Source organism: Agelaius phoeniceus, chromosome 3, assembly GCF_051311805.1.
Source record: "Agelaius phoeniceus isolate bAgePho1 chromosome 3, bAgePho1.hap1, whole genome shotgun sequence".
In the NCBI taxonomy this organism is placed as follows: domain Eukaryota; kingdom Metazoa; phylum Chordata; class Aves; order Passeriformes; family Icteridae; genus Agelaius; species Agelaius phoeniceus.
This window is the reverse complement of record NC_135267.1, coordinates 78,611,364-79,740,556: the sequence shown is the minus strand read 5'-3', so window position 1 is coordinate 79,740,556 and position 1,129,193 is coordinate 78,611,364. Positions and strand designations below refer to the sequence as shown.

General features: G+C 37.0%; 5 protein-coding genes across 23 annotated transcripts; 2 read left to right on the top strand and 3 right to left on the bottom strand.

The window, feature by feature from the left end:
• Window positions 1–7,067: 7,067 nt before the first annotated feature.
• On the bottom strand, window positions 7,068–19,402 carry LOC129118297 (plasminogen-like). The gene is made up of 11 exons (XM_054629627.2): window positions 19,354–19,402; window positions 16,414–16,549; window positions 15,670–15,776; window positions 14,510–14,624; window positions 13,313–13,476; window positions 12,619–12,748; window positions 12,378–12,496; window positions 10,755–10,917; window positions 9,768–9,898; window positions 8,778–8,937; window positions 7,068–7,275 (listed from the first exon to the last, which is right to left on the bottom strand). The coding sequence occupies exons 1-11, from the start codon at window positions 19,400–19,402 to the stop codon at window positions 7,068–7,070; spliced, it is 1,482 nt and encodes a 493-aa protein (XP_054485602.2).
• A 48,463-nt stretch (window positions 19,403–67,865) lies between these two features.
• On the top strand, window positions 67,866–130,703 carry MAP3K4 (mitogen-activated protein kinase kinase kinase 4). 12 transcript variants are annotated; one of them, XM_077175686.1, is made up of 27 exons: window positions 67,866–68,001; window positions 81,038–81,228; window positions 83,489–84,870; window positions 88,617–88,859; window positions 92,778–92,924; window positions 94,012–94,169; window positions 94,474–94,590; window positions 94,987–95,086; window positions 95,171–95,254; window positions 97,266–97,532; window positions 99,339–99,488; window positions 100,483–100,644; window positions 103,074–103,207; window positions 104,847–104,925; window positions 106,962–107,028; window positions 109,220–109,316; window positions 110,208–110,324; window positions 114,090–114,190; window positions 115,275–115,355; window positions 116,852–117,043; window positions 117,669–117,739; window positions 119,851–119,967; window positions 121,347–121,506; window positions 128,077–128,199; window positions 128,741–128,847; window positions 129,054–129,233; window positions 130,158–130,703. In XM_077175686.1, exons 1-27 carry the CDS (start codon window positions 67,925–67,927, stop codon window positions 130,176–130,178), a joined length of 4,725 nt encoding a protein of 1,574 aa, XP_077031801.1. In that variant the 5' UTR covers window positions 67,866–67,924; the 3' UTR covers window positions 130,179–130,703. The 12 variants fall into 12 exon arrangements, 11 of the variants coding, with proteins under 11 accessions (XP_077031801.1, XP_054486102.2, XP_077031800.1 ...); XM_054630127.2 differs by having other exon boundaries at window positions 106,962–107,040; XM_077175685.1 differs by having other exon boundaries at window positions 106,962–107,040; window positions 110,190–110,324.
• Window positions 130,704–131,825: 1,122 nt separating this feature from the next.
• AGPAT4 (1-acylglycerol-3-phosphate O-acyltransferase 4) lies at window positions 131,826–203,700 on the bottom strand. 3 transcript variants are annotated; one of them, XM_077175677.1, is made up of 10 exons: window positions 203,376–203,700; window positions 193,656–193,774; window positions 189,224–189,454; window positions 164,829–164,998; window positions 156,676–156,837; window positions 154,414–154,567; window positions 148,028–148,130; window positions 146,593–146,668; window positions 141,038–141,236; window positions 131,826–134,467 (listed from the first exon to the last, which is right to left on the bottom strand). In XM_077175677.1, the coding sequence occupies exons 1-10, from the start codon at window positions 203,573–203,575 to the stop codon at window positions 134,376–134,378; spliced, it is 1,506 nt and encodes a 501-aa protein (XP_077031792.1). In that variant the 5' UTR covers window positions 203,576–203,700; the 3' UTR covers window positions 131,826–134,375. The 3 variants fall into 3 exon arrangements, with proteins under 3 accessions (XP_077031792.1, XP_077031794.1, XP_077031795.1); XM_077175679.1 differs by lacking the exon at window positions 193,656–193,774 and having other exon boundaries at window positions 203,376–203,500; XM_077175680.1 differs by lacking the exons at window positions 189,224–189,454; window positions 193,656–193,774 and having other exon boundaries at window positions 203,376–203,477.
• A 24,752-nt stretch (window positions 203,701–228,452) lies between these two features.
• PRKN (parkin RBR E3 ubiquitin protein ligase) lies at window positions 228,453–902,487 on the bottom strand. Its single transcript, XM_077175671.1, has 12 exons — window positions 902,354–902,487; window positions 782,075–782,238; window positions 693,671–693,908; window positions 673,000–673,118; window positions 603,630–603,713; window positions 574,305–574,420; window positions 495,146–495,282; window positions 349,209–349,270; window positions 337,646–337,795; window positions 244,602–244,688; window positions 232,761–232,878; window positions 228,453–229,743 (listed from the first exon to the last, which is right to left on the bottom strand). The coding sequence occupies exons 1-12, from the start codon at window positions 902,358–902,360 to the stop codon at window positions 229,634–229,636; spliced, it is 1,392 nt and encodes a 463-aa protein (XP_077031786.1). The 5' UTR covers window positions 902,361–902,487; the 3' UTR covers window positions 228,453–229,633.
• On the top strand, window positions 902,487–1,117,433 carry PACRG (parkin coregulated). 6 transcript variants are annotated; one of them, XM_077175672.1, is made up of 7 exons: window positions 902,524–902,679; window positions 903,141–903,326; window positions 949,690–949,824; window positions 1,009,676–1,009,847; window positions 1,020,874–1,021,023; window positions 1,079,643–1,079,690; window positions 1,113,642–1,117,433. In XM_077175672.1, exons 2-7 carry the CDS (start codon window positions 903,183–903,185, stop codon window positions 1,113,794–1,113,796), a joined length of 804 nt encoding a protein of 267 aa, XP_077031787.1. In that variant the 5' UTR covers window positions 902,524–902,679; window positions 903,141–903,182; the 3' UTR covers window positions 1,113,797–1,117,433. The 6 variants fall into 6 exon arrangements, with proteins under 6 accessions (XP_077031790.1, XP_077031787.1, XP_054485531.1 ...); XM_077175674.1 differs by lacking the exon at window positions 902,524–902,679 and adding an exon at window positions 902,687–902,809; XM_077175673.1 differs by lacking the exon at window positions 902,524–902,679 and adding an exon at window positions 902,782–902,914.
• The last annotated feature ends 11,760 nt before the right edge of the window (window positions 1,117,434–1,129,193 follow it).

Here is a 1,129,193-nt window from a genome sequence, read left to right as displayed (position 1 = left end):
TGCGGCGGGATCTACAGCCAGCAGCCTGAGGGAAGGATTCTTCACTCTCCTCAGCGCTCCTGAGACCACACCTGGATTGCCACAGCCACTTCTGGCCTTGCTGGTTGAAGACGGACTGGAGAGGGCCCAGCTTTGGGGGTGCAGGGCCACCAAACTGCTGGCTGGGCCATGTGGTGTATGAGGAAGGTGAAGAAGCATCTTCATCCTGGAGAGGAAAGAGTAAAGAGTGGGATCTTATTGCTGTCTACAGTTAACCAGTGAAAAGCTGAGGGAAAATGGACCCAGACTCATCCTGGAGAAGCAGCAGGTGAAGGATAAAAGGCAAAAACCCAAATTGTAACAAGAGAAGTTAAGGTTAGATATGAGGAGAAATTAGTCCTCCACCGAGGTATTCAGATGCTGAGACATGGATCCAGATAGGATGTGGGATTTTCACCCTTGGGGGCATTCCAAATTTGACAGGAACAAGGCACTGAGCAGTCTGACAAAGCTGAACCTGTTCTGAGCAGGTGTTGGCATGAGCTCACCTCCAGGTGGCCCTCACAACCTGTACATCACTTGGCTGCATTCCAGGTGCACCCATGATTTGCAGCAGCCGAAACATAAAGGAAAAGTTCAGTTTTTAATTTTTTACAGAAATCAATGCTATGTTTTAGTTCAGGTGCTGAGATTTCATTTTCCTTGTGGTTGGTAAAGTAGTCCTGGATAAAGGCTTCTCTTTCATAGGAATTTGACAACTTGGGTAAATGAGAGTTCAAAGCCTAAGGAGTATTGGGTGGGGGGAAAGTGACCAGAAGAGCAGTATGGAAAAAAGAATACATACATGAAAGTGGAAGATGAATCACTGACATATTATGCACCATGCTCAGTATTTTGCCTTTTACATTTTCAACATGTACTTCAGTAAGGACTATTCTTGTTGTTTCTGCAAGTGGAAGGGCAGTGGCAAGGAGACTGTCACCAGGGTTTTATTTGCTTACAGACAAGAAAGAATGATATTCATCCTTCTGTTGCTTTGTTCTGCCTCTCAGAAGCCTCTAGTTAAAGATTCTTTCCAATGTGCTGTCTCTGTTATTAAGCTTCCAAATAAAATACATTAGTGGAAGGCTTTATAAACAAAAGAGAGAATTACAAGAGTAAGAGGAACAAAAATGAACTACAGCTTTCTAGCTTTTTTATGTTGACAGCTTATGTTCCCAGGCAAGTATATAGCAAAAGAAGCATTTACACTGCATAAAATCCACAATAACCCCATGGGTTTCCTAAATCAAAATGTTGTTAAATCAAACATTTGTAATGTGCCTAAGTAGTGACTCATGTTTATGCCTTCAGTTATTTACCAATGTTTATGAATCCAGTCTCCGTGGCAAAAAGCACATGAAACACTCCCAAGATCTCCACAACTGGGGAGTCAACAATGGTTCAAAATGAAATGTTTACTAAGTTCTTCCACATGAACACTGGAAGAACCTCTGATTATCCAGGCAGGTTCCAGAGCTGATGATTGCTACTTCTTGGTGCTAACTTGCTCCCATTTTGTTGTTTTGTGCTGCAACCCCTGAGTACTGTGCAGCCTGCCTGCCTCTCCTTGCAGCACAGTGCAGCAACTCTGAGACTGCACGAACCCGGGTGTCCTTTCTGCTGCAACTTCTGTGACTTCCCTGGCTTCAGGACATGAGTTTGGATTTGAACAACCACATTGCCATCAGGATGTGTCATGGATGGCATTGGATACAAATATTCCAGATGTGAAGGGGCACCATTACTGCCTTCTGCCATGAACCGTGGTCACTTTGCCATTATTACTCACAGCGCCTCTCACTCTGAGGTGCCATGTGAAGCTTGATTGGCTACTGACCAATTTGGGGTGGTCGAAGCTTCTGTGCAGAATAGTACTTTAGATGTGCATAGGCACTCTCCAAGCCATTTTCATTCAAACAGCCCTCAAGAATTTTTTAGCATGTGGTTGATTTCTCATTATTGATTTTATAATCACTATGTGCCCTTGGACATTCACACTCAGCCCTACCCTTTTGTTAAGGAATTAGCATACCAAACCACAGAGCTGAAGGTGATAATACCACACCCTGCAACAGAATTGATTAAGTTATAAGGACAGAGACTTTTTGAAGATTTTACTGGGGAAATGAAATAAAGCTCTCTGAAGAGAAAGCACATGGTAAATGACTCTAGTCTTTTAAGCTTACTGTTTCATACTGTTGCATGAAAATTTTAAGCTTGTTAGAGGGGGGAGAACTGATCCCTCTCCCTGCTCCAACATGTGATCAAAGTACTGGAAGTGTGTGGGAAGTGGGCTTCCTAACAATGCCCAAGAAGGAGCTGATACCCTGTCGGTCTTCTCCCAGATTATTGTTATTTGTTCCAAAATGTAGAGATCAAGCCCCAGACAAAAAAACCTCTTGGAACCATCCCCAGCTTACAAGTTCAAGTATCAAAAATAGTTGTGTAAATTATCCAATATTAGATAATATTAAACTTCACAGAAGGAAAGTGTCACCTCCAAGAACACACTGGAAATCATAGAAATCATGGATCTGCTTGACTCCTTGGGTGCTGAAAGATTGCTGCATGCATTTCCCCCACAGAGCCTGATTGTCCTGCAGTTTTTGGACTCAAGAGCTGCTGGAGGGAATGAACTTCATAAAGGGATATTAACTACATTTATGAATAGCAGCTGCCTCCCTACAGGAGTTTCAGCATGCTTTCTTCTTCTTTCCTTTCTTCTCTATCTACTAGATGGGAGCAGGAAAGGTCCCAGTGCGGGGGTTCTGGTCTGTTGTATGGAGATACGGGGTGGCTGTCAGAGGCTGGATGAGCTGAGTGTCTCAAACCAATGCTGTGTGGTTGGGTGTGTGGTTGAGGTTGGGTCAGGTCTTGCTTCTGGTGAGACAGTGCCCCATCCCCAGACCCCCAGCCTGGCTGAGCTCTCAATCAATCAATCAATCAATCACTCACTAGAGGCCATACTAACCCAGCTCCTGATTCTTTCCAGCTGTCGACAAGGAAGGATTAAAGGAAAGATTTAAGTTGGAGAGCCACTGAAGGGCTTGGTTAAGTTGAAAAGGCTTGTGGTCTGAAATCATGACCCTGAAAATGATATGCTGAGGAGGTTGGCATGAATAAGTTTTATTTTCTCTTTAACTCCCACCCCTGAGGCACTCCAGATCATTTTAGTAGTAAAATCGTACTGTATGTCATTTCCCATGATGTCCATTGACCTTTCTCTCTCCCTGAGTACAGGTTCTGGGAATCTCCCTGAAACCTGCTTGGTGGGAAGAATAAGGGTGGTGATCTGGGACATGTGTATTTGTTTGGGTTGTAGGGATACCTGGACATGGAAGATTGTGGAGACCAAAAGTCAAGGTAGCCTAAATTGAATTCGCCAAGCTTTTTCTGGAACTCGGCTTACAAGTCCAACAAGTATCACAAATAGTTGTATGAATTATCTAATGTTAGAGAATGCTAAACCTCAAAGTAGGAAAGTGATGCCTCCAGGAGCACAGGGAATCACAGATGATCTGCTGGATTTCTTTAGGTGCTAAAAGACTGCTGCATGAACTCACCCCCTGGAGCCTGATTATCCTGTGATTTTTGGATTCATGAGATGGTGGGGGGAAAAGAACTGTATAAAAAGATGTTAATTATGTTTTATTGGTATATCAATTGCCCTTTATAGGAGTTTCAATATGCTTTCCTCTTTCCTTTCTACTCTGCCTGCTAGATGGGACCCTGATGAGACCAAAAGAGGAAAGGTCCCAGTGCTGTGGTCCTCATTGATGTTTTGAGATGCAAGATCCTTGTCAGAGGCTGGGTAAGTTTAGCGTCCTCAGCCACTTTTTGGGGTGCTTGAAATGCTTGCTTATGTGCTGCTAGGTGAGGTGGTGCCCGGCCCTGCCCCCAGACCCCTCAGCCCTGGCAGAGCTGTCAATCAATCAATCAATCAATCACTGACATGGGGGTGTGGTGCTAACCCAGCCCCTGACTGGCCAAGCGACTGGAAGTCTCTCCTCAGGGGAAAGATCCATGGAGGCTTAATGGAGCACAGGGCCAGCACATGGTCTGGACCCTGCCAGCTTCCTGGAGTTCCTATCTCACCCCCAATGGAATCCTAGGAGGTGGTAGCTCCATATGTGTTCTTCTAAATCTCTTCTGTCTTTCTGTCTTTCTTTCTCTGTCTCTCTCTCTTTCTTATCGTAATTCTCCTTTCACGGAACTTTGTGGGTAATGTAAGATCTCATAGTTTTAAAGGTTTCTAGGTGAAATGGGCTAAGTAAATGCTAAGTACTGCTATGATAGGTGAATATGGTGTCATATTTATTCCTTTTGCCAAGGTCCCTTTATTTTCTGTGCTTTTGCCAGTGAGCTTTTTTGTGATTTTTCACCTCTTGAGAGTATCTGGTTGGGATTTCTCTTTGTGCCAACTAGTGTAAAGGAACCTTCAATTTAATTCCTGGAGTAAGTATTTGGGGTGTAACAGGGGTGAAGTAGGAACCTTACAGCTGCTGTCACATGCAACCATGTTGAATCACACAGGTACAACTGGGACACTCTGACAGACAGTAACAATTGCTCAGCTTGGCTACTGCTTTGCAATAGCTACTTACACTCAGCCAATAGAGGTATTTATTTAGAATTCGTATGAATTATTACATACTTTTTAAAACCAGTCATAAAACCATACTTGGAATGTTGTTTCTGACACAGGGACTACTTTCCAGAAAAATTAGCCAGCATCCAGATTCAGTGGGAAGCCACTGCATTCTTGATCCAAGAAACAAAACCAGGAAATTGGGCAAAACCAGGCTTTGATGGTTGGGTACAGTCCAGTCCCCAAGAGGTGACTCCATATTGGACAAATCCGTTCTTCTCTTGGCAGACCAGATGTTCTCCAACTTCAGCCTAGGGAGGAAAAGAGAGTATGAAGTAACTTCTCTAGTAATGGGGACACTAGCCATGCAAACAGCAAAACACTGGCAGGAATAATATTGTAGTTCCAAAGGCTTTAAAATGTGACTGACACAAGGACTGTAGAGAGAGAAAGTGTTTTATTAGACTTGCTGGAGTAAAATAATTGGGGGTGAAAGACCCCTTGTCTCTAAGCATCCAGGCCATGCTCTTGGTCTGAAGATCCACCAGTCATGGGTGTGAGTACATCCCCAGATCACTGTGAGATCAATTACACACAAAAAAATGGAACTTTCCTAATTTTCCATATCCCCGATCTACGTGATCTGGACAAATAATTTAACTGAATGCTTTAAATTCCTTGAAATGCAGGCATAGCAGGATATGAATACCTGTGTCTGATGATTTTTGACTCTACCAATGAACACACTGCCCACAGTCTCTAAGTCAGTATATTACAGTATATATACAGTATATTCAGTATATTACAGGCTTTGCTTCGGGTGAGTGGGATATTCACAACACTGGGCTAATATGAGTAAGATATTACCTTACACAATTTTCCTGCTTTTCTGATTGACTGTGTGGGTTAAGGAAAAAAAAATGCTGTGTATACCTCAGTTCCTAGGCTTCATGCAGAAATGTTGAGCTTCTGAAACTATTTCTGAGCCTTGAAAGTCCAAATTACATGCATTTACCTGCTTATAGTCAAAATTAGATTATTCTTACCCCACAGTTATCTATGCTTCCCAAAGTAAATTCACCACAAAATTAATGATTTTTAACACTTCCATTCATAAATCCAGGGTGATTATATATTGATATCAAGGAACTTTAGGCTAAACATTTTCTGTAACCTATTGCTAATATCAGGAAAGACTTCAAGATTTTTGCTAAATTGGTATCAGTGAGCACTTTCATGAGAGAAACATATTTCAGCAGCCCATTAGACTGAAGGAGCAACTTTTGCTTCCAAGGACTTTGCTACAGGTTCTTCTTTTCTGCTGAATGTAAGAAGAGCACCCAACTCAATTTAGAAATGTCTCTTTTGTTCAACCCTACCACCTTTATTTGCAAAATAAGTAACTCATGCAAAGCTCCACTATACTTTAAGAAATGTCATACTACTTTGACAAATGTGAGCTGTCAATTAAAGAAGTAACAAAACAGGACAGAGCAAAACCTCATTTATCTAATTTTGAAAAACAAATCTGCCTTTGAACAATACAAGCTAAGGTCACCCTCCTGAAAACATAAAGCACAACACAAGCAAAATTCTTATGATAATAAAAGTCACATATTTCAATAGCACACAGCTGGAGAAATACTAGAAATGTCTTTTTCCTCTTGTTTACCTAAATGAAAAAGGTGAATTCCTTCAGAATGCACTGTAAAATGACATAGGCTACAGGATATATACTAACTAGAGAGCACTTGCTGCAAAATGCAGCAGTACAGATCAGAGAGATGCAGGAGGGATGTAATTGTTACATTGCAAGCCTAGTCAGTGAACTGGTTTTGGCTTAGATAGAGTTAATTTTCTTCTTAGTAGCTGGTAGAGTGCCGTGTTTTAGGTTTAATATCAGAATAGAAGTTATAACACTGATATTTTGGTTGTTACTACGTAGTGCTTACGCTAACTCAAGGACTTTTCAGCTTCCCTTCTCTGCCAGTGAGGAGGTGCACAAGAAGCTGGGCAGAAGCACGACCAGGACAGCTGACCTGGCCTGGCCACAGGGATGTTCCATCCCATAGAACAACATGCATAAGCATTACATGCACTGGATGGAGCCACTAATTGCTGCTCAGGGACAGGCTGGGCATTGGTCAGCAATTGTATTGGGCATCACTTTTGTTCCTTGGGTTTTATCTCTCTCTCATGTTTTCATTACAATTATTACTATTATTATCGCCACTATTATTATTGTAGTTATTGCACATCATTTTGTTTCAATTATTATACTATTCTTATCTCATGAGCCTTACTTTTTCAAAATTCTCCTTCCCATTAAAGAAGGGATGGGGGAATGAGTGAGCAGCTGCATGGTACTTAGTTTCTGGCTGTGGTTAAACCATGACACTCAAGAATAATTTTGATAGGTTGCTATTTCCTTTACCATAGACACTACAGGAGGTGATGCTTATAGCCAGCTGTTACCAGATGTGGTGGGTGTAGTCCAGCCAATGTTTTGTTCCATCATTCCAGGGGAGGCATTCGATGCAGGCTCTTGTGCATGATCATTACACCTCTTGAGTTTGCAGTACTCCCATATCGTGTTGGGGTCAGTGGTGAAACACCACGGGCTGCTGTCACCATCTGGGTTTCTACAATAGTTGTCCCTCAAATCCCTGCACAAATAAAGTCAACAGTCATGCTGCATAAGACTGAAAGTAAGCACAGGAATATCTTGACAAAAGAATGTACTATGTGCATCTACTATGTACAAATAATAGATTTATTGGTCTTCCTTTTGGCCAGATATCCTATTACCAGCAAGAACATCAGTGGTTGTGATGCTAGTGAAGAGTTGTATTTCACATGTGCATTGGAATCCTGAATATATTTATGCATAAGGAAACAATTCAACTACTGGCTTATATCTGGCTATAATATTTCAATGTACTAATACCTAAATAATTACCCTACATGGCAATTAAAAAAAATTTACAAGTAGGTGTGTGTAAGCATACACAATTGTCAGAATGTGTGAATTAGTAATAAATATGCAAGAAAATTCATACTATTGCAGGGAACTTAGTATTTTCCAAAAATTTTTAAATGTTAAAAGGTTCCTTCTCATATTCAGAAGAATGGCAAACAAATGCTTATGCAATTGATCCCCTCTTACACCCCAAAACCCCATTTCTACTGAATGGGGTAGTCCTCTACTGACTTCAGTGAGAGGAATCCCATGTCTGTGCTGGCTGGGGCATGGGGGAGTAGAATTTCTCTTTTCAATAATTTGCAGAGTTGCAGTATTTCCCCCTCCTAAATCACAGCATGGTCTCAGAATAAAAAATAACTGAAATGCTTTTTCTCTGAATATGACAGAACACATAAATTCCACATTTTCCCAGCTTGGTTTTAATTTCCTAAAATGTTTTTGAAAGATATCATCCCCTCTGAGGATATTCCAGCTTTTTCGTGCCAAAATAGAACTGAAAATTTCAAATTATTTAGCGTGACAGCATAAAAAGGGCAAAAAATTAGAAAAGTATCAATCTTCCTACTCATAATCCACTAAGCATGATAGGTTTCCTCACAATTGCTCCTGTAATCCTTTTGCTCTCCTGCCCTTACTAAAAACTGGCACATTAGTGATTTTGGTTAGCTTGTCACTGCTCCAGTCATTCCTGGTGCAGTTTGTTAATCTGAAGAGGATAAATCAAGGGGGAATTTCAGTGCACACAATTCTGGGTGCCCAATTCCAATGGCAAAGAACACTTAGTTGGCATTTCTAAGCATGACCTATCTGACTGGGTTTTTTGTATCATAAATGATGTGTCCTGCCCAGATTAAATCATTAGAAAGGCCACAACAGCAAGTCTCAAATTCATAAACAAAACACATATTTCAGTAGATGCCTTGTCTCTTGATGCAAGTCTCCTGGTGTTGCTTGCAGAAGATCATATTTAAGAGTAAGGGACACAGCTGTATTTTACTCAGAATTTGGATAACAAGAAAACACAATTCTTACAAACGAGACTAACAGAAAACATTTCTGTATCTTAGAAAAGTTCTCTTTTATTGATATATTCCCTAGCAGTGTTTTAAAGCATAGCTGTGCAAGGATAATACAACCAGCAGCAGTTATTGCCAGAGAAAGCGAGAACAGGTGAGATAAACGTACGCGTCCGGGAATCTCTCTGGGGTTTTTATATGCCTGTGAGGGAACATGGAGCTCCAGGCCTGGCACTTCTTCCCTGATACAGTGACAGAAGTTGTGCCACGATAACTCTGCCCTTTGCCTCGGTAGCACTCCTCTGCTAGGGGAGCTTGTACAGGCACATCTGCAGCAAACAACAGAAACTGGTCTTTGGCATCGTACTTTTAATGTTCTTACTGAGCAGGCACAAGAAACCTCAAACACACAGGATGACAAAATGAATGACTCGTTTATGCAGACAATATCCAGTGAAGTCATCACACCTGCAGCAGAAGGGCATTTCCAAAGATACTGAGAAAACTTTCAGTTTTAACATCTTACATTAGATGTTTTTCAGTGAAGGGTTCACCACTTTCATTTTGGCGTAAGTGAACGTGTCAGAATTAAAGATAAGAAAGTTCTCATGCAAAATCCTCAAAGATTAGATACTGGTGATTTTGCCCATGATATTTCTCAAACAGACATGTTAAACTTCAGTCTCTCTATTATCCTTTGGATTGTAAGACTTTCTTGCTAATTTTGTGCTTAAATGAATGAATGTTTCAATGTGATTTTTAATTGCATTGAAAGCTCTTGTTGCCTCATTTGTGGTTAACTTCTAAAAATAGGAGTTAATTTTGTTTAGCAATTTTTTATCCCTTTAAACCTTTTAGTTTTTCATTGAATTTGCTATAAATGGCCTACCTTTGGAAAGAAAGGAATATAAAAACATAAATATCTTTCATCCTGTAACTCTTCTGTCAATTCCGCTTGTAATTTGTACCTTTCACTGTATTTCCCTAACCACTCAAAGTTTAATATTTGGCAGATTTTGCAACATGCCAGGCAGACAAACATTAAGAGTGATAAAGTGACTGAAAAAAAAAAAAAGAGATTTAGCACATTTATAATATGAAACAATGAATCTTTCACTGTTTTAAAGTCCTTATCTCAGTTACAGTCCACTATTCATACCAGCAATCCCTTGTTCTGTTCTGTCACAGGGAGGAATTGTGCAATATTCCCATCTAATGTTGCTGTTGGTGGTGTAGCACCAAGGCTTCTTCTCTCCATCAGGGTTTCTGCAGTAGTTTTCCTCTAAGCCCCTTAAACAAGAAACAGGAATGCTGACTTTAAACCAGTCACAGAAATCTAGAAGAGTTGTGTGCATGACTATTAGAACTACTGCATGCAGAATTCAACTCAGTGGTATATTTATTCCTTTTGGAGATTGGTTAACCCATGCATCACTCCTCTGGGACTAATCAATGGTCTTTAACTTTGCAGTCTGAATGCTGAAGGTATAGGAAGAACTTTTCCGATGCTTACACTTTCTGCTCTTGTTGTTGAGGTCAAGATGCAGCAGTAAGAGCTGACTTCAAAACACAAGGCACTGATATCCCTGAGATTACAGTAAGAGCCAGGCAAGGCTGGAATGTGTACATAGGAACACTGGTGCACACTGCTTTCTGCCCTGTGAGAGCGTACAGGGTTCCAGCTCCCTAGGAAAACTTGCAGGATCAAACTACAGAGCTATAAACCAGGTCAGTTCCAGCCATTCCTGCACATCAGTAATGCTCTGCAAACCCAGCTCCTCTGACCTTGGAGCACAAGGATGTATGGGAGTATGTTGTCCTTGGATCATCACTCTTCAGAAGAGTAACACATTGAAGATGTGCCAAAACACAGCCAAAGGATTTTTAGCATAAAAGTAGTGAACTAACTATAGCTCTGCTGTGGGATGTGGAGGAGACAAGTGAGAAAAATGCATCAGAATAAACAGGGAGGCAGAAAAAATATGAAGAGCAAGACCTGAACAGAAGTAATGAGCACTGACAAACAGTGAGAATTACAACTTAACAGCATAAAAGAGGAAAACCTGTCCTCCTCTTGCCTCTGCATCTGGATTAGTAGGGAACAACTGTTCTTTGGTATTTGTTAGAATGATGAGGCTCAGCATACTTGCAGGGGTATCTGTCAGGAACCCAGCCGTGTTTGTGAGGAAACTGCGTGTTCCAGTGTTGACAGGCATTTCCTGACTCAGTGATGGCTATTCTTCCTCGATAGTCTTCTCCTCTCCCTGAAAGACACTGGGAGTCCAGGCCAGAGACTGGTGGGGGTGTAGCTGTTACAGGGAAAGAAGAAAAAGAAAAGGAAAGGGAAGGGGAGGAAAATATTGTTAAGTAGTGCTTTCAAAAATATATAAATGCCTTTGTTTTGGTAATGTTGAAGATGTATTTTTTTCTTTCAGCAGAGGTTGCACTGGTTAAAAGCCAAGTTAAAATCAAAGAGGACATTTTTATGGGCCTCCAGACTGCCAGATGGATGTCCTGTGTGTGCCCTTTTACAGCAGCCAGTAAATAACTTGGCTGGGTTGAGCCAGACTCTGTGCCCACTGTCCCCTGAGAGCAGAGCAGGAAAGGCAGTGAGTAGTCTTGCACAGTCTTGTAAACCTGAGTGAGATGGAGTTTTATTGAGTATTGTATAACAATAATACAATACACACAGGTAGTGTGGAAGGGCAGAAAGGACCAAGAAGAAATTGTGAGAGAAAGCAGAGCAGCCTCCAGAGCTAAACCTCTGGAGTCGGTGTACTGGGGAAGAGGGACAGAAGGAATAGTGAAAAAAAGTAAGAAAGTGAGATGGTCTGCCATGTAGGGAACAGCAAATAAAACAAGAGTAATGATCAGAGGCACAGAACCTGCAGAGGGCAAATGGAAAATGAACTTACAGCAAATACTTATACAGAATTCCCTAAGGACATGAGTATGACCCTAAAAGGTTGGTATGTTCCTTAAACTTTAAGTTTTATGCACAGGATGGAAATGCTATGGTAACTGTCACAATTTATCATAGAAAAGTCTATAAAGAGTTATTCTGTCATCAGTAATTGAGCATGCTAAGAGAACTACATATAGCAAACACACACCACTGCTTAGAGCACTGGCAAGTGCAGATACATAAGAAAGCAATCTCTAGAGAGAAAAGACACACTTATAATTGTTTTTTCTTGAAGTGCAATCTAGTTCTACAATAGGGAATGTTACCTCTTAATTCAGTGCCTTGGAAATATCCAGATTTAGTGTGCTCAACTTAATGGGTTAAGCTAGCTCACTGATAAGCCAGGTTTTTCTCCTGAGGCCTGAACCTGTTTCTCAAGATTCATACCTTGCTAAGAAAAAGGCAGTGCTGGCTGTGCAGATCAGACCCAGATAAAATATCACAGTATAGCCACATGGTAATTTAGATGATTTCTATGAGTTAGCAGATCAACAGTAAACTACCACCTGATTTAACCTTAATGTCTTGCCTCCCAGGTAAGATGAAAAATAAAATGGTTAAAGGCAAATTATGGTTTCCCGTAACATCTTTGGCCGTACTGCACTTTATGACACCTTCAGCCTCACTGACCATACATGATTTTACATTATAGAAATTTAATGAGTGATTCTGTTAATTATGTGCACTTTCCCTGATTCACAGAGATACCTGTAGGTTACTCAGAACTGCGGTTTCTTTTCTTTCCCCTCCCTGCATAATTTTAATGAGCTACCCTCTGGAGCGATCTCAGGAAATCAGACTCACTGCACCGAGGAATGTTGCAATATTCCCAGCGTTTATTCGGGTTGGTAGTGAAACACCAGGGCCGAAGTTCACCATCAGGATTGCGGCAATAATTCATCTTCAGATCCTTCTCTGGATAGCTGTACATTGAAAATGGAGAGAAACTTGGGAGTCAGCAACAGCCACGTGCAGCAATGAGGCTGTCTGCAGGCAGGCTCTCCCAGGCTCTGGGGGAATGAATTTGGTGCTGAGTGTCACTCACTGTTTCAGGATAAATCCATGCATATGAGGCTCTTGCACATCCCAGCGCTGGCACTCCAGTCCAGACTCTGTTCTGGAAACTTCTCCGTGGTAATCCTCGCCATTACACTGCATGCACTCTCCCAGAGGTGCTAGGCAGAAGGAAAAGAAGCAAGGAACACACCAGCCTATTCATGGAGGATTATGCTGAAAGGACAAGTGGGGTTTGCTCCAGCTAACAATGAAAGGAGTTCAGAAAGCTGTGCATTACAGCCTGGCCAAATCAGTAATGCTTCTGAGTATGTTTCCCTTGCAGGGAGGAATTTGTCATGTATCTGTATGTACTATTAGCAATGGGAGTTCAGTGTGTTGCACGGCACTTGGGTCAGTCTTTACCCTTGTTACAATTAAATAAATTACTAGTGTAAGAGCAATATAGTCCTTATCCAGATCATTGCAGTTCTCTGCCAGTAGAGTAAAATGTAGTAAGACAGATAAAGATAAAGCAAACAATATCAGCAAATTTAGTTCTTCCATATTTACAAAATAACTTTGATAACTCAAGCCAATTAGGAAAACAACCTCTCTGTTGAGAACTTCTTAAGTTCATCTTGATTTAAATTCTAATTTGAAAAAATCTGTAGAAATAAAGCACAAAACAGTAGCAGGAATAATATTACCTATTTGAACATCCCTTCTCTGAAAAGTAAATATACCTTCTCCAGTGTGCATGACCTGGTCCTCACACTCTGGGATGGCACAGTAATCAAATCTCGTGGCAGGATCTGTTGTGTAACACCAGGGTCCATTTTCATCTGCATCAGGGTTTCTGCAGTAATTTTCTTCCAACCCTGCATTGGGGTGTTTTTCAGGTGTATAACTGTAATAGTATTAAATTTCTATTTTAATGCCAGTACTTTAGTGGCGTGGAAGGGAAAAGTTCAACCTGCTCATCTAGCTGGGAATTTTATTCATTCACAGTAAAAATGAGAGAAACTGGTTTCCCATTGTAAGCCATAAATGAAAACTGAAAAATCATTCCTAACTACAATTATTAGTAGCTTTTTCCCTAGCCCCAGTTGCTGGTAAGAAGTGAGCTTACAGCCCGTAAGGACAATGACAGTCTCAAAGGACAATTGTTGTCTTTAATATGTGCATCCAGTTGATCTAATCCGCTCACTGCAACCTGTGGCTCTGTCATGTGTTTGTCTTAATGGACCTGCTTTAAAAGTTGTGTGTTTCTAGAGACTATTCACCAAACACAACTAGGTCTCACACAGATCTGAAGCAAGTGAAGCTAGGCTTCTTCCTACAGCAACCTTCCCAGAGAAGACTAAATTACTTTTAAATTATCTGAACAAGAGTATCCGAGTGTATTTAATTAAGATAAAACCAAAATATTCTCTTTAAAAAACTTCAACATAGATGAGAGGACACGGGTCCTCTGCTTCCCCACTTGCTTCAGTGAGCCCAATGGCAGCCAGCCCTGAGAAGACTCTACCTAGCCAGATCCATTTGGTCCTTGGATACTTTTTTTTTTTTTGACTATCTGCATGGCAGGTAGGAGGAACCTAGAGTTGGACAGATATCACTTTATACAGAGGAGAGTAATTCTGACCCCACTGTTACCAATACCAAAAAATCTTCATCGTGTTGAGAGAAGGAGCATTTAATCTGCTTAAGACACCTCACTTTTAGTCACAACTTCTCTAGCTGACAATGCATCCTTTCCTTATCCAGATCATTGCAGTAGAGTCAAAAGTAACAAGACAGGTAAAGATAAAGCTGTTTCTAAAAGTCACCTGACAACAGGATTGGATAACTTGCACTATAAATCTGTGTATATATATATGAAGATGAGGAAACTTGGAAAAGGTTCAGAATAGCAAAAAGAAATGTAAATAGGGACATACTTTGGTTTGTGGGGTATTTTTTCTGCCCACTTCTGGCATGGAATACCCCTCTGAGTCTTGGCTTCTGTTCCTCTGTAGTCTGTCCCAATCCCTCTTTTACACTGCATAAGGTAAACTGAAATGGAATCAAATTTGTAAATTCAGTGGTGTTACAACATTCATTGGTACCAAAAATCTGCAGATATAACTGAGGCTCATCTGTACATGATGGACCATGTTTTACTCATGTTTTGAACCTCTTGTGCCTGCAAACATTCTATAATGTATTTTAAAATAAATTGGTTACAGCTACTAGGCATCTAAAGATAAACATTTCTGAAGCATTGTTATGAAGCTATATAATCAAGTAAAGAGGACAGCTATATCAAGTTTTTGATGTGCAAAATAATGCAGGCTTATACTATCATAATACAGGGATAAATAGGAATGTCTTTCAGCAGTAGCTGGGGATTCTTGGATAGGCATTGTTCATAAGCATATTTGCAGTGTGGGTGTCATCCAGCTATCCCTTTAAGTCAGAAAATACTTAGTTATCAAAATGCACTTATCACATAAGGACCCCAAACTTTTGATTCATCTTAGCCTTGGACTCTCCCAGGTGTTTTTCTAGTGGGATTCCAAGACAGAGCATACAAATCATGTCAATGGTGCTTTTATTGGCAACAGACACTGTAAATCTCCAGTTATTGAGGGCAGTGATCTTGATTTCCCCTTCCTTTTCCCCATTCTTGTTTGTACAAGAAGAATCTCCCCAAACCTCAAAATATAAAATGGAAATGTTAGAGCAAGGACAGGAGACCAATCTGCTAGGAAAAAACGGGTTCCTCCTAAATTATTTTAGCCTGTCTAAATAATAAAGCTGGACACATCTGACACCCAGGGAGAGGAGATGAAGACTATATAACTGGGTCTGGGAGGAAGGCAACAAGTAACTTCCCAGTTCAAATGGCACATGGAGACCACCATGGATCTAGGCCTAGGTATTTGATCCCTCTTAAACAGCATTTTTAGTAATGTGGCTTCTTCCTGTTTGGCCCCCAAATTCTCTATTAGTTTTCTGCCCTAGAGAGGGATTTGCTCCAGCACTGCAGCAGGGAAGAGAAGGATGCCATTAGAATAGGCTTGATGAGTAAATATGTTACGTCTTACTGTACACATACTTATCTTCTCATAAAGAACTGTGTCTGTGCTGGCAAATGTCACTGTCATTTTAGCATTTTCAGCCAGTGTTAAACACTGTAGCTTTTTCCTGGTGAATAGGAAAGCCCTGTTGAAATTGAGAAGGAAGCAATTTTGACATAGGAAGCAATATTTTAAATTAATTTCAAATTATTAAACTTATAAGTATTTTTCTATAAATTATTAATTTGCTAGCACTGTCTTATATTCATTCTTATCTTTCAGATACTGCACTCAGTATTTTAGACAAGTAAGAGGTTAGGTTTATCTACTACTCTCAAGTGGCTCACTTATTCAGGATATATGACTTCATGAATAAATTATTGTGTGGGGAACTAGAAACTGCATTGGCAAAACATTATCAACATCATCCTAGCTGCTCAGGTTAGTTACTGTCCCTACAATGAACTAGAAACCTTGGACTCATATGAAACAAAGCAGCATCCAGCTAGAGAGGCTCAATCAGCTCTCCATGTAATGTTGGATAAGAATGGGAACTTGAGTATTTACTATAAAATGAGCAGTACATTGTAAATCCTCTCTTTATTTGATCTTGTGGTAATTTATGGCTGGAGATAAGTCACAAGCTAAAGGCACAGCATGGGAGACACTGCTGCAGGCAGACCTGCAGCAGAATGGGGATGAGGTTCTGAGTAAAGGTAGGAACATATCATTGATATGCAGACACCCGCAATGGCACAGTCTTAAGATTCAACAGAGATTACCTGCAGGTAAAATTTCTTTCAGCTTCACATTTGTCTGCGCATTCTTTTTCATTATTTGTCTTGTAAAACTGTTTGTTTCGAGTAAGTATCCAAACACCATCTGTTCTTGAATAGTCATCCAGTATATCTCCTTTCACTAGAAGGGAAGGAAAGGAATCAGACATTACAAATGAGAATTCTGCAGTTAAGAAGATGTCTGTATTTCAGTCCCATTTTCCATGTAGCTTGGACAGGTGAAGACAATTTATTTTGCATAATTCTGGGTAAAAGATGATAAACTCTGCGGTTATTTCTGTCTCTTGACAGAGTCACAGCTGAATGACTGCAACATGTCATGGGAAGAAAGAGGCAGAAGAAAGATATAGAGGCAATTCTGATTAGAGTTATGCATGCGTTTGAAGCGAAAAGCAAAATATGGGAAACAAGAGTGAGGGGGAATGGAGAGAGAGACTAAGTGGTGTCAACACCAACCAGAGAAAGATGAAGGGAAGTGATACCCATATCAAGGTTTTGGAGAAGCACGAATTAGGTGGATGGAAGATTATGACCTGTGAATTGTGCAATCCCTGCAGCTTCATTGGTCACTGCCTAGCTGTTTGTCCCAACATGTCTTGCCCTAGAGCAAGACACCTCAATCACAAAGTTACTATACAGCCTTTTACAATGCCCACCATTGTTTTATTGCAATGGGTTGAGCAGACTTAGTAATGAAATTGTCAGGCTACATCTCTGTTGCAACAAATTAACCCAAGATTTTAAATTAGTAAATCAGTTAGTATTATTAGATCTGAAAGTGACATATGCATAAGATTTATATTATCTACGTGCTAATAATTCTAACACACCTCTAAAATACTGTAGCTCACAATAGAGTTTACCACCTAATTGATTTTTTCTTTTTATGTCTAAAATGATTGTATATTTCTGTTTCTAATTTCTACAAGAGTTTATTTCCATCTCCAGCATCAGGTTACAGTGTTGCACAAGTGAGTTTAATTAGTCATATGGTTTAATTATTTCATTTTTTTCAATATACATTATTATTGACAGATGCAGGAAGTTCATAATTTTATACAGCATGCTCACAGGTAATGTTGTGAATTTTTCATTTACACACTCATATTAGGGCTGAATTCACTGCAACATCACTCCAGTGTTACTAATTCCCATGATATATGGGCCATTCATCACCTACCTCCATATGACACAGATTCACACAAAATAAAAGATATTTTGGCCACTAATGAAAATAAGATTATGCATTGCCTGAGGGCAGAGTTGGCTCAATGCTATAAAACCTGCATGGTTCAAGAAATCCCTGACACTGAGGCTTCCCCTATCTAGTCTTACTGTTACAGTAGGGCTATGCAGAGCACCAATAGCCTAGCCCACTAATTTCTCCTGATGGAATTAATAGACAAGTGCTTCCTTTCCTGAATTTTTTCCTAATTTAACTGAGGCCACTTTTCCAGGGGACCAGAAAAAGAAAATTCTCTTTTCCAAATTTTATTTACTCATCTTAAAATTCTGTATTTTTTCAAAGAGCTCTACTTTAGATACTATTCCTTTTCAGTGACTATAAGAAAAAAATTATTGCAGTTGGATTGAGAATGAATAAGTGGGAATTTGGATGACGTATAAAATAAAAGTCAACATAGATTGGCAGAAACTTAGATAATAGAAAAGAAAAGGTGATGCTGGTTGCCTTAAAAACACTGCAAAATGGAAACTTAATAAAAGAATATAAGAGATTTTAAATGTATCAGGGAGTATATTAGTCCAACAAAAATCTATATAAACCCAGATATTGCATAGGATAATTGAACAGAATATTCAAATGCATGTGAACAAACAAATTTCTTAATTTCCATAAGCATCTTTCCAGATTTGACCAATACTAACACAGAAGATATAAAAATTGGCTTTAAGGTAGTTGTGGACCATCACTTTTGAGCAAGTCAGCTAGAGCTGATAACAATGAACAAATAAAACCCCCCACTTTCTCAGTTGTCTTTTGCCACCTTGTACAATCACACAATGATATGTCCCTGGTATTCTGACCTGAACTATTAAAAACTCATAAAAACTGTACTGATATGTATTTATCAGTACTTTTAAAAAGTCATTTAAGTGCCATGCAATTATACATAATTTCAAAGTACAAGAGAGTATGGTATCTGATTGAAATCCGATTGAAATATTTACAGCATATAGAGTATTTATTTACAGAATTTGTAGATAAGCTTGAAATCCATATATTACCATCAGTGGAACACCTATCATCTTTTGGAACTGTAAGAAAGGATTCTGGACATATTCCTGGAGAAGGTGATCTAGGTTACTGGGGAGTAAATTTCTACCTAGTGCCCTCAGGAAGAATAAGGGAGAACACTTCATTGTGTTTGACAACAGCAAATGTGAAATTGTTTGAATATAAAGAAGCCTTTTAATTTTTAATTTTGTTTAAAATATTCCATTTCAAAGCTTTAAAACTCCTGTCATAAAGGATGAAAATCAGTATCACTGTGCTTAACAATGCTTGGCAGTAAACACAGCTTTACCTTTAGCGTTTGATCCAAAGCCTGCTGAAATTAGAGCTAACTTCTGACTGACTGCTGTGGCTTTTGCACAAGCCTTTGACAGGCTGCTTCCCAAGGGTGCCCACATCTCTGGCCATGGGAAAGGTCTGCCTGGGGCCATTAGTTGCCCATGCAGGCACCAAGGCAGCTGGTCTTCTGCTGTTGCTAATGAACACAACCCTGGGGCAACCACAGCTCTCTCTTTGCTCAACAACAGCTCTTTCTGACCAGCTAGGCCCAAACCCATCATTGTCCAGGCAAGGAGTGACACATTGACTTGGGGACCTACCTTCACCACACAGAGCCTGCTAGCGTTTGGCCCCAGTCCCAACCAGGCAAGCAGAAGGCAAAGGGCTCTTACCTGAGCTGAGCAAGAAAAGGAAGAGAAAGGCAGCTTTGCTAATCCCCATTTTGGCCCAGCTGGTGGGTGCTGGAAGTGTCTGTGGGTGCACAAAGTTTTATTGACTCGCACTGGAGTGAGGCAGCATCAAACAAACAAGACAGGAGGATTAAGTTAATCATTCTCCTGTGCTGTGCCCCCCCTGCTATCAAAACAACCTTGAATTGGATGGATTACCAAATCAGGCTCAATAATTTCTACTGTATACTGGGAAATGTGAAGGCACTTTCTTCTTTTCTGGGACATGTTTGGTTTTTTTTGTTGTTTTTTGTTTTTTTTTTTCTCAGATTGATTGGCATCACTTTGTTAAGGTAAAGATGAGAATCATAGTGGTGGAAAGTATGGGAACAAGACACAGTCCACACACCTAATTCTATATAGTCCTGGGTATTCAGCTTTAGATCTCAATGGTATTTCCAGTCAGAGACTTGGACTGCTTTAGATTGAAACTGCTGCTGACTTGTGCTCCTGTGTAAGTCAGTCCCCCAAAACAGACCCTGAGAATGCTAACTTCTTATCAGAATTGTTTTTAACACCCTCCCATGCCCTTTCTGGAGGAAAAAAGATACTTCCCTCAGGCCTTTTCTGTTTCTGGTTTAGTTTTTGTTGTTCATGACTTGGGAGGTTGTTCATAACTTAGGTTCAGTGTATGATGTGCCTTTGGCCTCCAGGCAAAGCTGCTCATATCTCAAGTCTGCCCAGACCTCAGGGTGTGTGCAGGGTGCCCCATGCATTTCAGCAACATCTGTCACATCTGTTAACCCCATGGGGCTCAGCTAAGGCAAGCCAGGCATTGCCAGCCATAGTGCCTTCAGGAGTTTCCACTGGCCTGTCTGGATAGTCAGGGTAGCCTTTAGCTGGGATTGGGTGGGAGGAAGGTGGGAGCCTTGCATATTCCCCTCTGCGCTGGGAGTCACCCGGGTAAAGGCAGTGGCCAAAAGGTAAATGGCTCCAGGGCATGGGTGGGACATGCACCCTGGGCTGCTGAGGAGGCAGTAGGGAAGTGGCCTTTTAATGGGCTTTTTGCCTGAGCTTTGTCACACTGCAGAGGGCTCTCAGCCAATGTGTAACCTGTAGTGAGAACAGGCAGGAGTGACACTAGCAGGAGAGCAAGTCTTTGGTCCTAACTGTTTTCTGCTGAGCTGTGTCTATATGCCAACATATCCACAGCTCATCTACATCCCAACCTACACAGTCAGGGTTTGAGCATATCATTCAACATGTGTCACATCTGACAGAAGGATATTCCTACAGGGATGATCCTACAAGGCTTCAGAAAATCAGTGGTTGAACAGAGAAAAGAACCCAAAATTTCTCTGAAGACCCTCATGGTGGAAGCAATCACCACTGATTTCTGCTTGGCCAGCCAGCCACTCTGTACCCTCCAAGCAGCATGTCAGCACATGCATAGGTGAATCCCAGGGCCACATGGCTGTGGGAGAGACAGGCTGCCCTCATGGAAGCCAGGAGCTGCTCACAGAGCCATTATGGGGACATGAATGGGAGGAAGCAGGACTAGGGGACCATTTGGGGGAGGTGGGTAGAAGGGCATGCAGGACCTGATTCCCCAGTTTAATACAGCAGAGAAGTGGGGTTACCAAGAGATGCAGTGGGACGTGATGAGCAGGGATAAGAACTACGGGAAGCCAAGCCTCGCTGTTTCTGTCATTGACAGCACTACTGCTCTGTCCTCAGGTTGCAAATACCATAGATTACAGATGCAGAAGTCTGAAACCACTCTAGATCTGCTAGCAAGTAGCATGGAAATGTCTTTTGTCTTGGAGTTAATTTAAATCTTAGAACAATCAAAAGCAGAGAGATTTTTATGCCCATGTTCTAATAACAACAAATAAAATCACATCTTTGCTGATGAAAACTATTCTGCAATCCCACTTCAGGCTGTGTGAGATTTTCTGGAGAACGTGCTGTGCTGACAATGTCCAGAGGGGTGCAGCAGACGATAGCTTTTGGAAAAAGTGAGTGACATCAAATCCCCAGCATGGAAAAAGTGTCAGACCACACTCAGGATACGTTGTCAGGTGATATTTGTCCACAAACTAGCTCATATTGTAGCTCAAAGCTTATAAGGAAATTTGTTGTTCACAAATATGCTTTGCTTTTCTTTCTCATTTTCCCCTTTTCCTTCCTACCTTAATATAACAGGTTTCAAATTGATTGGTTTGAACTTACATAAATAGGTTCAAAAGCTTTATTTTCTCAATGCAATACTCTGTGTAGGAAAGACAGCATGCAAGTGTGAAATAGATTAAAAACAGAATGAGAAAGAATGACAGGAAAAAAGCCAAATGTAATATTATCATTGAAAGGTACTCAAAAACATAATAAAGGTTATGATGCAATGAAAAATAGAGTCTCTTTGGAGCAGAGAAAAGCCCACAATTTTGTGAGAAAATAGCACAGATTTAATGAAAATTAGGAAAATTAGAAGGACAAGAAATTACTAGATTGAAAAGAAAAATAAATGTTGATAAAACAAATAAGTAAGATTAAGTGAGAATAAGTTCAGCATAATGTTCTTAAAATTAATTTGGAAAAACACAGATAGAGCTGAACAATAATGAAAACATTAAAAAAAAAAGGATTTGAATGTCCAGTATCAAATTATAAAATACGTTCTTTTGGCTTTCAGCTTGGAGAAAGAAAGATTTGTACACACTTGCTCATTCTATTCTTTTGCTAGAGAACATCATGCAGCTCTGCTGCACTGGCTTGGAGTGTGTGTTTTCTGTAAGAGCTGAGCAGAGGATTTGTTATTTAATCACGGTGCTACTTCCAACCACTGATTCACTCAATGCTGTCAGTGGGATCACAGGGCTTTTAGACAGGCCTTGTGTAAGTTTTCATCATCCTGTACTTGGCCCTGTGAGGTCACACCTCAAGTGCTGTGTCCAGCTGTGGGCCCTTCACTGCAAGAAGGACATTGGGGCCCTGGAACAAGTCCAGAGGAGGGCAATGGAGCTGGTGAAGGGTCTGGGACATAACTCCTGTGAGGAGTGACTGAGGGAACTGGGGGTGTTTAGCTGGGAGAAAGGGAGGCTCAGGGAAGACCTGAAACTTTGCCTGGGGAGGTTTTCGGATCTTCATGACTAGAAACTTCAGAAACAGGTTTGATAAACATCTGACAGACCATTTTAGATCTGTACATGTTCTTACACCATGATGGTTGAACTCAATAGTCTTTTTTATTGCCTTTTTCTTCTCATTCTGTGAATTTGATTTGTCACACCTAAACAATTCCTCAGCACACCTATAGACAACTCTCCATAAGCCATTACCAATAATGCTTCTTTCTCTGTTGAATGGCTTTTGCACCTTCTGTCTTCCTTCTCCACTGATACACTCAGCTTACAGACATGAAGAGAAGAATCACATTTCCAGAACTCCAGACCCATTCACTTAAGAGTTGGGCTTGATGAACCTTGTGAGTCCCTTCCAACTCAGAATATTCTGTGATTCTTGAAATGCTCGCATTGCCACAGCACTGTGCCCATTTCCTGCCTTGGTTATATCTACATGCCCTGCTCAGCTGGCAGGCTGCAGCTCTGTGCTCTGGGTCTGTGGGTCACTCAAAGAGCACTTTGGTTTCCTTTGGGAAAAGTACAGCACACTGAATCCTTGCTCCAGGAAGACTGACTGATCAGAATAACTTGCGTCAAAGAAAGAAAAATCTTTTCCAAATCACTCTGGGAACAGACAGCAATCTCCTTTCTCAAGACATCTCCAGTATGAGCCTACAAGCAACATCATTTCACTCAAGTGACAGCTTCCTCTGCCCCAGGGGCACACGAAGCACAATTGGTTTGCCCCTGCTTTTCACAACATAATTGAAACTTCTGGAGTTACCTCACCTTGACAGCTCTGTTGTTTTCAGCTGGGGTGCCCCCCAGCTATGATGAGGGATGCAAGTCAGACTTGTTTAGGCCTGATTCCTGGCCTCTGCCAGTTCTGCAGCTGAGGAGGGAGACTGTGTCCTGCTGGCATCCACCAGACTGGGCTCTGGCTCTCACCCAGCAGCTGCTTTCCTGCCTCAGGCTCTCATACACCCAGCTTCTCAGCACCACAGGCATTACCAGTCTGCTCCCAGCACTGCTGAAAGCTCTTCACTTGGAATAGCTGGATAGTAGCATTATCAGATAATAAAATACTTTAGGAAAACATCTTGACTAACATGACCTTACTAAATTAGAGACTGATACTTTAGTTTATATGGCCCTAACATATTGGTAAATGAATGAGACCCACCCAAAGGACTGAGTATTCTCATGGAGTGTACTCAGAGGAATGATGCCCTTGTCCCTTATCCACATAAGCAGCTGCTGTCCAAGCAAAACTCCTTTCAAAACTGAACATTGCTGTAGCTTTTTACCTTTGAGGAAGGTTTGAGGTGCAGGCCTAGAGCTCATTTCCTCCGGCAATTGTTTGTTCTTGTATTTTCTTCCCCTGCATGTGAATACCAACAACTGAATCTTTAATTTGAAATGTAGTCTATACGCCCAAGTTTGGGCCCTTTCCTATACCAACTGAAGAAGAAATGAGCCCCAGAAGCCACCTAATCAGTCTCCCTTCCTTCAAACAGAATCAACTCTATAATATCCTTCCTGACTGCTGCTTTTAACCCCAGGTTAAAACCCTCCCAGGACACCCTTCTCAGGAAAGCAACTAGCAACTATCCTTACTGTTAAGATTTTCCTATGTCTAACCTAAAGGGTTTTGCCTTAGTATAGTTCTTTCATATCTTACAGCATGTGGGAAATTAACAAGGCATCAAATAGCAGAATTGCAAAAAAAATAATAGTACAATCCAGAATAGTACACGCCTCATAGTTTCTACTAGTTCCTCTGCATGGATGGGTTAGGTTTACATAATATAGCAAATATAATGGCTGGTTCTTTTGAAATGCATTCAGACAACTGGATGCAATACTAAGTTTGAAGCATATTCAGAATACTTCAAGTAAACCACACATAAATAATACACATATTTAATATTCATGTAAATTATTAATATTAATTCCATATTAATGATAAATATCAGCACTGCTAAAACAAGCAGGGATATGATGGTAGTGCCTCAAAAAGCTGTTTGATAACAAGTATCTGAGCTGACATTATTGTGCTGACTGCTCAGAGTGTCTCATAGCCCCCTACAGAGCCACAGCCTTATGGCCGCTCCTGTGACATTTGGCCCGAGACTCTTCACTTGTGCTTCAGTTGTACCAGCCATGCTGTTCCTTATCCCAGCAAAGCTTTCACACAAGCAGTGCAAGAAGGGCTGCCAGGGCTGCATCTCTGATGTTTACTGTGTTTTTCTTGTCTATCCTTCTCCTTCAAGTGGTCCTCAAACATCTTTGTAGTAGCCACAGACAACGCCAGAGACCTGGTGGTGCTCTGACATGTTAGATGATAAATCCCCTCCTGGCAGACAGTAAACCTTGGGCTAAGGGCTCACTTCCAGAAATTTAGTTCCTAAAAAGCCTGGCCCAGGATGACTTTACAGAAGCAGGTCTCCTAGCCCTGCTGTGACCTGTTCTCAGGCAGGGAGTGTGGCAGCTCCTGCAGAGCGTGAAGGTGCCTGCACAGCCAGCCAGGAGAAGGCTGTGCTGGGGAGCTGCCTGAGCCAGGCAGGCACTTCCTATGCTTTGGCTCCTGCACCCTCCCTGCTGCAGGGATCACTGGCTGGAGACAACCAGGGTAGGAGCAGGGAATCAAACAGCAAGGCTTTACAAACCCTTTCCTGCTGCAAGGACCATGGAGAAAACAGTTTTGCTCCCTAAGGAACTCCCTATGGGCCTGCCCCACCTCTAGATAGGAGCAGCAGCTGGGGGTCACCAGGGCAGCCCCAGCACTGGACATTTGGCACATCCCTGAGGGGCCTGGCTTTGAGGGGTCCAGGGCTGGTCAGGGCTATGGGGACCTGGAGAGCAGCCCTGCTGCAGCACTCCATGTCCTGGAGCATGGGGGAGCCCTGTGTGCCTGGGCAGGGACAGCCAGGGCTCGTGGTACCTGACAGCTACAGGACAGGGAACTGAGGAAACAGGAGCTCATTTCTGTCCATCTAGTGCCCATGCCATCCTCTGCACTTCTCCCTAGACTGATCTGCCATTCAGCTCTGCGGGAAAGAGTCCAAGGTCAGAGGCATTTCTGTAGAGAAAAATCTGCAAATGCAGTTTCATTCAGCAGAGAAACTGAAAGTTCAGAACACCTGACTGCCTCTTATCTTTGCTTGCACAAATGCATCATGAACAAGGACCTTTTTCCCTGATTTTTTCTGTGCTTACGTCTACTGTGACTTTTCCTGAATGGTGCTGTGCTGGGATCTGGAGTGGCACAGGGAAAACTGGCGCAATTGCCTCTTACAGCCCTCGGGAAGAACTTACTCATTTTGTGGAGACATTTCACTGGGCAAAGAGATAAAAATCTGCTATGATATCTATTAGTACGTGTTTTATTTGGTTTCAAGTAAATGTCAAAACTGCCCATAAGAACAAAACAAGCTTCAATGCTGGACAATATTTTACATGCACTTTGTATAGGCTACATAGCTCTACCTTTGCCTTGTTTTCTTCATATTTCTCAGGTTATATTGCAGTTTTTCTGTCCTAAATTAAGCTTCCCTGTGAGGGAAATCTTGTTCCTTCTCATCTGAGAAGCACACTTCCCACCCAAACCTCTCCTTTCTCCCTGACAGACATGGTAGTGATCAGCTGCATATGCTGTCATAGGTCACTTGTCAGTGACTGAGAGTCACCAGCATAAAGTAAATACCAAACAAGTGCAGTTTGATATACAACATACGTTGAATTAAAATCAATTGCCAGCAGTCAAATGAGTTCACAGGTAATGTTGTCTGGCAAAACAAAGACAATATACTGTTTGTCCAATTGTAACTAAGGTGTGAAGGGTTGTCTGATGTCTATGGCTTCTGCTCTCCAGCAAATCTGAAACTTAGTTTGTGTTGTTGGCAACTGGGTTTTCTAGAAAAATAAAATAGTAGTATCTTTCATGTACAGGATAAGTTTTTAGGAAATCACAAGAGCTGAAACTATTTCACCTTTAAAACCCCCCTAGAATACATGCTTTTGGATATAGTTCCTTTCAATAGCAGTCTTGTTTTCCTTGGAAACAACTTTATTTGACATTAAATTCCTACAGCAGAAGCCACTGCCCTTTTTATTAGGCCATGCTGGCCATTCCATGCTGTAATGAACTATTTTTGTACTCTTCCCTCTTCTGACGTAAGGTCATGCCACGTTCTTCCCTGATGAGTTACCAAACAGCTTCTTAGCACCACAATCCTCTGTCCTCTGTGCAGCTGTTGCCCGGGTTCTCCTCTTGCTTCTCCCCTGCTTCTGGAGTTTCAGACTGTGAGATGATGCAGATTTGTTCCTTGAGACACTGTGCTTTTTTTTAACAGCAGAGACTGAAACAATCCAGTCTTTAGCTCTGTTGCTTCTTGGCTAGAGACACCAGAGGAGGTATTTGTGTAAAAAAGGATCTAAACTGGCTGCCTGTTGTGAGAGTGAGGAGATACCTACCTATGTAGAGGTAGGACAAGTCCAGAAGATGTCCCTTGGGACAGTTACAGAAAATGTTTTCTTTTCCTCTTCCCCTGCAATCAAACCTCCATGTGTGAGAACACATCCAGGGACAGAGTGCTCAGTAAATGATAAAGAAGTGCAACCTCTCAACCATCTGCAAAACTTGCAGATTTTGGGACTTGCAAATGCCTTTTTAAAATTTAGCCTCACATTTGCAAATTCAATGCATACTTAGGTACCCTGGGAAAGAGGCCTTGATGTTCAGAGACATTGTGCAAATGTGATTTCTATTCTGCAGCCAGGCTTCACATTAACAATGCAAAACAAGCCCACTTGATCTGGAGAACCAGAAATTAATTTAGCTGTCCATCTTGGGAATCCTTCCAGGAAGCATATTAGCTTTTATCACGCTTTTCACAGGGAGATAAACTGTTGCTTATGTTTGAAAAATATCTTTTCTTTCAGCAACCTTGCCTACTGCTAGAAGAAAAGAGAAAAGAAGGTTGCTACTAAAGCAGCATCTATACTTTTGTTCACAGTCAAGGGTGTTTGGTATTGCTGTGATAATATGTCTGGCAGAGTGTGCAGTTGGATCAGAACACTATTTAAAATTCAACAGCTCAGCTTTGTGGCTTGTTCAACAAATTGTTCCTCACACAGAGCAAAACCAGGCTTTTTCATCTACTTTTATGGTGCACACTTTTAGTGGTCAGATTAGCAATTTATATATGTACATCTTAAGCAAAAAGGCATAGATAAGCTATGACCAGATCATCTTTAGAAAGCTTAGATACCCAGCATCAGTAAAAACATCCATAAAAACAGGGCTTGAGGACTAAAGAACATATATATAAGTGCAGCTTATGCTGGGCAGGGCACAGCCAGCACCTGTATTGCTGTGAACTCTTCCATAACTAAATCTATTTTGGGGTATTTTTGTCACCTTAACTGCATGATAACAATTAAGGTGGAAAAAGTCTGTCTGTTCAGTTACCTTCTGAAGATGTGGGAATCATTTTGAGAATGAGAATCCTTTGATTCTCAGGGCTCCACCCCTTGCAAATCAAGGTAGAAAAGACTTTATTTGCTTGTTCATGCTGTAATGGTGGTCTAAGAACACGGGCAAGACAAGATTTATAGGTGGACTTAGTATTTTTCTCTTACATTCACTATTACAGTTGAAAAAATAAGTCAAGTTTTGTGCACACAAGTCCTTCCTTGGGCCTTAAAGCTCATCTAATTTTTACAGCCATGCCAGCTGTAAAAATAGGTTGGGCCAATAAAACAAGTAGCAGGAGAATCAAGAGATGCACAGGGGTGAGACAGAGCAGGTTGGTTCACACACACTGCAAGAGCTTACTATTTACTTTGAAGGAAGTCTTTTTGTACAGGCTTAATCAGAATACTAAAATATAACCTAGATAACCAATTCCATTTTATAATAAATATGCAGAGATCAATATGTTTTATATGATCCTGGAATTACAGATGATCTAGAAATATTGAAATGTTGTTTAATTTTTTTTTCATTATTCCTCTAAGAAAAGCAGGACTTGTAACAGATTCTTATTTTCTCCCTTATGCAAGGGTTCTCACACACAGGACACCAAACTGCTGACTGGATTTAACACAAAATTTTTTAAACAAGAACATCTGGTTGAAAAATATTTCTGTTTAAGAGCAAGCCAGAATTTTGAACAATTTTTTGACTCTTGTACAATAGTTGGTTGAAACAAATCAGTTAATTTTTTAAAAAAATCTTGATTATGTTAAAAGCCACCACCAACTTCTGAAAATTATTATTAAAAATATTTGTATATTTCAGATTTAAAACCATGATAAACTAGAAAACTCAGTTCACAGGCAAGGGTGAGATTGAGAATTTAGCAAATGAGTTTAATAATTAATAATAAACTAGTTACTGATGGTATAGTATCTGTACCCCTACTATGGAGAAAGGTTTTACGAGGAAGGTATAAAATCCTTAATATCTTACCTGACATGCAAGATATTTCTGACTATAGATCAAAAACTATAAAGTTATGCAACCTATGTCTTCTAAACCAGTACATAACAGAGAAGTATGTTGGCTATCATAACAAAGTGCACCATCCCTGAAGACCAAACAGAGTGAAAAAAAAATTACAGAAACCCAAATCAGATTAGTAGTCTTAAACTAATCTAATTGTCTACTGAATTGTAAATACTGATAATAAAAACTGCCTGGGTAAGTAAATCATCCTTTATCAAATTCTTCTGGTTTTCAAAGTAGTTTTTATTTATTTGAGTTGTTTGGGTTTTTATCCCTCTCTCTCTCAAGCTCCCCATTTTATAGGATTTTCATATGAGAAGTAAAATGACTATTTATGCACTGTTCGTCTTTGTTACTTAGAATAAGTCTTTTAGTAAAAATGGGAGGTAAAATCAGCATAGAAACAAGGCAAGTTTTTGAAAGACCTAGTTAAAAGTTTTACCAGTTTCTGTTACGTACATGTAAGGTTGTTAAGCACAGCATGAGTGAAACCATAGACATTAAGTGCATAGTAATTAAGATGAAAGAACAGTGATATTTTTAGGGGAGTAATATAGATAATTAATTTTGTAATGCCTTAATGCTTTGAGTTTGAAAGCTTTGTAAGTCAAGTAATGAAAGAACTTTTAGTCTTACATCTTTTTGAGCTAATGAAGTCAAGACACTTGCAAAATTCCTGTTGAACTACTGTTACTCTTCTAATAATAGGAGTGCTGAAAGTACAGTATTATCCAGTCAAATAAGATAATGAAAGTCTCCTGAGTATACCCTCTAATGCATATTACATGTGTAAAGTGGAATCTTTAATGGTAAAAACTGCAAGTTTGTGTTCAGTTATAAAGTGAACTGTTGCACTAGTGTTCTCTCTGATACATAACATCTGCTTAGCTCTTGCTAAGATGTTAACACGTGTTAGGTTTTTATTTTCTTTGAAAACTTACTAGGTAATAACACCTGTCCTATGCCTTTTTAGTCTACAAATGTGCATTTATTACAGTAAATAACCCCTATACATATTTTTAGGGAATAGCCATTCAATTGCTCTTTTTCATCTGTACAAAATATGCAATGTGGGAAATAACGAAGGAGTTTGCTCAAAAGCTTTTTCAGCTCTACTGAACTGAAGCAGAAGTAGCAAATGAGGACAGTGGATAAAAGGCAGCAACTTCTTAACTGATAATATTGTACAGCTAACCTGGCTTTAGGACTGCAATGAAATAGTGCACTTCTATCCAAACATGTCATTGTAAGCAATAAAATTTGGCCATTGGAATTTAAAAAGCAGATGCTGAAGAATTAAAATGGAGTCAGGCTGGATTTTGATATCTTTGTTGACTCTACAGAGAAATTAACAAAAAATGCATTAAAAAAGTAATGTTACAAACAGCAAAATTCACCACTCAGTGAAAAGTTAAAAAAATATTTCCAAGTATTGTGTGTTCTCCAAGAAGATCAAGAGGATGAAAGTCTTGTGCATTGGATATTTGAATCTAGTCCAGAGTAGTAGTTACTTAAACACAGGGTGAAAATTACTCCTGGGGCTATGAGTGCAGATGTTTTTTTGGGCATATTGACATTTCTAGACAGCTTGTCATTCTTCTTCTTAAAGATGATCCTTCATTATGTTCTCAGAAAAAAAAGCAATGCTCCTTGTGGTGCATTCCAGGAGTGGTATTGTTTGTACACAGGGACAACTGTCATTGCAATGAGGCACTGAAGAATTAATGTGCCAGTGCAAAACAAAATATTAAAATAACTATACCAAGTTTTGATTTGCATGGCAAAGAATTAAATGCATTATAGCTTCTTTGTTTTCTTTTCCTCTATTGCATGTCTTAAATGATGAAGAAGTAAAACCTATTTATGTATCCTAACCGATAATGGGACAACTTTTCACAGCCTCACTGTGATATAAATTATTTCCATAAGCTGGGATATGACTTTTTAAAGCAAAGTACCTATTACTATTTTAGACTCCCTAGGGAATTCTCATGAGGCTCCAGCTGTCACTTGAGAAAGAACTGGATCTCCTTCACATCCTGTAACTTTTTTGCGGGCAAGAACCTGAAGATTTCTAAATGACCCTAACATTTTCTTTTTGGGTAGTTAAATCCTACCTCTGATGTGTACAGACTGAGACAAGGTGGGTACTGAGGATCTGATACCATTTTTGCTTTGCACTGTAATTGGTTGTCAACAACAATGCTGAAGACTTGCCTCAACCTGCCCAATGGAGAAGTCTTTGACACCTCATGTGTTACTGGCATCTTTGACACCCCATATGGACACCCCATGTGTGACTGGTGTCTTTGACACCCCATATGGACACCCCATATATTACTGGATCTTGTGTCCTCCAGTGCTGAGACTCAGGAACAGTTCTGAATTTGCCATACACAAAACTGAAGGAAGAGTCCCTTCCATTTGCACCAAATCAGACCCTGAAAAAATCACATCTAGTGCCAATTGCCAAGTATAAGAAACTCCTGAAACAGAAGGCTTCTTTGCTGACTATTTTATTTAGCCTGCATAGCATCTGGAGGGGAAAATAATCCTCATGCTTGGCAGTTGCTGTGATGACTGTTAGGTAAGTTCTAGAGGATGGGGACTACCAAAGCCACATACTAAACGTTCTAGGGGATGGAGGCTACCAAAGCCACATACTGCTGTCTAAAAGGCATTCACAGCCACAGCCTGCCAATGGAGAACAACTCCCATAATTTAGCTTGATGTCTTCACAGCCTATGGGAGTCCCTGAGAAAAAACGGGAAGTATGGCCATTAATAATATAGATCAGTGAAAAAGGCTGAGAGCACAAAGGACCCAGAACAAATACAGACTTTATGAGAGCTAGAAATAGGTGAGAGATTCAGCTGCACAGAGAAGGGGGTGTTTTAAATGGATGCTTCATCTGTTTTTATTGTAGAATGCACTGAAATACAGAGCATACTGAAAGCGGGGAACAAACTATCTCATTGGCTAATTATTAGAATGTCAGTTTATTTTAATTTATAATGGATTATTTTTTTCCCTTCGATTTTTATGTAATTTTTTGTAGCAGTTGAAATCTTATATTTTGAATATGCATACTGCTTTCCACGAGAGGGCAGTCCATTCCCAGGATCAGTTGCCTCCCACCACGTTCTTAATCCAAGAAATGTCCAAAGACAGAAAGTTTCTTTTTGGCAGGGCACAACCAAGACCCCAAGATGTGGCTGCATTTTATACAAAGCTGTCTTGGATAAGAAAAACTAAATTTCTCCACTGTCTCCCTGAACAAGAAAGAATGCAAATATGCTACTGGAAGTACATCAGTAACCAGTAATGTGCAGAAAGGAGGCACAGAAGTGGAATGAATGTATAACCACAGCTGGACAAGGGCTAATGAATGCCATATCAGAACTTTGGCCAGGGAAGGGTTCTCTCTATCACACAGTTAGTGTGAGTTTAACAAGGGCAAGTGCCAGATTCTGCACGAGTGATAGGGCAACCCAGGTTGTGTGTATAGACTGGGGAATGAGGAACTGGAGAGCAGCGCCACAGAAAGGGACCTGGGCTCCGGGTCAATGGCAAGTTGAACATGAGCCAGCAGTGCCCTGGCAGCCAGGAGGGCCAACCCTGTCCTGGGGAGCATCAGGCACAGCATTGCCACAATCCCAAGGGAAGGGATTGTCCTGCTCTGCTCTGCACTCAGCCTCGCCTCAAGTGCTGGGAGCATGATATCTTTGTTGGCTCTATGTACTCAATGTAAAAAAGACATTAAGCAACTAGAGAATGTCTGAAGAACAACCATGAGTATGATGAAGGGCCTTGAGGGGAAGGCTTATGAGGAGCAGCTGAGGTCACTTGGTTCCTTGAGCCTGGAAAAGAGGAGACTGAGGGGAGACTTCACTGTGTTCTTTAACATTCTCACAAGGGGAAGAGGAGAGACAGGTACAGATCTCTTTTCTATGGTGACCAGTGACTTGAGGAAATGGCTTGAAACTGAATTGGAGAGGTTTAGGTTGGATATTAGGAAAAGATTTTTCACCCAGAGGGTGGTTGGGCATTGGAACAGGCTCTCCAGGGATATGGTCAGAGCACTAAGCTTTACAGAGTTCAAGAAACATTTAGACAATACTCTCAGGGCCCATGGTGTGACTCTTGGGGTGTCTTGCACTGGTCCAGGATTTGGCTCAGTGATCCTGCTGGGTCCCTTTCAACTCAGCATATTCTATAATTCTAAGAATCTATAAGGGCATTAAAGCTCTAGACACAGACAGAAGCTAAGACTGGACTTTCATTTAATTGTAATTTCATTCTTCAATAAATTTCATTACTTTTCATATTTTTACAGAACAATGTCAGGGTTTTTTCTGAAAACACAATGTATTGAGTCAGACTGTGTTTCTTCCCTTACAAACATGCCTGTGCTCCTTCTATTTGTCTCTGCCAGGTATGTGATTCACCTAAGAGAGCTTTGAAGTCTGCTCTGGAGTAAAAAGCAGGGTAGCCACATCAACAAGATAGAGCAGCTAAAGTAATTAGCCTTACCAGAGTCTGGAGAGACACTCCCCAGCTTGTCTGAGATAGTGTGCTCAGGTGTGGCATCTCATGGGCTCTGACATCTGCAGCAGATACTGACTCCTGAGCTGGGGTGGCAGCACCACTGAGGTGCTCAGCAGCAGCTAGTGAGTGCTCTTGTGGCACTGCACTGCAGGATGTAATTTACAAATGTAATAAAACTCAAGAAAGGAGAAGGTGATTTCTTCCACAAAATGTCAAAGGAGCTGATTTTAGCCCTTCAAACTCATTCTCTCATGAACCCCATTTGCTCATGCTCCTACACACAGGCATGTGAAGCACCTCTTGGTCTGGACCTCTGCATCCAAGTGGTCTGCCCAGGATCACCAATGGGGCACAAGGGATTCTGGCTCCTGAGTCCCCATCATGTCTCTACAAATCTTTTTGATTTGCAATGGCTAAAAATTTTTGGACAGATCTTTTACCTCATTCAGGGTCAGGGATGTAATGGGGCCGTCCTTTTCTGCAGCCTGTCATCCTGATCAGTTACAGAAAAAGGAATGGCACAATGGGGTGTGCAGTCATGTAGCTGGAGTGCTATAAAAGGAAGGTCAAGGTATGGTACATACCTTTCAGCTCTTGCATTTTAATTGAAGGCTAAAGCATGTATCACCTGAGTAATCTAAGAATTGAACTGTAAAGACTGACAGAATATTTTAATTTTCTTGGAGAATCAAACAGAAACTTGAAATACAGTCATAAACAATAGTACAGCAAATCAGTGAATATATTGACAGGATCAAATTATTAGAAAAATAAGCTTCTAAGAGCAATGTACTTTCTACAGGCTTGTAATAAGGATAGAAAAAGATTATCGTTGTCAGTGGGCTAGGGTGAAAAACTTCATAGAGATGAAGAACAGAGGAATTCACTGTCAGAGACGTGTACTCATTGTTTTTATTAAGAAGGCACTATTAGGTTAGGAATATGTATGAAACTTTGAATTGAATCTCAGTTTGCTTTTCTATCAGGAAATTTGACCTAGATATTTCCTAAATTATTTTAGTGCATTTTCTATCACACCATCTACCATCTACCCACATTACAGTCAATCCACTTTCTAGAGGAGATTCTGAGGATGTATCCTCCAAAGGGCAAAAATGACTACACCACAGCCTCTGTTCCCTCCTACTCTTCAGTGGTACCTGTACTGGCTAGGTGGGTAATTATAAATAATTATGCATATAAATAAGTGTGCAAAAGAAAGACTAAGTTTGAGAAATTTTTCTTTTGTAGTACTCAAAGGGAATTTTTTGTTAGCTGAATTTTCCTTTTCCAGATAATTTTACCTCCCTCTTCCCCTTCATTGAGAGTTTTAATCCTGTGAACTTGAGGAAGCACTATGATTTCTGTTTGTTTCTGAATTTGCTTTCATTAATCTGTGGTTGTGCCTTATGACATCTCCCTTGCCCTAGCCCTCTCCCTAGTCCTAAACCATCTGCCACTCTTGCCAGACCTCAGCTATAACCTGCCACAGTGCCAGGATCATACTTTCTGTTGTTGATTCAGATAATTTCACAAATGACCATCTTCTCCTCAGCAGCAACATCTACAGCCCATCTCAGAGGGTGATCTGTGTCCATGCCCAGAACCGGGTGTACCACTAACTCCCTAGATAAATATCTATGTTCTTTTCCTTGTACTTCACTCATCCCAATGCTGGAATGTTTGTGTAATGATCCTAGTTCCCCCAGCCCAGCTGGTAATGATTTCAGTGTCAGGGTGTCCTTTGTTGAAGAGGGGACAAAGACTACGTCTGTCCAAGTAAACGAAACGTGACCAGAGCCCGGACCTGCATGCTGTCCCGTGATGGTGCAAGCTGTTCAAATGTTAGCACATTCCCTGGCACAGCTCTGGCCCAGGCATGGTCTCACAGAGTGACAAGACATGATTTGGGAGCTGGCAGGGTCTGGGGGCCTTTTCAGTGAGCAGGGCAATTGTTCACTTCTTTCTTGATAAAACCCAGCAGTGATGGTAGAGCCTTAACCACCGGCTGTGCAAATGTTCTGACTGGAGAAGTGATGCCCCACAGAGTAGCATTCCTGCTTATTGACATTCATGAGAACATAGATGCAACTGTAGAAACCAATTCTCTTTTTTTTTTCTTTTAAATTCCGATTTAAATGGAACCACTTCTTTCATAAGTAGGATTTTACCATAAAAGTAAAAAGGTACTCTTTTTCTTTATCAGAAACTGAGAAAACAAAAGGTAAATCCTGTATAATTTTTTGGTTGCAGGACACATGAGCACATATGGATGTGAATTTGAGTGAGGACTCCCAATGAACAATAGTTATAATGAATTCAGTGAGCATTTCCCCACATATGAGCTTGCACTGTGATGACTGGATAGGACAGCAATCACTGGGTGGGACAGTGAGGGGAATGGTCTTTTTCTCCCCAGGAGTTAAAAGAGCTAAATTAATTTTTGCATCCTGAGTCAGAACAGGGACAGGACCTCCAACAGTTTCACAAACAGAATAATTTCATACACACAAAAAAACTGTTGATCAGAAAAGAGTGATTTAGGATGGAACATAAAATAAGACATGAGTTGTTGGCAGGTTTGAACAGAGATTTATGTAGGAAGAAGTCAGAACACACAGGGAGGATTTGGGGAAAAAAGACTGATGAGAAAGCTGAAAAAGAGTCAGTTAAATTAACAGTATTTGCCTTATCGTTGCTGTTACAGTTTACAGCTAATGGTAGCCTTGCTACAAATTGTGATTACTTTGCCATATAAAACACAGTCCAGGCCACTGATGAATGACAAGCTGTTCAATTTTTCCATCTATTGCTCTCTAAAGCACTTTAAAGGCTATTGCAGTTCTCACAAATATTTATAAAGAGATGCTTTTGGAAAGTAGACAGCTATTTTGCCATATGTCTGAATTGCTGTTCTTCAATATGTTCCTGAAGAGTAATGACAACTCTTAAAATTTCAAGGGCAGTTTAAAGGGATCCTCTTCATTTACATTTAGTCCACAATTTGTGAAAAAAATAACTGAAGGGTCATATTTAATATTTGGAAACATGATTTTTTTTAAATCCAGCACATACTCTCTACTTTTAAGTATTGTAAGGCAATTGTGTGGAAAGTAAGAGCAGCTGGCTAACATAACACAAACAATGCAAACCAAACATAGGCATTTGGGAAACCCCTTACTGCTCTGTTGTGACAATGTGGCATCTACCAAGCTCCAGGCTTGCCATTTCTTTCCTGGGAAAGAAACTGACCCATGGTAATTGAGATTTCTGTATTGACATATCAGCATGTGTAATGAACAGCAGAAATCAGTCCCTTAATTTCATTTATTATTTAAATTTTAAAAATCCCCCCTGCCCCCTCAGTATTTAGGAAATATGTAAAAGTGAGTTAGAAACAGCATACAGATTAGTAAGTAGTCACAGGAATGATTGAGAACAGAGACCAGAAGGCATTTTTAAGGGTGTCTGGAACAACTTCATGCAACAGATGGTACTTGGTAGGAGCACTTGCATTTCAATTTCACTTTAGCATGCTGCATTTGTTTGTATGCAAAGCCTTCACATACAGCTAAAAAATTTCTTGAAATAAAATTTTTCATGAGTAAGATTTAGGACATTAATGTCCAGGATTTAAAAAAAAAAAAATCATTTTTTTTATTTCCTCATTTTCACTTTCCCCCAACCCACATGAAATAAGAAATTTGGAGTCCAGCAGTTTAATTTTACCACCTACCTTTAGTTGTATTTTTTATGACAAATTCTTATATTTTCTTATAGCTAAAAGGAAAAGTAGAAGCCTCTAATTTGTCAATCAGCAGACTCTAAATCTTCAGCATCACATGCCCCAGTGATAGAGTCTCAATTTTCTACCCCTGGCTGAGAATGATTTGCAGCATGCACAAAGATCAATAAACAATCAATGGTGCTGAGGAGAGTTTTAGCAGAGACTTTTACATGATCCCACTCCACCAGGCTGAGAACTGTAGCATTAGGGAGGTTGAATGAGAGGCTGAAAAGAAAAATGTGAAAAGTCAGCTGGAAAAACAAAACTGGAGAGAGCAGGAAAAAGTGAGAATAAGAGACAAGGAAAAGGTATGACAAGAAGCACTACAGGCCACAGAGAAGTAGAAGTGCTCTATCCTTAGTAGAAGCCAAACCTAAGTCCTTTCTTCTATGCATTGTAACTGGACTTTGTCAAACTACATTTTAGTGATTCATATGAATAAATCCAGTCTTAACAATAAAAATGCTCTAAATTCACATGTAAAGCAAATGACTGATTCAAAATAAAACAAACACAGAAGGATCTGAATGTTGTTTCATTTTTAAATATTTCTTGCTCTCATGTTTACACTCTGGGATGCCACAGTAATTCAGTGTGGTGTCAGGACTAGTTGTGAAACACCATGGTCTATTTTCATTCCCATCAGGTTTCCTGCAGTACTTTTTTTTAAACCCCACATGAATGAAAATTTAATCTCTAAATTTGTAATGGAAAGGAAAATATAATTACAGAATAAGTGAAGCTTTTTTGTTTTTTATTTTTTCCAAATGTTTCTGGCTCAGTTCATGCAACCTGAAAGCCAAGAAAATGGATGGTGCCCTTGTGGATCCGCTGTGTTTGCCTGAATATTTTTCCATAAGATAAGCTGGCATAAAAAGTCTCTCCATTGCCTGCCCTGGAAGAACCACCAGACACATACCCACAGTTTACAGGAAATTCAACAGTCTCTTCTGTATTTTTAAAATTAGAAATGTATTAATTAATTAATTAATTAATTAATATTATTATTTAGTTTTATATTACTGTATGCAACAGTAATTTCATACAGTAATATGCAATTATTTCTATATTTTCATGCAGGTTCAGCTATTTGACTTTCATTGCCATACCTATTGTTCTAACCTACAAGGTTTAAAAGAGGTTCACATAAAGAACTGTTGACTTTTTTTTTTTGAAGATGTAGAGAGGAAACCAATTAAACAACAGAATTTTCCAGTAACACACATCATACCTGTTTGAGTCCATCTGAAGAGCAAACAGGCCTTCTTGCATGCTTCTCATATAGTAACCTCAACATATTGGCAGAAAAAGGTGCATCAATAGAATGATACTATTTCAGTTTCATTTCTTGCATAATATCTGTTACCTAACCAAAAAAATCCTGTCTTCATTTCAGGATGTGTAAGTGAGTGGTATTTTTTCCAAGTGTGTGTTTTGCGTGAACAGGAACCACAAAACTGGAAGCATATTTTAATCAAAATGGGGTGAATTGCAGTCTCTTCAAAGCATATTTGTCTTTCTTACTTTTGTGGTAAGAGATAAAAGTCAGAGTGAGAGATATGTGGAGGAAATTATACACTATAAATTGACCTCAGCAAAAAGCAACTGTCTTTGATAATCCATGGTATAGTATTGCTTAAAGTATGCTAATAATGGATATTTCAGAAATGATCACTCATAATATTTAGACAAATATGACAAGATCAAACATTGATGTGTGGATTGTGCTACCCACCCAGTTCTGGCACAGCACCCTCTTCAGAATTCTGTCTTTTATTCCTCTGTAATATCCTGCCCCCTCCTTTCTTTTTTTTTTCTTTTTCCACTCTAGAAGATAAAGTGAAACAAAATACACCCCTGATGAATCAGTATCACTTTATATATGCCTTACCTAACTGACATTCTGCACTTGTTGTAACATATTTAGCAAATTTCAAACCCTGATCCTACAGAAACATGCATGTTATTCCACCACCATCAATGAAGTAAAATTAGAGATATTAACAGAGTACTTAGGAAAGGAAACTCATTAAAGTTGTATTGTTTTTACAGGAAGACCCTGTTGAAACCAAGAGAGGAAAACACATGAAAGTCAATAGTCTGTTTTGTTCAAGCTGTTCTGCTGCTGCTTCTGACACATGTGACTTTATCTCCAGCTTCTCGTGTAGCATTTGCATTAAAATGTTATTTCTTTCATTTGCATTAGTGGTGACAAACAGAATGAAGCTCATCCTCCTGGGAGTGGTACAGGGTAAAGTTGCTGGAATAGGTAGTGAGGAACACAGGAGAAGGCAGGGCAAAGACAGAGCCTTTAGCAGCACAGAGTGTTGCTTCTGAAGATGAATATTAGCTTAGTGCATAGCAGAGGGCTCTTCCCAATCAATGCCTTGACACTTTGCACTATGACATTTAAGATCTCACTTGCAGCTACCTGGCGTGCCTTGCTCACAGCAGAGCCATGAGGATAAATATATGCAAAATTATAAATTAATCAAATGTGATATGAAGGAGGGCCTTGGAAGGATGTAGACAGTGAGGCAGAACACTTCTCTGACAGCCCCTTACAGGATTATAAAGCAATGAATTTGTGAGCCATCTGTGACTCTTTGAATCTCTAATCTCAAATTCTGTGTGTGCTTCAAAATAGTTCCAGTTCATCTACTCATTCATTTTTTCTCATAAAGAATGTACATTCTATCTGGTTCAAGCTGAACAGAAGAGTATTTGGGTGGGATGCATACTCAAATGGAAGAGAGAATTAACTGAATCTCTAAGCAGCAGCAAGAAAAGGAAAATGTGGCTTAAACACCTGTCTGACAGGGACTTTAAAATAAAAATGTAAAGAACTGGTTTCAAAACACCAGCAATACTTATCATCGTGGTTTGAAGCCCATTCCATTGTAGGCACAGGAAAATTGATTAGGACAACAACAAAAATAAAAAATGGATCTATTTGCTTTGCAGACACTTCTCTTAGAAATGAAACGGGGTAATCAAAGATATTTAAGCAGCACAATACTGCAATAACTGGAAGTAATAAGGATAATAAAATTTAATAACAGTTTTTAATAACCCAAAGTACACAGAGCACATCCTTGCTATGCTTTACAACTTTTTCTATGCTTTTGTCACGTGGTATTTCTGAATTATTACAGAATTGTACAAAATGTATTTACCTTCTTGTTGCTATATCTTAAAAATGCAGTTACAACAGCAAAATAGGCTTTTTAATGTTTAAATGAAAACATACATTTTGATGCTACATGAAAGATGATTGTGTACTGTGTTTACTGAACTATTTACCCCAAATGTCCAAAACTTTTACAGATTATAAAATAAAATATAAATAATAAAATATAATTAAATAAAATATAAATGCTTTTAAAAGTTTATCAGATTACTTAGCATTTTGTAAAGGTAATTACATTTCCCTAAAAACCAAATCCTGCAAGATTTTGATAACTGAAAATTATTTTAAAATCTTCTAAAGTCTATTTTGGTCCTATTTTTATATGCAATAAGAAATCTTCATTAACATGTAGCCATAGAAAAGAGGGAATGTTTTGTGCCTTTACTCATAGTGCTTTTTAAAAGCTTGGATTTCAGAAAAGGAGGATTAAAATTAGGATTGCTAAATTGTGAAACATTTCTTAGCAACAGATGAGCAGATACAGGAGCAGTTCCACATTTCAGTGGTGTTCAATAGGTGTCATTTTAACTGAGATCAAATTGAACTTTGTTTTAGACTTTTGAAAGTCTCATTCTAAGAATGTCAGGGACACGTTGGCATCTAGACTGTATCCTTTCCCCAAAAGCACCTATAAAGGGATAACCAGGCAGTGACCATGCATAACAGGGTATCCAAATAGGACAGTTTTTCAGCCATTTTCATATCAGTGTGATTACACCCTAATTTCTCAAGCCTGATACTACTCTAGTGGTACTTGGGTTCTATATCTTAATCCCCTCCTTAAATCATAGAGAATTTTGCAGCAGCTTGTTAGGATCATGGCACTCATTTTCATGCCTGTGCCAGCACCTCCAAAAGTTATTCCTCAAAGAAAAAGTTATATCTGCAGATTCTGTTGCCAGGTCTTTAATGTGGAACACAAGTACTAATATTTGTGCATTAAATCTATATATGACTATTTTCAGAAAATAGATGAACAATTTAATAAAGACTCTTGATTTTTGTAAGTCTCAGCTACCATAGGTCCAATGCTCTGGCAGTGACTGCAGTTGGTCAGGAAATCTGAAAATCACAATGTGACTTCACAAACTTGACAGTGAAAATACCTGGGTTTGACTTTACTAATTCAAATGTAAGGGCAAATAAATATTTCCTGAGCATAGAAATGTAAGAGAAAGACAGCTTTCTTAATCCCTATTTCAGCCCAGCTGGCTGAGCTTGAAGCTGTGTGTGTGAGTGCATAAACTTTTATTGATTCCCACCAGAGTTATGCATCAGCAAACAAGTGTGATAAATGAAGTTAATAATTTCCTCTGTTCCAATCTCCATTTTTTAATCTCCAAACATGACCTGGAATGTAAGATGTTACAAAATAACATTTAAATGTTTGCACTAGGTGTTGGGAAAGGTAAAAGGTGCTTTTGTCTTACTAAATATGTTTATTTATCTTAACTAAAATATAGATAATATTGCTGAAAATCGTGGACAATGCCTCTGAGCAGAATCCTGGTCTCTGCATGTTCAAGCCCGATTGTCTGTGCTATAAAAGATTTACCAACATGATAAGGAACACAGGACTGAAAAGGACCTTCAATCTATTTCCCTGCAATTGGAGAGCTGTATCATGCCATCATACATAAAAAAAAATTATCAAAGTTCATTGTAAAATGGTGTATGTTGAAATCTTATCTCCCATATACTACTCTAAGCAGGAAGGCTGCTTTTAACTCTTTCAGACCTGGTAAAAACCACAAAAGCAGGGACTGAGGTAAACTGGGAAGCAGCCTCAAACTTCTCTGATAGGATCTCCTAACAGAAGTGTGTGTGCTGAAAGCTGTTAGAAAGTGCCTGCAATGCCTAGTATTGCACTGTATTGACTCCCTGGAGTCCCAGTGGCTTATTTAAAATGACTTTCACTTGTGGAAGTTCCTAGCTCCATGAACAGAGGAAGGATGCTTTAGTCTAGGGAGGTAGGTGCCACCTGGAAACCAAACTCATGGCAGATGGTGAAAACCAGTTCACCAGAGGGAGAAAAAGCAGCACATAAGGTTTAATTCTCCTTTGACTTGTCAATTGCTCTGCAACTGCAGTTTTCTAGAAAGAAGGACAGAAAACACTGCAAAATGCACAATAGCCCTGTCATTGGGACCTCAGTGGTCAAACTTACTAGCCAGGCCCTCAAGTACTTAGGGTCTCCATGGATTGGCTGTATGATGGAATAATTAACACTGATCACAAGCTTGGCCATGTCCAGGCACACCCAAGGACAGGAATAGCATTCCACATTATCTTGACAAGCTGGAGATGCAATCAGGGGGAAAAGGGCAGTATAAAGGCCTTGATTTTATCCAGATAAAATAATTATGGAAAATTTAGTGGAAAATAGGTAGATGTATAGGAAATGTGTGAAAAGGAGACTGATCACTCTGATTGTTCACAACTTGAAGAAGGGTTAGTACCACGATCATCCAGTTTTGACATAACATTTCCAAAGGGAGTTATGGAAATGAGAGAGGGTGCTAAGAATGGTCAATAATCTTGAAATATTATTTGTGAAAAAAGCCTGCAAGATAGGTTTCTTGACATTAAGACAAAACTAGCAGTTCTGTGTCAGAGGTTTCTTGACATTAAGACAAAACTAGCAGTTCTTTGGCAGTGGGTAGGTAGATATGCAGATGTTCAAGAGGCTCTGTTTTCATGATGGATATGCTTAAATTTAAATTTGGAAGACTCAAGGCAGACATAAAGCATCACCAGCAGTTCAAGGGAGGTGATTGTCCCATTCTGCTTTGCACTGGTGTGACCTCACCTTGAACATTGGGTGCAATTTTGGGTGCCACTATGTAAGAAGGATATAAAGCTCTTAGAGTGTTCAAAAGAGGGCAACAAAGATGGTGAAGGGCCTTGAGGGGAAGCTGTGTGAGGAGCAGCTGAGGTCACTGGGTCTGTTCAGCCCAGAGGAGACTGAGGGCAGACCTCAGTGCAGTTACAGCTTCCTTGTGAGGGGAACAGGAGGGGCAGGCACTGATCTCTGCTCTGTGGTGCCCAGTGACAGGACCCAAGGGAAAGGCCTGAAGCTGTGTCAGGGGAGGTTTAGGGTGGATATTAGGACAAGATTCTTCACCCAGAGGATGGGTGGGCACTGGAACAGCTCCCCAGCGAAGTGGTCACAGAACCAGCCTGACAGAGCTCAAGAAGAGTTTGGACAAAGCTCTTGGGCACCTGTTGTGACTCTTTGAGGTGGTGCTGTGCAGGGCCAGGAGAGTGACTGGATGACCCTTGGGGCTCCCTTCCAACTCTGTATGTTCTGTGATTCTGTGATCTGTCATGGCACAAAAAGAAAGTTCTGAATTAAAACAGCTGAAAAGATATCTTAAGTATAGGTAACAAACCTCTCATAGGACTGATGTAGAAAAAGTTGCACTATTGTAGGAGAGAAGGATAGAAGAGGTGGACTTGAGTTTTGGAATGGACAACCAAAATAAGATTTTTAAAAAAATCCTACTTACTAAGTTCAAATAGTGACACCTCAGAATTTTAGAGGGAAAACATTACCCAAAATGAAGTGGAGGGTGAAGGGACTGTCCAAAAGATAGATTAATAGAGGGAGTTTCTGAAACTCAGGACCTCTCCTGAGCCCCAGCATTCAGTCAGGTGAAATGGCAGCACCTGGGGGATATACAGTAAAATCTTTTGGCATCTTACTTGTACTAAAAAAGAAATGTAGAGTTCAACCCACTTTAGATAAAGTTAAGATATTAGGTAAATACTGATTTCTAATTAGTCTGTAACTAATTAGTCACCATTCAGATTCCCTTTCCAACCAGCTGAGGAATAGATATTTCAAAACAGTTTGTCTGACTACACATATATGTCTACTTTGGGATGAGCCACATCCTGGGAATTCTCATTTCTCTCATTGACTACAAAAGGAACTTAGTGTGATGAACTTGTCAGGAGACATCTACCCTGTAGATCTCTGCATTTGATCAGATAAATCCACCTACAGTGTACATAGTTACATTGCTTCATTTCCATTTGTTCCCAAGCATATGCTGAGCAAGTTCTCATCCTACTTCAACATGCTCACCATATTCCCAATAATGGGGTGGGAAGAGCTGAGAACCTTTGGGCATTTTAATTTACTTTTTTTTTTTTTTTCTTTCTCCTGCTGAGATACCAGGTGAAAGAATTGATTTCTCATCAAATTGGTTTGGGCTGACCATACGTGCTTTCTTTGAACCAGGCAGTCAAGAAGAATCTCTTCTACCATAATGCAAGCTTTTATATATGGCTACAGACTCTTATGTGTGCTATCTTTCTATTTTTTTTGACATTTCTTCTTTCTTATAACTAGGTAGCCTAATGTTTCAGCCATTTCATTAAGTTTGGGGGAAGAATACTGACAATCATGTGGCAAAAGACAGCTGAGAAAACAAAAAGGAGAAGTACTTTCCCTTGCCTGGAAAAGGAAAAGACTCTGAGGAAGAGATATTTGCAGGAGTGAGAGATATTTTTCATTATAGGCAGGAGTCACCTAGCTGGCTTTGATGATTCTCAGAAGCTGCTTCAGAAGTTTTAGCATTTTGACATTTTCTTGAAACAGGACAGTACATGCCTGTGATGTTTTTTTTTGTGATGACCTGTGAGGCCCTGTGGTGCAGGCAATTACTTATGATGATTGCAATATCTAAGCAGCTTTGTCAGCATGTAAAATTGATAGAGCATTCATTTGTGCAGTTTTCCTTAGTAGTAGCCCTCATACACACTTTGACAAAGTTTCCTTATTTTCTATATTACAGACATGTTCATACTATCAAAACAGGTTTTTGATCATTGCTTTATTCTTTTTATTATTTAGCTTTTATTGTCCCATCATTAACTGGTAAGATATCCTTTCCTCTTCACAAACCAAAACAAAAAAGCTAAACAGGCAAATGAACTAACTACTGCTATGTTTCATTCAATATGTATGTGAAAACAAGATCATCCAAGTGCTGCTGCAATCAAAGGGAGTTGTCACAGACTTCAATGTAGTCAAAATATCATCACTGGCAATGTACAGATAACTGACCACATTTTAAAATGTAAATGTGTAAAGAAGAGAAACTGAATAATAGCTGGTCTATTTGTAGTGCTTTATCAATATTTTCAGGTCAAAGTAACATAACTTCTTTTTGTGTGATTCTTCTAAAGCATTGTTATGAGCTTAACAAAAAAGATTTTCTCCAGAACATATTTGCTTAAGGTATGGCATCTAAGTCTAAACTCATGCACACTTTTAAAACTCAGGTTAGTTTACTGAAATATCTTTGATGTTACCACCCATCATTTATTTCCTTAAAATAACAGTGTAAATTGCTACTGTTGAGAATATACATGCTGATATTAAAAAACCAGAATATTATTAATATTTCTGTTTGTGGATGAATTCAGTTCATGTTTCAAGATATCTCAAGTCAAACTTCACAAAAAAAATCTGTTTTACTCTACACTTGGGGTACTGTACTGAGAAATTACATACATCTTTCTGAAGTTTTCACAATTCCTCATCCAGTAATAATATCTGAGGACAAAGAATAACATAAGAAAGTAATTTTTTGCCATTGGAAGCACACACACGCATACACATACATGTCACAAGTTCAGCTCTTTTTTGTAGCAGGCATCATGTGAAACTATAAGGAAGAGCCTCTCCTTTCAAAGAATCAGGAGAGCTCTCAGGCTTTCCTTTAGGCTCTTTAAGGCTGCACAAATATTATAGTAACACTGACATGCTAACTTCCACTGGTACTCTTTCCTTTCAATAGTGCCCCCTTTTTAACTATATCAATTTGTCATGCTCACTATTCTTGTTTATTACTCAAGACAGTGAGGACTGAAAATCACCACTCCAGAATGTGTAACAGCAATGAAAATCTCTCTCTTCTCCACAAATTGTTTTCATTTCCTGAGGGAAAAAGCAAAAATAGGAGTAAAATGCATACCTTCCATATACCTTCTAATTGTTCTACCTCAAATTTACAAAATATTTTACTGTTGTTGCAATTAACGAGCATTCTATAAGAAAAGTGGGAGGCAGCCTTTGTCCTTAGGCAGCAAAAAGCCATACAGTGTAAGTACAGACATGTGATCTGAAATCATTCTTCAGTTTGGGCAGAAGATAGTACTGAAACATTTTTTGCTCCTGAATCTGCCTTGGTCTTTGGATCAGCCAAAGGGATGGAAGTTAAAGTAGGCTTTGCTTTTAAAAGCACTGAAACTGAACTTTTGCTGATCCAACCCACCCTTTGATCTTACAACACATCTGCATAAATTTTCCTTAAGAAAGGGCTGTTCTGTGGATGCATGGAATAGTGCTGCCTATGAATTTTTATTTGGAAAAAAGGCATTAACAGAACAAGTTCAAAAATTACAAAGGTCCTGGTAACCACAACATCGCATGTAGGCAGGAGGCATTCGGTTTCTAACTGAGTTAATTTCCAACTCCTTTGGTATTTCCTAGCCCATTGCACTGAGCTAAATTTATGTGGAAACTTGACTCTAGTCCCTTCTCTTTCCCCTTCACTTCTTTCTCCCTTGTTGGAATGATTAAAAGGACCAGAAAGGAAAAAGAGGAGTGACTCAAGATTGAAATGTCAGTGCTGATGGAGAGGAGAGCCGTGCAATGGAGAATTTAAACATGATACCCAGAGAGAGATTTTCACCTGCTTTCATTTGCAAAGTCACAGAAACATTGCAGAGCACTGTAGCTGTTATTTCCAGAGCTGGATGGCTCTCATGATATGAGTGGTGTCTTGCTAATTTGAACTGGCCTGCAATGCTAAACAGAGTAACAACAAGGAAGGTATGAGTTAAGGTAAGAAAATTCAAGGTCTTTTTCTTATCTTGCAGCTTGTGAGACAGATAACTAAATCATTGGCACTTTCCTTCTCTTCCCAGGAAAGTAAGAACAGCTCACAATAGCTTTGCCTTGAATATATCCTACTCTTGAGGCTGCAAAGGTTGGACCCTGGCAAGTGTATTGAAGGATTCCTGCGTCATTAAAACCAGGTGAAAAAATAGGTGCAGACACAAAATAAAAAGCAGAAGACTAAACACTTAAGAAGGCAGTGACAGAAATATTGGCAATAAAAGGATAATAAGAGACAAAGCTGTGAAAATGCTACGAAGTGCATTAAATAGCAAGACAAAAATCAAGGTTTCACATCCACTTGAAGATGTGAAACCTTGATGATCTAGAAGACATCAGTATCCAGTATTTATAAAAGCCTTAACATTTTATTTAATGTGCAAACATATTTTACAGAAAAAACCTGTGCACACAGCATATACACCATGCATGCACACTGACATGCATGCTCACACATCATGTACATTCACTGCTCTTTCTGCTAGTATGACCTGTGGTCTCACTCCAGTTGCTGCGCTTAAACCTCCATACACAGAATAAAATATCACCATTTTCAAAAAGCAGAAATGGAGTTTTATAAGGTGGTGGATAGAGGCACAAGGGTAAAAGGGTGAAAACTTGTGGGTTGAGATAAAGACAGCTTGACAAGTAAAGTTACACATGCCAGCAAATCAAAACAAGGAATTTATTCACCATTCCCCATGGGCAGGCAGGTGTGCAGCTATCCCTAGGAAAGCAGGGCTCTGTCACATGTAACAGTCACTTGGGAAGACAGACAGCATCACTCTGAATGTTGCCTCTTGCCTCTTCTTCCACCAGCTTTAGATGCTGAGCATGACTCCACATGACACAGGATATCCCAGGATATCCCTGTGGTTACTTGGGGCCAGCTCTCCTGACAGTGTCCCTTCCCAGCTCCCTGTGCACACCCAGCCCACTCACTGCTAGGGTGGTGGGAGAGACAGAAAGGGCCTCAGCTTTGTGTAAGCTGTACTCAGCAATAACCAAAACACCCCTGTGTTATCAGCACTGTTCCCAGCACAAATCCAAACCACAGCCCCTTACCAGCTACTGTGAAGAAAATCAACTCTATCCCAGTCAAAACCAGCACTGGATGAAAGCAAGCATAGGGAACATGAAAGGAAACAATGGTTTTTATTAGACAAGTAAACGGAAAATTAGACACACAGCTTCCATTGTAAATGTATTTTATTAGGATAGGAAAATCATTTCGGTACCCAGCTCTTCATACATTCTCAGGCTGACATTACATGGAGCCAGCAGCAAGTCATGGTCTCCATGGAGTGCAAGTACCTGCACAGCTTCCTTCCACCATGTACACGTAGGCAAAGCTATTTTCTTCCCAACTCTGCATTTTTTCCTTCTGATATCTGATGTTTCTCAGCTCTCCACTGATAAATATATTGCAATGACAGTGAAAAAGGAGTAGGATAGCAGTCATGGGGAGTGGTGGAACAGACAGTAGGCACAGTGTTGTTCACAGTGTTGCAGTGTTCACTTGTTTTCCAAAGTGAATGAGCTTGGTGACCTTTAAATCTGTTTCTGCTGCTTCTGCAGTTTGTTTTTTACCCTCTGCCACTCCACCCAAGCCACTGGACCCTGTTATACGTTCGACACATCACAATTCTGGAACAGGCCATTATATATGCAGTTAGTAGAAAAGTTTTTTTTTAACTTTTGTGGTTTACTTTCTTTAGGTTCCAGTCTTGCCTGGGGTTATTGATTTCTTTGGTAGCTCTTTTTTTCTTTTTTTGTACAAGATCTGAAAGAACTGTTTATTATTAATTGTGACTATCATCCTGATCAGTATTGCTATGAGTTCTCCTGGCAGTGCTTGGGACCCAGGGCTTGGTGCCATCCAGCCCAGCATGGCAGGAGAAAGGGCCTTGGAGGTAAAATGGAGTAGAAAGGATAAAAAAATCTTGATCAAGTTTAGGGAACAAGAGAGTGGCAAGGCTGAAAGCCTTGATCACTTACACCCTTTGCAGAGCTCTGTGCATCTTCCTTACATAGCACCTATGACAATGCCATACCACCCACCTTTCCATCTCTGCTGGAAGCCTGCAGAGGAGCAGGGGGGCTGCTGAATTCTGCATGTGCCCCTGGCCCAGACACCCCTGTGGGATGGCACCCCCAGTCCTGCACACTGAACCCCAGCTCCAGATGACCCACTTTGCACAAAGCAGAGTTTGTTGCACTCCTGAGAGTAAGGCAGAGGTGTCAACACGTGCTTATCTGCTTCCTTGATTAGTGATTAGTGAGGTTTTGCTTGTTCACAGCTTTAGAAATGAAAAGTATTGTCTGTCTGCTGAGAGTTCTGGTTACATGAGTTACTGGTGAGCCTCAAGGCATGCTCCCACTGAATATGTGGAGCAGTTGGTATTTTAAGTATCTAGCCTCTATGATTGTGTCCAGATCACTGTAGAACTGAGTTCAACTTAAAAATAAAACAACCTCTGTGTTTTCAGTAGAAAGTGAGTTCTCCTTTTCTGGTCATAAAACTTTATTTTGTACTTGTTCATGCTTTCCTGATCTGTGAAGCCCAAAGGTCTAGTGCATTATCAGAGGTGCTTTAGGCTAGGCTGGGAGCTATATCTTAGGGGAAGTAAAAAATAATTTTGTTTCTCTCCTTTTTTTTTTTCTTTCCCTGGTGTTTGGGATGTGTATTTGTTATCCTATGGATGAGAACAAGCAACTAGACTGGATTATTTGAAGATATCAATATTGTCTGGATTTGAGAAAAATTGACTGAAGTGCTTACATATTATTACTGTACAATATTACAGCTACTTACATCAAGCTTATCTCAGTGTAGTAAGAACTTAAATAATTTCTGTATTGAGAGATGATTTTGCTGGCATATAAAACCAAGGTGATGGTCTGCTGCAGCTTTTCTTATGTATCTAACGTATGCAAATTTAAAATTTTTGGGGATATATGAGGGCAAACATAAAAAAAACCCCATTTTATATACCAAAAAATAATTTTAAAATATTTTTAATTTTTAAATCTACTTTGATTAATTAGTAAAATATTCATTTTCCAAGTACATGGAAAATTCAGATAATCTGGAATTTAAAGTGTCAAACAGGATGGCTTAACCTTCACAATACAAAAAGCTTTGGTGCTTTAACATACTATTGCCAGCGTTGGACCATTTGCTTTCAGCTGTCTGCTCTGAGGGGTCACTCTCCTAAAAGAGCACATCATCTGAGCCCTGGGCACATCATGCCAGCCTCTGGGCAAAGCTGCTTGGCTGATTTGAAAAGCCCCCATGTGCTGGGGCTCAGCCATGCACTCAGGCGAGAAAGCTGCCAGTGGCACTTGGGTAGACTGGCAGCAGTCACCTGCAGCAACCCCTGCAGTGCAAGGGACAGCTCGGAAATGGCCACTTTTCAAGCCATTACAGCTGTTCCCAAATAAAACCTATTTAGATTGCAGCCAGATAAAATGTTTCAGCTGTCCCTGAGACTAGATCACACCTCAGATTATTCACACAATTGACCCACCCCTCCATTCTGCCATTAACCGGCTGGTTTGTTTTCTTGCTCATGCAATGTAATGGAACAGGGGAGCTGGGCAGGAAAAGCACTGGGTGGTGAGGCAGCAGCAGACAGCTGGGATGATAACCTTTTCATCCAGCTCATCATAAGAGTTCACCTCATTCTCCTTTATGGAGCACAGTGATGTGACTAAGGCAGCAGAGGAGAGTGGGAGCTGGGACCTGCAGTGGTACTGATGTGCCTGGGTACATCCATACAGTCAGTCCCTGGCTGTGTGACTGCCAGGCTGGTAGGGATGAGGCCATCCTCAGATGGCCAGAGATGTGACTGCTTCCCACACGTCTGCTTGCCTTCTCACAGAATGGTGTGAGCTCCCACACCTCTCTGTGCTTGTCAGCAATGGATCACTGAGTGCTCTGCCCACACAAAACCTGCGGGCTCAGGGCACAGGGACTGCTTCACCAGGCAGAGTCGGTGCCAGTGCTGCTCTGCAGCAGAAGCAGGGTGCTTTGGTGAGCCAAGGGGAAAGGCAGGTGAAGTCTCCCTATCCCCAAAGACAATGCCACAGCTCCCATCAGTACCAAGGAATTCCCCACAGTTGTTCTTCTCAGCCGGTCATCCATAACAACTCTGGTCAGAAGGGCAGATACTGTCAGAGACAAGCTCTGTCACCTCTGAGTCACCTCAGTGAGTCACCTCCGTCTGGCCCTGCCGCTGGCTATGGAGCCCCCAGCTGCAGCCCAGCGTGGGAAGGCACAGTCTCCTTTTGTGAATTGTCTTTTCTTCCAGGGTCCTGCTGCTGCTGCTCCTTTGGCTCCTGCCCCAGCATGGCTCACCCATGCTTGTCTCTCTCTCTGGGGTGCCCCAGCTGGCTCCTCTGCCCATAAAAAGTCAGGCAGCAAATCATTCCTTGGAGAGTGGTAAGCAAACACACAGCAAGCCTGGTTTTTACTTGTCTTGTGATAGGGTTGGAGGAAAATGACTTGGGCTCAGCATGTGATGTATTTAGATGGACACAGAAAAAGGTGCAACTTCTCCTGGTTTGAGTACAGAGCTGCAGCTCCTGGAGCCTGATAGGCTGCTCTGATCAGGGAGTTTGGTGAATGAGCTGAACCAATGAGCCCATCCATCCGTTTCACTGAGGAGCAAGAAAGGGCTTTACACTGAGCCTGAGCTGCTGGAGCCAGCTATGCCTCAGGCTGCTCCTCTGCCAGGGATAAGCAGGAAAGAAAAAAGGGACAGAGAACTGAGGGGGTCTAACACAGACAGTAAAGCCAAAAAATTTACAAACAAGTTTGGAAACACTTCAAAATATCAGGAATGGCAGAGAAGGCTTCTACACTGTCCGCCAGTTTCTCTGGATCATATTTTAGTGCAGATGAAAAAAAAAAAAAGATGAGTCATGCAACTTTGATGAAAGCCTTCTCTGCCATTCTAATAGCTATTTGGTTTTACATGGAGAGTAGTCTTTAGGGCACAAGAAGGGCATTACAAACAAATGAAATTATTTAACAGAAATAAAATTATTTTGTGCACATGCTGAAATAGAGTAAGAAGTTCTGCCTCTATATATGATGCAAATATCCTTTTGTTCTAATTGCCTGTCTATCCAGAAGAAGTCCTTCTAGTTTTATGACCTTTTAAATCCCCTCCTTTTCAAGGAACAAGCTGGCATTCAGCATCAGAGGAAAGGATCCAAGTTCAGAGGCGTCTTTGTAGAGAAAAACCCATGAACGCAGTTTCTCTCAAAGGAGAAATTGAATGTTCAGGGTTCTTGGCTAACTGTCATGCTTGTCCCTACAGATGCACAAATGTAACACTAGCAAGGACCTTTTACATATTTTTTCCATGCTTCACTGTGTTCTTTTCACTGTGTTCACTGTGACTTTTTCTGCTGGGTACAGGGTTGGAAGATGGACTAACAAACAGACTGTGTGTTAGTATAATCACATTTTTTTAGATCCTCTGGATGAACATGTGAGTTTTGCATTTCACTCTAAAGCATTTCATTAGGCAACTGAGTAGCATAATAACTGTTCCCATTAATAAAATGATTTTTGTCTTTCTTTAACATGACAGAACTACTGAATATGCAAGTATCAAAACAAAGTCCAACCAAGTATTTTGCAGTTCTTTATATCTAGTTTGCGGTTTCTACATAGCTAAAACATATATATGTGTGTATATAATTATACCTGTATATATATCTCAGCATCAGGTTGAACAAACTCAACTGAAAAAAATCTTACTTATGGTTTTTAGATTGTCTTGGAAGTGTGGGACATCACATATGGTTACCCAGGCAGCTGGTGTGAATGTTGACTGAAGGGCAGGATTTCAATTCTACAGAGACAAAACTCAGAGAAGGACAGAAATCCCCTTTTATTTCTTGCAGGGCTCAGGTCTGTTTGCTTTTCAGTGTCTCGTTGATGGCACAGCTTGCTGACTCTGAGAGAAGGGAGAAAGTGGGAAGGAAGTACAGATTGTCAGGTTACAGAAGATCTTTGGAGGAACTGATGCAGGACTGCTCTGGCAGGTCACATTGCATTGTCATTGCATAGTTCAATCTGCATAATTTTTCATTTTACACATAATTGCAGTTTCTAACACTAACAGGATAAATGTGAGGTCCTAACCTCTCACTGATACACTTATGGTGTAATATGAAGTGATTCTAAGATAATTTCTCCCACATCAGGTAGCTGATTCCTGGAGGACACTCCAGATAAAAATAAGGAATGTTTCCATGTTCTTCCTGTGTATACCTAATGAAAAGTTCAGTTAAGGACTATTAAATAATGTGCAAGAATCTGCTATGCAGGAGCTATTAAAACATTACAACACAGCCAGCTACTTTTGGCAAATGCAGTAATCCAAACCACCTTGGGCATAGTTTTAAATCTGTTCATCTTTAGATTCATTACCAGAGTTGCACATGCCAGTGTATTTTACAAACACATCCTTTTAAAGTATAAGTAACATATTCATAGGGGTATGTACAGATAAGAAATGTACAGATAGCAATAAATAGCAAATAACATGACATATGAGTTTTGCACCACAGAAACAGGATGATACAAGTTTTAGAAAGGAAGCACACACAGTAATTCTAGGCAGAATAAGTTACTTAAAATGAAAATGAGACATGGAGAAATGTCCATCATAGTGTCTCTGAGGCAACAGAATGGGCACAGGCTTGTTTACAGGCCAGAGTATTGCAATATTCCTCAGTTTTATCTTGGAGAAAGAGTTTCCCACAAGGACTCCCTGTTATGATTAAAGCACTGTAAATCCTTTTTTTCTAGAATTTTTTGTTTGTGGTTTAGAGGTTTTTTTTGCACTGATGAATACAGTGAGGGACCTACCTGTGGTCTGTCCTGCTCTCCTGGGCTAGCACTCAGGGAAGAGCTGGTGCCCTGTGGGGTGCAGCTGGGAGTGGCTGGCACTTGCACAAGCCATCCTCAGGTGGGAGAGGCTGGCTGCTGCTCTGAGGAAGTGTTGGACAGATTCTGATTCTGGACATTAAAGAACACATATCTGGGATTTGTACTGGAGGAGCTGTAAGGAGTTTCTGTAGTGTAGAGGCTGACAAAGCAGAAAAGGAGGGGTGCATTTTAAACATAATAGTATTAATTTACTTCTAAAGTACATAAATGTGTCAGAAGGCATATATGGACAATAAGAAAACTTACCTGTATCACTCCAGATGTCAGCTTTAAAACTCTGTATTCTGGAATGAGGATTTCTTCCAGATAGAAGCCTGACCAAATTGCTTTATTTGGTTATTATAGCTTTGGGCTACAATAGCCCAAAAGGGGCTAGGTGAGAATTGGAATTGGCCAAAATTGTTATTCATTTAACACTTACAGTATAGCAAGTGAAAAACTTCAGTCAGATTATCCAGCATTGTTATTTAAAAAAAAAAAGTAAATGGTGGTTTCTGTCCCAAAGGATGAACTGTCTAAAAGATAAGACATATGTGACTGGATAAAATCAACAAATAGATCAGACCTGGTCAGAAAAGAGCAGAAAAAGCAGGTAAGTGGTTAAGGCTTGTCTGGTCTGTTCTCAATCAGGAACACCTCCTACAGTTTCCCAAATATGTGGCTTCTGAGATCACAGGTTTTTTCCTCTTCAAAAAAAAAAAAAGAAGTTTTTGCCTGGTGATCCTGCCCTTTGGGAGTGCAATCACTTTCAATACTGTTGCTTTATGCATCACACTTAAAGGACAAGTGATAGAAGATGAGGAAGAGTCTCTCAGAGTAGCTCCAGTCAGTCCTGCTGCTGCTGAGAGGCAACAGAAGAGAACTTCAGACCCAAGTGGCAATGTTGCATATTGGTTTTTGTGGACATGCCCTGCTAACTGCCAAGGTCTGTGTTTCTTTTTTTAGCAGCTTAGATGGCTTTTACCAAGCATAAATATAGACTGCACAAATAGTGAGAAGCTATTTTTGAATATTTTGGTCACTGCTAAATAGAGAATTGCTAATCCAGGCATTCAGAAGTCATGATTCAGGTCCCCAAAATGAAAAGACTGGCCTAAGTATATGTAAATCCTTTTTTATTTTCACTCTGGTTTGCTTACTGAAACTTCAGAATATTTCTGGATCATGTCTTCGAGAACAATTCTACAAAACTGAACACAATGATTTAATCTGAATTTGTATTTGTCTCTAATTCACACAGTTCCTGGAGCTGTGACTTAAAAAAAATTATTCCCGATGCTCTGAGGCAAGATAATTCCTTTGTCATCTGCCTAAGTGTTTGTTATAAAAGTAGCTGAAGTCTCTTGAATCGAAACTGGAAACAGAGAGCAGAGAGAGCAGCAGAGGACCAAGGCACCATTCACCTCCCACCTTCCTTTGTCTTCACAAATGAGATGTGAGGAGAGCTCAGTGCCTGCTCTTTGCAGGGCTGACAGCCCACGGCAGAGCAGCAACAGCCCTCTGAGCAAGGCACTCGCTCATAGAGCAGAAACACATCCTCAGTGTCACACAGCACACGAACTCTGCGGCACAAATGTCAAATACTCTGAGCAATTCTTACAACAGGCATTTGCATGAACTTGTTTGATGAATGTTTTGTACAAGTAATTCTAATTTGTGACACATTTGGGAGGGTTTTTTTTTTTTTTTGTTTTGCAATTTTAAAAGCAGTTCATAAGCAGAATATGGGTCTTTGTCCAGTGAAAGGAAAATAATATGTTGCTTGTTCAGTTGTAACTTTAAGCCCAGTATGTTTTAGTACATCCTCAGTTTCTACTCCCAGCAAATTTTAAACTTGGCCAATGTTGCTACTGCCTGAGACTTCCTGCAAGAATGGTTTATTGTCTCGTCATTTCTCATCATTCCCTTGGAACAACCCATTTTTAAGCAATCAGTGTCACAAGAGCTGGTGACTCTCTCATGTCTAAGAGCCCTTGCAAATATATTTTTGTGGACAAAGTACCCTTCATTCACTATTGTATTTTTCCTGGAAACACCTCAAAACCAAATTCATACATGGGTAATATACTGGCCTTTTCAACAGTGCAGATTAGCAAATTTCTCTTTTATAAAATACTTCCAGCATTCCTTTGTACTGCAAACTGGTCTTTGCTGAAGATTAACAAATTTGTCCTAGCACCTATTATTGGTTCAGTAGTCTTTCATCAAATACCTGTTCTAATTTCTGCTCACTCTTGTGAGCAACATATTTTACTTTACAGGGGCATCCTTTTGCCTTAATAAATTGACTAAATGCATTTCTGTAAAAATAACGCTGGGCTATTTTTGCCTGCAGCTCTCAATGATGGTTGCGTGCTGCTTTAACCCTCCCTCCAGCTTAAAAGCTTTGGAGTTTGCTTGATACCTTTGAGGAAACAAATAGTCTGGCAGGGAAGGGCAAGGGCAGGGCTTGCATCACCCTGACCCGTTCCTGCTTGTTGAGCCAGCTCGACAGCCCAAGTCAGAGGTTACACCTTCCCTAAACAGGTGGAACTTGAATGCTCCTCCTAGTGTTCTAGACAGCCAGGACGTAAGAACCAGAGTCCCTGAACATTTTCTTCTGGGCTTTCTTCTTGTGGCTGAGTGCTGATGTCCAACCAGGGGCAGAGCCCTTCCCTGTCACACTGAGTGTGCCCTACCCTGCAGATTCCAGCCAGTTTGTGGTGTGGCTGTGACTCAGCCCAGAGCACCCAGAAGGTCAGGTTGGGACAGGCCACGCGCTCTGCCCCGACCCACGGAGGAGGGGACGGAGCCCTTGTGCAAAGGAGGGACGAGCAGAAGCTCTGCAGCACAATTCCCCTTGGGCTCCTGGCAGGTCAGCACTCCACAGGCCAGGAGCAAGGCAGCCTGCAGCAAACATGAGCTGGCCCAGGACAAGCCTGGCCTTTTGCTGCAACTTCACTCTCCTGCTGCAACTTCACCCTCCTGCAAAACCACGGGCATTTCTTGCCCAGTCACTGCTGAATTTGTAGTTCTTTGATTTTGCCAGTGTTCTGTTTGAGCTTCAGCCCTATCAAATGCAGATTGAATGCATACCTACCTACCTTTGCAAAGGTGTTCACGGATACTAAACATTGCATTTCCCTCTGTGCCTCTGTGTCTTTCCATTTTACACAGAAAATGAAAATCAGACCAGCTTAATTTAAAGACCTTGAATTGGAATGAAATTGTTAGCATTAATTATCTTATATGGATGGAGGCTGGGGGGGCTGGAAAAATTTCTAATCTAGCACTTTAAGGAAATGTGAACCTTGAACATCAAGGGTCGCTAGTGGCACAAAAAAGTACATGCATGCTTTTGTTTATAGGCAAGGAATCTGGGTACTGCTCTGATAATATATTTGGCTGATGGGAAGCATGCAGCTGGAGAAGCATTCAACAGCTCAACCATGCAGCCTGTTCCTCAGTGAGTCCCTTGCCCTTGGAAAAGAAAAAAAAAAAAGCATCTTTCTAGCTCTGAAGCTGGGACTTTGTTTATTGACCAGAGTAAACTTTTTTCCTTCTTGTAAGCACAATAAATGACACTTTCACAGTAAGCTAATGATGGGTGTCTATAATGTATGGCAGTAGCAGCCCTATTATTGGTGTAGTTATACTGGTAAAAAATGCACACATTATTATAGTTTTATGTTGCAATGGAAAGAGATTCAATTATGCTCATAAGCAATGCTGGAGTTGTATTCATAGCTCTGCCAGTTTGCCTCACTATAAATACACCAAGAAAACCTTTTCTCAGCTTGTCAGATTGCACAGAAATAAAGATCACTCTCAAGGAGAATGCTTTGGAACAAAGTGCTATGTGATTCAAGCATGTGGAAGCTGAAAAAAATCTAGCAATATGCAGAGGTGAGAAGCATGGTTCATAAAGGCATCATAATAAATTATATAATCTAAACAATAATCAATCAGTTATTTTAAGACAGACATCTTAGTTTGAAAAAAAAATCAATTAAATTCAGCTCAAGCAAGCATTGTTAAATGAATACTTAACTCAGGTTAAGATTAGGCTCAAGTTATACCAGAATGGCAGTGCCTACAACATCCTCTTGTTTCTGCTGTTCCATCCTTTTTATATCTTCTGCTCATAACTATGACTACTAACAGAACCTACCACTAAATACCCCACTTAGATGTGCCCTGTCATGGCTGTAATTGTATTTATTACATATTTCTTAATCATGCCCCCATATTCTACAACAGAAATATTACAGTTCTAAATTAAAATGAAACGAAATGAAATAAAATAAAAATAAAATAAAATTTTAAAAGGGACGAAATATATTACAAAGACGCTGTTAGAAAACCTAGCAGACTTGCTTTGTAAACATCTTGTAGGTAAGATGGTTGATTCCTTATGGCTCTGAGTACACAAACTGTACATTTAAATAGTAACTTTCAGATTATTTTTATATGCCCACAGCCACATTTTCATAATCAGCTTCTAGGACTCTGATGGCCAATATGAGCACAAACATTTTATACTGAGCTTTCATATTTATCCACAAATGCAAGGCTCCATGAATGTGAAGTTGGCAATCAGATTCACTTCTGGTTTGTGCTAAAAATTGCAAATTGTATAATGTGAAGAAAACTTAGTTCACTTTAAGTTACCAAAATGCTGATGATCAAGTAGGAAAGACATTCAATGGTATATTTAATAGGCTGCTTGTTACTGCTTTCTCAGGCAAAAATATTTTAAATTCAAATAAAGATCATTTGGCAGCTCACAGGAAACAAGACTCTGTGATGATGTGACACCCACAGCTTGCAACTTTCTAGGACACTCATTCTCACTGCATTACATCAGAGTAATTCTGATAGCTCTGCCCTTATCCTTTTTAGACAAGTGATGAGGCAGGCAAAACATCACTTTCTGAAGGCTATCTGAGCTCTACTTCAGGGAGAGAGATCCATTCACAGTTAAGTCCTCTTACTCAACATCCTCAACACCGTGGTTGGCAGGCTGTTGTGGATACAACCAGGAGATCTGGAATAGCTGCAATTATCACAGCATGAAATGTAACTGAAAAATAATGGTGATATCAACAGATGTTTTGTACCTGCCACACTAAAAGTGCTTACAGGTTATTTTCAAATACAGGTGGTGTGATAATTAAAATACATCAGAAATCTCAGCAGAGGTACAGTGCCATGAATAGGGAATGGCACAGAGACATTTATCTTTTGGTTGGGCAAACCTCACTGAGAAAAAACAACTGCTGAAATCAGAGGAGTCTAAGATTTTCAGAATCTGGCTTTGTACAAATGATTATGGGTGTCACATTCACTCTCTGCAGAGCAGTAAAGCTGACCACAACCAAATAATGACAGGCTTGGTTCATTTGACGTGTAAAATGCAATGGTATGTGATTTATACAGTTTGAATATCAGGATTTTGTATAACTTAAAATGCAAAAGCATGGCTAATGTTACTTGTTTTTCAGAAGTTTCTTAAAACAATCCATGTTGTTCAAGTATAAAATAAAAAAAATTTAAAAAGCAGTATCATTGGTCTTGCTGTAAAACCTCCTTAGCAGGAAATGGTACAACTTTGGAAAGGAAGGTGCTCACAAAGCTGTGATTTCACCCACATATTTGGTGTGAATTTCTTCTGACAGAAAGTTACAATTTAGCTGGCAGAAATGGCTACTTAACAGCATTATAAATGATATATTTTAGAATAACTTAATTCTTACCAGCAATAGTTCTTTATTAAAAATTCATTAATTTAAAATCACCACAATTGGTAACAAAATTATAAATAGTACCAAAAGTTTTTGGCGCTGTGTGCTTTTAAATAGTTGTGTTTCCTAGGGAACTTTCTGTTTAAGGGATTGCTTGTAATTCAAAAGTATTTATGAGATCAGTCACAGAATGGCTGAGGTGGACAGGTTCCCCTGGAGATCACCTCATCCCAACACTCTGCTTAAAGCAGGGTGAGCAGGAGCAGGTACTTCAGGGCTACAACTACTCAGGTTTGGAATATCTCTAAGGATGGTGATTCCACAACCTCTCTGAGCAACCTGTGCCATTGTTTGACCACTCTGACAATAAAGAAAGTTTTTCTCAAGTTTAGACAGAATTTTTCATGGTTTATCCACTGCTTCTAATCCTTTCACAGGACACCACTGAAAAGAGCCTGGCTCCATCTCCTTTACTCTGCCCCATCAATTACTTATACACATTGCTAATATCCTTCCTGAGCCTTCTCTTCCCCAGGCTGAACATTTCCAGCTTCTCTCCTCAGGTCTCAGATGCTCCATACCCTTCATTACCTTTATGGTCTTTTGCTGGACTCATTCCTGCATGTCTCTATCTCTTTTGTGATAGGGAGCCCAGAATTAAGCTCTCATTTGGAGGTGGTTTAGAGAAGTACAAATACAAATTTTAATGCAAAAGTTTGAACTGAAATATTATTGTTGACATTTGAAATCCAGGTATGAATAGCAATGCAATTCTTCTATTAACCATAACTGTACATTTAGAAATATAGTATGTATTAGAGTCATCTTCCACAGCTTATAGAATACATAACTCCTCATTCTGTGAGTAGTCATCTATGCCTAATGAAGACCATGACTGCCTCAGACAGATGGGCTATAGCCCAAATATCCATCTAAAGAGTTAGCTGGAAGATCAATGCTTCTATGATCTCATCTCTAGGCAGGTTACAGCTATCCAACATGTGATGAAGTTTTGCAACTGATCCATATTGAATGCTTCCAACAGGTGAACAAGCATGCTCCAGCCAGGAGTCCTTCTCCAACACTACAGAATGAATAATGTGCTGAAAACTGGGTGCTGCATCTCCAGATCAGCATTTTTCTCCTAGAAGATTTTCTCCTTTTTCTCCATTTTCTCCTTTCTGTGTGCCACAACATCCATGCACTGCTGGAAAGCTGGAGCCTTTTAAGCAAGTTTAGTCTGTTTTATGTTAGTGCCTCAATGCTTATGGCAAGTAGTAGGGCTAATTGACTGGTAGCTCTACTGAGCTTAGGGGTGGAAGAAATTTCCCTCCTGGACTTCACACTATCCATAGATAAACAGCAGAAGCAGGGCTCAAACATGCCATAGCATTGAGCCTGCAAGAGAGGAGGAACCAAGCAATTACAGACCCTCAGCTTCAGCAAGGTCATATTGTTCTCAAACAAAACATTATCTCATTCTATTTTCTTTGGACAGGAAGAAAAACCAACAAAATTTTGACCCCTTTGTATTTCTGAATATCACCACTGCTGAAAAGCAACCACAGTGGATTTGAGAGGCTTTGGACTGAAATAAAGAATTAAAATAGCTACTCCTAAAATTTATCAAAGCCCATTGTATCCTGACAGTCATAGAGAAATCCACCCAAAGGTGTTGAGAGAAGCCATCTTTTAAACAAACAGCTCAGCAGAAAATATCACATGGGTCTCAGCTCCCTAACACAAAGGTCATAATCTGGATTCCTCAACTGGCTGTAGCGGGAAAGACTGCTGTGCCAGGACAGCATATTAATGACATCACATCATTCCACAGTTATTTCAAGTGCTGTGTGCTATGTCTCCTAGCATGGATGTGCCTTAAAATAAGCATCAATTCCTGTGAGGAAGAAGAAATGCAAATCAATTGTAGAAATAATGATAGGGGCCAATAAGACTCAAATGAGAATAAAAAGCTCTGAAAGCATCGAAATAATGTCAATGGCAGGCAATTACCTCTTTATAGTGTTTTGTACTGGAGGAGCTGTGTAAGTATTTAGAAGGATGAAAATAATTATGTTAACAATGAGAGAACAGCTTTTTTGAAGTAATGAAAAAAATGAAATGAAAAAATAATAAAACCTGAGGCACTGCAGAATGGGCCACAACAGGGAGTTGTAGATTAAGATACTATTTTACTATGTTCCAGTTAGGAGGGCTTTGCAGCAAATAATTCCTTTTGATGTTCACCAGAACTGAGCCATCAACAGGATTACACCACAAAACTCACCTTGTGAAGTTGTGGGGAAGACATTATTCCAGATGATTCAGAGCAAAAGGAGGAAATGAATCCTATAAACATTTGTATGTATGAGTAACTGTTCTCCCAGGGTTGTCCCACTGATTTCAGTATGCCTATTATATAAGTGAACTGATGTGTATGTAAGTGTTTGCAGGGATTAACATTTAATGAAGACTAAAATTTTCTCATGGCTGCTTATAACTCCGTCCAGCTGATACAACTGCCAGAACCTGCTGGGGTAAAGGAAAATGCCAGTTACACTGCTTTTCTGTGATTACTCTCACTTATAAAAAGAGCTGTGAGGAGACAGCTCCTGTCTTCCTAGAGAGGGAAGTTTGATACAAATCTCACAGCTGTTTTCTGCTGGGATAATGCAGCTGCTGTAAGGCAGGCATAGAATCTCAGCTGCACAACCAGATATTTTAAAAGGATATAGTCTGGAACTTTTTTGGTGCTTTCTGGGCTGATGAAAATAAGAAGCATCACTTTATAAAATTTGGTATAAGCAACTAGTCAAACTTGCAAGATGCTTGAAAAGTTGAAAGAGTTGCATGCAACAATGCATTGAATTGCACTGTCAGGCACACACAGAAGACAGATGGATATGCTCTGGGCCTACAAATAGGGTTTCAAAGAATTGGCCCCAGCTCTTCACTGGAGCTTCTTTGAACACAAAATTAATGCAGTGAACACAAATGCAGACAAGCATTTGGTTTTGTTTATAAATGCCCCATGGCTGCTCACTGAGTGTGTCTATTATACAGCTGGGGGAAGAATTAAAATATGATTTAGCAGGAGCCAAGCTAGCTTTAAGCAAGCTTACTCTGTTGTTGATAGTCAAGTTCAAGTAGTACTGAATTCAGTGCATTTGATTTTCACAGGTCCAAAATCAGTTATTGTGAAGATATAAACTGCTGTAGCCAGACTGCTATACACGTGTCAACATTTTCAGTTTCAGATAATTTCTAAGTCCAGTGCCTTGGTACCTTTGAAGAGCAGCCAGTGGGTGTAGCTATGCCCAGCTTTACAAACACTGGGCCCAGAGACCAGCTTTGCACAGTAAAAGCATACAGCTTTAAGCACAACTGGATCTTGTACTTCTCTCATATGGGTCGTGCCATTTTAATAATGCAGAGGCAGTGCTACACAGAGTTGCTTTTTAGGACGGGAAGTACATAAAAAATAATGCCCAGTTGAAGGCATTGATAAAACAATAATCACAGGAATGTATCTGACCTCATGGTACTCTTACTAACAAATTCTCCTTTAATAGTGGTGAATTAATGGTATTGAGCCCTGTGCAATCTGACATGCAGCCTGTGAGATGACAGAGCTCAGACAGAAATATTCCACCTCCATCAAGTTAGCTGGCTCCTATTACAGCACGGGTGTTAAACCATGCTGCTGAACAAGCTTTGGCAGCTCCCATGCCAGCTTCCCAAGTGAATGAATCACAGCAGTAACGGGTGATTGAACAGGGCTATATACAGTGGGACTCCTTAATTTCTGTCAGCTTCACACTTCAAATCAATTGCAGCAAAGCTCAGGTTAGATAACACTGAAAAGTGAGTTCTGTTTCTTTCAATGCCACCCCCAACCTGATCTTCTGTGAGAACAACGAGACTGTGGATGGAGGAGTGAGTCTGCATATGCCCAGGTAGAAACACATCTTGGTATTTTATTTGGACTCTGGAGATGCAAGCTGCAATGTCTGCAAATGAAATGGTGTCAGGTTGTGTTCTAGATATTAAATGCAGGTATTGTTCATGTTTTACTCTTCATTGCATTGCAGAAGAGCATTTCTAATCTATGACCAAGAAAAAATGAATATTCTGTCTTCAGCACATTTTACTAAAACAAGACTAACTATACCTAGCAGGCTGTTTTCTAATGTCTGATTAAATTAGCTCTTATTTTTAAATAGCTTTTATTAGAATTAAAATAAATAACTTATTTGAAGGAAAAACAAATTGTACAAAGCTAGTTTTGTCAAGAATTTGATTTTTTTTTGCATGCCATTCACACAGTGAAGAAAAATCTGATTACTAGATTTCGTTTACTGACTTAAGAAAACCCAAAATCAAGTTGTGCCTTATTCTGTGCAACATTCATAATGTGAAAAAAAAAGTTTGGAAGTTTTGCCTTGTGACAGGTACCAGGGGAAAAATTTTCAAATATATTTTAAAAACATATTTATTTACCTACATGGACCAAATATTTCTTTGTCTTCATTAGGACTTTTTGTTTATAGAAAACACCTGGACAAATGGCAGATGGCAAAAGCACAGCTGCATGTACAATTGTGCCTGATACCTGTGATGACTTGAGGAGGAAGGAACAACAGAATATATGCCCCAGGAATCAATAGAAATTTCAAGGGTAGTTGCAGTAGAAATTTGAAAATACTATTTCAAAGACCTATTTTTGTTATTAGGATGCTATTGCCATTTAAAACTTCTATTGCAAGTTCTAGGACTGCCACTGTAATAAAAGGCATGTTGCTAGAATAAAAAGCAATTCCTAAGCAATTGAGCATCTGCTAAATCATAAAGCCAGATGTTTCCTGAAAAAAAGAAGAAAATTATTTCTAAAACTTCTGAAAACAGAAGTTAAACTGAAATTAGTTTGTCTATTTTGACAGTTACTTGTTTCCTGGTTTGTTTTCTTAACCTGTAATTTTGGAGTCATGATTTTGCCACATCAGACAATAAAATCCATTTTATATTTTAATATAAATATTTTTTAACTCTAATATTTTAACTCTATTTTCTTACAGACAGATGATACTTATTGTGATGTATATTTTAACTTTGTGCCTTCTTCTGTTCCAGTAGTAGAACCAGAGTGAAAGTGAAATTTATCAGTTTCCATGCACCTATGAAATATTTATACGTTTAGACTCAGAAACTGGCGGTCAGGAAGTCTTTGAAATATTATATTCCTTAAAATAAGCAAAAATAATTAATTTTTTTTTTGCATATCAATTTTTTAAGACCTCTGTATTGCCTTGAAATTTTTTCTTTGCCAAATATTATCTGTTTCTAGGCTCTGAGATTCTTATGTCATCTGTTGTTTCCTGTACTATCACTTCCAAATATTCCTGCATCTCTTAATTTCTTCCCAAGTTCTCTGTATGGCCATTCATAAACTTCTTCTCTTACAATCTTCTCCTTTATGCCAGGAGCTATGTTCCTCACTATGGTCAATTGCAGATAAAGAAGCATGTCTGAATCAAATTTACAGCCTTGCTTTGCTTGGCCAATATCTGTAGTTCTAGGATATTTTCTGTGATATACTACAAGAATGGGATGCAATGCAATATGCTGGGTTGCTCTAAAGGGAAAGGGGAAAATGTGTACAGGGAAGAGACTTCTGGACCACCTTGTTTGAGAGGTTGCAGTGAACCCCAGTTTACTCCAGTAAACTATCTTAATATTTACAGAAAGTAGTGGCAGTGGTCAGTATCCATTTCTCCCTTTGTCGAGGGCCCTTGGGATGTCTCCATTTCCACACCATCCCATCTATGGCAAAATGCAGTATCAGATTTAATGAAAATGGTTTTGATAGAAGAAGCCAAGAAGCTGAAACATTTAGCAAAATGTTTGCTAAATACGTCTCTGAAAAATGGTTGCTAAATACGTCTCTGCCCTGCAAACAGCTGCAGAGATGGTGTGAGACAATGAACCCTAACTGAAAAGAATGCTCAAATTTAATCTGTAGCGTTGACTCTTTGTTATTTGTGATTATACAAAGAACACATGCATACTGTGAAGTAAGCAGCTTTACCTTAGATAATGCATGCTTTTTATGGAGATGACAACTAATTTATTAGGTTAGCACCTCAGAATTTTTGACCTTCAGCTATGGTTTCTAAGTTTTGTTCACCATGACAGACTAGTGGGAATGTATTGTGTGTATCTGCCATTGGAACTGCTTTATGGTTTTGGGCTCAGGTACTCTAGCAAAAGTCTTTAACATGCTAAATACTGCCTTTTTCCATTACATGAGGTATCTTAACTAATAGTTCTTGATAATGCTGTATCTTAACTAATAATTCTTGTAAATGCTGAATGTCTTGATGTTTCAATGTCATGATCATCAGGGTCATGGTGATTTGGTATCTTGACCTACAGAAAAGAGTCTAAGTGGCTTCCTGCATAATGATATTTAGCTGGTACTGCATTTTAAAGCATGCATTCATTAAGATTATAAATAATAGATAGTATTAAGATTATACAGTAGAAGTATATCCTGTATTTCAGCTTTAGAAAAATTATTTTATTTTCAAGGGACTGTTGAATTTGTTTCCTAAACTTTGACAGAGAGGTGGACAACTTTATTTCACGAACAGTGACTTCACAGCTGAATTTTGGTATCAGACTAGAAAGGTGCAAATTTCTTGTACAGCTAATGAAGGAACTGGTGCAAAAATGCAGAATCTAGAACTGATTCTAGTCCAAGGTCAAATTTCACCCATCAGAAATGATGCATGTGCTTTGTGTACACATTACTGATGCCAGGGTTTGTTGCTGTGCTTCCAGTCCCGTAACCCAGAAGGTGAGGCTCCCTCGAGAGCCGATTCCAACAATTAAACGACCCTTGGCACTTTTCTGCCTTTGACGGGAGTTAATAACGATATTGATATTCCAGCCAACCTACAGTTAAGGAAATCACATTTTCCTCTCTGTATTTCCAGCTGGATAACCTGGCTCCAGTTTTCTGTCCGAGGCTGATAACCAGCGCTGCTGGAGGGTTTAAAAAGTCCAGGTCCATAAATTCAAACAAGTTACTCTGTCAGCAGCAGACATAAAAGACAGCAGGTTATTCTTCCATGCACGCCCCCAAAGGGGACCTCAGGGGTCTCTCCGCCCTCCACCTCCCTGGATCCGGCCGCGGTCGCTCCAGCCTCCGCAGGCGCCGCACTTGGGGCGAGCATGGCTGCAGGGATCGGGCACCTGCTGAGGGAAACCATCTTCCCCTCAGCAGTAATACTGTTCTTCTCTCTCTGTGTGCCGGCGGTGTGGGAGCGAGCAGCGGCAGGGACCGCGGCGCCCGCAGGCAGCGCCTGACAGCTCCACCACAGGGGCACGGAGGGGGCGGCAGCGCCCGCCGCGCCCCCGTCACCGCCCCGCCTCGGGATAACCGCGGCCCCTCGCGGGGAAGTGCGGAGATGTAATTTCCACGGTGCCGGAGGGAAGCGCCGCCGTCCCACAGCCCGTCCCGACCCCGCGGCCGAGAGAGGGAAACCCGCACCAGGAGCCGCCCCCAGCCGGGCCACGGCGGAGCGGGCGCCTCTGGCGCGGCCGGTCCCTCCTGGCGCGCCGTAGCGATGCTGCCGGCGCCGCTGCCCTCGGAGGCTGTTCCCAAGATGGCGGCCGCGCGGGCGGCTCTGCGCGGCCGCGCTCCTGCAGCCGGGTAGGGACCCGCTCCCCTCCTCCCGCTGCGCCCGCTCCTCGCTGCGCCCCCGCGCCGCGCACCGGGGCCCGCCGCCATGCCGGCCCCGGTGCATGCATGAGAGACGCCGCCGCGCTGGTTTGTGCCGCCGCCGCTGCCGCCATGGAGGAGCCGCCGCCGTCGCCGCCGGGGAGGTCAGTAGGCAGCGCTGGCTCACGGTGGGGAGCTCCGTGCAGGGAGCGGTGCCGGGCGGGGGCTGCGAGCGCCGGGCCGGGGGTGCACGCTCTGCCTCCGGCCGCTCCGCGCTGCAGAACTTGCGGCTGCTGCTGCTGCTGCTTCAGCGCTTCTGCAGAGCGCCCACGGAGCGAGACGGTGCTCCGATAAGAAATCTCTAGTGGCTGCGGTGGGTAAGGCAGTGTTTTGTGGGCGCTTTGCATTTAAAAGCAAATCGTTTCCTTCGCCCCCAGCCTCGCAGCAGTGCAAGCGGGTGTGTCGGAGCACTGCCCGCCCGGTGTCGGGGTCGGGCCGGAGGCTGCGGAGCGGCGGGGCAGCAGCAGCTGGAGCCCGCGGGAGGCTGACCGAGCGTGACCCGCGCTCCTTGACTTGTGAACTGCAGCCATAAAAGCGCTGCCCTCTTGCAAGGCTGTCTCGTGTTTATGGCAGCCGTGATGAAAATCGGGTTCTCTCTGGCGTGCCGGTAAAACAGCGGGGTCATGGAGTATCGCTGCTGGCAACGCTGCAATCGATTGATGTAAGACGAGAGAGTTAAAAAAAAAAAAAAAAGAGAAAGCGCTCACAAAGAAGTGCGATGCCTCAAAGCTTTCTGCAACTGCTGTCACCTCCTGAATGTGCTGACCTGCAGATTGGCTTTTTGCAAGTCTCCATCTGTGCCCTGCTGAGAGATGGGGATGCAAATTTATGGTTTAGTGTTTCCAGCTGGCTGCAGAAGTATTGCATAAGTCCAAGTTATTAATGCCGTGGCAATTATTTCTCATTTTTAAGTAACATCCTGTTGATGCACTTCACCTCTCACTAGGAGGCATTCAGGAAACGTTTTTAAAACGCCTGTGTGATCAATTAGTATTGTAAGGTAGTAGTCAGGTGCATTGTGTTCCAGGTGTGCCATGCAAAATATCTGCTGTAGTGTTGCTGAGACAGTTCTTGAATATTGTGAGCTGCTGTTTTGTACTGATGGAATAAAAGGGAAGTTGTGATGTGCTCCTGTGTGGGTCAAGGCTGTGGGGTTGAACAATGCTTTTGAGTTTTCATTAATGTGCATTAACGATTTGTCTTTCTCTCCTGAGAATGCCAAAATCAGAATATATATAAAATTAGTAAGATTTAACAGAAATATTATGAAATACAAATGCTGCAGGGCAACTGAATTAGTAAGCTTCTAAGTTCCTTTTCAAAGGACTCTCCAATGACTAATACTGCAGGTTAAGCAGAAAATGATTTAAAATAAAGTTTGTACAACAGCATGATCCTAGACCTGGGCTGTCTTCATGTAGAAGAGTAATCTCCAGAGCCTGAATGGAAAACACCCAGGCATTTCCTGTGCAGGGCCATTTCTGACCTCTGCTGGATTCTGCTTATTACAGGACAGTTTATATGAGTCGGATGTGGGTGTGGATAATGTGGTGACAACTTTACCCAGCAAATGAAAATTGAATTAGCTATTTCGGAGTGAGCTGGTGGGTGGGAAGGGGATGTCTCAAAACAATTAGGCAGCCTTAATTTGTGTAGGGTAGTGCATGTACTCCATCCACTGTGATTCACTTCTGTGTGTACTTTGTGTCCCAAGTTCACACCTGCTTCTCTGGCTTTATGCAGCACTTGCTTTTACTTAAATGTAATACAAGTAAAGTGTCTGAAGCTTTTTCAAACATGATTACTTTTGATTTAAATTTTGGAATCATCATGAGGTGTTTATTCTTGGGGCTGTGAGGTCAGAATCTTGTTGAAATCAGTTTATTTTGCACAGGCTTGGGCGTTTGAAATCCATTTGATGGCATATCACTTTTAATCCTCTTTGTAGAGTGTGAATATGTTCTTATGATAGAGAGCTCTGGCTAGTACCAAAGTGCATTGCTATAATGCATTCTCTTTAAGTTAACTTTAGTTCTGGTGGATAAGTATTCAGTCATTCTGAATTAGCAATACACCTACATTTGTTTGATAAACAAAGCTTATTGATTTGTTGTTTTGAGACTGCTTGGTGTGAGAAATCTGCTGGACTTTGTGTGAGGATCCTATCTCTTGTTAGAATATAAATGCAATGGTAAATTTTGTAAACTGAAGGCAAACATAATATATTTATGGCTTTTTTTTAATTACACAGTCCTTAGTCAAAAACTTTTCATTGTGAATCCCTCTCCAAAACCACACTGTTTTTCCCAGCTCTTCCTTTCTTTCATGAAATACACTTTGGTGGGGGGAGAGAGGGGAGACAGCTCTAAAGTGAAAAATGCTCTGGGAAGCTACGAGCAGATGTGGATTTTGAGATAGAATTGCACTTTGACCCTGGATAGCATGCAGTGGTTATGGATAAGTGAAAAGATACTACTGAAAGGTTTGGTGAAGAATTCACATTTATGTGTAAATCCTTAAAACAAGTGGAAAGTTTTCAAGCTAAAATGTTTCCACTTAGATAATTTACAATGCTAATTAAAACAGATGTGTTTGGTGCTTCTTGATTATTTTACCCATTGGCTTTAAATTTCCCAAGCCCAATTTTAGCCTTTCCCAAGAATTTTCTGGCACAAAGTCCACTATAGAGAAAAGTGAGGCCTTAAGCATGTCCTTTGATGGGACTTTGCCCTTTGTTTGGGAGCACAGCAAAGGCATGAAGAGCCATAGGGCTACCCTGACTTGTGCCCTGATTGCTTGTTCCCTCTTTTCTCCTGGCATACATCCAGTGCAAAGGGTGAAGGAAAGACCAAGGCTGTGAATAAAGTGGGACAGAATTGTGAATTATGTGGAGGCTTCCTCCTTGCTGGGGAACTTGTCAGTAGTCTGTCTATCAGATTTGTTGTCTCCAGGATGACAATGATTTGGGGCTGTCAGTCTCCAGCATCTGTGGTTTGGGGGAAGCCTGAGGTTATGTTGAGAATTGTGCTCATCATATTTTCCTGCTTGCCAGACTATCTGTATGGCTGATAGTGTATGAGCAGTGAAAGAGTTTATTTTATTAAGATCATAGCTTCAATGGGAAAAATTATTTAAGTATATAGAGCTTTGCCATAGCTTTTATTCCCCCCTATGCATTTGAATGAGGTGAGATGTAATCTCTGTTCTACATGTATTGCATTTTCTTGTTTACATGTGCAAGACTGGAATGAATGACTGATTGCTCCACCTACGCACAAACACACATGAAGTGCTGGTTGAGATGTCTTTGGCATTTGTAGCAGTAAGGATTAGTCTGTGTTGTGTGGCTGCCTGGGTTGTTTTTATGTCTGTTAATTAGTGCTGTCTGTGTCAAGGTTGGTTTTACTATTATGTAAGCTAGTGATATTGACCTTTGTGGAATGCAAACTGTGCTGTGATGAAAACAAATTACTGAATTTCAAGGAAAGCATAAGGGATTTGCAGTAATTCTCAGTTCAGGGAGCTAATTGGCATTTTTAGAGGCTTGTAAAGGTTTGACTTCCATGACTACCACATTTCTTAAATTATATCCAAACCATTCTTTTAAACTGCATCCAAAATACATTTAGAAGACAATTTTTCATAGTAGCAACTGCTAGTCAATAGTGTGTTGACCTCTGTCAGCACAGGAGTCTCAGCTTGTTTTATCAGTTGCATGGTTGGATTTGCTGTCATCTACAACATTTATGTTTGCAAAACTGTTACTTTCCTTCAGTTTTATTCTTCTCTCAGATGTTAACTGCACTGATGCTACATTTAGTCTGTAATTTATTAACTAAATGATTTTTGAATTAAAAAAAATAACTTGGAAGCTTATTTCTTTAAAGAGTTGACAAGGGTCCCATGCTCACTCTTGGCTTACTGCAAACATAAAGCCAAATGAGAATGTTTGTCTTTAACATCTGAATTTGAGTGTTACTGAATTGTCTAATGCTCACTTGTGTCCAGTCCAAGAACCTTGTGTGTAAAGTCACATTAATTTGTCATGAAACCCAATCAGGTTTATTCTGCAGCCAGACAAGAAAAGATGTAACTATTGTGCTGATAAATGTCTCCTGCAGTCTTAGGGTAGAAGGAGGAAATAAGTTCTGTTCTATCTGTGTCCTGCTGATATTCAGTGGTACTGAGTATCATGTGTTGCTTTCTAATGTGGTGTAAGTGTATGGTTTATTGTGCCCTTGGCTTACTTGTGCTGCTGATTTACTTGCTTTGCTTTTCCTGAGAGCAGTATTTGGAAGAGTTTTTACCATTTTGGCTGTAGAACATCCATCAGTAAGTGATAACAAGGCCACAGTTACTCTGCCTCAATGACTTCTTGGCTTCACTGTAGAGCTCTCTGTGGGTGTGACCACTGAGTTTTTGGGATGCTCCAAATAGTGCAGAGGACTGAAGTCCCATTGCATTGCATGGATTTTCCAAACCTCACAGACAAAAAGTCCAGCCTGCTGTGCTCAGAGAGCAGCTTCCATTGAAAACCTATTTAATTCCAATGCTTCACCTTCAGGGTTCTTGTAGACTTTGCCTTTGTCTAAATGATGAACTGAAACTTTGGGATCATAACCAGTTGTTAGTTTTTTCTTATCTGGGAATGGAACTTTCTGCCAGAAGAATAGAGTGTGTGTGGGAGAGTGGGGGGAGAATGGCTGTTACAGTTCTTTTTATCTTTTATCACAGGTCTGTGCATTTCCCAGTTTATCACTTTTATATATGATATATTTATAGTTGAACCTAGCAACCTAATACTCTTTTCTCAGTAGTATGTAACTTTTCTTGGTGTAGCTTAAGTTTTCCAGAAAAGCCATGCAGGTGTGTTAGCACAGATTTTTCATAAATAGTTCTTAATTAAGTATGTTTTACTACATTGGTGTGTGGCTTGAGACCTTGGGATCTGATCTGTGCAGGTGCCAAGAGCTTAATTGCAGCACTTACCCTTTGGATTGATACTGTATTATGTAGTGCTCAAACATTATTAGTGAGGAAAGCACATTTTAGAGATTCTTACTTAATAAAAATCACTTCAAATTGCCAAATATGAGCTAGCATATAGTTGAGGTTGAAAAAGTAGCACTAAAGGAGAAGCATGGGGTCTGGAATCAATGAATATTTTAACATCAGTAGTTAAGTTAAGAGAGCTGGATACTAACTGGGCTGGGTAAAGCTCTCTTAGCTCTTGTTTCTGCAGTTCTAACCTTTGATCCATTTGCAGCCCCACTTGGCAGGCTTAAACGTGGATGTGGAAACCTAACAAACCCATCAACACTTTCACACTTTATTGCACATTATAGAGCAAGGGTAGAATTAAATAGACATTTTTTCTTTTGAAATAAAATATGGCATAGTTTTAATCAAATAATCTATTGGGGGCAAGCTCAAAAATGAATGTACTGTAAATGCTGTTACATCATGCTTCAAATTTGTATGAGAACTTATAATAAAAATCCAAGATGGAAAAATTAGTTAAGCTTTCTCTGTTTTCAAATTTGCTGGTAAAAAAGAACAAAAAGTTCTGAGTATTTTTTTCTGAGATGAGAACATGAAGAACTGCCAAAACTTTTATGAGAGCTCTATTTTATTAATTTTTTATACTTATTTCTAGTCGGTATAACTTGCAGAAAAAAAATTACTTCCTTACATCATTTAAATGTGTCTCAGTAGTGCTTATCACTACTTGCTATAAAAAGATATGATGAATACTACTTTGCATTGTGCTTAATTTATTCTTGAATCAATGTTTGACAATTTCTTCTTTTGAGGTTTACTGTGTTGTTCTAATCAGCCAAAAAGTGCTTCGATACCTCACCTCTCTTTCAATAGCTTTGGTTAGATTTTTCTGTGACATTGTCTTTCTGTTGTAAATATAGTAAACACATATAGAAGCTTCTGCCCAGGAATATAGGAGAAATTTGGGAAAAGTGCCAAAGTAGCAGTAATTCGCAGAACTGACTCTGGTGGCTTCCAGATCTTGAGTAGGAGAACATTCTGTTAAAATTTTTCTGTTAAATTAAAATTTGCTAGTAAGTACATCAGTGCTCTAAGGAAATTTGTGATGCCCAGTCAGACGTGTGCTTGAGGTCTACTGTAGAAATGAAGTGTGTTCACACTTGCTGGGTCCTTCCATTCTAATTAAGCAGCTTAATTGAGAGTTACCAAGGAGGAAAAGTTGTTGCTGGGAATCAATTACAGTTCAACTGTTTAGCTCAAAGCTGTACATTAGTCTTTTCCCAAGTAATGACTTTTATTTTGTCCTTGGTGGTTTCTGGAGAAACTGTGGTGGTTTTCTCACAGTCAAGTCTCACTCCAAACCACTGTTTGTGTTGCAGCTGAAATACTTGCTTTATATTGCTTCCTTAGTTGATGTGGAATTTATTGCACTTGGTTCTTAACTGTTAGCAGGGCTGTTGTAGTGTAAACCTGTGGTTTGCCGTGGGTGGCACGGGTTTCATAGCAGCCTTCACTGCCCTCTTTTGTGCAGCCCTACTACAGGTTAGTTTTCAAAGAGAAACAAGGTGAAAATCATGAACAAAGCAGGGCTTTTCAAGGGTTTCTGTTATGTCCTGACAATTCACTAATGAAGTTTTAGTGTTTCTGTCATTATTCCTATGCTCAAACTCCCTTGTTCATAGGTTAATTTATAAGAAAGCAACCGGAATTATGTAGTCAATCAGTTCTTGATGGTTACACCAGTATCACCATAAGCATTTTCCTGCCCAAGTATTTTGCTTTTTATTGTTGCTGCAAGTAAAAATCTGCATTAGTTTTGCAGCTAACTCAGCTAAAAATGACTGTTCTCATCTCCTAACATCCCTCTCTTGCCCTCCCTCAACAAGGAATGTCTGCCACATGGTACTTGCTAGTGTGACATTAAGTACATTTAGCTGCCTAATCAAAATTAAAGTGGCTGAAGTTGGAAAAATCCTGCTAACAAAGGTGTTCCAGCTAAGCTGGATTTTTGTCAGCACCAGTGAAGAGCCAGGGTTGGCACTTTAAGTTATTCCTGTGCATCTTGGGTACTAGTGACTTCTGGCAAAGTGTCTGGAAAGCAGGAAGGACAGACAGTCATGTAAAATTGCTTCATGTGCAGCCAGAAGAGAGTGACTGAGGGCACCATTTCACTTAACACTCAGCAGGTTGCCTTCTTCACCCTGGTGTCTCTACAGGAGAATGCCAGGTGAATGCCTCAGGAAGGATGTAGTGGAGGAGCTTGGCTGTCATGTGGCTGCGGGGTTTTTGCTCGTGGGTATTGATCTGACAGGTAAATGGTGCCCTAAAAAACCAATGGGTTTGTTCACTGTCAGGTTGGTGATTGAGGTCACATGATTGCTGCCTTCTGTGCAGAAGGGATGGCAAAAGGGGCAGGGATGTGCAGCCTGGGAAGCAAAAGATGCACTGGAGCAAGTTCCCCTTTTTACTGTGTCATCTTACCATGCCTGTAGTGTTGGTAATTTCTGAGGGTCTTCACTGCAAAAAGTTATGTGAATAGCTTTACATTTCATACTTGATAATTTTTTTTTAACATTGCTTCCTTTTTTGTGCTCTTACAAGTGTCTCTGCTGCAAGATGTTTTAATGCAAACTTAGATTCTGTAGGATTTGTATATGTAGACATACTAGATGAAAGATGCAAATGCTTTTTTGCATTTTCTGTCAGGAGTAAATGCTAAAATTGCTATCTGTTATAAATAAATTCTTTGCTCTCCTTTACTTCTGTCCAGGTATCAACTTTTTCCCCCCAGTTTGCTGGTTGTTCATTCCTAGGCTGTGGAGATAAATGATCATCTATCCTGCCTTCCCTTGATTCCTCTGGGAGAAGAAAAATTGTAGCTATGTACAGCTGAATTTGAATTAAAATATTTATTAAAACTGAAATTTTTATGCTGGTACTGTATCTTCTTTAAAACATAATTTGAAATTTGAAATATCCTTCCCATAAGCGCTCTGCCAGACATAAACAGGGTGCATATAGCAAAAAAATACAGCTTCATTTGTACATACTGTGTGCAAATTCCTGCTGTGTTGTAATAAAAAATATAATTAAACCCAACAAGATCTTTTCCTTGCCTTGTACTGAAGACTTCCTTTTGCTGCACTTAGGGCAGTTTATATTAAATGCAGTAGCATCAAACACTTCATTTTTGTATTCACACGTGTAGCAGATCTTTTGAAAATACCTTATCCACAGCTGGATTTTTAGTTGCTTCTGCTTTCAGTTCAGCAACCTGTCAGAACTATGTCCATTTATTTGAGCTTACAGCTTCCTTCAGAACATAATTTTTAAAAAGTGGGTTAAATACAGGGGTGCACGATGCTTTCCTAATGTTGGAATGTAACACTATGTGTTTACACCAGGTAGCTGTCCCGTACTGTAGCAGAACTTCAAGTTTTTCCATCTTGTCTTCTGGATTAGGTTGTCTAATCCTCAGTCTTTGATACCCAAGGTGCTACTGATTGTTTAGTGAAGTTCCTTCCTTGTGCTATTGGTCCAGGACTACCATTACATTCTCTTCTGCAGCAAAATGAAACCTAGTACTGCCCCAAAGAAACTGGGGCTTCTGATTCCAGTTTTGTTGTGTGTGGTGTTTAGCAGCACTGTTTTTCTGTTTTAACAGGTGCAAAGGTGGATACCTAAAAATTCTGTTTGCTTTTTGTATTACCAGCAGCTGTTGGGTGATGACAGTTCTTGTCAGAATACTGTTTGAAATAAAATGGTTGCAACTACCTTTAGGGAGAGCTACCTTAACTTTAACAAGATGTGTTTGGCAGTGTGTAGTGCCTGTGTTTTCTGCTGCTTTTGCTGACTGGGAATGTGCATTACTAAGAACAGACTAATGTAGCTTTGTCTTCCTGCATTAATTATCCAGCTGAATCTGAGTTAAGGAGTGTATATTTGAAAAACAGACACTTTGCTTTTAAAACAAAGCCACTGAATGTCAAGAGCTGATGCTTGGTAATTTGAGGCTGGACTCTGTAAAGATATTGCAGTTGTTTGTATGAAAGTGGCAGGGTGCCATAAGGAATGTTGAGAAAGAGGCTTACTGATTCCTGCATGGTGTGATGTCTTTGAAGCTGCAGGAGGCTGTTTACAGCAGCAGTGTCTGGAGTGCACAGCTTCCAAACCATTGTGGTGGGTGATGATCCTGGCTCCTGTGTGGTAACTGCATAACTCAAAATCTTACTGCATGTGCTTGTAGTCCAGTCCATTGACCTCTGCTGCTCTGATCCCCAGCAAGCTTTTAACCTGCCTGTGGGATGATAAGCAATGGCTATCCTGAGTTCATTATGTAAGTGCCTAATGTATTTGAACTCCTGTTTATGACAAGGATAGTTGATAGAAGGGAAGAGTAAAAAGATGTTTTTCTCCATATAGCTGTCACAGTTTTTAGGATGATCTCTCATTAATGGCTGTTACAAACTTTGCAAGTTTGCATGATACTTCAGGAAACTGCAAAATTTTGTGCTGGTTAAAAATCGTATTCCTCCTACTTCAACCTAATTATTGTAACATTCCCCTGTAATCCTCAGTGATCTTTTAATTTGCTAATTGTTTTTTTAGTGATAAATGAATGTATTTTTCCAAAGATTGTGACCTTTATCAGTAGTGATACTTACCAGACTTTTTTTCCTGCCCCAAATTTCATGCCTTAATTTCTGTCCCCCGTTCCTATTTTTGTTTGCAGGCCTTTGAAAATCTAGAAGAATTATCTTGATTTTCATGACTGAACTGGATTTGTAGATACATTGCCATCCCTTTTACTTAGCTGAACAAAACCCCCAAATCCTGTTGTCATCCAGAAGTGCAAATTAAAGAAATTATGTATTCTGTCGTTTCAGCTTCTGGTCGAAATGCACCCTGGTGTAACATACAATAGTTACTTTTGGAAACATTCTGAGTTTGTTGGGGTTTTTTGGTGCATTTCAGAGCTGTCAAGGTGTTTTGCTTTGGTTGTTATTATTACCATACTGCTCTTAAAACTTTTGAAGTATTTGTGATTTATGCATCCTGGCTACAGTCTTTCTTATATTCCAAGGGTAAATTTCCAAGAAGCATTTTTCTCTTGAAAATTGAGACTGGTAACCTGTGAATAGAATATGAAAATTATGCACTTTTAGTTTTCCTAGTAGGGATTGGGTTTAGGCTGCTATTGGCAAATAGTAACTGCATTTGTCACATTTCTGTCTTTCACTTTCTGTGTGTAAGCCTGATTAAGATTTGGGTGGTTCTCACTGGCTGTGGGGGAGAAAACCTGCATATCTTGGTAGCTAAGAAGAAATTAGCCTTTATTAATATTTCTCAACCCTGGTCGCAACAGTATTTAGGAACCAACAATTCTGTCTAATAACCAACACCATAATCTGATTCAGGTTTGCCAGCACTGTGTTTTAGAGATTGGCAGCTTTAATTAGTCTATGGTTTGTTCATGATGGTAAATAACACACAAACATTGCAAATGCTGTGTCAGTAATCTGTAAAACCATAACTGATTTTAGTACTAGAGTGTTGCTGATGAAAATCATATATGTCTGGTGTTGTCTGGATTAGGAAAATTGATCCTAGCATGTCAAAGCTGATGTAGCTGCTTTCGTTCAGACCCTGTATATTTAGTGCATTGTTTTGCCATAAGGTTTGCACTGGTGAAACCGATTCATTGTGTTAATTGACACTGATTTGAGGTCTGAGTTGAGGTACAGGCTTTGCACTCTAAACTGAGTATGCTGGATTTTTAAAACTTGCTTTGCAACCTGTGCCTTTCTCTCTCTAAGCAGACCAGCCAGCTTTGGTTAGATCATCTCACAAGCTGCTAACAAGACTGCATCTGTTGTTACGAATGAGAGCATGATTGCTGGTTTTGTGATATGATTTCAAGTGCTGCATGTTTTGTGATGTCTGCTGTGCTTCTTATCAAAATTACTTTCTTATCAAAATTATCTTACTAAATTACCCAGCAAAAATGGTTGAATGTTAAGTCAGTCATACTGGATGCTGCTGTATAGGTATGTATGTAATTCAGGTGTGAGGTTGGAGGGTAATTTGGATACTTCTGGCACTCATGCTCTCTCATCAGACATAGCAAGAAACAAACATGGTAGAATAATGGAATCATTTAGGTTGATAAAGACCTCTGAGATTGAGTCTGACTGTAAAGGAACACATTGAAGTCCACCAATAAACCATGTCCTGTGAGGGCTCCATCTACAGATCTTTCAAGTGCCTCCAGAGATAGAGACCAAAATAACCTAAAGTTCTTTAAAGATCACTTAGTTTGGCTTGGTGGAGAGGTTTGATCATTAAGTTTTTCAAAGAGGTTGCTTATTTATAAACAGAAGGAAAACAGTGTTTTCACTGGTCTTCCCTAATGAGGTAACTTGTCCTAGTTTAAAACTGCCTTGGAGACCTAACGTGAGTGCTTGCAGGATCTGTTCTGCCAGACTCTGCAAGAGCATCAGCACTCCACCCAGTGCCTTGCCAGGCCAGTGAGATCACTGAAAAAATAAATGGCTCCATAAGCACTGGAACTAATGACTTCTGTTTTATGTGGTTTAGTCTCTTGTGGTTGATTTGTCTTTGGCAAGATCAGAGGGGTGTTCTCCGCCTGTTTTGCAGTAGGGCTGTTTGCAAGCCTTCTCAGAAATAAAGCTCTTCTGGTGTCCCAAAAGATGTAAACTTGAATTCTACTTTCCCAGCTCGACGCTTGCAGGATCCGTTTCTCCTACTCATCCACCTATTTTCACAAGATCTGTAGGAACAATTGTAAGACTTCTTTTTTATATTTGGACAGTGGGGGTTGGTTAAATCACATTGCTGAGACACAGTAGCAGCATGATGTCCCAAGGCAAGGAAACCAGACTAAAAGTATTGGTGATTTTGTGTGGTTGTCACTATGACCAGATTGTAGGGCACTCCTAGGACTCCAGGTGGTGCTGTGATACCACCTGGGTCATTTTTATTGGGTAACCAATAGAGTTTATCTGCAGAAGTTGGTGAACTTGCCTGCTGCCTTCTCAAAGCTGAAGTAGTAGAGTGAGAAGAGTAAAGTGAAAAGAGTATTTCATGCCCTAAATGTTTCTGTGGCTTTGTAGAGAACATAACTGTTCTGCATGCTAAGGTATTTATTTCTGTTTATAGATAAAGACCAAGAAAAAGGACAGTATTTGTGTTTTGTTTTTGTTTTGTTAGCCTTACTATTGTTCTACTAGCTGTCAATATTCTGACATACTTCCTGCTGCAGTAACTCAGACTCATTTCACTAGAGTTATGAGTAACATTCCTTGTCTGCCCCTAAAATAGTAGCAAGTAAAATATAATTTGTGATTTGAATGAAATTGGAGTTATTGGATACTGATGCTATCTTGCACTGATTTAGATCAACTATTTCTTTGCCTCAGTGTCTTTTACTAGAGTCAAGAGTTACTAAGAGTTCTGTAGAGTTGTTATTTGCACACCTGCTTCAGAAATAAGTGAGGGAATAGAGGCAAACAATTTCTTTTTTTCCTTTGAAAATGGTGTGTGTTCTTCTCCCTGATATGTGTTTAAGCAAGAGAATTCCATGTGTGGCACCACTGGGGAATGATAGTATTTAGTTATGATCTTAATGGTATTCTTGATGTTAAATTCTGTGAAAAATACTTTCAGATCTCCTATGCTAGATAAAAGTTTTGTAAAGGGTGGGAGGGTGATTTTAGAAGTTGGCTTTGTGGAATGAGGATGGAGGATAGAAGAGAAGACCTCTGCTGTTGTCCCTGCTACTGATTAGATTGAATGTCTTGCATTATCTTTGTATGTTTGAACCTTTGTTTATTTCATGCATCTCTTAGTTTAGGCTTGCCACAAGATTTTTCAGAAGAGATACATATATGCGTGTGTTTACATTGTGTTCTTCTAGTGACACTGCCTATACCATCCTCTTTGTATGTTGCCTATTATTTATTTGACTGGAAACTTATCCTTAGGGATATGAAAAAAACTGGGGTAAGTATACATGGATGTGACGGTAAAATAGAGATTTAAATGAATTAGCTTTTTAAACAGATATTGCAAGTAAAATGTCTTTATCTTGATTGTAATGGTTTATCTTGTTCTCTGCAGGAAAGAGTGCAAATCAGGAGATGCTACTTCCAAGATCTCTGAATCTGACCCAGAGGAATTATCAGATGAAACAAGTGCTGACACTTTCTATGGTGCTTCTCCCCCCAGTACGCCCCGCCAGATGAAGCGTATGTCAACAAAGCATCAGAAAAATAATGTCAGCAGACCTGCTGGCCGCTCCACTTCGAAAGGTAGGTGTGGTGCCTTGGATTTTCCCTAAAATGCCTCTTGTTACCTGGTGGAGGTACACTTAAACAGAAGGTGGAGCTGGATATATACACTCATACAGAAGGTGGAGCTGGATACTGAGGTACAGTGAAAGAACAGGAGGCAGCTGTCATGAATTGCAGCAAGGGAAGGCGCTTGGGTATAAGAAGAAAAAATTTTGTTATGGGAGTGCTTAAACAATGAAATTTACTAGAGGGATTGTTGGCTTGTGGAATCTCTATCTTTGGAGATGTCTAAAACAGAACTGGTTAAAATCATGAGCAGGCTAAAGTAGTTTTGAAATAAACCTGATTTTGAGCAGAAAGTTGGAAAAAATTACTTTCAGAAGTATTTTAATCACTTTTTTTCTGCGATTCTGTGATTGTAGTAATGGTGTAGTTGCTTTTCTGCTCACTTCATGTTCTGAAGCACTTCACAGGCTGTTTATTGCAAAATACAATTTTTAGTGATTATTCTTTACACTTTAATGTCAGTGAATCACTTAAAGTGTAGTTACTTCTGCTTGCTTCTGAAGCTTCAGTATAAGGAGATAACGGGGGAAACCCCATACCTGATACGCATGTTTTCCCTAACGTCCTTAGGTAATGGTACCACATAATAGAACCTTTTAGCTTAAAGTGATTTTTTTTGTTGTTGCTGAAGTTGCATGGGTGCAAAAAAGATTGTATGTTCAATGTTTTCATACAGAATACAACTAGGTTTTTGTGGGTTTGTTTTGTTGTTTGTTTAATATATTTTAAACAAGTAACAAACTATGTCAGACAATTATTTGCCAGAGTTATGGCAGCTTGACTATTGCTAGTTAATGTTTTGGAAGCAATTTTTAAAATTGCTTCACATGAAACAAGGAAATATTAGAGTGTATAGCGAGGGTAACATTTTTGAGGTAAAATGTAGGGAAGAAAAAGGTGAATTGTTTAGAGTGAATAAGGGAATATAGTAAATTCTTTGTTTGTGTAGGGCTGTGGAATGCAAGTTCGTAACAAAAGAAGGGCCAATACAAACATTTTCCAAAGCTATTCCCTTTCACTTCATGCAACCTCCAAATAACATCACTGAAGAGAACATTCACCAAAATACTTCTTCCTTATATGAAAATACAGAAAAATCCTGTTACTATTGCCAGTTAACTGTGGGCATTAGGCCTCTTTAACTTCACTAAAAGGCACATTTAAAAGCCAGTAAAATTCTTCTGTTGCAACTTTAACTCTATTTTAACCCTGTTTATAGTGGCTATGTAAACTTTTCTTGCTTTTGGTGATTTTTTTGTTGTTGTTTTTTCATTATGTGCCTTAAAAAAGAGTTAGTTTCTAAACAGAGACATTGTGATACTAAAGAAATATAATGTATTATATTTTGTTGTTAGCCTTTGCTTTTAAGCACACGTGGAAGTTTGATACCTTTATGAGAAACAAGGAGTTATTGTTTATCCCTGCTTATAGATTTAGAGTTTTTGGAGCAAGGTCTTTCTATTTGTGAAGGGAATGATTACTTCTGGCTTGATAATATCCTTTTCTTTGTTATCATGAGTATCTTAAAATATGTTTGAGGTTTTTTTCCCTGATTAATTGGGTAGTGTTGTGTAAAGTATCTTTTTCTGGAAAGTTCATGGTTTTATTTTTTTAACTTTGCCTACGTGTACCATCTCAGAACAGTTAGTTTGAATTATGAAGAGGAAAAAAAAAGCCACCCCAAAACCTTGTGGAGTAGTTGTTGACCTTGAATGTGTATGCATATGCTCTTACTGAGCTTGAATGGCTATACTTCAGTAAGAGAAGTCTATCAGAGGTTGGTTGGATGTAACTAATCATTATAAAAATATATTTGAAATAACTTTTTAGATGTTTACAAATAAGATTTAAGGTATCTTTATTTAGATAACTGAAAGAATTTTGGGAATCAGGAGCTTGGCTTACTTGTGCTTCTGGTACTTGGTTGTTTAATTTCTGTCACACCATGTTTGTTGGGATGCTCAAGATGACAATTCTCTGAGGTCCTTTCTGCAAAAAAAGGTAAAGTAAGAGAAAAAGAAAAAATCCTTTGGTTTAGGGTATAGTAGTGGTAACTTCGAATAGTAAGACTACATTTTACTTCTATCCGTGCCCGTTTTGTTTTATTGATATTAAGCATTTTTATGCTCAACCTAAGAAAAGTGATTGGGAACTGAACTGAAATATGCTTGTTTTTGTTGCTGCAGTCACATTCTTTTTTCTTTGCTTACAGAAAAGATGAGTGTGCCATCTCAGTCTTTGCATAAAGACAATGGGAAAACCATTGAGAATGTGGAAGAGCACAGCTATAAGCAAGGGAAGAAGATCAGAGATGCCCTAAGGACAACAGAACGAGATCACAAGAAAAATGTGCAGTGCTCATTTATGTTAGACTCAGTTGGTGGCTCTCTGCCAAAAAAAACAATTCCAGATGTTGATCTCAATAAGCCTTACCTCAGCCTTGGCTGTAGCCATGCTAAGCTTCCAGTCTCTGTGCCCATGCCAATACCCAGAACTACACGCCAGACTTCTAGGACTGATTGCCCGGCAGACCGGTTAAAATTCTTTGAAACCCTCCGGCTTTTGTTAAAACTTACCTCAGTCTCAAAGAAAAAGGACAGGGAGCAGAGAGGACAGGAAAACACCTCCTCTGTCTGGTTGAACCGATCCAATGAGCTGATCTGGCTGGAGCTGCAAGCTTGGCATGCTGGCCGGAGCATTAATGACCAAGACCTCTATCTCTATGCAGCCCGTCAAGCTATCCCCGATATCATCAATGAAATCCTCACCTTCAAAGTGGACTATGGAAACTTCTCCTCTGTAAAAAATGGAGCCAGTCTCAATGGTACTTCAGGAGAAGGAGTTTGCAAATCGACACATGGAACTAGTGCTTTGGGTTACTCGAGTTACCATGAACACCTCCATCGGCAGCGGGTCTCATTTGAGCAGGTAAAGCGAATAATGGAGCTGCTGGAGTACATAGAAGCACTTTATCCATCTCTGCAGGCTCTTCAAAAGGACTACGAAAAGTATGCTGCAAAGGACTTCCAAGACAGGGTGCAGGCACTCTGTCTATGGTTAAATATTACAAAAGACTTAAACCAGAAACTAAGGATTATGGGGACTGTATTGGGCATCAAAAATCTGTCTGACATTGGCTGGCCAGTGTTTGAAATTCCTTCTCCTCGACTGTCTAAGGACAATGATCCAGATGATGAAGACGTTGATAGGGAAGTAGAAGTAAAGGAATCCTCAGGAACATGCACAGAAGAGAGTGATGGTGAAGAACAAATCTCTGAGGAGAATGTTGAGGAACTCAGACAAGCCATCAAGAACAATTTTACTAATAAGCCAAATTTTGACTTTCAGGACCATTTTTCAAGGAAGCTTGATAGGCTTGAATCTGAGGATGACTCTACTTCCTGGGTTATTCCAGAATGCAGCACTGAGGGAAGCTGCAGCCAACACTGTTTGACCTCTATTTACAGGCCGTTTGTTGATAAAGCACTGAAGCAAATGGGGTTGAGGAAACTAATTTTAAGACTGCACAAGCTAATGCATGGTTCATTGCAAAGGGCCCGTATGGCGTTAGTAAGGAGTGATCACCAGCTGGAGGTAGGTTACTAGTGTAAATGGATTACAGGAGCACCTCCTTGCTGTGTTGTTCCTGACTGAAAATGTAGGAATTGGGATCTTATCAACATTTTGGTTGCTTAGTTGGTTTTTGAAAAACAGTGTATATTATGATTAGGAGCCCAGTTCTCCTTCCCTGGAAATGAATCTGTTGTTCGACTGAATTTGTGTGAAGCCCAAGCTAGTTCTCTGTTCTTGTTCGTAATTGAAATGACATTTTTATGATAACATTTTTGTTCATTATATTTTCTAATGTCTAAATCAACAAGTCAGAAAAATCACTGTGGAAAATCAGGCACAACAGTTGAATTTGAGAAAAATCAGCTGTGGAGGTGGTAATTTTTCTTGTCTTCAAGACTGGATGTTTTTCTGCAAGACATTCTTTATAAAAATGTCACTGTAGGGTTTTTTTTTTTTGGTGGTTTTTCTTGTCTACACAAATGAAGTACTGTGATGGCACATTGTGCTTGAGAAGAGATGGGATAAAAGAATGGACTCAACCTTGAAATCTATGAAAACAAGTCATGTTAATGTTGCATTCTTTAGCTGGCTTTCAACTTAATTATTGTTTTTCTTTGGGTAATTTTATATTCTTAATTAAGAATGACTGAGTTAATAAAACCAATGTAGGAATTAAGCAGTAAGTGAAGGACAGTAGTTTCATATTGTAAGATGGGGTCACTAATTCTGTCAATGCAGAGTATTGTTTCTTAATATAAACTGTTATCTAACTTGTAGGCATTTTTATGCTAGGAAAAATTGGTGGTCTTGATCTCCTTGGTAAAGTGGCACTGAGAATTCTGGGCAAAATTCTGAGAATTCTGGACAAAGGCATGTCTTAGCCAACATGCCCATTCTGAAATGGATATCATATGTGGTCTTCAAAATGTTGCAGATCTCTTTTTATTGAATTTCACATTTGCAAAAGGACTAAGAATTGCTGATCTCCCTTAGAAGTTATTTTTTAGGATGAATAAATTTATAAATATAAAGCTATTTAATTTTGAAAGTTTTTTGTTTGTACTGTTACTAGTGTAGATATTACTGTAGAAATTAAGCTGCTAGTTGAAATTTTATTTATTCTCTAATTGGTTTCAGCTTGTGTTTTAGAAAATTTGCGTTAGAAATGCATGAACATTTCCTTAGAGTCAAGTGCCTAAGCAAAACTTGCAGGTATCTTGTTACAGTAACCAAAAGCACCCCCAAACCACATACACTTAGAAAGTTGAGCTTAATATATATATATATAGGTTGAAATAAATTTTAACAAATAAAAGTAAACAAAACATAATATGGGTGTATTGAAAATGGACTTTGAATATATTTTTGGAACTGCTAAATACCTCAAAAGTTTTGACCCCATAAGGGTTTTTAAAACAAATTAATGAGACATTAAGTAGGTAGAATTTTTGCTGCCGCTTCAGAGAATTAGACTTTGTAATAATGTAGTGTTGGATGACTTGTATAAGGTGTAAGGTTAATCTTTTCTCCCTTCTCCCTTGTGACTACTTTGAATGTTCATTTTCAGTAATTATTACCTTTAATCCCTTTTAAGTAATGTTTTTTAGTAAAGGTGAATGTTATATATATATATAAATTGTCAACTTCTTTTCTGCGCCAACATTTGAAGGACGTTACCAGAAAAAAGCCACAAACAACTCTGTACTTAATGCAGCAAAAGATGACTTTATACTAAAATGGAAGAGATGGGTTTCAGTTGCTTGGTCTTTGCACCTGACAGAACTTTGAATGTAGTGTCTTTTTTTTTGTGCAGTTCAGTTTGGTATTTGTATGCAGACAGAGTTGTTAGTATTTTGTTAATCTTTATTGTTTCTGTTACTTGACTCTGTGTTTATGTGTATACTTCTAAGTCTCTGGACATTTCTATTGTTGCTTAAACAGTGTCTAAAATACATCTAAAATGTGCTTTCTGGATTCTTCCACTGTATGTATTTTAATGCTCATTTCATCCTAAATATGTGTAAATCTTTATACATATTCCTGGTCTTAATGTTTTCTAAAACATGTTTGATTCCTCTGCAGGCTCTGATACTTTACCAGGGCTCTAGGCATTATAGAGTCCATTCTGTATAGAAGTTGTACGTTTTCATTCTTGTCAAGATGGATACTATTTCTAACTTAGTATATGAGATCAGATATTATTTTAATAGAATGTATTTAAGCTTGTGTACCCTGTTTGTTGTTTATTCAACTGGCTGCAATTTGGAGTATGTTTTTTTGTACACTCTCAATAAATGGCTTAGAGTTTTTCTTGAGGTTTTTATAAGAAGTATTTGAAATATTTCAGCTTGGGCCTGCAGAAGATTAAGATTAGTCAGATTGAACAATAAAAGTTTAGGTGTCTGGTACTAAGCCCTAATGTCATTTACTGTTATCCTTGATGCTAGAAAAGAATATTGCAAGTTTATTCAATTTGGCTATGTAATTCTTGCTTATAGACTAGTTATTTAATCTTTTTATAGGAACTGAATTTCCCTAAACTATATGTGCATCACCATGAGGATTGTATTTCTTAAGGGTTTTTTTGTATTGTAGAAGTGTAGTATTTTCATGATCTGTTTGTTAATGAAAACTTCTTGTGTAAAGATCTTCAGCTCTGATGCTATTCTGGTGCTATATGTTCCTTTGAAAGAGAGTAAAAAGAAGACATTAATATTCCATTTAAGAAGATATGTTTGTAAATATGTATTTTAATTTTCTGCTAGATTATGAGTTTAAAAGGTTTTTTTAAACTTTTTAGGCAGTAGTTTTATCATTTTTCATTACCTTACTTTAATTACTGGTTAATGTTTTTCTCCCTTTTGTAGTAATGTTATTTAAATTTGGCTGAAGAAAAACCTAGAAAATGCTAGCTATGTCTACTGTATGAATGAAGGATATTCAGATGTCCTAGTTAGCAGCTGAGAAATAAGAGTAAAGCAAACTTGATCTGAAACAAATCATATCCTTAAATGATGACTAGTGTGTTGCTATCTTTAGGAGCTACACATTCTACAGTCCAACTTTTCTTTCTAAATTAAACTCCAGAGTACCTCTATGTACAGCCTTACTTAGAATGTTATCACAAGGTATATAGCTTAGATTTCTAGGATGTTTATTTCATAGAGTCTCAATTATTTTCTCTAATTAGAAAAGTAATTTTATTTAAATGGAATCTTAATTTAAATGAAAAATAAGTCTATTATTAAAAAAAAACCACCAAAAATCCTCAAAAGAACAAGCCAGCTTGATGTCTATATTTCGTCTTCCTTTTTTAAACAGTTTAAATTTAAAAGCTACCAAAATTCAAGTTACTTTCTTGGTACTTTGGCTTAGTTTAGATTGTGACATTTTTTAAATATTGCATTCATTTACAATGTGGAGTTTTATGTTAATATATGCATTTTGTATTTGAAAAGGAATGGGGTTATGTACCTGATGTAGCTTAGTGTACACTTGTTTTTCTAGATAATGTCATAAACATAAAGTAAGTGGTTTTGTTCATTCCAAAGGGTCCATAGTTGTTTTTCCTGAGGCTGATGATCCTTAAAAACAAAAGTTAACATAAAAATCTCCCAATGATGTAAACTTGAAACTTGCGTGGTTGACTTGCCAGCTAATAGACTTTTACCTTTTAAAAACATACTTTTGTGCATGCTATTTTAAACAAATCCAAAATCCTAAAGACTTTTAAGGTTCCTTTTCATGATACCTATTTTTTGTTACAGTTTTCAGAATTTCCAGATCCCATGTTGTGTTCAGATTATGTGCAGTTACTAAATTTCCCACCTTGTTGCGAGCAAAAATGCAGTGCTGTATCATGGGAGGAGTTGAAATCCATGGATTTGCCGTCTTTTGAACCGGCATTCTTGGTTCTCTGCCGGGTCCTGCTCAATGTTATCCATGAATGTCTCAAGTTGAGGTTGGAACAAAGACCTGCTGGGGAACCATCTCTTTTGAGTATTAAACAGGTTTGCTTCAATTTCTTTTTTAATATGTATTTCCTATTTGAAATGTTTTGTCATTTCATTAGGATATGGTGTCAGTTTAAAGAGGATTAGTGCAAGAAATTACAATGTATAATTATGTAATAAGTTTGGTAAATAGTCTTGTATTTCATATGGAGATCTGCTTTTTGCATAATAAATAACTAGTCATGTATAGCTCTGTGATTTAGGCTTCCATGTCAAAACTGGTGATTGAAAATATTATTAGGCAACAGAGATGGATGGTATTGATTCCATTTGCATTATAAGCTATATAATCTACTCTAGCACATCTTCCTCTGTTTAGGTTTCTTAGGCACTATAAGTAGTTTTAAGGGTCTGTATTTCTCTTTTTTCTTTGATTTGATTTTTTCTCTTGTGAATGCAAGACATCTGCTAACATGCAGTAGTCACATAGTGAAAGTTAATTGAGAAGAAAAATGAAATAAAAAAAAATCTTCCCTAGCCTAGTGTATTATTTTCTGTGGGTAGCGACCCAAGACTGTCAGTCTTGTCACTGTTTGAGAGTATTGTATAAAGATTTATTTTCTGGAGGCTGTCAGGTACAATAAAGGCTGTTTAGATTAATGACAATTTTCAAACTATAGCCTAGGACCTACTAAATTCATCTGATGTCCCTGCATCCTGGCAAGCATAACCAAATTGCGGTTTTATCAGATGATCTCTGGGAGTAAACATCTAAATAAGTTCTTGGACTGATTATGATCTCACATCCCAGTTACTTGCTGATCCTAAATCCGTTGCTATGTTACTTTGTGGTCCCAAATAAATTTGTCCTCTCTTCCTTCCTGCCCTATGCTCTCCCTTGTTCTCCCCATTGATTGAAGCCTACATTTTCAGCCTTAAGAGTCACAGAGTGATCTGCTGCATAGCATACTCTGTTGTTAAGCACAGTGTACCCTTCAGAGATGGGGGTGATTTTGTTTTTTCCCCCTTAACATTTTGTGTGCTCCTTGTGGACTCCAAGTTAAGTAAAAATTACACTTTCCTCCTGGAAAACAATATGTTTGTACCAGACTGTTTTGGTGGTGGATACTGCCTTACTAATGACATTGAAAACATGAATTCAACTCAGCAAATGCTTCCTGTCCCACACAATACTTCTGAATAGGCAAAGGAGCTGTGGAGGATGTTTTGCAAATAGATCTGTTTGTTTTCTGAAAAATTACAATTCCTAAAGTCTTCATGAAGCTGAAGAGTCCAGGAGTCTGTGTTATTCTGCAAGTCCGCAGAGTGTTACAGAATTACAGAGAAGAGTGGGTTAGAGATTCTCTGGTCCAACCTTCTGGAAGCTGGTTCCTACAATTAGATTGATCCCCAAATTAGGTTGTTTTATTATCATGTGGGAGCATTGCTAGCAGGTTGAGGGAGGTGATCCTGCCCCTCTACTCAAGCCCTAGTGAGGTGCATCAGGACTGCTGTGTCCAGTTCTGAGCTCCTCAGTACAAGGGAGACATGGAGCTCCTGGACTGGCTCCAGTGGAGGACAAAGATGATTAGGGACTTGGAACATCTCTCCTGTGAGGAAAGGCTGAGGGAGCTGGGCCTGTTCAGCCTGGAGGGGTGACAGCTGAGAGGGGACCTCATCAATGTCCTGCATCACACTCTCTAGCTCTCTGTAGCTGACCATCTGAATATGATCAACTCACCTGTCTTCAGTCATGCTGCTCTCCTGGCCACTGGGCAGGGATGTACAAAACTTGTACACAAGACAGCTGAGCCATCTTAACTGCAGACATAAGATTTTTCAGTTCTTTCAAGATATTATTCAGGAAGGAGAGCTGATGCTACAGCACAGCGTTCTGGAAGTGGTACTGCTCCATTTCCTTCTGTTAGATGGTCTTGATTGTTCTTTATATGCAAGTAGCACAGCAGAGTCTGTTTTTTGTAGTGATTGACCTAGTGAGTCTTATTTGAGGCATGGAGACCTTTAAGTGTCTCTTACTTTTTGGTACCATTGGAAATATGTAGCAGTACTGTGTGAATGTATCAGGTATGATAGTCTTGTTACTCAACTTTTTCAAGGTGACATTAAATTTTTGTATTACTAGCAAGTCAATTGTATTAAAAAATTAATATGATTTTCAATAAAAAAAGTATATACACAAAAAGAAAACTAACACAGATTATATGCCTCTTAAAATGTGCCTTTTCTCCTGTTTTTTCTTGCTGCCTTCCTCCTTTTTGTCCATGTTTCACTTTTAATACTAGCTTTTGTAATCCTGGTAATCCTGTATTATTGGAGAGAGCTGTTCTCTTTTAATGACAGTTTACTACTTGAACAGTTCAAGATGGTTTTTAAATTCAGCATTCATGTTGAGAGGTGGATGTGTGTATGTGCATGTGGGTTATTTCTGTCTGGTTGTTAAATTTTGTTTTGTTTGTCTTGCCCCACCTGCTTTAAGAAAATTATTTGTTGTATAAACTACCTAAACAAAAAGCAACCATCAAACCAATAGTGGTAATATTTTCAGTTTAAACTGTATATTCTTTCATGTGCTCATTGTACACCAAAATTGCACAATGATTAGCCACTGCCTCATGAATTTAATTTTCAAAAGTTGACAGTAAGATTAACTCTCCTGTTTTTTGGTGAATTCTATATTCTGTTACTCAATAGCATACCCCTGTAGAAGAGAATTATTTAAATAAACTCAATTTTTAATGAAGCTTTTCAAGTTTATTTTGGAATGGATGTACATTGAAGGGAAAAAATAACCCCATAGGTTAACAGAAAGTACACCGCATGTGATTGAGTGGATTGACGAAGGACATTAATTTTAAAGTATATGACATATTAGGGATATAAAAGTGTCCATTTGGATTTCTACCTTATAAAAAATTACTTTTTTTACCCTTTTTCACCTAACTTGGTAAATTTTACACTGTAGAATTCAGACTATTGTCCTTGTTTCCTCTGCACATCAAGGAGTGCAATACAAGTGTTCTGGTCTGTAAAGGATTCCAGAGACTCTTGTCATACTAATAACATTCTTGTATGTTTTCTGCTTTTGTGCCATTATAATTTCTCATACATTGAGCCCACTCTGTTGATATATTACTTTGCCAGGAGAGCCATTATAGAAGATTTTAAAAAGCATATTAATTCCAGCAATTCCATTCCCTCTGACCCTCAGAAAAGAATCAGTTTGTCAAACTTGAAGACTGATGATGATCTCAGAATATACACTTAGCACTCAAAGGGCTTCTGAAGGACAGGCATTAACATGTTAGTGTAGGTTTGAAATGATCCTTGCTCCTGTGTACTCCTGTACCTGTGGTTGTGCATGTCTCTTGAAATAGATAAAGACTAAGCTTTCAGGGAGAGGTGACAGCTCTTCCAAAGGCAACCCCTTCTGCAGCTGAAAAGAGAACTTTTCTCATGTTAGCATTGCCCAGGGAAGCAACAAAAAAACATTAATCATTTTCAGTCTGACACGGATTTTGGAAATGAGGGCACCTGCCCAGGAGATTGAAAGTGAATTCACTGTAGTAAAACATTTCTCTAAGCATATGTTAAACAAATTGTGTATTTTTCCTGACTTGCTTCTATTGAAAGTGGTGATTTTGTGACTGTGAGCCCTTTTGCCCCTTTTCAAAACTAATTATCCAGTAAGCTGCTTGCTGTGGCATTGTGCAGGGAGTAAGTCTGAAACATCTGCTTCCACCTCCATTTACACTGATGTGGCAAATAATGGGATTGCAATAATCCTGGAAAACTAGTGATGTCTTTCCTGCAAATGTGTAGAGCAACAGTATTTGTTTCAAAAAGCTGTAGAAATTATTTAGTGGCACACTAACATTTAGACAAAGTGGGCTGACAAGGGGTGAATTTAAGAGTAATGTCTTGACTGATGGCAGTTTTGGGGTTTTTCTCTTGCAGCTAGTGAGAGAGTGTAAAGAAGTTCTGAAGGGTGGACTCTTAATGAAGCAATATTACCAGTTCATGTTACGGGAAGTGTTAGATGACTTACAGAAGATTGATTGCAACATTGATTCTTTTGAAGAGGATTTGCATAAAATGTTAATGGTAAGCTTCAAAAAAGAGCATTCAACTAGGTTTTAATGGACTTGTAAAGGTAACACACAAGCCAGTGCTGTTTTAGCAATACTGGGTTTTGTTCTGTGGTACAATATACTTGTAAATTGCCTGTATTTACCAAAAATGGTTCATATATAGAGCTGTAAATTCCATAAGTTTGAACTAAAATTTTAGTAACCTTTAAAACATTGAATAAAATACTATTTTTTGCTAACATTGTATCTTTATCTATTGGCATTGCATTAATGCATAATTGGTACCTTAGTTTTAATTAGTATTCATTGTTGCAATTAGTTAAAGCAGTCTTTTTAAGAAAACCACTTGGCCTCTGAAAGATAAGGGTTGGAACTGGAGGATCCCTAAGGTTCCTTTCAACCCCAAATATTCCATGATTCTATGATGTTGTCATTTTTACAGTGTAGTCTGAAAATACCTGAAACCAGTAGAAAGTATCTTAACAATTTTTTGAGGAGGGATATTATGGATTATTGAACTGAAACAAAAGGTAATTTTTTGCATTCAATATAATCCTGAAGGGCAGATGGTTAAAGAAATATTGAATTTACCTGGATTTTTTATATTGGTTTAAAACAATAGTAATTAAATAAAGGTGAGAGATAAGACTTGATACAAAGGAACAGCAAGTGTAGTGTAGAATCTCAGAGACCTTTTCACGGCACTTATCCATATCCAGGAGGATATGTTCAGATAAAACCTTTTGACATAATCCAGTTAGTAAAGGGTTTAGAGACTGTTTTTCAGCAGTTTAGGCTTTAAAACCTCTGGCTACTGTGAGTATTCACTAATACAATGGTAAATAGCAACACAGCAAGCAAGGTGGTCAATATTTTCAGGAAGGTATTGTGGAGACATAGTACTCAATACTTGCTGAGCCATAAATTGCACCTTTTGTGTGAAAACATGGAGCTCATTTTCAGTTGGAGCAAATGAAAATTATTGTAGAAATACCTTCTAAAAATTGTGTAATACTGAGTTTGTCTGTTGATTTGAGAAGTTCTAGTCCTTAACACCTTGTGTAATAATTTCTGTTTAAATGATCTGTGTCCTTGTTCAGGTTTACTTTGATTATATGAGAAGCTGGATCCAAATGTTGCAGCAGTTACCTCAAGCATCTCATAGTTTAAAAAATCTGTTAGAGGAGGAATGGAATTTCACCAAAGAAATAACTCCTTATATAAGAGGAGGTGAAGCTCAAGCTGGAAAACTATTTTGGTAGGTTTTATTTAATACCTCTGCTTATGGTGTTGTTTTATGCCTGAAGAGTATTCAAGTCAGCAGTTGTTTGGGGTTCCCAGATGGGACTTCCTGAGATGTCATTAAGCAGCTGTTAGTCTTTGTGAATGTATGGATTATTGGAGTGGCCATAGGTGTAGGGTGTAGTAGTCTGTGGGCCCCAAGGTGCTGCCTATTTCTGTACATGGACATGGAAACAGCTCTCTTGCATAAGAAGGAAGAAGTATAAGATGCCATGCTACCTCAATAAAACTCTGAAGTTCCACCATTTCTGTTGCTACAGTGATATTGCAGGAATGCTGCTGAAGTCTACAGGAATATTTTTAGATTCTGGACTACAAGACAGTTGTGATGAATTTTGGGCCAGTGCTGATGACAGTACGGCATCAGATGAAATCAGGTATTAAACCTTTTGGCTTAATAATTACAAAACATTTACATATGTTTCTCTGCCTCTGACAGATGCATAATGTATTTTATTCCTTAGAATGCAAACTTGCATTCTGTATCACTGTACTTCTGTCTGCGGTAGTAATGAATCATCATTTTGGTTTTTTTGAAGCCTAGTAACCTTTTCTGTAATTCAGGCTATGAGAGTTTTTGTGTAATGATATTTGAATTTGATTTTTATATTCTTACCAAAAATGTACCTACACAAGTTCAATTTATTTGTCAGCTGCTTGTAAATATTTACGTCTTCTTATTAACATATCTGTAAATAATTATTTTCTAATGGCTGTGTAAGTGTAATATGATTTATTAAAACATTGTAATTTCATTTCTACCAATTTTTCAGGAGGTCTGTTATAGAGACCAGCAGAGCACTGAAAGAGCTGTTCCATGAAGCTAGAGAAAGGGCCTCCAAGGCTCTTGGTTTTGCTAAAATGCTGAGGAAGGTAGGTTAACAGTCTCCTCTTAGTTATATGCATTTAAGAAATTTAGTCTGAAAGCATATTCCTTTGTTTTGTCATTATTTGTAGGACCTTGAAATAGCAGCAGAATTTGCATTGTCAGCCCCTGTGCGAGATCTTCTGAATGCTCTGAAAACAAAAGAGTATGTGAAGGTAAATTCACATAGGTAATGAAGTTTAGAGGCATGAAAGTGAACAGAGTATGCTAAGCAAAATGTCAAATATTGGCATGTTCTAGTGTTTTAAGGGGACATCTATATTTCAACATTTAAAGTGTTGTGTATTTAATATTGAATTGTGGTAGTCACATTCTGTACTTGTGCTTGTATGAGTGAGAATGCTAGTATATGCTTTGGGAAATCAGTGCCTTAATTCCTTTTTTTTCCAAAGATTCTCTTTGTGACTGAGGAAAAACCTTTCTGTTTAATAACACTTAGCAGTGAGTGCTATGAAACAAATGCTTGCAAATCTATAAGGTGAATGAATACATGTTTGAGTAGATAATCTCAGACTATAGATCTGTGTTTTGCTTTTATAAAGCAACAGTATTATAGAGGAGGTCTGCTTTACCAAGCTTCCTAGAGAGTACTAAGGACATGAGAAATGCAGGGACTGTGCTCTGTTGCAGGGTAACTGTTGCTAGAAAAGTGTTATACAGCAAAAGTAAGTTAAGCTCTTGCTGATCTATGTTTACTGCGGTGTAAAGTCCCACATTTGTGGTTTTGTGAAATTCCTTAAAAATTCAGCTTCAGCAGTTCAAATGTATTTGGATTTGCTGTTCTTTTTTGCCCTTCCATGCATTTAATGTATATTTCACAGTTGGGATATAATGCACTAACTTTTTAATGACATAATGCTTGTTAGATTTATGTAAATGTTTGCTGAATACAGAAATTCGTTGAAGGGGACACAAACAAATTCATAGGAGAGAAGTTCATAAAGGATTGTAAATACATGGATAAAGCAACTGGCTCAGCAGGGCCCTGGTCTGTGAATTGTTTGAGATGGAAAATAGCCAGGGAAATCAGTGTATGTTTATTTAAAAAAATATTGTCCCCCAAGTGTGTAGTCTTGGCTGCTTCAAGACACCATATTACTTTTACTAGACCTTTGAAAGACTGTATCTTTTTCTTATGTACATTTCTGGAAGAAAAAATTGTGTCTTGAGTTTGACACATCTGTTACACATGGGTTAAATGACACACATTTTGATAATGAACACTTTATATATTGGCCCTCTAATATCATGTAGGGAGCTTAAATTTTTAACAGCCTTTTCAGGCAAATGCTCATTAGTTTTGGGAATCTAATTTACCTTTTAGTAACAGCCATTAATATTTTGCAGATTATAGTCCCTTTAGTTATAAAATATGTCTGCCTAGTGGTAGAACTGCTGAGTGCAGTGTTTTGTCTTAGCTTGGTAACATGACACTCTGAAAAGAGAGAATTTAACTCCACTGTGAGTCACTTACCTCATGTCAAGTCAAGATATTGGGTATTTTACAATCTGCTTCTGATGCCTAACTTGGTTGAAGTATTGCTACCAATGTGACAGATATATTTGGAAGTAGTTTTTAAGTAGTAGAGTAGTATTTTATTAAAAGAGAATCCTCTAACTGGTCTTATTCTGGCTTTTATGAAAGTAGAAGAATAATTGATACTTTTTTAGACAGATTTTTGTTTACTCGTTGTCTTCTGTAGTCACTGAGAAATGTATGAATTCTGAAGGAATTTTTCTTTTAATACTCCACTCTGACTAATTTACTTTTTAAAATATGTATATATATATTTTATACTCTACATATGTATTTTATACATACTATATATATATGCATATGTGTATATGCATACATATATAATATATATGTGAAACTGGACTTCTTTTGTTACAAAATTCATTTAGGAGAATATGTAGAAGGATTAGCTTGAAATACACAGAAAGAAATGGCTGAAAATGATGATCCACTGGATTTTAAAGAGATAATTTATAATGTATTTTGACTTTCAATGCAAAACTAGCTGAAGGTATCATTTTAGTATGTATGTTGTACAGCCCTTTAGGATGGAGATTCTTCCTGTTGCTTAAATGATAGTACCTATTTTATCTTTTTATTTGCCATAAAGACAATGAGATTCACTCACTCAGTGTATTTCTTATCTGCAGGTACAAATTCCCGGACTGGAGAGTTTACAAGTGTTCGTACCAGGCAGTATTGCAGGGGAAAAGGCTGTGATTCTGCAGCTCCTCAATGCAGCTGCTGGGAAGGATTGCTCCAAGGATTCAGATGAGCTTACATATGAGGCCTACTTGCTGATGACCAAACACAGTGACAAAGACCATGAATTAGATGACAGCTGGAGTGCATGGGAGGGTCAGCCAGTCAAAGTAGTGCCACAGGTAGAAACTGTTGATACGCTGCGCACCATGCAGGTGGGTGTGGTCTTATTCCCCCACTCTTTGTTACCTCTACACCTCTGTGAATGCTTATTCTGTCAGATTAACTGGAGTGATTCAAGTGAAGCGTGTGTCCTTTTATAGGTAATAGAAAGTGAAATTCAGGAATGAGTTTGATTCTTCGTTGTGTTAAATGCAAATTTAAATGGATTGTAGCATTTCCTGACAGGTTTGGTCTCTACAAATGTGCCTTTTTCAGAGTTGTATAATAGTACAAAAAAAATAGAGATACTTTTAATGTCTAGTTGGGTGTTCAGGAGTGTGGAGAAGACTTGAAAACAGAACATTAAGAAATAATCAGTCTCCAAGAACATGTGATGGTTGTGAACTTTCCACACACTGAGGCATGAAACCAATTGCTCTTGATCTTGGATGAATTGTGACATTTAATGTTAAATTTCTCTGGAAGTTACTGGATGTTGGACAGTTCTGCAGGAAGAAATGTTTCCAGTCATACTTTGCTTCTTCCCAAGCCAGCAGGGTTTCCCTGCCAGCAGTTCTGCTGCGCTCTGACTGAGCCAGCTCCCTTCCACTTGTGTTCTCATGTCCTTAATGTTAAGCTGTATGAATTTTCCTTTTGGTATGTCATGCAGTTCCTTGGATTCCTACCATAAATGGGCTGTACTGTCCAAGAAGAGAGTGACTTTCCATGTCACTGTGCCTGACCTTTGGCATCCAGAGGGTTCTGGCAATTACAGGCAGTTGAAAAAATCACTCCTCTACATACTGCTGCTTTTAATGTGCAAACATATTGTTTCTTGTTTGCCTGTTGTTCCAGTTGAACAATAAAAAAGCAGCCTTTGATTAAGTGCTTAGAAGTTCTTCGGACTTCTGTCAAAGTTATTATTTCATTCAGAAAATGAAAATAGCAATAGATGAAAATTGGTTTGCTTTCTTCCATATGTAAGTGTACATAAAACACTGTGTGTGTGTGTTTATATGTCTGTAACACTTACTAGGCTTTTTTAAATCCAGGGTTGAAAGATTAGGAAATAAAAAGTCCTTCAGAAAGATTCTGTCTTAAAAAAATATATTTTGATTGCAAAGTAGAGAAAATGTAAGGTGTTAGTTAAGTACTCATCAAATGAAAGAATCTCATCAACACTTAAAGAATTTTGAGCATGAAAATATTCTTGGGGGAGGAGATATTGAAAGTCAGGATGAAGTAGGTCTTGTTTTGTGAGTAACTTGTTACAGGTGCATTGTCTGTAGTTTGAAATCAGCAGAACTTAGTATGGCAGCACCATTCTGTGACTGTATGCTGTTATAGACTTGTGTGATATCAGAGCTCTGATTTCCAAAACATACCATATAATTTTCAAATTTTGAGCAAATATGGCATGTTAAATCTTTGTCTTTCCCTATTCATTAGTGGGCTTTTGTCCTGAAGTATGCTGTGTTTCTTGGATAAAACCTCTGTTTATGTTATATTTGTTATTTCCATCTGCTTTAAGAAAATACCATTATTTTTGCTTAGCTGTTGCTTTTTTTTTTTGTGTGTATAGCTAATCTGAAGATAATTTAATGCAGTGTTTCCCATATTTTCCTGAACAGAACAGGACAATATTCCCCATGAAAACTTGCTGTGGCATTTACCCTAATAGAACTCTGCCTATTGCCAGCATCAAGCTTTTCTGTGTGAATTTAGATTTTAATGAATAGTGACTAGAGGTCTTTCATATATTAGAATTTAAAAAATAACTGACTGGAAACTGGTGATATTGGATATATTTTTACAGAGAGGATTTTCTTTACAAGAAGTAGTGGTGTCTTGTATTCCAGGTTGATAACCTCCTCCTTGTAGTCATTCAGTCTGCCCACCTTGTGAGTCAGAGAAAAGCTTTCCAGCAGTCTATTGAAGGGCTCATATCTCTGCACCAGGAACAGACATCCAGCCAACCAATCATTGCCAAAGCTCTACAGCAGCTAAAGGTAAGCAGGTTTGGAAATTATTTATCAAAACTGATGGTGCTTTGCTTGCTGATAAGTAAAAAAGTGGAAGAAAATTTGATTGCAAAGCTCATGGCATATTCTGCAATTGTAAGTTATGTGGTAGTTCTCTATGGACTTTACTTTCAGTACAATTACCACTCTGTTTTTGCAAAAGACTTGTGAGTGTGTTTTTGAGCTATATTGGTGTAATGATTTCTGCATTGAGTAATTGGGAAACAAGTCCATAATGCAGATGAAATACCATAGCAACAGAGTGGCAGCAATATTGAATTGAAAGAAAGTATATGATTTTCTAAAACCAAGTTCTATCAAAATCAATGATCTGCAACAGACAGCTTTTCTTCCTATATTTGAAAATGCAAAAGTGGGTAGTCTCTCTGTTTGTTTTCTTTTGGATTTGGTGTGGGTTTTTAAATCTTTCTTTGCCTGTTTTGTGGGTGTGGTATGGTTTTTTGTTTGTTTGTTTGTTTTGCTTTTGTTTGATGAGTGTTTTCTTTGATGGGTTTGGTTTGTTTGTTTGTTTGTTTGTTGGGCTCTAAGTGGCAGTATCAAATCCCTGCATTCAATAGAGGCTGTGTCCAGATACCAAGGTGAAAATAGAACCAAAGGCTTGATCATGCTGTAGATAGTAGAACTCATTTTCTCTGTTCTTGTCTGTCTGGTTTTGGTTGGATGTTTTTGTTTGTTTTGTGGTTTTTTTGTTGGTTCCCTGCTCACTCTTTTGCTGTCTTTGTTTTTAAAGTTAATCACATGCAAGCAAACTTTATTATAATACTTGAGTTAATTACAGGACTTGCTTCATGCAACTGCTGGAAAATGTTTGTTTTTTCAAGACTGAATGAATTTTTGTGGCATTATAGTACCTTTTCATTTAAAATAATGTAATTGTTAGATTCATGTTTTCCTTATATTCTACATTGACAAGACTAAGTAATATTTTGCTGCTCTCCCCTCCCTTTTTGTTGTTACTCAGAATGATGCATTACAGCTATGCAATAAGATAAGCAGTGCCATTGATAGAGTTGATCACATGTTCACATCTGAGTTTGATGCTGAAGTTGATGAATCTGAATCTGCCACTTTGCAGCAATACTACCGGGAAGCCATGATTCAGGGTTATAATTTTGGGTTTGAGGTAAGGAAACAAAAAACAATTGAATTTTCTGGTTTTGCATTGGTGTAAATAAGATAACTAATAACTGTGGAAATTAAAGAATTTATGGAACTATTTAATTATTTAGGTTGGAAAAGACCTTTAGCATAATCAATTCCAACTGTTAACTCATCCCCACCAGGTCTGCTACCGAACTATGTCTACATCTACACATCTTTTAAATAACTCCAGGGATGGGGACTCAACCACTTCTGTGGCCTGTTCTAATGCCTAACCACTCTATCAGTGAAGAAATTGTTCCTAATATCCAGTCTAATCCTCCCCTCAATTTAAGGCTGTTTTCTATTGTTCTAACACTTTTTACTTGGGAGAAGAGACTGACACCTACCTCACTATAGCCTCCTTTCAGGTAGCTGTAGAAAATAATAAGGTTCCACCTGAGCTTCCTTTTCTCCAGGCTAAAACAACCCCCCAGCTCTCTGAGCTGCTCCTCACAAGACTTGAGCTCCAGCTTTGTTGTGCTTCCCTGGCCTTGCTTCAACACCTCACTGTGTTTCTTGTAGTGAAGGGCCCAACTCAGTATTTGAGGTGCCACCTCAGCAGTGCCCAGTACCATCACTGCCCCACTCCTGCTGGCCACACTATTGCTGATGCAGGCCAGGTTGCCATTGGCCTTCTTGGCCCCCTGGGCACTCTCTGGAACATGTCCAGCCAGTTGTCAGCCAGCACCCTCAAGTCTTTTTTCCCCAGGCAACTTTGCAGTCACTCTTCCCCCAGCTTGTAGTGCTACATGGGATTGTTGTGACTCAAGTGCAGGACCTGGCATTTGGCCATGTTGAACCTCACCCCACTGGCTTTGGTCCAGCAATCCAGCCTGTCCAGGTTCCTCTGCAGGGCCTTCGTGCCCTCCAGCAGATCAACACTCCCACTTGACTTGGTGTCATCTGTGAATTGACTGCGGGTGCCCTTGATCCCCTGGTCCAGATCCTTGATAAAGACATAAAACAGGACTGGCTCCAAAATTGAGTCCTGGGAAGCCCCCGTAGTGACCAGCTGCCAGAAGGGTGTAGCACCGTCCTTAGGCCTGGCAATCCTGCCAGTTTTACACAGCAAACAGTGAACCTCTGTCCAGACCGTGAGCAGACAGCTTCTGTGGAAGAATGCTGAGGAAAACAATGTCAAAAGCTTTACTAAAATATGGGTAGATGACATCCACAACCTTTCCCAGATCCACTAAGTGGCTCACATTCTCATACAATGAGGTCAGGTCAGTCAAGTAGAACCTGCTTTTCACAAACCCCTGCTGGCTAGTCCTAATCTCCTGGTTGTCCTGCACTAGATGATCCATAACTTTCCGACTGACAGGTCTGTGGTTTTCTGGATCCTCCTTGCAGTCCTTCATGTAGATGGGCCTCACATTTGGTAATTTCTAGTGACTTCCCAGTTTTAGCAGGATATCATAAAAAGTGTTGCCTCAGCAATTTTACTTGAGAATAATTGAAAAGCAACAGATGAATCTGATTGCTGTTAAATTAGCAATGCCTGGAAATCTGAAAAGCTTCTAAGAACTTGATGATTTCAGGTATAGTCTTGTAAGCTCTGCTGCTTGGCAGCATTTTAGATGATATCGGAATCATTAAGGTTGGAAAAGGCCTCCAGGATCAAGTCCAACCTTCAAGTGAGTGCCACTCAAGTGAGTGCCATGCTCACTAAACCATATCACAAAGAGCTATATTTACTCATTTTTATAGTACTTCCAAGGATGGTCACTCCACCACCCTGTGGTTTAACTTACCTTCTCACTGTTTTTCAGCCTAGAATAGCATAATACTGTAACATGAGACATTTCTTCAGAGTTTGTGATGGTTCTTTGATGCAGTACAAGCTTTTGAGTGCTTGCATTAGAGTGCAGGCATTCAAAATGTTGTGTTCAGATGTTTTAACTGTTTTGCTATTTGATTCCTCTGGGCTTTGTAAAAATTTTTAAAGATTGTGTCATATCCTAATAGACTTCTAGGATAGTCTTATAAGAAATAGCTGGTATTTGTTTGATTTTTAAATGCTCATAGATAACTTTTTTATCCCCTAATGTTACCGCAATATAACTGAAAAGAAACACTACTTTGCAGTTCAATCTCTGGTTACAGAACCAAGTGTTTTTGTAGGATGTTTCTTCAATGATGTGTACACTATTAAACATCAGCATGTGCCTGATGCCCACAGAAGAACACAGTGTGGCTCAGTACTGCCTCTCACTGTATCATATTTTGTATCATACTTTTCTTGATTAATTTTTTGTCTATAAGTAGGCAACTGCTTGCATAAAATAATTTTGTCTAAGAATAGGATGTGACTGTTACCATACTGTAGAGTTTCGTTAGCTTGCAAATACTCCACTGGATATTGTTGTTCTTGTTAATATGTGGAAAGTAATCTTCAGTTTCTTACAGTACCATAAAGAAGTTGTTCGTCTGATGTCTGGAGAATTCAGGCAGAAAATTGGAGACAAATATATCAACTTTGCCAGAAAATGGATGAATTATGTGCTAACAAAATGTGAGAGTGGCCGAGGCACTCGACCCAGGTAACAGCCAACTTGTTACTGCTGTGGTAGTTGTTGGTAGAGCTGAAGGGTTGGGCTCAAAAAATTGGGGTAAATGAAGTGACATCTGGCTGGTGGCCAGTCACTAGAGTGTTCTCAGGGCTCAGTTTTAGGTGGTGGCCAGTCACTAGAGTGTTCCTCAGGGCTCAGTTTTAGGGCCAGGTTTTTTCAATGTTTTTATCAGTGACCTGGATACAGGAGTTGTGTACATACTAAATAAGTTTGCCATACTAAATTAGGAGAAGACATTAATTCCCTCAAGGGCACAGAGATCGCACAGAGAGAGCTTGGTAGATTATGAGGGCTGCACAATAACCAACCTTATGAAATCTAACAAGGGCAAGTGCCAGATTTTGCACCTGGGGTGCTGTAACTCTGCGTATCCATATAGATCAGAGGCCAAGAGATTGGAGTGCAGCCATTCAGAAAGGGACCTCAGGATTCTTGTTGATTGTGAGCTTTGAGTCAGCGATGTGCCCAGGTGGTGAAAGGGGCCAACTGTATCCTGGGGTGCCTTAGGCACAACAGATCTAATCAGCTGCATGGAGTGATTGTACCACTGTGTTTGGCATTGGTGCAGCCTCACCTCGAGTACTCTGGGCACTTTTGGGCTCCATAATCTAAGAAGGACATAAAAATATTGCAGCAGGAAGGGCAGTGAAGATGGTGAAGGGACTAAAGGACAAGATGTAATGAGGAGTAATTAAGGATGCTAGGCTAAGGGTAAGGGAAGAGGAAAATGAGTTGCTATATGCAACTTCTTTATGTCTTCTCTGTGGTGACTATTCAAGAGAAAATAGCTTAAAAATGGCTTAAAACCTGCATTTGGGGAGTTTCAGATTGCTATTAGGAAAAGGTTCTTCACTCAGAGGTGGTCAAATGCTGGGAAAAGCTCCCCAGAGAAATGGTCATGGCTCCACGACTGCTGGTGTTCAAGAACCATTTGGACTGTGCTCTTAAACTCTGTGTTGCCCTTTGTGGAGTCAGAAGGTCAATTCTCATGATCTGTGTGTGCCTCTTCCAACTTAGGATATCCTGTGATTCTATTTGTGTTTTGTAGGTTGCAGCTGCTAGTTCAAGTAGGTCAAAGAGGGAGGCAGTGGGGGACAGCAGGTGGCTGAGGACACAACTCATTCCAGCCAAGTTGCTTACTTTACTTTGCCAGTCTAGGCCATGAAACCACTGATGCCCAGTCATTACTAATCAGACAGCCATGAAATCTTAGTATCCCTTCAGTCTTGTATCAGAAAGGAGACTTCAGGCAGGGTTTGCAGTGATTTGGCTTGTTGCTCTGAAACAAATGATGGTTGAGTTGATGGTACTGTTTGGAAGATAGCATGTTATGGGTGTAGATACATAGCATGGTCTGCTCACCTTATTTGGCAGTGTCCTTGCTAAAATCAGTCTTTGTCTGAATAGAACTGGATAAAAGGTAACATTTTTACCTTTTATATATTAAACGTAATTTATATATTAGTCTGGTTTTTTTAATGAGGATTTTATCATATTTTGCAGAGGAGAAATAATTAACTGTTATTTACTGTTCTTGGATGTAATTGAAACTCTTAATGATGGCTTTGGCCAAAGACCATTTCATTTTCTGTCTTTTTCTTTTACCTAGATGGGCAACTCAAGGTTTTGATTTTCTTCAAGCCATTGAGCCAGCATTTATTTCAGCTCTCCCAGAAGATGACTTCTTGGTATGGATAAGTTTTTCTGCTGGTGTTTATTTGTAAATGCTTGTGAAGCTATCAGTATATGTTTTGCATGGATACTTTTTATAAAACAACATCTGAACACAGATGCAGTTCTGAAACAATTGCTGTTGTGTATCACTGTTGATGCTCCTATCTCTCCTGCTTGTTAGATTCTGAAAAGAGTAGATTTGTGACAATTGCCACTAATGGTTTCAGTTTGCTGACAAGTTGCTAGTACTGTCTTGGGAGGCCACCTTATCTTGGATCTTGAATAGTTGATAGCAGCTTTCTACAGAGATTTATAGTTGTGATAATCAATTTCTAAATTCAAGCTTCTGAGGCTAACACCCAAAGTTCATCTATGGATATGAATACAAAATCCCTGTCATTTAAAAATTTTTTAATTTTCAGGTAGTTCCAACATGAAATAGATTTTAGAGCATCTTTCTTTTTTTTTATTATGAAAAAACCAGTAGACTAGAGCTGGCTTTTTTATCTACTCTGCTTTTCTCCTTTTCCTGTGCTGAGAATTTATTTCTCATCTTGGTAAATTACTACAGAGAAGTGAAAGCACAGTTGCCACAAAATATTAGAATGCGAGTGTTAGCATTGATTTTTACTTATTTCAGGATGTGTTATGAAATGCCAACCACATTAATCTTGCATAATCCAGAAAATACATAATTTAGTCTTTTTTTTCCAGAAGTATTTTTATTAGGAGCTCTCTAGTAAATTATGTGTTAGTCCTGCATTTGTGTTGTTGGGAAAGGGTTGTCTGCCTTAATGACAGAGTTAAGCTGGTATTTGGAATATACTGATAATTTAGCTATAGGAAGTAGCCCCTTAAATTCTTCTGCTTTGACAGAGTTTCTGAAAGAGATTTTGAGGAAGGGGGAAAGAAAGTGGGGAGCCCAAAACCTTAAGTTTTTTTCAACTTTTTTTCTTTTTTCAACTTTTTTCTTTCTTAAACTGGATTTCAGTTTTGGAGATCATCACTTGAAGCCACTTTGATTAATCTGTATAGCACAGGTCACAGTATTTTACCTAGAAATGGCAATGTCAATCCTAATCTCTCAGATACTACATCGTGTCATGGAAGAATGATGGTCTATATTTAGAGCTCTATATTTCAAGATAAAATTCTAGCTCAGTCTGCATTGGTAAAATATGCCAGTCTCAAGCTCAATACTTCTTTAGTTTTATAATTCTCTTCTTTCTTAGTCCTTGAAGTTCCTGGTCTTCACCAAGTTTTTGAATTTCTGGAACAAATTTTGGCTACACTGAGTGAACTGGCATATAGGAGTGACCTTCATAGCAGCTTTACCAGATAACATAATTTTACTACTTTGTGAAGATGCATTATATTCCTGCTGTTCTGGCCAGTAAATTGAACCACAGGAAGATTTGAAAACTTGTCCAGGATAACATTCTCATTTAATAGTACACCTAATAATTTGTCTCAGATTGTCTGAGGCCCAGTTCAGTGATTTTAACTTTTAAAATCTCTTTCATAGAAGTTTTGATAACTTCATGGGTAGATAAGGAAAGCATTTCTTTTAATATGCAGAGCTTTATATTTTTTGTTTTAATAGAATTTCATCTTGAGATTCAGGCCATCATATTGTCACTCAATTTTTTTAGGTTTTTTCTTGGGATGTGGAGGGTAAGAGCAGAAAAGGTTGTTACAATTTTTCCAGGAAATGTGATTTTAGTTATATTAACAATGAACGTTAAGTTCCAATACCTTTATATTTTGAAATATTCTTTATGGTATGCTACTGTTCAGTTCTTACAGTTATGTAATTTTGACAAGGACAAAAGACAAGAGAAAGCCAAGACTTCTAGCTTTAAAAAAATCAGTTAAGTCAAAATGCTAATGTGGATCCAGAAGTTTAATATAATAGGTAGAGTATTGGGGTACTTACTGACAGATTGCATACACACTTGAAAAATGTAATTTTGTTACTGTGAGCTTTGTCATATGACCATCAACTTTCTTGTAACAAAACATCACAACTTTTTATGTTTGTCTTTCCTAGAGTTTACAAGCTCTGATGAATGAGTGCATTGGCCATGTTATTGGAAAACCTCACAGTCCTGTTACAGGTTTGTACCTTGGTAAGGCAGAAGTTACTGGCATTTGTTCTGGAGCTTTGCTGCTGCTGCTTTTACAGAATTTTGATTGTAAAGTGCCAATAAAAGTATTTTCAATCTATTTGTGATTGTTGATGTGAAACCGTTATTCCCTGATAAAGTGTAAATATGTGGTAGTTTTACCCAAGAAATTTCAAAACTTTACAAATTTATTTTATCTCATTTTATCCTTCCTGTGAAGTCCTGCAAATCTTATAGGAAAGGGCTGTGTTGTTTAAAGCTTGGGTAAAGAAGTGATTTTAACTTTTAAGAAGGCAGTTACAGCTCCCTCTCCCAGACTTTCATTGTGGCACTGCAGCTATTTACACTTTGGCACTGCAAATGTTTTTGCTTCTAATGGATTTTATATTATCAAGTACACATGATATACATTATACATGGGAGCTGTGCAAAACGGTTCTCTGCTATACAATATGGCATAATGTAAAATACATTTTTATAGATATGCGTTGATATCATTAAAGTGAAATCAACATATTTGATGATGCATCTTGAGAAAATAATGTTTTGCCTGCTGTGTGTGCCTTTTACTCATTTCTTTCTCAGCACTATTTCTGTCTTTTTCCTCTCAACTCCAGTGACTCGTTTACTTTTCAAAATACTTTGTCATTTTTTTTATCTTTCTCCTGGTGCCCATGTCTTGGGTGGGTTTGATGATAGAAGACATGAGGGGAGGGTAATCTGCCCCCAGCAGAGGAGGTTTTCCAGTTTTTCAGGAAAGCTTGTTTTGATAACATTTTGATGAGAAAGTCTTACAGCTGACAAACCCTTTGCAGTGAAAGTCAGTCAAAAAAGCATAGTCTAAAATCAAATTTAGCTAAATTCTGTACAGTGATTTAAAACCTGTATATTCACATTCAATACTGCTGTTGAGAGGGAGGCCTGTTTTAGGTAGATCACCAGCATGATGATCCCAAATTATAAATGTTACTCTTATAAATGTTACTGCAGATCACACAAACTAAATTGCTTGACAGCTTTTGTCTCAGAGGCATGGGGAGGAGGTGACACAGATAATTGGTGCAGACTTCAACAGCAGTCTGAAACTTTAATACATGTGCAATTTAACATAGACTGTATCCTGGCTGCAGATACTGCAGATACCCACTCCTATCTCCTGATTAGAAGAAAAAGAAGACTTCCTAGTTACATTTGCATACCACTTTGAAGGACTTAAACCTACTGTGGTCTTTACTCCTTTTCCCAAAGCTGAGAATCCAGTTGTGTTCATGCTGCTGCCTCTAGACACATAGCTGTGTGTCTCCTGATGTTTTATCCTGTCTTTTTGCTTTGTGAAACAGCTGACGTCTACCTGGCTGGGGCAGGAGCTGCCCTCTGGGTCTCCTGCTAGTGTGTTTGCCAGTTACAGCAGGACAACCAACATCTGGCCCTGCCATCTTTTGCTTGTCCTAGTAGTGCAAACAAGGCAGAAATGTAGCTCCTGAGAGGAACGTAGCCTGGTAGAAAGTACTGACTCATGGTTTGGTGGGCAACCAGCTGTCTTGAGATGTGACTGCCACAGTGTTTTTCTTATTATTTAAGGAGGAGTTGGGGGCAGATGATGCAGACTGCTTTTGGAGGCACTGAATTAGTTAGGCATAAAAATAGTGACTACCCATTTGGGTTTTGTCCTGTCCATTTGTACCACTTCCTTGGGGCAGACTGTCATGGGGGCATGAGTTTGGATAGAACTGTCATATGTGGGTTTTTTTCCACAGCCTAATTTGCTTTCTGTTATTGTCTGAGAAAGCTTAATTGTTATGGAAGGGAACATAATATTGCTGTTTGCTAATTATTATTTGGTTAATATTTATTTTGCAATAAGATTAATTTGTGAAGTAGAAGCAATGAAGTTTTTATGAAGTATGTACACATTTTCTAATTGCTAGTTTTTGGCTATCTGTAGAATTTTCATTATTTTATGGATGAGTTAAGTAATACAAAAATATTAAAAGTATTAATACATACGATTGATTTATTCAAACTTGGAATAATATGTATTTTTATTAAAGGATAAGAAAATACATGCCAGTTCACACTTAACTCTGTAAATAGGAATTTGTTTTAATATTATGTCTTGAAATGCCCCTTAAGAGAGTTTTTCTGACATCTGAGTAAATGTGATCTGTTTTTATGTTTGCAGCTGTTCATCGAAACAGTCCCCGTCCTGTAAAAGTGCCTCGGTGCCATAGTGATCCACCAAATCCTCATCTCATCATCCCCACACCTGAAGGCTTCAGGTATTGAGCATTAGTACAGCATTATAAACTGTTTTGTCCTTTTTTTGGCTATGCTGAATGTCAGTAAGTGGAATACCTTTTCCTTCCCTTTGGGGGCAAAGCAGATAGAAAAAATTAGCATGTATGTGATCCAGAATTTATTGATGTGCTTTTAAGGACAATACAAATTTCCTTTTCTTGCTGCTTGGCCACTCCCCCTTTCTGTTGGTGCATGGGTTCTCACTTTGAAGTCATTCTTATCCCCTTTATCTTTCCTGAAACCAGTGTTTCAACGTAAAAAGCTTTAATTCAGTGAAAAGTGCTCATTAACAAGACTTTTATTTCCTTCCACACTTTGAATGCCTGCTGAAGTTCCTGTGGCAGTGCTTTCTGGAATTTACATACATGGAACATAAAAACGTAGCATTCTGAGATATGGTGGCATTTCTGCATCATTACCAACCTACTATGGATAAGCTTAAAACAGTGGATCTTTTCTCCTGCCTTTGAAAGACTCGACATGAGAATTATTGCAAAAATAGTATAAAAAAATGTCGATATAAACATCGCCATGCATAATTTTACACAGAGGGCCCTTTTTTCCAAGAATATGATGACAGTGAGAAACTCTACAACTGACTTTTTTTTCAGAAGCCACTTAGCTTTGGCAGAAAGTAGTAGTATTCTAAAGATTAGAAGATTTTTATTTTGAGTATTATTATTATTGTATACATTAGCAGCCACAATCTTCTGAGACCCAGAGCTATTCCACATAAAAATCTTTATGTAATTGAAAATCTTCTGAAATCAGGCATCATTATACGCACTTTAATATTTTGTTTCTAAAACAAACTTTCAACTCCATACATTCATTTTTTTAACCGTTTCCTGAAGTTTTTCTTCTTGCCACAGCACGCGGAGCGTCCCTTGCGATGCGCGGAGCCATGGCAGTGTTGCTGTGAGTCGCCCCGCTCCCGTGGGCAGCGACTCAGCCCAGCCCAAAGCTCTCAGCAGTGCCAATGAGACCAGGTAGCTGTGCTCCATGCCGTAGCACACTCATCCTCCCTGCATCACCCACATAACTGCTCCCACGTACATCCTAATAGATTGTTTGCACCTTCCCTCCATCGTCTCTTCCACTGGCTCCTTCATTCATGTTCCACTTGGGCAAAGTCACGTGTCTTAGAAATCGATGATGAGACCACTTTCAGATTCAAAAAGCCTGAACATGTGGTAGTTAAAGCATGCAGTTCTGATGTAGATTACAGATTTGCTCAGTAAAATGTCCTTGCAATGAACATATGCCAGTCAGCTCATTGGTGTAACTGTAGTAAATAATTAGTACTGACAACTTAACACTTAGAATCCTAGAATCACTTCCACTAAGATAACTGCAAGATACAACTAAGGACAAGGATTTTCATTTTTTTCATGTTAGCTAACAGTTTTGGTATTGTTATTGTCTGTCATATTTTGAATACAAGTATTTTGAAATACTGTCTAGTGGCAAATGCAAAATTCAACACATGAGAATTTTTAAAAATAATTTCTTGCTACTCCTTTGGCTTCATAGGGTGATGCAGATAAATTTAATATGAAAGAAACTATTCTTGTATCAGGATATGGAACAGAAATGACTTCTGTATCATCACAAGAGACTTTTTTTTGACAGACCTACATTAGTTTCTTTCTTGTTTTTTGATGTTTCATTTGGCTTTTATAATTTCAGACTGTTGGTATTTCTTCTCATATTACAAGTCAGACCACTGACATATGTCCCAACTTTGTTTACCTTTTTTTTCCCCTGCACCCTTGACTGTGAAAAGCCTGCTCTTAACACAGTGGTGTTGTCTTAGGGTTTAAAAATACGTTTTTAGATTCTTATTTCTACTGCAGATTACTGAAAGTTCTTTGGGATAGAAATTCGTATGAATGGATACACACACCTGACTACATCACAAAGCTGGTAGAGAAAAAAAAGAGGTGATGAAGGAACAATAGATTGATGGTGATCAAACCAAACTTGGATATAACTTCATTATGAATTGTTTTGTAATAAATAATTTCTGGTTGTGAGCCAGCAGACCATCATAGTTTGATTTGTTATCAGATGCATGGCACAAGCATGCATTAAGCTGTTAAGAGGGGAGTAAATTGCCGCTTTTTACATACAATCTTTTCTGTAAGATTTTAATTTTTATTGCAAGATGTGACTTGCACCTTTTACAGTAGCCTCCAGATGTATAGCTTATGAATCTAGGCCTTTTTTTGGTTGAAAATACATCTTGAAATTTTTGTCATTCAAACATAGACACTATTTATCCTTTATGCTTCTGTTTTAAGCCCCCTCAGAAAAAAGACAGAGTAGGCAGTAGTCTGCAGCATTGGAATAGCCCTTTCAAATAAGTAACGTGGTACAAAATATTCACTAAGAGGTTCTGGCAGCTTTATAAGCTGACAGTGGGATGGAAAATTAGTGTTTTTCAAAGACTTGTATTTTTCTTAGAGTTCTCAGCTTTTTTTCTGAAACCATTTTTATGATGGTTGTTCATAAAATATCCCATAATCTTGTTTTTTTAATGCACTGTCTAGATTTTTAAGTAGTGTTTACTACCCTGTATGAGCTAGGAGTCATTTGAAGAAAAAATGTATGAAAGCAGAGACAGAGTTCTGAAGGCTGCTGGTTTTTTTGCAGGGTTCTGTTTATTGAGGGAAGCAAAATACTGCAGTGTAATATATTTCTACAATTTTTTGTTTTGTTTTAGTATAGTTAAAAGAAAGTTGCAAACTTTGATGCATTGTGGTCTTAATTATGAATTTCGTTTATTTGTGATCCAAATGAGAAATGGAATCTTTTAGATCAACGAAATGTTTTGTGGTTTGGCAAAGTCTGGAGTCCAGTGCTGAAATAGCATAAAGACAGAAGCTTTGGACACTTTCCAAAGACTCTTTAGACATTTCAGACATGATTATAAGCATTAAATATCTATGAAAAGTTGAATGTAGGAACTTGGTAAATCAATTGTACTAGGCAGTGCATAGTGCACAAATGCCACCATAGTTCTAGTGAAGTTTTTTTTTAACAACAACAATCAAAAGAAAAAAAACCCACTACAGTATAACTAGAAATTAAAATCCAAAGCACTAATACCTGGTTGTTCACATTGAGCTTTCTGGCATTTATACATTTTTGCTAGGTTTATGTTTATAATCTTTATAGATGGTCAATTTTTGAGCTAACTGTGGTTATTATTCGTCATTTTGTTATTTATCCAGGGCTGGAGCCAAAAATTATCTAGCATTCTTCTCTTTTACTATAATTTTTGCCTAACAATATGCATACAGACTTTCTGGATCAATGAAAGGTGTGGGTGCCTAGGATGGGCCTGAAATGGGGTTTAGGCACCCCTGCATTCAAAGCTGTGGTGCTAAGGCCCGTTCAGCTGCTGCTTCATTTTAGAGGTGATGTAGCTTTGCTTGTTTTTAAGCATTTCATGCATCAGGAGTCATTGCTGTGTATATGCTGAGAACCACCTTAGCATTCTTGCTTATTAAAACCTCAACTTCCTGAAGAATAATGAGGATTTTCACTAGTTTAGTTTCAGTTCCTGCTCAAATATCCTTACAATACAATACTCCTTACAATATCTGGTTGGGCAGAAGAAGGAAGTGCAAAGCAAACAAACATTGTATGGAGAACATTTGCGTGGGAATAGGTTGTCTGTGGTTTTGACTTCTGTTCTCAAGGTTCTAGTGGTGTTTTTCTGTTATTTTGGGGTTTTTTTTTAAACTATTTTTAGGTAATACTACAATTTGGAAAGAACTGTAGGACTGGTAGTCCTCTCATAGGTGTGTGTGGATCTTGTCATGCAAAGTATTTTTCATCTTTTTGTAGTTGTTAGCTTTCAGTGAAGGATTTAACAATGTTGCCCACTTTTCAGTAACATTTAGCTCTTATCTCTAACATACTATGTTTAAGGAGACATCAGTCACAATTCTTCCCTGTCAAACTTTAAAAATGGAAGGGGAACCTTTTCCATAAAGGTGGAAAGACTTCCATAAAGAATTTACGGCTCTAAAATGAGTGCACTAATTGTTGTCTGAGGCTGGAGGAAGGTGGCTGAAGACCTAAGAATTTAAGTCTTAGTATTGTTTTCCTTTCTGTTCAGCCTTCTTGTTCATCTGGCTCTTACTCTGAGGCATCTGATTCTACTCTGTGTTGTTTGGAAGAACTGGGGCCTCTAAGCTATCAGGCTGCCACTGTCATTTAACAGTGTCCTTCCTGTCAGCCAGCTTCTGTTTCTTTCCATTGGTTCTGACTTAATGACTGTGGACTATGACTGTATTTGCAGTGCACGAGGCACATATGAATCAGTTACTACATTCATCTGATGATGTGGCTCACATTATCACCCAGCTGAATCACTTCTGATTGTATATCCAACCCTGGCACAAGCTGCATCCTGCAGCAGCTGTTCTTAGTAGTAGGTTACAAGTCATGAAAATGGATTCTGTTGCTACAGGCAAGAAACAGTTTGAAGTTTATGCTTTAGAAACTTAGGGCTTTTTCATAGAGCAGCATAACTAAAATAATCTAAAAAGTCTTCTTTTGAGGGAAAAAGCATAGAGAGGGTTTTCTGTTTACCTTTTGGCATCAGTTTTCCTTTCACGTTGCTTTCATGGTTCATATCCTAGGCTTCAGAGGTTCTGTCTCTTAAAAACTGCAGTTAAATTAGCATTGCATTAAATGAACACTAATGACATGTTAATTAGTATGATGGCTCTTTTTAACAGGGGTTCCAGTGTCCCTGAAAATGATCGACTTGCTTCAATAGCAGCTGAGTTGCAGTTCAGATCCCTTAGTCGTCACTCCAGTCCCACTGAAGAGCGAGAAGGTGATTGTCACAGTAACAAATTGTGACCTAGATGTGCAGATGCTTTATGTCATTAACATATTTCTCTCTGTTCCCAGCTCTTAGCCTTTCTAAAAATTTTTTTCACCTCATCGCATTCAGAAATCTTAGATTTTTAACTTGTGGGCTTATATAGTCAGAGGAAATCCTTTTGTTCTCGATATATCCATTATTCTCTTGCCATTCATATTGTTTCTGAATTGTATCTGAAAGGATTTCCTGGTGCTTTACGGAGTTCCAATGTTCAAAATGAAATTAGTAATATGATTTCTGAATTATATACCCCATTTGATAGTAAATTTCAAAACACTTAATGAGGTTTGAACTGGATCCATCAGGACAGTGAAGTGTTTTCTGTCCAGTTCTTTATCCCTGCAGTATTACAAATACTTGCTGTTGTTTGAATCCAGGAAGAAGGGGCAGGATGTGTGACTTGATGTCCTGATCAGGGCTTCTCTGTCAGGTTTCCCCAGCCCCTGAATATGTGGTATTTATTGCAACAAGTGCATTGAAAGATTGATTGTGCAAATTGAAAGGAAGTACAAAATCTGAAGCAAAATAGAGTTGATATTGTGGTCATCCACACTGGATTTCATAGAGAGAAATGCCTTAAAAATTTATATTAAAAGGTGCGGGAGATTTTTTTCATCTTTGTTAGTTTTGAAGTAAATGTTGAAAATACTGTCTGCCTCATGCTTATTCCATTTTTTTTATATATATATATGAAAAGGAAGGTGGCTTAGGTTGGAATGAATACAAATCTTATTCCAAGGAACCTTAGAAAATTGTTTTCCTACAGATATGTTGCATATTTGATTCTGAGTGCCCTGGCTTGAAGTGCTTCCCTAAGTTGTGGAAGGAGATCTCTGTTTCTATACAAATGAAATTCTGTTTTATAATTTGTTTTCTGAAGAGAAGTCAATTTTGATTTCAAGAGCATACTTTGCTATACATGTAGGTTATTAGTCCTATATGTAGGACTAATTTTCAACTTCTGCTGAAAATAGTGGCATAATCTTTAATATGAGGTAAAGCTACTTCTGTGCTCACACTGTTATTTCTCTAGAGCCATTGTATCCAAAAGGAGATTGCAGTGGTTCATCCCGGCGGAGTTGGGAGCTCAGAACATTGATCAACCAGACCAAAGGTAGGTGTTTAGGAATCACTGTAATGCAATGTCTGTTAGACCAGTGCTGAACTGAAAGGTTGGATTTTATTGTGGATTGTGAAGAGGTTTTCACAGCTTTATACATAGGAAGGAGAAAGAAAAAAACCCTGACTGCAGGTATGGGATATTGCTAACAGAGTCACAAAGTAGGAGTAATTAAACTTTATAAAAGTTAATTCTTTTCAGGTATTGAAAGGTAGTACCAGTGTTCTACAAAATTGTGTTCATTTATTACTATATAGAAATTGCAGAAGTTTGCTGTCCCTATTCAGTGCCCAGTTATGACAGCAGGAAGCACTTCCTCACTTCCCAAGATCTCTCCCCAATGTGGGATTTTCCTATTTTGAGTGTCTAATAGTGTGTGATCCCACACTGTTTCCTAAATTGAAGGCTGTTGTGGGGCCCCTTCCTCTCTTACTACTGACTTTCATGAAACTGAAAGTAAGTTGATCATTTCAGACACTCCTGTACTGTACGGATTGATACGTGAAGCTTGTTTGCATATATTTATGTGGCAAACATAAATCTGAGAGTAGAACCCCAGGAAACATGGGAAAAATGTTTCTGTCATGTTGGAAACTGGTCTCCTTATGTGTCTTACACAGAACACAGGAAGAATTACAAATTCTGATTTTGAAATCTTGAAGTCAGAACATAAGTACTGAATGAATTTCAGTTTTTCTAAACTAAAAAAGATAAACGAGGGAAAACTTGAAAATTTCTAGAAGATTGCTGTAATGGGAACTGGTTTTACTATCCACTCTGAATAAGGCAAAGATTTTGATTTAAATCTACAGTAAGGCATATTTAGTATAGAGGAACTAGTATTAACTGTGGGTAGGGGAGTAGAATATATAGTTTGGGAGTATCATCTCCATCCTCTGGAGACTGCCAGGAACAGATTAGGCTACTGGTGTCAGCAGTGACAGATGTATAATTTCTGTGCTTTGCTAGGAGGGGATGAACTAACACTGCCCTGAGATCTCTTTGGTCTCACTCACTAGGGTGCTGTTTCATAATAAGACTTAAGAGCTGGAGTTTCTAATACATCTAAATCTTTGAAATAACAGATGCCATGGCTCTTTCAAGAAACCTCTCATATGTCTGAAGAACAAAACCTTACCTGTCCTTCTTTCCTTAGTGCTTTTATGACCCTAACATATTTCTGCTATCAGAGGTTAGTTACAGGTCAAATGCAAGCAAGTGTGTTGCGTTTCATAAATGTGATTTCTTTGAATCGAGTAAGAGATGATTAGGAAAGTACAATTGTTCTCATTTTGCTTTAGTTTTGTATGTGATTCATAAGTGATAGTTTCATATGTGATTGTTAAAATGTCTTATTCTTTTCCTACATCTTAATTAGACTCACAAAATAGTGTTCTTTTAACTCTGGGTATTTCATGTGATATCAAAAGATAACAAAATATAACAGTGAATATTTCTCAATCAAGGAAATTGTTCATCACTCTTTTTAGACACTGCTTCCAAGCAAGCCCCGATGGAAGCTGTTCAAAAGTCTGTTCAGTTGTTTGAAGAAAGGAGATACAGAGAGATGAGAAGGAAGAACATCATTGGCCAAGTTTGTGACACACCAAAATCTTATGATAATGTCATGCACGTAGGTTTGAGAAAAGTGACTTTCAAGTGGCAGAGAGGAAACAAAATTGGTATGTTCTTTATACTTCCATTTATCTAGCTAAAATACCAAACTTCATATTTTTGAAGGAAATCAAAGACTGTGTTTAAAAATCTTCGGTCTCTGCATAGGTATTGTCAGCTTTATTGAAATCAAAATGTTAAAATACAAAATACTGTTGTAGCTAGGATTTTCTTAATGTAGAAGGTCACTGACATTTTCAATGGTCAAATAACAGGAAACAAAGAGAAGGACTTGGTTAGGACTATTACTTAGGTATGATCTTGTGTTACCTGCATGTGTTTAAACCTATAAAATGTTCAAGTAGAAATATAAATGGAAATTAGTTGGAACTCTGAGATTTAATTCACCAATCTTATTGTTTCCACCATATGATCATATTTTACTTTCTGGTTTGGGATTTTGGGAGAAAATACTTGTTCTTGAGAAGTTTTCTTTCAGGTTAGCTGATTAATGTTTTTACTTTCATTCAGCTTGAATTCAGGGCTGTGAGTGTGGTATTGCTACAGTTGAAATGTACTTGGAGTAGTAATTTAAAAGAAAGATGAAAAGCAGTGATTTTTCCTCTATGCAGTTGATGTACCTGTTGCTTGTTGAAGGCAATGTACTGAATTTTCCTTACCCTGACTTTGCAGGTGAAGGCCAGTATGGGAAGGTCTATACTTGTATCAGTGTTGACACTGGAGAGCTGATGGCTATGAAGGAAGTGAGTACTGTGAATACAAGAATCACTGCTGCCCCTGTTTTTTTCCTAAACCAAATGTGGGTGATGTAGGAGGCATCGAGGGTTTCTGCACACTGCTGTTAGCTAACGGGGAAAGGATGGGAAGACAAATTGTTTCTTCATGTAGCCACAGCTGCTGTTAGCACTTTTTCCTCAAGTTGCTTTTCAGTTTATAACTTTCAATTTAAATGTATGTAAAATGGATAATTTTTTTTTTTACTGATCTCGTAGGATACTTTGTGAATTTAAATGAATCCTTAATATATATGAACTTACGATTTTAAATAATTTTGAAAGATTAGTGAAGACTGTGCACAAATTTATATTTTACTTTGCACTGTTTCCTCTCATCTTTTATTACTTCTTTCTTCATTCCTTAGAGCAAAAGATAGGAAGTGTGACATCAGATGTTTTTCAGCTTCTCCCATAGTGTGAGCTAGGTTGAGTCACAAAACTGCTGACTAACTTGTGGGTACAGAAAATCTACTTTTCAGGATAGGAGTAACTAAAGCTGTGTAGGCGTAGATCTGTTTCCCCTACAACACCTTGTGGTTGTTTTTCTTTTAAATTATTGTTTCATTTTAATGCATTTTTACATCTTTAGACAACTGCAAACATTAAGGGCTCACAGCAGTTACTGTGGCAACCATCGGATGTTGCAGCAGTTACATTTTATGAGCCAGTTCTTACACATACACACACACACAATATGTGTGTGACCTCCAAGGTGTAGAAAAGCAAGACTGGGCTTGTGCTTAACTTCTTGTACCATACTCAGTCACTGACTAATACCAACATTTGAGATTTTGTTGCTGGTTTTTTTTCTCCAGATGAAATAAAATTTTTCCTCCCCATCACCTTCACTCTGTTTCTGTAATTCAGAGTTGCTTTCTAGGCGCAGGTGCTGTTTACAGATGAGCATGTGTGTGCTCTTTAGCAGAAGCTGAAGTAAGCTCATAAATAGATCTTCTTTGAGAGATGTTTGTTTCACTAGGCTTGAATGAAAACTGTTTACAACTTCCAAATAAAAGGCTCTTTTGGATTTCTTTAAGAATAATTTGGTGAAAGTTAGATTTTTTGATTTTTTTTAAACTGGTTAAGGGCACTGCATTCCCTTGCCCTTGCACCAATGACACTGTGGTTGTATTACCTCATCCACAGTGTCATTAAAATGACTTCAGATTATAGTGGACAAGCTTTACTACAAATACATAGTATTGCAACTATGCATTAGGGAATATGTAAAATACTTGAATATCATTTGTCACCTTTTTGTAATCTTCATGTATTTAATTATACCACTGCTTGAGTACAAACTGTACGCTGGAATTGTTACACAGAATGTAACAATCACAATCATGCCTTCAGTGCAATTATGTGCATTTATTTCTTTAGCAGTTGTCCTGCACTCAGTTAATGAAGCTTCTGTTTTCTAGCAATGTGGTAAAAGTAGCATCTTCCATAACTTGCTATTCATCTTGCTTATCTTTGCATGGTTAGAAGCTTTAAATCAGTTTTTCAGAACACCTGATAATGTTTTTCCTCACTGAACAGTCCATCACAGCATAGAAGTATTGAAAACTTGTTTCTTTCTTCAAAATCTTTGATGGTATTTATTTCATGCCACACCTTTTCCTTGCAGCTGCCTCGTTCTCATTGAATAAACCCCTCAAAGTGATCACTTAGACTCTGGTGATGAAGAACCTGGCAAAAAACCTTTGTTGAATGATAGCTCTCTCTGATGTTGCTTTCAGATTCTCTTGTATTGTGTCTGTCTACCACACTTAAGTTAGAAGGCAAGCACAGAAGAGATACATATGTGCACACGAGTGTATTGACACATTTAAGTAACATAATTTTGTAAGTTTCTAAGTCATCATACTTGTAGGTAATTTTCCAGAGATAGCTTAGTGTGCTTTATTTGTTTCAGTTTGGAGGTGGAGAGGGGTAATTTGGGTCTTTTTGTGTGATATGGTATTTAACAACAACAACAAAAGCTTTTTGTTGTGTTTGAGTTTAGGATAGGTTGTTTGCTTTTTTTGTTACTTATTAATTTGAAATAGCATCAAAACAATGACAAATCTTTCTTGCAGATAAGATTTCAACCTAATGATCACAAAACCATCAAAGAAACAGCTGATGAACTGAAGATTTTTGAAGGCATCAAACACCCTAATTTGGTTCGTTATTTTGGTGTGGAGCTCCACAGGGTAAGAAAACATAAATTATTGGGGTATTTTTTATAAGGCAGAGAGAAAATTTTAAGAAGCTTTGCATTATTGGAGGTTTTTACATGAGAACATTCTAGTTAATCTTGTCTGGTTATCTCTGTGAATAGCAGTGTCTTTTTTCCTCTGGATATTGAGGTCTCTGAAACATAGTTAGGAGAAACTTTTTGGAACTGGTACATAAACAGAGGAGGCTTAAAATAAGTGAATAGAATGAGTAATGCTGGAACTATTCTATGCTGCTACTCTGTTGAACTGGTCTAAAAGCAAGTTATATCATATATGGTATGGTAGCTCCTGTATGTAGATAAAGACTAGACAGGCTAAAACTTGTCCCTTTTAGCAGCATGTATCATGTTGATTCCTGGAAAAATCTTCTGCTGGCATTTAAATCTTGATTCCAGGCAAGTATTGGAATTTGGCTAGCATCTCTTCAAAAGGAAAAAGCAAGTTTTCATGCTTGAGCAGCAGAACTTATGAAGTGTATTCTTCTATGGAGTTGGATTCCAGAGTTGTGTGCTGGGATACCCAACTTCTTACTACTCTCTGCTTTCCACATGCTCTTCCCACTTGTGAGTCTCAAGTCCTCATGTCTTGTTGGAAAGTGCTGCTTGGATTTGACTGGTTTGCTCAATATGGAAAAAGTTGTTTTGGTGACCCATTGCTGGTTTAGAAGGGGACATAGGCTGCTTTCTGCAGTTCTCTATTTGAGACACAAATTTGGGTGTCTGTGCCACTGGGTCATTGGTTTCTTGGACTAGATTCTAAATGTCTTTGGTATCTTTGCCATCTTTTTATATTAATTCAGTCTGTTTGAAATCAGATGGGCTTGGAGACAGAGTGGAAGCAGAAGCCTAATTTTTTCCTTAAAGTGAGTTAGAGTTGACATGCTTGTTCAAGCCACAGCAAAGAACAAAAAACTTGCCCATTTCAAGCAGTCAACACATGATACTGCAGGAACTGAGACAGAGAGAAGGGATTAAAAAACAAGCCCAAAACCTCATTTTGTGCCCTTTTTTGCCCCTTCTCTAAATAAGAAAGAATCTCTATAAATTCCTGTGTAATACACCTGCAAGGCTTTCAAAGTGTCTGTCGTTTGCTTGATGCCCAAGCACTGTATTTTTATACCACCAGATAGTATCAGTTATGTACAAATGATGCAGATAGGCATGTAGCAGAGAGTTTCTATAGCTGTGCAATAGAATATTAGTTATTTCATGGTAAGTGATACTTTCATTAAGACATTACATGATACTTTATTTCATAAACAATGAAGGATGTAGGGAAAACTGTATCTTAATTCAGTGTTTAAAATATAAAAAAATTATACCAAATGAAATCTGGTTTGTTTCCCAAAACAGGAAGAAATGTACATCTTCATGGAGTACTGTGATGAGGGCACTCTGGAGGAGGTATCAAAACTGGGCCTTCAGGAGCATGTCATTAGGCTGTACTCAAAGCAGATCACCATTGCTATCAATGTGCTACATGAACATGGTATTGTTCATCGAGACATTAAAGGTAATGTTGACCAAAAAGGTAATGTTGTTGTTTCAGTGTGGTAGATGAGAGCAGGGGGAAGGATGGGGGCATGTATTTGCATATTTAGTGTGCATTATCTATACAGCCCTTATTTGTATAAAGCCTTCTATTAAGTTTTCAGTTTACAAGCCATTGGATAGTTTCATGCTTTTTCGTTTACATGTAGATCGTAAAAAAACATTCACAATTGTCATTTCAAACTCATAAATTTTGCCCATGATTTATATAGTTTTTTTAGAGGTTGTTAAGATTATTGGGGATTTATCTAAACTCAGTTATTAGTCCTTGCATTTTTAGCACTAATGTACTGAGTTATGTAATGCTGTATTCCTTCTTGTCTGTGCAAATAAATGGTGTTTTCTGGAGCTGACAGGCAGTGTACAGTGCTATAGTTGTGCATCAGAACTTTTCCTTGTGATTCCATTTTCCCAAAGAGTTTTGGAATTTCAGATGAATGGCTGATTAAACTTAGTAACAAAACTGTTGTTAAAAGAACTTAAGTGATTTTAGGGTATCCCTTTATCAAGTGGTTTTTTTCCATACATTTATCTTCTCGTGCCTGGCTGTCAGCATTTGCGTACGTAATTAGCAGACTGAAACTGCAGTAACCAAAGGGGGGTTGGGCTTGGCATTTAAGATACCCAGTGTCAGTCCTCATTTCAGGTTCATTTTTCTTTTTCTGCGCCTTCCAACAACATCCTCCATGTCTGGTTATCTTGGTTTTGTTAGTCTGGCATATTTGGCTCACCGGTGGCAGGAAACTTAGGCAAAGGTAGGGGAAGCAATGCACACAATATGCCCTGTGAATGCTCATTTTGTGCCAAGGCAGTGCAACCCAACGATGCTGGGTTTCTATGTCCCTCTTGCTCACAGGGTTTTGAATCACCGCAGCAGTGTAGGAGGTTCCCAGTTGCTCTTGGTCCTTTGGCCTCGTGCTTCTCATTTGGGAAAAGAACTATCTACGATCCAGAGGCCTTCCACCCAGGTAGGCCACTCTTGAGTCAGTTTTGGCTTTTTTTTTCTAGAAAACACTTTCCCTCACTCCCATTCCCCAGCAATCTTACCTTTTCTGGTTCTCCTTCCTTACCAAAGGTTTCTCTCCAGTTGTGGATTTCCCTTTGTGCTTTTCACAGTTCCCTCCTTGCCCTTTTCTTGATCATTCCTTGTCCAGGTTCTGCTTAGCTGGATTATGCTCTCCTGGAAGCTCGTTGTGATCAAAATCCAAAGCTGGCTGACAGGGATTTCTTTTGGGCTGCTCAATGTCATTGCTGATATCTGGATATGTTTCCAAATAGGTCTTCTGCTCTTCATGGAAACGCATGGAGTGAGAAAAGCTGCTTAACAGAGCTGTAATGTTGTGTTACCTGAGAGCATTTATGTTGCAGCAGGTTCCTTATGCCAAATGTTGGAGTGTTTCTTGAGAGTAACAGAGGGTCATTGAAGGCACATCTGTGTATAGACCTTCCTGAAGCTCCATGGCAGAATATAAAGACAGACCACAGAGGGTATTTTTATAAAGGTTACTTGATGCATTGGAAGTCTTTTGCTCATTGACTTCCTTTATGCTGACATTGCATCCCCAAGTTTTCAGGCTAACAGCAGTAAAGAACACTCTAATTTTAATTTTTTCTCTTTGATAGACTAGTACTCTTATTTTTCTGATAGGGAAGAGTGACATTCAGACTGTTAAAACTACTTTCCTATGAAAATCTCGCTGTCAGATCCCTCTAGATCTCTCATGGCCAGGTTTGTTTAACATCACTGTCAGTCTATTTCTTTTAGCAGCAGATAAGCAATTCTTATAATGATTGTTTATCTGTATCCTGCAAGACAGCCGTACTTGGTTTCTGCAAGTACCTTGTGCTCAGAAATAGACTTTTGGTTAGGAGTGTCCCTTTGTGCCACTTTGTCTCTCAGATGCTATTATGGCATCCAGCTCTATATGGGTAAAAGATAAAGCAAGATAGAGCTGCCAAAAACATTTTTCAGCCTGTGCTGGTGAGGGCAGATGGAGGGTTGTGTCAGCTGGGTATTGCATTTAGCTGCTTTTTGCTTAGTCTGCATCATTGTGAAAAGCAGGTGGTGCTGGTCTGTAGCAGGTGATAGTCTCTTGTGATACTCTTTTAATTTCTATTCTGGATATTGAATTTTAATTCCTGTGGCTAAGCCCAGTTTTCTTGGTTATAATTATTTCACTTTTTGTAAGGAAGCTGCTCTGGTCAGTGATGCAGGATGATAGAATGTTTAATGCTGGAGGGAACCTGTGGACATCTCTGAGCCCTCTGTCCTAAACAGGGCCAGCCTTAGTATCAGATCCAATGTCAGATCAGATCAGATCAGATTGCTCAGGACATTGTTGAGGTGAGATACATGTGTATCTCCAGGGATGGAGATGCCCTGTTCCAATGACTGACCTATCCCTACTGTGAAAAGCTTTTCCTGATAGCTCCCTGGAATCTGCAGAGGTTGCTGTTGTGTCCATTGCTGCATGACCATTTCACAGTGTGCCTTTGAGGGAAAAGTCTTATCTTGCTATCCTCCCATTACACAGCTGAAACCAGCAGTAAATCCCCTGCAGACACTCCCCTGAGCATCCCTTCTTCAAGCAGAGCAAACTCATCTCACAGCCTTTCCTGGTACATTGGGTGCACCAGCCCTCTGAACATCTTGATGCCACTGTCCTGGGTTTGCTCCCTGTGTGTCATTATCTCTCTTGTGCTGGAGAGCCTAAAAACAAGACACAGCACTCAAGGTGTGATCTCAGAAGTGCAGAATTGAGAGGAATAATGAGGCCATGCCTGGTGGATTCTCTTCAGGAGAGAAGGGCATGTTCTTGAAGACTCCTTGGATGAATACAGAAAATAAAAGGATTGTATCTGCAACTTTACTAAATCAGAAACCTCGAAAGAGATGCTCAATACAAAAAAGTCTTCATCCACCTGCTACTGTGGTATTGTCTTCTTGTAACATTGATGTTAGCTCAAAGCCTTGTGAAGCTCAAAACTTCTGTTATCCTGTCTTCCTGATGAGCACAAAGGAAGGAATGTCATTCACCAAGAGCTGGAAACCTGCAACAGGAGACTCTGAGCATGTGTCATGCTCTCTAAGAGACTGAGAAGAAGAGCATGCGGAAGCTGAATTTCTCATCCAAGGGTAGCGTTTGGCCTGTGTGTTTCTTGAATGAAGTTGGCTGCTGCACTGCTTAAGCACTGGCTGTGGAATGTCTGAGCTGCCTCTTTTTCTGGAATTACAGCACAGCCTTTACTGGGGCTTTTTGTACTGCTCCATGGACTCACTTGATTTCCACCAAAACTTTTGGACTATCATGTTAGTGCAGTTTTCACTGTTCTTACTATGGGGCTGATTTGGCAGAGGTACAGGGCATGAAACTTGAGTTTAAATGCTTTAGGTTTTGGCTGCTGTAGCAGGAGTGTGGCTTTTGACACTGTTTCTTCTCAGTGTGCCCAGGAGGAGCTGTGCTGTAACAGCAGGAGGGCTGTGCACAACTGGGCATCCTTCTGCCTCTGCCAAGTGTATCCAGTGGTGGTGCTTCAGACAGTGCATGTGTAAGGGGAGAGAAGGAATGGATGGAGGTGGTCTCTTTCTGCCATTTCACTCATGGGCTTTGGTTTTATTTTGCCTATTAACCATGTGGATGTGCAGGAGTTCCGTTCCATTCCCAGTAGTGTTAACTGCCAAGGGTAAAAAAGCATCGGGCGTCTCCAAAGTACTGACCTCTTGTCTGCTCTTCTTACACGGGTCCTGCTGCATCTCTGCAGGTTTCATTTGCTGCTTTTAAAGACTCCTCCTACAGTCTGGCCTTGGTTTCTGAACAAGCAGTTTACAAAACAGGCTCCAGTGATACCACATCAGTGGAAGCTGACAGAAAGTGTCTGCAACATGAGTCTTCAAGTGCTGTCTCTGGCTTCCTGCTGAAACTTTGGTTCAGTGCTTTATTCCATTTGACAGTTCCAAGGGCTTTCAGGAGAAGGGCTCACAGGAGCTTTCATGGCAATACTTAGGCTAAATTGTCATTAGTTTTTATTAAAAGGTATAAAGCCTAGTTTGCAAGGCCTTGGAGGAAGGTTTTGAACTGTATTAAACTAAAATATTCCAGTAGCCTAAATTCAGCACCGCTAGGCTCCATCCACAGTAGTAGTTGGAAACTTCTGTGAAATTCTCATGTTGCTTTCTTGAGGAATGGAGACACAGGTTTCCAACAATCCTTGGAAAAGTGTTTGCTAATGAGAACTGTTTTTCCTAAGCTCTTTTTTTAGGCTAAGTGCACCTACTTTCTATCGGACAAGCAACTGCTTGAAAACATTGGAAAAGCAGTTGACAGTTTGAAGGAAGAAGCTGTTGCTCTCCTAATGCATTGCCCATACTTAGTGTCCCATCAAGCAGCTTTCTTGTACTGCTTTGTGTCTTTCTTGATCTTTCATTCAAGGAGCTGAGGAATGGTCTACCCAACTCCATTACACACACCTGTGATTGCAGGGTGACATAGATCCCACTGATGCCAAACTGCAGCACCTAGTGAAAGAATTCTGGAGGATGTGCAAGCATCTGACTGCCAGAAGTGGAAAACCATTGCACAAAATGCAGAGACAGTTGTATTCCCTGAACATTAATTCTTTCAGGACTTGTAACTAAAGGTTGGAATTTACTTCTGTTAATGATTTTGCTCCCCCATCAATTACAGTTCTATGTAACACCTCTTGGACTAAATAGTTATCAACTATTGTCAGAGTAGCCAGAGTCCTTTGAGAAACGGGCAGGGTTTTGGCATCATTGACCTGCACTGCCTTTTTTGACTTGAGCTTTTTGAGGATTCTTTGTATTCTTTATGAATATCTTGGGGATGCTCGACCAAGTGAATGGGAAAAGGCTATTAACTAAGACTAACACAAAAGGAGGAGCAGCCAAGGATTTCTGTACTGCTCAAGGTGGAACAAAAGTGAGAAACTTTGGAAGGTTCTGTTGAGATGAGCCATTTTTGAATGAAACTTTTGCATGACATGGGAAGAGGCTATGTGTAGTGAAATCCCCACTGTCTGCCTACTCCTGGAGTAGGTCAGCAGTTTGTTTTGTGCATACTATCCATCTTTCCTCAAGAAAGACCACAGCTGAAGCTCTATTTCTGCCAGGTGATACTTGCAACCTGCTTGTGCTTTCATTGTGATACTTGCAGAGTCCAGAATGTGGCCTGATATAAGGAGCTCCTTCTGCTCTACCTGTTTTCTGTTGCTGTCAAAATGAATATTTTGGCAGGATGTTGAATGAAAGAAAACCACAGATTGTCAAAACCACTTGGTTTATTTTATGTTGTTCTGTCGAGCAACTGACTTGAAGCCACTTGCAGATTCCCCTTGGAGATTTTTAACTATGCTAGGGAAGTTTGTTCTAGTGTAAGCTGCCAGTATAGCAAATTATTTTAATGGTAGTCCTCCTCCAAAAATTGCTCTGGAAGTAAAGTGCAACAGGAGTAGGCACTTGGTAGTGTAAGTAATAAAATACTCTAAACTCTGTTTTGCAAGTCATCTGTGACCATAGTGTCATTAAGGTTGGAAAAGACCTCCAAAATTGAGTCCAACCTTGGACAAACCACCACTATGTCAGCAACTAAACAGTGGCACTGAGTGCCATGCCCAGGTGTATCTTGAACGCTTCCAGGAATGGTGACTCCACCGCCTCCCTGGACAGCCTGTCCCAATGCCTGACCACTCTTTCAGTGAAGAAATTCCTCCTGATGTCCAACCTGAACCTCCCCTGGTGCAGCTTGAGGCCATTTCCTCTCATCCTGTCCCTGGTTGCCTGGTAGAAGAGGCAGACCCCACCTGGCTGCACCCTCCTTTCAGGCGGCTGTTGAGAGCCACAAGGTCACCCTGAGCCTGCTCTAATCCAGGCTAAACACCCCCAGCTCCCTCAGCCTCTCCTCACAGGACTTGTGCTCCAAACCCTTCACTTGCTCTGTTGCCCTTCTCTGGACATGCTCCAGCACCTCAATGTCCTTCTTGTAGTGAGGGGCCCAGAGCTGGACACAGAACTTGAGGTGCAGCCTCACCAGAGCTGAGTACAGGGGGATGATCCCTTCCCTCGTCCTGCTGGCCACACTATTTTTATTGTCAAGTATGATATCATCTGTCTTGACTCAGAAGAACTGAAGAGATACTGGTGGGAGGGACACAGCAATGGCCTCTGCCAGGAAGCAGCTTCTTCTGAGTTTAGTGCTCACAAGGAGAAGCACTGGAATTCCTGAAGGAGTCATTTCTTGTAACGAGCTTGTATGGAAAGCTGTTTAATTTGCCTGCCATACTGCTGTTTTTGTTTTTTTTTTGTTTGAACACTTGTCAACTTCCAGTACACCTCATGTTTAGCACAAACCCACCAGAACATCTTTAATGCTGTCATATTCCACACTTAATTCACAGGTAAAGATCTAAATGTGAATTCAGCTATTATCCATTGCAACTTCCAAGGCTATATTGAGAAGCCCTCAATTCAGCTCTGGTTTAAACAAGTGTGTCCATGTTTCCTTATGTTTCTTAGGAGCCAACATCTTTCTTACCTCATCTGGACTGATTAAACTAGGAGACTTTGGCTGCTCAGTGAAGCTGAAGAACAATACCCAGACAATGCCTGGAGAAGTGAACAGTACCTTGGGGACTGCAGGTGAGGAAGCTTGTGCTAGGCAGGTACTTGTCTAGTTACCATAAAGGAAGATACCTCTGCCAGAAGTCTGGAGTAAAACCATGTGTTTCAGGGAAACTTGATTTTACCTTAGCTAGTTTTGTGCTTTACATCCAGAAGCCAAAACAATAAGTGAATGATATAATGTGAGAGTTAAAATCGTGTTTGTCTGTAACTATAGAGATGCTGGAGCATGTCTTTTCTGGGGTTGTATTTTTCTCTGCAGCCTTACTGAAACTGTACTCTTCACTGAACAGTTGCTTAATAGATTTTCAGAAAATGGCAGTCACTGAAAGCATGTACTCTAACAGCATTTTCAATATCACTTTTCAAACTGAAAGACATTTGTGCTGAAAATATGTCAAAGAACAAGAAACCAGCAAATGGCAAAACTTAGCAAGAAAACCTGAGTAGTAATTCATTGGGTATTTAAAAAGCATTTAGTTTACCCAGTCAGTCACTTGATGTATATACTGCTCCTTCTGCTGTATGAACTGATGGCGTCATATGTGTTGTTTCAAAGCATACATGGCTCCAGAAGTTATCACGAGAGCGAAAGGAGAAGGGCATGGACGTGCAGCAGACATCTGGAGCCTGGGCTGTGTTGTCATAGAGATGGTCACGGGCAAGGTAGGGATGTTTTATGTACTGGTGAAAAGCAAACTGTTCTCAGCAGTTTTTCTGCAGATTCTGGTTCCACTCTCAGCAGTCTGTCACACCCATGTCTGCAAGGAATGGGATGGTTTTGCATTTTCTGGAGCACAGAAATACATGCTCTAGTGGGTAACAAGTTACTCACTAACACTTGCACTTAGCAATGCTATCACCTGTTGCAGAGGCCTTGGCATGAATATGAGCACAACTTCCAGATCATGTATAAAGTGGGGATGGGTCATAAACCTCCTATTCCTGACAAAGTGAGCCCAGAAGGGAAAGACTTCCTTTGCCACTGCCTGGAGAGTGACCCAAAGATGAGGTGGACGGCCAGCCAGCTTCTTGATCATCCTTTTGTCAAGGTTTGTCTGATGACTTTGGCTACAAAAACTGCAGATGGGAATGGGGAACAGCTTTTAGTCAGCTTTGTTCTCAGTGATGCCACAGAGGTTGGTACCATGGTGAGGGGCTGCTAGCAAATTGATGCTGTCCAGGAAAAATAGATTGGCAACTTTTCAGAAGCACATGTGTTGTGTTCAGCAAGCACGTGACTATAGGACACGGTGTGCACCATGCAATAAACTTTCCCTGCTGTTTTGAAATGCATTATCTTTATGTTAAAAACACAAGTCAGACTCCAACTCAGTGGTAGCTAATTGGATCTGAAGGGCTTTGCACCAAGTAAGGACTTTCACCAAGTACAAATGCACAGCTTTTTAGATATAAGGGCCCCTCCATAAAAAGTGAAACCACACAAAAGAAGTCTCCCATTCTTCTGTGCAAAGAGCTGATTTTCTTTTAAGTTCATACTTGAATGTTTTATCTGGCAGCTGCTGTAACAGTCTGCAGTTCTTGCATGAACTATGGTGTGATGTTTTCCTTAACAACAGGCATATATTCACAGCTACAAATTGAGCTGTATTAGTAACTACTTCTTTGAAGAAGGAGGATCACAGTAGGTTATTAAATTGTCTCATTTTCCAGCATAAAGTTGATCACTTTGGTGTTCTGATTCAGTAGCAGTGTGTTTGGCATCATCACCCATCCCTCATCAGTGCAGGTGTAGCAGATCCCATCCATCAGAGGGGGACACTGCTTTAGGATGCATGGTAACAGTGGGAATGTCAGTACTCCCATACAAACACTTGTAATGCATTACTGTGGAACAAGGGAGAGGAAAAAAAAGTTCAAGGTGAAGGTGCTAAAGAAATGGATCCATGATCATCTTGCTGCAGGAGGGAGATGGCTGAGATGGCTGAAGTAATTGCCTTTTGCTTTCTTCACAGGTTTGCACAGACGAAGAATGAAGTTCCTCAATCTCTGGCCTTTTCTATTCTGACAAGATTTGAATCACTACTGTATGTAATATTTACATAAAGACTGTGCTGAGAAACAGTCTGAAAGTTGACCTTAACGAAGACTGCACAAGTGACAGTGTCACTTCCTCTGCTGCTCCTGTACATTTTATACCTGGCACATGTTGCTCACGTGACGTGTCCGCAAGTTGGAAGAAGCTGCATGTTTCAGTGAAAGTGCCATTACTACTGTATATGGACCAGACCCTTTTTGTTCCTTCTCCTGTTTCTCATTTGACTGAGAACTTGTATTGTTAATATGTAGTATTTTTGAACTCTCTAGGTTCAGAAAAATGCTGTAGTGTTATCAGGCGTTATGGACCTTGTTTTTTAATCTGTTTGAGTGCACTGACTGTGAACTTTTACTGGGGTTTTTGTTATTTGTTTTTGGCAAGCTTCGGATTTGTTATGCACAAGGCTGATTAATGAAATTTAAAAAAAAAAAAGGTTTTTCTCAATAAATGGTTTATTTTAGGAGATGTTGGTGAAGGGTTTTTCTTCCAAGTCCCATTTTATTTTTTGCAACAAGGTGATAAGACTGCTAAGCTGACCTAACTGGAATAAGCTGCTCTTGTATTGCAATAGTCAGTGTTTCTCAAGTTTCAAGATGAGTACTGTGAGATATTTCTTACACAAGAGGGAAGAGAAGTAAAGTTCCCCCTTTCATCACCTTCTGAGAGAAGAAGGGTGATGGGTAATTCCTGACACTGCCTTTTATCTAAGGGCTACCTTCCTTCTTGGATGTCTGCACTGTGAACAGGGAGTGCCCTGCATGACATTTTTGTCTTCTAGAAGAGAACTGTACAAGGTGATTCTCGTGTTCTGTTTGGCAAAACCAAGAACCTACTGTTACCTTTTGAAAACTGACTTCTGATCCTGGGCTTTAATTTCCCTACCACACCTCAGTTGTCATCGGCCTCAGAAAAGGAGGAGAGACTAGAAGTGGTTAGCAATTGGAAGAAATAACCTGCAATGCATGATCTAGTTGATTTTTTGTTTTTACTGGCTATTACAAACAGGTGACTTAAAACTGTTACTTGTAAACATTAGTGCAAGTTTACATATTTCTGTTACAGCTTCAGACTTAAAACAGGTAATTTAAAACTGGCTTTTAATATTTAGTTTTATATTCTAGTGTCTTGTCTCTTTTTAAGCCACAAATTCTTGATTAGTCGCAGGTGTGGGGTGAGTTGTCAAAGAGGTTCCACAGAATCTGACATTTCTACCTAGAAAGTATGAACCTTGCTGTGTGTCACCTGTGCAGGTATTTATGCTCTCAGAAAATATAATGCTAAATTTAAACAAAGCCTTCCCCTTCTTTTCAGTGCTCTATTTTCAGCTGTGTGATAGGAGGTATGTTGTCATCCTCAGTAAAGGGCTATGAGAGTACCTGAGGTAGTAGTGTCCCCCCAGCTTGCTGTGTGCTTCACTTTGCAGTGTAACAGAAGTATCTGAGTGAGTTGTGTCCTCACTTGCCTTGTTTCAGGTGCCCTTGAACACAAACAGAACAAACAGTGGACAGCTTTTAGTGTGACACTAAGATGACAAACTCTTACCAGTTTGTTCTTGCCAACCAAAAGAAAACTCATTCACTGCATATTAGCTTTTTATACTTTTATTTTTGTATAAACAAACATTAAGACTAATTTTGTTAAGGCAGTTGTAGAACATACAGTTGCTTGTGGGGATGAGGGGCAAACACTGCTTCCTAATAACCTATATCATTCTTTTAATACAGTGAACTGGAGAAGTTTAACTTTGGCAAGGACCATTAAGCTTTCTCTGTCCGTCAGTGAGTGCTGGAAGGGCCTCAGTGGTGTGCCAGGACTTGCACAAGTGCTTAGGAGGATGGATCAAGAGTGGCATGTTTGGCCCTCAGCCTGTTGTAAGGCTTGGTCCCAGGGAGAGGGGTATTAAATCATCTCATCACTCTTTCAGAAGTATTCACTTGTTTGATGCTTTCCTCTGGGAGAAGGGCACTACACGCAGTTGGAGGGCAAAGGGCTAAGATCATTCAAGGAATGCCAGATGTCTTCCTTACTGCATGTTAAATCTGTGGCTCTCAGGAAGGCAGAACAGCCTCTGTCACTCCAGGAAAATGTATTTGCTGCTCAGAACTGCTCACCTACCACCCTGAGAAAAGACCACTGAGCCTGCCAGGTAATGTTTACAGTAAAATGCTACCCTGGAGACACCTTTCCTTTCTCCCCTCCCACCCATTTTCCAGCTCTTGTGTACAGTGGATTCAGGTCTGGCTTGTTAATGCTACTACAGGATGCAATACTCAGTTTTTCACTGTTAAGAGTGTTACAGCAAATAGAGAGCAGGGCATGTGCTTTATTAAACAGCGTTGTAAACATTACAGTATTTTCTACTCTTGGGCTCTAAAAACATCTGAGCCCATGTTTCTGTTCATGACATTGAACAACCTGTTCCTGAAAGCTTCAGAACATAAAGACTGCATGTGTACACAAGATATGTGAGGCAAAAAGCTTCCCAAAGCAGTCTCTCACACTGCCTATGCCTTTCTTCATGTTGTAAATGTTACTGCCTCCACTATCCCTAAACTTCACTTAATGCTCCAGGCTAAAAGCACTGGTTCTGCATATTAAAAAGGTGAGTTTCTAGATTATCTAATGTACTGAATAGCAAATACATATTTCATGGAATAATTAGTATTGTTGTATTAGCCTGTTTCTTCTGGCCTCAGTTTTATTATATGAAAAGAGCCATGTTTTTATACCAGCTGCTAGAGTAAGACTACTCACTTTCTTCACTAAAGACTGTCTGGTTTAGCTCTATGCTGAGTGAATATGGACTGCCCTTGAAAGTGTCAATCACAACCTCCACAGCTCAGTGTCAAGATCTGTAGACTTTAAAAAAATTGGGATTTTTTTTCCAATCATATTTGCTGTTAGTTAATGTCCCCTCCTTTCCTTTTTTTTTCCTGCTTTAAATAAGTTATTTCTAGTGACCTGCAGACCCTTAACTCTAGAAGTTTAAAAACAGGAGGCAGTCCTGAATCAGTACCAGGAATGTCAGAGCAACCCCCCTTTCCTCAGAGCCTGGTTCTAGTTTTATTTAATTCAAAAAGGTGTCAAATCAAGACAGACATTAAAAAAAAAATCAGCCATACCCACTGTCCTAGGTCTCTCTCCTAGTTCCCCCTCCTCCCCAGAAGAAAATAATTTACTATTACTTCAGGCTGACTGTTATGAGGCACCAAGTAAACTAATTTATCAGAAAAGACAGACAAGCAGGTTAATTAGGATCACAACAGTATGGATATGGGGCATACTTTGTAATGCACACTTTGCATTATTTCACTACACCATGCCCAGTTATTTTGTTTCCAAAATTGTTAAGATGGCCTGGAATTTTAAGTAGCATTTAAAGCCAAAAGGAATTTTACTACTTCAAGTTTTCCAAACTAAAAATGACATTTACTCTGAAGAATTAGAGGTTTCAGCTATCCCTGGGATGTATGGCCTGGGGAAAAAGAGGGCAGTGGGTAACTGAGCTCTGCTCAGGCCACAAAGCCAAATTCTGATCCAGGTTCTGCTACTGCCAGGCTCTGCTGTCTGGATGTCCAGGCAGGGTCTGAAGCTCTGAAGGGCCCATGTAGTGCACACTGTGGGAACAGGCTCTGGATGTACAAAACTCTGCTGTAGTTCTGCCAGCTCAGCAGAGCTGCTTCAGTCCAATACTGCTATAACCAAGCACAGCATCCCGCTGTGCTGAGTTTAAACACTGACAGATTATGGTTGTTAAACTGTGTGAGCTACACAACTATCAAGTTTAATCATCTTGTAACAATCTTCTGACATTAAAGCTTGCACCTCTGCTTAGTTTCCAGGTAGAGTCTCTTCATACAACCACACTGGAATTTTTTTCCTTCAAAACTTAAGACACTTCATAGGAAAACAAACCAACCACATATGTGCAAACCTGTTGTTGAGAGTATACGAGGAGTGCATCCTTAGAGCGTGTCATCCTGCCCAAACCCCAGAGAAAAACAACAGGAGCACAAATTCAGATATGCACGGCAATTACTCATCCTCGGATCTCACTTGAAGGACCGTGATATGCACTTAAGAGTTTTCAGCAGTTGCATTTGTTCCCTTTGGATTGAAGCAGTCTCTGAAGGTGCTACTTTTGTTTCTGCTTGCTGTCATTGTTGCCATAGGTGGAGCCCTTGTTAATCTCCGTAACCCCGATCATCCATCTGACACCAACAGAAGCTGCAAAACAAACACGGTTAAAGCTGCTTGAGGCACGGCCTGGACATCTGTACTGGTGGAGCAGCATGAAAGAGACCTGGGATGAAAGAGGCATTTGATGCTCCCACATCTCCACATCAACTTATTTGCCTATGGCATCTCATGAAGGAAGAGCCTCAGGCTGGACACATCCCCTCCCATCAGCAGGGAAGAGGCTACAAGGAACAGGATGGGTGTGAGAGGCACAGGCATGCACAGCCCTGCGTGCCAGGGGAAGGGAATTCTGCTGGCTTTCAACAGCCCCGTGTCTGAAAGAGCACAAACAAGCACAAGGGAACTGCAGATCTTCATAAATAAAAAAAATGTAAGCTGTGGCATTTGTTAATGGTAGCTCATGAAAAAGTTCATTACAAGAAATGAGATTAATTTAAAAGACTTTTATAGATGATTCAGTGGAAATAATTTACCATGTGCAAGGATTATTTTATTTATTTATCTGTAGCACTTAAAGTGACTAAGTTGAATGCAGCTTTACCTAAACTCCTTCCTTCCCACTTTTGGTTTCTTTGTAAAGGGGCTCATTGCCCAAAATCTGTTATTCCTCAAACTTCTTCTCAGCTACTGTACACATTCAGAACTGCCATGCTTCTTTCAGGCCTAAACCTATTAGGGAAGTCACAGACATCTTCCCTCTGCTCAGAATGCTTTCCAAAAAAAAGGAATCCAAACCAAACAAACTTAGAAAGCCACAAACCTCCCCTAAAGCCTCCAAATCCCACTGTCTTTCTGACTGATGGTGACAGTAAGGTGAGGTGCTCTAGATGTCTCATTCCCATCAGCCTTTACTTCTCTGAGATGACTCTGGACAAACTCTCACCAGGCCAAGTTAAGTCAGTGCCTGAGATCACCAAGAGGATCCAGAGGTTTCATCCCACTACCAGGCATCCCTTGTGAACCACAGGGCTGATCCAAGGCCATGTCCTGGCATTTGCTGCTCTCCAGCCCTGGAAGGGGAAAGGGCTGGCAGCTGGCACACAGTGCTGCCCTGTGCTTCACCAGCTGCTGTTGGCACAACAGCATGGGCCACAAAGAGCCATCTCTACAGACTCCTGCTGTGCAGTCTGACAGTACATTGGCAGCTTTTAGAGTGCAAGTGGAAACTGGCTGCCAGGGATGAGTCACACGTGATGTGACACGCTGGCTGGACACTGGGAAGCTGCTCTGCCCTGGGGCTGCCCTCAGGTCCTGTGGATGCCAGGAAAGCAGGGCCCTCTCACAGGCAGAGCTGTGCAGGGAACAGTCCAGAAAGGGAGCTGGCTCTGAGGGCACTCACTGTCACTTACACTCCACTGTCACTCTGTGAATAGAAACACACACCACTGAGACAAGCAAAGGGCTTCACTCTCACAGACAGACAAGAAAGAAAGAAAGAAAGAAAACCATTTCTGACATTTAACTGGCCATGAGCTGGGGATCACAAGAGAAAGATCCAACGTGTAGCCTGCAGTCTGGGATCATAACATAACAGTAAGCATGAAATCATTAAGATTTTTAACCACAAGGGATAGAAACAGCATCTGGAGATGGACACAGAGCATAAATAAGAGCAGCTGTTACAGCAGCCACACACCATGCTGGGGATTTAATCCAGTTCCAAGAATGCCTGGACACAAAAAACAACTAGTTCAGCAGTTCAGATGTCCTTTTTTGTCCTTTGCTCCCTGGCAGAAGCTGCCACTGCCTTCTATCCCCATTTCACCCTGTAGCCCTCAGCACCCTGGGGAAAGCGGGGTGCAAGTAGAAGAGGACTGCTCATGTTTGCCAAGCCTTGGAAGCAAAGAGGGGTAAGGCTGGGCTGCCTCGCTGGTCTGTCCCTGCAGTGCCTCCTCAACCACAGCTCTCCTGAGCCTCAGGGCAGACCTGAGAGATGCCTTCACATTTAAGGGTTTATTCACTTCTTGTTTTACATACAACTGTAATAAGGCCTTTTACTGCAAGAAAGGGGAGAAAGGGAGATCAAGCAGTAACTCAGGGTTTAAGACCACCCTGAGAAGTGCATGAGAGAAGCTATTGGCTGAAGCATCCTTGAACTATTGCACAGCAAACTGAGGTAACTGAACTCCTGCCTCTTTGTGCCCCCCACTACTCAGCATCCAAAAGATGCAGGAGGTTGCTGAGGACCTGCTCTGCCTGCTGGAGAGGTGAGGGCTCAAGGAGTGCTGAGCTGACACAGTCAAGAGAGCCAGGAGTGTTGTAATCTTTCTTGGAACACATTTTAGCTCCAAGAAAATCACCACCTCCACATGTAGTATCTCATCCTTCAGCAAAACCTTAGCTCAAAGGATTTCCACCTTTTTTCTTACTACTCAGGATTTTTTTCTCATCTGTTGCCCTGCCTTTATACTACACAGCAAGTGCTATAAGCAGCACAGCAGGCAGGGGCATAAAAATTTCCCACTAGTTTGCACTTGAGTTATATAGGTTATGCATTGAAATTGAGATTTATACAACTCAAGACTGTATGAATTGTAGACAATTCCATTGAGGGCCTATCCTACATACTATGAAGGAGAAGAAACAAGCAACACACTTACATAAAAAAAAGGTAAACAACCCACCCCACATTCCCCCAATTTCTAGGCACCAGGCTGAAAGGCCAGACTATCTGGCAGCTCCACCAAAAGGCAGAATGGACACAGCCATGATCCTGCACATGGTTTGTACCCTGCTGTGAAACTTCCTACAGCCCTGCTGGCCTGTCCCCTCCTCACCTTCCATTCAGCTCAGCCTGCAGGCAGTGCCAGCCTCGCTGCCCAGGTCACAGCGTGCTCCAGCCCTGTGCTGCACACTCTGCTCCTGGACACTGTGATGTCCCCAGGGCTGCAGTATGATCCCACCCACAGAGCACAGTACACACACAGCAGCTCCCAGGAATCCCAGCTGGCTCATCCCTACTGGCACTCAGTGCAGAGGGAATGCTTCTCTCCCCTAGAACTGCTATGGAGCTGCTGGCCCTGTGCCATCAGCCCAGATGCCACGGTGCTTTTAGCATGAAACATGGAATAGCTGCTGCTCCCTTATAAACCCTCTCATCTTCTGCAACACTCCCCTTTTAACTGCTGTTGACAGCTTTACAATAAATTACTTCTAGAGCATGAAGGGTGGGTGTCCTCAACACAAGTTATCAAAACATGAAAGGCCACCCAACATTTGGTTCTTTGAAGCCAAATGAGACTGGGGAAGCAGGAGGAGGAGAAAAAAAGAAGCTGCTGTCACATACAGAGACTGACATTTGACAGACATGCCTATGCTTCAGCACCAAAATATCAGCACCAATTTTTAAATAGTTGTTTTGAGCTAAGTACCTAAATCTCTAGCCATGTGTCCTGTGAAACTAAAGCTGGTTTTCAAAACACTTTTGTTCCTCAAACTACTTGAGCATTTATCCTCTGGAGCAGGAACTGCCTTGTATTGATTTAAGCAGTTTCACAAAGTGCTCCCAGTCCCAGAGCAGCAGTAAGGTATGAACACAGTGTGATGACTTTTGGGAGTATAAACAGCCAAACTGCTGCACAGCAAAGCATGAGGGGACAGCATTCACAGTATAAAGAAATGCCATTTATTTAGGGCTGAAAGAGTTTGAGCTGAACCAAGCAGAGCTGTACATACATGGGTTATTCATTCTTAGACCTCAGAGCTAGGGCTGAGGGATTACAGTCCTTCCACTCCAGCTCAAGTGGAGCATTTTTCTTCGAGCTCTTTCCACCTGAACAGCCAGTTACTTAAAAGCCAGTCAGTGTTTTACTGGAGAGCAACACAATAAGCAGAAACTATCCCAAGGACAAATGACAATCTAGAAACAGTGCAGAGGGTACCTGATGAAAGGACCTCCTAGTTACTCTGCTCTGTCACAAAAGGTTTATTTTGTGCTTATCTGCACTGTATCAGGTACTGAAACCCACCTTTAAAAACAGCAATCTACTACAATGAGCTATTGGGGACCGCAGTAAAGTTCCTGATTCTGGAGTATCAGGTGAGCTGTCAAAGTGCCAGAGGAAAAAACCAAACCAGTACCTGTGTGCTTCAGTTATAAACAGTGAGAAAAGGTCTGCTAGGAGCAATGGAAAGAGCTGATTTTGTCATCTGATAAATCCCTCCAGTCTGCAGAAAAACCTTCCTTTTACACTGTACCAGGTACCAATTACCACTCCCACTGTAAAGACAGCAAACACAGTCCTCCCTGCTTTACTATGCACTGGCTGTTCTTGCAGGCTGCTGAAGCCTTCTGGTAGATCCAGTATTACAGATAATCTGAGAATAAATCCTTTGGATTATCACTGCAGTCAAGAGCACACTCAGAGCAGCCTGCTTATTAACCTTTCCTTGTGGCTAGAAGCAGAATAAAGATAAATGGGGAACAAGAAAAGGGGAAAGAAATGAAAGGAAAGTCGTTCTTGCTGTCTATTCTTGGTAGCATCATAGCTTTTTTCCTTTACAGGTTCTTTCTTTCACTTCTTGATAAAGAAAAGAGGTGACCTAGGTCACTAACAGCAAGATTGTATTAGGCTTAGGGTGCATGGTGAGGGGTGTGGTGTCACTCAGCTAAATTATAAAGGGCTACATCCAAAACCATCACAAATGCTACAATGTCAAGCAGTAAAGCAGTGGGCCCCGAGGTTAAACTCCAGAAACCCTAAATAATGGTGTGAGGCTCTCTGTGGAGGGTACACAAGGCATGAAGCACTTTGCAATGGCACCCAACCAACCAGTCTGCTGAGGGGAGAAACTGAATTAAGAGAAAAATGCTGAAGGAAAGATGACAAATTCAAACCATTCTGCAGTAGCTACACTTCAGTGCACCATTAGGCCATCATTCCAAAACCCAAACAGACTATGCCAGCATTTCTTCCAGAGGCAGAACAAATGTCCTCTTCAGCAAACTGCCAGGCAGTGGCACTTACAATGGTGTCACACCTCATCCCACCCTGCTGTGTGCCCACTTTGCAAAGGAGCACAGGGGAGGCTGATTCACCTCTCTCTGCAAGTGACAGGGATTGGAAGCCACTGCCTCCCATTCCCAGCACACCCCAACCACATGCTCCCTCTGCACTCCCATCCTCTTCACCAGTCAGAGAAGGGGAAGGGGGCACTGCTTGTGACTTCCAACAAGCAAGGTGGGTGGAAAAAGAGGCTTTTAAGTTGTAGTTGCTGTCCTGAGGAATTCTTATACATTTTACACAAAGCATTTCCAGGGTAACAAGCACTAACAATTACTCCAGATGAAGACAAGAGCTCAGGATTCCCTTCTTTTTTCCTCTACCCTGCCCACCCAATGTATCAACAATTATGCTGGATCTTATCCTTGCTTGTTTTCCTTCTTCTGGCTCAAAGCATCATGAAGGAAATTTCCTGCCTGCATGCACACACAAATTGTTCCTTCTCCAACTACCTCTATAAGAAGCATCAACAGGAGCTTAATGCAGCATTTGTTTTGGTGGACAGTTTCTGAAAAAGAGTACTGGGTGTCTAGCACATCAAGCTCTTCACAGATGGCTAAAAGGATGTTAGTTAATCTTGATCAATCTAGCTCAAGAGGTAGACTTCTGAGAATTTAAAGAAATATCATGTGCTAGGACAATTTCCTGAGTAGAGAGCAAAGATTCACTTCTGAGACAAGAAAATGCTACACATTTTCTTATCTCCTCTGTATTGCTATTCTGGACATGGCTTTTTAAGTCAGCTCTGTATCCAAGTTCTCTCAGAGCCAAGAAGACTGTGAAGTTCTGTTTCTTTTTCCAAGGTTGTTTGTAATATACACAGATGTGAAGGTGATGAAGTAATGAATACCTGTGATGGTCAGAGCAATAACAGACAGTATTTGTTTTAAAAATGTATGGCTTATTCTGGAAGGGAACTTTTTCTTCAAACCAGCACTCAATCACAGACACCCAGATATGATGCAGTTTGCTAAACTGGTTCCTGCTTCCATGAAGAACACCACATAAGATCTCTCTCCCTTTCTCTGGGCCAGCTCCTTGTTTTGTTTTCCTTCCTTGTGTTAAATACCATACTAGTTGAAATAGGAACCAAGGCAGTTCAGAACTGCCAGAGGAACTGTAGGAATCACCTACAGTGACAGTCCATGCCCTGTGCTGCACACATCAGAGTACATGGCCACAACAGGCTGTGCTTCAATCATGAACTGGTGGATTACCAGTGCGTGACACATCAGACTATGATTAGACAGAAGCGTTCTCGAAGGAATAAATTATCCTTGTGCCTTTCTTCTAAGCATTTTAAGTAGAACACATCAACACAAAACAGAAGAAAAGAAAGCCTTTTGTAGACAACCAACTGAGAAGTCACTGTTTGAATTCTACAGAAACAGAAAAATTTGTATGCAGTTCTTACAAAAAAAAGTACAACTACAAAAAAATAAACAAAAAAAGAATATTTTTAACCTAGTCCAGGCTAGAGTGGACATATTAGGTGGGTTGTTCAATTCACTAGTCATCTTTATATTCAGCAAACCTCAGTAAATCCTATTAGACAGTTACACTGTAAGTGATCATTTTCTATCCGAAAACTCACCTATTATAATGACAAATGCAAAACTAGCCAGTGTCAGTGATGATCCACTGTTGATCATGTTGATGAGCAGCTGGAACAAAGGATATAGCAGCAATAAGGCCCAGAAAAGCCAGTTCAAAAGTGTCCATGGCCGACGGGGTGGTACTGTCGGGACTGCTGGGTAGGTTCCTGTGCGGTAATATTCCTCCTGGAATGCATCCTAGGAGAACAAAGGAGGGCAACAATTACATCCTCATCTGCCAACAAAACTAGCCATCCCTGCCTTTGATGTTCCTCCTTCTGGAGGCTTGTAACCACAGGGGAAGATCAAAGAACAGCTGATGGCTGGAAAGCTTGTACTTTGAAGTCAATGAACACAGAGTCAAAAAAAAAAAAGAAAAAAAAAGAAGGGGGAAGCACGGGAGCATACACTGATGTGTGAATACTTTCTTTCTCCTACACAGAGCAGCCTGAAAAATGCCATACCTGGAGAGCATAGCAGCCTAGGCAAACAGGAGGGATGATGGGATATACACTCCTGCAGCAGTGCAGGCATCACTGCTGAACCTCCTGCAGGAGCCACAGCCACTGCCCAAGCACTGCAGGTAAGCCAGGGAAGTGTCTGGGCTCCATATACTCAGCAGCATCCCCTGTTCCCTCTTGTTTCCTCCAATGGCTGCTCTCAAACAGCACCCATAAACCTGTCAGAAAGGGTGAGCAGGCATAATTTTGTCCCACACTCCAAAGAACACCACCCCTTCCTGCCTTTGTCCCAGGGATGTAGTCTTGTTTACCTTGTTTCCATGATGCCTGTGGAAGGAAGTTTGGGTGCTGAACCTCCCTAGAGGCAGTTTAATGTGTCAACAGCACAAAATCTCTCACTGGCTTTGAGCATATGACTTGACCTTTAAGTATAACACAAGGAGGATAATGGGGTGGGGATTGTTTTTTTCTGTTTTGTAGCAGCTGTTTTTTAAAGCACGGGAGACTTTGAATTCATACCTTCCTCTATAGCCCACAGGGGTGAATAGCATTGCCTTTACTGATCTCACCAATCCAAGATATCAAAAGTGGGTAGGGGAAAAAAAAACCCTCCCTCTTTGTTAAAAGCAAAGATTATTAATCTGCTAATTATCTGTGTTATCACAAAAAACTGGCTGAATAATGAAGTCAGCATTAGATTGACACAAAAAAATTAATTTAATCAGAATGAAGTATGATATTTCTTTAAAGAAAGGATTTTTGGTTTCTAAAACTTTTAGGAAAGCCAAGATGAATCAACCAAAAGACTATTTTTTTCCACTATGCTATGATTTTACACTTACACTCCAGTTGACACAAACAATTCTTTACTTACTTGATAGCAACTTGAGCAATTACAAGCTGTTACCACTTTGTCTATTTCAAAATGAACATTCAGCTTTTATGGGATTATGCAGTAATTAAAGCACTGCCCTCTCTTTATTGAGATTACAAAAATTGTAAGTGTTTTACTCATGTGAGCTGGACTGTAGTGGGATCACTGTGGCCAATTACTGGGCCATCTTCAACAGAGTTCACAGTGTATGGGGTTTTCTTCACAGTGCAGCGAGGACTGCTTTAGAACACAGAGCTACTCATCATCAGAAAACTGACTACTTACAGTTAGGTTTCCAAATGCTGGTATTACCCAGGAATGTGAAGAATTCCTGACTATTGCTGGCACTGCCATTAGAGGGCCTGCTACTACAGAGAGCAGGAGAGGCTCCCTTGAAACAAGCACAGCAGGGTTTTCTTTGTTGGCTCTGCATGGCATGAGGGGCAGCAAAACCACTGAACACACCTCACTGGGAGGCTTGAGACAGATGGAACACAAATACAAAAGGCAAAACAATGTCAAGGCCAACAGCTCCACCACATTTCCCACTGTTGTGGGGAACAGCTCTTCAGTCACAGTTTCTTACCCTTAAACACCTTCATTCACTTGCAAAAGGCATCGATGGGTTCATCTGTCCTGAAAGCTTTTGTGAGGGTGCCTACGATACCCAGCAACAAGACAGACTTTAAATAGATGATATGCCTCACTGTTTCCCAAAATCACCTTCCTCACATTAGGTTCCTTTCATTCCTCTGCCCACAGAGCTTCTTTTTGCTTTGCAATGAATTCCATCCACGCAGGTATCACATTCCAACACGGAAACATACTCCCTCTGTTGCCCCAGCACATTTAAGTTACTTCAGACAGTGAGGTAATGCAGTGAGGGCAAATCAGGGAACATCCATCTCCTTGTGAGAGGCTGACTGGATTCCTCCTCTCCATTCCCACAGGAGGTCTGACAGCAGAGGGAAGCTGCTGCCCCTTCGTGAGGAAGCCCACAAAGAATGAGGATCCAAAGGAAGCCCACAAAGAATGAGGATCCAAAAATATATTCTTTGTTCCCAAACACTGGAGTTCTGTACACTTCTCCTCTTCAGTCAGGCTTTGCTGATTCCCTAGGACATTTCTGTATATATTTTCAGGCCCTGTTTTCCAAGCTTCTTTTACAAGCAAGAAGAATTAGAAGCTTGCTCTCTTTTTAATGAAAATTAAGATTTTCAAACAGAACTTCTACTTCAGGTGCTGAGGCTATCATGAGGCAAAAAAAGAAAACAAGCATGAAAGGACTAGCAGAGTTGTGATTACTACATACTGCCTCTTCAGACCTGGCAAAAAGATCCTCAACCCAGTCCTTGGTAAAGTCAAAGGGAGCCTTTCTAGCAATGGCAGTTAAAAAAACAGTAAAAGAAATAAAAAGAGAAGGCAATGTGCAACCCAAATTGAACTTCTGTCATAATTTGGAACCAACTGATACAGTGCTGGCCATATGGAAGGACAAAATCTACCCCCAGCGAGGAAGAGGCATATGGACACAGTACTTACTGTAAGCCTGGAAAAGGAGGGAGAACAGTGTTTGGTTTAGAGCAGCAGCACAATGCCACTGTTTATCTGGCAGGACTCTGTTCAACTGTGTTTGTAGCAGTGACTAAGCCAAAAAAAAGTAGCAAGAACATAAACACAACAGGCTCCCACAGAGAAGTATCTCAGATTGAGGTACTTGTAGGTGAGAGCAGACTATGAGGAAAAAACAAAGGAATAAGCTTTTCTCAAAGACTCTCATTCCTTTACTAATGTCAGTATGGGGAAATAAATAAATTAAAAAAAAAAAAAATCATGTCCCTCCATGTCCAGTAACTGATGGTTTCATTACTCATTCCAATAGCTCTGCAATCCTGATCACCTTGAGTGCACAGGCCTTGACCTCAGTACCTGTGGCACTCTCCAGCCACTGAATCATGCTACTACAGCATAATTCAGCACATTGTATGTGAGTCTTGAGAAACTCCTGCAAAATTATTAAAATTATTGAGAATAAGCAACAGCACAGGGAACCATAATGCGTGTTAAAATAGGATCTCTGCTTTCCAGTAGCATGCACAGCTTGTCTGACTTTGAAACAGCAAGTGAAATGCTGCAAGCAAAACAGACAAAGCAGGGGATGAGTGTGTACCTTGCAATGAATTACTGCCCTTTGAATAACAAATTTTTACATTATATCACAAATATTTTCTGACTCTGAAGATGACCTGAAACAGAATTAATTTTTGGAAACAGCACCTGGGAGGCACTGCTGTTCATTATCTGACCTAAGACCCTGTTATCTTTTTAAGATGCAGGGCAGAATGGTGAAAAAAAAATTGTATTTTTACCCTGCAGGTGGGCTTTCATCATCTCAGAACTCTGGAAGAAGTTGTCCCTGCTCTATATTCAGCCAGTGTGATTTTACAAAGACAAGGGCTTCAGTAAACCAGGAATGATTGCAATGAAGTAAGTTTCACTAAAGTAAAAGAGCTAGAGAAAGAGAAACATGCTGCCTTCAGCAAAAAATGAAAATCATCACAAAAAATCCCAAACCAAAACACAAACAAACAAACCAACAGCTCCCCTCAGCCTTAATCAATCAAAAACATTCACATAACCAAAAAAGGTTTTAGTGGAATGGAAAACTGAACACAGCACAATTCACTCTTGGATGCAAAACTTCACTCCTGTACTTAAATAGACTTAACCAACCAGCAAATGAAGTTGTCATGAAGAATACTATGATATATTGTACAATGTAATATTATGAAGGATAGATGTACCCTCTGTTAGCACTAGAAGCAACTGAGTGTTTGCCAAAGAGGGAATAACAGAAAAATCCTGGAGTGAATTACTACAACTATGTAATAAAGGATTGAGGAAAACAATCACCACATTCACACTTATGCCCTTGTCTTGCAAATGTCTGAATAGTTCTCAGGGACATGAAACAGGGCTACAAAGTCATGGTAGCAGAAAGTGGACTTGTGCAATGCTGAGCAGAAGGACCATTTACATGTACATGGGCCCGTGGGTAACAGCCTCCTTTTCTGCAAAGGTGCTGGGGCTGTGCCTGAGTCGGGTGTTAGGGGCACAATCTCTGAGAAGGGGGATCAGAGGCAAGGGGAGTAGACCTACAAGTGAGGTCTCAAGACACATTTACTTTCCACATTCCTGTAAGCAAGCTGCTTAGAGGAGCTATGAAATGCAGCAGAAACAGGCATGGTTTGACTCTGAGAACTGCCAGGGCACTGTCAATACAGAAATGCTAACGTGGTGTCCTGGGAAGAGCACGACAAATGGCACAGCAGAATTTTGCTGTCCCAGTGAGAGGAAACCAGAGCATAGCTATATTCTGTAATTTCTAAATCCATAGCACTGCTGCATTCCAGTCTGAATACATAACTTTGATCAAGGTATTCAAGTAAAGTGAGCTGCCAGGCCCTCATGCCGTGCATACCTATGACTCCTGCTGACTGAAATGGGAGTGCTGTGTGCATTCAAAAAGCACATCCCCCAACAACTATCTCCAACATTCATAAAAACAGCCCAGAAGAAACAGATTCTGAAAGATGGAGGATTCATATGAAAGCATTTGCAAAGGAAAAAAAAAAGAAAAAAAACCCCAAACCACTGGGCATCTACAAACACAATCATTATTATTCTCTCCCCATCCTATGAAATTAGGAATCTTAAATGCATGCCCTCTTAACCCATAGTGTGAAAACAATTTATCAGCCTGTTCTTTTAATGCTGGATGTCTGCCTTGGTAAAAAAGGCAGGGTAAAAAAGGGACAAAAATTTTACTACACTAAAGAATAGATCTTATTTAGCCCACAAACTGCTTCTTGATTTAGAAGGTGTCTTCTAGGGGAAGAAGGTCTTTCCACCAATCAGAAGGCAGTAAGACAATTTTGAGTTTTGTATCCTTATGCAACTTTCTAAAGAAGAGGCTTAAACTGCTCTAAAAAGTCTTGTTTAAGCTTTCTTCCTGTTGCTCTATGTACAAAACAAAAGCAGTCATGACTGGCAGCACAGGATCAAGTTTGTATGTAGAGGAACAGAGCACTTACCCTGAAAGCCAAACAAACCAACTCACTCCCAGCCTCCAAATTAGGACACTACACATTGGAAAGGTCTAATAGCACTAAAAATAACTAGTGGCTTGTAAGTGCTGTCTTGACAAAAAAAATCCAACCTTTTCTTGATACAGTTTGTGGAGCCAGGTAGAACATTCCTGCTCATCTTCTGGGACATCCTCTAGTGGAATCCGCCTGCCAACAGTAAACAAGAGAAATTGAAGAATATTAAATACTTTGACTTTCCTGAACAGCACTCACATTATACAGACAGATTATCTGACAGGAGACTCATCACATTTTCCACCTTTTTTTAACTTGTGCAACACCTACAGCACTTCCAACAAGCAAATATGGAGGAGATTTTGAAGGAATCTGTGATAGTCCCCACCCAATTGCCAAAACAAATTTAGCCATGAGGTTTACCCTGCCTGTAACAGCTTTTCCTATTACAGGCAGGGTAAACCTGTGTGTATGTGTAAGCAGCTATCCTGAGCTGAGAACAGCAATTTCCATGCTATGCCAGACTGAGTTGCAGCAGGCTGGAATGGTGCAAAGGGAGACACAGCAAGAGGAACCCCTCTGCTCTGCTGGAGCTGACACCCACAGGCAGGGCTCTGTGAACACCATCCAGCCAGGCCATGTACACCAAACATGAGGACACCAGGCTGAGCTACCAACGAGGGAAGAGGAATCAAGAGAAACTTTCTTTTTACCCTTGGACAAAAACAGTTCTGAAAAAAATACTTTTTCAAACAGGCATAACAGGAGAAGTAGAAAGAAAAGGTCACCCCATTCCACTTCATATTGCTATCCAGGATAAAGGAACTGGATGAGCTTGCTGGTCCATAATAGCTCTTAAGGGGTTATGATGAACTCCTGATCACTTGCAGCATCACTTTTAGGTTCATGCTCCAATCCTACATCATCACATGCTCTGAGTGCCTGTAGCACAGGTGCTGCTGGAAGAACCTCATCTGGGAATTGGCTCTTTCCTATTAAGATCATGGGAAGCCATTAGGGTATTCGTAATTTAAAGAAACCTTAATGAAAAGGAATCCAGGTAATGTTTTTTCCACTAAACAACCCCCTTCTTGGTAGGGAGGGCACAGCTGCCAAATATATCAACAATGACACCACCAGACAGCAAAGTCTGAGCCTGACCTCCACCAGAGGAACTGGAACTGTCTCTGGAACTCCTGTGCCAGAGACAGGTATAAAGCAACTCCACCTGAACACTTAGGTTGTGTTTGGTATTCTGGCCAAGTGATTCAAAAGAGACCCCAGTGCTGCTGCTGAGCTAACATACAAATGAGTAAAAAATAATAAACAAAAAGTTCTCTAGACATTTATGGACTCCTCACATACTTATAATCACAGAATTTTACCAGAAACACTACCGAGCTCATATGAATTTTTATCTGAAGTTCTGTGAAGCCAGGTTGGTAGAGATATGCTTTTCTGTTATCCACTTGAAAACATTCCCTTATTTGACCAAGTGTGATTTCAAGTACACACTCCTGCTTAAAAGGAATTAAAATATGGATTACTTGCCTTACATATAAATCTGCATGATATTTCTTTCCATTTAGAACTCCCAGCAATGTTGGATTTTCATTATTTCTAAAATTAAGGGTAGAATCATAGACTGCAGAAACTACAAGAAGAAAAACAGGTTATGTGTTTACTGTTGTGATACAATGGAAATAAGTAATTTTCTCTCAGACAAGGAGAATATTTAAGTAAGTCATCAGCAATAGCACCACAGTTTGAGCTGTCACCAAGGTAAAAATGACAATTGAATATTGAACATGAAGGTTTTCAGAAGCCAAATAACCAGTGACTCTTTCAGGAACTGCACCTGCAGAATGGAAACGTTTGCTCTCCATCCACCCTTGCCTCCTTCCTCATCAGGTGCAGTATGACAGCTTCTGACAGAATACACCTGGGACTTCCTAGGAGTCAAATGGCTGCAGAATGGGTACCTTTTTCAGCTCACTGGGAATCAACAACTGCCCCCTAAATCTGAGGAAACAACCAGGCAGATACACATTTTATAAACAATGAGCAATAGATGCCCTTTGACTGAGAACAGGTGAACTGTGTGTGAGAGACCTCCTGCAGCAGGAGGGCTGAATGCAGCCATGAGTGGCCCCTGTTCAAAGGCAGAGAGACAATGACACACCACAGCCATAGCTGGATGCTATGGAAACGTGCAGATGTGAGGAATACAACATGGAAGTTCTGCTGAACAAGACTGTAGCTGAACTTCCAGCACTGAGAAAATTGTGCAGCTCAGGACTGGGTGAGAGCAGTAAAACCATCTGCAAAGGCTGATGGCAGATAAACTAAAAGAGCAGTCACAAGCAGCTGCTATAGGAAAAGCATTCACTGTTTAGAACACATGAAGTGCTGCAAAAGAGTTTATTTGAACACATCCTTAGATACACTATTTTCCTCATGTCACAAAATTACCAGGGAATGATTCATTTTCCTGACACTGAAATCAGTTGTGCATCATGGTACGAACTCTCAGCGCAATGACAGCAATAAAACTTTCCTATTTTTTGTCACAAATGTGACTAAGAAGCATTTTCATGTGTAGCCTGTTGTATTTCAGGCTTTCTGCTCTAGAGTTTCACAATAACTAATAAAAATGCATGTGTGAACCTTTATTGTGGAACCTCTTGACCCACCTAAGAAGGACTTATTACACAGGACAGATTTGCTCTTGGTTTTGAAACCTCTCTAGCTATGAGAGATAAATATGGTTTGGTCTCATTCAGCTCCCAGAAACTCACCACATCATTTGTTACTGCAAAACTGAATTCATAGTGAAGCCTGGCTTCAGTGCTGAAAGTAAATCCTGAAAACAAAGGCCAAACCCTTGTCAGTGCAAAATGACTCTGTCCCTCACTAACAACTCCCTTCTTTTCCTACTACAGTTGGGTTCTTAGCTCAAACTCAAAACTAAAAAACAAGACAAAATCTACTTCAGGCACACTACTCTCAATGTAAAATACAAGTATGAAATTACTTTTTAAAAAAATCAATTATCTGCCTCCATTTTTAAGCTTCTTAGTGTAGAAGGATTTTACTAATCTACTCTAATTTACTAATCCAATGTAATTGAAGGAAAACAAGAGCTCAGTTTGGTTTATACAGTGTAAGCTTCTTATTTTATTCTTTAATAGCATGAGATTATTCTAACAACAATAGGGATGCAATAAAGCAAAGAATGATATACACAACACTTTTTTTCTTCCATCTCTTAGAAGGCATCTACATTTGAGTTTTTGTATAAATTGGGTTTTTGTTGAGACACATTGGAAGACAGTTCTCCTGTTCTGAAAAAAACCTTCTGTGGAGATGGACAGTAACATCTTTATGTGCTGACAGTCTTACATAGAGCTTTCCTTTTCTCCAGGGGAAAAAAAAAAGCTATTCCAGTTTCCAGCTGGTCTGTAGTTTAACATACAGTCTAGTACCTTTTAATAACAACACATTGAAATCTTTTGGTGCAAAGCAGTGCCAAACCCAAGACAATGATAGCAATGTGCAGGAGTAAACAGACCTCTGTTATCCAGATGTAACTGAAGATAACTAAAGATTTTAGCTTTCTCATTCTGAGAGTGCAGGAAAAGAGTAACAATGAAAGTGTCCAAGAAAAGGCTGCATGAAATTAAAATCTACCAGAAAGCATCCACAGTCAAAGAAGGACTAGCATGCTGTGTGACATGCTGAAACAGGTTATCATTAAACATGGATTATGTAATTGCATAATTAGAATTGGACATCTCATGACTTTCTCATCCAAAAGCTGAAGAGACCAGAAAATTCACATTGTAAAACAAGTGAAAAAACCCCTCCAAAGTATCTTGAAAACACTACAACTGTCTCACTCTCAGACTAATACAAGCAATACTTGAGAAGTTTTGCTTCAGTTGTGTAGTATTTTTTCAAAGGAGTTATATCTCAGAATCTCTTTTTCGTTAAAAACAAAACACAAATATTTTAAAGCTCTTTCTGTCAAAAACCGATTAGGTTTTTGTTTTTGTTTTCTAATCTCTGCCCAGCTTTTTTGTCATCTCATTAACTCTGGGTTTCATCTACAGCATTCTGACAGAGAGCTAAGTACTTAAGAATTTAAGATTTAATTTCTTAACTTCAACCTAAAAAAAAAAAACCTTTGGATTACATATCTAGAGAGGATTTTTCTTACTTTGACTGTCCTCTTAAATTTCACGCATTATTTTGTGGCCATGGTGGATTATGCCAGGATGATTCACTGACAAATCGACCTACAGGCAATGAGTGTGGCTACATGCATCTTCATACTAGCACAAAATGATCTGAAGACTGGAAAAGGGAGAGAAAGGTACAGTGGCATTCACTGTACTGCTGCTGTGACACCACTTTGACACAATCCTTTGATTTAACATTTCACTAATTGGGCCAGCTTGAAAAAAACCACTCATCCTCTCAAACTTTGTTACTTGCTCTGGATGATGAATAGAAACCCACTTGAAAAAAAAATCCAGGACTGATATACAGCTCATGGGGGAACAAAAAGTCATTGCAATATGCCCAAACACTGTCATACCCCAAAACTCCATGAGAATATCACCCTGGAATTCTCATGCAGTCCCTCTGGGACCGCAGTTCCCAGCATGCACAACTGGAGGAAAAGGTACACAACAAAACTTGGGCTTATCTACAATCCATCGTGAAGTACATTATTAAGTACAAGTCTTTACTAAATAAAAGCAGCTGAAAGGAACTGCCTGATATACAGCCAGACAATAAAAGTAGTAATTAAATATATCTTTGGCAGTATTTGAGACATATATCTTTGGCAGTATTTGAGACATCTACTTTTACTGTAATAGATTCATGTCTTAGAAACAGATATGTATTTTCATTTGCTTCCATGAACAGTACAGGTAGCAAACAGCAATTTATTAAGAAAGTGAACAGCTTCTAGAAATTAAGTTCCTGGGGACTGCATCTGTAAAACCATACTGATAGGAATGGTCACTGACAAAAGTATCAGAACAAGTTCAGAAAATATTAAAAGCATTTCTTTAAGAATCAAATTATGTATGGAGATCTGAACTTCTGAAAGCAAGTTCTGAAGGAAAAAACAATCCCAATCCCATTATCACTTATGAAAGAAATTAGTAACAAGGGAAGGTTCTTTACTTGTTATTTTGCATGAAAGGTATTTTTATTCAAATACATCTGTTTATGCTGACAGATATGGCATCACTGGCACGGAGGCAGATTCCAATATATGCACAGTAAATAAACTCCTTCCAAAACTAAGTTTTTCACAAGAGGTGGGCTTGCCAGACTGATGTCATTAATGTCTATCTCCAACTACTGCAGAATTACTTCTGAACTCTTTCCTGAGTGACTGCAGCAGGTACCATTAAGACTTGATACAAAGTTTTGAAGAGGACCAACCTGTGATCTCTTCAGCCAGGGGTGAAAAACATCTACAGCCAGAGAAACCAGCATCTACCCATCCCATAGCACTACAGCCTTTGACAAGCTGAATCACACCCTTGTCAGAAAGGATGGAAAAAAATGGGACAGGAGCTCTGTCACACCCAGCTGTGAACTGGTCCCAAACCTGTGACTTGGCTCCACTGCTATGTTGTGCTGCAGCTACATCCCTTAGCAAGGCACTAAGGGATGCCTTAGTGCCTTGTGGGAGACAGGCACAAAGAGAGAGAGGGAGAGCACAAAGTGCATCAGCCTAAACAGCACAGCTCAAAATGGACTCAGGCAGCTCAGCACCAGTTTCTCACTTTTAGAGATGCACTTTTAGGGATATGACCTAATTTCTAGATAGTATTACACTTCCAGATTATGGACTGTCTAAAGAGACTGCCACTACATTCTCTATTCAAAAAATCTGCATGGACTTATTATCTGTACATAATAATGCTACATGGAGTTCTAAAAAATAAGGCATTGTTTTCAGATGCTCTTTACATGAACCTCTTGTCTCTATAGGAGAGAAACACATACCCAAGCAGTAACTTTTCTATCTCACTCTCATTGCAAAAAATAACAAGGCAAATAAAGCAACAAACCTAGAAGAACTTGCAGCACCAGTCTGGGGTCATCAAACTCTCAGAGGTTTATTGGCTGGATTTTTAAGCTCAAGTTTTTGCTGAAACTGTGTATGAGAAGTTACGACTCTGCTTCTCCTCAAACCCTCACAGGGAAATACTGCCTTTGTCCTGGCCTTACACTGCTCCATCTATCAAGTTACAGCTTCTGGATTGAGGCAGTGACATGTGCTCTACTCCCCTAAATAAATAAGTAATCTAGCAACCTCAGTCTCCTTTTTCTGAAGGTATTTCCAATATTTAGGGTACTATTAAGTGTTACGGTAGTGTGTGGCATGAATGTCCAAGACTTTTTATGTCACTTGGATATCCTAAAGTTGTTTCCTTTTGGAATGTTTTCCCACAATCAGCTGCTTGTCCACAATCATGCCCTATTTTGCTTGCATTATGCACAGCAGTGAAAAGAACAAAACAACCACCAAATAACCTGTTCCTGATTCCCAGCTCAGGGCATTAGAGGCCACAGAGTTTTGACTCAACCCTTCTTCTGTGCCTCAAGTCTACCACCCCCTGTTGTCCCCTCAGCAGAACAGGCACCCTTATTCCAAAGGCAAGGCTAAACTGTGCTCTTTGGGGGGTTGCTGGATGCTTCATGTAACCTCTTCTTCATGGACCAGAAAGGATCCAAGCTATGCTATCCATCTTGGGGGTGGAAACTTGTGGGTGCCTGGAAAGCTACAACAGTGGTATGATCTACCTGGCTTGCTAGAGGGTATTTAGAAGAAACACAAGAGATAGCAAGCCAGCTGACTGGGAAGCTTTCCTTACAGGAGCTATCCCAGATATGCCACATGAAAACACGTCTTCAAGGACAAAAGAAGTTTTGACATTAACTTCAGTCAAGCTGGAACATTTTCTTCTAAACCAGAAACCACTTATTTCTTTCTTAAACATCAGCCATCTAACACACAAATCTACCAGATCCCTAAGACTCTGTAACACTACAGCTACTTAGCACTGTCTTTATTGTTCCCATGAAGTACACAGCAGAAGACTGACAGTAGTATTAGAAAAAGAATTTGATAGATAGTATTAGTCAAAGAATATCACTTCAAAGGCAACATGTGCAAAATGATGTCACTTTAAAGTTGGCAAATTCAAGTAACCAGAAATAAATGGGGAGCTCAAAACAATATTAATAAAAGAAAAAGTTACTCGTGTTTTATGATGTAGAAACTGTTTATGAATTTCACCTACATGTATCTTCAGTCAAGGCCTACCCCCCTTCCTCAGCTCCATTAAGAAACTCAAAAGAGCAAATCTATACAGAAATTTAAAGTAGAATATTTTTGGAATTAAAATTGCATTATTTGAGGTAGTCATTTACCACAAGAAATTATTTTAAGAGACACTGCCTCAGACTCTCTACTGATGCATTTGCTTCATTTAGAATAGAATTGCTTAGCAAATACTAAGAAACACTGTTCTTTGGCAATAGGTACAAAATACGTAACAAAATATGTACCAATTGGTACAAAATATAAAACTGAGATTCCTCAACAAAGAGTCACAGTTAACAAAACATAACAATAAAAATTAAAACCCAAAAAAACCAAACAAAAAACCCCCACAAAAAACCCCAAAACAAAACAACAAAAAAAACCCCAACCAAAACCAACCCCACAAACTGATTCAGGATTTTGCTATTAAACCAGAGGCTAGTGAAAAAACCAGATGCTTCTGAAAGCATCCCAGGATTTTTCTGCTAGGACACACACTACAGGGAAAAGAAAAGCATGGCAAACTGTCAGCAGTTAGAGGAGATAACCATTTAGCGTTGTCCCCTGTGACTTTCCTTACCTACATTTCTCAAACACTGCACGGTGACAGCAAATCCTTTCGTTCGTGGCAGGAGGTGGTACTTGAGCTTGGGCAGACCTTTGGCTTCAGCTACCTTCATGCTGATCTGGTGCTTCTGTTCTGTGAACCTTGTGCCCTCACAATGAATCAGGAACTAAAACCAAGACAGAAGAACTACAGTCAGATAGAAGCTCAGGTCTTCTGCTGACTGAACAGAGTTCTCTCAAATTCCCACCAGAACAACCCAAATTAACACTGGTAGCTGGGACACATGTAGCCACACACACATTTATGTAATTTATCTGACTGAGGTAACAAATCCCAATCAACCAAAAAAAACCCCCGAAACCCCAAATCCAAACACTCATCCAACCTGCTATCCAGTTTGAATCTCAGCCTTTAGGCTTTAACATTTGCTCTGCTACTTGCCATCAGAATGACTTGGTTTCTCTGAGTCACTCCATCTCTAATAAGCTGTTAGAAAACACTCAGAACATCCTCCTGTTGCAAATCTCTCTCTGATCGTAAAGTGTTCAAATATCATGGCATCTAAAACTTGCTTAGTGTCAAAACCAAACACATTTCTAGGAAATGCTTCAGTGCCCAGCTTGTTTGCCCTCACTCTAACCTGCCTGCTTTCCCTATGGCACTTGAGGTCCATGGAAAACTTCAGGCAGTGACTTTGATGGCAATGAGACAGCTGTTAACAGATGTAAGGCAGCACATGCAGGACAACTGAAAGGCTCATGCTCTTAGGAACTAGACATGAATAATTACAATCTTGCCACTGGCAGGCAGGGGGAGAGCACATAGATCTTTGGAGATTTACCACTGGCTCATCTACTTTCTGCCAAGCATGAATGCAAGCTAACACATCAGAGAGCACTGCCAAATGACACAAAGTAAGTCCTCATAACCCACAGCAAAGATGTAGCCAAAAAAGACAGAGATATTGAAGAAACTAGCCAAGCAGCCAGCTTCAGTTCTAGCTCATCCAAGAGTGCTTTTACTCGTGTATTGCATGCATAATGTCATTCAGATTGATGAGACACAGAGGAACTGATGAGAAAGTCTCTCTAGTTCACTTAGCATGCTTTCCCTTCTCTACTTTCCAAGGTGCTATTCTTGTGCCTTTTGACATTATGTCATCATACAAAAGCAAATTAAAACTCCACACTGCAATAACCCCAGGTGTACATTAACAATTATCTCCCTTACATAGGTATAGCTCCTTTTTAGCAATCCCTCTACAAGAGAATCTACAGGATGGTGGTGGCTTGTGCTCACTGATTAGAGCTACATGTACAGAAAAGTCACAGGGCACAGGCAAATCTCTGGAGAGAAACTAAAATCCCAGAATCACCCCTTTGCTAGACAGCCTCCTGCCTGGAAGTCACATAAACCCTGAAGCACAGGGATTAGTTTTGATTGCTTAGCACTCATTTAAATCAATGACAATTAACAAAAGAAATTTGTTTCAGAGCATGAGAAATACAGCATATACATCTTCATGAGGAAACAGCAATAGTTTCTGTAGGCCCCAGGGATGCTGCTTAAGATTCCATTTCTTCAAATGAATTGCACTCTTGCCATCACTAGCTCAGAAGAACTCTAATTTTTATGATTTCTGAGACGAGAAAAAATTCAAAGGCTTTTCATTCTCAGATAAAGAAATGCCAGGCAGGGTGAATACTAAAAAATTATGGGGATGCAAAAAGTAAGAATTTCTTGTTATTGAAAAGTGACACTAATCCTCTCCCTGGAACAGAGACAATGGCTACATCAGGCAACTTTTCTGACCAGGTGGCTTCCAATTCTACTGGGCCAAACACCTTCACAGGAATGGCAAAATCACAGGGAAGGAAAAAATTCTAGTGTATTAACTCTGCACTCTAAGGTGAAAGGAGAGCTAAGGTAACAAATATAGCTGATGCACTTCAATACAGCATTGTCACATGCAGTTCTTAGACAGCCATGAACCCTTGCATCTACCCCTATCCAGTGCCTGTAATGAGAGAACCACAAAATTTACTGAGTGCATCACAGTGCAGGTATTTTTGCAGTAGTATCTGCAGGGATAGGAAGGAAACAGACAGCACAGAACATGGGAAACTCCAGAGAGAATTCAGTTGAGAGTATTCTCCTGATACTCCCAAGGAAGCTAATGAATCAAAAGTCTCAGGAACAATCTGGAAAGCATCACATATTGCCTGTGCCTCTCATTCCTGTTACCTCATACTCCATTTGTTAAGCATCACTCACCCAAAAGTTTTCAGGGTAGTCCCGGAGATTGAGCAACTTCTGGACCACAGTTTTCCGATCTTCCTCCCACTTGCGCTTGCAGAAAACTATCTCTAGGAAATACCACATCCAGCCAATGATAGGCATGTAGGAGAGCTCCTTCTTTGCAAGCACTTTGGAACTCTGCAAGACAGAATCAAAGCGAGACAAACAGGGTTAAACCACTTAAGAGTGCACTGTGGGTATGGGACTTGCATAGCTAGACACAAAGATATCCATTTATATTGACCAGACCCAGTTCTGGTTTTTTAACACCAGTGTAAAAGCAAAACAAAGAAAAATAAGTTTCTCTCATAGGACAGAAAAGTCAAATCTAATCTCAGGTATCTGCATGGAAGACTTCTAGAATTAAATATACATGAGTGGGTGTTGCTCTCTCCTACCCAAACACTGAAACCCAAAAGAAAAGTCAAATTCCTTCAAACATGGAGGAAATCCATGTAAATGACCTGAGCTGTATCAATCAAAATTCTTAATTCAATCAGATCCTGGCAGGGGCAGCTCAAGTTCCTTTAAGATACCTTGAAACTATACATCTCAACATGGAGGGGAAAAAAAAAAGGCAAAAGGAAAATAAAAAGCAGAGTCACAGAGCCACTGCAGCACAACATACTGATGCTATGCACACATGGTTTACCAATAGAAGAAACCTTAAACACTAGAAACAAAAGCAGCAATAAGAATACTTAATTTGTGTTCAGTTTGTTTATGAAAGGGCATACTTAGAGTAGCGAATTTCTCATCAAAGCACGCTTCTGGAGTAGAAAAAAACAAAAAAGCATTCTTTCTGTCTCATAGGTGTGACAGACACTGAAGTGACTGGTCCAGACACTTGACAGGAAGTCTGTGATTTATCAAGCATTCAACATGTTCTGTAAATTAATCCTACTCCAGAATTTAACTCTGTGATCATTTCAAACTAACATCCCCTAGGGCAGGAGAACTGATTCCATGTGCTCCTTTCCTGTCTTCCAAGCCAGCCCACCCTGGTGAGCTGTGTTATATTTCCCTTGGTTATTTAATCAATGAAATGGCACATGTGTGTTCATAAAGAAATTGTTGCTTCAGCCTTTCCTTAGAAGAAAGACAGGAGTAATTACAGTCCAGTTTCTGACCATGATATTTTTATAAGCTAGCCCAACAAAAAGCTCTGCAGATGGATTCCAGGACATGGAATTTGACTAGAAATTACTTACTGAGAAGTTACCATCAACAGATAATAAATAAAAGGAAATATTTATTTTTTTAGTCACTCTTGTTCATTTGGCTGCTACAAGAAGAGACTTGACCTAATTCTTTATCTCAGATCATTTTTTTCATCCGCTCTCCTTCCTTGAGAAGGAAAATACCTTAAATAATTAAGCTATCTAAAAGCTTAAGACTGGAAGGCAAGTGCACATCACACAGCTTCACCAACAACTATTACACAGAAGCAGAACAGAGGATGACAGAGAGTTCCATTTCTAAGAATGGGGGAACCATCTCTATCAAATGATTTAATGCTTTGCAATAATAGTGCTCCCTCTTGAGAATTTGAGAACTTCATAATTTCAGTGATGGGCTCAGATCAGACTCCAAACCCACTGCTCCCTGAGAAGCAGCTACAGTAATTTCAGTTTCAAGCCATGTTGTACATTAGTGCCCATTACATGACAGCAGCAACACTGAACCCAGCCTCCTCTTCCAGCTCCACAAACTGGGCACAGAGAAACAGGCCCTCCTTTTACCACTTTCCTGCACAAGGAGGCCAGCAGCAGCCATATCACCACCAACCCCACCCCACAAAAGAGAAGAAACCTCAACATGTTCTTAAAGCTTATTTACAGTAAGTGTTCAGTGTCATAAGAACTGCCATAACCTAACCTAAGTGTACTCTGTGTAGAGTGCACAAAGCCTCCAGAACACAGTGTCAGAAGAGACAATGTAATAGCTGTCCTGCAGACTTTAAAGTGCAGAAATTACAGTCCAAAAAGCTAGCTAAATTACTATTTCACCCTATCTATTTTCTAATCCTTTACATATTTTAAAAACAGCATGAGTTACACAAGAGGCAGGAGAGAAGTTGCACGTGGCCCAGTAAAACCAAGAAATGATACTGTGAGATAAAGTGAGATACAGAACACAGGTAGTGTGTTCTGTAGCACAGGTATAACCACGTAAGCACAACAGATGTCTGAACTCTTCCCTGGAGCACGTTCTTATTCTTTCACTGCACTGATGCATTTTTAAAATTTAAAAGCCCTCTTTTAGACACGTGTTACTATGACTCCTTAGATGCACATAAAAATAAACTAAATCACCTCACACTATTTTATGCACCCATCTGTTCTAGCAGTAGAAGGAAGGCTAACAACAGAACTAATTAGACAAAGGAAACTCCTCAGTGCATTATGCTGGCAGGGCTGTTCTTGTGAGGGAGGAATACATTAGGCCTCCCCTTGGAAGCTGCCCTGTATCCTGGGGAATGGAGATGCTGGAGAGCAGAACCACAGAAAGGGACCTGGGAGTTCTGGTCAATGTCAAGTTGACCCTGAGCCAGCAGTGCCCTGGCAGCCAGGAGGGCCAGCCCTGTCCTGGGGGACATCAGGCGCAGCATCACCAGCTGGGCATGGGAGGGGATTGTCCTGCTCTGCTCTGAGCTGGGGCAGCCTCACCTCGAGTGCTGGGGGCAGTTTTGGGTGCCACAATGTAAAAAAAACATTGAACTGTTAGAGAGTGTCCAGAGGAGAACCACGAGGATGGTGGAGGGCCTTGAGGGGCAGCTGAGGTCACTTGGTCTGTTCAGCCTGGAGGAGACTGAGGGCAGACCTCAGTGCAGTTATGGCTTCCTTGTGAGGGGAACAGGAGGGGCAGGCACTGATCTCTGCTCTGTGGTGCCCAGTGACAGGACCCAAGGGAATGGCCTGAAGTTCTGTCAGGAAAGGTTTAGGTTGGATATTAAGAAAAGGTTTTTCACCCCAAAGGGTTTAGCACTGGAACAGCTCCCCAGGGAAGTGATCACAGCACCAGCCTGACAGAGTTTGAGAAGAATTTGGACAATGCTCTCAGGCACCTGGTGTGATTCCTGGGGATGGTGCTGTGCAGGGCCAGGAGTTGGACTTCATGATCCTTGTGGGTCCCTTCCAACTCTACATGTTCTGTGACTCTGTGATCCCTCTTACAATAACTAGAGCTGTTCTGTTTCAGTCATCTACCCATGCACAGCTCCTGTGAAAGTACCTGGGGGGAAAAATGCAACTATAATATAATTGACTTCAGCCACTAACTTTTCCTTTACTAAAGTGCTTTGGTAAACATGTGACAGTTGCTTTTAATATTCAAATTCAGCTTGTTCAACAGAAAAATAACCATTAAAAAGTGCTGATTTATTCCATGTAATCTGCCTTCTTGAAGGAAGTCAAACATTTTCAGTGCTCAGAATGGTGTAATTTCAACAGATGTTGAATGAAATTACCACTGGACAGGGACAACTTATCTACAATACTAACATTTTAATCCAAGTTAATTTATTTTGGCCAAGTTTGTTCAAATGAAATACCCATGAAGTTCTCCTTCATGAATGACTGCACCAACATCACTTTAAAAAAAGTATTTTTACAAACTTGCTTTAGTGCATTTGATCAACTGCGCTGTCAAAGAAAGAAAATCATGATTCTACATGTCCAGCCGCAGTTATTCAACACCTCTGGTTTAAAGAGCACAACAAACAGCATGAAATCAACGTGAAAGCTGGAAGTGTCCAACAAAAGTTGTTCCTGAGTTTTAAAACAAGTTCATTGTAGTGCAAACCATTAGCAACAGCAATCTGCCTTGTAAGTTACTTGCTCTGCAGGCTCCCTTCAGCACTGACCTACTTTCAATGATTCCAACTGCTCTACTTTTGAAATATATCACTCCTTCATATTATACTCTCTGGGACATCATGATGGCCAGGTATGTTTCTTTAGTCACTCAAAGCCATCATTCCAGAAATTTAGTTATGCTCCTAATTCCTCATGCTTCATATTGAATAAAATTTCTCCATGTTGGAAAGGTAACACAGACTTACCACTAGTAAGCCTGATTTTGTCCCTTTACCACTTCAAATCTAGTTTAAAAATGTGTGAATATATTAAAATGCACAAACAACCTGCCCACACACCTGTTAGTCTCATACAATAATATAAAAAAGTATCTTCTCACACCTACATTTAAGGCCACACTCAGCTTTTCAAACAGCAAGCTTCAACATAAGCAACTCTCAAATAAAATTAAGTTTCCTGACATATGGAACTGGTAGGTAAGGTTAAAACCAGCAGGTTTTGCTTTAATTTTTACCAATATTAATGTCTTCATCTCAGACAAATGACTGTTAAAATTACTAACAAAGCTATTTTATTGCTGCTGTGTCAGACCAAGCAACAAAGCAGTGAATCCAGGCAGGGAGCATAATAAAGTGCTTTTGGTAAGAATCCTGAATAAGAGCTCCCTCCTCAGAACTTGCCCATGTCCTGATTTCGAGTTCTGGTGTCCAGTTGGGTGTTTTTTCACGAGAATGGTTAGCAACACACCTTGAGGAAAGTAAAGGCTACTAATGCATTTGAATGGGGACACAGTGGTAAGGCTGTCCCAGCTAATAAGGTAAATCCTAGGACTGGAACGTCACAGGCAGGAAAAGGGAAGGAAACAGCAGAGAACCTCACATGCCAAGATCTGAGTCCTTAGAAGAACAGTCAGATTCACAAACCTAAAAACAGGCAAGAGAGACTATGCAACTCCTACTCCATCTCCCAGAAACAGCAAAAAAAACCCAACTCCTAAATCACACTGATAAACCAAAGCCACACTGATAGAGCTTTATAAACTTGTAGGGATTATGGCAATTTGGGTATAAGGAGAAAGCCAGTCCAGGAGAAGAGAGACAAGAGAAGGAGCAGAGAAATGCACAAATTCGATGTTTCAATAAGATCAGAAAAGGCAGTTTTCAAAAGGGAAAGCCTTTTTTTTTTTTTGGGAACCAAAGGGGCAAGACAAGTTTAAGGATGTTTAATATTGTTTTCAAATAAACAAAAACAATGTCTGGATTTCAGCTGCAACAGAGCCAATTTTCTTCCCAGTAGCTGTGTTTTGTGTTGAGGAGGAGAATAATGCTGACAACACACGGATGTTTTAGTTGTTGCTAAGCAGTGTTTACACTGCATCAAGGACTCTGGCTTCTCACCACCCTGCCAGCAAACAGACTGGTGGACACAAAGAGCTGGGAAGAGACACAGCAGGACAGCTGACTCAAATAGCCAAAGGAATATTCCATACCATTTGATGTTATGCTCAGTATATAAACTAGGGGGAAAGATGGCTGGGGACCGCTGCTAAGGAATTGGACTGTGGTGAACAACTCCATTGTGGATCATTTGTTTTATACACTCTGCTTCTTTTATCACCATCATTGATTATCATTAATTTTGTCCCTTCCTTTTCTGTCCTATTAAACTCTACCTCAAGCCCAAATTCCTTCCCCTCCCTCCCCCAATTCTCTCCCCCATCCCATGGGGGGCAGGCAGTAAGCAAGTGGCTGTGTGGTGTTTAGCTGCCTGGATGGTTACACCACAACAACCAAGCAAAAAATTGCAACATTTAAGGGCTTCATTAAAGAAACGTTCTAGCTGTAAAATACTGAGAGTTTGAACATGCTTTTGACACTCTTAAGAGCTGCAGGGCAGAGCTGGATGTCACAACAAAGCCATTCTGCCTGCTAAGGCCAAACACAGTCAGTTCCAACTCCTTTGGCTCAAAGCTGTCTTCACCTTCTCCCTCTTCCCCCTCCCCAGTCATTTCTCCCCTCTTCACTGGATTAGTTAAGGCAGAAAAGAGACTGAAAGAGTTTTAAAACATGGCCAAACAGGGCAGACAAGCATCATAACAGACACAGGAGACTGCATGCGCCAGATTTCCTTTTCAGCAGCAGCGGACATGAGATAAGCTGAGTAAGGTGTTGGCTGGTACCCAAAGTTTGCATAGAAACTTCATGGAGTATACAATTAAACATCATTAAATATAAACACCCATTGGCTCACAAAGTCCCTGAGCTACAAAACACCAGAGGCTGTGACACCTCAGAAAGGCCCCTGTGTACCTGACTCTTTCCTACAACTCTTTTCCTAAACACCAGCCTTTTAAAGGTTTTTGTGTTCCTAACTATGCTGCCACACCATGCCCTGAAACTCTGCACAAGGGAAGCTCATGTAAGGCAGCACAACTCACCAACCTACACTCCTCATCACTGCATAATCACCTACCCTTGCACTGGCCCAAGACAAGTACCAGTACAGCAATATAGGCAATCCAATCAGGAAAATCACTGTTTGGTATCTTCCATTCTTTATGTTTTGTTTTTTTTTTAACATGGCTTAAGAAGAACTTGGGCTGGTTGCCCCAAGAGGGAAATGCACTGCTTTGTTAAGTAAAGACATCTATGCAAATGAGAGCACATGAAAACTATTTCTTCTGGGAACAGTTTCTGGGAAGTAAAACCACAGTACATTTCTCAGGACTGAAATAGTTTTGTGTTGGTTGTTTGGGTCTTTTGTTTACTTGCTTTTGTTTTGCTGTTAAAGAAAAAAAAACTCAAAACCACAACCAGCATATATCAGTTTCTAAAATAATCCTAAGATTAGCATAAATGCAAACTGAATAATATATGCAAGCAGCCAAAAAAAGGAAAAGAATCTTTTCAGTTAGTGCAGCACAGTAATTTCAACAGCTGTTTCTACTTTGTGGTTTCCTTATGTGTAGGTAACAACATAAAATACTAAAACAGAAACATTATTAACTTGGAAAACTATTAAAAAAATTGCAGCTAGTAAGATTCCATCCAACTACACAGCCACAATGTAAAACAAGGTATTTTTCACCTTGTAGGCCCCTATTACTTTGTGAAGAAGCAATCCCTCAATTTTCTACATTGGTGTTTTCTGAAGAAGCACCTACCTGACCCTCAAAAACACAGCTTTATTTAGAGAACTGAGGGCATCTGGCTTACCAAATTAGACAGACTGTACTTCAGCACCACTGTTTTTCTGCACATACACTTGCTTGATAGGAACAGGTTTCCCTACATTTCCTACTGTTCCATGCCATCCTGCAGCTCTGTACTCAAGTCCTAGATAATATGGCAGAAGTTACTCACAAGCCAACAGCCATTTTGGTTACACAAAGAGCCTGTAATGCTTAGGTTCACTTTCCTCCCCTTTTAAGGCCCCGTTTTTGTTAAACAGACTGCCATTATTCTAATTTGAAAGTGACAGGAGTAGTGCCTAAATGTCCAGAAAATGCAAGAAGTCCAATCAGAGGTTCACACAATCCAAGGTCAGGACTTTTGCCAGCGGCCAGTATCAAAGCTAGAAGGATGCTGAAGAACACTGCCAAAACGAGCCACTGGTTTTCTTCCTTATGAGGGAGGAACTCTTATCTAAATCCTGTACAGACAGAGAATATCATCACCATCACAGAATGAAGTCAGGCTGATTTAGATGGGGGCTTGAACTATCCCCATGATCTGACAGGGGAAACAAAAAAGCAACCCAGAAAACAAAGGCACATGAACCCCTAGCTTAATGCAGCAGTGTATTCAACCATGAATAACTCATTCCTCCCCCATCTCTTACTGCTTTTAGCTGGTCACTGCTTTCACTTAAGATGGCTGCTCTTTCATTCTGGGAGAGGCAGGCTACATCATTCAAACTCTAGCCGTGGATTTGTAAGGCTACACTGGAAAAAGCAGACAAATTCTGTAATTAAACTGGGAAAGAATCACAGGCTAGCTCATCTTTGTGCAGCACAAGGAACTGCAATAGTTACTTAGTAAACACACAGAGAGAAATAACTGTAATGATCTCCACAGGTTAAGAAAATATTTCCTTCATCAGCTTTAACTGCAATGCTTTTAAAATAGCTGTGGTTTCCTGAGCCATCCTGTCTCCACATACTTGCACTGCACTGCTTTAGGTTCACCTCTAATTTTGGACAGCAGCCTAGTGAAATTTGAGCATGGATCTGTTAATTCAAAAACACAATTAACTTATTTTGCTGTTTTTTCCACATCCAAGGACATTTATCTTATATACTAAGTAACTCACCCCCAAGACCCCAAATCTCTCACAAAAGTTCCAACCACAGAGAAAGTCAATTTCAAAGTTGTGATTAAGGATTACGATGGCATTCTCCTTCCCGTACTTGTGGTAACTCTCTGGGTCAGTGTAAAGGGTGCAATCGGTGCCTGACCACCATTCCAGCAACATCACCATCTCTGAAACAAAGAATGAGAAATATGTGAATGCACACAGTATCTGCAAAACCACAGATCAGTAATGTGTTGAAAACATCAGTCACCTCAATGGCATGTGGCAAAGAAAGTGCTGTAATGAAGAACACGTAAGAGGGCTGTTTAAAACACAGCTATCTTTACAAGCTGGAAAGTGATTTCTCAGCAGTATCCTAGTGACTATCATATGCCTTTCATTTCCTATTTGCTTGTTCCATTATCAAGCACAGGCTTGTACTGTACACTTTGTGTTTGTTTTGCTTGGAACTTTAAGTCTGACCACAAGACTTGTGAATCAAACCTTTATTTAGCGAAATCACTCTGGTCTGGGGCACAGGAAATTGAGGTGAGTCAGTAAAGCCAAGAAACTCGGAGAGCTCTATCTCCACAGAGATGGAAAATGAAAACCTGAAAAAAATGGCTCTCCTAAAGCAACCCATGTCTTGAGCTGGGAGTACCGTGGGACTAAATGAAAGCTGGCTGTCTGAGACTGAAAAGGAGCTAAGGGACACGTGTGCCTCCTGACAAAGCTGTCAGGTAAGTTCTGAACCAAAGCAAAGGTCTAATGCAAGGGGCTATTCCTTGTTAAGTGAAACATATCTCTCTGGTGCCACATGAATGCCTCTGCTGGAAGGATGAGATATCCAAGATGCTCTCCTGGCTTAAGACAAGCCTGAAGGCACCAAAAATGCTCATTCACCTCAGGAAAGGTCAAAATCAGGCCAGTCTTTGAAACACATTTGAATTCCTTTCTACTTTGGTCCCCTACTGGTCCCATCTACTGACAGAAAACATAAACCAGCTAGGAACAGGTCTACATTTCCAGCCATCATGAGTAAAATTATCTGCCTGAAGCTCTTGGATGACATTGTGCTGTACATTGGAGAACAGGCATTAATGATCTGAATGAATTCTATCTAACAGTGCTACAGGCAGGCTAACAGACAATCTCTATTCAGGTAACATTACCTTAATATACCTTAATAAAAGCGTGTTTATGATACACAGATAAATGATTGACTTGTCAGTCCACTTGCTTACTTCTAATCAGGGAATGTGACTACTACTGCAGCAGGAGTAGATTATTAATTAATGCATGCTATTATGCATCAGAACAATAGCCTTAGATGTGGAGGGAGACCTAAAGTGAGATATGCCAACCAGGGAATGGCAGATTTCACTGACTGCAAACTAATTTTTCAGTGAAAACCAAAGATGTTCACATCTCAGCAAGGCAGCTGTGAAGATATAGAAGCAAATACCTTGAAGACTTCCCCTGCAAAGTGCTGCCTTGTGAAACACACTAAGGTCATGGATTTCTATTAAATTTATACTGGAAATAAAAGCCCCCCAGTCCCTGAAACACAGCAAAATTGAGTAATAGCTGGGGAAAAGAACCATCCCACATTGTAATTTGCAAACTTTTGCGGAATCTACAGTCACATCCTAGGGCAGAACACCATCACAGAAAAGAAAGGGAATTAGTGACAGGATTCAATCTTTTGCTTAACTAGGAATCCAACTAAGAGAAAAAAATGACTGCCATATGACTTTCCCTCTTTATAACACCTCCTGCCATTAAATCTATTCCCTGGGAAAGAAAACCAAACAGCCAGAGATGACAAAGGTAAGGCTGTCTTCACAAAAAAAGCCAACTTTACCTGAGAAAAGTCCTCCCACTTCAAGTGTGAATTTTTTATTTATTTTGTGTTTTACTAAGGAATTTGAACAAAACTAATAACATATCGTGAATCTTACTATACAGGTGTGCCACATGCATAGAGCTCTTCAGTTTGATATATTCAGTTTCAAATACATTCCAAAAAAGCACAAGCAAAATTATTTCTAGATGTGCTTTGATTTTTCAGGCTTCATATAAGCAGGATTTTTGTTTGAATAAATACTGCAGAAATAGGTCCCTATCCCTCACCTCACATGCCATTTGTCACTGACGTGCTCAGGCAGCTGCTGCAGAAACACAAAGCAGGCACTGAACACCACTGTATTAAAAGACAGTAAATACCATCTGCCAGCCTCTAATTTCTTAACATGTTTCTTTCCCTCATCTTCCCTACTCCTTCTTTCCCCCTCTTCCTAGCCTCCTTTCTCCTTGTGGATCTCAAGCAATGATAAGTAGTGTCAGTTTGTGCTACTCTTGCATTGTGTCACCAGCTTACTTCCACAACCTTGCACAGAAATTTACTACCCAGCAACCTGCTGTGTGGCTCAGCCGCACAAGGTCACCCATACACACTCTCCTCCCTCCTTCACAGTACAGAGATGATCAGAGGAAGTTTCTTCCTTTGTATGCCAGTCATAATGTATGAGCAGAAATCAACTGCATAGAGATTAGGAAAAAAGATTCTTTTGCCCCTTTAATGAGGTTTTGGAGTTTTACTGCCAAAACTGAGCTGATGAATACATATTCAACCACATTGTGAGGGTTCCTACCTTTCAAGCAGTTCCCACCTTCAAAGCAATTCCTCCAGTGACACTGCCAAACAATTAAGGCAAAGGAAGGAGAAAATCCAAAGGAACTTGAAATCTCCACTCCTTGCTTTGAAGGCAGACTCCTTGCAGTGCATTACAACTAGCTTCAGAAGAAGCTGATGGCAGAAAGAAATAGTAACTTCAAATGCTTAATATGGATACCCTGTGTGCCTAGGAATTTTGAGCTTTTCTACCTCTCTGAAATAAAAAAAACACTCATCCTGCTTCAAAGAACACCCCTACCTCCTGCAAGAGTAGTTAGTTTCCTTGCCCTTCACTGCACAAATCTGAGCTGCTCCAATGCCAGTACTTCCAGAACTAGTAACTACGAAAAAAATCTCCAAGGCAGAGCTGAACTATAAGTCATTAAATGAAAAACAGCATTTAAGGCAAGAAGGGAAACACACAGAGTTTACTGAGACTTCCACCTCAAAGTTTTGCAAGAATGAGCCATTAAAACAGTTAACACTGTTATTCTGTAGAAGGTGTTAGAAATTCCTTTAGCTAACTGTTCTTGATAAGGACCAGATGACCTGCTGTGGCTCCTTCTAACCTTATCCATTCTGTAATTATAAAAAGAATAATTAGAAAAAGAACTCAGAAAATTCTTATGGGAATATATAGTAAAAGCATAGCAAACTCTCCCATACAAATAAAAGCGTAACAAATGGGCAAGCTGTTGACCATTATTTCAAAGAGCAAACAGGGTGAATGACTGCATGGTGAATGACTGCACTGCCTACAACACTGGGGAAAGTATCCTAAAAAATGCAAAAATAAGGCTAAAGACAGACTGACAGGTAACCCAGTGCAGAGTCTGTGCCTTGCAATAACTTACTACCTTTCCAGATTTTCAGACTACACCTATTAGGGGCACTTCCTAAGAATTTTTCATAGAATGAAGTCTACAGGTAACTAAGAAAAGCAAGTCTATATCTTCCCTAAACTACCCAGAAGCCCTCTGTGCATCACAGGCAGGGTTAAACCTCTGAATTCACTGCAAAGCTGCCTGAGAGTTTTTCTAAATACTTCCAAGTATTCCTTACAGAGGCTACTCTACTGTTTCATTCTGCTGTCTAACCTGACCAGGCATTTATTTCTGGGCTCTACTTCCTTCTTCTCTGCAAAAGCTGCAAGTAATTTTGAGGAAAACTTGAAGGCAGCAATTCTGCTTGCATTGATTAGGTACATGAAACTAGAGCTCAGAGCTGAATATTGCTACATGTCCACTGGAAAAATGTTTAAAATAACTTATTTTTATAACAAACCATATATATCTTTCCTGTGAGGGGCAACAGAAACTGGTTCTTGGGGGAAAAAAACCCCTGCAGCTGGAAAGTCAAGCAATGCCTCTCTCCCTTCCCCCAGATAAGTGGGAGGTCGTACAAGAAGCCCGGCCAGACCAAGCATCAGCTTTCCAGCTTCAGATTCTCTTCCATGAATGTGCTGCACCAATGAGGTATAATGGAGTTTTCTGGTTCACTCCAACACAGTGGGCCTGTCTTCCACCTGTGGGGAAATGTAGGATGCCTGGTTTTCTGTGATTTTGTGGGTTTAAACAGAAGACCAAAATCCAGCCCCCTCTTTCCTTAGCACCACCACATGTCCCACTCCCTACCCCCACCATCTACTGCAGCTGGTGGTGAAACCATTGATATCTTTGGACTTGTTTCTCCCTCCCTTAAAGCTGTCTTGCAGCAAAAGTACTGGCTGAAGGCAGGGAGGGGTTATGGGGAATCATGCACACAAATTTAAAAACAAAAAAAGCAAAACCCTTCTCTTGTGTCTTCAGTCTGGTTTTGCAGATTTTTGCCCCAGTTTCCTTGGAAGACCCTTTAAGCAACTTCCTTGAATAACACTTTAACTAATTATATGTCTGTGCTTTTAAGGACAGAAATCACCAACAGAGAGGAAGGAAGAAATGGTGACTTTTAATTCCCCACTCGTCACAATGAGTTACTGGATGTGCTTGCAAGGAGAAAGATAAGCACAGCACAGCCCTTTCACATATTCAGGTTCCAAGTCACAAACATTTGCTTGCAGGAGATTATTTTAACATACCTTCCTTCAACAATCATATATTCCAACACAGATAATGCGCTGCATTTGCCACAAATGACTGAGGACAGTATAGCACGTGCTGATCAAGGGAATTAGTACAACAAACAGTGAAAGAAAACATGTTGCTTGGCAAGTTCCTATGGCACTGACGTTTGCTCTGTATGGGCACAAAATCAGGCAGTTGCTCTCTTCCGGATGTGGTTTCTTGTTGTCCAAAACACCACTGGCTTTTTCTACTGTGTGCAGAAGCAGCACCACAGAGGAACTGCTTAGCAAAGAACAAATGGTTACAGCTCATTCACTGCAAGTCACTGTGCAAAAGGAACACCAGTCTCGTTCCAATGCTTTCTTTTAAGCAGTTTCCTATACACATGCACACACACCCCCAGAAATATTTTTTGATTTAGGCATCCTTGGCCTACTTGTAGGCTTTATTATTTTAAGCCTGCATAGTGTCCCTTCCAAGCTATCTGAATAAACCTTTCACTGGTATGAATGGCACATCATGACCAGTGGGTTTATTACAGAGACCTTAACATTCACTTCCTTGTGGGAATTAGTTATCAGCAGAAGGGAGATGACAGCCTGAAAGGAAGTGCTCAAGCTACCAATCAACCTCCAGCTAGCAGGTGATCCCAAGAAGCTTGTGGGAAGAAGTCACTGACCCTCTTACAGTGGCAAGTTAATTGAGAAGAAACAACATGTATCTGTCCTGAGAACACATGCATGTTTTCCATGTTGGTGGATTCATGTAAGTGACTTCTGCTTCCTCTTAAAGAAAGCCTAATCTATAATACTCTAAAACCAGTCAGAAGATAGCTGGGAAATTATGATTATGAAGCTATTGCTAATGCCACCTCCACAATGCCTGTGCACCTCCAACACACTATTCCACAGACAGTTCTGTCACTGTCTGTTCTGTATCCCTACTCTATCTAAATACATATGTACCAACTCTCCTTCCTCTGACAGGCTAAATGGGGAAATAGATAAATTAACCTTCAATCAACTGTTCTCAACCTGAGTTTAATCTGAATCTTGCAATTTCTCTTTTAAACTTGAAGAAGGCTTTCTGCATGCAAATCCTTTCCAGTTTTTCAGGTATGTCACAACTGGTCAAATAAAAACAATACTTTTGACGACAAATCATTTACATGATGCATTTTCCTTAACCCTCTCCCAACTGTGCTCAACCAGACAACATCACCCCAAATAGTAAAGACCAAATATGCCAGACCCTCCTGTTAGCCATGAGGACAGGCAGTGCCTGTTACAGTACTTCATGATGTCTGTCCAACAGCACCGCTCACAGGAAATTCCCACCAAACCCACAGCCTGTGGAGGAGCCTCACACCAGAGCAGGGGGGATGCCTGAGAGGAGGCTGAGACTCCATGGGACACCCATGGAGAGAGGGGCCCTCCTCCCATGCTAGAGCAACCTGTCCTTGAAGAACTGTACCCCATGGAAGAGTGACCCAGGCTGCAGCGGTTTGGGAGGACTGTTGCCTGTGGGATGGACTCATGTTGCACCAGTTTGCAGGGAGCTGCTACTCCTGAGATGGACTCAGGCTGGAGAAGTTCATGGAGAACTGTCTCCTGTGGGAGGGACCCCACAGTGCAGCAGGGGAACGACCCCTCTCCCTGATCAGTGGGAGAAACCACGGGTGAGAAACTGACCATAACCCCCATTCCCAGTCTCCTTCTGCCACTGGGGTAGGAGGTAGATCTGGGAAGGAGGGAGGGGTGGGGGAAAGTGTTTTTAAGGGCTTCTTTTACTCCTCATTCTCCTGCTCTGGCTTTGTTTGTAATAAATTCACTTCATATCTCTTAAGTTGAGCTATTTTGCCTGTGATGGTATTTAATGAGTGATCTCTCTCTTGCTTCTTACTCAACTCATGACCACTTTGTTTAATTTTCTCTCCTCTGTCCAGCTGCAGAGGGGAATGAGTGAGAGGCTTTGGTAGGTGCCTGACACCTGGACAGACTCAACCCATGACACATGCACATCAACAGTATGTTCTTCTGAGGTGGATTGTGAGGATGAAGAAGGAACTCTGAAGAATTATACTCCGAGTGTTTATGTCACAACTGCTATGTGAGGCCTGCACTACAAAACAGATTTTCTGGGTAAGAAATAACATGAAAATTTCTGCTCTGTCCTTAGCAGAAGGAAACATCTTATCTCAGTGAGCAGTAGCTGGTGTCAGGTTCCATGAATATTAGATGATGTTTTTTAATAAATTATTCAGTGTTTGATGTACACAAGCCAGGAAGCCGAGGACATTCATCTGTACAAGCACAGACAGGGAGAAGAGATAAGTGCTGAGAGAAGAAACTCGTAGGTGAAAAAAGTTAAAATAAGGTGTTAGTAAGTGTTCTGCAGTAATCAGTAATGCAGCATTTGACAGCCCTTATCTGATTAGTTTGGGCTTGCATAGCAACCACTTTCTAAAGAAATAAACAACTTTCTTATTCTGGCACAGAGACTCACCTAGGACAAAGCAAAACATCACCTGATCCATCACACATCCCTCTCCTGTCAAGCCCTCATTAAATATGACCCCACATCATGCCTTACCCCAGGGGTAACTTCTGTGTCCCACTGACGGAGATACTGAAGCAATGAAGCTTAAATGAACAGCACATACAATGTTACTCCAGTTCTCATTTGTACTGTTAGAGTGGCATGTTGCTGTCTAAATCCCAAAACAGAAGCTTAAATGAAAGAAGAGTGACCTACATTAAGCTTAACTAAGTGCCATCTTTAAATGATAGAATCAAAAAATCAAATCTAGTAAGTACAGAGTGGTTACAAATCCGGTCTCATAAAACACCAAATAAAAAAGTACTTGCCATCAGGTATTCAAGTTTCTACCATTTCTTTTCAAGCATTTTGTTGATGTCAGAAAGGCCAGGAAAAAAAAAGGACTTCAAATCTACCACTTCTAGGCAATGTTAAGCCATTCACAGAGTACAATAAAATAAATTCCTATTAATAAACTTTGTGGATGATACAGAGTCAGAACAGAATTTAAGAATCAGATGACCTTGAGAGGTAAGGTAACATAAATGGAATTAGTTTTGCATCATATCTTGCAGAACTGATAAAAATAGAGCCTCATAATTTGGAAATGACAGAGGAGAGAATTATCTGGGAACATTATTTTGCCACTGAACATTTCTACTCCATTCATATTATGCAGTCAAAGACTGAAAAAGATGGCATAAGGATGTTTGTTCCTGGAGAGAAGGGAATCGCGCATTGCACCACTGAGAGAATCTCTGGGCCAGCACACCAGTACCAGACATCCATGCCCAGGAAGGAAACACTGAAACAAAGCAGATGCAGACCAGGTCTATCAGGATGACCCAGAAGCAGATAAGTTTGGCTCACTGGAGCTTAAAACAAATGCTAGAAGAGGACTGGGTGGGCTCCCCACAAATATGGTTTATGGATAAGGAAAGTTAACAGTACAGAACAAGAACAATTTAAGCTAAAGACCACTAGCACAAGAACATCCATGTCGCAAGTGACTGAAATTACAGGCATGCAACATTCTGAAGATTGTTTGGATTACTTTGTCGGATAAAAATGCATAGCAGCTTTGTAAATTGAGCAAGAATCATCTTAAAAACACTACATTATACCACTGCTAGAAATTCAATGGTTCATTAACTCCTTTCTAGTCCTATTCTCTGTAACTAGGAAAGAAAGTGAGAGTTTTCCAAACAGACTGCCTTACAGACCTCTCTCCTCTCTTCCATCACTGCTTGAGAAACACACTGCAGACTAAGAAACACTGCTACCCCAGGCTGCAATGAGTATTCACTGGACCAAGGGGAAGACAAAATCTTGCAGCAATCAGCAAAGGCTTCTGTTTAAGCAGGGTAGCACCAGACAGAAACCTTTCCCACGGGAGTTCTCTGCTGAAAATCACTTGCTAGGAGGCCAGGACCTCAAAATTTGAGTATCCAAATGAGCAAACATGAACCAAGCTAATAGATGTCAGTCTTAACTTGTATTTATTCAATCACAATTGACTTCTTTGACATGAATCATTAACATGTCCTTAACTATAGGGTGATCAGCATTGTCCAAACCAAGGTCTCATGCTTTCATTCAGAACAAAAGCACACACACTCATGTGACTGGGTTTATTTTGCCATATGCATTAGGGGAGTTATTTAACTGAAGTGAATCATGTTGAACTCATGTATTTAGTAAAAAGACTTATTCTCACACAATCTTTCTCCTTGCATGTATTCTTGCAACAGCCTTTATGTCTGTATATATAAATTTATCCTCCTTAGTTTCAAATGAAAAATGAAAAATTTGGGCTTTAGAAGGAAAGCATTTCAGAACAAGAGAAAAAAATCCCATTATTTTGATGCTCTAAATCCCTGCCATCATCACATTTAACCTGCATTTTCAGCTACTGACAAGAACTGACATGAGTTTATCTCTGAGAAAAATGACTGATGATAGGAAAAAAACTATGAGCTGCCAAAGCAAGCAATCTTCAGCACAAATAGGAAAAGTGAATTAGGAAACTCAACAAAAGGTAAATTAAATCCTAAGAAAATCTGCAGTATTGTTAAATAAAGCCTCCAGTTATCAAGAATTACATTTCATAGAGGTGTAAACACATAAAAAGAAGGAACTATGGTGTCTGCAGAATGGCAGAACAAGAAAACCACGGTTTATGGCTTCCAAGGTTTCTATACTTTTCCAGTAACATTAAATTTGGATTTTGATTTTAGACACCTGGTGCACTCAGGAGAAATATCAACGTATTTCCAGATATAATATGCTATTAATTATATTAATAGCAAATTATAATTATATTTGTTATATTAATAGCATTAATATTAAAATGAATAATTTTTAGACTCAAGTCAAGGCATGTAACTTCTACTTAGCCTTCTTCTGCACAAGATATTCTACCTGAATTTCGATAATGGAATAAAAAATTGACAAAGCTCCTGTATTATATAATCAGAATTAATGGTGAATAACCACAGAACCTCTATCACTGAGAACACTGTTCAGAACAAAACCATTATTCATTTTTCACTTGCATTCTATGAATTCTCTCTCTCTGCCTGTAATCTTACAGCATCTCATCACGTGAGGTCTTGAGAGACAAGAACTATGTCCCAGTGCTTATTTTAGCTTCTTAATCCCTATCAGTGACTTTCACAAAATGTTCTTTAAAGGGACAATAAGGTCAGAAACTACAAATCAAACAAATGGCTTTCATGAATTAAAAATAAAGTACTACAGATCAAATATACCTATCAAGTATCAAGCGGTGATTTTTGTCCTGAGTGCAGCCTGTAACCCTTCAAGATGATTGAAAATATCTAAATATATAAATATATGAAAATCCCCATTTTTTCACACAGAAGAATATAACGCACAAGAGAAAGTGCATATTAAGACAAACAAATATCCAGAGTAACAACAATATTACACCACACTTAGGGCCACTAGAGCCTCTCAATTCACATTTAGTTTGATTGTGCTTACATTTCTCTTTCCTCAAAGCTTTTACAAAACTAATCCACTGCTGGAACATCACAACCTGCTCAGACAGCCTGCAAGATCATGTGCTCCAGCAGATGAGGATGCAAATGAGCCATTTGCTTGTTTAACCTCTCACTGCTGGAACTGAAAGGGTATCCACAAAAAAAAAAAAAAAAAAAAAAAAAGGCACAAAGAGGTAATAAGCTTTTTGTTTTTTCATATCTGGTGCAAGCAACAGTGTTGTACTCTTTGAAGTATTTGTGTTGAATAATCTTCCCAGAAAACAGAGGTTTACCTTACATGGTCCATTGAAATCTTGCATCATCAACAAGCCCTGAGTTTACCCTCGTCTATTCATTTTTCAGAAAGAGAACCTCTGGAAGTTACAAAAGTCAGGCTCTGCTTCTGGTAACCCAGGCCAACTTCCTATTCAGTGCTTTGCAAATTATGAGGAGTAGCAGCCAGACATACCATTTCAGGTTGGTACAGGAGAAACAGTTTAAAAGGCACAATCTGATTCGTAGCAGTTGTAAAATAAAAACCTGTCATACAAACAAGTCATGCACATGTCAGGAGAAAAGAAGTATCATAAAATCATATGCATATGCACTACTGATATTTCTGTCAACTTTATCACGACTATTTCTGTCACCACAGGAAAAAAAAAAGAAGGAAACTTTTCAAGATTTAACAAGGGCATACAATATTACATAAAGTATACTAGGTACCAAAATATTATCCCACGACAGACTGATCAAAACTGTAGTGGAATCTCAGGAAAAAAAAATGGCAGCCAATTGCAAGTCCGTTATTTCCTTGAATTTAGCTTTATTCCTTTCTGAATTACCTTTACCACCTTTATTGCCTCAGCTTTCTCAAAATGAAAGACATGCAGGATCCATGTGACTCACCCACTTGGATGCAGCATTTACCAGCTTGTGAAACAACAGGGGCTTCCCACCTTTCAGGCCATACACACTACTGATTTACCACGGATCAGAACACTCAGCTTTAACTCATGCAGGCTGACACTTCCTCTTTGCTAAGGAAAACCTACAGATTTTTAGAAACAACTCTTCTTGAAGGCCATCCAAACTTCTCACAGGATTTCAGACATGCAAAATTAAGAGAAGCATAGTAACAGCATCAGCTCTATCAGACCTATCAAGCGCAGACTGCACCTTTTAGGCTGCCAGGTGGCACTGTGCCAGAGGTTTTTGTGGTTCTGTGCAGGCCATTTGGATCTCCTCTAAAGTCTTGCCTAAAAAGCTGGAAAGGAGAAAGACAATGCAAATAAACACTATTTAGCATTTGAGTTTACTGAGCTGCATTTGAAGGCTTAGACAAGAACCTCCTCTGGCATCAGTACTGCTGATTAATGTCTTTGCAACATCTTGCACCACAGTAGAACTAAGAAAAAGGAACAGGAAGAGCCTTGAGGTCCTGTCTAATTAGGGGCTTGTTACTTGAAAATGGTGTAATTTCTACCAGTTCAAATCTTCTCCAAGTGGAATTGCCAAGTAATGCAATTTGTAGTGAAAGAAACATCAGCTTGTTCAGCTAAAGGACAGAAATCACTCGTGTCCTAGGCTGCTGTGAGCATCACTCCTTTCAGCTTTTTTTCTGACTGCCAAGGGTGTGAATGAGAAGCTTGTGAGACAAGCTTCTAGCTTCAGCTAGATGTCATGCACGGGTTTTTCCCGTGCTTGCCTCTGTGGGACAAAGCTTGCATGGAGGCTTCCACAAGGAAAAACTCAACCCACAGTCTTCCAAATCTAGACACTGCAGCATTATCAGATCACTCCTTGACATAGTAAAGCAGTGGGCAAGTGAGCAGATTCCAAGGTTCAACATGGAAGACTTTGATTTATAAACTTTATGCAAGAGATACATATTCTTGAAGAGGGAGAGTAGAGCTTCTTCTACTGAGGGTCCAGCATCAAATCTGAAGAGCAAGCCTCTCTCCACTTTTAGTGAAGAAAAAAATAGCTGAACAGCAAAGAAAAACTAAATCTAAAAGAAAATTCCAAATGCTGTTTTAAAATACACTTCATTTTTGCAAATCAGAGTTGGCCATTTATCAAAAAGCCGACCCAACAAGGAATGTGGACAGGAAGGAGCGTTTCACCTGCCAGCTACCATTCCTTGGAGGGGGACAGAGGGAGCCCTAGGCTGGCCAGAGCCCACTGCTCACCCCTCAAATGCAGAAGGCTAAGGCAGGGTATGCATTGTACAGAACCAGTCTCCAGGTAAGCACACAAGGCAGTGTTCTTTTACAGAGCACAGGGCACACACAGGTTGCTGAAAGAGGAGCTCACAGATAATTGCTCAAAGCCATGCACTACACAGAGGCAGCCTGTCACTAGAAGGATATGCTAAAAGAACACTTCATAAAGTGTGTCATTCTGAATATTAAAGTACAAACAAAGCATCCACTTTAAAGTGGTAACAAATCACCTCTGCCCAACACTTACTAATTTGTCAACATAAGTTCAAGATAAAAATCACAGATAAGGAGAGAGACCAAATATATTGCACTGTTAAAAACCAAACCAAATGAAACCAAACCAAGGACTGATGGTGCACAGATTTTTTCCCCCTCCACTTTTCTTTATTTCCCTCAAACACACACTGACATTTACTTAAAATGGCCAGATTCTCAACTAGCATAAAAATAATCTTTGTCTCTGGTCTAGTTACTGTTAATACATTCCAAGTTACACAAAATAAGGATTAGACTCATCACACCTACTACAAAGCTAAAGTTTATTTGTGTTGATCTTCCTAGCCAATTTAATCTCAGAGTTTGCTTAGTTGTAGAATTAAAACCTGCATACACATGTGCATAAAGTGGCTAATGTACTAAGTATAAAATATGCTGCATTATTAAAACATTATGACTGTATTACACAATGATAGTTCTGGTGCGTGCTGTATCTCAGCTCCATGACCAAGATCCACTTGATTTTCTTATAAAATTAAGACAACAAAACACTATTGATAAAAAGAGGATTCACCCTTTTTGATGGGCTGTCATCAGTGGTTTCTCAGATGAAATGTACTAAACAAAATAAATTACAAACAGTTTAATATGGCCAAGCCAGCATTCCTGTAACGCAGCCAAACTGAAATTGCTTTGGGAATCAAGATCAGAATCAGATTTAATGCAAGATGTTAAATGCACAAGTCTTCATGGTACACAGAAAGCCAGAGTGGGCTTTCCTCAAAGGTGCTATGATAGGAACCAAAAACTTGTGGTTAAAACCTGTAAATTAAGGCATGTCTCCAGTATTTGAACCAGCATTTGATCTGGGCACAAGCCTTCACAGGACCCTTCCAGTTACCGCATGTGTTCATGAGGTGCCACACCACCTCACTTCCTAGCTTCACTCCAATTCCCATACTTCCTTCCCTCTCAAAACACATATACATCATTCAAGTTTAATCAAATAGATTCTCTCCTTCTAACCTAACATCCATGAAATGTAAAATCCAGTATTTCTTCAGGTGAGGAAGAAATTTTAAGTTGGCATATGTATTCTTGTAAAAACCTTTAAGTGATCTTTCCTTCTCTAGCACAATTCTGAGCTAGAGGAATGGAGAACAAGTTTTGTTCATTTCTTTAGCCACTGTTCTTTTTAGCTATCTCCATGCTGAAAGTTATAAAGCAACCATCCCTTCAGAAAAAACCGAAAAATAGCTGCATACTTCAAACATTTAATTTCACAGCTTTTTTCTGTCTTTTATCCTGACACAATCTCCCTACAAAACAGCTTCTTCTCTCCAAGTTACACAGCGTGTGGAACAAAGCCAGCCTCACGAGTACAATGGGTTTAACACACATACAGATCTGCAACAGTCAGTGTTTTGAAATGCTCTTTTCAAACCCTTTGGGAAAATTAATTATTTAACAGCCACGTGTCAGAGATATTTGTCTCACATCTGAAGGCTCTTCTTATCGTTCTTCCCCAAGGAATTTAGCAGTACTCCCACTTTTCAACAAACCAGCAGCTCCTGGCTTGCTAACAGGCCCAGTCAGCACAGATAACAATCAACTAGGCATTTCCTCCTGCTGCTCTGTCCTACTGGACAGCCCACAAAGGTCAGCACAAAGCTCCTTGTTGAAGGGCTAAGGAAGCAGTGAAGGGAGCAGCAGGAATGACCCTCCAAACATAATACCAGTCATCAGTAATGGTGCCCTCCCAGACAGACAAGCGGGTCTCACAGGTTTCTTCTACTAGCATTTATTTTTCATCTCAAGGAAAGACATCCTACAGAAGTACCCACCTGCAACAGGCACTGCTCATATATGGAAGCAGACAACCTTCCTCTTCCTTTTTAAGTCTTCCTTGCTTAAAAATGTAAAAATGACACAAGTTGGAAATAAAGGAGAGACTCCAGCATCCTAGCTCTATATGAAGGTCAAAGACAGCATTATCATTCCCACACTATTTAGGATAAAGTACTCAACATTATTTTCCACTTTCTAATACTGTTCACAGGAACCACCTTTGAAAAACAGTCCTGCAGATTCCTATGGCACTCCAATATCCTATGAAACACAGGAGGAACCTAGCATACCACTGCTCTTAAAAGAGGTCCAACTCCCATCCCCACCTTTCCAACACAGAAAAAGAACTTTTCAAGGGCTTATTTACCTGGCACATACACTGAGCAACAGCATAGGACAGCTCTTTCCCAAAAATATTAAGTCACTAAATCCAACAGTGGAACCCATACAGCTTGGGCTGCTTCTGGGACATTGTTTGCTGTTCTGCTCACCTGAACTTGCATAATTATCTGTTTCTCAACCATCATTTGATTTCCACATGAAGAAATCTATCACATCTCAAAGATTCATGGATATGCCATTCAATTTTTTCTAATGCTCACCTGACAACTGCATGTACCAAAAAGAAGCTACAAGCTATCACTGTGCAACCAGAGAAATTTAAATCACTTTTCAAGAAAGTCTGAATTTTAAGCATGAATTAATGAAGAGCCTGTGAAGACATAGGAGAGACAAGCTTCATGGTAAGTTTTAATCCAAGCAGAAATTTTCTGAACTTTTTGTATTTAAAAAAATACTGAAAATATACTGTATTACTAAAAGGAAAATGCACCGTGGTCTCAATTTTAAACTAGATAATTTAAGTACATAAACATAAAGAGGTATGTCAGCTATTTTGCCTGTATCTCCCTCCTTCATGAGCACTAAAGGCAATACACGCTCAAATAATAAAGTTTTAATTGATATATTTTGGTGGCTAAAAATATAGCCCAATCCATAAAATGCAAGCATTTTCTGAATACTGCAAGCTTAACATCTCTCAATTTTTTGTCTTTGTGCAAAGAATAGCAGCAGTCTGCCATATAGGCCTTAGAAATAAAATTATATGACTTTGAAAGAAGTAACAGATTCTTTAGTTTTCTATAGTTAGATTTCAAGTTTAGAGTCCTCAGCAAACTGCAGAGGATTAGCACATTGCACATCTTTAGAAGAGATACTCTATTGGCAAAGGGAAATACCTGGAAAATGTCAGAGAATGGTATGAGACTCCTAGGAAAAAGAAGAAAATCCAGGAGTACAGGAGAGCAGCTCCTTTACAGCAGCAAGGCTGTATTAATGAGAGCTCCTGACCAAAGCCTCCCAGCTGCAGTTTTCCAAAAAACAAAGGTAAGCTTCTTTAGAAGTGCTATCAAGAAACTGAGTTGGTACAATCACTATTTATATTTCCTTACCTAACACAGGCAAATACATTCATTCATCAAAATCTTTCATTATCAGTACATATTGATCTGGGGATCATTTAAACGGGGTCATGTAAATACAGCATAAGAGCAGTACAAAATTTATGTACAATGAAAAATCTCTCATGTGTTAGGAAGCCCAAGTGCTTTTAACTCTCAAAGAAAGCCCACACCTGGAGATGCAATATACAGGAGATTCAATTTAGAAACACAGCTAAGTGAACTTGGAATCATGAGAGAAAAGAAATGTTACTTATTGACACTAGTGCAATTTGCTTGAGTACAGAAAGAGCACACAGAAGTAACATACTAATAAAAGTGTGGTAACTGAAGAGCAAAACAATCTGTACACAAACAATTGCATTGTAATCTCTTTCAGGTTCCTTATTTTGTTTCAAGTGATATTTTGGCAAGGAACAAAGTGGGTCTGGAAAACAGGAAACTGCCTTTCTGAAACCAAGCAGAGGAAAAAATTGTTTTGCACATATTTTTATTTGGCTTCTTATTCACAGCTAAAGGATTCCTCCTTCTGAATATGGTGTTGGATGAAACATGTTTAAGCATACACTACTCCAAGGTGGATGTAAAGGAAATTTAGCAACAGTCTCAGAATGAGAAAACAATACAATCCTTAAGTGAGAAGCCTTAGTCTGAAGGTTGCAAGCAAGTCACAGGAAACAAACACCTAGCCACAGAGTGCCAAGCATGTGCACTCAAAAGCTCTTTCATCTCACGTGTCACACTGAAATACTTTAAGTATCTGCTGAAAGGACATACTGGTTCCGACTGGCATGGAAATCCTCCTGCAAAAATGTCGTCAGATACCAGATAATTTCACTGGCCCAGCTGCTGCAATTCTTGTTACAGGATGAGCCTAAAAACCTACTCCAGGAAAACTTGCTGGTATGTGACTATGATTTTGGATGAGGAAGAATCACTTGGACATATACTTCCAGGGGTGCATGTTGCCCAGAAGGGAATGGGACAGAGTTGAGGATGTAGCAAACCAACAGCAAATGAGACAAGACAAAGCACCTCACTTGGACATTACAGCAGCAGATCTCTTCCCTGACTGAACACAGGAGAATTCAGAGTTCCCACAGCAGTCCTTCCTGTGGAGGTACTGTGCTTTCTTGGAGAGGGCTGGATTATTGCTAGTTTGTACTTGCTTGTAATCGCTGATGACTGAGCTACTCTCTGCTTCTTTGCATGAAGCTTCCACATCATCAAGGGACTATCCTTCAGTTTCAGTATCATTTCAGCAATAAAAGAAGGCCTGTAGCTAAAATGGGATTTTTACAAATATGAAATGATCTTTTGACTGTGATAGTCACCCTTAATGAATAAACAACTGTAGCACCAGAATGTCTTCAGATTCTGTGCTACAATCATTAGATATCATGTTCCTGAGTTATGCTGTGTCAGATAGAAATACTTCTGTGTAAACACTCCAAAATTTACCCCAGTTCAGGAATCTATGAAGCTTGCTGGCCAGATCTAATGTTTAACAAAATGTGCCATAATTTTTGTTATTTGTGATGCTAGACACCAAACAGAATGCAGTTCACCTATTGCTTCCCTGCCATTTCTCTTTCCAGTCTGCAGACTATCAGCATCACACTTCTTCAGGAAGCTGATTAAAAAAAAAAAAAAAAAAAAGAAAGGAAAATGAAGACAAGTGACCTCTACGAAGACTCCAGCAATAACAAAATAGTACCAGTGACAGTGAAGATGCCCTTTTCATTAAAGATCAGACTAAATGCCTCCCTAGCTTCTCACTAGTCTTGTATAGAAAGCATCAGTATCAAAACTTTTTTTCACATTCATTTTCACAGAAAGCAGTCCCTTTCTCCTGAACTGAGAGCTGAGCAAAACAGATCACATCCCTTGTAGGCTGAACTAGGAACTCTGGTAAAGGTCATGCAGAGATGTCAGTCCAACACACCTTCACCACACTCATACAGCATGCAGTCTTGTGTGATCCATTCACGCTCACTGTCAATACTTGAACACCTACGAAAACTGAGTAACAACACCTGCAAGGGGCACAAAATGAGAAGGACTGAAATGTTATTAGTTCATACAGCAAGTTAATGACAGTAGGGAAAATATGGAGGCATATGCTAGGCACTGTAGAGGACTTATTCATAGCAATTAAACACAACCTGGAAAAAAGTTCAAGCTGTGATGGATGTGGCAAACACACACACATTACACATTTCATCTTACTCTACCAGTAAAAGAATGGAGAATCTGGTGCAGTAATTGCTCCTTCTGTCTTTCCAAACTAAAGTAGAGAAAGTCAAGGTTTGGTCTCAATGGAGAATTATTCAGAAAACTAGAAGCACGGTCATAAGTACAAAACAGGTATAAAAGGGTATTAGAAAATAGGCTGAAGGAAGACATTAATGAATTAGAGTAGATGACACTTCAGGGTAGATGATTTCCACTAAAGTTTATTTTTTCTAGAGTTTATATACATTAAAACTAACATGGGCATTTAGAGAAAAGAGAAGGCTAAGGTGATTGTCTAGTCTTCTAACAGTTCAAATCAACATCTTCCCTTTGCAAGACTATAAAATATGGGCTCCAATTTTCCCCCACTAGTTATTGTAAACTTTCCATAACCTTCACAAGTGGCTTTGTATGGATGTGGAGTGTGGCACTAAGATAACAAAGGCTTGTGTAGATAAGTAGCTCTTGAGAAAAATACATTTTGCACAGATTACTCAAAACAACATTTCAGAGAGGCTAAGAATGCAGTCCTAACTGTCCTATGAAAATTCTTCACTATATCAACATAGGCAAGCATAACTCAGGTTGCTTTATAAATGAAATACAATAGGACTGTGTTAAGGACACTGTGCCATACTTTGACAATAGCAAACTGCTTCCTCTGCAGCATAAGATGGTGGTAAAGAGAAGTGGAGGAAGAAGAAAGTCCTACTTCTCTGGGTACCTCTTGCTTCCCAGCCCTTCACAACTACTTAACTGCACCAGAGGCAAGAATTCCCTCCCCTGCCTCAGCACCATCTCCATACAAACAAGTAAAATAGCTGAGGGCTCCTCTAAACTCCAAGAAACAAAGGACTGAGGATTAGCATGGCCCTGATACTACCAGAAAGCATCGTTCAGACATTCAGTCCTCACACTGCAAAACCTATAGCTGTACATGGAGGGAATTAGCTTTACTGTGTTGTAACAGTCAGACAAGATGATGAAACTTGAAGTAGTTCTCAATTTCCTCTGGTTTTGTTTCTAGGAAGCTCAGTTATAAGAAGAATCAGTTTCCATCTTGCTTTTGCTGCAATGAACAGGCATCAAGGGTGCCTCTTTCTATGTAAACAAGGGCCTTCTCCTCAGCAGGATCTACTAACTGCAGCCTACATAGTGTAACTTTACCCAGAGGTGTAATAGCACCCCTTTCATGGCACAACAATAGATATTAGTACTACTATAATATATTTATGAAGGCAGATTAGAAGCTAAGCTGGTTGCTTTTAAGGCCCTTGTGCACACGTCCACACGACCATGTCATTACTGCCAGGTGTTCTGTTTATGCCATGTTCACCTGGTGCAGAGTCAGCAGGAGGCCACTTTGCCACTCACCTTGGGAGCACAAGAAGCTCATTTCCCCCCAGTACAGGGGCAGAAAGAGGACAAGATAACAGCACTGCTCTACTCACAGGCAAATACTTCCACTCAGCACCTCTGAAGAAGCCACGTACCCTGTACGTGTATGTCCCATTCTCATGGTCTAGGCATGTGTCCTGAACAGTCCACGGGACTCCAGCACACTCTTGTGCTTAGCCTGGGGTTGCACTTCAACAGCCAAGCAAGCACAAACTGATTTGGGAAGTACAAACCACGTTCCCACTGCCCAGCAAGCTGTGCAGCCATGTGCACATATGGCACAAATCCCAAGACTACCTGTTCCCTCTATGTGTTTGGCCAACTGTACAAGCTACTGCAGAAAAGCTGTGTGCACCCCTTGTGGTGGTTTGCTATGACATAAGAGGGAGGAGTAAGGTGTATTCCCAGCTCTTCCAATTCAGGCACAAACAGCATCTATGAGAACTGTGATGTATTCCACACTAAGTGCTTCCTACCTTGGTTCCCGTCTTTTAGAAGAAGAAACTGAGAACAAAATGTTCCTAAATTATTTAAAAATAAAACCCAAGATTGATTGCTTGCCCAACCTTTGCTCTTATGCCAACTTCCAAGCACACTTATGTTTGAAATTTTTATTGTTATCACCCTATTGAGGTTTGCAGTGCTCAATTTCCTTAATAGGGTGCACTCTGTTGGTTTCAGTATGAGGGAATTTATCCACGTTGTCATTTTACCAAAGGGGGAGTGGATTAACAGGCAGTTGAACCCATCCATGAATATATATTTGAAGCCAGAAAATATTTTCTGCAATTTAGAAGCCCTAAGATTTTGGTGTCGTGTTTTTATTTTGGAAGGGTTATTAGGTTCTTGTGTGTGTGGTTTCTTTTGCTCTTTGTTTGGAGATTTTTTGGTTTGTTTATTTAAACTTGAAAGAGGCTGCATAACCCTTACCAATCTTATGGCTCATTTCAAGACCAACACAGACAAAAGTGTTCTTTTGAAGCTGGATGTCCACTCTTTGCAACAACACTCTTCAGTAAAGACCAAGACATACAAAGGACATAGCACTAGAACTAACCATTATTCTGTATGTATGTGTCAAATGGGATAACAGGATCAAACAGGACGAGTTTACTCATAGTAAAGTATGAGAAGTATCTTGGAGATATAAAAGCAACCCAAAATGCAATACGGGGAATGGATAACATAACGTTTGGAGAGCATCCCAATGCTCTTACATATTGGAGCAATTCAGTAGAGAAGCTAAGCTCACCCTGTTGACTCAAAACTGGTTTCAAGAATGGCAATAACTTCTCATCACCAGTTGCTGAAGGCAACTTGGTATATGCCATTACACCTGCTCTGCTTCAGTAAAAGCAAGTTGCTGCTCTAGTTAATACTTCTATCAATTCAAATTGGAAACAAGATATTTAGCTCTTTAACTTGCATTGGTGAGAAGTTTGATGTCTGTGGCTTTATCCTTCTGGGCTGTCAGCAGTTATGGGGAGAAGCTGTAGTGCAGGTGCCAAACTCAGGGCAGAGAAGCAGCAGCCTGCACAGCTACCTGTGCTCAACTACCACACCACAGCTACTCCATGCAGCCAGCTTATGGCATGAACCTGCTGAAGGGTCTGGGCACAAGGCTTATGAGGACCAGCTGAGGGAGCAAAGGATAATCAGGGGAGACCTTATCATTCCCTACAGCTACCTGGAAGGAGGCTATAGTAAAGTGGGGGTTGGTCTCTTTTTCCAAGTAAAAAGTGACAGGACAAGAGAAAACAGATTCAAACTGCACCCAGAAAGGTTTAGATTGTATATTTGGGAAACATTCTTCATGGAAAGGGCTGTCAAGCACTGAAACAGGCTGCCCAGGATTTGAATCATCATCTTTGGAGATATTTATAAGATGTGTAGATGTGGCTCTTAGGGACATGGTTTAGAGGTGGATTTGGCAGTGCTGAGCTGACAGTTGGACTCAATCATAAGGGTCTTTTCCAACCTTGATGATTCCATGATTCCATGGATACTTTAACTCAAGCTAGTCTGGTTTGATCCACATGAACAGAGAAGTAACCCCAACTCAAGCTGTACTACTCAACTGAGGACAAGCCATTAATCACAAGAGAACTTTAGCTTCCCATATGCATCATGATAGCAGACAGTGCACGAGGGGAAGTGAGAATATTACATTCTTTTATTAGAAAGGAGATAGGGAAAAAAAAGGTGTAAGAAAATACCACTACTTGAAATACAAAAACTTCCAACTTGCCCAAAGAGCACAGCATCAAAGACAAAATAACTCTCCAATTTCATGGAGCCATTTATCTCTACCTTTGACATCAAATGGAAAACAACTGAACTTGCAGGATCTAAGGACAACTGCTGCTTTAATTTCATTTTTCAATTAAACCATGCCTGCTCTGTTTCACTCTTTGGTTGACTTGGTGACTCAGGCTGCATCAGGCTCTCAAGGCAACATGATTCTTGCCACCACCGCAAAGCACACACCTCTTTATATTCTGCAATGCTGAACCTCATTGTGTCCAACTGTAGGCTGTTTCCATGACTTTCATCAGACCCATACAGACCTCACTTATGAGCCACCCCATCAGTGGCCCCCAAAAACATCCATTTTGATTAATTGGTCTTTAGTTCTTTGAAATAGTTTTTCAAATTAACTATCATTTTCCCCTTTCCAAATATCACTAAGATAAGGGTGACTCATCAAATGCTAGCTTGCTCTGTTGTAAAGCTAAAATAAATGGCTTTAACCTAGACACACTTTGTTCTCAGCATGACTGGGCAAAAACCTGACAACACAATCTATTCCAGTGGCATCAACACTGAAGATGAGATCAACAACCCTGAGTACAAAGCCATCTGCCCCACCAAGGACAAGCATTCAAGATTACTCCCTCTTCCATACTGTCCATTCCCCAGATCAGACTAGATTGAGATAAACTGAAGGATTCAGCCTGAAGACTGTAGAATAGCTGCTCTCTCTACACTAAGTAGCCAAAAGCAAGAATGGGCCAGAAGGCATTGCATGAAAAATAATAATATATACCTATATACAGCTGTACAGGATCTTCTACATGTCATGGCTTCAAACATACACTGTGCTGCCAGGCAAAAGGTAAAAACCTGGCCAGATTCAATACCACTCTTTGTACGTGCAAATGAATAGCACTTGCAAACTGAATACTTCAGGAACATACACACAGACAGCAAAAAAGAAATTTTTCGGAAAGAACATCTTCTCTCCATTACAGAAATAATAAAACAGCATTCCCAATTTATACACTCTGACGCACTTGAAATTTAAGTCAAAAGCGTGTTTCAAAATATGCTTTGAATTGTTACTCATCAGAGTCACTGGTGAAAGATAAATAATGCCTAGTGGCCCCCAAGTTGAGGCATGTGACAAATTTCTACCTCACAGTTGATTTTGAATACTAACAACATTTAGAAGCAGAAAAGGTTACTTGAAAGAAGCCATTTTGCTGCATTTCTACAGCACAATTGTTAAATGCTGCACTGGAGGGTTGTTTTCCCCAGTACAAAAACATCCATAAGTCACTTAGCATTGACAGTGACATCACACTTGGATAATCTTTAGGGAGCAACAAAGGCATGCATTTTTCAACAGTTTTCTTCTAAGAAAGTACTTTTGAAGTTCAGAAAGGCCCAAGGAAATCTCTCTGGGAGGCGGACACATTTAACATTACATTCCTAAATACTGAATGTGGGTACATTAGCATTTCTATAACAGTTTCTGTGAAGAATTCTCTCTGCTATACGTTAATGCAGCTATGTGGAAGTCAGAAGTAGCAGTACAATAAAATTGCTGAAACTGCAGTTGCAGTTCTTGAAAAGCAAATATATAAGCAAACTGATTTTAACAAGAAAACTGCAAATGCTCTGATAATTCACTGTTGTCAGATGAAGATTCCACTACACTCCCTCTAACAGAGAACAAACAAATGGGTACAGCTGTCACTCATTGCACTGGAATTACCTGTTTCATCAAGTGCCAGTAAACAGTCACATCTCAGCAGTCAAAGGTCTGCTCTTCCTACAACTTCCTGAGCTCATGCTCCCACCTCTCCCAGGAAAATCAGTATCATTTCAATCCCTGCTTCTTTCAAATGATTACAGGCTACCTGCTGTATTCTGCATTATAACTACATGCATATACTAAATACATACAGATGCAGCTGAATATCTGAAATCCTGTTCAAAATAAAAACAGTTTATAACTGGCCGAGGAAAAAAGCACATGAAATCAAACATTTTTCCTTTTTTTTTCCTGTTATTTCCCAGTCCTGAATAGGATTTGCACAGGAAACATTTAAACCAAGATCATAAACAAAATCATGGGTGATAAAAGGATTGAAAACATTATTGGAAGTGACTTGTTAACACTGTAAGCCTACAGATAATACCTGAACTTGCTGAGATGCATTATTTGGTCAATATTTCTCATTTGGTTAAATGAAACATGATGGATCGCCAAATGAGAGGCAATCTTACTTCAATGTACTGAGTCAAGGAAGTATCCCACTATAAAAGAGCAAAACATTTCAGCACAAGAAGACATTTCAACAAGGCATACATCTTTTCATACAAGTCCAGGTGCTGTAGGAAGCAGACATGACCTTTATATAGGCTTTGAAATTCAGAAATTTTCTACCAATTCCCTCAAGACAAAATATGAAAATACTTAAACCAAAAAAAAAAAAAAAAAAAAAAGAAATCTGAAATCTTACGGCTTGAAATGCAGTAAGCCAGCCTGCAGTTGATCTTCCTGAACAGTTGCTTGTTGATTGGCCAAAGTATAAGTGTAAAGAGTTGAATGAAGTTAATGATCAGTCCTGACACTATAAATATATAGCAGATCAGAAGGTGGCAAATGAATTGCGACTTCAGAAAGCCAACGATGTCCATGATTTGCTGAGAAAGCAAGAGGATACCTTCAGACACAAAATTCAGAGGACAACCTGCAAAACCAAACAGTATCAGCAGTTACAGAGTGCATTTATCTCTATAGACAGACTTAAAACAAACTTCATGCTTACATTTAAATTAAAGTTAAGTCTATTGTAGGAAAAGCCTGATGTCAGTATTTGCAAAAGTTACAACATAAAGAGAATATTGTATCTGTGAACCAATTTACACTTGGCTTTGGAAACAAATTCTTAAATTTCAATCTTAACTCTGCAAAACCTGTGAACATATGACTCCACTCCATGGACTACGATACTCTCCTATAAGGTTTTCATTGATAAAATATGAGCAAATATTTTGGTTTGAACTACATGACAGTTTTGATATGAACTTGTATTTTTATTTGAATTGTCTGTACTTCATGAGACATACATACACTGTCACCTCTGTAATCTTCAAGAACAGCTCCAAAGTAAACACAAGCTTTAGAGCTTGGTTGGGAGATGTGCTTTTCTCTACAGGCCATGGTCCCCAAACAAGAGGCAGCAGCCCCTTAATTCTAGCTTTATTGTCTTCTTCCCCTCTCATACTCAAATAACAGTTGATTTTGGCAAGAGAATAAAAGCTTGGCAATGCACAATACATGCAATTTGTTCAATTATTCCTTGACACTGATTCTGTCAGTTATAATCCATAAACCCAGAAATGAAACATCAATAACAGTACCAACCCATGACCCAGAAGTGTTTCCAGAAAGGAATCAATTCTCATGTTACTTATGATATGTTTGTATAATTTTGGAAAGGTCCAATCCAACCTTAGCAATTGAGCATTCAGAGGAAATGTCCTCTGCAAAGTATTCTGACCTACAAAATATTGCACTGACCTCCCCCCACCATCACTACCACCACCACTAGAATGAACACACATCTCTCAGTAAACACAACCCCCAGTACTCTGAACACAGACAGGAGGTGCTGCTGCCATCCTGTTCCACTCCTCCACTGCTTCCTCCTCTGAGGCATGGAAGAGTTTTCCCAGGGAGGAAGGCCTGAGACAGTATTTCTGAATGTGCCAGTCACATGCAATAACAAAACAGCAGATGTCAGCAGCCTAGGGAATTAACTGATGAAAAAAATCTTTACGCCTATCCTTTTAGTTTATATGAGACCCCATTATGTGAGGCACTGAGTCTACATCAGTGACCTGAAACATTTCTGTTACTGCCCTTTGCTGACTCTGCTCGCCACAGCAAAGAGCACACACAAGAATTGCTGCAGAGCCTTCGGAAGTTATTTAGCCAGATTTTCAACCACAAGGAAGATGAGGAAAAATTTAAGAAAGAGAATCTGTATTGTTGCATAATTTATATACAGAGTTTATGGCAGTCCCAAGCCTATTATTAGCAGGCAAAATGTGCCCTTCTGTTCCCTTTATCTTGCTGTACTATTCAGTACCACAGCTGACACCAGCTGTAGCTCAGAATGGCAGAACAGGCCTCTATTCATTGTAGTAACCACTGTCATGATACTTGCAAAAAGCTTTTCCAGCTTTAACAAACCCTCCTATAAAAGCTATGATTCTTAGGGTGGCAGACAATTTACTAGCTTGGGCTTTGACCAAAGGCTTTATTTTTAAAAGCTAAGCAGAATGAGAAATGTTGTCTAGTAGGAACCACTGCTGTGTTTCTTCTCCAATCTGTCCAATGAACACTCAGAAGAGAAAGCCAAACAATGAAAAAGAAAAAGGCAGCAAGTTTCTTTAAAACAGTCAGAACAGAGGCAACCAGCTACCTGCAAGTAGATGGTTTCAGACTCTACAGTGTCCAAAACCCTGATGACTAGGTTTATCCTACTGTGCTTGGCTAAAAATGATCAGAAAGTTTTTTTGTGCTAGTCTGGCTGTTTAATTCTATCCCACAGAATCACACTAAGGTAATTCCCACAGATCAGTAAGCTATGGGATAAAGCATAAAAACAGCAGCCACAAATAAAGACCAGAGCACTGCTTACTTAGTGAAGACCTGAAAATTCACTATTTGATATAACCAACATAAATCTACCTTAGAAAGCAGATGACAGACAGACTTAGTAACAAAAATAATTAGTCTTTTTGTCCACCAATTAATCCAGTAATTTTTTGTTACCTTTTTGTTATAACAGATGTCAAACTTTATTAAAATGTTACATATATGTGAATCATTTACTTCCTGCTGTGTCTTTAAAATAAAACTTCACAGAAATAAAATAAACAAATATGAGATAACCCTGATAAAACATTATTACTGCATTACAATTTTGTTAAGCCACAATGGAATGTCTGAAAGTAATTAATTCCTCACTTTCCTACTTTAGCCATCAAACTTCAATTCGGTGAAGCTTCAGAGAGCTGTTTTAAGGCAAACTAAATCTACTTAAGCAGTACCATCCAAAGGCATCTAAGCTAACTTGCTTGCAAAAGGAACAAGAAATGAGAGGCACTGATTAAATAATTTTTTTCCAAAAAGTGGGAACTACACAGAGAAATTTTCTCTTTTGACTACCTATAAAATATGCAACCTAAACATTGTATATGGAACGGTAGCTAAGTTTCTGTTTCTCAGACATAAACTCGTAAGATTTTTTTTTTCTCTTTTCATTACCCAAACTCCAAGAATGCAATTTATTCTTGGTACAAGTAACAAAAAGAATCAGTTCTGATCTTATGAATGAAGTCTAGAAACATGCATTTAAGAGTCCACAGGAACACCTTACACTTTGTCTAATAGTCCTCCTGGGTAACATCAACATAACACCAGTTTAAGTGATAAAAGAGTCAGGTCTTTAATTCTTTATCCATGATGCTGGTTTAATAAATTAGTGATTTCCTTATAGATAATGACTGAAAATTACAGCAATCTTTTAAAAACAAAAGGGCCAATCAATGCATTTTCTCAGAAGCTATTAAGATCAGAATGCTGCCAAGAAGCTCTTTTCTATCAAATACCCCTTAAAGTTAATTAGGAGAAAATGGCTAGCTAGAGCATCTAACCCAGACAGGGACATTCTTTGTAACAGTTTTCCTTTGGATACAGAACAGAAGACTCGAACCTCAAATGTCTGTTTAGGAACCAAGTCAGCAAGCATCTATTCATGTGACTAAGAGGTCACATGTTCAGGTTTAAAAGCAAATTACATGACTATTCATTCTAACTCTTTTCCCTCCAACTCCCATTCTTCAGCAAGATCCACTATGTTTTCTACTTCAACTACTCTCAGCATTTCCTTCTGCTTAGACTAATTGACCAGGAGGTCATAGAAGTGATATGCCTAGTGGAGAACTCTATGCCAGCAGAGGCTGCTGCCAATGAACAGTTCTATTTCATACTTCCAAATCAGTAAGTCTTTTGAGACTACAACTAGAGATTTCACGAAAAACACAACTGTTTGCACTTTTAAAGAAAGCACACAAATGAAGCAAAGAAGTGCCACCCACTGTTTCCAAAGTTCATGTAGTATATAGAGTTACTGGAGTGTGGAGAGCAACATGGTATGTACCTGACAGCATCTAGATTGAGCTGATATCACCCACTTAGAAAGAGAAGCAAGTCGGCACTATACCTCTTTTTCTTCAGTACATATTTCAAGCTTTCATGAAAGTTTTCACTTTAATCTAGTCTTTGATTCAGTGTTCAAATGCTTTGTTGCAAGTTAAAAACAACCAAGCAGATGATGACGCCTATTCTTGCATTTTGTCATCTAAACCAGATTCTTGGATGGATGAGTTACACAGACTATTATGAAAATATGTTCAGGTCAGATTAAGCAGTTTCAGTAGTGCCTTTTAAGTCAGTATCAGTTGCCACCAAACCCCCAGTATTTGGCACTGGTAAGGCCACAGTTGAGTACTGCAACCAATTCTGAGCCCCTCACTACAAGAAGGATATTGAGGCAGTGGAGCACATCCAGAGAAGGGCAACAGAGCTCTGAAGGGTCAGGAGCCCAAGTCCTGTGAGGAGTGGCTGAGGAAGCTGGAGGTTTTTAGCCTGGAGAAAAGGAGACTCAGGGGTGACCTCATCACTCTCTACAACTCCCTAAAGGAGGGTGCAGCCAGGTGGGGCCAGCCTCTTCCCCCAGGAAACCAGAGCCAGGACAGGAGGACAAAGTCTTCGGCTGTGCGAGGGCAAGTTCAGGTTGGACATCAAGAGGGATTTCTTCACAGAAGGGGTGATTAGACATTAGAATGGGCTGCCCAGAGAATGGTGGAGTCACTCACCTTGGAGGTGTTTAAAGGAAAGACTGGACCTGTCACTCAGTGCCACGGTCTGGTTGACATGGTGGTGCTCTGTCCCAGGCTGGACTCGATCTCTGAGGTCTTTTCCAACCTCACTGATTCTGTGAAAAGAGCACAGACAGCAGCACTGCAGATACATCAGAGTATATTTTAACAGTGCTGCTGTACATGAAATACATAAGCAAAGCAAGTCTCAGGAAGCCCCTGTGCTCTTCTCTTTTGGTCAGGGAGCACCAAGCTAGAAAAAGTGAAGTGGCATCCAGGTGTGTATTCATCTGCAAGGAGACTGTGTCTGTACACACCACACCAAAAAAACCCCAAATCTGGAAGAAGAATTATCTATTTGCCTCTTGCTTAATTAGGGTTTGAATCACTTTCCACCTCCCCCTAGAGCATTTTTTCCACTGCTCTTCTTTGTTATCAGCTGATGATAAATAATATTAAACTTCCCCAAGTAAAGTCTGTTTTGACCGTGATGGTAAAAATGGTGAATGACCCCCCTGTCCTTACCTCAACACACAAACTTTTTGGTCCTATTTTCTTCCCTTGTCCTGCTGAGGAAGGGGAGTAAGGGAACAGTTTGATGCAAACCAAGTCAGCCAAGGTCAACCAACCACAATTTCTCCAAAAATTCCCAAACTAGGGAATAATTTGAGCATATCTTAAGACGCTTCCCTAAAGTTAAGAGAACTTAGGAATGCTTTTAGATTTTTATAAGGCGTCCAGCATTACTGAGCTGCACATTGTTACAATGGAGAGATCAGTCAGTCTGGCTGCTTCAAAAGCTGAAGAATGGATACCATCACCAGCAAGATTTAGAATTTCAAATTTATATACTTGCTATAAAACTGACTTACTGTTTATCTTCTAGTGAGCAGAGAGATAATTTGCATAACAGAGTGTCAACTGAAGAAATAGAAGTATTAATCTGGGAGTTTTCAAATGGTTATTGCAGCGCAATGGTTTCCCCTTCTCCCTTTTAAATTTTCTTCCTGCTGTGATCTAACGTAGAGAAAACAGCTACACAAACTCTGCATGCCTACCAGGACACAAGTCCTCTGTGTACACATACCTTACTTGCAAAATGCATAGCAGACCTCCTGTTAGACTCAATGTTTATACAGCTAGGTGAGGACGATGACAGCAGCTCTAGAGAGGCATGCATAGTCTGGGAAGGAGTGGGAAAGATGAGGAGCAACTGCCCAAGTTCTGGTGAGAAGCAGTGCAGTCTTGCTCCTTTTTGCAGAAGCATGAAATATTCAGGGAGGAGGGAGATGAACTTAAACACATATCAATACAAAACTCCTTGGAGATGCAACATTTAGAGACTGCAGTGCTTGATGCTGAGAGGAGGTATTTATTTGGAAAGAATAAACCCCTTGAAGTTAAGCACTTCTGTTCCAAGCTTCTAAAGAGATCCTCAAAAAATACATGAGGGTGAAGTATATCAGTTATCTCGGGTGCAGAACATGAAGTTCATAAAAATAGCACTGGAAGGCAAGTTGCTTTTTTCCAAAATGCCAAGCGTTGCTGTTCAACTGTTCCCCACACAGATTTCTGTACTTTAATACATTCATATATATACACATATAAATATATATAAAGCACAATTATCGGCAATTTGCTTGGGGAAAAAAAAAAAGAGCTGCATTAAGTTTATCAGAGTTCAGTCTAAAAGTTCAGTCCTGGGGACCACTGAGTCCCTCTGTTTCCTTTCTTACTTCGTTACTTTAACTGGGTCCATTAACCTAAAAAGTCACTTGCACTGACAACAAGGGCAGCACCACACAAAAGTAAAATTTAGGGACTAAGCAAGACAGCAGGACTAAACAGTAAAAAAATGACAAGAAAGTATACTAAGAATCTAAGCAGGATGTGGGCTATGCTGTCACACTAACAAAAGCAACCGGGATAGTTCCTCAAAAATGACTGAGGTGAATAACCACAAAGGGTGTAGGACATGCAACTAAATCACATGCTCAGAGACAATTTAATATTTGTTTTCATGGACAATAACATTAAGTGCTTAATCAAAGGTAACCAGACCCACATGTTACTGTCATCTGGGACTCTATAAAAAACAACCCCCCTACAAACATGCTTGCGCAAAGTCACTACAGTGACTTATGGCATTCTGCAAAAGTGCAGGTGGTTTGTTAAATTACTGATTCTGAATGTTTGTAACAAACAAAGCCTTAGCAAATATAAACACACCTATGTATGTCCGTAAGTAGAGGTGCTTTCGCATTTATGATACATAAAATTTTGACATTTTGTACAGAACAGTGACGGTCAGTTGCCCCAATTAGGGCACTGATCCTCAATGCACAGCCTAAGAAAAATCTCTCAAGGGTGAGATCCACACCATCAATCCTTAGACAGGAAATTAATGCATTAAAAACTACAGAGGCAGCAGGGGAGTACAGCAGGATGCTGCCACCTGCATTGTAATACTTACCCAGCATCAAGGGCACACTCATCACCTCTACACTGGGCTTTTCAGGAACAGATCCAACACAAGAGTAGCTACTGAGTTCTTCAGTGGTTATTATAAAAACATTTCTTTTAAAAGAGCCCAAATAAATGGGGGTGTGGAAGAAGGCCGACAAAGGATTATTCAGGAGCTGGTACAAAAACAGGGCTGCTTTTTTAAATTGTGCTGGGAGTCCAAACATTCCCTTGATAAGAGATAAGCTTTAGAAAGAAGGCCATTCCTATGAAGGCTCATAGCTTATGCCACTGATTGCCCTCACCTTGTTTTAAGAACTATAAATTACATTCACAGCAACACACAGAGTCAGCACAAGGTACAGGAACTGCTTATACAGTCTCAACAGACAAAACACTTCCTCTGCATCCAAACCAGGTTTATGTGTGAGGCAACACAGAAACATGGATCACATTTACTTCAAAGCTTCAAATATTTAATCCTCCTGTTCTTACCCACAATGAGTTGCAAAGTTAGATTATACAAGTATCACCTCCCAACTCCAGTCCTGCAACAGACAAACACACCTCTAACACATAAGCAGTTGTATCCAGGCAGAAGAGTTTCATATCTTCTCAGCAGACTCAGTAAAATGAGCAAGTCCATTTCTCTATGCAAGATCAAATCCTTCATGTATGTAGGATTAGAAAGCAGTTATGGATTTTGTCCATTTTTTGCCTGTACTTATCTATCCCATTTGATATGAAAAACTGCAGCCATTTAGAAGACACTAGAGTGAAATAAACCTGGAAAGATCCCTGTTGCTGCTCCCCTCTTACCTCCCATGGTAGAGAGCTTGTGAAAGTTACAGAGTAAATCCACAGAACAGCCAACAGAAGAACCACAACCTGCCACTTCCCCAGACTCCAGCTTTCAGCACAAAATGGTACTTTTCATACTCCTTTATTTGCCTTCTTGCCCACCCTCACATTTGCCTTGCAACACCTTTTTAAAGGTCACACACAGAGAGCAGAGAAGGAGTAGACACATCCCACAAGGACCTTCAGCAGAAGCAGATGATGCCATAGGTATAAATGCTCCTGTAAAATCCAGGATGTATGTGCTGATCTAATGCACTCTGCTTTCCCGTCCTCTCTTCATTCCTCAAGAAATCCAAGTCAAGTATTTAGCAGCTTGGATGGTTCTGTACCATAAACTGCAAGTTACAACTTTAGCACCAAGTGGGCAGTATTACGTGCGTGTGCACACAGATATAAGTCTTTCCTATTATTCTGACCCTTAGAAGGAATTAAAGGCATTGATAGATGCTACAAAGACATCAATTGGAAGATAAAAATCATCAGCACTGGGAAAAGGGTAACTTTCTTTCCTCACTTCCATATAAAGACCTCTTTAAATTTTCTGATATTGTGATTTCCATGTTAGTAATTTTGGGTAATGTATGGGTAATTTTAAGCCTTTTCCTAGGAGTCTAATTCCTAACTTGTGTAGCTTTGTTGTTTTGTTTATTTAAAAAAAAACAGAAAGTACAACTACAGTGTAACATAGAATTTGTGGCAGCAAAAATCTTAAAAATTGCGGCAGAGATTGGGCATAAGTCACTGAGCTGAGAAATACACCATGGTGACAGCACTGCTGGTTTCAAGTGTGACTTCCACCACTGAGCTGTGGGCCAGTAGCAAATTTTCTACTGTCCCCAAAACCCCAGTATGACAACTTCAAACGGGGTGCCTCTCTCTGAGCAGCTGTATGGCCCCTGCTGGGGACAGCCATGCTCTCCTGCCTGGCAGGTCTGAGCCCTGCTGCCACAGATGCAACAGGTACATGGCACAGACCACGTTCTTTGTGCTTCCAAGTCACACAGTATGAGCCAATAGCACTGAGCTTCTCCAGGAGGGAATCCAAAAGCTTCCAGTACAAATCACAAGACATTGTTAACTGTGCTGGAAACAAGAAGTGCCATCATCTGATTACAGCTCCAAGTGAGTTGTTAGGTTTTTGTATTTCTGTGACAGGAGACAGTCTCCTTCAGCTAAGCCATTTGCATAGCTTTAATTAATATGAAGCAACATTAGTATGCGCTTTGAATACTAAGGAAACACTATACAAAAAAAGACTCAGAAGGCCTTTTTTTAACCTTTAAGTATTGATTTAATTTGTCTGTATTCTATCATATGATGCTGAAGAGTATAAAGTAGCTGAATCTCTCCTTTATGAAAATCACATCCCAAAACTGGAAATGACAATGCAAAATAAAAGATGTAGCCACACCAAGACAGAGATACACAGGATATTAGCACTTATTCATTAAATGCTGTTTAATGATTCTTTTTGTAAAAAATAGTTTGACTGAATAATGAAGCTTCCAGATTTATTAATCAAATAAAACCAACTCCTGCCCCAAAGAGCTAACATCCAATACTTGAAACATCTTATAGCTGAGATGTGGGTGGCATGGTTCCAAAAAATAACATTCCAGCTTCAGTGAAAGGCTCAGATGCACCTACACAGGAAACAACCAGACATCCAGATGCCAGGTAAAAACCCAAATAAACATGGTGACAGCTTTACCGACATATCAGCAGTCACATTCTACATCAGTTTTCGCTCATCTCTGCCTCAGGAGTGTTCAGAACTATTCTGCCACAGCATGAACTAGGAATACTTTCGACCTCCTCATTCTGCCTGACCATCAGTCCCCAACAGCCTGATTTAATTTGAGAACTTCAGAGAATAAAAGCCTTTATCACAGGCAGCAGTAATAAAGGGAGGTTTCATTTTGGACCCGATTCAAAACCTGTTGAAGCCAGAAGAAATCTCTCAACAAGTTTAAATTGTCTTCGTTGTTTAGCAAACATTATGACTCCAAAACAGCTAAATGTGATGTAACTAATTAATGATCTTGTATTCTCAGCATCTACAGCCAGAGCTAGTCAAAACCACGTTAAGCATCCAGCAAGATCATTCAGAGACAGTGTTTGATCTGACTGCATTTACTTTACTGGATGGCAAGTGTGCAGATGTTAACAGCTTCTAAACATGCAGCTAGAAATCCAGGAACATTTTTATAAATTTTGCACTCAGCTAAGCATTAGATACATCAACACCTACCTGGATTTTCTACAACATCACTGAACAGCTGCATGTACCCCGGTCCTTTTAAAAGCCTGGCTTTGAGCATTTCTCCTGCTTACTTTAAGTATTTTTGAGATACTTTTACAATGCTTAAATACAAAATGAAGCTTTTTTTCTGTCTCCTTGGGTGAAATGCAGTATTTATGCATACACTCAGAGGCACAGGCATGTAAAAAACATACAGTGAGACAGAATCACAGCATTAACTCCTGACAAATCACCTGTGACTTGAAGGGGGGAACCTCATAAATGATTCAAGAGTAATTGTAGTCTGCTTGCAGGCAAAATGCTTCAAGACCTTCTGGAAGTGAAAAGCAGTATCTGCAGCAATACTATTTTCCAAAATGCTCAAAAACGTGGTAAGAAGCAGCAAACTATAATGTGTGAAGACACAGATAACGTGGAGACAGTGAGAGAAGCAGGACACAGTTTAACTTTCAAAGTAGCTATCACTTGAAATCATGTGCCATTTCCACATATAGACTCCCCACAAATATATTTCTTTCCCCGTCTTTAATAGCAGGTGTTGAGTCTTATCCTTTTTCCAACAGGTGAAAAAACCTGCATTATCTGCCAACTGAACCAGCATGGACAAACCTTTACATCCACCTGGATCCTGCTGAGAAACCATGACTGAAATTTAAGTTTGTTGGTCCAATTAAAAGGAAATCTAGTGCACATAAGAGGTTTTTCAGATGTTAACAGTACTGCATGCAACTGAAATCAGTGTGCTTGTCTTTGCCTGCAACTCCTAACCTTCTGGGAAGTAAACCCTCTCTCAGTGACCTCTATCTCTGACTCCTTTCCAACCTGGGACTGGTTAATTACCTTTCCCTGCTCCTTTTATTTATGCTACAGTAGAAACCTCAAGCTGGGTCAGCCCTTTTGCAAGAAGCAAAAAATTATTTCAGTGTAAAGCTCTTTACACTGAATATAACAGTGTAAATAGAATATAACACGACAGACAGAAGAGCAGAAAGTCAAAACAGTGGCCTAAGAAGTAAAAAGGCTTTAAGTTCAAGTTGAAGAACAGACCATTAGCAGGACCATAACCTAGCATCTCCTGGTGGGCTCACTACAGTTGCTACACTGCTCTGCTCAGTTCCTTAGCTTATGTGCCTTTTCAGCAAATCCACTGCAGCTATCATACTTTTCTCACATTATCAAAGAGGGGTCTTTGCAGTATCTTCATCCTTGCCACAACACACAGTTACTCTCATTCATTTTCATTTCATCCTTCTCTGACCTTACCTTGGACCCTATCTCCTTTCTAGTTCGAGGCACTGGAGGAAGACAGGGGAAAAGCACGAAAACGAAGTGAGTCAGCATTTCTGAGCAGCACACAAGCATTAGTCAGAGCTGATCAGGGTACTCACCACAGTCAGATGTTAATTAGCCCAAGACCACCAAGCAACAGACTGGTTAGCAAACTTTCCGAAACACCTCAAAATGAATCACGGGGCAAGGCCACCCCACAGATAAAGCACTTCAGGGAAAAAACACACTCTCAGCTGCCACAACCAGTGCTGAAAGGCAACAAAGCACACAGGGTACTGTCACATTTCTACTTCCCTTACAAAATGCCCACTGCACTCAGTGCAGCTGAATCAAACACACCTGATGAGACAGTTGCCTTGACTGGTATAATGCTCTCCCTAAGAAGCAAGGCCCACAACTGCAAAAGCTTTTCCTGAGTAAAGTCCATGCATAGTGCCTTACTATGCACTGTTGCCCTCCTGCTCCCTTATCATGACACACTGACAAGTGTGTCACAGACAGCAGTACTAGTGATGATATTAGTTAGGGAAATGGTGTTCCATATCATGCAGTGGCAATTTGAATTCCTAAAATTTAAGACCAAATTACTAATACAGGGTCTATGGGCCGCAAGTGCTCATTTGCAACACAAGAATTGTACCTTGCTACTCTCAGCACAGCTGTGACAGTGTCTTCCTGCAAAAAGAGATTTTAAGGGGTATTGTTCCCAGTCTTCACCTTCCAGCCATAAAATCAAGGGCACACAACAGAAAAAACAATCCACCCCTTTCAGCAGGGCAGAGTACAGCTGTAGGATTCTCATCCATCATCTGCAAGAGACCCTTTCTCCTACAAAACTCCTCTCTGTTATGGTACAGTAAGTCCATTAGACTGTCAGTGATGTACAACCATCACTCCAGGAGAGCACACCTCACTCGAGAGAGAGATGAACACTGCTTCAGCACCTCTGCATTTGTGCTGGACAGAGCAAGACTCACTGTAAAAACAACCTCCCACCAAAATGACACCTACTGAGTTTCAAGAAACATGGTTAATTACTGTACTCTGGGCACAGCATTCTCTGTTCTGTGACTCTGAGCAAGTGCTAACCTCTCTGTACAATTTCTCCATACCTAAAATACATTACTTCCACCTTGTTGTGAGGCACTTACTAAAATCTGTTACAGTGGTTGCCAACAACACAGCTAAACTTTACTTAAGAGCAACCTTTATCCATAAGCAGCTTGCAATATGTTCTTTCTTCTTTGCAGGCTTCCCAATATATTCTTCCACATGACACCTGGCCCTGTCATCCATAAAACAAAGTTAAAGTTTCATTTTTCAATACAGCTTATTCAGGCATTGTTAATGCAAAACATTAACAGGAAAGAGGAAAGCTACACATAATATTTACATAAATTTCTAAAGTGAGTAAATATGTGTTTCAATCCATAGTGTTTGGAAACCCCCAGCATTGTACCAGATACAAGCAGCTAGAGAAAGAAAATGACAGCAAACATTTAGAGTACATCAACTATTCTACTGATCCATGCAGTCAGTCTTTACACAGATGTAGTCCTGGCATATATAAACAGACTTCTGTACGTCTACACCTTATCCTTCACATGAGAAGTTAGAGAAAACAAAAGGCCGCAAATTTCAGCTTAAGTTGTTTCACAACAGTTTCTCTACTTCAGCAGTTTTTAATTCTTTTGCTACTCACTCTAGTGTGAAGTCATTATCAGTACAAGCTGAGGCTACAATCGCCTGGTACAACAACTTCCTGGGCCAGAGGCATCATGGTTTTTAAATATATGCTTGGGTTTTTTTGTTCGAGAGTTTCTGGCCTCCTTCTACCTTATTGTAAAGCATTTTCAGTTTTCATGTAGCAGCAAGGTTGCTCTCTCCCACACAAGCACCTGCATAAGGTACATCATTCTTAGATGTCTGCACAGGGACTTAAACACGACTTTTAGAGATGTGTAACAAAGATAAGGACCAGAAGTCTTGGTGTGACATTGCTGAAACAGACTCTTTCGTGGGTTGTCTTTTTAGTCATTCGAGTGAGTGCTCACTTGTTGAAATAAATGCTAAAAAGCATTACTTGTTATTTAAATAACGTTCACCGCACGGTATCAGCCGACACACCTTAACTCAGTTCGCGGCCATTATTTAATTCGGCTTAAACATCTTTACGAACAGACGCCGATAGGTGAAAGGCAGAGCTCCTACAACACGTGAGCACGTCACCGGGGAAGCACACTGCCCCTCTCCCCGCCTCAGCTCACGGACTCCCGCCACGACCGACCCGGGCCCGCCCGCTCCGTACCCCGCCGCGCCCGCTCGCTGTGGAGCGGCGCCTTCGGGGCGACGGCACCCGCCCGTTCCCGGGGCAACCGCACCGCCCGCCCCATCCCCGGCCACCGCCAGCCGCGCCGGGCGGCCAGCCCCGAAGGGAAAGTGGAAGGGGCGGCACGCCCGCCCGGCGCGGCACAGGGGGCTCGGCGGGGCTGGGCCGCCGTAGCTCCGCCGTTTCCACGGAAACCCGGGCGCGGGCAGAGCTCGCCACACAAAGGGGGCCCGCAGGCGGCAGGAAAATTCTCGGCGGCCGCGGGAGAAACGGCGCGGGTCCGGGCGGCGGGGGAGACCCAGCCCGGCGGCAACTAAATCAGAGAACTTGTACGCGCAGCCCACCGCCCGCCTCTCCCGCCCGCCCCGCCGGCGGCTGCCGGGAGGCGGCAGCGCCAGGGAGGGGCTAGCTCGGGGCTGGTTTGTCCGCCCAGGGCAGCGAAGCCAGGCGGAGAAGAGAGGGCGGCCCCGCACCTGCGGAGCGCGGAGGGCGCGAAGGGGAGAGCACGTACCTGGCGCCGGCGGGCCTGGGCACGCGTGCCGCGCTGGGGCGCCGGGAGCGGGCGGCGGCCGAGCCGCACCGGCTGCCACTACTTTGCACGCGGCGGGAGAGGGGGGGGGGCGGCTCGGGCGGGGCCGCCAGGCTCCACCCGCCGGGCGGCTCCACTCCGGGAACGGGGCCCCCCTCGCCTTCCCTTCCCGCCGTCATCATGTCACTTCCTCCGAGGGCGGTGGGAAGGGGCGACCCCTCCCCGCACCGGCCTCGCCCGACCTTCGGGGCGCCGCCGGAGCGGAGCAGGAGAGCTCCCGGTGCCGCGGCGCGGCTGAGGAAGGGCCGCGGGCTCCGAGGAGGGAGGGGGAGCCGGGGAAGCGGCGGCCCGGGGGAAGGGGCGCGGCATAGCGCCCGTCCCCTCAGCGTCGCCGGCGCTGATCGGAGCTGAGTGCTCGTCATCCCTTCCCGGGGTAAACGCGGGGTGATGCGCACCTGTGACTGTCTGACCCTTCAAGTAGAAACCGGGCAACAAAAAGGAGCTCCACGGCCTGGATGCTGTGGAAAAAGATAAATGCCGTGGCAGCCATCCAAGCACCGAGTACCCTGACACAATATTCAGTCTATGTGACAACGCAAACATTTGCTGCCAGGCTCTGATGGTGGGGTGAAAGGCAGCTTCTGTGAATAGAGAACAGCAGGAACCGAGTCTATTATAAACACCCAAAGCATTGGAAGGTGATGGCGACTGGGATGACACATCGCTGGGACAGCACTGTCAGCTGCTGGGTGTCTGGTTATAGCGGGGCTGGAGGGCTCCCGAGGCTGGGGGCTGGCAGGCAATGAGCTGGACAAAGCAAAGCCCTGTTACAGTCCCGGTCCATACCAGCCACATAGAATTCCTGTTTATCTTCAATGTAAGATTAAGGCAAATTAAACACTTGTTGTGGTTCAACTCCGGTCAGCAACTACTGGCTAGGCATCAGTCAGTGTCTGCTGAGCACTCTACTGTGCACCGTTTGTTTTTCCAGGGCTTTATTCCTCTCTCTCCTTTTCATTACATTTATCGTTATTGTTGTGATTATCATTAGTACTATTGCTCTTAGGGAGCAGCAATAGCAAGGCTGCTGCTCAAGGGAGGAAAAGCCTGGAGCTGAGGGTGTCCACACTATGGGCAGTGTTCTCACTGTCCAGAGCACTTTGCCACAATACCTGAGCAGGGCAGTGGCAGCACAGTGCAGCAGCACTGACAGTCCTGGACAAGATGAAGCAACAAAACAGTTATAAAGATTGTACAAAGAGCAGCAGACAATAAGGCCACAGCTAGAAAAAGAGCTACAACAGGATTGGGAAACAAGGGAGGAGACCAAACCAAACACACATGTATCTACTAGAAAGCTCTGACAGGGACTAAAGGCCCAGACCTGGGCTTAAGTGGAGCTGTGGCCCATGGGCCATATGTGTGTGGCTCCCAGGTGAGACTGGTGAGGGCTATCAAGATGTAACTGTGCCATCAGTGCCCTGACAGATTCCTGCTGATGGGGTGTGTTGAGTGTACTCTTCAGGAGGTCAAGATTTAGTCACCTTCCAATTTGGTCATGGAGGAGTTGAATCTAGCTCACTAGATGCTGGGCTGTTATGTGGTGAGAGATTGGTAAAGGGAGTTTCTCCAGCCATATTTTAAAAGTCTGACCCTGTGGCTGCATTTTGAAAATGGGCTAATTTCAGGCAGAGGGAAAAAAAATTAAAATCCATGAATGAGGCACTTAATTATGGAGAATGGCTGGGTTTGTAGCACAGCCATGTCCAAAGCATCCCTGACCACCTACCTGAAGTAGCTTTGTGTACTACACATACAGATTCTTGGGATATTACTCCAAGGTATCTTACTCAGCATCTAGGTAATATCCTGAGAGCCAAGACTCCAAAAATCAGGCACTCTGATGCTGAGTGTGATAGTTTCTCAACATGTTTTACTTAGTTTTCATTGAAACCAAACTCTCTGCAGCTGATTATTTGTATGTTCTGATTTTCTGTGAAGCCATAATAAAAATCTGTCTTCTTGCTTTCATTAGAGTTAAGCTGCAGCTGAATGTAATAGGCTTTATGGACACTTTACACCTGAGAAAACTTTCCACTGGAGAGGCAAATTCTAGTTTTGATACAGTACACCTATTTTTCAAAAGACTAACCAGAAATATATGAATAATAAACCCCTCTTATTTAAGTTGGGGATTGAAAGGTAAGTCTAATGAAACTATTAGATACCATGGTAATGATTGAGACTGAAAAGCACATAGAAAAAACTTCTGTGCTAAGAGCAGACCTTGTGATGTTCTCACTGAGTATTTTCTAGGTGGTGGAACAAGGAGGACAAAAAGGAATCAGATTCTCTTTCTGTAAGCTCTGCCCTCCAGAGCACTGAATGGAGTATGTCTCAATTTTAGCATTCTTTATACTGAGTGCTTGGCTTGCACCCTCAGTGCAGTTTTTTCCTTGTTGCTGGTGGGTATGACAATACTCTACTTGAATTGGGCAAGACTCAAGAGTTGAACCAGGAACGTACACCAGGCAATGATGCCTCCCAGCTATCCATCACTGTGTGAAATGGGTGATTTTCAGTGAGTTTTCCTGCAAAAAATAAACATAACAAAAACATGATAACAACAACAATAACAAACCAAAATGACAAAAACAAACCCCAAACCACCCTTGTCCTCCCCAGTCCCAAGGGGCAAAGTGTGCACTCCAATTGGTGAGGAAGCCAGGTATCTGTCATGACTGAAGCAAAATTACCTGCTTGCTGGTTCTCACATCTGGACCCCAACCCTGCTCACCACGTGCACTTTTAAATGACTTGTGAATTTGACTTCAGAAATTTTATTGCAGGCAAAAGCTCCTGGAAAGTTCTGCGGGGCTACTTATGCCAGCGTAGAGGAAAGAGGCAGCACCCCTGCTTTGGATGTTGCCAAACTGATAGGGTGGATACTAACATAGGGATATACTGGGATACACTGCCATGAGCAGCTGGACTCAAGAGGTCCAGTTTGCTCTTGCTGCATGTCTTATGGTTAGAATCTCCAATATCTAATAAGGTGTGGGTTATAAAAGGCTTGTTTCCTTCATTTAAAAGCATTCATAATGGTCCTCTTCTGTGTAGACCATAATGGTCCTCTTCTGAGTGTAATAAAGGCTTAACTGCAGGCTGTCCCTCATGCCAGCAATAACAGGAAGTCTTTCCTGTACTTGGCTTATCCGTCTTTATGAAAACTGTGGGAAAATAATTGTGTCTGAGATCTCTGCTGCTTTTTTGGGGATTGATTAAAATCAGCTAACAAGGTCAGGCAGGAATTATAGTAAGGATTGATGTGTATAGTATGACTGCATAATCCTTTCCCACTAGGAAACCACATGAAAATATCTATACATAGGTTAATATAAGCTGACAGTTTATTTAAGTATGGAAACCAAAACTGATGCAATGCACTGTAGTAATGATAGAAGTCATAATGTGGCTGCAGGTGGACCAGTTTAAATAGGCCAGTGGGGGAGTGGTATTGAAAATCACACCCACTCCCTGTGTAATTAATTTTTCTGGGCAAGCTTTTCTTGTGTGGACTAACCCCAACTGTGACACCTGCTGTCTTCTTCTCTACCTCAGCTCTACAGTGGATCCACTGGTTTCATACAGAAACTCCCACTTCCCTTGAAAGAAGCCACACAGTACTCACAAATGGAAACATCCTGTTAAAACTAGACCCTGTGGCCACAGTTAATTTTAGAATAGACTCATTCTTTAATTGAATAAGCATTAGCAAAAGAGCTGTGTGAGATGAGTTACAGGAATTTAAGCTCCAGACTGTCCAATTTGACCCTTTGCAAAATCTAGTCCTACAGAAAGAATACTGACTGAGATTCCAAAATCTGTTGAACATGTTTATTCTTTCAGCATGCTTTATTTTCTGCAACAACTCTACGATTACTAATCAGTTATGTAAATTCTTTACAATTTTTAAAGAATACAATTCCTTTAGTAAATACCAAGGACTCTACCATACAAAATGTTTTCCAAATTACTCTTTTCAAAATTATACCAAATATTTTCATATCTACTGACACCCACAAAATAAATACTCCTTACGCATGTGTAAATATTATTTCTGTAGCTGTTTTAAGTATTCAACTTGAGTCTACCTATGAGGAGGAGAGGATCCTTTGTTTCTCTTTACATATGTATCTACAAATGTCACAGATTTGTTTTTCTTGTTTTGTTAAAACTTGATTAAAGTGAAGACTTCTGCATGGGCCACTTTGGGCTGAAACTCAGGTGACTGGCTTTAGATATACATACAAGTACAGGTGACAGAGCAGATATTCTAGACACACACAGACATACATGCACACACATTCACACACATACAAACACCTACCCCATGACAGCAGGAAACCTTGCAGCTCTGATTAAGCGTGGTTCAGAGCGTGACAAAACGGTGAGGGCTTCAATGGCACCTTGGAAATGCAGAGATGCAACATCTGTTACTGGCATGGTCATGAGTGTACATGGGGGGAATTCTTCTCAGATCTTAGAGGGAAGATCTCTTTGGAGCTGCAAAGGTAAGGGTTGTTTAGAGGGTACTCAGGAAACTGCAGAAAAGCTCAGATAAGGAGCTGCAGAAGAAGAATCTTGGTCTGAACACTTGGAAGCTGGAGTAGCACAGACCCTGTAAAAAGAAATGCTGTTTATGCATAACTGTTTACATCAAGGAAGCACGGCACATTGGCTGCTCTCCAGATCTTCAAGGGCAATACCTAGTTTGCATATGTAGTTACAGAGACATTTGCAGTCAGAAACAAATCACACTATTATTCTTGTTGCTTGCATATGTACATTTCCTCACCTAGAAGAGGAAATAACTACTTCAGTATGATGAGAACAAGGCTGATTTATGCCACAGTAGTGTGTAGAGATGAGCTATGTGAGCCTGCCATTTTGAGCTTTGTACAAATTTACATAAAATGGCAATCCCTGCAATAAGTGGGGTCTTCTTGATCTAGCTTGTATTTAATTCTGTAGCAGTGTCCTCACCCTGTGAATGGCTGTATCCTCACCTCACCCATAAAAGACAGAAGCTTTAAGCCACACTTAGAGCATTCATCTTCATTCTGCCAGGTAACAACTCGAGTTCTGCTGTCAAATATACATTGAAGTTAGTGTTTGATTATCTGTTCAATCACACAGAATTGGAAAGGTCGTTTTAAAAAACCTTGAAGAAGAGCCAGGAAAAAGACTCATCCTCATGCATTGCTCACTGAAGAACACATTACCTGCTGCATATCCTCTCATCAACACCACACCATGCTGTCCATTCTGGAAATAAAGACAGGACTCAACTTTTGTCTTACCAGCTGTAGCTGTCTCCACCCCATGTTCTCCTACATGCTCCTTTTGTAAAGACAGCTTTATCTGAAGGGATAAAAAGAGCTATTTCCCAAGAAGGGTCTACTTCCCAAGAAAATTATGGGATCAACCATGGTTTGAGTGCTAGGAAATAATCACTAAGCAACAGTCTTTATATAGGGTCTTCATATGGATAGTAGATATAATTTTTTCAATTTCTGTGTAGTCTTATGTATTTGAAGAGCAGATTTGGGTAAATTTTTAATCTGTATACTTTAGTAGGGCCCACTAATGATTCATAAAGCTCCTACACTTCAGAGACATTGTATGAAGTATGGTTATTGATCAGTCAAGGATTAAATTTAGTAGTACACCTTATAGACTAATCCTCTGTGTCAGCAAATGTGACTCCTCAAAAATTGAGCTAAGTGACATTCTGTACTGTTGCTTTCTTTCTCATGATGAGCAACTGGTTGATGAAATAGATTTTTAAATAAAAAAGGCATTAGCTAAAAGCTAATTGGGTAAAAGCTGGATATTTACAGTTTTTGTAAATGTCTTGTTTAGGAAGAAAAGAACATTAAGGAATGAAAAAATTCAAAACATAATTTTTGGTAGTAAATTGCAGAAAGATTGCATGATACTTGATAACAGGAAGTACAAACAGCATTAGCAGCTCAGGACTTAGAGAAAATGAGTAAAAGAGCCAGGTAAGATCTTGTACTGCTTTTGCCTTGGGCTGTCAAATATTTGTGATGTGAAAAATACAAGTGAAAAAATACAGTACACTACAGACTGCTTTATCCCACTAAATAGAGCAAATCTGTGTTCTGTGAAAAGAGTACAGGACACTGTATTTCCTCTAATTTCTTCCTGTTGACCTTTCTGCCCCACTGAAGTGATGGTTTAGGTAATCTATGCATTTCCAGTGTCCCAAAAAGTCTTAGCTCCTCATTTTCTATAACTTGGCCTGATCTTGCTCCCAGTGGCATTTCCTTGATTTCAGATGCAAACACAGCTTCAGAACTGTCTGTTGAATAAGGATACTGTATTAAGAAAATTGCTAACTTCCAGAGAAAAGGAAAATAGTTCCTGAATCTAAAACTCAGTGAGTGTGGAAACCTTAGAACAGAAATGTTTTTACATAAAATAGTTGAAAATCTCTGGGTTCTACTAATCATTTACCTGTGAATACTAATCATAGTGTTTTATGCATGCTTGGTTCCAGTTCTGTATCATGTTGTGCTATCCTGCAGCCTGTTCATGGGGCGAAATTTAAGTGGATTTGGCAGGGATCTAAGAAAGGCATGTAGTCCAGGGATACATTTTGGTAGAAGCAAACTAGGTGATATTGCCACACCACTTCAGAGGTTCTCTATAACCATTACCAGACACACAAGATCAGGCCATTTCTGTAAGAGCTTGCCTTTGCCTCCAGCTGCTCCCATGTGATGTCTGTGTTCTTCACTGCCTCAGTCCTAAGTGTGGGTGGCTTCCAGCACAAATCACAGCAGCCCTCAGGAGTATTTCAGTATAAGGGCCCTGGTTCTCTGTGTATGCTAGAAATCAGCCCTTCCATCATTTTGGTTTGAGTTGGAAGGGACCTTAAAGATCAACCCCCCCTGCCATGGGCAGGGACATCTTCCACAAGACAGGGTTGCTCAAAGCCCTATCCAGTCTGGCCTTGTATACCTCCAGGGATGAGGCATCCACAGATTCTCTGGGCAACATCTGCCAGTGCTTCACTACCTTCTGAGTAAAGAACTTCCTGATATCTAATCTAAATCTACCCTCTTTCAGCTTAAGGCCATTCTCTCTTGTCTTTTCACTACATGCCTTGTAAAAAGTCCCTCCACAGTCTTTTTTTTTTTGTATGCCCTTTTCAGATACTGAGGTCTCCCTGAAGCCTTTTCTTTTCCAGGCTGAACAACCACAGCTTTCTTGGCCTGACTCCATAGAAGAGGTGCTGCAGCCCCCTGATAATTTTTTTGGCCCTCCTCTGGACTGGCTTCAGCAAGTTCACATCATTCCTATTCTGGGGGTTCCAGAGCTGGATGCTGCACTCCATGTGAGGAGTGCATCTCATCTCATGATAGTGGAGTAGAGGAGAATCACTTCCTTTGACCTGCTGGCCATGCTGCTTTGGATGCAGCACAGGGCCCATCTTTGCTTCATGGCCCAAGCTTCCCCATGGTATCTTTTTCTCTTCAGTTCTTTGACTCTGTGAAAAGCAAGCTGAAGCTAGGGGATAGCTAGGGGTATGAATGACAACAGGCCATGGAGGTAGTCAGCAGTCTGAATCCAGCAAAAGATGGTGGCAAATCAGTCTGTTTATTCAGGCAGCTCCTTTGGAGTCAATGTGAAACTGCACTGTGAATTTGAAATTGCAATCCACTTCCTTTGGGAAAAAAACACTGCAATAGATAGTAGATAGCAAGCTCTTACAAACCATTGGCAGGCTGTTCTGAAACCAGTCCTCAGGTTCACAGAATCACAGAATTTCTAGGTTGGAAGAGATCTTTAAGATTATCGACTCCAACCCATGTTCTAACACCTCAACTAGATCATGGCACCAAGTGCCACATCCAGTCTTTTTTTAAACACATTGAGGGATGGTGAATCCACCACCTCCCTGGGTAGATGGTTCCAGTATTTGACCACTCTTTCTGTGAAAAAATTCCTCCTTAATTCTAGCCTGTATCTCCCTTGGCACAGCTTGAGACTGTGTCCTCTTGTTCTGTCTGTTGTTGCCCGGAGAAAGAGACCAACCCCCAGCTCACCACAGGCACCCTTCAGGAAGTTGAAGAGAGTGATAAGGTTGCCTCTGAGTCTCCTTTTCTCCAGGCTGAACAACCTCAGCTCCCTCAGTCGTTCTTCATACGGCTTGTGTTCCAAGCCCCTCACCAGCCTCGTTGCTCTCCTTTGGACACGCTCAAGCATCTCAACGTCCCTCCTAAACTGAGGGGCTCAGAACTGGACACAGCACTCAAGGTGTGGCCTCACCAGTGCCGAGTACAGGGGAAGGATGACCTCCCTGCTCCTGCTGGCCACACTGTTCCTGATCCAGGCCAGGATGCTATTGGCCTCCTTGGCCACCTGGGCACACTGCTGGCTCATGTTCAGCCGACTGTCAACCAGCACCCCCAGGTCCCTTTCCTCCTGAGCACTGTCCAGCCACACCGTCCCCAGCCTATAATGCTGCAGGGGGTTATTGTGGCCAAAGTGCAGGACTCGGCACTTGGACTTATTGAACTTCATCCCATTAGACTCTGCCCATCCATCCAACCGTTCCAAGTCCCTCTGCAAAGCCCTCCATTCCTCTAACAGATCGACACATGCTCCCAGCTTAGTATCATCTGCAAATTTGCTAATGAAAGACTCTAACCCTCATCCATGTCATCAATAAAAATATTAAACAGAACTGGCCCCAGCACAGACCCCTGAGGAACACCCCTGGTGACTGGCCCCAGCTGGATGCGGCACCATTCACCACCACTCTCTGGGCCTGGCCATCCAGCCAGTTCCTAACCCAGCACAGAGTGCTCCTGTCCAAGCCACGGGCTGCCAGCTTGTCTAGGAGTATGCTGTGGGAGACAGTGTCAAAGACCTTGCTGAAATCCAAATAAACAACATCTACAGCCCTCCCTGCATCCACTAGGTGGGTTACCTGGTTGTAAAAGGTGACCAGGTTGGTCAAACATGACCTACCCCTCCTAAATCCATGCTGACTGGGTCTGATACCCTGGCCATCCTGTAAATTCTGTGTGATGGCACTTAATATAAACTGTTCCATTATCTTGCCAGGTACTGAGGTCAGGCTGACTGGTCTATAATTACCAGGATGATTCCTTGACCATCGCATTGCTTTAAACTGCTGGGTCCCTTGTCACCAATTTAATACATTCATCAAACCTGAGGCAAAGGCCTTGCTCCAAATACCTCTCCTACAGGAAACTGCTGAGTGACCTTATGGCTAAGTGCCCAAATAGCTCAGCCAGCAACTGGGCAGTACTCCCACTTGGCCCTGGAGGAGTGAACCTCCATGAGGTGGCCATCTAAACCTGGTAGTAAGGTACTAAGGTGGTACCTTAGAACAGTTGCTAAGTGTGGCCTTATCAGAGGGCTGCCTGCTTCACAAATCCCTCATGGATAATTGTTGGATACAGTACATGGAATGGACTTTTTTCTAAGAAAGATTTACTTTACAGCTCATCATCAGAATTGCTTAACTAGGCATGTGTTTGTATTAGATGGTACAATGAAGTTTTACAGAAAATGCAGTGGGGAACGCAGAAATACCAAAGCTGGGTGCAGTACAAGTCAGATAATTTATGTGTGATGTATTAAAAACTCATGGGGACAAAGGATCTGGGTTGCTGTTAGGGGACACTTCTTGCTCTATGGAGGGTCCTCAGTGTCATCTTACTGTCATTTGTCACAGGAGTTCAGGTGCCCCAACCTCAAGCCATCAATGTTAATAAAAAACCAGCTTGTTGTACACATCCTGGTGAGCCCATGTCCTCATCAGCTCCTGAGCTCAGCCCCAGCTGTTTGGTGCAGGTTTAGCACAACCATTCTCAGAATGATTTGACACTGTTTAATTTGCATGCTCACTTCTATGCTAGCAGTATGTTATTAATCCTACAAACCACACTGATTTATAGTTTTTTCCTGACATGAATAACATAGCCAATGTAATTTCCTTCTCATCAACTGCCAGATGACTAAGAATCACTGGTCCAGGAAACTGAGCTCTGGGATCTGTCAGTCAGTCAGTCACCTGGCAATTCAACCATAAAACAGTCTACATAAGCACTCTGTATCTACTGCTTTATACAAATTTTTTTGAATCACAGGTGCCTCAACTATTAACAATAAAACCAACAAAGCCTGCTGCCTCCTAGGCTTGGTATGCATAATGGTAGCATGAATCAGAATTGGCTACACTAGCTGCAGTAAATCGACAGCACTGAGCAATCCCATTTCATTAATAAGAGCATCTCATCACCAGCTGCTCCTTGGAGACAAATGGCTGCATCTGGCATCCTAAACATTGCTTTCTCTTGCCACCCCCAGGGACTAGTAGCATTTGAGACATCAGTGACCTCATTGTCTGAGTTTTTTGTACACTGGAGATGTCTCTTCTATCCTGATGTCTGATTTTCCTGTTCTTTTTCTTCACAAGGAGAATCACAAACAATAAAATAAAATAAAATAAAATAAAATAAAATAAATAAATAAAACAAATGGTGGGTTTTCCCAACATAGAATTCCAAAACCCATGGCTGAAAAAGCTCCACCTCATACTAGCACTTTTCCAAGACCTACATCACACAGTGTGGTATCATCCTGACAACTATTTTAAAAGTCTGGTGCCAGAGGGAGAACTTACTACTTGGCAGGTATAAAACACTTTTTCCTCTCTCATTTCAAATACCTTATTTAGGCAAAGAATTTAACCCTGCAACCAAATCCCATGCACTGGCACTTGTCAAATGATTTCAATCCTAAGTGGACCTTCCCTCCTGCATTGATCTGTGCCTCAGGGTTTTTCCCCAAATCTACTTTAAATTGTTAAAGCTGCTACAAAGGCAAGGGGTTTTGCCAGTTCTCAGTTTAGTGCAATGTAAGGATCTTAGAGTTGGTGTTACATTCACTTACCAAGACAAGTGGACTTTCAAACAGCAATTCCCTGCATGTGCAGGAGTCTCCATCATGTGATAAAAACAAGTGATGTCTGCACAACCTCATGGTGAGAACTTCTGCAAGGAGTAGGCTTCATCCAGATGCCAAAAGAGATTCCTGGCCTCCTGTGCTGAATCCCTGCGCATCACATATGAAGGGATCCAGCTGCTTTCATAACATTTTGTGGATTTTGCCACTGAATTTCAGCTCTTCTGTAAATGAAACAGGACCTTGTGAGAATATGATGTCTCTGAGAGTAACTTGCCCTCTGACTGTGTCTGTTACTACAACAGAGCTCACAGAAGTGAGGTGGGAGGGAGGAAATACCACCTACCTGGCACATGACACCTTAAGAGTATGAACAGTCTTCTCCTAAACACTGCACAATATGAAGTACAGTAAGGCTTTGTAAGAACTGCTAAAATATTGCTAATAATACTTCACAGTGAAATGGAGGCAACAAGTGACAGATTTCAGCAGCAGAAGTTGTTTCATGCTGTGGATGAACTATTTTATTCTGAATATCTTTGGGAACCTAAAAGCCATTTCTGAATCAGGAAACGGAGGCAAACAAATAGACAAGATGCATCTTCCCACAAGAAAGTAGTTCTTGAAAGCCTTTGCCAAATTTTTTTACTTAAAAGCAATTCAAGTTTGTTTCACTTTAGTTTCCTGTACCCTAAAATTATGCCTAGAAGCTGGTTATTAAGAGTGCATTTTTGGAAGCAGAATCATCAGTACTTGAAAGTAATTTAAAGAAAATTACCTTATATTGGATGCAAATGGAAGCCAGCACAGAAATGGCAGAGGGAATGGGTTACCAGAGAGCAAATTCTTAGGAGGGAAAACACAGTAAGGTAAAACTTTCCTGAATTCAGATATTAGCCCCGATGATTACCTTGCAGTACTGTGTGTGGCACTCAAGCTGATAAAAATAGAGTTATTAAGAAGATCCCTAAGTGTTTATAGAAGAGTTGATTGCATCATCTTAATCAGACAAGAGCAGAATTCCTTAATGTTGTGCTCTTCTCACTCTCTGGGTGACTGCAAATCACTTTGGGGAAGTGGCTGCTCTCTTTGGGGTGATTTGGGGCAGGTGGGAATGGGATGGACCTGCAGCTTTGGAGGGAGGAAGCTATGGACTGGCCTGACATATATTTAGTCAATGTAGAATGTAGGAGTTTTGCCGTCTGATGGCTAAATATTTATCAGGCTGGGAACTATAAATAATAAGTATAGCTGTTTAAATTATGTCAGCCAGGTGTAGCACCATAAATTTCTGTGACACTTGGTGCTGGCTTACACTAGAGGAGACTATGACCCTTGATCTGTGCTTTGCCAACACAGCTGAGGGGCTTTTGAGCAGATAGACTCTGGGAAACTTCCCAGGGGCACTTTCAGATGTTATTGGTCTCCTGTCTGTCTTTCCTACCCTCTTGGGTTATTGATCCTGTGGAGGACAAAGGAGCGACACGTGACCGTGTCTTAACTGTCCCAAGGCATAGGCCAAGTTGTCAAGAAAATCACCCCCGAAGGTGAAGTGCTCCCTGCTCACTGTTCATTGGAAAAAGGCGAGTAACAGAAGAAGGGCAGGGCACTCAGACGGGCACAAGGAGCATCTTCAGCCACTTCAGCAAAATTCTTCAGAGGGCACTTGCCAAGGTCCTTGCTGACATTGGATCTATGCAGAGAGGTATAGAAGGTACAGTGACTGGCTTCCCACAGTTAGCTCTCCCAAGGAGACAGGAGAAGGCACAGATGTGCAACAGATCGTGAAATGATTCTGAGAAGTAAAATATGGCTACAGCATGAGATTTCAAGCTCTGTAGAACTAATAAGTGTTTTAATGCAGTGTTTCAATTTTGATTTATATGTGTGCTACACACACACATCAACAGCTGAATGGATGCTGCAATCAAAGATGGAAATGCCAGAATTCAAGTGACCTTTGCAAATTTACTGCCTCCTCTGTGGGTCTTCACATGTTACATAGGTTTCAGTTCACATGGCTGCAAATCCTTTTTCCACAGACTCTGTCACAAATTCAGAGCAAAGACCAAACAAGCCCAATTTAATGAGGAGTTGTTTAAAACTGTTTTATCATCCCTGTTCAATGTTTGTGGCAGCAACACTAGCTAATATTTATGGTGTGCTGTTTAAACCCTCATGGGTGTTTTAATAATACTTTCATAGTGTTCAAGTCTATTTTCACAAATTGTGAATTTAGGCCAGGGGCATGAGTTTGAGCCTGCCATTGTTACCCCAAGTGGTAAGTAACTTCCTTCATGATTACTGGTGCTGCTCTTCAGAGAAAGGAAAGAGAATGCAGGTCTGATTTACAACTGGTGTTTTGTGTTGCTTCTAAATGCACCCCTCTTTGCACCAAAAGGGTATGTGGGAACGTGACAGTCATCATCTGGATGAGTTAGGTTCTCACCAGAGATATTGAATGAACTTAAAATCAAGTGCAAAGAGGAGAAAGCAGGATTGTCAGTGAGAAAGGGGTGTGTCATTAAGTCCAGATATTGTTCTGCAAGTGCAGTTTTTCCATTTCCTTTTTTACAGTGTCCAGTCACATAAGTGCTCATGTGCAGTTCCTTTATGTCGAAATGCTTGGCCCTCCTGGCTGGTAGAGACTGAAGTATGCAGAGGCAGCCTGAACAGTAGCAGAGGAAAGAGAGGACAAAATTGTTTTATCATTCTACTTAACAGCTTCCTCTGTACTATACAGGCAATTTGATAACCCAGCCATTTGTGTGTACAGGGTCAAAACATTGTCCCTTAGCTATAATAGCTACCAGCATAATTAATGAAAATTACAGAGTCGGAATCTAAGAGGTTGTAATGGCAAAAGGAAAAAGTATGCCTAATACTTTCCTTTATTGCAAAGCTCTTCCAAATGTGTATAATCCTAGACAATTTTCAGCTTCCAAGCTGAAATTTCCTACCGCTGCTCGCTCTTCAAGCAATTCTTAGTGAAATTTACTACAGCAGGAGCTATTTTGTCACAGAATAATTCTGCCACAGGTTTCTACAAGTACACATTCATGCATTTTGCTCAAGGCCAGGCAAGTCATCAGATGTGGGTAGAATGCAGATTCCAGTGTTCTTGATTTTCTGTACTGGTTGATGTGTCTATAACAACATTCATTGTTGATGCAAAGACATCAACATTTTTGATTCAAAGAATGAAACCTGACTAAAATGTTGCTCCTGTATTTGTGGAAGTTCAGAGGGTTTTTGGTACTACTGCTTAGGAAGTTTGCAATTCAAGATTTGCAATGTCTTAACAAAGGGAAAAAGTTGTTCATAAAAAGTTTACTCTTTCCTTTCTCACTAAAGTAGGACATGATCAAACTGCACAGAATCTATAGCTACATAAGAAGATTTTAATATTATTATATTTGCTGCCAGAGTAGGAAGTCTTAAGAGTCTCCAGAAACAGTAAACCCTATTTTGGAGAAATGGTTTCTGACAAGCCATTGCTGTCTCTAGAGCAGTGACTTCAGGTGCACTGAACCCACTAACCTGGTGGTACTGCCATTTGTTAAAATGTTATATGTGTTTTTGAATAATTTCCTGAACAGTGGTTTTGTTTTCTTTCTGGGAAAAAAAAAAATCTGTAAAAGAGCTTTGGAGGTTTTTTAAAATTCCTTTCTACAATTTTTCTAAAATTCCTTTCATAAAGAAATGAGAGCTTTACCCATGCTATAGAGCAGTATATATTCCAAGAATCATATACCTCCTGCTATACCTCCTTAATATTCTCCTCAATGCCTATAGAATGCAAATTACTTTGGCCCTATTCAGTGGTATAAGACAGAATTCTGGGGAAAATGCTCAAAAGTGCATAAATGACAGAAAAGGCAAAATACTATTTTAACTTAGTGTTTCTTAGGTACTGCAATAAAGACTGGCAAAAGTTTTTTCAAAATGTTTCTCATTTAAATTTATAAAAAAAGTTATTATCTAGCAATATAGTTGATATTCTGCCAATCACCATACTACAATGATTTCAATAAAAATGAAGCAAAACACATTTTTAAAAATCCCCTATGAGATGTAAAACTAAATAGGACAATACAAGGATGTGATTATGTGGCAGTATTTCAAACTATGGCACTTACTGATAAAAAGCCATTATAATCCTCTCTGGAAATTCTTCCTATTCCCTCCTTGCTGATAAATGGGCCCAGCCTGGAATCTGGCAGACTGAAGAACAAGATCACTGAAAGCCACCTTTATGTCTTTCCTGTTCTCATCTTTCCCCTGGGTGTTACATTCTTTGAAACTGCACAAAGTGATAAAGTTGGTTCTATAATCCCAGTTTCACTGGGCTACTGGCACTATAGAAAACAGTTTGACTGTAGTCAGCTGTGACTCAGATGTCCTCCCTGGTGAGCTGGGAGGTCCACTGCCTTTGTCCTGATGATCTTTAAATAGTAGCCAAAAGCAGGCAGCCTCCTGCTGGTGTCATCCCACCAACTTGAGATATTTAATGGAGATGCCAGAGTTAAGGACTGTGGTTGCTCCAAACTTCATCTCTAGTCAAGAGGGAGGCAGGCTGACACTTGGTGAAAATGAATCAGATAATTTATATAATTTTCATCACTGATGTGTTTTAATTAATGCTAGCCTTACTCTCCCCATGAGTCAGTTGAAACATCACTCAATAATGCCACAGAAAAGGCCCAGCTTTTGGGTTGAATCCAACAAATTTCTTCATGCTTCCTGTACAGCCCCAGAAGAGGGGGTGGAGTGGGTGTGTCTTAATCCATTTACCAGAACCACCTATCCAAATTTTTGCAACAATTTTCCCCTTAAATTAATGGGGAACTTCTGATGTCAATTTGAAGCAGAAATTAGGACTGGACTGGGAATGCTCTAATGCTTTGTGTTGCCATCATTTAATGATAAAATGAGGTTGTTTAGCCTCCTCAGCTTCATCTCTCTGATTCTATGCCAGACGCCCCAGTAGGTCAGTGAAAATTTCATGTAGCTATCTGGGGTTTGGCCTGCCTTCCTTGCTGTCTCCATCTGTCTGTCTGTGCAGCTGTCTGTCAGTCCTCCCACAGAGGCTTTTCAAAGTTAGCCAATTTTTGCTAAGTAATTTATAAAAGTAGCCTGCCAGTCAAGTACAGAAAACCTGTTAATGCTTGCACTGAGAAAAGCAGCCCTTAATCCTTAGTTCAAGCCGTGTTTGGCTCAGGGCATTAGGGAGCCAAGGCAGGAGGGATGCGTGGAGCTGTGACCCCAGGGGTGGCAGCATCCTGCACTGGCTGGTAAAGCAAGCTCCTTGCACTGGTACAGATCTGATTCTCCTCCTAGCAGTTGGTATGGTGCAGGATTTTGGATTTGTGACTAAAACTGTTGATAACATGCAAGTGTCTTATCTGATGCTGAGCAGTGCTCGCACAGCTTCAAGGCTCTGTTTTTCCCATTTGGGTACTTCATTGACTAGGTTGGGGCTGAGCAAGAGCCTGGAGGAGACACAGCTGGGGCAGCTGAGCTTGAGTGACCAAGGCAATATTCCAAAGCCATATGACATCATGCCCATCATTAAAACCCAGAATGCTGTCTTTCTAAAGCAGCCATTGCACAGAGACTGCCTGGGCATCCATCTGCTTGTGGGAGGTGGTGAGTGATTGCTTTTATACCACTATTATTATTTTTTTCATACCTTTAGTTATTAAACTGTCTTTATCTTGACCCATGAGGTTTTCTTGCTTTTTCTCTGCCTGCTTTCTCCCCCATCCTGCTGGATGTGGGAGTGATGGAGCATTTGAGTGAGTACTTAGTTGCTGGACAGCATCAACCCACTACATTTATCTACATCTACATGAGTTCTACCAATAGCAGCAGAGATGAACCTTCAGGATAAAAAGCTGAAACACATTTGGCAAACAAACTTGACACACTGGAGGTATTCAAGCCCAGACACATTGAACATAGCAGACTTACAGTACTTTAAAGTAGTAAAGCACATGAAAAAAACATTTAGAATACAAACACACATCAGGTGATTATCAAAGGATAGTTCTGTACTTGCTCACTTTGCAGTAACTTGCCTATATCCTGAGATGCACAGCAGCAGCCATCTAGGGCTGTATAAATGCAGAAACTGAGAAAAAGAAAGCCATAAAGAAAGTGTAGACGCCTCATAAACCAGAAGTGCATCACTTGGAAACAAGGTGAAGAAGGCTTTGGGTGAGGCAGACTATCGTAGGATGGTTATGAACTGCCAGCATGATGGGTCAGTGAACAACTCATGGCACATGTCAGGAATGGTTCCACTAGAGACACAGAGGTATGAATGCCACAGAAGGTGGTGAAACCACACCTGCATCTTATGCCAAAGTCCATCACTCATACTTGATTCTAGGATGTTTACAAAAATGTTTATTCAAGATTTTAGGCTTGGCCTATTAAGCCTAATAAAATGAGTGAGGTAGAAATATGATTGCTGTCTACTCCACCCAATCAGGGAACAAAGGGAATAGGAAACATTAACAGGAAAATGAAAACATTAAACTCACCAACGATATTGATATACATAGTTATAAGGTGACTATTAATACCTTGGCATGAAAAGGTTGCTCATTACTGGCAGCTGGGATCACGTTGCAGACTTGCTTTGCCATGAAAGCAAATGGGACTTAAAAATGCTTGCCATGGCACTCTGAAATTCATGGAAAGACTTGCATAATAGTAGGTACTTGCCCATGATTATAGGTGAACACAACAAACCAATAAGACCTTTATACTCCTGAGATCTTAATAGCTTGAAAGGGAAAGAAATTAGGAGATGTTAAATATCAGAAAAACCTTGTGGTATGGAGATGTCTCTGAAAGTCACTAGTAAAGGAAGCTGGTGGACCTGAGACAACAACTGCATTAATAGGAAATGTTTCTGGATCTCTCTTTTTCTTTCAAGCAATTATATAATTCACTGAATACTTTGAAAAGATGGAGTTTTCATTTGGGAGTAGGCAAACACAGTACTGTAGGAACATATATGGAGGGACCTCATAAGATCATCTTATCTGTGAAGGCTTAACTGCTTGTAAAAAAAGTTCTCTCTTCCATAATGGAGTGAAGGCAGTAAAAATCATTATTTCTTTGGGCCAAGCAGTGCTACATAATAATAAGTATTCATCATTTATCTGAGACTTGCTAAAGTTCTGCTAAGGCCTTTTACAATCTAATACAAATGTCTAAATAAACACAACTAGCGAAACACTCTGACATTTGTACTGTTTGCTAGAAACATAACAGGAAAGTGACGCTGGGTGCAGTCATTATAAAGGGCTCTGGATCATGGACTTTGTTATTTGAAGAAGCAAATGTATTGATATAAAGTTTCTCAGGGCCAGATTTTTCCATCCTGCACAGCATTCAGCATCAGAGAAAAAGTTTCAACTGTTCTCTTTGTATGTGCACTACCTTTGCTTAGACACTCAAAGAAGGTATTTTTTAAAAGTACATGTGATTGTGACCTTTGACTACCTGGCCTTCTTTGGGAGCCCAAGTGGGAGCTGAGCACTTACAAGTATCAAGCATGGCAGCAATCTGTGCCCCAGCTCACCTAGATGATGACACAGTTGATGTGTAAGCAGTTGGACTGCCCCAGCCATCACTCTCTGCAGGTGTCTTTTAGAAGGAGTCCTTTCTGAGTCCTTATGAGTTTTCTAGCCTTGTAAAAGCCTTAAAAAAATATTCCAATATAATAGCATAAGTAAATATGTACATTTGCTGATCTACAGCTGATTTTCTATAATGCACTTGTCTACCAAGTCTAGTGTCAGGTAGGTCTGTGGCACAGCTGCACTGGCACAGCTAAAAAAGTAGGCTTTCTGTTGTGTCGACTTCACTTTATATTTTTATTTATTCAGTTCTGCCCCAGAGCTCACACAATAAAGAGGACTAAAAATGAAATGCCACTGATGGGTTTTAATTTGTGCACAGTAAATGTCACTGAGAAGAGATCACTACTTCAGGAGAAGATATTCTACCATGCAGGAGCTTATTGCTCACACTGGTTTGAAGCCCATGTTTGCTTTCTGTAAAATCCAACAGAATGAGGCAACAGAAATAGCCTTTATCATTGTACTTTTGAAATAAAGTAAGGACCTGAGTGACTGCCACTCAGTTAATTAGCACCTTAGTATTTGCTAAGCAAATACTGAATAATATTTTGGTAAAATGTTAGATTCAGCTACATCAACACTTAAACTTAGAAGCTTGAATCAAAATTTATTTCAGCTTCATTGTGACTGAGTTTAGCGTAAATATCACAGTCATTCTAGCCTTTGAGAAACAGATTTAAAAAAAACCCAAACCTGGCATTTGTTGTTTCACTGAGTACTTGAAAAATGTCAGTGTAGCTTAGTGTGGTAGTTCTTTTTTTCTGATTTTTAACTCCATCAGCTGTGGAACACATGGAGTTCAGCTTTTCATTAAAAAAAAATTCAAACCCTCTGATCATATTGTGATCTCTTTACTTTGGAAAAGCACAGTGCAGAGCTTTCCAGGTTTAGCTTCCAAGCATAAACAAACTCAGTTGACTGAAGCTATTCAGGAGCATTTAGCATCCATTCCAAGAAAAACATTATATTGGCCCCAACAGAAATGTCTGAATACTATTTCATTGTACTGAGTGCTCCTTTCCATATTAGCATTATCTTTTGAGCATTACTTAAGGCCATCATTCAACCAGCTTTTGGCTTGGTAACCAGCAGCTGAAGTTGGCAGGCTGTCAGGATTACTGTTTATGAGGCAGACAATACAATCAGGTACCAAGTAAGAATGCATGTACAGCTTCAGATGTACTTAACTAAAGGTTTTTAAAAGCAGTGTGACATCACTGCTTGATGGATTTTAGTTTGGACCAGAATGAGGTGGAGAGAATATGAGGTGGGCATGAGTATGTCTTTTAGATTAAATATTTAACTAACAAACAGACAAAATGAAACTGGGACATCAAGTTCTCCCAGAGATCTCCTATGCACTGCTAAAATGCCAAAGTAAATAGTGTTTTCAAAGTCTAAATTAGTCTTCCCCCAGTGAAGCCAGCAGTAAAATTCCCAGTGGTTGCAAAGGATGTCAGGTTAGATCATCATTCTTTAGGCCACTGAAAATCCTATATTTTAAAAAATTATTTCTTTGTCTCCCTAATATCACACTGGTGTTCTCTGGACCTTGAATTTCAAACTTGCTTCCTGCATCTTTAAGCCTGTATCAGCCCCATCCCAGCACACAGGTGGCCTCTACTTTGTTGCAGCCAGATTTTCCCAGTTGTGAGGAAAGGGATGATGTGCATTTGAGCTGTTGTTTTGCCTCCATGTAGTCTGGCTGTCCTCTCTGGACTGAATTCCCTGACTGTAAAATACAGATAATGGCACTTCCCTGCCTACATAGATTATGTGAATTCCTCAAGCTTTCTAGGGATAAAAGCCAGAAAGTAATGTAACAGGTGATGTCTTGCTGCATATTTTATCTACTGGCATAGAACCATTACTCCATTATTCAGAAAAATGGGGACAGAGACAAGAAAAACAAATTAAAAGCAAAGAAAAAAGCACTATTAATAATAATGAAGAAAAATGAAATAGCATATGGCCTGATTTCTAAAAAAAGATATTCCTGCAGATATACAAAGCACTACATTAAATATGATTCTCCATATGATTAAATGAGCTTCTCTCAACTTGCCTACCTTTCTGCTTCCTTAAAGCCACTGTCATTTTTTCTGGCAGTACATACTTTCTGGCAGTACATACTTACGTACTGACAGCACGTACTTCAGTAGTTCCAAGACAATCAAGCCAACTTCTAGAGCATTAAACTGTCTGAAGATGAGACACACACAGCTGGAAATCAGCAGGTGGCACACAAGGGGAACCACATGAGCAAACACATAAAACACATATACAAATAAACATGATAGGAATCAGTAGACAAACATGTTTGAAAAGAAGGGAGAGGTGCTTTTCTAAATTTGCTAATTAGAGATAGAAATACTTCTTTAAAATCTGTAAGTAATTAAGATAAAATGTAAAGCAGTATATTTGTCTCTTCTTGTTGAATCACAGTTACTTCTGTGCTGTCAGATCCATCTGGGTGAACCTATTGAAGGACCATAAGGAACCACTGGACATGGAGTTTCCTTCTCCTGGAAACTTTCATCCAGTGTTGTCTTCTTCAGAGTTTTCGGTTGCTTAAGGAGGAACTGAAGGAAAAATGAGAATTTTGCAGCCTGGAAACAAAACCTACCTGTTTAGAGCTATTGCAGCTCTCTATCTCTGTGTAGGGTTTCTCTCCATCAGCCATCACCATACGTCCTGTTTTCAGCTGGGATAATGGGATCATTTTTTTCCTAGCAGCTGGTACGGTGCTTGTGTTTGGATTTAGTATAAAAATAATGTTGACAACACACTGATGTTTCAGTTGTTGCTAAATAATGCTTAAGTCAGGGACTTCTCAGTTTCCCATGCTCTGCTAGTGAGGAGGTGCACAAGAAGCTGGGAGGGAGCATGGCCAGGACAGCTGACCTGGCCTGGCCAAAGGGACATTCCAGACCACAGAAGGACATGTTCATATAAACTAGGGGAGTCAGCTGAGAGGGACTGATCCCTGCTCAGGGCAGGGCTGGGCACCAGTTGGTGGGTAGTGACCAATTACACTGCGCAGCACTCGTTCATCTTGGGTTTTATTCCTTTTTCTCTTTTGGTCATCTTCATTTTCCTTACTATGATTCCATGATGATGATGATGATGATAAAGATGATGATGATGATATTTTATTTTATTTCAATTATTAAACTGTTCTTATTTCAACCCCCAGGTTTTACCTTTTTCAGGTTCTCCTCCCCATGCCAGAGCGGGGCTGGGGAGGCAAGTGCAGGAGTGGCTGCGTGGTTCTCAGTTTGCTGGCTGGTTAGAGCACAACACCAGACTCATCAAACACTGTATCAGACAAAGTAGGTCAGCATGGGGCTAACCAATCTTCAGAGCTGATTTTATGCTTTATCCTTCCTGTCTTGCTGCAAGTGTTGCTTCCTGAGCTTCCCAGAGATGATTATTTACTTGTGTAATGGTTTGAGCAGCACATGAGGAACATGAGGAACATAACAGTGGTTGTTACTCCAAGTGTGAGAAAGCCCTTTGGCAGAAAGGGATGAATTTTCCCAGTCTTCCAGGCCAGCAGACTCTCTTGGAATCTGGCCTCTCACCTCCAAGTGCATCATGTTTCCCTCCACAAATACAAATGTCACTCCAGCTTACGTGATCAACAACATCTGCACGGAAAAATACCACACTGGTTTGCAATAGAGATGGTACCTTGCTATTCATATGCACATAGCATTTTGCACTGCTTGCTGTTCTTTCAGAGCTTGACTGTCACTTCCCATCAATGGCATAATGTTTCTTCAGGAGTTCCATTTACTGAGTTTTTTCTTTAGTGTACCCTTTAAAATGAAATAATTTGGCTTGTGTTTTGTGACAAGGTAAGACAGACATAGAAATGATATTTTAGTCAAAGTCACAGAGTCATAGCTCTTGAAGTATTATTTACTTAAAACTTTGAGATATGCTTTTTCCTGAGGAACCCAAACTGTTATGTATTTTCTTCCTAATATACTTGGTATTTGTATTTAATTTCTAGCTGGAATTAAATATTAGAGATTTTCATTGTAGATATAGAGCTAAATTATTATAATGATAATTACTATTGAATATTTAAGCATACATCCTGTTCTTAATCCATTTAACATGCACTAAAGGATCCCAGATTGCAGTACCAAGAACAAGTCTGTAATTGTTTTAATCTGAAAGATGAAGGTTCAAGGTAAAGAGAATTCAATTAACAAAGCCAAACCTTGATGTGAAAAGGTACAGCCTTCTCTTTTTTGCTTTATAGCTCCACAATAAATCACCTTCTTAGAACATACAGTTAAATGTCACTGTTTCCAGAAGGTATTGCTAGGAGAGAACATAAACCCACAAGCTCTTTAAAACTTTTCATCTGCTTAAGCCCTCAGGTTGGTTACCTTCTTTCATCCTTGAGTCCTGTTTGTCTTCATTAACCTTCCATGGCTGCCCAGGATCACTTCCAGATGTGTGCATGCCAGCCCTGAGGAAGTGTTTGCCAAGGCTGGCTTCATGAATGCCAGCAAATAATGCCAGTGTTCTAAGTTTTTTAAAAAGGAAGATTCCCCTCCTCATGCAGCAACTGAGCCAAGAGTGTGCAGGAGCACAGAGAACAGGTCCTGTGCATCATGTCAGGGGCCGTGCCTTGTCTCTGGCAGGGATGTTGCCATCACACCTCTAGCCATGAGCAAATGTACTAAAAACTTGGCAGGCTCCACCATGCACATGCACAACAAGCTTCAGAAGCTACTGAACCAACCAGAGAGCTAAAGTTGGAGTGAGGTGAATTTCACTCTGATATTTCAGGGCTGAAATAAGAGGAGCAGTTTGAGTAACACTGAAAACTTGGTTTGTTCTGTTCTGTTTGTGTCAAATTGCAAAATAAATTGGATTTTTTCAAAACATTTAAATACATTTTTTTAAATGGCACTTTCCATGCAAAAAAAAAAGTTTACCAGTGTAGGACATTTTAGGTTCAATTCACACATCTTTATAGGAATTCCAGCATTCTTACAGTGTCAGCAGAGCATTAATCCTGAATTTTCATGGCCTTTAAATTGTGAAAACTATGAGAATCTTAGAGTAAAGAGAAATTGGATTAACACCCTTTGCCATCTCAAATTTTGTGCATGTATGCATGGAGACATATAATATTAACACGGAGAAGATCAGGACATGTTCTGTGAAATTCTGCAGAATACACATTTGTTTTTGGCAGAGTACAAAATCCGGACTGTGTGATATAACCTTGAGTCAATGCTGGAACTCCTTTCTTTATTCTCCTTTCCTGCCCTTGCTTACGTCTCAGATAAATGCTCATAACCCTGTTCTCTGACAAGTTCTTCCAAGAAGGAGGTGTTTCTATTCTGGCCTTATGACTCATGCCTGCCATGCCCTTCCCAGGCCAGAAGGAAATACAGGAGCTGCTCTGGGACTTCAATGGACCCTGATCCAGGGGTATAAATCACATTTCTATGTAACAATTTAAACATTAATATGTTAAGTCAGGCTCTAACTCAGTGAAACTGCCTTATAGTGAATAACTTCTTCTTCCTATATGAGAAAGTCACAAAAAAAAAAAAGAGATTCAGACATTGATTCTGAATGTTTTTGAATATGATGATGAATCAGTGATAAACTCCCATGTAATACATGATAAAAGTAAAATTAAGCATTGTTACTTTTCCCCTAGCCTGTTGGAAACTAGCCATGTAAATTATAAAACAGACCCAGATATAGGAAAAATCAAATAATGAGATAATCAGAACTCACAGTAAAATACCCCTCTTAAGACAAAATACTTAAATGAGCTACATTGCAGCATTCAAATGCATTCCTACACCTCATTGTAGCTACTCCTGCATAAGTTTTAGTTCAGCAGTGCCAAACAGGAAAATTACCTTTAGGAAATGTCCATTGTCTTCTCCTTGCCACTTCTGTTCTTTCTCATTTTCTTACTTCTACCAGTTCACACTCTCATTTTTGGTACTTCATACCTTCATTCTTCTGTTTCCTCACACTTTTAATGTCACTTCCAGTTGAGACAGATGAATATTCCATTGGCTATAGCAGTTGGACATTTTTTCTACTGAGCCTGGGATTTTTTTCATGCCTCAAGCTTCATGCTCTGCACTGATATGAGACCCACCCATATTTTCAGGACTCTACAGTTATGCCATACAAAATATTAGTTCAAATCTGATAAAAGAAGACCATGGTTATGGAACTTATTTTGTGCTAACATTATGTCTTGATCAAAGGGCTTGCCTCTCAGCTGGGAGTTTGAATCAGTCAAGGCAATGCATGACCCACCCAGTATTTTTGTACTCACTTACTTTGTATTAAAAAAAAAAGAAAAGAAATAAAGTTTAAAATTTTGACCTCTTTATTTATTGTGCGTTTTTTTTCCAGAACTAAACTGTGCAAATCCTTACATGGTGTGTTGGATGTGGGCATTACCCATTTCATTTCAGACTAAAACATCAATGTAAAGATCACAAACAGTAAAATTGTTCAGACTTGGAAATGCTATTAAACTTTACATAGTGTGTTAACATTGTAAAATGAAGCTGTCTCTCTGCCCCACACCATTGGAACAATAAATGTATTTTCAGAAACATACCCATATTCTAATTCAATTTAGAAGAATCATGGTTGAGAAAAGCCCTGAGAAGTCTCCTCCTGCTTCACTTTGCCACATCCAAAACTTCCATAAGTACAAGAAAAGTGAAAGAAACCCTGTGAGTGTAGCTTGCACAACACACAATTGGATCCAGTCACCACCACACCAACAGCCATGGACAGGGCTGAAACTGCATCCTTAGCTAATCTTTCCATGGCAACAAAGTCTATAATGAGTAGGCAGGCTGGCTTTGTGTTGTATATCACAAATACACAAGCACAAGTATGGCATAAAGCTGGGTGTTTCCATGAAAATTTCATTTGAAAGCAAAACCCCTGCAGAAAGCCTTTTAGGAAGAAGCCCTGAGAAAACACTAAGGAGCCACAGCCTTCCCTCTGCCAAAAATGCTGTTAAGAAATGCTGCCTTGAAATCAAAAATTGTGCTGAATGAGTGAAGAAGTGGTCAAAGAAAAAAAGCAGATGATGCAGGAAACATCTTCCACCCCCCCTTGATGCTCACACACTCAGACACACACACATATGCAGGTTGCTCCCTTTTGCAAGAATTATGGATTCCTGACTATAAATGTCAAGTAAGGTTCCTCATGGTAACCCTGCCAAGTGTTCATGTTTGATAGACTGCACAAGTTCAAAAAGTTGCAATTTACCCCTCTTTGTACCATGATGAGCAAGTCTGTCCATTAAAACAATTGTTCTTTTAACTTAGTGGATTTAAAAGCCTTGGCATAACTTCAATGTGATTTTGGTATGATTGCATATGCAGTAAAGCAAAAAGCCAACAAACTAGGCCAGCTTCTGAACTCTGTGTCCCTAAAACCACTGGGATTTTTGTTTAAGCAAGTGGTTCAGAATTTGAGCCTGATAAAAACAAGCTTTAGCAGCAGCACAGACTGGCCTCAGCCCTGCTACTCAAACCAGTGATCTCCCATGCAGGTTCTGTTCCACTCCAGGCCACAGTTCCAGCACCACTCAAACCTGCACTGAGGGCGAGGACACTTCATATGCATGCAGCCACCTGCAAAATAGCAACAGAATGGCTTTGGTACTTGGAAAACACTTAGAGATGTTAATCAACAATTAAGAGCATTAAAATCAACTTTCTTCGACACTAATTTACCAACTAAGTAAATTATTTAATAAAAGAAAAGTACAAACCCAAAGAATATTTCCCCGGGCTTTCTAAAACCTGCTCCTCATCTCTTATTGGGCTTTAATGTGCATTTCTCACTTGAGGGACTGCAGGGGTAGGAGGAAATTAAAAAAGACTATGCTAGGGAAAGGGAAAAGAGATGATAGTCTATGGCCTTTCAAAGCAGTCCTGGAGGTACCTCCTCAAGGTTACTCTACACTAGTCCAGCTGTGAGCCAGAAGATAAACAAAATTAAATCCTTTTTTGAATTTGGATTCAAAGATTTGCAAGATTTGCAAAGTTGGTAAATCAGGAGATAGACTTGCTGACTGCTGATCACACAAAAATGACATTAGTAATTTAAGTTGATTTGACCTTTTTAGTATCTGAAGGAGCCTTTTGATCATATAAATGTTTTTTTGCATGTTGGATTTCTTACTTCTCCATACCACAAGAGCAGCTTTAATTTCTCTGCTCATAACCTTGATCAAAAGTTTATTTTGTAATATATAAACATTAACATTGTCAAAGGTCATTACAGAACTACACTTCAAACTGGAATTATGTTGCTTACCACACAAAGAGATCTTTTGTATAATTCAAACTGAGAGAAAAGCATGAAGAAATTCTGAAATGTCATCTTGGTTTGACTCCAAATGGTGATGGGAAGTACAGGGAGTGTGTGTTCCCTACTGTATGAGCTGCTGCCCTTACACCATGTTTTTAAAAATGCCACTCCAGAATGTTTCTCAGAAGGCAAAAACAAACAAGAATTAGTTTGTTAAAATAGGCCTCTCTGCTTCACCTGACAAAGAGAGAAAACCACTTGTGATAGCAAGGTCTATTTGTCAGTTTATATCTTTGTGTGAGAAAGGCACTGTGCCAGAAAGATTTTTATCTTATTTAAATGTAAACATACAAATGGCCAGCCTCCATGTTCCAGTTTATTTAAAGTTTAGATCTAGTCCTCTCTTACAGTTTGTATTAAGCCATCACTGGGTAAAACTCATCTCTGTCATGGTGCAGGACCCAAACCCATTAGGTGCCCTCTCTAAAACATGTGCTCCCCCTACTAAGCTGCATAAATCTTGTTATTCTTTGCTGCATGGCAGCTGAGATCAGCAGTCAGGAGTGGAGAGTGCCTCAAGCAATGGGACCTACAGCTCTGTGAGTACAGCAGCTCTCTGAGAGACATGGATGTGTGTCTAAACTCACTCAGACTGGGGCCTTCTCTCTTTCACTTCAGCTATTACAGGAAAGTTCCTGGCACCCAGAAATATTCTACAATGCCTGAAGTTTATGTGGACTGTTACAGAAAAGTTATTGGCATTGTCACTGTCCCTTGTAAAAGACACTGTCCACAGACTATGGGGAAGCAGAGCAGAATTATTCTCCCATGTGGAGTCAGTGTACTCCTCCCAAATGAGGACTGCTGGCAGACATCAGGATACAGTTGTCAGTCACTTGACAGCAGCTGTACTTTGGCAGCTCTGAAGTGTTTCTTTAAGTTTACAAATGGCAGCCTAGAAGCTGGCATGTGCAGTACCCATGACCAAAGAAGAAGGCAAACACTGCGCTTTTTAAGCTTTGTGATTTTGTTTGCAAAATGACAGAATCACTGAGGTGGGAAGGTCCCTTAAGAGAACATCCAATCCAAAACTTGGCTCAAAGCAGGGCAACTAAAGTAGGGTGCTCAGAGTCTAAGAGAAAGTAAAGGTCTTACCACTCCTTCAAGCCTAACCAGAAGGGGGTTTTGTTTGGCTATGCACAAACTCCTGAATATAAATAGTCACCATTATAATTTGTCTATTTCTAATCAGATTAAAATCTCTGGTTTTCAGTCTGTTCTACAAATCTGTAAATAATTTTTTGACCTAGGCCTCTGTTATCTCTCTTCTGCTGCCCACCTTGCTCTCCACGCTACTCCAAATCTTGTCTCACATTCCCACCCTTCAATTCAAGCTTTCTTTCCTTCTGCTTCTTGTGCTTGAAGGTGTCTCCCACTTTCCATCTGCCAACTGCTTTTTCTTTCATCAAACCCCAGATTTCAGGATTTTGTCCTATTTCTTCCCCAGTAATATTTCTGCAGTGTCACTGCTCAAAGTGTTCTCCCCTTGAAGTTCATAGTGCCTTATTTGGTGTTTTCAGTGTCCCATGTGAATGTCACAAGACTGGGAAGCACCCTCTAAGTATTTGTATAATATTTTGGCAATCATGTTAATACATTTTTATTAATTAACATAAATACAATTAAGTCTTGGAACAATATTAACCTATAAATTACAGCCTATTTACCATTCCTGTTCTTAATTTTAAACATCCCAATGCCAGCAGATTACTTTTCTTCCTACATGGTAAGCACTGATTAATGCAAACTGTTTGTCAGGACTCACGTTGCTTCCTCTAACTTGCTTTTCTACCGTGGGCATGTGGCTGGGTTGGGATTAATCTCACCCAAATTCAGCCTTATACTGTGTAGACATCTACAGCAGGACTAATTCTTCACACCCCACTTTTAGGTGTGATTTTCTGGCCTACATATGTTCTGCTTCATCGGGAGATGAATTTTACCCTACAAATGTCTATTTTTCCCAGTGACAATGGAAAGTCTGGGTAACTAGCTGGATATTCTGTCATATGAATGCTACATCCAATGCCCCATTTCCCCTATCTAAAATATAGCTGGATATTTTGTGAGGCTTAATTAGTGGTTTTAGAACTGAGTGAGTTAGTTAGCATTTTCAAGATAATTTAGTTAAGGTGACACAAGGAATTATCCAAGCTTTTTGTTCTCTCCCCCTTTTGGAATAATATTATGCATATGTACACCTGAACATTCATATGTTTATACTATAAAATGAATTTTAAAAGACAGGTAAGTACAAGATCTCTAATAATCTTACCATTTTTTTCTACTGGAATATTGCAGTTGGGGCATGGCTTGGTTGTCTTCTTGATTGTTTCTCTAGATGCTTCTTCCCATCGAGCTTGCATGGCTGCGTGTTCATCAACTACAAACCCCTGCAAAGAGAGAGAGAGCACTCATTGGGGCATCAAGCCATGCTGCAAATGCACCAAGACAGGTAAAGCAAAAGGGAAGGCAAAGGAGGAGTCAGGTGAACCTGGCTGACAACATCACATGTTAGACACCACAGGTTTGATTTTGCTTCAGAGATTAAAGCCCTTCTTGAAAGAAAAACAAAAACACCAAGGAAGTGCAACACTTGGTAATGCAGGATGGTGGGGTGCCTGGAAGGAAATTGTTTTTCATAATAAAGTGTACTCTTTTGTATTGGAGGTCTGAGTTTCATTCCAATGTAACCCTACACAAACATAACATGCACAAAGAATAAACAAAAATTTTGGAAAAAAAAGCAAAAAAACCCCACTTGAGTAATGAAATACTCAGAATGACACAGAAGGAAAAAGTCATCATGAAGAGTATAAAAGGGATTCCTCTGTTTGTCCTATTTATGACTGGGACAAAATTACATAATCTACACAAGTGGCCTATTTGGCTGCTTCCTACCTAAAATGATAGCACAAGGACAAAAGAGATGGCAGTGCCTTGAGTCATTTTCATCACACAAGGCTGGCAACCATGTGAACACTACCTATAAACAATGCATGTAGGTTCCAACCTTGAAGCTCTGCTCTCTCCATTCATAATATGGTTTTATTCAAGCATGTGGGAAAATGATGAACTTAAACAAAACTAATTTATAACAATTCCTGTAACTTAGTGTATACCTTCTAAATACTTATAGGCTTTTATGTGGATAGACTTTTATATTTATTTATATGGATAATTTTTAATATATTTCTTTCTAGTAAGACCGAAGAAGGAAATTGGCCCAACTTTAAGCAATGCAACAAAGCCATAACTCCACTTGAATTCTGGTCGTCTAGTATTGATAAAACAGAGTAGAGAGTGAGTAGTGCCTTGATTCCATCCTTGGCTGAAATGACCTCAGTTAAAATGGAATAACAAAGACCAACATCTGCAGAAATTTATTTCCAGCTCATCTAGTGGCCATTGCAATATGCATTTAAGGAAAACCAAACCAAAACGCAAAACAACAAAAAACCCCTGCACTGCCTTATTTTAATCAGGAAACACCAATAATATGTTTGCCATTATTTATTTTACAACTTACATCAGTCTCCTCAGTCTATGAATGCCTTTTTTGCTCCTCACTTAAGATTCTCCAATTTTCTTATCTTTTTCATGTAGAGGTGACAAAAGTGAATGAAGTCTTCTTATCTGTATCCTAGAAATGACTTTTACTCTTGTCTCTCTGCTTGTAGAGAGGGAACTCGGCCCTGCACCCTGCTGGATTATTCAGCAATTTGGCAGAAAGATGACCTCTATACAACAGCACATTAGTAAGTTCTGGGAAATAGAAAAGGCTGCTCAAGCTAATAGCAAAGAACATAATCTAGTATTGATTTTTCAACACCTACATCCTTAAGGAAGGATGACTTTTGCAAGCAATCTGAGCTAGCTGAGAGACGCAGAGTGGGAGAGGGGGGAACGCTTGACCTGGGCCTCAGTTTCCCCCGTGACGAAAATAAGATGATATCTCATTTTAATGGGAGCTCATTGCTTAACATGCATACAATTGAAAATCACTACAGCAGTGACAAAACATTGCTATTCTTTTCAGAGGCACTAAATGAGAAGACCAGAAGTATTTTAAATTTTTGTAATCAGTCCAGATGAGCTTCACACTGGCTGTTTTCTCAAATAGTCCAAATCCAATGTTTTAGTACTTGCAAACATACTTTTTTCTCCATCTTCATGTCTTTGTTGTGATCTAATAGCAAAGGACACTGAGGCAAATTTTCACATACCAAACTTCTAACTTTATTTGTATAAGCATTTTTGATCTTTGTTCTGCAAACAAAATTGGGAGACCTTAGGAATAGCTAAAAGAAACAACTTCTAGCCACACACATGCAGCTCACTAAGAACAAATTGCTGAAAACAGCAGTGAATTATTATCTTTAGTATTTTCCATTGCAAAAAGTCTAGCATGAACTAGTTGCAGTAGCATGATATTTCAGCCCATTAGAGCTGAAACACCCCTCCTTGCTGAATGCCAGTCTTGCTGAATGCTAAGTTAAAAACTTCCTGCTGCATGAACCAAATGCAGAGAAATGGCACAGTGATGGAGTCCCTCTGATTCAGTGAAGAAATCATGCCATCCAGATCCATAAGCCTTCAGTGCTTATGTGCTTTATTTAGTGCTTCACACCCAGTGATGGCAAGCACACATATACTTATCTGCATTTTTTCTTCCAACAATAAAGAAAAGGTCTATGGCAATTCTTCATTACCTGTGTCTATTTAAATCATGTTCGTACATCCTAAACTAGCAAACCCAACCTCATTGAAAATGGCCCAGGTCTGTCAAGCAGAGGGGTCTCTAACTTTGCTTGTTCTGCCTGGTCTTGGATAAGAAGCTCAGAGATGCTCCAGGTGTGCATCACATGTCAGTCTGCTGAGGACAGGGGACTTGGATCACTTCTGATGCTCACTCAACACAATATGCTCTTGTTCCCCAGTTAGTATGGAACATTTGTCCCAGCACTATGGAAAAGCTACTAGATTTCATCCATGCCACTTTATGAATAATTTTTTTTTGATTCTCAACCGTGCTGCATATAATGACCAGGAATGAATACCCATAAATAACAGCAAGCTACAGAAAGAGCTGTTGCAAGCACTATTCAATATCCCCCCTTCAGTATTTCCTTTGGGTGACAGGAGCAAAAGGTTGTCTATTATCTCTGGGTCATCCTGAAGGACATAGATTTACTTCTGTTCCTATGCTCAATCTTTTGGAAAAACTACCAGGGATAAAGAGACCACAGAGACTGCCAAGGACCATACAACAATACAAAACCAGGTACGTGGAATGGTTTCTTTGCAGTTAATCAATATCATGCAGTACTGGAAAGAGACCTACAGGGACAAAAAGTATCTTGAAATAGAAATAAAGTGTCCTTCTTAGAGCAGCATCTCATTCAGGTGATAGAATACACATCGACCTGTCAGTAGAACCACACTGAAGCAAAAGAAGAAGATGTTTGCAGACAGCAACTAAGCAGTACCATCTAGATTAAAAACATTCATGGCAAAGCTTCTTGTTTAAAATACCAGAGGTCTTAGATACATAGTGTTAAATTTTGACCACCACTGAATTATATACTGCCTTATGTTAGCACACTTCTTTAATGATCATGCTTATTTTGCCTGGTATAGATAACATCTCAAAATTGAAGACCCTTAATTCAGAATAGAACATGCAACTGTTAACCTTCTTTGTGCTTTGCTTTAAGTGGATGTAATTTCTGTATTCCTGTTTGTTTGCCCTTGGTGCTTCATCTCTCCCCAATAAACAAAAAAGCTGGTAATGCATAACTTTAAAAAAATGTATCCTAGTGAAGCTTTCTTTAAATCCAAAATACATTTGCTTTTGGTCAGAAATGCTTGGTTTTAAGATAATTTTACTTGCAAAAATAAGCTTTTTATTTAGGGTAATAGAAATATGTAAAATTATCTCACTTCGTGTGAAATACAGAATTTTAAAAGGGTTTAGATGTCTCAAAACAGGAAGTATTACTCATTTTCTAACAAGAATGTGAGAAAAGCTATGTATACTTGAAAGCATTTGAAAGGAAGACAAAGATTAATTCATTGTGCATGAGCAATGTTCATCCCACCATAATATTTAGGTTAACACAGCCCACAAGAGCTAGAGCTCTAAGCAAAAGCAGCCTCAGCTGTTGAAGACTGATCTACAATGGATGGTGACAGTGCAACTTAAATTTATTGTGTCTTCTTGACTTCAACAGGGCTGTTTTATAAACATGATCACATGAATAAACTGCCATGTTTATTACTGCCTTTTACTGCAGGGGGTAAAAATAGCAGGTGTCTAGGGCACTAGATAGGTTAGAGGGTTTTGGAAGAAAATGGATTATTTGAGCCATTTAGAGTAAAAATCTCACAAAGAGAGGTGTGCATAGCTATGGGACTATTGCTCTATTTTAGAGACAGATTTAGGCTAATTCAAAACACTAAAATGTGGCTATAGATAAGGAATAGAAAAGATATTCATTCAATGAGATTATGTTTCACACATAGGAAAAATAGAGGTGCCAGTACTACAATGATCCCATTAAATCCACATGAAGCAGCTTTGTATGAGCCAATTTGTCTAGTGTGCCTAGGGAATTCTGACATAAAATGAAAGAGCTGCTTTGTGATGACAGCAACTAGTTAAAATCAAATTGATATACACAGGGTATTATATTGGATACAAGAAGAAAGAGTGCTCTGGTTTGGTGACACTGCACATCAATGTTCTCACTCTGTGTGTTGCAGCCATTCATATAATGAATTAAATTCAGGTAGATGGTGAATATTGGATTTGCACTGATCTAAAGCAGAAAATATAATCTAATACAGGTCATTCTTATGTAACTGTTTTCCATGAGCAGAATAAAGAACGTGCCTTCTCTCGTAAGTGGCAACACTGCTGAAAATGACTGTCAGCTTAACCTCATAAACAAAAGCAGTCTGTCACACCTTTTTTGCTTTATTGCTGCCCAAAATAGGAAAGCTAAAATTCTCTCTATATAGTTATCATCTATTTCTCATTAGACAGAAAGTTAAGACCTATGCTCAGATTTCCTCTGGTGCATCTTTATTTATAACACAGAAATTAATTTTACAGGACATTTCCCGGTTATAGTTATTTTTCTTGCTCCTTTAATTAGGCACCTATGGGTTGAAATGTCCTGAGCTTGACATTGTGAGTATACCAAATACTAAAACCCTGAGCCTCAGTTTGTTTTTCAGTTGTTTAAGATATTTTAGAGATCAAGTTAGGTGTGCCATTCCTTGTACAGTCATGTTTTATTTAACTTTTAAAATTTACCAGATGGGAAAAAAACCACAACCAATGGCCTAATAATAGATGTTTTGCATTTCAAACTGTGACTCAGGACTCATTGAAAGATACTATGTATGATGAACCTTTTCAGTAGCTTTTCCTTTCACTAAAATGCAGGGAAATAATTAATGTTTTTTGTGGCTAGCATTTAGCATTTATCATTATCATTAGCTGCTTAGAGACCTAGCTTCACAACCCTACATGCTTGCTGGAAATCTACAGCATGGGAGGTTAGCATCTTCCACGATGGAGAAGGAAGCCTGGCAGGCAATGCCTGAGCATTTCATACCCCCTACTGTCAACTCTGAGACCTGCACACAGGAGGAAATGGGAATAGAAGAGGGGCTGGGAGCTTTTCCAGGAGCTACATTCCAACAGCCTTCAGCAGCATGCCAGGTGCTGTGACAGGCTTTCCTGGGTGTGTGTGCAGGAGCACATGAATGTGCCTTTATGTTTTCACCTGTGCAGCAAAAAACACGTCTGGGAAATGATCCAAGGGGTTTGCTTGGAGCCACTTGTTCACCTAGGACATCATGCTCGAGTCAGGTGTGAGCCCAGAAACTCTGGTTAGAGGGCAGCCCTGGAAGTGTGTGCTGATGAAGAGGGTCAGGTTTGACTCAGCTGAGGCACCCACTGCTCTGCTTTTGGCTAGGTCTGATGGGCTCCTGGGCTGACAGAGGGGCTGGATAAATTTATACTGCCAGTTACAGAACAACAGAGCTACTGCCTGGATCCCACGTTAGCTGCCTGAGGACTGTGAGGGCTGAGGTCTGAACAAGAACAGCTGAGGTTTGATTTGAAGGTGCTGGGTCTGGAAAGGGCTTTGGGATTAAGTGACAAAGGCCTCCAGCTTAGGGATACAGCCAGGACAGGCAGTGTCCCACAGGTTAAGAGTGGAGTTGAAGTCAAGTTTTACAGCACTAGCTATAATTTTACACTGGAAAAGACTGTAGATGAAGGTTTAAAACATGTATCTTTATGCCTCAGTAAAAATGGTATTACCATTTATTTTAAGAGACCACAGCCTTTGTGCAAAGCCAGCACCATGAGCCTCAGGATGCATCAGGCTTTATCTGAACTTGTCTTGGCATGCCTAGAGATTTGGTTTAGCCTGTGACATCAGTTATTGAACGACCTGGTGACTATTCCCCTGTTCTGCTTTTGTATAATTTTTGTATTATGGCTTGGTTCAACAGTTCCATGTATTCTTGTAACTGACAGGCAGGAATGACCATTATAGGTACTATTGGTCAGAACAAACTGTCTCTCACCCTACAATAAAATGCTGTGCAGAGGAGTAATGGCATGGGATGATAGAAGAAGCCTTGAAAGCAGAGGCACAGGATGATATGGGAGGCCCCACCATTATAAACCGCATTCAAGTGGTCATTTACCCAAATACAGCCTTGAAGAATGGGTAAAAACAGCCTTGAGGACAACAGAGAGAACAAAGGCATAACTGACTTGGATAAAACACACCAACATTGGCTTGTGTGTCAGAGAAGGAGTCTGCTAACACACAAATAACACTGACTCCAAGCAGATTACAGAATAGGAAGGAAAAAAAAAAATCCTTCACTATCAACATCATGCTCCTTCTGGTAAAGGTTTCACTATACCAGCCCATTCCAGACTGCAGCTATTGAACCCAGAACCCAGGCAAGGAGTGGAAGGTTAAAAATAACACTGGGGAAATGGGTGCTACCAGAAAGCCTGCATATCCTTTATTTTAATTATAATTTGATCTGTAAGTCCTAGTGTTATTGTAAATAGGCTAAAATTACTTCACTGATAAGCTAAGACTTTGATAAAACCAGCAATACATTTTTTAGTTTGCATAGACAGTGAACATGGTCTGAAATGAACACCTTTACACCACTTAGTCTCTAACCTGTGTGTGAAAAATGGGTAAGAATTTTTAGCTGCATCAGCAGCTGAAGATGAATACTTAGAGAAGGATTTTAATGGATTGCATGGATTGCAGGGCCAGACTTGCTAGAACTGACTCCTTCTCTGACTAGCTGGAATTAAGGCTTGGAGTAAGACTAGGTATGTTCTGACAGGATTTTTAAGGAGTTTGGTAGGACAAGATAATCAGCAGCTTCTTGGAGAAAGTTTTTCACAGAACCAATACTAAAACATACTTTTTAATAACACATTTTCACCCAGGTTGTGTTACCTTTCCCCCCCCAAACACTTATGACTCAGTGCCCCATATTCTGCTCACTTATTTACCTGGGCACCATTTCTACATCAGTGCCATTGCTATTACAGTTTACCTTGCCATAAACCAGCTTCCTCATCAACATGCCCAGCACTGAAACCATCCTGGGAGCTACTCTGAAAAAGTTCAAATCTGATATGTGGCCACATTTTATTGTCCAGTGCTAGCAAGCAAGAAGGTGCATTGCTTATCCTTGTAACAGGAAAACCATCTAGAAAGGTTTTGTGCTAGGAAAGCTAGGCTAATTTTAAGGTGGGAAATTACAGAGGAAGCTGGTTTATGGCTAGATTCCCCACCAGCACAGACTGTCTATGTGTGAGGTTAAAAGAGGCCAGGAAGCTTGGTTTTGTGGTGTACATTGCAGGGACTATGTGGTTATTTCTAAACCTAAATCTGGCTGGAGTCACCTTTACTGTGTCATTGATTCCATCATGCACACTGTGCCTTTCAATTCATCAAATATGATTTCTTCTGTCATCCCAAAGTTCAAACAGCTCCAGGAAGCTGCAATGGTTTTAAAACAAAGCTTCCCAACTTATATTGCCACAGATAAATTTTATTTTCCCGGAAATAATGTAATTTACACACTAAGATGGGAAATAATCAGTCCTGCACCAGTAGGTAAATGTTTAAGATAAGCTTCCAATGGCCTATCTGGGCTAAAAGTAGACTTTTCAGCAGAAAGAGAACATTTTATCCTTCCCAATGGACCAAGCAATATCTGTGCACAGATCTGAAAGGTCAGGATACGCCAGTAGTTAAAGCTGGGCTGCTCTCTGCACGCTTGCTGCCAAGTTTGCCTTTTACCCCAAGCAGCCAGTAATGCCATTTAGCTTCCCTAAAGCTTCCAAATCCTTCATTTGGAATAGGCTTTCAGAGATGCACAGGTGGCACCTGCTTTATCCCTCCTATGTCCTGCAATCATGGTTGCCCTCTTCCTTCCTCCTGCCAACTCACCCCATTGCCCCTTCCATCCTTCTCTGCCCTCCTTCACAGACCCACCAGCTACACTCCCCTCTCTGTACCTCAGGCTTCCTCCTCCCTCCTTTGGACATCTGCCCAAGCACAGGCCCATCTCACCACCACCATTTATGTTTCCTGGACCCTCATAGCTGTGCCATGTCATTTCTCTTTCTTTTCCTCTTTCTGGAGCTTCCGCTCCATCTGACAGGTTACAGTCCCTCCAGTCAGCTCTTGGCTTTCATGGACACTCAAATTCCTCTACATCAGGCTCTATCTCTGCTTCTGAGAGATCTCTTTCTCCAAGTCTTCTCAAACTGGTGTCAGGCTCTGAGGGTACCATCAGACCTTGCTGTCCCAATCCCCTGCTAATCCCTGCATCCTGTTCACGGCCCAGGAACCCATGCCACTGCCTGGTGCACTGCAGCAGGGCCTATCTCCAGCTCCCCACATCCCTGCCCAGCCCAGTCATAGGCCACCTGTGGACCCACCTTCCACCATTTTGGCTCATCCCTGTCCTCATACCCTACCCTGACACATGGGAAGTCCCCAGGAAGCAGACAGCCCTTGCAGTGTCCTGACACACCTTAGGAGCGCTGCATGGAGTGCCACCACAGCTCTTCCTGCTCTCCACGCTGCCATCCACTGGTCACCCAATTCCTCTGCAACAACTCTCCTTCTTGGTTTTTCTTTCACCTCTGTCACACTCCTCACGCTCCACCATGTTCACCTCTGTTATGCTGACTGAGGTCTGAACCTGTCCACAGTGTTTCATATTGTTGAACATCAGAGACCTGCAGGCATTTGCAGAAATGTGAAGGCAAGAGAAGGTCCTTTCACTACTACAGCTACTAGAGGATAAAGCAAACCCTGCATTTTTCTTATTGGAAGTAATTCCCTGAAACTGATTGTGTATCCTGCACCTCTTCTGGAGAGGAACAGTTTAGTGGCAGTGTGTTTGTTTGATCCTTCCTTAAATTTGATTGGCAGAAGTTGTGGCAAAAAGATGTCTTGATAAAATAAATGATATGGAAAGGATCCAGACAGGAGTCAAATTGCATGAACAGGAGACATGGAAGTGTATTATTCCTACCTTGAAACGGACCATGGACAAAAATAAAACAAACCTTCTCACAGCCTCCCCAAGCACTACAATCACAGCAAGTTAGGTCTGACACACAGACCTATGCACCTGGCAGGTGATGCCAAGTGGAACAGACAGCCTGAAAGCACAGGTGGATAAATGTTTATACCGATTTCAGGGAGAGAGATGGAAACTATCCCACAGGTCCTGTTCTCCATACATGCCCCGGAATGGTCTGTGCGCCCGCTTCGGGAGCCCTGAGCGCAGGGCGGCTCTGCGGGGACGCTGGGCGGTGAAAGCAGCATCTCAGCAGCCCCTGCGCTCGCCCTGCTTCTGCTGCCGCTGGGTTTGCTCGCCTGGCTGATGAAAATGAGGGAAAACATTCCTTCAGTGGCACAGCACCGCCTCGTGGAGATGCTTCATTAGTGCCGCTCTCAGTTTCATAGAGGAAGAGGAGGCGGACCTAAATCAGTTAACTTCAGCTTAGACTGGAGTCTCAATGAATCCTGCTTAGTCTGTGGTCTTGTCTGTGCAGGGGACCTGATTTGTATAGGTGCAAGAGTTATTCTGGTACCATCATTTAGCTATTCTGGAACAGTTCCTTGAGAGTGCAGGCCATTTTTCAGGAACAGCAAGAACATTCACATGACACTAGAACTGCAACAGTAGTCAACATTGCTAAGTTAACAGGTCTGATTGGGTGCAATTCATGTGCTGTGAGATCGAATCAGATGGGTGAAGTGCTCCCATTGTTATAAGGAAAAGCAATGGCAATATTCAAATATTTAAAATAAATTATTTCTTCCTATGGTATTCTGATTCTTACTGGTATACATTTACTTCTGCCTTAGAAGATAAAAATTACATGAACTCTAGCTTCCACAGAGCCAACATTGTTGAATTCACTTTTTACATGCCATGACACTTTCAGTACTTGAGGCAAAACTCCATGCATAAGTAACTATATACTTATACAGAATATATAGAGCTCTCTGTTCATGTTGAGATGTACTCACGTTATAGTTCAGTTTAATTCAGGTAAGACACTGAGCCTTGGTCTCCTGCCTTGCTAGGCTGTTGAATGCTTTAAGCATCTCTCAATGTCTGTTGAAGTTGCTTTGTTTTTTATATAAATGTGAATGGGAACCAGAAGACTGCTCTAAGGCTATTGCAAATAAAATTACACTGTTCTTCGTGGAGGGCGGCTAAGCTGCAAATCTCCTTATTATATATACATATGGCTTCAAAAATGGGTTGCACAAACTCATGGAGAAAAAAAAATGCCAATAGCTACTAAACATAAAATACCATATGTACATCACAAATCACTAGAGGCTGGGAAAGTAGATGGATTTTGGGTCTGATAAAATATACATGTTCCAGGTCAACAGAGGTAGATACCTTGACTGACTAGGAGGATACAGGCTGTTTCATTCTGTCTCAACTAATGCTAATTCTTTTTATAAATTAGAAGAGCTTCACTAAGAAAGGTTAAAGGGAAGAATCTCTACACAGGTCAAGGTTTGCAAAGTATGGCTTATGAACCATCTCCAGGTAGCACATGGCAAAGACTCAGAAGAGAATTTCAGCTCCCTGTCAGTCTGTGTTCGGTGAGTCCCCAGAAGCCAGCCTCAGACAGAGCCTGCCTGCAGGCAGTCACAGGAGCTTGGCACACCTCCCTGAGAGCTGGCTGGATGCAAGCCCTCATCAGCACCTGCCCACAAACCTTTATCTGCCACACTGGACTGTGCGGAGGCTCAGGGTTTGAGTTTCTTCTTAGCATCAAATCTGCCAGATATCTGAATACCAGTTTTCTGCTACCTAGGAGTGCAGCTTGGGCATCAAGTTGTGAGATATTTAGGGGATATGTTTTCTGTTCTTTCAATCTCTCTCTCCCTCTTTTTTCTCTTGGAAAAACTGTGGTTTACGTGATTTATTTATTTCAATGAAAACTTGAATCTCAAACAAAGACAAATGCCAGGAGAGAAAAACTATTTCCTCTCCAGGTCTATAGCTACAATAGCTACAAAATTGTAGAGCAACCTAGAATAATTATCACCTAACAGCTTGCAGCCTAGACAATCTATTTTTTTATTTCTGTAAGCTAAAACATAAATTACCAATAGGCTGCATAGGCTGTAAAAAAGCCCTGTTATTCGGCCCAAACCCACATGATTTCCTGACTGGTGCATTGAAAATAAACTGAAAGGCAGAAAGACTATACAAAGCCTTTCAAAAGTGTTCACATTGAATAGAGACAACCCTAGAAACCCACTGGGAAGGCCTTTTCTTTATCAACTGATGGCAGAGCCCTGTGTTTTCCTGACAGAACTCGGTACTCTATCAATCAAAGAGACTGAAATCCACCGCAAAGCCAATTCGGCAACTCCGACGGCTGGAGTAATTCAGCATGAACATAATTGCTTTTACTTAGGATTATAATTAGGACCCATTTGACAAATGTCACTCTGGCTGGGCCAGGAATAATGATCAGGAGTTGTGAGATCCATACCTTCTGGGCCATGGCTCCTGGTGGGCTGAGGAGAGAGTTGCATTCCCCTTCATGGAATTCTTCTTTACATTCACGGCAGAACACGGACTGGGAAACAAAGCAAAGCATGCCAGTCATAAAAACACATTAGGGACATAGACAGCAGGTTACAATCATGAAGAGTCATACAACAGATGATCCCTTGCCCTTCTCTTCCTATTAAATTCCCATAATCCTCCTAATTGTGCATCTTATTATACACTCTGATCATTAACACAACAATTTTGCTGTTATTATTATACATTTCATCAGTGGAGTAACGCAAATGCCATTATTAAAAAATGAGATTTTGTGACATGGTCCATTTAGGGACATAAAGTCATACTAGATAGTTTATGGGTATGCTTTTCCTCCTGTGAAATCTATTTATAGAAGAAGGGTGATAGCTGAAAAAAGCTGTTCTGCTCTATAATGTTTGCTAATGGAAATAGTCTGTTCATAGTTCTGAATCAAATGCCTTCTCTATAGAAAACTATTGCTGACTTTCCTAGGGGATGACCACTTTATAAAAGGCTATATGAAATATCATTTTCTAGGAAATGATATCCTTGCCATAGACCTTTATAGGATGGTTTAAAAAATCACAGAAAGAACACAATGATAGGATATTTAATGCAGGGTTTAGGGATCTACCTCTAGACCGTTATTGCATTTTTAGCAGTTGTTCTGGTTTTATTCTCCTTGAATAACATTTTTCTTTACATAAGGCTTCATTGAAAGTAATGTCTTTTGCAGATAAGTGAAAAAATTGTCCCTAGCTCAGTCTGACTGCTTCTGCCACCTAAAGTGGTTCATATGTATCAGGTTTGATGCCTTTTCTAAACTCTAAAATGAAGATATCTGACTTGACATGTGTCAAATCTTTGACCCATCAATGCTGCATTAAATTCTGTGTCCTTGCAGGTAAAGGGAAAAGTCAATAATGTAGAATGGGTGTCTCTTATGCTGTTTTAAAGCTATGCTGTCTTGATGCAACTCCAGACTCTGAAAGATCTCTCAGTGGTAAGCCACTCTGACTGGCATTATAAGCAAGACTTATAAAACAGCCTTGATTTTTAGATATAGAGCTGCATTCTCGTATAATGAATAAAGGATATCAGGAGGACATGACACTAGAACGTTTGTCTGCCAGTAATTCCAGCTTTTGTATTTTCATTTTGAACTATTTCAAGCTGTAATCACTTTTCCAAGAAGCACTGACAATCATATTTTATTGTCATGCTAAAGAAACTGCCCTTTATGAAAAGAAGCATAGTGCAAGTCCAAAAGGATTGATCCTGTTATTTAGAAAGGCAGGGAAATTTGGAGCTGTGGAGTGGAGTGAGTGTTCTAACTTCTAGAGATATCAAACCTAATCACTTGTTTGCTTTCGTGTCACTTCTTCCTCTATTTCGTCAATGATCTAAAATGTTTTGTTTTACTTCAACCAGCACTGATTTGTTAATTCACTCGTGGTGGTTAGCAAACAGCTTCACAATGGAGGCACTTTTTTGTGGGGTGTGTTGTATGGGAGGCTGCATTGTTGTAATACAGCATCATTTAAATACAACAACGATTTGCAGGGCATTAGCGGTCAAAAGTTTCAGGTGTGTTAGCTCTGCTCAAACGGGTAGAGAGTTGCCATCTGGATATCTAAGGTCTTAAAGAGTTGTTATTCCTTAACATTTAAGTTTATGCCTGGGTTTAATTGCATTTCCTACTGTGTATCCTACTCTCTTTTTCCTTTGTGACTTTATTTCTTTATGAGCACATCTGACTGACAACATTTCTCTGATAGTGTTTTGTATGCACTTTATCACTGCCTTATCACACAATGCCTCAGCTTGCTTTCCTTACTGCAATCTCTCTTTTCCCATGCAAGCACAATTTTAAACCTTTCATAAACATTGTAAAGGGAGAAATAATGAAGAAAGAGAAGAAAAATAACCAGGGCATATATTTTGCAGAGACATTCTGGCTGGCTAGTTTATACGGCACTGGTGTTTATTACAATAATAAAATTCATAAGCTCCTGCAGTACTATTTAAGACGTGAAATATATTTTCTCATTATAGAGGCCATATTTTATCCTTGCCTTTGAAATAAATGATCCTCAGTACCAATGTTACCAATGTTTTCCCCACAGGCCTATTGGAAACATTCATGAGTGTATAACTGGGCCTTTCACTAACAATTGTATATCCAGCAAGTAAGTCTGTGAGTGGGCCTGCCACATCCTTGTAATGAAACAAAGCCTGATTTTTTTTGTGAGACAGGATACTCTTTTCACATCCTATTAGATAATGGATGAGATGTAGAATCAGTTCTGTGGCAAAGAAACACCCTGGAGGCTGATCAGTTTGTCAGAATAAATAGGCATCTCCCAACAGAAATGCATTAAGCACTCCCTTTTTATGGCAAAGCATGCATCATAAAGAAAAGGCATGTCACTTACAACAAAGAGCAGTTGGTGATAGTTTTTTTCATTTTTTACTTTCAGACATGAAAAATATGATAAATTTTCAGTAACAAAATACAGTTGCAGTAAGCAACTGCAAAAATGCTGTCAGTTAACTTGTATTTTATGGCTTCATTAATATTAATACAGTTACTTGGCCCTTGGAAAGGAAAGGATTTGATGTTCAGTCAGGATTTAATACTTTTGCATAAATTTAATATTAGTAAGTGTTTAAAATTACTATAAGTACTGTAATTACTAATAATAGTTACACTTTCTTTTCCTTCTTGTGCCAGAAAAAGACTGGCAGATTGCTGTGTTAATGTAAACAGCAGATAAACTTTCTATGTCTTTACGCATTTAGCACTTGCTGCTGTTACCCTTGAAAGATTCTTTGGTTGGAAAACAACCAACACAAAGAATAAATCCCAAAGGTTCAAACCTACCCCTGCATTAAAAAGAGGATTAGCAGGGAAATCCCCAAAGCACTTAAGGGATTTAGGCACTGGAAATTAATATAACCTGTGTGTGGGCTATTACAGGCTTTTGAATATCTGTAAAAATGTATGAGATAGACTCAAGCAGAAATCCTAAATCCAGTGACCTCAGAATAGGCGGTATTAAAAACCTCAACAGGGATTCAGATCCTGTTTTTAAAATCCTCCTATCGTTATGATTATTCAAACAAAAGGTAAAATCAGACCAAACTCTGGTCACTTCTATAGAATTCAAATGCCACAGATGACGTCTGCAGTGATGCTGAATAAAAACTAGGGTGATAAAATGAAGCTTCAGTCTCAGTTACTCCTGACTGGGCCATTTATAGTGTTTTAAGTTTGGAAGTGGGAGCAGAATCAGAATGTAGCTTTTTTTTTTTTTTTTTTTTTTGAATGAAAGGAAAATGAGTTTGTCACTTGCATGCTATGCTGCTTGGTTTTTTAGAAGTAGAGATTTTACCATTTCCTTTTTTGCAACATTTCAAAGATTTGCTTTCCCTTGGATTAAGCACCACAGCTCTCATTCTCTCCCTTGCCTACTGCAAATGCCTTTTCCTTGGTCTCTGATAATATCTCCCTATAGTGCTTATAAGTAATACCATTAAAATCATCTTTCTTCCAACTTCAATAAAATACTCCCATTCCCTGCACAAAGCTTCAAGTTTGAGCTCCCTTCTTTTATTTTAAAGTTACTCCTCAACTCAGATATTCCTTTTCTTTTTCATCCTTACCTCCTTCCACATGTCTACACAGAAGAATGCAGGGAAGTTTGCAGTGAGGCGGTCATAGATAAGGTTTAATCTGCAGCACTGCAGATGCACTGCTAGGGACTTCTTGCAAAACTCAAGCACATATCCAGATTTCTTACCAGCCTTCTGCAATCCATGTTGAAATCTGAACTATCCTTTCTTCCCTCCTATAGTTATCACTCTTGGCTTTGTACTGAAGACAGACCATGCTGTGGCTGAGGTGTGTCTTACAAAGCCAACATTCACATCCAGGTTAAAGACATCAGGTGAGGAAAGATGCACTCATACTTCTAGTACAGTGTCTTCAAATCACTTTTAAAATTTGTATCTAATGTCTACTTTGACTCTTCCTACCTTCAGCTTCCAGCCACTGGTTTGCATCTTCTGCTGAAATAGAGTCTTTCAGTATTCCATACTTTCTTCCTGTGAAGGTGCTTAGATAGTGTAATTAAGATACCTCTGAAGCTGGTTTTACCTAAACAGAGAAACTCCTAAGCTTCTCACTGGTTAAACCATTCATCCTCCCTCTTTCCTCCAGCCCCAAATCATATTCACTGCATTTTTCTGAGGATTGTCTTGTTTTTGTCACTAGTTATATTTGACTAATCTGTATCATTGCTGTGCTGCATCAGCAAAGTTTTTTTTATATACTTCTGAATCACTATTGAGTATTGAATCATGACAGGTTTGATGACAGTCCCTGTCAAATGCTGCTACCAATGCCCTGCTTTGCATAAATTCTTCAAAGAAAACATTGCTTTCTGTGATCTGCCAGTTCTTAAATCCTCATTTAGGATTTAAGGACCAAAGCATGATGAGGCATCCATACTGCATGACCTGGCAGTGATGAGACAATGCTCCTGCTCAGACCCCAACCACATCAGTTGGAACCCAGCCCACTAAAAGATTTTATTGATATAATATGGTGAAGAATCCCTTATCAGAATATTCTCTAGTCTGAAGTCTTACAAAAAGATTTGAAGAAACTGATTTTGTGCAATTATTTTTCTTATCAAACCTGTAATTTCATCATAGACTGAATCAGTTTCTTCTGTTGTGACCTGTTGTCAGTGAGAATATATTGACTTGTAAAATCTTAAAAAGATCACTTCTATCTTTTCTCTTTTCATCATCCCTCATTCAATGGTGGCTGTCTGGACCCTCCACTACTGATAAGAATTGTGAAGATTAAAAGCTACTGAATGCAGGCAGGATCAACATCTTCATCAGTACTGGAGCAAAACTAGTATGCAAGCAATGCAAAGATTCTTAAAAACCATAACTATATGAACAAAGAAAACCAACAGAGATCTCCTTTCATTTTTTTCTCCTTTTCATTTAAAATACAACAAAAGTGCTTACAACTTATACCTTCTTTCTCAGGAAAACAAGTACATCAAGAAATCAACCTTCAACACATCTACTTCACTCTTTCTTCTAAAATCAAGCTTGAAACCAAACCAAAAGAGTGCTACATTATAATTCATGCTAGGTCTGAAATAAACCACAGCTGACAAGTGTTAAGTCTATTATTTATTGAGCTGCCAGAAAATGCACTTTAAGTGCTCTTGTAATGTGAGAAGGCTAAGTATAGTCTAAAGAGAATCCCAGAGAAGTCATGCATAATCTAAGACACATATGGAACTAAATAGACATTTTTATGTCTTCAAAACCAGTTTGGTTATGTATTACACATCAAAGCAAAATAAGCATTCTAAAATACTTGCACAGCTTTGATCACTGCAGAATCAGAACATCTTGGAACTGTAAGAAAACCTCCTTCACTGCATGCCAGTGAAGCCACAGAGGACTGCTATTACTGTTTTAGTGACTGAAGCCTGATTTGTAGAAAACCTGGGCCGGCCACAGATCCCTAAAATCGGAGAATATTAATTCAGTTGATATGTGTACCTAAATGCCACCGAGGATCCACACTAAATGTACTTGTCCAAGATCACATAGAAGCACATAAGAAGATTTCCAGATTTTAGACATTGGACTTCCCCAATAGCCATCTCAGATCATCCCTCTAAAGAACCACATTCTAGTTTCATAAGGTCAAAACTTGGCCTAACAGAAGTAATCAGGAAAGTATTTCCATGCTTCCCCCTCCCCCTTTTGTAAATGAAAATATAATGGAGGAGTGTAACTATGTAGTCACCAATCACACGGAATATCCTGAGTTCCAACCACCAAATAATTATATGGTATAGAAAAAATGTATAGTTGTTTGCTCTTTATCAGAATAACAGGATTTTCTTTAACTATTCTTTTGTAACCCGAAGAGTGTTTTATTAAATAGTAGTACAAACAAAACACTGGATAGGTAAAAATTAATTATCTTCACTGGACAACAGCAACATCTGGTTAAAAAACTTCCTTGAAAATGTAAAATATTATAGGGCACCAAGTTTCAATCCTAAATGAGCTTTTGTAGTCAAACTATAGGCTGCTGACTGGAGCAAACATTTATATTGAAAATATGAGCATGCCTTATGGGAAATCAAAGCAATCAGGAAGTGCCAAACAGAACGACCCAAGTTGTCTCTCTGTAGGGTTTCCATTTAGAAAAATATGGTTTCTAAAATATGCACTTTCCAAAGTCCAAATGATGTTACAGTGACTGAGAAGTACATACAGATTTTTTTTTTCTTCTAGAAAAGCCCACAAACCCCAGATTTCACAGAATATGATTTTACCATGCTGCATGACTTTCAAGTAAAACAGGACTTGGATCTTGGTGACAGTTCAGACCTCCATAAACACACACTATTTTTTACTCTGATACTATGAACTTTGTTATTTATTTCCATCCAAAGTCAATTAAAACCACCCCTTGCCCTCTGTGAAGGTCACAGTCCTTGTCATGCTGCTGCTGTGAACCAGACATCTCAGGTATTGGATTGACTTTGCCTCTGGCACTTTGTTATATCCAGAACCACGTGTGAGACCATCATCCACACACCCTGTCTTTTGATATTTCTTGTCCTTACAGCAGGAAACTTTAAAAGCAGAGTATTTACCATCTGGAGAAGCTATGTTTACTCAGAATTTGTGGCTTTGCCAATTGCCAGTTATAGAAAAACCTGCAAATACTACAATGAAGATAAATGCCACAGAACAAAAAGCATTCATTTCTAATGACACCAGTTTTATCAGATATGAGGCAATTGCAAAGCATAGTAGTACTTGCAGAGCAATTTTGGTCTTTTTCCTTATAATAAAGTACACACATTTACTATGCATATTTCAGCTAAAATCAAACTTTTGTGAGAAGGATGACAATCTGTCAAAACATGGTTTCAAAAATACAGCTGTATTCTCTGAGCAGCTTTTGCAATCTAAGGGCAATTTGCCATCAATACTATAAGAGGCAATTTTCTATAAACATAAAAAGCTTTAGGCATAGGACTGCATCAAGATTTCAATGTTTTCCTTTTGAATCTGGAAGTAAAAGTCTCCTTTCTGACTCCTGCAAAACAACCCATGGGCTCATTTCCTAAGATCTAGCTGATGGCATTTACATCTGAAGTCTCTTCAGTGAGCGCTGGTGAGTTCGTGCCTGCAGCCAAACATTCTGTCCTGGAGCTTGCCTTATATCAGGCACCATTAACCTAAAAGGTGGGCTGGTTAAACTGACAGCATCAGCTCAGAAAACCTGTCCCAGACCTCCCCAAGCCTGATTTGCTGATTTTTGTAGATTGGCTTATTTCTGCTTCCCAGCCCCCTTTGTTGCCTTGTAGTCTAAGCACTGCAAAGGATAGAAGAGAAGACAAAGGCAGGGTCAGATCCAGGTACTTCTCTCAGAAGTGACTTCAGGCCTCTGTGGGGGAAGAGAGAATCTCCTTCCAGATTTCTCTACCCATATCTACACTCAAGGCTATTACACAATTTTGTTCTTAGCATGTTGGCTAGGATGTGAGACTTATTTGCCCATCTCAGAAAATAAGAAGGAAAAGTCTATAAAGCAGAGTTAGTAACAAGATTGTGTGGTATACTGAAAGTGTGAAAAACCGTTGGTTGTGCTATTATGTGCACATAAGAGAGTCACATCTTGTTATCACTGAACAAACTACCTGATAGCTGACCACCCAAGCAGACATGAGTTCAAACACTGCACAATTTTCAAAGCAGACCATGGCTTTGGTTGTTGAAACAGGCAAAGATGGCCCTGGCAGAGGTGCACAGCTTTAACAGAACAATATTGTGCCCTGAAGCACTAGGAAGGGATGCCCAGTTAGGTGCCAACCAAACTGCTGCTGGAAAAGGAAGCCAAACAAGCTTAAACCAAGTAAGCAGCTGCCTAGAGCAGCAGGCTGCTAAACCCTGCAAGGCATTCGTGTCCCTGTTACTTACCTGTGCCAGAGCTGTGGACAACAAGCAGAGAGAGCAAGGCTTCTAGCTTGTCAGGTTACAGGGACTCTGACAAGACCTTAGATGTTAAACATTACTACTTTGAGGAGCTCTTCCTAGCCCCAGAAACAGCTGCTGCCATGGAGTCTGACCCCTCCTTCAGGACCAGCTGTCACAGCTACTCATCCTCCTCTGCTCTTAATTCCTTTGTACCCGCTTCTCCTCTCTGCCTTCTCATTTCTGTGCAGCAGCAGCCTAGACTCTTCCTTTCTTCAGGTGGAAAAACTGAGTTTTCCTTGCAGGTTGCACTGCTGAGAAGCTTTGGGGTAGCCCTGCTGGAAGTCTCACGGCCATTCCAGTAATCTGTAGCTAATGCAGCTGTAGCATATTTGGGACCTGGATTACTCTCTCTACATGGTGCTGTGTTATGCTGGTGGAGGTTTCAGCACTGCTTGGGATGCAGAACTGCAGACATCCCTTATTTCCTTCTGCAGTACAGGCATGACAAAGGAATTTAATTAGGTATTAGGTTCTTTCTGGCCCCACTGGAGAGAAAAAACAATTCTGTATTGACTTAAATCTGTTCCCATTTAAGTAACTTTAGTAAGTAGTAGAGACACCTAATCACATCTATCTAGTGTATAATGTTTAGCAATTTCATGCCTGGATGACTAATAAAATGCAAAGTGGATGCAGGTTAATGTAAGATTTCTACAAATGATTTCCATAATAAATTACAAAGTATTTATATGAGGAAACATTGAAAAAACCCAGTATCATTGTCACCTTATAATTTAATGGAATGTCTTAGAAAGTAGATGCAAGGGATAAGGAGATTAGTAATTTATGAATAAGAGGAACACTTTTAAAGTAGTTGGAGATGTAAAATGTAAAATGGGGACTTTTAAAAGACTTTTTGTAATCTAGTGCCTATAATTCCCTATTTTATATCATAAAAGAATGCACCATTCCACTTAAAACTGATAAAAAGGAAAAATAAAAGTAAAATAGGAACAAAACCTTAGCAACATATTAAAACACAAACTCCTTTCCTCTCCCACTTATGGTGGTAGAAATCCTCTGTCACTTAGTGGAACAATATAGTATTTACCCCAGATCAGATAAAGTCAGAGCATGAGTCACATTGTAAAGAAAATAAAGCTAGAGTGTATGTTGTCATCACTCAAATGGATACAAAGAAGTAGTGAAATTTTACATGGAAGAAAGCATTATTTTTAGGAACTGGGATGTAAAGAGGGAAAATGACAATTTTCTTGAGATGCCTTCAGAAAGGGTGAGACAATGCATTTGATAACAAGTATAACCGAGTGACTATTTTTTCCTGCAGAACATGCAACACTAGAACTGTGATGTAAAAACTTGATTTTTTTTTCAACAAAGTAGTTGAATGCTACATGAAAATATCACTTCTCCCAGGTTTGAAAAAGATGTTTTGTTGCTGAATACATATATCAGTTCAGAAGCAATGTCATGAGGAATGAATTTTACTGCCTGTGGCTTTAGCTTTTGCTTTAGCAGCTTTAGAGTTCTATTAATATGCCCTTAAAAAGTACAACAAACCTATTTCCATATGATAATACTGCTGCTCTGCATGCATGCCCTGGGCATTTGAACATCTAGCTGCACATTTATATGTGCAAACAGACCTGGAAATCTGATGGGTTCATTAATGTGGTTCTTGGAATGAACTACTGAACATGCAGGCTGGCAAGCTGATGAGAGCTAGGCAATTACCCAGTGCTTATTTCACACCGAATTGCAACAGAAATCAGGACACTCCTTTCCTTGAATGTTTTTAAAAATATCCCTAACAGAATGAAGACATCCCACATACAACCTTTTTTTCTGTGCCATTCAGACTGTGTTCTTGTAACAATGTGCAAGATGTACATTTTGTTCATCTCCCGGTTGCCGGAATTCATCTACATTAAGAAAAGCCCACCCAGCAATATTGGAAACTTCCCGAAGATGGCAGCAGTGACACAGGAATCGGCACAAGCTGGCTTGGCTAAGATTTTGCAGTTGAAAAAGATTCTTAAAAAATCATAGTCAACAGCTATGATCCAGTCCAGGGTTACTAACAGCTGATACACACAAAACCATTCCTGACAAGACAGTCTCATAAAGAAGAAATGGTATTCAGATGCACTGAAACACAGAAAAAGGAGCAAGGGGTGCTCCTTGTTTCAAGGGCATTGCATCTTCTCTTGAATCTGGTAACAGCTGAAACCCTGTAAAAAGAACACCCTTCTGAATATGACCACTGAGCAAATAAAATAGCATAAATAATGTATCTGGGATAACTGCGGTGCTGTTTTAAGTGTTTTACTGGGTTCATGCTATTTCCTATTTGTAGCACTTGCTTTTTAGAACTGTAAACACACATCTAGTTTATGCACTAGGGTGAGCATAAAATAAGGAGCAGATTTGTGTGTCTCTGTGTTCTCAGGAAATGCCTAGCTTCTGCACAAGGACCCAGTGAGCGTGCCTTCCCTCTCAGTGACCACAGTAGGAGCATTAAGATTTCTCTGAGAGAAATTCTCTTTGTTTGTTTGTTTGTTTGGCTTTTTTTGAAGGGGACGGGGAAAGAATGACCTCAAGTCCTTATTCTACTTCTAATTTATGTTTGTCTTATGAAGAAGTGAATATTTTAAAATTAGGGTGTAATCTACAATCATCAGACCCAATCCATGTGCTTGCCAAAGACCAGTGCCACTAAGTTCAATAGCTGCTTCTTTCAAATTCTGAGTGTGAATAGTACTTTATTGAAAATACTAAAAAAACCCACAAAAGCAAACCAACCAACCAACAAAAAAAAAAAACAACAACCCCAAACCAAACCAAAACCAATAACAACAAAAACCAAACAATCAACCAAAAAAACCAAAACAAAAAAAAACCCTTGCATGAAAGGATTCTAATTGGAGGTGTCTCTAAGTCTGAATATTGACACTGAAAAACACTGAGAAACTTTGGATAAATTTCAAAGACAGATGAAGACTTGGTGTTAAGCCTCAGTCTAAAATTAGATGTAGACAGACCTTGGAACTCCACCAACTTCAAGCTCTGAAGGATGGATTTAGACCAAGGATCTACAACTTCAATTACTCTGAAAAGGGAATAAACTAAAATAAATATTGTTTAGAAGTGAGAAAGAAGTTGCAAGTATTTTTTAAAACCGTCATATTTGGTTCTTGTGAATGGAGGATCATCTTTGTGAAATGTTCTATAAGCACTGCTGCAGAAAGCATTTGGAATAATGATGAAAATACCATGCTCCATCTTTCATGGAACAAAGCAGATGCTTCCTGAAAAAAAAGGCCTAATCAAAAAACAAGGATAGCTGGATTGGTTTATGCCAGGAATACCCTGTCACAATGCAGAGCTCCCATTAAGGAAACCTCAATTTCTGTACCTTCTTTTTAATGCAAAGCTTAGCTGTGTGATATCAGGTTATTTTCTTTTGAAACAAGAATGTTTTTTCAAACTTACAGAATCTGGGCTAATTGTATTCACAATGTATATACCAAGTCAATAATGTGACTTCTTGTCTGACCTTTCAAACTAATTCTTTTCTGGTTTGTTGATCCTAGACATTACTGTAAAGTAATTATACAGACTACCAAAAAATGATCCCTGAAATGTGAGCTCTGAACATTGTTTGGTTTACAGGAAATACAGTTTGGCACTTGTCTCAGCACTGTTTTGAAGAACCACACAATAAACACTTTATTGCAAAACAAACTCCATTCAAATTCTGAATGCACATACATGTGTATAAAACCCACAAATATTGTCCTGTATCAGCTTATACTGACAGGTAGCAAGATCCTTGACTACAAAAAATGTGCTCCAAAAATATTTCATATTTATCAAGATAATTTTACCGCTCAGCAATTTTCTTACTTTTCTTTGGATTTCTGACATCTACAAATCACCCAAGAAGCACCACATTTCTCTAGTTGTCTGGGAGGCAGCACAGCAAGGCACAAGCAGTCTAGAAGGTTTCTGGAGTGCATTGATGACAACTCCTTGACAAAAAGGATGGAGGAGCCAACAAGGGGCCATGGTCTGCTGCACTTCCATCAAGGAAGAATGAGGTGCATATGTGAAGACTGGAGGCAGCCTAGGCTGCAGCAACCCTGAACTGATGGAGTTTGGAATCTTGAGAGGAGAGGAAAAGGCAAAAAGCAGGACCATAAATCTGGATTCAGGAGAACCTACTTTGGCCTGTTTAGGGCCAAAGAGTGCCGTGGTAGCCAGCCCTGGAGAAAACAAGGGCGTGGACAGTGGCTGATGTTCAAGGATCACCTCCTCCAGCTCAACAGTTGTCCATCCTGACCATCAGGAAGTCAACTAAAAATAGTAAGAGACGCACTTGATGAATAAGAAGCTCCTGACAACATTCCGACATACAAATGAAGCATGCAAGAGGTTGGAGCAAGGATCCAGAAGGACTATAAAGACACTATTCAAATGTGGCTTAGAAAAGCCAGAACCCACCTGGACTCAAATCTGGTAAGGGACACAAAAGGCATCAAGGATTTCTGCAAGTATATCAGCAACAAAAGGAAGACCAAGGAAAGTGTGGGCCTGCTGGTGAATTGGGCACGGAATTTGGTGAGAAAGTACATGGAAAAAGCCAGTGCAGGCCTAGGACCCACAAGTAGTGTATTTCACTGCTACTAAACGTAATGATATGCAATTACACCCTGGATGGCACAACAAATAACACTAAACCAAAGTGTAGATCTTCACCCTTTCCTCAGCACAGTCAGAGAAGCAGATGCAATCCTTAAATCCCAAGGAAATGTGTATCTGCATGTGGTGAGTACAGAAGGATGACTCCAACCTGGAACTTCTCACTAACATGGGAGTATACCAGAGCTCTGTATAAAAGCAGTTTATGATTGACTAAAAAAATATGCATGAAACAGTCTTGCTTGAAAAGATCCACCCCAAGAAGACAAATCTAACATAATGCATTTGAATACCAGCTGGAATGGAACAAATTGCCTGAAACTTGGGAAAGCATGTACCAGTACCTCTAGGACATCCCTGTCCCTCCCAATAGGTCTTGTTCTCAGAACTCTGAACTGGTATTTTTTTTTTAGTTTCTGGAATTGACAACTGCAATGCAAATTATCTAGGCCTTTAGAATAAGCACGCATGGCTGAAGAATTCCTCATTCATGTAGTGCTTCTAAGAAACCAATGTGATAGGGCTTATTGTTTGTTTTTAATAAGAAAGGGAGTTCAAGAATTCATCTTATGTGATAATCAGATTGTGGTCTGATGATCTGATTATATGTGAAATTTCTTGTTATCATGGCCAGTTCTTGGGCTTATGCAAATGGGCATGACTCCATTTTCTCCAGTGGAGCTACATTAATTTACAGCTGCTCAGGATCAGAGCCTACCTGCCTGTTTCTGACACCTAGGATATGAATTCATATGGCTGTATGGCATCAAGATTCACTAGTCAAGAACAGCACATACCTAAATATTTCTCATTTGAGATATTCTGCTGCAGTAATGCACATCCTCCTGAGCTCTCCCCGTCTCACTATTGTTCTTGTTCATTCCATCTAAAGTCACTTTTCCCTTCCATTTCTCTAGCTACATTTACATCTTGGCTCTCTTGATTTCATTCCTGAAACAAAATTCAAGCTATTCATTATATTTTTTATTTTTTTCCCCAAGTCTTTAAAAACCTTTTGTCTTAAAGCTATTGAAATTGCTCTCTCTTTTTTTTCCCCTCCCTCTCTCCCAGTACATTAATTTTCCTTTTGTTAATACCTGGAAGCATTACTCTTCTCACATGGCTTCTGAAGATAGAAAGAACCTCATAATTGCCGTTAGAACTCCATAAAAGTAATAATACAAGTATAACAAAGCTAACAATACCACTCTACCAACAACAAAGAACAATACCACTGTCAAACACAAGGTGTATCATCCTTTCCTCTCATCCCCTTCCCTGCTCTCAAAAGACTTGGAAGTAGCCACACCTGGAAGCCTTCCAGCCATGAAGGCACAAGACTCTGGTGGATTCCTGTGATAGGAACAAAAAGGAAGGTGAGTGTTTGGAGACACTCACCCTTTCTACCTCCCCAGGTACATCCTTCAGGCATTCTATGCAAATGAGCCAATGGTAATTAGGGTAGCATGAATCAAATTCTGTATTCAGGACCCGCATAGAAAGCAGATAATTAACCAAGGGGGAAAAAAAAGGAAGAATATTTTAAAAATATATTATTCAGATATAACTGATCCTGAGGAAATTATTAATGTGTGTCTAATCCCCACTACTTAAGCATACATGTGGTTCTATTCTGTTGCTAATCATGGTATTTTGGGTCTTTTTGGGGGGGTTATTTTTGCACAAATCAAAGGAAAAAGTAACATACCCCTGGGTCTCTCATAAACAGAAATGTATCATTATCCTTGAAATAATTATAATCTGGGGGGAAAATGTTGTAATATTTTTTTATCTTTTCCCCTCAAAATTCAAATTACGTTGCTATTGGGAGTTTAATGCAAAGACAGGAGAAAATAGCCACAATTAGTGTATGACTCCGCTGTATTTTTGTTCTTTGGCTTCAAAGATAACCTACCAGCTCACACAGAAAACAAAAAAGAAGTTACTTTGGCAAACTGTCTTAAAAGCACTCAACAATAATGACCCCAAACCACTGCAGCTCTCAGTTGTCTTACTGCTGTATTTGGGGGCTATTACTGTAGCTTGCTGATAAATAAGGCTCAGTATGAAAAGTTTGCTTGGAGTCTTCTGGTGTCTTACCTTTGTGTAATACCTTTACTTCAAATGTGTGCCACAATCTCTTTCTAAATTCAATCTCATTTTTGGATACATAGGAGTTTGGAATTTTTCTATAAGCAGCAAATCAAAAAGAGGCAAAGCATGCCTGCTTGTACTGAAGTGGCAAAATCACATTTGTCAAATATAGATGGACTTTAATTTGCTCTTGTAAGTTGTGATATCTGTTATTTTCCCACTGGAGAATCAAGTGTGCATCATTTTTCTCAGTTGCTTTATGAGAAAATTGTAGTTCATGAAAACCTGGGAGGTATTAACAGAAAAAGGATGCAATTTGACTTACAGTTCAAGTTATCTCTATTTTCCATTAACAGAGAGTGCTATGCTTTTAAATTAAAAATGGTCCAAAGCTACAAAATTCAGGGTTTGTATCAACATTTTGTTCAGTCTCATGTTTGAGGAACAAGTTGGAAATTAACCCCGCACTTGGGTTCAGCTCATTTTATACAGCCTCTGCTTGTGGACTCTAGCTCTTGAGGAACCACTGTCCACTTTCAGGAGTTTGTTAAATGCTCATCACTTGTTAAGATAAGATTCAAAAGTCAGAATTAACAACTATTTGCTCTAGCCTGTCCACCATCCTGGATGCTTGAACCATCTACCTGTCTGCTCAGCACATACACACACACACACACACACCTCCCAGCAGAATTACATGACAGCACCTGCTCTTGATGAGACACATACAAGCTTCCAAGGGGAAACAACTTTACAAGATGCAAATCCATGTTTTTCTATATTTATAGTATGTATATACCACCAAAACTATTAATATGAGAATAGATTAAAAAATAGGAAGTTTAAGTCAAGGAATAATGCACACATTTGCTATTTTTTGAAAAGCCTTCTTCTAAAGAAAAGGAATTTTGCTGATTTTTGACAGATGCCACTGCTGCTGTGGGATCCAATAAGACGTTTTGTCTTGCATAATGAGTGCTAAAGATATATGCACATGGCATTACACAAGGAATTAAGATGTATAATTGCATAATGGCTGCTAGGGATGCATACACATGGCATTACACAAGGAATTAAGATGCATAATTCTTAATGAGAGCGATGTCTAATGCCTGAGAGTAGCAGGCTAGACATTAGGTTCCCATTAAGAATAGGCCTAATTTAAAGCATTTGAACAGTCTCACTCAAATTGCTCTCAAGTATAAGCGGATGTTTAAGCAAATTTTTTCATTAGGACTTTACTCCTAATGCACAGCACATTTATTTCATTCAGATTTTCTAAGAGCTTGTATTAGAAATATATAAAGCCAAGCAACTAAAACACATGATTACCTATATGAAGCCTTTCCAATACATAATTTTTTACACCTGAAAACTGATGAGTCAACCTACAGCAAGTCTTTGCAAATCTTGTTTTATTCATGCCTTCTCTACTGAATTTATCTCTTAAACAAGAAAATACTTGGACATGTCGGCAGCGCTCTTGGCGTTCCTGCTGGGCCATCTCAGCCCACTTGCACCTCTGCACTCAAAATGTGCCCAAACTCATAGGGGTTTTCCAAGGAAACTAGTGCTGTGCTTATCCCTTTCTTGCCTTCCCTCTATGCTCAGGCGAGGTAGGATGGGCACACATCTCAGCGCTGAACTGTACACAGTGGGAGAGCCACAAACACAGGCAGCAGGACTTCTGTTAAGACCCTGTAAGGACAGTATCCCTGTCCATCAGCCACACAAACTGTAAGGCTTAACAGGATGTGTGCTACTCTGAGATAACACCTGCCTTGTGGGTGCTGAGGAGTGTGAGGCACAGGCAAATGGTTTTAGTGACCTGCCAGTGTTATCTTGCAGCAACATACATACCTTAGGATATCCTACAAAATTATAAAATAGCCCCAAACTCACAGAAAATTATTATTTTTTTTTTAATTTAACAACCAAACAAAAGAAATGAGATGTGTAATAATTAAATGGCCAGTAAAGAGCAAATAGGTCATGGAATGTTTCATTTCTGGACTGCTGAGGAGAACAATAGACAGGGACACAGGTGAATGAAATAAAATGTCATGTACATTCTACATGCTATTCAAGCATAGCAATTTCCCTGAAAGGTCCTTCATTAAAACAAGAATGAAATAGTGGAAGAGATAGTTTGGAAAGATTTTTTTCTTTTTTTCATGCACCTTAATATTTCTCAAGACACACTTCTATTTATAATTCTGATTGGCATTTGAAATGCTGTAGTTGCTCTACTGTAGTTACTCATACCACAGCCCTGTATAGACACAAATTTTGCAGCCTGCAATTTAATTAATATATCTATATCTATCTTTATATATCTGTAACTAAAATAATTCAGTGCTTCCAATTAAACAAAATTCAAGTTTTCTAGAAAATATGGAATCTTTTTCTAAAGGATTCTTACAAACCAATAATTCTCAATATTCATTTATCAAACAACAGAAAATAATGTAACAATTTTCTTGGAAATCTTGCAACTATATATGATGTTTTAGCAATAATCAGGTTATATTCTGAATTTACAGTGTTTTGTCTTTTGCACTTAAGGAAAAAAAAAGCCGATTCAGCTACATGGAATTAAATATTAAGAGATACTAAACCAGCAAATTCCAGTTCCCTCTTGCAGAAACATTTCAATAGTGACATTAGCAAAGTTTCTGAATTTTACTCTTTGAAAACAGAAAAAGCTTTCTAATTTTGTTGGACATTCAATTACAGATAAGATAGATGGGAAAATCGTCCAGAGCATCGCAAAGAACAACCAGTACTTGTCCTCTCTGTCCTGTGAGTACATATTGGTCTTGTCTGGCATAACAGTCCAAATATTGATTGCAAATCAACTTTTAAAAATATCTCAGCAGAAGACTTGTCTTAGCGTCCTCTTGAAGCAGTGGCTTCCATGCCAGTGAATTGCTTCACATTCAAGAATGAGTTTCTCTTGTGTTTTTTTGTTCCCTGTGAGTAATTGTCATATAAAACCCATATGCAGGACTAAAATACAGCTTTGATACAAAAGTGGACGAATGAACAAATACCTCAAAATTCCAGCAGCATAACATCAAGACTATACATTGTAAGAATTTCCTAAGATGTTATTTTAGCTGTAAAGATACATTATAAATCCACATCTGATATTTTCTTCAGTTATTTCACATGCTATTCCTTATCTCATAAATATGACATAAATAAATATGACATATGCTGAGATGTCGTGTCCTGTTCAAGAGCAAGATCTTTGGAGACAGTTAATATCTTTTGCTGGACCAGTTGGTACAGGTAGAATATTGAGCAGGGCTGTTGGATATATACTGGCGTATTCAGTTTGATCCAAACCCAAAAAGTTTCCCATGTTAAGAGTTCCCTGGAATAAAAGAACTTAAGGAAGCTTTTCCATGAGCATTAGTAATCAAGAAGAAAATTTTGAGACATTGGTATAATAAGTTTGAGAGATGATATATATTTTCTAATGTTTAATCAGGCTTGAGGTTATAATGCATCTCAGGACACTTTAAAAGTTCTCTTTTCCTCTTCTATCCCACTACCTATTAATGAAATTTGTGGAAATATATCTGATAACATACAGTTAAAATTGGCCCCATAGGTTACCAGGTTCCTGAGGAGGTGTGAATGATCAGCTAAGACACAGAAACAGTGCTGTTCCATGAGACTAATTTCCATACAAAAACAGGATAAAAAAAGTGAGCTCATCTCAGACTGACAGGCAAAGTCTGCTGATAAAGAGGGAATAGGAACATGGAACAGATACACAGTGATGAAAACAGGGTAAGCTCTCACAGAGCAGAGAACAGAGTGACATGTCCCATTGTTAAATCTGCTCCTCTTTGTGCTCTACATATCATTTTCCTTCATGCTCCTGTAAGTCTCTATCCCTTTTTCTGCTGTGTATTCTGAAAGGAAGAGAGATATCTTTTAAAGGCCCTCAATAGGTTTTTGGTAACCTATTTTATGTGATCATTACCCTTCATTATGTTTCCATCATCTGATTTTCACATTACTGTGCTTTATTTTTGGCTCTCTCTGACTGTGAAAAAAGAAATGCACCTATTCCCAGGTTAGCTTTTTGTATGCTAAACCCAAACACTTTCAACAGATTACTCTAAAGGTGTTTTTTATTTTTTTTTCCCTGAAAGAAAACTTCATATTTTCCAACATTTCAGTGTTTAACTGTTTGAAACTTGTTATCATTTTGGTTGTTCTGCTTTGTTCCTTTGTTTCAAGAGCAATTACACCCGGAGGAGCAGGACACAATAGGAGTTACAGCATTTTTGATGCAATGTAAGTGGTGTCTTATGTAACAGGACCATCCCCTCCTAGGCTTTGCTTCACTTTGTTTACCCCAGTGATACAATCCAGCATCTGATTTGCTTTCAGCACTGCAGCTGTGTTTTAGTCCAAAGGCTTTAGGGACTTTTCTATAAACAACTCCCAAATCTCTCTCATATCAAATAATCCCCATTCTGTTCTGGGAAGGATTTTTTTTTTCTGTAACTGCTGATTAACAAGGTAGCTGAGTAGAAGTTGTTTCCTTTCGACCTTCCTACCAATTCACTCAGGATAAGACTCCAACACAGTGCTTGCAACACTACTGCTTATTTTCAAGAGAGAAAATTTTGATGTCATAAACAAATGTGAGCTCATGGGCAAAACCTATCAAGAAAAAGCTAGAAGAAAGCTAAATATAGGCTCATTCTCATGCCATGATCAGCTAGTGGTAATTCATGAATCATCTGTCTATTTAATACTATGAGAGCTCATAACTTATGTTGATCTTCCCCCAGAGATGACAAAACAATAACATTTTAAAGGTATTTGTTTTATGGTTTCTTGATTAATGAGGCTTTGAGCTGATTCACTCACTGCAGCAGAGGGCATTGGCAAGTATACATGATGCAAGGGCAAACAGATTGACACATCAAACATAACCCATTTACCACACACATGAAATACACAGTAAATAAGTATCTTAGGACAGAACTATAGAATGATTTCCACACTGCATGCACAACAGAGGCTACAAACATGCACAGTGTTTGCAGTTGGCTCTGTAGTCACAGCAGGGTCATGCTTTTGCTAAGAAAGTTCAGAGTGGAGAAGAGGAAAGCTACATTTTGCCTTGTCGTGGTTGCTGCCCTCTGGGTCCTGTGCTGCACTCCCAGGGGAGCAGGAACTTGCTTGCTCCCCCAGTGCACGCGGATGCAGGGCAAGCTCTGGGAGCAGAGAGTGGGACAGGGAGTGAGACCTGTCAGCTAGGACATGAGTATAGGGTGGGAATCTCCCAGGAGGCACTGGGGACTTCTATGAAGAAGGGAGCAAACCCACAGCTAAGTCCTCACAGACAGCTGATGAGTTCTTAAAGATCTGGAGGGCTCTCTGCAAAGTTGTTGCAGCCTAAAAAGCCACTAACACTTGATGGGCTGGAAAGCAAAACGGAAGTAATGGCACACTTGTAACGACATGCTGAAAGATTTATCTTATCCCAGATATATTTATTTAATGTCTAGGCCACTGACTTTTGTATGTTTAAAATTCTTGCATCATTCTAGTTCAGTATATGAGACATAAATATGCATATACAGTTCTGAGTGTACGTGTGTGTATACATAAATATAAAAAGAGTACATTTAGTATTTGGTTTGGTATGTTTTAAATAAAATCTCTCCAAGAGTGGAAAATTCTTTCCTGATTTTTTTTAAGCATGCTTTTCTTTTTTGAAAAAAATGGGAGAGTTCAGCTTTATAGCTTCTGGATAGTTGGAGGTCATGCTGTAATACACAGTAAAAATTTTTTACTGTCCAGTTAGGGTAAATACCTGTAGGGTTCAAAAGATAAGTTAATTAGGACTCTTTCCTGTAATTACTATTTTATAATGATTAATCTTCACTGTGTTTGTCTTTCAGTCTCTTTATGTGAATCATCTTTAAGTAAATAAATGAATTGTATTGAAATGAAGTCTAATCATGGGGGAGAGGTTTTCATATCATCTGAATAACATGAAGCCATTTATTAAACTGACTTAACCTCTAGGATTATGCAATCCATTTTGATTTATATTTGGAAAGGGGTTTGTGAAGGGAATCCTGTGGCTTAAAGTATAACAGACACAGCTGAGATCCACCTGCAAAAAACTGAGAGTGAGAAGCCCTGCAGCAGGTCTCAGCCAGGGTCCAAAGCATGTCTAGTTCTGTCTCCCATGTAAGCTTCCCCATTCAGTGATACAGGTCTCCAGAGATCCAAAGAGTTACTGATGAGAGAGAAGTATGAGTGGAAGTCAGGGAAAAGAAAGGCTTCAGCCTCCTGACTGTGCAGACATCCTCAGCCCAACATTTATCAGTCTTTCAGAAGTGTAGCTGGGTTCCCAGTAAAGGACTGTAAAAAGGTAGTAACTTCAAATGCTTTTCTAGTCTGCTTTTTCTGTACAAAGGAACAGTGTTGCTGTGTACTCCAGGCTAGATCCAATAAAGGATGTGGGTGCACAGAAGTTAAATACTGCAGTATTTAATGTCCTAGAATGAAATACAGACCCTTGTAGAGCACAGGCACAGCAATCTGATATAGGTATTTAAGAGCAGCACAGAGAAGCCTACACAGAAACAAATGGGTGTTATTTTGCAGGCAGACACAACACAGAGAAAAAAACCCCAACAGACAGCCAGTTTTTGCAGTGCAAGTGTGGTGTGAGTGGAGCTCCCTGGCCACGCTTGCCAGGAGCTGCTGTTTGTCACACCCTGCCAGGAGTCTGCGGCAAGGTGAAAGTTTGCAAATGACAGCACATTGCTTAGAAGCAGAGATGAAAGCTGATTGTAAAGACCTGCAGAAGAGCCTTACAAGATTGGATGATAAAGTGGTGAGTTAAATTGACTGTATGTTTTTGTGGCTATGTACTCTGATTCTGTACCAGATTTACGAGGTATCGAACAGAAATAGTAGGAGTGAAATTCAAAGCAGCTGCCTGGAAGGAAGCGGTTCCTCGTGCCATGCACAATATGTTCATGGACCTTAGTGCCAAAGGATGCTACACAAGCTGAAAATCTACACCTTTCCAAGAGAATCTGGTCAAATGCATAGCAGATAAATCCAAAGGAAATCATTACTGACACATCTGTAATTATTAACATCCCAGACACACCCGGGAAGTAGCCTTAGTTAACTGGAGCCTGAGAAATGTGAAAGTATCACACTTGCTTCTTCTTATCCCACTCTGTCCTAGGGAGCTGTGTGCAGCCACTCCTGGGGACACCAGGGCTGGCACAGCATGGCCATTGTGCCTCTGCCCAGGTGCAGAGCCCAGGGATGTGCCAGTGCTTGGCCTGGGACAGGGGTGCTGCAGGGCCAGCTGGGACTCAGTGAGGATGAACTGCCCAGGGTGGCACAGGCAGGAGCACAGTAACACTGGCTGCCAGTCACTGTCACACAGATTCAGGGTTGGGAATTATTGTGGTACTGGTACCAGGGCAATGGGGCTGGCATTGGTGCCACCCACAGCTGCTGCCAACAAGCTCTGGCAGGAGGAACTTGTTGGGCAGCAGAGGCAAAAAGGAGGTGCTATGACAGCTATACAAGGTGACAGTGGAGCTACAGTGAGCTGATCCACCCTTAATGTGCTGAGGGTTGGGTCAATGCCAGAAGTAACGCAAAATGAGAAAGCATGCCTCACTCCTTTACAGCTTCATTTGCACTAAATTGCATTTTCTGTGATGTCCCTGGCTGGAGGAGCAGCTCAGAAACTCATTCCTCGTATGTGAGATGCTGACTCCATAAAAGTAGATCTGGCACTACATTAAGCAATATATATGGAATGAGAATTTAAAATCAAATTTAAAATAAAGGGCTTCAAAACCAATTCTTCTCCCCAGTCTGTTATAAATTATACAGCCTTCAGTGTAAGCTTAAAGAAACAGCAAATCTTGACAGCAGGTAACCTCTTTTTTTCATTACTGGGGCTCTTCCAGTTCCTTCAGATCAATAACATTCCTATGTATCTTTATAAATTTGGGTAGCAGAAGTTGAGCCCATCTTGTTTTTCTGCTGAAAAGTAGAAGCAAAAAATATTTTAATGGATATTTGAAACAGGGAGATTAAATTCTCTCTTAGTTATACCATGAACAAAAGGCAAGAGAGAATGCTACATAACTTGAGACATTTTTTACCCTTGAACTTCTTCAGATCACAGTTATTTTTGTAATTTCTTTTTACATTGCTTTTTGCAATCCTGAGAGTTTTTTAATGTGAACTGACTAGGTTAAAAGGTCTACATTTCATTACCTATTAAAAAACCACCCCTCTTTACTTTATAAAACTGACATTGCTTTTACATTTTGCCATTTACTTTTAGAAACAGCTGGGGTAATTAGATGAGGCAATCCACATCTACTCTTCTATCCAGTAAGTTTCAAACCAAAATTTAATTCAAGATCTTTTATACCAACACTGAACTTTTCCTTCAGTGCTGTAAGGACTAATGTGGAAGTTAAAGCAAACAGATTGTTCACTGATCAATGGGTATTTTAAAAGAACAAAAGCACAAGGGAAAATGTATATTGATTTTAAGATACTTCACAGATTGATTTTACATTTATAATCTGAGTAAATTTAATCTGATAATTTTATTTTAAAATTAAGTTATACTTTATATTAGTATTTTTTATGTAGCTACTTCTGAAATGGAGGAAACCAGGCTAGTTATGTATGTATGCCTTCATCTTTTTAAGGGTTTTGTAGAAGCACTGTCACAGTGGATAGAATTATAAAAAGCCTATTTCCCAAGCTAGCTAACACTTGTATACATTATTAACTATAAATATAGGTAAATATACACCAGCTGAATTTTTCGACTACTCAGATAGCCAAGTAAAAATGCAAGTTGCTACTGAATAATTTACAATTTGATTACTTTTTAGATGATGACAAGAAAACAAATGCAATGCTTTGGTCTCCTTTTACTAGGAACATCAGAAAAACCCAGCATATCTTTTCAAAGACAATAGAGGAGTCTTTGACAAGATGCTGAAACAGACAGCATACACAGATTTGCAACTAAATTTGGTTTACTAGCAGGGATTCTTTTATGTGTGGAAGCCATTCTTACTTCTACATCCATTTTTGAAGCTCAATGTTTCCTTCTGCAAGTAACATATCCATGGAATTATTGTTGTTATTGCTTATTATTATTACTATTATTAATTCTGTTGAAGTTATAGTGCTCTAACATCAATTGCTGAACTAGTAATTTCACCATAATCTCCAGGGTAGCTACCAGTAGCCTGAAACACTCATATCATTGCTATCTGAGAAGTGGAAACTGAAGGAACATTGACTTCTGATTCTGGTTCTTGCTATCTCTGGCAAGTCACAACTCCTGAATCTTATCCCTTGCACTTTTGAACGACTCTGGGAAGTACTTCAGAAACCTCTGAAATGTGGAAACTGATATCCCTCATGTGGTGTGTCAGAGGATAGATCCCTTTAACTTCTACCCATGGCACTGGCTTTCATCTCCCTTTTCCAGGAATTCCTACCACTCTGCCTGTAAGAATTTGTAAATTCCAGTGCAGAACCCAGGCATGAAGCACTTCCTAATGCCTGAGAGATGGAGTTGAGCACTGCAGATTTTGGGAAGCCCATGTGAGCATCTGCACCGTGCTGAGAGCAGAACCTCCCTCTGCTTGGCACAGCTCGGTCACTCTTGAGGTGACACGGAGGGGGCGGTCACTTAGGAGCTTTTATAAGGAACCTGTCACTATCACCAAAATGGAGCCAACTGTAACCAAGGAAACTGCTGTGAAATAACCACAGAGCAACTGAACACAACTGCTGCACACCAGCACAGACATCAGCATCTGGAAACTGCCCTTTAAGCCACCAAAAAACCCAGGGTTTCTCATTAATGAGCTTTCAAAGGGGCCATTCTAAGAGCTTGGCCCATGGCTGCTCAGTGAGAGCAGGAGGTGTTCTCTGTGCAGCAGAAATCAGCAGCTTTGCTGTCTTCCAAAAGTGGGGCTCCAACATGACAGCAGCTCTAATTCAGGGCTTTGGACATATTTTCATCTTACCTGTGAGGTTTACAAGCAGTTTTTCAAAAGGTATGCATGCCATAAAACTTTAGAAAAAGCCCTTGACCCAGAAAGAACATGTTAAACAAAAGAGCTGTAAGAGAAAGAATGGGATATGCAGGCTGCATGCAAAGGAAATGTCTGTACTATAGTTTGTAAACCTCTAAGCAAATTTCCTCCTGTTCAGACAGCTGGGGTGTGGTTTTGTTTGTTGTTTTTTTGTTTGTTTGGGTGTTTTTTTTTGTTTTGTTTTGGTTTTGGTTGTTTTTTTTTGTTTTCCCAAATGCAGTTAGATCTGAATTTCAAAGCTCTACAATGTTCCCTAGGAGTACACCATCCACGCCCCTTAATTTCAGACTCCCCCACCTGCTACTCATCTCAGTAATCCTGTTAAATTTAACAGAATCTTAAAAAAATCCAGAAGTGATTCCCAGCACTCAGTCCCTTTTGGATAGAAATATCCCAATACCCAAGATCAGAAAACCTGTAAATTCTTCAATGTCATCAAGCAATTCTGAACCCATATACTTCTACCAGATGCAATCTCTATTCCACAGTTAATCTTAATTTGAATTCTGTATTTCCTAACCAGCAAAAGCCTTTTGTAAGCATACAAAGTTCTGGCAATTTATGAATGTGATTATTTCTTCTATTCAATCATCAGGAGCATATCCTATGATTGCTATCACACAATGATAGAGTAGAAAGCCAGAGTCCATATTTTCATTTGAAGGGCTGCTCCTTTTACATTTTTCTCAGTCTCTTTCCCTTTCTTCCCAAAGTGCAAAATACCAGTGTCCTGTGTACATATTTATTTGAAATATATAAAACACAGAAATTTTGAGTTACAATGACTGTAACCAGAAAATCAGACATTGAAGATTTCTTACAACCCAGTGAAGTACAGGCTTCTATAAGACTCTTAGTAACAGCAAGAGAAATTGAGCAAAGTTTGGATCTGGTTTTAAACTTCTGCCCACTGATTTTATAATACTTAGTAATACAATAAACTGTGGAATTTCACTTCAAAGACCCATCTTTATACTGAATATTGTTAGAAACACAAAGTACCTATGAACTTGGCACATTAACATTGTCAGGAATACAAGGCTCTGGGATATAGTGCATTATTTACTGTCCTTCCTGAACTTTTTGAACTGTGGTAGGACAACAGATCAAAAAAGCAGGCAAAGGACATTAGGTTGTTAAGACTATTTTCTTAAACTACTTTTATACTGTAATACAAGAGAACAGGGACTTGTTTGAATAAGGATTTTATTTACATATATAGCATCCTCTTTTTTTTTTTTTTCAGATGATGCTCAGATGAAGCTCAAGGCCGGTTATGTATGCAAGGCAAATTCTCTCAATCAACAGAGGATTTGTAGATCAGAATATCAACAGATATTTGTCTCTGTAGATCAGAATATCAACAGAGAACTGTGGTAAAATTCTTTACTTGTCAAAGGCTACATTATACATGGGCTGTAAATGAATGGATTTCAGTTCTAAATTCAGACACTCTTTCCATTCACAGAAAATTAAACTTATTCTAAAAAGAAGAAATACCGAGTATTCACTCTCTTTCTAAAATTACCTGACAGCTTCACTGGTTAATGACATACAGCCTGTCATTCCTCCAAAAACCCGTGAAAACCACAGGTGCTGTGTCACTAATGCACCATACTCATAATTAATAAAACCATAGGGACGGACCAGGCTTTATCAGAAACAATATCAGCATACTGAAGGCTTTGTATCCTGCTCACACATGATACACTGCCAGTGACCATGACTAAGAAGGTAAATGCATGTATTAATGATGCCTGTGCAGCTGAGTCAAGGCTGTATATGCTAATACGACATTTTCTTAACTTTTGACTTCCAAGCTCTTAATCCATAACATTTTTGTAACAGATTCTGAAAAGGAACTTATTTGTCTTTGGAAAAGCTCATGTCCTTTCCAGGTCTTGGTTATGATTACTTACTCTTCTGAGGCTATACAGTGTCAAGAGAGCTTAGCTGTAAGTGTTGATAATCACAGATGAAATAATATGTAGAAATAATCTCTAAAATGAATTTTCTTCTGCGTACAAAGAAAATAGTTGTCTTGCTTAGTTTATCCAGCTGTATTTGTGACTAGAAGTACCCCATGGATTCAACACTCTATTGCCTCTATTCAGTGCCAAGTACCAGCTACATTTGTCATGAGTGTTTTTCAACTATAGTTTGATCAAAGGCTTTTAAGAAGTTCAGTACAAATGTGGTTCCTCTCAAAATGCCCACGTCTTTCCACTGTTGTAGCCAGCTACAAAACAAATGCTGCCCCTGGGTTCAAATGAAGCAAAGAAGAATGCACATAGAAACTTCCTGCTTTGCTTTGTAAAATTCATACATCTTTTACAATGGATACCTCAGACTACTCACGATTTAGATGCAAAATCTGACGTGCCAGCCACAAGCCATGCAGGGAACATCCTCATCTTCCAATGCTCTAAATGTGGGTCAGCTTTCATAGGAAAATTCTATTCTATTGAATGTCAGATTATGCAAAATGCAGATTGAAGAATAAATAATAGCAGCTTATCTGAATGAAAAGGAAAAGATTCTCTTTCATGACACTCATTTCTATTTCTGCTTATCAGTTTATGTCTCTGTTCTGAGCAATGCATTTGTCCACATGCTGGACCGACTCTGAAGCACTTCCTAAGCCTGGCAGGGACATACCAAGGTGACCCTGTCTAGACAGGGCTGTTGGGCAGCACAGAGCTGCTGTCTTCCCACAAGATTTGGTCAAACTGCCTTACAAGACATTTAATAAGGGTGAAAGCAGATGACAAGAGCTTTTCCTTTAGCCTCTGGCTTTTCTTGGCCTAGGGCAGCCCTTGAATTTACAAGGGCACCAGCTGCTAGAAAGGCTTAAAGAGAGGCAGAGCTGAATAAAGGATCTCCCCAGAAGGTGAATGCAGCCCTGGGCACGCTGGGGAACAGACATGTTGCTGAGCATATGTCTAGGTCACAAATTTGAAATACCAGGATTTCAGTTTCCCTTGGGGAAGCTCTAGACCCAGAGGGAAAAATCTCCAGCTGAACTACCAGGCCTTTCTCTCTCTCTTCCACCCCAACAAACAAACAAAACAATGTTTCCCCTGCCAAGGGCAAGGGGAAAAAAAAGAAAAATGAAGGAGATGACGTTTGTCCCTAGCCACTTAACAGAGACAGAATAGTCCTGCCTCCACACTCAACTAAAGACAAAGTCCAGGTATCTTTGAATGGCAAAACTTAATTTAAGAATGGCCTAATTCAAAGTCCTTCACTTTTGTGGCAAATTTATACCTACACATACAGGAAAACCCAACTCCAAGTATGACAAAAATAAAGAATTTAGTTCTGAAAAGGTTGTGTTGGCTCACAGGATGTCTGCCGAGGGAGCGTGCAATCTGCGTGTCTCTTTTTATACTCTTGACACCAGAGGAGAATGGAATGAGGGAAATTACATCTGAAATAGCAAATGTAGGGGTTTTGAGTCACCACCCAGAAGCATCTTTTTATAGATGAAAACTGCAATCGTTTTGACAAGCAAAGTGTAGTTGGGTGTTCTTTGTATAATTTGACTTATCTGGGTTTTCTTTTTATAGATCCCTTTCCTGCCCACAATGGCAATTTCCTGTTTACTGCCTTTTCCAAGTACCACATTAATTTGTTTTCATTTGTAATTAAGACATTAAAAATTACAGCAGTGTTCAGTCATAAAAACTGAATACTGTTACATGCTTTACTAGTAGGATTGTTTTGTTCTTACAGACAATGGAGGAGAAGAGAGAGAGAAAGTAAAAATATGTCTTTGTTGCATCACAGCAAGTATCTTCTCTAGAATGAAAATAACCATGAATTTCTCAATTCTGACTTTTCTATTACAGGTCAATTCTATTTACAAGGGAATGGGAATTGTTATTTCTGACTCTTTATTGCTAACAAGTTTAATGTGTTCTGCAAATATTACTGTGAGGTATGACATGCAATTTATTTTTGTGAACATTAACACAAATAAAACTTGATGGAATGATATGTTTGCAATGGGAAGTGAGCAAGCCCAAACATACTTAAGATTAATCCATATTTATTTTTAAATTGAGTTACTACTCTAGAGAAAAAGCATTGTATAACATTACAGCTTCAAAAAGAAACATCACCACTACCCAAAAAAACCCCCAAAAAAACTCTTCCAAATTCACCAATAATTAACTAACTCTAATTTGGAATATTTTCAATATTTAAATGCTCTTATATATCTCAGCATTCATTCAGAGAAAATGAGATAGAAGGGAGAGCAATGAGACTGTACCTGCACTGCTTTGCTAAGCTCAGTATATTGTGTATTGTGTCTAATACTACTGGTTATGTAAATGCAATATTTGTATCATCATTTGTAAAAACATTTGATTCACTAATTGTGCAAATTTAATAACTGGGTTTTTGAAAAGCTATAGTGTGCACAAGGTCTTCCAGTCTTAGTACAATTCAGTTTTGTTTGGCTTCAGTTTTCATACACTAGTTCTTATTAAACTCTTACATTATTAGTTTTAAAATCCTCTGATGGATTAGAAAATCCATTAGTACAGTCCCCAGGAAGAGGATCAGTCATCCCTCAGTATCTTCTGCTTACTTAAAATGAATTGAACAGCCTCAATTTTTAAGGCATTTTTCCCAGATCTAAAATAAATTCTATTTATCAGATCCTCCTCAAATTTTCAGCTGTTCCCTTAGGTATTCTCACATCCAAGATTCACTTGTTTCTGTTGCATCATTCTGGGAGCGCATGGGTGGTTGAATGTCCCTTACAACCCAGAGATCCATGTCAAGGTCACCTCTTACTTAAATGTAATATATTTGGGAGGTAATTGTACAGCTGTGCAGGTGTATTAAAGTACATTTGGTTTGTGATCTCAGTGGCTGAGAATGAGTGCATCTGTGTCTACAGTTCCTATCAGTCTTTGTGCCATCCACCAGTTCCCTGATGGGTCATTTCCATTTATCTCCAGATCACTGATTAAAACGTGGCTTTGTACCAATGTCTATGAAAGTGCAATGAAATCACTCCCATCCAGGATAATTTCTCATTGGCAACAGATTTTTGACATCTGTTCAGTACTTTAGAATGTCATAAGTCACAAAGTCAGACCCCTTGCAATAAATCATAATGTAGCGTTTCTATCCAATTACATTCATCAACCAAATCTGCCATGACGTCTGAGATTTAAATCAAGTTTGTTGACAAGAGTTTCTCTTTAGAAAGTCATGCTGTTTGAAACTGATTACTTTCTTGTCCTTTGAGTCTTTATTGATTTAATTTCATTGGCACTTTCTTATTTTTGTCAGGAATAGGTGTCAGCCTAACCAGCACTTGGGACATCCTTCTTGACATTTTTAATAGGGAAAAGACACTATATACTGCAACAACAGCTGGCCCTTCATCACTGCTGTTATTTCATTTTACCAGTCCAAGATTAACTAGAAAGAGCACCAACCCACTTTAGATCTCCTTATCTAGGACTTCTGAGCATGTATTATAGAAACTACCTGTTTAGAAATATTAATGCCCAGCACAAATTTATGCAGTCCTTACAAGTTAGTAAAAGACTGGAAAGTCTGTGTGTGAAATAAAATGCCATATGATACTTTGTCCAAAAACAGGGCTAAAATATTTATGGTGCACTACTGATAATTTTGTTGACTAGATCTAAAGATGAGACTGCTAAGCTGAGGTTTCTCTAACATTGGCTATACTCATCTCGGCTATTCTTCCCTTTTAAATTTTTCATATCTCTAGAAACCATGCATATTTGTTTAGCTCAATCTCTAATTTCTTTTATTGATTTTCTATTCTTGAAAAATTTCGAATTGATATTAACAATAACCTATTTTTTCTTCATCCTATTTGTCCCATACTGCTCTAGCTCTGTTTAATGTCTGCCTTAGATAAACCGTAAGCCAAAGCTGCCTTTACCCTACTATGGTCAATAAAGAATTATGTTTCTTGAATAATGGATCATTACTATCTATTAATCCATTTTTAATAGTTCATTCTCCATTTCAGGAACAGTTTATGTAATATTTATATTTATATTTGAAAACATGTAACACCTGTACTCCAAATTTAGCAATCATATTTTGTGAAAATATTCCTTCTTCATTGTGCTCCAGTGAACACATGATACATTCTGTACCATTTAATATTTATGTAAGCAGTCATGCTTGCAAAACCTCCAGAATAAAGTGCTTTAGAAGGCAGGAACAAGCCTGATGGGTTTGGCCTATGCATTTCAATATTATAATCACTTTATGACTGCCTGCTGACATTTTCAAAATATTCATAAACTGGTTTCCTTACTAAAATCTCTAACAATGCAATAAAATGGTTTTCCTCTGTATCTTCCTCATTCAGCCTTTTTGCAACTTTCACGAAGAATTTATGACCAGCTATTGTCTGGACAACAGGCTGAGAAATTTAGTTAATACATTTTTCCCAGTTAAGGAAAATATGTGGAATTTATTAAGAATGCTGAGAAGTTAAAGTTGCTTATTATAGCTGGTGAGATACAGTTTAATCTATATCTATCTCTCTATATATAATTTATAAAAAATTTATCTGTATCTTCACTGGACATTGTCAGGGTTTGAGATAGACCTGGATCTGGATTGTTAACTGAGAGTACTGTAACATTGAGTTTGGGCTTCCTGAGATTAGACAGAGCACACACAGAAGTTGGTACCTCCAGAAATGAGTTTAAAGCTAATGCTTAGCATAGGGAAATGGGGCTGCCATTACTCCTCTGTGCTAAACCCTATCCTCTGGTGAAGAGAAAAAGTGCAGCTGCATATTTCCTACTTGATACACTATTTCTTACATGGCAAGAAAATATGAATTCTGGTAAAAGGCTTCTATTAATGCTATGGTTGACAATAGGGCTGGATATTAAAGTGTTTCCTTATTTCTGCAGATGGCTGATGGTCTTCAGTAGAATTTTTTCCTCATTGATCCTCTTTCCAGCTGTCTGTGACCACCCAGAAATCAATGAGACAGGACTGCAACTGCTCACCAAATCCTTGCAGGTCCTTGGTGACTAAGTGCCATTTTTCAAAACTCTCCTTGAACGGACTACAAAGAACTGCACAATAATGTAAGTGTAGCTTCTGAAGCTTTTTGAACTCAGTCTGGATGAAGTACAGGGATCAGAAAGGAGCAGTCAGCACTGGCAGAAGGGTGAAGTGGATGGCATTTCCCCACTCTGTCATTTCAGAGCCTCAGAAACTTGTAAAAACAATCAGTGCTCAAAAAAAAAAAAAGTCAGCCATTGAGAGTTAGATCTCACAAGTGCTTATGCATACCTAACAGGACTCATCTACCAAGAAATGAGAAACTTTTTCTTGATTTGATGAGGCAATTTGATGTGCTGGGTTTATAGTCATGCTCATCCATGACCAAAAGCCATCTACCTCAGAATCAATGCACCTTCAGAACAATTTTGCTTATATTTTGCTGCTTGAGATATCATGCACAGTGAAAGCTACTTCATGACAGCATATTGCAATGAAGTGTCATAAATGTTGGTCTGCTATGGGACAGCACACTATGAAATTAACTGTAAATTATTAAAAGAAAAAATGCTTGCCATGGTTCTACCACAGTCCCATGCATAAGGGAAGGTACTGAGAGTAGCATTGTGTTGCTGAACTTCATTAACCTATCCCATTTCTTAATCCAGGTTGAAGCAAGCAAGTGGTTGGTGCTTTCTACAATCCAGGCTAATTTGTACAGTGAGCAATTGGTGCAGCTCTCCAGCACTGCTGCTTCAGAGCCAGAATGTGACCCAGCAACTCTGATTTCCTACTCCCATTGTTATGCAAGGCCCCCTCAGCAAGCACAGAGAATCGAGCAGGGCAGGTTATTTCTCTTTTAATCAATTAGAATGGCACCTAGGACAGACAATAATCTTCTTGCACACTGTGTTTAAAGGAAATGAAAGCTTTCTGAAGGATGAAAAACATATACACTTACCACCTGAATTTCAAGGATTATAATTATTCACAGTTATATGCAAGTGAGATAAAAAGGAATCTTCCTTTAGTTTTAACAAGATTTAAAGGTGAAAACAAACTGATCTGCTTGGAACTGTAAAATATGACTGAGATCAATGACAATTTGACTGACAGCAAACAGGTGAAAACAAAATAAGGATGATCAAAAGAAGACTTTGTTTGTTGTTTCAGTTTTGAATAAATTCAAACTACATGGAAGGTCCCCAAAATAAGTTTCACAAGCTAACTACTTTCACATGTGGAATCTGAGTTTAAAAATTCTCTATTTTGAACTCTGTTTGGATGAGATCCTGTCTCAAATTAAACCAAAACTACACGCTTTTGTGACTTTTTGAGAGAAAACAACAAAAGCCCTCAAAGGTTCTGACTTGTGCACCTTGGGGAAAAAACAATCTTACACAGCTACTGTCCCCACACTAATGCAACTAGGCTTTTGTGAGCTATCTATTTGTTCTCTAGGAAGAAAACAAAATTTTAAAAGCATAGGACAGATTAATACTTGGACTTGCAGGTACTTGAACTATTGGATTTTGCCTAGGATGCTATTTAAATTTAGTATCTTATTAATTCTCTGAGAGCTGATGTGACAGCTAGAAAGTCTGTGATGCATCAGAAGCAGTGGCACAGCATGAAAAGAGTCGACAGCACTGATGTCCTTGGCAGTAGGAGAATCCTTAATCTACAGACACCTGTTAAAGTTTGGTTCAGTTTGATGCCCTCAACCAAGAAAAGATGTCCCCAGAAATGCAATCTCATTTTATTAAATTCACAGTTTTTAGAGTTCACTGCCATGCTAGAATTTTTTTAAGACATTTCAAGACTGGTGAGATGCATTATCTTAGCCTTGTTGCACTGTCCTATATACCAAGATGACCATTCTAGAGCTGATACTATAAGAAAGCTTCTGCTTACATATGGAATCACAAAGAATGTGCAAATTTTTACTTCAAAATGTCCCTGAAAGGTGATCAGTATTGCTGCAGAGATGTAGGGTGTTTGAAATAACTTTGGGAGGAGATACTATACTACAAAATTGACATATACTTTTCAGATAATGCTAAAGTAATTAAAATGTCCTAAACATGAGTTGAAGCCAAGGATGTCTTTCAGTTATTCTCAAAACTGTTTTTCCCTAGTTTTCTCTTCAGTTTAGATTTTGTTTTCTTTCCTAATAAAAGGTATAGATATGTTGGTTTTGCAGTTTTCTCAGTTGCCAGAGCCACTTAAAAATATTTTTTTTTTGCAAAATAACAGAGCACTAGTGTGATGCCCCTCCCTCTGTTTTGGCCTTCATTAGTTGTAAGGTAAAATTATCCTTTTCCTCTTAGCCTAGTCCAGAATTGTGTGTGGGTAGGTAAGAATGAATTAAACCCTGGTTTAATATTGTTTGTCTTAGCTGTAACAGGGTTTAATAAAGACCTCTTTGTGGTTTAAAGTGATTTATTTGTATGCCTTACAGAGAGGACCTTTCTTTGGGAGTTGTTCCTAATGAGAACGAAGAGAAGGAGAAAAAGTTGAAATGGGCTCTGTGAAGCTGCTTAACACACTAGGAACTAGAAGTCATCCAACATTTGTAAGAACAATCTTATCTATTCAAATGTTTTCTTATTTTTGTGCTCTATTATGTACATGCTCCTACATAGTCAAGCTATTTGATCATTGTTTCTTAGTTGTAGTTAAAATGGGATGAACACTAAAGAATTCTAGCATAAACACTAACCTGAACTATTTATTTACTTTTTCTTGCAAAATGAATCTACATCTGCAAGCTGTTTATTTTTTTCCTAGCAAAAGGGATCCACATCTGCCACTTCTTTCACAGGACTGTCAATTTGCAGGCTGACAGATTTGCTGATGACACCATTCTGCTATAGAGGAAAAAATAACAAAAGATGTCCTGCCCAAACATGTAAAAGTTTATCTCCACTATGTGTCATTTTGCAGGTTTGTATACATTGGACTCCAGTGATTTTCATTTGGCAGACATACAGTAATCTTTGAATTTTATAAGGCTACAAAAATAGCTTCAATGTTTATATAAAATTTACCTACCTAAACTATTGATTAATTGAAGTCTCAGAAGTTCTTGAAGAATTTTTGAGATGTTTTCTCTATTCAGCACTTCTAAGTGAAGGTGACAAACAAATTAACTCTCAATTGAGTTTGGGATTTTTGATTTCCAGTTTCATAGAGGCTTGACATGTCCCAACAAGTAGCAAAAGTCATCCATCATTCTAAAGGGTTACTGCTGGAAGCTCCCAATTCCTCTGTTTCAAATTCAATGTCTTGACATGGGCTAAAACCATAAGTAATGCCTTGCAATTATTCCAGTCTTGCATGGTTGAATTGGGCAGCACTTCCTAAGTGTCCTGAACTTTGGTCCCAGCACAAGAGAGAATGGACTTCTCCCTCTCATTCCTTTTAAATCAAATATATTATAAGCAACTAAGACTTTCTCAAAGCAATCTATTGTTTTCTTCCCAAATAGTGCACTAAGTTCTCAGCATCTGACAAGTCAAGAATGCCAAAAAACATAAAAGCCTGACACTTTCCTCAGCATATCTAAGAAAAGCAGACAGAAAATATAGCTGGAGGGTTTGAGTGGAGTAGACATACCCTGTGTGACTCTGTCTGACTTTAATATTGAACAGATGGGGCTCTATATCACTACCTGTTTCTATTGCTGAGCATTGATTCTGAAAGTATGTGCTTCTTACTGTAGGCTTGAAGGTTTAATTTGCTGTAGTTTTTTGAGTGTGTTGAACTATAACTCCATTAAATTGTTTACAGGTATTTTTCCATAGGTCTGAAGGGCTGTCTTCTAATTTTCAATAGTTATTTTTCTAGCCACAAGCTAGAAAAAATTATACAATGATTCTTCCAAGGCACAATGCTGAAAAAATATACTCCCTCATCTTAGTCACATTGCTCCAAACATCCTTTTAACATACAGATCACTTTTTAATGTTTGATACCTTATCCCAGAGATAATTCTTTAGCTATTCAGATTGGTTTTCTGATGGACTTAAAGCAACATCCTACTATAAGAAAAATAAATTCAAGAATAATTTTTCTTTGGGTGTTTTATCAGACCCTTTTTCATGCTAGTGAGACCCTTAAAAAACCCCAGACTAGTCCATCAGTGCTAAAATGATTTTCTTCCTTGATCTTCACCAATTGTATGCAGAAAAACTTAGAAGGCATTGTTAAGTCCCCAGCTGGGTAATGAACTGAGCTCCTCATTTCTTCCCACCAGAATCAACCTTCCTGACTCTTTTTCTGAGGTACAGTGGGTGACAAAAGGATATTAGCATTTTTGTACTCTTCTTTCTCAAAGGTATAATATGTGTTCTCATCCACCAAAGAACTTTTCTCCTAATAGGCTGATGGAAATGGTTTCAGTAGAACTCTTGTATGTTAAAAGACCAACTCATGAAGTCACTCTCTGTGTTTTCTTACTAAAAATTTAATGGGTATGTGAACGCTGCAAGTGCTACTAGCAGGAGTTGCAGCTTACCCTAAAGATACCACCTTGTTCTTTTAAAAACTGTGTGACTTATAGTTTCAAAACCAGATCTATAAATTCATACATATGCTGAGCTGAAACCTGTAAAGAGAAGTAAGAATTTCCTAAGCTACAAAGCATCTTCTGCAGCTCCCTTTTTAGAATTTCCTTAGTGGGAAAGTCTGCATTCCTATAGTCATGGAAATAGGCTTGTGAGGTCAGTGACTGTCATTGTTGACAGAATAACTGAGAAATAATTAATTTCCCACATCATAAGATGCTTTAAAAGGCCTTTCAAGCTTAAATTGACCCAATGAAATAGACTTACTTCATATATATATGTACACACATAACTTATTTAAAAGTACCATATTTGAGTAACATATCTATTTAATTTAGATTATATTTTTTAATCCAACCTCTTTGGGGAACTGCCAGATCAACTTAAAACACCCTGAGTGTTTTCTGAGTTGTTTAAAATACCTAAGTAGAAAACTGTTTTCTTTGTCTCTTTATCACAATAATATCTTAAAATAATTATGACATCTCTATATATCTTAGCAAAAGAAGTACTTGGCAGGGGTAGCAGGGACTCATTTGTTATTTCCAGCTAACGCTTCCTCCTGCTACAATTCCACCATTTCGATAGGAACAATAGTATTCTATCTAGAATAACTTACTTTGCCCATTGCATTACAGCCAAGAAATTAAACTTTCTCTCTGCTATATCTAAACAGATGGGATATAGCTTGTCTAGGTATTACACAGAGAAATAAAACACTTAGTATTGTACAACAGTCTATTACAGAGATAAAATGGTGCAATCCTGATAAAGATATAGAAATGGAAAAGAAACATTACTTCATTGTGAGAGTTTTGTGGATAACAAGCAATAAAGCAACATTTATTTTATGTGCTATAATTACTGGACAGTGCAGACTACAGTTTTATATTTTTTAGGTCTGCGTCATCTCTAACTGTCCTTTGTGGGATTTTTGTTCTTGTTTTTTTTTTTTTTTTTTGTTTTGTTTTTTTGTTTTTTTGGTTTTTTTTTTGTGGTTTTTTTTGTGTTTTTTTTTTTTCTCTGCAAGCTCTTTTCTTGAGATTCTATTTTATAACCAAGTTTGGTTTCCAATGTTTGGCCTCTACTTTTCTTTGGAAACCTCTACTGTGCTCAGTGCAGGCAGCATATTTACAGAGGTAACTCTAAAAATGGTTACACAGTGCAATCATACATCTAAGCCACACTTCAAACTATCCATACATATTTAAAAATACTATGACTTGGAAAGGCACCCCTTGAGAAACTTTAAAAAATGAGGAGCAAAGAGGGCTGGGTAGAGGAACGAAGTTCTGGGAGATCAGTAAATGTGAAGACATGAAAAGAGACAGAGCTCAAGGTTAACTCTCCACTGTGTCAATGGCATTGGTGGTGAATGACAGGGTTTTTTTTTTTTAATTGCTTGTTTTTAGGGGACAGTACTGTGGGAATGTCTAGGAAAATGTAATGTTTGATCAATTTTTCATAACTGCAATGCTTTAGACTCACTCAAAAATACAATTTAGAAATGCCTTTAAAAATTTGAATTTTGAAGTATTAGTTCAAAGATTTAGTAAGCAGGTAGGAATATGCACACTTTCCTGTTTTGTTTCTCTTGACCAGCTTGTGAGATAGATTGAATGAGACAGATTTATATGTTTCAGTCTGAAAATAAATTTGCTACTGCAGGAAAAAACCCAAATGTCTGTGATACCTTAGGAGTTTAGGCTTCAGGTGAACACAAACTAGACAATTAGGTGAAAATAAATCACATACATAGAGCTATGAATATTTAACCTGGGGAGAATGTGCCCCAGGATTGGAAGGTAAATATTTGAGAGTGTGGGGTTCAGACAGGAAATGTGCCCTATTTCACACTGTGGCAACACTGGCCACTGCTGAGGATCTGCATAATCCTGAGCTCACAACTGAAGACTCCACAATCATGGACAATGATGACAATCTCTGGCATTCTTATCTGAATGAATAACAGCAGCAACAGCTTTTTCTCTTAGATTGCTCATCTAACAAAAGAAAGTGGAGGCGACAGCTTAGGGACAAAGCCTGTGAAACGCACTGTATTGGACACATAAGAAAAATTGCTTATACATCAATATTTTCATCAGAATATCCTGCTAATATGGCAAAGCATGAAAACACATATATCTTTCCTAACAAAAATCACTGGCTACTTCTTATTCCTTATTCTTATTCCTACTTGCTGCTCATTTCAAAATGTGTGGTGCTAGTTGATTGTAATATATGTATAGCATTGCAATCTGAATCTCATCACACCACATTTCTTCACTTTTAGTCATCCAGCTTTCTTTACTCATACTGCAATTGAAATTTGAAACCCCATTTTGTATCTATTAATACAATCAGGTATGTTTTTAATAAACTTCTGTCATATATTTAAGGCAATAAGAATACTGCTGATAGGAAGACTGACATTTTTTTGTTTCCAGGCCTGACTATACCCTGAACTCATCTTACTGATACTTAACTTGGGCAGCAAGTTTTATAACCAGACTGTACCTTTTGCATTAATGACACCACAGCCCTGTAAACATTCAGAAGTTATCTAAGACTTATGGTATTAATTTCTTGATATCTCTTTTTCACAGATCCAGAGCTGATTTCCAGTAAGGTTTTAATATCAGGTAGTCCTTTCATAATTCATGGCATAAATAGGTAGCATTTAAAATAGATAAGATTAAGGCATTTGAAAATAATTTTGCTGATACCTCATACATGTATTTAAAGAATGTAATGTATAAAGATAATATGAAAAAACTCCTCTTAACAAACTTCATGGCCCTTACAAGCATTTTAAGCTCTGATTTGATACCTAAAATGAGGTATAGGTTACCTAAGCCTAAATATTTAAATGTGGGCTCCTGACACTGAATACCTGTTTCCACATTTAAATTTCAGGGCTATGTGAATTCATATTTGCCAAAAGAAGATGTTTTTGCAATTAAATAACTCTTGGAGATACTAAATATCTGATTTTTGTTTCCATTTTTCTCAGAGAATTTTTTTGCTATTCCACAGTTCCCAGTGGTATTGTTTTACCACACAGGTTGGGAAGAAGCCCTCTAATGGGAAAAATGCATCTGTAAGCCAAAGTGACAAACACCACCAAGAAGCTATTGACAAATACCTACTTATTACTATAGTGAATAGTACACTATCATTTTATTGTGCCACCACATTTGTTTTTTGGTAACTGTTTTGGACAGTCAAGTGAAAATATGTCCCTTAGCTACTTGTCAGTTTTATTTGTTAACTGTAGTAGTAGCAGATGCCATAGACCTTAAATCAGTGCCTTTGTCTTGAAAACTAAACCCTATTTACTCTTAACAATTTTCCTCTTAACAATTTTCCTCTTGTGGCAATACATTTCAAGATTTAAAAGTATTAAAGAAGCACAGAAGAAAAGAACAAATATAAACTCTTGATTTTTAACTAATTAATGATTCAGTTAACTACACTAATAATCTGGAACTATCAATGGCTTAGATAATGTAATGGTATTCATGCATTCTGAAGGAATACAATGGGTACGCAGTTTTCTTATTTTCCTGGCGTCACTATCAAAATGGACAAAAAATGTATAGCTATATTCATTGTACCCCCAGGCAGCTCTAACTGTGGTATAAAAAAGAAATCACGTATGGTAATAAGTATCAAACAAATGGTACCATAAAAGCCTATCCATTTATATTAAAATCCTTTCTGTGATCTGAAAGAAAGTAATGAAAACCCCAGCAAATACCATTTACAAGCCTACGTGAGGCTTGAGACTATTTGTCACATAAGCTCAGACTCATCTATCATTAGAGGTCAGCAGTGAAAAAGAAAACAGATTCCCAGAAGCCCCAGAGAAAAATGTTCTTGAAACAGCAAGGTCATGCAGCAATGTGTACTTGAGAAACACAAAGGTCTACCACTCAAACAATGGCAATGTGTGTGCCACTGAAACCTGAGAGATGGTGGTGGTTAGCCTCAGTGAGGAGTGCTGAACTTCCTCTGTCTAGATACACATTGACAGCTTTTCCTTTGGTCACTCATGCTAAAGGCAAATCTAATTCCTTTCCTAGTTTGGCTGGTTCATTTTTATCCTCACAGGAGGCAGCACAATTCCAGTGGCTAAACAGTTTGCCAAGCAACACAAAAAAAGCATGCATTATGAAACACCCCCCCAACCCCCCCCCCAAAAAAAAAGAAATTACAACATCTGCTAATTATGAAGAGTCCAGCAAAAGGTCTTTGTACCTCTTAAATACTCCCTAAATCTTCATGCTAGACTTCCTATTCAGAAGTGAGTTACATGGAACGTTTTAGCGTGAGCATGAGAAAACAATGGTGTAATTCACAGAAATTCTGAACTATATTTCCTTATTATTAGTAATAGTTCAGCATGACTAAGGTTAATGGTGGGTTTATCTCTGTGTATTAATCAAAGGCCTGATTCAGGTTCCTTCACTGAGAACTGCTGAGCTGCTGTACAGGCAGGGCCATGGCCTTGGCTGCTGCCTTGGTTGGGGTTCTGTTCCTTAGGTGATTGCCCCTGCAATGTGAAATCACTTCACTGAGGGACTGAGGCACCTGTTTTACTGTTCAGCTCTGTAAAAATGTGCAGAGAATTTGTGGAAGGTACTAACTCAGTTACTTTTTATTAAATACTTGACATGCAAAAAAAAGCCTACAGATATTTGAGAAGAAGAAATTCTTTTAGCAATGGTATTTTCTCTTGCATCCCCTTCCTTAAAAGCTGAAAGATTCACTGGTGATGAAATTGCGAGGACTTCCTCTGCCTCAATAGGGTTCTAAAACACTTTCTCTCTATTTCCACTGAAGAAAATGATCAGAGGCATAGAACTGTCTGTGCTTTTATAGCCTTTCACTTTTCTGTGGCATAGACTCCTGATCCACTTTGACAGGTTAATACACATCACTTATAGGCAACGTCACCCCTGCTAAGCTAACTGTCTTGCACAGAAGCCAACCTATTGCCCTGAATCAATTCTTTTCAGGGACAGAAGACCTGAAATTGAAGACTCATTCTTGTCAATCCTGTGCCCATGCTTCCTGAGGCTCTTATCCCACACAATTAAAACAGGGGGAAAAAAACCCCAAGAAAGTAAAAATGCTCTCAGGTTCACATGAAAGAAATAATTCTCAACATCAGTCAGAACTCAGAAACTGATTGTAAAGAGATTATACAAGTCATCACCCTTGCTATGAGCCATGAATTTCTTTTGGGTTTTCTGTTCTTGCTTTTTGAATGTGTAAATTCCAAAATAATGGTCTCCTAAACATTTTTTTGGTGAGATTTTAGCCATGATCAGCCTCTTAATGATAATTTGCTATTTGCAAATATTTGCAAATATTCCTTTTCACTTTTCTTCTGTGTTACTGTGTTACTGGTACTTGATTTACAGCTACTTATTACTATCACTTTTCTATGTCAAACTGCCTTATTTTGGTGATTCCTAACTAAGCGGGGTCAGGCAGTTGGAGTCTCTTAGATAACCATCAATAATGTAAAATAAAGTATGTGATAGACATAAGTGAACCTAGATCTAAATATATTGACCTATGCATTAAGTGCTTGGTATCAGCATTAGCATGGCAGTACACAAAGCATGACACAGTTATATTACCATAAGTAGCAAAGAAGATTAATGTGTTTTATCTCTTTATGTCATCATGCAGAAAATCACATCTTAATCCTGCTTTCTACATGGGGCAAGAATATACTGTCAATTACGAGTGCTTCTATTCTATTTCTTGCACATTTGCTGGATTGCTATCAGCAGTAATGCTGCAATGCTTATTTAAGATTTTCTCCCATAGAAAAGCTGTTTATTCAACCTTCTCTCATAACAATAAATGCACTGTGCTTTCCCCTCACTTTCACCATCATACAACTCCTTAATCCTAGGCATAATCAGATGTTGTCCTCTTCAGAGCCTTCATTAAATCTTTACCCTAGTCTTCTTCCTGACTGCTGCTATACTCATTCTCCTTCCTCTTCCCATTTTCATTCCCTTTGACGTGTTTGGGCTTTAGATTTTGCTCACTCTAATCTGCTGTCATTTCTTAGTTTCCATAACTCGGTCCTCTCCATGCTCGCTAGAAAAGCACAAGTTACTCCTTCAGCTTAAGTGACTTCTTGACCCCTTTTTACTGTTTTTGGGTGTAACAGTTCTAAGGATTCTGTTCCTTATTTCCTTCTCTTTGTATAATATATTTTGGGGTATTCAATCTGTAGATGCATATTTAACTTGACAATAAGCCTCCTTCTCTACTACACAGTTCCCTTTTCCATCCACACTAAATTTTTTGTGTATCTCCAGTCTTCTCATAGATTTGTAGCCAGGTTTTAAAGATAAATATGTTTAAATTGGAACTCTTTATTTTTCTCTCTACTGTATCTTTTGACTTCCATGGGAAAGAGAACTATATTTACATGTGAAACTTGGTAGTCACTGTTTATTTTTACCTCTTTCATTTCTTTGTGATGCTTTGAAGTGATTTTCCTATTTATACATGCATCTGGAAACATTTGATGAGAGCTGTGCTGGCTTGTGTTCTAGTTAATAAAATATCCCCTTTTCTTGCTTGCATTCTGATTGCTATTGCAGAGATCATCTACCTAACCAGTAACTTTAGTTATGTTCCTCTCCCTCTGCATCCTCCTTCATCGTTTTTTTTCTATACATATTTAAGCAAAAGTTATCCCGCATATTTTCAAGACCTTTCACAGACTATTGTTTCTTTACATACCATCTGTCATTCACCAACAAAAAATATTGATTCCCAACCTTATCAGTCCACTGTGATAATGTCAGCCTCAAAGATCTAACTGTATTATTGCTTTCCACCTCAGTGCTTTTCCAGCTCAGAAAAGCTCCCCATAAATAGCTGCAAAGAATTTCTTCCTCCAGTTTCACATCCTCCACAGTGAAGCATCTGCTTGCTTTAATGTCTACCTACAAAAATACTTGAGAACAATTAGGACACTCATCTACTGAGATTCCTGTTAGCAGTCCTGTCATATAATTTCCCAAATACCTTCACTTGTCTGTCTCTATCTGTTGTCTTGTGTCTTGTCTTTTTATTGTTGTTACTTTTTTTTTTGATATGTTTCATAGTGGGATTTGTTCCTTGGCAATTCATAATAAATGCGCAGCAAAAGAAAAAAAAAAAACCCTGCATGCCTGAATAGGTATGAGCTGGTAGCAACACCATATTTAAGGTCTGAGGAAGAACAAAATTAGATTAATGAAGTTAAGAGTTTCAAACTCAGTATTACACCTAGGTTTTCCTTAATTCTACCTAATGTTTAAAACTCCTTTCAAAGCAGTTTAAAACTGCAACCACTCCAAAAAGATGGATTTAATATAAAATGCACAGAAATAAAATTTTATATTAAGATATAGACTACATTCAACAAATTCACTTTTAAGAGAGACAGACAGTTTATGGGGTCAAAAAACAACCTAAAAGTTCTCTGTTCCTTTTCACATCCATTCTTGCAAAATCCTACAGAAGATACAAAGTAGTTATCAGCAACTTTCAAAAAAAGATTATTCCAATACTAGCGTCATGGCAATTGCCTATCACTTTCCTTAGTAAGCCTATAGGAGACATTGTTTAAAATCTATATCTGTATTCTTACAAAAATCAAAAACTTTCAAAACCTTCTTGACACACATCGGTTCTTTGCCCTGAATGACCAGGCTGAGATGCCCAAGATACTTTCCAAGCAGACAACAGAACAAAAAGCACACAGATCTATAATTAGGTATAAATCCTTTGGCTGAATGAAAGGCTATTATTGAACCTGAAAATGGAGTTTGGAAATCCAGAGTGCTGTATGTGCAATGCTACACATTACAACCAAGAACATTAGGGAGTCTATTATACAGAGGCAACCACACGCCCACACAATAAAAGCAGTGTGCTCGTGTTGTCTTCCCTTTGTAAAGCTTTTTGGAAAAAATGATAATAACAAAAACATATAGAGCAATTTTGAGTCAGGAATTCAAAGGCGGAAAAATCATTATCTGACACAGGGAGAACTATCATATGGAAAATTACTACCTTTAGTATTACCTTGAATGCTTGAAATGCTTTATAGAAAAATGAGAAACATTTTTTTCTTATTACTAAGCTTTCAAAAAAAATTTTGTTCGTGCAGTACCATCCTACTAGAAAGAGGTGCACTTAGCTCTACGGTGTGCCAAGCACTCAGATGCTCAGATACAAACCAATATTAGCCTTTCACAAAAGTCCTGGGAGTCTGGCTTACTGTTGGCAACTTCTGATATAGTCTTCAGAATTTAGAAACGACCTTCCATTTTTATCATCTTTGTGAAAAAGGAAGACTGAAATTTTAATTAGTAAAAAAAAAAATATAAAACAACCTTCCCACACTAACCTACCAGTCAGCAAGACATTATCTAGCTGTACTTCCCACAGTCTTTGTGATCCTGTCATGTTCCCAGGGTGATATAACTTAAGCACCACAAAACAGCAGCCTACCTATTCACACCCACAGCATCTTAAACATATGTCAGTTGCCCTAGCACTTCACAAAGTCTAAATCAGAAGAAATTATTCATTTTATTCTCCTCTATTTGACTTACATCACACTGACTAGACTTAGTGACAGGACACACAAGGAACAGGACTGTCATGGCCCCACAGTGTCACTGGGGACGTTGCCCCTTTTAAATTTAAGTCACAGTTTCTCACTAGCAAAACAAAATTGTCTCACCAAAACATTGTGACAAGGCTGTGCTGTCATTTCAGTAGTGGGCCACATGCTTTGAAGTTTTTTGAGGCACTCCCTACAAGTCACTTTTGAACCATGAAGATTGAACAAGCATCAGAAAAGGAACAGGGGAAAAAAAACAGACTTATTTCAATTCAAAAATTTGTTTTAGTGGCAGAGAAAGGTCTATGTGAGTTTTTATTTTCTTTGTTTCTGGCCCATAACCTTTAGAAAATTATTTCTAGTTCAGCTTTTCCTTTTGGCTCTAAGGCAGCAACTACAGGACAGGTAGAATAAGAATCTCTCTCCATTAAGAGATCCAGATTACACTTTAACTGACAATTCACAGATGAAATTATAAAATGAGGATCTTAGACTACTTACTTAAGTATTCTCTTTCAGCTATAATAACAAGTTAGCAAAAAAAAAAAAGCATTAAAGAGTATGAGATCAATATCCATACTGGAGCTGGATGTTTGGATGCACAAAATATTACTGGCTTTAAGTTAATCAAATTCATGTATCATGTTTTCCTTGTAGTGGCAATGTGCCACTTCTGAGTGAGGGAAAGGAAGCTAGTAGGAGCAACAGAATGTTTGGGACACTGCAGCAGGAGGTACCATCTTTACTATAACACACTCCCTCATCCCTTTATGATACCTTGAGGGCTCAGAGGCACAAGGCTGTAAGATTTTACTGCAGAAACCGAGGCCCTTTCTGTGTTGTTTTTTTTGTTTGCTTGTTTTGTCCAGGCTTTCATTTGTTTTTGTTTATTTGTTTGCTTGGCTTTTGCTTTAAATATTAAATACTTGGAGTATTTTAATATGGGGAGCGGCATGTTGCTCAGCAGGTCTGAAATCTCAGCGCTGTCCTGCATTTCTGGAGCCAGATCTTCAGCTGTTATAAACTGATATAGATGTTCTGTTTTCAGTGAAGCAAAGCCAATTTATATCAACTGGGAATTGAAACTGCATCTGGTAAAGCATTCTTGGATCTTGGATACATAATAAAAATTAACATTAATTCAACAGATAGTTACTGTAGATAATTAATAACTGAAACACTTACTAAATTTTCATCTGTCAAGTAGGGAAGAATCTATTTCAGTCCTATATCAATTAAGCAACCAGTTTCAAACAAAAAGTATTTCTTCTTGAATAAATTCTTCATTCATTTTTGCTAAGACTCTTGAAAAAATTGTTTGAGAATGCTCTACTAAACAAGATCTGGGAGGGTAAATTAAAGTACTAAGTGGTGGATAATTTTTAACATGCTTTTCCTTCTTTTTGCTCATGCATACCCTTCTGTGATTATACAGTTGACATTTTTCATGAAACATGCTGAGGCCAGAGTGAGTGAAGCTTTATGAAATTAAATAGAAATACTGTGTGCTATCACTTTCTCATTCAGTCCACAAGAAACCCCAAGTTGCATAGCAAGCAATGGTAAAAGGCAGCACTAAATCTGATCAGGTTCACAGGCACTTTAGGAATGGAAAGACTGGTTTGAACTCATGAGCAAGATGCAAATATATACATTTTTTAATTCACAGAAAAGTAAAAGGAAGGACAGTCTCTGTGACTTGGCAATGTGTAAGGTACTGTGAAAAGTGCATTCTTACTGAATGGATCAAATCATCAGCAAGACTGGACATCTCCCACAATGAATTTCTTTTATATATATATATATATATATTTATATATATATATTTATATATATGAACCAAATGAAGAGATACACAATTTTGCTTTATGGGTGCTGCAGCTTCACATTCACAGGATACAGTGTTCTTTTAGGACTAAGTGATTATTTATTAATTTTGCATTTCCAATGTAAGAGTAGAATTTCCTATCTGATTTTGCATGCACTGCATGGATAGTATGGCATAGGCTTTCCTATTAGGGAATGGTTAATGGCTTTCTGAATTAGTCTGAAAGCCTAAGGCATGGAGTGGATGGGTAGCACATTTGACCAGTCATTAAAGTGTCTTCTGCTGCAAAGAAAACCCTCTAAGCCAAAATGTTTCTTGGGTTTCACATTAGCAGGCTTATGTGACCCCTTTACCAAAGTTTTTATGCAATAAGTAGCTTTTGAATAGTTCTGTTAAAACTAGAGAAGGAGGTAGAAAATCCACTTTTCACCTTGTTGCAAGCAGGTGACATATCCTAAAATCAAGACCATATGCTAAGGACTGCTGCAAGGATATTTCCAGTAAAAAAACAAGGTGGCCCTATTTTCTGTAGATAGAGGTACACTTTATATTTATTAAAATAAGTATTTAAAATTACCATTTAATTCAACAGGATAAGCTCAAAATCTTGAGCTTTTTCTTATCACTTTTTACTTTTTTTCTGTTCATTCAGAGCAGACTTCTTCAGTGGTGTAATCTAACAGATTTGAAAAATTCAGCAGTTGGTATGGGAGACACAATGTCCACACTATTAATGTTTCAGGAGCTTTATTTCAGAGCAGCTTTAGTCTTGTGGACTGAGTGCTCATTAGCAGCAGGAATGCATGATATAAGCTCCTGGACCTCATCCTTCAGTTTAATTTCTTCAGGACAAAAGGCCAGTTGATGTACCCTGAGACCGCATGATGATGTGAATCAAAGTGCAGTGAGTGGGAAAAGAAATTTTCTTAAAATTGACTCTTCTGAGATGAGAATGCAAAGGCCAACACACATTAAGATACTCTGCGATATTATTACTTTTAAACAATATTATTTCTTCTCTGAAGTTTGTAACTCTTTAAAAAAAGAATGTTCCCCCTGCTGCTCCTTTCCACCATTATTCATCCTGACACTGTGCAAAGTTTTAAATTGACCAAATATTTAACTAAATGAAAGAAATAAAGAAAACATATCTTGGTATTACCATGATAGTCTAAACAGAACCTTTTAAAATCTTACTTATATGAAAAAAATTAGATGAGGACATGGAAAATTAAGAAAATTGTTTGTATGAAGCATCCCAAAATCTGAAAGGAAAACAGTCTAATTCTTATCTTTTGATTATGGATTAGATTTGTTTATTCAAATAGTTTGTCATCTACACGAGCCAGGGAACCTACATTATTATTACTAAGTGCTGCCCAGAACACTGGAGAGCAGGGAAGGATTAGCTGGCACTACATAAAACACCTGCAAATAAGAATTTGAACACTCACATACATGATTTTCTCACTGCTTACTACACCATAACCAATGATAAAACAGGAAATGATGCATATATTCTAATGAGATCAAACTTCATTTAGTGTCATAACTCAGCTGCCTAAAGTGTACCTAACTTCAGTGTTCAGAGCTTCCAGTTAGCTAGTTCCAAGTCCATTGATTTAGTCTGGATTTAGATAGAGATCCTTGTAGATTTAGTTAATGATTAATCTTCACTTAATCCTTATCAGTTGTGTTCAAGTTATTGTCTACTTTGTTTCACAGTTATATGAGGCACGGGTGTGTCCATTATTCTACCAAAATGAGAAAACTGCAAAGGAGCCCATACTGCTGTGCAGATATTTTGTGAAATGGCTCGCCTAGGAACTGTCCAAGGAGGTATCCAGTTACGGCCAATATCAGCTGCTTCATTAGAGAAAAAGACTTCCTATGACACATTTTTCTTTGGCTCTGACTTATCCTATCAATTTCTCTTTTGGCTTCTGATCCCATCTTTTAATCTCAGATTTTTTTTTTCAAAGCAATCATAGATCAAACTTCCCTGATGCTAGCAGTCTTCTTCAAAGAAAAAGTGAAATCTTTCTGGCAGACACAGTTCTATCTTGTATATCTGTGTATCTGCTCACCACTCCTGTTTTTTACAGCTAGTTTAATTGATTACCTCTCCGACTGCTTGTTAAAGCATCAGGGTGCTGCCTGGTCTATGCTGGAAGTTTCATCGAAGTCCATGCAGCTCTGCTAATGTTCACCTTCTCAGAATCTGGCACAAGTCCTTAAATTCAGGACAAAGAGCTGGAGCTCTGGGTTGCACAGCAAAGGCAACTCTCCCGTATGTATTAAAAGCTTTTCTTTCTCAAGGATGTGTGAATGTCATGAACATAAATTTTACTATTGAAATGTTGATCTTGATTGTATACCAGAAATGTCTAAAATAGCTTTGGACTTTGCTTTGCTATTCAAACCCCTAAAACTACCTCACATATTTCATATTCTCACTAATTGCTTTGACAGATAACAATGGGGATGTTTTCAGCAGAATTACTCATGTAATTTGTTCTAGAACAGAAGGACTGGGATGATTTTGCTTTCTCAGCTATCTGAAAAAGGAAAACTGTCAGAAACTGATTCTTTCTCTTGACTCGCCACAGCACCAGTTCTGCACTGCAGGGTCAAGGTGTCTACATCTACAGAAGGGCTATACTATGAAAAGCAATTTAAGCAAAAAATAATTATCAATCACATAGCATTTTAGCTCTCAGTATATGATACAGGAACAGTCAGCTGTTTGGAAACTCCTTTTTGGCTTAAAACCCTATTATCTACAGCACCACTTGATGCTCCTAGATGGATGATCTATCTCTTGGCTGACTCTGACTCTGGGTGGAGCTGTGCCATCTGAACACATGTGCAATCTAAATTACTTGGACAGTATCACCAGAGGTTCAGTGCCAAGTGACTGTAGGTTTAGACAGGCAGCATACCTAATATTGGAAGTGCTGGCTCCTTCATAAAAAATCCTGTTCTCTCTGACAATGCTGAAAAATTGGCTTTACTTTCCATCCAATATGTGATTGCACCTGTTGGTGCTAACAGAGATCCTCCCCCTCCAGCCAAATCCTTGCAGCAATAAATGACCATTCAAATGGTTTTAAGCAAGGGGGTTCCTCCTCAACCTAGGAAATTATAATCCCCTTTATTTAGATATTAGAAAACTAAGCAGTTGTGTTCAAAACTGAAAGGTCTCTAGGAACTCCCCAGTACAATCACAAATTCTCTTTTGGTATGCCTGACCTCATTGTGGCAAGTCCAATCAAATTAAACATCTTTTAAAAAACACCACGGAGTATGGTATCAGGATGCCATTTAAGTAGCCACACCTAACATGCTGCCTACCTGTGTTTATATCCGTACTCACCCATAAAATCTGGATAGCTACCCAAATTATGTTTCATTAGATAAACTGCCCAGAAGAGATGAAAAATTGCCAACAATTCAGAAAATGTTTGACTGCACAGAGTGCTGATGGGAAGAAATACTGGCCAAATTGCTTATGAAGGCACAGTTCTGGGAATTTTCTGCTCTACAAAATAATTAGCTTATTAAATCACTTACTGGAAGGCAATCAAATACCAAACCCTAGCTTCCAGTGAAGACACAACAAAGCCAACTGCAGTGGTTACTATCACTTTGTAACCAAGGTTGTATGTGTTGTGGCTGTATTTAGGTGCAGATTTGCAGGAAGAAAATCTTACAATATAAAAAAGAACTGCACTGCTAGGAAATCTTTGCCTCTCCATCAAAGTTACAGATGTATCCAGCCTTGGATGATGTACAAACTCAGTCAACTAATGGAGTCTTTGAGGAGTTCTGCTTGGATGTGGAATAAAAGTCCCTAACTAATGATCAATCAGATGAATATCTGAGGGACTTATTCAAGAAGAGAGCAACCCTGTATTGATGAATATGGTACAAACCCAACCTCTCCAGACAACAGATTTTTTCTGTTTCCTAGGAAAGTAAATGAAGAATAAGAGAACAGAGAAGATCTATGATTTTAAATCCCTGTGACTATTAGTAAACGTGAAATTGCTGAAGACAAATCCCTTCTACTTTTCGCTAGTGAAGGATGTGTTTAAAATCAGTGCAGAAAGAGACAAAACCATTCCTGCGTATGAAAGCACTGTGGTCCCTTGTGGGACACTGAATGGTGCCATTGCCATGGCACCATGGGGATCGCTTGAGAGGTGCAAGTGCCAGAGACAAACCGCAGCCACCGTGACCTCACCACGTGGGTGCTGGCTGCCGGCGGGACGTGCCGTTCCGTGAGAACAGCGCTATCCCACGAGAACAGCGCCCTTCCATGAGAACAGCGCCCTTCCATGAGAACAGGGCCCTTCCATGAGAACAGGGCCCTTCCATGAGAACGGTGCAATCCCACGGGAACGGCGCAATCCCACAAGAACAGCGCCTTTCCACCAGAATGGCACCATCCCATGAGAACAGTGCCCTTCCACCAGGATGGCACCATCCCATGAGAACAGTGCCCTTCTACCAGAATGGCACCATCCCATGAGAACAGTGCCCTTCCACCTGGATGGCACCATCCCATGAGAACAGTGCCCTTCCAACAGAATGGCACCATCCCATGAGAACAGTGCCCTTCCACGAGAAGGGCGCCTTTCCATGAGAACCGTGCCATTCCGTGAGAACAGTGGAACGAACTACTGGCCTGTGGTTGTGCATCACCACCCAGCACATGCAGAACAGACAAAAAGACAAAAAACAGATGTCAGCTGACATGTTATTAACTGAAAAACTGCTGGGTGAGCTGAGGTGAACTTCAATTCAATACAAACTGACATACATTACCCTAATTAAACAGTAGGACTCTCAAGGAAGCAAGGAGGTTCTTTAATTAACTTAGATGATGCTTTTCCTGAGGAAAAGCCAGAAGCACTTAATATTCCAATGCAGTTAATTTTCAGAAAGATGTATTCTTTCTATTTTCAAAACTATAAAGTATGATTTTTAACCAAGTACAGAAAAATAGCAGTTCTGGTTTTTTGGGAGGATTTTAAGACACACTTGTTGATTTAAACAACAATGTTTACATCTAGCCACTCAAAGGCAGTTAAAGGACTGATTATCAGATGTCCCATTATCCACTAAAAATTCTTTAGAAGTTTATTTTCTGCCTATTGATGGAATTTAAATATTACTACAATTAAATATAATTTTTTTTCAGTGCATAATAATACAGTTTCAAGCAATTCTGTTCCACTTTGCTACATTTTTATTCACTGTTCAACAACACTGCCTTTTAAAACCTTTCAGGAATTCAAGGCCCAACGTAGTTAATATTTTGTACCTATTTGTTTTCCTGGGGTATCTCCCCAGGGAACTGGGTACATGGCATTGTTCCAGTAGGAATTTTTGTTTTGCTGTTTAGATTAACAGAAATTTATATACACACCAGGGGAATTTACATATATATATATATACATACACATACACACACCAGGAGAAACAAGGTCAGAAAACTGTCCCTCTGGAGGAATGGTAAGCAGGTAAATATGTAATGTAAGCAGCATGGTGGTTGCTCATTCCTTCTAAAATGAGCATCACAAAGGAAAATTTTTAGAAGTGATGAATAGAAAAACATTTTAAGCTGTTTACACACACAAACAGACATCCAGACTCACATTTTATGTATGAAAAACTGCCATCTTTGAAATAGCCACTGTAGAATAATTTCCCAAGATGAGGATACTTCAAACATCTTCAGCTTAACATCTAAATACTATAAATTTCTATAATGTTCTACAGAAAGGAACCTTGATTCACAAGTAAAGAACATGCTTTTCTTCTTCATTAACTCTCTGTGTTTTGCCCATAACCAAACAATGATCACCAGAAAGACAAACTGACCACCTAGAAAGAGACAGTGTCATGGGATAGCAACTTCTGCAGCACCAAAGTAATTAAGGAACACAAGACTCATTCAGGTTCAGAAGGATACGTGCTTCTAAAACTCTTTGATGCTTTTAAAAATTCCCTGCTGTTTTGGTTTTATTGTCTCAGAGTTACCCAGGCAATTCCTCTCACTGTAATGGAATTGTTTGTGATTCACAGTGGAGTACATAAGAGGAATATGATACTCTTCATCTCTGCATGACAAAAGAACTTCATCTTTTTCCAAGGGAGAGTTTTTTAATTTAAATGCTTAGACTTGGAAACGGGAGTGTGGAACTCCTGAGGCTTTGAACAAGTTTCTTAATCTTGCAATTCCAGGCCTTCCATCTATATCAGCTGGAGTAATACTTTCCCTCACAGTAACAAATAGCCACTAATGAGAGTGCCTGCTGCCTCCTGCCATGGGACAGGTGTCCTATTGACAGCGCCAGGAAAAGAAAAGGGATTTCTTACCAAAGCATTTGCTCATAATGCCTACAACAAATGCTGTAATTCAAATATGTAATGTATTCAAAATGTGGGTTTTTAGAAATACTCTTTTGGGGTGTAAAACCACCACACTACCTGTCATTCTATTTTAATACAATTTTCCAGTTCTTAATGTTTTAGGGCACATGCATATTTTCATATTTTTCCATTAAGAATTATATTCTTACTAAAACATTCCTGGACCTGCACCAGTGGGAGATGTATTTAGTAGCTCCTAACCTGAAGCAGATTCTTGTGTTACTTCAAGTTTGAGATGCTGAAGTAAGGTGATAATTCTCACAGATCATCTCCTACACCATGTTCAGCAAAAACTACCTTGGCACTATGCCCTGGTGGGCACACTGGATTGGCTTTTGACGTGCTGGCATTGCAGCTTGTATCCCTCCCTAGCATTGTCTCATGGATGCATCCCTGAGAGGGATTTCTACTTAGACATTATGGCCATCATGTATAACCTGGGGATGCAAAGCATCACCCATGTGAAAAGAGCCCCATTAGCTCAGAAGTTACTGTCAAGCAACTGGTATTTGGATCAGCTCTCTTCACAGTCCTCTTTTTCTTCCAGAGTGGTGTGGTAAATACAACTCATTGCCTCTGACAAGGAAGATACTTTCCTGCATGTCTAGCCAGACCACAGGAGCAGAAGCTTTATGTACTCTCTGCTGTCTCTCCCTCCCAGAGCCAGAAGAAACTGCAGGGTAAATACAGCAGCCTGCTAGCATAAAAGGAGTACAGCATTGCACTACAACACTGAATTGAGTTCTTTAGCAAAGCAAACCATTGAAACTTTATATCTTGAGTATTCAAAAACTTTATAACTTTACATTCAAAAACTTTTTCAGACTTCCTGTCAAGATACAAGATGACAGAATGGAAGATATTTTGAAACACAGATGTTTAAAAAAATCTTATACTCCTTAATTCAATTGTTTTAAACTGGGGAAAAAAGCTTCATGTTTGGATGCAAATGAAGGCATGAAGTAGGAGCAGAAATAACACCAGGAAATCAGTCTACCAGCAGAAGCTGGATCCTTTCTTTGGGAACTCTTCTAGTTAATCTTATAATTCAATAACTTTCACCTACATCAGTGAACCATCATTCTGCTATTTATTAAATTCCTCTGTAGTCACAAAATCCTATCAAGGTTCTCCTTTCATTTTAAATCTGTCAGGCTTCATTCCTAGTCCCCACAGACCATTTTTATGATGATAATGCTGAGAAGTCTACATTAAGCAAGATAGAAAGAAAATGGAGAAATCCTTGAAATCAAGCAGAGTTCATCTTTCCTAAACTACTGCAATAACCTACTGTACACTTCAGCTGAATATTGTTTGTAATATCTTCCCTTGAGTACTGCAGTAGTATTGGAAACTTGCACTTTAGCAAATTGAGCAGAAAATGTAGTATTTCTTTTGGCTCTACCTTCTACTGATATAATGAAATCTTGTTTGTCTTTTTAATTTAGCTTTTTAAAAAGAAACACCACACAAGGAATATTTGCTGCATTGCCAGATCCAGTATATAGCCACAGATTGTGACACAGAAATTGCACCGAGCTGCTCCAGAACCATCTTAAAAAAGCAGCTCCTCCTCTTCTAGAATATAATGGTGGTGGAGTAATGGTGGTCTCTCCCAGAGATCTAGGGAAAGGTACAAGAACTCTTACAAAAATTATTTTGTTGGAGGAATGAAGACGTCAAAACACACTTTAAGCCCTGTTAAGAAAAAAACATATTTTCCAGTCTTCTTAGATGATGGAGTGGAACAGATGCTAAAAGTACTTTCCTACTGCCCAACCTAGGGCCTCAAAATTCCTAAACATTGCATCTGCAACCAATCTTCTTGCTCGACTTCTGCCTTCATTTCCAACAATCCAGCTCCGGGGCCAGCACTGTGCTCTGCTGTTCATGGGAAAGGGAAGTTAGGCCATGGTCATACTTGTCACCATTTCTCCAGCTGATCTTGATACCTCTAGCAGGACTTTCATGTCTAGCCTTGTGCATGTTCCTATAATTAACAATAATTTGAAAATAAAGGCAATATTGACAAAATAAATATATTATAAATATGTGCAGGGACAGCTTTTTGTTTCCTCAGTAATATGGCTTTCAATACTTTTTTGAAAGCAAAATTTCGAACTATACCTTGTTTAACAAAGAAACTGTAAAATTAAACTGAACTGATTCTTGACCAAACAAATTCTTCCAAGAAAATATGTAGAAATCCCTGAATGAACTCTTTATGGTTCAACTAACAAAACTAGATTTTCCCAAGGGTTTTTGTGTACTTCAAAGACACTGTAGAAGAGACTAATGCCTGTTGTCATCCTTGCACCACAATGTGGTAAATAATGGTCAAAAACATTTTTTCTGTAGGCTGAGGTACAGGCAAGGGAGAAAATGTCATACTTCATTAATCCTCTGGGGAGCTGCAGTAGGTTCTTATGGCAATTTAGATACAAAAACAATGAGATGAACCTTGAAAAAATATGCATGACTGTTAAATAATGTAAACAAAATGGGATGTCTTGAACGCATAATGCTGAAAGAAGTGTGTTTACTTGATAGAGCCAAGAAATTTTTCAAGATAATTTCATCCTTGTGTAATTCTTCACTGTTTATGACTGCTAAAAATTACTGCTTTGACTAGAACAGACAACATTTCAGGGAAAAAGCTAAATACTTTGCATTCATGGATTGGAAGCTTTCACTCTTTCAAGCTGTCCCACCATTGTAATAACCTGTTTTACAGTGTGCAAATTACCAGAATTGATGAATCCTTATTGGATTCCCTTTGCATATGACAATTTGATGTAAATATTTCAAATAAGTTATATAAAAAACACTAAGTCATTCAAAATCATTGCCCTATATGTTTGCAGTGTATTTATAGATCAATGACTCCATGAGCAAGAGTTCTTTGCACAGAAGAAAGCTCAGCTTTAGTATATGCCACAGTTTGACAATGAATAAAGAGACATGCAAATGAATTCCTGACACTGAAGTCTTGAAGCTTTTGTACCAATGAATCCACAGACAAAGCTGACTCTACAAAAGAATATAAACACATCAAGTGGAGGAAAAAAACGAAGGATGCATCAACATGAGCACTGTAATTTGGAGCAAAAATGCACTTTCAAAGCAGAACTCCTAGCTACCTTCACCTACCACACATTGTTTCACATTTTGATTTTCTTACTACACTGAACCGAATGATGTACTCCAAGAGTTCACTTAATGCCATAATATGCTGCTTGTGAACATTACATCTATAGGATGGATTAGACCTAACCTGAAGCACAACTCCTACAATGTTAGTAGTATGGTATTTCATTTTGCAGATCCATTATTGCAACTCTGTTTGCTAACACAGACAGAATCTGTGCTGGCAGGACTGTGAACTATTGAGTAGTCCAGTAGGAAATGATCCTCTGCAGGTTCTGAGGAGATTCAGAGCTCAAATTGGTATGTGTTGCAGTCTGCAGATTAAACTTCAGTTTTGTGTACATACAGCTGCAAATAGAAACTACTTCAGGTTGAGAGTCATGATGCTGCCACCTGAAGAACTTTAAATGTGAGCTGGAAGTCTGGATTCACATTTTTGTCTTGGAGTCTCATCTGCCCTTTCACCTTCCAGTCCTGCATGAAATGAGAGATAAAATCTCAACCCCACTCAACCTAATGAGAATTTTGCCATTGACATCAGTGGAGCAGGGATGTCATTATTAAAATGCATTTCAATGCAATCCCTATAGACCATTTTACAAATGGAATTGAACCAAAGTGAAAACACTAAACTGGAATTGAACTAAATGAAAACACAACACACAGTCATCTAAGAACACACCAAACAGAAATTTTAGGAAATTCCTCCTTAAGATTGTTAAGGTTCCAAGTGTCCTCTGCACCATGAACATTTGAATACCCAGTACACTGAAACACCTCCCCTTACAGACCTCAAATAAGGTTACCACATATATTAAAGTAAGTTGTAATATCAGGCGCAGTCATATTAGTTCCAAAAAGGAAAATTTGCAAACTTCTCATCAGCTACTGATGGCAAAACACATTCAGACTTCATGCTCTCTCCCACCAAAATACAACAAGGCTCTGAAAGAATTTCTTAGGCTGCAAACTCTCATTACTTGCATTTATACACATTACTATTTTCACAAGCAAGAGAGTTGAAATAATGTTTTAGAAGAACCTTCTCTTAAGCTAAGAGATAACATGGCATAATATATAATGCCAGGCTGCTAAATCCAATATCATTGATGGATTAACCACCAAAAATTAATAACTATAAGTAAAAATGGAATAAGAAAACCACTTTCATTTAGAAGGGGCTATTAATAATCCAGCAAAAAAGCAAAGATATTTTCTATATGCTGCATAAATATGGAAAAATGACACCTTACAGGCTACAGAAATCTGTAATTCACAGAACTTCTAGTCACAGAATTCTATTCACAGAAACCAATGGCCTTGATGTGCTGGATCTGGATGGTTCATGGAACCATCCTATCATCATTAGATCATTAACACAGCCCTAGCCAAAACTCTAAAATCTGATTTTTGCTCAGTAGGTTGCATGGAATTGACTGCTACCCTGAATTTATTTCCAGAGGACAAGGGTTCATGTTATGAGTACCAAGCACACAGCAGAGAGACCAAGAAAAAAGAAAAGAGATTTGTGACTCAGCTAATTTGCTCATTCTAGAGACAGTCTTGAGGTGGAAGCACTAGCAGGCTGACATGGCACAGCCTACTATTTAGTGCATGACTCTTGCTTTCCAGAGCCCTCCACTGACAGCGATTACAATGGCTGCAACTAGGTTATTAGGAAGAAACAAATTTAGAGAGACAATAATTCATTACCTTTAAACAAGATATTTAAAAAGGGACTGGGATTCATTTGTAATTTATATTGAAAAAGGAATACAAGTTCCAGGGATGTGACAGCATTTCTCTACTACAAAACACAATTACTAAACCCACTACTAAACAAATTTCATTTGATTGAAATTCTGCTTCTTGCTGACCATTACTTATTACAAGATTGCTTGAAGAGAAGCAGAAAATTAACCAGCTGGCATCAAAGATGCAAGTATCCACTTTTGTTCATCAACATCAAGATCTAAACCATCATGAAAAGCAAAGTATACCCTTTACTAAGTAAAACCTTGCCACTATACAATGTATCATGATATGTTAGAAATCACCAATTCAGTTTACTTCATGACTTTTATTCTTCCCTTCTTTTTTTCCTTTCCCTGAAAGCAGAGAATCCATGAAAAGATCACTGTCAGCAGAACATTTCATAAGGAAGTCTGGGTTTTTCTTTACAGTATGTAGAGGACTAATACAAATAGCATAAATATACAACAGGATATTTATATTAGGATCAAAGTTTCTTTAAAGGGTTTATTTCAAATAGCTATGCCCTGAATTTGTCCCTATAACAACATTTAATTTTTAGTGACAGGGTCATGAAAAATATTAGGTACTCTTCTCAACTTCCACTATTTTTTCCAATGAGAAAACTGCCTTATAAAAAGAATACTCATTTAACAACTTAACCACCTTTTTTCTTTTATGATAATTAGAATTAAGTCTTAGGTGTTTATTTTCTTTTTTCCATTTATATATGGTTTATTATCTTTCAATATATTGAGAAGCCACTTAAAAACCACTCTTATTGCTCTAATATGATTTTCTTGTCTTTAATGCATGATTATCCATAAGAATAATATACTTTTTTAACTTCAGTTTAACAGAAGAGCACTTTGATTTCTTATTCTTTAGCAACTAAAAGGAGCAGCCTTTTTTTCAAGGGATCAAAGACCAAAGATCAGATTCTGCGTTTTTGTATAAAAAGATGCATTTGATGACATTCTATTTTCTACTGTTCACCTAACTTCCCATCCATATGCTCCCAGTGATAGCAGCATTAATCTTCACATTACATTGAAATTCAGTCTAAGCACATCTGAAGAATCTTTTTCTACAGCATTTCTGGGAAGCAAAGTTTTCAGCAAATTAATATACATGCATGCTTCTTCGTGTCTTTGTCCCTAGCTGGTTGGGGGTTGACAGAACTTATTTTTAGCCTGTACTTCTGCTTGTCCCACATCTCTGTCCATTTTCTTGGAAAAAAGTATGGATAAGTATACCTTCACCCACAGACAGACACGAGCTGTAGGCAACTCACAGAATTACTGTAATTATGCTACCAAATAGAGATTCATTTTCTGAGCTACAAATACATCAGAGAAACTTAGAGAGAAGAAAGTGGTTTGACCAAACCTTTTTTTTTTCAAGTGATAATTCCAGTAAATCAACATTCATTTAACACAGAGATACTTTTAATGCAACTCTTTATACTAATAGAGGGAACATATAACTAATCTTTACTTTTTAAAAATGTGGGATTGAAAAGTCCATTAAAGCACATTAAAATGTGAGGAGATGCAAAAACACGTTCAGTTAAGGCTCCAAAATATAAGTCAAGTTTGGATGTTAATATATGTGGGAACAAGCTCCTTTTTATTATTTGTTAAGATTTAAGATAACTAACTGAAAGTTTTAATGTTTTAATACATTCTAAAACATCCAAAATAATTTTTCTCCTGTTAGCTTATTGATGTGTCTCCATGGCATTCCATGCTAGTTGTCAGCAGTGTTTTTTTATATAAACTTCCTTTTTTTGGATGTTTTGTGTATTACTCTCTTTTCTGCTTGTATATTGGATGAGTAAATTCTTTAACTCTAATTCTCTGCCCAAGAACTGAACCATTCTCTGAGGATACTCAGTCATACCAACAGCCTTCAGTGGAAAAAAGTAACAACTGTTGCTTCTTGCTGTCAGAGTTTTAGGGGGCAACATAGCTACTGGTAATAATACTTATATACTAGATAATAGCTGTGGTGGTCCTGCTTCTAATTCTCCTGGTGCATAAATGAAATTGTTCAATGGCTTCCTACTGATAAATGACATTTGAGGGAAAGGTTTGCATGATGGGGCTGCCTGGTCTTTCCAAGAGAAACTTCATCACAAGGCATGCCCTGTGGTAGGACATTCATGGTGATATTTTGAGCCCAGGAGGAGTTAGCAACACACACAGACTCTTCAGTTCAGGGTGTTTGCTTCATGGATGAGCATCAGTGGTAGGGCAGTGGATGAGCAGTAACGCTGGGAGGTCAGGGTTGCATTCTGAGGCACCTTACAGACAGGAAATACAAAGGCAGTTCCTTGCTTCAGTTAGCTTGATACAGTACCAAGCATGGACTCCCACAGTGCCCTTTTTGCAAACTGCTCAGGGTTTATCTACAGTGTAAGGGGTTTTGCAAACTGCTCAGAGTTTATCTACAGTGTAAGGGGCTTTATTGTTAATTCACCTTTTAAAAGTGTTGGGCCTTAGGCATACTTTTACACACGAGCCTGAAAATCGATGCAGACAAAAAACCAGGTCATTCAATTAATTAAATTTAAGTGCCTGTAGTGATAACAGGACAGGCCAACAGGCTTGAATAAAGCTGATTGCCAAAGAGTTTTGACTGCTTTGCAAATGCATTTCTTTAACAGATAGTAGAATGAACTGATGAGTAGAATTACTAGTGTGAGTGTAACAAGTGGAAAGTTTTCTACTTGGGTAATACTTTTGAATTTCCAAAGGGTTTTGAATAATTTCTGTGATTTTATTCAGGGCTGCTAAATGTGTTACTAACTAGGAATGTAATAATAGTAAAGTTCACCTAGATGTTTTAGCACCAGGAGCCACCTGATTAGTTTTGAGTTAAAACAAATATGTCTTTGAAAAGCTTGGGGACATGATTTACCTGTAGTCTAAGGATTCAAAACTCATCTTGTCAATAGAAGTACCTGATCACTCATTACCAAAATACCATGATCAAAGCAGAAAATATTCTTTTAAGCTATTCAGCAGCATAATAGTAGCTTCCTAATTAAAAGTAAATTAACTGCTGAAGACTGTACGAAGTCACATCCAGAATAACAAACCTTTTTTTCAACAGGAAAGATTTTTTTTCAATTATCTTCAGAAGCTCCTTAAAGAATTTGTGCATGATGAGTAGACAATTATCACTAAATCTTGAGAAACATACTTGCATAATTTCCCCTGGACTCCTGACACTTCTTGTTGATTGAAGTTAATTGCTTATATGACCTCCTGCAAGCCAGAAACCAATTTTACTTTTATAAAGGGAACTCTCTATAAACCTGTTCTTTTCCTGACCACATAAAATGGGAATCTGGTTAAATTCATAAAACACAAAAACCAGAGCCCAGAAAGCTGTATAAAAGAGTTCCTCACATATAAATAATTAAAGTCCAACTTCTCATCACTGAAATTTCTTTTCATTAAATCTTTTAGAAGCAGAGAATATTTCCACTACAGAAAGTAGAACTGGGTTGTGAAAACTTTCTGAAGGCACAGAATGTATGCCTGCTTATTCCCCTCTGCTCTATGGGAGCTGTACTACTGTGTGCCAGTGCTAACAACTGGAGAGCTTTCCCCCATCTCATAGAGGGTGACAATTGCAAGAACCAAATATTCAGAGAAATCCAAGCAAGTTTACAGAGACTTAGTGATATAATTAACTTGATTTTGCAATTAGTGTGTCATGATGCAGTGTGTTCCAGTTGAAGCAGAGATGCAGTTCTAAAAGATGATGTAAAAATCATTTCAATGGGTGTCTGACATGGAAATATGTGACTCCAAATTATAAGGGAGTAAGTTTTTCCATGACCTATAACACTGTCTAGAATACCAGTGGCACTGCAGGTGGTGACTGTCTGTTTAATATGCCCCTACTTTCTTGTTATGAGATTTACAAAGGGCTTCTTTAAAACAGCCTTACATTCTCTGTATACCTGTACCAGGCTGCCAACCTGAAAGAGGAATGTTTTATTAGTACATAGAGACGGGACATCTAACAATGGAAAAATAGCCTAAGGAAACTCTGCAAGACTCTGATTGACTCAGATTGCACTGAGGTTGAATACCTACTCCTAACCATTAGCAGTTGGAGTTTCATTAATCTTCTTACCTTAGAAACCACAGGCAACTCCCCTGGAATACAGTAGCATTAGCAATTTACTTTTCTTTTATCATGGTTTAAAGTATTCTGACTTTGACAGCTATTCCTGTGGCTGATTTTTTTTCTGAATGCGATGTTACATTAAAGGCTAAAATTTATGACTCCTCATTTTTGCCTCTCCAGAGGAGTGAACCAGTATGGAGTATTTTTTTCCTGATCCTTGATTATTAAATAATTTCTGCATATTATCTTATATTCAGAGACTCTTGTTATTCTGTAAACTTTAATTTATTTATCTGATAAACTAATAGCTGTGACTTTCCAACTTGCAAAGTTCTGTACATAGCATTTCTGAAACATGGATTAATAAGCAGCAGAAAATGCAGCAAAGTAGTTAAAATAGCAAAACCTCTAAAATTCCCAGTTAAGAATGCAATAGCATTGTTAGCTCAGCCAACTTGTCAAGTCTGTATATTTTACAATGTATACTGCAGATTCAATTATGATCTCTAAATGAAATGTTGAAAGAAAGACCATTATAGATAATACTTTCTATAGATAGCATCAGTTATTATCTTGGGAATGGATAGAATCTATCTTTATGGATAGATACATTAATCTACTTTCTTCCCCTTTTGAGTTCTTCCCTGCTACCGCCCTTCAACTATTCATTATGCAGCTTTAGTGAATCATTTATTGGTCTTTGAATCTAATTTCTTACGTTGGAATGAAGAAAATATTTGCAAACCACTCTCTAATTTTCTTAGTATCTTCAGGAGCTACAGGGTTGACCCAGCTCAAGATGAACCCTAACAATCTAGCAAGGACCATTATATAAGCAAGAATCAGCCAAAATGCAGAAGCACATCAAAGGTCCTCCTCAGGGCATTTCCCAGTTGTTTTACACTGCCCAAATACTGCAAAGCAGCAGAAAGTTGAGGATCTGGTTCTTAGCTATTAAAAACCTGATCTCCTAAAATATTTCTGTATCTGGTATGACAGTTAAAACATTTACCTGAGTAAATTCCTTAGGAAACCTGTCCTGCACAGTGTAAGTCTTGAAAGAAAAGAAAAGGAAATAACTAAGCAGAAAGGAGAGTAATTTAGATAATTGGAATAAAATGTTGCTGTAACCCTCTTGCTACCTTCACCTCTCTACCCCTCTTCTGGTCAACACTTCCTTTTTCATGCCACTTTCAAAGTTTTAGCTCTGAGGCAAGGATTCTAACTTTTCCATGGTATTAGTGATAGAGACAGCCTGTTAAAAGGAGACAATTCCAATGCAAGAAGTATAGAATTGCACGTTGGAATTATGATGATGCTACTCCAACACCTGCACAGTTCCAGAGGCCCAGTGATGTGCAGTCATCCCCTAAACCACTCTGTCTAAACCCAGTTCAGATCCAATTGTGCAATGAAACTGAAGCTCTAGCAGGGAAACATGTATTTGCACCTATGTAAGTGTTGGCCAGATTAGATAATGAACTATCTAACAAAAAATTATCCCTCCATCCTTTGTGCTTTTTATCTGACTGGTTTAGGGGTTTTTTTGACTGCTAAGTGCTTTATAACCTTTTTTTAATGAAAGCAGTCAGTCTGATGCTGCTTATGATAGGAGATCTCTTGTTAGATTATGTTCATTCATTGAACAACAAATTAGGCCCATAGTTTGCTTTATCATACTGTTTTATCTGAATTAGGAAGAGAATTATCATCCTTCCATGTGAAAGAGCATGTGTTCAGCTCTCTCTGGTGAGCAAGGCTGGATAGAAATAGATGTGAACAAACGCAACAACTTAAAATATGAGACCCTGCTGAAATGTAACTTTGGGAAAAGCTGATGCAGACACTATATACTTCAGGGACTGTATAATTCTGGTAGCTGTGCTCCCAGCTCATCCCTGTTTCTGGTTTTGATGTAATTATTGTTTTAAAATGTGCCCAGGGTAGGCAGAAAATGGGAGGACCAAGAACATGAACAGTTAGCACTCTATGGCAACAAACTGTGCCAACCAAGCCAGACTCTCCAAATAACAACTGGAGAGTGCATTAGACAGACATACTCAGCAATTTGGAAGATTTAACAATTTTTAGAATTAGTTTAGTATAACTTTTCTCCTTGTGGTGTAAGACAGACTTCAGTAAAAACCCAAAACTATTTAGCTTTCCTGATAGGTTTTATTCCCTTTACTACTAGATTTAAAGAGTAATATTCTGATATATTAACTCACCAACTCAACAAATTGAGAGATCTTTATTTCAACACTATTAGCACCTCAGGATATTACTAAATGTATTCTCTAATAATAGTGATTCTTGCTCAAATGCACAGGGTTCAATTTGTTGCCCCGCATGAGATTTAGAAAAGAGCAACCTAATGACTTTGTTTCTGTTTCTGTCTCTAGATTGCTGAACAGTGATTATGCAGAGCAGTCACGTTAATTGTCTCTGCTCATGAAACATAGAAATGGCAATATTCAATTATGTTCACCATTTGGAAGTACCAATGAAGAAAAATATACCAAAACCTTCAAGTATGTATCAATTTTATAACATAAGTAAATTCCTAATGAAATAAATAGGAATAGCTACTGATTAAAAAATGAGCAGTGGTTTTTTGGTTTTATCTTTAAAGAGCTGACATTTTTCAGGTTAGGAAAGTTTCTAATCTTGGTTAGATATGTCAGTACAATAGCATCACAGATAATTTAAAATTAGAAAAATCTTAGCAATTCTAGTGAAGACAGAGTTTTGACCACCTTCACAAACTAAATCACATTCTATAACAGCTCTACTGTAGTCTATAGAGTTCCTACTATTGTATATTACTATTACTGCTATTGTATGTTTGTATTATATAGAATCTATGGTAGTGAAGTCAAGAAACCCTATTCACGAGCAGGTTCATGATGTAGCAGCCACTGAATCAACACAAAACTTGCCACACACATCTGACATTCATAAGTAAAAGGATGACTCCAGATATCATCACTGTAAATAATGCCAAATAGCCTAACTCTTGGGAATATAATTACACCCTTGAAAACACTCAGCCCAACCTGTTTATGTCACTTTATCCCCATATAGAGTCTAAAATTATTAGATGTAAAATCGTGGGGGGTCTCAATCCCTTGAGGTCAGACCACCAGCACCCCCCAAAGTATCCTATATATCCTCAGTTTCCAGGAGCAAGCACTGGACTCCGTTCCAGCTGTTCAGCAACACCGATGGTCCACAACCAACTGTCCACAGCTTGAGCTATGCTCCTCCTTATTAAATCACATTAAATCACTCCTGCTTAGTAAAGGAGTGACATAGAAGCCTGTTGCATGACTTTTTGGGATCCTGGAAACTAAATCATTGTGTACATAAGGCTTCCTCCACAGTCCTTAAGATACATTGAAAAATTGCTAGATTTCTTCATTCTTAATGTCTCAGTGACAATTTGTCTTTTCCAAGGGTGTGTGATTTTAAATGGTCTTTTACTCTATTATTATCCTCATAATATTCTTTGTTTAATTTTTGATAGCTTTTAGTGAATTCAGAAGGAAAAAAAGGCTGACGTTATTATTTCTTTGACCCAACAAATTTAAAAATTAGTTAAATAAACCCATTATACCACACCATATGCTTCACAAAAGTGGGTGTTTAACACTTGTGCCAAAGTTCTCAAAAAATATTTAGAATAATCCCGTCAGTTGACTAACATGAACCAAACAGGTTTTATTTCCTGATAGATTTTATCCCATCCTGTGATGAATATCTTTTCCAAATAAAAGGCGGAGGCTGCAGCTCCCAGCATGTGGAGGGCCTTCAAATAATATCAGGATAATTCTTGTTTTTAACTCTGTGCCAGACTGGCTTTGTTGATATGCTGCTAGTTATCTTAAGATCCTATTGTCTCTTCTCATGCTTATCCTTTCAACAGAGACCCTTGCTGAGAACATTACAGTTGAGGGAGAGAATATGCTATCTTTTTGTTCAAGCCATCTGTCTGTTTTAACAAATTTAGCATGGCCTCTTTAATTTACTCCTCTTTCAAGTTTTGCAGATACCTTTGGGATATTTACTGGATAGACAGAACTGCCTGAAAGGCTTTTTGCTGGTGTGTTTTTTGATTTTTGTTTGGGTTTTTCTTTGGAGGGGTGGGGATGGAACCTTCTGAAAGTACAGAATAAATACCTTTGCCATTCAGTGTTACTTGATGATATCAGAGAAGGCAAAATGCTTTCCCACATACTCAATAAGGAAAGCAAATGTAGCAGGTGTGAGTTGTATTCACTTACAGCTGATTCAACCCCACCAACACTACTTGTGAATTTGGCATGGCTTAGGCAGATAGGTTATACAGATTCGTCTGTTCTGGCTATATTCTATGATACAAAAATCAAACAAGCATGGCAGTAGGTGACACGGACACAGCAGTTCACTTTTCTGTCCAAGAAGCCTCGAACTCTCATCTCTCAGAGGAAATTCCTGAGCACCACTGTATGTTGGGATAGCTTTCCTTGAAAGTACTTCAAAGATCATCAGATGAACAGTATTGGAAAAGTGTTTCCTACCTCTTGGAGAGAGGGGGAGCTCTAAAGTTCCTTTTCCTTCTTTGTTATGACTTAAATCTAGCCCAAAATTTCTACTGTTTTGTTTTTAACAGAAATACTCTACAGAAGTGAAACAGTAGTTTGGGCCAACAAAACCTTTTTACATGATATGATGGTGTTTTCCTTTGGTGAATTGAAGTCTTTTTCATTAGATGGCTGAACCAGAAGATCAGTCATTGATGTATTTCCTTTACTGATCAAAGTATGAAAGTAGGAAATTCAGACTCAGAACACACTTTAGAAAGATGATCCATCCCTGTCCTCAGTGATTCTCTGAGCAAACTGAGCTCCTTGACTGAAAAGAGAAAGCAGGGTAGCAAAGGCCTACGGAGTTGACTCTACTGTTTTTCAAATTCAGTATTATTTAAAGTAAAGCTGTCAATTTCTTCTTTTGTTCTTTATGCAAACAGAACTACAATTACCAGCCAGAACTGAGAGACTGAAAATTGTCCATTGCTTTATAAGTCATGCTAAGAAATATTATCACAAAAAAAAGAACATAATCTTCCTCAAATAGAAAATAATCTCAATAAAATCAAAAGCAATCTCAGTAACCTCAATATTTTCAGTTTCAGTGCTCCAACTGTAATGATAAAATAATGAACATTTTGGATAACTATTCTTTTGAAAATGTCACAGAAGTGCTGTGGGAATTGCTGTTAGAGAGAACAAAGAATAAGTTGTGTTAACAGGGAACAGTTTTGGGGGGAACACTAATTTCTAGGAGACCCTGAAACCTTTGATGTCTACAAGTATCATCAGTTGCCACATACCATGCTCTGAAAATAAATATATTCAATTATGTTCTGGATTGTGTTTCCTTAAAGTCCTCTGACTTTATTGCTTAGCTGCAGTATCACTGAAGCACAAATACCTTTGATCATAGGTCAAGATGAGAAACAACAGCACAAGCATTGAGTTGCAAAGTTACTGTGTGGTTCAAGGAGCAGATGGCTTGCTTTCTGAAAAAAAATCTGCCAAAAAAACTCTGCCATTTCTACAGGAGAAATGTTAGACTGAGAAAACAATATCTCAGTTTTGTGGAGACAGCTTCTATAGTGGCAGTAATTTTTATCATGAGATGGACTTTGTCTTACTGTGAGCTTTCAGCTGCAGTACAGGTGAGAATTTTTAAAATTCACTCTCTTTTTCACACACACCATCAGTGCCACTATAAAAATTCTTTAATATTAAATCTTCTGTTAATATGAGTTTGTTTACAGCCTCTAAATTTATAAATCTGTACCAAAGCTTTCAGTTACAGGTTCTCAGAATTTTAACATAGTTAAAACTCTCATAAGTTAAAACTCTCATAAGTTTTAACATAGAGGTACAGTTTAGTGATCTGGTAACCTGCAGTGTCCAAAGTGTGGTTAGTGATGAGATTCACTGCTCAAAAGTCAACACTATTGGGAGGGCATTCTGGTGTCATTTCAATAGGAATTTACAAGGAACAAGAATGAATGAAGAGAAAATGTACATGCATTACTACGTTTATTGTAGGAACTATTATTGTCTTTCAGTGATAAAGACTTACATAAGGAAATGTCACATCTCAGACACTGAGATATCTTGGTTTGCACATCTGCTTATCTCTGGTCTACTGTTTAAACATAGCCCATAAGCCTCGTTTCTATATAGGAGACTGGAAATAAAAGAACAATAAGAAAGATGTAGGAAAGAGAGAGGATTCATCTGAGAACACTGAGAATATTATTAATGCCATAAAATATGTTCATAATGAGACCATTTAAAAAGAGCAGCATTTCAACTCTGAAAAATCAAATGGCTAAATTTAAAAACCTTAACAAATCGGAAAAAAAAAAGTCACTTGCATAATATGTATGAATCAGCAGAATTATCACTGTCAGTAGGTCTATTGAAAATGAGATTTCCAGAAAAATGGAAATTCTGTGAAAGGGTACCGTTTGCCTACAAGGTATGCAAGAGGACTTATCAAAAACCTGAAAATTCCTAAATTTTTCACTTTTTTTTCTCTTTCAGACTCTAAACTTAGATTTGATTGACAAATATCTCTATGCTACTTCTCCTCATGTACACTCTCACATCACTTTAGTTTGGAAACTCAGTTGCCCTCAGATTAAAAACTAAGAAACTAAACTAGGATTTCCTACTTTCATTATTCTCTATTTCATCCCTTCAAAAGCAAAACACCTTAAAGTTGACTTAAAGTTTTTTCTGTGTATAATGAATAACAAGTCTATGCTCAGCTCTATACTGCCTTCACCTTAAGCATTTCCAAAGACAAGAGCAAGAAGCTCCACTGGAGAAGCAATTTAGCAGAGAACTTTCTTAATTCTTATCCAGCTTCTGAGCAGGGTTGATATAGCTGTGGACAAGGAGAAAAGGTGATTTTATGTTCTACCAAACCATGACCCAGTCATTTCTGGGCCAATCTCAGACATACTAAACTTTCACTGAGGCTATTTTATCTTAAATTGACTTTCCCTAGTGCTAATCTGATTAATCCAGTTTTACTGCTGTGAACGGATGGATTAGTACAAAGAGATCAGCAGGGGAGTTAAGAAGACAGTCTAGACTGTTTCAGCTTCTCTTCTATTCCATTAATTTGTAAAGGCAAACATAAAATCAAGTCAGGAGTGATTTCCATTAAAAGCTATGGAGTACTCAAAGTTGAAGTAATCATATGCAGTTTCTGAGTTCATTGTATTGTGATGATTTTTTAGGTATATGTGGTATGTAAAGTTTGATCTAAACACAACAGCAAGTAAATAAGAGCATGCATATTGGAAATATCTACAGATTTAGCCATCTGCATCCCACCCCATCAAGTTGTTATCTCCAAGAACTTCTCTTTTAGGTTACTGTCACCTTGACACCTTTAAATCAATCTCATTCCGTTCCTTCTTAATAGAGTTTCAATGCCAATACATTAATGAAAAATGCAGGAAACAACATAATTAGCACAGGACAAAAGACATAGAAAGTGTATTTCAAATAATGGTATGTGTTTTTCATGTTCATATGGATTCAGTGTATTTCCAATATGGAATAATTTGCCATATATTCCAATAAGATGTAAGATATAAATAATGGTCTGGATGATATGAAGTCCTATATCTAGAACTTGAATAATATTTATACTAAAATTCAAAAATGATGAAAAATATGCAACATGTTGTGGTGCAGGAACTTCATTTAGGGAGTAAACGTAATTCAGGGTGGAACTATAAACTGGGAACCTGCTGGAGACATAGAGTTCTTGTTTTTTTTTCCTTGTGACTAAAATATGCACATATATCCTTCATCTCACTTCATGGAAATAAACCTCCCTCATAATATTTACATTAAACTATTTCTGGTGTGTTTTCCTTTTCTTATTGGCTTGTGAGTAAAATAATTTATGGCCTAGTAGGTGAAGGCCCAAAACTCCCTGATATTTTTGTCACATTTAAAAACGTCAGTTATTGTTTGGTTTCTTCTCTTTCTGTAAAGTTTGCTGCTTTATAAGTGCATCTACTGGAAAATCTTACATGTAAAAAGGAAATATAAACTTACATTTATTCAGTTACATATTCACATATGCCTATAATTCTTACTTCATTAAGCACAACTTTTAGGTATAGGAGCCATAGTGGTCTGACCATTATACAAATAATGACACAAAGAAGATGCCTAGCCAAGGAATACAGAGAAGATTGCAAATTGTAGGATAAATTATGTAGTAAACAGTATTACATCACATCATCTATAGGCAGAGAGAAGAAAAAAACCCATCTGTCAGTATTTGGAAAACAACTCCAAAAACAACCTGTAAAAAATAATTTTGAGATAGCTGTGAGTCAGCTAAATCTGAAATGAAGCCCTGTCAAAATATTAATCCTAGATCCAGACCATGGAGATGACAGGATTCCCTCAAGGGACAGCAGGTAAATGCTGGCAAAATCTCAGTCTTATAATGTCCATATCAACATCCAAAATAAAGTGCTTAAAAATATAACAACCTATAGATTAAATGATATATTAGGTAATTTTTGGCTTTTTCTATTTTTATAATAACCCTACTATGGAAAATACATGGCAAAATAAGAAAAAAGACACGGCTGTGAAAAAATGCCTGTTTAAATGAACCAAAAAATCCTCAAAATTATCTGAAAAAAAAGTTAAAACAAAAAAGAAAATCACATTAAAATCCATTTTTCTGTGCTTCAAAAATTAACTACCATAGCCTTTCACATACAAAAATTGCATTTTATGGATTAAATAATGATGAGTTAATGCTAGGGGACTTTAGGGAGATGACATGGTGCTTTTTAAAGAGTTTCTCAATCTGATTAGAATAAATTGTAAAATTAACTTTACATTCTTCCTTGCTAAAATAAAGGTACTTCCTATCTTTCACAACATTATCCATTTTGCTGAGCTACAGGCTGAAGGTCTAGGATAGTTTCACATGATGATATCAGCTATAATCTAAGTAAAATCAAGCAAAACTTTCTCACTGATATCAGGACAAAGGGTGTTCAGGTCAATATGAGTATTTATATTTTCAATTAGCATGTCAACTCTGGAAGTTAAAACTTAATTATTTTTTGAGCTTCCAATTTCAAAACCTTCATAAAGACACTGAGAATGAAAACAGATAGTAGAGAAGTATTTAGAAGCCTAACTGGTGTATTTCATAATACATATATTGTAAGTGGCTGTTTAAGTAAAAAAAAAAAGTTGTCATATCCTGGGCATATCCTAGTGGGTTATCCTGACAACCTGACAACCCATTTAATGTTTATAAACTATTTCTCAGCAGCTTCCTTCTGAAAAATGATGTAGTTTTTGCAGTCCTAAGAGACATCTGGAAGCACTGAGGCACAATTAAGGAAGGTTAAAGCTGTTTTCTTTAGTGAATCTCATTACGTTGAGAGGTCAAACCATTTTGTTGCATCTTAGAAAGAAAATTATTTTAGCTCTCACTGACCATTTACATGCTCCTTATTCCAAAATTTGTTGACAGAATTTCTGATTTTTGCTATGACATAACAATCATGGTCTCTAAGGGAGGATTGCTACAGTTATGTGTAGCCCTTAAGAACTTCTAAAGAAGACCTAATTAATAAGTATGCTTTACCATGCAGGCCCCTTATTTATTAGCAAATAGTATCATACAGATCATGTTGTACTTATGTTGTGGTGCAGCTACAGACATAAAGATATAGGCTGTCACACCCTACTGATACTCTGCTTCTTTTAAGATCACCAGAAAATTATTTCTGCCATAACCATAGTCTAGCTTCATAAATGTAGTCAGCACCATTATAATTCTCTCAAACAAAAGCTAACATATTAACATTAATAAGCCATTGAATGAGACTGCAGAAAACTCACATTTCTCTTTCATTAGTTGACTTAAAATCTAATTTAGAATATAAATGAAAAAAAGGCAAACTGATAAAAGCTATTCAAGGGGTTAAATGCATTTTATGGTATGTGTGCAAAAAGAGAAGAGGGACAAAAATAAACCTCAGTTTGTGAGAGTCTCTCTCTCCAAGTGGAGGTTTAAAAACTGGTACTTAGCAAGAATTTTCTGAAATTGTGTCTCTGTAGGGCATTAAAAAAAATCCATTAATAACATGTCTTCTGTTGTCGAAGTGTCTATTATGAGGCTCAGGCTGTGTGAAAGCCTGTCTCTCCACAAGAGAGTTATGACAGGCTTGTAGGGAGGGAAAGGAGATGGCTGAAGATGGATATGTGCTGCCCTGTTGACAAGTTGTGGGGACAGGCAAGGAGATGGATCAGTAAAAATTTCCATTAAATCAAGAAAAACACAACTTGCCCCTAAGATCACCTCTGATAGTTTCTTAGACCAGCTGCTTTCCTGACACCCTACTGAGGAACAAATTGCTTTCCTAGCAGGACATTTGGACACTCCTGCCTTAATAGATATGGATCCCAGCATGCCAAGCCAAGCAAGAAGGCAATTTAATATGAGCAACACTGTCATCTCAATTTAGGACAACAGTTAGGATGCCCTACAGGGCATTGGAACAGCTTCTAGAAGTACACAGTGTAAGACATTCTTTCTGTCTTAAGGCTATAGAAAGCTGGTATTTCTAGTAAATAGCCAAGCCAAGGAGAATGGAAAATGTAAATGCATAGATGACAACAGCATTGCACTGTCTAGGAGCATCAGTTTCAATTCAAAGGCCTTTCATTTCTCTAGAGAACTGCAGCAAAATTTGCAGGGAAAGAAGAGAGAGAAAACCTTGAAGAGACAGGAATAACAATAGGCAGGCATTTCATTTTCAGGTGGAGGCAAATTTCAGAACAAAAATTTAGCCAGTTCAGACAGCTGTCTAGCATAACAGGGTAACAGTGTTAATAAACAGGAAGAGCTCAGAAACTTTAAGTACGTACTTTCTGATCGTGAATGCTTTTAAAATCTGTAAATCATGCTTTTATTTTGCAGAATCCAGTCTTCATTGCAATCTGCAGCACATTTTTAGGAGAGAATAACATGAACTTCTCATACTTTGAAAACAGTGTGTGCTATAGTGGGGCAAGGTCTTAACAACAACGTGGAAACAAGGATTGGGACTTCCCTGGGTTACCAGCACATGCTTTCCTGCAAGTCTTAATTAGTTTTGTGAAGCAATGATTGTTTCAATGTTTTTGGGAAGAGAGGGATGAATAGTGGAATCATCTGATGAAGGGGAAAACAAGACTTTTTCTGAATCTGACTATTTCTTTAGGAAGAAAACATCCTCAAAGTCTGAGGAAGATGTTTCAGGATTAAGTGGCATTACAGTCAGACTGCCTTAAAAGGCAGTTTCAGAAGGAAGGCAAAAACTTAGGTGGCTGGAAGGGACTTAAGGGTGACTATAAGAGAAAGTGAGTGAACAAATGTGTGTCTTAAATGGAAAACAGAAGTGGTTCCTCTATGATAAAGGAAAGTTATGACCCCTTATCTAGATATCTCGATCAAAGATGCTTTAGAAAAAGTATTCCCTGATCAACTATCTCTCACAAGTACTCTGATATTCAAAACATTTCCATCAGCAGTGAGGCCCAATGTTCAGAAAATGTTCCCCTGTGCACAGCAGTGCGTGCTCCTTGGTGAGGTGTGGAGTTACATCATGTGTCCAGACATCTAACCAGGATCAGGAGGACATGACAGGGAGATTTGCTCCCTGAGAAAGACTTGACCAACACTAGATATACCACTTCAAATTTTCTCTGTGAGCATGGGGTTTAACAGAAGTGCTGAGGGTAAGTTTTGTCCTCTGTCTTCAGGGGACCTGCTCCAGGGTACCTCTGACTGGTGCCTCTGTGCTCCCTATGCAGGTGGTACAAACAGAAACAGCATCATTATTTGGTTTGCAACTCGCCAGTTCCAGAAGCAACTCTAGGATGTCTTGATAACCCCTACTCTGACAAAACCAGCAGCTGCAGGGGAGAGGCAAACACTTTTTTCAGGAGTGGAATTGGACAGGGGACCCTTTTGACTACAATTCTTGTAGTTCTTAAAATTTTCTTATTTAAAACAAGAAAATAGAGGGCCAGATATTCTGGTGGCTTTGTACATTGCAAGCCCATTGCACAGCCACAATATGATGCAAGAGACCTGTGCAGTCTCTTGAGAAGAAAGAGGATGTACATAACTATTGACTGCTAAAAATGTGATTCCCTGGCTCTACTGGTAGCTCGGCTGCAGGAAGCTGTTTCTGGTCTCCCATGTGTCACATGTGTTAGATGGTGTCATTCAGGGCTCTATAACTTTAAATTGATGTTGGGTAGAGTGAGAATACAGGTTTGTGGAAGCAGTGACTGTTTGGAAGAAACCCCCCTCTCCCCAGGCCCCAAAGCATTATGAAGAATATGAGAGCAATAATAATTAAAAAAAACCCCATCAAAATATTAGAAGCTACACAGTTAACCACCTGTGAAATTATGTCATAAAACCTAACAACTTCTTTCTTGGTAGGGAAATGTCTAGACATTTGCTTTATATTCTCTGAGCTCAGCTCAGTTCTTCTTCAAATTGTCTTTTTGTATAACAAAACCAAGCAGTTGCTTGTTAAAACATTCTAGGATAAGCAGCAACAACCATTTTCCTGAATCTTGACTAATCTTCACATTTAAAATGACACAATATATGACAGACAACACCACACAGCTGATACTGCCAGGTTTTTTTCACCCTTGCTTCAAAGCACATGGAAGGAAACAGCTCTCTGAGTAAACAAATCAAAGTGGTACTCACTCCAAATGTGTGATGGAGCAAGTCACGACATCAGTAAAACATCTTGCACTTTCCTTTGCTGACAGGCCCACATTGAAAAATGAAATTCAGACAATTTTTAAGAAACACTTACAGAATTTTTCTAATAATGTCAATCAGGAATTTTAAATTTAATGAACAGTATTTCAGTGGAATGATCTTGTGCCATTCTTATCTCTCTGTAGCTGTTTACAGAGCTTGCTTGTATGCATAAAACCAGAATGTTAACTTGTGAAGTTATTCCATTCCTGCCCTTTAATCTCATTGACTGCACACTTAGCAGGTCACTGATTTCAATTCCTTGATCCACAATCAAATGATAAGCAGTTCAGTACAAGTTCTAAAGACATGACAGCTGCAGCTAAACTGTGCTACATGCTGGTGAAATTGAACTGGATAACCTACTTGCTTCATCTGACTCTGCCTGTCATGGTCAGAAAGGGTAGGCTTTGCTACTTTGAAAAAATTATTAGCTATAAATCAAAATGCAAGCTAGAAATTCGAATTGCTGGCTTTTTTAATGTCCATTTTCACCTTTCTTCACCATACGATATTTTCAGGTTTAAAAGAGTACAAAGGGAGGAAGTTTTCCAAAACTTGTCCTGAGATATCAGATCTAAAGAAGGCCATATATGAACAGTTAATCACTCCCTCGAAAAGATGCTGCTCAGCTGAGTGAAAAACTACCTGCCAGGAGGTGCTATCATTACAAAGAAATTGGAACTATCATGAATATCAAACAAAGCAGACGGCCAGAAGAATGAAAGTAGCCAATGCTAAAAGTGATCTTAGGGGAAAAGATAACTCCCAGCAAAAATTCCCATTAGCTTTTGCCATCTGCTTGATGATTCAGGTTTAAAATACCAATCACAACTACTACATCAGAAATAATCATAACGTGACATAATAATGCCATTAAATATTAATAACATTTATTTTCAGAAGCTAAGTTTATATTATAGGCATATTGCTTGCAAGCCACACAACCATCCTTTCAATACAAAATGAAAATATTTTCAGATTTTTGAGAAAAATTCATGCTTTAATATGCTTTTCTAGTCATAGTCAAATGTATGAGTCAATACAAAACGTAAGAATTTTACTGAATTCCTAAATGCACTTCTAGCTTACAATGAGATTAGTTGTTCTGGTATCAGTAAGATAAAGCAGTTTTTCTGCTCTTAATATTTCTGTGCAATTTCTATCAACTGTTTACAGGTATCATATATGCATATGTTGAAAAACACATCCTTAAATTCTTGAAGAAACTTTGAAAATTACATTTTCTATTCTGAATGCCGTCATTCAAATATTTCTTCCACTTCCATTTATGATAACTTCCCTTTGGCTATGGCATAAACTCCTATACTTTTAATATAAAAACAGATTAAATAAATGGTGTGACTGAACTTGATTGTCAAATTAGTTTTACCTGCTTCAAGAGACTATTTTGAATAAGCTTCACATGAGAAGGAAACTCAGATATGAAAAGCCTAATACTTTTCCCTACTCATCTTTTCCACATATTCAAATAGAAAGGTTTAGCTACAGAAGTCTAAAAAGCAGCAATACATTAAAAAAAAAAGAAAAAACATCATTGCAACTGTTCATTGAATTCCAAAATAAAAGGAGGGTCTATGAAAAGGATTATGCTATTCATAAAATAAAAATATCACTGGTAAAATGTCATAGAGAACACAGTCATACTACAGGAGTTCCTTTAAATAAATAATACCTCTCTGGTGCTTGCAATTATTCCAAAATGCAACTTCTGCTGAATTGTGTGTACACAGGTATTGTTCTCCATATAAATTCACAGGTAAATCTTAACAAAGAGATAAAATGGGGAAACTGGAAAAAAAGTCTTCTAGAAATTAATGCAGCAGGAACAGTTATTTAAAAACAGTAATAAGACTTGAGGCAAGTGCTGCATTTGAGAGGATTGTATGAGGTGAGAAAATAAACCATATACAAAGAAAGAGAAAAGAACACATACACACAAGAAATAGAAATGCTACATGAATAGCTACGTGCTGAAGAACCAATAAACTACAAATAAAATACGGAGGGATTTAAATGAATTTAACTGTTCTCAAAAGATTTAAGATAAAGATGAAATTTTGCTAAAAAATTGACACTATTTTTATGTTTTAAAACAGAATTAGTTGAAGATACCTGAAAAAGACAAACTGAAATACTTGCTTGATAACAGCTCTGGAGGCTTTACCTCAAATGCGTTTTTTATAGAATTTGGTAAGGAAGGAGGGAAGGGTGAAACCACAAGACAAATGATGAATTCAAGGCATGGAAAACCCACACGCACCTACACACACACCAGAGCACAGCTATGCATCTTTAAATCTGAGAAAGACACCTACAAGTAACAAGTTGGTCCAAAGGACAGAGGAGAAAATAGCACTGAAGAACTATCAGGCATAAAAAGGTTTCTGGAGTTCAGCGACGATACTTTAATATGCAGTCAAGGGGAAATACAATAAAATAATTGCAAGATTTATGTGGCACAAAATGTGAATGACCTTTGTTATGAGAAAAAAGAACAGGCAGATGGACAATTTCCTGCCTTTTACACAATGCTATGCCTCAAATCCCACAATTTCCATGAACGTTTTCAACTGAATCAGTCCCTGAATGGGACCAGTTACAGTGCAGACTTTCCCGTGTCATTTCCAGACTGTTCAAAGAACTGGGATATGGATCAAACATTTCAGAGCTCTGAAACTGTGGGCTGTATGAACTAGATAGATTTCTTTTTTTAAAGGTTAAGTTCAATGTTTCTTTCCTCATAAAATGTCTACAGTGATTTATACACATTGGCTAGTTTATTCTGTGTTATCATAAAGCATCAGCAGTGCCATTTCATAAGCAGCTAGCTCTTTGAAGGAAAAAAGATTATCTAATCAAATGCTGGCAGTGGGAACTCACAAGAGAGGTGAAAGAACTAATGTGGCTCTGAGCTAGGACAGGCTTTCAGTAAAGCAGTATTTAGACAGACTCTGTGGGTATGAGCTCTCCTTAGGTTTATGTGTGTTAGTTGCTGACAGCATAGAGGCACTCTGCAATATTGCACTTATTAGATTTTATCTGTTTCAGCTGGCTTTTATTTGGGACTCAGTATTTCTAGAGCAAAGTCTGCTGCAGACTGGAATGAACAAAGTCAAGCAGCTATGGAGAAGTTGATGGTGCATCTCAGCAATTTAACTTCCAAACCAAGTGGAATGGGAAGAGGCCAGAAAAAAAGGCCCTTTTTTGGATAAGAAGCATGTTAAAATGGACATCTTCCTTCCTCAACTGAACAATAACATCAGAAAAGAAATCCGGGCTGTTGTTCTTATTCCCTTGCTGAGTTATTTTGGATTAGGAGAAATAATTACTGTGATTCATATATGTCAGTCCAGCATTTTTCTTTTCTATACTACCACACTGCTGATTTAAGATCAGCTTGTGCTCCCAGAACAACTTTTGCCCTCTTGCTGTCTCTCTATGCATTTTTTTCTCTTAACATAAGTTGTTTGTATTTGTCTACATAAGAACCTTTACATTTATTCTTACTGAATTGCTATTGAATTCCAAACTGTTTTCTGTCCCCCTGCTACATACACTATGCAAAATTAATAACCTTACTTTATAATCACTCTCCAAGGCATCTGAGAAAATATTAAAATCTATCAACCTCAGGACAGATTTGAAGCAACTCTCTGCTTTAATTGTGAAATGCTGATAAATCATCTATACACAGCTTTCCAAGTAATTATATACACACCTAATGAAATGATCATCTAGTCTTGTATTCCTAGTTCACCTTTCTGAATTTTAAATGAAAAAATGTGAGAAGTTTCAATGAATTCAATACAGAAAACACCACCAACCTCTCTCCTACCCACAAGTCCTGTTACTCTGGCAAAGTAAATTAGATTGATGTGATAAACTCTTGCTAGGTTCCTGAAACTTTATTCTCCTGTCCTCTTTCTTATTACTAAGAGTTAAATTATTTGTTACATTTTATCCCCAGGAATTTAAGTTAAAACCACTTGTCTGTAAATCTCGGATGATGGTGGGTTTTTCTCTTTTTAGACACAGATTTCATGCTTTTGCCTTCTGCAAAATATTTCTTACCCTGTTCTTACAGGTGATGATTAATATTCTGGATTTCCTTCAGCCATTCCTCCAAGAAAATATTTCATCAAGTCAAGTGCATTCGAAAACGTGTCTGTATGCTGTCCTTTCTCCACTATAGTTGGTATTTTTAATTCTGTTTTACTGGTTTTAGCTCTGCTAACCATATAAGTAGGCATGACCTTTTAAATTTAGATTTAAAGATAAAGGTAAACACTTTTGCCTTCTTGAAGCATTTTAATGATACAGATTCCTCTCAACGAGAAGCCAACCAAAAGCTTCCTTATCTTTCATGTTACTGTTTCTCTTACTTCTTTATGGAAAGCCTTCTGAACACTATTTGGTAGACTTTTTATTAAAAATATTTTATTTCATACCTTGCAATTTCTGACTGCCCCTGTGTTTCTTCTGTTTTCTAGCTGTACAAAATGATACAACCTGCTTACATTTTGCATTCTTTTCTTTCTTGCTTTTCAGGTCATAAAAATATTAATTGTTCAAGCAAGTTGGTCTCACCTTACCCTTCCTATTCTTCCTTTACATTAAGATAATTTACCCTTGTGACTTTATGATTTCATTACTGACTTATCAGCTCCCTTTTTCTGCTTAGAATTAATTTCTTATTAGTTAGACAAGAATGCTTATTCCTGCCTTTCAGGAGTCACTGTTTTCCTCTTGCCTAGCTTCCAGAAGTATGTTTTGTTTGACTGATTTTTTTGTTTGCTTTTGTCTAGGGGACTTATTCTAGAATAATTCAACCTTTTTGTATTTCAGGAGTTGACCACTGGTCGTTCATATGAAAGAATTTAAATACAGTTTTTTCTGAAGCATAATGAAGGGGAGTATGTTTGAATTGCACTGATAACATTTTTGCAATCCCAAAACTTTTGCAAATGTTATTAGGGCAATTTATTTCTGCCATGTGTCGCCTCTTCAGCAGGAATACTCTGCATGGGTTAAATGGTTTTTAATGCAGTTTTGAATAGTTATATGTCACACTCTGAAAATAAAGACTGAACTGTTCATTCTGTGTGGACTGAAATCATGCAAGAGATATTTTGCTAATAATTAATGTCACACCCCACTGGGACAAACACTATTTGCATGGCTTATAATAAAAATAATTCAAAAACACTGATGTGTTTCCCTGAAGACTGAAAGCTTGCGATGCATTTTATGAAAACACCACTGGTGAGAACCACAGCAGCATATAAAAGCTATTATTGCATTGTACATTTATTGTACAGTTTATTTCCTCTTTGATTTATCTAACTCACCAATTACCAGTTGTTGTCACTCTCATAGCAGGATATGGTGGGCTTCTAGCTCAGAGCAATGCTACTGTTTGGCAGCCACATTTTTTCCCATCTCCAAATCCAAAACATTTTCCCAAATAAATTTAGGTAAATACTTTAGGCCCAGAAAAACCTTCCTGTGAGCATAAAAGGATTTTAAAATATGATACCTGTAGATACTGGCAAACACAAAATTTGGTATCTAATCAATATACATTCACAAAAAAATCTGGAATGACCAGGAACTCATGTAAAATATCATGGTCATGTAGCTAGGTCACTCTTTATACAATTGATGCTTACACATCATCTTTGTGAACTTTTCACCCACTTAACAGCCCCTTCACTCTGTTCACACCTGCAGTCGCCCCCTGCTCCTTTCACACCTGTGCACTGCAACTTCCACACATACCTCATGATATCAGAGAATGGGGAGCCTTGGGGGGGACATTGAAGATCACCCAGTTGCAATCCCCCTGCCACAGGCAGGGATGTCACCCGCTAGCCCAGGTTACTGTAACCATCCCAATTCCCTGTTCATTTCTACAGAGGTGTGGCAGGTAGTTTCCCTTAATTCTGAATACACGCAGCCAAGGCACACATACTCTCATCTAAGCTTTTATTCCTTTATGCCAGAGCCATCCAGCCAAGGATGTAATAAATTCTAGGTTTTCCTTATAGAGTATGCATTTTCATACCCTGCTTGGGGTCTCTGGAGAACCCATCCCCCTTACTATCTGTTATTCGTCATCTCAACCTACTTACTAGGGAATCAAACAACCAACTAAAGGTGTGGTATCACCTTACATAAAGTCACAGCTCTCAGCAGAGGAGGCAACGCCCTGTTAACGTTCCTGTTTCCTTCCAGGCTGTTCCCACAAAATGGAGGAGCAACTTCTCCCTCTTTGACTCGAGTTAAAGGACTGAATATATTGGTGCTGCGTTGGTGAGAGTTTTGAGAAATCAGTGAGTTCCCACCTTGTCTTTTCATGACCTCGTCTAAAGGCTGCCCTCACTTTCCTATTTACTCCTCCTCCATCTCCAGAGGGAACTTGTGCATTTCACTTTTGAATCTCCTGGTGGTTTTTAAGTTTTCAGCTTTCTGATTTAGGTCAAATCTCACTGAAAGTCTATGCCAACAACAGGTATATCCAACTATTCACCTATTTTGTTTTTTTTTAGAATGATGTTGCTCAATTAGATTTTAACAAAAGTATCCTTACATAAAAACTAAGGAATTTCAAAAAGCATGTTTAAGAGACCTACATGAAGTTCCCTAAAAAAAAATTAAAAAAAATTATGTTAACTTTAATTCGAAGAGAAAAGTAAGTAGAAAACAAAGCTTTCTTTATATATGAGAATGTTGTAGAAAATGCCTCATACCTGTTTTTTGTTTGCAGACTATATTGACGATATTTAATAAAAACACTGGCTTTAGACTGGTGGTCTGAAATTCAATATTTTTGAGTACAACAATTTCAGGTGTGCATAAGAGACTTATCAATGTCATTATTTGATTTCACATACATGAGCATTTTCACTGGCATAAAAATGACAGAGCTATATACAAAACTTACTACTGCTATTTGATATTTCTTAAGGGAAACAAGATCCAGTTTTACCAGCTTATTTTACTGCTCATTTAATTTAGTCTCAGAAAGTGATCCAGCAGTACCTTTAAGCCTTTCTCTTTATCCCTTCACTTATTCTTTATAAGTGTCAGTAGAATAGATTTGCTATCATGGTAGTGATTGTCAGTCAATATAATGTGAGAGCTTTTGGAAAAAAAAGAAGTGGCATGGACTATTTAATTTTTGTGAAATATAAGGATAAAATGGAGTTAACTGAGTCTTGGTTATCCACCCGTGATTTTCTGCCCTTTATCAAGGCCTCCATTCAAAGACATATTTTATTATCCTTATCAGAATTTTTACTTCTCTCTCTCATGAGGATTTTATGGGCACATACTGCATTCTGGTTTTCTATTATTTCCCACTGAATTACAGTTGGTCACTGTTCTCCAAATCTATGGCCTTGCTTTTCATTCAGAATGTTATTACTGTGTAAGGGATATCTTTTATTTAATTTGGTCATTATATTTTCATTTTATTTTATTTTCATACCTTGCCCTTGACTTTGCAACATTTTCTTTACTCCCTTTTTTATAGCTTAGTGACCTTAATACAATTGTTAAAGTTGAGATGCAACTTCTATTCTAAACTCACTTTCTGAAGCTTATAACTTTACCCAGATATTCTCTTTCAGGCTGAGTGTTTTTTATGCTTTGTCAGAAGGGGATTTTTGTTTGAAACTTCACAAGCATTATCTATTTGTTTTGAGTTATCCAACTTAAAAAGACAGCAGTTTTGCAGCAATCAGGACATTTTACAAATTTTTTTGACTCTGATAATTGAAAATCAGCTTTGTTTCAGCACTTCAAAATCAGCTTTGATTGTGGAATAGTGGCTTTGCTATCTCTTTGAAATGGTCTTTAAATAATTAAGTTTTGCATGTGACATCATTATTAAATGGCTTACTGAAATGCTAGTGGTGAGGGAATTGATCTCAGAATAACTCTGTTCTATTTAATTTTATTTTAAAAAGGTATTAATTTTTTGTATGAGAACTACACTTAGCTTTACTTTAAATATTTTTAATGCCAGTTTCATCCCACTCTTCATGGAGCATAGCCCAAAGAGACGCATTACAGTATCCAATCAATCTGGATTCTCTATAGTACATAGAAGTAATGCAACATGTGCAATGAAAAATAAACATTTCCTTTGTACTGGTGAAATGACGAGGAGTAGCTTTGCTTCATTCCACCAACAAACTATTGTAACTGTAATGTGTTTGAAAAAGCTTTTCCTTAAAGATCCAGTGAGAAACTCTGTATAACTGTAAACCCAAGAGGAGTACTGGGAAGCTTTGCACAGTATCTTGTTTGTCATCACAAAAGAAATATTATTCTGGAAAATGTCAGTGCACAATGCCATCCCTATGGTGTGCTTGTACTCCGCATTTTCTGCTGTTCCTTTTTTTATCACAAAGACTTTCATAGTCCTGGTAAGCTACCATTTTATGCCCTCCACATGAAAGGTGGTGTTGTAGTCTTACGAAAAGGAACCAAGAGCATGGCTGACCAACAGAGATTTTATACATTTGCAGAGTCAATGTAAAGTTGAGAAAGACACTCTTTGGGCATTTCTTTTGATCAGCTAACAAAGAAATATAAAAACTTGCAAACATTTTTAATTGGGGGTAGTCCTTTTAGTAAAAAAAAAGCGTCATTATTTTAAGGTCCAAACTGACACAAACTACCATTTTTCACATTTGTACTTACATCAAATAGACTTAAACCTCAAATCACTATTACACTTTTTACTCTGACATCCAACAACATGAAGACTGCAGGTGCCACAAAAGGAATAGAAAGACATGGTTTTCAGCATCTGTGTGAGCTGCTTACTTTATGAATTTTGTGATTTACTTCTGAGTTGGGCTACAGGCTAGAATTATACCAGCCACCTAATGAGGAGAATTCTTCTTTAACATTCAGAACTTTGAATTTTTATCCTGGCTAAGCTAAAATTGCCAGTCAATAGATTCATTTTAATCTAAGTCTTATTGTTCTGGTCCTAGCTTTTTACTCCATCATTTTGCATGGATTAAGCACCTCCTGCTTTTTTACAATAATGTAATAATACAATCCTAAGTGCCTCAGGAGGCCTTCATATGAAACTTCATATAAAAAGCAATAAATAGGCTTATTTGATTCATATTTATTTTCCTTTTCATTTATAAGTGATTTCCTGCATTCAGCCCATGTTTCTCTTTCCTGTTCAAATACAGAAATCTTTTAGAAAATTGCTCAAATAAGCCTCTTGCACAATTAGAATCCTGCCCTTAGTGGCTGCCATTCTCAAGCAGCATATCCTGTCCTGATTGCATTATTGTTCCCCCACCAGTGATTCAGTGATAGATCTGCTTATTCATACCAAATCTTCCACTAACACCTAGTTTTGATAATTTACAAATTGATTTGCACTTGTCTTACTGATTACGAAACTGTAGTCAGGATATATAAGCAAGAAAGCTCAGGCATCTCTTGTGGTCTGGGACAGGCTACTATAACCAGAACTTTTTCATCTACTAGCTGAAGCAAATACAGGTTGATTTAAAATTACTACAATTTTCTATCATGTGCAAAGTGTTTCTTTCTATCAAATGAGGGAGAATAATCTTATCCTGTATGTCAGTGAAGTATGAAGACAGAATACAGAGCTCTGTCTTTTGTACATGCAGAATTAATCGGCAAATCCCATTAACAGTTTATTTTTCCTTCTTTCTGATTTTTGCACTCCATGTGTTTTCTGATGGGCCTCATGATAATACATTGTCCCCTGACTGTCACACATAGTTCTAGGCACTTCACTGAAGAGGAGAGGAGTAGTAAGAAAAAAGTAGTTGCAAGTTCTCTACAGTCATAAACTTCCATTATACTTAAGACTGGATAGAATTATGAGTTCATCTAATATAATCTCCTGAGCATCATAAGCCATTAAACATCACCCAGATACTGCTACATGGAGCCCAATTACTTTAATTAGACAAGAGCACTTCAGTCGTCAAGAGACTAAACTGTGCTGTGCCACAGGCATAGTCCAAAATAGACAAAGATGTCATCAAGCCTGTGGCTCTTCAAATAACAAAGAATTTCTAGGTGAGAAATGCCCCCTAAACTCCTGCAGATGGTATTTAGCTCATCCACCAACTCTGGTATAGAATATCAAGCCTCTGACAATAAGCCTGAGAGTAAATTTTGACTTTCCTTCAAATTCAGTGATCAATTTATCCTGACCTGAGCATGACAACATGATTCACTCAATGGGTTCCTAAAAGCAGGAATGTCTCCAGAGAAGGTACTTTTTTAGGGAGGTATTTTTCCAATCTATGTGCTAAAATCAGTTTAGGGTAAACTGTGGACATTAAATTATCCACATTTTTGCAGTGGAGTTACTGTAAAATGCTGTTCTCTTTCCACAGGTGAATAAAATGGAAGCCTGGGCATGTTTGGCTCTGGAATCTATGTACTGAACAAGTGACAAAGCTGAGTATCTCTAATTTGTATCCCAAATCCCACTTGGGTATCTCTAATATGAAAATCCCAAGCACCCTTCCAGGGGATTGTTTGATCTAACAGTTTACAAGGACTAAGAGTTAGCTGATAAATCCTAAAATTAACTACTGATGTGATTTTTAAACCCACCTGCTATTTTATCTCACCCTTCAATTTAAAATGGGTCTCAAATGCTTGCAACTTTAGCTCATTCCTATTTCAGACAAATTGGTTAAATTGGGAGAATTTATCCTCTGCAAAACAATTGTTGCAAATCCCAGTCTGAGCTGGTTTACATTCACAGACATCAGTTTTATCCTCTCTAGGTCCTAGGTCTGTGTGTCCAGTTTTGACTGATCTTTACAAGTAAGAATTTGATTTTATCCTAGTTTTCTCTAACACAATTTCCTTAACTCAAATACAATGTTATTCTTATATCTGTGATTTCTCTAGATTACAAAGAACATAATCTTCCAGCCTCTTTTGGGTAACTACCTCTTTTCTCTACTTCCCTGATCCTGTCTTAGAACACATATGACAGGTTGTAAATTATTTTAAATTTTACCAGGTAGGCCACAAAACAATAAGTCAAGCAAAAACAACTGAAGACACTGCACTTTCAATTTGCAATGTGTAAGTACAAAGCCATCTTCCAGATGTCTGCATGATGCTGAAGTCAGGTAAAAGCTATAACCTATATAAATCAAGGGATACAGAATTTTATCACATGATATGAGTCATCCCATAATATTCTGGACATCTAGCAGATGAAACTAATAAAATTTCAGTCTTAGCTCACATGGAATGGAAGACACATATTTTCTAACTGTATTTTTCTAGCTAGTATTCATGATTTGGGATGTAAAGGAAAAAGCAGTTACTCTTTTACTATTAAACCAAGTGCAAGCAATTGATTTGTTTTCTGTATAAAAAGTATTTATTTTCTTTTGCTAGTCCTGTGAATTAATGTGATCCATATTATTAAAAATGGAAACATTTTCTAGATTGCTTTATCCACTCAGTGCTAACAGCTGAGTTTCATATCAGATCAATGAATTGCCCTGTGCTGTAAGACATGGGCAATGGAAATAATGCACCTTGGCAGCAATACATAGCTGGTTAATTGCACAGTGCAATTCTGGGGGAAGCACTTTATTAAAACATTAACATTCTACATCTTAAAAAGTGCCATGCATTTACAGTTAATTTAAACCAATGTAAAACAGTACAACCCCCCCCCCCCCAAATCTGAAAAGAATTCTGGTCAGCCTGTCATATTTTAGCAATTGAACAACTTGCTCAGCTACTGAAGCCATAATGTGTCAACAAGATGGAATTCCACTTTCTAAAGGCTAGAGTGCCCACTCAATAGAAGAAAGCAATACATGATTACTGCTTAGAGCTTGTGGCACAGTGCTAGCAACTCAACATTTAGCAATAAGGGAAAATGTCTGTCTCATTTTCATTCCCATTGAAAACTCTCCCTATACAATATTATGAAACACTCCTGCTGTGAGTTGGTTTCTTAATCGCAGCAATATCTTCAGCTATTGCCTTTTCCATGGTCACACCTTTCTGGTGAATTCTCTTAAAAGCAAAAATTTAATGACATACGGAACAAGGACAGATACCTGAAATGTAATAGCAAGGCGTAACCCTTCAATTTTGCGACGGCTACTAGATAGCAGCAATCTCCTATTTCCATTTTACTGTTTTGCAAATGACATAGGGGCCTCAAGACCTTTTGTTTTCTGCATTATTCCTCTGTTTTTCAAAACTGTGGAGCCTCTATTTTCTGCTTCTGCTTCAACTTCCATTTCCATCTTAAAACTAAGGGAAAAATCCAGATCATTGTACAAACAGCCCTTTTTCACCCATGACCTTTTATTCATCTGATTATAAAATGTAAAAGATTTTTTCAGTGCAAGCACCTTCAAAGGTTGTCCTGAATTACCACTACTCATCTTGACTATCTTTATATCCCAAATTATTTTAACAGCTGTCTATTTTCTCTTTATATACATTGAACATTCTCCTGGTCCTACCAACAGAGAAACAAAGTACAAGTCCTGAAACACACATTTATACCTACATCTTTGTTTGAAAAGAAAGTCATTGAGGTTAGTCAGACTTTTAAACATTTTGATCAGATATTATAAATGGAATAACATGATAAAACCAGACTCAAGAGGGAGAGGAATTTGAGAAAATCCATGTTGAGCATGACAATGCATTGCATTAAAACGGAACTTCGCAATAAAAGATTTTTTAACTTCCAGATGTGGAAACTGTTTTTTACTTCAAAAACTCTTGTGCACTTTCACATATATGCAACAGTATTTGCAAGCTGGTTCAGATTCCAGAGGAAGTATAGGTGCATTCACATAGCACTTCAACTGGTGTATAAAAGCCTAAATTAACTCTACTCCAGAAGTTTAGAAGGACATACACAACTAACAAAATCATCATCTGAATTATCAGAAGTGGATAAGAACTCGTTGCTTGGAATTTTTATAATTCAGATTTGTCTCCTCAAAACAAAAGACTTTCCCCAATTGTTTGGGGTTTGCCTACATGTGAATCGCTGGGTTTTACAAAGCCATTACTGAAGAGGAAACGCGTCCGCTAGGACATGCATGAGTGCACGATGATGAATCACAAAACCCCCCAAATTTGCAAACAACAGGAATATGTATTGCACTTCTCATGTAACCATTTTAGTGTCCTCTATTCTATTAAGCTTACTGAAAAGGCAGACAATTATTAATCCTACAAATATGGTGCAATTGCTTTTGACATGTGCTTCCTTAGCCATGGAAGAAGAATGCAAGAAGAAATCAATGAGAAAAAATTGCTGGGTAGAGTGAAATTGCCTTAGGGATTTTGTTTTATGTAATACAACAGCCTAGGAATTCTATTTATAAGGAAGACATGGTATTTATATCTATTGTTTTTTTTCAGGGGCCTCTTATAGTCTGCAGCTATAAAATTTCACCTGTCCTAGATGGGAACACATCTCCTGATGTTCTTCAATGCACTATGTTTATGGAACTTACGTAAAAGAGATTAAATAACCCCAAATTTTGTGCTCCCTTTGCAAAACTATAAAATTTACTCTATCATTTCACATTTAATACACTCCATTTGAGTCCCCACTTGCAGATTGGAGTTTCACATTAAGGGATCTCAAAGAAGAACAATAAAAACATCAATTAGCACAGCTTATTCCTAAGATCTTTAAAATAGTCACCCAGACCTTGGTATAGTTTAGAGTGGTGTCAGGGCCTCAATGGACCTTCAAGAGTCCAGTCTCCTAGCCAGGGATTATCAAACAACAGCCAATCTGTGGAAATACATTCTTCTTCATGCTTATGCTAGGAATGAATAAACGCAAGGGGAAAAGACCAGCAGAGGCTCTGTCTCCACTATCCTGTATCTCCCTTCTCACTCCATTTCAAGGGGTAGGTGAACTGATATTGCATGCTGCAAAACATTTACCATTGTTGCTGCACAACATACCATTGTGGAGCAAAATGTGGGACACAGTTACACATCAGTGAGTTATCTCACTGAAAGATACTGACAAGGAATGCTTTACAAGGCAACTGAGCTGTATGTGTAGAAACCAAGGCACACTTCTTAAGAAACAACTTGCATTGTCCCTTTCAAAGATCCATTCTAACCTGTTTTTAACTCCAAGCTTCTTTAATGTGTAGTAAATAATATGCCAGTATAATGTAAAACAAGACAAAAATGTTTTATTCATAAAGCTTTTGTATGTCTTGTTTACCACAGCTTTTCCTCTACCTAGGCCAGCTGGTACAATATGTACTATCTACTATGTTTTGTTGTTGTTTTCTAGTATTAAATATGTCAGGATTTTATAGCTGAGCAATAGAAGTTAGTAACATAAGTCTGATGCATAGTAATGAAGGTAGAATAGTGTATAATGGTAATATCTTAGTAAATCAATTAATAAGTTTATGGTGAATAATAAAAAATATGAAAGATTAGACATCAGTAGAGTCAGTCAGTGGTACCACAATATGGCTTTAGGTGAGGACTATCCATAATCATTAAAAGGATATCTGCATGTTTCTATTCAGTCAAAATAAACCTTTTGTCTTGTTATTTTTTTTTCTCTGGAAGTCTGAATAGATAGCAGTGCCTGACTGCAGAGGGTTCATATGGGGATGCTTATATTTAAACCTCTTTCCTCATCTTTTTGGTACAGTTCTCTGTAGGCATTTACCAGACTGTTTCTAGGCCCTGCATGTTGCTGTTTCCAAATTTCCTGAGACAAAGCAAAATCCAACTTTTAACTTTACCAACGGCCCTTTTAGCAAATTATATGCACTCTCCTGGAGATTCACATTTACCTTTGATACCAATGGCAGTTCCTTTGCAAAAGAGATTCTATTTCTCATTCCATGTAACAAGTAAGAAACTGAGGAATCAAAAATGTCTGCATGCTAGCCTGGCTCAGTCACCTGTTCTTTTCTCATTATTCCTTCCCATTCTGGTCATAGTCCTTATATGTTTGGGACTGCCTCACATGGTTATCTCTCTGAATATTGGAATATTTATTTTGCTTCATTCCCTGGTGGCTAGCTTATTCTCTTTTTGGTTCCTTTACTTTTCTAAAATGGCTGCTGAAACCCCTTCTCATTCACTGTCTTGACTTTCTCTTGACCACCTGCCCTTCCTCTCTCCCCTGGGTAATTTCATCAGCAAATCAAAATCCTCAGCTACTTGACAGTTGTTAGCTACCCTAACATGCCAGTACAGACCTGAACAACCAATTTGTTCTGTTCAATAGGCATCTATTTCTCTGCAAGGGCTTTTGTGTGAATAATGGACAATGATGCTGAATACAACTGCTGCTGTAATCAGTATGAAATTAAACCAAAGACAGAGGTTCAAACACCCCAAAAGAGACTCTACATAACCGAAGTACAGCCTAAAGAATGATGCAGACATTCAAAAAGAATCTCCAGATTCACACTACTTTCCTCATTTCTTTGCTCACCAGCTTCAGCAAGGAATGTATTTCTAATCTAAGCTGTACAGGTTAAATAATGCAAGACATCTTTTGCAGTCCTTTTTTGGATGGGTAATAGGGACATTCTCATCTTGGGCCTTTCTTTGAGCTTGTAAACCATGGACACACCTATGAGGCAATACTGAGCTCTAAAATGGATCTTCCTGGATTCCATAAAAATTAGTAGAAGGCCTTCAAACTGAAAAAAGTCAGGTTTTGACTGGGAGAAACCACCTCACAGTTTAAGAATAGAAAACACTGAACATGACTTCATAAAATAGAGTAAAAATAAATAGCTTTTCTAACTGTCTTGGTGTCCTTGCAGGTGGATCTTTACCTTCATCTGACTTTATTACCAGCATTTGACTTCAGTGCTAGGACCCTTACCACAGGAAGTCTGTGACAAATCATCCTTGAGGTTACCATTTTTTAGGGTGAAAAGAAAGATTCAAAGGCATATATTTTCACTCTGTTCCATTATGGACTCTGAGGAAGGACCTTAATGTTACCAAAATTTGGCTTCCAGACCAGCCTTCTGCTTCTCATTTCAGCCTAAGTGAATTGTACTCTGTAATGTTCAAGACATCACATAATTCAAAACAAAGGGTGAGGTTACACTCAAGGCTGTAGATCTGATCACTACCAAGCACAGCACAGAGTCCTTAGAAGGAAACAGAGCAGTTTGCTAAACCAGGCAATATATCAATCCTTTACGCTACGTAAACTTTGTTTACGCAGCATTTGCAGATTCAGAATGATGATAAATGAAGCTGCAAAGTACAGTGTGATTTTCACCACTTCCAGGCAGAGACCTGAATAAAAATTATATGTGATTTTATCTTTTTTAATCAATCCCTAATAGTTAATCCAGAGGCATTCCCTTTTGTTTATGCAGTCATGTTTCTTATTACTTTCCCAGATTCTGCTTTATTTTATAGCCCCATGTCTGCTCAGTGAATTTGGGCAGCACTCTGTTTTACATGCACCACTGCATGGACAGATAGGAAGTCTTACCAAGGTCGACAGATGCTAACCTACTCAAAGAAGACAAGTTACTGCGACTTCCTAGTTCACCAAACTATTATTCTTCCACGGTATCAGCTTGGGCAATATCAAAACTGCAATAAAAAGTGCATTTTCCACAAGAAAAAAGGCAGAAAGAGTACCTTAGTATTTTACAAATATATATATTTTATCTTCTCTCGTAGTGTTTGTGGAATTCTGCTGCAATGCCAACTATGGAAAGACTCACATAGTGCAAACACCAGTTAGTCACTCTGACTGAACATTTAATAGGTTCTTTTATATATAGATTTATCTCTATGTGCATCTATTTCCCCCAAAGCTTAATTCTTGTCAAGTACTTGCTTTTTCTACTGCCAAAAATGTCGATGGCCCATATGATGTGATTTCTTAGCAAAAGTATTTCCAAGCTTCATTTGATTTTGCTTTCCACAAATCCACCATTAATTGTTCATTCCCCTTGCTTAAAACAAACATGAGTAAACAAATAAATTTCTATATTTCTTTCCATCATGTATTTTAACATGCACAAGAAATATCGCTATGATGTCACAAACAGCCTATTCTATCTCTCCTTTTTCTGTAAAAAAAATTTATATGATAATGAACGGTTTGCTTAAGATCCTGTTCATTTCTGCTGAGTTCTAGGAGAAGAAAGTCAGAGTGCATTTGGATTTTCATTTGCACAGTTCAATTTCTTACTGTAACTATTCAGCAACTTCTTAAACCAAATAAAGCAAAGAATTATGGAATGGACAGATTCTCCACGATGAAGTCATCATTCCTAAGCCATTGCACTATATTTAAATTGTTTGGTGAGCTGCATTATCCCACTCTGGTGGGAAGGGCAATTCAGAGCCAATGAAAAGATAAAAAGCCAACCACATTTCTCCCCTTTGTCTTAGCGTTAATTGTACAGTATCAGTTATTTCCCACACCACTAGGAGGAAAACGTAGGTTCTTACCCCACAGCCTATTCCATTGCCTGGCTCACACAGGATTCTCCTCAGGCCTGGCTCGGGAAGCAGACCTGCCCCACAGCCGGGGGTGGGACACAGCACTCCTCCCATCTGCAGCACACACTCCTCGGCCCCGTAGCGCTGGTACCGGTTGTACTGCAACACAACACAACACATTGGTCATAAAGTCCTGGCAGCACACAAAGAAAACACCCAAATCTTTGAGTTTGTCTCTATTCCACGTAATCCAGTCAATTGTCCTAATGTCTCACATACTAAGTTCAGGTTATTTGTCAAAAGTCTAAAACTTTGCAGTGTTATTAAATGCAGTGTCACTCTGCTCCAACTCGCATCATGTGCATCATTTTCTGGCTCACAGCCATTTGCACCACCAGAAGACTGTGTGGGATATTAAAATCGAGAAAACAGCAGACTATTTCTGTAAGTAACATCAAATGCACTTACATTACTATAAAAAATTATTGTAAACATAATAAAAATAGTCCAACAGAGAAATGATAAATGCAGTATACAGATTGAAGAGAACACACAAAAAAACCCCCTTTAGGGATCTATATCTAGAAGTAGTGTAATGTTTTAGACCTTAAGGGCTGTAAAAATTTTCCTAGACAACTGTATTTTAAAAGCAAGCTGAACATTAAACTGATCAGCATAATAACTCTCTTATATGCATTCATTTCAATACTAGGTGTATTTTTTCCTGTGTCTCCCATGAAATTTTCTTCAGTTTTTTTCACTTTTCATTTAATTCCATCCTGATAGCCTAAAAGGCCATGGAAATACCTTAATTTTAATGATGGAGACACTGACACACAGCAGTATTAAGTAACATGCTCAGTGTATTCTCATTGACAAAAAAGCCTGCTCTAAACTGACTGATATCACTGCAATAACTTTCCCATGTCTAATTTACCCTGCTTTCAGCCAGAGATAAGCTGAGCTAGTACAAATCATGCTGTGCACATGTAAATCACATCCACTCTAGGGTTCTGTGTTGGTGCAGTTCCACACCAGTGGCTGTATAACCACTGTGAACCAGGCTTCAGATTCAACTATAAATCTGCTCTACTGTGGAGGAAAATAAATGAAAGCATTTGGTCCTAACAACCCCAAAGAAAACAGGCAAATCCAAAAGGCCAAAGAGGAAGGGAGTAGGTATGAATTTTCCCCGTGAGTAGACTTTATGGTGTGCTAAAAAAACAAAACAGAACTTTATGTTACAGCACTCACAACATTTAGTGCTTCATAAGATTTTATCCCATAATGGCTCATGAAAATCCTGTTCCCTTTTTTGGGAGAAGAGCAAACTAAAAATTCTTTCTCCAATCCACACCCCTCTCCAAAGAAATCTTTTGAGAAAAATGGAAGCTTTAGGACCAACACCTCATACACACAGAATACAAAAAAGAATTTTAAATTACAAAGAAGGCTCTACATCTTTTGGGTACATTTCAGAAGACTCCTCTGTGAATGCTGTCACAACATGTCTTGTTAAACTGCTTCTTAAAATAATATTAGAGCTCTTAAAAGACTATAATATGTAGACACAAAAGTTTGCATCACAGAAAAAAAAAATCAACTCAAATTATCCAACTTTGTTAATGAAAACTCCAAATAACCTCTGAAAAGAAAAGCAAAATCTAAAAGGACAATAGGACTTCAAAATATCTTTCAGTGTGTTGAATGATAGCCAGAAATTCTTATAGAATACTTAAGAATCTTGAATTTGGAAAATAATAGTATTTTGAGAAATGTGCAAGACATGTCTGCAGTCTCCTTGCATGCGGGGGGCTCAAGAAGTCAACTGATGCTTTCCTGTGTTATTATTATGCTTGAACCCAGACTAATGCCATAAATATTTCATGTTGGATGCTCTCAATTTTCAGAAAAGTTTGTGATCCTTCCACTATATATGTGTTGAGTGCTCTGAGTCATTTGGCTGGCCTTTATAGGAATATAGGTAACCATAGCTCCAAAACTCTCTAGCAGCCTAATTTTTTCTTCAGGGCACAGACTGGACCTGAAGGTGAGGATGGTGATTGCCTTACCCTATTAAGAGGGAACTTTGTGCTGCATGTGGGATTGTTAACAGCTTCTCATTAAGAAGGCAAACACCAGTGACACTGTAGCTGAGGTTCTGTCAGCATTTACATTAAAAATTCTGAGCTGGAAAAAAAAGAATATACTTTCCAGCCATTAACTTAGCCTAAAAGGGCATGAAGAGATTCCTCACATTTTCTTTTCTTTTCTTTCTTTTTTTAATTTATCTTGTTAGGGAAAGATACAGAATGTAAATGTCCAGTTTACCTACTGGCAAGGTGGACAGCAACATCGTTTTCTGTCCAACAAATGTAACATTTTATACTGGTTCAGCACAGGACTCATTCCAAATCAGTATGGCACCCTCTCCAGTGATTTTCATACTATAACAGCCAAAAAAATGATCCAGAAAAGATGCTGCTAAATTAATTTGCATATCTTGATATCTAGTTACCAGCCTGTTTTCTACCTTCAAAGTCCAGATACATTTATGTCATTTTCCAATTTCTTTTTCCTTGTGTCCTGCTCAATTAAAACCCAGCAACCAACTGAAACACAAAGTAGCAGAACATATACATGTTTGTTGCCATAGCAAAATCTACACAACATATGTGGATTTATATTCTTTATTCAGTGACATGAAACAAAATGATTCACATTACATAAAGGGTGCATTTATAAAAAACTTGTACAGGACCAGAACTATTATAATGAATTATTAATTAACTATTTGCATATCTATTAAAGACATTTTTTCCTATACACCACAGCCATACATATCATACTGGACTCATGTAACCAACCAATATAATCCATTATTCAAGTCAGTTTTCAGGAGCCCTTAAATGTCTTTGGAGCCCATGATGTGTTTTGATCATATATCTGGAAGAGATACTTAAGGATATTACAGCACACAACACCCACTGGTTTACTTCACCTCTTAACTGGAGACCTAATGTAGAATTCATTTAATTTAGTTTGACTTTCCATAGTGATGGTGCCTATAGTTGCACAGGTTGTGAAGACTTCTTTTATAACTAACAGGAGAGATGGGATGAAATTCATCTTTACTCCTTAGATTCGTACATCTGCATAAGAACTGAGACCTCACGTGCCCTGTTTTTTTAAAAATAATGAGAGATCAGACAACTTCCTAGATAATGGCACCTGAAATTAGGTGACTCTTACAATAGCTGATTTAGTTCCAATAATTCTGATCCTAACTCACCTGCCCAAAGCTATTTTTAAAACCAAGGATTAGGTATCTAAATAGCTTAGACTGTGAACCACCTCACAGAATTTTAGCTCATCTAAAATTAAACATCTAGCCTAAACAAGGCTCCAAGTGAATGAGCAGAAATAAGATCTCAAGGAGGGCATTTATCCTGACTTAGATATGATGTCTAAGATAGGTAAGATCAATCACCCTAGGGAAGTGCTATGGTTGAAGCTGAGAAAACTAACTCAGGCTAGATATCTAACATGTAAAGAGCTGTCATTGAAAGATTAATCTAGCTCTTCTGTCCATTGAAAGTATTTCACAGAATCTATTACTCAATTTTTATCAGTGTGCCTCCTATTTAGAGATGCACTCATCATGTGTAAAGTTGTTCTGCATGCTACATGGAGGAAAGTATCTCCAATTATTTTTAGGAAAAACCTCCCACAAAGTATAATAGATGGGAAATTTGATGGAACTGGCATTCGTGGCACCTGATTTCATTCCTGGCAGCAGCACAGCCATCCTGTGGCTTTCATGTATGTTCATTTAATCTATGCTTCTCATCAGCTGCCCATTTGTAAAGAGGAAGAAGGATACTTGCTGATTTCGATGTAGTGTTAAGAGGCAAAATCCATTAATAGTCATGAGGAAGTCAAATGCTATGGTAATGAGTGGCATAAAATTACACAGAAATCACCAGCCATCTACTGCTGCTAGAAAGCAGCTTCCAGACAAAGCATGTCAGGCATTTATGTGCTACTGTAATAAGGTCCTCAGAAATACAGGTTGGTAAATAGTTGCTGGATTCCCACAGAACTATATATTTCAATGCATATTTGGAAAAAAACCCCAAAGCTTCATAAATAGAATTTACTCTAGAAAATGGGTGCTAAGACAGTTACAGGTAGTTGTATAGCATTCTATATTTACAACTACCTTATGTAGAATAAGGTAGTTGTAAAGCATTCTGTTTGTCCTCTTAAGACTACATCCCTTTGTGAACCTTCCCCTCAAATTGTGAATTGTCCAAGTCAGCCCATATCCATGCTTTTCAAGGAATAAAATTTGGAGTGGAAAAAGTTCTACTTATAAGTTCTACTTATGGTATTTTGACCATAGAATGAAGTTCTTTATGCAACCTTTGTTAGTAAACATTTGTCAGGGCCCTTAGATTATAAATCACAGTATGACATAGACATGGAGGCTGGACAACTGTAACCATTTATTCCTTGCTCTCTACTTTCCAGGTTGGGATGGTTTCCCTTGAGTCTTAGAATGATACTGGGTTTTCAAGCAGTGGAAATTCAATAATTTGATGTTGTAAATCAAGGGTAATATAAATGAAATCTTTGGGTTGACACAGGAACAACAGGTTAATTATAGATTGGAGTCTTCTCAGTTACACTGAGATTCAGATACCAAAACAAAACAGAAGTGCACCTGAATGCACAAAACTCCTGCAAAACACATTTCATGAACACAGTGATTCCTGGCTGTGTCAATTAATTTACAAATTATGATTTAATATTATAGAATCATAGAATGGTTGGGTTGGAAGGAATCTTAAAGGTCATTTATTCCAATCCCCCTGCTACACCACGAATGCCCTGAGCTGTTTTAATTTTGCTTTTACACTTTGGCTATTGCTTTCTTTAGTTTCCTTCTCCCCCCCCTCATCTAAAAGCATTTCCTCAGTAGCAGCCTTGCAGACAACTTTGGACAAAAGTATAACAGTAGATGTAAAGCCCAAATCTCTGAAACGTAATTCAATTACTTGTTTCTTTAACTGCATGTAAGAGTCTCAGAGGAAAGCAAATCTACTTTCTGGAGTCAGATTGTTTTTACTGCTCCTATAAATCAAATAACCATCTGTGTGTTTCAAAATTAGATTGTGGAGGCTATTAGTCCATAGTGTAGACGAAGCACTTTATTTATATGTATTATGCACGTACAAAAACTCCAAGAATTAGTTCCATAATGTAATTAGGCAGCTTACAGTACGAAACCAGTAGTACTTCTTGGACTAGTAAAAATACTTACAAATGTGTCATCTAAAATACAGATTAAAAAGTGATGGATTGACATGGCTCTCCATGGAGCACCCCTAATTTATTTTTCCTGAGTTTTTGGGCTTCTCTGCTGGCCCCTGATCAAATTGAAAGAGCAAGTTCAGAGGATCAGCTCCTTGTTACCACAGGAGCACCCAAGGAGACAAGAAATACAACCACCTCTAGAGGGCTGGAATTTGCCTGACTGGAGAGTCATGGAAAATTGGGTACAAACAGTTGTTTGAAGAAAATATTTAGGTAAGAAACCTCTAACTGAATCAGTGCACCACAATTCACATACAAAATTAAACTGGAGTAGAGATGGGGAGAAAAGAAGGAAGATTGCAGCTAGTGGAATGATATGAAAGCAAGCACAATATGATACAATGAAGAAAGGGGAACAAGCACAGGTTAGCACTGCATTTACAAACTACTGGAAGTTTGTGATCTTCCAGCAGGTATTTGGGGGATCAGTGTGAATAGACTGGATGCCAGAGATAAACCTTCAGTTTCTTGTGACCCTTGTGGAGCTCAAATGCACACTCCTCTTCCTGTTAAAGGAACAGTCATTAAGGCTGTAACTGATGCAAGGAAATCTGTTCAGCTGATGCCATTGCAAACTGTGGAACTGCATTTCAATGCAGTAGATACTGGCTCCCAATTCTCAGGTCACAATAGTGAGCACATGAATATTTCCCATGAAAGCAGATTAAAGCTATCCAAGGGATGGAAGAACTCCTAACTTCCACATGTACCTGAGATCCTGAACGCTGGGGTTCAACTCTTCCCTCTGATTTAAATAAAAGCTGGGTGGAAGAGAAATTTAAATTCTATATAAAATGACACTTTTTTTGTTTTGACAGAAAAAAAATCCTTTAAATTCGTTTTGACTAATTACCTTCTATTTTCTTTCTCTTCATTCTTTATTTCAGCTGTTGCACCAAAAATAAATGACTTTCACTTGCCTACTATACAGTAAGTTCAAAAAGTGTAAGAATGTAGAGATATTCACCTTATGACAAGAACTTAAAGGCTAAAGTTACTATGATCCAGAAGAGACAAAACTGAGGAATTTTCATGAATCCCATGATTACCTCTGAGTTAGGGAAGAAGGTGGTTAGGAGACAGTCCAGGCAGGTATAGCATAGGAAGAAAAGAGAGGCATATCACTAGACATATGAAGGTACAAGATTATAAAGTTTGCTGTGAAGTTCCAGCTATTAAAAAAAAGGTGGTGTAAAGAGGATCAAGAGTTAAATGCAGTAGCTCAGTCTTAGAGAGCAAGTGATGAGACTGTGGTAGTGACAAATTCAAAAGGTGAGCCAAATGAGATGGAGAGAAAAGAGATATTAGATGGAAAAATGGCAGAAACTGAGAGATGTGTGTAGGTATCACTTACATGGAATAGTAGCTGAAGCCAGGGGACTGTGTGGGAAGCAGCAGAGATGTAAGAACTACACTTGTAAAGATAAAGGGTTTGGAATGCTAACAAACCATCTTTGGCTTAGTAATTATGAATGGGAGAAATCATCCACTAAAAATTTATTTTGTTCTTTAACTGATTAGAATTACTGAGATGCAGCTTATATTTCTTGCAAGTGTAGTTATCAAAAAATCTTAACCCAGAAATACTTCAGAAGCACTTTGTTGATCATAGTTGACACTTTCCTGTACTAAACTCAGCTGATTAATTAGAATTGTCATATGGCATTACTTTTGCCTGAATGGGTAAATATGTATCAATTACTTTAAGACTGACTTTACATGAATATTCAGTAGCATGCATTTGAAAAAAAATTCTTCTGGCAAGTATTGCAATTAAAAAAAAAATCAACCTTGTCACACCCACGCATCGTATATAAAATCCTTCCAGACCTCAACTAATGTTAAATGATCTCTAACCATGCTGTGTTCGTTTCATACTTGATTTCTGTATTTCCTAAAGTTACAGCTCACTGTGAAAACTAGCACAAGCCCACATCATCTTTGAGGAGCATGGGGACATTCATCTGCAGATTTTCAAAACAGGGTATTCTAGGGTATTCCTTTGCATAAGTTTTCCCTAATTGACAAGGCAATGTGGGAAAAAAACCCCAACCCCCCAAAAACCAAACCAAAATCCCTCAGAAAACCCCAACCAACCAAACAATCCCCTCCCCCCAAAATGGTCCTGGTTCAGGCTTGCTCAGATTCCAGGGATATAAACACTCACAACAGCTCTAAAAAAAGTGAGCAGTGATATGAGTTTCAGTAGCAGCTGATAGCAGAGATCTGTTAAAATTGATCGTTCCCCTGTCAAAATATCAAGGAACTGGCCAATACATTCTGCAAAGTTGTCAGAGCAGATGATGTAACAGAGAAGCACAGCTATACATTACTCAGCAGCTTCCTTTCCTGCCACTAGAAGTCATCTGCTTCATCTGTGCTGTGACCTGTTGGGGGCACTCAGGTATAGCAGCAGATTGCTTGCTCTCCTGTTATTTGTTTTCCCTTCCAGCCTTCAGATGTAGCTGCTATTTTATTCATGAATCACAATATTCCATTTAAACAATTAAACAAGGTTTTTTTTTTATCACTTTGGGGACAAGAGGGAAGTTTCTCATAGAGTCATTAGGGAGACTCCATAACAGTTCCCTGCAAGTCATCTTGCAATGCTGGGATATTGTGGTGTTTATGCTTGGAGTGTTTTCTCTGCTGCTTCTGGCACTGGCTTGTAGAGTTACCTGCCTTCCACTGTATTTGAACAGAGCTCATATTTGGTGCATTTTTAGCATATATTTGTAAGCAGCTTGTACTATCACCAGTTGTAGAAACATTTACTTGCAGACAGCCAGCCTGACAGGGCAAATGGCTACTGCAGGAGACTTTCTTATATTGTGCTATTTTTCAACAGCTCCCCACTTACAAAATCTTTCAATCTGATCCTGGCTATATCTTAATACTTAAGAAAGGGAGGAGTTAGCAAGGAGATTGGGCTGCACCCATTAAGCTAGGGGAAATGGATTATGAAAACTGAGAGCAAACTGCAAGAGAAAGCTCAGCAGAGCTTTGGGCAATTAGAAGCTTCAGGCTTCACCCTTCATCTGGGACTCCATGTGAAGGAGACTTTTTTGTCTTGTACAGACCTTAGTGGACTGGGAGAGTTTGTGACAAGGGGGTTCAAAAGAAACCAGACAAAGCTGCTTCTGGAGACTCTTCTTGGATCAGACTCTCTGGCACCATCTCAAAGAGTCAAGTATCAAGTGGGACAGCAATCTGCAGCTACGTTTGTGTTGTATTTTCAGCCAATTACTCAGGAAGCTGGTTTTATGTGATAGGTTAGGTATCCACAATGCATATTATGTACCAGGGAAGCTTGTACTCTTCAATTTCAGCATGCAGACTACGATTGCATCTTTCCATAAAGTCCAAAGCTGATTCCCTCTTTAAAAACTATCTTATTGCCAGTGGCTAAACCTTAAAAGATAGACTTTCCACCTAGAATAAATTTCCCATAATGTACGTTCCTAACAGAATAGAAGACATGGAAATTTTACATGTCCAGGAGACTACCAAGTTTGATTATTTGAACAGGAGCCTTATTATTATACAAGTCCATTAAGAATATATTAATCATCAACTCTTCACACTTCTATTTCTCAGCATTAGTTTCTCATTAATGCTTACATTTATTTAAAGATATTTCAGATAGTCGGGCAGACACATGTTTTCAAGAGGTTTGATCCTGAAAGCTACTCAAAACCTTTCTTTCCTAATGACATCAACAAATGTTAGATTGGTATTTACATTTATAGGAGCATTTATATGGTCAGTTTATTTATATTTTTATTTACAGGAAGCAAATGCTCAGTGAAGAAAAGAGGGACACCAGAGGTTTTTTTGCTTAAACTCTGAGAAATAGGAGAAATGCAACATAGGAAACATGCTGGTGCTGGTGGAGTGGTGGAATGGAAAGAGGCTGGGAATATTTTGTCTTCCACTACTGAGAAGTATAATAGGATCTAAAGTCTGCAAGTGATTTGTAAACAAAGAATAGATGCTTTTCTAGGCAATATACTGCAGTTTAAACAAGAATTAATCCAAAAAAGTCATGTAATGTGTATTCTAAAGTAGATCAGTACAGATTATCACAATAGTCCATTCTGCTTTTATAATCTGGCCTTAAATACATAAGCACTTTAAAAATAAATCAAGATTGGGTATGAAGCAGGAACATGTCCCTATTTTTATTTGGCTATTGATTGGAATGGAAGGAAATATATAACAGTTTATAATACTGAAATTGCAAAGAGTCTGAATAAAAAAGTCTTATAACTTACTATTAATTTTTTCTATCTAGTAGGCATAACAGAAAAATAAACATCGTAGATATTTTTAAAAAGCAAATATCTAACTCAATAAATATAAGAAATAAATAGATAGTCACATGAATAAGAACTTTGCCTGTAATTCCTTCCTATCTTCACTTAGATCTAGTTTAATTTTTTTTTCTTTTGGTTTTGCACCAATTTATTTCCTGACTATCAAAGTGTGTGCTAACTTCAAACAAAAGCTACTGTGGTCTTCAGTAGACTCATGATAACAATGCTTTTGTATGACAGAATATATTTGCAACAATCCTTATAAATGTACGGGCTAATGGAATAATTCAAGCCTCATGACAATGATCACTATTTGCAAAGGAAGTCCATCAGTTAAATATTGCCCTGTCAGTGATCATTAGTCAAGCTAAGGTCCACAGCTCCATTCTAGGGCTTTTCCAGGGGAGCTGTCAGATCTGTCTGATTCAGTCCTCTCTCTCACACTTGCAGCCTTTTGGTTTAGCTGGTCCTTACTTTTCCTTCAAATTTCTCCTTTTGTCCAACTCTTCCTAGACTGCTTAGCTTCACCTCTTCACACAGCTTAAGTGCAGATCTTCCTTTATTTACCAGTCTCTTCAGCAAGCTTCTGTATTTGGTCATTCCCTTCCAGCCCTTGGTCTTTGTCAGACCCTTATCATTCTGGAGCCTTGTCAGGCTCCTTGTCAGACCCTTATCATTCTGGTTTCTACTCCCAACCCCTTCAATGAAACAACCCCATCTCTTCATTCTACCCAAGCTTCATCTCACTCTCCCCTCCTTTCGTCAGGTAGCTCTAATCAGTCTCTTGAGCCCATCAATCCTGGTTGTAACTTCTTTTATTTCCTCTTCCTAAGTCCTCAGTCTCACCAGATTCCTGCTTCCAGTATCTTTTGCTAAGGAAAAGCTGAGCTCCTGAGAAACAAGACTTGTGACTCTCTATAAAAGCTGAAGTGAGGGGCTGGTGGAGGAAAACTGGAAGTCCAGAAATTGTAACAGCAGCCACAATTGTAATAAAAAAAGGGAGAATGACAGAGAAAGGAGAAGCAACAGAGTGTTCTTGTCAATACAATCTAATTTAAAAATGATGAAACAAGACTTTGAATTAACACCTCAGGAGTTGCTCCTACCTTTGTCACAGTGCTCATACACCCCTGTGCAAGTCCCTTGGTGCCAAGTTCATTAAAAGATGTGGATAGTGTCATGTACAACACACTAATGCTGGGCTTTCAGCCCCTGGGTCCCTAGCACCTGCAGCTCTGTGTCATGCACTCAGGCTTTGTAAGCACTACCTTAGGAGGGATACTTCAGAGAAAATGACAACTTGAATTTCAGAAGAATTGAGCGTATGAAAATTCAACTTGTCTCTCAAAATTTAAGGCCATTTCTCAATACCTCTGTATGTTCATTTCATTATTGGCAAAATAATATCAGACCTTCTTGTGAGTGTTGCAAAGAATACTTCATTTATGCTTTCCTAAGATCCCTCTACAGAAATAGTTTTCTGAGTGCAAAGCACAGCTATAATTATGAGAAACACTCTTTGAAAAGAGAAAAAAGGACACACAAAGGGATGGATATACCATGAGTAGCTGTAAGTAGCAGTCCTGTAGTCAGATTGTTTGTCTGTCTGCTGCTTTAGAGAGTTTGTTTACTGCTGTAGTCAAAAGCTGAAAAACTGTGGCAGGTAGCAGATGTACCAATTAATAACCTGTCAAGGCTGATGGATAGAATGAAAAAAACCCCAACTCTCACATATAACTCCTGTGTGGTTTTTCCCCCACATTTCAGGTCTTTTGGGGTCATGAGATACACTCTGTTTCCCTGGAGAGAGATGAAACTGTCTCATTAGCGTCTATCTTTCATGACATTAAGATGCTGCCTTTGAGATGCTAACTCACCTGTTCTTCTCCTAGAATCCTGAAGTGATGAAGTTCTTTAATCAAGGAATCTGGACAGCCAGCTGTTGGAAAGAAACAAAAATAGGTGTTTTAGAGCTTCCTGTCAGTGCAGTTTCAGCATAAGACACATAGATGCAGAGATGATAGAATATACAGATTACCTTAGATAAAGAAGATTAGAAAGATTAGCCATGGCTCTGCAGGCACCAGAATACTGAAAACCATCTATCAAATAATCCCTCCACATTTCTGAGCATGCTACCAAGAACACTTAGAAAGGTTATATTCCAAATATTTTAGCCCTTTCCCCAAAGGACTACAAACAAAAGCAAGATGAAAAGGGCAGCACTGTCTGCCAGATACCGCCAACCCTTTGTATAAGCCAAAAAGCCTGTTAAAAGAGGATCTCACATCAAAACATTGGAGCTGCCCAAAGCTGAATTCTGATTCACACAACAGGTTTGGACTTATCTCTAAGAATAATACATGCTTTCCCTGATTCCCTGAAGGATTTAATGGGCCTCACAGATCACTTAATTTTGGCTGTCACAAGTATAACCCATTTCACATACATATGGCTGTTTCCCCCCGGTGTTAACACACAAACCCAGAACACAGGCAGAGGAGTGATTTACCAGAATTTTGCAATGAGGCTGATTTTCAATCACTACAAACTTTCATATCTGAACCAGACAGTAAGAAAGAATATGTCTTGCTAGCTGCCATGCACTTTAGTCACCTGCTCAGACTGTGGCTCCCTTCCTGGCAATGAGGTCCAAGGCTGCTGTACACTACTTTTGTAAATGACTTTTGTGCACTACCAGACTATTTCCTGACAAGGGATGAAAAAGCAGACTGTGAGAGCTATCGGGGCTTTACTCTTTTTACCATAAATTGGAGCATCTCTTTGTGAACAGAGAAAATTCATTAAAAGTAATTAAGAGCATAATTCCTCTCAGAAAATGGGAGAAACCATGGTCTTTATCAACCTGGTTTTCTGCTGAAGCTACTACAAATAGTTACCTTTCACTCTTAATGACTGCCATTAAAAGAATACAAATTAATTTGGACATAACTATCAGGAAGTCTCCACCAGCACCATGGTTTTACTCAAGGCCAATGAGACATGGCCTACCCTCACACTTTCTGTTGGCATAGCTGCCTTAGGGATGCAGAAGGAAAAGACTACATTCGAAAGCAACATAACTAAAAAGGCAAAAAATGAACAATAGACATGTTCTAACAATAACAAAAGACATTGTCATACTCAAAAAATTAGCAATTACACTAGTAAAAGTCTTGTATTCACATAATTTTTCCACTTAGGGAACTGATTTAAATGTTACTCAAGTCAACCTTTTACTGGTAAATGTTTTATCTTCATTCCAAGGAGGGATAGGTGAAAAATGCACCATCTACACAACTTTATCAGCAAACCCTTACAAAGGTAAGACAAGGTTTGAAGTTTAAGCATACAGTAAGAATTGCCTATTAATGAATTGTCTCTTACTAAATGTTAGTATTTATTCCCATTTAATGAAACCTATGATATTCTTACAAGTTTCTTTTCACCTTTTCCTCATGCACAAGGGTATTCTCATATTTGAACATGTATTTTAGCTCTAAGTGATCATTTCTTAATCAGATTTTATTCTCCTCAAATTCTAGAACCACAACTTGTGTATCACTTTTAAACTTCTTTTCTCATTTTCTCCATGCTGTTTTTCTTTCTCTTCCTCAATGCACTTAATTGTCCTTGGTACTCCTACCACATAATCACTGCTATGCAGCACTTTCTAGTATTTTCACTGGGATCTACATCTCCATGCAACTCTGTCTCACTAACTCCTTGACCTGAGCTGTAGTCCAGAACTGTTGTCTTCTCTGTGCTTCAAATCAAAACTTGTTGTATAAAACATGGCTCCTCTCTCTTAGCCTCAAGTTCTCACATAATTAGCAATATATTTTCTTACACATGATTTTCCCTGAAAATATCTGCATTGATTGCATACTGCCATAGGAATTTCTAAGTGCAGAGTATAATTATGATTTCATGTAATGCTGCCTGTTAATCTTTGACAGATGTTAGCTTTAGAACATCAACTAAACTGCATTCTGCCTTTTGGAGTCCTTACAGATTCTACTTCAATCAAGTATTTCTTTCTTCCCTCCTATCCTTTCCAATTTATTATTCACTAAACTCCTTAAAATTAGAAGGTTTCCTTTTCCTTTCCTAGCAAGAACTTTTTCTCTTGATTCTCCTTGAAAGAAAGATGGGGACAAACTATTTAGCACGGTCTATGGTAAAAGTACATGGGGCAATGGTTTTAAATTGCAGAAGGATTGATTTAGATTAGATATAAGAAATAAGTGTTTTTGTGGTGAAACTCTGGAATGGGTTGTCCCATTCCAGGTAAGGCTGGCCAGGGCTCTGAAAAACCTGACCTAGTTGAAGGTGTTGCTGCTTATTGTAGGGGGGCTGGGGTAGATAATATTTAAATGTCCCTTCCAACTCAAACTGTTCTATCATTCTATGAAAAACATGCATGTTTAGGTGTTACTAGTCATCCACTGCTGCATCTTCTTCCAAATGCAATATTTTGTATAGTCTGTTTTTCAGAGACTTGCCCAACCTAGTTTTAAATCTTTTCATAGTTCAGATTTTCACTGGATCTTCCTTAGCTGATTATACAACAGATCCTGGCGTTACTAGCAAAGAGAGAGAGCTTAAAACCTATGTCACTGTTGGCATGATTCTTTCCAGCAATGAGTTCAGAAATGTCAAATGCATACAATATTGAATTACACTGACACATCTTAAAAGTCTGTTGTCTGTAAGAAGTCGTCTCAGATTGTCACAGTTCAGAAGCAATATTTCAGGAAAAAAAGAAGAAATCTTCCTTTTTTTTTCTTTTTAAATATTTCTGGGCATATTTTCAATGTTTCTTGTTTCTATTTTTAATTTCTTCTTTTCTGTAAGTGGACCTTTGTAAAACATGTTTTAACACTGTAACCTCTTTTTACCAAATATCTCTGAGTTTTGAAAAAGTCTTAGATTATGTTAAATTCCTGCACTGTGACTAGAGACAAAGGTTATGGCAAATAACCATCCCACAAATAAAACATAAAGAGACTTAAAAAAATCCCTCCCTTCTCAAAATGATTAATAACTAGTTTTTATCTCAGACACAAATTCCTCCATATACCCACCAACATATAAGTGTACATGAAAACACACATGGAACCCTGATAATTACTGGTAGTTAAGCACAGCACCTGATGGCTTCACTGGCAAACTGTACACACCAAACATTTACAGAAAAGTGCATTTTCTAGGTCTTTGATGTAAAACTAGCACATGTCAAATGACGTAAATAAACTGTGCCTTACAGATTTCTGCTATTTTCTATAGAATGCATTGAGGATTAGTTTTTATGCTCTCTGTCCTACAGAACCTGTTAATGGTCTCAACAATTACCAAAATTTTTTACTTCCCTTTTCCCAATTATTACTTGAAAAGTACAAGCCTTCATGAAATTTCCACAGACATAATCCAAACAACACGAATATTAAAAAAAAAAATCAAAAATTATTACACCTAGGAGTGTTGAAAGGAAACAGTGCAAAAGCATGGACAACTGGATTCAATCACAAGCCAAAACTCAGGTTTGAGGACACCTGCAGACTGATAAAATGGCAGCTAAATGGTTTATCTATTGCCTCTTTCAGCTCACAGTCAAACTTATGTGTTTCCTATGTTCTCAGCTGCAGTGACTGTTACAGGTTCTTGCCAACTATGAAGGTAGAGCAAGATATAAGAAATATAAAACTGATGCAAATATTTAATACTTTTATACCACTTTTAACTCTGTCATAGTTCCATGACCTTAGAGCAATCAGATACATAAAACTAATTTGATGTTTTAGGAATGAGCCTAAGTCTAAGCAGGAAAATAATGAAGGGATGATGCCCAGTTCAAAGGACCAGCAGCTTTATAAAGTCACAAGTAATTTCTTTGTCTCTATTGAAAGTTTTATTACTTAAATTTCAGCATTTTATTTGCTTCAACACATTCCATCATACAACAGTTTACTCATTTGAATAATTTTGTTGTTACTTGATTCCCATATTGCTTTATAATTTAACTCCAAATGCTGTACTTAGGAATGAAAGGTGCATTTAAAGATACAGAAATGTGTAACTGTAAACTTGCAATTTACATTGTGGTATTTTCTTCATAAACATATCTTTAATCTGTTCATATAAGTACTATCTCCAAAAGAAGAATAAAGAAGCAAGATCTAGGAGAAATGGATTGATGTCTCCTATCATCATAAATACCCTGATTTCAATTGGTCTGAACACACACTTTCAACTACACTTGTAATTAAACTATGATTCTAACTACTACCAATTTAATTACCCAAATCTTCACATATTTTTTCTCAGACAGAATTAGCTTCTGCTTTTTATTTTTTTTCTTTAAATTATCCCTCTGTATGACTTATGTTCTTCGGAGAGAAGGCAAAGGAAAAATTAAAGCAAGCCTTTAACGTTGCATAAAATAACAAAATGGAAGCAAAATATGACAGCTGCTACAAACGGAGCCACCTGAGAAGTAACGTGAGTGTCGATGCCCTCCTGTCCCAGCTGGGACCCCATGTCAGCCCTGCCTCACCCATCTGTGGCTGGGCTGCTGTCCAGCTTATGGCCCCACAGCCCTGCCCTGCCCAGCCAGGGGCACTCCTGCAGCTCAGGGGTGCCCAGACCCCTCCATCCCCAGGGAGGTGCCCAGTGCCTGCAGCAGGGCAGTCCCATCGCTCCTCTCTGCCAGTGCCTGGATGGAGGCGCCCTGGCTGAATCACTCAGGGGATCAAAGAAATTCACAAAATGCCCTCACTGACCACACTTACAACCAAATGTATTTCCACTGCAGGGCTGTGTGCTACGTCTTCTGCCATAGGTTTGCAGCACTATTTCATGCTTTGCATTTTGGATTTCATCTTTCCCCAAGCGGTATAGTTGTGTGAGATTCATTTCAATGCATTTAAGCATCAAAATGTTGGCTATATGAGTCTAATATATTCCTTGCATGCTTCCTTTACAGTTGATAGAAGGAATACATGCTTTCACAAGGTAATTCCCACCACCCAAGAAAGGCACAAAAAAAAAAAACCCTTATTTCTATTAAGTGAGGAGTTTAAGATGACTTGGCAAGATTTATACAAGCAACTTTTAGACTTTTTAAGTCAGAATATTTGAATTTCAGTCAACAGTTGCAATTCCAATAATTTCTACACATGCTTAACACTGGAACATGTAAATTGTAAATTTCCCCCTCACATTTAGCTCCATGCAAGCTAAGCATTTACATTGCGAGCACAGTGCAACTTCCATTTCTCTCACTTAGAATTTATGTCTGCATCAACACTTGTTAATTCTGAAAAGTACATCCCATTTGTGGGCTCTGAACATAACCATGCATGAATATCTATCAGTGTCCTTCAAAGGATATCTTTTCACAGTGCTAGTTGCTAAACCAAGTTTGCCACTGGAAAACGTTTTAGATACTTGAGAATAACCACTTCATGCTTAGAAAATTAATGGATAATGTTGGCTTCTTTTTTTTCCTGACTTTAGTATAGGTAAAAAAAATGTTCTGTATCCAAAAACATAATTGTAAATATCTGGCAGTGCAGCACTGTAATGGCAGGACCTGCAATACAGCAAGAGTTATACATATAAAAGGAAGTGCAAGCGGGCCTGGGGTGCATGCACAGGAAGGAAAGGTGGCTGGGGAATCCTGCAGCTCAGAGGTGCTTGTTACAGCAGTGTGCATCCAGAGCACAGCCAGCCTCTGCTACCGTGGGACAGTGACTGGGACTCGAGTGTGAGTACAAGTCACTCAGCCCAGCACAGACATCACTGCTGGGTGAGCAGCAATGGCAGGAAGAGCACAGCCCTGCACTGAGGATAACAGCAATGGGAGTGGAAACAGGGCAGTAGGAAAGCTGGCTCAGACTAGACTTTCACACAGAACTCAACATGTTTGGAGTCCTATAAATGGTGCCCATTAATTCATTATATCACTTTCCCAGTCTACCCCAAATTGTCCAACTAACCAGAATATTGCTGTGAACCCCACACCTTTCTGCTGCCTGCATCTCCTCCAGGGATAAGCAACCCTGTGCTGGTGACAGTGCAGCCTTCCTATGGGAACTGACCGTGATTTCAAAGTATGGAGTGACTTCTCTGTGCTTGTGTTAATTAAATGTTTAGATGTTACAGGTGACCTTTCCTCCCTTTTGATGTTATGTGAATGTGAACAAAGACAAAACTGAGAGCATCTGGAATGCATAAATATTTTACTGAAAAGAGAAAATGATATGAAGAATATCAAGTAGGTAATTTATAGAATATAAACATATAAGGCTATATTTGGAATACTGCTTTTGTATTGTGAAAAGGTGTTGAACTTTTTCTTTTTCTTGATCTATTTTCTCACAGATCCTACAGAAGTGATATACTTACTATAGCCATTTTCACTACTTTTCTTACAACACTCATGAGCAATACTTTGGTAAATAGTAAATTATTGAGATTTTTTTCCTTGCTGCCCACACAATTTCCTAGTGTAGACAAACTTAGAACTTCATTCATTTGTATATGTACACTTATATTTACATACCCCTTCCTTTGTATAAAAATATTTAATTTTTAAAAAAAGAAAGGTCATAAAACAGTCCTGTGAATAACTTGTCATCTCAAGTCCCACGCCTTACATCTGCAAGGCTGAAAAGGCAGAGGATTCACAGGGGCACACAGCTTCATCCGGAGCATCAATTATTACTAACCACCATTAATCATAAAATCACATGTCAGAGACTCAAAACCCTCTCATGAAATCTGTCAGCCATATGCCTGAAAATTGGGGGACAACCTTTAGTACCCAAATTTCTTGTATTGGCCAGCTGGTGTAAAAAACTACGTATCCAGCAAAACTAAATAAAGTAAGCTAAAAAATTACATGGTATTCTTTACTTGTACTCATGCCATTTTAATAATCATCAGTGTGCAGATGTTGTTTTTCTGTACAATAATCCAGAATGAGTAGATACACAAATATATGCCCAAAACAAGACACATTAGAGTGCTTCAATATTATAGATTGGTTAGGGGGAAAAGAAATTTAAAAAGCTTATTTCAAAAGCAAGAAATATTGAATTCTGTCCTTTCAAAGCAGTAGGAAAGATCAGCTCTGCACTTGGGCAATGCTGAACCAGAGAAGATGACAAGCAACGCTTGCATGTGGTTTCCGCACCCAGAGGTTTCTGACCCTGATAAGGTCATGGTGAAAATCTTCACATGGTGAAGATCTTTCCTCTAAGTCTTTAAAAATCTCTGTAAAATACAAATGGTGGAGCAGCTCTTCAGCTCAAGCAAATTATCACAGCAGCAATTAAGTGAATGGTGCTTACAGGTATCTGTACCAACAAACAAACTGACTGTGTACAGAAAATGTAATATTTTTTTAAAAAGACTGTGTGCCAGTAAAGGACATATTTAATTGTTACTTTTTCTAAGGTCAATATGCAAGAAGAAACCTATTCTCTTAGAAAAAATCAGAATTGAAATGTCATTTTCTCTTCATTAATGACATCATCAGCCAGTATCACGATAATTTGCTTTTTTTTTTTGATTGACTTCTCACAGCTGAAGCCAGGAAAAAGACCTACACAATATTCTGCTATCAAAAAAATACTGCTGGAGAAATTCATCAAAACAGTTTAATGAAAGCTGGACTGTCAGGACAATCACCTGTCCTGTTCTAACTACTCTCTAGAGATGTTAGATGCCAGTTACCCAGCTGAATAGGTTACATCTTTGTGTGCTCATAAATTCAAAACCCTCCAAAGACACAGAGCATATTTTTTACTCTCATGAAGTACTTGTGAAAGAATTGTGCAAATGGACTGCATCAGAACTGGGAAAGGATCACATGAAGTGATTGTAGCAAATTCTGCTGGTCTGGCTTTCTCCCATAGCACACAACTCTGGCTTTCACTGTGCTGTTACTCACTGCTATTTTAATGATGCTTTAAAGCCAAATGACTAGAAGTAATGAACCACATTAGCCATTTTCTGCTAAGGTTTTTCTTTTAATCTTTGCTACAAAAAAATATCAGCAAGAATATTGACCTGCCATTTCAGTTTAGAACCTACTTCCTTGCTTCCTTTTTGCACATTTAAAACAACATTTAAACCACACTTGAACAAGTAATGCTTAGTTGCATCAGCATTCAAACCCTGAATTGCATGGAGTTCTGCAATGCCAGAAAGCCACTGCTTGTTATTTTTCGGAGTTTTTTTTGTATATTCTGCACTGCTATGTGACAAACTGTGGAAAGAGTCTTTCAGAGGGGGGAAATTTTCTAAGAAATAATATTCAGTATTGCCCAAGAGACTGAGATTTCAGGGCAACCGCGCAATAGTGCAAACATATTTGATGAATAGTCTGTACCATCTGCTTGCTCAATATTCCAGTTTAAATTATAGGTGTAAACTCACCCACACAATTCTCAGTAAAGTCAGTGAATACCAAACTCATGTAACACAACAAATTCCATGCTATCTGTAATGAGAAATTGAGCTATGACCTTTACTGCTCACATACAGAAGCTCCAGAGGCAAAAAATATAAAAGGAGACTCCCTTCTTCCCATGCAAGTGGGAAGATTTGATTATTGCCAAATTAAATTTTGCAGAAAACCCATTTTCTTAATGCTTCCTAATTAACAGAAGTAATTTCTAAAATTTCTTTACGTCAAAGAGGACAAGTCTAAGGCTCCTACCATAACCATGTGATTTTATTTTGTTTTTAGTTGAGATACAAGAGCGCTATTTTAAACTTCTTTTTAGAAGACTCACACCTTCTACCATAAAAACCATGGAAGTGAAAATCTCATTGCAGGGATCTGGCCTGAAAGGAGCTCTTCTCTCTCAGTTTGCTATGTTTTTAGCTCTATCAGCTCAATTCATGAAAGGTTTTCTCATCTTTTATTCAAAAAGTAGTTGAAATCTCTAAAGAAAACTCTGTTCTCTCAAATTCCCACCTTGATGCTGGCACTGGCCTTTGATGATGATCAGTACCTTTGAGAAGGGAAGTGAGAGGTCAGGAGCTTTCAGCATGTGGTGGAGACTTTATGAGAGAGGAGATTGTCTTCTCAGGAAAAATCCAACTATCTCCGAATAAAAGTCAACACAAGGCAAAAACAACTGTAGAAGAATTTCATTTGCTAGTTATTGAAGGGCAAATCCTTAAAAGATTCCAATTTCTGAACACAGAACTAAGCAAATGTAATAGAGAACTGCTAAAAGGTTTCTAAGCTGAAATTAAGCTTAAATTTACACAGATGTTTTCCAGCTGATGGGGCTCAATAACAAAAATATATTTGTCATGGTAAATAATATTGTAAAGAACAAACCCTAAGAATCATATTTTGAAAGTAAATATTTATCAATTTTCCTTTAAAAAGTTGAATTAAGGAAAATGTTCTCCTATAATTTTGGGAGTTATAGACAAAACCCCAGTTTCCTATTGCAATAAATTTCCATCTCATTTGTATTTACCACATGAGGTTATTACGCTGACTATGTAATATTGAATAAGCCATTGCAGCATCAAGAAAGATGTGGCCAGGTGCCAGAGAACAAACACAGCTTTCCATCTTTTTAATTCCAAAACTACTGTTTAAGGATATTAAAATACAATTTATAAAGGTTATTTTCTGTCCACAGTATAGGAAAATCAATATGCCAAGCTAAAAAAAATCAGCAGAAAAACCAAGATGCACACATGCAGGTCTCACTCTCTTACTCACACATGCATAAGCATGCACAAAATTACTGTTGGAGAAAGGAAAATGGCAAACAATATCCAGTGACCCAGAAGCAGCAATGCTTTTCTTTCAAATTTTGCATTTCTTTTTTTTTTTCCACGGGATATTACATCATTCTGTATAAACAGTATATAAAAAATGTTATTTCTTTCATCTATGAAGCATTTATAAATCTTCAACATGAGCCTTTCTCTGAGAACTTAGACAAATATTTAGATTGCTACACAAATGACTCAGACTACAAGGCAAGCCCAGGCTACTCTAAAAATAAATGTTCATGGACAATAAGCCCATCCAACCAAAAGAGAATTTTAAAAAGCCACAGAATACATAATGTATCTCAGAATAGTACAGACACATCTGGATGAATGGCTATGCTTTTCTCTTTTTCATGGAGATTTTAAGACAGAAAATAATTTTCGGAACTCTGAAGAATGAAGCGATTGTCTAAAAGTGACCTGCACTCTGGTAAAGAAGTTCAAATCTTAATTGATACCTAATTGTAATATTTTTCTTTCTCCTTTGCAGCAGCAATACATGTGTGTATATCTTGCTGTTCTCTGTGAGGGAACATGGAAAAGTTCCACTTATGAAACGAGGACAGTTTTGCATTTCACAGTAATCAGATCAAATTAGGGCAGGTGGCAACTCTGCAGGCAACATAATTATGAAAAATGCTTGTGTTCAATACAAACTGTCCTTCCAGTCTTGAGGTCTAATAGGACATCAGAGTGCAATCTTTTTACATTTTACTGGCAGCTCAGAATACAGAAGACCACTGAGGGGGGACTACATACTGCTCTCATTTTTTGTCTGTGCAAATCCAGACAAATAATACATATGTTCTTCAATATTTGCTCTAACATAAGAAGCAGAGTGTTCCAGGGAGTGCAAAAGCTGGTGTGTGGTCAAAACTAGAGTTAAATACAGAAGAAAAAGTAATGAAGTCACTAGGCAGGTCTAATTCTAATAACATTGTGTGAGACAGGCTAATCCTGCATTGCAAACAGTGATTTGTGTTTCTACTGTAAAAAACCTGACAGGCAGGCATAAATACAAGAGATCATACTGTCTGTTCATCTAACAGAAAAGAATTGAAACGACCTGAGAGATTCCCCAAAGAGAAAGCGTTTAAGATTTTTCTGATTCTATATTGATATACTGGCCCTATACTTGAACAGATCACTCATGATGAATAGCTGGCAAAACACATTTGAAATAAGCTGAAAATTTAATGCAAAATTCTACTCTACATTAAAGGGATGATACAGCCAGGTTCATTTACAATATTACTCCTCTGAAGACACCCCAAGCACTACAATAACAAATGTTATATCAAAGAGGCACTTGGCAACAAATGCAATATGAGTCTCTGTGAGGCAATTTTTCAGTATGTCAGAATTATAATATCACTCCAAGGAAACAAATTAAGCAGCACAAACTTGGCTGTTGGGATCACTTTATTAGCAATACAGTGTTTTCTCATAAAGAATGCTTTTCTTTGGATCTGTCACTAAAATGGTCTATCCGTTTTATTGGTGCACAACTTCAAATTTGCCTATGAAATATAAGAAATACTCTTTCTGCCACATTAAAAAAAAATTGAGGAAACAAAAAAAAATTCCTGATAATTTTTACTTTACAACTGATGTCCAGCCCAGTGTGGGTTTTCTTAATCAGCAGGGATAAACACTTTAATCACAAGGGATAAAACTAGTACACTAGTACCAGTGAAGAAATACCGAATGATTTCTACCTGGTGGCAGAATATCTATTTTTAAAAACCCAGAGGTTTCTAAAAATATTGGCAAAATATTGAAAAAAATTCTGCTCTGGTTAGTCATCATGTTGATGCAAGAATTGATTTATTTTTTTTCCCTTGTGTGCAAAAAAAGAGCCCTTGCCAGGTGGACAGGCCACAGGCCCTTTCAATGAGTAAGAGGAGGCTGTGGCTGTGCTGTAGTGATAAAATTCCAAGGCTGTCACAATTTACCTAAAGCTCAGTGGCTGCAGTGGACCAGGAGCACAGTGGGAGATGGATATGCTTTACTCTGGGCAGGGCAGGAGAGAACCCCCACAGCTCAGCATTATGCCATCAGAGCCATCGCTGCGCTGAAGTGAATTAGTGCAAGCAATTTCATGAGATTACAGCAGCAATTTGGTACTGAACAGCTGCCACACCACACTACAGGATTCTCCCTCTGGTTTTTACTTACATGACCACGAATAACTTCTCAGTTAATCCACAGCAACAGAATCCATCCTTGACCTTTACCACCTTACACAGAGATATGCTATACTTTATAATTAATTGGTCTTTAAACTTTTTTTAAACTAAAAATAATTCCATTATCACAAGTCCAATATATCTTCATTAAATCAGCCACTCTATACAACACTATTTCTTCTGATATTTGAATTACTTTCCCTATCTAGACCATAAAACATACCCATGATTTCCCTCATCTACACTTTTTATTCTGTATTCTTTTAACAGTGTAGGGTTTTGAAACTGTGAGCCTGAATACAGAACAGACAGATAGGTACAGGACCAAATCTCCAACCTTAGGTATGGCATATATGAAACCCCATAGGGTACAGAGTCCAAGTGCAGAGTGCTGTGGGGGTGTGCACATGGTTTTTTTTCCCTCCTTTTGGTAATAAGTATTGCATCAATCATTTCCAATCACCAAAAAAAAAAAAAAAAAAAAAAAATTGAAAACTTATACTAGTGGGATTCTAAACTGACAGAATTTGTCACTATGAATGCTGATGCAAACACTAGAAACCAAGACTGCAATGTCTCTGAAGCTAATGCTAACATTTAATCAGGTTGATAAGTCAAGTAAGGACTGATGTCCCCCCAGGAACGCCCTCTGCCTCCCTCTGCTGAACTCCTCTGTGTCCAGCAACAGAGAAACAGAGCTCAGACATGAGTGTCCTTTGTTTCTTCTTTTTTTTTTTTTTTTACAAAATAGAAAGTCAAATTATTGAAACTAATGATAAGGTTAAGCTTTTTTTTTTCTTTTTCCTCATGCCATTAAAATGCTCCCTTGACTTTGCCTCGTTTCAGGATATCACTGAGTTGCAGTTGTAAAAAAATAACAACACTAGGTCTCATTGCTTGTATATTTACCTTCTGACACCACATTAACTATTTTTTCTGTTAAGTACTTCTAAGCAGCCATTTGTATCCCTTCTGCCTCACAATATTACAGTGCTTGCTATGTATTTTCCACTTCTGCCTGTTATGTCATGGATCAGAAATTCATTCCTTGTACTTCTGTCTGGCTCCAGAATACCATCATGCATGACGTTCCAGAGAGACTTTTTTCCTGACTGGGAATTATTGGATATACAGCTATAAAAGCACACATAAAAGATAAAAGCCCTTAGAAATACTTGGAGGGGAAACAAAACATCCCTTAAGCATCAAATCAGTTGGAAATTCTTCATACTGCTCTTCTATACCAACTCCTGCAGGATTTGCTTTCTGTTGTAGCTTAGGTCTGGTTTGCTTCAGGAAAAAGATTGTCAATTATGATAAATGATTCTGTATGGCAGGATTTAGACTCACACTACAGAAAACTATATCTAATGAGATTATCTGATTCTTTCTTAAGGATCAATAATTTATTTATAGGCAGGCACCTCAAAGGTTAATTTTTAGTGCTTTACTCACCAAGATATCCAGCACTCAAATGACTTGTAAGAGACATACAATCAGAACTGGCTAATCCACATCAGCTTGTTTAAAAAAATTGTCAGATTAACAAATCAATGATACTTACACACTATGAAATTGGTTTCCACTTAAAAGCTGACTGGATTTACACAGTTTACATGCAGCACAAATCCTGTTTTCATGTAATTTAGCAAGGATTCTGGGCAAAGTGATTCTCTCCTCTCTTGTCAATTTCCAAGACACAAACTGGCCAGCAGAAATCCTATTGCAGTTTGACGGATGCGTATTGAGGGAAACGGGATGAGGGGAAAAAAGAGAAATGTAGGATTTTTGATGGCTATAGGTTGCTTTCACTGATCAATTTCCTATCTCTGCTTCCATGGATGCCTGTGACTTTCCATTTTGAGAGTTTTCCCCTGTTTTACTGGTTTTACCAAGAAGTATGTCATGCCTAACCTGTTGATGCTACATCCATTCAACAGCTCATTGCAGGTGTTGCATGAATGTAATAGTGATGAGTGCTACATTCATGGTTTTTTCACCCATTTCAGCATTTTAATTCTGCTCACACCTCTTGCACTCATTCTAAGAGAGTCAAACATGGCTGCCATCAAACATTCTCTAGCCTTGAATGTGAAGTAAACTTTCTGCCACATATTCTTTGTACATGTTGTTTCTCTCTCTGTCTTTTACCCTTTCTAGCTATGTATTTATAGTTCTCCTTTGAAGGTTGTGGAGCATCATCTAGTTTTATTTTTATTTTTTGTTACTTTTGGATTTTGATGGAAAGTGGGTTTTGGGAGCATAACACACTTCAGATCATTAGGACTATATCCACCTTCACTGGGATGATAACAAATCAAGGTGGCAAACATCTGCAAGCTACAATGATATTTTTTGTGCAATGGTCACTGAATGAGAGTAGCTGTGATATAAAACTGATTCAGATGACAGGTGCTTAATCAACTGAAACTCCAGCAACTCTAGTAATAGTTTCCTAACTTCTTTCTATACCTGGAAAATACCATCAGAAGACAAATGTAAATATTTGCAATGAAAAAATATACCACAGTGTCAGTTTTCATTTTTTTCAGTCTTGTATCTACAGATCCTACTGAACTGAAGGTTAATGCTAACATTCAAAGACAGACTGTGCATAATCTAAGAGGACATGCGACATTTTTATGTTTCAGGCGAATGCTTTGTGTTTTTGTTCTTCAGGACAGTCTCATATAGGAAAGTAAGCTAATGTCATTGACTATCTCAATACTAAAGAGATAAATAAATAAATAGAGACAGAGCAAAACACAACAGAAGTGGCTGAAATAAGTGGCATGTACACAGTACAGTAAACAATTTTGCTGTGCAGCCTACTAATTTGTCCCAATCTACCACAACCAATTACTCCTGCCTCAGAGACTCCTTATCTCAGATTTTCCAAGCCATCTACCCACTATTTCTTGATAAAAGACATAGCAGTATTTCAGAAAATTGCAGATTAGATAAAGAAGAAACCCAGTGTTAGAAGTAATTGCCTGCATTTTTCCCCTCAGCTATCCAATCCTCCATCCAAATAGCTGAAAAGGTACCTTCCAAGTTAGGTCTTGGCAATCCAACTGTATTGGCTACAAAATAATAGGCTTGACGATATTATAGAATCGTTGTGCTTAGCATTACTGTCTGCTAGCAGAGGATGGGAAAATAATCTTTGAAAGGTCAGCAAGAGCAAGAAAGGACTGTGTTGAATTGGACCCCCACAATACTGGCTGGACATAACACACATACTCATGACAGAGTTGCACTGCTAAGCTCCACAATACACAAAAGGTAGAAATCATTCAACCCTGCTTCCTCCTCCTTCCACTTCCTCCTCATCCCTCTTCTGGGAAAGAAAAGGGTTTGGGAGAAGCTAGAGCTGGCTGTAAGTACTATAGATAAACAAATGTACTGAACCTAACACAAAATCCATCTCTCAGTACCCTGTCTCTGGCACAGGTCAGTAACAGATGCCATGAGAAAAGCATAACAAGGAAAGGGTTAAATATGTCTGTATTTCATCCTTATCTGCACACTGCCATTTAGGAACATTCTATGATAGAGGATGCAATCAGATCCCCTTCCTCCCTCTTGGGAATTCTCCATTAATGTATGAGAACTAGTCACTTTGATAACTTTTGGTCTCTACAATATCCTTAAGCATTAAGTTCCATAATTTTAACTTGCAGTGTGTGAGCTTCCTCCTTTTGCCTTATATGTGCTACCTCATAGTATGGCTATCTCCAGTTCTCACATAATAAGAATGGGTAAATTCCTACTATTTTTTTCTGTTCCCCTTATGATTTTAGAAAACTTCATCATATCTTTATCCAGATGACTTTTGTCAGAACAGAAAAAATAAGCATTTCATCACACACAGACTATTCCTTACCTCCAGCCATCCTTGCTGCTCTATGTTTAAATGATAGCTAACACTTTTTTCAGAGACAATAACCAAAACTGCTCTTGGAATGTGCAGAGCAGGCTGCACTCTGGATTTTCCATGGAGAAATAACATTTTGTCATTCCTAAAGTTCTTAAGATCTGAATTGCCCTTTTGAAATCTGATCTGCCCTTTTGATTTTCACTTAGTGCTCAGATGATATTTTCAGTGAGCCACCCGAACAAGAGGCCAAACAAATGAGGAAGGAGATGAGAGAACAGTGCCACTCTGTCTGCTTTTGCCCTTGGACACTCCAAATGATGCCACCTCTGCTTCCTAAGATGACTTACTGGAAAGCCTGTTAAAAACACCAGCAGTGTCATGCTGACAGGCCGCTCTGCAAACTGAATTGCTTTGTTACTTCATCCTTGCACCTGGGCAGTGCAGCAGCACCCTTGCAGCCAGCTCAGGATGTGGTCATGCACTCCATCAGCCTAAATCACCTTCATGGCTTCACCTCAGCTTGCCCCAGCACTGGGACTTCCCTGGTGACCACAGGGCTGTGGCTAGTCCTGCCTGGCACACCCAATTGGCATGGCATGGCACAGCTGGCCTCCCCACTGCCCTAGAACTGCTGTGCTGCAACATGTCCTGCCAGCAAGCAGTCTCCAGTCAAGGCTGCAGAACACCTTACCTGGTCTCTAAGGAGTTAAGAACTTGGGAGCTAAGCTGTAGTGCGAGGCATGAGGGCAGGAAACAAAATAGACATAAGTCTGATAATCCAAAACCAACACGTGAAAATGAACAACTAAACGCTTTTATCTGAAATTTGAAACCGAGGGACAAAAGAGCAAACAAATAGAAAGAACAAAGAAAATTATCATCAGCTCCTTCTTTTCATCATTTAAAGGACAAAGATTTCTCTAAGAGCACTATATTTACCCTGTATTAAGTAGCCTTGTACTTTTCCTTATACAGATCAGGGCAATAACAAGAAAATTGCAAGGATCATTTCATTTTCTGACAGATGAAATTGCACAGGATTGGAAATTTAACACTAGACAATAACTGACATTCATTAGAACTTCTCCACTGTCCCCAAAACACATTATTAAGCTATGTAAGAAAAGAGTTAGGGTAAGTAACCTTTAACCACATAACATTCACGAAGGCACTGCATTCTGTATGCTGTATAGGATCTGTCAGTGTCTTATCTTTCCATCAATGCAGAGAGAAATGGAGACAGAAATCACTTTTGCATATGAGCCTTATAGATTTGAATTTCTGAACTATGAAGAATGATCTCTCTGTACCCCAGATGTGAAATCCTGGAGCTTCATAAAGAGACAACGTTCCTTGCAAGCCAACCTGTGCCTCCACCATGCTGGAGCAATTCCTCTTAAGTAGAGCCTGAATTGAACTCATGCAGAAAATTCCTGAGGATGAGACAAAAAATTGTGTGGTGCCCTCAGTTTTCTTCTCTCTGCTAGGAGAAACAAGGACTTCAAACCTAGACAGCATTTGACCTATAATAATTGGAAAATGAAATCTCCATTTGTAGCTTAGTCTTTCATCTGCAGATCCCTCTGCAGGTTTGGTTTGTGGGGGTTTTTTTATCTGTTGTCTTCTGAGGACAAGCTCTTTTTCGATTACAAATCCTGGTTATGCTGCATCTAGCTGTGCAAAGGTGATACATTAATTTTTATTTATATTACAGCTGATCTGAAAGCCTCCCTTCTGTTAATAACCCCACTGTGTTAAATAGGGGGTGAACACGTCACATCAAACAGATGATACAGTCATTTGTGCATCTACAAGAGGATGCCAGGTGTGACAGAAAGTGTGATACAGAATGCACAGCAGATTCGCCAAGGGAGGGGCCCAAAGCAGAACAAGAAAGCTGCCCATTTTTTTGTGCTGTGGATCTAATGATAAATGCAAAACTGGGATTTTAACTTTGTCTCTCAGCATTTTTAGCTGTGAGTTTGGCCTCACTTGCCGATCTTACATAAAAAAATATTACCCTGCCAAAGATAATTCTCCAACTACTCTTTAGAGAAAACCATAAAGCCCATGTCTTGAACTTATGGAATAGATATACCAACAATCTTTAGCTGACTCAAAGCTGTGTCTGACAATGGTAAGTCAGTGCCGCTACGTGATTACCTTGGGAACCTCAACTGAAGGAAATGACAATTGGAAGTTAAAACATCTGGCTCTGAATCCTCACTTGTGACTTTATGGAAAAAGAACAGCCACAGCTGCATGACAAAACATCAGTTCCATATTTTCTGACTTTTCTCTTGAAGTCTTCTCAGTATTTAAATATGGCTCACTCAACATTAATGTATGTATTATATAAGATTAAAAAAAATACAAGGTCTGCCTTCCATGAAGTCTTTTATGGAATATATTAATGTACATCCTACTTAAGAGACTGAAGTGCTATCCTCAAGAACAGTTTAAATTAGCAATTTAAATAAACAGTTTTAAACAGTTTAAATTAGTAATTTCCATTTGCTAGGTACAGCCTGATTATGTTCCCTTTTTTTAAATTAACCCGGCTTATTTACCTGGCTTGCTGGAAAAGGAGTTATTAGAGTCCACCCATTACTAGCCCTGAAGGTTGCACAAAAAGCCAGAGGATGCCATTTAAGTACCAGCTCTCACATAATTATTCTGCTTTAGCAATACAACTAATTTTAAAGGAAACTTTAGGACCTGGAGCTCTATTTTGGACATAATTTTGTTAATAAATTGCTTCATTGTTAGCATGCAATCTGCAGTTTATTTGGTCTATAATATTCTCCTGTGATCATTAAGATAAATCTGAGTTCAGTGCTCAGAAATGAACTCTCTCAATTTTGAAGGAAATAGGGCTCTGCTAGACAGGAGGGCAGATCATAACCCCAGCAGCCAAAATAATCATTTGTAGCTACTGAACAGAGAAGACCAAATGGGGATAGTTTCAGCAGGAAATTTGATGGTAGTTGCACAGGATGAGACAAGGATTGAAGCTAATAGGAAAAAGAGAGAACACTGAAGACACACACTTGCAGCACAGCTATTTTTCATGTCAGATTTTCTTTAACCTGTAGACTCTCAGGCCAGACCTATTAGCACACTGACCGTGACACCTTGAACCAGGCACTGGACTACATTTGTGGGATTGTGGCCAATATTTTCCTGAGAAACAAGGCCAGAAAGCAGATGGGTTGCACTGAGGCAGCTGCAGCTACCAGCATCCCACTGACACAAGGAATGATGCAGAAAAAGGGGGCTGTGCTGAGACACAGCTGTAATCAGAGAGACCCCACTGAGACCCCTCATTGATACAGTATGTGGGGAGACATCCAAAAACAGAAGAGATGAGTGCACATCTCCCAGGTGTAAATGGCCCCTCTGCAGGGAAGAAACATGGTCACTTTGCTGGTAGAGTGCTATACTCCTTAGTAGGAAGAGATATGTGAAAAAAGCTATTAACAGATAAAAATTTGACCAAGAATTGGTGGCAAACATGAAAGTGACAAAAGCAGCCCCTCGCCACATATGCTAGACACATAGCTCATGTGCTTCTTCTCAGAAGCATGAGACCACTGAAAAATTGCTAGAGCACATAGAAATGAGCTCTGTCCTTGCCCATGTTGGTTTGCAAGGACAGGAGCTGTCCAATATGTGTAATCTTGGGAATATCAAAAGGGTTGGAGGGTCTGTAAGCACACATGAGGAGATGGCATTTCTGGGGCTATTTCCATTAATCCTTTTGGAGAAGTGTCAAAGATCAGATAAAGATAGATATGATCCAGATGTAAGTATAGGTGGTTTTGACAAGAACATTAGTCCTCTCAACCATGGAGTGGTGTTCCATGAGCATGGCTTCCCAAACACCATCTCAGGATAGTTAAAGAAGTAGATGAAGCAAACTCACAACTTGCTGCAGTGTCCTTTAAGAACTCAGAGAGAACAGGTTTGCCTAAGTAAAACCAGTAAAAAACATCCTCAAGTCCTTGACTTATGAGAAATAATAACAAACTTAAATAGCTGGACTGACAGTACACTCAGTGTTGACAAGATCCTTGCCTCTAAGAAGAATTTTGGCTGACCTATCACTCAAGATCCTCTGCGGAATCCAGCTGACAGTGATAGCTGCAGGGCCTGTGTTCAGTGTTTTTCATTTCTCCATATTTCACATGCAATTTTTCTAACAGTGACATATATTAACATTTGTGCATCACACAATGTACAATTCCACTCAGGAGGACTGGAAATGAAGAGAGGTATTAAGAGGTACGGGCCTTGCCCCTTCCACCCCTAACCTCTACAGCCAAACAGAGGCTAATTTATCTTATGGTGTGATTCAGAGCAGCCTGTGGAGTATTTTCATTTCTGCCAAGTGCAGTGTTTTAAATACATTTTGGCATTAAGAGACTGCTCGGCGTGCCTTTAACAGACACCCCTTTTCTACTCGTCACTCCCTGGAGTCTCTGATGGCAGCTCCACTGCTCTGTGCCATCAGCCAGCAAGGGAAATCTTGGCTGACTACATGATGTCACCTCAATTTCGCACTCTGATGAGGGCCCTGGATGTGCTCCATGACAGCATGTCAACATTTAAAAAGATAAAGAAACTGCTGTTGTAGAAAAGGGTAAATGGAGATCACCAAATACAAATGTGAGCCGCATAATATTTCTGAATCTCTTATCTATACAAAACATACAGGTTTACCTATCACTGAGGAAAGCACTTCTTCAGTCTCTGCAGAAAAGAATGTGCAAACATTTTTTTCTTTGTATGTCTAAATTCCCTTTCATGTGCATCATATATGATTTTTTAAATGAAATCACATTTGTATCACCACAAGGTAATACACTAATAAATATTTAAAAGGAAATATTTTTGGAAGGGCATATCACTGACCTAAAGTCAATCAGTAATGAAAAACTCATAATGGATTTAAAATAAATGTGTGGAATGAAAACACAGCAAAAAGAAAATTAAATATTCATCCCCCAAAAAAGAAATAAAACCCCCCCTATTAATATACAGCAAAGTGAGTACCCCAAGACTTAAACTAAGTAAATCCTAGCCCTTACATTCAGAAGTATGATTCTAATCAATAATCCACAGCATTTATGTGTAAAGAAGTCCAGGGGGCTGTGGCTGCCTCACAAGAGCTCTGGACAGAAATAAATCAGGACTTTGCCTTATGTGAACTGGGATTTGATGTGACCTTCATGCTGCAGACCTGTCAAGCTGCAGAAATGATGAATGCAATCAGACAGCTATTAGACACTGTTCTAATTTAGACTTAGCAAAACCTATTGAGTAATGTCAAATGAAACAAAAAGCAAGACTGGAGTGTGAAAGGGCTTTAGTTCCCTTTAGGTAAAATTCAAAGGACTTTGTAACATCAAGGCCTTGCTGAGCTGGGCATGAAGGCCTTGGAAGTGATGAGGCAAACTATTGACTGAATATGGCATAATCCTGTCACACTCCTCAGAGAAAGCTTGAAATTTATAGAGGGATGCTGTGTTTTTGCAAAGTTTTGAGCTAGGCAGTTAAAATAATTTTGAAAGTTTGCCTTTCTTTTGTTCCCTTGTCAATAATACCTAAAAGATTACTTCTTAAGTAATCTTCAGACTTAAGTAATTCACACTTCTTAATGTGTGAAGCAAAGCAGAATTTATTTCAATAGTGTTTTATCATCTCAGTCAAGACCATTCCTATGAAGACTACTAGAATAATTTTATGTGCATCAATATCTAGATAAGTAAAAAGAAATGGGACTGAAACCTTCTCCCCAAATCTAAACTATTTTCAATATTTTAAGAGATGGCTGAATATGGTCTCCAAGCCCCTCCAAACTCTTATGTGGAAAGTTCAGGATATAGTCAAGTGTGAAAGATCTGAAACATTTAAAGAGACTATGAAGCTGTTACTATAATTATCTTTTGACCTACACACTGGCTCAGTGTAGTAGAAATTCAAATTCACTTGTTCAGAATTTTTAGGAAAATAGAGGATGTTTTAGGCTTGGAAACAAATTTCTGCTGATCAGATGTGGTCAGTTTTTCAGCCTGTGCCAGACTGGAGAAAGTCTATTAGGAGAGTTCAGGTCTAATAGAGGGATTAAATGAAGGTTGGAAAAAAATTTTAAGGACAAATTCTGGCTGGTACTTAGAAGTGACTTTATCGTTTTAAAAGCAAATGCCTGCTGGAATCACCATTAAACTTAAATTGTCCTTGTCCTAAGTCATAATGGCTTAACTATTAAGATGGAATAAATAACATGATGCCAAATGCACAAAATAAGATCCAACAAACTATGATATCCCAAAAGATCAGAAGTGGAGGAAACAGGAGCTGTAATCCTATGAGGATTACCTCCTGTGGTTATGACAATTCATTGGCGTGCAGAGCAGGTCTGCACACAGCTGATCCAGCTGCACACCTGAAAAGCAGTGGGACTCATTCAGCCCTTCAAAGACATCAGATAACCTAAACCAGTTGAGTCAGTCCCTGGAGAAAAGAGACAGCATTGTGAGCAATTTGGGCTTAAAATTGCCTGAATGGTCTTTGCAATGTTTGCCAAAAACTGTCAAACTAGTCAGAACCTCAGCTTAACTAAAGGAAAGTGCAAATCTGGACACAGACATTTCTTTGCTTTTGTCAGAAGTTATGCCTCAGCAAAGGCCTAATCTGCCTGAGGATAAACCTACCAAAGGGAGCTCCGGCAGGTCTAACAGTCTGTTGGTGCTACATCAATATTATCAGGACTACCAATACAGACAGTTCTGCTGGGTCAATGAAAGTCAGACAAAACCCCTGGAAATTTAGGACAAATTCTAGGAGATCAAGAAATAGAAATTTGTTTTTGTGAAACAGGTTGAAGTCTTCCTATAGAAAGGCAGGCGACACACTGGACAGTTTTCCACCATTAAAAAAATATAGTGGTAATTTATATAAATTATCAGAAAGGGTCATAAATATACCAGGACCCAAAGACTGTACTAAAATAGTATCTGAGAAATAACATGTCAGGAACCATTTCCCAAAGGCTTTCTGCACGCAGATGCCTGGACTGGAGGTTTGGAAACTCCCCAGCATAGTGATAGGCAGCCTTCATGTGCCTGGCTCCCTGACTTTTCACTTCGAATTCACTGCTCTAGATACCAAGGCCAAATCTGTGGAAAAAGCTTCCTACTTCTGCTCAACACCACACATTAAAAGTTCCCTTAGTTCAGGAAAATGTTCCTAGTTAGCAACCAAAAGATCCCTTATGGATCTCTAGTGTTATAGCCCAAGAACGGACCTGGACTAGAAAGTGATCAGTTACTCCCCTGGAGTTAGTACTAACTCACTATTTAACTCACTGAAAGCAAAGTTTAAGCTCTCATTGTTCTGAAACAGAAGCAGAGTAAGGTATTTTTAAAAGACAATACAGATGTGGTGCTTATAGCAAAAGGTAAATGCTTTTCAAAGAAAATTTCAGTCCAAGCAAAGAGTGGAAACATAATTTGCTATCTGCCAAGTCCTATTGGTGAAATTATGTACAACCTTACTTTCTGGGGTGAAAATTTCAGAAATCTAGGTTTTGATTTATGTTATGTTCTGAGGAATAAAACACTAATGATTTACAATAATTGTGAGAGCTGGAGGAAAGAGAATCATTTGATATGCTAAATCTTCTTGTGTATGAACTGCTCTATTAGCTTACCATTCAATTGTTTTAATGACTAAACTCAAAGGCTTCTATCAAAGAAATTACCAGTCTTAATAACAGTATGAATTACTAGTAGTTTGTTAATTATTCATTTCAGTGGCCATAAGTTCCCCTTCCTTTGAGACCTTTATGAACTTCAAGTACAGTAGATTTATGGCTCTACTTTGGAAATCATTACTTAAATTTAGTTAGGACTTATTATCTTCCCTTACAAATTGTTAACATTAAGTTGCCTATAGTGGAAGGTTTTAATAAAGAGAAAAAGTTTGTAAGTTTAGATTTAATAAGGGCTTCATTTCCCCTGGACAGCAGATATGTAGTAGTATCAAATCTTAGAAGCAGTTTAAATGACTGCTAATTTCCTAAAAGAGACAAAAGTTAAACTTCTAGTTTTTATTTTTGAGCTTTCTATTCTGTTCCAGAATGTTTAAATGTATAAACCACACATAATTACCAGTGTAAAAGCAGGGTAAATTTGTATGCTTCACTGAGTATTTCAGTACTTGTGGAGGACTGTGGCAGCTCCAACACAGAGCTCCTTAACACTGCCCTGAGGGCATGGAATATTATCATTAGACACACTCAAGGGGTTCAGCTCTCATTCCCTTTCTAAAAAGAAGAAAATATTCCAAAAGGTAAACGATAACACAAGGAGTTACAGCGAAGGGAATGCACACAGCACACATAGCTGGAAAGAAGTGATGTAGTGTTAGCCAAGGGTACTGCAGAAATACTTAATGCTCAGTAATCATGTGAATGCTCGTGCTAATGGATTTGTAAGTAAAACAGCAGATCTGCCCACTTTCCAAACAGAATAAGCAACATCCTATTAGAAATACTCATTTTCCCAACAGGTGAACTCATATACCTTTTTTGAAAAGCAGGAAGTCAAGGGGCAGCATATGAACCTGTTTAAAATTGTATATTTAAAATAATGTTAACTTCTGTTCTACATGCATGCTTTCACAATGACACAACCTTTACATGACCTATACTGCCTATAAAAATCTGCTCTCTTACTCAAGCCTGTTGCTTTGTTTTTTGGATTTTTTTTTTTGTGGCGGGGAGGGGAATTGGGCAATGTCATTATTTATGACACTGCCAGAGCTTTAAATTTGCCAGGATTATTTGAAAATTTTAAAGGGAATGGCCACTGCACTATGTAATCAAGTGACTGCATAAAGGTTGATTCTAGATGCCTTAGCTGTATTTCTCATGTTTTAGTTTACACATATATTTATTGCTGAATTTTTCTATTTGCAGTGCTTGATTTTAGAAGAAAAGATATCATCTCCATAATTCAGGGGAGTGCACTTACTCTTGCGAAAGCAGACCTTTTAAAATAAATATTTTAGATACACAAGTTTAGATATACAATGAAAAAACAATTAAATTATTAGTGTAAGCAGTTTCATTCAAAGTTCCATTATAAAATTATTGTTATACAATTGGATAAAAATATATATCATGTAAACCATCAAAACTCTTCAGACTTGAAATACAAAATACTTCTACAATACTGCTTATAAGGCCTACAAAGAATCAAGTTGGTAAAAGCAGTTTTCCAAAAATTCAAAAAACAAAGGCTCTTAGTAGTTTTTAAACAATTCACAATCATGGAAAGGGGAAAATTCAAAAAAGAAAATAAAATTATATAGATCTTCAATGATTTAGCTTAGCCTGCAGCAAAAAAGCAACAGATTTGACTCTGTCTGAGGAGCAAGTTTCCTAAATTCATACCTTACCTGGTTCAATTATAACTGTAGTGTTATGACAGCTTAGAAATGTCATTGGGTGCATAACTGTATAATTAGCATTGAACGTTAAATACATTACCATTATTATAACACTAAAATTTTAAAATTAGAAATTTAGAAAACTGAGTATATTCAAAATAGAAATATTATCCTTAGAGTCTCACGGAGTAAGCTATGCTTACCAATGAGCAAAAAATCTGCATTACCTTACTTTTTAATTTCAATATTAATCACAATATCCACATGTGAAAAACACACACTTCACTTCAGTAAAACCATCCACATATTCAGCTGATGTTTTTATAGAACATTCATTTGTCATTCCAAAGCTCCCTAATCAAATGTTGGAATGCTACCAAATAATTCCAAATGTCAGTGTATTTTCCAAATTCTGATGATTATTTCAAAAATGGTACTTGACTGATCTTTAAGCTATTTTTAGAGGGAAAATTCTCATTATGTATCATGACCTTGAATTCTCTTTCAGCTACCCGTAGACAAACAATAATTCTCTGCTTTAACCCCCACAGGTCAGACCACAGAATGAGTCTTTGCAGATGTTGCCTCTTTCCCCAGTAGTTCCTCTCCCTTTTTCCCTACTCAACCCTGTAGATAGGTTATGAAGTCATGATATTGTATACATGAAATTTCCTTTTGTACAGTGCTGGATAATGCAGTAACCTAGCACAGAAACTTCACAAAGACCTCAGACTGGCAAGTTAAAGCACTTTTGCTAATATTTCTTAAATATAATTACCTCTTCTGAAAGTGAGTAAGGTGTAATCTGGCGACAGTGTGCTTGCCATCGCACACTGCACTTGCATTGTTTTCACTCCCAATGATGCTACCAACACAAAATGGTGAGTATTCCAATGGCCATTTCAAATAATCCATGTTTTCTTTTATAATTTTAAATGTTAATAGCACTTCAAAACCTGTATTCCCCAAATTGGCCACTGGAAAATTTCAGTTTAATGGAGATAATAATTAATAATGAATTTATAATGCAATTAGGGTTTGAAGGACCTAATTAAAATTGGGTGCCATTAAGTTCATCATTATCTTGTCAAAATACACGATAAAATGAAATTAAGTTGCTTTCCTTCTGGCCATTTTTCTAAAAGAGAGGTTTTTAAAGATCATCCAAAATTTGAAGGACAATTGAGTTTCATCATATCCTTAATGGTCTAAGAAGATATGAGAAAAATTTTCTCTTCCTTTGTCCCCTTAATGTTATCCTCACAATAAAGTTAATAGATTGTGAAAATATCCACTTTTTTAAAGGTGTGCAAGAAAAAATTTGTTCATTTCTGAAGGAGCTACTGACACAGTACTGCTCTCCCACCCAAACAAAGCAGAGAGGACTGTGCAAAGCAAAGGCAATTCCACCAGCAGGTGTTAGTGGAGGAGCTTTCCTGTTTACTGTTCTCTGAAGGGTTGGGTGTGGAACAGACAACTGGGAAAAGCGAAAAACACCATCCCACACAACATCTTTTCCTTGCTGTGAGCAGACATCATGAATTACATAAGACAACTGTCCATATTAAAAAGAACATTGCAAATCTGTCATCACAACTCTGTTGGAGTCAACCCAGCTAATTCCTCTGATTTACATTTCAATGCAGCCCTAAAAATGTTGTCTTGCTCCACTTCTGGAGGTGGCTAGGAGCTGGGACCTGGGATCCAGAGACAAATATTTGAGGCATACCTGAAACTGGCTCTACTGTCAAAAAATGGTGCATATAAATGCAATGTGAGAGAGGGACAGCAAGGTAAGTCTATGGAATACAGTTTTGGGAATAGGAAAATTGCTAGAATTACAGCCTTGAGTAAAGGATTATTCTGGGATGAATGCTCCCCAAAAGCATACATGAAAACAAAATGAGCATGAAAACAAAACGAGCCAAAACACATCAGCTTCTTCTGTGTCTGAATAAACAGGGATTTTTCCATAAATTGATGAACTCTCCCAAGACAGCACCTCAAGCTTTAAGCATTCCTTTATCCAGAAAATTCACAGAAGCAGGCAAGCCAAGTGCTCTCCAACTGGCTTTTCAGTGAAGTGCTATCAAATATTTCCAATGATAATGCTGATTACATCTCCTTCTACAAATGTATCCCAGAAGAGAAATTCATTCAATAGTTGGTCCTGATGGGGACCAATACAACTGGTGTGTACAATGTAGTCTAGACTTCTCCAAGGACTGACTGCATGAAGCAGTGGCAGTAGCAAGGCTAAAGGAATGGGTTTCTCCAGTCCATTATCCTCTCAGCCATGCCAATCCAACCACTTGTACACCTGATCATGGAAACATTCAGATCACATATGCTTTCTTGCTTTGCTTAAGTAAAATAGTGATTTGCTTTCCTTCCTGAACTCAGAAAGAACTGTACCAATGCAACTGAACAGGTAGTAAAAAAGGTGCAGGGGTAAGAGGGGCTGATGTGAAGGGAGAGGGTGCATATGAATGACTTAGGATGTTTTTACTTCTGAACACATCACTCTCATCTAAGCATACCCTCAAACTTTGGTGTCACAGGGGAAGTAAAATAAAGCACTTAGGTGAAGAGTTGCTGTAAAAGTCATAATGGATAAAGGAAGGCAGAGTAACAGAGGTCAGATTTAATTTAAGGAATGCAATAAACCACATCTAGAATGGAAATGTGACTCTTCCCTGCTGGGACAATCAACTTCTTGTCTCAAACCCACTATTTTCAATCATGCATTTCAAAAGGAACTTGCATGTGCATTTAAATTCTAATCTCAGAATACTCTTCACTTCAGATTAAGTCTATTTGAAAATTAAGAAAACACCAATGAAAGAATGTTTGAGGAAAGTGTGATCAGCAAGAAGCAGTGAGAAGACTTACTGTCTCAGGAAATAAGGGGAATCAGAAGCAGAGGTGTGCAGCATGAAGACCGTGAGACCAGAACAATAACAACACTAATTTAAATGGTAGTATTTAAAAGCCATAAAAGGTGGAAGACTAGGAATGTTCAGACAACTGTCTGCATGTAATTTTTTTGGCTCACCATTAGAAACCTCCAGTGATGTGGCAGGTCTCATGTCAGGAGGGCAGTTGGCAGAGAGGAGGCTCATTGGAGTCATGAGGATAGCTTCAAAGAATTGAATCATGAGACTTCAGAGATAGATTAGCATTCTGACTCTGCCCCTCTCCTGCATAGGATGACAGATTTATTTGAGAGACTGAGTGTGTTATAAATTCTTTGGGGCTGCTGTAAGGATATCTACCTTCTTAGAAGGTATTTTTTTTTTTACTTAAAACTCATTAGAATGAAGAAGGAAACTGACTATTTGTCCCTAAATCTGCATACTGTGTAAAATATTGTGTCACACTTGATTGGGTCATTTTATAGCCATGTCAGCTTGTGAAAGAATATTTCAAAATACTCTGAGACATCACAGCAGCAAAGAGAGCCTTCCATTTTATACACTCCACTCATAAATACCTCAGCTTCATCTCTTTTCTCAAATACTGTAGTGTGTAAAGGCAAATGGTAGGGGAGAAACTCAAATTTAAGAGGTGTCATTAAAGCAGTTAGATGATTTGTCAATACTCATGTTGAGCTGGAGCATGAAATACTGTACTGGAGAGGCACTGCCCAGCACAAATTTCCCTCCCTCTACCAGCTTGATTTTTTTTTAATGCTTCCTTCCCTTCCACCACAGGAAAAGCTGCATTAGAGGCTTACACTCAGTTTTATAACTTAACCCTACCTACAAACTATACATCAATACAGAACTAATTGTGCATAAAATTTAAATTCTATTGCACTGCAACATAAAACTACAAAATGCTCCAGCACTATAATGGCTGGTGCTGAGTTCAATCCAATAAGGGTTGCCCAAGGCAAGTCATACAATGCAATTACCTCTCACATGCTCAAACTACTTTCTTTCACAACATTACTTTTATTATGCAAATGTATAAATCTAATTTTAATCCGCAAGACCATCTAGAATATTAAAACAGCACTCATGTCTTACCTTCACTAAGTGTAATTAAAGATATTTAAAAATTTAGTTTGGAGGAATGATTCTAGTGCAAGAAAGAGCTAGATATTGCCCTCAATCTAGATTATAAAATAGATACCAGAGGAAAGGAGGGAAAAAAGGCTTTCATTCAATATGCTCACTTGTTCTTTTTTCTTCCCCTTTCCTCCTGGAGCAAGAGGTGTTTATTTTCCAGATGAAGGTAATGTGGAAATGGGACTGTGGACAAGGAGATGTCCCTGTTTCAATACGGGTGGCAGAAGTGCTGAATATTCATTGCTCTGCACCCTGTGCATTCATTTGGATGACTGTAGTGTTGCATTCTGCCTAGCAGCATGTATACTCACCCTGCACAGCTGTGACTGATGATGGAAAGTGCTGAAACAATGAGTGAGCCAGACTGGCTGTGTCAGCAAGAAGCCAGAGCTGAGTAAAAATCTCTGCAGGAAAGTGCTGGGATAAAAGACAAAAAGGAAAGTGCCACTCACAATCAAGTGGGATGTGGCACTGAAGAGACTTGTGCTTTGATCTGGCACCCCCCTGTACGATACCATGATTTTATATGACCTGCCTGGGGAGAGGGTTTATTCCAGTGCTAAATGGACCTGCTCCTTCTGCAGTAACAAGGGATTTTAGAGCCTCTTCTATCAAGTGTTGACTCTTGACTGGTGACAAGACATTGTGGATAAGAACTGCTATCTTAATAATCCCTACTGAATATTAACAGTTTTTAATGAACCCATACAAAATGCACTCTGATCTTCTGGCTGTTATTTTAGGTTCTCTGGTGCATAACTGTTATATATGTGCAAGGCAATAGCTGGAATAATTCAAGTTTCAGGAACACAGAAAAAAAAAAAAACACAGAAATTTCATTCCTGCTGTTTGAGCTGAAATACTGAGGAATCAATTTTTCAATAATAAATAGAAAAAAAAAATCTTCAGGAAAGGCTGTGATAATTCCAGGAAGAATCCCAAATACAAAGTGCTGTGTCCCTCTTCCAAGAAATCACCTGTTTTTTGTTTCTGCAAAGAATTTTTTCTGAGTGTTTTCTGAATTTTAAACAGGTGTCCAAATGCTTCTGGATTGACATAGCTATGTTTTGTCTGGATTAGGTTGGCAGATTTATAAAGTCTTCTCCCAATTTCCTTTATTCTCCAACCTTGTTTATTAAACAAATGCTAATATCTGAAATTCTCCCTTTATTAATCTACCAAGTGATGACTTGATACAAACAAACAGGGCTCTCCTCTCAAATCTCAGTACATGTAAAAGATCGTTTAAAGTTTAAAAACTTAACCATAATTATATGAAATATACTGTCATTTACTAGTTCAAATGTGGATATATTTCAGACTAAGTGGTTCTTAAACAAAACAAGTACACAAAGATCAAATAATGAAATTATTTGATTAATTATAAAAGGATTACACAGAAGTTTTTAATTCCATATTTTTCCTCTTGTTTTCAGTGCAAATTAATAAAAATTTAATATATTTTCTGGTCTACAACATTTTTTGTCTTCCATCAAGTACACTTATTTAGACTTGTATCTTTCTACAGTATTTTTACAGAAAATGTAATAAATTGTAATAAAATATCAGTCAAATTATATTGACAAGCAGAAAGGGACTAAACCATATTGCAATATATCCTGTCTAACATATATCTCTTGTCCCTAACTCTAAGGGAAGAGCTAGCAAATGAAAGCTGGTACTCCATTCCATTAGTATGCTTTAGATAGTTAAGTTCCTTACTCCTTGTCCCAAACCTCACAACCTCATGCAGCAAACAATCTTTCCCAACATGCTCACAGAGCATGAAATTCATTAGAACTAGGATTTTTATCCTTTTGTCTACTTCCCTGTAAACTTCTTTAGTCATCTCACTCCCTTCTTCTTCATGTGGTTTGGAAAATCTTCCCCACAGCAAGGACTGCTGTGCTTTTCAACTTCCCCACCATTTTTTGGTGTCACTTTATATCATCTTTATTATTTTATAGTTTTTAGTTGTTAAACTTCCTCAGTGAAAGAGGGAGTAGGGTAACTGCAAAATACAGCAAACTCATGAAGTGCTGTAAATCCTTGTAAACTGAGACAATGTAATTTACCTTGTGCTATGTTATGGCATATTTGATCTCTGGCCTAATCCTATAAACATTTAATCGGGTTAGCTCTAGATACATCATCCCAGTGGCTTAACTATAAGATTTCTGGTAGAGAAATGACACTTCTAAGAAGCATTTTATGGAAATACATCTTAGATACAACTTTAGACATGAAAAGATAGCATGAAGAGAAAAAATCAGAGACTTAGGAATTTTAAGGTCACCTTGAAGCATTAGGGGCAGTGTACTTAGTGAAATATCTTGAATAAGAAAATGTGAAAATTTGTTTCTCTTGCCATCCAGTAGAAAAGAATTACATTTTGAGAAGATGGTTTCAGTGGTTCATAAATATTAATAGTGGCTTAATACTGGTGGGTTTACAGGTCAATAGAACACAGAGCATGATGGCTGGCTTGGATCTAGAACTATAAGCATCTCTTCTTTTCCAATACAAAATTATGCAGATCTACCCTGACATTCTCTTGGCACTATCATTAAATCTCTGAAGATCCTTTCCTTTCTAGACAAGAGTTTATCATCCTGTTATACCTTTGGTCTGAAAATGGGTAGGAAAAAACAGATATTAAAAACTGCAGTGGTATGGGTCCTCTGTGAGGTTCCTGTTTCAGTGAGGGTCCTCAGTGAATCTTAATAAACTCTGTGGGTCACCTAATAACAAAGATCTCAGAAGACTGGGTTTTTTTCAAGCAATGAAAGAACATCTGGGTCCAAAGTCATATGTTATAGAATAGGGAAACATGAGCTCTTAGCTGAAAAAATATGCAGTATTATGGGTATTTAAATTTGCAAAAATGAACATAGTGATCCTGGAAAAACACAGCTATTTCAGCTTTGTTTACAGCAGCTCCAATACTGACACTGAAAATCCACATCTGTGTAGTGTCCCTAGTCTTAAAGGCATGTAAAGAAACTGGATAGGGGGAGAAAAGATCTACAAGAAAGATTGAGGCCTGAAGAAAATCTTAGAGTGATGAATTGATGAGCTTAATCCATTACTCTTATTGAAAAAGAAGACTGAGAACTGACTTCATTTCAAAGGATAAGCACTGTCATCAGAAAAAAACCCAAACAAACCAAGACAAAAAACCCATGGATAGTACATGATACTATAATCTAGTGGAGAAACCCTTAATGAGAACTACTGCTGGAAGATGAGGCCAGTCAAATCCAAATACAGATGAAGCAATGAAGAACCATATATTTTGTAAGAAGATGGCTGATTAACCTCCTAGAGCTAACTAGAAAGAAAACTGACAGCTCCTTTGTGACTTCCCAATACAAATCCAGTGTCTTTCTGAAAGTTTTGATTTTGCCAAATAGTTATGCTTTGCCAGATTATGGGATTTCAGGAGAGATACAAATGCAAATGTGCAAAATACAATGGTCTATGACATATAGGATATCAGACTAAATTACCTAATTACATGTTCTAAACTTAAAATCTACACATCTATTAAACCAGAATACTGATTTGCGTGGCTACAGTCCAAACAAATTTAATGTGATTCAGAAGCTGATGGGCAGAGAGGATCACTAGCAGAGGAACCATTGTGACCCAACTATGTAAAAGGGCTAAAAGACACCAGAGGTCCTTGAAACATGGCTCTGAGGAGCATCCACCCGGCAGTGACAAAAGTACTGCATGACCTGTCATCACAGAGGTGATACTATATCCTTAGAGGCCCCATTCATCTTTAGGGGGACTCAAAATTACCAAGCTAACCAACAGTAAACACTTGTCTCTTTTGTCCATCTTCTATTCCTAAAATTTGCTTGGATACTCATATTTTAAACAATTTAAACAGACATTGAACAGACCAGGGGAGAAGAAAGGGAGCCTAAATAAAAATCATGTTTATAATCTGATGGACTTGTGAAATCGAACAAAGCAAATAGAATATAAAATAATTTGTTGAAATAGCTCCTAAAGAAATAAATGTATCAGGATAAACCTGACAGTCTGTCTTTATTCTTAGAGATGAAAACATACGTCACCACATGGAAGAACATAGTGCTATAAAGTTAATATAAAATGTACCATAAATGTTCAATCTCCACCTTGTATGTTTTAATGATTTAAAAATCAGTCCTTTCCAAACTTCCTGGACCATAGACAAATCTATCTTCCAAATTAAAACTGTAGCATTAATGTGTTAATTGCAAGTAGGTAGTAAAGGTTCTGTGGACCACCTGAGGGCTGCTGTCCAGCTGGGTCACTGCTTGCCTGTTGACAGAATAAGAAACACCATCCAAGAACAAAGTTACCCCAAGGCCTACAGCCTAAGAAAGGCAGATTCCCCCTACACTAAAAATTGAGGTGTTTGAAACTATTGGTGCAATGAAGCAATTTTCACTTTTCATGACACTGAGGAATAAAATAGAACAATTAGCCATCCTTCTCATTGTCAATATTTTAGCCTTCAGATTGGGTTTTACACACAGATTTCTCTGATAGACACTGATAAAATTATGCAGTTGATTATAGAAAGGGTTTTTGTTTTACAGTATTATGAGACAGAGAAAAATAAGACTTGCCACACTCTGCTGATTGGAAATCTAGTTGGTTGGTATGACAGAAGTATGCATGATTTGTAGTTCAAACAATAGAAATAATTTTTTAATTGGTTAAAAGATGACAAAACACACTGCTATGTTATGTGCTAATCTGTCAGACTGAAAAGTCTTAGAACTGCTGTGGAATTGTAGTGATGATATTCTAATAAGGTATTTGTAGGCTAGGATGTTGCTACACCAAAGATTTTGATAAGATATAAGTAGAGTCAATGTATCCACAGAGGATTTCAAAAGAATATTGAATTAAATAGGTCACTGTGCACTAAATGAAGCTAAACATGCAGAAAGAAAGAGGATGTAAACATGTTCATTTTAACTGATGAAATAAAGCAAGCAGTGTATTTTGAAACATCCCTCATTTAGACACTACTGTATGTGAAAGGACATAATTAAAAATAGCTTTAAAAAAAGTAATTTTAATAGTTAAAAATTGCTATCAGTAATAGTTAAAAATTCCTATTTTATAGCCCTTGCATACAATTTTCTTGACCGGGCACCTTGTTGTGCCAGGTCAAGAAAACTGTATGAAAGGGCTAAAAAATTAGTTGCAAGATCTGACTTTATAGAAATGCTTCTTTGGCTTTATAAATAGAGAACATTAATTCCTCATTTCCTGCTGAGTTTGCTGGTGGCTCTCTGCATTAATTTTAGTGTGCCTAACATGAGTTGAGTCTCACAAAATTAGCAAGTGTGAACTATATTTTACCAATCTCAGGATAATCTGATGGTAAGCAGTCTATTTTAACTAACATCCAAACTGCACAAAAATCATCTTTATTCCAGTGATGGTCCTGACCCCTGACTCTGCCAGACAATCTAGATGAGATAATTTATCATTACTGCTAATAGATCATCTGTATACTATAACTTACAAATAAAATACTTGCACATACACAAGCATCTCTGAAGACTTGCTTATAGAATAAATAATTGAAAAATAATATTTTGCATATGTTCAAATTTAAAGCTTAAGTAACAAAATATGATGCAAAAATATGGCACAAAAATTCATAAGATATTTTGCATAAGTTTAAATTTAGAGTTTAAGTAACAAAATATGGTGCAAAACTATTTACACAAATTATTCTGATAAAAACAGAACAAAGGCACAACTTTAAACTATTAAGATGTGATTTTTTTTCATTTAATTAATTCAATTGAAACTTAAACTACACTTTTTTTTGTCTTTGCTGTTTTCAGTTAAGTTTAGTATTTGCTCTCTTTAATGTGTTTCCAAGAAGAAAGTGGGGCCCGTAAGGAGCCACTGCCTCCAAACATACTTGCCATGATTTGGAAGGCCTGAACGTAGGTGAAAGGTAAAGGAAGACAAAATGCAAGACAGCTAAAATTCCTGTCTGGTATTCTAGTATGGGCATTATGACAGTGAAGACAATGTTGTGTCTTATACATAAGTAGTTGGGTAAGTTTGCTCGAAGTATTCACAGTAGCCTTCATACATAAGCAATACCACCCTTTGTGGATAAGCAATATCATCCTTCACTATTCAGGGAGTGTGTTTACTTTTCACCCTTCTCAAATCTGCAGCAATTTCTGCCTTGTTTGCATGTCACAGACTTCTGGCTCTCTCCTGTGTTGCAGTCTGTACTGCAGTGATATGTAAGAATGCATTTCTAAAAGCATTTCTTCAAAATTAATGGGAAGCAATGCTGTATACTGTAAAGCCTAAAACAATATAACCTCTTTCAGCGATTTAGATTGTAAGCTCATTGTAGATGACTGAGTTAATTTTACTCAGTGCTATTGCCCAGCATAATCAGAGCTAGAGAAATATACTCATTGGCAAAAAAATATTGGCATGGAACATATTGATTTGGTTGATTTGGTTGGAGAAAATAGAATTTTAATCAAACATTTGCTACGTTTACTCTAATTTCTGCAATGCTCTTGTGTACAATCACATTTTTCACTGCTGCATGAGCTGGAAAGCCATTTTCTTTCTTCATCAATTACTGTAACACCTGCATATTTACTCAAAGCTGATGGAACAACCATTCATTATTTCCCTAATACTTCAGTAAGTCTATTTATGTAGAAAGCCAAAGAGCTTCACGAATGAAAAATACATGAGACAGCTTGTTAAACATGAAGGAATTGCAAAATTTCTATAACCACACAGACAGTCTTAAAGTTTTCTGGGCACAACCTAGACTACTTTAAAAACCTGCTACTAAACTTGACTTGCTGGAACAGTAACATATGCTCCAAATGGGGCTCATTCCTGTTGTGGTTTATCCCAGTTCTGCTGCTTAGTATGGGTATTATGACAGTGAAGACAATTTCCACAGAGGGAAATTGTGTCAAATCTCAATCTGCTACAGTACATTAAATTTCATAGGTTTAATGCTGAGTCCTGTAGACACCAGCACAATTTTCTTTGGGTTGTTATTTAATAGGACATAAAAGTGTTAATATTTTGACTTGATGAACTTGCTTTTTCCTTTCAGGAACAGTTATGAAAAGTTACAGCGGTACATTAGTTACAGTAATTTGGTTTTGGGACACAAGCAGAAACAAATAAAATTCATTAACAGAGCCAATAGCTATAGCCAAAGCTAATAAAAAGGGCTAAAGGCAATTTATAAAAAGGAGTCTTAAATGACTACAAAAGATAGAAAATTTAAAGTGATCTTAGGAGTAACTGAAACAATATTGTTTTTCCAATATGTTGGCTAATGCTTTTAATTTGAAATCACTTAGCAATATTTATAAGTAGGGTAATGCAGAAATTCCATTTGTTTTCCTTGGTTCCCTACATTTATTTACTTAAAATATTTTTAAGATGTTTGTTTACAGGCATCAAACACGACAAATAAACCAGTCCAGAAAAACTGACACCCCTGCCATAATTCTGGGTCTGTATCCAATTCTGAATTCCCTTTTTTTTATTAACAGTGGAATAACCAGTGATGCATTATTTTAAAAAAACAGTACTATGTCATTATGCATGATTTTCTGTACGACTTCCTTTTTTTTCAATCTTCTCCAGATAGAACTGAATCATGAATCTGACCTCAATATATTTAAATTTTTCTGAAATGACGACCTTTGAGTGACACTGCTAGCTAACAGATTCCAAGGAACAATGCTGAGGACACCAAGTTGAAAAAAGAAAAAGAAGAGGCAGAGAGAACTAACAATAGTAACAGTAATCAGTATTACTTTAAAGCAAAATGAGATAACCTTATTAATAAATCAGTATGCTACATGTCAGATTTTTTTCTTGAATCAGGAAAGCAAAATATTGTACTGTTTTCACTAGACCTCATGCGAAAAAAGCATGACAGGTGACCTGGAAATGGACTCAGGGACATCACTGGGTACCTATCATTAGTGATAAGACATACAGCTTTATGTTCCTTGCATTATCTAGAAAAGATTCAAGACACTGGGTTACAGAAAGCATTCTAATGACATGATGTGTGTAGTCAGTGGAACCAAGCCCATTAGGAAAACCAGCCACCACACAAATTTATGTGCCACTTACACAGCTTCTTGGCTGTGGGTGGGATACTTTATTTCCTAAGGGAAATAAAGAGTAACATTTTATTGCTCTAGGGACTGAAACCTGCAGCATAAAAATCAAAACCAGTTATAACTAGAAGCAGGCTCTAGCACAGGGACTCTTCTCCATTAAACAACAGATAAATTTAGTTCTCTCCTCTTAATTGTCAGAATGTTAAAAATGCCTGTGCAGGCTTATCTAGACAAAGAGGATAAATCCCACTAAGCCACACCATGAAGGTGCAGCAGATCTATAAACACTCTTATTTCACTTTGGCCACTGAGCATGTACTCCTCTTGGAAATTGCAATAATGTGCCTCATGCAGATGTAATTTTAGGATATGGGACAAGTTTCCACAGGAAAAGCTTACAAGGAACATTAGGATTGGCAGCTGTCAGGCAGGTAATTGCCTACTCCCTCTGCTCTACATTAGAGTAAAGGTAGCTAAACCATACAACCATAGTCCATTAATATTCATAATATGTCATCAATACAAGCCCAGAATGTTTCCCATGCCATTCAGTAAAAGGAGCAGATTCATAATGTCCAACAGGGTTCAGGAAACTGGCAGCCTGTCATCTATCTACTGAGCAGGTCACTGAAAGCACACTTGAGGAGGACCCCAATAACAAGCTTTTCAACTTTTAATGACCCAAGAAAAAAATTGGAGAGAACCACAGAATGTCACAGTTCATACACATTTTCACAGTGCAAAACTGACTCTTTGAGTCAGTCAGTTGCTCTAAAAGGAGCAGAAATTTCTCTGAGAGCAGGAACTGAACATGACAGCAGCACTTAAGACAATAACAGTACTCCTTTACACATATTACAATGAGTGAAGGCTGTCATCTTCAGGCACTATCTTATCACTTACAACTCTGCTCTTTATCAAGAGATATTTATCCTTTACCATAGCAAGACACAGGCAAAAAGCAAGGGCCAAAACACTCATTTTTAAAATAACTTATTTAAATTTGACACTGCACTAAAAAAAGCCTTAGTTTGATGACCCAAGCAATTGCCATGGGAAGTACCAAAATGTCTACAATTTTAATGTATTACTACATGATGATATTGTATTTTTGGTTCACAGATTCAACACTTAAAAAAAGACCCCTATATCTACACTCACACTCAGATTTTCAATTACTAGCTTCTAGACCAGCTAACACTTCTGGAGTACCTTTCTTCAGAAAAGGTCAGAAGGCTACAAAACAACAACAACTAAAGCAAAGCACAAAACCTCAGCTTCCAAATTCAGTGCAATTCTATTTTCATAACAATGGCAGATGCAAAGTGAAGTAAAAGCAGATTCCCTAGTCAGGGTGTCCTAAGATGCAGATGGCTGGAGAACCATCTTCCAGCCCCAGATGAAGGGAAGCTGTAGAGGAGGAGGCACTGCTATAGGCTTGCTCTCACATCCTGATATGATTTTGTCATAGTCTTTCAATTACTCTCCTTGAGGGAAAATGCGCCCAGTTGCGTAGGAGAACACCATAAGAGACAAGAACTTTAGTTTGACTCAGTATGTCAAAAAAAGAAAGAAGGGGAAAATAAAAAGAAAATAGAGAGAAAGAAAAAGACTCCAGTAACTTGATAGTTCCCACTGTACAGTTTGGAGGAACACAGAACATTTCCCTTATGCTTTCTGTCACTAGAAAGAGAGTCATATGAATTGAACCTAGAAACCATGCATAGTTTTGTAGAATTGAACCTGAAAGGTACTGCAAAGAATTAGTAACTCTTCTCCAGTTAAGGAGATTTGCTAATTGTATAAAAGATGCTCTTTAAGTTGGAATTACTCTGAAAATCCTAACTCATACCATTACATTTTCTGCCTCTCAGGGTGTAAATGGTCAAGTTAGCTTTAAGATCTGGCTTACCTGAGTCAGAGAGATCCTGAGCTCAAGGATAACACAGATTTTCCTTTGGTACTATTCAGGAGGCTAGCAATAAATAAATACAGGTAAGGTAAAAGATTTCACACTAAATAATAGGCACACTTGGCAGTACTGTAGGGTCAAAAGAACTCAAAGAGAGGAGAACACTGAGATGAATTGAGCAATTCACAGCTGTGGGAGCTTTGTTTCAAACCATATTTATCTCCACTAGGTGTTTTCAGCTAGAAACATCAAGGCATGATTAAGAGACTGCTTCATGTCTTCTGGCACCTTCTATGCTGCAGACACTGGGTCTCATTTTGAATCAGAACAGTGGATATATAATGTCCTAATCCTTGTCCACAGCTGATGTGTGCACTTACCACCATTCTGTGTGCTTTGTAAGTTTAGTACAGGTGTGGGATAGCAACTGGCTGGCCATTTTCTGTCATAAATCAGCTTGAAAACCCAGAGAGAAGAGGTGTGAGTGGAGTCCTTCTCTGAGCTCCTGCCAGCATACAGCTGGTACAACCCTCCTTTCCTTTACTCCATTAAAACCTCTTCCTCTTTATTCTGTTTGAAGATACTTGGTCAGAGGGGCTTTGACTTACAATTGCCCCTTTAGTGAGTAAACAAAAAGGTCTTGCAAATAATAATGAATTAACCTAATTAGCTCCTCCATTGTTCAATTCAAAAGAGCTCTTGGAGGAAATGGGGAAAAACTGGGCTCTGGTAGAGGTGAAGAAGCCAGACAATTGAGAATGAGAATGTCAGAGAAAAGTGCACCTGGTAAAATCTGCAGCTTTTAAAAATGAAATTAGTGTGTCCATGAATTCAGATGTGAAGACAAATGGACAAATATCTGCAACACATCCTTTCAGATCTGTTTCTTCAGAGCAATGACAAAGGAAAATATTCATTTAGAAGAAATAAGTTCCAGCCTGTCAGCAGACTGTCAGAAAAAGAACAGAGAGAAAGGATCCCATCCCAACATTATTTTACTGGCATTAAAAAAAAAAAGAAGGACCTGGTCTCACTCACTAGCCTTTCACAAGACCCAAATGGATCATAGATCATCAGGGAATCAGACAAATGGTTAACAAATCTGGAAGCAGACAGTGTCATAAGGGCAAAAGCAAAAACAAGTAAAACTAATGGAGCTAAAAATCAAGAAAAAGACTAAAGAAGAGCTCAGTTGCTGTTTCTGCTTGTCTGTCTCACTCTTTTCCTACTCCAGGGTTAAAAGGGTTAAAAAAAAGTTTTGCTTTTTTTTTGTCTTCCTATGTACCTTGTACCTCTGTTACTGTGAAATTGTATTTCTTACTCATGTATTAATGAAACTGTTTTGCTGTTACACAAAAGGTGAAGTTAAATTCATTTGTTCATATATTGTTACTGAGAAGTAATTTACAAAATAGCAACAAGCCTAAGGAAAGGACACGATTTACACATAATATTTGATGTAGTTACCAATTTATAGATAATTTGGACTTCATATTCTTGACTTTTTTATCTTAATCGTATTAACACAATATTTTTTAATATATTAGGTAGTTTTATACGTTTTATGTAAAATTATGTACTGTATATGATGTTATCTATCATTATGTCTCTCTGCTGAACCTCTTATGAGAGCAAAAGCTCATTGTTGCTTAAATGGACTCAATTTCTTGAAAAGGAAGAGAATTGATGAGTAAACAGGCTGCAATATTCTAATACAAATAGGTGCTGAGGGAGCACCTGCAAGAAATCAAAGCAGTAACCTGACATTCTTTTGCTAAACAAGATATTAGACTAGGAAAAAAGGAAGAGCCAAGGAACTCCTGGGATCTACAGTAGCATTTGGGTGATTGCAAATGGAAAAATTATCTATTTTTCTGCATTAGGAAGGGTTATCTTTATTTTCAATAAATAAGTGTTTCAATGTGTGGTGAATGTGACTAATGTTTCCTTTCTCTATGTGGTGGAAAAGAAAATGTGTCTCTTAACAAGGGGAAAGGAGAAGGTCATTTTAACAGCTATCACTTGACTTTGCCCTTAGAATTAATTTGGCCGCATAACCTTCCCTCACCCCTCACAAGGACCCACAAACGATAGCCATGTTGCCATCAGACTGTTGATAAATCCCATCTGTGCACCGGCCCTGAAATACTACCTAGAATTCAGGACTGAAATTAGATACATTTTGTCCTTCAAGAGGTACACACACTGTTTATTGTATCAGAACAAAAACTTTACACCAGTCTGCTCCAGCTAATCTCCTTCCATCACTGAGAAATCAGGAGACACAGAGTCAGAACTAGGTTGACACAGAGAAGAAGGCACACACCATCTTTCCTGAAAACTTGATTGTGCCTGGGCAATATGAGTTGGAAAAGACAGTATAAAGGAAATACAATCAGCTCATTAACTTTCAGATGCACACTACATGGCCAAACTCTGTTAGGTTTTGTCATGTAGAAACTTTACGCTTCTAACTATTGGATCGATTTTATAGCCGGTTAGTCCAAAAGCTATTCTGGACTTCGTTTTTTTTCTGGGGCCCACAGAAGTACATCCAACAAGGAAAGCCCTCTACAATTTCCTCCAAGGACATCCTGATTTTCTTCCTCTTCTATGGCCAAATGCTAGAACTTAAGCTGCCCAAACAGATTATTGTTTTAAAGGAGTAAGGCAACCCTCTTGCATGAGGCTAAAGCCAACAGTTTTAAAATTAGAGGCCTATAGACCAGCGACATGATCCATTAACAGGCCCGAGTTTCTAATCCTTTATGAAGGGGTCTAAGAGCTTGACAAAGCAGTGAAAATAAAGTATTTCAAATTAAATTAATTTTATGAACAAGCATTTTGATGCAAGATATAATGTATATTTTTTCTCTTTTATTAACTGTAATATCTTTGTGAACAGTCCCACAAAAATAGAATATGCTTTTAAAGGGTTCATGTGCTCCTGCCTATTGCTAAATACTTGGAATTACAATAATGTTCTTATAGCATAATCTTGCCACAGCAGCCAATTATTTGTATCAATTGCATTTAGCCAAATAATAAGATGAACATTTTAAATTCAAACTCATGTAAGTAACAATATCATTTAAAACAGGAGAAACAAAACTACAGAAAGCATTTTTTTGTACAATCAGAAGAGTTAGTAAATACACAGACTGTTTTCCTGTGTCTGTCATGGAATGCCAGTACATTAAGAAGTGAATTGACTTTCTGTATTATCAATGACCACATAGAATGGGAGGAAAACTCCTTCCCTCTCAACTCCACTCTTCACTATTCAATTGCTGCATGGTAACTTTTCAGCTTAATATGAACAAAAACTTAAATCTCTGCACTATTTGAATGTTTCAAACAGAAAAATGAAGGAGGATTCAAAGAATAGAAAATAATTGGACAATATTCCTTTCACTCTTTTTTATTCCTTACATCATGAAAAGTAGCTTGTGCACATGCATTTTACCAAAATGTTCTTTCTAGTAGCTCTGTATTGGATCACCCTAAGCAGTATGGTGTAAATTACTTTCCCTTTCATTACTTTTACCGTCTTCCAACTCTCTCAAATCCTTATCTCTCTTTTAAAGAACAATACTCTAATCCTGTATGGATACAAAATCTGGATGGATTTAAACCCTACATCACAATCAGAAAGCACTGTGATGCTATTGCTGCTGAATTGATCTGCTGTTTTTGATACCATTCCCACATTTTCCTCCAGAATGTATCAACAATTATCCACGTGGCAGCCCTTGAAATAATTTCACTTGGAGCATTTTAAAGAGAGGTCCTCAGCCATTATCAGTGATACTTGCAGCAAGTGATCTAGGTGTCTCAGACTTTCCTTTGAAAATGCTGAGACTTAAATAGCTAACACTACAAAACAAATGAGACCCTCTAGATATTACTTAAAAACAAACCATTATCATTTTAGCTAAATCCACAGTTCATAGCCCTTTATTAGAGTACCTATAGAATGAAGTTTTAAAATTGTTTAGCCTATTGTAACTAAAACTCAGCTTCTAAAAGACTACCGCAATTCTTGCACTATTCCCCTTAGTAGCATTTTCTATTTTAAACATCTGTTAAAAATCAGTAGCATTAACTTAATGGGATAATCTGGCTGGGCTCTTTCAAAATTAATCAAACAAATTAGCATTATGGACTTTTAACAGAGACTGAAAAGAGCTGATTAGAATGCCACACATTAAAGTAACAAGCACATCTGTACTGGGGCAAAGAATTCTCAGCAAGGAGGTTTCCATGGTGCAAAGCACATTTAGGATCTTATGGCTGATGTGTGTTCGTGAAGTGATAAAGGAAGATCCTACGACATCAATTGAAATATATTTCAAATAAATAATTGGCAAAATAAAAGCATTTCCGTCCTTCCTGCACCTTCCCCTGTCAATGAGGAAGTCAAATAATTGCATAATGATAAATGACTGAGATACTCTGTTCCCAGACATTCATAATGGCTCATATAACACTGAGATGTGCTGCTATAAGATTCAACCAGTGGAAAAAAACCAGCAGGGCAATCTTAGTTCAATCCAACTGTAGAGAATATCTACATTACACATTTGTCCTTCATTGAAAAAAATAATAATAATAATAAAAAAAAATATATATATTGCAGTTATACTCAAAGACTGCTTAGTTATGCAAATTCTCAAACCACAAAGCTTCAGATGTGGTGTGTAATATTGATTAGACAAACAGTGACAAGAAATTTTAAAATGTCATCAGATTCAATATGGATCAGCAATCAAAATTCCAGTCTGCCTGCAAATATCTCCTAAACGTGAAATGCAGAAACAAAATCTCTTCTGAAAGTTCCAGTTCTTCCAGGTTAGTAATATGTAGAGGTATCATGAGTAAAGGGCTCTCTCTACATCACATGTGAAATTCCCTTAATTCTTGGACCTTCTTAAAAGGAGAAAAAAGAAAGGAAAATAAAGATAAAAGCTAGGGGAGAGTAGAGTTAATGAATTTATTTTAAAATTGGTTTTGATGTAACTAAAATAAAAATTTAGAAACAAGAGCAGAAAAAATGGTGAATGAAAATTCAAAATTAAGTATTCACTGCCCTCCTCTAGTTTTTGTTTCTATTTGCATTGCTATTTCTCTCTCTCTTCTGAGGATGGGATTATGGAAGGAGATTCAATATGGCTTGTGTTATGTTGGAGATAAGATATTTATGATGGTATATTTCTGATCCTCAAGTTTATTCCCCTATCAGAATACTAAGGTTTGAATTATTTCCCATGTACTGGCAGGTATATGCTGCTTCTTCCCTCGTCCCCTCAAAGGCTTTTGTAACTGTTGGTCTTACAGTGTTAGAGTCCTCTTTTGCCATCATCTACTTTTCTTTCAGACTGCTCACTTAGCTGTGTCTTTTCCTTTTAATCCATCCAGATTCAAATCCAGTCTTCTGGATTTGACTGCACTGTTTGTGCTGCTTATGTGTCCTCTGACTTCCTTTTTTGCCTCAATTTGGATCTGTTCAGGTCAGAATGTGGAGGCCCTGTTTGCTACTCTCTGCAGGGGCCAGCATGGCAGGTTCCAGTTTTCCCTGGCTATTGCACAGGACAGAAATAAACATGACTAATGACAGTATTGGAGCAAAGTGGAGTTTGCATTAAAAAATGTTAGTGGCCACAATGCACCATACAACTGAATGCTAATTCCCTCTCTGAGTGTGCTGGAAAGCCATGGCTTAAGCACTGCAGGAGCAGTTGAGCCCAGATAATAAAGTTGAACAAGAGAACAAGAGAAAAGGTTACTTTGCTGAAGGACTGTTGAAGGAATTTCATAAAAGTCAGAGCCATCACTGCTTTTGGCAGGTGCTTTATGAACAGGTTTTGTCCAAAGTGTCCCTAGTTACCTAGCAAGAAAGAATACAAAGCAGAAGAGCTGAACATATCAGGTCAGAAGGACAAAGTTCAGAACAGACCAGAACTGTGCAACTGGGCAAGTATTTATGCATTTGAATGTCAGACACCAATCCTGATGCTGGCCTGTCAGGCTGTTAATAGGAATGCTACAACTCACAGTGGTATCTGACAGCTGGAGCAAATTCTGAAAACCTGGGATGCCCCTCAGTATTTTTGACTGTGCAGATTTTTATCAGAAAAGTTTCAGTAATGTTCAACATATACAAGTAATATTAAACAAACAAAGTTGCAAAGCATAGGGATATTTAATCAGTTCACTGAACTCTTTAAACATTAGTGTTTATTTATGATCTTTCTCCATTATTTTAGATTAGATGCACACAGAATTAACAGCCTTTACTGAATATGCTGTGTCATCTCACACAAGCATCTTATCCAAAAAAAATTGTAACTGGTGGAGTATGAGACCTCTCATAAGAGTTAATAGAGCATAACCAAGAACAGGATTGGAAATGGGATTCTAGAATAAATGAGACTTACTGAATTATAGTATGAATGAGTTTTACAAACTTGCAACTTTGTGGCGTGCTTGATCATTTCTATTTTGTAGTTATACTTCTGCAAGCTAAGTCCATGACATTCTTTCTGTCTTGCTAATATTACTTCCCCCAGTTGTCCACTTAAATTTACTACATATGAAAGCCGAAAGCACATTACCTCCAAGAGCTTTGGGAAGTTACATAATCTGAATCAATTTCATTACCATAAATAAATGTCAAATGGCTGAAATACATTTTCTCTGATTAAACTGTCAAGGGCAAGAACATGCAGGAAGACTGTGCCATTGTTTTATTCCTCTTACGGTAAAAAAAGGGAAAAAAGTGTGAAAAAAAGGAAGAGTATCTTATGAGTGATCTTTGCATAACAAAAAAAGTGAAGCAATACTTTCCAAAGACAAAGAAACGACCTAGTAAGCCACTTCATTAGTAACTAATGAATTCTGATCATGGAAAAAGAAATCTGAATGCTTGAATCATACTGCTCTACCTTCAAAAACCTTGTTTGAAGTTTTTCTGCCCTCAGTTTATGAAGAAAACACACAGATGTTTCCATTTTCTACTCATCTAAAATAAAACATAGAGAACTCCAACATGCTTGCTCAAATAATCCACCCTCTAAAAGTGGATAAAATATGTTTGAGAACTGTTTCCTAATGCTTTATACCTTGAAGACCTCTAAAACATCTATTTTTCACCTTTGAGGGTAAGGAAATTTGAAATGGCAGGTCCAGTTGTCAATGACTGCTTTTCTTGACTGAGGTCTCAACTGAAAGACAATCCTCCCTCTGGTAGCAGATGTACAGATTCACAGGTTTAGTAAAAAACAGCACCTTTTAAAAAAAACCCTCTGATTTCAAAACACTTTCAAGGTACTAACCTTTACATATAGTACAATAAATAAAGAATTGTAGAATAGTGTGAGTTGTAATGTTGATTTTGAAATTTGTTATAGAATTTCAAAGACGTGATTTCTAGTAGCAATAGAGCCCTTGTGACTCAGACATTTATATCCTGTACATGCACCTCTTCCCACAACCATTATTCCTTCCTGCGGCTTTAGCTGCTACAAAATACATATACTATTGAGCACTGTTCATTAGTGTCAAAACACAAGCATACTTTAAATATTCTTCTCATGCATTATGTATAGGAAAGGGCAGGCTGAAAGAATGTCAAAAATAAAAAAATTGAAAATAACAGTTAAGAGTTACCTAAAGAAGATGTAATTCCTCAAACTAAAAGTATCACGAATTTATATGTTCTCTTAATCAAAATTGCCAAAGGAAAAGTACAGCTACATTAGCCAACAAATGTAGTTAATTTGGGTGATTTCCAATATACCAACTCTGAGCTAAAGCTTAATAAATTTGCTTTTAAAAAACCTTTTTGGAACAAACTTAACCTTGTTTGTTAGGGAGTTAAAATCAGGAAAAGGTTAAATGTGTACTTTGGAAGACCAGTGATCAGGAATTGACTACTGCCCCTTTGTATTACATTGCATCAACAGGGCAAGAATCAGTAACCACCTCTCAGAAGAGGCAGCACGGGATGGTTTAATGCCCCACCAGGGGTTTAAGATGTGGATTTTGACTAGCAGGAGTAGCAGCTCTCATTTGTGATCTTGATCCCAAGGCAGCCGTCTAAAGACTCAGTTATCAAGGAAGAGTGCTACAAAAAGCAGCATCCACAGTTGTGCTACCTGTGACCAGGCACCTTTCCTGTCCCAGCTACACAAATCCCTGATTTGTCTAACTTTCAAGAGGTTAAAGCTAGCTGTGCACCATTCTCGAAGCATAAACTTTGCTTTGGGCTCAGTTTAAAGAATGTTCAATGTAAATAAATGTGGATTTTGTTTAGTTTGACTAATGTAGACACTGAACTACTTTGAGCTAGTGTCAATTGATATAGCTATATTGATTTTAGAGATTTGTCTTCTAGGCAATTTCCTTTGGGTTTGCAATCTTTACTTTGCTTCCTGTTTTATTATTCATCTTGTGCTGGGTCCCTGCTGTTCACTTGTTTCTCTGTTAACAACTGTGTATAATATAAGGCACAATGAGTTTTTAACTGCAGCATGAAAAATTGGCCCCTTGGAAACTGAGGAATTACCTCACCAATGCACTACCTGCCTCCAGCAGTGCTCCACATAGAACACAGCAAACCATACCTAAGTGCAAACTAAAATCCTCTCTATATTAGGCCTGTCCTATAAAACTGAATGGGAGAAGCAAGAGAAAGCTTCCCTTTGTACTTAAGATTGCTGCAAGCTCTATCATCAATACAGCACAGTTGCCACACTCATTAAAATAAAGAAAAAGGAGTAGAAAAAATAGAAGAAGATTTCCTTGAACTGATTGAGGCATTTGAAAAGGAATACATATTAATAAGAAAATGTAAAAAAAAAAAAAAAAAAAAAAGGAAAAAGTGTAAAAGTGTCTCCTCTCATTCAGAGAGAACTTCAGCTTGTTCATTTGCTCAGCATCTCTTCGCTGACCTCACTGGGTGAGAACTTGGCTGTTAGTTAGCTCACAGCCTGGTCAGGTGTGGCATCAAATTTGAACTTGTAAGTCTTACTGGATATTCAGTGAGTCAGGGGAGAGAAATGCAGGTCTCTCCACCACAGTCTGCAGCTTATCCTGCCATACATCCAGTATTTAAACACTGATTGTCAGGTGCCTCAGTCACCAGGAGGCCAACTGTGCAGTGAAGGCAAAAAAATCCCAGAAATCTACATGGAATCCCAGAAGCATATTTTTTTACTATCCCAGTAGTATATTCTGAAAAGAAAATAGTTTATGAATTTTTACATGTTTTCATTCATGTTTTCAAGATTACTACAGAATGAAGTATGGTACTAGAAAGACTATTGTGCTCATTTTAAAAATATGAAACAGTGTTGAATTTTCCACAGCTCTAAGAAATTAAATGAAGACATAACTAGAAACTAAGCCTTTTCCAAAATCCTGATCAGAGAAATAAAAAAGTAATCTATCCTTCACCTTAAGTAACCATCTAGTATTGCAGGCACTATTGCCATTGGCCATTGTTAACAGCATATTTTGCTAAAAAACTTCCATCAAGGCAAAATTCAGCATAATCCTGGCATAAAAAGAATTGTATCAGTGTTTAAAACCTAAAGTACATTAGAAAATTAAGTTGCAATTTTTAAGACAGAAAAAAATATAGCACAAATATGTGCTAACTCCAAGGGCTGAGATGAACTTCACATGCCATCAGTAGGTGCTGAGAACACATTTGTCTCATGAAGATTAGTTTAAATATCCTCAGGGCAAGTTATTACACATTCTGGATTGGTGGAATTTATGACAAGTAAAAAATAAGTGGCAGGAATAGATGCTGCATATATCGGACTGCACCACTTCTTTGTTATTGTGAAGAAATTATCATAGAAGTTTGCAAATACAAGAGAAAATGGGTGCAACCTATTTAGTTTCTGAAAGCTAAGTTCATACTGCCATAGACATCTGCATAAGCCATACATCAGAGAATGGGGAAGAAATAAAAGTAGGTTAAAAAACCATAAGTGATTACAAAATGCAACATATTCTGAAAATATTGATTTAAAAAAATAAAAAAACCCTAGAAAATATGACTTGAGGATAGTTCTCTAGGCAACCTTTCTGTTTACAAAATCAGTGCTCTACCAATTCAGCTTCTTAAGTTTATGGCAACAGAAGATTAAAAAAGAAAGTAAGATAAGCCAATTTACTTTGAACAACTTGGATTTTAGCAGCATTAGCTCCTTTTCTGCTTCTCAAAAACATTAAACAAAAAACAACTTACAAAATTTGGCATAAAAGTCTGAAAGCCTTTATGGGACATTTTAATTGCATATGATTATGGAGGAATATATTGGAATGGCCATAGAGACATAAGCAGATGATGCAGAAAGTCAATTTATACTCAGCAATGCTGAAAAACCTGATGTGATTATTAGTGTCAATTTGACAATATCAGTTCTAAAGGAGATAGCAAATGTTCACCTGTCTAATGATATCACTTTTCAGTTGTTGAATAAAAAATACAGATTCCAACATCTACATGCATTAATATTGAATGCACATCACACTTTTAAGGATCTTAATTTTAAATGTTTTAAAACCCCTGGAGCTCTTAGCAATAGAGCAGTCTTCTTGTGATTAAACAACTATCACAATTATCCAGATTTCTCATCCCTGAGCTCAAAAGGAGGAGACAAATGTTCAGTATTAGGTGACAACTGTACTTAATGATTAATAATTCATATTTATTAAAGCCCTCCTATTGGAATATGATATTTTTGTGTGTGACAAAGTAAGATTGCACAAGACCCATTATCTGTGTCTAAGGCAATAATTTATTGTGTAAGCATATAGCTATTTTCCTTTTAATGTATATTTGTATTTTTATACAGAGAATAATATACTCTCTTATGCAAAATTATTATAGTCTGTTTAAATATCAAGAATACTTTAGGAGCTCAAGGAAAATTCATTTTAGTAGAACACATCTATAAAAAAATTTCATCTACTAAGAGAGGCATATAGTCATGAAGTACTTATAAACTATACCAGGCTCTGTTTTTTACAAAACTCTTCCAACCATGAAGAACTGACATTCAGTTCAGCATGAAATTTAGGCTAAAACCTCTGAATGGTGAGCAACTTTCTATGTAGTTAAGGCACAGGGCATAGAGGTTGATTACCTGGTATCATTTCATGGAAGATCTCTACCTGGAAACATTTTGTGTGATGCTGCTGCCCAGTGCAAAAATGCTATGCTGTCATGTAGAACCTGAGAATTAAGCCCAATTAGGATGCAATGCCAGATGACAAAAACCATAATCCATGTTCAGTGTAATGTGGGCCTTAAATCATTGCTGCTGTAACAGCTTTTTAATTGTGTGGCAAAACTCAGACTTAGCAGTGTTTTTATACTAATTGAGACGGGAATGGCAAGGTTCAGTCCAGCAGCAAAGAGCAAGAACCTGTGGGCAGTCTGTGAATGTAAACACAATTATTGGACTTGAGGGAAAAGGCTGTATGCTGAATAGGTACTACGATTAGCCAAAGCGTATGTCTGCAAGAGATCTCACTGCTCACCCAACACTCTTAATGGGCTCCCCTGGCAATGCTCCTCGTTAGTACTCTCTAGGATACAGACAGACATGAGGAGAGGGGTCATGGAAACATGCACTGGATCACACCAGAAGCTGAAGAGAAAGATATAACCTCAGATTTCAAGAAAGTCTTAATCTCCAAGGATAAATGGGAGAAATTAATAGCAATTTCTGTAGATAATTTTGTAAAACTTCAAGCTGCATTTTGTGTTATCTCTTTAGACAATTATTTATCTGCAAGTCTCTGTGGCAAAATAGGTAAGCCAACTGTCATGAGAAAATTAACAGTTCACAATCAATAATATTTGACCACATATACCTTTATCAAAGAAACTTACATGGAAGATGAGGAACCCTTTAGTAGATAGAAAAAGATAAGACACGTCTAACAACCACAGTAAACAATACTCTCTCAGCAGACATATGGCAGCTACATGCCCATGCTTAGGGAGATTTTCTGACAATCAGTGTATTTGTGAAACAAGACTCTTCCACCCTAAAAGGGACATGCCATTATTAGATTAACTGGATTTTGAATTATAGAAATCAGTACAAGATCAAGACCTCATTGAATAACACAACTCCTGACAGATAAAATAAGTCAAATAAAAGACCTCCAGAACTAACAGTAGAAAAATTAATAAAATGGGTAAAATATTAATTTCAGGATGCAGAAGACAAACATCACCTCAATGAAACTTGAGGAAACCAATGAAAGATAAAAATTCTTTAGATCCAGTCAACAATCAAGAACTTCTGGAAAATAATTTCTACAGATTTTGTGAATGGAACAAGGGCCACAAATGTTGCTTCATTGGCTCGTAGTTGGGGTTATCTATAGTTTGGCTATTCAGTCTGTATTGCCAAATGCACTAATTCAGGAAGGAAGGGAAGTGAAAGAAACATGTACATCACCTCACAAAATCAAGAATCCATCCTGGACACCCAAGAGGAAGTTGGATTTTGGAGCAGGATTTTGTTGTGTCTTTATTGATTCTTGAATCAAAGGGAGAGTAGTTTTATAGTAGACCCAGATGAAAAAGCTTCTTGTTAAAATGATTTAACCCATCTTTTTAACATTTTACTCATGATCAGCAAATAACTGAAATTCACTTTTACAATTTTCATCTTTGACTGGTGATGGACAAGGAGTTGAATCTGATGGCCTGTGCACCAAGTCCAGAGACAAAATACATAACAAAAGTATTGTTAAAGGAATCTGACGGTAGCGTCATTTGAGGCAGGAAAATGATAGCAATATTGTCTATCGCCTTACAGATTTTCTGTTCTGCAGAATGTAGTATAAAGTCTTGACTACAGTATCTTCAGGCAAACTGAACTTGCTCACAAGATAAAATCATTGAGCTCTTGGTCCAGTCAAATGGTTCTTAGGTATCAAATACAATTACATAAAGTAAGAAAACAAAATTATATTTCTCTGCAGATGTGAAATACTAAGGTATCTTTAAGTAGCATGGGGAAATGTGAATACTAATTACAGTAATTACTGTGGTTTGTATCAAGCAAGTTATGGACTGATGGATCCAGCTTTTTTCATTAAGAGATGCTTGACGAAAAGAAATGGTGCTTACAAAACCATATTGGTATACATGAGCTACACCAGTACAATCATATGCCCCATCCAAGTGAGGCAAGACTTTAATGCTAGCTAGAGTTAAAAGATTCAACACAGAATGCAAACACAGGAAAAAAGCTCCTTCTATTTATGAGCTACTAGAGAGGCTACAATCAAGTCCAGTTTTGCTACTGTAAATGTCAAGCAGTGACAATGAACCAGATGGTAGTTCACACTTCAGCTCAGCAAACTTGAGACGTTTAGAATGAGCTTGACAGATTTCATCATTTAATGAAAAAAACTATTCTGCATCAGTCAGATAGGATGATTACAGCTTTCTTTGAACAGTCAAGGTCTTTGTGAAGATAGTAGTTGCTAAGACCTAAAGGAAGACTCTAATTTGTTAACAATCCAATTCTCCTTCTAGTATTAGATATAATCCAATGTAACAACTTGATAGCCTCTGCTGGTCAAAGGTGGAATCCCTGCCCCCCCTTCTGGATCAATACAATAACTCATTGAGGTCATCTTCAGCATGCTAATTTTCTAATAAAATGAGCTAAATTTTCAGTACCTGGGTATGCTCTGCAACATCTGTTCTATTCTGCAAATGGAAATGTTTGCTGTGGAGCCCTTTCCCCTGAGAAATGAACTCTCACCAATTCTTTTATTTTAAAGATGCAAACAGGACTGATGCTTCTCCGATCCTCCACTGGAGAAGGTAAGAAGGTTCAGACAGTGGCAATGCCAAAAAAAAAATCACTGAACTCCTCATTTGTTTCACATGATATGTAACCTAATTTGGTTAAAAAAATATGCCAGTCTGCTAACCAGAGGTTACTAGCTTGAGATATACAGGGATTTTATAAAAGAAGGGAACAATACTCTGTGCCACTCTGATGTGACTTCAGGTGTGTCTCCTTACTCCTGAATCCCTTCCTAGTGAGCAGCAACAATTGAAACATTTAGTGAATTTTTGCAGACTGTTGGTGCATTAATTGCCAGAAAAATGATACACCAGAATATTGGCATCTGACTCAAATGGAATATTGTTAGTTAAATCTCCTCTTTCTGTGTGATTTTAAATAGCTAAGGTCCCTGGAGTCATCAAAAATATTCATGTGAATCAAGTGTCTCAACATGCAAGTAATGAGAAAGTCATTGCTCTCCTACTAAAAACTGGGATCAAACATCATACCTTCTGGAAACCCTTGCATTCATTACTAGGAATGTCTTCTAAGAACCACTGCTATTTATGGATTTTGGAAAACAGCTGCAATTACAGCTGTTTAAAAAAAATCAAATCAGAGTACTTTTCTAAATTCCTGCAGTAGAAACCTCTCAAAAGACAGTAAGGGCAAGGACTTTATGGAATAACAGTCAGCTCACTATATGCAGCTTAAAATTGCAGCACGGCCACAGAAACCTGTCCATGCCTTATGTCCCCCAACCCCAAGGAACAAATATGTGAAGTCTGAGTTTCCTTGCTCTTCCCAGTGGATGCAGCTGCTGCCAGAGAGGAAGGGCTACAAGAAATTTAGCACCTTATCCTGGAATGCAGAACCCTCCTCACCTATTCATTTTTCTCTTGCCCATCTTTCCCTGAGACTGTATTGTGTCAAATTACGCATGCTGGAACTCAAGCCCTCCAGTAAACTGAATAATGGTGGAGGTTCAAGACCATGTGTTATGCAGAAGCTTATTCAAGGGGAATAGTCAAAGAGGAAGCTAATCTACTTAAAAGCTACAGGAATGACTAATAGTATCATATCCCACTACATGAAAAACTGCAGCTCCTACTGGTAATTAAAGTGGACTTTCCTGGAAAAAAAGAATCTGAGGGCTTTGAGGCTAGTGAGCAGATAGTCCAGATAGTGCAGAACTCCCTTTGTAGTGCTGCTGCACTGAGAGGAGGTGCCATGGAGCACAGGAGCATAGTGTGACTTTTCATCCAGATAAAACTCAGAGGACAATCTGAATAAAATGGGGTCATGATATATGGTAAAAAGGCAGAATTACAGCTTCACCTGTAGTACTACCAGAGACAGACCATTTTAATGGTTGTACTGGTCTATGAGGAACAAAAATACATCCTCAAGGAAGCAATAAGTGGATTTCAACAATTATGAAATTACTGAGGGCACTCTGCTTTAGGCAAGAACAGGATTACTTCCACTCAGCAGAACATTGGAAGAAATAGAGAGGAAACAGTATTCCTCACTCTTTTAAAAACTACAGAGGGATACACAAAGACAAGAAGCTTAGCACATGGCCTAGTAACACAGATGCAGGGTGGGTATGCACACAGGTAAACACTCAGAGAAACTCTATTGTATTTTCTTTCTCTGCCTCAGAGAAACTTTGCTTGATGTGTTTCTAAAGCCAGTGAGTGAAATTAAATCTGTCTGAAGCAGATTTTTTAGATGCATCATCTGAAAAGCATATCATTTGTTGATATTTTCCTCACAGTACAGAAGTAACCTGCCCTTGCCACACACCCCCCAAAGTAAAAAGAGATGATAAGTTAAAAAAAAAATATATAAGAACTGTTAAATTTAACACCCAAGTCCCAGGATTGTACTGATGTTTGGCAGACAGACCACAAAGCATAGCATAAAATATCATGAGACATGCAGAACAAAGGCATAACATCATAGTATTCCTGGTGCAAAAAGAAAAATGCTTATTGAAAAAAACCAGAAACCAACAAAACCAAACAAGCCTTCCTGTATATTCTGGATGAAGCATTCAAATGAAAAATATCTTAATCATAAGCTAACTAACCATGCACTCCTTTCACATATGACGTAGAACATAAGGATTCATACATAAGCTGCAACATGATTCAAACTCTATCTTAAGAAGTCAAATAAATGAGTAAGATCATGCCTTTGAAATCAAAAGTTATCCACACATTTCAAAGTGGGTTGGAGAGGTCATTAGTAATTATTTTGTTATTTTGTTGCAGTGTTTTTATAAAAAAAAGGAATTTATTTGTTAAAACTTGAAAATCCTTTATAAGTGCTAAGGCCTATAAAATTAAGGTTTGTTTTAATTTATTTGGGTTTTTTTGTTTGGTTTTTTTTTTTTGGTTTTTTTAATATCCATGCGAATATTGCAGGGTACCTAAGGTGAGCTAACTAATAGCTGCTGCTGTTTTCTAAGTGTTATTGCAAGCACTATTTTATCAATTAGTTTTGAACAGTTACACCTGTCATCTGTTAGCAGTGAACAAAAATCAATGAATACTTGGCAAAAAAAAAAGTGAATACAGATGACAATGAGAGCCAAAAAGACAATCCAGGAAATTAAATCTACCCCTCCCTTGAAAATTAATCACTTCAGTTTATAATGGGTGTGGGAGTAGTAAGGGAGTAGAATGAAAAAATAAGTGCCAGAAGTAAATAGATTTTTCCTTAAATCAGTATAAAAATTGAAGGTTTTAAAATGTTTGAAATGCCGATGCAAGCATCTCTTTTATAATTTCCAGGAATAGATATTAATCTACTAGATGAGTGACTTGCTTAATGCTTTTAATATCTCAACCACAGCAAAAAAACTGGTTTTGTTTACTTACTTGACTGTTAAGCATATTTCAAAGCCAAAACATATCTTGCAAATTTTATGTATTTTGAGCCTATTTTCAGTCTTGTGTTTTTAGCCTTTTGGTACTCTTTATTTTTAAAGCAGAGTTAGCATGAAAAAAGCATCATTTAATTGAGCAATAAAGATCCTAATATTTTCATGCATCTAAGAAATTTAATATGCTCTGTAGTTCACTGAAATAAAATAAATTCAATAAGGCTTTGCTATTCCCCAATCATTGTTTAGTTATGCTTTCATTACCAGTGTGGTTCTCATGATGGTTAAAGAAATGACAACACAGAAGCCTGAGTCCTCTACATATGCAGCAGCTAGGAATATTCAAGTGGAAGCAACACGTTATTCCACCAGAGCAGATCCACTTCACATCTCTCTTAGAGTGCCATCTCTTCTAAAGCAAAATGGCCATTCAAATTTCACATTCACCCAATTTTTTTTACCCTCATGTGGACTTCTAACTGTACCAAACTGTGTGTGATGGTTCTACAATGCTCTTTCCAACATACCAACAACCACCACCTCAGAAGGATTTAAATAAGAGCTTCCAAATCTACACATCAGGTACTTTCCTTAGGGAAAACAGTAGAGATGAAGAGATAATAAAGGCCTACACAAATAAACACTAGTCTGACATTTAAATATCTATCTGGAAACGTGTAATTTAAATTTCAGACTTTGATTCAGATATCTACATTAGTTACAAGGCATATACCGTTATATTTAATTTAAAATCCCTGCAATGGACTCTTTCAGCATAGTTTGGCGTGCAACTTTATGTCCTAAAGCAAAAATCAAAGCTACCATGCAATATATGGCTCTTGTGCAAATTATCCATGACCACTGGATAACAATTATTTATGGTATTATTGCTATTGATATTGTTACTACTAGCATCAGCATAACATCCAGGTACAGATTAAGTGATTCATGCTAAATAAACACTGAATAAAAAAATAGTCTATGTACTATGGGTCTTGCAATCTAATTCACAGAAGAAAACCCAACCAAACAAACCCCAAAGCACAATGACAGAGCAACAACAAGGGAATAAACGCTGTCAGAAAGACAAATTGACTAGCATGATAGCCAGTAATATTGCAGAGAAGTTGTCTAAACTAGCTAAACAGTGCTACAAGCTGTATCGACTTCAAGGACCTGTGCCAATGCCATGTTCAATGCCATTTCTTTTGGCATTGAAGCTACAGCTGCTTCCTCCTCCTTTCCATTTCTGACTGCTCAGAAAATTAAATTACCCACTTGCCATAACCTATTGCAACTTCTTAAGGATTCACCATGTCAAAAACTACTCGAATGAAAGCAAGAGCAATGCAAATCATATTGATTGTTTTTCTGCATGTAAAAAGGAATATATATTAATGAGACATCTCTGTCAGCCATATTGAGAAATCTGATAAATTTATATGTTACAGATGAAAGTTCATAAAGGAAGTGCACTAAGACTAATTAACACAAAGAACTGAGCTCTAAAATTGACCCAACCCAGCTCAGTGAAGAAATCTGACCAGAATGTTTGGCTTTTGCTAACAAGGAAATCAGCCCAGGGGCAAAAATTTGATGACTGCACAAAGAAAAACTCATTAGTTGTATAAGGAGATAAACATCAATAAGAATAACCCACTCCCACTTTCAAGTACCCCAAGTGAGCCCCCTGCTAGAGAGATTTGGTGGGTCTTGACTTTCCATGGAGTTTCTGAAACATGACACTTTTGCTGGATGTAAGTCAAAAACTATGGGAGTCTTACTCTGTCTGGAGTCCTCTGCAGGTATCCATGGCATAACTCAATTATGAAATGTAAAGGAAACCCCTCAACAAAATGTGATGTATGATGAGCTCTCCCATGCCAAAAATGGTGTTTTCATTGCACTCTGATTGTTGATTCCTCTTCAGAAAGCACTTGCAACTTCTGTCTAGTCACTAATGCATGACATTGGAATTTTGACATTAAGGTGCACAGAAGAAAGATGACGCTTGCCATGTAACACAAGTGAACCTATTATCCTACATAATCTCCTCCCATGTCATATTTTGATTCACCAGGTTACAAAAAAACCCAGAAGGCATTATTTAGATAAAATTTTCATTTCAAAAATCTTTTCAAGCTCTTTGTTTCTGTGCAATCAATTTACAAATACAGTGGGCAATATTTTGACTACTGAAATAGAAAGTGACACTGAAAAAAAGACTGGGGAAAAAAAGGAGAAAGTATTAAAAGGGAAAAAACCCATCATCCTGTTCTCCTAAAATATGCTTACGAACAAAACGCCCACAACTCAAAAGCAGAGAAATAACCAGTTAAAAATAGATTCTGTCTGCCAGCATCCATCATCCTTTCCCCTGTTTGTCAAGACTCTATGGCCTTGAGCTGTGCTTTAATTCATAATGGTAAATTAAGTTCATCCTTATTTAATCTCAATAAATTACTGCTAAATGGTCCTTCTGGTAATTTATTAACATAAAATAATGGCTTTACAGGAGGTCACTCAAAGCCATTCTGAGCTGGAGAAGAGCGAGTCCACACCATTATAAGGTTTTCAATCTGTTAATATGGAACTACCTCTCTGTGAATTTTGGGGGTTTGGTTATCATTTCCATAAGATGATATTTTTCTAGGAATACAATTTTTGATGGTTTCATGAGAAAATTAAAATTCAGTGCCAGATATCTAGTTCTATTACTGTTCATGTTGATAATCTTATTCAACTGTTGTTCTCTAGAAATGTAGTATTAGATAAGAGTCCTATAACTTCCCCTTTGGTCTCTTGGCATCCTTAAAATGGTCAAAACAAAAGCAGCATCCAACAGGTTTGTTAAAGAAGTCTAGACCTTACTAAAATACCAACCTGCAGCTTAATATAAACCAGTCTTGAAAGGCAGGTTGGAGAACTGTATTTTAATGCTCTGGAAAAAAGCTTTCTGTTAGTCCATTCAGTTGGTGAGAGATCAGAGCTATTCAGGTTAATCATGAGCAATACTATCTAAAAATTCTTTTGTTTTAGACTTTGATTTGGATGCAGTTGTGGAATATTTGGAGCAAGCAAGAGTCAAACTGTCTTGATGTGCCTGTTCCTTCTCAAAGTCATGGCAAATGAAAACTGAATAATGCTTATGAATAAAAGCCTCTATACAGATAGCAGAGATAGAATCAAAGTGTACATTTTTTCAAGAGCATTTGATTTTTTTTTTTTGAAAGAACCTTAATTCCCAATACCAGTACATTGGTTACAGCAATGCGTCTAACTATGGACAAGTCCCCTGTCTCTGATGACATTAATTAAGCCTACACTAAATTCACTTGCAAAAAGTTTAATAAGATGCAAACTAAGAGTTAAATGTAAAGACAGCTGTAATGTCCCAGATTTCAGCTAACCATATTAGATATTTTTTGCTTCATCTTGAATATCTTGTTAAACATAAAAAGTCTTAGCAGCTATCGTAACAAGAGTTTAAAGAGCTATACCCTCCAGCATCCCAAAATGAGATAACAAGTTTTGACCACGAGAAATACCTTACAAGTACAAGATGTCTCAGAACTCCTCCTGCCCAAACTTGAAGTTTTGTTTGGTCAACTGTCTGATTTGAAATATTAGGAGGCGGGAAAAGTATTTTCTCTTCCCTTCACCTTGATTCAGTACGTCCACCACAAAAACAATGGATGCAAGAGCTTAGACATATCAGACAGTAAAACTCACAACTGTTTAAAAATCTTCCTCCCTGCTTTGAAGGGAAATGAAATAAAAAAAGACATCAGAATGAATGATAGGCATTAACTGGAAATTTGGCCAGTTACTGCATATTATACCTTCATATCTCAATCAATGGTGCACCACATGTTGTCTGGTTTTGATTTTAAAATTTTTGCTTCAGCTAAAGCTTGTATTAATCCAAACTATTTGGTTTATAGTGTTATAAAAAAAGTATTCTTTTAAAACATTTGAGAAGGAAATTGGGAGACATATTCTTGATAACAATTACAACTCAAAATTTGCTCTTTAGAGGAAATTGTAGGTGTGCAGGCAGAAGACTTTAGATAAAGGTCAGATTTTAAATTAAAACAGTTATGCATTTTTAACACCACAGATTCTCTTTGTCATTAGTATTAACATAGAGAATGAACTGAGGCAGGGTTTTTTGTGTTGTTCTGGACCTCTAACATTATTAAGTTTATAGAATTTATTAGTAGAGTAAATTTTGATTGACTAACCCTGTCAGTGTTAAATGCATAGCAATGATCACTTCTAAGGCTAACAGTTCTGCCAGATTGGTCAAATCTGAGAATGAAACTCAAACATCTTTAACATCTTCTGTCAAACGGTCAGAACTCAGAAAGAAGCAGCTTGTGGGCAGTCTGTGCCTTATAGCCCTCAATTACCTCTGACAGTCAATGTTACAATATGCACCAGACAGACTGTACCATGGTGATAATAAAAAGATTAAGTAGCTAAAAGGCAGACAGCAGAAAAAAAAAGAAAAAACAAGAGAATGTTATGCTTTTTGAAGTGGAAAAGGAAACAAAATTCTGTGGTAATGAACAAACAAAAAAAATCAGAGAGGTTCTCCTAAGTTATATGAGATAGCATCCTAGCACCTATTAATCAGCTTTTCTGATAGAGAGAAATATTTGACCTGGATATACACAAAGTCAAATCTCTTTTTTGGGTGTCCTATATTTATGCACTCCCAACTACCTTAGTGTTTATAGGAGAGAATATTTTTCTCCTGTCAATTTAATATCTTCTCACCCCACCATTACCCCACCCTCCTCAACACAACAACAAAAAATCTGAAATGGAGTAAAATGGAGTAAATTGAAAATCAGTGGCATGTGGAACTTTCTTCTTAATACAGATGAAATTTATCATGTCTTAACCATAACAAGCCAGGAACCAAAGCAGAAGGTAGAATCCAATAGAGAACAATTTTCCATGGACCTCTCTTTGAATACATCACAGCAGGCCCAAAAGGAGACAATTTCTAACATTTAAAAATATGTCTGAAAACCATATCCAACAACTACAGCCTTATTTATTATTGTTAAGTTCTGTGAGCTTTCTTCCTATTCCAGTTCACCCAGCTTCCTTTCAATACCAGTTCACTTCAGGTCATTCACTCACTGAACGTGCTTCCAGGAGCAATCCAGTACACAAATAAAAAACACTTCTACTTTATATCAAATATTATCAGATTCTTCCTGATGTCCACACAAGGTTTTGCAGTTGCAGGTCAACACTAGATATAGGCAAATATTAAAATGCTCTATAGATGTCTGTTATATTTAACAATGAAAATTTTCTTGCAAGTCTTCCAGAAGACACATTAAGTTCAGCTCAATATCCTTGAATGACTTTTATTAGCTGGGATAGTCCCTGTATCCACTTCACTCAATAAAATCTATTTACGTTGAAACGAAAGGAGCAGTATAGGATTGAGCTTGTGCTTCTGTTTTGGTAGGTATCATATCTTGGTGGAGGTTTTTTTCTCTTCTAGTGAAGCCTGCAATCTAATGCTCATCCTTTGTGACTTAGATATGAAGACCAGCAACATCAACAACTGCCCATGCACGTTGCACAACCACTTTCTGAATGCAAAGAAGTGGTTAGTGCAGCTGATGGCAGCTGTGTTCTCACAGTACTGTGCATTTGTAGATCACATAACCACATAGTGAGCTAGTAGAACAACCTATTCTGTAAGGAACATTGACAGTCAGAGATCACACCCTTGCAAAACTGAAATTTGCATTTTCAGCCCAGCCATTTGCCGAAGGAAAAGAAAGAAAAATCAAGTTACTAGATTGTAAATCATAAAATAGCTTAGTGTCATGGGTGTGGTGAGAAAATTCCCAGCCAAACCCTGTACACCTAGAAAGTATTGAATAAACAAATGAAAGGAATTTTCTATACAGTTGAAGGAATTCCACTGAAATTGCTTTTGCTACAATAACAGCTTGAGAAAAAAACCTACTCAGAGGCAGAGAAGATGTATTATGTTCCATGTGTTAAAATGAATGAGACCTTAAAAAAAAAAAGCCAGGATATAGCAAATATAGCAGCAGGATCAAAGAGTGTATTTAGCAAAATGGGCAACAAAGCTCACAAAAAACTTCTGTATTCTAGTTGCAGCCATAAGGAAACCTTCAACAGCCGAAGGCCAGGTCAGCACTGCTCTTCAAGCCACAAAAACAGAAAAGGACTAACAAGGAAGCTCTCTTTTGGCATTATGGCTCTTATTGCTGCTGCTGACCCTGGTCATGAACAAATTTCTTGATTCCTCTACACATCAGTTTCCCTCACAGGTAAAATGTGAAGAAAAGCACTAGTTTTCTTTGTCATAAATTTTTGGATTTACAAAGCACTCTACAATAATGTGAAATACCATGCAGTTCACTTTCAAGGACTTCAAAGATTGAACTGATCTGGGTGAGAAAATAACATCCTTATCATGTCTTGTTCCAAGAGCTTCTCTGTCATACAGTGAGATAACAAATTAGGTTTCAATTGCAAGACTTCCAAAATGTATAATTTCGTCAAAAGCAATAATAATGAAATGATGAATGAAAGTATCAAATATTGCAACTCAGTTTAATCAGGACACATCATGGACAAAACTGAAGCTGAGATTTTTGTAACTGTGTTTGTTGTCATGCTCAGGATGTCTTATATTAATATGGATCTATCTGGTAAGCAAACCAGTCAAATAAAATTTTTCAGTCATTGATTCTCTTCTAGTTCAGAAAATCAGGTATATTGAATACATTCATCCATACAGAACAAGCAGAATGTCTTAGCATGAGAAAATCCATGCTATTAGCTATTATAGTTAGCAGGCAGGCAGTTTTTGCAATTTAGCTTGTACATACATTGTAGCTGACATCAGCACAATATAGAAGGTATTTTCTATTACCACTCCCAATCATTTATATAGATTACAACAACACTAGGATTAGTCCTTAGTTTGATTTTTCAGGTTCAAATCCTTTTCTAAATCTTTGTTGTTTCTGTAAGATAACACTTGTCTCTCAACTGATCTGACTTATAGATCTACACGTTCAATTGGCAGAAAAAAAGAATGAGAATATTTTCAAGAAATATTTTAAAAACTTGCTTCAACCCTCATAGTTACATCTCAATTAGTGTTCATCTTCCTGAGAAAACAACCTGTAATAAATATAAAACACAATAGTATAAAACATTTCTCTCAGGCAAAAAAATGATGGATGTGTCTCTCCAGGATGAAACTTGCAGCAGGGCTACAGCACATCCTTGGCCAGAGCAAGGAAAGGATACAAAACTGAGCTGCTTCAACAGTTTATACTGTGACATTGTCCAATTCATGGTCACAAAATCTAAATTTCTTTTTTACCTGAGTAGGTCTGGAATTCCTAAATGGGAATAATTAGGGTAGAGCCATTGATATATAAGCAGAGGTATCACATAGATCAGTGCAGCTTAAGATGCCTGCCTCCTATTTAGGCTCCTAAATAACCATTGGATTCAACACACTGGTAGGATCCCCAGTATTTCTTTGATTCATGCCTAAGAACTGCAAAATGCTGGCCAAAATTCCAGTCAATAACAAGACTCTTCTCTCTTATTCTGAAATAGCAAACAAATTTGAGAAAGCCGTAATCACATCTGATTTTTAACTTAAAAAAATTTACTGCATCAAAATGCAGTGAACTTTACGGTATTATGCACAGGCACATTAAAATAGCTCCTAAATCACTTCAATATCAAGGCTGTTAATGCTGTGGCAATTGGTGCAATGAAGATTTTGAGATACAAAAATAAACTGCATATATGCACCAGTACTCCAGTTTTAAAACTGTCAGACATTTTTGTTTCAGGAGCCTTAAATTATGCATGGAAAAATGAGATTTTTTTGTGTAACATTTGATATCAGTTTGCTTTGCTGTCATAGCTGTAAATTTATAAAATGTTGCTGTCTCTGTTGCTCAAATGTTATGTGATCAGGTAAAATGGAACCTAGGCCATTTTGTGGAAGGCAGACGAAGAGAAATGGAAGGGATAATTCCTAGGAACAGTGTCAAGCCGATACACTGACAAAAAAAAATACAGGAGTTTACAACGAAGGGTTAGGTTAGGGTTAGTTTCAAGCCATCATGTTCTCTCTGCTCTCCACCTTCTTCCTCCATGGTGTAACTCGTCCAGCTTTTAGTCACAAAAGAACTTCTTGCTGTTTTTAACTCTTTAGTTTTACAAAGTACAGTTCATAGTGCTTGTCTCTCTGTTCATAGTTCTGACTGTTCTCATGGCAGGTGACAGTGGCTGTTTATATGAAGTTATTCAAATTGAAACTCTCAAGTATTAATTTTTGAACCAGTCTCTTTCTGTCTCTTGATTGAAACTGAGACTCTTGTCTCAATTGAAATATAAAAAACCTCCAAATGTATTTCTCTCAGACCAATATCTTTCTTCAATACTATTCTTTAAACTTAGGTCACTTTATTAAATACTTTTTACTGAAAAAATGTCTTTGACTTTTATTAGATTTCTCCTCTTATTGGGGCCAAGTAAAATGTGGATACTTACTGCTTGCAGTCTCTGGTCCATTATGAGTATAGTAATAATAAACAAATAACGAACAAAGAATACAAACTTACCTCTATATACATATTTTAAAAAATCCTGATAAATCTGTAAAAATAAAATAGAATAACAGGGCCTGCATGCTAATATGATATCTTTCAGCTCATTGGCTGAAAGGGTAAATAATGAGACAGAGTCATCTTCACCTCCCTGGAGACTCTCTAAATATACACTCCTAGCAGGGAACAAACCAATTTCATTAAAAGCCATAAGACATAAACCAAGTCTCAGAGCATGTAAAATGAGACCATGCCTAGTCAAACTGCTATCCTCAAAGTGCTCCATGCTTCTCTCTGTCAGTGCTGGGGAAGGCCATGGATTACAAGACAGTGGGTGACAGCCAGACCCTTTGTTCAGATCTGAACAGAGGTGTCCTGGCCAACATGGAAAGTGTTACAATATATAATACCCAATCAGTACACATAAAATTAGCAACAGAGAATTCCAGTTTACAGTATTTTCAATGTGTCACATAGGACACAGTCCCTAACAGACAAAGCAACACCCTGGATTTTAATGCCAACATTATTTGATTTTTTCTACTGGAAATTTTGATAGTCTTTTATCTAATGATTTATCTATGATGCTTTTGGCATCATAAAAACCAAAACCGACTATTATGCTCTCTACAATAACATGCAGCAAACAGATTGCATAAATAATTCTAATTTTACAGAAAAAATACCTCATTACATTTACATAACAAAGCAAGTGACACATGATGAGTGTAGCATAAATCTGCTGAGAGTATATGCCCAACTTTGACAAAATCCACTGAACCCATCAGCCCAAAGCCAACACTATGGAGTTCCAATGACATTTTCTGGTACAAACAGCAACACTGAGGCAAACAGCACATTTCATTTTAGCATTAAAAACTTCTCTATGCCTGTACAGAGAGGTCTTGGAACAGAACCTTCATTGTGGGTGGATTAGAGGATATTTTTGCCCCCCAGATAGAAATTGCCTCCCAGACAGATCTATCTTGTTAAGAATTATATTAGTTTTCTGTTTCAAATAATTACATAAATATAATCTGGTACATCATCTTAGTTTATCAGTTTAGAAATTACTTGTGTTTTCCAAATACCATGAATTCTCCCTCTCTTGGTTAGTTTATACACACATCCTACAACTACTTTTTTTCTGCCTTTTCCCCTCTGACACACACAGTACATTAAATCTGTATATTTTTCCACTACTAAAAACCTGTTGCCTTCTGCTGTAAGAAGAATTACAGAGAATTAAAACCAGTGGAGGTCTTTTGCTGGTATTATGTATTTTTCTAGTTTCAGTGTAGCTAACTCATCCACCCAACATATTCAGTCATCCATCTACTGTAAAATTCGTTCTTTCAGTTGAGAATAATACTTACGTACAGCAAACTGGCATTTTTCATACCTCTATTATTATGAAGGAAAGGTGTTAAATTACCTTCTTGTCTGTGATTTCTAAAAGACTGCTGAGAAAATTTCTAAACTTAAAATTGGAGTTAAAAAACCCACACACACTTGATGATTCAAAAGAAACAAAGAGGAAGAAAATAAAAAAGCTAGAAAAATGATCAAATAGCAAGCAGGTTTATCTACATTTTAAAATGTCTATATTTGTTGCCCATTAAGAGTAAAATTAAACAAATACACACTGTTTAGAGCCCTGCTGCTTGTCAAACTGCTACCCACAAAGTACTTCATACTTCACCCCTCTCTGTCAGTGTTGGGGAAGGCCAAGGATTAGAAGATACTGGGAGACAGCCTGACCCTTTTTTCAGATGAGAACAGAGGCGTCCTGGCCAACATGGAAAGTGTTACAATCTTCAGCCTACTTCCAGTATGTACAATCTCATATTTGGCATGATGAATTTAACTTGCTTTCATGCTGCCTAATCCTCCATCTACATTAGAAGTCAGCAGAGTTCCTTGAGATTTTCTCTGGCCTGAATTTTTAAATTTCATTTGAAAATTTAAATAACCAGTATTCAGAGTACTTGAATATCCACAGTGCCTCATAATTTTAGTCATGGAATAGATGTTCTGTATTTGTGAAGACCAATTCTACAATATCTGATATCACACTGTTGCCAAAAAAGTATTATGAAATAAGTTAATGCAAAGAGAAATGCCATGCATGGAGAATGCAAAGTAATTCTTCCAGTCTACTTAGCCAGAATAAGATTGACTCAGATGGAGTATGTTATGTTCTGCATAATTCAGTCCAGGACAGCAGACTGAGGAAGCAACAAATGTTTATTTGTTCATCACTTGGTGTGGGTTTTTTGGTTTTTTTTTAATTTTATAAAAAAATAATATTGAAGAAAAGGAAGATAAGAACTTACAAATATGGATAACGAGACTTCAGGGAGGTGAGAAATACTGTTCTCCATGAGCACAGCCAGTAGAGGACAATGCAAATGAATCATAGGCAAAGAGATACAGTTCCTCTGTTCCAGGAAGCCTGTAAAGGACAGGTGAACACTGGAGAAAAGGTGAAGCTTGTGTCACTGGAATTTTTCTGAGAACAAGCCTTTGAGGCATGGCACGGCATGACTGACTTGCCTTTGGGAAGGTAGGTGGACAGATACATCTAGAAGTTCTTCCAGACTATAGATTCCAACTCTGCACATAAGGCTGTAAATTCTTTGGAGTTTTCATACTCATCACCCTTTTACAGTTTTACCCCTCGGATGCCTGACAAGGCACACCAGTCTGCTAGAGGTGCATCAACAATGCAGCCGCAACAATTGCCACGTGAATTCTCCAAGAGGGAAAGAAGGCAGCAAATGGACAAGGATGGATTGCTGTTATTAAAATTCCTTTAGAAAGGCAATGCTAAAAGAGGATTATCAAATTGGAAACACATGAGGGCATGTTTGAACAGTCACTAGGAGGTGTTAGGTTTTCACAAATCCCCATATGGGGAGAAAATTCTGCTGTTGTACCAAAGTTTTAGTCTCACAGTACTAATATTTTAAAAGGTAATAGGAAGTTATGTTCATTGCTAAAAAACCATATTCCTATTTATTTGTGTATTTAAGAGATATCAGTTTAGCTGGGCAGACACTAGGCACACCTTCCTATATATTCCTAGTTCTTAGCGGAAGATAGTGCTACTATATATTTCCAACAAAAAATCAGGATATCACAAATACAGGGCCTCATAGATGTTCTTCTCCTACCCATAGTCCTACTGGGTATATAAACTTTTAACAAAAAGAAAATTTTGTTCCTATCATTTGCATAACTCACAAATTTAGCCACCCAACATAAACGTTACCATTTGACACAAATACTGTGTAAAATCTGTCTGTACCCTAATTAACAAGATGTGAACCAGGACATGGCAGTTGCTTTTTTTCAACCATTAAATACTTCACCAAGAAATACTACAGCATAAAAATATATTCAGATATAGCATTATTCTGCTTAGCCCAGAAGCATTTGCACTATAATAAAAGAAATCACTATAAAGATTGTGAAACATCAACTTTGGCTATTTTACAAACAGTAAATGTCATTACAAGGGAGATGACCTGGTAGAAAAGGCTACCTGATATGGCTGGAAATCTCTAACTCTTCTACTTTTCCTCAACTCTTACACTTTCCATCCCTCCTTACTTTTCCCATCAGTCTTGACCTGTCTTAAAAAGAATGTGGAAGTAAAATCCAAGTTGGGATAGTGAGTGGGAAGCCTATTAGTATCTTCCTTGCTGGGTACAATGGAAATTAAATTTGAAAATTTCTAGAAGTTTAAAAAGTATTTTTAAGTTACTAAAACATGCTTGGCAGAGTTTAACTGTGTATCCTGATGTTTCCATTGCAGCTCAGGCCCACACAGAGACATTAGGGAGTCATACAATTCACACTTACAAAGGAACTAGAAGGAAAAAAGTAGTGTAGGTGGATTTTAAAAACGACTAGCTAGTTTTCAAATAAGAAAACAGTTTCATTCTTTCTGCTAAGATGAGAACAATGGAATTAGAATTTTAAATTTAATTTTTAAATAAAGACTTTCTACCCCTTATTATTTCCCCTGCCAATACTTTGGAAAATAATATCTGAATTGAAAAAGCTAATATGTGCAAGTTTTGGACAAATTTTATCTTCCCTGTAACATCACTACTTCCTAAAGTTACTATACCAAGTTACCAGATCAGACATTTTGACTGCTTTTCATTTCTATAATGATGATCACATCTCTGTGTTACGTTATGCAAAGCATTATAAATGAGAGATAGCAATTCTGCTTTTGTCCTGTACCTTTGTTTTTACAAATCAGTCTCTGATTATAAATGAAGTTACAGTTTGAGCTTGTATGAGACCTCAGTTTGAATAAACTAAGAAATAAATACATTTCTAGCTCTACATGCAAAACACTTTTCAAAAAGCCTTTATATTAAAATTCAAAAGGCTGTCAGAATGCCAGTAGGCTGTGGTTGCACCATTTTCCATTTCTATTATAATTACCATCATAGGTACAGATTCAACCTACTGCATTATTCTCTCTTGTTGCAACCCATGGCACAAGCTATTAGATTTTTAATGCTTCATATATTCTATAAGTTAAGTACAGTCCTGTATGGCTTTGACCTTTTCAATATTCTATAATTTGACTGACTGGCTACTCTAATTTTTCCCCTGTTTACAGTCTCAGAAACCTGTGGGGAAGAAGCAAAATGTCCAGCCAATCAAAATACTGAACACTGAAAAGATCAAAGTAGTAAAACATACTACAGTCTCTCACAGAATATATCAGACATGAAAATTTTCATATCACACTATAAAAAACTAACATTTTCCCCTGAAACTCTAGATACTATTAAAGTGGATCACTAGTGCAGCAAAGGCGGTATCACTAAACCAAATAACACAATTTATACTACTCATACATTCTTGGTTTAGATTGTTACACATTTCCTTAAATAATGAGCTCTTTCCCAGCATTGAATTTAAATCCCATTCAAGTGTAGTTTCATAACTTTGATACAAACTCATGACTTTCCAGAATGTCTTCTAGTTTTGGAAACTGCAGGGTTAGATTCTTCTAAACAACAATCAACATTTCTGACCTAGAACTGCATGGAAGTTTTTTATTTTCTTTGTGACACTGGGTAAGTCCAGTAAACATAAAGATAATTTTATATTATTTTTGTTTACATGACTCATTTGCACTCCTCCAGTAGCAAGCAAATAGCAGTAGGAGCAGGCGACACACAAAAAAAAAAAAATCCATTGCTTTGCCAATACAACTAGAAACAAACAAAACCAAGGCATCTTGGTCAAAGGTGTTAATGGTATACAACAAATGCAAGAGATTAAAAATCAAATGTAAACAACATTGAGATGATATAATCTGAATCCTTTATGGAATCATTTCCATGTAATCAGCGCAGCTTAATTGGGTTATGGAAGTATAATGTATTACTCTGTTATCACAATGCCTATTTCTTTATGTACTTGCTAATAAAACAAATGCAAACAAGATGAACACTAATAAGATTTGATTTGTAATTCCTTCCTTGAAAACAAAGAACAGAAACTCTCATTATTGGTATTCTTATCAACAGGTTGTCCTATTTGATACCTTTTGAATGCAAATTGCTAATGCGTGTCCTTAACAAGTTTCACACAGTTAATGAAAAAAGTTTGTCCCTATAATCGAGAATTATCAGAATCTTGGCCTCCTCTTTAGCAGCAGGTCACTGTTGTTAACAAATATTACACATAAGTTGCTCACCCTGCTTGCAAGTCTGCATTTGGTGGTATGATCAGACAACAGCTGCAGTTGCCAAGGAAACAGAAAAGTTACTTCAATATCAACCTTCACGCTGGAACAACAAATAAGTTGTATAAGACAATAAGAAGTTATAATATTTGCAAGTAGGATAATATTTAGTGTTCTAGAATTTATAACTGAATAATTCTAAGTTGGCAAAAAACCAGAAAAGGGTGTCATCTAATTTACTGCATTGTGCTGGCGAGCGACATTTACAGGCAATGGTGCAGAGCAGTAAGCATGAATCTTCCTCACCTACTTGTCACTTGGTTATATCATCTCATGCTGTGTGCTCTGCTGTTCTTTCTCCCTTCCTATTGCATCAGAGTTGCCATGTATCCCATTCTGTTATTTTTTATATCTCTCATGACTGCTTCTTTCATTGTCTCATTGAAATGGTTTAACAGAACTACAAGCGTTACATTCCTTAGAAAAACCCTATCCTGAAAGTTGTCCTAATGTGAACTGGAAAGAAATATCTATAACAAGATGTACACTAGGACTCCACTGAGTAAGGACTAGTAATTTGAGTGGGATCAGGGGGAAATGACCCAAGTGCTTCTATATCAGCACCTCTGCAACGACCTGAAAGGAGGTTGTAGTGACGTAGGGGTTGGTCTCTTCTGCCAGGAAACAAGCAGTGACAAGAGGAAATGACCTCCTGTTGTGCCAGTGGATGTCTAGGTGGGATATTAAAAAAAATTCTTCACCAAAAGGGTTGCCAGGCATCAGAACAGACTGCCTAGGGAAGTGGTTAAGCCACCATGCCTGGAGGTACTTACAAGTAGTGTAGATGTAGCATTTAGGGACATGGTTTAGTGGTGGCCTTGGCAATGTTGGGTTAACAGTTGGACTCAGTGATCTTAGAGGTCTTTTCCAACCTAAAATACTCTATGATACTATGATTATCAACACAGAGTCCAGGCAAGTAGATAGAAAGTTCGGCAATTTGTGTAGGATGTGACAAGACATGATAGAGGTAAATGCCTGGCAGGACAAGGAAAAAACTAAATAAAAAAATATTTTATAATATGGCTATGAATAAACTTAGATTTGAATTGAATGATAGTTTTTGACAATCAGAGGAATATGTTTCTGCAGAACAATCCAAAAAGCAGCAAATGAAAAAAAAAATCTCTACCTTGAAAAACAAAGGGAAAGTAGAATGTCAAGTGTTTTTATTGCAAATAATTTTTCTGTGTCACTTTTTACAGCTTTGGTGAATAGAAGAATTACTTCTACTCCTGACATCACAAAAGGATGATAATTACTCCTATTTTCCAGGTATATTTGGCAAAATTTGAGAAGGTACAGATACAGAGAGATTTCTCATTGAGTTACACAATGCAAAATTAAGCTTGATATTGTGTGATACAATCCCTTTCCAAAGCATTTGCAGTTGTTAAGAGAAATATGGACTGGAAAAGAGACTATTTCCCATTTGAAAGCATCCATAATTGCTCAACAGACAATAAAGGACATATAATTTCTTCTGTCTCAGATGCTGATCAGAAGAAAGTCTACACCAACCACCGACAGTCCACTTGGCAACATATTTCTAAAAACCTTGGGAACATCCTCCAAAATACCACCAGAACATTTATGCTACCATTTATAAAAATGCTAACAGGAAATTTAGAGTTACTAAATTATAAGCACTGTACTTTATGGAACAGCTGAAGAAGGAAGATGCCAAATCTCAAGCATTACTATCTGGCAGGTAGCCTAACAGAAATCAATCCAGTCGTAAAGGAAAATCTCCTCTACACTAAGTGGAGATATAAAGAGAGATGGCAAGTAGAAATGGGGTTCAGTTCCAAGTCAAGTTGTTACTGCAGTCAAAAAATATCTGTTTGTCACTATGCCATAAAATTAGTTGCTTGCTGACTTGTTGATAATGTACAAGACACTGGGAAGAGGGACCCTTTAATCACTCCTATAACTGAAAGTATCTCCTGCAGCTGGGTGGATAGAAACACGATGAGTTCTCCAACTGAGTCTATCATCCACTACCATGAGCTGTCCTCACAACCACCAGCTTACACAATTTGCTCATCTTACTATTTAATTGAATGTGAAGGAGGCTGTCATCAAGCATGTTTTGATATAATATGTTAATAACTTCACACATGGAAGATTAGTCTTTTGAGTTTTTCTCTGTGGCTGATGGTGAAAGATTCATTTCTCCAGAGTCCAGTTCAAAGCATAGGCCTAATTTTGGTGCTCAGGGGCACAGGCTGGAGAGCTTGCAGTCCTTAGTTATACTGGAAAATAAAGGCACCTGGCTCCACGAAGCCAGGACTATCCTTTGCAGGTATCCACTATATTTTTGTGGAAGAATATTTTCACAAATGAAGACTATGAAAAAAAAAAACAACAACTAAAGATGGACGAAGAAAATTACTTATAAAAATTATTATTATTATTACTCTACATATCTTATGAATAATAAAAATAATTTTAATAATAAACACATTATATATTATTAAATTATTATTATACATTGAAACCCACGAATATTAATTTCTCAAAATAGCCTGATTTGTGAGACTACATGTAAAAAACCTCCAAAAAACCCCTCAAAATACATACCTTTTTCCTGAATTACTCTTAGGTTTTATAAATATCAGGTCATTAAAAAAAATCTGGATGCAGAAAAAACAGGAAGAGAGGTGGCGTGGGTGGAATTTATAAGTACCTTCTCTTGTATTGTCTGCTTTTACAAAAGGCTTTTACTAAATTTTATGATCCATCCCTTTTCCATTTTGGACCTGAAGCCTTAATGAGATCTGAAAACATTCTGAAACATTTTTCCTGTAAGAAAGGCTATTTTCATGGTGCTTTGCTCCTACAAGATGGAGAATTAATGGCTTTCTCTCAAAAGCCTCTAGTAGAGAGATTTCCAATGCCATTTAGTAAACTCAAGAGCTCTGAATAAACACCTAGATCTTTGTTTTCAAACTAGCTAAGCAGCTTTTAAAGTTTACTGAATGGATGCCACAAGGACCAGGTAGCATTAAATAACCTTAGTGGATTAGCTGACCTAGGATTTACTGTCAAATATGAGTGAGAAAAACGTTCACAAGTTTAGGCAAAGGCAGTTTTCTGGTGCTCCTTGTCCAGTCAGTGAATGCAGACACAGGGTCCTTCCAACCTAACCATGAGCCTGGCTACACAATTCCACATCTCTGTGAATGTTCATGATAACTGTTTGCTGCTGGTCATCTACTCTGTTCTTCCCATCCCTTCAAGCAATATGTAGGTGGAAGAACAATACAAGGCAAGAGTTAAGAAATAAAATAGCTTATTGCAGAGTATAATTATCAGAATGAATTACATGTGTATCACTAATAATAAATTCCAAACATTTATCTGCAGTGTGCTTTTTCCACATTATTCCAGTGAGGATTCAATGATATCTATGAGCTTTTCAGATGGTTCATAAAATGGCATATCAAAATGAAGCTGTATTTGAAAACAAGACCACAAGTGAGCACAAACGAGCAAAGAATTTAAGGACACAACGAGTGGGTGGATGCACGCAAAGGAATAGCATATGTCAGCACTACCAATTAACAAGTATCAAGTGTGTAGCTGGCAGTTTAATTACTTGCTGAAATAACTATCTTTGTTCCTCTTTTTGCCTGCTTTCCATGAATATTTCCTTTTCTGTGAAACACTAATATTTTTCTCAAAACTTTTCCTCTTACCACCCATTCCCTGGGATGATGATTTCCCCCACTTAGAGGGAAGGGAAGAAAGGAAAAAGTGGAACTTGAAAAAAATCCTGGAAATATAGATTTTTAATATCATAATAGTGTGAGGGGTATTACAAATTCTGATATATTGAGACATTCACTGGTGTTCTGGTATAGATATTTTTGTATGATGAGGCCCTTTACAGAGACACCTCAGAGCTAAATTGCTTCACTGGCTTCTACATTCTGCCTCTCCAGATTTCATTTGCCATTTCTAGTGAATTCCCATGTATTTCCTGTTATATTTGCTTCATAAAAGTCCTGTTTTAAACATGGTTAATTTGTCTCCTGATAATGAGCATACACTCATATGACACCAAGCTGTTCAAAATCTCTCTGTAGGAAGTAAGCACACAGCATGAATTTGATCTCAGACCTCCTCTGCTCTTTCCCTTTTGTCTCGTGTAGCAGATGCAGAAAAAGAACACAGGTTCAAGAAAACAAATTAAATTTCAGCTGCTGGGCATTATCTTTGACAACATTACTAGTCAGAGCCCTGGAATACATGCTTTTCTTGATAGTGATGATATTGCTAGCTGCTGAAAGAGACCAGAGAAGATATTGTCACACATAAGAGGGAATGACTGTAGTGAAATCAGCCAAAACGGGGATAAGAAAAAGCATTACTCAACTGTTCCTGAAAAGCTATACAGACCAAATCTTCTCATTAATTAATTCATCATTATTAATAAAATATTTGAGTATTCTAGGAGTAAGTCTGTGTATTATTATAGGGATTTACTTATACCTCAATATAACAATCAACATTCATTATGTCCTCAAATTAAATCTGCAAAAACACAGTTCCATTTTTAACTGTTACTCTCAAACAAACAAACAGAGAAGTCAAGCTGATTTTATACATGACGAATGCAAACGGAAAGATTTATATAGTATCTTTGGTTTGGTTTTTATGCTGTTAAAGACAGACTTAAATTCAGACTGGATGAAGAACAAAATTCTGCGTAGGTGGGCCTATGCATGAAAATGTCATAGTCACATTAACTGTATCACCAAGGAATAGTTATAGGTACAAGTAGGATGCCATTTCTGAATTTCATGGTAAAACATTTGGCAACTTCCAAGATGAAAAGAATTATTCATAGGATGAATTATTTTAACTGGTTTTAGACTTTTCACCCAAGCTGTCTATGCTTGTAGGCATCACATTCCTTCCTAAATTTCCTCTCCCACATTCTGTCTCCTTTTCATTCTCTTCCCTTTTGTTTTATAAGACACGGGCTATCTCTTTGAGGGATGAAGGAATGGGATCACGGGACATACAAATACTCTCATGTTGATGTGCTGGGAAGATAATGCCAACCATTTTTCATCTCTTGACTCCACCTTCCAGGGAACCAACAGCACTGCTGTCCAAGCGAAGTGGAACACAGCCCTCTACTTTCTGTTTAATTCTAATTACTAAAACTTGTGATATCTTAGAGCAGGCCAGGAAACAACAGATCTTCTTTCCCTTTCCATTTTCAAGTAATAGAAAATGTCAATGTGTGTTACAATGGGGGTGGATCCCTACCAACCAACCATGAAACTGGAAGTGCTGGGTAAATTGCACAGCTATTACCAGTCAATAACTAGCTGTTCCAATACAGCTGTTCCAAAGAAAGATGCCCCTCTGATCAAAGGTAAGGTAATACTGTGACTAGTACTGTGAACATGCTTCAGAATGCACCCATGTTACAAAGGCAAACACAATTTCAAAATTTTGGATGACATCAGACTTGAATGAAAAACAGAGCTATTTTGTCCCTCTGAGTTAACTGCATCTTGGAGAAACAAAAATATGTCATAACCTAATATACATGTTTAAGTTTACAATAAACTGGAATACTATGACTTGCAGAACTAGAAGGGACAAGTATTACAAGGTATATTTAAAAGACAATACTTCCTTTCCTGCTGGAAAAAACCCAAAAAAAACAACTACAAAAACTTTTTTTATCACCATATGTTATCTATAGATGGGAAATCTTAGCAGCTTTGGAAAACAAAGAAATATCAAAAGTAGTGGAAAAATCTTGATGCCCCTAGAAACTCAAAAATAAAACTGGAAGTAAATACAGAACATTAAATAGCAAAAATGTAGCATTCGACTTATTAAGTGCTTTTTTTCTCCCCCCCCCTTTTTTTCCCTAATAAAGTGCAATGAATATTATGATTAATCTTCTATACTCCATGGAAGTCAGTCAGAATATTGCTACTGATTTTAGTGGAGTTCAGAACAGTTCAATTCCTGTGCCACGTAGGTTTATGTGCAGCGAGTCAGGGTAAATGGACTGCAAAATCACTGCACAATTTACACAGCTAAAAAGGGGATGGAAAAAGTGATGACCTCACTGCTGAGAAGACAGTAGGAGTAAAGAGCTGTATCTGACTCATTATCTGCTGCAAAGACAAAAGAATTGGTACACAGTGTGGTGCTGTGCTGTGAACACTGTATGTACAACACAGTAACTTTTCCATATGAAAAGTTGTGCACTAAACCTGCAGGAACAAATTCTCTTTCCTCTATTGATTAGGAAATGGTATAATTATCTATGTGTACCTACTGCTCTGTTTGAGGAAATGATCAAAGCCAAAATTAATTTGTGCTTGCTTATTTATCAAATTCCATAAATAGTAATTAAATGTAGGACTACCACAAATAATGAAAAGCCATTAGAGAGAAGGAGCTGACTACAGGTCAGTAAGAGATTTCTGATATTCAGCAAAAAACCCCAACTCATTCACTAGAAGTCCAGAGAAACATGTGCTACAACGATAACTCATGCTGAAATAAGATGCACGGGAGGAAAATGGACTAAAAGCCAGGAGCCCCTAAGCAACTCACAGTTCACAGTAAACCTAAAGAATCAATGCAAAATTCAGAAATTATCATATAGAAATCAATTTAAAAATTAATATTCACTAATTCAAATACTGAAGCAGAGAAACATTTGAGTTCTTGGCCATGATTTATCGGCTGTCTTTGGCTTCCTCAACTACAAATTAAATCAATGCATCATCTGAAAACATAAAGAGCTAAAACTAACTTAAATATCTGATTTCTAATACTTAGGCTTTGCAATTTTGCAGACAGACAGTAAATTTTCATCTGGGTTAAAAGATAGGAATGTGAGGCTTCAAATATGAACAACACTCAGATTTAGCAATTCACAATTAATGCTTTTCTTTGTAATTCCAATCACTGAACACTGGCAATTTATTTCTGAAATTTGTTGTATTTTCTTATTGAAAAATACCACACTTGCCTAATGTTCTGAATAGGCATACCACCATTTTTAACAATATCTCAACCTACTGTCACCACATGCTGATGCAGTCATTATGCCACATTCTGGCCATTACGTTGTGACTGTGTTCACAGGGGTTCTTGGATGAGGGAAGAGATGACAATGTTGACTCTATGTTCAGAAGGCTTGATTTATTATTTTATGAGATATATATCTATTACATTATAACTATACTAAAAAGAAAAAGAAGGACAGGTTTTCTCAGAAGCTAGCTAAGCTAAGAATAGAAAAGAATGAATAACAAAGATCCGTGTCTCGGACAGAGAGTCCAAGCTATCTGGTCTGTGGTTGGCCATTAATTGTAAGCATTCAAGATGGCCCAATCACAGATGGACCTGTTGCATTCCACAGGAGCAGATAACCATTGTTTACATTTGTTGCTGAAACTTCTCATCTTCAGCAGGAAAAATCCTAAGAAATATTTTCACAAAAAGATGTCTGCGACATGACGTTACAAAATTTATATTCATATTCTGTCACATAGCACTTACTGAAAACAACATAACACTCTGTTAATGATTTAACAAGTAAATTGACAAATACAGATTCTGAATATGAACAGCTTGAATCTGTCCCCACAGACATGGATTTATATGTCACGCATTTTTTTACTCACCTATGACTCCTCCTATTTTTCATCCAAAGATTTGGAATATATTTGGACTATTTTTCTTATTCCTTTGTGTGCTACTAAAAGAAATCTGTATACTTTGTTTCATTCCTTTTTATCAATTGTCTATCATGCGTACATATTTGTGTGCTGGTTAGCAATGAAACAAAGAGTCAAGATAGTACCTATAGACTCAGTGACACAGCTTATAGGTGGAAAAAATAGGATGGAAATTTACATTGCAGTAGTGGATGACATCAACTACAGACATTCTTTCTAGTGGTTTTACTATTTGAAGCTTTTGACTGTTTAATTTAAGGCTTTGCAGGCTGCTTGGATGAACCTTGACATTCCAGCCATAAACTGCAAACAGAATCAAGCCTAAAGCTGAAAGACCTGCAACTCATTTTCAAGAATCAACTCAAGAAAAGATACCCTTAGGGTCAGTATTAGAAGTCAACCACAGGTCAACCAGGTATTAGAAATACACCTACAGCAAAATGGAAGACAAATCTCAGTTATTCAGCAAATTTTCTATGCTGAAAACACAACAAATATGTTTCATGCTGCTTTACCCTGCATTGGAAAATAACTCCTTCTCATAGAAAGTTTTTTTTAAACTAATTTTGCTCCAGTTTATGAACCAGTATCATAAACATGCAAAACTTAATGCAATACACTTAAGCCAATGTGTGATTCTGCAGAGAAAGAAATAGCTGACCAAGCTGACTTCCAAGTTACAATGACCCAGGAAGTATGTGACAGGGAAAAACAGCAACAAAAAAGCAGAGATCAACCAACTGTCTTTGGACATTCAATAGATTTGGAAGACTACTATAATATGAATCCAAAGCTACTACTTGTATGCAAATAATCTGATTTATTTTCTTTGCGCAATGTATGATTTCAGGGATTCCCTTTAATATTTTGTAGTACAGCAATATTATTTCATAGTTTACAATAATTTACAGCCACAGTGTTCCAGAAACCACCATCATAGGAAACCTACAAGAAGATCAGACTCTAAAATTTTCCTATGTTTTTTCCCCCCTTGGCATTTAATTTCTCTAAGCTACCTACTGAATTAAATGAAAACCTTAAAAAAAATATGTAAAGCTGTTTTTTTGGTCACATAACCACTTTTCTTAGTGATCTAAACTGCAACTATATGGAATGAAACAGACTTCACTGCCACTCCAAACACCCATCTTTTACAACTAATAGCAAAAAACATATCGTAGTCCTGAGCAGGAGGCCATACATGGCATATACAGAATCTTCATTGAGATGGCTCACAAGTGAGATAGAAGCAACCATACAACTTAAAGATCTTCACTAGACATCCAAGCGCTCTGGAAATGACAATCATTCACTGCTCCCTAAATTTACAGTGACACAGACTCAGAAAAGTGAATGGCTGGGTTGTTCTGTCTTCAAAACCATTCATCAAGGTAAACTTTTGTACAAAGGCAATTTTAAGCTTTTTATCTTGTATTTGTCACCCTTCATTCAGACACCAATTTTTCTTGAAATTGCTCCAGATGTAGTACCTAATAAATATCCTAATAAATATTCCTATTTTTGTCATAATGGGACTTGCAAAATCCAAAGAAAAATTGCCTTTATAGTGCAGGAGAAGAAAAACCTATTACTCTCCAAGTGTAGGAAGAGCAACTAGACTAAATGGAAGAGACTTAAAGAACTAAGAATATTTCAGTGAGAATGCATTAAAGGACCTTTATATCTTCAAGTACCGCCCATATTAGATGTCTCAAAGGGGTCACAGGGCATGTGAGAGAAAAAAAGCAATGGAACAATGGTGTTTCCACTGCCATTAGTAATGAGGAAACAAAAGCCTAGGCCTTACTGCCTGAAAGGTGGTTTTAAAGGCATCCCAAGATGAATTCCTCTTTTCTGCGCAAAGTATTTTCTGCTTGGAAACAGTAGCTTCTCTGGTTCTGGTGCCTGCTTTTCAAGAACAGTGGTTTTCTTTGCTTGTGCCTCAACAGGGAAGGGGAGACAGCACATCTGGGGATGGGGTGGAAAGGGAGATGGTATTTTCACAAAAATTGTGATGGATACAGAAACAGCCTTTCATAAAGCAGGGCATTTTTGTTAGCTACCTCATTTGCTGCAGCTGTACAGTAATGTCAGGTTATAATCAGGACAGCATGCAGTGTAAAGAGTTCATAGGAGATACCACAGCTTCAGTTCAGCCTGAGAGAAAAGCCAAAATAGTATAAATAGCCAAGTACTTTCATATAGATCAGTGGACTCAGCCCGCTGCTTAGTTTTCAGTGAATCACTGGCTGTAGAGTTATGACTAATGAACCCATAATACTGCAGAGGGGTGATTAAACTTCAGCATGACAAATGTTTGTGTTTCTGTATGTTCTGTAACATCTTCAAGTACTGGCTTCACTCATTAAAAGAAAAACAGACCCTAATTTCTAGAAAATGAAAGTTGCAAAATCAAAATCATCACTCATAACATGAATAAACTGAGAGAGGTATTTCAAAATAAAGGTAATTTTTTCAGGGATTTCTGAGTCACCCTCTGATGGCATTCATCTACTTCAAAAGTAACATAATTGTGACACCAGCTACACAATTGTAAGACATAAGCTACTTTAAGAAGTGTTTATCCTGATTTAATACTGGTTGATGAATCCCAGAAAAATAAAATATTCTACTCTTAAAATATTTATCATATTGTTTAAATATTAAAGATTAAACTTTTAGTCTTGACTGCCAAATCAGTATTATACAGGCTGGAAGTTTGTTTACCGTCTCTTCCAGCAGGAGCACTACCTGTCAGTGTCAGATGACAGCGTTTTCAAGCCTCTGGCTCAAAGTGACAGCTTTCTCTCTGTAACATGACAAGTGTAATTAAAACTGGTTTCAGATACATTTGCATTTTGTTCCTGCTGAAAAGTGTTTTACGAATCTTCAGACTGACCAGCAAAAATACTAACTTTTCCTATAACTTTGGCTCAGGATTTGCAGACTGAAGTGAACAATAAGGGTTGAAAGACCTTCAGAATAATAAGGTTACTATTTTGTCAAAGACCAAGGCAGAAAAAGAAATGAACTTATGCCAGAGTAAAATAAAGATGAGAAGTTATTTTCCTCTGACTGTGGTCAGTACTTTCCCCAAATATTGGGAAACTTAGAAGAAATACTTCAAAATAACATTTGTTAAACAATGGTAAACATGAAGATGTGGGGGAAAAAAGGTAAAATAAGTAATTAAGCATGACTATTAGTCAAGGTAATGAACAAAGCAAACTCCATCTTACCAGCAGATTGAAATAAATTGCATGCTTCTGAAGATACCAGAATTAATCTAAACTACACCTTTAGTGCTAAATAAGCAAATTATTATAAAATTCCACATCTGCATCAAAGCTCCACTGCCAAAAGCTGCAGATCGCACATTTGCAAGAGATGCAGATATTCTATTCTAAATCAGAGACACAAAGCTCAGTCTATTGTAATGCATGATGTTTTAGGAGACTTGGCATACAGAGTCACTTTTACCAGGCAAGTAGGGCAGAAGTTATGTTGCTGAGGAATGATGATACATTAGCTATCACTGAGAAAGGCACATTTGAAGCTGTCATGACTGCAGGTAGAAAAAGGAAGGTATTTTCAGTCGATAGTTCAGTGGAATTAACATATGAAAGAGCTGAAGAAAAGTGGACCTCTATCTAAACTTCCCAAGTAATTCTAATCTAAATCTTTCACAGAGCTTTTCATTAGCAAATTATTTCAGCCAAACATCAACCCACAGATTGTATTTCTAGAGAAAAATGACGGATCCTCCACTCTTCTCTAAAATACAAATATGCAGGAGGCTATTTCCAGTATTTCTGCAAGAGAAACAGATACTGTTCAATCAACAAAAATGATTAGTTATATTTTCATATTTAGCAATGCATTGCATTCTTGTGCTCAGGAGTTCTCAGTATTACAGGATTTTATGTGACATTTATAATTTAAACACTGACCAGTTTTGATTCTAAATATGCATATATATCATAAACATATAAATCATTCTCTGAAAAAATATTATTTCTTACATAAAATTGCTCATTTAATGATTCTAACCACAGATCTTTTATTATTATTTATTAATTTCTATTTTATTGAGTTATAAAAGTTATTTAGGCAGTTTTGATTTTAGGACATTAATACTATGTTTTGCAAATCCCTAATGTACCTGTAATTAAGACAGCTCATGGCTGAAAGTTCATATAACAGTATATGAATCTCTGAGAATCAGTACTGAGGACTATGACTGCCCTTTTTTCTCACAACACATGCAATTTGGGATTTATCAGAGGAAATAGGGTGGACCATGCCAGGTGAGACAACTTGTCCAGAGGAGTTTGGAGTTAATGAAGGCTCCACAGTTTATCTGTTAAGAAGTGCAAATAGTTATATAGTTCATGATTCTTCCCTGAACCACTGATGGTGGCTCTTGGAGAGCCTGGCATTCACAGCAGGTGGACTTTATGTCTGCACCACTCTAATGGCCCTGCATTCTATGACATAGTCATGGAGTTTTCAGGCTTTATAGATTATTTCTAAACCTAGTAATTACTTTAGGGGAAAATAATAAAGAATACTGCAAGTGTATCACATGATATGCTTCCAGATTCACTTATATTCAGTCAGCATCTTCTGTTGCATTTTGAATCCAAGAGATAAAAGAGGACATCTGCACATTCATTTCCCTTGCCTTCACAAATTTTATTAGTAAATCAAGAAGAAGCAACAGGTGAGAAGTCTCATATACTGAGCAAGATTGTTTTATCCAAGGAGATGTAGTTTTTGTTACATTCCTTGTTTTACAATAGGGAAATGAAAATATGAAGGTATTCAAGAGAGAAGGTCAGACAAAACCAAAGGAAGGTTTTATAAAATCTTTGGTAAAAAATCTGGAAGGTACAGCTTAATTATTTTAGACAATAATTTGTAGCATTAATGAAAAACACTGAGGTTAATGTATCTAAGTAATCAATTTCAATTTACATTTTAAATTATGGTAACATATAAATTACAGAACTTTCTAGACTTTCCACAGCATTATCTTCCCTATGTTTCCTTCACAGTCCCCTCACACCAGAGTTGCAGAGGACTATTTGGTATGAAACTTAGTATGTCTTCAATCCCATTGTCACTACAGAACCCTGTTTTTGCAGGAATGGGAGCCCTTTCCAACACTGCAGCCTGTCCAGCTGGGCTAAAGGGCCAGAGAAAGGTGAGACTGATCTCTGTCTCATGTGAGCTGTGCCAGTGACAGCACATCACCCCTCACACTCAGGGATTAGCATCCCTGCCTCTAAGATAGTGATGGTGGCAAAAGATGGTGGCAGCACGTGCTTTATCAAGTTTAGGAGAGGCACAGGTGTAAAACAGCTGACAACAACTCATTTTTTCAGCATAAAAGACTCTTTCAGTTAAAAAAAAAAAGCCCTGATAATAACGAGACCCATGTTTTATATGCATACACTGTATTTTATCGTTATGGCCACAAAATTGTACTATAGCATTTTCAGAATTATTTTGGAAAGCAGACCTGCACTTTAAACAATAATATGAAGAGTGTCTAGACTCTAAAAAGTATTAAAATCAATAGTGGGACTATAAATCACTATATCATACACTAGCCAAAGATGGTAATTGCAAGTTAGCATTCCATCTACATCTAAGGCTAACAAGATAAAATTGCAAAAAAATTAAGTTATTGTCTGACATCACTGTACATAATAAATAACATATGTCTTCCATTTCATAAGGGAATTAAAAGGGCATACATTTATTGTACATGTACCAACCCCTGATGCAACTCTATGGAATTAGACAAAGAATCACTTGGCCAAATAGCACACGCAAAGAAAATGGGTCAGATTTTAAGGCTACTGTGTAAGCAGATTCAAAAGTCAATGGGATCAGTCTATGCCTTTGTTTTCTGAATAGCATTTATAGTCATTATAGTGGTGCCAGTGAAATCATACTAACTTCATGCTACTGCAAAAACTTAATATTTCAGCAAAAAAATACTGTATGGCTTTGTTTTGTTCTTTCAAAACAATGTCATGGCAGAAGCTAAAGCTAATTCGAAAATTAAAAACCAGGACATCTGCACACCAAACTTGAAGGCACTGCCTGTCATCCATGATTGAAGCAAACTCATAACATAAACCCCAAATTTTCATTCCATAGAGAACATCAAAATTTGACCCTCTGATCTTAAAAAAATACAGACTCTGTCATAAACGCACGCCCATTTGAAAAACTGCTCATCTAAATAAATGCCCATCAGAAAAAACCTATTCCCAAAGATCCTAGGGAAGTCTGCATTTCTCCTTTCCTTAGTGTTTTTCGGTTTGGTTGGTTTTTTTTTTGTTTTCATTCTTTTTGTTTGTTTGTGTTGGTTTTGGGGTTTTTTGTGAGATGAAATTGGAATGGTACATCTCTCCAACTAATCCTGTACTAGGTCCTTGGCTTGAAGAGCAAGAGAAAACAATGTGCAGCAACACTGTAGACAAAAGGTATTGGTAATTATTTAGAAAGAAGAGAGTAAAGAAACGTACATTAAGAAGAGGTCTTTAGAACTCAGAGATCACACTGGCTGAGGAACCCCTTCAAGGACAAACACAAGGGATAAACATTATTGCTGAGAACTGACTCCATACTGATACAGATTTGAAACAACTTGAACTTTGCATAGAGAGAAGCCTCTGGAACAAACAAATGCACCCTGCTGCAGCAAGAAACCTGAAAGGCACATTCCTGAGGCTCAAAAATGTCATTAAATCCATAAATGTTAGTGCTCCTATTTATATGTAGTGCTCAGAGAGCCGTGCACCTTCTGAAATTAATAAGCAGCGTTTCAAACTACTCCAGCTTCCCCAGATTTAATCACCATTAAAATATCTATGATGGTTCCTCCACAAGGGACTTAATATTCCTTGATATTCTTATGTATAATTACTTCTTATAATCAGTGCATAGCTATTAAGTGATGTACTGCTAAACCTCCAGGTTTCAAATGGATAAATATTAGCCTAATGTGCTCAATCAATGCATAGAAATAACTTTAAGCACTTTTCCTGCAAGGGAAAATATTTACCATATATCATAGTTAGATTAGCTTGAGACACTAAGCAGCTGATAGAGGAGGATTGAAAGCCTGGAAATCACTTTAAAAGTCCTTGCATTTCTGTGAAGGACATCTTCAACAGAGAGGGAGAAAAGAAGCAGCGAGACCCATTACCTTGAGCTTCCTATAAAACAGAGTACTTAGGATCAGAACCATGTCAGAATATTTGCTTCATGAGACACAAAATTAGCCTTTCTATAGGAAAAAATCACTAGAGGATACAAAGGACTTCTCATCTTATCACTTTACTGAATTTTTCAATCTAAATGACTACAGCAGCTCTCGACTAAAAGTTTACACTGTAGTTAAGGTCATGCCCAGCAAGATACACAATTAATATGTTAGAGTTAATTGTACAATTCTTAAACAATATTATTATTATTACTTCTAATACTACTAATACTAATAATAATTAAAAGAGAACCTTCTGTACTTCTCAGTCAGAAGATGAGGGGCAGTTGGAATAATTTCTATGTAACTCAGAGAAAGCGCAATACTGTATTCAAACTGAGCTGTGTGATTTTTTCTTTATCACCATGTGATGAAATGCAAATGTTTTTCAGGTTCTTTCCATCCCAAGAAAAATTCAAAGGTAGTATTATAATCCAGATTGTTTTGAATGCTAAGTTTTGATAAAGCTGCAGGTACATTTGGATACAAAGCTAGAAAATTCCACACTTTCTTTTCTGCTGCATAAACGTAAAACTTTCTTTATCAAATATATCACATGCAAATAATAGTCTTAACTTTTTTTGTTACTTTTCTGTTTAATTAGCAAATTAAGTCTTATTTCTACAAATGTAGCAAAAGCAAGATGATTGGCAATTGGATATGTTAAGTAGACTAAAGATATAATTTTCCAAATTACAGACTGTTCAACATCTGATTACTGTTCTTCCCCTTTTCATTTATTATTAAAATTGAATATTTTCTTACTTATGGGAACAAAAAAAACAGAATTCAAAAATCTTACCTAAATACTCAATAGCTCTGTTACAATTCTTTTGCCATTGCTCTTCTTAGTTCAAACAGTCAAAGCTGCTTGTGCCACATATGATTTAGCAGTCTGAACCCTGCTCATTTTGTTCCTCTGGTTTTTACCTCATGATATAGCATATAAGTGACCGTCTTCAGGTAAAACATTAAAATACGAACTAATTGAAAATAAAATACCCATTGTTTGCCCTCCTTTTGAATTCATTCATGGCTAAGTTGTGAGCAATTATACTTTACCCATATTTCAGATTCTTGAAAAGAAATTATATTTTTGAAAGGAGCATATTGCCCTTTCATGAAAGGAGAATCCTTCATGAAAGAAAAGTATACTTTCTTGGGAGCTTGATTTAACTCAAATTCAACACTATTCTTCTAATAAAAAATAGTTGGTACTGAATAACATTAATAAAACTGAGCAATTAATTTAAAGTAGAGTGCAAGAAGGTAAAACAATAATTATCTCAATCATGGTTTTGAAAAGAAAGTTCTCAGCTTTTGAAAGGTAGCTACACAATGTGAAGACAGAATTATGTTTCATTTACCTCAGACTCTTGCTTTATACATTATTTCTTATTTCACATACAGTGGAATTGCTGTGATTTCTAGTAAATCAGGGTATTTACTCCTTTCCTTTAGCTCTTTTTCAGTGCTTTCTTAATGAATTTGATTAGAAGCTAAAATCAGCAAGTAAAGAAATTGCATGTTCCTGTCATCTTAGCAAAGGTAAAGGACAAAAAAAGCTGCAAGAAAACCTCCTCACATTTCTATGGATCAGGCTCAGAAATCAATGAAAGGAGGAGGAGAAAATCAGAGTTTTGGTGCCTTAGTTGAAAGCAAGATCAACAAATGCCAGTTTTCCAGCACAGTTTTGGCCAAATTTCAATGTGACTGAGTACTCTCTTCATTTTTCAGAATAAAACAGAGAGGTCATTTTAAGCCAGAATTTCAAATACAGGTAACAAAATTTCACATCACTGGATCATGAAAGCTGGAATCACTATTTCCTGAAGGCATTCTTCATCTTTCATTAGCCAAGAAAATTTCTCCAACCCTGATATCTGCCAGCTCACTGAAGAAACCAGCCAGTGACTGTAAATAGACTAATTTCTTTTATTGCAGCAGACAGTTCTTGTTCAGAGTTGAAACACATTGGCTCACTAATGCAGGAAATTACTGGGATTCATGGTCATTACTTTTCTTTTCTCTTAATGGATACAAATCTTTATCCTCCAGGTTTTCTGACTGTGTTTTCTAATGCAAGATTTACATGATAAATATCTAATTTCCCCAACCAACCAGCAGAATTGTTGCAAGATTTTGAAAAGTGTACGTACATACACTGAGCTAAATTATGTACATCTGCCAAAAAAAAAAAAAAAGGCAATAAAACTTACTGTAGAACTTGTACAGTTTCATCTAAAGAGCAGATCCAGCATACATATGCAAAAGCAGAACAGGACAGGAAAACAACTGGTTATTTCACCAGTAGCTTTCTTCCACTTTCTGTGCTAGGTATACGACAGTTATTTCACCTCCTCCTGCCCCATCTGTTACACTAGTTAGTTACTTCTTCAAATAGAAAAGAATCAGGTTCACAGCTGTAACACTTGGAATAATGCATCTCTTGGATGAAGTGGTTTTGCATAGAAGACGACATAGAATTTTTTGGAAAATATAGTTTAAATTCAATTGATATGAACGAGAGGCTAGAGTGTCAAAAATGCTTACTACTCATCAGCTCTCACTGTTCACAGTGGGAACTTCGGTGTGCTGAGAGCTTTTGAAAATAATTTTCTCTCTACTAAATGCCTGGCATGGAGCTGCAGCATTATGAAGGCATTTTTAAAGCCTGACCCAATGTTATTTACTGTTTTATTATAAGGCACAATAGAAAGGATAAGATCCTTTGTTTAGGACTACGTACTCTACTGTTGTACAGTACTATCAAGAATTAGAGGAACAAGTAGCAAAGATAAAATGTGCATTCATGAATGCGGTTAACATAACCAATTAACGTTATGCAAGTAAATGAGCTATTTGCTATTGCATTTCAAAAGAAATAATATTTGCATGCTCAATTTACCTCATACAAAAGGATCTAATCTGCTGATTCCCAAATACATTGTGAAAAGAAATGTGCATGTGAAATCAGTGGCTAATTGCACACGTAAACCCTATACTGGCTTAATTGTAATAGCTCCTTCTTCCCATAAAAGTGCAAAAATTCAGTTTATGCATTCAAATAATCTAATTTTGCCAGGTGTCTATTAAAGTGAATTTGCCATTGCAAGAGGCAGTTAAGGACATTAAAAAAACTTGCAAACTGCAACTCCGTAATACAGAGAGACTCCATATGAATTTTATACTGTTCTGCAACCAACTTATTCAGATTCTACTATCTTGATTAGATTTTAGTTCTTAACTCATTATCGAAGCACAGTTCAAGGGTGAGTGAAATACCTTATGTTCATTATTTGTACTCAAAATTATTTGATAAAACCTTGCTACAGGTCTACCATTGTGTTAGTCACTGATCAAACAAAGAGTTTTGCAGAGAGTACCATCACTCAGTAGTAAGATTATTTACTTATGTATCCTAGAAATAAAATCTTTGCAAGATCAGCCTAATGTTCTGGGGAATTGGTGGGTACTATTGAATATGAACATCTCTTTCCCAGTCTCATTATTTCAGTAGTCTCACTGCAGGTATTTTCCTGATTATTCTTTAAGTAATGCAGAATAAAAAAAGAATTCTGTAAGAGTATTAATTTAATTTTTCTTCCAAAAATTTGTATAACTCTCATGACTGTGAATCTTTATAGGAAGAAACATGAGGATCAGAAATGTCTATTAAAAGAATCTCGTGGAAGGGGCGAGAGGAAAATGGTTTGAGCAAGTTTATAACAGCAGCAATAATAACAAAAAAGGCATCCAATCAACATCTGTTTTTGTATTGTGGGCTAACTATTGAATTTTCAGTGTTGCTAAAGAAAATGCTTGGTTTAGTTGCAGACACAGTATATTTAGTCATACTTAAAACCACAATAAAGACTACACAGCAGTGCCATTGTTTCATTCATTATTCAGAGTGCCAATGCAACATATAGGGTGCTACATAAACTCCACATTTGTGGTAGCTGTTTCAGGATCACCAACTCCTTAGCGACTCCATGTGAACCAACCATAGAACAGCCTTTGGAATGAGGCAACTGTATCACAAATTCTGCACCTGGCATGACACATGACCTGCGAGGGAACTGGCAGTTTTGTGATTTGCAAGCATGACCTCATTATGCAGTGATGAGCTAATAATGGTGTTAGCCAGCTCCTTGGAGAGATAAAGAGCCAGAAGCATCATAGAATGCACACATTAAAATCCTTGTTCCTGCTGAATGCAGAAGTGTAAACTGCAATTTGTTTTTGTGACCCCTATGTCAAGGAAGGAGCATATGACAAAGCCTTTGCAGTACCCTGTTGTTACTGTAAAACTTTCCTACCTCCTCTCTGAGTTCTCATGGACAGCTCCTGGCAACGCTGACTCCTTCCTGTCCCTTGCCTCACCCTTACTGTCCCTCACAGAACCAGCTGACCCTTCCTCATTGCAGCACAGCCTCCAGCTCTCCTCTCAAGCACCTAACCCACTCTTTTATAACACCCATGCTTATTGGACACAGCTGTGGCCTATTAAGGGCAGGCTTGTTCCTAATCCTTGGTAATTAGTAGAGTGCAACTCCTCAAGGGCGAGATTGCCTTCAGCACTATCTCTATGGTCCTACATTCCATCCTCCCACAGTAATCCATTACTTCTCCATCTCGTAAGAACCCAAAAACTTAGGAAATTTTAGCCCTTAGAAAGTTTTAGAGCTTTCTCCAACATCTCTGAAATCAGTGTTCTTCTTCATCACTTGACCAAAACAAAAGTGATCCAGAGCCCACTGAGATCATCACTAGCCCTCTGGGCAACAATGAACGTCCAGGATTTAGCAATAATCTTCTTTCCAACCTGCCTAATTAGGACTAAGTTTCTAGTCCTCTTCTAGTCTACTCAAGCAAATTCACTTCTTCAATGAAAACCAGAGATTCTAGAGGAAAACTCAGAAATCTTTAATTCCCTGTAAACATGGGAGAATTTACCATGCTGAAGCACTGAGGAAATATTTCCAAGGAAACCTCAATGGAAGCAGAGGCTCATCTGATTATCCTTTTTATATCAGATATCAATTAAAATAAGGGGTGTCCTAAGGCTTGCAAACTTCTTATACTGAACTTTGGCCAATTCATGACTTCAAAGAAACTGCAGCTACAACTGGAAACTCAGACTCTAGTTTGATTGAATGTGTGCACATGCTACAATTTTTTGAGCACAAGTAAACCTAACAACAGTACTTGGGAGTTAGGTAATTCTGAATGCATGTAAATTGATATTAAAGTTAAACCCAGATCTACCCTTTTGTGTGCATGCACTTGAACACATAGGTTTGTGATTCTGGTTTTAGTGGAGCTGAATTACTTTTGGAAGGTATCACATATGGATCCAACTTCAAATGAACTGCTAAGAAACAGTTCTGCAAAGTCTTATTACAGTTTTTGTAATACAGGGTTTTCTAATACATCATATATTACTTTATTAACCAAATTCTATAATGCTCCCTCTTCACTGGCCTGGAGTCTTGATGAGCAATAGCATCTGGGAAACCAGACACTGAGTTTTCACTTGCTCTGATAATTTTAAGCAGCTAGCTGCAAGCTTCATTTTAATTTCTTTCCCATGTCTATCTTTCTTCATTACCAGCTAGATATTTCAGAATTAAATATGCATTGGAATAATGTCTAGAATTTCTAAGTTCGCCCTCCTGGTCAGACTTAAGTAGCTTTTCCAGAGAAAACAGCTTTCATCTTCTTAGGAGAAATGTGAAAGTCTAAGTTTACGAGGTGCCTTAACATACATGCCAGACAACACAATTCCAACTGTAAGGCATGGTGCCCATACAAATTACACACATAGATAGCTTTGAAAATCCCATCATGACACGGAAATAAGAAAACAAACTAGGATCTCCCAGAAACCAGAGAATACAGAATTAATAGACTACAGTATTTCATAATTAGTAGCAATTCCACTGATAATGTTTCACATGATATTTAGCCTATTAAAGCATGATCTGGATTTCCTGTGAGAAATGTAAAAGACTAAGAACTAATAAGAGTGGGGAGGGAGTGCTGTTCTACTCTGCACAAAACTCTCCCCATAGAGGCCAGGTCTGGTTTCTTTGATAAAGACTAACTTGAGTAGGATTTGTGGTTTCAGTAAAAGAATTGCTTTTGTGAAAAGTAAGCCATAGAAATACTAAGGATCTTATAGGAGGCTATAAGTAACACTGGAAAGCAGAGATTTTATGCTGGACACCCTACAGAAATTTAACTTGCTTTAACAGTTTCCTTGGAATTCACATAGAAGTTGTAGACAGGAAGCTGCCTGTGTGCCAAGGACTTCTGTTACAGAAAATGACCTTTTGTGATATGGGGCACTATTCGGTCTATATTTTTTGGTACACTTACACCCCTCCAAAACTCAGAAAGAGTCCAAACATATATGAATGCACACACACACACACACACACATATATATATATATATATTCATATGAATAAATGATTCAGTATGCATTGTTCTTTTCTTCCCTAAACATTCACACCAGTAAAAATAATTTTAAAACATATTTCACTTGTCCATTATCTACAGAAAACCTCAATGAGATGTGACCTTCAAATTGCTTAGGCATTTAATTCAAATTGCTTATATGCTTTAATTAAATATCAGCTAGGGACAGCAATTAAGGGAATGTCTGTCATTTTAAAAGTGAAATATAGTTTTCCACTGTAGAGTCTACATGCTTGTAAACTTTGCTCTATCTCCCTGTTTTTTTACTGTTCAGACAATATTGTTATCAACAATAATAACAATAATGACATAAACTGCAACAAAATCCTCTAAATCAGCTTGGTTACAAACATGGTTCCATATTTAGTATGATTACAATTCCTTCCCTGAAATAGGAATCTAAGCAGCTAAATGTCCTAGAACCTGGCCAATAGGAATGCATAGGTGGTTTCTTTGAGACTCACAGAGATTAATAGAAGTAAATAAGAAGCATATTTAAAAATATATAATGAAATAATCTGTAAAGTGTAAGTGTATGCAGGCTGGAAAAAGCCTTGTCAGCAATCTATTATATAAATGTTTTTGTCTTCTTTAGCAGCTAAGTATCTTTCCAGGAACTCTTAGGTGCAAAGCAGAACAGTATGCCTTTTCCAACATTCCTCACAAGAAACAAAAAATAGAGAAATTAAGAGATTAGCCCAGAAGGAAAAAAAAAAACCAAAACAAAACTACAGGCCTTATTTGAAATATATTTAGTTGAGAAGAAATACTGTTGTGTGCCAATAGTAATTATGAAAAAGAGAAATGGTGAGGAAAAATACAAGCAAATAGGAACTTCTGTGACAACACAAACATGGCCCAAGCTTTGAGAAAACAGCAAAATTTACCGTGGGAAATTTCTAAGCATCTTCTAAAACATTATTTAACATAATCAAAGTTGGGCACAACTACAGCCCACTTTAAAATAAGTAACCAGAGAATTTAGAAATTAATCTCCGTATAGACTAAGTTTCTATTTATTTGAAACCAGAGATGTTCAGAAAAAAAATTGATAAACTTATGCCTGTCAGGTGAGAAATATAAAGTGCAAAATGATTAATAGGCAGTGGTTTTGCTTTTGTGCAAGGAGTTCTTTGGAGGTCTTAAGGACCAAGGAAGTGCTTTAGGAGTGCTGTTTTAGTCTGCATGATTACTACTAGTGCCAAAGGTAGCAATCACTGAGTGGGATCAATAAAGAGTCCTTGGCAGGTAAATACTGTTTCTGCAAGTTGTGCAGTTTACTTTGTGAAAGGATAAAAGCACAGTTAAAGATTGCCAGTGTCTTCTAACAGTATTCCATGGAAAGCCAGTGGATTACATGAGCAGTACTACATAAAGCCAGCTTTTTGGCAATGACATGAAGAAATTAAAAAGACCAGTAAAGGACAGGCACAGAACTCAACAAATGAGGAATAAGTGTGACTATGTCTGACAGTGTTGTTAAAATAAGATAGAGTTATCATGCAATTTTCCATTTGCACAGATGATTTACTCCCATGAGCTAAATTACTACACCATTCAACAATATGCAGGAATAAATGCTTGACCACTTTAGAGAGATATCAATTACACTGAATCCTTGAAATGGTCCATGTGTTTTACCTCCTTATGTTTTGGTTTTTTTTAAAAAATTTTATTTCAATAGTGAAGAAAAGGACAGTAGAACAAGATTTTCACTTGTTAATCTTGTCTGTGATTTTCTGCCACTCAATGCATGAAATAGCATGTATTTCATCAACTTACATCTCAAATAAGTATAACAATGTCCATTTAAATTATTCCTCTTCAATCAAAGGTGTTGGCCAAAAAAGCATAAATGCCTGATTCCTCTGAGGAATATGACTTCCTACAGAAATAATATGGCTTGTGATAATTTGGAAACAGGGTGCTGTAGGAAACTGTCCTGGGAATAAAGAGAGCTGTATTTTATCAGGCAAGCGATTTCACCTCTCCATGCCTAAATGGAAATTGAGACTAGAAAACACTATCTACTTCAAAAAGAGGAAGAAAAGAAAAAAGCATTTTAGAAAACTGTACATGAACTTTTAAAATGGGCTATAAAAATGCTTTCTTTAGAAAGCCCATGAAGTATTCAGAAATGGTTATGTTTAACTGACTGATGTATTGGAAAATAGAAAGAACGTCTGTGTACATGTGGCTTGCTATACCTTCCAAAAAACTAACTCTGCTTCAAGTCAAACACAATTTTTCCCCTAAGAAAACATTCAGCTTTTTTTAAAAGATGCTTGTGATGACGAATCCATCACGAACCTTGATAAGGTGAAATAACATTTAACTTGCTGCTTTCTTAAAAAGGCTGTATTTTCTTGTCTTCAGCACCACTGCCTGATACAGCAAAACCCACTGCTATCAAAATTCTGTCTCCCAAACATGCAGCTATACTCATTAGGTCATGTTTTGAGATTTTCATAGTTATACTAAGAAGACTTGGTCACTTACTTCTTTGTACCACATGAAACTATTTTCCTTTATATCTTGACATCCATTATCCCTTCTGATGAAATTTATAAGACTCTTTACTGAACCTTCTACAGTATTCAACTTCAAAGAACTACAAAAATTCTGCAGAGCTGCTGAAACTCTTAGCACACTGCCAAAAATGGGAGTAAAGGTCCTTTTTTACTTTATGTGATATCCACCTGACTATATAAGATCACTTTAGCTCTGTGTACCATAGAATTGCACCAAGATCAGTGTCAGATTGATTATTCAGAATGACCCATTGAATCTTTACCGGACTTAAGCACTTTTGAGGAATGGATTCCTTGTTTTTATAAATATAATGGATGTTTCTTTTCCAGATATATTTCCCTAATGAAATGCCTGCTTTTTCTTTTCTTAATTTGTCAACTTAGCAAGGTTGTTCTGCATCACTGGTATTTTCTCTCTTTAATTACTCAACCTATAATTTTTCTTCAGTTGCTTGTTTCATAAAATTTAAATACAACAGAGAATATTTTCTCTTAAACATCATGTTTCTGTTATAATCAAGCAGTTTAATTCCTCATTTGACATTTGAGGCTTTTACATAACCAAAAAACTATGCCATGTACTTTGTGCTCTTCTAGAACATTAAGATCTCTCGCTTTACTAAACTATGTTGCAAACCTGTTTTTTTCAAAATTGTTAATTTTCTAACAAAATCGTTATTGCCATGAAAATGATAAATACAACACTTAAAATAGATTTTCCACAAATAATTTTCAGTTGTTTTTAACATTATCCTTCTCTAGGTCTCCATTCCTTGAGTGTGAAAGCAAAATGACAGACCTTCAGTTACATGAGTTTTCTGGTTTCTCCTTTCAGAAACATTAATTAGCTTCCTTCTCCCTTTAAAATTGTTCCCCAAACATTCTTATGTATGAACATTAAGAGTCTGCAAGGCTTCTCAGCTAGTTCTTTTAAGTAAAGCTGTAACAATAGGGGCTCCACCTGTACCACCTGACACCGTTCCAAAAGAAAAAGATCAAAATATAATAGAAATGTTTTTGTTGTTTTAATAAGTGGAAGATGTTAGAAAACTTGAAAGCAAACTCTGCATTAGAAAATGAACCAGAACAAGAGCAGAAATGTATTTTAACACTTGTCTAGCAGAGTCTATTTCAGAGTCTATTTCATCTCATTGGGTAACTCCAGAAAAACAGATTCAAAATGCTTGTCCGGGGAGTCTTGACAAAAGACCTGAATGTGCCAGGAAGCCTGTTTATTCACAGCCTTGTCACTCCACTTCTGCCAGGTGTGTCAGATGGAAAAACACCGCCCCCTCCCCCAGAGTCTCCTTGACTGTGGAAATTGTTGTGGTTTAAGGAAGAAGGACAGCCTGGTTTTGAAGCCAGTAGCCATCCCCTCAAAACGTGCTTCCTGCCCAAAATGGAGCTCTCCCCTGAGTTGGAGGCCCTCGGGAAGTGCTGCAGCAGCAGAAGCAGCAGGGAGATTTTGGGGGCCACCCCAGCACAGGCTCTGCTCCCGTGGTGCCACCTGCCTGTCCCCAGCGCTCTGCAGGCCGATGCACGGTCCCTCACGTTTGAGAAACCACTGTTAAAGCATTTCATACCACTGCAGGTACTGCATATTATGTGTGATCAAACAGCCTTCATACAGTTTTTAAAATAGCATTGTAGGGCTGAATCAGATTTAGCACTGATGGAGCACATTTGGGGTAAACCACAGCACTATATTTGCCCTTTCCAAACAAACCCTACAGTTCTGGCTCTCTTTTAAAGACCCCTCTATCTACATTTTCTAAGCTTCAATGCAATTACACTCCTTAACCTAGGCCTCTCTTTTTGTTTTAATTATCATTACTCGATGTTTCCTGTGTGGAAATTATCTCTATGAATCAGTAGCATTTGCTTTTTTACTTTTTTCAGCAAATATATTATGATTGTGGTAGTTAACAGGTTTCCTTCCCTTAGCTTTCAGACCTGTTACTGGTACAGATCTGTTTTGTTAACACGTTCTGAAGTGTAAGTATTAATTATACCTTATCAAAGATTGCAAAAAGAGGATATATTTTGGCACACTGTCCATTTCTCAAATGTATGTTTAACTTGGAAACAAAAAAGAAATCCTTCTTAATAGATTAGCAATCAAGGATGTATTACTAATATAGCTTAAGATGAGTAAATAGCTCACAAACAATATTTTTTGGTTCATTTTTTTCTACATATTCAAAAGTACTTAAGTAAGAAAAAGTTCTCAGATGAGAATGACAGATAAGGTAAATCAACAGAAAACATAAGCTTAGGCAGTAAAAAGCTAACAAACCCCTAATATAACAGAGAAGATTCCTAGATCAATGCAAGGCATATTGGCAACAATTATTTTCTGGAAGAAAAGCCTGAGACTAATTTCTTAAAGAATTAATATTTAATAACTTTGCATCTGCACTGGGTTAGACTGCTACTTCCAAATTAAATTGGCTTATAAGTTTTTATAAGAATCGCTGGTCTGACAGACACTTAAAGGTACATTTTCAGCAGAGTGCCTAGGAATTAACATTAATGGGATTTATGCAGTGCAGTCCTTCAGCAACACTTTAAATATTAATCTGCTGAGTTACTAATTCAGTGTGGTTGCACAAGTGTAAATGGAAGGACAATTTTGATCCAATAGTCTTATACTATGAGCTTAATATATGTAAGTTTGATTCTTCCCAATATAAAAGAACATAGTTGCATTCAAGCAGCGATTTGAAAAAATTCAATTCCCATTTGAAGATTTATGTTGGAAAACAAATTTCTTTGTACAGCAAATTAAAATGGTCAAATTCACCAAAACAATATACATACCAGTACAAAAATTGGTCTTTTGGAGCATAGTAGTTCTTAAGGGCTGATATGTAATTCAAGTAGTTCAAAAGAGCTGATTATCTGGACACACAAAGTTCAAGTCTTGGACCAAAATTTTTCCTATCTTTTGAACACTTTGAATATTTTTTATTTATGCCATCTCACTCACATTTTTAACAGAGAAAATAGCATTAATTTCATCAAATACAGGATATAAAAGTGAATGAATATTGTAATAATTTGGTACCGGCCTTTTAATAATTGAATTACATCATATATTTTGTTTACTTTTATTTTGATATAGTATTGATATCTTGATTTATTTAAGGTGGAACTCCATTTATCAAGAAAGGAAAAAGTTTTAAAAAATAACCTCCAGTAAACCACAAGCATACAGGAAAATCTAGTGCTGTGCCTCTTCTAAAACAGAATTAATAAATCTCAGGATTGCTTTCCATACATTTTTATCTCTTTACTCTGTTTGCTTTGACTACTGGGAAGAAAACCCAGAAACTAGAAAAAAAAATAATTAAAATACATAAATAAATAAGTAAATAAATAAATAACACACAAAAAAAAACCTACTAAAGTTAAACCACATCACATAAATGTACTTCCTAAGTCACCAAATATGGATATTTACATCTATAGGCAGCTACTTCTTAAAATCCTTATCTGAAATTTATCATGCTTTATCATGAAAGTGTTAAGGCTGTTAACACCCACAAAACTTGTTCTAGAAAAGGTGCTTTCAAATGTTTGAAGAGTTATATTTTGAATCCTAAACTGATCTTTGGACAGTTTATACCCATTTGGTTTTATGTCAACATAGTTCTTTAGATTTTCTCATGCTCTAAGATTTATTATATCTGCAACATTTGTAGGCAGGAATTATATTCCCTCTTAGATCTTCATTTTTCTAGGTTAAAAGAAGCAAATTCTTTTGGCTTCACTCCCACACTCCTTTCAACCTCACAATATGTTGGTTACATCAGATTTCCTGAGCCAGAAACCAGAACATGTGGTATGATGTGAGCACCTGCACAGACAATAATGAAATAAAAGTTCACCCGCGAATTTGCACAACTTCTTACATTTATTTTTAATTGCTTTAGCATTTGACACTCTAATTGTCTGTTGCTGTACTAGGCTTCATATATATCACAAAGCTAGTACATGTAGGTGTGAAATTGTCAGCTGATATTCAGCTGATCAGTGAGAGCAGCGCTGTGATAACTGGTGGCCCATCCAGCATTTGCAAAATGGTGCTGCACACCTCAAAAAGGTTAAACAAATTGTCTTCACTGCTCTGGGCAAAGAGCACACACAGGGCACAGATCATAGCTCAGGTGATGCACTGCAATTCACAGAACAAAGTGTAAACCTGAAATTCTTCAAATTTTACCATGTTTTATCCCTTACTGCTAACTTCCACTGAATTATTAAGCCAGACAGTAAAAAAGTTTGATGGAACGGCCAGCCACCAGCAGCAGCTTTATTGCCAACTGCTCAGCCAAAGGCACTATGAGTTCAGTAAGTCAGCTGAGTCATCAGGCACATAGTGGTGATTGGTTTTGAATAGCTTGCTGCTGTTACAATTTCTTGTAAATAATAGCACACTGAGACAAAGCCAGCACCTCTAGTCCTGTTCTAAAGTGGGACATGAGAGTAAGCATTCCGCTAGGAGTTAATGAAATTGTTTTTTCTGCAGTTTGGAACACAGGTATACACTTCCCTAAATTTGTAATTTCACTCAGGCATAGGAATACATATTTAGCTAACCAGTGCTCTACAGAAGAATCGTGATTTTCAAATATTGCTTGTGACATCAAAATGATTTTTCTGAATGTCATGATTTGACCAATAATAATTTCACTGACATAACAAATTCACTGCTCAAAATAATTCTCCTGAAACCTTAGTTGTAAGGGCAAGAAAGACCTCTGACATACCTTGGATATTCCTTTCTGAAGAGGGAAAGAAATCCTTTTGTCATGAAAGTATCCTTTGAATTTCATATATGCAAGCCCATGGCTTCTGTCTTGACCACTCTTAGCTACGGCATTACTTTCCAGTTCTGAAATTTTTATATTTGTACTGCAGAGTCATGAATTTGCTCTCTTTTCATTCTTTCCATGCTCTGTATTGTGCTGATGTGCAAGACCTTGTATGGAACACAGAGGTTCTTTATATCACACCAAATGCACATAAATAATTATCCATGTAGCAATTTCTCACTTCTACTTGCTTTAGGAGACTGAGAAACAGAGAACAATGAATGTGGTGTTACACATATTAAATAATTTTGCTCTCCCTTAAACATTTCCTAAAATCGAATCTAATGAACTGCAAATTAGAAAATGAAGCATAATTAATTGTATAATTTAACTTGAACCTTTACTTGTATAAGAAAAAAAATCAGCAGACAAAACCCTTTGAACACATATATTTTCACACATTTTGTTACTTGCCATATCAGAGGAATATTTACCAGTAACTTGTGTAGTAGAATCGTTGTGTACTCAATACAAGAACATTTTATCTGTTGCTACCAACATACAGGAAAGATTTTCAACTTTACTGTCAGAGATGAAGAAGTAATTTCCCTTGGAAAAGTGCTTGTTTGGGCTGCTGCTGTTGAAATACTGTAATTTCCCAGCCAAGATACCTTTAATAAGTTTGGTTATGCTTTATGTCTCTTTGAGGCCATATATGTATTCATTATTTCTTTTCTGTGTATGTACTTCATATGCGATTCATGGAAACAACCAAGGGCAATCCATAATATGTACATAAATGCAACACATGAAATAGGTTTTAAAGAAAGTCTTACACAGGCCTCACAGAAACCATACTATGACATGCTTGTGTTCTACCTGGTAGCAGCCCTGGAAACCCGTAAGTTCTCTGTGGTAATTATTTCCAATGGGAAATGAATAATTCAGAGGCCATAAAATGGTGATTCCAGATTTGGGAACTACAGAAATACTCCTCAGGGGATCTACTCAGCTGTTAACTTCCTATGTGGCTTTGGGCTAGACCAAGACTTGTTGCTTCAATTTCCCATCAGTAAAGTACGAATATTGATATTGCCCTTTTTTTATGAGTGCAATTTAAGAGCAGTAATGGAAGCTGTACAATAACACAAAATAGTAAATGCATCTGGAAAAAATACTATTCCTATTATAATTAATAATTAATATAATATATATGTAATATAGATATAATTATCATTATAATTAATATTATAATTAATAGGTAGAAGCAACCCTAAACCTGTGGCTTACTTATCTCTCTCTGTTGGATCATGTCTATTAAGTAAGGTTTTAGAGCTTCCTTGTACTTGCTATTCAAGTATTTGTCTAAGATAAAGGAACACAGATCTCTTTTTCTGTGAAGCTTGAGGCAAAAAAGTAGGTATTCCTCCTACTGCAACTTCAAATGCATGAAATATTGATGAAAGAAAGCAGGAATTTGTGATCAGCCACAAGGCAGGTATGAAATGCACCAAACCTGACATTTTTGGCAGAATTCTTTCTAATGGTTATGAGGAGAGACAGAATTAGGAAAAAAATACTTTAAAATTATGTGCTGTAAAATCATTTTGGCAATGTAACTGGAGTCTAATTTTTTACTTATCTTACCTGAACAACTGAGTTTATGTATCATATTAAAATAATAACTGTACGACGTGTGAAGTATCCTAGATACTGACAGCCTTATGAGCATATAAATGAAGAAGTTAAGAAGGACATCGTGCTTCCAACTGCTTTTCCAACATGTTCTGGTTTACTAACAAAGAATGATACAAGGACCAAACAAATAAAAAAGATAGAATTGCTGTACTGATCTATGTAACTCTTCCATTTTGAAATGACAGATATTTCAATCCTAAACTTATTCTTCTTATCAGCAAACATGATGGTGTCCACTGATTGATTTTAGATAAAGCTACATCAACATGTAGTATATTTGTACTTATGTCATACCCTGTAGATGGGACTGCTTTCATAAAAAGTAATGAATGCAGAATGAATCACTTGAATTTTTCTCCACATAAAAGAATCATTCTTCACAGGCAAACATTTTCATTTTATAAAATTTTTCCCTCTTTTTGCCCTTCTCCAACAGATAGAATCACAGGAAACGTGCAAAACTGCAATTCTGCATACATTATGATAGAGAGATAACAGAATATGCTAAGAATCCCTGGAGGAAAATCAAAAGGATCCAAACTTTATGGGACAAAAAAGAAACCTGGTATCTTTAAGGTAGGCATGGATCTACCTCAGGTCTGAATGTCTCCAGATGGCTGTGAAGAACATTGAAGTGCTCACACTTCTTGCAGTAAATCCCTGTCCTACTCACCCTGTCCCAAGAATAATGAGCATAAGCCAACATGTGTAAGGACTTATAGCAGCATGTTATATCACAGGACAGTAGAGTCAACAGCGCTGCCAAGTCTCTCCTGATGAAATGAGGAATACAGAAGTACACAGAATATACACACATAACATGTATACAACCTGCACTAATACCTCATAAAGTGAAGCAGAACAACTATGAGCATGAAAGAATAGTGAAGAGAACCAAAAAAACCCTCTTTTACATGGAATCAAGAGCTGAGAGAAACAATACTGCAGCCAAGTGAGCAATAATGGAGAGCTACAGAGGATCTCAATGTGTAACGTCTCCTGTTCAAGAACAGGGCAGTTTTCACTTTTATCTAAAAAATAATAATTTTAATCATCCAAGCATTTCTTACTGAAACTAAGTGGCATCAACTAGATGGCTCCATAGGACCCCCCCTCAAAACACACCTTACAACAGCACAAATTTGCCAATTCACATTTTAACTATTTATTCCGGAATACCTTGAACAGAACAGTAAGGGATACAAAATCAGAATGGCAGCTGTGCAGTGCTGGCTGAGAATTTCAGCAAGAATGTAAGCATTGTTTCAACTGTGTGCTGGTTTTGGCTGGGGTAGAGCTAATGCACCTCACAGTAGCTGGTAAGAGGCTGTGATTTGGATTTTGTTGGAATCAGTGCTGATAACACAGGGATGTTTTTGTTATTGTTGAGCACTGCTTACACAGCATCAAGGGCCTTTTCTGTTTGTCGCTCCATCAGTGAGTGGGCTGGGGGTGCACAAGTAGATGTGAGGGGAAATGGCCAGGAGGGCTGGTCCCTACTGATCAAAGGGATATGCCAGACTATGTGGGGTCATGCCCAGCATATGCAGCTAGGGGAAGCCTGGTGGAGGGAGCTGCTTCTTAGGGATGGCCCGGGCATTGGTCATTTTGTGGTCAATCATTTTTCATTTGCATGACTTGTTGCTCTTGGGTTTTATTTCTCTCTCTTTGTTATTTGCCTTTCATTAAAATTTATTATTATCTTAACTATTATTGTATTTTATTTAAATTATGAAACTGTTCTTATCTGAATCCATGAGTTTACTCACTTTTATCTTGCTAATTCTCCCCCCAGCCCACTGCTGGGAGACAGTGAATGAGCAGCTGTGTGGTACTTATTTGCCGTCTGGGGTTAAACCACGACAAATAGCTTTTAATTTCTGGATACAATACAATAGAACGTGTGCTCATATGATATCAATCTCACCCGAGGACTTCAGAGACATGCCAGCTGAATGCACCTGGCAACACTCCTTGAGCTTTTCTGTTATTCCAGATATTAAATTTACAGGATTTGGCTTCCCACAGAGCTGAGTCTCTGAATGCCAAGACTGAAGCATTTACTTCTTAAAAATAGCAACCTCTGTCTCCCAGAGCAATTTCTACTTTTTCATGAAGCCACCTAATAACTGAGTCTAGGCAGAAACTAGTATTGGTCCCAGAAGCAGTTCTACATCTGCTCACTTTAATGTCAAAGTCCATCAATCACAAACACAAACAAAACTTAGACACTTTATGAGCTTTAATTTAAGCCTACATGATTTCTCATGAATGATGTCAGGCTTTGTGCTATACCTAGATTCTGTACCTTTTCTCAACAGCAGGAACCACAACTGTTTTAACAATATTTGTAATTAGATGATTTCATGAAATATTAGTCTTCCTTTTCTCAAAAGAACTGCCACAAAGCATTACTTTGTTGTTTTGATACTACTGGTCCAGATAGTTGATGGATAGCAGAAGTGCAGCCAAGGTATCAGTACTTAGCAGCACAGACATCAGGTGCCAGGACAACAGAGTGCCAAAGATACTGGCAAGCTCAGTTTTGAAATATTTTCCTGATTTGGGGAAAGTGATAGGAGCAAGCCAAAATGCATTGGTAATACATTCTTTCAAACAAATACTTCATCCAATACTGAAATTGCAAGCATTAGGAATTAGTCTGTTCTGCAAATGAGGAAATGTTGTTAATTTTGTGAACTTTCTGAAAAATAACTTAAAGGTCCTGGACACAGAACGCAAACCACTGAGAAAGAAATTGCTCAACAGCAGGTTCAACTAAACTCAGAGTCATATAAGATAGTACCTTGATATGCTTGGCAATAAGTAGAACCTTTGTTCCATCAAACAAATAAATATAAAAATTACTGAAAGGCATTTGAAGATATGCTGCACTGAAACTAAATTAAACCCCATATGAATGACTGAAATGACAGATATACCCAAAGGTAGAATGTTGTTCTTAAAAATGATGTCCATAGAAAAAATTCAGAAGTGAATGGTGATTAGATCTCAAGGTAAGTTGGCTTCTTTTCTCCTGAATTTAAAGTTCTGAGATCCACTCTTGAAGGTGAATATATGGTTATGCTCCCTGAGCATTACCTTTCTTGGTGTCCCTGATGAAGGTGACAACATGCATGCCAAATAAGATGGTCAATTAACAATAAGCAGCATTTTTCAGAATATTTATATCAGAGAAGTATAGGAAAAAAATGAGTACCAAGTACAAATTGCTGACATTCATGCTGGAATGCAATTTCATGCTAGTAACATGGTAATTATTAACTGTGGAGAACTTCTTCTCCAGAACAAATCTGGAGTGTAAAGCCCACCACAGCACCACAGCCAAGAGGACAGTAAGTTATGTTACCTGACAGATTCTAGTGCACCAGACTACTAAAAACTGTTTCTGAAGTAGTATATTTTTCACACCATTTTCATAGCTTTTGAAAAGGCTTCTTTTCCTAAAGGGCCTATATTCTTGTCCTGGTTTTGGAATGGATTCCCCAAATTTAATACTCCCACTAAAAAATCCATGGGCAACAATATTAATAACAAAAGGATACAAGAGAGACAGTGATCCACCTACAAAAATGCTCAACATGGACCTTGAGCCAATGAACAATGTCTGAAAATGCCCTGCATTTTTCGGACCAGGAACCATGCCCTTCTTGGAAGCCAGAGAGTCCCTTTCTCCTCACTCCTGGCAACATTGTGAGGTGGTACAGAGTAACCTCAGGGTCCTGGCCAAATCTAGGAAACATTGCCATTGTAATATATCAACATGGAAACAAAGAAAGGAAATGCAAAGGTAAAGCAAGGATCATGCTAAAATGATGGAAAATAAGTGGCTTATATCACAAGCAAACAGTAAAGATGTAAATGTTATTAAGGCATCAGATTTAGTGTGGGGACATAAAAAGGCAGTGGATACACAGGGACAAGAGAGGAGATAATAAACAGGAAGATCTGTTTGGGAGGATGCAGAAGTTCACATGAAGTAGAGTTCAACAGTGCAGATGTAAGTCTGACAGTAAGATCTGATGTCTCAGAACAACAGTATGCTGACACGAGACTGATATTGTTTGACTGCACCTGCACACATGTGGTAAAGTCTAAATGGCACTACCTTGTGCTACATGGCTTTAAAAAATATCTAGGGCACTGTCTGGAAGCACATCACAGTTGCATTCTAATGTATTGGCTGACTCAAATATCCTGCCCTGCGGCCTCAGAAGCATTCTATGCTGTAAGAGCTGTCAAAAGGTATGGTTTTACATAAGAAAATATCTTGACTTTGTTTATGGAAAAACAAAGGCTTGCTTCCTCTAGTGCTGCATTCTTCATTATTACATGGCATCTAGGACAGGCATGCTCCTGAGGATGGATAAATCAGTGAGTAAATACACTGAGCCACAGCTGCCAGTTTTGTCACTAAACCTGAGTCCAGTGAAATCACAGCACAGGGCCTGCTTGTGACAGTCAGTTCAGACCCCTTGCCTGCAAATGCAGGGCACCGTGGTCAGGATTCTTCCATGACCTAGTTTCTTTATGAAAAACTGACAATTTCCACCTGGGTGCACAGAAGGTAGGATTCACAGAAATGCCAGGAGCCTTTCAGAAGAGAAGGCAGATGTTGTTCAGATTAAAAGGCTGATACAGAAAAGTTTGATGACATAAATATGGTCTTCACGAGGAGATAACTTTCAGAAATCTGAGCACAGGGTAAAAGATGAGAGGTGCTCTTTTACTCATTCTTTGAGAGGATTGGTTTTTATTACAGCTTCTCTGATAAGGTGAACTCTCTATCTTTAAGAAAATTGGGATCTGGAAAGACTGTATTCAGGTGCACTATGTTCACTTTGGTGTACTTTGCTCAGTACTTTTAAAATCATGACTTTATTTTCAGGAGAACATAAATTTTTTCTAAATCAAATTAATTAGAAGTTTGTGCAATGGACTCCTCCTTTCTATAATTTTAGAAATAGTTATTCCCTCCCTTTCAAGAGTAAATAATACATATTTCTTTTCAGCCTTCTCATTCAAACTAGAAAATCCAAATTTTTGCAATAACTCCCACACAATGTTTATGGATCCCAAACTCTTCCACAGGTGTTGGAAAAGCACAGGAAAAAGCTTGTGTTCCTTCCTTACATAAGCATGTGCTATCTGGCAGTTGAGAAAAATTACCTAATCTTTTGTCATCAGAGAATCCTTCAGAAAAGATTAATGTTGCAATAGCAGGACATTTTCTCTTCTGTTGTTTTGGCTGATACTAAATTTGCAGCAAGAGGAAGGAGCTGTAGGCACATAAGGACATGTGGACAGGGAGAAATGTCCATCTGCTATTGACATAGCCAATTAACAAGCTGAACACACTTTGAGAACCTTTGTTTATTTATCCTTGATGTACTTGTGCTCCTACCATAAATTCATCAGAACATTCACAAAAGAATTTTAATGAAGACAGAAACAATTTTATCCAAAATAAAAACATAGCAAAAACTCAGAAAGCAGTTCCCTTAAGGAAAGCAAAAAATTCTTAATGTGGCTACAAGAAATGATCATATTCAGCTCTCTACAAAGTTCAAATGCTAATTTTGGAGCCATATGCCACCTGTGCAATTTCTCTCAGATATCTCAGAAACAATCACACTACTAAAAATTGCTGTTGTGGCTACAGTCTAAATCCACTCCAAACCCAAAGGGTTGGAATGGACACCAAGTTTACTAGACCACATTTTAAGCACAGCAAACATAAAAATCTGTAGCTGCTGCTTGAGGGTCTCTGGGGCCTGTTCCTAGTGCCTTGTGTACCTGGGAGATTTCCTCCTTACACATGCCAGGGCTCGTGTTTATGATAGTGCTTCAAGTCAGCAGAGATTAATGGCATCAAAATTTTGGCAGAAAACAGAAATGAAATTCTGTTCCAAATCAATTTAAAGCAGCACTAAAATTCATTTCAAACCTGATTCAAGAAGGGCTGGCAATGTCTATTCCAATGAGGTTCATTTTGTTCTGCAGCAAGAATAAACAAAATGCTATAGGAGCTTGTGGAGGCTCTATACCAAACTGGCTGGCAACAACTATTTTGGGATCCAACAGAAATTTTCCCTGTCTAAAGGTAAGATGCTCATAGAAATATTTGAATCACCTGCAAAACAAAGCCATGCCTTACTGTGCAATGGAAAAATAGACTGGACAAGCAGCTAAAGCAGATTAATACTACACTGTTCAGAGAAGCCCACTTTAAGCTTTTGTTTCATTTTAAAGCTACATTCATTTGATTCCCAAAGGCACACATTGGAAGACAACTAAAATCTCTTGTGGTATTTTTCATTCTTAGAGAAATTTAGGAACTACTTGAGAAAGCAGTGACCATGACAGTAACAATCACAGTCTGTGACACCTTTCCATAAGCTGGTTATCTCTCATCTGGGAACATGGTTTAGGTATCTGCAGTGGAATTAATGTGCATCGTCTATAAGCAAAAAAATATTTTCAGTTCCGGTTTGGGATTTATGCATGCAGAGCACTGGTTTGTACTCTGGATTCAATCTATGTTGGACAGAACTTCGTGCTCCAAGTCAACAAAGGGTGCTCAGTATCAGAGGACTTCATAAAAGGACAGGTCCCTATATATGTAAGTTTCCAAATTTTGCTGTAAAACCAAGGGGGTTACCCCTTGCTCTCCAGGGAAAGGCCTACTGAGCAAAGATGGAGTGGGAGATTAAATGTGCTGGCTTCCATCATAAATCTGTCAGAGTTTTAATAACTAAAGATCATATAGCATCATCGACCACAAAGCTAGGGAGAGGCCTGAATTTGATCTTTAGAATTTGCTCAAATCTCAGTTGAAGGGTAGGATCATTGGCTTTATAATAAGACATCTGAAATTTCCAGGTTCCTCCTCTCTTTCCTCTTTAGCCTTGAACAGACACATACACTTCCTGAACAATATTCCAAAAACTATTCATTATACAAAAGCACTGAATATCAGTGTAGCATATCTGAGCAAAGATAAAAAACACTACAGACCAAGAAAAGCCCACATTTTGATGCTCAGTTTACTGAGGTCAATATCAATGTGTTAGTAACACCATATTATAAAAATATGGAGTGAGGGACCACAAAAGCAGAATACTACAGTTGTCTATAATGTTTAATGCACAATTTTCAATATTATTTTACTTAATATGAACCCATACTTAGTAGCAATAAAGAAAGAGAATAAAGGAGAGCACACTTGCACATGTACTTCTAATAGAGGGGCTGAAGCAAACAGTGAAGTGACCAAACCTAGAGAGAAATAATCCCATACATACCATACTATAATTTACTAAATGGGACTCTCAAACACAGTCATAAATAAACAACATTTCTTTCCAGTTTGAAAAAATAGACTGGTATTCTTTCCTAAATGGAGCATTTCAATGCCTGTTCTTTGTTCAGCCCTTCATGGAACAGTGTGGTGTGTAAAATCTGTCTAAAAAAGCAGTCCCTCTCTCTCCTTTTGTCTTTCTGCTACCATGGATATGACATCATTTTTGCCAACCGTTGCTAAGTCATGAACAGAAGGAGCATTTCCTTTTCTCACATAGAGGGCAGGGTATGAGCCAGAGCTTCCAAGAGACACAATGTTCTCTTTATGCAGCCAGGGAAAACAGTAAGAGAGGGCTGCCGATGGTCTGGGAAATGGCGGGCAGCCATCGAGCACACAAAGCTCACAGCACTGCCTGGCCAGACTCAGTTCCCACTAAATTGGTGGCCTATTTTCTCATTTCAAAGAAGGGAAAGGGAGGGAGAGAGGGGAGCAAATAAAAAAGCCCTATATCTTTGCCACTCAAGCCTTGCTGAGGCAACCACTGGACCATTGCCCTTGCCAATGAGAGCTGCATCCGCTGCTGGAGAACAGGAGAGGGAGCACTCATGGGGGATCCAGGAGCTGCTTCTCCTAACCCCACTCCTAACCTGCTGCACCTGTGTGGTGTTTGTGTCATGGCTGGGGAAAATAGAAGATTCCAAAATGAAAATATATTTGATCCAAAAAGGATGCAGAACTCAATTATAGTCAAATAAGGAACCACTATAAGAAATATATTTCTGGATGCTTGCAAACTTAAATGCCAGTCCTGAAGTCCTAAGTTTTTTTCCTAGCAGATAAAACTACTGTTACCATCCATGCAAATATCATTAAAGGACTTTCAGTATATGAGCTCTACTTATTTCACACACTTGCATAGTGACAGTAATGTAGATCACAGTGCTACAGTTTACAAAGTTCAGCACATTAAGCATTTTGGTAATTGAAAAAAGTTCTACATATTTATTTTTCAGAACGTCAATCAATGAAGCCTGCTTTCTGCAACACTTAGGAAAGTCTTACAACAGAAAGCATAGCTAACTTTCTTCCAGGTCTGAAAATTTTCATAGGTCACATTGGGTGACTTAGAGTGAGGAAAGGCAAATCTTCACATTCTCTTTAACAGAAGAGATGATTTTTTTTTTTTTCATATTGAAGCTATTCATCACTTCCTAATTTAACTTACAAAAGACAGACTACGGTTACTTTTGCTTAGATGTGTCCTAGACAAAAAATAGAATTTCCTGCATCTCAGATAATGGCACCAACCAGAGAAATCAATTGTCTTTTGCTTTTTGAAGAAGCTGAGTGCAAAGGAAAAGGGATGACATTTCTAAAAGAAAGTGGGGAGGATAGAGGAGAAGAACAAAAAAGATGCTGCTTCCATAAGACAGAGGATGTATTTAGATTCAATCTAAAGTATTACTTTTCCAGTCCACCCTATCTAAGGTTTCCATAAGCTGCCATCTTCCCTTGGGATAACAAGTTACTTGACCTAAGTTACCTTAGGAACAGGTAAAGATTTGAAACACATGTTCCCATTTTATCATAATTCCTAATTTGTGCAAGAAAAGAAGAAAACACAAATACACATTGATTTAAACACTGTTTCCAACAGTGCTGCTCCTGTAAAAAAACACCAGAAGGGGACACTAAATGAAAGATTTTTATACTTATGACATGTAAGGTTGCTCTTAACATGGTTAATGGTAGCAAGCTCATACATTAAGAAGCAAAGCCTCTCCAAAGTGAAGCTCCCCTTCAATACTTCCAATATCTTTGGCCTTCCTACAGAAACAATTTTAAATAAATGGATTTCATCAACACTGGCAGCTAGGTGACACAGGCATGTTTTGCTAACTCATGAAAAAGTTGGTATGTGGTGCCCTACTGGATAAGTTTGAAGACACTCAGCCTGTGTTTGCATTTCTGAACAGAGATGCGTGTGTAAGTTCCGAGAAGTTTTACATTGAACTTTTCCAAACAACTGTCATCAATCCATTAAAGATTGAATCAAGCAGTTTGACAGGATGGGACTAGTATATGGGATTAGTATATGTGGCATAAGAGACTAAACTTCTAGCTCCTGTTCACACTTAGATACAGCACCATGAATCAGCAGTGAGCTTCTGCCCTCAGTCATCAAGGCAGGGCTTGATCCTGCCCTCAGATATTACAGCAGGTGTCTTGTAAAATCAGCTACTCTACTAGGACTGCATCTGATATTACAAGACACCGAGTGATGTGTGCTTGCTTTCAGAGTGCGTAAAATAATCCTTCTCCAATAAGCCTTTCTGCAAAAACAATAAAAAAAGAGATGAGAGGTGAAAATAGGCATACAGTGCTCCCATCCTCAGTGAAAGGAGGAAAAAAAAATGGCAGGAGAATATACATATAAATTCCCAGAGTTCAAGTGAATCACAGCATCAGAAGCAAGGAATTTATATTAAGCCTTTCAGAACACTTTGGAATCAACTGATGGCATTTGTTTTGAGTTCACTTGCGCCTGAATGCCCAGGAAGGAAATGAAGTGAATGTGCAATGTTGAGCTTGCAGGATATGTTGCTTGATAGGGTGCTGGCATCAGCAGGGTTCATTTTCTTCTCAGACCCCAGAGCTGCACAAGTGTATTATTGTGTGCTTTTGTGCAACACCAGGGAAGCTGGAACAATTCCACAAACTATATGGATGAAAAGATGGAATGCATCATCCCACAAAAATGCACTCTTTTTTCCTCCTTCCCTCCCAAGAGATTTCTTAAAAAGGGGAAAACGTGATCTCCTTTGTAAATCTTTCTTAGTTCTCTATTTTGTGTTTGCACTGAGTTTCCTTTAAGCAAACATAAAGTTGGAACTCAAATATTACAGTAATGTAAGGAGACCGTTCTTGCTGTGAGAGTTCCCAGCACTGTACATTCATGTTCTATTACACATGCAAACACAATGCCTTAGAGTTTTGCAGAAGAGTTTTAATTCAGTCTAGCTTTCTGTTGTATTGGCATTCATTTGTTAAAAAACTTAAATTTTGTGTTCCCCTCCTCCTCAACAGACTAAGGCAAAATCAGATTTACATGAATCAACACAAAAACCAGTGGATTAGCAGGGAAAATATCTAAATCAAATAATTAATCTTTGAGAGTAACTTCTCATCAAGATTCACAACGCTGGAAGTCTATTTGCATTAATTATTTAGGACAGTTTACTAAGGAGAATATTAATAACATGTCTGCTTCTTTTTTACCAGATGAACAACTTTTTGTTAATTAGCTACAGAATAACTAGCATCATCAGGACAGAAATGTATCGCCAGGGGAAAGAATGCTACTACTGTAATGAAACATTAAAAGAGATAATGAACCTAGTCAATAAAAAATCATGGGGGTTTTCATCAACAAAAAATATGATTTTTCATATTTGATGAGGCTGAAGCTTATGGACTCTTTGAAAAATTGCCATAAAACATCAAAAAAAAAGTTCCATAATAGACATAGACCAAACTGGTTTATAAATGGATTTAAAAGAATGGAAACAGGATTTGGGCTGCTTCCTCTCTATTTCAACTGACATATATGGTGGCAGTGTAAAAAATGAGCAGAAAGGGTTTGATGTATTTGCAGCATGATTATATCGCATTCATGGAATAGAAAAAGTTAAAGCTAATGAATCTTTTCAAGTGAATTAAATGGGCTCTATTAAATACTCAATCATTTTCTAAAATGAGTACATTGCAATATCTGGAACACCTCAAAAGTATTAGCGACTTTAAAAAGAAAAGGGAGAAAACTGACTAGCTCTGTGCAGAAGTCTATACTCACTGAGAGTACTAATAACTTCAATAGTTCTATCAACAAGCAAAAAAATATTAATAATTTTACAATAAATGTAGAAAATTTGATCTTTAGACTCTTCAGTGTGGCAAAAATGTATCCTTATATCCATGTTAGAAACTTCCAGTCTGTCATTTTAAATAACCATTAATCCCTAGTGTTAGGTGCTGGATAATTCAAAGATGAAAAATCATAAAAAATAAATGAATTATGAAGGATTGTTTGAGGCTTTTAAATACAGCAGTAACTTTTTTAAACACAGCAGTAAATTCAAGACTCTTTGCATGTAGAAAGTGTTTCAGTATTCATCTAGACATTTAAAAAGCAATTTGAATATAAAAGCAGCGAACTGTATCTCCCTTACCAGACCTTTCTGGGACAGTGACCAATCTCCCCAAATTAAACAAGATGCAACAAGATTTGTTATATATATGGCCTAGGAGATTTTTTTTTTTTCCACACAGATTTACTTCTCTTTTTTTAAGCCATGTGGAAGTGGCTCTGACTGGCTCCATTTCTTATGCCAAATAAACTAAGTTTCAGACATCCATTCATGTCCTTTCCAAACAGCAGGGGCTGCTGTGTAGTCAGCTACTTTGCCTAAAGGGTAAATAAAAGGAAATGGAAATCACCTAGACAATAAATAAATTAAATCTTGTAGTATGGCCCATGTATTAGAAAGGGCTGAGAATAATGAGACATCTCATCAGTGTAAGAATAAAAGGGAAAGTCATATCAAATCCTCTTGGAAATGATCCATTATAGATAGCCTGCTACAGAATTTTTAGAAGAAGCTCCTCCACTATTACTTCTTGGACATTTTTCATTACTGCATACTGCAAGGAATACCTGAATAACAGAATTTATGAGTTATGATGGTACAGATTTAGAACTGTGGATTATACCACATATGTCCATCTAATTCCCTAGTAAAGTCAGACTTATCACAAAATGACAAAACCCATGCTAGTCTGTATTTTCTGAACCTAAAACTGCATTTCCACTCAAAAAGCAAAGTTTTGCTTTCAAAGAAACCCGCAAAAATACATCAATATGGAGGAATTTACCCCATAAAACAGCCAGAATTTTAGGTCTAGAGAATAAAGGGTGTTTTCCAGGAAAAAGAATTGTGCAGCAAATAAAAAATTACTTGCTTTTCATACAGGTCAAACAGAATATGGACCCACAAATCTATATTACTTACTCATTTTTCCATTCAAACACCTTTCTATTTCCTAGCCTTAAACACAAGTGGAGAAGCAAGTGTTTATTAAGTAAACATGACCATACCTCAACTGAGAAACAAAAGAGAGTTTTGAAATCCAATTTCCAAAACAATCCAGTTTAGTTATATATTTTTCCTGAACAGCTCTCCCAATTGAGTGTTCAATTTCCCAATTATTTCCGCTTTTGTTTCCAAAAATTTTTAATGATGAGGAACTTTTTCATTTTCTTTCCTCATTATTCACAGTTCTGGTGGACTGCTTATCCTTTCTTTAAACATTTACATCCATATAACACCCTACACTCATTCTGTTTGATTATGAGTGCAAAAACAGTTATCTTAAACTCAGTTAAGTAAGGAGATACTTATACCTCAGATGTTGTATGGCTGCTGCTGGTGATGCTAAGAAGTCATGTGGTACTTGGGCTATCTTTAATATATTTGTAAGAAAGAATGGATTATAAAAAAATAGACATTCACAGTACTTTTAAACCATAACTTTAGAGAGAACTATTTGGCGTTAGTTTCCCTTTACAAAATCTCTGTTGACAAGTCTGTATAATGTGACATGTGGAAAACAAAATACAGCTCCAGGTTACAACCTGGACAAAAAAAATTAATTTGAGGAGAAATATTATTTCTGGTAGAAAAATATTATTATTTAGTTTAACTTAAGGATCAATTCAATAGACTTTCTCTCTACTGTTAAAGAACATGTCACAGAAGTAATGCAAACTGGAACATGTAAGCAAATCCTTCTTTCTCTGGCATATACTAGCATCATATACCATTGCAATTAAATTATTATTGCCCTTCTGAAATGGAAGAAGATACATTAGCCAAGTCATTGTTGATAAAAAAAGAAATATCACTGGAATTAATCTGGTCTAACTAGAGATAACTTTCACTTGTTTCCTTTAAGTTACAGTAGTAGTAACCTCATATAAACTTAATCACTATAAAACTAAATTAAGTCCTTTCATCCCTGATCCACAAGTTACATTTCTTTAGAATTATTGATAGGATCACACTACTATTGTACAAACAGAACAAGTGTTATTTGAAATCCATGGATGGTGCAGTATTATTTTGCACAGAAATGAAAGGGAAGCTTTTCTGTAACTATGGACCCAAACATATAGGTGAGGGATGTAAGGTCAAAAGGGTGACCTCAATAGACTGCAACAGTACCATGTGCTCATCTGGAGAACTCTACTCATCAGTGAACACATGACCCATGTAGTGTTGTCCAAAATGGCAGAAAGTAGCCATTTTTGTAATTTATTCATATTAGCTACATACAAATTCATATAGACACAACATACATGGTTGGAAAAAAAGTATGAAAATGTGTGTGTGTATAAATGAATACAGATGTGCTGTCCCAGAAAAAGAAAACAAACTTATTCTGGTCTGCTGATACTGGCCACCTCCTGACGGCCTCTGGTTTATTTAGGGGTTATGTTCGTACAGAACTGGAAATTTCCATCCATTTTTCTCTAAGTTAAATATCCACCACTAACCTATAAGCTGAACCCTGGTCACAGCTGAGACCTCCAGGCTGTGAGGAGATATTTTATCTTTAAGGAGTGACCTTAGTCCTCTGACTGTAGTGAACCCAATGGGTGACCTAATAGCTGCAACAGATTCTAGTGCTCAAGTGGAAAATTCTGCAAATCAGTGAAGAAAAACTCTGAACCAAAACAAAACCAGAAACAATGAAACCCCACAAGCCAACAAAACCCACTGAAATCCACAAGTAAAACACTACTTGTAACTACATTAAAAAACATGGTATTCAATAGATCTCATTTTCTCTTGGGATCTCACATGACTTTTATGTCCTAATTTTATTGAAAACGTGGTCTGGCTTGTTTTCATAGATAAGGGACTGGTTTTTAGCAAGTAAGTGGTGGTTTTAGCTTACTGCAGTGCACACTCTTCAACATCTAAACATGACTCATTTTTTAATGAAATTCCATGCCTTGCTTCTCAAAGGTTGTGCTCACTCTTTACTGCAACCTGAATCCTCTTCTTGATTTAGTATGTGATATAACATACAGACCCACAGGCACAATACTTCACCCTTGTGCTGAGATTTGTGAGTCTCAGAAAGCAGGACTCTTATCAGAAGACCTAATAGGGAGTCTGATTCTGCAGATAAGAAAAATGTGGAGTGGGGATATGGAGAAGGGAAGAGTTGGTGTTGAATCCTTTTAATCACTTGAATAATGCTGTAAGCTCTTCAATTTATTAAATTTATCTACTTTTCATATCAATTATCTACTTTTCATAGTCATTAAATGACTAGATAAACATCTTGTTTTGGCATTTTGATGGAATCATACAAAGGGAGGACCTTTAAAAAACCAAAATCCTAAAGACCTCCATAGTGTTTTCCAATGAGATTTCCAATGTCTTTTCCCTTTTAATTAAAACCCATAAATAAGGCACCACAGTGTGGCATGGATTTATATGCAGGACTCCCAATTGATTTCAGTGGGGTTTGCTTTGAAAAATCAATGGTGCAACACACCAAAAAGATAGAGATTAATTTTTTCCTACTTTAAAAAAATAAAATACATTAATTATGACAAATTGCAAATTAGTTTTTAACATTCATTTTCTTGGATTATGGCATGTACTACTTAGAAGTCAAATAAAAATACATCCAGAGAAAATGGATCCTATCTCTTACTTTGCAAAAGCAAAATGGTATGTAAAAGACAAGCAGTAGAAGAACAAGATAAAAACAAAGGTAGTAAAGGCATCAAAACATTAGGTAGATAAAAGCATCACTAATGCATTAAGCAAGTAAAATAGGAGTTCACATAGAAAATCATACATATCAAAGAAAAATATTAAAAAAATATAAAACAAAAAACAGAGTGAACTTTGCAAAGTTAATTTGTTTATTGTTGACCATGCAAAAACCTCAAGTAATATATGCATGACAATAAACTGCCAAAATTCTACTTGGAAAGTTATCAGAAGTTCAAAGATAAGCCTCTGGTGTATTTTCTGCTATAGCACAGGGGCAGAATTATTATGAACTTGGAAACAAATCCTGTACCACAAATATTGAAAACTATGGCACTTGAATTCATCTGATGGAGGCTGATATAGTATACCAGAATGTTTAGCCTCAAAAAACAAGAGCAATAACTACAACAAATATTAAAAAAAAAATTATGATACAAAACGAGAACAGCTACTTCACCCTTTCCTTTTTTTGGTCTCTTTTTAATCACTAAATTATTCTAGGATGTAAAAAATAGGACATGCAGTAGATAGTCTTACAAAAAACCACTTAGTTTGTTTTTTTTTTGTTTTCAAATCTAAACAAAAAACATTGCCCCAAATTCAGCTGCAAGTCATATTTCAATGTTTTTATCCCTGAGTTCCTTGAATACTTTAAGGGCTTCTCAATACCCGTTTCACTTAGAGACTTTCTGCTGAGCCAAACAAAAAGGTGGCTTGTTAGTGCTAGGTGGGTATGTTTGGTGATAATCTAACCTAATCATTTGGCAGTAATAGAGAAGAACAACCTAACTCATTTATTCACTATTTTTGATCCAATAAATCAATGTTCAGACCTTTCAAAGGCTATGAAGATTTTTAAACTGGATAATATGATTCCTTACTTCAACTGCGATTTGGGGAAAAATTCTTTGATTTTTTTTTTTTTAAAGACTTTTATTTCTCCAGCTTATTAAAGGAAACAAAATGCAGGATTCTCTTATCAAGAAAAGCAAAAGACATTAAGTGCTATCTATATAAAAATATTTTTTTATATCTATATAAATTTTTTTTTGGTTTAAAGCCACCAAAATTCTAAATACTTCTAAAAATATAATTCTATATAAGTTATGTGAAATTTGCCTGAAGTTGTTATGGCAACTCTATTTTTAACAAAAGGAAATAACAGGAGAATCTACCTAGGCAGAACTGATGGAACACCATCCTGTTGAGGATCTTAATAAAATATAGAACCATTTATGCAAAATTTTCTTGTAATTATTATATGTTAGTGTTTTCAGTATACTCTTTTGGGAAAAGATACAATGTCCCCAGAAAATACATCTTTATGATCACCTGTTAATGTGATGTCTCTCCTTTTCCTGGTTTTTATAAGCCATAAATTGAACTTGCCAAGAGTATTGCATATGGTTGCCACATTTTAATTTCACAATATCAGGAGCAAAAATGAATCAACTCAACTTATCTCTAATGGTCAATGCTTTGCTGACGTAAGAATCATGGGTGCAGATTATAATGCTGCCTTGGAAATATCTACTTAATAGTATCAAATTGGTTTTAAAATGACAGATTTCATTCCAGTATCAATGGTGCAATACAAATGATAGCATTATAAACTTGGTATTTCTATACAAAAAGGTTTCCACAACTTTAATGAAGATCACAGTCACTGGATAGCCATGTTCCTTATTCATTCTAGCAGAGAAAATGCATACATTCATACTTCCCCCACTGGGCTGGGGGAATGGTTGATAGAAAGGGAAGGCCGTGTTGCATATTGCTGAAGATCTCCATTTTAGCACACATACAAAACCAGCAAAATCCTAGCTACATTTTTTCCCTTTCCTTTGTTCTCTTACATCGTCATAATGGTTTCCACAAAGTCCACTTAATCTTCAGGAGAACAAATGTCACCTGTGAGTCCCTTTGCTTCGCTTCATTAATTATGTTTTGTATAGCTTTTTGCATGATACAGCCAAGAAGCAGGTTTTTTCTGGTAGCCACATACAATTGTGATAGAAATGCTATGTTACGAGCAGCACTAATGTACAGCAATAACAAAATTAAAAAAAAAAAAAAGAGCAGGGAAAATAAAAAAAAGCCAAATGTGGCATTTTCCTCCTGAAGTTTAAATGAATAAGCTCTGAAAAAAAGTAATGATGGAGCAAAGAAATACTGTGAGCCAACTCTGTTTTAATGTAGACAAAAAAAAAAAAAGAGGAAGAATAAATCAGTCAGAGCCTGCATTCCATTGATATTTCTAAGCTGTACTGAGGGCTACTTTGCTCAAGATTGTGCCCAGCAGACAAAGACCCAAGTTAAGGGCAGAGCAAAGACAAACTGGCCAAAGGGAACTCCAGGAGGTCCTGTGCCTCACTGCTTCTGTTTTACAGACTCAGGGGCAACCCTTTATTCAAGCTATTCAAAAAGCATTAACTCAGAGTCTCACTACTCCGTTTGAAAACTGTGACATCTTCTTAGAAGTGCAAATTCACAAAAAAAATCTTCCTTTTGGTGTAAGCTGAACAGTGATTTCATTGAGTAACTGCCAATTTTTCTACTACACATTGTTAAAAGTAACAAAGAAGTATGAGGAGGAAAGGAGAAAAGAAAAGAGTTCATTGAGCTCAGCAAATTGTACAAAGCTGGGTCTAGAGAGTAGTTCATTTAGCCCTTGCAAAAACATTGGATTGCCTCCAAAGCGGAGACTCTACAGACTTTCTTCATAGCAGAGTGTCAATACATCCAGGGGGGTTTGCCTTCCCTGGGAAGAAATGGGCATTTGTCTACACATTTTGCAGCCTATGAAGAACTACTGTTCAGGCTTGTGACTGAGCTGGCATGGGTTATATGCATAGACTGCCCAGGACCACCGTAACCAGAAAGGATCCATGAAAGAGATCAACAGTGTGTGTCTATTCACCAGCACCCTCCCACCCCACCCCCAGCTTTAAGAAATGACAGGTATGTAATCTCTGTTTGCTGTTAAAGAGAACTATGAGAAAATTTCAAAGTTTGGTCCCAGAGAAATTAGAATTCACACGGAAGGCAAATCCCTTCTGTGTGCATAATGCGTACACTCACTTTTGCTATGCCAAGAAGCACTGCTTTGTTATTAGTTGTGAAAATTTTAATTCTATATCATAGGAGAACAAGCTGTACACATATAAAAAAAGCATGTATCTTCAGCTAAGATTTTTTTGAGGTTCAGAGAATATCTGTGTTGCACACCTAGAATTGGATTTATCTTCCAGATTTGTTTGGAGAAAAACAAAGTAGTTAGCATTTAATGGGAATGGTTTATCTCCAAAGAATACAAATTAAAAAATTAAAAATTAACAAAGAAGCAAAGGGAAAAGAAACAAACCATCTGATCCAGAAGAACTTATTCAGCAATACAGGAACAGTGACTGTGTCCTTTCTTTGGGCTGTACAAATATACAAAAGCTTGTCAAAATCCTAGCCTGTGAAAACATGTAAATTCGCTTCCTCTGCTGCTGGCATCACTAAATCTGAGTTTTACCCACACTGTGTGGCAGACAGTAAATTTTCTTTTGTTCAGAAAGAAACAGAAGCCACAGCCCATTCACTAAGAACAGTGATTTGTATGGACATTATTCAAGCATTCGGCACCATATAGGGATTCTTTTGGTGATGTATTTTCTCTCTGACAGCATTTTGTACTACCTCTCTGAGAATGTACTGAGAATTTTTTACATGGTGATTGTCTATTTTCATGGCAAAACGACGTGTGGTTCTCCATGTGCACACACCTACTCACTTATGTACCTGCTTTTCTCTTAGACAGACCAATGGGAAAATACAGTTCCCTTCTCAAAGCTGTACAAACAATGAGAAATCACATAAATATAGATCTATTATTCTTACAGTTTTATGCTTGTTAGAATGCATTCCATTTGGAAACTCTGCCATGTAAATTAAACTAAATTCTCAACTTGGTAATAGATTGAAGATGGTTAAGGAAAGACTGTATTTACTAGGGTTCATAGTCACATTCAAAGAAACAGCTAGTTTTATTTTAATCAAATCTAATTTATAATCTTGGCTGCAAAACAACAGAATTAACTGGCAGAATAGGGGCAATTTATGATATTTTAGGGAAGCATCATGCTCTGATTTGAAAATGAACAGAGGTTCAGGGGACTCAATTTTACATTTAATTAAAGTGACTTCCAGATTGGACTTTTAAATTTAATAATCATCTAAACAAATGACTTCTTATTTTGTGCTAAAGTTCTTAATTTCAATAATCTACTCTGAAGCCTAAAGTCACTCACACTGATATAGCAAAAAATTGTTAAATCAAAGGTTACATATGATGATAAATTGGAATGGCATTTGTTTGTCTGCCCTTTTAATGCAAGAAAAATAAGCGACCTTCTAATCAACCTGTCCAATGACTTCTTCCAGACCTCTCCTTATTTCTCAGGATATTACAGTTAAACAAAAATTACAATTACACAGAAAGCAGAAAACAGCCAATAAAAAAACTGTGAGATTTTAAGACTAAAAGAGTATGGCAAACAGCCATAAGATGTAGCCATTATCTTACTGACAGTAAAGTAATAAATTGTAGTCATTATCCTACTGGGAGCTAAGTAATGAAACAGGTTGGTACCTCTGATGAGACAGACAGATTTGGAGAGGATTAGGTCGTTCTGTCCAACATAGAGATACACTTGACAATGTGGAAAGGGCAGCATGGAAAGGAAACCAATTTTGGGCACAATGGGAAGAAATGCACCTACCCTCATCATGCCCCCTCTCTCTCATTGGTCTTTCTTGGGGAGGTGCTTCTGTCCTGGTGTCAGAATAACTGGGTGTGTCGGAGGCCACTCCAAAGGCGTGGAAGATCCCCTAGGAAGCATCAAAGTGAGGGTGCGGAAGGATTACCCAAAGGCTGAGGGGGCAGGAAGCAGGGAGGAGTGACGTGTGCCTTTGGGATCAAAGCTCTTTTCTACACTGCAATGTACTTCATGAATGATGAAGTAATTTTCTTGCACAGGTGACACTGTCATAAATCTGTAGAAATACCATTGGCCTGACACCAACTGAAAAGGGGTGAAGAATCAGAATAATTAGTAAGGACAGTAAATAGTATTTAGAGCCTACAATGCCAGTGTGAGCACCATGTGCAGCGTACACAGGGCCTTCATAGCTGCATAAGGTGTGGTATCTTTAACTGAAAGGAAAAACAAAGGGAAGGTGAGACTGAAGTGAAATAAAGACATCCAGAATCAAGGAAACATCTCAACAGCTCTCTCTACTATTCTCCGTCATCAAAGACATGTCTGTAGAAGAGTATCAAAGTGTACTCACCACGCTTTTTAACTCACACAGTATTTTTCATCTACAACCAATTGGTAAAAAATTCTAAGGAAAGAAAAGACAATTTACCCAAACACTGCAGTCTTAAAGGAATGAGGCAAGTTAAGGCATCTCTTTTAGTAGTAATATGAAAATCTGCTGTTGTAATACTTTGATGTGCCAGGAATTTAATTTTTTCTAAAATGCCCTGCATCTAAAAGTGACCACAGCTACAACTCATTTGCCTTAAAAGTTTCCTGAGAATTTTCTGTTTATGAACCTCTATGAATTTCTTCATTGCTGCCAAATATTAATTGAAACAATTAACTGTGAAGAACGCGTGGGTGCAAAAATATTAGTACCACATAATTCTTTCTACTTAAGAGGTCCTTACTGGATTATTGCAGAAATGCTCTGGAGTTCTAATTACCTATGGAAGTCCCACAAGGTTACTGCAGAACATGGTAATTAGACAGTTGTAATATGAGGTGTTAGCAGGGGATTGAGGATTTGTGCTAAGAAGCATGGTGTTTTCATGGCTATTTACTTTGCAGAATACCAGAATTTAATGGAATTTGGTGTAAATCTCCAATGACAAATGTAGTTAAAAGGTGGAAGAAATATCGTAACAGGGATTCAGCAGATGGTGAGGGGAGACTAGCTCTACTACACCATGATCTTTATATGAATAAAATTTACTCAAGTATTAAGATTTTTATGGAATTTTTAAAAATCCTGATCAAATATTCACTTTCAGTTTTGTACACAAAATGTTTCATACAAACAAGAGGCCATTTGATCATTTCTCTGTCACTGGAAAAAAAAATAGGCCACTTTCTGTGGCTGATAGCATATAATAAAATGATGTGGTTGATGTTGTGTGCAGAAGCCTTTGATTTCCTAGCTCAAAGGACATGGTACCCAGTGACACAGTGATGTTAAAGCACAAACTCAGGACAAGGTTCAAGCTTGGCACTGCAGCAAGGCACTTGAACTATTCTGCTGTGACACCCCATTCAATAGAAACAATTCAGTATTACTAGTTTTTAACTACATCTGCATGTATGTATGGATAAAATAGAGGTAGAAGGCTATGTAGAAGGCTATTCAAAAAAAATACAGAGGAGAGTGTTATTTAATTGTATTGATATAAAGGGTAAATTTGGAATACATGAAATTGAATTAAGCAGCAGTATGGCAAATTAAGACTGATAAGCAGGAGAGAAAAATGTGTTCCCAAGTGTTTCTGTTCTATAGGGCTCAGGCACTGTAAAGATGACTTTGTAGGTCTGCAGCCATTCACATACCCTGCTACTGAGGGAGAAAGGAAGTGAGAAAACTTGACACAAAACTTCAGCCTGTTTCCATTTTACAGCTCTGTGAAGTGGATTTACAACTGTACAGATGGAAATTACTGGAAGAAGTGGAAAGTAGTGGAGAAGTCATCTCTAAATATTTTCTTAACAGTTTACATGACAGTTATTTTAACTTATTTGCTCATGATGGCTTACATTCAATCAAAAAACCCAGTCTCCCACAATGCTATAGGAACAGTCTTCCACAAGACTGTCTGTATAAAGGTGAAATTCACCTTTCTTAGCTAAGCATACACCAAGGTTAGATCCCCTTCATTATAAGAATGATAATATTGCCATTTAATCTTCTTTATCCTCTCCTGTCAGTAAAATACGTATCACAGCTTTGTAAGTCAGGCTGAATAATAGAAAGTTTATATAATTCTGAAGAACATCTAATACTTAATTTTTTAATTTAAACCCTCCCACATTCCTATCTATGTAGAAGTATTAAAAACCCATATATTATATAGCTATTATTTCACTTAAGCAAACAACCACAGAGATGCACAAACACCACAAGCTTCTTCTATCACACATACAAATTCATATAAAAGCAAAAACATACAAGAACACTCTAGATAAAACTTTCCCTAGTATTTTTCAGCTGATTTTTTAAATCTCAGCAATATTTCTTGTTACTCTGATTCTGAGTACATGACCTCTTTTGATTTGTGACAACAAAATAAAAATTGCTACTTGCATTTGTTCGTGATAGTGACTCATATCTGTGGAAGTTAAATCCTGGCTCCTAAGATCCTGGCCCAATTAAAACAAGTTTATTCTGCCATTTTTAACTCAATGGTACTCAAGGGCTTGCTACTGTCTGCAGGTTTTTCTAATGGGATTGCTGTGGAGCTGCCAAGATCTGAAAATCCATGTGTGTTTATTTTTCCATGGATTGAGAAGAGATTATTCTTCTCAACAGAATTTAACACAAAAAAAAAAAAAAAAAAAAAGAAAAAAAAAAAAAGAAAAAGAAAAAAAAAAAAAAGAGAGAAGAGGAGAGAGAGAAATTCACCCTCAATGACTGTGTCCATTCAGAAAAGCCAAGGTCTTTCCAAACATTAAGGAGTTAAAACCAAAGAGAAAAGAAAATGATGGGTTGAAATTTTTTACCAGAGGACTTATTCTGGAAAGCTGACCTTTTCATTTGATATAAAAGAATGGCCAAAGGACCAAAGGAATAAGAAGCCAGAAGGAATGATGAAACTGCATGAAAGCAGGAGCCAGTTTAAAGCACATGTGTCCTCTAACACAAGAGAAGGATGAGATGGGTAGAAGTTTAATGCTAACATTCAACCTTTCCTGGCCCAGTTAGCAATCTGGAGAGGGTCAAAGCACGGTTTTTCTCCTCTCCAGGGACTAAATATCTCACTTTATGAAGGTTAGAAAATACTAACATATTCATTGAAAATCACTCCTTTCATCCACTCAATATATGCATGTAAAAGTTTCACAATCTTTTACAGTATCCACCTCTTAATGGGAGAGACAGCACAGTGTATCCGTGTGTCTTTTTTTTCACAGCTTTCCAATGGATGCTGGGAAGTTTTGCTTATTGACTTATTGCAGTATGTGAAGTGTAAACTGATTTTCTCATTATTTAGATGCATCCAAAGCTATCACATTCTGGGCACTGACAAGATGTAACTGGCTAGCAGTCTTACTAAGTAACACATTTATACCTTGGGGAAATATCTTTTCATGGTATATACTGGAAGTGCTAATTGACTTTTATTTCCTAATAACCGTTGAAACTAATAAGTTTGGAAAACTGGTGATTTCAAAGAATTGTAAATTAGACATTAAGACATCTTTCAGAGTGTCAAGCCTATATGTGAAAATCTTAAAAAAGTAATTTTTAAGCTCTTGTCCACTGAAATGAATTAATGAAGTCATCAATAAGTCATTCATAACTGTCTTAATGCAGGATGTGGAGAATCTAGTAACATCATATATGTAATTACTACTACTTTAAGCCGTCAGGAAAGTAATGCAATTGCCTTTTCCTGCATCAGCAGAATGGCAGTATGGTAAAAACTATCAGAGCTGCAGATAAGACATTTAGGACATGCCTCAGGAGATGGACCTTTTAAAAATGATCTGACAGTCTCTTCCTTCACCTTCCCATATCACACACTCATACAGTTTTTTAACACATTGACAGAAGTATAAATTAAAATAATCACAAATCCTGAAAAAATAGGCAGAAGGACAGAAGAAAGGTGCCTGGTAAATATCAAAGAGAAAGATCAATATAAGAATTCATAATGAATTAGACAGCAGAGAATCCACCAAGACAACTGATTGTAAAATTATTCTTTTTTTTAGTGAGTGCTTGTGTGTTTGCCAGATATCACAACCAATTAACCAGGTATCACACAAATCCCTGGGAAACCACTCTGTGATTTCCAGCAATTGAGAGAAATCACTGCGATGCCAAGCCTGCCTAATGCAGCCAAAACAGATTCCTTCTCAGAAGTTCACAGAAAAACAGACTGTGCTGAGTTGGAAGGGACCCACAAGGATCAAGTCAAACTCCTCACCCCACACAGAACCATCCCCAAGAGTCACACCATTTGCCCAAGAGCATTGTGCAAATGCTTCTTGAACTCTGTCAGGCTGGTGCTGTGACCACTTTCCTGGGGAGCTGTTCCAGGGCCCAACCACCCTCTGGGTGAAGAACCTTTTCCTAAACTTAAACCTCCCGTGACACAGCTTCAGGCCATTCCCTAGGGTGCTGTCACTGGCACCACAGAGGAGAGATCAGTGCCTGCCTCTCCTCTTCCCCTCATGAGGAAGCTGTAACTGCACTGAGGTCTCCCCTCAGTCTCATGCTCAACTTGGCATTGACTAGGACCCCCAGGTCCCTTTCTGTGGCTCTGCTCTCCAGTATCTCATTCCCCAGCCAGTCCATACATCCAGGGTTGTCCCATCCCAGGTACAGAATCCAACACTTTCCCTTGTTGAACTTCACACCGTTGGTGATTGCCCAGCTCTCTGATTTGTCAAGACCGCTCTGCAGGGCCTCCCCGCCTTTGAGGGACTCAACAACTCCTCCCAGTTTTGTATCCTCTGTGAACTCGCTCTGTATCCCTTCCATTCCCATGTCCAAGTCATTTATGAAGATGTTGAAGAGCACAGGGCAGAGAATGGAACCCCCCTAGTGACAGATCCCCAGTCCGATGTCACCCCATGCACTGTGACCCTTTGTGCCTGGCCCATAAGCCAGTTGCTCACCCATCCCATGATGTGTTTATCCAGCTGTGTGATGGACATTTTGTCCAGAAAGATCCTGTGAGAGACTATATCAAAAGCTTTACTGAAATCCAAAGAGAATACATCAACTGGCTTCCCTTGATCAGCTAGGTGGGATACCTTGCCAGAAAAGGAAATCAAGTTTGATAAGCAGGACTTCCCTGTTCTTGCCTCAGAGGTGATAAAACTTTTTTTTTTTTTAAAAGGCATTAGAAAGAGAATAATTAAATTTAGGAATGGGAATTAAAAGAATAGAGAATAAACAAAGAGAAGATAAGACTCCCTTACTGCACCCCACCCTACCAAAGAAAATCCAACCCAAACCCTGAAATGGAAAGATGACAGCATCTGCACCAAGAAACAGTGTAGGGAACTTACATCCCACAAGCCCACTGAAAATGGTGACATCAGGAAATATGATTGGGACCCATGCACTTATAGAAAGGACAGCTTGACCATTTTAAACTGGGCTGCATTTCATTCACTCCATAGGTTCTGACTCATTCAAAGGACTTCAGCACTGACAAAGCTGACTGCCAACTGTTTCCTTATTCAAAGATTCTAATATGAGTGGAGGTGGTAGATGATAAAAGCAGGGAAGAAGCATAACAAGACCAAAGAAGAGAGTAAAATGTAAAGCTGGCCAATGGAGTTAAAGAAAGTGGATGGAAAGCAAATTAGGCACTTCATACTGCCAAAGCAATAAAACAGTGAGAGTCTGGAAAAGAAGAGAGAAAAGAAAATTGGTGGAGTTCAATCAGGAATGGAAAGGAAATGACCCAGTAAGAATAAAATGAGGCACAGAGTACAGATAAAGAGAGTTACATGGGAGGGAATTAAAGAGTGGAAAGAGTGTCCCTGCACTGAAGACATCAGGAGGTCTCAGCTGACTTAAAGTTAACAGTAAAAACACAAAGGAGTGGGAGAGAGAAAATGAGGGGAACAATTAGATGTTAAAATTGAAGAAGTGAAAGAACACCTGCCATTTAAATATTCCAGTAAACCTGAGAGGAAATACTGCAACAGAGCAAGCTGAATTGGCAAGATCTGAATGTGCACAGAAAGGATGCCAAGTAGTGAGACCAAGGGACTCCAGGATGTGTGTACATTGGCATGATGGCATGACTTGTAAGATGATCTACTCAGTGCTGGGTATAGCAGCACACACACCATTGAGTTTTCCACTAAATAACTCTGACTATGAAGTATATTAAAAGAGCCAAGTAAGGTAAAATTTGTCAAAGTGCACCAAAATCCTGTAGAGTGATCAGATGTGAGCAAGCAGTAGAGTAACAGAATTAAATAAGATTTCAGTTTATGCTCTTAAGTCTTTAGGTCTGATATTACATCTAATGTGTAAATGCAAATTTTAAAGTATTTTCAGAAGAAAGCAGAAGTACATTTAACTAATATTTCATTGATGGTCTATGCTGTTGACCTGAAACAAATGGGTATACAGAAACAAAATATGCCAGAATCACTTTTGACGTCATTTTTTGAAATCAGTAGGTATCCTTCCCAATGGACAACTCTTTCAGGACTACATATCTGATCGATGCTTCCATCTATCACTAATGTTCTTTCTCCTAGCTAGACCCTTATTTAGAGGTGTCCTACTTCACAACTAAGCCAGACATCCAAATTTCTAACAGATTTTTTTGCCTATGAGACTGTGTTTAGGAGTCATAATACGTGTTGTAAGCCTTAGGTCCATTCTGGGCACCGCAGCACCATATACATCAGGATCTGTTACATATGTATGCTATTTTCCTCTAGAACAGACATCCAAGGTAACAAAAGTCCTTTCCTAGCCACCAAGGATTTTATAAGCATTATCAGTAATGTAGTTGATTGCACTATTTGCAGAGAATATTCACCCATTTACAGAGAAGAAATAGACAGATGCCATGCTGACCGCTTCAGAGAGCAGGAAAGGACTATTAGAAATGGGGGTTCTAATAGAGCTATCGTGTCCCATTTCACTCCTAATAACTGTGATGTCTTCGTGTCCTTCAGCAGGGTTTCCAAGATGCTAACCACTCAGAGCTTAATAGGCATATAGATTCTCACTAGCCAGCAAAATTAGATGACAGAATAATTTTCTACCAACTTTTTCTTGTGCTTATATTTATCTCAATCTAATTCCCACAATATCTAATGGCATTGCAGTTTTGCTTCTGTTTTTCACAGATGTTTAGTGACTCATCCAGTCATCTTTAAGTCTTGCAACCCTATGCATTGATTCATCTCCCTTTGCATACTTAATATTGTTCTCAACAAATCTCTGTATTTTAAAATGTTTTCTACAGTCTTATAAGTTGCATTCCCCCCCCCCCCCCCCCTTAGAATTTCCTTTTACTGCCTTTTTAATTTCTTGCAGATTCAAGCTTACAATAGTAAGGACCAATAAACTTCCCCTTGAGGTAGACTGAAAAAGAAATCCTTGCTTTATGTTAACTGCATAGCTTCTAAGTAAAGCAGACACACATGTGAAGCTATGAGCACTAGTGTCAAATACAATTTATTCCCTAAATATTGTTTAAGGGCATGGAAGAAGTGTCATTAAGAAGAGATAAGATAAAAAGAAGAAAAGTGAATGGCCAAATAGTCCAGAAGAAAAGGTGAATTAATAGGGTGTGCAAAAATTGGCAGCTATGGGGTAAAACTAAGGAGGTGGCTTGAGAAAACAGCCAAAGGGAAGAGGCAATCACAGCAAAACAACAGCTGTCTGAAAGGCCCTTTCATATTCTCAGAGAGCATACATTGGCTTGAAATCTCTCCAGTCTTAACCATGAAGACCAAAAAGTGGAGAGAACCAAAGCATCAGCTACACTGAAACTTTTCCCAGACTGAATCACACTGGATCACATGGTTGTGACCCTCTGAAGAGTATGGAAGAAGGTGACACTGCCAATTCCATGCCTTCTTTCTGCAGCCAATAGTCTCTTTTTGACTTCTGCAGCTGTTTCTACTGGTTGGAGTCCACTTCCATCATTCCTTTATGTTTGCATATTTATCTTAATATTTATTCTCACCTTTATTTCTCTTCCTGTACCTACATGAGTTTTATATTACATTGTACCACAGTATGGTAAAAACCCAAGGTTTTGGGTTTGAGTTTTTTTTGATTTTTTTTTGTTTGTTTTTTTTTATAAAATGTGTAGTGAGTTGAAACAAAATTACAGGGGAAAAAAAAAGAAGAGAATATTTGAGGAGGGGAAAGAATGTAAGAATAAGACATAAAAAACTTTTGAAAAATAGAGGCAGAAACTCTTACCACAACTGACCTTCAAAGTAGGCATGCTTAACATTATGCTGTTAAATGTTTATAGTTCCTTAATAGTCAGTGGTTCAGCTCTTCTAACATAACATAAAGAATCATATCCAAATTACTTCACTGGAAGTTGTGAAGAAACACTTTAAAGGAAAATATTACTTCATTAAATGAAATAGTAAAAACAGTACGACAATTTCTGAGATTTCTTGAGTTATAACCCAAAAGCTATACTTTTCTATCTATAATTATGTGTATGTGTATGTACATATATGTATTCTGTTTGAATATACATGCATACTAGTCCCTCACATACACAAATATTTATGTTTGTATAAAATGCATAACATGAATTTGTAATGGATAAAATAAACAGTGGCAAAACCATGAGGGAGATATGCAAGCCATCTTGAGTAATATTAAGCCATAAAATGGCATCATTCATCCTGTACTCTATATATATTTTACAAATATATTCCTATAAAAATGTTAAAAAGAGTTTTACAAATTTTATTAGCATTATTTTTCATATCCATCTGCCTGTAGAAACAGGCTCCTTTAGTACTAAGATTCCAACTGTAGAGGGCCCTGAGGGAGAGGAGTAGTATAATATTTTTTTAAAACCTTTCAAATTATGCAAAGAAGATTTCCAACATATAAAAAGTATCATAAGCTTAAAGTCTGCTGTGAGCTAAAAGCATGTGGCAATGGAAATCAAGGATTCTTCCCTTAGAGCATAAAGTTTCCATTTTCATTCCTTAGATTTGCAAGATATCTCTAATCAGCACCAGCGCTGAACTGTGCCCAGACCTGCCCTTCAACAAATCCAACTTTTAAAAGTGCTTGTGCACGTTCTAAGACAACATGAGAAAAACTAAAAAAAAAAAAGTTTCCCTTCTAAGTTGTACTAAAAGATGGCACAACTTGATATTCTTTAGAGGTCTGGGGTGTAAATTCACTCCACTTTAGTCCCTCTGGGACAAGAACAGGGGAGTTGATTAAAGTGGCTACAGATGAACACAACTTGTAAATGATCACACAACTGCATAACACCTTACACAATGTGACACACAAATACACTAAGTGAATTTTCCAGGAGCCAGGCTGGTGGAGCAGGCACACAAGGGAAACTGCACACAGTGGTATTTAGAAGCCCTACAGGAAGCATATAGCACAAGCTGAACTTAAACTTGCCCTCCCACATATAGGCTATCAATACCTCTTATAAATAACACAAACAAAAGCCAGAGTTTTATTTTGTACACATGGAAACGGAAACAAGTGTTTTGGCAATACATTTTGCAACTCTGGCTTTGAAAAAATGAGTTAAGACTGTTAGAGAAGGGCAGTTTCTGAGTGATGATTGTCTCGACCTGGAAAATCTCATTTCTCCATGGGCAAGGAAAAAACCATTCTAAGCCTAATAGCCAAAGTTACTTTTCTCTAGCCACTTCGAAGAAATAGTGGACTTCTAAAATAAGGGGAAAGTCTCATGTGACAGAATTTAAGAATATACAACATGTGCTTAAGAGAATTGTCTTTCAATAATATGTGTTTAAACATGAACAACTATGGTAATAATTCATCCTTAAAAAGCAATCAGTTTGATTGTAATAATACTTTCAGCTGTGATAATTTTATTTCATATAGATATTCAATATCTTAGGGTGGCTAGATTTGAACTACCATGTAAAGCCATTCACTATCAGATTGAAAAATTCAGAAAAGTTCACTGATTTATATTGAAAAAAAAGGTCAGAAAAATATTTAGTCAATATAGTCAAATTTACCTGATAAAGCTAAATAATATATGTCCCTTAATGAAAAATATAAAAAAATTAATGCAAAGCTAAATAAAGATGCACTTGTGCATTTGAATGGCACTATCCTCCCAATATAAAGTTTTTATCACAATGAAGTTAAGATGGCATTAAGTGAAAACAAAATACAGATATTTGCACATGTATCAAACTTGATAAACAAGGATCAGAAATGTACAGATGTATATCTAGAGTAATTTTAGTTACTTTTATAAGTACTTGAAGCAAGTTAAGTCAGGACTACTCTTTGCAGGTACAAATCATTGCATTAAATTTTCCTTAGATTTGCCAAATTTCTGGGTGTAAGTCTATGTCTACATGCTGCCAGACCAGCAGTTTGTAAGTGGGAGGCTGAAGCAAGCCAAGATTTCAGTGTTATCTCTTCCAAATTTTTCTGGTGGATTAGCAACCATTTTCTGGCTGCAAACAATACCATACTGTATGTGTCATATTGTTAGTACTATGCCATAATTTCAGATGGAAAAGTGCCTCTCAAAATAGAGCAGAGAGTGAATTAAAAAAGAACGTCATCATACCAGAACTGTGAGAAACCAGAAAAGACAGAGGACTATATTTTCAGGTTCCTTGGATATATCACAGCATATGGTCTGAAGAACATTTTATATTTAAAACCTCTCCAAAATACTGAATTGTCATTCATAAGAAGACTCTTCTGTGCTTTTGAACTCTGAGGACTAGAATTTAATCTCATTTTGTCTTTATTGTTGGCATAAATCCACATTTTCCAGTAGTAGCTAAGGTAAGAAATTTATCTAAGAAGTATCCTTTGTTTTCTGATCTCTGTTGAAATGGCTAGGAAGCTTCCTACATACAACCCCCAACATTTTGAACTTGGGGGAATTGTGTTACTGGGAAGAATTCATTGTACAGAATTTCCATGTTTCAATTAAAACTAAACAGTTTTCCCCATCTAGGATACTTTTCAATTTCAAGATTCAAATGACTACCTTTTTAACTCTGGGGAAGAAGTATTTTAAACCATGAGTATTTTAGTTTTTATTTTCAAACACCAAAATCTACCCCAAGCTCACACAAGTTTTACTGGGAGCCATTCATCATAACCCTGCTATTTTAAAAATATGCAACTCAGGTAATTGTAGGATAATGAGTTATACTTTAGAACACTGTTCTAAAAGGACTATACAGATTTCTACTACAAACAAACTCTCTCAACTGCAACTTAATGTTACTTTAAAATATTTAACCTATGAGATAATATGAATTACATGGTACTTTTAATTACCATGCAAAGCAGTAATAATCTTTGAGAAAAATCTTGGTAGCACACCAGTCGTGATTTCTGGAATACCAAAACTGAAATATAAATCTCTTTCTATTCCATGTAATATCACTCCAATTATCCTACTTTCCTCTCAGTCTGTACAAACTGATTATCAACTGATTTTGGCTGCTTTATGAGAGCTACAGAAAGTGGCCTTAACACACCCATAGCAGCCACATAGGGATCATGCTGAAGTTAGGAAACTCTCTCAGTGCAACAGGAGCAAAGGCTACCATTGGGTTTCATTGCCATAATCTGTCTGTTGAATGACATCACTTACACAACTCCTTTGGCACCTAGAGAACAAACCCAGCACAGAGGTACCCCATTCTAAAAGAATACTTTTCCCTCACCAACTTTTAGTTTAGGCCCAGGCTCCAGTAAGGCAAAAACAAATGCTCGAGTTAAAGCATCTTACATTTGCTCTAAGGTTGGACCTTGCTATCTGCACTAAATCCCAACGTTGCACTGCTTCAGTCTGTAATCAAAGAGTGAAACATCAATCCACTGTGTTATACATTTTTTAGTTCTACAAATGCTGTAAATGCCTACTATTTTGTAAACAAAATTAGAATAATACATGAACTGGAGTTGTTTTCTTGAAAGAGTTTTAAATGTCAAATCTATTACAGAGTGCTGCTTAACTGGACTTCGTATAAAAGCAGCGTAACAAAAGAAGGAAAACACTTTCATGAGCTCCATCCAGTACATAAAATTCACTATTATGCTTTCTGCACATTTGGATAGTCATACAATGCATGAGGGGTTGAAATTACTTTTGAATACAATGTGTTTTGAAATAAAGTGTTTTTCAGGTGAGGATGTATTTCCATATATGCTATAAAAATACAAGGAAAATCGGGTGACTAAGAAATAATAAACCAGTTCACTGAATCAGTCCATCTTGATGACACTGATGCTATCCAGCAATGAGGTTGATATATGAAAATTTCTTTATCCAGAAAAGTATTCAGGTTCATGCATAAACATAAGCATTTCAATATGAACCAACCAGGTTAAGCATGGGCTAATTATGCATGTTCCTGTGCAGCAGAGCAATATTCCTTTCATTGGTGATGGACCTAATATAATAAACAGAAACGCCAGAATTTTATGAAAGGAGAGAAACAAAGGAGTGAGCTGCAGGTTACCTGCAATAAGAGAAATTAGTAAAAGATGTGTGAGTTGGAAGTTACCCTGGAATGAAACACAACGGGTACAGTATGGGTTAAAAAACTCTCTGTTAGAATTTCTCGCTCTTATTTATTGTGGAAGACATCAAACTAAGGAGAAGAGCTTTGGCCCTTTGGAGGAAGTGTTCAATTATAGGCAAAATGTGACTGCTCTGTCCTGGGCTTTTGATGATTCTGTGATGGGAAAAGGGTTTAATGTAACATCCCCATAAATCCTGATGAAGTCAGGAGAAGACACAGAGGCCATGAGCAAAACAATACACTAAGTTTTTTTTAATTGAACAATATTTTTTCATTTGTCTTGATAAAAAAAATATTCTAAATGGTGATAGGACTTTGCATATTTAGCAGGACACCGTATTTCCTTTGTAAGAAAATGCAATGTCAAGAAATTGATTCTTCCTATAATTCCTCTTGGCTATATTTTTTACTGTGAAAATTCTACTTATCATTAAGTAAGGTAATTATATGATTTGTAAATACTTCTGCCTTGATGTATTCTCTGCCAAAAATGATTTCTAAAATTTTAGAAAAATAAAAACTAATTTCTCAAGTGGACTTCCATAGCACTTAAAAATGCACAGTAAATACAGAGTCACACCATGTAAATTCAGAACATTGTTAATGATAGTCTATGGAAACTAGTCTATAAATTCTTGATTAAGGAAAAACCCAGAGTAAAAGGCACAAATTGAGAGTGGGAAGAATGTATTCTAGTAGAATAATAACTCCCTGTAGACTGGCATGCACACTGAACAAAATTACTTATTTTAATTCTGACATATATTAGACATTCAGTTCTCTTGCTAGTAACTAGTTATGGCCAAAGTATGCAATTCATTATTCATACCATCATAAGAGAAAACCATCACGTCCACTGCAAGGATGCTATGGAATTTCAGACCTGAAATGTGCCCTAGCTTTTAATAACTGCTGACTAGATTTAGCTTGATTCATTAGTGGCCTCAAAACTCCCTATTCAGACAGTATGCCACATAGAAATATGGCTGCTTGCACTTTACTGCTCATCTTTCTATTGAGAATACTAAGAAGATGGCTGTTTTAAAGCAGAATAAAGTTTGAAGCCTTTGTAGAAATATCTGAACACTGGGTACAAAAGTTAAAATAACCCCACCCTACTGCATTAATAACATTTTTGCATTGTCTTGGTTTGGTATTTTGAGATGGTGGGGTGTCGATTTTTTTAAAATACATTCTCAAGCATATCAGATCTGCACAAAAAATCAAAAAAAATCAAACTCCATACCCCAGAGGCTAGAATTACTTCCTTCTCAAATAAATAATTAGGCAGTTTTACAAAATGCACATTATTTTCCCATGTGAATGGAAGGGCTCCAAGCGACTAAATACATAATTAGGTTGTTTTTCTAAAATGCTTATTATTTACCTGAGAGTCTCATTGCAGACTCCTGGTAAATACTGTCTCCCTGCTAGCAGTTATTGCCCAAAACGCCTCCATAATTTCCAGCCTTCCTCCAGCAGTGATATCAACAGTGGATGTTACTCGAGGACATGGATCATGAAAAGCAAAATCTGGCTTCACCAGGCAGCCCATTTAACTGACATGCTGAGCTTCTTTCGTACCTGGCATTGTATTCTTTCATTTTCCAAACACAGTAGAAGACAAACAAAAGCACTTTTTGGTAGTTTAGTTCATGTTTTAGCTGGCCAGAATTTCTGCTGAAGGCTGTGCCTATGTGGGCTTATGTGCTAGCAAGGCTACAGAGAAAAAAAGAGGAAAAAGAAGCCCCAAGTTCATACTAGCTGTTTTCTACCTGGTAAGGATAACGAAGGGAGCGTGGTTTTAATAACCAAGCCTTTGAGACTCACTCTCCATTTGACACAAGGTTCTCTTTCCCAAGCAGCTGTCTTGGGCCAGGTTATCAGAGCACACCAGCCTTCACTTCCAACTACTCCCATTGCCTCTCTCCAGGGGACACACAAGCCACAGTGCCAGGCATTCAACACGTGAATGTGAATATTCCTGCTAGCCAGGTGGGAAAGAAAAAAGGTCAGGGAAGAAGACCTAGCTGGTTCTCCTATGCAGCTGAGGGACAATACCAAACTCCCTTTTTCTAGTGATCACAGACAAAAAACTGACCCTCAGAAGTGACCCCTTTTCATTACTCCACCTCCAGAGTCAGTTTTCCTTATGCTTTCATCTGCCCAGAGGCCTCACTGCTTTGTGGTCCTTACAGAAGAGATCAAGAGTGACTGGAATCTCAATCAGAACAAAAGAGGGCAGGAGATGGAAGGCATGACAAGGTGATGGAGAGAAAAGAAAGACGAAATGAGAATGAAGAGTAAGAGAAAAATGTGGAAAAGAATCCAAGGGTGTGCTAGCAATATTTAGGGATCAGCATATAAGGCAACAGAGATAGCCAGACAACAAAAGGAATGGCAGTGAAGGACAGAATAGAAAATATATTTTACTTCCCAGAAACCAAGAAATAAATAAATCATGAAAAGAAATAATGTAGAATCAAGAGAGGCATATTCTTAGGGAAAAATAAAGAAAGGGAACAAATAGAGGAAGAAATCAGAACAACTAAGCAGGAGAATTTTAAGGGGCAGACCGTTGTCACTGTACTTCCCAGTTGTGTCATTTGTCTGGTTTTTAACAACTTCAGCTAAGCTATTTACCTTTTACACATAGCTATACACATGTTTTATACAGATACATATGAATTCACAGTCACAACCAAATATCTTAAATGGGGGTGAGAACTTCTTCAGATTTCCAGTTTGATATTAATACAGTAAAACTCTGTCATGGATATTTTGGTTATTTCTGTAAAAGCCTAACAGTAAAAGCATTCCTGAAGCACTGGTATCTCCTGCAGTGTTAGCCACAAAGCTGAAGGTGGAATAGCTGAGGTGTGCACCAAGTGGCAAGAGCTGCACACTTTGCCAGGTCATTGCTTTTATAGCAGCACCTCATTTTTTATGAGGTTTAAAAAGAGACATCTAGAGCAAAGGGTAACAGAGAAGAGAAGAAAACAGGTACTGACTGACAGGCAGGGAGTGTGCTCACAGTCACCCACTAGGATGCTGATAGATGGTCTCAGTTTCAAGTATGACTGTTTCCTAACATTCTGATCTCTGTGACAAACAAATAAATTATAGGATGCATCTTCAGTCTAGGCCTGCTCAAGGCACTTAAGGCTTAACATTCCACACATTATGTAATCTTATGAATGTGGATGTATTACCGCTTATTATTAACTGTTTAAGTTTATCCTTGAGCATTTGCACTGAACAAGGTACACAAAGTTATTAACAGGAAAAGCGTGAATATTCAAACTTAAAATTTTGGAGAAGGACATGACTAACAAGGGTCTGTCAAGTTTCACTTCCACAGGTGTCTCAGAAATGGGAAAGTCTTGTAAGAATTTCATTCACCCTTATTTAAACAATGTATAAGTAAAATATACATTTCATTGTCATTCTCAGCTGTTATCTCATGTCCCTTTATTCCTGCCTCACCTATGAATCAGACTGAATGGTGTACTAGGAAAGCAATTTCTTAGAAGGTGTCCCTGATTCTGTCCAGCTGTGCTCAATAGAATCACCATACTCTGCAAACTCCAGTGTTAGTTTCCTTACAGATATTTATATGTTTATGTTTTTAAAAATGCAGCAAATATAGGGATATTAAATTGTCCTGGCAAATCCTATTGTCCTATTAGTTTCACTGAAATAATGAGGCTACTTTGGTTTTAAAATGGGAAAATGAAACATAAAAATTTCTAACTATCCCAAATTTACCAGGCATCAAAGCAAAAAAGCTAACTGCAAGCATCCTAATAATTCATTTGTAAGAGCATATTAAAACTTACCATTTGATTAAGCAAAAATATTTTCTGTCTTAAAGAATCTAGAATTATTTCCAAATAAGACTACTCTGTTATCATACGGTGGCAAATTTCTATAAGCAACACATAATTATAGTTAATAATTTCCATGGTGATAAGAAGGGAAGGAAACAAGGCTACCAAATGACACTAGGTGACATGATGGCTTTTTAATGTGAAAAAGGATTCCCCATGGGCCAGAATGAGAATATTTTTATTGCATGCAGACCTATCATTCATCAACAATTCCATTCACCATTATATTGGACTGTATTTGACTCAGATATACAATCAAAACCTCTTTCGACAATTACACACCTTTTCTCCTTTCCCATATTTATTTGTTGTCTTGAAATACATTTCTGGGGAGATAGAATTTATTGAGAAGCAGTTTGAACAATGTTACTTTTTATAACCCTCACTTGCATCTGCATTGTGCAATCATTTCACACATCTGCTATATGAAGAACAAATCTGATTTAAGAGTTTTAATAAGACCTTGCATCAATAAATGATAACAGATTGGTGATTAGTAGTATTATTTATATGCAATATTTTTGTATCTCTTATAATGCTGATGTCTGCTTCACAGGGATTAATTATTTTCATAATTTTGTCTAAGTAGTAATATAGAAAATGTCAAAAAGAAAATTAGATTTTCACTTCCCGGACACAGAAATTTAATTAAAGCCAACTCCTTGTTGAAGAGGAATGTCCTTAGCTGGTTCTGTGATATGGCAGCAGCTCTACATGCTGCCATGTGGGAGACCAAGGCTCAGAAAGTGACTCAGGGAATATTAATCACTAGGCTTTGGAGACTAAACACATGCTGCATGTGCCACAGTTGGTCCCAGCAGGTTATTTATGGAGTATATAGGTTAGCAGACAGCAATGATTTCTTATAAAGGCTGCTGCTTGCACAGCCCACCTCAGGGATGGCATTATACTGAAACTCTCTGCTTGCATAAAAACTGATCCATTAGGAAATCTCTAATTATCCAAACATGAAAGGTCAGCTTCCCCTCAGCTGCATGAGTGTAAGATAAAGACCTCAAACAAATTCTGGCTGTAAAAATCAACATCTTCTTCAGTCTCTTGGACATTTTTAGGACAAACATGTTTCCAGTCTGTGCAAGAACAGTCCACTATAAACTGATGAACTACTGTCATGGAAAGATAAATTCTCAGCTTTATGAGATAAACTGGATGCATTATTTACTCATTTTACCTACCCTCACCCTTTAGATCTTTTTTGTTTCATGCCTTTAATTGTCATCAACACTTTTCCTTTATTCCCAGCCTCTTTGGTCTCTCGATTCTTTCCCTTCATGACTCTTCTTTCCACTATTCCCTCTATTATTATTCCTTCCTTCTATTCATCTCAATTGTTCCCATTTTTCACCCAGATTTCATCATGAACATTAACTGCCTATGGACTAGAATGGGAGAACCGAGCAAGGCCATTCAGGACTTGAACACCACCCAAGGACAACTCAGCGTAGTCCTGCTTGAAAATGCATCTGCAGCCATGAATGAACACAAGAATTCCTTTTTCAGAAGCTGACTCTTCTTTCTTAAAAAATATATTTTCCTGGAGAAAATAGGCATTAAGGAGGTACAGTCAAAATCATTGTACTTGCTATAACAGCACCTACATAAGATGAATTAGAAAATAGCTTGAGTTAAAAACCCATTCAAGAAGTTCAGTGTAAAGTTGATGACTAATAAAACTGTATGACTTGATTTTACTGTTCATGTATGTGATGATTTTTCTCAATCAGATGGCAACTTAAAAGTGACTTATGAACCAAATACACACATCAATTAATCATTGTAAGGTAAACAAGTATGGGCTGAAGTGCTTCCAGTCAGAACAAATATCTTTCATTTCCAAAGACAAAGTCACAGATTTCACTGACTCCGGCTGAGACAGAAATTCAGCTCTGTTTCAGCTGGACATAGAAATGGTGAAAGACAGATAGACCCCTCTGCACACACTTCTGCCACTGCTCCAGTATGTTGGTTTTATGTTGACACAGGCCAGCTCATTTCACAGGACAAGAAGTGCGCTTTGAAAGTTCATTTTTTGTTCCTTTTAAAGTCACTTAATTTCCATGCAAGATTTTTTCATTATCTCTTGTCCTTCATTATTGCTAACCAGATTAAGCCTATGTGCACTGTCATCTCTATGCAATTTACAAATGAAATATATTGCAATAGAAGGACTAGTGAGAGATAAGGGAGAAGAACACCTATGGGTAAGACATCTCATGCAGGATTTAATTATGGCCACTCAGATTTCTGTAAGTATCCCATTGTATGATTTCACTGTAGTTGTTCCAGAAAAGAATCCAATGCCTGCTTCAAATACACCATGGGATCAAGCTCTGCTTGTTTTGTAGATTTGAAGGCTGTTTAGATAAGAAGTTGGCAATCTGTAGCCACAGAAACAGCACAAAGACTTGAGGGAACAAACCTCAGATGTCACTGCTTGAACTTCAGTCAACAGTGAAAATGGAAATGAAAGAGCTGCTGTGACTTCTAACTATGTCCTTTGAGCTAGTCTCATGAGCTTGTGCTAGTAAAGGAACACAAAAAAGCACTTGATACACCATTAGTTCATGTTTATTTTATGACCACAGTGAGAGGAGAATGCAGAAGACCATAAAAAAATTTTCAGGAAGCTACTTCAGGAAACTTCTGCAAATTCAATTAATCCTTGAGAATAAAAATCTGGTTTATCCATAGGTTTTTGGTTCCCTTCTCTGTCAAAGTCTGCTTCTGTATGCTCAGATATTTCATACCAACAAGAAATTACAAAAATTTGACTGCTGCCAAGAATTTACCAGCTCCAAAATATTAAACTTGAAGAGTACTTTGCATTAATTTCTAAATCCGTGAATGTGTGTGTTTTAATCCTTTTTATTTTATTCCTCTAATAATCAGTCCCATTTCCCAAATTTTGTGATTTCCTAAGGTATCTCAAATATGTTTAAGCAGTGTTATTGGAGAACACAGACTTCAGAAACTGCTGACATACTGAAGCTTCACACCAGGAAACTCTTATTTCTTGTACCTGTTCTTGTAACTGGCTCCCTTTAGGCCCCACCAAACTATGCATGCTTCTACATTACATTCCTGAGAAGGTTCTGTTCCAGAACACTGACCTTCACTTTAAACCCCCTTGCATACTTACACCTTCTGAAATTGGTTGCAGCTTTTGTCCATAACAGAAAAGAGTCAAACACACTATTTGGTGTGGTCAAATCACAGTTTTCCTCCTCCCTTCTACTTGCAAACTTTGCTTAAGCTGTTCATTCTCCCCTTTTCTACAAGGGTACTAGGATTTTGAAAGATGATTCAGAGATTCATGACTGCATTGACATACTGTTATTATACAAATAGCATGTAATGTGGATAAAAAAATTAATCTAACCCTAGAAGCTTTCCTTCAGTGGAACGTGGTTCTTGGGGCAATTTATTATACTTTAAAGCTTTAGTCCTTTTTATTATCAGTTCCATACACAAATTGGGGTAATTCTCCATATTTATTTATATATCTGTGGTAAAATCAGATTACTTCCAGATAAAATACTGTTTTATAGTCATCAGGAGAACTGCATCTTTTATCTGGATTCCTCTAAAATACATCATGCATATAATTACTCATAAGAAATAAAGTGATGCAAAGATGTTTTTGCAAAGTGCCTACAGCAGCATAAAACCTTCCCTTTCCTAGGTATCACCAACTTTTCTACTACCAAAGAACTGTGGAAGTCTGTTTTACATTGGGGACCAAGATTCATAATGCTCTAATGCTATTTCAAAAGTGCAACTGCGTTCATAGGAAAAGAATGTGTTTAAAAGAGGTAATACATTGTATATTTGTATATAATTCCTTCTTTGAGGTAATGCTATAAAATTCTTTGCCCTGCACAGTAGCTAAATAACCATAAATGATCTTTCATGCATATGCAAATCCATCCCTCTAAGCACCTTATTAATTATTTCAAAGATACTTGGAGGTCACCACTCATGGAAATTTCTATGCATGAAGCCTCATTAATACAAGACACCACACAGAGAGATGGGATAGATTTTTGTTGCTATTTAACAAGGGCAGAGAGTATAATCTGTAAGATTTAGTTTTTTTATTTTAATGACCAATGGAATTCGGCCAGCTCCTCTGCACTTGTGCAAGTGCTTCCTCCGAGCTGCTGCAGTGGCTTTGAGTGGTGGGGCTGCTGCCACACTCCTGTGAACAGCTAATCCTATCAATGCACTGCTACTGTGCTCAGCGCTCTGCTCCTCCAGGCTGCCTCTTCTCAGCTGGAGTTCTGCTGCCTGGCACTCGATTAGCAGCTGAACACTAAGGAATTCATGTTCTTCTTCTAAAAATCACAGCAATGACACATTTTGTTTTGGAACAAAGTGAAGCTATGGCACTACTGAGGTGATATATCATAGCTCATCAGCTCAGATGATAGCTTTGTTTTGAAACCGTCTTATCTCCTGCTTAATTAGGCCCCATAATAGAAATCAAAGTGAAGCAAGGATATAACCACACAAAATACCTGAATGCAATGAAAAAAAATGCATCCTCTGGCACATGTGTGCCAGGAAGCAAGAAATTAAACCTACTTGAGAAGCCCTGTTTATCTGAAATCCCTAGATCCTTTCCAGCTCAAGTTATCATACACTTGTGATGATAACACTGATCTCGTCTGTCACAGTGACCCTTTGCTGTAGCAGCTGCTGTTTATTTTTATTCTGTTGTGTGTATGGTGCTTTCACCTCTAGGTTGATCCAATAAAAGATATAAAAAACTTGCTATGTTGGTACATTCCCTTGATAAAAATCGGGAACAGTGAGTCAAATGTTAATGGAAACTGCAGGCTATGTTCATTATGTTATCTCTATTTTTGAAAAACACTAGAATGAACAGAACTAATTGGAAGTGCCAACTATTTAACTATGCTTAATTACAAAATCAAACCCTCCTGTAGAATTTGAGGGCAATGTGTGCACGTATGCCTTGAAGAAATGTGCCAGTTTTTAAGTAAACCTACCCTTACATGAAAATGATCAAATAACTTTTAAAAATCCAAACCTCAAACTTCAAGACATCACAAACACTATTTCAGCATTAGTCTGTGGTGTTTAAAAATACATGTTTAAATGCAGACTCTTTTAGGCTCTCTGTGCAGCCTGGTCAGCTACCATAACATAAATCTCATCAGAGTGAATATGACTTTGTTTTGTATTCCTTTTAGAAGAAGGCTCAAACAAACCTCTATCTTTTCAATAAAGCTCAGACCTAATGGTTTTTTTTACTTTGAGTCATTCTCTATTAGATATAACATGTATTAAACCCACACTGCCAGAATAAGAAAGGTCTTGTTGTCATTCCTGTCAAGGAGAATTCATTTGAGGCTTCACTGAGGTAATTAGAAAAAGCTGTGTCAAATAGTACTTTACCATACCCATCTGTAAATACAAACTGCAAATTGCAGTTGCAAAATGAAGATTGTGAACTGTAGACTGTAAAAATGCCATCTTATGCTATTCAGTAGAAGTACCATGATAAGTGGAAAAGAAAATCGTGTGACACTGCTGTGAAAGTTTCTTAAGTGAATTCATTGATGAGAGCTGCTGCATCCATAGTTGTGAAGCAGGCTAAAACCCCTTAGGTCTTAAGAGTAGGAAGAGGTTGGCAACACAAGCATGCCTCCTTCTCACAGATATGATGAAACAGTCTCATGGCTTTCTCAAAGAACAAAAAATAATCATCAGCTCCCAACTCAAGTACAACTTAATAAGAGAGACAACCAACTGACCTGTATATCAGAAAGTTAGGTTCAGATAGCTGCAGAAATGAACTGTGAAGTTACAACAACTCTGTTTAGATTCTTCATTCTGCAAAGTACTTCAAAAGAGAATAGTTCCAAGTGCATTTTTTTAAAATGCAAAACTGCTAACATAACAGAGAAAACTGACAGAGGCAGCAATCAATGAGAGAGAAAAAGTATTGCAATTATATTACTATTACTACTGCTATTAGAGCTGCTTTAAGGTTTATTATTTTAAAAACAACTTTCCAGTTTGGGGAGTGCTGAAACTTTAGGATTAGCAATATTTTAGTCTTGCCATATATAGCTATTATAACACTTGGAGTACAACACAGCTGAGGCTAGACTGGCAGCAAGAGCTTCTTTCCCATTTCCTCAGCTGAACTCTATCTCACTTGAACAGCACAAGTACACCATCCTTTGTGCATCCTCTACAGCATGCCTTTCTTAAGCCAAACCCATGCCTTCCTCTCCACTCCAAGACTGAAATTGCAACCCTGAGCACCCCAGCACCATCTTTTTGTGTATTCTCCTCATCCCTACTCTGCTTCCACTGCTCAATTCCCATAATGTTCAACTTCAGCAAACAGAAAAGAGAAATAGACTGGCAGGGGTAAAAACTGCTGAAAACTTTTTAGTCTCCTCTAAGAGAAAAAGAACTTCTGAACTGAGCAACTGGAGTTGAAAATATATGGAAAAATCCTAATACAAGGATTTAGTGCAGCATGACTAGCAATGGGTTTACAGACAGAAGAGGCAGAAGGGTCATTAGTTTGACATATCAGCCTGATGTGGAGGAAGCTCTCTGACACCAGGCACAGCAGCAAGGAGGCCCACAAGCGAGGAGAAAGATGAGCTGCCTGCTGTACCCCTGGCATAACTGATCAACCTAAGGAGCTAACAGAAGAAAATGGAAGAAAACAATAAAACAGGGGGAAAAAGGAAGGATTCTACTCAAGCAGCTTATTAATATGTGTGGGAGCAGCAAATGGATTAACTTCTGGAGAAGCAAGGAAGGAGGCTGAGAGTACAGATTGACCACACAGTACAATGCTAATGTAAAGGTCAAGGAAAGAACACTGGGTCTAAAGTTCCCGTTCAGTTTCTCATGACAAGTTTTCCTACAAAACATTAAAAATTATTTTGTGTAGGATGACATCAGTGTGTAAATGCAGTAGCTGTTTAGGGGGAAGTAAAATAAGACCTGGCAACACAGCACATAAACAGCATTTCTAGTGAAATGTAAAGAACCATTGCTTGCTTGTTCTTGAAGTAATTAAAAATAAATAATTTTAAATATTTCTTACTGTTGTACTTTCAATATCGTCAAGGCATGTTTTCAGATTAAATAGATGCCACTCTAATAAGAACTTTTGTCAATTTTTCTCCCATCTAGTGGGGTTTGAAACTTATTTATCAGCCATTCAGGTAACCAGGCAAACCTATCTTCTAGGCAGCTTCTAATATGCTGTAAAATTATTCTCATACCATGATACAGCACTTAAGACAAACATATATGCTCCCATTTTAATTTAACACCAAGAAAAAAGAATGCTCTGTATAGAATATACTTCTTCATAGCAAAATTTTTGACAATTTTGCAGTCCACATGCCAGTGTAATTGAATCAATTCTCAAAACAAATCTTCTATATTCTATTTAACTCTTTGTTCAGTTAAGTCAAACCTTGTTTCCTACTCAAGTAAACACGTAACTACATTTCATTCAAAGAGGTGATAATTAGCAATAATAACTTCACCAAAAGGAAGAGTATTTAAAATTCCTGTCGCAGTCCTTTTTCATTAGTGCTTGAAGACAGACCAAGAAAGTTAATAATTTACTTAATTTGAAATTGAAAATGTGGAGGTCAAGGTGTTTTGTTTTTTTTTTTTAAACTGGAGTGTAATGCTATCATCTGGTTGCACTTCATTATTATAAAATACTAATGTGAAGAAAGTAAACATTTGATTTTAAAAGAAATGCCCTTTAAAATCCAGTTAATTCTCCAGTTTACATGCTTAGCAAAATCCACTTCAATATTCAAATATTTTCTCCAACAAATTAAACAACTCCTATGAACGCAGTATAATTCCACTGATTTGCACAAAATTAATAGGTGCTAAAAAAATAATATTATCCTGAAATCAAAATTACATTAAAAAAAATTATAAAGAAAACCAGCAGAAACATACCTACACAGGGAAGGGAATAGCCAAGCTCTGGGTCATGGATGAACTGGCGGTCATTCAGCATGGTTACACAGTACAGATGGAAGCAGTCCAGGCAAATGACATGGCGATGCACACATTGGAACACAAGCACAGGACTCCTGTTAAAGACAAAGCAGTGAGAGTGATGAACAAGGACTGGACTGAAATCCAAAGAAAGCTTCATTTCAAACTTCTAATTTAATAGTAATTTTCAATTCACAGTACACAGGATAATTACATATGTAAAAACAGATTTTACGCTGGCATATTGCAGCACTTTAAAAAAGAGATGGCTTCATCAGATATGAAGAAATGGAAGTAAAGTTTTACTGAAAGTTGAAACTTTACTGAAAACTGAAACCTAAACCAAGAAAAAAGTCCTTTAGTAACAGATATCTTTTATATGAGGTGAAGAAAGATCATATATGGTAAAACATCAAATGGTGATAGGTAGGATAAAATAGGTATATGACTATGTAGGGAAGTAAATATTTTGTGAAAACCACCATGTGCCTTCAGCCTCTCAAGGCAGTCATTTGAACTCTGCAACCAAGGCATTCTCTTAATACTAATGAGTAAAGTAATTCAGCTTCTGGTCAGAAGTGTGTGATTCAGCTTGGGAGTGAGACACCTGAACTTAAGTGCTGGGCATAAATACGGTACGTGAAAAATCCCATATGTAAGTGAGATATTCCTGCTACGGTTGATACACTTAGTGGAGGCTGGAGCTGATCAGCCTCCAGTTACCTGCAGCAGGGTGAGCTGAGTCATCCATTTGTCTCCATTGCCTGTATAGGGTAAGCTTCCATGGACCATTCCAGGAGTGCAGGCACCCATCACACATGCAGAGACTAAATAAAGCTACCCAAGCCTGACAGAATGCTGCTTGTGGAGATGCAGAGAGGAAACACTTGAAATAAGTGAGGACAAAGAGTGTGACTCCTGAGCTGATCTGCACTCAGAGACTCTCCAGTGACAGTCACAGCAAGGAAAGCCAGAGAGCCAGTGGTTTCCAAAAGCCCATCCAGGACCAGCACACTGAAGGTGAAAGAAAAATTGAGCAACACAGAAAATATTACACACATGTGAAATGTGCCTTCACTGCAGGAACATGCTGATCAAACCTAATGGTTTTGCTCTAATATTGGGTAACTTCTGTTAACCCCTGATGGACATAACACAACTGTCTGTTCCAAAGTAAAGTGTGCTATACACTATTTCTTATCTTTCAGAGCTATTACCAACCTCAAGTCTCAACATGGCAAAAAATAAAGAGAGATGTGTTAAATTGAACACAAGAGTGAGATTCCCATTCAAATGTTGAATTACTTTACTCCTTTAATTTGCTTGTGAGTGAACACAGGCACACATTCACCCCAAATTTCAATTTTTTAGTTACTTGTAAGAAGTATACTTATTTTTAAAAATAATAGTATGAATTCTCACATATTTATGGTACTCCAGGAGACAAGTATTGAAATACAAAGTGAAATACAGCAGGACTTGTGATAAAATCATTATGGTTAGAAATACTGATACATTTTCTCTAAAACCTGAGATGATGCTTTGAAAATCCCCTGAAACAGTAAAACACAAAGACTTCAGTGTGGGAATACAGCTTCAAAATGTAATCAGTAATTTCACATACTGTATACAAGCATTTAATCTTCCATGAAAATATGTTTTAGTATTGTACATACTATATAATTCATGGCAGTGTGTTAGTACCTCCAAAAATATAATCTCTGTGTTTTAAGGATTTTCTTGAATAAAGCAGCTTAAAACTGAATTAAATAAAACCTCCCCATTACTAATCCTTATTACTTGCCCACTTGCTGTTCTGAATGTACCAAATAATAATTTTAAAAAAACAGCTGTAAGGCAAAATGAGTTTAGCTCTGGACAGTCCCCAAGTCATTATGGAGAAGTAGAGAAACAGTTGCCTTGTCCCTACAGTGCAGAAGTCCCTGTGGTCACCAGTCAAATGTAACCTTCAGAAAAACTAGAAACACTTTAGAAAATACCCTAACATGTCTTCATAAATTGCAGATTTAATAAGATTTGCCTATAGTTTTAATGGATATCTCACTTTAAGGGTTAATTGCTCTTTTTTATTACTTCAGTGTCTGAGTATCTTTTCTAGTTTCATGGGAAGCTCCCTGTTTCTAAATTCACACCTCTCTGACCTTTACTTCAAAGACAAAATACATGTGTGTGGTGAGATGCATAAGAGAAGGCTGTCAAAAGTGGAGTATCTTAAAGCCAGGCCAGAAATGAAAATAGTGTTATTAATATAATACTTCCACCTAAACTTGTATGAAATCAATACTAACAGCACTTCATTATGCAAATGAACTACTATGCTCAGTTTCTGCCATAAATTATTTTGAGATAATTGATTTTGCTTCTTAATGTATCACAACTGTCTAAATTAAAATTAAAGTCTTCAGAAGGGGTATAGCCATACATGTACATATTTAACCTGCGCCTTTATTTATGTTAAATTTATCTTAAATAAATAAACTTCATCTTTATTTTATCTTAAAAAATGCTATCTTTTAACACCATCAGACTCCAAGCAATGTGTACAAGACAGATATAAATCTGGGTTCTGACTTTGTCAGAAAAAACAAGCTTAGCTCTCACACTGCCCGCTAATATTTCAGCCCAGGCTATCTGTGTCATAAGGCTTTGAGAAACTCAATCTGTATGCAAGGCAGATTGATCCAAATTCATTTGGCATTGGAGCAATTGCTGCAGTCCAACATTTGCACATTTTGTATCAAAAGAATCCAATTCTAGTTTAAAAGGGACATAAAAGTCTTGTTCCTGAGATCAGTAAAGATGAAGATGTAGAGATTACGATCACAATGCCCAGGTGAAGTTAGTGAATACTCATTTAGGATACACCAAGAGTTATTGCTAGAAGCCTTGCTTGTACAAAATGCAATTTATTTTAGAAAGGATTATTATGAAAGTAAAAAAAAAAAATTGCCACAGTGTAACAAGGTCCCTTCCTCAATCTAACTCAACAGGCTAGTAATGTAAATCTGACATATATTTTAGAAAGTGTTTCATAGGTTCCATTTACATAATGTGTTTGGCTGAATTAGAGGCTTCATGAGAATAATATATAAGAAAAATGTTTCTCACAGCAAGGGATAAATTGGTCCTTTTTGTTCACCAATTAGGAATGTAACCACTTTTAAAAATTGAAAATCCAACATTACAATGCATCACTGGAAATTTCCATAATAAGTAACTCACTCCTGTGCTTGGATTCCTTTTCATTAGAATTTTATCAGTGTGCGTTGACTTAAATGAAAAAGAAAGGGGACCTTAAATCTTTCTGCTTTGTGTTAGTACTGTTGGATTAACTGTGGCCCAACAACAGCAGGGGTGGAAGTGATTTCTGGTCCATAAGCCCTTTCCTCCTCCCCTCCAGAACAGCAAGGTACAGATAATTCTCAGACAGACTACCACAGGATACTGGCTAAAGAAAGATACAAAGACTTGATCTTGTTTAGATAAGAAGCATTCTGAGAAATTGATTGTTCTGGTACACCCTGAAAATCTCATGATGGTTATAATTGTATAGAGATTGAGTCCAATGGCTATGAGGGGCTACTTAGAATAAGGAATTATTTGTAGACCTAACAGTGGATCAGTTGATATATATTGCAATGCCTACTGGAAAATATATGGGGTAATTTCTCTCTTGCTTGGTCCTTACTCTTACTGTTTTGAAAAAAGCTAGACTGAATAAAGGTTAAACTGCACACCACATATATGAGACCATTATTTTTTAGAAAATATGAGTAGCCACAGACTGAAGCACTTTAGGGCAAGGAATACATCTAAGCCTGCAGAAATATGTGAAAATCATGTTGGACAAATCTGTGAAACCGCCTTGAGGTCATTTCTAGGTGACAGTTGGATTTTTCTCACCTCAATCTCAAAATCTTAACCAAATAATAACAAAAAACCTTAGCAGATGTCTATAAGGCTGCCTTGATGGGATTACAGTCAGCAAGGCAAAAATAGCCATGTGGAGTTCCTTTCTCTGCAGTAAATAAATATGAATGCACACAGCTATATCAGAGTCTTTAACCCCACCTATGAGTACTATATTTATCATTAAACACTTCTGCATTTATAGCACATTTTTCCACTATGTCAATTTGTACTTTGTCAATTTTCCACTTTGTACTTTCCTGTACTTCAAAAAGCTTACTATATAAGCACTGTGAAATAATTTAATTTCTGAATGGATCTCCATGTCATTCTAAAGCAGATCTATTTGAGGTTTCAGGTCAGCACCATTCAAGAAAAGGTGAATCACTGAAAAAAATGTGTAAGGGGAAAAAAAAGGGGAAAATATAAACTTTGGTGACATGGACACTACAGGCACTCTCCTGCTTCATAAACAATCAAAAGAAAAACAAATAATATCCTTGAGCAGCAGTCAATCCGTATTGGCTCCATTCTTGCAACAGAAGAAAATTAAAATGCCTAAATAAACCAAATTATTCATCCATCATGTGGTTTCCTCATAGAACTGTATGTAGGAGAATATAGTCTTCTAATTCCTACAAAGCTGGCGACACTTCTGGCTTTCCTGTCTATCACACACATTCCACAATCTTATGCAAAACTATTGAAAGACTTTCCTGTTTATGACACTTAAAGTGCATGGTTTTCTTACCATGAAGATACTTCTGGGAACTTTCTGATTGAATATGTTAATAAAATATATTAGAATGATGCTAATATTTCTATAAAATATAAATATAGAAAGTATAGAAAAATTGCCACAGTCATTTAGAATATAGGTGTAGAATTTATACAGTTTGGAGGAAAGTAGAGCAGCAAATCCTGCTTTCTAATGAGCAATATGCTATTATGGATTAGTAAAAACAGTGACCTATCAATTACAGGAAACTTGTGAGTAACAATCCAGGTCCCAAATATTTAGACAAGTGTAGGCATTCGAAATGGGTATAAAGACCTTACCTGAGAAAAGAAAAAGTACTAAGAAAAGTACTAAGAAAGTAATATCAGATATAACTTTGCAGTCATGAATCCATCCTTCATGGACGTTAATGAACCAAAAAATTACATCCCTACTTTTGCTTTCCTAAGGGATGAAAATATATTTTTACATAGGGTGTTCTAATTAAAAAACCCAGTACAGATAAATATAGTATTACCAGAAAACTAAAATATTAAATCCCTTAAAACAACACCAAAACCCTGTTTTTTGTCTTTGATCACTTGCCACAGAATGCATCAAAGGTCATGAAATGAAGGTTATGAACACCATGAGACAACACTGTGCAAGCTTAAATTTTCTGGCTGTTCTTCTGTATAAAAATGTATTCTGACCCACAGCTGTTAACTTAAAGAAGCACTGGCAAGTGAAATCTGACCTATTTTCTCCTCTGTTACATGTTTTGCTGTAAAATGTGCTTTCATGTTTCTTATTTCTACTGGAAAGCAGCGCCAAGAGGCTAGAACCCAGAAACAGTCTGACTGTGCTAAACCAGAATGTAAGAGGAGAAAACAGGCATGCTTAAAATTAATGCTCATGATGGCAAGTACTCCTTTCAGCACTGTTCCTGTTAACTGTGCTGTTAAGGGTTTTCTCAGGGTATGGAAATGACACACATTATTGCCTGTAAAATCTCTGCTCTCTGGCAGGAAACAGCATCTGCTGCCTGAGGACATGGGCAAGGGGATTCTTCATTACATGCACTGGTACATTCAAATTATTACCTGGTACTGTGTGTTTGCTCTGCCTGCTTGCTCAGACATGCCTTGTGTGAGCTCTGTGCTCAGGCACAATAACCACCCTTGACACTAGTGGCTGAATCTTATGATATCAAGGAGTAGAAGGTGATCAGGCTGGAGGAGAAACATCCTGTAATCTTTCAGATTCAGCTCACAGTGCTCCTCTGCGCAGCAAATAACCAACAAATCAGACGTGCTTTGAAAGAAGATGGGTAGAACCTGCTCCTTTTCCTCCATCTGAGCTTGTAAAACCTCACTAATGTTCCACTGGAGAGAAAAGGAAAATACCTTGGTAACAGAAGGAAAAGACAGAAGTGAACAAAGGCAGCGGCCCATAAACTACCCTAACCCAAACCCTGGTTTGCTTGCTGGTTACCCTTTGTAGCTTGCTGAGCTCCAGATTGCTGTGAACTGATTCCTCCATACTGGCACTTTGGCAATGACTTCCCAAACCTGTGTCACTTTTACTCTTGGCTTCTGCCACCAAACGGTGGCAAATGCTTCTTTCACCCCTCCCTAGATTTAAGCCAGGTCACAGCAGACTTTGCTCTCCTCTGAGGCAGCACCCAGCCCTTAGCAGCACAAGCAAAACTGCTCATCTCTGACAGTCCACAGCAGTCACACACTCCTGATAGCCCAAGAGCCTTCCTTTCACAGACTCATAACCCTCTGACTAGAGACACACTGTAAGAAATCAGTATCATTTATTTCTCAGGAAAAAAAAAAACACCAAAAACACATCAAGGTAACCAATGAAGTTGGTTGGGAAAATGATGGGATAGCACAATAAGAAGAAGAACCATTTTCACCTGTACCATTCCCAGCCCCAAACAATCCTTCAGTAATTAAGGAAGAACAAATGAAAAAAATCAAAATGTCGTCATACCCTAATGACATTTTTTTCTCCTGATTGGTCTCACTGGGCCTGTTGAGGTACTGTTAATTCCTTTCAAGAGTTTAATCCTTATATAGTAATCTTATTTTGGTTTTACTCTCAACATCTATGCTAGTAAAATTAATATTGTCAGAAAATGTTCTTATGCCACTGGAATGCAACTGTCTATGCTGTTAAATTGTAAGAATGGGACCTGACATGGTTTTTAGGCTTGCCAAATAGCAAAGTCCCTCACAGTTCTTGGGCATAGTCCAGGGGTTACTGTGTGCTGTCTTCAACAGGCAACAGCAGTGTGCATGTGGACACTCAGGTTTAAAAACTAAGAGTCCTGTAATACAGATTTATGACAACAGAGCTTTAGTTTGGGACTCTTTTCTTATTACAATCTTACCTTACCAAATTTTTTTTTCTTATTTTCTGTTCCCAGAATCAAACCTTTTGAGATAGCCTGTAATAATCAATGTTTCTGTAAACACTTTTTGCAGAAGAATGTTTCTGACACAAAAGAGAAGATACAATCATGAGCTCTTTTTGCCTTCTTGGGGATACTTAAATCCCTGGAAAAGGTACAGGAGGAAAAGAATATTGGATATTATCTTAAGGGATGCTATCATATTATACTTTTCATTCCCTGGGACTCCAGGAGGGAATAGAACTTTTGGATAAAGCATGTCTCCACTGAGTAAATTTCAGTTATTCTCTTCCAGTTAGCTTTGAAAATACACCCTGGTGCATGAACTTTCGGACTGTATTTCTTAACATATAGAAGAAAAAAAAGACTGGAAAACAAAGGAAGGTAGAGAAGCAGAGAAGAGGGGAAAGAAAGATGGAAGAAGGAACAGAAGGTAGAAGGGATACATTAAATGCATTTGCTCTTAGACAATTATCTTTCACCACCTTAAAATTATGTTTTATGCTTTTTCTCATCTTTCTTTTCAAATAAGGATATTCAATTTATATGTTGATCCAAACAATAACTTGAGGGTGCTTGCCATTAAATGAGTCTTCAGTCTGAGCCAAAGACATGATTATTATCTTATAAAAAAAAAACCACCCTAAAGCTATTGTTATAACAAGACATTTCTTTATAGAAATCCCACTTTTTTAGCATCTCACAGTCTTTAAAATATACAGATAATATTTTACTCTTTCCTCCTCAAGGCAAATACCTTAGCATAAATGTCTAAATGCAGTTATCTGAGAACACCTTCTACATCAGCACTTCCACTCAAAGGAAACAACAAGCCTTGGGCTAGTAAGTCTCACAGAAGGCATTCTGACTTGGCAGATTTTAAGTGTTCAAAGCAGTCAATTATCTTTAGTAATCTGAAGAAAATAGTTTGCAACATCCAGCAGAAAATTGTACTAGTAGTCAAAGTGGCTTCATTATGTCATATTCATATTGTGAATTTCTGTTTCTGATTTTATTACAGCCCTGTGTCACAACTGTCGAATTTCAATGTCCAACATGCACCCAAATCTATGCTTAAATTTAATTTCCCTCCTCCTTCTTCCCTACATGCCAGCTTCCAGCACTTAAAAGAGTAAATGGAATCAACTGCTAAAGCAGCTTACTTCCCACCTCACACATAGCTAGTTATGTGGGCTGACACAGAGTGAGGGAAAAGGCATATGGATTTTTGATCTTTCCAACTAGAAAAAACCAACAAACACCACCACCATCACACCCTCCCCACCCAAGTTAAGTTGTAAACTCAAACAAATTATTATAAAGTTTGGGAAGCATAACTTCTGAATTTGTAACTGGGACAATTAAAATATGCAGAAAATTCTCAAGATGTATAGTTATTGAACCCAATTAGAAAGAAGATTCTGGAAGCTCAAATAATTTTAGGTGCCTGTTTTCTATTTAATCTCCACACCCATTTTCATTAGTTTTATACTGCCTGATTGAAGGCTGCCTGGCTGGTCATCTTTCCAGGAATGTACCTAAGTATGAGGTCTCAGGTAATGTACTGCTCTTTGTACAGGAGTACAAATCCTGTACAAAGGATCTTTGCCTACCTGACCTAATAATCTGTGTAACTCTAAGGAAGACTGACATCAGTCTAAATAGAACTTTGCATTCCCATAGGAATTCCAGATCTTGATACCCAAACAGTGTGCAGAGTACAGTGAAAGTCAACAACAAAGAGACCTGTGAGATTTATCCCTCTCCTACACTTACTGAGTATTGCAGGAATGGAAGAAAGGGAATTCACAATACTACTTTATAATATCATTCTGAAAATCATGTTGAAGCTGTTTGTGATGCTAACAAGAACTGACTTATGACAGAAGACACACTGTAGAAAAAAAACTGTGTTGGCCATTCCCTCTCTTCTTAAGCAGAACAGGTTTTCAGGTAATGCAATGATGATATACTATTCATATAAATGTCACAGAACTTATATGAAGACTCTTAGTGGAAAATGATAGTGCCTGAAAGGGCACATATCTCAGAGATCTCACTAAAACTTCAGTGTTGTCCAGCTTTCCCTTGTTTTGCTAAAGCAGCTTACTTCCCACCTCACACATAGCTGGTTATGTGGGCTGACACAGAGTGAGGGAAAAGGCATAAGGATTTGTGATCTTACCCTCTCCTTGTCCTCCCTGACCATTTCCTTAAAGAAAAGGATGTAGCAAGCAATCTCTGCAGATTTCTCATAGGGGACATAATAGCCACAGTTATCAGCACTAATGAATAGTTTTGACTCCTCATGTCTATCTACAACTTTCCCAGAACACGTGGATCATTCCCACATTTCATACTGACTCTTCTGTTACACACCCTCTCTGCTGGAAGAAGCAACCTGGCCTTGGGAGAGAACCTTGGGAGGTTATAGGTAGAAATTTGATACATATCCCAGTAATTTCTAAGGGGAAAAAAAGAAAAAAAGGAAGATAAATTCAAAAATAATAAAAGGCATTCACTAAGGTAAGTTATCTTCTGACTTCAACTTCCTTTTGACAACTCCCTGAACACACCATACTTAACTGCATAGGGGCTGGTGTCTGAATTATAGTCTAGCTATCAGGAAAATAAAGGAGGAATAAAAAGAACAGGGAAATAGAATGGAAAACAAGGAAACCCACAATTTGACATAATAATAAATAAACCTTGTTTGACATGTGAAAAAATAACCTGAAGATGCCCTGCAATCAACATGGATAATATCACTACTTAACTTCATAATCTACCTATATTTATTCATAGGATGATCAAACCATAAACAATATACAGAAATCTTTCAGTCCAAACTGTGGATTTCTACCATTACCGTGGCAAAGACTGTGCATTTCCACATGGGTTCTAAGAGCTGGCTCAGCCCTAAGAATCTGTATGCCACTAAAATGTGTCAAAGGAATACATTTGGACTCTGTGACAAAACACTTTCTGCTCCGTTTCTTGTTCAGTGAGCAGAGATACTTTATTATGCAAAACATACTGACAAAACAAACAAACAGAGCATTATTTAATTCAAAATGCAGCCCAAAATAACAAACATTTCCCAAAACAAAAGCTTATGGAACTCTTGTATTTTCTCTGTTTAAAATTATAGGACAACACCCGAAAAAATTACAACCTCACCTTGGTATTTACCAATGATCATTGGAAATTAGATCATTCTGCATTCCCTATCCTCTACTTTTAACAGAAGCATTCAGATTATTGTACTTTCTCTAATCAGTTGAAACATTAGAAATGAAAGCTGTACTACAAGGTATAGTTTTTTACCTTTAATATTTACTTGAAGTTTTTATATTCATAAGTTCCTAAAAAAAATCAGTGCTGTTTAAAAGAGGACATTCACCCACTTTCAGAAAAAAATCTAAAACCGATCAGAATGTAGAGACATGACTTGATTAGATTTTGGTTTTTACTTTAGACACCATGCAAAAATAACCTCTGAGATTAAGACTGTATGTGCTAAAAAATGAACAGAGTTTTTTTTATGTTAGCAATCAAGCAAAAGTACATTTGGTAAACTGTAGTCTGTAGATTGTGTCAGATAAAATAAGGAAAAAACTGAACCACAAAAATTGCAAATTTTCTGCCTCAAAATCCTAAAAGATGCTTAGAAAAAAGCTATTCTTAAACTAGGGGAGTCTTGCTTCTTTATTATGTTTTAAAATAATCAAAATGCCACATGGTATATGGGTCCATTCACAGAATAAACTGCAATACTTCCATGGGATATTAAATTCCGTATACTAAGTTACAATTCATGTACATGACCCATGTAAAACATTATTCAATTACACTATTATCAAGTTTACATGTCACAATAGTGAGAAATGAAATATCAACAGATGCTTGATATTTAATTTTAAAATAATTCTAATTCTTGTATTTTCTACCACATATATCATACACTATCAAACTCTAGTCTCACAAAGACAGAACCTTTTCTGGTAATAATGAAGAGAACCTTGAAATTCACTGATGAGAATTGGAGGGCGCATAGAAAATGCAGCTGTGCAAATTATGTTAACAAGTAAAGACAGGCAGAGAACAAACTTGTCTGAAATCATACATCCTCCTCTCAGCACCATTTCATATCTTAGAAAGTAATTCATACACAGGATTTATGCTTTCTTCAAGAGAAAGGGTGCTGTCTTGGGCCCAACCATCACATTAATTTCTAAACAGATGGACACAGGCTAGACTTTGATTAGCACAAAAACAATGACTGAATCTGGTAGGAATTCGTTGTTGCTTCTCTGCAGTTAAAACAGAAATGCATTGCATTTCTGCAAAAGAACAATTACATCACTGCAATCAAAAACTACACAGAACACGCATTTAAGTTTTCAAAATGACTAACAGAAAAGTTAAGACTTGTCACCTCTTTCCTCTGATTCTGTTTGAATTATAACCAATTGCTAAATTGTTATTTACTTTATCTGACCACAATTTGGCCTTGCACTTCTTTGAATAACTACAAGGATATAATTCAATGTGAAAAATAACATCTTATATTGACAAGGGCAGACCAGGTGTTTTAATCACATCTAAAAAATTTAATTGCACAGCAGCTGCATACAGAAAACAGGTTTGCACCTGTACATCTGCTTAATTTTAGCTGAAAACATTCTGCTTTAGCATTCATTGGACATCTTTGCATTTTTAAGTGGAGGGTGACAGAAAGTTCATTTCTGAAACAAAACTAACTGAGAAAAGTTTTACTGAAACTTCTTTGTCTGTCAAAATGGTATCTTTCTCCCTCCATCCCAAGTACTATAATCAACCTGTTTTTCTTATCACTTATTCAGGAGTTTGGAGCACTGGTTAAGGCCACTGAATCTCACTGCTGTACTTTGCCTGACCCGATTTAGAACTCAGAATGAGTTCAGAAAAAAATGCGTCAAGTTAAATCAGTAAGAGCAATAAGGCATCATTTTTTAGGATATTCCCAGTACTATTATTTGCACCAGGCTTCCTAGCAGTTACACTTTGGCTACACAGGTACTGGAGCAGACTCTGCCTCACTCCTCCTTTGTGGGAACTTCTCAAACTGGAAGCAATGTGCAGTTTGAGAAGGAAAAAGAAAAAAGAAGCAACCAAAACAAATATAACTCTTGAAATGACAACTACGAGGAACAGTCAGCAATACAACTGTATGGATTCAAGAAAAATTTCTTACAGAAAGTGCCAAACCCTGTGAGCATGGTTGATCGCCCAAAGAAGGTTCAGGCCAATTTTTATCAAAACTGACTCACACATTCCCCATTATATAAGGTACAAATTATGTTTCCCACTCTGTGGAACATTAGCTACCCTGACAGTGATCTGTTCAGCCATGTGTGATTCATTAGGTTTTCCTTCTGTTTCTGAACATGAGCTGTAGAAGAGAGCAGCCCTTGAACCCCAGCCTGCTTTGGCAAAGTGTGAGGAGTCAATGACATTTCCTTGTCTCGTGGCGTCAGGAACGCGCAGCCCCTGGCTCTGAATCCCACGTGCTCTGCTGCACACTGGAGTGGCACAGCTTTATAAATAGTGCCTGCATGGGGATTCAGTGCACTTGGGCAAAGGACATTTTTATTTGAGGACTGGCCTCACTACAGTCAGCCTTGTTACAAGGGGTGAGGCTTATCGGATTAGAAGCAACACTGTTAGTATTCAGGACACATTTCCAAGTGCATATGACATGTCAGCTGCTTACATATCTTCCAATTCTGCTTCACATATTCCTTTTAAAGTTAAACATGAAGTGACAGAAGTGTAGAAATATCTGTGTCCTGCACTCTGTGAACGTAACAGCTAAAAAAACCACCTTGACATGTCAGCTGACAACAGAAAAAAAATATCCCTGATCTCTGTTGAGGCATTGTGATTCCTAACATCAATTACTTGTAACAGAGAGAAGAAATGAAAATACAGAATCATGAACTTCACAATTAAATACATATATTAAAAAGAACAAAGAAATTTATTTGCTTCCCTTCTGAGTTTCAACCTTTGCTTCTCTTTGTGTCTGTACATCTACCTATTATACCATACAGAGATATTCCAGAGATCTAAACATATGACTAGCTACTTGTTTATTTCAGTCTTTGTAGCTATTTTCTTTTTAAAGATATTTTCCTGCATTTCCCATTGACAGATACAACAGTTTCAGCAGTTAGTTCTTGAATCATTTGAATAAATGGAGCACTCCCTACAGCAACCCACTTTCCTTCAACATTAATTCCCTAATACTTTGGGTTTTTTCTCTTTTCTCCAGGTTCCTCCTTCAACATCTCTCTAATTCTATCTTCAGCTATCATTTTCAAATCAAGGCCAGTTTATTGTACAAATTCCAACTTCTAGGAACACAGGGGCAACAGATATAGCTTAATTTATGATAAACACAGCACGTTGTACATTGCCAAAGGATTTCTTAGTGTTATTCATATTTAATTCCACATTCAAGTAACTACTAAGAAAACTTTGACTTTTTAGTATTCATTTTTGAGTAGCCACATGATGAAATAAGACCTTTTCCTTTACCTAATAGTTGGATGGTAGGGCTGGTTTTGTTGGCAGGGGGTAGGAGTGGGGGTGGAATGGAACTGCATCTCTTTAAAAGCCACACATGCCCACATGACCTTCAACATCCTGCACATGCTGTGAATTCCATGGGAGACGTTTCTTATGTACCTTGAAAGGTGAAGAGCTTCAGCAACCTTGTCAAGATTCTTATCTGTACTCAGAGTATGGGCCTAAATTTAATCTTGCTTAGTTCTGCATTAATCAGAACTGACTACACACTGAGGACAGTGAAACTGTAGTCAGCTGTAAAACCAGTGGGAGATCAAAATTTTCTGGTAAACAAAGTACTCACAGCTCTCTCTCATGGTGCTTCTCAGATAATGGGTCACAAATGGAACAACTGGGAAATTGCAGCAAAAATGTCACATGTTAATGGAACAATCTTAAAGACGTCAAAATCTTCAGTCACGTCTTACAGGTAACAACAGTGCACATTTTAAAGATGAGATGAAAGGAAGCCTATTACAAAAATACTTGCCTTCAAAATGGGCAAAGAGGCCACCTGAAAAGTTTGAGGAACTCCTAGCCATTTTATCCGATTTACTTGTATTTTATTTATTATTCAATGTAGTTATTTATATAAGCATCTTATATTCTAAAATATCACTATTCTTATCTGTCATGGATATTGCAAAAAAGTCTAGCTGAGATAAAACTAATGCACCTGTTTCTGGGAAGCAAGTACCTTCAAATGTTTTCTGATGGTAACATTAATGCTCCACAGTAGAGGTGATACTTAATCGCCCTAGAAACCGTGCTAGTGCAACATGTAGTTGCTAAGTGAAGTGTACAAATGTGTAACTTCCTGATCTAAGTGACAGAGGAGCAACAAGAAAAGGTGCTCTGCTAGCTTTCATGCTTTTAAAAATGAAGGGCTTGGTGGATATGTGAGGGCTGAAGGCAGCCTTGGCTGCAGTGCTCATGAGAGGGTGGATTTCTGAATGCTGAAAGGAGGAGGCAGAACAAAATGCAACCACCCTGGGCTTTAGGAGAGCAGACTTTGGCTTCTTCAAGGACACCAAGTTGAATGTGAGTCAGCAATAAGCTCTTGCCACAGAAACAGCTAATGGTACCATGGGCTGAGTTAGGAGGGGTGTTGATCCTACTGCTCTGCTCAGCACTGATAAAACACACCTGGGTGTGCAGGGTCCAGTTCTGTGCTCCCCAGTACAAGAGGGGCAGGGAGCCACAGGAGAGATTCCAGCACAGAGCCATTAAAATGATTAATGGACAGGAGCATCTCCCACATAAGGAAAGGCTGAGGGAGCTGGGGCTGTTCAGCCTGGGGAAGAAAAGCAAAGCCTCAGTGGGAGCTCAGCAAAATAAAGGCTTCTGAAGGGAAGGTGTAAAGAAGACAGTCTCTTTTCTGTGGTGTTTGGTCACAGAACCAGAGACAAAGGGCATAAACTGAAACGTGGGAGCTTTTACATAAGGACATAAGGAGAAACATTTCTACTGTCAATTTGACCAAGAGTTGACACAGATTTCCCACAGTTTGTGGGGTCTCCATCTTTGGAGATATTCCAAAGCCATCTGGAAATGGTGTGAGCAATTTGCTCTAGGTGATCCTGCTTCAGCAGGGGCCTGGAACAGAGGACCTCCAGATGTTCCACAACTGATTTTTGAGTCTGATTTTGTGAATGAAATATTACCATACAGTAGAACAAACAAAGCTAAAAATTACTATGTTTCATAATAGTAATGCAGAGTTGCACTGTTCATAAAGAAAAGGTGACTAACTTCAACTGACTATTGCACCCCCAAACTGAAGAGTGTACAACAAAAGGGGTTCTGGGCAATATAATTTTTAAACAGAAGAGAGTTATGAGAGCAGATGATTTTATTTTGGTCGTGGTGGGATCACACACACTAACTTTAGCAAGCACAGTATCCTTTCCCTCCCATGAGAGACAAAACTGCTTGCAGGGCTCCTCTGTACCCTTGTTTAATCTGTGACACTGCAATTGGAATTTGTCACTCTAGGAGCTACATCTGATGTTACAGCCTGAAGCGGAGCTCAACCAAAATAAACAATCTGCTCTATTCTGCTTAGACTAATACGACAGTGATGTAAGCCCCAGCGCAGTGGAAAATGCATAAATGGGCTGCCACACAGAACATGCACGCATAAAAACAGCAACAGAGCTCACAAGTTTTATTACTAATGCACATCATGTGTAAGAAGCCTTGCTTAGACTTTGGCTTTGCTCCCCAACAATATTTTTTGTGTGTGTTAATATGGAAAATATGCTTATTATTTCAAAAGAGCTGAGGAACTCTGTGCTGCACAGAGAAAACATCTTTTTTTTAAAAAATAAATAGTTGAGTCACGAATTTGTTTCATCGCAACTTGTGCACCAATATTAGGGTGGGAGAGCTGAATAGGATTATTTTATCATAAACATCCCACAGTGACTCAGCTGTGCAATATTTGTCCCAATATCTTGTGTTTGAATACAGTATTTTCCCTTCCCTCTCTCTATTTCTCTCTCTCTCTCTGGTATTTGATTTAGGGTCTCTGGAGCTTTGCCAGTGCTAGGCTGTTCGTTCCAGTTGCACATGCTGGCTCATTTATGCAAATAGTCAAGTCAAAACCCTAATCTGGTTATTCCTTCTACTCAGGATCACTCCATCAGAAGGAGGATAGGGAGGAAAATGCTGTACATAATTCTGTTAAATTCATCAGCCAGAATGGCTGACCTTAAATCTAGAGCCTTACATGCAGTCATTTTTCCTTTTCTCTGTCCCCAAGCTAAGACAGCCCTGCAAGAGCAACTGACTGAGCAGGTCACATTTTTCAATATAGTTACAAGAGGTTATCCTGTTCAAATAATTTTATTTCAGGAAAAAAAAGAGGATGCAGTGAAAAAGAAAGCAACAAGGTCACTTCAATAACATCACAGAATATTTTGTAACTGCCTTGCTATTTATATATTTTTATCTTCAAAGATGAATTTTCACATAGAGCATTTTTATATGAAAAGGCAAGAAAATCCAGCAGCAACAACAAAGATAATTATGTAAATAAACTAGCTCACGAAAGTTAAGGACTAAAGAGCAAAATCCTTCTCTCTCGACATCAGGCACAATTTATATGGCCCCCGTGCAAGATTTCCCATGCTGTCCTGCCAGTGACCTCAGCCCTCATCTGTAATATCATTTTCTCAAAGGACACGAGGTTATCTGTTCTGGGAGAGACCTCAGCTCCTGTGTTCCATCTCATCACGGACCTCTACATGAGCCCAGCTAAAGCATAGCCACTGAAATTTAAAATGAATGCCGTGCAGGACACTTCAAAAGCAGCGGCAATTGACATCCTGCAGAGACAGAGGCGCCCTTGTCCGAGCATCCTACCCTGCTGCATGTGTCCCTGCCCTGTTCCCTGTGTCCCTGCCCTGCTGCCTGTGTCCCTGCCCTGCTGCCTGTGTCCCTGCCCTGCTCCCTGTGTCCCTGCCCTGTTCCCTGTATCCCTGTCCTGCTGCCTGTATCCCTGCCCTGCTGCCTGTGTCCCTGCCCTGCTCCCTGTGTCCCTGCCCTGCTCCCTGTGTCCCTGCCCAGTTCACTGTGTCCCTGTCCTGCTCTCTGTGTCCCTGCCCTGCTGCCTGTGTCCCTGCCCTGCTCCCTGTGTCCCTGTCCTGCTGCCTGTGTCCCTGCCCTGCTGCCTGCGTCCCTGCCCTGCTGCCTGTATCCCTGCCCTGTTCACTATATCCCTGCCCTGTTGCCTGTGTCCCTGTCCTGCTCTCTGTGTCCCTGCCCTGTTCACTGTGTCCCTGTCCTGCTCTGTGTCCCTGCCCTGCTGCCTGTGTCCCTGCCCTGCTCCCTGTGTGTCTGCCCTGTTCCCTGTATCCCTGCCCTGCTCCCTGTGTCCCTGCCCTGCTGCCTGTGTCCCTGCCCTGCTCCCTGTGTCCCTGCCCTGTTCACTGTGTCCCTGCCCTGCAGGCAGCCCAGCCCGGGCGCTGCCCGTCCCCCTCGGTGCTGCAGCGCCGGGCCGGGCCGGGCCGAGCTCCCCCACACCTCGGGCTGGGCCGTGGCACCGCAGCTCTGCAACATCAGCAACCTGCGAAAGCCTCGTGGTTTTTCCGAGTCTTACTCTAAGGAGCTCCTTCCACTCCATCCTGCTGCTAAAGGCACCGTGCTGTGCGTGCACTGGTTAGTATTCTCGAGCAGTATGCCGGCCGGGATGTGGGTATTTCCCAAAGCCTCCCTTCCCCCACCGACGGGCTCAGACAGCCGAGACACATTCTCAGATCCGCCCCTAGATGGGGATACTGTCCGCAAATCGCCGCGCTGGGATTACAAATTCCATTCTCCCAGCAGCAGAAAATAAAATTAACTAGTGACTATTTATTAATCTCTGGCCCATTTATGAACCCCCTCATCCTTCCTACATACTTCTCTGGCCAGGGCAGGCACATGCCAGGGATCGTATTAAAACCTTGGACACTCGCTCATGCCTTTTCTACACTGGAATAAGAGAAATTTTCCAATCACATAAGACTAGACAAAGAAAGGAAGAGCTAAGGGCTGCTCTGAGAAAACTCTGGATGCTTCCTGGATAAGCAGCAGCCAGCAAGTGATGTAGGGATAATTCTGTCATAAGAACGGACATATTTCACCAATATATAATACACCTTGGTGTTGAAAACACCAAGGGGATGCATGTGTTAATTTTTCAGTTTAACTCATATGGTATATAGTATCTATCACATTTATTGCCAAGCGAGTTAGCTTCTTCATATTAATTTCTGTTTTCAGCTTGAAACTTTTCTCAGCTGGTTGCAACTAACTAGCACTTTATGGAAGAGTCAAAGCAAATCCCTAGAGAATGTGTTTGTTACCCAAATAAAATAATTCCATCTTTTCTCCTCATGTTTTTTGCAAGATATCAAGAGTATTTCACATAGCAGAATGAACAGTGAGGATATAAACAGATCAAATAATTAAGTTGGCATACTCACATGTCCCTTTCCACTTCATTGCATCAGGAACCTGTTCTATGCTGGCCTGCCCCTCTTAAAGTCATTTCCACTTACACTTAGAGTGCAACTCACTGTCATATAAATTGGAGATATTTTATATGCACTATGTGCTAGAATTAATGGACAAAGGCATGAAGCAAAGAATTTGTTTCTCTATGTTACTAGTCTCTGCTAAAGTGATTATTATGGTATTTTTTTCCTACTCTTACTTGAGAGATTTTGCAGTTTGTTTCCTAGAATTTTTTCTAGAGAGTCTGTATGTTCAACTTGATGTAAAATAAATTTATAGAAGAGATGAGAGTTTTTGGTACTTCTGTATGAAAAAGCGAAGTGATTCCATGATAAATAAAGAAAAAAAAAAACAGAAAGAAAAAAATGAAAAGAAATAAAGAGCATGCATAGTGAAACAAAGCAGACAATCAAATAGAAGTAGACAGAATAATTATAGATGTCTGAATAACACTCCAGATGGCATTTTGGGCATCACAGTTAATAAGCAGCCTGTTTCAGGGGACCAGCATGTTAGCACATTATTGCAACAACTGGAAACCAGCAGCTGAAGCATATCTGCCTGATTATCCAGGGAGCAGGCTACATGCAGAAGCTAAACCCAAAAAGTACAGTGCCTGAATGCTTATTGGTATGACAGCTTCAGGAGCCCATTTTTCTTAACAGTAATGTGCTTAAAAGAAGTGACCACAGTCATAACTACCACTCACTTAATGAAGAAGAAGTCTCGGGCCAGTTAATCTGGTCTAAGTTCGAGTATTTAGGAAATATCTTTCTGGTGTTAATTACTCAAGTCTATATATTTAAATTAAAATTTTTGTACTTCTGCTCAGATGAAAATCAAGCTGGTCCCTATGCTCTTCTCTCTCTGTGCAAATTAGCTTTAGCAAAAGCAACAATTACAGCTGAAAGGGAGTTTATGGTACGATTTCATTTTATTCCTTTTTTCACCATTGGAATCTGAAAACCACTTCTGCAGTTGCAACTGTTGGGGTTGAATGTTAAATTGCATGCCAAAATAAGCTTGATATCTTGTCAGTTATCTTCTCAAATGAAATACATCATCTTCAGTACAGCAAAGAGTCCCATTGCTGATATGCAACCCTCAGGAAATGTATTTCAGGGATGGAAAGTCTGATATTTCCATCAAGTAGAAAGACTCTTAGCAACACCCATACCACAGTAAGTCCTGAATCTATTCTAAAATGGCAATTCTGTGAAAATATAATATATTATATTCTCCCAAATGTCAGCAATAATGTCCCTTTTTATTTTCAATTTCAAATCAAGGTCACACCATAGAGCTCTTACTGATCCAAAATCAGAGAATGACTCCACGGTTTTAGCTCTGGAATCTGAAGCTTCAGCACTGAGTACCTTCATTCTTTTTCTTGGATTCCTGCGTTTAGGTTTCCCCACTGATGACTCCTCAGGTCTCTTGAACAGATCTACACATAAAAATCCTAACCAAAAAGGCCGAGGCAAACAAACTAACCAAACATTTAACATGAATCCTGGAGATATTAACAAAATAATACAGGTATTTTTCATAATTTCTATAGCTCATGGTATGTTCTTAAGTGTTTGCATTAAAAATACAGATCTTGAGTACTACTGGGTTTGCAAAAAAATCCCCTTATAAGTACTGTAGAACACATTTGCCAATTAAAGCATTTGCAGAGTCTCCTACCTCCCAAGGACACTAGATACTTGTTCTGAAAACACAAAATAATGTTTTATTTTATTTTTCTTTTTTTGGTGATTTTTTTAATTGGTGGTGGTGTTGCTGTTGCTGGTTTGAGGTTTTTTGCCTGGGATCATGATTACATCACCATTTCAGAATGCACATACTTATATACATCCTGGGTGCCAAATCTGGCATTGTGTTTGTTAAACTTCATACAATTGGCAATTGACCAGCCCTGTCATTGTCCAGGTCTGTGTGCAGGGCCTCTCTCCTTTCAAGGGAGTCAACAGCCCCTGCCAATTTAGTATCACTTGCAAACTTAGTAAACTTTTGAGTAGCTTGTCTACATTTCTGCTAAAAGAAAGTAACTACAAAAAATGTAGAAAGACCGTCATGAAAAAAGGACAGCTAGGGTCTTTGCTTGGTAATTTATACTGGATAAAATGTGCATCCTGATTTGACAGGGTTCTGTGGATAGCAAGATCTTGTCATTTTTCTTCACACTTCATAATTTTTACTGGCAGAGAAAAACAAACAAAAAATCCAAATTAAAGCAAAATGTAACCTGGAAAGCTAAGAAATTCAACAGCAAGTCAGAAAACAGAAAAAGGTATTTGTTCTCAAAATGTAAGTTTACATTACACACACTTTGAGCATAATTAATTAAGAAGTAAATTCAACAAGGAAAATGAGAGTACTGAGTATTATTTATGCCCAGCTTGATTAAATAAACTTTGTGGTAGAGGTTTTAGCATTTCTTGGACTAACTCTGAAAAACCACATGCCAGATAAGCCACAAGGGAAAGAAAAGGCATAAAAAAAGCTCGAATATTCAAAGGCTGTCAAGTTCTCTATTGTCAGTTCAAGAGTTCCCATCCACCCTGCACAGAGAAATTTCCTTGAGCAGCATCTAGACTATGGAAGTAAATTACAGAAATGTTAAAGAAACAGAAAAGAAGCATAACAGAAGTTCAGTGTGCCAGCAGCAGAGCAGTGTCTCACACACTCGCTCTGGAGGAGAAGTAAATAAGAGAAGGCTCACCTCTGCCAGACAGGATTTTAATGGAATTTGGATCCTAGTATGCTTTGGCATTTCTCTGACATCCTTTATATTAAGAACACCTTGTTCCTCTTCTCTCTTTATCTTATATATCTCCCTTTACATGCTGCTAAAACATTTGACAAAGCTTCCAGAGACTTCTGCCATTCCGCTGTTAATCTTATTATCAGTGAATTAGTGAGTTAAATTAATATCCCTTAAAAAATTGCAAGAGATACACAAAACTTTTCCCAAAGCTGAAGAACTGAAAAAAAATGCTCTCAAAATTATGATTCAAATCTTGTCCCAATTATTCTTCTGCTTTTTCTTTTGTTGTCCTAAATGTCTTTTTTTCCCCTTCAAAGCCCACAACATAATTTCTTTAACAGTTAACAGAGAAATTTCCTTGAGCAGCATCTAGACTATATGTTAACAACATATAACAAAGAGAAGAAAGCAGAGGAAAGGTTATCCTCATAAAGGGTATTTTCCACCCAGACTGTATCAGCAAAAAATCAGCACAATCCTGAAATGGTACATGAAGCCATATCATGGATTCTGCTTAGGCACAGCAATATGCTGTCTGTAGGCCATCTTCAGTGGAAGTTTTGGATTTAATTCAGAAATATTTCTTCAAATGGATTCAGTAATCCTCAACATTAAGAACAGTTAGGAACCACTAGCAAAGATGGCTTCTGAGTTCCAGAGTTATTCAGGATTTTTTAGTGTGAATCCCTTGCAATAAAATAAAATGTTTACAATGGAAGGAAGAGACTCATGGAGCTTCTATGAATTATCAGCTCATGAAAATGCCACTGTTTTACTAGATGTTCTTAGATAAAGGTGACTAGTATTCAATATTTGAATTATAGACATACCTAAAGACACTGGGAAGAATGATGCCTCATCATGCTAGGCACAATATAAAATAGAGAATGAAAGACAATTCCTAACATAAGATAGATAAGAATCTAAATAAACAAAAGAGGTAAAAAGTCATTGGGATATACAAGTACTTGTCTGGAGTAATAGGCACCTTTCTTACCAGATGAGCAACAGAGACAGCACATAGGGGGCCAGAATTAGGAGGAGTGTCTGATACCTGTGGTTCACAGTGTCACAGTGGGAGCAGGATGAGTGTCTTTCACAAACAATCTAAATCAAGACATTTATCTCAAACAGAGAAAAATAACCAGAGCCTACAATTCCTATGATTGCCACAGTCACAGGCCCGGGGAATGGAATGTCCTTCTTACATCCTCAGGAAAATTCAGACTGTGAAAAATTGACTTATTTCTTGGAAATACAGGCAAAAGAAAAAGCAATTAGGCAGCCGCTGTTATCTTTGGGGAGATCTCTATCATTACTATACAGTGATGGTGGATGAAGAAAGATCCAACAGAAGCTTCCATTGAATGGTTGCTGGGACCAGCAACAGGAGAACAGAATATCACAAACTCGAGGGAAACTGAAACTTTGAATAAGAGTGTTTTGCTGAGGAAAGTAGCATTTACAAACAGACAAGATTAATCATGTGTTAGAGTAAAAACCAAAAAGGAAATAAGATGGTAGCTTAGGTTACTAATGAAAACAGTTTATTAATGGTTAATCTTTTCCCTTGTAAGGCACAGTAAAACCTCACAATTTAGTATGATTAGAGGCCTTTTTTGTTTGTGTTCCACATTGAGAACCTTGATTTTGAATAGGGGAAGTTGCTCAGGATAAAAGAGCCTGTCAGAGCGCAGGTGAAAACCTTTCAAGTTCACAATTGCTCTACAGGCCTCTTTGGGGTCCATGTCCCTCATTTTCAACATATTCAAATCATTGTGGCATCAGGATTTTTGTTAGCATAATGCTGTAGAAAAGTGAGCCTGTAAAATGAAACTGCTAAATCCCAGCTTTATTCTCTAATGACTGCCCATCAAAAATGTTCAGATTACCTGTCAAAGAAAAGATGTTTTTAAATTTCTAGTTCTTCATGCCATGTGGGAACCCAAAAATCCCAGCACTGCTGCTTTTGATAATCACACCACTAAGAAAAAATAAGCAATCAGAATGTAGCTGACAATCACAATAATTATGCATGCAAAGGCATAATAACTTGCACTTTTATAGCAATTTCACCAATAGAAAAAAACCCCTACACTTCTCAATAAACGAAGTAAATTGAAATATGTTACACAGTTAATAGTTATATAAAATGGTCTTTTTGTCAAAGCATTACAAGAACTCAAATATCTGTAACATATATTTTCATGAATGGTTTGATGTCCCTGCAAATTAGAAGTTTCAGGTTTGGAAGAAGTATATTGAGGTTCTTCAGTCAGAGATATCCTGAACATACACACAGAGGTCTTTTCTATAAGTCAACTAACTAGAAGAGATATTGAGGAACAACTGCCTCACAATAAAAATCCTTATATAGTTACCAGGTTTGTAGTCACTGTATTATACAGATATTCTGCTCCAGAATAATAAATTCTTGTTTAGAAATATAGCAAGACATACAGAGTGCAACACTTATTATGAGAATAGTTTTTCCATTTAAATCCCTTCTTGAAAATAAGCCTGTAACATCATTTATCCATATTTTACTGATAAAGAGCTGAATAAATATATTTTTCTACCTCAAAAGGAGGGTAATTACAGAAAGAAAAATCCCATTTGTATTTTTTTAAACTCTTAAACTCCCTTAGTAATGAACCAAATATAAAGGATTTTGAGTAATAAAGTCAATAGTGAAGTAAAGGATATTAGGTGCATAACTTATGCTGCTTACTTAGAACCAGTGGAAATGTAAAGAATAAAACCCTCAGCTTTTCACTCCCTAAAAATAGATTGCTGTGTTGAACTGCATAGGAGACATTATACTTCATTATATCACTGCACTATTTCAGAAGCTAGGGACTGAAAACCTCTAGGAGGACAGACAGCATAACAATATTTGCCAATGGAATTTGCTGTAGTGCAGGGGTGATCCTTATGAAGCCTAAAATTATGTCATCATGACTTGTTTTGTTGAAACCACGGTTGTATCTACTCTTTATGACAAAGATTTCTTTTTATTTATATAAGGATCCTTTCTCAGAGGACATTTTACTGAATATGACTTTCTGCTCAGAGATAGAAGCTTCCAGGGCTCTGATATCCATAAAGGTAACAAACAGCCTGGTAGCACTGTCAGCTGCATCAGAAATCTGACAGGAAGAGGGAAGGGAAAAGGAAGGATTGATTCTAACCAGTTCAGACTTTGAAATTTTCTAATGCAGATTATTTTTCAACATTACATTTCTACTAAAGCCATACAAAAAAATACACCAAATACTTTTGCCAACATTTGTCATCTTTCCTCTTTTATGCCTCAACTCTACTTCACTGGTTCCTCTGAATTTGACTCTTTATACAAGGCATTAAATTACAGTATTACAGGTATTTCTGGCTGCAGTTCAGGTAACCAAGAATACTGATTTTCAAAAGCAAATGAACCTACATTTTAAAATTTTTCTGCTTCTTTTTAGAGGGGATAATTTTTGTTTGTTTTTGGAGTAAAAGCTTCCAAATTACTTCCTCTGGAATATTAATATTCTGGATGGTAATACAGATAATTTTCTAACACTTGTGCATTTTCAGATGAAAATAGAGAAAATTAAAAGGAAAGATTAAAAGAAAAGGAATGATAACTAGATTACTGACATTCCTCAGGTAGTTACTGGATGCCTTTTTTTTTTTTTCCCAGAAGAGAGAGAACAGAGCAGAGTCCTGTGCGCTGAGGGGAATTTCCCTGACCTCCACTGCATATCTGCTATAGAGCTAAAGCAGTCAGAATGCTTTGAGGGAGAGTCCTTAAGTGTGTCTTAATTTAAAAAACACTGTAGGGTATTGATGCCTTAGAGGGGCTACCAAGAACAGAGGCTAGAAAAGATTAAGAGAATAAAAGTGGGTATTTATTGAAGGACTTCAGTAGGTGCACCTTGGGCAGTCAGAAGCCTCCGAGGGGCTACACCCAAGATGGACAATGGTCATGAGTTTTTCACACAGTTATAAGTTTGGTCCATTTGTATATCAGGGGTTAATCCTCCAATCACAGCTTCAGGCAATGAAGCCATTTACTCCAACTTCGCCCCCCCAGTTCACTGTTGTTTACATCTCTCAGGGCCTGAGACAATAAAGTGTCCTTGAATTTCAGGCCTAGAGAGGAATTGTTTTGACTGAATAAAATGGGAGAACAGGAGCTGCCAGGCTATGGAGTTTCAGAGTTATACACTAAAGCAGTACAGGATCTGAAAAATATATAAGCTAAATCCTAAGGCATCAGTGAAGAACATGCAATAAACTGCCCTCCATCATGACAGACAGGCCTTAGACAAGTATCCTTCTATGCACACAATAAAAATTCAGAGAGCACTGTATTTGCATACATGCTGAAGACATCCACTGCAGTGCTAAAAATACACTGGGGCTAAGCACTACCCTAATGTTCAAGTTAAGTATATTATATGTTTTACTGGACAGAATTTGGGAGCAATACAGCATAAGCAGCTGAGGCTTTGTCTAAGTACAAGGCAATACAGAATTTACTCATAGAAGGAACTCAGCTAGCTTCAACCCTCCTAGATACATGCTGGAAAACGAATGACCTGGGATTAAGACCAGTCACCAAGCAAAAAATTAAACTGTACTTATTACTGTTGCTTTTTTTTCAATTTCTCAGCTTTCAAAAAGCAAAGTACTTTGATCATAGTCTAACAGTTCCATTTAAATTTTTAACCAAACAAGCCTGTACTTTTTTTTCCCTTAATCAATATTTCCAATCCATAGGTGCAAAATATAATTAAAGAAGAAATCAAGTAATGCATACAGAATAGTACCTGTTGAGGAACAGTGCTATCCCTTAAGTACTCCTCTTCACTAGATTTGTGTTCTGTATAATGATTTTGTCACGGTAGTTTACTAAAAGATACTGTGTATGTCATATCAAGAACATGGAGATAATACTTGAGTCTGTTTAAATGAAACAAGAACTGGCATAAGGTTAACTTTACTGTTGTTACAGCATAAAGTTGTAAAGACAAGCCAGTGACTTTAAACCGTTCATAGTATTTATTATCTGAATGCTGCTGCAAAATACATTTTTATAGCCTCAGCACTTGGTAGGCATTAAATAGCTGTCAGAAGAGATTTCAAGAGTAACCTTGTTAAGTTTTAACACAGATTTTGCAGCACAGCCAGCCTCACTAAAACTGCCTAGCTCAGGTATAAGCAGCTACACACAGTCCTACATAAGTTTAGTGCGTCCTTCCCTGTCTTTACAGGGCTGCAGAGCTGTCTGCCCACCCGCGTCTCCAGAGGAGACACATCACCCAATCCTTCCTGCTTCAGCACACTGAGCTCCCCTCTCCATGCACTTGGAGAAGTGAAGGAGGTCACTGGGGAACTACCAGACCTTGAGTGGTTTAATTACCACCCTGGATATAAATTGTCCAGGTCCTCACTCCAAGCGAACGAGAAATTATCCATCTGGCTGTTCAACACTCCAGGTCATGCTGGCTAAAAGCATTTGGAACATGGACACACTATAGGTGGGAAAAAGCCCAGTCTAATTCTTCACTTGAGGAATAACCTGACATTTAAAAAAAAAGAAAAAAAGCCCAAACCCAGATATATACTATATTTATACTTCAGAACTTTCATAGCAGAAATAGTAGATATGCTCAGACCACGGGGGGGAGAAAGGATACAAAAGGGAGATAAATAGAGAGAGAGCATGAACATGTGCACTTCCCCCCTCTACCAATACTGTTATATGTAACTGGTATGGAAGAAAATAAAAATGAAACTGAATTATGAAAATTCCATGTCTAGAGTTAATTGGTTTGCAGTACATGGGAACTCACTATGTCTGCTTTTCATTGGTTGTAAATTGCCAGGCTGAAGAACTTGATCACAATGATCAACGATGCTTTAAGTGACAAAAGGAAAATTCAGAATAATAAGTATAATCAGAATTACAGGGAAAATAAGCAGACATTCATACAATTTGGTCTCCATCATGCTTTGAAAAGGAATCCTGCAGCATCTGCAATCGATTCTCATAATTACATTGATGTATAGAGAACTTAGATGAAAACAATTTCCTCTCATACCAATACAATATGTTACTGTAAAATAGTTGATCAAGTTTCTTTGACAACTGTAAATAGCTTAGGTTTAATTTTGACACCCTAAACACACTGCCCAACAGAATGCTAGGAGAGGAGGACTACTTATGAGCAATACTTTAGAAATATTTGCTATTAAGGAAAGAATAAGAAAATTGGAGAGAAGGAGATTGCAGCTGCTAGCACTGGTAATTTAGAAAATAAAATAGAAAGGTGCTGACAGATGTTTTCTCTAATGAGGAAGAATGAGAGAAAGGACTAGGTCTTAATTACTGTGGAATAGTCCTTTAAATAGAGCACAATATTCAGAATTTAGAAAACTGCCAAATTTTCAATTTTTGTGTGTACTAAAATACAGAAAAGAAAAAAAAAAAGCAAAACTCAAGCTCTGTCTTATGAGAAAAGCAGGTCTGAGTGGTAGAAATTCAGAGGGGGCAGCTACGGCTCCCAAGACCTGGGACCCAAGCAAACAGTGCTCAATTATATCCATTACATTCGGTTAGAGACTTATACTCCTCCTATGCTGTCAAAATTGAAGATATATTCTGCTTTGAAAAGTTCTATTAATCAATGTTACGGTCTAAATAAAAACATTTTCAACAGGTAAGTAAGTACTTTGTAAGTCCTTCCACTGTATGGCTTTACAGATGGAAAGATGCCTAATTCTAAGTTACAGCCTTCTGATATCTTCATTTTCTGATTCAATAACCATGACTGCATTTCTCCTTTTAAAACACTGGATAACAAGGCCTCCCCCTAATATTTAGTTTCAACTAACTGAACACAAGTCAAACCCTGGATCACTGGATCCCAGACTGTGATAAACATGCCACTGCTGGTTTGTTTATTTTTTAAAATTGTTTATTTTTTTTAAATTAATTGAAAAAATAAAGCTAACTATGTGTAATGCTTCCTTTTTCAGAGTACTGAATTTCCCTACTACAGTTTCCTGAGTGAAATTTTGGAAATTTTTTTATTTTAACTCCAGTTTTGGGCAAGTCTCCCAGTTGGGCAAGGCTTTGGGCAAGGCTGACTGATTCAGTCACAGGGTGTTAGAGTGGAAACTCAGTTGGTAAAACTAGTGAGGGAATACCAGGTGGACAATTTGGAAAGCAAAAATCTACATTACTTTCAAACCATGTTACACATGAGAAAAAGAAAATTTCTAGGTGAGCTAGGGAGGGCACTGTGGACTTCTCTCAGGTATAAAAATAATTAGCAAAGAAATAATTAAAGATGTAAAAGTAGAAAACAAGGCAAAAAAAGTGGTCAAGGGCAAAATCTTAAAGCATGCTAAAATAGAGGACTTACACATGAGAATTTTCAAGAACAGCCACTAAAAAAGAGGGGAGTGACAGCAGAGCTGAGTGAGGGCTCTCATGAGAGCTTAGAGGATAAAGGTGCTGAGGAAGAGAAAAAGGAAGTAGCCCAGAAAAAGAAAGCCAGGCAAAAGTTTTTACGGAGTTAGGGTAGACCTAAACACTGACACTGAGCCAGAATAAAAGTAGTTGTGGCTGGATTGCAAGCAGATTCTCTGGAGTGGAGAGTGGCATCTGTTGAAAACACACAGGCCAACATGGTCTAATCTGTTCTGTACAGGTATTTACACCATGCTCACCACCAAAATGCAAATGCCCTCCAGCAGTGCATTAAGCTACATGATTAACATCTGCTAGTAGTTGTGCTAATTTCCATCATTCTAAACCAGTGAGAGTTAAGCAAGCTCTTAAAACAGGCCTTTTCAAGGCAGGAAGGCACTTAATGGATAGTCAGGTTAATATACATCCCACTGAGATCTGTCAAGACTGTAAATCACCATCCTAGGATAGATTTCTACTTATCCAGGGACTACAGTGTTCCTTGCAGGTAGCATCATGACGTAGTCCTTGAAAGGCTAAGAATTACAGGAAAAAATTTTCCAAGTAGGCTGCCTACAGTTTACAGAAGAATTTTACAATGAACACATTTAAGGGAAGGATCCAAGTTAAATCCCTGAGGCCTGACTCTTTTTTCATTTACAACAAGTCGATCCCTATGTGACACTCAGTACTTACAGTACTTTTTCTTTAACCCTGCATAAGGAAGGAGAAAAACAAGTTTTCAAAATCATGGCTAACTTCTTCCAAATTGTTCAAATTCACAAACCAATGATAGCGATCCATCTATTTTGAACTATATAAAAGAATGTTTCCATGAGATCTAGGACCTGAATACTGCCAACTTAGATTTGTCTTATTAATGCCATGCAGATTGGACTATTCTAATGTGAAATAAGTCTATATTCTGGGCTGACACTAAAAGGAGTCACCAAATGCATTGAGAATTCTAAATATGAAAAGAGGAACAGTAATGTTGTGAAGGCTATACTTGTTTTTCTCACTAAATTTCTAGAGGAAATATACCTAGATCACACTCTTATACTTCTGTAGAACTGCCACAGAAAGATTTATAAAGGTAGATGTGGAGATGGACTATCTAACACCCACAATGAATATTCCAGTGTTTCAAAAAATGATTATATCCACTACATTGGGTTAGAGACTTATACTCCTCCTATGCTGTCAAAATTGAAGATATATTCTGCTTTGAAAAGTTCTATTAATCAATGTTATAGTCTAAATAAAAACATTTTCAACAGGTAAGTACTTTGTAAATCCTTCCACTGTATGGCTTTACAGATGGAAAGATGCCTAATTCTAAGTTACAGCTTTCTGATATCTTCATTTTCTGATTCAATAACCATGACTGCATTTCTCCTTTTAAAGCACTGGATAACAAGGCCTCCCCCTAATATTTAGTTTCAACTAACTGAACACAAGTCAAACCCTGGATCACTGGATTCCAGTCTGTGATAAATATGCCACTGCTGGTTTGTTTACCCACCACTTTGCAGTATCTTTTTGAATAGTACCTGAATCGAGCAGAAATCCAGTGGGTGCCAACTGAAGACATTTTTCTGCTACCTTTTACTCCTAAAGTCACCTGGAATCCCTGTATCATGTCCCAGCTAGTAATCCCTGTATCATCTCTAGCAAGTTAGTACAGAAAAGGATTAAGAGAGGGACCATCCAGTCTAAAAGACAGCTATATCATTTACTGAACAGTCACTTAATCACTGTGGCCATTCACTTTCTATTAAGTAATTGTTTCAAGTATTGCAAAGAATTGAAAGCAAGCCTGTCAGTTTTCCTACAAGGTGCCTGCCTACTACATAACAAATAATTGTTCCTGTCCATCACAATTCAGATGATGTTTTTATGATTCAAGGACCTCGACATAAGGGGTTTTTGAGCAGCATATTATTTTTCTGATGAGGTGGGTACCACAGAGCCACACTTCCAAAAGGCTTCTCTTTACTCCTTTCAAAAGGAGATAGAACAGCATCATTATTGTCCTCAGGATGAGTAGAATGTGTGGGTGGCTGCATGGAAACAGTATTATCCAGTGTGGGTAATTGCTTAGTCGTGCCTTTCAGTTAACTAAGCTTAGGCTTGTTTATTTGTCTTGATTAGCCACGCAAGTCAGCTTGAATGTTTCACTTCTGCAAGAAATTTCCCAAGCACCTCAGTCTTCATTTCGTTGTCTGAACAGAAAATTGATATTGATAAAGAACCCTTTTTGACAGTACATAACTTCACTACAAAACCTATTTCTGTGAGTTTTACATCTCAAAGGGAAGAAAACCCCATAACATTACTGTACATGTGTACACTGGTCTTTGTAATAAATTTATTTTTGCAAACTAACTGGAGGCAAAACTCTTCAAAAAAGACAAAAAATGAATAAAGCTTATATACATAAAGAAAAATAAAAAGGTTTAACAGAGTTCTCTTCCATGAGATGACTCTAACATTTTTGGCACAGTATATCGTAATACTAGGAAAAACAAAAAGAAAATAAAACAATTTGTTTTCCAAAATAAAAACTGTTTCCAGCATTTAAAACTAGCTCTATTTCCCTCAGCTGTCACCTGTGCTAAGGAAAAGAAAGACTGAAGTTCTTTTTCTTTTCTCCTGACAGCTGCTATGCCACAACAGGCTTGCTCTCCTGCTGTTGGCTGACACCTCTTTGTCAAGCAGGTTGTTTCCTAATGCTGCAAAGACTGAAGGACTGGCTGAAATGGCAACACAGCCATGATAATGACTGAGGATAAGATTTGCAAAATGTTCAAGTCGTTTATGATCACCAATCCCATTGACAGACAATGAAGTCTGGTATATGCTTTTAAGAAAAAATCAAATAAACAAATGCTTTTAAGACAAACAAACAAATCTACCCTCAAAAATTCACTATAAGATTTTCTCTAGCTTATAGTGAATAGAGTTCAAAGAAGAACACAGGTAGAAGATGAGGTAGTGTTTTGTAACCATGACATTAAACTCCTTGTTTCTATATCTTGCATCCTCTTCTTCTGTAAAGAAAAATGTTTTAGGTGACTCCTTATTGGAGTTAAAAATATATCGCAAATTTTGCTTAATTGTATTTGATACAATTTTTTCATCCTTCCTCTGTAGTTGAATTTAAATATGTATATTGCTTGTCCAAATAGAGGACAGTAAGGATAAAGGAGAACTGTTCCACTGAAACATCTGTAAGTCTCTTTATTAGTATGGAAAGCAAAATGATGGGCTTGTCTCTAAAAACTCTTATAAAAGACATTTCACTCTGTAGAGCACATACGAAGATTTAGGAAGTATTTTAAAAATCCTGGAAGTCTGGATTATGGGTAATGATAGACGTGTTTAGAATATCCTGCATCTGATTTCCAAGCTCAAACCTACCAAATGCAAGAAGTAAAACTCTGGAGAGATAACTTGCTTTCATGGCATGCAGAATGCTTCAGTCCTGTTCTTACAGCTATAGTTTCAAGAAGCTGTAAAACTTTTTTAAAAAATGCCAAAAGAATGAGCACCACAGACAGCTGGGAACTTCTGCATTCTGGCCATATCTCCTCTGATGGTAGCTTGACAAGGAGAGGCTAAGAAGGACCATTAGCTATAGGTTGCCCTTACATGAAAGCAGCAAGTGAAAAGTCTAGTGAGACTTGGACACACAGTTAATGCTACTGAGACAACAACTGCAAATGGCAGAACATAATGTCCACTGGGATTCAGGATAACTTGTACAACTTCCCTTGCAGAAAACCTTGAAAGTGCTTGCTGTGCTGGTTTGTGCCTTCCTCTGGAATGTCAAATGCACTAGAGAGCACAGAAAAAGGTCAGAAAGAGTTTGGGGCAAAAGCACTGAAGATTTAATCTTGCTATGCTAAAAGATATAGTGTGCCCTGTGCAGTTCAACATGGCAGTCTGTATTTATTGCCCCTGGTTAGCAAACAGCACAACTTAACCATATCTCAATTTATGACTATGTGATAGCCAGCTTCAGTTGCTGTCAGTCATGCATCCCCTAAGGAAATTAATCATAATCACAATTTTGCACTGTGACTCTGCAAAGACTTTGTCATTAAAAAGCTTGATTATCCTTGTTAGTAAGGTTTTTTAACTTTTGCATATAACAGCTTGTTCTCAAAGCCTGGTATTGGGAAACACTTGTTAAGGATAACTAAGCAACATACTAACTCACACTCTTTTTCCTTCCTCTGCTAGAAAAGCTTCTTTATTCTAATTAATTAATGTGAGAAGCCATTGCACCTGCCACAAAGATATTATATATAGTATATTTTTTAATAGAGGGGAAAACCCTGAGTCATCTTGCCATGAAAAAGGACCTTCTCTATTTTGATGTCAGTGCTAGGCAACAAGTTTTGAGACCTCCTTTTCTACTGTTTGGCATTTTGGATGAAGTGATGTGGAAAGGGTAAACTGATTTATACCCTAAGGTGTCATTACTAGTGTATAGCTCAGACCAAGCTACTGCCAGAAAACTAAGGTTAAAAGGAAAGAAAGTCAGCGAGCTGATGCACTACCTCAGGTACAATGGAAGAGTCAGCTGGACGTCCCAGCTGCTGTCTCAGGCAAAGCAGTGTAAGGAGGCTGCAGACCCAGGGTGCAGACAGACCATAGCACAGTGGCACAGGGAGTAGCAGCCTCCAAAATCAGAGCAGCACAAAAGCACCCCTGGGCCCTGCAGCCCTCAAGTAAAGCACAAAAGCAATTGTTTGTTATTCCTTGTTTCCAACAAGTATAGAAGTTACTTTTTCAGACTTCAGAGTCAACAAAGAGTGACTAAAATCAGCCTCAGATTTTTCTGATGGTATAATGCAAACTGGGCTGTAGGGGCTGGAACACAGGTACACTGGTCCAAACAAGGAAGATAGCAAGGCAGTCCAGTCAAGCCCCATGCTGGAGAGAAATTAAATTTAAATATCCTTTCCTTGACGGTGCATGCGAGTTGCTGTTCCTTAATCTATGGAGATAGACAGATGCAAAAATGCCAGAATGATGAAACAGGGAGTTATTTAGAAAATGTGAAGGAAGTATCTGTATGCCAGCTTTAAACCTGTGATCTTGTGCAGAGCCATTTTACACTTAAGTGAAATTGTCCCTGATCAGAATTTCCTGCAATTCCTTAGGGGGGAAAAAAATACATGCAAAACCACTTCAACAAATATTTCTGAATACAAAGGTCAGAGAAGAACCAAACTGCTTTCAAGATTACATTACCAGGAAATATTCCCAGAGTGAGTGGAACATCAATAAAAATAAGAGTCCTGAGAACACAGGCTGAAAATTGTTTGCTTGCAATTATTCCATTTATTTTTGTGATGTGCCTTTCTCTTGACCCATTTATCCCAAAAGGATACTCAATTTTCATGGCAGAAATATCATACAAAGAATATGGAATTCTCTTCTGATGAAAACTACAGAAGCACATGCTAAAAATACCAAAAATAATTTTTCAGTGCTCAAACCACTGAATCTTTACTTCCCTGGTTATCTCTGCTATTCAATGAACATCAGACAAAGATACACTATTTTGAACAAATAGTGCAATGACTAACCTAACCAATGGAAGGGGGGAAATCTTTTAGGAATTCATTAATGTACTTATTCACTAATACGCAGGTGTTCAATTTTGCAGCCTGTACAACTGTCTTTAGGAACAATATCAAAATATTCAAATATATATTCATGCCTTTGTCTTGAAGACCTATTTGTACATGTGAACATGGGCAAGAATTTAGGTTACTATTCAAATAATCTTGTCCAAATGTGCACTTATTTAGAATGTCTATCTACATATGCAGATCAGGTAACTCTGTGACTTTTTTCCATATTTTACTACCCAATTTTCTCAGCAAAATATGAATTTTTAGATTTCTGGTAGAAACAGACCATAGACAATACTTCATAATTTAGGTACTTCAGCCTAAACCTAATAGAGCAAACCCCAGTACTCACAAATTATTTCATGCACAAGAGAAGAGCTTTTAACAAAAAAAGTTACTGACACTGTGATGCTTTGCCAGGCAAGTTGTTATACCAGGAAAGCATAACCTAGAAAGTGTCTAATCTTAAAAGGTGTTGGTCTCAACTTTTCTCTCACAGTCACACCCAGCATTTTAAGAAATAAACTGCCAAGCATTTTATTAATACTGCATATTAAGATGAATATTTTATCACTTCTGCAGATTTTTAAACAAAAATAAGACATTACAGAGGAAGACAGACGCCTGGATTATTAAACAATACATTGACTATTTTTCACTGTTTTCAACTCCGAAAAATAATCTTTATTTTTTTTCAAAAATCAGTTGATGATTTTAAATGTGCTGCTCTTGGTACCAACTCAAATAGTCCCTTTTCAAGGATTTTGAGGGCTGAATTCAAGGCTTTCCTTGCACAACATGAGTTTCTAGTATTTTCTGAGGATGCTCATGTCAGTCCCTTTACCGGCCCTACATTTTCAAACTTAAAATGTCTACAGGGAACAAACAGGGCTGCTCTATAAGAAACTCTGATCCTTCTGTGCTTAGTACTGCCAAAGAGAACTGTTAGTGGTTTCTAATATTTTTACATGAAACACTAAAAGGTCTCTTCTTTTTCCTCACTATTCAGTGAGGAAATGAATACCTGGGTGCTGAAAAACAAAGTGAGGATGCAGAGCTATTTGTGATCTGCACTCCACTGAAAAGCAGCTGCCTAGTCCCTTCTTCCATCTAACATGGAAAATGCTGCCAAATATGTTACAGAGCATCTGGTCAGGACTGAAGCACATTGCTGAAGACTAGCTGGTAAAACTAGATCTCAAGGAAATGGATGTGCTACCAGCAGAGTGACAGAAGCTGTACGAGTTAATGTCAAGTTTACACATGGCCTTTTTTCTGAGACTTTGCCTACTTTTTACTCAAATTTGCAATTTGGGAGTACTCTGTCTTTTGTTGCTATTAGCGAATCAAAGTGTTAGGGTGTTGTAGCAGAGTTTTTAGTAGCTGCATGACCAGAAGAATGAAATCACCCTATTGCTTCCATCTACTTGCATTGAATTCCCATTCCTTTCCACTGAGGTATCCTAGCCACAAGTTTACATATTCCTTTAGTTACAACACCACACCTGCTTTAGATGCCTTTAGGATGCAATATCAGGTAAATCCTGAATGATAAATGACTTCCATTAATGAGCAATTTATGGAAAATATGACTTACTATTTGTGTTACAGTTGTGCATAATAATTTTCACTAACACCAAAGCTCAGTTTTTCTAGGTAGCAAAGAAAAACATTATTCCTCCAAAACCTATATAATGTTAAAGATGACTAAAAAAAATAGATTAACTTAGGTACATGACATTGTTTACATGATAACATGCAGAAGAGTAGTAGCAAGAAGCATTTTGTACCAGTCTTGTTCTCTTGTATTGTAACCAATACTTCATCCAGTGGATTAAGCTGCATTGCTGAACAATTCTCCTGATGCAGTTTGCAAGGTTTTGCATAAGCCATTTACAAATACCACCCTAAATCTTATAAAGCAGGGACTGCAAGGTAATTAGTGCAATTTAGTTCTTCTTTGAAAGCATACAGAGTCTATATTTAAGAACAGATCCTGAATTTCATCAATGATTTGTGGAAAACGATGATCATATCTAGAATTTGAAAACACTTAAGGACAGAAAATGAAAGTAGAATATAAATTGTCTGTCATCAGAGCCACAATACAGGAACAAAAAATATTTAGGAAGAAACTGATGATGCATGAGATTCACACTGATTTAGCCTTTAACAGGCTATCAGGCTTTATTTTATGGTGTAATAGAATCACAGTGGCACTTTTTTATTGTTCAGCTGTTTTGTATCTTGTAAATGGCATTAGATAAGTCTATAAATAATAATGTGCTAGCTAATTGGGCCACAGACCTTTTTTTCTTTCCTTCCTTAATGCATTCTATGCTTTAAAACCAGAGTGAGGCTGGTAACACTAGGAAAAATAAGGATGATTAGCCTTCCCTGTGTGTAATTGCACATTTGAATAGCTGGTTAAGTGGGTGTGTGTTATACTTTACTGCCACAAGTTCAGGAAATAGAGATCAATTACATAAACCCAAAATGAACAGTAGAAAATTTTTCATTTGATACTATAGCATTTTGCATTCCATACTAATAAGGAGACTTACAGATGTTTTAGTGGGACAGTTCTCCTTTATCCTTACTGTCCTCTATTTGGACAAGCAGCTTATACACTCAAATGCAACTACAGTGGAAGGATGAAAAATATCAAATACAGTTGAAAATACTGTATCAAATACAGTTAAACAAAACTTGCATTATCTTTTTAAATCATAATAGTATAAAATATCTATGATAAATTTCTCAGAGTCTTCAAGGACAGAAGGTAAGTGCTAATGACAGACTGTATTAGCTGGCATTCCTCTTTCCTGTCCCAGTGTCAAGAAGAAAGGCATTTTTTCAGAAGGCATAAGATTAAGTACTGTGGCAGTAAGACCAAGACCTACTTTTACAAAAAATATTACCAGTTTGAACATATATGTACTGCTGCAGTGGTTGGAGAAGGATTCTCAAACTAATTATTTGGCATATTACTTAAACAAAATTTCCCTCATACTCTAGCTCTTATTTTCTGAATAAGAAGACAGAAAACTCAGCTGATTCATAGGTATAGTCCTAAAGGTTTATATGGGCATAGATAGGGAAACTGTATGGTGACCATGACATCACTTTGGTGATCTTTACTCTTGCTTCAGGTGGTTTGGTTTTTCACAACATTTTATTCTAACTACCACTGATGGGTAAGTAATCTTTTGGTGAATGTCATTTACAGGCTGTCATTATAAAAACCTCATGTTTCCTTTATATATTCTTATATATATTTATTTATAAATAAAAAGTTTTTCTTGCAGTCAGGCAAAGAAAGAAGCTCACCATCCTCTATGAGCTTATCAATGACATGAATCTCCAAGGATACAACAGTAAACACAGAATACTAGGATACAGCCAGAACCAGAGGAAGCCAGCAAGCTATCTAAACAACCCAGAACAGTGCTTCCTTAGTCTCATTTAGGATGGAAGCTCAATACTCATTCTTTCAACTCTTACTCCTGTGGTTTATCTTCATTCCTTAAAATTAAATTAATGGTAATTTTTTTTGTGTTTTGTTTCTTATTTAGCCCTGAAGTCACATCCTGCTTAGCCATGTTACTTGTCTAGTATGTCATGCACTTTAAAAATTGACTTAAGTACAAACTGACTACCAGAGAATATTGCCTGTTCAATTCAAATTTAGGCTGGGTACCTTAGAAATTAGGCCTTTTCTCGACAGTATCCTCAACAACGTTTGCACAAGCAACATGGGGAAACATGTTCACACAAAATTTCTCTGATGATATGCACATATCATTTTATCATTTAATCATGCTTCTCAGAGCAATTATCATTATTAGGCCTTGAATCTTCATCTATCCAAAGTTTACAATGTCCTGTAGGACTCACCAGAGAACACACCTTTTAACTCTAGCACTAGTCTTGGAAAGATAACAAAGGATCAGACTTGAAGGGATAGCCTCCAAATGAACCAGACAAAGGAAAATGAGCAACTTGAAAGAAACAAATGAAAAAAAAAGCAGAATAAGTTATTAGGCTACACTAAGGCATAAATAGAAAAAAAATAAAATTGAGTACCTCCTTAAATAACTACCCATTATGTAGGACAAGAGAACAAGTTCAGACATATTTCAACATGACATGTATATGACATATGTAAGGGCAATTGTTGGGCTCTATCCACTGCTGAAAAATACTCTGCCTAGTTTTGAGCACCCCAGTTTAAGGAAAATATGGCTAAATGAGCTTTTTCAAAAGAAAACAACAGAGCATTAAGTCTTTTGGTAAACATGAGTTATATGGAGAGACTGAAGGGATTAACATTGTGCAAATTAGCAAAGAGATAAAGGGGATAGAATGGAGGGTTTCCAATCAGCAAACAGACAGAAGAACACAGTGACCATCTGCTCTTAATGTCCACAGACAGGAAAACTTAAAAACATCAGCTTGCCTACCAGAGCAGAAGACACAAGACATCCTTTCTTGTAGTAAAGAACAGACATTCCATGGAACTGACTGCTTGGAAGAGACAGCATCTCCATCCTCAGAGGTTTTTAGGAACAAGCTAGACAAGTATCAGTCTGGATTAATTTCAGCATATTTGATCCTGCCATGGATGACAGGTTTGATTAAGTGGCCTCCTGAGGTCTATCTACTTCTACATTTCCATGACAGTCTTCATTCTGACTTTTCTTAATCAAATGAAGTCTTAAGCTTTTGAGTTCTCATCTCCCTGCAGACTCACACAGGTTTTACTCTATTTTTCCCTTTCTAATGATAATATGCTAAAAGTCCCCTGTGCTTACCTCAAGTTAAACAACTTCTTTGGCATTCTCAAGTAATTTGAGCATCAAACTAGTTCTCTCTATTCCAGTTCTCCCTGTAATAGTGGAAGTAAATAAACTGGTTGCCGGGAGACATAAAATGAACTAATGCATCTAGTATTAAGGAAAACAGTTAATTCAGCAAAACTGAAAGATTATAAACAAAAAAAAATTTCTACACCAGTAGGGTGCAAAAATTTTTGTATATTACTTGACCTTGAAATTACGTTCCAGAAATCTGAAATTTTGACTCCTGAAAAGTTGCCTTTAAAAAAAAGACACGAAATGATACAAAGCTGTCTATGAAGAGATCCCACTTATAATTAATAATTTAATTCCTACTTAATAATTTTCAATATTATTTCAATCATTTTATGAAATATGCCTCTTTTTCACATGAACTTGGAACATGTATAGCGATGCAATTTGGAGGCAAATAGTAGATGATTACTTATATAGAAATTGAGCTAGAAGATGTTTTGATTGAGCTAGAAGATTCTGTTCTATCATCTATCTTTTGTTCTTTTGTCATCCAGAGGTCTTCATTATATGGACAAAATATTTTGTATACCATTAACAGTTTAGAACATTAACTGGAAGTGAAAACTTTAACAACTAAAGAAGCACTGGAATTATTTTTTCAAAACTTATCTCAACAATTTTCTCCAATCTAACTAAGAACACTAAATAAATTTTACTAACACATGGTACTTTGCAGCTACATTTCAAATAGGACTGAATATATGGAAGGAACCAGAGCTGGTCTGATACAATAAACACACAAACCCTGTAACTCCTACTAAATTTGACCATGAAGTTTTTGCAAGGATAAAGAGAATTAACCAAATACATGAGGAATATTAATAGGAAGAAGTGACAATAGCAGAAGTTTACCTAATTCTTTCAGCTTTAAATTTTGTTTGGATTAAGTTTGAAATCAGCATATTTTGATTCTGTGTTTACTCAGACTTTGGCAACTTTTCAAGAATTTTTTCAAACGCAGAAGAATCTGTGTCTGTAACATTTGATACTAAAATATAAATGGGGAAGAGAAAATATTTTTTAATGATATTAAACTATGATGTTTTGAGGGCATTATCAAAGATGTGTATAACATTGAATATGTAATCAAAAATGATTTAATTTTCTCTTTACTTGTAAAGTTTAATAAAAATATTGACATGATTAAATGACTGACTGAAAGCTCCACTTTCTAGCAATGCAAATACTTTCAACTTTGCTAAAAGGAGTTACTTATTTGAGCTAATAGAAAGATGCAATCTGTATTATGAGTGAACAGAGAAGTGCATGACTGAAGTGCATTCTTGCATGCATGACTTCTCTATATGATTCCCTTAACAACTTTTTCTCCAGGGTAATTATAGTGGGCAACAAAAATCAGGAGTCAGCACAATTCACATATTGCATATTTCAAGTCACCCTTGCTATAAAATTACTCTTTATTTCACTAACCTAAATACAACTCCTTTTCACCTTTTCTTCATATTAACCTGCAATCCAGGTGTATATTAGCATAAATGCAAAAAGAAATTGAAGGTATTCTTTGGGCTTTCTCAAAGAGTGGGAATGGACAAATTCTGTCTCAGCACAGAGACTGTTTATTAACACAGTCCATCCCCAGTAGGGCACACCAATTCTGTGTGACTGCTCCTGGAGCCCTAAGTTAATGGATTTACCAATACTGTTGTGTTGCTAAGAAGACCACAAAGCAAACCATAAAAAGGATCTTTATCAACACAGAGTTAACAAATTAGTCTCACAATCCCTCTGTGTATAGCACCTAGTTTATTCATCTAGGCTTTCTAGACAGTGGACTTTAGAAGGCAGTCAAAATCCATGTTTTATTGTATAAAACACATTATATTATCCCACTAGTAATAAAGCTGATATTTACAATTAGTTAACGGTGGGGTGGGGGTGTTCCTCAGCACCATTCTTACTTAGAAGCTCTCCTCTCATGACTGGAAGCGCCTCAGTTCTTCATTAGAACTTATTCATGGCCAGCCTATATGAATTTTCTTAATTAGAAACGACTCACAGGGAATCAAGGAGAACATCCACAGCAGACATGTGCTAGTTCTTTCATGAATAGTCCTAGGCTAAGTGAGGAAGTTCCTACTGAACTATTTATCTAACAGAGACCAAAGGAATTATTAGCAAATAAAATCTGCTGTTTATGCTTGTATCAGTGCTTAAGGAAAACACTGAGGACATCTTTCCATACTCCTGAGGCTTCTTCAAGTGTTAATTTTTGGTTTTCCTTTCCCTATGATTCAGAATCTGCCACAAGTGTAGGAAAAAAGGGTAGTACAAACGATACAGATATCCATACACTAATATGACTTGTGGGAGGATTAATGTGGAGAACTAAGGTGGATATTAATAAGGTATTACTGCATACTATCAGGAAACAACAAAAAATAGATGTGCATATCATATGTGACTGGGCAGGAAAAAATGGTGGAATTTTTTAAAATAGGACACCTGTTCAAAGTTTGTTATGATGGTCATAACTCTGGCTTATACTACTGTAGAGGGAATTTCAATACTACAGAAGTGGTGATAAAGTAGCAAAGGTAAACAATTCAAAGCTGGGGTTTGAAAGCAGTACAAGTAATAGGGACTTCAGACCAGGTGTCCTGTTCCAGATTTACATCTGATTGAAAGATCACTGGGTGCATGGATATCAACAGGAAACATATAACCAGGTCCAAAAGAACAGAAAATGAGAATATTCAAAGTTCTTATCAAGTACTCTCAGCTGTTTGACTGAAGGTGGTTCAGTAGAAGTAATTTCTGAGTAATACTGTGACGAATGGAAGGAGGAGTGCAGGAGTGATAGGACAGCTTCTTTGCTCCTATCAACACTTTCACTTATTTACTGACTAGGTTACCTGAAAGTATTTGGCTAAAAAAAAAGCATGGAAAACTGGGAAAGGAAGAAGAATCACTGGAATCAGGAAAGATTAAATACAATTATTAAATTAAATGATTCCCCAAATTTTAATTCTCTTGTTGACTCCTATGAATCGATAAGGCACAAGAAAATGGACAGTTATGGCAGTGAATGTAGATATATCTGCAGATATATCCACAGAGGCAGACACAGCTGTGCACAGCTGGCACAGATGTTTTAGTTTTATTTTTGTTAGCTCTCAGTCAGATTTTAGGAGGAGATTTTACTCACAGCTGTTGCACACAGAAAAATAATGTGCTGGCACTAATCCTCCTCTACAGTGGCACTCACAGCACCCATCCTAGAGGTAGGGTTACTTGCTGCTCTAGGCAAAGAGATAAATGCCCATTTCCCCTCCTCTTTCAGACAACAGTCATTAACTGTTGAAGCCCTAGGTGAATGTTTTCACAGTGCTGTACTTGTCCCTAGGAGGTACTGCAATGACACTTTAGATGAGTAAGAGCAGTATCTGCAGTTGCATTCAGGAGGATGAAAATTATAGGTCAGAAAGAAATTTCTCCCTGTGGTCCAATATTACAGAATGTGTAGTGTTTCATGGGGTTTTGCAGCTTTCTTTCAAGCATCCTTCACTACTCATTTCTGGAAAATAACATTACATGAAATGCAGGTATTGGCATGCACCTGAATGAAACTTATGTTCTTAGAATGTTTTGTTACCCCAATCATATTTTAGCTTGAATTAGTATCAGGTAATCAAACTTCTCAAAAACTAGACAAAAAGAGGGTGTACAGGATTCAATTGAATTAGCATATATGATCTCAGATATGTTTTTCCCTTGGTGTTCAGGACATGCCATAATACTTCCCTGTCCATATTTTCTGCTGAATAAAAGATTATAATACATTATTACATTCCCACAGTTAAAACTACAATTTTATTTTTAAATTTAAAATGCAACCAAGCAAAAATATTCTGCTCTAAAAATAACTGGCATTACTTGCTACCTAAGAAATCATAAAATATCTGCTATTTTACATGTTTGGGCAGAGTTCTTCATATGTACCATAATAGTCCTACTAGAATCAATTAATATGATTTAACTGTACAGGAATTGCTATGGTTTAATATTAACTGATGTAGCACATCTATACAGAACTCAAGTATATGATAACTGCTGAACAGGTGAATTCTGGTGTGTAAACCCACCCCAACTACTCATCTCATTATGCCCCCTATATAGAAAAAAAAAAAAAAATCTATGCTCCAACAGGTACCAATAGTCAAGTAATAGTCAAGCTGCAGTGGTCCAGATTCCATCTATACCCCAATTCTTCAAAAGTTTATAAATATGCATAGTAAGAGATCACTAATTTCCACATATGTGTACATATGTGTTCTGAAGTCAGGCACACAATTCTCCACCTGCCTCTTCCACCATTCCACTACTTTTGCATTCTTTCCATTGATACCACTTTTGGGATGGAACCTCTGTCTTAAAAGCCATTCCATAGTCACAAACCAAAATCAAAACTCTGTTCTCCGAAATGAACTGCTTCTCTCATGAATGAACTGTTGTCAGTTCTTCCACTAATGGCACATAAGGGCCAATTATCTTTTGAGTATTTGCAGATCTGCCCTCTCTTTCCCTTGGTCTGGTTCTTAAGCACTTTGTGACTGAATTTTTGGGTGAGCAATAAGAATAACTGCATAATGCTAATACCTGCTCCTGTGTTCTACAGTGAGTTTTAAAGTAGGAAAGTGCCCCAGTACAACAGGTGCCACAGTGACACAACAAACAGATCCCTGTCCCTGCTGTGTCCTTTCAGAGACTGTGGGTTGAATGCTCGCTGCTGGCCCCCAACCAGCAGAACACATTGGTTCCTCTGTGTCCTTTATGCAGGATGGTGCTTATAAGAGACAGGAGCTTCATAAAATCCAGTGTGAAACATGAGAAAGCACCACCAGTACATATGATTCCTACAGAGATCATATAGGGAAAAACAAAAAAGCAACTCTAGAGGGGAAACAAAGTGAAGCTGAAGGCTGACATAGGCACATTTGGCCACATACCAGAACTACAGATTTTTCCAGCAGATTTTTCCCACAAACTTGTAAGAAAGCAAAGCTCATAACTGTGTTATTAAAAAAAAAAAGCCCAACCTGTTTCAAAGAAACTTGCTTTCCACAATGTCATTTCCAGAAATTGCTAAGCTATGCTCGTGAGATTGCTGTGAAAAAGACTGAAAAGAAAAATGGGAACTTTTATATGGATGTCATCTACCTTGACTTCAGAAAGGCTTTTGACACCTTCTTCCATAACAGCCTTGTAGGTAATCACAGGAAATGTGGGTTAAGTGAAGGGACAGTGAGGTGGATCAAGAACTGGCTGAATGGCAGAGCTCAGAGGATTGTGATGAGTGGAGCAGAATTCATTTGGAGGCCTGCAGTCAGTGGGGTTCCCCAGGGACCAATACTAGGTCCAGTCTTATTGAACTTAAATTTGTCAGCAACCTGGATGAAGGGATAGGAATCACCCTTAGCAAGTTTGCTGTTGATACAAACCTGGGGGGAATGGCTGATCCACCTGAAGGCTGTGCTGCCATTGAGTGGGACCTTGATAAGCTGGAGAGTTGGACAGAGAAAAACCTAATGAGGTTCAACAAGGAAAAGTGCAGGATCCTGCACCTGGGGAGGAACAACACCAAGTACCAGCCCAGGCTGGGGACTGACCTTCTAGGGAGCAGCTCTGCTGAGGAGGACCTGGGGGTACTGGTGGATGGCAAGCTGACCATGAGCCACCAGTGCTCTCATGGCCAGCTGGGTAAAGGGATCCTGGGGAGCATCAGGAAGAGTGGGGCCAGCAGGTTGAGGGAGCTGATAGTTGGAGGGAGCCCTTCTAGTTGGCCTTGGTGAGGCCACATTTGTAATACATTGTGTCCACTTCTGGGCTCCTCAGTACAAGCAAGGGAAGGAGCTACCAGGGAGGGTCCACTAGAAGTCCACAAATATGATGAAGAGCATATTTAGAGCAGCTCTGTCCTTAGGACAGACTGCTGGAGCTAGGCCTGTTTAGTTTAGAGAAGAGTGAGAGATCCCAGACCTCATCAATACATACAAGTACCTCAAAGGTGGGTGCCCAGAGGATGGTGCCAGACTCTCCTGCATGGTGCCACCAGCTCTAGATGAGCCTGCCTTGGCAGTGGAGTTGGACTGGATGATCTCCAGAGGTCCCTTCCAAACCAGACTATCCTGTGACTCTGTGAAATGGACAAAACCTTACAGTTCTATATTACCTGAATGCATTGTTTGTAAAGCAAGTTGCATAAAGCAACCAGAGTGAAGGTTTACGCAAAGGACAGCAGGAATCAAGAACTCTGTTCCTATAAGATAGTCATGATAGATTTTAAAAAATATATGTAGAAGAAATTAGTACACTGAAAATGCTATTTTAGTCTTCCACATAAATGTAGACCAACATCCAAAATTTTAAATAATATTAACTGCACACATTTAAAGCCAAAGATCTTTCAACCAAAAATATGTTCGAAGTAATAATTTGCTAAGTCATCAAAGCTAAGATCCAACTCTTGCATAAATATATATTTAAATTCATTTGTTGCTTTTTTTTCCCAGCAGAATTCCAAAAGAGATTAAACTTCAGTATCATGGTTTGCTTCTTTCATTTGAGACATTACTGAAAGCCTTCCTAATGATAATCAGCTTTCTGTGGCAAGATAAACTTTATGAAGTACTGATGTGTCATTTTTCTTTTACAGAATAGCCTACAAAGCAGCAAGGTTTAGGGAAAACTTAAATAATTGTATTTCCTTCAGCATGTTAGTAGAAAATAAACTCTAGAGGAGTTAATGTCTCTAAAGGAGACAAAGTGTGCAGCTACTGAACTCACAGATCCAAAGCAAAAGACAACCAACTAAGGTTCTGTCTTTATCTTGTTATTTTATCAATATTCTAACATTTCACTTGAAAGGAGTTTGACAATAGTTTCTTGTCACCCCAATGGCTAGACTTAATTACTTGCTAGTCAGATGCTGTGTTCATCTACATAAGAAAGCATGTATGATGAAAATAAGGCCTAGAGATTGAATTCCTCAAGTCTATCTCAAGGAAACTTTGCTTTTATAAGATATGCTTTCCAGAAAGGAAATTGGTCATTGTAAAATTCCCTTTCATTTGCCAAAACACACTATCTCACCACACAATTCAACAATACATTTTTATTCCCTATTATTTTTATTCTGTTATTTTACTCCCTGCTTTATCATGAAGACTTGATCTTTTTCTTATTAAATCAGTGGAAGAATACCTATTGAACTGAATGGTAAAGAGAGTGAGCAGCCCTACCACCAATATAAGTATTAATTCTGATTTACCATTCCTAGGGAAGCTCCTTACAACATGCTGTATGACCATAGAGAGAGAAATCATTGCCTTAGTGAAGGCAGCAAAGGCAAAAGTTTCCTGTAATGTGCCATTCAAAAAGCTGCATATTAAGTGAACACAGCAAATTCTAAGAAAAGCATGCATATTTTCTGGTGATTCAATTCCCTTTTGAACACTTACCTAAGAGGAAATCCTGGTGGCACTATTTTACAGTTTCTGAATGGACTATATCCTCTGTAATATAGAATCTTTAGAGAGTTTAGAAAGGAAAATGTTGCTAGATTTTTTTTTCCTGCATGCTCACACTGACCTACAGCCTCTATCTAGACATGTAACCCCACGGTATGATTACATACCACTATACCACAGAAGGAATATTCCCATTGCATGTATGGAAGCTGTCCTGCTGACATCTATTGAGTCACACAGATTAAGAGTCAAAAAGAAGTTACAAGGCAGTTGCAAGGTCTTTTCTCTTACAGTAGGAAGTACCAAGGTTTCTCCCAGAGAGCATGCTCACAATTTCAGTTTTAGATGTGGTAATATTTATTTCTATTCAATCCCAATCACATTTGCTGACTAGAGAGACAAAAATCACTGTTGCTACAACAGAATCACCAGAAGTGCTATGAGAGTGCAACTGTTTCTAGGTGTTAGTTATCTGTCAGCTGTTCTGGAGTACCTACCTCCCTAGAAAAATCAGCTCATCCAATCAAGCAAGGGAAGCAAAATGTAAGCAGGCCAAATGGAATAGAAAAATACAGTAGATCTGCAAGCATACTGAAGGGCTCAGGTCTGTTTGGATTAGACAACTGCATCAGGCCATGTTCAAACTAAATACTTTTAATGGAATTTTAGAAACACATATACATTTCAGACACTGACAGGAGCCCTAAAGACACAATAGGAAATGCAACCCACCAGGTGTTTCACTTCCTGCACTGAGATAGTACTTCAGTGACAAAGCTGGATTAAAAATACATTTGAAAGGATGCTTTTATTGTATATGCTTCACAAATATTGACATGAAATACACTTTAACATGTAACATGGTTGTTACTGTTACATGACAATGAAATTAATTTCCATTTTTGAGTGTCTCTCCAGAAATTTTAAAGGAAATTATTTTTCAGGGGAGGATTTACAATTCAAAATGTTTATTGGTCTAAAGATTGTGAATCCAATCCCTGACAGCATTGAAATGCTTTTCATTTATGTGTTAAACAGTTTGCCACAAAGGGCATCAGAATATAAGTCGTCCTTCCTTCATCTGTACTGACATCTAGCTCATGTATTTTCTAACAATAAAATTGGTGTTGGTAGGTGTTAAGACCAATTTATGAGATACAAGTCATTCAGGGATGACTAGGATTTTAAACACAGGCCTATTATGACAAGGCACATTTTGGGTGAATGCAGTTAAAATAGTGAAATGCTGCCTATTGTAGGTAGTAATCAAAATGGAAAAGCTTTATCTGAGATGTCTAATATTGAAGAAGTCAATCAGATGAAAGATTTAGTGATGTGAGACACTGAACAAGCAAAACCTGTATAGGGGTATGAAACCATTAAAAAGAATGAGTGATGCTCTTGGGTGAAGTATTTTGCAATCTTTGTTGGGAAAACTACTGACTTAATCTGTTCAGAATAATCACACTAAGACAGTAGATATGCATAGCTGCTCTAATTGAGGTGGAATAGCCTGCACACTTGTCCCAGATGACTTGCTACGAGTGAACTACATTTAGATTCAGAAAAATCTGAATATATTTTAAAGCATTTGAAATTAAATACATACAAACTAGATAAAGCTTTCTAGAATTTCTTGCAATGTATTGTGATATTGTGTTCATATGCAAGTTTAAGGTGAAGTGTTATCTTAAAAATTGGGGTTTTTTTAGTTACAATTATTCTCAATTTCCATTTTTGGCAGTTTGAAATTCACTGTGAGTTCACTGAGGCAAGCATTAAGTGCCCAGCTTGCATTAGTAACTCCATGACTCTTAAAATGCATGTAAAAAAAGAAAGCGTAAAGCACTATCATTATGTTGTGCAGCTAAACAGCTGTTTGGTTTTTTCTCCTACACTGACTTTTCTATTTCTAGATGAGCACCAAATGCCATTGCAAGAGTTCATGCAATATAGAGGTTTATTTATTCTTCCCTAGAGACAGCATTCTTGCACTTCCTTTTTTTTTTTTCCAGTAATTTTCTGTATTTTTCTAAGATAAATGCCACTAAAACTACTAACACACCTTTGCTTTTAGTTTTTTAAAAAAACAGGAGATTTCAATATTAAGGCTGGTACCAGGTCTTCTGCTTAACAAATTAACCCAACAGAACTTCACTAATGCCTTCCATTTAAGAAGTTAAATAACAAAATTAGCCAAAAAACCCTACTTCAAATAGAACCCAAAGTCCAGATGTCAACTAAGCAAGAATGAAGTCTAAGACTTTCATCCAGATCAAACATGCCAAATATATTGGCATGATTTTCACTGTAAACAACTGTTTTGCTACCACAACACACTCAACTGTTATTTTCCAGAAGAGCATTCACAATCACATCGTGGATTCTTCCACGATGGACCATAGCCCCTTGTCCTAGTGATATAAAATTGCATGAATGACAGTGCTAAAACAATAGAGAACAGCAAGGATATTAGAAAAATAGACTTCCTGCTGCCACAAGGCTTTGCATCAGCATTCATTAATAAAATATTTTGGATCCTTCACTTTTAATAAAAAGAAAAATAGTTACTTTAAACTTTTTGAAAATTGAAATTATTTTTGAAAGAATTTTGAGGGGAAAAAATGTGGTCAACCTCCTTTAAGATTTCTTATTTTCCAGTTTTGGAGTGCTTGACTTTTCTACTCTCATAGTCTTTTGATGAAAACAAGAAGACATAATCTGTATAGTAGATTATATAAATTATGAAGCATATTATATCAGGGTATTCTTTTTAAGATAGGGAACAATTACAATAATTCACATACTATCACAAATATTTGATCTATCTCCTTAATTTTTGGAAGGATATACATATGTACACATGTATTACATTATAATTGAGTTCTCAAATTCTAGGGGGCAATGACTTCATTGCACAACAGCTGTAGTCCTGTGGCAGCTATAGAACAGCTGTAACCAAGCACTGAAAGACAGAGAAAGAGCCACTCAGTGAAGCTGCTGATCATTACTGAGCCATTCAGCAACCTGCAGCTGTTGAAGCAGTATTTGTGTTAAGCCTGCTTCCAGCAGGGATGACAGGTGAGAAAGATCTGGAAGATGACAATAATTGCCAAGGTCAGTCCTCATATACCAACATGAAGGGATGCAACATGTCTCAGAACTACCTCTGCTTGTGAAAGCAGTCACTCAGAATGGCCACTGTAGTTTTTACTTGGGAAATGAATGGAGCCAGAGCAGCCAGTGCTAATACTGGCATAATCCTGGGAATGCAACAGCCACCCAGAAGAAAGGGCAGACTTGGGCAGTGTTAAAATAATTTGCTTCTTAAATTGTCACCTGCCATACCAAAACACTTCTCCCCATTATTGTTTTAAATAGCTTCAACTCATTCATCCTGCCTTTCAATACATATCTGCATTTGTTTTTAATTCTCCACATGAATCCAACCACTGTTTCTGAAAGTGTGCCCTTCTCTTTTCTGCCAGATCTCAGGAGTAAGATAAACATGTGACAATGAGAAAAATGTTTGTCTGCAGCAACAGGGAAATACTCTTTATCTGAAGAGCAGCAAGCATTATGAAGAGGAATTGTGACAGATTCTTGCCTTTGTTAATTAAATATTCATTTTAATTTGCAACAAACTAGGTTAATCTTCTCCAAATTGAAGTCAATTTTTCCCATTACAGTAACTGGTAAAGGATGTTTCTGTCTTTATCTTGACCCATGAGCTTTCTTCCTCCAGTTCTTCCTTTCCAGCAGAGAGGGAGTAAGCAAGCAGCTGGGTGGGAGTGTGGCTTTTCACCAAGTCTAACCCACCACAGAGGGATATCTACAGGGATGACCTTCCATTACTCTTAGTATATCCTGGTTGTATGATAGGGGTCACAGCAAAACACCAAGATTTCTCATGTCCAAGAAGAGTTGCAGTTGAGTAATTACAAAGGTATGTTTTATACTAGGCCACACAAAGGGAGTTATTCACTCTTTACAGACTTGGGAGAGCTAGCACCCCTAAGCTTAATAGGTCTTATTATTTGTTCTCCCTCTTATTGTAACCATCTTAGTGTTTTTCTGAAGCTCATAATGTACAAAAGCAAAGTATTGCTATCTTTTTTTGTTCCACAACTTAAAGCTTTGTCCTCATTCTGGGTTGCCACCACTTTCTGCCTTAAGTCCACTTCTTAGCTTGTGACCATAAGTTTGGACAAGAATTCAAACAGCAGATCAGCTTGACCACGTGTCAGGAAATCAAACAAAAAATATTTTCTGGAACAGAAATCTCATTATTCTCCCAGCCCAGACTCACTTGGACACTATCGTGCTTACAATTTAGTGTTAATAATTAATAAAGCTCCATATTATTTTTAAATTTATGCTGTTTTTAAAAGGGATGATAAGGGATTGTCATGGCTACCCTACACTCAGCCATAGAACTCATTGCTGGGGAAAGGCAGCAGCTGCCACTCCAGTGCTGCATCAGTCCACATACAGATGAACAAGAGCAGTGCATTCCGTTTGCTGTGCTATCTTTCCTTTGTTGACAACATCACAACAGTGTTTTTGAAAGCCCCAAGGGAATACTAGGAGCTGCTTCAGCTGCTGAAAAGAATAATATAAGTCACTTTCCCCGCTTTTCTTTATTTATTGAAAGACAGTTCACTTGTGTTAAAAGAGCCAGGCGCAAAGGGACCAGGATGTATTGCCACTTGCTCTTTACTCCCACCTATCTCCCATCATTCAGTGTGTACAGGCTGAAAAAACCAGCATAAAAACAATCTTAGAAGAGGCAAAGACGAGATCAGACATCATGATGCCAGAAAAGAGATCTGCCCACACAGACTGAAAGAAATGCTAAAGACCTCTGGTAAAGGAAAAGTCTGAGAAGTCTCAACTGGCTTTTCTTTTTTCTACCCTAACCATATCTTCCTCTAGCAATGCATTGGTTCAGGGCAGTGCCCTGCATTCCAGGATCCAATCCAGAATATCACACTGCCAGTTGTGCCACACTGTCATGGCTGTGACACATATTTAGCCATAAGAACTGCAATTATAAAAGATATGTATACTTTGCAACGCAGACCAATATAAAACCAGCTTTTTATAGTGCTTAAGTAATAATAATACACTAATATCCTTGAAGAAAAAAATCTATAATAGAGACCTTTATGTTTTCATTTAGGTTGCAATATCAGCCTTTCATATTAATGCCACTTTATTTACCCTAGTAAGTTGCTACTTCAGTAAATGGTTAAAATTTCATTGATGACTGCTGTAATTTCTCTGCATTTTTAAAGAGTTTAAAGGGAGGCACTAAGAACATCATATGATAAGTCTGTAGGCTAAGTAGGTAGTACCAGTAATCTAATTAGTGATCTGTTAAAGGATAGTTTCATATTTACTACTGTGATTTAAAAAATGTTATGTTTAATTTTAAAGTGTTAAGAAACTTTAACTTTCAAGACTTTTTTTAGTCTCTGACAGATACATTGGAGGTCAATGAATACATTAAAATTACATTAACATGCAATCTCATTTTTTTCAAAGAGCAGAAGACAAACTGTTCTTTCTTCTGCAGTATTAATTATTTTTAAAAGTATTTTTTTAAGTTTTATTTTTATATATCTCCTGCGTCTTGCTTGATATGAGGGGTAAATAATGAAACTTAATCTGCTCTTTGCACATTGCTGCTTGCACTAAAGATGCTTTTTGGGTAAATTACTTTGAAATTGTCGTGCCAGAAAGTAGATAAAGATGGCTGTACCCAGCAAAGTTTGATCTAATCACATGAAGAGCTGAAAGCCAATTTACAACAAACCACAAAAATAAAAAGCAGAAAGAATAGTTTTAAAATACAGTTTAAAAGCCATACTCACTGATATCTTGCACTGTAAGTAATACATTCCCCTAGAGAACAGAAGTGCTAAGTGTCCACCAGGGAATACACAGCCTTTCTGCTGTGGAAGAATTCACGTTCCTCATATGAATGCCTGCTATTTTGGCATGGTGAAAAAATTAGCTAATTTGATTTCAAATTAACTTTTTTTAGTTCCATTCAATGGATATGGAAAAAAAAATAAAGGAAAAATCCCATTTTGAGAATGATCTCTTGCTTTTGCTATGTGTGTGGCTACACTGACCAACATTTCATAGTTATGAAGGAGACCTTTACGTGTCATTTCCAATTGGCAGCTGTTTTGGGTGTTTTTAAACTATTCTGTTTACTGATATGCTATTACAGAAATACCACAGAACATAAACCACACTTTTGTGTAGCCCTAACTTTAATCAGAAATGTCTTCTCACAATCTGTAGGCCACGCACAACAGACTCATTCCTATTCTGCTGATGGGGACCTCCAGCTCAGATGAGACAGTGAAAGTTTTTGAAGATCACAGAGGAACTCTGTTTGAGAGAGAGAACATGAATGCAAGCTTACCCAGATCTAGACTGGACACTTGGCATCATCTTTTCCCTAACTCTTGCTGACATTGTTTATAACCCTGTGGCAGTAGGCCACAGATGGGCTTTAGGTTACACAGACATTTGTGATAAGAGAGGGGTTAAAGGAGCAGATCTGTACTTCCAAGCTAAGAGAACCACCCTTTCTCAGTGGGTGTCAGAAATGTCAGAAAGTCCCTGCTCATGTTGTGTAGGTTTATTCTGATAGCATGCATATAAAATAAATAATTTTCAAGAAAGAAAAGGAGATACATCATTCCTACTTTACAATTGATAAGGGATTACAGTGCCTCCAAAGTCTGTCTGGGTTTATCCATTTCCTCTCTCTTGATTTTTGTGCTTTGTCCCTATCCTTAACCTATGCCCAAGAGAAAGAGCAAACAGCTGCTCACAATTCCAATAACATTCAGCAGTTCATGTTCCCTTACTCTTTACCCAGGCTGAAGTAACCACATTTGGTATGCATTCCACTCTGCAGTGTCCTGGAAACCTGCAGCTTGAACCCGTTTTTCAATTTAGCAGTAATGCACTCTGAACAGTAATATGTTACAGAGCCAGCTGGTCTTCCTTAGCCTTTTACCCTCCTTTAATCTTTTAGTGTTCCATGGACACCTCATCTACTCTGGGCTGCTGTTACCTTTGATCACGTATCATATTTGTTGCATTCTTTTACACAGCCTTAACCTTCCTATTGTGAAAGGCAAAGCAACTGCTAATAGCCTTAAAAACCAAAGTAATCTGCCAATTAGTTCAGATTTGAAATAAATATGCCAGTAAAAGAATGTGAATCATCATTGGTATGTATTTAAAAAACAAAACAAAATCAAAGATAAACAAATCTAACCAGTTTATATTTTTAGCTCCTTATTAAAGAATTTCATTCATAAGCACATGTATAAATATGCATATGTAAATGCAAGTATTTATACATCTACTTGCATATGCTATACACCCATACACCTGCACAAATGTGCAAATGCACATGCACTTGCTCACAAAAACACACATACTCTGTTTGTATATGCAGCCACAGAAGAGGAAAACACGTTTTTTACAGAATAATTTGGCCATTAGCACAGCAAGAAATTAACAATAATAATAGAGAGGAAAGCAAATACTATTTAGAAATTTAGACAAAGTGGCCTCAAAGTATAGAAACAAAACCAACTAACTTTGCAGTTACTCCACATAAGTCAGAAAAATCAGTAAAGTACATAGGTTGATATGCATTAAAAATCTCAAACTTCTCAGATCTTCTCAGATCTCAGGAAATATTCAGGCTTCATTCTATAATGTGTCTTTGCTGTTCTTTTGGTCTAGCAAAGATGGAGAATTACACAGATTTCTCTACACACATTAAAATTTTAGGAACAGTGTGACATTTTAGGAACAGTATGACATTACCACTGGTCATATATCTGGATTTACTTAGCAACATACTTTTAATGCAGTTCTCCTAACTCTTCAGCAATGTATCTGAAGGAAAGGATTTCCAAAGAAATAAGCATTGGCACTGTTGTACTGAACTAACTATATTAATTCCACTGCACGGGAGTATGGTTCCACTGCAGCAAAGAAGGCACAAAATTACATTTTGTGTAAGCATGCTTGTGATTTGCTGGAGAAAAACACAAGTTATAAATAAACACAAATGTTGGTACTTTTTTTTGTAATTTCAATTTTCTAGCAATCAATATGAAAAAGGAATATTTAGCAAATATAATTTATATTTTTGAAATTCAGAGTGTGGGCCGCCTTCTCCTAAAAATTAACATCATCAACCCTTATTTGCAGCTTTCTCATTATTTCTATTTGAAGCAACTTGTGAGGATTCAAAAGCACAATGGGAACTGAAGGGAAAAGTATGTCCCTTCAGCATCTACTTAATTGGCAAAAAGTGACCAGAACATCACCTGTTAATGAAGAATCAGGTGATGTTGTTTAAGTTCCAGGATTGTTAGTTTATACTCTTAGATAAAGTTCTCAATCCTTCAGATTTAGAGCACAAACACGATCATTAGTACATGTACAATAGAACAGTTTTAAGCCTGAAAATCTTAAATATAAAATTTAATATTCTAATAAACACTCTGGAGTCTCAGAGACAAGCTATATAGTACATTTTTGAATTAAATTCTAGCAGTAAAAACCATGCAATTTGTGTCCCAATAACGTCTCTTTCTATTTCTTATTTTAGCCTAACATCTGGTATCACAGCAGCCTTCTGCCACCTGCAAGGTCAGGAAAATGCAGACATCTCAATGCTTACTGACTATAGCATTATTGGAAAATTTCTGAATGGGTAGGATGACTTCTATTTCTTCACAAGTGTCTCCCATATACAAAATAATAACTGAGAAAAAGGCAATCCTAAAAAGGTACAAAACTGGCAGCAAGCATTAAAATGATGCTCCTGGTTAATGAAAGAAACAATTATGGCACACAATCCTCAACTTGTAACTAATTCAGAAAGCCCTCATAAACCCAGACATAATGACTTCCTCATTTGTCATTCTGCCATGGTATAACTGGCCTATACCTGCAGAGGATGCTGCGTGTGCCAAGTGCAGCTGTAGCAGCTTGGCAGTATTTTGCACCCAACCTCTGTGTCAAGCAGAGATCCCATCAGCCTAAAGCCTCACATGCAGCTTCAACTCCCCAACTTGTAACAAAACACAACATCACTCTGCTACCAGCTATCTCAAAAAAACCCAACAAACTCACACACTTCTGAGCAAAGAGGCTTCTGGGTTCATTAAGCTTAAAAAAACAATTGTTTCCTTTGCCATCTGCTAATCTATCCTGAAAACTTGTCTCAGTCTCATCCACCATGGTTACTGGAATAGCATCTGTCCACCTGCAATCCTGACAGGTTGGAATATTTTTAGATACTAATTAGTAAAAAGTCATGTCCAAGAGAACTTCCCTGACCTTGTGCTGCCATTTAAAACTCTTCAGCTGTGGGCCACCAGAGAAGCCAGCTCCACTGAAGCAGCAGACACAGGAACAAGCAGGATAATGGGGTAGGCAGCCAAGCCTAACCTGGCACACTCACTGATGAACAGCTGATATGCTACTGTCACTTGAGACTTCTTCTCAGAATGCTGTTTTCCTTCCTGGTAGGACAGCAAATTCCCTGACCTCCATTTCAACATGATATGTGGTTCTTTGAAAGAGTATAAACAACAGAAATAATTTCTCTTGTTTCTCTTTTAAAAAGGTGTTTTTCTTCTCAATGTAATTCAATAACCATATATTTTTTAAGTGTACTAAAATTCCCTTTCCAACACCAAAGTAATTTTTCAACTGGTATAGTAATGTTTTTTGTTTTCTCATACAAAACCTAATTTTAGTTCATATAGTCTCCACAGGCCAAAATAATCCTTACCTTATCAGTGGAGCTTGGCAAAAGTATAAGAATCTGGACCAAACATTACTGTCTAGGATACAGCAGTTGGATGATATCCAAACACCGTAATTTATCCCATATATGTTTCTTGAATTGAAATCCTAAAAAACCTGTTTCTACACAACCAGTTTGACTCTAAATATGTATTTAAGCCTGTAACAATTATCAAAACCTTTTGAAAAGCAAGTAATTGTTGATACTACTGGAATAAAAGGCATTGATGAATTAGTCTTGTGATCATCCTGGTCAAAGCCTGACAAAGGTAATTCAGCTACAGAAAATATATCTGAAGTAAACCTAGTTTCGTTTAATGAGTTATTTTGGGTTACATGTTTTCCATTCTTTGTTCCTGCTGCATGATATTTAGCTGTAGACAGTACTTTTATGCGTCCAGATGGACTAAACACCCTTAGATTTTTATTATTTTTTCTTTTTAAATTCATGTTAGTCCTTGCTTGGCCACAAGAGGCGTATAAGAAAACAACAGCACAACTTCTATGTTAATAACACTTGTTATTTGTTGTTTTGAAATAACCAGATGCCTCAGTCAGGAAGTTACACTGCTGCTGTAGATAAAATCAAAGGCAGAGGCACAGATGATATTTCTCTTGAGGAGCTAAGTACTAAACTAAAGCAGGATGACAAAATTGAGCATTCTGAAGTTCGCCCAGAGCTTGGGCTGGATCTCCTTGCCATCTGCTGCGTGCAGGAGCTGCCCTGCAGCAGCCTGCCAGCACACCGCTGCGGGAGCCCCACACCGCACCACGGCAGGAGGAGTTCCTGAGTCTGCTCGCCAGGAGAAACAGCAGTGTGGAGAAAACTCTTGTCCCTACTCTGCGATTCCCTGTGTTAGCTGGAGAAATTCCCTAGACTAGTAGAAATGCCTGAAGATTAGCATTTTGTTAACTCAGCAAATAATCTCACTGATAAAGTCTGTGAGGATATCTAAGTCCCTGGAGAGTAAACACGATCCCCAAGGGCTCAGCAGTTATCAAACACAAGCTGCTTACTACAGCATCCCCTTGCAAGCCCATAGCTTTTTATGTGTTGGTTCTGGCTACTGTTACACAATTTTTTAGCCTATAAAATGGATGCACTAAATGCTCATCTGGTAATTTGGTTTGCATCAACTACCACAAAGTGTTTGAGAAAACCAAACACAGTGTAACAAAATACAGCATCCTCTTACCTACTAACTCTTACCATTGTTTACTTTGCAAAAGTAAAAGCAAGCACAAAAGCCTTTCACATCTAGACTACAAACTTGGGACCTGTGATTTGGGATGGTTACAGTTCATCTTTTAAAAGACAATGAGGCAAACTGACTTGCCTCACTTGTCCATGGAAATGGTATGAGTATTTTCATTGAAAAAAGCCAATAATTCAGTAGAGACTGCATCTGGAAAAGTATCTACTAAGGGCATGACTGTGACTCTTCCTATAGCAGAGATAAGCAGTTAGCCAGTTAAAGCCACTGGAGACTACTTGCAGTATTGTTGCTAACATATGCTTGTGGAATCAGGATCTAATTTCTCACAGTTTCAATGTTCCATTATCTCAGACTTCTACTCTGTGGGAATGTGATTGTTTAGGGCAGGATTTCCCCTTGAGGTGTGTATCCTTAATTTATTGCTGCAGGGTTGAGTAATGTACCGATCACAGAATCATTCATGTTTTATTAAAATTAATTTCAAGGGATTGTTGGTTTTAGGAAGCTTGTATAGGACTGTTCAGATGCTTTGGCAAAACAATACCAGCAACAAAGAGTAATGAAAATGTTTCCTTTTTTCATTTTTTCAACTGTAAGATAAATGAATTCTAGCCTCAGAGTATACCAAGAAAAGGGAAAAAACAACTGAAAACTCCTGCTATTTTGTCCCAGTTCCTCTGATTTCTCATGTCTGTCTTGCATTGCTTCTTCTGGAAGAAGTCCCCCTTGGCTAACACCTATCTTTAAGCTCTATCTGCACATCTGGGTCAGCACAGTATAAAAGCTGTTTGTGAAACCTGGCTCTCCCTACCAAATGTAGGTAGGTTTTCTTTATTCTCATCTCTGATCTTCATAGGAATATTTCAAGTGCCTGTTCTCAGTTATTTTCTAGGCATGTGAAAACAGTAGAAAATAATTGCTTCGTCTGGTAGATCATTTATTGTCTGAGACATTTTAAGGTGAAGAGACACCACCTGCTATAAAGAGGTCTTGTTTGCTAAGTGATAATTACAGGCTGAAACCAGAAAAAGGAAGTGGCGGAAGGAAGGAAGTGGCGGAAGGAAGGAAGTGGCGGAAGGAAGGAAGTGGCGGAAGGAAGGAAGTGGCGGAAGGAAGGAAGTGGCGGAAGGAAGGAAGTGGCGGAAGGAAGGAAGTGGCGGAAGGAAGGAAGTGGCGGAAGCGGCGGAAGGAAGGTTGGTTGGTTGGTTGGTGGCTTCCTGGAATATTTCAGCCACTTTAAAGCGAGGCTCAACAAGAAATTTCCATTGTACGAGGAAAAAGAGAGAAGAGGTGGGTGAGGAAAGCAGTCCTACTGCAAGAACTAGAAGAGAGGAGAGGTTTTCTGTTGCACAGCCAGCACTGTGCAGAAGCACACAAGACAGAGCTCACACCTCACCATGTACAAGCACATGCCACCACTATGGGAACTACATATGCACCAGATGTGGCATCAAGATGGTCTGTACAGAACAATCACTTGCCAATGCTGCATTTTCTGAAACCAACTTTTAGTGTGATCAACAGCTTTGCCTATAAGGAGAGCAAAACCATTAATTTTGTTACTGTGTCACAAATCAGAGAAAAAGGAATAAAATTAAAGTCCAAAATGACTAATCAAATTTGCTTGACAAGTACTAATTCACTTTGATCTATCTCTCACCATAATTTCATTGGCAGGTAAACCATACATATTTATAAAAGTGGCAGCAGGCTGCTGTTGCTCTGTTTGTAATTTACAGTAACAAAGAATTCATTTAGATTACCATACTTGGAGTCCCAAGGTGACTCTGCCTTGGTTACAGGCCCCCTGCGATGCAGGATACCTAACACAATGAAGAACAAAGGAAAACAATGCTACACTGAGACCAGGGCTCCTGGGTAATCAATTCAGGTATTTACAGCTGAAACAATAGCTCTGTGCAAATCAGCATCATTACTACAGTTTGCTGATAGAAACCCCAGGGAACTCAGGAAGTGTCTGCCTGCAAAGCAGCTATTTACTCTGAGCTACTTATGTTTTTTTAAACGTTATTGTTTTCCATCATAATAAACAGTAAATGATTGTTTAATAAGAGGGCATGAGAGGTGCAACCAAATGTGCAAAGTACCCCTCTGTTCTAGAATTGTGTCTTGCCATATGGGTCAGCAAATGCACCTCACAAGAAAAGGACCCCAGTATCAACCTTAGCCTTGTGAAGCACCATTACCAGACTCACCTGCATGGGGTTTTTTTTTAAATGCTTGTTTCTAATCTCACAGACTTTAGAAAAACAAATACAAGCACAGACTCAAGGAGAGCCAGTTTAAACAATCTACTGTTTTGGCACATAGATAGGGCTGCTTGTCTCCCAACTTTGCTCTTCCTATTGGAAGAGCAAAGCAAAGAAAAAGCAAGCTCATTGGCACTGTCTCTCCTCCAGTGCTTTACCTCATGAAGGCAAGGTGTCCCACAAGACCACATCTTTCCCAATGGAAGAGACCCTAATTCTGCATATCCATACATTTCCTTAATATTTTACTAATACAAAGGAAATTACATTAAGGTACATTTTAAAATGCTTCTTCTTTGAACTAGCAATTAATCTTTTAGAAAGGATGAGGTAGGCTGACTTTCCTTGTCTGTCCATGAAAATCCCTGCCATAAAATGGAGAACTATGACTTTTCACATTGAGTGTGAATGTGCCTTGCACTGATTTGTGAGCTGTTCAGAAAAAAAAATGAAGCAGAAATTACTTCTTCAGTGAAGGATGTTTTCAACACTTCCCAAAATCAAAGGCTACACCAGTTGATTTAAAAAATGTTCCTACCTATAGAAAAGTTAGATGGTCTAGTTGATACATCATTGCCTGTGGCGTCATCAAAGCAATGGTTGTTTAGACCTGCTTTTGCCTCAGTGAATGAATACTCACTATCCAACTGTTCCCCATGCCTTCTGCAGGCTTCTGCTGAAACATGCAACAGTGTCCAAAAATCTCTGAATTTAATCTCAGCTACAAGAACGTTGCCTTTTACAGTCACACACATTCTATATCTCAGTCACTACCTCATTTACATGAAGAATATCTGAGCTGCTTCTGGTGTATTTTTTCACAAACACGTCTTCCACGTTAGTTGGCTGACTGATCAAAACTATGAGACCAAAACAACAGGAAGCACAGGATTGTCACCATAAACTGAAATTTCTGTAATACAGCATTTGCAGCATGGATACATTTACAAGCAAAAGGACTCCAAGGAAGTCAAGGAGACAAAGTCCAGAAACATCATTGCAAATTGGGAATTCTTAAGTTTTCAAAAAATGATGCCCAGGATCAGCTCATATGGACTTGGCATCTGAGGAACCTTTCTATACCCTGGATGGAACTGAAAAATAGTGCAAAATGCATGGGGAGTTACTTCACATCTGAGTAGTCAGATTCCTTAGTGAGAAGCAGAAACATTTTTCCTTATGCTGAGACTCTTAGTGCTGTCTTTTTGGAATGCCCATATACACATGTCCAACAACCTGGACACTGCACAGAGTGATACAAAAATGATCTCTCTTCAGACACTGCCAGTAACAGCAAAGTTCTTTAGTCAGTGACATTCTCACCACACACAACACATCACAGACTGATTATGGACTGATCATGAACTGAAGTGTGATTGCTAAGTTTCTGTAAGAACACATATCTGAAAAGTATTATGGAAAAGAAGAATAAGAATAATACATCCCTAACAATAATCTAAGATAAGAAAGAAAATGAAATTTTATTTTTTTTTAAGCCTAACAATAGTTTAGCTAGAAATCAATTACTGGAGAAAGTAAGGCAGTTAACTTCTAAAATACAGGGGGCATTTTGAAATTAAAATACAGTGGTAACATTTTGAAAGACTACTACTATTGTTTGAGCCCAAACTTTGAATGGAGTACTGCTGTGGGATGTACAGTAAGAAAAAATGAAAATAGAAAAGAAGATATACATGGTAGTTTTGTCTCTATGTCCATTTCCTACTGTCTACTAAACTAAAAGTGCACATATTCAGCTCAATCACCCACAAAATTCCAACAGTTATGAAGTCCATTGTATTTTAATTTTGTAACACTAAGTTAAAAGCTGAAAAAGAACTATGTTATTTCATTTAGTCATACTTCAAATACAAAATTGTCATAGAACTGGGCTTTTGGAATTCCTATCCAACACATAAAAGTGCTAACTATTTAGAGAAACAGATTCTTGTAGAAATTTGGAAGCAGTGAAGAGCAGAACTCAGTTCAGTTCAGAGAGGACATATGGTAATTTTAAGTTAATTTTTCAAATGAACGTTCAGTCACTGCAATGAATTTGAAATGAAGACAGGGCAGAAGAAATCTGTCAAAGATAGAAAAAAAAAAAAAAAAGACATAATGAAGTGTCAAAAGTGAAAAGCCAAATCTGCACAATCTCCAGGAAGATATTTACTGGAGGAGAGTAAATTATTTTTGTGGCTCTAAAAAATGAAATATGAATAATTTTTTTGTCAAAAGTTGTTACCTAGCAGTTGGTCAAGCTTAGCTCCAAATTCAAATGCTACATGAAGATTCACATGGAAATAATTTTCATGTGCTCAGGGTAAATAGAGCTCCAGACAGTAAATAAACCTCAAATGGGATGAAATTCTCTGTTCAAAGCATTTTACTTTTAGTTCAAATCAAACAATGTAAGCTCACATAAAATGCAGAGAATCAAGAGAAGAAAATAAATAGAGAAAAAAGTCTAATATGACAATAGATAAAAAGACGTCAATCTAGTCCAGAGAAGCAGATTAAATGAGAGATATAAAGAAAAAAAAGTAAAAAGCTATAGTTTTAAAAGAAATCATGCCTATTGTTTTGGGACTGAGAATCACCAACTGCAAAATATATCCTTCTACAGCCAACTGATAGTGGGAAACAACTAAATTTCTTATTGTTTACTAAGAAACAGTTACGTAAAAGGGAGTATCAGAAACTTTAGGGTAAAAAACAAAAAGAATTCTTCAAGGTAAAACTTACAAAGATGGAGAATACAAACTTCAATAGGATATTCTACAGGTCCCATTCTAAAGAGTCTTTTAATCTAGACAAAACTTCAGGGGCTTCCTTACAGAATAATCTTACACTGGAAAGGTAATCTCGATAAGTTTAATAAGTTTTGTTGGTTGCTAGGATTTTTTGTTTGTTTGTTTTTGTTTTTATTTCTATGGGTTTGGTCTTTTTTTTCCCTCCTTTTTCTGAGCATATGTAGCTAAACCTGGTATATGTGACCTTATGAAAAGCTAAGTTTTGGGATATAAAGAAGCACAAAGCAAGGGGTGCAATTCTGTAGTTAGCACCAAGCTGGATGTGATTCTGGTCACTAGAATGGTCTGTCCAGATAAAATGTAAAGAAGCACACAAATGAATGCAGGAGATCAATCTGCTTTCATGGCAAACATTACCTTCACTGCTGCAGCATCCCACAGCCATGAAAATTGCAGCTTTATATTTGACTCAATTATTAGGCATTTAATTTAATAAGACTTTACATTCCAAGGTAAATATATCTCTGTTTTGGTATTTGGTTAAAATCTGCTTTGTAAATTATTTATTTTACTCTCCTGAAGGGCAAAAGTTTTTCAACAACCTTGATTGTCAAAATATACATGTAGGTCACAAAGCAAAGCTTCAGCCACAAAGCTCTGTTTTCAGAAGTTCCCATGAAATTATCTCTTTACCTAGAAGGCATCATTAAAAGAGATTTAGAAAAGCAGAATTTAAAAAAAAAAGATCATTCTGAAGGCAGGAGTTTAGAAGTTGTTAATAACTCACGCAGCAGAGAAAATATATGTCATTGCCATTTAAGATTATGACAATAAAGTTATACTCATAAAATCAGCACATAAAATATTTCACTCCATAAAACTTTCTAATTGCCTTGGTTTTTTAAAATCAAACAAACAAAACTGGAAGTTGCCAATCAAATATAAATACTCTAGGACTCTGGGTGGTTTGTAAAAAGAAAAAACTTACAAATGTAAGAAGAAATTAAGTCAGGACTTTCATGGTAGAATGAATTGGAGAGGTAGGTACTTGGCAGAGACAGGGAGAACATACTCGAGCGTAAGAACACAAGCAACAAAGCATCAAGAATCTGATGGCAGTGAAGAGGCTAAGCAAAAGAATGTCACTTGAATTAAAACTTATGAAGGTCCAGAATTTATTTTTCTTTAGATCACTCAGTGTTGAATCCATGACCTGTCAATTGTGTATACAAACATAGTTGAATACAACTCCCCACTACCTTTAAAATCCATTGTCTTAGAATGAACAAGGATGATGGTGTTGACTGTTTTGTTTTTGGTTTTTATCTCCTTTTCTGAAATTGTGAGCCATTTTGTCCAAGCAGCCAGTTTTTCAGAAAAATATTTCCTGAATCCTTCCTGGTAAAAACATAATACAGAAAAGATCTCTTTTTACAGAAAAAAACAAAACAAACCAACCATTAAACCCTATAGAACTCTCCACACTGGGCCTCAAACCCAGAATCAAAATCCCACCCATGGCAGCAGTTAACATTCTCACCAGAATGTGATACTTAATCCCTAACCTCACACTGATGAGAAATCCTTTAAATCTTTTAAAGCAAGGAAAAAAAACTTACTTGCAATTTGCTCCATACATACTTTGATTGGTTTAACAACTTTTGACCAGATATTAATTATCACCATGAAAGAATTTGCCAAGAATGAACAGTGACAAATCTTATTTTAAAACCCAAAATTTTTCTATACCATATTCTTGGCTGTACAACAAGCCTTGCTGGCTGCTTGCCTCTTCCAACAAAATGCAAGCAGCCAGCCACCTACGTTAGCTGACTCAGTGAAGTCATGCCAATTTTATACTAACCCCACTAGCTGAGCAAAACAGCAAAGTTGCATAAATGAAACAAAAGCACATTATGACTGCAACCATACAGACAAACTTCTCACATCTGCAAAATGTTGAAAAACAAGAGGCTGTTCTGCATGGGAAAATTATAATTTACCAAGGTCCCACAGTAAGGAAAAAGTAGGCTTCCTCACTTTGCTGTGCTGTAAGTCAAACCTTGAAGAAGGCAATCAAGCAAGCCTTCCAATATTTCTTTGAGCACATGAGGGAAGTAGCTGGCATAATCAGACCCAACCTGATAGCACATCTTTCTGCAGTAAAAGGTTTGGAATGTTTAGAGCATCAGTCAAGCCACAGTATATGATAACCTTTAACGTGCAAAAGATACTCATTCCACCTCACAGTATTCAACACATCATCGCTGAACGATTGCTCAATTTTCACAAGCAATATCAAAGTATCTGAAGAAACCTCATACAGGTGTAGTGGTTTCATACATTTGTGCTCTTCAGCACTGGGCAAATTTTTTTTTTAATTTTTGTAGTCATGTCCCCAGTATTTTTTTCTCTGACAGGCAACGAACACTCAAAAAATGTTAGTGTAGGTCTGAGTTTGGAAAATCTTCATTCATTTTACTTTCCACTTGCAGCTGTTCCAATGCCAGTTACACAAGGAGAACATGATCATGTATGGAGTTATTTTTTTAAAAAAGAAATGTCCACAAGAGAACTTCCAATAACCAAACAAGGAAGGAATGCTCCAATTTTTAGTTCCCAAATCAGTTTTGTATTTTGTCTGCCTCAGGTCTTGAAACTCATCCACCTGGAGACAGACAGTTACCCCCACTGAGATTCTGCAAATACCTCCTCTTATGGTATCTGTGTACCTTTGCTCTAAAAATTCAGATATTGTGATGTAACCTTGACAAGAGAAGCGATTAGAGAAGAAAAAACTTGTAAGGGGTAACTGAAAAAAAAAAAAAAGCTAATGAAAATAAGCATTCTTCTGTTGGAATATTTAGCCACAACTCACATGTTCAAAGTCAAGCATATGTTTAAATAACATCCTGTTCTAGAACTTGAGTACTCACAGCTTTGCAGAATCAATCTTTCATTGGCATATGATTATATGCACAGTAGGAAAAGCCATGCTAAAATAAAATAAATAAAACTGCAACGCAATGTTAAAAATGCTACTGAAGGTTAAAAGACAAAAAAACAATTCAGAATATAAATGTTTTTACCTGTAGGATGTTTTTCACTCTGGGATTTGGTAAACAATAAGACAGATATTAATAAATGCTAAGTGGAAAATTTTTTTTAATGATAGCCATTTTAATGGAATACTCTGCCCAAGTGTCAAAAACTATTACTTAACATTAGCACTTAAAACCAAGGTCAATGCAATACTGCCATTCTGCTTCATACTACATTTTAAAAACAATTTCTTACAGTAAAATTCAACTACATGACTGTGTACTGCTTGTAAAAAACAATTAGAAAACAATTTTATTTTAAATAAAAAAGGAAAGATGCTTGCAGGTATCATAAATGACCTCTTGAACATTCTCAGCAGATCTAATGTAAAGCCTTCATTCTCTTTTTCCTCCTTTCCTTTTTTTCCTTCAACTAAAAAAAAAAAATACTTTGCAGAATCTATTAAACACAGCAGGGAGAAGGAAAGAGACAAGGGAAGAAAAGAATTCAAAGGATAATCCCCTGACTTCCCTAGGAGCTTAATAGAATCTTATGAATCTTGTAGAAAAAGAAGAAATAACATATTCATACATTTGGAAAAGAACAAACAAACTCAAAGGAAAGGAACATGAACACAGAGTAATAGTATCCTATTTCCTGATCAGCAACTAGAATCCAAAGGAATGCTCAATTCTGTAATGTATTTTGAAAGGCCAAGAATATTGCTCAACATGTTACAAAAAAAATCACTTTAATCAGAAACATTTCTAACATGCTTTAGTACTAGTGTTAATGCTTTAACCCTTAGATAAATACCATCTGAACTGCAAATATGGATAATGTATTTTTCTAGAAAACAGGAAGATCTGAGAGAGTATGATCATAACCATAAATAGCTCTCTGAAAACAGGGGGTCATTACAAGGCACCAGGACACCCAGAAAAGTGGAAGATAAATAATACAAAACACATTTTTCATATGCATACAGATTAGCTCAGATAATCAGAAAAGACAGCAAAGGACTGAGACAAGAGCTCTTTCCAGTGAAATTCATTCTCATGACAGCAGATATTTCCAGAACTGTCCTATTCTCAAAAGAAGAAAAACAAACCCTGCTGAATATTCACTCTGCTTCCTGTGATGAAAAGCATTATAAATCCTACCTCATACTGAGACACTCATTAAAGACATTCCATGACTACTTCTTGGAGGATATCACTCAGAAAGTGCAGGATTATTACATTGGATGAGTCTGGGCTCTGACCAAGCAAAGCACATAGACCTGCATTTATATCCTGCTGGTTTTGATGGGATTATTCAGGTGCAGCAAGCACAGGTTAAACTACTTACTGATGTGAGGTCACAGTTTGGTTCTAAATGTTCTGCAGAACTGAAACCACCACAGAGACCCTAACAACACAGGAGGACACCTCTCTAGAAATATTTTATTCCTTGCTATTATAAACAGCACATCATATTAAGTGAAGAAATTAGAGAAAGAATAAACAAAGAAGAAAAGCAAAAATTCTCAGGAGATTCAATTTCTTTGTCCCAGATAGGGAAGGGCACTACAACCAGAGCAGAAGTTGCCAAGTGGCCAACTAATATCTGTATATTGTCCCGATTCTTTCTAGCTTCAGAAACAGGAATTCCTTAACTTTGAGAGACTAAAAACCCAACAAAACTGTCTCCACTTTTGGTACCAGATTTTTTAACAAGGAATGCAAAAAGTAGGAGTGCAGGGAATGCTACATTTTATACTTCTGTACCTAGGCCCATTACAGATGTTTAAGATGAGCTACTATTCAGTCTTGCCTTCTGTTTTTTATTTTATCGCTTGCAAAAATTCTTTTAATGGCTTCTACTAGTTTAATGACTTAATAAACAATACCTTATATCCCTGTTCATGTAATATAAATTTGATTTTAAAGACACAAAAATTGGCAGCAAGATTGAGAGGGATGTGTAGGATGCTTTAAATTGTATTTTATTTCTCAATTCTGACTTCCAGAAGGTCGTGTTTCATTAACCAAAACATAATTCAAGTACAAACATAGAGAGTGAGAAAGTCAAAAGTACAATAATCTACAAGTCTCTAATTAATGAATAAATTATGTTTTGAAATCAGGTTTTCAAAGCTTGCCAATGTTACTAAATAACTGTAAATGTACTACTTTTCAGAATGTAGAAAATGACATGTTTTCAAATAGTCCTTCTTACTGTTGAAGGAAATGAGATCTTAAATGCAGGCACTCTACATGCTTTTCACAAGCACCACTCTGTTTTCAGGTTTAGACAATCATAACTCTACTTAACTTTTCATTCTCTTACTGTGTCAAAGTTTATGCCACGTAAAATCAATAAAACAACCCAAAATATCTGAGTGGCTGAAGAAGACACTTAGACATACATACAGATACCAGACATGAAGATAAAGGCACACTTTGTCTTTAAAACATGAAAGAGGGCTCGTAATAAGACAATTCATAAAATCTGTGGCACAAAAATTAACTAAAGAGAAAAGTACTATGGATTGCCTCAAGCCAGAATCACCTAACAGCTTTAAAAGAGAAAGGAATTACCATTAGAGTCTGTGAGATACTCTAAGCACCCCTCAAGGGCCTGTACATGCTTCACTTGCTTTATGTGAAGCCTTGCATCCCTTAGAGTACTATTTTGTTAATCAGTTTTCAAGGTCACAGCTGAATGCAAGAGGGACAGGCTGGCATCTGTAGAAGATACTTATTTCTGGAAAAGTCACAGTTCTATTTATGTGAAAATGATCAGCAGTTATGCAGCACATAAGTCTTAACCTGCAAACACTTATACAACAAAAAAAATACTCAAACCCACTAAACTGTTTGCATAATCAAAGTCTAAAGGGTCAAGGTGAAAGAAATGTCTTTTTAATTAAAATTAATTTAGCAGATACATGCATAATTATGTCCTCACAAAACAATAATGAGTATTTTGCCTGAAATTATGGATATATTTGAAGGACAAGAGAGAAAAAGAGCTATTTCTCAAAATTTCAATGATGAGGGTCTTTAAAATGCTCTCTCTCTTTAGTTTTGGTATTTTATTTTAAAAACAAAATTAAATTACAAATGCATTGAACTGGATAAATGACTTTGTGAAACTGTTTTCTATTTTATATAACCAGACTGAACCATATTGCAGCATCACTCTCACCACCTGCTTTCTGATCAGGACATGCTCTGACACCTTTTGAGGCACATATAGCAAAAGTGAATAAATATAACTTCTTTTGTCAGGAAATCCAATAAACTCCAGCAAGGTTAGAGAATCCATAGGGAGCAAAGGCATAGTCTTGCTCATGAGTGCAGTTCAAGATTGACATCAGCATTGTCAGCCTGTTTCCAAAGAGGTTGGACAGATTTCACAGAGGTGACATCTGAGTGCAGTCATCTTTCCTGCACTGTGCACATCAGTAGGCTGCTCCTGGTTTTCTTGGCAGCTGTTTGGCTGACACTGCCTTTAGTGGTTACACAGAACATACCTTATGGGAAGTGGTATGAATGTTCTATTTGTTGCTTCAAACAAAAGAAAAAGAATGAGTCATTTGTAAAATGCAGATGGAATTTGCATGCCAAAAGAGCACTGTCTGGTTCCTACTTTCAACAAAAATATGGGCAGATTTATCTCCTTTGTAAAGTGAAATAAGAATAGCGTAGGGGGAAAACATTCATAAATGTAATGCACTTCAAATAACTGAAGATTGATTGTAGAGAAGAAGGACAAAGAAACAAGTACATATACGTAAGAATGTATATATGTATACGCACACGTATGTATTACATATAAATATGTATGAAATATTAATCAAAATTCCATTTTACTTAGTAAACATGTACATACCCTTGAAGGAAAGCAAAACTGAAAGTGAGTCAGAGGAGAGTTTTGTAAAAGCTTGCTGGGGTAGAAAACCTCTGAAATCTCTGCACAGAAAAGCCACACTTATGCTAACCCTTTCAGGAGAGTAGTCTTCAGTAGAGTAGGTACCATTTTTCCCTTATCTTGCTATCCAGCAACACATTTTCTCTATTATTTTACTCACTTTTCACTACCACTGAACTCTTTCAGGAGCAGGTCCAACCACAGTCACAGTTGATCTTTAGAGATCAGCTGTAAGATTTATTCCCTCAGCAAGAGACAGTTTTGTCAGTGTAATTGGCAAAATACAGAGAAATAATTCAAACAGTTTTGATAGACTAATGTACTTGTTTTCATCCCGCTTACTGCATTTCAATGTACAATGATATGGAATTACTTTAACATAAACTAAAAAAAACACGTCAAGTGAAAGTACAAGTCTTAGCGAAGGGGTTTGTAACAATACAAAAATGTGGTTTTATTGGTGTCATTTTTCTAGTAGTAGTCCTACATTGACATGCCAGTGCAGCATCACTACCATTTACAAACTTGTACTGGGAAAATTATTAATAATTGCACACAATTATTAATTGTGTACATTTTCAACTATTTTCAAATGTCTGCACACAGCTCCCTTACTATGTCACAGATATTGACAGAACTTAACAGATTTTGATTGACTTTGATTATGATGTATTTCTTGTCATTTTCAAACCACACTGCAAATCAGCATCTTTTTGCATCAAGTTCCTAACAGTTAGGTATTAACAATTTAACTTGACTTTTGTCTATTTTCCACTAAGAGACTGAATTTATTTTCTATGCTCCCACCTGAAACATGCCCTGGATTTTCCCTTTATAAGGAAACTTTACTTGTGCTGGTAACTTAGTTGATAAAGAACTTAGTGCATCACAGCAAATTTTACACTAAAATTTTTACTATCATTTATCAGTATACAACAATTATTGCAATAATTTACTATTCCAAAATTGCTATATTTTAAAGTAAACATATAATTAAAAGTTTACTAAATGATGTTTTATACAAAGACATTGATCAGGAAGAAGAAGGAATTTCCCTGAAGATCTAAAATATTTGGATCCTAACTGGTTTCTCTTACAAGCAAAATAAGGAACAGACTCTTTCTAAGACTGCCTTCAGAAAGAGTTTTGTTTCCAGAAGCAACCTTCAACAACATCCAAAGAATTAACAAGAGGGAAGAGAGCTATCAATGATCATGAGTGGATAAGTAAAAAGCAAAAAAAGTAATTCTAATTATTAAATTCCATTACAGGTCCATCAAGACTGCAATGTACCAAGAGCTTTGCATGCTCAGTGCAGACTGTCAGTAGAAAATGTGTGAAATATTTTCCTCATACTGTTGTCAGTCAGTACACTGCCATGACAATTCATCCTACACCATGGTTTAGAGAGAAATATAGCAGTAGGTGTCTGTATTTATTATATGTACATAAATGAATATATTTCTCCAACATATGCCTCAATTCCTCCCTTGTTTTCCCAAAATTTTGTACCCATGAGCCCCCAAATGTGTTACACATCCAAAATATAGTTATAGAATTGGAGAGTAGAACCTGCCCTTGACATCAATTGAAAACAGTGTGCAAACACTTGCCATCAAATTCCATCAAAATGTTTATCTGAATGATGCATTTTTGAAATCTGATAACAACTCCTAGGGAGCAATTGGACTGAGGAACTGAATAGCTCTCCAAGACACTACCCAGGACAGCAGACAGTGTTCCATATTGGATCATTAAGTGAGTCTATGAAGTATCAAGTAACATTTCATAAAGTTCTCTATATATTATGACAGGTTCTCTGTCTTATGAATAGTCCTTCACATATTTGATTTCAGAAATTATGTCCTGGCACATTTGCCCAATACTGCTATTTCCAATTTTTCCTAAGTTTCTGCAAATGAAATTATTCTGTTGGGTGCATATTTAGGCTTTTGCTGCTAGGCAGCTTCATTCTTTCTTGGCTATTTTCACTCTTGCTTCCTTATTTTGTTGTAAAAGCCAACCACATCCTTCACAAACACTTTCCATTCCTTCCCCTTACGGAAGTGCATGATGCCAAACCATTGGCTGCTCAGCAGAGAGCAACAGCTGAGTTCCTCCCAAAGCCTCAATGCCTCAGTTGAGGCCTGAAAGGAACATTGCAATCTGTTCACCTTGTTCCTTCAGACCTCAGGTCTCTGCTGAAAGCATGAGGCTGGCTAATTAGTACTACTTGTGATGGTGCCTTTGCAATACAGATATCTCTCCAAAGACAAGTGGATTGTGACCTCCAATAAGGATTCTCATAGGTCACTACACCACTCTCAGATGGTGAAAATATTCAGCTATTACTAACCTCGCCTGAAGCAAAACTAACAAGAGATGAAAATGTTTCGTCTCTCATGTTAAGGAATTCATTTTAAAAAGAAGGAAAAGAAAGTCCCAGACATCTGAACCTGCGAACATCTATGGGAGAAAAGGCACACTGTGGGCATGCAAAAGAGTCTCTATGAACAAGGTTTTAAAAACATTTGCTACTCTGCAAATAAATTCTAACTTTCACATTTAAATTTACAATACTTGAACAGAATAGCATTCATTAGCTATCATTTTTCATTGATTATGTACAAGTATTCATACTCAGGTTTCTTCAGAATATTTTGGAAGTGAGGTTCATGAAATCTTGGATGTGGTTACACTTGGATACCTGACACACTAAAGCTACTGACTCGTCCCAAATAATTTAAACTTTTAAGTCTTTGTGTCTCACAACATGAATGAAATACGTAAGTAAAGAAATCTACAAAAACACCTCACTGTAGTAATCACCACAAATTAGAGAGAACATACAACATATAATGTAGACCCTGTTGATAATATTCTGGAATCTGCAGGCTTCAGGTGAAACGTCAAATGCAAAGTGAAATTCATGACATTTCTTTTATCCCAGGTCTATCAGGAGATGAACATTACTGAAATAAATTCAATTCAGAAATGAACTTCATTTGTGACATAAAAATCCTCACTCATGGCTGTTTCAAACACTCAGACATACCACACACTTATATTTATGTTCACAAACATGTGGGCAAATTAAAAAATAAATAAATAAAAAAACCCAGCAAGCAGTCAAAACATTCCTTTCCATTTGTCCTTTCTCTCAACTGTACACTAAGATATATGCCAAGCAAAGGAATGACATAGAAAAAAACCTCAGCCTCATAAAGAAGGAAAGGTAGGCAGGTTTTATTCTCCCAGATGAAGAGAAATTTGTGCTTTATGTCCAGCATAGGACACAAGTGAGGTTGTATAAAATCCTCCTCACTTGTCCCCTGCTGGCAAAGGATATGTGCAATGTGACAGTGCAATAGCTGTGCCAATGCACTCTTTTGTTCCCAGATGTGTTGAAGCTGAAGATGCAGCTGCAGTGCAGAACTTAACAGTTTCAGAGGCAGAGCAGTAAGAACTGCACTGCTGTCCTGTCATTGCCATAGGGGCTGCTGTATTCCAGTGATTACATCTCAAGAGAAAGATTAAGGCAACTGAATTTCATGCACAAGGCACATCTTCCAGTAGCTCATGGTACAAGTCTTTGAGTCTGAAATCCACAGCGTGCACCTCAGAGGAAATGAAGGTCACTTACTGGCATTATCAGACTTGGTTCACATTTCAAAAAATCACCCAAATTCTCAACAAAAGGTTGTCTCCGCATGGTTTTGCTTGTATCAAAACTCAAATATTACAGCTGTAACAGGAGTATTCTATAAGTTACCTCATTGGGGAAAAGGGAAAAAAAAAAGCCCTAAATCAATTAGTAACAGTTCTTAGTTTTATATCTAATTTCCTGCTTTAAATAAGTGATTCTTAAGAAATCTCATTAATTTAAGGAACGTTAGGGAATAAAGCAGTAGACATTGTCCCTGATGGTCATAGTGCTTAGACAAAGCAGATTTAATTCTTAGCACAATCTTTTTCCACTCCTCTTTGAACTACTCAAGGTATATAAAGACAATATAATTTAACAGAGATTTGGAGCAGAGACCACATTATCAAGATGGGTTACAGGGAGGGAAAAAGTACTTCAAAAAAAGAATAGCTAAATATAGATTTAATAACTTGCTTGGATTATAATGGCCCAAAAGGGTAAATTTAGAATCTTATGTCCCAGAAGCAAAGAGAAATAGTAGTTATAAGTATAGAATAAGGTGCTATTTACTCTTCTGAAAACATCCTATGGGTAATGTCTTTTAATGGGCATGGTCTGCATTTTCATGTCAGAAAACAACAGAAGGGCCCTGGTAAAACTCTCTCCAAATAACAGCAAAATTGACCTGAATCAAACTTGCACTACAGATTCTTCACTAAGAAAATGTTAACAGTTCTCAAACAAATCTCAGAATATTCTGAGTCAAAAGAGACTTACAAGAATCATTAAGTCCAACTTCTATGTGGATGGCCTGCACAGGGATCAAACCCACAAACCTGGCATTAGCACCACACTCTAACCAATTGAGTCAATTGGTGGACCTCTGTCAAAAGCTGAATTTTGCAAATTGTCTCTTCAGCTGTAGCTTTGGATTCAAATAATCAACTAAAGATTCTGGAATTATTTGTAATGTAAAGGTCTTGAATATCATGGCTGACCTGATGCCTCATCTACTTCTTGTCATAGTCACTGCTATATTCTTCCTCTGATGCTCCTTTTTTTTTTTTTTTTTTTGTAACCTGCATTAATACCATATATCTTTTATAAGAAGAAAGACAAGGCGAAATATTTCAGGTGTCTCTAAACAATATTTAAACTGCAATTTAACAAATATTTTACTTCAAAGCAACGTACAACATTAATGCACAAAACAGTAAAAAATATAGGTCAATAAGGAACATAACACACCTATATCAACAATAACATCATAAAAATGAAAATCCAGAATAGGAAATTAGAAAAACCCTAATCCCCATAATAAACTTGGGGAGGTGGTCTTCTTTTGGCATACAAAACCCACAGGTAAAAGCCACAACAGAAAATCATTTACATATGTATTTATTGATTTATTGAGAAGCAAACAATTTTATCCCTTACCAATTTAGGAACATTATCTGCATTTATAAAACAACAACAACAAAAAAACCCCAACCAACCAAACTAAAAAAAAAAAAAAAAAAAAAAAAAAAACTCAAAAAAAACCCCCCCAAAAAACCAAAACAACAAAAAAAACCCAACCAAAAACCAAACCAAACCCAACAAAAGAACCCCTCACCTGTCTCAATTCTGACTCTACGATAGAGGAAATAAGCAAGCAGGAGTGATAGGAAAATGTCACAAACAGCTGCTGAAAGGAAAACATTTCTAACTTGTATTTTGACTTCGAGGAAAAAAAAAATAAAAGACTGGAAAAGATGGCTGGCTGAGAGCTAGTGAGAAGCTTAGGAAGCCCAAAGTAACCCTAGGAAAACCAGATTAATGCACTATTCCCAACAACATGCAGCCATTCATTCTTTACTGTCTGAAGGAGAAGAGAGCTGCCCATTGAATTTCCAACAGGACTTCCTAAAGTACACTTGCTTTTTTCCCCTCTCAGTACTGACCTTCTCCATTACTCTCCTGCCCATGGAATTTAATGTGATCACAGTCCAAATTGATTTGCCTGAAAAGAACTGTGACAAAGACATTACATCCCAGTTACCCTTGAAGAGTAACTAGCAAATGCACTACTATCACCACTAGCAGAAGTTCTCACTCCTAACTCCAGTATTGCAAAGTCCAAAGAGCAGAAAAGCATATAAAAGATTCCAATGTTTTAAACAAAGCAAAATATTTCTTTGTTCAAGACTATGAAGCAGGGTTTTATTAGATTAGAAAAAAAATCTGATAACACAACAACAAATTCTGTTCCTTCAGGAGAATTCTTTCTACCTATTAAGTGACAGTATGTCCTATATCTTTTACACTTATCTGTATCTGCTGAAAGCTAAAAATAATGGTGCCTTTAGGAATTGTACCCTACCGAGTTCGTGAAAGATGACGTGAGGATTTCTGTTCTATACATTTTATTTTTACACTGCTTAAAACTGCTGTTATTCCTGAGCCTGATTTATGGGTACCCTAGGGTACTCCTAACCCCTTTTGATGTTATTTCTACTGGAAACAGTTGACAAAAGCAGATCTTCCCTTGAGGATTGCACAGTTTTAGTATTTGTTTCAACTTCCAGCCATTTGCTCAACCTATTAAAGCTTCTTCAAAGACATAGAATAGCAACCCATCACCTTGAATGTTACAGAAAAAAAAAATGCATAAAGGCTGCCAATTCACATTAACTGCTGTAGATAAGCAGAATACATTGAAAGGCATTACACTACATGGAATACTGCCTATGGATTTAGCATAGCCTTTCAAGGGTGTTTGGCTTCCAACTATTTCACTCCAGTGGTCAGACTTGCATGGATATATTTACATAAAATATAAACCTAAGGCAAACTAAGTGTATTTAATGTAAACTTAAGAATAAAAACTGGGAATAGATTATCATTGCTTCCACTTTGTATTTTTTCTATATAGCAGAGTACACTACTGCTTTATATAAGATTTGTATAAGCTTTGCTAACCTTGCTAAAACCATACAAATGCTGTGCCAAGAATCTTGGAACTTAATTACTCTGCCTGTGGTGGACTGTCAATGATAAATTGATGGAAACACCACCTAGAGATATGGTTTATGTTGCAAACAAAAATACTTAAGAAAATTGCAAATAGTACCTCGTTGTCATCTTTTCCTGTTTGGTGTCTTGTTGCTGGTTTAGGGTTTTTTCCAGAAAATAAGGAAGAAAAATCTACTTTGAAGAACAGACACAAATTTCTTATTTTACTATAGTGAAGCTAATACAAAGTACTAGCTAATGTACCAAATATAGTTAATCCTCTTTTTCACATGAATGCTACAGAAGGATGAAGGTAAGTTTCACAAAATACTCTAGAGTGCCCTAAAAGCTACTTTTCAACTTCATAAGCATATTAGCAAGTAATTTCCAATACAATAACTTAAATATTTAACTAAAGTAAAAAGATTATGACTATTTATGTAATTTCTTGGAATTACATACAAATATTGCAAGAATGTTAGGTTGGAGAAAGTAAAAAAAAGTAAAAAAACCCCAAAAAACCTGAGTGGAGATTTTTTAAGTAGCTCAAGATTTTACAATAACCTTTTCATAACTGATAAATGTTTTCATTGTATGATCTTGCTCTTTCCGACAGTCAAAACTTACATTTGACCCTCCTTAAAACTGGTAAAAGACAAAATCAGAAACTAAACCAACTTCTTACACAGCTTTAATTGGAAAATTATGTCATCCACCCAAAGATACATGTGAAATTCTATTTTAACAACTAGCAGGATTTTCCATACAAAAAATAAAATGGTAAAATAGTATCCTGGGTTTTGGTATCACCTACAAATGTCTAGTATTACACAAAAGTGCATGGGTGGCTTTTATAGCTCTAAAAAAAAATAAATCTAAATTCTGAAAGATAATCAGAATTTCATGTATGGATACATTCTAAAAAATTTAGAGTTATCATAGAAATGTGTATCAATATTTTGACATGATGAGACAGAACAAATTTCTTATATTTTGCTTCTTTTAATGTTACCCAGAAAGGGGATTTTAAATGAGTTTTTTTCCTTATGTTTTCTTGGTGGGTTTTTTTTGGTTTTGGGTTTTTGGGTTTTTGTTTTGGTTTCTTTTGGATGCTTATTGTGTTTCTTTGTTTAATTGAAAACTTAACAAAAACATAGTAAATTCTCAGGAACAGACAACTTTTCCTGCAGTCCAGAAATATTTAGAGTTCTTGAGAACCCTGTGGACACAAGTCCCACAGATAAGTACTGTTTATGCCAAAAAGCTCAGCTATTCAGCAAGTTTTACCCCTTTGCTCCTCTTCAGTGAGCTCCTCTGAAACTTCCTGGGCCCCACAAAGGAAATATGGTGACATGAATAACCCTTTTCCATTCCATCTTAATGCTAGGATAAAAAGTGCACTTTCACTGCAGATCTACAATGGTTGGGTTTCACCTCCACAGCCAACCCAAGCTGGCTATGATGAAGCACCAGGTGACACAGCTCTGTGCAGGACATCTGTCAGGCATTTCCATCTGGCCTGGAATTAGCCTTTGGCCCTCTTATCAGTACAGACATGCACTAGGGGTCTGCACGTCAGTAAGCCAAACCATTCTCTTGCCCAGGGAATTTTTAGAAGGGACAGGAGAACCAGCCACTTTTGAGTACCTGAGTCTGCACCCTTGCTGCAAAATGCTGTCATACCACTTTGACAGAGACTGATATTTGGTCATTGTTTAATCTGTACCTAAGAACCAGTTCTGTAAATACACCACAAAGGATGCTTCCAAAACCGGCTCTTTTCAGAAGACACACACCATATGAATCAGTACAGAGTTCAAGTGTCCTTTGCCATTTCTCCCTTCTGACCAACAACTTTCTCTTTACACTTTTGTATAAAATATCTCCTAATCAGTAGATAAATGTGTTTCAGGTAATTTTTCACTACAATGATAGCTGTCTTTTTTGGGCAATTGGTTCTTAATCCATGCATTTTCAAGTAATGGATATTCTTGAATGTATGTGCTCAAATACCACATGCAAAGATGGATTACAGCATTTCAAACTACCACAAACACAAACATGAGAACAGATGCATTTCACTTTGATTTATAGAACAAACACCAAGAAGTTAATTTCTTCAGGAGCAGCCTGACCCCTCAAAAGTCCAGCTCTTTCCCAGGTTCTTGAATACATATTAGCAGAAAATATCTACAGTCAAGATAGTGTATCTTGAGCTCTCTAGGTTTTATTAGAACTAAAACAGTCAGATTTCCACTTGCAACATGACTAAGGTGCAAAAATATGAACTGCAATTTTACCAGCTAAACAAATAACACACCTGAAAATATGACCCATTTTTCACCATGCTACCAGGGAAAAAAATCCCAGCCTTTAAAAAGGAAAATAAGCAAAGAAAAAAGAGGCTCTTTGGAAGTGGTAAGTACTCTGAAGCAGTGAGACTGTACATCTCTGACAATTTTTGTTGTACTTACCTAATATCTGTGCATGTTATACATGTGATACAGCGGCTGTTTGTTGTAACGAGGTTCAAAGCCACAGATGTTTCACTGTCAGCGGTTGGGTGTGCTCCACATTTAAAGTAAAACTCCTGAAATGTTGAAGGAGAGATAAAGAGAAGATTACATACCTGCTGCTCAGGTCCTTCCTTTATCTTTGGCTAACTGACATTTGAGAGAACAGACAAATCACCACTGCCAACAGCAAAGGAGGACAGTCATTAGGAAAGGTTTACAAGGCATCCCTTGCAAAAATACCAGTCTGGGTGTGGATTCTGTTTAGCGCCTTTCCTAGCAAAGAAGATATCAGTGTGACACATTCTGTGATCTTCTAGATTTATAGATTAAAAAAAACCATTTCATCTAGACTTTCTCTAATCAAAGGCAAAAATATCAATTTCAATATGCATTAATATTGCCACTATCTTTTCTTTTTACAGATATTACCATTTTCTGAACTCTACAACATATAATTTTGGCTCTAAAATAGTGAAGTCTGGCCTTGCTGGGACAGGATGAAGGAAAAAAAATATAGCTACTCTCCACTTTTTTAGAGTGAAGAAGTCACATCCAGGCCTCAGCATCAGGAACAATCCAAAAGCCACCAAAGAGACATGCTAGGTGTTTGATAGTGTCACTCCCAGCTCCTACCTAGACAATGGGGACACAAATTGCAGCACCCACTAAAACATGAGTAAAAGAGAACCTGTGGGTGAATGGGAATGAAAAACAAAATCAGTATTTTAAAATACAAAATCCCCTTTGTGATGTTGTTAATCTTTAAGATGCAATTTTACCATCTTAATAAAGTTCTACTTCTCTTGTAGCCCATATTATATTTGCAAGTGTACAGTGTTTGAATCAAGTTGCTTTAGCCTTTTAGACTGCCTTCATTAGCATAATATTTTTCACACAAATGTGTGTTTTCTTCTCTTTTCCACTGCACCACAGGGAAGACCATATGAAGCACACTATTCTTTGATAAGATTTTGTCACAAGAAATTCTTCTAAGTGTCCAAATCACTCTAAGCACCCGTAAAAAAAAGCATTCTGAAGACACATGGTTTACAAAGGAGCTGCAGATTAAAGTTTGTAATTTCTTTGTTGCTACGAAATCTTCTTTCCAGTAACAAATTGTGGAGGTTTGTAATGAAACCAGGTGTAAATAAATGTGAATTGGAACTTAAGGGTATAAAAATTTTGGAAGAAAGGATAAGAAGGCATAAAAGAATGACAATTGTTGACAACATCAAGATACTAACATCACAGTTTATTCTCAAGAAACCTGGTCTTGGTGAAAAAATACTAAGAAAACAAGGAAAAAACCCCAAACAAACTGCAGCAAGGGAAGAAAAAAAAAAAAGGCAGAAAAAAATCAGCAGCAATTGCTAATGACTTTTGAAGGTGGGACAGGATGAAGAAAAAAAAATTACAGCTACTGTCAACATTTTTAGAATGGAAAAAGTCACATCCAGGCCTCAGCATCAGGAACAATCCAAAAGCCACCAAAGAGACATGCTAGGTGTTTGCTAGTGTCACTCCCAGCTCCTACCTAGACAATGGGGACACAAATTGCAGCACCCACTAATACATGAGTAAAAGAGAACGTGTGGGTGAATGAGAATGAAAAAAATCAGTTTTTTAAAATACAAAATCCCCTTTCCCTCTCTACGGCTTTGCACGATTTCCTGCAATACTGTACTAAAAGCAGTCCAGACAGACTCCTACTTTCTCAATGCCTACAGCCTTGCAGTATGGAGTTCTTTGTCTGCAAAACAGCTGTCATTTATTGGTCTGGGTTTTTTTTTTTTTTTTCTCAGTGGTGATGATAATTTAGTTATATTGTGTATTTCTACGTAAGACAAATATCATACTATGCATTACCATGCCACTCTAAAGTGGACTCTAGTAACTGGGATATGAGAAGTATTAATGTACCTTCCTCCCAGTTTAGTCACTCCTGTTTGTCACAGAAGTGCTGATATATGCAACAGATTCACCAACATATTCATACCCCACAGTAAGTGAAGAAGTGAAGGGCACAATGTCTGATGCATGTCTTAGGAGCAGTTTAAGAGAACCATGTGGCAAGAACACAGTGTAAAGGCAACTCTATTCTTTAAAGAAATTGCTCAGAAGTCTTTTGAAATAAGTCACCAGTACACATTTCTACACAGCTAAACTATCTTTGTGTCCTGTTTCATAAGGAAAGAAGTAGTCCCAGGCAAGAAAATATGCTTAAAGTCATTCTCAGACAAGACTTCAGACTTCCCAAGTTTTTGCTCTTGTTCAAGACACAGATATACACACAACTTTTAAAAATCAGTTTAACATGAAGCATTTCAGCTTTAAATGAGTCAATGGAAGTACACATTCATTCAGAATAGATGATAACCTTAACCAATCTGTAACTTCAATTTATTTTTAACCTTTAAAATGTATCCATTGATCTTTGCATTATTTGCCAATAGGTTTTGGAGCTTAAGTTTCTTTGCCCTTTAATTTGAATTTATTTTGTTTGAATTAAATGTTAAGAAGGATTTATTTCAGTGCAGAAGATATATATTTCTTTGCTTCAGTACATCTTCTGCATACAACTAAAAGAATATTGACAAATCACAATTCCAGAACAGGTAAGCTATAGGCAAGGAAATACAAAAAAGTTTTTGATAAAAGTACTTACCCAAGATAATCAAAACTTATTTAGATCACGAACAAAAAGAGTAATAAAGGTATTAAACTCTGAACCAATTGAAATAGATTTAGGTGTCATTTTGTCCCTAATGAGGATCTGTTTGGAGATTCTAATTGCTTTTGATAACACCTCATGATGGGTCTTGTCATGAAAGTTACTCAATGAAGAAGGTAAATAAAGTTATGCAATTCTTATTCCAAAGAAAGACAGACAGAGAAGGAAAAATAGTCAAGAGTCTTATGCTACAGTCCCAAAATACTTCTGCTATATCATTAGGAAAATTACTTCTCAATATTTCTATTTATCATCCCAAACACTGCTTTAAGAAAACCCCTCTAATTAAATTTATGATGTGCTTCAGTGTTGCTGAATTGAGAACATTATGGAACATGAAAACACTCTTTAATGTAACAAAAGAAAATCTTGCCAGTTTCCAAAGCTACCCATTGAAAGACTCCCTGCTTGACTAAACTGCAATTAAAGAAATAGTAAATCTTAATATTAAATACAAACAGAACAGAGGGCTCATTAAAAATATAGGAAAAAAATCCCACAAGAATATGTGTCAAGTATTTTTTCAGAAGTAGTCCTGAAGATTAAAGAATAAAAGAGTTATTCAGAACAGATATGTTGTGAGTATTAGCAGTATACCCTTAGAAAATCAAACACTATCAACCCACACAAAGCACAGTTCTACACAATCAATACAATGGTCTGTCTCTGGAGATCGGAGGCCTAAAAGCTGTGCTGGGAGTTCAGAAGTACAGGGAAAGTTTGGAACCAAATATGCAGTATGCCCTGAGTGCCTGACAGTTCTGCAGTAGTGTGGACTTCATTTCCAGATTTATTTTAATATTTCTTTTTCTCTGCAGTAATACACATCCCATCTGTTTAAAAGCTTTTAAAAGTCATGAAACCAATTAAGTTTCCAGCTGCATATGAAAGTTTATGTTGCCTGGTTTTGCACGTTGAATGAATACACAATCCACAAGTATTTATTTGTTCAATCTACCAGATTTTCCAGAGACTTAACACACTTTTTTTTATGCCAGGGCATATACCTATGAAGTTTTCACTACAGGTAAGCCATCAGCACAAGTTGCTTTTTAATTGCTTCCAGCAATGAAATTACTGAAAGCAAAATATAAGACTGAGGAGTGTAGCCACTTTTCACTCTTCAGACTTGCATTTCACCAGGCATGTAAATGTAGCTATTCTTTTATTTAGTTATTCACCCGGTGTTTGGAAGCCTAAGGAGGGAAATTTGCCAGATTTTTTAATCCAAATCATTTCTGTTCCAATGTTAATCTCTGAACAGGCATAAGGACCTAGGAGCCAGCCAATTTAAGACTAACATTCTAAATTAGCCTCAAACTCTAAAATTCATACAAGCAGTAGTTACTTAATGTTGATATCAAAATGTCTCTAAACTAATTCTGTATGTGATAGTATTTTCATAATGTTGACTTTATATTAAAAAAAATCCCCAAACCTTACAGAATAACACAGAAGGAATGAGCAAAAATTCATGCAGTCTACACCAGTATCTGACTACTTCTAATACTTTAAATATTTTAAAATAGAAGAAATCACATTATTCCTCCTTTCTGCACATGTGGTTTTAGGTACAAAAAACTTTCTGACAATTGTAAGTATTGCTGTTCAGCAATGAGTAAGGATGTCAAGGAATTACTGCAAAAGCAGAGACAAAATTTAGTGCTTTTCTTAGTTCTAAAAGTGAGCAGTTTTATGGTCACCTTCTACTGCAGTGAATACCTTTAGATCATTTTCTTGCCTAAAGGCATAGGTCCCATGAAATTGTGAACATTCTATTTAACACTATAAATGTCTTCCTTTTGGCAGTGTTTCTGATAGATTGTTATTCAGAGAAGGGAGCAAGCATCACTCTTACATACTCTGCCATATTCTTCACTCCCGTCATCGCTTTTGTGTCACACAACATCATAAAAAGTGCATGAGGGAAGAAAAGGTTCAAAGATACATGGTCAATGTTAACTCATTTTTATAAAACTCAAGAATAAAATGCTCAAATTTTTCAAAACACCCCCAAATCTTCTTTGATATTCTACTAAAAGTATTTCTCTGTAAACTCTGTCTTTTCAAACAAACCAGGGATTTACATACCCCTAACTGCTGATGATAACTGAACTGTCTTCTATATGGTCAAGTAACCAACAGAAGTAAGATCAAAGGCATACACAAACCATCAGGGGAAGGCAGTCTGAAAAAGGCCTAGAAGAAACTACCCTTTTGATATATATTCTCAAGTCCAGTTTACCCCACTGTGAGAAAAAACCCACTAGTCTTGACTAGGTATCACCAAGATAGGCTGCACCTTGGCTGGTGTACAACATATACACATAAAACTACATGTTCTTCCTCTTTCTTCTCATTCTGTGCTGTGTAAGTTGGCCAAACTAAGGAAACTCAGGCAGATTTCTTATATAAACTCAGGCCAGTTCTTAATAAGCTACGAAAGAACATGAGAACCTTATGGTACTTTTCCCCTCAATTGTCCACACAAGTTTATTTAGGATCGATAGACAAAGCCATTTATGGATCTGTTTTATTGAAGGTGTGGTTGTCATTTTTTAAAATTATCAGTAAACTTGAATCTCCTTTCAACTATATCATCATAATTATCCCCATGAAAGAGAGAAAACTTCAATGCTATTGTGGCACACCCCTGTGATAATGATTCATTTGCTTTTGAAACTGAAAAAATGAGTAGATATTCAGTAGATCTAGGGACAGATTGAAGGAGACTCACTTCAGAACAGTTGTGGAATCAAATATTTCTTCTGGGATGTTCTGGGAAAGACTGAGCTTTACTCTGCCCAGAGATATTTTCAGGTTCCCACATCTCAGAATAATTACAGGCAGTAGTTATCCAAGCCATGAAAATACCTCTGTGACAATAAACAGATCTAAATCATCACTGCTCACACATGGAACAGGCACTGCTTTTAATGTTACATAAGTAAAAACCATCAGAACTACACTGGCTAACTACTTTGAGGAAGGTTGTAGAGCCAAAGAGCAATTCTTCAAGGCTTAAGTCCTAAATGACTTTGTGATAGACTCGTGAATGCATTACATACACAAGCCTGCTCCACTTTCTCCAGTGAGCAAACAGTATTTTGACTGTCTCTGCTTACTGGAAGGTATCTTGCTCAAAATAATGGCAGTTCCCCCGTGCACCTCACCAAATACTACCAAGAACCTCAAATCAGGTACTGAGCCGGGTAAGCGTCATCTAGTACCATTTAATTGGTGACTGCTGCTCTGCATGGCTTGGCTTTGCTAAGCAAACACTGAGACCTAAACAGTTGCTAAGATCAAAGGGAGAAAGTTATTACCCAAATATCAAATATTTGCAACAGAGTTTGGTTTATGGTAAAAAACTACATAAATAAAACAAAAGCATTCCTATAGCTACATGCATTTTAAACAAGGAAATTCTTCTGTGTCCTCTATGTTTGGAATTCATCTGGAACTGTTATAATACTTATAGATAAGAAGTTAACCTTAGGTTCTGCTTTTGTCATCAGTGCTATTTCCTTTCAAGGTACTCTCCTTTCAAGAATATTTTTCTCCTACTTGAGATTCCAATTAAAATCAAACCTTTTCTCTTGGATATCCTGTGATTCTTAATCAGGATGCTTGATCATGACATCATTAATGTAAACATTACTCCCAAGGGCAGATGACTTCCCTGAACTGAAAAATGCAGCTTCCCCTGGGCACAGATAAGTGGATCCCCTCCTAGGCAAACAAGGGATAAATACAGCTCTCATGCCTCAGTGGTTAAGGACGAATAAACAGTTAACTCATTGTAAAGGGAAAAGATTTATGCATAGTATTAAATCAGCATTTAAACTGAATCAGGTAGATCCTTAAGTCTATTTCAATGGTAAAAGAAATACAGGAATTGATCACTACAAGCAGTATAATAATGCATGTGATTAGTTGCTAATGTTCTATTAAGATTTAGCAGAAAAGTATTCAAGGTTATTAAAAGACAGTGGATTTGAAGTTCCTTAGCACAGATTTTAGGAATAGTTCAATGCAATTATTAAATATGTTGATCACTTTAATCATTTATATACAAAAAATAATACAAATCTCTAAAAAGCATAATCATTACACTCAGACAGCATTTCCTCACCATTAAAAAAATTCCCACAAACTTAAAGTAATTTTTTCTGTTAGAAAGAGAAGACCCTGTGAAAAACTCAGTAACTGATCTCAGACCTAAACATTCAAAATGGAATCAGAAAAATCGGCAAGAATGAAAAGAGAAGAATGCCACCAATAACAGCATACTTTATATACATTTCTACAGAAATTTTCCCAACCCTTCCACTTTCAAATTCACAGAATCCCTGTTTTTGAACATGCCATAGATGGCAATTCATAGTCAAAAGTGTGGACTTCAAAAGAAATGCCATTATGAGATGTAAGGAGAAAAACTGATATTCCAAGAGAGATCTAATGTTATATAATAAACCTTGCTAAAAAACTGCCAGTAACTAAATGACCTCAAAGATAAGTTGAAGGATCTTCTGATGCAAAGAAAGGCAGTAAAGTGCTAATATATTAAATTTAAATGTCTGTAAGTACTATGTACTTATTTAATCTGGCAAGAAACAAAGCAGCATAAAAATATAGAAGAATTATGAGCATTTCTCCAATATCTGATTTCTGACTGAACCCCTTTGCCCTTCTCAAAATGCCTCTGGCTAAGAAGATCTGTTATTCATAATAAAAGCTCTTTAGGATGAGTATCTTTTGTCAACTCTTTGCTCGGGCTTGGTCTTGGTGAAAACATCAAGTTTGACCTGTGTGAAGAATAGAGAATGGAGGGACTGAACTTTTAAAATTATTATTAAATTTTTTGAGATGAGAATCATTCAGGGGCAGAAGTGCTACCCTCCTGCATTTTTAAAGACTTTCTCTTCTTTTCAATTATAACACTTGCAATCTAAAGGTGTCCAAGTGACTAAAAGACACATATTTTAGAGAAGGAAGTGTCAGTATCTTTTACAGTATCTCCTATTAATTCTTGGTTGACTTGAATTGCGCTCATATAAGAAAAACATTAAAAATACACAGTTCTACTTCTTTGTTTCAGAACTTAACATATTCACCATGCCTTTTATTCAGCTGAATATATCAAAACCAATTTGTTGCATAATAATTATTTGAGCAGAAAGCCTTTGAAATGGAAAGTACTTGAGTGTAGCAGGATTATGGAACAGGAAGTACGCATACTACTCATGAATCTTTACAAGACCTAGCATGTCAGTTCTGACCAAGCCACTTCAAACCAAGGTTTGGAAACATAAAAATGCATCTAAAACTCATCATAAATTATTTTCATGAGATGTTTTTAGTGATAGAAAACAGTAACAAGCTATTGTCATCCTACCCAAATCCCACTTTTTTCTGCATTCTTAAAATAATAAAATAGAGCAAAAATCAAGCTAAAACCAAATCTATTTATGTATTTATTACCCTTGCCAAGGAAAAAGATTTCCATCTTTCATTTTCCACAATTCATTGGAAGAGCAGGAGTATTGTTCAATTTTTTTTAACAGGACAGTTATAGTACCATTCAGTTTTACTCAGACATTTGATGTGATAGAACCAAGATTATTGATGATTGAAAAAAAGCTTGCCTTTCTATTTTCCACACTAAAACCCTGTCAAGTTATTGATTTGTTTTAAAATCTAAAGAGAGGAGAAAGATATATTTAAGATTAAAATAACTGGCATGATAGGTTATTAACTGTACAAGTTTTAAATGACATCTGGTCTCTCTGAATAGAACATGGAACTATAGTTTTCTAGGTATTTTCTGTGTAAGGAAAGCAATAAGAAATGTAGCACCTATCATGCAATTTTCTTTTCTTGTCTACTAGAAACAACACAGTGGGAAAATAGAACACAAGTGCCTTGGGAATCCCTTAGCTGCTGCTGCCCACACAATACTACTTCAACCACGCAGGAAAATACTCTGTGGGAAAATGACTTTTCACATTTTTATCAGCAACGATTTTTATTTGCTTTGCTCATCCAAAGGCAACCTCACAACAAACATGCTTTGTTTCTCTGCAAGTGGAGACGCCAGGTCAAACAATTCTGTCCCTAATTCTCCTGTCTTTCCTTCAAGTAGCAGTATTTCCATGACACAAATGCAGAACAACCCAGTTCTTCTATCACTCATTTTCTCAAGGTATAGACAAAGAAGTGAAGGCTGTAGGGCATTGTATCATTATAATTGATCTTTGCCTGGAATATTACCTTGTAGTGGAATCAAATGTGCTATAAGACAGCTAATCCCCAAAAATACCTAACAAATAGGTCAGTGGTACTGCAGTGCTTGAGGCATGTAAAAATATAATAAAACAGTTTATGTAAATAACTTTTCAATCAGAACAGCCATGCTTTCATATAAAATAATATGAAAGCTTTACACATTCCTTTCTCTGAAAGAATGCAAACTCTTCCCCTTCCCTTCTCCTAACTTTTTTCATCCACACATCTATCCAATGCAATCTCTGATCAGCACTAACTTTTGGGTGAACCAAGACTGCAGGTGTCAGGATGATGAAATTGCTTAGCCCAGAGTCCACAGCCTAACCCAAATGGGGTTGAATGCGTTCACCAGCATGTATGAAACAGATTGTTTTGGAAAAATTCCTTTGAATTACTTGAGCCACAGAAAAAGTCTCAGTTTCAGAGTAGCTTCTTACGACATGTTATAACCATCATAGCCTGAACACTAGTGCTGATTCCTAGGACTAAAACTTTCCCATCAGCCTCTTTTAAAGTAGAATCCAACAGTCTAAATTTGTTATCAAGTGTTTCCTGTAGAGAATAAACCCTTTACTTTGAATTTTTATGTGAACAAAAACCATGAAAAGGGCTCAAGGAGGAAGAAACTAAGAATACTACATGACAGTGGGTCCTCAGGCTGTGCTTCTTATGGCACAAAAAGTTGCTTTCAATTACAGGTTTGATTGATTTGTTTATCTTCCAACCATGTTAGCAAGCACTTAGGGTAAAGACAGTGATCAAAGCTTCAAAATAACTACAGAAAAAAAATCTAAAAAGTACAAGAAACAGGACTCCTATACGTGAGCTATAAATATTGCACAGATGACATTTGACTGTAAGGTCTCACAAAGAAGCTTCAGAAGCCCAGAGTTAATAAATCATAATGCCTCAGTAACCCCCATAATTTCTTTAATTGACTATTACTTTTTCTTGGATATTCTACATGACAGGAATAATTCCATAGTCTAGTCTGTTAATACCAATGGTTTTTCTGCAACATATACAGTAGATTCCCAAACTATTTGTTATATCACATCCATCTGATCATGTCACCACTGGAAAATTTAAATTTTATCCATGCCTTGATATCAAAGGAACTGGATAGGTTTGAAGCTTCAAAAAAAGGTATTTTGAACCCAATAGGCATTTAAAAAATGACTGTTATTCTTGGGTTTAGGCTTCCAGCCTTTAACTAATATCACCTCTGTCCTGGAGCCTCAAATCCATCCATTAAACATATAGATGATCTACAAGTCTCTAACACAGCTGAAAGACAGTACTAAGACACCTTTCATTTAGCACTATGGCTGCCTCAGGGGGAGCATCAGTATTTATGTGATGACACTGGGTAGACAGAATTAGGCTGTAATACTACAGGAGTGGCTCTTTACTTCATCTCTGTGTCTTCAGCTTTGAAAAATTGGACAGTTTGTTCTGTCATCTTCCCAAAGCCTGCTATAGATCAGGACATGAATGAGAATGAACCAGTCCAGACTGCCCAGTTACAATGGAAACAACAGTAAGGGGAGGAGAGGGAGGAAATGGCAGAAATATTATTCTCTCCCTCTATACATGGTATATTTGCCTTCTCAGAATATAAAAAAATGTTTGGCACCTCCTGCATATTCTTTGAATAGACAGTGGGGGATTTTTTAGTTCTATGTGCCACCCAGAATTTTGTGGCTTTTCTTCTGATGCATGTTCTTCATCACGACATTACATTATTAGCACAACTACAGTTATGCTGTCCTTAAGTCTTAACTGAGTTCTACTAAATTTTTTCGGTTAATATTCTCCTAATATTCTCCTTTCTACAAAAATGCTAAGGAGCAGGTCTTGTTTCCTACCAACAGAGGTAATGTCTAACCCACATAGAACAAGACACATTAAATGATAATATTTGAGAAAATTCTGCAAAGCTTGTACAATAGTTATTTTTTCAGGTTTGCTCAATTGACAGAGTTGATGGGGTTACAATTAATTTCAGTAAATCTAGAATTTTTTCCTTTTCCCTGGTTTCCTAGTTTAAATATTTTCTTCTGCATGGACTGAGAAGACAGATGGAATATTTGTGTGGTAGCAAACAAACTGAGATGTAAAACAAAAAGTAACCAAAATACTCTGTACAATAGCCAAAATATATGATATACAGAAAAAGGAGCAATTATGCCAAATATAATCACATGAATACACTTATGCTAATAGTTGACTCATATTGCCATCTTTCAAGAAGGGGAGGGGACTATGCATATGTTTAGCTAATATTACTCATTTCAGCTGAGTAAAACCTGTCTATAACCCTACACAAGGAACAACTAATTCTTCCACTTCTGTGGAAAGAGAAAAAGAGGTTTCATTGGCAAGATAAGTGCTTTAGTCAGTATTTTAAATAGCAAAATTTGAACTATAATATCTAGCATAAACACCTCACAAACTTAAGAAATACAAATACATGTCCAGTGTTTAACATTACTCACACATTAAAAAGTCCAAATGTACACAGTGTTGCCCTGGAGATGAATAAATCCCTAACTAATAAAATGGCACTATAGTCTAAACTCTTGAAAAGCTTTCCCCAGAGGTTGTTACAGGCTACTAGAAGGTCTTGAAAGTTACAGAGGGCTGCTGGAAATGTAGTGGGTAGAAGGGACAAACAAACAAAAAGCTCACAAAAATATTCCACCAAAATCCACTCTTCTCTTTGGCTAATCTTGCACTGCAAAATCTCTAAAGTCTCTGCAGCAAACTGACAGTTTTCTGGCATTTAGTTTTATGCTGTCATCACCCTTTTTCAAATATATTTCCTATATGCAATATATACAGATAAGCTAGATGCAATATATATGCAAGATGAGCTAGAAAACATAAGTCACAGTGGGAAATTAATTAACTCCTGTATAATCTTGTTGGGAAAAAAATAAATCTATGTTTGCATACTGTTACCTATAGTTTCCAGCATAAGAAATCTGAAAAATGCAGTAAATAAGTTAAACCAGCATTTAACACAAAAGCCATATTTCATGTACATACCAGTAGAGAAGAAGCCAACATTTCTCAGATGACAGCACAGTGTCATATTTAAAAAGGTATTTTGCACTATTAAGGCCAGAAAGATGTGGACATTCTTCCTTTAAGATAATTTAATGCATAGATATATTATCTAGTGTAGATGGCTGTTTGCATAACTTCAGTATAATGCTGATGAAGTCCTGATAGACTTTTTACTAATGTGACCTAATTTGCTTATTCTAACAAACCATTATCTATTTACATTGTCTTCACTGTAAAAAACAAGCGCAAAAAAAAAAAACAAACCCTGTTTTTTTTCTAAATTAAAAAATCCAGAAGATAATAAAGCTCTATCTACACTAGCAAACAGCTTGCTGTTAAAGACTAGCCAAGGGCATTTCAGAGTGATGGAACAGAGTCATGCATACAGTCTCAGGTTAGCAAGGTCCCTGACACGTTTTAGATGGTGCCAACCAGCACCTGGCCCAGGCAGAGCTAAGGAGCAGGCACACCCAGGCAGGTCTGGGGCCTCCATCCCTGTTTTAGGGACTGAGCAAACTTACTAATTAGAGATAAGCTATGGCCTTCAGGCTTGAGGAATTTTCCCAGCAATATTTGACCTTGTAGACCTCTGAGGAGCACTAAATGGGGCACAGTTTTGCATATCTCTCTACTTCTGGAAACACATTATCTTCCTAACTGCTGCTAATTCCCAGTCCTATTTCCTCTAGTCTTCTGACCAGCCAGGCAACTGATGGCAGGAGCCTTTTTACCCTTCTCCATTGCAAAACAGTTTCTGCTTCACAATGCTTTTAAATAGATTTCTACCCACAGAAATAGCATGTAAATTCATACTTAGTCAAAAGAATTTACTTTAATAGAAATTCTTGCCCTCACTCCAAAAGAACAGTGATTTAGTTTGAAAATGTGACTAAAAATCAGTTTACACAATAGTAGAATCTTTAAAAGAGCATAAACAGCTATTGAATGATTTCCCCAAACAACATACATTAAGTTCTACATTTGACATTTCAAAAACTATTTTTATTGTAAGATCTGTCTTACAAACTACAATGGTCAAAGTTTAAAGTTGAAAATTACCTCAAAAATCTATTTAAGAAAAACAAAATAAAAGAATTCCCACAACTTTTATATGTGTTTATTACTAAACATTTTAACTTCAATTTTATGTAAGGAAAAGGGATAATTTGAGCTATACTAAAATCATTGTCTTGTAATGGTATACTAGAAAAATAAAAAAGGACCCATTACCAAAGACATTAAACAAAAACAATTGTCTACATGCATTGTCTTAGTCACAGAATTTCAAACACACCATGTTGAGTCCCCAGGGCTGTGAATATGTGGGTTTCAAGCTGACCCTGACTTACAGGTGTGTGGTGGCAGAGGCAGACACAGAAATACTGATCTGTTTTGCTCCACTTCCAAGGTACAGCTTGCAGAGGTAGCTGAGCCAACAGCACAAATTTGGTCTCACAATGTTGTGCTCATGCAAACATAACAAGTCTATTATAACATTTATGACACATCTCTTTTCAGACTCCAAAATTCTCCCAGAGATGGCATAAGCAATTAATCAGCCAGCATCCACCAAACACTGCCCTCTGCTTACCCCTGCCTTCACAGTTTCCTTACTGCTGTTCTTTCTGTACAGACATTATCTCATTTAATACCAGCAAGCTCACAACTTGGAAACAAACTTTCCATCATGCAGCCTACATATTCATGAATATGTAGTAGGGAGGTAGGAAGACCTTGGACAAGTACATCACATAAAATAATCCCTTTGGGGCAATTAGTAGTCAAAATGAGAATTACAATTATCTGTAAAACACATACTTCATTCTAATGTTCAGGCCTGCAAATTATTTAAAAATTTGTCCTTTAAATTTCAGAGAGAAGTTAAAGCAGAATATCAGGTGTGGTTTTGCCTTGTCTGCTTCACCTGTTTACAGTTTTAACTACTCATTTCACCACTATCATGCTATGATCCAGTCTGAGGAAATAAACCTCACCACTTAAACAGACCCTACCATAGAAAAGATGGTCCAGCCCATACAATGATTAGCAGTCTGCACAGTCACTTTTGTTCCAATCCATAATAGGATCTGCCTCAGCAACACCTTGGAAAACACACATATTTATACAGAAAGTGGAAAACCTGAATTTAGCTCTTTCCTGAGCACACAGAGCTCTTTACTCGGCTCCAAGCAGGGTGGGTGTGCACATGCATTCCTACAGCCAAAAATACCTAGCATTTGGTGTGTCAGGCTGAATAAAATATTGAGCACATGCTCAATATTTTATCCAGCCTGACACACCAAATGCTTAATTAGTGCTGAACTCAGAGACTGGAACACAGGGCAGTACAGCCCAGGCACAATGCATTCAAGATTACCACCTGCAAAAGAAGCAAAGCCCTAAAGAAGATCCCCCATGTGCTGCTCCCATTGGTGATTCTGGTGTATTTCAGACAAAAAGCACTGCTCTCAGTCACAAGCCAGTAGTGATGGTGGTAACAGTGATTTTGCAGTAACTTAACAATTAAAGCACCTTTTGCTCCATGGACCATATGAAACAAGCAGCAAACTTGTATCAAAAGACCACCCTCAATAAAAATTAATTCCAAAGAAGCAGACACTCCCTCCAAACTAAATTGGTTCAGATCCCTGCATGGACTGTTATCCAGAACAAGATGTGGGCTGTGGCTTTATCTTGTTGAGAGCTGGGAGACCAGCAACACTGAGTGGAATTTTTCCAATGGGTGTTTCCCTTGCTCTTGAACATAATTAGAGAGAAAAGAAATCCATGGACAGTAGGATACCACAGATGTAACATACCAATGTTTTCATGAAACTGAAAGAGTTCTAGCTGTGTAATTCTCATCCATCTATAAACCTGAACCAGGCTGTAACTGAGATTCCCTACAGGCACCCTAAAACATCATGGGCCAAAACTGGGCAGGCAGCAAGTCAATCCTAATGCTACGAAAAACAATCTAACCTTCTCTAGATGCATAAAAAATAAGCAAAAAAATAATACAGAACAATAAATGTTGTTGCTACAGTATGCCATCTCCTAGGTAACCCACACTGTTCATTCTGATCTTCTCCAAGTCACAGGAGCTTTCTCAAAACCAAGTTGAGAAACAGGCCTACAAGGTAGCTCTGCTCATGGCAGGAAGTTGGAACTAGACAATCTTTAAGATCCCTTCCAACCCAAACCATTCTATAAGTCATTCAAAGTATGTTCTAAGATGCTAGCTAAAATATTCAAAATTAACTCAGTATCTGATGTATATGACATTTTTATAATCTCTAAAAAAAAATTAACAGAGGAGATAGTGTTACTTTAAATACAGCTGTAAATATTATGTTAATGTATGTCGTTTATTTGATTTTAAGAGTTTTCAACCTTGCAATTTTTATCACTTTAACTGTGGATGCTTTTTTAGGATGGTTGGTTAGGGTTTTTTTTGTGGGGTGAGGGGAGAAGATAATATGGATGAAATGTTTTCCATCATAGCTCTTCTCTTGTTCACATACTTTGCAGTATATTTATTACTATATATTTTCCAGGAGTACTTATGACTTTTACAGTTACTTAGAAAACAAAATACTTTAAATCAAAGTTTAAATAAACTGTACAAATTTATTAGGTCAGGTTTCTTTGAGCTAAAAAAAAAAGGTTAAAAGATTCTCACAGAACACAAATGCTCCAGCAAAATCTGTAAATTACAAGAATTAAGTTATCACAACAAATCCTTATTGACAAGTTAGTGATCCTCCAAACAATGCACTACTGCCTACCAGTATTTAAGAATAAGCTTCCAGAAATCAATTTGTTTGTGGGTGCCACCTCTAACACACATAAAAGTCATAGCACCTTTAATAGGTATCTCCACAGCAAATTTCATTACTTTTCCCCATTTAAAAACTCAAATTAACATGGGGCTAATATTTTTGTTTGTAAAGAATGAGATATACACAATTACAGCTCCTCCTAATAGCACTGTAACAGCGGTGTTTGGTGAAAAGTTACTTAGTAATTACTCCATAAGCCCTAGAAATATCCATTTCTTCTGTGCAGCAGATGACTATAGAACCCTCTGATGGAACTTGAAGAAGTCTGTGCCATTTCTGATGTTGCAATGGTGGGGTAGCAGGAGAGTGAAGCAGGTTTATGCATCAAATGGAAGGAAAATACTTTTCACTAGAACATTCTTTCCCTCATTTCCTGGCAGCAGTTTAACCATCTGTAGCTTCTAAGAACAATTAATAAACACATTTAGTTTGCCCACATACATTTAAGTGCCATAGTGGAAAAACATACATTTCATTTTGGAATGCCCCAAACATTTACCAAAGTCCCAAAGAGCTGCCATGATGTACAGTACAACCAAAGAGGAGATGTAAGTACCATGAAACACAGTATTTTAAAACTATTTGAAAGCGAACTGTTACAATCCTTACTGTCAAAAACTGTGGATAACACATTCTTAAAAAGTTCTTGGGTTTTTTTAGCCACATGTTTCTAACCATTCATTGTGCTAAAGCAAGGGAAATACGTTGTCATCTTATTGCAAAAGTTCCATACCTTCTTGGTGATTTCTCACCAGCTAACCCACTCTTCTGTAGCACTTTACTTCTTGGACACAGCTGTGGCCTGTTAAGGGTAGGCCTGCTCCTAATCTTTGGTAATTAGTACAGCTGCAACTCCTCAGGTGTGAGACTACCTTCTGCATTATGATTATTTTCTTACATTCTAGCCCTCACAGAAATACTTCACTTCTGAGCATATTCTCAGAAAAGAGGCCAAAATACTGCATATTTCTAATGACAATTGCAAGACCTTCACTGAAGGATTTTTATGTATTTATCCAATCAATTATTTACACATTCAAATTGATGTCTCAAATCGGGCAGATGCTTAAAACATAGAGCATTGTTAACTTCAGCAGAGTATTTCCATATTTAAAGCTGGGTATACATTCTAAGTATCTTTCTGAGTTAGGCCATTAAGGCAGAAGAAAGAATCCAGAAAACATTTGTTATTACAATGTAAGCATTCCGTACTCAAAATAACATAAATTTGCCTTATACTTGACTTCTCTGAGCTAGAAATACATATTGTAAACTGAATACAACCCCGCAGGCCTTGCCCCAGGTAGCTGTACTGTGAGAATTCAGGCCTTTCTGACAGCAGCTATTTGATAATTACCCATCACATTAGCATGAACCATGAGAGACAGAGCCCATAATGTGTTGTAGCAGTTCCAATATGAATTACCTTGCAGCCCCTAGTGAGAGAAGCTCACAAGTAATGCCATTGACTGCATTATCTCCCACCACCACATCCTATAAACAGTGCATGCCTATTCTAAATTCAGTTCTGATTTGTGAAAAATCAGCTAATTTCATAAGGTGCATGCACAGACGCAGACGACACAAATTCAAGTTTACAAACTGGTCATAAATTAGTTACAGGCACAATTTCTTAGAAACAGCTAGACCAAAAATATAGTAGACAATTGTTAATCAAAATCTAATGCCTTCACATTTTAGAATCCCAGACCAGAACATTAAGCATGAAAACTATAGGTGGGAAACAGATTTAATGCCAAGGTAAATTTTACGGCAGCTTTTAGATCTAACAGAATGTCTCATATAGTGTGTCAGCCGGCAAATTGACACAGTTATTAAACAATCAGTAACAGTACTTGCCACATCTGAATGAAGAAATTGTGTTCTTGCATTGTAAATGCTGCCTGACATTTGAGGAGAGACTCTTCTGTAACCATACTGTACCCTAAGAAAATCACCTCCATCTGATTAGATTGCTGATAGATGATTGCAGGAACATGTTGCATGCTTGAATGGAAAGCCAAGGCTTCAATCATCAGCAATGAATTTGCTACAGCTGCAGACAGTAACATACTGCTTAAATGTCATGCAGTGAGCAACAAAAGACTCAAAGTGTTACTGAAATCCATTGAATTACAAAAAACTGTCCCTGAACACGTTAGACACATTGACAGAGTACTTGCAAAAATATGTATTAAACAAGCTTCCTTTTAAAGAAAATGTGGGTCTGATTTGTGAAACAAGTGACAGAGCAAATATGATGTTAGGGTTTGGATCTGACTCTACTGGGTCATCTTGACTTCCTTTCTTTGGCTTTCATATAATTCTGTTTTGTCCATAGTTTTCAATTGCTGCTTCCCAATTTGTTCAGGTCCCCAAATACCCCACATGTTTCCTAAAACATTAATAGAAAAAAACATGAATGGTATAATGGCCTTCAAATAATACATGGAAACAACTTGGTCAACCTTTAACAAAAATAGAATAACTGTAACACTGCTCTCACTACTAGGCTCAAGACCATATAATGGCAACAATACATGCCAGTGACAGTCTCTCACACCTCCTTCCCATGGCAGCAGAATACAACACACTGAATTCAGATTCCACCCGCCTATTGTGTTCATGCTAGGTGTAGCTAAGACTTGGGATGGATGGATGAATGTAAATTGAAAAAAAATTACATGGATTATACGAAATATATTGGTCATATTTATCCTTTCTCTCTCAATCTGATGATAACACTTTCCATAAGAGAATTGTTGGTTACACACATTTCACCACATGAAATCATAGAGCAGTCCATTCAGCCTAAGATCTTGTCTTTAGCAGGAAGTTAACAGTAGATGTCTAGAATGCGTGGGAAAAACAATAAAAAATTGAAAACAGTATTTGCCAAAAACCTGTTCCTAATCTCCAGCAACTTGTTGTTCAGAGACTTCACAAACCAGGAGGAGTCTGTTCACCTTTAATAGTTCTCAATGGATTTTTCTTCCATTAGTTGTTGCTTTTTGAACACATAGCAACTTCCACATTGTATCATGGTAGTGTGAGCTGAAGTTTAATTATGTAATGGGCAAACAGGAATCTCCCTGAGGTTGATTTAAAGATTACAATAACAGGAAAAGGATACTGCAACAGGCTGAAATAGGATATTATAATCATACAATATTAAGTTTTTATGACAGCCAATACAGCATTAGTGCAGAATAAGGTCCTTGCTGCAGTGCATCATCAGCATGTTTTTTAGACATTTCTAGAAGTAAAATACCTTTAAAACATTAAAGGTGAATTTATGTTCCATTTTGTTTTGCAAATACAAAATCTACCTTTCAGCAGAGTCAAAGGGATTATTACAAGAATGATCCAGGATTTGGTCAAATGAACACAAGCTGTGTTCTGCTCACTGTCTCCAACACCAGTCCCTTGATACTGACAGTCTCACGGAGGATAAAGAAACGATAATTTATAAAATTATCTTTCAGTGAAACCAGGGGCATCAAACAAATTGAAGAAAAGCTGTTGGCTTGTTAGTACACAGTTATCAGTCTTTCCAATGGTTTTGGATTCCTACTACAGGACAAATTTTCCTACTACAGGACAAATTTTCAACTCACCTGAAACTGCCTCTTCTCAAATGATGAAGCCTCTACACTATCTGAAGAATTTTTCAAGAGCACTATCATTGATGAAAATGCCAAGTTCTGTGCAAAACAACTGCTTATTTTTAAAAGGCAGTTGTGAAGGGCAATGAGAACCTAGCAGCTGAGCACAATCACATAAATTGCTCATATAAGACGGAATAAAACACTGAGAGCATTCTTAATGCTCATGTTTTCAGGCTAAGGTTTTCTGGAATGGAGCTACAGGTGCAAAAACAAAACAAGCAACAGAGATAGTGGTGGTGTTCTTCTCTATTTGACAGTGTTAACAACTGAAGAATGACATCCAAAAGAGCAAAGGATTTGTTTGGAAAAAAGCATTATAATTTTCAACATTTTTTGTTCCATCTTTTACAAAATTATGGCATTTCCACACATGCTAATAAAAATGGTGGTATCAATACAGGAAAGATGAACTAAATTTCCTGAGACCATTCAGTACAGAGCAAAAATAACTGAGTTCCTTTGGGTTTGCCAGAATGTGTATGAAGATTTCAGCTCAGAAAAACTATTAGCAATTTTTAATTATTGGTGAGATGTGAAAACTGACAAACAGGTCCAAAGAGCTGGCTTGTCTCAGTTTTAAGACTTTTATGGTGGAAAAAAATAAGAAAAAATATAATTAATAAATATCATCAACTGATCTAAATCATACCTGTTATGAGTGCTAATGATGGGTTTTTATACAGACACAAACTGTGGCCCACAAAAAAAACAGTCAATATACTGTGGAAATAATTGTGTTTACACTGATGAGGAGTGAATAAGTATTCATTAAAAAAAAAGTGGACAAATCTTAATTATAAAAGCTTTAACTTATATTTCAAGATAAATTATTTAGCTTTCTCTCCCTGTATAGAATTAATTCTATTTTATAATTCAGTTTTTCACCTATCATTGATTTTCCTGAACTGAGAAGTAGAATAATAGAATTTCTTTATAAAGGAAAAATTGATCTACTCCAGAATGAGGTTACTTTGAGAATAACTGTAAAAAAAATCTAGTTATGGTTTCCTAAAGAAGAATCTGAGAAGAAATGTAGAGTTGATATAATTGAAGCAAGAATGGAAAGAACCTCAAAACATATTAAAAAACAATGTTTTGTTTAAAATATTTAAATACTGCAGTATTACCATATTTAAATACCATGGTAAATCACCTGCTGTGTGTCTTTCTTCACAATCAAGCATTTAAAGTAAATATTTTTAATCTCTCTTTGCTATTAAGTATATCAATTTAAAGACCTAACCAAAATCAGCAAAATACAAGCACAGCACTTTCACAGGTTATTCCAAAGTCCCAAGGTGGTGTTTTCAGTAGTATTCATCTCTTTTTGACTCCTCAGAAAATGCACTGATGGCTAAAAAAACCCACCCACATTCGGAGAGGGTTTAAAATACAGAGCTTTACAGGAACACAACCACATCATGTCACCATTCAGGGCAACTTTATATGAGGTAATCTAGGCAATTATCAGCATGGAAACCTGACACCAGCCCTACATACAACACATAGCTAATATGGTGCTTGATTAATAAAAGAGGGATCTGTAATTAATGCCAATCAATGTGGATTATGGTAACCCGACTCTGTCAAACTAACCTGACACTTATATGAGATTACAAACCTAGCAAAACATCATAATAGTGATATGGGAATTTACCCACATTTATATGTAGCATTTGATACAGCACTGACATTTTGATTAAGAAACTAGAACACTATGAGACCAACGTTAGAGACATTTAACTGATATGTTTCAAAATGTAATTTCCCACAGTGAATCATCCAATGTCTGTTTTTCAAGGTGACTTGAAGCGATCATCTCCTAGCCCTATGCTATTCAAAACATTTTTTAATGATTTGGATGAAGGCATAAAGTAATTACCCATAAATATTACAGATGGCCCAAAATCTGAGGGAGTGGGAGCAATGAAACCTAAAAGTCACGGACAAAACCACATAAACAGCTCATCTGAGATCAAAAACATGATATAGCATTTTAAAACAGCCAGAATTCAAGTCACACCCTAAGAAGTAAGGGACATGCAGTCCAGTGAGGCAGCAACTCGAAAAGACTGAGATTTTTGGTAGATGATCAGCCAAACTGGAAACCTCAGGAAAACATCATAGTTAAATTAGTCTAATTAAACAGCTGGACATCAACACACATAGAGAGTGTATCATTCTTGTGGTTTGCACCAGTGGTATCACTACTACTGTGCCATGGTTTTATTGCATTTGGTGAAGGAATAGGTTTATGAAGAGAAACAGCTTTAAAAATAAATTTAAAAAAACCTCTGAAATGGTTTGCTTCCTCTCCTTGTATCACAACATATAAAAGAAAAATTACAACAATGGGTCTGCTCTGCTTGTTACTCAACTTGCATTTACATTTTAATCCTTTTACTTGCCACAGTACTGTTCATAAAAAAATAAAACAGTTCTTAAATAGTAAAAGCAATGGTCAGAGAATCTGGTAAATATGAAAGATCCTCAAATTTGTCTTGTATGGTATTTGAATCTCCTCTTAAGAGAGTATCTCTCATTTATGGAAAACAATGAGGACTCAAGGACTAATTTTGTCTTCACTGGTAAGGCTCCAGCCACCCTACCCAAATCACAGAAGGCAAAGGTAAGGACTGGGAGAATGAAGAACTACCCACTGAGGGATATCAGATCTGAGATCATCTAAGGAACCTGAAGTTGCACAAGTCCATGGGACCTGATGAGATGCATCCATGGGTCCTCAGGTGAATGAAGATTCTAAGACATTATTCATCTTGTTTGAGAAGTCATGGTAGCCCAGTGAAGCTCTCACTGACTGGACAAGGGCAAATACAACCCCCATTTTTAAAAAGAAAAAAATGAACTGCAGGCCAGTCAGTCACACCCCTGCTCCCAGCAGGGTTAGGGAGTGGATCTTGCTGGAAACTATACTAAGGCACATGGAAAATAAGGTGATTGATGAAAGTCAACATGCCTTCACCAAGGGAAAATTGTGCCTGACAAATTTGGTGGCCTTCTGTGAAGAGGCCACAGTGGGGGTAGGTTAGGGAGGAGTAACTGATGTCAGCTACGTAGACCTATGCAGAACATTTGATGCTTTCACACACAACATCCATGTCTCTTTACTAGAGAGGCATGGATCTGATGGATGGACCACTCAGTGGATAAGGAATTGGCTGCACGGTTGCACTCAAAGAATTGTGTTTGATGTCTCAATGCCCAAGTGGAGGCCAGTGCTGAGTGGCTTTCCTCACAGATTGGCACTGGGACTGGCACTATTCAACATCCTTTCTGGCAACATGGACAGTGGGATTGAGCACACCTTTAGCAAGCTTGCTGGTGACACCAAATTGTGTGACACTGTTGATAGGCTGGAGGAAAGGGATGTCATCCAGAGGGGACACGTCAGGCTTGACAAAGGGGGCCCATGTGCACCTCATTAACAAGGCCAGGTGAAAGATCCTACACTTTGCAATGCCAAGTACAAGCACAGGCTGGAAGAATGGATTGAGAACAGCCTTGGTGAGAGAACTTGGCAGATGAGAAGATAACCCAGCAGTATGTGCTCACAATCCAAAAAGCCACCTCTATCCTGGGCAGCATCCAAAGTAGCATGGCCAATAGGCCAAAAAAGAAGATTCTCCCCCTCTACTCTGCCTTCATGATACCCCACTCAGAGCACTGCACAGGACCCCAGAACAGGAAGGTCATGGATTGTTGGAGCAGATCCAGCGCAGAGACAGTAAAATGATCAGTACCTGGAGCACCTCTCCTATGAAGACAAGCTGAGAAACTGGGAATTGTTCAGCCTGAAGAAGAGAAGGCTCTGGGGTGTCATTAGAGCAGCCTTCCAGCTCGAGAAGGAGGCCTACAAGAAGGCTGAAAAGGGACTTTACACAAGGGAATGTAGTGACAGAATACATAAACTGAGAGAGTGTAGGTTTAGATTAGAAATTAGGAACAAATTCTTCACTGTGAGGGTGGTGAGGAACTGGCAGAGATTGCCCCAAGAATCTGTGGATACTCCATCCCTGGAAGTATTCAAGGCTAGCTTGGATGAGGCTTTGAGCAACCTGGTCCAGTGGAAGGTGTCCCTGCCCACAGTGAGGGGGCTGGAACAAGATGAGCAGTGCCTTCCAACCACTGCCATACTAGAATTTTATGAAGACTGGACAAAGAAGGTGTCACAATGGCTGAGGGAACTGAGATTGTTTAGCCTGAAGAAAGGGCTCGGGGTAACTGCATTCTCTCTACAGTTTCCTGAAAGGATGTTGAAGCCAGGTGGGGGTCAGCCCCTTCTCCCAGGCAACTGGTGACAGGACAAGGGAACATAGCCTCAAGCTGTGCCAGAGGCAGCTCAAGTTGGACATTGGGAAGAATTCCTTCACAGAAGGGGTTGTTAAGCATTGGAGCAGATTGTTGTGGCTCTTAGTGCTGTGGCCTAGTTGACAAGGCAGTGATTGGTCAAAGGTAAGACTGAATGATCTTGGAAGTCTTTTCCAACTTAAATCATTCTGTGATAAGAATCCTTGCATCAATTTAATATTTCTGAAGACTATCTGGTATTTTAATTAGCACTCCTACTCCATCATACTAATTGTGATTTTTTTTGAATAGCATATATTATCTGGACCACTCTCTTCTGCATAAAGCAAACTAACATGGACGGCACTGAAATAAATTAAAAATGCAAAGTCAAGAGGCTTCTTCGTATTAAGAAACATTCCAGAATTTTAAAAATTACTCATAGTAATATTATGACATTGAAATATTATAATGGCTCCAGAGATGGACAGACACAGTACCTTCAACAATAATCATTGTATATAGAGAACAACAAATAAATGTATCAGATCTTTCCTATAATGATATGATAGTCCTTTACTATATTCATATTTTGATAACATCATTAAATTTACTACTTTGCTTGTGATACTTTAACTGCTACAGGATTTATTTCTGTTCTCAACTGAAACTGAGGTCTGAGCTAATCAAAGAAAAATGAGACGAAAAATGAAACATATTTCATCTGAACAGTGGTGTTTGAAAAGAATAGCTTTAGACACTTGAAAGAAAAAAAAATCATTTGGTAAGCTGTGTATTTAAAGCATACAAGCTGAACACTGTTCCCTTGATTTATTAGTCCAAACTATTTCAGATGAGCTCAGGTTCCCTGTGGAACACATGAAAGGAACACATAATATTGCTGTTATGAAAGGAACACATAATATTGCTGCTCTCAGTGCCAAACCTAATGACAATAAACAAGCAGGGAAGGAAAAGTATGAGAAATGTTTAAAAATTTCAATATAGTAAATATTAAATTGCAAGATTCAAAAATCACACAATAAGAATGATAATAAAAAACTCTACATAATTATAATAATACAATAAGAAAATATAATTATAATATATATAATTATAATATATACTTATAATAATATAAGAAGAAAATCTGCATAATTAAACCAAACATACTTCCTATGGCAATCTCTTTGCTCTCAAACATACCCTACAACAGTGAGACTATTGTATAGTTGAATTGAACTATTTAAAATTACATATAATGGCCAATACTAAACATTAAAAAAAAGTGACCAAACTTGGAATATAAATCTTTGCCTTGGGCAAAGGAGATTACTATAGAGTTTGATAAGAAGGGTGTACTGATATTTAAGAAAATCCAGTACTTAGAGATGCTTCCAAAAGTTCACAGAAGTCCTGGTGCTTGTTTTAGAAATGGTTTGTTGAATCCTAGCATGTTTCAGTAACTGGAGCAGAGATAAAAATGCTATTCAGTTGTGATGATAGCTGATGCAGTCTTCATCAGAAACAAAGAATTCAAGGTAACAGTAGTGATATATATCAAACGGGAAGAGAAGTACATTTCTATTTCTATTACAGAGATTTTCATTTTTCCTATTCCCAATAGCTTAAGCCATATCTGACCTATAATCCTCTTTAACCCTTCCATTATTTCTGAGATTTTCAAATCTACAGCAACTCTTTTTTGCACATCAAATGAGAATCCCAAGAACACATGCAGAACGTTAATACTTTTTCCACAGGTTTCTAAAGTTCAAAAAGGTTTGCCTTACATTTTGCCTTGGGGACATGGAAATGTCTTTCAGAAACTGATGCATATTCACTGGAATGAGGAACTAATGTGGCGCTGATTCCTATGAAATCACCACTTCAGTGGTTTATGGTGGTATTAAGCTCTGTCTCACCATGAAAAGACATTTCTTTTACCATTATTTCTGTGGTTCTCGATGACTTTTAAAAAGCACGAGCCTACATGAGGAAGCAAATATAATAGCATTTTTGCATACACGAGTAGAAAATCCTTAATCAAAAATTCACTTCAATGGATGATAAACAGAAAATATTTTGTCTGAGAGACAACTGTAAAAGTCTAACAAGAACACTCCTTCAGTAATATTTCATTTGAATAAAGAAAGGCTAAATAAAAAGCTTAGTATTACATGTATTCTGGTCACTTGTGAAGATGAGCATGAATCCTCAAAAATTATATCACATACACTTGGGACCTGTTTTAGTGATGGTCTTGGCAATGCTAGGTTAACAGTTGGACTTCATTATCTTAAAGGATTTTTCCAACCTAAATCATTCTGTTCTAGGCAGTAACAAAAACACTCTTATAAGAAGAGCATCTCTAAGTTCATAGAACCACACCTGTTTCCAAGCACACCTGCATAGCTATATACAATGTTTCTGGCTGAAAGTGTTTTGAGACAGACACCAAAAGTACAAGGTTCTCTTTCATTTAATGAATGGTCCTAATTTGTGAAACTGTTTGAAAGATTGATTTCAATCCACATTTAAAACAGCTAAAGTTGACTCTTCCATTTTTGAATTAATATAGTTAAAGTTTGTTATAAAAGTGGCTTTTCTACAATTGCAGCAACATAAGTGTTCACAGAAGTTTCATCTTTTTGAAGCTGTAGAAGTTCAGACTGATTCTGATAGACTGTAATTATAGTGAAAAACCCCACAGTGACCTCTGCTTGGGAGCACATATCGAATCACAGTGCACTTAACATTAAGATAATCATTATATCTTCTACAAATCATTAGAAATTTTATTTAACTGAAATGAAATTTGATTCTCATTATTTGCTCATATAGTCAATTATTTTATTTACATTTTTGCAACCAAAAGAATTAAAGTCTGTTGTTTTGTCAAGAGACTAATTTCTAACCAAAATACATATGAACTTGTATTTTGGGGGAAAACACATTACCTTGTGTTTTTTTATGTTGCAAATTGGTGCTTACAAAAATTGAAAATTGACAAAAAATCAAATTTTAACTGAAACGTCTTGGGAGAGAAATAATGGAGTAATTTTTTTCCCCTTAAACAGTATTTGCAGTTTGTTGATAACTTAGAACCAACAATCTTAAAGCTTCTTCATTGCATATCATGGTAAAGAAGCACACACACTGTGGAGCTATTTAAGAGACATAACTCCACAAATGTAAAAATAAGTAGTTAATGATAAAACATAACAGGCAGGAAAAGCCTAGAGTTTTTAACCCATGATTTAGTTAAGGTTATTTTCATTCTGTTCCAAACAGTTAATCTGTTTTACCAGAGCAGAAAAGAACAGCAAATCCTTGGAAATACTTTGGGATCTCTATTATTTCCCACTTGGAACAAGACACAAACCAAAAATCTTAGTGATTTAAGCCTTTGAAATGGAAGATTTCCCAGAAAGTAAACATGTGTCTTCACAGTGATTGAGGCCAAAGAAAAACAAGCCATCCCAAAACACAAGAAAGATGTCTTTCAGCAACTTGAGGATCTCAACAAGCCATCAATTCAAATATCTGATTCAGGGTTACCTACCTACTGGAGAGTTAGGTAAAATAAGTTAAATGCACTCAAGTGCTTAGTTTTTCTTGACTAGATTGATATTGCTGGAAATTCTGGTTGAAAAATCATAAAAATTAGGAGTGTTCATGCACCTCCGTCTGCTTCAGTTCTGACTGAACTGTTGGATTGAGTGGTTTGTAGGTGATAAATGGAAAATGTGTCAGTTTGGAAATATAAGAACAGCACATTTCTCCACTAACAGCCTCACGCCTGTAGTCCAGGTTGTCTCAAGCTGCATGTCTGTCTAATATAGGGTGTCTTCCGAAATTTGTTCAGTGATGCCTTACTGAAAGATGACACTGATCCTTGGCTCTGCTAAGTATGCAACTTGCCAGAGGAGTTGACAGCAACTGGAGTCATGGGGCTTAGTTGACTGGGTATTGGTTGTTTGCCACAGCATTTGATTTTAGTATTATGCTCAGTGGTTTTTTTTTTTTTCTTCTCTCTCCACAAAGATGGCATTTTGTTTCATTTTCTGCTTTTAAAAAATAAGAACTGATTCAATGAGGGAATGGGCTGTAGTTCAGGAGGCAGGGTTGCCAAAAGTGTCATTATTTCACTACCTTTTTCACAAATACACTGGATAACAAAAGCTGTAAGTTGGCAGCTGCAAGTCAGTCAGGTATATTCTGCCAATAGGTGACAAAATTGGGAATCGTACTGCCAGGAGAAGAGCATTTGAATGTCTAACACCTGCCACTTCCAAGGTCGTGGTCTTTGGGGTCCCTTCCAGCCCAGGACACTCTGTGATTCCTGGGTGGCTCAAACACTGCTGCAACAAGGTGCACACCAAGAAGCAGAAAATCAAAGGCTGCCAGACCTCAGTTTCTGTTGGCTGCACATGGACTCAGCCATAAATCCCATAAAGCAACCATTTGGTTTCTAAAGTTAGATAAAAAATATTTTCTGGCACCATCTATGGCCAAGCAGGAGACACCTATGGAACTGTATGGACATACCACACACAACTGTCTTGTTAGGGAAGACAAAGAGAAGGTTACACCGGAGCAGGTGAGCGACTCTGGAAAAAGCATTTTCTGTAGCTACAATCTGCAAATCATTGATGAATTGAATCTTTTCATACGTAGCAAATTCAAGCTTACCTTTAAAACCTCTCTCCTGAAGGAACACTCAAACTAAGCTTTTTCCTGAGAAGGAATTACCTCTAAGACTTTAGTATTAGATACTAGAAATCTCTAATACATATTAAGATACAAGTATACATAAATAATGTTTTGAAAAATCTCTATTAATAATTTGATAAACTTATGCTCCTTTTTACTTAGTCTTTTAACTGATGTCATTTTAAGAAACAAAGGAAGCAACAGCAACAAGATGTGGGAGAAAAACTGCGAAGTGACAATCATGAAGAACCTACTCCTGCGGACAAAGCCCAATATTCAAGTTCTGATGTGCACTATGGCATGGAAATTTGAAGCTTTCAAGGCAAAAACATACATAGTAATTATAAAATAAGCGTTGACAGAAACATATAATTATTACATCCCACATTTAACCTTTGCATCCTTGAAAATCTAAGAGTTATACTTCAGTGCAAAAGATGAAATAAAATTATTTCCTCCTTCATTCCAAATAGCACCTGACCAAAGTTCTTCCCTTTTGCAAGACATCAGAGCTTTATTATCTAATGCTGAACAGCTCTATTGAAGTGTACCATACCTGTCTCTTCACAGTCATTACTGAAAGTCTAACACGGTTAGAAATGCAAAGAATTATTCTTATGAGCACCACAGTACTTGGAGAATCATGACAAAATCTTACCGCTACATTTCCATTGCACCCTTGGGACTGGCAAACACCTCCTATTCTGTTGGGAATCAGCACGTCATCCCAGCAAGATGGGCCCTTCAAAATAAAACCAAAGCATACAAAGATTATAATTTACTTCATAAATAAACATATAAAACTTGGTTTTGTTGCTGCTTTTCCTACTCTTGTTTCCTTTAGATTTTACCTAGACAGTTTTATCATGGTTACACTGAGAAATATCACTCAGGTTATATAACAATATTCACCAGTAAAGCCCAGTCACAAACAGAATGTTGTCCCTCCACCCTAAGGTCAGTGCTGTGAACAGGCATTGTTAGTAGGTTACATTTTCTCAGCTAAAGACAGGTACTGAGTTAATCTTAATTAAAAAGCTACAAAAACTCATTGTCTGTTTTAACACTGTTTACATGTGGGCCTGCAGCTGACTAAGGGGAAAAGGGAAGAAAGATAACAGTCGGAAGTAGAATAGACAATTAGAAAAACTGTAAATAGATTTCTTGGCTGTAGAGAAAGCCTTTACTTAACTGTAATACAACATAATGAAAATACTAAGTGAGAATTGTTATTATATTTCTGGATATTTACATTAACTTCAATATTTATTAGTCATTATTAAAGAAACTTAAAAATCCTCAACCCCCCACAGCAAAACAATATAAAATCCAGAAAAAAGACAGACAAAAAATCCTTATCAAACTTTACAGTGATTTCTTGAATATACACAGTTCATTTATAAGTATATTACCAAGCAGAAAAAAAATAAGGATGGCAAATCATCAGTATTTCACAACTGCAAAATAATGCCATTAACAGGATGCCCTATCAAAGAAGAAAACATATATATAGCATATATAGGAACATTCACAGAATTATTTTGCATCACAAAAAAATTGACACTTGTATGCTTTCTCTTTTTATATTAATTTTACACCAATGAATATTTAATTTACAGACAAAAAAAGTAATATGAGCAATAGATTTGAAGTTTGCAGGTATCCACATACATAGTAGAAATGAACAACTAAGGTATAAAAAAAGAAAACATTTGGTACTTGGATTACTCAGTGTTTGGGATAGAACCAGTGCCCAGGAAACGGCAGAAAATCTTCATCCAGAGGAGAAATTATGGCAGTCAAGACATTGACCACATTAGTGAAATTAGTGCCTACTTAAAACACAGTTGAATTAGAAAGTAATCCAGTGTCACATCTACATCCAATTCCTTTTAGCTCTTTATCAGGCACTTCAGCATTGTGTGGGCACAGCTGAAATGATTTTAGAATTCTCTTAGTAGTGTGAACTTAGTTATAAAATGTTGATCCAGCCTGTCTAGAAAGTTGAGTAAAACAACTGCTCTTCACTGAGCTCCACTATCTAGCGTCATCCAGCTGAAGTGCTGGCACATGTAAATTGAATTGCAGGCATTCACAAATTGTATTTTTATATTTAAAGTGCTAGAATTATTTTTTTTGCTTTCTAGTAGTTTAGTTATCAGTGTTAAAGACCTGATCTTCACTAGTAACATTATAAACCAGGTCCCCCTTCTCTTGGCAGTTCTTTGATCAACTTTTCCATAACATAACCTGATAGCATCCAGAAGTTTATTCTTGGGATTGTGATTTGACATGATACTTACATAATATACATTAAAGTAATATAAATATCCCATTATGACAGTTTTTCCTACACTTTCAAAATTTTGCTTGCTATCACTATCTGGTCACACAGTTGTTATAGGGAGTCATATTTTCCCCTCCTTTTGAGGCCTGGAATTTTAATTCATGAGGATGACATCTAACTCACTGACTTGTTAAAGACAAGCAAGACTAACAAGTTAATGTTTGATTAACAGCTATACTTCTTCATTCATAGTCATATTTATTAACAAACTTTTATTAAAATACTTATTTTTCCAAATTTGAGGAATTCAATAGTTGTCTTTTTTTTTATTTTTGGCTAATCCTTACATGATTTCCGTTTGGGAAGAGGATATTAAAAAAAACCCAGGAGAAATAAGAAGCAAGTGTGCTTTATAAGACTTGGGATATAAGAAGGGATGGGGATAGGGGAGAACACTCATTTAAATTAAAAAAAAAAACAAACCAGAAACATACTTACTCAAGCCCCAAGAAAAGTCTTTCTTACTTTTTTTTTAATTTGGTACTGGTAACACAGGACAATAATTTTTTCCTGTTTCTTCATCCTTGTGTGATTAATAGGAGACTCTCAAAGTTAATGATGCTACACCAGCATATACACAAAAAAATAGTCACACCAAGATACACACCAAGTTAATTTAAATGAGTGTGTAGAAGCGTTCCACAGGTATGCTATCAGCTCTGGTACTAATTATCTTGATTTTACAAGAAGAAAATATTTCAACCTAAACTTCTTAGAGGAATTGATGTTTTACTTCACTGAAGTTGTTTCAGGTGAAAACTTCCAAAATATTCATTAGTTTGCAGGTCTGAGTATATAGTCACAGAAAGGTAAGAAGGTATATTAATTCTCAAGCTAGGAAAAAACCCAAAAATATCCACAGGATTATAAGGTTGAGGTTCTAGAAAAATGCATTTTTAAAAGAAGCCAAAAAGGGATGAATTTATGCAATGCTGACTACCATTAGAATTAACCACTAAAAGCAGCACTATATCAAGTCCAAATATGTTTAGTATGAGAATATATTTTATTAATAAACAGTTACAATAATAATAGGGAGTTTGCAATCACCTTTAATTTCTTATCTCCAAGGGAAAGCTAATGTACTACATGGCTTGATATGAACTTGTAGTGCTCCCTCTCTGTGCAATCATTTCCTCATGACATTTCTCAAGCACACAAGACTACTTTGCACACAAAGCACCTCACTATTTGAAATAAAAATGTCATCATTTACTAAAAGCATGTTAGAGCATATACACAGGGAACTAGGAGCACAGTTTCACATTATCAGCAACTATCAACTGTTCACTCACACTGCAGCTAAGAACTTCCTATTTTTCCCTTTATAAAAACCCCCACAATATTCATCACTTCTTTAACTCTTATGATGGACATAAAACCTGTAAAAAAGTCTGATGCATTTAACTCTTTTGGTAACATTAACCAGACCCAGCTTTAAGTCAACAGTGGTTTCTTTTCTTTCTGTTTTAGTAAAAGTTAGATCAAGTTCTTAAGGCACAAGACAGCACTGATTCAGCTGGAATTATAGACTGACAGAATATAATGGGTTTCAGCCAGTTTAGCATTGATGAGTGGAGAGAAAAAAAGTAATAAAACAATAAACCCCAATCAACCAGAGAGCCCCTATTCCACACCTCATTTTCCAAATTAGTAAGAGAAAAAATCTCCTTTTCCACATCTGTTCTTGGCATTCTTCATGGCCATATTTTATTATTAATGCTAATCTAACACGCTTTCAAAAGATTTAGCGTGCTTGAAAATTTTAGTTTTCCACCTTCAAAACAAAAATAGAATAAAAGACATTTGTCCTTGAAAAACACTGTGCACTCAAAATGTTAATGTTTCTGTAGCGACAGTACTACTAAATGTCATTGCTATAATTGCGTCAAAACACAATTAGGAACTCTGGCAAGATAAACACTTTGAAATGCAATTTTTGTATCCTTCTTTCTTGAGTCTAAGAAAAGCTTGTCAACCTGCAGGCCAGCCAATCACTTGTGGTGTTATAACACTGCAGGCTCTAGTGTTTGTAATTATTAGTTTGCATTAATCAGGAACATACTGTGAGAGGAACAAAGCCTTCTGATTGCGAGATTGAAGCAACTGCCCCTCTTGTACTCAGCCAAATGGCTCACAGAGAAAGCTCTGCATTAAAATAAACCAAACACATCAGAAGAGGCTTTTCCTGTGCATAAGTGGGAAAATGACAGAATAAAGAAAGAAATAGAAAGAACACCACTGAATAGAAAAAATCATATCAAATGTACTTGAGTACTTCCCAAATAAGCAGGTATGGAAATTTCACTGCCTTTAGCATATGGCAACTGTTCCTTTCATTTTTGAGGGGGAAGACAGGAAAAAAAGTTGAAGCCATTTCACTTCAAGCTTATATTAAGCTTGAAGTGAAACTCCTTTGCAGCATATAAAGAACAGGGAGGACTGAGATGTTTTTTCAATTTATGAGGGAAATACTGGAAGTCTGTGTACATTCCACTAGCATATTGCACTGATGCCCAGTACTGAGGGCAGTACAGTACACTCTACTCCCAGCATCTCTCTATCCTCTATCCAGTTTGGTATTGTAGAACCAAAACTAAATTTTCATCAGAACATCTCAAAAAAATTTTAAAAAACTTAAAAAAAAATCCCCCAAATCAGAAATACCATCTAGAGATCTTGGATGACAAATTATTCAAAACGTGGCTGCTGACAGAACTGTTGACCTGTGAAGTCAGGGAAAGGTCAGAAGCAGAGGTCAGCAATAGAAACCAGTGATTCATCAAACACTCTGAATCACTTAAAAGGCTGGAAACTATCCATGTATTCAGTACTTTGTATTTTCCCCACTTTATATTCCCCTCTAGTGAACAATATGCAGCAGAATATCATTAAAACACATCTTTGTACGTGCTACTATCCACATAAGAAATATAAATCATTAAAATGTTGAGCAAATGACCCAACCAAGAAAAAACTATTAAGGCAGAAGGATTTTTAAAGCTATGTAAGAAATAATTTCAGGCCTTCAGAGACCTTAAAAATCAGCATTCAGGACACAGAAGAAATGTTAAATCTGATGCAAGTAATGCAAACATTCAGGCTTCTCTGCAAAGTTATGGCTACTGACTTGTCTGTGTGAGAGTATTTGAAGGGCTAGAGATTGTATAGGGAACCTCAGCATGATTTCAGGATCTTGAGACAGTAAGACAGAAAAAACCTCCCAAAATACAAGGCATATTAAATAAAATTTATTTCCTTTTTGCCCCTTTAGCAGCAGTATCCACACCAAGCTAACACAATTCACTGCTTCCAATGCCAGTACAGGTGGACAGCTCTGCCTCCCGGACACAGCAGGAACCAAGATATATCCTAATGGTAAGCATGCATCTCTCCTATGGGAAAAGAGTTAAAGAATTAGAGGTTTTTTCAGCCTGAAGAAGAGAAGACTTGTGGGTGATCTAAATACAGCCTTTCACCACCTTAAGGGAATTTACAGGAAAGAGGGATGGGGACTTTTTACAAGAGCATGTAGTGACAGGACAAGGGGGAATGGCTTCAAGCTAAAAGACGGTAGGTTTAGATTCAGTATGAGAAAATAATTCTTTACTAGAAGGGTAGTGAGGCACTGGAACAGGTTGTCTATAGAGATTGTGGATGCTCCTTCCCTGGAAATGCTCAGGGCCAGGTTGGAAGGGGTACTGAGGGGCACTGGTTTAGTGCAAAGTGTCCTAGCCCATGGCAGAGGGCCAAATGATCTTTAAGGTCTCTTCCAACTGAACTTATTTTATGATTTCTACTAAATGTTTAAAAATTATACAGATATTATTTTTTCTCTAAGTAAAACTATGACCTATGGATGCTGGACACAGCATCCAATCTAGCATAAAATGCATTTCTCCAAATTCCCTAAGCCCAGCCTATCAGCATCCCTCACGAGAAAGAGAAGATAAAAATAGTTTATAAACGAGGTTACTATTGAACTAGCCAGGAAGTTCTTGCTGGCCTTTTACAGATGTTCTACTTAAAACACTTGAAAATTTCTTATGGTAGATAATCTATTGAATGGAAAAACCATCAAATTGGCAACTTTGAGGATCAAAATCACCTGCTTAACACAAACGCAGAAATTTACCTACAATTATTGTTGTAATATTGTTGTAAAAAATTAAAGTTTACCTACAATTTTTGCAGATCTACAAAGACCATTACCAGCAGGGAGAGATTAATTTTTGTTCCAAAGCTATGTATTTTTTTAATATTTCTGACGAGACTGATACAAACTGACTAGCACATGGGGACACGTTATTGCAGGTAAAGTTAACCAACTTACTGTGCACTGACTTTGACAAGCAATCTCCCATACAGCAGGGAGTAAAGTATAGAAAAAGACTACTAAATGAATCTTTGGGTTGTTTTTAAAGAGGTTTGTGATATAGGACTGGGAGGACTGGAGTTAACTGCTCAGTCTAAATAGCATATTAAAGAATCCATCAGAAGGAATGTTATTATTATTATTGACTTTGGTTATTAGACCAAATCAATAAAGCACATGGATAGCTTTGTTTATATGAGAAACAGTACTGAAGAGAAGTCAATCACATGCTTTAAGTCTTTGTGGGGACTGAACCTACTGGTTTGATCTATAGTAGGATCTTAGAGATGAAATTTTTCTTTAAGAGTGACCAGCCTAATTATTAAATTGACAGTTCTATGTCAATAGTTATAAGTCTTCCAAAATTAAGTAGCAGATAATTAGCTGAACTGCTCACAGGCATGTAATTATGAACATTTCCTGCATGATAGTTATTTCAAATAAAACATGAGAGGATCACATCTGTAACTAAAAATAGAAGTAAGTATAGTAAAAATACTCATGTTGTTTTATTGATCAGTGCTTTTTCTTTCTTAATGCAGGTTTCTTTCTTAACACAGTTTCTTTGTTAAAAATAAAAAAAAAGAAATGCAAACACATGAATAAGATGCTTTTAATAAGTTCTGGTCTTTTCTTTCATAGTATTTATGGTAAAATGATTTACAAGAGTCATCCTGCTGGATCTCAAAGAAATAATGAAGGCTTATAGAAGAGACCCAAGATAAAGGGCTGCAGGTTCATCTCTTCATTGACAATATTTTATAGCATGCATTGTGTTGCCAGCACAAACACTTTCTTATATAGGCAAAATAACATTATTCAAAGTGTGCCTTTGGTTGGTCCTTCCCAGCAAAAAGGGGCAAAAAAGAGAATAAAGCTAGTACAAATACAACTGCAGCTGGAAAACTGAACAACATAGTCCTGCTGCTGCTCTAAACTTTAATCATGAATGAGAGAAACAGAGCCATAAGAACGAGTGGATGTAAAGCCTCCTAAACCAAACAACAAAACTTCACTCAATCTGTCAGACTAATGATTTCTCATATATAAATGCTTTCTATCTAGATGGTATTAAACACTTTTTCAAGGCTGAAAGAAGAGAAGAGAACCGGAGAAAACACCTATAATTCTCTAAACATGCCATGTACTTGCTGTGTCCATTGAAATGATAACATTAAAAAAATAAACTAAAATCCACAGTTACAATCAGTGTTAACACCAGTAGATCTCACAGAGGTCAGTGTAACCAGGAACAGACTAAAGCCCTCTGTCTTCAGCTGCTGTTTCTGCTGTGGTGACTTTTCAGGGATTCTTCCACAGGGCAGCAGGCAGAGGACAGGGAGCTAAAGGACAAGAGAAATCAAAACTTATAAGACCCATCCCTGTTTTCTCTTCAGCTGGGATGTGCTCACGCTTATTTGAGCCACACCTGTCAACACACAAAAAATGGCACATTTTGAGGACTTTGGGCTGGGATCAGAAAGTACAAAGGCTGTTTTGTTTCTCTATCTAAAATACTCCTCCTGTTCCCATGCTTTCCCCTTCTAAGTCAGAGTTAGAAGCTGTAAAAACTGACAGAACTTGTGTGGATTAAATTTACTGTGTGCCTCAGCTTTTCCTGAAGTGGTAGCTGCCTGCAGCAGATGGATTTTGTCCTACAGGACTCTCTGGGCAGAGAAGAGCAGCCCAGGACCAGTGGGTGCTCCATGCAGGGTGGGAGGGGGATGCTGGGGCCTGATCAGAGCCCTTGGGGTGCTGACAGACTTGGCACAATTTTGAAAGAGAAGTGATTAGCATAAGGATAGATTATCAGTTACCTACAAGTCAGAGAGCTCCAGAGGAGCTGCAGAGGAGTGTCAGCCATTCAGAGGTGAAGCACTTTCAGGATCAGGCAGGAAACCCTCATGTCTTTCAGTTCTCCAGAAATGGGTGGTAGCATTAACATTCAGTGAAAATATTTTAGATTCAGTATGAAACCATGCAGCTGATTCTGGAACTCACAATAAACCAGGATTGCACTGAACTTTCTATTTCTTATCTCAGAACAGAGTAGGTGAAGAAATGCTTTCTGTGTGAAGGTATTTTTTTACCAGTCACAACTATAATCACATGTCGAGTATGGAATCATTTAATCTAAAAGCTTTGAGCTACAGAAACATTTAAGCAACTCCATACATTTTAGGCAGAAAAGATTATGCCAGTCCTGCAATTTGGATACTTCACAAGCTACATCTGCATGGGAAATATATGGACTAAATGAAGTAGTACACAAAAATAAAAAATCTAAGCTAAGCCAATATACAAGTCAAGGTCTGCAGTTAACATATTGCTAATAATGTCAACTAGGCACCTTGTAATTAAACTAATATGAGTTGAAGTTAAACAAAGGCAATAAACCAAAGACGTAAAATAAAAATTCAAGACTCATGAATATTCCACAGTAATAATTTAATGCAGGTGTAATAATTGCATGTCAGATCGTTACATTTTAAATCTATTTTTGACTAGGATGAAAAAGCTAAAAATCTTTTGGCAGAGAGACAAAGCTAAAGCATTTCCACTGTAGGCAATACTCAGGGAAGCCCTCAGCCCATCAATTCACATCTGCAAGGCACCATTAGACAACATGTCCAGAGACAACCATCCATTCAACTACCTGAGCATGGTAAATCCACATGGAATGGATACTGCCTTTAGCTATATGTTCCTGCCATTCCCTTTCCTTGTCTGAGCTGTCATCTACTGCTTCCTTATTTCTGCTCTTTTTACTTGTCCAAAGGGTCTCTCTCCCATTCCTGTGGTAAGACACACTCCCACCCTAAGGACACTACATACATCTTAAAAATACCCCAACTAATCAATCACTAAACCAAAAAAAGCCCAAAACACCAAACAAACAAAACAGCCCCCCACTCCAGAATCCCTTCTACATTTTTATTCAGAATAAATTTCTCAACTAATCACTAAAGCTAAAGGCCACTAGGAAGAAACTCACTTCATAAGGTGTTCAAATATTTTTTTCACTTACTGCGGCTATATAAAACTGTAAAATCAAGATTACACACTAGAGGAACTGAGGAAAATAGATTGCTATATCATCCATTTTTGATTTTACACATAATCAGAAACCCTGAAAGACAAAACCACATCCATTTCAGCAAGAATATTTCAATCTTCCAAAAGGAAAAGTTACAGGATATCAAATGCTCTTATTTTTTCTAAAAAGGAGAACTAAACAAAAACACTGTCTTTGATTTTTTCTGAATTCTACAATAACTGTAAACTTTACATATGTATCAATGTGTTCAGAAACAAAAATATCTTTATTTTAGCTATTAAGAAATACAATCAACCCTGTATCAAGTGCATTGCTCAGATTCATTTGAGAAGTACTTAAGATTACATTGCATGCATGGTGGTTTTAGAGTTTGTTTTTTTCCCCTAAAACATGAACCTGCTGCCACACATAAAAGGACAGATGATTCTTTAAGCATTTTACCCGAGAACATAACTAACATTAAAGAATTAAGATTGTTCCAGGCAGTTCAGGATCCTGCCTTTGCCATCAAGGTACTGCACATAGTGGAAGGAGTTGATCCAAACCCCTCACTGAATCATGGCATTCTTTAGGTTGCAAAGGCCCTTTTAAGCCCATCTGCTCCAACCTCCCTGCAATAAACAGTGACAACTTCAACTACATCAGGTTGCTCAAAGCCCCATCCAATCTGACCTTGAATGTTTCCAGGGATGGGGCATCCACCACCTCTCTGGCAGCCTGTTCCAGCGTCTCACCACCCACATGGTGGGAAACACCTTCCTTTCCAATCTAAATGTACCCTCTCTTCCAGGTAAAACCATTACCCTTGCCCGGTCACAACAGGTCCTACTAGAAAGTCTGTCCACATCCTACTTCTAAGCCCTCTTTAAGATTCAAAGACCACAGCCCTGTCTCCCTGGAACTCTCATCTTCAGGCTGAAAAACCTAAACTCTCAGCCTGTCTTTCAAGAAGAGGTGCTCCAGTGCTCACACCATTTTTGTGGCATAACCTTTCTTATTAACACAGAGATATATTCCTACAATCTAGTATTAAATTTCCCAATTTTTTCTTCTCCTAAAGCAATGTTTTAAAAACACCTCAGTCATTTTTCCATTTTATCTCTCTCGCTGTGCATGAATCTTGAATTAGCTTGAATTATTCCTGACTTATTTTCTACATATTGGCACAACCAGAAAATAAATTAAGCCCATTTTTATGGTTTTCACAAAAATCAGCAAAAAGGTGAACGAACTCAGGCTAAAGGACATTTGAAATTAACTCTCCCATTTTCTAACAGAAGCTCTTGAGGGCCCTGCATAACAGTAAAGGGTGTCTCAACAACTGAATTTTGTAAGATCTTCGTCTAGTTTGTCCATACAAGGTGATCTCTGCAGATGTCTTGCCCAATAAGCCTTTGAAGGATATTAAGCTGGAGAAATGCCTCATTTCTTTGTACCTGCTCTGAATAATTTATATAATTCTAGAAGCTGATTTTCTTAACCAAGACGAATTTGAGGCATAAGCATTGACTTCTCCTGTGCTCCAGTGCTCTGAAGAGACACCCACAAGGCTTAAAGGGCAACACAGCAGGACATCACTGGGATAACTCCACCCCACATCCAACCTGTTCTAGGCTCAGCTGGGCTTTTCTAGGTTTAGCTTTTGATTTCCTTCCACACACAAGAGTCAGACACACTGCTACAAAATAATTAACTCTCTGGTACACGGAGAATGTCAGAACAGATGGTACATTGGAATCCACTTCAGAAGCATTAGAAAGTATAGAAATAAGTTACTTTAAAAGGTGACTGCTATCAGGATATTTTGAAATGCATAATTCAGGACAGATCAGCTAGAAGCTACATAAGACATCATTTAATTTCACAGTGAAGTTCAGATTTCCACTGAATTCTGAACAGCCTGAGTAGAAGATTTTAGTTTTGTGGACAGGATATCTGTACTTAATTTACAAAGGTTATGACTTGCATTCAAATTACCAAATCCATTTCAGGCTAAGACCACCTCTTAAAACCAAGTATGCTAATCATTTCAGAAAAGAGTAGGCCCTCAGACATAAAATCAGGGTACTTCTACACTGGAATGACAGTCATTTCAGACTTATTTGAATTTCCACAGACCTTAATACATTTTATTCTGAAGACTGAGCTCCTTTTTATTGCAATCTCATTCAGTATCTCTTTTGTCACATGGAAAGAAAACAGATACATTATTTAAATGTTTGGAATTTTATAATAACATTTTAACCATCACTGTCACGGTTTTCCTCGCTTATGGCTCAGTGTAAACCTTAACAACAGATAAAATTGATTAACTGGAATTAAAATTATGGTTAATTCACAGTTCAGTGCCTATGGTAGTGGTCTAATCAGTACTTTTTATTTATTTGTCATCATCAGGCTTAGCTATAACAAATTCAGTTATGATAATGAAAAGTATCTAGAGCTGGCACTTTAATCAGAACATAGATGTGGAGTACAATATATGTTAGTAAACCAGGCAGAACTTCCTCAAATACACACACACCAGCATAACTGTTCTTGATAGCTCTGTTCCACTATCCACAGGAATTTATTACTCTGATATTACTCACATATTACTCTGAGACTCAGTCTCTATACGAGGCACAAGCTGTTCATCTTTATTTCAAGCTTTGGTCTGGTCTGAACAGACACTACATCTCCAGAGCAACTAATAGCCCAGAATTGCAACTCTGTAAACAAGGGAATTATAATCTTAGGCTGTGCCTTTCCTTCACAAAGACAAAGCATATGTAAACCCATCACCTTTATAGTGTGCAGTCTGTACACAAGAAATCTTAGGGAATTATCTCCTTGTTGCAAGAATTGATACCAGATACTACAGAGTGAACAACTCTGATGAAAACCAAAAGGGTCAAATGCATTGAATCTGTTTTGGATAAGAGGGAAATAAAGTAATTCATCATCAACTTTTTTACCTTCATCCCTTAAGTTAGGAGGTCTTTTACTTGTCTATACCTAGAATCTATAAAAACAGCTACCAAAAAGGATGCCACTCAAAGTTTGAGTCTTTTGAGGGGGAGGGAGGCATAAGGGGAGCAGCAAATTAAAAAAGGATCTAATGTCTCTTTTCATAGTTCATGGAGGAGGAATGCCAGTAAAAGTAAAAAAAACCCAGGAAAATAGTAGATGACAAATACAAAAACTCTAATATACATTAATAAGAGTGCTATTTTACACATCAGTGTTATGCCACCCCTCTTTTTAATTCATACCAATATTCTTCCATCAATTCCATTTGAACAATTTCCAAATTATCAATAGACGAGCACAAGTTTTCCCTCATAAAATTTCTACAATTCTTCAGTGATGAATTAAAAAAAATGTTTTGACGTTAATGTGTATTTAGATAATACACTTAGATCTAAAAAACCCCAAAACAAACAAATCCAAAACAATTCACACCCTAAAATTTTAAGCAAAATAAGAACACACACTCATGCTCTCCAGTTTCTGAGCTCTTTCCTGCTAAATTCTTTCAAGCTTCCTTAGGCAAAACCAGTTTTTTAAAATAAGCTTTATTCTCTAGAGCAATGGTGCTCCCACCACATGGACTATAGCTGGACACTTATGCATGCTATCTATGCACAGGCATTTAATTACACTGTGCAAATATCCATGCACCGCACTGGACAAATTCCCATCGGGTATAACTCCTTTGAGGTAAAGGGTTGCAAAAGCTGAGAAGAAAATTCTATTACAAACAGGAAAGAGAAGACTGCAATTTTGTAGTAATCAAATAATTGTATTGGAGAAAGTGTTTGTAGTCCAATATCTGCCAGGAATAGTTGGGATTTGAATAAAGAGGTTTCTATTCAGAGTTCTCACTCGCCTACTGAGTGGCTGTAGGAATGAGACTTTCCCTCTTGGCCCATCATTTTCTAAATCCATAATATACTAATTTTCCTCATATTGCCTCAGAGTTATTGAGAAATCTTTACCTTTAAATTTAGCATAACTTATAATTTAGCATTAAACGAAAAAAAAATATTAATAAGAGCATTGATTTAGAAATAAAAGTTATTGCAGCAATGAAACTTAGAAGTAGTCCTACTGGCTCTTGTTATAAAATTGTATTTTCCAATGAAATTGGGAGAAGGATTTGTTCTCTAGTCAGATCTTAAAAAAAATTCCTCAATCAGTATTGTCTGGTACTTTAATTTTTAATTTTCGTTCTCTTCAGCAGACTTAGAGATTGTATTTCCTATTACACTAGGGGAAACTGCTTCCTTTTAAGCTCAGAAAAAACAACAATCTCCTCTTTTACAATCATGGCTTGCAATTAACTTCTCATCTTTAATGTAAGAATAGAATTTATCAACTCATGCATTGTCACTTTTGTCTAATTATGCTGCATGATCACAGAAAATACACTGCATTACAAAAAATATGCACATGTTGGTAAGTGTCCATGCATCCACCATTTTAAAGCATTTCCTTGGAAAGCCTTCTCAAGGTGGGAGGGGAAACAACAGCAGCAACAACAAAAAAGAAAAAATATAACAAAATCCCCAGCCCTTAATAGCTCATTTATAGATGTTTTATGTTTTCCATTATAGCAATCTCTATTATCTCATATTGATATGCATATGTCAGCTATATTCAGCCTTGTCTCATTTGTCATAAAAGCAATGACCTTTCAAACACTTTCCTAGCCTTCCTTTAAAAAAAATACCCACAAACATGCATGTGAGTGTCAGTGAAGTGGAAAATTAGCCTTTTGAAACAAGTAAACCATCCTTCCCACCGTATTAAGGAAACTGTAGGTCTGAACAGCAACAACAACAAGGATGCTGAGCTACATCAGGCTGATTTCACTAAAAAAAGTCCTTGACATTGTGAGCGTTTGCCTTGCATACAGGTCCCAGAGCCAAACCACCATCTGGAAGAGATTTGAACTACCATCCAGAGGCATTTCAGGATCTGAACCAAAAGGTTTACAGCACTACAATCCAGTTAATTCTATTGCTTCTAATTCCAGCTGGACTTAAAGTCTTATCTCTGCACTCCAGGCCTTCAGATACAGCCTATCACAGTAACACCAATTCCCAGAGAATTCAACTCCATGACCCAAGTGAGATTAAATCCCTGCAGATAGCCCAAGTAAATGGCTCATAACTCGTTTCTGTCACTTTCACTAATGCCTTTGTACCGTGAAAGAAACCAGCAAAGGTGTAAATATCTACAAATTATTAACTGCACTTTTTCTCTTGACTCCTATCAGCGATTCCAGTCCTCTGGTTCCTGCTGAGAACATCACAGATGTTTACTGGCTGAACTTTCTCTTTAAATACTGCACTAATCACCTACTGAATATTTGTACTCTATACCTGAGTGTTGCTATTTTTGTTTAAACACACACACACAGACATGGAAATATAAATAAATAGAGAAACATCGAAGGAAGAGATACATCTTTGATGTAAGTTGGATTTAAACTCCCTCAAGTCAGGTAATCCTGCAGCACATCTTGTGTTAAGTAGTTTTACCCAAAAGAAAGCAGATGTAAGCTGAAAGGGAGCATTTCAAGACGTGACGTATTTAGTTTCTATTTATGAGGATACATTTATTTTAATGAACTGAAGACATAATTCCCAAATATTCCTTTAGGATAAATAAAATAAAAAGGTAATTATCTTCTTAAAATACTGTAGATTAATAAAGAGACATTCCTGTGCAAAGCAAAGCCTTAATAAAAACCTGCAGCACAAACCTGGGTGGTGCTCAGAGATAGCTGTTGTTGAATAAAGGTACCAGTTTTGTTTATTTTTTATTTCATGTTTTCCTTTTGTTTTTTGGTGTTTTTTTGTTTTTTTTTTCCACCAGAGAAGGACTTTGGAGGTGCACAAGAAGAAGGAAATAAGGAAGGGATAATAAACAGAACTGCTTCCCCAAGCAACTTCCAGAATTAGAAAGAAATATGTTCTGTTAGGACATTTCTGACGATTGCAGTAGAAAAAAACCAAAAAAACCCAGAAGCATTCAAGTGTCTGGATTTTGCAATTCCAGACTTAAGAAGTTCTATCTGTCCAGAATAACACTGCAGAGTAATAGGTAAGACAGAGGAAAAAAAACCAAAAAACCACCTACCAGAAGCATTTCTGTTTTCTTTCCAGGATAAGAAAGGGACCCTAAAAAGCCTTTGGACATAGTGAACATCCACCATCAAATTTCATCATTGCACAAGACTATGAAAGCTCTCCCTCAGTACTCCTTTCAGCAGTTTCCCTTCAATATGAGGCAGAGCAGAGGGCCAGGAGCACCCCACAGCAGGTGAGCAGCATTATCACTAACAGGTGTAGGGCAGATGCAGCTGAGTCCCAAATCAGAGCAGCTGGGGGCACTGGGCAGGGCTGTTGGGGAGCCCTTGCTGAGTGCTCAAGGTACAGGACCAAGGTTGGCCCTGAGTGCTGAGACACACCTGGGTCTGCTTGCAGACCAGGCAGAAAAGGTCATCTGCAGGCTAATGCAGGGAACAGCTGAGGCCATCAAGAGCTGGGGACAGAAGCTCTGGACTCTCTAGATGCCAATGGCTACAGTTAGGCCACATCCTTGCTGGTGGAGAACAGGGAACATGGGTAATGCACACATTGGTTAGTCACATCTGTATTTTTAATTGGATACTAGGAATGCCAGCATTATTGCTGGGAAGATGCACACAAAAACTCTTTTCTGATTGTAAGTCCAGACTACACTATACCCTCAGCTGTTCTCAGGGTGCTCTCTCACCTAAATTGGCAAAAGTAGTTACATGAAAATTACTCAGAATTAAAAAAAACACAAAGGAAGCACTTTCTTTTTAACAGTTAAAGCAGCCAAGGAAGACAAAACTGTTAATGGCTCATTTGAGTACCTTTAAGTAGAAAAGGACATTGTGCCTATGCAAACCCAAGGAAGTTAGATCTTCAGGTTTACTCAGCAAAAGGGAAATTACTTGGCATCAGCAAGGCAGGTGATTTGGTTAAAACCTAATAAAACCAACTCATATTTGGTCTTAATATGAAAATGAGGAGAAATCCTAGCCAGCACAGCTCAGTCAGTTTACCAATTGTAAGACTGTGACCATATGCTAAAAGACAGAAAGCCTTGATAATCTTCTTTGTGGCACATAATAAATTACCATAATAAAGGTACAAAACTGGCCCCCATTTTAAATAATCTCTATGTGATAACTCACAGTACACAGATCCTAAGAAAACCCTGAACATCCATCAGCATTCTACATATTTTGTTTCACCTGAAGCAAGCTTTGTAATTCTGAACAAGGTAAATGACATGAAGGATTCACCCAGCTGAGACTGTCTTTATTTGACTGCAATAATACTTATTCAAACTAGCAACTTTTTTATTGGTATTTATCCACAATACTCAAGCTACTAAGCATGTTAAGCATATTTCTACTTCCCATTTACCCTTTTTAAGTGACACCAATGAATGAGGCATTTTTTTTTTCTACATTAACACTGATTGTCTGTATTGACACAAGAAGTTCAGGCTCAAAAATTTTAGATATTGGACCACTTAGTTTTGGAGGGGTTATGCAACTATGATGGCAAAGACCCACTATGGAAATTGTGATGCACCAGTAAATCACAGCTCCAGTGACATTCTGACTCCTATTCTATCTTTGAAAGCCTGGTCCAGAGACACCTTCAGTGGCATTTATTTAACTAAATATAGACATTTATGCGTGAGCAAGATTGCCTATGTTCTCTTTATAATGGAGGAAAATACATAGTTTCAGAGTTGGATCACCTTATTCTCAAGTAAATGTCTAGCACAGGTCAGATGATTTGTGTCCTGAAATTGTCTGTTCCTTTTTACCACAACATAGAGTGAACTCCAACTTGAGTGTCTGCGTGATAAATGTTTAAGTTTAGGTGAGGGAAATATATTTCCTACTGATAGTCAGATGGAAGAGAACTAGTTTTGCTTTCCTGGTTTTGATATAATAATTATTGAAGAGTTCTTCTTTTCATTAAAACAACTGCTGATATTAATTGTTTGCACCTCTTCAGGAGATATGAAGTCAGGGAAAATCTGATTCATAATGAAAGGGCTTATAGCAGTGATATGTCTTTAGCATATGTTCAAACAGCAAATAAAGAAATAATTGTTTGAATTGTAACAGAGGCTTATTAAATAAGGCATAATAATTGGAATGAAGAGTGACATTACCAACATAGAGGAAAATGTCTGATGTGTCTAGATTTACCCAAATCCCCTTGGCCACAATGCTAAGTACAGAGATTAGGTGAGCAATATGTATCTGAAGACAGAAGTAAGGAGAGGCGGGCAAGAAATCTCCAATCAGAAATGTTTTCAAAACTGAAGAAAAAGTATGTTTGTGTGGGTCAGAATTAGATGCTCACGTGTCTGCTAATGTTCAATTTGAAAAATAACCAGTAATTAGGATTTTTTCAGCCTCAAGGATAAGTGAAATTGACAGCTAAAAGAGAAGTTTGCTGCCTGTTTTTTTGCTTAATGAAAATGCTGGAAATATTGATCTGAAATTACAATATGATCAAATCATTACAACTATATTATTGAGCATCTAGTTAAGGCAGAAAGAACATTTATTTTATAACATTTCAGTTAGATGTATTTTAAAGAGAACCCTGAAATTTGATTCCCTGTGGATAGTTTCCATTCTTACTTTTCTACCTAGCTAACATTTTCATATGATGATGCTTTTTTTAAAATTTAAGATGATAAAAATCCTGTCTCCTAATTAATGACAATAGCTTGAACAAAATTAAAAAGGGATATAATGCTTGGGCTTTCTTGCATGTGATTACATGCCAGAATACTATAAGCCAAATTGATGAATAAATCAAATGCCAGGGTAGCATGATCATCAATCAATCTCTAGATTACTAACACACTTAAATTCATTGATACTGTGCATTATGAATGCACATTAATAAAAATTGAAATAAGCAACAAGCAGATCCTAGCACATCTTGGACAACAGTAATGGTCTTGAGCAAAGCTGAGTTTTCCTCTTTTACCAGATTTATATGGCTCCTCACAGCGGAAGGTAGGGAGCCATGGAGAATTTTTGTTCTCAATAAGTATTATGTACAAAACAACTATACATCCTGTTTTTCTTGATCCTTAATTACACCTCTGTAGTGACATGAGAATCTCTCTTTATTGGAGCAGGTGTATGCATTTAATTCCTGGAAGAGGTCACACTAGCTCAGCAACCCGCTGTCACAGCAGTCCAGCTGCTCAGCCAAGTCAGAATGTATTGCTGTGGCAAGGCAGAGAAGGATTTAAGCTTTCAGAGGAGAAGAGGAAAGCTGAATCCAGCCTCATTAGACTTTATCTCAAATAGGAAGCAAAGAAATAAAGGGCCTTCATAAAAGGACACTTTAGGTATCCCAGGGAAAAAAACTTCTCATGAGAAAAATTAAATTTGGAGATTTGTACATTTTATCTTTTGCTTTTAGCAAAGCTGGCAATGATTCTAACAATACCAAAGGCTTAAGATTATGCTCTACACAAAAGAAGGACACGAGTTTAATTTTAGTCTTTTTTAGTCTGTAATAAAAAGTACCAGGATCTTTGACAACAAAGATAGGAGTGTCACTTTGCAGTTTCAAAACAGCTTGCCATTTTTAACAGCAGAACATACTTTATCCCAAAGTACATTCTTCTAGAAATGAATCTGGACTATTGCTTAAGTATCATACTGAACAGCTCATCTACAATTGATATATTTTTTATTATTTTTAATATTATTAAAATATTTTCCTTAGAGAAACATTTTGTGTTTTTTTATCTCCGTAATTTTTAGCTCCAGTCTTCAGTCCTTAATCACTAGTACAAGACATTATGATTTGACACGAACAAAATGAAAATCAGTTATGCACAAAGCTCAGAATAAATGTTAAAATGTACTGCCAGTCCACAGACTGGATATGAATTGTGTCTCTGCAGAGCTTTGTATTTCAAAGCCTTGTAAAAAAAGCAATTCTGAGACCTTGCTGAGTGCAGATCACATTTTTAGATACCTAACCTAAAAGAGGACTTAAAGGTCATCAAGCCTGATTACATTCTGTTCAATACAATAAAGTGCAGCCATGTGTAAATTCTTATTGAGCAAATTATGAGTGATTCATGGCAGACTTTTCATTAGAATGTAATGTCTCCTTTGCTGTAAGATCTACAGTTACTTCTTAGAGATATTTCTATTAAAGTAAACAGGAGGAGAGATGTTTTTATTTGTACCATTTTTATCTGCATGCAGTAAATCTGATAGCAAAGTTACATTCAAAACAGCCTATCCCTCTGCCATTTCAAAGCTCTCAATCACAAATTTTACAAGAAGGCTTGTTTTTTACAATACCTAAAAACTTTGCTATCAACCCTAGTATTTGTTTTGTCAAGGTAGGATTATCATAAACAAATAAAAATTCTTATAACTTAATTAAGCACTAATTTCTGTCAGTCTGCATCCATGTTTTTCCCTCTGTGATCATCTATTTACTTCTTAAAGGTTACAGAAAAATATCCTCGCCTGCTCCTTAGAAGATAGCTGCTTCAAAGACTCTTTTGAAAATGAACAGCCTTTAACAATGTTTGATACTAAGCCAGAAAAGGGCATGGACTAAGTAACAGAGAGGGAATGCTTAAGTTAGCATTGGGAAATAAATGCCAAAAATTCAGTTTATCACACAAATGAAATTCTCTTTTCCCCAAGTAACTCTCTACTTCACATATGCATATAGCCAAAACCCTTCAGTGATGATAGCCACAAAAATTCATATTTGAAACCCTGTTCTCAACATATCAACTACTTCTTGCTTCAGTACTCAGACATTTTACTGTTCAGGGTCAGATGGGGACTGGAGCTTATGATGAGCTGCTGGATCTGGGTTTTGGCATTGAAAGTGTCTGGGTGTTTGGTTTACAGCTCTAAATGAGCAAACTATGCTTCTCTTCAGAAGAAGGAGAGCAGATGCTGCACCCAGTCATCCTCTGTTGGTTGAGCAGCAGGCAAGAACATAGCACTATGTTTCTATATTTGAGTGTGACTTGGATTAGAAAAACAGTGAGAGTTTGAAAAAATAAAAAGAAAAAAAAAAGTTAATTCCTTTGATTTTAGTTTTCAAAAGACGGCCATTAACAAGAGAGAAGAGAGAAAATTATTAAAGATGATTACTGTATAACTACCATGAAAACAAGATTTTAAAGAAAATAAGGCAATATAAGGGAATGAAATGGGATAGCTTTATGTTCCCATTTGGTTTTGGGAAAGCTTTATTCTGTAACTTAAATAGATTGTAAATATTTACCTCAAGAGAAACATAAATTCAAATTATTTATTTTTTAAAAAAGCACAATTAAGTAATTTCCACAAAGAATCTCCTACAAGAGAGTTAACTAGAGGCTATAATTATAAATTTCAAAACAAAGTATTTCAAGGGTTTCAAGAGATAATTTTGGCTTTGTTTGCCTGCTGGAGGGAAGCATGACAGTAACAAACTGTGTCGGAAAACATTTATGTCACACATTACCATACTAGATGAGAATGTGAGATGACTAAAGTGAGAATCCCAAGTGGAATATTTCCAGATCCTTCTGCTTCTGCTATAGAGAAATGGACAGGATTGAAAGAACTGTAAAAACTTCCAATTTGTACACCCAACTTTATAGCTAATGTCCTCTCTGGTACTTGGGAAATTTTTAAATCGAAAACCAAATTTTATAAAGCTGATTTTGAGCTATATACTACAAAACAACTAATTATAAGTAGTTATTCAATAATTTTGATCACCTGACTATAGAAAATATACTTTGGGTACTGAACGCTAAGAGTTTACATAATATTTACTTATCTTAAAAAAAAGGGTCTTATTTTGCAGATGGTAAATCAGTGGGTGAGTGGAAAATCTGCAAAAGTCTATCCCATTTTGGATTTTTTGTTTACCTAACTAGCAACTTTGTTGTTATCTGCTCCCCTCTCCCATACTGAAATTCCTAAAGACTCTATGCAATATTACTTACCACCAAGAAATTGGAGGAACTTTATCAGCTCATGTTTCCTCTATCTTATAAGTTACTTGAGTGGAAGAAAAATAGTCCATCTGTAAAGAATTATTGCTATTAGAACTATCCTGTGAGTAATGTGGAATAAAGCCAATTCACAATAATGTGTGCCCTGAAAATGGCCCTGATTCAGCAAGGTATTCAACTGAATGCTTTAAATTTACATATAGTGCCATTGGCCTGGGCAGCTGTGTGGTGAAAATTGAATAATATTTAAAATGGGTATACATAAAGGAAAAGTCTGAAACTTCTGTATGTGGTTTTATTTCCCCAGTCTGATTCTAATCCAACCTCTGACTAACTCTAAGCTCAATAAAAAGTAATGCACAATCCAGAATCTTGGTTTCTGGAAATAAGCAAACAGTATTTCATAAACTTCTGTTTCATGAAATTGAAATGTCAATTATTCAATGAGCCTTTTTGTAATGTATTCCAAAATTAATCTTCTAAAAATCCACCTATCTAGTTTTTCTAATGAAAAACTAATCAGACAAATAAAAAAGCAAACAGATCTAAATTATGAAGTTAATATAGCCTTGAGAATAAGGTTTGTGATCATAATACCATATCTCAGTTTTCTCTCTCCTGCACTGCCAGCCTCCTTGTTACTTAATAAAAGTTTCTGTTTCAGTTTTCCAGGGGCATTTATAATATCTAAAATTGATCTCTAGCTCCATAGTTTTAAAAATAATATACACAAAATCGTTGACAATAACTTGCTCTGTCAGTTACTAACATATTAATGTTAATGTAAGTCATTCTTCATGTAACCAGTGTATCCTTAAAAACCCTATCCCAGCAACTCAAGCCCAGGGTTAACTTTCAAACAGGGAAACACTCCCCATTGAAATACTGAGCTTTGCTGCACCTGGCCTTGAGCCAATGATGCTTCATGAGTCTTATTCAGCTCCCTGAACTTGCATAGCTGCTGTACATTTCAAGCTATCACTGAAGTAAGAAACAGGCATAGCAAAATTTGTTATGGATCCTAACACCCCCCAGCACTGTGCTTTCAGGAATTTCTCTGAATCTGTGAGGTATGCTAGCTCCCCCAAGGTAAGGAGAAGTTCATGTAGATTAAATGTGAGATGAATTTCTGAGATATTTAACAAAATTAAGAGAATTTGCAGAAAAACAATGGGTTATGATGCGTTATAAAGCAGTGACAACAGTGAACAGTATCTGATCTGCAATGAGCTTGTCAGAAGATCAAACTCTGACCTAACAAATTTATTCAAATTTGCACAGTCTACTTTGTTGTTTATGGTTTTCTCCCTCATTAAACTCTTTTGCTATTGTTTATAACAATTTGTCTCAGAAAGCTTCCATTAATTTTTTAATATTTATGTTTTCTATGTATAACAACTGAGAATCATAGCAGAGGATAGTCAAAAATGGATTCTATTTTTAGGTTTGTTTTATCTGTAATTGCATCACAATAACTTTCTACTTGGCCATGAGACTAATTAAAATAAAGTTGAAGTATTCTATAACATAGAAACTTCCACCTAAAAAGTATTTTAATGGAAAAATTTGTGTAGGTTCTCAGATATTGTAGAAAGAAATGTCATTAATTAAACAAAGAGGTATTTAAATTCAGTAACTCTCTAAAACAAGCATCTTGACAATTAATACTGCTGATATCTTGGGTAAGAAACATAGTTTAATGGAGACAGCTTGAAATTCATGGAAGAAATTTATCACCACAATCAGTGTTATTTGCTTACTACACAGATGAAATGTGTTTCCAAAAATGGTTCTATGTGTCCATACATTTATATTTTTCCCTTATAAATCACAATGATTACTTCCTATTTACTTCCATCTTCCTGAAATCAAAGCACAGAGTGGCAGAGGGATCAAATTACAATTTTATGCAACTGTGTGTCTCCATAAAAAGTTGTCAAGTTCAAAGCTGCCTATAAAATATCTACACGTTATCACACCATGACCACAACATTTCTTTGGTGTCCTAAAAGCAAACTGAAGATGTGCAGTTAAAAAAAAAATAAAACAGAAAAAGCCACAACCATATTGTTTCACAGGGGCTGGAAATTAGTTTAACTCCAAGCAAATTTGTGGGTTTTATCACAGGCAAAATGAGAGGGTTTTATTGTAATAGAAAGCAACTGCATACATTTTTTATCTAGCTGTGGCTTTTCCCATTTCTTCTGAATAGGAGGAAAACCTCAAACCCAACAATTCAAGCCAAATTACGTGTCTAGATACTGAAGTATCCTTCCAGGCCCTTACAAATTATTAGAAGAAAGCCTGAAATCATTGCAAAATAAAACCCAACACATGGAAGGAAAACTATAATTCCATCCTCATCACCACTTGAAAATGCCCATGCAATTACAGACATGATCATGTAGGAAGCAACCTTTAGAGATCATCTAAAACAACCACCCTGCTCTGAGTAGGATCAGTGGGAACCTGTTGCCCAGGCCTGTTTCCAGGTGGGTTTTGAATATCTCCAAGGGTGGAGACTCCACAACCTCTTTGGACTACCTGTTTCACAGTATGCCCATGCCTCTTCTGCTATCACTGAACACCACTGGGAAGACAGCGTCTCAGTCTCCTTCATGTCCTCCCATGAGGTGTTTACACAATTACTTGTATGTTAAACACTAAAATTAAAGTCAGATTTATTATGGTGTTTTCAAATTCATCTCTCAGTTCTTAATGCTATTCTTTTTTTACTATTATTTCACTTCCTCCTCATAGTTCTCCTTTTTCCACAGTTTGCTCTTTGCTTCTCTGCCTCACTGCCTACCCTTCTCCTCCCCTTCCTTGCCCAACAGCCTTTGTTCAGTGGCCTGTTAGTTTCCCACACCAACCCTAATTTCTTTTCATTACCTTCTGTCTTGGATGGCCCTGTACCAACTTTCCTTGCCTCTGTTTTCTTCTCAGTTTCTTACTCTCCCTTGCACTCCCAAATTTCATTTACTGCTTTCCTTTTTTCTCCCTAAACCAAGACCATTTACTTTTCACAGTTCCACCAGCTCCCGTCAATCCCTTTTCAGGACAGAAGAGAGAAACTCTATGCCAGAAACCTTTCTGTGTAATGAGCTCTGTCATGATTAGGACTCACTTGCTGGATGAAGCAATGTAAATCTATAAAATAACCACATGCTTGTCTCCTGCAGAAACACAAAGTTTCTCCTCCAAAGAGGATATGTCAGGGTCTACTGGCAGGTGAGCATGGGGAGCAGGGGCTGCTTGGTGCTGGTAGCAGAGAAGCATGAGTGTGGCAGCTGGCTAATTATGCTGCAAAGAACTTGGCTGGTTTTCAATTTCCTTTCTGCATTTTATCAGAAGATGTGTTGGAGTCTGTGGAATAGGGTGTAGATGATTCTTGGTAATATTTTTTTGCTGTTCCTTCAAGTGAAGAGAAGAAAGAGTTTGTTACAAGGGCTAGCTCTTGCTGCTTGCCCTAGAAGCTGCCTTCATCATTGAAGGTCTAGCCAAGGAATTCTGAAAGAAAAGGCTTAAGGACAGTCAGAAGACACAGATTAAATATCCCATAACCTTTTAGGAAACTATTATAATAAATAGCTAAAGAATTATAGAGTAAATTACATACAGAGAGAATGACCCTATAAAAAGTTTCCTAACTTACATAATTATGTTCTATGAGATCCAAATAATTCCTTTGCATGTGGTACAACAAATATAATAAAACCATTTATTACATGAAAAAATTCTGGAAATGTATGTTACTTGGAAACATTTTACATCAACTTTTCCTCAACTCATATTCACTTTTAACATGTGAAATTTCATCAGGAATGTCTCAGCCCATTATACTTCTAAGGTAAAGTGTGTTCCATGCAATTTGCTACAGGAAGCACCTTTCAGATAAAATATTAAAAGCTAGTAATGATCAGGAGCACTGAGGACCAGAAATTCTAATAAACCTAAAAAGAATTGTACTTGCTCAGCACCTCTGAAATAGATGAGTTGGTCCACTTTTGCATTAGTGTGCATACCAAGGCAACACTGCACAATTTGCATGTACATAATTATTATCTTAAGCCTTTATAAAGTCACTCATGTGAGTGACTTTAGAAGTCAAAGTGATGTGAAGTCAGAAGTATTTGGAGCATCCTCCATGCCTTAAATTTTATGATTAACACTTTAAAAAGCCCCTCAAAACAATGAGTGCAGTTGCACCAGTTTCTCTGTGTAACTGCTCCTCTGTCCCTAGTGTATCTGCAAAACATACAGGATAACAATTTCTGTTTCACAGCATGACCACAATTTGAATTAAGTACTGAGCAATGATTAAAAAAACCCAACATATCTTGGAAGCTGTTTGAGATATCTGAAATTAAGATGCAAAGATCACTGCAACAAGTAAAAAAATACAAGAAAATAATGTGTATATCCAAAAATCGCGTTTAATTTCTGCATTCCCTTCTTGTCAAGAAAGAGAAAAAGATAAATTATGAACAGGAAAAGAAAGAAAATCCGTATTTCACTTCAAATTTCAGTATATACATGCAAAAGATATTTGTGATGGTGTCTTTGGGTGGTAAAAATGCTTCTTTAACCTTGCAAATCTTAAAAGATTTTCCTAGGCGCTGGTAAGTTCATCTTAAAGAAATATTCTCTCCATGCTGGCATTTCCAAAATACAGTATTTTTTAAATGTTTGTAAGAACAAGTGAGTTCAGAGAGTGTGTTAGTTTAAAACTGCAAAAGAGCTATAATAGTTTAATTTTTTTTAAATTAAAAAAAAATTCAGTGTATAAATACATATAGTTTTTTACTTACAAGCAAGATCTTACTCTGTAATTTTACATAACTTATTCCTGATCCTGCTTTTCATCTGTGGGGAGTGGGTGAAATGTCTCTGTTTAGACATGATTCACAGAAATAAAACGTGTCCTTAAACTGTGATATTTTTGAACAAATAGGAAATAGAAACATCTCAATAAAATATTCTGGTTCATTTCACAAAGCAATTCATACTCTGTTTTTTACCAAATAATGCTGTTTTAAATGAGACCTGTTCTTCAATTTCGTATCTATTTTTTGTGTTAAACTCTTTGAAGGGAGTCTGAAATGTATGAACTACATGCACCTTCCCATATTCATTCATAAACAGCTTAGTAAAGTACAATGATGCATAATTCCAACACGCTTTCTGTAAAAACCTGCGTGGATTTGAGCATGATTAAAATCATGTTATCATATTACTGACAGGGGCATATAACCTGCAATGCTCTGAATAGAAGCTTCTCCTCACAGATAATCCCTGAACTGTTCCCCCAGAGGTACAGCATGCACACTGAATATCCAAACAGTATCCAACCTACTCTTTAAGGTGTGTGGCATCAGCTGTGGATCAAGCACCCTTCCCGTGCTGCTCCCTAGTGATTGACACAAACATTCCCACTGACTTGAACAGACTTTGGATCAGATCCTAAATATTCTCCTTTTTTTTTCCAAGCTGCTACAGCAGTGAGGATATAGATGGAGCATTTTTCTTCCTTCTCCTAGGCTGAAGCCCCAGGACTGCAGGCACAGTTCTCGGTTCTTTGGCATGCACCCGGAGTCCACAAATCCTCCCTCACTGCTGGTGTGGGAGGGGGCAGAGGCTGGGGCAGGGAGAGAAGAAAATCTGCATTTGATCCTCAGCCTTTAAGCAGCACCTGTCAGGATTTTGTTCCCTGTAGAAATGCAGTACAAAGACTTCTCAGGGCTGGAGCTGAAAGTGAATAACTGTGCAGTTTTGAGTCGTTGCTCAAGGCATGTTTATGCAAGAATCACTTCTCCTAAAAGTGCCACATACCCATTGTTATGACAGAAATATCACAGAGAGTACTTAAGGATACTTGAGAGACATATCATAGAGAACTCTTTTGTTACATGAAAAAAACAATGGGGAAAATATCAACAGGAGTGACAGCAAAAAAAATTATCTGCCTCTCTTGATGGAATTTTTGGTGTTGAAAAAAGGACAGTGAATGAGATAAGTAGGGAATAACAGTGAGATGGAGTAAAATAGAGGTTTATTATTTCTCCCACTTATCTGTGGCCCAGCTAAGTCAGCCCCTTGTTGACTCTGGCAGATTTATACAGATGGTGCTTTTTAAGCATATGAACTGTCCTTGAGTGGTGCCTCCAGTACATAAGACATATTTTACTATAACATCGAGCATCAGTTTCTTGTTTTCCCACCTTTCCCTCTCCCACACATCCTTGTGGAGCAAAGGGCATGTTTTACTGACCTTTTATATCAGTAGCTTTTTCTTTGGGGGATTGAAATTGATGTTTCAGAGGATTGTCCTTGCTTTGTTATTTAAGGTATGAAGTGCTGTGACTATACAAGATGCTGAGGTTACAATTTGCTACATATGGCAGTATGTAGCAATGTCATGACAATGTGAACAAAGTCAATGTGAACAAAGCCTTGCAAGGTGGTTCTTCTATCATTGATTTGTCATTTTATTTTTCAAAACTGTAACCTTATCAATCAGCCACTTGCTTCTGTACTGTGTAGCTATTTTGCAGTGAGAGTTAACAGAAATGCAGGTAAATTTGTACATCTGAGATAAAGTATTTACAGGCAGTTAAGACTAAGAGGAAGTACCAGAAATACTTCATACCTAAGAATAAATATGTTAAAAAGATGTTACAGTTATCCCAAAGTATATCTTATGGACAAGTGATTTTTAGAATTACACAGTTGTGCCTAAAATTTCACTTAGGTTTTCCCAATATAAAATTACACATCCTATTATTGTAGTCTTATATTGTCACAAAATCACACCAATAATGTTAAAGCATGCTCATCTCCATGGACTCAGTTTTATGAAGCAAAGTTTAGATCTCAGAGTTATACTTGGGCATACTATTTCAAAATATTGTGTCAAGAAGAAAAAGTCATTTGTAGTTTTCACCGAAATCCAAAAATCAAGGGATTGCCAGGATCACCCATTGCTGCTACCTTAACTATCTGAAAAATATGGAAATAAATCACTTTATCTCCTTTAAATGCTGTTTCATGCTAATTAACTAAGAAGTTAGGATTTCTTTTTTCTGTCCTGGTTGAAATTTAACTTTTACCTGCAAACAATTTAATATTGCTGAGTGAGATATGAAGTATGGTGGTAGAGCAGATGAGATGTCTCACCACAGCTCCCAGGCTTTCTTCAGAATTCTGCTGAAATTTGCTGTTTGTAATTATGATGCTGTTAATTTCGATTGAGAAGTCCTGTGTTTGTGGACACACCATTAAATGAATTCAATTTCTTTTATTAGTTACAGAAACTAGTTCACTCTAAGAACATCCTTCAGGATGATCAGGCCCTAGACATCTTTGCCTTTCTTTTTGCCTTTTCATTTTCATTATCATCCCCTATCACCATGAGTAATAACTAAGCTTTCAATAGTTTAATGAAACTCTGCCCCTTTGTTCTATCTTAATATATTCAGCAAGACAACTCTGAAATATCTGGAACTTGCCTATAATAGTTTAATAATGTTATAAGATACATTCCTTTCTTTGATCATTATGATGATGTTTGCTATGCAACTGAAAGGTGATCATTCCAACAAGAGATAATTGCTGGCAGTCAGAAAAGCAGATTAGTGCTTTCTAAAGCCCCATTCTCTCACCTTTAGTAAATTGGGCAGGTGCTATTTGCTCAGGCCATGTTGAGATCAATACTGCAATTGTGCAAGACAGAGAGAAGGCAGGTAGAAAATTATGGGGCGAAAAAACCATGAAGAAACCAGAGATCCTGAATATGGCATGGAAAAAAGGTCCCAAAAGAAGAGAAAGAGGGAGAAAATCAAAAGCTGTCTGGAAGCTGACTGAAGCCTATTTAACAGAAATGGAGTGTCTGGATTGAGACTGACAAGTATGGGTACTTGTTTGTATTAAAATAGCCTTGTCTGTGTATACATTGTTCCTACTATTAAATTAAACAGCAGTTTGTTTCAAATAAGCTGGTTTGGGTCACAAAATTCATCTCTTTCCAAAAGATACTGCAGGAATAACTGTAACACAACCAGACATTTTGAACAATTACAACTGGCAGAAAGGCTGCAGTAAATTGGTGAGGGAATCATATAAGCTGGGGCACGGACTATTAGAGTGAAGGCTGACATTAAACGTCTTTAAAAAGTACCTGTAATGACACAAACAAACAAAACTGCCTTTGTGCAGTGGAAACCTGAAGTTTCAGGTTTGATCTGAAAAACATACCCATATTCTCTAAAACTCAAAATGAGCCAGTATTACATTTCTACATTTTATGCTGAGAAGATAACACAATTATAGAAAAGGAAATCCAGTGTGGAGCTGCTTGGCCAACCCTATCTTTTGAAAATGTTGTTTTCCACAAGAATATCAACTAAATAGCGAAAAAGCAAAAATAACTTCTTCCTAAAAGTCTTTCATCTTTCAGACTTTCAAAGATAAAGAAGGACATTAAGAAAAGCCATTACCTGACCTGAGACATTTACCAGAAAAAAAAATAAAAAAAAGAAGAAAGGGGAAAAAAAAGCCAAATACGAACAAAGCAAAGCAAAACAAAAATACCAAACAAGATTCTGGACTTGGAAGTTCTGCTGGCAAATAATTATCTGCAGAGACTCAAACCATAGAAAAACCCAGATATCTAAGAGACAAAAGCTCTAGTTCTTGAAGCTAGCTACACTCACAGGAAGATTGAGAGCTCTTTGCAGAAGGCCTACTAAACATCCTGAGCTAAATGGAAACATTTTAGGACAGCGAGTCCTAACACATAAGGGCTGCCTGGCCTGTCCATCCGTCCTGCCTCCCAGATTCACAACCAACTGGAGCTAAATGGGCGTCACTCATACGCATGGACTGTGTCGGAAGCTCTAAGGACAGCAACTGAGCAAATTAGGGTTTCAACAGGCTTGGGATTGCCCTGTGATAGATATAAGGATCAAACCCAGGCTTAGAAAGGGCTTCTTATTTCCCCTATATCCAGCCTTTTCTTCTAGCAGCACTGAATCCTCGGTGCAGCACATCGTTCTCACAGCTCAAATGTTTGACTTTGCAAAGCTTCATTACATGTCTCCTACCTCCCACTCCACATAGCACTCCATATAGTAGCAATTAATTTTATTATATAATTTTTAAAGCTGTTAAGTATAGCAAATACAAGAGGAGATTCTCAAAGTAATTAATAAGCTATATGATACAGATCTATTTCTAAAATATCTATTCTTTCACATTGATGGTGGTACAAAGTAGGAATTATGCAGATTATTTTAACTAATAAGCTTGGAATTAAAAGGAAATGGGGTGATAAAAACCCTGTGCAGTGAGCTTCACAGCCAGGAAAGGACATTTGGGTTTTCAAGCAGGTATTTTGGTCACAAAGACCAGAAAGGTGTCAGTTCTGCAACAGCTATACTACTACTAACTTCTTCAAATCTATCTTTGTGCATCGTGCTCTAAGCACACCACAAAAATAATGCAACAAAAATAATGGGTTTTATCTGCAAGATGTAACACTGAAATTACTTAAATATTCTTTTTTTGTGTGCGTGCATGTACACTCTGTTCCCTGGCTTGTTTTTCCTTAACCTCAGTTGCTCCTCTACCCATATCTATTCTTTGTTGTACAGATACAATTTATGGCACTGTTCTCTCTGCTGAACAGTGCTTTCTTTCAAGTTGGTTATACTTTGATTAACTTTGATATCTATGTTTTAAGAGACACTCTGTATTCACATCATTCATCTTCCCCTAAGAAGAATCACAGTACATGTGAATATAAGCAAGCTCTAGAAAGCAGCCAGCTACAAACTGACATCAGTTATGCATCCACATGGCACAGACTACACAAGGCCAGCTGGACCTAGCACCATCTGGGATGACTGAGTGCATCACTTTTCCTGGAGATAAAATTTGTCACCCCAGGGAATCCCACAAAATAAAACTTTTTCCAAAACCATTTTTCTCATTTTATTCCTTAGCTATTTAAAATACTTGTTGCTTAATACATTGCTTATAGTAAGTTCCCCCTGGGAAAACTACCAAAAGAGGGAAGACACAGTATTGGTATTTTTCCATTTCTTCTTTTGCAATGTTAAATTGCTCATCAAATTTTTCATTGGAGCCATTTCATAGACAATAGAACAATATTCCTGGTTGTACTTAATATGAGGCAGCTAGCATTAATAAAATTGATTTTCCAGTTTCTCTTCCCCATAACAGTTGGCAAAGTCAGATGCAAATTGCATCCACCTGTATCAAGGAGATATTGACTGCTAGGAGAGCAAAGAAAAAGTTACTGACAGGAGAAGTGCCTTACAGTCAAGGAGACTCTGGAGGCTGCATAGATTTTACAGAAATCCAGCATCCTCAAGTCTTCCTATTCTCTTAGGAAAATCATCTGTTTCTGAGGATGATGCAAGTGTGGAGTTTTGGTTTTACTTCCCAGATTGTAACATTTCTCTGAACAGACTTTCCACCATCAAGAGAATATCAGACACTGTGAAGTAAAGGGTCCTGAGTATTCATTGCTCATGGTATTTCAAAAGAAAACACCCAACTGAATTGCAAAACAGATCACTGAACAATTTAAATCAAATCCTTTTTCTGAAAAATATTTTCAATGAACCTTTAAATGTCTCAAACTAAAATAAAATTCAGACTAATGTCATCTCCCACTTGTTTAGACTTTGAAATGGAAAACAGTTGCCATGACAAAAATTCTTCCATCTTTTTTTTTTCTGTAAAACTTTCAGAAACAGGTTTCAGCAAAATTTTTTAAAAAAGGGCATTTTGCAATGTTACTGTTTGAGCTTGTGCAGTAGAAGGCTCTACAATGACAATTTCAGATTGCCATCTTGATTTTGTCTATCCAAACCTTCAGAGTCACTTTCATTTACTCTAAGGACTCAAAGGAGATCTTTACTCAAAGTTGTGAAATATTTTTCATTGTGTTTGTTGTCAACATGTTATTTAGAATTAAGTTCTGATGCCAGCTATTTCTTCTAGTCTAAGGGAGAGCAGCTAAACTCTTCCTCTCCCTTGGCATCAAATCAAGTTCTGAAAGACCAGGCCACCTTGTTTTCTTTTCTAGTCCAGAGTTTCAGAAAAAAAAAAAAGAATCAGAAAAACATATTATGACAGCTAATCATTTGCAAACATACAACTCTTTCAACATCTGCTATGTTCAGCTTCATTTTATAGAATCTGTCTTGGCAATATAAATTGTGCTTGGCTTCAGAGGTGCTCTGTGCCACACAGTGAAGAAAAACAATCATGACAACTGAAAAATAAAGCACAGGATGGGGGCAGGGAGAGAGCTAAGAATTTAGAAGCTGTTCACTTTTTCTAGATTTATTTTTAAAGAGTTTTATGTTAGCTTCCCTAACTTAAAGTTAGTATTCTTTAAGCAGCACAGTTTTGCCAATGGAAGAAAAGTGACAACTATTGCATTCATGAAAGGTGCCAAACAACCTCAAGCATTTCCAGAAGAATCCCCTGAAACAGCTGCACAAAAATAAAGCAATTTATTCCAGCACACACAGATGAATTATGTCAGTAGAAATTTATTGCTACAAGAAGTTTTTGGGGTTTTTAGACATAGAGGCTGTATTGTAAGCATTCCAAGAAATGCAGCAATTGGGAAATATGAATTTCACATGAACTATGAAGGAAAGAATTAATATATTAAAAATAAGCTTGGCAATTTACCACATACCATATAATATACACACAAAAATGTTTTAATCACTCTATTTCATTCAACCATATTTTCCATAAATGTATAGAAGAACCTAAAAATGTTAACAACGTTAACACATACAGTCCATGTGTATGAGAGGCTAGGTTCTTTTCTGCTTTTGAAAATAGGTTAATCAAGGAATAAAATAATGTATTTATAATAAATTCTTATCTAGTACAACACTGTGCAATTCAAAATACTAGAAAAATTATCTATAAGCAGTAGTGGCACTTTTCTTGGTTGTAATGGTCTACATATGTACAATATTCTACAGAGCAATTCCTCCATGAGTCATAACAAACTCTTGATGCAAAGCACAGTTGAGGTTCCTCAGTGGTGAATTGGTAAATATTCAAATTACAATGTAAGAACAAACATTTCTTTGCAATTTGAAAAGACAAAAGACTTTACCTAAAGCTAAAAAATAAATAAAAAAAATCCTTCATAGTAATGAAAATAAAGGGAAAAAAGAGATTGTTTCAAAAGCCTACTACAAAAACAATGTTAAAGCACATAAAAAATGTTTGGTTTGTGCTTGAACACAGTCTATTCAACAATATCTTTGAATGTGACTTTATGTCACAGGTGAGTTAATGAGACGTTGTCCATAATCAAAGACAATAATTTGCAAATCTTACAACCAAACACCTTTAAGATATCTAAATACTGTCATACAATACTCCATTTAATCATGTTAAGCAAGACATTGGTTTTTATCTCTGTCACAACAAACAATCTTATGAAAACTACTAAATAATTCTTTTTTTCCTCCACTTAATTTTCTTTCATTAAAAAATTTTAATATTTAATGTAATTCAAGAAGAATGGAAAAGAAAATGTTTCAGAGGATAGGATGCAATCTTGGAACCACTAATCCTTGCACCTTTTCAGCTCTTTTATGACTTCCAGGCTGAAAGGGTCTGTAGGGATCTGTAAGGATCCAGATACATTTCCAACAACAATGATGTTAAAATAAAGTGGCTTTCTCCTTAATTCACTCAGCTGATTTCCTCTAATTTACTTGGGAGTGCCCAAACTTTACTCTGAAATGTTAGCATGCCTCCTGAAGCTTCCTGGAATTGCTACTTCAACGAAAAGTCTCAAAAAGTCTGTTTCTGATTTTGTGGCAGCTCACGAGTGCTGGCTCTAACAGATGCAGAAAGCAGAGCACTGAGTTTCTTTCCAACCGAGCTTCTGGAGCCACCACCGAGGTAAAGCCCCAAACACAGCCTTACACACACTTGGGATCTGGCCAAACACTGGCTTGCAGGTGTTGGGGAAGGCACAAGCAGCCCAGAAAACATAGTGCAAACAGCCTATTTTTGAGCCTAAGAGCTAAATTTCTGCTAGTAAATAAAGTATAAATTACTGAACACAGAAACAGATGGATATTAAGAAAATAACCAAAGCATGCTGGAAATTAAAATACCCATCCAAGTTTGAACTGAAGTGTGTAATCTCTAATATACACATTTATCTTAGAAGGATCCTGTCAAGCTGTTCCTCATAACTTTTTCAGCATTTCTTACCAGGCTGTAAGATTGTGGAAACTTTTGCTTTAATAGAGAACTGAATTATTGATGAGCTAGAAGAAGTACTTCCAGCCTCGTGGGAAGCTTTCCCCACTGTCCTGGGTTCAGCTGGGATAGAGCTAATTTCTTCTCAGCAGCTGGTGCAGTGCAGTGTTTTGGATTCAATATAGGAATAAGACACTGGTAAGACACTGATGTGGTAAGACACTGATGTATCTTAGGAACAACTTAGGTTGTTCCTAAGTCATGTTCATCCTAAATCAAAGACTTTTCTACGTCTCATGCTTTACCAGTGAGGAGGTACACAAAAAAAAAGCTGAGACGTAGCAAAGCCACGACAGGTGACCCAAACTGGCCAGAGGGATATTTCACACCACAGAAAATCCTGCCCAGGATATGAACTAGGGAAGTTACCCAGGTGGGGTCTAGCATCAGTCAGCAGGTGGTGAGCAATTGTATTGTGCATTACCTGTTGTTTTTTTTCTTTTTATTATTATTTACTACTATTTCCATATTTTACATTGTTTCAACTATTCAACTGTTCTTATCAATAAAGTTTTACTTTTGCTTCTCGTCCCCTTTCCACTAGGGTGGGGGTAGGCCAGTGATCAGCTGTGTGGTTGCCAGCTGAGGTTAAACCAGGACACGCACAGGGACAGTGCTGCACTCACACCTGTGACACAGGGACCCCTCTGAAACACAGGGTACATCTTTTTCATCTTGCTTTCCCTTTTTGTACCTTCAAAGAGCTACAATCACACAAAAAAATGAATTAAAATTATATAACTCTTCACCATTCTACTTGTTCTTTGCCAATCCTTGAAGGAAAAATCTGTTTCCCTAACAGGAAAAAGAAACCCTAAACAAGGTGGGGTTTTTGTTTGTTTGTTTGTTTGTTTGTTTGTTTTTTGTGGGTTTTTTGTTTTGTTTTTTGTTTTGTTTTTTGGTGTTTTTTTTTTTTTTTTTCTATTTGTCAGCATAAGACCATCAGGAAGATATTCAGAAATTTGAAAAAAAGAAGATAAAAAAACCCAGACCCTGTTCATTTGCTTCTAAGTTGCAAGATAAATAATTAAAAGCTTTTGAAAATGTAAAACCAGTGACTGAAGTACATCTTACATCTTACTATGACGACATCTGGCCAAAGCAAGTCCTTGTTACTCTACTGATACAACCATGTTTTTGTAGTACACCTAACCTAGCTCTAATTAATGTGGTACAAGTGTGCTTATCAAACTGCTTTCTCCCAAGCAAATTAGGCCATTGCTATACTTCCAAAATTTCTCATTAATTATGTTTATGGGGGAATTTAGAATACCTTATGGCTCCACATGAAACTGAGTCCAGGGAAAATGCATGCAGAATGGCAGCAGATTAATAAAGAACCAACCTATTCTGGTTGGCTTCTTAATTACTGAGTAAATAGGAAAGCAAATAATGTGCACAAGCAAGAAAAAATAAATGCATAAATTCAAGTGACAGATTATGTTTCTAATAACAACAAAAGACGGTTACTTGCCAGGGCTATTAATAAAGTTTAATTATATCACAGGTAAGATTTGTGTATAAATAATATTTAAAGCATCTCACATCAAAGAGTAAAACAATTTGCTAAAATGCATTTGGACAGACACTTTATCTTCTTTCATAGAGCAATTATTTTTGGAAATCCAAAGAAACATGCCTATGCCTCCAAAGGCACTTATCTTATAAATTCATACATAATTTTAAAATCTTTTATCCTTGTATAAGTACAGAAATTACTTCCTTTCTAGGACCAGAAGAAGAGCTGAAAAATTAATATTTGGATATTTTCTATAACTAAAAAGTATTCACAGTTACTATAAGCAAGATGGATGAGCCAGGAGGGGAGAAGGATGGGATGCATAAGCCAGAGCTGAAAAGTGGATTATTGATTTTAACCATCAGGCAGACATCAAACTGTAGCAGTCACACATAATAAGCAACATATGATTCAAATTTCCCTTTAATTTCATGGACGCTCTGCCAAGAGGGCTCATTGCTTTTGATTGTTTTTGTATTCAGGATGATTTGACAAAATTAGCTTTTGCTGTTTTTTCCTTTATTGCTGATGTTTTATTTTCCACAGCATTTTAAGAGAGAAAATGGACTAGTAAATGCTACTGATAAAAAAAAAAAAATCAAATTGCTAAGAAAACAAAAATTACATCTTAAGCTAGGATTTCCACTGTTTTTCCCAGCAGTCTGAATCAAACTGCTGAAACTAAACCAATGTTTTCTGTTAAATTCCACTTGTATTACATATATGCATGTGTATATATGTTTGCCTTGTTAAAATAATAATTGTAAGTACACATAACTGAAACAAATGCTGACTTAGTCTTTAATGCTGAATTTTATGTGAGGAACTAGAAAGTACTTTATGTTGGGATTCCTTTTACATCCCAACAACATATTATATCACTACATCATACAGGGGGAAAAAAGAAAGATCTTTGGGGCTGCTGTGCTGCAGAAAGTACACTTCAAACATACAAGCTATATAAATGTGAACTGATCTGATTTCTTAGCACAATAACATTGCTGAGAATTTTGTCCTTTGCTATATGTAATAATACTGAACTGTAGCCCATGAATCTCTCCATATGATTTTAGCATGTTATCTAGAGAAGAACTGGCTTCAGTTTCAAAATAATAACATATATTTTGAGCAACTTTTCATTCACCTCTTATAATAATTTGCATTTTATGATCCCCTTAAAGTATGTCAGACTTGTCAGATTTGTCAGAAGGAATATTTGGTTAATGCCTAAAACCATCTAGAATAAAAATGGATATAATAGTATAGCCATAAACTCTAAGTCTCACCAAAATTTGTACCAAAGTGCATACTGTTAAAAAATAGTAGTGGCAACCATCTCAAAGCATTAAAACAATTCCATATTCAGAGAAGCAGCTTTTATCTAACTCTTAAGGAGCAGTTATAACAACACAGCTAAAGGTACAAGCAGAGCACAAAACCAAGACAGAAGAAGGATTCAACAAACCTTTAACAAGAAAAAAAAATAGAAGAGAATGTATATGTGAATGCAAGGAAAAAAAAACCCTAAAACCATAAACAAAATATGATCAAAACTGCATTGGAAAAGAGCTGGAAAGAAACCCACAAACAAGAAAAATCAGATAAAGCTATAAAACTATAGACAGTAATTTTGGTTTGATCTGACATTACCAGGCAGTATTTTGGGAACAAACATGCACAAAAGAAACTTTCCTTTATGAAGTATGATTTTTTTCCTATACTAGTAGTATAGTTACTATTAAAAATACAGTACATGCATTTAACAACTAAAAAGCATTGAATTCTTTACTCTGAATACTACTGGGACAGAAGAATCAGAAGTATAACACATTTCTTAACCTTCCCGCCTAAATTGATTTAATTCTCAAATGGACCTACTTACAGACTTGCATGAAGTTTATTCTCTGCTCAAGAAAAGATTCAATTTTTTGAGGATAAAATATTTTTAGAACAGAATTATGAATGGAACAATGAATATGGTTTAACTGCAAAACTATTGTGAAACCTTGGTAAGAATGAGAAAAAATAATTGAAAAAATTCTGGTGGACAGTCCTGTGGTGGACACAGCTGAGGAACTGCTTCCAATTTCCAGCAGACCAGAGAGGATGATTCACTTTATGACAATCGTGATCCATTTTAAGACCTGCTCCAAATCAGATGCCTCCATGGCAGTATCACTGTCTGCTTATAGATTGATAGGTTAAAACAATGACACCACCTTGAAGAATGTTGCTTCAGAATGATAAGTTGGTCCAGAAACCAGGTCTGGAGTGTAAGAAAGAAGGAATGTGATTGCTAAGTGAGCATAGCAAGAGAGGTAACTAAAATTTGCAGTTTATTCAGTATTGAAGTTTTAATGAAACAGCATCCACCTTCCCACATTGTTTAGAAAAATATTTGAAGGCAGATCCCACCATGAAAGAAACTAAATATTTGTGATCTCTCAGAACTTGAGAAATAGTAGGGAGAATTATTATCATTATTGCAATGAATAAATGAAGGGAAAAATATATACATAAAAATTAACAATTTCAGTCTCTAGCATTTGGTAAATGAAAAAGATCTTGATTCCCACTAACCAACAAGTACAGGAGTACAATGTAGTCATACTGCAGTATGTACCTACTGTGGTATAGGTATAAAGTAGCATAAATATTTAGTGAATTCAGGTGAAACAAAACCATTCCTGAAGAGGGCCTTTTTGTTTTCTTTTCAATTTTTATATATAATACAACACATTTATCTTACTAGCTTTTATAAGGCACGAAGGATCATCTTTGGATGTCAGAGTGGACACAGTTTCAGAAGCTGTTATATGTGACTCCCTGAAATTACCCCCAGCTGAAATTGCACTTAGAGGCCTAATTTTAGCCCATGGCTTTTCTTTGCATTAGGCTTTTTTTTTGTGTCTGGAATTTTTGCTTGAAAGTTACAACCTATTATTTCAATGCTCCATCAGCCGCCTGCCTTGGAACTTGTTGTAATTGCTTGATTAGTTGTAATAAACTTACTTTGCTATCTGCAACACACTGCAACACAGAGAGGTGCAACTTAGATGACTAACACAATGCATTATTGAACAGTCCAAATTAAAAGGGAATACAATTAAGGCTGCTATCTGTCTGGATGATGGATGCTCTTTGTTTTCCTCTTTTTAAATCATGAATCTAGTTTTCTGTCTCACCAGTTCAGCTTGCAAATTTTCCACAGAAGATTTTTAACATACTGTGTTTCTAGGGGAGTGGCAACTCTCTCCATCCCAATGACCTCTGATATTTGACATCCTCTCCCCCACTCCATTTTCCCATACCTGATTACATAGAGGGAAAGGTCAGAATTTTTACGTCAGATACCAATGTGGTCACAGGACCTGACAATCAAAGAAAAAACTTAGTGGAGGAAAATAAACAAAAGCGATCCCTTATCCTCAGCCCCACAGCTCTTTGGGATGTCCAATTCTTTCTTGTACTAAAATCCCTCAAAATAAGGAATGTAAATTAATTCCATAAGCTACGAATAATTTGACTCTCCCAAAAGCTGACAGTCATAGCAGGCAAAACAAGAGGTAGCTCAAGAAGGAATAATTTGAAAAAAGATAAAGCAGCAATGAAGTTTTCTAACATAATTGGAAAACCTTCAGATTTTCCTGAGAATTAGCTGCAGATTCTATGAGAATCTTGATTTTGTCTTTGTGCCAAAAAAAACTACCCACGAAGAAATCCTAAATACTATAACTGTTCAAAATCAAGGGGTATCAAATACAGCAGTAGCTTTCAGTACTTTTAATGCTTTCCCTTATTGCATAAATAACATGCTTTTGATATACCAATTCTCAAGAAAAGATGGTAATGTTCAGAGGCTTGATAACTCCATACAGCATTTCTAAATCAACAGATCCCATCACATTAAATGATAAAGTTCTGACACAATGTCTCAGAAAATCTCCATGTAAATCCAGATATGCTTGGCCTTCTAACTGGCATGTTTGGAAACCAACTGTAAGACTGGTTATACAAGCACAAGTGATGTGGGTACTGAAAGGTATGTAAAGAAGGTGCCAGTATGCTAGGGAGATGTGACTTCAGGCTGGCCTTATTTCAACATATTATAAACTATTGCTATTGTCAGGTTGAGAAGTTCTCTTTAAAGGTCTACATTAAGTGTCCCAAAATTAGAATTCTTGTGCATACTAAACTGGATGGAATAGCTAATATATAAACCCAGTGGGAAATTCACAAGGAAGTCTGGTCATAAAAAATTAAAATGTCATGGAACTTGAAACATATCTAAAGGTAAAACAATAACTCTAGTGGATATATTCTGAGACCCCCTTTTTCAGAGGCAAAGATAATGCTGAAAGACATGATGTGGTGCGATGTCACAGCAGTTGGTGATGTAGAGATGAGCACAAAATGAAAGGAAAAGGGCCAATATACATTTCCTCTATGTGCATCAAAGATACTCCCTGGAAAGAATGATCAAATGCATTTCCTATCTATATCTTGCATTATGACACCTTTGTTTAATCCTCTTTCCAGAATATTCACATATACACATACAACAACCAGGGTAACAAATTCCTACACATTTTAAGGCTTTACCTTGCTAAAGAAAGAATAAATGATTAAGCAAATAAAAAGGGAGCACATAAGAATAAACTGTCAGGCAAGAGAGATGCAAAATATGAAAAAAAATCCCTGAAAAATTATTTAAAAGTTTTATTCTTGCTATTATAAAATATGTGCATTTAACAACTACTAATGTATTAATCCTAAAATACCCTAGTGAAATAAGGATGCATTATTTATCTTTTTTTTTTTCTTTTAGACAATAGATATTGGTTTCCAGTTCACTGAAGTATTTACTGGAGTGTTACCTTTAAGCACTTGACTAATTTCAGCTTTCTAACTGAAATACAAGTATCTTACTTATTCAGGACCTTATTTATAGAGTCCTTAAATATCCATGCTTATGAATAAAACACCAGAAGAGCAAAAATTTGAAGTTCTCTAAGGTTCTAACCCAACGCCTTTGCTGAGAGCTGATTTTTCTTTTTCTCTTATTCCTTAAGCTCACAAAAAGAGCATCAGAAGCCAAAGGCACTCATAAACATAACCAGGAGATGAGCAACACTGGTAAACACTGAATATTGAGCTATATCAAGCATTATCAGAGAGATAAAGCAGCAAACTATTATGCTTTTTTCCCACATCTTGCCAATATTTCTTTTATGTAACAGTAAACACTCTTGTGTTGTTCAGTAAATTCACAATGACATCTATAGTATTAAACATAGATCAGAAAACATAAAGATTAACCTGTGTGCATGGATCTGAATTTATAATGCATGCTGAACTGTCTTCCTATTGTTCTTGTCTCTTATTTACTCAATAATTAAAAAAAAAAAGCCCAGTAAAGAACAGGACCAAATACCAAGTTTCCCATATTATTCCCATATTATTATTTAGTAGGAAAAAATTATTTAGAAGAACTGAACAGTTGTATATTTAAAATACTGAAATTTAACCACCATCTGTTAGCCTCTAAGGCATCTTTCATTAAGGCCATCACCTCTTCATGAGTCACCACAGGGAGCTATCATTAACATTAGCCATGATTAATGAGGATGTTGCCAATTAAAATTATTCCACTCTAAAGCTTAGTAACATTCTGACAGTGTCACATAGCCTAACTACCACCTCCATCCTCTCAGTTGCCTCATTAAAAAAATCCCTGTTGCAGTTTACTTTCGATTATAATGGAAATTCTGGGAGGTTCTCTTTGGTTACAGGGACAGGTTGGTCCTTTCAGGCTGCCTCTGGAAAGTACCAAGATGCAAGCACTGAAAGAAGAGTCTGCATCCTCTGTAACACAGGGGATTAAAAAAATATCAGGTAAATGATAAAAAACCCCTTAATCTTATCACTGTAAATCTACAGCAACTTAATTCTCAAAAGAACATTTCAATATGCTGCTGTCGATAATACTACCATTAAATGTCATTATAAAGAAAACAGTCTTTCAGAACCTATTTTCCTCTTTCCTTTGAACATACCTTTTATTTATTTTTCATTTGTTTATTGAAAATAAGTAGCAGGGTGATTTATGTTTAGTTCTTGGAGTGGATTCAAATGAGAAAACCTGTCTTTTCTGTTTGATTCTTCCAAAATTTCTCTCTTCTGTCAAGTGGGAGCAGTTCAAGCAGAAATAAGTATGACAAACTACAAACTCATTTTTTCAGGAAGAAAAGCAGTTTCCTGCTTTGGTCTTACCATACTATATTGGCCATATTTCCACTCTTACAGTCTGTCCAATATTTGGGCTCCATCAGGTATGTGCAGCATGGAACTGCAGTAAAACAATGGACTATTTTAATCACACAAAATGCATGCTAGGTAAAGGAAATAAGTTTTAGTTTGATGCATGGCTAACATAAAACCAGAACACATTAAAACAATGTAGAAGTAGCCATGAAGGAACTGAAGGCCTCATGAAAAAAGTGATGAAATTATGTGACTTGGTCTTAAAGCATTTCTGTTGTTAAAATTATATTTTAACCTTATTAAATAGTGGTTCAGAATGTTGACATAAGTAAGTAGTGCAGGAAAGCCGAATGACTAGGTGAAGGAATCTTATTAAATACATTACAATAGGTTATTTTGTAGTAGACAAATATTGCTGCTGCAGTAGCAAAAGAACTCCAAGTTATTTTTTTAAAAATTTCTATTTGTTTAGGCATCTGCTCTGAGGCTTTCCAAAAATAAAATTACAGCAGTTATGCTAAAAGAAATCTTTTACTTCCTGCTACTATAAATACAAAAGGAAGAAAAAAAGTTGAAACATCATTAAAGCTTAGCATCACAAAAGAAACTCATATCATTAAATCCATGGTATCCCTCACTGAAGGACTTCCTAACAGCACTGGTCTGTCCTTGTGCTTGTTCCTTTCTCTCACAGCTGCCCTTTCTGTGGTTGCTTGGAAAGCACTGTGCCACTAGAACATATTGCTTCTGCAGGGTTTGGTGCTTCTCCTCCACAGAGAGACAGTCCCTCCCTGCTGAGGAGCAAGACACTGAAAATACAGCCAGCAGACTGACCCTTACTCCAGCTCCACAAGACTCCTGCTTACTTTGGGCTTTTGGTCAGCTCAAGCACTCCCAGGAAAAACCTAAGTTTGGTGAATTTATTCCATCACTTCAAAAGGGAACTGTGAAATCCTGGATATCTATCAAGATTGTATCCCAAATTTAATTTACCATATTTGTTCCTTATTTATAATCTTTACCTAAAACAATTAGGCTTGGCTGGTTGGTTGCATAAACTAATATTAACCAGACTTTCAATAAATCCTTTTTATTAAAATAGCAAAAAAAAAAAAACAAAAAAAAACCCAAAACATTTCTAATGCCAGTGATGTTACATATGTATCTTTTTTAAGAACTTTTTAGTAGGTAGGAAATATTACCAAGAAATTAATTCTTCACTTTACGAAGTTTCATTTAGAATCTTCTACGTGAGTAAAAACCCCAAAGGAACCATCTCACCATTTTTATTTACCAACAAACATCAATGTATTCTCTGGTACTGTTGAAAATACTTCAAGCAGGTATCCTCCTCCTTATAGTCCACCCTCTGCTTCAGATTGCAATTCTGAAAAACTTTGTTTTGCTTTGCCAGTAGCTGAATGTATTGTCAAAAATCAATCATAACATCTCTGCTGAAAGTTTGATTGGAAGAAAAATTGACTCAGACCTCCTATTCATCTTTAACAGGGCCCATTTCTGTTGTACTGAACACTGTAAACAGTGAGAAATAGACATAGAAATGGCTACCACTCTTTTGCTTCCTTCTGTGCTTAGGAGAAAATGTTCATTTTGTTTCTAGACTCATTTAAAATAGGATGAGAAAAACAGATAGAAGGGAAATTGCCAGAAGGGTTGCTTTAAGAAATTTGTATTGTATTTAATTCTGAATTGCTCCCATGTGATAGTTACCTCTACAACTCTGTTTAATCAGCTATCTCCACTACAGCATCTGCCTACTCAGACAGCTTAAACCAGTCCCAGTTTTCCATAACGGGTCCTTTGTATCCTTACAAAGGAATCCTTAGCTCACTTGAAACTTGGATTTCAGAGCCAATCTGAACCTTGGAGAGCATGGACCTTCATGAAACACATGGCATGGGCACACAAGGAACGGCCAAATGGACAAAAGTTGTCAAGAGCAAAGTTGGAGGAATGTCTGTGGTTTCATAAATCCTAAAATCTTCCATCAAAGCTACTGTGTTCAAACCAATATAAAGATTACCCCTTAATGAATTTTGATCTGCCTGTTACTAGTTTTATGCTTATCAGTACCTATTTAGCTGATCAAAGTGAAGCCCAAGAACATAAGTTTCATTTGCTTCCAGACTCTTGTTAAGTAGAAGCACACAGAATCACAGAATCCTTCAGAATAAACAACCAGAATTTTGTAACTCATAGGACATTGTTAAAATTGCTGTGGGGCGACTAAGCAAAATAAGATTAATAAGAAACTTCTCAGCATCTACTGGAAGGACAGTGCAATATTTGCATGATGCCAACGTTCCCTTAAAATCCACTACAAAAATAATCTAATACAGCAAGAAAGGAATATAAAGGATATCACCTAAAGTTCAAAAAGTCATCAAAATAGCTTGTTTTCAGTGTCTAGGAAATTTAAGGGAGTACAACAGACCACTTGCTTCTTGACAGAAAAAAAGGTGGTCAGCCAGCTAGGCTTTGTAGAGGACTTTGTGTGTAGGTGCAGTAGATGCAGATCTGTTGCTGGCACTAGAAATATTCATCTGTGTCCCAGCTGGCTTGTGACAAGATAAACTATACCTTGAGTTTGTGTATTTCAAACATTCTTAATAAGTGAAGTGAAGGTCTGCAGGGTATGTTCACACACATGAGACCTCAGTGTTGTTATGAAAGGTGCAATCATGACAGTTTGTTAGGTAAACACTAATTAGTGACTGTCTATTAGAGAATCCAAACATGGCTCTATGGTAAGAGAAAAGTCAATGAGAAAAAGCAGAGTGCCAACTCTATGTTTTCAAATGTACTTGCATTTCCAGAGCTGAGTGCTTTGCACCTGTCATTTCCCATCTCCAGGGTGCACAAATGTTAAACCGGGTTTTTTTTTTTTTGTGGGTAATGAAAGCAAAAGCAACCTGTACCTATTGCAGGCTAGGAGTAGGGGAAGGAAAAGGCAAAAATCCAAACACATACTAAGCGTTGCAGAATTGGCACAGGCAATGAGGAAATGCATGGACTGACATGAAAGCAAAGAAGCTTGTGCTAAGGTACATTTACTGATGAAAGTTATTAGAGTGCTTTCCAGTTTTAAAAAGCCTCCTTTTATCTTTATGTGAAGCAAGAATTTGCCAAAACTTTTCTGTGGTAAATGTTGCTCACTTGTTCTCATTAATCAAATTCAATATTCAAAACTGCCACAAGTCCCTACAACATTTTCCTAATGACTATCACTTTTTGACTATACATCCCACTGTTTTTCTGTAGCCTAAGAAACTGCCTTAAAATTCATCCCCTGTAGCAGATACAAAACAACTTAAATGACAGAGCTCCAGGCTGAGGGAAGTGAGGTGGAAGGGAAACAGCAAAGTTGGTATCTTCTGCGGTTGAAGACTGATAAAATCCTGAAATCATGATTCAGTTGACTACACAAATAGGGTATGAAAAATTCTAGTGGTTTTAAGCCAGACAGTAACCCAGAAAATGAACACAGCACATTGTGAAATCTAAGCAGCTCAGTAAAACAGTGTGACACTTCCAAAAAACACATTTAGTCCAACAGGCTGTCACCACACAACCCTCTTTGAATGAGAGTACTACTAAACAACATCACTTCTTATTGCTGTCACCCACAGTGAGCTGCAGATCTTACTAATCTTACTAACCAGAAAATGCATCTAACTATTAACACAGACACACACTTAAATATTTCCAAAGCAAATTGTGTAGAAAATGAGCAGACAACATGCACAAGTGAATGGCAATGTGCATACACAAAGGAAAACATCAGTCAAAGGATCTCTGTGAGCATGCAATCACATATTGGTTAAGAAGAGTCATGCTGACAGCATATCTAAATTCACATTTGTAGGACTTCCACAAATGTTTTTCTAAGCATATTTTTGAGGGTGTATGCATTCATATTCTGATTTTACACTGAACAACCTATGGGGAGAGTAAGGTTCATTTCACAGTCCTCTTTAGATCCCAAAGTGCGTGTACCTGGGACAAATAGAAAAGACTTTTTTGTCACTCAGCCATAGCTTCTTCAGTTGTTTACTTGTTTATGCTCCTAGTGGCATTCAGCCCTCTGGTTATAAACCTGGTAGTGAAGATATGGTAGATGCTTGTGGGGAATTGGTGGAAAATGGGAGGTTTGCCATCAGAGATGAGTTTATGCAACCTTTCTGAAGTTGCTAAGAGAAGATGCCTCCAACCACATCTTCTAATGACAAGTTTTCCACAAGGAAGTTTAATCTAAGTTATATTCTGCCTAGAACAGCCATAAGAAAAGCTCTCGTGTACTGCCAAGATGAAAAGAGCACTTTCAGATGGCAATAATTTACTTAATTCATGTGTACTTAATTCTAAATAATAAAATAAGAATCTGTTCAGCAGTCCTGGAATGGTGCTGTAGGAGTGGCTTCTCCACTTGGAAATGCCTCCACAATGAATCTTTTGACATGGAGCTTTTTGCTGCCTCTGTTTTTGAACTGGAAGAATGTTCTAGGCAACTTAAGCTGAGAAGGAATATATTTATTTGCCATGCTGCTTGCTGTAGCAGCTATGTATTAGACCTCAGAAAACTGTACATGTTCTTGAATGTCGATGATTGCAGAGATATTTTTTTTCTCTCATATCTTTGAAAAGCAATGCCAGATATTAAGCAGTGAATTACCCAGTATATGTGACACCTAGTAGGTATCACAGGGAAAAGAATTCTAATGGCTGATTTAGGGTTTTATGGTGTACATTACCTGGGAGGAACTGGAGAACCCCACTTGCTGCAGCACTATATTGTAAATTAATCCAAGTATCAGCAGTGTAAAAGAGAAATGACTCAGTTTAGCATTAACAACTTTTCCCAGTCTCTCTAGTGACCCTGAATATCTATTTAAAAAAATTAAAATGTTTTAAACTAAAGCCTTTTAACAAAACATTAAAATTATAATAAGCATCTAGTCTAGATCAGTTGTATTTCTGCAGTTTCCAGGCAGTATTAGCAATGTTTTTTGCTCATAGTTCATATGCTCTGCTATATCTGAGATGAGATACCTTGAAGACTCTATATATATCTTTGTGACAATTCTTAGGTAAGTTCTACAGTTTCATGCATCTTCTACCAGGTATTAATATTCAAAGTCCTCAACATCCTTCCACTGCACGTGGGGGGCTGACCAGGTATAAGGCCCTTTGCAGAAAAGATAGTCCTGATGGACAATGAACAAGAAACATGCCCTTGTGGCAATGAACTGATTGTGGGCATTCCTTGGAGATACAGCCCAACCAGACATGGCCCTAGGCAACTGTAATTTGTTTGGGGCTAAACTTGCTTTCCTCTGAGCTCCTGCAGAATATCTTTACAGAAGGATGAACCTGGATCCCTGAGAGAGACAGTTCCAACACTACCATTTTCACTGGAGTTATTATTTGGGACAGGCTGCTTGTTTGTTTCTTTATTTTAAAGACATCACTGGAAACAGGAACACTCAACAACTTGAATATGAGTCAGAGCATGGTTTCAGTATTACACGACGGATTTCATTGCACAACAGAGAATGTCAGGATTGTAAATTAAGGGATGACAGTCTCTGGTAGCTGTCCTGAGCTGGAAATCTGAAAGTTTGATACCTATGGATTCTACAGCTCACCAGGGCATTGCATAGGGACCCATTGGGATAGTACCTCAGATATAGCAAAAGATCAAAGAACAAAACACATTCAAAGTGCAATAGTTAGAATTCAAACACCACAGTTTTACAGGAAGCTGCATGTTGTCAGGCACTTTCCTAAGTGTTCAGAAAAAAGCAAAAATGTACCACTGGAAAACATAACATCCCCCTTCTATAATAAATGCTATCTACTCCACAACATTGCCTACATTTTCTGAAGATCCTTCCCCCAAGTTAAGCAGATCTATATTAATAAACACAGTTATTAATAACAAAGTAACCTTTGTGTGCTGTGTTGTGGTGGTTTGACAGGAAATATGTTTTCTGGGATGCTGTGGTCAGGCCAATGGGTGCTCAGCTTTTAATATTGCCACCTAATGTGGCTATTAAGACATTGGATCCGCCTCTGAGCACACGGGGTTAAAGCAGGGCTCTCCCCTGGGAGGCTCTCTTGGGTTCCGGTCAGGGAAAGGTTCAGAGCTCCCCTGCCCGGCTGCGGGCTGGGCGGGGCAGGGGCAGCCATGCGGCCGGGTGAGGTAGGCCCAGGGGCAGCCATGGGGCCGGGTGAGGTAGGCCCAGGGGCAGCCATGGGGCCGGGTGAGGTAGGCCCAGGGGCAGCCATGGGGCCGGGTGAGGTAGGCCGAGGGCAGCCATGCAGCCGGGTGAGGTAGGTCCAGGGGCAGCCATGCGGCCGGGTGAGGTAGGCCGAGGGCAGCCATGCAGCCGGGTGAGGTAGGTCCAGGGGCAGCCATGCGGCCGGGTGAGGTAGGCCCAGGGGCAGCCATGCAGCCGGGTGAGGTAGGCCCAGGGGCAGCCATGGGGCCGGGTGAGGTAGGCCCAGGGGCAGCCATGGGGCCGGGTGAGGTAGGCCCAGGGGCAGCCATGGGGCCGGGTGAGGTAGGCCCAGGGGCAGCCATGCGGCCGGGTGAGGTAGGCCGAGGGCAGCCATGCAGCCGGGTGAGGTAGGTCCAGGGGCAGCCATGCGGCCGGGTGAGGTAGGCCCAGGGGCAGCCATGCAGCCGGGTGAGGTAGGCCCAGGGGCAGCCATGGGGCCGGGTGAGGTAGGCCCAGGGGCAGCCATGGGGCCGGGTGAGGTAGGCCCAGGGGCAGCCATGGGGCCGGGTGAGGTAGGCTGGGCCCTGAACAGGAGGGAGGGGAAGGCCCAGGCAGGATGGAAGGGTGGAGGAGCACTGAGAGGCATTGGGCAGCCACCCCCCGCCCCCCTCCCCAGGAGAGACAGAGAGAGAGCCTGTGCCTGTGCTTGTGCCACCTTGAAATTTAATAGTGGCTGGCCAAGAAGAAGAAAAGGTGTGGCGAGAAGGTGCCCGCCTGGTCAGCCGTAAGAGTTCTGGACAGACAGAGCCTCAGATTTTTAACCCTTTTCTTAGATGATAGAAACCTTCCAAATGCTAATCTTCCTAGAGCTGAATGAGAAGAGAGATAAAGATAAGAGGAAACGAGCCACAAGAGAAATAGAGAAGAACTCAAGTAGAAGAGATGATGGAGTAGCTTATGCTGGACTCTTTTTGTATAGCCATGGACAGAACCATGTTCCTTGTGATGCGGGGACTGCATTCTAGGGGGAGGCAATGCCTCAGAACCAAGAGGGTTCAGTGTTGGTACCCCTCGGCCCCAGGGGGTGAAATATGGGGGGGGACAGATGTCCCAAAGTTGAGACTGTGCCTTTTTGGAGTGGGACGAAGCATCCTTAAAAGTCGACCCGAGAAGCAGCTCTGGTCCGTGTTCAGTGGTGAGAGCGCTGGACATGAAAGGAAGAGGTCACCATTGGCACAAGAAGGACTCCTCCTCTTCTTGATGAACTGAGGATTGAGTATTCTGAAGGGTGGTGCCAGACTGAGAGTCGATGATTAGGGAGATGTATTGTATTGGGAATTTGGTGAAGAAGAGGAGGAGATGTATTTGTGAAGTTTTCATTTTCCTTCTGTGTTTCTTTTTTTTTTTTCCTTTCCCTTGTAGTTTAGTTAATAAATTCTTCTTTATTTCTAAGTAGGAGCCTGCTTTGCTTATTTCCAGTCACATCTCACAGCAAAAACCAGAGAGAGAGTATTCTCATAGAGGCACTGGCATTGTGCCAGTGTCAAACCATGACATGTGTGACAAATTCTGTCGTGGTTTAAAAACCTTTAGTACTTGATGACATTCATCAAAATATATTGTCGAGAACTCATATATTTCTCTCAAGCAGTTTTCATAAAAGATGAAAGCAGCATTTACAGAACTTACAGAGTCACACAAAAGCAGTAGAAGAACATAAGTAATTAATAGTTTGGGCAACACAGAACTAGCATGAACACTATCACTTTACCTTTTTCAATACCTAACTGTTAATGATGCCATAGTTATTGATCCATGAGAGTTTCATTTACAAAATAGCATTTTCAGAGGTGATATAAAAAACAAGCTCTTTTCCTGAGCCTTTGTATCTCAGCTCAAATGCCAAGATTTTATTAACCCTCTGCCTGCAGATGTAAACCTAAATATTTCTCTGCAATTAAAGAAGTCTTTTCAGTCATAAACACTTTTTTTTTTCTTTTCTGCTTTTAAGAAATATTTTATTAATAATAAAAAGAGAGGGGGATTAAAATAATTGTTTTTAAATGTATAGCATAACACTTCAAAATCTAAGACTATTTCCCTGAAGTACTTTATTAATGTACCTTACCCTTGATTTGGAGATTTAAAAACTTCCTTATGTTCCTTTAGTATCACTCTCTCTCTCTCTCTACATATATATATATAGCGTATATCACTCACTGTTATAATAATACAGTGGTTAAAATGTGTATCTTGAAAAAGCCCTAAGATTTGTGCATTTAAAAAAAATTACAATCTTCACTTGAGGAGATTAAACTAACTCAAATAGAGTGATGGTTCGTGAAAACCTATATTGTAGAGAATACTTCCATTAGAAAGGACATATAAAAATATACCAGCTTCAATCCACATAGATTTTTAATATATGAACAGACTTCTCCTAGCATATATTTAGACAAATGATCAGAGTCTGGCTTTGTGGCTAAATAAAATTTAATTACAAACACTCTGAGAGGACCATATAATTTTGTACATTCTGCACTCTACACTGAAGACATGGAGCAAACATGTCAGGAAAACCAGGAAAACCATGGTGGTGGTCAGCATTTTTTCCCCTGTGCATTTGGGTCTGTGTAGTGCCTTCACTTGAAAACCTTCATTAAAGATATGAGATCAATGCTGTGTCATGACAATGACAACGGCACACGAGTTATTTTGGACTCCTGGTTTTCAAGAACTGAATTTAATTGGTGTGGTTAGGAATAAAAAGACATTGCTAAAATCTATCATATGTTACAATATAACAAGTTAAAAACAATACCTTCAAAAAATGTGACTGCAGTTTAAACTTAAAGACATAAATCAAGACTACACACTTCACTTGACATGCTACAGCTACTTTACACGCCTAAGATACAAGGCAGGGTTTTTTCACACTTTGCAGATTGTCTTATTTCAGCAACAAGAGACTGAAAAATACTTTTGTAAGCAATCAGCTGACTTATTTTGAAGTAAAATCAGTGTTATACTGATGACTTTTGTCCAAACTCACGAACATAAAACATCAAACTCTTTTTTACTAGTAACTTCATTCTCTATTGGAAAACCCTCAATGTTTACTTCTATACAAAATCTTAAAGCATTTATCAATTTATTTATCTATATTTTTTATTTGTATAAGACAAATTCAGAGAGAAGATTCTACTTTCTCAATACTTTAATCTGCTTTTCATACAAGAGTTATGATTACCTTTGGAAATTCAGTTGGGTGAACTGAATGAGCAGAAACTGAGTTAGCAGTAGCCATGCACAAACCTAGTAAGATTTTCCAAAACAGCTCCTGAGCAAACAGCTATCAACCTGCAACTCCTTCTGTTTTCTCGTACCAAGAAGTTTGAAGTGATTTCAATCAACTGTAAGATATTGACTTCTTTATTTTAGGTCATGTCTTTACCAGCAGCTTCTCCACCGTAAAACTTCTCATTTACTGGGAAGTACAAGGGGAAAAATTATAATAACAATGAAGGTGAGAATGACACTCTGGTACCTGAGAGCAGTTAAATGCAAAAGCAAAGAACCCAGCAGCATCCCAGAGAAAGCAAATGATTTAACTGCATGGCTGCCTACCTCATTACTCAGAGAAATATAGTCTTGCATGTTTTGCCTTCATCCTGTGCTGTGTGGAATAGCAAATCCCAGCATTTCATAGAACAGCTGTTACAGTGAATTTATGAAGTACAAACTCTTCATCTTCCTCTGTACCTTCCCTCTTTTTTTCCCCCTTGATCAGGCATCAGCAAAACAGGCATGACTGATTCCTACCTTTTCCATTACTTATTTATGTATGTCTGCTCTGGGGCTATACAAGATGGTGGGAGAAGTGGGAAACATTTTGCACATCACTGTTGCAAGATAGTACTAGTATAAATGGCACTGATACAGCAAAGTATCTTCCCATAGGCACTAATTAAAAAGCAGTAAGCTCACTTGAGAAGCATTTGCTTCCGTTTTTTCCTTCAGTACTCAATACACTGAAGTTTTTCTCCTTTCTTTCCTGATTACAACTACATATTAAAACCTGAGACAAATGAAAGTAGAAGATAGATTTTTTTTTTAACAAAATAAACATAACCCAAATCTCTCTTGCTGCTCTCCTGTGCATGCTTTTGTATAATGTGTTACAGTTGAAATTTTCTGACTAAACTAGAGACCCTTATTTTTAGAAATCTGGCTTTGAAAGAACTGCTTATTAACAAAAGCCTGGGTTCTGAAAACAAGCTTCTGTCTTGACTACCAGTTTGTTATGAAATAACAATATTTTCATATTTTCTCCAAATTTTAACTTCTTTAATAGTTACCACATATCTGTCACTGTTTAGGACAAGCATTACAACATGTGCATAAATTGTATATGCCTGTGTGAACATATAAGGTTAGCCAAGTTATACTCTGACACCAGAGCAAAAGTAAAATCAGTGCAAGTAAATGAAAATGGTTTACTTTGCCTGTAAATAAAATGCAGACAGCTGAGACAGCAAAAATTGGTAACAAACAAATGAGACTTCAGAAGCCACCAATGGGGAAAGAAGGGAATGGGAGGAGGAAAGGAGAAGTGAAGGCAATTCACTTTTTAGGCCTATCATCAGCTATCCCTTTACTTCCTGCAATGTCGTATTCTCTGTTGTCCCTTTGCTTTTACACCTGGTCACTCTATAAAGACATCAAATAAACAAACGTCCGTAAAATTTTTTGGTGCCTAAATAGGGAGCAAACCAGGTTTTAATACTGAGGAAGCAAGGACTCAATCCACGCTTTTCTGCTGAAGGAGGTAGGTGAAGAGTCTAAGCCAAAGGACTGAGTCATAACCTGTAACTCTACTTCCTGTAAGTCTGTAAGCCTCCTTGGTCTCCATCTCTCTGAGATAATGTAACTGAATTCAATAAAGTGAGTTTAATTAATTGATCAACTTCTAATTGAGACTTTAAACAGGAAAGAACTGTATGCTCATCCTGTGTAATGGGATGCTGAAATTCCTACTCTGTTTCTCATAAAAAATAGGCTTTATTTCTGCAGTAGAACTGTAGCAGTAAGAGCTAAAGGGCTATGTTAAGTACTGGTAGAAGTCCAGACAGGGAAGATTGGAGTTCATCAGGGCCTAAAAACATACCAGAGAAGTGGGGTCAGCTGGCCAGTACTGAGTTCCTGATCTTCTGTCTATGGGGTCCAACTTAGAAAGTTTAAAGCCCACTTCAGTTTATTTGCAGGTCTACAGTCAATCTACTACTCTCTGCAATGATAAAGTGTATGGAGTGTGGTTAAGATTGCTCTCGCTCATACCACAATGCATTTCAATATTTGAATTTATGTCTTTCCCTCTCCATGAATACTCTTATATCCACACCCAGAGCATAAAATATTTTCCTTTAGGAAGAAAAATTCTGTTCAAATAAAAGACTATGTAAAATTCCCATAAAGAATTACCTTTTTATCTCACCAAGAGAGAATAAGAATCTTCTTGGATAAATACATATTGTTTTCCCTTAAGTCTCTAAATCATGACCAGGACACACAAAAGCTCCTGGTTGTTGAAGAGTAGAAGTGGTAATGCAGAAAGAACAGGAGTAACTTTGGCATTATGGTATTTTATCTGCTGAAGGAAACCACATGTTCTGAAAGTGATATGCTTAGGCCTGGGCCCAGGGGAGAAGAATGAAAACAATTACAATACCATTGACAGATGTACTTTACGCTGGGATTTGCAGAACCTTAAGGAAGTGTTGAACACATGACCCTTCAGCTCCAAGGCTGGTGTGTCACAGGGTTTAGGAAGCTCCACTGGTAACCACCAATATGGAATGAAGTTCTGCTCTGTTCTAAAATTCATGAAGACCATCTCACTGGCAAACAGCAAGCTAGAAAATGAAAATGAATCCCCAAATTCAAGTGCAGACAGGTGGTGACAGGAATCTAAATCTGGGAAAATAATTTACCATCTTTGTAAATCTCTTAGCATAGTTAATGACAAGTTAATTACTTTTCTCACAAGAGGAATTTTCAATTCCATTCTTCCATCTGCACTGAAAACACTTGTGTATCAAACAGGTCAATTTAACAAACGGGATTTTCTCTTTAGCCAGTCCACATAAGATTTTATCTTACAGCAGTCCCAGAAGTAGTAGTCTGTAGTTTGTGTCTTTGATATGGTGCTGAGTTACTGCTGCAGCAAATACTATTATTTTCTAAACTCTATTACAAAGATATAAAATCATGATGGAAAGTTTCTACCACAACACAAAGGCAGGAAAAGTTTACTTCAGCCATAAAATTTCCAAAGGTGATGAAGGGGAGCGTAAAACTTTTGAAGATTAATTTTTCACAGAGACTTAATTTTCCTTTCACTTTTATGGGTGAGAATTAAGCTTAACTTCACTCAAGTCAGATATTGTAGGTCTAAAAGTTTTGCTTCAATGTAAAACAGTTGTAAGTGAGAGAATAAACCACCTCCTTTTTATTAACTTTCAAAGTCTGTAGATAACTGTGCTTGGTTACTAAACACTAGAATGTATTACTCTAATATTTTTACAGGATAAATTAACTAACCATTAAGAAATACAGTATATTGATGAATACATAAAAAGACCTTATCTACAATAGTACTGTGATTTTCAAACCATGAGGCATAATATAATGTTAAAATAAAGAGAGAACTGTATTCTTGTTTCTTATACAACACCCCTGTTAGAAGTTGTGAGTCTCTGCATATCAGGGTCAGTCAGGCACCCACACACAGAGATTGGTGCCTGAGGAGAGTCTCAGCCAGTGAGACTTCCTGCAAAGTTACACTGCATGGATCTTGTTGTTTACTTGATTTTAAACTATACTGAAACTAGACTAAAATTGTATAATAACATAGTTGAAGCCAATAAAGTGCTGTGTAAAATTCAATTTACCTATCAGCTGCTGTTTCTCCAAAAGAGACCAATGATTCTCTCCACTTATTCCCAAAGTGAAATGATATTCTGATGTAGATGTGCTGCATCTGGTGGTGATAAATGGAGAAGTCTCTTCCTCATGTTTCCCATTTGAAAGGTGTTTTACACACACACAAAACCATGCTCCCCTGTCCTTCCTCAAAAAGTCCTCATCTGTGTCTGCATTATCCCTCCTCTCTTGAGTCTTTTTTGCCAAGTGAGAGCAGGAGGACAGCCAAGGAGTCGCTACAGACAGTCATGTCCTTCTTCATTTCAAATAAAGACTCCTGTCAGTAAATTCATCAAAATTTTAGCTGTATAGTTGAGGTGATAGAAAGTTGTGATGGGCCACAAAACAACTTCTTATTTCACCTACGGTCTCCCAATTTTTGTATAAATATGAGATTCCTTGTTAATAGGTTTGTTACATTCTGCCGAGTTTTAGCTCTGTATGAAGTAAGTAGAAAAAGCCTGTCATTTCATCTTAAATATAAAGGCATACTCAGAGATTTCACCTCATATATTTCAAGAGCAAAGATATTAACTGAGTCAAATATCAAGAAACAGATATAGATTCCACAACATATCAGAGCTATTGACAATAAATCATATTAAATATTGCATAACAGCAAGAATTAATAAAATTAATCCATCTCTTTTCCCACTTTATTCTACTATATTTTGTTTTCAGAAGGCTAACTAGGGTTTTCACATCATCCCACTAGATTTTGCAACCATATGGTCAAATGGAGAACACAGTGACTAAGTGGTAGACTTCCAGCCTCAACAATCTGCATTTGAAAAGGAGCAGATCCATATGTTTTTCTCCTTCTCTATCTTTCTCTTTTCTTTTTCTTTTCTTTTATTTTTTAATTTTTTTTGGTGCATCCTGTACCAGTTGCTACAAAACTTGTCCTTTTTTTTGCCTAAGACACAGGATTTGTACACTAAGACAGTTTAAATTCTTAAATTCCTAACAATACAAGAAGCTTAGAGTTTGCTCATTAGAAAGAGCCTTTCCCAGAAGTTAATCTACTGCCTTGGGTTTTACCAGCAGCCTTTGGATTTATGTATAATTGGAGAACATTTATGTATAATTAAAGCACATACAGACACGTATGTCTAATGCAAATTGTTTTCTAAGTGGGATGCATCTATTTACTGTAAACTAGTGTCAAGATTGTTGCAGCCTAACTCCTTACAGGTCTACTTTTTGAAATTACAAGCTACACACTGTTGAGACTCATTAGAAGTCAGTATTAATGGCATGAAGGTTTTTGATCTTTTCTTCATCATTAACCTCAATGTCACTTAAAATACTGGCATAGATCAGATTCTGGACCAGCTGTTTTCAGGTGAAATCTTCTTTCTCCAGTTAAAAGAATAATAAATAGAGGATAAAAATAAAAAATAAAAAAATAAAAATAGAGGATCCACCATTTTATTCATTTAGTTATTTTATACGTACTCCATACACAGAAAATCCTCACTGCAAGACAAAAAATTCCAGATGAGAGGAGAGGCTGCTCATGGAATATGCTCTAATAAATAAAGTGCATCACACCTAATATGCTTGATCATATTCAGATTTAATCAGACTATTGAGAGATGAATCTTTAAAGAGGAGGGAAAGTATTCGGCTACATTTATTCTCACTTGTGTATTGTTTATGGGTCTCACATAACCCTATTACTGAAAAGGGAGTAAAATCAGGCACTGATTTGGCTCACTAGCCACAGTAGCCCTTTTTTGAGAGAAGCCCCCGATTCAATTTCTCGCTGTAATGGATTTTTCACAAATAAGGATAATCCTTCATTTAGTGTTTACACACTTGGTTGCCTCTTAGCATTCCTGCCTGTCATATCAAGTTTTAAAATTTTATTGAAAGTTGCCAGAATTCATTTATGCATTAGTTGGTTTTATTATAGTTATGGACGAGCTGGCATTCAACAAATTTTGCATGAGGAAGTAATAATCATGATTTTATCAGAATATAACAGGAGCCATACCAAATTTTGCTTAATTTTCTTGTGACATGCTACCATCCATGCATGCCCAACATATGCAGCCAGCACAAAATGAGTATCTGTACTGGCAAAAATTAAACTATTTTCACTCTCCTACCTTCTTTCTCCCCTTGTCATCTAAGATAGACAAGAAACACTCAGGCCTCCTAATTTATTTTATCAGAGAACACAGTGCAAAATGGATAGTATCTACCCATGTCACCTCCCTGAAGTATACAGGAAGACTTTGCTCACCACACAAAGTTAAAGCTCAAATAGGAAAGCTACAAAGTGCCAATTCTTTTTATATTCAACAGAATATATAAATTGCAATATGCTAGAAAGAAGTAAAAGCAGAAGAGAGACATAAGAGTCAAACTGAAGAAAACTTTTTCCAGCAGAGTACTAACATTTTAAATAAAATTACAAAATTTGTAGAGTTACAAGAACCTTAATCTAGCAGCTTCATTCTAGTTGAAGTAAATAAAGCCTATGAATTCCATTTTCCTCTTTAAATTATTGTTTTGCCAACTAAAGTCAGCAATCTTAGCCCTCATCACTGGGCCTGAATTTCAGGAAACAGCTTCTTAAACCAGCAAAAAAACCAGCATCACTGATACAGAAGGGGACAGAGAACCAAGGAGGGAAACTACTGGCTCTTGTTTCTTACCCCAGTTCAGCCAGGAATCTGAACTTCCCCATCCTGCATTCCCCTCAGCTGGGCTGGCCACAGGGATAGGAGGAAATCAGGTTTAACATATGATGACATCAACTGAATAATTATAAATATACATTAATTATAAATACAGAATATTGTCATGACATCAAGACCTGTAGGGAAATTAAGAGAAAAATGAAAAAAAAGAAAAGTCTTGCACACTGTTCCAAGCCAGAGAGTGAGGCAACATTAGTTTATTTTTAAAGTCCATCCTCAGTAAATAAATCTGTACATCACCATCAATAACTGATGGTACATTATGACATGGTCTTATACCAAAAAAACCCACCATGAATAACACCACATAATAAACACACTACCTAAAATGCAAGCAAAAAAAAGTAAAAGAAAACATAAATAAAACTGTTGCACAGCAAAAGCACCCTTGGTTCCATAAATTGGTTTTGGGGCTTTTGTTTGTTTTTCCTTTTTAGAATATTTAAAAAATTTTTAGTACTGTACAAAACCACAGAGTGTCCTTTTCTGTTACTCCAGAATAAAAACAACCCTCAATTTATCACCTTACAAATGACTGAATTAATTTATATCCTATAAGACAGGAGATGCATATAGAAGCTGTTTATTTTGATGGCACCTGACTGCACTATTTTAAATCCATTTTTCTTCTCACCAAAAGTACTGTCACACTTCCTTCAGGCAGAGACTCAAACTGGTGATTTGACCTCAACAGAAAGGTCCATGAGCCTCAAGACTCATGCAAATAATCAGAAAGCCTTTCATTTCAGTGATTTGTTCTTTGAAAAAAATACATAAAATTATTTCTAACCACATATTGAAGAAGCTTGGAAGTTTTGGACCTGAACTAAAGCACATATAACTACAGATTCAGAAGAGATTGCATATTAAAAGAAAATTATTCTCCCACTATTAAGCACGACCTAAAACACCAGGAAAACGTTGAGTTAAACACATTTCTGCCTATTTGCCCAAGTTTGTTAGTTCAAAACAAAAAAAGCAATTAGACCTGACTGAAATGGAAAATATAACTTCAAGGGAATTCATTTTCTCCATCTGAAACTAAATTTTTCAAATCAAGCATGCCAAAATATGCACCGAGTGTATGAACATGCAGAAAGTACATGTTGCTCAGATGAGGACACTGCAGAGTAGTACATCCTCTTAGACACACAGGACAGAGGGTAGGAGAAGAGAGGCAATCTGCAACGTGAGCAAGAACAAGCACACTTTAGAGAAATATGTCTTTTATGTTTTGAGAATAGGCCCTACCATCTATATTGTTAACAGACAAATAATACCATCTCTGCTCATTTTTTCAAAGTTACAGACATTCCTCTGCAACACTCCTAAGTCAGGATGTGGCAGCAATGTTTTCATCTGGCAAGATATGTGCAGAGCTAAGCAGAAGAAAACCAGCAAAAAGATCTCTTGGTGCTTTTTACAGAAACCTGAGACATCAGCTAAAATGCAGTGCCTTACTCTGAAAAAGCTAACTTCTGCCAACTAAACTGACTTTTTTGACTGCACTTATGGAAATAAGAACATGTAGAACATACTGATTTTAATTATTAAAACCTGAATTCTTTTTTTTTTTTTAAGCCAATAAAATCTAGAACTTGGGGAATGTACATAAATATCTGAAACAAATGTGAAGTGCTTCCACCACCATCAGAACATAAGAAGCTAATGTGCACATGCAGGTCAAACCTAAGTAAATGTGCTACTGATTCTCTCTTCACTCATCTTTTATGACAGTGTGCAAAGAAAGCCTAGAAAATGTTCAGGGTTCCATGTTATATGTATATTTGTATATTTATTTAAAAGAAAAAGAAACTGGACTCTTAAGATAATCAAATTCTTAACACAGAGGCATTTATGATATTTGAAAACTACCCCAAAGCAAACATAAGCCCTTTTACATTCAAAATATATCACTAAACTCTTTTTGCTGCATCATGTAGCAAGTTTTAAATATATGCAATTACTACAGGGGACCAAGGATGTTTGTTCTATCCAGGTGCTTGTAGCAGAAAAACTTAAATAAATACTAAAAACTTATTTGTGGATTGTTAACTGGTCATCACACCCAAAAAGAAGGGGAAACCCCTCATTAGAACACTACATACCTCTGCCAAGAAAGTCAAATCAATATAACTACCCTGGTTGTGGCTCCATCCTGTTAACAGATGTTTTATAGTAATGAAGCTCTGAGGAAAGATTTAATGAATTTGACCTTAATACCTTTAGATCACAAACCTATCTAAACAAGTCTAATCAATGTAACATAAAATCAGCTGATTTTTTTAGTTAGAGATGTCTGAGTTTTACTTACATAGTGTTTAAGTACCCCAAACCCTTCTTATTGAATAATTCAGTCCAAAACTAGGAAAAACAGCACAAGCTGTGACATTCCAAATGTAAAGATGTGGAATGATTTCTTCCACATTGACTTAGAAAAAATACCTGTTTATAGTTCTTTTAGAGGTAAACAGTACCTTTACTATGTTTTAAATTAACCACTAAAAATTATCAATAATTTTAATAATAATAATCATCATCATTGCTATTATTATAATGATCATTATTAAGAAAATACACCAGCTTCTTAATGGACATGAAGGTACACTCGCAAGAAAATAGTTTGACATTTGCTACTTCTGCTACTACAATACCTTAAGTAAATATACTTATTTTTTCCTCCTGAGCCAGCTGATGCTTTAGATATTTCATCATCTTAAAAACTAGGATGAAAATTACCGACACTTTAGATTTGTTTAATATTCATCATTATCAAAAATGTTGAAGTAATGTAGTGTGAGCATGATCTTTTTGTACCCACTGCTATCCAAGGAATAATACTGGGTAGACAGAAGTTTAGCTGTCCTTTAATAAAGAAAGCAAATTAGGTGAGTTATGCACAGGGACATCTGAATCTCAGTGGCAGCTGCCATATTAAAAAAAAAAGAAAAAAAAAAGGCCCACTATCATAACCCATGATTTCCTTGTATTGTAATACATTTCAGCAACACATCCACAGCACATTTTGGTCTCACTGAGTAGAAAAGGGGATCCAGGAGGGATCAAGAAGGATTTACCAACATATGCAGCTATGGCTCTAATATCTAGAATGCTGATGAATATTCATTGTATCTCCTTTCACCATAAAAGGCTAAGAAACTTTAGAAAGAGGGCCCTTCTTTGTGAGAGGAGGAGTTGCTGTATGGAGAGAAGGCTGTCTTTGCATGTAGTTAAGACAATGACAGCAGTGCTGCCAAAAATTAATGCGAAACTTTTGACTTCCCTGGGGAACAATACATGTTTGTGGGTGCAACATGCAAGCAGAGGGAAAGAGCATTGCCTCTCTCATTACATTTCTGCTCCCAAGAAGAGGGGGCCCCAAACTGCCCCCCAAACTAAAGCTGAATAAGGCTTACTTATCATTTGTTGGCACTCCCTTTTTTTTTCCTCAAAAGGTTTCCATCGAAACAAAAAGACATAACAACATTAATACAAATAGCACAAGACCTGTAAGAGTGAAAGAGTTTAAAGTCCACATCTGATCTATATTTATACATTGAGAGAATATGCAATATTGCATGAAAAAAAATTCAAAAGCAACTAATTTTGACAAAACAAGTGATACTCTGAGTATGGTATTTCTTACTAGTCCCAGGCCTCCCATGATATACTGAAACAGACATTAGTGATGATCTCCCCTCCTTGTATAAATATCTGAAGGGATAATACAAAGAATACACTAGACACCTTTCTTCAGAGGTGTCTAGCGACAGGAGCAGAGTTGATGGGCACAAACTGAGACACGGGAAGTGCAGCCTGAGCATAAGGAGCAACTTGGACTGTGAGGGTCACTGAGTGCTGGCACAGGTTGAACAGAGAGCCTGTGGAGTCTCTATCTTTGGAGATATTCAAAAGGAAATAGTCTTGGGCAAGTGGCTCCAAGTGGCCCTGCTCAAGCAGAGGGTTGGACCAGATGACTTTCAGAGCTCCCTTCCAACCTCAACCATTCTGTGAGCCTGTGCTTCCTGATATCACAGCAACTGCAAGGACAACATGCACTGAACACCATCTGCATTACTAGGCATAAATCTACCCTCTCTGGCAAAAGGGTTTATTAGACATTTGATTCAGAAACTCATGTAAAATCTTATCTGAAAGTAAATTTGGTAACTGTTTTCCCTTTCATTTATGACTGCTGTCACCCAGGCTGGAGAAACTCACTCTAGGCTTCACATTAAAAGGCAGTTTTATTTCACAGCATGACTTGAAGCAGTACATAATACTGAAGTCATTTTCCTTCTTTCCAATGGTATTTTTTTCTAGCTTTTAGGACACTTTATAACGTGTAACCTCACTGAAAACACATAGTGCAATAAATATTGTAAATCATGCATAGATATCTCAGAGCTTCTAATGGAATTGAGTTAAAATATACTTTCTTATCTTATTAAAATAAAAGAACTTGCATCATTTTTTCAACATAGAGGCAAAAAACTGTTTCCTCAGCCAAGTTTATTTTGCGTGAACGAATCGCCATTCCTGTCTTTTGAAATGGATGAAGTTTTTTTTTTTCATAAATCAAGTATGTGTTTTCATTTACTGTATATTACAATTTATGTCCAACATAATGAATTTTTTTCTTAAGAGATATTTAAAAATAAATGAAAGAGGTAGCTAAAAGCCTGAATAAAACCATGTCAAGTCTTCTGAATCCTCCCAACTGTTCTCTTCAGATGGAGCTGAGCATTTTGGAAGCCATCCCTAATGGCATTGCGACTGTGTGAGACAGGTGCAAGAGTGAGGCTGTCTTTTAAGAGATTCAGAATGAAATGACATTAAAAGCCAAAGAGAGAAGTGGAAAAGAAAGAATAAAAATTGTTGTAAAATAATAATTTTCAGCCACCCAGAGTTGAGCTTTCTTATTTCTGTAAGTGCCACGGTATCTTAAACAGGGCCAAAGAATATCTGTTGGAGCAGCCTCCCCAGGGTGTATCTGGATTTGGGAAAATTTAACATATCATCAAAGAAAAGAGACTTTTAAAATTCAGAATTATCCTGTTTGTATTTTTTTTTTCCTGATATTCATGTTATTAAAAGCAATTAAGACACTTGATGAGCAATGGCAGAATCAGACCTGCAGATGCCCTGTGATCATCTTTAGGGAAGTTCCATCAGTAATTACAAACTTGGAGCTAGCTCAGCACTAGATTTATTTAATGCTGATGCTGTGCACCAAGTCACTGCAAGCAGTGTGAGAACAATAAAGAGGAGTGGATGACACAAACTCCTCATGTGAATGGCAGTCCCAGCAGCTCACATTCAGCATCCCTGTTACCATCAAGATCACTTAATAAGAGAAATGATTGCACAAGAGTACATTTCCCTGTGCAGCAGGTAGGGAGAAGATCAAAATATGCCCGATTTCTCTCTGGAATCCTGGCATGGCTGGGCTTGGCCTAAACAACAGAATAACTCATTGGTATTTAAGATTTTCCCTCACTCTCAAAAAACACCGGTTCATTAGGAAAAAACATTAGGCTTACAATTTAGAGTGCTGACTTAATATAACTAATGAAGAAAGATGTCCTGATTCAGTGGAAACCCTGGGAAAAATTGTTCCAAGAGCTTCTTTTCTCTGGCCTAGTCTTCTCAAGGCAGCATTAACATCAGTGCCCAGTGGTGGCAATTTAGATGTCAGAATTGAGGCATTTTCAACTATTTATGCAGAAAGAAGCACATGTACTGAATATGTGTAATTTCCTGTAAATGCTACTTCTGTCAGCCAAATGCAGGGAAATTAAGCTATTTTTGTACTTACACATTCATTAGCAGGAACCCAAAAATAAATGGTTGTTTCAGGTTTGTTAGTTTGACCAAGGAGTCACACATTACAGTGGTAACTTTTTTATGCACAGTATTCAATAGAAGCATTTTAACACATAGTGTTTGTCATGTGTAAGCTAGAATATATATCAAAAACATTTGTATCCTCCCAGAACACATGTAATTTTGGAGAGACAAACAACTAAGTTACCCATTCTTAAGAATTAAATCACATTTTTAATATCTTCCAGCCTGTAAATGAGATCACACTTTTTCACATACACTTCTGTGGCTGTTTATTTTGCAGTTTACCTTTAAAGGACAAATTGATTTTTGTAATCTCTTTGCCATATTACTCCAGTAGTGAAACCATCAGAGGGAAGAAGCTGACTTAGCAACAGTAAGGACTACATAATTTCAGAGGTGCTACTTGGCCCTTTTCCTTTCAGTCAGCCTTGCTCAGATGTAGTGAGCAGTGCTCCTTCCTTTCTCTGTTACTGGGGAAGATGCAAGTAATTAATTCCAGGAAAAAAAATGTGACTTCAAATGAGCAGTGGTGAAAGGTTATGCACTGTGAAATGGAGTTTTACAATGATATATTAAAAAAAGAAAAAAAAAAAAAAAACAGAGATAAAAGGTAAACTGCTTTTTTATTTTATATTATTGTAAAATAAGTGTATATTAATCAAAAAGAAAATACCTTATTAAAATAGTTTAATGGAGATAGGAAATAAGAACTCAAAGCAAATTACTGTGTCACAGATCTTTCTCTTCCTAGGAAATATGAAAGTATCAAATTCCAAACACTGCACTATCATCTGTTAGGAAGACCACTATCACCATTTATGACCTGGTATTTATCAGTCACCGAAAGGCACTCAGAAGACTCTTGTGCCAAACTGTGATGTACCACACAGTCTATGCTGACAAACCACCCAAATCACAAGCCTTTCATGGTTCCAGAAAAACAAAATTCAGTAAATGTCCATTACTCTGTTAGGTGTAAGATGAAAAGAAATAGATGTAAGCAATATCATTGATTTGATAAACAATGGAAGAGCAGTTCTGTGGCAGAGACAGTTTAACAAAACCTGTGACGTCAGGAGGCTCCCCTGGAGCACAGAGGGCAAGGACAGCAGTGGGACAGTACACACCAGATGTGCTCTAAGTGACAGAAACTAAACCTCATCTCAGCTGTAGGGAGTTAGATCTGAATATAACTCCTCATGTCTGAAAAGATCTGACATAATGATGTGAATGCTTGCAAAGTACAGAGGGGCTATGACAAACTCCTTTGGTGCTTGTGCTGGATGATACACTCAAAACTCAGTATTAACTAGCAAGGACACAAGAAGAAGAATGACCAAGTAGTGATGAGTCCCCACACTGGAAATGGCCTCATCATAGCACCTGTGCCTGAATAGGGAGCCCCAAAGTCTATTTGTCCCACTTCAATCCAGACTCTTACTCTGGTTGAATTCTGAATTATGACAGATACCAAATCAAATGTTCCTGTCTTTTTTTACCTGGAGTACATACAAAGTCAGATGCATTGGAAAAGTGTGGGTTTGTGTATAGCCTGATGCATATCAGTTCTCAGAATCTAGCCTTCCATTCACAGATACACATTTTTCTTTTCACTAGAGAACTAACACTATGAATGTTAACACTGATATAGCTCCGAAAGATGGACCGCCAATGTGACTGCTCCAAGCAGACATTTCTCTGTGGGTCTTCGTTTGTTTATTTTGAATTTTCTTTGTCTTTGTTGTTTGGCTTGTTGTTGGTTTTTTTTGCTTTGTTATTGTGGGGTTTTTTGTTTTGGTTTTGTTGTTTGCTTGTTTCTGTTTTCTGGAAAGAGGAATGCACTAATTTTCTGAATCATGGCTACTAAAGTTTTCAAGCTATATTAAAAAAACTTTCTGGTAGGACTGTAGGTGGCCTACACAAGACTTCCACATACTAATCTTTACAGATATCTTTTGTGCTTGATTAATTAGAAAAAATAGGGAGATGTGATATTTTTCCAGTGACGTTTTCTTATCATTAAATTAACCTGTATACATCTCCCATAAAGGATGAGGTCATGACATTTTTGTAAAGTTCCACGTAAGTGCCAACTGTAAAATGACAAATGTAATATTTAGATGGTGTCTGCAGTAAAAATAAAAAAAAGTAATCTGTTTAATTTTATAGAAATATTGTATCATAAATTTAATCTGAGCATCATATATTAAAATAATGTTATGCAAATATCCATGACTGCTAAATATGGTTTTAGAATAAGACTGCTTAATGGAATAAGTAATATTTTAAATGCCAGCCCACACACCATGAAAAAAGAAAGCTCAATTTAATCAGGCTGGTCATTTGTATCTTAGGTAGTCAAAGGATTAGCATGTAGAGTAAGTGAAGGCTGTGCAAGGCTTTGTGCAGGTTTTACACAGGTATTCACTTTCATCTCAATAAAAGATTTAGTGTAACAAATGTTGGCTTACAGAGTGCTTTGGTTCTTATGGCACAAAAGAGCTTCTGTGCTTCTGAGCACAAAAGAAACTTGCTCTGTTGCCATGTAAAGGTCAGGCACAGTTTTCCAAGACTGGGGGGAAAAAAGAGAACTAAAAAAAGAAGTGGCTTTGCTGACAGGTCTGTAGTATAGTGGTACAGACAAGTGTTTTTAATAGTTTGTTATGTCAACTTTATTTTGACTAATTTCTCTATAAAATGAGAATAACTGTAGCACCCGTAGAGAGAATATCTATTGGTATCACTGGTATAGCTCTATGGGATTGGAGAGGAAAGACAGAGGGTTTGGGGTAATATACTAACTTGAACTTTTTTTAACCTTTTCAGCAGACTTTGGTCACTGTAGACTGCAATGCATTGAAGAAAGCAGGGCTAACACAGCTCACTTGCTGTGAGACACACTTTTGCCTGGCCTTAACACAGAGTGGTCTCTATACAGTAAGAAATAAGTCTTAGTACATCTTTGAAGCCACTCCAACTGGAATTGTTTTCTGTCTCCTTGGAAAGTGGAGCAGAAAAGAAGGTGAGGCAGGCACATGCAAAATCTGCACCTACTCTTTATAACCACAGCACCGAGATGGATGCTGTGTGTTTATAAAACAAACTGACGTGCATAGCACATTCATGACATTAGGAGTGCACATATTGCAAACACTGCACTTTGGAAGCCCACAGGACTGCCAGCCCAAGCTGCAGGAACAGAATGCACACTGCTCCTAACTACTGTGCTCTGCCTCAATTCAAGAGGAAAAGAATGATAACAGATTCTCTCTGCTTTGTGGAGAAAGTAACAAGAAATCTCAAGTGCAAATTATTTTCACAGCCAAGCATTATTTTAAAACTAAAACAGAATAAAATTATCATTTTAAACTTTCCAGAAGATATCTCCCTTTCCTCTTTTGTACTTTTATGCTGAAGTATCTTATCAAATCCTCAAAAAGCTGGGATTTTTTGAATCAACCTTGAAAATTGGAACAGCTTCCACTACAAGTTTCCAGCCACTTTCTTTTCATATGTACTGTAAAATATGGTAATAGAAAGAAAAAGCAGCTGTAATCTGCTCATTCAATTGAATTTATCAGCCTGCATATATTTATTGTGTCATTGAACCTGTATTTGCCAAAAGAATGTAGGCCCACATACATTCCAGGCATTCAGAAGTTATTTATAGGTGTACACTACTGAAACTTCTTGTAATATCATTTCCACCATGGAGTTATGATGAATTCCTGGGAGACAATACAGGGTTGATGTTTTTTGGTGTTTTTTTAAGTCCCCCAAACCAAGAACAGTGCAGATTCTGTAAAAGCTGAATAGTTTGGAAATGTATTTAGGTTTATATAATACAAGGAATGCAATGATCCCAAATCAAACAGGACAGATGTGAAAGTCATCATTTCCAAAAGTGGACATGCTGAAGGAAGCCTCTGAGTCTAGTAAAGGACTCATGTTGTGTGATGTCAGTGGAATCTATAAGATTCAGACTCATCTAGTGACACCAGCAATGTCTTTCAGCAGCACTGACTTCATCTAAAAAAGCTGAATAGAATTTTGTCTGTGTTTTCATCCATTGGAAATGTGCATTAATGGTGTCTTCTGTCTTGATTTATATATGATTCAAGCCTATGCTAATCACCAATATTTGAATAAAAAGTTTGAGAGAAAAAGAATCCCCTTAGATGTGTTCATCTGGAACACTGCAAAATGCAGCACTTTGAAGCCTCTAAAATAAATCAGGTTAATTCAGGAATAGCACATAAAGCTTGAAGGGCATTGTAGTTGTGGCTTTTTGAATTAGATGTGTAAGTCTAATAAGTATGGTATGGTTTATACAATACCATACTTTATTTTTCTTTTCGAGGAGAATATAAAACCTGGGGTTTTAATTGTTATTTTTTTGCAGTGCTATTACATGTAAAGACATTGAAGCACCGTGATACATTGAGAACACAAAGCTGAAACTTTAAACCACAGCAAAAGACAAATTTAAACACTTGAACATGGGCTGAATATGAAAGTTCCTTAGAAGCAAGCTACAGCATGGTATGCATCAGTCTTCTTCAAGACCTAAGACTCTGCCATAACAAACCTGGTTGACTAATCTCCTGATTTAGGAGAGAGGAAGAACTCATTCAACAGTAACACAACCAGTGAAATTTAGCAGTACTCAGATAGAAGAAAAAAACCCTTCAAAACTTTATACAAGTGCACATTCAACTCACTCCCCAACACTCTCTCATTTTAGGGTGCAAACCAAGCTTGAGAGATCTAGTTTTCTGTCCAAGAACAATAACTTTTCCTTGACTTTATATGCTGCAACAGGGCTGGAAGGATTAATATTCTCAACTACACATCTGTTCAAAAACTTCTGGCCTCAGCCCATAATGATCACAACCCAGAGCTGAATTCAGGTGTTTCTGAGGCCTTAACAACAGCTCTAAGCTTTGAATAAACGTCTGTCATCCCATCCTTTTAGCACATATGTAGTTGCATGGATTGTGCATACAATCAGGTTAATCATTAGTCCTTTAAAGAAAGAGCTAAGTGTGTCTTTCAAGGACTGGAGCTCTAGTCTCCACCATGTTCCTTGTATATGCTCAAAATAGTAGAAACAAGTGAGTGAAATTTTCAACATCCTTTGAACTACTCTTCTCAGCCATAAACAGCAAGAAAAAAAAAGTAGGACTACATATATACATAGCCATATGTATGCAAATAGAAAAGACTAAATATGTCATCTCCATATACCCCAAAACCTTGAAACAAGTCCAAAAACCTTACCCTTGCCAACGTCAGGGTTCCTTGTTTACATACACTGCAGCGGACCCTCAGTTTACCAGGCTTCACAGCTTGGCAGAAATTTTTGCAAAAAACATAAAAACTGTTGTAACTTGCTGCACCTGTCAAGAGGGAAAACAAACAAACATGAAAAAACCACTTTTGATGTAGACAGAAATTCAGCAGCAAACTTTCATGAAAGCTTTCTGTTTTACTCTGTAAGTGATAAAATAATTTTAATTTCTGAAGAGAGATTTGCGATCATCTTTTCTTGCCTGATCTAGTTCCTAACACCTTCCAGTAACTCCTGCTTCTTGATCAATAAGTACAGGTGAACTACACCATAACTCCTTGAAAATGCACCCAGAGCTTACCACTGATCAGCACCAAGTGAAATCTTTGGCAAGTGATGTATGAGATTAATTACCCCAACCATCCATAATTTGCATCTCACTTCTACTCTAAAATTGTCTAGCTGCAATTTTTATGAGGTCAAATTGCATGAAAATTTCTTTAGATGAAGTTTAAAAGATGAGTTTGACTGATATCACAACAAGAAAACAATTTAGCAAATTTACTTCTATTCATGGAAGACTGGAAGCCAGTTCTTTATTCTTGCTGGCAGCCTTATAACCTAGCAAAGTTTGCAAACTGCTGCCAAGATATTAGGCCAAGTAAATTTTCAAGGAAAATGAAATGAAACGCATTCTGTTCTGTGAAACTATGGAACAGAATGTGATATGCAGAGAATTGTCAAAGCCCAGGGCAATGCTAATGAATTTGATTTCACAGGCAATGCTGATCACTGTTTGAGTGAAGCACTTTTTAGAATAGCTATGGATATTCCTTACAAAATGTTGGAATACCTCTGGCATGGTTTTAATCTAGACTGGGCATCTCCAAGGTCAGAGACTCAAGGTTATCATTAGAAGTTGAAATGAAACCAGAATAAAGTTTCAAACAAAAATTTCTTAATATCAAGAAGAGATTTAACCCATTAACAGTGGTGAACTTCAGAATCAGTAGCAAACCCTTAGAGATTAAAAGTTTTTCACTGTCTATCTCCCTATTCTCTTATTTCTCCCTAGATTCATAAGAAATATATGTTTTATGTACATATGAACTCTAGCACATTACCACAGTAAATACAACCTGGAATAATATTTTTAAACATGTCTGACTTCCTTTATTTTCAAATGTTCTTCACACAGTAAAGGGTCAGACCCTGTGTTCTGCCAATGCAAAATGTCAGTCAATTACATTTTATACCTATTCTATAGGTATAAAGAATATATTCTTAGAATATATTCTATTTTATACCTATGGCTGTCCTGATTTAAATGTGCTCAAATATAATATAAATGTAACTCAAATGTAATTTCAGTTTCCAAAACTCAACCTCAGAGAACTATGTCATATAAAAAATCTTTTTTTTCTATGAAAAAGTATGCAGATGTCTACAAAGAAGATATGCACTGTTGAAAAAAAAATTTAACACTTTTTCAATTTTTCAGGAACATTAGCTACATAAGAGTATATCAGTGATGTATCCAAAAAGAACTTCAGTCAACTGATTTATCAAGTGTTGTCCCTATGTTTCCTTGGAAAGTATTAACCACCATGGCAGGAGACAAAGTATTACAGAATTTAAATGGAAGTCAGTTTTTTTTGGAAAATGACACACACCCTTTTCACACTTTTCATATTCACACTTACACACTTTTCATATGAATAACTCAAAAGGCTGAGAGCACACTTCTCAAATCAGTCTAAAACACAGTTCTGGGATTAAAATAGTTAAATTAAAGGCAAAAGGTCTTATGCTGAGCTATTTAATATACGATTCAATGTTGTGAAATATGACAAAGTTTTGAACAACTGGATATCCATTCATTTGTACTTTGCTGGAGGCTCTCATTACTGGAACTGAGAGCACGTCTGGATTAGACTTGATTTGAGCTAAAATCCACATCAAAAATCTAAACTATGGTATTGCATATGAGAAGGAGGACATTTGCAAGTGACTTAATTTTACTTTTGGCAGTTCCTCTATGCAGGATCAGCTGATCAATCAGTAAGAGTAAAAGGCCAGTGCCTTTAGCACAATTCAAAGGGAATGCTCCATGACTTAAGAAAGCAGGAATGCTATTTCTAGTAGAGGTCCACAATAAACAAGATGATTTCAGCCACTTATTCCTGACTTGGTCTCAACAGGAGGAAGTGAGACCAGAGCCTGTTATCCTTTCTGTTATCACCAGTCCTCTCCCATTGCTCCAATTTCCTATGTGGGCTAATGGGACTACTGAAACTGCTGCTTCTATTCACACTCATCTTGAGTAATTCTGTGATGCCAGTGCTCACTGTCCTCATTCATTCCTGCACTCCAAACTTATTCCTGGTGTGACTCTAATAAAATCCTTCCAGTTAAACAGAACCATCTTATTGAGTACATGAGCCCTTACAGCATAAAATAATTTGTTAATTGGCTGATGCCTTTCCTGATCCAGTCCTTCATTCCCTGCTGTCTTGTGTCCCTCTCATTTTTTGCCAAGGATTAAAATTTATTTCAAGGATTAAAACACTTGAGGCAGGAAGCATGCTCTCTGTCTGCTTTGTGTTCTAAGCTCATTCCATCTGGACCAAAAGATAAAATTATTTTATTGATAATAGTCTGCAAAATATTCACGGGATAGTACGGCATAAATCAGCATGACTGAATACTGCAGTAAAAAATAGTAGTCATAGGAGAGGCCTAAAATGAGACATATTGCTGATTTACTATAGAGGATAAATCTTATGCATTAGCTTGATATTTGCTCTGTGCAAAAATAGACTACATTAGCTCAATATTCATTTTTCTTAGCACTTTCAATTTTGTTTTCAGTTTTCATGAATATAAAAAGTCCCCCCCAAACACATTCCCTGCGCACAAATTTGAAACACAAGAAACAAATTTATAATATAATGGGTTGGAGCAGTTAAGCAGCACAGATCTATTCAGAGACACAAAATAACTTTAGAAATATCTGCAATAGCAAGGAAGCTGGAAAGGCACAATGTGATAAGAGGAATGCACTGATTTTAGAAGGAATGTGTTAAGTGGAGATTTTCAGCAACACATTCACCATTTTATGCAGATGTACTGATCACATTCTCGCTAAGTGCAGTTACATCATTAGGTGCAGGTCCTGAGCAGCATCAGCAGGCAAAACAAAGACTTAATTAAAAATGCAAATGTTGTAAGTCTGCTTACAGTACAACACTGATGGTCAGCATTAAGCTCTTTACTGACTATATTACCATGGCCCTTGGCTGAGACTGCATTCCCTCGGATCCCTTTTCAAAGAGAAACTGAAAGACACAGGAACAAGGAAATCTGTCTTATGCACCAGCTCTGACCCATCAATATTAATAAAGAATGTCATTATGGCACAGTGCCAGTAATCACTAAAATTGCTGCAGAACCAAGCACATAAGTACATGTATCAGGCACACAACTTTTGGGTATACAACTTTAACGAGAATTGAGAAAACAATCTCTATTTTGTAGTTTTCACTTCCGAATATCATATAAAGCCACTTATTACATGCTAGTTTTAGGAAAATGCTTGATGGTTTTCTCTATGGAGTTAATTTAATTAAGTTGCCTTTATGGGCCAAAAAAAAAAAAAGAAAAAAAAAAAAAGGTCTTAAAACTGTTTACCCCTTTAGTATTTTATATAAAAAGAAGAAGTAGCTTTCTCTGATGTGTATCCTACTGTTTTTATACTGTCTCCCCATTTAGGTTTTTAAGCTCCTTAGGACCTGAATTACTTCCTCATTTCTGTGTTGTTAATGATGACCATGCACTGGGAGCTTTGTATAGGTTAGTGATAGCACAGACCAATTATTTCGATATGCATGACTAGTTAATGAGAAAACATTAGTCATAATGACTATAGACTTGATCCTGAAATCTCTAATCAGTCAAAACACCCATTATCATCTCTATGACTGTTTAAGTGAATAAAATCTAAATAGGGATATTAGTAGCAAACCTGCTGTTTTCATTTGAACTGCATTTTCATATAGATTATACTGATTACTGAGTCTTTCCTATAATCACCTGTTTAAAACAGGACACAGCTACAGGAAATCTTTCACCAGACTGAAACCTACATAAAGTTAGCATTGTTTCAGACTCCATTATATTTACATTTAGACTACTTGTAATTTGTAAAATGTAGCCTGACTGTCAGAGACCTCAGTCTATTTTAGCAATTTGCACCTACATAATGAAAAATACGCACTTAGAAGAGAAAGAAAAGAAGTATTCCTCCAACTGTGTTCACTTTAAGGGCTTTGTTTGAGTCAACACAGTAGGAGGGAAAATGTCTGAAATACAAAACCAGAAGGCTCAAACTAGTGAAAATTTCCAAATAAAGTTAACTTTAAAAACAAAATAGCGTAGGTTTCATTTCTGGGCCCAAAGAAAGAGAAATTACTTACAAGATCGCATTCATTTTGCAAAAATACAACTGGTATGTTCTGTCTTTAACTTTTGTCCTTTAACTACTTTTTTTTGTCTGCAAAGACATCACAGAGCACATAGCTTTCCTCCCCAGACCCATGTGGATGCACATATTCATAAACTTTTCTACCTGTTCTAGATTATACCTATTCTTTATGATGACTTTCTAATTTATAACATGAAAATTATATTTATTTAACAGATAGATTCATCTAAAATGGTTGTGATTTATTCTAGTGAGAAAAATTCACTTTTATGGTTTGATTCAATTCATCCTAAAGTATATATATATAAACATACAAACAGGTCAGATAAATTGTGCCTAAAAGGGTCTGCTTCTCTCTTTTGTGGGGATTTAGAACAACAAAATGTGGTAGAAATATCTACTTTGCAAACCTCTAAAATTAGGGAAGATGAACCCCACATGGTGATGCCAGGCAAAAGAACTCATGACCTAAGAGCTGAAGTATGATAACAATATGAAATAGAATAAATCAGAAAAAAAAACCCAATAAACCAACCTCAACTTTTTCTTGATACTCAAATAGGACTTGCAGAATGTCTAAGTATCTCAGGTAATTAAAGTATATGGAATATACAGCTATTCAGAAAAAAAATAAATAGACTTGTCACTGTTACGAGGACTAAAAATTTAAGAAGAGTTGAAATTTGGCTGAAGAGGGTATAATGCCTAAGAGGTGGAGCATCAGAAGTTACTTGACAAGGACAATGGGGCACACTTATCTTTTTAATGCCTTTTCAGTGAAAAAATTTGTGTGAGAAAAAACAACCAGGAGACATCTATGAATTTAAAAAATGCAAAAAGCACAGCATTTGATCTATCACAAATTACTGGAATTCAGGACATTAGTAAATTAGGCTTTCTCTTCTAATCATTATCGTGAAAGAATCATCTGCTTCACTTTTCTGAGTCCCAGTATCATTTACCTCCACTTTCTTTTATATTTCATCCAAATCCCTCATTATCTTTTTTACCCACTTACTTCTGTAATTACCTTTTCCCTGTCTCATTCTCTTTCTTGACCTCTATATAAGGTCACCCTTCCCTTACTTCTCACAATATATCTTCCTCTCCTTCAGCTTGCTCTCTGATTTTCAGACAAAGGAGCAAAATTCAACATTACTGCTCATATTAACAATAAAGAGTGAAGGATTCAAAAAGAGGAAAAAATAAAAACCACCAAAAACAATTGTGATGATTCTGCCAGACAGCAAAACATGGAATTAAAAAAACCCAAAAAAACCCAACACACCAGAAATTTCATTAAACTGCTGAAAGCTGGGTAAACAATACATGGGAGAAAAACAGTGCTACAACAACAAAGTGTTCAAGACTTAAGAGTGTCAAAAGGTCTCCCATAAAATGTACTTCTTGTGCATGAGGAAACCGCTATGCAGCAATCATAATATTCCCCACAAAGCTCCACTTGAGCTGCTTTTTATATCCTTGAGGGGACCGAGTGTGACCTGTGGTGATGACAGCTGGCTAGGCCTGGTTTATTTGCAGCTGAAGGCAGCGACTTCTGAGTTTAAGCCTAAGCAGGTGAAGGGAAGTGAAGATGCTCCAGAAGTCTGCCTAGGTTGCACAGATCATGCAGTGCAGGCTTCAGTATGACAAGCAGATCCAGTTGATCACAGATTCAGCAAATAAACTACGAAATGTTTAAAAATTAAACCAGTGGTCACCAAGAAAATCCATAAGGACAACGCTGTTCCCACGTCAGGCCAGAAAAACAAGAATATAGAAGATATACATCCAGACACTTGAAAACACAGCCCAGTGCTGCAACAAAGGAAAGGACCTGAGCTTAGATGTAACTCCTGGGCCAGTGGACTCACTGAGGATGTGTGAGGTGAAAACCTCTGACAAGGCTTCCAGCAGCTCTTTCTCACACAGCTCTTTTAATAAAAGTCTGACCCAATTTACACAACTGCGCATTTCACAAGTGGCCTTTGACACAACTAGCTAAACACCCATGCAGGGAGGTTGAGGTTGAAGAAGGCAAAAGAATGGCTATTCTTACTGACTTGCTTCTCTGTGTTAGCTCCCTAATTGCTTCCTGTGTCCCAAAAGCCCCAGCTCTACTCAACTACAATTACAATTCAATTATTTACAACTATGAAATGCTGGAGACCAGCAGCAACATTCTAGCTGTTAGCTTTGTTACAGTCTGTCACCCCAATACATGACATTCTGGAAAAGTTTGTTTTTCAGGGCACCCAAGGAACAAATAATGAGGTAGCAAGGCTTATATGGAAGGTAATTGATTTATTCAAGGTACTAAAACTTTATCCTTGGAAGTAGTCAAGGCCTTCTTGGACGGGGCTTTGTCCTAACTGATCTGGTAGAAGGTACCACTGCTCATGGAAGGGGATTGGAACTAGATGACTTCTATGGATCTTTCCAACCCACATAATTATGTGATTCTGTGATAAAAAAAACCTCTTTCTCAGCAGTTTTAAAATATAAATTATATTGTTACTGAATGAAATGCAGAATTCTCTTGTGTTCAAATACATAGTTAAAATACAGGAAATAAATTTCAGGAATACATGATCACTTTTCACAGTACAGTCCCAAAAAAAATCGTTCCAGGACTTGAGTATTCATTGTCAGAAAAACAGAAATGAACAGTGAAGTGACAAAGTTTGCTAGTGATATGATTTTTTTCAGGGTAGTAAAAATTAAGGCCAATCAGATAAACCACATTTTTTCTGGCCAACCAGAAAAAACACTCAGCATGCTGTCAGTGACAGTACTGTCACTCAGGATCCTGAGTGACAGAAAAATGAAAAATTAAATTCCTTGTAGATAAATGTGAGGTGATATACATAGGAAAAATAATTTTAGCCAAACAGTGATCATTTTGACTAGTTATTATCACACAAAAACATGAATTTAGGGCTATAATAGCTAGTTGTATGAAAATGTCAGCTCAATGCTCAGTAGCAATCAAAAAAGTAAATTGAGTGCTAGGAATTATTGAGAGGAATTGAGAAGGAAACCCAACCAAACAACAACAACAAAAAAATCCCAGAAAACAATGCCTTACAAAATCTCTAAAAATCCATTATGTGCTCCATTTTCAGTAGCATGTGCAATTCTATCTTACTTTGCATTCCATAGATACATCTCTCAGAGGACTGTTCATTAACATACCAAATAACTTGTTAGTGGTTTTTTTCTGACATTTCAGTGTGTCACAAAACATTGCACAATTAACAGTGTACCACAGAAACTGTCATTTCAAATGACCTGTGATACCTTTTTTTCATCTTCAATGCCCTGCATGTCAGGCTCCACACTCTGAAGGTTCCACAGAACTAAAATTTTAATGACAATTTATTTAGAAACGAAGGAGAGAAGGAAAATGGCTCAGGAAAGATGTATCTATAACTTAGTTGATACAATGTTTTTCAATGAAGACAGAAAATATCACTACCAGCACTTTTAAAACTGAACTATTTAGTTTCTGAAATGTGCTATTTAATGACATAAGTAACTTATTTCAATAAAAGTAATATTATGAGGAAGTTCCTTAGCTGGTTTTACATTAGAAAAGATATATATTGGCAATCATTCTCTTAAAGGCTTGTCCAGAAAAATGGAAAAGATTGAGTGAAAATGGCACTTTACCATGCTCTCTTATCTCAACATAATTGCATGGTCTTTGCATCACTTTTATATAATGTAATTCCAGAACAATACTGTAAAGAATAGGAATGATTTTAAGAAAAAGGCCAGCTTAGAATTTCACATACTCTGTTTGCACAGACTCTAAACTGGAATGTTGGATATGCAGCAACACTGTTTTGCATTTAGAAGACAGTTTTGAAAATACAAACCTAAGTCAAGAGGTTTCTTTATCTCTTTAAACCATTGACCAAAAGGGTTTGGGAAGAAGGGATACAGTTTTTCCAGGCTATTAAAATCAGCCTAGGTATTTAAGCATTGAGCAGTAAACACCAGCTTTTTAAAGCAATTCAGTTGTGACACATGCTAAGAGCTAACTTCCTTCTGTAGAGGAAGAGAAACACGGAATGAAGTATTTCAGGAAAAGAAGGAAAGACAGACAAAGGGAAAGACAGACAAAGAGAAAGAGTGCATTCTAAGCTCAGAGCTTAAACCTCAAAGCACCTCTAGCTCTGCATTAACTAACAGAATTCCCCATCCACAGATTAGCTGAAAGGCAGCAAGATTCATCGCATTAAAGTTAAATGTGCAGAAAATGGAATCATAGTAATCCTCACTGACATGTTTACATGTACAGTCTGCTGAGCATCTATGTCTGTTATTTGATAAGAAGCATTGAAATAATAGTCTCAGACTTTGAAACAGTGATACCAACTAATCTTATCCTTGCAACTCTTACAGATGCCTCAACACATCTAAAAGTTTCTCACAGAAATGTGATGGTACCTATGGTCTAGTGATCCCCCTGCTATGCCAAGGTGCATAATTCTACTCAGGAAAGCTTTGAGCAACAGCTCATGACCTTTTCCCACTTCACTTTGGAGAGACCCTTTGGGGTGGCTGCAGCCAGATAAACCTGTTGGCTTGATCATCTTCATAAAAAACAGGAAAACTCACTTTATTATCCAGAAGGAATCAAATGGCTTCTCTATCAGAATGAATTAAACTAATGTTGAAGTTTCTAAGTAGATATGTGTCACTCTAACTCTTAATTACCCCTTTTTCCTTTAATGCAAACACATGATGAAGTGAGAATGCAGAAATTTGTTGGACCTGTGAGCTTTCTCAGTAAGAGATATTATCAATGTACCTATGGTTCATTCACCAACATGTTGTTTCATCAGTTATTATATATGTTTTACATATTATATGTTTTATACATATTATTATATGTATATATAATATATACATACACATATATACATATAATATATATATTATATGTTTTATATTAACATATTTACCAACATATATTATATATACATATAATTATATGTATATATAATATATATACACATATATATACACACATATATGTTTTATACCAACATATTTACCATGTTCTTTGTTTCATCAGTTATTATATATGTGTTATATATTATATGCTTATACATATTATTATATGTATATAGAATATACATGCATACATATATATATATATACAAACATATATATATAATATTTACACATACATATATATTACATGTTTTATACTGTATGTGCAGTGTCTTCAAATGTGATGTCAGTATGCAATGTTCATTGCATTTTAGAGACTAGATTGCATAGCAATTCTCTGTTGGATTAATTTAAACCAAGTCCTGCTGTCATTCTTCAACCTGTCAGTTTAGGAAACCACTCTGCCCCACGTTAGCTTTCCTACCACATGACCTGTAGAGCCTCCACTCCTCACCACCCTATCTATGAACAGCACAGAGCTTTAGCAGCTGCTTGTTACCCTACTCCCAATTAGTGTGACTCCAAACCAGAGGCTGCCAGCTGAACTCTCAGTGATTCCCTGGGGTGCCACGCCAATCAATTAAACTAATTGACTTTGTAGAATGGTTTTGTTGAAGTTAAACAGAAATGCTTAAAGACTATTTTGTACATTCAACTTGAGATGTACTTCATACCTCTTAATCTCTACAAAAGCCTGTTCCCCTCCTGCCATCTCACATAAACCTAAGAAAGCCTGTTTTTTGTTTTTCTTTCCATACAATGGTTTTCACAATTTGACAGTTATCTGTTGGAGCGGTTCTTCTTTCTAGTGTTGAATTCCCAACTCACACTATAAAGTAGAAGACATTCCTGCAGATTCTAAAGAGAAAAGATTTCATCCCAATGCCTCCCTACCTCCTTCATCAGTAAGCATTTGATCTCTAGTTGATTCTCTTCAAGAATTATGATAATCTAGAAAACAATAAAGGTATTATATCTACATCTCAGTACCTAATGCAGATTCCTGTTCTACTACATATCTGTGTCAGAGGTAATCAACCTTACAGTTCTGCCCTATTTATAGTATATTTATAAGCCATTTAGCCAGAGAAGGAGACTCCAGAGGGGGCTACAGGAGGATAGGGATAGCAAAATGAAATATGAAAGAGACTCTGCAGAAAAGAGAATGCTAGATGTTTTAGATATGGCAATGTTTCATGAAAATGTTTTATTTATCTACATATTACTGGTCAAACACAGATCTTTGTGCCTGGATAGCAGACACAAAATGTGTTTGTTCACATTTACGCTGCTAGATTTAGTATTCCTGAAAAATTTCTATTACAGATTAGAAGGAAAATGTTGAGGACTGATAACATTTCTGTTTGAAACAGATTTTTCACATTTCTATCCTAAATACTTCACAATGGTTAGAGTTATAAAGAAGACATGGCTCAAGATGAGTCAAATATTAGCTCAGCTACAGCCCTTGTTACGTTCCTGCATTATGCTTTTAATAAGTGAAAAATTACTGTGAACAATGCTGTGGGGTTTGGAAACCAGGATATATAGCTATTCATCACATTTTAGATATCAAGAGGGATTAAATTGCAATATCCATAATCACTAATCTGCATAAAATCAGGAATTTTGATCTTTCACAGCTGAAGATAGTGAAGATTTTGCTATTTATTTAATTTTTATTAGAATAAGCACAACATTCTTTTGAAGAGAACTAAAATTTTCTTGGGAACAGTCACTGATAATGTTAATCATGATCTTTACCTGGTCATATCTCCAGTACAGACTTAATTTAAAACATTAATGATGTTTGATTCAGCTCCCCCCAAAATAATTAGTGGAGGCTAATTATTAGGGAAGAGTTGCAGCAGAAAAAAATTCAGTTGCCAACTGATATACCTTTAAATGAGAAACAAGCTGTTGCCAGTATAGAGTTGCCTTTCAGTAATATATGCTGAATATTTATTCTGTGACAAAGCTAAAGAGCAAACTGTGGTGAACAAAGGAGGAGCTGTGTTTCCTGCTACTTTAGTTGCTCAAGTGAACTTTTGATCTTTTTCACAATTTTGGTTAAACCACCATCATAGCAAAAAGGCAGTAAGATAATGTCAGCCGGCACTGAAAACCAGGAGCTTATAATAAAACCAGGGACTTATCATAAAATCCCCGACAAGTTGTGCAGTGTTGCAGGAAGCTGAACATCAATGAGAACAGTATATGATGAACAGGCTCAACTTGGAGCATGATGTCCTTCTGTTCCCTCATCCTGCACCCAAAGACCCCATCTCCATACCCATGTTTCTTTTTCTCCATTTGTGTCTTTTGACAAGTAAACATCAAGACCCACAGAACTGACTGTTGCACCAGCAGGGCACCATGGAAGCTTGGAAAGCAACTGATGGTGCTTAGCAAACATGGTGGCTTTCAAGGATACCCCACACACAAAAAAACCCTAAAAGCCACCAAACCAAAACAAGAGAATCTGTCTTCCCCTGTGAAATGCAATGATCTTTTTCTTTCACAGAAGTTCAAATTTAGTCCCCCTAAAATTATTTGTATTTATAAGGAGAAAACAGGGTGTGTTTTGCAAAGCTAACATTACCTTCTACTATCAACAGAATTCCTTAATCTCTTCCATGTAATCACTTTCTGTAAATCAAGCCTTTTTAAAAGGTCTGATCTCCCAATGTCCTTGCTGTGTGCACAGAGCTCCAATGACATTAATGAATGTTGAGCACATGATTTGAGCACAGACTGATTCCTGTCATTCTGAGTGCTAAGAGCCTGTAACAGAAACCATGTGGTGCATGGTGAGGCACTGGAACAAGTTGCCCAGAAAAGTTGTGGATGCCCCAATCCTGGCAGGTTGGATGAGGCTTTGAGCAACCTGGTCTAGTGAAAGGTGCCCATGGCAGAGGGGTTGGAAGTAGATGACCTTTAAGATCCCTCCTAACTCAAACCATTCTATGATTTTATGATTTTTACTTGTGCCTCATAATTGGACTCTTCCTGTCAAAAAAGAATCACCCTAAACTCTATTACCAATGTTTTTGTACATAAGGGATGTTTCCTAAGTGTTACTTTCCCATTTTTTCTAGTAACATCAGCAATAAATGTCAACAATTATTCTGGAAAACATACATAGTTTTTTTCTGGAAAAAATGCATAGTTTTGTTTAATCAGTACAGAACATTTTCCACCTATGAAAATTTCCACCCAAATGTCACCTCTGGCTGGGGGTATAAAGATGCAAGTGATGCACTTGCAATAGAAAGTCCATCCATGTTGTCCCTCATAACCAATCAAAATACGTTCCAAGAACAAAACTCTGTTCCACCTCACCCCTTGACACAAGGGAGTCAGCAAATGCCACTGTTCAATTAAGATGGAAGGGCCTTTAAAAACAATAAAGTAATTAGACACATTCATGAGAGACAATTATGTCATGTAAAGATAAGCATTCCCGGAAGAGCTTTAGCCTCTATTAGAAAAGAGCATTTTTTACAATTTTCCTCTCAAATTAATTTCACAGACATGCAAGGTGTGATGGGAAAATGGCACCATTCTCATCAGCCTTAAAAGCATATGATATGAATGAGGTCTCCAGCATGGCACTGGCTGCAATAAATTATCAAGTGTGCGTTCTGTTTTCTGAAATGGGCTCAATTTATCATTTTATTGAAAAGGTTCCATTATGCTAATGTCTTATAAAATCACTTTCTGCTGTTGCTAGAAGGTGAAGAGGGGATATCAATTTTTATATATAGAATTTGGAAGTATTGCTGCAGTGAATTGTCAAGGGTTAATAACCCTAAAAGAAGATAAAATATACATAAGAGCAAACTTCCAAGGACTTTGTAATGACAAATTTTCATAACCCTACTGGAAACAGAGTAGTTGTCTTAAGCTTAACTCTCTGAAAAGAAATGTTGAAAGAATTAGAAATAGTTAATTTCTGGGCTGAAAACTCTCTCTCTCTTCTCCAATCAAGCCTTGAATTGACACTGGAGACTGGTTTTTTTTTCAATGAAGGTCAGAATAGAAAATACCATTACCAATCTTGTCAACTTGCCCAGATAACAAATATGAAGGATAATCAGACAGGGGTACATGGGTGATTATTTGAAAAGAGGAATACTGCTTCTCTAAATAAAACTTTCTGTAATAAGAACATCTTTTGTTTTGAATTATTGTATTCAAAATAGGAAAGTATTAAAAGAAGAGAACTAGATTTAGATAGGCAATATATTTGATCCCACATAATAGTAATTCTGTGGTTTTGTGGTTTGTATCTAAAAAACCTCTTTTTTGCTGTGCATCAAAAAGAGAGTACTGTTTCAGAAACATTATCCTATTTTTAACAGGAAGCATTTTCCTAGGGAAAATGAGTATGTTCCTCTGAACATACTCAGAGAGCATAATCCAAGAAAGTACAGCATCAAGAGGGATAATTTAATACATACTGACACTAACAAGCTGCCCAGGGAAGGAATTGAGTCACCATTCCTGGAGGTATTTAAAGTTCAGATGTGGCACTTAGGAACATAGTTCAGTGGTGAGCTTGGTAGTGATGTGTTAACCTTTGGACTCAATGACCTTAAGGTCTCTTCCAACCTAAACAATTCCATGACTCCAGGACTGCAATCTATTTTAGCAGTCAAAAACAAGTGGAGCTAGAGCACTCTAACCACCATCTCATTGGATCATCAATAAAAACCCTTCTGGATCTTGCAGCTTCAAACATGGATCACAGTTCAACAACTTCTGTCATACAACATTTATCAAACAGCTTGGGAACTTAAAATTTTTGAAAAACTCTCATTCAATATGTAGGAAATATTTAGTGCAATTGAGTTAAAATGAAATCCAATGTCTCTTTACACTATGAAAATGATATTGCCATACTCTTCTATTAATGCAAAAGGATTTTTAGACCTGAGATGCACATACTTAAAAGATGTTACTTCTGAAATACATGTTCTAACACTATGACAATCTAGTCAGGCACAATGTGTAAACATTTTGCATCAAGTATGCAAACAATGTGACTACCAAATCAACAAAGAGGTGTGTAGTTGCACACATCTTTGTCTTAGGAGGCATCCACATCACAAAATCTTGTAAAACAAAACAAAACAAACCAAAACATGCATGAAGGGCTGCAAATGGGGTAGAACATCTCCCAGGTATGGAATACCCATGAAAGAAAGGTAGCTGGCAAAACAAAAAACAATGGAAGCAGTGAAGAGCACAAAGGAGATTCAGGACTAGGACAAGTATAAAACTTATCAAATAAGAAAGGAAAAATGGAGAGGAAGGAAGACAAGTGCTTTAGTTCCAGTTTCTCTTTTAGAAGAGCTCTCAGGCCCAATGAACTCAACATTTGTGAATACAACACATCACTGCAATGAACATGGCATGAGGTTATGGCACTGTACATTGACAGGAAATATAAAATAAAAGGCCTAACAGTGAAAGTCTAACAGTTTAATGTATGTAATGAAGGCACAGTGATAGCAATTAACAATGTGCCAGAACTAACCACTACCACAAAGAGAGCTGTGCAGGAATTCAATGCAGGAATTTTGTAAAAATTTGTTTTGAACTTTAAAACAGACCTGTATATACAGTAAATTTACAGTATGTAATGAAGACAAATGCAGCCTTGCTTCCCAGAAACTATTTGTTAAAATCAGGACTAGTGTATTATTTCTGAGTTGGTAATTTGTTCTGCATTTCTTAAAAAGGTAAATTAATACCTTCCCTTTTCTGGGTGTAGATTGATCCTCAAATTATTATTGCATCTAATATTTGTTTGTAATTTAATTTATTTGCATTTAATAAAAAGTTTGTAAGGTAATATATTAAAAAAATCTGAATCAAATGTAGGCTAAATCACAATGAGCTGCTTGACGCATTTTCATTTAAATTAAAAGTAGTTTAATCTTAATACAAAAGTAAACTGTCAAGGCACCAAATCCAAAAATAAATAGTAACCTAACTAGTTACTTGAATATTTCTACTGAAAGAATACATTGGTTGCATATTAAGTAATTTACCCCTTGTTCCTGTCCAGCAATACAAATCTTATTCAGATGGATGTCTGTGAAAGAGGACTATGATAAGAATCATGTAACCACCATGAAATGCTGTATTAATATTTCAAGAAATTTAAGAAAGGTCAGTAAAAGCGCTCTGGCAATTTGTTTTTAAAACAAAATGTTGATAACTCTAGGAAAAAAGGCCTAATTACTAAATGTAAATTGCACAGAATACTGATTTTCCCTGTTCAAACTGCTGATTTACAATACCATGGACCTAAGTTATATTAAATTAATTAATTAATATTATAATTAAGCCACAAATTATTTGTACCCGTGACAAAGGAAAAAAAATCTTTATACTGATTAGTTTCCTTTGAAAAAAAATGCAGTTAAATGACACAAGAAATTTTAGGAATCCTTTTTTATCTCTTTTAAGGGAATAGTAAATTCTTAGATATTCGTATTCGTAACACAGAAAAGCAATATTAGGTCAGAGCTTCATGTTTATGCACGACAATAAAAATGTTCTTTCCAGGCTGGAAGCCATTCTGAAAGGATGAGTGCTCACATTTTGTTGAAATTCTCGAAAAGGGATAAGAAAGAGCTGCAGGTGTTCTCAGCTCAGTACTGGGCAGTAGTACTCAGCCTAGCACCGCATGCAAATGGGGAGGTAGATGTACACCATAACCCTGTCCAACTTAGATCTAATTTGTGATTATAAGGTCTAAAAAACTGTGAAGTAATTGTACAGTACTTCAGGAGTTTAGACTACTCGTTTACTTCAAACAGATTTTACACAAAAATTCTTATCCTTTTAGGCTTTTTGAGTGAAAGAATTATAATAAAGTGTAATATCAATTACAGGGCACAGGAATTTTTAACACATAGTCATCAGAATACTATTCAAAAACTAGTTTTAAATGTTAGCAATTTAAATGGTTAAATTGATACGGGTTTTTTATTCACCAAGGCTTGCCTCAGAAGTATGAACAGATCTGACTAGTCCTAAATTGTGGCTTTCCCTTCTAAGTGTTTTTACTGTCTCTTTCATGGAATCAGACTCTTACATGGAATGGGCACCAGTTCATCACTTCACGCATCACTAACAATACTGAGGTTTTGGTAATGACTGTTTCATCTGCCTTAACTGATACTTGTAGTATTGGGAAAGACAGGAAGTTTAAACATATATTAGGTTTTGGTAAAGCATTTCCTAACTAGATGGAAAATAGTCAGTCCCTCTTTTTGCTAGAACTTACAGCTTGACACACCTAAGTCAGTATATACCAGTACTTTATTAACTCTTCTGTGAACAGAAGAAGATGCAAAGATAAGGAATCAGAGGTGCCTTGAATGGAAGCATTTGCAAAAGCCTGCCTAAAGGATACCAGGATTTTTATTTGGAACTGAGCAGATGAGCATTTATTTTAAAATTGAAAATTAAAAACCCTAAGTAATGATGACCACATCTACTTGAGTCAGACAAAATAATAAACCAGCTGATAATGGATTAACCTGGAAATTACATAAGTAACAACATTCATGTCAGCTTACAGAAAACATATTCTGTTGAACTATTTTTTTTCATATTACAAATTTGCTTGACATCAGTCATACATTTACAAAGGGGAGGGAATGGGATTCTGCAGTCTCATTTCCTGCCTAGCACCACCCATACTAATTCTAGGTTGAAGTCCTAACTTCATGTTTCAGAAAAAAATGTTCTACATTTTTTTAAATGGACAAATGTGGAGAATTCTTGTAAGCTAGGATAACTTGCATTGATGGTTGATTTCCTGGCAAGTTAAAATCCATGTGTGGTATTCGCATTTTCTGGCTTGCACTTTCTAGACAATGAGAACTAAAATCCTAAAACAGCTGGTAAAATCTAATATTCCCAGATTACCAAACTTCCACTCCACAGATGCCAAAACAAATATAAACCAGTCATGATGTGCATTTTTGTAGAATTCTCATGACTCAGCTCCTACCTTCTAACAGTTTAGTCATCAAAACAGTAAGTTATACTGGTTTTAGTTATGCAAGTGTCAAAAGCAGAGAAAAAACCATTTTCTTCACTCCACTCTGTTTTCTGTTTCTAATTCCAAATATTCTATTGGCTTTCTTGAATCTGAAATCATGATGCATTCTCATATTTAGCAGATGAGTCATACAAACCTTTATGTTTTACAGATTCATTATTTTTCAGGTAGAAATCAGAGAATCGTTAGAATTGTTAAGATTAGAAAAGGCTTCTGAGGTCATCAAGACCAACCATTATCTCTTCATCTTATACATGTACCTACTGACATGCAACCATTATGGAACATAGGTTCATTTACTTACATTGTGTTTATTAAAGCCCTTTGTCCCAGATATTGGAGAGAGGCAAATTAAAAGGGGGTGAAGTAGAATGAAAGTCTTAGGCTGAGATTTTTTTACATGCCCACTAGAAACTACGTGATGTTTTCAGAACAAAGAAACAACAACAAAACAAACAAAAAACCCCAAGAAAAACAACAACAAAAACCGAGAAGAAAAGGCATTTCTATTACTTTTGTCTGCAAAGACAGGAAACCTGGAATTCTTTCATGAAGAGATTATTTGGATCCATTTTCATATTTTTTTTCAACTTGTTAATGACTTTCAAACTTCTGAATTTCTCATAGAGAAACATACTGTAGTCTAAAAAACACAGTGCCAATAAGGTGCATCTCCAGACCAGTCAGGAGCTGGTTTCATTACTCACACAAGAGCAGGGGTGAGCTGGGAGGAGGATATCCTGTTACATGCTTCTGCAAGGAGCAAATTATATCTTTGGTGGAGATAGACTGCCAGGCCATAAGGGTTTTTGTCTCATCAAGTGCAGCAGTTCATACTACCTAAGTATATTGCTTATATAATAGCAGTACAGCATGACAAGAGTTGCCTCTCCTGGTTTGTCTGGTGGAATTTTGGTCTCTAGGCATTGACGTAAATACTTCAAAAATACTATTTTAGCAGTCAAATGCTGCTAAAGATTCTGGGAGACGCTCTTGTGATGTGAAAATTACCACAAACTTTTTTCCTCAGAATTCAAAGGAGGGCAAATAAAATAAGGGCAGGAACATGGGGTCAGCATAACAAATAAAAATAACTTAGGCTTCAGAAAGACTTACAGTCTTAGTGTTTACTGTTGCAATTATGAAATAGCTGTGTCGCACGTCAGACTAAACAATATTAATTTAATCAATTAATTAAACATTTGCCTCTAAATTTTATGTTTAAATTTGTCATGTATGCATGGAACAATAAAGATTATACTTCATTCACCTGTCCAGGTTGCTGCTGTAGACTAATGTCCACAACCATTCATCTCCTAGGACACCAACTTGGTAAGTATAATTTCAGCTATCAATGATGGTACCTATTTTCTTAAGCCACTCATTCCCACTACTATTAGTCATTTCATTTATGCCAAAGGAAATACTTGCTACACAGTAAAGATAACTGCAAAACTGATCTTTGGAATAATCTTTCTTTTTTTTTATTTTAAAGTGACTACAAATTAACTCACCCTAAATCCATAAGGAAAAATATAGTTCCCCATATTGAACAAAGGGATAGAGCTGAACAGACAAAAGGACAAATTTTAATAGTGAGAATCAAAACAAGGAAAGAAGTTAACAGGCCTTTAAAAAGAACTTATTATTAATATCCTTCCACAAAGAACTATCAATCATTAAAGTGGGTCTTCTTTTTTTTCTCTTATGATAAAAAGTCTTTTTAATTTAATCACAGATAAAACTAGTCCACATATTTTATCAATACATTTTGTCCTCATGCATTCTGCCACGAAAATATTCACTGCAATAGAAGACACCTATCAGTTAATGCTTAGCTTCACAGAGTTTATAGTCTGTGGATAAAAATGTCACATGACACATCTTAGGAGTCCTTGCACATGTACAGACTATTCTGTAAAGTCAAGCGCAGCTATTAAATCCCTCTACATGTGTACAGTAATGAAAAAATAAATATGTGGTAATGTTTAAAAGCTCACACTTTTGCCTTTCATCTGAGAATAAACCCAGGCTGAAGACCTGTCCCTAGTTTACCATATTTAAATCAGCATGCACCCCTCTTATCTCATTACTCATTCAGATTGGGAGATGTGGATCATTAAGCTGGGTACTAATTTGCTCCTAAACCACACTCATTCATCATTAGTTGTCAGTGAGAGGTTGACCAAGTCAGTTGTGGAATACTTCTGTGACCCTCCCATGGATTGTATATTTTCTGCATGAGCTACTTAATAAATTCTTTAGAAGTTATTTTAATGGTTTTAGTAGCCATTTTGTTAAGCAAGATGATTTCTGTGGCCAGGTTAGTCACAGAGGTATCTCTGTCACAATTTATCTTCTGTACTCTGGATATATATGTTTGCAATTACCTTGTGTACTGCACAAAAAGGCTATTTGTGTACTGTTCTTTATAAAAAGACATCTCTGATGGACTATTATGATAAATCACAACAGTATCTGGTATTGCACAGAATGATGTATCTTCACTGGGGCAAATGTGTCAGTAAGATAGTTTTGCAGTAACCTGTGCCTCAGATTATTTTTCACAATGAAGATATTCTCAGTAACCATTTGGTGGATGAAGAACTACAAATGTCCATAGTATGAATCATCACCATCATGTGGTGTGCCAGCAGAGCTTTAGTAAATCTTAAATAGATTGTAAATATCTTTTATAAAATGTATGGGTATGAAAGCATCCCTACAGATTGGGAATTAAGCACATTTGGAAGGCATAAGCTGCCCAACATTCTAGTTAAGGAAACTTCTATGATGGAAATTTTACAGAGACTGTATTTTGCTTTCTCATAGACCTCTAGAGGTTTTGCAATCTTATAATAATTTATAAAAATATGAGCATAATACAAGTTAGATACAGGAGCAACACAAGAAATCACTAATTTTATCCACAAAGCAAAATCATTTTTCAAGAAGACACATCAGATGCTTATCATCTTAATATTGTTGTATTTTTTGTTTAATAAATAGAATAAACCATATATTTGGGGGGCTTTTCCCCTGTGGTATGGAACTAGAACTGTTCACCCTAAGAAAGAAAAAAACACATTAAAAATGTATATTGAAATGTACTAAGTCACCAAATTACCTGATTTTTCAGCAGGAAGTGAAACACTGTTTTTTCCAGGATCCAGAATAACTGCCAACCCTGCAGAGACTGATGGGAGGATGCTGGTACTGAGATCTATGCGAGTTAAACTCTCAGGTTCTCTTTTCAAGGCTTTTAGAACACCTCCAACACAGCTATGCTCTGTCTTCTCCTTGTTCTGACTGTTCTGTGGACTCTGAACAATATGAACAATGCTCTGCTGGGCCAGGTCACAGTTCTGTAACACAAAACCAAAATTGTGATAAATAATTAATTGTGACATAATGGACAAAATCCCTCTATCTCCAATTTGTTATTTGTTAAATGACTTCCAAACCATTTTGTGGAGAATTTCAGTGTGCAGTAATGGAGTTTAAAGCAAAGTGACAAGTGTAAATTGCTGGAATTAGGATTACTTGCATTGCCAAAAGGGTCACAACACTTACAAGTGCTAAACATTTAACAAAGAAATAGTGGACCAGAGCCAACAGCTCTAAATAAGTCAGGTTCATTGGCACAAAGTAAAAAATCTCCAGAGGGAGCATTACTAAATCAAGCACTAAGAATATTCAAAACTTAAGAGGCATTTGCAGAGATAGTGCTGAAACACACTCTTCATGTTGCAATTTAGGGTCAAACTTGATGATCACAGGGAGTTCATGAACAAGCTACTCTAAAATATTTTTATAATCAGGGACAGGAAAGATGATGCTACTGATGAAGAGTGATACTATTTCTTCTCTGTAATGTAATTTTTAGTTTAAATCTGGTTTTAGATGTAGACTCAGTATGAGTTTTCCATTTTTTCCAAAAAAGGCATTCAACTGTTGATCTTAGATAGACTTGAGAGAAAGCCTGTGGAAGATCTCACGACTGTTGTGACCATTCATGATAAAACAGAAGAACTGCCAGCCATTTAGTCCAAAATGAGATCATTTTATGGTCTCACATATTCAGAAGCTTCTCCTCCTTTTCTGTCCTCACCAGAGGTGATTCTTAGACAGTCTTTCCAGAATGTGTGTCTTAGAAAATAGCAGGGTAAATAAGGATCTTGTGAAAGGTTTATACATGATAAATAAGGATGTCTTTCAGCATTTTCACCTTGTTCAGCATTTTCACAATACAGAACAGAAAAGCAAAATATTATGTAAGAAATAGAATTTACAGAGATTTTGGAAGACCTATCATTAACAAAGTTCTTCCAAAAGGACTTGTACTGATCTTTCTACAACACACCTTGCAAGAAAAATTGTTCTTTATTCAGTGATACCTTCTGAAGACCCACACCTAATTCTTCAGTGTCATGAATGAACATAAGCATCAGCCTACACAGAAAGTGGGTAGTCTATCAAAAAATTAATTTTCTAACTCTCTGTAGCATCATTAGGTTGGCCATCTCTGCTGTGAAATGTCAAGACAGATTGTTGAATCCATTTGGGAGAAACAGAAAGAGTTCTGATGCATTTGTATCTACATTTGTATCTTCTGATCTCTGTATCTACACAATTTTTAACAATTGTCATTTGTATATGCAAATACTATACCCACTTTAATTGCAAAAGATTCCTTTACAGATATTTTAGTGCTCCTTATACCCTCATTCTCCCATGGTCTCTTCTACCTCTTCTTTTCTGATCTCTTTTATGTTGAGTGGTTTTCCTTCATGCTCTTACATTATTTCTCAGTACTTCTCCCTCCACACTTTCTTTTTATGCAATGTAATTTAAAGGACAAAAATCTTGATTTTGTTTTGTTTTAATTGAATTTTCAATAACACAGTCTCTCCTTAGTGAAGCAGTAATAAGCCAGCAGATATTTGTTAGAGCAAGGACACTGCAGTCTTAATATTCAATCAAAGCAATTATTAGATTTCAACCTTAAAAGATCATGTTGACATTAAAAGTCTCTCCTATTTTTTTTTTACCCCTTGTTGCCCATAGCATTTTGACAAGATCCATTTAAATAGCTCAATCATTAAATTCATTAACACAATATACAAAACCTGTCTGTCACTCTAAAACTTCTTCCACTAAGAATACGGTGCAGCATTAAAGAATTTATTAATCTAAAAGAAATTAATAATGAAATTAATAATTAGGCAAATGAGGAGCTCAAAAGTGATTTGCTCAGTTACAGTGAGAGTTTAAAAAGAGAAATAGGTATTTATGCAAAAACTCACGACTTCAGAAACCCCTAATAAACTGTCAATCAGTCATATTCTGTTTTAATGATCACCTCTTCTAGCAGTTTTGCTTGCTTAAGCAGCCAATGTTCTGCCTTTCATTTTTTTCTCAATATTTACTGTCCTTTTCAGTAGGTTGTTTTTTATTTTTTAAATCTTGCCTCAGTTCCTGGTTCAGCTCACTACCTGATGCTTTGCTACAATCACACTGTGGGGACAGTGCATATGAGAGAATAAAAGAGATGGAAAGCACTACTTAAACAAAACAGAATTCCCCAACAATTCTACCATGAATGTTTTCAACCATTCTTCTTTGATCTTGGCTGCTGTATATGTTTATTTGCCTGGGTATATCAATTGATCTTTTAAAAGTGTAAGTCCTTTCCAGGTTCTTTTTGCAAGCTGAAGGCTTTGTGGTTAGCTCAGAAACAATGGAAAGGCTGACAAAATAGAACTCCATCTATTCTCTCTTCAGCAATATCAAGAACTACATACTTCAGAAAAAGCTGCAAAATTTGCACTTTAGGCAGTTCTACAGATTGCCTCAGCTGGTTAGAGCACACTGCAAATAACACCAAGGTTGTGGATTTGATCCCTGCGTGGGCCATTCACTTCAGAGTTGGACTCAACGATCCTTTTGGGTCTCTTCCAACTCAGAATATTCTGTGATTCTGTATATGACCATAGCAATAGTGGTTTTTGGTATTTCCCTTAATAAAATTTTAAGAGGACAGATGAACATGTTGTATCTGAGCTTTCTTCCATCTCTTTATCTAAAACAAAAACAAGCTTTGACAGATTGAACATCACTACTGATGATGACAGTGTAGATAATGGTCTCAGGAAAGCTTAATTAGTGGATATCAGGATAACTTTCAAAGAGCAGGTAGGAGAAAGACACAACATCCTTTGATATTTAGCCTGTGTAGATTTCACATGGAAGCCACTGAGCAATAACAAACATAGAATCCTAAAGCATCAGTTTTGTAATGTTTTTCTGAGTACATTTGAACTGAATTTGGCTTGTGTTTAAAGGAGGAAAGTAATCCTCAACCTTTGTAAGAAAAGCGATAAAACAGTACAAGAAAAAAATAAAAATAGTTGTCATCATACATTAATTGTGGAGAGATCTGGATGGGAATATAACCAAGCATTTCCCAGAATATGGGTGATTAATGCTTTATAGCAGATTACATTTCATGGACAATAGATGGGCTAAGTCTGCAGCTTCTTTGAGAAAAGAGGTAGAATTCTAGCTGTTTCTGTGAGAGTTTAGGTTGTGCCTTAGGTTACTATTGTAAGATACAATTATTTATGTCAATGTCACTTTTGTTTCCTTCGTGTATTTGTTTTACGCCTCAGGAAAAATGCTTTTAAGTATATCTATTATTAATGATTCTAGAGATATTGTCTTATCTGTTGATTCAAATAAATGCTTGTGTGCCATATTCCAATGGGAAAAACTGCAAGTGTATAAAAAGTAGATTGTGAAGTATCTTTCACTAGAGCAAAGGGAAGTGAGTCGATCAAAAAAATTATGAAACTCAGTAATAAGGACTGGTTCTTTGGAGAAAATGGGTTTTGGCCAACTTGGGAAAATTAATTCATAGCAGAGAAAATTAAAATTAAAACTTTTTTTCATTCACGCCTTTTTCCTTTTTTCTGAATTCTCAAGTTGAATTTCACAAGGCTGAATCAGCAAATCCTAAATGAACAACACAATATCCTTTGTTGCTGAGAGCAGTGAGCTAACTAGAAGGTCAGCTGGGAAGACTGAAATAAATTATGAAAAGGGAAGAGATGACTGTGTTTAAGTTACTCTGAAATCCTCTTGTTAGGCTCTGGGGAGACCTCACACTGCAGCCTTTCAGTACTTGAAGTAGACTTAGGGGGAAAAAAAAAAACCACAGGGACTTACTGGGCAGAGAGTGACAGGCCAATGGGGAACATTTTTAAACAAAAATATTAGATGTCAGGAAGAAATTCTTCACTGAAATGGTGGTGGGGCATTGGTACAGGTTGCCCAGAGAAGCTGTGGGTATCTCATACCTGGAAGTGTTCAAGGTCAGGCTGGCTGGGCCCACCTGATCAAGTGGGTGGCATCCCTGTCCACTGTGAGGGGGTGGGAACCACATAATCTTTATTGTCCTTTCCAACCCAAACCATTCTGTGGTTCTGACAGATTTCTGTTTGATATCTTCTTTACAACATATTTGGGTAGCAATACCAATACTGAAAGGAATTTTCTCAATCTAACAAGTATAAAGCCCACTAGAGAAGTCATATTTTCTGAAGTGCAATATGGGTAATTTTGAAACTTTTTATTTAAGAAAAATTAGAGCAGAAAATAGTTTGAATCTGAAGTTTTGAACGTGCACATAAAAAAAGCTTGTGGTGTTTTGCCTTGAAAATGAATTTGATAAATTTCCATTTCCTGCTAACCATGAGTTCAGAGTTTTAAGGTGTTGAGGTATTTTTTTATGGCATATCAATCACAAAGAAAAATCCTTCACACTCCACCTGAGATTCAGTTGGAAATTCCAACTTTTATGCTGTCTAGAGATTCACGCCTTTACCCATGAATCCCTGGGGCCTATTGTGGATACAGTAACAGTGGAATTGTCTAATTGCTGCCTATTTAGATCAAGCAGATCTAAACGGACTGCCTGATGACATTCCCCAAGAGATTCACATAAAGCCAATGATCAAGAAAAGGTATTTTCTATGAATGATCAACCAAACCCAAAAAGTTAGCTTTCCAGTTTTGTTGGGTTTTTTTCTCCTTAAAAACAGCACAACACATCTTTTCAAACCAATGGGACCCCATGTAAAAGTGTAGATTACACACTGATTTTATTGGGAAAATATTTTTTTCAAGGATAATGTACAGAGACATTAAAGATGACCTTCAAAACAGACAAATAAGCATATGAAGTTCCCAGAAGAGAGAGAAAAAAAAGCTCAGCAAGCCTTACTCAACTGTTGCTGTAACCCTTTCACAAGGACAGAGTTCAGGTCTCAAAGGCAGCAGAAACAAAAAGGAAATCAATTGGAAGAGGAAAACTGTTTCCTCCCCTGATCACAATGAATGCAAAAAAGCAAGAAGAAGAAAGCAACACCAGGATAATACACTTTATTACACAGGAAGCTAAAGCTGGTATATTAGTGAATGGTATATTAGCAGGTATATAATGAATTTGAGAGTGGAGACTACCTAAAATAAAAACCACAGATATAGTAATCATATTCTGTTAAGCCATGTCGGTTTAAGAAACTGGAAGGAAGATTTGCAAGAAGACTTAACATCTTTTATTTGATCAGCTAATATAGAAAGAAAAATCAGCTTCTGGGCTCAGAGAATCTTATGCAGGTCATGGCAAGGGGAAACCTGAAGGGAAAATTAAGCACTGTTAAAATTATGAAGCAAATCAGCACTCTGATCTGATATCACCATCCATTTGTGTGAATACTGACTGCTCAGTGGCAGTGAACTAAATATTGCTCCACATGGGGCAAGGGAAAAAGCCAGTGCACCACCAGGCCTAAATTACATGGACCACTTAGCAGTTAAATTCCAGCAATCAGAAACTACTTGCTCTTTTATGCTGCTTTGGAATACATCTATATTTGATTTCAGTTCACCTTTTCAGCATTACCAGAGTTATACACTACTGTTCTAGTTTAGCATTCAGAATATTGTGGGTTCTAAGCAACACCTAGAAGTAGAAAGAAAAATAGATACATATATAAAAATAGATACACAATAAAAATAGATTTATTGGAAACACCACACATTCAAATAAATGTGATGAAAAGGCAGAAAACCCTTCACTTAGCAGAAGAGTTAACTCAGACACATTCAAATTTATATTTTGTTATTTTTTAGAAAAGAAAACATTTGATGTTGAACAAGGGGAAATAAGTACATACTGTAGCATTTACTACAGTTCCTTCAGCCAGTGGTCCCTCTGTGTAGCAAGAAGTCCTGATTAGCATTTACAAAAATAAAATCCCCTGATTTACAGTCAAAGACAATAGTTTATCTATTACAAAGGTTCTACTCTGAATAATACTCTTTAAAGAGAACTAAAAGACAGGATTTTATACTGTCTAGTCCCTTAATGAGTTAATAATTTGCTGGAAATGGAAATGTATTCAACTAAGTCAGAATTCCCCCTCTTCCTTCACTTACAAATCACTTCATGCTTCATTTCCATCTTTTTCACATTATAACAGAAAAATTTAATGCTAATTTCTAGCTCAGTGGAGGGAATGCAGAGTTAATGCTCAGTTAGGAATGTTGCAGGGTTATTACTTTTTGTACACAATATAAGACCTTAGCAATGCTATATACATATTTCTAAATGGCATTACTAATAAAATGACATCATTAATGTGATAACTTTTCTTGAATGTAGATCTTTTAGCACGAATTCCCGAAAGATATATGAACCCTTCTAACAAATAAAAATGTTTTATTGGCAGCACATGAGACAGTTTGAACATTAAAATACCTGCTTAGATAATTGTTATTCCCTTCAAAACTCTGCATAATGATCTACAAAAGACACAGAAGGCAGCCAAACTTTTTGATATTATGTTTACAAAGCTATTAGTATCTCCACAGTGACATTAAGAACATATCATGCAATATAAAATGGAAGAGAAATAGTCAAATGAACACTAAATTCACATAAAACTTTTCTCAGTAAATGAAAAACTTTTCCCTTCTTGTAATTTCATATATTGTGCACAAAGAAAAACCTATAACCTGCCATTTATTATAATGCCTGTTTAGAAAGCAATAAGACAATGAGACGCTTATAATGCTATATTAAAAATGAATACAATTAAGTTCTCACAACCATTTGTTTTCCTCCTAAACACAGTTGAGTGCACCTCATTGTTATTCCATCTTCCACACTGAACTACCTGAAAGAATTTATACTCTCTAAACATGTTATCTCCAGCTGTAAACATAAAAACAGAAAGCTTATTATTTATAATGTACAGATTGCATTTTCCATTGCTCTAATTTCTTCTCAAGCCACACTGAAACAGAACAAGTAACAAATGTATTCTATAAAATGCTTGAATGAATTACATTTAGGCACATTTTGGCCTGGGTTAAACGGTCATAAAAGGTACTGTGCCCCAAAAAGGTCTCATAAGGAAGCCCTTTTCACAGTGCACAGAGCGCAGCATGGCCTCAGGACTGTGGGCTTTGTGTTATTTGACTAACAGAAGATCTATTTTGTGTTTCCTTTTTCCCCTTAAATTTTTCTTTGAGAAGGTTTATCTCAGCAAGGCAGACAGTGCCAATCTACTTACACTTCTGTGTCTTCACTGAAGGCATCCATTAAGTATAAGGGAGTATGTGAGGAACAGGCATAAAAGTGGCCTCACACTGACACCTAATAAGTGTCAAGATATTACTGAGACATGAAATCTATTTGAAAAACTGAAGAGTCACTTACTACCAGAACTCTGAAAATATTTTAAAGACTTCAGTAGTCTCTCATGCAGATGGGGCACTTCAGCAGCTAGAAAGCTGCAGAAATGAATTTGGAAAATTCCCTTCTCCAAAGAACTCAGAAAGAATTCCTATGTGTTGTAAATACTCCACTGTAGAAAGCAAATTTTTCCTGAATTTATTATCTAGAGTGTCAAAAGTTTATTAGTTATAAATATTTATTGTAATTACTTCAACTAGTCATTCACAGATGCCTTTTTCATGCTTTATGGCCAGAAACTGGTATACATCCAAACCAAGGAACACTTTGGTCTTCTACTTGTCCCAGTTCATGCATCTATATATCAGTTTGAGCAGCTGCTATGAGAACAGCTGTAAATAAAGCCTAGTGAGCACCCTATGTGGCCCTACTTGGTAACTTCTTAAATTCCTAGTATACACACAGACAAGACATCAAATATTTTCCAGAGCTTTCCCTAATTTTACTTGAAGACTTGCTTTTAAATTAGCATTTTCTATAACAGGTGAAAATGGTCTTAGATTTGATTTTTGGGCTGTGCCTACCAAAATATGCCAGCAGGATAATGCTGGAAAATCTGTGCAGTGCAATAATGTGCAGCACATCTACACATCCAACTGGACTTTACTTTAGGACTAGTTTGCCAGACATATAGTTAGGTATGTTACAGAAGACACAGTTTATAGATTCTTCCCAATCCCTAATGGGGCATCCATACAATATCAGAAAGCACTCTTACAACAAATTAATCCCTGTGCCCAGTACATATGGGCAGAGTTTGTCACCTCATTTATTCCCACCCCTTATGAAATCATGCCTAATTTTAAAAGGGAGAACACTCATGTTGGGGTTTGGCCTGGCAGGCAGCTAAACATCCCACAGCCACTCCTTCAATTCTCTGCACCCACCCTACTCCTCAGTGGGATGGGAGGGTGAGATTGGGAAGAAAAGTCAAACTTCTGAGTTGAGATAAAGATAGTTTATGAGGACAGAAAAGAAAGGGGGAGAACCTCAATAATAATAAATCCAGTGATACACAACACAATTGCTCACCACCACCAATGGATGCAGCTCAGTTCCTGAGCAGCAGCACATGGCCAGCTTTCCCCCTTGTTTATATACAGGTGGATACAAGAGGCCATCAAGTGTGAAATATCCCTTTGTTCTGTTTGGGACAGTTTCTGTGGCTGTGTCTCCTCACAGCTACTTCTGCCCCCACAGCCTGCTCACTGCTGGGGTGGGGTGAGGAGCTGAAAAGCTCTTTACACTGTGTAAACCTTCATTAGCAAGAACTGAAATGTCAGCATGTTAACAATGTTATTCTCATCCTAATTCCAAAACACTGCACTGCACCAGCTACTGGGAAGAAAATGAACACTATCCCAGCCAAAATCATAATTACACACTGATAGAAACAAGGTGAATGCTATGAAGATATAATAGAAATAATTAAAATTTGATATTCAAATGAAAAGATCGTTTCTATACTTCTAAGTAACCTGTGTGATTTTTTTTCAAAAAACATCTGGCCTAAATGGAAGACATGACAATAAATGAATTCAGACTGATTCTGCTAAATAACCAACATATATATTAAACATAGCATTATAAAAGGGAGATGAGAACACCTTGTTGAGTCACAGACGAAAGATGTCTTTGAACATCACAACCAGAGAATTATGACCCATTAAACAGTTTAAAATAAAAAACCTGCTTTAAGAGTGTGTTTTTACCCATCCCCAGAAAAAAAATATTCAATTTTTCCCTGAGGTAATTCAATTCTGATACAGAAATCTTCAATGATATAGCATTAAGTGCTGATAGAGAGGTTCAGTATTCAGATTTAGTTAGAAAAACATAGCTTATTAAGACTCACAGGTTCCTGAAAATTACTTTGAAGATTTTTGTATCATAGCATTCTTCTGCATACATTCAGTTTACAGCATATGCTTTTCATAGGCACGTCACATGTAAGTCCAAACTCTTTGCTAAAAATTCTGGAATATGAAGACTTTTCCATTTGGATGAGAAATTGTGTCATTTCAATTCAGATCCAGATATGGATGCTGAAAACACATGCAGGAGGAATGTCTATGAGCATTCATGGAGAAGGAAAAAATGCTGTAAAATTGAGAAGTGCCAAGGTTTCAAAAATTTTAAGTTTTACTGAGATGGAGATTTCTCCAAGCCTGTCAGGCTTGTCTGAGTCAACAAACAGGCAAGCAAGCAACCTAATTTGCACTACCAACTACTGCAGACCAAAAGAAGTAGCTCTTCACAGCAAAATGGTTTGTGTCAAGAACCTGACATACAAACTATAAAGTTTGGGGATGTTTTGAGTTTAGTCTACCTCTACTCTTGGCTCTCTTTTGTAACTTTTATAAATGAAGTTCTGAAATTCATCTCCCTGTTTAGTTTCAATCAAAAGGCGTCTACTTTATTTGCTCTGAGGATGCTCCTACGATGCAATAAAAACATGGTAAATGGGGATGATAAGGAGATCTAATCCAAAGTTGACTCCTATTCCAAACTAAGACACTAGTCCAGACACATATTCATTTTCTGATTCTGAGCTCTCATCAAAGGCATCAGCAGCCATATTTCAGATTATTTCACAGGGGGGTATTACTGCTGATTAAAGGTAATAGCTTTATTAAAACAGCCACAACTGCTGTCTAGTTGCATACTTCTGTGCAGTGATTTGCTGGAAGTTACACTTGCCTACATTTACAGAGAGTAAAGGAAATACATAAAGTACCATAAAATAACTAAATGAAGATCAGCAATTGTATGCTGTCCTTTCTTCAAAACTAAATCACTTCTGTTTAAAAGATCACTTGACCATTTTTTCCTAGAGCGTGGAGATTCAACAGGTTTACAATTGTTAATTTTCTGCTGGTGTATCAGGTAAAACCTGGTAGTGTATCAGAGGGCTTTCCCCAGAGAATCAGACCTGGTTTGCTTGGCTAGCTCCACTAAAAATCAATTTAAAAAATCTATCATTAAAAAAACAAATGTCTTGTTAACAATTGTGCCAAGAAAGGCTATAAACTCCTTTGAACTTTCCTTAGCAATGGGAATTAAGCTTTGTAAGTCTGGACTTGTAAATCATCTCTGTCTTAAAGATGTACAAGCTGTACAGTACAGACACATTTTAAAGCCAGAAAACAGGTTATTCAGCCTTATAATAAAGGGCAGAAAAAAATCCAAGATAAAGCCAATGACTGTCACACTTCAATAAGAGAAAGCAGAGAGAGTACCAGCACAACTTCTAGCTCTATGTGACAGGGTTTGTCATGAGACACAGCAAGCATCGTCCCTCGTAGCACACTTTTTATCAGACTGGATGCATGCTCCAATGGGCAAGATGCACCCCTTACCCTCGGAGCACCTCTTGGCATTAATTACAGTTTCATGGTCTTAGAACATTTTCTGAATTCAGTCAGGGATCAGCTTTAACTGTCCTGGAATTCTCACTTTACTGAGAAGTAAAAGGCGACAATCCTCTTATTCCTGCAAGAATCAACATTCAAATTTGTAGTACAGACGCTACAAATTCATCTTCCTAAAACTCTTTGATCTTGTCCAGACTCAACTTAGGTCCCTCTTAAAAAGGGACTAAAAACATGCCAATTATAAAACATAGTCACATTTCTTTTTTTTTTTTAATTTTCTTTGTTTTCATCCTCATTGCCTTGAGTGAGAAAAGTTTTGAAACTCAATGACAGCATGTGTGTCTTCACAAGTTCGCAGTTGAGTGATCTGGAGCTTATCTTTGCATGCTTTTATCAGTGTCCATTTGAATGATGCTAAACTTGGCTGGCTGCAATTAAAAGGATAGAAAGCTGAAACCCTCTATAAGTATAGAAAAAAATTGTCCTTTCTTCAAATAAGCTGCCACTGGATTTAAGAGGACAAAAGATGCAGGGGAAACATATGAGTGTATATGGAGTGCCACAGATCTGGGAGCTTCCCCATTTTTCCACCAAATTAAGGAGTTATCCTTATTCAAGGCTGGTATATTTCTGTAAGTTAAACACAAAGGAGAGAAGCTAAAATGTGCAAATTTAAATACATTATTTCTTTTTCTATCTCTGAAATGTTTAGAAAGATTTTTTAATTTAAATACGGGATGCCAATTGATTTTACTCGGGTTCTAGTCACAGTTCTTCAGAGCACCCAGGGCTTTCATACCTTTAGGTAAATTTCAACCAGCAAGAATTCCTTTACTTTTACTTTTTCTTTTGCTTCTTTCACTTGTCCATTAACTGAGAAAGGGAGGAAGAAACAAATTGGGTGAAAGTTTGCAATGTTATTTGGAAATAATTAGGATCCATTTTCAGACTTTGGATGCTGGTTGTCACAAGGTACTGCCAGTTCAATATTATTTTCTAGGTATGGAGGGATGGGGCTTTCACACAAAACAAGCAGGATGAGAGATTCCTCTGCAGGGCTAGAGCTCCATCTCTTCAGATTTTAGCACTGATTTAGCTGCTTCTGGAGATGCAGCACCCAAGCTATGTATTCAAGTTCCAGCAAGCTGCACACTCACACTCCGAATGCAAGCTGCCTGAGAGCATTTGTTGCTATTTATCACCATTTAAGATACAGCCACAAGGCACTCATAAAAATTGTGGAATTTTGCACCATAAAGCTTAATGTAAAAAACCCAAAAGTCTTTAAAAATCATACAGGTTCTACTGCAGGAGTTTAGTGCTCTCGAAGACGAGTGTGCTACACTTCAGTATTTCAGGAGTTTGTGGGAGACCTTGTGGGATGGGCAATCCTCTGCCCTCCTCTGGCACCCAGGACACGTGCAGAACAAAAAGGCACAGAAAGCAGACTCAGCTTGGCTTAGGACAAACACCAATGCATCACTTATGCAGGCAGCACTGATACACCCACAAAGACATAATGATGCAATTCACAACTAAAATCTGCCTTGTCATTATTAAAAGAAAAAGCCAATTTAATCTGTGCTCCACAAGCTGCACAAATCAGTGAGTGATAAAGATGAAAACATAGTTATACATATTTAAGTTACACTTGAAGGTTTTTCTAAATGAACATATGCAAATGTTTGAAGCCCAGGGGCAGCTCTTTCTTTTACTCAGGACATTCATTTAGTTTTCTGAGCTAATATTTAATCTAGTATTCAGTAAAACATCATTAATTACTTTCATAAATTCCTAACATCCTGTGAGATGTCTTTTCCCTCTGAGCTGCAAAACAGACTCTTCAAATGCCTTCCTCAATGAAGTGCAACAATTTTCACTCTAGAGTCCTTTTAATTGTAAGAAAAGATAATTTTTAGTTTTCATCTTACTGCTTAATGGTGATCTTTGTAGTTTTAAAGACCACTAAAATATTATATTTTTGTAGGAAGAATTTTGGGGCAGCAAGAAATACGAGGATTACAATACAAAGCTCAGTTAATGAACTGTTGTGGTCTAGAAGAGTAATTTGCTAACAAGGAAGAGTAATAGGTACAGTGAATGACTCAAAAGGGTCTCCATCTCACCCACCACCAGCAACTTTAAGGGAATTTATAAGAAACTGCAGAAGGCGGTTACAGCCAAATCTTAGGCCTACATTTACTGTTAGCACCGATTAATTTCCTAGCCTTTCTAGATATTTTTATTATTTGTAAATAGATACATGGCTTTGGAACACAAATGGAAAAATTTGAGGAAATCCACTGCCTAAATCCCAATGGGGCTGCCACCACAGTAGCTGTATGACATTTGTGCTGAAACTACCAACTCCCACTACATCACACACATAAAACAGATGAATGAAAATTTATAAAATCTAGTCTCTTTATAGCCATTCTTTTAGATATGCTTATCATGTTATTCACTGATTTTCTCTCTCACATCAGCAGTTCAAGTATTTTCAAGTATTTCAAGTATCCTCTTCTAGAAAAGTTTTCTCTGGTACTAGCAATTGTATATGACTCACAACCCTTTCTACAGATGCTCTTCTGGTCTGACCTCAAGCATTTGATTATTGTAGCAGCCCTGCAATGTTCCTGGAGAAATAAGAAAAAACCCTGCTAAGATGTGTGGCAGCATCTGCACAGCTAGTGTCTAGACTAAACTGTAATACAGTGTGGTGCAGTTTTAATGGATGATGCTTCATGGAACCCTTTTCTTTCCCTGCTCTTGCATTTTATATTTATTTTCCTATTTTGTATTTAAATTAGAGATAAAATCAAGTCCCACAAGAAACAAGAATTCTACAAGAATATTGCAGAATATCTGCAAAAATAATTTCTTTTATTGATTTAAACCCTCAAGGTCTATTTAATGGATTTAGAAAATGAATGAACAAACAAACAACAACAAAAAAATCACCAAACAAAAAAACTAAATAGGGCAGACTGCCCTGGCAGCAGTCAATGTAATTTAACCCAAATCCATAGAAGAGGATTGATCTTACTGAGCTTATCTCTAATATGGTTTACAAATACTGACTCTTAGTGTGTTAACTTAGGCCCTCTTTGCTCTGAAAAATATTTTTATACCTACTTTCATACCAGATGGGCACCCAAGTATTTTATTAAAGATGACAGAAAAAATACATTATATAAAGCTGCAAAGAGGCAAACTAATATCAAAAACAGAAAAAGAAGTAATGAATTTGCCTGAACCAATTTCTTATTTCATGACCTCATCATGCTGAAGCTGCCTATCTATTTCAGAACAAGTGATAAATATTAAAATGAAATTTTTTTTTGCGTGTCTTATCAAAAGCCTCCAATATCAATTGTTTTCACAAATGTTTTCTCCTGCAAGCAGTGAATGCCTCTTCATCAATCTTTTATCAAAAGCAATCTTGTTCTGATTTCAGTCTTATCAGACAAAGTTTTCTCTCTCTCCTTTGCTGTTTTGTTTTTTTTTCCCTTTCTTGGCAGAAGGTACATGAATATCATTTTACAGATGACTGTGGCTGCATCTCCATCAATCAGGAAATAACAAGTAACTGTGAAGGATATAGCATGGCCCTGCAGAGCTCCAAATAGTAGAAATATTTGTGCCTGATAGCGACAAAGTAGGAAAGCAAGTGCGCACATCTTTTTGCACATGCACAACATTTGCACAAGAATGTGCAAATATTCCTTCTTACAGGGCATTCTTGCATTTGCAAATATTTCTAAACAGAGGAATGGTCTGCAGTGGGGAGCTGTGCAAGGAGAGGCCTCAACCTGCCACATGCCAGTCACAGCTGAGCCCAGCCACCTTTGGACTGGGTGACAAAACACACAGAGTGCCAGCCCTGCAGCCAGGCAGATGAGCTGGCAGCACCCCAGCTCCAGCCCACTCATGAAATACTTGCAGGCATCAGGGTGAGGAAGATGCACATGGAGACCATGGCTGGAGGCAGATGACTGATGGGACAGATGGAGATGTGCTGCTGCTCCACGTGCTGTGGAGGTCACACAGCCAAAGGATTTCTTGTCCCCATGCCAAAAGGGGTTTTTTGTAGCAAACTTCAGCTGAGAGGGGCAAACTCTGCCAGGGTGAGGAGAGCTCTGAAGGACTGAAGCCCATGGGCACCCCTCACTGTGGAGGAACAACTCTGAGGGACTGAAACCCACAGGTGAACCTTGTCAGGCAGGGACATAAAGAGCAAAATAAAACCAGAAAGGAGTGTCAGCCAGAAGCCATTATGGACTTGACTCCAAAGAAGTGCATCACCTGTGCTGCCCATTACATCACAAACGAGGGACAGACCACAACCAGCAGTGAAAACACGGGAACTTAGATTAGGAAGGGGAAGACAAAGTTTTTATTTATGTTTTCTTTTTTTGACTCAATACCCAACTCAGTGCTCTGAAGTTTTTTGTTAATTGACAATAAATTAAATCTAGTAACATTCCAAGTCCATAATATTTTCCCCATAAGACTTGCTTAGTCTCCTTGAGCCCAAAATGCAATGAGAACTATTCAGTCTGAAGGCTCATTTTAAACACTACCTAGGACTGCGGGGGAAAAAGAAATTCTGAGAAAATACAATGTTTTCTGCTGCTAAAGCTGGACAGCAACCAAGGTTTCAATATATTTGAACAAGATCCTCATTTTGTACAAATAAATGTCATTCCAAAAGTCTCACAGCCTACTAGGGCCAACACACAGTGACAGAGCTCCAGAACAGAGTGAGCTGCTGCAGCAACAAGAGGTTGAATATATAATGATTTCCTTAGGAGAGACAGAGGCTGCAAAATTCCCATTTTTGACTCCTCAGGGGAAAAAAACACAATAAACATAAATAAAACCACCTTAAGAGAAAAGGCAAAAAAGTTAAAAATTAAATTAAATTTATATGCAAGTAACTGGAGCCTTATGCTCCCCACACAAAGTGCTATGCCTGTGTTTGCTTCCTAAGTATGCATCAGGTTGTTCCTGCTATTTAGAGAAAGAATCTTGTCTTGAATATCCCCGACAGAGGAGAACTAAAGAGACAAAGAGCTTCATTTAGATAAATCCATAAGTGCAATTTTTAGCTCTAGGGGCAGACTGCACCTAAGCTGCTCAACCAGGTGCTCAGCTCCTGGGCTGCTAGGGAGAGAAGCTTCATGGCAGGAAAGTTTTCAGGTGAATCCAGGAGAATCAAGTGCCAGGACCATCACAGATCCCCACCTTGCCATGATGCCTTCTCACATGGGCAATATATGTGAGCACAGATGAAGACAGGCAGGAGGAATCAACCATCAGGGACTCAACCTACTGGGTTTTAGGAACATATTTTGACTTGATCCTACTCAGTGCAAAAGTGGCAGAGTTGTAGTGTGTTAGGAGAATGCTGGAGAAAAGCTGCTGATTTGTCAGTGCTGACTTGGGGAGTAAAAGGTTCCAGGGTGGAGGGGAGCTATATAGTCATGAATGGCACACAGAAGATGATGAAAGAATGATTATTCACCTTTAAATACTAAGGAAGCATCTGATAAAAATGCCAGATATAAGAAAGACTTAATTTTTCATACAACATCTTATATTTTATTTCTATGCAGCTGCCTTGTCTTAAGGTGCAGGTAGGTTGAGGGGGATGTGTGTGAGGATTAGAAAATCACCATCAGACAGGGAAGCAGATAATTTATCTCTTAAAGCCAGCACTGTGTAAGGACTCCTTCCCATTCTGCTCTTTATATTTATCCTGAGTGTTTTGTTTGGTTTGTTTTTTTAACTATTATTATATCTGACATGATGCCTACAAAACAGATTGGCAGATTTGGTAAAGACTTTCCTTCCTGCATGAGGTGTTAGTAAACAAAGGATGAGAAAATTCTCTTTTTAGAGAACACTTAAGTATGATAAATGCAAACATTTAACATTTTCATCGTGTTTGTGATGAAAAGAGGCAAAATTTTGCTAACTGGAGGCTGGAGAGAAAGTAAATATGATGCTTTCTCATTTGGAAATTACCAGTAGCTACCAGGTTAAGGCTCAAGCTAAAGTTTTCCACCATTTACTCCTAAGGCAAATCTTTCAAAATGTCTTTCTTTTTGATTTTTCTCCTCTAACATGGCCTCAATAACAGATTTTGCAACTAATAACAAAGGTCTCGAAGATGTGAGCCATGAAAGTAAATATGCTAATCTTTTAAGAAACCAATAACTTTGTGTCATTATGAAGAGAAGATTAGTCACTAAAACACTATTCCATTTTTCTGCTGACAGTAAGTAAAAGAAAACTAATTTCATATTATATTTCACTTCAAATCACATTAAGAATTTAGAAGCTGCATATTTATAATGATCCTTAAATTACTGCAAGATACAAAATTGCAAAGCCTTGTTCCTAAGAAGATTTTAGTGTTTTAAACTAGCACTAGAAAGACAGTGCCTGATTTTATGCAAAACAGACAGAATGGTAGAGTCTACTGTTATTTTCTTGAGGTTTGTATATGAGAATTGTCATGATAAATATGCTTTGCAATATTGAAAGGCATGATGACATCTTTTTCTAAGGAAGAAAATTTGCTAAATTCCTGTAATTTTGGAATGTTAATGTATGGATATGCAGAGGACAATAATTGTACTCTGGTCAAGAACACTTCAGCAAATTTTTGTCATGCTTTGTTTCAGCTCAATTATTTCAATCTTGAGATACCAGCTTACAAATACATATAAAGGCCTTAGAATATACACACAAATGTGCTTCATAAATATGTGGCATTAATATAATTTTCAATAGTAATTACTGAACCTGGGGAGAAACTAAAAATGAAGATTCCTATTACCTGCTGTGAAAATTTAATAAACAAATTCCTATTAGACATTAATTTACATTTGTTTTGAAGAGTTTTGTTTGTTTGTTTTTTTTCACAGGGATGAGGTATAAAACATACAAAAGCATTTAATGAAAATATCCTGTAGGCTGAGGGTTTAATTGTGGCAGTTCCTCTACATCAGTCATTACTTTGGTCTGGTTTACAGGTTTACATTTTTCATAATAGAATGGTACATTTTAAGTATCTGAAATCCTTTTTTTCTTTTTTTTCAAGCAGAATTTTGTGTAAGGGTCAATGTTCAGAGAAAAATCTCAGCTTAAAGAATTCAGATCCTTGTAAGAATGAGACTAAAGAAAAATGCAGTGTTTTTGCCTCATTAGAAATACTTTTGATGATAATGAACTTGGTGGTGGTGGTACAAAAGGTCAGTAACTGGAACAGGATATTGGACTATGAATGTGAGAAATGGGCTCAGAGCTTAATGATACATGAAGTTCAATAAACAAGTTGTCAGACAAGGACAACAGGACTTTAAGAAAAAGCCTGGGCAAATAGCCACAGGGAGAAATTCCACAAGTAGACAGGGACTAGACACCAAATGAGACAAAAAGGGAGAATGATGCCAAAGTCAGACGGAAAGAGAAATGTGAGAAATAGTCATGATCAAAGAAAATATAAAAGCCAAAGGCCACAAGAGCACTTTCCTTTCTCTGAACCACAATGGAACCTGGAAGCTACAATCTCTGTTAGAAAATATAAATGAAACTAGATGGCAAAGCGCTTCCCAAGCACTTCACTTCCTCCCTGAGTTTGACAAGGGATGATTGTAACATAGTGCAACATCGGTTACCCTGTTATTTGACGTGGCAAAGGTCTGTAAGATGTATTGGAATATATAAGTGATTTCAAATCTGTCACTGATTTCCAATTTTTTTTCAGTTCTCAGGCCCAGTAAAGGCTTTAATTATTGACTTAATAAATTACATAATTAAATTTTCCCCTATAGGATCACTGCTTCCTTCAATAACAGAACCATCTGCAGCACTGTGATGGAAGCTCTTTTTCAAAAGATGAAAGAAATATCTTTTGTTTCCATAAATAAAAGAGGATTGAGCAAACAAGTGTACGTACTCCCAAAGTGCCCTTTAAAAAGATTAAAGAATGCATCCTTAAAATGTTGTGTTTTTGTAAGCAAATTAACTTATATTTCAGATGTGTTATTTACTTGGTTGTCTCAATTTTCTGTATATTTTTCTTAAAACATAAACACTATGCAATAAAAATTCTTGGAAGTAAAATTTTTGTGAAAAAGGTTGGAAAACTGAGAGCCTACCTTTATAAAATCCTGACTATTCTGAGAAAAACAGGAATCTGGCTGTGTCACTAAAAGTTATAGCATAAACCATGTGGAACACCTGTAAGGAGATGTAAAAATCTATTTTTCCTCTAATCCATACCAGGTTATAGTATATTATTCTGTCCTTTTTCTTTATTCCAAGACAAATGTATCTTGACAGAAATTATGTCTTCTTTTCTTTTTGCATTACTTGGCTGTCCCTTAATGAGAACAGACAGACTAGGGTGTTTTTAAAACTTGAATGAAGGACAGCAAAAGCCAGCTCATATAGGGGAATGTCTATGATGAACCCATTCCTATTTGTGTTTAAAAGTCATTCCTGTTTGTGTTTAGAAGTGATTAAGACAGTGGCAATTTCAATTTCAGAGGTCTGAAAAAATTGAAAACTTGAAATATTTTCCCAGACATAAGAAAAAGTTGGAATTTGCTGTGTCATAATCATCTGAGATATATTATTCATGCTATTCTATTTGCTAGATGGTCATATTTAGAAGGATGTTCCTTTTACAGGGTCTCAGCTGTTACCGCACTGGTATGGAATTGGACACAGATGAACGGACAAATTGTCATTTCCACAGACCTCATTAGCAGCTAAGATGGTCATATGTCCATATATCCAGAGTAAACAAAAGAGACAAGATGCAGTTGGCTCAATCCATCATGGGAACATGCAGAATGTTACAAAATTAAAATCTGGTTCTGAGCTATCTGAAGTCATCTCAGAACAAAGTCTAAATAGTCAAATGACAGCACTTTGTGTTATAACAGCTGGGTGTCTTAATATTTTATGTCAAGTGTCTGTTAGTTTTCTAATTGGAATATCATGCTCCATGATGTGAAGCTCATATATTTTTTATTACTTTCCCCAAACTTAAGACATCTTATAAGGTAATCTATAATCTGTTAATAAATAGTAAATAAACAAAACCAACTTTGAGAATTAAAGGGTGCGAGGCCTCCTGGTATGGGCTTTCTTTCTTTTTAATAACAATCCAGCTCTTGTGCTGAAGCCTAATATATGATAATATAGTTCAGAAAATAAAAAATCAAGTCTGGTAAATCCCAGAGCTAGTGGACACTGCTTAGAAATTTAATATGAGAGCTTGGGGAATTTACACAAACACTCTCTGGGATGGAGAAGAGAACTGAAAGGAGAATACAGGGGAGAACATGGCAGAATTTCAGAATATGCTGTGATAGAATGTCAGCTTTATTGTGTATGCCCTTGGAAGCCATAAGGGACATTCTGAATGCCATAGCTGGGCACAAGTCCTCCCTATAGCCCAAATGCTACCATATCCACAGCATGTTGATGCATCCTTGTGCTGAGGACACAGGAGCAGCCCAGGGATGAGCTGACATGTTGAGGATCCTGTCTGCACACACATCGTGCGGCACTGCCCACAGGCGGCTGCGCCACCACGGGCGTGCAGCACCACAAATGACATTTGCTTTTATGGTAGCATCAGATGGCCTGGCCATTGCTCCTTTCATGCACACCTCTGCAGAGCCTGTAGCCATCTCAGAACAAAGTCTGTACCTCTTGGAGCTGAACACTGTGTTCTGTAAGCAGCAGACCAGATTTAGCCACCCTATATCCACTCCTTCATCAACACACATTGCTAAATACCTACTGGTCATTTTCTAGGTATTATGATCCAATCTGGGGACACAAAAGTTGGGTCTGCTGCCAGATGTTTGCAGGCACTAATTCCTGCTCTTCCAGCCCTCCTCTACACAGGGTTTTTTCCTGTCACTTTTCTAAGGCAAGTATTAGTTCAGATTGGAAACAAGACACTTGAACATAAAGGATCATATTTGTTTTTTTCATATCTTGGTTTATAAAATTGCACATAGTAACATTTGTTCTTTTTTGTTCTCCCTAAAACAAGTTATTGTTTCTCTATTTGAAGGGCATACTCAGCAAAACAATGTTACTTTCATATTTTAAAATGTAATACTCTTTATAGAGAGATCTAATAAAAAGAGAGTTCTTGGCTCAAGATGTTAATCCTAAAGTTGCAGTAGCAATTTCCAGCAATAACAAAGTACATGGCTGACATGATATACAGAGGGAGGGAAAAGGACAAAACATGCCTGAAAAACACTAAGGAAAGGGCTTTTCATTATAATCTAAGCTGGTAAAAAGCGTGGAAGGTTGCTAGAGGCATTTCCATGGCCTAACTTATCTTTTAGATATTATCATAAAGACCTGTTGAAGTCTTTAGTTATTTGAGTGAGCGGTTATCTAAATTTTACACACAAGGACAGTAGATTTTTGTCCCAGCAAAGAAAGATGCAACTGGACAAACGTGTATTTCTGTATGCTTCAGATTTTTTAAAAATAGTTTTGCTCTCTTCCTGTTCACACAATTCTGTTTACTGACTTAAAAGTATTATGTAGGGAATACAAAACCTAAGCAGGGAAAAGTAAATCTGGATCACTTTTTTACTAGGAAGGAAAGTGATAGCATTGAAGAAATTATTCAGTTCAATAGTCAGTTTTGGTGCCCATTTTTGGGAGTCCTTTTATCCAAGGAACAGATTTGTTGAGAAAACAATGCATTTTTTTTAAATGAGTAAGGTTTAAAGAGTTATGACTGCTAGTGCATAAAGGAAAAGAAGATGGAATGTTAAGAAATAGTAAGGAACATTCAAGAAATCATAAACAGATGTTACAATAAATTGATACAGATGTTAAAAACCAGGAAAACTCACAAACATCAATGAGCAGTTTAATAAGAAAATGTAGTAAGAGATAGTAAGAGCTAAGGAATAAAATATTTATAAGCATGTAGTGTAAATAGGAAATGAGGGGACAAAGTAGAAAGAAGTGTGTCACTATCATTTCTGAAAAATCCCTTCACCATGTTTTTTTCTCCTGGGAAGATGAGAAGCCTCAGCTTCTCCTGTGTTTGCTGCTCTGAAATGTGCTCTGGAGATTGTTTATCCAAACATGTGAATTGTTTTACTTAATGACCAATCACCATCAGCTGTGTCAGACTCTGAGGAGTCAGTCACGAGTTTTTATTATTGATTCTTGTTAAGCCTTCTGTCTGTATCCTTCTCTTTCTTCAGTATAGTTTTAGTAAAGCATTCATATCATATCATATCAATCATATCAGCCTTCTGAGAACATGGAGTCAGATTCTCATCTCTCACCTCATCCTTGGGACCGTCACAAACTCAACAGAAGTGTGACTAACTGGAAATCCAGAAAGTCCATAGGTGTTGTGCTAAAAATCACTACTTTGTAAGGTAGCCTTTTATTGTTTGAGGGCCTCTGATGTAACAAGCTGCCAGAAGATTTAAATTATGCCACAGAGGCAGAGGGCAGAAGCCAAGTGCCAGCAGATGTCCAGGCTGAGCCGTGTGCAGGGTGGCTGCACCCAGGTTCCTGCCCTGGCACATCGGCACCCTGGGTCTGTGTGAATTGGCACCTACTGACCTCGGGCCCAGCACCAACTCCTCTATAAAGAGCACACATCTACCCAGTCCCACACTAATCTAAACATAAAAATTCTTCTCCTCTTTGGAAATGGCATTCCCATTCTTCTTTAATTCATAGAAGAATGGCTCACCTGCTTCCCATATCTTCTTTTCACTGATGAAGATCTGAATTTTGCCTTTTTTCTTCATTTCCATAGTTATCATATATAACATTACATAAAATTTACACAGCTTTCTGACCTTTATAGATTTTTTTCAGTGTGGATCTGTATTTTAGGCACCCTGAATTTTGCTGGTATGCATACCTAAAAGTTTGTGCAAGTGTAGCACTAGTCAAGTTGTCCTCTCCATCTGAATTTGTCTCTTTTTTTTTTTGAGGAAGCAAAACACTTCCTTCTTAGTTAGTGTTCTTTAGTTTTCCTTGTGCTTCAATCCTGTTTACCTTCTGCTCTACATGTTCCAGTACAGGATCCACAAAGAGAAATGTAATTTAATTGGAATATTTGTTGATGAAGATAAACAGGATACTCATGCCTCTATCTACCAAATGTCCCTGTAACACAAACAATGTAAGTTAGTACTGGTACTAGTTGAAATAACCTCTTTGTGCATTTCTATATAGAAATAGAGGAACTTAAGAGCTCTCTGAACTTTTCCAGTTTCCAGTGTAAATTAAACATCTAAATGTTTAATCAACTGCTCAAGAGAAATCATGAAAATTTGTAGCAGCAACAGAAGAATTTTTGATGCCTGGACCAATTAATAGGTTTTTGTCAGCTATATCCGTGGCTGTATAAGTGACATATATTCTTTTTTATTTTAATATATTATTTCTTTCATTTATAATCAGACTAAATATAACTGAATACAATGTGAAGACACTAGATTAAAATGTACTTCCCCTTCATAAATTTCTATTCCAAATTGTGCTGGCAAAAATATCAGACAAGGAAATCCTGAAATAGAGTATTGAAAATGATTGGCCAAAGTATCCAGTTTCTCCGTCAAATCTGCTGTGAAAATAATATAATCATGAAGAGGATATAGAGAGATGATTTCTATTTCCACATCTGTGTTCTAGTCCAGAATCATTGGCTCAACACTTTCTTATCAATAGTGTATAAATAAATACACAATTGTAGCTGATGTGTACAGCTTTAATCTTAATTATTCCTATGATCTTGAAATATAGGAAGGATGCAAGGAAGAGAGAAAAAAGCTTCAACTGGTGGGAAAAAATTCATATCTTAAGACAAAAAACTCAATGTGTTGAACATTTCAAAATAAAAATATCTGACTTGGTTCCATAAGGTAGAAATATATGCAGATTGCATTGAGAAGTCATTCAATGCATAGAGCTTAACAACAGAAAGAAAGAGAAAAGCAATGGTTCTTACAATAACTGGTTTCATGTCTTAAGAGACACTTTGTAAAGGAATTAACATCCAGACTATAAAAATTAAAGACTCCTTTAAGTGTTATTCACATTAGATTTACACTAGTATTTGCTTCAGTATCTTTTACGGATTTGTCAACACTGGTAAATGCTGGATAATCCAAATGTTCAAAAACAGGTCTATAGGAATTCCTGCTAAGATGTTAAGCAGAAAAGATACAAATGCCATCACAACATGATGAATTGTTTTTCTTTAAAGGAAAGATTGCTTCTAAACATGCAATGGAATTGCACCTGTTGAGCAACAAAAGCTTGTGTAATCTTTTTCAGTATTACAGATCTTTCTTAATAAAGCCAGAAACAGATTAATATTTTCTAATTTCCAATATGTTGGTAATTACCATTAAACATTAAATAGGTAGATGCCACTTTATAAGTGTCAGATTTTGATGTTTTCAGTTAGTGCTGCACAGCTCTTTCTTACTTTCTGGTTTGCAGCAATTATCAATCTGTTGATCCCTCAATTTGACCAAACTCTTGTAATGTGACAATCAAAATCTCATTATCATAGCCATAATTTTCTGAATTATCAGACCAACATAATACTAGGGGAAATCTTTATCAATAGATGCCTGTTGGGTCCTCTCAACCCACCCTTCCTGACACAGCAGTGGTCCTGTCTGGACTCCATACTGAGGATATGCAAAGAAGAATCCAGCAGAAAAATGAGCCTGATGATAAATGCAGTAATTTTTGATGGATTAGGGAGTTACACAACACCAGAAAAGAGTTTCACTTGCCTGAGAGTAAGCAGTGGGAGCTAGTGGCTTCAAGTCAGGAAAACAGGGGGAAAACAGGGTGAAGGGAATTGGCTGGGTCCCAGGTAGTCACAACGAGCTAGACTGGCTCAGCCAAGCATTGAACTGCTGTTTCTTACACAGTGTTATCCAGCTTTCTCTTTCTCACATTCATGCAGCCTGCCAAGCAACCTCTCTTGGGTCTGTAAACAGGCAACTCCTTGATCTTTTGAAGTTTCTTCTGTTAAACTACATACTAGTGCTTAATACATACGTATCCTTTAACTAAATTTACAATTGTGTAAAGATCAGAGAACAATCTGATGAGAGCAATTAAATAATTGCTTGTCTGTGCTCTTTAAACCAGCATCTATTTATCACTGTTCTTTAAACCAGCATCTGTTGACCACTACTGACAGAATAAGCAGGACAGAAGTAGAGAGTCTCTTATTTGAGATACATCTGAGACTTTTTTCTTAGCTGTATTTCAATCAGAGAATTACAAAAGGCTAATACAGACATAAAATCAGAGGATTTTTCAGTACCAGACGATAGGCAATTATTTTAGATTGGGGGTATAAGCTAGGGGCTGGCTAAAAATGATAAGAGTAACTCAAAAGTATTAAAGTAACTTACAAATAACCTCAAAACAAATAAACAAGAAAAATATAAATCTGGAATTTAATTTTCTTATAACTTAATACTCCTTCTGTATGAAAAACCACAAAAATACTTTTGTCCCTATCAACCATGGACTGATTAGACAGGACACATATCTTTATTTTCTACTTTCTAACTCATTCAGCGTCACCTACCTCTCTACCCAAATACTTTTAACTCTTTTCTCTAAATTAAATTAGCTGTATATTTTGTTTAAGAGCAACATATAGATAGATCTTTGTACATTCAAAACAGTTCCACACTTCTGCAATAATCCCCTGATATTTGCACTCAGCATGATTCAGCAACAGGAGACAACACCTACCCTCGATTTGCTCCCCATATACATAATTATACTAACACATGGTGATTTAAAACTGTGAGACAAAATGATCCCAAGAGTTTTCTCTAGCTGGAAGTCTCCAAGTCTCTGTAAAAGAGCAGAAGGCTCTCACTGTACAGCATGTGCTTTTATTTACAGTGAATGCTCTTACTGACAGGCTTATAAGCAAGGTAGTCCCCATACTAAGCTCCATCCACGCAGTCAGAGCTCTACTAGTTGTCCCACTCAAAAAAGTTAAAAGCAGGTACCTTCCTGACTAAACTTCAACAGTTCCCTAATATCTGTGGACACAATTTAATTAGGATATCAAAGGTGTTCTACCTCTTTAACATGGTAGGATCCTCTTCTTTACCAGCACTGTTAGTTTAAAGCAGAGACAACTCATTTACTCCAGAACAAAGCATGGAAAATAGATGAAAGGTAAAATGTCAAAGGAAAAAAGAAAAAAAAGAAAAAAAGCAAAACAAGAAACCCAGACTGAAACAGTAGAAAGAAAGCTAGGGGTTTACCTCCTGATTTTTAATTTCTGTTTCACACTTCCTTCTTCCTTTCAACAATGCCATGGTAGGAAATATCATACATATTTTTCTCTTAGGCTACAGTACCCTCACCACAATGGGATCATTAATAGTGCTTACTCAAAACCCACATATATCTACAGAGATCCACACACATAACTCTTCAGCTACTGTAAACATAGAACTATTCATCCTTTTGCATTCAGGAGACATCTGACAGAAAAGCCAAAGACAGTCTGAGAAGGGCTTAGAGTCTGTCCTGTCCTTGGGTCTCAAAGAAAACAATTTTGAGTCATGCCATGATAAGAGACGTCCAACTCTGTGTGGTCTCACTGGGACCCTCACTGGGGTATCTAAATTCAGAATATACAAACACTATAGGTACAAATCACTTCTTTTCACCATTGAAACACTGTGAAACCTGAGCTATGATCCAGCAACTGCTGTGATAGACTCAGCAAGTCAGGGGAAAAAAAAAGAAAAAAATGAATCCAGCTGGAAATACAGAAAACTAAAGTCAACAGAGCACAATTACTCTGTCTAACTCAGGCAGGGTGTGGAAACAGGTTCTCAAAGATGTAAAAATCCCTTAATCATCATACCTTTCAGGTTGCTTCTTTTCTGTCTGCTTGAATTAGAAGGTAACATTGAAGGCTTAACAACAACATAAATAAGGATTATAGCATACATTGCAAAAAAAACAAAACTCTCCCTCTGGTATGTCAGAAGTTCAGTTCAATCTTTCAACAAGCCGTGCAAGAACAGTGAAGATGTTTTGGATTTCATTCTCAGGACCTACTAAAGTGAACCTTGAATTATTTATTTTGGTGTCCATAATAGTGTGTTTCCTTAGCATCAGCATGAAACATGGTTTATGACTCTAAGGTGCCAAATTTCATAGCCTATTCAATGTTAGCATATTTCACAGCACATCTATGGAAAGCAGAAATGCTTCAGAAATGGCAGCTTTTAATTTCACAGTGATCATCCATGATTTCAACCACGCTTCTAAGGAAAATTCCAGTCTATGCAAAACATTGCCTTGCATGACTTACATCATACCAGACAATTTATATTGTACATACAACTTACATCATACATAGCAAAATGGTATTTCACTCAACTCTCATCTCCTTTTTGCCCCCCCACTTCACACTTAACCTCCACAGAAAAAAACCCTAATTCCTTCACAGCCCCACTTGCCTGGGCAAATGAGTGGGCATATTTACAAGTTTTTTTAAATGTTGTGGCCATGAACCCATTCATTAATGAAAAGTACTCTGAAATTTCTTATTGTTCATTTATTAAACAAAAGTCTAATAAAAACTTGTGAATTTGGTCTGTGAGACAAACCACCACCTGGAGTTCACTGAGATAAAAAGAGAGAAAGATTCCTTTCATCAAAGGCCATACTGAGGGTCACAGTGAAGTGCTAGCAATAATCTGCTGCTTCAGAGACTTCCTTAAAATCTTACAGCCTTTGCAAAAGAAAAATCAAGACATATATTATCTGCCTGGTGATACTGAAGATTAGAAGAACTACTTATGAGAAGTCTTTTTGGAAGCATTAGCAGAATTTAGATGGTTTCCTAATTCCTTTGAGGAAACAACACCACTAAACTGGGAAATAGAAGTCAAATACGATTAAACAAATAATATTTTGATATGCTGTTATGTTAAGGGATACTACCCAAAGGCAAATTCTAAAGTTGTCCTTTTATTAAGTGCCTAAGGAATAAAAAATATTAATGATACTTACAATGACGTACACCTTTTACATTATGCAAATCTTATACCTCAGCTTTAATCTCCTACTTAACATTGAGAATTGTTCTTGCCTGAGGTCCCTACTACTCAAATTTCAAGAGCTATTTCAAAAATAGCTCTCCAAACCATATAACTTTTCTTTGATTTAAAACAACCTAAGCCTTTATGAAATGTAAAAATGGCAGTAAGGAACTTAAAAAATAACCATGTTCCTCTGCTAAAAAATGCCCTCATTTGAGATGTCAGCCATTTTCTGTATGGCATTAGGTTCAAAAACTGACTGTGGAGCTCTGCTGAAGCCCAGCAGTCTGTCTGGTGAGCAGAGACTCCTGTGTACATAAGCACATTTGTAAGGATAGCAAAGTACCCTAATTCACAGAAAATGGAGAGTTTTTGTTTAAGCAATAGATGTGCCCACCTATTTCTGCTTTGTCCAAGACCCTCATTAAACCAATGGTGTTTGAGATAATACAGAGTAGACCAGCACCTTCTTTGTACTTTGGCAGGCTACCCTAAAATTGGAAGATGCTACCTTCAGCTACTGTTTAAGTCTAAAAGTCTTGCTCAGAATTGAAGGTTGAGCCAGGTTGTTGTCTAAGAAATACTATTTCCTTTGAAGTTGAAGGAGGAAAACCAAAAGTTATTCCATAAATTAGGTTGAAAGAAAACAGTATGATTTTTTCAGTACCTTTACCAAAAGTGAACTTTTATCCAGAAATTCTATTTTACAATATATGTTGTGAATTAGCACAATGTACACTGAAAAATAAATGCTGGTCATAACTGGTTTGAAACTGGATCAAAAATGCTGAGGAACTGATTAAAAATAGACAGGAATAATTTATGGTTTAATTAATTTTGGAATGTGCCTGAATACTGATTTTTTTGCAAACTATGTGCGTTGTGGGGTCAGAATATATAAAGAGTCAAGATGTGATTAGAAAATGAGGTAATAGAGGCAGAGTAGTTCTGGAAATTATCATCACTTGTGGGATTTCACACCACAGAAATAATACCTTAAGAGATTAAAACACCCAATAAAGAAACAATTCTGACCTTGTTGAGGGAGAGAACAAGTTCAGCAGACAGAGAATTTCACTGAATTAAGCACAGCACTGCAAGAAACATAGCTTGAATTTTCCTATACATAAGAACAGTAGGCATTTATTATAAGGTGGTCTGTAGTCAAGGGCAAGCAGCTGCCACCCATGGTTATAACTGGTGCTTGACTGGTCTCAAAATCACAGCTGTAGGTACCTCTCTGTTTAGGCTCTCCTTGGAGACTTAACTCTCAGGGTCCATAATCCCTTCTTTCATGAGACAAGTATCTTCCAGGTCCTGTCCTCAAAACAGTCCAGACACCTTGTATTTCAGTCATAAGACTGCAATGGTCCAAACTAAGTCACTCTTGTAAAGAACTCTCCTCATCTTACCAATTCACTTTTCAGAATGGTTTCAGAAGCAATTGCACAGCTACAGCTGAGCAGGAGGTTAATGAGTGTAGGACTTTTAGACACCTCATACAGACTGTGTTTGTGCCACAACTCAGCATGTCAGTCCCTAAACCACTCAGGTACCTGCTTTCCTTAAACCACCTTGGGACAGATGAGCTCCATCAGACAGATGAGTAAGAAGAATGCTCCAGCTTGGAGGGAAACTTGGTATGCTCCAGCAGGAAAGCTCCAAGCAACAAGATTATAGAGTGTGTCAGGGACAGGAAAGATTGAGGAAAAAAAAAGAGTAGTAGAGAAGTAGTAGAAGAGACACTTAAGGGAAGGAAGCTGAAAAGGTAAGTTTTATAGGTAATGGAGAAAAGCCAAGTGTTTTATCACTCAGAGTTGGCTGACAATAATTGAACCCATTCAGAACGACACAGTGTTGAAAGAGCAAAGATGCTAATAAATTCTTTTTATTTCTATTACTTTCTCTGTAATCACTTTTGAGTTTTCCTAATTTAAAATGTTATAAGCTCAGAAAAACCTGTAGTGAGGAGAAGTTGTTGAGTGAGGGCTACTGAGTTTAAAAGGCATTCCCCTCCAGATACTTCATTGTAGAAATAGATCTAGGTAAATCCTAGAACCACCCTTTCAACCCAGCTGGGTGTCAACACATATTTCAGGAATAAACACAGTAACATTTGCAAAGAGATACTTATGATTTCCTGGTGGATTTTGAGTATTAGGAGTAATTCCCATTTTACAGATTCCAGCATGAGAGTAGACTTTAAATCTTCAGTGAAGTAGTTCCAGGATTCTCTAGGGCACATTTACTGTGATTCAGTGCAGTAAATATAACTACAATAAAATTAACTTGTCATAAGAAAAAAAAATTATATAAGGTCTTCGATTTTGTTAATATTAAAAAACTGCATATTCTACAGTGAGTTTCCAATTCATAATTAACTAGTCCTTTTTATTGCGCTTACTTTTCTAAATATTTTGTTTTGAACAAAATCCCAAGAGGGGGGAGGTCTCATTTGCATTTTGTTCCATTTTCTCCATTGCCATGAAAGGCAACTCACTACTTGGCTCTGATAACTATTCAAACAATGCCATCAAAGTTTTGAAGTATATTTGGAGCCTATTTATGATAATTGGGAAACCATTTAGCCTTACATATTGGATCAATAAACATGGAAAAGATGCCATGCAGGTAGGCTTCATTAAAGAATGAGTGAAAGACTTTTTGAAATGAAGTATTCAGCAAAACATGACTATTCTGCAAAATCTTTTTAAAAAAATTATTGCCATGGCTGGCCTGTTTTTTCACATTTATTTCCTATGTGTTGTGAAGGTTATTATTTCATTTTGACATATTTATTTTTTCCTATGACAGATCTGTATCTATCTATATATATATATATATATTCTTCACAAATAAATAAAAGAATCAGTCAGGTCACAATAAAACCCCAATTGCTTGATCTTCAAATAACAAAGGAACAAAAAAGTTTGCACTGCCACTGTTTACGCTTTACAGTTTATGAGAAGAGACAAATATTTCACATCACCACAATACACTTACATTCAATTTTGCTGAAAATATTTTTTAAAAAATGATAGAAATAAAAACTAAAGATGACAAAAAGAATCACAAGAGTTTCCCTGATAGATTTAGACTTATGAATTTTACAATCCTAAGGGAATTTAAACTGCAGATTTGCTGCTAAGTTATCAGTAGACAGAAAAAGATGGTGAGAATATTTCCAGTGGAGAACCAACACATTTTATGAGAATCAAAGATGACAAGCTCACAAGTTGCAAAGAAGCATAACTTGTACTGTGAATATTATTCATCAGGTTGAAGCCTTTTTCAAAATATGCCAGGGGAGAGTACAAGGTTGGCAGCTACTCTCTGGGAAGTTTTATTTTGTCAAGAATTTCACAGATGTGATTATGCTGTGTAATTTTAATATATTTTACCAGAGTCCTTCAGGCATGGTTAACACTCTCTGAAAAATATATCAACAAAATTGGTGAAGTACTTCAACATACTCAGTGTCACTTACATTAGGCTGGCTGAATTAATTGCAGGAAAATTAAAACTTCCTACTGAGTTATTTGGCACTATTTGCTTATTTGTTATTTGGTGCTAGCTGATTATTAAAGCTAAGTCCTCACTATAGCAAATGACCATATAATATGTATTTATCCAGAAGGGTACACAAGAAAAAGCATTCTTTGCCCTTCACAGTTGACAAGTGGGAATTCTACTTCAATGTGTTATTTCACAAACAAATTTAAAACATAAGTACCAAAGTTTATATACTAAAAAAATAAAAAAATGGAGTGCCAGGAAAGAATGGAAACTATATTTGCTCTATGTTTGCCGTGGAAGGGAATTGATCAGGCATAGCCTGATCAAGTTCAGTAATTCAAAAAAAAGAACTAAACCGTGCTATGAACAAACACCAGAAAATCTCTTCAGTTTATTCTAAGTTAACGTGAAGGAAAATCCATCTCAGTCACCTCTTTAAGGGCTGTACTGGGCTGGTGGGGCAAGGTTTGGTAGCAGGGGAGCTATAGAAGTGGTTTCTGTGGGAAGCTGCCAGAAGCTTCTGACATCTTCCCCCATGTCTGACAGACCCAATGCCAGCTGGCTCCAGGATGGACCTGATGCCAGCCAAGGCCAAAGCCATCAGTGACAGTATTTGGGATAATATTTAAGAAAGGGGTGAGAATATGTGAGAGGAACATCCCTGCAGACACTCAGATCAGTAAAGAAGGAACGGGAGAAGGTGCTGTAGGTGCCAGAGCAGATTCATCTCCAGCCCATGGTGCAGATTCATCTCCAGCCCATGGTGCAGATCATGGTGAAGGAGCTGTGTCCTCAATGTCCAAGAAGGTCCATGGCGGTGCAGAGATTTACCTGCAACCCATGGAGGAGCCCCATATCAGAGCAGGTGGATGCCCAAAGGAGGCTGTGACACTGTGGAAAACCTCTGCTGGAACAGGCTCTTGGCAGGACTTGTAGATCTGTCAAGACAGAAGCCCATGCAGAAGCAGGCTTGCTAGCAGGATTTGTGATCCCAGAGGGGAGCCATGCTGTTTCTAAAGCATTACAGCCCGTGGAAGAGACCTTCCCTGGAGCTGTCCTGGAGAAGTGCAGCTCATGGGAAGGATTCATGATGTGTGGAGGACTGCCTCCCATGGGATGGATCTCAGGCTGGAGATCCATCCAGATGGAGCCTGGAAGGACTGTGAGGAATACAGTGGCAATGGCGAGACAAGTCAATAGCTTGTCCAGAGAGGCTGTCACCAGTGGAAGCACACAAAGCCAGGTTGGATGGAGCTCTGAGAAACCTGATCTAATGAATTATATCCCTGCCCATGGCATTGGGCATAAATGATCTTTGAAGGTCCCTTCCAAACCAATCCATTCTGTGTTTCCATGGTTCTGAGCCCTTCTCCTGAGGAGAAAGTAGCAGCAGAGACAAGGTGTATGAACTGATTGCAACTTCCCTGTCCCCTTACACTACTGCAGGAAGCAAGTAATAGGAATCAGGGGAAAAGTTAAATACAGGAAGAAGGGAGGGCTAGAGGGAAGGCGGCTTTAGGATTTCTCATTATCCAACTCTACTATAATTAATAATATGTTTTTCCCCAAGTTGAGTCTGTTCTGCCTGTGATGGTTATTGGTGAGTGATGTTTCCCTGCCTTTATGTCAACACATGAGCCTTTTGTTCTATTTTCTATTCCCTGCCCAGCTGAGGATGGAAGCAATAGAGCAGCTTTGGTGGGTCAGCTTATCACAAATACCTAATAAGACACACCAAACAAGCACTTTTCCTGAGATATTTTAGAGAGAAACTGAAGCTTTCTTGACCAGTATCCCATCTCTGTCTGTGGCCAAAAGAAAATGAAAAATGCTCAGAATCTGTAGCACATGTAAAAATAAAATGAATTTTTTCCTATTGTCTGCAGCAGACCAGCAAAAACATTGAACCATGAAATCATTTAAATGAAATACAAATATGTTACACAGGCATAATGATTGATATTTTCTTTAGTTATGTCTAAGGAATATTTATAAATTCATCAGTTGCAGCTGCACATCTAATGCTCATATGTCTAATTTCAGGACTGCACCTATCCTGTCATAAAGACATTTTGATTCATTCTTTTTGTTCCATCATGAGATAATTTTCCTTCTTTTCCTCCACAACTCTTCAAAAAACAATTTCCACAACCTCATTATGTTTTTAAAAATGCTTCTATAATTACACAAGAAATAATATTGCATGTCTCTTTTCTTGATTTTCATTACTTGAGTGATCACAGAAAGAAAAAGAAATTGATCACAGACAAATTCTTGCAACTGTGTGGAAGAAGGAATTTATAATTATAATTCTATTAGGTTTTACATTTGCAATAATTATACATTTCCAAAAGTGTGAAAACCAGCTCAGAACAACTTGAATTACAATAATACATAAAAACAAAGGAGCTCTACATAAATTTCTTCAAGACAAATTGCTGTGCTCTTGAATCAGTTTTTTTTTAAATATTACATCCTATGCCCTGTCTCTTGGAGTATTCATTATATTCCAAAAGCTCAGTGTAGGTGAAACCACTATCTCATCAAAGTCAAAAATATTCTGACATTTGCTTCAATATGGCCTCAAGCCATTGTAAGATACAAATATTCGGGGGAAAAAAAGCAGACATATACATAAAGCAAGTGTTCTTTCTGAATTTTCTTTAAAAAGCAATTTATGGTGCCTCCTTTTATAAACAACTTGACAATTAGACCAATTTCTCATTGCAGTAGGGATAGTTGGCTGAAAGATAATGCATCACCAAATCCCAAACACTCAGATGAGGTTTAAAGATTCATGGGTGTGTTTCAATGCATTCTTTTTCTTGACCCATGTATGCATTTCAATTCTTGAACAGCTCAAGTCCTCTGATGTTTCAGTGGTGTGTTTACATAATGCAGGACAGTTTATCCAAATAGCCATTCCTGTTCTAAAAGTTAAAACCACCCATCTGGCACATAACTGGATGCCAACTGTTAAGCACTGAACTGACAGAGGATCATGAAAAAATGCTAATTCTCTTCATGTTTTGCATGAGAACAGTAGAATGAATATGGAGGCTATTATATGAAAATGATTGAGGCATGCCTCATTAACAGCATCTCCTACTCTTACCTCCAGTCAATGATTCAAATAATGTCAAGCCAACATTTTCAGTAAATGTGTAGAGAATTTGGCAGGTAGTTCAGCTTTCTGGCTCATTTTATGAGTACTTCCACAAAATCCTAGTCAAATAATCATCTCCTTCAAAGACTGTTCTCTAAAATGGTATTGGAATGGGGTTAAACAGCAGATACTGAAACTTGCTTCTGCTTTAGTAGTAGTAAACCAGACTAGTGCAAAGGGAGCAATAGGGATTTGAATCTCTATGATTGCACCTTATGATATTAATAAAGAGACATTTCAGAGGCCTTCCTGATGTTTCATGGATTAAATCTATAAATATGTGTATGGGAGTCAGTGTCCTGGTGGCACCACCAGACCTGACTGCCCTTTCCCCACCCCACTGTGCTCTCCCATAGCCCAGGACCCCACATCAGCTCCTGCTCCAGTGATTCTGCAGCAGGGCTGGTCTCCAGCTCCCCACACACCTGCCTGGGCTCTTCCCGGGGAGGTGCCCAATGCCTGGCACCAGGGCTGCCCATGCCTGGACAGGGTGGGGACAGGCCCTGGTCTCCCCCAGCCCCCAGGAAACACTGACACACTTGAGTAGCATATTCTTTAATCAGTTATTTATTCTACCTAATGGATGAAGATAATGAAGTATCATATTCCAACCATTAACTTGTTATTATAAACTGCCCTTATTAACCATGCATTCAATGGAGTACTTTCTCTGGTCAACCCTGCAAAAGGATGGTTTAATGGTGATAAAGTGCTTGAGATGGCCAGGTTAAAACAATCCTTCAAGAAGGTACCATAAGACTAAATACTTAACAACCTTTAATAACACAGCAGATCCCCTAGGCATAGAGTCCCTGTTAGAAGAAAAACAACAGAAGGCTAAGACCAAAAGACATGAAGCATCCTGGTAGGCCCTGAGGAGGATGGCTACTGGTGCAGAATAGTCATTATTGCTCTTTCTCCTTCCTCTTGTCTACTAAAATCTGCAAATATTCATTATTTCATGATAGTTATGAACCAATGTGTTTTTTCATTTCAGTCTTAATGCGACAAAAAGCATTGGTAGATAATTTTCAAACCACAGTAATTCATGTCAAAAGCAATGAGAATTTTTTCCAAATGCAAATCAGCAATTAGGCTGCCTGCTGTGTTTCTATCTTACAAGAAAAGATAGAAACTGGGGTAGTCCTTAATGCAAACATTAAGACTCAGTCTCCAAATTTCCTATTCTGGCACACATTGCCCCAGTATTTCTTTAAAAAAAAAATAAACTCAGCGGGCCAAAGAGGCATCTATCCTAGCAATTCTATTTTCAATAGTGACTCCAAACAGCAGATGGGAGAAACACAATAGGGCAAGCATATATGACACTTCCCTTTCACTCTTCAAATCTCCATTTATTTTCAGCTCAGGAATTTCCAAAGGTGGATAAGGATTTTGTGAATTATCTACTGGTAAGACAACAGTCTGTATGGATCATGGCACTACTTTTCAGCTTTGGTGCTGCAAAAGATAGTCATTATAACTGATAATAAAAACTGAAAATAAAGCTCAAAGAAAGGGGTTAGCTGTTTTTAAAAGATACTCCAGCTCATTAAAATTTTAAAATAATTTTTAAAAACCCTCTCAGAATAAAACCTAATGATTTCAAAAGGTACTGAGGAATTCCATTGCAGAGAATGAGACTAAAAAAGTCTACCTGACGTATCAAGAATTGGGTGAGATACAGCAGTCTTTGTATAGGAACCCAGGAAAAAATATACTGCTACAAACCTCATTGCTCAGGTCTTCTCAGCGCAGTCAAAGCTCAGCTCCATGGAGATGGATTCACATGTGCTTTTTTCAAAGGTTCACATCTCTTTCTAACACCCCAATTTCTTCTTCAGTTTCAATAACTAGTTTGTGGCTCTGCTATCATACAACTAGGGGTGAGAAAACAGCATCATTTTCAAAAATAATAACTTCCAGATCAAAATCTATGTTTCTTTCTCTACTCAATTTTAGGTTGGCACAAGGTCAGTACTCCAAAGAAAAAGATTCCATTAAGTTTCAATACTTTTTCTTTATGTAATTCAAGAGATAACATACTATTAAATATGTATTTTCAAAATTCCCAGGTGGAGACCAGAAATGTTACTGAAACTGTCTGGAGCAGGGCTCTGTGTCTCTGCCCATGTCAGTTGCTGAAAATCCCAATATCTACTTAGGGTTTATGAAAGCCATTGAAATTCCACAATGCCACTGACTCCTGCCAGCACAAACTGAGTCTTAACATCATTCCACAATTTATGTGACTAAATGAATAACTTTTATTTTCTTTATCAAATAGAGATGACAGCATAAAACCTAGAGTTTTTAGGTTTTCAAGTATCTACTGAGAAAACTAAAGCTTTAAAAAAAATCACAAAACATTATACAAATTTTTCTAATGGTTAATTTTTGATGGTATATTATATGCAAACTTGGATATAGTTTCACTATGGATTTCCTAGAGAAATAAATTATATAATGTATTTCAAGGAATTTTTTTATACATAAATTAAATATGGGTAAGATGATTTTGGTTTTTTTTTTATAACCAAAGCTGGGAAAAGCTGCTACGATAATATTCATATTCCAATGCAGTCTTAAACAAATAAATTGCTACTCTGCCTCCATAATATCTCTCTCATTGTCAGTGGCAGCTGGAAGATCAGCAGGTTTTCATCTATTATCATTACTTACTGGGCCTGATGATGATTACTGTGCCAGTTGAGTCTGGGATCAAGTAATTAGTACTTGTAACTGAGAATGTGAGCCTTATCACAGCTTCTGCCACTCTCATGGTAAAATGTAAAAATAAAACCATGTTCTATATGACTATATTTAGTGTGAAGTTTATATTCTAACAGAGAACCATGACACATGATCCCTGAAATATTAGTGAATTGTTCCTAATAGTGACTAGGTTTTAAAATGAGTCTTCTGAGTAGAATTAATACTTCCATAACCTGTAAAAAACACCTTATGCTGAATGGTCCAAAACCTGCACAGAAGAAAGGTTTGTCTGGGATTGTGTCTTTCCTATGGGATTTAAATCATTAGCCCTTTACACGGATATAGCATACTACGATCTCCACAACATCAGCATCATCCTCACCTTACAGTCACCTCCAGAAGGACACATGAAGTCTTTTTTTCATTTCAGTCTTACTGTGACAAAAAGCATTGGTAGATAATTTTCAAAACCACAGTAATTCATGTCAAAAGCAATGAGAATTTTTCCAAATGCAAATCAGCAAAAAGGCTGCCTGCTGTGTTTCTATCTTACAAATATGCCGGTGGGTCTTCATGCAAACATCAAGACCCACCAGTGCTGCTTTGGCCCTGCCCCACTGCATGGGTGTCCTCCATGGCCTGCTGAGCATCTGCCCTGGAAATGTCCAGGGAGAGAAGACCCAGAGGGAGAACTACACTACATGTACCACATAGAGCTTGCCAACTGCCCTTGCTCCTTGTCTTGCCTCTCATACTGTTTCTAGGAATGCTCATGAATGTCTATGAATGATGCCAGAAGCAACGCAAATTTCAACTGCTCCATGCTCTTCTAATAAAGTTATGTTATTATTCACATAAGAAGACCACAGTGCTATAAAACATGAGAAAACTACTATGAACAACTATGAAATAAACTCAAGCTAGAGATAAAAAATCCAAACACAAGAGATAGATAAAATGGTGATACTTCCCTGAAAAACTCCAAATACTAAGGGACGAGAGAGGAAGTACATTTCTTCTGGGAAAATAACATAATATGTAATGAAGAAACACAGAAACAGATATGGATTGTGTAAATACCTTGAAACAAAAGCTGTTAAAAAAATCTGCAATCATTCTTTAGAAGAAGAAAACACTGATTTAATACTGAAGAAAAAAACCCCAAAGTTTCTGTAAAATTGGCAATGAATAAACTTTTCCAGTTTTGATAAAATGTGAGAATTTCATTCCATGTTATTAAGATTAAAGCAACTTTATATTATAATATGTTAATATTTCTGGAATACTTTCACCAAACTTCTAGCATGCTATCAGTAAGCAAAGATTTCTTTAAATTAAGTACAGTAAATTTCAGCTAACTTTAAAATATTAATAATTTCAACTTTGAGTCTGGGCACAGGCTTAAGGAACATTTTAATAACTAGCATAAAACAATTATTGTTTGGTTTATACAGCATAATCCATTACTAAGCAATATTTATCACATCTACATTGAACAACTTTATTTCCTACGCAGAAAAATTACTGAACTGTGGCCACTCCAATTTTATAAATTGGAACACAGCCAGTGTGCCACAGTTCTGAGAGTTGCATCGTGGAAAGTAATAATCACTGAACAGGAAAGCTTCTGGTAAAAAAATTCTATTAAAAATACTTAATCCACTGGACTATGAAATTTTGATATGGTTGTCACATTTATGGCTCCAAATTTTCAGGAAAGAGGAGGCAAGGAAGAAAAAGAAAAAAGATTTATATAAAAATTTAAAATATTTTTATTTTGAAATTACAACTTTTTCTTTGAGTCAGATATGAGAAAACTTTTTCTTGCGACAGAACCGTATTATTAAAATATCTATAAATTAAATAAGTAAAATTTTGACTTGGATTATAAAATGGCTAAAAGACAAAACTTTCCTTATTTTTTTTCCAAATTATGAAAATGAGGACTTGTATAAGGATGGGAAACTGGAGCTTGAAGCTTAAGTCCACTCTTGCAGTTTATAAAGGACAAAAAAAATTTCAGTCTCGGACTAGACGATGGTTTATCCAAGAGGCAATGCATCAGGGAAAACATAATAATAATTTTTGTGATCCTCATAGCATGACAACTAATCTACTTTTTTTTTAAGATGGTAGTCGAGTTTATACAGCATTAGAGAACATAAAACTGCTGTGCAAACAAAAGTTTATTCCTCAAAAAAGTTTAAAAGGGATGGAAGAGGACTGAGCCTGATTCACTCCAAATGAGCCTTTGGCTGCTATTAGGGCTCTCCTGAAAAGTATGCAAGACTGATTCTGGCACCATATCAAATATTACAGAGATGTAATTCTGCCTCTCAAATACTGTGCTGTTTTTTTCATGAAGACACTTGAATGCCATCAGATCTGAAATTGATTTCCAAACACCCAAATGTTTTGCAAAACGGCATTCCTTTTTTTTTTGGCTATTACTACGGATTGCATGACTTCCACTGACATTTTTGACAGAATTGACAGTTTTGAGAAACATTTCTATTGCGTAAAATGAGCATTTCTAAGTGAAAATTACTTCACCAGATTTAATTAATTTGTTTTAACATATTCTCATACATTTTGCTTTTTACCAGAAAGCACAAGATACTCAATTCTGTTGTTAGAACAAGCAGAAATTTCATTTAGAAACAAAGAATGATATATTTGAATTTCTGCACAATCCCTTCTAAACTAAGAATATTTGCCTTGACAAAGCTGCTTTATAAAGAAAGGCACATTGTAATTTAAGTGCCTTGGATCAAATGAAGCTAAGTGACAGTGCCATCCGTATTATGCTGTTCCCATTCTATCCTAATCTGATTCTAAATAGTGATGAAATTATTAATCTCATCCAAATAGTTCTCACTTCCAAGATATGACCATGTCTTAGTGTCAAGTACCAATAAAGCCAAATTTCCATACTTAAACCAAAGCTGTTAAAGTATCACACAATAGCGTATGTGCAGGTGGAGATTTGATTCAGAATCTCATTTGCCACAGTTTTCTCAGAAATAATCCTTAGTATTCAAGAGATGCCAAAGTTGGATCATTCTCTAGTACATTTTTAAAAATTCCTCGGCACAGCAGTACTACCAAATATTTGGAATGGAAACACATTTGTATAGATACATTCAGGTCATGTCAGTTTTAATCATCACAGTTTCTAGTTACCATTAAAATCTCTACTATATCTGTGTTTTGCTATTATTAGTCTTTCAAGATAAAAGCAATTAACACTTCATTATTCTTAGACTCCTTAGGGCATACTTGGCAAGTGTAGCATTCTGTATAAATATTTTATATGCATCATATAAAAATTAAAGGAAAATATCTGATTTCATAGCATGTTGTTGAATACAGGATACAAGGGCTTGACAGCAGGATGTTTACTTCCAGTTTATGAGCTCAAATTCAACGTGAAGCTGAAAAGACAAAGGTATCACCAGGTACTAAATCATCTATGACTTTTATTAAATGAAAGTCACAGATGTTAGAGTCAGTCGTGACTATTATGATTTTCAGGTCTGGATCCAGATTCAGTTTTTGTCACAAAGCTTTACAGAGTAATTTCATCATAAAACCTATGAATTGTATGAGGTAAAACATTTCTTTTTGAAATGCATCTTCTTGGTTTGCACTTCACCTGATGAAGAATCTACTCTACTGTAATAGCCACTTCACTATCAAGAATGTGTCAGTGCCCACCTAGGTAACAGAATGTTACAAAATACATTAAGAAAAAGAAGACCAAAGCCTTTCAGTATAGATGGCAATGTAAAGAAATGTCCTTTTCCAACACAGATGGAACAGTGCTCAACAGTGCTCAAAGGAAAAAAAAAAAACAACAAAGAAAAAAAACCCAAAAACCAAACCAGTACTATTTTTCAGTAAAACATAAAGTGAAAAATACATAAGAAATGGGGTCTGCAACCAAGTAAATTGCACAGAACCAGATTAATGGGCTTTAATTCACTTTGTTTAGACCTACCTCTACCTATCAGATCTTATTAAAAAGAATATATTTATTTTGATTTATTGTTCTTTGGTTTTGACTGTTTTTCTTTTTACAGACACAGCATTGCATTTTTTATTAAAAAAATACATTTCAAGTTGTATAGCTGACTCCCATCATATTAATCAAAAATGTAGAATGCTTCCTTTTAACTGAAAAATAGAGCACAAACTGCTTGAAGTGTTTTACTTTAATGCTTTCTAAATACTGGCTAATACTTCAGCTATATAAAATGAGTTATTGATATTTCAGTGCATTCCTATTTGGAGGGCAGAAAGCTTCAATTTTTTTCATTTGTATATAATCAGGCTCTAAATTTCAATTATTTTCTCTACAAAGAAGGTAGAAAGTAGAGATACAAACAAACTTTTTTCCATATCCATGTCATTTAATCACCACCATTTCACAGTCTAAAGTACAAAGCCTTTCACAGTCACCTAATGAATGAGATTCTTGTGTTATTGAATATAGGAACATGATTGAAGAGCACTAACTTTTGCAGCATTTAAAAATATCAGTGGAAAACAAAGTATGCAAGCTTTAAAGACTAGGTAAGACTAATGAGTGGAATATTTAAAATGTCTTTCAGGATAAAACAAACACAAATTTAAAAAAATGGTTTTACTCAGTAAATTTGATGTTTGTCTACCCACAAGACTTGTTTGTCTTCCTGAATAAAGTTGTAAAAGTCCTTCCCTAAGTTTTCAAAGCTTTGGAAGTCCTTAAATCCAGCACAGGCAGAAAAGAACTTAAAAAAGTCACAGTCCTTTGTACCTTATGGTTTTGGTTGATCACTTGCTCATAAATTAACACTATACAAACCAGTGGGTAGCAAAGGGGTTGCATATGTGACATCGAAGGTAGACTTTGAAAGTGGTGACTTTTGTCTCCCCAGCATTCTGAATACTAATATATAGAAAACAAAATCTTGGTTTAAAGCTCCAGCCTTAGGCCGTGCCTTCAGAAACAGCAATTAGACTCTCCATGTTAATTGAAAAATTTCAAATACAATTTAGAAGGAAAACAGAGAAAATGCAGAAGCACAGTTCAAAGCTTAAAATATCTTGTTCAGATGACATACTTTAAACATATTTATTACTTTGAGGAGGAAGTAATCTGTTTTAAAATTTTCAAGCATGATGTCCTACTTTCCTACATGATTTTCTTTTTTTTCTGCCAGGGTACCAAAGGAAATCCATGTGGTTTTTACTTTTTCCAATGCATCTCAGACTTAACTGTATTGCAAACAAATGTTTCCAGTTATCCTCTGTATCCAGATGGCCTGTTTTCCTGTTCTATATTCCTATTGTGGAGTCTTACAGACAATAGACCAACATCCCTACTTATTGTGTCCTTACTCTTACTATAAAGCGCTAGTGCATCTCAATGAAAATATTTCAAAAAACCATATTTTTGACACATGTCAAGTAATTCTTAGAAAAAAAAATTTCAGAACAGCCATTTATCCTAAAATTTGTATTTTAAAAAGGTCTCATCTGATAAGGTACTAGAACTCATATAACAAAATCAGTTCTCATGCATTTGGAAATTAAAAAAAAACACATCTTCACTAAAAATAGGCATGCTAGTTTTCAGCTGAAAGAATTTTTCAGGAAGTCATGTGTGCCTCTAAAGTGGTGCTTATAATGAAAGTGCCTCTCAGCTACAGTGGTATTGTATGCTTAAGCACATCTTCTACTTTGTTTGATTTGCAGCCAATACTCTGATATAAAAGCAATCATCCTTCTATGTTTTTCTTCTACTGAACTGTTTGTTTGTTTTGCTGACTGCAGAGTAGTGCACATGACAGGGCTGATAAGGAATCCAAATTTATGCCAGCCTGTGCCTGTGCCTACATCCTGTTTAGTTCCATGGAAGCTGACACAGCTGCAAGAAAGATGCTACATAGTTCATTATGTCCTAAAAGAGCTGGTCTGACTAGATCAGTTCATCCTGGCAGTGCTTCTGAAAAACACCTTTATGGATAAGGACTTCACAGTCAAGTCCTCATGAATGTTCTCATTTCAGGAACCCTAATGAAGCATCACAATTACAGCAGTTTGGATGTTTCTGTTCTATCATTTCATTTTTCTGCACTTGGTGACTGGCTACTTGAACAACCACGGTGCATTTAAAATTCATAAATGGATGTTAACATAATACCAGCAATGAAGGGGGGTTTGCATGACATTGAGGACAGAAGACAGGAGACGAAAAAGGCTTTGCAGGTACAAGATGTGCTATTAAATCCTGAAGCACATTTTTTGGTGAATTTTCCTTGCCAGTTTTGCATTTCCACCTTGCTTTACTGTATCAGAAACTGAACAAGCCTGACACTTTAACACTAATGGAAGGAATTTATCATTGTGTTCTGTAATTTGCATCTGTTGAACTTCAGTGACATGTTGACTTGGCTTTGATATTTTTGTTTCTGTTTGTTTTCATTACCAATTCTTTTAATTTTGAATTCCCCCAAAGGCTTGATCAGCAACTTGCACTTTAATGGGAAAAATGACTACCTTTATGCCTTCCAAGATTTAGAAATGGCAGTTATAGAAAGTTCGTGTTACAGCTTTTGCTCTGAAGCCAAGTCTTTGAAACAAAACTAATACTGCCTAACTTCTTCAGCAATATTATTTTGTGAGCTCTCTAGCAAGCCATTTTTTATAAAATTCACAGTAAGGCTGACATTTTTTGCTTTGTATCCATAGAGAGACACTAATTTCTTTTCAAAATCTCTACATCTTCAGAGATTTTAGACTAATTTCAGGCTGCCTGACTGGCACAGTCTGTGTGCTGCCTGATCTCTCACATCTGCTGCCAAATCCATTGTTCAACTACACTTACACTTCTCAGCAGTGTTCTTCATTAGGACACATTGCAGAGGATGAGAAACCTTATTCTCAGCATTACCACTATCAGGCATATCCATCCTTAGATTCTTTACAATCACACAGTACCTGCAGATATGCCCATAATCCACCAATGTTATATTTTTTTTTCTTTTTATAGCATCATTTCATCAGATGGAGAACATTTTCTTCCAATCATGAAACTTTTAGCACTTCTTAATGTGTGTGTTGCTTTCTGCTCTCTTCTAAACATCTCCATGCTTTTTATTTTAATGTCCTGATATTTTAGATTTTCTTGAGCTTGTTTTCATAGTTTGAAAGTAAGATTTTAAAAAGCATCATATCTTGTAATATCTTTCTTGAATAGGAACTTGATCTCAGGGAGGAGAAATGGATGGACTCTCCAAGGAGATGGAGATGGTGCATCTCCTGCAATAGGTTAAGTCCAGTTGGACCCAAAGGGATATTGTAAGGATAGGGATTCTAACATGGTATGCTCACTCTTGAGACCTCCATATGACCTAAATGGATCTAAATTTCAAATAAATTCCTATTGCATAGAAATGTTAATACAGGAATACTCTCAGTGAGGCATCTCTGGTCAGTGAACACAGTTAAGGTGAAGAACACCACTTGGCCTTAAGAACAACCTGTAAGGGATACCAAGGCACCAGAGACTGAGAATCTCAAAAAACTAAATGGACAAAGGTAATGCCCTTCATATACCACACAGCTACCAGACTCAAAAAACCCTGCAGTCAGATTGTGTAGCTTCCAAAAAATCCCTGATACTTTTGAATTTGACACTGCTCTAAAGAAGGAAAACAGTAAATAAAATGTGCTAAAGACTAATCTCTGCTTTTCAGGCTGGCAACACAGCAGTTTTTATTAACTTGCCAGAATTACTCAAAATGGAACAGTAGCATCTAAAGTGCCTGTTGGGAACAGATCCCAGCATATGCTGTTGACTCAAGCTACTTCTGAGAACTGTCTGGGAAATTACTAGGTTGGAGATCATCAAAGCTACAATAGAGAGTATGCTGGTAATAAAAATGCATGGATGGCTGCTTAGCAGTGCTTGAGCCCTTGCCACTGCCCAGTTCCATTCTCTCATAATCATACAAGCCAGGTGACCAGTGATGCTGTCCTGAAGTTGTTACACTGCAAACAACAGTAGCAGAACTGACACTGCTTTTCTAACATACTGCATGGTCCTGGTACACCTGCTGTGATGAATGGGCTTACACAAGACTCGGAAGGACTCGGCTGCGGTAGCAAAGCCAGACTGAGGAGTCTTTAGAAAAGTATTTCTTGGCATAAATTTCACCCTTTTTATAGAAGCAGTAGCTCAGGACCCAGTTTTCACATATCAAGACAAGTGTGACTTTTTATATGAGGATTTTAGTCATACAGATCTGGCATAGAAACTATAAAAACACGAGAACTGATGAAACTGAGGTTGCCATGGAACATCCTAGGTAGAACATTATCCACAGGATTGCTGAAGCTGGATTTGAAGCTGATCCTAGTCCATAATTTAAAAAGAAGAACAACCACCCAAGAGAGCAGACAGGGAACAAGCTTTTATAGGGCTATCATTTACCTTCAAGAGCTTACTATTAAAACATTAACCAAGGACAAGGAGTTTCCTTAGAAAAAAAAGATTTGTAGCATATTATCTAAAGACATCAGCTAATTCTACCTTAAACATCTCCCTGAACTTCATTTAAGAGTGAAATTGTAGCAAGGTTTCTCCCACAGCAGAAGCTTACATGAATCATGACATTTAGCTTGGAAGTATGAGCACAGGAGGTATCAGAGAGACATACAGCACAAATTGCAAGATTGAAAGATTATAGCACAAATTGAAAATGGAAAACTACAGCCTCTTAGGATTTAAAGCCAATGGAAAAGACCAAGAAGTCCTATATCCAACACAGAAGAACTATACAATACCCAATCTCAATACAAAGGACCTAAAAAGCAAAATCATCAAGACTGCTTCCTAAGCTGAACAAGTCTTCTTTGGGAAGCATCTAACATTCCCTACTGAATAGAAAGAGAAATTAGGCAATTGTATCAGGCTAGACACCCAGTAGACACCCAGTTTTTAGATGGCTGCAATGTGGAAAAATGTACCATAGTCTTTATATGGCCTTAATTTATAGATAGACGAACTTTCCAAGCCAGAAATTACTTCCACCCAAAAGGACATACAAAGCTGCAACAAGGAGAGAAAATTTGATAAAGGAGTTCAAACTTAGAGAAAAATTCCCAATTAAATGCAGTAAAAACTATGCTGATTAACAAAATCCAACAATATTGAGAAGATACCTACTATTTAACAAAAATACTCTAAAAATATCAAGAACATGTCCTGTGCCTTGAAAAGAATGTGGCTGCTCTGATGTTTTTTAGTCCTTCATTCTTTCTGGGAAGGATAAAAGCATGGATGACTGTGACCTAATATTTCCTGAGTATTATTAGGTCACAGAAAGATTGTTTCAGATGTGAAACTGAGTATCCCATGACTCCAGGAACTGGAAAAAAAATACCTACTCTCTACCCAGTTTCTTCTCCTTCTCTGAAAGCTAGTTTGGCCTGGATTTCACTTTCCCCGAAATTATGTCACTCATTTTCTTAGAACCTAAATTTCACTTTCCCCGAAATTATGTCACTCATTTTCTTAGAACCTTACCTTAATATTTTAGGTCAGATCTAACATGGCAAGAGTAGTCAAATAAGTAGTGGTTGTTTTGGACTCTAAAACAATAGAAGAAGATATCTGTGGGAGCTGAGACTATCATTTGAGTGAATTCAGTGTTTTGCTACAGATGGGTGGAACTGCTGTTCTACATATTTTCCAGGCTTCCTAATTTATACTGTGTATATTATTACCAGTGGCAAAATTGTAGAAGCAGAGCTTTTCCCATACAAAACAGTGTCACTATATCAAAACACAGACACACCTTTTCATTTTTAAAGGTATTTTGACTCTGCTCATCTCAGCTGCATCATTTATATAACAGATCTGTTAAAATTTATGACCCTTCTAGCAATAAATAATGGAGGTAGCATGAAATTATTTCAGTCAGAAACTGAAGGGAAATTCAATACTGTAAACTCAGTCAACTGGAAACCTGAATTTCAAATCATATGGCAAAATTTATTACAATGAGATCTGCAGCAGTTCTGCTATTCATTTTTTACCACTTCAATGCAAGTACCCTCTTCAATCAATGCAAGAATTTGACTTCGCCATTTTCAGACATAAAACATGTTTTGCTCTTAGGAAACTTCCTTGCCATACTCAGTACCTCTATTCTAACTTCTACCACACCTCCCCTTTGGAAATTTCTGGACTGTCTATAATTTTATTGGCTTCCCTGTAAATAAGGTATTGGTTTGTATCTCTCCAGCTTTTATAACAAGATACTGAGAATTAAGAACTGTTCCTAGGAAAGCTAACATGTGTTAGCTTTAACATGTGCTTGCCATGGAAAGAAAATATACATCTGGGAAAACTGGGAAAATTTTTAGACATACTGAGTGCAGAGTTTGCATTATTTAGGGACATGTTTCCCCACACATAGATCCTCATTTCTTGTCTGTTAACGTTCGTTATTCTTTCTCATATAGTCACTCAGCTATAATAATATTGAGTGTTTAGTATAGTACTCAGTAACTGTTTGGGTAGGTTTAGTCTGATTGTAACTATTATTAGTCCTAGTTAGCTTGAGGTAGAGAAAGCAATGATTTTTTTAATGTCTTTTTGGGTAAGGGCACATGTGGCTGCAAATAATGTGGATAGAGCTCCTAGGCAGAGGCATAGAGTTAGAGAGGGGAGTCTGGTTATCATTGAATAAGGGGTGAGTTCGGATGAGCAGGAAGATTCCAGCTACTACTATTGTGCTGGAATGGAGCAGTTATTGGAAACATTTTAGGCGAAAGGTCACAGCTGTTAACCTAAACACAAGTCACTCTTATGTTGTTAAGACTTGTGAGTGACAAATTGCTAAAATAAAACAATAATTAAATGATCTCTCTTGAGGGTTCGGGTCTTGGATTTTGTGTGCAACTATAAGCTGGAGCAGTCTCAACAGGAAACTCTTAAGGATTTTGTGACATTTCTTCTGCCCATACTTCACATCTGATCTATTTTTAAAGCACTGACTTTTGAGCTTACATTTTTAGTAATGTCTTCGGGCTATTTGTTCCCACGGTGTTAGAAAATGCATTTAAGAAAATTGTTATCCAGCCACAGGTACTATTCTATGGTCTAGGCATGCACACTGAATGAAACCAGGGCTGAAAGTGTGCCAGGATTTTTTTCCTGTGCTTGTAGACATTACTTATGTTGCATAATTTTCTTTACTAACTTTTTTTTTTATCTCAGAGTATTGATATAATATTGCTAAATATGTTATGTAGGAAAGACAGAAATATGTTTTTCCAGGAACTATGTCATTTAGCAGCCTGACTTCTCATTGTAATATCAAAGTAAATTATTAGGTGCACTACTAATGCAGATTTTTCTTAATATAAAAGCTAGGAGATTTCTTCTCCAAGCATGCATGGGTTCAATAAGAAAGAGAAGCTATTTTCAATCTGCCTTTGATTAGGAGTTATGCTAATTTGGAAGAGGACACTTAACCAAAGGCTGGCATTACACAGTCCTGAGTTTATTCTTTCTTAATTAAATACAATAGCTAAAAAAACTCTAAGTTGTTACGTACATAAACTCTGCAATTTAGCATCTCCTTTTCCTCTTACTAAATAAATATATTTAGCTTACACATGGAATTCTTAAAAAGTCAGCATTTAGTTGAATATTATTCTCACCAGTTTTTACTTTGAAAGTCAATGAAAACAACAGGAAAGGTTGAATACTTTTGAAAATTTTCCCTCCATTGTGTACATGCATCCTAGCATTTTGTGGTGGAGGAAATAATAGAAATAAAAGCCTATTTTCATATTACTTGCTTTTTAAAACCCTTACTGTATTAGTTGGAAATAACTTAATGTATGTATGGAAAAATGCCAGGCTGGAAAAGCAGCAGGGCAAAAAAAGAACTATGCAATAAAATGCTTGACCTAGTGCACCAGGTTTCACAGGTGTGTTAGCAATCATAACCAATACACAACATGAGAGCTTTGGGGAGCATAGAGGATACTTTTGTGCACAAAAAGAGTGAGAAATAGGTCAGTGACAGTTGGATGAGAACTCTGACTTCATTCGATTGGGAGCATTGTAAATATCACAGAATTAGCATGAAAAGGAGTACAGTTAAGTGCAAATGCTACCATAGTAAGGATTTCTAAATCATGTGAAACCATGTTTCTTCAGCTGAGCCATTTAATAATCCCTACAATTTCAATGCAAGACAGCTTCTCTTACTTTTATGATTCCTACTGCAGAGCATAAAATTGCTCAAAAACTGTTTTGGAACCAAAATGTAACTGCTTAACAAGTTACTGAATGCAAAACAAAACTAAGAAAACTGAAATAAATTATAAAATCTGGATGCTGTGGCATCAACCATGAGACACATATTTCAACACTGTGAGGCCAACCACTGTAAGCAAGGTAGATTGTTAGGAATACAGCACAGAAAACAAAGATTAATTTGTACCAATTATATTGGTTTTATTTCTCAGGATGTCTCTCCTTTCCTCCTATTTTTCAACACTATCTGAGAAAAAATGGAAAGTCAATTATTGTGATCAATATAACGCCTTCTTCAGAATTCATGAAGTAAAAATGAAACTATATATTATAATTATCAGAGATGCTAGGAATAGCTGTGATAGTGAAAACCATCAAGAATCATTTTATGTTTCACTCCTTTTCCCTTGGTTTAGAATAAATACTTTGGAATCCTACTACAGCAAATCAGATTTTTGTGTTGGACCTTCATCCTTGATTTCATGGAAGCAGGGTACCCTTGTCTTTGATGTCATTACCCTAAAAAACTGCTGCTTGTATTAGATTCTATTCCTTTTTTTTTCTTATTTAAAAAGTTACATTTTATCAAATGACAGTAAATCTAATTCAGAAGACACTGAGCTGACATCAAAATGCTCTGATTATAAACTGCCTATTATAGAACTAAGAAAACATCAAGGATTAACAGTTATTTGCTTACATACTCTGAAAGTAGTCTTAATCCTCTATTCAACACTGAATTTACTCTTTACAAATGAAGATGAGAAACTTCTTATTCAAGGAAGTTTCAAAACTCAATAGGATTTTCATGCTCAATTATAGAAAGAGTTCTGCTTTTGCACTTTATCTGGCTACAAGACGGATCTTCAATCAGTCTAGCATATTTGGGAGCTGTGTTCTCAAGGTTATCAAATATACTAACAGTAGGTACACAAGCAGTATCAAATGAACAAAGAATAAAACTGGATTTACAGAGTTCCATAAGATGAAGGAAAGTGAAACACAAACAACAAATCTCAGAGATACAGAAATTTTTAGTTTACCTAGAACAAAAATAATCTTTTATTAGTATGAAAACACTTTTGGTTAGCTTTCTGGTTGGATTGTGCTTTTGGCATAAAGCCAAATACCAACATTCTTAGATCAAATTTTTTGTATGAAGACTAAAATACTATAAAACAACCTTTGCTACCATCATTTTGAATAATTCTAGAGTTTCTCTTCTATTTAATATTTAGTTTGCATTGTAGTGCATCTTTTCTACTCCCCAGATTTTCATCATTTAGATTTTCTATGAAGTGGTAAAAAATTCAAATATTTTCTGTTCATATCATGCATGAGTGTTCACCTCACAGACGTCCACTAATTTTTTTCAAAGTGATGAAAAATACAAGGGATTAGTAAGTAATAGGCTGAACAGAAAAGAATACAAATATAGAAAAAACCCAACAATAATCTGCACATACATTGAAGAACTAATCTGTTTTAAAAGCTGAAGAAATCACCATCACAGTAGCTGTCAAAGATATTTATCAACTGGAACCTTAAATGAAGGTCTTAATTATTATTTATAAACAACTGTATATAATCTGTATATCAGATTAGCCTCTATCCTCCCTTAATTCAATGACAAAACTAATAACTTTCCTTAGTTCTCTGTGTTCGCTGAAAACCTAAAAGTATATTTAAAACTTTTTCTTACCGTTTATGCTTCATTTTCTTTTATGTTCCTTTATTTTTGTGCAGACTTACAGAAAATGCAGTTCGGCTATCAATTTAAAAATACCTATTGTTTTGAAATTTAAAAAAAGAGGGAAAAAAAGTGTTGCTCTCACAGTCTAGTCTTATATACAAAGAGAAAAGAAGCATCAAGTCAACATCTTTATCACTGAGGTATTTTCTCAAGTTATGAAGAAGGAGCCCCTAAAATAAAACTATTAAAAGAACAGAATCATACTATGAGCAATAGCAAAGCTTTCCAGAAGGGCTCAGTCCCTAATTCTATCACCCGACCATCTGGTAATGCCACCTCATGTTCCACAGAAACATTCAGTAGTGAAGTACCTGGACATTGTCTCATCTAATTTCCCAGAATGAGATGAAAACCAGACAACATTCTGGTTTTGCTTGATCCTGCGGTACAGCATATAAATCTAGCTGGTGGAAAGTCACCACATTGCTATGTCACCATATGCTTCCCAGCAGGAGAGGCTGGAGAAATGAATCCATGTAAGAACAGATTCAAGCCTTCTCTTTAACTTAAGGATTCACTCTCTGAAAAAGGGTAAGGTTTCTTTGAAAATGATGCTCTGAAGGCAGCCAAAGAAAGATGTAATCAAAAATAATTATATCTTTTCTGATGCACAGTTAATGAAATAGAAAACAAAATAAAACAAAACCAAGAAAAATCAAAAGTTTTACTCTTTGAAAGTATCTTCAACTAACTTTGCTGTTTGCTGTCAGCATGTAACAGCTGACATTATGATACCTGCCACTCATCATCATCTCAGGATATGGGTGGTATTCAGTCCATTTGTGTGTGTAAAATTATAAAACACTAACACTGTTACACAAAGAATGAAAGATGCTTCCAGTCATCCCATCTTCAAATATACTAGTACTAAGAAAAAAAGTATTAAGGAAAAAAGTCTTATGAAATTTATGTGAAATGAAAAATTCAAGCGCTTAAGAATCCATTCTGTTATTCATTTAGATAGGTAAGTAATTGAATTTCATGCTGCTACAAATTCTCAAAAGGTCACAGATTGAAAAAACCAAACCTATGAATAACTATAGAAGTTGTCAGGTTTGAAGCTGGAGATTTTGGCAGCCAGGATGGGTACAGTTGTAGCTCTGGCTACCTAACAAGTTGTGACAAATAGCTTAGACACTTGGGGAGACTAAGGCTTTAAAGAGAAAAGGGGTGTTTTTCTTTCCAATATGAAGTCTGGAAAGGGAGCTCTGAATGGGAGCCATCTTTGCTACTGTAGTCTTCTGAAAAGCCTAACCATAATTTTGCCTAACCGACTCAGTTTAATTTAAATTATTATTCTTCGTAGCTCAGCATGATTGGAGCTCTCAGCTGAAATTTGGGCTACTTTTTACTAGGCCCCTCAAAGAAAAAAATAATGAGCAAAGAGCCTGGAATAGATAAGACTCTTGTGAAAATACAAGGCCCAGAGAAAAGTCCCGAAAAGGCAAATGGAAGCACAAGTTTCCAGGTTTCCTAGAGAACATATCTATTCTTATGCATAAGCTACTTCTCCCATTTCAATATGAATGATGTTGACATTTCAAAGCTAACAGTTTGGATTCAAACTTCCTATACTACATATAAATGAGGAATTTCCCATCCCACCATCTCAGAAATAATATTTCCAGCTGCCTGAATGATCAGAAGTTCGGCAATATTCAACCACAGCTCCTGCTTACATTCTTCCCCACAGTTTGGAGAGTTATCTTTGGAACAGTTGGAAATTTTGAAATGAATCCTTAAAGCTGACTGCACCCTGCCATGATGGGTGATCAGTATGGCAGATCTGCAGCTTTGCTGCCACAGATTGTGTGGACAGAGAGATGCATACATCTTTTTAAAATAAAGAATGAAATCAATGCTGTTAGGGAAGGAGGCTGAAAACAATCCTACAGAATGTCAAATACACAGAGTGGTCTGTCAAGAAAATCACAATGGAAAATAAAAGGAATAAGAATTATTGAATTAGTTATTGAATCCACAGACTCACATTTAGCAAAGGGCTCAAGTGGCCAGAACAAAATTATTAATATAAAAAGATTGGAAGGGAAGTCACTCATAGTAATAATGTGTTTAGCATGTTGTGAACTAAAAGAGGAAGATAAAAGCATTCTTTGCTTTTGTATTTTGCATTAATTTCCCCCATTTTTGACAGTTTCTGTTAGAATGACTACCATAGCCTTTTAAAAAATTAGACATTTTGCAGTGTTAAGAGAAAATTCCCCCCCCCCCAAAAAATTATCAGCACCTGAACTTATTTATCAAATGCAAAAGGAAAAGCATTATATAAAACTGTAGGTTCCCCTATAAGACCACAGAAAGGCACGTAACATCTTTATAAAACAGTGGTTTTTAACACGGCAGTTATAACTATCTTTTTCATAATCCCAGGTCAGTACATGATACTAACTTTCATTTGGAGAAAGGAGGATATAATTCATTTTCTCTCTGTAATTATCTGACATTTTGTAAATCAACAAACTTCAAACGTCAACATCCATTTAGATCAGTGAGAAAGGAGCAATGCCATGGAAATTACAAGGAATCTCAGGAGGCACTACAGTAAAACACACTGCAGGAAAAAAATCAAACCATGAAAAATTCAATTTTTTTTTGCTTTTCCAACTTCATTTTTTTCAACCTTTGCTTATTAATATCATCAAAGCTAACTCTCAAAGCATAAAATAAACCTGGTAGGACAGATATTCTGATTCTAATCATTAACAGCACTTTCATCCTTCAGCTTCCCACTCCTAAGCGATTCCACTGATATTTTAAAACACTTTTCGTCATGAATGGAAGTTGGTCTTCATGACAAAGTTGATAAATGCTGACTTATAGAGTGAAATACTGTGAAATCTTTAAGCTCTAGTGAAAATTGGAAGGGGAAAGAAACTCCAACATATTAAAAGAGCCTTTCATCACAACTGAAATATTTTTCATAAGAAACTTTGGCATCCCATTCAGTACCTTTGAAGCTGGCTGCAAAGCAAGACCATCCATTGTATTAGCTGTGTGGAAATGCCTTTCAAAGAGTGGTGAAACCATGCCTTGTAAACATCAGTCAGCTTGGAAATGGCTGCATTTTCACTATGTGAAATTTCACTAGCCAATTTTCACATTGGCTTTGTACTCACTATCTCTAAGGTTTTAGAAGCATACATAAGTTGTTTAAAGACAAGAAAAAAACATTCTTTCTTTAAAGACATGAAAAAACATTCTTTCTTTCTTTCTTTAATTCCACCTTTTTAGCCAGCTGTGATGAATTGATGACATGCATTGGGTATTTGTAGATGGATCAGTCAAAAGTATTTTGACCAAATTTTGGACCAAATGTATACAGATTAAGACTACCATATGAAAATTTACTATTTTCTTCTGCTGTTCATGTCTATGTTAGTAATTATGGCTAAATACCAAAGTCACGCTTTCAAGGCAAACAGAACATAAGCACATAAAAAGAAATTTAAATTAAAACTAATATAAAAATATGGTTCAAGTATATTTTTTAGATAGAAAATGTATTACTGAAACAATTTAAGGAATCACATCCAAAGCTTATATTACAGTATTCTATGAAAACACTAAAGACTTGGAAAAAGAATCAAAATAAGTCAAGAAATTTCTAAGAAAAGACTATTAAAAATTACATTTTGTCTTAAAATTTAGTTTTATACATCACTTATTATTTCTTAAAATACATAGCTGCCATTTTATGTCTTAAAAAGGAATATGTAATTCTATGAGACTGTGTTTAATGATAATAATCAGTACTAGTCAATGCTATTCAATTCTTACATGCAATCTCTTCCAAATATGCTCAAAAATATTTTATACTATCCTAATTATTATACCTGCACTGTTAAAATACATTAAAATTTTGTTCCCTTTTGCAGTATTTTTACAAGCAGATTGTGATGTCACCTCTGAATAAATTTTAATTCAGTACCTATAAAAACTATTTATACAGTTTATTGATGAGAAACTCAAACACTATTGAAGGTACCACGATTCAAGACAAATGGGGCCTTTTTGCAATTGGGATTCAGTTGGAAAGACACTTAAACATTAATGGAGCTCAAAGCATTTCCACATCTTTTCTATTTTGTTTTTTTCTGGAGCACTGACTAAAACAAAAAAAAAAAAGAAGAAGGCAGTAAAAAAAAGCGTTTGCTCAAATCAACTAAACATGCTGGATGGAAATTTTCATTTACAACCAAATTAACTTCTTACAATATTTCAGCAGAGTCAGTAGTAGAGGCAATGAAGAGCCTTATCTTGCACCTGAAAGTCCAATTAGCATGAATATTTACAGTGCCAGGTGCTTTGAAAGAGAGGAAAGGATTTTTGAATACATCATCTGAAAACGATATTGAACTTAACATGCATTTTGTGATTATAGGATGCAACAGAAGTTTGTAAACAAAGACCACCTTGTTCACCTTCAAAATTCATGCAGACTTGTGGAGTTGTCTACAGCAGTTTTTCCTGTTAATTTGGCAGGTGATTTACTGTCCACAGCTCTTTAAAGAGATTCCAGACTGGTTTTTTGACCAGGGAATTGATGTCAAAATCAATTCGATAAGCAAAGTTTTTCTTTCTTCCACTGCTAAGTAATAGCTAATGAATAGATAGGTGGGGACCACATGCAGAATACTTGGCCAATGTGCCAAAAAGTTAAGAGAAAAGAAGCCTCAAAGATCAATAGATACACTGTCAATTGCCTGTAAATTAAAATAGGAAGTGAGACATAGAGAAATACACTTAAATCAAAGAATCTTTTCCTTCCAAATTTCCAGGGTAGAGAAATTAAACACAAAGCAAGAAAAATGCCAGCTGTTCAAATAAATTACAGATCAACACAAAGGAATCAAGTAAGCCCTGCCAAAGCACACTGAGGCTGTCTGCAGACACCAGGTAAGGAGAACAAACTGCCTTCCAGCAGCCAACAGCCTCTGGAGCAATTTCTGTAAAAGGTACCAACAGGAAACTGATGCATGAGCTTGCTTTTCACTTAAGAAATGAGAAAGCAACATAATTCATGCTCTTTATCCCTATTCATTTCAGAAAGTCGTGTAACAAAGCCAAATCCACACCTTTATTGGCTTACAATCTTAAATGCTGTAGGAATACGAACATCCCAGCAAAGCCTGGTAACTCCACTGGCCTCTTAGAAAACATAAAGAGCAGCCATTCACTTGTCAGAGAAACAGCCACATCTGAAATATTCAAAGCAATCAATTTTCCTCTCACATTTTAGACTAATGTCTGACCAAGAGACAACTAGCTCAGGAAGCTCATTCCAGGACTTCTGTAATTAACACAAGTTCCAAGTTACCAGCCATGTGCTATTAGGTCAGCTCTGGCAAGCTGGGGACCAGCTGGCAAAGGAATTGCAAACTTCAAAGAAAGCTCTCAAATATCCAATCACAGAATAAAAAAATTCCCACTCTTAGTACCTTATCTTGGAAGCTCACACTGGTTAGACGGTGACCTTTACAGGATTACCCTAACATGGAAGGAAATCAGCCCCTCTCTGAAGTGTTCTCAAATCTGTAATAGAAGATGGCCGTGTGTCTGATGTTTGTGGGGAAAAAAGAAAGTGAAGAAAAAGGCTTAAACGTCTCCCAACATAAGCTGAAGCTCTGATTTACTTTCAAAGGAATAATGACAGCTCACTGCCAATTTACAGTATGCAAAACAACACTCTCAGTCCATCAGCTAGGACAGGGCAGAATGCATCTTCCAGCTTCCTAATATTTTTTTCCCCTCAAAAATGTGCTCATTTTAACAATACAAACAGGCTGATTCTTTCAAATATTTCCTTTGTTCTCCCCATCCTCCAAACATCCTGTTCAGTCTGGCAACAAAAAGAGGTTTAGAGAAAATGACAGGTTTTTGACAGAGATTCAAAAGACACGCTTAAAAGCAATAACTGTTGTTATCCTCTATTTATCAAGCACAGGTGGAGAGTGGAGAGTAGATCTGCCAGACAGTTTTTCTGTCTTTTCATAGAACTAAAACATTTTTTACACAGAAAACATCTAGCTATCAGCCATTGATGTATTATTATACTTCCTGAGTCCTCAACAGGTGTGGAAAATTTTGAGCAGTTCTAGAGAATTAAGAAAAAAAATCCCTTTCTATTTAAGGATATTAAATATATACTATCTGCTTCCTAACGTCAGCTTCTGTTCCTGTGATTCAAAAGCCCAATTTCTCCTCTTACTGCTGATATATTGCTTTTTTCTGTTTCATCACCACAGCCTGGAATATCAAATTCACTTTAGATAGCCACAGAGTCCACATACAGACCAGCTATCTATGATGCTCTAAAATCAAAATAACTTATGGGGGGGGGAATTGGGGGAAGCATGAATAATGTGTCACCAGGTAATGATTTTTTTTTCTGAAGACTTTTAATTAAACCAAGTAGCCCAGCCAGTTGTTTTTAATTCCCCTTGGATACTGAGTATAGAACAACAACAACAACAACAACAAAAAAGCCTTAAACAGCATTAAAACATGAATCAGTTACAGCCTGAAAAATAAAATCAGTCTTGGGTTTGGATAACATGTTATTTGAAAGCAGTCTCACAGTTTCTACTACTAATGCAGTGCAACCATTAAACACAGGTCTTATTATGCAAAAGAAGATGATCCATTTCAGTTTTCAAACATTTAGATATCCAGACTACATAAGCTGTATTTACATTAGCATTCTGGCTCAGGGTACTAAAGTTAGTTTTGAAAACGATCCCTGAACTACATATACTAAAGATGTTGATGCTTCAATGCAAAATTCTTGATCTACTGATCCCTTCCTATCCCAGTCAATTATTTGTTAATGCAGACAACAGCATTGGAAGACTACAGTAAACACGCCAGCACGTTGCAGAACATGGACTGAAATCAAACCTCACACAAACAATTCTGAACTAAGAACGTTCTGAACGTCGTTAGTCAAGCCATGACGGCACTCTTAACAACATTGTAACGTTCCCGTTTGCCTTCTAGGAATTGTTTCACTCACATATTTAGCATAAAAATCCCTATGTGGTACTGTGCATTTTCAGCAATCTTAAATTTAGGTAGCATTTTAGAATATAGAGCAGATGCCTGTAAAATATTCTTGTATTACTCCTACTAGCATCAAGGGTGACATTTATTTACTGCATTTCATCACTGTTCAAAATAACTAGATGTATCAGGCCTATTTATTTGTGACCGATGAGATATAAACAAAGCTCCTGGGATGTTGTGGCACTTCAGGGCCAATTTGCAGCAAGGATCAGAGAATTTTGCTGCTCATCTATGACAGTGAGAGCCTGAAGATGTGAAGACAGCCCAGGCTGCACACATGGGGAAGCTGTGCAAAAACATCATGCCCTCTTCAATCATTATTGCCGGTACTGTGAAAATTTTATATCCCCTTCTGCTAAGAAAGCTTTTCCTTTGAGACTGCAATCACAGCTCCTTGCAGATGAAAAATCACCAGACAGTAAGAAGGACTCTGGAAGGCCAGAATGAGTGGCTCTGTGCACAGGGCTTGCTGTGGGGCAGTGTGGCAGGACCAGGCTGCTGGGATGAGGCTCTGAGCAGTGGGGACAGCCCCCTTGAAGGAGAGCCGCCTTTCACCCATGCCCAAGAGGCTGCAGCCATCAGAAGATGCCTGGCCATGCATCTCTGACCCTGACTCAAAGTCCCAGGTGTGCTCCGACCTGCCGCACCCTGTGCCTTGACTGGTGTGTCGCGCTTGGGCTCCCTGCACACGGAGCTTGGCACAGCATGGAACAGCTGCCTCACCACACTCCAATGTGGATCAATGACACAGCAGCTGTTACCTACCTGGCATAAACAACAGGCCAAGAGGGATGGACATACTTCTGCAGTGAATTAAACAATCCTCACATCATAAAGGCCAAGCTGTTCCTATTGGAGGTATAAATCTCATCCTGTGAAATCTCAGGCTAAATCTCCTGAGATTAACAATCCTGAAATTTGTAAACTGATGATGATTTACGCTGTTTTCAAACAACCAATAGGGCTGTTAAAGCAGAGTTTAGGTGTCAGATACAGCTGTGGGTGGCAGGCACAGAGTGGCTATGGCTAGGATCTGGATTCCCAGATGAAGCTCAGGAGGATTTGCCTTCAGAGAGTACCAGGGACTCTGGCCTCCATCCCTCCAGACCTGTGTTCTCACAGCTGGGTACAAGTTGAGATGCACTGAGATGGAAAATAGCATGAATTGGTTTGACCTTTATCTTGTGGGCAGAGCAAGTTGAGGAGTACCATAATATTTTTGAATTATCTATAACAAGATAACTATATAGAAAAAAGAAATTATTCCCTTTGGTAAATTAAGGACACAGATGGAATAAAAATACAAAGAAGCTGTTTCTGGTGAAAAAGGCAGCAAGGCAGAATTGTTTGTCAAAGAAACATTTAAAACCGTCTCTCTCACCACTGCCTGGCTCTCAGGTAGAAACCAAAGAGTTCCCTTCCTAAACTTGTCTACTACTAGTCCTCTTGTATTATATTTTCTCTTTGAAAAAGTGTTTTCAATTCACCTGGAGCAATTGTCAGGAGAATTCTTTCATTCCTTATCTTTCACTCTTCCTATCTTCATCCTGTAAACTGTTGATACTTGAATGTACTGTGATTTGTTCCTTGCTTCTCATTTTCATTACCATTTTCCTTCTAGCACTTAATGTGTCTCAACTACCATTTCTTTGAGTAATTCAAAGGGCAAAAGGCATCTTTTATTTTGCTTTGCTACTGTTGCTGCACAAACCAGCTTATTACCTTCTTTTTAATTACAGACACTGTTTTAATGCCCACTATGCTTTCTAGTGCGCTTCTAGAGCCTTGCTCTCCATACTTACACCCTTCTTAAAGACTTCATTCAAAGAGACCATCAGTACACTGACTTTCTTTTTTTAAAAAGATTATTTTTGGTTCTATTTCTCCAGATATTTTATAGTATTCAGCCCTTACCCATGTCAGTGCCTCTGAGAATTTCAAATTTGCATCCAGAAAAGGGTAACAGATATAGGCGTGCCTCAAACACAATTTAATTGCACCTACCTCAGGTAACAGTCACAACAGAAATGTAGGATACACAAAAAATTTTGTACAGCCTGTTTGCTCAGAGAAGCTCCTTCAGTCTGCCCATGCAGAGCTGACACTGCAACCATCACCCGGGCTAGCCAGACACATGGGCTGCTTGCCCCAGATGCTGCTTGCACAGTACCCCAAATAATGTGCAAACATATGCCTAATTTCTTTAGAGTGGGGCTTTAGCAAAACTACCAAAATAAAGCTGTTAGCTGATGACTTCATTTCCAAATAATCTGCCAGGAGAAGAAGCTGACTTCTCTAATTTGAAATGCCAGGTCAATTAAACATTTCATAAAGGGATCAATAAATTCATAAAGTTTGGAGATAGTTTTTGGGTATATTTTCAGTTCAGTAGCAGTAGTCTAATTTTGACAGAATTACCAGCTAGGTGGTAAAAAACTGGAGAGCTAAAAATGTAATGAATGAAAGATGAGCAAAGTAAATGCACAACACTAAAAGCCAACTATGCTAGTTGAAATTATTATTTCAGACATTAAATCAACCAATACACAAAACACATTTGGTTATTATGATTTAATGCCTTATCAACTGAAATCCATCTCTGCAACTATATGGGATTGGCAAACATTATGCAGGCAAAAAATTATACAAAACCAGGAAAAAACAACCACGATTCTGAAATATACTGAAAAGATAGTGCAAAGAAAGCCTGGTGCCAACAGTTATTCATCTACTAATCAATACAAACAGTGCTAGAAAACACTATGAAAAGTGAAAAACAAGATGTTAACACATTGAGTAAAGATACAAAGACTAGCCAAAATCTATAAACCTAGCCCAGTACACTGATTAAATTCTAATTTTGTTAGCATTTGCTCCCTGTAAGGATCTAAAATAAAGAAGTAAATCTCAGAACATGCACAGAATGACTTAATCACAAAATGAGTTTCAGAGAAAAAGTATACTTTTTACCTTTTCTATTTACATTTTAAAGAGTTTAAGTTTATATACTTCATTCAACAGACAACCAACTCAAAAATCCATTACAATCTAATGTGAAATTTCATGAAAGCATCTCAGTTCAGTCTAACAACACTTCAAAGAGAGATTTAGTTAAATCCGATAAGCAGGATTACATGCAGATGTCAATCAATAGGTGCTCTATATCTATCTGCATTTATAAAAAAATTGAAATGTCATGCTTCATAATTACTTTCTAAATGTCCTTCTTATCTAACACAGCTTGGAAAAAATTGTTCAGGAACATGTTACAGTATGCCTGTGTTCTGCAGATCTACACTGACATTAAGATATCACCTTCAGTTTCACAGTGCACTTGTGTTTCGTAATGAAACCCAATTTTTGCCTTGAAATTTTGGATATCTTGTATAAGAAAAAATGCAAAAATATTTTAAAAAATTGCCCAGGCAGATCTAGGACTAAAAAAGGAAAGAAAGAAAAACTATAGAACTAATATAAATTTATCTTAAAAAATTTCCTTGAATTGGAGAATTAAAGAAATCCAGAAACCCTTCCCTTTCAGAGATGTCTACTTGAATAGACTTTTCTTCAAGGTAAATAAGAAAAGATCCAAATGAAAGGCTAAAACACTTCAAAGTTTACAGTTAAAAGTATTTTTGGGAGTTGGTGTAGGATATGGTTATTTGGTATTTAAAGTCAATGCAGTATAACTGAGTTTTTTTCTTGTAAAAATATTGGCATACTCACAAAGAAAATAAATCCTATGCAATCCAACGAGCTTAGGTTTTTCAGGAGCCTACAGTGAATTACAGCACTACAGTGGTAAATAAGCAAGCCAGCAAGAAAGAAACTGCTCACTTCTGCCTCCTTTGTGCAAGCCAATTAAACTGATTGATCAGTAAATCCTTTCAATGCAAGTACCTCTCTTAACCAGTCAAAGGGTCACACTAGTAGGCTTCTGGCCAGCAGTTTCATGCTGCTGACACAGCCAAATTTCCATGGCTGTATGTTTGTCATTGACAGATGCCAGAGGCACCTTGCTCCAGTGATTTGACTGTAAAGGTACCATTGTGCATCAGGAACTCATCCTCAAGGTGTAATGGGAAAGCCAGCAAAGTGGCTAATTTGCTGCTTTGCCCTTCTGTTTTTCTCCAGGACATAATTCAGTTAAATACATTCTCCAACAAAATTCAACAAGGACTTATTGTGGGCTGTGTATGCTCAATCAATGTGCAGCATGAATGGAAAGTTAAATATAAAATCCTAAACCACAGTATCAATGGAAAGCCAGACTCATATGTGTTACTTATAAAACCAGGATGCTATGGGATATTTAGCTGTCCCAATGAAAAGAAGGGAAGTGAGTACAAAAGGCTTTTATTTTCCTTTGTAGTGGTCAGGTATAGTCATGTCTCAGGTATCTCACTGCTCTGTATCTGAGGGAAGCAGCACTAGAGAAACCAAATGGCAAAAGAGCTGACAGTGCCCAGCTCCATGGGTGCCCCAGAGATGATCACAATGCCCAGGCTCCCTTGAGTACCACAGCCACAGGCAGATTCCTTTGTGCCCATGGAATATCTCCCTCCAACAGACCAGCTGAACAAACAGATGCTTTTGTAACAGTACAAACAGCAAGGTAAAAAAAGACCGTGCATTCAGCCAAACAAGCAGCATTTCTTGGAGCCCCCGCACACCTTACTTATCTGCCCTTCCCAGGAGGCTCATTGCCTGATGTGCCCCTGCTCTATCAATCCCATATTGAGAGACACTGAAACAAGCATTCCTTTAACATTTGTTCAAACTAAGGAAATACAGAAAGCTAATTAAAGTCTATCAAACACTGATAGAAAGACTGTCCAATGCCCAGATAATAGCCAACAGCAAAACATCCCAGCCCTGCATCATCCATACATGTACCTTCTAGGGAATAGGTCTATAACAGTGATTTACTCTAGGAGAATTATCAAAAGTTTCCAGCAATGCTGGTATAGCTTCAGCAGAGCTTCATAACCTACTCTGGAGCTCAAAGTGTCTTTTTATATGCCTCACTTTCAACTCAGGTTACTGAAGTGAGGCTCAGGAGCCTTTAGGATTCTGTTGCTTTGAAGAAGTATACTTCTTCAAAGTATACTTCTGTGCACCACTATGAGAATTTGAACTTCTTAGTCTTTGCCTGAGTTGTAATTGCTGTATTTTTCATAGAATTTTTTTTCTGTTTAAATTTTACATCTCTATGTCCCAAAATTCCAGGGGTATAAAGTTTTGCAAGGCACACTTTTTCATTCCTTCATGTCACATTTTCTAACTTTCAGTGAATTGTGAACTTCCTCTGCTAGCCAGGACTACTGGTAAATGACCAAAAGTGGCTCAAGAAATGCTTCTGTCAGGTCTCCTAGATGCTTGGGTGGATTATATCTGGCTCCATAAACTTGTGGGTGTTAAGGGGTGTAGCCAGCCACTCACCATCTCCCCTCATATTACAGGGGCTGCATTTTGTGGCACCTTTGCCCTCTCACAGCGCAGGGGGCTTAGTACCCTGAGAACAAATGATCTTACTGCCCAAGACTGAGGCAAAGGCCTTCAGTACCTCAGCCTTTTCCTCATCCTTTGTCATGGAGATTCTCCTTCAGCCTCCTTTTGTTGCTATTTATAGAAACATTTTCATGGTCTTTCATGCAGAAGCCAGATGAACTCCTACTTGGGTTTTGGCCCTTCTAATTTTCTTCCTGCATAACCTAAGACAGCACCAGAGGTATTTAATTAACTTCTATTTTATTCTATTATATCTTACTTGAAGCTGAAAACCATGCATGAAGAATTTTTTTTCGAATCCTCTTAGTTTTAAGCTAATCAAGTGTTTAATGCTTGATAGCTGAAAAAAATTAAATTGCAAATGTGTTCTGAAACAGAAAAAACTAATTAATTTATAATGAAAATCACAGGAAGAAAACAAAAACAGAAAAACACAGTTATAGTACACATATTTTTAATCTCAGTTTTACATTTCAGGATCTAAATTCACAGTGGCTTCTGATGCTGCTGTAAATTAATTACTATTTTTTGAAAGATGGAATGAAAGGCAAGATCTATTGTTTTAATTTATATATATATATATATATATATATATATATAAGCCTAAAGTAAATAATATCATCCAGATTCATTAAATGCTTAGGCTGGTTAAAGAATACATGTAGGACAAGGTAAATTGCAAAATGAGAACATAATAAACAAGAAAACAGGGTCTACACAGGGTTGCCCAGGCATTTTTCAGCTACACATTTCATCAGAAGATGTTAATTTGTTACGCTAATTGTAGAACCATACAATTTTGATGATTTGTTCCTAGGGAAAGGTTTCTTCAGCCATGAATGACATTTCTAGTGTGAGATCTATTCAGAGTCCATCCTGGAAGCCCAGGTTCTCACATAAGCCCTGAATCAGAGCCTGTGCTTGGGTGCAGGTCCCAGCCAGCTGCCTCTGTGCTGTGCCTGGGGCAGTTCACAATTAATACCTGAAGTTTTAACACAGCAGTTCATGATCCTTTCCACAGCTCAGTCAAGTATAAAGGAAGATTCAGATTCAGGCCCTGCTTTGAATCCTCTTACACTTAATATTATCAACAAAATCTACCCTACTTTGAATTACCAAGAGAAAAAGGAAACAAGAAAATATTGTAGCACATTTTAAACAAAACTAACATTGGAGAAGGCCACATTGGAAACAGTGAATCCTAGTTAGAGGAAGGATTGTTTAATGATGGGTTTGCGTACATATGGAAACTGCTTTGTGGACTTTGTACTGTAAAAATAGGAGAGTTTTCTCACATTTCTTCTAAATGTTTCAAGTTTCTTTCAAAAGTCTGTTGTTCAGACCTCAAGTAAATGGAAGAGACAATTTTGTCTTTGTCAACATCGATAAATAATTCTTTACAGCATTATAGTAAATACCCGGGAGTGTACTATGCTGGTGAAAATACCCTTAATGATATAGCATTGAAACAATTCTCTGAATGAAATATCAATAAAAGAAAGATTTTCTCTTCTACCCCTAGACCCATGTATGCATCAAGATTTCATCAGCACTACTGGATCACTTGGTGCTTTTATTCACTTCTTAAGCCACACAGCTATCCATGCAACTTCCTAAAAGCAGAGCATGCCTCAGCACATGTCTATTAACCCATTATTTTATGGGTTAGTTATGGGCTAAAAAAAACCTACAAAATGAGAACAGAATTAAAAAAGACAATTCAGAAGAAAACTTGGGGCCAGGTGAAGGCAGTGTGAGGATTTGTAAGGGAAAATTACAACAGAGATGTTTATTCAATAATATTTTTAACTATTGCTAATCAGCCTCCTTAGATATCTGGATCATGCAACAACTCCAGTATGCTTCCCCCTGGTGTTTATGAAGCAAACAGCTCTCTGTTTTCCTCTAAGAAAGAAATAAATGTCTCAATTTTTCATGTGAATGTAAATGTATGGACTTTTAATTCTGATACAGAACTCATACTTTTCCTCAGTGACACAATTCCTGGTGCCTCCAACATAATGTATTATTTTTGACTTCAGAAAAAAGTAACTACAGTAATACCAAATGACCAAGAAACAGAAACACTACTGACTTGTTTATTATGCAGACAGAAATGTTGACCTTTGTTAGTTTCCCTAACTTATAAACCAACAAGTGACTCTTCTTGATATTATGAAGCTTATAAAAAAAATATAGCATGCAAGTAGGGAATGAATTTTTCAGATTAGGTGCCAAATTTTAGAAGGAACATGAAACTAAATAATTTTGGCAAAAAACTGACCTATGCATCCAAATCCCAGTGTCACTATGCACTCTTTACATATTTCTTTTTTCCCCTCAGCTGAGTGCAGTGTGTTTCTTCATTTTGTGCCTAAAACTATCTTTAAGCTCCTTTATACTAAAGAACAGAATTTGATTTCTCTGTGTTTTTCATTTATTGGATTCTGCATTAAAAATATTCTTGCCACGTATTATGCAAGTGGAAATACAACCTAATTAAGCCTGCCAGTTAGATGATCCCATTTTCAGCTGGTGTTAACTCAGCACTTACTCCAGCCCTCCAACACACAGAAATCCATACCTCTGGAAACTAGACTAGAGTCTGATTAGTCAATAAGAAATCTGTATCAATAGACTCTCTCTCCCCCTTCAGCATTGGCAGCAAACTAGTACATGGAGAGTCTGGTAGCTCAGGGGGGAGCAACCGTTTAGTTTATAGTTTAAGAACTCAAATCTCCAAAATTCTGAGTGACACTGTCAGGCAAGAGGTTTTCAGTAGTCCAGTCTATCACAGCTTTCTTAAAGGAAATTAGGAATTGTCCCCAATAGCATACCTCACAAACACACTGGGGTTCCAAAGTCAAGCACTTGAGAGCTGGGAAATGCCAGACTTACAGAGTTGACAGTGTAAATTTAATTCTCTCTTTGCTACACATGTCTACACATCGTGGTATAATTTTAATTACCCCATTGGATACTGTTTTTTTCCACAGGACATCACTCAGCCCACCAGCTTAATGCAGAAAGGAGCTGAATTAACATTGCACCAACAGCCATAAAAATGGCATTTTCCACTTGCAGGTGCTTGACTTGGCAACAAAGTTACATTCTTTTGACACAAATCTGAATAAAATTTGGATTATATAAAAACACAGATTTGAAGGAATAATACAGCAAGAAGGGGATGAATTATTTATATATGACTAGCATCAATGTGATTAATAAAAATAGCAGGAGGTGTTAATATCTACATGGTTGAACATGCTTTACAAACACAAAGTCATCATTGTAATTTAGATATTTGAAAACATTTCACAAACTTACAACATTATTATTTGTGACCTTAACCTTTCCAAGATAATCCGCAGAAGCTGCTGTATAAGATAATGAAGACCAAAACAGAAAGCTGGTACACAATAAAATGTGCTGATTATTCTTCAAGTGTAGAAAAATCAGAAAAGGGAAAATATTTATCCTTTTGTAAAAAGTGAGTGGATGTCTTTCTAAGATGCAGTGGGGTTTTACTGTCATTAGTTTTACAAAAATGTATGTACATAAAAGATGTAACTGAAAAAGAACCAGAAACTGACCCAAGAGACACACTAATGTCACAAGCTCCAGCCCTATGGCATAGTCAGTCATCTGGAAAATTGAGGCTATATTTAGTTCACATTTTCATGCTTTTATTAGCAAAAATCAGCTATAGCTAAAACAATCCAGGCTAAATTTGTTATTTCAGAATAAATGAGTTTTTAACACAATATTTGCTTGTTTATGCACAGAAGTGAGTCCAATGTTTTCCACAATTTACAAATCTCCTCTGAATTCAAAGCCATATACCTGATGTCACATCAAAGGGGTAATTCCTTTTGTCTCATTACTTTGCTATGATGCATCATGTTATTATTAACTGCACTACCATATAATAAAATCATGAAAATGTAAATAAAAAGGCTCTCATTTGGAAAACAAATCTTCACTGTTCTGTTGTAATACAGAGTGCTGAATCCAAACATCTCCCTTCAGACAGAGAACAGAACTCAGTAACCAAGATATATTTTTTTCTTTTTTCTCTTACAGTGGGTACTTGTGATCTCACAGGTTCTGCTACAAACAAAAGACAATTAAGAATAAATATGCAACAAGTAGCCAAAGCTACAATTATGTGATTATATCAGTTCTTTGTTTCCCATATTACTAAACTGTTTCTTTTCTTTCTGGCTGGCTGCTCTGAAGGAAGTTTTCCAACAGTCTCTACAAAGACAGCAGGAATTTCTAAACAAATAGCTGGCTTTTTTACTAGAAATAGAACCAAATTATATGGAACGTCTTATGTCACAGTCATTCTACTTATTTTTTAAAATTAATTGTCCCATCTTCTAAGCCTCATTAAAAAAAAAAAATCAATCTGAAGCACTGGAGACTGGATTCAGTCTTCATTAATTGCTTCCACACACTGCTGCTCCCTGGATTCACAAATTTATCCTGTCAGCACCAAATCTGGAATACTTCTCAGCCAGCCCTGTTGTTTCCCCTTCCATTTCCTAGTGTCCAGCCCCAACACCATCTATAAGCCACACAGTTGCAAGGCTGGTTCTTTACTGATTCTGAAAACATAAGTAACAAATTCACACTCCTCTCTGAAAAAGGATAACTCTATGGGAAGCAAATTTAATGCAGGACATTAAGTAAACTGATGCTGTCTTTAGTGCAAATGTCAAATTCATTATAGCAGATGTTTCAGCTGAAGATTGCTACACATTAAAAGCTCAAAACAAATGTGCAGAGCATTCACCATTTGATTTAGTGTGTTTGTTCCCAAGTCTACATAATTGAGCCAGAAGCATCATTGCCTTGTCTGTAACATGAGCAGGGTTCTGGCTGGACATTCCTGAAACATCCTGCACAGAGCCTGACCAGGATCACTGTTACCAGCACTTGGACATGTAAGACCTTGGTGAAGTACAGAAAGCAAAAGCCACAGCTAGTGCAGAGAGAGGCTGAAAAGAGATCTAGGGAGGCAAGAGCAAGGAACCTCTTGCAACTGCACCTTTCGTGTTGTTACAGAAACATCTTTTGGAGGCATCAGGTGGTGTGATTCTTGTAAATTGTACTGCTTTCCACAGGCTTTACAGTTCTGGAATGGACCTGCCTTTGTTGTCTCCACACAGGGAACAGCAGGTGAAGCCAATTATCAGGAACAGTGATTTCTGAGGCTGTTCTAATTCTCTACCCCTAGACAGAGGACAAAATACTTCCCTGCCTTTCAGGCCCAAAGTAATTCAATGGAATAATAGATGCCAACAGTAACTAAAAAAATACAAAGGACAAAATATGTTCTAAATAAATAAAATTTAAAAATTCACGTGTTCTGAAAAACTTCTTCTAAACCTCTTTCCTAACACTATATTTCAGTTTTTCAATAGCAGTCTTAGTCTGATTTATAAGACCTTACAAACTGCAGGTGACTCTTCTAAAAGCACTAACCGTCTGAAAGAGATGAATAAAATTTAAAAAAACAACCTCTATATGAATGTAAGGAACCCACACTTCATGATCTTCCTCAATTTTGCAGAGGGCATGGTATAAGGGAGTCCAAGAAATACTGCTTCTGAGAGATAAAGATTTCATCATTGCTGTATTCCCATGATTTAGATGCAAGGTTCTTTTTTTTGTGCTTAAAAAGGCCTTCCTCTACCCCTCCTAGAATAGGCCAGCCAGAAATCACTTCAGACAGTGATCAAACAGAGAAAATGTTTTCTTTCAAAGTTCCATGTATGAACAAGGGGTTTAGGACAATGCAATAAACATTTATACAGAAAATGTAACTCAGCATCAAATATGTGTTCACTGAAAAAGGCTAAAGTAAGAGGCACGACAGGCCCAAGGAAAGGTAAGAGAAAGAAGCTGTAAGACAAGCTTGGAGACCAGAGTTAAAGCAACAGTTCAAAAGCAATCTGCACCTAAAAAAACCAAACCAAATCAAAAAATCCCTTAGCAACTTCATTTAACATATAATTTCAGCTGACTGAAAAGATCTGTAAAGTCTTGCAATTATTCTTGCTAAGGTCTGAACATCTACTTGGCTCTGGTGAGACCAGCCTCACATGGAACCTTAAAATATAGCACCGTGTTCTTGCACCACCCTCTTGCAGCACCCAAGCAGTTAACAAGTGACAGGTGAATACATCTGCTACAGGAATTTCTTGCTATCAAAATCTTCACTGTTGTCAGATGTATACTTAATTGTTTCTGTTCTGCTAACTCCATTACATTGTCAACAAGACAGTATCACTAAAAATTTACTCCAATTGATGATTTTTTTCATGCAACAATCTGATAAAAGTAAGTATTTTACATTTACCAGTATAAGAATGTCTCAAAATTAATCTCTCCACAGTGGAGTCAAGAATTTGATGTGCAAAACTCAGTTCTGGGAGAGTAAGAAAGTTTTTACAAAATGTATGCATTTATAGCACTGTAAAATCAGAAACAATCTAATTTTCTTTTCATAACTGAAAACAAGTTCTCAAGTTAGAAGCTTTCATCGAGCCAGCCCATATATCAAAATACCTTATTGATGAAAATACCCCATAAGCAAACCTTTTCTTTTTCTCCTAAACTCTCATACTTTATAGTTGTCTGAACAAACACTTATCATGTAAAAAAAAAAAAATTCCCACTTCCTTTGTTTCTGCTACAGCGATAACCTGTAGGACTGTATTGAGGTTTTTTTTTTTATTTCTGATAGAGATAGGTTCCCTTGGAAGCTGCTCAAGAGCCATTGATATCTTTTTGTTTCCAACAGTAGAGAATCCTTTTGACCTGTTCATTCCTTCCCTGGGAATCACAATTGATTTACTTTGGATGCTGAAATTACTCAAATCAAATTAATAGTAAAACATAATTCAAAAATGAAATAGTTCAATGCTTCTCATTTGAATGAAAAAATATGCCATGAGAATGACAGACTCCATAATTTCAAGCTCTCCTCTCAAAGAAATCCACCACAGACAACAACACTATTTAGGTAAATGTGAAATTCAAACATGAAAAGAATTGGGCTACCTTTACGGTGAAGTGGTTTAGGGTCAAACTTTTTCCTGAACTGAGAAAAAGAATAAAGGAAGATTGGTTTATCACTTATAGTGTATGTGCGTATTTTTTTTTATTGCATTTTTATACACTCTGTACATACTTTCCTTTAACCTTGCAGATTAAAACTTTCTTTTAACCTTGCTAGGTCTGCCCTCTGTATTCAGTTTTCACCGAAATAAAAAGGGCAGGGTATGCTGCAACCTTTCTCTGCTTTAGACTTCCCTGAGTGTAAAGATCCCAGTACTAGCTCTGCAGCTCTAGGGAAAATGCTTCTCTGAATAAAATAAGCCCCCTTCTGCTAGAAGGCCACACAAAGAGGTATGGCAGCCACAAACAGAACAATCTTTGTAGCTTTACAACTATTTTTTGAACACTTAGACAGGAAACAATCACCCATGGGTAAAGAATTCTTGAATTAGAGATGAGAACAGAAGTCTTCCAGAAGGGATTCTTCTGTCAATGAATGAAAAGAGAGCTTTTCTTGTACCTTAAATAACATCTTAGGAAAACAAATAAACTGGCAGTTAATTTCCAAACTTAAACGAACTTCAAGTAACACTCTGAGGCTCTAAAGGAGACTGTAATAAAGACCCTGTGCTGAAAAACAAAACAGGAAAGGCAGCAGGGTCGAAAGTATTTGGAAGATCACCTAGGAGCAATGGCTTTTTGCTCCTATCCTGCTGGAGGCCACGACCATAGATTCAAACAGCTCGTACATTAAGGATGTAAGGACTAGATTAATATGCTACAGCAGAACTGGGTCCTTTATTACCAGGGGAGGGAAGAAATGCACAGAAGAGGAGCCTCCAAACAAATCCTTATGGAGCTTAGTCTTAAAAAAAAATAAATTCTTCATGTATACATGGTATCCAGATACAGCTGGAAAATTGCCAGCCTACTTTCCAGACTATGCCAATTTGAGTAGTCCTGTGTTTTGGATTTGTGCAAAACACAGGGTTAATAATAGATAGATGTTTTTTATTATTGGTGAGCAGGGCTTACTCAGAACCTATCAGCTATCCCATTTCCTGCCTCTTTCCAAGAATTTTCTCATGAGAGACTGCTTCACTGGAATGGCTGCTTGGAAGTAGCCATCACTCCAAATGTCCCTCCCCTTCTCCTAACTGTGGTACCTCAGGTACAGGACACAGTTGCCCTTACCCCCTTACCTAACACGGGTACTCAGCTGGTAGCCGTAGACAGTCTTAAGCTGTTTGTTCATTGAGAGAGCCCTAACTGCTCTGGAAAAAGCAGGATGCTGCTCTATGCTCTGACCATGCGAAGATGCCAAGTGACATGCAGTGTATATTGGAGTCACACTGTAAACAAGGAGTGCTGGGAAACAGCAAGACACCCAAGTGTGTGCCAGCCTGAGTGATAAGGCATGACTTCCATGTGTAACACCAGAATCTTGCATGGTATGGAAGCTGTTCGTGAAAATAACCAGAAATATCATCAAAAGATATTTCGCTTAAAATATATTTGGAAATTGTAAATGCTTTGTATAATAGTGGTTTTGCATGCATTAGAATGTGTTTTACTTGGAAACACTAAGGAATACACTTCTATTTCTTGACATTTGCTAATAACGAAGAAAGAATTGATACTAATCGGAGTTAAAGCCTGTTATTAGAAATCACAGACTAAATAACCACTTAATGCCATACAAATAATAGCCAACACTGGTACAGAAAGACATCTAGCACTTAAACTAAAAAAAATATGTGTACTTCCTAATGACTGTCTAAAGAGTGATAGTTTATGCTGAATGAAAAAAAGTAAGCAATTCCATAATTACATAATATAAACACAATCATTGTGACATGGTAAAACTGATATAATATTTGGCAGACATCTACAAACTGCAGGAACCAGAACAGCGAGGGCATAAGAACAGCAAGTGTTGATTGACCAGGTTGAAGGTGGAAAAGAGCAGAGAATGAAACCATCTGCCAAAGCAAGCCTGGAGAATGAGGGTCCACAGAAAAGAGGCAACATGAGCTCCAGAGACCAGAGCTCAGTGCGGGAATTTTGAAGAGCAAACTCGGTAGAAGTGGGTCAAAGAGCCTGCAGTAGAGCTACAATAAATCATTTTAATCTATATTTAACTCCTTTACTTACTTAACAGAACAAGAGGACATGTTAGTTTACTAAAATTTTAGCTCATGTTTTATCTTGCTGGGCCTGGGGATTGAAGTCTGAGAATATTTTTTTTTGATTGCTGTCTTTCTTCTATTGATTGAAAAGATAACAAGTTCTGAAGAGAAGTTACTTAGGAAGTTAGACTTTAATATTGGATAAAGAAAATGCTTTCCATTAATGAATATCAACATAAAATACTTCTTTATTTTTAATTAGCAGAGGGCAAATTTTAAGAGTGATCACTATAGGCCCCAGCAGTGTATGAAGTAAGCAAATAATTACCCTCTCAATAAATGTTGCAGCATTGGATTTCTTCCCCCCTGCCTTTTTTCTCTGGATTTAACAAAGGGACTGAATAGGATCATAGGAAGGAGCAAGAATTCCAATTTTCTTCCATCCTCCACATCACTCTAAATCCAAGTCTTATTTTGGTCTTTCCCCCAGATCCAGAGCTTTGGTAGCTTGCTCTAAGATTCATATTTTGATCATACTGCCTGAGAGTCTCTCTATTCAGAAAAAAAAATATATCTTCCAAATATGCTAATAGCAAGTATAGCAAGTCAAGTTCCCACATTATTTTTTTTAAATTAAGACGTTATAGTTATGTTTCAACCACCGCAAAAGTGAGACAAGCAAACAAGACAACACTTCCTTATAATGGAAGAGGACTATCCATGTAGCATGTGGCAGCAGTAGGTGTACAGCCTATCATATTCCATTGACTTTTATTCATATCCAAATATAAATTAATATCTAAGTACGTATTTCTTTTCCTGAAATACTTAACAGCCCAAGTATGGTAGCAGAATTTTAAAAATATGACATTTTTTCTTTCTGCAGAGAAATACCCAATGGAGAAAATGCCAGATGTGTTCAGTGACTGTGAGATATTTATAAAAAAGCTCTGAATATTTTCATAAAGAATAAGCAGGACTTTTCAGCTGTTTTCAAAAAGACACTTCAATATTTTGACATGAAGGTCCCTGTTATCTAACCTGAAGAGAAATAGCGAAGTTTTCACAAGGAATGACACACCTTTATCTGAAAAGATAACATCCAGATAAAACCTATTGTATGTATTTTGCAACAGAACATAATATTACTATAGCTGTTGCAGTTATCCTGATGATTTAATAGGCCCTTCAAAGGCTTCCTAAGGTCTGCATGTTCTTCATATTTCCTCTTGTCTACGAATTGAGAAAAAGGTCACCCAACACTTCCAACACAGGCAGAAGTAACAGAAATTGTGCAAATTATGTATCTGCGCACACATAATTTGGAGAATACATAAGATGGAGGTGAGACAATATTTGTTTGAAATCAATAAGTTCAATGAACTAGTAACTAAGTGAGCAGTAACACATCACATGCTGAAAATAAAGACAAAGTAGTATGAGTACTGAAGACTGTCTTTGCATGGAGGGTGGTTGGATTATGAAACAAGTTACTGAGGCCAGCAATTCAGCTGATGTTCATTAATTTAGGAAAGAAGGCAACAAACATGCAGCAACAAATTATATATTTGTTTGTTTATAACAGAGGCATACCAATCTCATTTATAGTTCATAAATTTCACTATTTTCTGAACTAGTCTTTTCTCAGCATTTACCAAGTCTCAGTTCTTATGCATTAGAAATTTGTAGCAAAATATGCTAAAATAGTATTAGCCTGTAATACCCTGAAATTGGCTAAAAAGACACTTTTTGCATCCACAAACTGTCAATTATTGAGTCTTATTTGGGACAAAAAAAAGGACGTTTCAAGCTAAATTAGCACACATTTTTGTCAGCTCAATTCTATTTAAAGTTTTTTAAAATTCATTAAATTAAAATTTATTTTGAATTTTATGGTTGTATTTAAGAGGGAAAATATACTACTGTCAGCTATTACCTCACATTGCAAGACAACCAGCCTATCAAAAAAAAGCAGGGGTAAAACAGGGTATGCTTTGAGGTTTCTTCCTCCTGCACATCTAGCAACAATTATCTCCAGAAGATGTATCTCTTAGAGGTTCCAAGGCTTTCCACAGCATGGAAAGGAAATGCCACTGTGACATGACGACTTTCTGCTGCTGTGTTGGTATGACAGAAGCATGAACTGCCTCATGTCTCAGGTGTTAAACACTTTGAATTCCAGATATTCCTAAATAATTCTCTGTCTGAATACACTTATTTTGAACAATTGCTCTTTTCTGTTAAAATCATATTTTAAAGAAATAGTTGAGCAAATATAGCTGTTCCCAGATAAATTACACATTACTTTTGCCTGGAAAATACAGAGATTGTGTTTATTTGATGCTCAGGAATGTGGCAAACCCTAGAAAAAGCCAGGATACTATATTCTACAGCTTGATTCCATGTCTTGTCTTGAAAACTGCTAGCAATTGAAAACCAGCATAAAATAAAAGGATGGGGAAATGATTGCTTCCAATCTAAAGCAATGCAACTCCTACCTAATGGCTTCAGGTTGTTTCTGTTCATCATGGTGTTCATGGAATTTGAACACCATTAGTTTCTGAAGCATGAAAAGAAATTGAAACAACTAGGCTTTCTATTAACAGAACCTGTAATATATAAAAATCCTTTAGAACCAGAATATTTTAAACAAATATCAAGCAATCACAGAATTGTTAAGGTTGGAAAGAACCTTTGGGGACCTAGTCCAACTCCACTGGCAATGCAGAGTAACCTTATGGGCATCCTAATGTACGTGTTCATCATTAACATATGCCTTTGCTTTCCAGTTCTGTTGTTTCCAAACCAACAGCAACAGAAAATTAACTAGGAGCAAGCTTTATGCATTAACCAGCCACATATTGCATAACAAAATGCACATCTTCCCAGTGAACTGAAAGGAAGACTGCTCTAGGCAGGAGGGAAGAACATAGCAGCACAGCTCTTCTGCACTCTGTTCAAAATGTGAACATTCCTTTACATGCAGCATTTGACCTTTCTTACATAGAAGTGCATAAATTGAAGAAGATGTAAAGCACAGAAGTAACAAAAACATCAAAGCCCAGAAGTTTAAATGGAAGTTTGACGAAAAGGATTGCAAGTTTGACTCTTACATTTTCAGCCCCGGGATAGGAAGTCTGCAAAAAGCTGGTCTGTGAGACCTCAGATCATCAACCTGAAATCTGTATTGGAGAAAATCTTTACTACAGCAAATTCAAATGAAAACAACAACAACAAAAAAAAACCAAAAACAAACAAGAAGTTCGAATAAGAAGTGAATCAAGCAGGGTGTGCAGAAAGAGTACTTCTTACAGAGTCAGTGTACCTTGACTACACAAGAAGAACTGAAATGGACCTCTCACATAGTCTGCATAAGAGTAGACTTAAATTTGAAAGCAGCAATATTGGCAGGTTGCACTGTAACACACCTGGACTCATGGCAGCAGGTTCAGCTCAAAATCAATCACTCATTCCAGAATGAGTGGCTTCAAATTAATTAATGCATTCCAATATGATCAAATCACATGAAAATAAATTACTAATACAATGAAAAATGGTCAAAAAATAAGTAGTATGAAAACATTTCTGATAGAAATATGAGTCAATGTCACAAGTTTTTTCTGACTCTTGCAGAAAACTTCCAGCCAACATATCCAAATAAGTCCTGTTGTCTTAAAATAATATTTTCCTCAATGAAATGGAAGCAAAACCAGCAAAAAGTTACAGAACTATGAGGATTACTGAGTTCTAAGGGCATTAAAAATCATATTTCAGCCTCCTTCCTGTAATGTAATGAAGTCAGGAGATGACATACAATTCTTCAGTAACAGGACCTCTCATGCTGTCCCTAGTATATATCTTTTAAAAAGGCACTGGCATGCTGACAATTTAAAAAGGGACCAAACAAACCCACCACAAAGAGATTTCAAAGTGGGCAATGGCAAAACAAGCCTCCAAAGCAAACCTCATCCTCTTTCACTTTAGGAAGGTGATTTCCTTCTCAAACATTTTTTTTTTGGACTCTAATGCAACTTCTCTTATGTAAGCAGCCCTAAAAACCCTGGTGTTGACTAATAGCCTCCAGGACAGCACAACTTTAAAACAGCAGGTTGTGGCCTAACTAGTGAGCTGGTGTAAATCCTCCAGGGCTGTTACAGTTCTTTGCTGCTAGAAAAATTCAATTTTCAGTTTTAAGTATAAATACACAATACATCACACTAAATTACATTACAATGGAAGTAGCACGTCTCTAATGCAGTGAAACAACAGAACATATGAAAGTTTCCATAAATACGAACAAAACGAACTCTCTGGTTCTATATTTCATTTATTTATTGATAGAAATTTTTTCAATATTTACTATAGCCCACTGGGCCCTTGCAAAGCCAATCCTTCTTTTTAATAGGAAAATAACATTTCTGAGAGATTTGAATTATTTCAGGAGATAAGTAATTCAAAGATTGCTTTATGACTGACACATATACACCCAGAGATACAAGGAGATTAAAATCCTGTGGCTACTTGAGGCATGAACCCATTCTGTGTCAATCTTCCTCCATTTGTTTCTGGAGACTGACACTGAGCATTGCTCACGAGTCAGAAATGCATCAATCCTTCAGAGAAACAAGAGAGAGAGCTTTCATTTGCATTCACTTAAATAGATGAGATCAGCAATGAATTCCATCGGAAATGAACACTTCTGGGGATGCTGTTTTTATTACCTCTGCAGTGATAAAGGATGGCATTTACAGAATGGACCCCTGAAAAGCAAGTGCACAAATCATTGCAAGAGTACAGTGTAGGTACTAACACTGTTATGTGCTACTGCAGCCAGTTTCTCCACTCTTCTGAAATCAGAACTCATAGCTCTGATTCATAATTAGGCTAAATGCTTACATGGCTGAACAGTGCTTATAGGGCCAACATTTGTGGTTGAAAAATATTTAAAAAAATCAACGGCTACTGGCTCATCTTCCCCAGAGCTTGTTTCCTATAACATACTTAGAATTGCAGGAACTTCAGCCCTACATAATTCCTCAGTTGCCTTGATGGATTATTGGATAACAATTCCTAGTATCTGCCTTCAATAAAAATGGTAATAAATATTAAGTATGCTAAGCAAGTTTAATATTTTTTTCAACTTATTGTTATAGGCAATGCATTCACTGCATAGCTCAAGTCAGGTAAATGAGCTGGAGTATTTCCTAAATTGGTTTCCCAGACAATAGACCTGCATGGATTACTGCTCTTCAATGTGGATTTTTATTTTAATCTCTTTAAAAATGTACTGATAAATTTCTAGTCTTTTTAATTTTTAAAAAGTTATGATTTTGCAAAGTAAAAGTGTTTAATCTTATCTGATGATAGGCTTAAAGAATCACATGGTTCTGATGACCCACTAAATGGGTCTACCACGTAGTGTAATCACACCTCTTTTCGAAGTGATAACATTTTCATCTCTACTATTTTAGGTGTTATACCTTAAATGCACTTTGTATCCTCCACAAATAGCCTTACACTGCAAATGATATTAACACATGGAAAATTTACTGTTTGGTTTTGTTTGTTTTGCTTTAGATAATGTGCTTGCCAGTGGTTGCTGTCAATTCATATATTTTTGCAATTCAATTCCTTGAGTTTCCATGCTTTTGCAGTCATCTGTAGTATATCTCACCCCTAATCTTATCTCTTGCTTTCCTGCCTGGTAGAACAAAGTACTCAGGTACTTCATGAGCCCTGCCAAATAATATTTTTTTCTTTGGCTGCTCATCTAATCACAAACACATTTAGTAAATACCATATAAACAAGCATAACCTTCTTTGTCAAACTGTTCAGGTCTACCTGAAACATTTTTATCTGAAATTCCCACCATTCTTCTAGACTTTTGATACTCAGCATGGTATATATTTGTTCATATATCCTTTCTTCCCTTTGTTACCACTACTGTGCTGTGTTGTTGCACCACTTGCTCACTTATTTTTCATAGCACAAAAAATTGATAAAATTATTTTTAGAAAACTAACAGAAGTTTCCACTACTACTTAGTGACCAGAAACAAAAAATACACTAGTATTATAAAGCTAAACATAGTACATTCAGAAGAAAGGCACTGCAGTTTTCACTATTTAGCAGGGGAAGAAGAGGGGACACTTTAATAAAGAATACTGTTTTGAATGATATATATTCAATTGGTCACCTTAACCTATTTATTGCCATTATGGTCTCTGAGACATTTTTGCTATAAGATTCCGATAGTAGAAACATTAAGATGCTTTAAAATTGGATTGTTTCTTCCTTTCTTAAAGCTCTGACACTTTAAATTAGATGTGCTTAAACTGTAGTACTAAACACACTGCTGCAAGATAAATAGTAAACAAAGACCCAAAATTACCACCAAGGCTAATGAAAATAAGGCAGGAATAAAGCTTATATGATATTGGTTAAAGAGGTGAGCAGCTACTATTTTCTTTCCTTAAACATACTTGCATACATTTATTTGTTTTGTACACACAATTTGCTACATACCGTGAAAGAGACAAATGAATAGATTGCTATGTTAAAGATGGCAAGGTAGCACAGTAAAAATATTTTATAGGATAATTTGGGATGAGCTGCATAAGAAACAAATCATGAAGTCAGAGCTCCGGTATATCACACATACCAAATATATGACAATAAAACTTTTATATGCTTCATCCTACTGTTTTATGTCAAATAGTTAATAGGGAAAAACTGTATTAGAAATGTTTTTGCAGTTTAAAGATGTTTCATTATTGGTATCTCTTTTTTTGGTATTAATTCTACCATAAAACTAGAAGATTGGGTTGTTATTTTTTTACATCTCTTCAGGAGAAGTGCAACCTCATCACTCAAAATCTGCTAACATTTACACACCTTTTCAAAATTACCTAAAATAAGGTGATGACCTTTTATACATTAGCACACAGATATCTTGGTATCATACAAGGAGATCACCAGATACAGAAGCATATCACCCAATAAAAGACAGAAACCACGGGTAAAAGGAAATTTCCACTCACTGGCAGACAGAGTAGATCCAGAAGGCAACTTTGGTTTGGTCATTCCCTCGCCATTATTTCTTAGGCTGAGTAAGACAGGAAAAATTTCCCTAAGCTGGTTTAATGGGCTGGTTTAATGGGTAACAAATGTTGGGTGGGAACAGGGTTTCAAAGTCCTGGAACTGATTGGGAAAAGCAGAAATGGAAGCAAGAAAAGTGGCTTGAATTGTGGGAAACTAACAATAAGAAAAGTAATAAAAGTAAAGAAAACACTGATCAATTCCTTCAGGAACAGCACTGAAAACTGGACTCCACAGGAATGGAAATCACACCCATGTGTGAATGGAAGGTCTGTCATTTCACACTAGCTGAGAAGCTTCCCCAGGACAGTAAAGATTTTGTGTGTTTGTAAGAGAAAAAGGGTGAGAGAATAAATGAGATGGAAAATGAGAGGGAGAGAAAATGAGAGGGAGAATACTGGCTCATGGAAAATCAGTGGTATAATTTTGACCAAATCAAAGGAGCCAATGTTTTACCTGAAAAAAATGAAATAACAACTGGGGTCTGTATATGAGGAAAGTTATTCATTTGAGGAACAGGTACTTTTGCTTCTTTATTTAGTCTAAATGAGGAGGCAAAATTGCATTGCTCTACTGTATTCCTCATTACAGATTTTTTTTTTAAACACTTTACTTGCATTTCTTCAACAGGCTTTTAGAGTGCATAAGAAAGCTTCTAGGAATTGTAAATGCATTGAGTGTTGCTTCAAGGATACATAAGGAATTACATATGTACTTTTGCTTCAATAACTCCTAAAATTGTCTTCTTTCTCTTTGAGCCTGTACTGGTGTTATTTTCCTTAGGATGATCAATTTTATTTACTTTCATTGGGCCTTTGCTGTCATAATGCAACTCTGTTGTTTTTTTTAATTTTATTTTATTTTTTATTCCATCACCCATAAAAGCCATGCCTCACAGGAATAATTCTGCATCCCCCAGAGTGCAGAGGTTCATCTGTGATAAAAACTATAACCAGATATGAATCATTCAAGTTTCCCTCCAACATTTACAACTATGATTAGTGAAAAAGCTTGAAAGATAAGAAGAAAATAGGGAAACCCAGAATGGTTTATTAAATAGCTGAGTGACCTTGATAATTACAAATACAAATGTATTGCAGATGACATTTCAGAGAATTAAAGCTGTAAAGATTTAGATAAGTAAAATGAAAACAAAAGCAAAGAAATAATGGCAAGGAACTACATCCCACCTTTCCATTGAGGAGGTACATTTGGTATGCTACCTGCTATTTAAACAAAATTTCCAATGCCTTCCATTCTTCCTTTACAATTTTCTTTTCCTGAGACAACATTTTCAATGTTAAAAAAGAATTCACAGATACTCTGCCACAATTTCACATTTGTTTATCCAGTAATTTCACTATGTAAAGCATTAATCAAATCCTAATTTTTGCTTCTTTTTTGAGACAACACAAATATTTGCAAATTATTGTTCATTTCAGTTCTGAATTATAAAGTACATAGTCTCTATCAATATTTCCTGATAAATGTAGTCTAGTAGAACAATGAATACCATGTTTTCCCTTTGAGGGAAAGGAAGGAAGAAGGCAGAAAATATCCCTGCCATCCTTCACCTTCTGCTTATTGAACTACAGTTTTTGGTAACGATGTTCTGAATGCTAAACATTTTTTAACCAAAGTAATTTAGAAAGGTGATGAATGAAAGATGTGGGCTGACCTTTCTTTTACTGTCATGATTTAGAGACTCATAAAAGTTATTACTCACTGCCACTACTCTAACAACTATTGCTTTTTAAAGTTTTTGCTTACACATTTTCTCTCCTGCAACATAAATATGGATCCAAATGATAAAATGGACAGCATTGTAAACATATGAATTGAGTTATACTCATGACAAAGGGAAAGACTTAACAAATGTCTGTCTAATGCAAGTATGTAGGAAAACAAGAGGACATCAAATATTGGGGCAATTTTCAAGATAATTTTGTTCTAAAATGTTATATATGTCCTGAAAAGAACTAGAGTGTTTTGCCAGAGGAGTTTCTTATCAGCATAATGTATTTCTTGCAAGCAGTATTTCAGTTTCTCTATCAGACCCACACAAAGCAACTGCTCTTTTAAAAATATATTTTACAAAATTCACTTAATACAGTGAATTTCAACAGCCTAAGGGAAATGAATTTTAAGTAAAATTAATCTGTTGTTTGAACATGTTTGCACATAAAGTAAGTAATAAGAAACATCCATGGAATAAAAATTAGTTCAATATAGTCTCAACTTACTTAAACTGTCAGCAAAGGGGAAAACAAAATAAACTCATATTTAGAAATTTGGAAATTATTCTAAAAGAGCAGCATAGGTCATAAAGAAATGTTATGAGTCAGTAAGACTCCTATAAGAACACTGGTACCAGCCCCCTATTCCAGGCACCCTTGAACCAGACTCAGCAGACAACACTGAATTCATCTAGGTACCAAAACCTAGTTTCATTTAGAAATTAAGACCACATTCCTACTGCGTGCACACTGAAGAAAGTTTGCAATGAAAACCCTGTCCCAGTTTAATCAATCATCAGCAGGCCAACAAAAACACATTAAGAAATGTCAGAAGAATCCAGAAGGACCCAGAAAATTTCAAGGCCATATTAGAATCTGTAGCCCTCAACACAAATGGCTCATTCACTTTTTGAAATTTTCAAACTACTTTGAGAGAATTGACCCCTCCTTTAGATATAGTTAAATATTTTTCATAGTCTTCTATATTCAGGAAAAACTTAGCATAAAAAGAATAGAAGTGCATTTAAAAGCAGAATGGAAATACATTTCTGGGATTGAAGGTCTCATCTATAAATGCAATTTGGTCTTGATCTGGCAGAACAATTAATGAGCAATGTATCCTTTTTTTAATTTTACACAATTTTACAGGAAGATCTTTCCACTATTCCATACCCACAACAACCTTCTGAAAGAATTCCTATTTTTGGGTCTATATTACTGTTTCTCATTCAAAAGTGAACGGTAATCAGCAGGGAGCTCTTCGACAACATTCCTAGGAACATTGAAATACAGAAAATACTTTGGAAAGTAACAACATGGAAAATCTGGAGACCTGAGCTAGTTAATATGTCTCTGTGGTACTTTCCACATGCATTGTGAGTATGTAATACCATCAGGCCTAACACAAGTCTTGGAAACATTTTTTCAACACATCTCTGTTGTCGCTGTGAGTCTGCAGGCGTCAAAAGAACCACGAATGAACAGTACTGCCACCTTCTCTTTTTGCCAAATCCACATTACCTGGCAGCACAGACATAGCATCTCTAGATTTCCTTGTTACCATAATATACATAACTATAACTCAGCTTGCTTTTCCTGTTTTGGAGAACTACAACACACACTTCTTCCAGCTTTACAAGAAAAAAGAAGACACACAGATCAATCAAATATTGACCAAAAATACTGATTTACACATGCACACACATAAAATGATTATTTCTCTTTGAATTTCACATATGATGATTGATTTAGTCAGTTTGTCTATGGGCAATTCTCTACAAACAGCATTTAGGTATGCAAATGTTGGCTCAACAGTATTCTGTAACCCAAAAAACTGCTGAGTATTGAAGTTGTGTCTGTGAGGGATTTGGTATCCTAGATATAAAACTGTAGCACAGGACAGTAACTATGTCAAAAGACCCAATCTAATCTTAGCATTCGGTACTTTATAATTACACGTGGGGTTTTTTTCCTGGTTAGGGACACATTTCGCACTGTGTCACATGGTTTCTTCTTTGAACCCTCATTAAAATGAAACAAGGCAATATAAGAACTGCTGAAAGCTCTGTTGTACTGGGCTGTGCTTAGAGAGCAAGAAGGTTGCCATACATTTATGTACACAAAGTCCTTCTTCAATGAAATGCAATATTCCATTGTTCGAGTACCTGTCCCTGCTAAAAGACAGCACCATTTCTCCCCATCACTTCTCTTTTCCCTCCTCTGCAAAGATGTGCATCTATGTTGCTACTGCAGTTGTGCCATTCCTTTTTACTCATTTTCAGTTATGTTTATGAGCTCACAGTATTTTAAAACAACTTCTAGTTGTGCTTTGTTGTTTTTTGAATTATTGTATAAATTATTTTAGGCAAGCACCTATATGGATGGATGTAGTCAAAGCCGAATTAATGTGAGACTTATGCTCCAAGTCTCAAGCCCATGCTGCAGTCAAATGCAAGCTAACACTGACTCAGAAGCTGTCTCAGGGGAGCACAGTTGTTAGCACAAAGCTAACAAGTCCTGCTACTTAACATAGGCTTAGTCTTTTTCTGTTCCAAAAAACAGTATTTTCTAGCTTTACCTTATAGAGGAAACATTGTCAAAAAAAAAAAAAGGTACAGAATTGGGAAACAAGACTTAATTCTATCCCTGTTTTGCTCCTGACTGAGGACAAGCTAAGATACTGATTCCCATCACATCATTTGTCTGCTTTATTCATTTACACTATCAGGTCTGCAGGGAAGGGAATCTCTCCTGCAAACTGTTAGCAAAGAACTCCATCACACAAGGGGACTCTGAGTTCTCCAAGAAAGAGGAAGTCTGTACTAATATAATACTACTGCTATTATCAGTAGTAACTTAAAAATTGCTTGCACTGAGCAGAATTGTTTATCAATACATAGTACAGACTTTACTACCAGAAGCTTTGTTAACTAATTTTGCCATTCTCTGAGGCAATGACAATACTATAAGCAGTCGCCTCCTTTTAGAACACTTCAAGGTCCCTGACATGCAGTTACCTCCTGTTTATTCTGTTGGTGACCCTGTTTTGGTTCTGTTGTTCTTTTCATCCTAGGACTGCTATAGGAAGATCTTTGCACTATTCTCCCATACCCATGACAATCTTTTGAAAGAATTCCTATTTTTTGATCTATATTAATTCATTACTTCTACTCATTCCAAAGTGAACTGTCATCAGCAGGGAGCTCTTCATCATTCTTTGGAATGTTTAGCACACTTAAGCGACACTGTTTGCTAGGCTTTTAGGAATCAGCTTATTGCTCTAATTCCTTCTTATGAGATGGAAATTTACAGATCTCATTCTTCATCCAGTCATTACCAATCTTTGCTTACCATGGCTCTAATTTCACTACTTGTCCCTTAGTCACTAGTTCAGATACTGATCTCCCCTGTGTACAGTGGAATCAGTGTCTAATCTTCTTTTCTTTTTTCAAGACAAAAACACATATCTGTGGCATCAAATTAAATGCCTCCACACATATTTCACTTTTATCCCTCCTACAAATTTTTACTCTTGTTGTTGATATTAAATTACTTATTTAAGATCTCCACTTGGCACTTTCTTTCTAATAACAATTTCTCTTTAACATTTGTATACTTCAGCTTCATTTATTTTTTACAAGTCTCAGCTACCAGGAATGATTTTTCTTCTCTCCAAACAGGAAAACAAACACAGTTTTCACATTCTCAGTTATGTTGTGTATCAGCTGCCTGAGATTCTAAGGTAGCTGTCAAGCCAAATCTGTGAGCTGTGAAACCAGTAAAGTTTGCTGTCCTGGAGTATTTCCTATATCCCTGTCCCATACTCCTGCAATTACTGCAGCTTTTCTCATGTCCTCTATAATCTCATTTTCTGTAATACCATCAGTTCTTTTTCCTGACCTCTAGATTCTTCCACAATACCTGGGGCAAATAAGTTCAAAAGTATTAGAAAAAACATAAGGACAAAATTATTTTACCAAAAACTCCATGCTATTGTAAAATGAAATAACGTAAAGCATCAGCTGAGTAGAATTTTTCTTATTTTGCATCCAAATCCACAGATCTAGAAAACAAGAGTTAGTTATTTTGCTCATATTTGATATTAATTTTGAAACTAGAGATGCAACATAAATGCCAGCAGTTAGTATTTCACTAGCACGCAAGTTTTTATTAGCTTCTGAAAAAAACCCAGACAGCTTACCACAGGAACCCAAACACCTCAAATATTCAATTCTGCTTCTTGTGTTGACAAGTTTCCAAGATAAATAAATATACACAATTAAAAGAAAAAAAAAAGGAAACACAGCAACAAAGTAGAATGCATTAAAATATCTAGAATAAAAGTGAAGTTGATGCATGCTGATGATATTATTCAGTGCAATATTTAAGACACCTAAACACAGAAGTATAAATTGTACCATCTCAAACAGCTTTTGAATTTCCTATCTGATTTAGAGACCAAGAGTCTAAGCAATGAATCTAGATCTCTAGATCCAGTTTACTAAATAATAGGAAGTCTTGACTGGACATGATAATTATGACAAAAAAAGGAAATTACATGATCAGGAGGTCTATATATCCGGAACACCACTTTTAATTTACCCTGGCAACAGACTGTATGCTGTAGCCAACAACAAACTTGGTTGCAAGTGTCAAACTGGGCTTAAAATCTGTGTTTCATGCTGTCACAAAATGGTAGTAATACCAACACCTGCAGCTTGCCAGGAAAAGCAAAGTGGTTCAGAAGCTTCTGACACAGCAACTCCAATCTAGCAACTGGCAACTGACAGCTTCTACAATTCACGTGACTTTTTTCATTCTTACACTTTTATATATGTGTTTTCACATGTAGGTGGAGCACACTGCAGGTATGCATCAACACTATTCACAGCTGATGCACTGGAGACTGGCAGCAATTCACATTTCTACACCTTCCTTTGTGTGCTGGAATTCCCTAAAGCCCTTTGCAAAGCAACAAATATCATACCCAAGAAGAAGCAGTGATAGGTCATCAATACCATAGTGACTTTCTGTACTCAGACTTAGCAGCCATTCTGAGTACAACAATATGTCTGAAATATGAATACAAATTAATCTGTATAGTTCTGCATGTGAGGGATCTTTCATGCAATCACCTGCACTACTGCAGGGTTGTAACTGCAGCTCTTTGATACCACTGTAGAAGGATGGTAATTTGATTAAATCAGTATTTACACTAGGCTGAAAGGACAGTTAGGTTTCCCCAAGTTTGCCAATTGTCTTAAATATGTGATCTTATGCTAAACCCTGGCTACTGGAGTATGAACTGCCAAATGCACACACAGGGTAAACAAAATTACTTATAAAGCAACTGCAGCTGCACTGGTAGCAGTAGCAAAGAGCAACTTGAACCTATCTTTCAGTGCTTCTTACTGCTCACTACAGATGAACAGTAAGAAGCCTTTTTGAAGAGAATGGTTCGCTAACCTTCAGGAGCTGAAATTCAGATACCTACTTATAGCTGCTCTTCTGTGCTCCCTGCTCCTCTTTTAGCTTCACACATTTATGAGTTCAGTGGTTTGGAGAACACTTTTGTGGGCTTTCTGATCTGGAACCACCCCTCCAGCATCACACACCTGCGCAGGCACAGCAGCACACAGCACAGCAGCGGCCATGTAGCTATCCTCCAGGGGTCACAATTGGGTTACAAATCCTATAAAATGTGATGACTGTGCAGCCTGATTTAGAGCCATTTATTCACATCCTTCTTCATTAAGATTCAAATGGAATAAGTAAGATAGAAATTGAACAGATACAGAAATTGTGCATGGCTTGCTTCTGTAGTCAGTAAACATTTATTCACCAGGCACAGCTCTCTCTCGTGCTCTCTGTCTCGTATTCTCTCTCTTTCCCTACCCTTCCTGCTTGCTGTTTTAATGCATAATTAAGAAGGTCAGAATTAATGAAGCAGTGTGGAGTAAAGTTCAAGGAATCCCCAGGCACTATTTATTTTATTAGATCTCAGGCATGAACATCAGATTGGCAGCATTAGAGGCAGAGGCAGCGTAGCTGGCAGCAGCCCAGGCGAGAAGCTACCAAGGAATTCTTACCTGCAGTGTCAAGTCATTGCTGAGCTCCCTCCCTGCAAAAATCACCCGCAGCTGGTCAGCTGGAACTCCCTGTCGCTGGGCAACTGCCTCCTTCAGCTGGAGGATGCTGGAATCTGAACCAACCTCCACGGGGAAGCCATGGCTGGAGTTGAACCTGACAAACACTGAACAAGAGCATAAGATGTTTTTAAGCGAGGATTTCTCATGACATGTTTATACTAGAATGACAGCAAGAGGCTTACTCTTCAATTACAGGAAGCATTTACTATTTTCAGAGGAAAGCTATTAATACTCCAGCGTGGTATTTTTAACCCCCTCACAGAATAGTTAGTGACCAATACATAAAACCCATGTGCTTCCCCTTGGCAGTATTAGAAATGACATAGAGCATTTAGAAGCAAAAGAAACCCAGCTAGGCAGCTGTCCAAGTAGTTCCTGCCTGGCACAACAGATTTTAAGTTCAGTCCTAACCTTCACAGGCACAGGGCACATGCATTTTCTGTGCCCCTAGTGCACTTCCCCAACACATAAATAAATGCAGAAAACTGAGGTATGCTCTGGAGCCAAAATATATTAAATTAAACAAGGGAAAACAATTCCTTGTTACAAGGTAAAGTGCAGTCATACAGACTGGTTTCCCACAAATATAATTCTACAGAAGATTATGATGGAGAGGAAATCACATGCTAGAAGAAATCAGAACCATAGAATTCTCTATCTGGGAGTGTTGTATTACAGCACAGTCTTTTCAGAGTTCACTAAAATATCTGCAGTACATAACTCCTGTCAGCATCCACCTTCAGTGCAGAAAATCACTACTGCACCAGTCATATCATTTTTAGAGCTGCAGCAACTGGTTTATACACCCAGAGAAGCCTGGCAAACAAACTCATAAGCTTCCTGCCATTCAGCTGGCAGAGCTGTTTTTCATAAGAAGCCTGAATGTGCTTGTTGAGCCCTTGGTCAGGGGAATGACTGCAAGACCTATGAAACAAGAAAAAAGCCCTATTACATCCATATCAGTCACAGAGGTTGTATGTACAGTAGATATGCCCCCAGTGAACCGCTTCAACCAATACCTTCACAGGCCACAAGCAAAGGAATTAGCAAAGCTCAATATAAAACAAAAAATCATTTATGTCAATTATACCTGCCACCTAAACTACCTGGGTATTGATTGCAACAACCAGTCTTTTTAAAGATTTATTTCCTATTCCCATGACCATGCTTTAGCTGAAGATGTTACTCCTTTGCATTTTTGTTGACTGACAAAAGCATAAGCTCAAAAGTACTTATGGAGTTTAAAGAAATAACTTTTTTTAAAACTAAAAATAGGAGTTTTAATTTTTTATTTTATTTTTCCAATGTACAGTCTACCAGACAGCTCCAAAGGTGCCAGATCCTTTAAGAACATTTGAATATAGCTGAGATTGCTACCATTGTTTTTCTTAGCCACCAATGTTGTAAGTATTTGCAATTTCACATCTTCAATTCAGATCTGGCTTTAAGGGATAAGGCCATATTCCAGTAAAATGATATGCAACATTTTAAGTTTTGCACTTGAAAGTACCCTCTTAATGTACTAAAATTCAGGGTAAGATTTCAAAACACAGTGTTAGGCAAGTGCCCTGCAGTGTGTTATGCAGCTTCCTGCAGTACCTCTCGTTATGGGGTTTGATTTCTATTAAAGAGTGTTCTGGAGATAACTGTGCATGTTGTATATTCAGACTGTTCAGAAGAATCAGTGGAACTTGAATTTTATTTTGATTATGGCTTAGACACCAAAGGAGGATGTGTATATGACAAAAAGTAGTTACAATCAATGGCAATTGAACATTTCCCATCTTTCCAGGAGTACACAATGCTCAACTGTAAATAAAATTACCCACGCCAACAGTGAAATATATAGTGAAATCAATGGGGATTACACTTTCTTAATATGCTACATTGTGACTATATATATGTCTATATATTTTAAGATCTTTATATAGATATGCTCACATACACACATAAAATGCATATATGTATATCTCTAAAGAGCTCTTCCTAACAAATACATAATCCTCTATCTCTTGAGTCTTGCAAAAGCCAATGCTATTGGTTTTGGAAATGAAAAAAAAAAAGTCGTCAGATACAGTGACTACAATTCAAATGTGGTGGTAAAAGAAAAGTGCTTGATGAAAGAATTACAAAAACAGCACCATTTAAAATAATTGCACAGTGGTATTTATGTATTTATTTTTAAAGGCAGTATAAACCAAACACACTTACTGGAAGTGTAAGTCAAGTTTGACATCATGAATTGCAAATCCTTCTCTCAAATAAACTTATTTCTATTTAGTTACAACAGGTAACTCCTCCTTCTGATGAGGTATCAGAAATTTAGTCTGACAATTCCTACCACAAGCAAACATGGGAAATAAGTGTGAGTGAATCATTTTGTACTTTACAGCACAGAAATCTGAAGAGTTAACCAGGAAAAAAAGGCTAAAATGCCAAATTTGCTTGTTGGAAAAATCTAAGCCACAAATATTTTGCCCTTAAGCATTTCTATTCTATTATATAGTCTGCTATCCAACAACTCTTTTTAATGCAAAAGAACAGAAGACATCTTTGCTCACTTGCACAGAGCATAAAAAGAATGAATACCAACCTTCAGTCTGTGGAATAAATCCAGAATTTCATTAATATAATATTTCAAGCTGTCTTTTTAGGAAAAAATAAACTTATTTTCTTTTTGACATTTCACCTTAATAAACAAATAATCAATACCAAGTTGATATTCTTAACAATACACATTATTCAAGGGATTGCAGGTGAAGTTGTGCAGACACTATAGACCTCTTCTAAACAATACATGTGTTGAAAAGACTTAGAATATAAAGTTTGTCCACTGGAATTTAAATAAATATTGACTTAACAGAAGATAAGAGAATTTACCTGAGGCCTAAACTGCTGGCAGAAATCCAAAAGAAACAAGCAGAGTTACTCAGACACAAGTACATGGGGCAGGTGTGTACGGGAGTTGCAGAATTTCAGTGAAGGTTGGAAGAAACCTTGGGGCAGGGAGCCCTGCTGGAATGTCACAAGGGCACATTCCAGAGTCCTGGGATTCAGCAGCCTGTCTTCCTTGGCAATTCATATCATAAATTCCAAAGCTGTAACCCCCATTGTTATTAATCCAACAGGTTTTTCAATTGTTAACAGAGAAGACAAATGTAAAATATTGGAGAGGATTAGGCCTTGCCTGTGAACAAACTGTGAAGGCACTGTCTTGATACAGAGAAGCAAAGCAACAGAAGGAACTGTGGCAAGAATGAAAGCAAGTTGTACACAGCTTTACATTGCTGCATGCACAACACAAATTTCCTTGTTAGTTTTGACATAAAATAACCAATTCTTTTTCTTCCTTGAGTAGTGAACCACACAATCCTGCTTTGCAGTACAAAAGAAAAGCTAAAATATAAATGCATCATTTGCGGCAAAAGAATGCACATATTTAAAATTTAAGATCTTAAGTTCTAATTCCCATTCTTCCCATGGACAAAAAAAAAAAAAAAAAAAAAAAGAATAAAAGAATGTCACAAAAGTTTAACCTAAAGACAGTGTACAGTATGGGAATTTTTTTTTTTTTTTTAAAAGCCCTTTCTCTACTGAGGTCAGGCAAGACCTTTGACATGTTGTTTTCCTGAGACTAGAGGGGGAAAAAAAAATCTTGTGAAAAAATCTGTCTGTGATGATCAGATCCTCTTTGCCTCAGCATATGACTTTAGAACACAACTCTTCTTGGCTCAAAAACCTGTATCTAGACTACTTCACACTTGAAAGTATTAACCCTTTTCAGTATTAAATTATTCTCATAAACTGTAATTAATAATTTATCCAGTATAGCTAACCAGCTTAGTACAGATTTAAACCAGGAAAACTCTCAGAAAGGATAAGTAAAACAAGAGAAGGTAGGAACTGAGACAACCTAAAATCCTTGCCTCCAGATAAAGTAGTGCAGGAATGTTCTGGAAGTCCCTCTATTACCACACAACTGTGTATAACCTCTCAAGGCACAGGATGAAGACAGCTGTTCCAAGTATCTATTTTATTTCAGTGAATAAAATAAAAACATATATAACATAATATATTTTTGCATCCCTGGGGGTTCTGCATCTTCCATCACACAAGATATTGTTCTAGTCTTTTAATCTTTAGACTCAATTAGTATTAGATACATTTGTGGACACTTTATCAACCCCAGTCAATATCGGCTGCTGCCTGGAATTTGTACAACCTAAATAGTAGAAATGAAACTGTAGGATTTACGCAGTCTCAGACATTAGCAGCAGAGCACAAGATAATGGGATGGCACTAAATCTTACTCCACAACTTTTTATTGTTATTTCCTGGTGCTAGGGGAACTGAAAAAAGGGAAAGAAGCAAAGCAAAAGACTAAAGAGAAACAAAAAACAGAAAAATATGGGTTGAAGATACACTGAAAGCTGAGGTCAGGACTGGAAAGGAAGAACTCAGAGTTGTGTCAGGCTTGTATTACACAATCAGTTTGTACACGCTAATGAAGGTCCAATCAAATGGTTAAACAACTTTGTGCAAAATTCTCTGAACTTTGACTTTTCACAGAAACTTAAGCAGCCTGGAAGTGATGTGGTCCTTTTCTTCTCATATCTTTGCATTTAGGTTCTTCACTGGAACAGGAGACCTTCCTAACACCTTTCGTTCCCAAGAACATTGGAGAGCAGGGTGGTTCAGTCACCTCCACTTTAGTTTCTACCCTACTTCCACTACATCAGGTCCCACTTTGGAGGCTGTCACTGCCACAAAGCTCTGGCCAGATGGCTTGCCCAACTTTTTCCTTGACATAAGTTTGTGATGAAATCTCATAGTCATTGGAATAACCAGTCCCACAGCACTTCATGTAGCCCTTTCATCAATTATCAAAAATATCCTTAGCACTCTCCAAGAAAACTCCCAAAAAGATGTCTTTTCATCAAAAAGTTGCCGAATTCCAATAATTTGGAGCCAAGTTGAGATAGTAGGATCCCGAGTCTTGATGCCCTTGCACTGAACACTCTGCCAAAAATTCCCTTCTTTAGAGAAGGAAATCCAACTACAGAACCTCTGGTGTCTACACAAGGAGGGAGATAGTGTCACAGAAATAAAAGATCTCACACATTTCAGTCTGTATGGCTAAAAATCATCAGCTTGAACACTACCTCAAGATGAGTGGGGTGCCATTGCAGCTATTGACACACTGGTATGGCATTTTCCTGGAAAAATGCCTTGGTGTGTGTTTTGCACCAGGTCCAGAGTGAGAGGTATATGCAATGAAGTTAACCCTGACTTAATGCGTTCCCACTCACTGCTGAGCCATGATAACTGGAAGGATTAGGTCTCCTCCATCACTGCATTTGTGAAATAAAATTAATGCACATTAATGTAAGCCAACTTCACAGCCGCAGCAGAAAAAGAGCCTACACAGGCAATAAGTGGCAACTCATTAAGCTGGAGTAATTTGGTTGCCTCTGATCATTTGTAAATTACCTTCACCTAACGAATGATTTTATGATGTAGTCACACAGAGCAATGTAGTAATGTAAAATAAACAACATCTATAAAACTTCACCCTTGGTGAAAGGAATAGACTCTCAGGAAAACATCTTTACTGCTGGCTAACACCAAATGAATATGATAAAAGAACATCCCTTGATCTTGAACTCATATGAAAAGATTGATATTTCTGATGGTTTTATTTACTTTAAAAATAAAAATAACAAGTGGGTTTTATTCAAACTACTGTTTTGGGAAAGCGAGACATTATTATTCATAAATTGTAAATATGTACCAGATGACAGTTTTCTACAAAGTCATGAGCAGCACAGAAAGGGTCAAGTAGGGACAGGAGATTGACCTCCATCACAAGATTTAGGGCACATCATAATCAATTTATATGAACTATGTTCAAAAGAGGCAAAAGCACTATGTTTGCCCACACGACTAGCAGCAGTCCTTCTGGAAAACTCTGCCAGAGAAGTGGTAGATGCACGATGGATGAATTTGGCTCAAGGGGAGAAAAGAAATGGGCAGTTTCAGGCAGCTCAGAAATCTCTATACTGGAAACAAAAGAATATCGACAAGTACGTAATAAATAGTTCATATGTAGGTTTTGAGCTCAGAAAAGCAACACCTTTCAGTCATATGCTGAGGCAAAGAGGAACTTATAACTACAAGGAAAGTAAAAAATAACAGATACCACCACACAATTCCCCCGCCCCCCCACCCCCCATTATTAGGAAAGCACATTTTAAAGCTCCTGTCATTTTGAGTTAAAAATAGTTGGAAGGACATCAGGGAGAAAAATCATCTATGCCTGCCCTGTGGTCTTTCTTCAGAAGGGTCTCTGCTTACAGTTGCTGCTGGAGACAATAACACATTTACAGCTAGATTTGTTTGTTGTTTTTTTTTTTAACAGGGGTTTAACAGTCTCTTCTGAAGAAGAGCACTCTTCTGCAGATGTTCTGGGTTTGTATTTCCATACACACACTCCAATAAAATGTAATATTGAGTAACAAGCAGGCAGGTTAACAGTTTCCTCCTGACTTCATGCTAGCAAGTAACCCAAACTAAGAACAGAGGCAAATAAAAAATACAAGAGCTCAGCACTAGTCTCTTTTTTTCCTCCAGAGCTATGTGTGCACATGCAGTTGCTTTCTTCTATTGCAGTGAAGCAATGTTTAAACTCAGCAATTCTCACAGTAACCTAATTTTGTTCTAAGAAGTATGCCTTTTAATCCAAGACATGCTAAATTTGTCCAGTAAATTATTTCCTGTGATTAATTCACTCAGTTTTAGTATTCTCTTTAAACTGGAGGAATTCACAGCTAGCTAACTCAACTCTACAATTATGTTGGCATTTCCTTTATAAGTCTGTTTAAAAATGCTATTTTCCTAGCTATTTTCGCCCTGATTTACTGGCTGCTTATGTCAGCACCAAGGTGCCATGAACTTCCTTGATACAGAATCAACCTAAATTCATGTTTCATTTTAAATAGATGCATACAGTTCTTTAATGTGCTTAGATATGGATAAGAGTCTTTCAATTCCACATATTTCAAGCCATATGCTACAGCTTTCTGTATTAATAGGAAGTATTACACTTAAAAATAAAATGTATACTCTTGCAGCTTTTAAATTACTCCTGTCCTGTGAAAGAATGGGTCAATATTTTTGCAAAGACAGCATAGTTCAATGAAATTAATAAGAGGGTCAGAAAATCTGAAGTAGGACATAGTGCAATAGCTTTAAGGCTGTAAAAGGAATGATCAAGGTGAAAACTTCAATAGGGAGATTCCATCATTTTAACAGTTACACTTATTTGTAGTTCCACATGAAATTTAATATAATTTTCTTGTGGCAACTACATGATCTAAATACCAGAAACATTGTTGGACAGCTGAAGTTCCAGGCAAACAAATGTATGATAAATTTGGCAGCTGTCACACTTGACTAAGGAAGGAGATTTCTCACCTCGTGAAGTACGGTAGATGCTCAGTATAGAACAAAACAAGTATGAAAATGTATAAAATCCACATTATAATGTGGATTAAAATGGCATCTATATAATCAGAATGGCTATGTAGAAAAAGATCTGCCACACACATAATAAAAAACAAAATTCCCAGAGAAAATCTATCTACATACCCACCTGTTAACATGGAAACTTTTGTTTCGCTTTAATTTTTACAAGAACTAGGAAAGTGACACCAAGCCAAAGCTCCAGGGAATAAACTGTTACAGCCCTGTTCAGCCCAGGAGAGTGGGCTGTACAACCACTACATGGCTGCATGCTGTACAGCCAAATGCATTGCTTGAAGGGAGAGGAGGAGGCTGGCTGCTCTGCAGAACAGAAAACTAACAGGGCTTCTTGCCTTGGTGTTTGCAGATCCAATGTCAGCTTTTGAATGTCCACATTTCTTCGCTTTTACTCATCCCATTGCAGGGGATCCCAGTATCATTACAATTATGTCTTGATTGGTATTAAAAAGCACGATAGGCAAATGAAATTGATTTTCTTTAATGAAAACTTAATTTTAAGGCTATGTTCTGTCACCTCTTTTTTTCTTAAGTATCTCCATTTTACCAGTTTACTGATAAATAGTTCTTGACTAGCAGGAAAATCAGCTTTGGTGTTCTGGGACAGTCCAATCCCTGCCCTTCACCTTTAAATGCTAACCTCACCCTACTCCTTTTAAACCCTAGCCACCGTTTTCCTCTCTCAAGACCTCTTTCTCACCAGTGAAACCGGGGCAGTGGCAGAGCAGCCTGAAGAGACACTACCAGGGAGGCCACTGGGGACACCACCAGCCCTGACTGTCCCTGCCTGGCTTCCCCAGGGGCTGCACACTCTGCCCAGGGCCCCTGGGGTTACAGTCTCTACCTCAGCCACACCATTTCTGCAGCAACTCAGAGTCTACCCTGATGGGTTAAAGTTCAATTCTTAAGGCAAAATTACATCTGTTAAGGATGTAATGTAAAGATGAGTTAAAGATCATAAGTAATTACACTAGCTTTTGTAAAACTATCTTAGCTGGCAGGTTAACCCCTTAAATCAAAAGAGTACTGCAAAACGATTGGTAGCCAAAGAAATTTACAATTGTGTCATAGGAAAGTTCGACAGCTTTTCTGTCGAACTTGTAAAAATAGACGTTCTTGTGTCTAAGCTTGAAGATTTACCATATATAGAAGACAATTTTCTCTCTCTTGAGCTTTTCAAAGCTCTTCCCACCCTTGTTTGGTTTTGTTGTTTTGGTTTTTTTTTTTAACATCTACTTTTCCTATCTATCTCACAGCCAAATAATAAGCACCTCTAAGTCCTTGACACAACAAAATACCCAGCAGCCACTTTTGATAGAAAAACACATATGGCCCAAACTGACTGCCAAAAATAGTCTGACATTCCTACTATAAAACTGTGAGTTAGCAGGAAAAAAGAAACACCATGTCAAACATCTCAGAGTCACACAAGAATCCTAAAAACTCACTATATTGTCTGAACACACACAGAAATGCATTGGGTCTGCTTAAAATTTACACAACATAGTCATTTACACCCACCCCTTAAATATACTAAATGTATTATTGGATCTATCTATATCTAATAATATTGGTATAATAATTTATATACATATTTATGTTTAAACCCCTAAATTCAAATGCTATTATTTCAGTACAGAGCCAAATCCCATTCACTGAGCAGAAGTAGACATGAGCTTGCTAAGTAAGAATATAGGCTCCAATTCACAAAAAGGCTTACTGGGCACATGACTCAAATGCTATTACAAAAATGAAAAGTTAAAAACCCCAAAATAATGAAATGCTAAAATACAGTAGGAGGTCTCTCAAGAGACTGAAAAATGTATACCAATTGAATATGATGGGATGAAAACTGTGAGACTTGTCACATGGAAGCAATTTTGCGTCTGTTTTGTTGTTTAAATTTTTTTAAACCATCTCTAACCAGACTGAAATCATGTATAAATTATAGAAAAGCACAGCAAATACTGAAGACCATGTGGAGGTATGCTGTGTCATAAATGTACTGAATAAGTTTCTTGCCATTTTACCAATTCTCTGCTAATCTGTTTTTCTGGATTTACCTTTGCTGTCCAACACATCAGCAACTTTGGGGAAGATAACAATGATTTCTTTCTTGGTTACATCTAGGTACATAGATGATGTGAACTTAGACATTTCAAGGCCTGCAAGTTTATAATTTTGAGGTATATTTCACAAAAAAGCTATGAAAATATTTTTTAAATTAAAGACAAAGATACCTATATAAACTAATTCCATAAATTTTATAATGGAAGTTTCATAATCTGAAGTTTTAGCTCATTGTCATGCTAGATCAAAATGTCTTAAATATCAGAGTATGAAAACTGTTTATCTAGTTAGGTCACAATTCCCCTGGAAGAACAGTTTCCCCTGCCACATGTACTGAAGCCAAAGATTTTCTGGGCATCTATAATTTTGAGAACACCAAATAAAGAAAATTATTCAAAAGATTTGCTATTTCAAAAGCAAGATACACATAAATTAAAATGTGAAATAACAGCTGAATTGATGATGACAAGATCAATCTGTTCCTTCTTACATGTTTTAAAACAGTTTTTAAGTTAAAATATTCATTTAAGTAAATCAAAATTAACACATTTTCCCCAAAAAAAATTCCTAGGAGCTCAGAATGAAAAATCAAAGAATTCTGAGCAAAGCATGAACTTAAAATTTTCTGAAGAAAGAGAAAAATAAATCTATGTTTGTAATGCAATGTAATTTTCTATACATAGAGTATTTTTCATTGGAAAAGCTGAAGTGTTGTGAGAAGCCACCAGTACAGACTGCACCTAACATCCAACCTTTGTGAATGGGTCACTGCTGCCAAAACAGATCTCAATAGCACAGTTCCACAAATTCTCTTGCAAAAATGCTGGTTGGCACACCTTATAACAGTGAGTGGAAAACAAAAATGCACCATCATTTCTGTGAAGCACGTGAGGTACAATACCTTTTAAAAGAGAAGAGTTCTTCTTAACTTTGGTTTTAAAGGCTGACTGTGCTGATCAATTATTTCAGCTTGCTGAAGAAAATGTGGCAGACCAGTATTAGGTTATTATTTTGGGCTGTGTGCTGTGTTTCCATTGTCCCTTGGAGGAAGGAAAGATGCTAGAAGAGCAAGCTAGTTTTCCATGTGATTTTCTCTTTTTCAAAACATATTTTAAAGCCTGAAGGAATGAAGAGCCTTTTTTTTGCTGAAAAAAACCACAAGTTCTTCATTCTAACTATGAATATTCCCAGAAGAAGATGCATCTCAATGTCACGAACACCTCAGTACTTCTCAAGATTTCCTTTACTTCTGTCTTTCTGACAAACCACAGGCAGCTGCAGCCCATCTCTCCCTGTGCCAGTGCATTTGTCAATTAGTTTGAAGGAAATCACCCAGCTCAAAAAGCAGAGCTTATGATCAGACAGGAAATTATAGTCTATTATACAATTTTATTCTTGTCTGTGATTGACTGCACATCAAAGGGCCACTCAGTGGCAGCCACTGATACTTGTTAAGGTAAAAATAGTTCAGCAAAAGCAGATGGTGGAAGCAGACACCGGTAGATCAGAAATGCTGAGTCTGAGTATTGTATACCTCAGATGAGCCTTTTAGAAATTAACCAAAAGGATTTAACACCTAATGTTCCTTTACAGTATGCTGGCATTACAAACTGTATGGTGTCTTCAGATACAGTGGAAGTCTGCCAAATTCTGATCACAGTTTTCTCTCACACCCTATTTAGAGTGGTATGGGCATCAGCACCTGGAAATAGGTAAATTTTTTCACAGCATATGCTCTATACACAGACTTTATCAGTATATGAATTTAAGAGTATTAATAATGCTTTATGCAAATAACCTCACTGAGCTCAATATGACTTTTAAAAATTTTTTTACAATGATTAGGGATAAAATTACTGTGATGTATAATGTCAACATGTCCATTCAGTAAGACACTTTGAACACTTAATGAACCCAATTGTGTCAGTTTAGGCAAGCCAAAATCAGAACAAGATTTATTTTTAAAAAGCCATTAAATATTTTAAGCCAATCATCCAACTGAAACCACACCTTTTTAATGGCATGTGGGAGCTCTGAAGAGTGACTAAAATTAAAAATTAAATACCATGGAAAGCTAAAGGGTCAAAAAATTACATAAATAGCTAATTTGGTCAGATATTTAGAAAGGTATTTGGAGAAACTTAGCAGCAAAATTGAATTAGTACAAGAAGAATATGAATTATGAACAAAAATTGCTGGTTTAAACTGTGTACATCAGGTATTAGATATAAATGTGTGACAAAAAAAATGTTTTTGTAATCTTCATTGTAGAAAAGAGGAGTAAAATTTGGACATATTTATTCTTATAAATTATTGACTGCTACAAAAAAAATCCCAGTGCTTTTCTTTAAGTTCTCTTCCCTCCAATGAATTGAACATAAATTATACAGCTGGATCACAACTGAACAGCTAATAATTCTCAGATAAGAAAAAATTATGCTCATTATGGAAGAAGAAAGATCTATTAGTAAGAAAAATATATTCAAAAGACTTTGAACTATTATGTATTTATGATATCGTATGCTGGTAATTGCAAAATGGCAAATATTTATCAGCACATAGATGAAATCCTTATTTTCTTTCTTGAAAAAACCCAGAAGACCTAGTACACGTCCAGAGAATTAACATAGGTCATTTTTATGGAGAGGTTTTGTTAAATTTGCCAAAGACACTGTTACTCCCAATGCATCCCAAGTAAGATTTTTTGGTGTGATTAATGTGGCTGAAACAGCAACAGCAATTAACTGTAACACTGTGTAAGTGAAACTGTTTCCCTTCCATGATAAACAACTTCTATAAGGATATTATTTACAATAAGCAGGAAACCAAGAATTGTATTACATCAGATTTAAAAGGGAGTGTTAACCCTCCCTAGCAGCCAGCTTTTCTGAAGCCAACTTTTTAATGTGCTTTTCATTCCCAAGACATACTGGCCTAATAAGAGGCAAGAAGAACTAGAATCCTAGAAGGTTCTGCCTTTCCCAAGGAAAACAGAACAATGCAAAAGAAACAGAATAATGAAGTTAAGAGAGAAAATATTCGAAGCATAAAAGAAACTGATCAGATTGTGAAGAAAAGGCTTTTTCCAAATTAGAATCATGCAATCAAAAATTAATTACTCCTTTAGGAGTAATTTACCCATATGCAAACACTGCCTTTATATATATGCACTGTATATAGATATACACATATAACATGCACATTGTGCATGCATACATATGCTCTTAAGAAATAGAAACGTTTCAAGAGTGTGATTATTATGAGAAACGCTGAAAGCGAAAATAATCATTACAAAAAGAGCTGAAACAACTTTGTTTTCTGGATTTAGAAAACTTCTCATCCATGATACAGCTACAAAGCATATCATACCATATATTTGGACTGGCTTCCTTATTCTACACTGACAGAAACTGTAGGAGACCTGGGCACTTGTTTTTGGCAGCACTCAGTCTGACTCTATTAAATCTAGACCTAACCTAAGGGCCTGAACCACCCCTCGGTGTTGGGAGCAACACCAGCAGCTCTGTAGGGCAAGATGGAACCCCAGAGCTAAAATCCAAAAGACAAATTGTCCCAACTTTTGGGTGATATGGAGAGGGACCAGATTAGTCTAGCCCCACATACTGTTCACTAAATCACCAGTACTAAATGTTTCTATGTCACTAAGTAACATAAAGGGAAAAATGTTTGGATCATTTTGACATCCCCATTAAATCTCTATTTTACCGCACAGTTTAAAAAGCAGTATATGATAGAAAAATTTTGTGAGAAAACATTTTATTTTAAAACTGGAGCTAAAAGCAGTAGAGCTGATGCAGTATCAACAATCCTAACCCCATGAACCACCCTCCAAGAATACCAGGGGATCAAAAGCCACAAGATTCATTCTACATGCTAGAGACAGACATGGAGGCTGCACTGGGTGTGTTGTAGTCCAATAGCAGGACATTAGAGTAGTTTTCCAGGAGTTCAAATTTATTCGATTATGATGACAATATTTTTATTTCCTTGCATATATTTATCTCAAAAAAATCACCATCTCTTTTTTTTAATCTGTTCTGTCTTAGACCTACAGATCCACAGTGGTTGCTGTAATCGTAAGAATTCAGACCAGCTTGCCTGGAGAGGTTTTAATCTAGTGAAGTATCACTGTAGTTCACTAGATGAGAGACCTGTGTTGTGTTTATGTGTGCTGAGAACTCTAGCTGCACTAAGGATATAGCTTGACTTACTTGTAGAAAGAAGGATGTCTTGCAAAGATCCTAGTAAGACTTGCCTAAAGTTGTGGACAGATATTAAATTATCATTGTGAAATGTTTTGTGGAACTGTGATCAACCACTGAAGCCCTACAATGGAGGAAGACTGAGAGGAGATGGCCAAGGGCAGCGTGCTCCCAAGGCTCGTGGAAGGATGTAGGGAGTCACTGATGACAGCTGCTACAAAAACAGCTGAGCTTGGCTCCAGATGAACAGGCCCACAGGGGAACTTGGATCTAGATAAATATATCAGCTTAGTGGATCAGCAACTGGTCTTTGTTATTAAATAAACCAACCAATGTTCATACCCAAGTTAATCCAAAGGGAGCAAATATCTTCCTGCACATGCCAGACCAGCATGGGGGTATATTCCACCAAACACAGAATGTTAAATAACACAACTGTGAACAGAAAGAGCTTTGGATACCAATGGGCTTGGGCTGACTTTACACTCCATGTACTCCATTCTGGGCACACCCAGTGTCACAATAATGAGAATATTATGCAGACTGGCAATAGGAATCACATTCACATTGTATTCAACTAGGTATAGAAATTGCAAAGTCTAATTTCTCCTGGCATTGCAAATTACATGCTCTACCAACTCAGAATCCTATGCAATATCATACTGGGCTCCAAAAGGAATATTCTCCCATGCTTGACATGAAATACCAATTAATTTACTCATACTGAACCAACTTTGAAAATCTAGAAGACTACTATCCAGCAGGGAGAAACAGACAAGAACAAACTGTGTCTAAATGACAATTCTTAATACAGCAAATAAGACACAAAGGGTGCCTTACTGTGTTTTCCCAGCATTGTGAACTAACAGAACCTTTCCTAATCAATATACCAAACATACTAAATAAAGAAGTCAGAAGTTCATGAGCTCGAGATAACACAAGCAAAAACAAGCTCAGTATTGAAGTGTGACCCCATGACCTTCATTTGGTTCTGCAGCTGTGTTGTGAGGGGAATTTACTCCCCCCTACCTCCTCACTGAATAGGTGATACTTCAACAGGTCATTTTCAGTAAATTATTTTCAGTGTTAGAATTCATCAAGTTAACAGTGGTGATAACTGCAACAGGGCTTGTTCCCTAAATAGTGTTACTTTGTTCAACGTGTCATATCAGAATAAGTTAAAGCCCTTTAAGCAGGCTTTTATGCTGAGGCAAAGCATACATTAAAGTGATGAATTGGTGGGAATCCTGATCAGAGAGAGGTAAATTTGTATTTCTTGCTTGAATAAATTTTACTGTCTTACATTTGGTTTGTAGATTACAGGAACATACATTTAGTGACAACACAGGCCTACTCAAGGAGGTAGATGCTCAACCAGCTCTCAATCATATTGTCACAACTCAGGGAGTAACTGTGGTTTTTTCTATTGTTTGCAGAAATAAATCATAGCAATACAAAAATAACAAAGCGGAAATGACACACTATATTTCTGTTAATTTTATCTGCATATATTATGCATTTGACATCTTAAAAATTAATTTTTGTTATAGCCTCCTCTAGCTGAGGAATAAGTCATCTCATTATCTGCTGGCCTCTGGCACTAATATCCAACTTCTTTTACAAAACCCTAAAACCCGTAGTGTGGGGAGGCTAAATACAATAAATAATAAGCACAGTTCTTCAATAATGGATTTGCTTTGTGGTAGGAATATCTGAATATGATTACATTCAGAAATATTGAATTAACTTTAAAAATACTAAATAACTTATGTTGTCAAAAGAGATTACAAGTGTTTTCTTCAGCTGTCATACCAAATCATTCCCAGCCTTCTGATTATTTTAGGACTAATGTATATCCTTGGGAAGGGGAATTGAAGCTTGATCACAAAAAAACCCAATCAACTACATACTAAAAAAATCCCATTCTACAGTTTTCCCTAATTAAAAATACATATTATATTATATATATATAAATAATATATATTATATACATGTAGAATACATACTATATTTATATATATATAAAAATAGATAATATATTCTAATATATACACACAGTGATGGCAACAACATTTCAACACCAGATCCTTCTTGAAGGGGATCTTGAATACTTATTATATGTGGTGAAAATGTATCCACACATTGGCCTCTGAGTAAGGTCGATCTGAATACAGTACCCAGCAACAAGCTTTGTCTACAATTTTAATTCTTGCATTTTGACATATTTTTATTAATGCTGAGCCTGAAAGAAGAGAAGCAACTATGTACAAGCGAAGCAAAAAAGCTTCAGGAGCTCCACTGAGACCTAAAAATAATGCCTAAAGGTAGAATCAATCTTCATGTTAACAGAAATGTTGGGGCAGCAATTGTCTCTGTCAGAACGATCATTCTCTCAGATAACAACAGGGTGACAGCAATCACTGGGAGTTTTTCCTTAGGCAATCTGCATAAATATGAAGACAACTTGTTCAGGCCTCACTCCTCACTATCTACTGACTCCTCTTCAGGAGCACACACAACTGCCTTGGGGAAAGCAAGGCAAAACCAGAACCTTTGAAGCAAGTTACCCTTTCTCAAAGCAGATCCAAATACTGGGCACAAACTAATCACACATGATTTTTTTTTTTTCTTTGTTGAGACACTAAAGCCTATCCAATCCTAAGAAAATAAATTGCATACTACATTAAATAAATACAGCAGCTGAATTCTCCAGTTTTCAGCACCAACTTTCATCAATATGGTGTGAGACAGAACAAGGACTGCATGACAAAGAAGAATACGCCCAAAAGCTTACATAAATACTGTTTCATCAAAATTATCATATCAAAGAATCTGACTTTAGTCACAGATATCATGGCTTCATTAATCAGCAGCTGAAGTACATAAATCTGCATTTTGGTAGATATAACTCTTTTCCAGAAGCCTGAGATTTAACATTCACATTTTCACAGCAAAAACTTGAAGAAAAATAAGGAGAATGGGGAGCACTGCTTTCATTTTCACAACATATGTAAATCAAAATTTCTTTGATATTGAAGCTAATGTAATACAGATCTTTACAGTGTGGGAAACATGATTTATGATCCTAAGAAACAACATGCAAGGACTGTAAGTACTCAAAACGCATGGACTTTAGGCACTACACCTAGAATGACAAAAGCAACACTCCCAAAAATCTCTTAAGCCCCAGTCTGTAAACAGAGAATGTGCAACTGAGGCGAACATAATCACTTTTAGGGTCCATTAGAAGATAAATCACCTTTCTAATTAACACTATTCACAAACAGATCTTGGAAATACTGTTCATACTTCTGTGAAAAGGATTATGTAAATAACATATATTGGCAAAATTGTTGACTTTGACAAGACTTCTATTTATTCAGTGGAGCAGTCTAGCAGGTCTATGCAGCAAATAACACAGGTTTGAAAAATCATGATCCATGTGACAATATAAATTTACCCAAAAGCAAAGCTTTAAAGTTTTTTTGTATGAATAACGTATACAAGAAAAAAAGGAAAATGCATAATTAACATCTGACCAGAGATATATGTATTTTAAGGTGAGTAGTGTGTACATACAGGATGCAGCTGATGTAAATTTTTATATGCAGTTACTCTTGCAGGTAAACACTGCATATTTTATGAGTTTGAATTAGTGGAGTGACACCACAGTTAAACTGAGATGAGCTTCTAACTTAACAGATATTTTTTGAGCGCTCTAAAAATCAACACACATGCTCATATTGTCTGGAAAATTGCTGTCCTTAAATAGTGTAAAAACTAATTTTACTACTAAAACATATTGTATTTTGTTACTGGATTTTTATCACTTTACCTATTTAAAAGTGAAACATCGAATCGAAATTAGTTTTCTCAGTATCCCCTTAAGATCAGCAAAGCATCCATCCCCCTAAGTATAGAAGGAACCCAGATGAACTGGTTGGCCCCATAACAGCAGTGATGCTGTACTTAGTCCAAATATGTGATTGTGACATAGTTTTAAGGAGAAGAGAAGCCTAAAGGCTGTTATAAAGAGATAAAAAGGAGATGGGCTTGAAGGCTCTTCCTCAGATCTGCAATAAAAACTACAGACTTCAAAGTGACATGGAAGTTGACAATGATCAATCTGTTTTGATGGCCTTGGACCACCTAAAAGGGATAGTACACATTTCAGTAAATTGTATTAGCACTAGAAAGGTTATTGGCAAAAGTGACAGCTGATGAGGTCCTAAGTAGTTGATTAGTTTTAGCCATGCAGAACCCTAATTGTTTCTCCAGGAGAGTATTTGAGACTATATATAAACTATCACAGACACAGCAATCAACAGGCTATAGTCAGTGGAGATAAACTGGTAGGATAAATGGCTCTGTCAAAAATGACTCATTTTTTCAATTTGAAAAACTGATCTTAGGTCAATCCTACCCTTAGTAAGCATTTCCTGAAACACTGCATGCTATTCCCACACCTGATTCATGCCTATTTATCCATTAAGTCTGGCCACAGGTATATGTTGTACATCCTCCATACTGGGAAGCAATGCTTGAAGAAAACATGAGAGATTATTCATACAAAGCATCTCCAGATTATGTGACACTTTCCAGCAATTACTCGTGAGCTCTGCAAGAAGGTCTCACTCAGCTTAATGCCCTAATGTATAAACCACAATGTTTGGGTTAATGGCACTTCCCTAAATGAATCCATTTACATATGATAACCCTTGTGGACATGAATCTACTGCATATGTTTGTTATCAGTCTCTATCCCCAGGCTACTTAGTGAGATATTGTCCACAGCCTAAAAAACAACCAAATGAATCTGATGCTACTTTCTTAACATTCAATAAAAGGTATAAGACATTTACAAAGCATGTAGTTCAGTAGAAAGATAATCCTCTAGTAAGCTTAAATAAAAGAAGAAGATGACACTTGCTGATCTTTCTACAGCCTTTCCCAGGAAAAGACCTCCAATGTTAAGGTAAGCATTTTAGTATGAGATGGATGCTCTAGCCAGTATTCCAACAACAAATTTAATGTGCAGAGTTACATTTTTTATAGTAATATCCTTTCTTCTTTCATTCCAGCATAGTCTGCTATTTATGTATAGCCCTTAGCTATCAGCAGTCTTTACTCCCACAAAACGACAATGATTTCTTTACAGCATAAATGCCAACTTCATGTAGCAGAGAAAGAACAGAAACATTGAACAAATTATATGATTATAAATGATCCTTTGGGAAGTCTACTTGAACTCGGTGTGAAAACAAAACTTCTGTGCCCCAGTACCATAACTTTTATTGGAAAAAAAAAAAAAAAAAAAAAAAAAGCTGTGAGAACTGAGAACATTACAAAATGAGATGGCTTATCCAATTGAATTTTGTGACATGCTCACCTAATGGATAACTAAAATTCAGTGATAGCTAATACTTTTTTCTGAAACTAGCTACAATTAGTTCTATCTCTTGGTAAATTTATTAAATCTTTTGGGAATTATTTAGCTGAAGTGTGTTAAATAAATATAAATCAATCATTACTAAACCAGTGGTGATATTTACTGAAAACAAATTAGCAAGGTTCTAACTGGAAAGAAGTAATCTGTCTCTATGCACAATTAAAATAAATTCCTCCTTTGCACTCCTCTGCCCTTCCCTCCAAAATATTCCTTCTTCCTCTGAAGTTCCTTAACAAATGCTTATAAGAAGACCTTATTTCATGTTTATAAAGGCCTAACTTTGATGTAAAGGCTTCAGATTAATAGATATATAAACACCAAGTCAAAGAGATGTTAAATGGCCCAATCTAAAGCAAGAGGCCAAATACTCTTTGTGCTTCTAGTGGTTATGAGCCTGCACTTTCTTATATGGGCAAGGTTATTTGAGTATTTCAGTAGCTTTGTTGTTGCCCATCTTTTTTCTTTGCTAGAAATACTATGTTTCTGGTGAATGTAGTGTATTTTTTTTCCCCATGATTTTCTTGCTAAAAAATATTATATTATGCCCTTGCAATCATATAGAAAGTTCTCTCATAAAATGAAAACTATTAGGGAAAGCAGCCGTCTTGGAGAAAGAATGAGCTCTACTTCAGTCTGCCAAAAAGCTCCCAAAATCACACTGCAGCTCCCTCACAGACTCCATCTTGATGACACAAGAGAACACCTTAAAGGAGAAGTGCAATTAGCTGAGAAGGGGAGCAAACCAACCAGTGGGACCTTGCCCTTCAATGACTGCTTCACAACATCCTGCAGCTAGTACCCCCCTGGGCATCTCAAACCATAGAAAATAGCTGGAACCTCAAACAATAGAAAAAGGCTACTCAATGTCTAAGTGGGTATATAACGCCTGTGACTCGAGTGCTAGAGATGAAAGCAACGAAACAGCAGAAATAGGACAGAGGGAAAAGTTGTTCTCAAAGAGATGGTAGCATTTTCTGAGATGAACTGGAGGACTTCTAGAAGCTCATATGGAAAAGATGGACTTCAGTGAACCAAACAGGAAGCTGAGTCGTTGGCAAGTATATCACAAGAGGGGGAAGTAATATAATCAAAGGGGAACAAAAAATGGTACTGAAGAGCCAAGTTTGGGATAACAGGTCTTCCAGGGAAAAGAGCAATAAAGCATCTTCAAGAAAAGAGAAGGCAGAAAGGCTAATAATATTCAGGCCTTAAATAGCAATCACACCAACTAAAGTTCAGTTGAAATACCAATCAAAAAATCTGAGAAGACCAAGATCAAAAATGAGTGTATTTCTACTTAGACACCAAGTAGATATGTAAATAAAATGGAATGCTCGGCTCTAATTGACAATATTAACCGAACAGGCATGTCTGGCACAACTCAAAGGTGGTCAGCAGGAGATTTATGAACATGGGAATAACTTAGATTAAAATAGACTGCAAGAAGAGCCTGTGAAAAATTGTTAATGAATGCTCAAGAAAATCTTGAGACTAATAAAGTTAATTGAATGAACATGCACCACAGAATTTCTACAAGTTGAAAGTTACTGGCTAAAAAGGAGGAATATACATTGGCAATATGGATACAGATTGTATCTGTCTTTTGAATTAACATAGCAACAGTGACTGAATTTATTTAAAAAGTCATTGAGATGTAAGAAGAATTTCTAAATTCTTCTTATTGAAGTGAATTCTTAAGAATTCACTAAATTTTCAGATACCTTTAGTGACCTTCTCTATTCCTGAGTGTAAAGGATCCCTCCTAGTTGAAACACAAACTGTGATCTTAACACTCTAAAATGAAACAATGAAACCTCTTTACTGTTAAATAATAAACATAATAAGTCCAAAGAAATACAGGAAGGGAAAATTAAAGGAAATTAAAAAGTGGATCTAAAAGAGTGAAGCACTCATATCAGTGAGCTATGTGTTCAAAGACTCAAGCTCAGAGTAAATGTAAGCCAGCTCTCATGAAAACTTTAATCATACATTAGGGAGTCAAGAAAGTTACATGGCAAAATAAAAGGCTATTTAAATTAAATAAAAGATGAAGGGTTGTTCATATGATGGAAACATTAAAGGATGTGCCCTCTTAAGTTATATATGTTTGGGCTACAAATGCAGCCCAACAGGATTTTGAGAAATAACTTGCCAAAGAGAAAAAAAATCAGTAAAAATTTTTTTTCATCACATTTTAGGCAAGAAAACTGCTATAAAGTCTGTACAGTTATTGAATGATAAAAGCATAACAGCATCTCTCAGGAATGACTCAGCTATTACAGAGAAAAGCTCAGATCTTAGGGTAATTTGTAGCCTGTGTTCAGGAGCTTAAGTAGCTCTATCTTGGCAAAAAAAGAAATAAAGGAACCTTATCAAAGGGAAAATATGAGTGAGAAAATACTAAGACATAACCATAACCAGCAGCTCTTCTCCAAGACTTCTGAAAAAACTTAAATATATAACTGTAAGCCTACCAACTATTAGATGCATGACACAATTTAAGTCAGGCTCAAGCCAAATGTTTGTACAGTGGCAGAATATGAGGGAAGAGAAGAACAGAAGGAAAGTAAAGGTCTCCTGGTACAATGAATAAACACCTATAGAGTTTTGGTGGAAGGGAATTATTAAAAAGATAATGATAATTTCTTCACTGATGGAAAGGATGACCATAAGAAAAAAATGCAATCTGGACAAAAACGTGCATTTGGATTAAAAAACTTTGCACTATGTCCCTTAAAAGATACTTAAAGAAACTAAATCTATAATAAAGAGTAATGCTTCTGCATGGATTATTGACTGATTTAAAAACAAGAGGGAAAGGACACAAATGAGCAATAGGTTTTTGTAACACAGGAGATTACTAGTAAAATTCAGCAGTAGTTCATGCTGGACCCTCTGTTGCTCATGACAGTCATAAATGAGCAGGGAAACAATTGAAAGATAGAGAGACAATAATATATAACAAAATCTCTCTGATATAAAACTAAACAATAGACCAAAATCACAATATTGACAGATTTTTTTGATACTGTGATACTAAAGCCTGTAAGAGACTGACAAACATAGGAATGTGAACAGTGGGCTCTACATGCCTTCTATGCCTGAGGATAAAGATTCTATGTAGTTCACTGGAATCATCAAAATAATTGCAGTTTAAAATGCAAATTAATATCACTGCCAGGGTCACTAATTATCACCAACAGGGTATTGGGGACAGACAAAGGTGATAAAGAGACTTCATCATTAGAAGACATGAAAAGGCACTTTGTTATTAGAAATACACAGTTCTTATAGAAACAATGGTGGACCCAAGATGTGACAGGCCTTTAGGAATCTTCTCTCACCTATTGGTCAAGAAGGGACAACTCCTTCTTGTAAACATCTTTGACAAACAGAGATTGCCTGCTAGGTGCAGAGATTGAGATAATAATTGCTTTAATTCTTTCTCTGAGCTTTCTCACAGCTTCCCAGGAAAATCCTGGGAGAGTATGTCTCTCTCTGTTTAGAGGATATGTGATTATCACAAATTAAAAGTAAGATTTTAAAAAAAAAGAAAGGTATAAAGACTAGAACAAAACCAAAAAACTTCAGTTTTTTTACTGTATCATTATAGCATTCTTTCATAATTTGAGCAATTGAACTTTTACCCCTCCATTTCATAACATAAAACAAGAAAAGTCACTGGAAATTGTGATAAGAATACTCAGAGTTTTATTATCTATTGATAACAAAAGGGAGGGAGAAATTAAACTGACTCTAACTTTTCCCACGGTAAGAGAAAAAAAATCAAAGATCCAGGGCTACCTTGTATCTTATGGAAGTAAATATGGGCTTGCTGTATTTAGGGAGAGGAAATTGGAAAAACGATCATTTGGCTCTTTTCTTACTATCATCTTTTCCTTATTATCTACTACAAGCTACCATTGGAGATAAAGTTCTGGTATAGATTAACCCTGGTGTGATGCAGAATAATCAACTCTGATTTTCATAATACTGCCTTTGTAGCCTATGACTTGAAGTAGCTTAAATTTTAGTCACAGTGAAAGTGGAAAAAAAAAAAAAGAAAAGTTCAGAAGTTTCCTAAAACCAGAGCAATTTGAGAACATACAAAAGCAGAGCATGGAAAGATGGCACACTTATTGACAAGTAGAAAGTGGGAATTTGAAATTAGGCATGCATATGATCATCAAAAACACAAATGGAAGAAAGAGGCCCTCAGGGACTCTTGTATGACCAAAAACAGAAATGAGAGACGGTAGGAGAAGTAGAGGGATGTGAGTGTCTTAAAGCTAACATGGGTTAATATGATCAACAAAATCCAAACCAGATGGAAGGCAAGGAAAATTACTTGGAGGTTCTGAGAAATTGTCAAGACCATTTTGAGATTCTAGCCTTGTGTTTAGATCAGGAAGATGGAAAGAGTAAATGTTGGACTGAACTGGATGTAGTTAGAATGGGAAAGCAGAAAATCAGACAGGTGCTCAAGGAGATAACCGACCAAATGGGAAAGAGATAGAGAACTAATTCATGGATACTGAAAAAAAAGATGTATAGAGTAAATGGAAACAAGGAAAATGTCAATGTTTAAAGGTTTTACACACTGTGGTTTTATCTCTTATCATCAGTAAACAATACTCTAGTGTATAGCTTTATAATGGAACTGAATGCACCTTTAACTCTTGCTGTTCAATGAAATGTGTATCAATAATTAACTCACTAACATGCGAGTCATTGGCCTAGAAAGTCACACAACTGAAGAACAATTCCCACCCCTGTAGCAGTACTCTAGCCCCAGGAGTAGGCAACATTACTAATGAGTGGATAGTGGTTTTGGCTGTGAGTTAACATGCTGCAGACCCCTAAAGACTATTTCTCCTGGAATTATCTTTCCTTGAAATGAAGATTCTTAGCTTGAGGCTAAAGTCCTTGCACATATGTGAGCATGCAGACTAGTCAGCTCAAGGCTATACATTGTCTTCAAAATCATATCCTTAGACCTTGCAAATCCTGTATGTCTGTACTATCTTTGGAACCATTAGCTTAGAATTCAGTCATTTCTTTTATCTGCAGTGTTTGCTGACATAACTTTTTAAAAAGCGCTATTTCTAGCAAATTACTTCCTTCTACCTTTTACCACTCAGATTTTTAATAAAAAACCCCTAATGCTCTTAAAGAGAGCTTAAGGATGTCAAAATCACCCTGATCCAATGGTTTGAAGCCAAGAAATCTTTTCATACTGCTAAAATACCAGAGGCATTGCACAAATGAGCATGAAAATGTTTAATCTAAGTTGCTCTTAAATTCTGACTACTTAGCAAACTATTTTCAGCTTATAATATAAACATTTAGTGATACACCAGTGGAAAAATATAGGTCAGATTTTTCTTTTAACTGGTTTTGCAAAGTTTATTTCTACTTTAAAAAAATGAAATAAATGATGCTGTAAAACTTTGAGAAACTTTGGTACTATGATCTTTCTGACCACCTGCCCAGTCAGATTTTTGTTTCTCTTCACTTTGACTGTTTCTCTTTCATTAGACATATTTCTATTTTGAGAAAACAATTAACATTTATAATAGATTCTTTCTTAAACAAGTGTCTGCTTATAAGTGAGGATTTATTCTTGTCATCACTACTACCTGCCGGAAAATGACCATTGGCTTTAATAGACACAAGGTTTAAGATTTTAGTTGAACTCCATTAATTTTGTTGCATGAATTAGGACTTGCGTTTGACATTAAAAAAACACAAATGTAAAGAACTGTTGTTATCCAGAAGCACATGCAGTCTAATTATTCATTCACAACCTATTACAAGTCTTTACCTGCAAGGTAACAGAATTCTTTCTCCTTTCTAGATTTAAATTGCTACTTGTACTGAATTGCTGGATGGGGAATTAAACTATTGATATCCTCACACTAATGAATTCCATGTATTGAGATGAGCCAAATATCTGCAACATGGAACACACTGGAACACAATGGCCATAGCTACATGACTGGAAGTCAGAAAAGTCAGATTAAAAAGTAGAGGTAACTGCCTAAGTGCAACTTCACAAAAAACCTATCAAATCACAGAATAAAAAATACCAGGGATTAGAACCGGAAGAAAATTTCCTAGATTGCAGAGGTTTTGCTCTGATTTGAAATTGAATCATACAATGATTTTTTTAAGCGGCTTGCAGGATTTTCCCACAGTACCCTGTTTATTTGTTTACAGACAATGTCAGGTTAAACAAGCAAAAGGGGCAAAAAAAGTCCTGATATTTGTTCTATGCCTAAGTTTATTGAAAATTTATATATAGTTTTCTATTTTCACATATAAAATTTATACTGTTTTACACAAGAGGGAAATTCTTCTTACAGGAAGATACCTATTTTCTATGAGTTGCTTTACAATGTAATTTCTGAAGCAAGGTTCAAGCATTATTTTTCAAATTAAATGTGCCACGTGTTTAGAGTACAAAATTGGGAAAGTGATGTTTGGAAAACTGATACTACATATGTAGATTACTGTATCCACTGACCTACCAAATTATTTCCATATGACACTAAGAAAGAAATGACTATTTAGCTTCATTCAGTCCTGCTACTTGCAGTCGAATCCCTGGTAATGAAATCAGCTGCTGCTATTTTGCATTTTTTATACATGCAAGACACACAAAATGATAGCCTTCTTCATAATAAGCATTTATATGCTTACCTAAAGACCAACAAAAACACCCAGCGTTAGTGAAAATTTGGCATACAGAGAACCTAAAGAGTCAACTAGTCAACCTAGTCAAGGTTTGGAGCTGAGCTTCCTTGTACTGGAACATGGTTAATTTAGAACAGAGATTTGTTGGCATCTTATTGCAAAAGTTTCACACCTTCTTGGTTATTTCTCATGGGCAGCTCCTCACAGCACTGACTCCTTCTTCTTCACAGCACAGCCAACAAACTCCACCTCCCTTCTAACCCACTCTTTTATAACACCCATCCTTATTGGACACAGCTGTGGCCTGTTAAGGGCAGGCCTGTTCCTAATCTTTGGTGATTAACACAGCTGGAACTCATCAGGGGTTAGTTTACCTTCTGCATGATCTTCGTTTTCTTGTATTCTATCCCCCCACAGGGATTAAGTGAATTTGAGAGACAGTATTGATGAAGATTCTTTATTGCCCAAAATATTCAAAGACAGAGGATTTAACCATACTGAAATAATTTTAGAAAATATGCTTTTAGCAAAAGAAAAGGACATGTAGTTTTTTATAACTTACTGTCTACAGGTCAAAAGACAATGTAGAAATATCTTTCATCATGTTTAAATGATAAGGCTGTATTTTTTTCTTATTAGCTTACATTAATGAGATATACATTTAGGGTAAAATATTTTCAACCAGCTAAACTCCACAAAAAAAGATTAAATGTCAAAATGTATTGTCTTCAACACAAACTGAATCTTTCCAATTAAAAGTGCTGCTATCCTTCTTTGATTTTAATTTCATTACATACTTTCTGAGTAATGACTTCCATTACACTAAGGGACACTTTCAATTCAAACCCAGCTATAAATTTAGGTACTTGAAGATTCAGATTTCATGAAATCACAGATTAATTGAAATGCTTCAGTAATAATTTGGAAGTCGAAAATGTTCTTTTTATGATTTTACTCTGTAATTGGTAGAGCTTTTGCTATTTTCTGAAAAGCAATTTGTGTTTTCTCTTTCAGTGAGCAGGTAGTAAAAACATAATCACATTTATTGTAACAGAAAAATAGGGGCCAAAAAACAGAGGATCTCTACTCCTGCTATGTTATGTAGGACTTATTGGACTGTCACTATGTAGGACTTGAAGCATCAGGAGAGAGAGAGAGAGACCATCTTTCTTCAACAAATAGACTCTTACTCTGCATATTATTCCCTTTATCTCTCTGTAATGCAGGATAGAAAGAAAAACACTGAACTGGCTCTGCTTTCATACAGAAAAATGAGAGATGAATATATATGAAGAGGACACCAGATATTTACTTTTAAATGTGTGTGTTAGTGTCCTAAATTGTAAATTACAAGACCTATTGCAGACACAGTAAAGACCATTGTATTTACAAACGGAGAATTTCAGATGTAAATCTGCTATAGGGCTGAGCCTTTTTCTTTTTTGGCTTATTTTCAGCTGCACTTGGATACATGAGTGCTATGTACAAAACAAAACAAAACAACCCCAAAAAAAACCAACAACAACAAGAGCAAGCAAATCACAGGAGTCACTCCTGAGCTAAAACTGCATGATTAAAGTTTTGAGAAAGCAGAAATAAGGATATCAGTATTTTATATACATTTTATTCTGGCTTTTTCAGGCATTTTCTCAATCCAATGAAAATCTGAAGTAATTGATTCTTAAAGTATAAGTCAATAAGGGAAGACTTTTGTGAGATTACTTATAAAGATTTCTAGCCCACATTCTTGTAATCCAAGGTTATTGCTTGTATCATCATACTGACAAGTTTATCTTAATAAGAAATGTTTTGTGCTAGGAGGATTTATGTTTTTATGCTCAATTACAGTTTTATGTTGGAGGTATTAAGCAGGCAATAAAAACAGCATACCTTACATCTATCATTCATTTTTCACATCCATGATCATGAAGGTATGATACCCTTGGAAATGTATTTCTCTTGTCCTTATTAAGCAAACAATTTGTATTAATTTTGCTTATCTCAAACCTTACCATTTTCAGATGGGAAAATAGTAGGTCATAAATTACATAACCCTACAAGAATGGTACTTTCCCTTGATGCCTTCAGTTAGAACTGGATTCCCATGACATGACACACTGCATAAATTGAAAATAGTCTCTGCCACAGAGTTCTAAAGCCAACAAAACATAAAAAAGGAAAACTGATAATCCAAGAATCTGAATCTGAGAGGGTCTCATGTGGAAAAAACCAACATTTCTTTCTAAGCAAAACAAGGAGTACGGCATCCAAGCATAATATCCTAACTGCAAATTTAAGAAATAATACAAAAACAATAATAAACATATGAAAGGACCCAGGATCTGAAATTTTCTTTCCTCACCCCGGCCAGTGTAGCACTGTACATGCTGCTAATGCAGAATAATAATCTGAAACAAAGCTCAATAGCCATAGTTTGCTTCAGGTTAAAAAAACAGCCTCGATAATTATGTTCATTACCATGACGGGTTGGTTAGAGACCAGTAAAAGCTCTAAATGTCCTTTGTGATCTCAATTAAGTTGTTACTAAGAAGAATGCCTAAGGAGAAATTTCAATATGTGTCGCGGTGAGGGAAACTTGGACGCTCAATATGAGTGTTTAGCAAGCTTCATTTATTGAAGAGAGCATCAGACTTTTATGCACAACAAGTAATAAGCTCATACATATTCTGCAAGCTAAGCAATCTATTGGCTATACTACAATACCAGCTCTTCCTCATACCTTAGGGGTTACATCTTTCTTTTCTCATGTCTCTCTCACTGCTTGTTATTGTACCACAGCTATGCTCAAGGACACTGTGTTTTGCAGGTGCAGGGGCCCAGATTAGCTGCATCCTCACGATTCTTGGTCCAGAACGTGGCCCCTGTCACGTAGCCATTCCTCCACAAATATTAACTTTTACTTCCACATAATACACTGAAATGCTCTAATGCAAAAACTCCATAGGTTCCTATCCTTTATTTCAAGTGACAGACTGAATTAACTATGCCCTACCATTTTAACTTATTGGGCAAACATACAGGAGTCACAGGAGAGAGCCTGATCATTAGGTAGGCTTGGATTTTCCCACCTTTTAGGTTTTTGTCCAAAGTGTTCATTAATAGGAAACATGGAATCTTTCAGCAGTGTGGTGATACATGTGGTCACTTAGCCCTGACAAGACAGCACAGTGAGACCTGAAGCCTGAAATAGGAACATTTAGAGAAATAGAGTACTTCATCCATTCATTACTCATCAGCAAATTATACTGCTTGGATTCCTGAAAGATGTAGCCAGTAACTAGGCTGGATTAAGGAAAGAGGAAAGAAAAATATACTTAGAAAAATCTGTTTCTTTGAATGCTCACATTGCTGCAGCCTCATGATTTTGCTAGGTTGTCATTAATCATAGGACATTCTCTCACAATGAACTAACTATTGAGTATATTCTCATGGCTACAAGGACATCCTGGGAGGGAGAAACTCCACCTTCAGCATTCAAAAAGACCAAAATCCAAACGCTCATTACACAAAGCATCTATCAGGCCGAAGAAGTATTTAGTTATAAATGTACTTAAAAGCCACAAGTAGGTATTAATTAACAAACCCATTGTAGGAGGTGTTATATTCTGTAGCCAGAAGGCCCATCTTAAAATCTGGGAATGATATCATATGTCTCTAAATCCATATTTTCTAGTCCTGTATTTATATAATCATTATTTGGCCACTGTATGATTTTTTTTCCCCAGATTTATTTCTGTAAAATAACATGCAATTTTGCACCAATATTTTTAGAAAAAGGCATGGGGGAATCTGAGAAGTCTGCTCATGTTAACATGACCTGATAACAGCAAAGGATGTGAGAAGAATTTGTGTGTACATAGGGTGCGTGAACAGATTTTCCAAAACTGCCTCTGCTGATAGGATGTTTGCCCCAAACATGATAATGAAGAAATTAAGAGTCATGGTCTGCTAATGAAGAAACTAAGAGTCATTTAATCCAGCTGGTGGTCACATTGTCCTTAATATGACCACCAGCTGGATTAAATAGTGGCAAGGCTTACAAGAGAATAAAAGTGAGTTTGAAAGGAAGTATTTTAAAAACGGCAAAAATCTCTGCCTGGGTGGAGACCAGCAGCTGCCACACAGGGTTTGATATTGCCAGAAGCTGCCCCGCTGGCACCGCAACCCCACCTGCCAAAGGCTGCCCCTCCCTGCCCTGCAGCGAGGGAGGGGACAGCACAGGTACAACACACTGGTCCCCCAGCAGCATGCTGGTCAGTGGATGGTGTGGAGCAGTGCAGGCAGGGGGAGGTGTTTGGGGAAGGTGTAAATATGGGAATTGCCCACACAGGAAAGGGGGTGCTTGTAACCCACCCTGCGTGTGCCCATGGGCAGGATGCATCCAGCTGTGTGAGACATTTGTGTGCGGTGAGACAAGAACCTCCTGGGAAAGAGTAAAAAATGGTGTTCAGCAAATTCTAAGAATGTGTTTACAGTCTCTAGGTGTCTCATGTTGTGGTTTATCTGTTGTGTTGCTGACTTTGATTCTGTACGTGTAGTTCACTGATTGCCAGTTAATTAAATCTTGTTAATAAATCAATAAATCTCTTCGATCCCTATCCATTTTGGAAATAAATATACAGCTGTTCCTTGCCATGAGGCTGTTCCATTTTGCTCTAAATTCCTATGAAAGCAAACATAATCTGTTCTAAGAAAGCTGAGTGCCTGCCTTTCTTACTAAATCATAACTCACTTCTGAAATGGACGTGAGCATCAGGGCCAGATGGTGTAATGCATCACTATCTACACAGTGGTAGATCACAGAGAAATGGGGAGAGGTATTGTGGGAAGTTTTCTGAAGGTGAAAAAACAATCCTCTCTAGCCTGTATGCCTGAAGTTAGAAATAAATCATTTTCTGTGCCCAGCAACAATGCTTTTTGCAGAAAATACTGCCTAGGGAACAGCCAGGGTCACTGCTAGCTTTGCTTAGCTACACAGATGGTGTTCAGGAAAATTTCATCTGGGCCATGCTGATCACTTTACTTAAATCAGCCTTCAAAGTTGCTACTCATAGAGGAAACATTGCAAAGAATTTTATGTAAGTAAGAATACACCCTCCTGATCTCAAGCACTATTTTTCCCTATATTACTGTTCTTCTGAATATATGTGTTTTAGGACAGGTATTGATTATAGGCAGTGTGTGTCAAGTGTGAATTCATTGTGTGTGAACTATACAGAATTGAAAATAAATAACCAGAATATTCAATCTGCAATTATCTATGTTTTTTATCATATCTGTGTGCCACTAATATAATTAGAATTCCTACAAACTGTATTGAGAATAATGTACCTAATGGGACAAGTTCTATGCCTGGGATTTATCTCTTAAATTTGGAAAGAGGAAGAAAAAAAATTGAATTTTAAATACCTTCTTATAATAATTGGGGTTTAAAAAATATAGGAAAAAATTGCACATATGATATAAAAATCCACAATGCCTCACTCCACCCCCTGCACAAAGCTAAAAGGGCTATAAAAAACCCTTTGCCCTCCCCCCAAAAAATTACAAGGGCTATAAAATGTTTCCTGTGCAGTTCCTTTTCTTTAATCTTTCAACATTTTCTAAGAAGTTGGAGGAAAAGTATTTAAATCAAAATTCCAACCCATTTCAAGAGGCTAAAAATGAGTAAATGTCTGTAATGCACTACCATATTGCTAAGTGCTCCCCCATGAGGCTCACATAACCATCCTCAGGACAGATTCATTTCCTAAAGTACTACTTTGAGAGTTCACACATCAACCCATAAAACCTCCCATGTTTCAGGCTTTGAGAAACACATTAATATTATCAGCATTAAACTGTTTTGCATCATGCAGGACTACTACCAAAGCTCATAGTCTCTCATGTAGCTGCATGAATATTTATGCTTAAGACACAACAGCTGCCAGAGCTCACTAAGTTGTGGATAGTCAAAGAACAGAGTTCCTTTCAATCTTTTCTGACCCCATCCTACACTTTCTATAAAAGCAGTTTCTACAGATCAAAATATGGCAAAATTTTGGTCTCAGATTTGTACAGATGTACAAATTTTTCCAGCAGTCTTAGGTGTTAAGTTGTTCCATTATGGAAGCAGGAAGAAATTAGGATTCTAAAAACCAATCTCCAGCCTGGCTAATATTAAAGACTCAGAGAGGGAAATGCCACTCTGTGAAAGAGAATCCTTGAAGTTCCATGATGCAAGTTAGACATGATGACTTCCATCATATACTAGGCAGAGAAACTAGGTGTTCATACAGTATCCATGAGTGAAAGATCTTATCCCTCCTTCGTCCCTTATAGAGTCCAGGCAGAAACTAGTAGATTTTAAAGCAGCAGAAACTAGTAGATTTTAAAACTTCATCCAATTTGAGATGGAAGAAAGTCTAGATATGTCATTCAATCTGGAAGTCAACTCTCTCTGAAAAAAGACACAAACTATAAAAAATCAAATATTATAAACCATAGCCATTATGACCTCTTTAGGCTTCCCCACCTATTTGAATGCAAAGTGCTGCATTCTGTGCTGAACACCAAACTGTGAGAGTATGACAGATGTGTCTGGGGCCAGGGTGTGCTCACACATCCTGCAGTGGGGCCCTCTATTCTCATGGCCAGACATCTGGTAAGAGAGCAGGGTTTCAGAAGGCTCTGCCTTGGAGAATCTCACAAAAATTCCAGAAATTGCTTCAGGAGCAGAGACTCCTCTGAGCAGCTGGGCTAAGGAGCCTCAGTAGAGGTTCCACACTTCTGAAGATGCTTTTAAGCTGAGCCTCACAGCCCCAGTCCCTGCCTAAGCTGTGCTTCTGCGCTCCACCTCTGATCCAGTGATGGATATTCCTGGCTTGACCCTGAACTCTCCTGATTGCTGTGGATTTCTCTGGTAATGTGGTCTGCTAGTTCAGCCCTGGTTGCTGTCACCCTTCCCTTGCCAGTGAGGCCACAGCTTCTGCTCCTGCTGCTCCCTGACAAGATGTACACAGAGAATATTAATTAGATTGGGATTTTCAGGAGACACAGGCAGGGAACATATGCCAGTTCATGAGATCCAAAAATGTTTGGGAAGAAAAAGAGTTACAAAAAGCACTTTCTAGAGCTCCCAAGGAGCAGCCCATCTCAAAGATGAGAAGAAAAGAACAGAACTGAATCTGGACTACCCAGCAACTCAGTCAGCATCTTAATTTTTCAACCAACAATTTAAGCTATATATTTTGAGGGAAGTGACAGCAACTGTAGGTAAACTAACTGAGGCAGCGAGCTCCTCACCAGGAAAACTGGAAAAGTTAAATGCTAGCAGATTGTTCCTTTTTTTCTGCAGGAAAAGGATTAGGTGTCTGTATCAGCAAACAAGACTGTGAAACCCTGTCTCTGAGAAATCCTTTTCCTTGCCTCTCAGAGAGGACAGGCTTCACAGCTGAAAGTGCAGAGAGAGCACGGCCCTTGAGCCTCACTCCTGGAAAGCCCAGCAGAGAGTTTGGCAGTTTGTGAAAGGCTGTTGCAAAGAGATAGGACTAATGAGTTGTCCATATCCATTGGGTATAAAACAAGGTGTAAAGGAGCTTAATTGCAACAAGACTCAGGTTAGACATTAGGGAAAAGAAATGGAAATGGCAAGGGCTGAGGAGCTCTGCTGGAACAGATAATCTTAGGTGATTGTAGAATCTCAATTGAGAGATCAAAGAAACATCAGTGAAGAAACACATTTGTAGAGTTAACTGAAGAGAGACAGAGCAGGGGAAAGGAAATTAGATGACATGTTGAAGTCTCTTTCAGCCTGTTTTTTATGATTCATGATCTCTTGATTCTTACTTTGGAGCTGATAATACTTATGTGATGAGCAATCATCCTGTCTGAATTTCCTTTGGGGGGAAAAAAAAAGAGTCCTGGTAATCGAAACCTGCTGATAGTGCATCCAGCTGATGAGTTTTTTATTCCAATATTCATAAAAAGATTCATATTCATGTGCAATAGAAATACATATAGTGCTCTCTGCACATAAATACATTTAAATGAGAACCAAAGGGGAAAATAACATATTCCCTTTCTAGAACTCTGAGAAACTGGTCAGTAATTAAAACAAAAGAGGTGACAGAAGGGGAGAAAACCCCCCTAGAGATACACCTACAGGAAATCATGATGTAGCAATTAAGAGAATATTACATCATCCATTACTGATAAACTAAAATCTCTGGTCCAGCTTTCCAAGCACAATGAAGGTGTGGCTGTTGGCTACAAAGAAGTGTGACATAGTGAAATGAAAGCACTTATCATTTGTTTTGAAAGACTTGAGTTTAACAATTATTTGTGACACCAGAATTACTAAAAACAATTTTAACTCTCCAAAGTACATTAATAATACATTATTTTCCTAGCTCACCTGCTAAAACAAAGGGTATACATAAGATACATTAAAAAAATGCAGATGCTACAAATGGAAGAACTGAGTTCTACATCAAGATTATTTACATCAGGGTGAGAAATGCTATCATAAGATGAGAGAAAAGGGACAAGATCAAAGAAAACACATCTGAAGTTTTCATTCATCCTATATCTAGTCTGCTATCAAAACTGCCAGCCGTGGCACTCTATCAGACACTGAGCATTGTCACAAGGCAGGAGCTGCACCCTCAGCCACACCACTGCTTCCTTGGCTTAGATGAACACCTAGTGAATGATTGTATACACTTATTTATATTTAACTGCTATTTTAAATATCGCAGGAGAACTGAATGGAGTTCATTTGTTCTTTGAGACACAAAGAAATGAGCCTTACAGTCAAAAAAGGTGTCAGGATTATTGATGCTGTACAATGCTGAAGCTGGCAAATATTCTCCTGGTTTAAATATACCTGCCAATAGTGAGATACTGGGCATGCAAGGATACATAAAACTAGGCCCTAGCTGGCACTTCTTGCCTTTCACAGCCAGTTACAACCCGGCCCTCTAATATTTGCTATTGTCAGCCTTCTGGTTTTGGCAGTTCTGGCTTTAAATGTTGAATTCCACAACCAGCTCCATAGGCTGCAGTAGCTTGTGTAAAAACTTGCTCACTTGACACATCCTGCTGAATTTGGGACATGCAGTTCTTTTATTTGATAACTGTGATAAGTCACCAAAACATTATGTCCTCTAATAGAGTAAAACACATAGTCAAGAAATTAAATACAAAAACATTTTTAAAAAATCAAATCTAAACATAAATTTGCAAAACTTGATCTATCTAAAAATAAAGGAAGACATATTCTACTCAGAATTTTGAAGGTGCAATTTCTCTGTCTTTAGAATTTTATTTTGCCTCAAACCAACCATAAATTCTTGACTTTCAGACTTAGTCTGAATTTTTCCATACAAAGTTACTGAATTCTTAACATCTCAAACAGATGCAATATTCTGAGCTATCTGTTTAGTGAAATAGCTGATGGATCAAGTCAGTATTTCACAGTAAACAGATCCAGAAATATTCTTGATATTTTGTAAAGTGACATAATGGCCATGTCCTAAATCTTGGAGATACATTCCCTATCAGTATTACAGTGGATTAACACTACAGCACTGCAGTAGCACAGTGAAGATGTACTATTCTAAAATAAGTACAGGTAGCTCCAAATCTGTCAGAAAAGAAGGAAATATGCATCCTAGGAATACCATATATCTTCCTGTCTTAAAAAGTCTTTGTTCCTATTACAGTACCCTTGGCCGTGTAAGCGTGTTTCCAGCAGCAGGTACCAGAAAAGGACCAGACTGAGCCCTGTGTGAGGGCTGCAGGAGCTTCACCACTGTCCACGTGCCCTCAGAGGTGTGCTGGCCTTGCCTGAGCTCTGCTGTAGCTGTGGCTGCATGGGGCACCTCACCTACTCCCTCCTCACTTGCCCTTTCAACTCCACCTAAACCCTTTTTTTCCCTCCATTTTTATTTCAGTAGCAGTGCTGGGGCAGGGGGGAGAGAGGGGGGCATGTGTGTGATAAGCTCTCCAGCCCTTTGAAAATGGAAGGCTTTAGTTAATGGCACAGGGTACACATTCAGCACAACTGGTCACTCCCACCTCCCTTCACTCTGTCCAGATGGCACAAAGCACCAGGATTATGGACCCAACTTTTATGACAGAAGTCTCCCCATCTGCTTCTCTGGTTGTTTAAAAAGGCTTCACAGACAAGCTATATTAAACTAAGAAACTACCAGCTCAGCTGCTTGAATGTAGAGGCAAGCTTGAGTGAAAACAGGGAAAATGCGTAATCTTTACTGTAGATCACATATGGCACCCTCTTCTTAGAAGTGGTTTTTGTCATGAGAGAAGTCATGTGTTTCAGGCACCCATTAATTTTTTTTTCCCCCATATATTTAATCCATCTGTGGAGCTGTTCAGACAATCAGGATAAGGGATACAGCCATTTGTTTTTATAGAGTTTTGACAGCTACAACTTCAAAACCTACTGGATTATAGGAAAAATCAAGGGGGAGGTTATTTAAAATAAAAAGTTGCTGAATGCATATTTCTGTATATTTTCAGAACTGTACAGTTTCTATAAAAGCGCAAATTTTGCTTCCTTAGTAAGGGCTTAGTAAGAAGAATCGTAATTTCTTTTTTTAACATACCTAACAGATTTTAAGAAGAAAAATTAAAGTAAAATTAAATACATTTTCTTTTTATATAAAAAGAATATGTATTTAATTTTACTTTAAATTTTATAGCATATTAGCTATTTTAAGAATTAGAATGTAAATAATATACTTATTTTGCAGTATTACATTAGCTTCCTGATAAAGGACATTTTCTTTTGGTTTGAGGGAGATGGAAATTTGCTATTGTCAGCCTTCTGGTTTTGGTAGAAGGTACTCTAGACAGATTCTTCTTAGTCTCACTTCAAATAAGAAAGAAGACTGCATGATCAAGAGTAATTCCCAAACTTTCAAGCTAAGTAACATTTTCCTGCCAAAAGAATGCATCAAATATATTGACATGCTTCTACCCAACATTATGAGGGATATTTTGGAAGATCCTCTGGTATTGAGAATATGCTGCTCATTCAGTGATACTGCATATAAAACCAGCATTTTAATACAGTTAAGTCAATGTGCTTTAGGTTTCATATCCTAAATAACACTGTGATCAATATCAAAGAACATTTTTGTGTCCACTGTCAATTACTTTTAATTGTAATTTTCAATTACACTGTCAATTTTTTCTCAGTATAAGAAACTAAACCACTTGATTTAACCTGCTAAAAAAGTATATTTCCTTTATTCAGGTTTTATACTGAAAGCTGATTTTGATTAAAGGATTTTGATTCTTTGTACGAAGCACCTTAAAATGGGTACATTTCTTTGCTATATTTCTAGGTTTTGGTTCATTTCTATCTTTCTTGTTTGTTTGTTTTTGTTTTGTTTTGTTTGTGGTACTTTCTTGGTGGGGTGTTCTTTGTTTGCTGGTTTTCTTGTTTGTTGTTTTGGGGTTTTTTTAATAGATGCATAGATGCCTTTTGTAGCTTGTTTTCCTTTACAGGTTATGACATCAGACTAAAATTCTAAGAAAATATTACCTGCTATATTAATTCACAATGGAAAACATATTTGATGTGATACAAGAGGAATAGCTCTTGCTAAAAAGCTTCTGAGATATTTTTTTAATTTTCACTATAAATTATGTGCTTCTTCCAGGCAAAGAAGGACATACAATAGTCTGCAACATAATTTTTTCCCCCCGTAATACAGTAAATACAATCATTTACACAGAAGGCACTCAAGAAAAACCTCACATCAGGATGCTCTCAGCTCTCATCTGAGCTGAATGTCTGAAAAGCAACCTTGCAACTTTTGAAATGCTATTTTCTTTGAGTAATACAGTTTTTCAGATTACATATTAAGGATTTGATAAATGATGACAAACCTTGAACTGATTAACAAATCAATTTCTCTTACTCACTGTTTTTCCTTAAAAGAAAAAAGAAACAAACATGAGAACTAGACACTAATACTTTCATTCAAATCTCTACAGAAATTTCTGAGTAAATCTGAAAATATCCGCATTATGATTGCAGATCGAGAGAGTAATTAGTGAATACCTTTCTTTTGGGAAAGATCAAGTTTTTATCCATGGCTGCCAATTACAGACAATACTACAAAAAAACACTATGGAGATGCTTAGCACCAATACTCTAAGTAGAGCACCTTGTCATCTTTATATAAGATATAAGCACATTAAGAGTAATTTTTTATTGCTAGTTCTTTCATTGTATTTCTTTTTTGGGATATAAAACAACCATACAAACTAATTGCAGAAGAGTTGGAAGCAAAGGTTTCACAGAGAACATATGAATTTCCAGCTGCACTCACTGCTGCTATGGAAGCAATGCCTGCCTTTATGATATGGCTGTCGAGCTCTGACATTGGCCTGACCAAACATATCATTGTATCTATCCCATGTAATGACACAAAACTCAAAAAAGGTAGTATTTTTCAAAATCAGTACTAAGTAATATTTTCAAGTTAATTCAGTTTCAGTATACAAAGAAGCTGCACTTCCCAGAAAAATCTAACACACCATCCCAATTTCTTAGCAATACTGACACTGTGAATGTGGCTCACTTCACTCCATCTACCCTTTCACATAGTCCAGCTTTTTATAGCAATTCTTTCTTCCATGAAGGACCATCATATTATCTGCTCAGGTGTTAAAAATTCCCATGGCAATCTGCCATGGATACCTCTGAGATGGGTCATGCCCCACAGTGGATGCATCCAACAGAACCCCTGTACCAGCAGGCCAGTGAGTACTGAAGGGACAACTGTTAGAGAGTGATCAGTCTCCAACAGAAAGAAACTTCTCTTAAAAAATTGTTGGGCCCAGTCTTCTTTGATAAATATTATGTAAATTTAAAGCTAAATTTAAATGTGGCTTTTAAGTCAAAAACTATAGCTCTGATGGAAAACTAGCTTTAAGGCACTATGATGAAAATCCAGTAAAGTCAGTAGCTCTCTCTGACTCCTATAAGTTCAGAAGGCTTCTTAAAAAATTCCTTGAATGATGGGATTTGTTTCCTATCTTACTCTGAGCAAACACAAACCTTTCGTATCCAGTAAAGAAAAAAATGTATGCATTTAGTGATGCACTGTTTTCTGGAACATAATTTCTGCTACTGAAATGACTTATTTATATTTGTTTTAAACAAAATGGATACTGATAAGATGGTTTCAGATGCAATCCTGTAACAACTGTTTTGTCTTTGTCTGATTTTTTGCAGTACTAATTCCCAAACTATGCTGACAAGGTCCACTGTGAGCTTCTAGAAGATGTTTGTGTATTAAGTGACTCCACTTAGCATAATGTTGTTGGCAGTGGAGACTTTGCTGCTTATTGACAGCATATTATTCATTACCAAAATAATTATTTCTTTGAACAAAATTGAAAACAGTACACAAGCCATCCAAATATTTTGTCCTTTCCCAGGCAAATTACAAATGGGTGGGTGCAGCTTGAACAGAGCACGTTTACTTTACTACTAATAATAATACATGGGCTGTAAAGCCCATTTCCCTCAGTTTGTTAGATGGTAACACACACACACACACACACAGAGCTTCCTCTAAATGCAAACTTAACAGATGTTTTCCAGCTTTAGGGTTTTTTTCCTAAGAATCACTTTCAAGGTTTGCACTCTTTTCAGCAGAATTGATGAAAATATGATTGCTTTTCATGGCTCCTCCTCTGCTGCTGGGTAGGCACATTAAAAAGACATAGCTGTCTATCTCAATGTACCCATGCCATAGTAAAATGTGTGTTATTTACTGATAAAAACCACATGACAGCAGTTTAAAAACAGGATTTATTCTGTCAGTCAAATTAGGAAGGCAGAATATCCTCTATGCCAAGTGATTACTGTCTGGGTCTAAGTGTGGCAAACTGCCAGATCAATTATAATGGTAGAGAAGAGGAAATATGAAGACAGATTGGCTCAATTCTAAGCAGAAGCATCACTACAAAAGAAACCCAGGGACACTTTAATGCAACATCCAATTACTTAAAAGTGCATCTTTGGTCTACAGTGCAATTTTTGTTTATATGGTTTCTTTCTACATAAAGTATAAAAAAGAATATCAGCATAGAGCTGGCCAAATCAGGTGTAAATAAAAACCACACTGATACAACCTGCACCTTGATGCTTCTGAAATGTAAATTTCTGAATGTCATTTTTTACAACAAAAGCCTAGAAATACCATGGGAAAACAGAAGAAGATATCCAATAACATTTCAGATGTAATCCTGTTAAAATAGTGTCACTTACCCCTTCGATCTGTAATTGATTTCAAAGGGAAAGAAAATGGCTAGATTACTTTTCAAACCCAAGTTTCTTCTCTACTATTCATTATTTTGTGGATAATTTACCTTTCCCAATTCTGCAGGAAAAAGAATGGTAGCAGAGCTGTTCAGATTAAAGCCACCTAAAACTGATCTATGATGGTAGCTCCCGTATCATAAGAGGAAATTAGAAAAAGGCAGATAAACGAGTTTTGTCTTTTCCTACTATTATTATTATTAATAGTGGAATTCATTTTCGCAGTTGCATGTCTTTATTTCAGATTCTTACAGCTGATGTGGGGAACCTGCATGGGGAATGTGAGTTTCCAAGAAAAGACCAAGAATTTAGTACTCTAGAGGACAAATTCATCAGCTCTGTATGGCATGGTCTGGTCAGTCTTTAGATGCAATCTGAGAGAAATTGATTCTTATAGAAGTTGCTAAGGTTAATGTTTCACAAGTGGTGCAAATTAGTGTCTGATCATTATTTCACAGCAAAATGACATTTTTTTGAATGACACACATCTAAAAACTTGCAGCCCTCAGCATCATAAATATTATGGGGCAAAAGTAAAAATTAGTATCTAGAAATAGATAAAATACAGTAATATGAAAAAATGAAGAAACTTTCAGGATTTCATCAGGGGACAATTACATGATGTTGTTTATACATGAAAATACTAGATCTCTACATTACAAAACTTTGGAATGCATTAAAATTTAGAGACATATAGAAATGTGAAACTGTGAAGTTCAAAATATTTGCACCAAAGCAAGAGGAAAACCAGATGTATTATTTGAAGCCTGCTGCATGAGGACTATTAAAAAGAGGCACAATGTATTAGGGCTTAAAGCTATTTTTGCTAGACTTGGAAGAAGGTTTATGAAAAAGCAAGGAATGAAACAAGTGTTCTACTGAGACTCAGAAACCGTAAAAAGGCAAAAAAAAAAAATAGTATGAGAGCCTAATGCTTTTTGAATCATTAGGAAGAATTCTTCATCTTTAACAGAAGAGAGATTTAAAATGAGAATTATTGCTAGAAGAATTTGAAAATAAGCACAGGAGAATCTAATGCTAAGCACTGTCAGTTTGTACTCCATTTGCCATTTTTTAACATACTAATATGAAAATGTATTTATAGTCCATAAATCTATCTTACGAATACAAAGTATTCAAGAGAAAACTACAATTTTATGCAATCTTTAAAACTGTTTAACTGATGGCTTTAACTCAGGAATCATCATACCCAAAAGTACTCATTGTTTGGGATCCATTTAGTATAACATAAGAAACTGAAGGCAAAATATCATTCAGTTAACTGCAGCTGTGAGTAACCGTTCAGTTTCAATCCAGCCTGTCAATGTGCAGAAATTGTATTTCCATCTTGAACGTGTAAGCAGGTGAATACAACACCCTCTATTTCCACTTCATAAATGTAGTGCATGAAACAAGAGAGATCAGTGCTGGAATGGTTATTTTTTCTGGTGTCATTCCTTTCAAAAGCATACTGAAAAAAGATGAGGAGAATGAGCTGTGTGAATGACTAAAAATTAGAAGTAAAATGCATTATAATTAGACACAAAATTGTGGTTAAAAAAACCAAAACACCACAGATTACAAGGAGGCTAAAATTGATGCCAATAAATGGAGACTAGCATATAATTATATATATATATATAAGTATTTTTCTACAGAGGACAATTAACTATGGAAATAATTTACCCAGATATAGAAGGGATACTTCATGATTTGAAGCTCTTCAAGGGTAACCAGACATCTTTCTTGAAGAGATTCTATAGTCCAGACAAAAGCTTTGGTCATAAACCAGAAACTAGTAAGCAACATTCTTTGACCTCTGCTCAACAGATGAAACCTGATGAATGCTAATGGCTAATTGCTGGTATAACACTGTATGCATTTTAAATGCTTTTCCACATTACTATTTACTCTTTCTAATGTATCTCAGGACCCAGAGTGATGACTCTTCCCTCCTGACTGCCTTATCATTATCACTTATCACTAAGTCATTTCATTTCATTTCCCTTTGTCAAGATACATTTCTCACAGAATGCAACTTAGGCTAATCCAGTAATTAAGTTGAGTCAGGCAGAGCAACTTCTGAAACTCTAATGTTTAAGAAAGCTGTCTCACACTTGAGGCCAATAGCAGAATTCACATGTGCAGAAGCTGAGGGTGGCCATCTGCTTTCTAAGGCAAGTGGAAATAGACAACAGTCTGAAGCACTGGACAAAGCCCACAGCTCCTGTGAGCCAGGAGTACTCTCCTATTATGTTTTTTGTCACAGGAAAAACCCTAACTGGCTCTAAACCCAACCATGGAATCTGTTTGCACTTTGTTCACAGACTGAAAAAAAAAATCTGTATTTTCTACGATACTTGTTTGACTCCCTTGGTTCTGCCTCTACCTAAGTCACTTGGAAAGTACAGTCAGGCATATTGCTGGCATGTACATCCCAGTGGATAAGTAGGCCAGCAGAGCCCTTCCTGAACCTACAAATGAGGCATGCCTGAAACATTAAGGATACATAGTTAAGCATTCACACAGGAAATTCTGTGATTAAGGTCGCATGCATTTTTTTGCTGCATCTGCTTATGTGTCAAATTTATAGGCTAGATAAGCTATTTAATCATAAGATCACATCATAGTTCAAATAACAGTCAAATTACTCATTACTAATGTTGCATCCCCACTTTCCTGAAATTTACTTTATGTGGCACTACGATTTATATGACGCTTTTATGAAGTCTTGTACATTATGGCAAACAGTTCAGTCTTCCATGTTAACAAACCCAAAAAGAAATTATTTGAGGAACAGCATTGGCTTTTAATGCAAGAACTCAAACTGTACTTAATACAGTAATTCAAATATCTAGACATCTGTACAATACTATTTTGGATTCTTTTACAGCACTAAGTTGCTCACTAACTCACTACAGTCAATCGGTTGTCCTTCAAGTGCTGCAATGCAAACCACATCAATAGCTGAAATTAAATGTATTGCTAGGGACAGTAGGCATATTTCTGTCTAATTGAAACAATTAATGTCATTGTCAAGTAGTAATAACTAAAATGCTGAGGAGAGGATGTTTGGAATGATGATGTTTCTCTTCCCAAGTCACTGTTGTGTGTGATAGACGGGGGCCTTCTATCCAGGAGGTGGCTAAACACCTGCCTGTCCATGGGAAGCAGGGAATTAATTCCTTGTTTTGCTTTGCTTGCATACAGAGTCTTTACTTTATCTATTATCTATTAAATTCTTTAGCCCAACACACAACTTCTCTCACTTATACTCTTGTGATTCTTTCCCCCACCCCACCATGGAAGGGGAGTGAATGAGCAACTGTGTGGGGATAGGTGCCAGCTGGGATTAAACCACAACAGTAATATGAAGTTTTACCAGTGGATGTTTAACTATGTCACCTGGAAGATCTACAGAAACATGTCACCAGGCTAATTCCTTAGCAGATGAACAAATAAATCAACATTGTTTATAATTATATCCCTTCACTCTGGACTATGATTTATTCCAGCTCCAGGAACAGCTGCTCTTCCTTGTGCACTACGTTGTAATTCGGACGTTTACATTCTAGTGACCCTTCTTTGAGGGACCCTTCTATTTTACCAGCTGTTTACCAAAAGGATGGTCTACTTTTCAAGCTGTGCAGTGATCCAAAAAGGATTTCACTAAAGTTCCAGTTGTTATAAGGGAAACATGAACTTACTAGTACTGAAAAATGAATACTTGCATGACTGCCAGCATTTGAATGAAGTGACATCTGGTCAAGCCATCCACAATATACATAGATTCACAGACCTGTCAGTCATGGTGCTAAGCAAGTTATTTGGAAGACTTCCAGAAAATCTTAAGGACACAAACTACACTATAGAAGGCATGTCATTCCAAACATTACATACTAGGGCATAAAACAACTTACTTTTTAAAAAGATGTGAACAATTGCCAGGTAATACGTGTTGAATGGATTCAAGTTATTCTGAAGTCATACTTCAACAAAGCCAAGTCTCTGGGGATACATTTAGAAAAACTTATCATAGATATACTGAGTGCATGCTATGTGCATTATTCTAGCTAATATATCCAACTCTCTTCCTTTAGTGCCAAAATTAGTCTTCTTGCTATCATTCAGAAAAAAATATGATATTTACTTCCTTTGAAAACAAAATATTTCTAAGAAACAAAAATAGCTTCTTGAACAGACAAAAGTAAACTGTCAATGGTATCAGCTCCTCTTGTCTTCTCCATAAAGGTGTGTTTGGGTACTATCATAAAGAGAACCATTAAGGGCAGTACAAATATAGCAGATATTTAAGCACAGGAAGAGAACTTCTAAAATCAATGGATTTGCATGACTTCATATCAAGCAAAATCATGTTTCAGCAGCATGGAATCCTTGTGTGCTAGGAAAGCAGAACTTGATTTTCTGCATTCTTGAAAGTCTGAAGGGAGAAGTATGAAAGACTGTATAAGGGACCTCAATACCTTACTTAGTGTCTTTTTCAAATGACATAATTCAGTATTTGAAACAACTCTTGGTTCAATTACTTCACTCTCCCATTTACCAACCTAGATGCAGTAAAAGGGCATCCTTTTTTTAATTCCATCTGCAGTAATTGAAATAATTAATCGGTCTTAACAAAGCAATAGCTTTGTCCTCCAATCTCTTTCCACCCAAACCCATCAACCATGCCATAAATGAATATAGCTCAGTGATCATGGAACTCTGAACATATTTATTTCTCTTACTGTATAATTGAAGTTTGACATGTTTTGTTTTCTACTGCTTTTTAGGTGTGTGTGTTTTGTTTTACTTTATATCCTCTATATCATTTGCAGTTATAAATGACTAAGAGGAAAGTCTGGACTTCACAAAGCACAAACTTCTTTGCTAGCTTCAACAATTATTTCAAAGATTGAAATGCAGGTTCAGTAATGCCTTGTCATTCAAAATAACTCTATTTATTGTCTCTCTACAGGGAAGCCATTCTTCAGGATTATCCCTCACTGCATGTGTCAAGGTCTATGAACACTGTGAAAAAAATTCCATTTTTTAACCCAAAACATATATTCATTATGTAAACAATCTTCTTAAAATAGGAAAGGAAACCAAAAGAACCCCAAAACATTACAGTTTGCTCCTTCACTGCCTGATTGAGTAGGGAGTAGCTCTGTTCATAGATCTCAAGAAGAATGGCTTTCACCTTCCTCTATTTCTCACACTGATTATCTCTTCATCCTGGAGCTTTAGGTGAGCAGATCGTTCCTCTTTGTGTGAATTGGGTAATGCTCTTCTAGATTTTTCTTTTTCCTTAACTTGCTAAAAGAAAGTGTTTATTTTCTGCACATGGAGTTCTGTTTTCCAGCTGCATCCACGAGTGGTTGAAAAGCAACAATGAAAAAAAGAAGCCTACATCAGTTGTATGAAAGAAGCCTCCAGCGGAAGTCCAGCGGAACAGAGCTGCTGATTATTGTATACAGACAAATCTATTTAATTTCTTTAACTTTTTCTGAACTTCAGCAGTTCATGCCAAGTTTTTACATACTAAATAAAGATTTTTCTATCTGAGGAGATGACACAAAGATGTTCTACACTACAGCTTTATGATTAGCTGATTTAGGTATTTTGTGCAATGTTCATGAACAGAGCTTGTCTGGAGTTACAGATTTAATACATTCACTACCACATATAATAAAAAATAGTTTTGTTTTTTTTTCTTGCAGATTGTATACATGTTAAAAAATTACAAAACCAGTATTTGCCAATGCTACCATGGGTAGCTTTCCTTGGTGATATTAACTAGAAAACCCAAATTGTGAAGACAAATAAGGCACTAAAAATATCAATGAATTCAAGTATATGCAAAAATGTGGGTTTAGTGTGGTTGCAGAAGACATTAAATCATTACTTTCTGAGGACAAAACTCAAACAGAAGGTGGATATTATAAATTCCACTGGGTAGAAGCCTACTTGTAAAAGCAGTCTGTGGAAACTACCAGGGCAAAATATGACAAGAGATACCATAAACATGGTAGAATTAAGCAGTGTCTTTCTTCTGAATCTCAAAACAGTTGCCATAGATTTGCTATATCACAGAAAAAACCCACACCAAACGAACTCCTGAAAATCCAAACTACATAAAAGAACTGGGAAAGAGAAGACCTTAACTAAGCAATCTGAGAGCAAGTTCCATGGTGTGGGCTGTAGTTGCATCTGAACTTCAACTATCAACTAACATTGCCACAGCTCCTTTCACTGTGCTCATTCCCATCCATTCCTAGAAGACCTCTTCCAGAAGGCATATACAACTATAAACCACATAAGACTAGATCAAAAGCTGCTTAAATTATCACATATTTATGACTGAGAATGCAAATGTACTTCAGTGTAAGTTGGGCAGGTTAACTGCAGTGTCTTTGAAAGTGGGTTAAGGTCTACGTTGCAATGTCAGTTGACATACGGTAAATAACATCCCTTGGCTCAGGCCCCAGACAATTTTTATGTAGCTCCACTCATCAAAGCACTGCCTACTCTGTCACATTTTGCAGGGGAGGGGGGAAGTATTAGTCTAGGAGCTTTTCCATTGGCAATTCTGATCCAAAAACCTTTTACATGAATGGGACATTTGAGTGCCATTCATTACAATATGAATTAATTTCACCCAAGTCATTCCTTGCATGGTGTGTAAAGGAAACAGCCACAGCAGATGAGCAACTTGCAGAACTGAAGTCTAAATAAAAACATGAGGCTATTAGTGGATGATGCTGAGCACATGACCCTCATATCATTTCTATGCTAGCTTTTCTTTTTGATCCATCATATCTCCAAATGACAACACTTGTTGTTCTGCAGGGCATTGGGAGGTCAATGATTTCATTACACGAAGCAGAGAACAAAATGAAAGGAGTTGATAATGGTACATCAGCAATTAATGTAGTAGGGTGATTTTGGTGTGATTCAAATTTCACCATGACTTTATATATCCATCTACAAATGTCTTGTCATGGAAGTTATAGTTTCTGACTATCATTAAAAGGAACACTTTTTAAAATTAGAAAAAGGAATCCCTGATAAATACAAATACCTTAAGATGTGCTGAATGCCAAATGTTTCTAAACATCTAACATATGACAGAATGAGCAGATAACAGATAGAGAGATGAAATTTTAAAGTGGACAAAATTGAAATCCAATTTAGGTAAGCATTTATGCTGGTATTTAATTGGGATGCATTTGACTTGCATGAGGCTCAGGCCTATGTTGACCTGCTTAGCCGTATTCGCCTGGAGTTATATTTATATCTGAATTACAGAAGATTAAATAAACAAAATCTTAAGGATCCCATATCTGCATTATTTAATCATAGTGAAAAGAAGTACTTTAAGTGCTCTGATGCTCTGCACACTTAATCCGGCTTCTGAGATGATGACTGCAATAAGCACTGGATCAGGTCATGGATCAGCAATATATGTCAAATACTATCTCCTCCTAACTTGTTCTTAAGTACCTACAGTTATGGAGTAGAACCATGCTTTCCAGTAAGCTATTCTACTCCTCAGCTATTAAGCATCTACTCTTAATAACTCACCTAAACTTTCATTTCTTAGCTTCAGGCTACTTCTTATAAAAAGCATAATTAACTTTTGAGATTTTTATGTCCTCAACTCTCTCCTAGACTATTTTAGCTTAGCTACTTTGGTCCCACATGCATCTTTTTTCAAAGAGCTTGTATAAATTTTGTATGCTTCCTTTGGTGTTTTCTTCAGTTTTACTCTATTTTCTCAAAGCTGTGGATACTATATTCAATATAATGCAATTAACATGCAGTATGTTATCTGTTTTATATCTTCATCTAACTCCTTGTGCTCTTTTTTGTCATTTACGCCTAGTTTTGAAATTATGGAATTTTTTCTGAGGTGTAAGAATTGCACTCTTTTAATCAGAATGGAAACCCCATGATAATTCATTGTGAAATGTAACATCTTTCTCTTTAAAGAATAAAGGCAGCTTTTTAATAGCATAAAAGAACAGTACTACATAGCATATCACATCAAGTAGACATTACCCTATCCAACTTCAAGAGAGTCTATTCAAATTATTGAGCACTGAGGAAGTCCATATGGCAAAAGCCAGTATATTCTTATTAAGATATCTGTCACAATGATACAAAGTATCTCTTATAAGGGACTTCACTGTTACTCAAACTGCTAAAAATATTAAAAGGACATATTTTAAATACTGGCAACAACAAATGGTACTTCATTTAAGAAGGTGCTACAAGATTTCTGAATATCAAAAATTCCAAGAAATGTCACTTATTATACCACATATTAGTTTTCTTCAATCCAGTTATTTTAAACCTTCTGTAAGACAATCAATACAAGAAAGAAAAAAAGTTATTCTATTAAATTAGAATAGAATAGAGGTTAGTGACAACTCATGCAAAATGTTCTCCTCTTGTGAGGAGAGACTGCAGGAGCTGGGCCTGCTTGGTATACAGAATAGAAGACTGAGAGAGGATCTCATCAATACAAATATCTCAAAGGTGGATACCCAGAGAATTGCTAGTGTCAGGCTATTTTTAGTGGTGCCCAGTGAAAGGATGAAGAGCAATGTCCATTCTGTTTACTGGGAAAATACTGTATGGAAAGTTTAAAAACCATGCTTACAAAATCAATCTTCAAAGAATTTGCTGGTCTTGCTGACAGTCTTTCTACTCTTAATTTCTATCTACACTTATTTTGTCCAAATCAAGATAAAAATAAAGTAATTTTCTTTGCTTTAGGTGCTTTAAAAAGAAAATATCTATTATATGAAAAGATATAATATCTATTGTATTAAAAAGAAAGTATTTACCTTTTCCAAAAAAAGCTCTCAGGTTTGATCCTGAAAGTCTTCTACTTAAAAAACAAATAGGGACTGTAAGAAAAATTGCAGGATTATGCTGAAAGCATACACTGAAATGGAAACATAGGCCACTGGAAGTGCTCTATGACATCTCAAATAAACACTTGTTAAGCTGAAAAGGTACAATTTTTTTATGTGAAATCAAATCAGGTAAATGCAAATCAATTAAAATCCCTCAGGTTCAAGAATTCTAAAAAGAAATACTAAAACAATTCTCCAAGATAAACGCATTATCAACCAACAAGGATCAGGGAAATCAAATAGAATAAAATAAAACAAATTACCAAAGGTGTTGTGAAGTGGGTGTAATAGTGAAGAAATTACAATTTCAATGCAACAGGATACCTAATTCCTTATGTCCACATTATCATATACTACTATGGGAAGTCTATTTTTTTTAACGGTTTTTCATTCCATGTGCACTGAGTTTTTTTACATGAAGGAATAGCAGTCTGGTTCTTACATATATTTGGCCTTAAAACATAATTTTCAGTGCTTTGAGAAGTCTTATTCACAAAAAAACTTGACATATTTTCTAGTGCTTGTAAGGAAGAGGTTTTATATGAAAGAATTTTCTACAGTGGCATGAAAGAGATTAACATGTATTCATTAAGATAAAGTTACATGCTTCAAATGCTGCTCCTCAAAATGTGCAGTTTTTCCTGCCAAGACTTATTTATATATATAGCATCTCATATTACTTCTGTGTATGAAGCATATATTAAATAGAAATTTAAGTAGAGTTTTTAAAAGCTTTTTGAATTCAAAAGTCAAGTTTGATGTTCAAAAACATACGTCACCTAGGTATATAATTGAAAGGGCCAGACTTCCAAAAATATTGAATATATCTTCAGGAGACTTTCCAACACAGTTCTCTGCTGAGATTACAAATTATGCCAAAGCATTTTGCACTAATTAAATGTAGGTTTGCCTGTTTTACTGATGCAGAAGCACAGAGGAATTAGATAAACTACAAAACAGAAGTCAGTATCCCAGCCAAGAAAAGGTCCCAAAACACCTGACTTCTCAATCATTAAGAAATATTTTTCTCCACACCATGCTCAAACACAAAGGAGAACAGTCTGTTCTTCAATATTGCTGCAAAGGAGGCATCTAAAAATTACTTTGTCTACTTCATTTTTGAATTTCTTAAATTATATAAAAAACATTATCGGACTCCATATTATGTAATCTTGGTTTCTTTCTAGTAATAAAACGAACACTTTTAATTTTTAAATATTTTAAATGTAAACTCTGCTTTTAGCTTTCAGGCACTAGCACCTGTTAGAAGCACAAATTAAACTTTAATTAAATTACTTTAACAGGAATTTTGAGTGTTCTGCATGCATAGTTTAGGATTGTACAATTTTATAACAAGGCTGACGTGATCAGATGGCTTGACTTTAATAGTTACCATCACATTAAGTAGATTTCTAATTACAATATGAGTTCCAGAGAGAAAACCACAATTAATGAACATATGACCCAAAGTCTTTCAAATTTAGTGAACTGTGCAAAATCTGACACATAACATGCCAAATGCAAGTGGGACAGAGAATGAGGAGGGTGAAGTGGAGCGTGTTGTCAATTCATGTAAAATTTTATTTAAGCTGTTAATTCAGCGCCAGTACGGGTCAATCATGAGGAAAACAGCTGCAATTGCAGTCGAGAGAAGCTGCTCTTTGAATACCTGTGGCATGATACATGATGCTAGACCACTCCAGTGCCTCAGCTCATTATCTAGCATGGTGAAGTACATGTAAAAACCAACAAACTCCTGAAAAAACTGAATGCCCACAGGGCAAAAGAACACAATATAATAAATATAATAGAACAATTATAACATTTCCTCCAATTCGCTAACATGAGCTCAGATATTGCAAAAGCAGATCGGTTTCCAACATTCCCCAGCTAATGAGAAATTTCATAGTGGCTGACACTTTTCCTTCTTGAAAAAATTCTAATCAGCTTTCTAATATTTTTTTTTATGCTTGGATCTTAATCTTAAAATTACACAAGTGCTTGTCTTATATGAATACTTTCAGCCAAGAGTGTGTCAGAAGAAAAAGTCCTTAATTTTTTACAAAAACCAATATTCTCCTTTCTACTTGCTTTAATTGCTTCTTTTCATCTAGGTAATTTCAGTTTTCAAATGTTCCTGTGCTGGCTTTCCCAAGTAACCATTACAAGGACCTTTCAGCTGTGTGTGCAGAACAGTAGAACATACTAGAAAAAAAAAATTGCTGAGTTGGTTTGGCATGAGTTTTTTTGTTGTTGTTGCTGCTTGGTTGGTTTTTCTGTTTTGGCTTTTTTGTTGTTTTTGTTGTTATTGTTTTGGTTGTGTTTTGCTTGTGCTTTGTTTGTTTGGTGGGATTTTTTTTCAAAGAACGAGGTATTGTACTACAAATAAAACCAGGAAAGTGGATATAAAATAAGTTAATTATCCTGTATTCACCATAAAAATTAAGAAATAATAAAACAAAACAAAAATTTTCTAAGATGTACATTACTAGACCTAACCCTAAAGTACTAGATTTTGGAAAAGTGAAACTGATGCAATATTTCCTTTACTAACCTGTAGCTACATTTCCTTAAGTTTATATTTTCCACTTGAGAAGATCCAGGGGAATGATTTCCTTCCTCTTGGGGAGATCAGAACATTTTATCTTCAGTGTCATGAAATTACAAAACACATGCAACATCAAAAGTAAAACTTTGTGTCTTTGATCTCAGAATCAGACCAGACATACTGACTGTAATACTAATACACACTGCCTTTTCACTTTCTTTTATGCTCAGAATAGACTTGTGTGGCCAGAGAAAGGCATTTATGGTTTTGTGAGCTTCTGATTTTAATGGAGAGATCCAATGGAGATGTACAGTTTTAAAGTGACCCTGGAGTGTATAAGAAACTGGAACCTACAGAGCTCTCTGTTGCTGTGTAGTTTGTTCAGAAGAAGGTTAAGAAGAGACAAGTATTGGGTGAAAGGAAAAGCTCACAAAATTCTGCAACATGATAGCTTAGTAAGATCTTCTAGGGAAAAAAATGGACTTCTCTCACTGCAAATAGCTATGCAGTGGTACTTATATAGATCAATTATATGATTTTTTTTCTGGAACGGTAATGGTAGGACTGTTAAGGATTTATTAAACTTCATTTTAAAATCGCATATATGTTAGAGGAAAATTATTCTTTTCACCTACTGTGTCCTACTTAGAATAAACTGCTCTTCTAAAAATTATTTTCAGTTAATATAAAGTATTATATATAACAGAAAGAACCAGAGCAGCATCAGGTGCACTCCTTTGCATTAGATTTAGTACTATGGAACAGGAGTCAAACAATATATTATTTGGTCGTTTCAAGTTTATTAGTCTAAATGATGCAGTCCTAAGATCTGAATAGTTTTATCAGTTACATGGACTTTTTTTTTTACAGAAATATCCAAGATTACTGGCTCTCTTGTAATAAAATAGTAAGCTATATGAACTGCAAAATCAATTGTGGTATATTCATAAGCTGTGAATCTTTTTCAGGAGGCCAGCTGCCAATATAGGAAAAATCAATGATATTTCCAAGTAGCATCAAGTGCATGTTGTTAGTTAATAAACCTTTGAAGACAGAATTTTCACTTAACATATGTAAATCCAAAACAGTCTACAAGCTTATAAATATCTACTCAATGCAGTGAACACACATTAAAAGTATTTTGTGCTTATCACAATAATTTCTTTTAATGTTGCCAAATGTTATGCTGCTGTCCTGGTAACCTGTAAATTGGTTTAATTTCACAGTCAGGTGGGCTGAATCCTGGTGTTGCAATTCCTCAGCAGGTCCCTGTAGTGGCAGCAGCAGTACTTGTTTTTTCCAATACAGCAGCAGCTGCAAACTGATCTAGAAATATGCAAAAGGAACTGGACAGCTATTCCTGAACTTCTCCGACAAGCTTTTTCTATCTCCTCCAGACCACAGGTGTCAGACTATAGGTAAGAGATTATTCAACAAGCCATCAGCTGGCTGGTGACTCCGCTGACTTAAGAAAATTAATAAACATAGCAAATAAAATAGTTTTTTAAGACTTTGTTATAGGCTATATCTCCCTTTCTTTTCCATCTCAACATTTTATCATTTGGAATCATCTTTTTTATCCAGGTGAGTCATAAGTTACAGAAGACTTTAATAGCCACCCTACTGCCATATAAGATCATAGAATACTGATCTGAGTTGGAAGGGACCCACAAGGATTGTCAAGTCCAGCTCTGAAGTGCATGGCCCACATGGGGATCAAATGCACAACCTTGGCATTGTGAGCACCATGCGCTGACCAACGGAGGCGATAGTTTTGGCTGCGAAAAGAACCCAAGTCAACTGTCATAAAAGCTCAATTCATTTAACCATATAATAAATTAGACTGGAAGACATCCCTGGAAGCCATCCAGTCTGACCTCATACACATCTATATGGTCTTTTCAGGAGATACCTCTGCCACTTGGGTGGCTCGTTAGACATGGAGAGAGGGAATACAAATCTTCCTCCCAGAAAAGCTGAAAGACCCATTGGGCTTGTATGAGATATTCAGAAAACAGCTGACAACACAAGTGTTACATGGCAGGGGAAAGGTCACAATGATGCTGTTGTCTTGAGTAGCCAGTTTATTTAACTTGAACTCCCCTTAAAATCTTCCAGAGGTACTGTGAATCAGGCACAATAGGTGTCCAGTAATTTCCAATTAGGTGAGCAACTTCTCACCACTCATACATTGCTCTGCTTTAAATCACTATTCAGCCCTATGTAATTCTGTCTTTATTAAATATTTATGTCTAAATTTGACTTTAATTTCATCTCCATTGCTCACTGTCACTCGCCAAGATCTTCAGCAAGCAACTGGCAAAGATTCAAATGGATCAACAATGCAACATTAATGTCCATGAAAAAACACTAACAAGTATTTTTCATTGTACTTCCAAGCTAATGACCTTGCAAGGCACTTTTAAATCTTATTTTCAATATTTCAATAGTTCTTATTCTTATTTCCATAGTTATGTATTCATTCCGCCATACCACCTCTCTTTTAAACATGATTTAAATGGAGATAAACTTCATTAGATGACACACAAAAAAAAAAATTTCAAAAATAGCAGGGTGAGGATATTACACTCAGAAACAGTTCCCTTTGTAGAAAGAACTTATGGAATAATAAAATAATTTCCTTCACAGAAGGAAATAGAAGTTTCTAAAAATCTGAAAAAGTACAAGCATTTCCTACATACAAGTCCTAAAATTCAAGTGTTAAGCAAAGGCCTGCAAGAGCTGATATTCATGCTTTGAAGCACTAATATAATTTGTATTGATTCAGTCAATAAAATCTATTAATGAAATGGAAGGTTCACATGACTAATTAAATCAAGAGAAGCAGTAATATTAATCCAGACGTGCATCAGTATGTTGAAGCCAGTATCATCATCCAAGCCCAGACAGAAGTAGCCAATAAAATGGGTTTTTTGCCAGCACTACACCTTGATGATTTAAACTACAATTATCTTTGCTTCCCCTTTGTGTGCTTTTTCATCATTTTAGTTAAGTGAACTGAAAATCAAAAGCACAATAGCTGCCCATCAATTAGTATTTGTAACAATAAACTTGTTTTCAATATACCTCACCTTGAAACTAACTACTGAAGTGAGATAATTTTATTTGTGGCAATGTGCATTTTGTTTTTGTGATGTTTGCACAGAGGCTGGTGTGGGACTAGTAAAAACTGGCACTTATTTACTACTTCAATCACCAACAAAACTCAGGACTTTCCAACAGGAGTCAAAAGTATGAATTAACAAACAGTAAATGTACTCACATATACTCACAGAAAACAACAACCTGCTTCAGAGACCATTATCAAACAGCAGCTTATTATCAAATTTCACATGTATGTAAATGAAAAACAGTTCTTGTTTACAAACAAATGTAATGACCCTCCCTACATTTGCAGATGTACATTCTATATCAAATAAATTTCCTCCTACTTAATCTTAAAACCTAATGGAGGTTATTTTGATATTTTAAAAATGTAATATTCCCAAAGTGGAAAGAGAAAACACTGCCATTGGAGGTTATGAAACTTAGGTCCTAGCAGCTATGAAAAAACGCATAGCAACTTGTGAGAATAAAATTTCCAGGATTAGTGTTCTAGCAAAATTCCAAGTATGTAATTGTTTCCTTGGTACTTGAAAATCCTTCAGCGTTTATCTTGGATTTTTTATTCTCCAAATTCTGCACAATTCAAATGTTTAATATATTCCAGTATCACTTCCAAAAAACCAGAGTTCACTCTCAGGAGTGTTCTTATGAACTTTACTTTCTGTTCTAATTTTGCAAAGTGTCCTGCAATTAATGAAAATATTGAGTAGAAATAGCTTTTATGCTACAAACAATGCATGCAATTACCTAGTTTGTATCCACCATACTTAGCTTTATTGAAACATATCTCAGGAACTACATCAGTTTCCAGCTTCTTCAACTACTACAAGCTTTGTGGTTTCTCTGAAATTGAAATAAATCACTGAAACCTACATCAGAAAAACTCGCCTACTTCTGTCCTGTCTCTCTGCCTTGGTGAATCCTCATTAAAGGTAGGAATGATAGTGAAATCATAGCCATTACTCTCTCTCTGGCAAAATTCCTACTCATTTCATGGAGACGGGGTTTTTGCTTACAGGTAAGATGTTTTCCAGGACTGAAAAAAGCTGAATCACATGGAAAAAATTATCTTAGAAAACGGAATACCTGAAAAGCTCCTGAAAACCTGATATAATAAAATATCATAGCAACAACCTCAAGCCAGTCTGGAAGCTATCTGCAGGAAAGCAGGAGAGCCTGAAGTGTGAAGGTCAGTACAACTAGTACAATACTGGCTACTCATGCTGGCAGAATGCTGATGTAGGATCGGATACAAGATCCAATTCATTTTGGGTGATGGACAAACTCAGGTGTCTGCATGGCATTTTAAATATCACCACTTTCCATTTTTAAAATGCTTTAAATGATGCTAGGAAGAAGATGTCATAATATATAGCAAAGATATACAGATCGTAAAGAACTTTCCTGGTCAGATATATTTCTATTGTATTTGCTGAGTCTGAAAGAAATTAATTTGTTTGTATGCAGAGACATAGCATTTCAAAAACTTGGGAAACATTGGTTAAGGAAGTGAAATTAGAACTAAGAGTCCCTGAATTCTTATGTCAGTTAACTTATTCATGATGTGAGATGAAGTTCAGGCAGCATCTGAAGGCTGCATTACGGACACACTCTGTACCACTGGGAAACTGTTGCTCAGCTCGTTAGAAGTGTAATTCACTCGTGTCTTGCTCAAAAATGCCCTTGTGTTTCAACCAAGTATGATGATGTGACAAAGCAATGAAGATAGTGATGGCTTAGGTAGAATGGAGTGCTTTCAGTCCATTTAGCTGTGGCCTATGGGGTAGGATGAGCTTCTATGTTTTGACAGGAGAGAAAAATATTTTTTTCTTTCTTCTAGCATATTTTAACTGGAAAGCTAAAACTCTTCAATTCTGATCCACAGAAATTCTTAGACACTGTGTTAAATACATTCCAACTCAAAACACTAACATGTATTCTCTCAGGTACCCCTTGTAATCCATATTTGTTGAATAAAAGCCTTCCAAGTTGAACAGCTGAGTCTACATTCACAGCTTTTTCTTCCCCTCCTGGTGCCCTACATGACCAAGCTAGCATGAAGTACAGAATATCGATTAGAAGTGTACTATGGATTCCTTGCACTGCAAGTTAAATTACCGTATACTGTATATTTTTAATTTCCCACATATAACAATAAACATGATTGATTCTTCAATTTCAGAGCATCGTTTTGGCAATTAAGAAAATAAATACTCTTTCCATGTACAGATCGCTTTTTTTTCCTAAATAAATGTCTGCAGTGTATTAGCTCATGTGTGACAGAAAAATAACTACCTACCCCTCTCCCTGTAAGCCTCATTCCATTTTCTATTTTTTTTTTAATTTATTTAGGACCTGCCATTCATTTTCACACCTAACAGTAAAAACCTTTGGATGTGGTTGTTGTGAAGAGGATTATCTTTCAGATCAATGCTGAAATTGATTCCAAACCATGCTATTTATCAGCCTGAAGCTAAAGCACTAGGAGTCAGGAAATATTTCCTCTTCTTCAAATCCGTTCTTATTCTGCTGCTGGAAAATCACAATACTATGGTCTTCATTAATACACACTACTTCTATTCCTTGTGCATGTGGAATATTAATGTCAAATAGACTTTGAGGTTAGTAGCATTTTCAAATCCAGTTCAGAAAGAAACAGATTAAGGAAACAACAGCATGATTAAGTTTTGCACCACTACTGAACAGTTGCTGATACTAACTAGGAATATAGCCTTACTATGACATCAGACATTAATGAGTCTCCTCTCTATTTCACGTAAAATACAATGTAGACTTTCATTAGCATCATACAATGATACAAGAAATAGACATTAAATGTCTTTTTACAAAGCCACACTTACATACTTGTTTTTTACCTCTGAAAAAGAAACAAGAAAAAGGCCTGCTACATTTCATGCTACACAAACTACAGAAAATTAAGAGATTCACCAAACTATCTAGGCATAATACAGCAGCCATGCAGATATGCAAGGTCAAATCTGTTAAATCTTATCCTGCTTCTCTGATTAACAATCTTTGTGATGAACAATTAGGGACAATCTGATGAATGTTAATGAGAGTCTCCATTTATTTCAGGAACTATATTAGGCCTTTATTTGTTTGAGACTGTGGCGACACTGCTAGTTCATTATGACATTACTTATATTGTCATTTAATACTCTCTGAAAGGATGGGACAAAGCCTGTGGTGACGCTTAAACTAATGTAGTACATAAGCTTCAAATAAATAAAAATCATAGTGCGATTTACAATATGCAAAGGCACACAAAGACTACAGGAGTTTAAAGTAATGCCAAATAACATTAATATATGGTGAATATAAGGATGATAATAAGTAGTTAGATCAAGCAACACTGTTTTCTTCTCAATTGGTTCCTTTTAAAAAAAGAAAACTTGCAATTTGTGACTAAGAATTTAGAGTTTCAATGGTTCTGCCAAGCACCTCAATGACCGAATGGGGATGTTTTGGATTCCACTAGAGATGTGAGCTGAAAACATTGAATTAATGAAAGCTTAATATTTTTTAAAAATTACTAAGTTTAAAGTGGGTAATAAATTCATATTTTTCAACTTCAGACAGTAAATTTAATATCCATTGCCAAAGACGTCAGACGTATATACAGGAGACCTTCTGAGAGCAGAGGCCTTACTCAAAGTTTGTTTAAGTAATGAAAGCAAACAATGGCTAATTTTGATCATTCAAGATATAATATTTAACATTTCTGTGGCAGATTTAAACATTGAGTTTATCTCCTAATTAGTCTTTAGGATTTTCACCAGTTGCAGGGTGATTACAGATGTGGTTTGATAACAAAAGATATCCATGCACCATTCTTGGAAAGGGTAACTGGTAGAATGAATCCCCTACCTTCTTGCTTGAACTTCAACACTAATTAGAAGATGTAACTTTAAAGATGTGCCCCTAATGAAGCAAGATGACCATTGCTGCTCTCCTCTGATACTAGAGGTGAACCTTGTGGCTTATATCACTGCTGTGCTCTCTTCCTAATTTTACAGAAACCAATGCACCTCTTTTACATAAAAACCCAAGTTTACCCAAATCAATTACTGACATGTCTAGAAAAAAAAATAATGACGTGTAAAGACGCAAATATAGCAAGTGCATGTACTTTTTACAATCTATTATCAAGATTCATATTGACCTTATAAAAGCAGCAAACAGTACATAATAAAAAAATTTGAACTATTTAGTAATTAAGTCACTTCATGGGTACGCCAAGGGAATATGAAACCTCTTACTGTTAGCCAACTCAGTAAATTTTTCAGGATGATCACATTTTTTTTTACCTTATAATTATTTTTCTTTATATTTTTAATTTAAATCGCTCTAAGCTTCTAAACAAAATGTGCAGAAAAGTAAATCTATAAAATAAGCCCTTCAGCTTTGGCCTTTCCACCTTCATATCAGTTTTTTGTATGTACTATTGATCCCAAAGCAGAAAGAAAAAGGAAGCCATACTTTTGAAAAGTTTTATTCTTCCAGAACTATATGCAGCAAATGCAGCCTGGTGCATTTACCCATATTTAGAACAGCAAAGCAATCAGAATGATGGAATTTTGTAAATTTTTATGATCAGTGTTGAATGCTCAAGGTACTTATTTTAAGTATGATCAGTGCAACCCAAAATTCCTAAGAACGCTTTCTGTTATTCATTAATTATTTTGACTTTGTCATAGAGAAATGAAAAAAGCAATGTTTTCCGAGTTCACAGAAATTCATTTATATCAATGAAAAGAAAAAAATATTTAAAGGGCTTTTGTTTCTAGAAAGTGAAAAATTATACACCATGTCTCCTAATAGGAAGTAAACCCAACTAAAATAAGTCTTATCACATATATACAGAGAATGATTGGAAATTCATATTGAGAATTGTAGCATTTCATTTCTAAGACAATACTCTTAAAAGCAGCTCACAGCATTTCACCAAACCCCTAAAAAAACACTTATTTATGTTAAAAATACAAAATGAGTGTTTTGTACAGATGAATTTGCTTCGGAACCTTCATTTTAAGTATCTTGACTATGTCTTAAGCATATTAGTTAAGAGCTATCACTAAACCATGCTTGTTAGTGGGAATACGTTGCACAAAATGGCTTTATTATTGTTATTATACAGTAGATTCTTAGCAACAAAATCTTAGGCAATTATTCTACTGATTTACACATCTTTGATTAGAGTGTGAGACTTTTACTTTTGGAATAATATGCTACTATTGGTTACTTTTTATCCCATTAAGCCATTACTTCCCACTGTAATTCTTGACTCATTGGTCTGTCTACTTATTTCTAATGCAGATATAAAGAAAAATTACCCAGATAAATGTGATCTTACAGCTACATATCACATGTAATAAAATCCCATTAGCAAGGAAAATGCATCAGTTAAGAAATTATCAGAGACCCACAATATCTCGGTAACTTTACAGCTTAATTTGAGTTAGGGTCGAATCCTTTACTCCAGCTTTCAGGGAACAGCTGAAGGGTGAAACTGACTCCTTTTAATTAAATTTTATGCAAAAAATGGTCCTTGGCATTCACAGATATTTTCCATATCTACAGCCAGACATATTTCTGAATTATGATGGAACACATAGCTCAAGACCCTGGACTTAGGGTATTTGGGTTTTACACTTTATCACAGTCCTGCTTTGTGATCTCTGAGCAATTTTTCATCATTTATACTGAAAGCCCTGATCCCACTAGACATGGTAGCATAGAATATCACCATATCTAACTTTAAGGCAGCTGATCCCAACATGGAATCTATAACCTAGGTAAACATGCAAGTGACCTATATGAGGAAAGCTTATAGGGTCTGAAAATAGGATTCACAACCAGGCTGCAAAGCAGAAATTCATCTGTCCTAGACACTGTGAGATTACACTGTTCTTGTGTAATCCCGTGGAGATGCAAGAGCTACCAGTGGATAAAAGGTTTCCAGCCTAGAAACCAAACAAAACTGTGTCAGCATAGCAATCCACTAGAACTGAGTAGTTCTGCAAAGTGCATGGTTAATTAGCCTAAGCATTGAGATGAGCTACTGAAGACATGCCATTTTCAGTGTATGAGCTAGAATACCTGTGCTCAGTGCTGCACTGGAGCAAGTGGAGTAGCTTTACACAATGCTGCACTGCATGACAAAGGCAGGTTTAGCAAAAGGGGGAGAGGGTATACTTCAGTGTTTAGGTGTCTACCATAGACCTGCAGATAAATGATTGAAAGATATTTGGCTTGTTGCCTTCTTTTTATTTAAACAACTGAAAAAAAAAAAAATCCTTCTAGGTATAGACAACCAGCTTAGTCTGCTTTGCAAATGAATATGAAAAACTTACACAATTAATACCTTGGAATACTGATGGAAGTTCTAGGATACTGTGATTAAATCTCCATTCACCTGAATTAATTTTATGTTTCCCATATCCCAAATTCCTTAATCACTTTATGCTTGGTTCCTCAACCACCAAGTAAAAAATTCACGCCATTCTTAGTCTGTTTATCTCAGGTGTACCCTTGTGGGTGAAGAGATACAAGTCTACAGAGATATGGAAAAAGGCATTGTCATTAGGTATCTCAGTGAATGAAGTCATGCACCGGAGAACACAGGCAAATGGAGGCCAACATTATTGTACAGCTTTGGTTTTAACATTTACCAAATGTTAAAATATACAAATGGCACTTAGAACAGGAAACAGAAGTCAGGGTTATCACTTTGAGAAGAATACTAAAGCTGGATTTCTCACAAAGGCAAAGCTGATCACACTGCTTCCAGCCCCACAAATCTGCTATTTCTGGTTGTGCTATGTCCTTTCTTCATCCAAGAGAAGGGAGGCAAGATGAGTCTCTGCTATGAAAACTTTATCTCTACTTCAGTGGCCAAGAAGTGCCCAATCTGCTAAAAGGTTAGAGTTTATACTACTAGAGGCTGAAGCATGTTTACAACCGTGATTATTGAGTAAATGCTGTAACCTCCATGTTAAAATATCAGTGGTGGACAGAACATTTACTGAGACTGACATACTGGAATCTGATATGTTACTACATGCATTAGGCATGGTCTAAGGATTTCTGCTGCTCTAGAATGGACTATCTGGTTTATGAACTACAAAACAGATTTAGGTATGACATAGAGGCATATAGGAAATGATCCTACAGCATCCCTAGACGGAGAGTACTTTGAGTAGGTTCAATTGCAGACATGTAAGCATGTAAACAATTTATCTGTCAGAATACAAGATACTAGTCCACATTTGATGGATCACATACTTCGATTTGACATATGAGTTTGTCCTTTGTCCCAGAACAGGATCTAATACCATGGCTGTTCATGGGTGGTATTGTTTGAAATTTTTATGACAGTGACTAGATAGATACATAGAGAGTTAGAGATGTTGACAACATCCTATTAAGATGTCCTATTAGGAGCAGGTGATGCTCACCCTGCTCCTCTCACTTTCCTGTGGCAAACTCTTCACTGCAAAAACTCCACTTCTGCCTGTGCTTAAGGATGCTGATTCTGCTCCAGTTCTCTGGAAACACAACCCCTTCATTAAACGCTTCCCTCCCTCTTATCCTTCTGTATTCCCAAAATGTTGTACATCTTTTTAAGAACACAAATAGACAGTGTCCTCTATAAATGAGAAAAAGTAACCTGTAAATATATTCCTTTTTAACCAATGAAAGTACAAATCTATCCTCACCATGATGAAAAAAGGCTTGCCTTTTGACACTGAACATTTTGTACTATCTGTTTTAAAATGGTTATCCACAAATACATCTAGGAAGACTGAGCCTTCATTCAGCTTATGATAGGCAATCCAATGGTAAAAGTCAAACTCACAACTAATGCTGAAAGAAGTTATATTAAACTTGTTCCTTTCTCAAATCAGCTGTCTCAGCATAGTGCTGGTCACACCAAAAATTATCCAAGTATAATTCACTGCACTAAACCACTTCCCTTAGTGCACATGCTGCTTTTCTTCTCAATGACCAAAACAAAGTAAAAAGATTAATTTCTCCAGTGCAGTACTATACCTATTTAGTTGTATCTTTCAGTTGTTTTCAGTGGGGTTACACGAGAGTAAAACTGAAGCAATGCAGTGCTTAATCAACCCTAACATGTGGCCCTGATAGCTCTATGTTTTATTCCAGCCCATTAACAGGCTATCTGCTATGACAGTGCAAGATCATTATGTCTTAATGAGGTGATTAAAACCCAAAAATATTCAATTGTTGGAAAATATTAGAATGGACTCCAAGAAACCCCAACAATATCTGATGAACTAATTTAATACTTCATCCGTTGCTACGTATCAAGTCTTCAAACTTCAATTATGTAGTTGTAAATAATCTATGATATAAATATTCTTCATGTAAAAGCACTCACTGATACTTCCTAAGATAGGAACTAATTTTAGAATTAATTACAGATGTTGTTCTGATAGTATTTTTATGGTGCAATGCTACATATTTATGTTATTAATCTGTGTTTCCCAATGTACAGCATTACAGGAAGCACTATAAATAAGGTTGTGCTCAAATTTAACCTCAGTAAAATTTTATACTAGGTAACAGATGTACTAGAGGTCTCAAAAACATTTCAAAACCTATGCTTACAATGACACAGATTTTGAAAGTATTAACCTGAAAGCCCACATATCCAAAATCACTCAGGTACCTACCTGAGTTGAGCAGATATTTCCACAACAACCTGTCTCCCTGCCCCCTAAAATTTGATAGAATTGCAGTAATTAATTAATTAATTAATCTGTAAGCATATGAAAAACTTGAAACTAAAATGCAGCACTTCTTAAATTTAGACACCACATTCAGTAATATAAAGAAAATATAAAAATAAGTTAGTGGCAGAAGGAAACCAATTGAAGGTACTTTCTGACTATTTGCAAAGTAACTAATATAATTTTGTATATTGAAAACTGTGTGTGTATATATAGGTGCATATTTGTAACTCTACAGGGACATATGCCTCATCAATCATTCTGCTTACTTTCAGATGTAGACTGACCTTAAATAATACTCCAAAGAGATGCTGTATGACCTATTTTCTCAGTATCTTTGGATAGAGCTCTCGGCAGAGATAGGAGGGACCACTTCTTTGCCTGAAGAATGATGTCCTTACACTGACAGGACACTTTGCTTACTTCATTTACCCTTCAGAGCTGCTTCCCACAGGACCCAAACTACAGTTTCCTGAATAAAGATCTTCACTCTACTGTTCTCTTTCCTCACTCTTCCCAGGACTTTGAACTCCATTTCATGGTCACAACATCCGAGGGTGTTACCCATTACCAAATTTTTCCACAGCTGTTTTTTTACTGTTTAGTAAAGAATGGGTGGATCCAGCTGTGCATCGCTCCTGCTTGACCCATCCAGTACGATGCCAATTTATCCCCAAAACTTATCACAAGCCTTCATGGCAACAATGTTATAAATGTATAAGGAGAGGCGAGGAGGAAAGAGTTGAGGACTAACAAATGAACTGAAAGGGATTTTGAACAACCGTCACTTGCCCAGAAAATGGTTTTAATTATCCATACAGAGAAATTTTACCTATTGTTACCAATGGAAGAGTAAAGCATAGGGACCTTTAGCTCTACCAAGTACCCCTAGATTCAAATGCTAAGGAGACAATATATTGTATGCTTTACACAATTGCAACATTAAATGGAAACTTAGAAGCACTAAACCACAAATGAAAGGGACATAAATATAAAGTCAGTATTTCAAAATGAAGTTCAACAGGCAAGCTATTAAGCTGTCACTTTGGTTTATGGCCATATACAGACCATAACCCAGCGTTTTAGTGTACAAGTGCACAATTCATGACACACTTTCAGGAATGACCTCAGAAACGATTCTGCAGATATACTGGGTATCCATATGACCCAAAATAAACGAGAAGGAAAAAGAGTGACTAATTAACCAGGATCTAGTGGCCCAGACAAAACTTTCCCATCCTGCTCCTAGTATTACATATTAAGAACTTACTGCTCTCTCTTGTTTACCCCTGTAGCATTTGCATTTGAAAAATCATGTGTTCACAAACTGAAAATTGTCTATATGATAATTAAATGATGGTATGCAAACCATGAAATATATTTTAAATAATACAGAAGAAATGAAATTTTCTCTTTTTTTAGGTTAAATAAATGTTCCCCTAGAGTTGGGAATCTAAACAAAAACAAGTCATTCTGGAGGGAAATTTTACTACAGATGTATATATCCCCAGTTTCATTACAAAAGTGCTGACAAATCTTTGGCATCATGAATACAAGGCTGTATTGTTTATATATTTCCAAAAATCTTGATGCATATTTTTATTTCTCTTTACCTTCCTCTCCCCTCAAAGAAAAATGAATAACTTGTCTAGGACTAAGATATGTATCTTCATTTTTATGTTTTGTGACTACTATATTGAAATATGTTGAGAACTACACAATGTTGAAAAGCCAATGTTTGCCTGAATAAACAGTATAATAATTTTTCAACAATTCTTCAAATTGATATAAATCAACATGGTAGGACTTTCCTAACTTTATCCCAACAGTGGGATAAATGCAGACTGACATTAGGAAATGGTTAAGATTTTTTTTTGGTCTAGAATGTAATATACCACAATAGGGAAGGACCTAGAAAGTGTATGTATTTCTTTTTTGTCAGCTAAGCTTAACAGTATTCATACCAAAACAGCTGATGTGAGCAATTTTTTGATGTGAATAGAAATAAAAAAAGAACTAGTTCTTCAGGAAAAACTGCTTGCAGCTGGACTGTATACACCCTGAGACTATCAGTGGGGAGGATCCCCACTGATCTCAGCTAGAAAATTCTGGCAGATAATGGAATATCATCAGTCTGAAAAGTCCCAGATCACTCCATGTTATAACAAAAACATGAACTCTAGTCAGAAAGCTCAATCACCAAATACTAAGAACATAGGTTAGTTATAGTGACTTTGTCAAATTGTTACATTCAGTATTGAGTATAGCTCAGGGCAAGCACTCAGTACAGTTTCAAAGAAATGTGCAGTCTGTATTAAAATGCAATGACTGCACTATCCTGATTTAATATCTCTTCCTTATTGCTACTACCTGGCTACTGTTTGAGCCAGCTATTAAACCAGTTGTGTGACAATTCAAGTCAGGAAGAAAAAGAGAAATTGAAAGTTAGCAGGTGCAAGACAGTATTTATGCTTTTGAAAAGTTCCCTCTGTGTTAGAGACATGTCCTTATAGACAGAATCAATTTGCACATTGCTGGTTTGCATAATTGAAATTTGAGAATGAGTCACCTGAAGAGTGATGTTTTCATCTGTGCCTCAGTGATGCCCTGACACTGAAAAAGATATATATCTGAATTTCAGCCAACAAAACAGAAAAAATACTATAATTTCTTTTTTATTTTTCCCATGACTTAAGAAAATACACATAGATTTGAGAACTAGTTAAAATCTCTAACATCTATTTGGGAACTAGTTAAAATCTCTAACACCTATTTGCTGTTGCCAGATGGCACAGTTCTGAAGCAAACAAACTGCCTGATTTACAGAAGCTAGGAGCAATCTGTTTCTGGTAAAATGTATTGGTTTCATTGATAAAGGGTTATCAATTTTCTCAGCTCTCCATACCCAATATAATCACAACCAAGCACACTTTAAAACTAATGCTTAAGAAGAAGTAAAAATTTAAAAAAAAAACAAAAACAAAAAAAAAAGAAACCCAAGAAAACAAACAACTCCAATCTCTTCCCTTCCTTGTTTATGGAGAAATTTGTTTATTCTTTTTCCAGAAAACACTGCTGATATCTGAATGGCTCTAATGATGTATGCCGGGCATTAAAATGCTGTTGCTAGTGACACAGCCATCACAGCAATAGACCTTAGAAAACTTAAACTCTAAAACTTTTTGACCACAAACAAGATTCCAGTTTAAGCTTGTACACTTAATGAATGTTAAGGCATGTTTAACAGAAATATAATGAATGAAAATGAAATAAGGGCTGGTTTATTATTCTTTTTAAAAGCTACAGTAATTTATCAACTAGAGTGCATTCATCAGTACTAGGATTTGACAGATCTATAGACATTTTCACCCCTAATAGTTCAAATTGAACACATTCTATTGTCTGACCAGCTCCATTCTGTTAATCTACTTGTCAGTCAAATCCTAAAGACCAATGCTAATTCTAAGCATGTAGGAGCCATAAAAATTTTTAACATGATCTGGCCTCTTTACTAACTTACTTTTTCTATTTAGCTAAGCACAAAGATTATATTTATGAAAAAAAGTTCCAAAGCAGTGAAAATTTTAGATAAATTGCTGAAAAGTATGAGTGATTTAATACTTAACTATATTATAGATATAAATGTAATAAGTCTCAAGAGCAAACAAGAGTTGCTGAATTTCTTTTAACTGATTCAGGACACAAATACTGTTAAGTAGGCAGTCTGACTGCAGTACCTTTAAATGAGAGAACATATTTGCAGTGCAATGAAAAGAAATAATGCAATGTGGTAGCATTGATAAACTCACATTTCAAACCCCTTACTTTAAAGGAAAAGTGACTTCACCAAAAGTGAAGTCTAGAATCCAATTTTCCTACAAGTTTTGCGAGCAGCATTTTTCCATATTTTTCCAAGAGTAGGTTTTAGTGGCATCTATGATCATATCTGATTCATATTAAAGTAACATGGATACTATCACAGGCAGATGACAAGGAAAGGAAACAGAGGTGTTACAAAGTACCCAGTTTATCATTTTCACTGGCATCATGATCTTAGATCAGGTTAGATCAACTTTTTGTATAAGAGCTTTGGTCCAAAGGAAGGAAGAAAGCTGAAGAGATCCAAGATGTGCCTGCATTTGGATTGTATTAGCATATGTAGTTCATTTGAATCAATAAATTTTGTTTTCTGTCTGTTTACTGTTCCTATTCATTTGCTAGCACTCAGTATGTTTAGTTAAATCATCATTGCACTGCACAAAAAAATCTGGATGTGTGATCCTTTACCAGTCTCTATTCTCAGAGAAAACACAAGCAAGAGGAGACCACTTAAGTTTCATTAAAGCACAGCTCTTGATATTTTTTTACTTGATCTATAGCAAAATCACAGCTTGGTCTTACTCATAGAATGAGACCACTTGATTCAAAGTAACAATTGGGCACACTAGTCTATATACAAATTAAATAGGTAGGTACTCTGTTGTCTCACCTAAGGAAAAAAAATATTTTGGAAATATGAGCAGAAGTACTTTTACAAACAGAAATACAGGATGCTATCTCTAGGAAAAGGGATGTCAATCTCCTATAGAATTTACAACAATAATAATAGCAGCAAACTTTTCTTCTTTTAAGAAAATGGTAAGCAGCACAGAGTTGAGATTCAGGCTGTATTGTGTACATCAAACCTGCTAGCATCCTCATGAAATTAAGAATTCTTAGATTCCATCTTGGGTGGGAAAAAATTCACATTTTTCTTTTTAAAGAAAAAGAACACCACCAAAGTACCTTTCCTTAAACTCCCTTTAAAAGCATATGCTGTACTTATTCACAAATGATTTCACTGAAGAACTCATGTTCCCATAAACTCACAGAAACACTGACATGAGCTAAGTACTCTGAATGCAAAAGAATGTAACTTTAAATAACTAGTAAGAAATTAATGCTAGCATTCATCATGAAAAAGAGAGCACTTTTTCCTTCACTGGAAGTAACCTTCTGTCAAAAGAAGAAGATTGGAATTTTCACAATGAAATGATCTGAAAAATCAAGTGACCACAATGATTTATGATAAGCATTACTTAACATTTAGACATCTATAATTTACATAACAATCTGTTTTCAACACAGTCACTAAGAATATTAAAAAGCATACTTCCAAAAGAACAGAATTTCTGATTGAAATGTTTCATGTTTGGTTTTATGATTCTTTAATGTCAATCAACCTTTGAAACTGCAAACAGCATTTTACTGGCAATTATATCTGCCTACCATTAAGCCTTTGAGAAAAACATGTTAGGAAAAACTGTTAAATTTTGAATTCCAAATAGCAACTTGAAAAAATAATCTATGAAAACCAGCACTGGATGCTAGCATATTTATAAACTGAGTAAATTGATGCTGTATTTGAATTTTGTTGCTGCCTTTTTGCTCTCTTTGTGCCTCAAGGCATCAAGATCTATCTCACCCTCCTATGGGGCAGAACACAGTGCTCAATAGTAATATACTGCTCCCTGAACTGCATGCTATTCAAAATATATTTTTGGCTGTGGTTTACTAAATGAAAAGTAAATATTATCAACAGGTACAATAAGTTTCTATTAGGTTTTTTTATTATTTGTATTGTTGGCTATGGAAGTTTTTTTTTTTTTTAATCTGGAGACTTGCCTATAGGATGACAGCTAAGTTTTTTTCACCTTTATTTTGTTTTAATAAAGGAAGGTATTTATTAAATATTTGCATCTGTTAAACTATGGATGCCTTGCTTTTAGTGTCACTGAACAGAATTAAGACTTTACATCAGAGATTAAGTAGTGGATTGCAAGTTTGGCTGCTCCTAATCCAAGCCAAACTAGAAGTAATGGACTGAATGCAAAAACTTCAGTAAACTATTGTCTCTCTATACTACATCAAGTTTTAGTATTAAGAAGAATATTGTTATAAAGTAGGAACACCAATGGAGCAACGGTATTTCCACTGTAACACTTACTCCAATTACCTGCTCCTCTGATTAGAAGACATGTCTCTGGCCACAATCCAATAAATAATTTAACTTCATAACCTCTACATGCCTTTTCTGCTTAAGAGTGATACAAGTTTTCAAAGACAGCTTTTCAAAACCCAGACAAAGGCAAGCCAGAATGCAGTTTTCCATTTTCAGTGTTTTTTGTATTCTGAGAATATTCATCTACCTTTACTGTTTTCAAAGCAATTCAAACAATTGATTAGATTTGAAGGAGAAGTGGGTATTATAAAAACCATGCTTTCAAAATAATGAAGTACATCACTTCAGAGATATTTCAATACTTATAAAACATAAAGAGCATTGATGCACTGTTTTGGCAGCTCCAATACATTGGCTGTCATATTCAGATCAATGCTCTTTGTATTTGACAATGCTATATAGAAGATTTGTTTTAGCCTTTCTTACTAAGAATTGCAAACACCAAAACCAGGAAGAGACTGTGAAGAAAAGAGAAAGCAGTATTTACATATAACTTAAGGAACTTTTATTTTACAGATTTTTTTTCAATAAGTTATTAAATTACCAGACTACTTGTATCCAGAGTTCCACAAATCTTATGATGAAGACTGCAAGTAAGAAGTTAAGAATTTCAGACATAGGATACTGGTCAACATCGTGCTGTGATGCTGTTATGTTTGACTGATTCCTCTATGATGCCTATTTGTGGAAAATATTTCTGCTGTAGCATCATCCATAATAACTATTGTCCAAAAGATATTCAATAAAATTTGTAATCAAATCTATATAACCTGGATTTTTAAACTGTTACGGTTGCCTTCTGTACTCAAAATTTGAAGAAGAAAGCCTCATCTACCCTAAAGAGTGAAATGAAATCCTAATCATTATTTTTAGGCAAGGACCTCATGCTGCTTCCCATATAAAGGATTCCACAATATATTTTAGAAGAAAGATATCTAATTATAAATAATACATTTTCATAAGACAAAATACTATGCAAACTCAATTGTCATATTGAAGTAACATCACAGTCAGATAATTGTATTATCTTAAATACATTAGCCATAGACACCACAATAAAACTATATTTTAATTTATGTACTTTTGAGAAACTGAAGACCTGTACTTCATAGAAAGACGTGCCTCAATTTCAACATCATTTGCCATATTCATCTGCTATTTCTTTCCTGATCAGTGCAGCATTGCAAACACATCTGCTGTGTGTACTGTAACTATTCGTGTTCTCTTATTTGTAGGTGTAAACACCCCAAAGACATTGTTAACAGTTTTCTCATATGTATCTATTGCACTGTGATATCGAAGTATTTGAAATATGGAAGAAAGAAAAGCAAACACTATAATTAAGTATTACCCTTTCTTGTGATCTCTGATTAATTAGGGGGAACAGATAGTGCCTCCAGAGATCCAGAAGTAGTTTCTGCAATTGTGTCATAACTTGCTCTAGATAAAGTTTAGTTACCATTTTTCTAAAACTGTCTTCTCCTATATCCTTATGGATTTTCTTTTTATGAGGAATCTGCAGTATTTCCTTAAAATCAATTTGTCACTTCTAATAAAAGTATTAGGTTTATCTCCTTTGCTGGTTTCAGCCAGGACAGCATTAATTTTTCCACAGTAGCCACGAGGGGGCCGAGCCTGGAGCCATGTGAGCATGTGGCTAGCTTGTTATTCTATACCACCCACCTCACATCATTGTGGGGGCTGCAAGGAAGGGACTCTTGCTTCCAGGATGAAGGGTATGGCTTGGGTGGAAAAAAATGTGTGTCTGGGTAGAGAAATCATTGGCTGCTGTTCATTCTCTTGGGGCTCCACTGCATTGGTCAGTGAATATTTTTTGCATGCAAGTCAATCTCTTTGCACACTTTTGTTATTAATATTGTTGCTGTTACTGTTTGTTTTCTTATCTCATTGCTATTTCCAGTAAATTGTTCTTATCTCAACCCTGGATCTCTGCTTTTCATCTCCCACTGGAGGCAGGGAGGGGAACGGTTTTCTTTTTAGTGGTAGTACTAATTAGGGGAGAGCACTTTATGAGACATGACACCTTCTTTGATTATGCCTAGTATATAGTATACACGTCTTAAATATTGTAGTATTTTCACCTTTTTCTTTAAGTCTTTGAGGATTTGTTTCTCTGAGGTTAGAACACTGTTCACAAATGTGTCCAAAACCTGTAAAGCACTTGCTAACATGCTTTCTGGTTCTGAACTAAATCTAACTCACAATTTTGGGGGAAAAGGTAAATAGGATAAAATAGATTGGCAGTATGATGTTACATTATTCGAGTATTTAGACTGCTTTATGACTACTATTTCCAGTCAGAATTACTCCTGATCTTCATACACATTATGTAAAGCTAATCACAAACCTCATAGGCAAAACAATAACACAATAAGAAGTGCTATAAACATACAGAGATATTTGTATGTAAATACCTAAATTTACCTAGGATATCTGCAGGTAGATACTGCCTCCATCTACTACCTAGACCACCAGGCTCAAGGGAGTGGTGGTGAATGGTGCTGCATCTACTTGATGGCCAGTCACCAGTGGTGGCCCCCAGAGATCTGTGTTGGGCCCAGCCCTGTTTAATCTCTTTGCTGATGATTTGGATGAGGGGGTCAAATCTACCTTTAGCAAATTTGCAGATGACACCAAGCTGGGAGGGAGTGTTCATCTGCTGGAGGGTAGGAGGAACCAGGACAGACTGGATTGGTGGGCCAAATCCAACTACATGAGGTTTAACGATACCAGGTGCTAGGAGCTGCGCATTGGTGACGACAAGCCCTGGCAGCACCACAAGGTGGGGACAGATTGGCTGGGCAGAGGCCAGGCAGAAAGGGATGTGGCTGTACTGATTGGCAGGAGGCTGAACGCGAGATGAATGTAGCCACACGGCCAAGAAGAAAAATGGTATCCTGGCCTGGATCAGCAATAGTGTGGCCAGCAGGACCCAGGCAGGGACTGTCCCCCTCAGCACTTGTGAGGCTGCACTTCAAATCCTGCGTCCAGTTCTGAGCCCCTCACCACAAGAAAGACACTGAGGTGCTGGAGCGCGTCCAGAAGAGAGCAACAGAGCAGATGAAGGGTCTGGAGCACAAGTCTGGTGAGGAGTGGCTGAAGGAGGTGGGGGTGTTTAGCCTGGAGAAAAGGAGGCTCAAGGAAGATCTTATCACTATCCAAACAACCTGACAGGAGGTTGTAGCCAGGTGGGTGTTGGCCTTTTCTTCCAAGTAATAAGGGACAGAATGAGAAGAAATGGCCTCAAGTCACATCAAGGGAGGTTTAGATTAGATATTAGGAAAACCTTCTCCAGCAAAAGGGTGGTCAAGCATTGGAACTGGTGACCTAGGCAAATGATAGAATCACCATACCTGGACATGTTCAAAAAATGTGTAGCTATGACATTCAGGACATGGTGGATGGTAGTGTAAGACTCTGCAGTGCTAAGTTAACAGTTGGACTCAATGATCTTAGAGGGTCTTTTCCAACCTAAACAACTCTATTATTCTATGTAACAGCAGAAGTTTGCAGCTGATAGTGAAGGAAGTAAATATTTTAAATCAAAATTCTCCCTATCAGAATGGTTGCTATTCTACTACTAGTACAAAAGTCATAGAAGTTGAGTAATTACACACACACAAAATACAATTCTTGTTTTTCTTTCAAGAGGCCTAACTGAAAATGTTCAATGAAACCTAGGATTCAAGACTGTATCAAGTGTCCCTGTATTATTTTGTTAGAAATTTTATTGAATTGTAGGTAGTATTATGACAGTGCAATTTAAATTCAGTGTGCTACTCCACATGTTTTGGGGACATTTTCTTGCACAGAAAACAGAGGGCTCATTGTACTTGTTTGTAACTAAACAGTAATTCTCATCAAACAAAGTTCAAACTTGCTCTGATGTCTAAGGAATGCTACTTTATGTAAGTTTGGGCTTTTTCCTATACAATAATCTTATTGTCCATTAAAAAAAAAATCATTGTTTCAAAGATTTTATTTCCTGAGACCTGAAAAATTAGTTATCTCCTCTCAAGAAATACGGGAAAATATTTATTTTGATACAATGGCAGTGTTCAGAGAGGCCATAAAAAGAAAACATTTCTTAAAATAAATGACCATGTGGTCTCTAAATTAGAGCATGCTGCTTTTAAACAGAACTGTTTTAAACAGAGCTGTTTAGAAAATTAAATTTAAAACATGAAACACTTCATTTCACATCTAAAGGTTCCTATTTTATTACATTTTCATTCACAGCAAGTTGCAAATCCTTCAGACTCGCACCAGAATCTAATGACCATCTGGAAATGCTGTGTAACTGAAACTTCAAAAAAAAAAAAAAATCAATTAGAGCCTGTCCTTCCTTGGCAAAGTACAAAAGCTTTTTTTCAACAAGTATTTCTATCATGAAAAATGTTTTAAATTCCTTTTCAGTCAGTTACATCAGGGTTTCTCCAGGTATAAGATTAACAAAGCAAAAGGGTAGCTGCCATCAAGCATTAAAGTAGCTTTTTAAAGACACTGGTAGGTGAACTCCATCAGCACAAAATGGTCTCATACGCTTGAAATACTTATATTTACACAAGGAAAATGCAGCTCTTGGAAGTTTAATCAGATGGAGATCCCAACTGGGCAGCTGCTGACAGTGAAGATCTAGAGGCCAAGCAGTTTGGGCCTAGCTAAATCAAAGAGGGAACAGGGTGGAAGCTCATGTGTTGAAAATAAATTGGAGCTGATCCCTTAAAATAAGGATTAAGAAACAGAATAACATTCCAAAAAGTATATTCTGAAAACTGGTAATGCAAAAATTCTCTATTACATGACTAGTATAAAATAAGGAAGTTGTTTTATCAGAAAAATTCTTTATTTTCTGATGTGAAGGTTGAATTTAAATTCCTATTTTCTCTTTGATTTCTTCTGTTTGTTATTTAGCTGTTCCTTATCCTCCAATCCATACTTCATATTTTATTACATCTTTTGCTGACAGTCTCACTTTTTAACCTCTCTTTCATTAGCTTCCATGCTTTTTGTTCCCCATGCTATTCATTACATTAATTCATCTTTCCTCTTATCTCTGCAAAGAGCTTCAGGACAATGCTCGCACAGCATTTGAATCCAGCTAAATCTAATAATAGATAATAAATGTTATTGCAACAGTAACTAGACCTAGTGATGCCCACCTCAAAGATGAGCACTGCCTCACATCTTCAACTCCTCTAGCGATTTATCCTTCTGTGTGATTACTATAAATCCTGCCCAACAAGTGCTGCTGCCCTAGGAGAGCAAGATAAGTAAAAGCTGTGCTACACATCTACTTGCTGCTGCAGAGAATGTTACCAGCTGGCAGGTCAAATGTTCCTGGACTCCATAAGGTCTCAGTGAAACACAACACATGGGAACAGCAAACCAGCTCCGAGACATGAAAGAGTGCAGTCTTGTTAACATGATGTTGGCACCCAACGTGTATACTCCTAGTGAGAACACTGTGCAATGCAGCTCACAGCCCACTGTGGGCCTCACAACCACTCCGTGATGGAGATTAGCCTAGAAGTGTTTCCAGAACTGGCTATGTGATGTCTTGAAATCTCATGTAAAGCAGGGAGGTGGGGTTTTTTTACATGTGTCAACATCTGATTACGTGAGGGAGACCTGTTGCTGCAGTTATACATGCATAGTTCATCTACAGCTCCCATTCCAGCTCAGCTAAGCTACAGTTTCTCATAGAACAAGCCTCAGATTTTGCAACAGCAGAACTGAGAAACACTCAAATGCCCCCAGAGACCACATAAATAGAGGGCAGTATGAAATGTACATAACAAGTGCATGTTTGAGACACACTTCTTTCTTACTGCCATTATGGCAACACATTATCTGGCAGGGATCTATTCCTGTACTTTCATTATCTCAATTCAAAGCATATATATTTTCTTGAAATTACACTTCTGCATTCCTCTTCAGCCACAAATTGTAATATTGCAATTGCCTAAAACTCTAAAATACAATTGTAAAATTGTGAATAATTTTATAATTAAAGTCTTGAAATTATCATTGAATATACTGATCTATGTCTCTGGTCAGCACCAATATACAAGAAACAAATGTAAAATTATACTTCTACAGGTCTCCTATCCCAGGAGCAATCAAAAACAACAATTAAATAACACCAGCTTTTTCCCCTTCAGATTAATACAACAGAATTAATAAAGCATATTCATGTACTTATAATTATTTATAAATTATATGCTATTTTAGAATCAAATATACTGCATAAAAATATTAGTAATAGGAATAATAATAAGTGATAAGTAAAAGGCCCATTCTGTAATAATTTTTTGCAGAAAAGTAAGTAATGCAAAATACCTGGCCATATGTCTTTTCTGTCCTGTTGGCTAATTACCTACAAATTGCTGTACCAATTTTACTGCTGCTGGTTATTATTAACTGAAGTATGTTTTCTCCTGAGTATTGTTACTCTTTTTCACATCTTTTCAACCTCACCAGAGAAAATGCATTTAAGATTCATGACACTGAGATGGATTGAATTGCAAAGGACACTTTCTACAACTGAATTCTGTAGAGAAGACACATCCCAAACAAAAAGCTGACTGAACAAAAGCTGCAGCCATACACATTGTGCTGCTTTAAAACTGGAAGCTGAAAGGACTGAAAACAGTTATATTTGCATCAGAATCTTCTTTGGCTATGTAACAACAGTGTAGCCCTGGACATTTATTCTGACATGCATTAAAATGATGCAATAAAGATTTTTTTATACAGAAATAAATTAGCATTTTTTTAATGATTCATTCTGTAGAAGCCACGTCTAATTTGGGGCATCTGCTTCCAACAATAACTCCCTACCCATGTACTAGAGTTTAAATCTTAATTATTGCTTTTGCAATAGAAGAACTTTAACATAACTATAGATTATGGAAACTATGATCATTCATAGGAGATGATTAAGGCATTCTTGACAACTAGATAAAACTAAAAGAACATGTAAAATTATTTTTAAAGCACTATGCAGCCCAGAAAAGCCTTGAAGTTCCATCCTTTAATTAACAGCCAATTAGACAAATTCAGATGTAAAATTTCAACAGCTAAGAATAAATAACTTTGTCTGGCTTATTTATATTCTGCATAAATTTTATCTTTCTCCATAATATTGATATTTATACTACTTAAAAAAAAACCCCAAATTTCCAAGATCAATAGTTAGTATATGCTTCCAGTAGCAGTCTTGTGAAAATCAACACAGCTTAGGAAAAAAAACCCACCAAGTAATGCACTGTTCAACAAATGCTCACCAGTTGAACTTCTAGGCTTAGCTTGCCAAAACTGCTAACCAGAAGATAATGACTGAAAATTTGCTTTAAATGATCCCCAAAAAGGAGCATCTCCATACTTTGTAACAAACTTTGCATTCGTACGGAGGTAAATGCATTAGTCTTTTCCTGCAGATTTGTGAATGCATCAAAATGATTCTCTACTGTTACACACTTCACACTTAACAGTATAACTAATGAATATTTATTACACAAATTCTTGGTGTACAGAAAAACATAAGTAGCAATTTAAACTAACTTTTTGTCATTTCCATAAATTGTACTAATTGAAATGTTTCAAATAAATTTAAAAGCCAGCAATATATTATTTTTACACCATTTCTTTTGTTTAGTTGTTTCAAGCTAGTGGTTGTCTGATATGAAATTCTGTATCTGAAAATATTTGTTCATTTTTATTTCTAGTAAGGAACTTATAAATAGCAGGGTTAAATAAGGAATTCAAATTTCCATGAGTAAACTACTAATTATAATTCTACCTACTCATCACAGTGAGTAATGGACTTCATGGATTCTTCTCCATCATATCTTTGAAGTGAAGATAATTCAGTCAAGTAAAACTTCAAGAATTTCTACCGCTACTTCTTAAAGATCCTCATAGACAAGGTAATGAGGTATGGGTTAGATGAGCAGACAGAGAGGTGGACTAAAGACCAGCTGAGGGGCCAGTCCCAGAGAGTGGCAATGGTAGCCAAGCACCAGCACAGGTTGCCCAGAGAGGTTTTGAATACCTCCAAGGATGGAGATGGCACAAGTTGTCTGAATATGGTCCTAGGAAAGCCATTCTAGGTAGCCCTGCTTGAGCCAGGACAACATCACCTCCAGAGGTACTTTCCAACCTCAGTCATGGTGTGATTCTAATTCATTGTAATTAAAATCCTATCTGTCACAAATTCTCAAAATACCACCTTCACAAACCTTTATATTAACTCTGGCATCACTCCATCTTGCACATCAAATTCTTATACTTTACATCCATCAAGGTACAAATCTTCCCTACTCCTTACTACTGTTTTTTATTTCCTTTTTTATTTTACATGTCTGCAATATCTGCCACATGACAGAGACCACCAGAAGACAGATTTTCCATCTCTCATATTTCACAAATACTCTGCTTGAAATTTTCAGACAACACAAAGAGGGAAGGAGGAAAGAAAGACAAATACTAACGTGACAGTTAACACATGCATTTCATATGGGAAAGTCTAACAGTAAGTTTGCAAGTCTGCAAGAGGTGACAAAGGGAACATTGTGCTCATGTTTTTTTCTGGGACAGGGTTATTTTTTACCTTTATGTTTTGACAAAAAACTCCAACAAAATTAAGGAAAAGTCTATGACAAAATTGCTATTCATAGTCAACTAGCCAATTATTTTGGATAAAAAGACATCTGCTCAGAAGATTCCCAACCAGCTGTTCTCTAATCTTTTATTCTCCAATATTACAGCCTTTAAGTCAGTGTTCTGTTTCCTGTTTCTAAACAGATTTCTTTTACCTTAGCAATCCTTAATGTTGGTGATAGGGAGATTTTGTTCCTATTGTTTTTTCACAGCAATTGATAAAATCTGTTTATAAACTTGGAACCCCTTACTGATGCCTATCCCATTTCTTATTTACGTGTGTCCCACCACCAAAATATGGAGCACCACAGTATCAGGTAGCTTTTCCCCACCACTTTTGGTATGAGTTGTTTAGGTGGCATGAAACTGCTTTGAAATAAGAACCTATTTCTGGTGAGAGAAAAAAATTCCAAGAAATCCAAAAACCTCAAATCTGTGGTTGAGTAGAACAAAGAACCCAAGTGAGACATTTCTGTTGGTAGCACCCTAGCCCAAGAGTGGTTACTGCCTTCTTTCTTTGACTCACATTTTTGCCTGTTCCTTCAGTGTCTTTGAAGGGGTCAGCAGCGCCAGTCTCTAACAGTCAAATCCACTGCAACAAGCCCTTCTGTGGCATGAGCCAATTAATGAGGAAGCACTATCTTTTTCCTATCTGCTTTACTTCTTTCCCACAACATGACCAAAATTAGGTTAATTAGCAATGTGCTGGGGGAAATAAAATCACTTTATTAAGATTAAGAGTTTTGAGCTGGCCTCATTATGAAGTATGGGACAATTAATGAAAAGTAAAAATGGAATCACAATTCTGACTTTGGTTTTCAAATAAATTTCCTCTCAAAGAGTTAGCAAACAACTTAGAAAGATTTTTTTCTATTAAAAATATAAATTAAAAGATGACAATAAAGATAAATAAATAAAAATACTTTTTTTTTGTTCAGAGACATGTTCATACAGAATATAGCTATATTTTCTTAAGATTAACATGCATAATACACAATGCTTTAAAAGTGGAAGAAAATGAAGACCTACTAGCCACCTGGAAGCTAAAAAAACACTGTATGAGCAGAATAAAAAGACTGTGTATGTAGTTTCACTACAACTACCTGAAATAATTTCCATGAGAGTTATCCCTTCTTGAGTTAACCTAGCTCAGAAGAAAGCAGGCACAGTGAAAACACACAGCAGATTAATTGTATTAGCAGCACTAAGTAGTTATTGTATTCCTAATTCAATCCACACTACTCAAACTCAAATTTAAAGCATCACTAATCCCGAGCTTTTGGAATAAAACCAGATGAATATAATTGGTAAATTACACCTTAAATAAACAATGTGCTGAATACCAGCCTTAGAAATTAAACCATAATTTAATTAAGTGCTTTAAAACAGCAGAAGTCCCTTCCTACCAGTACTGCTATGTCATTTTACAGTATTTGAAGATCTGCCTTAAGGTATAAAGAGAACAAACACACTTATTGACCTTATGAGAAGGGATTTAAACTAGGTAAACTGGAGAAAGTTTATTATCACCTAAAGCAATAATGCAAGGGCTGAGAGAAATAGACCAGGGTGTAATAGGATGAGAGAGGCTCTCACACTTCTTTCTCTTTTGAAAGTCAGGTGACAGTGGGCTCATCTCAAACACCTCTACAATGGATATACATAGCATGGGATAAAACCAGGAAGAATGAGAAACCTGTGCACAGTTGTAGAGCTATGATCTCATTGAAATCAAGGGATATGGAGGCACAGCTTGTATGCCTGGAGTACTGAAGCAGACAGAAACAAGCTCTCCAGGAAAGAGAAGCCAGAAAGTTGAGGATGGGGCATTGTAATCTGTCTAAGGAAGTTGCTCACGAGCACAGAGCTTGTCTTTGGAAAAGCTCCGATCCTGCTGCAGAGAGCAGCCAATGTGCTGCAGAGTCAGCCTGGAGAAGCAGGTGAAGAACTGGTCTGACAAGAACCTTAAAGTCCAAAAAAGGAAAATTAGTCCTGTATCTGGGATGGAATAACCCAGTTACAGCACAGTCTGTGAGCAAGCTGGCCAGGAAGGACCTGCAGTTCCTGATGCACAGTAAATTGAATATTAGTCAGCAGTGTGCTCTTGCAGCCGATAAACCCAGTGACCTAGTGGACTGCATTTGCAACACTCAAACCAGAACGTGGAAAAGAGATTATTCCCCTCTCCTAAGCAAGTGTGAGCGTGTATCTGAAGTCCTGAGACCAGTTTTAGGGTTTTCAGCCTTGGAAAAGATTTGATGTACAGGACCAAACCCAGTAGAAGTCACTTTGTAAAGATGAAGTTGAGACCACGAACTCTCTTCAGCTTCAGAGGCTGAGGAGAGATCTTCCTGCTGTTTTCAGCTTCTTGATGGGAGGGCACAGAGACAATGCAGCCAGACTCCACACTGGCACCCAGACATGGAACAAAAGGCAACAAATTGAAAGACAGAAGGTTCTAATTAGATAAAGAGAAGAGAAAACTACACCACAAGGGTGCTGAAACACCAGAATAAGGTTGGCAAGAGGGGTTGTGTAGTGTCTGTCCTCTGAGCATTTCAGAACTCTGAGCAACCTGACTGCAGGTGTTGGACTCAATTATCTCCAAATGCCTTAACCTAAAATATGATCTAATATTTGTTTCATTGAGTAACCTACAAATTTACAATGTGATAAAGCTTTTGTTAACTAGCTGTTTTGTTGTTTTTTCCCTTCCTCCTGTCCTTTCTTCTCATTTTCTTATTACATGAGGAGGAAAATTAAATTTTATAAGACTGAAATCATGTGTAGCTATACTCACCCTCTAGGGATAAACCCATCAATACAATTACCAATGCATTTATTGAAAGCATACATATGGCTACTAAAGTAAAATTGTGAGTTTACAGACCACTGTTGTCCAGCAGCAATATCATTTTCATGCTTTATCTCAAATGCATTCTGACACTACCACTTTCTATCATTCTTTTTTATTATTATTGTTATTTTACTTAAAATACTCTTCATTACTTTACAGCAGAGATGTTTAGATCCTGTTTGGTTGGCATTCAGTGCATTCTGCTGTCTTTGTGATTTATGAGTTGCTGATTTTCACTTGTACAAGAAAAAAAAAATCTTCCACAAGAAGAGATAATTTGGAATTGCTTAATATGCCCTGACAAATGTGCTAATTATTTCGGAGAAGCAGATTTGCTGTCACCTTTCATTGTTGAAAGCAACACACTCATGGCAGGCTCTAGTGCTAGAGAAATAAATACTGCAACTGCTTAATGTATGAAAATGTTATTGGCCATGCACAATGAGTGATTTAATTTGTTCACCATCCAATGAATTTGAACAAGACTTTTCCATGATTTATAGCACAGACTGTTATGGCTTGCAATGTGTCACACTCCAAAGAGTCTTAGGACACAATTTTATGCAAAGTAATACATTAGTCTTTAATGTAAAATGCTAGAAAACACATCCTCATTGTGTCATACCATGACCCTGGAGACCTATAATCAGATTTCATGGGAGGAAATGAAAAATAGAAACCATTAAAAAAAATAGGGAAACTCAAAGTCTAAGAAAAAAAATAGTAAAAACTGATTCTATTTTCATATACTGCACAAACTAGCTTGAGAACTGGCATAAAAAAAATGAAATTTGTATTTATTCAAATCTTGGGCTATGTTATCTTTGCATTATGTTTCTGAATAGGTTATTACAGAGGCCTGGGGATGGAGCACAGTATTTTAGCTGTTGACAACACTTGAGTTCATGTCTTAGAAAGCATAATATATTCCAGACAGAAGCTCTGTCTGTCAGCTAGACTTCTGATGACACTAAGTCTGGTTTCTGAATGTTTTCAAGGTAAAGCTTAATTGACCAATAATCAGACAGTATTGAAAGGTAAATACCTGAAATATGATTTCCATCACTTGTTTCCTTGATTTTTTTTAGACAATGAAAAAAGCTCACTCTTTTAATTGCTAAAATACAATCACATGTTGGAAGTGGCATCTCAGCTTTCTTAATTTATTCCTGCAGACTGACATATAATGTTTGCAGCTGTAATACCACTTAACACATCCCCATTTAAAAGCAAAGGTGTTTCTAGTGAAAAACAGAGATACATATTCTACTACCCTAGGGTGACTGATATAAAATCTGTTAAGTACATCATTATGGGGATGCTAGTTTCTAAGTTTTAGACTGCATATGCTTTCTGAATTAACTTGCAGAATTTTTAAGAGAATTAATGTTATTTTTCATGTTTAGACAGAAATTAAAAATGTAGTGTACCTCTGTATTGAAAACCAAATCAATTACTAATTAATTTAGAACCTCTGGTGACCCAAGTTCTAGATATTAATTTTGGCTCAATTTTTAATATACTGGATACTAAACATACTCTGAAATACAGCACTTCTAGCCCTGGCCAAGTTCTTCAAAATATCTAGCCTGGATGGCATTATTTGTACATATTGTTTAGTAAGACGTGTCTACTTAGGACATGCTCTAAACATACACAAAAATTCTCCTGCTATTACGTAGTTTTTGTGAATTAAGAAGTTATACCAGTAACTCAGAGAAAAAGAAGAAAGGCACAGAAGTCTGAAACATCCACATAAAAACATTCTTGATTTGCAATAAAAGTGTCCTGCAGAAACATTGGACAAAGTTTTAGGGTGCTGCATTATTTGTCTGAAGTTCCAAAATGACTTTTCAAGAGTTCCTTGCAGCTGTACTGCCAAGGAACTGAAACTCATTCACTGTGAATGTTTTAAGGCTTCTAGTACTTGAGGGCACCTTCAATACAGCTCCTGTTCACCTCACTAGGAAGGCACAAGTTTGGTCAGTGTTCCCAATTTCCTAATCTACTGAAGTGTCTCTGAGAACAAGCTCTGACCCCTACCCCCTTTCCTGTTTTTTCTCTGTAGTACAATAATTTGTTGCTCTGTCTTGAGCAGTAACTGAGGAATGTGGGGAGGAAATACGCAACAAATAAAATAAATATGGGGTGTTCTTACTGTCTTTATTGCCTCAAATGCAGACAATCATTTGAAAATAAACAAACATGCAAAAATTTAAAAAATTGAGAACTGCAAGTATGGGGGAAAAAAAAACCAACCCAAAATCTGTGCCAAAGCAGTAAATGTGATAATTTAGCAACAATCTGCAAACCAGTTTACTGTACTGGAAAATAACACTGTGACAGTAGATTTCAATGTCTGCTCCCAGCTCTTGCTAGCTCTAATATGAATTACTTCATATTTCAGTGTGGCCATAAGCAAAGGGCTTGCTAACGTCAAGATTCTGCCTCTGTAAATGTTAAGTACAGCTCTTAACTCACAATTTCACTATTTTATGTTTTACATGTGGCACAAGACTAATTTAAGAAATTTTCAGTAATTTCCATTCCAAATATTTCAAATTTTTAATTCCCTTAGTACTAGTAATACAGAAGGATTTCCTTCACCCTCCTTAAACAGTTTCCAGGCCAGAACGACAACAGGGATACTGCAACATTGGTAACTGGTATTCAAATGCATTATCTGCAGCTTACTTTTGAATTACAAGTTATAGTTTAATCGCTTTTCTTATTCTCTAGTTTAAAGAAAACAAAAACAAGCAGTGAAAATTATATGGGAAAAAACTTGACAAAGCATTTTTAGAAAACAAAGAAGTCAGAAATGAAATCATGTTCTTCACTACATCTTCAGATGCCAAATTTGGATATCAAGTGAACACATTGCCATATGAAAGTCTTGTACAAATACTTAAATATATTAGCTCTAGAAAACAAAGAAGTTAGAAGTGAGATTGGGAAAAGAAATGTGTTTCTTCAGAATAATTTCATTGTTTTAAAGTGTGTAACTGTAGACTACTATTCACAAAATACTTTCTGACAGAGATCCAGTAGACTCCTGAATTATTTTCCAAGTAAGCAGCTGAAAACCCTTAGCAGTACACAAAAAACTAGAAATATTTTCTTAGAATATAGTATGGAAGCAACATAAATATAGAATCCTTTTTGCAGCATTGTTTTCTAATCATCTTAATAGCAATAGCCATGTAACAGCATAATGTCAAGAGGCATTTCCCCCTTGTATACACTTCTTCATTTCTTAATTCTTTAATTGTTTAATTATCTGTCACCAGATTACTTTCTAGCCATTGCTTCCACAAAAGATGATAAAAAATTGATGTTTGCCCTCATTTCATGCCATAAATGTTTCACAGTTTCATGAATATTCATTTTGTTTGTTTCAAAAGTTATTTAAAAACAAAGATGTTTTTAGGGTGGTCTTTCTGAACCTTTTTACTCTGTAGTTGGCTTTGTTTTGCTTGAATGATTTTGCATTATTGTAGTTGATTGGTTCTCATGTACACATCTCTCACATCTACATTGAAATGGCAGACTATTTTTTTTGTTCATGGCAACATTTCACCAAGTACATGCAAAATATCTCACAGCACAGTAACTGACCCTGTAGCCTCTAAGCCAGCTTTCTTAGTAAGATTTGCAGTAGACAACATTGCTAACATGCCAGTCTCAACACAGAAGTTATTTCATTTTGTAGAGGACCAATGGAAAATTTGGATGGAGTAACTAAACAAGAAAACATTTGTTTGCCAATTGCCTCCCTGAAAACCTTACAGTCATCAGTTAGAAAAAGAAATTATTAATCTTTTTATTATTTACCAGCAGTCATTATTTTTAGCACATAAGATGATCTACTGATTTAACTGTTTATATTTGTGAGACAAATTCTCTGCAGAGATGGAAGCAGAGAAACAATATTTGAACAGCTGCTGCCAGGAGGTTATAATCAGATTGTGTTCTGACTTTGCTCCTCACACTGCACAAACACTCCCTGGCTACTGTTTGAAGTCATCACCCTTCTGGGACAATACTTTCATACTTCAGTTAGGAAACCTGCATTTATGAAGACTATTTATAAACCCCCAATCTTGCAAATATTTTCTAAAGAGTATGGTGCTCGAGAGCATCGGTAGCCTTCTGACTTCAAAGAAGCTCATGTGGCAAAGCACTCCAAGCCAAATGTTCACTGTTATAGATAAGTCTTTAAAAACTACATTTATAAGCACTAAGTCCCAATGGCTTTTGAGAATGTGAATGATTCTGTAGTGCAAGACTTTTTTGTCTTATACTCCCATATTCCAGCCTTTCCATTCACAAATGCCATACTTTCCCAGGTTAATCAATTTAGAAACAAGCAGCAGGTAGTTTCTCTGAATGAAAAAATTTCTAAAATTATTTACTCATATTGATGCCACTTTCACCTGCAGACATTGCCATAAGTCTAGTTACCAACAGCATTTGTCAGATTATCAGGTGATTTTTAGTCTTCACAAAGGCAAACATTAAAACAGAAGGGTCCCAGAGTGTGTTATGTTTGCCTTCAGAATGTATTGGCTTTGAAACAGGGCTCCACTCTCCCAGCTCAGCTTGTGCAGCCTCTTACAGAGCCTACACCTGCTGTACACACCGACCACGCCTGGCTCAGCCCCTGGGCCCAGCACATGGGTGGGGATGGATGCACACCGGCAGATCCAGCTCCCACACGCCATTCAGCTTCTTCAGCTGAGCATGAGGAACCAGGCAATTTGCACCCATGTTGCCAACAAGCTTCGATCCTAAAGAATGCTGCCTGAGTGGACACCTTGACAAAGACAGCTGTCCTTTAAATATACAAGGTGGGGTCACATTTAAGGCCTTCATTTTACTTTTTTCTATAGCCACCTCACTGCACCTGCTTCTTCAGAAAACAGTTATTGCAGCAAGGCATCTGGCTGACAAAGCCATGGCCCAGAATAAATTATTCTTTCCAAGATATGGGCACAGGTGTTATCAACAGCTAAAACAGCGCACTGGTTCCCCAGTCCTCTGAAACAGATTTGTCCATCAATAAGATTGAACTACCACACAGTCTTGCTTCCATTAAATTTCCAGTTCCTTTCCATTTGAATTTTAGGTATGAACTAAAGGATTAGTCCTGCCACTTCCTGCACTATTCTCTAAGCTGTCTTTCTGAAATGCAGAGGAGGCCGATATCAGAGACAGATGAGGAGAAAAAGGAGTCTGACAGCATGACAGACACTTAGTACCAGCATGACTGATGGGAAGACTGGGTTGAACCACAGAGCTATTAAGGCTGGAAGAGACCTTCCTATGCAGGTCATCTAGTCCACACTGCTGCCTTAAGCAGACACAGTTATATCAGGGTGCTTAGGGCTGTGTCCAGTCAAGATACGAGTACCAAGGAAGGAGATTGCACAGCCTCCCCATGCAGCCCACCCCATGAGTACTCTCATGATTATTTTTTCCCTAATATATTACTTTCTTTTTTAGAACTTGTGCCTGTTTTCTCCTGTCCTATCACAGTGCACCTGTGAAAAGAGCATCTTTTCACTGTGCATCATCCAATTAGACAGTGCTAGACAGCAACAACACCTCTTCTCAGCATTTTCCTCCTAAGACCAAATACAGCCTGTTCTGTCCTCTTCACAGACTGTGGGCTCTACAGAACCATGCCTCACACTGACTCCTGACTGGACTCACCCATGTGTCTAGATGGTGGCTGTGGTACCCCTCTTGCACATTATAATATCTTGTCCCCAGATTGAAGACACCTGTGCATGGTGCAATTATGAAGCACATCCATTGACTACCAGCCAGCTGTGTCCTTCCTATGCATCAGCTCCTACAGAAGGAAGGCAGTGGTGACAATCAGCCAACGCAAAAAACATCAGGATGATGACAGAAAATAAGGGGTGAAAAAGCACAAAGTTGGTTTTTACAGTATTAAAGTTTACAAAAACCCTTAATCTTTTCCTTTTAAGGGAAGATATTCCAAAGCAACTCAAAAGGCAGCTTTGCAACTTTCAGGCTCTTAGTCTTCATGGGACAATCTGGAAGAAATCTGAATGATCAGACTCCAATTTTGAAAATGTTCCTCCAAGCTGAACATGACTATGAAAGATGCCCAATAACCATTATTTTTTCTGATTACTCCCTCCAGATGTATACACAATTTGTCTGTGCATATTCTTGCACCAGTCACATTTTGTTACAAAACTGAATTTTAAAGGAACGAATTAACTTGAAGTGCTGAGTATCCTGTTGTCAAGTAAGTTAATGCCCAATTCAATACTTGGCATGGCTTGCTTTGTCCAAAGGATTATTAAAATCTCACCCTTGAACTGAAAGGTCAGAAGGGCAGTATACATAGATACATATATATATAAACAAAACATGACAATTACACAGTAGTCAATAGTCTGAATCAACCCCAGTATCCCAGTTGCCGTATCCTGAACTTACATTCAATGTCAATTTTTAATGTAAAAATCATTATGTGAAACAAGAAGCTAGTGTGGCTTCTACATTAACTTGGGGAGAGTCAGGAGCTCATCATCTATTTGAGGCATAATGTTGATGTAGTCCATTTTTGAAATACAATTTCAGAATCCCATGAAAAAAATAATCTAAAATTCAAAATGTATGAAGGAAAAGTTCTGAAGTTGAACAGAAAGTGCATTAATTAGTATACCTCAGCTGTTCAAAGTATAACTATTATCATAGTTGTTCTAAAATTGAAAATGTACTACAAAAATGAATGAACTCATGTATAACCTCATCATTGAGACTTTTTTCAGGATTATTTATATAATCTAGCTGAAGAAAGGTCTTAATGGTTTTGTGTCATTTGTTCTGTCATAATTCTGTCAGTAAATTCTGTCAGTATTTGATTTCTATGAAATAAGGGCTTCTCCGTATAAATCAGCTATCAAGATTTTAGTAGCTTGTTCAATTCTGTCTTATGCCCATCAAGAACTCATTTTCGTTTAAGACAGCAAAGCTGTTTCTCCTTTATTCCAAATACTCCTTCCTTGTTTTCTAACACCAATAGACAAGATTTGCAGTGAAGAACTCTTATCTCCAACTTGTCTCTGTCCAATGAACCCATACCATGACTTGTGGTGAGCAGGTATTATTGCAGTGCTGCAGTTGCACAAGGTATTTGAGCTGGGAGAACTCACCAAGAAAGTCATGCAATGTCGTCTCCTTTCCCACTTCTGACAGAGAGAATTAGACACTGGTTTTAAAATTTGAAGAATATGATTCAGAAAACACATTTCAGTTCAGAACTGAGTTGCCTTTGAGGTTAAAAAAAAAATTAAAAAACCTACTAAGCTTGAAGAGCAGATCAATTGGATAGCTCTATAAAACTTCCAGAATCTTTAAAGGAGATGTCACTTTAAGAAATGCAAGTATACAGAGTACTCTTGATGATTCTTCCAGTAGTTTGAACTGTAATGCTTTTATCTTGCTGTAGATTTGTTTGGTTTTTTAACAGCAAGCCCACAAATGTATTTCCTTGCCTATAATTTTATAAAAGCTGTTTTTTATGAGAATAGATTAGTAAAGAAAATGTAAATCTCCTTTCTTCCCAGTTAGAAGACTTTCATATTTAATTTTTCTCTACAGAAATTTTACTAACACAGAAGCCCTAGGATAAAAAATTTAATTTTATGGTTATAAAAGACAACAGGGGAATTGAAAAACCCCTTTGGAGTTCAGTCACAAAAAGGAAAGATTCAATTACTTTGAAAATCTTTAGAACCACAAGACAGAAATATTACAAGTGATGAGCCAGACTAGGGGGTCATCATCAGCTGTAATCCCAAATGGCCTTTATTCCACAGCTTGTGTTATTATTCATTTAGAAACATAATGAATGGCAAGCCACTAAAAACATAAGGAGATAACTGCACTTAAGTAAAGTAAGCTCTCTCATAATTATTCATTAATTGAATAAAAGTAAATGTTAACCACAGTAATATTTTCATTGTCCGTCTAGTGTTCAGCACCAAAACTGAAATTGCTGGAAAATTACAGTTTCTGAATAAGTCTATTTATGTAAGATTCCCAATATATTACTACAGGGCAAATATGCAAATAAGATAAGTATGTGCTTAAAATACATTTTAATCTCATAAAGGTTAATAAATATATAGCAAAATACTCTGATGATATTTGAAGTTAACTATACTTGGACAGAGAGAATATAACTTACACTGTTCCACTCACTATTGTTCTATTAATTTTAGTCATATACTCCTAAAATACACTATACAAATATGAGCCACATTAAGTTGTTGATATGCACACTCCTTCAAAATGCATATCTGGTATCAGCATTAAAAGAAAACCAAATTATTAACAGGCAGCCACTTCTTTCAAATATTTATCTGAATTACTGCTATCACATACACTAATGAAAGTGTGACAAAATGAATTAGAAACATTTTAAATCAATCTTGTACAATTGACTGAGTCCTTTGAAGTGATATGTAGTTGGACACACAACCTACATTGAAGATGAAGATTTCATCTCCCCAAAAGATAAAGATGATCATCTAACATTCCCTCGAATAAAACTCCTCCAGAAATTATTAATAGCAACATACTGATCATTCCTTGTTAAAACACTACCTTCTGTAACTGAATTCTCTGTTTATCGATGAAATACATTCAGCTTAGATAAAATCTCTTGCTTTATGTTTTAGGTTGGATTGCTTTTTTCATTTAAAGTCTTCACTATCTTAAATTACCTATTATTTCTTTTCATGAGCCTACTTGTTATATCCAAACTAACAGTAATTCTTTGTTACTTTTCCAGATGCTCTAAGTATGCCTGTGCGTGCCAACTGTAAAACTTAGCCCCGGACATCTGAGCATGTAATTATTTCTGACTGCCATAATACTGCAAAAAGGCCATAGATTTAGTAGTTAACATGCAATATCTATTAATACTCTAGGACTTTTAACTATGGTGCAATGATGACTGATTCAATGTTATATCATGACTCAAAATTGAAAACTTACCAAATAAGAACAATGTTGGTATTTCATTTCTGTACCTATTGTTCAATGCTTGTAATCACTATATCTTGTACTTCACTGACCAATAAACCATCAATAAAATTGAACTCTCCTTATGTATGGAACAGTATTCTATTTCAAATATATGGAGAAAAAGTAAAAATAACTCGAAGAACAAAACAGTGCTGTCAATTAATACACTATATTCTAGGAATCATTTAAAGGATTACCCTAGGCTATTTAATTAGTCCATTAATAAGTAGTGATTTATCTGTTATAAATTGATCTCCCCTCCACACTTAACTGATCTTGCCATTGATCTGTCATTCTGCCCTCAAATGATTTCAAATTAAGTTTCACTGCTTAGGAGTCCTAGTACAGAATTTCAAGACCCTTAACCTAACAAAAGTGTCCTAGGATTCACTAGACCTAAGTCTCTGAATGAAAGCGTACTAGTAACTAGGAAAATACTATACAAAGCAAATATGAGATCTGTATCATAGCACATGAGCTCTTTTCCTTGGGTGCCTATTTTGAATTGCGTAATAAAACAGCAGGCTTTGTTAACAAAGGATAGTCTTTAGATTCTCTGTGCTGCTTTACCTGAGCTGCTGTAATTGCTCTACTTACAAGAACTCAGTAGTAAGAACATTTTGGGTGGTAAACACTGACTTATGCTCTGCAGTAGTCAGTGAGCAGACAAAACTATCCACCTCCACTGAATGCCATGATTTTTTTCTTTAAGTCTAATATGACTTAAGCATCAGGAAAACAGACCAGGATTTCAGTTGTGTAATGTGCTGGACTATGCCCCGAGCTGCTGGGCACTCTCCAAAGCCATGTATTCAGAGGGAACTGATGACATTGCTCATTTTATATGGCTTAGTCTGACTGGGGCTTAAGAACAGATTAATTTTCATATTAAATATATCTTCCTGAAATAGCTAAAGGCATAAGAAATCTTCTTAAGTTTTGTGAGTTGAGTTTACTTTAAACTGGAAAAACAACCGAAAACAATTGAAGTGACACACTGTTGTTTTCACAAACTGATCAAATAAATGGTCCCAATGATAATTGCTATCAGACATTCATAAGACATTACTTACCTTCTATATTCAATAAGCTAAGGAGGATTATTTTAACAGATTTTAATATTTTACTAAGTTTCATCTGCCTCCATTATTTCCCCTATTTAATTCACAAAATAGCTGTTACCTTTCTCTTGCCAATTGCATAGGTACTCTAAAACTACCTATATTACCTACATTGTTAGGTCGTAAACCAGTCATTCACTGCTTCTCAATATTGCACTCTCCTGCTTTGCAGAAAAATAGTTAAGGACATCCATGGCCAAATCGTATAAAAGGGATTTTAAATGGCTGGAATTGCTGCTGATCACAAATCAAGCTAATGAAAACCTGAATGTTATAATAATTATACACTAACCTTGATTGGTACATATAATGTTGCTTAATTTCCCAAGGTTTCATTATGGAGTTCAGAAGCATGAACTGTGGGATGCTACATGCCTCTTCTTAACTCTTTATACCCAACATTCATTTTCATGGCAGTAAACTGTTATGTTGGTAAACACTTTGTGACATTTGAAGCCTCTGTCCTTCTACAAATTTCTCCTGAATTTCATTGCCTACCTTTTTTTTCTCTTTGACATCATTCTTTCCTTAACTGCCCTGGTGCCACTTCTTAAACAGAACAGGTTCCCCCAGTCAATGCTTTCTTTATCTATAGATGGGTTCAAAAGATAATAGATAAGTACAAGATTGCTACCAATGCCTAGTAAATAAGTAATGCTTCACACTTTGGCTCGGAAAAACCCTCAACCACAGAGAATGACTGAGGAATAATTTAACCCTGAATATCTGTCTTGTTCATAAATCTGTCCAAAATGATGTGCAGCTGCAATCTGTCCTGAAATAAGAAAACTTTATTTGAAACAGGCAAGGGAGTGGACTAATAACATAACTGTAGTGGATTAAGAGCTGAAAATGGGGACTAGAATGGGACATTAGTAAGAATGCCCTCAAAGCAGTCACTGACTTCTGAAAACTCTATCAAACAATATTTTGGGAGTATAACCGCAGCCACATTTTCCAGTGTCCTGTATCTAATTTTCTCCTCTCATACCAAACCTCCAGACTATGGATACAAAACCCTTTCTCAAATTCTGCAAATCAGAGGACATGTCTCTAAATCACTCTTAAAGGATTTAAAGTAGTTGTCATTAATTTACTAAGTAAGCATGATTAATTTATCAAAGAAAATGACTAGTGTAATATAGATATTATAGATTATACTGTAATAATTCTATATAGAAGCATAGCATGGCTTTCCATCAGTGCCATAATTTTCTGCATTTTTATAATGAGTTATTTGCATTTGTAAATATAAAGGCAAAATGGGCAACAGACAGTATGCTTGCAGTATATAGCAACATGCTGGAATCATTAAAAAAGAAAAAAAACACAGATGGAAGTAGCTTTAAAAGTATTAATATCACATTTAAAAGGACAACTACAACAATGTTCAAATATCAGTTTGCCAAAAACTGTGGTGGCATAATGAAACTTAGTCAGCTCTATCTTCTTAGCACACATTTCAGCCACATTTAACAATCTGCCTTGAACTGCAGGGAATTAAACAATCTACAAAGATCAGCAGCAGAATGTTCTGTCTCCTAAGTCATTGCATCAAGAAAAAATGCTTCAGTGGAAAGATTTCCCAAAGCTCTTTCAAAAGCTTTATCAACTCCCACAAGTAGCCCATAAACTTGTCTTCTACTGCCCATACTGAAACTCATGACCTGAATTTTCAGGTCATCTTTATCAGAGAGCAACAGTGAAACCAATTTCACTGACAGCGTTGTCCGAGATCTATAGACCAAGACAATTACTCAGAATAAAACTTCTGTTGAAAGGCCTCATTTAAAAACATTTAAAACATTTTCTTTCAGTTTTAACAAGTTAGGACTCATTTTCAGTTACTTTTTTTCCATATGCAATTAAACTACTTGCAAGAGAATAATGTCATCATGTAGGAATTTATATTAAAATTGGGAGTTAAAATAATCCATCAGTGCACAGTGAATACACTTCAAAAAGATACATTGGTATTCACAATAACCTAATAAATTAGGTTATTTACAATAACCTAATAAATTGCAAATATAATTCTAACTGTTCAGGATAGTTCAGAGCTCCTAAAAACTCTCTTTTTCCTCCACTTTATTTATACTCTTAAATCGATGTGACATTACTTTCTGCATATTATACTAAGTCTGTCAGAAATCATATCCCAGCATTAAATTATGTGGTATACATTTTTGTCCTTAAAAACTTAGAAAAAATATGCAACTGTGCTACAAATTAAAGTACTTGATATCTGAAACAATCTGCATGTCACAATTCAATGCCTGTTACATGAAGCATCCACACCTTATAAGCAACTACACACATGGGTTAAATTACAGCACTAACATACACTTAGTGCTGTAGGTTTCTGAAGAAAGCTCTACAGGTGCAATTCATGTGTACAAAGGAGATGAAATGAGCACTGGCTGAGACAACAACTGCTGGAGCAAAGAAGTAAATCCCCACAAAAGTATCAAGAGAACCTGAGAACTACAAGACAAAAGATTAGAGAAAGGAGATCCTTTCTCCTGCTTCCAGAGAACAGCATTACAGCGTCATCAAACATGGCAGAAATGAATAAGGAAAGAAAACATATGTAAGAGGAAGACTTGGCAATGGAAAATATTGCAAGGAGGAAAGGGGAAAGAGATACTAGAAAATATTCAAGAATTAGAGGGTTTGGGGAGAAAGTAAGTAAGCAAGCATCCATGCAAACCACAAGAAAGCAAAATAAAGGACACAAAAAGTACAAAGAACTTAAGATAGATCAGAGGGCATGCGCTGGCACAAAAGGCAAAGAAAGAAACATTCTACCTGCTGACATCAAAGGTCATTAAGAGCTTTGGTTACATAGCTTTAAATGTATCTCTGCTTACTGTGAATACGGGTGCATGACAATCCCAGAAGTTCTTGTCTGCTGCAACAGAAATGTTTCTGTCCTACAGCACAATCAATAAAAATCAATTGCCTGATAATTGCTTTGCATCAAATTAAATAACGAAGGGCTACATAGCTCAGAGGGTTGGAAATGAGATGTGGAGCCTTTCACCTCTGGGTCACCGCTACAAACACAATGCAAGTCAATAATGACTAAGAGTTGTTACTTTTGTGTTAGTGAAACACCTGATTTTAAGCTCTACTAAACCACAGCTTTGCTACCTTATAACCTCAGAACTTTGTTTTGCCAATCCCTGAACAAAGCTGGATGAAGCTCCCATGTCACCTCTGTGCTGCCTGTGATTATAATCGACATAATTTCTTATCCTTTCAATAGATTACAACCCAAATCCAAAGAGTCTGGTTACTTTCAAAGCAAGTTTGAAAAAATTGAAGAAGATTACAACGTAGATTTAAAATATTTATCAAGACCTCAAAATCATGTATAATATTTCTTCTTTTAGCCAGGATCATAAATACTCAAAAGTACTTTTTGAACATTTTGATTCTCACAAAAAAAATCCCAAACTCAAGGAAGAAACCAAACCAAACCCTCACCCCCCACACCAAAAAAAAAAAAAAACAAACAAGAAGACAATCCAAAACATTACTAAGTTTTGCATCCCTCTTGAGGCATGAAAGCAAGAGGAAGATGTAAATACAACTTTCTGAAAACACTGGCTGGTGTTAAATAAAAGATAGCTTGTTTTATTGTGAAAGTGAAGTCTGGACAGTACCTGTGATACTGCTGACAGCTAAACCTGCAAACACAGGCATCTTTTAAACTGCTAATCTGGTAGTGGCATTCTGACTTTTACTAAAATGCATCCTGTTTTCCATAATCTATGGGGTTTTTTTTCCATTTTATACAGGAAATTATTATTATTACTATTATTTACATATGCATTTTAGACTCCAGATACAAATTCAGTTCTAATTTAAGCTTCAGCAGTCAAATACTTGAAGTCTGTTCTTATCAGCTCTGTGATATTCGTGACTATCTCTAGCACAATTAGCAGATTGACACGGACAGCCACATGCAGATGAAGTTGCTGCAGGAATTAGAAGACTATGACTGAATCTGCATGTCCAGGAGTTCCACAAAGAACATGAATTCTTTATCCCTGCAATCTTATTTTTATCATTTATTGATCTAAGAATTGGACAGCAATTAAATACCTTTACAAAGGCCATGGTAATTGGTGCTGGGAGATGGGGGAGGAGGTTTCATTTGCCAAAAAAAAAATATAGGAAACAAAATTATTTATTTTTATTTCCCTTTTTCTTCCTATATCCTGGCCCTGAAGAATGCACACCAAATCCTCTGGACAGTCAGGCACTTTTTTAAACAATCAACCAAAGATACATACCAGTATCTCTAATATCCTTCAGTCAGTATTTACTCAAGGATACCAAAGATCTGTTTTCTAGAAAGCAAAACAGCATGCTTAGTATTTTCAGGGAGGCAGACAAGTTATAAATAAAGGACCTCATTATAAAAAACTGTATGTAGCTTCATGCTACAAACATTCTGGTTTATATACCATATATATTTATGGAATTGCTGCTCTCCCCACACTGCAGCAGAAGATTGTCCTTTGGGTAGGACATGAGAAACTGAACTAATTAAAAAAGAGAATTGTCAACTTTTTCTCAAAACCACCATCAGAGTCTCAGTACAGTTTATGTAGCACACTTGTAAAGCCTTTAAAACAGAGTGCAGACCACCACAAAGGGTAAGAAGTAAGAAGCAGGAATATCGCAAGCAAGTACCTTCCATCACAAACCATGCCATAAGGAGCATCACTCTTTCTTCAAGAAGGTACAGCCCTCACAGCTCAGTTTAAAAAGGACTGTGCAAAACTGTGCTAGCAGCACACTGATACTTATTTTACTTCAGTTAGAGGAAACATAAGAGTACTCCTTTTATACAATGGTGTGATCATCAGACCACTCACCTGACTGCTGATTTCCAGGCCATGGTCGCCCTGAAGCCACAATTTCTTCCCAGGAAAAACTCTAAGCTGTAAAGACGACCAAGAAGAGGGTTCCTCCACTCTCACCACAGTGACTGAGTCTCTGTGTGCATAGAGGGATCAGCACCTCAATTTACACCAGCCTTGGTATTTAAAAAAAAGCCATATCTAGCATCTCATTAATCTGTTATAACTACAAAACATGCCAGCTTCAGCTGTAGGATGGCCAGCTTCCCTGCCCTAGCTTGGGATACATTTATGCAAGCAGAGAACTGTAGTTGCAAATGGCATCTGTGGTTCTCAGTTTGTGCTCTCTCACCACCCACACAGCCTGTGTGAAAGGTTCCTGTCACACATGTGTTTTGAATTGAAACTGATGCTAACTAAGTGAATCAGCTGTGTTCAGGCCCTGACCAAGCAGGCCTGATTAATTATTGCAGGAACTTAAGAGGAGGTAACATACCTTCAAAAATTTAGCTAATTGATTATCTACCTACTCCATGTAGAATTTCCTATGGATAGTAAGGGGCTATACATCTTGGAAAATACAATTACTGTTGAGTATTTACCATTCTTAAGAGTTTATCATTGCCACAAAACCCAGTGCTATTAGTCTATAATGCAGATTCATCATAGATAATCTTCAAATTAATGCAGGCAATAAATACTGCTTTATGAATCTTGATCTGAAAACTTGAACGAAAGATGTTGCAACTTATTCTACTATAAAGAATATTGGTCTAATTTCTCAATATACTTGAAAGCTTAATTGTTTACACTTGTTTACTACACAGTTTTTCCTCTAGCAGAGTAACTAATAAATTTTCAGCAATCTTTGAAACTATTTGTCATGATTTTTAAACATACTTTTTATTGCAATAAACCAGTTTGATTTCAGCTTGATTTATAATGACCATTTAATTGTGTATTATTTTCTGAGTGCAGCTCTTAAAACGTTGTTTCCATTCACAAGTACACTGAAAAGAACAAAAAACTTACACATAAAAAGTAATGTGCTACTATAATTTGAAAATATTCACCTCATTCACATTCACCTGCCTCCACTAAAAGATTTATAACACGCCTCAACCAGAAACTGATGAATTCATCAGCATCTGTGACATTTTGATCATAATCAATAATATAATTTTACCCCTTAAATGGGTTTTCAATTAAAGTACATTTTTTTAAAAGTAATTTTATTTTTGTCATAAAAATAGTTTCTCTGCAGACTAACAGCATTAACTAATTTCATACCAGGTGCTGTGTTGTAAAGGACAATAACCTGCACAGCCAAAGATAATACTGTACTTAATGAAAGACATATAAAATTCATTGTGCTGTTTCACAGGTTAAATATTACAAAGTAAAACGTTTCTTAGATAAATAAGCACAAGTGTGAAGGACCATTACACAAATTTAGAAGCTCATTATCCAACAATGAAGAATCTAAGGACAGCAAGAGAATATCAGTGTTAGGAATTCAGGCTGGCCTGGCTCCCACAAATTCACTTTTGAACTTTCTCCTAGCTCTCAAGAAAACTCAGGAAAAGACAGCCCAGAAGCTTCCACAGAAAGTTAGCTGTAAAAGATTTCTTGGATGGAAGAGTATGCCAGGAGCAGCAGAAATGGAGCAGACCCTCACCAGTCTCTCATCAGATGATATTAAATGACTCTATGAGGACTTGATTTAAGTTTTATTTTTCTGGAAGCTGGTGCATACTAGGCTAGGACTTGCTGTAGGGAGCTAAAGTAGAGAATGTTTTAAAGGAAAACTTATTTGTACAGATATACAGCAAGACCTTTTGGATATAAGAAATAGAAACAAAATTTGATAGTGTGGAGTAAGATGAATGAGCAAATATATATGAAATCATGCTAAACCAGAGGGGTTTGTGGCCCATTGAACAAATACTCCTGCTGTAGAAAGTGAATTAAATCAAGTGGTGTGATCTGATTATCTTCAAGGATTATTTGTCATGGGCAAACTACTGGTTCAGGTAGGAACAGACTGTTACCCTTCAACTAAGTGGCAGTTATTGATCTTTGCTGGCAGAGCCTCATTGTTACATGGCTTCACTGTTATGGAGAGGCTGCTGGCTTAATGTCTGTCAGTCTGGGAAATACAAGTAGCCCTTCCTTAGGAAAGATAAAGGGAGGTAATTTCAGGGTCTTTCATCTTTTACAGAGCTCTACTGCTCAGAAACCAGAAACTGTATTTTCTTTGTCTATGGCAATTAACTAAATCTTGAACTTCACACAAGTTTTATGGATGGATAATATGTATACCTAGAAATAGGAGAAAATTTTGAGCACTGCTGTTAGCAACAGAAATGCAACTTTACCCAGACCCATCATCCTGTACCAGGACAGAGCCCTCAGAGTAAGGAAAGGAGAGGGTGCTTAGGCGAGATAATAGGGAACTCTTTGAAACTCTTTGAGTTTTGGTGTCACTTCTGAGAACTTTCTTAATTAAATAGAAAAACAATTGCACAGAATTTGAAAAGAAACAAAAAAGGGTTCTGTAGCTTTAAGAACAGACAAAAGCCTTGCACTTTTGTTCAGGGGACCGCTTTACATAAATCTTCAGGAAGTCTCTGACAGGCAGTATCCTGGACAGAAATCAGATAGCTATTTCTCAGGCTCAAGTATCCAGCTTGTTTTGAGGCAAATCTCAAGACAAATGCACCAAGAGCTATAAATCAGAGAACTATACCAGATGCAAGCAAAAATGAGGCTACAGAAGCTGAGAAACAAGATCCCACTGCTCTTTACACTGCTTTTGTCAAAAAATGTTTACTAGTTTCACAGTTCTACACATGATTTGAAAACTGAAAGTTACAATTGGTAGATGTCTTAGAAATTTCACTCCATTTGGCTTTTGTGTGGGAGGGGGCTGTGGCTTAGAATCAATAAGCTTCTCTTTATTTATATTTGGAAGCTGGTCCTGAAAAGCTTCTTCCCACAAGAAATTCCTCTTCCCACAGTAAACAGCCAAATAGGTATGAACGCAGCCATAAATTATCGTTGCAGAACAGCAAACACACACATGTCAATCAATTAATGCAGAGTGAAATCTTGTTTTATGTCCCCTTTAGTGGAGCAGGTTAATTCCTGGGATTCACCATTCTGAATACCCTCCATCACTACTTTACACATCCACCTGGGCTCTTTGGTGCTGTCCACTTAAGGCCCAGCTGGGAGATCCAAACGTACAAGGACATCCGTGTGAGTTTGTGAGGCTCAGTGGATGTGGCAGGGGAGTCAGGCTCCTCGGAGAGGAGTGACAGCAGATGCCCTCCAGAGGAGCTACAAACCGCGCATCATCCCGGACTGCCACGCCGGGAACACGCTCTGGACTCAAGGAAAAGAGCTGACAGGCAGCAGCCATAGTTTCAGCTGTTTCCTTCAGATCTCTCCCAGCAGGTGTCACTACGATGTAGCATTGCTATAAAATCTTCAAGTAACAAACTTTAAAGTAGCGGGTTCCTTTTTCCCCCAACTGGCAAAGTACCTCTGTAGACTATGTAAAACGTGAATAGTCGGCAACAACGAGCTTTGTGATGAGAGGGTGGGGAAAACTGTTAGCTGTGTATCATTTCCACTTCCATACAGCTGATTTTCTTCTTATAAATTGTGATACCTCTGAAAGAGATATCTTTAATGAAGTGGTTAATTTAATGCAACGCTCAGCATTCTCTTCTTTGCAGTAATGTACACAGATGGCCGTATTCCAAACTCCATTCATCTATTTCAAATTGTTATAAAATGGCTGTTGAATTCTATTCTTTGGAGAGATAAAATATATTTGTAATAAACAACAAAATTTTCTAGCAGCTGGTTCTGAAAATTAAGAAAAAAACAAACCAAAACAATGGGGGGAAAAGATTTCCAAAGCAGTCTGCATGCAGACTCTGACTATCCTACCACCCAGCGATTCTGCAGGCATTCAGACACCTCACTGTAATGTCTCAAAAATCAATAGCAATTTATTCTCTCTTTGGACCCCAAGCAACAAAAGTAAATAATACTGTCACCTGTGGTCTCCCTTCAGAACATGGTCACAAAACAGTCTTGCTACTATACCACAACCCTCCAGGGCTCTTTATCTATGCTGGCTTTGCAGATTGTATTGGCTTTCACAAGGGAGAAACACACAAGACAGCAACAAAAAGGGGTCAAGTTCCTGTACTCTGACCACCCAGGCTGCTGAACTGGAATTAAGAAAATGGTTTGGCACCTGTCTTACTTCAGTTTCAACCACATTAATTTTATAAAAAGGGAAAAAGAAAAGAAAAATAAAATAAAAGACACTGCAAACTGAAAAAGGAATATTAGAATGACATTTTCTCATGCAATAAAAGGGAAATCCTAGAGGAAAAAGTTGAAACAATTGCATCATTCCTAAATTAATTTTTTAATAATTGGAGGTTTTGAAATTCACATTCCTTACAATGCTACTGAACAGATGTCAGAATATTCAAAGTGATCCAGAATATTGACAGAGTTTTCAAAATCATCATAATTTGTAACCAATAATAAGGAATCAATTCCCATCTCATTACAAGACAAACAGTTTCTTTTAACTGCTCACAGCATGAGGTATATCATCATCACAGGGACTTACAAAATTTCAAACACATGATATGAAGATATGCTCACTTAACTTCTAGTGACCCTGTGTATGTATGTTCAATGGACTTGTGTCTTTCCAATGAACATTATTTAAATATGTATTTTTTGCATATTAAATTGTCTTTGTTGCTGCATTTGCGTAAAGCCTACAGGACATAGAAATTCTCTCCATCACTACCAATTCCATTGCTTCTTGGAAATACTGATTGTTGTGGGTTTGTATATATTAAGTTCAGGATGCATCACTAGCTCATACAGGCATCACATCCTGATTTAAAGCAGTCCACCTTTTCTTTTGTGGCTGTTTATATCAATGAGCACAGAGCATGGGCTGAATGCAAAGAAGGAAGTGGAGCTTAAGAGAAAAATTTGACCTTCTATTCCAGTTTTCAACATGGACAGCAACTCCATGAAGTAACTTCCCACTATAAAATAATAAAATGCCAAAACTTAGAAGCACAATACAAATAGGTGTATTTAATGGGTCTCATAATAACTCTCATTACAAGCCAGGGCAGAATTATAATTTCTTTCAATAGGATAAAATTAGTAAAGAAAGTGGAAAATTCCAAAATATTTTAGGTTAATATCTTAGGAGAAATAAAATTCTGCATGAATTTAACATGACCATGTGAGAAGAAATGAGGAGATACTAAGACTGTTTATTTATACAAGATATAAACACTTGTCTAATCAAAGGCGTTCTGAACAATGTTACAAGAAACTCTGGTAAAACATTAGAAGATTAATGTATTGATTATTTTAGAAATCAGGTGCAAAATGAAGAAAACTTAATAGCCACTAATGTCAAAGAAAAGCAACAAAATAAACTGAATTTTATATTGAATTATAAACAGAACAAAAAGGGAAAAAGGCTACAAAGATTTAATTAATTCCTTCTACTATAAGCCACAGCCACAATGAATGGAAAGTCTACTACTGTAAGAACCAAATTTAGGGTAGAGCAAAGACTGCCTCAACAGCAGATTAATATTCAATCATTTCATTAAAAACTGTAGAACTTTTAAATGAATATTTAATAACCACATCAGTATCTGAAGTCAGACTGCTGCATGGCTGGATACTCATTCAATCCTATGCAGAATCTTACAAGCCCCTTAAAAAAAAACCTTACAGGTTAAAAAGGTATTTTTATCTTTAATTTTACAAGAGCTAAACAGCATATGAGTCAATTAAGCAACAGCAAAAATCAGGAGGGCTTCTCTACTGTTCCATTTGTATCTCCCAAGAGGAGCATTTATTTTAATTTACTATTTACTCATTTTTCATTTGCAATTCTCTGCAGGCATCTGTAAATCCAGTGTTAACTACACCTAGTACTGGGAACACAAAATAGAAATTTCTGAAACAGGCTTAAATAATTTCAGAAATTCTTCTGTGGCTTTGAAGCATCTCCCAGAAAAACTCTGACAAGTGATACAGGATTCTATTGTGTTTAAAGGAACAACTCCTAGCTTGCCTCAGAGGTGATTTTCCCCATCGACTCCACTCTGACAAGATCCCTCCTGGAGTACTGCATCCAGTTTCTGCGTTTTCCAACATTGGAAGAATGTGACCTGCTAGAGCAAGTCCAAAAGAGAGCCATGAAGATGATTAAGAGGCTGGGGAGCACCTCTCCCAGGAGGACAGGCTGAGAGAGTTGGGAATGCTCAGACTGGAAAACAGAAGGCTCCAGGGAGACTTTACAGCACCTTCCATTACCTAAGGGGGGCCAACAAGGGAGATGGAGGGTCACTTTTACAAGGGAGTGTAGGGACAGGAAAGGGGGAAAAGCTTTAAACTGAAAAAGGGAAGAGTTAGATCAGGCCTTAGGGAGAAATCCTTCACTACATGAAAAGTGAGGCACTGGAACACATTGCCCAGTTCAAGGAGCTAAAACTCACCACAACTAGAACAAAAGGGAAAATATGAACACTTGAATCAGTTCAGCACTGGAATGAGAAAGGTGCTGGAAGAGATGATTTAGCTGTTTTTTTGTTTTGCCTACCCATTTGAACAAATTAGCTGTATTGTGAAACTGCAAATTGAGTTGCAGACCAAATAACTAACATGAATGCTCAGTCATCCTAATATATCAACTACTGATACTGCTAAAGGAAATTATATATTTTGTTGATTTTATGAAAAAAAGTTTAAGTTAACATGCACTTGAGTTTTTAACTCAAATCAACTTTGAGTTAAAAACTGGAGAGATGTTTAAAAATTTTGCTAATATCATGGTGAAAGCAATACACTATCCATCATGTGTTATAAACTGTTAACTACAGGTCTGTCAGTCTCACTTCAGTGCCTGGTAAAGTTATAGATACTGAAGGTTTTGAGAAACATCTGGAGGACAATGCAGTCATTGGTCACAGCCAGCACAGCTTCATGAGAGGAAGGTCCTACTTATCAAACCTGATTTCCTTTTATCATCACACTCAGCTGATCAGGGGAATCCAGTCAATGTAATCTTTCTTATCTCAGTAAAGCTTTTGATATTGTATCTCACAGGATCTTTCTGGACAAAATGTCCATCACACAGCTGGATAAACACATCATGGGATGGGTGAGCAACTGGCTCATGGGCCAGGCACAAAGGGTCACAGTGCATGGGGTGACATCAGACTGGGGATCTGTCACTAGGGGGGTTCCACAGGGCTCCATTCTCAGCCCTGTGCTCTTCAACATCTTCATAAATGACTTGGACACAGGACTGGAAGGGATACAGAGCGAGTTCACAGAGGATACAAAAGTGGGAGAAACTGTTAAGTCCCTTGAAGACAGAGATGCCAAGAGACCTCAACAAGTCAGGGGTCTGGGCAATCACCAACAGTATGAACAAGGGAAAGTGCCAGATTCTGCACCTGGAATGGGACAACCCTGCATGTACAGACAGGCTGGGGAATGGAGATGCTGGGGAGCAGAGCCACAGAAAGGGACCTGGGGGTCCTGGCTGATGGCCAGTTGAACCTGAGCCAGCAGTGCCCTGGAAGCCAGGAGGGCCAACCCTGTCCTGGGGGGCATCAGGCACAGCATCACCAGCTGGGCAAGGGAGGGCATTGTCCTGCTCTGCTCTGAGCTGGGGCAGCCTCACCTCGAGTGCTGGGGGCAGTTTTGGGTGCCACAATGTAAAAATGACATTAAGCTCTAAGAGAGTGTCCAAACCACAGCAACAAGGATGATGAAGAGCCTTGAGGAGCAGCCAAGGTCACTTGGTCTGTTCAGACTGGAGAAGAGAAGACTGAGGGGAGACCTCACTGCAGCTACAACTTCTCCTGAGGGGAACAGGAGGAGCAGGCACTGATCTCTGCTCTGTGGTGACCAGTGACAGCACCCAAGGGAATGGCCTGAAGTTGTGTCAGGGGAGGTTTAGGCTGGATATTAGGAAAAGGTTCTTCACCCAGAGGGTGGGTGGGCACTGGAACAGCTCCCAGAGAAGTGGTCACAGAACCAGCCTAACAGTTCAAGAAGTGTTTGGATAATGCTCTTGGGCAAATGGTGTGGCTCTTTAGGGATGGTGCTGTGGAGGGCTGGGAGTTGGACTTGATGATCTCATCCAACTCTGCATGTTTTGTGATATATAGATAGATACACTCACACATGTGTGTGCATGTGTGTGTATTTCTAATAATTAACTATCATTCTCTCTCTGAAATGCTTGGGAAAAAGGTTAACTCAGGACCTTTGCTGACATAAAGTGTTCTCATTTCACTTGTATTCAGGCAGGAATTTCTGTCATCATAATGCAGGTGAGCCCTAGCCTAACATTTACAACCTTCTGTTCATACGGAACTAGAGTTAACAAGAATATTTACTAAGTTTGCAATCAGTTAAGCTCTCCCCTTCTAAAGAAATCTCTACAATTTGCTTCAACTACTAAGAGCTACCCAAACAAAGAATTAAGAAAGTGAACCATTTTAATCACTACTTTGCCAATACTACCGATAAAGTTACTGCTAATGTGGCCATTTTTCTTTAGGATGTAAATAGAAATTGTTAAGTAGATCACATCTCTTAGATAACTAGTTTTGACTGCTTATCAGTTTACACCAAATAAATATTTGCAATCTAAACACAAAAATTTTTAGAAGACATTACTTTGCACTTTCATTAAAAAGTGAAATTGACTGGATAGGACAGCATGCTTACTTCCAGGCTTTGCCATCCCTTTCCTTAAAATCTTGGTATATGAATTTGCTTCCAAATGAGAGCAAATCACATAACTGGGAAGTCTGAAAATAAATAAAATTTAAAAATAAATAACTAAAATTATTGAGAAAAAGCAGCATTTTATCACAAATTTGAGCACTCAATGAGATTTTTAAAAATGCAACACATTCTAAAAGCCCTAGCTTTTTATAATCCTGGAGTATGCTAACCAGCATAACTTAAAAGTTTGGGGAAACATTAGTTTGAAGGCTAATACTCCAAACTGAAGACTCAACAACTGAGGTCCCCTCAGCAAGGTGCAATGCATACAGAGACCCCAAATTCTCTGCTTGTACTTTTGACACTCTTGGTGTATATCCTTCTGACCACCACTTCAGACTTTATTATACACTTCTGATAGTTTAAAACTACTTTTCTCGTGAAGTCTGACACACAGCTCCATGACCATTCCAGTAACAACACAAGAGTTCACAGCCAGCATTCTTAGAGTAAGGGTAATTTTTTTTATTTTTCAAGTTAAAAAAAGAAAAATGTATTAAATCCAGCTACTTATGCCTTTCTTTGCATGACACTAAAATGATGCTTACAGGACAGATGTGGTTTTGTGGTTTATGGCTGAGTATAAGCAGACTGCATATCGTAATCAAGCTGTGTAGGACAGTTCATTATTTAGATTGCCTGCTGTTTCCTATTGAATGACCTTGATTCAATTCCTTTTCTCTTTATTGGGCTTTAAGTATACAGAAAGAAATATTTCAATAACAAAATATTAAAAGCAAATAAAGCCAGTTTCAAGGAGTGATGGAATGATTAGGAGACATTCCACTTCCATGGTGTTTATCATCAAAGACAAGATCATATACACTGATTTCAAATCAGATTTCAACAGGACACAACAAGGTAGGCACAGTCTGAGAAAATAAGGAGAAATTACAGTCCCACATTGAATGGAAACTGAATGAGACAGAAGCTCTGCAGAAACAAACTAAAATTTATTCTAAGTCTATCCTGGAATTGTAGTAGAATAAACAAAAATTAATATATCCATTTTTAAAAATTAATATATCCATAATATATCTATTTTTAAAAATAGCTTTTTCTTCCCTTATTTGCCATCATACATACCCATTGAAAAGCAGGTAACTGTTTAAGTGATCCAGATTTCATCAAAGAGGTTAGTAATGAACTCATTTACACTTACACTCATTATTCTTAGAACTTAATACAAATAAGGAAATTTAACTAAAGATGTTTACCTATATACACCATGCTTAAGAAAAAGTGTCTTTGGTTGTAACATGTTCTGCAGCTTATATTCACTTAGATATTTCGCACTGCACATTCAATTTAATTTTCTAGATTTACCCTCATCAGTGTGTGAAGATGCTCCAATCAATTCCAAATTAATAGATTCTGTTTCAAATAAGCAGGATACATTTAACCAATATATCATGAAGGGTAACCAGACTGATTTTATTTGCTGAAGTACACAAATTTCTTTGACCTCACTGTCTTGACTTCTCTCGGACCTTACTCTGAAGCTATAGCAGATTTGTTTCAGCAACAAGACAAAGGTACAATCTAATTCATTTTCCAGATTGTGAACATGACTGTCCAAAGCACACATGTAATTATATTCTTCCCTTGCAACAACATATGTTTTAGAAACACTTTTTTTTAGCAGAAATCTATGATTTGATATGAACAATGCTTTTTTCTTTAAAAAAGTGAAATTAATATTTGCCTGTGAACACTGCTATCTTAAAAATTTATTCAATTAAAACAACATTAACCTATAAAAACAATGCCCAATTTTAATGTGCTCTTTGCTTTAATACACTCTTACACCAAATGTTACAGCAACTAAGATGTTTCAGCATTTTTCACCTCTTTCAAAATCTAAAAGCTGTTTATATTTGTATAGTTGCAGCATTTCCCCTCACTGAAATCAATGCAACTACTCAAGAAAAGCACATAGGTACATCATGTTAGCTGGATTTGAAAGAATACAATTTTATAGTCCTAAGTTATTCTTCAGTGTTTTGGCACAAAGAAACAAACAGACCTAATTCTGCAGTTCTTCTCAAATCTATTGACTATGAAACACATGACACAAAAGAAATCTGCCATCCTGAACCCAAAGGAAATCATATAATGAAAAGAGCCATGACAAAATAAATACCTAGTCTTAAAATAATAGTTATTGAAGAAGGAAACAAAATTCACAATCCAAAGGATTCTCCAGCTGGACAATTCCATCTCTTCTGCCATCATCACAAACACTTTTAAGATTAGTCCCTTAACAAAGGTGGGGGTGTTGAGCTATTCCAGCCCATCTCTGAGCTTGTCTTTGGCCAGAAGCTCCCTGCCTACTTAGAATCTGGGCAACACAGATGAATATGTGCAAGCTTTACAACTACTGCATTTCAGTATAACATATTACCTACAAACAAATTTTTAATGCTCTGAAATATAAGAGTCTGAACTTCAAAAGAATCTAAACAGTTGAAGCTTAAGTAACACAGTTTTCTGCTGTAACTGGGAAATATGCTCAACCTCAGAAAAAACTCAAACTAAACAAAACAGCAACTTGTGAAAAAAGCAAATGTAGATGTTAAGAATACAAAAGGAAAATTATATAGAAATAGTTAATGTACCTGAAAGTTCATGTATCTTTACTAAAGAAAATTTTAGTACAATGAAAAGAAAATCCTAAAACGTGTCCAAAAGGGAAACACTAAAGTTTCCCTTAACACTAACAAAGGGCAACTTTTTTCTTAAATGAGAGTTTTTTCTGTTTGAAGTATTGTTGATTTATATGTTAGAAGTTTCAGCACATTTGTAAATGTAGGAGTAATGTGAAAAAATTGAATGTAGCTTTTGAAACCTAGAAGCTGTAAAAACAGACAGAACAGAAATCCCTGCAAAGCTAAATATATTATAAAATGACTGCTCACTCTGTAAGAAATATACCTGTTTCTAATATATGTATAAACTACACCATATTATCAAAATTTAAGTAGCTTAAGAAGAAGTATAAGTTTTTGCTGCAGTAAAATCAAAATTTGATTCACAACATTTATGTAACAACAATAGCTTACAGTCAAGAGCCATTATAAATGACATTAACTAATGCACACAATGTGAAACATTCAGCATCTTATGAGAAAACTAAACAGATTTTGTACAAACTTGCACTGCTAAGATGGTTACTGCCCAGTACCAACTCTACTGCAGGTAAGGCAGCAGGCACTAAGAGGGAGATAGTGCTGAACACACAAACTCTTTAATTATACTTTTTAGTGACCAGCCAAATTAAAGTTGGATATTAAAGATCATTATGCTTTCAAGTTAAACAGTTCAGTGACAAATCATTAAAAAGAAATTGAAAAATATGGAAATATTGCAAAATATTAATAAAGGTATGAAAAAGCTCATTTTATTAAACAGTTATTTCAAAAGTAATATTCTAGAGATAAAAATTCATTATTAGGTCTTTAAAATGGCAAGAAATTTTGTGCATTTCACCAATTCTACAATTCTTCATGCGCTTACTGTTTCCGGTTGGAGTTAAGACATTAGTGGTTTTTAAAATTACTGAGGCTAAACATTGATGCACAAAATGATACATTCCCAAGTCACCTTTTCCCCCCTTTAGTGTGAACAGGTAGGAATATGTTTTTGATGCTTCCAGTGTCAAGACCAGGTGAACTGAATGGTTTTACAGAGTACATTACTCCAGCTCCTTAAGGGGCTATAAAATCACATTCAACTTGGCTTTTTATTAATAATTCATGGCAACTTCCTTAGTTCACTACAGGGGCATCACTCCTAGGGCATCATTCCTATTGAAATAACATAACAGGGAAAGTCAGATAAACTGTTCGACCATCAAAATGAGAAGCCACCTACCATGAACCCAGATACTCTAAAAGCCCTAAAGAATTTAAACCCTTACAATTTTCAGGCTAAATCTGGAATTCGACATTCCTTCCTAAAAGTCAATGTTCATTTAATAGATAAGTAAAACCAAGAAAATTTTGTCTATCTAATTAAATTTGGTTTATCTGCAGATTTGAAGTGTCACATTTCCATTCATTTAGCTATATGGCAAAAGAGCTATTTATGCTTTCATTACTCTGAAATAGACCATTTTAACAAGAATATTTTACTTCAATTAAGGATTAAACTAAGTATATCCCATTAAACATATTTATGATGCAAAAATATTATGATTTGGAATTGGAACACTCTTCACTGTAGTAAAGAATACCTACTACTAAAGCAGTTACTTACACCAATTATGATACATAAAGACCACAAGACTTCATTCTTCATGGTCACATAATGGATGGTTCTTACAGAATTATGTATTAGTAACATTTGGATTTCAGCGCACATGGCTAACTTGATGGACAGATTCAGGAAAAAATGGCCTTCAATATAAACACATTAGGATAGGGACTACACACTTATTTTGTAATTTACTCAGTGGAACAAAATTAGCTTTGATGCGTCAGTAAACCACCATGGAAAAACAGCTTCATCCTAACAAACTTAATTAATTCTGGTGTAGAAAGAAAGGAAGTCCACTTCAAAAGCTTAGTATGCTCTCTGAGTGAAATAATGCCCTATGCACAAAAATGCTAGTTGTATGAAAATTCAAAATCCATCTTTAAGTTTTTAAAGTAACAAGAGAACATAGTGTTTTAACTGCCTTGTCCCTGCCCTCCCCCCAACCACATTTTGGTATTGAGAATAAGGTATTAGTGAGTGGCTTGTTGTAACTTGCAGTCAGTTTCCAACACAGATAAAAAGCTTGAAAAGGCAAAGTCTCAGAGGTGCGTTTGGCCTAAGTGGTTCACTGCTGTACTTTCAAAATAGAAGAAAGGAGGCTGTCTTTGTGGCTGTATCATCATTCCATAGAAACATTATCTCCATAACTTTTAAAGACAAACTTTAGATGAATTAGTCCTGATAATGTTGGGGAAAATAAAAGAAGGTCAGGCTTTTGGGTACTGATTCTGTATCATCTACACAGTAACTATTCCCTGGTGTCTCTCTCTCTCTCACTCTATAACTCTCTCTCTCCCTCCTTACTCAGTAACACAGTGGCCCAGGAAGGTTGTGTTTCCTGACATAAACACCAAGGATAAACAGAATTTCATTACTGTCTTATGGAGGAAACAGTTGAGAAGCCTTGTCAAAAAGTCACTTGTTTCTTCTAAGATAGTTTTTTTTAAAATCCAGTTGGAAACCAATAGAAGTGATCCAAACTTTCCTTCTAAGAAATTAGCATTGTCTTACTTGACTGCAACATCACTGTTAACAGTCTGATTCTTTAGCAACAACACACAGCAAGTATATATGCACAACAGTTTAATGTAGATTAAATGAACAAGAAACCACACATTTTGACTTTTTTATCCTAATGTCCCCTTTGCACAATTGGCAAAGGAAATTAAAAATCTCCCTGTGCACAGTCCCTTATCCTCAAAGGGCTGCCTCTTTTAATTCATGTATAGAACTGAACTAAATTTCAAAAGCTTTATTCACATGAAATCAACTATCACGTTTTTTTATATGTTGCAATTGTATCCTAAATTGGTTTGTAACGCACTCTCTGCTTTCCTAGTTCAGGAAACTGATTATATGAACAGTTCTAAAATGACACATGTTAAATGAATCAGGAACTGACACTAAATACTCATTGCACACAGTGTTACACAAGGACAGCTTAGGTTCTTACCAGAATTACAGCAATAGTTCTACTATTACCCATTGAGAGTGCGTAAATTTTTCTATTTTATTTACATTAAAAAGAACTACTGAGTTCTTAATATTGAAAAATCAGGAATGGACAGCATATGTTGCAACTGTTGTCACTGACAGATGAAAGAAGGGAAATGCCAGGCTTTCAGAAATGAAGTACAACATGAGAAACATTTTAAGTCTGTCACCAAATACAATTTACACCACAAACAAGGATTATTTGTAGTATTTGAGTGTTACTTGGCATTTTTAATGTAAAACTCTACACAACTGAGAATAAAAAAAACCATCACAGATGTATTCATGACACAATTTTAAGAAGCCAGTATCTCAAAACAGCATGCTCACTTTAATGCAAGTTACATGACTTTCCATCAGGATATTACCCAAGAATTCAAAATCTCTGCAAAAGGGACAGTATCCTGAGCTTCAGGTGTTTTATGAGATTGATGTGGCCAAAGCACCATCCCATACTTGAAAATTTTGAGTTTTAATGTTATTTCAGAGCAGCACTCTACTAAGGCTGTAATGTGTTTTCATTTTACCTGTAATGAAAAAAAAAAAAGGATAACAGCAGGAAAGCAGCTATTCTAAGAAAGGGAGGCATAAAATGTAAACATAATGCAACAAAGAAGCAAATGAAAAAACTCTGCTTTTCCTTTATTAGAAATAAGGGAAACAGATTGTGCTCATCTTGCTTTAGGGCCAAGAGTCTCAGTGTATGGAATTCAGCCAGGCTCCAGCACACAGCTCACTATGGAGTTTTGCTGTGTTAACAAGTAAACCAGATGGGATATTTGCTTCCAACAAGATAATTCTAATGGAAATTGTTAGAAGTACTGTAAAAGAAAGCTGTACTTTTCAGCTTCATCTGCTATTTCATTGTGTATAATAAGGACAGGTAGAATGAAAAGTAGACTATGAAAACAAACCACAAAAATTTAAAAATTCAGATCATTAATCACTAACCAACTTTTGAATTTATGTGCCTCAGAACACCAACTGCTTTCATAAAGCACACACCAGGCTAAAGCCAAATCTCAAACAGCAGCAGAGGTAGTGTGAATAAAATATTCTAAAATTATGTAAAGTGAGTAAAAAAGAATCAACTTAAAGGTTAGCCTATAGCTTCATACAGCTGGAAGAAAAAATATGAAGTAAGTCAACAGACGAATACACCAGGGCCTTGTGAGACCTAACAGACTCAGTGTTTTTGTTCAGGATCATTAAGATAACATCTCCTGTTCTTAAAAGACCCTGTATTTTCCAGATGAGCTACAAAAAGAAAAAAAAAAGAAGGTAGATGAGGTATAGTTCTATAGTTACAGGTTCTAATGACTTCTTGTACATCTGATTAAGTATTTTTAAGGTAATGTACCCAAACTGCACTAGAGCAAAATGAAAGAACTAGGTTTTTTGTTGTTGGGCTGGGTTTTTTTTTGTTTTTGATGTTGTTGCATCAATATCTTAGCCTGTAGCCCTGAACTCTTCCTGGCAGTAAACAGCTTTTTTCAATACAAGCTACACCCATTTCATCACAGCAACAAATTCACTCCTAAAGAAAGATAATAGGCAATTAGGGCAATATTTTGTAAACAAAGTAGCTTAGACACAAACAGGACCCATTACTGCTGAGAAATAGGGTCAGTTATATAGAGAGAGAAGCTCATGCTTGAATTATCCCAATCCAGTTTGCCAAGCAGAGGTACCTACCACTAAAAATTTACTGTTAAAATGGCAGGATATGTTTTCTTTTTTTTTAATCTTGCTCTGACTAAGCACTGCTCTAAGCTCCCTTTTCTTCTTCAGGAACTGGTCTATGCCAGACTTAAGAAATTCTACTCAGGCTTTGACTTTGTCCTACCATGTTGCTTCAATCAGGCAAAAAGCAGATTGGAATGAAATTGATATGACTGGATAAAACAAAATCAAATTTTTTCAACATTTAGTTTCAGTAATCTAATTATGAAGCTTTTAGTAATAGTGTAATTACTTTGAAGTTCTGAACATATGTTTCCACTGAGAGTATTCCACAGAGGACACTGTATCAGAAAAGGGATAAAATGTAAACATAAGTGTACCAAAAATATTTCAGCTCATCAAAAAAAATTAAAATTGAAAGGAGAACCATATGCCAGAGATGCAATATGATGTCCAATACAAACCACTTTTATTTCCATCATGAACAGTCCTTTAGTTTAATACCAATGAAAAAAATGGAACATAATTTTTCCATGACATCAAAGCACACTACCAAAACATTAATGGATTGGCACATATAAAAAAATGAAAATACACATGTAAAATCATTATGACAAAAAGCAGCTGAACACTATTCCTTGAACTTTGAGGGTCTAAATGTTTCTTCTGATGGAAAGGATGTCTTAGAGAAATAGCTCACACAATGGGCCTAAAAAAGCCCAGGCATCTCAGTTTTTTGTGATTCTTATTCTTGTGAATTTAGCTAAATATCCTTAGCTCTATACACTGAAAGTTATTAAATCTGAAGTATTAGATCTGACACAAGACATTTTTATTGGCTAAATTTAATTTAAAAAAAAAAGGAATCAGTGAACTAAGAGTGGAAATTCACCACTGAGCAAGACATTTAGAAATGCTAAACGAAAGATATAGAAAACAGTAGCACAGACAGGAAGACACTAGAAAAAAAACCAAACCAAACCAAACCAAACCAAACCAAACAAATATAAGGAAGTATGGAAACTACATCATAATATAGAAAAGTTTTACTTTTAACAAAACAATACTCACACTGATCATCACAATAGTGGTGAACAAAGCAGGAACATTTTTGTTGCTGGAAAGACAACCTTGCTTTTTTTGTTTGTAGTTTTTATGTATCACAAACAATTTACAATTGCAAATGAATATGTTTCAGTGCCCTTCTATGTCATCAACAGCAAGCTTAGTGCACAAGAACTTTTGACACATTCATAAAATAAACACACAATCCCATAGGTCAGATTTCCAAAATCAGGGTTAAAAAGGGAAGACATTAATAGCAAGGCACTTGTTGAAAACATTCATTTGGTAACCACCTTCCTTTCATAATTTCAACTTAGCTCAAACCAGACAAGGATAGAAAATCAAGTCTTCCTCAACAATCAGAACAGGAATACAGTCAAGAGGTATGGTAAAAACTGCAGGATCCAAACAATTTATTTTGGACATGTTTAATGGGCAATGACCCATCATACTTTTTAGATATGTATATATCATTGTCCTTGTTTTCCCTCTTTCAAAGGTAAATGGAAAAGAAAATACTGACATATAATATTATAAATTCAGAGATCATCAGAGGTCATGAAAGCTTTTGAATAGTTTTAGAGTCAGAGTTTTAAAATTTCCATCATTGAAATTGCTAGCATGAATAGAGGTGTTATATTCTGCAAACAGCCTCAAACAGTTCTGAAGTCCAAGAGCAAGCTTTTGACATTAAAAAAAAAAGAAATTACTTAGAAATAAAAAAACAGGAAAACAGTTAGGAGAGTTATTTTCTCAGAAGCACATAATTTATGATGCCACTGTTTTGGAAGGCCAATGCCTTCCTTGTGATATATGGAGAAGAAATTGCTGATGATTTTATGGCTTATTCGTCATAGGCATATAGACAGTGTAAAAAAGACACCACATAAAGCTACCATGTGAACTTAATGCATCATAATTGTGACACGTTATTTATGCAATCTTTTGTCTGAATTAATGAGAAATCATTAATAAAACTGCCTTGTTCAAGAAAATATGCATGTTTACCAGCACAAATACCAGCTACCACTGTACAAATTGCTCAAGGGCATGAAATAAAAAGCAGTTGCACGATTAATTCTTCATTTATTTCTACCCTTAAGATCACTATCATAAAATTTAATATTTGAGTGATAGCTGAAGAACTTAAATGATCCTTTGTCTCTTGTCATCTTAAGAGAATTTGTAATATCATGGCAAACATTTCAGTTATTTCCATATGCCTCAAAAAACAGCTTTGAGGCTACAATTTCTCCTGGGTCAAGCTTTAACAATACTAATGTAGACATGAACGTGCTGATTAAGAAAAGAGATGCAACACAAGAGCTACTGCTTACAAGCCAGTTTAGTACAATCAGGCAGGTTTCAGTCTGCTTCAAAAAGTGCACAATAATTCTTTCTCCATCTTGTCCAGCCTCAAAAATAAAAACAGGCAAAAGGGTACTGATGCATTTTTGTACATCAGATAAACCTGATGGATTTTTATCTTATTTTGTAAGGTCATCCATCGTTCCACTCCTTTAGCACTGATCAAAATACAGAAGGACTCAGAGAGACCTGAACAACAACATTTGGAAACTGAAAAATTGTAAGAATATTATATATTTTAATGAACATATTAAAATCTAGTTACTTAATGATTAGAAGTCCTCATAAAGCACAAACATTTGCAAGATGCCCCACCCACATTGTATTCAGAAAGAAGAAATTGGGTTGTGAAACAAGTGACAATTATATAAGTAAAGCTTGACAACGAATTATCTCCAAAGTGGAGACAGATTGTAGTGGCTTTCTGTGAATTGTGGCTATATAGCTGCCCCTCTCTTACATTACTTTTTTTTTCTTCTTTTAAGGGATAACTTCATATCACTGGCTGCATTTTGTGTTAGAAGTTGATTTTCAGTCCAACAATACTTATATACAGTACATAGCAACAACCACAATTGATGGAAAATACTTAGTTTATCTATTTTACATAAACCTGTCTGGCAAAGTAACAAACTTCCCACTAATGATTTTATTCTCTCTTGGGCTTCTCCTACATATAGCACCTTGGAAAACCTTCACCATTCTTGGTATCGTTTGCTCCTGTGGCCAGACCATTTATACAACTGAGAGTTCAATGATACAGGGTGTGATAGCCCAACTAACTTACTTCAGTAAATGGGGATACATGTGTTTCCAAATAAGAAAACTACTCTACCTCTTGAAGCAATGTTACCACAACAGAATAAAATAATGTCTTTAGCTTTAAACGTATCTACAGAAGACATTCTTTACTTTAGCAAGGACTCTTAAGCAGTAGCATTTGCTGTTACACTTTCCAAAATATGTTTTTTTTCAATTCCCATATTTTGTTAGCAAAGGCCTTTTCCTAGTTTTTTCTCAAAATGAGTGTAATTTGAAACTCTTAACTTCATTCTCATCGCACAGATAGGCTGGACCAAAGCATTGGGCATTGGATACTCTATTTACATTATATGCAAGTAAGCATGGGCAATACTTTAAAGAAACTGCCAGATCAATTTTCTGTAGGGCCCTATCTGAAAAATTCAAAACACTGCATCAGAATATCCTTAGCCCCTGCTTAGTTAGTCTCCAGTGTCTTGATATTATAATACTGTTATTTTGTTATCACTTAAAAAAAAAAAAATCAACCAAAAATGCCAAACAAGCAAAAAGACACACCCCACTTTTCCTTCCCCTTACTACTTGTCTTTCAAAAAGAAATCCAAGCAAAAATTATTCTCATCTCCCTTAATGGAAACAACAAAATCCAGAATGCTTATGTATATCTAGCAAAATTCAGCTGTCTTTTGAAGATATCCTACTTCAAATGATACTAACTTTATAACACCTTGCTGACAGAGTAATAACAAAGCATTTTGTAGGAAAATAATCATTAAAATATAATTCCAGTAAAACACAAACTATTTTATTATGTTCAAGCAGTCCAATACAGCGACCCTAGGAGAAGGGAAAAAGACTCAAAACAAACTGAGCAAAAGAGGTCATGTATTTGAAATGCAAATAGCCTTTGTTATTCTGAAGTTTAGTTTTTGTTTAATCTAACTATCAGCCAGATTATTCCACATGCTCATGAACTACAACTTGAGCTGTAACTCCCATATTGTAGTCCAACTATCCATAGCATTAGAACACCAAAATGCCAACAGAAGAAAAAATACCCAAAATTGCAGCATGGGATCAAAACATCTAAGTAGAAAACTTCTAAACTATGTTTCCTTTAGTTGCTACCTTAGTACCATTATTATAATAGTACCATGTACATATTCTGGGAAATTCTGAAAGGGCTTATTCTTATTTTGCTTCCCCAAGGTTATTTTCATACCAATGAGAAATACTTATGAGAAAGTAGATTACCAACACACTGAAAAAGGGTGCAACACAGAGTGATCGGTCATCCAGATAGCTAAAACTTTCACCCAGGCTCCCATTCTCCCTTAACTTGATTACTGCTGGATGAATCATATTTCACTGTCAAAGCCCTTTGCAACCTGTCGCTAGCACCACCTTCATCTCTCATTCACCACAGAAATGCTGAACTGCCACTGTTAACTATATAGAGCCCATCTTCTACATTTTTAAAACATCTTAGGGCCTTCTCCTGGGTTTTTTGTTTTTTGAGAGATATTTTCTCAAAAATTCCACAAAGCTGTCCCAGGATCTTCCTTCAAAATCAGGTTTGTTTGGTTTTTTTTATTTCCCAGAGCAGGTGTTCAAGAATGTGACATTATTGCCAGGGCTGCTGACTAAGAAATAGATCAGCCAATTGTCACATTGTCACTTCCATTCCAATAACACCAGTTTTCAGCTGATCCAATGTAAGCAAATAAAATAAATAAACTTTAAAAACCCACCTCAAACAACTCCCCAAACTTCCTATGTCCCTAAGTAAGTAGAGCTATGACAAGCTATGTCACTTAACTAGCTCAGTCCAGATTCAAATTACCATTTAAGGAACCTGAATGTACACAAGTCTATACGAGCTGGTCTGTGAGAAATGAAGAGAAAAAAGAAAGAAGATAGAAAATATAAAATCAATTAAAGGAATTATAATCTGTACAAGCATATTATGGCATTAACTTATGAGGACATAAGACACTTCTATAGATATGAAACTGTGAAACATTTTGGAAAATATACCATGTGTTTCATAGGAAAATTCTTTTGAATACTCAGGTTAAAAAATGGGCAGATTATTTATCTCACCCTTGCCCTACTGCCCCAATTTTTGTTAGGACATTCCCAGCTCGCAAATGTTTAGAAGAGAGTTTTCAGAAAGTCTCAAAGCAGGCTATTGGACTAGGTCTCCACGTCACATACTTTGAAGATAATTCTTTTGTTTTTTTGGGGGGGGGGGGGGAGGGTGTCATGATTTTGGCTGGGATAGAGTTTGACCAGTATTGTAACTAGCTTCTAATTTGACTTAGAAGCTGGTACAATACTGCATCTCAAATTTAGTATGAGAATAATGTTGGTAACACACTGATGTTTCAGTTGTTGCTAAATAGCGCTGAGCCCAAATCAAGGACTTTGCAGTTTTCCATGCTCTGTCACTGAGGACGTGCATAAGAAACTGGGAGAGTGTGGCCAGGAGACAGGTGATTCAAACTGGCCACAGGGATATTCTACACCACAGATCATGCCCAATAGATAAACTGGTGGAAGTTGGTCTGGAGGATGGGCTGAGCATTGGCCAGTGAGCAATTTTATTCTGCATCCCTTGTTTCTCTTGGCTTTTATTCCTCTCTCTCCTCTTCATTACTATTATCATCATCATTAGCAGTATCAGTATTTTTATTACTCTGTTTCAAGTATTAAACTATTCTTATTTTGCCTGCAATTCTCCTCCCCACCCTGCTGCTAGGCAGAGGAGGAGGGGGTGAGCCAGCGGCTGTGTGCTACTCAGTTGCCAGCTGGAGTTAAACCAGGGCAGGTTCCAACTCATGTAAAGCTGTTTTTAAATTTGCAACTAATCGGTCTGTACATTTCATAATCAATATTCACAAACGTTTCCGTCTGCCACAGTGAAAATAAAATTATCATTCCTCAGTCATATAACATTTATATTCATGAGCAGTTAGTAAATATTTAGATTTCAGTGTGAAGCTAGAGGCATCAGCTCTGTAACCACATGGGCAGTCCCTTAGGTACACTCAACTTACTTTTCTGAAGCATTCAAAAACAAACACACACTGCAGTTCTGCAAACACATGTATTTTATACAGTACAGCAATACCTCAGATCAGCAGATGACATTGCAAAATAAAAACACTGGAATACCTGACCCTCTGTGCTTTCCTTAAGCCAAGCCTTCAATTTAAAATGTCCTCTACTACGTAAGAAAAAAGTAGCTCAAATGACAAAGTCCTGTAAGAAAAATTCCACAACTAGGAAGAGATCATTTGAATTAATATATACACAGAGTGAAAATACAGGACATTTTATTATAACCTTTTTAGCTTTAGCAAAGGTGAAAGAACATTAGCTATACACCTACAATCATATACTGCTGAAAAAAAATGGAATACCTAAAGACCCAGAGCATTCCTGGAAACTTTTGAGATATTCAATTTAAAATAAATATTTTCACAACTAAATGCATGCATGGTTTTCAACTTGATCAGATCTTGAGTAAACAGCAACTATGACACCAATACTGATGATGAAACAGCAAGCCTGAGGACAGCAAGGAGTTGCTAAAATGCATGTGCATCCACTACAATTTATAGGTTTTACTTGAAATAATTCTCAAAACTGACAAAGTCAAAGCAAGATGAAATGTGTAACAGGAAGGTTACAAAACAGATCCTGTAATTCTAAACTCCCCAGGTATGGATTAATCTTTCAAGGAAGAGAAAACCCACTACTGAAACAACCGAGTCACGCTTCGCACCAGCACTGGATGGGTACAGAAACCAGCTCAAGGACCAAAGGGTCACACTCCCAACACCATGAGGTGTCAAAAGTTGCTTCTTTTCCAGGTCGCCAGCAGGTACCACGCCAGACTAATAACACGTATGTACGCTGGCAAGGCCAAAAAAAGTTCCCAGATCGCACAAACCTTGCCAAGAAGCATTTACAATCGATATACTGAGAAGGAATAGAAAGCGATTTAAAAATGACCTCAGTCACAAGGCCTGGCCAGCCTTTTTACCCCTCTCCCGCGGGGGTAAAACAGGAGGGCAGTGACGCCTCCCAGCACTTTGTTCCCTGCCCAGCCCCGCCGCGGTTTAACCAGTCGGCGCAGATCGAGGGCAGCCCCGGCTCTGTCGAGGCACCGGGGTGGACGGGCCGGGACCGAGGGAAAGCGAAGGGAGCCGGGCCAACCGCCGCCGCCCCCAGAGCCGCAGACAAGGCAGCAGAGGCGACAACAGCAGCAGCCACAGCGGCAGCAGGGGGAGGCCGGAAGGCAAGGGGCGGGGAGGAAAGGGCGGATCCTTATCCGGGCTCGCCCCGCTCCCTGCCGCGCTCACTCACCGATCATGGCGGCGGCCGCGGCCACGCGAGAGGAGAGCGGTGACGCGCGCACGTGCCGGCCGCGCCCGCCGCTCCAGCACTTCCCCTGCAGCCGCCCTTGGGGGGGGGGGTCGCGTGAATGCGGGCGGGGTGGGCCGGCCCTCAACGCGCATGCGCCTCAGCGAGGGAGGTGGAGGCGCACGCTGGGCTCTCTGGGTAGCGTAGTTCCTGGACAGCTCACACCCGCACCGGCTCTTCTCACGTCATCGCCTCACATTTCCCCCACGCGCCGCTAATGATTTTCTCGTTAATTGCTGTCCGCCGCCCCGGTGTACGGTGCACCGGGGGTAGGTACAGCTGTGCGGGACCGGGCGGTGCCGACGGGGTTATTTGTGATTCCCGTCCCGCTTCCCCGGCGGGTTGTTGACGCGTTGCCTGGCGACGGTCGCGTGGCCGGGGGACCTCGCGTGGCGGCAGGTGCCCAACGGAGCCCGAGAGGGACCCGCAGGGCCGGAGCCGCAAGGGAGGCAACGGCGGGCGGGCGGGCGGGGGCGAGGACTCCCCAGGGGACAAGGACATCAGGTGGTGATGAAGGGCTGGACACGGCGGAGTGGGGGGACGAGCTGGGGTGATGCAGAAGGGGACTTGGTGCAGGTGCGAGGGGCAGGCAGAGGGGGCCTGTGAGGGGCAGGGAAGGCGCGGGACGCGTGTGTGAGGGTGTCGCTGGATGTGGAGGGAGCGAAGCTGCACCTGCTGCCTGCCCTAACTCGCTGGGCACGGGACGCTGATGTTCGCTTGTTTTTTCCAGTCCGTTATTTGCATCTGGTCCGTCGTGGGCGCCGGTGGGGAAATGGTAATGGAGGAGGGACGTCCGGGCCCCTCAAAACCCGCCGGTGACAGGCGGCCCCAGCAGCGGGAGAAGAAGGGCAAGCAGCAGCACAAGCAACAGCCCTGCGAGGGTTTCAGTATTAAAGCCATGATGAAAAACAGCGTGGTATGTTTGCTGCTAGCATAGAGGTGATACTAATTAACTCAACTTGTCCAAGAGGCATAGCAAGTTAGAGCTGTGGATAAAACATGTCAGGAAGGTGTGCAAGTTGCTAATACCTTATCTGGAGTTTGCTGGTTCCTGAAATTAACCTCAGGCTTTGCAGAAGTATTACCACAAGGTAACTCTCTGTGCCTGTGGGAGTCGTGATGCTTTCACCAAGTGCTTTAATTTGGTGCCACAAATTTTTTGGGTTTTTTTTTTTTTTTGGTATGGTTTTGTATTGGCAGTGCACATCCTGGTAAACTGACAGCCTATGGAATTGTGCGTGAGGCTTACTGCATCCCACTTAACAAAGTGCTGTCAAGTGGTAGTGCAGTATTTCTCAAAAGTTTTAATACACTGGCATAGTGTATGAAATGGAGGTGAATGTGACATAGGATGGCAGAGATCTGGGAAATAGATTGATAAATAATTTTAAACAAGCTTGGAAAATAGTGAAAAGCTTCCACACTATCTAGGAGAATACTAAACAAACAAACATTAGTTCTCCGACTTGTAGTTCAAAGACAGAGAAATTGATCCAACAAGTAACAGTCACAATTTCTAATGAGCTTGGAGGCTTGGAAGTTAAAATAGTAGTATAAAGGCCCTTCAAATCTCTTTATACTGTTTTATTTGTATACCTTTATCAGAGTTTAGGAGTTAAAAAGCTTCAACTGGTACAGAGTACAGATGTTCAACATGTGAGTGGATGAGGTAATATTACCATACATCTCTGCCTAAACTCCTGAATTGTATTCTTCATTTGGACATAGTTCAGGGTGTTAGCAAAGGCTTGAGTCCTCAAGGGTTTTTTTTTTAAATCTAGAGTATTCTGACAGCTGTTATGAAATACATTATTTCCCTTTGTTTCGCTGAAGTGGTCTTCCTGGTGCAGTCTTCCTGATCATGTTATCTGCAAGAACATCCTCTTAAAAACCCAAACAAGTATGTCTTTAAAGAAATTTTAGATAGAGTAAAAATTGTATACCTGGAAAACTTTCTCCTAATTAGTAAAACTACAACCTATTTCATCTTACTTGAAAAAAACACAAGGTGAACACAACCAAATAATCCTTTGTTTTAAAGATTGTTTGATTTGTTTTTTTTTTTTTATTCTAGCATTGCATGGAATGAACTATAATACTTCTGCAACCTTTAGGATTAATTTTTAAAATATGTTTCCTGTTCTCTGGAAAAAATTCAAGTAATGGATATTTGCGCATATTGTTTGTTGTTTAGGTTGTTTACACCTAGGTATGTAAAAGACAGTTTTATCTAGAAGAATCAGCCATTTCAGTGGAGTTTGAGAAATACATATTTAATTTTTAAAAAGGAGCTGTGACTTAGGAAAATAACTAACTATGAGTTTAATCAGAATTCAGGTTTGCTTTTAAATATTTATAGGATATTAACTTTTATGGCTGCATTTCTAACTTCCTGAACATGAACAGACCATTAAATCATGTGATACTGTCATTAAGCAACTGCATACAGGTAAATCTGCTGCCTTTGCAGCTACTCACAGGATAACAGAAATTATTTTCTTTGGCATGGCCATCTGGAAATCATCTAACCCAACTTCCCACTTGAAGTGGGCCTGTCACCAGCACGCGGATCAGGTCAATGGTGGGTTTTCCTAGCTAAACTGTGAAACCTCCCAACATCAGGGATTGCCTGACCTCTCTGGGCAACCTGTTTCATTTCTGCCCTGCTTGTTTTCCCCCTTACCTGCCCTCTCAGCCTGTCAGAGCTCAGGTTTACAGTGTTCTGACCTGCTGCACACATTCTACTCATAACTGGGTTGGAAGCTCTGAAACTCCTAGTGGTCTTGGAAGATTCATAGTGCCAGGGCTATGGTTTGAAAAAGCTCCATCTGCAGTCAGGCAGCCACCAGAATATTTTCCAGTCGGTGTGCAAAAAAAGGAATATTTCACTGCCTTGCTGTCTGTGCAGAAGTGGGACTTCCTTTTTACTTTTCCAACTACCTTTTAATTGGAGCTTTAGATTTATTAAGTACTCACTTGTCAGAGGTTGACATCTTTGATGAAGTTCTCATGGAAGGCTTGGGAGCTGACTGGAGGGTTGAAAGCACAGCAGGAATATCTGGTTACAACATGGTAATTCTTTTTGTTAACAGCGTGATAAGGCATAGGGTTAAACGTGTTTGGCATCTCCAGGTCAAACAATGAGGTATTGATTAATAGCCTTTGGTGCAAGCATGTAGGTTAGTCTTAAACTCTTAGTGCAGAGTCTTAACAGATTACCATTATGCATATATGACTGTAAATATTGTAGTAAGTGTTCCAGAATTCTTTTACGTTGCTTGGGCAAAGAGTGTTTTACTAAGCTGTTTTTCATTAACGTTTCTGAATAAAGTCTACTTTCATAGTCAGTAGTAAGTGTAGAAATTAAGTAGATACAGTATTTAAGACTTTTCTCAGCTCTCACTAAATCCAAAACTCACTTAGTGAAATGCAATGCTTAAATATTCACCTGAATAAAAATGTTCCTGAACTGAATAAAGGGTTTAAGTTATTCCAAAACTGTAAATTTATATAACCATTTACTTTAAAAGCAAGGTTCAATAAAGGTCTTCTATAATAACAAGCTACATTTACATTTTAATTGTTTTGTCCTCCAGTGGAATCAAGAATGTTACGTGCTCTTACTTCAGAGGTACTGCATGTAGAATTAGGAATACAATTAAAAATTCATGTATAGACTAGCCAGTATAGAAGTGTTTGAACATGAATATGGACAGCAGGAAGATATCTCAGTTCACTTCTGATCCTCTCTAGATGATATTTTCCTATTTTCTGCAATGAAAGAGAACAGAATAAAGTGTCCCACTTTTCTGTAATGCACCAGTGGTAAAAGCACTTTTTCAAGGATAGAATTCATTTTAGTACTTAAAGGAAACAGTAGAAAGATAATTCCTATCTATCTCCCAACTTTTACAAGATTACTATTACATCCATGTGTTCCATGACATCAGTCAGAATTTGCCTTCAGGAACAGGCCACAGGGATAGAATGAAAGTGTTTACTAGATGGCCTTAGAAAGGAAGGGATGCTAAAAATTGTTTCTGGATTTCTAAAACCAAAGCAGCTATTCAGCCTTAGAGAGTCTTAGCTATGTATAGGGCACAGCTTTCATCTCCTAAAAAAAGCTTCATTGCTCTGAAGCAGAAAAATTGTTATTTGTATTGCAGCTCTGGATTTTCATTCTTCTGTTCAGCATTTAGGAGTCTGCAGTCTGTATGTGTGGGAATGAGTTCTCAATCATTGTACTTTAAACACTTCTCTGAAGCCATTTTCAATAATGTGTGTTGTGAAGGGCTTTCTTACCCTTTACCATTTGATAATAACTCATAGCAAAGGTATCATTTTAACCATGATGTGATTTGTTTATGTTCTGAGATTTGTGATTTGTCATTATATCTATATTCATCCACACTGCGTAACCAAGACTACTTTTGTTATTTACCTTGTAGCAGTCGAACTTTCTGATTTGATTTTGAGGCTATAGGAAAGAATAGGAGAAAGAAGTTGTATCTTTTGATTATAACAGCTAATTTATTGGAAAAAGCAGTATGTTTTGGGGCATATAGATGTCAAGTTAAAGGAGTGTTTTGATAAATATATATTGAGAAGTAGCACATCTGTCTTGGAGGAACTTCTCCAGTTTAACAATAGCAATTGTGTACAATCTACAAGTACACTTCAGTGAACACTGTGAGACAATTTAAACTGTCAGTACTCTGGAAGGCGATCCTATCTTCCTCTCTCAGGCTGTTTAGTGCTGCTGCCCGTTGTTGTGTCCTCATTTGTACAATGTTGACCGCTCAGAGAACTGATCCTGCTGAAAATACTCCAGCCTGTTAAAGCTCACAGTGTTGAACTGCTGTCTGTGGGATTGAGGCAAGCAAGGCTTCTGCTTTAACAAGGCTGATCTGTTTTGCCCTTTTCCCTGTCCTGACTGCGTGCTTCCATCACTCCTTTTGCACTGATATTGTTTTTTCTTGTAAATATAGAGTAAATTGGATCAGCTGTAACAGCTCTTAAAGAGTTAATATATGCAATGAGAAGGGAAGCAGGAGAGTGTCAGCACAAGCTGTGTGTGGGGGAATGTACCCTCTTAGCAACATTGCAGTCTTAAGTCATTTAAAACCAGTATGACACCAAGTTCTAGCAGGGTAATTCCACAAGCATTTACAGCAGCATAAAATTGCAGCACAATTGAAAGGTGTTGTTCTCATCCCTGAACATTTATTCTTTGTGCAATATGAACTTTTGTATGGCTTTGCAGTGAACTGGACAGAGGCCCTGGTTAAACCTAGATTAAAAGCAGCTCAACAATTTTTTTTTATCTTTAATAGCATTTTAATAGACTTGACATACACTTATATGTGAGCTTGTAACAGTGTAAAGTCACCAAAGTTGTCACTGCTACAGCCCTGCCTGTGTCTGCTGCCTGTTTGTACCTTCTCGTTTGTGCCAGTACACAGTCATCCCACTGGATTGATGAGGCACTTCAGTTTCATTAGGTTCAAACATGAAAAGCTCCAACACAAGGAGGTTTTTATTTCCCCTCATAAGGTTAGATTCCTTTCCAATTCCATGCTCGTATTTACTGTAATGACCTCTTTGATAGTATAATGTAAAAGCAGAATATACAGAAAAAATACGAATGCTTAAGACCATAATTTCCTCAGAAAGCTTCTATTTCATATTATGTTTTCAGCTATAACCTAGATGACTTAATCATACTGCTCTTATTTTAAAATACCCTAAAGTCAGCACTTTATTTTTGTGAATGTCGTGAAAGGTTGGTATTGTTCATAGTTGCAGTGAGGATGAAAAGATCAGTTTCTTACCGAAATCATTAAGAAATCATGCTGCTTCATTTATGAAAATTTGTTACACATTTGAATCTTTAGTAAATCTTCTCTTCTAATTCAGTCATATGACTTAAAATAGTTAATAAGTAAGTTATCAGTTTGATTCTGTTTTGTGGTTTGTCTTAAATCCGTTCATGTGATTTATGATATTTTACATGGAAAAAGACCTTGGGAGGTTTTAAGTTTCACATTTAGAGAAGGTAAAAGTAAATTGGTTTTAAAACATTATGGCAGTGCTTTTTCAAAACTCCTCTACTAAGTACTTTTTTATGAATTAATGAATAAAATATTCTAACTGGAAATGATTATGGAGATGTCAAATTCTGACAATTTTTGCATAGGAATTAAACTATTTTAAAGTTTGCAAACTGTTTACAGATTTCATACAAGTTAAAATCCTCTAGTGCTCTGAGTGTATGGGTATCTTCATCTGTTGTTTCTCTGAATGAAGACAGCATTTTTCAGTTCCAAAATTTTTTTACTGCAAATGTAGCAATTTTGAACGAATTATTAGACTATAGTTAATAAGAATAGCCTCCACACATGATTTTAAGCTGTCAACTTGCTGTGTAGGGAATTATCTAAAGTCAGCATTTCCTACGTGCGGCTGAGTACGCCTCTGGAGCCAACCAATTGAAAATGTGAAAGAGATGAGTTAGAATGCATCTACCATACACCCTTCTCAGCACTGTGTCTCCAGAACAGTTTCCAAAGAAATGGACACGTATGTGCATATTCTTTCTTTTAACTTGATATATTCAATTTCATTCAAGAAAAATCCTGTACTCTGTGTAGGATTCAGCCTTTGTCTTGGTCTTCTCCCTGTTAGTTGACTGGAAATGCTCTAAAATGCTACTTGAAGTGAGTTGAGTGAAGAGCCATCAAGGCAGAGTTCTGGAGTTTATGGTGCAGGAGTAGAGGCTGAGGGGAAAAGTATTTCAGCCTGGAAAAGAGAAAGCTACCAGGATATCTCATGGTATTAGGTCTTAACAGACCTAGTGACCCAGTAGCAGGGAGAAAGCCGTAAGGAAGAAAAAGCCAGTCAGTTCTCTCCAGTGATGGGAGGACAAGACGTGTGTTGAAATAAGGTGTTCCTGATGGTGAAAAGGTTTTTCACAATGAGGATAGTCAAGCAGTGCATCAGCTTTCCCAGAGCTGTGCAGTCTTCTTGGAGATTTTCAAGACTCAAATGGAAAAAAGCCCTAAGCAACTTGTTCTAAGATAACAATCTCTCTTGGAGAAAGAGATTGAATTGGAGACTTCTTGGGGTAATTTTCCACCTGAATTTTCCCATGATTCTACATCTTACATATGGTTGATTGTGGTCACTCCATGGCTTGGCTGCTGCTAAGGTTAGACAATTTAGTGATGACTAATTTACTTTCTATTTGGACAAGAAAAAAGGCATTTGAAGGTTTTTGCTTTAATAAATCTGCTGCTTTTCTGAAGTTGTGGGGGGGATAATAAACACACCTCCCTTCTGACCCTCAGAAAAACTATATAACACCATATTGTTCCAGTTATAATAGTGAACTACATCATAAACCTCAGGCTGGCTTCCTGAATACACTTGAACAAGCCTGCATCAGTGTTTGGGTAGCAGCAACACATGCTTATTAGATTATTTCAGCTGCAGCTAATTCTTCCTATGTAGTCTGCTGCAAGTGTGCAGTGAGGGCTGCTGCCAAGCATGCAATGAATGCTTCAAGGAATTGGAGCAGCTGGCCATGTCTGTAGCTGTCAGCTTCTGGATGCTGTCCCTTGTCTCACAGTCTCCTCTTGTCACTGCTAAAACTTAAATAACACTGGAAGCTTTAAGTGGGTGAAGGAGACGGGAGATGTAGCTCAGTGGCATGTGCATTAGGAAAAAGAGTGGGGAAATGGAAAAGGATCTGAATGTGACTCCCTAAAGCAGGGACCTAGGTGATTACTAACAGAGTATGACTTTTCCTGTGGCTGTGTTCCCAAACTTTACAGGCAGAGTGTGCTGGAGTCTGTACCATGGAAATGAAATTTTTCCTTCTTTTTGTAACTGATACTTTGGGTAATATATATGCTTAGTCCATGTTTAACTGAAATTGCCTGATAAGACTTTTAAGGGGTCAAAAAGGTTTTACTTTTTTCATGAAGTTTTCCTAACTATTTTGAAATGAAAATTATTGTGAAGTAAAAAAAAAAAAAATTGTAGCAAACTATACTACTGGTACGTTGATAAAATTTCTAGATAGTGTCATAGACAAACTACTGTGAAAGACTGACTGGTTCCTCCTAGCAGTAGCTGATTCTTCTATATACTTGACATCCAGATAAGCAGTTTGGCATAGATTTTCATTTTCATAGCATAGTTAAATAATTTTTGCTGGAAAATTTACTGAGCTCTGATGACTTCTTTTCTTAGATAAAATATATGTCAGATAAGATAAAATTATAAATTCCTTCATGGGGTCACAGTGTGCTGAAGGCTAAATTATGGAATCTTGTGTGATTAATAGTTGCACTCTGATTCTGTAGATACATTACACATGTTTCTTATAGTTGCAATTTTTGGACTTCTATGAGTGCGAGTTGAGGGGATGCCTGCTTCTGAGAGCAATTTAATTCTAGTCAGACTTTCTGTGAAATTTCTGTTGGCCTATTGCCTGAAAAAAAACAGGATTCTGATGTGATAATAAAACCTGCCTTAATTATAATAGGATGATAAATATATAATTTAGCTTTTCATACATTTCTGATGGTCCCTTTTAATGTAAGATTTTTCTCTCTAGAAAATTACTCTTCACCCATCTTTCTGTAAGGGATGATGCCAAGACCTTGATAGAAAGAGTAAATATTGATTTATTTTCAGTTTCATAATAGAAGTATGTCACTAACTTGACTAGGATCCAGACTAGCTTTGTTTGGTGGGGTTTGGTTGTTGGTTGATGCAATTTTTTGTGTAATGAGAGACTTTTTAAGCAGATATATATTGCAGTAAGTACAAAAATTTTGCACAACGTGACAAAGTTAAAACATAAAGTACATCATAGAAATGTGCAATGAAAACTCTTGGAGCAAGCATGGCATACTGCTAACTTTCTGTGTAACAACCAGCTGAAGGCAGAACATATCTTGAAAGTTGTTTGAGGCCTACTGTGTAGGGGGATAGAATATAAGAAAATAAAGATAATATAGAATGTAATCTTACCCCTAAGGAGTTGCAGCTGGGCCAATTATCAAAGATTGGGAACAGGCATGATTTTTAGCAGGCCACAGCTGTAACCAATGAGAAGCAGAGTGCTATAAAAGAGAGGGTTGGCTGGTTGAGAAGGGAAGTGGAGTCAGTTGGTTACTTTGTGAAGAAGAATGAGTTGGTGCTCTGAGGAGCTGCCCACAAGAAATACCAAGAAGGTATGGAACCTTTGTGATAAGATGACAACACTACTGTATTGGTCAGAAGCATATTAATGAGAATGCTTTGTGTGGTTAGTAGGCAATACACAGCATTCTACACAGAAACTGACCTAAATCCGGAGGGTACAGTGTTTTCTTGCCCACCTTATGCGTGTAGGACAGCTATTGATTTGCCGTCATCACGTGAGCGTTTCTTAATAATTTTTGTCTTGCTTTGCATCTCATTATAATATGAAAGAACTACTGCATAAGTTGTTTGGAGTTACTTGGTGTTCTTGAAAATATCTGTAGGTATTAAGTTTTCTAAGTTTATCAGAGTTTTCATTCTTTCAGTAATTGTTAGATGGGAATTCTTTTCTGTTATTTCTATGTGAGATTTGTCTTAATGGCAAATCTTATGTAGCTGTATTATTAAGCCCATGATTTATGGAATGAAATGTTATCTGCTGAATTTTTATTTTGCTTTTTTCACTTAAGGAAGTGAGGAGAGCCTCATGGAAGAACTTCTTCAAGGGAGTGAGTGTGCAAGGGCTTGTGGGCAGGGAACATCCTGGCTAAAGAGTTGGGGTGCAAGAATCTGTGCAAGACAGTGATTGTGCAAAATCATGCATTTCAGGCTGGTGTGTGCCCCTGTGTATTCTCCCACTCCTGGATGTTCCACTGAATATGGCCATCACAGACCCCTTTTTAAAACAGTATTTAAGAAGTCTTCTAAGAAATCTGAAAGCTTTGCATTTAGTTTTCTTTCTTTCTTTCACTAAGTCTTGGTGCACAGAATTAGGGGACATACCTAATGATTGAGTTTTTCTGTTTCAAGGCTAATAATTTTATACTTACTGGAAAAGACTGGTGGGCTACATTTAAATCTTTGTAAAAAATAAATTATTCCCTGGCTTATTTTACTCTCATATTGATGATGTTTTAATGTCACATTATTTCTTTGTATTGGATATCTTCTCAGATAAAACTGTTTAGGAAAAGGTGCATGCATACTTTTACTGACATTGTAGCCAGAACTTGATAAACTTTTTTTTTTTCCCCAGAAGTTGAAATCTTACATTTGTACTTCCCAAAGTAAGTCTTTTCCTGCACTCATCTGCTATTTGTGCTCACCTTTTCTCTGGCTTTATTTACTTCTCCTCCAGATGGTGTCATTTTATATCACAGGATTTCTCTTGCAGTAATGTTTATCAGTGGTGTGTTTGGAGAGAGGGCAGTTGCACGTGAGAAGAAAACTTTTGGAGAACATGAAGCTTATACCCAGACCTTATTAGAATACCCCATATGATAATGTCTACTGGACAAAAAAACAATCTCATAGGGATGAGCTTATTATAATTTTAAATTGTAAGGCATGACTGGGAAATATTTTTCATGGGAAGTATATGTGGATTACCTGATTTTTTAATATTTTTATACAGTGTTTTACTAACTATCTCATGCCCCTCTAATTTGTGTTTCCTTCATTTAATTAATAAGGTTTTATGTTAATAGTTAAAGATCAGAGGAACAATTACTAGAACTTGATTTCATCTCCTGTGTAATGCAGTCTGTCAAACTCAGAAAGTGATTTCTGTATATAATGTGTAACCTCTGGTTGAGCTAGGAGATATGTTGGGTTTTTTTAGAAAGTAAAGGTAATAGTGGTGTCAGAGTCTGCTTTAGCTCTAAATTATGCCAATGCTTAACTTATCCAATGCAAGGGTATTAGAAATTTGCAGTTCATACCCATATGAATTTATCACATTTAGTCAAATTTCACCATGCAAATATTGTAGAGTGAAAAATTACTTAGAGAAATATACTGTCCCTAAAAATCCACAAAAGTAACATTTTAGCATGCTTCTGCCTTCTACTTAAAGTCTGATTAAGTCATGATTATTTTATAAGTCTCTAGTATGCCTTTGGACATATTCAAGATGTATTTCAATATTATGATTCAGGACAACAGTCAAGTTTTAAGATTTTATTTGATAGCTTCTGAAGGCTTTCAGTCATCCAGTTGTTCATCTAGTATGAAGAATTCATAGACAGTGCACTAAAATTGTGTAACATCTGTCACTTTAGTCTTAAAAAGTAAAGCAATTTCCAGTGTATCAATAAGAAATCAGTGAGTTATGCATTTAAGATTACAGGTGATTTCACAAACTCTTCTGTCTGCTGTTATCTGACAAAAGAACCTTTATAAGAGAAATGTTAACTGAGTGCCAACCATTGACAATGCTGTGCCTGTCAATAGTAAAAAGTGTTTAGACCTTTGGGTGTAAATTTTATTGAAGAAATTACTGGGTTTTAACATATTTGGTTTTGCTTGGATTGTTGTTTTTCCTTTTCCCTGACGCCAGGTAGAATTGAAATATTTTTCACCTTAAGTGAGAAAACAAACGACCCTTTACTAATAATAGAACAATTCTGCCTCTATTGTACAATATTACATTAGATAGTAATAATAAAGTGTATATTGGGTGGAAATGTTAAAATATATTTGCAGAGCTAATTACAAAATTGCCATTAACAAATCAGTTAACTCTAAATTTCTTCCCTACATTTTATATTTGTTTAATTGTTCTTTATCAGGTCACTATTTGGTAGTATCAGGGTGATTATTATAATTTTGTCATATTTGTTCTTTTGCTTCTGGCAAGTAGAACACTTTGAGTTCTTGTTCCTTTATTGAATTAAATATTCTTCAGTTTTTAGTTAATCTCTTCAAAGATCTATTAAAAAAATCTTGCTGAAGGGTGTTTGTCACAAATGTTTAGTCAATGACAAGGCTAAGCATTTCTGAGCAAAATGTTTGTTCTGATTGCTGAAATAGTTCCTCTGAGAGCTCCTTTAGCTGAGATACTCATATGACCTTTTTCTGCTTGAAGTCACAGTTTATAGTTCATACTTAGACTGAATGCAGATCAGCTGACTCCTAACTGAACACTCTTCCCAATGGGCTGGAGGTAGACTCCCTTGTGTCAGTAGTTCTTTTGAAGCCTTCACTGTGCTCTTAACACAGAAATTAACAAAATCATCACCTCTTTCTAACTCCCAGATAAATATGCAAAAGAAGACAATATTATTTAAGGGGACCTTGCTGAAAGCAGGTTTCAGTCTTCAGAAAATAATTTCACAGTCTGCATTTTCAGTAGTCTGATGCATCACTTTTATAGTCTTGATTCAAGTGTCTTAACTCCAAAGAGGAATGGAAATTCACATACATCCCTATATTCAGGGTTGTCTAGGTATTCAGCTTGTCTGTCAGCATCTAAACATGCTGAACTTTCTCATTCTCTCCACTAACAATGGAGGAGCCTGACCTTAAAGCCTAATTTGGGCTCTTTGAATTTACCCTGACACTGGGGGGCTAGTGTTCAAACCAATCGTGGGTTTGTACTGTGGGTAACTCAATGGGCTGAAAGCTTTCCATTAACCATCTAGAAAATGCCATAATTTAAATATTGGTTATTACCTAGTGGGCATTCCACTTAATGTAATATGCTCATTATATGAAGGGATTCTGTAATCCTCTGTAGTATACTGTTTCCTTTAGCCTATATTTTTAGGTTTCTTTATGCTTAGATTTCTTTATACTTTAGGTTTCCTTATACTTTGTTTTTCCAGTCAATTTCCCTGTTTTCTTGATCCCTAACTGACTGCTTTATGTGTATATTAACTTTACTTCAGGGTCCCATAGACCCACTGTAAGACACAGAGTAGTTCACAAGGTATCCATTAAGGAGCTGTTAGTGTGTCTTGTGTTCTTGCAAGTTACAAACTGTCTGATCAAAATTATCATTTTGGATCATATTTTTCCAAAGAAAGGAAATAAGTTGTGTTTTTAAGGGAGATCTTCATAAATATTGTCATGGTTCTTGTGTTTTCAGAAGGACTCTCTAGAGCCGTTTAAAATTTGTAGCCTAACCACAAAAGATTATGCTTCTATATGAAAAACACCCACAAAGTGAAAATAAGCTACTGCACTAGGTGCCAATTATTCAAACTAGCAAAGTCTGTTATCTGCAGGGTTTTGTTTTGGTGGTTTTTTTTCCTGGTTAATTAGTATAAAAATTAACCTTCTTTTGCTTTTTAATACAGTATTTGGTGTCTAGTAACATGACAAACAAGCCTCTTGTTTGGATCACCCTTGTCTGTTCTCCAGTATTTCCAAAAAACATGGTCAGCTGTTGATGTGTGAAACTGCCATTTCCTCAAATGCAGTTTAAAATGACCAACAGATGCCCATCTTTAGGAGTGAAGGCAGGCAAATGCAATCACAACATGGGTGTGTAAGCCTTGTTTCCTCCTGAAGGTGTTTTAGATATGGTATGCATACTCATTCACCATGAAAAAGGATGGAATTACAAAATCTAAATGAAATGGCAATATCACAAATGAATCAGGCAATCAAGAAAAATATTGAGTTGCTTTCAGTCAGAAGCTATTTCTTGAAGATGAAAACTTAATAACTGAGTTGCACAATTTCATTGTGAAAATGAACAGTCTCTCTCAGAGCCTGGACTTCAGTATTGGAACTACAAGAATGTTGGTGACTTTGGTGCTTTTCTAGTGAAGTGACTGGTACCAGCAAAGTTGATGGCAGGGGGCTCAGCAGCACACAACAGAACTTCTTGTGGAATCAGAATATGCGAAGCAGATCCTTTTCGAACTTCACTAGTAAGCAGAAGATCTCTTCAAATAATGGCAGAGGAGAAACCTCTCACTTCCTCATTGGTTCCCCTGTTTAGCCTGTAGGAGTAATTTGATATGACTGAGGGTTCAAGAATCTGTCACTAAGTTTTGCAGTTAACCAGGAAGTATGTTGTTGTTTATTAGGTCCCATTGTTGAACCTCCTGATTTTAATGTTATGGAAACACGAATTTAGTGAAAAGGTATAGCATTTAAGAAACAATTCTCAAATTTTACTAAATGTTTTCTGATAGACAGTTAAAACACAGGAAGGATAATCATAGTAACTCTTCTAGTTTGCAAAGATTCCAGTAAGTCTAAGCATGGTAATGTACATCAAAGATTTTGTTATATAAAAAATTTGTGTAGTATGAATGAAAAATCGCCTTGAGGCAATAAGTTCTTAAAATAGAATTAAGTGCTAAATAAAAGGCAGATAGCGGGAACAATTGCTTTGTATAAGGCAAATATCTGTGTTCCCATGTGAGAAAAAGACCAAAATAATTTTAGCAATGCTCAGTAATATAAAATAGGTTTTGTAATTTATGGTTTTTATGAGTAAACATATGAGATTAATGTGGGTTTGCTCCTTGTGTAAGTGAAAGATAATTAATAACATGAAAGTAGCACTTCATTTCTGTTGTTCACCATTTGTGGTTTCGGAAGGGTAATAAAATGAATTCTTCCACGGATAGGTATTTTATGGAAAGTTATCATTTGCTAATTTTGTTTTAGAAATAAAATGGCATGAATTACAGAGGTAAGATGCAATCATAGGATAATAAATTCTTAAGATATTAAGATCTATTTTGCATTTTTATAAAAAAGCATCTATTTAGTGATTGTGTGTTCGGTTAATAGACTGGGACTTAAGTATTGGAAGCTTAATTTATCTGCTTAGAATATATTTTTTTTACTGTTCTAAGTAGATTTGCAACCTACATTAAAATGTTGCTCTTTAATGACTAGTTATGCCTTCTGTAACTACCAAAAATTGAAAAGAAACTGATATCTGAGAACGTTCTCTGTTAAGAGTATAGAAGCCTATAGAAGGTGGAATAAGTATCAGTAGTTTGTTGGGGTTTTTTGCTATAAGCCCTCTATGTATACTGGAGTATGAGTCAAAAGAGTATGATTTACTGTACACATGCTGCAGCCAGAATTCAGCTATCAAAATCTAACTGTTTAACCTGAAAAAAATCATGCTTTTGCTTAAGACATGAGAAAAAGTTTTGATTTTTTTCAGAATTGGTATGCTTAAATCTTAATGGAATGTAAAAAAGACAAAAATGTCCCATTTTCACTTCACAAGTGAGGTGGTTTTTTTTGGTGATATTTAAATAATCCTGCTGAGAAGGACTTCTATTCAGTTGTCCTATAATATATATGTTTATCCTTTAAACTCCAAATTTCTGAAGTATAATATAAAAACCTTGAGAAGGAGTTTTTTGAGTCTGTCAATGTTAGCTGCAGTTGTTTGCATAACATATTGATGTCATTATCCACATATTCATTTTCAATGTACAACTGGAAAACAGGAAGACAAAGACGGTGGCAGTGCATGTGTAGGGATGGCTGATGGCACTGTTTGTGCAGAGATGCTGCCTGAAGAAGCAGGAGGGCTGAGTGACTTAGTTTTGGCCACTTCTCAGTCTTGCATTGAGACTGTACCCATCTTCCTGATAAAGTGCTCCTTTGTAGCACAGCCTCAACTAAGACATACAAGTACCTCATCAAACCTCACAGCAGTTTTTGGGCCTCAGTGTCTTTTGCCTTTTCCACACTGTACCTCACCTTTCATTCATTCCAGGCTGGGTTTTTTTTATTTTTAAATGTATCCTTTTTTTTTTTTTTTCCCAAGTCCCTCTGTGTTTGCAGGAATGAAATAAAATAAGGCATCTGATAGCTTCTGCTCCCACTGAAGAAATCTGCTGTCTCAAGACTTCTCATAAATTTTTGTGTTAAATGAAACAAGAGGTAGAACAATCTTTGTAGCATCACAGAAATAATAGTTTTCAGGGCTGGAAAGAAACCACCCATCAGAATTGTCTTGAAATCTGACTGATAGGAGTTGACCTATGCAGTTCAGGGTGACTGACTCATTTCTGCCAGTCTCCCAGGCAAGTCAGCAGCACATGGTGATCTTCAGTGTCAAACACTGCTGATAGGTTTAATGAAGTAAGCATGGATATCTTCCTCTGAGCTGTGCCAGAGAGGAAATTGTTCGCGAGCAAGACTAATGCACTCTGAAAGCTGTTACCAAGTTTGAAAGCCTGACTGCCCTGATTTAGGTTCTTGGCATAAAAGTCAAGTTCTGTAGGAGAGTATGTTGTTTAGTTGTGCCTTTTTAATTATTTATTTGATCATCTTTCCCAAAAATAAAAAGCTGGGCAGGACATTAAGACTAAGAGAATTTTTGAAGCCTGGGCGTTTACACTTTGTTTGTCAAGTAGCTTAAAAATTGTGATTTACATTCAGATTACATTGAGATTATATTGGGATGCTTGGGACTTTGTCCAGCTGGGTTTTGGTTGTCTTTAAGGATGGACATTCTACATCATCTTTGTGTAACCTTCCAATGACCTTGCTTTCTGAAAAAAAGTTTTTCTACAGTCAAGTCAGGATTTCCTTTATTGCAATTTGTGACCATTGCCTCTTCTTTTTGTTTTGTTATGCAACACTGGAAAGAGTTTGGCTCATATCTACTGTGCTCTCACACTTTTAACTGAAGGCAGCAATGAGATTGCTGTTCAGATTCCTCTTCTTAAGGCTGACAAGTCTCTCTCACCCTCTCCTCATGTGTCATGTACTCCAGTCCTCTCTTCATACTGGGGGCCTTCACCAGCCTTGTTTCAATATATCAATGTCTTTCTTGTACTGGGTAGTCTGGATTGTGACTGTATTCTTGAATGCAATCTCACATACACCAAATAAAGGAGAATGTTGAATTCCCTCAGCACTCTTATGTACCCCAGAACATAGTTACCTCGTCTTTGCCACAAGGGTACACAAATGTTCCACTTGCTTTTCACAGAGATGCCCCAAGATATTTCCCACAAAACTGCGTTCTAGCTGGTCAGTGCCTGGTCTGAACTGTTTAAGTACAGAACTTTGCTTTTGCTATTGCTGAACTTTATGAAATTCCTGTCAACTCATTTTGCCAGCCTATCAAGATGTTTCTGAATACCTTCCTCACAATTTGGTGTAGACTTCTGAGTGGCATTAGATGCTGCATATCACATCTGTGAATATCTGCACCTCATCAAGATCATGGGTCAATGGGTGAACTCATTTCTACCTCAATTCACTGCACCTTGAGAGTGACAATCAAGTGCCATAATTCTTTTACACTCCATAATTTTAAAATTTATTTCGCTGCTGTTTCTTGAAGGGATTAATTGCTGAACTTATCCCTTATGTGATTAATATAAAGACTATTTTTTTTAATCACTATTATAGCTCTGTAAACAGTGGATCTTATATCTATCATTCTCTCTGATAGCCTGCAGACCTTTATATATTTGCTATGTAAAATTTGAGTTGAAGATATATATAATTACTTTTTCATGATGCAAGAAGGAGCAGCAATGTAGTTCATCTTGACAGGGCCACATGATCTTACTATTCATTTCTAGATTATGTAGATTTCTGATTATGTAATGCAAGTAAAATTTTAGTATCTTCATGGCACTACTAAATATTACAATGCAGTATTTTAAGTGCTTTCTGAATTTTGTACCATTTGAATACTTATTTTTCACTTAGGATTTTAGGACTAAGTTGGCAGAAGTTTGATAATGACTAGGTTTTCTATGTGGAGAAATACATATGGCTAGCTTCTACATAGCTATATTCTTGTGATTTTATTTGATGGAGATTAGAATAAATGTGGGCTGAATACACAGTTGTATTGGTAGTTTAGAGCAAAGCTAGATGTATAAATTAACCGACATAATTGGGAAATGCAGTTTTTAAATACTAAGTTAACCAGACCTACTTTATTAAACTCCATGGAAGGAAAATAGCACTAGAAATTTAATTTTTCTTAATGAAAGTGAGCTTATAGTTTTATATGTAACCTTTGAAGCTTCATGTAGTATTGTGTATCTTGGGTTTTGTTTACTTTCCTTTGGAAGTCAGTCTTTTGTGTTTTTCTCATCTTTTTGAATGTTGTTTCATTAGTATTTTATAAAATTTGGCAGGAGCATAAGTAGAGAAAACATGGCAATCAGTATTTATTCTGTAACTAGCCTTAGTGGAGACTTATTTACTCTTTCTTTACTTTCTTCTCTCATAACAGTCTGACTTTTTGTTGTAGTCTCATTCTAATCATCTCTTTTGATGAGGTCTAAAGGGTAATCTAAAGTATCCAGTCTTCTGCATGGCACTTAGGCACAGTGTAATCATATTAGCACTCTTTCATTGCTCTTTCAGTGGTTATGGTAGGATGGTGATGGTGTACAGCTGTAAAAATGAATCTCTCTGTATTCCATAGTGTAGTCGGCAGACAGTCTGCAGTGTGAGTAGAAATTTTGCTTGCTTTTGACCAAAAGGATTGCAGTCACAAGTGATCAGAGGTATAATTGAGCAACAAATTACAGTGAATGTGAATTAAACAAAGCATCCTTAGGGCTACATGGCAGAAGGTGTGTTACTAATTCTTAGAGTTATTAGCTCGTAATGACTGGCATCCTGAAAATGGTTTGTTCTGTTACAAAATTCTTGAAGAGTGAGTTAGTTCTATGAAATACTGAACGTTTTTCACAATGTGTGATTCATACTGAGAACTTTATCTCTGGTGATCAGATAACATTGCAAAACATAAACGTTTATGCGGTTGAATTAGTCAGAATTTAGAGGAAAATGTTTTAATTTTTAAATTTAACTTGAGCTAATATTTAGGGAAAAAAAACTCATCAAGTAACTTCCCTGCATGTGTTTTGTGTATCACCTCTTACAGACTTTTGGATTTGTGTGGTTGTCATAAATTATTCAGTAAAGGGAAAGGCCAATGGTGGATAAGTTTCAGTTTTATTATTTCTCCAGAACACTAGTTTTTATTAATAAATGTAATGTTAACATTTCTTATGGAATTTGAAACTTATCTCTCAGGCAGTAAAACGTTAATGATTAAAAACTATAGTTTTCAGTTTCTATGATAAAATACCATTGCGTTTAACCAGATATATAGCTAGGCATCCATTGCACTGTTCTATAGGTGAATTTATCAGAATAATCTTTAAAAACCTGATAACACATGTAAGAAAAATAAAAGGTTTTCAAGCATTGTAGATTGACTGAAGTTAAATATTTTACTTGTTCTTGAAATTCATTATATTTTACCAATGTATTTATCGAGGCAACTGGAAAGAGTCTGATTTGACATAAAAAGAAAATTAGTTTTGCTGCCTTGCTCAGTTCTTAGCTTGTCTGCTAATAGTAACTCCATACTGTCAGTTGTAATGATGGCTTGTGTGGTAGCTCAAAACTAAATAGAGCCACCAGCCTAACTCAGCAAACAGTCAATATATATAAACAACTTTCTCTCACTGTTGTGGTTAAGGTAAAATGTAAATAAGGGTGAAAAAGTTTAATATTCTATGACAAAATGTTAGGATGTCAGCTTCTCTCGGTTTTCTCCGAATGTTGTGAAGGAATGAGTTATTTTCTGCAAATCATAAAAATGATTTGGTTTTTGTTTTGTTTTTTTTTTTCAAATCAGCCTGTCAAATAAAAATGTCTTCTTTTCACCAGAATGTATAATTTAATTATACTCAGTGCAGCCAATGAATAAGTAATATATTTACTATAATGCTCTTACAGTTATGTTTGCTTGATTACTGACTGTGCTTTTCCAGAATTAAAGTGATGGGTTTTACTTTTGTTAGGCTTTTCCTAACAAGTATTTTATGAAAAACAAAGTAAGAAAGTACATAGAACCTGATATTTTCTTGTACTTTATTTCATTAATGAAATAATGGATTAAGTTCATTATTTAATGAAACTAAATTCTTTAATTTAGTTATTTTATGCCAAGCTATTTATTTCTCAGAATGGTTTTATTGTTAATTTCTAAGTGTCAGAAACTGCAGAGTTATTGATAGCTCCATCTCAGTCTTAGCTCAGGGAAAGCTGGGAGAGAGTGTGCTAATATGTGCTGTGATAATCCTTCTGCTCACAGTGGAGGACATTGATAGCGTAGGTCTATCAATTTTTTAACATGTCTAGTTATGTTTAATAATATGTATGTATACATATTGCTGAATTGTATAGTAGTTACACAGTTACTTGATACAGATGTCTGTACAGTCATAAATGTGTTCTTGTGTTTTCACAAAGAGATAGGTGATTCACAGTTAAGTTACTGTAATAGATTTCTCAAATTCTGCTTTTATACCATTTGGATATGTCATAATTTAAAAAAACAATCTAAGGAATTTTCATAAGCATGAGAGAATGTATATGCAATATTAAAGCAAATGTATCATTATTTTTTACTATGCAGACATAACTCATTATTTTATATGGATCTGCAGAGATCACTTGTAAGTATTTTTAAAGAGCTTAACCTTTTAGCATAGAATTAGTATAAAAAATATTATTCCAAAGCTTGCTTTTCCCAGCTAGCAATATTAGAAAGTTCATAATGGCAGTATTTCTTGCATTCCCTCTCCTTCCAGCCTTCATAGCATAGCTTGGTAGCTAGTAGGGGTGTTGCTACTAGTCCTAGTACTTAGAAGGCATAGCTTTTACCATTTTAATAGATTTTTACCTTCTTTTTTTTGATAAGTTGTCACATTTACAGTGTTTGCAGCAGTTCATTAATTTGGTGGAAACCCCATAGGCTATAGTTGTGTGTTTTGTAACATGAAATTCTCTTCAGCTTTGGCTGATACATAAACTTGAATTTTGGAGTTTCTTTTCTTACTTCCAGAAGAACTGTGGGCAACTACCAGAATAATACTGTGTCAAAATTTGGAGTCAGACAGACCCTTCAGCCAAAGTGCATGCTTGAGAGCTCTTTCATCTCCCTATATTGGGAAGGGTAGGGTGGGATCCAAAAAAAACCTCAAGCTGTCCTGTTTTCAGAACTTGCCTTTATCCTACCCCTGACAAAACAGCAGAACGTCTGCAGAAGACATAAAGCTTGGTTCTTACTCCTGGTAAATGTTGCCCAATGTCTAGGCATTTATTTCTGGCATGCAATTTCACATCTTTTCTTCATTCTCTGCCTCTGATAGAAGCACCACATAGACACAAAGGTATCTTAATATTCCAACATAGATAATGAGAGGTAGAGGAGAAAAAGAGACTGGAGGAAGTTGTTCTTTTTGCCAAAGGTGGAGCTATTTGCTTCTTCCTTTGGAAGAACACATAGGAACAAATACTGTGTTAGTTGTGAAGCATACCAAAACTAGGAAATTTGAGTCTACATTGCCTATGATATCTTAATTACTGCTTCTTTGTGTGTTCATAGTGTGGTATAATTTTTAATAATGTTAGAGAAACTTTTGTTATTTAGTCTTAAGGATAAACTTGGAAGAGATAGAAATGAGATTGCATGCACACTATTAACTCTCTTGGGTCTAGGTTACTGCTTCATTTTGCAACATTAAAATCTTTTGCTCTATCACTATGTATACAAATGTGATGAAATCTAAACAGAAAATATCTGGGAAAATGATATTTTAGAAATATATATTATGTTAGATACATTTTACTTCAATCATTTGGGGAAATTACTGTTCAGGAATGCTAAAATGTATTTGATCAGAAATACTGTTCAGAACCAATAATGTTTAATATAATGTATATCCATCTTTACCATTGTTGTGTTCATGCATGCAATGAAGACAAGAATATCTAGTTGTAAAATTCTAATATGCTAAGTGCTATGAACTAAAAAAATTTGGATAATATAATAGAATTCCTTTTATGTAAAGCCAATGTAACTCAAACTCATTATGGTGATGACTACCCTTATATTTACATCCTTTACTGCGTGCAAATTAGACTTAGAATTATCGCATGATAATAGATGTCAAATCTGCATGTTCGTTGCATCAAAGATTGCAGACTTCTTCACAGTGTAAATAATTTTTTCAGTTTTTCTAATTCTCTTTGGGTTTCATACTGTAATTTTGCTGTAAATTCTCCTGGCTAATCCTGTTCACAGATCATGTTCTGTTTAGTAGGTCTAAAGAGGCAAACTGAGAAGAAGAAAAGCCTCTGTGAGTTACTTGTCCTTTCTTTTGATTCAAACCCTTCTGACTGTTTTTAATATTGTAGCATTTTCCTTCTGCCTATTCAATTTGCTGGATGCTTGACTTCCGTCTTACTCTGTCTGTGAAAGGGTCTCCTTTAGCACATATTTAAAGAATATGACATGCTTCCTTGCTTATGCTCTCTTAAATGCTTCCAAATTACTACTTTGTTGTTCCATCCTTCTTTCTGCAAAAATATTTTGAGTTTTTAAACCTAGCTTCTAAAGGGAGAGAGAGAAAGCCAAAGAAACTGTGAGCAAGGCCAAGGTCATAAGAAGTGTTGAAGTAGCTGTGATTATTGTGGTGTTGGGTACTATGGAGGAGAATACAAAACAGTAGGAAACTCCAGCTGGGAATTCTCCATGTTATTAGAACAATTTGTTTTGCTATATTGCCACTGTAGAAGTGTTTAAACTTGCCCTTAAAGGACTCTGTAACATACCAAAGGGCTAACTAATCAGGAAAACTAGGGTGCTGAAGCTCTATCTGTGGTTAAAATACAGAGTTGTAAGATTTCTCACTAATTTGTTAAGGCTGAAGTATATTTAATTGTTTTAAATGCGTTTGTTTTTTGAAGCTGTGCCAGTAATGCACATAGGATGCATTTATACATTGCTCTTTACTGTACTCTTTTTATCACTATCAGGAAGCAATAAGTAATAACTGTTACAATCAACAGGTTTTTTTTTTGTTGCTTCTCTGTAAACTGAAAATTATTTGATGTATATTTATATTACAGCTTGAGTGAGAAAAAACAGTTGTTGAAATCCTCACTTACAAAATTAAATTATGTGGGGTTTAGAAATGTTGATTTTTGAAAATCTCATATGCAGTCCATATGCTGAGAATTCATAGGGTCTTAAATATAGTTATGATGAATTCTTATGAAAACTTTTGACTGAATTGCTAACTAAATGATTAAATAAATTTTCTCTAAAAATACTACTTCTAAAAGGAGGCTACTGGAATGAAACCTAAGCAATAATGTTTCTTGTTAGAAAAGCTATGTTACATTTTGAAAAAACTGAGCCTTGACTTAACTTTCATTAGTTATATCTTTGTCCTCCAAATGTTTTAATAATTGTTGATGTCTTGAGCTGTTGTTTTAAGATTAGTTAATAGCCCTGCCTAGCTTTTAAAATATATGTGTGGGTGTGAATTTAGGGTGGATTCCCCCCAGGGTCTCCACAAATCCTCACAAGAATCCCAACGTTGGATTGTTTTTCACTGTTCAGAGCTGAAGAGAATTGGAAGGTTTCGGAACCAGCTATCGTGTGAAGGAGCAATAAACTTGTTCGTATGTATCTGTAGATAAGCTGAATTTTTTTTTGAGCAATATCCTTTCAATTTTCATCCTCATTTCTTTAAATTAAGATGTTAACCACAAATTACTGTCAAAAAGGAATATAAATCAGCTGAACATGTACTTACATTTGTGTTGTTCTTAATTATATGTGATATTTTTCTTGTAAGACTACAAGTTAAGTATATATGTATATATCTGATTTTCCAAGAAGGCAAACATGCACATCTCTGTTTGAGTACGTGGTAGTGCCTTAATTTATAAAGGTTACAAAAGTTAACAATACGCACAATAACAACTACACAACTCAAGGCTCGAGACATGTGATCATCTCTGGTTTTGAATCACTGGTTTGGTTATATTATTCCTTTGTTAAGAACAATTATTGTTTTAAAAAATGAAATGTTCTTCTCATAGTTCACTGTCTCTAAAAGATTCAAAATAAATCTTGCAAGCATTGTTAAATTAATATTTTTCACTTATGAATACTCAATATCTTGAGGGTGCTAAACAATTGACTGTTGAATGGCTTTACTTTGGATGTAACATTATTAGGTGTTGAGTCAGAAAACATAAGGATTATTTCATTGATTCTGAATTTTGCTACTTCTAATATCTTAGTAGCTATTCACTTTGCTTTCCATGAGAAAGAATCAACTTCAGTTACTCTGTAGATGCAATTTCAACTTGCTGTTTTATAGCAATTCTTCAGATAGTCATCCAGACAAATCTGTTCTTGAAAGCTTCTTGAAGGCTAATTATATACCCTATATTGAGATGTGTGTTATGTCAATGAAAAAATTATAAATCAGGACATAATTATGAAGTTTAGTAGATCTAGAAAAGAACAAAGAAGAAAATGGAGCATTTTTCCCTAATGCAGTTACTGTTCTTCTTCAAGTTCTGAGATTAGTTTAATTGGGGTAACCCTGGTAGAGATGCATGCAAACCTATGAAACATTAATGCTGATTTCTATAGATTATTGTATTTGGTAAGGTGCCATAAAATATACAATTCACTAAAACATTTCCTGTTCATTTGGTGTTGCATGACATGACTTAGTCTCACATATAAAATGTCATTGTAATCATATGTTACTGGGATTTATTCTTCCCAAGCCGGTCACAAGAGAAATGTAACTGATTGGCACTTTACCAACAGTGAATCCCTGGCCTTGAGTCAGGTTTACCCTGTGTGATGATGATTGTATAGCATTTCTCTTTCAAAACCCCTGTGGTTTTGCATTGCCTCTTGAGCCTGGTACCAGCTGTTTGATTAGGCATTTAATCATCAAGAGGCTTTGCAAATCCCAATAATGGGTGTGGAATGCAGCCCTGACTTTTAGGCTCTTGTTCCCCAAGGAGGAATATGGAATCCACAGCTTAGTCACTAAGCTCCCTGTATAGCATCTTGAGGATAGCTGCCGTAAAAGGATGAAACTTCTGTTCTGACTTGGTGCCTCCTGCAATAGGCAATATGAAACATATGGTGTCATACAGTATCACATCAACTTATATTTGTCATCTTTGGCTTGCAAGTGCAGGAAGGTACCCTCATTCACTTGAAGTTGAAAGATTGAAGGGTCTTCTTCAGAAAATAATCAGTTAATAATATTCTTTGACCAAATGAAGAGAATGTCATTGTAATCATTTGTTATTGGGATTTATTCTTCCCAATCCAGTCACAAGAGGAGGGTCTTGAATCACTGGGACTTGCTCCTGTGCCAGTGCTAAGCTGACATCCTCTATTGAGTAAGCTAGTGTTTAGAGGCTTTTGGCTCAGAAGTGTAAAGTCTAGGTTGGATTCTCCAGAAGAGATTCAGGTTCACTTCTCACAGGAGCCTCCATATGTACATATATATCCTTAACCTTTTATATTGCATTCATGTCAAATGGGAAAGTGACAAGAGTGGAAAAATTTCATCTTTTACACTTGTGAGGAGCTGTTTTAGCATGATAAATTGCCAGAAATAGAATCCCTCTTTTGAAGGAATGAAAATGATCCCTCTTTTGTGAACATGAATATAATTTTTTGATTACGTAGTGCATGAACACAGTTTAGCAAATCTAGACAGAAGGCAAGGGAGGAAAAGGAAATTGCAACAGGAATAAGGCTGTTGTGGCCATGCAGCTTTGAACATGCTAAAACACATTTTTGTTAGAAGAGTGGTGACATCCTGAAATGGGTACGAACAAATTTGCTTACTTTATTAGTTGAGTGTATTTCAAAGTTTTTTATCTCATCTCAAAGCCATGTTTATATTCATTTGCCCCTCAGTAAAATTCAAACTTATAACTGCTAGTTGAAAAAACAGGCCAAATTTGTACAGCAGGTTTACTATGGTATTTTCAGCCTCAAAATGTATTCTGTCATTCTCACTTTGTTAGATACTTAATACTGCAAGAAAAAAATGTCAATCTAAGTACAGTGTATGTTTTTATTGTTTTTTAATTTGAAAATATACTAGTAAATAATTCTCACAGTGCAATTACTTGTGAACACTAATATTATCAGTTATTAAAATAAATTATGGTAGTGTTTTCTATTGATTGCCAACAGAAATGTCATTGAGAATATATACCATTTTAGAGCTTGGTTGGATGAGTCATGTCAGGAGAGTCAGCAGTGAATACTGCATTTCCCATGCCATTTATTTTTATGAATTTCAAGTTCATATTTGAAGGTAGTTTAATAAACTTTTGGCAGTAGAAAGATGCAATGTGATGCTAAAAGAATTGTAATTATTTTTTCAAAAAATGAAACAAACAGCATGCTCTGTATAAGGTAGATTTTAAATATTATTGCAGCTATATAAGTCAAGCAAGAAAGTCTGCAAAACAGTAGAAAGCAGATTGTGTAATAATGAGCTCTCTGTTTTCTGAGCACTTTTTTGCCTTTCATCCACATTGTATTATAAAGCAGTAGCATCAGCCAACTGATACCAGTAGCCTTCAAGAGATTATGATCAATCAAGTTTAATAATACCTACAAAACAGTCTTTATCCAGCATGAGTAGATTTATGAAACGTTATCATTTTTTTAAAAAAACATCATCATTACGCTTGGAGTAATCAGCATAGCCAAGAAATTAATGAGATAAGTGTTTGTTTTTGTTTTGCAGTTATCAGTAACACTAAGAAATCAACCATTTGTCCTGAATTTTGATGTTTCTCCTAGAGGCTGTGGAAAAATGAATTGTATTTTAATTTATATTATTTTCCCAAAACTTAAATGCCCTGGATTAATAACAATATATGCAACAGCAAAGGTTACCTCTGCTTTCAATCTGTTTCAAACATCATAGAAATAGTGCATGCTAGGACTCTAGGATGTTTCCTGAGAGATCAAGAAATCTGTACCTTTCAAAGACTGACCTATCACCTTGAAAAGCAGCCATGAAGGAGAGCTGCAAATGCAAGACCACTGTCAGGTCAACCTGTCGTGGTGCTGACAGGTCTCTGATATAAAACCCAATTTACAGCTTAAGAAGCACATCCATTATCCTTCTGATTTTAAAATATAACATATATCAGCAAAATGATAAAAGACAGTGCTTAAGAATTATGAAAGTCAAGGACTATTTAATATCAGAAAGTCACAACCTTTTTTGCATATTACTGATGAAAATTACAGTGAATTTTAATATTCATTTGTGTCTTTATTTCTTCCAGAAAGTTGAGTTAGCATCAGTTGAACTTTAATCATTGTAATTTGACTTCTATTATGTTGTTTGGATTAGTCAGACATTCTATTACATTACTCTTTATAGGATTGAAGAGATTTTTGGAAATGTGGACAATTTTACACAAAGTGATGTGTCAGTTTTTGGGGAAAAGTGTTGTCTTTTTGATCCTAATTTAAAAAAAAAAACCAACAAAAACAAACAAGCTAACAAAAAAAACACCCCAAAAAAACCCCAACGAGCCAACAAGCCATATTTTTCCTAGCATTAGGTTTAAACTTCATCTCCATTTGTAATTTGGAATAGAATAAAAATTCTAAGTTTTCTGTGTAAAGAGGATTTACTGTAGGGTCTTCTACTTGAGAAAGTTGCAGTTCTTGAAAAATGAAAGTTTAAGGCATTATTGAATGGTCAACAAAAAGGAAAAGCATAATAATTTTTTTACTTGATTACCGTAATGGACTTCAGTGTTATGTTAGATAACCTAAACAAAACACTGATTATTTTACTGTCATAGCCACCAAGGCTGATGGTGAAGTAATGTTATGGATTTCTAGTATGGAAGCAGCTTTTGCTCTTTAGAACAGTTTCCATGTTGTTTTACTTAGGAAATTTTAAAATAGCTGTTTTAACTTTGCCTGTCTTTGATCATACTTTTTTTCTTTTATTGCTAGGTAGAGTTGCTTACTATATAACTCTTAATTCTGCAGAAATACTGGGCATAAGCTTTCCTGAGTACCTTTTTAAAACTTAGAAGTTCCTTAGGAATAAATATACTGTTAGTTTCATATTTTTTATGTGCTTTTGCTATTTCAAGCTTTTGTCCAGTCTGTTTGTAATGTATTTGCATTTCCTTAAGCCATTAGGCCTGTAAATTCCAGAAGGGCTCTAAAATCTTGTCTGCAGTTTGGTTTAGTTTGCCTTCTACTGGTAAGCATTAATCTGTGGTCTTATCAGTGAATTTACATTGTTTTTGTTTTGAGACTCCATAGAAGATAAGGGACAGCAGTCCAATTTTTCAAGTTGAAGTACATTTCATTGGTATTTCTAAAGTCTCAGAAGGTCTTCATATGAAAAAGTTTATGAAGACACAAAATAATTGTGATTTCAGCCTATTGGTTCAAAATCAGTATTTTCACGTAATATGCATTTGCTGTTATGGTTTGTATTTTCACTTAGCATTTTCTTGTTCCTTGAAGACAGCAAGACATTATCTGATCTAGTTGATGTATAAACAAAATTAAGTATGTTTAAAAGAACTGAGAAAAACACTTCTTAGCTATGTAATCTAAATCACATTTTAGGCATGTAGTCTCTGGTAAGATTCTTCTTAAACTCATGATACCTATAACTGCATCAGTTTTAATAAGGATGCTATAAAAATTGTTATATAGGCTTATGTACAATCTACATATCTTCAGGCTAATTGCTCTCTAAGAAGAGCTGCTCTAAAAAAGTAAAAGGAGCCTTGTACCTGCACCTGAATTTAGCCAACAGGAGGCAGCCCCATGTAGTTAGCCATTTTTGGAAGTAATTATTGTGATGGTGAAAGAAGGTTATCAACCACAGATAGCCTTTAATTTGAATTTTACTAAGAATTACAAGAAAACAGCCTTTTTTTTTGCAGTAGGTTTTTTTTGTTGGTTGTTTTTTGCTTGTTTAGTGTTTTTTGTAATTTTTTTTTTTGCAAAAGTTAAATATAATAGAGCCATTTCAGAATTAATGTAAAAGATTTCTATTCAAAAAAGTTTAGTTTGGAACATTTTTAATTTCATGGAAATTTTGAAACATCTTGTTTTTTCTAATAATTTTTTGAGAGGAAAAACACTTTGAGTGAGTAAAAAATTCTTATACATTTTAGATTCAAAGGATTTAAATACTAAAAATAACACTTTGAAATTTCCTAAACAAACTCTTCCTATAAAGCAAATTTTGTAATTTTCAGAAAGTTAGGCTGTTTCCTGGTGATAAAGTTGCTTAGTTTTGTGATTTCCCAAGGCTTCTTTACTTGGCTTGTTTGAACTATTGCAAATGTTCCAGAAAATGTCTTTTCTTATAGCTCAATGTAAGGTTATACAGTCTGCAAACAGGAAATGCAGGGCAAATGTGCCAAGTAGCGTGTATGTGTTGTAAAGCAGGGATGGAAAAAAATTATCTATCATGAAACTGGTAACAGCAGTGGTAAGCAGTAATAAGCTCTGGTCTTTATACAATGGACTAAACAAGGCCTGTAGAGACTGCATGTAAAGTATTTTGTTTATATGTGATATCAGCAGTTGGGAAAAGGTCATGGAGATAACTTCTTGCGTTACATGTAAATCCATTATACTGCAAAACATATTTAAAGGGAATATTTACCTGGTTTTGTTTGCATTTGGATTTTTCTTTAATTATTTAAAGAATAATTATCTTTATCTGAATGCTCCCCTCCTAGGTGTTTTTCCATATGGACTTAAGGTGAAAGAACTTAAAAGAAAAAATTGTTCTAGACTAATTAGTGCATAATGAAATATTTTGGAAAATTTCCAACTCTAGATGGGTGTTAATGATGTACCCTGCAGACTTGGTGCAGAGCCCATTGGATTTAATTCCCCTTGCTTCAATGAAATTTCTTTCAAAACTACTGAGCCAGCTTTTAATATTTACTGAAGTAGATAGAGTTCAGACAATTAGCAGTTTTGAATAGGATTTAATGGGGCATTCAGATGATTTATTGAGCTCTCCAAAGTGTTACATAGATTGAGTTCCTTTGTAGTTGTCTAGTTCCAGAGTGGAGGGAGACATCCCTGTCATTAATGTGTGTGTGCCCTGCAGGAAACATTTCCACCAGCTTCCAAAAGCAGCAGTAAATTCTCCTTTCTGCAGGTATGGTTCCATGAGCAGGTGAACTTTGCTGCTGCCTAGCAATCTTTACTGTTTATCTTTTTTTTTTTCTCCAGTGGTCTTCATTTTGTAGCCTCTCTACTTGTGCCATCTCTCCTGCTCATCTGACACTAGAGTAAGGTGATTTGGCTTTCTAAGCCAGAAAAAAAAACTGTAATGTTTTTCCCCTAGGTTAGCTTTCTATGAAATTATTCAGATGTATCAGTTCAGGGAGCACTCACAGGCACATCACCCAGTAAAAGTCAGATGTTGGGAGTGTATGTCAGGCACTGGGGAGTGGAGGAGAAGGAAACTTTACCTTTAAGCAGTGGTGAGATGTTAGGTCAACTTGTTGCTTAGGAATGTTGTGATAGCAAAGCCACTATTGAAGCTTGCACTTCACAGTAATCCCTCAAAAGTACACTGGGACTCATGATTTCCTACTTCAGGCAATGGAGCTAAGGGTCCAAAGTGTAGTCTTTTCTATAATCACATCTAAGAATTAAAAATAAAAGGAAAAGGCCTGTTAGGATTAGTTCTTTATTAAACCCATTATATTAAAAATGAATTCTTTATCCTCTAGAAGATTCTTGATTATTTTTTCCTTCTTTGTGATACATTCAGTTTTTACTTGGTGTTCTATTTGGGTGTATTGGGCAAAAATGTTCAGGCTGTGTCTGCATGCACTCTCTCCCTTTTTCTTTCTCACAAAGTTCTGCATTCATCATAGTTCCTTTGTGATATAGTTTACAATATAATTTATACTGCACAGAATATCTCTGTATTGTTTATTCTCTGTTGTTTTCATTATGTAGTTAAATACTTACTTTTTTATTTTTCCAGTCCTAATGCACTAGGGTATGTAGACCAGTGTGTTGGACATCATGTAGTATTTTCAATGTCATTAACTAAAAGCAGGAAAACTATTACACTGATAAGCATTTAATTTGTTTTGTATCTCTTCCCCATATTTACTGTTTCGTGGATAATAAAATTTTGTTTTCACTTTTTTTTGCTAGGCAATAATCTATTTCTCAGAAGGCTAACATTCTCAGTATTTTCTCATATATTGCTATCAGATTATTTAAGGCTCTCATATTTTCTTTAGAAATAGCTTTTTCAGAAGAATGTTAATCTAGTTGTAGTGTTAATTTTTACTGTTATCTCCCATTCATGATTGGATTTTTGGGAATAACCCCAGGTTAGATATTCTTCCTTTCTAGCATAATAGTACCATTCTTTTTCTGAGCTGTTTTCAAAAAATCACTGTCAACATTTCCAGTTCTTGTATTTTTCCTGTGAAAATGTATTTTATTGTTCATTAATTAAAATGGCTCTAAGCTTTTTTACTAAACAGGTTTATTTTGCAATACTATTTCATTATTCCATGTTTCCTTCCTTCTTTGGCTACAGCAAGCCCCATGGAACTAATGAATCAATGAAGATGTAGGTGGAGAACACAAGGCATGGATCAATCATACTACAATTCTTCAGTCTTGAGTGTTTATCACAACACCACATTTCAGGCAGTTTCAGTCATATGGCATCAATAGTAATTACTGCAATGTTTCTGATTTTAAAACAATCATTGCTTTTGCAATGGTAGGGGAAGATTTCTTCAAATTTGAGCACTGGAGTTTTCTTCGAGGAAGTGGTCACATCACCAAGCCTGACAGAGTTCAAGGAGTGTTTGGACAATGCTCTCAGGCACATGGTGTGATTCTTGGGAATTGTTCTGGCAGAGTTGGACTTGATGATCCTTATGGGTCCCTTCCAACTCAGCATAATCGGTCATTCTCTAAAATTAGTTGCAACTTTATACTGCATTTGCATTGGAGCATAGATTTGTGATACCATATTTGATTTTCACAATAATTTGTTTCTCAGCATCAAATATTATGTACAGTCATGTTCCTGAGTTTATTCCTTAGCATGCAGAAATGCTAAGGTGTTAAACACCATAAAATTATATCAATATTTGCCTTCTGGATCAGTTTCTTCCTCTAAGTGAAAAGAAAGCAAGCCAGAGGAAGGGTAACTTTGTTTTCTGAGATTGCCTTATCTATATGGCTTTAGAATCTTTGAAAAATGTGCATTACTGTACTATTCCTAATGATGTAGTAGTAAATTCATAGCACATTATCACTAGAAGCCATAGTAAAAATACAGGATCTGCTGATGATGTTGTACAACACCCTTTCAAAATGAGAAGCTCAAGGTTATTGTATCTGTACCTTTAAAATCTTAAATGCATTTTATGCACATGATAGAAATATTTGAAGATAACTATTTCACTGAAACAGAAGACTACAGAGCTTGGTGGAATATTTGGGCAGAATATTCTGAGAAAGCTACAGAAATGGTATGGACATATCTATCACATAATGATAATTGCTAACATCTTATTTTTGTTTAGACTTTGTCCCTATGTGAGAATATTTTACTCTGATTCAATTTTTCTGCAGTTTCATTATGTTTAAACCAGTTCATAGGTTGACATGATAGATAATGACCCTTCTGGGGTTAAAAGAGAAACCAGATGAGAAAAAAGAACGCAGAGGTATCATTAGAGTTTTGAGGGGTAATTTCTCTTTGCGTAACTTTTAAGCAAACCAAAATAATTTTTGGTCTTTATTTGACCAAAAGTTATGTCACCAAGCAGTAGTTACTGTTAAGATTTCAGATGTCAACACTTTCCTTAGTTTTGAAAATAGCTTTTACCTGTCATCTACCTCTGTCATTGCTCTGATTTTGCTTTCCTGAATTCACTGTGCAGTTACTCAATACGGTTTTCATCTTTGTGGAACCCATAGCTTTATGAGTGCATTCTCTCTTTTTCTTCTTATCTGTTGAAACTGGCAAATTCACTAAAAAGCTATGCGCAGAACCATATTTTTTGGCATTGGCTTTTTACCATTTGTTTGGCTAATTGCACCTTTTTTGCCTTTTTCATTTTTTTATTTTTTAAAAATATATGTAAACTTCTTGGAAATTTCTTCCCTATTCTTTCAGTAGTAGATGATGTTCATTGAGTATTTAAAGAAAACCAACAACTGAATGTTTCGAGTTTTTCATGTAGGTGCTCTTGATTTTGATAATCTGGTTGCCTGCGAATGATCCCTGGGATGACACTTGTTCTGCAACCCATCTGGGGCATGCAGGGAGAGGGTTTATGGGTTTTTTCTGCATCTCAGTAAGAAAGGCCTAAAAACAAAGGATACGCTAAAATAGCTATTTTAATAGGACAGAATTAAATGATGAATACAGATAGGAAATTAATTTTATGTCCTTTCAGATGCTTGCAACCCTCCATTTAATGAGCATTGAACTGTCCTCGAAGTGGATTTTCTAATGGCACCTCACTAGGTTTTCAAAATGCTGGGTTTTTTTTAGGTACATGCATTTTTCTGTTTATTTTTTTGAGCTATAAGGACTTCATGTTTCTAAAGAAGACATATCTAAAGATTTTAATATATAGCATCTGATATCTGATTTGTGCCAATATCAGCTGTGATTAGTTTGATAATCTCTTATAGCCTCTTTAATCCTTTCAAAGATCCTTTATTGCAAACTCCAGCATCTGATATCAATGTTTTTACTAAGCCGGTTACAATCTGGCTTAATTTTGCAAATTAGTTTTTTTCTCATTGCATGCTCCGCCTGTGCATCATTGCAGTTTCTTTTTGTGGCAACACTGTATAATCCTAAGCATCTTTTGTTGAGATTTTTTGAAGCTGTGATTTTACTAATAACCATATGATTAATTTCTTCCTTCTTTTATTGCTAGCTGAAAGTATTTTGATTGATAAATATTAAGTAAAAGGTGACTGATTACATAAACCTGAAATTTTAGAGCCTTGTTTTTTTCAGGAATAAAGGAAATAATTCATAGCAGGAAATTTGCTCAATGAGTTTAAATCAGTTTACCTTCTGTTGTTTCAAAATTGTTTATGAGACTATCTGAATTCCCTCACTTTTTTCTATTTTACTGATTTGTTGTGTAAATATTTGCAGGAGTTTGGCAGTGTATTTTTAAAGTGGGCATTTGGTTTATAATGAAACACAGTTTCAATTAGATAAACCTTTTAAGTAGTCTCTTCAATCCATCTAAGTTAACCATATATTTGGAAGACCATCTTTTCTTTTGAAAAAGAAAGTATAATTGAGAGCAGAATCACTACATTCAAGACTTCAAAGAGTAAGATACAACTATGGCTATTTTGAAATGGAAAATAAAATGTGAGATTGCAAGTACTTGGGCACATAAAATGCAAAATGTAATATATGACCAGCTGGAGATTTTCATTGTTTTCAGTAATCTCATAAATCCACCAAGAGAGTTCTTGTTAGATGGATGGGTACCTTACAGTTCTTTTCCACAGAAAGAAATGGTCCCAGAAATGTAAATGTCAGTACTCCTTCTTATTAGAAACCATTTCCATGTAAATTTGTAGAGAATTCGATATAAAAAAAAGGATAGAAAAACTGAGCTAAATATTTGTAGCCAGTAAAATTAAAATCTATCAGCTGGTTAAATGAGAAAAGGAGGCTTAGGAGACACCTTATCACTCTCTACCTGCAAGGAGGGTGTAGTCAGGTTAGTCTCTTCTCCCAAGTTCAAAGGTATAGAACAAGGGGAAACAAATTGCACCGGGCAGGTTTGTATTGGATATGAGGAAACATTTCTTCACCAAAAAGGTTGTCAAGTCCTGGAACAGGCTGCCCAGTGAAGTGGTTGAATCAGCATACCAGGAGAGTAATAGTGAAAAGACATGAAGATGTGGGCATTTAGGGACATGGTTTAGTGGTGGTTTTGGAGGTGCAGGGTTAAGGATAGGACTCAATGATCTTTGGGATCTTCCCTACCTCAATGATTTTGTGATTCTATTCTGTGACTAGCTGCAGTACTTTATTCTGACTTCCATCAGTGTTATTATTAGTTGGTCTCAGTTGACAGCTGAACTGTCAAATACTGTATTGCTTAAAATTAATTTCTTCTTAAAAGGTTAATAAAGCTGATAAGTAAATAATGGTTATTGCTCACCTGTCTTTCACATTTTTACTTCACAATTCCTCAACTGTCTTTTCTTTCTGAGATGGTGTAATTGATATGTATCAAATAAAATTGTCAAGTTTTTTCCTCAATTTCTGTTTAACTTTGAAGTTGTGGTTTCTGTTACAGAGCTGAAGGAGAGCTTCTGGTTTGATTTTGTTGGTTGTATAAATTAGACTAATAAATGCTATTGACTCAATCTTGCTGCTAGATTCTATATATGTTGATTGCATTTGTCAAGAAAAATAGAGCTAATAAAAAAAAATTTATATGTTAGGAACAAATTTTTTTATTGCAAATCCTAAGTGGCTTTACAATTATGATTAATGCATAATGTTCAATTACAACAGTCTCTTTGTCGATCCTCAGTTCTGCAAAGAACTCACTCCTGTGCTTATCTTGTAAGCTGAGTGAGTTCAGAAGAAGAAAAGATGGATGACGCCTAGTGTCTTACTATTAGTTTCCAGTTGTCACTCTGCTGGGGTTTCAACTGTGCTTTTTACTCTTTAATGGAAAGAGCTTTTTTTCTACCCAGACAGATGGAGAAAACTATGAAAATTAAAACAAATTTTGCCATGTAGAGAATCATGTTCAAATTTCCAGTTTATATTTCACTATCCAGGTTAGCTTACTGGGAACTGGCTCCTCTGACAGAAAAAAAATAGCATATATAGCCTGTTGACAGTATGCTATGCAATGTTCAGAATAGCCAGATGCCTTGCAGTCTTTATCCTAGTGTCCATATTTATATCTAGTAGCAAGATGGACACTGAAACATGATTTGTTCAAATGACCACCAGGAAAATTGCTGATTATGTTGAAAAAGTCATAAAGATTCTAAACTGAGGGGGAACATCACATCTATTGGAACTCTGTTTTCAATGCTTCTTCAAAGAGTCTTTCATTTTTCAATATTGGAAAAGCTTTTTTCATAATCATGAAGGCTTTTTTCTTTTTTTTCTTTTTTTCCTTTTATTTTTCAGTTGTATGTGGGAAAATGGTATGGTGAGATCGAAGGAAAATAATTTTAAAAACTTCTATGTCTCAGAGCCATAACTTGTTCATTTATGTTCATGGAAGAGCTGCTTTCTGACAAGCTCTTATAGTTTTTTTGATGGGTTCTCTTGCAACTTAGGTGGAGTGAAATTATTCGTATTTCTGTTCTGGCACTTAAACAGCTACCTACTTTTCCCTTAATTCCATCTTACAACTAGATTGTTAACTGTGTTTCTTCTATCTTTTCTATCTTACCTCAAGAGTCTACTATGTTCCAATGGAATTATGCTTTGTGATACTGAAAATTGAAGCTTCTTCTGGAATGTTGTTTTTCCTAACTACCGGTAGATTTCTTTAAAAATATTTTCCTTTATGATTAAAACAACAGAAATGTTTTTACTTTGATTGCAATGGTCTTTAAAGAATGATTTCTATGTCTTGAATTTCAAACTGGGAGTTTAATTATCTAAGAGATGCTGTTCCGAGAGCCTGCAAGGATATATAGAATTAGAGTAGACATAAGTACCTGTGTTAGGAAATGAAGTCCCAAACAAATAATTGAAGCAATTGATAGTCCAAATGTGTCTCAGGAAAAGAGAGTCTGAACTTTCTGGCAAAAAGTAAATTTGAATAATAAAGTACTTAAAGCTCTTTAAAAAAAAAAAAAGCTTTATAAAAAAGGATTGCATCTAGTAGCACAATAAATAAATGCTGTTTAATCTGAATTACAGCCTAGGTCACCTGCATTCTCCATCAGTTGCTGCACTGAGATTTTATCGCAAAGCCTCCAGGGCAAAGTTACTAGATTAGATTAACCAGCCTATGCAATTTCTTTGAGCTATAGAAAAATACTGTGTGTGAAACCAAGAATTTGTGATCCATTTAATTAAAGTCATAGCAGTCTGATAAAAAAAAAATCAGTCTATATAAGAAGATATTTACACATTAGAGTCATATTACATAATTATTGCTGCTTATGCCCAATAGTGAAACTATTGAAATTTATACACAAAAGCTTTGTAGTATCTGTGCCTTAAACTGGTGTTGTGCTCACACTTCTAATGCATGTCTGGGTTCTGAAGTCAGTGGTGCTATTCCTCCTTGGAAGAAACAGATCATCATCCCAGCTTTTTTGATTGGTTTTCTTTTAACCTTTTCCCCATAACCAGAGGGTTCCCCTTGGGTATGTTTGGCATCACATTTATATGTTAGCTAACACAGCTGACTGTTTCTTCATTGCCGCATTATATACAAATTTACTATAAGTTATATGATTTGCATATTTTGTGTACTTGTTCTTGTCTGATTGGGGGGTGTGTAAATCTATCAATATACAATCTTTTTTATTGTTTTTTGTCCTTACAGCGTGGTGATAATGATTCTGTAATTATAATGGGAATTATATTAAGCATACAAAAAATATGATTCCTTGAGACTCTGCCTATTTTCCAAGTTTAGTGAAAATCAAAGATTTTTTTTTTCTGGGTTGCATTGTTCTGTGTAGTTGTAGCAGTTGTTGCTCACAGGACTTTCTGATGCACTCTAGTCCTCCTTTAGTAGCTAGCAGTCAATAAATAAAAAATGTCCAGTGAAAGTTTCCTATTGCTAATTACCAACATTAGTAAGTAATCTATTTATCACTCTATAACGTATACTTTTCAACTCTTAATGTGCATAGTTGTGAGTTGTGGGGTTTTTAGAACAATTACTTTTGATTAATGTATGAAGACAGTAATATTTCACTTCGATGTACCTGTACAATATTGATGCAAATTTTCATTTGGGAGTTTTATTAATAGTTTTATTATTAATGCCCTTTCTTAGATGCTATGTAGAGCAGTTTCATCTGAGTTCCACCTTAATTTATTTTGGTTTTTTTTTAATTTTTTTTTTTTTGTTTTTGATAAGTTTCAGAAATACATTTCTCAATAACTGGTGTCCTTTTTGGTACCCTGGGGGTCAAGACACTCATCTTTACTATGAAAATCTTAGATTTTTTTCAGTTATAGCACTGAAATATATGCATTTGGGATATGGTTTCAACTAAATGTTTTCAAGGGTTCTAGAACCCTTGAATGAGAAATAAGATTTAAATAAATTGATTAGAGCAGTCCCATTGAAACTAGATACCTTCATTCCAATCCCTGCTCAGAATACCATATATACCAAGTAAAACTGCATCAGAATATGCTAGGAAATAGCATCCCAATGTATTGAAGTCCCATAGATAAGGCATTCTCTTTTTTTCTACCACACCACTTCTGTAAGGAGTCTGTACACTGTAAATTAGTGTTATCAGTTTCAACTGAATTGAGTATAAATGTGTAGGTTAAAACACAAGAAAATGGGATGAATTAGACATAATTTGACTGAGAAATGGCATAATGTCTAAAATAATAATTTTTATTCTGCACATTATGGATACTTTTCAGTTTCTTCTAAGTAAAAATGATCCTTGTAAATTTTTTAGAATCTTCCAATAACCAAGAAATTGATATTTTCATTAAGTTTTATATGATCACTGTCTAGGTAGTTAAGGTGAAGTCTACTTTGCTAATAATATATACTGAAGATGCCCTGTTTCTGTCCTTTGAGTTTCACCCAAGAGCATCTTTATGCTTCCTGCTAAGCTCAAAACTGGGGAAGGATGGGATTCTGCTCCTGCTAGCACCCTAGCAGTTAGCTCTGGAGATGATGAGGAGTATAAGAAAAGGAAAGGAAATGATCATGATGAGGAAAAGAAAATATGTAGATGGTCATGTTTTCTGGCAGAGGAAGAAAAAAGCTCTGCATCTGCTGTGGGGGTACTTTGAGTGTAAAGAATGGAATGAGCTCTCAAACTTTTTACAAATCATGTTTTGACTAGCTAGATAAAATATGCCTTCCTGTGCAAAAAACCATTCCTGAGACTATTCCTGTGAACCATAGCAAAACTTAGGTCAATCTTCTGTATTATTTCAAGTCTAATTGGAGTAAAAGATGTATGCAATAATGAAAGAAAATGATGCCTAGCTGAATCTCTAATCACATAAATATATAGGACGAGAAGGCTAGCAGGAAAGCTGCTCAAGTGACATTTTAAGATCTAATTATGTTATGTGGAAAGAAACTGAGGAAATTACGGCAGAAGCAGTTGGACAGCCCATGGCTGTGAATGATCACAATGCTAAAAGGAATCTGTGTCTCAGACTCCTTTCCAAAATGGAAAAAAAAGAAAAAAGCCCCAAAACCCCTGTCAGTACTCTCCAGTCTAATCAACTTACTGAAAAGAGAGAGATTTGTAATATTTTAAGGCATTTTTGGTAGCATGACAGAAAAAATGGAACACAAAAAACAATAGTAAGATTTTTAAAAATGGGGCAGGCTTTGACATTTAACAAGAGTTAATCTAGCTGTACTTCACTATACACCTGAGACATCATGATGTCCAAAGAGTTATTATCAACTTCTTCCCAAACAGTCTATTAAAGAGTCATGGTAAAATTCACAGTACATTACTTTCTGATACTTCTGAAGCAGTTTCAGGAAAGAAAAAGAGGGGGCAGGGCTTCAGGAAAGGTCTTAAGGAAAAAAGCAATTAAATAGAGTTTAAGCTATTTCTTAAGTCATTGCATACATAAATGGAACAATTCTGAAATAAAAGCTTAGGACATGACACTGGATAGTTTATTTAAAACTTGTCACTGATGATTAACAAATGTCAGTGTATGATTGCCAAGCTAAAAAGTATGAAGCTGATAACTTTATGTTTTTTTTAACTTAATGAAATGGGCCCCTGTACCTTCCAGACCTCAAAGAGACCACAGAATCCTCACTGCCCTGGCTATGCAGCAGATTGATTTAGCCTACAGTAACAATGCTGTATGGATTAAAGATGCTGCATAAGAGCTTCAATATGAGAAAAAGCTATAGTCAATAAATAGGAATGGTAATAGGATCCTACAGAGCAAAATGTTTGTTTTTAATATTTCATATATTCTAGTCCAGATTAATATATTTCCATGCAGATTTAGTTGACTTCAATAACAGTATAACTTTCAGTTGTTCTGAAATTGGTAACATCAATATAATAAAACTTTATCATTACTTTCAGGCATGAATAATTATATATCAGGTAAAGGGGTTGCAAACAAACAGTCTAGGTAGTTGTGGAGATTGACACAAAATATTTGGGGAATGTCAGTTACTACAGAAAGTGATTAATCCTGCATTTGCCAATATGAAAAGCATTTAAAATAACAAAATTATGAAAGTAAGAGCATTGTGGCTTTTGAAAGATACATTTGTCCCTTCACAGTCACAACCCAGCTGCTATCAGTATCTGTGAAGAAATATTCTGTGAGACCTCCTTTTCACTTGCATCCTACAAATCTGACTTCTTATGAGACAAAATTGACTCTTTCACCAAGGAAAATTTACTCTTCTTGGAAGATTTTTTTTTTTACCTATATGCCAAGCAAACAACAGAGATTGTTAAAATGTTTTCAACTGCATACAATATGAATCAAAAACTATTTGTTTCCTACTAGCATTCTTCTTGTGAGGGAATGATTTGAACTTAACATCAAAGAAATCAATTGATCAGTTGTCCCTGCAAAAAGGACAGATACCTTTGCAGGTTAATAAATACCTTTATGAGCAACAGTAGCACTGAAAGTAAAAAAACCTGCCCTATGTTAAAATAGCTATCAGGAAAAATTTAGAAGGTTTCCAGATTTAGTGCAATTGGAGCAATGGAAAGCTTTGTGAAACTAACAGAGCAAAACTCTATTCATCTGGACTGGAAGGAAAGAAATATATTAGCAGAGAAATATATTAGCAATTGTCACTCTTCTCCCTTTGCATCAAAGGAAATTGCTTGGCAAACATGAGGAGAGAAATTTAAATTATATTAAATAATTACATTATAATCCAGTAGAGAATAAGAGATGAAGGACCTTCCAAGTACAAAGTGCTATAGAGCAGTTTATAACATAGGCACATCTGTCTTATTGAAACAGCTTATCTCTTCCCCAATCAAAAATAACATTTATTGAGGTGGTGAAATAGAGTAATTCTGCATGCAGTTTGTCTTACATTCTGTAGTGTCTCAAGGCAATAACAAGATATAGTATCTTTGTACAAAATCACGTGTCCAATATTTCTTTCAAGTGGTAGTGCTTTGGAAGCATTTGTAATGTTTGCTGACCTATCAGTAGTTTCATTTGGGGGTCGTAAAATTGATTTTTCTCAATTTGACTTTTGAAGTTATGAGATGGGCTTTGATCTGTTGTCCAGATTTGTGGAATAGCCCCAGAAGCAGCTTCTAAGCATTAGATGTGGCACCATTTAAAGCATATCAAGAGTGGCACATTTGAAGAAATATCTCCTTGTTTCTTTTTGGATAGAAAAAGCTTTTATCTGATACATGTTGAATGATCGTGTTCTTTTGATATTGAATGCTTGTGATATTGATATTAAATAAAAAGAATTAATGTGGAACTCAGCAGTACCTACTGGGACATCTTACTGTGCCTCTCCTGTCATTGAAATTTCTCATTCAATTTTTGGTATGACTGCATAACAAAATCAAAACATGATTGCAGAATGTATTAACCACCTAAGTCAGTTTAATCAAATTAGGATCACTAAATTAAGAAGAGCAGGACAGGCTTTGCTGCCTATTACCAGTCAGAGCAGACACTCTTGGGGTTGCCTAGATGAGGTTCTGATTGTTAACACTTGCTAAGATTCGTGTTTCCAGATCTTTAGTACTGCTACTGTGTTTATTTGAAACTCTGTAGATGTCACCAAAAACTATCATCCTATTGTTCTGTTGTGTTGGTAGGTAACTGCCAAAATTTTGATGTTTTCTCGTGGGTTATTGATGAGATTGTTTTGATGATGGGATTGTCTGCATTACAAATGTAGAAACATGTACGGTGCTTTTGTGTGGGCTGACACCAAAAGCACAAACTGTGGTTCATAGCTTTTGCACCTCAGCCTGTTCATTGGGCATGAGTTGTGCCTAGGCAGTGTTGTGTCAGTGCCTGTCCAGCCAAGATAAGAGCTTTATCACGCTATGAGAATGAGGACCTTGCGGTTGACAGTTCCAGTAAAGTTTTGGGTGTCAGCATGGCCCTGAATAGTGCTAGGTATATTATTTGGCCTTTATTTTTGAATACTCCTGATAGCTTGAGTATTCATTGTATAGTTGGACTTATTTCATATATATTGCATTTTGCTTGACATTGATGTTAGGATTTGGCCACAGGTTCTGGGACCAATACACAAGGAAATGAATGCTGATCTTTCCCATGGCGAAGTAAGTGGATTGCCTGTTGAACTAGGCTGCATTAGCAAAGTTTAACACCAGTACAAGAGGAGGATGAGACAAAGAATTTGTCAGTGGTTACACAAACATTTCCTTAATGCCATCACCTTTACATCTCCCTGAGACAGAAGACATTAGTAAATTCTATTCTGTGAATACAGTGCAATTTTGTACACATCATTTTTTTCACTTGAATACAAGGAATGGGAATTTATGGTTTTATTTCAAAAATTTCATTCTTCAAGGTGATAAAATGGCGTATATTTTCAAGGAAACCTTTTTTAGGTAAGATAGTTGATTGGTCATATAATTTTTGATTCCTGTAGCTTGAAAAATAAATTTAATGAAATATTTTTGTGAGGAGAAAATATAAAAGGCTTGGCTTAAATTCCAATTTTCCTGTAAGAATCTTGGCAGCCAACAAGTGGCAATCATTTCTTTCTTCTAAATGCATTAGTCTGGGTTAATAAGAAAAATCGTACTAAATTTGATTGCATCACTTGTCTTTTTTTTTTAATACAAGACATGAATTGTTACATAAGAACAGTAGGACCTCAGTCTAGTTTTTGTTTGGCTTAAACTGCTCATGAAACTAGTCTTAGTTTTCACAAAAATGGCCAGTTGTCCTAAACAGACATGTTTAGGTCCTTGAGCGTGCATGCAGTTTGACACTCAGAAAATGAACAAAATTTAATCTTCAACTATTAATCACTATTTAAACCTGGTTTAAAATAATTTTTCTTAGTCATTTTACTAATGTGCCATAACTGAAAAGTTTAAGAATGCAACCTGGTAAAATGGCTTTCAATGCTCATGAATCAATGAAGGAAATATGGTCTTTCTCTCTTTTTTGGTTAATGGCTTGCATCTTTTATCTTGTCACATAGTTCAATGGCATAGAATTACAATAAATTAGTTTTGCAATTATCAAACTCTTCAATTTCTCTTTGGCATTTAACGAACCTCAGAATCTGTTTATTGCTTCATATACTTTGCCATCATGAATATTAGCCTTTAATTAACTGGAACTCTAATCTTAATCTTTCTCACTATATTACAGTGAAACATTTTTATTAACTTGAAGAAGATAGTATTTGTTGCTATTTTTCCAATAAATGGAATACTTTCAGAATGACCTTTTTATAAGTAATTATAACAATATAAAATGTAAGAAGGCGGAACTTATCATACCAAAGTAAAGCTTTGTCTGATCAGTTTTTGTGTATTTCACTTAGCAACATAAAATCATTGAGAAGCCTCAGCTGAGAGAGGCCAATAGGGATCATGTGATCGAGGCTTAGATCAGGAATTGCAAAGTGGAAGAGGAAATAATGTACATAAACTTTTCCTCAGGCATATTGTGCACAGCTAGAATGACCCAAAGCAGTGTTTGCATTAGAGAATAGTGCTCCGTGGTGGTCTCCTTAGTAATGAAGGCTGGAAGGAAAAGAAACTGTTTGCAAAAGGTAAGCAGTAGTGGCTCAGTGCAGCCACTCTAGCAAAGGTCTCATAAGCTAGGTTTTGTCAGATACAAATGAAACAAGTTGTCTTCATTAAATAAAGGAGAGCACAACCGTACTCTTCAGTCATGTAAAATTACTGTATCTTCAATGCAGGGACAGTTTCACTGTCTTCCTGATTGCTGACAGTTCTTTGTTCTAGATAGATGTTAGGCTCATTTCTGTCTTGATCATTTCATTGCTTTGAAGTCAGTTGCTCTTCCAGGTATTTAGAGGTTTCTGTATCTGTTGCAGACGAATCTGACAAGAAAAGCATCTTTAAGACAAAGGGAAAAACAATAGTTCTCCCTGTTGACACTATTTTCAAGTATTTGGTACACTGCTACGTCTCCAGCTGTACACAGTACTTTGGTAGTTATACAGTGCAAGAGGAGTTTGGAGGGCAAAAAGTTCATACTCAAGTGGAGACAATGATGGCATGTAATATTGAAATGACAGATATGATAATGGATGAAATTTATTAATGGAAATTCTTAATATTTGGTTTTAGGAATGATTAGTTATTTATTTTTTTGATTGAAAAAATCATGATTGCATAATGAAATTTATAGCTGACATAATGTTTGGAGTTATTAAAATAAATGAAAATAATGGTGTGACAGATACAAGTGGAAGTCTTTGAGAACTGATGTAATAGAAATGTAATTAAATATTATAGTAAAAAGTACAACATAATGTACTTAAAACTAATGACAAGAAACTATATTAATAACATTGAGCTCATCATCTTAAAAAAATACTTGCTGTGGCAGTTAATCAATGGATAACTATAAGATGCCAATGTGATGTCACTATGAGACTAAATGTAAGGCTGAGAGACCTACCAAACAGACTGTATCACATGAAAAATAATACTCACTGTATTTATGATTCCTGATAATAAGGATTTAATCAACTTTAATGGATTCCTTTTTCATCAATTTTTCCAGTCACAACTTGAATGTACAGAAAATTTTAGTATTTTCAGCACTGACTTTTGGCCAGGAGTTCCATAAATCCATTATTTTCTGCATGAATACATAAATACTTCTATTTGTTCCAAACTTCTTACTATTTTTTTTTATGTCCCATCCTTTTACTGGAGGAGATAGTGGAAAATCTGCCCTTATCACCTTCTCCATAATGACATGATTTTATAGTTCTTTATTTTATTCTTCCATAGTAATAATTTTCTGACTTTATTCTGTTATTTGCCTTCAGTCATTATCCTCTTCTAGATCTTTTCTAATTCTACCACTGCCTTTTTTTGAGATGGCAGATCAGAGCAGGTTAAGATGGAGTTTCTGAGCCTTCATGTAATGACAATGTGCAATGAAGGGGTTTGACACCAACATACTTTTAGTCCTTCTAGTATCTTTGCTCTTAGATAAAGAATAGGAAGAAGTTTAATTAATGTAAACATATTTTCTAGAAAATTTGTAAAGTACAGTAGGAAAAGGCTTGTAGCAAATTTACTGACATGAGCTGGGAAGAAGAGAATGTCTGGTATCAGAGAAGATGTAATTTGAGATTGTATTAGCTACCTCTAATAATGGTAGTCTGCTAGAAAGAATTCAGATTATATCTCATGTTATCAAGACAACACATTCTTTATCAATAATTTAAGCTAAAATCTAACAGTGACCTCTGATACTGTACAGAAGATAATGTTTTAAAGGATGTATGAAAGACCTGTTTGTGAATAATAATATACAAAAGAACAGAGGTGCTTTTCTGGTGGCCTCAAAGTGCAGTGACTTTGAGACTTGCCTCAAATAAGAAAAGGGAAAAAATCCAAAAAACAGCAACAACAACAAAAAAAAAAAAGGCAAAAAAACCCCAAAAAACCACACACACACAAAAACCAAGTAAAAACCAAGTGAAAGTACTTATATTGGTGGCATAGAACAAACTGTTCCTCTGCAGAACAGCAAGTAGAGGTTTCTTTACATTGGTTAGAAATGCTTTTCTTTGAGTATTACTCTCAACTGCTGCAGATGTGTTTACTAAACAAAGTTACAGCTATGCATATCAAATTAGTTTTTACTGGACATGGTCTGTCAGGGACAGCAATATGCAACAACAGGTCACAGTTTAATAGCCCTAGCTGAAGCAATTTTTAGAAAAGTACAGTGTAGGCATATCAATAGTGGATTCCTCTAGCTAGGCCAGTGGAAAATTATTTGAGGGAAAAAAGTACCAAGTCAAATTTAGATCTGTACTTAGCAGAGTTAAATTACAGAATAGCCCAAATGAAAAAGAGGATATTGCAAATTTACATTCTGTTCACTGGAAAGCTGGATGTCTGCTAGAAACTAATCTAAGGGTCACTGAAGAAAAATAGAATACAAATACTGGGTATGGTTTATGATCATTGAAGTTCTTCCCCTTTTTTTGTTTTGAAAATGACACATTCTAGCATTTTTAACAAAAGAAACATGCAGAGAATTGTAGGAAGTTCTTATCCCAGATGTACAGCACTGGAGTTTCACAGTGAAGAATCAGTTGTCAAGGGCATTTGAGATTAGTTTAGCTCTCTTAGACTCTCTTAGCATTTGAGATTAGCTTTGTTAATTAGCTTAAACAATAGATTTCTTTTAAGTACTTGGAATTCTATTATCATAGTGCCAATTGTTAGTTGCTGTTACTACCATGTTTGAGAAAAAGGTTCCAGCATGAGCATTTTGGAATTGGACTGTCATTCAGACTATGCCATATGCTAAACCAGCAATAGCTCAGATAAGGAACTAAGTGGAGCTAAAACAAATTTCCTCACAGGCAGATGATAGAGGTCTGAGCAAAAGACCTTCATTCTTTCCATCGCTTCAGCCATGAATACTGAAGGACTGGAAGTCATCTGAAAACCAAATCCATAGCATTTAGGGAAGGGATATGCTAAAAGAGATTACCTAATCTCATCACCTAATGACTAACTAAAGACAGTGGAAGGTACAAACAGTAATATTAGTTGGAAAGCAAGTCAAATTACTTCTAGAAAGAAACAGAAAAAGGAGAAATACTTAATTTCCCAACAACTCCTACTGTGTAATGTCACTGCCTTCTTGGTGTTTTGGTTTTGTTTAAAAATGCTGTGATAATAGAAAGATCTACTTTAAAATATAGCAAATTTTTATGGGATAATCTGAAAGTGGCAAAAAAAAAAAAATAACAGCAGTTAACAAAACCTGTAGGTCATTACCGAAGTGTACTTTCAAAGAAGTAAAGTTTAGCGTGTAAAGAAGAAAGCAAACTATAATTTGGGAGATCGCTATTATTCTTCTTTTATATCTATTTTAAGCAAGGCTTTAGTTTTTTTTCTAAAAATATGTTACCACTAAACTGTGGGGTTTTGGTTTTTTTTGTTTTTTTTTTTTCTTTTTAAGGTAAGAGGGCCCCCACCTGCAGGATCAGTAAAACAAAGACCAGCAAAACACACAGCTTTTCGCAAGTTTTATGAGAGAGGAGACTTTCCAATAGCTGTTCAGCATGAGTGTGTAGGAAACAAAATCGCCTGGAAGGTAAGTCCTGGCACAGCTGTGACAACCAGCTGAGCTTATTGAAATGACATCTCTCATTGTCCAACAAAGTTAGCTTGCAAGTAAATACACTGAAATAATTTCTTAGCAAATGGAAGATGGTGGGAAAGTCATTAGAGAAAGGCCCCTGAGTCAGCTGTCTGCCTGGGCTAACAATTAAATTATATGCTGCAAAAAGGAAGATGACAGAGTTGCTTTGCCTTAGAGAATTGTCTCCTGCCCAATTCATCTCTATTTTTATGAGGACTTGGCAATGCAGCCTGTTTCAGGCAGTCCATCAAATGATGGAAGTGGCTGAATACAGTGAGCAGCAGCCATTTATCTCCCCAGATTTCACCTTCCTGCAGGACACTTCCAAATAGAAGCTTTAATTACCTAAATGGATAGGTCAAGATTGTCTGCTCCCTGAAAATGCAGAGCAGAATACAAACGAAGGCAGATTCTCATTCCATGGCTGTACTCTGAGTCTCCAGCATATGTCAGACAGCGTAATCGCTGTCATACGTGCCTCTGTTACAGGCTGACCTCCACTGCTGAAACCATTACAGCTCCAACATTTCTCTGACAAAAGGTTAATTGGCTTCAAAATAAATGTATTGCCTAATGACTCTATTCTAATGCGGCTGTGTTTCTCTCTAAAATGCTTGGTGACGTTATTTGTAAAACTTGCCAATCTTCTAAGTAACTACTGCAGACTTCTAAATTTAATTTAAAAATGAATGCTGATCTTTGACCTGTTCCTACTATTTAATTATTTTGGTTATTGTGAATTACTTTATTTTTTGTCTCATTTATTGGACTAGAAAAAGATTTTGCTGGAAGCCATGTTAGTTACAGAAAATGATGATATGCATGAACAAAATATGTCAGATTTGTAAAATGTTTTAAATTTTTCATGTCAAAAACATGATACCAAATTTAAATGTAAAGCTATGTTAAGTCAACGATAAAAGGAGAAATTTTGCAATCTTATGATTGATTCTGCTTGTAATGAAGCAAACAGGATTGGCTCTGTAGTGTGGTAAGCAGTACAATATTTGATAGTAACTAAATTTTTAAGGTAGCTCTTTTGTTTATTGAAATACAGAAGAAAGATTTGTGCTACTATTTTGTTGCTATAGTGGTTTTGAATCAGCACAAAGAATAATTAGTAGTTCTTGCAGCAAAGGGAATCTCAGTCCCAAAATACTTTACCCGCAATAGAGGTGAGATTCCAGTGCAATTGGGCTTCAGGCAACACTAGAAATTCCCTTGTTGGACTGGAACTCTCAGGCTTACAACTTAAGCCTGCACTCTGATCTTTCATCACCAGGTAAGACGCAGAGGTGATTTTCAAATAAGTGCAAAAAAATCTGCAGAATTTAATTTTCATCTTGAGGCTTTTTAATTTCTAATTTCTCAAAATCAAACAGAGAGGTACAGAAATACTGCTGGACTGGCATTCCACTAGATGATGCTAGTGACTGCTTAGTTGACTTAGGACATCAGGAAATTAAATGGAGCTGCATAAGAAATTCAGATGGGACATTAGGAAAAGGTTTTTCATTGAGAGGGTGGTTAAACACTGGAACAGATTCCCCAGGGAAGTGCTTGTTAGTTTCTGGACAAAGTTCTTAGTCATATGATTTAGATTTAGGTAGTCCTGTGAGGAGAAAGGAGTTGTATTTGATGATCCTTATGGGTCACTTCAGCTTGCTAACTTATCTGCAAGCCTTCCAACCACAGATGCATGCGAAAGTGTTTGATTTCTATATCTGGCAGTTTTAATTGTTTGAAATCATACTGCCTTGAACAGTCACAACAGCACAGTATCTAGTCAAATATTCAGCACGTATTTTTTCTTAGCACACCTTGCAGTCTTCTAGACCTAATGTCCACCTACTGCAGTAAAACACTGGCTTTTAGCTAGTGCAATGTAGGACTGACATGTCATGCAAGACTTATTTTTGCTATTCTGCTAATCCTTTCTTTTGAGAAAAAATATCAGAACTTCAGCATGAATGCAAGTAAGGAGCATAGTACTTGACTATTCCATTCCTGTATTAGTGCAGGTTCAGATTCAACCTTATTTCCCTTATTCCATGCCACTCAATTTAGTCACAAGTCAATCCTGAGTGAGTTCTGTGGCTCAACAACACTGAGGTATAGAGTTATCTGAGGCTATTGTTTAGTTTGACATGCAACTGTCATTGATTACTGTGCAGTTTAAGTACATGAAATGGGCAAACTGGCATTTTCCAGTTCAAACTTTGCATTAGATAACTTCTGAAGTCTTAGAAGCTGCCCAGAGCTGCAAAAGGATGAGAATGTTGTTCATCATTAGCTGATACTTAAAGGTACAGATCAAGTAAGGTCTCTGGTTTTCACTTGTTTTAAGGACATAGTTGCACTACTCAAAAGACATCTAATGTCTAATTTTCATCAGTTCATTAGTTGTATATCTAATGAAAGAAGTTAACTTTTTAGTAATATATCTTACTCAGTACTGCTAAATTCATGACAATTGAAAAGATATGTTACTTATGAAATGTGTTGAGGCAAATGTTCTATAAAAGCTTGGCTGAAGTATACTTATTTGCACGAATTGTGATCAAGTGGAAGGATAAAAAGAAGAAATGAATGGTAACAGTGATATTTTAATCCTGCTGTAATTGCCCAATATCAATGTTTTATGTTGAGAGAGGTTTTTTTCTCTGTTTAGTGATAATGTATATCGTAGTTGGTTTCACTCTTGTTAGTCTATCAAATGGTGCATGAGAGAAAATGCAGGAGGGTCTCAAAAACCTGATGTTTTTTACTAGGAAAGGAAAATACTACAGGACTTTGTTCTTTCCTGCAAAATACACTGCTGTATTTTATTTGCTTCTTTGCTTGTCTTTATAATTACTGAATCAAAACTGTAATTGTCAGAGGTTTTTTTTTAACACGTTGAACACATGTTCATTATGCTGTAATTCTTTGGACAGAATACAGTAATTTTTAGACAGAACAGGAGAATCTGAAATGCTTTAATATACATTAATTGTATTTGGTTAATATGTACCAAAAATTCACACAAATGACTTTTGATATTGTGACAGTTCTGCATATCTATCATTTTAAGCCCATGATTAATTACCTGTAAGGGCTGGCTATGTGTAACTGTGTTTGTAGACCTAGATGAAATATAAATTTAACTTCAAGAAATGTATAGAACTGTTTCTGAGTAACTGCATGTGTTGAATATTTAATTATGAAATAATAGTGCTTTTCTGTTGTTACATGGCTTAATCGTTTCCAAAATGTGCTAAATTTAGAAAGAGGCATCCTTGCACCAAATTAATCCTAGGCATAAACAAGATTAAACTGTGCAGATAAATCATGGTGTTTACCTTGGTGTCTTTTCTTAAAAATAGGGACCAAAGCAAATTAGACCTCACTAGATAATTTTAGAAAGATGTGTGCTCTTGGTGAATTTTCAGACTAAGTCTTTACTTGTAGAAAGGCATCTCTTAGAATATTTCTGTAATGCTGTGATTCTGGCTGGTAAATTTTACCATTGTTGTAAGTTTAAATAAACCTGTTTCAACCCAATGGAAGAAAAAATGTAAAAAGATAATATACCCTTACAAGAACAGGGCATTGAAGTTGGTTTTATTAAAGACAAGAACAGGAAATTGAAGCTGGTTTTAAAGAATACCATTTCTTACCAGAGGGGGAAAAAAAAATCAAAAAAACTCTGATAATGCCAAAGCAAAATTATATGGTTCTAGAGGATAGAATCACATTTACTTCTGAAAGAAGAAGACCTTGATTGTCTTGGGGTTCCTAATATTTGTTTTCAAATCTGGAGAGACGTTTCCTTTTGTCATTGTGAAAAAGTGAATATAGAGAATGATAATAATTTGTTAATTATGTCTGTGAAAACAAGACATAACTCGCTACACAAATTTCTGGCCTTGATTGCAATTAAATTAACAAAATAATTTCAAAATAATTCCAGACTTTTCACCCCCTTCAGGGGATGTACTAGCAGTCAGTGAATTCTTTGCTAAATAGCATACGCTCAACGTAACATTTTAATATCTAATTTGAAGCATTTGTTTTTATCCTTCCTTGGTAATCAAAAAGAGAACTGTATATATACCAAAGCCTTAAAATTTCTGCAAATATTTAATGTTTATGTTTCTTTTGCAAAGTAGTTTTTAAGATCTGGAAATAAACAACTCCTTTGAGTTATTGAACAAATGTTCAAGAATCTTTCCAAATAGGAAGCACTTGATTTTTTCCACTAAGAAAGAATGAATAATAATGGCATGGTTGGAATGGCATATTAAATGGCGTATTAAATATAAAACTTGGGAACGTAAATTGTTGTTAATTTAGAATTAGATAATATTAGAAAGTGATCTTTATGTCGAAAGAATGTACTAAAATATTTATAAGTCTTTTGACTACTTTTGTGGGATCCCACAGTTCTTTTCCAGCTTATGTATATTCCAATTTTATTTCAAAATGTATTAATACATTCTTTTGCACAATCTCATACCAAGCTATGAATAACAAAAGCTCATAGTTCAGGTCTGAAAAGGACTTCCATTTTTAAATATACGATACTAAATTAAAAAAGGTCAGAATGCAATTAAACCTTTGACTAAGAAAGTTGATAAAACCAAGAAAGTATTTCTGAATTATAAAGTATGTGTTTGAAATGCAGTCTCTCTGTATTAAATGGAAAGTCATCAGAATGTTTGAAAAATTATTTTTTAGGGAGTGGAGTTAATTATGCAAGTTATTATGCAGGAGTAAAAAAAGCTTCTATTCTTCAAAATAATTGTAGCAATTTCAGAGAAATGAAAGCCAAATTCAAAAACTCAAACTTTTTAAGCAAAATGTCAACATGAACATGATTTCTATTTTTGGGGGTTTTTTCCCAGAGTCTCTGTATTCACTAAGGATATTGCTTCTGCCATTTCAGTTTCTCTTCATCTGCTCTTTCCTACACAGTTAATTTTTTTTTTTCCCAGGATCTAGTATAAGCTATGGTAGCAAATTTATTTCTTTGTGATATAAACTAAATGCAGGGCTGAAAGAAAGTGATCTGCCTTCAACATCATGAATTTCAGATGGACATGCACTTTTTCCTTTCACCTACTACTGAAAGTTGTTTCTAGTAGTAGGGAGTACAAATGATTTGAACTTTCCATAGTAGAGTTTTCATTAGTATGTTGCATACTAGTTTACATAGAATTCTGAACTTCTGTGATTGAGCTGGTACCTATATCCAGCACTAAGATAAAAAGTTTTTGTTTATTTGTTGTGGTGATGGTTTTGGTTTTGTTTTGCTTAGTTGGTTTGAGTGTTGGACTTTGTTTTGGGGTTTTCTCTATAAAATGACTTGGTTTTAATTTTTTTTTTTTCTTGGAAGTGCAGGCTTTTTTGCTTGCTTGGGGAATAAATTTTACAAGACAGAAAATACTTTTTTTATATCAACCAATATAGTCAGAGAGGAGACATTTTCATTTGCAGAGCTTTCAATTAATGTCTTTGTATTTTTCATTTTTGTAGCATTGTTTTGTCATTAAACTAGATGAATGAACACTGTATGTTATTTACTATGTAGTATCAAGTAAACTTAGGTAACACTTTCCGAAGTTCAAATCTCCAAATAAATTAAAAGTAATTGGATGGAGCTCATTTACCCTGAAGAATGACCCCATTATTATACTGTCATCTTGCAATTTGTGTAATTCAAGATGTAATTCAAGAATTTGAGGGGTTTTAAGCTTGTTGCTGTCTAAGGGGGAGGTTCAATTTTCCTTCACCTCTTCTACTTTCTATTTCTGAAGCATACTTGATACTGGCACTGACATTTATCAGAGCCCTCTTTGGGTAATTTTATCTCATTAACTCAGGAAAAGAAGGTGGGTGTGTTTTTTCTTGATAAGCAACACGTTCATAGTCCTGGGAACTTTGATTATATGACAATCACCACCATGAGTGCTGATGCTGAGTGTTGGTGAAGAAGAGAGGAACAGTAGCAAAGTACAGGGAAAAATGTGAGACTTGTTTTCAGCAGTCATGAGCTGCTAGATTACTTTAGCTGTTTGTGGAATTTCAGCCTTAGATACCTGAAAGAAAAGAGAAAAAAGTGCTGTAAAATTAATACTTCTTTAAAATTTATTTTCAGATAGAGACAGATTTTTTCTGCTTCCACTTTTTGTTAAACTGTATTTAATATCTAGTAAAAGAAGTTGAGAGGACACTGTAAAAAAAACTGGTAAATCCTCCACAAGTGTTGTCCTGCAGAATGAAAGCTTTTTGCAAGGTTATGTAGAAAGAGGAAAGGTCATGTATCATGCCCAGACACAGTTGGTACAGCATAGAGTGCTGTTAGTTTATATTTTATTTAATCTCTTCATTCATGTTTGAAGCGATGGTTCAGTTTTCTGCTGCAATTGACCTCTGTTTATCTTTCCCAGAGGGCTCCTTTTTTAACATCATTCCAGTGATCATTAATAAGCCTGTCTCCAATATGAGTGTGTTGGTATAACAGAAAATTGCAGTGTGGATTCAGGAAAAGGCAACTGAAACCAAGAATTTATTAAGCTAAAAATAATACATAATAATTTAGAGAAACTAGAAGTATGAATTGAGGTAAAGAAGTAAAGTCTTGAAGAAGCAAATTTTAAATGCTGTCTGTGAGGAAAAAAACCCACTATAACTGATATAGTGCAAATTAATAGTTTGGGTACTATTATTTCTTTTAAAGGAAAGTAAAAGCTCAGTTTCCTATGAAGACAGTAATAAAGCAAACTGTGTGGCATGGTAGCAAGAAAGAATTATTCAGCTTTAAAAATAGCAATGCTCAGTTGCATCATCTTTATTTGGTAGTTACTAATAACCTGTATACTATGGCTTACTAAAGCAAGCACAAGCCAATACTTTGCATAAACAGACATGTTTAGATAAATGTCATTCATCATTCTTTATGGTATTAGTGTGGTATTAGTACCCAACTAATCACTACCAAAAGTGTTGTCTCGGCTGATGTGCATGTGACTTTTTCCTAGAGATTGCTAAAATTTCCATCACAAGACTGTTTTGTTTTTTAAATGTAGAATACATTTAGGCACATCTGACTATGACCTGGTTTTCATTAAATGAAAACTCCTTTAAATTTCTTGAGAAATGTTATATAGTGCTAAACATACACCCACTCTATCAGTCTATGACCCTAGGTCATAAAAAGAGAGAATGCAAAATATTTGCTAGCAAATAAAACAAAATTTCCATTGACTGCAATAGAATGGGATCATTTTTGTCAGATGTAAATATAACTCATCATCCTCTCCCTTTTTCTCCCTATGATATTACAAATTTTCCTCTGATTTATTAAGTTTTTAGTTTATAATGCTCACAGGAATCTATTTTTGATCAACTGTCTTAGAATGATAGATTCATGGAATCTTACAGTTCTGGGTTTGAAGGGGACCTCAATGATCATCTGATCCAACCTTTCTTGGCAAAAGCATAGTCTAGCCAAGATGGCCCAGTAGCCTTTCCATCTATAAATTATAAAGGCTAAGACAGTTAGGATTTTTTCAGTCTGGAAAAGAGGAGGTTTCAGGATTACTTAATTGTAGCCTATCAGTACCTAAAGGGAGCCTACAAGAGAGATGGAGAGAGATTTTACAAGGGCACGTAGTGACAGGACAAGGGGGAACGGCTTTAAACAGACAGAGAGCAAGTGTAAATTAGATAATGGGAATAAATTCTTTACTGTGAGGCTGGTGAGGCACTACAACAGGTTGTCCAGAGAATTTGTGGTTGCTGTATCCCTGGAAGTGTTCTTGGCCAGACTGAGCAACCTGTGGTGTGATCTGGTGGGAGGTGTCCCTGCCTGAAGGGGTTGGAACCAGATGATCTTTAATGTCCTTTCTCACATAGAGCATTCTGTGATTTTATGATAGTGTCCCAAGTAATGAAAGTTCCAGAACTTAAAATCATCCTTTTTAACAAGTGCCAATTCAAATCTCTGTCTTAAGTCTAAGGCAGCATTAGTTTTGATCTAATAACATTTATATTTAACAATGTATTAATTTTATATTTATATGTAATATGTTTGTGGTAGGATTTTTTTCAAAAGTCACTATTTATATTGACTCTAGCATTTTATGTGACATGGCTAAGTTTAATCATCTTTCAGTTTAATAATTTACAGAATAAAATATGGTACCAAGCTGATGTCCTTCAATTAAGGCAACATTTTTTAAGTTGTCGAGTAATTCTGGGTACTTCCAGTTTCCATTCAATGGTACATATAGTCACAGAAATATTGCAACAGTAGGTTTATCAAGTTTGAAATTTCTGTGTTGATTTGATCCCACCACTAATAATGCTAATTCCAAATAAATTTATCATATTAAAGCCTTACTTTTCAAAAGCATTATGCTAGATTTAATTTTCTGTTGAAAAAATATTGTAATAGTAGTGCAGGTCTTAGAAGAAATGTGAGATGTTAGAGATTAAAAAATAATCTTATCAAAATGTTACTGCAAAACTCTGTTGCAAAATGCTATGTTTTTATGAAATCCCATAAAAATCATTGTGACTATTTCAGTACTTACCGCCATTCTCATTGGTGGATTTTATTTTTTACATTTAAACTAGTATTTTTAGTGAAACACCAAGTTAATGTCACATATGTATTAGAGGTTACTCAATGCAATCCCTCCTTTTTACCACTTGTGGCTCACAAGTAATGTGATTGTAAAATGTAATTCTTTCTGGAGTTAGATTTTTACAGTCCTCTAGTCCTTTCCATTTCTTTCATATTTATAATTTATTAATTTAATGAAATGTCTCTTTTCTCTGTGCTCAGAAAATGTACCATATGTTTTAAAAATATGGCATGCCCATTTACTTACCGGCTGAATAATGTTTTTCTTAAGAAGTAAAGGTTTTCCTATGAATGTGTAAGATCTCCTTTCTCTTAACAACATCAATGCTGAATCTAGGGACTACTGTTGTGATGGAGTCTAAAAAAGCCTTGCATAGAATAGTGACAGTTACCTGATTCCTATAGTATACCTCAGACATATTTCATTCAGTGACTTTTCTGTAGCTAATTAATAGTTGCAACTCATCCCAGGATTCTAGAAAACAGTAATGTTGTGCCAGTTAATTTACTATTCCTTTCCCCCTGAATATACAATTTAAGCCATTCCTTTATTTGCCATCTATTGAAAGTGTATGGAATGAAAACTCAGCCATGTATCAGAAATAACTGTAATTTAAATTTGCTAAATGACCTCTGAAAGCTAGATGAAAGATTTTCTGCTGAATGGGCTGGTGCTCCCTGCCTGTATAATGTATGTGAGAAATTAGTGTGAATGGTTCACTTTTATGGAGTAGTGCTGCTTGTAGTAAGCCTGCAGAAACAATTTTCCCCCAAGCCTCCATCTGTTCTTCAAACCAGGGCATATGCCATCTCATTGAGCTTGAAAGTCAACTGATTTATAACTCCTGAAGAGTGCATAGATTGAAAAGAAAGGTCGACTGCTGCTATGTGACAATGATTTGCTAGGTACTTGGATAAAGACAATTCACATTACTATGAACTCCAGAGGACACAAGTGGTGGTGTAAGCTTTGGAAATGGGTAAATTGATATTTAGGACAAAAACAAATTGCTCCTCCTCCTTCAGGTAAGCAGATGCCTTTCTTCTTAAAGATGGAAGCATTTAGAAAGTAAGTAGTAATACAACCAAGACTTGTTGTTACACTCATTATATTCACAGAGAATTAAGCTTTTCCTAGGTACAAAGGTTGCCTTCTAGAAGTGCCATGACTTGTTCCACTTTAATCTTTAAGGTACAAGCAGAAACATCTGTCTTTAAAAGTGCATCTTGTTGTTTTGTCAGAAAGTTTTGTTCAGTGCCACAAACATAGCACTGATGAATTTTCTCTATCTACCCTGAAGGTGATTTCTGAGCCATATCCAATTAATGGATGACTTGTTCTCTGGCCATTAGTTATCAGCCTTCCTACTTTTACCTAAATATTGCAGAGTTCTCTGGCAAGTGACAAAACAAATGGAATTGACAACATAAAAATCAATGTGTGTTTGATGTTTTCATTTCTAGTAGTCATTTACTGTGACCATTCTTCTCTGAGTCTCATATTGAATAATTTCTTCAACTACTGTTTCTTACCAATTCTGATTTTTTAAATAACATTTCAGGTTAGACATGGCATGGAGTTAAGTGATTTATTTAAGAAAGAAATCTAGAAAGTATACAGTCTTTCAATATGAAAATATGGAGCAGATTTTGCCTTGAAAAACACAAAGGTGACGTATAAAAAGTTCACATGAACAGCAGGAAGAGTCATGCTCTACAATTATTAAGTTTTTGCTTTTTAAGGTGTCTGTAGCATATGTTAGGAAAAAAATGCCTCTGTAGCTTTCCACAATCATCTGATTTTGTGTAGCCATGGATATCCTGACCTAGCTCACGCAGACAAGCATACTTTCTGAACATAAAATTCAGTAAAGAAAAGCAGAGCAGTGCAGATTAACTAGATCATTGTTATCGATTATTTCTTTTGTATAAATATAAGTCACTACCCAACATAGGTACTGGTTATTCATATATTGTGTATGCTATTGACTGATTGAAGATGATGAAAATGTTGAGCTATGAAACCATGACAATTACATACAAATTGTAAGTACCTTATTTTGCTGTAAGGCTATTGAAGAGATATGTTAAACAATTATAATGCAGTTTATAAAATCATAAGATTTTATAAGGAGAATGTGAGGTGTTTAAGAAAACTTCATACTGTATGTCTATACATTTACAGAGAAAAGTTCACTATCACTGGAAGCATATTTTCTAAAACCATATTCAGTGAATGTGTCTACTTTGGAAATATATTTTTGTGGATGTCTGTTCTCAGTTTTGTGACAAACACTATATATTTTGTTAATTTTTCATAGTTTCATTTTTGTTGTCCACTATATATTAGGCATGTGTGTGAGGCAAATTTATCTCCCTCAGTTCCATTTAATTTCCTATACTACTTTCAAAGCATGAATTAATTCATCATCATTTCAGTATCATTTTCTCATCACTAGCCTTGATGAATGTTTCACATCAAATTCATGTTCACATCCACTATGCTACTGAGTTCTGATCTGTCCGAAGCACTGCTATCATTTCTCACATTGTTATTCTGAAAAATAATAGTATCTCTTTGTTAATGGTACCTTTTGTATTGCCCTTTTTCTTTCTTCCATCTTGTTTTTTCCATCTGTATTTCCTCTTGCTTAACTATGAAGTGTTTGTTATCATGGGAAGTTATTCACCAGGATAACTCAGCAGGATCTGGGTTAAGTAAAGAATGCCTTTTACATATTTTTTTTATAAAGTAAGTGTGTCCTTGGTCAGAAATTATTTACATTAAGATTGATGAAAACTTCCTAAAACAGCAAGACCTAAATTTTAGACCTCTTTTTTTCTTTCCCTAAATTCTCTCATCTTTTGAAAGTTGTTGACAACTTGTTTTGATGAAATATAAATTTGGCATGAAGGAGATCTGTTCCTGCAAATATTTAAGCATGCACTTAATGTCTTGTGATTAAACCCATCAAAATCAAATTTTTGCTTGCACTATATAGAATTGGTGTGAGATGTACCTACCTCTACAATGAGAAAAAGATATTTCCAATTGTTTATTTTCAAACATAAGGATGTCACTTCCTTAAGAAGTGCTAGTTTCAAATTAATATTATTGCATCTTTATGATATTAAAGATCTTAAAGCTTCAGCTTATTTAAAAGTGTCAGATAAAATCTCTATAAAGGTGACTGAATTATGTGTTTTATTAAAAAAAAAGACTGAGTCTATATTTGCATTTCAAATAGCACTGTGAATTTTTGACAGTAGTAGTAGCATGTGGTAGTTTATCAGAGCAAAAATAAGATATCATAAATATTTAAATGAGGTAGTTCCTTTTTTGCTTTTGGCTTTGCACATTAACACTCAGGAAACAGATAATTGTGGGGAATTGTAAGAACTGCAGTTTTACTAAGTGACGGAATCTGTGAGTTGTGAGTATGCTGTACTGTGGCTTCCTTCAATACCATGAAAAAGAAAGTGTCTTAATTAGGTTTTGAAGTTGCATAGTTTCCCTATACTGAAAAAATCTAAATAACTGTAGGACCTAGTAGAATTCTATATTTAGAAAATCAGCATTAAAACCCTCAATAACCTAACTGGCACATTAGACTTAAAAATAATTAATTTAAATCTCATTGCATCTCATTTTCAAATTAATATTACATTCATAAATGCAGGTAAATCTGTGCCTTATTTAAAGAACTATTACCAAAAGATCGACAAATGAAAATTACAAATGACAGTCTTTAAAGAGATTGAAATATTCAGATTAACATCTTCTCAGGCTATAGTGTGACTAAAAAAGGGTGTTGCTTCCAGTGTAATTGAAACTACTGTCTGAATGCAGATCTCCTTAGAAATATGAGTCCTATTGTAATGTAGTGGAGCTTGTCTCATAATGAAGGCTATGTGCACTGAAGTACAGTTCTGCTCTCAAAAAGTAACACAGTCAATATTGGTCTGTTCTCTTCATATCCAAACAAATTTTTGCTAGGATCAGAAGTCCATGGTGGTACACTTCAGAATCATAAATACCTCTAGAAGCCTGTACCATAAGTGATGTTCCCATTCTTTGCTTCTTATCTTGTCCTTTCAGGCTCTTAAAAAGGCCAGTTGAGATGGGAAGCCCCTACTTTGCTTTGCCATCTAATAACAGCATTGCAACTTTCCTGCTCTTATTATTCCTAGAGAGGTAGACAGGGGCCCTGAAGAAAACCCATATCTGAGGCAGAAACATTCCTTTTAATAATGTTTGGGCTAGAATGTCAATTTTGCACTTGAACTCAGGTGAACTTAAGTTTGAGTCGTTGCTTGCCTTGTGCTTCTACAGAGTGAAAGACAAAATGCATTAACTTACCTTAATATGATTTTTTGCTTAATATGTTCACAGATCAGTTCAAATGCTTGCTAAAAAAATTCGCCAAAACCAGCAAAAGCCAAACTATATATTAATCAGGTGATTAATTAATTAGTATTAATCCTTTTTATATGTGTTCCAAAATGTAACCTGTTCCTGTGCAGCACTTTGGGTGAAACCACAAGGAACCATAAATTGATACCCAAGGGCATAGTATGTATTTGTTTGGAAATTTGTATTCCATCATTATTAAAACTACTTTACTCCTTTCAGAGTAAAAACAAACTTTCCTGTTTAAAACTGTTGCTGTCATACAACTCTCAGGGGTTGCTTCATTTTAAGCTCAAATAATAGCTGCTAATTTTCTAATTTAGCTGGAAATTTCTAGCTTAAGCTGGAGATGAGGAAAGCTGCTTTTTTGTTTTCTAGGATTAGATCTGTATTTTATGTCTGCTTTCTGCTTTACTGTTTTTCATCCCTTATATGATTTGATGCTTTTCTGTAGAGGTTGGGAAAATAAGCCACCTAAAACTCTTCAGTAATATCACTCAATTTGCCCTATTCTTTTTTGATGAACTTTAAGAACCATATAGCCAGAGTCATGATACTACAAATCTTTCCCAGAATGGAAAAAAAAAATAGATAAATTTTATCTGATAAGGAAAAACCTTGATCTTTTTTTAATTTCTTCTTGGATTTTTATAAATCTTTTAACTTGAACTTATTAAAAAAATTCCTTCACAAATTAGATTGGAAATGCATAGCATATTATTTGCAATGTATTTATCATCAACTGTAATTAATTTATCTATTATTTCTGTGAGATCAAAAAAGAAGGTCATAAAATTCAGTCCACCTTCAATAGAAGTCCTTAAGCTATGTGTAACAAGTGTGGAAAGACAAATTGAATACAACTTCCTGTTCACATAGCTCCTGACTCAGTCCATCAGTGATTTCTTGTCTCCAGACATTCATGACAGCAGAAAACAAGGTTATCTTAATGTGTTCTTGTGAACAGAGTTGCAGCTAATTAGGACAATAGTTTGTTTTCAAGTCAAACTTATATGGATTGACCACCTCAGAGGTGATTTAAACCATCTGACTGACATTGCATGAAGTTGATTTCAAATGCTCACTAGAATAGAATAAATATTTCAGTTGAAAGTTGGCATGCCATGGTAATCTAGTCCACTGCCTGGTCACTTTCTGATGCACTGGTTAGATAAAAGTAGAAACCATCAGTAATAACAATCATAGAGATCAGAACCTTCAGCCGCATGCCTTTTCCCCAAGTGTATGCCTATTTATGCACCAAGAATAATATGGTGCAGTATTTATCTTTTTTAAACATAACCTAATGTGGTGGTATCATCTAATATGTTGACTATCAGGTTAGAATAATCTTTCAAAAATCTCTTTCAAGAAGTGACCTAATTTTTAGGTTTGCACTAGCTGTAATTCAGAATTCTAGTTAGTGGTTAGCATTGGGTTATTTGATGAAAATTTAAAGGTAGCAAATATATATTGGAACTGCTAGAATTGTGCTGTTTCTCTTAATCTTTTATTTTATCAAAGAGGTTTGCTGATAAGCCTTAGAATGTAAAAGTGAGTTCTCTCTAAGAGTGAAGCATGTTTTCTCTGCTTTAATAATTAATTCTGTACCCATGTATATTTCATTATAGAGTGGCAGCCTTTTATACTGCTGTTATTTCTGTAAGGGAGTCAAAACTATTCCATCCTTGTACAGAGTAACAGATAATGTGCACAAACACATTAGAATGTTTCTTCTAAGTTTTTGTGTTCCAAACGATATTTTCACATCAGCTAAGAAATGTCTTTGCTTATACCCACATTCTCACCTGCAGGTTATCAAACTGCTGGTATAACAGGATAAGCCTCTAAGATATTATCTAGATAAAAATTACTGTCTTTTATTTTCAAATGGATTTTTTAAAGTAGTTGCATCTGATCTGATGTTATATGAAAATCATTTGATTCAGGTCTTTCATATCATAACATACATATAACATTTCACTAAACCAGTAGAAACTTCCATGTCTTACCTAGGACCTACCAAGAAATACTGTGTACCTGCGTGGAATTATTTACAGTTACTCAGCAATTAATAATACCTGAGTCACATTTGGTATTTGTTTCAGACTACTTTAAAATACTTGGTGAAGTTGTTAAATAGTTAAGATCTTTGTTTGCGAATTCCCATGTAAGTTAATCTATCTAAGTCACAGATTTAGTGGGCCAAATATTTTGTTCTAACTGTACTTACATTTACTCCTATTTAATTCTAACTTTAAATGTGTGTGAGGTTTTTTTTCTCATAGAAACGTTTAACCTATTTTTTAATAAATGCTATGGGTTTTTTTTTGAAGAACCATGAAAAAGTCATTTTCAACACCTCCTAAAGAAACACCTTCCAGTTAAGGTGCAGCTTATAATATCACATATTTCCCCAGCTGCCACACCTTTATTGACATATCAAGAGTTTAAAAAATTTCAAACTATTCATTCCTCCAAAGCAAAAAGTGTTATATCTATATCCTGTCCAATGCTAATCTTAGCTTTTTGGTTTGGTATGAGCTTTTTTTTAAGTTTGTGTCGTTACCAACTAGGGATGAAATAACTATTGTTCTGTAATTTCTGGAAGGTTATTCCTTTTCCTGGTCATCAGGTCTTTGGGCCAGTTGTTACTATTAATCACTGCATGAATGGTTTCTGTACCATTAACCACTCTGCAGTCCTTTTAAACTCCCACCATCTCATTTAGTTTGTGAGTTTATTCCAGAACCTCCTGTTTATTTTATTGGTTGGGTTAGTCTAGGAAGAAAGCTAATTGAGATCTAACTGCAGTCTTCCAGTGCCTAAAAGGGTGTTGTGGAGGAGACAGAGCCAGACACATTTCAGGGGTGTGCAACAGAAAGCAAAAAGGCAGCAGTCACAATTTGTAATAAAGAAAATTTTAGCTGGATAGTAGAAAAATCATCCATGTTTGGGGCAGGGAATTGAATGACATGATCTCCAGAGGTCTCTTCCAAAATGAATTATTCTGTGATTCTATGAAATTAGATAGATGAGCCTATTATTTTGTGTTTCTGCATTACCTTCTTGTGAAAGTGTCATAACATACTGCTGCTTAATGAATAAGACTTCCCTGTACTTCTGAAACATAGGTGTTCTACTGGTAAAGAAAGTGAGGTGCAAGTATAATGGTACGACTTCAAGTGTGTTAACAGACTTAATTCGTCCTATTATAGTTTTAACATTCCTTTAACTTAAACCACATCTTTACCATGTACAGTATTTAAACATACATGTGTATTTTTAAGTATGTACTTATTATTGCTCTCTGGCCATAGCAGGTAAATTTACAGCTATATTCATAAGATGTCTGAGATTTATGTTCGTGTTTGGTTTAGCATAACTAAATGACAAATATAAAAGCACCTCCAGCTTTAGATCCTGAAGTCAACACACTAAACCCTCTCTAAACTTGGGTCAGTTTAATTCTTCTTGAAGGCTTTGATATTGATTTAGCTTACTGAGGAATATCCCTTTTTTCATGCAGGAAAGCCAGAAATGTTTAAAATTAGTATGATTAGTCTATTGACAACATACAAAGTGCTTTGGGCCTCTAGACTTAGTGTGATTCAAATGACCAGAAGACATTTAACAGTACTTGTCGTCTAGAATCAGGTTCTAAAAGTGACTGAAGAGGACAGGATTATCTGTTTATTCTTTAACTTAAAAAACTAATGAGGAAAAAAAGTATCTAATACCTCCTGCCAAGCTATTGAATGCCAAAACCTAGAGGCAATATATGGAATATTAATTAATTTATCTGACAACTATATTGGTAACCACGAACTGGAACATCTTTCCAGCTTCTCAATAGATTTCTTAAGATGTGATGAGTAAACAGGACATTGTATTCTACATATAGTCTCACCATTTCTTATTAAAGGACAATATTTTTCCTTTACTTGCTGGCCACATTCTTTTTAACACAGCCCAGGATGTAATTTTGCTTTCTTTGTGACAGGAGTACTATTGGCTGTACTACAACATGGCAATCACCATAAACCTCAAGGGAGCAGGGCTGTTACTCAGCCAGTCACTCCCAACCTCTACTGGTACAGGGGGATGTTCTATAGCAGCTGCAGGGCTTTGCACTTCTTGTTGAATGCCACAGTTTCTTCACATTTCTAAAGGTTCCTTGAAATTTAAGCTCTAGATTTACTCATCATCTAGATTTACTCATCGATTTAAGCTCTAGATTTACTCATCTTTCTTAATGTTGGGCTTTGCCTTTCACATTTTGGGGGGATGTAAAATTGAAATATAAAATCCACATGTTCTAGGAAAGTCAATAGTGAAATAGGAATAGGAAAGTCAAGACTTAAGTCTTGCAACAAAAAAAATCTTTTCCAAGGTCTGGTGTGGGAGTGCACATATGTTCATGCACCAATAATATCAGAAAGGTAATATGTCATTTTGTAGTTAAAGAAACAAAAGATTGATTCTTTGAACACCCAATTTCTTCATTTGTTTGTGTTTGCTGTTTTACTATCTCTGAGTGCTTAAATATATCCATGTTCTTTCCTCCTATTAACATTTGGTTTATTTTGGTAATTTAAAATGGTCAATGTGAGGAGGAGTTTCAAGCATTGTAGAAATTACCCAACTACAGAAATGTCTAGAAAGCCATAAAGATGTAGTATTAGACAAACAGATAACAATCAACATTAGTGATTCAAAAACCCTTCCAGGCCCTTGGATCTGCCTGCACTCCTTTGACTGCAGTTTCTTTCTCTTCTAAGGCAAGACCGGGGTAAGGAATATAAATCCAAGTGTCCTTTACGAAGGATACCTGAGTACAATTATTAAAGCTTGTAACATTTTGTCTCTTTTTACTTGTTTGTAGTGTTATTTGCTAGAACAACTAGTGTTTTTAAAAATAGACTGCTCAAATGGAGTTACTGGGCTAGAAAAACTAGGATGAAGTAATGGTGGTACCCAGGATTTTTGAGTCTGTATGTTCTGATGATACCACTGGATTTGTGGGAAAATTTCTGTGTTTGGATACTGTTCTGTTCTTCCATTCCCAAGAATAGTGACCAACAGCATACCCTTATTAATGTTGAAATTTTCATAGTTTTGGATTATCTGTTCTGTCTCTGCCAATAAATGTTCTTCATGCTAGTATGATGATACATAAATCTTAGATTTTCGTTTGCTTTTTTTAACAGAATAGGAAATGGTATACATCCCAATCAACAAAAAACTACACTTTGATTCATTACTACAGAATTATATCTTTTTCTTTAGGATCTGATTTGATCTAATATGCAGGATGGACATAATGAAATAAAACTACATGAACACTTGCTGTTACATCAGAACCAGATTAAAGAAGTTCCATCTGTTTGTTCATGTCCTGTGCCACAGTTCAATGTTCCCTCAGTTGCACTTTGGTTTCATTTTATTAATCAGATCACTATAATTAATAGATATTAAAACCAATAAAAAATGCATTTGTGGTGGGTTTGGTTTTGATTTGGTTTGGTGGGTTTTTTCCTCTTAGTTTTATTTCTATTTAGGTCATCACAATAACCTGGCAGCAGCCACAGAGACATTTGTACTGGTACAACTAAAAGGAGTGTGAGCCCTGGCATTAGATGAGGAAGCAGAGGGAAGGAGGAGGGGAGATATCTTAAATCCATTTTATATATGTGTATGATTTTAAAAGATAAAATATCTAATCAGTGGTCTCTAGAGACATTTAATGAAAGTATTTTGGTTTATATCTTTATCATCTGTGGTTTTTATAGTGGACTCATGTTATATCAGATCACCTCATAAACGTCCATCAGTTTATTTTACACAGTTTATGCTATTAAACCTGTCTTGCAGATAAAGAGAAAGGTCACAGAGGGAGACTTTGTATTAGATTTCTAACTGTAACCTAATCCTGATAATTATTTTAATAATTTAGTGATGAATTAGAAGCTGGAAATTTTATTCTAAGGCCTGACTGTTCAGATTTTTTCTGTTCAGCTCCTGCTGACTTAGACAATTTTTATGAGGGGTCTAATTGAAAGACTTTAGAAACTGTTCTTCCCATCTTTAAATGCTTCAAAATTGCCTAGAAAAAAGTACACTTTTTCAGTAAAATAAAACAAATATTTCAGTTAAAAATACAGAAAATGCAGTTTCCAGACAGAAATCAAACCAAACCAAACCCTCTTTATTCTTCTCCTTGTCAATTCTACAAATCCAGTTCTCTGAAGTATGGTTCCTGGAAAACAAGGAGTAGACATACAAAAAATTTAAAGTAAAATACTCCATGGCTGTAGATTTTTAAAGAGGCAGAAACAGGGCATCCAGATCCCTCCAATGCATCTTTCAATTATTCTTTATTTTCCTGAAGTTTTTTTCTTAGCAAGAACATGTTTTTCAGCCTCTTTAATTAAAGAATCAAAGCTTTTGTAGACACCAAACTGCTGATAAATTTGCACTATATATCTTCTCTGATAGGACCTTTCTATAGAATGTGTAAATGATCCCTGTTGAGAGGAGGAAGGTTGATTCTACAGCTAAAACTTTATGACATCTTTGCAGAAAACAAAAAGATCACATTTTACATTGTGTAGTAAATGTAACAAGTACTCAGTGATGCAACTTCAGAAGTGTCCTGTAGTTTTTGATTACAGTATTTATCTCCCTGCCTGTATTTTTGCAATCCTAAAGATAAATACATAATATTTTCTATGCCATTCTGTTCAGTGCAGAAACAAATTGAAAGTCCTCTAGAATGAAAGTGAGACAAGTTTCTTTTGTAATGCCATAGTTAACTATTTGTAACTTCATTCTAGCATCCTGAAATTTATGGATAAGTTTTGAAGGAAAAATAATATTTCTGCAGAGATTAATACAAAGTTATCTTATTTAAGGAAAAGAAAAAAAATAAAACCTCCTACCTCTTAATAAAAAAAAAAAATCAAACACCAAAATTGAATATTTCCATCTCTATTAAAAGACTGTTTGTTATATCCTAAACTTTTCATAGAGCTGTGAAACCTTATGCATAAATATGTATTGAATAAAATACCTTTCAGTATGCAGCTACTATTCATGCCTTTTACTATTTTGAAGTCTAATCTTATTCTGATGATAACAGTAGGAATGTTTTGCTTTTTTATTTCAATAGAACCAGTACATCTGTTTATGAGTAGTTATTCTTTGCATAGTGAAGTGCAAGTGCTTGCATTTTACTAAGAAATGGAAATATGTATATTATTTCTGTTTTGAATCATGCTGGAGGTGGCCAACTTAAAATCAAGTATTCTGCTCTAACTAGAACTCTGTGTGACACCAGTCTAAGATTAATCACTATTCCTTGTATACATGGGTCAGTGGAGTGCATTGCTGTGTGGAGACCCCAAGGAAAATGAGCTAGTAAAATTCTGATATTAGTATATGACAAAAAATAACACTGGTACAAAATCTTATTTTTATGGAACACAGAGTACTAAGTAAACAGTTCAGTATTGTGCTTATGCAACCAGAGGGCTACTCAAAAGTATGGGTCATAAATATAATCCCATGAAATCCATGGTTTGAGGGAACAGTTTGTCTGGAATACTTGCAGCGGAGAAGAGACTCAAATAATTAAGCATACATATAAATAATTATGTAAATGTATATATTTCTATAAAAATACATTTATTTATATTAATGTATTAAAATATAAAGAATTATCTAAAAATACATATTTTATAGCTAGCTCAGAATCTCATCTCTATTCTATTTTTCAGACAAGGCTGCATGTTTTCAGTTAGCTGGACTTATATAGGAAATATTACAGAATAAAGAAGTGAACTTATCTAAATTTCATTTTACTTTAGTCTTTGTTAATAAACTTTATAGAAAAGCTTTTAATAGCAACTGAAACATTAAATTGCACAAATGTTCAGTTGCCACACTGTGGTGGGGAAAAAAAGCAGTAGAGTAAAAGTGAATCTAAACACACATAAAGAAAAAATATATTGAGACAGTAGAAACTTTCTTAACAACCTGACATCCATTGCAGCAGAATTTCAAAATTTGGTTAGAAGGGTCGTGTAACTTATAACAAGTATCTCATCTTTCTGAGCAAAGTGAAGCATAGGACATATGCAGGAAGAATCATTTCACTTCACAGAAAGAGGCATAAGTTTAAGATGCTCTTTTCCAAAGTGTTCACAAACAGTGCCAAGATTTTTTAATGGTCACTGTTTGAATGAAATATGCAAATCCCACCCTACATGCTTTTTATGTAGATTACACGGGAGAGGTGCAATTATTCATTCTTCATATTTTGATGGTTTTTGATGCAGAAAATGGTTAAAATATTTTGGTGGAATATTATTTGGTGGAAAAATCTATATGGAACAGGTTATAATAAAATGATCATTCGTCAGTACGTTATATCTTATGCTATATTGCTGTAATTTAACAATTTATGTATTATGCAATGAGCTAAAAGATTTTCTTCCACTTACCATGTTTTTAGTGGAATATGTTATTACATGCACTGATATAAAGAATTTAAAGAGTTTTTTTCTCTAGTGATTTGACAAAGCGTCAGTCAAATATGGAGGATAAAGTCCTAAAATCTAAATTAAATAATACTGAGTGACATAAGTCTCACTGAACTGGAAGGATCTCTTTCCGCTATTTCCTTTACAAAAAAGCTACTGAAGAGCCATGCTGTAGAAGTATCAGAAACTTGTTTCCTTCTACTGATCAGTAAAAATGAACCCAAAGAAAGTAGCAACACTTCTCTGAACTGCCTGTCTCAATTGTTAAATGTTTTGCATATTAACATAAGGGGTTTATTCAGCATGGTTCTTTGCTGAAGGCAAGAGATAATCCTGCAATCTCCTTAGGTTTCCAGCGATGTCGTCAGAATACAAATACCCATACAGTGTTTGTGGCATCACACCAAGATGTACCCAAAGGGATGAAAAAAGGATGAAACAGGAATCCCCCAGCTACCATTACAAAACTTTACATTTGTCCTGTTTGTTTCCCTGATTGCCATTTGTTCTAAAGTAATGGGGCAGCTTAAAAGGACAAAAACTTCCGTGTTACTAGATGCCTATATGTTGCAGCCTGCTGAATACTGTTATTTTTAAAGTATTTGCTATTCTGATTGCAACAATACTGTTTTTTCAGCATCTGGGAAAGCTTCTTCAGCATGGATTGTAAGGGTTGACAGGGAAATGGTTGCTATGGAACTATTTTCTGAGCTGGCATGGCAGAGCAACATTTGGCAGGATTTAATTTGCATCTCTTCCATGCTGCAATTTCTTCAGTGGGATCTGAAGTAGACTTCACCAGTCACCCAGAAAGCAGAGCTCCACACTGTTGGAGCTCTGTTGTTTTTTCCCCAGAAATAGTACAAGTGTCAACCCTCCCACCCCCACATTTAGCAAGGTTTCTAAATCAGTGAAGATCAAGCTACAAAATTATTTGTGATCTAGTAATTATCCCATTTATTAGTTACAGTAAATCCTGAGCTATTTTTTTTTTCATGAAGGTGTTAGAGTGATTAAGGAGAAAAGCTGTTATGTTAATTGCAGGAATTAACAATTGCTGACTCAAAACTGTAAGTGTGAAACACTTGGACTTGCCACTTCTCCTACATCTGTAGAGACCTACAGATAATAAATATTTTGTCTTTATCTTCCATTTAAGTTAAGTTTAATATTGTGAAATTAGTTCTATGATCATTTGAAAGGACTTTCCTCTTAATTTTTTAGTTAATCTACAGTTTATTATTATGATTAATATTTTTTACTAACAGTGCTAGTTGAATAAAATGTTTGCATGAATAAAATAACATTGCATCATAGCTTCTGTATTAAATTGAAGGCTTAAACAAGAAACAAGAAATTGCAGGAAAGAAAAATAACTATTGTAACATATGGCATAAAAGGATTATAACTTCAAAATTAAATATTAACAAAACTGCAGTCTCGTATGCTATCCCATGCTCTATTTACGTGTTATTATTTCATCAATAAGCAAAACAAAAAACCAAACAAAAACCAAAACCATAAAACAAACAAACAAAAAAACCCCAAAAACCAAAAAAGCCAAAAAACCAATTAATAATCATTTAATCATTTTACAAGAAGGGCTGGTTTGGGGGTCGTTAAAGTCAGAATTTCGTTCCAGGCCAGACGTATGTGGCAACTTAAGTAATAAGTCTTGTTATTCGACACTTAGTGTGCCTCTGAGACTTCTTACCGAAATATTGCTAAATATGTTAAAAAGTTAACTAGATCATCGTGCCAGAGCTGCGGTCGTCAAAATCGCTGTTTTCCCACCTAAGTGCGCCTGTGCCTTGGCAGCCCCGGCTGTGCTTTGGCTGCGCGGGCCGGGCCGGGCCGGGGGAGCGGCGGCCGCGCTGCCACCGTCAGGGGGCTCACTGGGAATGCGGCTGCGAACGGGCCGCCCCCGCCCCGGGGCTGGGCCAGCCATTTACTGGAATGCCGGGGAAAAGAGCCCGTCTTTGAGCTCCAGAATAGGCGAGACCTGGGTCCTGCTCTGGGGAAAGTGCTCCCGAAGTGCAGCGTGAGGAGAGGTCTATTTGCCTGGCGTTACTGCCTGCCCCTTTGTTCCCTGTGTCCTTGGCAAGGGCTGAAAGAGCTGGGCCTGTAATACTTGGGCCCTGCTGTGCCACTTAAAGAAATAATAAGCCATTGTCTTCATTAAGCAAGCCTTGTTTTAGCAAACAGAATTCAAATACTAAAAAGGGAACATTTTTAAGGGGGGAGAATCAGAGACAGGGATGCTTTACAAAATTCCCTAGAGAAGCTGCTTTGTTTCCACTATTTTATTGCTACTCACTGAGAAGATTCATATTCAAATAGGTTGGGGTTGTGAATCGGTCGTTTGCACATTCTCATGCACCCAGGAAGGCTATGATTATGGCTAATTACAATGACGAATGGAATCCTAACAGGAGTGCTCAATCAGATTGCTGTTCATGCATGAAGCAGAGCAAGACCAGCCAATGGAGGTGTAATTTTGGTAATTACAAACAATGGGGGCTAGGTTGAAAAAACCTCCGTAAATCTGCTCGAGACAAAATAAGGTCTAATTAATCACTTTAAGTTTTGAATTTTCCAGATGATCTGCATGCTCAGTTCTCTGTAGCATTCTTTTAATAGACTTAGTCTAAAGAGTAAGAAAGCATCCCCATTCGCTCGTATTTTCACTGGATAAAATGCAACTGTTTCAGAATATTCTGACTTTCCTTTTGTGATGATCATGTTGCAACCTGTTTTTCAGGCAAGTAGATGGAATGTTAGAAAAATAAACATATTGTTGTTTGCCCTGCTAGCAATGCCATTATGTATGTTGAGAAAAGCAATGACGTTTCTTTAAGCGATCTTATTATTATTGACCTCATTCCCAAACTTAATTTTATGGAAGTAAATGGGAATTTTGACATTGCCTCCAAAGACTGCAGATTTTACATCTGCCTTTATAAAGTTGTACTTGGGCTATCGTATACAAGTAACTAAAAATTCATACATTTTTTATTACCTTTTTTTTTAATAAAAAATTTTAGCAGCATATACATAAAGTCAGTCAAATGAAGGCTAAACTTTTGACAATGAAACTTTGAGGACAAGTCAGGTTTTTTTTGTGTATAAGCATTCATTACAGTTTTTATTTTGGACATTTTATTACGTGAGCCAATATTTTCATAGTATAAAATCCTTAGAATAATTTATCCATAAATAAGTGCTATACTGAATGTAATAGCCTGGCTTCAGTACTCTAGGGAACATTTGAGGAACTATGTTTTTCTTGTTGATTCAGTTAGTGTGAAGGGATCACTTGTCCATGTAACTCAGTGAAACCTTGTGTTGACATAGACACGTTTTGAGTATAAAGGTATTACCTGTTCAGAAAACCTATAGAAAAAATCCCTTTTATTGAGCTGCCATGTGTGAAAACACAAACCATGAAGTAAACAGCAATTGTTTTGGATCACTGATGTTTGTATGCATGTCTTCTCTAGTTTTATTGGGTCTTCTTCTGTTCATTTTAACAAGTCAGCACTTTGTCCGAAGGCCCTTTTCTTATTAGAAGGATATTTCAGTATACAAAATATGTCATTGTTGCCAAAAATTGTGTTGAATTTGATGCAGAAGATCATTTATTTACTGGATATATCAGGTTTTGGCTGGACAGTTTTAAGCCCTGTATTTTGTGAGATCTTAGGGTTAGACTCTGTATTTTGTGAGATCTCAGGGTTAGACTAAGTGTTGTATTGGCGTTTATTTGACATGATCTTATAGTTTGTCACTAGTAAAACTTTGATTCTTCAGTCACCTTTATACCATAAAATGATGCATTGCCCAAGTTGCTGTACATCTTCCATTGTCAGTTGGCTTAAAACACATGATTATATTTGTGTGATTTGGCTGTTTGGAGGCCTTGGTGGCAATTAATAGGAACTTTTTGGTGTGCCCTTTAACTAGTCTGGTAGGGATTCTGTCGTGTTATGGATTATGTAGCTGTGCACAAGCCTCTCATTAAGGTTCATGGAAAAACTGGTTTGAACCATGCCCAGATTTGTGGACTTCTCTGGAGAAAGCATAATCCATAGTACTTCATTAAATGATTGAGCCAAGAAAATAGCTTGCTGCTGCCAAAATTATAATTTGTCCCTGATGGCTCCTGCAGTTTCCCTTGGGTAAGTCCAGCTAGACCTGAGGTGTGTGTTGCTCCCCTCACTATATTGGTGGATGGTATTCTGTTGGTTTGGTGAGCTGAATTACTCAGCAAGGGATGAGAGAAGTCCAGAGCAAGCAGGACAGAAAGATTATGCAAATTCAAACATGGAGATAGAGAGAGGAAGTGAGACCTCATTGAATATGTCACACAGTCAGACTGTTTTAGTCATCTTTTGAAATTATGTTCTTGTAGGCTGTAGTATATGGTAGAGATAATTCATGCTATTAATGTATAAAATATTGTAAAATCTAAGCTATGTCTTTTGACCACCCCAGCCAGCCGGGAGCAGAGTCTTATTTTTAATCAATTAGTTCCCAGGAAAACTTTAAGATAATATCGAGTCTGTTAACGTATGAATGGAACCTTCCTGAGTGATGATCACTGAGTTCCCTGGAATGCAAGAGTGATCTCGCACCTCGATTGCATCTACTACACTGATTACCGGGCCTCCCTGTTACTTCTCGACTTCTCCGGAGTGCTCTGACAACATCGAGACACCTGGAACTGGACTTTTGTCCACCCCTGCACATGTATGGCGTCAGTTCTGCATGTGAAGGGACACAAAGGAACACTCGGTCATCTCAGCCTCAGGCAGAATAAACTGTATAAGAGCTCGCTGTGCGAAGCAGCCGGGGTGAACCGAGGGGGAGACTCTGACATTTTGGCGGTCAGATCCAGGTTCACCCAGCACCGATCCTGGGGTTGACGCTGCCCTTGGCTGTGGTGGTTTTTTTTCCGATCGAAATTCTGTTTCGCTGACAATTTAATAAATTATTGCTAAATTTTCTTATAAATTTGGCTCTCGATTTGATCATTTATAACACAGGCCTTGATTGTATTCAGTCCTTTTGCTTCAGTTCCCTCTATTAACAAAATTATTCAGGGAGTGTCTCAAAAGCGTTTCACCGCCTTTGATTGCATCTAATGTGTCTTAAATACTTGTGCTTTTGTGTGGAAAGCCTTTCTTTAATCTTTTCCTTTGATTTTCCAGTAGTCCATCAAAGCCATCTAGGTCATATGCAAAACACCTGGATATTTTAAACTTAATTAGATAACCCAATTGATAGCTCAGTCTCACGCACTGTATTTATCTAACAAAAAGTGAAAGTAATCACTTTGTCTAGCTGCAGTTTCTCATTTGATATAAGTGAGGAACTTATATGATTTTAACTTGAAAATCTTGTGAAAAGCTCTGCATGTGATGCTTATACAGTAACCTCATCTGTGAATTTACCCACTGGTGAGACCAGTTACTTTTGTCCCTGCTTCTGTGCATCTTCAAATCATTACTTCTTATTTTGAGAAAAATACAGGGGTAGGAATAAAAAAAGGAGTATTTAAAACTTTTCTCTCTGTGAAAGAAATCTCTGTCCTTCACTGACGGGATATCTTCACCAAGATAGGAAGAAAGAATTTGTACATCAAAAAGCCCAATAATTAGGGAAGGCAGGTAGGAATAAGGGTTTTTCTGCTGTTAGATGGACGTAGCTATATTCCAATGGATTAAAATATTTTCTAGCATTAATAGATTGTGAAATTTATAATAAAAACATATATGAAAAATATTTTAAATGCATGTGACTTGGTTTATAGAAGATCATTACTTTTTTTGAAGATATCAGTAGTCATAAAGGGATATTACAATTTGAGAGATGATAATAAAATTAAGACTAGTCTATTTGCATTACTAGTCAATTAGTAAGAATTTATTTAATGTAAGAAACATTTATAAAGTACATAGTGGTATGGTGGAATATAGAGCTTTAATTGCCATTAATTTCTGGTGACATATATCACCTATAAGACCTTTATTTTCTTAGTGTAATGTTTTTTCACTGAGCTGTAGTAGAGCAAACTCAATAGTTCTTTATCTTATCAATAAATGAATTTAGCAAAAAAGCTTGCATAAGATATTACTTGAAGTAAGCATAAAGAAAATTGATTTTATTTGTTTTAATAGTTTGTTACTACAACACAAAAGAGAGACATATTCTGCTATATGAAGTTACTTCAGATATGAACTAGACTCCAGGAAAGAAAAAATCTACAGATTGCTTTAGCCAGGCACTCTTTGTTTATTCTGTGTGTTGAAACTTTTGAGATAAATGAAACTCAGCTGGTCTTATGGCATCTCTGACAACTTATTCCCACAAGAATCAGCTGGCATATTTCCTTTTGGAACAGAAAGAATCTAATCTCATTATGTTTTTCATTATACTCTGACTTAATTGTCGGAGTATCATGAAAACATACTGAGATTAGAACAGTATCCTGTGGTCTTCAATGGCAGAATTACTTATGCATCAGGGAGCAGTATGTTTGCTGTCTGCCTGTCTCTCTGACCTTTAGGGTACGAGGAATAAGGGACCCTGATATCTCTGTATGTTAGTGAGTAGTGTTCATATATTATGTAAAGCAGCATGTGAAAGATATTCTACAGATAATGAATGAGTCATTACATGTTTGATGTTGCCAACCATTTACTTAATAATTTTCTCACTGTTACAGTAACATTTTTTTACTCTTCATTTCAGTCTAATACAGATGCCACCTTTTTTGTTTTTGCTGAGACCTGTTATGCTTCTGTTTCCTTTTTTTTTAAGTATTTGCAAGTCTTAATGAGAGTAAAAGTATTATAAAGTTGGAAGGTATTGCTAATGCAAAAAAAATCTTAGATAAGAAAATTTAGTTTCTCAACTAGAATGTAAGATTGTTTCTCAACTGGAATGTAAGAAATTGATTAAATCAAATTTAACACCAAAAAGTTATAGAGAGTAATAGTAAAAGTTACTCATGGTGATATTAACTTGATTCTTGAGGATTTCTTTTTCTGTGATGTTGGAGGGAGTTTGAACTTATCTTACATAAATTTTTTTTAAATGTCTGACAATGTCAGTTGAGTGGAAGATGGTTATGGGATACTGGTATAGAGATGGAAATATAATGCAATTTTGCTATGTGTTAGTGAATTTAGTGGAGACAGGAAATGTAGCTTTGTGCAAGGCATTGAAAAGATGTAATTTTATTATTCTGTAGTTCTAGTCACTTGTGTTCAAGAAAGATTAATTTAAGCTAGCATAGAGAGCCCCAAGGATGACTAGAAGGATAAAGTATCAGTTATAGAGAGAGAGGCTTAAGGAGAGTGGTATATTTAGCTGAGACCAACAAAACTTGAGAAGGAAATATGGCTACAATTCATAAATGTATGGTTATAAATTGTGACTAGAAACTGTGCCAGTAGTAAAAGTCTGGAATAATTTTCAAAACTGTGTGGCAGCAGTCACTTGAAATGCTTGTGGAACAATTATATGTCAAAATTGTAATTCCTGGAGATAAGAAGTTCTGGTAGATAATCAATTATTTTGTATGTTTCCATAAGTATGATTTTCTCAAAGGGTTACTAAAAATAAAAAAAAAAAAAACCAAACTAAAAACCTTTACTTCTTACTTGCACTGTAATTATTCAGTTCTTCAGAGTTTCTTTTTCTTGACAGTAGGAGAGCAAAACAAAAAGCTTTTGGACTAGGAATATATTTTCTCATTTTCTTTCTTTATTTTTTTGTTTATTCCTGTGAAGTACTCAGAATTTCTATAATTAAAAGTAAGTTATTAGGAAGATTCTTCTCCAGAAGTTTGACCTTTGTTTGTAACATGGAAAGGTATCTGTAGCCATGAGTGGGTTTTGCCTTCATGAAGCAAGCTAAAGGAAGACAGATACTTGGAATTACTGTCAGTAGTCTTATTCTGTAGGTTTTTTGAGAAGGGGGATTCTTTTAATGATTTCCAACTTTACTCAGTGGTCTATATGGTATAGCAAAAATCATTCCACTCCAACTACATTTGCAGATTTACAGGCTCTTTAGCAATATTTTTGAACCAAATGTAATAATAAAATATTGATATGGTGGTTGCAGAGTAAGGTCATGTCATGATTCCTCATTTTGCTCATGTAAATTTTTCAAAATTGCACAACAATCACAATGTATTCAGTATTTTTAAATCACAAACCTGCTTTTATAGTTAATATCATATTGTGCTTGGGTTTTTTTTCTCCATCCTATTCAATATCTCTTACTGAAACTTCTGAGATCTTGCCATGAGAATTAACTTTTTAACTGGAGACAGGTCTTATTGACTGGTGAGTGAGAAGAAGAAAGCAGACGTCTACTAGGAAAATACCTTTCCATTTCACTGTTAAAATAGGAATTTTCCAGAAGCAGCTACAAAACACTTTGCATGCAACTTGGAAAAAGTTTATAGTACAAGTCTGATAGTGTATTCAGGCATTAAACCAATAGATTAGGATAATTGGCATTATAATAATGATCATAACATAGAGAATGATACTATTCTGAAAGAAGGCTTAAATAGAGACACTTTGAAATCATGTGCGCACAATTCATTTTATAATGTCTATATAATTCTTTCTAAAATGTGTCTTCTTTAGTGGAAACTGAGGAGGCCAGAATGCTTTGAATCAGATATAAAATAGTGAAAGGGTTAATATCCGACAGGAGAACAGATTTTGAAAAGTAATGGCGTACGGAAACAGAAGAATCCTTCACTGCCTACTCTTCACGATACTGCCTTCAGAAAGTTAGCAATACAAAAAAGCCCCTCTTGAAATGAGACTGAGCATTGTAGGGATGCTTCTTATGCCTTTCTCTGATAAATATAACTGTGTAGAACAAGACTTGCTTCATATTGCAGTACATGAACAAGCAATAGTTCAATATCAAGCCTGAGATTTTTTGTTGCATACCTAAATATTTCTCTTAAGCAATATTGCATTGTTTTTTTGAAGAGTCTTACTATTCTTACAAAATAAGTTTTATTTATCTTAAACTAGGGGTATTCTTAATGGCTAAACCAGTTTCCAATTATACTTGTACCTTCGAGATAATGTTATTTATAATAAAAAAGTTTTCTTCTGAAAATTTAAAAAACCCATCTCTTAAGTATTACTGTTAATGAATTTTGCAGTAAATTCAGTGCTCCGACATCATTAATTTCTCCATTATTTTTTCCATAATTTCTTCACTAGTATTTTTCTTTCATTTTATGATTAGTTTCAGAGTGTGTGGTAATGAAGAGATGCTTGTGTTTTCTGTTAGGGAGAGAGGTAAGTAAGTTTCCTTAGAAGTCTGATTCTACAATCACTATTTGGTATATTGTATCTTAAAGTTACTTTGACATGTAAATAGATGTAATTTGCCTAGTTGCAGGAGTAATACCTGATTTATTTCTACTACTAAATTATATGGAGAAATAATTGACCTTCTCTTTTTAATTTTTGACATTCAGTTCATATATTTGACTGACAATTATACGTGTCACTTCAAACTGAACTTTAGACCTTTTACTGAAGTTGATAAAAAGCTGTCTATTCGTTTTTAATAAGCACAGTCCCAGTCCTGAATGAGAACAAAAAAGATTACACTTGAATTCAGTGAATCTTAAAAATATAGATTCAGGGTTGTTACCCAAATTAGTTTTTAAATTCCAGTGATCATATTCTCCTTTCAAATCAGAGCTCAAGAAAACTTTAAATACCTTATTATTCATAAGAACAAGACCCTATTATGCTCAGTCAAAGGTCTGCTTGTCTCATTTCTAAAAGGGATTGGCATGCAACAGTTGGAGAAAGTATAATCAACAAGGTAAATATTTCATCTGTATGAAATATGTACACTGTTCTCCAGTGTACCCTCCCAGTTTCCAGCTCCCAGTGGCTTAATGGCTTCCCAATTGGGATGTTGAATAAAAATTTTTGTATTTAGGAAGACTGGATGGACCTTTCCTAATCCTCTTAAATGTATTTATTAATTGATCTCCACAATACAATTTGTCAGTTAATTCTGCTGTTTCCTTACCCTTATTTTTGGAAAAAAAAAAAATCTTACTTTGATCTTAAATTTATTACTGTTTGTTTATTTTTTGCTTGTATTATGAAAAAGAAAGCTGAAGTATTGTTATCAATTCACACCTCTACTGTTCATGGTTCTGATGTATGCTGTTTAGTCATCCCTTTATCTGGGCAGAATAGTTTCTTTGTTTCTTTGTTTTTTCCACTATGGAAAAAAAGTTCTGTACATTGGGTGATCCATGCTACCTTTTTTTTTAACTTCTTGACTTCTTTTACACCCTCTCTAGAGTCACGTGCGTACAAAATTTTGCAGCAGCCAAGCATGGTGAATTTGTTGTCTGACATAATGGAGCTTTATGACCATTACTTAATGTTTGCTAATAATTGCAACCATTTTATTTGCCTTTATTGCTGTTGCCAAATTCAGTTCCTACATTTTCAGGTAACTATTTGCAGGGGCTTTGACATCTCTTTCCTGAGTAGTACTCCCAGGATTGTATAATTAGGATTTTTTATTGTTTTCTCTCATGTGTATTACTCTGCCTTTACCAATAATGAACTTATCGTGCCCTTTTCTTGTTATTTTTAAAATATAGTTAACAGTACAGGCTAGCACATAAGCCTTTGGAGTCATGCTAGTAACTTCTCTGTATTACAGGAACTGAATACTCAGTTTCATCCCTCATTACTGTACTTCAGCAAGTTACTACTGTATTAAAGGACTTTCCTTTTTTGTCCTGTTGCTCTTTAGTCTCCATAAGAATCTTCTGATGGATTTGGTGCTCTATGTCTGCAATTTCAGACACCTAACTCTGCTGAATATCCTTTGGAAGCATCTTCTGTAGACAATGGAGTAAGAGGGAACTTTCCCTGGGACAAACTCAAGCTGTCATCATCTTAGCAAACAGTAAGGTGCAATAGAAGCAGGTCTGTAAAACAGTCAGTCATGATAACTCTGCATCCATACCATATGGGTTATGGGAGATTTATGTCTGGGTATCTCTGCTTTGATTTTGTGCACTGAATACCCACTGGCAGTTGGAATTGGCTAAGTTAGCTCTTGGAGCACATTTTTTGATTTAGCTTTATCCGAATGGAATCCAATTCAAGCACTCCAAGATCACTTTTTGATATTAGTGAGGGTGGTAGGGAGATTTGTTTCAAAAGAAGCATACTTCCCCCAACTAATGCACTAACACAGACCTTTCTCACATGGAATAAGCTCGACTCCCATTCCGAATCACCCTCAGAATCACACCCCTGTCTCTTCTGTAGCTCTTCACTCCAGAGATATTAAAGTAGGGTTTCATAAGTGGCAATGCACCATTTTATTGAAGGTTTCTAAAAGTGCCCATACAAACACAGAACCATCCTTGTCCTTGCAGTAAATACCTTCTACATGGCTTTTAAGATGTTTTGAATCCTTCCAAGTAAATCATATTTATGTATGTATCCATTAATTTTATGATACATTTTACCCATTCGGGTGCTGTTTTATCTGCTGTGGTCTGTTCTGTTGCTCTCAGTATTTGCTTATGGGATAGGATGCACCCTAAAGGAGCAGATGCAGAAATTTCATAACTATATTTACTTTACAATAAATTGTTGTCAGTAGCTTTGATACAAATAATTTATTATTAAATGTAGCATTTAAACCTTTAGAGCTTCTGGTGTATTTTCATACAGTTACCATTTACTTCGAACATTTTTTCTTTTAATATTTAACAGAAACCTTCAAACTGCAGGGCTCAGCTACAGTTTGTACTTTGATAATACCTCTCACTGATTTCTTCCTTCCACCACATTTCCACAGAATCTATTTTTCAATTCTCCCAGTCATGCCAATAGTTTGGAAGGATGTAAGTTACAAGCAGAGACAAACATTTTCAAGTTCAGTACTTATAATCTCTAGTGCTTCTGAAGAGCTTCCCGTAGCAAAATCAACAAATAAGCCAAAGAAAACACTGGTTTATGTTTCTATGCTGCTTTATTTCTTTGAATAAACATGGTTACTTAACATACAGGAGCTTCATGAGCCTGTGAAATACTTTCATCCCTCCTACTGCATCCTCTACATTGTCCACAGTTCTGCAGTAATTTTATCTCTCTCTATTTGTATTATTTTAAACATGACTTTTACCTAAGAGGAATATATGATCTTCAGCTTAAATATTAAAACTTGTATCATAATGATGAAACACATATTTAAATAGCATGTCTTCAATGCTTATGAAAATATTTAAGTAAATAGAATATCTTTGTCTGGCATTTTAATGCAGAACATAATGTTCCAAAATACCCATAGAGTAGGTGACTGCTAATCACTTCTTCAAGGAGATTTTGCAATTAGAAACTACTGAAACAACATGTTTTCTTAAACATGCAAGATGTTTTCTTAAAGTTTTTTAAATCTAGAAAAAAAAATGTTTAAATGTTCTAAATTCTCGGTAATCTTCTGGAAGAAATGGCTGAAAGTTTGAGTTAGAATTTGCTATATTAGCCATAATGATATGACTAAGGAAAAAGTGATATTGAGTATACTGGCAGATTGGCGGCAGATTAGGAGGCAACTCTGTACTCCATGGCAAGATAAGCACTAAAGAGGGTTCCTCTACTCTGAGAGTGCAGAAGTAGAAGCTGAGATAAGATACTCATACTGGGCTATTATAAATTTAAATTTTACTTTATGATTGGAAGTGACCTCTAAAGTTTATTTGGTCCAAACCCCCATGCAGGAACAACTCCGATCAGGTAGCTCAGAGCTGTGCCCAAGTGAGTTCTTTTAAAATTTCCCTGTATCAAGATTCTGTAACCTCCATGAAAAACATGCATTTAGCTGTCCTTTTGCCATGCTTGCTTGACTTTGAAGAAGTTGACATGCTTTGAAGGGCCTGCCTAGCCCTTTTTGCCCTCTTTGTCCTGCATGGAAATTTTTTCATTCTGCTGTATTCTTATTAAAACTTTGGCACACAGTTCTAATGACAACAACCTGAAGTTGGTATGATTCTTGAGAGGGTTTAAGTTTATACACGAAATGCAAAGCCTTGGTATTAGTTTCCCTGAAGCATTTTTTCTTTGTCCAATTCCTCATCTGTACAGTAGCACTGCTTCTGCACCACAACTACTAAATACTGAAACTGTTATACTAGAAAAAAGGAGAACCAGCCTGGACCAGTTATATTTTGAGTTCTGGTTCAGCCAGAACCAGTGGGAAGAAAAGGGAAACTCCTCTGCAGAAATACAGAATCATCTGAAAATTTTTTCTTGTAGTTGTAAATGGACCAAAACAGTGAAGCAGAAGATATCCCACATTCCTAACTCTCCAACATGCTTTGTAAGGGACTGACTTTTGTCTTTTGCTGTATTATTAAATTAATGACTGAATAAGTTTTCAATAAGAGATGAAAGAATGATTATTCAGTTATTTGAATCTCTTTACTTTTTTTGGAACATTATTTGGTGAGTTCCATGCATTGATTATTCATTTATGACTAAATATTTATTATTTTAATTTTTTTCCTTAATATCACTGCCTGCCTTGCTGGTTTTTTGCAACAGGAAGAGCAGAAGCTCCCAATCAATTTTCTCCTATACCATTCATTATTTCATGTACTTCCAATATTATAATCTTGATTCATCATTGTTTTGAAATGATCAGTCACAGTTTTTTAGTTCCTCAGGCTGTTTTTCTAAATCCTTAACCTATCTTGCTTCTTCACCATCCGAACTTTTTAACCCTGAGGTTTTGTTTGAGGGAAGTAATCATTACTTCCTACAATATTCTGGATGATTTGCACTATATTTTTTTTCTCTGCTTTTCATTCTATTCCATGTTGTTCAAATTCTAACCTTTTGTTTACTGCTTAAATACAGCTCCCTTGTGAGCATAGTCTTTTTGATTTCTTTGTGAATGATTGATGAGTTGGCCTTTTTCTTGAGGTCATCTTCCCAATTTGCTGGAGGGTTTTTTTCACCTGTATGGCTTGTTTTGCATTTAGTAACACTCATTGCATTTCAGGTCATGTTTTCATTCAGTTACTTTGGTAATGAGCAGGACACATATTACTGTTAACATTATTGCTATTTTGTCCCGTCTGTTTTTTTTAAATTTTTGGGGGATTCAGTGTGATGTCCCTTATTCTGAAAATTATGTGAAAGTCCACTGTGAGTTGAGCAGATTAGACTGCTGGAGCTCCAGCATCTAAAAGTGTGTTTATATGCAAATTGGAGTAGTGCTTTGCCACACAGGTGAAACCAGTTTGTGTTGGAAACTGTGTCATTACGCAATTCATACCATAATTTTCAGTTTGATATAACTTTTTAAAGTATTTCTAAAGTAGTGTTTTTCTTCAGCACTTGTTGTTGTTATGTCTTTGTTATTATCCACAGAATCATGAATCAAAACATACTTCTTTTAGCATGATTTGAACAATCAAATCACTGTTCTTTTAGGAGAAAAAATGCACATGTGTTAGGATATTTTGAGTTTATATTTCTGAGAAAGACCTGAAACATCAAAATAGTAAAACTGCAGGTCTGTAACCTCATAGTACTCTCAGCTGCTGCATTAAGCAATAAAAAAGTGATTTATTGGATTTTTAACTTAGATCTCATAGAGATCTTTCCTGCAATAATGAATGCAGACCATTGTTTACTATCTAAGTCAACCCTGTCAGTTGAAAGAAAAACTCTCCAATAACATATTTAGTCAAAATAAACTGATGAATTCTTTTGTGGTCTGTGATGAAACAATCATGGATGGCTGTTTTCTTTCTTATATTTGCATATTGAATTTGAATAAGACACAAAGAGATCTAGATTGAAGTACATTTTTTATTAAAAAAAAGTATATTTGACTTGCAGTCACTGTTTTAATCAGTAGCTACCTAATAAACTGATAGGACTTTTATATTCTGATTACTTTTTATTTGAAAGTGTCTTTTAAGAAGTTTGGAGTTTGTGTTTGTGTTTATTATTAAACTGTACCTTATCTGTTAAGTAGTGGAAAGCACCAGCAATGTAAATATATTTTTAGATATTTTATTTGTGAGATCAAACTACAGCAATAAACAACAGTGACGTGGAACTTTTTGCCCCCCCCCAAAAATGAAACAAGGCAAATTTGTTTTCAGGTGACCTGAATATTGGTAGACATTTAGCAAAGAAATTACTAGGCACTATTGCTCAGATATTCAACTAAATTAGAAGACCTAATTGTATTTTACTATGGAGAAAAAAATGTGATAAACTCTCAATATGAGGATTAAGTAGAAAACAGCTGATTTTCATTTCTTAAACCTTGATGCCTAGTCTTTCTTAATTATGTATCCAAATCTTATATACTGAACTTAACAGTTGTCTTTCTCTTTAGTAACACATGTACTCTCTGATTTTTAAACTTGAAAGTCAGGAATTACCACATTTACAGCTACCTGAATAACTCAAATTCCAAAAATTTTCACTTTCTTTCTTTGCATTGAATGCAAGATTTGAAGTTTGAAAGATGTTGAATTCAGTGGTGCAGATATATAAAGAGGGAATTTAACATTGTGCAGACAATTAATCCAGTGGTTTTTTAGATGTTGACTTTTCATTCTGATAATTTTCTGAAACAGTTTTAGTATTTTTTAAACTAAATTTATAGAGAAATGGGTTTATCTTCTTTCTTTAAGAAAAGAGGTCAAACTTCTTTTCTAACAAAATATAACTTTCTATGACCTTAGCATTTATTGCACCTGTAAGTCTTCAGCAACATGTTACAAAGAGTGGCAGGAGGAGAGTCTAGTACAGATTTGCATTGTCTGTTCCACAACACCTTCTTTGCTATCTCTTAAGTCTGTCTTTTGTGACAGCTTTCTCTCAGACTTAGAAAGTACATATTCAGCTGGATTGGAAATCCACTAAAATTTGCTTGTACATTGCAAATAAGAAAAAGAGTTTATCATATTTTGTGATTTTTATACCTTGGCTAAAGCTTGGTTCTTCATCACAGAGGAAAAGCACTTTTCCAACCTGAGTGAATTCCCTTGCTAAATAATACAATCATGGAATAGTTTGGATTGAAAGGGACCTTTTAAAGTCACATAGTCCAATCCAGGGACAGCTTCAACTAGATCAGGTTGCTCAGAGCCCCCCCAAACCTCACCTTAAATTCGTCCAGGTGCTGGGCACCGCCATCTCTCTGGGCAACCTGTTCCATTGTCTCGCCACCCTCATCATAAAAAACTTCCTTACATCTAATCTGATTGTACTTTAGTTTAAAACCATTAATCTTTCTCCTATGTCTGCAAGCCCTTCAAAAAAATTTCATCCCATCTTTCTTCTAAGTCCCTCTTAAGTACCCAAAGGCCACAATGAGGTCTCCCCAGAGCCTTGTCATAAGGCAATGGGAAATTAAAGTAAATTTGATTTTTAGTTTTTATAGGGAAAGCCCCAGAGCCAGGATGAGAAACCCCAGCTCTCTCAGTCTGTTGTCATGGGAGAGGTCTTCCATCCCTCTGATAATTTTTGTGGCCTTCCTCAGAATCTGCTCCAACAGGCCCATGTCCTTCCTATGCTGGGGACCCCAGAACTGGATGCAGCACTTCACATAGGGTCTCACCAGTGCAGAGTAGAGGAGCAGAATTCCCTCCCTCATTCTTCTGGCCATAAAAATTCGTATTTGACACTGTCAATGTTCCTGCCTGTATTGTCTTTCATGCAACATTCTGTGTTAAGTGTTATAAAGCAGGAAAAAGTTAGTTAATTATTATTCATCAGTGATTATGTTCATTAGAGGTCAGAGAATATTTCCCGAACAAATTAAGCCTTGAAAAATTATATTTATGGAAAACTTCCATAGATCTTCCAGAGTTATACTTGCAGAAGTGTGCAAACAAGTCAGTTGATATCCTCTTCATATGTCAGCTTCAAGAAGGCCACTGTTTATGTAGAGTGATTTAAGAACCTATTATCACACAAGATAGATAAATACAGATGATACCCTCTCACTATATAGTTATATAGTTATATGTATATATCTAAAATTGAGATTAATATTTGTTTACTGATTAAATAATTATAAGCTACCTATTAAATAATTATATCTACTGATTAAATAATTATAGGTCTAGTTGTAGGTACAATTTTGAAGCGTTAAAGCTGTGTACATTTTCACACACCCATATCCATTTTATTCATCTTATAAACAGAAGATTTGCAATTTATTCCATGGAAAATAAAAGGAAGTCTGGAGTGGCAGAGGCCAAGGGAAGTCTTCTATAGGGGTGAAAACTACAACAGACTCCCTATGTTCTAATATTAATGAATATGCTGTTCTATTCTGTTACTGATATTTCTTCTTTGATCTATCCCATTCAGAGTTGTTGCAGGCCTAAACTAAGAACACAATGAGTAGCTACATTATAAGGTTAAAATCACACTAGGAAGCCCAAATAACATCTTTAAAAGTGACATATTCAGTTCAGTGGGGGATTTTTATAGAACTTAGACAGTAACCCTAAAGTAAATCAATTTGACAATATCATGGAAGAAAACAGTGAAGGAAGAAAAGCATGACTTTCTATAAAATAGATCATATCAGACTGCATGTTTTTCTGATTGAAAAACATCTGGTTTAAGTGTAATGCAATGAAACTAATCCAGATTTACTTAAGTAAATTTTTTTATATATGTCTCGTATAAAAAAGTCTAAAACAAAAACATTTTTCCATTTAGTTATTTTGTATACATCTATTTAATTTAACAATAACAATTAGTATATTAGTGTCAACTTTTTAAACAAGGTCAGTAGAGTGTCTGACTGAGAGCCCTTACTATTTCTCATTCTGTCTCTTCTGTTGTCCCACCAATTAATGCCAATTATTAAGTTCAATCAGGAAGAGATGACACCTTCTGTAATAAGAGGTCATTGCATAGGCAGCTTTGATTCTGTAATGCATAATTTGTACTTTCAGAAGCAACCCAAACAAACTCCATTAAAAAATTCTATTTCTTTAGGAAAACGTAGACACTGTTTCATAAGGCAATGGGAAATTAAAGTAAATTTGATTTTTAGTTTTTATAGGGAAAGCTTGAAGAAATCCAAGTAGTATTAAAGCAATATTCAAAGATTTTTATTGCTCAAATGCCAAATATATTTGTATGTTTAAACACACTATTTCATTAAATACTGGTCTATTGTTGGCCCAAAGTGTTAGTAGAGGACCAAACATAAACCTGGATTTAATGCTTTGTTTTCTGCGGAAGTCAAACAAAGAAGTGATGAAATAAGTTTATCTTTACTTCTGTGGTAGACATTTCTCCATATGAGAACAGTTTGGAAATTATGTTTCAATGTGTCTGGTGGAAAAAAATATCATATTTCTAGTGGTGTCTTTTCTTGTCTGTGTAATAAATCATAATATATATTCAGTAGTTAGATTTCCACAGTAAATTTATTTTGTTTGAAAAAAAAATATTACTTTTCTAAATGTTCAGATAAACCATAAAGATGTCTCATTTTCCATCAAACTTCTTAGAGAGTACTTTATATAAAGAGTAATAAACGTTTGTGTCTTCTTTTAGTGGCTGCTCTTTTTTTCACAAGGAATTGTTTCCCTTCTATACCAGGTTCTACAGCCCTCGTGACCTGCATGCTCAAGTTAGTTCTCTGTCAGTGAACCAGTTTAGTGCCTGTGTACACTGACAATTTTTGATGATACCTGCTTATATCCAGGAGTCAGACTTCCACTGGTCTTGTTCTAGTCAAGATCTTTCCTTTCTTTGCCTTTCTAGATTTCAAGTGTATCCTGGCTCACTTCAATTACAATCTGCATTTCTGTAGAATGACTGAAGCTGACCTCTCAAACTGGCTGGATGAAACTTCCTATTTCTGTCCGTCTTTTCCAATAATTTATTTTTTGATATCACAGTGTTCCAAGTCAATATGTGTTGTTGTTTTCAGGGTTAGTAAGTAGGGCTTTGCAGTCTTTTACAAGTCTGAGAAATGTGAATTTAAAAAAAAATAAAAATGGAAGACTTCACTGCTTCACTGGCTCAATTAGACAGGAAAAACTTTCTCTATAGAGAAATGCTGACTTTAAATGGAGATGGTGTGTAATATAAAGGAACATTTGTGTCCTCTTACTTCAAGATTTATTTTATGTATTCAGCTTAAATTTATATGAATTCTTTGATAAGTACACTGCACGACAGTACAGTGTTATATGACTGTGAAAATAACCTTGGGCTATTTGATTTGAGTGTCCCTACTTGTTCCTCTGCGAGTATATTTACATGCCATGAAGAAATAATTCTCTTCCATTTAGATACATTACTTGTTTGTTATGGGTTTGACCAAAGCAATTAACTGGACTTAAAGCTTTTACACATCTTTCTAGCTTGGAGGAGAAAGTGTTAATGAAGTTTATGTTTTAATGCCAATTTGTTTATTTACAAGAGAGTGTGAAGTCCTGCTTTCCTAAATACTAGGGGAATTTAAGGATGGGAAAGAGCTTCAACTTGACACCTGCTTTTTTAGTCTTCACTCTGACTAAAAGCCTAATTTCAAGCTTTCTCTATAGAAGAAGCTTTCTGCATAGTACATATACCCCAGAGCTTTTATCCCTTTTCTAGAAGTTGATTAGCTTCTTCAAAAACTGGCCTGCCTCATTCACACACAAACATAAAGCATACTCTGTCCAACCTGATGCTCACAAAAACTGTCAGTTCTACAGAGATCATACAGTTTGTCAGTAAGAAATACCGTACAAATAAGAGTTTCTCTAGAGCTTGATGCAACCTATTACCTCATCTTTAATTTCACTCTAGTTAAAAACTACTTAACATAATAGGAAGTGATGAAAACAGCATCTGGATATGTATATATACATATATATGCAGATTTTTTTCTTGATTTTTAAAAGCCTTTTAGGATTTGTCATTGTAACTGTGGGTATAGAATATTTTGACTGGAAGAAGTTGTTCATTTGGTATGGGAATCACATTGTGCAATAAAGCTGTTTCAGATTTTCAGAATAATTTCAGAGATTCAAGTTTCAGATGTTTGAATGTCTTAATGTCATAATCTGATTTTTGGCTTGTCACATTCACTGTTTGCATGCTAATATTTTCAGAAGAATTTTATTGAGGCATTAAACCCACAATTTTCAGGAGGTTGTAGGGCTGAGGATATGAAACTTTCTTCTACAACAAATTAGGGTTTTTTCGACTTTGCTCACGTCAGTGGTTTTCTATTCAGCCATCTGGAGAGTATTTTATACTATGGTAGGAAATCTTGGTTAAACTCTTTTCCTTGCCTTCTGCTTTTGTTCACACTTGAAAAAAAATAGGAAGATATAAACATACTCACACACATGAGCTTTTAGAGGCTGTGCAATGTCAGAGCCTTCTTTTGTATAAACTGGAAAGTACCATAATTACTACTCAAATGTTACATTAGTCTTACACTTACAGAGGGATTTTTGCAATGTCCTATGACTTTTTCTCTAGATAAGCAAAGAGAAAAAAAATCTGAAACAACAGAAAAACCCCTATTTTCCATGCTCAGCTAAATTTAAAATCTACAAAAAGACATAAAATTAAACCTTCATATACTACCTTTTCTAAAAATGAGAATATTTAAAAACAAGTCTATAATTTTTTTGTTGAATTCTGAAGTGTTCTGAAACATTCACAGCCAGAGCTTTTATTGAGTGTGTTCCTGAACAGTGCATTCAGGAAGCTGTCAATATAAATATGTTTACAAAGCAGACATGAATGCAGATAATAGATTACTATATATCACATGAAAAAAAGTGGAAAATGAAAGTTTAGTAGAAGATAGTGTCTCAATTCTGCTTCCAAAATATAATGTTTAAATGTGGAAACACAAAATCACTATTCAGTAAGAAGTGTTTGAATTTTGAATTGTATATTTAAATCCTCATTAATATATTTCCATGGTATTATAGTAAAGAACCCCAACCAACCAAAACAAACTAGAGAAACCCCACAGGTGCAGGTGACAGAAGTAGATTTCTGTCTATTTTTCATTATAGAAACTTAACCTTTCTTGATGATCTGAAAAGGAGTTGTTAACAGATGAGAGGCATGTGATCCTTTGATACACACTGTTAGAAAGAAGTTTTCCTGACATACTGGTTTGATTCAGCTCTCACAACAGCTTGTAAGAGATAAGGAGGTTGTCAGAAAGCTATTACTCGATGCTCAGGGACTGCTTTTGAAGTTACTCTTAGCTGACAACTAATGAGAAGCTTTTTTTGATATCTTACCCTCCAGTGTAGTTAGATGTTACAGTTATTTTTAGTTTTGTTTGAAAACTTAAGGATGAAGCATGGCTTTGTTTGCTGTCTTTAATATAAAATCTACCTTACCACTAAAGACAGTTTGCTAATTTCCCATTTCTGTTTTGTGGGCTTCTTTTGTTTTGTGTTTTAATGGTGCCTATCTTCCTTTGTGCTGTGGCTAAACAGCGATGTTTTTGCATATTGAAGATGGCAGGAAGTTTGAATTCAAAACTGAAGTGTTAGTGTGCTCACAGTGAATATGCTTGGCTTGATGACAAGAAATACTTTTTTTTCCCAAAAATGGTAAATACATTTTGTAAGATAAGCATGTGCTTGTATCTGAGGAACTCATAAGGTTATGAAGAGGTCAGTTATAAGCGTTTTTCTTGATAGAAGTAATTTATGATCTATTTTGCTGAAGTTACATGAAGAAGTGGCAACTGATTTTGCCTCCAGATGTACTTTTTAATAATCTTTGACCTTTTTCTTTTTAACCTGAATGTGGCAGTTAATAATGGTGTTGGGAGCTGAAGGCACTGTGACATGGAAAGAGCTGTTTTTTAAGACTTAGAATCGTCATTCTAAGAATCTATAGGAGATAACATATTTAAAGAAAATATAAGCAATGAAAACATGGAACTTTGCAATAATAATAATAACAATAATAATAATAATAATAAATTATAATAATATCATCTTCATTTTCAATGTTCTTACCTGTTACCTTCTGAAGGATAAGTTGTTCAAAATTTTCTCATACAAATGAGGAAGTGTATTTATTAATGTGGTATCAACCATGAGGAGTTTAATAATAGGCCTTAAATTTTGTATGTGGAATCATAAACCTGGGTAAATAACTCCAAAACACTAGTTCTGACATAGCCAGGTATATTTGGGCAGTTTTTCCACAGAGGAAGATGGAATATGAATTCTTAATTGTTCTGGTCTCAGAAAAGAGTATGAGAGCTCTGAAAATGAAAGTTATTAGATACCTATTCTGTTTTCAGTAAAATATCCTGTATTGAACCATGATGGAGCTAGTGCTCATATAAAATTGTTTCCTTTGTATCATGAAATTGGTACTCCAGGATATTTCATCAGTTTGGTAATAGATGAAAATAACCCATTACTTAAAAATTAGTGTAACTAACAAGCCTTTGGAATTAACTGAGGATTTGGCTTTTGACCAATCAAATGGGATTTCCACAGACTTCACTGGTCGCTGAGCCAAACTGTCATGAATATGATGATACAATCTTACTTTATTTCTGAACTGGGAAATAGATGCTCAGTACAATAAATCCTGGGACGGTGAGGGGCCTGGTTTTACAGGGAATGCTTTCCAGCCTCCCTGTTTAGGTGCCTTTTCCTCAGAAAGTGGACAGAAGTTGAGAGAGGAAATGGTTACATGCTGTCATGCTTCCTCCCTTGATGGAATCTGGACGTAGCTAGGAATTATCCTAGTGCTGACGAGCTGGGAGCTATTCCTGTTCAGATGCAGTTTAAACCACATCTTGGTCACTGGATGGGGCCTTAGAACTTACATTTGGCTGGTGATAAGAAATTGAAGGATTGGGTATTACTGTCACAGGCCTGAAGTTTCCTTCTTGGAGTTTTATTTGAGAGCATATTCCACTGGCAGACAAAATACAAAATATAGTGATGAGGAAAACTACAATGCTTGAAAGTATGAAATTAAGAAAAGATCAAATGGTTATAATACAATGCATAAGAAATCCTCATGCAGTGAAAAGTATCCTTACAGAAAACCACTGAGGCTAAGAAATTATTCTTCTCAAGAATCAGAACTTTAGTTCTTGGTTAAATAAAATTTTCACTATTTGAGTAATACACTCATAAGCTTATAAGCTTCATTCATCTGTGTGAGAGAGAAACAGGTTTTTAACAGGAATTTTTTGGCCTTCTACTGAAGTATCAGTATCAGCTATTAAGAGATTTGAGATATTTTGGTGCTCTGACTTAGAGTGGTGGATTTATATTTATTTTTTTTTTAACCTGCTAGCCATTATCACTTTATCTTTTTCCATTTTTTCCACTGTCTTCTTTCTCCCTGCAGAACTTGTGCACAAAGACCAGTCTTTGGGGGTTACAATGTGTGCCAAACTCCCTAACCATTCTACAGCAATCTGAAACGGAGACATAACTTTTGGTTTTTTAATGTAAATCCATTCTCTGAAATGAGATATTAATCCTTACTTTGACTGCAAAGACAAGCTTACTCGACTTGAGATGATGAACTAGGACCATCAACTGAATTTGCAAATGACATGGGAGCTTAAACTAGTTATATAAAAACAACACAAATCACAACTTTGCTCTCTGGTTCCTGTACAGAATCGGCCCAACATCATAACCTTAATTGTCCATTGAAATTCCAGACTTTATATGTGAGGTAATTTTAGTTAATAAAACGGAATAGAATGTTTTTACACTGGAAACAGTTGGTATCTAAATATTAAAGATCTTATTTTGGTCTCTTTGGGTATTGTCAAGAAGACATCTTTTGTTGTAATGATAATACTAGAGCAGATAAAAACAAAACTGTCAATCTTAGCAGAGTGTTTTCTGAAAGCTGATTATGATAACTTAAATCTCAATATGTTATAATTATTTTTAGTGTTCTTTATTCTATGAGAATATTCATTTTGAATGCTTGTCTGGTGTGATTAGAGGAAGTTGTTATAAAGTTTAATTGATCTTACTGAATTTTGTAGTGTAGGAACAAAGCTGTAAGTACAGTAGCAGCCACTGAATGGTCTATCAAATATAATTTAGATTATTCAAATAACAAAAATATTTGTTGCTCTTTTTAAAAATTGATTAAGCCCACTTAAAACTTTCTTGGGTTCCTGCAGATGTCTGTCTCCTTCTTAAGGTATTGTTAGGCATAACTAATACTTAATGATGGTATGGGAAATAATAAAAAAGAATATTATAACAGATTTTCCATAGTGTTCCAGCAATGTGTGTGCACCCAGTTTTCAAATTTACATTTCACAGCCCATTTGATAGCTATTAATATGAATCTTTATTAGATTCCAATTTACCTTCTTTTTTATTATTTCACTTTTTGAGTTTATCTTACATTTCATAAAAGTATATATTTATATTATTCTTTATAGTACATCTTAATCCTAACTGAGCTAAAAAGCTGCCTGGAAGCTTATTGAAGTAGGGTGACAAGTAAGCCTTCACTGACAAATAAAACATACTTTGAAAAAAGAAAATTTGTGGAAAAACCATAGTGACAAGCATTTGGTTTTAGCTCGTTACACAGCAAGGTTAATTTCCTGCCCCAATGCTGAAACAATATGAACAGTGCTAATGTACTGATTTGGGAAAACGCCTCAGCTTAGTCCAGAGAGAGTTTCATGTAGAAAAGTCACTGACCCACCCATTTATTTCATAGCATCTTCCAGACAGCAAATGAAATTACTGAAGTATCACAACAACAATGTAAGAATTGGACAACTATGCAAAAATTTAATTACTTTTTAATAAAATACAAATTGCAAATATTTGCATAATGAGTGAAAAAGTAGATCAATATTTGCTTTTTTTTTTTTTTTTTTTTGCATTACATAGCAATGTTTTGGTAGCTAAGATTACAGTGGAATAACCCGAGTGATTAAAGCCCAAATACTACTGATTTGGAACTCAGTCCATGGTAGCCTCTCTACTTTTTTATTCTTTTTCTTTTTTTTTTCTGAAGTGCAGAATTCCTAGTAAGATTGCTAAGATTACACCATAGTGCATAGCAAACACATTATGTTAGGGTGATTGCTAAAGAAATAGGTCTATGGAAGAAAATGCACAAGGAATTTCTTAATTGGATGACTGTTGTATACGGAGGTTTCTAAAAATTGAGATCCCTATTGCATTAGTGAAGTCTTTTTATAGTTGTAATATATTTATACTATGTAATGCCTTTGAATTATTTCTCTAGGTAAGATTTTTAGCACATTTCTTCCCAGTCTGACTATACTGTATTTCATTCAGAACGTAGTTTGAGATTCATAAAACTAGTATGTTAAGCTCCTACATTTGATGATCCATCATTTAGAACAAGTCTCCATCAACAAGTTATCTTGCATTCTGATCTATTTTTCAGACGTTCAACTTTTAAGAAGTTCAAATTTCACATTCAATTCCTGTATTTTATCTAGGATATCCCAGGATTCAAAATTTTTTTAATTTCTTTCCTAACTTTGGCTGTTCACTTCTGAGACCTTATCTGTTCATTAGAATCTGTAATGTAGCATTGAGATTTTCTGCTAGTTTCAGTGATCCTGCCTTGGTAGTCAGAGGCTTTTACCATCATCACTAATGTTATTTTGAAGATTACTTAAATAAAAAGGGCTCTTTCCATTTGCATGGATATGCAGAATTTATGTTGTTAGGATTTAGTGCCTTCTGGATATTTCTATTTGAGAAAAATTAACTAGATTTCCAGTAATGGGTAATGAACAGATCTTCCTTGTTGGTCTCTTCTTTTCAAAATTACTTTTACCTTTAGAGAATGTGCAGGAATTGTTGCATTAATAGGGTCACCCCAAACTCTGCTGCCATATTAACCAACAAAAATACATAGGAATTTAGACCTGAGAACATGACTATTAATTAGGCATAAAACCATATCAACCATAAATCAACTATGAGTACTGACATGGCAAAGTAGTCCAATATAGGACTTAGACACAAAACAATGCAAAGCAAACCAAATACAGTGGCTTATTTTACCTGCATTAACTTCCCTTCTGCCCCTATTGTGCAGTTACTTTTCATATGACCTAGAAACCAATTATTTTTTTAAATTTGAAATCTTTCCTTTATATTTGACAATGGTTTTAGTCAATTTAACTTTTATGTTCAACTTACTGACATTACGTATTTATATATGCTATTTAACTGTGAATGAATATAGCTATGGCAAACAGAGCATTGGGAAAAAACCCCACATATAAAGGCATAATTTCTCAAGTTTTTTGTCCAACATTTGTTGCCATTTATTCTTTTGGCCAATGTCAAAACAAAACAGCATTCCTTCTGAATTTAGAAACTCTCTTAAACATAAAACTTATAGATGTATCAATCAAAAATCATCTTATGAAGTAAACTTATAAAGATACATACCTAGGACACATATCAATACTGTAACTGAGAGACACAATACAACATGATGTGTTGACCTCATCAGTATGTTTTTTTAAGGACAATTTGCAAATCCAATGACCTGATCTTGTTTCATCTAGTGAAAAACTGTTATTATAAAAATCTGTTCATTTAAAATGCAGGCTGCAACACACAGAAAGGCAAAGTTCATCTTTCACTGATAAATTGTATAAAAAAGACAAAAAACTGGGCAATGATCCTGTGAAATGGGCTCTGACTTACTGTACTGTGTGATACTGTATTTTGTATAATGTAATTCATTAGCCTTGCAGAGATATTAAAGCATTGTTCTAGCAACCATTTTGCCATTATTCATTTTACTTTATTTAACTGATACCTATTTTATAAAAGTTCACTTTACTTTCTACAAATTTGTCTTCGGTTTACACTTTTTATTACCTTCGAAGAAAATAAAAAATCAGCCAGAACTATCATTGCCATATTCTACAGTTGTTATTTATCTGAGCTTCTGTGTTAGTTTGTCCTTGCCCATAATTTTCAGGAGAGTTTCATCTAGCCTGAATAAAAGTTCTTTAGTCAAAATTCTGTATGGTTAAAATTTATAGCATTGTTGTGGCTAGTGAGTACCATACTAAATAATCTTAGTAAATGTGATGCTCTTTTTTTAATGGCAAGAAGTCTAATTTTGAGCTAAAACCACAAAATTTAGCTGATTTCTTAATGGCTTCTGTCTTTGAAAGCAGTTGATTGGAACATTTTTTTAAGTTGGCTATGCAAACTCCAAATATTTTTATTATTTATATATATTCAGAATATTATTGTCTTCATGTGTATTAGTTGTAGGATTTTATATCGGCAAACACTGTCACAATATGTGTAGTATGTTCACATATTAAATACATGCATTTTAAAAGGAGTATTTTGCAAGTTTCTGTGAAGACTGTAGATATGCCTGCAAAGAAGATCCACATAATGTAAGAAGGATTATGGGATCTTGGGAAAATAATTTGAAATAGTTTCTTTGTTGTTTCCAGAATTAAAGACTGCTTTTAAAATAGAAAAATGCACTAATACAGTACTTAAATTTTTCCTTCTTAAATTTATCTAGACTCTCAGAGTAATATGCACTCTGTAAACAAATTAAAAACCTCTGAGACATTTTCAGATTACAGGACACATGAATTTTCAAGATAAATGTAGCATTAAAACAGAAGAAATACATAAAATATGTTATGCCAAAGAGTAAAAGACCCATGCTCTGATATTTAAAGCAGGGTTGCTAGTCATGGTTCTAATTAGAATATAATACTCTACCAACTTGTTCTGTTGGTAAGTTAGAAAATATATTTTACTAGAAGGAATTTCACTTGAACTTGGGCAAGTGATCATTGGGTTTACCCACACTAGAGAGGCTTTTAAATTTTTTTAACTTAAAGAACAATTTTATCTCGTACTTTCCTAACCCATCAAAATAAAGCCTTTGAGTATTGTAGTCCATTTTAATGTTTTCCATTTTACCAAAACTGCTCCATTCTTCCATTATGAGTACACTCAGTTATCATAACACTAACATTGTACCCAATATGTGAAACCCTTCTGTATGGCCTGGCATAGCAGTGTGTGAAGAAATCCAAATTTCTATAACTTGATAAATTATCACAGGTAAATGAATATGCCACAAAGAAGGAAATGAGTAATTACAATATTTAAGTCTCTGTTGAATTTGTTCACAGCATATTATTTTTTTAAAAATCAGCAAAAATCATATGGATGTATTGACTGAAAGTCATCTGAAGACTTCTTTCCAACTGGTAAATGCCAATGGATGTATTGACTGAAAGTTATCTGAGGACTTCTTTCCAACTGTTAAATGCCATTTTCAATTACACTGTCAAGGTAACAGCTACGTTCAGGTGTCTCATTTCATAGACACCCATGTCAGATGCCATAAGCCACTCTAATCTCCTCCCAAACTGGGTTTTTTTTAGCTTCCTGAAAGTAATACTGTCTAATCAACTCAACTTCCTTAATAGTCTTGATTGATACCTCCACACCTAAAATTTTCCTCATATACACTTAGATATATTTAATACCATATTTAAAAGTTATGCTGTAGGCACACAGTTTGTGGTAATTTGGAATAGGGCTGCAGTGAAGCCTCATCCCCAATGGGCTACAGCTGTGAAAAGCAGGTGAGCAGCATTGAAGGTAACGGGACACAGAGTGCCCAGGTGCACTGACCAATCACCAAAGGGAACAGAGGGCACACAGGTGCAATGCATGAACCTGAGGGGTATAAAAGGCTGGGCTAAAGAACAAGAAGAGTAGATACTTGCAGCCTTCTGAAGTGGAGTGATATTTCTGTGTATTCAGCCTTCTGAACTGGTGTGGTGTTACTGTGTATGAGTTGAAGCTTTCTGAAATTGTATAATGAGGCTCTGGGTATCACGGCTGTGCGTATGCTGTGACATTATGCAAGGTAACTTCTGCTGAATTATTTTTTCAAATGTGTTTCTACATTTTATTCCATCTCAGTTTGTGTAGGTCATGCCAGCATCCACATGTGTCCTAGAAAAGTAACAGGGCCATTCATATTACAGTGTGGCCTTGAGCATTGACACAGCACTGTTTAAGTATGCAGATAGCACAGCCCCTGCTATAATTCTGTCTAGTGCTTATTTGCCTAGATAATGCTCATCTGTGATTCAGGATAAGCAACTACCAAGACTATTTACAGTATATGATTTAAAGTCAACTACCCTGTTTTGTACAAAGAATCAAAGAATTTAGCTGTACAGAAATTATCTCTTCCATGCTACTGAGCATCAGGCTCAGAGAATGACTCACACCCTGTTTTGGTTTTAAACGTAGATACAGTTCATGCAAACATCTGTTAGTCGTGCTGTTGCTTATGAGTTCTGAAAATTATGTGCTTGTCTTGAATTTTTACTTCCTTGAAATAACATGGAATTTCATAGGGGGAGGATTTTAACTTTTCTATGGTAACACAGACGGTTAGTTCCAAAATCTGACCTTGACATTTTCGGTAGTATCCTACCTGTTTTGTTACATTGTTTACTCTTGAAATAAAACACCTTCACAGTGTTTGGTGTCAGCCAGCAGATGGTGCAGTATTCCCTTCTGTTTCTGGGTTATGTCAATATTTGGAATTTGTTCACTTACGATTTGATTCACCTGTCTGCAATTTACCTTTGGGGACCTTTCAGTGTTGCTAGTACATTGTCTTGGGTATTTCATTCCAGTAGGTTATAACTGAAAAATATGAAGTAACTTCAGAGCCATCTTCCAGGTCTCTTGGAAGCCATGGGACAAAGGATTTCTGGTGGTTGGCCTCATCTCCTCAAGTCAGTCATCTGGTCCAAAAGTACCCTTGGTCCATGCTCTTTCTCAAGCATACTTGGAGGCAGTGAGAACATTTTGTTTTTCCTCTGTACTAGTACTGAAGTTAATGAAGAAGGACATATTGTGGTCCTGCTTTCTCCTTGTTTCAGGAAGATTGGACTGCATAACTTCTTTGTTAGTAAGAAGTTTGACTGCGTAACTTCTTTGTTATGCAAGAGTTCCTGGCATAGATATACAGCATTCTAATGAATTCCCATTGTGTTATAGTATCTTTCTGGATTTTGCTTGTTTATGTGGAAATGTTCAGACTCTGCTCTTTCTTGGGGAGAAGTGTCATTTTCATACATGAGATAAATATCGAGTCAGAAGCTAATACGAACTGTATCATAAAGTGCTCCTAGTATAGAAAAATCACTATTCTAATTTTGTTTTGTCATTTGTTATTTTTTAATTGTGTGTGAAAATACAAATGATAATGTTTAATGATATGTTTTATAAGTTTCCACAATTTCCAACAACATAAAACTGCCAGTTTTCATTACGTTTATATGTCAGACATGACAAATCTGGATGGATGGGTAAGTCTAGTTGTGCATTACATTGTAGGTGGTTTTGTGTTATTTTATGCCATGGTTTAATTATTAAAACAAAATAAATCTTCAGAGAGTTGTATTTAACTTTTCCCACACACACTTTATGTATATCTTTGTCAGAGTGCTCTTCTTTATCTCTAATTTTTGTGCTTTGTGTTTTTTTTCATTAAAACCGAATAATTTCAAGTTAATTTGACAAACAGCTATGCATGAAAAATTGGCAAATAGAAAGGAAAAGAACATCAAAAACTAAAACAAACCAAATTTGTTTGGCCACTAGTTTCACTAATGGGATACAATCAGTTGACACTCTCCTGATTTACTTTCACAATTCTTTAAAAATAACATGAGGTGTTAGGTTTCATCCTATTAAAATGGTACAAACCTTTGAGCAAAAAAGAACAATTTAAAATTAGTTCTTTACTGGCGTATTGCATTGTATTTGTTTTCTGGGGATGAACAAACTGGTTCATTCTTCTGATGAAGATGTTTAAAATTAACTTCATACTGTGTGAATTAAATAAAAGAAGATCAAAATATCTTCCTCAGAAGACAGTGAGAGAGTCTTGCAGCCAGCTCCTTCTGCCTTCAAACTCAGCCTTGGAGAGTGGGCTATACCTATCCTCCTCCCCTTGCTTGGGACAGTCTTAGTGTCTTTGCTTTCCCTGTCAGACAAGAGTTGTCCTCTGGTGTCTGATAAAGTGTCTGCAAAATGGAACATTTTTATTTGCAATGATAGTCCTCTGTGTGTTCTGTAGTAAAGGACAAGAGCTTGTCCTCTGCTTCTTGCTAGTACTTAAATGAATCTGGAGGAGGTTCTTAGATGTTGCAGCTGAGGGTGGAACTTAATCTACCACCAGACTACAGACCCCAATAGAGTCACTAATTCCATTTCAACTCTCAGTGTAGGTGTATATAGTATATGTAATGTCATGTGGCTTTAAAATAGGCAATTGATCGTTATATATCACGTAATGCTCATATTAGGCAATTGCAAACATGAGAGATGAACAAAATGCAGAGAAATTATTATTCTTTTTCTTAATCTAAAGTTTTACATTACTGTCCTTTGGAACTCTAAAAACATAATGATAAATCACATAAAGAAAAAGGAGAACAATTCAATTTCTCAAAATGTGTCAGAGAGCCTTTGAAGAGCGAGAAGGATGTAAGTAGAGAAGCATACATTCGGAAGTAGCAGAAATACTTTTGCCTGCTACTGAGGTTATCTTGTTTGCTTCATGCGAACAGTTCTCAGGTGCGTTGCACATTTGTCGGAGTCTTGTTTACAGAGCCCTTTTCTCAGAGTGCTAATCTTCTATTCATAATGCTTCCCATCAATTAAAAGAAAGGAGTCCTTGAAGTGTAGTCTACAGCTATTTGCTGTATGGAAGTAATAGCATATTTTATATGCATTTTTAGCAATCAGTTGACTCAGAAAATCTCATGCGATCAGAATCCAAATAAATAAGAACAAGTCGGCACTTAATTTCCTTTTCAGTTTGGTGTGTTCCTATATATCAGTTTTCTCCTCTAATTTCCGGTGATGAATCAATGAGAATAAATTCTATATATTTTATATTAGGGCAAATTGATGATAATGATAAGTGAGGTCTCATGGCTGCCTTGTGCAGTAGCCTTATGCTTTCCTATTTGTACTAGGAATAGCTAATACATTTTAAATAATATTTAGCCTTTTCACAGCTGCAACACATTGGTAGCTCATAATGATTAATTAGTTGGCTCAACTCTATTTCCTGTCACACTGATGAACTCCTATACTGTAGCAGAAGTCCTTGCTGTTAATCCATCACTTCAATATTGTCTATCATACTTTAAGGCCTATATCCCGTAATCCTATCTATTGTTGTCCTGTTATTTTTGGGTGATACACTGATCCTCCTCTATATTTCACAAGACTTTCCTGCTCTGTATTATGAGTGAGGTGTTTTAAAAATTTAAATCCCAGCAGTACAATTAAAAAGATTTATGGAAATGCAGGATTAAAATCCCCTCCTCACAGAAATGTGCTAGATTATCTTCTGGATGGCATGGCTGACAGACTTAGAGATTCACATTTCTTTAATAAAAATAATTTCTGAAGTTACTTTTATAGGAAGAGATTTCAGGCTGCTTTTTTTTACTCTATCTCTAGCTGGAGAAGATTTTACACAAGTTCATATCCTTCTACTTGCCTCCATTTCTGAGCCAGCCATTGATCCTCTAGTTATTAGGGAATCATATGACCTTCATGTTGACTATTAATTTTCCTCACCTCAATAACCTCAGTAAGATTAGATTGTCACCTTCAGCTGTGGCAACTGAAAAGAAAATATTTTGGTTATCATATCATGCTGGTTTCAGCTGGAATAGAGTTAATTAACTTCACAGTGGCTGCTGTGGAGCTGTATTTTGGATGTGTGCTGAATGGAGGGTTGATAGCATCAAGATGTTTTTGTTATTGCTGAGTAGGGCTTACACAGAGCCAGAGGCTTTTCTGCCACACTGGTGAGGAAGTTGGGGGTGCATGGGAGGTTGGGTTGGGGCACTGACAAGACAGATGAGCCCAACTGACTGAAGGGATATTCCAGGGATATGGCATCATGCTTGGTGTATAAAATATATAACTGTTCTTTTTGTAATTAATATGAAGGTAGTAGAAAATACAGTAAGTTCAAGATTATGTATTAACATTTCTGTATTTTTAGGGGTTTAGATTTTGGGTTTTATTTTTACATGAGGAGTTATTCCAAAGCTAAAGTCAAATATCCAGTGTAGTAACACTTCAATGACATTTCTTATTGCTTCTCTCAATTTATCCATAGGAGGCAAATATTTTCTTTTATAATTTAACTTCTTGTGGGAAGTTAAATATCTATAGAATATGTTAAAGAGGCTCTAAATGCAGTTTGACTGAGTTAAATATTTTCTATTAGGTCCCTTGCCATTATCTGTATCTCTTTGACTGATAATCTTCTACTTGTTTTAAGAGAAGTATTTTAGCATTTCATTGCAGAATGGAAAATATTGGCACAACCGTATTTTCCATTTTATTTATTTTTTTATATTTTGTTTTAATAAGACACAGGTAATTACTTAGACTAAGCCTCTTTGCATAGAAAATCGCTGTAGTATGACCCTATTAGAAGATGAAATAGAGCAGACTAAAAAGAGAATTTTTTCTTGCTAGAAAATTTCTAGGGACTAGCTGTAACAGTGGAATTTTGTTTTGAACCATAAGTAAAATTAACATATTGAAAAATCTATCTAAGCAAGTCTGGGAAATACTAGCAAGCATTACTTGCTCCATAGTGAAGATTTAAAACTAATATGCCATTATGCATCAAATATATTAAAAGCAAGAAAAAAAAACCTGTGAAATGCACAGGCTTCATCTTGACTATTTGTACAGGATATTGGAAGGAAAAAAAGAAAGATTGAAAGAAATCTTGGAAGAAAAAGTGCAAAGGAAGTTAAAAACTGAGACTGCTGAAAAATGTTGCTGTTTTTCTTTTTTAATTAACCTAAAGAACAGACATTAAAGTAAAACTTAAGAGAAACTATTATTTTACCAAAGAATCCTTACAAAATCTTTACAAGCCTTATAAAAACTCCTGTTTGTCCTTACCAACCCACCAATTCTAGAGTTTCCTTACTTAATTTTAATGCCTTAGACCAAGACATTAAATGAGTACATACATAGTTAGACATACTGTTTCTGGGAGATCAAATCCAGTTTTTGGATAATCAGATCAAAGACATGGTATAATATAATCAGTTGTGTGAAAGGAGATCGAAAATTAAATTATTTGGCTTAAACACTACTTTCCAAAACTCAGGTTTCTCTTATATTTTACTAGATTATTTTATGCAAAATTCTTTAAGGAAGACCAATGAAACCATTGTTGTCAAAGTTCTTCTATACCTTAAGTTCTCTCAAACATTTGTTTTCTTGATCTATCAGACAGATATTAGCCACATATATTATTTTTCTATTGTCAGTCTAGAATCTTTACCTGATTTTTTCTTTGCCTCAGCAGACTTGCCACTTACTATTCATAGGAACAGATTCTCTCCTGGACAAATTGACTGTGATTCTGCAATTAGTTTCCTCCCATCTTGTACATTAGTTTTATGTAACAATAAAGCAGCACTTATTACCTGTGTATTGTTTTTCACCTAGGGAGATTTTAGAACATATAAGGATCCTGAAAGTTTCATGAAACATAAGATTTTACTTATTCTATGGTTGCTTTTGTTATTTAATCATAAATTATGCATTAATTTTTATTAGTGCCTCTTTACTGAAAATTCAGAGGCTATGTCTGCAAAATTTACAAACCACTAGTACAGAAGTTCATAAGAGTTATTGTGAGATTTCTTCTTGAAATCCATAGCTACAGCATCATTGTCAGATGTGGACAAGTTTGCCAAGAATTTGAGCATTAATCAGCATTTTTTGTGGGTGGATGTAAAACACAAAAGGATGTTGTAGGCAAAACGAGAAAAACCACATTTTTCTCTGAACAGCTGTATAATAGCCACTTTCAAAAGCTAAATAGTAAACACAGAAGGAAAGAGTTTCACACCATAGAATGTAAGACAAAATATTTCTGGCTTCCATATTGTGGGAGTTATTATAGAGCAAAAAAAGCTAAGTAAAAATTGCCTGTGTGCTTGGACAGCTGACACTTCAAGAAATAAGTTAGAAATCAAAATCATTTTCAGAGCCATGCTAGTTGCCAACCATTTAGGCATTTGGAACTAACTGAGGAGTACACACAAATACTTTATAATCACTAGCTTGTCATATGTCTATTTTGTAAAAGATTTCTTGTAATAAACCTTTTGTTCTGTGTGTAAAAATGTGAGTTGTTTTTAAATCCTGAAATCATATTTACCTTAAAGTTGATATATCATTCCTATGTATATGTAATATGCAACCGTAATACAGAATTGATAGATAAGGATATCTTTTATTAACCAGTTATTATTGCTGAAAAACACTGACAAGCTTCTTAGTAGAGAAGCTTTCTTCGTATCTGAAACAGAAAAAGCATATTTCAAGCACAAAAAAAAAAGGAAAAAAATTGCATAGAGTATCAGAAATGCCAAATCTTTGAGAAGAAAGATAACTGGCAGTTACAGTTAGGGGAGGTATTAATAAAGACTGGGAGAAAAGAAATGAGGTGTGTGTGTCTTTGGAGCAAAAAAGATGCAAATTCTGATTCAGTAACCCAACATGGATGTGTATCAAGGACATTTTTCACTGTGAAAATACTTTTTAGTTTTAAAAGAGTTGTCAAATACCCATATAAGGAATACATTCTAAACCCCATCTCAATAAGACAGTGTGGTAAGGTGTTTTGCCTTGTGAAACACCTCCCATCAAAAAAAAAAAAGCTGATGTTACTAATTGTATCTCTCTCTTTAACATCTGAAGCTTTTGCCAGTTGCAAGTTACTGTTACAGGCTTTGGTTTTGATTTTCTGAAACTAAAACATTCAATACCAAAAAATTATAGATTACAAATTAAACATTAAAATTATATATTAAAGAAAGTTTTATTGTTCTGTTGACAAAGAAGATGAAAAAATTGCTTCTTCTTGGTCCTGCTTTTTTGTCAATGATTTTTTGACCTCCTGGTCCATTATTACCTGATACAACTTTCTTGTGACTTTTGGAGACAACTTCTTTTATCATCTACTGAGTATTGCTAGTAGCATGCTGAATGTTCTCAAGAAATAGAAACCCCATCAATTAGGAATTTCAATGTCTTTTAATTCTTGTTATTTTATTTATTAATAACCATAATATCTAATTTCTTTTTTTTTTACTTAATTATTGTGTTATTTTTGAAGTTTCTCACAAATTGACCACAGTATATCCACAGAATTATATAATCATAGAATCATTAAGTTGGAAAATACCATGATGTCCAACTGTTAACCCAGCACCACCACCATGTTCACCACTAAACCATGTCCTCAAGTGCCATAGCCACAGGTTTTGAACCCTACATGGTTGGCAACTCCAACACTTCCTTGGAAAGTGCTTTACAACCCTTTCTGTGAAGAGATTTTTCCTAACATCTAATCCAAACCTTCCCTGGAGCAACTTGAGGCCGTTTCCCTGGGTTCATATTGCCTATACAGGCATCTGATGTTTTTCTTGTAAACAAAAAGCCAATGAGAAAAAAATTACAGTGAAGCAAACAATATATGATGTTGATGAAACAGGAAATGTAAGTTTCCTTTGTTCCTTCTCCTGCATGATCCACTACTGGGACTTGATTTCTTTCACATCAGTGAATAGGTATTTTGCCATTGCCCTTTTAATCTCCTGTAAGACATTGACAATCAGTGCATGTGAGGCTATGTTAGCGTGTCGTTGGCACTATGTCTGCCAGTAGTGAGACACTCACAGCAAATGCATAATACTTACTTTGAGTATCAGTTCCAGTTAATTTTGATTTACATGGATTGATCTCTTTCAACATGAAAGATTGAAGTCAGTAGCTAAGGTGTGCCAGACCAGGATTCAGATCTACTCAGTCAAGCAAGGAGAATAATGAACCATGGTATCAAACAGAGAATATCTATGTGCTACTTCCTGATTGTGTGGTTTACCCAAGAATTGTAAAGTTCAGTTCTTGGCTGCTGTAGTTCAGACTTCCACAATTCAAGTGAGACTGCAATTTCTGTTCTAAATTCAGTGGGTGGGGTTTTTGTTTTGCTTAACCTGACAAATTTTATCTAGGATATTTTGAGCTTCAGTTTGGCCTGTGTGACAAAGCTTGTTAGGTGTGAAGAATCTTACCTGGATACTACCAAATCTCACTGGAAAAACTGGGTAGCAGCTTAGCAGCATTTTAAAGACAGAAGTGCATTCTTAAAGAGATGGATTGGTCTCCAAGTGATTTGGAGGATCATATTCTTTCAGAGAAAATTCATTGCTGTTGAGTTACTTCTCAGCTGTATTCAGAGCTTTGACAGGCCATAAACATACTTCTGTTTCTCCCTGGCTAGCCTGAGTGTCTGTGGTAGAGTCCTAATGGATAAAAAAAAGGAAAAGGGAAGAAAGCTAGAGTGCAAAATCCCTCCATTACTTGTTAAAATTAGCATACTTTGTAATTTAGGATTGGAAGGAAATTCCTATTAAAAATACATACATCATTTCTATAACTTTACTTCACAGTAGAGAACCATGGAATTTCTTTATAATTCTGCTCTTGAAATTAATAGGAAATAAACTAGGTCAGTATTCAACAAATTAGGGAGTTATTGTACAAATATTGATGTATGTGCTGTGCTGGATATTTGCTGTTCACAGGATTGTTTCTCTTATTTGTTGTTTTGAGTGTTCACGTGAAGATACAACATCAATTTTTTTTTGTAAGAAGCAGAGTATTGTTCTTAAAATGACTGGTTTGATTCCTGTAGGTAACTTGCAAAGTGTGTAAGCAAGAATATAAGAATCTGTACTGACTTATCAAAAATAGAAAATATATGGAAGTATATTAATTTTTATCCTCTTCTTTAGTTCTAATATTTCTGTATTTTAAAATCTTGTGATAAACCATACTTGTGATTCAATATATACTGCAGTGATAAAAAACGAATTATTATTTACTAAACATGCCTGTGTAAGTGCCATGAATTATCTGTTGGCCTGATCACATTGTATTAGTACTGAAAAATTGCATTTATCTGTTTATTTATTTTGTATTTTCAGGTAGAGATTGAAGATCTGGACTATCATTACTTTCTGCCTTTGTTCTTTGATGGGCTTTGTGAAACAGAATTTCCATATGAGTTTTTTGCTCGTCAAGGAGTCCATGACCTGCTGGAGCATGGTGGAAGCAAGATTCTTCCTGTTGTTCCTCAGCTCATTATCCCAATAAAAAGTAAGTGAACATGTAGGAGAAAAATCCATAAATTGTATTTATATTATGTAAATTTTGGAAAAGTTGCTAATTAAGCTGTAAAACATGACAGCCTGAACATCACACGAAAATTATTGCAAATGTCAGTAAATTTTAAGATATAAGGCCAGAAAGGTTATGCCTTCAATCACCTGATATGTGCAGTATTTCAGAATAGACTCTCTGGTTAATGTTTCTCTTATTACAGGGTTGCACTTGGTCTTTGGAAAAGTGAAGTGACATTTCCTTAGGTGATTTTCTATATTTACAATGTAAATCTACTACTGTACAGACCAGTTCATCTAAAATGACAGGAGAAATCAACAGGTGGCATTTTAAAAACATTACTTTGAAGGTTTTATATAGTTAAACATAGTTTTTTTGTAGAAAAAAAAAATTGTAAAAAGCAATAAATTATTTTAACACAAATTTAATACCCCTAAACTTCAGGTGTATTATCACTAAAATTTATTTTCTTGAACTGCCTAGTCTTTCAGATATATTGTTTTGTCCTTTCCTTTCTTTAGGTTAGTACCTTGAAGAGATATTATACTGAACCATCATCCTTCTCTAGTTAGATATGGTGATTCTTAAATCTGCATGCTACACTTATATGAATATATGCTCATATTTGTTAAACTTGGCTTCTTTTTTATGATTAATCATTAATCTTTAATTAATCATTGCTGTTCTTTTTCCTGTCCATGAGACAGTTCAGCTTTAAATACAGTTTTGTAAAACAGGAGGTGAATGTAGTTTGGAGCCTGATAATACTGAAATAATAGTGTGGGAAGGGTCAGAATTCTGTTTTTTTCATTCAATTTTTTTCTCAACTTAAAAAAGATTGATTATAGATGTCACTGTCTCTATCTTACCGTAGTTTCGAAAATGTCAAAAGGAATATACAATATTCAGAATGTTTACTCTGTGACACTTGAGAAAGGTTATGAAAACAATGTTACCGTTTTTTCACTCTGAAGGGGAAACGCGTGAAGAGAGAATTGATGTAATTTCTTTGGAAAAGACTGCAGGTTTATGACAGCATCTCCTCAGTTGGGATTTAAAAATCTTTTTGAGAACAGAATCTAGCTTAGATTTAATTACCTGGAAGCTTTAGCAGTTACACAGCATTTAGAATTAGAAAGAGTTTTCTAGTTAAGGATATTTTTGTGGGTTTGACTTGTAGTGTTAAGTCGTAATTTATGGTGCTGGAATGCATTCAAGAATCTGCTAGCTAAATTTAGTTGTTGTTTCTGCTTTTTTTATTCTAAAGTGCTTATTTTTTATTTTAAAAATGCTTCTCTATCAGTTTTAATATGTGAAGAGTCTAAGTGTTATCAATAATAAAGGCTTCTTCATAATTAAAGCCATACTAATAGTAAAAGAAGACACCACCATCTCCAGGAGTCTGAAAATGTGTACTTTTAAGGGTTTTTTAATTTGCTATGACTGTGTAATACAGCAGTGTAGTCGTAGCTATACATTTCTGTGACTCAGCAGCATCCACAATAAACTCAGCGATGTTTTACACAGATTACTGTCTCTAAAGTGTCCCACTGGGTGAGTTATTTCTGATTAACCAGTCTTCTTCTAGACCACTACCATATTTCTACTGTGAAAGAGTGAATCAATTGATTGTTAGGAAAGTTAATATATGTGATCTAGGGGTAAAGGCTAAAAGAAGGTCAGAAAAACAACTCTACAGATAGAATGCTTTTAGAAGCAGTTTTCTCTCTGGCATGGTCATCAAAGGAATATGTTAGTAAAGACCTAAATATTCTCTAAAACATTTAAATGAAATTTTAGAATTCTGTATTATATTTTAATGATTTAAGGAGGAATTTGTCTTCCAGCCATCCTTGCTTAAAGATAACACATTTGAACACTATATCATTAAAAATGAAAATAATATTATTTAATCAATCAGTGGGTTATTCTAAGCCCAAATCCTTTCAATTTTTTTCTTGTTAAACAAGCAGTGACTTAAAAAATGACAGGCAATTGAAATGAACAGGCATGGATTCTCTTCTAAAATACCTGAAATACGATTAAAATAATAAAGAAGAATGCATTTAGTTAAAAAATAATTCCTTTTTTTTGTTTGTCACACTGGAAGGAACTTTTTTGCGAGAAGGAGTATTTTTACTGGAAATTCAGAGAAAGAAAAAATCCCTCAGGCTGGAGGCATTAATTTCTCAGAGAGAAAAATGTTCAAAATATATTTTGATTTCTCAAAATATAAATTCAGAATATATTGTATCATGCACTGGAAAAACATTATAAAATAGTTTATAAATCCAGTCATTGCATGACATAAAACTCAGAAGAAACAAATTACCTGTTTATGTCAAACTTGTGAGGAATCCAACTAAAAATAAATATAGCACAAACACAGAAAATGGGATTACTTAAGATATAGGACTTTTTGCTCCCTTTCACATAAGATATGGGCAAACCTATTGTCTGAGTTATTTCAACTTCAGCAAAGATATTAAATTGAGATATATGGCAAATAGCAAAGTACTTTGCAGCAGTATCATGAAAGTTCTGATGCACAATAAACAGCCACATATCTTCTTTGCCAGGATGATCCATATTGCTATTTTCATATTACAGACACGTAAAAAAGCAGAAGAAGGAGGCCAATTTTGCCCCACATTGCAGATTGCATTGGTGGTAGAAAGCTGAACGGAACCCAGGCACAGCCCCCTGGGGTAGCAAAGATGTCTGTAGTTTACATGAGAGTTCCTTTATTTTTAGGAAACAGAGGAGTCTGTCTAGCCTTTCTATGTTTTTATCTGTGGTCATTATGGGAGTGTAAAATTCCTTTTGATGTTCATTTTTGGGAAAAATTATTACTTTTAATATTACATTTCCCATAACGATTGGATCAGAAAATCCTTAAGTCCTTTTGCTGGCTTTTGTAACTCTCAGATTCCTGACTTCAGGGTTCCCCAATGTTCTCTGCATGAGACACACGTGCAGAAATAAACACTTGAGGGAGCCAGAAGTTTCTGCACCTTTGTCTATTGTTTCTATGAGGAACATCAGGGACATGCAACACAGTGCAGGGAAGCACCTCCTCTGCTTTCAAAGGCAGCAAACATGCTGCCATTCACATTTGCTTTGCTGGCAATGTAGTTGTAGGAGTTTTCAACCCCTGCATGCAGAAAGTCACCAATTGTTCCAGCTCCCACACTCTGACTTTTGCTAATGCAATTGTTTATGGAGCAACTTGGTGATACTTTCATCTAGATATGTAAAAACAACAACAACAAAAAAAACATAGCCAAAGAACCCAACTGTAAAATAAATCAAAAATATTTTTAAAGTGGCATTACTTTTAAAGTCAGATCATTTCAATAGTCTAATTTATAAATGCACTCCCACATATGAAGGAACAGTACACCATAGCACAGACATTGGATTGAATGGCTAGAAATTATCAATAGGAAGATCTTAATATAGCTTTGCTAATGAAGATAATAATGTGAAATCAAACACTTAAGTATCTTGGATCACCCACTTGCCAGAATCTTCTCTGTTCTGTGCTGTGAATCCTAAAACAGATATGTAGACAATCTCAGCTTAGGCCTAAAAGCTAGAAAAGCTCTCATCTTTGCACTTGTAACTTAGAAGGAAGTATTGTTTCTACCCAATTCCAGTCAGCAGACCAGTTCTTTTGATTGAGTCCAGAAAGAATAATCTCCATCCGAAGGAAGACTGAAGTTTTCCTTCTTGAGACTTTTACCATGCTGTTAAACATAACTTCTGTGATACAGTAAATCAAGGATACCTTAAACTTTGTTAAAAATATTTAATTAAGGTAATAGATATTTTTGTGAGTCAGATTTAGAGAAATGAATAGAGCACTCCTCTCTCAGTGTCACCTACAGAGTCCTTTTTAATGTTTAATAAAATTCCAAATAAAACTGATTTCTCTTTTCTTATTGTTCACATTCTGTTTGCACTTGATTTCCATTTTCTTATTGTTCATTCTATTTGCATGAAAAATGTTGTCTTGGACTACAGTGTAGTTAATTCCTATTTAATGTCAAATCATTGTCACTTTTGCATTTAGATATGTAAAGTTGAATGTGTTGCTAGCAGTTGTTCTAAGCATAGTCATAGTTCTCACATATTTACAGTATTTAGGAGTACTTAATGACTGTTAAATACTTCCTTTCACAAAGTTCTGCAATATTTTTATGGAATAAATATGGTTTTCTGGTCTGTTGTAATTTTCTTTCTGCAAATCATATAAGTTGATTTCTCTCACCTGCAGAAAGTAAGTTAAAACACTAATGTAATTGTAATTTTCCTCCTGGCTGACTGTGGTTCTTGAGAACCAGTCCTGGTTATTAAGGTCACAGACTTAAAGATAAAGATAAAAGCAAACAAGTATGCTTTTAAAGAAATCAAAGGTCTCTGATTTTTTTAAATTGTTCTGATATTCAAATACTAAAACATTTCCCCTGCAGGTTTCATCAGCCAGTACAAGTAGTTGCAATTAGGTTTATGTTATATTCTTCTGCCCAAAAATGGTCATTTCAGGTATTTTCAACTGCTTTAGGAAGTAGCTCCTTTATTATTCTCTTTACTCTTTTCTGTGAGGAGAATCTGTGTTCCTTATTCAATAAAGATAAATCTCATCCATGTTTGGAAAGTGAAATCTGTAATTAACATCTCTGACTTTTAAAGTTGGAGTTAAAGCTATTTATTCCTGAATTCATAAATGTAGTATATTTAGCATTTATTAGTAATGAATTTCATCTGCAATTTTATCACCCAGTTTTTCTGTACAGTTCTTCAGAGTCAGTCCTTGTCTTTGGTATCTGGAATAACTTGATATCATCAGAAATCTTTGTTATCATCAGTGAAGACTCTTCCAAATCCCATTTGGATCTAGTGAAAAGCATGGAAATTCAGCACAGATTCCTGCAAGGCCTTACTAGTGATGTTCTTCCTCTGCCCACAGTTTCTAACTCTAAGTCAGTGTTTATTTCTATGGAAGCCATGGAGATTCAGTGAGGGACCTTATTAAATTCCTTTTGAAAGTCTAAGAAAACTGTTTTATCAGGTTTTTCTTGTCCACATTCTTCTTCTTCAATGATCTAGAGAACATAGAATGCTAGATTAGGATTTGCAGTACAGATGTCTGTACTTCTTTGATTCTGCAGACCTTTTTTCTAAATGGCATCTCATTTCAGTGATAGCAGACCTGTGTTCATCAGGAGGGTGGATATTCAGAGCAATTTCAGTATCTTAGCACAGAAGAAAGAATGTACACCTAGGAACGGATAGAAACTCTACACTGGCATAGTCAATGAGCAGGTTTTTGGGCCTCTCTTCTAAGTGTTCTTTGTACTATATAATTAAACTGGGCCCACAAATGTTAATAGAATTCAAGCTTTATAGGAGCTGATCTAGTAAAATGCTACAATTAGAAGCACAACTAAAGCTGAAAGAAGCCACTGACTGGCTTTTTCTTCCATATTCTGCTATATCATGTTTTTTGAAAAAAATCAGTGTTTCACTATGGATCTTAGCATTTTCTGTCCCTTAGACTTTGGCTTTACAAAAAAAGGTCTTTGATGACAAAACTGGCATAAGGTTTTCATGCCTCACCCCCTATTTATCTTCCCCATTGTTTCACTGTAACACATCACTCTTTCAGTTGTACAGAAAGTAATTCGTGTACATCTGTATTGTTATTTGGATCAGGCTCTTACTGGACTTCTAAAAAGTACAGAACACAAGGTTCTTATTCTGGTTTTTATTCACTCTTGATTGAAATGCTGTGTTTTGTAACAGTCTTCATTACTGTTCTGTAAGTTTAGCATAGTACTATTATATAAGTACAGGTAGTTAAGTATTATGCACTTTGAAGATTTTGAACAAAATTTTGAAAGAGAAGTATGTATCACTTTAATCAATTGTATTTTGAGAACACCTCATGTTAGGACTTCTTCAAACCTGACTCTGTGAATTTAAAATAAGACCTTGATCAACAAGATTAAGTAGATCACAACAGTCAAGCATTTTTATCCTGAGTGCTTTTTACCTCACAGGATACTCTATGTATCTTGTTCTGCTTCAGGCAAAAAATTGTCTGAAACTGTTGCCTCATTTACCAATTGAGTGAGAGATATGAATGCAAAATAAATAGTTTTTAATGTTTGGTTGCAAGATCTAAATAGAAAATGGAAAATGTTGGTGCAATTCTAAGCATAGATTCACAAGTGTATTTCAAAAAGAAGTTGAAGAGAAAAATTACATTATCAACATAACTTTTAATATAACGAGCAAAATCTATAGTTAATAGTTAAAGAAGAGACAGAAGTTTAGGCAAACTGATTTGATTCTATAAAGCTCAGGATATCAATGTGCTATCTGGGAGAGCATGTTCTGATTTGATCTCTTCTGTGGAACTATATTGTGTCATGAAAACGATCCACAGTGTATCAGGAGAAATGCTGTCTTGTTTCCTGGCTTATAGAATCTATCAATCTCATCTATCAGAGGAGAACTGTGGCTTCTGTTATAGACAATGTCTGGGACTGAGATAGGATTTTCCAAACTGCCACATAGAAAGAAAAGATATCAACTTATATAATTTCTAGGTCTTTAAGAGATAAGAAGCGTTACTCAAGGAAAAGATTTGAATGTTTAAAAATAATTATTTCTATTGTTTTATATGTAAACATCTAGCTAAATGGATAAGCAAACAAGTGGCATACATCTTAAGGAAAGTTTCTGCTCTTAATGGAAATTAACAAAAGAAACACTAAATTTACATCAGTTTACATGAATTGCCAATAAAATTTATCTGAAATTAACAATACAGTGACTTAACATTGATGCCTTGTGAAGGCTGACCTAGAACAGAGGCTAGACAGAATTGAAGTCTTCACTGAAGTCAGTGAATTGGTATCTTATATTGTCTCACTGCTAATAAGCTTTAATAAACAGTACTATGGTGTTTTAAATATGCTTTCAAGTTTCATAACTATCTCTGGCTTTGAATGGTAGAAATAGAACAAACTCAGATACTGAGCTTTTAAATCAGACATTAAGCTGCTATCATTATAAAATTTTCTTTTATTTAAGAATATTATTGTGAACTTCAGAAAATATTTGTTTGGAAAAGCTATAGCAGTAAAAATAATGTATGTTCAAATGAAGAATACTTCATTATATACTTCAATTGAGCTATTATTTAAGCTGGAGGATTCTTGGAAAAGTGTATCCTAAATCAGAAGCAAAATCTTCCAGTTCATACCATTAAAGCAAAAAACATCAAAACTTCCAAGCAACAGAGTCAATTTATTGGGTTGGAGTGTTTTGTTGCTTAGCAAGAGAATGTTACAGTAGTCTAAAGGACCAAGGAAAAGTATGTACTGATGAGGCAGGAAAGCCCTCTCAAAATCCTTTAGGGAGCAGAAAGGTATCTTTCTTTAACTGAGAAGCAAACCAGTTGGGCACTTTGCAGTTTGTGTGAAGATCCATGTCTTCACAATAACAGATTCAGCAGACTTCTAGGCCAAGAGGCAACAGCCTAGAATGTTTTCTAAATTGGAATGCTTTGAATATTATGCATCTTTCCTTCATTTGGGCTATGTAGCTGTAGTGTACCAATTTCCTAAATGATCTGCTTTATTCCTGTGTAAGGATACTAGTACTTTCTTCAATTTCTCTTAACCTCTGGATGCCACTGATATTTTCCAATGTATTGGAATACACTTTTTTCATATACTGCATTAATGTTTTCTTCCTTTTATTCATGTGGGAGAATGGTTTGTAGTGATGGTAGTACACATAAAATAATTACCAGATTTTAAAAAGATAAACAGGTATTTGAAAGTGATGTATCTTTGGGGCAGGGACTGCCCCTAATTGAATGTTTATAAAGTGCCTAATATAATCAAGCCAGGGACTTGTTGACTACTATGTGGTGATGTGGTGGCTGAAGGCCTTTTGGGCACAGTGCTCATGTAATGATAGACTTTTCAATTATCAGAGAAGTAAGGAGATAGGTCAGCAGAACTGCAGCCTTAGACTTACAGAGGGCAGACTTTGGCCTGTTCAGGAGTACATTTGACAAAGACCCTTGGGAGGCAGTCCTGAAGGGCAGCGGGGTCCAGGAAGGCTGGATGTTCTTCAAGGAGAAAATCTTAAAGGTTCAGGAGCAAATTGCTCCCATGTGCTGAAAGATGAGCCAACAAATGGGCCTGACTGAACAGAGACACTTGTCTAGAATTCAGGGGATAAAAGAGAGTTTATGACCATTGGAAGAAAGGGTCAGCAATTTGGGAAGACTAGAAAGTTTTCATAATGTTATGCAGGGAGAAAATTAGAAGTTCCAAAGCCCAAGTAAAATTTAATTTGGCTACTGCCATAAAATATAATTAAAAATATTTCTCTAACTATATCAGAAGCAAAAGAAGGGCTAAGGAGAATCTATCTCCAGTCTTTTACTCTTTGTAGGGGGAAGTATAAGACAAAGGATGAGGAAAAGGCTGAGGTACTTAATGCATCCTTTGCCTCCATCTTTAGTTGTAAAACCATTTATTCTCAGAATACCCTGTATACCCCTGAGCTGTAGATAGGGATGGGGAGCAGGATGAAACCACCATAATCCAATGAGAAATGGTCAGGTACCTGCTGTTACACTTGGACAGAGACAAGTCTATAGCATCAGATGGGATCCATCCAAAAGTTCTTCCTAGGAGTATTTGGACAGCCATTTCCACTTACATGACATACTCTGCATGCCTAGAAATAAGGTTTCTTATAGTCTGGGACAGCTTCTACAGTCCAGAAGTACTATTCCTGGGAGTGGGTACAATTTGTTAAAAATTAAGAAGCGGTGATTTCTGTCAATGATTAATTTTTATATCTCTTAATTAATTTTGTGTCTAATAATAATTAATTTTACTAATTTGTAATAATTAATTAAATTGTATATAAATATTCATTCATGCTTGTATGCATGGTATAACTGTTGCACTGAAATTTGCCAGTGTTAGTGATAATTTCCCTATTAGTTCAGTTAGCTATTATTTATGTGTATGACAAGTTAGTAGTGAATAAATCTATACCTCAAAACTTGCTCTTCCAACCACTCTTACATGAAACTGAATAATGCCTGTTACTCTCTAACAGAGTATTTTCCTACCTGAGACTTGGTCCCAATGTTTAAAATTGCATCTGGGTGTCTCTCTTTGCTAAAGAAGCCTTAGAACATCCATCCACAAAAGCATAATTTGGAATAGGCAGCCTCTTTGCTGGAACTTAATGTGAGCATGCTGCATTGTTGGGCTTCCTGTCCACACATTATTATCCTCAGAGACAATGTGAAATTAAGAGCAGCCTGGTGACTACAGCAGGGACTATTGCAGAAAATAAACAATATGGAATTCAGTCTGTATATTCATTTAGCAGTACTCCTTTAACATGGATGAAGTTGATGAATAGTACCTTTATACCTTGGACTTTCTTTTTCTAACAGTAGGTTCAGTATGTTGTTCACAAGCATGCCAAGAGGCATGAGAGGAGATTATTTACTAGTTGATTTTTAGAATTGTCTCTGTCTATTCACACAACCAATCTGCCCTGCCCTTGGTTTGGAGATCTAGCTCTGATTTTTAACACTCAGCAGGCATGTAATAAGCAGCAGAAGCAGGTGGGGCACAACACATTTGCTTAAAGAGATGGAAAAACTGACATTGCTCCTTTGTGAAAATACTACTTCATTCCCTATGAAATGGCATTCCTGTGCTCTGATAAAACTCAGCACAGGAAATACTGAATCATAGAATTGTAGAATCATAGAACCATGGTTTGATTTGCAAGGGGGCTTTAAAGATCATCTAGCTCCAACACCTCTGCAATAAGTAGAGATATCTTTGATCCTAATACTTCCACTTGAAAAGGCAGTTCTTGAAAAAGTTACTAATAACTCCTCTTTAAATTTTTTTGTTCTTTGCTACAATTTTTTTCTAAATGCTTAAACTTTGTTATGGTGTCTCAAATCATATATTTAAATGTCTCTGTTTGTAAAACATAGTGATGAATATGAACGATCTTTTTCAGTTCTGTCCCAATGCAATGATGTACAAGTCTACATAATGGGGCAGAACACTGGAGTATTAGACCAATATATAAGACCATACCAAATCTGACAACTGCTGACAAATTTATCCAGCTGCATAATTTCAGAAATGCTTTTATAAATACGTGGATTTTGCAAGAAAAAAAAAACTTATTTCAAGCGTGAATCATTTTAGTTACAAGAAAGAATGCAAAGCACTTGCTTTTAGTAAAATTAAAAGAGAAGAAACAAGAGGTTTTTATGAAATGTCTTAGTGTCATAAGATTAGAAGCATGACACTGAAAGCTAAGAGAAACATCTAAGTAGGCTAGACAAAACCTTTTTTTCCCCCTAGAATATTTTTCTTTTGAAAAAGCCTACAAGGTTTGTTTGTTGGGGGTTTTTTTCTATAAACATTTGCTTCATTGTACTGATTCTCAGAATAGTAGGAATTGTCAGTTGAATGAATAAAATGATCATTAAATAAATGAGTACAAACATACAAACACCAATTGTTGCACTAGAATGCATCTGTTGTCAACCTTTGCAGGTTGTCTTGCAGTTGTATAGTTCCATTGGCCCCAAGTGGTACTTACTGAACATTTATTTTTCATTTGTTTGGACCACGCCAGTATTATACAGGCAACATGAGGGAATAATGAGCTGCATTCTTTGGGTTACTGAAGAGTCAGCACAAATTGTGGGAACAAATAACAATCAGACAAGGCTGTGTTTTATAACATCAGGACTGCAATCCATCTTTGGGATCTTTCTAAGCTGGGCTAATAAAGGCCCACTTACAATTCCCAACAGAGTATAGTTTAATTAAATTTGTCCATTGGAGGACTCCTCCCCCTCCCTTTACATTTTAGAAATTAATTCTGCTTTCTGCCTGTTGTTCTTTTTGCATCACAGATGCACTGAACCTTCGTAACCGACAGGTCCTCTGCACCACGCTGAAAGTCATCCAGCACCTGGTGGTGTCAGCTGAAATGGTGGGGGAGGCCTTGGTGCCCTATTATCGGCAAATTCTCCCAGTCCTAAACATCTTTAAGCACATGAATGGTGAGTTATGCTAACAGACACTGTGTCTTTCAACTCCTAAGGCAAAAAGGGGCTTGAGGCAGGGTTAATTAACAATGTAGTTAAGATTTATTACCGTATATAAACTCAAATCCATTTGGAGCTCTAAATAATGTAAACTCCCCCTCTTACTATTCCCTAAGGATGCACTGAAATTAACAATTTCATTTATTACTCCTTGCACGTACAGTTTATTTAACACAGTACAGAAGCAGTGAAGCAGTTCTATAATCTTCCAATAATTAAATTGTAAACTTTGTTACAGTCTTTTGAATACATTAATAAATTGCAAAGCTTTTTTCCTCCCTCCAACACATTAGTTTAGTCCAGCTGTTTTATTCAATTCTGTGCTCTCCACAAGCAATTTGCTGCTACCAGAAGGTTTAGGAAAGATTAAAAATAAAAGTAGAGATCAAACTAATTAATTTGAGGGTCAAGAAAACTCCATGTCATAGAAGATTTTCAAGTTAGATGATATTGAGCAAAACAGTGAAGTTTGAAGATATTGCTGCATGCTTAGCAGGCTTCATTATAGAGATATTTAGAACTAATTTATATCTACAGTTAAGTATGTGTTTTCTTTGTAGTGCAGATCTTGCCAGTTTCAGTCTTTAATGACTGGTACTGTGAGTTCTATATACTGTAGTACATTTACACCACAGTCATCAGCTGAAATCAACATGATGTATATTGCTTTTGCCAAATTAATTTTTTAAATATTTTTTGCAAGTAAATCTATCTGTACTTATTTTCAATTATCTACAAAGTTACTGACTTAAAAATTCCTGTTATTGACTTGTGGCCACATAGATGAAAAGAAATAAATTCCTCACAAGCTTTCAAAGGAGGGCTTTCATTAAATTCATGGCATTTTAATAGTTCTCTGCAGGACTCCTTCTTATTATACTTTCTGTTTGCATTACCACAGAATATAATACCTTATACTCACTCTTTAGCATGTATAAGATTCAAATCAGATTGAAAAATGCCTGTCCAGAGACTGACTTGAAGGCAAAAATGAAATTTGCGTTTTAGATCTCTTTAAATACGTGTATGTTTCTGACTTTACTTAGTGCGAAACATTCAGTAACATGGAATTTCACAAATGCAAGTTATTTCTGATGACAGTTGTGGCTTTCCAGAAGCTGTGGGATGAAAGGTTATGAGTGAAATCTGTTGGCTGAACTCAAGCAGTTTCAGTAGGGCTCCTTTTGAATTGGAAGATTTCCCCCTAACAGATCTAATTTCAGTATCTGGCACAAAACAAGACCGTAAAAATGACTCTCATTGATTAATGAATATACCACACATGCTTTTTTCCAAATTTCTGCCTGAAGTAGCTCATAAATTCTCTTGACTGGGCTTTTCCACAGTGATTTCAGATGAATAATAGGGAAAGCTCATGTGTAGCCAGGTACATAGCTTGGCAAGGCATTAAACGCAATCTAAATATATCTTCAGTTCTGATTGTATTGTGAGCAAAATGAAACATATTTTCAACATATTTGTATGAGATCTGTACTCTGTGCATTTGTGCCTACGTAAAACTACACTAAATCATTATATTTGACATTAGAGAACTAAGGCCCAAAAATAAATTAAAAGTAATAGTTGAAAATTAGATGATTTTATTAAGTCATTACTTTTTTTAGAAATAAAAATTTTGAAACTTTAGTATTACTAGGAATGAAATAGATGCCAATTGCAAAGCCGACCATGTGAAACTGTTCAACTTCTTGGGTACTCATCTGAGGATGATAGGGAATACCTCTGTCTTCTCCTTCCACAAAAAGATTATGTTTCGTTCCTCCTTCCCTGGTGGTTGGCAGAAAATACAGGGTTCTTTCCTCCTCTTTCTATCTCACATAAGCTAATAGGTAGCTGAGGTGCAGGTGTTTGCTCCCAGTTATAAGGAAATTGCAGAGACTGATCTGGACTATTTTCTTCACTGTTTATTTTTACAGGTGAAAGATGTGGTAAGAGAAGTGTTCTTCTTTCTTCTTTTCTGTATAGCTTGTGAAAGTAAGAACTGTGGTGCATCTTCCTGCACTTGTTTGATTTGCAGTCTATTAAGTCAGACATTGTGGAAGTTTGTCCAGAATTAAGTTAACTGGAAGAAGTCATGTTTTAGTCATTGCCACCTCACTAGATCAGTATCTATCTGATGAAAGGAGCTCTTTCCCAAATTCAGCATCTGTGAATACCACTCTCAGTGTGTGTGATATGAAGCTCTGAAACTTCCAAGCCAAAATTCTTTAGATACAAAAAGTTTCCATACCTTAGGTGGAGGCTCAGATGTCATAAAAAGAGTATATTCCTTATTTAATAAAACACGTGTGTTATTGCTATTGGTAATTTTTATAAATTATAAAAAAGGAGAGCATTGATGAAAAACAAATGAGGAGTTTTAATCATTGAAAGCATATAAAATGTGCTCACCTATCTGAGTCACAAGATACAGGTTTAAAATAAACCAATGTAATCTAAGTTACAAATGCTGGGGGAAGATCTGAACCTCCTGAGACAGTCTGTGTGAAAGCCAGAGGAGAGGGTTCCATTAACTTCTGAAGAGTCTTGTTAGTGAGCAAGGGACTTTTTGGTGCCCAAAGCGTATTTGGTGTGTCTGAATTTGTGTCCTCTCTGGAACTGAGGCCCTGACTCTCAGTAGATGTTTCTTTTCCCTCGGGTTCCTGAGTGCCTGTTGCAGAGCATTAAGACATGAAAGAGCAGAATTCTGCTGGTGATGCTACCACCACTCATGTCTTTGTTGGTGGAGACAGGGAGAGCACCCTCACCATCTAGCCAGAGTGTGCTCTGAAACAGGGTTGAAGCTTTCTGCTGAAACTCTTAGCCGGAGCCATAAGGCTGGCAGGAGAGCAAGAGAAGGGAACATGAGTATATTCCAGTGATTGAGGAAGAGGAATAGTGCTGTGACACAGGAGCTGTTTGTCTGTTTTCTAGAGACTGGGAGGAGACTAACAGTCTTCAAGCAAGCTTCCCAAAATAGGGATTATTATATAAATTTGCTGCTATATAAGATAAAAAACTAAAGCTGTCATGATAGTGCTTATTAAGTCTTATTATATACTCTGTAATGGCACTGTAGTTATATGTGTAAGGTAAATGTACTCTTATAAAACTCATTTAAATCTTGTGAAGAGGGAAAGAAAATTCTGTATAGACTCAGATGGAAATATTCTTTTGCATCACAAATCCCTATCTTTTATGTATCCTATTTTCTAAGCTGTCTTTTATAAATCTGTGAATTATCTGGAGTAAATACAATTTAAAAACAAATACAGTAAGCTTGTTATTTTATGAAAGCAGACAGAAGAGAAAAATAAAAGAGAAAAAAGGAGAGAAAAAGGAGCCTTCAGGGCCAGGAATATGCTATTAGGGTGCATTTATGTCAGAATGGTATCTGAAATAGAAACAAATTCATTAAAAGGATTAGACTTTTAGGAACAGCAGAATTCTCCTGTTTGATTTACCTGACTGGTAAATGAAAATTTCATGTATTTAGTTTAACAGCTATTTTCATGTTATCAGTTTATATTATATGGAGCAAGAGCAGTTCTGCATATAAAGTAAAGTTAGAAAAAACAAAATATTATTAGGGTTTACAGGCCCTAAAGAGTGGAGGGTGGATTGCCACTGCACTGTGGAAGGTACCTCTCCAGCATGGTAATTTCATCTGTGACTTGTTACAGTCACTGTGAGGTAAACAGTGGAAGCTGGGCAGCCTGAACTTTCTCTTGGCTGCAATAAAATTGCCTTGACACTATCAATAACGTAAAGCTCGTGTAAACTTTGGACAGTGTCTACCTAAGTAGCCAGTCCTTGAAAATAAAATTTTAGAGGTATGACTGAGAATACCTGATGCAGCTGTATTGTAGCATTTAACCAAGTGTGAAGCCAGAAAGCAGAATTATACTGCATGCTTTACAGCACCTGAACTTCACTTGGGAAAAAACATTCTCTTGTCTGAAAGGTACTTCACATACTTTGGAGAACTCTATTTTACAAAATGCAGTAATATTGCACAGACTCTAAAAGGAAGAAGCAGGACCTAAGTGTTAAATGGCAAAAGCAAAAGACTGTGCATAAAGGTACAAGTCCTCTCTGTGTTGGAGTTCAAGTATTTTCAGAACTGCCTGTGTATTCCAGAGGCAGTGATGCTCCTCCAAGTGGTTCATAGTTATTAGTGGGAAGCAGCAATTATCCTTTAATGTGATTGAATATGCTCTAAAGAAAAATCGCTTGCCCAGATTTCAACTGTATGCTTCTTCCTATGGGAAATACAAAAGTCCTTTCAAAAGTCAGTCTTCTTCTAAAGTACTTTGTACCTTGCCAATTCTGTGTTCAGATATCTCAATCTTTCAGAATAAGAAAAATCCACAAACAAAAAAACCCAGATGTCTTTAACATCAATATTTACAAAGTAATGTATTTGAGGCTCTCTTGATTTCTCCTATGAAGTCTGAGATTTTAGACTATTCTCAGACAACTTTTCTCAGAGTTCCAGTGCTACTAGCTTTAGCTTTTCTTTTTTTCTTTCCTTTTAAACTGAAAATGGAGATTCCTAGAGAATTAGTTGATTCACGGATGAAATTTTCATAAAAAAACATTCAATGCTGTAAGATTATTGATGAAATAAACCATGTTTATATACTTGTAACATAAACTGTATTCTACAGTTTTCACATTGTTCTTATGTTTAATTTTGACATTTATTCTTCCTATTACTTTGCATATTTTGCAAGATTTTCATTATTTCTAAGCTTTCTTTGAAATTCATCAGGTATAATTTCTGTAATTTGAGAGCAAAGATTCTGATGTGGCTTTAAGGACACACACTTCAAAGTGTTGTCATGGGCCACCATGACAACACGGATCTAAGTGAAGAAACTAGTTTTGATACATTTTCTGGGTTTTTTTTAATATATACCTTCAGTACAAGAGGATCCAGGATGTTCTGATTCATCAACATTTAATGAAAAATATTGTGATTTTCCCAAAATGGCATCTGCCAGTAAATCACATTTTTAAGCAGATGAAGACAGATTGATTGCACTCCAAAAATGTTATTGCCATACTGCTGAGAAGCAAAATATATTTTTGTCATTCCCAACTGTGATTCATGATATTATTTCAACAGGCTTTCTGTGAATTACAGTTCTAAGGATATTTATTTAACAAATATTCTTCAATGTTTTTAAGAACATCAAAACATTTCTCATTGATGACATCCGCTGATGGACTTTTAATGCTATTTTTCAAAAATGTCTCAAGTTTTTTTGTCAAGGCTCTCATCTTGAAAGTATAAGTCTCACAAAGTAATTTTTTGTGTTGTAATTGAGTAAGCAGGAAAGTGATCCTCAACCATTATCATCTGTTGTCTCACCTTTTTTTGCATTGATCAATCTCATTTTTTTTCAATGACCATTATTGCATATAAAGCTACAAAAAATTCACTGGAACTCTGAAGCACAGAAATTGGGAGTTACCAAGATACACCTGTATTAGTGCATTTGTTGCTTTAGTATCTTCAATAAAAACCATGTGAGTTTAAGCTGATTATATAGTAAACTTCTAATGTGTAATCAATACTCTGTAAGGTATTTTCTAACACATTGAGGGAATCATTACACTTTGATCATAATTGCTGGGTGATTTCTAATTACTATCTCGTTTCTTAGCTGAAAAAACAGGACAAGTCTGCAAAATAGAACTAATTCAGCTTTGATTAAATTGAAGCTATTCACTCTTAGCACTTACTTTTAAATAGTCTAATTAATTCAGCATCTTGAATTTTCGATAAAAGAAAAATGAAAATTTTCCCATGTCAGAGGGTGATACATTACATCCAATATTTTCGTTTTCCCTTTTCAGTTTTTTAATTTTTTGGCAATTATGACTCAAGAAAATGAGTTTTTCTATTGAATGAAAAACAGGGTGTGTATGAGTTAGGACTTCTGAATTCACAGAAAATTCATGGACAAGTAAAATAGGGAAACATTAAATTCTTCCTGTGCTTCAGTAGAAATATCTGTAAAATGGATATAACCTGAAAGGGCTTTGTAGCCCTCAATCAGCATTTTGTTTGGCAATTAATTAGAGCTTTCACAAAGTACCAGAAGTGTGGTATGTCAGTGAAACATAATTTTCATAGAGTTAAGGATTCATATCATGCTTTGCTCCAATACATTTGTTAGATTTGTGTTCCTTTGGGAAATAATTACCATGGAAATACCACGTTTGAGGAATATTTGGACATTCAGGGCTAGACTTGTGCAGAATTACAGTAGCATCTGTATGTCTGTTTTTACTGGATGCTAATACCAGCAGGTGTGTTTCTGGCCTCCAAATGGGACATGAAAGTGTTTAAATTCCCTGAGAAGTCCATAGAGGAAGGAACCCTAAATCTAATGCATAGCTGTAGTACTAACACCAAAACACAACATGAATAGTTATTTTAGTTTATTTTGCTCGCAGCTTTATTTGTGGCTTGTTTGGCATTGGGTTGGCTAAGAAGGCCAGTGGTATCCTGGCCTGTATCAGCAATAGTGTGGCCAGCAGGATGAGGGGAAGTGATTGTCCCTCTATACTCAGCACTGGTGAGGCCACACTTCCAATCCTGTGGTCCAGTTTTGGGCCTCCCATTGTAAGAGGGACACTGAGGTGCTGGAGTGTGTCCAGAGAAGGGCAATGAAACTGGGGAAGGTCTGGAGCACAAGTCTTTTTGCAGCTGAGGGAGCTGGATGTGGTTAGCCTGAAGAAAAAAAAAAAAGACTTGAATGGGATCTCATTTGCTCTCTGGAACTGCCTGAGCGGAGGCTGTAGCAAGGTGGGGGCTGGTCACTTCTCCCAAGTAATAAGAAATAAAACAAGAGGAAATGTCCTCAGGTTGTGTCAGGGAAGGTTTAGATTGTGCATTAGGAAGAGTTTCTTCATGGACAGGGTCCTCAAACATTGAAATAGACTGGCAGTGGTGGGGTCACCAACCCTGAAGCTGTTTAAAAAACTTGTAGATGTGGCACTTTGAGATTTAATTTAGTGGTGAATTTGATGGGGTTAAGATCATGGTTTGACTTCATGATCTTAGAGGTCCTTTCCAACCTAAACAGTTCTATAGTTCCATGCTATTAAAAAAAAAATAAAATGCATGTACAATTTTGCAAGCTGGAACTAGAACCCACAGTTCTCAACTGCTGTTTGACTTGTGTAACTGCTTCATCTGTAATTTCTACTTTGGGTAGGAGTTCTGAATTCTTTGCTGAACCTAAGTGAACCACACCATAAGGGATGGTGCAGGCTGGCACAGATTCATCTAGAAAATACTACCCACAAAGTCAGCTAGTTTAGCACATGTCCCAGTTTGGTGGAATAGCATATCCATAGGTTCACAGTTCCCTAGCTGTCATGGGTGGATCAGAACTTCACCTGCCATTCTGTAGCTCTGGATAAAGGCCTTTAGGTTTTGGATGAGTAGAGTTCATACATGTGCCTGAACTTCTCATTTTCAATTGAGTTGCTATAAGCAGCTCCCTATGGACTTTGTCGATCTTTTCAGGCTCTTGATTCAGTTTGCAAAGACTTGAGACACCTACATGTGTTCTCTAGATATTAAGACTTTCTTTGGATCTGCCCCTTACAATGTAAATTGTTTTTAAAATTGTGCCCCTTACAATTGTAAAATTTGACTACTGCCCCTTCAGCTAGGAGTTATTCCTTTCTTCTGGGTAATTAATTTCTATATTTTCACACAATTGGTTTGCAGTTGGTTGTTGGGATTGAGAAGTGATTTCTTTAGTTGGACTTTTGCTGTCGACTTCACGTAGAAGTACTTTCAGAGTACACACTAAGTAATTCTGAGAAAATATTTGTTTTCTGCATAATTCTCTTTTTATATATGTTTGCAAACAAATTTGCCTTAAGTTTGAGGAGACATATGATTTCAGCTTGTCACATTTATTAAGGTGGCATTTTTTTTACTTTATACATCTGAAATCTGGGTTCACATAATAATTTTAAGTTGATTATGTTTGTTTATTGCAGATGTTTTTATTTGTGTGCTCAATTAGTTCTGAGAACTAATTAAAACTGATGGAATTCAATTTTCTGTGCTGAGAAAAATATTTCTGTGAAAGTCAGTGTGAGGATGCCAAAATCGAAGAAATGTGTTTTGCACTTGGCTTTCTCTTCTTATATTAATAAAATAAACCCTAAAACCAACAGGTAGTGGGGAGAGAGAGGCTTGGGAGAGAGGGAAGTCCTTGTACGGGTAACAATTTTCTTGTGGCATTTCTCTCTCTCCCTCAAGGAAAACAGATTAAAGCCCCATATAATGGAATGATACCGGTGGGAACATAAATATTGCAGTGTGATTAAACCACCAAAATACTCAGGTGATTAAAGTGCTTCAGGTCTTTCAGTTATTATTCTGTTATATCATTTCATCTCATTTCAAGATGTTGCTTTTTTCACAGTTTTTGAAGAACACTCTAGGCAACAAAATTGATTTTGTGAGGCCCATAGCGTTGTACTATTGATTTATTTTTTTATATTGCACATCCATCATCTTTGTTTTCAGACACTCCAGCAAAAATATGTATTCTTGTTATAACATCATCTGGCTGTCCCAATACTGATGCAATTAGTGCATGGAAATCTTTGTGTCTTTGACAGGACTATACTAGCTGAGAGGTACCCTTTTGACTTTTCTTATTTGAGAATTAGGTGAAATAGATCAGACATTTATAAACAGAGAATTTGCTCACTAATGTAATCTAATTCAAAACTTAGAAATTTTAGCTAGAAATTATATTTTTGGGGGGGAATAAAAAGTCAAACCAATCAACCAACCAAACCAATCCAAACAAAATCCAAAAGCAAATAAACAATCCCCAGAACACCTGATTTTATGTTAAGACTTTCCACTGTGTTAGGTTCCCAGTTATTTTTGCTTTGAAAAGGTAATCTGAAATTCAGCAAATATAAGAAATACCAAAGCTATTGTTCAAGTCTCTCTCTTCTCACTTTGTTGTGGGTATTATGATACAGTTTGTAAGAAAAAAAATGTGCCACGGTTCATAAGAAGAAATCAGATCAATATCTAATTAAGGATTTTAATAATTTTTCAGATTTAGCAGTTGTTGAGCTACCCTTGAGCTTAGTTGACACATGACAGTGATGGGGTTACTTGTGCCTACTTTCTGCCTTTGATTCTCCAGGCCAGTGATCAGAAACCCATTTAGGAATGAATGAAATGGGAAAGGACTTTGGCCAATATACAAAGCAGAGGTTGTCAAATGGCACTGCACTTCTTGTCTCAATGCAAAATGCCTTTTCTACTTCCATAATGCTGGGTATTGGTTAAGACATTGATATTCTGAAGTGATTTTCTATTGTGTCAACAGTAATTGTATACATTCTTTTTCACTCACAACAATCCCTGTGTATTGATATGTTGTTTCTTGTTTTTTACTTAATGTTCAATTCTTAAAGACAGAAGCAGATGCATTTCTGATGTATTTGTATGGGGTTTTTGTGATGAGTTAATAATCCATGGTCCCTGACAAGGATTCTGAAGCTTAACAGTAGTTGAACTACATAACAATGATGTGTTATTGAACTGAGCTAGGGATTGCGATTTGAAATTAAATTTAAGTATAATTCCTTATATTAAATATATTCCTAAAAATTATTCCTTAAATTCCTTATATTTCTCTTAGAAGCATGCTTAAGTATAAGGTAGTAAAAACAATGTTGATCAATTTATTATTTTATGTACTTTAAGAGAGCAGAAATTCTAATTAGACATAAAAAATTCTGAATATTTCTGTAGCTAGCAGAGTGTTAGGAAAAGTATAAAAAATTAGCAAATAATTAAGGAATGAAACTGAATGCAAAAAATGGAAATTTTTGTTCAAAGAATGTTCTCCCGAAAACCTCACCTTCGTGTCTGTCAGCCCTTCTTTTTCCTCCTAGCATTTTCCCACATTTTTCATTCTTACCTAATGTCATTGTATTTTATGTTAGCCCTACTTTTGAAGACTTTACTTTAAATTTTTTAATCTACTTTTGAGAATAGAAAATTCTTTCCATTTTGCTGGTTTACTATTATTGTCAGTGTCTTTGTGTAAGAAGGAAGAGTCCTTCACCAAATGCCACCAAAAGTGAAATAAATTTTAAGAATTAACTTAAGAATTACCTTTAAGCATTAACTCCTGCTCCACCAAAGAAAATACGGAGGGAGCATTACAGAGAAAAATAAGTTTTTTATTACATCTATCCAGTAAATTAAATGTTTAATAAATCTAACCTCACTGAGGGAGGTATAATGCAAGAAAACCGTATAGATCTCTTTGGAACTGAGAAAGAAAATTACCTAATCTTTTCATTGTAGAGGAAGTTCGTGAAATTACTGTAGCTAAAGGATATTTCTCTGATGTACATGAAGGTACTTCTGAGGATTTTTTTTCTTGAGATGATTTTCCTTCTTGTTATCAGTTTAACACTTAGAAATTTCCATCTCTTCCTTGCCATTGTCTCAGAAGTTGTCCATCTGTGTGTTGTGATTTGATAAGCAAAGTGAGTATACTTTTCAGCCATGCTGGCTGGACTGAGTGTGCATGATAGAAAAGAAGAAATAAAGACATATGCCAAGATACCTGAATCTCTTTAAGAGGCTGTATTTTGGTTTGAGGAGAACCGAACACTAAGAAAAAAGCTTTACTGATAAATATGAGTATGTTAAATGCTGATCTGTACTTTAAACTATACATTCTATATTGTATTCCTGACTAGCAATGGAAAGAGACAAAATGTATTCAGAAAGGTTGGATATGTGAAAGTTTCATCTTTGGAGCAACCTGTCTCCACCGATTGCAGGGAGAGCCTGGAGAGGTTAGCCTTTTTAGGGGCAAAATTAGCTTTGGTACTCTGTCCATGGGTTGGATTTCAGAGAGAAGCAGACTGTCCCAGTAGATTAATCTATCACAAAAATGACAATTGCAAATCAAAATTAAACAGTGGAGCGGTCATAATGGGAAAATCCTCAGAGATGCTCATGATTACAACTTAGAAAAATAAATGTAAGGCATATGGATAATCTGAGTTGCAATTGCAGTCTCTGTAATAAGAACATTATGTGGTATGCTATTTGAGCAGCACCACAAATAGTATTCACAGGCATTATGAAAAGGCAGTTTCCCTGTGGCACCAGAGACATCCATGTTAGGCCCCAGAATCTCTTCTTGAAAGATTGTTTGTATTTTCTTTCTGTTAAATGAACTCACACATGCCTTATTTAACCATCTGCTAGTAACGCAAACAGTTTGATGAAATCAGACATGAAAGTGAATGATTTTGTCGCCTTGGAATACTTTTTCTTTGATGTAAACAAACACTGTCATAGGGAAACTACTGTGTCATAATCCCTCACCAGGAAGAGATCCAGATTTAAAAGATCAGTAGTGGTTGGCATACACATATTTCTGTGTGAAAGGGAAAATCATGGACATTCCATCTGACATAATGCATGTGTAAGGATGGAATCAGAAAACATGAGAAGTGTGTGTGTATGTGTGTGTTCATGCAAATTTTATTTTTTTAATGAAGGCAGATCCTCAGTGAAGATTCTGTTAAATTGTTCCTGCAAGTTTAGCAATTTAAGGTTCTATTGAGGAGATGCAAAGATTATTTCCTGTATTCTTGAAAACTAAACAGAGGATCTATTCTACATATTTTTATTGAACTTACAGAATGTATTCTTGCTTCTGAGGCTGAAACTAGTAAGTAGTGAAGTGTCATTATTTCTTGTACGTAATCCCAGAAAAATCCCATGTAACTCAAAGTAGGACCAGAGACTTGTTTGTGGAGGCCAACTGCAAAACAAGAATTGTGTGTGTGGCCTTGAAAAAAAAACAAACAACTCCTTTTAAATTAGGTTTCAAAATATTGCATAACTTGAATGGCATATATAGTATAGGTGTATTGTACATTTCAATATAAATAATAGAGTATATGATCATGCAAGAAGAGTATCCCAAGCCTTTGTTTTTGTTTTTTTTTCCCCTGAGGACTTTTCTTTTTGAAAAATAATAAAATTTAAAAAGTCTTTATATTTACATTATAATATTCTTTATCTAAAACATACAAAATGCAGGTTGCTATTTGTTTTGTGTTCTGTCCTGATTTAATAAATAAAGGTGAACCTAAATAATAATTCAGAGAGTCTGGAATAATAATTATAATTAATGTAAGTCTGGAATAATAATTCAGAGAATCTGGAACTATATTTTGTGGGAATCTGATTTTCAAATTTGAAATGCTGGTAATTGAGAGAAACTTGCTAGACCCCCTTTTCCTTACTCTAGTTAGACACAAATGTTTTCTGCATTGCCTTCATAAAGCCATGTTCTTCAGTCTCTTCTTCACAGAAAAGTGAATTTAATTTTTGATCCTCAGAAGTGTAAAGTACATCTTCTTACTATATAATACAAAAATTAGCATCTATTATTCTTACACTGTGAGATATTACGCAGTACTCCCAGCTTGGTTTTTTTGTGCTTAGGTTCTGTACTGAAAACAAGTAGTGACCATTTGATTTTTTCACTGCAGTGTCTGGATTTGGGTGGCAGCAGAGACAGTGGGGCTATATTCTTACTGCTAATTTGAAAAAAAATAAGAAATAGTCAGTTCAAGCACTGGTTCCCTGATCATCCACTTAACTGTTAACACTGTGCCTGGCCTGGATTTGGCCTGTGCTGAGTGGCACAACTGAGACAAAATTTTTTATCTATGAAGCATAAACAGGGTGATTCCTCCAGCAGATAGTGTGGAGAAAACTTTTGTGGCCTGGGTACTTTCTTCCCCTGGTAAAAGACACCTGGGCAATCTGAGTAGTTAAACAAACAATGGTCCTCAAATATCATCCTACCTTTAAATTGTCTGTATACTCTTTGGCAATTAGAAATAGCTGGAATATATGCAGATTCTTCATTGATTTGTTCTGTTTATGGGTTTGCATTAATTAGATACAGAAATTCAGACAGCAAAAGTTGCATGTTAAAACACTTGATGGGGTGTTTTGAAGAGTAAAGACAACTGTATTTCAGTTGAAAATCTGGATAATGCAATAAAAATATATCAAACCTTTTTTGTAATGTTTAATCATTAAAAAATATTAACATTGCTTTTCCTTTTTTTATATTTGTGGACTTTTTACTTTTGATCTAACAGAAGTACTTCTCATAACTGCAGATGAAATATATTCTGCTTTGATGAGTGCCATTAGATATACAAAGTATGTTATTCCGGGGCAGGATTCTGCACACATTTACTCTTCTATAGTTAATATTTCCCATGTTTTGTCCAGTGCAATTGTATGTCAACATTGGAAGAGAAAGGTCCCCTTGTTGCATTTTTTAGAATGACAAGCAATATGCTGTTTATGTAGAGGAGCCATACAGAGGCAATGGCTCCACTTCCCATATCCTCATTCACATTGAGGCAACTTTCTATAGTTATTGATCCCAGTGAAACAATTGCCAGGTGGAAACAGAGGATTTCATAAAGGCAAGGCCTGTTCAAAATCTTAATGAGAACTGAATCTGATGCTAACCAAAAGCAGAAGTGTTTAAGTGCAGAAACCCATGTTATCAGATGCAGTGACAATCACCGTGCCACATGTCATGTATCTGAACACTAATTATGTTAGATATGCATATATTAATTATATATTATGTTTCCTTTTACATAAAATTATCTTCACATTGGAAGTAATTGAGCATACATATTTTAATTCCTGTTACTTTGATTTTTGTGTAACACCTATCTCTGGCCAGGACAGGAACAAACTTTACCTTTTCTACTATATGTTTCTAGCCAGAAATCCCATTTAGCTGCTGCTATATCATCACTATAGCATTAAACTATAATTGCTTATCTTCCACAGTAGGCCTGCATGTGTTTTCAATATAAAAAAAGTGAAATTTTATGAATTCATGACAAATTATAGGCAAGCTCTTTAGCGATTTCAGCTCTGTACCTGGGTAACTTTCTGGTCTCAGAAATTTTTATGGAATTTACCACTGGGTAACTTCACTGCTTTTCTTTCAAGAAGAGGCTTCCTTTGAAATTTAGCTCAACCACAAATTTGTGATTTCCCAACTATGGTTTGGGGTAGACTGAAATTCAAACAGGAAGTGGGAATGCTCTTAAAAATCCATCAAAACTGGGGACTGAGATGCAAAGCTTAGCATCTGGGTGAGTACATATGTGATGAAATGACATTGTGAAAATCAAGAGTCTTTCACAGAATTTATATGAAGTGTACAAATTCCAAATATTTAAGCTTATAAATTATGAGAAAATCTATATTATAGATACATCTAGTTATTGTCAAATATCTTTAGAGAGGTGTTAATTTTATTTCAAGGCCTTACTCAGTATGGAATTTATTTTCGTTCAAAAAAATAACATAAATGATAGCATTATTGTAGGGAAAGTACTTTTAAGGAACTGCTAAGTTAGACAGAGAATGACCTTTGTGTTTCGGCGCAGGAAATAAAAAATTAATTTCAATAATAGAGTCTCCTATTCCAAAAGTAAAATCCTGATTTATGTCCACATCTTTTCATATTTTTTAAAACTTCTTTTCTAATAAATTACTCTGCTCTGAAGAAAAAAAAATGGAGATTAATTTCAGTTAATAATAAAATTTCATTTTTTCTGGTATAGATCTAATGTAGATCTAACCTATGTCTAGAATTGCAACTAGAAGTGCATTGATCTGGAAGGGTGAAAATTTACTTTAACTTGGATGTTTTCTATACTTCCAGTTTGTTCTCATCAGTATTTATGTTCTTTCACTCTTGAGGACTTGCAGGGATATCTCAAATTTTTTCTCCTTTCTTCTATGAGGAAAACATTGTAAACTCCAGATTTCCTACTTTGGATATGAGAATATAATAAAACCAGGAACATTTTATAATACTTAATTAAAAATCAAAGAATTTTTACTTATTATGCTGTTTCTATAAACACTGCTATTTTGCAAACTTTATGGAATTTTACTTACTGAGAAAAACTATTTGAAGGGCCTCTTTGGTTCAATTTAAATAGCAGCTTTGTTACAGAGTAGAATACTACGTTAGGTCTATGGTAGTTTTTTTTCTTTTTAATTCATCACTGTTTGAGTCATTGTTTAAAATCTAGTTCTATTGCAATGTCATCCAGGAAAGAATGTGACAAACAATTCCCTACTGTTGTGAGATAAACTTATTTTTTTATTTATATATCCTTAGTACTTGTTGATTTTGCTTTATATATTTTCCATTTTATTTGCAAATGCTTTTGTAGAAAATCAAAATAAATAGTTGTTGAGAAAAAATATGTTTAATAATCTTTATAATTTCTGTGCTGGTGTATATGTTTTTATTTATTTATTTACATGAAAATCTAAATACATGTAAGCAAACCCTAAAGAGATTATCCTATTTTTTTATTCTCATGTTACTGTTAATTTTCCTTTTTCCAGCACTTTTAATTGTGGTGTGAATTCTCCTAATCTGCTGCAGCAACACTGGAAGATGAATTACAATGGTACTTTAGCCTTCCATAAAGAATTTTCATTTGTGCACAGATTTTTTAAACTTTTATTTTAGATTTTAAGTGTTTACTGAAGTGGAAAACTGTTTCCACCACAATACCTATCTGTAGTTTATTCTTTAGAAGATGAACAGCAGGGATTAAAATTAAACTGGTGATAAGATTTTACATGATTAATTGCAGAGGAAGATTAGAGCCCCAATAAACTAATTACCAGAGAAGCTCCTGAGTGTGTTATTTTGCCATGCAGGCTCTGATAAATAAGAAGTGATTGGAGAGGAATGGTGATGTCAGATTTCACAGTAACTGAGTTTACATTTTTGCCTTAATTTTCAATGCATTCTTTATTAGCTTTTATTGTTCCTTGCCTTACATTCCTGTTAGTTGCTCCTGTCCCCAGTGATTAAGCACTGTCTAATAATTGGGATTGGTTGACACTAGGAAAATATCCAAGACTGATTCTGTGGACATTAATTGCATGTATGCATATGCCTGTGTATGTATACTTACACATATACAGATGGATGCACAAACACACTTATGTTAATGGGTATGCACAGATGCTGCCCTACTCTTCTGGAAGAAATTTCTTACTTTTAGCTTGTAAAAGTATTGAAGAACTTGCTTATCCAGAGTTTGTGCCATATCTCCTTTGAAGAGGGCTTGTTGATGCCAGTTGTGAAGTAGAAAAGATAGTACTACAGTGCTGTTTCTGGGCTATTGACAGTTTTCCACATATTTTGTGGGCTGGTGGTGTCAAAAACAGAGTGACAAAAACATTGTGACAAGACCAAGTATCTTGGTAATTCCTTGTGTTAATATAGCCATCTGCTGCAGGATACAGATCACAAAAATTAGAATGAATTTCTATATGATAACATAGATATTACATGAGAATCTCTTTGATGTATGGATCTTTGACAATGGTATAGCAAATGATGTAAATCTAAGCCATCAGATTCTTTAGTCTTCAAGGTGCCCATTTTTCAAACTGCTGGTTTGTTATGCTATGCTGTATTTTGGAAGGGAAGAATGATACCTCTCAAGTACTGAGTCCTCCGAAGCTACCTAGACTGAAATCCACCTGACTGTTACACCGTATTTATAACTATGTGTCAGCCCTTCTTAAGTGTCTGCAATGTTTTCTTACTTTTATAAGTTGTATCTTCGTAAACTCATGCCTACTTCTAGGTTCAGATTTTAGCAGAGGATTCTAGGATTACCTGCTGCAGAGAATATTAAAACCTTTATAAACAAAGAGAAATTGCTCTAGAATCCAGTTGCTCAGTCATACGTGTCTTTCAGGCATCTGAAGCCATTATTAATTGACCTCGGTAGCTTCATTAAAAAGAGATAGAACAACTTTCATTTGTGTCTCAGTACAGATGGTGATAGCCCCAGAACTGTTGCTTCGAGCCAGAGATCACAAGCTGTTTAAAGCAGAGCATATCCCTCGATATACTTCCCACTGCTCATGGGCCATTAACAGTACTAAGTTCCAGTGGGAAAGTGGGCTAGTCGAGAACTCTGCTTGGCTGCTTTAGGGCAGAGCCTGTGTTATGCAGTTTACTGCACTAATTATATACTCTTGATGAGCTCATTAGAGGACAATAAAGGAAAATGAAAACAGTTTGCAATATGTGTGGTCAAATTAGCCACACAGAGAAATTACAGTCAGTACTTAAATGCTGTATAGCAAGTGTCCATTAAAAAAAATGTAGACACTCGTGTATGTACACTGTAATGATGCCTAAACTAATTTTCTTTAATGTGTTTATTTTTCAAATTGGGAATTGGATCCTGTTTCTATCTGATTAGAATGCAAAGGAAAGACTTAAATGAGGCAGACAACAGGATATTTATAACCATGTTCTTCATGGAAGTTTTTAATTACGCAGATCTGAGGTGGTGGTCAACTTGCAATGTTTTAGGGTTCAAATCTTATCTCCAGTTAAGAAAGAGACTATTTTTAAATTGATAGACTGCTTAAGACTGTGAATTTAAGACTATCCACTTGAGATTGTCTGTTTAAGTCTCCATTTAGGACTGTTCTATATGCAGTTGAGTGAAAATAAATTGCATTTAAGTGCAGTTCATGGTAATTTGAAGAAAAATAATTTTAAATATTTATTTCATAAACACTTTCTGTGTACACATATGTACACTAATTCATAAACAAAGTATCAGAATGGATAGAAGCTGATGGTGGTACTTAATTGCAAAGGATCTTTCTTCTCTGTGGGTGTAAAAAAGTTTATATGTTATAAACAAGGAAAGTACAGTAGAGGTAGACTTGTTTTACAGCTGCAGCCAAGTCTGATCAAGATGGTTCTACAGAAGACAAATGAGGGACCTTTGCCCAAACTGCTCAAAAGTTGGTTCACTTGTGTATGTCATTGTTTCTTGCCCCAAGCCTGTGAAATACCTCAGAATTTTAATCTTTCTATTTAACCTGGCTCATTCTAACAGAAGTTAGTTAAGTAAAGATTGCAGGTCCTTTGGAGGACTTGATGGGGGAACTACTTTCAGTGAGGATTAGTTACTAAATGGATATAATGGACACCTGTGAGCCTGCAGTTTATCTGTGAGTCTCAGCTTACTCAAAATGGGGTGTGCCATTAATGCATAAATTGCTCAGAATTACGTTGTTGGGGGTAAACCAGATTCCTGGTGCTTTGACAAATTGAAATTATTTTGTAGAAAGTTTTCAGCAAAACCTGTATGAAATTTCAGCTCCTTTGCAATGAGACTTGTAAATGAGATTTGTAAATTTGTAAATGAGCCTTCATGTGCTTAGACCAGAGATTTTATAAATTCTTGCTATCCTGAAATTTCTTTTCTATTTGGTTTATTGTAGCTTTTCACCTACAGTTGTTTTCTCTGTTTTTGATTGATCTGCTATAATGAAATTCTCTCAGCATAAGCTGGAAATATCACATACCTATGGAGCCCAGATGAGGCTGCAAATTTGGTGTCTTTATTGATATAGGCCTGTTTCATTAAGGAAATAACCTGATAGGCCCCCAAAATGCTTTTTTTCATGCTATTCTTTCTGAACTAATCCAGTGACGTGAAAATCTGGGATGAATCTGTATCAAGAATTCTCATATATTTGTAGATTTTTTCATTGTCTGACCATTCATTGTGTAGCTGTAATATTGGCACTTATGTAATGCTTAAACACTTTGTGGTTTTCAAATAAGCTCCCTCACTTCATTTCTTCTTAGAAAAGAAATTTGACTGAATTTTATGTTAGAAGAGCTAATTCTTGCAAATAAATGTAAAGAACATATAAAGAATATATATCATTTTTTATGATGCCTAACTGTAAAATAAAAATCTCAGTAGATGCTTTAAGGAGAATTTATTTTCTGAACTTAAATATATCTTGAGATATAACTGTTGAACAAAATAAGTAGTTATATTTTTTTTATTGCCATGAACACAAAATTATGTCAGTGAGAGAACACCGAATTGCATGCTAGGTGGAAACCGACTGGATGCTTTAATCCTTGTTATAACCAGAGGCTTGATCTGGTTTTGGAGGGCTGTTGTTGTTGGGGCTTTTTTGTCACATAAATTAAGATTGATTCAAAATAATTTTCATTGCTTATTATTACTTCTAATACTGAAAATTTCTCCAAAGCAAAAATAATCTGATAGAAAAGCATAGGAAAATAGTCAGAAGTAAAACTATTGGGCATGTAGTCACTGCTGGATGAGTGGAATGGGAACTAAAACTCTCATTTGCACAAACAGGTGCAGAAGTCAATTAGTCTTAAGATTCAGAAAAGTACATGAATTAACTTTTCCATTGTATAGTGTATTTTGTGATGTCTTTATGATCAAAGCTAGGTAACAGTAACTCTGTTTATGCAAACAAAAATAACAGAGATCAACCTAAGCAGATTGTGTATTGCCAGAACAATCACTATTTTTAACTAATATATAAATTTTATATGCAATATATAGATCTAAATCAGAATTTCTCTGTTTTCCTTGGTTTTTTATATTACCAATCTAAGAATTTCTAAAGCAAAAATAGTATAAAATCTTTTTTAAAATGCCTTGTGGACAAAAATGACATGGTAAATTTTTTGTTAAGTTGCACATTTTTAAGGTAATGTATGTGTAGTTTATTATTTGCTCTTCAATAAAATATATTTTATTATATTATTATATAATAATATTTATTGTGTTATTATCATAATTTGATCAACTATTAATTTTAAAACTTTAGATTTTCCAGTGTATGCACTATTGTAATTTTTCAGGGTGCATTGTAAGGGTGCATCCATGCTTGTGGAGTAGGTTATCAGAAAGTACATACTAAAAAAAAAAGTAAGTCAAATTATTTTGTATTGCTCATATCCAACTAACCGAATTCCATTCTAAGCTGGAAGGAATAACTAGGCAAAGCTTCAAATTGTGAAATCACCACTATTTTTTTACCAAAATGGTATTTTTCTAAATTATTTGCAGTTATGGATTATCAAAGAAAATTGGCTCAGTTTTTCTTTGGGATAACTGGACCATTTCTTATTTTTCACTAATTAGCCAAAGTTCTTTTAATCTAAAATGAGCCCTACTGGTTTCCACAAACCAGAAAATTAACTGCACAAAAAACTTGAGAGCCTACATCTGTGTGAAGAATGCAATGTATTTTTTAAAACACCCCATTGTTACCAGTAGACTAATTTATTGCCCCTTTTTCCTTCCCCTGCACTTGGTGCCTGCTCTGGGTGGCACTGCAGTCCAGAGAATTCTTTTCTGTGGTGGCTGGCTGTGACTGCAAAGTTTGTGGATTTTGTGGGCTTCCTTTAGAAGGGCAAGTAGAGGGATCACCAGAGAGAGAAGGAATAGGGCTACTTCAGACAGGACCTACCAGGGAAAATGGTGAATTTAGACTGCATAACTCTTTAGCACTCAATGTTACTAAATTTCTTCTGTCATTGTTCTTATAGCTTTGTTGCCCATCTCTTACAGTGTTAATATTTTTTGAAACTTAGGTCATAATATCCTTCCAAACTTAGTAACTGGAGAACAATTAGACCCAGGAAGGATTCCCATTGATTTTAGCTTTAATGAGAATTGGATCAGCCCATAAATGAACAATTTGTATAGCCTTTTAATTAACTGAAGTGGCCAAGTTAGTCATCACAACAGAATCACAGGACTATGCATACACTTGGTGATTCAGTTCGCCTAACTGAAAGTCTACATGTGCTATTAGAGGATATAATTCATGTTATCAAAGTGTAATCTGGACTATTATCTGAATCAATAATCATTTGAAAAGAAAGAAGACCCTTTTTGCCAGAATGCAGAGAACCACAGGTTCAATAATGAAATGATTGACTATACACTTCAAAGAAAAGGCAGTTAAACTGCACAGTGTGCTCTGTACTTGGACAAAACATTAGAGACTGGAGTTACATTTACTCAAATCAAAAACTGAAAATAAACTTGAATAAGGAATGAATCTTGATTTGGTACTGTACCAAAGCCTTTCCCCATGTGCTGGAAGATAGGCGCATAAAGCCATTTTCTATCTGGCTGCTACATTTTACTGCTATGTTTTACAGTCCAGCTTTTGTATTTTAAGGACTACACTGTATATCCAAGGCTTAGAAATTCTTTGGCACTTCAAGACTGAGTCCACCTGTTCAAAGTGCACTAGTGTTATAAATTGCATTTGTTAGAAAAAGATAGTGGTTGTCAGTCTTAGCTATTGAAGTCAAGTGCTTTATAATGATTTTTGTAACTAGAACAGCATTAGTAATTATCATTCAATGATTATTAAAGTATTTAAAATAAATTATAAAATATAAATAGTCATTATTTTTTAATTTCCACTTCCATGAAAAAACTACAAATTAGAACAGTGAGACTATAACTCTGAGAGACTGTCTCTTGAGCTGCAGAATTTTAAATTCCAACAAATCTCAGCAAATACCTGAAGTAAAATCAGCAGCTTTTTCTCATCAGGAGTTAAAGACACTTCAAAAATCTTTTGAGTTTTGTACAGGTTTCATGCTGATAAACCTGAGGTGCTTAGCCGTGAACAAGAAGTAAGGTGTATAAATAACACTAGCCAATCCATGAGTTTGATTCAGATGCTAAATTCTGCCTGAAGTGCTATAATGTAATCAGATGATTATGTACTTATTGCTGTAATTTTTAATACATGCAGAAATCGATATTTTAGATCTACTGATATTAGTGACTTTTATTGACTCCAGGGCAAGTGGAATTAAGCCTAGAGCATAGAAGATGATATGAACAAATATTTATATGATGTTAGATATTGTGAATCTTGTGGAACAAAGTAGTTCAAGTACTGAGAACCTAATGAAAGTCAGTGCTTTTTTTACATGTAAACTATTTGCAAACTTTAGTTTGCTAACTAGTTTTTGGAGAAATATAGAAAATAATTCATAAATAAGGGACTAAATTATAACATTAGCAGGGAACTCATTCCCCATAACTATTTGTTAAAGTACCTACCAAAACCTAGCAAGTATGGATTTGAATTTCTCCTTGAAAACAGAAAGCAGATGTGAAGTGCAATATCTTTTGACAATGTTTTTTCAGGGTTTTTTTCAGGTCTTATTCCACTAAGTACAACAATATTATTGTATTATACAACATAAAAATATTTCTTAGTGCAAGAACTTGAATTTCAATGTTTTATGGTTTTTGTTTAGAGTTGAAAATTCTGCATCTTATCTGTGTCAGCAAGCGTTTAAATAACTGATGCAAACTAGAGCAGAGTGGGAAAATACAAACTAATGCATAAAACCCAGGCTAATGCATAATATAATGATCAGAGCAGTTTCAGTGTGAAGTAGGAAATGCAGATATAAATCCTGTCAATCTGAGAAGAAACCCTGAGTGTTTCAGTGTGCTGGGTGATTCTCTGCCCTTTTATAGGTACAGGAGAAGCTGCCACCATCTCTTTCTAATTTCTGAAGTTGAATGTCTAGTCCTTAGTTCAATTTGCTTCATATAGTTTAAAATGCATAAGATGGAGATAATAATCTTCCCAATTTTTATTGCAATGACATCTTTTTAAGGAGATCCAGATCTGCTTTTTAAGAGATAAAAAGTGAAAGTGATCTTTAATTTTTTTGTCCTGAAGGAGAATGCAGCTTTAAGATGATTTCAAGACCTAACATCTTATTTTTTTTTTAATTGCAAGATCATCTTACATGACTATGAACATTAAAAAAATCTTCCTTTTTTGCTGTTAAATTAAAAAATGATAGGCTCAAAGCTATGTTGCTCATACTAGTCATCCCTGGTTGAGATTCAGAGCTGTGTATCACTAGGCTTGAAGCCAAATTTACACTCAGCCTGCTTCAGGAGGCACCTAAACATCCTTGTGCATGGTCACAGTAGCTTGTCTGAGATACTGTATGCATTTCAGTATTATATCCTAAAATGCTCTTTCTCCCATATATAGCTGGTTTGCCGCACAGCCCCTGTGTTGCCTGAAGAGGACCTCAAAAAATAAACCATGGGCCTCATTTCTTGAGGAGTTGCTTCCGTTCTTTGACAATCAAGTTCCATTTTCTGTTAGTGAAACATAGGATTAGACACCTGATTTAACATCCCCAAAGTCTACAACCTTTGGCCAGAAAATATAAGTACTTTTTTGAAATTCTGTATACCAAATTTAATTTCATGACATCTAAAAGTTTTCTTTTGCTCCAAAACCAGAAAGGGAATAAATATTTTAAGTGAGAATTTTTTTTTTTCTTTTTGCATGTTCCAAGGCTGTCTGTCACTTAAATCAGCTGAACTAGGCATTAATGGATTCAAAAATACATTGTTATTCTAGATGAATCAGATTTGTCAGGAAGCTCTCTCAAAGGTATCTCTCCATTACAATTTTATAATATATGGTAAAAGGACATACAGTAACAGGAAATAAAAATCCATTCAAGGCTGACTTGTGTTCCAGAAAGACTCCATCCTATGCCCTTTTGATATCTTCAGCTATTTTGTCAGGTGTGTTCTAAAATAAAGATAATAATGTTGAAGAACATAAGCTAGTACCTATAGTGTGGTTGGATGCTTTCTCATGAAGAAGCACATATGCTGTAGGTAACCAAAATAGTTTAAATCTTTGCCTGTATATGAATCTTTATTTTATTTTGTCATATGTGGTATAGATTTTAAAAGCACACTGTTGTTTTCATTTGCTTGTTCAATGAAATGGTCATTCTTCTTACCCACAAAGTCCAAATAATGAACTAATTTATTTCACATCAAACTGACATGGTGTTTAATTGCAATTAACAATTTTATTAGTCATCTAATATTAAGTAGTGTTAGTCATCATACTGATACAAGTTGTTGTTATGATAGCATGCATTCCAAACAAAATGACCTAAAGGGAATCATAAAATTCAGGTGAAGTATACCAGATCTCCTAACTCATCCCCAGCTAGTGAAGTACCTTGTACAGTATGTTAGAGGCATAACTGAGAGTAGTAATAAAATATTAATAGCTTTGTTTTTTCACTTCTGAAGTGTAGCATCCATTTATAAATAGGGTATGCATTGATATTACATATTAAATTTCCCTATGTGTTTTGTCTCTTTAAGTCTCTTTAAATAATGAACTTAACGGTAGGTAGGACTTGTAAGGAAGAAACATAACTGGAGTGGGCTAGCTTAAAATGCAAATACTTCCATGACTAAAAAGCAATTATAATTTAAGGAATAAAAATGCTACTGCTATTTTTTTATTGGACCAAAATAAAATTGAGAAATTCTATAGCTATTACTTGAGGTCAGACAAGCAGATTTTTTTGTACTGCTTCCCCAGCATATTAGCTAATATAAAGTTAGAAAGCTTGGAAAAGGAAGTTAAAAGTATGACCACTTTTAAAAGTGGTCATACTTGATATCATTTAACTGAAAATATTTAAGCAGAAAAGACATTACAGAATCTAAGTCCTGTAGTATGCATAAAATGCATGCTTGAGCAATCCAAGAGGCTGAAAGTGCTTAAAGAATTTCTACATTAATTAGAAATCCTAAATTACATTGGCATATATATTATTTATAACAAGGCTGCTACTGTATCATCTTTAGTTACTAAAACGCAGCTGAGCATTTTGTTATTTGTGTAAACATGAACAATGAAAAGATTGTTTATTCCCAGAATGGGAGAGAAAAGTATTCTAATTACAGTTTGCATTGTTTTGCCTGTGGGTTCCCCAAGAGCCAATCCCTGATGGGAAGCTGCTGTCTTACATTCAGTGATGCATGAACTCAGGCTCTTTGTTCTGCAATAGGAAAAAAAAGTATCTGTGCAGTGCTATTTCTTGACTACTGCATGTAAAAGGTTATTGTACTTGATTCCTCTGCATCTGCGCAGAGCTGACACAGAATCTGTCCTTTTTTTTTTTCTGCTTCTGCATGTAACTATTGTTGGTTTCTTTCTTCTGTTGTCAAAAGACAGTGGAAATAGGGTAGAATCAAATTTTACTTTCTCTGGCAATGAAAGAAAAAGTTTCTGAATCTATACATTGATATCTAAATAATTGCTTATTATGTAGACTGTTCAGAATATGTAGATGAAGCGGAAAGTAAGCTTATAATCACCTGTTCCTTTGGGAAAAATACAAAAGCTAAACCAAGTGCCACCTAATGTTATCTTATTTACAGGTCATACAAATTTATTTTCATTTTTGACAAAGAATTGAAGTCACTTGTGAGCATATAAAAGAAACACCTCATACTGAAGTTCTCTTGTAAACTGTTCTCCAAATAATTAAATAATATGGAAAAATGTCAGAAGACAAAATAAATGTATTTATTCCAGCCATATCTTCCCACAGCGTGACATGTCGTGTGAAAACAACATTAAGCATTTTATGCCATCTGTGCTGGTTGGGGATACATTTACAAGCATGTCTATGTGGAATATTCCTTTTCAAGTTAGACACAGTCATGTTATAGCAATAAGCACCTAAATAGAGTGATCTACAAAAGCAGACCACCATTGATATTTGATTCACTTACATTCACTCCTTGAGCTTTGTTCCATCTTTGAGAGATGGAGCTTGTTCATCATGCTGTCATTCACAGTTTTATACAAATACAATGATACTAAAAACTGTTGTTTCTGTAGTGAATAGATTTTAATGAGATAAATTCTGAATACTAAATATTAACAGCATTTAAGTAAAATATTAGTGTATCTTAAAAGAGATGCTTAATAATTTTATAATATTTTTCAATATTATTCTATAATATATGCCATAATTTATTTTTTGCATTATTATAGATACTATATAACATATATACTATTTATTTTTGTAATATTTTTAAACACTAATAAAAATGTAGGAAAACATTCAGAAAAATGCCATAATTTCCCAAGGCATGTACATAAAACATTTAGTAGATGTAAGAAGTCTTAGCTTCTAGTTGAACGTTACTGACTGCCATTGTATACCCAGTCTCCATAAGTGTTCTGTAGAATCAAAGACTATATTGTTTCAATGCACATGTTGTGTAAATTGCATCTTTCAAGTCACTTTCTCAAACAAGCCAGTGTGTATTTGAGACTTGTTACGTGCAATTATTACCAATGAAATCACAATAATTTGATGTCTACATTTTTTCCTGAATTTATTACCACTTAAGAAATAGTTTAAAAGACAAAAAATTGCGGATCAAAATGTCTTGATTCTCTACTTTGTCCAAGTAGAGCTTTCATGCCTCTGGCAAAAGACCTGCTGAAAAGTGATTTGAAGCTCCCTCACTCAGGAGGTCCATCTTCAGCATAAGGTCTATCCACAGAGAACAGAGGATGAGTCTGCTTGATAGAATTTATTTTTGTAATCCTACCCACAAAGTCCCAGCATGAGCTGGTACGACTATCCCCTTTCATGGTAGGGATTCTTTTCTCACCTATCCTGTTTATTGTGCAATAAATCTCCTTTATTAATTAGTTAGCTATAATAATTTAAATATTATTTTTCACCTAATCTTCATTAAGCATTTGGCTTTTAATCTCAACACTTTGCTTGTGTAAACTGTGCTGAATAATTTCACAGTAAAGATGCAATTTTCCATAGAAAAACAAAAAAGGGTCAGCTGCTGTCTATCACAGGAAGAATGTATGCATGTTGATTGTTAAGAAATACTCTTTGCTTTTCATGGCATTAATCAATTATTACCTGTTCCAAAATTCCTATTACCAATGCTTATTTTTCATGCAATACCTTCTTAATGAACATTCAACTTTGAAACATTTAGGAAGCAAAATCTTGGACACCAAGGAGTAGTCAGTCTTCTGAGGAGAAAAAAATAAAGTTCACCACACAGGACACATTGATTATTCTACTCTAAATGAATTTATCACTAAAATTTTGTCTTCCCTCTTAAGTTAGAAAAAGTTTAGTGTGGTTAGTAGCTCTGTTATTTTTATCTTGATGTGGACTCTCAGCATATATATACTGTGGATGCTGTCTATAATATATGTGCTAATGTCTGAATAAGAACATTTACAAATGAATTATGAACAGTTCCATCTGGTGGAATGAGCTGTCAAAGTGACTTTTTTTTAATTAGACTTGAGAGAAATGGCAAGAAATTATGATAGGCACTGTTTGCAGAGACAGACCTCTTTTATTGAAGTTCCTGATAAAATTGAAGGAAATTATATTTTCAGATATTCGAACCCCAGGTTCACTTCAGAAATTTATGGAAATGTGTTTGTTGTTTTACACTGATTGAAGGTTCAGATATTTCTCATTCACTGTATTTCATAAAGATTGTTAATTAGTTTGACCATGAAGTATTTCTTCTTCCCAAGAAACCCTCTAGTATATGCAGTTTTGCACACAGTTTGTATAAACAGTCCTTGCATGTGGCCAATCTGCCCTTCAGCAATAACCTTAAAATCTACCTTTAAGATCTTTATACTGGCCTATTTCAAGAAAATGTCATGTTTCTTCTGCATCCCTGTGAGCCTTCTATGAGGAAAATTATCAGCCTACTACATTCCAAGTGTTGACAGTACCATGCTGCTGCTCACTGTTGTTTGCAGATTGTTCAATAGAATAAAGCATATTCCAGACAGATTTAATCTCAAAATATGCAGTACTAATTGTGAAAAAGGCAGGAGGAAGATAAAATCAGTGGCAACAAGATAAACTCCTGGTAGATCTCAGTCAGCAGTTTTCTTTGAACACAGACACAAATAGACACTAAGCTTTGTAAACATGGTAAAAATTGGAAACGTGCATCATATATCAAAGGAAGAGACATATTGGCCAAAGTGTATTTTGATCTGAAATATCATTACACAATTACCTTGTGCTCCTTTATTTAGCAGTTGTAATAATGGGCCCTGGAGATCAAACATGCTTTGTTCATGTTGGAGAAAATAAATCTAAGTGATGATAAACTGAAGATAAATATCAGATTAGTCAATTTAAAGCAATGTAGCCAAGGTACAAAAAAATGCATGTTTAGTTAAACTACCTTCTAGTTGTAAAAGAGCTTCATTGCTTCAGTCTCTAGGTAAATACCGTCCATATCCAAAGAGCTAACTGAAAATGTATTGGTTCAGCTTTTACCTCTATGAAAGCATGGAGAGGATAGTTTACAGCAATACAAATCATATACAATAGCAGGAGTAACAAACACAGAAATTTACTTAATCAGAAGCAATTTTGCCTTTTCTTTTTTTTTTTTTTTCCTGTACTGCTGATTACATGCAGGAACTGAAAATAATTTTCATCCTCGTAGACTAAGTCCTGTATTCCTTAGTAACATCTGTCTTTCTCCCACATTAATGTTTTTTAGATTGAAGGAAGCATTTGCACTTCTGAGTCACCAGTCAGTGGTGACAGTATGCTCATGCCTCAGGATATTGAGTCCGATGGTTTCATGTATATTAGTCATCTCATTTGCAAGATTCTGAACGTGTCCTCTTCAGGCTTACCTTAGCACACAGAGTTTTTGCAGATACCAGGTTCACAGGCTTTCAGAAACCATATAGGAAAAGAATAAATGCAATGCTGTGAGAACCTGTACTTGACAGTTTATGAAAAGTAATTTAAGAAACTTGTTTTCTTTTTCAGTTTTGTAGAGCAAAAATTTTTTTTTCATTTCCTTGAAAAATCAACTTATCTAGTTTCAGCTTTAATTATGCATACCTATTTACTTTTAAACTCTCAAATTGTACTCTTGAGTATTAAAATTAACAGAGTTTTTGCTATTGACTTCAGTGACACTCACTCAGTTTCCTCTTCACACGTCTCTGTGCCAAGTCTTGCAATCAGATGACATTTGCTATTGTTAGGATCTGGCCTTCTGCAATTATTATATTTATTTATTTATTTGTTTTCTTTGTTATTGAAACAACAGGAATGTCTGGATGTTTTACCATTTTTTTCATGTGATTTCCTTAATGTGAAGGAAATGTGAGTAGAGAATGTATTTACAATCTTCTGCTATAGGGCATTTCCTAACACATGTTAACATGACATGCAATTGAAGAGTACATATATGTGAAAATGATGGCATATTATAGAGGCTGGGAAATATATTTTGAAGCTTCTTTAAGTAGCTTGCTTTCTGCAGAGTTTTTTCAATGGCAAAAGAAGTTACAAACACAAGAAATAGGCCAAAAAATACTACTACTAAGAAAAAAATAGTAGAGAAACAGAGTTGTTTTGATTTGGTTCTGAGAGCTGATAAACCAGTTCTACGTGTGGAATTGCATGTTTAGAAACTTAGTTTTAGCTGATATACCTTCAGGGCTTCCTGACCACTCAAGAAATTTCACCAAAATCTTGCACTGAAGAGAATGCTGTAATATCAAATAAAAACTTCATTCCATTCAAAGAACATGGTATGTGACAACACATTTTCTTAATTTTCTTTCTACGCGGTTTACAAATTAATCACTAAGAACAGAAGTGCAGGGAATCACATGTTCTTCATTATTGATTTAGGTATCAAATGTTTTGAGTGTGTATTCTTAAATCAGCATCAAATAGTTGATATAATCTTGATTGAAATTAAAATATAGCTAATCCAATGTATTCTGATAATTCTTCAATATTATGGGAACTTAGTTCTCTAACATTGTTTTGCTATGTTAGAACATTAATTAAAGAATTGAGATTTACTAGAAATTTCATTGTGAAAATTTTTCTTTGGCAGAGTTTTATTATATTCTCATTGAACTTTGGCCTCTGTAAAATTAACCTTCTCTCCATCCTTTGAATTTAACCACAAATATTACTCAAAAGACAGAACCAATGACCAAATTTGCATTCCAGTTTTGCTGTGATTGCTACAACTACAGAAGACATGCTAATATATGTTAAGGTTGCTGATACCAAGTTCTAAATACAAACATTAAAAACCCAGAGCATCATGACTATGATTCATTCATCGGTTTAGAAATCATTAACCTGTAACATATTTGCACGCGTAAGTTCAAGTAAACAATCCAAATTTATAGAAAAGTCTTTCTTGTGATGGCACCATGTGATGCATGGGTGTGTTTTAGGATGCCTGTGTGTATATGTATCTTTCTGTATGTACACATCTACTATCATACAGCACTTTAGAGCATCAGGGACCAGACTGAGGGCAAGTGAAACATCTGACAAGTAGAAAAGGGGACTGGAATATGTGACACTTGTGGGAGTAAGGGAAGAGTTTGTATTTGGCCATAAATGCAAGATAATTCTGTACATTTTTTGTTTTCTCACAAGTTTTAAGATAAGTAGGGAGAAATATGGATAAAGGGTATAGAAATACTTCATGTTGCTAATTAATCACAGCTTTTCTGGAATATTTGAATCGATATTCACATAAATCGTAAATAACATATTTATGAAGTTTTAAGTACTTGAAGCTAGAGAACCCCAAGGTAGCATATTATGCCACAGTTTTGTTCTGTGGTATTTTAATCAGTTCTATAAAAATCCTTCCAACTTTGAATATTTTCATTGAATCACAGAAAACATTCAAAAAGATTCAATAATTAATTTGATTTAGGGAAGAATATGTATATTTTTTTTTAACCTATTAAAAATCAACACAATTAATCTTAACCACATTTTTAATGCACCTGTTACTACAGATTTACAACTAGCATATCCAAAATAATACAAATTATTTTATTCTATTATTCCGTGGAAAGGTGGTTTTGACAAATGAAAACTAGAATAAACAGAAGAGGTGAACTCTACCAATTAATATAAGACTGTTGTAACAGGCCATTTAATCATGTGTATTGACATGGTTTACATGGATCTTTCAATTGATTTGTTTTGACAATCTATGACACTGAAGTGTAATACATGGAATTAATGAGTATACTGGGTGTATTAGGGAGAGCCTCAGAAGCAGATATCAAAATGCGCTCCTTTCTGGGAAGATACCAATGGCCCCAAGAGAAGGGATCTCTCAGAGGGAATTATATTCTGGTTTTCTGTTCATGTATGGTGTGCTTGATCACACAAATAATGTTACAGACCTTTGCAGGTAAAGTTGGGTATGAAAAAATTAAATCAAAAGTTCCCTTAATCTCCATATAGTAGAGAAATCGATTTGTTTTAATATAGGTAGAGGCAGTGTAGTAAACTTGGAAACAAAGGTCATTGAAGATCACTGCCTCAACAGGAATTCTCAGTGCTGTGTATGGTCAAATGGGATAATACAATGTTTATAAGAGAAGGACTATCAAGTAGAAATAGAACATGTCTGTGCACATCTCATTAAAATTATTGTGATAGTGCTGTGTTTAAAGCTGATATTCACACTTCAAGGAGAACATGAAATATGGGAAAGATTTCAAAGAATTAGAAAAAAGATGTCCTGAAACATGAAATTTAAAGTTTTCAGTTTAGTCTTTTATACACTATAGAAGCAATTCAGGAAGAACTTAGTCATTTGACAGACAGCTACTCATGATAAAAAAATTATATAAGCTCTTGGTAGCTCTTAAGTTTGCCAACAGAGGGTTAATACAGTTGCCAAAGACTAAAAGTTGCTAGCTTCCAACTCAACTTAAAGTTCCAATTGCTAGTGTAGTTATTATGCCCTGGAACAATTTATGTATCGTATTCAGGATTCTACAATGGCCTTTAAGATAGAACTGGATAGATTTATTAAAGAGATATTTTAACCCAGTTCTTAGGGGAGGAAATTGTCATGTATTTATAGCCTTAGATTCTATGGCTGTGTCTCTATTAGCAAATAAAATGTCCTGAGCCTGTTCTCTAGTGGCTCAGCATTTGTGCTTGGAAGCCTGCTAATAATTAAACACTATGGGAAGTATTGGAGCAGTGCTTGGCCATGCTCTAGCTCTGTTTGTTTCATTAATGCAGTCACAATGTGGGAGTGTAATGCACCAAATGTCCTGAAATAACCTAGACTCGTATTTCTAAGTTGTCTTGAAGTTCATCACAAAATTTGTAGTTATTTTATTCATTGTGATGAAAAGAGCCTATTTTGTCAGTGATCCAGTCCCCCGAAAGCAACAAAGTTCCTAAAGTAACAATGCTTAGTAAGTTCTATAGAAACTAAGCAATAAGAGGTAAGTAATGTTTCTGCTTTGCCACAGATTTAAACAGAGGTCTTGAGGCTTCGGAAGAGTTAATTATATTTTTACTCAATACTACAAAAGAATCTATAATAAACAGCCAGCCATTGCACAATAACTTTGAAATCAGGAGAGCACACAGGCAAGACTGGTAGAACTGAGGCCATGGAGTGGCTGAACATCAGGAGATACATAGATTTCAAAGCCAAAGAGATACGCAGACCATGTACGCTGATGTTGATGCCCGCTAATGAGTGTTTGAATAAAACGTGCCTCTTATTGAAAAAAGGAGAGTTCAAGGATTGACTGAATTTTGATTTCCACAAAAGCAACCACACCTTATTTGAGGCCCTGTTTGGTTTGCATTTCTTCTAGTAGCCAGATGTTCTTATTGTTGAAATTGCATGTCTAATCTCAATTGAGCTTTCAATTTGCATTTGAATTTGACTTCGGTGCTCAGCATTTTGTTTTAGTGATATCCCTCTTCATAAGATCAAAGAAAATTTTAGTAGATAGTATTTTATTCCCATGAAGATATTTTTGTACTGTTACTTCTGTACAAGTTACATTTCAGTCTTCTTTCTAAATAGCTGAAACACTTTGGAAGTGTTGCACTTTGGAACACTCACAACTGTGTGGTGTTTTCTCAGACCTTGGGATTCTTTGCTATACCTTTCTCAGTTTTCACTTTTTTTTAGCAAGACACAGGATCAATACATATATTCAAGAACTAGCCTCACCAAGACTATAAAAATTCCTTCTGCTTCTGTCACTGCACTTTTTTAGCGCCCCATAAATATGTGCTTCTTTGCAGTGGAGATCTACATTGCCCATAAAGCCAAAAATGCAAGGCTTTACAAAGAACTTAAATATTTTTAGGGAATATTTCATTAAAAAAAATGAAAAATCTATATAGAAGAATGAGTGAAATAAGAAGGTAGAGCAGGAAATAGGAAAAAGCTATGTCTGTAACTGAGATATTGAGTGAGATAAAACAGGAAAAAGCTGGAATGAACAGAATCAGAGCAAAGATGGGTTGGTTAATAGTAACAAATAATCTGATGTCATCAGTGGCTAGAGATCCTTCTTCTTGCTGATTGACTCCTTCCTGCAGAATGTTTCAATTATAAGGAAAGGAGAAAGTGCCATATTCAGGCCTTATGTCCCTTGAAGTCAAGTGGTCTCCACTGTAGAGTTTTGTAGATCCCAGGACTCCTTGATCCCCACAGTGCAATCATGATATAGAAGGACAGTCCTTACTCCAAATACCTCACAATCTAGAGGGAAACTCTGCCATTAACAGGGGAAGAAAACACCTGGACAGGGGAGGCACAAGAGATCATCAAACCAGCATGAAACCAGTATGTTTTCATCAGTATGACGACAGTAGTCAGGAAAACAGCCACCTAACAGTTCTGTATATGAGGTTTTCATGTGTTTTTATCATAATGGAAAAGGATTTTAAATAGAAATTTGAAGGTGAGCAGTGAATGTGGCTCTGTGGATATTTAGAGTGCTCCTAGTTTGGGTAAAGGCAAAGTGTAGCACATATTTGTACACATTCTGACAATTTATTTTTGGAGACAAAAATTATTACTTTAAGTCTGGACCTATGTGTTCTTTCTTAAGTTCACTGGCATCATTAAAACAAGACATGAATTGTGGTTTTGCATTTGAATATTTGTATTAAAATCTACAGTTTATTAAGAATTAGTTTTAAATAATGTGTAGCTCTTGGAAGTGCTTTCAATTTTATATTCAGCTGAATATAAAAAATCTTAGAAGATCAACATTGGAAGGCTTAGCTTCTTTGTATGTGGCTGGTGTTCCACAGTAGCCCAAGCTAATTTATGTCCTGTTTCCTCTTTCTCTCCCACCAGCAGTTGTATGTTCCTTCCCATTTTCTTGGGCCAGGTCCAATACTTGCTTCATCCTGCTGTTTTCCTACTAATGAATATGATCTGACTAGTGAATATGAATCTGAATATGATTTGCTATGAAGCTAGCGTGGTGAAATGGCCTGATATAGTATGAGATGGTCAAGTCAGAGTAGATAGAATGAAGACGGTGGGAATAAATAGTGAGGTGGGAAGAACAGATAAAGCCAGAGACAACAAGATGTCCAGAGACATTATAAAGATGGCAAAGTCTCTGTCATGAGCTACAAACCACCGTCTGAATGACCAACAAGAAGGCAATGAAACTGGAGAATTTCATTGGCTAAGGGATAAAATTCCTTCACTGAATCAGAAGCAAACAATACCCCCTATGGTATTGAGGGCACCCTGTGCTTTCATGTTTAGTTTCCTATGAAGCTGAAGAGCAGCTGTGCTCACCTCTAGGAGTTCATAGTAGAAATTGTCTGGCATAAAAGCTTTGCCAAATTTTCATTCTGGAGATGCTAATGATGATAATTGCTATTCACGGCCTTTATTGTATTTTTCAGTAATAGATATCAGAGCTGTTTTATCACACTTTACTGTGATGCTGTGATGATTGTAGTATAATCCTCTGACAATATTGTGGTATTTCACTGTGTAATCTGTAACTGTTTTGAAAAGATAATATTGACCTACTTAAATATGAGAAATTGAGTCTCTGATATAAATATACCTGCCTATTGACTGTGTCAAAAATTCATCTCTTGTTGTGTACTCCAACCACTAAAGTAGTTTGTTGTTATTATACCTGCCACCCTTAATTTCTTCTAAAGTACAACAGGTACAATATAGAGTAATTTTGTTTCATAATACTCTAGAATAGTACATCCTTTGCTTGTGGGTGGTTTCTACAGTTTACTGCAGAAATATCTATTCTATGGTGCCAAGAGTCTGAAAATCCTTAATTATTTAGAATGGCATTGTTTAGTAAGTTAAATAGTATGATTATGATAGATCAGCAACTTTTCTCTTTTCATTCATCATTTAAAACTGAATTTAGCTAAATATTTTTATGTAAAAGCTGAATTACACTTGATTTTTGTTTTCCTTATTCCCAGGATCTATATTTCAGTATCTCATAAATGGAAGACACATAGTTTATAAAGGTGGAATATTTTTGGTTTTTAAAAATGAAAACCTATAGATTTAATTACATGTTTACCTCAGTTTAGTCAAAATGCATATTAGCAATTCTATCGATTTCCTATTTTTCTGCTATGTTGTATATCTAGACCAAACCAAATGTACTGTCAGACTAATTTTGATGGGGCATGTACCACAGTAGATAATTACTTCACTTTGCTTAATGTATTAGAAATCCATAAGTAGACACTTGTTTTATGTGAAAAGCAGGCAGCCTATTAGAGGTCGGGAACAAATAACAAAGAGGAATACTCAGTGAAAAATACAGACTAAAGAACAAAAGCTAATTAATTCAGAAATTTTATGAGCTGATTATTCATTACACTGTAGTTACATGTATTGTACTAGAATTTCTTTTCAGCTCTGTTTGGTTGTAAATCAGAGTTTCCTAATATTGCTTTCTTCTACTTTTATTTTTCACATATTTTGTATGTTAATATTTTTTTACAAGAAAGTGTTATTTATCCTGTATGTTATTTCTGTAGCATAAAACCACCAACAAAACTGAGTTTGAGTCTAATTCACATTTTAGTGTGTATGTCATCAGCAGAAAAGGTTTTTCTGGGCTAAACTGTAGAAACCACCCAAAATATATATTCCTTCCAGTGCTACATGCAAGTAGTAAATTTACAAAAAGTAGCACACATTGTCATTCTAAGATGTTAAGCACAGCTAGGTTGGCAGGTCAGTGATTGTATCTTGCAATGTCAAGTACTACTTTCTAGAGCCAAAATTTGCCAGCAGTAGAACATCTGAAAATCTGAAGCAATACTACTTTTGTGCTGCTAAGTTGTTACCTGCACATCAGGAAATTCCATTAATCTCCTGAAGACAGATAGCATGAAATCTGGTTTTCTAGGGCTGTCCAACTCCCAGAGGCCCCAGTGACACCAGTGTGTATCTGACTTCTTGAAAGTGCTGGGGTAAGGCAAAAGAAGGAAGAAGCATTTCACAGCCAGTGGTTCAACACACTAAATATCTGAAAAAATGGCCACTGTATTTTTTTCTGAGAAATTTATATCCCAAGTGGCTTGGTGACAGAAGAATATAGTAGTTACATTGCAAAAAATGCACCTCTCTGCAGAATTATCAGGTAGATGTGCAGATATATTAGGTGGCTCTCTAACTTAATAGTAAGTTAGAGAACCACCTAAAAATCTTGATCAAGATATTTGGCAATGTCAATCTGGAGTCTTCCAGTTTTAGCAGTCTGAGGGAACCGTCTAGAAGAGTCTTTTCTCTGTAATTTCCAATTTTTGTATATTACATCAACATACTTTAAGTGCTGCATCATGCTTCAGAAATGGAAGGGCATTCACAGGCCGTTACCAACCAACTCCATTTGCCATCAAACATTTTTCCCAACTTCTGTCTCTCCATTACTGTCCCTCAGCGTATCAGTCCACCTTCACAGCTGGAAAGCATATGATATGGAAAACATAACTTGATACATTGCTTAAATTATATATTTCATAATGAATAAATAGTTTAATTAAGTATAATAACAGTCTATTCAGGCAGAGAAGGGACAAATGTAGGCTCGGAAGACTTGATCCTGTCAGAATGCTAGCGTGTTCTTAAGAACTGAATTTCTGAAGCTTTGCTTTTGAAACAGGTGCTCTAATCCTCCCATGTTTCTTTTAAGGATAATTTGATTCAAAATTTGAACTTCTCTCAGAAAAAAAGGGAATTTGTAAGATTTTCTAAATCACAGCTAAAATCTTAGGCACCATGAGCTGTTTTTGTTAATTATTAGAATCATCCTTTTGTGCAAAAGTGTATTTGACTAATGGATCAAGCACAATATTTAGTCTCAGAAAGCAGTAGCAACTTTTAACTTTTTTTTTTAATCATAATTTCTGGAATTCAACCTCTAAAAAAATTAGCCCTAAATTTAAGACCCTATATCACTCTTCTCACATTAAAGATTTCCTCTCTTTACTTAATCAAGTAAAGATTGACCTGATGTTTGATGATTAACCTGGATGTTTGATGAAGCTCCTCTCCTTCTCCATTCATTGATTACTGTTTCCAATAAGTTACCTTATTTGCTGATCCAAAGTAGCTTTCTTCTCAACATGTTGCAAAATGCTGCAAAGACGCCTTTTGTGATAAATCTAGGATTAATTTATGGCACAAATATGTGGTGACAGTAAAGTCTAAATGACACTTCTCAAAAGTAACTGGAGTAGTTTTGGGAGTTTGAGGTCCAAAAAGCCTTCTTGTTTCCATATACAGTTTAATTTCTGAAGGATGCTAAGGAACTGACAATTTAAACATATATCAGATCCAACTTGGTACTTTGGGTAGATGTGCCCTTTGTTTAGAAGTTTTGTCATCTGCAACAAATATACTTTTAAAATAAAAGAACATTAATAAAAGTATACTCTTTTTAAAAATGCATCCAAGAAAACCCATAAATCATTTGCAACCTTCTTAAGATCTTTAGCATTTAAGGGCTGTAATTCCTATGTGAAAATGCAAGAAATGCTGATCTCACTTTCTGTCAGCAGATGATCACCTTTCCTGTATTTGCTAAAGAGAAGGAAATAGCATAATGTATGTTTTGTGACTTACTGCTCTTCAGATTCTATTCATTTCCTATGAAAATACATTTCAAAATAATTTACATTTAATTTATGAACAAGGTTTAGTTTCTCTCGCACTGGATTTGAATTGTTTTATACTTGCATTTACATCATAACAATTGAAGTGTAAAACACACTATCAAAGAAACATTTCTTTACCTTGTGATATGTTCACTTTCAACAAGACCTCCTATATTTTCATATGAGTTTCTGAAGTTTCAAAGTTCCATTGCAGATTGCTTATTAAAAGTTTACATTGCCTTTCAATACTTTGTAAATCTGAATCATCAAAACTAACAGAGTAGCTGTGAAAAAACAGCTTTGAAAAGAATTCCACAAAGAAATAAAATCACTAAAATGAGAATTTTTGTGTGGTAGGAAATGTTATATGCAAAAAACAGGTGTCATCAGTTAAGATCAATCTTTGGACAACATGCACTTTGGATCATGTATTAATTTGGAAATTTTACTGTTTTCTACCTTTTCTATTCTGAGCAATTGTTTTCCTCACTGAACCTGTCTGTAAGATGAATAGAAGTTGTCACAATACACAGAGACATTCAGGCCCAAACCACAAAAATGTTTATCCCATGTTTTTCTTCTTTGACAGTGTACATTCTCTGTTGAACATGAAAAGTATTTGTTACAATGAAACTTATTCTAAGGATATCTTTCCTGTTGCCAAACTAACATTTGTTTATCTTCAGAAGCCATCTAGCATTTAACACACTTTGGCTGAACTTCATTTATTTCTTCCACTAACAGTTTCAGGTTTTCTGAAAAAAAGAAAGGAAACATGATACATTTTGGCAAATTAATTCAGTAGCTACCTCATACTTATTACAAAGTCATAAGTTGATAGAGGAATTTCAGGACTAGATTGCTGGACTAGGATTGCTGTGCAGTTTTTCATCATGGACATTAGAAGAAATTGTTACTTGGATTGTCATGTGCTGTCTGATTGCCTATGTTCATTAGTGGGAGGTCAGAGACTTGCCTTCTTGGTCAGAGAGCACAGCACTTGCAGCTGTCTGAAGAAAAGTGCTGTGCATTAGAACATGCTCAAATAGTGGGGATACTGTTTGTCAGACCAGGTGCAAGAACAGAAAAAAAATCCATGCTATGCCAGAAAGAAGAGGAGGATAGACAGAAGAGAAAAAGCACAAGGAAAGAACAAAAACATTCCTTCTGCTCAATACTAAACTATAGTCATTGGAAAGAATACAAGAGGTTATTCCAGCTTGCTTGTTGACTAAGTTGCATGTTCTTCCTACAGATAGTTCCTAAAAAGAACCATTCTTTGTTTTCCTATGTACAGACACAGTATCTGTTGTTTATTACTATAATCATAGCATGCATAGTTTAAAATGTGGGACTATCAGGATAGGCTGTGTTTCTCCTTCTGGTTTGCCAGACTCTAAAAACCATACTCTTATTTATTACAGCTTGTTTGTGATTTATTAACAAAATTTAAAGTAATTTCTTATACATTGCTTCTACTAGCCTGATCTGTTTCATAAACATTGGACTATATCCTTTTATGCCTTGTATTTAGGCCATATGTTTTTTGTCCACCATTATTTACAGATGAAAAAGTTCTCCCAAAATTCATGGAAACAGAATATCTCTAAGTTCTAGATGTCTGCTTTTTTGAAACACTTTGTCAAGCTTTGGACAGGTGGAAACATCTGTGGCTTTATAAAGCTCATGGTTGTCACAGGATTAGATGTTGTAGAGAGCATCTCAAACTCTCTTAGCTCCTGGAGTCTCAATTTACTGATTCTGCCAGACTACCCACTATCCTCTAGCTCAACCTGTGCACAGAAATCCAAGACATGAATGCATCATTAGGAATTGAAGGCAGTTGAAGGCTTACCTATGAAGGAATCATTCTGACTCCTTTGGCAAGGATCAGATAGGTGATACATAGTGCAGTGTTCAGGTTTTCCTTTTTTGGTATTTTGCTTAATGGCCACTATACATCTGTGGCTCTGTGCATTGATGTGTACCACTATTTTAATGCAGAAGCACTTTGAAATAATACCCACAGTGATTATCAGTGAAAACTCTGCTTAGCTTTAAGAATATGCATGATTCTGAAAGCATTTTATTGTAGGGTTGAAGACTACATTCTGACTTTATTAATGCCTTGGAAAAAAAATTCTTTCTATTGTTCTCTGTCAGCAATCCTCATGTTTGCTGACTCCATTAGTAGGATTATGGTCAGGTTACTATTCAGTACAGCACTGGAATGTGTTGCTTTCTTTTGTACTGAAGTACAAAAGCTCTTGTCAATTTTTTTTAAATTGTGGGCTAAGCAATTTTGCTTTGCAGTTGTCAGAAAAGTGAATGTGTGGCAGAGCTCTTCTTGACAACTGATTATCCAGATATTTGCCAGTAGCCACAGCAGTAGGTCTTTATGGTTTTGTGTTCATTTGAATGAAGGAGGAAAGAACCATAGATGTGGTTATTTTTAGGGGTTTTTGGGGTGTTTTGTGGGGTTTTTTTATATTCACCTATCTTTCAACATTGCCCTTTAGAACATCAGATGACTTTTGCAATTTAAGAATTTTGACAAAATTACATCAAATAGCAGGTAACTAATGCTGTGCCACTGCAGCTAGGAATAAAGTGTTATACTTGCTTTATGTAAACCAAGAGAGAGATTTCAGTCAAAATAGTTCAAAACAGGTGAGAGTTCAGTTCATCCTTTCAAGTAGCTCCTCTTAGATACACTGGAGAAGGAAATCTTTAGAGAGTATGTCTGATCTCTCAGCTTCAATCAATTGGCCCAGCCCACAGACAGAGTTTTGTAGCCTACTCTCTATTAAGAAAGGGTACTGTGTGGTTAAAATGGTCTCTTTTCAGGAATTTCTCATATTTAGGAACTATAGATTTTCAGCTCACTAAAACTTGTTTTGTTATTTTAATAGACCTGTTAACTCTTTTATAACTAGAAAGGCTAAAAACATTGTCACCCAGAAAGTGTCCTGAGCTTCAAGTGCAGTGTTAATATTCATTTACAAGGGAGCAAAAGCAAGGTCAAATCAGCTGTGTAGCAGACAAAGATGCATGGATACAGGAGAGTACCATGGACGAAGGGGGAAAAAAAGAGCAGAGCTCAAAAGGAGACAGGAAGAGAATGCAAGAAGGCTTGTTATAACTTTCTGTGAGGTCTGGTTTCTGAGCTTCAGACTGGAGAGATTTGAAGACAGTCTGTACCTGAGGAAAGCAGCACAGCTTTCAATCATTTCTAGTATGGAGCTCATACGTGTGATATCACAGAGAGAAAAAATGATGCTCAGTTCCATCATACATTATGAGCTTCAAAATAAAAAGGTATTAACTTTGAACTACAGATGGCAAGATCACAAGCTAAGCTGTGTTCATATGTCAAACACTTGTGTGCTTGTGCATGTTTGCAGCAGCAGGACTCCATGACTGGTACCAAAGAAATGCAATCTGTGTATGCAGTTCAAGATCCCCTGATAAGAGCAGGGCCCAGCAGCAAGTTCCAATCACCAGGGTAGATTTCCCAAAGAAAAAAAAAGGAATCAAGATCTAATTTGGGTAGGAATTTTTAAGCATAACAGACTATGTCTTTCCAATATGAATGAATTAAATATAAACGTATGCCTATATTTTTCTTTAAAACTCATCCTTTAATTTTTTCCCCTTTTCTTTGTTTTTTGGGGTTTTTTTTAAATTTGTCTTGGCCTTGGGGTTTTTTGTGCACTCAGTGATTATCTCCACATCTTAAATAATAACTTACTGGAACTCCATAGCTCATACTGAACAGGAAGTCTTCACTGTAAGCCAAATCATTTTACAATACACAGAATACACAGATGAAAAAGAGTCTTGAAAAATTAAGTAGTGTTAAGCATGCAGGCATAGGCAGAGCTTTTAAAGATGTAAGTACCTTATTACACTAAAGCAAGTTTGACCACATGAAACTAACTGGTTTACAAAATATACACATCCAAATACAGAAATGGCCAAGAGGGTTTAGAGAAAAGAAATAGACCATGGCTAGCTCAAAAATTTGGGGTTTCTCTGAGTATGTCATCTTTGAATTTCCAGCCATCTTGTTTGGGACAATTATTACCTTTCTTAGGCTTACATTTGAGAAATATACTCTCAGCTTTATCTCAACCTGAGTGAAGGGTTATTTTCAGCTGTTATGAGAGAATATTTATTTATTATATATTATTATATATTATTTATTATATATTATTACTGTAATATAGCCATAGATCTCTCCTTAGGCTAGTTCCTGTTATTCAACAGGAGCAACAGTCTTTCCCAAACTTTTTGTGATTGCTGAGTGATTTTTCAACATTGAAACTGGGACTTCATTGAGCAAGTGAAGATGCAAATGTGTATAGTTAAAGAACTACAGTTGTAGCCAGACACCTATCTCAGTCTGATTCTCAGAAGTGATGCATTCAGGGAAATAAATCAGGATTTAAGTGCCATTTAAAAAACTCAGCAGTCAGTTTTATAGGTGCTTTTATATCATGATTTAACACTCAATGTGTATTGTTTTCTTTTCTGTATGAAACACAGTTGAATGGCTTCTAAAATGCAGTCATCTGGGAACCCATTCAGTACCCTGAATTTAATCTATTCAGTGGTGTAATTCACACCACACTAAAAAGGAGGAAATAAACTGGTATAAAATTAAAAACCTCCAGTTGTGTTTATCATGTGTAAAAATAAATTAATAATAAATTATATTTTCATTTAGAAAGAATTTGATTTTTAAGTGTACATTAAAACACTTGGCAAGCATCTTGCTTTCCAGTTGCTGACAGACAGTTAGGAAAATTTGCTACACAAAGCAGCTGAGAGCTCTCTCTGAGCAACCTGGTTCAGGTACTGGGACCACTAAAGCCAAGTAAACTGGCTCCAGGAAGCTAACCCTGCAGGAAAGGGAGACAAAGCCTTAGGCAAAATGCCATGAGAACTTGCAGAGTTCAGATGCCTTCATGGCATTTGTGTGCCACGTAGTTACTGACAGATATGCTAAGGACTAAAAAGAGGCAGGTGTTACCGACAAAGCAGAGAGATGGAGCACCAATGCAGAAAATTTCTATTTATGTGCCTATGCTTTAACAATAGCAGTTTTGCCATTTTATCAGTAGATACTCAGAAATTAAAGACAAAATTAATTTTATCTGCTATTCCTTGATTCTCCAATTAAAAAGCAACCGTTGCTTTAATTTGCAAGCCTTTTCAGTAACATTTAAATGATCATCTGTATCCTGAAGCAGCCTCAAAAGCCTGCCTACTCTCTGAATTCTTGCCATATTTATAGTCCTTTAAGCATTCTCTGATCTCACAGGGTGCTGCTTCAGCAATGCCAGCGATGAAGGGAATGTTGCATAGGCTGGCTCTCCACGGCGTCTCCCCAAAGCCAGCCAAGATGTGTGACAAAACATCTTATGACCTCTCTGCACTGAACTTCCCACTGCTATGTGACACTGAAAGAGCAACAGTGGCAGATCTTATGAAAAAGCTATGTAGTCAAGGCTTGACTGTTCTGTTATCAGGGAATTCAAACCTTGTAGGTGTTTAAGTCAAGCTGGGTGGAGCTGAGGAATGACAAACATCCATCATCCAGGTGTTTTGTAAATGGATATTTTCTAGCTTTTTGCAGTGGGTTCTTTTAGGTTTTGGTACCACCAAATACTGCTTTTACTGACCAAAAGCCTCAGCATTACAAGTTCCATTTGACAAAAACATGATTTCTTAGAAGATACTCAGAAGAAGAACCTTTTATTTGAGCAGTCTGTGAAACCAAATTATTTGTTTTTAATAATCATATTATTAGAGTTGCTTAGGATGAGAGGTAAAAAACTCACTCTGGGTATTCAGCTAGCCAGGGGTCTTCTCCACCCTGCCCTCCTGTGACCTGGAAGGACACCAGTCCCCCTGGTAGTATGTGCTCATTTTGGACCTGCACTTTTGGCAGGGAGAAGTGAGAGCAGCACAATTCCATGGACTAGGACAAGACAGGAGCCAAAGGTGGCCCCAGGACAGGCTGGTTATCCTTCCCAGTTGTCACAGTCCCATATAGGGTAGCTGGTAACAGGGACTTCCAGCAGGCACAGCCAGCAGTGTCCTGAGGTCTGTGCAGTCCCTGCCAGCACTGAGACTCCTCAGAGGTAACCTGGCCTATAGGTGCATCTGGACCTTGACAAGCTCTGTGGTTAAGGTGAATTATGTGGATGATAAAATAGAAAGTGTTTTAAAACCCTGTTTCCACTGCTGTTTGTACATTCATGTCACAGAATCACAGAAAAACCTAAGTTGGAAAAGACCTTTGAGGTCATGGAGTCCAACCTATGAATGTCACCTTATCAATTAGACCATGGCACTGAGTGTCATATCCAGTCTTCTTTTAAACACCTCCAGGGCTGGGGGCTCCACCAGCCTGCCCACTCAGCCCATTCCAATGCCTAATCAATCTAACTGTTAGGAGTGTTTCCCTAATGTCCAGACTACTATCGTGGGACTACTGGCACGCTCTTGCAGTTATCTTCATGAGCTTAATTTAATTTAAAGTGGAGATTCTAGTAGTCTTGGGTGGAACAGGTAAGGAAATACGATAGACCACATAATAGGTACAGCCTGTTGCAGTCTATTTGCTATGTTTATTACCCATTTGTACCCCATTCTATTTCATTATATCAAATAAGCTCTTCACCTTAAATTTAAAGGGTGTTTATTCACCTTGTTTTCATAAAATGGCAGCCAGAAGTAGCTAATAAAGATAGGCACACATAAGACATTTTCAGTGAAATATTGTGTGCACAATTACTTGTTCTCTATTTGATTCTGTTCTGATACATTTTATTTATGTATCCCATATTTAAAACCTGTATTAAACTGATCTGTAGCTTTTCCTTAGTCTTCTCTGACTTTTTCAGTTCTTTGTTTTTTTCTCTTGAATTTTCTTAGTATTTCAACATTTAATATGCACTCAGAGGGAAGACACAACATCTCTGGCATTTCAACTTATTGTTTGTACTGCATATATCATATAATGATCTACAGCTTAATTAAATCAGAAACAATTATTGTAGCTGTCTACTAAGACTTGCATATAATTTTATTTAAACAACTTGATTATAAGAATTGACTATATCATAATGTCTGTGTTATCTTCATGGCCAGCCAGCAAGAGCATTTCCTCACTCACATTGTGGGAAAAGGATATGCTGTTCCTGTCTGCCAGTGACAATGGCTGGGATACTGAGTTCTGAAAACTTGTGTGGTTTTGATTTGGGGAAATTCCCTGTGCAGTGGGTACCTTCATCATTTCAAATTTCTCATCTTGTGATGCAAAAGAGACATTTCCAGACTTAGAGAATCACTAAGTGGAGTTCTTTAAAGGATTAAGAAATCATGAGATCTAAGAGAAGTATAAAGCATGCAGAACTCTTTTCTCAATGTACACTTAAAGCTGTTGTGACTTTGCACTCAAAAAACAAAGCCCCAAGGAGAGTACAACAGCAGAAAAAGAAGACTCCTTATAGTTAATTAGTAGAAAATTCAAGTCAGTTTGTGAAAACATGAGAAAGTTAATTTCTGATGTAAACTTCTGTATGAAGCCATCCTTGGGGCAGGCAAGCACGGGAGCAGATTGTCTATAGGTGCTCTGGAGTCTCCATTCTAGGAGGTTTTTAAGATCTAACTGAACAAATATCTGAGCAGCCTGATCTGATCTCATAGCTGATCCTGCTTTGAGCAGGAGGGAGGATGAGAAACCTGCTCTTGTCCTTTCCAACTTGAATGTCTTGTGATTTTCGTGACTCAGACAACTTTCTTTACATCAGGAACAAGCCCACCACAACATATTTCACACCAAATGTAACTCTGAATTTCTTGTGCATGTATGCTCCACAGCATTTTTATTTTGGAATAAAATATCAAATAGAATTGACAACTGCCTAATGCAAAAAAATCAGACCACAGCTTTTACTGAAGGGTAATGTCAAAGCTCTGCATTCCATATGGATGTCACCAAAAGGAATTGTGATTTCATCAACACAGCTGCTAGCTTTATAATGACATATGGGAGTAAATTTTTTTTGATGACTGTTCTTACAGCAATGTTTCCTCTACCTTCTGCATTTTTCCTGACATCATGACTTTAAATATGAGCCCAATTTAAAAGGCAGTAGTAATTTCTTACAAATCTTTTGTATTTGTGTTAGCAATCTAATTTATCTCAAGAATTAACATTGTGTCAAATCTATTATTTCCGGAAGAACCAGGTATAATTTTAATTTATTCTGTAGCTGTGACAGATATTTTATTCTGGGATCCATTTTATCTTTTACAGTTCAATGTGGACTTAGACTTCTATACACACCCAGATGAGTGAAAATCTTTGTGGAATTTACTTCAACAGGATGATTTAGGGAAGAAAAGTAATTATAAAACAATAATATCAAGGACTTAGAAAGGGAAACAAGGATCTTTTGTATTGATCCTATTTCAAATATAATATTAAATCAATAAATATGATGAAAAATGCATAATAACAGCATAATAACTTTCAATGTGCTATGCTATATTTAACGTCATCTTGGGCTGTGTAGGAGTTTCTGAACTAAGAAAAATCTGTACAGAGACAATTTGTTACAAACAAAAAAGGCCTCTCTACAGAATTGGATCTGTGGGTCTTTGTTTTATGAAGAACAAATTAAGTATTCCAAGTTTGGGGGGTTTTTAAATTAGAAAATATAGTTTGATATTTTGTTTTGTTGACCGACTTAATGTCAAAACACTTGAATTATCATCTTTCAATATGTATTTTTTACTGCAAGAAGATGAAAAAGAGAGGTGTTACCTTTCCAATTTAATACAGCATATTTTTTTCATTAGGGGTTTTTTAGAGTGTATTAAGAACCCCTATATGTGGACATAGGACTTTTTTTTTATTAAGAAGAAGCAGGCTTGGTTTACAGGTAATAAGAGCAAGAGTCTGTCTTAATTCACACACAATCAATTTGCAGGTTCAGTCACTAGGTAAGGCTCAAATATTGCAGACTTCTGATATCCTTCCCTTATGACAATATTTTAGTTGGATTTAATGGAAGTAGTAAATAATGAAATGTGAAGTATTTGATGGAGTAATTGATAAATACATAATTATTAACATTGATTTAGGTACAAGTTTCCTATTGTATTCTAGTAAGTAAAGTTCAGTGACTGTAAATAGTAACATTACATTTAAATTAGTAGCAGAAATGCAGCTTTCAATGGAAAAGATAATTTATGTAAGACTGATACCCACCTTTTAGAATACAAAAATTTTGTTTAACAATTGCACTTACAGTTTTATGGTATGCATTTTATTTGTATGAATTTTTTGCTTTGATGAAAAAATGGTGTGCATGGATATATTTGTATTATGCTGAGATCTACTATAAATCTTGATAAGTTATGAGAGCTGCATCCGTTAAGTTATCTTCCATAACTGAAGGTGAACAAGGAAATATCTAACCACTGCCCTAATAGAACATCATATACCTAGCATTTTAATTTTTTTTCTGTATTCTGTATAGTAGTCATTAAATAAACCCATCTCCAATGCCTTCTTGGCTATTTCATGGTCACAGGGCAAAAGCACCTAATGTTATCAGTCAGAGGGAAAATAGTGATGGAATGCTTTTCCAAAGTCACAGATGAGAAGGCCTTGTGAACGTAGGAATACTAAAATATGCAATCACCAGCACAGATATAAAAATGTAAGCAGACATAATGAATGAATAAAATACATGCTGTATTAATGAATGTAAGTTTAAACAATTCAAATTTAGCTATGAAAGTTCTAACTTTTGAGAGGGTATAGGGATAGGGGAAAGTAGTTCTGTACTAAATATAAGCCTTTTACTTGAAAAACAGCTCTATATGTTATAAACCGATGCAAACTAATGACTTTAGGTCATTATGCAGTATCACAATGGATGTCAAACAAGTTTCAATTCAACCAAAATACATATTGAAAGAGTGGAAATCTTTCTCCAGAAAAGAAATCAAATGTCAATAAAAATTTAGCCTCTATCAGGGAAGAGGTTAATTTCATTCCTTCCCTGGGACATTCCTTCTTAAATCCTGGCAACCCTAACACTTGCAGCTCTTGCATCAGTCACTAAGACAATAAAAAGTCTGATTTTTTTCCTTGTTCCCCAGACTCCTTTATGGTACAGAGAGGAAGAGCAATTTATCCATGTAAAATGGCTCTTTTCTAATATTTTTTTTCTAACTGGGTCATGGGAAGTCTTCAGAAGGGTCCAGTAACACTAACAAATGCATTTCAAACAGGCCAGCAAATGTTGCATAACCGGCAAAATTAATTCAATTTTAGCACTATTTTAGATGAGCAGCAGCCTTCACTGACTGGTTTAACAGCTACATAGCTTGCCCTTGCTATCTGCAGTCACTGTTAAACCTCCTACAGCACATTTATTTAAATTGCCTGTTCTAAATGACACTGCCCCAAGTCCCTTCACCAATGTCAAGAGAGACTTGTAAGCTCACCTTTCTCTGCAATAGTTTCTTTGTCAGTTTCCTTGTGGAAGAATCCCCACTTTGTGGAATTTATCCCCAGTCGACACCTGTGAGAGCATGATTTGATAAGGAGTCAAAGACAGCCTCTGGGGAGCTGGAATTGAGGTTGAAGGTCTCACATTAAAAAAGTCATTTACTTCTGGTTTCGTTTTGCTCTTAGGCATTATTCACAGCTTTGCTCTGTCTTCAAACAACAGGAGCCATGGCCCCACTAAAAGAAAAGAAATCTAAAGCTATTGAATGTGCTTGGAGTTAGTAAATATTAACTTGGGCTTTCAGGAGTCAATCCACAGCATGTCTTTAAAACAAGAGAGTCCCCCCTTTTCATTGCCATCGCCTTATTGTTGCTGTTCTTTTTTTTTTTCTTACCAGACAAGGTATTTCTAATAATACTTTTACATAGCATATGATTTTGTATGCTGCTGGAGTAAAATTCTTCTTCCTTAGTTGATTATTGTTGTGCTAAGTTGTTTGATTGGAACTAACTAAAATGCAATTAATATTTACAAGAAAATACAGAAAAATATTTATTTGAATACTTTGTAGATCTGGGACAGACAAGTGAAGCTTCAGTATGTATTTTAACATATCTGGTGCTGAATGAAAAAAGTTCCAGAATAGGTTTGCAAAAATCACATACTCAAGCTTTTATTGAACTCACACAAAAGTCTTATCGTGTGCTTTTGATTATAGAAATATCAGTGTATTTGCTTTATCATCTTCACATTAGAATATTTTTTTCACCATATATTTCCTTGTATTATTTTCAGATTTTTTACTTCTCAAGTAATATAAAACTGAATTTATGTAAATAAGGTTTATGTGGCAAATAAGAAGAACAGTCACCTCTGACAAAAGTGTTTTGATAAGGGTAAATGCATGTCTAAAGAAGAAGCTCAAAATAGCTACTGATTTCAAAGGGATTTTTTTGTCTCATTGTAAATTAAATTTAACCCAAATAATTTAAGCTGTCAAGACAGGGCAAAGTTAAAGTCAACATAACTTATACACTGTGACATTTTTGTTATTGTTTTTAATTTTCAATTAAACAAAGGGCTGTTAAAGAATTTTAAAGGGCAAATTTAGCACTTCAGTAACACTGACTCAGAATGAAAATCTTCTCAAATTAACTCCAGTAGGAATTTCTACTCTATTCTATTCTATTCTATTCTATTCTGTTCTGTTCTGTTCTGTTCTGTTCTATTCTATTCTATTCTATTCCATTCTCAAGATATTGTTATCAGTTTCTTTCTTTATAACGTCTCCATAAATGCGTGTAGATATGAATAAAGGAATAGCCTAGCCACCTATAGATTATTGTGTGCTAGTCATGGTCTCTACAGTCATTACCAGTAATACAGGTACTGGCCTGAAAGCTCCCATTGCCTGCTGGCTGACATTTGGGAAATGTCTGCACTGTAGCAGCACACTGGGTTGTCCTCATGAAGGCCAAGCCTGCTGGAAGCCCCAAACAGTCCAGGGACAAGCAGATGAGTATAGCTGAATGACTGGGTGCTGACCTGGGGGGGTCTCTGCCCTGTGTTCCTGTAGGGTTCCACTGCCCTCTGTGGATATAACCAAGTGATCTTATTTGCCACTGTAGATATTGCTAATGGATTCCCCTAAAATGCCTCCCTTACATGGTTGCCTATGTAACTAACTTTAAAGGAAACCATATTTCACTAAGGACAGTCACAGAACTTGCTATGCAAACTTAAGTGTTTGTATGCTTCCAGAGTCAGTGTTTAAATGTCTGTGAAATTTAAGAAAAAAGAAAAGATCTTTTAGTTCTGCCATATTGAAAGCTTCATCTTTACAATATCTTTGTGCCTCTGCATTTGAGTTTCTCAGGTGAAATCTTGCTGTAAAAATAGAGTAGCTTGTTTCTGAGGTAGGAGAAGGGCAAAAGGGCAAGGGAAGAGAAGAGAAGAGAAGAGAAGAGAAGAGAAGAGAAGAGAAGAGAAGAGAAGAGAAGAGAAGAGAAGAGAAGTCATATTCTTTTTCATATTTTCTTAAGGATCCTTTTTTTTTTCATATTTAAAAAAGGGGTCAGCCTAGACCTTGTTTATTCCAAGGGTTGCCCAAAGCAATGCAGGCATCCTTCTGTTGTGTTTGTCAGGAAAGGATATTTTAAAGAAAGAAATGAAAAACCGAGAGTTCTTCGCAAATATTTTCCCTTTTATTCCTTTAGTAAAGCAAAGAACTCTCCAATTACAGTTTCTACTATTATTTTCAGAAGTTTAAATATTAGGTGATAACCTGGTATTACAGTGTCTTTTGTCAAAGCACCAGAAAAAGCATTAGCCACAGTTAGAATTCCTTGTCACTGTCACTTGCAGATTTAGTATCACTATAAAGTACTACAAATTTTTTTCCTGTAAATGGCTCATAGCATCAAACTTTTATTCTGCTTCTTCCTCCAGTTATCCTGTAGGGGCACATGTTTTAAGTGAACACAGGCAAAGAATCTATGCTGTACACAGGAGTGATCAGGTCAGCTCCAAAAGGATTTTATGGGCTAGCTGTGTCCATTCTATAAATAGGCTTGTTGTTGCCCAGTAGTTAATGTCTAGCATAAATATGGGCTGTTTCCAAGAAGAGAAGTCCTTTCCTACCACCTGCCCTCTGTCCCAGACACCAGCGATTGATTCCAGCCACATTCTCAGCACTGGCTCTGCACGGAGTCAGATCAAACCAGTGGAGGCGATTATAACTAGCAGTTCTCTGGGATTAGGTTTCATGTACTGATGGGAATATGAGAATTTGTTCCTCATGTAGATGCTCTTTTCCTCCTGTTATATTTCTATACAGATCCTTCAACATAAAGTCTCTGAGTTCCTTAGCTCAATACAGGAGGAGATTGGTATCAGTGAACACAGGCAAAGAATCTGTGCAGTACACAGGAGTGAAGCTGTTCCACTTAGCTGTACTCACAAGAGGTACATTTGCAGGCACTTTCTATGCTAGATTAGGGACTTCCTGTGAAGAGGGAAGTAGCCCTCTGCTTCCACAGGGAAAAAAAATCAAATTCTATTATTTAGAATGAAGTTGTTTAAAAAGACAAGCAATTCTAGTAAGATTTTACTATATAAGTCATAAATACAATGGCTAATGAAAATGAGATCTTAAAGAGCATTTTCCAAACATTTGTATACAAGCTTAAATTAAAGCCTTAAGGTCAGTTCAATTGAATAAAACCTGGGCTCTCTAGATTGGGATTCTTTTCTTTTCTTTTCTAATTGCTTAACTAGGATCTCTGGTTTCTGACTTTTAAAAAGGAAATGTTATTGTTTTGGAGAACAATTCAGTGCATTTAAAGTGCTGCTTTCAAAGATGTGTTAAAATCTTGATGAGATCAGTTACTTTTATTACAAATTTTTTCTAGTAATTGCCAAATAAATGATGTTAGGCTGGATCTGACTCAGCTGCAGTAGTCATCACTAAAGAAGAGAAAAAATTTGTCTCAATAGAGAAATGGCAAAAATTGAAGAAATTGTATTTGAGAATGAATTAGATAGTGGTTTAATCAGATCAACATGTTTGATTTCAATGTATAATAGTATGAAAAAATCTGAAGTAATGGAAGGTATAGACTTTTCCTCTGCATACTTGCCAGACAGGAGGCACAAGGAATATATATTATTACCTATTTTCTAACTGCTCCTCTTCATTATAGCACAGAAACTTGGGCTCAGTTCTCTCCATTATTCTGAGCCAGCACATTAAAAGGAAAAGTAAGATGATCTGAGCTTAAATGTTACTCTGAAGAGTACATTTCTCTCATACTGTTCTGCAATCTCTTCATTGATGTCTTACTATCAAAGCCAGACAAATTAAATACTAGATTCAGAACTACTCCTTCTCAAAAGTAACTCCCATTAACAGATGATCAGAGTTCACAAACACTTCAGAGACAGTTCATCAAGATCTGGAGGTGGTGTTCAGTGTCCCAGGGAAGGGTACCCTCTCTACTGAGCATGTTTGAAGAAAGGAGATGTCCCTTTCACTGTCCAGTTATGCTGTATACCAAAATATTTCACCAGAATCTGTTCAGCAAACTCATTATAGATCCATAACTTGTTTCTGGGTGACCAAAACTGAGGTCAAAACCAGTCTTCCTTTGTCACTGCTTCATTAATGAAGTTATTACAATGTTGATAAATGAAAGTTGTGGTTAACCAATGCTAATTGCTGGGTTTTAAATGGGTCTATTCTATTATTCAGTAACTGCAGTTTTCCTAAGTCCAATATCTATGAGCTATTTTGGAAATATTTTTATCATTTCCTTTATCTGCTATAATTTCCTTTCCTTTGTTTGATTTGTGCTTCTCATAGTTTCTTGGCATTGTCTCGTGTTGATGAAGCTACACCCTTTCACTGTGTACCACTAATCATTTTATGTTGCTTTTCTTAAAGACGCCTCAAGCTAAAATTAACACTTTTTTACTGGAAGCATGGCCATGCCTCAGTGTTTATCTTGAGAGCAAGAAACACAATTAGAGTATCCAATTTGATTTCTGTTTGTAGCTAAATACCATACTCTGTGTTGCCTTTTCAAACATATAGGAACTCAAATACAGAGCAGTTCTCTTGCTACATGATTCTGTATCTCCATTTCTGCCTGCATGTTTTTTGATGACTAATTCTGACACAAGTGCAATAGATCCAAACCAATAATGTTGATTTGGTTTTTTTTACATTGGTGATCCTTAGTCATAAATATAGTCTCTTACAAGCAGACATATAAGATTGAAGAGAAACATTACTTATTCAATGCTGGGTGGCAGATAAAGTGAAATTCAGGATGAGAGATACTTATTTTCAATTACAGTTTGCAGTGCATATCAGGCCAAGTCACCCCAACCAGTGCAGGGTGCAAATTTTGTTTTGCTGTGCTGCCAGTGATCTGTGCACCATGGCAGTAGTGGAAAGGTGACATTTCAGAGGAAGAACAGTTGGCATATCTGCTGTTATGTGCCTGCACACATCTTGGGAGAGGCAGCAATAATTTGTTAGGGCTTATTCAGACACTGGCCAATGGAAACAGCTCTGGAAATGCACTCAAGTAATGCATCTCCTGGTACTCCACTCACACACAGTCCCAGAGTGGTATTATTAATTTTTTCAGCTCTGGTAGCGCACTTCAGGCTCGATAACAGAAGGAAAGTTGTAGCTGTTTTACATGTTCTCATTTCTATCCAGCTGCCTTTCTGCAATTAGTGACTGTGGGGGATACTCTAAAACCCGGCAATGACAAAGCAGGCAGGGGTGATGGTGGACAATAAATTTTCAATGCACTGTAGAGAACAAAAATAGCTGATCCAAGTTGTGTAGACAAAGTCTTTAAAGAGCTAAGAAAGACATACTCATACACGCATCTGGTGCCATTATTTTTTAATATTTCTTGACTTCAGATTACCACAATAAAACACAAACTTTTTCGAATGCAATCTACATAAAGCAAGCAATAAAAAATCCTGGAAGCTGTAGGAACAGATTCATGAAGTATTATGTGAATACTTTTGAAAAGGCAGGACTTCAGCTTTCAAATATTTGAATTTCATTCACATAAAGGAGAGATTGATACCATGGGGCTATAACAATGAGTGAAAGAATAAAATTAAAAAAAATATACACGAAACTGAAATTAGGGAAATACTGCCTGCTGTTCTGATATTTCAGTTTTCAGAAAATTCTCTTGAAGGAACAATCACCTAGAAGTTGCAAAACTAGAGGAGATAAACTTTGGAAAACTTAGCAGAGAACGAGTTACTGAGATCTGAACAAGTGAATAGCCCCTTCTTTATCGCTACTTCTATTAAAATTTTTCTAAATAATTTTTTTTATTTAGATGCTAAAAGGGGAAGTTCTCACCTTTAACAAGCCAATATGATCTCTGTAAAACCTATTATTATGAAATAAACTGTTCAACAGGGGATATAGCACTAAGTTTGCTTTGAAGAAAAGTTCAAATGTTTGTCTGAGGACTGTTTATGTTACCAGAAAACCATCAAGAATGGAGCATATTGGAAGCCTACGCCTGTAAAAGAAGCAGAACATATTTTTAGGAGGGCTTACAGTATGATGTCTAGTCAAAACTCAAGAACCTTAAGCATTATTATGCAGCATCCCTGAACATGATACCATGTTCCAAATATTTAGTCACAGCCATCCCCATCAAAAATTGGCTCCAGAGAGTAATACCTTGAGGTATTGGTTTTATTAGTCATTATAACTTTATTTTTTTCACCAAGAACAAGAAAAGAAAAAATATAATAAATGATAAAATTAAAACTTTGTGCAAGAGCAAAATCAAGACATTTCAGTTTCACACCAAACAAGAGAGAATACTTTATGTTATTATCAGTTACTGCATTTATTCCTCAAAATGACACTATTATTTTTAATGAATAAATGAAACACAAGATTATGTTTGTCTTTTGTGTTTAATTAAATTTCATTTTGGCTCCAAGAGACCTGCAAGATGAAAAAATATCTGAGGTCTTTTAGAGACCAACTGTAGAAAGTAATATTTACACATATTTTATGTTAGATTTGGAGAAAAATTCTCTAAAGATTGGTGATTTGAAGATAATTTCTGTTAACATTTTGGGCTGGTAGCAGCTTGTTTTCATACTACCAAGGAATTTATTTGAGCTCCATACAGCTTATAATAAAAGCGTAATTTAAATTTTGATCTTCAGAAAAGTGAGCTTTGTTAGGTACTAAAGGCTGTCACTGCTGTAATATTGGAGACTGCAGAGATTTGCAAAGGTTTCCTCCTTCCACAGTCTTTGGCTATATTTGACAACCCAATGAAGACTGAAGACTGAAACCTGAGGAGTGCTGATCCCTTGTATCTCCTGCTGGCATCAGTAGGAGCTCAGCACCTATCAGCATTGAAGGGATCTGCTACTGCAGCTGACTCTCAATAATGCAAAACAATTAAAAACAATAGCAAATGGAACAAAACCTAAATGATGCAATAGATACTGGTAAAGTTTAAGGATACCCTAAAAATTCAGAATCATCTTAGTTTTACAATTTAGCATGTTAGTTGTGACCAGATTGTATCAGCAAAACATGATACAGAATTAAATTCAGAATCAAAGCCCAAGTTAATTGTAGACAGTGAGAGTTTGAAAAGACTGGCTGTGATCTACATAAATACTAAAACAAAGTCAATCTAAAGTAACACCGTGGTAGGAATCAGCATTGTCTCTTGGGTCTCTACTTTTACATTTAAATGACACATGCATCCATTATGAACATTTTGGCTTTTGCTTTCTGTCCACCACCCAATCTATTTGGTCTTTGACACAGGAATGATTTTTTTACCTGTGTTTGTAGGGGTTTACACAATGAAGATTCTGAACCATAAGGGAAGCTCTAATAATAAAGAAGAATAAATAGCATATTTAACATTAAATTTAAATTGCATTATTAACATTATTGAGACCATAGTCCTCACATGTACTTTTCTAGGGATTCTCAGCTTATGTGTCTGTGTCAAATCTTGGTTCTTTCTGCCATACTGCTTCTCAGCCCTAGCAAGATGTTTGTTGCTGCAGTCCAATGTGTTTATTTGCTTAGACTGAGTGGTCTGGATTTACTTTGGGGGAAGCTGATTGAATGGCACCCACCTATTTAAAGTTGGCAGCAAGGCTTGGCATATTTGCACTTGCTGGTGCCTGGAGTCAGTGTATTAGGACTTTGTTTTACTGCTATACCATGGTTTGGTATCTTTTCATATGGACCTATGCAGAAATACTAAATTTATTTGTCCCCAGGAAAGTCATGAGTCCAGAAGCCCTGAAGATAAGAAATCACAACAGAAACATTTTCTAGTCATAATAATAGCTGAGCCTGATTGTAACTGGAATCACAATTGCAATACCACATTAAAACTAAAGTATGAAAATTAATCACAGGAAGTCCAAGAACAAAGATCAGACCTCTAAATTATGATGGAATAAGTCAGATTTTGCCACAGGGCATAAGCATCAACCTGCAGCTTCCTTTGAAAGCTACTGCAGATGCCAGGGGCTAACAATAACTCAGTAGCAGAAACAGCTTTTCAACTGTACAGTATCCAATGTACAAAATCAGCCAAGATCTCTCTGAAGTGGACTGTGTCTCATTGCTGCCAGCTAGCCTTTCAGCCTTTCAAATGTTCAGAATGCATCACTATGGAGAAAATCACTGAAGCATGAGCTGCCATGTGAGGTTTTAAAGTTCTGTTCATTACTTCCCAGTTCTGGCTGCTGTTTTTCCTTTTCAGAAAGGCAACCTATCTTCTCTATCGTCTTGTAATAGTCACCCTTCTATGTCCTCTTCTTCCATATTTCTCTTTTTCCTCCCACTTTGTTTTCTGTCTGCTGAGACATCTTCAAACACAGGTCTGTGTTCATGTAACAACTGTGCCAGAAGTTATGGAGAACTCCACTGGCTTACAGATGTGCAGCTCCACAGTGAAATATCAAGTGTTGCTGCAATGTCCACCTAACTGGACAGCCATGATTGCCAACTTAATAGGATAGACAACTGTATTGTTAATGTACCTTCCAAACATAAAAAGTTGATTTGGGATATAATTATCAGGCAGTTTGGGTTTTGCAGGTTTTGGTGTTTTGTTTGTTTGTTTGTTTGCTCTTTTATCTAATCATACTGTGGAATTGCAATGACACCCAGCTAATTTTCATAATACTTCCATCTTACACTGCAAATTCCCTCCCAGAGGGACCAGTGATACAACAGGACTTGAGCTATAGCCCAGCTTACAGTAAACATACAGTCTTGAGAAAGTTTCTCCAAGCCTGCAAGATATTACTCATCATGAAATAAAATTGACTATTCATTTGCAAGCAGCTAGTCTGTACCATCAGCTGTCTAGCACTGCATGGCTGAGTAAAGCCTGCCCATGAAGATAAGTCATTGATACCATTGCTTTTCTGGGAAGAGTCAGGCTTGTTCATGTAGGTATCTGTGATATTATTAGCCTGGGTGAAAATTATTCCTTTAACCCATTAAGTGATGGCAAGAATTTAGGTAATTTTAATTACTTTTTTTTTCAGTCTCCATGTTAATTTTTAGTGTCTAAGTACCTTCTTCATAGTTTCAGCATAGTGGTGTAACACCCTGAAATTCTTCTTCTGCCACTTGCATCTGTTTACATGTTTGTAGCCAAGAGATTTACCAAAGATGTATGGCTCCTAACTGGATATATTACTGCAAGCATCGATTCAGCTCTGCTTAATTAGTAAGAATGGCTAATCATTCATTTTCTGGCCCATTAATCAAATATATTTCCTTGTGGAAAGCCTCTTCTTACAATCACTACTTGTTTTAAAAGGATCTATAGTGACAATCCTGAAATTTCCCCAGTCTAAGAGAATTTGCACATTTTAGGAAAACTTTTCAGGTCAGAGGGATTCCAGCAAGGGTCAGAGGGTAAGTAGAACTCATCCTAAAGTAATATTGGTGTAAATACTTAATTGTCTATGACACTTTCATTTTCCAGATGGACAGTGAGATTATTTGCCAAAGGACTTACTCATCAAATCTTCAGGGTGAAGAGGTGATTTGAAATTAATATATGCAATATACAGTGCAATTTGTTGCATTGTTTGTTGCACTGCTTGTGAAATAACATTTTTCATCATGCCTTCAATCTTTATATTTTATCTAAATTTTGTTACCTCTGAGATGGATACAAAAGAAAAGATAATGCTGAACCAGAAGAACTGGATCATTTAAACTTAAATCCATGACTTATAGTTATGAGTGAAAAATAAGCACAACAATCAGCTGTATTGTGTAAATGTGTTGTTCTAATAACAATTTTTATCAGCTCTGAGTTGGACCAAAGGTGGAAGGCAGCTTGGAGGAATTGAAGGAATGCAGTTCAGTTAGTCAGATCAGAAAGATCCTAAGCACATCGTGAATTGGCTCAAATGGTATTTACCATCGTTTCACAGCAGTTGCACAGATTAGACCTGGATAATTTTTGAATGTTTCATTCACACAAAAGAGCAATTTCGAAGTCCTTAACCAAATTTTGTGAGATCATTGTTCATCTAAAGTAGTAGGGCATACACGAGATAATTTAATATTCCAGACTGTTCTGTTCCACAGATGACATGAGCCAAGGTCTCCTTTGCCTGATCTTGATGGACTGCTCAGGTAAATGATAAAGATCTAATGAATTAGAGTAAAGACTAATAGCTAACAGATGTACAGACACCATCCACTCTATTAATTAATGCTGCTGTACATTATGTGGAACTAATGCAAATTACTGTGTGCAGAATGTTTACAGATTGGAATTGTGCTTAGCAACTTGGTGAGAACCTCAGTGGAAGTTTTTCCAATATATTCAAAAAATTCTGTGAAGGAACTAGTAAGGTACAGTCACTGTGAAATTTGTTCGTGACCTTTAGGTTGTAATTAGTTCTCCTTGTTTAAGAATTTTTTTTTTCAATTTGAGTCAGTTAAGGCTGCATTTTATCATTACTTTTAAACAGGTAAGACAATACTGATTTTTCTGCAGTTCAATATTATAACTCCAGAAAATTAGTATTGCTGATGAAATGGTCTTCAGTCTCAAAAGACTTATTAAATTAAGTATTTCTAAAATTAGAGATCCAAACTATGACACTTTAAAAAGTCTTACTCTGGTGCCAATATGCCCTTCAGAGTATGTGAAGTTTTTCAGAGCTACAATTTCTTTTTTCATTCTCTTCTCAAAAAAACAGGATTTGTCCAAATATTACAGTCACTTGTTTATTTTGATATTCTAATGGGCTTAGACTCAAAGTATCATTTAAAGGAAACTCAGTGATGAGTTGCAAATTGCAACTGAAATAAGTTTTTGTATAGCTGATAGTTTAGTAATCAGCCAGTTGTCTCTCTCACATAATTACTATGCATGCTGGAATACAGAAACCTTCTCAATTTTTTTTTTCATCATACAAAAATGCATTAAAACAAATCAATTGTTGAGTTTGGCCAGCATTTAACAATCTACTGTATTCAGCTCCAGCTCTTGAGCTGATTCTTAAGACAAAGAAAAGAGAAATATTAGTACTTAAAAGTGGAACAGTGATGAAGGAAGTATACTTCACCTGAAGCTCAGAAGTTAGGTGTGGTATGTACAAGACAGTGAGTTAAGTACAGAATCACTTACAAATTTGGTGTAAACTTGTGTTTGTTCCACACACATGGTATCATATGTGATACCATCGAATTTAGATGCTGTGTTTAAGCGGTGCCATTTTTAATGCCTTTGCTAGAAAATATTTTCACATCCAATAACCAAAGCCAAGCTTACTTGCTGTTTAAGGGAGTCAAAGTCTTCTTTAACATGCTCTCAAGTGTGAAAATAATTTTTTTCATTCTCAGCATAAAAATAGATACATCTGCTCAGTAGTATTCACGAGCAAGTTGTAAGCAGCAAAAAAAAAAAAAAAAGAAAGAAGCATTTTTATTTTGCAATAAGGTCTTCACTCCATATTGTGTATCAGTTACGGAATTAAGTTTGATCATTAAAACTACCTCCCAGACATTTGATTAAATACAGTACTTTAATATTTATTATTTTGGTTCTTGAAACAGCTAGTTTATTGGAGACTTCCTCTCTGAATTCAGGGTTTCACAGTGTTATTGGGCTACTGTGAACTGAAATAAAAGCAAACAAAATCTGTGGTAATAATCTGCTACATTGTCAAACCTGCTGCAGTGTTTATAACGCCACTTGATCTCTGGTAAGCAGTGTGTTAAATTTTTATTCAACGTAGCCAGGAACTCCTGAAGCCTTTGCCAGGATTGTAGAAGGCAACAACCACTTGAGGTTTGGGCTGCCTGCAATCATGTAATTAGCTTAACTGAATACCAGAAGTTCTGAGATGAGGTTATTTATGAACTAATTGACAGCCTGCACTGGTTAACCATAGGAAAGAGAAAAAGATAACCTAACAGGAGAAAAAGCAACGCTTAAAATGGAATGATTAGAGCAATGAAATGATTTGGTTTGCATATTTCCAGTATTCTTGAATTTATGCTTCCCTTGCTGGGAGAAATTTAACCACTGTCTGCTGAGGAAATGTTTGGAGGGTTTTTTTAGTTCTTTTGTGTCAGCATCCAAGCTTCCTTCATAGCACATTGCTTAACATCTCTATATTCTGGTTTTAAATATGATAAACAGCTTTTAACACCTAATTGAATAATTGTCCCTATCAAACACTTTTTCCTCAAATGTCTGTCAGTTTGTTTAATATAAGAGATTTCAAAGTGTTTGTCATTGGGGTCAGTTCAGGATCCTAAACAGATTTTAACTTTGCTCTTCTAAAGCTTCTTGTATTCTGATTTGTTGTCCATATAAGGGTAGTGACACATTATTTCCTGTCAGGGCAGTTCTGAAAATAAGAAAAGCAAGATCTATGAGCATTCAAAAGAAAAGGATCTTTGTATTTAGTGGGTAAACCTATGGTATTTATTAGCATTTATAATAATTTGTAATAATAGTTATTTAAATGCTTCTAGAGTCTTGAGTGAAAACATTATTAATAGGTCTCATTTGCAGTTTTCAAACAAAGAAACAACAAAGCTCTTGTTTTCATATAGGTATTTTCAGTAACTTGGATATGGTATACATCCTTGCATACCCAACACCTGTTGTCTTCCAGTTTCTTTGATTGTAGAGGTCATCAGCATAAATTGAACCATAAGTAATAAGATTTAAAGCTGAGTAAGTAGAATCAGTTGACAGTTAAAGAGCTTAAAATAGCCTACTATAGTTTCTAGTAGCTGTGTTATAAGCAATGTGCAGGATTTCCTCTGTGCTGCTCCTCAGCTGAACCCAACCTGAACCCCTTTTTGATGCAATCACTTGCTCAAAAATGAACAGCTAAAATGAAAGTAATTTTTCAAAAGAGGACGTGATTGCTGTGTGAGAAGCTTTGGTTAACTAATCTGAAATATTTCAGTCGGACACATTCTCAACACTCCTGGACTTATCAAATGATCAAAATAACTTTTCTGGATATTTCTCTTTGTGTCCATTTACTAAGGAGATTAATGTTTACCTGTGTTAGGAAAGAAATTGCTTTCCTGTCAGTTCCACATTCCCCTTCATACTCTTTCCTTCTGTCCCAAGGAAAGTAGAGTAGCAGAGTTGTTTGGTTTTTTTTCTTAATTCAAACCCATGACTTTCACATATTAAAGCAATTGTTTGTGCATTGTAGGACTCTCCCAGAACCTGCATGTAGTTATGCACCCATTCACACAACTTTTTGAGTAGTGACTACACATAGGGGAGTAAGAGCATCCCTCTTTTATTGAGAAGACTTATGTTCCATTCTCTGAGGGTTTGAGGTCTTCTGTGCTGCTCCCTACTCATTTTCTCCAGCATTTCTCCAGTCTGTTCATTAATGGTGGTGTGATAGATGTATCTGTAGAAGGATATAGATGTTGGCAGGACAGAAGGGAATTATATAAATTAGAGCTATTTAATTTTCAGTGAGCACAGAACCTTCTGAAGAAACCAGTGATCTCCTCTGTGACTGCAGCTGTAGGTTCTCATAAGCTCTACCCCAGCTTTAATGGAAGCGAGGGAATTCCCTTTCCTGTCTCTCAAACAGATATAATGGCAACATCTCTTAGGAGCCTTCTGACTCATATGAACAAAACTAGGAGGGATGAAGATGGATTTATATGCATTGTCTCTTTAATTTTGAAAAATTTTAGCTGCTGCTCCTTTCTGAAACACCTTACTGCACTGAAATTGAATTATCTATTTAGTCAAAAATATTTGGCCAAGATATTGACAGATTTCTGAGGAGAGCTGACACACATCAGTGCTCGCTACAGTTAGTAAGTTTAGCAGCTGCTCTAGGGAAACTGAACAGCTAGAATTGGCACTGGGGATGGGATAGAATTTTTTCAGCTCATACTGCAGAGGATTTTGAGCACTTCTCTGTAGCCTCTCAGTCTGTTCTCCCTAATAAAAAAGCTTTGGTAAGTTTCCTTTGATACAAAGCTGTTTGTAAGGAACAATCAATAAAACATGTCCAAACCTGGTCGATAGGGTGAGTAGCATGGAAATCAGAGTAGGTTGATACACTTGGATGCAGTGAGTAGAAGAAGGAATGATAGTTACGGAACCAGAACTCCGAGTCTGGTACAGCAGAAAATGGCAAGCCAGAAAGGTGTGCAAAAATGGTGTGACTATTTACATCAGAGCTCCAGGCTAGGGAGATGACAGCAGCTGTGTTTTGAGTTGACTTGAAAATGGAACCATTTCTGTTGAGGAGACCTGAAAGGATTGGTGTCAAGAGAGAAGATTATAACGGGATTTATATGTTGCAACTGTGTTAGTCAACAAGATGAAAACAACACCATGCTAAGAAGCTTGGGGACAATTAGATTGATTTTGTTTTCTGCCTTTTAAAATTGTATTTTCTACAATGTACCTACCCTTTTCTTTACTGACTGTGTGACCTTTAGAGGTTTTTACTCTTAATTATTTCCTTTCCTGTGGTTGCTTTTAATATGTAGTAGAATATTCAGTCGATGTAGTAAATCTATTTCCTTATGTGTTTGGAAACAATGCACATTATTTATTTTTGAAACTACATAATAGTTTATGAGAATGAGGACCTACTACTGTGATTGCTGCTTTTCCTGCTCCATTAACCCACAAAAAGCTCAGTTTCTAATGAAATCTAAATACATTCCAAAGCCAATTAATATCTAATATTAATTCATTTTGTAACATTCTTAAATAAGATATGATATATAATCTTTGGCTCAGTATATGCATGATTTCTACAGAAGAAGACTGCAAAATCTTTCTGGGAAATTATTGGGAAGGATTGTTTGTGGATTTTTTTTATTAACTAGCCTTAACCAGTTCCATTAATCTTTATCTGTAGATGGACACTTTCATAAAATGACTGGCTTATTTTTACTATGCAAATAATTTATGTTTTATTTCACTCTAGCCTTCTGTCAAATACTGTTTGGGTTTTTAAAATTTATTTTGGCTCAAAATTCATACATTTATCTTATGAATTAATATTTTTGAAGAAGATGCATTCTCCTCTTGACAGTACTGCAGATAAATAGGAACTCTTAGACTAATGCTAACATGTGTCCTGAAATTGTTATTTGTTTAGTGAGTATAGAGACTCACTAAACAAACTAATTCTTTTGCCTGTTTTGAGTAAATCCTGGCTCAACTAATTTTCTGTTCTTCCATGTGTAGAATTCCAACATCACGTTCATGAGACGTAGATATTGTGTGTAGAAATTGCAAACAAGAACTTCTACACTACTTTTATTATCATTATTGTCGGTAGGCAATCCAACATACACATATTATTAATAGCTATCTTTTGCTCTTTTGGAAATATGGTAAAAGTTTGAGTGGCATCAGCTTCAAAGTGTGCATGTTAAGTGGCATACATAAAAAAGTCCAATCACAGTTTTGGGTTTTTTTTTTTTCAAATGCTAATTAAAATGGAAACAGAAGTTGTCTAAGAACTTCTTTCTGACCTTACATCCACACTCTTTTAAGGTAAATTCAGGAATGAGTTTAACTTGAAGGATACAAAATCCAGGCTGCTTCCTTCTTAAAATAATAAGATGCACTTTGGCCGAATCAATGCTTGTTTTTTTCTCTCTCAAAAGAGAAGCAATGCCAGTTGGTTAATATAACACAAGTTAGGCTTACAAATGCCAGTCATATGATGCTTTTTTTGCTTCCCCATATGAAATTTGTACCACAGGGAATAAATGACTGACACATCACCCCCTGCCATCATAACAACTGTCATGCAATACCATTATTTTTCAAACATTAGTGGCATCCCTCCAACTGGCCATAAGGTTGCAGACACATATTTTAATCATTACTTTGCCCATTGCAGGAAGATAATGTCACACCATTTAATGTGTTCTCATGATAAATTTCACTTTCTTTTATAATAAAATGGAAGTTAATGAAGCACAGCACAATTGTGGTGAATTAGACAGCAGTAGAACAAGGCAGGAGATACCCACTTATTGACCTTATCAAAGCCATCTTAAATGCATCGACTTTTAAACCAACTCATATTCAATTATTAAAAAGGGACCATGGGAGTATACTGTTGGCTTAGTAAGAAAGGAGATTATAACAGTTCATTAGTTATTAATTAATTGGCAATCTCACTGCTTAATTTCTTTACACTTAATACTTCTGTGCTGTGTCTTACTTCTATCCATTCCAGTTTTCATCAACATGTAAAATATGACATTTTATTTCTTCTGTCCACACATAAAAGGGAGGGTCATCTGGTCATGTTTTATCAATTTTTATTGAGATATTTTACAATATACATTATTTATGTAATTAGTAAATAATTTTTTCATATGAAGTTAGCCAAAAGAGTAACATACATCTCTGGGGTTTTTTTACTATAGATTAAATTTAGGTGTTAATCCTGTCTTAAGCAAACCACAGGCTTCCTGAATAGCAACTTGTGGGGAAGGTCTGGGGGAAATGGACCCCACAAGAAAAACAAGCGGCTCTGATGAAAGTGCCCATAATAGAATTTGTTTGACAAGAATAATTCAGAGGCAAACCTGCTTATTCTTCCATAAATCATTGCTTTACTGTAATTTTTACTCACTGCAATTAGAAGTACATATTTTTGCTGCTGTTCCTATTCACAAGCAACATATTATTGCTCATATATTATCTTTAAAAAAGGAAGTGTGACTAGCATGCATATTCAGGAATGTAGAGTCTTGCTTTCACGCATCCATTTCATTACCAGAGCACCTACTGATTCTTTTTAAGGCAGATTTTTTTTGTGGGGTAGGGAGGATGCAAGACTACAGTCACTCCTACATGTGTGACTGCATAAACATCCTCAGGACAATGTGATACTGCAGCAACTAGGACTGTAGAGAAACTTTTCCTTTCACTAGTAGATTTTTTTAAGATTTGCTAATACCATGGACAGCTGTGAGCAGATGTAGAATTGTGCTGCACCAGGGTCTATATTGGTTAGTTTTCATAGGTGGAGATGCATCCAGGTGCCAGTATCTAGATGATTGAGAAGGGGGGAGAGAAGGAGCAGTTTGAACCCAGGGCTACCAGTGATTCAATGCATACTATAAAAAGGTACTTTGCTTTTAAAAACCAAACAAACAGAAAACTCATTATGTTGATGACTGTAGGTGCCTCTCACAAAACTATTGTAATGTGCTATCTGAATACTGCCTTTCAGTACATAACTATAATTTGCTCTATGTATAGAAAACCAAGCATGTTTCATATCAAAAGCTTCTCTGGAAAAAGGTTTTCCTCATTACGTTTTACTCCTGCTTATCCTACTAAAGTTATATAAGGGGGGTTTAAAGAAAATATAGAGTACCTGAGAGGGTAGGTGAACCAATGATGAGTCTCCAGGGTTGGCAACTTGACGTGGTAACTTCTTAAACAAAGTTACAGGGTCTGTTCCAGCAGCTGGAATAGATTGTCTGACCATAGTCACCGAGTGAATATTGTATTTCCCACTGCTGAAAAAGGCAGTCACTTTCTCACCTTCCCTCCCAGCCAAAGGGCCCTGTTGCTTCCTTTAGCTCACCCCTAAGAGACATGGTTCAATTAAGTATTTTGTCTGAAAATTAATCCAGCAACAAAAAAAGCATGGTTGGGATTTCTGCTGGGTTTGTGAGCTGAATTCACCTCCAAATATGTGAGATGCATAGAGAAAATGACAGGAAGAAATGTTTCTAGGACAGAGAGTAAAAAAAACCCACATGTTCCTTCAACTCTAGAGTCCCAAAATATAAAATTAAAAAGTACTAAAAATATTGGATTTTTAACATTGTGCACACGCACACACATGCATACACACAAAATCCTGCCTAACATGAAATTAAAATGCATCCAGAATAAGAGATAATATAACAGGGAAAGGAGGAGAAAGAAGAATCAGAGAGTGTCAAAAGGTTAGCAATTATGCTAAAGAGGGTTATTTCTATAGAGTTTCTCTCTACTCATTTGTGAGTATAAAGTTTCTCTAGAAGTCAGTTCCAGACAAGAATCTAATTTTAGGCATTTTGATTCACCTCAGGAGGAATCTGACCTCTTCCTGTACTATAAACATTGAAGAAACTAAGAGACTAACCTTAGGCTAATGTTTGCCTTTGTGTTTGCCTTCCAGTGGCTTCAACAAAGTACAAATCAAATTCTAATGAGAAATGTTAAGAATTAAACTAATTTGGTTCAAAATTCAGCTTTGGTAATTTTAAGTGGATTCTAGATTTCAGAAAATTATTCAGAAAAATAACAATGTGGAAAATACTTGTACATGATAGAAGAAACTTATATCCATTGGCATTGATTTGCTTTCCTCCCAGTATACACACTTTTCCCTGGAGGACAATTTAGGAGGACAATTTATAAGGAGGCAAAAAGTTATCAGCAACTAGAAAACAGAAAGAATAATTTCAGCCACTAAACAGAAAAATGTCTGAAGTTACCCGTGTTCTAGGGCTGTATTTGACCTGAAACATCCTAAATTCTAGGAGGATTTTTTTTCTATTTTATATTCCAATTTCCTGAAATTTTACTGTTATTCTCTCATGAGATTACATGAATCATTAATATAACACCTGTACATTGATATAACTCCTATGTCTCTTTTTCCTTTACTGCCATTTTCCATACATTTTGATACCTCAGGCCTTTGTGCTGTGATTCCTCTCCTGATAATCCATTGAATGTTTGTATAACAATACAGCATGATACAGTTTTATCAAAAATGAAGCAGCTTGTGTACAAAAATAAATTCTGAATTGACATATCAGCTCTCCCTGCACATTTTGTAAATCTGAAAGATTTCATTATAGAATTCATATGAGTTTTCAACCTTGTTCCTCAAAAACTGAGGATGCAGCTCTTTCTAGCTCAAAAAATAAATATCATTCTTTGTGATTTGTAACCTGTACACATCTCAGAGTTCCTAGCATCAGTATTGGTTAGATTACTAAATCTGATTTTAGGGTTTTTTTATTTAGGAATTTCTACTGTACAATTGTATTCGGTAACTATGATGAAACAAGAAACTTCAACACATTCTTAAAATAAGTAAATTAATATGTGTTTCTAAAGCTAGAACTCCAGAATGAAGCATTCAAAAATACATTTTCCAATCAAGTTTCAGGATTAGTTTACATGCTGGTATACTACTGATGTTTTCTAGGGGAATTTGGCAGACAGGGGAAAGAAATTCGTTACTATATCTGACAATACAGTAATGAGAATAAGACAAAACAGAAAACAGAATGTTAAATTTGTATTTGAAGACAAGGCTAAAGTTTTTTTTCCTCTTCCATTATTATGCTTTCTACAGAAATAAAAATGACAATAATGTATTTTTTCATGGTTGAGAAACCTTTAGCTTATACTATGTGAACTCAGATTCAGTTTTCCCTATTTTTTTTGTAATGGTCTACTCATGAGGGAGAGATAATACATTTTTTGCATTCTCAAAAGTAGGAAAACTTTTGGTTATCTGGGATTTGTCACTTTTACATGCTTTGTAACACATGCTCTACATTAAAATTTTAATGATGATTTTTTAATACCTGCATTGCTTTATCACTGCATGACCAAGTTCTAAAGTAACTCCTTGCTTGTGTAAACACATAAACATATAAACATAAGTTTGCACTTGTGAGTAGTTCCCTGCCTCCTGACTGCACTCAACTGTGTGAGTAGTTTTGTGTATATACACAAATTTTTGAAAATCAGAGCTGTAGAAATGTACCTAGAGTTATATTTAAACAAAAGAAATTAACTTTTTTGCCTAAATAGTATTTTCCTTGCACATAGGACAGGAGGGAATGGCTGTAAACTGCAAGAGAGTGGGTTTAGATTGGATGTTAGAGAGAAATTCTTTACTGTGAGGGTGGTGAGGCACTGGAACAGGTTGCCCAGAAAAGCTGGAAGTGTTTAAGGCCCAGCTGGATGGGGTTTTGAGCAACTTGGCCTAGTGGAAGATGTTCCTGCCTATGGCAGGGAGGTTGGAACCCAAAAGTCTTTATGGACCCTTCCAGCCCACATAATTCTGTGATTCTGACAAAAGCTATTTTGTAGTTACTGGAAATTTTTGAACGTTTTCTAGTTTGACATTTTTGGTTGGAAAAAAGTAGTCAAGGCTTGATTCTCTAACAGAAAACTCCTATATTTACGTTTACATTTAAAATTATGTCCTGTACAATCAATATTTTTGAACTTATGATTCCATTTTAATTTAAAACCTCAAAATATATAACTTTTTCTAAAAAAATCTATCTAGTTCTTTTTTAAATTTGAACTTTTTAAGACATAAGTTGCTTTTCAGCCAAAATATTTTTCATTGTGTCTGAATATGTGATTCTTTCTTAATGACAGCCAAAGTTTCTAATGGAAGCTGGCATTGTTCTATTGATTGGCATTATTCCACTGTATCAGGTAAAAATCAAAAAATCTTTTCTGGTCCTGGCAAAAATGTCATTCTTCCCATGGTATGATTAAAAAAAAAAAAAAACTGAAGAAGGAAAAAAAAATACTTCAATAGCCTTTTAATTTTTTAGAAATCTTAAGATTTTTAAGAAATCATGAAGTAAGAGAATAGAGTAGTGGAGATTTTTTTCTGGACTCTTATACAACAAGCCTCTCCTTGCAATAATTCTTATGGAGAACTTCATAGTATAATGTGTAGACCACAATTTTAAGTGCTGTTTATTTAGTATCTTTAGTTTTACTTGCATTTCCTTTCTTTACAAAGAGTCTTCTATAAATAGAAACCAACCTGTTTCCTTGGCTCAGTGTCAGGAAAGTGATGAATCATTTCATATAGTGATGTGCTGAAGATGGTATGAATATTTAAAATGTAGATATACAGTCTAACTCTAAATAGAATATCTATGCCTGGAATTCCAAAAGTGGCTAGAGATTTTTGAGCTTTTACAAAAGTTTAAGTGAAAATACATAAGTTGTGAAAGAACAGAGCTAAATTCTTCCTACCTCTTCCTGAACCTTCTTGTTTTAACACAACCTTTTGTCAAAACTTTGTTGTAAATTTTGAATCATAATTTATTTTTACTTCTCAGAAATATATTATAATGTAATGGTCTATGAAAATGTACTCACACATCACTGTGTGACTAAACTTCATTATCAAAAATGTGCCACTTTCACAATTTATATTCACTTCTGTTTAAATTAATTTCTGTGATTTCATTTTGTTTGCCTTAGGTTAGAGCATTGTCTTGAACAAAATTAACATAACATATCTAATTGCCTAAATATTTATTCCTGGATGACCTTCCATCTAATGCAATAGAATGGTATCACTTATTTTGTAAAGTGTTGTGGAGTCAGTCTTGGGTCTCTTCATGATAGAAAAACTATAAATCTGATTAAAATATTATCCTACAAGAATCAAAACACTTTCTAGCCAGACAGAAGCACTAAAGTGTCTGTTTTCTTATTTTGTTTTATATCTTTATTGTTGTGTCGCAGTTCAAGAAACCATTTTGAGTGAAACTGCCAATGCAGAAATTCCTTTCTAATTTCCCTGTAAGCATAAGCAGTAGATGGAATCTGATTTAATCCCATTTCTGTTTGCAGCCAAGAATTGTAGAGGCCATTCAGATTTTAATTTTCTTTGTTTAAATCAGGGATTAATCCAGAATTTGGAGTTACAGTATATTCCAAGGTTTTGATCAAGTTAACATGGATCTTCTAGGTAATACAAAAAGGTTTGTATTACCATGAAAAAGAGAAGAACATGGGCTGTGTAGCATTTAGCACTTCCTTTTATATTTAGCAGGGTCATAGTTCATCCAAAAAATTCTTGACTTATGAATTAGCCTTAGCAGTATCTCCCAAAGGATGCTTTACTAGGAGGGATGGTGTAACTTTGCTGTGGCACTCTCTGTCAAGGCTGTGAGCCTGTGAGATTCCATCCAGCGCAGCGAGGAATGCGACAGCGTGGCACGAGAAGAATGTGGCACATTATCCACATGTGATAACCCAGCCCAGCATAGCCCCTGCCTGATGAACACGTGGCTGGCCTGTTTGCAAGATGAACCTAAATAAGCTGCAGCATCTTTGTTTACTTGGCTATTATTCACACCATTTCACTGCATTTCATATCATTCACCATTTCAGACCACTGAGGATGAACATATTTATTTGTATATAACATAAAAGAAGTGTGCAAAAGTTAACAAATGCTCCTGAATGCAAAGGAATATTTAAATCCTGTACACCTAGTTTTTGTCTGGTAATGTAGTTCTGAGGTTTGGATAGAGAATTTTCCAGCAGTGACTCAAAGAACTGTTTCTTGTGGTAATGAATTTAGGCAAACATCATATAAAGAACATAAGCATTGGGTTATAGTTAAGAACATAATCAACTATAGCTCTTAAGCTAGGATGGATTTAAGTATATTAACTGCTTTCCTGAAGTTGGAGACTAAGGTCTAAAGCTTAGGTTTGCTTTCTGTTTTGACTCCTGGCCCTTAATTTGAATACAAATACTAAAGTGAGAATGATTATGTTATCTCTTATTTAGCACAAAATCACTTCTTATAATTCCAATAGACTTCGCACTGGAAAATTACAATGATGCATCTTAGTGACACGTTGTTTCAGATTTACTTGATTTAACTGTTGTTTGATGAAAAGTTTGTTATCAAACTTAGTGCTTAGCTGCATTCCGTAGACCGTGAAATTTTGTAAACAGGAATGACCAGCACTTGCCCAGGTGGTCTGTGAACATTCAGAAGTTCAAAGTTTTGTGTGACTTTGGATATTTACCCAGTACTGAGAGTTAGTGAGTCATTTTAGAATGAGAAATGGAACTGTAATTTTGCAAAGTAGAAAAATGCTCCAATTAACCTTCAGATAGATTAGCAGCTTGGGAATGGATGGGAAAGTCCAGAGAGGAACCTTCCTGATGCCTGGCTGATTGTTCTGCAATGACTTAAGCCTATAAATTCCTATCTTTTCTTCTGAATGAAGTGGCAGAGATGAAGACATGAAAAATGAAAAGATAAACTACTTGCCAGTCTGTTCTAGCAAGAAGATCTGCAATTTTTGTTGTCCCTGGTAATTATTGGCTTACCTTACTTACCTGCTTCTACATTTCTTCAGCCTTTATGTGGGAAGGTTCAGACAGTATTTTTTATAACTGTATATGTACTTTGTACAATTCTTCCAGTGAACAGGATTCATTCTGGAAACTGAGTCAGTATTGTCAGAAACTAATGCATTAGAAATCCGCAACATCAGCCATCAGAAAGGTTGTTCGTATCGCCCATATCAAGTTCATTTGCATAAATTAGCCCCTTTGTTTCCTGAAACAAATAAACTGAGAGTGAAGTTAGTAGTGGCAGAAGGCCACTGCAAGAAACAAGAGATTTATCTACTGACATCGTAATAATCAATCTTAATTACTGAAATGTATATCAATTGTGTTTAAATGAAATCTGATTTTTTATCCTCTTAAATGTACATAATCTTCATGCTTCCTGAAATCTTCCAGAAGATTGGTCACACAGCATTTCCTTCCAATTCTCTTTCTACTCTTTCATTTTGCTGTTATTTGTGGGGAATGAAAGACTATTTGTCCTTGTTACTTGCATTTCTTGTTTCATGTGTGATTTCAGTTTTTGGAAAGGTTAAATGCTGTTTACTATGGAAAGGAGATAAATGTAGAAGTATCATGCACCTTTACCTTTCTACATGGCTGTTGGAGCTTTCTCATTTTACAGCTTTCAGTACAGTTCCAGACATTTGAGTAAATCACAATTAATTGGAGAAAATTTCATGGTGTTGTTGTATTGTGGACAAATGGACAAGACACCAGAAAACAATTACACACTTAGACTTCCAACTCTCATGTGTTGTGGTGAATATCCAGTTAATGTGTGTCAACTCAGCATGCTGTCTACATTTCACACTCCTCTTATCTTTATCTTCATACCAATTTAAGTCTGAAAGTTACCTGGTAATATTGTTGAAATATACTCTTTCTTCGTCCAGAAGCTGATTTAGCTTTTAGTACAGGCCAATGATTTCATCATGTGGGTGACTGTAGTTGTGAAATAAGCTTAGATGATCTTTGTCTTATATCTTTTGGAAAACTTCAGGGTTAGTTGAGCAGTCATACTACTGACTCTATTTTATGTGTTTTATTAACCTCCAGAGCTTACGTGGAAAGAGAAAAATACTTAAAGATTATTTTTTCTCTGGCTGAGTTTAGAGAAGATCCTGTGCTTTATTAGGCTTCTTGTTTGAAAGGTTTTTTCTACATCTTATTTATTTTTATGCTAATGCCAATAATCCTAGAGGCTTTCTGTATATGTAAAATTCTGGTATTCATATCACCAAGAACTGTAAAAGTTAATATGTATATCAAGACCTATAGCTCAACACACCAGCTTCTAAATAGCAAAGCCAAAAATTATCAATGACTGACACCTTGTACTGTAGCCATGCCCACTTACCTTATATGTTAATTAGTAGTTTGTAGTTTGAAAGCATATTTCAAATTATATTTCTGTGTTAGTGTGGCTCACTGAAAAACTTATGTAGATGCTGGTTAAGACATAAATAGGAACTTACTACTAGAGCTAGCAAGCCATAAAGTCAATGGCCACTGACATAAATATCCAAGTACACCAGCTACACACCTGAAAGACAGGAGAAAAGAGAGGTCATTGTGGGCTCTTATTTATAAATGAAGCCTGTCAGTGATAGTCAGGATATTCATCAGAAAAAGGCCCTGGTGCATTCAGGGTTCTACTGAAGCCCATTAGAGCCCAAGTTAGAAATCGGGTAAGCAGCCAAGGTTCACTGATGCCCAGGGTGGCCTTTCATACCAGGGTTTATGTTTTGATTTTCATCTCTTTGTATTTGATCAGTTGTTTTCAGCCAGCAAAGTATGTTTATTTTATTTGTTGAAATCCCTATTCTAATCAATCATGGGATTCAGAAATACAGGAATTATGAAATAATATGTTAAAAATGAAGCATTAATCAGAAAAAAAAGCAAAACATTTTCCACATCTTAGAGGACATGCTATAATAATGAAATTAGAAGTTACTGAAATGTAATGGTACAAAACCCAAGGGAGTTACTCTCCACTTAATGCAACCTGTGATCTACAAATTTAGAAGAAGAAATGAGATTTCATTCCTAGCATACATGCTAAATTCAATGACACTTAACAAAGATGCCGAACAGTATGTTTTTCATTCATCATTCCCAGAGAAACATGTATTTGACCAGTTTAATTGTTCAATGTGAAGCAATGGTGGGTACCAAACTAACAAAAACCCCAAATATCCAATTCTTCTGGAGTATTTAAAATACACTCTGAAGTTTATAACATTTTGTATGTAGTAGAATAATTTTAAAAGCTTTTTTCTGGTTTGTTATTTGTAAGAAAATATTTCTCTGAAAAATAAAACATAGACTATTTGTTTCTTTTAATAAATAAAATGTAACAAACAATTGGTGTTAAAATTATGCAAAAGGATAGTCAAAATTTATAGCTGGAGTATGAATGGTGATTCAAATACCTGCATTTTATATTTAGATCCGAATTTGTAAACTCCACTAAGGTCAATTTGCTAAGTATTTAATATTATGTACATATACTACTGTTATTTCTGCTTAAAATGGTAGATGCCTTATCTTAGATTCTGTTTGCAGATCTACTTGTACCTCAATTAAAATAGCATCTATATTCATGAAGTGACTTTCACCTTACATAGTAGCAGTAGGAAATACCTCTTCCTTATTCATTTACTTCACCTCCATGGACAAAAGTGGATTAATTTTTTTCTTATTTATAGACATCCCTAAAGACCATGGTCTTGCCATTTCCTTGTTTACATGGGCTGTGATGAAGTAGGTCTAATGGCAATATTGTAAATAAAACAGCTCCAAGGAATAACCTCCGGCACTGAAAGCTCATAATATCAAATGGTGGGCTCTGTCACATGCTACTCATTGACATCATGACTTAGAGGTCGAAAAAACTCATCTTTCCCTCACTCCTGTTCTTCTTCCTGAAACCAAACTCAATTCTGTGCACTAGCAATTTTAAGATTTCAATAGCACTTATTTCCTGCTGGGTCAATAAACTTGGAGTAAATATTGGACTTTAATGCCGATTTATAAATTATTCTTTAGGGTCTATGTTATATTTCCAAACATTCCAAGTATGTTTTGCTAGGTGCTTTTAAGATGATGATTTTTTGTGGCTGTTTCAGAAACTTATGAACTCATTTGTCTTTGGGGAAGCACTTTGTCTTTTCTAAGAAAGTAAATGGAATTTGCCAGATCTTCAGCTCATATAAGTGTTTGTCACTCCAAAAAAAACTATCTAAGGGTAGTTGTATTTAAATTTTATGGAAAAGTAATCTAATATTTTGTCCTAATGTTTTCTGTTTGGTTCAGAAGATGGAAACAGCATGTGCATGTCTTGAGATAGCACCTGGTAGGGAGAGATTACAGACTGTTGATTACAGACACTGCCCTTCAACACACAGCCCCACTCCCTCGGTGATACTGTTCAAGAGCGATCTCTTGATTTGCCACCAGAAGTGCACTAAAATGCAACAGTTCAATACACACCCATCTTTACTCAATTTAAAGCTTTTTAATGGAATGTCAGTCAAGTACACAGTTATAATCCATACCTTATTACAGAGTACCATACACATGCATTTTAAATAGCACATTTTCTTAACTTAAACCATTTTCTTTTCTAGAAACCATTACAACTAAGGAATCAATTGTGATTATGGTAAAAGCCACAAATTATTTATTACTTAATGTGATTATTTCATTACTAATTAAAAAAAAAAAATCACCCTCCTATCTGATTTTCTATTTAACCAACATTTTCTATTTTCCCAATGTTAAATACTTTTCCATGGTAAAGTATTTCTCCCCTATCTTAATGTTACCTGTCATAGCATTTGAGTATTTTCCAAAAATTAATTAGACTCACAACAGCTCAGCAATCTCATTTACTCTTAGCCTCACTCCTTCCACCATGATCCATGTCCTACTTTTTTCTTCGTAGCTGTTTTTTATAGTGACTATGAGGATACTAATTTGAAGTGAGTTTTCAGCTTTGTTCGGAAAGCTGAGAAAATTGTGGTCAATCTAATGTTCTCTGACAGGGAATCTGAAATCTTTTGTTCTGTTTATTGAATTAGCCTATCTTCTGCTCCCATGAGCTTCGTTTTTCAGATTGATAGATTCGTGATTAATACAAAAGAGAACAACTGAGGATGAGCCTTCTCAAGTATAAATATATTCTGCAGCACATGGGGAAAAACATTTCTTACAGGACTTTGACAGATAGAGACCACATGTTCGGCCTGACCATTTTAAAGGATAACAACACTCCGTGTTTGTGGTACTTCTGTTGAAGTAATATAAATTTCAGTAATTCATTCAGGCAGTTTTCAATGAAAAAGCCAGGACCTAATCATAAAACAACAGGTTCAGGTACAGCTTTGTAGTCAACCTTAGGTGGGAAAAGGCATTTTTCAAAATTTTTAACTGTTCAGTCATTCTATGATTGAATGCCAAGCTATCCAAGTGAACTGCTTTGGTGCTCTAGCTAACATGAGAATCCATCAGTATAAGGTGATAGGTTGGAAGATGATAGCTTTAGCAAAATTTAACTCAATAGTCTCTTCTTGATATTTTGTATCTTGATAGAATGTGATTTTGTACAACTTCTGTATTTTAAGAGCTGATTCATGTGAGACACTGGGACAAGTGAAAGCTGAGAACATTTTTGAGATAAATAAACACTGTGGTGGAACTATTGACACATCAAAGATTTTGGACTATCAAAGTTATTCCCCAAAGAAAATAACCCTGCCAATAGAAGTATTTTTGTTAAAGATGTTTCTCAAAATAATTTTTGAGAAAATCCTCAGAACAAAAACATTTAAAAAGAAAGAAAAAAGAATAAATATAATGCATTCCTTAGATTTTCTTTGTATTTGTGTAAAAAGTAGGGTGTTGTGGTTCTCTTAGAAAATCAAATACAAAATTCTATTGATTTCTTTTACTATTGAATAGACATTATGAAGCATTAGGGAACTGATGTCCATATCACATTTTTAATCTGCTGTATGGAATACTTGAGATGTGTGCCCAACATCCGAGTATTTGTTGTAGCAAATTTAAACTAATTCAGGGAACATATGCATTATATATGAAATGCTTAAAGTTCCAGCTGAATAAACACTCACATTTGCCATCAATTTCAAAGGTCTACAAGTAGACTTTGTGCACAATTTAAAATTAAATATGTGTAGTACATGCATCTGACCTTTTTCATTTAAAATGCTATTCTGCCTCATCTAAATTATATATGGTTTGGATCTTTCTGTATTAAGTAATTGTAGGTGGAAGGATGAAGCTTCATGTGTAATATGTCTCCACAATATATATTTATTGGCATTCAAGCAGGTTTTGTTATCCATACTTATTGTACCAAGTGTGACATCATGTGTCAGGAACCCTGAAGTATTTCAGCATATATGGCTAGTAATAGATGTGGTTAATGCCCATTAACACTTTTAAAGGAAAAGTGAAATAGCATCCATTTCTAGGGAAGAAATACAGAGTTCAGTATCAGGGTATTGGTTGGGGGAGAGTGTTTGGCTCGCAGTTTTCTGGGGTTTGGGGGATATTTTGCAGAGGTATTACTATTTTGAGATAAAATCCAATTATATTATTTTTAAAAGAATTTTATTAGCATGCTTTAATCAACTATGGCTCAAATGCAATCTTTAGTTGTTTAAATGGCAAACTTAAGTTGCTAAATGAAAGCACATTCACTTGCTGCAAGTACTCATTTAGAAACAAAGCAGCGTGAGTTAAAATCATAGAAGTAAGAAATGGTTGTCTGACATAGGAAGTTCTTAAAATGTATTTCTGGAAGACATTGCTGATGATGCTGAAGTCAATAGAATGATTTTTTTTCTTCCTCTGTTAAAGCAATGTGATTTCCTTCAAAATAAGCTGCACGGCACCTTCTGAAAGTAAAGTGGCAGATTTTAGAACTATACTGGCAAAGGGAAGAATGATTGCATTCTGATTTGCATTAATGTAAAAAAAATCACTACAGGAGGAAGAAGTTAATCCCACTCCTATTAACACATCACCCATGAAAATGAAATCATGGCATTTGATCTTCCTCTCAGTGAATTCAGCGTATTGAGTTTAATAGAAAGTCAACCTCATCACAGCTAAGTCCAGCACTGGCCCTGCTACTCTAATTAGACTTCCAAAATATTAGTTTCTTTTTTCCCTCATCTTTTTACCTCATTTCCCTTCACTGGAGTGCAATTTCACCAAAATGTAGTAGACTAATCATTAACAGGCAGCAGCACAGAGACTGAAAACTTAAATTGACAATCACAGCAGTAGAATACCAGAAATTTATAGAAGCATAACCATTTCTTCTGCTGGGTGTGTGATAATTGTTTTTCTGCTCATTTACATCCAAACGTAATTAAGCACTACAACAAAACTGTGTACTGTAGTATTGGTGCAAAGTCTGCTGTTTGGAGGTTATGCAGAAATTCCATGAAAACATCACAGTGGGAACTGTTGTTCATTTGCATTGTCACTTCCTAAAAATTTGCAGAAACATACCCTTGAAAGAATTAGGTCACACAAAATGTGGCCTAAGGGCTTCTCCTTTCTGTTTTCCCCAGCGGAGTTATGCAGCTGATGTGATAAAAACCGTTCTACATCAATAATTTTTTGAGTTTATGTTTCCTGAAAAATTTATTTGGTTTATAGAAATAAACCAACTTTATCATTCAGTGGGAAAATTTCCTTGTCTTTCCTTTCAATCTTGATTTCTTGATACAAATGCAGAGGTGTTACAGTGCATGTAAAGTTGTATAATAAAAGTTGGCAACTCTTAATATCTTCTGAACCTTCTTTAGACAATTGTAGCTAAAACCATGCATTAAAAATGCATGTCATAGTAATGTAAGAAAATAATTACAGAAGGCTTTGCTTTCCCTGGATATTAAAACTTACATATAAACAAATGCAACTTCAAAGTGGAGGAATTTTCTTTCTCATGACATTTTTTACTGAAGTCTCAGAGTGTTTCATGGTCACATGTGCCTTTTGCTTTTAGTGGTGAAAGGGATAGCTGCTGTTTTCTGGTGCTATTGATAATGTGAAAAAAGCTACGAGATAACAACATAGCTAGTACTTTTTAAATTGGAAATAAACTAATTAATCACTGTAGTGGGCAGAGAAAAGCTAACTCCCTGTCTCATTTACTTTTCTGAAACTCATTGATTTACATGGTGAGACATGACAATTGCTGCAGCAGTATTATACCCTTCATTTCCTTATACTTTGTATATGCTTGTTGCTTTAGTTAGGAAATGCTTTGATATAAATAAACACTCTTTAGTCCTGATTTTGCAATCACTTACACATTTTCATGATAGTTTCCTGAGTCAGGCCTATATCTGCTTATGATACCAAACCCAGCATTTTATATACCATGAGCTTTATCTTATTGGGAAAATTTCCATGAATTTTGTTGAATTCCACTTTCCAAAGCTTCTCATATACATATTTAAATATTTTATCTATATTCCTGTATTTTCTCCTCTTTTTTTTATTTCATGTATTTTGGGGGATGTTTATTTTATGGCAACATCTCACTTATACTTACAATAATATATATGATTCTTACATCTCATTTATGCTTGTTCACTTTGTCTTATGGTCATCGAAGTTTTTCCTTGAACATTCAGAGGGATCTCATGTAAGTACAACACAGAAAGACCATCTTTATATAATTTCTATAAATGGTGCAGTACAACAATATCTTTAACTGTTATTAAAATATAAATAAATAGACAAGGAATAAGCTTTGGATCATTTATTATATCTGTAAAAACATAAACAGCCATAAATAAATGAAGATAGATTCAGAATAACCATCTGTTAGGAAGTTAGTTCAAGTCAAAACACTTAAAAATTGGCACTGTAGACTGTATTCATGTAAATATGTATTTAGACATTTAAATATCTAGCCTCATGTACAGATGTTCTGATTCACTGCAGCCTTCATTTGGGAACTGCTAAAGGCTCAGGATCGACCCACTCAGGTAGCTGCTGAAAATTGGATTCAGGTGCTAAACTTTGTGTTTTTCTGAAATATTGACATGAGTTCATAGTCTAACAATAGGTCTGTCTCCACAGCTGCTTCCTTGCCAAATCATAAGGTAGAGGTCACAAGAGCCTTTCTCCATGAGAAAATAATATGATAACTAGGTGAAATCTCCCTGATCATGAAAGATGCAGATTTGAAACCACATAGGCTGGGCTGGTTTCTGCTTCCTGGGAGGGTGCTTCATCACTAAGTTTTCAAACTATAAAAACTAAGGCAGTCATTTCTGCCCTTGCTCTTTTTTTTTTTTTTTTTTTTTTTGCCTGCCTTAAAAACACCAGGCTTAATGGGCCATAAGGTTATTCTTTTCTGTAAATCTTCCCAGCCGCCCCCTCAACTCACATAGCTTTTAAACTCATTGTCCAAATTCAGTCAAACTGAAGAAGGGGCAAAGCTTCTGGAAAAATAAGCGTCTGGGCAGGAGGGAGGGATCCAAATTCATGTCCTAGTGAGAGAACTGTGGGTAGGGTATGCAAGAGATACAAGGTGTCAAAACATGCCTTAGCTCATACCCTCTATTAGCTGGTAGAACTCGTGGGAAACAAGTTGTCATTGTAAAGAGGTGTAGTGCAAAATCAGCACACATGCATGGGAAACAGGCATCACTAGAGTTTCGTGACACAACTTGCTTTTAAAGAAATCATTCAGTCTCACCCAGAAGGAATGGCAATAGCTATCTACCATCAGGAAAACTCCTGGGCTGTAGCTCCAGGCCGAATGCAAATATTTAAGTCTCAGAGAAAAAGTCTTCTGCTCCCTGTTCCCCACTGGCTGCCTCTGTGAGACTCACTGATCAGCCCTTCTCTCTCTTGAACACTGCTCTTGGGAATCCAGCTCCTACTGTATGCTGAGAGGTAAATGTAATGCAGCCCTACTGAGTCCCCTGCAGAGCCCACAGGTATTAGGTGTTGCAATTCCTGACATGGTCTACATTTCTGTTCTGACTGTAAGAGATTTATACCACAGTGTTGTCTCCTGCCCTGTGTCTCTAATTCTGCCTGTTTTCACAGTTGTCTTCTGTGGATGTGTGAAGTTAAGTCAGTCTGTTAGCTGAAAATTGTGAGTGCTATTATTGTTCCTCTCCTATAAAATCAAGTTCTTATCTTCTCGTGCCAGTTCCCCTACAGAACTAGAACCATAACCCCAGTTTAAGCCATTCTGACTGCTAGATAGAGATAGATTACAAGGGCAAAGATATGTAAATAAATTAATATTAGCTTGCCTTCTTCAATGTCTTCTCAGGACTCAGTGACAGTGGTTATAATCTCTGCCAGACAACTATCAGCAGTTTCAGGAACTGTTGAGGCAGATGGCTGAGGCACTAGATCTGATAACAAGCATGCCTGAACTTACTGACTTTTCTGCATTTTTTGATGTTAGGTAGAGAGGAAAGCTTATGCTTCTGTAAAATGAGGATATTAAAAAAACAGCAAAAGATTTCTGGGTTACACTTTTGGGGTGGGGTTTTTTTTTTGGTTTTTTGGTGGGTTTTTGGGGTTTTGTTTGTTTGTTTAATCTATACAATTAAAGGAAAAGAATACATAGAAGAGGTCTCAAGCACTGGGAGGCTGTTGGTACCTCTCTTCTCACAGACTGGTAACAGGTTCAGTTCACCTCCTCTATCTTATGAAGTCAATTCTTTAGCTGATACCCACCTTCCTGTAAGAGCCCTGTGCTTGCGTTAATGCAGTTGACATTCCATTCTAATAATTTCCAAAGCAGACTTGGGAGTAAGTAAGTAGGTAAGACTCTTACTCATAACTGTAAAGCAAAGATATTGGGTCCTAGCATCAGATGTGCAGATAAGCCTATCTACCCTTTAACCATGTTTTGCTACAGAATTACAGCAGAAAGTCAACAGGCTCAGATATAACATGTCAATTGGCATCCAGTGAGATATTTTTAGTTACACTATGGAATTATTATGCTAAACCATAATGCATATATTCTTATAGTTAGAACCTTTATGAAGCATACTTCAGAAAATTAACTAGCCAAAGGAATGTCCTTGGCTTCCCTTCCTCCACTTTCAGCCTATGTTTGTCTTATACTTCTCCCATGCCCACATTCTTTTCCCTGGGACAAGAAATGTCAATTTTACTTATCAGTCAAGCACCCAATAAACTTTGGCTGTGTTAGGACAAGTAATTCAGGAGGACCTTTCCAGATACCACCATCCAGTGATGACATTTCTTGGTGACTCATGAATTTTCCTCACATTATTTTATTGAGACTTGTTATGTATGTTATTCTTTTCCCTTAAAATAACATGGTTTCCTTCAAAAATCACCATTCTGCTCTAGCTGCTGTTGTCCAAAAATGCTCAGTGAGATTTTTCTGATGCAGAATTTTCTCTTAATCTTGAGGTACTGCTTCCATGGGTACCAATTCAGCAGCAGTGCAGCAGCAGAGTTGGGTCAGAGACCTGTAAACTCACTGCAGCCATTAGCATTAAATAACATAGATGAAACAGCCATCTGTGGTCTGCTGGAGAAAAGCGATAAAGGAATTTTGTGAGATGTTATTTCTTCCTTTCTTCTGGAGGCTGACCCTATCCACTGAGCAATAAGCATTTCGGGAAAACTTCAAGAGACTATTACTCTTGAAATATTTCCCACTTAGATATTCGTCACGCTGACTTCCAGGTTATCTTTGCAAGGTGTCCCAAATTTATCTAAAAACCCCTTCATGACTTTCCTTCATAGGAATGGACATTTCATTGTTATTAATGTAAAGCTGATTACAATGTGTGCATGTACTCTCAGATCACCCAAGTGTGAGAAAGCATATTTAAGTTGCCATGGAAGAATTTTCTTGACAGCTTTTTACTTTTGCACTTCATTATAATACATGAAAATGGAAACTTCAAATATTCAAGCACATTGTGCTCTGCTGCGCTGTAAAACTGTTTTCTTGGCTGTTTGAAATCTCTAGGCCAGCCTGAGCTGACCAAGAGCATTCAGCCATATCAGTTGCCTCTTCTCTTGTCTCTTCCTCGCTGACCTGACGTGCCATGCATGTGTGTGGGTGTGTGGGAGCTGTTTTCCTTCGCAGGCCAAGCAGCTGGAAGCTTGTCAGACACCGGGGCTGGGAGGACTGTAAGATGAAGGAGCGATGAATAGGGAATTAAGATTGTGGTTACAAGATGTAGCATGCTTTAGCAATGTTAGAGGACAAAAATGGTCATATTTTCCAGGATTGGCTGGAGAATGATAAATGACAAAAAACTCTCGTGCTTTAAAGTGCTGGAATGGAAGCAAGTCAGAATAGCAAATGCTCAAATGACCACTGCAGAGGAGATGAGATTACTGTAACTACTTCACTGCCTATAGATACATGATATGTGCAGCAGTTTTGGACAAGCAACTACAAATTCACCTGAAAAGCAAAGGTATTTTCTTTTTTTAAGCATGACTGTTGAGGTTCATTGCTTTTATTTTGAAGTGGAAGGATATTAAGAGAAGCATTACAAAGTGCACCAGAAGTGCTGCATTGTTAGCAGTTGGAGGTTGTCTCTGTTATGACACCTGTATGATCAGTGTTAACCAGGTTCCAATTCACAGTGCTCAGCATGTCATGTATCCTCTTTGCACACAGAAAAGCCACTTTTACTCCCATGTGTAGTTCCAGAACAGATGTTTAAAGGTCTTTTTTTCAACAACCTTAAGGCATTATATGCTTCTGGATGATTGCAATTCTTCAAGTGTTAGCAACAAGGAGCAGTGGTTTTTCCCTATATATATTTACTATATATTAAAATATACAAATATATATATGAATAAATATAAATATAAATTAATGTATATTGTATAAATATATATATTTAAATGTATAAATATATATTTTTATATATTCATACATGTCAACAATAAAATTGTGTCATGAACTGGAAATCAGAAAAATATATTCTTCATTCTTACTCCTATTGCTAGGACCTTTGTTTGTTTTTTATTTTTATTTGAAAAAATGCTATCTGGAATGGAAAAAATAACTTTAGTTAATATTTTTTACTGGAATATCTCGATTTTCTTAAAACAATAAAGAAAAGTAATAAAGTATAATAAAATAAACATATGGGATATATTAAAAATATTTTTCTTTTAAAATATTTTAATATATGTCAATACTAATTTTACCTTAAAAAACTGCTTGTTATTTCCCATCCTGTTGGTTTTATACACACTAATTGTATGCAATTACTTCATTGTTACAAACAGATGTATTTATGCCTTACTAAAACGCTTGTGTTTTAATAATACTGTGATCCCTTTGTGAAAACATTAGGAGTGCATTTTAATAAACACAGCCTAGAGTCTGTGATATCTTTAGTGGCACAGTAAATAATGATTTTATATGAGATAGTAAAGAAAGTAATCTTATAAACACTATATAAATGCCAAAATAATAGGTTTTGCTGTGTATTGCAAGAGTGTGTCAGTCTACAAAATCTGAATAAGTGGTCTAAGTCAGGTTACTGACATGTAAATATCCTCTATCACCTGGTACTGGGGTAATTTAGACAAGAAGGAGATTGAGTGTTTTCCAGTTAAGAGTCACTGATGAAATAGTTCTCATTCACTTTTCTTTTTTCACACTTAATTCAGATCCCTAAAGCTAAAAAAAAAAAATTAATCTGAATGTGGTCTATGTAGGGTTTCTACATTTTTTTTCAAAAAGCTTCAACTTACCCAATTCAAAAGCCATGAATCTGCAGAAATACCACACCTAGGGGACACAATTTCTTTTCTCTTTTTATCTGTTTTGCATTCCTGTAAGACTACACATTATAATACATTTTAGTTTTATAAAAACTGGCTTTTTTCTGTTTGCTTGAAAAGCTGTTATGAATTCAAATTTATGCTTTTCTTAATGTAAAATGTATAGCTGTTAACTAGCTTTTGATAAGTATTTATTTTTATGTCCTTCATAAAAAGAAAGCAAATTCACATCATGGGAAGGCTATTTTTTTATCTATAATATGAATTAATGCAACTGGAAAAACAAAGGAAGAGTAATCAGAGTACCCAATTCATTTACATATATATATATATATAAATAAATATAAAGACACACCAGAAGGAGATATCCTGATCCTTATAGTACTGATACCTGTGGAGCAGGGTGTTTCTTTATGTCTGGCTTGAGGATAAAATAGCACATTCCAGTTTCAGTGCTAGTTGTCCTTTAAACTGCTTAAATTCTGTCCTTGTCCTACAGCAATGAAAGAAGTCTTGGCAAATCCACACAGTCATTCATAGCTTTCATCTCCTTGTCCTTCCTCAAATCACTGCTAAAACACCCTCTGTTGACTTCAGGCTCTTGCTTATTTACCTTAATTAGGGAAGAGTAAAACTAGAAAACTGGCAGCTTCAGGCATATTCAGCAACCTGTAGGCATATCCAACTGCTTGCTCCCATTATTTTGATGAGAAATTTTTATTGCATTGACCTATTTTTATATGGTCACGTTCCACAGAATCGCAGAATATAAGGTAGGAAAGGAGATCACATAGTCCAACCCCTCCTGCCAAGGCAGGGTCACCCAGAGCAGGTGACCCAGGAATGTGTCCAGGTGTGTTTGGAATGTTTCCAGACAGGGAGACTGCATGGCCTCCTTTGGCAGCCTGTTCCAGCGCTCTCCTCAACCTAAAGAAGTTCTTCCTCATGTTGAGGTGAAACTTCCTCTGACAAAAAAGGGCTCACCCTTCTGTCACAAAGTTAGAAAAGCAGTTGTTAAAGTCATTTTAGTTCTCTGTGCAATTTTTGATGGGCAAATAGACTGAATAGACTTCTTAAATGGTAATGATTTTGAATGGCAAAATTAGACACAACCAGTTCCATTAGTACATGACAGATGTACAAACATAGCAGCAGTTATTAACACAAAGTAATTGATTATTGAGCTTTTTGCTTGTGAATAAAAACATAGGGTTCCCCCTTGAAAGCATTTTGGTTGCATTAATAAAAAACTTCCAATTAGTGGAAAGAGGATGGATTGCTAAGTATCTTGGGTTTAAGTATGTGTGTAACTCAATGCCACAAATTAGCTGATTTAGGATTGTGTTTCATATTGAACTCAGTGATCTTTGAAACACTTGAAGACTTTCAGGTTTGTCACTTTGAATTACATTAAAAAATAAATTATGCTTATTCCACACACATGCAAAGATTTGTTTTTTCATGGTTTTAATTCCTTTTGCATTAATGATGCTATATTTGGATGAGAAATTAATGGGATGAACAAACATATTTCACATCAGTCCAGCAAAGCTATGCAAATTTTGCACACATAAATATGACTTCCAACTAAAAAAATATTATTTACTTTTTACTAGCTTATATACCTCTAAAACAACAGGCAGAACATCAGATTCACATAACTGGTGCAACTCTCATTGCATGTTAAGCGTGATTTGTGACTAAAATATTATTTTGCAATAGTAAACGTTGTCCCAAGGCCAATGAGATGTCAGCCTCCAAATTCCATTCCCCTGTTGAGCTTACTGTTTATCTAAGATTATTTAACTCTGCTTTGTTTGATCTGTAGCACTAACATAGGCAAACTTCAAAGTCTCAATTAATAGGACAAGTTTAAGTACCTATAAAGGAAAAAATATTCACTTGTTTTTTACTGCATTGATATGTTTGCTAATAAATTTTGTTACAAAACCTGTGACTTCTTTTTCATTCTTTTACTTCTAGTAAAAAAAAACAAAGAGCAAAATAAAAAATCCCAAAACCTGGGCTGAGAAAGGATTACATGTGATATTGATAACATTTCCTGGAAATGGAAAAACTGCGATAACAGCTGCTGTGTTGGCTCATTTTCAGCTGTTTTTTTTTTTGGTTTCTTTGGTTTAGGTTTTTGTTGGGCTGTTGGTTCTTTTTTTTTTTTTGTATTCCATCAATTTGCAAGTAGTTGCAGCTATCTCTAGTAAGCTTACATCATTAGTGAAACATAATTTCCATGTTTCCTGTCCAATCAGAACACTTCCTCTACTTGCTGACTTGTTGACTTTCTGAATAGCATTTATAGTAACAGTGCTTTCATTTCACTGTAAATGCTTATTTGTGAAATAACTAAAAGCTGGCTGCATATGGAAGATAACTATGGGAAGAATCTATATTTTATGCTAAAGCAAAATGCCTTCAATGCGAATTAAGAAAATCTTTTCTAGGACATGATGAGCTGAAATGTCTCTATATTGGTATTCTTTTTAAATTCCAAGCATACATGCCTTCTTGGATTGAAATATTCTTCTGCAATCTCTGCAGTACTGTAGCATTGTAAACTGATAAACACTCAGCACTAGTGATGAAAAATAGAAGGAAGAGCCAAGGAAAGCAAGAGACAAGGAACTCAAGTGTTGATAGTGTCAAAAAATATGTCTGTGCTTATTCAAAGATTTGGCCTTCTCAGGTTATATTAATACATTCAGCCTTAATGTTTTAAAGTGCTTTGAAATATATGTGTTAATTTCAGTTTTTAAAATTATGTTTCATGATTTCAAATCAGACTGTTAATGAAATTTTATTACTTTTTCAGCAAAATTTGTGCTTCTTTCCCTGGAATAAGATAAGGCTTCCAAAGGCAGTGTTATATGTATGGTAATCTGTTACTACACCAAAAGTTTAGGGTTTTTTTTTGTATCAAAACAGATAATAATTCTCTCTATGACATTTGTAACTCCAGCAAGTACTCCTTCATGAAACACATATTCATATTTAAGGAGTAGCATTCTCCTCCATCACATTTGAAATGGCTGGTGAAAATCTCTACCAGCCCAAGGGGATTTCTGCACCCTTTCCCATTCTGGGATCACTCTGCTGAGCAACTGGAGGTGTTCCACCCTGAGCAACCTTGGAAGTGAGGCTGATTTAGAGCAGAGCATTTGGACCAGGTGACTCCAGAGGTTCCTTCCAACACAAATTACTCTATGAGCTCTTCTTTCCAGAACTCTAGCTTTGGGACCAGCCTACTTGAGGCCAGTTTGCACTTTGTGTGTACATAATCCTGACTTATCCTAAAGAACATTTAAAACTGATGTTCACATTGCTCTGAGCCTTCACAAAGGGAACATGGGGTTCTCTGTCTGGGTTAGTAGCAACCACAAGTCATAACCTCCTGGTGTCTCTTCCTTGCCCTGAGTGAAATGAACTGGAAATGTCCCACTGTTTCTTAGCAGACAGGAGGGGTTTAGACTCTTACCCTGTGACTTTTCACAGACTTTCAATTAAATGAACAGGGAGACTGAACTACCTCATCCTTCCTGGAGCTGACAATTTCAAAGCAGAGTTCTGAGTCACAGTGATAGGAGTGGTGCAAAGGAGCCTTCCTCTCTCCCCACACTGACTCATCAGGGCTTTCATTTCCCACTCCAGTCAGGAAGCCAACACATTCTATGACAATTAAATTTATCCTAACAAGAAGACTTTGGAAGCCTAATTAAACTCTGAACTGTGCCTGAGTAGTGAACTTACATGATGTGAACCCTGACATGGATGCATGTCAGTCTGTAGCTGAAATCAGCTTCCATTTATTTCTTGGTATTGGTGATGACTCCTAGAAGGAAAGAAAGCCTGGAAATTTTCCTCAAAAATTTTTAATGGTAGTCTGTACTGCTTAATTGCATTTTGTTATGTGACAGACTCAATCACATTGCAGCTGGGATTTTTTGTTTTGAAGTAACATTCAGGTCAGCATGTTGCATTCCTGTACTCATTCTAATTGCTAAAAATACGTGTTGGTTTGACTAGGGTGAACTGAGCCACTTAAAATGGATTTTTACCATAGTTATATTTTACCATAAATAGTACTTTCATTGTCAACAATAAAGGTTGAGAATCATGGTTTGTGACTCATACCTTCCTTGGAAGTCACTTTACTTACCTTTCAGTATCTTTGTTTTTCAAGACTCAAAAGGGAGGAATGATGCCTATCTTTCCAAGGAGTTTTATTGTTCTGTGTACCAAAAAAAAAAAAAAAAAAAAAAAAAAAGCCCACTCTAAACTGTTATACCAGAGCTCTTTGTTAACTAGTAGCACTTCAAAAACTTCTGCTAAGAATCATTTGTTCCGAGACAAGCTGAAATACACAAGTGTGACTATATACACTTAAAATCAGTAAAGAAACACTTTCTTCTGTAAAGCACAAAGGAATTTGACTTACAATTTGATTAAAAATGTCCTCTAAACGGGGAACATGGGGCTGTCTACACAGTCACTTCAGAAATTTCTTTTAAATGTTGTTCCAATACTAAGCATTCCTCAGATATTTAGTATTTGTGGAAAATCTAATATCCCAAGATCTATGACATCCCTGCAATAACAGGTGTATGAAAACCCTGCCCTTAATTTATGTAAAGCAGAACCTTTGGAACAATCATCACCAGGAGCAAAATCTTGTACCTGTGAAATACTTACAAGCAACATATTTAGGAGATTAAGAACTCCTCTTTTTGAGATTTGGTTTGCCTTGAAGTGAAATCTAATAAGCTAAAGGAATGTCTTGGGCACTTTCAGGTGCTAACAAATGTCTAGAGTTAAGAAAGATCTGAGTGAGCTCTAAGGGTTAGGTTACCTTTCTTGTCCACTCCAGGATGTCAAAACTGCTATATCAGGCTTATAGTGCATAGAGAGAAACTTGCTCATCCTTCTTTAAAGCAGTAATATTTTATATTTGTGGCATTACTCTAGTGAAATTTTAAAATGAAATTACATGAAATACAAATAACACCAGAATTATCCCAAATCATGAATAGAAGCATGTCTAGACTCAAATACAAACCACCTTTTATAGCAAAATTCAAATTCTCCTCTGTTCCCTGCCAAAGGCTGAGTTCAGTCCCTGAGGGCCTGAGCAGGGTTTCCTTGGCTACAGCAGCTGGCATTGGCAGGGCAGGGAGTGCCGCTCCTGGCCTTGGTGTGCCAGCTGATTGCATCAGCTAGCACGGGTCTCAACAGGTGCAGAGACTTTCACTTCACTTTAAGCACCATAAAAACCTTTGGTGCATGATTTGGGAGACTGGGAACTAACTTTTTGATCCAGGAAGGGCTGGGAGCTGGGATCTTGATTGTAATCCTCTAGATCTGTCAGTAGTCCTTCAATGCATTTCTTCTAAACATAGAAAGAACATTTGTTCTGAAATGAGTTCTTGGTGCATACTGAATTTGCCAGACATTTCACTTTGAGTCAAAGATATGACAAATGTGCTTCCTAGCATTTTCATGTTGATTTATTCTTCCTCACAAAGGACAACTTCATGAAGAGTTTGAACCAGATCCATGTTCACACTTTACATATGCAACATTTTTGTGGCTGACAAAGCTGGCTTCTCAGGCAAACTAACTTGGAAATAAAGTCAAACCAGAGAAGGGCTTGCTGAGACCCTTATTATACCTCAATGGCTAATTTTTTCCAACTAATCATTATTATTACAAGTAGATATTTACCATTAGGTTCATTGGGCAGATCATTCTGACTCATGCATTTAATGGATGTTGTCCTCTTGGGCTAATGCATTTAATATTTGCATGAAAGCTTTGCTAATTCCTATAACTACATAGGATAGCCATTTTAGTACTTACCAGGTAACATCAATGCTGACATAACCTTTCCAGTATTGTTGGTTGTAGCTTATGTCGTGACACTGGTGTGAATTATGAATGTCTTGAGGATACAAACCTTCATAAAACACAGATGGTCTGCAGGAAAAAAAAATTGTAATGATGGTCTGCACATCACACATTCAGTCTTCCCTTGCAGACTATTTCCTTTATCATTGCCTCATACTCTTAGGTACCTTTTAAACAAGCATCTAAGACATACCTTTTTGTACAGACTATGTTCTATAATAAAGATTATAACATGCAATTCTGGAAAATACCTCTGCTACCAGCATTATCACAGCTTCTCATTGGCCTCCCCCAGACTTCCTTAGAAATGTATCACCATCACCATTACTTCGAGACAGCTGATTTTTTTTTTACTACTTCTTTGAAAGAACGATGAAAGCTGTGTAAGCTCATTAGCAGAGCATGTGTGTAGGCTTAAAATTACAGATAATAGACATATGGTTGGAAAGTCAGTAATTCCTTTACGTATTTGCCAAGACTTAGGTCAAGGTTCAGGGTTTCCTTTGCTCAAACTGGTGAAATCAGAAATACCTCCAGGTGTTCTGGGGAGGGCTTGCACTGCACGTGCAAGACAGGTGGTGAGGCACAGTTATCTCAGTTGCCTTCTGCAAGAGCAAGCCATGTTTATTCTAAATTGCACCCAATTCTGATGTGCTTTTCTTTTTGTATAAGTCAATCCTTTTTCTAATAGTTCTTGGTGTTCTTTATGCACTCTCATTTTCTTTTATTTGTAACATAACAGTAAATTCATTGTAATAAGCTTAGATGTCACAACCCTGGCTTTTCATGTCAGTGAGATTAACAGTTAATGTATTGGAAAATATTTGTGTGCTTTAAAGTAATTATCATAAAAATAAATTACCTCCTTCCCACTCAAGAATCACAGTCCTCATATGCCACATCAGTATTTGTAAAACCATTTCATAAAAAGCAAAGTCACATAAATATGTGTAAGAAGTCAAATATTTTACAGAAAAATTCATCAAAAGGATTTTTGCTCAGGTTCACCAGCTGTTTCTTCATGATCATGGTTCTTCAGTTTTTGCTGGTAACAAAGCCACAGGTTTTAAATCCAGATCTTTGGGCTTAGACCTAGGAGAGGATGTGAGGATTGGTGCAGTTGTACATCTACATCTCATCACCCTGGGGATCTAGAAGCAGCAGTGAGGGCAAAATCTACCCTTGCCTTTGTGTTTGCCCTGTTTCAAATGTGAAAGGCCAGCTCTGCTGGAGGAGCTGCATTGTCTTGACAAATGGGTCTTTCTCTGGCTGAGTGAGAGTGCCACTGATTGTTTGAGATGTTAACATAGGCACATTGTCACCACTGCCCAGAGTGAGGCCACTGGCTGCTGCATGTGGACTACCCTACAGCAGTGTGGCAGCCCCCACTACACCAAACCTGGTCTGAGTATATTTTGCTCCTTCCAAATTATTTTTATACATGTATTGGAATATATATTCAGATGTTTTTTCAGATACTTTTCAAAATATTATTTTAAAACCAAATGAAAAATATTTTCCTTCTTTAAATCTCTCAGCAACTTTGTAGGTGAAGTTATTTCTTATTGCTTTTGTTTTGTTATCACAGATGCTCATACTGATTTTTAAAGAATTATGATCTGTGTGCATGAGTGTGTATCACCCTTACTAGTCCATGTTAGACAAAGCAGCAGTTAATGTTACTGTGTCTAGGGACTGCAATAATTTGTCGTTTTGCGTTGACTTAATTTTACACATTTTTTCAGGAAGCTGAAATTGAATGATGCTCAATAATACTACATGTTATACTCCACAAAAGTCTCTTTTAGCCAGGTTGCCTCCAACAGGAACAACATTAGTGTGTGAATATGATGACTAGTGTGGAGCAATCCCAAACTAATATCTATTTAAGATTTCAAACCATAACAAGTCTAGATTATTTTTTTAGAAAAGTGCTTATGCATCTGGCAGTAGAATTTTGTCTTAAATAAGCAGTGTTAAAGATAAAGAAGGAATGGTTTTAGAGGTGGACTGTGAAAGAGAGAATCTATATGTATCTTATATGAGAATGTGTTTCATTATTTTCATTTTCATTTATTTTCATTGCAATTGACCAGCAATTGCAATTTTCTATGTCGTTATTTTGAAGTGTAAGACAAAATTCAATTTAACTCTTCCCTTTTTATTTTTCTTTTTTTTTTTTTTTTTCTTTTATTAACCAGTTAATTTAGGTGATGGGATAGAATACAGCCAGCAGAAGCGTGAAAATATTGGAGTTCTCATCCACGAGACATTGGAACTCCTTGAACGCTACGGTGGAGAAAATGCTTATATAAACATTAAATACATGATTCCCACTTATTGGTCGTGCATGTAAACTGAGTTATATTAAATGGGATGATTCCATCTGTGCTCTGAAAAAACTATCTGACTCTGTATGGCATCTTGTTAGTCATGCTTTATCTTCTCTACAGCTGCTAATAGTGGCTTCTGGGGCATTGGAGTGTTAGCACTATTGTGAACAAGGCTTTCCAATACATAAATAGTGTCTGTTCCTTTGATTACAATGGTGTACTGTGCTTGTTTGTTCCCTGAAAGAATCACTCCTTTATAACAGAGCTGACTCGAACAGGAATCTGAGTTAAACCTTCACTTGTGTAGACAATAAAACTATAATTTTCATACGCGATTCAGCAATCGCTGTTCTGTGTCCGCTTGCCCTGAGGGTGATGTCAGAGGCTGTAACAAGAAGAGTTTATGCTGACTGCTTAATAGGTGTTTGTCATGGAAGAGAAACACCAGTTCAGCAATGCCTCTCTGGCAGCTGTGCCGAATAATGTGCGCTGACATACAATAAAACTGTTGAATGTATATACCAATTGCAGCAGGAAAATTTATATTTTCCATTATAAGGCACTGTCGTTAAATTAATCCAGGTTTCTTACACACTCCTGTTCTCAGCTTCCAGGTGTTTACTCATGGAACTTAGGTTCCTCTTGGTGAACATAAGGCACAAGCAAGCACAGTTTTGAAGAAAAGAAGCCCAGAAAAAAAACTTGAATAAATCAGACAGAAGATACAGCATACAGAAAGTATCAGCCCCTAGCAACACTGTTAATCTTGGGTAAACACAGAATATACACGTACATTTTTAAAGGACACTTGGTATTTTTGTAACTGCAAGGTTGCTATTGCTTTTCTCTTGTTATTATTATGGTGTGTATGTGTGCAAACAATGTAACTATTGCTATAGGAATCCCTTACAAATTCCTACTCAGTTAGTTTCTCCCTGTGTACCCATAACACAGAACTGATATAGTCATGGATTTAAGCAAAGCTACTGAGATTGGCTTTATTGCTTTTTAAGCATTTCTATGGAATAAACCTACAAAAAAATAAAACTGGTCTTACAATTCTCAAAGACAACCATTTAAAAGTATTGAGTCAGCTCAAAACAAATCAGAGATATTAACTTTGCCTAAAAACATGAGATTTTTTAAAGTACTTTGAAAGACTTTGTGCTCATCTTTTGCTTTTATTATGTTTTCTGGAGCTCTTCAAATGTATGCAAGTTGCACTTTCAAGGTTTTCGGTGTAACTGTTAAGAACCTGAAATGCACTCTTTGGTGTTAAACACATGAGACTTTTTTCAAGTGCTTATTGATATCCATGTCTATATTCACACCTTACAAGGCTTGCCCAAGTGAGAGACACAGCCCCTACGCTGCCCTGCTCTCTTGGATGCTTGCTGGAAATGTGGGGAGCACTTTCCCACCTGCTGAGCCATATCTGTCATTAGATTGACAGTAGAACTTGCCTTTTTCTGTTCTGTGGCTTCTTAAGCATGAGGATTTTCTTTTACTTTCCTCTCTTTCCTGTGAATAAAAAAAAAAAAAAAAAAAAAAAAAGAAAGAAGATTTTTACTCTTCCCACCTCTTTGAGGAGCTGCACCTTCAAGTGATGCCACCAGCCACGAGCACTCACTCACCAGCCCCTGATTTGGGCATGGCTGCTGGAGGTGTGCCTTTTTCCCAGGCCCTAGAGGGGGGCCTTTCTTTTTCGTTTGTTTTTTTTTGTTAATATTGTTCCTCCTGAGTTTTGTTTGGCACAATTTTTCCAGGGCTACCCTCAAGTCCCTAGAGTTAAGGTCTGTGCTGTGTCCAACATACACCTGTGATGGGTAAGTACATCCAAAACTCTGCCTCATATTTAGGGTATTGACAAATCTTTTGCCTTCTGGGAGAAAGGGAAGTGAAGCCTGGCTGTAGGCCCCTGCCTCTGGAAACTCCAGAGCTTTGTCTTCAAACCTTGCAGCACAGAGGCTAGCTGGATAATGCAGGGGGGCACAGGCCATGTCTCCTCTTCCAAAAGTGCCTTTCTACACAGCCACCCTGGCAGTATCCACTCAGCCTTTGCTTAGAGCTTCTCCCCATTTGCCTTGCATTTTCTCTGGCACCACTGAGCCATACTTTCTCATTGACTGACATCTATGGAGTCGGTAACTGTGGCATTGCAGGTTTCCCATGAGTACAGACTGTGCTGGAAAACTGCAGCTCAGAGGGAGCTGAGTTATTCAGCTCGGAAATAAACCAAGGCCTTCATAAAAGGAGAATTCCCAGGCCACCTTTCACTCCTCAGCTATTTGTATTCTTTCCTTAAGAGAAAGTCCAGTTCTGCTCTTTGCCTGAGATCAAAAAGCTCCTCAATAGCTGGCTTCAGTTCCCCTGACGCTGGGCTCCAGCCACAGAGCCACTCGCAGGAGGGCCTGTGCAGGAAAGGGCTCTCAGCCCTGGGTTTTCCCCATCCCATCACTCCTCTGCATTCCCAACAGCTCTGCTAGGGATGAGAAGTTTCAGGCTCCTCACCAGCCTTTGTAATTCTTTTCCCCAGCCCCCTCTTTTTGCATCCCCTCCCCTTCAGCTCAGCAAGGACAAGACTGCTGGCTGACAAAGAGACACCATGGAAAATGGGCACTTTGTGAAGCTGCAGACTTGCCCGGGCCTGATGCCCTCAGCCTTGTGCTCTTTCTTGAAGATTTCTTTCACAAGACATAGGTTCAACAAGGGGTGACCTTATGGCAAACCATAAGGGCAATAGAGGTCATGCATATTCACATCAGGAAAAGTAAGTTTTACAGAAAAGTGCTTTTATTTGCATGTTCAGGATGAGAACATTAGCCTCCATCAATACAATTCCTATGTCTGGTCCATTGATTTAGAAGTGAACATTCTCCCATAACCTTATTATTTCTAGGAGCTGGACTGATAAAAAGAAGCATGATAAACCCCACAAGCTGGTAATTTAGAAACACTAAGAATAGAACTATTTTAAGATGTAATTTTACTAAGTCAAACTGTAGGCCTTCCAACCTTGACAATGTCCCTTTAAGCATGATCAGCAGCATATTTATAGGCAATGACTGCACAGCTCAGAGCACTTTATAAAGCACAAGATCAAGGACTCAGGTGCTTAAGCATACAAGTAATAGTATGGCATTCAATACACTGCTTAGCTATCTTACTATGCTGAAAAAAAATATGGTTAAGAAATAGTAACTGCCTCTTGTTTGACCAGATCATGTAATTGTGGTTACTAATGCAAGGGGCAAGCCAATCAAAAATTTTTAATTGTAATCAATCAGAAGGTACTCTGGGCCAGGTGTTTCAAGGGGTATAAATTGTCAAGGCACTGAGCTGAATTTGGCTTCACAGAAGAGGTGTGTCTTGTGCTTTTCTCTGGGGTCTTCAGCTACTTTCTAACTCTCCAGTTCTGGTAAGGTAAGAAGCACCAGTGAATGAATGTGTGGGAAGTTAAGTTGTAAGTGTTGGTTTTCTGAAACTACTTGTTTGAAATATCTCCAGTTTATCTTAATAATTGTGTTAGGTTGGCTGGCAACTCTTTAACTTGAAGAAGAAAAAAGCATGTGGTAGTTATAGGGGGAAAAAATGTACCTTTGGCTACGTATTTCATGCATGATCACAAAAACAAGCATTAAATAAAATATTTTTTGATGATTCCTCCCCAAAGCTGTGTAAGGGAGCTCTGTAACAGGTGTCAGTGTTTAGGGCTCCCTGGCACTTTGTGAATGCTGGCAGGTGCTGCAGAGCCACTGATTCACTGAGCACTCTGAGCTGCCCATGTGAAGGTGAGCAGGGGCAGGGGTGGCTGGGGCTGCCCCTGGGCTCCTGCAGAGGGGCAGAGCCTGGCAGAGGATGGAGCAAGCTGCTGCCAGCACTGGTGGCAGGCAGCCGGAGCCAGGCTTCTCACTGGTAGCTTTCCAGTGTTTCAAAGAGATGGAGCTGCCAAGAAAGTTTGAAAAGAGCCTCCCAGGAGTCAGATACAAAAGGGCTGTGGGAAGTTGTAAGTGGGAGGGGAGGTATGGGACCCTAGCTGGGAGGGTGTTTGCGCGTGGGGTGCAGGGAGGTGTAGCTGCAGCCAAGCAGGGCAAAAATAAAATGTCGGAGCAGACACTATGTGCTTTCCTAATCCTGTCTGGAGACCCTCTGACTTCCAGAAGAGCTTTCTCCAGTCTGAGGGGCTCTGCAGGCAGTGGGGCACATCACATTTTTCCACTCATCTGTAACATCCTGTGTTTTCTGCCTTAAATAAAAGCAGTGATGTTTGTGGGAACTCCATATAAAGCCTGTCTGCTTACAACCCCTCAGAGCTGCTTTGTGCCTCCTGGAGACCGGGAGAGGAAGGTTTATGCCCTGGCAGGACAAGAAGTTCCCTGCACTGGCCCCATAATCCTTCCGGCATGTGAGGGGAGGGAAGGGGAGTGTGTGTGGTGGGGCATATCTTAGCTGCTCTTGTTCTTGCCTAGCAAATCCTGCCTGGCTATGGCTGTGGGGCTCCTTGCTGAGAGCTCTCCCCTCCTTGGACAGCCCGTGGTGGCTTCTGGTGAGGTGGGTGGAAGCTAGTTTGAGCAGAGACAGCAAAGTGCGGCCTCAGAGAGGAAAAAGTATGTTTATTGCAGAGCAGGGAGTCAGCTTTGTGCTTCATGCCCCATTTGTGATGCCACAAATCCACAAATACTTTATTTTTTACTAACGTCACTCAGGACTGCACTGAGCAGCTCTCACAAACCCCAGCTCACAACCCCTGTGCTCTTGGTGTGTGTGCAGCAGGACCAGGGTCGCTGTGCCCAGGAGTGGGTGACACTGCTCCCCTCTCTGGGCTTTCCCATTAGCAGCAGAAGCACCTAATCTTGGCCACCCTGCTGTGGCACTTTTGGTACTTTCCAACCAGAAATGTGCCCTGAGTCCCCTTCCTCAAGGGGGAAAGGAGAGGCTGCTCAGATTTTTTTTTTTTTTTTTTTTTTTTTTTGCCAACAGAGCCCCTCACATAGAGGAAAAGCCTTAAGCTACAGAAGAATGGGTGAGAGGTGCCTTCATGAAAGAGAAAGCTGAGGGCACAGCCATGTTGGTAAGGCTCTCAGAAGGGGCATTTGCTGTGGGTACCCATGCACAGGGGCCTTCTGCACTTTCTGTGGTCTGGTGACCCTGGCTGCTGGGGGCTTGGGGTGTGAGGGGATGAAATGGGAACTAATCCTAGTGCTTTCCAAATACTGAAAGAAGTTAAATACTTGCCTCCTTACTCTGCCCTGGTCAAGGTGGACTAATGCATAGAGGTAATAGAAAGAAAGGGGGCGCCTAAAGAGAGCACCATAGTATTGGGTCTTGTATGACATACCCTCAGTTTATTAAATGGTCTCAGCAATCCAAACTTCCTCTGTTCATCTGCATCAGCACAATGCCTTTGGAAAAAAATAAAATCAGAGGTTAAGGCTGTTGGAGGGCAGAATGGGATCAGTTATATACCAGCCTGCTCTTGTAGCTTGCTCTGCAGCAGTGGGCACATGTTGCTTGTGTTATGCGCTGCTTCTGTAACCATGTGATGCACAAATTAATTTAGCCTGCCATACTTCATGTGGCTGCAGGTAAGTAGATGGAGATTTTGGTACCCCTCTGCAATAAATGTTGCAGCCACTGCAGCTCTGTGGCTGCCACAGGGTTGTTCTGATCTTGCATTAAGTCACATTGCTCTCTGATATGGGAGTAGTGATCAAAGAAACCCAGTGCACAAGCTCCTCAAAACACAACAGATTAAAAGAAATCTCAAGGAAGTCTCCACATCACAAACACAGCCTGTCAACAACATGTATAGCAGTGTTGGATGATGAAGCCTGCTGGGTATAGGCAGGAAAAATTAATGTCTGACATAAACCATCTACCTTGTGTTGCACATTATTGCTTTAATCAGGGGGGCTGGCTTTGTGTGGTCCATCCAGTTTTGTATCAAATTTCAGTTTCTGTTTTCTGGGTGTAATTCCTAAGCCCTTCCCTAAGGAGCAATTACAGAAAAGCAGCTTGGCTTACCTAATTCTCACCCTAGAAGCAGGGAATGATATCCCAGCATCTGGCCATCTCCATCTTGTGCATTAGCCTCATTACTCCATTTTCATGTGTTTTTGCTTCCCGCTTCTCCTGGGTCCCTGTGGTGCTGTGCTGAGCTGGAAGAGATGCTGAGGGATCTGCGTGGGTAGGGGGGAAGCTGATGAGAAGAGACCAGGAGTGAGCAGCTATTCCGGCAAAGGCTTTTCCTTGACAGTTTATGATTTGGAAAATGTGAGTTTTGGGGAACTTGCGTCTCTTTCTCCCAATACATTGCAGTATTATGGAGGAAGGGAATGGAGGAGGTCTTATTGCAGAGATGTTTTGCCTCAGCTACTGCCCAGGGAGCAGCTCTGTGGTGGGAAGCATTAATGCTGCTGCAGGTGGGTGACAGGAATGGGAGCAAATGGTGGGAAGTTCTTGGCTTCCCAACATTTGCTCTCATTGTGAGCACTTAAGGCCTGCATTTGTTGAACTTTTGGGGCCTCTGCAGCTGCACATCACCACCCTCTGCATCTCTGGGGCTACCATTTGTTCCCCAGTGACAACCTGGGTTCTTTTTGTGACTGAGAGTTTTCTGGGTTTTCTTTGGCAGAGCCTTCCTAGGTGCCACACTGCTGTGATATGAGCCAGCCTGGGACTTCTCCCCTTACTTCCTATGTGACTTCCAAGGCCTGCTTGGACCTGCTGATGCTGTTGGAAGGGCAGCACACATTTAGCAGCCATCTTCTTCTGCAGGCACTGCCATCTCTGCTGCAGTGTACTTTGACAGCATCCTGCCTTGCTGGATGGGATGTTGTCACCATCAAAGCTAGGGTATCACCCTAAAGCTAGGTATCATGGAGCTGAGCCTTGCTCCTCCTAGACAGTGGCACAACCTGCTGAGCCTCTTTTTCCTTTTCCTGCATGGTCTGTTGGTCTCTTCCCCAGCACATGGCAAGCAAGAGACTGAGGTGGGTGGTCTTCAATTCCCCACCTCTTTGGAAAGCAACTAAATTCTAACAGGGATCAGGGGTGGGGGAAGAGTAGACTCTAGAAGTAATAGTACTTTAAACTCTACCCTAAGCCCAAAGATAAACCCCAGGCCTCCTTCAAAATGCTCTTAGTACAAGGAGGAGAAATACCTGGCAGCTCTTGTTCAGCACCACATTTCACAGCGTGAATTATTCCTCAGCTATTAAGTAGAAGAACTTCATGCCTAACACTTTTTTTACTAGCACTGAATCATCTATGTCTCTTAGAAAGGAAGAAATTGCTACTGCTCTGCCTCAAGAATCAAAGTAAAGGGAACATCTGCTCTAAACTTCTTGCATCTGATTATTGCTTGCTATGCATTATTACTTGCAGTAGTAATGTGACTAAATTAAGGCTTTCTTCTCTTGTGTGTGCTTTTATGCATTGCTTTGGTATAAAATGTGTGGCTTGCTTCAAATCAACCTACAGCTAAAACTATGTCCGCATAGAGCTGAGCCCACGTGTACTTAGATGCAATTAAGGGCACAATTGGAGCATTCTGAAAGATTGCCTTTAAAAGGCCTTTTGTTCACTCCCCCATAGGGGCTGGGTGTTAGAAGCACGTTAAAATGCAACAATAAGGGGGGAAAAAAAAGCCCTCTGTGAAGAATTCTGTAGAGGCACAGCTATGTTTTCTGCAGCTTGGCAGCTGTCTGTATCCAAAGGCTGGGGACTGACTCGTGTTGTGAGAGTGATGATAGTTTTGATAGGAATCCCCCGCATCACAAGAATGTTCCTAATGAAGGAGGAAAAGCCCACCAGAAACATTCCAGGGCTGTGAACCTGCAGGCAGCCAAAGCCAGCATCTGAGCTGCTCTGCACAGACAGCAGCAGCAAATCCAGCTGCTGCTGCAGAAGAAAGAGTTAGTGGTTATTTTTCTTTTCCTGCCTTTCTGAAGTGCAGCTCTTAGCAGTGAGCTTAATTGTTTGAAAAAATATCTGGAAAATAAAGCTCTTGAACTTGCATGCCTAGAAACCTACCAGCATCACGTGCATAGCAAAGGCCACGTATCTGACAAAATACCACAACATTTCACAAAGGAGGTTTAAGAGCTCCAGTTGAATAAAGCTTTCTCTGTGAAATATTGTTATGGATCTACAAAGCAGTTAAACCCTCCTTGGGAAAAAAAAAAAAAATTGTACATCACTCACAGTGTAGTGGCAGCAGTGTAACTACCACTGAGGCCTCATTAACAAGGTTTCTCTTCTTTATCAGTAGTAGGAAAAAAATAAATCCTCATCACAGAAAAGAATTTAGGTTACTAAATTCTGACCATTTGCTTTTAAATTCTACATATGTGTGTGTGGGTATATATATACACATACATACATATAAAAATCTGTGTAACAGTGTTCTGGCCTTCTTTAAGGCCAGTGTTCTGGCCTTCTGTAGCATCTGCTTACTCAAGTCCAGTAATGAAAATAACAGAGCCTAAATTAACTTGATAAGACTCTTTTCTATCAATAATTTTACTACTGCCTTAGTGCAGGATTGATTTTTGTGTTCTGTGTTATAGCAGCTTTTAATTATAAGACAGTCTTGGTACCACATGAAGTAGGAAAAATGGGCAGTTGCAAACTCTACAGCATTTTTTTGTACATATTATAATGGCCTGGGGTTTCTTTTTTTTCAAAGAAAGAAAAATAATATTTCTTTTTTTCAGTGGGGTTTTTTAAAACCTTTTACTCATTGAGCATTTTTTAGTTCCTCGAGAAGATGGTTGCATTGGCTTTGCTCAACAGCTTTGCTTCAAATCCACGAATATTTTCAGCTCTTTATTACTATTGTGTAGGATTGCACTGTATTTTCATGTCTCCCATATTGCTATAATTAAGTTTAGGGAATGGAGATGGATGGTCTGCTGAGTGTGTGATTGGTTTCTCCACAGCCCTCACTCAGGGCTGTTTTCTATAATTTAATCAATAGAATGCAGTTGTACAAACAGTAGTTTTTAATTTCCAATTTCAGTTTCAAGTTTCTCATGAAAATTTAAATGTTTGGGTTTTTTAAATATACAAAGCAATTTCATTTGCTTTGCCTGAGACATTTTGTGGCAATTGTTTCCCATTCCCTCCTGTGAAACCATGGCACTGACTGCATGGTCCATGCAAACACATGGACCTGCCACCTTGAAGGCTTGGGGAAGATACTCTTCCCTCATAAACATTCCAAAATAAACCTTGAAGGGCAGATGCTACCCCTGAGGTGCAGAAATGTCTGCAGACTTGGCTGAGAGTAGGGTGAAATGAGCTGTGTGCTGGTTCCAGCTTGAAGCTGGGCTTATGAACCAAGGATGGGAGATGGCCACAAAGCTGTGGCCTCCAAGGAGGTCAGTGAAAGGACCTTTCCCAGTGCCATAGGGTGCATTCAGTGGCCACCTTGGCCAGCTGTGGGTGGCCCTGGTGTGGTTGGGCACCTGCAGACCCCAGCCCTGCAGCAGCCACCAGCCTGCCCCTGGCAAAAGCAGATGCTTGCTGTGCCCAGTGTGCACTGTGCTGCCAAAGTCTCTGCACATCTGCTTCCCTCCTGCCACAGCAGATGCTTGCTGTGGCTGGGAAAAGCAGCTGGTAATTGGCATCAGCCAGGCTTGGTGGCTGGGAGGAGGAGGATGAAGCAGCAGCAGCAGCAGGGCAAGGGGTTGAACACAGTGATATTTTTACAAGGGAGAAGCCTGGGCTGCTTCCTTGCACTAGCTTTGCTCCAGGCAAGAACTGGAATAATGTGTGTGCTGCAAATACAGGGAGACCAGGAAAGAGCTGTGACTGCTCTCTTCTAATGCTCAGCAAAGGGCCACTCTCTCTTACTCCTCAGTGGATGCAGTGCAGCATTATGGTGGGCAGGGCAGGCCAGCACAAGCCCTCTTCCTGGGGGGGTGGTGGCTCCCCAGGGCCAGCCAGCTGAAACCCAAAGTGCTGCCACGCACTCGAAAGTGCTGCTATTTCTGCTTTTAGCTGAGCAAACTGCAGTCACACAGCAAATGTGTGCTGGAGCAGAGGGTGAAAGCCAGTCACTTGCTCTAACAAGTGCTGGTGCCATTCTGGTGCCAGACCTCCCCTTGCCCCGGTGTCAGTGAGAGGGAAATGCGGAAGCAGGGCCGTGTGACTGCTCTGGTTTCAGTTCAGCGCGGACAGAACTGGCTGTAGCTGCACAGAGCCATGGCTGCTGCTAAATATTGCCCATTTTAGCCTTCAGGTTGGCCTTAATGCAGTCAAAGAGACTATTCAGAGGAAAAAGAAGAGCAAGGAGCTGGCTCCTGAGCTCACCTTTGACTTAATGTTGTTGCTGTACAGGGGGTTGTGGAGGGGTTTTCTCCAGTACATTTTTTCTTGTCCCCAAGCAGTGCTTTAGAAGGACCATATTTGCATGTAGCCATATTTTTGTGTTATAGCTCTGGGGTCTTTTCAGTTGTATTCTCTGTGTCACTTTGGTTCATGCAATTTTAATCTGTTTTACTCATTAGCTCTTAACCTGCAATTTTCTATTTAAATTACTTTTTAAAGAAAATGTCAGGAAGCTGGGGAGCTCTGTCTCTTACATGATGGTGTGATTTGATAAAAAAAGTAGTGTGCACCTTTCTTTAAACACTGGCTAAGGTTAAAATCTGTGATTCTTGTCTATTTGTTTAAGAACTTACACAAAACTGCTGCTATCAGACAATAATAAGAATCATGAAAATTCTATGAAAGGAATTTCTTTTTACTGTGAACTTTACACCTCTTCACTTATTTCAGTAAATGCCCAATAAAAGTGCAATAAATCCAATACTGTAAATGCACATGGAGAGGGTTTGTACTTCAGGCTTTGCAGCTGCCTGGCTTTCCTGCTGCATGCAGTACCCAGCCTCCTGTGGTGCCTTTTGGGACCTTCCCAACACAGGCTTGGAATAACCCAGCTTGCCTGCAGGATGTGCTGCCTACTTGACGCTGTGCTTGAGAGAGGGAGGAAAATACCATAATCACAAAATCCAGCAGTGGCTGATGCCCAAAGACATGTGGGAAGGGAGTAGGGCAGGGACTGCACTCCTGGGAGGGAGAGGGGAGGGAGGGAGTGAGGGCTGTGCTGCCTTGCCCACAGGAAGTGGCTGAGAGCGTTGGTGTGTGGTGCTCTGGTAAGCACCACATGTAAACTCACAGATAAATGTAGAATTTGTGAAAGAAATTAAGTTGGGGGGGAAATGGGACCAAACTTCGTGTCAACAGCTGCTTGTACTGAAATAGGTAATAGCCTTTAAACTTGAATTTAACAGGGAGAAATGAAATTGTATTTTTATGCCTTGCTCATTTTCCCCTATAAAACCCAACACAAATAGTAAAAATGGGAAGGGAGAAACTCCAAACATGTCAAGAGGTAAATTAAGGTTGAACCAAGCTGAAAATAACTCTCCTGTAAGACTGACTGTAACCTTGCATCTGTGATATCCCCTTTAGAGAGGGAAAAGATGTGATTGCACAGGCAGGGAGATGGTAGGAACCACCTCAGCAACCCTTATGTCTGCAAGAGCAAATTTGTGCCAGTACCTTCCCAACTGGCCCAAATGCTTCTGCCAAAATTTCCTGGGTACAGAGACAGTTTTCCCTCCAGTCCCAGCTGGAAGAGTAGACTCTCCTGAACAAGATTAATAAGTCAACTCCCAAATTTAAAATCTCATACAGGTACCCAAATGTGACTTCTTGCAGGCTTTGCTAGCTGAGAGTGTGTGTGAGGCAGGGTGGGATGTACTGGAGAGATATCCCATTTGGATGTGGCCATCCTCTGGCAAGCTAATGAGAGCTCAGCCTACAGTGCCATAAGATTTGCCTTTATAGCCAGAGACTGAGTCCAAGGCTGTTTTCTGAGATTTTTGTCTTTGTCTTCTCTTCTGGAAAAATGAGACTTACCTCTTAAGGTCAAAAGGCAGAGTCCTCTTCTCTTTCCCGTCCTCTCCTGTGTTCTCCACTGCTTCACTCACCCTGATTTCTAGCTGTGTACTGGAGAGCAAAATCAGCCTTCCTAGCTGGTAACATTATTTTTTAATTTTTTTTAACTCACTCCTATGTTCGTTTGAATTCTGATCATATTCTCCCGATCCCAATGATGACCTACTGCTGCTGGCTGAGTCAATACCTACAGCAGCATTTTGGACACCAGAGAAGCAGCAATATGTGCTGCTGAAAAGGTGGCTGGTACATAGACCCTTTATGTTGGGCTTTGTCTCCCCATCTAATGGCCTACTTGGGCTCCAGGTGGAAAGTTCTCCTGTGGACAATTTCATGGTGCCAAAAGAGAAATATACAGCTGTGTTTCAAGGGATGGATCCAAGCTGACCTGCAGCTGGGGAACAATGTCCCAACAAATTATGCCTCAGTGAATGGTCTCCCTGCCAGGCCACCGAGAGGCAGCAGAAATAAACTGCTTTCCCAGCAAGTGCTTCCTTAGATCTGGCACCTGCTCCCAGCCTGTCTCCTCCTCTTCTCTCTGTGATTTTTAGCTCAGCACAGCAGGGCATGCTCAGAAATCCCTCTGGGCAGGGACAGAGCCCTCTACGAGCAGGAGAAATGGACCTGAGATCCTCAGAAATTAAGGTTTGCTGGCAAACCTTAGGAAGGAGCTCAGCATCATAGGAAGAAGTGCTCAGCATCAAAGGGCTGATGGAGTGTGAGGAGAAAGGTGAAAAAAAACTAACGAGAAAAGGAGCAAATATTCTAGAAGACCTGTAGTGTATGGGAGGCAAAAGGCAGCAGAGGAAGAAGGTCAAGGCAGGGAAGAAGGAGTAAGATGCAAATTAACTAAAGAGCAAAGAAAAATACATATCCCTGTAGTAGGTGGACATGGGTGACTGAGGAGGAGAAAAAACTCCTGTGCTTTCATTGCTGAAACAGGAGGATGTGGCTGCTAGATCTGCTCAAACAGTACTTGGGAGCTGCCCACATGCTTCTCCAGGAGGCTCTGATCCTGGATATGTGCTGTGGGACACCACAGTGCTGAAAAGACACTAAGTGCTAGCAGTTGTGATACAAGACAAATAGATACTTATTCCTGTGTAGTGAAGAGAATACTGCTTAAATATTTAATTGTGTTTCGGTTTACAGTAGTTTACCGGTGTTGAAGCATCCAAAATATGCTCACAAAGTATCAGCATTTTAAAGCTATAAATTATTCTGGTTGATTTTCTTTTTTTCCCCTCTAGACAAAAGCAGTCCTTTGACAACAGGCTCCCTCAAACAATGCAGCCCATGATAGTCTCATTACAAACTAACATCTTCTCTCACAAGATATTCTCTCATATGTTGAACCAAACTACTGAGAACATAGTAATTGATCATTCATAGATGCAGACTGGTAGCTAACAGCATTCTCACTTACCTTCTCAACACTGAGCACATTTAAAATAAATTCAGGATGTATGCATGTGGAAAACTCAATTGCAGCTGCATTGGAGATGAACCAAAAATGGAAGCATTCAGAAGTGCTAGTGAAAAATCCAAATAATGACCCATAGTAGATATCTGCCTGAGAGGATAACACATGCCCTGTAATTGCCTTAAAGGAACTCTGTTCATAAATACATGTAATTCTGAGCAAGTAGATGTACCATATGACTGGGTGCTGAGGCCAGGCAAGAAAGGTTCTCCCAGTGTGGCCTCATGATCTGTGTGATTCTTCCTTTTCTAGGCACATCTGGACTTCGGTCTCCATTGTATTAGTGGTAAAGTAAGCCAATGAAGCTACTGGATAGCATGAGTATGGTAGAAAGACAGATGAAGGTGGATGTGCCACTGTTTATCTGCTGAGGCTGTCAAGGCTTCCAGGGGTTGCTTCAACAGGAAAATATTTCAAAAAGGCATGTTTTAAAAATATTTTTTAAAAATCGAACAGGTAAAAAAAGTCTGTTTACACCTTGTGGGTACCTTAAGGTGTGCTGGATGCTTCAAGTCACTGACATTTTGGAAACTAGCCCTTTGAATTTGTCATGCAGGATCTGTGATTGCTGTTTTGTGTGGGACAGCAGCATGTACACAGTGCTGGTGTGTTACATGTGCACAGCCCCAGGTGGCCAGGCAAAACAGGAGAGCTAGTGCAAGCCCTGCAGTGGATGGAAATGGCAATTTTATGGATAAAACTATGTGGTGATTTATTAAAAGCTGTGATTCTCCAGCAGCTTTTATTGTATCATCATAAACCAACCCTCCTATACAGTGCATTAAGCTGGGTAATTCTGCTGGTTCTTCAGCAGGGCTGACAAAACTATATGTAAGATTGCATAGGGTGGGCTGGTGAGCTCAAGGTGCCATCACTCTAAATGGATCATCAGGAGAGGAGAAAAAGCCACGTGGTCAGCACAGGGTGGGTGTTCTCCAGGCAAGGGAACCCACTAAGGCAGGGTAAATCCCACTGTGTGCTACGTTAGTCAGTGCCAGTGCCTTGCAGGCCTGGAGTGACTACGTCGACACCAGTGACAATAATGGCAGAACTTGTCACTTGGGGTTTGACCATTAGGGCAGGTAATTGGCCTCATTGGTCCCTGCCCATGCTCCCCTGCTAATTTGCTGCAGGGCATTTGGGTTGTAGCTTGACCTCTTTATGCTCTAATTTTCCCTTCAATAGCATGTGAATATTAGATGTTTTGCTGAGGTGCTGTGATGCTCTGTGAAATGAGTGAACATGCATTAGACCCAGTGAGAATGGGGTGTGCAGCATTATTAGGATGTATCCAGCTCTGTGTTTTCAGAAATGTTTAAATTCCACCTCTTAAATATCTTTTTGCAAATGGAACTTGCAAAAAAGCAGGGCAAGCACTGCTAACACAGCTTTGCCACACACTGTCAAATGCTTATAAACTCTATTTATAGCTACAGTTAAAGATTCAGACATGCAAGCGCTCCATTAAAAGACCACATTAATGAGCCCTTAGAGAAAATATCTCACAAAGCCTTTTGAGCTTGTAACTGCTCAGTTGTTCAGGGCTCCTTGCTTGTTAACATTCATAAAATATAAATACTGTATACTAAACAGCAGCACTTTGTGGATCACAATGGCTTATCTCCCCAGCAGCGCTGCAAGGTGCGAGGGGAGAGGCGGCGGTGGCAGCGCTGGGGTGGCCGAGCTCGGCTGCAGGCTGCCAGGGTCACTCATCCACCACCTTATCTGGGGCCTGCCTTTGCTCTGCAGAGCTGACTGGCACATTGACTCTCAGGTCAGAGTCTGGGAGTATCATTGCAGAGGGAACAATCAAACCTATTAGCTGAGAGTGGCAGAGCTGGGCCTCCTCGCAGCCACAGCTCCGGAGCGTAGCAAGTATTTGGAGCAAAATCTAATAGGTAAAAATCACTGGAGATTTTTTCCTTTTTCCTTCGACAAAAGCTAGCTGAAGAGAAGTGTCATTTGAA

What these genes read in the sequence shown, in the direction of transcription:
- LOC129118297 (XM_054629627.2), bottom strand. Translation starts at nt 19,402, where the DNA reads ATGGGGATTAGCAAAGCTGCCTTTCTCTTCCTTTTCTTGCTCAGCTCA. An exon ending in AAAATACCCCACAAACCAAA is followed by an intron (nt 13,477 to 14,509) that starts GTATGTCCCTAT and finishes ATACTATTACAG; the next exon opens with TTATACACCTGAAAAACACC. An exon ending in AACAGAACAAGGGATTGCTG is followed by an intron (nt 8,938 to 9,767) that starts GTATGAATAGTG and finishes TGTTTGCTGCAG; the next exon opens with ATGTGCCTGTACAAGCTCCC.
- MAP3K4 (XM_077175681.1), top strand. Translation starts at nt 67,925, where the DNA reads ATGAGAGACGCCGCCGCGCTGGTTTGTGCCGCCGCCGCTGCCGCCATG. An exon ending in TCCCAGAAGATGACTTCTTG is followed by an intron (nt 104,926 to 106,961) that starts GTATGGATAAGT and finishes TGTCTTTCCTAG; the next exon opens with AGTTTACAAGCTCTGATGAA. An exon ending in TCCCACTGAAGAGCGAGAAG is followed by an intron (nt 114,191 to 115,274) that starts GTGATTGTCACA and finishes TTATTTCTCTAG; the next exon opens with AGCCATTGTATCCAAAAGGA.
- AGPAT4 (XM_077175677.1), bottom strand. Translation starts at nt 203,575, where the DNA reads ATGATGACGGCGGGAAGGGAAGGCGAGGGGGGCCCCGTTCCCGGAGTG. An exon ending in CATGCAGATTTATATGTAAG is followed by an intron (nt 146,669 to 148,027) that starts GCAAGTAATCCA and finishes TACTGTTGGCAG; the next exon opens with GCGGATTCCACTAGAGGATG. An exon ending in TGCATTTGTCATTATAATAG is followed by an intron (nt 134,468 to 141,037) that starts GTGAGTTTTCGG and finishes TTTGTTTTGCAG; the next exon opens with CTTCTGTTGGTGTCAGATGG.
- PRKN (XM_077175671.1), bottom strand. An exon ending in GCAATGACTTGACACTGCAG is followed by an intron (nt 693,909 to 782,074) that starts GTAAGAATTCCT and finishes TTTGTGTTACAG; the next exon opens with AACTGTGACCTGGCCCAGCA. An exon ending in GGATTCTAGGAGAAGAACAG is followed by an intron (nt 337,796 to 349,208) that starts GTGAGTTAGCAT and finishes GTTGTGTTGCAG; the next exon opens with TACAACCGGTACCAGCGCTA.
- PACRG (XM_077175672.1), top strand. Translation starts at nt 903,183, where the DNA reads ATGGTAATGGAGGAGGGACGTCCGGGCCCCTCAAAACCCGCCGGTGAC. An exon ending in GCTCATTATCCCAATAAAAA is followed by an intron (nt 1,009,848 to 1,020,873) that starts GTAAGTGAACAT and finishes TTTGCATCACAG; the next exon opens with ATGCACTGAACCTTCGTAAC. An exon ending in GATCTTGATGGACTGCTCAG is followed by an intron (nt 1,079,691 to 1,113,641) that starts GTAAATGATAAA and finishes TTTATTAACCAG; the next exon opens with TTAATTTAGGTGATGGGATA.